The sequence below is a fragment of the Pteronotus mesoamericanus genome, unplaced genomic scaffold (assembly GCF_021234165.1).
Source record: "Pteronotus mesoamericanus isolate MK-2021 breed Mesoamerican mustached bat unplaced genomic scaffold, CSHL_Meso_final contig_164, whole genome shotgun sequence".
NCBI classification, from domain to species: Eukaryota; Metazoa; Chordata; class Mammalia; order Chiroptera; family Mormoopidae; genus Pteronotus; species Pteronotus mesoamericanus.
Window position 1 is genome coordinate 29,705,086 of NW_026555065.1, and position 1,153,433 is coordinate 30,858,518.

The 1,153,433-nt window shown below is 40.0% G+C and overlaps 14 protein-coding genes, 1 non-coding gene and 8 pseudogenes across 19 annotated transcripts; 15 read left to right on the forward strand and 8 right to left on the reverse strand.

Annotated features, from left to right (window-relative positions):
- Window positions 1-51,241: 51,241 nt before the first annotated feature.
- Window positions 51,242-560,559, forward strand: RYR3 (ryanodine receptor 3). Its single transcript, XM_054565625.1, is given in 106 exon segments — window positions 51,242-51,579; window positions 209,145-209,264; window positions 239,666-239,773; window positions 271,877-271,951; window positions 274,172-274,250; window positions 279,964-280,076; window positions 280,999-281,098; window positions 283,985-284,078; window positions 289,660-289,734; window positions 291,943-292,099; window positions 303,778-303,951; window positions 307,663-307,784; window positions 327,393-327,561; window positions 328,825-328,960; window positions 331,048-331,143; window positions 332,601-332,719; window positions 338,143-338,276; window positions 340,063-340,304; window positions 353,287-353,343; window positions 353,346-353,366; window positions 353,369-353,416; window positions 353,419-353,479; window positions 363,244-363,460; window positions 367,108-367,212; window positions 368,815-368,918; window positions 370,098-370,181; window positions 371,762-371,921; window positions 373,316-373,463; window positions 374,307-374,512; window positions 375,111-375,285; window positions 383,045-383,253; window positions 384,838-385,013; window positions 385,881-385,917; window positions 387,435-387,598; window positions 390,138-390,303; window positions 396,595-396,681; window positions 396,995-397,221; window positions 398,711-399,506; window positions 401,531-401,731; window positions 404,775-404,877; window positions 405,592-405,729; window positions 421,036-421,309; window positions 422,879-422,993; window positions 424,496-424,625; window positions 425,789-425,892; window positions 427,578-427,713; window positions 437,843-438,023; window positions 439,214-439,325; window positions 442,392-442,512; window positions 449,141-449,310; window positions 451,868-452,088; window positions 456,299-456,389; window positions 458,046-458,186; window positions 459,401-459,564; window positions 461,659-461,737; window positions 465,579-465,668; window positions 466,633-466,779; window positions 466,969-467,031; window positions 468,182-468,257; window positions 468,373-468,492; window positions 471,316-471,435; window positions 472,046-472,113; window positions 473,038-473,159; window positions 476,613-476,662; window positions 477,075-477,135; window positions 478,988-479,226; window positions 480,648-480,729; window positions 486,642-486,772; window positions 492,851-493,171; window positions 495,400-495,640; window positions 503,972-504,059; window positions 504,163-504,255; window positions 513,326-513,496; window positions 513,808-513,867; window positions 515,388-515,519; window positions 515,977-516,089; window positions 518,918-519,014; window positions 520,655-520,761; window positions 521,178-521,229; window positions 522,189-522,248; window positions 523,173-523,272; window positions 523,423-523,502; window positions 525,009-525,085; window positions 527,566-527,639; window positions 527,915-527,932; window positions 528,361-528,441; window positions 528,898-528,986; window positions 530,116-530,244; window positions 532,245-532,349; window positions 534,120-534,201; window positions 534,862-536,189; window positions 538,086-538,144; window positions 538,925-539,093; window positions 540,199-540,285; window positions 541,365-541,565; window positions 544,631-544,761; window positions 548,005-548,047; window positions 548,482-548,609; window positions 549,030-549,090; window positions 549,422-549,568; window positions 553,167-553,301; window positions 554,663-554,819; window positions 556,288-556,352; window positions 556,791-556,891; window positions 559,373-559,424; window positions 560,284-560,559. Coding segments are annotated over 106 exon segments (14,592 nt in total). The 5' UTR covers window positions 51,242-51,528; the 3' UTR covers window positions 560,380-560,559.
- Window positions 560,560-561,407: 848 nt separating this feature from the next.
- On the reverse strand, window positions 561,408-744,180 carry AVEN (apoptosis and caspase activation inhibitor). Its single transcript, XM_054565624.1, has 6 exons — window positions 743,841-744,180; window positions 704,527-704,704; window positions 571,718-571,788; window positions 566,097-566,192; window positions 562,704-563,067; window positions 561,408-561,910 (listed from the first exon to the last, which is right to left on the reverse strand). Exons 1-6 carry the CDS (start codon window positions 744,084-744,086, stop codon window positions 561,792-561,794), a joined length of 1,074 nt encoding a protein of 357 aa, XP_054421599.1. The 5' UTR covers window positions 744,087-744,180; the 3' UTR covers window positions 561,408-561,791.
- Window positions 572,067-695,856, forward strand: LOC129064432 (lupus La protein-like; annotated as a pseudogene).
- On the reverse strand, window positions 702,784-702,890 carry LOC129064496 (U6 spliceosomal RNA). Its single transcript, XR_008528475.1, has one exon. It is a non-coding gene; the product is annotated as a U6 spliceosomal RNA (small nuclear RNA).
- Window positions 744,181-755,124: 10,944 nt separating the features above from the next.
- On the forward strand, window positions 755,125-756,291 carry LOC129063091 (actin-related protein 2/3 complex subunit 3-like; annotated as a pseudogene).
- Window positions 756,292-760,367: 4,076 nt separating this feature from the next.
- CHRM5 (cholinergic receptor muscarinic 5) lies at window positions 760,368-761,966 on the forward strand. Its single transcript, XM_054565157.1, has one exon. It carries the CDS (start codon window positions 760,368-760,370, stop codon window positions 761,964-761,966), a length of 1,599 nt encoding a protein of 532 aa, XP_054421132.1.
- A 13,106-nt stretch (window positions 761,967-775,072) lies between these two features.
- EMC7 (ER membrane protein complex subunit 7) lies at window positions 775,073-788,207 on the reverse strand. Its single transcript, XM_054565158.1, has 5 exons — window positions 787,892-788,207; window positions 784,290-784,409; window positions 781,417-781,555; window positions 780,021-780,101; window positions 775,073-775,541 (listed from the first exon to the last, which is right to left on the reverse strand). The coding sequence occupies exons 1-5, from the start codon at window positions 788,122-788,124 to the stop codon at window positions 775,389-775,391; spliced, it is 726 nt and encodes a 241-aa protein (XP_054421133.1). The 5' UTR covers window positions 788,125-788,207; the 3' UTR covers window positions 775,073-775,388.
- Window positions 788,208-823,857: 35,650 nt separating this feature from the next.
- Window positions 823,858-859,914, reverse strand: KATNBL1 (katanin regulatory subunit B1 like 1). The gene is made up of 10 exons (XM_054565626.1): window positions 859,792-859,914; window positions 837,291-837,421; window positions 835,999-836,039; window positions 833,717-833,996; window positions 828,414-828,532; window positions 827,724-827,774; window positions 827,541-827,630; window positions 827,136-827,225; window positions 826,238-826,331; window positions 823,858-824,783 (listed from the first exon to the last, which is right to left on the reverse strand). The coding sequence occupies exons 2-10, from the start codon at window positions 837,405-837,407 to the stop codon at window positions 824,751-824,753; spliced, it is 915 nt and encodes a 304-aa protein (XP_054421601.1). The 5' UTR covers window positions 837,408-837,421; window positions 859,792-859,914; the 3' UTR covers window positions 823,858-824,750.
- Window positions 842,663-843,100, forward strand: LOC129064386 (60S ribosomal protein L32-like; annotated as a pseudogene).
- A 12,350-nt stretch (window positions 859,915-872,264) lies between the features above and the next one.
- Window positions 872,265-878,628, forward strand: EMC4 (ER membrane protein complex subunit 4). 2 transcript variants are annotated; one of them, XM_054565631.1, is made up of 5 exons: window positions 872,265-872,454; window positions 872,735-872,849; window positions 876,916-877,069; window positions 877,374-877,534; window positions 878,208-878,628. In XM_054565631.1, exons 1-5 carry the CDS (start codon window positions 872,369-872,371, stop codon window positions 878,241-878,243), a joined length of 552 nt encoding a protein of 183 aa, XP_054421606.1. In that variant the 5' UTR covers window positions 872,265-872,368; the 3' UTR covers window positions 878,244-878,628. The 2 variants fall into 2 exon arrangements, with proteins under 2 accessions (XP_054421606.1, XP_054421607.1); XM_054565632.1 differs by lacking the exon at window positions 877,374-877,534.
- A 139-nt stretch (window positions 878,629-878,767) lies between these two features.
- SLC12A6 (solute carrier family 12 member 6) lies at window positions 878,768-967,435 on the reverse strand. 4 transcript variants are annotated; one of them, XM_054565627.1, is made up of 26 exons: window positions 966,218-967,435; window positions 965,833-966,113; window positions 925,174-925,218; window positions 907,946-908,040; window positions 906,784-906,915; window positions 905,418-905,564; window positions 904,033-904,087; window positions 903,399-903,529; window positions 899,902-900,143; window positions 897,713-897,927; window positions 896,745-896,903; window positions 896,475-896,573; window positions 896,139-896,196; window positions 892,217-892,391; window positions 891,817-891,935; window positions 890,559-890,657; window positions 889,432-889,551; window positions 888,587-888,691; window positions 887,795-887,963; window positions 886,182-886,377; window positions 885,409-885,578; window positions 884,381-884,512; window positions 883,693-883,800; window positions 883,298-883,482; window positions 882,800-882,933; window positions 878,768-881,519 (listed from the first exon to the last, which is right to left on the reverse strand). In XM_054565627.1, the coding sequence occupies exons 2-26, from the start codon at window positions 966,101-966,103 to the stop codon at window positions 881,428-881,430; spliced, it is 3,453 nt and encodes a 1,150-aa protein (XP_054421602.1). In that variant the 5' UTR covers window positions 966,104-966,113; window positions 966,218-967,435; the 3' UTR covers window positions 878,768-881,427. The 4 variants fall into 4 exon arrangements, with proteins under 4 accessions (XP_054421602.1, XP_054421604.1, XP_054421605.1 ...); XM_054565629.1 differs by having other exon boundaries at window positions 892,361-892,391; window positions 965,833-967,435; XM_054565630.1 differs by lacking the exons at window positions 965,833-966,113; window positions 966,218-967,435 and adding an exon at window positions 944,290-945,540.
- LOC129064388 (FK506-binding protein-like) lies at window positions 962,220-963,346 on the forward strand (annotated as a pseudogene).
- Window positions 967,436-970,397: 2,962 nt separating the features above from the next.
- Window positions 970,398-971,533, reverse strand: NOP10 (NOP10 ribonucleoprotein). The gene is made up of 2 exons (XM_054565159.1): window positions 971,407-971,533; window positions 970,398-971,109 (listed from the first exon to the last, which is right to left on the reverse strand). Exons 1-2 carry the CDS (start codon window positions 971,458-971,460, stop codon window positions 970,969-970,971), a joined length of 195 nt encoding a protein of 64 aa, XP_054421134.1. The 5' UTR covers window positions 971,461-971,533; the 3' UTR covers window positions 970,398-970,968.
- A 510-nt stretch (window positions 971,534-972,043) lies between these two features.
- On the forward strand, window positions 972,044-983,088 carry NUTM1 (NUT midline carcinoma family member 1). The gene is given in 8 exon segments (XM_054564139.1): window positions 972,044-972,113; window positions 973,253-973,357; window positions 975,011-975,719; window positions 977,757-977,885; window positions 979,298-979,437; window positions 979,934-980,217; window positions 980,468-980,584; window positions 980,909-983,088. Coding segments are annotated over 8 exon segments (3,492 nt in total). The 3' UTR covers window positions 982,847-983,088.
- On the reverse strand, window positions 983,088-991,412 carry LPCAT4 (lysophosphatidylcholine acyltransferase 4). Its single transcript, XM_054565633.1, has 14 exons — window positions 991,181-991,412; window positions 989,766-989,908; window positions 989,206-989,426; window positions 988,706-988,818; window positions 988,526-988,586; window positions 988,182-988,240; window positions 987,954-987,988; window positions 987,364-987,418; window positions 987,147-987,229; window positions 986,771-986,896; window positions 986,288-986,420; window positions 985,046-985,144; window positions 984,543-984,699; window positions 983,088-984,257 (listed from the first exon to the last, which is right to left on the reverse strand). Exons 1-14 carry the CDS (start codon window positions 991,292-991,294, stop codon window positions 984,103-984,105), a joined length of 1,554 nt encoding a protein of 517 aa, XP_054421608.1. The 5' UTR covers window positions 991,295-991,412; the 3' UTR covers window positions 983,088-984,102.
- A 26,106-nt stretch (window positions 991,413-1,017,518) lies between these two features.
- On the forward strand, window positions 1,017,519-1,018,253 carry LOC129064081 (proteasome subunit alpha type-6-like; annotated as a pseudogene).
- Window positions 1,018,254-1,033,836: 15,583 nt separating this feature from the next.
- LOC129064082 (olfactory receptor 4F3/4F16/4F29-like) lies at window positions 1,033,837-1,034,775 on the forward strand. Its single transcript, XM_054565160.1, has one exon. The coding sequence runs from the start codon at window positions 1,033,837-1,033,839 to the stop codon at window positions 1,034,773-1,034,775; it is 939 nt and encodes a 312-aa protein (XP_054421135.1).
- Window positions 1,034,776-1,051,789: 17,014 nt separating this feature from the next.
- LOC129063107 (olfactory receptor 4F6-like) lies at window positions 1,051,790-1,052,429 on the forward strand (annotated as a pseudogene).
- Window positions 1,052,430-1,067,736: 15,307 nt separating this feature from the next.
- Window positions 1,067,737-1,068,684, forward strand: LOC129064083 (olfactory receptor 4F15-like). The gene has a single exon (XM_054565161.1). The coding sequence runs from the start codon at window positions 1,067,746-1,067,748 to the stop codon at window positions 1,068,682-1,068,684; it is 939 nt and encodes a 312-aa protein (XP_054421136.1). The 5' UTR covers window positions 1,067,737-1,067,745.
- A 12,256-nt stretch (window positions 1,068,685-1,080,940) lies between these two features.
- On the forward strand, window positions 1,080,941-1,082,002 carry LOC129064084 (olfactory receptor 4F3/4F16/4F29-like). The gene has a single exon (XM_054565163.1). The coding sequence runs from the start codon at window positions 1,080,947-1,080,949 to the stop codon at window positions 1,081,883-1,081,885; it is 939 nt and encodes a 312-aa protein (XP_054421138.1). The 5' UTR covers window positions 1,080,941-1,080,946; the 3' UTR covers window positions 1,081,886-1,082,002.
- Window positions 1,082,003-1,110,403: 28,401 nt separating this feature from the next.
- Window positions 1,110,404-1,111,360, forward strand: LOC129064085 (olfactory receptor 4F15-like). The gene has a single exon (XM_054565164.1). The coding sequence runs from the start codon at window positions 1,110,410-1,110,412 to the stop codon at window positions 1,111,358-1,111,360; it is 951 nt and encodes a 316-aa protein (XP_054421139.1). The 5' UTR covers window positions 1,110,404-1,110,409.
- Window positions 1,111,361-1,121,468: 10,108 nt separating this feature from the next.
- On the reverse strand, window positions 1,121,469-1,122,681 carry LOC129063115 (serine/arginine-rich splicing factor 1-like; annotated as a pseudogene).
- Window positions 1,122,682-1,124,074: 1,393 nt separating this feature from the next.
- Window positions 1,124,075-1,129,987, forward strand: LOC129063122 (olfactory receptor 4F3/4F16/4F29-like; annotated as a pseudogene).
- The last annotated feature ends 23,446 nt before the right edge of the window (window positions 1,129,988-1,153,433 follow it).

Here is a 1,153,433-nt window from a genome sequence, read left to right on the forward strand (position 1 = left end):
AGACATTCAGCCCTTTGGACTTCCCATGGCCATCCCTACACCTAGCAGTACACTTGTAATGATGAATCAGGGAGCTCTAAGCTTCAGCAGTTTAGGGAAACAATTGAAAGCTCCTATTTACTCTTTTGAGTTCTGACTCTTTATTCTCAACAGCTTAGTTTTATGGAGAACTATTTCTGTTTTGTTCTAGTACCTGAAGTTATACAGGTCTATGCTAATTTGCATGGCTATAAAATACAGTTTTAACCTCTTTGTGAGAAATTCCACAAGTCAGGAGGGTTTGCGTCATCACACTATGTTAGTTCTCTACAAATATCACAGTGTGGCAAGACAAATTTTTGCTGTATCTGGAATTAACTGTCTTCTGATTAAGAAAAATTTGTTCTCAGCTATCAGGTTTTGTACCAGAAAGAGCAATAATGTATATTGAATATGTTTAAAGACCTTGCATTCCTTGTTTTACATGCAAATATACAAAGAATAAATCTTTTGAGATTTAGAAGAAATCTACTTATTTTGCATTTTGTATAACTTTTCATAACATTAAGACTACATTGTCAATCAAGACTAATAGAATAAAATGAAAGTTTTCTATATTAAGAAAGAGTTGATCACAAGGTAACAATAGCATTGTACAATTTATAATCAAAATTCATAATACCAGGATAAAAAATATAATAAATGGCTTTATCACCAAAAAAGAAAAATATCTCTTCTAACCCTCATGATAAAGCAAATTATCATGATATTCTTAATATCTTGGGAGAGGTCTGTACTCTAAGAATCCCTGGATTACTTTTAGGACATTGGGATCAGTTATGATCAAAATAATGACAACATTGGATTCTTGAAAACTCTAAAATCTGATTTTCCTCTGTGAGGCCACCTATAATAGAGTATGTTGTTGAAAATCTTGCTGATGTCCTGCCACAATTTGTGTTAGATAGATTCAGAAAGAAAGGAGAGAAAGAAAGAAAGGAGAGAAAGAAAGAAAGAAAGAAAGAAAGAAAGAAAGAAAGAAAGAAAGAAAGAAAGAAAGAAAGAAAGAAAGGAGAGGAAGGAAGGAAGGAAGGAAGGAAGGAAGGAAGGAAGGAAGGAAGGAAGGAAGGAAGGAAGGAAGGGAGGGAGGGAGGAAGGGAGGGAGAGAAATTTCACTTAGACCATATTAAGTGTGGCCTAATAATTTATGTGCAGCACCAAGAATCTTATACACTGTCAGTGAGATGTAAATTGGCACAACTATGAAAAACGCTTTGGAGAAAACAACCACTTTGGCAAAACTACTTTTGGAAATCTGTAAATGGCAAAATATGTACTCACCCTACAACCCAATAATCTCACTATCCAACACACCCTAAAAAAACTCTTGCATAGGTACCCTAGGAGAGAATGATAATAATTTTTACAAAACATTGTCAATAATGGAAAAACACTGAAAGCAACACAAATATCCCTTACTTGTAGAATGGAGAAATAAATTGTGATACGCAGCAGAGTAAATAATTTTCAATTATACTCAATAACATGGATGAACATCCTAAAGAAAATATTCACCCGCAAGGCAGATCACAAAAGAATGTATGCATTCTAATGCCGCAACCTGCACAGAGTGGTGGTCCCTGAGTGGGGGCAACAGGAGATTGAGAAAGAGACAACACAACACAAAGACACAACACAAGATAGTTTAAGGAAAAGCAGGGGCAAGGTGGGACATTGTCCTCTGATGGAGAGACAACGACCCTGAGCATGGTCTCTGCATTAATTTATGGGGGTTGGTTAAATGAAGCTCAAGGACGTTTCTGCATCTACAGGTGAAGATTATTCATTTCCCAGGCTACCTACATGATAAAACTTTCTTCTGCTAAGGCTGCAGTAGCATTCAGCTGAAGCTTGCAGTTAACTACTTCCTTCCCAGCCCCCACGGGCTCGGGCTGCCGTCAGCTGCCAGCTTGCTCTGCCTTGCAGATGCAAGCGGTCAACTGTGGCCTTGCCAAGAGCTTAACCTGGCTTTTGACGCCAGCCGTCACCTTCCCCCACATTCTAACTTGAGATATACAAAGTTTAAAGTAGACTAAACTGTAAACAGTGTATTTTAGAGTACATATGTAGATAATAAAATTTATTAAGAGCAGCAAGGGAATAAACATCACAAAATCCATAACAGTGGTTTAATATTTTGAAGGAGAAAGAAGATAAGATCAGTGTAGGGTACAGGAGACTTCTGGATTATATAAGTATTTTGCTTTCTGGAGGTATGTGAGTGTTGACTAATATTATTCCTTAAACACTACTCATGTGTTTTAATAGAACTTTTATTCTATGTTTTACAATCAAACATATAGAGGAAAGGCACCTGGGGTTTGGGTTTTTGATGTCTGAGTTTCCTAGACTCCTGTCACAGGAAGGTGTAGGTGTAGGTGGGTCAAGGAGGAAACCATAGAAAGGTATTCATATTGGGAGGTGTGGGGGATGACGGAGAGGTGTTCACAGTTAAAAGCTGGAAGAAAAAGAAATGGCCTTCCAGAAAAGGCAACCCCCAAACAGACTTTTCTCTTTAGTCTAAGTGTAGTCTAGGATTGTTGAAATCATGACTGTGAATCTGCCACGATGGGAAAGTGATGGCAAGCATGGTTTGAAGCAGAAGTAGGAAGAGGGTCATTTCCAAAAAGCGGCGCTTGGTTCTGGAGCTCAGAGTTTTCAAACTGCCAGTGAAGGGTGGGGCTTATATTGGCCAAGGACATGTTAGACTTGACGCACATATGATTATAATTTTTTAGCTAGCTGGTAGCAATTTTGAAAGGAGATTTCATGTGAAAATCTTGAATTTCAGTTCTTCTTAAACACTCAAATTTATCTCTCTTATTTTTCTTGAATAATGAAAGCTCAGGATCTTGGTACAACACATGGAGGTATAGATGGGTAAGGGAGGAAACCATAGAAATGTATTCATATTAGGGGGTTATTTATTCGGAATATAAATTAGTGCTGATTTTTGTGATTGCTGTATTGTCAGCCATGCTACTCTAAGTATTGAAATTCAACTATATTAAAACTAAACTCACTTAAATTCAATACATATTTGCATAATGCCTGTTATTTATAAAGTATTTGAATTTTGTCAATTGTGCCAATAATGTTCTTTACAGTATTTTTCCTACATGAAGGATCTCATCCAGGATCACATATTGCATTTGGTTGTTATGTCTCTTTAGTCCCCTTTTATATTGAACAGTTCTTTTGCCTTCTTTTGTCTTTCATGACATTAATATTTGAAAAGTATAAGCCAGTTGTTACATAGAATGTTCTTCATGGTACATAATAGATAGTCTACATAATCTTGATATTAAGAAAGATACAGACAAAGAGCTTTCGACTTCCAGCCAAGGCGGAGGCAAGATAGATATACTTTGCCTCCTCGCACAACCAAAAGAAGGACAACAACAACTTTAAAAACAAAAAATAACCAGAACTGCTGGAAAATCTAACTGTATGGAAAGCTGACAACCAAGGAGCTAAAGAAGGAACATCCATCCAGACCAGTAGGAGAGAAAGCCGGGGTGGAGAGGACACATGGCAAGGCAGCAGCTGGAGGACTGGATGGTCCCACATTTTCATGCAAATAAATCCAGGGTTCCAGTGTGGGAAAAGAAAGCCTCAAAACCTCTGGAGGTAAAAATCTGTGGGGGTTGCTGCAGCAGGAGAAACTCCCAGCCTCACAGGAGAGTCCACTGGAGAGACTCACAGTGTCCTAGAACATACATAAACCCACCCACCTGGGGAATCAGCACCAGAAGGGCGCAATTTGCTTATGGGTTGCAGGGGAAGTGACTGAAAGTCAGCCAAGAGCCGAGCAAGCAGCATTGTTCCCTCTCAGACCCCTACCCACAGGCAGCATCACAACTCAGCTACCTGAGTTGCCCTGCCCTGGCAAATCCCTAAGGCTCTGTCGCTTCCATGGTTTCCAAGGCACCCTGAGACAAAAAAAAAAAATATATGGCCCAAATGAAAGAACAGATCAAAGCTCTTAAAATAGAACTAAGCAATGAACAGATAGACAGTCTTTCAGATGCACAGTTCAAAACACTGGTAATCTGGATACTTACTGAATTGGTTGAGTATGGTCACAAAATGGAGGAAAAAGTGAAGGCTATGCAAAGTGAAATGAAGAAAAGTATACAGGGAACCAACAGTAAAGGGAAGGAAACCAGGACTCAAATCAACAATTTGGAGCATAAGGAAGAGATAAACATCCAACCAGAAGAGAATGACAAAACAAGAATTCAGAAAAATGAGCAGAGGCTTAGGAACCTCCAGGACAAGTTTAAACGTTCCAACATCTGAATTACAGGGGTGCCATAAGGAGAACAGGGAGAGCAAGAAACTGAAAACTTATTTGAACAAATAAGGTAGGAGAACTTCCCCAATCTGTCCAAGGAAGTAGACTTCCAGGAGATCCAGGAAGCTCAGAGAGTCCCAAAGAAGTTGGATCCAAGGAAGCACACACAGAGGCACATAATAATTACATTACCCAAGGTTAAAAACAAGGAGAGAATCTTAAAAGCAGCAAAAGAAAAAGAGGCAGTTACTTACAAAGGTGTTCCCATAAGACTATCACCTGATTTCTCAAAAGAAACCTTGCAGGCAAGAAGGGGCTGAAAAGAAGTGTTCAAAGTCATGAAAGACAAGGACTTACATCCAAGAGTACTCTATCCAGCAAAGCTGTCATTTAGAATGGAAGGGAAGATAAAGTGCTTCTCAGATAAGGTCAAGTTAAAGGAGTTCGTCATCACTAAGCCCTTACTATATGAAATGTTAAAGGGACTTATCTAAGAAAAAGAAGATCAGAAACTATGAACAGTATAACAGAGGGAAAGAAAAGAGGGAAGAATGGGGGAATAGGTACAGGGAATAAGCAGCATAGATAGTAGGTACAAAATAAGCAGGGGGAGGTTAAGAATAGTATAGGAAATGGAGAAGCCAAAGAACTTATATGTATGAAACATGGGCATGTGCTAAGGGGAGCAGGGAATGTTTGGGGGTGGGACAGTGTAGGGTGGAGGGGAAAAAAGGGGAGGAAAAAATGAGACAACTGTAATAACATAATCAATAAAATATTTTTAAAAAGAAAAAAATAAAGAGAAATACAAAGAGATAGTTTAGTGTTCAAGGGACCTATGAAATTATTCCACAGTGCTTAAAGATGGGAGAACTAGTCTGCAATCTAATTTAAAATTGAAAAGGGTAATTCAGACACTAAGTTTTCATTACGCAGTGGGCACATAAAGTTTTGGTGAGAGCTGCAGTATATTCAAGAGGTTCATGAAGGAATCAGCAAACTGAAGGCTGGCTGGACTTGGACAGAGAGAACACAGAGCATCCGGTTCCTTATGAACAGGGTCCCTCTCAGTGGCAGAGCACATTTTCCAAAGAGGGCCACAGTAAGAGCTCTTTCTAGGACCTGGCCATGCCCTTATCAAGGCCATGTTCCTCACCCCTTGAATTTGGCTGAACTTCTAACTGTTCCCATAACTGGAAGGCCGTGGAAGTGACACTGAATGTTAGAGAAGGCCACATGGCTTCTGCCTGGTCCCCGTGGAATTCAGTCTCCATGCTTTGAGGAAGCCCAAAATGTCCATGGAAAGCATCCAAACATTGGACCCACAGGCCTGGACAAGCTCCTTGGCAACAGTCAGTGCCAACTTTCCAGCCACATGAGCGAGAATCTTGAAGCTAGGTCCTCCAGCTGCCAGTCGGAGAGTCCCTGATAACATTATAGAGAAGACAATAGCTATTACTGCTGACTTTTGCCCAAGTTATAGATTTTTGAGGAAAAAAGAAAATATCGTAACTGTTTTACCATCTAAGCTTTGGATGTGGTTTGTTGTTACATCATTGTGGATAACAGCTATAGGCACAATGCTGTCTCATCTTCAGCTGTCACATGAGGTAGAGGCAAGAAACTAAGAGTCAGGCATTTAGAGTCCCTTTAGATAAAAAAAATAGTGTCCCAATTCAAGGACACTACAACTGAAGGGAACTGATGAGAAGAAATTAAACAGAGGGCTTTTTACATCTACTGAACCTTATCAGCAAGAAACAGCAGTCACACCTGAAAGACTGCAGCTTAAAAACTCTGTCATCCCAGGCTCATTGCAAAGCTCCAAGGAGCTTTGCTGGTTTAGGCCTTCGGTCTCCTGCACTCTTATCCTGGTCCCTCGCATTGAAGACCACGTTTCATCTTTGTTCTGCTTCTCTGGTGTCTAGTGACTGTCTTCCATACTCCCTGCCTCACCTGAGGGCTTAACTCCAGGTAACTGAAACTGGAAAGCTTGAAAATGTGATCCCTCTATGGTGTAGTCACAAAGTCAATGAAGGCCAACCGTAGTTACCATTCCTAAGACCAACCCAACTCCACAAGGGTCCTTGCATGGAGAATCCAAGTCTGGAGACTGTCTCAGAAAGATAAAGACTTCCAAAATTCCGGTTCACATTTTCTCCCAAAAGTTGATAGCAGCCCATGGACAGCCATAGAAAGAGCTGTCAGTCTTTTCTAAAATTTATTAGCAACTCTTTTTTTTTTCCCTTGGGTACACCTAGGGAATAGTTGGAGTACTTAATTGTAATTGATAAGCTATCATTAGGGACATATGGTTTCCCCAGAGTTTAGGGCCAAAGCTACAGAATCATATTAGAACATTTAATTAATGTATTTCCAGTATATTTCATTTTGGGGGAGTGGGAAGGGGGACCAGAACAACGATGAAAGGCTTTTCACAGAAATTTTTTAAAAGTTAGGTAAATTGCCATTTTAAAAGCATCATTACAAAAGAAAAACATTCTTTTAATACAATCTTGTTCAGCTAAATGAGTAAAAATGCTTCTTGGCACTGTTTTTTAACTGCCATTCCTCTTCCTAGTTTTAAAACAAATTAAGACTAAAAAAGACATGACAGCTTCCCATGAAATCAGTTCATCATATATTGGGAAAGATAGAATCTTAATTATAAAGGGTAAATAGAATAAAGATTACCATGGCTAAGAAACCATATTAACTTCTGATTACTTGAAGAAAGAATCATATTTCACTTAGTCCTCTCCATTACTGTGCTAAACTATTTCCCCACCAATCTACCAAAATTCCCCCACTTCTGCAAATAAAGATTCACTAGTTTTCACTAAACCTTTTTGTATTTAGGATCAAACTGTTAAAATATTACTATTTCCAGAATGGGTACTGTATCAGTTATGATCAATTATTAAAGTTTTATCTTGGACCTTTTGAAATGAAAAATCGTTGCCTCGGAAAGCTAAAGCAAATGTTCTGAATGAAGGAGGATGCAGGACAGATATATTTTGATGTGAAAAGGAGTTGAATAGCTTTTCGGGAGAGCTGGTCTTTGTGAGATGAAATAGATGCATTAAGTTGAAGATCAGTCTCACATCATTTTCCAGGGTTGGTCCTCGTCTTCGTTAGAACCAGAGTAAACTAGATTATGATTTCTTAAAAGGAATTGCTGAGTTAAATGTAATGAAAGTTTACCCCCTCCCTGTCTTTCCTCTTTATCTGAAAGGCCTCTGCACTTCTTTCCCCAGCAAACACCAATGTCTTTTCTCAAGGTTTAGCTTCTCTCTGAAGCCTTCACAAACCCTCAACCCCTAGAGCAATTAACTATCCTATCTTCTTTAGTCTGACAAAATTATGTATATACCTCCATTATAAATGTATAACCCCTGTTAGCACACGAGCACCTAGAATGTTAATGGTGCCTAACCTGAAGGGCGTCTGAAGGTCAAGAGATGAAAAAATGTGGCACCTGCAATGTCTGGGCAACGGGGGATTTCTCTGCCAACTCCAGTGCAACACAGATGTTATTTTTCCTGCAAAGACTTCAGGAACATTCAGAATACAGACAGACAGAAAATAGCAGAAATATGCGAATTGAGAAACTATTCCCTGTTAATGAGTATATATTGGCAAGCATTTTGTCGAGCTTACTTAACAAAGCAAATCTCCTAAGAATAAAACTAATGGGGCCCCTGTTACATAACATCTGAACCTGTACATCTTCAAATAAAAACTGTATTTATTCTCTGAAATTGGCAACAAGTACCTTGATACAAGAAAGCAAGCATTTAAGTCCAGACCAGCATGGAACAAGAATTGCTCTCAGTAGAATCTAAGTAAAGAGAAAAAGAGCCTGCAGTTTACCACTAATTTGTAGTAAGGATGGATTGGAAGTTAATTTGCAAACACCAGGATGTATCATTTTTATTTATTCTATCTTTATCTATCTCTTTATCGATCTGTCATTTAGCTATACTTAGGTTAACTGAATGATAAATTATTGTTCTTGTTCATCAATGTGAGTTCAGGCGTTCTCAATCATTTGATTAACCTTACAATAATTAGAAATAATATATTAAGTATTATCATAAATAGTCATCTGAATCAATTCAACCTACCCCAAAATTGCAGAGGTAATCAATATTCTTATGCTCAGAATGAGTCCAACAGATAAGCATTTTTTCTTCTAGAATTTTCCCTTAACAAATCACATTTCTGTCTAAGTGTGCTATGTACTTTCCAAGTACCCATTGTCCCTAGTTTTATATTCTTAGTTACTCATGCAGTGACTGACATATAGCTGGCATTCAATAAAATACATAGTAAAAAAGCCTTTTTTCACTTTCACTTGCTTCTTTGAGCTAAGTCCCCAAAGCAAATGAGTTGAATGTTTGGATGGTGGGTACACAATTTATCCTGCTACTGATGATAAATGTCATATAATAAAATTATTGGTCCAACAATGACTTCCATTTAAAAAAAGTATATTTTGCTTGTGTCTTCACATCATCACACTAAATAACTGATGTTAAACAATAAATAGGGTTCCTATAATTTTTTAAATGTATTTTTGCAGAGCATAAAATACTTTTCTAAACCTAAATCAGATTGATTTGGATAAAAGTCTCAAAACTAGAATCTGAATGGGAACTGTTAATGTCAGGTTTTAGTTCAGTTGCTTTAAGCCATAAAATATTATCTTTCCTCATGCATTCTTCCAAATACAGAAAAGTAGATATTTTCATTTCTGATAAAGATATGCCAGAGTCATAATTGCCACTTGAAATGGGGAAGACATTAGAAAAATTACTTCAATTAATACTCTGCAGATATGCATGGTTGGACATATTTTTGATTAAAGTATTTGGAACTAGACTGAATGTCAACACAATCAGCTGTCACCAATTGTATTGACACATTACGGTAAAACTGTGGCTCTGGGATCAAGGAAAACAAATGAGTAATGACAGTAAAAGAATACTTTTATTAGTTGTTAAGTTGAGTTATACACAGAAACATTTTCTCAAACAAGAGTCAGAGAGACGATTAATGCAAATATGATCAGCCTGAAGGACTGAAATGCTAAATAGTTAAACTTCCTTAATTAAAAATAGCTTTCTTTGTGCCTTTGGAAGGGTCTGTCTTTGAGAGACCATATTTGTTGATCTCATACAATGCTTTTGTGCAGTGATCCTAAATAAAACAAAAGCTCTCAAGCTAGAAACAGAAGTATGTTAGCTGTGGGAAATCTAACAAAATTCAAACCAAGAGGCACGAGGGCCCAGAAATGACCTGTTAGATGTAAATCAAACTCCTGCCTCCTGCGATACAGTCTGACCTTCAGAGAGAGGTTTTAAATATAGTAACTGTGCCCATTAGACTCTTTATTATATAGGGTAGAGATTCAGTCAATGAGTTAAGAAAAATAAGGTGAGTCATGAAGATAAAGAACCAAACTTTGGGATCTAAGGTAGGTCTACAAACCACATGCTTCTTGTTTTCACTCTTGGCTGGTAAAGCCTATTCTCCTGAGTCTTGCTTTGCTGGGCATCTCTATTTCATTGGCCTATTTTCTTGTTTATAAATGAGACTAGTTCCTACTTTATAGGGCTACTGTAAGGATTAATTGATAAAAAGCACTTAGAGTAAGGGTGCATTCTTTAAACCCATTCATTTTTCCCTTTCCCTTTAGAGCAAAATTTGCAGAAAAGATTCTCTATTCTGCTTTCAATTCATCTTCTCAAATACTATCTTGAAACCCTTTCCACAAAGCTTTCATTCCCTCGTCACTCTACCGAAGCTGCTGCTGTTGAAGCCATTAATAATTTCCACACTGCCAACCCCACTGGTCTCCCTTCGCTATCTGCAGTATATGACATAGTTGACCCTTCCCTTCTCCTTCACTTTGGCTTCCCATTGCAAGTTTCCCTCCCACATCACTGAGTTCTCATGTTCAGTCTCATGTTCTGGTTTTTCTTCATCTCTCTGATCTGTAAGTAGTGGCATGACCCAGGGATAGGCCTTAGACCTTTTTTCTTCTCTGCCTGCATTTTTCCTAGGTGATCACCTTCCACCTTACATGCTGAGTTTCAGGTACATGCTAGGAGGACAGTTACCTCAGCTTTTACGTCTCATAGGCCCCTGAAATTTAACATATCTAAACTGAATGCCCAATTTTCTTCCCATGACCTGCTTCTCCCACAGTTTTCCTTGTCACAAGAAATGGCAAGTTTATCCTCCCGGTGGCCCCGTCATTTCTGAACCCCATTTCCAATCTGTCAGCAAATCCCAACAGTTCTATCTTTAAAACACACACAGACCTTGCCACCCGCTTCTTAACAATCTCCATTGTACATCTTCGGTCCAAGCCACCGTCGCTTTTCCCTGGAGACAGTCCCCGTCTATCCTGGGCCCCAGCAGTCTGCTCTCAACACAGCAGCCAGAGGGGTCTCGTTAAAAGGAAATCAGAGTGTGTCACTGTCTTACTTCCCACACCCAGGGGCTCCCCATTTTACTTTAGAATAAAAGCGAGCGACAGTACAGTGGCCTAAAAACCAGGCCCAACCCAAACTGGCCCTTCCCTACGCCAGTCAGCTCCAGCCTCACCTCCTCCATCCATCTTGTTTCCGAGCTCCAATCCAGCCACTCTGGCTGCTCAAGGCCTTGGCACTTGCTACTCCCTCTGCCAAGAATGGCTTTCCCCACAGATGTCCACATGGCTCACTCCCTGACCTCCTTCCAGTGCTTATTCAAATGTCATCTTCTCCCAAAGACCTTCCTGATCATTGTATTTAAAATCCTACTCTCCACCGGCCTACCCCCCTTCCCTGCCTGTTGTTCTCTACAGCATTTATCACCACTCAACATACATTTGTTTCACTGGTTTAAAAAACTGTTTACCTCTACATGAGAAGGGTAGTTTCATGAGAGCAAGGTTTTATTTTGTTTGGTTTTATTCCTGTTTCCAGTATGTGGGAAAATGATTGGAACAAAGTATTCAAGAAATATTCAAACAGTGATTGGCTTAGAAGAAATGGTCCATAAATATCAGTAGTAATTACCACCTTGTTCTCAGCTGGCCAGCTCTGCTGCGCTGAGCAGGGGCAGTTCATGGGGAAATTTTGGTGACCAGGAACATGGGCTATGCAGACTCCCAGAGGGTCTGCTTCTGTGTTTGTGCACAAGACGCTGCTGCCTGCTCAGGTTACTGCCATCACATTTAGCACATCTCAATTCCCCGCCAGGAGGTGTGCGATTGCGTGCTCCGCTTGCCACCTCTGCCCTGTCCCCCGTTCCTCACCCGGCACTAGGACATACCCCTCCCTGGTAGAGATGGGGGCGGGGGGCTGCTATGCTCCAAAAAGATCAGAACAATTGATGAAAACAAGAGTCTGAAAGAATCACCAGGTTGTTCATAGTAGTCTTCTTTGGTGGGGCAGTGGGGGGTGGGGAATAATATTTTTTATTTTGTGTATTTTGCTTATCTGAGTTTTCGTCAATAAAGAAAGAAAGGAAAAAAGTTTGGAAACTTCGTTTTGTAAAAATGAGAAAGAAAAATTAGGTTTAGAGGTTCTCATGTCTCGGAAATGTCCCGGATAGGAAGTGCCTCACCCGAGGAATGGGACCTACTGACCTCGGGGCAGCTGTGTCCCCAGGGAAGGGGGGAGATGCATTTATCCCGCCATCAGTGGCTGTCAGGCTCGCCTGACCACTTCCGCTTGCTATAGTGCCACGATCACCAGGCAATGTTCTGATAATTTAACATCTCAGGAAAATTACCTGCGGAGAGAGTGTGAACTTCCCAGATATAAGCATCCATCTTCCTGATAGTTACATTTTCTTCATTAAAAATAAACATACTAGCTTTCAGGATTTGGTTTTTAGCATGATGGAATTTTGCAGATCCTAGCTGAGAAAAACCTACCCTCAAAGCTATCTCATTCAAAAATCCTATCTGAGTCTCACATGTTTGCCCTCGTATGTCCTTGTGAGAACTCGGGCCCTGAGTCATTTGGTAGTGAGTAGTGGATCTGAATTTCAGTGAACAACTGTAACCAATTACTGAGGCTCTTGCAGAACAAAGATTTTGTTGAAACTATGGCAGGATGTAGAAGGGAGACACCACTGAAAGCCACAAGCACAGCTTGGATAGCTGCATGTTAAACATTTATTTCGTGCCTGCAGCTGCAAATTTTAATTTTCTTGGAGAGTGAATGTATGATTTATGCCCAGCAATGTCTCTACAACTTTATTTGCATAAAAAAATCTCCTAGGGAGCTGACTTATGTTGAAATCCCAGGCCCCGCTCGCAGACTCTGCCTTTGGCTGGTTCCCCCAGCGAGTGGCCCTAACTGGACCTTGTCTGGCTGCGCTACTCTGCCATGCTCTGCATTGGCTGACCCAGCAAGGCTCAGCCCCTCCCCTGTTCTGCTTTTCCTCTGTTCTTCTCCCTCCCTCACTTCTGGCTCATTTGTCCTGCAGCTTCCCCGTGCCCCTTGGGCTGACGCTTGTTAAGCCTCCTCTGGCACTGAGCTAAGGCGTCTCTCTCTGGTCCATCCCTACTGTTTGGAGCCCATAGTTTGCAGGCATCCCAGACCTGATCCCAGGTCCATGCCAGAATGAGAATAGTGATTGGGAGCCATTGCCATAGGCAAATGTATTCACTTTTGGAGTCCAGGAAAGAAATAAAGACCTCAGAATCTGCATTTTAAAATAAGAACTCCCAGGAGGTTATGATCTAGTGTGCATGCGGGGTTAGGAGGTGTCTTTGGATCACATTCTGCGGAACATCTTTAAAGGGAGTATGCAGTTTCCAAGCTATACATCATAATCTACTAGAGGGCAATGATATCAATTTATTGGGTCATTACTAGCATTAAAAAAAAAAAAACCAAAACCCAGAGTAGAACAGCCCTGGCTGGATGGCTCAGTTGGTTAGAGCATCATCCTGTGCACCCAAAAGATTGTAGGTTTGATCTACAGGCAGGGCACACACCTAGGTTGGAGGTTTGATCTCTAGTCAGGCATGTGCAGGAGGCAACATGGTCAATGTTTTTCTCTCGCATAGATGTTTCTCTCTCTCTGTCTCTTCCCCCTTCTTCTCTCTCTAAAATCAATAAAAATATATCCTCAGGTGAGGGTAAGAAAATAATAGATCAGACTATATCAGAGAAAATAAAATGCATTTCTTACTATGGGTTGCAGTTCAAAAAAGAAGAAGGAAGGGGAGGGAGAATGAGGGGGGAAGAGAGGGGTGAGAAGGGGAGAGGAGGGGGGAGGAGGGACCCTGGGTCAACAGAGAGACTCAAGAATCAGCATAAACCTATATCACTGAACGCTGATTTTGCTTTCCATACTGAAGAAGTAGGTGACTTCCCCCTCGCTTTCCATTCAGTGTGTGGTTTGCTATTACTGTGGTAATTCTGATACTGAATCTACCCAATTGCACTTCCCCAACAAACATGGCCTTTCTTATTTTCATTTGAGATTTAATTAGACAAGTTTACCAGCCCCTCTTCACCTAAACAGTTATTTTTTTCAAAGGTCCTCTTGTAGCATTTTTAGTTCAAGTCCTCGACCTAACAGTAGAAAGAAATAGAAACCTGCAAGACTAATTTTAACTGTTCATCAAATCATTCAGAAAGAATTTATCAGTGATCAGAAAGCTCAGCAAGCCTGCGTTTCTGATTTGACAATGGGGCTGCAGAGGAAGCGAGGAGGTGAGGCGTGCACTCTGGTCTAGTGGGTCACTGCGGAGTGCCACCCCCATGTGTCTCCATTCATTCCCTACCACTGCGTGTGGCTAAATATATGTGTATAATATAAAATAATATAAAATAATATAGTATAATATAATATTTCACTAGATAAATCATTTCATAATTTTTTCTAGACAGACAGATATAATTGATTTATTGTCATTCTTTGAAGTCTAATACTCTGTGGCCTCCTACCTCTAAGCAACCTTGAGGCTCACGGTCCCACACGAGTAATACTGTATAGAATAAAGAAGGTCTTTTTATTTTCAAATCTAAGGGTTTATTCTTTTTTTCTTAAATAATTCCGTAAATTCAAAAATCTTAAAAGCAAAGCATTATGTAGCTAGAAGAGAGGTTTCTATGCATCAAATCTCTCTTCTTTCACAGATGAATGTGTTGATGAGACTGTCAAAGCCTATAGAAAAGTTTTATGAAAGTTTATTTGAGCCAAATTTTGAGGACATTCCAGACACTAGATCTCAACAGACTGAGAAAATTCTCCAGAGAGTGGCAGTTTTGCAGCTTATTTTATACATTTAGAATCAAAGGAGAAAATGTAAGGAGGACATTGATTCTACTGGTGGTCGATAGGGGGGCAGGAGAAAGCAAAGTGGAAAAATGTCTAGAATTGGGTAAAAAGCAAAGAGAAACACTTATCCTTTTATATTGGTGGGTACAGGATAGTTAGCATTTAACATTTATAGTAAATAGAAATGGTATGAAGGTAAGAAGATAATATTGAGGGGTTGTGGTCCAGTGCTCTGGTGGTCTTGCGCTCTGGTGCTAGCAGCTGTACCTTTGAGGGGTCCAAAAAAGCACCCTCACATTTCAAAGGTATGGTTTCCTAGATGGATAGGAATAATGGACATAGCTCACAGACTGACCTTTGCTAAGGAAGCTGTTGGCCTAGGATGTGACTACCTGCTACAACCTGCCCAGCCAGGAAATGGTGCAGATCATCCTCTGTGGTTACTTCAGGTTACAGAGTTTATTAGGCCTGCCATGTGGCTCTCAGAGCTTGTCAGATTTATCCTGTAGCCTCTTTTTTGTTCACAGATGCCTGGTGGTCTTGACTTTAGAGCTCTAAGTAGGAGAAGGCCTGTAAGATAAGATGGAGAAGTGATAAGCCTGAACTTTTGAACACATTCAGGTTTGTGAAGAGAAGAAAGGAATCAAAGGTAAGCAGAGAGGGATTTTTCTCCTCTTCCAGAGCCCAAGCCTTGAGTGAGCGAAAGCGTAGGAACGTGAAGGTAGGTACTGAGGCGCCCACAATGCCAAGGGTCAGGGCTACTTTCCTGGAGGAAGCAGGGAGGAGGCTGCAGGTCTCTTGGGGAGCCATGGTGCACTGCTTGGTTCCATGTCCAACGTGGCATCAGAGAGATAGAGCAGAACCAGCTGACTGGAGTGCTGCTGGCTCCTCACTGGCCTCGTCTTGCTTGGAGAGACACCTGTGTGCCTGCTGAGGAGAGGGAAAGAGCAGGGGGAGCCAGGCCACCAGTAGGTTAAAGGGGCTCCTCTAAGAGGGGTCTTCATGAAGGAGCAGGTGCCTGGGACCACAGAATCCAGGGATAAGTACCAGGGCATGACCTGAGAGGGCCACTTGAAATCAGCCACACAACAGTGGTTAGCACTTAACGGTGCAGATCAGGCAAGCCATACTATCGCAGAGACCAGCAAGCCCCCAGAGGACACTGCAGGACCCAGGGAGGCACCTTGTGCACCTCTTAGGTAAGAGAGAAGGGTTAGAGCAGCACCCCAGAAGGCTGAGCATTTACCCAAGAGACCGAATCATCCAAACTGCACAACTCATACAAGCCCCACCAGGAGAGTGAACTTTGAGTAATCTGATTGCTTAACTAAAAGGAGATCATAAACCCCAAGAGACAGGAACTTTAATTAGCAAGTTAATTAGCAAGTTTCTCTGGTACCAAGTGAGGATGGAGGCTTATAGAAGATTAACTACATCTTCTTTGTGCATATGAGCGTATAGCCTGTGTTATTTGGAACCCGGACGCACTGGCAGAGAAAATGCACATGAAACCCCAAGGAAAGTTCTTCCTTTTAGTTTTGCTTTGCTTACAAACTATGCTTAGTCAGGAAGGCAAAGAGCTGGGTGGTCCCAGGCTACCTACCTGAGTCACCCCATGCCTGGTCAATGAGCTCAGGCATCACTGTCAACCCATTAAGTTTATGCCCTGTGGATACTCCTCTCACCCCACAGCAAACCACTTCCCTGGACTCTGCCTTTTCGCCAACTCCAGGTGACCTAGCGACAAGGACACGTGTAATCTTCCCGAGCCAAAGTCGAGAGGTTTCAGACTTGTTTGATTCAGGGGCTCGGCAAGGCGACTGAGGCTCTGGTTTGTTCCGTTGCTCTGGCCTGTTACCATAGCGTCGCCCCCTCAGACTGGTAGGAGATGGCTGGGGCCAGCCTGTTCCTGAAATGAATCCCAGCCAAATGCTGGGAAGGGTGATGGAATTACAAAGATTAACTTGTCTAGACTTGGGTCCAGGGTTTGGGTCCACATGGAGCAGGCTGAAAGGGCAGCTGTTAGTCAGGGCATGTGGTTCTGGCGGGACAGGAGGAGAAGAGCGGAAGCACAAACAGGTGATGCTTCTGCTCAGCACCTGCACCTGTCGCTTCCCCACAGGGCCCCACCCAGACTCAATGGGTGAACAAGGGCAGGAAGGAAGAATTGTGAGGAAACCATACATGAAATCACAGGAGCTGAGAAGAGAAGAAACTCTTGGGGAAAGCAAAGAGGGTGGAGGCTTAACTCTTCAGGATATGAAAGTGCATTTAAGAGGGTACCAGCAAGCTCTGGTCATCAGGGGCCCCTCTTACTGAGCCTGGTTACATTAGTGATCCGATAAAGTCACAGAGCTGGGCAGGAGGCCAGGCTCCGGGAGAGGGCCGTGGGTCAGAGAGGGGTGGCCAGCCCAGCCCAGCCCAGTGCTCGCCCTGTTCGGAAGCTTATCTTTCAACTGTGGGGCTTGTTTTTCCTTTTTTCTTTTTTTTTTACTTTTTAGCATTCAGTTCTCTTTTCATCTTCACTGGGGATTGATGTAATTTTTTTTCTGGTTGGTTGCAAGAATAAAAATTTATCAGCTGGACCATGATTAAATTTTATTGGATATATTAACAACAACAACAACAACAACAACAACAACAACAAACCCAAAAACAAAAACCATATAACTTGCCTATTAAGTTTTCAGTGATTCTAGTCTCAGTCCATATTATTGCATTCATGCCTCTTTCCTGGAATTATAGTGTGTTTTGTTTTTTTCAACTTCCAGTATCATTTATTTTTCCTAGAATCTAGATACAATTAGCTAGCAAGACAATGCTCAATACTATTTAAGCCTCACTTTAAGTTCTTTAAACTAGATCATCACTTGTAAATGTGATTCACATTTCAGTAAAAATTGAAACTAAAATTTGACATTAACAAATTTACTCAATAGTGATGTTAACTACAAATTTTATATGAAACACATGGACTTTTATATACCAGAATTTGGCCTTTATAAACTAGCTTACATAGTTATTTTGCCTATTTGTCCTAACCTACTTAGTGTTGTACTGGAGTCATGCTGTTTTTGGTCAAAACTGCTGAACACTCAGTGTGGTGTGGACAGGTGTACTCTCAAATCATCCATCATGAAATAGGCCAACGCATTGCATCTTAAAAAAAATTCACTGAAGCAGAATGCTGCCTCCCACAACAATGGCAGCTGCTACACTGATACAGATGGGTTCCTAGAACACTCACCTAGTGAGGGAAGCCTGTACTATAAGAGGCTCACCCTCCAGAAGATAATTCCAGGTTTTTTTGGGTCCTCCTTTGTATTCCTGCCACTACCTTTCACTTATCACCTCTCACCTGGACAATTGCACTAGTTTTTTGGGAGCTGCCTAATTAGTTACTACACTACACTTCATCACTATGTTGTGTTTTATTTTTTATTTTAACTTATTTTGACATAATTTTAAATCTACAGAAAAGTTGTAAGAAAAGTACAAAAAATTTTGGAATACTTTTTACCCAGATTCTTTGAATATAACATTTTATTGCATTTGCCTTTGAATACACACACACTCCATACATGTGTAGTAGGTATATACATTATATACATTTACATATATGTATGAACATATATACACATATATATTTCTGAACCACTTGACAGTTGCACATATATGTCCTTTCACTCCTAAATGCTGCAGTGTACACTTCTGAAAAAGAAGTATATTCTAATATACAACCACAATGTAATTTTCTAAAACCTGGAATTACATTGGCATAACAGTATCTGCTAATCCATGAACCTCATTCAGATTTTGCCAACTAACCCAATAATATCCTTATAGCTAGAATAAAAACAAAACAACAAGTAACATGCTGCATCCAATGGTCATTGTTTATTTAGTTTCCTTTACTTTGAAATTCTTTCTCAGTATTTCTTTATCTTTCGTGGTATTAATACTTTAGAGTACAGGCCAGTAATTTTATAGAGTGCCCTTGACTTGGAGTTGATTTAATGCTTTTTCACTATTCACACCACTCATTTTAAAACACCAATCTGGCCAAAAAAAAAAATTCCCTGTTATTGTCCATTATATCCCCAGCAACATTCACATTCTCTGGCCTCAAGGATCTGACTCTATTCCTCTCTTCAGTCTAACTTTTTATATTCCAGCCAGACTGGCAAAACAGTCAACCATCATTTCTGACTGTTCTTTTTTGAACTTTTATTTTTGAATTACACTTGACATTCAATATTTTATAGTGGTTAGACACTTATATACCTTACAAAGTGATCCCCCACCCTCTGATAACTGACCGTTCTTAAGATGTTCCTTCATACTGGATCATTCTCTGCCATTCCATTCCACCGGTTGATACCAACTCCCCTTCATCTTTTAAGAAAAAATGCAAATGCCACCTGAAACCACCCATATTTTCTCCACAGTCATGGATGGAATCATCTTCACCCTTCATTGCACTTCTCTTGGATTTGTTCAGAATTTTATGTTGATTGCCAGCACAATTAGGACATGAAACACAAATCTACGAACACTTAAAATAAGCAAGCAGCAATGACTAGAAGCCAGCCTCCCACAGTGAAGGCAACTTGCCTCAATAGAATCTCAGTCCTTTCTGTGATAAGGTTTTAAGACTAAAGGCTCCCAGGGATAATATGGACATCTCCAACTGACCAAGGCATGGGGCCAGGTCTTGCAATACATATGAGGAGTAGAAATAAGAGCTACATACTATTATTGACATTGGGAGTCCTGGCCTCTAGATCCCTCCTCTCCCTAAATCTGTGGCCACTTGTCCCCCACATGCATGTTCAGTCTTACTGAGTCTCCAGGCAGGAGGCTATCAAGCGGTCTAGACCAGGTCATTCTTGTCGCCAGTCCAGCTCTGAGTCTATGGTGCAGAGTCCACTCTCTTGTCTCTTCAAGTCCTCTTTCTTGCCTCTGAAACCAAGTCCTCGCTTGGTGTTCAAGTTCTGATAACTACGTCCAGTACTTATTGACTTTCTATGCCCTATTACTAATCTTTGTTACATTCTTGATCTGCTTTTACCTCCAGGACTGTGTTTTGATCTTACTATATCTTCTCCTGGGAATTGGGAGTCCTGTCCATGACCTTGACTAGTAGCTAGGGTTTTTCTAGATTGTAGACTATTTTCCTGATGCTAAATGTCTCCCTGGATTTCCAAATGCCTGCCCTATTTCCATTTTGGAATAAGTCCACTAGGTTATGTAATCCTCAGTTTCTGTCTTCCCCAGTTGACTACTTGCTTGTTGTCTGTTACCATAATTTCCAGATACGGGCTGCTGCTACCTGTTAGACTGGATCCCACCCAGAATTGACATGCCAATCTACCTCCCGATGCCTGGCCTCCCCTTCGGCAGGTGCACTTCTATGCCTGGATCCTTTCCAGGTTATCCTAACCTGCCATTCCTGGCCATGGGTAATCATACTACCTCTCCCTACCGCTAAGTGTTAGCTAATTTAAACCACATGTGTAGGCTGTTGATTGCTGGATCAATGTCCATTTGGCAGGAGATCTCTAGAGAATACTACTGAAGGGCTCTGGACTTGATGCTGCACTGTTCAACTTTTTTTTTTTTTTTAAATCAAGGACTCGAAGGAAGGTAGAGTAAGAACGTTCATTAAATTTTCAGATAATCTGTAGCCCAGGGAAATAGTGACTATCGACCTTTGAATCTCTGAGAATATTCTAAGACTACTGTGAAAGGGCAAAACAAATAATATAAATATTTAAAATAGTAAATGCCAAGACCTTTACTTAGGTTCTAAACGTAATGTCTCAGGTACAGGAAAGGGAAAATCTGACTCGCGGTGGTTTTCACCTGACAATCCAACCATACAGAACTGCAAGCGGCCCCTGCCCACTTCATGCCGTGTCTCATCCTCTGGGCCTCCATTTGACTTTCGCTTCCATCTAGAAAGTCTTTTCCCATTCCCGGCATCTGCCCAACTTCTCTGCTTATAGGATAAGACAGGGACAGCTGCCTCCCTCAGAGGTCTTCTGTAGCCCCTGAGCATTTCTGCATCACTGTCCTGCCCACAGGATGAGGTAGGTGGATGGCCTGTGTCCATCTCCCAAAAGAGGCTCTGAGAACTCTGAGATCTGGGCATAGGTCTTCTCCATCATTTGTAAGTAGTGCTTAGCCCAGGGCTGGTGCATGGTAAATAGTGATTGAGTGAAGGTGCTAGAACAGGCTTGATCCTCTTAAGAGTTTCCTCTTCTCCTCTGGGCTTACCCCTGGAAGACCTACATTTGCTTCACGTTACCTTTCTAGATTTCACCTCTGAAATGTGCCTTTCATCTTTGCTTGTTCCTTATTGAAACTATTTCACTATGTACCTTTATTTTTATCTCAACCTGCACCTTCAGTGTTAAACTGCCAACTTCCCCTGGTTTTCTGGCCTGCCCTCACCCAGGACACCCTTTTTGATTTTCCCCTTAGCCTGGGCCCTCACACCCAGGACAGGGGCCAGCCTTGTTCACGCCTCTGTCCACCTGCCCAGATTCTATTTTTAAGACTTAGCGAGTGAAAGAGTCATTTCCTAAACTAGACTTCCTTGGACCCCACTCCCTCCCACGACACACCCACCTCCTGGCCAGGGTGAGGGCTGCAGCAGCAAGATCTGGGGCTTTAGCCAACTTCAAGTATGATACAAGTCATCAATGTGCCACAGGTGCCACCAAAGCACACGCACAGTTCATTAGCAGGAGTAAAACAAATACCATGAGATGAAGTGGTCCCATTACACTTCAAATAGATCAGATCCATTCTGGGCATCACATTCAGAACAACACAGACTTCGTTCTTCCGGGGAGGCAAACCAGAATGCAGAAGGATTTTCAGGCCCTCTCTTGGAAGCCAGGAAGCCTGGGGGAGGTGAGTTTAATGTTAGAATATCTGTCGTGAAGAAAACTTTTTAGAAATTATTGGTATAGCTTTCTAAGATTAAATGAAGTGAAGATTTTGTTTGCTTAATATAAGGAGAAATTTATTCTCAGTGAAAATTCTTTAAATGCAAAATGGGCAGTTTTTGTGGGATGTGTGTGTGTGTGTGTGTGGTCATTTCTTAACATTCTTAATATATATTATTTAAAATAAAATGTATATATTTTAAGAGTGCTAAGAAGCAAACCTGGGTACCAAATATTCTATAGAGCGTGCACCATGAGAGGAGTCGGACTTCATAATTTGTAAGGTCCCTTTATCTTCTAAAATTTCAGTCCTATAACTTTTAAAGCACCCATTTCAACCTATTTTCTATATTTATACTAGTAGTTGTCTGATTGGCCCCATTATATAGCAAGCTCCTTGAATATAGGAATGTTTCATCTTTTCCACCTTTGCTACCCTTGGAAAAATACATACATAAGATACAAATGTATTCTATAGATGAATCAGTGATGGATGCGTGGACCAAACAAGGACCATGTGTGGACTCTTCCAGAAGTTTTTCTGTTATCTTGAGAAAAAGCTAAATTTTTTTCCCCGAATTAATAAAATTGACATAAACTAACAATTCTCCTCCTTGCAAGGTTAGAGGAGCCAGCTAATGTAAGACACCGGAAACATGAAACTGCGAGGCAAAACATAGTAAAAGAGTACTTCGTAAATAATATTTACTCCTACCTCAAATCCGTCTATTAAAAATTGACTTTTTTCTTTGTTTTAATAGTTTATTTTTATCGTACTTATTTCATTACTATTTATCCCTCATATATGGAGTTTTATAGCAGACATTTCAGGCTCAGAGATACTTTCATCTGAGATTAATTTTTTTACTGTGCCATGTTCCTTCTGCTCAATCTTTACGGAACCATAAAACCTTTTTTGTGGCATGAGTTAGAATACATTAACCAAATAATACAGCTTAAGTTTTACTACTGTATTCGATGAGATAAATTTTTTAAACATCCACTCCCTATTAATTAACAAAAACAGCAGCAGCATAGACACATTCTTATCAAAGGTCAAAGCAGGATATTATTTGCTTTTTTAAAAAAATGGTATGAGTTTGCCCTTGCAGTGCCCCAGCCTCAAATTTAATCCTATTCACCCTGTTCACAGCTACAGCCACACGGACCTGGGTCTCCCATGACCAAAGCCGGAGCCATCACGGTCTCTTCCTCCAAGTCCTGAGCTTGCAATTAAACGTCAGGCTCTCTCCTTGCACCTGTGTCCAGAACCTGTCAAGTTTGAGCTCACTTCTGTCATGTTTGCCAGTGTCTCAAATCACAGGAAACCTTCCTCGCACATGCGTTGTTTTTAATTGTCTTTATAATGTATATACATATACATTATAAGTTAGGTCTATGATGATTGCAGTCTCCTGAAGAGTATTAATATTGAGTTAATATTAATTTGGCTTCTATCTGGGTTGCAAGTAATTTTAGAGGTATTTTAAGAAAAAAAATGGGAAATTTATTTTAAGGCTATTGGAATATCTAATGAACTCCAAAAACAGAGAGGAAATAGGTAGCGCCAGTATCAGGACTAGCACCCTGTGTGTTGGTTAAATGTGTTGCTTGGACAATTACTGAAAGTCAATTATTAGAAGTTTTTCTTATCTTCTGTGTATTTTCAATAATCGGCCTTTTTTTTTTTCTGAATCATTTCAAGTAGGTTTATGGAAGTTGACCCAGCTGAGCACATCTTTTTATAACCAGAGTGTTTTATTTGCCATCAATAATGAACACTTACTTATCAGACATTCTATCAATCTCAGTACCACAGAATCCTTGTTAATGACACCTGTTTTGATACTATATTACAGTGAATACCACTCAGATTCTTCAAGATCCTTCAAGTTGTTTTCTAAATTCTTTTCAAGAAATTAAACAGAAACTATAATTAGGTGCTCATTGGTTCTTCATTCTGTAAAAATGGTGAGGTTTTTATGTGCTACATATGAAAACGCTGTTTACCAGAATATTGAACTCCAATCAGGGAGAGAGCAAAGGATATATTTAAGTTTGATCCCATGCTAGATTAGCTCCATGCCACCAGAGGGCGACCTAACCTAATTATGTGGTTGTGTGACTCAGAGAGGTGACGTGGAATGTGAAGTGAACCCCAAATTGCTGAGGGGGAAATATCACAAACAAGGACATATACTGGAAAAAATAAAATAAGGATACACATGATCACTCTTCCACCCTTTCCACTGTTTCCTATTCATACTTCCTTGTTTCCAAAAAACAGATTAATTCATTAAGGATATATTTACTGCTTGCAACTTGATATTTTTATTTCTTGCCTTGGTTATTTTTAATCCCTGCTATTGCCTCCTTGCTGTCTGAGTTAATTATGGACTTATTTCTTTAGGTCAGAAGATTCTGTAGAAAATAATGCATTACAATATTTGCAACTCACTGCCTAAAATTGAAAGGTGGCCCTGAGGCACTTCTTACACATAGGGTCCCCTCCTGTTTTAAAGATTCATGTAGGCATTTGTTCATTATCTTCTCTGTTTCCCTCCCCACTGTTGCCATGGCAACACAGTGTTCATGGTCTCCCCCAAGTTTCTAACAGTTGAGCAGAAACCCACGTCTACCTCCTTTGTCCAGTAATAATGGAAATAGCTTGTTACAGATACAGAAAGTTTTGTTATAGCCTTTCCTTGTCCTTTTCCTTTTACTTTGAAATAAATATGCATTCTTTTTAACTTCTTTTCAGATGTTACCTGGCATTGCTACTTTCCAACTTTTCTATCATTTTGGTGCCCTCTTCTGAAACAAGGAGATTGGTTGATTTCATTGTCAGTACCCTCTCCTTCCAGCCCCCAGCATTAGTTTGCCTCTTGTGGAGCCAAGGTCATCATTGGTGAAGTGGTGGGTGTCTTCTTGTTTACTTTGGTTTTAATTCAAACACACACTGGAGCCAGCAGGTGGTCTGAATTCAAGCTGCTGTCTGTTCCTTCAGCAGAATGTGAGAGCAGCCCCCATTGCCTGCCTCCAGACAAACAGCCTGTCATTGCCTGAAATCACCCCTTTGATTGTCAAATGCAGCTACCCAGCAAGTAAGTGACAGTCCCCTTGCTGCTGAAAGATCTCCTGGGGGCAGGCTGAGGACACAGCCCCGCTTGCAGGGGCCTGTGAGGGGAGGAGCCTTTGAAGTTAGGTGGCTGCTGTCCTTGGTGCACAGCGCTCAGAGCATTCATCCCTAATAATATCTCATGAAGACAATCTTTCCTGGGAAACAAATCAGGTGGCCATCACAATCTGTGTGACCTGCTTCCAAGCCCTATGTCATACTGCAAATATGTGGGCATTAAGGGGTATGTTTTCCTGGCTCCAGACCTGAAAACCAACTCTGCCCCGAGACTTAACCAGCAGCCCCAGGACCAAACAAACATGCTGCCCTGTCAACTCCGTGTCCTTTCTGCTCCGGCAGAAGCTCCCGTCCCCACACAAACCGAAGCCTGTTGGAATGAAAGGGGTTGCGGCAAACTCCTACACAGCAGAAGATCCGCGTTGGCGCACCCTTGCTTCAGAGAATGAGTGTCTTCCTCCCTCTTTTGCTTCTCTTTTCCTCAGTCTTTGGGCTTTTGATTAGAATGAAAAAAGCAAGCAAGTCAAGATCTGTGTTTTCCTTTTTCATTTTCAGTAAGTACTGTGGGAAACAGTTGGTCTTTCTAGTGCTTAGACTATTAAATATTAACTATCAAATAAGAACAGAAAGTCCATTTTCCAGCCCCTCTTCTCTGCGAACACAAGAAATATTAGATATATAATAATCATAGTAGTTAACATCTTTTTTCAGGTCTTTTACTGTGCCAGGCATGTGTGCTATGCACTTGGTATACATTAGATCATTTAATTTTCATGACAACCTTTTCAGGTAATATTACTATTATTTCTATTTTACAGATAGAGAAACTGAGATTGGTAGAGTGTAAGATGTTTGCTTAAAATCTCACAGCCAGTAAGAGGAGCTTTGACTCAGCCCCTGTAAGCATATTCTAGTCTGGACTTCAACACTGTACTAAAATTGGACGTATATAGAAGCAGAACACCTTGGGTTTTATACTGTCTGGCACGCATTTATGGTTCATCTAAGATCCCATGCTGTAAAAATAAGTGTCATGTCTTTCCAGTTTCTTCAGCCAAAGGAATCCCCTGGATTTAGTGGCTGCATGGACTGAGGAAAGTCTCCAGGTTGGAGAAACCAGTTCTAGCTTCTCATTGGTCATTGGACTTTTCTCCAATCTCTTCCCCCGCCCTCCCCACCCCTCCACTGGACTCACAGAGCAGCTGCAATAAGCTGGGGGTGGGGGTGGGGCGGGGACTCCCAAACTGCTCTTTTATTTAGCCCTTGAGGTTGACATTAAGCTTCTTGAGCTATATGGCAGATACCTTCTTATTCTAAATTAATACAGTTTGCACAATTGAAGATTAACAAAAACTAATCAATACATTGTATAGAGTATATATTGTGTGCTCACAGCCCTGCTGGGCTCTGTCGAAGATAAGGAAAGAATATGAAACATGGCCTCCAATGTGGATTTGAACATCAGCAAAAGGGACAGACTCAAGGCTCCATGTCTCTCTGAGTTGCTCCTAATTCCTGCAGCCAGCCAGTCACCCCTAGGGACACACTGTACTTCCAGCAGAGATATAATTAGTGATTTATAGCAGCAGTTTTTCAAGCTTAAAAATTACTGAGGACACAAAGAGTTTTTGTTTATGTGTGTTACATCTCACAATATTTATAATATTCAAAATTAAAGCAGATAAATTTTAAAAATAGTTACTTGCTAATTTATTTTAAAATAATAAATTCATTGCCTATAACATATTTCATGAAAAATAACTACATTTTCCCAAAATATTAATGAGAAAAATAGCAGTTTTACATTGAAAAGAATATCTTTAAAGAATGACAATAAAAAAGAATATGATTCTCATAACTGCTCCTTCATTCATTATCTACAAGGATATGTTGTTTTGATTGAAGTATATGGAGAAATTATAGCCTCACACAGATATGTAGCTAGAAATGGAGGACATACCACACCCCAAGAAAAGTGTTTTAGAGACCTCTAGGGGTCCTCAAACCACACTTTGAGACCAGTGATCTTTGTGTAGAGTTTGGACACAGGCGCCTTGCATGGCTTAATATAAGCCTACGACCACATAGTGGCACAGATACAGAATTGTCACAGGACTGTGGTGTCCAGTTAGATAGTTATCCAAGTGATAGGATTTGAGAAGCTTAGAAAGGTGCTCCTGCCCGAAAGTATCTCCCTTTCACTGGTTTCGCAGTGCCATGAACCTGATCATTAGTCTTATTTTGGGGTTAAGACATTCAATGCTCTTATTTAAATGTAAATTTATCAATCACTTTTTAAATAACTCTATAGTGAATGACATAAATGTGCAAGACATAGAGCTCTAAGCATACATGTGAATAATACAGAATAATAGAAAAAATTATTAGCAGGTAATTCCCCGAAAGAATGAAAAACATAACAAGTTTTGATGGGAAGGAGAAGGGTGGCTGAACAAGTCTAAAGAGCATATTACTCAAAGTGGAGGTGGCCAGCAGGGCATAATTTGAGGGTCATCCAGAATTCTCATCTGGAAAAATAAATACCTCTGAAAACTCATTTTTTGGAGTTATTCAACTCTTTTTTAAAAAATGAAAGTATGCCTCCCTCTCTCAACTACTGTCAGAACTATTGGACATTCCCATATGTCACTCAGGATTCCACCAGAGAAAGTCAGTAGGTTCTGTATTTATTTCTATATTTAGATCTAGATCTAAATTACAATGTCACCGCCAGGCAATTAAGACTAACTGCTGCCCCTTAGGGAGTTAGACCTAAATTTTCAACATTAACTTCCCCAGCTCCTGCTAAATCTAGATCTAGATACGTATCCGCGTATATGCATTATATACACATTCATTTATTGCAAGAACTTGACTTTCACGATTGCAAGATGAGGCAAGTCCTAAATTCATATGGCAAGCTGTTAGACAAGAAAGCTGAAACTCCAGGGGCAGGAGCTGATGTCATAGTCCACATGCAATATTTTTTTTACCTACAAAGAAATCGTAGTTTCAATTGATTGGATCAGGACCACTCAGATTATCTAGAGTAATCTCCTTTACCTAAAGTCAAGTGACGATAGATCTTTTTTGAAAATTTTATTTATTTGCCTTTAGAGATAGGGGAAAGGAGGGGGAAAGAGAGGGAGAGAAACACCAATGTGCGAAACGTCCATCCATTGCCTTTCAAATACCTCCAAGTGGGGACATGGCCTGCAACGTAGGCATGTGCCCTCACCAGGAATCAAAGCAGCAATCCTTTGGTTTGCGGGACGATCTTCCAGCAACCCACTGAGCTACAGTGGTAAGGGCGACTGTAGATCTTCATCGCACCTATGAAATACTTTCACAACAGCACCTGGATTAGCATTTGATGAAATAACTGGGTATAATTGTCTAGCCAAGTTGACATATAAAACCAACCAGCACACCGCCTTTTCATGAATTTGTTTGATTGACTTCTTCCTAAGTGAAAAATTTTTAGAAATTAAAATCTAAAAACAACCAAGGACAAAGAATAAAGAAAAACCCAGAAGAAGAAGATAAGAAGAGAAAGCTGGTCAGATGGGAGGGGAATGGAGGACACGGAATAAGAGCAGAGAAGTTGCCACAGAGATGTCCATACATGCACATGAAATCATAGAGGGAAAGACAAAGAACTAGAAGGGAGAGGAAGAGGGAAGAGCGACTCTTGCTGAGTTACACTGCTCCCATCACTAACTTTAAAGTAGAAATTAGGGAAATGATCATTATTCAAATTCTTCATTTTATTTACTCTGAACTAAACGGAGTAGGCATCAGAGTTTGCCATTAGGGAGATATAGTTCTGGAGCCTCCAGTGACCTGAAACTTATTAACTTTAGATTCTAGCTGGAGCTGGCCTCTCCATCCTTACACCCTTTGCAGAGGCAGGCTTGGGTCTTCTGAATCTAAACTCTGGGAAATGTGTGACCTCTGTCCTCTCTTGTCAAGGCTTTGGCTCTACAGTTAGGCTGTGTGGGAGACATCCTTTAAGGTGGCCACCAAGGATCCTCTTCTCTGGCACTCATGAATTTTGTATTATCCATTCTCCTTGAGTGTGGGTTGGACCTAGTGAATCATTTTTAATGGATAGAATATGATAGAACACGGCAATGTGACAGGCGGTCACTTCCGAGATTAGGTTTCAAACAACCATGACTTCCATCCACCCCCACCCCCGACCCCCCCCCACCCGCCCCCGCGGCTCAATCTCCTTGCTTACTTATTCTAATGAAACTGACTTCATTATTATGTTGTAAGCTTTCCCAGAGAGAGGCTGGGGAGGCAAGGAACTGATGGCAACCTTTAGCCAATGGTCAGGGAGGAGCTGAGGCTCTTGGTGCAACAATTCACAAAGAACGGAATCCTGCCAATAAACAAGCGAGAGACATTGGAAGTGGGCCTTTCTCCAATCAGGCCTTGATATGAACAGCCATGACTGACACCTTGAGTGCAGCTGGTGAGAAACGCTGAGTCACAAGACTCAGCTAAGCCACATTCAGATTCCTGACCCACAGAAACGGTGAGGCAATCAATATTGTTTTAAGTCATTAAGTTTTGGGGTAATTTGTAATACAGCAATAAATAACTAATACAGACTGCCCAAATTTAAATTCCACCACTGTTTAGTTAAGCAAGTAACCTCGAGCAAGTAACTTGAATTCTTTGCCTCTTCTTGAAATGTAGACAATAATAACACTGCCTGCATAAGGCTACTATATTAAATGATTTAATATACATATAAAAGTGGGTAGTACCTAACACACAGTCAATACACAATAAATGTTAGCCTGCTACTGCTGCTGCTGCTGCTGCTGCTACAGCTACTACTACTATTACATCACCATCATTAAAAGTTTAGGGAAGGATCACTGTGTATATCCTTCTAGAGAAACACAATGTCACCACCAGGCAATTAAGACTAATTGCTGCCCTTTAGGGAGCTAGCTTTAAATTTTCAACATTAACTTTCCAAGCTCCTGCTAGCTACATGCAATTCTAAATCTGAAATGGCATGTCCACACACGCAGGTGGTCTCTGAGAGCCCAGTGCCTTGCTGAGCCTAGAATATCCTAAAATATTTTTGAAATATTTAGGAAATGTCCTCCACTGCTCTTTTTTTCATATCTGATTTCTTGCATTGTGGTGAGATTTTACCCAAGGATTTTCAGTGCTCAGTCATGGAGTTACCTGCTGAAAAAATGGAGACGACCTCTGGCCTCAGGGATTAGCAAGCCATCACTTGAACAAAGCTGAGCAGAGCCTGCATCTGCCCTGCCTGTGCTCCACTCCAGAATCTTGCAGAGCTTTCTCCTCTGGAGATGCTGATGAGGGCAGGGGTAGGGAGATGTCTGCCAAAGAAAAAGGCCAAATAGAGGGTCATAATTGGTCATATCCTTTTCCCTACCTGTAAATGAAGGATGATATTTCATGCTCTCCACTTTTCTTTTTTTTAATTTTGTTGTTCATCTGCAGTTGTCCCCATTTTTCCCTCTGTTGCTCTCCCCTGCCCAGTCCAACCCCCACTCCCAAAGACAATCCCCTCCCCATTATCCTTATCCATGGGTCCTTTGTACACATTCCCCTTCTTTCCCCCATTCTCCCCTCCCCCCTGCCCCACTCTGGTCACTGTCAGTTTGTTCTTTATTTCCATGTCTCTGGTTCTTTTTTGCTCATTCGTTTGTTTTGTTGATTAGGTTCCACTTACAGGTGAGATCATATGGTACTTGCCTTTAACTGCCTGGCTTATTTCACTGAGCATAATATTCTCCAGTTCCATCTATGCTGTTGCGAAGGGTAGGAGTTCCTTCTTTCTTTCTGCTCTGTAATATTCCATTGTGTAAATGTACCAGTTTTTTGATCCACTCATGTACTGCTGGGCACGTAGGCTGTTTCTTGCACTTGGCTATTGTAAATAATCCTGCTATGAACATTGGGGTGCATAGGTTCTTTTGGATTGGTATTTCAGGATTCTTAGGGTATAATCCCAGCGGTGGAATTCCAGGGTTAAAAAGCAGTTCCATTTTTAGCATTTTGAGGAAATTCCATACTGTTTTCCACAGTGGCTGCACTAGTCTGCATTCCCACCAACAGTGTGCTAAGGTCCCCTTTTCTCCACAACCTCACCAGCAGTTGTTGTTTGTTGATTTATTAATGGTAGGCATTCTGACCAGGTATGAAGTGGTATCTCATTGTGGTTTTAATTTGCATCTCTCTGATGGCTAGTGATGCTGAGCATCTTTTCATATGTCTCTGGGCCCTCTGTATGTCCTCCTTGGAGAAGTGTTTGTTCAGGTTCTTTGCCCATTTTTTAATTGGATTGTTTGTCTTCCTAGTGTGGAGCCATGTGGGTTCTATATATATTTTGGAAATCAAACCCTTATCTGAGGTATCATTGACAAATATGCCTTCCCATATAGTTGGTTCTCTCTTTATTTTGCTGATGTTTTCTTTAGCCATGCAGAGGCTTTTACTCTCTACTTTTCTAATCTGCCTTGTTAGGAAAGAATGAATGAATGATGGCATCTTTAACACATCTGTTATAGCAAAATGAAGCTTCAGGTAAGGAGTACCTTTGATTAAAGAAAAAAATACTGCCAAAAGGTAACAGATGGAAGGCTAAGTACTAGGTGAATAAACCTTGCAATTTTTATAGAAACAGAGTTGAACTCAGATCTCAACGAGTTCTTCCTTTCCTAGAGACCCAAGAATGGCCATAAATGTACCATCTGTTGATCAAGACCAGGAAGCTGTCACTTAAATGGATTTAAATCTATTCTCTTTTGTCCCTTCTCAGTTTGTTTTCTATAAGCTTGCAGCAGCTTCTGGGATGGGTGTAGCCTTAGAAGAAATCCCCAGAGCTGTGTTCATACTGAGGGAGACTAAACAATTTATAAATACAAGTGCTTTGGATCAACCCACAAGATCTAACTTGACTATCCCAAATTTAAAGTAACTTAGAATTATTCTTCTCTTTGCTTGAACTAGAAGTATCAAAGCATAGTGCTTTGGTCTGGCTTTGAAATCAGATACACTAGGGTGCAAATCCAAGTTTAGCTGTAAAATTTCAGGGGGGTTTCTTAAACCTTATTCTCAATCTCTTCATCTATGAAATTGTTACCGAACAAATGGACCCGCGGTGGGCGGTGCCCAGATGCTATTACTGAAACAACAACACCCCCTTCCCCGGCGTCCCTCTGTTGTGGGTCCTTTGCCCGCCTCCCTTGGAATTATGGCTCTGAATGGCAGAGTTTGGTGAAAAGGAAAGGAACTATTTATTCAAAAGTTATACAGGTTTGATTAATGGCTAAATGTCACCCATAAACCTCAAAATCCCTTTAAAACAATCACTAGCACACACACCGTCCTGCCTTCCCCTCCTTTGCCCAGTCAGGCCAGTCAGGCCAGTCAGGGGTACCATCCTTCAGAAGAAAGAGAAAAGAAGTCTGGGGCTCGGCTAGGCAGACCTCTCGTGGTTCTCAGCACCATCTGCTGTGTTGCTGTGATCTCCAGCTCTTAATCCATAACCATGTGGCACCTTCTCATGGCCCACTAGCAAGAGTCCTTTCTCCCCTCTTTCTTCCCGCGTGGTCTTCACACCGTTTCCCAGAGACTGTGTCCCTTGTTCTCTCCTTCAGGCCCCGTCTCTCCTCCTTCCCTCTAGTTACATTCTGCATTAAGTCTCTTAAACCTTCCTGATTAGCTTTGGTGATATGCAAAATAACCCATTTTGCACATGAAGAATGAAGCTATCCTATAACTGACATGCAAAATGACTCTCAATGGCCCTGCTGAAGGCTCCCATTCCCCCGTGGTGGCCCGCCGTGGGGTGGGGAGAATGTATTTTTTTCTTGGACACCCCATTTTTTGGACCCTGTTAGAAACACCCTTTGGGGGCGCCCTGGCTGTGCCCCGTTACAAAATGATGATAAAAATGCCTGCATCACAGGGTTGTTGATAGTTATTATTATTATTATTTCTTTTTTTAGAGTGAAGGGAAGGAGCGAGAAAGAAAGGGAAAGAAACATCAGACGGCTCCAACTGGGGACCTGGCCCACAAGCCAGACACGTGCACTGACCAGGAATCAAACTGATGATCTTTCAGTTCTCAAGGAGGTACTCCATCACTGAGCCACAGTAGCCAGAGTGATAGTTCCTATGGTATGAGAGATAATGTTGAAGATGGAAGGTCATCTCCATCAGGGCAATGATGGAGAGAGAGACTGAAAGCTAGATCTCCCTCTAGGAGTGGTGGTTTGGGGAGAATGGCATCACCACCAGCATGAAACACTACATATTCCAGGAGAACTGAGGGGCTGTGTTAAGCAGCAGTCCCAGCTGTTAGGCCTTCAGCATTGACAGCTAGTATCTGGATCAGGGGAACTCTTTTTTTTTGGGGGGGGGCCCTTATTTTAATAAAAATTTATTTATAATTCATTAATTTATTTTTTCAAATACGTTTGTCTCCACCTTCCCCCCACCACTTTCCCCTTCCCCCCCAATCTTTCCCCACTTTGGCTTTGTCCATGAGTCCTTGCTATATGTTCCTTGACTTGCCCCTTCCCTTCCTTTCCCCTCCCCCTCCACCCCTCCGTCCTTCCCTCTTGTCTATGTTGGTTTCTTTGTTTTTTCAGTGTTGCTGGTCTTCTTTTCCTTGCATCTTTGTTTCTTTGGTTAGGTTCTGCTTATAGGTGAGATCATATGGTATTTTTCTTTTGCCCCCTGGCTTATTTCAGTTAGCATAATGCTCTCTAGTTCCATCCATGCTGTCGCAAAAAGTAGTAGTTCTTTTTTTCTTTCTGCTGCGTAGTATTCCATTGTGTAAATGTACCGTAATTGTTTTGTGGCTCAGGGGAACTCTTGAGCCCAATCGGTGTACTTACCTCCTGGAAATTGTATCCTGGCTCTCTTCTTCTAGTCAAACTCTAATCATCCTATAGGGCTGAATTTAATCCTATTAACTCAATGGAGCCTGTTACCAATTGAAAGTTTGTGGGCGCAATATGTCAAAACACCAAAACTCAAAACATCAGAGTTAGGAGTGAGGAAAGATATGTTGATTGCCAACCAAGAAGATGGGAGACATAGGGGTGCCTCAAACACATCTTACTTGCTAGACAAGGTTAAGGTTTTTAAGGGGTTAGTGGGAACAGGAATGTGGGCGTACTGGTGGGGCAAGCTTTAATTGGAAGGCTTTGGAACTTGGCTGTTTATAGTAAAGGGGTGTCAATACCAGATCTTCCCGGACAATAAACCCTTGGCTTCTGAACAGGTTCCAGTGTCCCAGTGCCAGTTATGTCCTGGTCCTTTGGTCCCACAGCAGTTGGGGTGTGGAGACTTTGGTTCCAGGTGCAGCAGGAGGCCAAAGCCCTTTCTTCTGCAACATGATTCCACTGTATGACTTGCGGTGCTGGTCTGTTATTTCTGAAAAACAACTCAGTGTCTCCTTAAACAGGATAGGGCCATTCTGAGCTGGTTCTGTGGTTACAAGCTCCTGCTGATTGTCACAGCCAGCAGCAATCTCACCCCTCCAAACAACTTCTGCTCCGTGTAGCAAGTCCTGACTTCCATTACTGCACACCTTACTGGGTTATGTTTATAGTTTGTCTCTGAAACTATGTTGTAGTTCCTTGGGGATAGGAAGTGGGTTTTTACCTTTTTTGAGTCATTTCCTGTAGTAGGCACCATGAACTATGCTCTACCAACTGTTCTGTGGATCTCCAGTCTATAGAGATGACTCAGGTATGTCACCTGGGATGAGGGAACTGGGCTCTTAGACAAATCTTGGGCTTATCACCACCGCCCTTGCCCACCAGCTTCAGCCAGAAGAACCTGCCCCCATCTGTTTTGCCTTTGCACTTCAGTGGCGATGATAGTAGCCCATTTATTGAGCATGTGGGGAGACAACCTCTTCATGTATTTCCTGGGGCCCTACCATTGTAGGGTATGTGCCAGCTCAGTTTTCAACTGCCTGAGGGCTTTCTCTGGCAACCAGAACAGGTGGTAGTGCCAAAGAATTCACAACCTTGGGAGCAACCTTTAACCACTTACTGACCGTAGATTAGTATGTAAGGACTTTAGCTTTCTTGTCCTTCCAGGGGGTAATTTTGAGGGGGACGTTCTTCGTTAACTCTCAGAGTTCCCCAATGAAATTAGGTTCTTTTCCCCACAGTGGTAACTGGATTGACAACTTACCACTTATGGACTTCCTTCCCTGCACTGTCTCATTTCCTCACTTACAGATATTCCCTGGGATCACCTCCCAGATCCATGCCTCAGAGTCTGCTTCTACAAAATCAGACATTAATTTAGCATCCATTCTAAAAGATTTACAGATATTGACTACTTGTATTCTTCAGCCACTTATTAAAATGTTTTCAGTTGATTTTTTGATTTACACTTTATTGTATTTATTTTCATTACCACTTAGTCCCCTTATGCCCCCCTCTTCCCACAAACACCACACTGTTGACCATGACCATGATTCCTTCTTCCTTTTTGTTCAACCCTTCTACCCCCTAACTTCCCCTTCACCACTAGAACTTAGCATAATGTTCTTCAGGTCCATCCATACTGTCACAAAAGGTAACATTTTCTTCTTTTTAACAACCAAGTAGTATTCCATTGTGTAAATGTCCCTCCGTTGTTTTAACCACTCATCTATTGATGGACACTTGGGCTGCTTCCATATCTTGGTGATTGTAAATAACTCTGCAGTGAACAAAGGGATGCTCATATTCTTTTGAGTTAGGGTTTTGGGTTCCTTCAACTATATTCTCAGAAGTGGGATCACTGGGTCAAATGGTAGGTCCATTTTGAATTTTTTGAGGCATTGCCATACTGCTTTTTACAGTGGCTGCACCAGTCTGCATTCCCACCAACAGGACATAAGAGTTCTCCTTTCTCCACATCCTCCCCAGCACTTGTTTGCTGACAGGTGTGAGGTGGTATCTCATTGTCATTTTAATTTGCATTTCTGTGATGATCAGTGATGTTTAGAATCTTTTCATGTATTTCTTGGCCATCTGTATGTCCTCTTTGGAGAAGTGTCTATTCAGGTAAAAAAAATAACAAAGGGTTGTTTGTTTTTTTGGTGTTGAGTTTTGTAAGGATAAATTTTGGATATTAATTAACCCTTTAACAAATGTATCAGCAAATATGTTCTCCCATTCTGTGGGTTGTCTTTTTATTTTTTGATGATTTCCTTTGCTGTGCAAAAACTTTTTAGTTTGATATAGTCCCATTTGTTTATTATTTCTTTTGTTTCTTTTGCCTAGGGAGATATATCTGACAAAAAATTACTACGAGCAATGTCCGAGACTTTGCTGCCTATGTTTTCTCCTAGGACTTTTATGGTTTTGAGCCAAACATTTAAGTCTTTGATCCATTTTGAATTTATTCTTGTGTGTGGTTTAAGAAGGTGGTCTAGTTTCACTTTTCTGCATGTATCTGTCCAATTTTCCCAACACCATTTATTAAATAAACTATTTTAGCCCATTATATGTACTTGATTCCTCTGTTAAATATTAATTGACTACAAAACTGTGGGTTTATTTCTAGGCTCTCTATTCTCTTCCATTAATCTATTTGTCTCTTTTTATGCCAGTACCATGCTGTTTTGATTATTACAGCCTTGAGGTATAGTTCCATATTAAGTAGCATGAATCCCCCAACTTGTTCTTCTTTCTCATGATTGCTATGGCTATACAGGGCCTTTTGTGGTTCCATATAAATTTTTGAAATATTTGGTGTAGTTCTGTGAAATACATCATTGAAATCTTCTCAGGAATTGTGTTGAATCTATAGATTGCTTTGGATAGTATGGACATTTTAATGATGTTAATTCTTTCTATTCATGAACACAGATTTTGCTTCCACTTTTTTGTATTTTCTTCAATTTCTTTCTTCAGCATCTTATAATTTTCTGTGTACAGGTCTTTCACATCCTTGGTTAGGTTTATTCCTAAGTGTTTTATTCTTCTTGCAGCAACTGTGAATGGGATTGTTTTCTCGATTTCCCTTTCTGTTAGTTTGTAATTGGTTTCTGGATATTAATTCTGTATCCTGCTACTTTGCTGAATTCATTTGTCAATACTACAAGTTTCTTGATGGAATCTTTAGGGTTCTCTATGTACAGTATCATGCCATCTGCAAATAAAGACAGTTTTACTTCTTCCTTTCCAATCTAGATGCCTTTCATTTCTTCTTCTTGTCTGGTTGCTATGGCTAGGACTTCCAGTACAATGCTGAATAAGAGAGGTGAAAGCGGACATCCCTGTCTTGTTCCCAATCTTAAGGAGAATGCTTGTAGTTTTTGCCTGTTGAGTATGATGCTGTTAGTGGGTTTGTCACATATGGCCTTTATTGTATTTAGGTATGTTCCTTCTATTCCCACTTTGCTGAGAGTTTTTATTATAAATGGGTGCTGGATTTTACCAAATGCTTTTTCTGCATCTTTGATGTGATCATGTGGTTTTTATCCTTCATTTTCTTTATGTGGTGAATCACATTTATTGATTTGTGAATGTTGTATCAACCTTGCATCCCTGGAATAAATCCCACTTGAACATGGTGTATGGGATTTTTGATGCATTGATGTATTTGGTTTGATAATATTTTGTTGACGATTTTAGCATCTATGTTCATCAGGGATATTGGTCTATAATTTTCTCTTTTTGTAATGTCTTTATCTGGTTGGAATTAGGATATTGCTGGCTGCATAAAATGAGTTTGGGAGCATTCCCTCCTCTTGAATTTCAAGAAGCAGTTTGAGAAGGAGAGGTGTTAGTTCTTTCCAGAATGTTTCATAAATTTCCCCTGTGAAGCTGTTCTGTCCAGGGTTTTTGTTTGTGGCAGTTTTTTGATTACTGCTTCAATTTCACTAGGTGTAATCTGTCTATTCAGATGCTCTGATTCTTCCTGATTTCGTTTTGGAAGATAGTATGTTTCTAGGAATTTATTCATTTCATCTAGGTTGTCCAGTGTGTTGGCATATAGTTCATAATATTTTTATATTATATTTTAATGTTTATGCTATTAAAGTTGTGCCAGTTTTGCCCCATTTGCCCTCCCTCAGCAACCCTGGTCCATCAGGCAAACCCCACACCTTGTTCATGCCCATGGGTCATGTTATAAATTCTTTGGCTACTCCATTTCCTGTTCTGTATTTTACATCCCTATGGCTATTCTGTAACTACCAGTTTGTACTTCTTAATCCCCTCACCTCTTTACCCATTCCCCCCACACACCCCTCCCACCTGGCAAATATCAATACTCTCTCCATATCCATGATTCTGTCTCTGTTTTTCTCATTTACAGAGTGTGTTTTTTTAGATTCTATTGTTGATAGATGTGTATTTATTGCCATTTTACTGTTCATAGTGTTCATCTTCTTCTTTTTCATAAATAAGTCCCTTTAACATTTCAGATAATAATGATTTGATGGTAATGAACTCCTTTAGTTTTTCCTGTCTGGGAAGCTTTTTATCTGCCCTTTGATTCTAAATGATAGCTTTGCTGCGTAAAGCAATCTTGGCTGTAGATCCCTGCTTTTCATGGTTTTGAATATTCTTGCCAGTCCCTTCTAGTCTGCAAATTTTCTTTTGAGCAATCAGCTACAGTCGCATGGGAACTCCCCTATAAGTAACTAACTGCTCTTCTCTTGCTGCCTTTAAGAGTCTCTCTTTATCTTTAACCTTTGGCATTTTAATTTTGATGTCTTGGAGTGGGCTTCTTTGCATTCATCTTCTTTGGGACTTTCTGTGTTTCCTGGACTTTCATGTCTATTTCCTTTACCAAATTAGAGAAGTTTTCTTTCATTATTTTTTCAAATAGATTTCCAATTTCTTGCTTTTTCTCTTTTCCTTCTGGCACCCCTATGATGCAAATGTTGGAATGCCTGAAGTTGTCCCAGAGGCTGCTTACACTATCCTTGTTTTTTGGGATTCTCTTTTCTTCTTGTTCTGATTGGTTGTTTTTGCTTCCTTATGTTCCAAATCATTGATTTGATTCTCAGCTTCATCAACTCTACTGTTGTTTCCCTGTAAATTGTTCTTTATCTCAATTAATGTATTCTTTGTTTCTAAGTGGATCTTTTTTATGCTGTTGAGGTCCTCAGTAAGTTCCTTGAGCATCATTATAATCAGTTTTTTGAACTCCGTATCTGATAGACTGCTAACCTCCATTTTGTTTAGCTCTTTTTCTGGAGTTTTGATCAGTTCTTTCTTTTGGTCCATGTTTCCTTGTCTCCTCATTTTGGCAGCCTCCCTGTGTTTGTTTCTATGTACTAGGTAGAGCTGCTATGCCTCCCTGTCTTGGTAGCATGGCCCAATGTAGTAGGTGTCCTGTAAGGTCCAGTGGCACAGCTTCCCCTGTCACCCAAGCTGGGTACTAGAGATGTGCCCTTTGTGTGGTCTGAGTTCACCCTTCTCTTGTAGTTGAGCCTTGATTGCTTTTCTCAGGTCAATGGGAGAAATTTACCCAGGCCAGCCAGTTGCAATAACTGGTTGTGACCACTGACCATCAATCTCTGCCTTCAGTGGAAGATCAGCTGTGCAGAATCAGGGTGGGGGTGCTCTAAAGTGGTCTGTAGCTGTCCACCGTGTACACAGGCTATAGGCATTTCCTGGGTGGTGCAGGTCAAGGTCAGCTCCCACCTGTGTTTTTCCTGGGGATATTCTGCCTGAGTTATAAGGTGAGCTGAAATGCCTACTACTTGTGCTGGGCTTGGAGATACCTAGGCAAAGCCAAGTTGTGAACTTAAGCTGGGTACTCCTAGTGCAGACCCTGGGGCCACTTAGCAAAAGGTACCGGGAATGCAGGCTCACTGTGGCCAGCCGTTGCTTGTTTGAGGGAATTTAGGAGGTTGTGAAGCATGAGCCAAGACAAGCACTTCATATGGAAAAGTCTCTGTTAATAGCTTGGGTGGACCTGTAAGTTGGGTGGGAAGGCATCTCAGGGAATCTCCAGGGCAGGGCAAGCAGTGTTAGTCATGTTGATGGAGTCTCAGATATGGCACCCACCTGTCATCTTTGGGGCTTTTGTGGGGGAGGGCTCAGAAAAGGGACAATGGCCTCTGCCAGCTTTTTTGTCTGGAATTAAGCTGTCCCCCAGCTTTTGCCTTGATGCCATACTCTTCAGTTCCTCCCTGTATGCCAGTAGGGCCTTTCAGGCTCCTACCCTGGTGCTAGAGCTCAGAGGGAGTGAGTCTGAGTAACTCTGAGTGTAGGTTCTTTGAGAGGGACTGCTTGAGACTCCAAGAGTTTCTTCACCAATCCAGTCCCTGTTGGCTTTTATATCCAGTAGTTATGGGGACTTACCTTTCTGGCACTGGAACCCTGGCTGGAGGGACCTGGTGTGGAGCTGGGACTCCTTGCTCCCAAGATAGCCCTCCTGAATTTTTATCTACCACATGTAAATGTGGGAGTAGCCCATTTCATGTCTCCACCCCTCCTACAAACCTGGATGAATGTGGTTTCTTTAATTCTGCAATTGTCAGACTTCCATTCAACTCGATTTCTGATGGTTCTGAGTGATGGTTGTTCTATAATTTAGTTGTAATCTTGATGTGGTTGTGCAAGGAGGCAAGCCATGTCTACCTATGCTGCCATCTTGACCAGAAAATCATTTGATTTTTCATTTTGCAAATTAAGAAAATGAGTCAAAGAAATGTTAGGTGTCATACCTGAGTTGACAAAGCTAATATGTGTTGATGCCAGAATTCAAAGCATAGGTTCCAGAATGAATAGATTCTGAAATTTTCTAATCCAAGTAGAGACCCTGCCCATTGCACAACAATCACAGCCTCCTCTGTAAGTCCTTGGCAAAGCTCTTTTCCTCTCATTTACTCCTGAATCTTGTCTTTGCTTTAAACATTTTAAAGTCTATATGATCTTAGTCTATGGTTTGAAGGTAACTCTATTGGGGGCATTACTTTTGTTTGTTATACACCAAACTCTCTTATGGAGGCCAAGGCAGGGGTCGCAAAACAAGGAGAAGCAGTGTATCTATATCTTGATACATTGTTTTGACTGGTTCCTTTGCCATTGTTACTGGAGGACGAAGTCCTTCATTGTAGTGATTGTTCCTCCAAGAATGATGGGACCAATAATGGAAATAGAGGTGTTGGGAGGAAAGAGAAACCAGTTGGTATAGAAGAGGAGAGTTAGTGGAAGGACCCTTACTTATATGATGAATTTTGTTTAGATATGTTGTGTTTGAAGAAATGGTGACACACACAGTTGGAAATATTCATCACACAGTTAGAGAAAGTGAGTTAGAAACTTGGAAGAGATGGTAATAAATATCTGGACACGGAGATGGTTGTGGCTGAAGTCATCGAAGAAGATAACATGAATTTACAGAGAATGAAGAAGGTTCAGGGGTTGAACCCTGGGGAATGCAATTTCTGATGTCAGGATGAAGAGTAAGAGCCATCAAAGGAGACATAGGGGTAGAAGGAGAGCCAGAACGATGCCATAATATGGACTTCAAAGAGAGAGAGTAGTTCTAAAAAATTGTAACTAATCAACAGGGTCCTATACTTGAAGGATCAAGTTGGAGAATTTGGACCAAAATCAAATCATAGTGCTTAAGATGTCTCTCTTACCCTTTGAGCCCAGCAATTAGGATGTTAAGATAGAAACTAAGAAGAGGATGATATGGAAAATGTGAAAAGTGATGTGTAAGTCATGCAATTTAGTACAGCAATCCTTTGCTTTTGCGAAGGGTATTCTAGAACCACTCCAAAGTATGGGCTTTACCAATCCTCAAACCTCCTTAACAGACTGGTTTTTTTTTAAGATGGTATCTATTTTTTAAGGTTTTACTTTTATTTATTTTTTGAGAGGAGAAGGGAGGGAGAAAGAGAGGGAGAGAAACATCAATGTGTGGTTGTCTCTTGCATGCCCCCTACTGGGGACCTGGCCCACAACCCAGGCATGTGCCCTGACTGGGAACTGAATCGGTGACCTTTTGGTTCACAGGCCAGTGCTCAATCCACTGCGCCACACCAGCCAGGGCTTCAACACACTGTTTTAATGTATAAGTGTTGAAGTGAAAAGTGTTTAAGATTAACCTCAATTTTAACTTTATGGATTTGTTTTGTTTGTTTTTACTGGTTTTAACAACTACTAAATAATCCCATAGGGAACCAGTACTCTAGCTAGCTACTAGAGAATTCCCACAAACGTATTGCTTGTTTTTAAAGAATTAGACCATAGCAATTCATTTAACATTATGACTTTATAGAAGACAAAAGGCAAAAATAATTGTATTTGATGATTAAAAAGACATTCCAGGATCTTTCTGTACCTCTGGGCCATTACTCTGAATTCCATTACAAAGAAAGCAAAAAAAAAAAAAAAATACTACACAAGGAGCCAGGAGATCTGGGCTCTAGTCCCAGCTTTCATCAATTCAGTTCATCTCAGAGAGCCTCAAGTTCCTCATCTTAGAACAGGGAGGTTCTATTTATTGATGATTCCCAAACCAGCACTGATGATATTTTCTGATGATATTTTCATTTTCTTAACAGCAAAAGAAGGAAAAAGGGAGAGAGAAAAATAAATTAGTGAGTTGTTCATAAAGTCAGACTTATTTATTTTTAATTCTAAGGTTTGTTCTTTTTACTGTTACACTAAAATGTTCTTTCTTTTATAAAACAATTATCATAATTATTAGCAGTTAGATTTTTTCATGTGCTTAAATAGCAACATAAATAGCTGAAGACATAATAGGACTACAGAAAATTTACTCTAGATTTACTGGTCTCTGGACCCACACGACTAAAATAATTTTCTCCTCAATTCTAGATTGAATGTGGTGAGTAGAGTTTAAAATCTCTGACTTTTATTTGTATCCTGGTTAAGAGCAACAAGAGTTTTTCAGCAGCACTGCCTGTCTCCCAAAGTCTTATTAGAGCCTGGAAGTGTCTTGTCATACTTGTCAGCAACAGTGACATATTGGGAAGGAATTTGAAAAGCAAAGCTTGAATTCCAGGCACCAGAGGGCTGAATGCTAGCAGAAAAATATATGTCCTTGTAGAAACAAACAAACAAACAAACAAACAAAAAGGTTCACTTTGTTAAATTCTTTGAGTGATTTTATTTTACTTTTTAAAACTTTTAATTGAATTTATTGAAGTGACATTGGTTAATAAAATTACATACGTTTCAGGTGTGTAATTCTATCATAAATTATCTGTATATTGTATTGTGGGTTCACAACTCCAAGTAAAGTCTCCTTCTGTTACCTTTTATCTCCCCTTAACCCTCTTCTACCCACCCCATCCCTCTGATAATCACCATACTATTGTCTGTGTCTATGGTTATTTTTTTTCTTTGCTTAATCCCTTCTCTTTTTTCATTCACCCAACTCTTTTCCCCTCTGACATCTGTCATCCTGTTCTCTATGTATCTCTGAGTCTGTTTCTGCTTTGTCGATTAGTTTATTTTGCTATTCGATTCCACATATAAGGGAAATCATAGGTACTTGACTTTCTCTGACTGGCTTTTTTCACTTAGCATACTAATCTCTAGGCCCATCCTGCTGTCACAAAGAGTCAGATTTCCTTCTTTTTTTTACAGCCAAGTAGTATTCCATAGTGTAAATGTACTACAGCTGTTTTTATCCACTCATCTCCTGATGGACACTTGGGCTGCTTCCAAATCTTGGCTACTGTAAATAATGCTGCAATGAACATAGGGGTGCATATATTCTTTTGAATTGGTATTTCGGGTTTCTTTGGATATATGTATTCTCATAATTGAAATCACTGGGTCATAAGGAGGGTTTATTTTTAATTTTTTGAGGAAACTTCATACTGCTTTCCATAGCAGCTGCGCTAATCTGTATTTCCACCAACAGTGCACTAGGGTTCTCTTTTCTGCACAACTTCACCAACACTTGTTTATTGTTGATTTATTGGTGATAGTCATTCTGACAGGTGTGAGGTAATATCTCACTGTGGTTTTTATTTGCATTTCTCTGATGATTAGTGATGTTGAGCATCTTTTTTTATGTCTAATGGACATCTGTATGTCCTCCTTGGAGAAGTTTCTATTCAGATCCTTTGAGGATTTTTCATTTGGATTATTTGTTTTTTTTTTAATGTTGAGTTGATTAAGTTCTATATAAATTTTGGATATTAATCCCTTATCAGATGTATCATTGGCAAATATGTTCTTTTCCAGTGGCTGGTCTTTTCATCTTGTTGATGGTTTCCTTTGCTGTGCAAAAGCTTTTTAATTTGATGTAGTCCTGTTTATTTAGTTTTTCTTTTGTTCCCCTTGTGCAGAGAAATATATCAGAAAGAAATACTGCAGTGAGAAATGCCTGAGATTTTAGTGCATATGTTTCTTCTGGGATTATGGTTTTGAGCTTAACTTTTAAGTCTTTAATCTATTTTGAGTTTATTTGTATGTATAGTATAATAAGGTAGCCTAGCTTCATTTTTTTTCTTGCATGCATCTGTTCAATTTCCCCAAGCCATTTATTGAACAAACTATATCCCATTTTATGTTCTTTCTTTCTTTGTCAAATATTAATTGACCATAAAATGTGGGTTTATTTCTGGGCTCTCTAGTCTGTTCCATTGATCTACATGTCTGTTTTTATGCCAGTACCATGCTATTTTGGTCACTATTGCCTCATAATATAGTTTGATATCAGGTAGCATGATTCCTCCAACTTTGTTCTTCTTTTTCAAGATTTCTGAGGCTATTTGAGGTCCTTTGTGGTTCCATATACATTTTTGAAACATTTGTTCTAGTTCTATGAAATATGCCATTGGTATCTTGACAGGAATTGTATTGAATCTACAGATTGCTTTGGGTACTATGGACATTTTAATGATATTACTTCTTCCTGTCCATTAACATGGTATATGCTTCTACCTATTTGTATCTTCTTCAGTTTCTTTCCTTGGTGCCTTATAATTTTTCAAGTACAGGTCTTTTATATCTTTGGTTAAATTTATTCCTAGGTGTTTTATTTTTCTTTGATGCAATTGTAAGTGATATTGTACCAACTGACACCAAAAAAATTCAAAGGATTGTAAGAAAAAATTGTCAACAAATTGGACTATCCAGAAAAAATGGATAAATAAAATCATCCAAAGTTGAATTAGGAAGAACCAGAGAATCTGAATGGACAGATTACAACTAGTGAAATTGAAGCAGTAATCAAAGAACTCCCAGCAAACAAAAGTCCTGGAACCAGTGGCCTCACAGTTAAATTTTATCAAACATTTAAAGAAGAACTAATGCCTCTCCTTCTCAAAGTATTCCAAAAAAATCCAAGAAAGGGAAGACTCCTAAGCTTATTTTACAAGGTCAGCATTATCCTAATTCAAAAACCAGATGAAGACACTACAAAGAAAGAAAATTACAGAACAATATCCCTAATTAACATGAATGCTAAACCTTCAACAAAATATTAGTGAACTGGATCTAGCAATACATTGAGAAGACCATATACCATGATCAAGTGGGATTTATTCTGGGAATGAAAGTCTAGTATTATATCTGCAAATCAATAAATGTGATATACCACACAAGCAAAATGAAGGATAAAAACCACATAATCATATCAATAGGTGCAGAAAAAGCATTAGATAAGATCCAGCACCCATTTATGATAAATATTCTCAGCAAAGTGGGAATAGAGGAAACATACCCCAATGTAATAAAGGCCATATATCAGAAACCCATAGCCAACATCTTACTCAATGTGCAAAAACTAAAAGCATTTCTCTTAAGATGGAACACAAGACAGGGATGTCCACTTTCATCACTTTTATTTAACATAGTACTGGAAGTCCTAACTACAGCATCAGACAAGAAGAAACAAAAGGTATCTAAATTGGAGAGGAAGAAATAAAACTGTCATTATGTGCAGGTGACATGATATTGTATAGAGAGAACCCTAAAGATTACACACACACACACACAAATACAAAAAACTGCCAGAACTGATAAGTGAATTCAGTGAAGTAGCAGGATACAAAATAAATATCCCAAAATCGGTTGCATTTTTATACACCAATTATGATTCAATCTTTTAAGCATTTTAAAGGAAGTGTTGCTAGCTTGAAGTATACTGGACATAGGATCTGAGCAGAACAGACTATAGAAACAAATTTAACCCGTTACCTGTATTAAACAGTTGCAATATCTGTGGCTTTTATGGAAGAAATGAAACAAATAAATCAGAAAAAAATATGTTTTTCTGCAGCTATCCCCTCCCTAATGAAGAAAGGAATTAGAGCCAAGGCTCTTCGGTATGGCTTTCAATTCTTTGGAACAAAGGAATACATCAACATAGTAGGTTTACCCTAGAGCCTGAATAAATTTATTTACCTATATTTTTACTTACTGAAATGTAGGTCTTACCCTGGCACCTGAAAGAAATTACACAAAACCACATTTGTCTCCTCTCTGCTGTGTACCCCGCTTATTTCAGCAGGAGCTATTAGAACTGTAGCAGGTCAGAGCCAATTGTTGCTGGCAGCAGCTTTAATAAATCTGTGCCACTGAAGTGCAGGAAGAATTAAAATGCAGACATTAGAAATCAAAAGCATTGAGTTTAGTGTGAGACTTATCTGATTAAGTGTATTTTCATAAAGAGATCTCAATTTCGTACAACCTTAGGGAAAACCTGAAGGGGTCAGTCAGGACTGTCCCACCTCCCAGAAGAAGCCACGCATTTCAAAAAGCCATAGCAACAGAATACATTTCTCATTGAAAATGTGGACACAATACAGCTCAGACAAAAACTCCCAGGAAACAAGCACCGAAAGTAGCACTGGTGTTCACCGATCATTTACAACACACGAGATGTGTTGAGAATATTTTGCTTATTGGGGCAGTAAATTGTTTCCTGAAATCAAAGACACTGTATCTTTGTGTGTGTGAGAGTAAAGGTCTCATGAAAAGTCAAATGAAAATGGAACTTTAAGAGAGGCAGGAACAAACAGACCTGAAGGGCAGGCATTGGAAACCAACACAAAGGAGGAGGAAGGGCTGCAGATCTGCAAGAGAAATCTTGGAATCTTATGCTGAGCATTTTCACAAGACACTCAGCTAAGCATTTTTCAACTACTAAGTGATTTATCATTTCCTTGAGAAGTAGGTATTTTCACCCCCTATTTTCCAGAAGATGACATGGACTCTGTGAGTTTAAATCACTTGCTTAGGGTGGTATCATCTTTGAATTGTAGTCTTACCCAGGACTCAAACCCTCATTTGCCTCAAAGCGAAGTTTGTGCTACACAGTAGCCACAGTACAAGTTTGAGGTTAAACAGAGATTGACTGGAGGCAAATACAAATGAGCTTAATCTGTTGCTTTAACAAACTGTTCCAGCTGCAGATGTCCCGAAGCTACATCAGTTCAAAGGGGTGAAACAGGGTGGGAAGTACCACCTCCCAGGCCTCTGCAGGTGAGCCCAGGTTGCCTCCATCTCTGCTAAGACACAGAGTTGAAAACCCTCTGAGACAGAGCCCCCTTTATGAGTGGTTTAGTTTCAGGAGTCTTTCACCTTGTTATGCAATCTTCTAATTTTAAGGTGTCAGAAAAAAAAAAAAAGACATTTCCATGTGTTCAGCTATAAGATGTATTCTTAACTGTGGATCCTTGCCTGTATTATACAGTTGCAATGTCTGACGCTTTTATGAGAGAAATAAAACAAACACCATCAGAGAACAAACAAACAAAAATATGTTTTTCTGAATCGATCCCCTCCCTAATGAAAAAAGGAATTAAAGCCAAGGCTCTTTGGTATGGCTTTCAATTCTTTGGACTGAAGGTATACATCAACATAGTAGCTTACTGCAAACATTTTGGAAACTAATGCTAAACATTTCTTAACATCAGCAAAAAAAGGACTTTTGTAAGTGTGTATGCCATCCTTCCCATTGGCACCAAATCAAAGTCAAGATGTCCTTTTGGAAGTAATTTCTGTTCATGGGCTTAACAGTGACAACACCTTCTTGCCTTACCACCAGTGAAAGAACTTCACAATTTAAACACTTGAAGAAAAAGCACAGGAAGGTGTTGTTTTCTCATAGCTAATGGAAAAAATAAGTAAATCTTCAGTAAATATACAGAAAGTACTTATTTATATGGTGATGTATCCAAAAAGATGAAAACTCACAGGGTGGGCCCTCTCTCCTGCACCGTTACTCTGTTGCTGCCTTTTGCACGTTCCAGGCAGAACTGACCCCAGGCAGACCAGAGCCAGGAGCACAATTCCCTGGAGAAATCTATTTGCAGCAAATGAATGACTCCTGTAGTTGGGGGATGAGGCTAAAATGGATACTGAAGACAGGCTCCGTGTTGTATGGAGTTTAATATCACTCCAGGAACCTGGTGAAGTCTGTCTGGTGAAGTCTGTCTTCATCAAATGCAGCCTCTTCGCTTCTGTGTAGGTCTTAGTCAGTCACCAGACTTGGGCCTGCCTTCCCTGTGGTTAAACCAACAAAGATGCATGAGGCTCTTGTTCAGAGTGAAGGGGCCAGGGTCTTTGGCCACCCTAGAGAGTAAAGCTAACAGGCCCTCCTGGAATTGAATCCACAGCCTTAGCCCCATTAACAATAAAGTACAGCAAATGAGATTCTGCATTTTAAGACCACGGCCATTTTTCATCTGTATTTAAAAGCTCTATCAGTGTTGCTGGGAAAAAGCATGTAAGAGGCCCTGTTATGTGACAACATCCTCAGGGCCTATATTTCATTTGAGAATCTGTCAGAGGGGGAAATAAATACATACATTTTATTTCAATAATCAGGCTTCAGATTTTGACAGGCCTTTAAAAATATATATATATGTAAAAATTATATATGCAGCAGTGCTGGAAAGATAAAAAAGAAAAACTTCTAATTTGGCCGCACAAGCCTAGAACTGCGGTTATGTGTTTTCCGTGTGCTTTCCTGTTGCCATTGACATCGGCTACACAGTAGGACCCCAAAATTCAAATGCTGCCAATTTTCAGGGCTAGCTTTGAACAACTCAGGAATCCCAAACCTATTTTATGATCCTGTGGGCACCTCACTAAACGGCCAGTTCATGCGCTTCACTAGTAATGGCTGATGGCTTTCTCCAGGAGTTTAAAACCTGGGAGGTTTGTTTTTTCTGATGAGACTATCGTAGCTGTTATGTAGTCTAAGAACTAAGGTCCAAGTCTCTGGCTGTCTACAAAGAGTAATTCGTTCTGGGAGACATTCAGTTTTGAATCTTACATTTTTCACGTTCTGTCCTAGAAACAAATTTGTTTCGTAGTGAAAAAGTGGTGAAAAGTATAAGACTTGAAGTCAGACAATCCAAGTCTGAATGCCAGCTCTGCCACTTACCAGAGGTATAAATTTAGACAAGTAACTTAATCCTAGTTTAATGTCTCCCAGACTTGATGGAGGACTAATAACAAAACATATATCAGAGCCCAATGTCTCAAATAAATCTATCTCTCTACCTATGTACCTACCTATTTACCTGTCTATCTTACCCTAGTTTCCTTTCTTTCTACTGTTTCTTCCAACTATCCCTGAGGACAAGGACTTTGGCCCTCACATACAATGTTATATCTGCAGGCCCAAATAAAGATTTAAGTAAAGTATGTAAAAAAATAAAAGAAAAAAAGAGAAAAAAAGAAAGGTATCTATAGTCTCTTCATGAACAACAAGAAATTTGGACTGCAAAGTGATATATTTAGGTGGGCTATTTACCTATTAAATAATCAAAAACAAAGGTATGAAAGTTAACTTAAGAAGGTATGCCAAAAATGTATCATCTCATAGTTTAGTTATAATTAGCACTTCGGATGGGGTAATCTAGATTTTAAAAAACCTTAAAGGACCATGTATAGACAAAACTAATAAATTTAATAGGAAGAAGTATTTTTAAAAGCTTGTACTTAAAGTACTTAAATATGACCCAAATGAGGAAGACTTGACTTTAGTGCTTCATGCGGGAGAGAAAAAAAACCCGCTCTAGAAATTCTAGTTAAATGTAGACATGTGTTACTGGTGCTGCTCCATAGCCCACCTAGTCTTAGGCTGCATGTACAGACTGTAAGACAAGGAGAGGGCACTACAGTTTAGGGAAAGACGACAAACTGAAATGCTTATAAGGCCATCGCAGAGGATGTAGATGCTGAAACCCGGGCTGCAGGGGGGTGGTGTGAGGGGAGGAGGCATCTTCAGCCAAGAGAAGAGAAGACTACTAAGGTGCCTCACAGAGGTGAGCAGGACAGGCGCCCTCTAACATATGCAGGGCCACAATGTGCAGAGAGAGGGTTTGACTTACTCTCCGCGGGCTTCAGAAGAGAAACAAGAGCCGAAGTGCAGACTCTAGAAGGAAGCCGTTGGGAACAATATCAAAAAACATTTTTTTCTTCGCATTTCTGATGTCCAGTTGAAAACGGGGGACTGCAGCTCAGGAAAGAGGTCTCAAGGCAGAACGGAGGGGGGAGGGGAGGGGGAGAGAGGGTGGGGGGGGGTGATAGAGAGAGAGAGAGATCTTCCACAAGGAAACTGTGAAATTGGTTGGGGTTTCCAGTGTCCTTTGCTACCATCAGCCTAGACTTGTCACCCATACATCTGGATTTCTCTTTATCCAAGGTCTCCATCTCTTCCTACTGCCCCTTCTCTTTAATGCCTCTCTTGCCCTGGAGCTTCCTGGCCAGCAGACAGAAGGGGGCACCCTGTACCCTCAGCTTTAGCAAGGACCTATCTGACAGCCTTCAAACCCGTGGAAACAGCCTAAGACTGGCCAGGATATGTCAGCAGCCCAAGGGCCGGAAGGGGCCCCACTGTATATATTCCCCTTCATCCCTTTTAGTGTCCACAGAGGTGGCACGCTAATATGCAGAATATGTTTAGGTGAGGGATACGCAGAGAGAAGAGATTTTGATGCCACCTGACCTCCGAAATGCAGATGGAATGGGGAGCCCTGGAAGCCTCATAAGGCACGGAAAAAAGTTACTCTGTCCAGCAACGATGGACAATCAAGGGGTTTGGTGAAATGTACCGATTGGCTGTTGAAGGGGAAGGGGCTCTCTTAAAGTGCGGAAAGGGCTCTCTAGGGGCATTCAAACTTTGTTACGAATGGATGGACGTCCTCACTGCACCCTTTTCTCCTCGCCTCTCAGCAAACCACAGGCACACCCCTCTCCGCTTTCCAAGGCACTCAGGTTGGCACAAGGCATTCGAGTTCAACACAGACACACGCGCGCGCGCGCGAGCGAGGGCAAAGTGGGCAAAGCGAAAGGGTTGGTGCCTAGTCTTGGAGCGCTGGAGCTAAGTATCTAGCCTTTGTTTGTGGATAGGAGCAGGGTAGGGGGCACCCTCTCGTCGCCGCGGGCTGCGCGCCTCCGCTGAGTGCGCGGCGCGGTGAGGTGCGGTGCGGTGCGGTGCGGTGCTGTGCTGTGCTGTGAGGGGAGGTCCATCCGCCCGGGTCCGGGTTCCCCGTGCCGCCCCGCCCGCAGCGCGCGCTTGGCGCTGCGCTCTCCGCCGGGCCCGCGACCGCCGCGCTCTTGGCTGGGGCGAGAGGTGAGAAGGGTAGGCGGGCTGCTTGGTTGGCGTTGGCGCTCTGCAGTGCAGTGGAGTGTAAGCCCAGCTCCCTATATGGTCGGGGATTAGCTCGGCGCTGCTGAGCTGAGCCAGGAGCCCGAGGAGGAGGAAAAGAAGGAGGAGGAGGAGAGAAGAGCGCAGCAGCAGCCAGCGCACGCCGTGCGGCTGCCGGGGAAAGCAGAGGCGCCGGAGGCTGGGGCAGCGCCGACGCCTCGGGAGCCATGGCCGAAGGGGGAGAAGGCGGCGAGGACGAGATCCAGTTCCTGCGGACTGTGAGTTTCCGCGGCGGGGCCAGGCAGCGGGCAGGTGGGGAGGAGCGCGGAGCCGGGTGAGGAGAGGCTGCGCTGCGCCGCGGTGCCCGATGCCCTGCGAGTTCTCCGAACCGGTGGGCTGAAGGGGTGGATCAGCCACCCACCCACCGGGTCGCGAGGGGCTGTGTGGGTAGGGGCACCACCTGCCTGTTCCTTTTCTCCCTGTCGCCACCCCCATCGCAGACCTCCACCTCCACCTCTACCTCTCTCCTGGCAACTTGCTACTTGATCTGAAACCTTTGATGCCCAAACTTCCAGTCAGGGCTTTCTCGTGGTTGCCCTGACCCGGAGGATCAGAAGTGGAAGATCTCGCCCCAGAGTGGGCCTGCTTTGTCACCCCCAACACGACACCCCAACTCCCTGCCTCGGAGGCGCCCCCGCGCACTGGGGAACCGCCAGAGGAACCTGCGGGGCAGGGGCGAACCTGGGAAGCCGAGCTGGAGAAGCGGGCGCAGGCGCTCGGTCCCGGTAGCGCGGAAGGAAATTCACCCAGCGCTGCCCCTCGAACGTTGAACCCTAAGTCCGCAACTGCTGCTGGAACGTTACTTGACTGCCTGAGTTCAAGAGCCGCGGCTTCTGCTGCTGGCTCCTTCAAGCCCTGCAGGACAGGGAAACCCCACTCTGTGGCTCCGCGTCACTTAGGTCCCCTCCCTGGCACCCGAGGGCGCTGCTTTGCCCCCGGTTTGGGGGGAAGTAGCGGGGTGGGGGGAGGGTGGCTTCTGTTGTAGGCACATCAACCTTGCCCTTTAGGAGTTAATGAAAAGCCTTTGGAGGTGGAAGACAAGCAGGATGAGTGGGGGGCGTTGGTGTGCACCCCATCTCTGATTTCAGCCAGGTGACCTTGAGCAAATCGCATAATCCGCCCTTCTTAGTCTCAATTTCCTCATGTGTAAAATAGAGAAAATATAACCGCGTTTCAGGATGATAAGGATTAAATGAGATAGTGAATGTCATAATGTTTTGTAAACTGTAAATTGCTCTATAAGTGTGAGATCCTTTTATATGCGCTGTCTAGCTCTCAGAAATTAGAATGAAGTTCCGTCTCTCTCGCCCTCTCCTCCTTTTATGTACCCTTCTGAACTGGTTTCTGAAGATAACACCTTAGCTCTTGTCTATCTTTTGGACCATTCCTTCTTTTTCTTGAAGTGTTTCTGTACAGTTCCATTTAGTTTCTCTTCCAAACATGACTCCTCTGTCAGGGCTGGGACTTGGGTCGCATTTGGGAGATGTAGGTGGACCCACCACCCTTTCGATACTATAGAATTAGCCGTCTGATCTGCAGACCCAGACCCCATCCTCGCTCGCAGTCCACGCAAGGCCCCAGCTGCCGCTGGTTACAGCCCTTGTAAAGCTGTCTGCTCCCGGCCTCCCCACCCGAGCCCTGTGGAATTCCTAGGCTTTCCTTCTGACAGGTGTATTGGATGAGTGGCAGCTCAGGTACTCCATGCCTTGTACCCTCTTCCATCATTCGTTTCTTCTGCTTATTGTGAGTGATCTTCTAGGCATTATTGGTTGAAAAAAAAGTCCCTTCTGATGGATAGGGTCAGTGTTGACTAGATGACCCAGAGGGTCAAGGCAAAATCCCGGTTTTCTTGAGATCCCAATCCTACCTGTTTCTCTTGGTTTCTGTGGCCACCCCCCTGACTTGTCTTTTCCGTGGAGTTGTGTAACTGGTTTTAAGCATACCTATAACCAGGGCTTCCTGTAGAGCAGTGGTTCTTAAACTTTTTGTGTCTTGGGCATCCTGCTCCAGAGATCAGAGTGGGTAGGCCCCTTTTAAAGCCCACCTTTAGCCCCCTGTGGGGTTCAAAGACCAGAACCCCTGTTACAGATGTACAGCGTATCAGTTATGGCTTCCAGGGAAAGCTGGAACTAACTATGGGTGAGTGACTCCAAATGTGACATTTCTGATTTTTTTTCTTCTAGTAATCACCTTAAGTGTTTTTTAGGTGTGTTCCTCGGTAACCCTGGAAAGCAGCTTAATTTCTTCATCTTTGACTTCTTGGAGAGAAATAGGCTTATTGGGAGAAAATAGGTGATGAAACTGAGGCACAGGAAATCAAGTGACTTCGCCATGGTTGCCCAGCAGGTTACTGACAATCGTCATTAACTACACAGCGTTAAATCAAATTCCCACTAGAACCTGTCATTGAGCATTATTCCAGGGGGTATAGTCATAAAAATTCCTGAAACGGAAACTGCGGGTTTCTGAATTCTGACACTCTCTTTGGTCTCCATGAACGAAACCAAATTATTTCCTTGAACCCAATCACCATAAGTTTTGGTCTGCACAAAATGTTGTCTTTACCTTGCTGCTTTTAGGGGATTCGGAAATGGCAGCGCTGTGCCCGCAGAGGAATTTTCTCACCTTTGAATATGCCTGGGTTCAAGAAGATATTTCACTTTGAACTCCCCCACTTTCCTTTACCTTGGGGTTTCTTCCTTTCCCAGGACAATATCTTCTAAAGCATTTTGGTCATTATGTTAGTCACATAATGCCTCCTCACCTGGACCAGAAGGAGGTTGATATGACGGTGGAATGGAATCCTATCTTTGCAAACATGAACTTTACAGGATTGCCCTCCCAGAGAGCCCAGGCTTTTAAACCTATTTTTTAAAAAATACCATAGAATAGCACTCCTGTCAAGGGTCCTCATCAAATTAGTGGTTATGGTGTTCTGTTTATTATGAGAGTGAGAAAATTATGAAAAGAAATATTATGAAAGCAGCTAGAACTTACCGATGTCATGAAGTGGGCCAGAATTGCTGCAGGAATAACTATAAAGTGCCTGTAGTGAGGCTTTAAACACCTGCTAGGTGGTGGTGCTCATTTTGATTGCATCTTTTGATACATTTGAAGCCCACCTGCTCCTAGGGGGCCGGTCCTGCGTAGGGGGTTTGGAAGTGGAAGCAGATCATCATCTTAGCTAAATGCTTCTGTACCCCAAGCCTTTCATGGATTCCACCCTACAAGGTAAAACTACACATCCTTTTCTGGTCTTTTGAAATCAATGGCAGTCGTTTAAGTCAATGACAGAGAGTCAGCCAGACAGATGGACCTCAGAATTTTCTTTCAGGCTAAAATTTTCCCTCCCACTGCTGCTGGCAGGGGCATCAACCTCCCTTCCAATTGCTCTTGCTGACGTAGCCAGTGTCACTGACGTGGCTCTGAATCTGCTCAGAAGCAGATAAACCTGCCAGCCACTGATCTGAAAGCAAGAAGTTACAGTGAGAAGAGTGACAATTACTCTATCTCCAGACAGTTGGTGGAGCTGGCGCCGCATCAGGCTTTGAGAGTGCCAGGCAGAAGATGATTTCTCCCCCTGCTTTTCCCCTCAGACTATAGTATCCATTTACTAAGAAAGAAAGAAAAGCCTCCAAGCCTCAGCTTATTGTTTTTAACATACCATGCCTTCTCCTTGCAAACCTCTCTCCACCACAAAGTTAATTGAAACAGAACTCAAAGTGAGGTAGATGTTCATTTCTTTTAATTTCCTGTTAAAGATTGATCGTAGATGCCTAATTTAGCCTTCCTTGTAGAAGTTGTCCTCCTTCACCTAAATTTGCAGCTCTCAAGGGACAAGTGAAGGCCCTTGGGCTGATAAACAAGACCACTCCCATTGTCTTGGGTTCCTCCCTGCAGCCTGACCAGGACAAATCCCTGGATTTGAACTGTGGCACTAATGTGAGCTCATGTCCTTCCAGAGCACGTTGTCCCAGGTTGGGGTGACAGTGAACTTTCACTTGGTGGTTTACAGATTACTGCTCGCGTCTTCACTCAGCAGAGTCCGTTTACATAACAGCTGCCTGATGACAGTGTCATGTTTTCGGTGGCTGCTCCTCAAGGAGGCGGGGGTTGGGGGTGGAGGAGGTGGACACGAGTGACTTCTTCCTTCAGGCACAGAGGCTCAGGGTGACACTGAGCAGTAAGGGAGGGAGCGCTGGAAGGCAGGCCCCGTAGACCCAGGGGTATGGTTTTGGCGAGCTGTCCTGATGAATTAGTTTTGGTGGTTAAAATGAGAACACACCCATTTCCACACTCTGAGCCTCCCAACATCACCCTTCCCACCCTTCTCCGACTCCTCTCCGGTGCCTTCAGAGAGCTCATCTGATGAAAGAGCTGTAGCTGGGCACCCGCTATCCCCTCCTTCCTAGGGACGGTCTCGGTAGATGAGAGAAGGAAGCTAGATCCTCACTAACAAATTAACTAACTTGTGTCAGAAAGGCCGCATCAGCACTGGCTGGGGGGAGGGGGAGGGGCTCCCACCTCTAAGGCACTGACTCCCCGCAGCCGTTGGTTGTCCTAGGGCATTTTAAGCTGCTGAGCTGCCTGGGAAGGCAAAGGCGGTGATGGTAACTGTGAACTTGGAAATATTTGGAATGTGTTGTAGCCCAGGGTGAGAGGAGTGAGACCGTGCACAAGTCTGCAGCTGAAGTCGGGATGTCTGATGTCTGTGGACCTTTTTTTTTAAATGCTAATATGATAGTGAAGCAGAACGAGGACACTTCAAGGAAATACATTTTTAAAAAACAATTCTTTACTCATTTTTCAATATTGATTTAGAGGGGAAAATATTTCTCGGGTTTCTTAGGGTTGATCTGAAGATTAAAAATATTGAAGACGAATGGGCGAGAGGATTTTACCTGGAAAGCAAAATACTCTGAAGATTATTTCTGAAGGACTTGTACTTAAATGGGTCTTATTACATCTGTGTTCATTTGCATCTTTTGCTTGTTTTGTGGTCACTTGTTTTTACTTGTACCTGGGAAGGACATTTTATTTCATAATTTAATATTTCCTTTACCATACTACTTAAAGAGATTTTGGTTTAGAAGCTACTGGTTTCCCCACTTCTAATTGACTTGGCATTCTCCGGAGTGATTTGTACCTATCTCTTGTATAGGCCTCAGAGGTCTCAGGTCCCCAGAAACTAATACTTTTTAGCTCATTTCCCATAATTCCACATCCATACAAGTCCTCCTAAATTAGTTCTGTCTTTGAGGTACCCATAATACAAGATTTATCTAGTAGGAGTGGAATGATGTAATTAAAAATTGAACTTAGAGGCAGGAATTCTTATTTCTAGCCTTAGTCCACTGTGACCTTGAACAAATCACTTAAAAAAAAAATGAGGTTTCACTTTGCCCCACTGTGTGGAGATAGAACCTGCTTTAACAGCTTCACCAAAGTATGATGAGAGGCATTGGTAATTTCAGTAATACCTCAAATGAGAGAAGAGGGTGGGATTTTATCTTTGTGTTTCTGCTGACCTAGGAAACAACCATACATGTGACTGGATCTCGATGAAAAACTATGGTCTCTGCTACAGGTCCTCGCCTTCATCTCAGAGTTGTTAGGTCGTCTCCAATGTTAGTCCAGCCCCAGCATATTTATCTGGGAAATTACTTGACTGAAGCAATTGCCGACTTTTCTCCAGCGATTTGACTAAAAGGCTTGATTGAGAGGCGAATCAGTTGGTGCAGTAACCTTCAAGAGGCCAGCTCAGCCCCCAGGATTCCATGCACCAAACAAAGCAGTCTGTTGTTGTTGTTGTTGTTTTGTCTTCTTAGAAAATAACTGAAGCAGATATTTCCCACGACCATCTTTTCTTTTTAAATCCCATATCTCTTTCTTTCAAAGCCATCCCTCCCAAAGACTCCCTCCCATTTCTTTTATGAGCCCATTCTTCCTTTCCCCTAGAGAATTGGGATCAGCTTCCCTATAAACCAACACAGCTTTTCTTCCCAGGGATTTTGCGGCTTCGGTCACGTCTGCTTAGGGAGTCAGGGCCTTTGAAAAGTTCCTGTTGGCCGCAGCTGGATGGAGCAGATGCTTTGGTGGTGGGAGCCCCGCCAATGTGAAGCTGCAGGGCACCACTTCTCCCCAGGGAGCCACGTCCTGTTTTCAGGGCTTCGAACTGGCATCCTCTCAGCCATCCTCTTGTTTGTAAGTCAGTGGGGTATTTTAGGGACAAAGACACTTCCAGCCACTGCAGTTTCCCCTGCTCCAGTGAGCTTTGCCATCCTAGCACCTCTTCGATTCAGAGCAAGGGAAGAAAAAGTGCTGGCACCTTAGCCCTGATCCTGCTACAGGGATGGGCGCCGTGAGGTGCCAACGTTATTATTTTTTTCCTCCATCTGTCATTTCTGATTCTTGATTGTTAGAAAACAAAGTTCAGATCGGCTCCGAGACTGATGATGCAGTATTCAAAAATAAAAGAGCTGTGCCTCCTCTCCTCACATGCTCTTCCTCCCTCTCTAGCTCTGAGCACATTGCTGACTCTGCAGGACTACATTGGGCTCTTGTCCTCTTAGGTGAGGAGCAGCCTTACAGGTAGGAGACACTGAGGCACCAGACCCCTATTTGTTTGTTTTTATTTTCGTTTCCATTCACCTTCCACCTCCTTAGACAGTGAACTCCTCATTGATTTCAGGTCTTGTCTGCTTTGAGGAGGTCTTATTTTTATTGGAGCCAGTGACTGAAAAGAGGCCATCCCGTGGGCCATCCTTTTGGGGTGACTGCAGCTTGCTACTGCTTTAAGAGTGTAAAGGAGACAGGAGGGAGCTCTGGAGAGAGAGTTCCTGCTGCCTGTGCAGAATCTTCCCGGCCACCAACAGTTTCTCTACCAAATTCAGTTTATTATTTAATGCTTTGCAACCAACCAGGGGATTAGCAAGGCAGCACAGGGGACCAATTGAAAAAGGTGAAAGGATTAGTTAAAGAACATATAAGAAGGACCCATGGACAAGGAATAGTGTGGGGGTTGACTATGGAAGTGGGGGGTGGGCTGGAGGGCAAAGCGGGGAAAATTGAGACAGCTGTAATAGCAGAAACAGAAAAAAAAATCTGGGTTGGTATCGATGTCAATGTGACCCATGTACAGAGGTTGTCTTTCTTGTTGGTCTTCCTTTGGGGTAAGGCACTGACACAAGAAATTTCTTCTATCAAAACACTGTAATGCAAAATTGTTAGCTCAGTGGGTACCATCAGCGATCACCATTATTAACAACTAAGCAGAACCCGTTCCTGAGGGAATAGGAATTGAATTGGTGAAAGATAAGAGCACTTGGGAGTCCTACTGAGAGGGGCAAACCTAAGTGAGCTCGGCATTGGTTCTTGGATCAGGGCAGATGAAGCATCAGGGCAGAGAGGCTTGGGTTCTCGGGGTAGAGCCACAGAGAGTCCATCTTTATTTATAACCTTTGATTAGAGAAGCAGAATCCTCGAGCTACATATGAGAAAGTGGCCAACCTCATTACAGGCACTGGGAAGTGCACTATTTGCAACCAGGACCAGTGCCCATTAATGCTTTTAGATAATTCAGTATCCAAGACAACAATTACAAAAAGAAATTCTCCAGTTTTTATAAGATGAGGTGACTCTAAATCAACATGAGAACTAAGGTGCAGCCTTCCTGAAGTAGAGAACTATTTGAGCAACAAGACTTCACTGACAGTTATCATGTCTGTTGATATGTTACTCCTCATATCCCAAGCAAATGATCCAGAGGACCTGACACCAATGTAGTGCAGTTCATAAAGAAAAAGAGAGAGAGGGAGAGAGACAGAGAATGCCAAGAAGATCTGCGTATCCCCCAACACAGCAAGTAGGAAGGGATCTTACTGAAAGGTACAGGCTTCTCAGCAGACCAGTGACAGGGCCTGACATTTACTCTCCGATAATCTCACAGTTGAGTTCTCTAATGGGCCTGAACAGGAGAGCTAGTCAGTGGGAGACCACAGGAAGAAATGGAAAGTTCTACGTCAATGCTACATAAATGTCCACAATGTACGAAGTATCGATTAGAACTGCTGCACTCTAAGCCATGGACAGATCCACACTGTAAGTAATAGTGGGGCAATAAGAGAGATCCCACTGACTACCACTCCACATTGAACCAAAAGCTGAATCCAAGAGGTTGAGTCGAAATAGGGCAGCTGTTCTTGGAAGAGCGTGAGCCCCACATAAACCCTTCATTTCTGTCATTCAGGACACATGGCTGTTCTTAACTTTAGCAGAGGTTCATCTCCACGTCATCTTCTCTTCTGTCCAGGCTGGTTAGGAAAGAGGGGACCAAGAGTAAGTCCTAGTGATGTATTGAACAAATCTCATTCCTTTGCAAGTGGCATTTTAGGAAGAAAAACATAATAGAGAACATACCACTCAAGTGGGTAAAACTCAGCGCTAAAGCTGAGTTTTTTATTCTATTTGATGGCATTTCTATTGCCAGATGCATGTAGGATTGTCTGTTCATCCTTGGGTTTCGGTTCATCTACTTATAAATCATCTAATGATGATTATATCTCAGAGATGCCTCAAAAACAGGAGTGAGGGTCTCTGAGTCTTTTCCAGGAGAACCAAGTGTGTATTTATGGAGGGAGAAGTTTGGAATAAAAGTTATTTTTCCAATTGCCTGAAAAGTTTCCTGTCAATCTGAATGGACTCCAAATTCCTAGGTATCTGTAGATCAGAGAGCTCACAAACTTAAACACTTTGGGGCCAGACAGGTAACTAAATGTGTGAATAGGCCTCCCCGCCCCCGCAGAGAGAAGTGGGCCTGGTCTACACATTCAAATAAAATTCTTAAGCACTGCCAGCCAAGCAAGACGCATCTGCAGCAGAATTCCGAGCTGCCTGCCAGTTTGCAGCCTTGGATGGAGCCTCAGATTCTGTGTGAGTGAATGCGCTCCCTAAAATGCATGAATGTTTTTATGAGTAGGATCAGGCTCACAATACACACCACGGTCCTTGGATGAAAATGTCAACCTAACTGACAGTGAGTCATTAATCACAGTGTATAAGAGATAGGCAAGCAGACAGATGACTAGGCTTAAAAATGATAGACTTGATCACCAAAATGAATTCCAATTGTGCTCGTTTTTAAACACCCTTTAAAATTATCATAACAGATATAGATATTATGAAATTTAAAGTAAACAGAGTATCTATTCAACATTTATTGACCAAATTCTCTATGCCTGGGCCTGACCAAGTTATTGAGGGCATTGTATGGGTGAATAAGATGTCTTAACATTCAAATCTTCCACTGGGTGAGGGTCAAAAGGGACCTCAGTCTTGTTTTGAGGTAGCCAGGACATCAGTCACTTCAGATGAATTTATAACAATTAATTTAAATTTTTCATACTCCTATGGCACAAAAATTGTCTTATTAAAATGTGTGACCTTGGGGACATTTCTTCACTCTTCTGCCTGTTTCCTCATGTGTTAAATGAGAGTAGTAACATTGCCTGTCTCAAAGGGTTGTTGTGAGGATTAAATGAGTAAATCCACATAAAAGTGCTTGGAAGAGTGCCCAGCATATAGCAAGTCCTCAATAAATATGTATTAGCTATTAATAGTCTCTCAACAAACAGTGTAAACATTGACATTAGTCACACTAGCTATTCCAAATGTCATTGCACGTTCATTTTATAGTTGAAAAGTACAAAGGGACAATATCCTGTGATTATCCCATGGTCTTGATTCCTGACATTCTGCTTAATTGTAATGACACCAGGCTCATCAATGGCAACGAGTCTGGAATGGACATGGCCTCAGATTGATAGGTCGGTTCTCAGAGGGCCTCCTTTGCAAAGCCTCTTGATGCAAATGCCAATTGACTGTTCCTCCCGCAATTTTTGATTACCCACATCAATGGAAGGGCAACGTGATTCAGAGAATCCTATACGCAAGCAACTCATTGTCCTTGGTTTGGAAGAGGTTTTTTTTTTTTACCTCTTTTAAATACAGAAATTTGCCTTACCGGGAATTCGCTGTATTTTCAGCAGCACAAAGTTGTCCCATTATAGAGATCTGGCTATGCACCTTCTCTGATCTGTTCTTGTGTCTGTGGATTTGAAACATGAACCTAAAGTAAAGCTTGATCCTTTGGTGCCCTGTCCTCTGAGGGCGGCCCAAGCCTCGTTCTTTCCCCTTCTCTATCAAACATTATTCTCATTTTTTTCCTCTTTGATGTCCATGGAATTAGTCTGGATACTTGGTTATTTATTCACTATTAAGAATTTTCCCTTTCCTAAATGAGAGTGAATGTTTACCTAGTTAAATACTCTGCTCCTTGAAGAGTGGCAGGTATATAGGGTGTCTAGGCACATGGGCAGGCTAGTGGTGCCTTGTTTTTTATTAAGTCACTTCACTCTAATTAGCTCTTCACTTTTCCTCATAAAGCTGGTATCAATCACTGAAACCTTAATTGGACTAAGTAGATGGGAAATTTCATTAAAAAAATTAAAATGGAATTTCCCTAAATGATAAATGGGTGGGCTTTTGATTTCTTAAAAAAAAAAAAAAAGAGAGAGAGAGAGAGAGAGATTTCTTTTGGTGCTAAATCTGTGTGTTTCATTAGTTAGCAATAAATTTCACCATTTTAGTTGTGGAAAGAGAACTAAACTATATGGTTGAGCTATTTCATCTATTTCAGCCTCAGTTACCTAATCTATACAATAGTGAAAATCATAACTAATTCACAGGGAGGGGTCAGGATGAAATGATCAGACCCCAAGATTCTCCAGAGCAAGGCCCTATTTATTACTATTAACCGCCTCCTTCCCCTCGACATCTGATAATGTCTGGCACTAAGGGTCCTCCGAAAGCATGAGCTATAAAGAATGAAATGCTCTAGAGATGTCACACGTGCACATCAGAACCCGGGCAACAGTGCAGTCTGATTACATACGTATACAGCTCACTATTCGAATCAAATAAAATTCAGATCAAAGTTATTCTGATATATTTTTGTACATAAATATTATTTTATCGGCTCATAATCAGGCATAATTATATACAATTCACATATATGACTATAATTAATATAAATTTTGCTTAGCCAACCAATGTTTCTATTGAGTGTCCTAGTTCTTTCCTATTGTCAACCTTGAAATTGATGATTTCTCTGGTACCACACATTATTTTCAGATCACCATTATTATTGCTATCAGTGTCAATACCGTTATAATACCCTGTTAAGAGAGTAGTTAAGAACTTCAGGTAGAACAGACTTGCGTGCAAATTCTGTTTCATCATTTGCAAGCTGTTTACGAGCTCTAAGACCCTGACAGTTTCCTCATCTCTAAAACAGGGGTATTAATAACTTTTCATGTTGCTATTGAGATAAATGTGGTCATGTTTGTAGAGCTGTAAAGAACACAGTACCAGACTCATACCAATGCATTTTTTCTCTTCCGTGCTACAATATATGATGTGATATAATACACATTTTGATGATAGAACTTACTCCCCAGTAGCTGGGGATTCCCTTTGCCAGGGCCTCAGAACCTGTGCTCAGCCCAGGCTTCTACGAGCCACCTCAGATCCTGAAGGAGCTGCTGCTCTTCAGTGACACAGGAACTGTCTTGTGGGGAGGAGAGTAGAAGATGTACTTGAAGTGTTTATTTACTATAATTTCTAACTCAACTAATTGGAAAAAATCTAAATAGCTCTCCCACCTGCTCCCCAGAAGCCTTCGCCAAATAGAAACTTGCGGGTGTGCATGCGTTCGTGCTTGATTTTTTGAACCCGTGAAAGTTTCAATCCCAAATCATGCTTTTAATGAAAACAGGAACCTGTGCCTGACTCCCAGCTGTTTGCTAGGAGATGACAAGTATGCTGACTGATCCTGGGGCTTTGCTCTGGTCTCTGGCTGTGCTAAGTGCATGTCGCTCATGTTCTTGTCCTGGTGAGGCTTCTTAGCACACAATAGAAGGCAAATATCTCATTAAGCTACAGGAGGCTCCCAGAACTAGTTTAAATTCCCAAAATCAAATAAAAATTAAAAAGTAGGTTTATTGGGGTTTTAGGGTAAGAGATTTAGGGTTAACCTATCTCTGGCCCTGTGTTAGGTATAATATGTCCTTGAGGAGGATGTGATCCCTTTGCCCAGACTTTTATTGTCTGACAAGGTGCATGGAATTCCTGACATTCAAGGTACCCCTTTGGATTATGGCATTGTCTCCAAGACAAGTGTATTGCCTGGGGGCAAGGGAGTAGACTTCGCTGTTGCTCTACCTCCTCTTAGATTGTTAGATTATCTAGGAATAAGACCTTGATCTGGTAATGTGGCATTTGGGGTTGAAAGATGAGGAGTGGCCCCTGGGGCACTGGCAGGTTCAGTTCTGCAGTAGTTTACCGTGGATCTCCTAGAGGAATAGGAGTAAGAGAGGCTACCTTAAAAAAAAAAAGCCCACCTAAAGGATAAGGAGCAGAAAGGCCAAGCATCACTGATTTCATAATTTTTACCTTAGTCTTATTTTGTAGATGCCAGTATCTTAGATGAAACTCAAGTAATAGAATTTTCTATTAATAGAAGAGTGATTAGAATATTAAATGTCTTTTTCTGCACTGCCTACCTTCCTTCACCTTTGTCACTTATCAACATGTAACATACTATATATTTTATCTACTTATTCTGTTTGTATGTCTTCTACCACTCAAGGGGCAGAATTTTGTCCTTTTTTTCCTTGCTGCATTCTCAGTACTAAGGATGGTGCTTAGCACATAATATAGGTCTCTATAAATACTTGAATGAATGAATAAATCCTCACGTGTTGGCCTTCCAGCCCACATCCCTCCCTCACTGAGTTTCCTCTGGCCCAAGTTTCCCTCTCTGAGCTCTTATGGTTGGTGAGACTGATGTAAGTGAAATATGTGTTACCATGAAGATAAAAACCAGCCTATTCTGGTATCATTCAGACTTGGGTTATGGGGACTAATGTCTCAGTCTCTTACCTCAATGACTTATATGATGTTAGCCTGTGAAACTTGTAATAGGGATAGCTCTACTATCACATATGTGTGTGCCTGCCTGTTAGGACTAACCACAGTTATGGGACATTTTAGGTCCCTATGGAAATACAAAATGGATATGGGACAATTCTCTAGATATAAAGCACACGAGTGTGTCTGCTGTATACATCAATAGCAGTTGGATGACTATATTTTTGTAGTTTTTGTGTTTCTAAGTGTTTGCAAACTGATGCTTATTTGAGAAATGGTTATTTTGATGTCAGGTTACTTTGGAAAAGATTTCTGTGTGCTTTTCAAATCTGTAATCTGTACCATACACAAACCAGAAACTGCTCTATATGGCCCCTTTATTTCCATGGGATTTTTGAGTGCCAGAAACAGCAGACACCAGCATCAGCCACTGGCACATGAATGCAGGTTTCGAGGAAAACTTAGCCATCATTCATAGCTACAGAAGGAGGGAAGCCATTTTATTAATAGTTTGTTATTGAATAATTCAGGATTGATTTTTGTTTGGCTTTGAAAGGTACTTTACTACCTTCATGTTGCTTAGCTTGTTTCTACTTTTATATTATCCCTACTTTTTAGGGGGTACATGGGAAACTTTTCTTCCTAATCCTAGTCCTTCTTTAGGCCCTACAGGTTCTTCTGAAACTTCTTCTGGGATTTCCTCCTGTAGCAACCTGAATAGGACTATAATGAGATCGCTCTCTCTTTTCTAATATGAATCAATTGAGGTGTTTTTTTTTTCAATGCCTACTGACCTGAATAAGAATTAATACCTTTATAAAGGATCATAAGACATTTGTGATTTTTACATTTCTGATTTATTATTACATTATGGCACTAGGTAAAGACCTTAGCAATCCTCTGTTGATTTTTGTGTAGGGAAGCTGAGATGCTATGTGCTATTTATCCATCCATCATCCATCTACCCATCCATCCATCTAGCAAGCATTTGTTGAATATTTACTATGTGGAAGGCATGTACTAGGGACTGGAAATTTAAAGATGAGCAAAATACATAATCTTATTTTCATGGATTTTAAACTATAGTAGGAGATTTAGACATCTAAAGAACTAACAATAAAGTAGGACAAAGAATGTGATAAATAAAAGTAAAATAATATACTCTAAAAGGAATAGTTAATTTTAACTAGAGAGTCAGAGAAAATTTGAAGAGAGGGAATATTTGAACTGGGTGAATTCTGTAAGGTGCTGATCAATGGAACATGGGCTAAAAAGTATATTTCAGGCAGAAGGATCATTATAAAGTAAAACCTAGAGGTGTGAAAGTATATGGCATGTTCAAGGAACTATAAAGACTAGAGTATAGGGGGTATGTGGGAAATTTTGAGGGGATGAGATTGGAAAAGTATTTGGGGAGCAAATTAAGATGATTCTTTAGGTAACTCAGTAACATACAATTAATTCTAAAGATTTCAAAAAGATATGCTTATGTTACTTCAGTATGCGTGATTTTGGTAAAATAGAATATATAGTTCATATAAGGCTGATTAAAAAAAATGGTTTCTTCAACTCACAGTTGGATACCTGATGTTTTTAGAATCTAGTTGGCCCTTTAAGGACAAATACAGATCACTTGAGCAACTGTGTCTGTAAAGACTGGACTTGAGAGGTCTGAGGCTATTGGCAAGAGAAAACCTCCACTGTTAGGGAACTGGCTTTGCCCTGGAATGGAAATGGAAGAAGAGTCTCACGTTGCACCTAAACTACTTCTTCATGGAGTGAGAACTACTCTATAGCTCCAGAAGATGATTCCCCTTGGCTCAGGCCATGGGATTTAAGATGACAGAAAAAGAAGTCAGTACTTCAAGTATAACGAGAAAATAGAAACTGATTAGTACTGAAGGGCTACAGCCCCATTAGAGGCCTTGTTGAGGACTCTGGCTGTTAAAAGTTAAGTACCAGCAGCATTTCTCATACCTCAGCCTATTACACTTTGGCTCTCACACTCCTGCCAGAGGCCAACCCTAGTCCATGGAGCACACAAGCCCTCTATGCCACTAGGAGTGGTAGTCGGCCACCCTTTCTTGAATAGACTTTATATACTTTGGCTTTTGCCCTTTAGTGACCTATGATTTGGTCACATCTAATAATGAGGAAAAACAGGAGATCAGCATTCAAAATGCATTCAGATTGTTTGCTTAAAATTTTCCTAAGAGTTTAGTGAGAAATATGACTGGAAAATAATTGTTAATTATTGTTGTTTGGACTAAATAATCTGGTGCTTGATTATATTGTGCAAACTTTGTTTCATGGTAGATAAATCTTTTCTCCACAAGACTGAATCGCCTTCTGGGTGCAAGGTTTTCTTTGTTTAGTCAGTTTGATTTCTTACAGTTCCTATCAGTGCATATATAGTGGCTCAGTGATTTTCTCAAATGATTATTTTTTAATTATATTTTATTGTTTAGACTGTTATAGTTGTCCCAATTTTTCCCCCTTTGCCCACCTCCACCCAGTCCCCCACTCCCTCATGCAATCCCCACACCATTGTCCATGTCCACGGGCCATGCATATATATGTTCTTTGGCTACTCCATTCCCTATACTGTACTTTACATCCCCCATGACTACTGTGTACTTACAAATTGGTACTTCTTAATCCCTTCACCTTTTTTACCAACCCCCCTCTCCCCCTCCCATCTGGCAACCATCAAAATGTTCTCTGTATCTATGATTTTGTTTCTATTCTACTTGTTTATTTTGTTTTAGATTCAACTGTTGATAGATATGTATTGACTTTTTTTTTGTTCACACTTTTGATTTTCTTCTTCTTAAAGAAGACCCTTTAACATTTATTATAATACTGGTTTCGTTGATGTTGAACTCCTTTCGTTTTTTTTTTTCTTGTCTGGGCAACTCTTTATCTGCCCTTCCATTCTAAATGATAGCTTTGCTATGTTGAGTAATCTTGGTCTGTAGGTCCTTGCTTTTCATGACTTTGAATATTTTTTGCCAATCACTTTTAGCCTGCAAAGTTTCTTTTGAGAGAGCGGCTGACAGTTGGTTATTTTTATTCAATGTTTCTGCCATATCTCATTGCTTAGACTAGGTATTTAGCAAGTATTACTTTGGAACACCCAAATGTGGGTTTTTTCGTAGTTGCTTATAAAAAGGGACTCCGTATGCAGAAATTGCAAGTTCCATTCGGAATTAGACAATGTGAACTTCTAGTGAAAATGACTCTTCTCCCATGAAGTTTAAAAGGGGTGTGTATGTGCTTATCTGAGATTAAGTCAGGGACTTTGACTTTTTGTAGTTGTTGTGGTTTCTTCTGTACACCCAGTGGCCAACACAACACAGTCTGGCATGTGCTGAATAGGCATGGACAGAACAACCTAATTAAACAAAATGGAGAAAACGCAATTTTATTTGAAATCTGATACCCCATGTTCCAACTAACCTCTACCTCTAGGTCCACCTGCGAGGAATCATTGATCCCCTTGTGTGGGCCGTTGTATCACAGCACTGCCCACAGACATCCTTATCTTGCTGGAATGCTTTTCAAGCTTGCCATTGTTCCCTTGTAGAAGTGCTTCGGTGAGAGGGCCATTCATCACAGTTTCTTTCTTTCACCTAACTTTTAGTTGTCCCTTCTCAGATCCCTTTCTTTAGGTCTAAGGTCCTGTAACATCTTCAAATAAGCCCCTTTTCTCTTACTAGCCTACATGGGATCATTAAGATGAGTGCCTCAGATACTACTCTTTGCTTTCTTGAAGAGCTTCACTATAGTTTTAGGTGCATTACCTCTGTTGCAGTGGTGAATGCATGTATCTCCCATGTTTTAGTTAAGATTGGTCTGTAGCCTTCCTTTCCAGAAATTACAATTGGTGCAATTTTTGTCTGAGTTAGACTTCGGGTCGTAGATCTAATATTGCCACTCAAATGCCTGAATCATTTTGCAGCATTTTAATAAGCCCAGATACATATTCATTCATATGGGTCTAACCCTCTAAGACTGCTTTCTTTTTCCTCCTCTTTCTTATATGTGTGTATTCTCCCTTTATTTTTTGCTCATTTGTTGTTACATTGTGTTATTTTCTCTCTTTTTCCCTTTGTTATCAGCTGCTTCTCTCCTCATTTCTAGCTCTTTTTCCTCCAGTCTTTCTCTGAAAAAAAAAAACAGAAGTACAAGTAAAGTTTAGTCCTGGAATAATATGTAGGCCATCGAGACTTCAATGAAAGGAGATGTAAGGTCAGAGCAACAGCAGCTCTTTCTTCCTTATTGACCTTCCGTTGTCGTCCACCAAGTCTGGTCTGCAAGCCTGGGCATTGTCTACCTCCTCCCCCTCTTTCCCAAGCCCATTTCCTCCCCTTTGATTTAAAGAACACTTTTGGACAATATAGCAAGCACATGGGCTGGTGAATTTTTGTCTCTACTTTATATATAGGTATGTAGTTCTAAGGTGGGTTTCCATAGTGGGCCAGCATCAAATAACTAACCCTGTCTCCTGAGAAACTAAAAATTTTATGTCCCCAGGAAGTTGCTTCCTGAAGGCCTTGAGTGATACTAATAAAAACTCCAAAAGATTTACATAAAAACTTAAAAGCCAGGCTTCAGGTTTACTAGGAGAAATTACTTGTAGGGTTTTAAAGTTCATTAAATTCTTTGATGAGTGGAGAATTGATGGTGACAAAAGGAAACCAGTGTTTCTGAAAGGATATTTGTGTCATGCTCGCTCATTTCAGTGTGTGAGAGGTATTCTACTGTGACGCATTTTGGTCATAAGAAGTGGAGTACGTGTTATATACTAGAAGCTAGAGCCACACTACTAAGTGCTTACTCTCCCGTTCCCAAAATTCTCAATTTTTTTTAAAGCATCAGAACATTTTGCTATTACATTATATGTTTCTTGCAATTTGACAAACGGTAGTCAATTTTTTATTGAGTGCCTGACCACAGGACTGGTCTCTTCCCAGTATAAGCAGCCCACGAGATGGTACCCAATTGCAGGAAACTCCAGAGTTTGTTGCACAGAGAGATGTTTGAGGTTATGTAATGCCAAGAAGGAAGCTATGTAGCAGAATCTAGGAAATGGAGCCAACAATTGGGAGTTAGGAAAGCAAGTTACTAAATCAAGATGGCAGTGCAAATGGTCAAAAGGCAGAGACCCTGGGCCTGGATAAAAGACCCTGAGGGTCCTTCAGGGCCATCTTACATGAGCTTGAGGCATTCTAGGCCTAAGTCAAGGTGGTCAGTTTTTATTGGTGTTACATTCTATGGAAGCACCATCCTTACCAGTTAATCTCATGAGTAACATCTCAAGGTTATTCTTGTTGGTTTCATTTCAGGATAATCTTTCTTTGTCCCAAAATTATTGGGGTACTACCCTTTACGGGCTGTTGTCTCCCATTCACCAACCAGACCTGCCTGTACTCTTTCCTCCTGCCTTCTATTCATTCCCATAAATAAGCTGGTACTAAGTGAAGTGAAAAGAGGAGTTTCTTTGTTTTTGTTTCCTCTGTCCTTGCATCTCCCTTTATGAAACAGTCTCAGAGGGACAGAGATGCCATTTTTTGCTATCCAGCCTGACTCCCACTGACTGACTGTACCCTCCTACACATGCACTGGAGGGTGCTGCTCATCGTCTGGCTCCTCTGTGCTCTGACTCCTCCAGCTCTTCCTTCCACAGTCTCCCTGTCCAACAGTCCTGCACATCGTGGCTCTGTTTGCTGTCTTGTTACTATTTCTGGGACCTAATTTGAGGTAGGGTATTAAAAATTGACAAATACTGTACCTAGATAATTTTATTTTAAAATCACTCTTCACCGCTTTGATTCCTAGAAATGGATTACTGACTGGAATTCTAGGCACGCTAGCAGCAGGAGAACATAGCTTGAAGCTGCAGTGAGAATAGCTACTCACAGCCACCTTAGTCCCAGGGTACTGATTCCCGTCATCAGTCTTATGGATGTAGTTGCACAGAACTAAACTTTGAATAAAAACCAGTGAAATACTAGTTTTCACAGGATTTTCTCTTAAAAAATAGATCCACCTATTTAGCATTTGGGTGCTGGTCTTAGCTCTGCCGCTAGTTTGGCAAACTTGGGCTATTGCTTATTTATCTCTAAAATGAATGGAGCTAAAGAGTTTTTAAGTTCAGTTCCAGATCTCATAGCATCTCGAAATAATAGTAACTGACAATTTATTTATGAGGAAGTATTATGCTCATGTAAGCATTTTATTTTTTCTGGTATTTAACAAATATTTTTTAAGTTCCTGCTCTGTATCGGGCATCGGAGTGGACACTGGGGATGTGATAGTGACCATCATATGGCGAGTCCCTGCCCGCGTGAGGCTTGCGTTACAGGCAGGGAGACAGACAATGAGCACATACATAACGAGGAAATGTAATTTCATATACTGCTAAAGGCTAAGAAGAAAAGTCCACAGAATTAAGGGATAAGGAGTGACAGTTTGCAGAGGTCTGGTGGTTATTTAAAGCAAAATGGTAAGATTACATTTTAGTCAGGTTCTGAATGGTACAAAATAGACGTCACAGAGTCCGTAAGAGAAAAAAGAGAGAGAGAGAGCAGGTCAGAGCCCTTGAGGCTGGAGAGGCTGGTGTGGAGGGACCAAGGGGAAGACGAAGCTGGAGGTAAATAGGGGTCAGATCTAACAGGGTCTTGTAAGCCAAGTTAATGTATCCGGTGAGGGTACTGTGCTAAATGCTTTATGTATTAACTCACTTAATTCTCATATCAACCTTATAATGTAGGTAAGCATTGTTATTATCCCCATTTTACTCATAAGAAAACTAAGGCTCAAAGAGGTTAAGCAGCTTGTCCAAGTTCACAGTCTGAATGTGCCAGAGCCAAGTGGTGTGGCTCCAGGGACTCGACTATTGACCACTGTGTTCCACTCTCTTTAACTAGTAGGGAGATGGAGTGTTGTTCTGATGAGACGCCGTCAGGAGGTTTTAAGAAGGGTGTGGCGTGGTTAAGAACTCTGGCTTCTATATAGTAGGAAAGGAGTGGAAGCCGAGAGACCCGTTGGAAATTGACTACAGTGGTCCAGGTGAGGTGGCGGTGGCTTAGGCCAAGGTTTGCTGGGACACTGTGCCATGTCAAAGGCTGGCCCATGTGATTATGTGTGTGTGCACCTTTGTGTTTAATATGTCTTTTGGTTTTGTCGTTATTTGGGGTGGAGGAGCATGCATTTGATGGATTTAATGCATGCAGAGTCTTTAGTGCTCTATAAATGAAGAGGACCTTACCTCTGCTCTTTCAAGAGCTGAGCTCACAAGTGACAGAGGCCTTTCTGCAGTTTTATGAGCAAAGTTGAAAGAACCTATTTTAAAGGCTGAAGGTCACAGTTTTCAGCCTCTTCATCCTATTGTATATTGTTTAATACATTAGAGTTAACAAGATTTTTTTTCAAGACAAATATGTTTTGGGACTTTTGGAAGAATAATCTTTTAAAAATTGATCCATTCTCTTTAAAATATTAACATAAAGATGTTTTTGATGCCTAGCACTTTAGCACACACACACATAGTTAAGGCAAAATAACCTGTCCTTAAATTTATTCCACCTCTTCTCTTACAGCTGTTTAATTTGCTGATGTTCTTATGAAGTAGATCACTAGATAATTCCACATTTTAGGAAGATGTACTGAAGCATAGTCCAGTTTAATTAAGTAATTTTTGTTATCAAATTAGAAATAGACTGTTAGCTAGAAAATAAAATAGCGTTTTAATGGTTTAACTAAAAATAGACTCTTAGTTTCCTTGATTCACTTAATGACAATGCTTCTAGTTATTCTGCTGTGACAATAATAATACTCATGTACCGTGTTTTGCTGTGTATAATGCACTCCCATGTATACTGCACACCCACGTTTTTGGCCCAAACTTTCAGGGAAAAAAACCTTTCATTTTAATTTTTAAAATCAATTTTTTATTTATTTATATTTAGATACTTTTTTTTATTATAAAGGAACTTTAGCATTTATTTTTGAACACATTATGGTACCAGAAATTTTAGGTAACAAATAATTGTAAAACACAAGAACAGATACAAGATATTTCAGGTACTGCCCATGTATAATGCACATCCTTATTTTCCCCTCAAAAATTTGGGCAAAAAAGTGTGCAGTATACTTTGCAAAATATGGTAATATATATTCAATATGATAATTATTTTAATAAATATATAATTAAATAATTCTGTGACAAAAACATTTACATATGATATATATTTGTACATTAAGTACTCAAAATAAGATATGCAGTGAAATGACTTTTGAGAATAAAATGAAAAAAAAAAACATGTAACTACAGAACAAATCTAGGAAAGTTTGCTGTCAACAGTGCTTCACTAAAGGATATATTTTGTGAGTAATAAAAACGATCCCAGAAAGAGGATCTGAGAAGAAATAGAAAATGGTAAGGAAAACAAAACTAAAACAAGTAAAAATGGTAAACAACTTTATATTAAATAGTAACAATAAGTAAGCTTGGGGGTTAAAAAAACTACTTGTTATAAATTCTGGACAATAAGAGCGTAAATGAGGAAGGAAGTAATTGATGAAAAAGAATTCTTAGGTCCTTTTATTGTCGTATGAAGGTGAAGATAACAATTTTAGACTTTTAAGTTAAATATATAAGTTACAATTCCTAAATTAGCTTGTAAAAAACCAGAGGTTGGCAAACTTTTTCTGTAATGGAATACATAATAAATATCACTACTTGCCCTTACAATTCTCTCACAGCTCTCAGCTGTGCCACGGTAGCATAAAGGCAGCCATGGACAAGAAGAAAATGAACAGATGTGGTTGTTTTTCAATAAAACTTTATAAAAACAGTCACGGGACAGTTTTGGCCATAGCTTTTGGTTGCAGACCTCTGCCTTAAAGGCTGCTATTAAAAAAAGAGAATTGTTGTAATAAATGAAATAATCATTGAAATTAAAAATTTAGGGGGGAAAAACAAAAACAGAATAAACCCAGAGAAAGGAAGAGGAAGAAAATGATAAAGACAAGAGCAGAAATAAATAAGAATAAATATGCATGAGACAAAACCAAAATCTGCTTATTGTAAAAGACTGCTTTAGCCCAGGTGCTCCGGGAGGCAGAGGCTTAGGTAAACACGAAGCTTTCTAATATAGCGGTCCCCCCTTAATTTGAGGTTTCACTTTCTTTGGTTTTATGTACTCGCAGCCAGTCACAGTCTGAATATATTAAATGGAAAATTCCAGGAATAAACAATTCATAAGTTTTAAATTGCATGCCACTCCAAGCAGCACGATGAAATCTCTTGCTATGCCGGTCCTTCCCTCCCGGGACGTGCTGTGAATCATCCCCTTGTCCAACATATCTGTGCTGTATCTGCTACCCATCTGGTAGTCACTAAGTAGCCATCTCAGGTGTCAGTTCGGTTATCAGAGAGAGAGAGAGAGAGAGAGAGAGAGACCGCACTCATGTAACTTTCTTTACAGTATATTGTTATAATTAACCCATTTTATTATTGGGTATTGTTAATCTCTTACTCTGCCTAATTTATAAATTAACTTTTATCATAGCTATGTATGTATAGAAAAAAACATAGTATGTGCAGGGTTCAGCACATTACGTTGTTTCAGGCATCCACTGGGGTCTTGGAGCGTATCCCCTGTGGATAAGTGGGGACTACTGTCCTTGCATTTGGGAGGTACAAGCCCAGGGCTGTGGGAATTGGTACGAAGGGTAGCAAAAAGCACAGTGAACTCCCAAAGGAACAGCATGTTGTTTGTCAGCACGTTCACTCGGCAGCGTGATCCTTCGTGCGGGTTTGAGAGTGGAGGGGTGATCCAGAATAGGTGGGCTCTGTGCAAGAGAGAAAAAGAAGAATGTGATCCATTAGGCTTGTGTTCCAGTGCAAAGACTAATAATCCTCCTTAAAGTCTGAAAAGACTGCTATAAATAAGAAAAGGCACGAAGACACAATATTAAAAATAATATTGTTCAATCTCTAGTGCAGCAGAGATTTAAAAGATAGGGGAATATTATGAGCCACTTTATGCCAAACAATTGTGAAAACTTAGGTGTTAGAGCAAATTCCTAAAAAGTGTATAAATTATCAAAACTGATTTAAGAAGAAACAAAAACGTGGAATGCTCCTATAAACTATTAAACAGAACGAATCAACACATTTTAAAATTTTCCTCTGAAAACAAAAAATTTAGGTAATTCTACAACAGCAAAAGGTCAAGCAAATGATATCTTACAAAATCCTTTAAAAGACTGTAAGGAGAAGAAACACTCCTAAATTAATGTAAGAAACCAGTCCATCCTTTTGCCAGTACAATCTTTAGACCAAAATCAGTCAATGATTATTTAAGAAAGGAAAATTACCAAGTTAACTTTTGAACATAGATACAAAATACTAAACAAAATATCAGACTGCATTTATCAAGAGGTGAAAAAATTAATACATCATGACTCAATTGGCTCAGCCACTTTGGAAAACAACGTGGGGTTACCTGACAATATGGGAAAGTTGAACGTACACATTCCCTTTGGCCCCACAGTTTTCTTAGATACATCCTCAAAACTCATGCACATGTACACTTTCATGTGTTCAAGCATTATAATAGTGTTTAACACCTAGAGATCATCCACATACCCATGAACAATAAAATGGAAAAAAAGTGTTCATTAATTATCTACAATGACCTGCAACAATATGGGTAAATCTTATGAATGTAATAGTGAAAAAGGCAAGTTCTTAAAAACTACACACATTTGGTTTTTCTTATAAACAAGCAAAACTAAACAAAATATTATTTATAGGTACCTACATGAGTAGTAAAACTATAAAAAGTAAGAGACTAAAATACCTGCAAATTAAGGGGATCTGCTACCTCTGGCAGATGGCGTAGAAGGCTTCCTAAGATTGATAATATTCTGTTTCTTATTCTTATATTGGCAGTAAGAGTACAAGGGTCGTTGTTATATATAACATTTCTCACACACAGAGAGAGAGAGAGAGAGAGAGAGAGAGAGGCATTTTCCGGAAGGAGTTGGGATTACCACACGTAGACCCAGAGGGGTGAAGGGGCGTGCTGGTCCAGGACTGGGGACATGAGCTGGTGCTCAGCTCCTGGAGGTGATGGGGGTGTGGCTGGAGGGCAGGCTGTGGGCAGATGGGGTTCTGAAGAGCCTTGTTTCATATTTGTGTTTTGGAGGGAAGACCCCTGACCATATTTTGGAGAGGATATGAAACAGTAATAACAGTTACAATCCTTCAGATTTAGTTCAGGCAAAGGATGACGAAAGTGTCACCCAGAGTAGTGGCAGCCAGGACAGAGGAAAGACGAAGGGTTTGAAGGGTATCTCAGAGGCAGCATGAACAGGATTGGCGCTGCCTGGTGGTTATGGGATATGAGGAAATCAAAAGAGGCAAAGGTCACCTCAGATGTTCCAGCAGCATAGTCCGAGAAGTAAAAATGCCACTACTTGAGTGGTGGAACTCCAGAGGAGGGATGTTTTGTGCCCCCAAAGAGAAGAGGAAAGAAAGACGACAGATTGAGTGTGCAGTGTATACAAGACACTTTTCTCCAGGGGTAGCCTATCAAAGGGCATTTGGTCACTGCCCTTCCTGGAGACCTGTTCCATTACTACTGTGTGCTTCTCCTGGAAAGGCAAACAGTGCTTACCCTTCCTTAGCTTCTCCTGACTTAGTGTCCTCTTTGAACCCTTGTATGAAGGACCGCAGCTCTCACATTTCTGTGGCTAAACTGTTATACACGTTGCAGGTTCGGAGGACTTACCTTCCAAACAGTGTTGAGCTGCGTCTCTTCTCTGGACGCTTGTGGTCGGAGGCTCCCAAAAGCCCTCTCGTTACTGCCTGCCATGCCGGCAGAATGGCTCTCCTACAGATTCCTTTGTTTCTTCAGGCTTTGGAGGCTTGTTTCGGAATTCTAAAATCACTTAATTAAAATAAAATACTCTTGTCCAGAGAATCAGAAGGCCTGGTATGTTCGTTTGCTCGGGCTGCCATAATAAAATTCTACAGCTTGGGTGGCTTAAACAACAGAAATTTACTTCTCACAGTTCTGGAGGCTGTGTCTGAGACCAAGGAGTCAGTTGGGTTGGTTCTTCCTGAGGCCTCTCTCCTTGGCTTACAGATAGTCGCCTTCTCTCTGTGTCCTCACATGGCTTTTACTTTATGTGCCCACATGCTTGGAGTCTCTTCCTCTTTTTTTAAGGATGCTAGTCCCATTGGATGAGGCCCCACCTTTATGACCTCATTTAACCTTAACTACATCTTGAAGGCCTGCCTTATCTTCAAATACAGTCATATTGGGAGTTAGGGCTTCGACATATACATTTGGAGAGAGGACAGCAGTTCAGTTTGTAATACCTGAGTTCTAGTCAAGGCGCTACAGGTACGATCTTAGGCAAGTGACTTTTCCTGCACTCCTGTTCCACTCATCTGAAAATAAGGTGTCAGGATGAGAGCAATGATTCTGAAACATGAGCATGTATCTGAATGGCTTGTTGAACCAGATTGTTGAGCCCCATTCTCGGAGTTTCTGATTTGGTGGACTGGCGTGAGTGAGAATTTACATTTGCGCAAGTTTCCAGGCACTACTGCTGCTGCTGGTCTAGGGACCACACTTTGAGAATGATGGGAACAGAATGATCTATACGAGCCTTTTTATTTTACTATTCTGTAATGATTCCGTGGGAAGGTAATATCTAGCAGCCTTTCTCAACTGGGGTTCCTCGTCTGAATCACACAACTTGTAAATTAGTCTGTGTCGCTGTTCGCTCAGTTCTCCTAAGGATGGTATATTACTAGTTTGTACCAACCTAGATGCATAGGAGGGAACTCATCACAAAGAGGGGATGACTGAGGACATTGAAGTTGAATTCTCTCGTGGGACCCCAGGTGAAAAGGCTGATATGAGAGGCCAAGAATGCAGACAGGACTCCAGTGATGAACATTATTTCTTTCAAGGTAGTGTCCACAGCCTGTAGGAAAGCAGAAAAGCTATCATACCAGGTACCTGTCACTACCTTTTGTCCAAAATAATTTTTAAAAAATCAGAATATATTAGAGCTCAAAGAGATTGTAAGTCATTTCTAAAGCAGAGTTATAGTTTTTCAGAGGAGGTAACTGAGGTTCAAGGATGATCTACCCAAAGCCACATAGCAAATTAGTGGCAGCGTTGGAACCAGAATTCATGTCTAATGACTCACCTGGCCAATCTCGGTGCTCTATACTTGCTTAGCATGCGAAGCAAGTGATCCGGAGGGGAAGGAGGAGGATCAACATGGGAGTGGACGGGCAGGATTTCCGTTCTCCAGGGAGTAGCAGGCCCGGCGCCTGCAACTGTGGTGGGGTGGGTTACTTTAGCATGTAGGAAGGCGGCATATGCTACATCCGGGCTCCTACTGGGAGTTTTCTCTGACTTTTGGCCCCTGCCATCTGCAAATTTCCAAAGTGTGAAGTTTAGAAAGCTGACAATTTGTTGCATGGCCTCAAAACTCACCTTTTACAAATTAGGAATAAAATACAAGATGATGAAAGTTAAACTCATAAAAGAAATTTTTGCCCATTGGAATTTGAGACACGTTCATTCATCTCTGCTGACTTGGGTTTCGGCATTTATTTCTCATACTAAGACCAGCCCTTGATGCCAGTTTTCCTTTACACATCTGCTTGATGAGTTGATGTTCACTGATTAAGGATTTAAAATATATTAATAGGTAGAATTCTCATAACCTGCAATAGTTTAAAAAATCATTTTCAAGGAAAGCTGGTCTCTAGTTTCAAGTACACAATATCACCAATAATCTTGTTTACCATATTTAGAGTCAATTTGTACCAGTCAGTGCCCTCTTTCAGAACCGTTCTTCCTTCCCCAAAATTCAAAGTCAGAAACAAGATGCCATTGTTCAAAATTGCATGAGTTTTTATTTTATTTCTAAATATGCTCCAGCTACCTGAATCTATGCCTCAGATTTCCGGTTCACATTGTTAATGTAATCAAACTATAAATTTCCCAGCTATACTCCGAGACTTAATTTCACGACCATTTCCAAAGGAAAAAGATGTTTCTTCTTGATATTAAATCACGGCTCAGAAGTGCTGTTCAAAGTCTGTCCCCCAGGTCCCTCCTCATAGGTAATGTTGGAGGACAAATTGCAATCTGTGATGAGGTATCTTGATACCATCCCTCATCTTATAGCCAGAAGTAGACAGAAGGCTTTGCCAGAGTTCACTGTTTTTAATGTTCTATGTTGCTCCAATGAATTAAAACAGAAAGAAACATCCACAGCAAAGCTCTTTTTGATAATGCAAATGACAAATTGAGAAATTGGAATCAAGGAGCATGATTTTATTACCTTCCTACCTCCTAACCATAAAAAAAAAAAAAAGAAGCAGCAGCCCATGAGATGATGTGTGGGGCTGCCTTTTGGAGGATATGTGACGCTATTGCCATGGTATAAATAAAGAGAATGTTTCCACAGGCCCTCTGAAAATTCTGAATGCTTTAAAAACATGGGGTGACCCTGGCCAGTGCAGTTCAGTTGCTTGGAGCGTCATCCTATAAACTGAAAGGTTATGGTTCGATTCCCTGTCAGGGCACATGCCTGGGCGGCATGGGTTTATCCCTGGACAGGGCATGTATGGAAGCAACCAATTGATACTTCTTTCTCTCTCATTCTCTCTCTCTCTCCCACAAACAGTAAATATATCTTTGGCTGAGGATGGATAGATAAATAAATAAACAAACAAATAAATAAAAAAGCATGGAGTGGCTTTTTGCTGCTCCCTTTCCTTGTCAAGCTCCCAGTTTCCCTAACCTGCCCTTCTGTATCAAATGCAGTTTTAAAAAAAAAAATACAAAAAACCTCTTCATCTTTTATTCACTTCCTCTTTTGCAGTCTAACAAACACCTCCCATTGTGCTTTGCTTTGTACCATCTTCTGTGTAGTACTTCCTGCTGAATCACACAAGAGAATTTATTTTGGGTTATTTTGTCACAATTTCAATTTCTTGCTCCTCCCTCCCACCATTTGACTTCTCAGATGCTCTCACCTTACTGTCTTTTGAACGCTCCAGCCTTTTCTATCTTGAGTGATTTCTGATCATCCTTGCCTATTTTTCACTGTCTCAGGAAAAGAGAGTGTTCCTATCAGTGGAAAAACACGTTGTTTCCTTTAGATTATTTCCTGTCTACACATCTTGATATTTTCAGAATACTTTGCCATTTATTATTCTCAGTCCCCCTTGTTTTTTGATTCCATTCTCCAGGAGAAGGAAGGTAACGGCTGAGTGGGAAGTGTCCCATCGCAGGCATGGAAGCAGGCTTTCTCTTTCGTCTGTTTACCTGGCCCAGTTGCACATAGCTTGGCTACTTGGTGATTCAGAAAGATGTCTGGGTTATTTGCACTTTTCCTATACAGTAGTAATTCTTGATATGTTCTGGCTGTGGAACAACGAGTAGTGTCATGGAGAAAGGTTAAGAAGGTTTCCAAAGATGGCAGCTTCTAGCAAGTTTATTTTAAGATTCAGACATTTCTCTGCCGGAGGAAGAGAACTGAAATGCTGTCACAAGTGGAAGTTCAAAAACGTACATTCACTTGCTGGGATTTTTGTTGTTGCTTTTTACAAAGCAGCTTTACTGCAGAGTAATGAGAGGCTACCTATCTGCATCAGCCAAAGAATGAAAACTCTTTTCCCTCGTTGAAGGTGAGCTTTCAACCCAGCCTTGGAAACCTGCACTTGAAAAGCAAGTGCCCCTGTTGACTTCATTAACCAGCGTGTTCCTTATACCTGAATCTGCTGAACAGTTGAACAAGTGTGTTTTGGTAACTTTGAGTTGAGCAATGAAAAGTCATTTATTTCTAGAAAATATTTCCCAGGACTGATCACTTGACAATTTAAGGTTAAACTTAGGAAAATTAGATCCCACCATGGCTGTCTCCATGCTGGCAAGTGTTTCCTAATGAAGTTTTCAGTTCTCTATTTGATTGTTTTATATATTAATTCTTAGAAGATGAATACTTTTATTTCCCCAAAACAAGTTTTGGAATTAGCCAGTTCATATAGAAAAAAATGTGTTTATTTTCCCAGGCAGGGTTTTTTGGGTTTTTTTTTCTGGGTGGCTCTTAAGACCACTGACTTGAAGATGTTTCTCAAATGTTTCCACTCAACTCTAACTTCAAAGACTGGTTCTGGGTGACAGATTCTTTTTTTCCCTCAATTACAAATTGATCTTTTTTTTTCTTTAATTATTGACACTATTAAAGATGTTCTCTTTTGATGAGTATAATAATGTAAACATTTTGAAGGTGGTTTTGTTAGGCAACAAAATCTACATTCAATTCATTCTACCTTCAATCAGGTTATTGACTCTCCAGGTATTAGAAAGCTGAGGTGGTGGAGATAGGAGATGTGACTCAATGCACAAAATAAGAGACCAAAACATAAAGGTCATATTTAATGAGTATAATTGAAAGGTCCTGAGCTTAGGCCTGATTATGCATATTGGATGGCAGAAATCCTGATGCTTTAGCTTATTTTCAGAATTTTATTACTAAAATTCACCTTCCCAGTCCTTCCCACATTTTGCTGATAGAAAAGAGGAGTCAAAAGATGTGAAAATAACTTCCTTACATCTACATAGCCAATAAATAGCACAACCAGAAACAGAACTCTGGTTTCTTGGTTTCTAACTCATTGCTGTTTCGCAAGTTCAGTATGAAGTAACTGTGTGATGTAGTGGCCAAAGTATATGATGTAAACTCAGGTGAAAGAACAGAGCAGAGTGTAAGTCTGCCTATTCTGAACAATAAACTTACACTTTCAATAAATAGCTACTATATACCATGCATTGCAATGGTTATCTAGGATGTCATTGAACAGCTATAATTTTAAGCAGCATTTAGAAATTTGGGGGTAGGAGGAATATCATAAAACTCTTACCAATATAAAGGCTGTTGAGGTGTACAATCTCTGTGTCCAGCCAGCCTCTGGATAACTATCAGGCAGGGATTCAACAGAGCATTTCTGCAATGAGTAAATGTTGAGTGAGATGGCCTCTAACGTTTTCTTTACAGCTCAAAAGTCTTAGGTTTCCTTGAAAAGCTTCTATACATGCTTTTATAACAGAGTGTCAGATAAGCATTGAGCACAGGAGAAGGCAGTGTGTAACCTAGGGCTAAGGAGAAGGTCTCAGGCTTCATTTTCTGTCATTAGGGACCCGATCAGGGCCTGGCAGAACTTGGAAGGGAAGGGTGCATTACCGGCACCTCACTGCATCAGACCACATGATATTCAAGAAGAAAAACACAGCTATTTTTTAATATTGAAAAAATTTCAAATTATAAAATTAATATGCTTTGTTTATGAAAGTTTCAACATTATAGAGATCCATACATGAAAGTGAAAATTCTTTATTATACCACCCATCCCTCTATAAAGCAGTTTAGAGTACTCTCGATCTGTTAACATGTCATTTCTGTAAAAATAAAACTATGTTTATTAAGTTTACAATTTTTTAACTTAATTATCTTAGCCATTTTTCATGTTAGTATATTTATTTTTAAAAGGCTATGTAGGATTCCATTGAATGGGTGTATCATCATTTTAAGCTATCATTTACATTTTTTTCTATTTCTAAAACAATACCACACCAACTTCTAAAGGATACTGACCTTTCTGTTTTTAAGATAAAGGTGACAGGTGATTCCTAGAATATTAGAGATATACAAAATGTGTGTGTGGGGGGGGGGGCGGTGAAAGAGACATACCTGATGGGGAATTGGTCATAAAAATTTACTGAAAAAAAGGGGAATTGTACTTTCTTTACACACAGCACTATGACATCCTATTGTTCATACATATTGACTGCAGTGGTTTCAAAGCAGTGCTACTGAATGAATGGGGGAAATCTACTTCTTTTAATTATGTACCTGAATCCTCAAATAAAACGTGCATCAAACTGTGACAGTAGCCCATGGAGCTACAGGACCAGGAACCCCAGAACCCTGTGAGAGGCAGTACACTGGGTCGTTTATATATGGCTTCACCTCCTACCTTGAACAGCTGTATCTAGGGAAACATTTCTAATATTGCCATCCAGATGTAAGAATTGGCATGAGTTTAATTGCTCTAGAAGTTCAAACTACTTGAAAGTGCCCTATTTTGGGGGTATCTTGTCATAATTAGAAATCCTGTTGACCTCAAAATCACTGGCAGGCAAGGCTCTCCTGTGACCCTCTCTTTGTGAGACACTAGAAGGAACAACCATCCACCAGCACGATTGTGTTGCTTTATTAGTACAGGTCCTAAAAAGCAGCACATTAGAACACAAATTGGTGGTGTTGATTTTGTTAATGAATAGACTTTATTTTTAGAATAATTTTCCATTTATTAAAAAAATGAGCAGATAGTACAGAGTCTCCATACTACTCCCGCTTCTTGTCCCAATTCCCTTGTTATTAATACCTTACATTAGCATTGCCCATTTTTATAATTAATAAACTCATCTTGATATACTATTATTAACTAATATCCATAGTTTATTTAAATTTCCTCAGTTTTTAACTTTTGTCCTTTTTCTGTTCCAGTCTCCCATCAAGGTCACCACATTATATTTCGTTGTCGTGGCCTCTTAAGCTCCTCTGGGCTGTGACGGTTTTTCAGACTTCTCTTGTTTTTGATGACCTTGACTGTTTTGAGGCATACTCATCACTTACACTCTAGAATGTCCCTCTATTGGAATTTGTCTGATATTTTTCTTATGATTAGCCTGGGGTTCTGAGGCTTGGGGAGGAAAATCACAGAGATAAAATGCCGTTTTCATCACATTATACCAAATGTACCTACTGTTAACATGATTTATGACTATTCGTGCTGACCTTGATCACCTGGCGGATGCAGCGTTTGCCAAGGTTTCTCCACAGTAAGGTTGCTTTTTACCCCTCCTTTCTCGCTCTCCTCTTTGGAGGAAAGCCACTGTGCCTAGGAGTGGGGAGTTATTCTTCATTTCCTTGAGAGTGAGACATCTACATAAATTATTTGGAAACCTTCTGCACAGGAGACTTGTCTCCTCTCCCCCTTCATTAATTTAATCAATCACTTATTTATATCAGTATGGAATCGTGGATATTTGCTTTATACTTTGAGTTATAATCCACTGTCACTTTATTTTGTTGCTCAGGTTGTCCTGTTTTTGGCCATTGGGAGCCATTTCAGATGGCTCCTGTATCACTTTGATACACTCTATCTTTTTCAGTGTTTTAGTACTTCCCTAATTTCTAGCACTTGAACATACTCTGGGCTCATCTTTCATATTCCCTGCTCCAGTCCTAGAATCAATCATTTCTCTTTTTATTGAAGAATGGTTTTAGAAACCAAGGTCCAGGTACTAAGTGTATTTGCTGCTTTTGTTTTTTGCTTATTTTAGGTTCTTTCAACTAACAAAGAAATATGTGTGTATACTAACCTTTATATGCACACATGTTTATAAATATTCTGTGTGTGATAATCTCTTTCTCCATTAAGTTAACCATGAGTGCTTACTGATGTCTCCCAATCTAATTCCTTACTTACCACATGGATCATACTAGTTTTTTCCCTTGCTTCTCTGTAATTTCCACTCCCATAGTGAGAAACTTTCTCACCATCTGCCACGCATTAACTTAATTGTTCAGTTCCAGTCTACAAATATAGCAGTATCAGAATTGTTAACCCACACCTCTGTGGGAAACAACCAAGTCCACTGGAGTGCAGTGCTATGTGCAGTTCATTCTGCCTTTAGTCGTATAGACTGCATTTATTTCCAGTTACTTAGGTTAGTGTCTTTTCTGCCTGCCTTCAGTGAAGTTCTTTCATGTATTTGTAATACAATTAGATTCTCGTGTCATTATCTTCATTCTTTTCTGAGTTTTTCTGATCTCTTAAATGATTTTTTAAGATTTGCCTGAACTAAGGTTTTTGTGCTGTGAAGTTCAATGAGTACAGAGACCCATGCACAAGCATTATAGCATCAGACAGAATAGTTTCGTCACCCTACAAGTCCCCTGTGCTTCATCCCTTTCCTCCTTCCCCTGAGACATTAGCAATCACTGATCTTTTCTCTTTCTAGTTTTGCCTTTTCCAGAAGGTCATATGGTTAGAATCATACAGAAGGAAGCCTTTCCACACTGGCTTCTCTTGCTTAGTGGTATGCACTTAAGATTCTTCCATGTCTTTTTTGTGGCTTGATTGCTCATTTCCTTTTTACTAATATTTCATTGGGTGAGTGTATCACAGTTTCTTTTTCCATTCATTTACTGAAGGGCACCTTGGTTATTTCAAATTTTGGCAATTCTGACGAAAGCTGCTACAAGTAATGTTCAGGGCCTGGCAGAACTTGGAAGGGAAGGGTGCATTACCGGCACCTCACTGCATCAGACCACATGATATTCAAGAAGAAATACACAGATATTTTTTAATATTGAAAAAATTTTAAATTATAAAATTAATATGCTTTCCCTTCCCTTCATGGGGTTCATGGGTAGATTTTTATGTAGACATGAGGTTTCAGCTCATTTGGGTAAATACCGAAGAACATGAATGCTAGATTGTATGATAAAACTATGTTTACTTTGTGAAAGTGACCAAACTGTCTTCCAAATTTTGCATTTCTGGCAGCAGTGAATGAGACTTCATATTGCTCATCATCCTTGCTAGCATTTGATATGTCAGTTTTCTGGATTTAGCCATTCTAATGACAGATGATATTGAGCATCCTTTCACATGCCTTTTGCCATCTGGATATCTTCCTTAGGTGACTATTTAGATCCTTTATCCATTTTAAATTGTTTGTTAATTGTTAGTTGCTTGTTAAAGTTGTTTGTTTTCTTATTATTGAATTTTAAGTTGTTTAATATTTTAGATATAGGTCCTTTACCAGATTTTTTGTTTGTAAATATTTTCTCCTATTCTATGGCTTGCCATTTCATCCTCTTAATAGTGCCTTTCATATGTTGTTAATGATACTACCATTTTCTTTCCTCTCAAAGAGTAGCTTTAGCAATCTATAGATTCAGCACAATTCCTATCAAAATAACAATGGTGTATTTCACAGAATTAGAACAAATACTCCACAGATTTATATGGAACCACAAGAGACCCTGAAGAGCCACATGAATCTTGAGGAAGAAGAGCAAAGTTGGAGAAATCATGTTACCTGATATCAAACTATACTACAAGGCCATAGTAATCAAAACAACATGGTACTGGCATAAAAACAGACATGTTTAGATCAATGGAACAGAATAGAGAGCCCAGAAATAAAACCATGCCTATATGGCCAATTAATATTTGACAAAGGAGGCAAGAACAATGGGGTAAAGACAGTCTATTGAATAAGTGGTGTTGGGAAAATTAGACAGATATGTGCAAAAAATGAAATTAGACCACCTTCTTTCACCAATATACAAGAATAAATTCAAAGTGAATTAAAGATTTAAATATAAGACTTAAAACCATAAAAACCCTAAAAGAAAACAGGCAGTAAAATCATTTCTCTTAGTAATATTTTTTCTGATGGATCTCCCCAAGCAACGGAAACAAAAGAAAAAATAAACAAATGGGACTACAGCAAACTAAAAAGTTTCTGCACAGTAAAGGAAACCATCAACAGAATGAAAAGATGACCCACTGAATGAGAGAATGTATTCGCCAATGATACATCTGATAAGGTGTTAATATCCAAACTTTATAAGAATGTATATAGATCAACAGCAAAAAAGAAAAATACCCCCAAACAATCCAATTAAAAAATGAGTAAATCATCTGAATAGACACTTCTCTAAAGAGGACATACAGATGGCCAATAGTCATATGAAAAGATGCTCAACATCACCATTCATCAGAGAAATGCAAATTAAAACCACAATGAAATATCACCTCACACCTGTCAGAATGGTTATCATTAATAAATCAATAAACAACAAGTGCCAGCGATGATGTGGAGAAAAGGGAACCCTAGTACACTGCTGGTGGGAATGCAGACTGGTGCAGCCCCTGTGGAAAACAGTATGGAGGTTCCTCAAAAACTTAAAAATGCAACTGCCTTTTGACCCAGCCATTCCACTTCTGAGTATATATCTGAAGAAACCCAAAACACTAACTTGAAAGAATATATGTACCCCTATGTTCATTGCAGCATTATTTTCAATAGCCAAGCTATGGAAGAAACTCAAGTGCAAGTGTCCATCAATAACCAAATGGGTAAAAAAGCTGTGGTACATATATACAATATAATATTATTCAGCTCTAAAAAAGAATGAAATCTTACCATTTATGACAGCATGGATGAACCTAGAGGGTAATTATTCTAAGTAAAGTAAACCAATCAGAGAAAGACAAATACCATATGATTTCACTTATATGTGGAATCTAAAGAACAATGTAAACAAACAAAACAGAAACAGACTCATAGATACAGAGAACAGACTGGTGGTTGCCAGAGGGAAGGGACTTCAGGGGACTTGGTGAGAAACGTGAAGGGATCCAGAAGTACAGATTGGTAGTTTCAAAATAGTCAGGGGGGTGTAAAGGACAGCATAGGGAATATGGTCAATAACATTGTGATACTTATGGTGACAGTTGGATACTGGAAATATCAGGGGGAACACTTTATAAAGTATATGATTGTCTAACCACTATGCTGTACACCTGAAACTAATACAAAATAATATTGAATGTAAACTATAATAGAAAAAGTACAAAGAAGAGTAGCTTTAAGATTGAAGCCTTTCCGTGTTAGATAAGATCAGTTGTTCTGATACAGCCGGTGCTTTCTTCCTCCCCTACCTATCTTGATAACCACTTGTTTAGATTCTCACTGCTGTGCCAAGCCCACCATACTTTGGAGCCTCCCCTTGTTGACTTAACTAGATTGAAACAATGGGGAGGTAGGTGAATAGAAACCTGTGAGATTCGGTGCTTAGTTCTGGCTCTGCTCATCATTAGCTGTATGGCTTTAAGAAGACAGTGGTATTTCTCTGTGCCTCAGTTACTGACACTCTTTAAGCTAACAGTTTATGAGATGTTATTCACAAACAAAAGCTTTAGTGTCAAAGTACTTGATTACTTTCACTGAGGTTCAAATTGCCTAGTACAATTAGCTGTTAAAACAGAAGCCGATCCCCACTTCTGTTCACTAATGGTAGTCATGTAGAGAGTCAGTGTTAAAGCTGTAGCTGGACCATTTCTAGAAATATGTATAGGCAATTCCAAATGCCTCATTTATATTAGGACTATGAGGACCTATTTGCTCTTCTCTTGCTATATTGTATTTATATAGCCTTTGGAATTTTTTCTAGACCTAACATGGGGTCTCCTTTGGAAATGCTTCCCAAGACAGAGAACCTACTCCCTGAGTTCTTCTTCTGACATTTGTGATGTCAAGTAGAAAGGTTTAGAGCAGAAAAAGGGGTATCCAACCTTTTCGTGTCTCTGGGCCACACTAGAAGAAGAGGAGTTGTCTTGGGCCACATACTAATTACATTGTGACATGTAATCACAAAAAAAATCTCATAATGTTTTAAGTAAATCTATGATTTTGTGTTGGGTCTCATTCATGGCCATCCTGGGCTGCATGAGGCCCACAAGTTGCAGCTTAGACACCCCTTAGTAAGATATACAAGTGTATTCTTTTGTTTAGTGTGAATTTCAATGAGAACAACCTAAAATGGCTGTGAAGAAAATAGTAGTATATAGCCAACTCTGATTTTTGCTTTGATACAGTATTTCTAAATTACTCTATTTGCCAAGAAAAGCAAGTGAAGGATTTTAAGGAGGATATTGACATGATTTGATCTCTTTTTTGAAGAGATTACCCTTGATGGTATGTACAGAAGGGACTTTAGAGGGAAAAGAGCAGAAACAGGAAAACACCTGAGGGAATCATTGCGATTGGCAAAGGCAGAAAATAGTTTGGACAGGGTGACAGCAGTGGAGTTGGAGAGAAGGCATCAGAATTGAAGTGTATTTGGGAGGTAGAGCTAAGTAGGCTTGCTGATAGATTGAACTTGACTGGGAAATAAGACAACTACTGTACTGGTTTGCTCAACGCTGGTCCCAGTTTTAGTACAGGTTATGCTGTTGGGCATTACCCACTTTTTAATACCAGGGATTAGATTCACAAATCATGACAGTTCTTCTTAGCTCTAAAATTCTAGATTTCTGTGATTCAATGAACTCCTCCTGCAGAGCAACTTTTCCCCATAGAAGGGCTAATGGTGATCCTAGTATTTTTTCCTGCCAGGCCGAGGACAGAAGCTTCCAAAGAAGGCATCCTCTGTAAGATAACACATCCCATCCTTAGAGCACCTATGTAAAGAGAGTTCTTTCCTGGTAGGGGTGATTTAGTTTCTAGAAAATGAAGAATTTTCTAACTGTATAGCTCTGGGAAATGGAAACCTGTGAGTCCTCCCTTTTGAAAGGTCTTTGAAGAGCAGATTGGACATCCATTCATCTGAAGCCTGCCCTGAATCAAAGGAAAGGTTGACATGATCTCCTGAGGCCACTTCGTGACTCTGGAAAATGGTTTGAGTTCTATAGCAAAAGAAGTTGGTGAACACAAAATGTAATAAGTCTTTATTGTCATGACCCAAGATAAATGTTTAACCTCCCTGATAAACACCTGATAAATATTTTCTCAGATACAGGTGGCCTTGATGAGAATCCCCTAGAGATGCGTTCAGTCTTGCAGCTGTTAAATTTAGCTGCTCAGAAGCACCTGCTAAGAAACCGCTTGTACAGAAACCATGTGGTAAGATGTGCATTTGTTAGTGCTTCCATCCACACAGTTCTCTTTCTATTTAGAATCTGGTATGCCCCTCCCCTCACTTCTAAAATAGTTTTGTCTCCTATTTGCTTTTCTTTTTGCAAACTGCACACCACATATGAAGCCTTGACCCCACCCATGGGGAATTATCAAGTCTTTTCAAATCTTGTAAATGAGATCATCTTTACAAAAAAGAAAAACTGTTAAGTGTCAAGTATCACTTCATAAGGCAGCTCTTGACTTTTTATTATTCAAGAATGCTAGGCCTTTCATCTGCTTTGCAAACCTGCTCAAGACTTGATTTAATCAGCTTTCTGAGCATGCAGGGAAGCTATGGTATAGGAGTGGGGGGCAGGGAGTAGTTTTTCACTCTTACATTTAGTCTTTATAAAATAAGTAGATCTTTCTTTCAGGGAATAAATTATATCAAGGCTGATCTGGGAGCATACATACCCTTTTCTGTGATCCTCAATTTCCTTAGCAATTCACAAGTTAAGTTGTCAGATTTCATTGTCCAGTCTATGACAGAACCACCTATCAGCAGCATTCTCCATGTACCCTGACAGCCAAGATCAGGTCATTAATTGCTTTGGATAGGCTTGTCATCCTTCTCTCTTTCAAATGAAGCACGAGGGTTAGGAAAGATAGTGCTTTCAATATTTAATTGTGAAGCTTTCTTACTTGCAATCATTTAATGGCAGAGAAAATAAAACTTGTGCTTCCAATAATACCTAATATTTATTTAGCAACATACAATACCTCATTTAACAGACTACTACCACCCCCATGAGGTATATGTTATTATTATTTTTTTTATTCTCACCCCAGGATATGTCTATTGACTTTAGAGAGAGAGAGAGGGAGAGAGAGAAACATCAATGTGGGAGAAACATTGACTGGTTGCTTTGGTTGCCTCCCGTATGCATCCTGACAGGGGATCATATCTGCAACCTTTGGTGTATGGGACAACACCCAACCAACTGAGCTATCTAGCCAGGGCAGAGGTGTATATTATTATCCCTATTGAATGGACGAGGAAACTGAGGTTTGGTCAATAGCTCATTTCTACCTCTTACTAGATACCTTTGGCAAGCTATATAATATCAACTAAACCCAAATCCTTTATTTCAAAAGCAGAATAATGACCATTTCTACTTGACAGCATTGTCATAAAGGTAGAAATAAAGTGTTTTGACATGCCCTGCCATTTGTTATCAACATTTCAGTTTTTATTTTTATCTGTTACAAACAAGTGAGAAAAACAAAGGAGGCGTGACAGGATACACAGGGAAACGACCCCCTGGACTGGCTGCCCCTTTGGAGGTAGGCTTGGAAGTTCTATTTGAATTTGTGGACCTTTCTCTTTGGACAGATGCAATGGCACAAATGGAAGAAACAGTGATAGCTAAGAACATGTCAACAAAACAAAATTATGTATGGGAAAAGGGTAAGCTGCTTAATCTGTCTGAATCTTGGTTTCTTCCTCAATAAAATAAAATGAGGATATACATATCATATGTTCATTTTGTGGATTAAGTAAGACTAAAATATACGTACAGAACTCCTTAGCATAACCGCGAACACAGCATAATCAAGCAAGAAGTTGGCTCAGTGGCTACTGAGAAGCAGCCTAGTGTTGTGGTTGGGAAGCCCTGGCACTTGCTGTGACCAGTTACTCAAGTTTTCTTCCTTCTGTTCCCTCATCTGTATGTAGATGGTTTATTGTGACAGTGACTGACACATAGTAAGTATTCAATAAATGGTGTGTATTATTAAAAGTAATTTTATATAACGAGTTAGTAGTGGAGTGGAAACCTATGGAAGCTAAATAATTAGACAGATAGGACCAAATGGGAATTTCCCATGAGTTTTTTCCATTAGTCAGGACCAGTTGTCAAGACTGGCAGGATGTTAGGGCCTGTTCTCACCATTCTGATAGTCAAGAGAGCTGGGAACAAAGGCCCTAGAAAAGACAGGTGGACATGGAATTGCCACAGGTGAAATATTAATAGGAAAAGGCGAGAAGCACAAACAGAGGCAAAAGTCAGCTGGATTTATTGCCCAAAATTAAATATGGAGAAGCAGAGATCAGCTCATTTTACTCGCTGGAAAGAATATGCCCAATATTAGCTTTATGGGCTTATGGATTCATTCACTTCAGTAAGCATCATAAGCATCATGGGCTGTCAAACAACAAAGGCTCTTGACTCCAAAACAATAATTAGAATAATGGATTGTTATGGTAAGTCACAGTTCATCAAAAATAATTGACAAAAGCTATTATTATAAGTTTATGTAAGGAGACCTTAGTTGTATTTATTATATAAGAAACACTAGGATCTTTCTACAGGCTTACTATTAGCAAAGTAAATAGGCCCTTCTTTGAGAATGTTTTGTTAAAATCTGGGGATTTAGTGATGTCTAAAATTTAATTCTATGCAGCAGGCCACTTGAATCAACTGAATAAAGAATAAAAATATTAACACTCTTTAAACCCCATCTGTGTTTAAGAGATGTCATCTTACATTAGACTATCAGCTCTAGCTCAGCCTTGACTGAAGGGAGATTCACTTTGGAAGTGAATTTAATAATAACAAATGCTTCCTTTGCAATACCATATGTTGCTATCTGTGACCTGTCCCACTACACTAGCAGAGCTGCCCTTCTACACAAACAGGATCAGGGGTTCTAGGTCTAGACTAAGCTTCTGGGGTTCTGGGCTGAGGGCAGTACTGATCACAATACATGCATCAAAGTGATCTCGGAGAATCCTGGGAGTGAGGCAGAAATCAGGAACCAGACGGCCCTTCTGAAGAGGCTCCCAGAAGACCGAGAGACAGAATGGAGGCTGGGGTCAGAGGCTCAGATCAAGAGAATATATAAACCTGGATAGGGAGCAAAGGGGGAAGAGGTTCCTGGAGTTGCTGGGGTGAAGTATCAGATACACCTTAGATAATGCAAGCCCCCACTCAGGCTCTAATATCTGGAAAGCAAAACTTTCTTCCAAGTCTTAAAAAAGTTGTTCAGTAGGACACAACTGAGGTTTGCTCTGCAGGGACCAATGCAGCATTTCACTGCCCTCTGACTTGTCTTATAGTAAGTGTCTTATAAATGGTAGATAGTAATCATTTGTAATATGGAAAAACAGGACTTTTGGGACCATAGTTCAGAAAGTCATTGATGATTAGATCATCCAACTTGGGTGCTTCCTTGGAAGCAAATGATTCCTCGTGACTCATGACCCATTCTCTGACTCTACTGCAAGTGTCTTTCGTAAGTGAGAAGGTGGTCTGCCATCCTTCCCTGCTGCATTCTGCCTGTTTCTGTCTGTCTGCTGCCTCTGTCTCTGCTTTCCCACCGTGCGTCCTGGTACTGGACACCGGTGCTGCTGGCAACAAACAGAAGTCTAAGCATTTGAAAGAGGGCCTAGTCCTACTTTTCTGCCACTTATCAGACCTAGATTGTTTAGGTTCACTGGACTTCTCTCAAATGACTTCAGCTCTGTCTTTGTATGCTCTGAGAAAGAGCTCCTAAAAACAAACAAACACGTGAAGAAAAATCCTGCCCCTTTAGGGACTTACTTGTTTTGGAAAATTTAATGCCGCATTGGACCAGAAAAAAGGTTCGGCTGTGTAGATGAGAACATGACCTTTGTATCACTCTCATCCCCTAATGACACACAGGCCAGTTCCCTGCACATCACCCTCACCTACAGGCCCCCAAGACCCTGCTCTATTTCAGCACTTTTCTGATGTTCATAAACCTTCTTGTTTTAAAATCAGAATCTAGTTCTCCAGGCCAACCCATCTAAATTCCCCAACTTGCGGCATTTTTGTCTTTTATGTTATTTTAGAATGCCTATTTAAAAATGAGCAATAATTCTTTATAAGTAAGCTGGGTGTTGTAGAATTCATTTATGAATATTTTAGTAAATAATCTCTCTTCACTAATTTTGAAAAATAAACATACAGTATATCTTCCATCTCCTGTCTCACCGTTGAACCTGATCATGTTTTGGGTCTCTTAGACGAGAAGTATTTTACATGGATGGCAAGATTGTATTGGATCAGATGGGAAAACTTCACTAGAAGGAGGACTATGTTCAAGCTCTTTTTACAACAATATAGTCACTAAGTGATGTTTGAAATTGCCAGAGGCAAAAGACTACATTACTGCTGCTTACCTTAGCACCAGCAACAGCGGGGCTATCTTTCCCTCTGATTATTTCCTGCTGTGCTGGCAGATTCAAGTGATAGAAAGTATGGAGTCAGGTCAGGTCCAAGTCTTGGCTGAGTGACCATAGCCAACTTGCAGATTTTCTCTGAGCCTCACTTTCCTCCTTGATAAAGGAGGATAATAACGCTGACTGGATGGAAGGGTCCAGATTAACCACAGTGGATCAAGCTACTAGGCCCCCAGAAAATGCTAGCGTGGCCCTTGTGCTGGACACCTACTGGCTGGGGCACTACTGCCCACTTGTGATCTTAGTCTCTAGCAGTAATAAGGGCAGCATGTCCAGGGTTTGTTCTGTGGCAAAGTCTCTTGACCTCTATTTGGCTTACTTGACATTTGTTTGACAGTATGTCTAGCTGACCCATAAAGAGAAGGATTTAGACAAGGCTGAAATGCATCAAACTCAGTCCTGCCTCCACAAATCAAGGTCTTTGTTGTGCTAATGTGAAAAAGGTCTGCAGAAACATAATAGCTTGACATGATTCAGCCCAGAACCAAGAAGGAGCTGAGTCCCTTAATTCCTGCCCAAGTCTAATATTCACCAGAGTTTTAACTTAATCTCCTTGTAATGACTATTGAAACAAGGGTAAAAGTAACAAAAAAATAAGTGAATCTGGCCAAACAGGAATTGTTTTAACTAAATTTTAACGCTTTGTTAAGTTTTGCTTCTCTCACAGTCTGTAGCTCCTTCGTAATAATTGAACCTGTGTGGATGAAGCTCACTCACAACCCTTTAGCCAAAAAATGAAGCAGTGACTTCTCCCGCGGGATGATGACTGTTCTTTGACCAAAGAGGAGTGCTAATCCTAGCTCACATGGCTTAGTACCGAACTACATGCCAGCTGCTATTCTAAGCACTTTTCAGGGCCTTAGAATATTCTAAGTACTATTCTAAGCACTATTTCAGGTGCTTAGAGTATATGAAGTACTTTTCAGTTTTTCCTCAGAACCACTCTACAAGGTAGGTACTCTTTACTTCCCAAATTTACCCTGTGACTGTTTTTGCCACTTCCACGGTTACGCCCTAGTCCTGGTCACCGTCTCCTCTGGCTTGGGGACTACAGCAGACATAACTCTTGCTTCCATCTTTACCAACTTCATCTCTTCTACTCATAGCAACCAGCATGATGCTTTTGAAAAATACATCATATCAAATAATTTTTCTTCTCTTTAAAAAAAGGTGCAACAAACAAACAAAAGCCTCCACTCATTTTCCAACATACTTCCCTTCAAATTCCTTGAACAGTCTTCCAAGTCTCTTCAGGATCAGATTATTACTGTCCCACTCACAACTTTGCTAACTTGGCTTCAGCCGTAGCAGTTTCTCAGCCACCCAGACACAGTTGTGCCTTGGAGCCTTTGTACTTCCTGTCCCTGGCGCTTGGGATGTCATGCTCTTCTCTGATGTCTTCCTTTTCTTTTTCCTTCCTTTTCTCCTTCTCCTTCTCTTTCTCTTTCTCCTCCTCCTTCTCTCCCTCCTTCTTCTCTCCCTCCTTCTTCTCTCTCTTTCTTTCACTTTTCATTGAACTCGTTACTTAAATATAGTCTCTTCAGAGAGGTCTTCTCTGAGCTTCTATCGAAAACTGTATCTCTGTCCCTCTCTATCCCCTCACCCTGCTTTATTTTATTTATGGCATTTATCACTATGAATTGAAGCTATTTCCATGCATTTATTATCTGTCTTTTGTCTTTAGAAAGTAAGCTTCATGAGAGCAGGGACTTCGTTTTGTCCATTTTTGTATCACAACACCTAAAACAGTACCTGGCACACGCTAATATTTTGTATAAGTTAATTTTGAGATGTTATTTAAATATAATAAAATACACCCATTTAAATGAACAGTTTCATAAGCTTTGACAAATGTATAAACCCATATAACCACTACTGCAATCATGAAATAGAACAGTTCCCCAAAAGTTTTCTTCCTGTTCCTTTACAGTAAGTCCCTGTTCACTGTCCACTCCTTTAGCCCCAGTTACTGATCTGCATTCTGTCATTATAGATTAGGTTTGCCTTTTCTAGAATTTAATAGCAATAGAATCTTACAGTATTTACTCCTTTATGGCTGGTGTTTCTAAGTGTGTGTGTATATATATATTATATATATATATATAATATATATAATACATACGCTCACCTATTTTATTGCCGTAGTTTGCTCTTGAGTAGTATTGCATTATATGGATGCACCACAGTTTAGCACTTAACCAGCTGATAGATATCTGGGTTGTTTATGGTCTTTGGCTGTGGTAAGTAAAGCTGTTATGAACATTTAAATACAAGTCTTCTTTGATGATAAAGACCTAAGCATGGCTTAACATATATTTGAATTAATTTTACAAATGGGGAATTGGAGCCCTTAGAAAAGATGAATGATCTTTGATCTTCCCAAGTACACACAGCCAGTAAGAGGTGGATCTGGGGCTTGCACGTGGCTGGTTTGACTCCAAAGTGCGTGAGATTTGAATCTTTTCTTGAAGGTTTCTATATGCAAGGTAGCTAAGGAGTCTCACATGTGCCTCAGAGTGGCTTTCTGCACTTGGACAGAGCAGTAGACTGGGGATGAGCAGAGGCTGTTTACTTACTTTCCTCCTTGATATCCTTCCTTCTGTCTTCCCTTTATTGTTCCTGTTCTTTAGAGTTATCCTCTGAGCAGAGAGCATTTGTACTGCAGAAAAAGCAGCAGAAGTAACTCTTATTCTAACTGAAGCACATGGTGTGTGTCCTGCAAGCTGGAGGCTTCTCAGCTGCACACAGGGGGCCCACATTGCTTGCAGGCCTGTATGCAAGTCATCAGTTGGGCTGGGGTAGCTTTACTACTAGTATCTAGAGATAGACACTAGATCTGAGTTCTCCTCTTCAGTAAAGATGCCTTCATCTTTCTCACCCAAGAATCTCCACTGGCTGTTTGCTGGCCATGTGACACAGAATGAGTACAAAGGATAGACTCCCTCTACCATCTATAGCCAAGCCGGAAGAATGGTGAGCAAATATACACCGGTACAGTTTTTACAGAAACATTATAGGAATAAAACTACCTGTCCTTGCATGGTTTTCTCCAGTCTGGCAGTATGGGAATTACACAATGGTATCAATAGATGTGACTTTACAGAAGAGGATGAGGAAGAATGGATTTTAAGGATGTTCCCTACCACAGATGAGCCTCATCTGTGAGGCTCAGAGAAAATCTGCAAGTTGGCTATGGTCACTCAGCCAAGACTTGGACCCAATCTGACTCCATACTTTCTATCACTTGAATCTGCCAGCACAGCAGGAAATAATCAGAGGGAAAGATAGCCCCGCTGTTGCTGGTGCTAAGGTAAGCAGCAGTAATGTAGTCTTTTGCCTCTGGCAATTTCAAACATCACTTAGTGACTATATTGTTGTAAAAAGAGCTTGAACATAGTCCTCCTTCTAGTGAAGTTTTCCCATCTGATCCAATACAATCTTGCCATCCATGTGGTAGTAGTCACATGGATGTAGTCAGGGCAGAGAAAAGTAAACTGCCAGGTTTGCCCAGATCTCAGACAGCATTATAATGATAAAATATTAGCTAAATAAGCAGCAGAAGACTGGCTTCACTGTGACGTTCACAGCCCTCCAGCCTTGAGGAGCTCCTTTGTTTTGTGGTTTTTTCCCTCTGGAGATGGAGGGGCTTGGCCAGTGTGCCAATGGTACCCAGTTCTTAATGTGTAAGGAATAACCTAGTGGCGTGTTAAAAACACAGATTTCCAGAACCTACTCCCAGTGATTTGGAGCTAATCAGGTTGGAATGGAGCCCAGGAATCTGCATTTCAGAAAATCCCAGATGACTTGGATGCTTGTGGTGAGGGAACCATACTTAGAAATACAATGACTTAAGCCTGGCACTTTCTTGGTGAGCAGGGTTCAGTAGGAACCCCTTGCAAGTAACTGACCGGAGGTCAGTTCTCCTCTTGGAGAGAGAACAGCGACCAGACTGAGCCCCTGGTCACTGGCCATGTATCCATAGGCAGGCTGACCCTCTTCGGAATGTCTCGATGGTATCCCATGGAAGGTGGACCTGACAGGCTAATGCTGTGTTATTTATAACACATCACGCCTGCCTCCTGCACTGTGTCACCTCTTATTTTTTTGTACCAAATGCTCTGCAGCTCTTGTAAATAAGAGCTCCCTGTTGGCTTGTGTTATTGCAGTTATTGCTTGGTATTTTTGTCTTCTGTTCTTTTTTTCCTTACTGTGTTCCAAAATGAACAGCCTGATGTTTCTCCCTCTCCTTTATGGCATAGAGTTGTTGGGAGAATTAAATTAGATAATTCATGTAAGCCATTGAGAACAGGGCCTGGCACACGTAATCACTCAATAAATATTAGTTGTCATCATCATCATCATCATCATCATCATTTCATAAATATAAGCTTGCACATTTGTATAAATACATACATATGTTTCAACCTTCTGTTCAAAGACCTTTATGGATCCCAGGGTTCTACTTAATAGGGCCCAACTCCTAGCCTGGCAGCCAGGGCCACCCTGTTTTCCTCATCAGTCTTAGCTTTCTCTTTTACCCAGTTTTAAGTGAGCTGAATTGCTCAGTGTTCCTTCCTGTGCTTTCCCATGTGTCTTCTTACACTAGACTTCATGCTTAGAAAGCCCTTCCCTGAAACATCATACACCATGACCATCCTCAGTGCCCAAGAGAAAGCACTAAACTCATCTCTCCCCGAAAGGTCCCTCAGCCTTCCTGGACAGTGTTACTAGTTCCCCTCTGTAGACTCTCAGGGGTGTTACCTGTATAATTTATCTGACTTCTCTTATGCCACCCACACTTTCCACTTTGTGATGGAATCAGTTGAGCTTGCGGTTTTCACCTCTACTAGATAATAAGGGTAGTGGGTTTAAGATACAGTTAGTGAATTATATACTTCTCTATATCCTTACTCTGTCCTAACTGCCCCTCCTCCCACACAGTGACCCACATATGGTGCCATCTCCATGCCCATGGGTTGAATATATAAATGAAAACATAATGAACATCTCAAGGTGTGCCAGGTGTGTCAGCCAGCCTTACGCAGTGAGGGAAAACGAGAGCTCATGTGGCTCCTGCCTCCTGTCCCCCTCTCTTCCTCTTTTGTGAGAGACTTCCTCAGTCATTGGGCCTTGGCTCCAAGTTCTTGGTTATCCTCCCTCCCTCAGTCCATTGAAATTTCTTAGTTCTGCATTATTGTTGGCTTTCTTACATTTGATAACTGATTTTTGTGAGTGTGCTAAAGGCTGATAACAGCTCAAGAGCTTTCTCTTGCATTTCAACTGGTACAGATTCCTAATGCTCAGCTTTGCTGTGCAGGGGATCCTTCGGCCAATGGATCTAGCTTGTGGCACGAGGCCTCCTGGGGTATGGCAGGAGTTACTCTAGTGGGTTTTCAGATTCATCTGTGTATTAAGAAGTGTGTGCTGGCTAAAAAAGTACAATCTCTTGCGATATTTGAATTGGAATTTTTTTCAAATATACAGCGTCTGCCCAGAAAAGCCCAGCCATTGTTAATATAATGAGAATGGTTTGTCCAACATTGATGTAACCAGGCAGCCAGGGAGAGTGGACTGGAATGTGCATGCATAAACAATGATGGCTTCACTGCACTAGTCAGTGGGGGTGGTAGATGACGCCGAGTGAGCATGTGTGCTGTGTGGCCATCGCATTCAAAATGACTGAGCGAGTAAAGCAATGAATCTGCACCAGATTTTGTGTTAAGCTTGAACATTCCCCCATGCAGAAACTATTCAGATGATTCAGAAGGTCGCAGCTATTGGGCAACTGGTGATTGGCAGCTTCAGCATGACAGCACGCCTGTTCATGCATCACACCTTGTACGGACTTTTTTGGCAAACCTCAAATCACCCAGGTGACGCAGCCCCCTTACAGCCCAGATTTGGCGCCCTACAACTTCTGGCTTTTCCCAAAACTAAAATCATCTTTTAAAGAAAAGAGGTTTCAGATGAGATTCAGGGAAATACGACGGGGCAGCCGATGGCAACTGGGATAACTGTGTGATGTCCCAAGGTGCCTACTTTGAAGGGGACTGAGGCGTCATTTTTCTATATATAATGTTTCTTGTACCTTCTTCAGCAAGTGCCTCTATTTTTCATATTACATGGCTGGATACCTTCTGGACAGACCTCACATGTTGGTATTACTGTAATGAGTAAAATGAAATTTCTTAAAGGAATTACCAAATGCAATATGTCCTTTTTGGCAATTTGCATTTTCCCATTCATGGGATGTTAACTTAAAAATGCCTCCAATGTGTTGAGCCCAAGAAATTTTTGTTAAGTGTGGTTATCACACTTAAAACTTGCTGTGTGTCTGGACCATGCAGTTCATTGTACTAAGCTCCCCGCCACATGCGGCTATTGAGCTCTTGAAAATGTGGCTGGTGCAACTGAGGAATGGAATTTTAAATTTCATTTAATTTTAATTAATTTAAATTTAGTAACTGATACTGGATCCAGCTACTGGAAAACTTTTAAAGTGTGTTTGGAACAACTTGGATATAAGAATCTACTTTTTGAAATGTAAATTTTATAAAATCAATATACACATTAAGTACTTCTGATGAAAATTCAGCATCTGAATCAAGGTGTTTGGTTAAGTGGGAACAATACAACAGATTTCAAGATTTAGTATAAAAGTATATAACATCTGTAGTAACTTTTTATATTGATTACATGCTAAAATGACCCTGTTTTTGATATATTGTGTTAAATCAAATGTTGCTAAAATCAATTTCACCTCTCTCTCTACTTTTTAAAATATGTGGCTACTAGCAAGTTTATATTTCATGTGCAGCTCCCATTATATTTCTTTTGGACAGTGCAGCACTAAATTATGTCTCTCAGTGGTTAACTGATCTTTTCCAGCACAAATCTGTTCCCTTTCCTTATTCTCTGTTTCAAATGGGAGCAAAGAGGGGCTACAATTAAGGTGTAACAGTGTACACCTTAAAACAAGTGATTAAGCAAAATTGCTGCCTTCAGTGCATACCTCCTGAACACTCTTTGGCAGGACCTCCCTGTTTCCCATCTGTACCTTTTCTCTAAATTCTCATTTTTTGCCAGATCACGATTTCTGTTAGCAGCTTGTAAAACCATGGGCACAAGAATGGGAGAAAAGGAAGATGGAGTAACAATGGGAGACTTTAAATATTTGGACCTGTATTGGGAGACTCATTCAGCTGAAAAGCAGAGTATCCGATAATGCATGGATATGCTTTGCTGTAAAAGCCATCTCCTAGGATATAGAAGAAGTGACAAGATGAACAGAATTCCATCCAACAAGGAAGACCCAGAATGATGAGCTGGAGAAGAAAGGGGTTCTAGTTCTAGAAGAAAGTGATTCCATCCTTGGAGTTTATCAGAATAAAATTAAGGAAGACTAGGCAGAGAACCCCAGGCTTGAGCAAGGCAGGTTTCACAAATGTCAGAAAAAAGCAGTAGATGTGATTCCACAGCATCCAATTCAAACAGAGAAGAGGGCTCAATAATGTTTGGGAGGTCTCAGAGAGTAACTCAGTCACTTGCAAATGGTTTAGCAAGGGAAAAAAAAAAGAAGAGATATATGAAGGTGTTTTCTTTCTTTCATTGCTGGGAGCATTTGCAATTGCATTATGAATGCTCAGGGAGTTGCCTCAAGCGCTCAGAGGCAAAGAGGACATGTACCAAAGATGGACAGAAGGACATGTAAACAATAGGAGGGTGGCAAAGCAGCAGCAATGTGTGAGGGTGAGGGTTCAGGCTGGCCAATGCTCATAAGAGACGATGGCAACACTGAGAGCCATTTTTAGTTAGGTAGTCGCAGAAAGGGGAATGAGAAGGGCCAGTCTGCGTAGACCTTGACCTTGGGGTCACAGTTATTCTTATCTTAGATCGGAAGAATGAAATTAATTCATAACAGGTAATAAATTAATAACAGGAAAATGGCTTCTGGCCTGGGAGAGTTATACCCCATGGGACCAAGAAGCAGTCAGTAATGTGACTGAATTTCTGACAGAAACTTTAGAGACTAAAAGTAAAGTTCTCTGGACTGGGGGAAAATATGTGAGTTTCCAGACTTAGAAAGGAAGGAAATAAAAACTCTAGTACAATGAGTTTTGTCAATTCCAGGCAATATTCTAGTATCTATTATGAAGAAGGTAGTTTGTGAAAATTAGAAAAGCTATAAGTGGTCACTAGGAGCCAACTTAGGTTGCCCACAAAAAAGTCATTTCAGAGTAGTTGATCTTAATTTGTTAAGATTTGGGTAGTGTTTTAAATATGTATCTGCAGTTCCTAAGATACTTAATTGCATCTCCCGTGAAAATGTTGGAAACCAAACTTGAGAAACGTAAACCAAATGATGCCAGCATTGTGCTTGGTAACTAATTCCCATAATTAAAGGAGACCAATCACTTATTACTTACTAAAATGCAAATAGTTTTACCAATGAATTAGGTAAAGTTAAAAAAAGATGTGCTTTTCAATTTGCAGATGTGATGAAGCTTTCAGGGATAGATAATATATTGGATGGCAGAATGAAATGAAGGTCTTGACAGTTAGGAATGATGGGCCTCATCAAAGAGGATGGATTTTATTTTAATAGGAAGGAATTAATGAGGAGCCTTGCTCTTAGTTTCAAAAAAAATTAAGAGAACCAGTAGCCGTGGTACATGTGAACAGGACACAGGGGTTTTAAATTGACAGTAAACACACCCTGAGTGAGCCGTGTGGTGTGCCTGATGACAAACTAATGTGAACCTGGGCTACGTTGAGACAGACAAAGATAAACTGGAGAGGGGAGTTCCTAGGAAAATCAGTGGGATGTTGAGGTGCTTGAGCACTAAGAGCTAGAAGGAAGCACTGGGGCCATGGCAGAATGGAGACTGGAAACCCAGTAAGTGGCTGTAACTGCTCAAAATATAAGAAAATTTTGCTACCTGTGCTAGATTTGGCCAATGGGGAATAATTAGACCAATCTGTAGAAGATAAGGGAGGTGAATTTTAGCCCATCAGAAAGAAGTATTTTCTAACAGCTCAGATGAGTGTCACAGAGGAAAACAAGTCACCCCATCTCGAAAGGAAAGCAAGGATATCTGGATGACCTTGGGTGTACCTGATATCAAGCAGGTCATTCTAGCACTTGGAGGATAACAGTGTACTCATTCATTCATTTAAATGCTACCAAAGACATTGCAGTTAACTTAAGAGCTGTGAGAAATAAATAAGAAAACATTACTTTCATCTTTGTAAGTATATTATTTTCAATAGCCAGGGGCTATGATACCTCCTAGTGGCTATGTCATCAAATTAGAATATATGCAGTTTATTACCAGATGTTAAATTCTGTCACACTGCATTTCTGAAAAATATTCAGAAAGCATAAAGAAAATAAATAACCAAGAAATAGCTATAGAGACCTCGTCATTTTCTCTGCTGAATCCTCCTTTTTCTCACTCTCTTCCTTGTTTTCCTCTCTACCTCCCCGTTCCTGCCCTTTTCCCACTGGATTGCCTTTTTCCTGACTGTTGTCGTCTTTAGAGATTTTAGATACAATTCACTAAATTATTTTTATTTGTTAATTAATTAACTAATTAGGCCTCAAAGATTAAAATAATTTTCTAAGTTTTATGTGTACCACAGGATGATTTAATACATGTATATATTGTGAAATGATTACCATAATATGGTTAGTTAACTCCTCCAGTCCCTTACATAATTACCATTCTGTGAGTTTGTGCGTATGTGGTGATAACATTTAAGATCTACCCTCTTAACAACTATCAAGTATAAAATACAGTATTATTAACTATAGTCACCATGCCATGTGTTAGAATCCCAGAACTTAATCATGTTAGAGCCAGAAAGTTGTATCCTTTGACCCACATCTTCCCATTAGCTCCTGGGGACCACCATTCTACTCTTTGTTTCTATGAGTTTGGATTTTTAGATTCCACAGATAAAAAAGAAAATACTGTATTTGCTTTCCTTGTCTGACTTACTTCATTTAGCATAATATTCTCAAGGTCAATACTGTTTTCACAAAAAGCAGATTGTCTTCTTTTTTATGGCTAAATAATATTGCATTATATGTATATTTTATATATTTATATCGCACATTTTTTATCCATTGATCCACCAGTGGACACTTAGGTTGTTTCTATGTTTTAGTTATTGTAAATAATGCTGAAGTGGACATGAAGATATCTCTTTAAGATAGTGATTTCATTTCCTTCAGTTACATACACAGAGGTGGGATTTCTGGATCACATGGTAGTTCTATTTTTAATTTCGTGAGGAACCTCCATACTGTCTTCTATAGTGGTTGTACCAGTTTACATTCCTCCCAACAGTGCACAAGGGTTTTCTTTTCTCTACAACCTCACAAGCATTTGTTATTCCTTGCCTTTTTTATAATAGCCATTCTAGTAAGTGTGATATCTCATTATGGTTTTGATGTGCATTTCCCTCATAATTAGTGATGTTGCTCTTTTCACATACTTATTGGCAATTTGCATGTCTTCTTAGAAAAAAGGTCTATTCAAATCATCTGCCCATATTTTAATTGCATTTCTTTGCTATTGAGTTGTATATGTACCTTTCATATTTTAAATATTAACCCTCTATCAGATAGATGGCTTAAAATATTTCCTCCCATTCCACAGTCTGCCTTTTTATCTTGCTGATTGTTTTTTTTGCTGTGCAGAAGCTTTTTAGCTCGATGTAATCCCACTTACTGATTTTTGCTTTGGTTGATTGTGCTTTAATGTTATATCCAAAAAATCATTGCCAAGACTCATCAAGGAGCTTTTTCCCTATGTCTTCTATGAGTTTTACAGTTTCAGAACTAGCAACCAAGTCTTTAATGCATTGCTAGTGAATTCTTGCACTGGTGTAAGATAGGGACCTAATTTTACTCTTTTGCGTGTGAATATCCAGTTTTCCTCACGCCATTTATTGACAAGGCCACCTTTCCCCCATTGAATGTTCTTGGCTCACTTGTCACATACTAGTTGATCTCACAATGTATGGTTCTTTTTGGTGAGTTCTGTATTCTGTTCCATTGATTTTTGTGTCTGTTTTTATGCCGGACCCCACTGTGTAGATGTCTATAGCTTTGTAGTATAGTTTGAAATCAGGAATGGTGATGCTTAGAGCTCTGTTCTTCTTTTTCAGGATTGCTTTGGCTATTTGGGTGTCTTTTGTTTTTCCATACAAATTTTAAGATTGTTTTTACTATTTCTGTGAAATTGTTTACCATTTCATTGTAATTTGATAGGAATTGCATTGAATCTATAGATGGCTTAGATTTTGTATTCTGTAACTTTACTGAATTTATTTATTAGTTTTAAGAGTTTGTTGATAGTCTTCAGAATTTTCTATATGTAAGATCATATCATCTGTAAACAAAGACAATTTTACTCCTTCCTTTCTGGTTTGGATACCTTATGTATGCTTTTCTTGCCTAATTTCTCTGGTTAGGGCTTCCAATACTATGTTGAATAGGAGCTATGAGAGTTGGCAGACTTGCCTTGTTCTTGACCTTAGCAGGAAAGCTTTCAAACTTTCACCATTGAACATGATGTTTAGCTGTAGGTTTGCTGTATATACTACATGCCTTCTTTATCCAATTTGTTGAAAGTGTTTATCAAGAAAGGACACTGAATTTTGTCAAATGCTTGTTTTGCATCTATTGAGATCATATGATTGTTATCTTTTATGCTACTAAAATGCTATAGATCACAGTTATCGATTCTTGTATGTTGAGCCATCCTTGCATCCAAAGGGTAAATCCCACTTGGATATGGTGTGTAAACCTTTTAATGGCTATTGAATTTGGTTTGATAGTATTTTGTTGAGAATTTTTGCATCTTATTCATCAGGGATACTGACCTATGGTTTTCTTATAGTGTCCTTATTTGACTTTGGTATCAAGGTAATGTTAGGCTCAAAAAATGAATTTGGGAGCCTTCATTTTCTTGTCTTTTTTTTTTTTTAAAAAAAGCTTGCTGAAATCCTTGGGTGGGCAGGATTTGTGCCTGAGGCCAGCAGGTGGACAGGCCTGATGCCTGGGTCCATGGGGGCTGGCCTGGGGCCTGGGGTCAGGGGTCATTGGGGCAGGCCTGGCATTATAGTCATCAGTGACAGACCTGGGGCCTGGGGCCTCATGGGTAGGTCTGGATCAGGGGCCTAACAGGCGCTGGGAACCACTAGAGTGGCCTGGCATTTAAGTCTTTGGGGGCTGGCCTGGTACCAGGACAGGCTGAGAGCTTGGGTTCATGGGAGCTTAGGTTTGAGGGTAGCCAGGCTGGCAGGGTCTTGGAGCCTGAGGGGGTGAGTTGGCACTGGGCCCAGCTGGAGCCTGGGTTCTTGGGTACTCACCTGGAGCCTAGGTTCCTAGGAGCTGATTGGGAGCCTGGGACCATAGGAGCCACCAGGACTGTGGGACCTGGACAGTGGGGATGTGCTGGGGGCCTAGGTTAGAAAGAAAATGCTGCAAGCCCAGTTGTCTACTTCTGGGGAAGACTAGTGTTGGCTCAGCAGGAAAGTTGGGAGCTCACTTCACTCTCCTCCTACAAGGAAGTTGTCTCTGTCCACACTGCCTGGGCTCGGGGCTGTGGTGATGGGGGGGATGGGAACACTTCTTTCCTCCCCTCCTCAGTGTGTTTTTTCCTCACTCAGAATTCTTTATCTTGTGAAGGTGTTTTTACACATGGATAGTTGTTCAAATTAATGTTTCTGGGAGGGGAGACATGCTAGAAATTTCTGTACTGCCATTTTTCTGACATTATCTCTGTGGATTTAACTTAAATGGTGGGGGAGTCGGACTGCAATAATGAAAAAAATGTGAACGATAGGACATTCAATCCTAAACAGAGCTTTTCCAGTCACAAGAACATGTACACAGAGTTACCGTGTGGTGAGAAGGGAGAGAAATGAGGCCCTTGAATTCCACCCCGGTCTTGGCCTGATGAGGATCATTTCTGATGAACACAGCTGTTGGTTGGGTAGTAAGGTTGCCAGGAAACAGGTTTGTTCTTAAGTTAGAAAGTGGGACAACTGTAATAGCTTAAAAAAAATGTTTTTTAAAAAGTTAAACACTGCTTATGTACACTACGATTTCGAAACAAAGCAACCAAGCTCTTTCTTCATACATAAATACAGTATTCTAAATTTCTGAACTGCCTGCTGTATTCCTAAAACTACTCCCAGAAGCAGAGTCAGTTGTTTGGTGGTGACACATTTCCCTCAATTCCCAGACACTGTGTGTTGCAAGGAGCCCAGGAGACCTCCCAGTTCAGCCTCACCATTTTGCTGATATGGAAACTGAGGCCCACTGAGAAAACTGACTTATTTAAAGATGTATGGCTTCTCTGCTGAAAAAGTTCTTTTACATCAAAAGCTGTCCTTCACCTCACCTATGCGACACATATTTTCCATAAAGTAAGAAGGCAAGTATTACTAGCAGTGTAGGTAAGAAGGGGCAGTAGAGGTTTAAACTGAACTCTAGTTTTATTTATATCTCACTATGCTGCCAATAAATTACAAAAACCCTTTAAACTTTCCCTCAGTCTGCCTAATCATCCCCTTTGGAAAACCCAGCCCAGCTACCAGTTCACAAAAGTAAATTACAAAAAGATGTAAGGGTCTGGTGTCAGGAACAAACAAACCCCTGCCAAGTTTGAATTACTTCAGCTTATTCAAATATGTAAGTTGGGCCAGATTCTGGGTCATAGCCTGGTTTTGCAGCTTGAGAACAAGAGTCTTGTCTCATTCCTGTAGTCGTTCTTCCCTTCTCTCTTTTTCCCAAGCTGGTTCCCTCTCCTGAGGCCCGACTCTCCTTTTAGAGGGGCAGCAAGGTTCAGCTCTCAGCAGCCCCATGCTGGTCTGGGTGGTACACCTGCTCCTGGCTTTGCCTTAGGGCCCTTGCAGAAGCTGCAGAAGCTGCAACTGCAGGGAGTGGTGAGGTGGATACGTGTGCCTCCCGATCCATATTAGCAGCGCTCAATGAGGTAATCATGTTCAGTATAAAGTGGTTGAACCATCCCAACAAGCCACGTTGCTTCCAAGAGAAATGCAGTGGGTAGTCTCCCGCTCCACCTCACTGGAATGCCGTCTCGTCACCTGCAGTCTCCACAGTAGCTCACCCTCAGCAAGGGCCAGCCCCTTCTGCAGGGAGAGCGGTGGGAGAAAGCCTCTGCGTGGGGTGGGGTCAACTGCCGTGCGATCTGAGACACAAGCCTTAAAGTCCAAACTTACAGCGAAGTCTAGAAGAGAAGATTAAAATCTAAAAGAAAACAGTATCCTGAAAGCTTTGCCTTCTCAATCCACCTCAAAATAGTGGCTTTTCAGTCATCATCAGGGACATTTCCCAAGGCTTGAGTGAGCTCTTGCTTTGCAGCAGCACTATCAGAAAATTGGGTACAGAATCCCAATTTCCAGGTACAGAATCTTGGCTGTCCCTGGGGCCAAGATTCTCTCTCAGTCAGAGAGAGAGAACATGCATTGCTAGGAGCCAGATACTACTTGACATATTTGAATTGTTTAAAATCACTTAATCCTTAAAACAGCTCTATATCCTCCAGTTTGCAGAGAAGGAAATGGAATCATTAAAAAGTTCAATCATTTGCTGGAGGTCACACACACAGAAAGTGGCCTAACCAGGCAGACTGGTCCAGAATCAAGTCATAATCACTGTGCTCTGCTGCCCCAGCCTGGACCTTATTACCTCCCTCCTTCCTTCATCAAGCACTCTCCTTACTTTCTAGCCAAACCCAACTTTCTATTGTCTGCAAGTACCATTGACATCCTTCCACCTTTGTCCTTTGTCTAGGTTCCTTGTCTTTGGATGTCCTTGGTTTCCTTCCTGTTTGTTAAAACCTCATCATCATCCACAGCCGAGCTCACCTACTGACTGCTATAATAATTTCCTCATTTCTGTGCTCAAGGAACACATTTATCATAAAATCCTGTCCCTTTACCTCCATGGCAAGTACCAATTTATCTGTCTATCTATCTATCTATCTATCTATCTATCTATCTATCTATCTATCTATCATCTATCATCTATCTACCTAATCTATCCTTCCATATATCCATGTATCTATCAATCAACCGTCTATCGTCTTCATCATCATTTATCTGTCTACTCTGTCACCTGCTGCTCAGGTCTCCCCCTGTCCTAGAGTGTAAAGAAAAAAATCTGTTTGTTTTTCTTATCACTGGATACCCAGTGCCTATAAGAAAGCTTAGATGCAAATATTCTTTGATTGAATAAGTAAACAAATGAATAGATTTTGTACTTTTCCTTTAGTAACTATCACATTCAGCCTTATGTTTTAGTTCTCTTTGTGAAATGTTTCTCTGCCAAACTTAATTATAAACCCCTTGGGCTCTAAGGCTTAAAGCATGAACAGTGTCTTCTTCAACTCAAAGTCCTTCCCACACCTAATATAATGTGCCTTGGACATAGGAAGTGCTCATCAATGTATGTTTGTTCGCTTGAATGGAAAGAACCTCATGACACTATCAGCAATCATACTGCCACTTATTAGAATATTTTAAACAAGTGTTTGAAAATGCATCTTTTTTCCCCTGTAGGATTCTTGGTACCATGGCAACCAAATTGGTTTGACTTGTAAGTATGTCTTAGTTGCTGCAGGTTTTTCCTTCTACCTGCTGCTATAAAAACCATACAGTGAGACACTCTTTAAAGATTGTTTCCATCTGAGCAGATTTGTGTGGGCAGAGCCCGTCTTCACTCTGCACCCTGTGACACAGTTTCTACCTGTTCTGCACCACCTCCACCTCTCACCCGGTATTGATGAGGTATTTGGAGGCCCATAAGTATGATGTCAGAAAATCAGCAGTGGTCATTCCCTATATGTTCTCACTGGCTCAGAACTCCAAAGTCTGGAACTCTAATGCCAGATGTGCTGGAAAATCAACTGGCAAGCTGCGCTGCTTGCAGACTGGACACAGCTGACCATCGGAAGTGCTAACTCTCACTTCTTGGCTATGGTTCTCATCTTTTATGTAGGAAATTACTGTTGTGGCACAGATGCAAAGTAAACTTACTGGTGTTGTGATATGTACCCATTTTTCCATTTTCCAGCTGGGCATCTTATGGGAGTTATGGTGCCAGGGAATTGGCAGCTTTGGTGCAAGACAAGCAAGGCTGTGAGCCAGGAGGGAGAATGTCAAGTACAGCATCCAGAGACACTGCAGGGAAGACTGTGACCAAGGCAAAGTAAGGTTTAAGGCAACTTAAGACAGGCAGGGGAGACAGACCTAAGACACTGGAAATGAAGATAACTCACAATCAGAGCAATAGCTGTTAGAGATGGCTGTACCCAACTGCCCACCATCTCCATTCTAGGGAGATTAAGCCCTAGACCACAAGCACCATGAGGCAGGGATTCGGGTCTGTTTTGTCTCCTACCTGACCCCTAACTCCAAGAACAGTTCCTGGCACATAGAGGGTGCTCAGAAAGTATTTGACCAATGAATAAGCAAGCCCAGGACCACTATATTTTAATTAATATTTACTTTGTAACTTATATTTAGCAAAAGCAGCCACCCAATTATTTTGTGTGATCCTACAGCAGCTCTTTGAGGGGGCATCTTATCCTATCTTATGAATGAGGGAACAGGCAGGGGCTTAAAGGGGCAGAGGGGTGGAGGGTAGCTCAGCTGGAAAACGGCACTGCGGCTCCTTCCGCCACTTAGAGTTAGTTGTTTCTCAGCAGACAAGACATCGGGGACGAGCAGAGCTGGGAGCTAGGGACAGGCTGACATGTAGCAGGAGGACTCTTTTTCTGGGAACCACTGTCTCTTCCAGGTGGGATGGGACAAGGGTTGGAAGTGCAGTACCTCCTGACACCTTGCAAGCTTTGACTAGCACAGCCTGGATTCTAGACTGCTGCCCACGAGTCCAGGGCTGGCTGGGACGTAGGAGTTTGCAAAGGGCCGAGGAGCTGAGCCAGCAATGATGGTTGGCTCTGCTGGAGCCCTCCTGAGCATCAGCCAGTTTATTGGGCATTTCTGCCAAGAAGCTAAGGCCTGGAGGGCTTCAAGTGAAGCTTACTCACCCTAGCCAATGAGGCATTTGTTTCCTGAAACTGCTCTGCAGATGAGAGCTGACACTCACTGATGCTCACCGGGTTCCAGGCACTGTGCTAACTGCTGCACATGGGTGACGCCAGTCAGTGCTCACAGCAGTGCAGGGAAGGAGGCACCAAGGCTTGCGCCCGTAAAGGAGGAGACAGGCTTTGACACTGCCTGAGTCACTGCCCAGCTCACAAAGCTTTGTCAGCTCTTCCCTGAACACAAAGTTTAAAGAGCTCACAAGAGCCTGGCCTTGCACTGTGTGTTTGCTCCTCCCCACCCTCTGGTGACTCGGGCGATACCTTGAGGGTGCCCTTCCCTTCTCTCCTGCTCCGCTCACTGTGCCTTTGCTGGCCTCTCACCTGCGAGGCCCTCTTCTCCCACGATTTAAAGTTCTGCTCAAGTGTCAACTCCTTAGCAGGCTTCTTGAGTACTGTGTTAGTTTGCTGTCTCTAAAATTATAAGACTTTTAACTTAGCGCCTAACAGTAGACGCCCTTGCTTCACTCATTGTCTCCACTGTTTACTTTGGTACCCAGTCTGGATTATTCATCCTTGGCAGGCAGGGACACTGTCTCAGTCTGTTCGGGCTGCCATGATGAAGTACCAGAAATGGGGTGGCTTAAAAAAGACATTTTCCCTTGTAGTTCTGGAGGCTGGAATTTCAAGATCAGGGTGTCAGCATGGTTAGTGTCTGGTGAGAGCTCTCTTCTTGACTGGCAGAAAGCCATCCTCTCAGTGTGTCCTCAAGTGACGGGGAGGAGGAAGGGGAGAGAGAGAGCGAGAGAGAGAATTTGAGGACAGAGGAGCTCTCTGATACTTCTCCCTATGAGGACACTAATCTCATCATGATAGCTCTACCCTCATGAACTCCTCTAAACCTACTTTTCTCCTAAAAGTCCCGCCTTCTAGTACTAATACCATCACATTGGAAGTAAGGGCTTCAACATAATTTCTGGGGAGACACCCTTGTGAATAGCAGACAACATCTCACACTTCCCATATGTCTCTCCGCCATTGCTCCTTCCTTTCAGTGAATTCACTGAGTGCCCCACTCATGTTAGTTAGTTTTCCAGGAATTGTAGGTCTATGCTGATGAAGTCTTCTCCTTCCTGGTCTCTCTTAAATTCACCAATAAGCATCTGCAAGTAGCTGACCTTGGGTGTCCTTGTTCATCAACTTGTCTTAGGAATATATCTCCATATGGTATTCTTAGAGCCCTTACTTGTTTTTGCCTGCCTTCTTTTTCTACCATCTGTATAAAAATGCCAGAAAGAATCCAGACCATGTGATGCATTTACTCCTAGTTCACCAACAAGTTATTTAAGTTATTAGGTCATTATTTCTATGTCTGTAATTGTACTGAATAACACCGAATTCATTAGGTTACTGCAAGGTCTAAGTGAAATAACTCATGCAAAGGGTCTGCTATAGAAGATGACCTACCTGTTTTTATAAAGTAAAACAGTGTTGGTGGTATACCGCTGAGTAGAATTTTAATAAGTATATTTCTAGGCATTTATCAGATATTGATGCAACAGTTGCTTGCTGTTTGGTTCAGTTTTGCTTTTTGTCCAGGATAAGTTTTCAGGAGGTGACTGGCTTTTTATATTGTGATGTGTTTTAAATTGCATACATCTTAGAAAAAGGCACCGTCACTCAGTTCTGCTGCAGACCCACAACAATTAAATTGGATGCCCTTGAATAGCTCGAAAATGATTAAACTGAGGGCTGTCGGAAGTAGCAAACACAGATGAGAAAAAGGCAGTACGCTGCCTAATTTGTCTCACAGTTACCGTGGTTACATGAAGATGCAGTTGGTCTCCAGGGTTGGCACAGAGTGAAACAGGGAACTGTGTTGTTCAGTACAGTGCAGCCAGCCCTGTGAGCTATGGGGGGCGCTACAACAGCAATGGGCTGTCACTTGGAGCAGAGCACGCCCTAAGTACCCTAATGGTTTAATTTTTAAGCAGCTAACATGGTATGTGGGGCTGAAAGCATAACGTTTCTTTTAAAAATAGCTAAGAGTTCTAACACTGCAACCTTTAAAATGCAACATACATCTCAGGGGGATTAAGCAAACAGCTATTTAAACCCTAGCAAGGGATTTGGTCCTACACCGTATCTGTTCTAACTCCAAATACAAAGTGTTTAAGATGTGACTCATGCCTTGCCTGCAATAGCTGCCAGTATTTATAATATTTTGTAACAGCACAAGACACAAAAAGGAAGTTAAAACCAGTTTTTAATATGTTGCAATAGGAATAGAGAATAAGAAACTGGAAACTATAAAGAGTAATTGAAATTTACACATAATTAAAGAAAAGAAATCGTATTTTGCCCAGTGATTTAAACCACATCGCCTTGAATCAGGGCTTCTGTCAGAAAACAAACTTGACTGGTTTAATTTATCTTTATTTACTCTGTCAAATCTCCAGCAGAGCAGCTAATCGGTAGTGAAATGTCGATAAGATAGGTACCTAGAGAGAGGAAGATGAGTAGCACAGAAAAAGAAATTTAAAATGGGGGGGCGGGGGGAGTTCATTTCAGATGCTAGGAAGGGTCCCCAGCATCTGAATAACCTTTAGTATTAACTGTGGCTGCCTCCCCAGCTGACTGATGCATAACTAGTTCTAAACTCATCTCTTATTACCTAGTGGCCCAACAAAGAGAAGTGGAAAATATCCACACTTAGTGGCATCAAGAAAGATTTCTCTACAGATCAAACATGCTCCTTTGGGAGAGTTTAAGGTTGTGCCTGGTGGTCTGCATTGAATTCATTGTGTTTTTTTTTAAACCGTAGAAAATTTGTGCTCAGAAAAGTAATAAAAAGGTAATGTTATAATTGAGAACAGGTGAAGTATATTGCACTGAACACACAATGCATAGTCATGTAATTGTGACAGCACATGCCGGCACATTTTGAAAGCCTCCCAGAACCCACCAGGACCGCTAGCGGCGGCATCCAGCGGCTCTGTGGCCCCAGATGAGCTTTACCCAGCTGAAATCAGAGCTGCAACTTGAATTCCTATTATTTATTTTTTAAAACTATTTTGGATATTTATTATAATCGTTATATTATTCTTTTTTTACTCGGGCAAGAGATATTTTATTCAATTTATGTTGAAAGCAAATAATATCTAGTAGAGAAGATCCAGCCTTTGAAGTCGGAGCTGGGGGTTGAGTCCTGGGGTTTTTACTTATTGGCTCAATAAATATGGATAAGTTGCAGAATTTTTTAAATCTCAGTTTTTGCATCTGTGAAACAGAATGATAACACCTCTTGTTTTTAAGAGAAATAATGTATATACTCTCAACTGAATTTTTGAGTTTCCCCCAAATTCGCATGTTGAAACCTAACCCCCAACGTGACGGTACCAGGAGGTGGGGCCTTTGAGAGGTGATTAGTTCACAAGGATGGAGCCGCCGGAAATGGGACTGGCGCTCTGACAAGGGAGATCACAGAGCACTCCCATGCCGCTTCTGCCCTGTGAGGTTGCGGCGGGAACACCGTCTATGAACCAGGCTCTCATTAGAAGCTACATCTGCCAGCACCTTGATTTTAGACATTCTAGCCTCCAGAAGCGTGAAAAATAAATTTCTGTTGTTTATAAGCCACCCGATCCATTATATTATGTTACAATAGTTCAAAGGGACAAAGGTAACAAAAGCATTTAGAACACTGCTTGGCCCATAGTAAGCACTCGAGAAATGGCAGTTATTGTTATGGCTGCTGTTATTGTTATTAAGTCCTCAGTGGTCTGGGGATGGAGTAAAGGTTTATTCTTTAGCTGGCAAAGCCATGAGTCTCGCCATCAGAACTCAGAGACGGAGGGAATATGGGAAAGGAAGTTGTCACAGTCCTCAAAGGAACCTTAAAACTTCTTGCGAAAGGGAACTCCAGCCAGAAAAAAAAAATGCAAGAGAGGAGAGAGGCAGAGTCCTGGGGGAAGCCGCATAGGGACGTTTCAAGGCTTTGGACTTTCGGACTCCAACATGGGAGTTTCTCAGGAACCACTTTTTCAACCCACTGCAGTGGGATCCACAATGATAGAGACCTCTGCCGCCGTGGGGGTGGGAGTAGGGGTTGGAGAGCAAGCCCAGATGCAAGGCCGACATTTTTTTATTGGGATTTAACCTTCATACAGGAAAAGATCTGGTGTTTCATAGGTATGCAATCATACCATGTGTACTTTCTTGTGTCTGACTCCCTTAGTACAACCTAAAGATTTTAAGATCACCCATAACTTGGGTGTATTAGATCACCCATGACATTGGGTGTATCAGCAATTCCTTTTTATTGCTGAGTAGTAGTGCCTTGTGTGACTATCCCACAATATGTTCATTCTCTGATGGACACTTGGATTTCCAGTTTGGGGCTGTTGTGGATAAGGCTGATTCAGGGGTAAGTCTTTCTGTGTGCATATGTTTTATTTCTCATGGGATAACCCTTCAAAGTTGTCGCAAATTGAGGCAAGAGGGCATACCTTTGTATCCCCTTTGACCAGTCATTGGATGAGAGCTACTCCCGGGGACAGAATGTAACTCTGGCTGAGGCAGCTCCCTTTTGCTGGGGGAAATGTCTAGAGAGAGACTCAGCGATGAGTCCCAACAGCCGACACCTGCAGCTGGGGAATGCGGGCCTCAGTCAGAGTGGCGGAGCTGGGTGGTGCATTACAGCCTCTACTGCACCTATCTAAGAAACGTCCTTTGGCTCCAACATCTTTTCCTCCTGTTTTCTTCATGAAATTTTATGCTTCTTTTACATTTATGTCTACAATCCATCTAAAAATTATTTCTGTACATGGAGTGAGTTAGGGGTTGAGGTTTGTTTTTTACATACAGACACCCAGTTGTTCTGGCACCATTTGTTGAAAAGACTTCCCCTATTGAATTTCTTGGTGCCTTTGTTTAAAATCAATTGAATATATATATATGTGTGGGTCTATTTTTGGATTCTCCATTCTGTTTCATTGGCTTATTTATCCTTACAGGAGACAGTGCTTTGAAAGAAATGTAGCAAAAACTGTAACCTTTTTTTTTTTTTTTAATCAGGAAGGTAATTTGGCAGCTTAGGGAAGCAAGGAAAGCCGCAAGGATCATGTGGGTTCATTTAGGCAGCTGTAGACAGTAATGGGCCCCAATAATTAAGACCTGGAGCAGATTGCATGGCATGTTCTCAGAAATGGCTAGGCTATGCGTAGTTACAAACTAATTTTGAAATCTTAGTGGCTTAACTCCATAGAAGTTTCTCTTCCTCAGAGCACCACCTGGTGTGGATTGAGTGGCTCTCCTGGACAGCTGTTCTCCAAACAATGACAGGGGCTCCCCAGCTGCTTCCTTCTTGTAACTATGCCATCTGGGACTTTGCCTGCCAAGGCACTGTGGATAGGGTAGAGGGAGCTGAGAGACTGCACAGGACATGTTTAAGTGTCCGGCATAGATATGTTCACATCATGTCCACTCACACCCAGCTGTCTGAAACCCAGTCAGTTGACCAACCTTAAGGGCAAGGGAGACTGGGAAATGCAGTCTTTGTTAAACATGAGCATTGTCTCTGCCGCAGGGGAGCCTGGGGAGAGGTGAGGGCAAGGTAGAGTCTGACAGCTTTCATTGTGGGAGGTTTTATAGCAGAGCCAGTAAATGCATGAGCTCTAGAGCTAGAGTCCTCTGGGTTCAAACTTCTCTCTGCCCCTTACTGCATGGGTGACCTAGAGCATGTCGCATATATTTCCTAATATCTCTGAATCTTTATCGATAAAATACAATGTATAAAAACACTCATCTTAAGATCTTAAGGAGCTGCAGTGAGAACTTCAGGAGTTAGTATACATAGAGCCCGTAGCATAGCGCTTGGCATAGAATAAGCGTTTAGTGAATAGTATCGATAGTTATTACTGCATACATCCACAGGGGCCTGTAGGCGTTGCTTGAAAGAGTTGAGATCCAGGGGAAGCCAGCCTGGTCCAGCCCAGCTTCTCCCCCTCTATTCAGTGCTTTCTCCCACAAATCCTGGGGACTCTTGGAGGGGCCACAGCATCAGAACTGAAACAGCTCTGTGCCTCACACCACTTTACATTTGTAAGAGTTGTTCTCTGGGAGAAATATTGTTAAGCGGTCAGAGGCCATACACAGCGGAATTTTTAAAGGATTTCTTGTCCCAGGCACCTTGGATTGTAGGAATTTTGAGGCTCTCTCTCCATCTTTGGCAGAGGCTAATGAGGTCGGTACTAAGCTGGCAGTGACAGCTGAGGAAACCCAAGTTGTTTGAAGGAGAAGCAACTGAGGAGATAGACCCTAGTGTTTCTTTATGGGATGAACTAGACAGATGTTTGCACTCTGAATATTTGTTTGGCTTTTCCGAAGTTAATAGTAGGACAGAAAATAGATTGAAAATAAGTTTTAATATTACATTTAGTCCAATTGAAAGCCTTGCCTGGGTTACTAGAAATGTTCTCTTTTCTTCCCTCTGAGTGACTATGAATAAATTACCCTTCCGGGTGCTGATCTTTATACCCATATAAAACGGAGACGGTAAAATACAGCAAATTCTGATAGTCTTCTGGTCAGCAAAAAATGAGTACAAGCAGTTCTGGCTACTGCTTGGTAATCACGTGAAGGTGAAGAAATGCTTGCCTGCGACATTGAGCAACACTGGTTTTCAAGGTTTTAAATGGTTGCCGGTGTAACATTCTGAAGTAAGGATGAAAGGGACACTTGGTTGATGACTAGCCATGTAGCTGTTGCTTACCACAGTTTAGAAGGAGTGACATTGAAGGTCCCTTTTGGGGGGATTGGGACGGGATAGACACTGAAAGAGGGAGCTTGGCCTGGTTTGGTGTCTGGGGGAAACATGCATTTTGTTAGGAAAGTGCATTTGATTTTGGCTTCAATTGTTCTGCCACCCTAGATTAATCACTCTTCAGTTTGTTGGTTTGTTTTTTACCCAACTGGGAGTGTACAATGGAATTTTTAAGTCAGGGAGAGTGGAACTGAGATTGTCAGTGAATTCTGCTCTGATTTCTATATTGGTGACTTCTCTCCCCAACGACCTTCTCTAAGGAGCTCCCAGCACCCCTGTCTTAGCAAAGGGACTGACCAGAGAGCCTGATCTGGGAGGCAGGATGTAGAACTCAGGATGGGGGTCCTTAAGTGAGTGCCTATTACTCACACCAAAGATATACTTACAAACATTCTATTTTAAGACATTTCCTGGCAGGGAACATTTATCTTTGAGTGACTTCTAAAGTTCTTTTAGCCATGGGGAAGGCTGAACTAGAGATGGCTTAGCCATTAACTACTAGGGTGATAAGCACTCTACAATTTTCTAGGGAGAGGGCTAAAGATAGCAAATTTCACATGCTACACTTATCGGAATACCAGGAGAGACAGGCCACTTTACTTGGGCTTCAATCATAGTGCACAGTACAGTTAGTCAAAGTTACATGTGATGTCAAGCCATCCTCTGCGTAGCGGCGCATAGCTGGTAGAGGCTGCATGGTGCTCCTCTGGCAGGCGGGGCGGCCCTGCAGCACTCGCAAAGCCACACGTGTGCTCTGAAGCCCACTGTGCACTTTGGTTAGTATCATGACTATGAAGCCTTTATAGCTCACTATTTATTAGAGCCAGTATTGTTACAAAGAAGTGGCTTATTCATGGTTTATCAAATCTGTTCTGTGTACTCATGATTTTGAATCTTAGGATGTACATCTGAGGCTTCATCACCTTGTTAGGATCAATTATCTTCTAAATTGTTTGCAACCTCCAGTTTTCTCTCTCCTGCCTTCAGTTTTTCAGAGCAGCCTTCATACACCCCCTGAACCATGGAAGCGTTCTCCATACCCAAAGCAACAGAGGCTCCCTTCTGCCCAGCAAAGGAGTACAGCTCCCTCAGCTCACCATCCTGTGGTTCCACAAACATTTCCAACCTCTTCTTATTAATCTTCGACTATGGGAGAGAAAAGTGGTCTCAGAAATGCCCGAGGCTCAGGTGTAATAGATCAGGAGGCGGATACACAGTAGTGAAGTGATTTGCTCAAGGTTACGCTGGCAATTAACAACAGAACTCTTAGAATATTGAAAGCTCCATGAGCTCAGTGACTTTGATTTTTTTTCCTGTTGTGTCGCCTGTGTCCAGAACATTTGGCAATTCAATAAATATGTATTGAATTAATCTATGAAGGAACTGGACCTGCATCACCAGCCATCACAATCTCAGTTTAGCCCCCTGTCCACCTCCCTGCTGCCTGTCCCCCCGCCGCCCAAACCTCAGCAGCCCAGCCTAATTGTCCTCCAGGTGTTTGCCTTCAGCATTCTTCCTACCCTGAGGCTTGCTCTCAGCCGAGTTCTTCCTTCGAGGCTCCATTCAATTCTACCACTCCTTGAAATCATTCCTGACAGCCCTAGATTTCGGGTGTCTCGCTCAGTTGGCCTCCTGTGGCATCTGCAGTAGTCACGGCTCACTTACCCAGGCTGCTGTGTGACGCTTGCCTCCATGAGTGCGGTCTGCTGCTGGCCCTGGCGCACTCTCTGTCCTGCAGGAGCTCTGTGTGGTGTGGCGGCCGTGGCAATGTCACAGACTGATGTCGGCTTGCATTCAGGCTCCTCTCAGCCTCATCTAATCCTCTGTTCAATCCTGTAAATCTCTGTTATTTAATTCACTTAGTTATATGCCTGCCTTCATTTATCTTGTGCTTTCTTTGAGTGCTGGGCAGTGGTGAGTATGACGACGCTTTCCCGAACTCATGAAATATACCACAGCACAGAAATAAAGGGAGTCAAAAAGGGGCAGAGGGGCATCAAAATTAGAATAAAATTTGAATACTTTTAAAAAACAATTGAAAGTTGACCAAAGAACAGCAGAGAACATTACAGGCAGATGTATCCTTGCAGGACAGTTTTGTAGGGAATTGCAGGTAGCTTGGTGTGACCAGAAGAAGAAGACTGCATATGGGAAAGAGGAGGAGATGAAGCAAATGTGTAGGCAGCAGCCAGATCCTAAAGGGTTGTCTGCTGGAGTATTTGAACTTGATTGTACATTCCTTGCAATTTAGTCCTTTACTCTCAAAAATAATAATGAAAAAATATCCACAGAGAGGTGATAATTACATATGGTTTATACTTCAATTGAATACTATTCAAGACAATGAAGTAGGTCTATATATATTTAAGTAATATAATCATCAACACAAATTAGGTAAAATATTTATACATGTGTATATACAATATATACACTACCCAGAAAAATTTTGTGATACATAAGAAGCTTAATAGAACTCTTATGGTCTGGAATGAATGAAAATTTGACATGTCGTTGGATATCATTTGGTAATTGAAAATTTAAACTTGACTAAAAAAATCCTAAAACATGAGCATATATTTACACCTAGAATCATGTGGCACTGAAGTTTTTAAATAAGATTTTAAATTAGGAAGTGATGTGTTCACAATTTCAGAAAGATCATGGGACAAATACCATATGATCTCACTTACATGTGGAATCTAAAGAACAAAATCAATGGACAAAACAAAATGGAAACAGACTCATAGATACAGGGAACAGACTGATGGTTGCCAGAGGAGAGGGATTTGGGGGACTGGGTGGAAAAGGTGAAGAGATTAAGAAGTTCAGATTGGTATTTACGAAAGTCCTGGGGATATAAAGTACAGCACAGGGAATATAGTCAATCATACTGCAATAAGTATGTATGGCCAGGCAGGGACTGGAAATATCGGAAGGAACACTTTATAAAGTGTATGATTATTTAACCACTATGCTGTATACCTGAAATTAATACAAAATAATATTGAATATAAACTATAATTGAAGAAAATTTTTGAAAGATCATAGGACAGTAGTGAGGGAAGCAGATGGAAGAAGTGCCTGGTGGAGGCAGGAGGACCAGGTGGTTTTGGAGACCATTGCAGGGATCTCAGAGAGAAGTGATAGGGGTGCAGGAGTTGGGGTCAAGGTCAAGAGGGATGGAAATCTGAAATAGGAATATGCCAGAGCTCCAGGACATGCATGGGAGGAGCAGAGAAGAGTGCAACATGACTGCCCGGTTTGTATTGTAGCAGCTGGCTATCTGGTGGTGGTGTCACTAGACAGGACACATAGGAAACAGACACCCCTCCCCCGCAACAATGGCTGCAGTTGTGAGATGTGTCATAGTGAGGTGCCTCTGTTAGGACTTAAGAGGACTGTTGGTCCTTGTTGGTGTTTTCCAAAAATTTCTTTCTGGGTTTCATACTCAATAACATGGGTTAACATCCAGCATTTTCATGGAGTTCGTAGCACCTAAGCCTTACCTTTCCAACTATAAGAGTCCAGTTTGTCTTTAGTCAGTAGGACCATGGAGGCAGAAAAACTAAAGCAACATCAGCCCTGTGCACTCTGCCCCTGTTTGATACTTAGTTCTGTCTCCGAGGTCCTAACTCTAGGTCTCCCTTTGGGAATCTTGCCACTGTGGCATTTAAAGGTGAAGAGTAATTGTGGAAGAAATAATAAAATATGACTGTAATACATTAGCCTTGGGGTTTTTTGTTTGGTTGTTTTCCGCACACACTTAGATGGTCCAGGCAGATATAGAAGGAAAAAGGTGAAACTGTTTTCTAGGAAATTTGATGTAAGACCAGTTGCTCTACTGATTTCTTATTCCCCAACTTTTTCATCTATGTTAAGGGCTGTTTATTTTCTGGATTTATACAACATTTGCCATTTCACTTAGAGAAGTGAGATGCTGCATGATTAGTTAGTAAGTGTTTATTGATTACTTCTGGGCCTCTTGGCAGAATTGAATTAGAGCCAGGTGCTATCCATTTGTGTTCAATGGTAATTTTTGTTTTGTTTTGTTTTCTTGTAGAAGGTAGAGAAATATGTTTCTTTGGCTAACAACAGAGACAGTGAAAATTTTCTTTTTTATCCCAGTAAATGGCAGGATACTTAAGCTCAACTGATTATTTCTAGCTGAATGATAAGTGGTATGATTGAAGTCATTTTGTTCTGTAGCTGCCTTCACTATGAGAAGACCCTGAAATTAATTAACAAGTGCCTAGTTATCTCCCTACATTAAAACAAAAACAAACAAACAACAACAGCAAAAAACCCTCAGAGTGTATTTAAAATCTGAATGGCAAAGCCAAATACTCATCTTCTAGGTTATTACTGAATTGGGGCAGCAATGACTTGCTTCTACATCAAGAATTTTCAAGAAACATGCTGACACCAGTGCCCTCTTTTCTCTAAAAATGTCTACTTTTATAAAACAGAAACAATATTTCTTCTTTTTAAATTTTTATTGAATTTATTGGGGTGACATTGGTTAATATACTTACATAGGTTTCCGGTGTTCAGTTCTATACTACATCATCTGCATATTGTACTGTGTGTTCCACACCCCCAGTCAAGTCTTCAACCACCATTTATCCCCCATTTACCCTCCTCTACCTTTCCCCACCCCCTTTCCCTCTGGTAATCACCATACTCTTGTCTGTGTCTATGAGGCTTTTCTTTCTTTGCTTAGTCCCCTCACCTTTTTCACCCAGCACCCCAAATTTCCTCCATTCTGACAGCTGTCAGTTTGTTCTCTGTATCTATGAGTCTGTTTCTATTTTATTTGTTAGTTTATTTTGTTCATTAGATTCCACATGTGAGTGAAACCATATGGTATTAGCTTTCTCTGACTCGCTTATTTCGCTTAGCATACTAATCTCCAGGCCCATCCATGCTGTCACAAAGGGTGAAATTTTGTTCTTTTTTATGGCCAAGTAGTATTTCATTGTGTAAATATACCACAGCTTTTTTTATCCATTCATCTACTGATGGACACTTCTTGGGCTGCTTCCAAATCTTGGCTATCATAAATAATGCTGAAATGACTATAGGGGTACATATAGTTTTTTAAATTAGTGTTTTGGGTTTCTCCAGATATATTTCCAGAATTGAGATCTCTGGGTCATAAGGCAGTTCCATTTTTAATTTTTGGACCAAACTCCATACTGTTTTCCACAATGGCTGCACCAATACATTCCCACTAACAGTACACGAGGATTCCCTTCTCTGCATTCTAGCCAGCACTTGTTGTTTGTTGATTTATTGATGGCAGCCATTCTGACAGGTATCAGGTGATATCTCATTGTGGTTTTAATTTGCATTTCTCTGATGATTAGTGATGTTGAGCATCTTTTCATATATTTGTTGGCCATCTGTATGTCCTCTATAGGGAAGTGTCTATCTAGGTCCTCTTGCCCATTTTAATTGGATTAGGTTTTATTGTGTGTGTGTGCATGTGCATGCGCACGCGCGCGCACGTGTGTGTTTTGGTGTTGAGTTGTTTAAGTTCTTTATAAATTTTGGATATTAACCCCTTATCAGATGTATGATTGGCAAATATGTTCTCCCATTCAGTGAGTTTACTTTTCATTTTGTTGATTGTTTCCTTTGCTGTGCAAATCCTTTATAGTTTGATGTAATCCCGTTAATTTTTTTTCTTTTGTGGATATTGTCAGGCAAGGAAAACAAAAGAAAAAATATACATACATATATAAATATGAATTTTATATATATGTATATATATAAATATTGCTACAAGAAATATCTGAGATTTTACTGCCTATGTTTTCTCCTAGGATTTTTATGGTTTAAAGTCTTTAATCCATTTTGAATTTAGTCTTGTGTGTGGTGTAAGAAGGTGGTCTAGTTTCATGTTTTTGCACACATCTTCCAATTTTCCCAGTACCATTTATTGAGGATACTGTCTTTACTCCACTGTATGTTCTTGCCTTTTTTGTCAAATATTAATTGACTGTAAAGGTGTAGGTTTATTTCTGGGCTCCCTGTTCTGTTCCATTATGTCTGTGTTTATGCCAATAACATGCTGTTTTGATTACTATGGCCTTGTAGTATAGTTTGATATGAGGTAGCATGATTCTTCCAACTTTTTCTTTTCAAGATTGCTGTTGCTGTTTGGGGTTCTTCAGGAACAGAAAATTTATGGATTTAAAACGTTGAATCTTTAGAAAAATCTTTTTACCTTCTATGTCAGTTTTTCTGAAGCTGGTAGCATTTAATTTTATTCATACTGCCTGAAATTCTTTCCTTTCCAACATCACCCCCTTGCTTGCTTTATATCTTCTAGAAGATGTGAATTAAGAATTAGAACTCCTGAGCTGTAAGCAGTTTCTTTAACTAACTGGCCTTTCATTTCTTGATACCTTAATTTTATCAAAATTATGACCATTTCTAGGACAACTTTCGTGTCAGATCATTCTCTTGGAGAATAATATTTATATGAATGTACAATATTAATATTGAGCATAATCACATCCCAAATTGATAAAATTGCCACAAACTGGTATATTCAAATCTAATATAAATCATGACAGCATGGGCTAACATGGTAATTCCTGAGAAATAATGGGCAGGATTCCAATGCTTCTGCTACAGTTTTCTGTCAGTTTTTTAAAACGATGTTAACTATTTTTAGATGTACAGTCAGTATTATTAAATACATTCAGTATTATTATATACACTGTTGTGCAACTATCTTCAGAACTTTTTCATCTTGCAAAACTGAAACCCTAGGCCCAATAAAAAACAATCTTCATATCCTCCTTCCCTCAGCCTCTGGCAACCACTACTCTATTTTCTGTTTCTATGAATTTGATTACTCTATATACCTTGTATCAGTGGAATCATCCAGTATTGTCTTTGTTACTGGTTTATTTTGCTTATTATAATGCCTCAGTATTTATTCATGTTGTAGCATGTATCAGAATATTTTCCCTTTTTTTAAGGTTGAATATTTCATTCCATGTATATACCATATTTTGTCCATATTTCCATCCATTAATGGACACTTGGGTTGCTTCCACCTTTTGGCTATTGTGAATAATGCTGCTATGAACATTAATGTACAGATAACTCTTTGAGACCCTGCTTTCAATTCTTTTGGGTATATATCCAGAAGTGGTATGGTTGTTGGATCATATGATAATTCTGTTTTTAATTTTTTGGGGGAACCATGTATTTTCCCATGGTGACTCCACCATTTTACCTTCCCACCCAGAGTGCACAAGGGTTCTAATTCCCCCACATCTTTGCCAACACTTATTTTCTGTTTCTTTTTTATATAATAGCCACCCTGATGGGATGAAGTGCCTGTGAGCTTTTTATTGATTGATTCTTAAATAGGAGGAACTAAGGATCACCTGATAGTTGAAGATAGCCTAAAAAGCGAGAAAAGAGAAAAAAGATGACAAGAAAGGAAAAATGGCCTCATAGAAAACAGAAATAAGTCAGATAAAAGTGTGATTAAATACTGCATCCATAAAACAAGATGCTCAAAAAAAGGAGAGAACAACTGTACATTTAAACTATGATTGTTGATATTTAAAAAATATTGGAAGTGTGGAAGATAAGACTGAAACAATTTTTTTCCCCAAACAGTATAGAGATGCAGTGATGGAAAATATGAGAGAAAGATAATGAGAGAGAATAAATTCAGGGAGGGCAGAAAGAGAGAACAAAGAAAAGAGACAAAAGAAAAACTATCAAAGAAATATGTAAGGTAATTTCCTAAAATTGAAGGACCAACCAGAGTGAAAGGATTCACTGAATGTGCAGCACAAATGAATAAAACATTACCTATGGAAAAAAACGCTTTCTGAAAGTTCCAAATACCTGGGAGAGAGGGAAGGTTTTATGAGCTTCTGAAGGAAGAAAACATACATAAAAGCAGCCAACCCACAAAAGAACAAGAATCATAGCAACAAAGGATGCAATATTTTAATAGTGTTAAAACTTCAAATTTTTGAGTGAAAATATTTCTCTGTCCAGAAGAACTATTAGGCAAGTGTAAGAGTAGAATACAGATATTTTCGGTGCATTCTAAGCGGGGAGGATCAAGGAAAAAGAAGATGGAATTCTGGAAATAATAACTTCCACCCAGGAATGTAATGAAGGAGAATTCTAGGATAACTGGGTTGTACTGACTGATGGGTAGCAATTAGTCATGACTGGAGCAGGAGAAAAGATTGCTTTATTAGGGAGATAATCAGAGAATAGGGATAGTAGGGGAAAGATTCTACAGATACATCACTACCTTTGATTCTTTAGATAATATAAGTATGTGATACAGAAAAACATTGCAACAGGGAAAACAAAGGCAACAGGAAACTCCAGGAAAAATAAAAGATGCCCAGAAAGGAGGTATGATCACACTGTACAATTTAGCTCTAAGGTGAACAATATTTATGGAGTCAGAATTATTGATTTCAACTTTTAGAATTAAATTATAGACAAAGCATAGAAGACAGTCATGGCCACCCATGTAAAAGATATCTGTCTTACATATAAAAGCGTAAATATGAACAACAGAAGTTCAAAATTAGATGTTGGGAAGGAGAAATGAAGGAGAGGCTAAGGGCACTCAAAGTCTTCATTTATTCACAGAGTGGGAAATTAACAAAGTATTACCTGTAGTAGATAGAAGAAGAAATAAAGATAAGTATGATATGTATTACAAAGAAAAAGAGTAAAGAAATTAAAAGTAACAATAGATAACATCTGAAGTCAATAAATTTAAAAATGATCATGTAAGTGTGATCATAGAGTGAAATGGAGATAATCAGTAGAAAAATTTACAGCAAAAACACTTAAAAGTGGTTGCTTTTGTGGAATGACAGCAGCTATGATGTAGTAAGAGGACTGTAACATTTCATTTTAACTTATTTTTTGAATGTTTGTTTTTAAGCAATGTGTACAGATGAAGAATATTTCATAGACATATATTAAAAGTAAAAATATTCCAGGATAGCAAATAATGGAATGGAATAATAAATTATGACATCTATAGAGAAACTTGGAAAATATTTTTCCAATGTTGAAAAATCTGTGAAAATAGATGTGCAATATAACTTCATGAAGCATATGTGCGTATGGACAGAGATCAAAAGTAAAATGCAGATGAAATAGGTATTTTGTGTGACATTTTGAATGATTCTCTGTAAAATGTTATTTAATATTTTTACATTACTTTTTCAAGGATACAGTTTAGTATTTATGGGTTATTGTTTTATGCAGCTGTTTTACCTTTCAGAACTATTTATGAAAATATAATGCGACAGTGAATTACCTGAGGAATATAGCATTCTATAAATGTTTTGTCCTAGCACCAGGAAAGGTCACTTTGGCTATAAAAGAGTTACAATGAAGGGGGCCTTTTAGTTAGAGTATGCTGATCAGTTTCCAATTTCTCTCATTTCAGATATGTAAATTACTGCTGAAAATGTTGTTTATGTTTGTGGTAAATGGATTTTATGTCACCAGATAACTTGGCTTCATTACTGGAAATCTGCACTTTTATTTCAAGCAGAGTCTTGCTGTTGGGAGTCAGGAGAAGAGATGGTCTCAGTTTTCACTGTGTTTTTTCAAATCGAAGCAGTCATTAAGTACAGCTTATTTGTGTTGTCTGAGAGTTACAAAAGAGTTTTTTGGTTGGTCTGTTATTCTGTATCTGGGGGTTTCTAAATTTCACCTGAGCTGCTTCACGCTGACTTTTATAAACCATTCAGGACCAAGCTGCTACAGAAGAGAATTCCTATAAAATGTTCTACTAGGTCATTTTTCTTTGTTGATCATATGATACTGAAAATGGAGGAAAATTAGGCCCGTTTGTTTCATAATTTCTCATTCACAGGGGTGGTAGCTGTGCAGGAAAGAGTTAACATAGCGGGCCCAAGGCCTTCTTTAGGAGGGTCTGCTTGTAAAGCCAGCCCTTGGCTGGCATTTCGGAATTTGGTACCTCACTTGTTCTCTGAGACAAAAGGGTGGTCCACTCTGCCTGGAATGCACAATGTGATATGCTGAACACTGGCTTACTCTGGGAACCTCTAGCGCTGGTATGTGCTAGGTATGTGACCATGCCCTAGTAACAAACTTGGGTGCTGAATCTCTAATGGGCTCCCTGGGCAGACACATTACACATGTTATTGCACTTTTAATTTCTAGATAAAGAAGCATGCTCACCCTCAGAGGAGGGAGAGGGCATAAGGAAGTCTGATGTGGATTGCTCGGCCTGCATCTTTTTCTGTTATGGCCCAGCTGTGTATCCTTACAATGTGGCTATAATAAATCATGTCCAAGAATTCTATTCAATAAGCTGAGTTCCATGACTCTTTCCACTGACTCTCCAAATATTGGGGAGGGGGTGATCTTCGGAATGCATGGAACAGTAGATATTAGATTAATCATGCGCCTTTTTCCTCATCCCTCAAAACCACCCAGCCCTCTTGCCCCCCCCCCACCAAAACACATACCAGATCAAGGATTAGGTTTTCAAACACAGACATCATTTTCTAAGAAAGTACCAGAAGTCCAACCATTCTGAACTGATGTGCCTCCACTGAAATTTCAGTTTCCATGAAGCCAACTAATTTTACTTTTGAATAATTTTAAGATTTCATGTTTTTAGGTACACTTTAAAAGCAATCAAAGTTTTGAGGGCTGGACCAAACAGAATTGACATATCATTAGATGAGTAAAATAATAGTGTGTTGAGTTTTTATTTTAACTCCCAAGTGAAATTAAACAGTCCTTTCAGTTTTGTAGGGTGTTTTGCCCAATTTGATAATTCACAAGGATTTGAAGAGTATGTCAGCCCTTCCCCAGGGCTCCAGCCCCATTTGTCTTCTCTCTGCAAGCTGTCTCTTAAGCCTCTGGGCTCTTACACATGCTGTTTCCTCTGTGTGGGACTCTCTTCCACCCACTCCCTACCTTGCTCACTTACCCATCCTTTAGCCTTTGGCTAAAAGCTGCTTCCTAAGATAACTCTTCTCCCAGATATAGATAGGTCTCATTATACACTCTGGTTGCGTTCTACACTTTGTTTTCATAGCACCTATCAATTAAATCCTTACTTGTTTGATGTCTGTATCTCTGATTAGAGTATAAATTTAATGAGAAAAAAGATGTCGTCTTGTTAACTCTTATACTCCTAGAAACTAGCACAGTGTTAGGCAAATGGTGAACTCTCAAAAACAAGATCTGTGTTGAATAAAGGAATGAAGAGACTGTCTTGTCACAGTGGTAAACCTTTTTGGTCTCATTGCATGAGTCAGTGTCTTGGGTTGGACTTACAACACCTTGAGATAAGGTTGGAGGACAGGTAGTTTCTTTGGAAGGTGATTCCAGGGAAGGTTGGTGGGGAGGGGGAAAGCGAGGCAGGGAAGGAAAGGAAGCCAACCCAGGGTAAGTAGCAGGTCACCCTGTGGAACTGGGACTTCATCCTGCTGGGGGCCTTGGAGACTATGTAGAACATGTCTCAGAGTTGTTTTAACTGAGGGGTATGGAATTCGGTATTTTTGCACTAGTTCCCTTCTATCTTGTTTGAAGGCATTCCCTGGATCATTAACTCCCTGATACTTCCTGCCTGTTCCACTTGAGGGCTGGTGGGCTCCTGTGGCTAGTGAAACCCTGTAGGTAAAGAGTAGAAAATGTTTGTAGTGGCAAGACTTCAGCCTCTGCTGGGAGGTGTTGAGGGGGAAATCAGTGTGTCACCATCAGCATCTGCTATAGTCTAGAAACCCAACTGGATGAAATTGAAGCAAGGATAATTTATAATTGTGTCATATGTTGAAAGTAAAAGGGTTTACATGTATAAATGCAGTTATGATTGCTCGAGCACACGTTAGGAATGTGCAGGGGCAGTGAGTTGCAGGAGCAGCTGGCACACTACAGATAAAGAGGGTCACGACAGCAAAGCCCATGTTGGGTAGAGTTGGAAACTGTAAACAGATTCTTCTCAGGGCCCTGAATGAGTGGCTGGTACCACCTTACCTCTGTCACATGGGGCCATCGCTATCAAGAGGGATGTAGTGACAGCATTTGTCTTCGTGTGTGTGTGTGTGTGTGTGTGTGTGTGTGTGTGTGTGTGTTTTGTAATTGCCCAAACATTTTTAGGAAACAGTTCTGCTGAGTAGGTGTTAACAGGTGGAATCTAGGAGCTGACCTGACTTAAACAAGAAACTGAAACATCCCAGGACTGAAAGAAAATTGTAGAGTGTTGTCCCATAGTAATTACTTGTTTTCAGAACCCTAGCATAAATATCAAGTGAACTTTCACCTTACCTCCGGAACTTCCCCTCAGTGGGCGGTTTTATTTCTACAGCAAAGCTGTTGTAAAGACAACAGGAGCCTACATAACACTTGTGGAAATGTAACATTCATTCTCTAAGCTATTTCTGCGAAAAGGGGGGAGAAGGAACCACATAAAACAATTGCGGGGGGGTTATAAAATTATTTATAGTGAGGAAAGCCGTTATGTATTCTGTGAACTTTAATAATGAGCCCACTTGAACCCATTATGGTTCAGGAGCAAGATGAACAAAATTCAAAACATAGGGTGATTGATAGAACTCAGGATTAAGAACCCTCCATTATTGACTTTAGGCTTAGCACATTGCCAGCTTGGGAAGTTCTCAGAGCCCCTGTTCGACACTAGAGTTGGACGGTAAGCTTGAATTCCAAACCAGGCAAACTCCCCATCTTGGATCTTTGGGCCACAGCATGGCTCTTCCTGTTGGCTTTCCCGATCTACGCCAAGGAAAGAAAATACGCAACTTCTGAGCAAGGATCATGTGCCAGATACAGTGTTAGGTGTTCTACACTGCGGCATCTCATAATGCATCTTGCAGCCCCATGGGATAGATGCTACAGTCCCCTTTACAGATGAGGAATCTGAGACACAAAGAAATTCAGCCATAGTCCCAAGGACAGCCAGCGTGTTAGTGGCAGGTTTCCAAAGTTTGTGCCTTTGCTGAATCCATGTGATACAGGTTACCTCTCCATTCTCCATGACCTTAGGAAATTAGTTGAAGTGTTATTATCCTGATTTTCCACACTGGGGAATATGGAAGGCCACACATTTAACACTATGTGGCAGTGTCTCCTTCCAGAGCAGAATAGCTCTTAGTGTGTTAGCATGGAGACAACTCTACGATGGGCTGAGACAGTGGGCAAGGAAGGCATTACAGGATACACAAGCTTTTCACCTGAATTTAACGTTGTGTAAAATATTTTCTGCAGAGCCCGAAAGAGAGATGGGGAGTCAGAATATCAGAGCATGTAGTAATCTGGGGCCGGCGGTCAAAAAGAGAGAGGAAAAACGATTCACATTTTACCTTCCAACCTTTCTGTAGTTTAGGTTGGCCCAGATTATAGATCTTCTGTTTCTAGGCCTGAGGGCAGGGAGCAGGATGTGAGACACTCATTTTTTAAAACATCTTGTTGAGCTTTTTTCTATCTTGTTGAGTCACAAGTTGTCACTTTGGCTGCTGAGTTGACTTTCTCATCAGTATCTCTTTGGGGTGTTATTCTGTGAAGAGAACTGTAATTTCAGTGAAAGAATCCTTTCCTTCCTTGCATGAGGTTCCTGGCTGAAGCCACAAACTAATTTGATTCTGAAATGATGCCATATAGAAAAGCTCATCTTTGAATCTCTGGGGCTTCTACCAACCAAAGATGTGCTGATTCTGGTTTTTACAAGTCAAGCTAATTTCCAAATAATGTAGCAACCAGTTAGGGTAATAACAAGAGGGAGAAAAATTGAATTTGAAAGCCAATTCTGAGAGATACATAGAAATAAATTTGAAATTTGAAAGGGAGGGAGAGCCAGGCTAGTCTAGAGTCCACTAGTCATGAGGAATTTTTAAAAACACTGATGCTTGGGTCTTGGAGGTTCTAGTTTAACTGGTACAATATGGGGTACAGCTTTGGCATTGAGATTTTACAGGCTCCCCAGAGTTTGAGAAACGCTGGACTAGAAAATAACATGTTCTCCAAGGACTGTGATATCAAGGTAATTTTTAGAGGAAAAACAATAAATTTTGCTCAAACACATGAAGGTGCCTTTAAGGTCCTATTGTGAAAAACCAGTGTCCACTATCAGAGCTGTGCACATAACGCAGTGAGACTTTTCATGTTAATCACAAATGTGGGGCTCTAGCCAGAGCTGGTTCTTCTAGCAGGGGACTGATTAGGAAAGACTGATTTTTTAAACTTTATTTTTATTGTTGACACTATTACAGATGTCCCCATTTTCCCCTCATTTGCCCACCTCCACCCAGCCCCTGGCCCCCCTTCCCTCTGGCTATCACCACACTGTTGTCTGTGTCTATGGGTTAAGCCTGTATGTTCTTTGGTTAATCCCTTCACCTTCTTTCATCTAGTCCCTCCTACACCCTCCCCTTCTGACAAGCTGTCAGCCTGTTTCATGCATCTATCCATGCCTCTGTTTATATTTGTTCATCAGTTTATTTTGTTCATTGGATTCCACATATTAATGAGATCATATGGTATTTGTCTTTTCTCTGACTGGCTTATTTCACCTAGCATAATAATCTCCAGGTCCATCCATGCTTGCAAAAGGTAAGAGTTCCTTCTTTTTTATGGCTGTGTAGTATTCCATTGTGTAAATGCACCACATCTTTTTAAACCACTCATGTCCTGATGGGCACATGGGCTGTTTCTAGATCTTGGTTATTATAAATAACACTGCTGTGAATGTAGGGGTGCATATATTCTTTCAAATTGGTGTTTGGGGATTCTTAGGATATATTCCCAGAAGTGGGATCTCAAAAGGCAGATCCGTTTTTAATTTTTTGAGGAAATTCTATACTGTTTTCCACAGCAGCTGCACCGGTCTGCACTACCACCCACAGTGCACTAGAATTCCCTTGTCACCGCATCCCCGCCAGCACTTGTTGTTTGTTGATTTATGGATGATAGCCATTCTGACAGGTGTGAGGTGATATCTCATTGTGATTTTAATTTGCATTATTCTGATTAGTGATGTTGAGCATTTTTTCATATGTCTATTGGCCATTAGTATGTACACTCTGGAGAAGGGTCTGTTCAGGTCCTTGGCCCATTTTTTAATTGGATTGTTCGTCTTCCTGGTGTCGAGTCATATGATGTTTTTATGCTTTATCCTTTCTCACTGGTAGTTCCTGGAGCACTGCTGTGCTTGCGATAGTGTCTTTAAAAATTGAAACTTAAATATGGAATCCATCCAGACCCCTTTTATCTTAAGGACTGCTGTATAATGCAATGCACAGAAGGGGTCCAATGCTGGGCATTTCTGTATGTCGGGCTATGCTCTGAGATGACTGACAGGCAAACCAGAGAGACAGGCTGAGCATAAAATTTGAGCTGGTGATGGAATCCGGGCCAGACCCATGACTGACAGGCTGCTGGTGGCATGGGCAGAAGCTCTGCTAAGTCCTTCCTCTGGAGCCGGAGCCCCATGTTTTCAGACATCCTAGAAAACATATCTGGCTGCTTCGTGCGCTGATGAACATGGACATGGTTCACTTGGAGGATCCTGCTCATGAAATCTTGCCTGGTTATCTAGGTGATTTATCTTGAAAATTGCTTGCCACGAAATTGAGTTCTTATGTGTCCTGCCGTGCCTGTCCCCTGTGGATGTCTGGTCTCAGTGAGTAGGTGAGGGACTCCATCCACCTACATTATCATTTGGAGTGGATGAATTTTCTCCAGTGCTTGAAGGGGTGTAGTTGTTGCCCAAAGTGATCTCATATTCAGTTGTTGGCCCACTTGGATAATTCTGAAAGCTGGACTTATTTTGGCTCAGAAAGGCACGCCTCACCGCGGGAGTCCTGCCCAGGCCTTTTTGGGACTGCATTCATTTAAATTAAAAATTGGAAAATATATCCAGTCTGCATAGGTGGGGAGGGGAGCACCTTGTAACTCCTTCCATATTCTGTGGCTGACTGACACCTTGAATGGTGTGTTTGACCCATGTCCAATGGGGACACTCATGGTTTTCACCTCAAGGGTCTTCTGTCCTTCGCCCACCTGAAAACCACTCTACCTGCCCTTTGGTAAAGTAGTGGGCCTTTACGACAAGCTCTCCAACTTCTCATCTTCTCCTCAACTCCTCTCCCTAGGACAGAGATCTCAAGCCTGCATTATGTGACCAGATGACACAGCAGTGACACAGGCCAGTGGGAGACACACTAGGAGCGCTGGGGTCTGTGGCAAACTGTCTCATCTACAGGGAATACCGGCTACTTCACTCTAGCCAGTTGTTACCGAAAAGGAACTCATGACTAAAGAGTTCCAAGAGCCCTCGCCACTGTGGCTCAGTTGGTTGGAGCATCGTCCCATAACCAACAGATTGCGGGTTTGATTCCTGGTCAGGGTACATACCTAGGTTACAGGTTTAGTCCCCAGTCCAGGCATACATGATCCCCAGTTTGGACCTGTATGAGAAGTAACCAATTGATGCTTCTCTCTCACATCAATGTTTTTCTCTCTTTCCCTTCCTCTCTCTCTAAAAAGCAATGAAAAAATGTCCATGGGTGAAGATTTAAAAAAAAAAAAAGAGTGTCAAGAGAAACTGTAAATATAAAATATTATATAAAAATCTCCTAATTTGGTAGCTTGACAACAAATTCGTATTTTTAAAACTCTGAGACGATGAAAACTTCTGTGGGCCAGATAGAGTCCAGACTGCCATTTCTGATCTCTCTCAGAAGCAACCTTTTTCTAGGCCTTTGGGTCTTTGTAGCCCCCGCCCCACCCCCACTCTTCCTTCTCCCTGCCCCTCAGTACTGTGCGTTAGCATGTATGAGGGGCCTGGTCCTGACATCAGGGCTCACTGGTATCAGTGAGATAACAGATGACCTGGGTCTAGAGTCCCAGGGAGACTTTGCCCTTCATCCATAGATCTCTCATTTCATAGGCGAGAACAGTCAGAGTCACCTTTCTCTTTCAATGCCTTTCATAGACTTTGAAACCCAGAAGGGGAATTTAAGACATGGCCAAATAAGAGAAACCACCCTTTCATTTCCTTGGTTAAGAAACTAAGCCAGATTTTTTTTTATTAATCCTGTTATAGTGAGGTAAGGAATAATATCTGCAGCAAAATTGAAGCTTATATATACCCTAGAGAAGGGCATATGATACAGGGTCCGACAGAAGTAATGCCCGCTTGAGTGTGGTTGGTAGGGTAATAATATGGGTGTAATAATTGATAGTTTTAACTTGCAAATTTCACCTAAAATGCCACGCGGTGTGCTTAAGTGTGATATTGTTATGCTACAGAATTACATGCTTATGATTTTGTAATTAAAAAGAGGGCAGGATTTGTGCTGGACCCTGTACGTGTGGTATTTATGATATATCAAAATCCTGGTATATCAAATGTAATATCTATGTAATAGTATAATCTATTTAAACTCTTTCTCTAGTATTCCATCAAGATAAATATTCAATTCAGGGCTCCTTAAATAATGATCCTTTACAAATTTAAAGTAGCTTCTATAAAGTGTATGCCAAACACAATGTTTACAAACACTATTGAGGGAGCTACCCTTTGTTGAAAAGATTTTTTTCAGAGTTGTAGAGGTCATGTCACGTCTGTGGTCAAAGCCCAGTTGATAGGTTTTGTTATTAGAAACTGTCAAGGTGGCCATTCAGCCACAGCGTCTGTACCTCAGTGTAGCAGCAGTGGGAGGAATTGGTGACTTTCTTAAATCTTCATTCTGGAGAAAATAAGTCCTAAACCCTGTGACTGGTACTTGGCAGCCTCACAATCAGAAAAACGGGGATCCGAGTCAAAGGGATTAACAATAATTAGGTCACTGAAAATTCGGGTAGTACTAAAATGTGCCATCCTGATAGGTCTTCGAATGGTAAATATGTCCATGATATTTTCACTGTGTGTAAAACAAGAGATGTCTCTGTGTGTGCGATTTTGTGGGGAGGGATTTGTCCCATGCCATTCTCTCAGGCAGCAGGCGGGGCATCGGTCGCCTCCTGGGAGAGTGAGGTGGCGGCCAGAGGAGCTCTGTGAAGCTGCAGGAGCACAGAGCACGGGGGCAGGGGCTGTGAACTGAGGGGGTGATGAGTGGTGTGGACCCACAGGCGCAGACTTGACCTGGTCACCTGGCTCCGAGGAGAGTGAGGCCCAAACGGAAGGGGCTCACTTACCTGGGCGGGTGTTGGGTTTCTGTGGCCGGGGTACCTGGGTGCTGATGAGGACTGTCCCCTGCTCATAGCATGCTAAGAATGGACCCTCCAGATGGTGCTGACGTTTCTTGGTTCTTTAGGCTGAAGGGCGAGGCTCCCCAAACTGTGGCACCAGGTGTAAATCCAAAATCATGAGACATCATGGGAGAGAACAGAGACTTTAGAACCCATCATACCCAAGGCCAAATCATGGTGTCACTTTTGACAACTGACTTCCCTGTCCTAAGTCTTTATTTCCTCTCTTGAGACCTAGAGCTACATTGTGGTGAGACTTTATGACATAATTTGTATTTGCTTCTTAGTCAATTTAAGGGTAACACTTATAGTACTACTAAGGACTGCATTGTTACAGTTTAATAAATTAATGGACCTAGAACCAGGTCTTCTTTCCATATATTCAAAAAGATACCCTGAATTGTTATTGAGCCACAGCTACTTTGTCCCTTCCCAACCCCACAGGCAGGGAGGAAAGTGACATAGCAGCTGATAGCAAAGTAAACCCAACAGATATATCTAAATTATTACAGTTATAGCTGTAATTATAGAGATAGATATGCATACCTATGTGCAATCAAATCCTAACTCTTCCTTTTTAAAAAACTTTTAAAATTAAAAGACAAACAGAAGTGCACATAACAGCACAGCGAGTTCCCACAAAGTCCATACACTAGTCATGGGAATAAATGGAATGTTATGAAGAATCACCAAGGCACCTCCCATGCTCCCCTTCTCCCTCCTCCCCTCTGCCATCCATGGAAAACTCTTACCTGATTTAGAACCCCATGGGGAAGTTTTCGATGTTTTGAACTTTAACCGGAATTGTGTTTGTATTCTTTTGTGCCTGAATTCTTCCACTCAAGAGTTATTATTTGTGAGACCCAAATGCATGTCCTGACATCCTGACACTAAGGTAACCAGACGTAAACTGGGACTGTCCTTGTTTATGTTATTGTCTTGTAATTACTGGCAGCACACCTTTTCTCTCTTGAGAGTGTCCTCATTTGGATGATAAATTGAATGACCAATGCTACCTACCTACCACCCTCTTCCCGCTCACCCTATAGGATGCCCTTTGTACTTCTTTCCCTTTAAAGCCCACCTGCAGTGGTGAAGACAGTTGATGGACCTGCTGCTCTTTGCATTCACTGGCATGGGCCAGGGGAGAGCAGGCGAAGCCCCGGGTGATTTCCTGCTCAGAGGTCTGGGAAAGCTGCGAAGGGCTGAGTTCTAGCACTAATTTGAACTTCCTTCATAGAGACCGCCTTCCTTCGTGGGGAGCTCTGCAGAACCAGGTGAGGGAACGGGGTGGTTTTGTTAGGCAGTGGAGTAAGGGGGCTTGAATTGTTAGTCTTAAAGCTTTGGCTCCCATTGGGAAGTAGGGTTGCTGCAGTTCACCATCATTCTTTCCCTTTCTTCCCCTCAGCTCATAATTCAGCACATTCAAGTTATGACTTGAATGGGAGCAATACTCTGTGAACCTTCTTTTGTAAATTTTTAGGTCCTTTAAAAAAATTTTTTTTAACATCTGCTCTCTGAACTACAAAGGCAAGGCACCCTGGGCAGGGACATCTTTAAATAAACAGTTTGCAAGGCCAGCTGCGTGCCTTCACCACCGCTGCGACCTGGGCACCCTGAAGCCACTGTTGGCTCTGTCAGAGAGGTGTTCTGTTTACCAGGACATAAAGGCCATAAAGGCATTAGCGCCCCTGGGCTGAGTGTGACCCAGGGCTCGTCCCTGTGCCGTGGGGGAGGTATGTCCCCGGAGAACCTTTCTCAGCAATGTCTTCTGCTCAGTTATCACAGGGTCTTAAAAACAGCTCTGCTTTGTTCAGGTGGCCATGCTGCGGGGTCATAGAGCTGAGAAACCACAGGATGCCTCCCTCAGGTGGTGGCAGCGTGGACTTACATGTACAGAGCACTTTTTTAAAAATTATTAATTTAAACTAAAAAGCAAACACACACACACAAAAACCAGTTCACACATTTCTTCCACCCTGCACCTCTGGCAACCACCAATTTGTCCTCCGTTTTTTTCTTTTGGTTTTTTTTTTTTTAGATACTGCCTATAAGAGAGATCATATGGTATTTGTCTTTCTCAGTCTGACTTATTTCACTTAGCATAATGCCCTTGAGGTTCACCCATGTTGTAACAAATGGCAAAATTTCTTTCTTTTATGGTTGAATTATATTCCAGTGTGTGTGTACATATAGGTGTGTGTGTATATATGATGTGTACATGATGCCAAGTGGGTACTTCAATTATTGGGGGGATCACTATGTAAATTATATAGTTATCTAACCACTATGCTATATACCTGAAACAAATATAAAATAATAGTAATCATCAACTGTAATAAAAAATAAAAATAAAATATATCATAATTCCTTTATTCATTTATCCATCAGTGGAGCACTTTTAACTTCTCAGACCTCATTTAAAAAATTACTACTTTTGTCCTTGCAGTAATAGCCTTGGTTAGGATGGGTGTCACTTTCTTGTCTCAGGTATCTGATTTCACAAGTGAGAAATCAGATACCTGAGAGACTCCTGCAACAAGTTTTCTAAAATTGCATTCAGCTCTGCCCCTCTCCCCAGCTGAAAACTATGTAGTCATTAAAATGATCAGGTGGAAATTCCAGAATTTCTGACCTGCAGAATAATTTTTTACATGGTAATATGTTCACAATATTTTGCTTGAGGGAATGAGTTACAAAATAGCATGTTGAGTGTGGTGCCATGGGGAAAAAAGATTGTCATACTTAAGACTAAGAAATGTTTTTCCTTAAGATTAAGATAAAATTTTTCCATAGTTTAACATTTTTTAAATAAGGATACATCTTACAATGCGTGCCCTGCCTGACAACGTTCTTACATGGATGATACATCTTATATTTCATCAGCATCTTGAAATGAATTATTATGATCTCTCTCTCTCTCTCTTTCTCAAATCTGTATCTAAGAAATTTGAATGATATCATGAAAATGTTAAGTGATTTTCTTTGGGTGGGAGACTGTGGGGACTTAATCTTTTTTTTATTTGTATCCTTTATGTTTTTTAAATTTTCTAAGTGAATGCATATTAATTTCAAAAATGACTATTTAAAAAGATAATGCATAAGGCCCAAGGCCCCCTTCCACAGGGCAGTGTACTCTACCAGAGAAGGAAAGGTGAGGTTCTTTCTCATGACCATTATAAAGTTGTGGATGGAGAAGAGAAGGATCTATGCGTATCTTCTGTAGAAATGGATAAAGGTATTTAGGGAGAGGTTTGTTTCAGGGAACAGAAATGAAAATCGATTTAATGTTGCATTTCAAGAACATTTTCTTGGTCATAGATATTTCTGTACAATGTAAGGATATCAGACAGGAAGAAATATTAAGACACTAATAAATTTATACTTGGTCTGCAGTTGATTTGTTCACAAGTGCCTTCTTAATAGAACAGGGAGACTGTAACAGTTTCCATTTTATAGACCACTGAAGTGGTCTGATTAGGAAATGACAATGGAATTTAGATTTCCTAGTTTTATTTTTCGCTCCCCAAATGTTGAAGGTACAAAGAAGGCTTTTGCAAACCAATTACATGCGAAAAGCATGAACAAGGTGACTGGTGATTCTGCCATCATTGTTTGGATAAACATCCTTTATTTATCAGCCTAACCCAGACTTCTACTTGAGAGCCTTGTTGACAGTGGAAATCCAGATGGGCTGTTTTGGGTTTTGTTACTACTAAGCTGGATATTAAACAGCTCTGCTAGTCCAAGGTCCCCCGCTTCGCCGATGACCCATCCAGTGTGAATCCTGCAGGGACTGAGAGGATGTCAGCCAGAACTGCCCTTAGGTAGGGGCTCCAAGGACTGCTTCTCAAGGACTCAGAAGATTCACTGCTGGATATCAAGTTTGTGTTTCGTCAGCTCTCAGCAGGACTTGGTGCTATTTGTTGTTATGAAATCATGTGTCCAATAGGGTCGACACTAAATTAGGTTGACCATGGCGCCCGCTGCAGAGATGTGGGCAGTTGCGAGCTTACCGCCGATGGGTGTGGGTGGGGAGTGCCCTCTTTGGTCACGGCCCTGCCATGTGTGGCCACGTCCACCATCAAATGACTAGAGACAAAATTAGTTAATGACATCTTGCTTTGGTATTTATTTTAGTTTGTGTCTTTATTATAAAGCAGTGTCGAAAGGAAGGAGTGGCTGGCATAGCTGATTTGAACATGAGAAATCTTGAAGACTTTGTTTCTGAACCAGGACTCTCTAAGGAGGCTTGAAACCCACTAACCAAAGAGAGATCTGTTTAGCACATCCTTAACTGTTTATATTGGTATTTATTTTCTAACCATGCATAAGTAGCAGATTAAATCAGTTATGTGATAATGCCTTTTTTTTTAACCCTTTGAGCCAGTATCTATAGTTAAGTTGATAAAATACTTGGGTTTGTGAAGATAAGAAAATCTAAACTCTAAATAAGATATATTCTTAAAACCATGAAGCTAACTCTGAAAACTGTACTGAGAAATGCTGAGATTTGATTTTTTTTCCTATTAGTGGACATCAGGTGTTTTTAGTAATCAAACAGATCAATTGAAATACTTTAAAACTATCAATAATAATTTGCCCAGTGATGTATGTGCCTGGTACATATTAAATATATACATCCTTAGTATATAAATATATATACTCATATATAAAAAATGAAGATGTGAGTCTTTCAATATCAATAGGTTCTATGAAGTCTCTGAAGATTCTTCTAGGTCAAATTTTAAATTTCATTATAGGATAATAATTCTGAAACAAAACTCTCAGTAAATATGCATGATGCATTGACCTAAATAAATATAATTTTAGAAAACATAAAATGAATCATTTTTCTTTTTACAGTGAAGTTAATTGTAATTTTATCTCCCATAAGTTTCATAGCTAATAATGATATTCAGGTATTTCTGTGTCCGTGACACACACTGACCTTAAATGGTTAATAAATGTAATTTATCTGTACATAATCTAGTCCATTGTTTTCTTCAATTTCTTCAAAAGATTTTTACTCTTAGCTGGATTTGGCTGAGTTTGTCCTTAAAGTGAATCTTGGGTGGTTTCCAAATTACAGGCAGAAGAGAGACTCTTAGCCAGCCATAGTTTTAGAGAAGTTGTAAAAAAATAAATGCAATTGCCAAAAAAACATGTGGAATATCTTGTCAACTCTGAGATAAGCAGTTGTTTTGTATGGATATGTCTCATGCATAATAGCAGACCACATGTTTCCAACCTTTCAGAAGTGTTACGTTCTCCCGCTTAGGGGTGATGGGGAGGTAAAAGGATGGTTTGCTTGCATCTGGAGTGGTGCCTTTCATTAGGAAAAATGAGGACAGGACATAAAATCAAAGTATTGCTTGCACTGTTGTTTTTCGGCTTATGCTGTTGGCTATAAATGATGAAACATATTGATGGTCTTAAGAGAAAGGACTCACTTTCATTGAACACTTCTGTGTTCATGTGCTCATTTAATCTTCACAATAGTTCTACGTGGTAAATAGTCATCTTGTCTTAGCCAATGAAAACAATGGGCTCCAAACCTGCCAGGTTACTTGGCCAAGGTCACGCAGATGGGGGTGGGGCTATGATCTGAAACTAAGTTTCTCCGATTTCAAAACTCAGGTTGGTTGGACTAGACCATTCTCCTTAGCCAGCTGGTTGTTCATGGCACAACTATCATTAAAATAGCTAATTCATTTAGCACAATTAACATATCAACAAAATAGGTATGATTTTTAAGTGGAAAATGACTATTTACTTTCAACTGTCAAAATCGGAAAACACTAGGCTTGAGTCACTGTTAAAAGTGTACAAAGTAAGCAAATTATCAAAAAATAAAACTGAACAACATTAATCACTAATATATGTCTTAAGGCAAATGAAAAATAGATAAAAGTTCATAATGAGTAATAAACAAGACTAACACTAATTAAACTGATTTTTGAAAGCTGTAGACTACTTTTTGTTCTTTCAGATAAAATGTATGCCCTTAATCATACACATAATCCTTATGTTTAAAAATCAAGCATTGTTTGTTTTTTATTTTCCTCAGTATCAGACATCAAGTATCAAGTGTCCTGGGGAAAATTGGAAGGAGAATGAAAAGAGCATGAATCCCTAAATCGGGCGACCCAAGTTTAAGTCCTGGTTCTGTAACTAACTAGCTGTGTGGCCTTGGGCAAATGGCAACCTTGGGGAACCTTGGTTGTCTCATTTGGGATATAGGAATGACAACCTCTCTAGGTTACCCCAGTGAGATAATGTTTATGGAAATACTGTACATATATAATGCATTTTGTGAATCAAAGGTGATAATTTTGTGGGAGTCAAACACGAAAAAGAAAACTTGGGTCTTCTTGGGTATTTTTAGTGTAGGAGGTGCCTTAGTGATCTGAGCAAGCAGCAGTCGCTGGTTTTCATTGTTAAGGCTACATTCCTGGCATCAGGGATAGGCTCTAAACCACTGTCCTGAAACACCACATTAAGTGTGTGGCTTGGAGCTTACCTAGGTAAGATGTGACCTTAGAAACTGTTTTGTGTTCACTCTCTAGGGGTGGTCCCTAGGCCTTTCCACTGAGTTATCTGACTAACATGCTAGACCAAAAGTAAGATTCTGAGACCATGGGTGGTTTATCTTGGCTTTCATAGTAGAAAGAAATAGGGTTGAGCAAATCTGAAGAATCATGAAATCTCTTTGGTGTGGTTATGTATTCTTTTAGCCTGTATATATTATGTGTGCAATAAATAGATTCCCCAGTAGAAAGCATGGGGTTCAGCTCATTTGATAGACATACCTCTCTGATACAAGCAGGTGAGGCCTGTAGCTAGTAATGATGTATATTAATGATGCTCATTCAGCTACTTGTCAGAAACCCAACTCAAAGGAGCTCACAAAAAGGGAAACTTATGTACTAATGTATTGTAACCTGATGGTCACAGCAGTGGTGTTGGCTTCACACCCAGTTGAAATGAAGATTAGGTGACATCACCAGGACTCTGCTCTGCTTCCCTTGATTGGCTCTGCTGTTCTCTGCTCCATTTTCAGGCAGGTTTTCTCTATGGGAGCAAGGAGACCCACAGCGGCTCCAGGCCCAGAGCATCCTCACCACTCTATAGAATATCTCCTGGGTCTATAACTAACTAGCCTAGTAATATTGGGCAAATGGCAACCTTAGGAAGCTTTGGTTGTCTCACTGAGAAGATGGGAATGATAAGTTACCTGGAGAAAAGAATGTGTTCCTCTCTTTTCCATCACCCATATTAATCCTGAAAAGGACTCATAATGACTTTGTTTAGGTCATATGCCTATCCTTGAACTAGGCAGTGGACCTCGAAGGATATGTTATTCTGGCAGTGCAGCCTGAGTTACTAGCTTACCCCTGTATCTGGGAAGAGGGTGGGGTGGAAATAATATCAAATTGGCTCATTAGAGCACTCTCTGTACTTTGGCATGGATACGTGGAAATAAGAGCCCTATGGATGCCAAAGAAATACTTTCTTCTCATTACCACTTTCTCTGATTAGACAGGTGATTAGGGAGGAAGGCATCTCGAGGATTGCATCAACTGATAACGGATAGGCAAGCTCCCTTTGGCCAGACAGCTGGGCCTCTGGGTGTTTCAGGTCTGATCTCAGAAATCTTCCAAATGTTTTTCCTCCCCCGCTAACCCTACCCCACGTCCCATAAAACTTCTGTGTGTAATCTGTTCACATTAGCCTGACAGTGAAAGTGTTGACCCAATGAGATTTACTTGCCTCCCAAGAACATTTACATTAGAGATTTTTTTCAAAGATGAAATTTTAAGAGCTAAGAAATAAAGAATTACTATGAAAAAGTGGACCGAAGCTCTCTATTTGGGGGTCAGGCAGCCCTGCCCTGAAAATCCTCAAATAATACAGTGTAGGCAGCCACGTAGTCTGCTTCAGGCTACAGTCTCAAGCCCTGTGTTGTGAAGAATCAGTCTGGACATAGCTGAAAGCTGAGAGTGGAGAATCGCCTCAAGTCTGCCCATTGATCCCTTCAACAAATGTTTCTTGAATTCCAAACATGTGCCAGGTTTGAGTCTAGGTTCCGAGGATACAGCAATGAGTGAAGCAAAGTTCCTGCCCTGAGAGACTATTTATTTTAGGACAGGGGAAAGAATGACAGTAAATAAGCAAGTAAATGTATATATCACGGGAGAAATAAAACAGAGTAAAAGCAGTAGGCTGTGTATGGGGGGAAGGGAAGAGCCTCCCTGGACAAAGGCCTGATGAGAGAGAGAGAGTGAGCCATAGAGATATCCGCAGAGAGAATTTCAGGTAGAATAAACAAGAAGCGCATGGTCTGGAGCGGGCCTGTGCTTGGCGTGACAGAGAAACAGCAGGCGGGGTAGTGGGAGCCAGACCGGAGGCCACCGTGAGGATGCTGGCTCGTACTCCAAGGGAGACAGTAAAGCACTGCAGGGGTGACATGCCATTTCACCCTGATACCAAGAACTGAGTTGGGTAACTTTGATTTTGTGTCATTAGATGGAGCTTCATACCAGCTAAGTAGAAACCTTGATCCATGGTAGTGGAAGAGATGAACGAAGAGAAAATGGTGTGGTCTATGGAAAACAGGAGGGTAACATCTGGACAAAGACATTACCTCCCAGTGTGGCCACTGGGCTCCAGGTTAACCATGTGTTGTGTGTCCAGTTACCGTCTTGTTACCGGCTGAGCGATTCCTGCAGCATGTGCAGCCTCTCCTTCCCCCTCTCCCTCAGAGGAGTCAAATCTAGTAGCATTGCATTGGAGTAGGGTTTACAGATTTAGGGGGGGAAAAAGGACACCCAGTTAAACTGGAATTTTAGATAAATAATCACCTTTAAGTATAAGTATATCCCAAGTGCAGTGTACCATTTTATAGTCTATCTGGTCACCCTGCTGGGCAGAACAGAAAGTTGTAACATTTCTGGTCTGAACCTCAGTTGCTGCTCCTGTAGAATAGAAAAATGGACTTTTAAGATTTATAGTCATCTACTTACTCAGAGTTATCTATGCCAGAAATGTGCTCCTCACAAATTTGACAGAAATCCACCCTCTGTGCCTGTGTCCCCCAATGGGGGTAACAAAACCACCTGAGCATTGCTTTTTCATAATGCAGCAGCGGTTTAATTTTTGATTTCTAACCAGTGGCCTTTCTCTCTGTGAGCACTGAGAGGCAGAGAATTCCCAGTTCTCCAGGTTGCTTGCTCAACGGCCTAGGTGACTGCATTCTGCTTGGAATATAGGACAGGCTTCCTTGTGCCACGGCACTGTCCAGAGTCCCCTCCCTGTGCAGCTCTCGCCTCTCTGGCACTCTGTCCCATGAACACAGCCGCCTTGGTCTCTCCAGATTCCTAATTCCATGTCCTTCACTCAGGCTCTTCTTGGGCATCCCCTGCCCACATCCCAGCCTGGAACCCCCACAGGCAGAAAGTGAGAGCAGTTGCAGGGCTCACTGGCCTTCAATGCTAATATACAGTACCGTCTTCATTTTGGCTGTTTTTTCAGGTTGCATAAATCTAGTCCTTTTATTCCATGGTGGCCAGTGGTGTACAAGAGACTGTGTCTTAGGAATTTCTCACTCCTGGGCTTCTAGCTGTGCCTTAAAAAAAAGAAAAAATAATTGATTCCCTCCAAGAGGTGGGTCTTAATTTAGCTTTATTTTGTAGACTAAAAAGGCCTGGGTTGGAGGAGGAGGTTGCCCGAGAGACTCCTGAAAGAACCAGGGTCCAGTGATCCTGGGATTCAAGTCATGTTCCTAGCTTAGAACCGTCTGAAGCAGATATCAACCCCCAAAATGTAGAGGTCAAGTTAAAAAAGGCTGTTACTGCTCCTTTATTGTTTGGTTTTGAACATGGAAAAATTGTACATCCCCCTGCATAAACTCAATCTCCGGGGTTTTGTGTACAGTGATAAATGATAGTCAAAGGAACTGTTTGCAGCAAGAGGCTCACACAATGCAGCCGCCTGGGAAATACACGTCACAGCACTGATTAAGCAGATATTTGGCCTGATCTGCTAGCTCATCAGACTTGGTGGCATTATTGCTCCTCATGTATTTTTAAATAACTGAGCACAATGCTTTGCTTCTTCAGAACACTTGACTTGTCAGGGCCCAGGCTCCCTAACTTGCAATCATCTAAGATGAATTGAAATGAACAGGCAGGTAGCCTCCATGTGGAAATTAATTATTCACTACATGTCAAGATGTTGAAAATGATTTGTTACAAGTTTAGACAAACTTTTTATCACTAAAGTTCATCCTCATTATTCAAAAACAGGACCAGCCATCCGTAATGGATTCAAGAAGAAAAGCTTGTCAGGTGAAGAAAGCCAACTACTCAGAAAGCAGTGAGCAGCCTGTGTGTTCCTGATTGCCTTATGTTCATCTAATTGTCGGAGGGAGTTGGAATTGAGATGTAAAGGTCTCTCAGAGAAGTTTCTTCTCTGCTGTAAGTTATTTCAGCTTCTGAGTGATGGGAGGGTGTCCCCTGCCCCATACACAGCACAGCAGTGGGGGCGGCCCGCCTGGACACCGTTGCCGCCGTCCAGCCCTGGCTCAGAAGCTGACCTCCTGCTGGCAGCCCCGTTTCAGATCTCTGTGCCTGGGTTTTTCTAGTTCCAGCTGTTTGAGAGTCTGCTTCCCTGGTGCTGAAGTTGTCTTCCTGAGCCCCTGAGAAAAGTTATGAGATGTCCCAATTAAATTTAAGTAATACATTGTTCTTGTCTCTGCACAACATGCAGCCATCACCTTGACAGCTTTGGGTATTAAGTGACACAGACAAATGTACTTCCTACAAGGATTGAAGCAAATGAATCCATACATTCTATTCAAATGTACACAGTGAGAGGGGTTCATGTGGCCACATATGGACATGAGAAGGAATAAGATACAATCTGGGTTAGAAGGGGTACATGCAGGGTGATTAAGCAGCATCGCCTGTTCCTTGGGCATGCTTGGCCTCCAAAATTATTATTTTTTAGTTATTTACTAATTTGGCATAGATGCCAAAATCTGAATCATAAAACTTACCACAACATCAGCTTTACCTTAGGAGTTAATTTTCCTTACTGCCTACATATAAAAGACCATGCTTTCGGAGAGGCCCTGTCTTTGTGAGGAGACTGTGTTTCTGAGCAGGTCTTTTCCTTTTGGTCGCACAGTGGTGGCTTCGCCTGCCTGTACTGTGTGGGTGGCATCACCTCGGCAATAAACACAGAGAAACGGGAAATCCTGTGAGACACTTGGCAAATGCCTGGTCTGTCTTTCCTGTATTTCGCATGTTTTCTGTAGTAATTAGCTCCATGAAGACATTTTAGGGCCAAGTTAACCCCCAAGAAAGAATTTGTCGCAGTTGTCTGTCAAGAAATCTCATATCACTGCGAATGTAATATCAAATTTATGTTTCTAGTGTGTCAGTTGCACCTGTTGTTGCCATTCTCAAAACTCCTTAGTAAATAGTCTCTAAATTACTGAGAATAATTACTTAGGCATATAGATTATAAAATGACTACTGAAATGAAGTAGACCAATTTTCCTTTTAGACGTAGTTATGGGCTCAGAGAGTCAGTAGCTTCTGGTGGAAAAAAAAAAAAAATGCCGCTTTTCCATTCGATAACCCCTTTGGCCTGAGACCCGGAAGGCCACGGGTTGTTCTGGGCACTGACTTGCTGGTGACCTCTTCTGAGTGCCAGAGGTATGTTCCCAAGCTGGATCTGGGCTTTGATGCCACCCCTCCCAGGGGAGCAAGCTGACAGCGGAAACCCCGGCTCTCTTTAAAGCCTTGGGAGAGGCAGCAGGTGGTGGTGTGTGAGTTTCCATTAAATAACTTGGTTGTCACCAGGAGGATCACATTGCAGCCACCCTAACGAGCCATCTATGCTTGTTGGCAGAGGTCTCCCTGATGTCTGGGGAAAGGAGAGGAAAGCCCCATGGTTTCCTTTCAGGGCCTCAAGTTTGTCACCAGGGCTCAGGAGGATGGGACCAGGGCCCCTTCCTGCACTGCCAGGGATGCACAGGTTCGGTCAGAACTCTGAGGCTGAGCAAGCATGTGGCTAAATTAAGCTCCCACTCCACAGTTGCATTTTCAGAGCCGTCCTCCGGTCTGCATGTTTCACACCCTCCCACTTTGGCAGCTTCCTGTTTGCAAACAGATTTGCTTGTTAAGTGGAGAAAACCAAGTTTGCAGGCATTTGTGTCAGGGAAAGCCAGTCTTCCTGGAGGACGGCAGCGGGGGTTGAGTCTCAGTCAAGACAATAAGATTCTGTTCAAGAAAAGAAGTTTCCCTAGGCCAGTTTGTCCATCTTTTTATTGTGCGCTTTTTGAGGATAGGAACTCGGTCTGCCCATCTCTGGGCCTGAAGGACAAGTGTACCAGCTTGATAATTATCATTTTTAAATACAGAGAATGTTTTTCATAGATGAAATGACTCTTATTCTGAAGAAAAAAAATGAGGTGTTTGTACAACCATTTGGTGGTGGCGGTGGTGGTGTTGGGTGTTAGATACTATAAGAAAAGGAAGGTAGCACATTTCCCAGGAAACTTGGTAAAGACACATTTATATTCTCCCCGAACTCTTCTCACTAACTTAGATGACTCAAAAGATTTACATCCCAGGCAAGAGTTCATAGTATTTTAGCAACCTTCTCAAAGGGTGAACATTAGAAAGAGATGCTATCTACGGCAAGTGTGGTTTCCAAACACATGAAAGAACTTTGAAACCGAAGTAGAGAACTATTAATTCCTTGGGGAAGAGCCATGCTGTTTGATAGACGGGATGGTCTTCTCTTAAAAATAATAATTACAGTGCAGTATGTTAAGTGCTGTAATAGAGAGGAGTTCTGGTGCTTCGGGGCAGAGAGGATAGTGGGACAGGGAATGGGCACTGCCAGCCAGGGAGTGGGGAAGGCTTCAGGGAGGAATTGACACCTGACCTTTAAAGGACAAGTGGAAATAGAACAGGTGGAGAATGGGAAGAACATATTTCAGGTAGTGAGAAAAGCATAAAGGAAGAGGGTAAGACCGCAGAGATCTGGACAAAATGGATTCTAGCAAGAATTCATTGTGGCCAGAGGTGGGAGCAACCGGAAGAATGTGATCCTGGAAAGACTGGGGAAACTGGACTCTGTCCTGTACAACATATTCTATAGAATAAGCTAGGCTACAATGGTATGGTGTTGAAAGTTTCAGAGAAGGAGGCGGCATCAGATTTGTATTTTAAGACAACTAGCTCTGGAAGCAGTATAATTGTATCATGGGGAAAGGCAAAGACAGAAGCCCTGGGTCATAAGGCCATTGTCAAGAGACATGAGAGCCTTAACTTCAGACACTGGGAAGAGGCATGAAAATGAAGTGATACATTCGCAAAATAGTTAGATGATGTAGAAAACAGGGTTTGGACATTGAGGTCCTTTGAGGAATCAGGGCCATCTGTTAGCATGGTGAGGGCAGAAGCCAGGATGCAGCGAGTTGGGAAATGAATGGAGGTGAGGAAGAGGCAGCCATGAGGATAGGTGAGTCTTTATTACCGAAAGTTTGAAGGCACAGGAAGAGGCAGAAACGTGAGTAGCTGTTGGTGGGAGGACATGGGGGTGGTACTCAGCCATCCTGCTGTGTGTGCTTCCTCCTGAGGGAAGCTTAAGCTTTTGGTGGGCAGGGGAGGAGGATCCTAGGGAGAAAGTGGGAGAAGTAGGTAAAGGAGAGAAGTCAAATTTGAAAAAGCCACTGTGACAAACTGAGCCTCCAGAAACCCTCAGTTTTATCTCTGTTGGTTACAGGGCACAACAAACTTCATAAACTCTTCAACTTGCAACACGCATCCTGGAGGTGTCAGCAACGGCTTCTGCTTGCTGTGGGTTTTCCTGGAAGGGGCTGGACATCCAGGTCAAGGAGGAAAGTTAGTGTTGGCTTTAGGACATAGGTTTGGCACCGCAGAGCAATCAGCCGGAAACTGGACTCTGCTGTGTCTAATTGGAAATGCTGAGCTCCTGCCCTCCCTCCTCCGCCCCCTCTTTTCTTTTCTTTTTTTTTTTTTTTTTAATCGATGTGCTTTTCCTTTGGACTTTAGTTTGAAAAGAATTAGGAAAATGGGATATCTTTCTGGTGAAGGGCTCTGTCAAACTCGATGGAAATAGTACCTTTACCTGACAGTAATGACCACATTTTCTGGGCTTCATTTTTTTTTAATCTACAAAACTTAGGCATTAGATCTGCTTGTCGCTAAGAATTTTAATTCCAAAATTCCAAAACTCAACTGCTTCTCAGTTGAGTTGGTGCCTATGTGCAGGATGTGAGGCTGAAGGAAAGACCAACAGGGTGTGTGCTTACCAGTGAGGGAGCTGGTGTCCCCAGGCTTCACGGGCTTGCAGTCCCCCGTCGCTTCCCCAGGCGGCCGCAGTGCAGGGATGTTTTGCCTGCTTAAGCAGCATGCGCTTCAGCTCGGAATATATGCCAAGCACACTTGAGAACTTTCACATTTTTGCAGCTGAAGTACAACACAGCTGGCCTCCTAAGTGATTTAAAGCCTTCCTCTCCACCAGCAGAATTAAGAATGAAGAGACTGTAATGGTGCCTCCAAGGGAACGGAGATGCAACCTGTAATTATGAATTTATCAGACAATAGGTGAGTTTCCACAGCAATACTTAACGTGGTACCCTAATCACACTTTGTCCTTTGGAGAATCCAGCCTTGTTCTCAGGAATCTGAGTTGCACAGAGGGTGGAATAGGGGAAATGGGCGTGTCACTCACCCAATATGACTGAAAAAGAAAGTGTGATGCGTTTCCTCTCTGCCTGCAGCGGAGAAACCCGGAGGTAGAAGAGTCAGAGTGTCAGGGGCGTGGGTGTTCAGGTGACCTGGGGAGTCTCAACCCCAGGGTCCTGTGTATATGCTCCCACAGAGCTTAACACATTCTTGTGTGTGTTGTTACTTGTATGGGTATTTAAGTTGGCCTGATATTTTTATAATGGCATATAAGAGCGAGGCACATCTGTTGTATTTCTTGCAGGCCATTTTGTTAAAGAGTTGAGGTACCTTCATATCTCTTCTTATTTGTTCTTATAACATCCTGATAAGGTAGAGTTTATTGTTCTCATTTTGCACAAGAGGATGTTAAAGCACAAAACAGTTCATTTCAGCAAAGCAGGCCAGGGACAGATGGAGCACAAGAATCAGGTCTCTAAATATGCAGCATTTTCTTATCCATTCCTTTAGAAAGAAAAAAAAATTAAATTTTAAAACTTGAAGCAATGTTTGAGTTGTTCGCCCACTTCTTTGTTTACCTTATGAGAAAGGAATCTGTTTGCTTCTGATGAAATATGCCCAGATAGAAAAGATAAAAAAGCAAAAATATTCTGGATCAGCGCCCACCATTGGTAAAGTGGAGTTCCCCCAGGCCCATTGCCTGAGTTGCAAACGGACAGCTGCCATCCTAGGGGCATTTGTAAGCGCCTGCGTGCTCCCGGGCGGTGTGCCAGGGACTGAGGATGCACGAGGAACGACAGATACCACCACTGCCCGCACAGAACTCACAGTCTGGTGGGAGACAGGAGCAAGTGAGCAGATGATTCAAATTATGGCAGCAGTACAAGGTGTTGTGGGAACAAAAAGGTGGAGTCTCTCACCTTTTCTTGGGAGTGGCGGTTTGTTACTGTTCCAAGGCCATTCCCTCTGACCTGAATAGGTTAGCTAGGTCAGAAAGGGGAAGGCCTCTGGGGAGATTGAGAGGAGGGATTTCTTGTTATGCATTCTCTCCAGGACACAGGTTTGGAGGCAAAAAAGAAAAAAAAAATCCTTGTGGGTTGGAGCAGAAACTTGAACCTAAATTTTAGAGTTGAGAGTGCTTTCAGTGAGACTGGACAAAGAGGCAGAGAACAGATATTATAAGGCTTTTGTAGGCTGTGTCAAGTACGTGGAAGGGCCTTGGGCATGGGAATTTATCCAATGAGGGCTGTTTTTAACTAGTTGCTGTGGAGCTAATGATAGGTGGGAAGGAGACTAAAGCAGAGCACAGTTTGGAGCCTGTTCACACTCCAGATTAAAAATCCGGGCCTGGCCTAGGAAAATGACATTGAGAATGCAAGTAGCCTGGAGGATTTGGGAAAGGCTTAATGGGGCCTGCTGATAACTGCATGTGGAGGAAAAGGCACAGGAGGGAGGCTTCAGGGATGACACCCGGTTTCTGATTCCAAAACCCAGGTAAATGGTGAAGTAAAGAACCCTGGAGGAGGAGGTGCGGCCGGCTTTGAGGGAGGAGACTATGGGCTCACTGTCAGACACCTTTAACTTTAAGTTATCTGTGAGAAATTCAAGATGCCCAGCAGGCGGTGGATATATGGACCAGAAGTGTGTTTGAAAGACCTGCGCTGGAGATAAGGATCTGAGTGTTTGCGCAGGAATGAAAGCCTTTGGAGGGGGTGGGGTTGCCCAGACAGCAGTGGAGAGTAGAATGATCCACATGCCCGAGAAGGGACGGGAGAGGGAGAGGGCATGCAGTGGAGATGGGAAAGGTGCCTCAGAGACAGTCACAAAAGACAAATATCATATGGTTTCACTTATAGGAAATGGCTGGACTAGGCAAATCCACGGAGACAGAAAGTAGATTAGTGGTTGCCAGGGGCTGGGGAGAGGGTGGAATGGGGACTGACTGACCGCTAATGGGTCTAACATATCTTTTTGAGCCAACAAAAATGTCTTAAGACTAGATAGTAGTAAAAAGTGCACACTTTCTGTGAACTTACTAAAAGCACTGAACTGTACACTTCAAAAGGGTGACTTTATGGTATGTGACCTGCATGTTAGTAAAGTTGCCTTTTAAAAACGGAGTTTCAGTAAATGAAGCACTTTAATTATGGGAGGCGAAGGGCTAACCTGGGGTGGGGTGCACAGGGATCCTGTCAATTGGTGTCAATTTTCACCTGCTTTTCTAAGTCCTTCAGTCATCTGGCTGAGCCCTTTACATCTTGCAGAATTGCCAGCATCTAGGAGTTTATGCTTACAATTCAATAAATTAAATTAAAACAATGGACCAACATGAGAAGGGCTTCTCATTTCAAAACCACAAGACTGTGAAGAGCGTTTTCCTTGGTACAATACGCACAAAACAGTCACAGTATAAAAGGACTCAGAGGCATCCAGGGCTTGAAATTACTCTCATTTTTCACATCACTCCTGGCTGAACAGCGTTATCTTTTTTATTTTTCCTTAACCACAGAATAAACAGAACCTATTCTTGCAAAAATGGCAATTGAAAGTCTTCTGACTTAAGTCAGGAGTGTTTTCTTTGATATTGCTCTTGTGGGCTTGGCCTCAGCCCTCATGCTGCTGGGACCCCAGCCGAGCTGTTGTCTCCTTGTTGCTTCCGTTCTCCAGAGCTTTCCAAGGAGTGAAAATGGATTAATTAAAATGGAAGCCACACAAGGAGAATCCAGCCCAGCCCAGAGTGAGAGGAGGCACAGGGGCAGCCAATTTGGGAGAGGCAGCCTCATGAATCCATCTTCATAATTAGTCAAGTTCAAGTTTCTGGCCCTTATAATAATCAATTCTTAGCAGCGCTATTTTTAGGGCAACTTTTCAAATATCTATATGCATGTATTAAAACCGGGGATACAGAGGCTTAGAGGGGTGAATAACAGTCCCAGGTTTGCACAGGGGATTAAGTCAGGGAGCCAGAGTGGAAAGCTAGGGCTTCAGCCCTCCTTGCGACAACGTCGCCATCTTCTCTTGCTGTGGCATCGGCTGCAACACGGGTCCAGCCCTCTAGTGTGAGAAATGAGCAACATTTGAGTGAGGACTTTCAAAATGGACTCACTGAAGGACACACGTGAGCATTCTCTTTCTCTGGACACGTGAGCCTAAGATCTGGGCCAAGTCACGTCCTTCTGAAATGAGCATTTTAAGAAGCCTCTGTGAGGTTCTGATGAAATGTGGCATAACCTTCAGATAAACTTCTCAGACAGGCCGCGGGGGACTCGGTCATGACAGAGTCCAGCTTGTTTCTTTTGGGGACGCCTCTGAAGACCAGCAAAGCACCTGCAGCGGTGTCAGGTGGCGCCTCCATGAGGCAAGACCCAGGACACCAATCATTCCGAGCGCTGGGTCGGGGCTCAGGCGACCACGCTGGAGCAATGGCTCAGGCTTCCCCTTGGCTTATGGAAAACCGGGAGCTCCCAAGAAACACAAGAATGAGATTTTTATAGGCATGTGTAATTCTCCGTTTAAATGTTCACTTTAAAACTGGCTATTAGGGATGTGAAATGAGTTTCCCAAATGAAATAGTGGTATCTCAATGGGAGTTGCAGATAAGTGATGAAAAGGGGGAAATCTAGGGAACGTGAGGATCAGGCAGTCTCTAGAAGGGGAGCAGGAAAGGTGACTGGGAAGAGGTCTTGCTCATCCTAACCCTCTTTCCAGCCCTACAGAATGTTGTAAACCTCTGACCATGTCATTCCTGGTGTTGGAATTCTCAAACCTAAAGAACCGAATGCTCACTTTTAATTATGTTCATGGCGGGCTAATTAGGCTCTAACCATGCTGACCAAAATACATGGGCGTTTATCAGAGTATGAGTTTGTTCATTTGTTACTTAGAAACAGGCCTTTCTGGTGACTGGAAAACCTCTTGTTTGTATTGGTTCCATCCATTAGGTAGAATTTCAGAGTAACCCAATTATCAGATGTATTTAAAAGAGGGACAAGGAATATGGGTAGATTTTAAAGGTTTAATTTAGTCACATACCATGCGGAAGCTCTTCTGTTTGGAAATGGACATATTTAGTGACAAGTAATCACATTACCTATTTGAAGTGGGCAGTAGTGGATGATTCCTAACATTTTTGTTCTTCACGTTCAGATTTTGTTTCCCTTTATTGTGTGCAATTTGAGAGCACCTTTATAATTGAACAATTCTATTTCATGTGGGGCACATTTTCTATAAACTGCTTCTTATTTGCCTTTTCAGAAAACTTCCTCAGGTTCCAAACTGGGTGGAGTGCGTATAGCCCCACAGGCGTGGGTGATTCTTTACAGCTTTTCTGACTTGGCTTTTTTTTTTTAAATGGCAAACATAATGCTCCTTATTTTTCTGTGGATCTGGATCAGGCCTCAGCCCACGGGTGCAGCTCGGCTGCCCCTGGGTCAGCGGTGCCCTGACCTTCTTATATTCTCCCAAGTCTCAGCACTTAGCTTATCTGCCCATACATTCTTCTTAATTTATTTTTCAATTACAGTTTACATTTCACTATTATTCTGTATTAGTTTCAGATGTGCAGCATAGTAATTAGATAATCATATACCTTACAGAGTGGCCCCCCTGATAATCAAGAACCCACCTGGCCCCGTACTTAGTTATTATGATATTATTGACACTCTATGCTGTAGTTTATATCCCTTTGACTCTTCTGTAACTACCAATCTGTGCTTCTTAATCCCCTACCTTTTTCACAAAGCCACCTCCCCTCTGATTTTAACTGTTTGACGTTTTACTTAATACCTGGTATTCATACTGAAATTTGGTGTCTGTTGAAGAACATTGAGGAGGCACCAAGAAGTGACTGTTCCTTTAGAATTTGGGGGAGCAGAGTCTTCACTCGCCACCTGAGTGCTGGACTTACTGTCTTGCCTACTTATTCAAGAACCTCTTATGTAATACTAGTCCCTGCAGAAAGAAGGGAAGTAACATATTACTGTTTTCAACAAAATTACAGTCTAGTACAGTGGCCTCAACCTTTTTGTTACCAGGGACCAGTTTCATGGAAGACAGTTTTTCCACGGACCTTTTGGGGGGCGGGATGGCTTTATAGCCTGCCACCAGATGCAACTTACTGATAGGGCTTTGATATGAGTCTGCAAGCAATTGATTTATTATGGTCTCTGTGCAGTAAACCTCTCTGCGAGTGATGACCTGTATTTGCAGCCGCTCCCCAGCACCAGCATCACCACCTCAGCTCCACCTCAGATCTTCAGGCATTAGATTCCTGTAAGGAGCGCACAACCTAGATCCCTCGCATGCGCAGTTCACAGTAGGGTTTGCGCTCCTATGAGAATCTAGTGTCTCCACTGATCTGACAGGAGGCAGAGCTCGGTTGGTAATGACAGTGATGGGAGCGGCTGTAAGTACAGACGAGGCTTCGCTTGCCTGCCCACCCATTGCTCACCTCTTGCTCTGTGGCCTGGTACCGGTCCGTGGCCCAGGGGTTGGGGACTCCTCATCTAGTAGAATATAGGCATGCAAATAAGCATTTGGAATATTAAAATTGCTGTTAAAAAGGTATCCATAAATAGAGGCAATGGTCCATGGGTATGGAGCCTCAGAAATCTGGGAAAGTCTTCATGGAAGTGAAACATGATGCTAGATCAATTAGGCATTTACTAGGTGATAAAAGTTGGGGGTGGGGTGAGGACAGGAGCGAGCCCTTTACAAGCACATAGCAGACCGTGGGCAAAGAGAGAGATGTACGGAAGCCTGGCGTGTCCTGGTGCTCTTCACACTCCCTGAAGCATAAAGGTATAGGCAGCCGGCTTGGACGGGTAAGTAAAAACCAGACCAGGAAAGGCTTGCATCCTCTCTAAGATAGTTTAAATATTAGCTTGTAGGTTGTAAGAAGTCACTGAAGTATTTTAAATGGCATAATTTGAAGGCATCTAGTTCTAGGTTCATTTGTATACATTGTCCTTCTTACCTAGCACAAGGCCAAGTTTGACACAGGTCAGGAGACAAGCAAGGTTTGTATTTATCCACTCTGGCAGTGGTTGAGGCAACTCTGCACATTAATGGTTTTTTTGTTTCTTTTGTTTTCCTTTCTCCTTGGGGTGGGGGGATTTTTATCATGGTAACATAGGTATAACAGAATTTGCCATTTTAACTATTTTTAAGTGTACAAGTCAGTGGCAGAAGTACTTTCATCATTGTCACTATCAATTTCCAAAACAAACTTTCCATTCCCCCCAGTAGAGAGTCTAATTGTTAAGAAGTAAGTCCCCATTTACATCTCCCCCGCCCCGCCATGTCCTGGTAACCTCTAATCTACTTCCTGTGTCTATGAATTTGCCTACTCTAGAAAGCTCATATAAGTATCATATAATCATTCTTTTATGTCTGGATTGTTTCACTTAGCAGAATTTTTCCAAGGTTCATCATGTATCAGAATGTCATTTATTTTTATAACTGAACAATATCCCATTGTATGTATAAAACACATTCTATGCTTATGCAGTCATCTGTTAAGAGAGGCTTGGGTTGTTTCTACCTTTGGCTATTGTGAATAATGCTGCAATGAATATTAGCCTACATATATCCGTTTGAATCTTTGCTTTCAGTTCTTTTGCATATGTAACTTGAAGCAGAATTTCTGGGTCATATGATAACCCTATGTTTAACTTTTCAAGTAACCACCAAAATGTTTTCCACAGTGGCTGTGCCATTTTACATTCCTACTGGCAATGTATGAGAGTTCTAATTTCTTCACATCTTTGCCAACACTTATTTTCCTTTTCTGTTATAGTTTTGTTTTACTGTTATAGTCACCCTAAGTGGGTGTGAAGTACAGTCTCATTGTGGTTGTGTGCCCACTAGTGGGATATGCAACGATGTGTTCTAGTGAGTAATACTGAGCTTTGAAGACATTTTTGCTCATGAGACTTCTTATGTGTTCCTGTTTTTGCCATAGAAGATGGTGTTTGAATATAGATTTGTGTTTCTAAGTTAAGGCATGTAGCTGGAGTATTCTTTCAAGGTTTTAGAGAATCCTTTGCCCTGAAATACCCTCTAATGCACTGAGGATCGATGTGCTGAAACTGAAGCTCCTGGCTGCTGCCGTGCGCCCAGCTATGCAAGTGCCACTTTCCTCGCCCGGGTTCAGACCCTCCTTGTCTCTGGGCCAGACTACGGCAGTGGCGTGCCTGCTGCTCTTCCTGTCTGTGATCTCCTTTCCTTCTTCTGTAAGCACAAGCATCAGAATCAAACCATAATCTGAATCCTAGCCCTGTCACTGCTAGCTATGACACCTTCGACAAGTCACTTAATCTCACTAAACGCTGTGTCCTTGTCTATAGAATGGAAAACCATGGCATCTACTTGATCGGCCTGTTGTGAGGACAATGTATGATGAGTTCTTGGTACTTTGCTTAGCACATAGAACATATCAGTAATTGTTAATTTGGGGGCTGTTATGTGGCCTACACTCACCTTTCTAAAAATCTGACTATAGAACTCCTCAGCTCAAACTACTTTGGATTTCTATGTTCTCCGAACAAAGTTCAAATTGTTTGGCAGTCCATAAGAGGCCCCTCACAGCCTAGGATGCTGGCCTGGTTTGCTGCCTCACTCCTCCACCCCAGCCCTCTGAGCCACTTGCCAATATAGACTAGCACATTCATGTGACCAGAGCTTAGTGCATGCTCTTTGCCTGATTGAACCTCATATGAATAATGTGTCCTTGACTTGCAAGCCTATAGAAAGACCTCTTCTCTGGGAGGCCCTGCCTGGCAGGCTGGCTGGGTCATGGCTCACTTATCTCTGTTACAGTGATTATCCATGGGTGCTTTTGCATTGCGCTCCTCCCTCTGATTTATCTCACTTATCATGTCCCATTTATATCACACACACTGCAGGGGTTTGGTCAAGATGATCAAGATGTGAATGTAGAAATTACTTTACCAAGTCATTTACAGAAACGAGCCCTACTCCCTTCCCGTGTTCTCTAGCTTGACGTGGTTTGTCAGACTTGTAGGTAGGGTTTCTGTGTCTTTAAACTTCCCCGCCTTTTCATGTTCTCCTATAGTCATCAGGACAGACTCCTTAAAGGTGAACCATGGCTAGATCCTCTCTGCTGCTGTTGCTCTTGGCTGCGTTTTATTTATTCAACAACTTTAGCAAAGACCCAGTTTGTGTAAGTCACTTAATAGTCCCCCTAAGGGGGACATAGAATTGCATAAGATGTTTCTGTTAATGAGCCTTTTCAGGATAAATCTTCTTGCTCACCCTGTGACTTTGAGGAATGTAAAATCCAGGAGAAATTGTAGTTTCTACCATTTTCTTGAGAGAGCTTGTGAAATCCTGACTCCTCATGGCATCATTGTATTTCCAAAATAGTGCATCTTTCTTGGTGGGTAGACGAGGCCACTTGTAATCCTGCCTTAGCTCTTCAATTTCTGGTGAAATCAGAAACTAGAGAGACAAGAAAAATCCTGCTATTTGTAAGTCAAGAGGGAGATCACAGCAGGTAGCAATTCAGAAATAAACACTCAACAAAATAATCCTGTGTTGTCTACAGTTTCCAATGAGTTCTCCAGTGCCGACTTCTATCTGAAGTTTTATTAGGTTGAGACTCATGATGTTGTCACCTTTTATATGTAAAGAAAATGTGTGGATATGTTAATTTATTCTTTATAACCTCCCTTTCTGACTTTCTGGTCTCATAAGAAAAGCTACAAATCCAGTAGCATTCTTTTGACAAGATAGTAATAAAAGCAGGGAGGAAGTGTGAGTTAGGAGAGGAGTTCTAGCAGAAAGCAGAGGCTAAGCATTCTTTTCAAAACAAGGCATAGAACTTAGTTCTGTACGTCTTGATAGTTAAGGCAAAAGAGAATAATAAAGCAAACATCGAGAACTGAATTAACACTTTGAAATGCCATGATTTCAAAACCTTGGAAATGCTTGGTTGAAAGTTTTCTTGTTTTTAAGAAAATTGGTGATTGTAGGCATCCAGTGTGGTCCTTCATGAGCTTAGCCTTGCTTCCAGGTTTAAGGTTGAGTCCAGCCTTAGAAATGAAGATGGGCTTTTGTTTCTAAGTTATAAAGATAGCAGTCTACAGGCATTCACTATTCCATGTTTTTATCTAGTCATTAAAAAAAAATGGTGTCCCTGAAAGTGGCACCTTGCCATTTGTTTAGTGGTAAGAGTGTAATATATTTGCACTACAGACCGTTAAGTAGGTATAAAAACTATACAAGAGTTACATAGTTTATTAAATGCTTTTACATACGTCTAATTGTAGTCAACCCTCTAATGTTTGCCCATATTTAACAAGGATAAAACTGAGACCCATAGGGGTTAAGTAAATCAGCAGCTCATTGGGAGCAGAGCCAGGGTTGAAAACCAGGTCCTGGAATCCTCAGGCCCCATTTTTTCCATTCCACCATCCCCCGCAATTATTTACTGGGTTCCATAGTTACTGGCTAGAGAGTGCCTCTGATGCATGGGTGCAAGGGGCTGAAGGAGAATATGCAGCAAAGCACTGAAGTGAGTGTGTAAGTGCATTACATGGGTATGTGAGTGGCTATTCATTATAAAAGTACAATAATGTCAAAATTTAATGTTCCATTCTTTCTTGAATTTATCCCCTGTCTCATTTTACAGAGCAGGTGCCATAAGATATTTTTGATTAAGGATCAAAAAAGAGTCAAACTGTGATGATTGATAATTAGTAATAGAGAACTTTACTCATAGCTAAATTTTGTATTTGAGTGTTCCCTTCAGTTCATATTTATGACTGGTTAGAAAATATTAGTCATAAGAAATATATATTTTGAAATATATATTTTGAGATGATGACCACAAAACCCTTAGATTTTATTTTCTGAAGTTGGATATTGTAGGACAGTGCATTGCTAAAAGTTTAGTCGTGAACGTCTCTAACATGAATATTTGTCCTCTGGGCAAAGCCCCCCTCACTTCTCTAAGCAAGACGAGTCACAGAGGCATCACAGTGAAAGCCAGGGGTAGAAAGGGAGTAGGTCCAGATTCACTAATATAAAGATGAAACTGGAGCCTGACATTAAAGTGTCAGGCTGTGTAGCCCTTCCCTATTCCTGTTAGGAAGACTTGTACTGGATAGGAACTCTGATTCAAAGAAAATAGCAAAGGACAGGTCTCAAGTAGGCTGGACATGCTGTCTTGATGAAACCTTCTGAAATCCACTCTCCTTCCAGCCAAAGAGATCTCTCTGACCTCGGCTTCTCCCCCTTGTCTATCTCATTCATCAGGTATAAGAAGCTGCCATGTAGTTTCCATTGTCTTTGTTGAGTAGACTCCTTCAGGAAAAGGTTTAGGTCTTTGTCCTTGGCTTATAGTAGTAGAAGACAACCCCGATACTCCTGAACAATCCAGAATTTTTAGTAAAACCTATTATTTGCCATACAGGTAGAACTGTGGTACATTTCCTTCTTTCTCTACATTCTGTCTCCATCTTTTATGTGGCATTAGAATGAATAAGCTTATCACATATCAAATAACACAGCAACAGTTAACATGCAAGCAAGCAATTGGTAATTAATAAGGAGAGACACTATCTCATGTTTAACAAGCTTGACTCCAAGTAGGGTTTCACTTTCTCTCAATTTCCTTTATGAAATTTGTCTTTGTGTGTGCAGATATTAAGATATGTACTTTAAAGATTCTAATAATCCTTGCTCAAATTATTTCAGGTGAACAAAATCCTCTATGTTGTTGAACAAACAACAAAAACAAAATACTTTAGACCCATGGTTCTTGGTGTTCCCTGATCCATATAAGGCAAAATAAAATGCACATGTAGAAGCAAAACCTTAAGTTCTTCAGGGTTTTTTTTTCTCCTCTCTTTGAAGGCAAAGATGAGTGGGAAAACTTCTTAGGTCCATTTCAATTCTAAGATAATTCAATTCCTTATTCCTTTTTTTTTTTTTTTGGCAATTACATAGTCAGACTCAGTTAATTAGGACAATTTTTTCTCTCACTTGATTTTTAAAGTGAATAATAAATAATGAATTGTAGTTTAGAGGAAACATTTTAATGAAAAAATGTCAACATGACAGTATGAGGTGCTATGTTAAGATTTTCACTAAAATATTTCTGAGATATAATTTACTTGTATAATATTATATTAATTTCATGTCTACAGCATAATGGTTTGATATATGTATATATTACAAAATGATCACCACAATAAGTCTAAATAACATCTATTACCATGTATAATTAAAATTTTTTCATCTCTTGTGATCAGAACTTTTAAGATCTACTTTCTTAGCAACTTTCAAATATCCAATACAGTGTTATTAACTGTAGTCACCATGCTGCCATTACATCCCCATGACAATTATTTATAACTAGAGGTTTATATCCTTCGACCAGCTTCTCCTGTTTTGCCCACCACCCCCACCCCCAACTCTGGAGACCACCAATATATTCTCTATATCTGAGTTTGTATTTTTGGTGTTTGTCTTTGTGTTTCTGATTTATTTCACTTAGCGTAATGCCTTCATATTGTTGCAAATGGCCAAATTTCATTCTTTTTTATGGCTGAGTATTCCACTGTGTATGTATCACATTTTTTTCCCATTCATTTATTGAAAGCTACTTAGATTGTTTCCACATTTTGGATATTGTAAAGATTGCAACAATGAATATGAGATGTGGATATCTTTTTGAGTTAGTGTTTTCATTTTCTTTGGATAAATCTCCAGTGAATTGTTGGATTATGTGGTAGTTCTATTTTTAGTTTTTTGAGGAAACTCCATATTGCTTACCATAGTCACTGTATCGGTTTACATTCCCACCAACAGTACATAAGGATTCTCTTTTCTCCCCATCCTTGCCAACACTTACTTCTTTTTGATAATGGCCATTTTAACAGGATGAGGTGGTATCTCATTTGCATATGAGTTCTGTACATATTTTGGATATTAACCCCTTGTAAGATATATGACTTGCAAATATTTTCTCTCATTGAGTAGATTGCCATTTTATTCTGTTGAATGTTAGCTTTGCTGTGCAGAAGCTTTTTAGCATGGTGTAGCTTCACTTGTTTATTTTTCTTGTTTGTTGCCTTTGCTCTTGATCTCAAATCCAAAAAATTATTGCCAAGACCATGTCAAGGAGTTAATTGCCTAAGTTTTCTTCCAGGAGTTTTATGTTTTCAAGTCTCACGTTCAAGTCTTTAATCCATTTTGAGTTGATTTTTGTGTAATGTGTAAGATAGTGATCCAGTTTCATTCTTCTGTATGTGGCTATCCAATTTTTTCAACAACATTTATTAAAGAGGTTGTCCTTTCTCCATTGTATATTCTTGGCATCTTTGTCATAAATTAATTGACCATGTATGTGTAGGTTTATTTCTGGGCTCTCTATTCTGTTCCATTGATCTTTGTGGGGCAGGGGGGGTTTAATGACTATACTATACTGTTTTGATTCCTATAGCCTTGCAGTATAGTTTGAAATCAGTGAGCAGGATCTCTTCAGCTTTATTCTTTTTTCTCAAAATTGCTTAGGCTAGTTGAGGTCTTTTGTGGTTCCATACAAGTTTTAGGACTGTTTTTTCTAGTTCTGTAAAAACTGGTTTTGGTATTTTGATAAGGATTCGGTATATTGCTTTGGGTAATATGGACATTTTAACAAAATTAATTTTTTCAATCTGTGAACATGAATTATCTTTCTACTTACCTACGTTGTTTTCAATTTCTTCAATCAATATCTTACGGTTTTTCATCCTTGTCAACACATTTCTTTTTGATAATGGCCATTTTAACATGATGAAGTGGTATCTCATTTGCATATGAGTTCTTACATACTTTGGATATTAGCCCCTTGTAAGATATATGACTTGCAAATATTTTCTCTCATTGAGTAGATTGCCTTTTTATTTTGTTGAATGTTAGCTTTGCTGTGCAGAAGCTTTTTAGCAGGATGTGGTTTCACCTCCATGGTTAAAGTTATTCCTAGATAAAAAAGAATTAATCCTCTGGCAGGGACCCCGCTATCCCCTGGGGTGCCTGAAGCTGTAACTTCCAGACTCAGGCCCGTCCAGTCTAGCTTCCTACTCTTTTGTTAACTCCCAGCTGCCTATGCTAACAGAGTGAGTATCCTGTATCGGTAAAGTGTAGGAGTCACTAAGGATTATTGTGTAGTTCAAAAGAGACTTAATTTTTTCTCCTAAAGTACCTTCCTTTCAACAATAAAGTTATCCTCTTCTGAGAGAGGTTTTAAAAAATCAGACGTTAAGTTTCAAGTATGGTATGTAGTGCTGCAGGGTACCTCTCTTTCTTCCTCTTGGCTTCTAGGAGGCTAGCCCTGATGGCCAGATCTGAGCTTGTAATGCTGCTCTAATTTACCAGTTAAAATGCGCCATTGTTGTTGCCAGTGTTTATGTGGTGCCCTTCATGAAGCAATTTGAACAAAAACTCCTCAGAACTCTGAATGCTTCCCCAACACTCCTCTGCATCCCCTCTCAAAACACCATTTTAAGGGACTTCTTTGTACATTTTGCCTAAGTAGTCTCATTGAGAACCTCTTGAACGTGTGTAGGAAAATCATGAAAATCCAATTAATAATTTAGAAAGCTACTTAAAGACACAGTGTAGCTCTGACTGTAGGCATTTACAAAGGCAGAGCTCTGTTAAATATTGTATGACATAAACAAGATTTCTTTTCAAAAGATGGGTCATTATTGATGTTTCTCCAGGAGAGAGAAATAGTAACAATGGGATAAAGGTGTTTCTTTGATTTTCTACAGTATCTTTGTTGCCAGTGGAAGTAGGGTTCTTGCGGTGTCGCAAGGAAAGCACTCTGAGACACCCACCCACATATGGGAGATTGTGACATGGTTAAGATTTATTTGGGTGAAAATAGAAGGCTGCCCTCATTTCCAATGTCTCACCTCTGTCCATCCCCCCATGGAAAAAGTCCAAACTTGCCTTCATCAGGCCCAGAAATAGGGCTAGTGTCCAGACATTTTGCACCATTGATTTCAATCCATGCCTCTGTGCCATTCCGCTCGCTTAGTCTGTTCCCAGCTGGTGTGGTGGTCAGGCCCACAGGGTCGGCCAATGGCCCCAAGCAGCTGCTAGAGTCACATGGCTACTATGTAGAGATCACACGAACGAAGGGGTCAAGCGCATGTGACCAGGCAAGGAAGACGGGGCCTTTGCCTTTGTTAGGCTCCGGTTATATTATCTCAGACTTGGGATGGACCAAGCAGTTTTCCAAAATAACCAATTAACTCCCCAAGCTTTCCTGGGCTTCTGATGGTTAACTCCCTAACCAATCCATTCCCTAGATCCCCACGAGGGTATCCAACCTTTTGGTGTCTCTGGGCCACACTGGAAGAAGAAGAAGGGTTGTCTTGGGCCACGCATTAAATACACAAACACTCATGAAAACTGATGAGCAAAAAAAAGGTTTTAAGTACATTTACGATTTTGTGTTGGGCCACATTCATAGTCATCCTTGGCCACATGCGCCTGCCGGCTGCGAGTTGGACACCCTTGCTAGGCTAGGGCTTCATGTCCCCTACCCAATCCGATCTTTTTCCCAGGATGGACTGGCATGCCTCTGTGGTCCCCACTTTGGCCCCTATTGTGCGTGTGCTTACCTCCCCTGTATTGTTCTATCCCTTCCCCCAGTGATCTGTGGGGAAAGGACAGGTGGTTCCCCGGGGAGTGTGTGAAGCTATAACTTCCTAGGGAAGCAGACTCATGCTCCCTAGAGGACTATGCTTAATAATGTCCGATTTCCTTTGCCCCCTCGTTTATTAATATCTAGCTACCTACATTGACCCCTCCAGCTAAAGATTCTCCAAAGCACACAGGACCTTCTGGCTGGGTATTCCTGGAGTTGGTCTAACATGAGGGGGCATGTGTGCAAGTGAATGAGTGAGGTTTCCAGCTAACATAAGGAAAAACGAGGGAAGAGGAGTGTATATTGTTTGTTTTGTAAGATATGAGTGCTAGTAAACTCATCAACTGCTGGCAACCTTGGAAGAGAGTCTGAATTGCTTTCTTACCTCTCAGTTTTATTAGAGCCAAGTTCTCTAACTCTGCCCTGAAAAATACCTAAACTCAGGGGACCAAAAAGTGTGGGTCAAAGTGCAGTGCCCTAAATAAAAAATGTTAACAATATCATGAATAAGTGAGAATGTGAGGTAACTGGTGCTCTCACAGATTGCTAGTGGGCCTACAAATTGGCAGCACCATGTTAGAAGGTGAGTTGTAAGTTTCTATTCAACCGAGCATTTCCACTTCAGTGTATCTAGCAGAGAATAAGTATAAGAGTGTCCACTGAGAAATAACAGATGTAGTTCCATACCATGGGAAACCACGAAGCAGTTAAAGGAAATGAGCTAGATTTGTCCCAGCTCAACACAGAAGATCATTGAGTGGGCAGGGGCAGTGAGCTGATATACATATGTATTTTATGAGATACCATATAGTTTCCATGTCTGCATTTATGTAAAATCACACAGTTATGAGTGTGTGTGTATGTGTACGCAGGTATGTCTGGAAGGAGACAAACCTGGTATTCACCTCTGGAAAGAGAGGAGATAGGGATAGAGGATGATCATAGAAGGTTTAGCTTTTTCTGAAATGCTGAGAAGACTTAAGTGTGTGTTCATGATTACTGATTTAATTTAAGTTTAAAACAAGAAGAAGAGCACAGCCTGTTTTGTGATGGGAATGGGTAGTTTCTGGGGCTCAGGGAGATTTTGCATCATCACATGATCTGTATTTCAGGTAACAAGCAACTAGATTTTTTGGAGATGGGGATTATTCCTACTGCTATGTCATTGGGTTACCCTCACTCATGCTGCTTTTACTGCCCTTCCGTCGGATTTGGCTGCTTGTAAAATGCTAATCTACAACAGATGGCTCTTGTGTAACTTACAACTGCCTCGCAAATATTAATTATGCACTTCCAGATTGAGAATAAGTTCACGTTCTCTCATGGCTGAATGAGCTTTTTAGAGAAAGCCAAGATGAGCATCATGAGTAGGAACTTGTGAGGGTCACAAAAATCATGGGTGCCCATGTAAAAAGATGACTAGGTACAACAGGAAAAAAGCCAAGTGTCTGCTTTAAGTCGAAAGGAGAACAAGATATCTAGGGGGCATAAAGGATATTATTGAATTACGTAAATGTAGTTTTGAAAACAGTGCATTGACATTTAACCAGCCAGCCTGAATTCTGTAGCTGGATCATCTGTTTGAGAAAAACTGGTGTTTTAACACTTTCCTTCCCTCCAGGCTGTGTAGTTCTTGGGACGTCAGATTCCCAGTCCTGAGCTTTGCAACAATGCTGCACTTACGTGGGATTTTCAGGTGACTCTGGAGCTAGTCTCGAGGTAGAGTCAACCATCTTATCCATCAGTTTTTGACTGTGTGAACCACTTGTATTCCACTAGATGTGAAGCTGTTCTCAGTCCCATTAATTCTGCATTAATTAATGGGTCTTTCAATGTCTGGCTTATATGAAGTGAGGACAGAAATATCAATTGACTCCAACTCTTTGGCTTAAATTAATCTAGTCTTGCAACCTGGAAATAATGCCCATTGTGATTGCTACATCAAATTAGTTTATTGATCAACACTTTAACTTGGTTTATCCATTGCCTGAAGCGTATATTGACCTTTTCCTTCATTAGCCTTTGACTCATGTAAACATTCTGAAGGACGATGACATAGGGTCTCCTAAATTATTGCTATCTCAGTATAGAGATGTATTTTATGTTGTATATAATCAGGCATGTGCTTTCTGTTAGTGTGTGCAAGCCTAAAGCTGCTACCTGGGTTGAATCTGGGGACCCCACACTGCTTAGCTTGCTATCTATCTCTTCGTCGTTACAGAAGAGCATCCATGTATGATTTTTTTTTACATTAGTAACAGAGGTTAGGCATGTTCCCCCCCAAACACTTTTCCATTATTAGACCATTTGTACACCTTTTGGATTTCTCTATAACCATTTGGTCATTCATTATTTCATTGAATAAGTACATACTAAGTGCTCAAAACTTGTTTGGTACTATGTGCTGAAAAACATAAAAGATGAAAAAGAAGCAATGACGCTCTCAAAGAGTTTAAAGGACACCACAGAAGATTAATGTGTAAAAAATGAATGCAGTGGAAGAGGTAAGCAAATGTATAAATAAGAAGTAACCCATTTAAGCATTGTTTCTGTTGCACCTTTCAGAGTAATGAGTTTTACATGATTACTCTATAAAAATTACTTAGTATTTTAAAAATAAAATGAGAAAGCACCTAACTTAATAGCTAGTACATTTTAGGCTTTCAGTTATAGTGGTTTCCTCTTCCTTCTCACAAACTTGTAATCCCTTGTCCATACCTTTCTATAAATTGATACATTTCAGTTACATTTCTTTTCAATTCTCATCTTACAGATTGGCGAATTTTAGTGTGACCTCTTGGATACGACCTTGGCCCCTTCATCCCTGTACTTAATCTTTCTGAATCTTTACCAGATCTGTTACATTTTCTTCAAGTACAACAACTTGAACTGCACACAAGGTACCAAAGTGCGAAGGACCCTTGTGCTCCAGAATCACAGGATAATATTTGTGTCTTTTTTCATGGTAGTTGACATTTTGCTGGCCACTTTTTTTTTAGGCAGTAGCACAAGTCACTGTCTTTAAAAATAGTTTTTTAGGTCATCAAGTCATCTTTTCCAGTCTGTGCCAAAGATTTTCAGTAAAACATTTTATTCTGCATGCTTGCCCACAGTGAAATACAGCAGTTGTTTGTTTGCTGATTGTTTGCCAGTCACAGCTCTAGATGTTTGCTTTGCAGATCACAGCCCATGTCTTGGTGGTTGTGGTGCTTCTAGTTCTCATTAGCAAGAGTTGTGTGCCATCTGCATTTAAAGATTTCAAAGTATACTTCCTCCCTCCAGAAGATTTTAGAACTCATTTGAATCCATTGAGTCCTCCCCATATATGTGTTTCTAAATCTATCTCTTCTCTATAATACAAAAAAAACAATGACCAATTTTGTGCCAGTGTTTTTGAAAATAGAGTTTTGTGTGGAATCTTGACAATTTTGTGAACTATTTCATGCATATAAAAATGTATTGTAGCTATATGTAAGGTACAAAGAATAAAGATAAAATGAACATTCGTGTACTTACTATTCACCTAATGCAACGGGACACTATCAATAACTGTATGTGTCTTCCTAATTGCATCTCTCCTTCCTCAGAGGTAACCTCTGACCAAAACTTTATATTTGTTATTCTCTTGCATCTGTTTAGGGTTTGCTACATGTAGATATTTCTCTAAGTGCTAATAAACAATATCAAACAGTGAGTGAGCCAACTTAAAGTATCAGCCACAGTGGAACAGTGGACTGTTTCTGAGCTATACCTTTTCACTGGTCTATGTACTTAGGTTGGCCCCAACACCACCTCCTCTTACTATAACTTTAAAAGTGTGTCGTTGTGTAGCAGGGCAAGTCTCCCTTACTTATTCCCTATTCTTCTTCTTTCAACTGCCTTTGCTATTCTTTCTCCTTTTATCTTCCATGTAATTTTTAGCATTAACTTGTCAACTTAAACATACACGCTGGGCAGTTTTGCTGTATTGTACTGAATTTTTAGATTAGTTTCAGGATAATTGACATCTAAAATATCTTTATTATCTTTGATCATGGTCTATTTATTCGAGTCTCCTTTAATTCCAATGAAGGTTATGACTTTCTCCTGGAATTGATAGATTTTAAAACATAACTAAAAGAAAGAATGAAATCAATAGCACATTACCATTTTTTGTCAGGTAAATATACTTGCACATAAAACTGTAATCTTCCCCTTACGAGAACTCATGCAAACAAAAGGATACACATCAAACATTAGAATGTTCTATGGGTTTTGTGGATTTGAAGTAAAAGGGAAAGGGGATGGATCAATATTGATTGTGGGGCAAAAGGTGAAGAGTATGATCATCTTGAAGTTCAAAATGTTAAAAAATTAAGTAAGTCCTATAATCTTTTGTTAATATATTTTCATGGTTTATTTAATGCTGCTGTTCTTGTTATATAAATCTGGTCATACTTTAAACTTTGGTTTGTATTCCTTTATTGCTAGGATATAAAAATGCTTTTGCTTTTTTGGATATTGATCTTAGAACTAGCCAACTTATAAAATTCTTAATATTTCTTTTTGTCTTTGGATTCATTTGGGATTTCCATGCAAGCAATTATGTTGACTGCAAATAATGACAGGTTTTTTTCCTTTTATCAAATTGAACAGTACAATTTTGAATAGTACTAATAATAGTGGATATACTTTACCTTTTTAATCTTTAAAAAGATTTTTTTCTTCCAGTGTTTTATTGTTGACTATGACTTAAGCAAGTTCCCTTTACTTCCTACTTTTTCTTATTGTTGGTTGTGCATGTATGTGTGCGAGTAAATGGATATTCCAGTGCTTTTTTTGCATCTACAAAGATCGTCATATGTTTTTTCTAGTTTATTCCATTACTGTGATTGGTACAACATCAGAAAGTATATTTACGTACTCAATCTTAATATCCCTGGAATATGCTCAATTAGATCATGATTTAGTATCTTTTCCTTTATTAAATTCAGTTTGCCATTATTTTGTTGTTTTTTAAATTTATACTCATAAATGAGAGTAGTCTTCGATTTCCCCTATTCTCCTTAAGTGCTCTTAATCTAATAAAATGAGTTAGGGAATATTCCCTATTTATAATCTTTATTCAAAATGTTTTAACACTTTATCGACTACAACCATAAAATGGTCGTGTGCTCATGGACAAGTTACTTAATCTCATTAAGCTTTTACTTTCCATATAAATAAAGTGGGGGTGATATAGTACCAGTGCCATGGGATTATTGGGAGCATTAATTGAAATAATTCCTATGAAGCATTTAGCTCATTGGCTGCCATGCAGCAAGCCAGCACACAAAAATGATACATATGGCTGTATTATCATTCATTAGTCTCTTCTCATCCATAAACATATGTGCTTGCTCTTTCCTTATTGTAAACAGGTTGCCTTCTGTGTGTTGTAATTACACAAGTAATCTTAATTAAACTAAACTCCCGCCACCCCCGCCCCTGGGGGTCTTGTTACTCTACGGTTCTTTTTGCCCACCACCAATACAAACTGTGGCTCTCAATGCCAAAGTTTGGTAAAAAAGGAAAGGAACTATTTATTCAAAAGTTTTACAGGTTTAGAGTAATGGTGGAATGTTGCCGTTAAATCCCACAGTCTCTTTAAAACACCTATACACACACACAGTCCTCCCCTTGCCAGGCCAGTCAGAGGTACCGTTTCTCAGGAGAAGAAATAGAAGTCTGTAGCTCGGCTAGACTCCCGTTCTTAATCCAAAACCTCATGCTTAGTGTGGGCAAGTGGGAATCCTGCATTCTTTCAAACTGCTAAGAGAGAGCCCTGGGGCTGCTGCATCTTGCTTTCCAGCTTTCTAAGCCGCATGGAGGAGAGAGCCCTCTCTGCTCCCAAAACCTCATGGCTAAGCCCCAGCATGGCTGCCGCACCTGGGTTTTAATCCTGGCGCAGACCTTCCTCTGTAACCCCATTTCCGACTCCTCCCACACTGGGTTATACCCGCCAGTAGTCAGGTTCCTTCTGCCCTTCTCGGCTGCCATAGTTCGTACAGGCAAGTGTGGCCACGCGGTGCAGAAGCTGCTTCCCAGCTCTCGCACAGGTGCTGTAACAGGAAGGGCGGGGGGCCTGACTCCCAGCTACATCACGGGTCAAAGTCATGCCCATCTCCCTGGCTCCACACAGGCACAGGTTTTAATGTTATTAAAACACTCGCCAAGTTACCCTGTTACAGTGAGGTTATTTGAGAGTACTAAATGTGCTGGGATTAGTTCCCTTACACTGCAGTTAGAATGACCAAGCCTAAGAGGGCAGGTCGAGGGGAACTTGCTCCTCGGCTTAAAATTCTCTCCGTCTGGTTTGATGTCAGAGCACCAAACAACAGGTAACTCAAAACAAAGTCCCTTTAAAGTCTCAAATTATAGCTTCTTGTTAACCAAATGAGTCCAACCTCCTGAAAGGCATTATGGGAATACAAATAAGTATGAGACTCAGTGTGTGGAGTGTTGCCTTGAACAAAGAAGCACATAGGGGACCATGAGGCTCAGAGCTTCATCTGAGCCGTGGCCCATGGCTCAGATGTTTAAGGATAGACTAAGCTCAGTGGTGTTTAAGGATATACTGCTCAATGGTTTTAATCCAGTGGCAGTTTTGCCCCTGAGGGGGCATTTGGCAATGTCTAGGGATGTTTTGGTTGTTACAATGGGGGTATTAGTGGTGCTACTGGTCTCTGGTGGGTAAGAAGCAAGGGATACTGCTGAACATCATACAATGCACAGCGTAGCCCTGATAACAGAGTCGCCTGATCCAAAATGTCAGTAGTGCTACCTTTAGAACCTGTATGTATCAACGTGACTCTCCCACAAGTATCTCTCTATATCTTTTGGGTTTCTTCTTTAAAATTCTAAAATTCCAGGCCCCATCCCTAGATAATCTTTCAGTGTGGTAGAGTCCTATATCCTAGATTTTTAAACATGCAGATGAGTCTGGTGTAGGTGGTCTTGGAAGTTCACCTTAAGAAATACTGAAATAGACACAGTGAGAGCATTTTAATAAATGCATTTACCGAGTACTTAGAGGGCAAAAGAGAAGGAATGATAGGTCAGCCACGAGAGGGCTTAGAGCTTTGCATTGAGGAGCAGCCAGACTTGCTGGCTTGTTCTTGTCATATAGAATCAATGGTTTCTCAAGTCGCTTGGCCTTGTGTAGCAGTGGTTTCTTACCCCGGTTCCATCCACAGCACAGCTGGATGGTTTCTGTCATTATCAAGCACTTTGTGCTCAGCCAGCCACATCTTCAGGGTCACTTCAGTGGTGAGGATCAGTCACCGTTCTAGGTGGGCTGAAACAGGGCTGAGTGCTAGGGATGAAGTTGATGGTACTGGTTGCAGAAATTCATTTATTGCCATCGTGGTTGCAGTTAGGTCTAAGAATACTTAGAGGAAATTTTGTATCGTTTTATTCTCTATTTGCCAAATTGTTCTGGTTTTCTTGCCACCATTGCAGCAACAACTGACCAAAAACCCACTTTGCATAAAAGGCAAAGTGATACATACGTAGCCCTTACAATTTTCCAGGAATTGTTCCAAGTACTTTCAATATATGAGATTATTTAAATGTCACTTGATCTGATGACTAGGTGCTGTACTGTTAGGCTGGCCAGTGACACAGGCTGTGAAAAAATTCACAAAGAGAAGAAAAGGCAGAGAGCAAAGTTTTATTTTTATTTTCCCAAGAGATGGAGAGGGCCAGGTGCGGAGAAAGGCTGTGAGTTTTCTTGGGTGATAAAGGAGGGGGATGCAGCCAGGTAGTCATGGCAATCAGGATGTTTCGGGCTAACAGAGCAGGCTTCTGTTTGTTCTGCTCTTATCTTTGGGTTCAGGGTCCGGGCACTCTCTGGCATGTCCTGTTTGTAAAAGTTTTAAAACACCTGTGCAGGGGATGCATCTAGTAATCTCTGCAGTCCTGAGAATAGAGGCTCAGAGAGACAATTAGGCCTGACAGACTTAAGGAAAGAGAGAGCTAGCACTGATTAAGAGGGCCTGAAAGGGGCTTTTTTGTCCTTTTAATTACTATCTACATTTTTAAGTGAGGAAACTGAGGCAGGGAAGATAAATAATATTCCCCTTGTCACACAGCTAGTACAAGTAGGGATTCAAAACCGGACACTCTCATTCCTAGGCTTGAACTCTCAGCCACTTGACCATACTTGGTCCCCCCAATACAGGGTCCGGCACAAATGATACCCTATTTTTTATTACAAACTCTTTCATTACACAGTCATAAGCATGTAATTTTGTAACATAACACTATCACACTCAAACATACCATATGACATTTTAGGTGAAATGTTCAAATTAAAATTATACATTTTTACACCTATATTATTACTCTACTAACCACAGTCAAGCAGGCCTTACTTCTGCTGGACCTTGTATTTTCTGTGATCATAGAATTAAGTTTACAAAATGCTCATACCCTAGAAGTTCGTTGTTTAAAGGATCTCTGCTCTTAAGTGAATGCTCTGCTTTATACACTGGGATTTTTAATTCTACTTTAATTTACTTCTGCAAATGTCCTAAGGACCTTAATGCTATTAAACATGAAATACCTGCCCTAGATCCTTATACAGTCGCCACATTGGATTCCACAGGGAGCCTCTTGGTGGAGACTGAATTTTACTTCCTTGAGGGTAGGAGAGAAAAGAGAAATTAATCATCCAGAAAAACGTAGTTTTCAGATGTATCATTGGAATATCGTTCAGCAAATTATTGCCTTTTGGACGGCCATCAGCAACTGCCAAGTTTCCTTTTCTCTGCCACTCAGCTGGGTCATCGGCTATTGCCTGTAGGAAAAAACCAGAGAGGGGTCAAAGCCAGCGGCTGGGGTAGGTGCCAGCGAGTGACTCCGAGTGTGCCCCTACCAAATGCTAAGTTGGGAAATCAAAACTTTTTATCATCTGTCACTTACACATTTGTATTTGAAAGTTGGTTGTAAGGATACGATATCAATATAATAAATCACCTTTATTTTTTCCATCTAAGAATGGAAACATAGCTAAAAGATGGTTGTGAAAACAATATTCAACTAAGCAGTTGGCATTTCCCCTGGAATTAGTTACATTGTTTTATGCCATTTCCTATTTATATTCTCTGGGAACCAAGCTAGCAGTTTTCATACAACTTACCTTTGAGAATTTGTGTTCATTTTTTGTTGATCATTTTGCTTAATATTAGGCAGTTTAAATTTTTAATGTATTTAATGTGTTCTTTGCTTATAAATTTTTTAAAAAGTTTTAAACAAGGATTACATTTGAGGATTTCAATGTGAAATGGTTTTCTGCAATGCTTCTGGCAGAACTAAATAGGAGAGTGAGTTTGCAAAGAAGTGATGTTCAATAATGGTAACAAAGACAATTAGCTGATTAAAAAAACAATTAGAACCACCAGTTATAACTACATGACTGTGTCAGAAATTTGAACATGGCTTGGAAAGGTCACATTTTGTCATTTCCTTTCCTTAAGCCAAATTGTGTTCAGACGGAAATTTCAAACATAGCAGTATTTCCTTTATCTGGAGGTCACTTATTCAGTATCTGTGAACATTAAAAATGTAAGTGGTAATCTAATAATAAGCAAAGATCTCTGAACAAACAAAATATATACCACAAAGCCAAAACACAAAGTACATGTTTTTATTCATCAAAAAGGGCTATAATTAAAGTGTAGTTGTTCATAAGTTAGAATACTTGTTTTAGTAATTAGGATCTCCAGACCACAGCATATTAGAAGGTGGGAAAAAGGAGGAAATGACAAACTGCATAAACAAAAGCAAACTATTTCTAGTTGACACCTAGAAAATGAACCAAACCCTGGAAGTCAGGAAAATTCACGGGGCAGCGCTCTGGGGTATTCAGATAGGCTACCAGACACATTAAAGACTCAACATAATTAATTAACTTGACTGCAGTGGGCCTAAATTATTAACAGTGGGGTGAGTTCACTCAATATAGGCTATTTAATAAAGCAAAAGTTTATAATCCACTTAAAAAGAGATTAACCCACATTTTTCTGAGAAATTAGCAAATAGCCCCTAATAATGTGACAATATCATATCAAAAGTGTTGCTTACTTAAGAGGGTAAAGAAGGTTTCGATGTTGTGCAGAGTAGTAATTGTCAGGTTGTCAAGTTCTTTCTTGTTTTATAAGACACACGGACCCTGGAGTCTCGAAATGATGGCACAGATACAAAATCAACATGCCCACCTTGCCTGTCCATTCAGGAATTCCCTGGATACACTGCAGCCACATGCACAGCCAGGGGATGCGCTTTGTTGCATTTGCTTTCTAATTCCCTCTTGTTTTCTGCCTTCACCGTGCCCCTGCTCGCGTGGGTGATTTCAGCCTATGAGCTGAGGGCTCTTCTGGGGTTCCATGGAAGACAGCCTGAACCACTGCTCCGTTCCAACACAGCACAGCTCCTGGCGGAGGCAGCCGGCGCGTGAGACCGTGCCCTCACAGCCTGTACGTTAGATGGAGTGGTAATTGCAAGGTGCCCCATGTGCCTGAAATGAATTTGAGGGCTTTGTGGTTAGCATTTTTTTAAAAATAAAATTTTAGTCAAGAACACCAGATGAATTCCACACTAATAACATTTTGGTGGGATTTTGTTCTACATCATGGGTTGCTAATGGCTCTGTGCTCCAGGCTGGGACCAGGAATCTATCACAGACCAGTACTGACAGGCAAGTGACATAATTATTTGGCTCCATGAGAGGGAAACTTGTTAGAACATGAAGTTTTCTTAGCAGCAGATCCTCAGTTTAAGCTGATTTGCATTTTAATTTGCTTTGTGAAAAATAGGTTTAAAAGTATTTATTTTGCTAACTTCAATTTTAGAGCAATAGGCAAAAATTGCCTCATTATGTTGGATTCAATGTGAAATAGCCAGGGCCCCTACTCCAAGGTCAAGTTTATTTCGTGGTTTGTTTTTTTTAAAATAGATTTTAGAGAGAGGAAGAGGGAGGGAGTGAGGGGGGTTCAGGGAGAGAAACATTGATTTGTTGTTCAGCTTATCTATGCATTCACTGGTTGCTTCTTGACTGAAGATTGAACCCGCAACCTTGGCATATCATGACAATGCTCTAACCAACTGTGCTACCCGGCCAGGGCTGCTCAGTGTCTGTTCGCCAAGCACTGGCCACATACATAGCACAGTGGCAGAGGCAGAGGGAAAAAGAAGACAGAACATTCTCTTCCTGCTCTTGTGGAGCTAACATTCTAGAGCAGAAGGGACAACTGAGAAAGCACGTGAATAAGTACAGACTGGGATTTGTGTCAGGTGCCCTGATAGATATATATATATATATATATAAACAGTAGTGTGAGAGACGGTTAGGGTGAAGAACTGTCTCAGAAATTAGATTTGAGGCATAGACCTGAGCAGCGAGTGAGCCAGCCACATGCAGAAACTAGCAGAAGAGCATTGCGGGCAGAGAGAACAGTAAGTTCAGAAGCCCTGAGAGGTAAAGGGCTTGTCACAGTCAAGAGACTGTGGTTGGACGGGAGGGAGCATGATGGCAGTTGAGGTAGAGATGAAAGACCTTGATGGGCCTTGTAGGACACACTTAGGTGTTTGGATTTGATGTAATTTTTTGCACTGTCATAAATAACAGTAGAAAGTGTTTGGATTTACCCAAAGAAAAACTGGCCTCTGTTGAAGGATTTTTAGCAGAGGAGCGGGAAGTTGTGAAAAGAGTTCATGTGACAACCAGGCTGGGGAGAAGACTGAAGCAGCAGGGTGAGTTCAGAAGCTGTCTCCGTGGTCAGAGCCCAGGCGGTGGCAGCTTGGGCTCGAGAGTCAGCAATGAGGGTGCCAGGAGACGAGAGGTGGGGTATGTTTTAAAGCTGGTGGTGACAGGAGCAGTTGAGGGATTGGTTATTGCCGGGGGACAGGGGAGAGGGTGGAATCAAGAATAAATCTTAGGTGTGAACAACTGGGTGAATGGTGGTATTTACAGTATTGAGGAAGACAGGACAGGAAATTAAAAGATCTGTTTTGGGCATATTCAACATTGAAATGCCTGTTAGCCATCTAAGCAAAGAAATACATCTTATCTTTCCTGAAGGAGGCCCCCTCTAGGGAATATGGCAGAAAAATGGTAGGCCTTAGGTTTAGTAACATCATCACATTGTGGAGAACCTGCCTCTCAGTTTTTCAGTGTCAAATAGTGAATGTCGATTCCTGTCTCTCCTTATCTCATTTTGCCACAAAAATAAACACCCCTCCCCCACCACACACATGCATATATGTGAAAGCCCTTTCGAGACTCAAAGAAAAAATTCAAGGGATGAATGCAAAGAGTATTGTTTTGACAAAAGTTAAAAGTCAACTTAATTGGTCCTTATTTTGTATTGCGATGCTTCATCCATCTTATAAAGGAAAATTGATGTAGTTTTTTGTACTGTCATAAATAAGAGTAGAAAGTGTTTCAAGCTAGATTAAGAAGGTACGTCTTAAGACTCCGAAGGTTCTAGGCCACTGAAGTTCCTTAGGGGATGTTACAGACTTGCTTCCCTTAAGCCTTTGCATGAACTCTCAGCACTAGCTTCGGTGCCATTGTCCAGAGTAGAGTCCTGGGGACAGTGGAGACAATTTCTTAAAGATATTCCCCCCTTTAATATGTATGTTCTGCATGAGAGAGTTTTAGGATGGAAACGAAGGACCTGTACAAAATGCCCTTAATTACGATTGGCCTCTGTAACTTCTGTTTTCCTGATTCCCTTGCTCAAATTAGTGTTTCCATGAAGACCAGGCAAAAGAGATTGGGGTAAAAGATTTTCTTTTAAAATCAAGGACATCAGAAAGCTGAGCTTTTCCCTCGCAGATATGGAAGCTTTAGAATAAATACCAACATCTCTTTATATGGGTGAAAATTGCTATGAAAAGAGGATTAATATATAAAGAACCACAGACCGAGTGGCTTTTAAAAAAAAAAAAGGAAATGTATTTTCTCACAGTTTGGAGGCTAGAAGTCTGAGATCAAGGTGTCGGCAGGGTGGGTTTTTTCTGAGGCCTCGCTCCTTGTCGTATAGATGACTGTCCTCAGCCAGCGCCTTCACATGGCCTTCCCCTCTGTGATGATCTGTGTCCTAATCTCTTCTCATAGAGAGAGAGTCATAGTGGATTGGGGGCCAGCCTAATGATCACACTTAACTCTAATCACCTCTTTAAAAAGCTTTGTCTCCAAATGTGGTCACATCTGCAAGTACAGGGGGTTAGGACATCAATGTGTGAGTTTGAAGAACACAATTAAGCCCGTAACAGTATTTCAATGTTATTTAAACTCCTCCTCTCATAAAACTCATTGTAGTGTAGAAACTTTGAGCTTTTCTTTTAGTGCCTCTGTATTGTCAACCATTGCTGATTCCCCATATCTGTCCTTCCCATCCTGTGCTAGTGAAGGTGTCTTCTAACTGATCCACACATCTCTCTTGCCCTCCCTCTTACCCATCTCCCACACAACATCCAGTGAGATCTAAAACATAAATCTCAATGTGACTGACCAATTTGACATCCTTCGGTGGTCTTTCATTTTCTGAGATAAAATCTAAACTCCGACAGACTTTTATATTTTAGCCACCCCCCACCCCCAATTACTTTCCTTATTCTGCCTAGATTTGCTCCCTCGATGGCACTCATGAACTGTGATGCTGCTCAGAGGTGTCGGGCTCTGCATATGCCTCTTCTCTGCCAGGAGCACGCTCCCCATTCTCACACACTCTGGAGAAGGCAGGCTCTGCAATGCCTTCACAACTCTACTCGCTGCTCCTGCCCTGACTTCAAGAAACACAACTGATGACGGGCTCTGTTATGCAACCATATTGTACTTCTCACCCTGTACCACAATTCTGAACTTGTATTTCTAACTTTGAATAGAATGAGAGAAATGAGGTCAATAACTGTCTTTAACTATGTATTCTAGGGTTTAGCCTGACATAATAAATACTTAATAAATAAGGATAAATAAGATGTTAATATTAGAGAATTGGAGACAGCTTACATTTCACTTAGTATCAAAATAGGTAATCTATTGTTCATTGCTTAGAACTTGGTTTTCATTACTTTAAATTTCCATACTCTCCTCAGCTTCGCACAGAGACTCCCCTGACTTCATCCAGCCAGTGTCCATTAGAGCGACAAGATGATAATGATGATAACTGGGTACAAAATGACCTGTGTGCTTCAGAACAACTGGAACTGAATATCCTGTTAATAGTAGGTCAGATGCACAGTCTTTGCCTGAAAGAACTTCCCTCTCGCTCCCATGCCTATTTACAAACTGCTTCTCTGAGGATTTTCAGGCTCTTAAACTCCCTAAGAGGTCAAGGTTATATTTTGCTCTGTTTTCCGGTCAGTGCAGGCAATCTACTTTTGTTTCCTCTTTGTTGGATATGAGAATGCTAGACTTATTCATGGAAAAGATATTCTACTAACGCTTCATTGTCCAATGTTCACTGGCCATATGTAGCTATATTAATTTAAATTAATTAAAATTAAAAATTTTGTTCCTCATTTATGCTAATCACATTTTAAATATTCAGTAGCCACATTAAACCATGTTAAATAGCACAGAGTATAGAACATTTTAATCATCACAGAAAGTTCTATTATTTCACATGGCTCTAAAGTTTAGGTCATAGATTTTAGTTGTAATAAGTGCCATTTAGAACGCACTCACCATGTGTTAAAATCTTTTAAACCTCAGTTTGAGCATGTAGAAATGGAGGCTCAGTGAATTAAGTAATTTGCCCTAAATCTCCAAATTAGAAAGTAGCAGAGAATAAAAATGTATTAATTTTTAAAATTACTAATTTAATACATATAAAATGAGCCCACACAATAGTTTCAGCTTACATGTCTTTGATAGTGAAGTTAACTAGTGCAAAGCTAGACCTGGGGACAGGTTGCGTGTCCTGCTCATCTGGTTTCATGCTTCTGCTGCCCATCTTGCCTTGGTTCCATTGTGGAGGCCGAGTCTTTCATCGAAGGGCCCCCAAGGCTGTGGGCGGCTCCTCTCTGGAAGGCAGGAGTGTGCTTAGCTGCTAACCACAAGAGAGTTTGGAGGCATTTTCCCATCCTGACATCTCATGTAGGTCCAAATCATGTTTAATTGGGACTAAGAGTATGATAAGACTAAACAGAGGACCCTTTATTCTGAAGCAATCCAATCTACCATTGAAAAGATGCACTGGTTGAATAAGGAAGGACAGACTTAAGGAAGCCGATCTTTTATTCATGTTTTTATATGAGTTATAAAACACCAGAGGAGACTGTTAGACTAGAAAATTGAATAAATGTTTCTAAAGAAGGGAACAAAGAAAAAAGCTTTGAAAGTGAAACTTGAAAGTGGCTGAACACTAATGAAATAAGAAAATGCACATAAAATATCAACCATGGGCAGGAGTTTCTACAGATTGTGACAAAATAATGAGGAACCTTATGCTGATGGAGGAAAGGTGAGATTTATGCCGAAACCAGTTCTTTCTGTAGTCTTATTCTTTCAGTAGTACCTTTGGGCTCCTGAAGAAAATCAGAGAATAAGGGAACTGAGGCCACAGGAATCTGATTGTGGCTTCATTAGGTGACAGATAATGACAGGTGATAATACCTCTTTTCATGTAGTCAGCTCCTGAGGACAAATGACTTTGTCTTGGTGGCCCATTCTGATTGATTGGAAGTGGCTGTCTGGAGTGTGAAGAGAAAATGTGGTAATGGATTATCCACACCTTTCAGAGGCTCAGAAAAGGAGGTGCTGGTATAGTATCAGATATTTATGACTCAAGGGTCTCAGAAGCATGTCCTGGGGAGACTTTCAGTGCTCTGAATATTTGATATTCAGGGTAATTTGTTACCTATCACTGCACAACAAATTACCCCCAAACACAGGGGCATAAACAACAAGCATTTGTGATCTCTCAGTTTCTGTGGGTCAGAAAGCTGAATGTGGCTTTGCTGGGTCCTCTGATCAAAGGTCTCCCACAGGCTGAATCAAGATGTTACCAGGGGCCATAGTCATCTTAGGGTTCATCTCAATTTGACTGGGGCTCCGCTTCTAAGCACATTCACCTGGCTCTTAGCAGCCTCTGACTCGTGCTGGCTGTTGGTCAGAGTTACAGTTTCTGACCACATGGACCTCTCCATGGGGCAGCTGTCATCCACTGGAGACAGCAAGAGAAGGCATGCAACACGGAAGCCATAGTCTCTTTGGAACCTAATTTTGGGAGTGACATCACACCATTTTTTCTGTATTCTTTTCATCCAGAGGATATCACTAGGTCTAGCCAAACTCAAGGGTCAGGGATTACATGAGGGTGTGAACCCCAGGAGGCGGGAATCACTGGAGGTCATCTGAGAGGCTGTTTATGAGGCAGGATATATATATATATATATATATATATATATATATATATATATATATATATATACACATACGTACATACATATATATATTTTTCATGAAAGGATCTTTTTTATCTTAGATTTTATTTATTTATTTATTTTTAGGTAGAGGGGAAGGGAGGGAGAAAGAGAGGGAGAGAAACATCAATGTGCATTGCTTCTCATGCGCCTGCTACTGGGGACATGGCCCACAACTCAGCCATGTGTCTTGACTGGGAATCGAACCAGTGATCCTTTGGTTCACAGGCTAGCACTCAATCCACTGAGCCCCACCCGCCAGGGCTGAGGCAGGATATTGAATACGTTAAAGAAATACATTTGTTTTCTTGGCAATATATTTTAAAATGTAACAGGGTTATGTATAGTCCCATCCTGAATATAAAAATTACACAAATGTCATAATAAATGGGAAGAATTCAGATAGCTCCCTAAAGTTTAATCAGATTGCTTTTTTCAATAATATTAAGAGCATGGATTTTTTAAAATTTATTTTCTTTTTTGCTTTTCAATTACAGTTTATACTCCACACTATTCTATGTTAGTTTCAGATGTATAACAAAGCAGCCAGAAAGTCATGTACTTTACAGAGCGGTGCCACCAATGCTTCAAGTACCCACCAAGCCCCATACATAGTGATCATGATATTATTAACTGTATTTCCTATACTGTAATCTACATCTCTGTGACTGTTCGGTAACTACTAATTTGTACTGCTTAATCCCATCACCTTTTTCACCCAGCTCCCTAACCCCTGCCTCCTGGACAACTGTCAGTCTGTTCTCTGTATCTATGAGTCTGTTTCTATTTTGTTTATTTTATTCTTTAGATTCCACATATTAGTAAAATCATATGGTATTGTCTTTCTCTGTCTCACTTAGCATAATACCTTCTAGAGCCATCCACATTGTCACAAAAGATAATACTTCATTCTTCTTTATGGCAGAGTAGCATTCTATTGTGTAAATGTACCACAGTTTTTTTTATCTACCAATCTGTTGATGGGCACTTGGGTTGCTTCCATATCATGACCATTGTATATAATGCTACAGTGAACATGGGGATGCATATATTCTTTCAGATTAGTGTTTTGAGTTTCTTTGGATATATCCCTTGAAGTGGAATTGCTGGGTCATAACATAACTTAATATTTAATTTTTTGAGAAATCTCCACATTGTTTTCCATACCAGTTGTACCAATTTGCATTCCCACCAATGGCAGTACACTAGGGTTTCCTTTGCATTTGTGCAAAAAAAAATGAAATTAGGCCACCTTCTAACACCATATATAAGAATAAACTCAAAATGGATTAAAAACTTAAATATAAGACTAAAAACTATAAAAATCCTAGAAGAAAACATAGGGAAAACATAGTAAAATCTTGGACATTTCTCGTAACAATATTTTTTTTCTGATATATCCTTGTGCAAGGGAAACAAATGAAAAAATAAACACATTGGAATACATCAAAGAAAAAAGTTTTTGCACAGCAAAAGAAAGCATCAACAAAATGAAAAGACAGCCTACTGAATGGGAGAAGATATTTGCCAAAATTATAAAAGAACTTTTATAAGAAAGAACTTATAAAACTCAACACCAAAAAAACAAACAATCCAATTAAAAAATGGACAAAGGACCTGAATAGACACTTTTCCAAAGAGAATGTACAGATGGCCAATAGACATATGCAAAAATGCTCAACATCACTAATCATCAGAGAAATGCAAATTAAAACCTCAATGAGATACCACCTCACACCTGTCAGAATGGCCATCATGAAGAGCATGGACATTTGGCGAGGTATGTGGGAGTAGGCCAGCAACTTTGGAACATGGACATCTTTGCTCCAAAGACTAGATGCCCATGCTGGCATAAAAAAAAAGGCGTTGAGCCAGAGGGAAACATATAAATACTGAAATTTTTGGAGGAGGGGGACAAAGGGCAATCATGGAAGTGGAATAGTTCTGGATTAGGTGGGGAAATAGCCAAAAGAAAATTCAAACATGTTTTGAATGTGTCCTTAGGGGCAGTCCTACCCTTCCCTACTAGGGAGGAAAGAATCCACAAGTTCTCTCTCTCACCTCAATCCACTCATCCCAAGCCTTACTGAGACTGAAGCATTGAGACCTAGAAAGAACATGAGGCAGCCTGGAGCTAGTTCTGTGGACACCTCAGCAGGAACACTTTAAACGGCCAGGGCATCCCTCACCCTACATGGCCGCCCCCAAGCAGGGGTTATGGGCTCAAGTTGACCAAGAACCTGAAATTCTGCAATGCTCTTCTGCACAATGAAAACATCCACCTAAATAATTAAATCTTGAGTCTATTGGCTAAGAGTGTGATGGTGAGTTTATAACACATAATTGATTCCTGAGGCTAGGAGGCCAAAAGGAGAGGGACTGGATGCCACCAAGCTCCGAGCCATGCATGCATGACGCAAAGGCCATCCATCTCTGTCCTCATCTAAGTCAGGTGGTTCCCTAGAGCAGTTTACAGATCCCAGAGCAATAAGGGGAAACTATCTGGAGCAGTGGCATTGTGTATTACTGGACAGAGCTTTCGCAATGCTTGGTCTTTTAGTTCATTTGTTTGAATACAGTGTCATTTTATGGACTAATATGTAGCCTTTATTCAGGCAGCAGAGCCTACAGGATCCTTATCGTTGCAGAGGCACTCAGTCCTGGGCAGGCGCAGTTCATATGCACATGTAGATTCCAGAAATAAAAAGTCTTCCAGAATACATGCTCTGAACCACAGGAAACAGATTGGTATGGTGTATCTCCTTGTCTGGTAGCTTCTCACTGCTCCGAGGTAGGAGGCATATAGAGTGACTCTCCAGTTCACAAATTAAAGTGCCTATTCCCGTCCCCTTCTGAGGTTTGCAATGATCTCTGCAAGAAGCAGCAAAAAGATGCCCTGTGGCCCTTACCAGAGACTTGCTGAGGTGGCTGAAGTAACCTGAAGTTGGAAAAGGAAAAATGAAGATAAGTTTTTTTTTCTCTTGTCCATTCCAGCAGACCTAGGTCCTTATTTCAGCTCTCCCACTGTGTGGATTGGAGTAGGTGGCTTATACTTTGAGCATTATTAGTTTTCTCACCTGTCAAGTGCATGTGAGGTTAGTGTTCGTATTTCATCAAGTTCTGTTTATATAGTGCCTCACACAGAACTGGCGTGTAGCAGGCATTCAGTAAATTGTGGCCTCCTTCATCTCTTCCCCAGCACTCTGGTGCTCACTACCTCCATTCAAACCTGCTCTCTCTTCTGCTCCTCCTTGTTCCTTCCTACTTCCCTAAACTTTCAGGAGAGTAACAGTTCCCATTTGTCTAGTAGAGGCTCAAATATGGAAACTGAATGGAAGAGAGTGCCCAGTGGCAGCATGGCTCTGTTAGAAGTTGTCAGGATTGTCCGGAAAGAGGACCCCAAATTAGAAAACAAAACAAAACAAGAAAGAGGAAAATGTACTGCACATCAGATTATGAGGCAGAGAAGCAAGTTACATCAACTCAAGGGTTTTAATGCCATGCATCTATGGCATCTCCGTGACTTGCCAGGATTTGGCTGGGTGGATAGAGTCCAGAAGATTTAGAGGTCAAAGTTCAAGTCCAGACAGGAGCTAGAGGTTACAGAGCAAGGACAATAGGGCCCCAGGAAAATCGAGAGACTAAAAAATAAAGTTAAAGGTTAAGAACTTGGCTTATTACTATTTATTATGCTAGTGCTGTTTCACAGTTTATAGACTGCATCTCCATGCACGATTATATACCTCTCACAGTATCTTTGGCTTAGGCATTATTAATTTCACCTTGTAAGTAAGCCTCATGGCAGTAAGGACTTACCCAGAGCCGTGCAGCCAGTGAATAATCCAATCAGCACTCAAACCAGGGACTTTGGGATTTCATTTTGGTTCTTTTTCTATTAAATCATGATCACAGACTTAATAAAACCATCTAGGGCAATGCAAGTCTGGTTGAAGGACAGGAAAGGGCCTTTGTATTCCAGCAACCAGCTAGAACTTGGAAGTGGCCAGGGCATATTTATTTGCCTCTCTATCAAAATGCAAAAGATCCAGCCTTTGTGTGGAGTAAATGGCAAGCTTGGTTATGGGGTACAGTGGGGCTGAAAGGAAGTGAAACTGTTGTGTCTGGTTGTTTGAGTCAGTCTTGGCGGATGTCAACACCCAGGGTGTTGACAGTTCATTGCAGGACAGAGACAAGACTTTTTTCCTTTAACTTCCGACTTCCCAAAGCAGAACTGATATGGTGGGTTTAGATTAGTAATCTATGGGGGAATTATATATTTTTTAGGTTTCAAGTAGCATCTCAGTTTTGAGAAAAGCAACTGAAAACCAGAAAGTACTAGTTCAATTTCTTCTTCTAAATCATGATCGTAACTTTGGAGACATCAGCGATCTGTCTGTAAATAATCAGAGTATTCTCTTGTTATAAGGAGACATAGAATATTGAATGTTGTATATTCATAAAGGGCTTCTTCAATAAAATAATAGTAGATGAAAAAAATACCATTTAAACTGAGTTCTTGTTATATGCAAGTACTCTTTTAGGGGTTTTATATTTACCAACTCATTTAATCTCAAATATTGCACAAAGAAATTATTTCCATTTCTCAACTGAAAAAAAAATGAGGCAAGAAGTTAATAACATTTGCCAAAGACCACATGTCTAGATCAGAGATAAGATTCCAGCCTAGCTGGTCTGATTTCAGAGCCTGGTCCTCTTTACTACTTGGCAGTAATGGATTTCATATGAAAACCAAAGTAGCAAAATCAATCAATGCACAAGACAGACCTTTAAAACATCTTAATGCTTTCATCATGATTACATAAAAACCTACAGCAATACATTAGTGCCAAGGGAGGTTTTGTCTCTCTAAATTGTAACTTGTCAGATAAGCTCTCCGGAGCCACAGAGCCAACAGCACTTGGGCCCTGTCTTCTTGCCTCTCTTCAAAGACTCCAGTGAGGTTTGCTGCTCTTGAAACTAGAATTTTTCTTCTTAGGGTCAGCAACTTGAATGGTAGATTTTAGCTTCAAAGGTAAATAGAGTGAAGCAACAAGTTCTACCACTAAGTTCTAAATATATGAAGACCTTTATTAAAACATCCATTTACCCACTTAAACTGAAGAAAGTTGAGAAGGTTAAGTGCATCTTAAAGCCAGATTTGGCAAGATTTTTAGGGGGGAAACCCCTTCATTACTTTTTAGATGGCTTTTAGACATTCTGTATCCATTTATTTGTGATCCTGGCTCAGATGTGGCTGATTACACAAGCTTTTTCCCCCCGCTTTGCTAGTAGTTACTGTTAGCTGTTTGGGGGCCTTTTATATGTTCCTTCTCTAGAGCAATCTCCATAAAGTGTCTGACATTGCGCATGGTAGAAACAGACAGCATCTGCTTCCATGACTGTCGGGGTGAAGAGTCCTGCATGTTAACTGCTTGACCATAAAAAAAGCTGAATCTAAAGTAGGACATATGGCAATTCTGTAGGTTTAATGCAAAAAAAGACCAACTGGTATAGTGTAGAGTAACAATTTAGCCTCCCTAAAAATGTGCATCTGTATGCAAATGTTGACTGCCTTTATATCACAGACCCTGTTATCTTTGGAAAATGAGCAGGTGGTGTTGCATTGTCCTTGTGTATCTGCAATAATTGACACGGGTTTTAGTTCATGACTTTTTATCTGAAGAGAAAGAAATGAGGGTGTTGTTGCTAAAGAAAGTATTAGCTTCAGAGGGGCAAAGACATGGTTAACTTAAACACAAAGGAGCACAGCAAATGATTAACCCTTTGACTCAGTTGGAGAGAAACAGTGGGTCAGATATAACCTCTCCTTTACGTTGTATCTTTTCCAAGGGTCCATAGGTAAATGAGTGACTTATTTGGAATTAGTCATTATTGGGTTCTTGCCAGGTGGAGGCTTGGAGGATGGAATTGCCCCTGAAAATTGGCAGTAAGTCCAAGTCTGAGCAGACATAGTGGGAATTTAACCTCAGGCTGGAGGACCTCTGGGGGACCTCCCTGGCCTGTTCCTTCAGTTCTTTCCGGGTCTGGGGTTCAGTGGACAAAGTGAAGATACTGGAGCACTGAAAACATGGCTCCTGACATCAAGAAGTTCCCAGCAAGGAGAAAACTGAAGGCTAAGAAACAAGGAGCTATGCTGCTGCAGAGCATTTGCAAATCAAAGCACAGGCTCACACTGGAGATGTTACAGGTTCAGTTCCAGACCACCACAATAAAGAGAGTATTGCAATGAAGCAAGTTGTAATCTTTTTGCTGTTGGAGGATTTTGCCTTAAGCTTGTGAAAAAAACCACAGCATTGATGAAGCACAATAAAGCATGGAGCAATCTAATGAGATGTACCTGTAATTGTCCAGAGAAGGCAGCTGAGACACTCATTTATAAGACTTTGTTTAAACCAGCCTGTTACTTCATTGCATGTCATATTGGCCTGTTTTTTTCACCTACTTTGCCAGCCAGTGGCTTGGCCTAAAAACTAAAACCCAGAAACTAAACTTGACTATATTGGTGTAAAATAACAAATTTAAACTTAAGACCCTGGGCCAACTGAGCTCAATCATCCATTCATTTAGCATTCACTGGATATCTCCTGTGTGCAAGGCCTTGTCCTAGGCACCCAGATGAGTCAGATGTAGTCCCCATGTTCAGTGATCTTACAGCCAGCAGAAGAAGGCAGACAGATGATACTGCAGGAAGTACTATGGAAGAACATCATGGGCCTTTCCAGATTAGGTGAAGTGTATGATGTCTAAGAAAATGAGGAGTGTGATAGAGATAGGCAGTCAAGGCTGGAACAGCATGTGCAAATACTCAGGGGTGAGAGAAAAGCATGACCCTCCACGTAGTAGCTCTAGAGAGCTGAAGGGTGGTGTTGCGGTGAGGGCTAGTAGGGGAGGGATAGAAACTGAGGCTGTGGAGGTGAGGGCAGGAGCCAGATGAGGAGGAAGAACTTGAACTCTTTCCACAAAATCTGAGTTATGGGCAAACCACTGGAAAATTTTAAGCACTGGCGTGAGATGCAGAAATTTGTCTTCCGGGAATATCACTCTCAGGAGCATGGAGGGTTGATGGACAGGAGTGAAACAGAAGGTCAAGCTCAGTAAGGAAGCTATTGCAGTAACTCTAGGGGGCTAGACTAAGGTAATGGTAGCAGGGAGGAGGGGGAAAGTGAAGGGAATTGCGACTGCATATATGAGAGAGAGGAGCTGCGGATGACTTCCAGCTTCTGCCATGGGTACGTGGGTGGGTGATGATACCTGTCACCCATACGGGGAGTGGGGGAGGAACAAGCCTGGGAAAGGGAAGCTAACGAGATCAGTTTTAGATGAATTGGCTCACAGTATGCCATGGACATCCTAATGGAGAAGACCAAGCAGCCTTCATTCTAACATAAGGATCTGGTGCTCAGATCAGAGAGACTGAGGAGTCATCAGGGAAGGAGGTGTGAGTTGAAACTAGTCATTTGGATGGAGTTACTAGGTAAATAGTCTGAACAGAGCAGGCGCCTGAGGACAGGGCCTGAAGAACTCCCAACTCTCAAGGCTGAGAGAGGTTGAAAGAGAGGGGAAAAGATGAGAAGACAAAGGGGAGATCAGCACATTGCCTTAAAGACAGAAGGGACAACCGTTTTCATAAAAATGAAGGGATCTGCAGTGGCCATTGCCATATACAGAAGTCAAGAAAGAGGAGGTTGCTGGTGACCTAAAGTGAAAGCAGTTGACTGCAAGAGCAGAGGTAATATTGAACAAATGGAAGGCTTTGTCACATTGTCACAAGGACAGACCCCAGGATCCTGGTCTTTGGATATTGGTCCTACAAAAAAGTATTAGGAAAAATGGTCTACCTTGTTACAACAAAGAACAGCAAGAATACTTTATTACCTATTTATTTGCACATAATGCAATGTTAAACAGAATAGAGGGAGAATTAAACAGTTTATGCATTCATGGAACATGAGTCTCAAGACTCAAAGTTGGGTAAATTAACCAAAAATAATCTTTTTTAATGGCTCTTTTAATAGAATGCACTCTCACAGAATTCCAATCACAAGATACTTTAAAAATCCCAGAGAAGATAGTTTGTATTCTGTTTGTAAATAACTGTAATCCAATCTTGATAATTTATGGCAGTGTTTAGTCCTCACTTTCAGTGAGTCCTTTCTCCTATCTCATTTCAGTCTTTCAGGTAGATTTTTAGGACTATCCTGTCTTGTTCTGACCTCAGTGGATAACAGATGGTTATCGTCTTCCATATATCAATCCTTCCCATACTTGCAGGTGTATAATAAATTTTTCATTCTGCTTGGAATTCCCCAGGTGAAATAACTAATGAAGCCTAAAGAATTGATCTTGCAGAATGCCAAGAGGATTAACTAGTTAATGGGCACTGACTGTACACAGAGCTGGCAAGCACATGACAGAGGAAGTTTTTAATCATAAAGAGAAATATGCAAGACAGTATTACATCTCTCCATTGGTTTTATGTTTTCAGTTGGTGTTTATATATTTTTTGGTGCTTTGCATGTGAATTCCTTGACGTTTGTATGGACAAATCACAAAGAACTTGGATTCAATGACTCTGGAGATACTCCTTTCCTAAACATTCTGCGATTCTATATGGACCATTTTCCCTTCCCTTATCTTGGTTGGGAGGATTATTTGCCCAGGAAACCCTAATAATGGCAATGCAAGGGGAGATAGGTCATGAGCACTTAACATTTTGCTGGTAGAGATGGGTACTGTTTTTAGCTGTTGCTGGTATTGGTCTGCTCTGTACTGTTTTAGTGGGTCAAGGCTGAACCAGAAATCATCAGAGCAACTACAATCAGTGTCCTCCCGGATAAAACAGGGACCTTTCTGTATCATTTCCCTGCTTTATAGAAAAGGAACAAATATTGATGCTTAATTCTAAATTGAGTTAGGGATTTACAACCTAAAATTATTAAAGGAAAGACTCTCAATCCTTGGGACCATAAATATTTCACAATGGCCAGAGTTTTGCTTGTGTTCAACACATGGATAGCTACCTGTAGATGAGCTCTGACTTCAGAAGTTTGAAGTATATTCTTAGTCACACAAATTACTTAACATGTGTGATACCAAGAGTATACAATCCCCACATTTTTGAAAGAAGACTAAAGTTGTTCTTTCTCTATTTCCAGGTAGAAAATATGTGTCTAAGGAAAAGTAAAATGGATTAGCTTTGGAACCTTGTTTAGATATTCTGACATCTGCCACTGAGAAGGCAATATGTTACGGAAGACAGATCTAGAAACCGTGATTATCTTCCAAACTCTACCACTATAAACAGTTCCCTTAGGCATTAGAAGGCTCAATTAACCCCAGGAATAAAGCACTTCAGGTTTTTTGGGGAATATAAAGAGTGTTATTCATTCAAAATAGTTTTACTTGCCCTCTTTTGAAGTTACCAGAAAGTCATTCACACTTGTCAGGGAAGGGGTTTGGATCAGGTCAGGGAAGGGAGAGGGAGGATCCTCCAGTATCATGGTACAGACAGTGTTGGGTACATTTAGAACATTCTGCAAGCACTTGCTGGTTGGTTGGCTAATTTTCTCTTTTAAAATTCTTAGCTCCCTGTCTATTTATGATTCCCTAGGTTTGGAGACACCTTTGCGATATTAGTTTATCTTGCCTATTCATGTATAACTGACAGATCATCTTTCCTAATCCCTGTACTCAGGGAAAGAAGTCCTATGAGGCAATATTATAAAGGCCTAGAGAGAAAGAGGAAAAAGGAGTCAAGCTATGTTCTAGAGCAGCAATTTTCAACCAGTGTGCCACAGAATTTTAATAATTAATTCATATGTGCTATAACTTGAAAATTGCTGTTCTAGAGAAATATACCTAATAAGGGGCCTGCACAAGGTATAGCCTTTGGTGATTAGAAGATCCTGGGTCAACAGCAATCTAGCTTTCGGATCCATTATTAAAAGGAAATGGGGACCATACCTGATGTTTTCCCCACTGTGTTGCTTTTATCACATCTAAAACATTTATTTATTTACTTACTTACTTACTTACTTACTTACTTACTTACTTATTTTTCTGATTCCATACCTGTATCAGAGTGTCTGCCAGCCTCCTCTGATTCCCCCAGCTTTCATCTCTGCCCTGAGGCTGCCAAGGAGTCCTCCATCGGCACTGTGCACCAGTCACCTGGGGGGGATCTGAACTCTCTGCACCCAGAGCCCCTCCCAGAGATTCCTGTTCCCGTGGACTGCTGGAGGGCCCAGGCATTGGTGTGTTTTAAAGTGCTCCAGAGGATTCTCCTGTTCACATGGGGCTGAGCCCCATGGCTTTACAGCACAGCCAGGTTTATATATTTTTTTTCTCTAAACTCATCAGAGTGAGAGAATTTCAGGGAAAAAATATAGAATAAAAATTAATTAGTTCTTCCCTTGCTTTCTCACCAAGTCAAGTGGGGCTTTGTGTCCTAGAGATCTGGGGCTTCTTTTTATTCTAGGGTGGAACTGAGACATGTATTCCCTAAAGTCTCTTGGAGGTGAAAATTTGGGTGGGCCTAGTGGGGAATGGGCCATGAGGCTTGGGCAAGATGAGGCTAAGTGGCCAAACCTGGGAGAGACTTGCTTCAGAGGATGGAGGGAAAGGAGGGGCTTCATAGGTCTCCGAGACCTACAACCCTGCCCATATACTCTACCTGGGTGATTGTAGGCCTATGAGGGCCTAAATGCTGGAGATCTGGGTTCTGGGCCTAAAGCATGAAGACCTTGTAGCAAAGAACAGTAAAGAAGTAGTGGATATTTGCTATCAGATGGACCACACAGACCTGGACAATGGGCATGTTGGCAGCAATCTTGATGGACTGTAGATCTGCTGCTTTGCTGAAAATTTCATGGAATACATAAATCTCCTGGAATTATTGTGTAGTCATAGTGAGGGTATAGCTTCCCAAACATGACTGAGAGTGAAATTATTGCAAGTAAGGATTCATAGCCAGACATTACTATATGAAAGATTTTGGGGTTTTTTTTCTCCTCCATCTCAAGGATATGGAGTACATTCTAGTGTCTATAACAAAAGAAATCAAGCAATCAGCCTTAAATGAATTGAATAACTCCATCTCATATGCTTTTAATTTTATTGGGTTTTTATTAGCTTTTGGTTTTGCCGAGAGCTCTGAGGACCTTTGTTGCAGGAGGACACTTGCATTTTCTTAGTCTGTTCATAGGATGTAGTGGTTGCTCAGGAATTGTTTATGGCAGGACTCAGGGGTAGGGGTGTCCTTGTGATTGGGGAGGGGAGCAGGGAGAATGGTCCAGGGGCTTGAAGTTGTATTCTCACTTGATACAACATTGAGAAACAATTGGATGTTTATCTTTTATTTAAGAAAGAGGAAGCTGCCCCTTCAATTAAAGCCTTCCAGATGGAGCACCCCTACCCCCAACCCCACCAATAAGGTGAGAAATTGAAAAGCAGCTTCACTAAGTGGTAGTGGTGACTGTCAATTACACAAGCTACTGAAACACTTTCTTCACAAAAGGAGCTTTAGTATATTGGGAAGAATTTAGGTTTTGGAGTCACACGGAACTGGATTTAAATTGCCACTTGCTAGCTTTGATGTATTCTTGTATTCTCAGGATCTAGTGGTGCATGGTGTATAATAGGCACTTAATGAATACTTAATAAATTAATGAATAATGGATGAACTGAAAAAATAACCATTTGACTCCTTGCAGTTAGTTAACATATCTGAGCCTAGCCTGAGTGTCTTTACTTGTAGAATGGTATTTGGGCAGGTTTTTTAAATTTTGGGGTGTGTGTGTGTGTGTGTGTGTTTTAAGGATTTATGCTGGATTTTTGTTTTAAGTTCTCATTTCTGTTCTTTTATTTTGTTAGGGAGTCTGTAAGCCAAGCTGTTATTTTTTTTCTCCCTAAGTCCTGGACAATTGTACTTCCAATGTCTTAATTTTTTACAATACCTACAAATGTCATAAGGCAAATAGGAAGGGAGTTGAGTGGACTTTGATTTTTGTTTTAATTTATGTCCTTCATTTTATTAAGGGAGTCTTAATGGCTAGCCATGACATCAATATAAGATCTCTGTAAAAAAAATTTTCTTTTCAATTTAGAAGTTTTTCCAATTCAAAGTATCCATCTTCTGGCCATGGAGGAGTATAATCTATTAATCTTTCTTTTTAAATTTAATTTTAATTTATTTTATCAAATACATTTGTCTCTGCCTCCCCACCACCAATTTCCCTTGCCTCCTCCCTCCTTTCCTCCCTCAGCTCTTCCCTTTTGGTTTTATCCATGAGTCCTTGCTATATGTTCCTTGACTTTCCCCTTCCCTTCCTTGTCCCCGCCCCCCCCTCTTGTCTCTGTTGATTTCTTTTCCTTTCAGTGTTGCTGGTCTTATTTTCCTTGCATCTTTGCATTGTTGGTTAGGTTCCGCTTATAGGTGAGATCATATGGTATTTGTCTTTCGCTCCCTGGCTTATTTCGCTTAGCATAATGCTCTCGAGTTCCATCCATGCTGTCACGAAGTTCAGTAGTTCTTTTTTTCTTTCTGTTGCGTAGTATTCCATTGTGTATATGTACCATAACTTTTTGGGCATTTAGGTTGCTTCCAACACTTGGCTATTGTAAATTGTTCTGCTATGAACATTGAGGTGCATAGGTTCTTTTGAATTGGCGTTTTGGGATTCTTAGAGTACAGTCCCAGCAGGGGAATCACTGGATCAAAAGGCAGTTCCATTTTCAGCTTTTTGAGGAAATTCCACACTGCTTTCCACAGTGGCTGCACCAGTCTGCATTCCCACCAATCATAATCTATTAATCTTAATAGTGACTCAAACCATTTAACCTTGTATGGCCTAACCAAAGACACAAGAGCCATCCCATAAGAATGCAAAGAATGCAGCCCTTATAAGATCCAAAAAGTTCATGCAGAGTTAGTGTAAGAAAGATGAGGAGGCTGTTTTTTAAACAGCTGTTTCAAAACATGGGGAACCAAAGATGAATTATTGTCATTTTCAACAACGTGGATGGATCCTGAGAATATCAAACCAAATCTTTACTGGAGTTGCATTTACCCAAGAAACTAGTTTCACCAGTATCTTCTCCTGCTAATTGAAATTTAGAAAGAGACAAAAATTACCTTTTTTTTTTTTTTTTTTTTTTTTTTACCAGACCCACAGATAGAAATAAAAGGAGGCTGAAGAGGATAAGAAAAACTAATCTGTCTGCTTGATTGTCAGACACCCAGGATCACTTAGCTGCAGTTATGTTAGGAAGAACAGTTTTCCAGCTGGGAAGTTCTCCTGGCTGGCTTACCAAAACTGTCAGGGAGGAGGGGAATTAATTTTATTATTAATCTTACAGGTGGACTAACAATAAAATGATAAAATTGACACAAGACTAGATTAACAGCAGAGAAACCAATGAAATATGTGCACATGGGAGAATCATAAGATGCCGACATTATAAAATGAGGCTCAAATAAATGATTGCACCAGACAGCCTTTAATACTTTCTAGACAAAAAAAAGAAAACAATAACTTTGTAAGAAATTGACAGGACAAAAAATGGTGGTGCTGATTAGAAAAGAATCTAAGCAAAGTTTGGGCTTGGGAAGTAAATTAGTAAAGGCATTACAAGGTTTGTTTTTACAGGTTTTTTGACTCTGAATTTTTTAACTCTTGTGATAAGTTTGTCTCTTAGCCCTGAGGAATGGGGAGGACACCTATCATGGAGATTTATTTCCTGCTTTTATGAGGACAGAGAAGAGTAAGAGAGCTCCTCCAGTTCCTGCTGCTTCTTGAGTGATTTTAATTCCAAATAATCATGATGCCCTTGTGGGATATCTTGGGGAAGCCTGCCTGGACACCAATAGTGAGCATACTTATAATTAATTTGGTGAGATTTTCGAGGATTTTATAAAATATAAAGTGCCTAAATCAGTGCCTGGTGCAACCTCCTTTTATTTGAGCTGGCTGCTGGTAGCCAACTTCCCTTGTTCTGTTTACTCATTGTGATCTGATGGGAACAGCCTTGCTGAATTGGAGTCCTCAAGTGCAGAAAGTTGCTGCATACAATAACTGACTTGTAACCCCACATGAGACTCTGAGAACTAACCCTGAGTCCTACCATAGAAGGATGTGTTGAGGAGTATTCCTGTCAGTAGAAGCAGGCCTGGCTTGGCTTTCAAGGGTCCTCTGTCTCTTCATGAGGCATGTCTTAGGATACCTGGTAGTGTCTAGTTTGGATTCCTGACTTTTGGGTACTCTTGTCTACAGCTCTTCATTTAGATTTGACCCACCATTCTTATCTACTATTTCCCCTAACCTTCATTCTTTTAATTTGACTAGCATTTGTTACATGTTTGACATATGCCTTTAGGGATACAAGACAAACAAATCTTTGCCTTCTAAACAGAAAAATTCTGATAAAAGGGACTTAGTTAAGAAATCTAAGAATTACAACACAGAGAGGGAAGTTCTCTAATAGAAATATATGCACAGGAGGCCTTCCTGGCACAGAAAAAGCGTCAGGGAGGAAAGAGACGTAGCTCAAACATCCCTCTCTACATTTTTGTCTCTGTCTTAGATTCTCCTAGTTCTCAATTATGTCATTATCTCTGAAAACCACAGGTCAGTTTGAGTCCATGTATCCATTAAGATAGCCATCCACTTGGAATGGGAGCTCCAGGAGGGGTGATCCCGAGCCTGTCTTGTCCACCATCGTACTTCAGGCCATGGGACAGAATCTGGTGCATCAGTATGCATGCAAATATTTCTTAAATAAATGTGTGACGTAATTCTGAATGAAGCTGGAAGAAAAGGATGATTTTTTAAAAGAAACTAGTCCTGGATAGTTCATAAGTCTTTATGTACCATTACATTATAAAAACACTTCTTTTGCCTTTACATGACTTGTTTTTAAAGACTTATCCATCTAAATGTCAGCCCATACAGTTCATTATGATCTACTAACTCCATGAAGCATACTTATTGAAAAAGGCACAGTGTTCTGTAGCTGTTAGATTTTGTGTGGAAATTGCTGGATGCTTTGTTCTTGCTTTCATTTCAAATTTTACATCCATCAGTAAACTGGAATGATTGTACACATACACAGAGTATTTGAGTGTGTCCTATATGTTAGGTATTTCAATTTTTTTATTACTTTTTTCTACAAATCTTAAAAGAGAAAATTGCAGAAAGTTCCCTGTCCATGTCTCCCTCCCCTGAACATAGGTATGGTTAGAAAATCAGGCTTAGAGTGGGTGGGCTGTCACGGGCAAACTGCGCGGCCCAGGGAATGAGTGATGCCTCAACTTAGAAGCCGAAGGTCCCAGAACCACTGATAAAAGTAAGGAAATTGATTTAAAAATGAAGAGTAGATCTAATAACATACAAATAAAGGTATCCTTGCTCAATATGTCGAGGTGTCTCAGTGGTGCCACAGTAGAATCAGAATTGGATGCTCTTTGTGTCTTTCTGGGGTCACAGTGCTTAGATTGCATCAAGATGGAGACACAGTGCAAACTCATCAGCATTTATGATATGAAACTGGGAAATTGAAGTGTCCTGGTCAAATCTCCTTTACAAAGTTAGGTTCAGAGCAATGTTAGATCCAGAGCCCTAAATTTTCATGCCATGTTTTCTATCAATCCTTGTTGCTTCTGAAGTTAGACATGGTACACTGTGATTTCTTTTAGTATTCTGGGTTTTTTCCCATTTATTCCTCACCCTGGCTGGTATGTCTAAAGGAGAAAGAGATCAAAGGGGTATGCACATGCACCTATATGTGGTCTCTCACCTGATGTGTTCTCATTGGGTTGGAGACAAGTATTCAAAATACGAGTGTTACAATTTTGTAGAAAACCTTTGTGTAGGAGCTAGAAGAAATGGATTATTTGTTAAAGAAAAAACAAACTTATGGTACCTGAAATCCCTTAGTAACAACCAAATCACTCTTTTCCCATCCTATGAGAATACAAAATTCTAACAATCATTACTTCTAGGAGGACATGTTGTAGGCCACTGCATTGTTCCACATCAGGAAGCAGCATGTTCTGTGTGACAGGGAATTAATTGCCTATGTAAACCCTAGTGACTGCTTGCCTCTCTAATCAATGTAAAGAAAGTCTCTTCCCTGTAAGTTCCAAAGGGAACCAGACGTGGGAAAGGCGGAGTAGATTTTATAATGAAGCCCCAAACTCTGCAGTCTTGGCAGTGGGAAAAGTAATAAAGAGGGAACAGAACACTGTTTCTAGTTGCTGGAGCAGAAAGGGTCCTGTAGGCTATAAATACCTTTTTTTTTCTGTCTGTCCCCAACATAGCAAACAGTTCCAGCTGAGGCTGAGGACTGTTTGGTCACTTCCCATAAAGGAGTACAAGAGTATAATGAATTCATAAGTTTTTGTCGTCATTGTATTTAATAAGAAACAAAATGGCTAGTCTGTTATTCTATGACTATTTGAGTGCCTACTGTGTACAAGGCATTGTTTTAGGCATTGGGATACAATGGTGAGCAAAACAGTCCCTGTGAGGGTTACATTTTAATGGAAGAGAGAGATTAAAAAAATAAATATATATTCTTAGGTGGCAAATGTTAGTTGGGGGAAAAAAGGCAAGAGAGGAAGTGCAGAGTGAGAGGGGGGTTGTAACTTTATATGGGTAATCAAGGAAGCCCTCTTTGTTTAGGTGACATTGAGCAAACCGCTAAAGGGAGTGAAGGAGCGAGCCCTGCAGGTATCTGGCAGAAGAGCATTCTGGGCAGAGGGTTTGAGGAAGGGTCCTGCTTCAAAGATTTGAGCTTCTAGAAGAAGGCCAGTGCAGCTGAAACTAAGCAAGCAAAAGAATGATAGAAAAGAGACTGTACAAAGGTGGGCATATTTTTGGGACCCCATAGACCAGAGTAAGAATTCTGCCTTTTTCCTGAGTAAGACAGAAAAAACCATTGGAGAATTTTGAGTAGCAGAGAGATGTGATTTCAGTTAGATTTTAAAAGCCCTCTCTGGGCATGGTATAGGTAAGACACATGAGTGGGGAACAAGTTCAGAGGTGATTCCAACAATAATGACAAGAAATGATGGCAAGAGGTGGTGAAGAGGATGCAAGGTGACCCATTTGGATGCATTTTGAATGTAGAATATGTAGGATTTATTGTGGATGTGAGGTGAGAAAAAAAGGATCAGTATGACTCTAAGATGTTTTAAATTAAAAAAAAAATTCATGAGCAACCTGAAGAATGTAGTTACCATTTGTTAAGATAGAGAAGACCACATGAGGACTATACTTGGGAGAGATGATCAAGACTCAGATGTTGGACATATTAAACTTAAAATGTCGATTAGACCTCTACCTGGAGTTTTTATATAAGCCATTGGAGATAGTGAGTCTGGAGTTCAGAGAAGTTGGTACAAATTTTAAAATTATGAAAAAGATACAAATTTGGGACTCATCAGTATACACATGGTTTTCAAAGCCATGAAATGAAATGAGATCACTGGGAGGGCAGGGCAGGGAATGAAAAGAACCCTGAGGCATAGTCCTGGAGCACTGTTACGGCTTTAGAGATGGGGAGGTGAGGATGCGCCCGCCAAGGACACTGGGAAGGAGCTGCAACTACATAGAAGGAAAAAGCAAGTAAGAGAAAATGTTCCTACAAGACAAATAAGTCAAGTATTTAAAGAAAGGAATGATAAACTATATGAACTTTGTCTCTTGACATTCTGAAATTTCTGTTTTACTGAATTGTACAACAATCAATGAATAGTAAAGAACCAGAAATGGGAGCCATCCCCAATTTTTGACAGATTCAGAAACAATAAGGATTTCCAAAGGTTTCATCATCCTAACACCAAAACAGACAACCACAATAGCAAAACCCTAGTGATGTCCCGGGGACACAACATAATGCCAGTCTCTGAGAACTGGACATTGGACTAGTTAACCTCTCCCCTCAGTCTATAACCTTTGGCTTTATCATTTTTAAAATTATGTGAAGAATATTTGTATGTCTCATGGAAAGCAAACAGGGTATCATAGATCCCTTTATATAACCCTATTTCCAGGTTGGCATCCAGACACTATGAGTAAGAAAATGTAAAAGGGGATTTTAACATGCAATTTGATTCATAAGGGTTTTATTAATTTTATTAGTTGTTTTTAAAATACACAGTTATTATATCATTAAATTTACAAATATTTTGGCTTTGCTACTCAATACCAGGCGCTCTGCTGGACACTGAAGGTTCACAGAGAAATGAGAGTCTCCTGCCCCCGAGCAGTTCAGAATCTAAGGAAACAAATAGTCAAAATGATTGATATTTCGAACATACAACTAGACCATCAGTGTGATTAATCCTTGTAAACAATTGTGGATAATCTCATCATCCCAAAAGCCCACTTAGTTTTTTAAGAGATGCTTTTTGGAAGAAGTCTTAGAATGAGCTCTCACCCATGTCTTTGCTATATGCTAACTATAAATTAGTATCAGTTCCCTAAAATCATGCCTGATGTTCCAGATGAGTGGCTCAGACATATCTTCCTTTCTAAAGCAATAAATGGTTATGGATTTTCCTCTGCAGCAGTATCTGTACTTAAATGTGGACCATGAAATCTGCTGGCCTGTACTCTGTTCCACGTGCTCCCTGCTCACGAGCTTCTTGGTACCAGTGATGTGCAGATCTAACTATAGGGCTGTCATCAGCGGCCTAATGTTCTACCTTAAATAGGACTGTCAGCCATTTTGTTTTGTTCCAAAGAGCTCTTTGCAAATGACCCAGAGAGAAGAGGGAGAATCAAGGTGCCCCTAGCCACCAACCCAGAGATGGCAAACATGGTTGTTCTGGACCCTGGGCTGCAAGCCAGCATGTAAGAAAGTAGCAACAGAGATAAAACAGGCAAGCTCCATTCATTTTCAAGTTAAAAGTTCTATAACTAGAAGAGGACTATAGAAAAAACTTCACTTTGTCAGAGATGGCCTGTGATAATAATATGAAATCTAAGCAAAGAGAGCCAAGGGCTATATATTCTTGTTCAGGGACAATCACTCAACACCATCACAAGCGGAGTCTATGACAAGAATAGCTGGTGCTTGTGTACTGAATAGCTTGGAGGGATGCTGACATATGATATACCTTGGATTTTAATCATTTTCCCCCACTGCTACAAGTTTGGGATGATGTTTACTCCTTCAAGTGCTATAGTCATTGGGCACAGAAAAATGTTGTTTTATGGGATTTTTAGCTCCCTGGCTATTCTCTCTGGCATTGTGCTCTGTGATTTGGTTGCTTTTCAGTGTTGTATGGCCATGTGAGAGGGCTGGCAGCTATCTATTTTTATCGACACCCTCACCATGTCTTAAAGTCAGGAAGACGTGAATTCAGACTTATTGAGAAGGTCAGTCTCATGGTAAGAGAGCCAGTTTGGCACCATAGTAAAGAGGACAGGCTTCTGACTGAGATAGTCCTAGGTTCAAGGTCAGCATCTATTGCTTACATGCAGTGTGGTACTAGGCAAACTAATTAACCCCTCTGTGCCTCAATCTCTTTGTTTCCATGTATTAGTACTTACCTTATAAGGCAATTGTACATTGAAATGCTGTAATATGGTGGTACATAATGACTTCATTAAGTATTCATTCATTAAAATGGCCTAATTCCTCATTCTTAAAATGGTTGTGTCATTTTCAATATTAAATTTAATTAAAGTAAATTGGGGGAAACCTCAACAGAGTGTCCAGTGTAGAATGAATAATTGATATGATTATCCATAATAGACCCTAAAGTCTCATTATTGCTTATTCCACATTACTTTTGTAAAATTTTATTTATTCATTTATTTATTTATTTAAATCATGTTTATTCTATTACAGTTGTCTCAGTTTCCCCCCCTTTGCCCTCCTCCACCCATCCCACCTCACCCCCCACTCCCACAGTCAATTCCCACCCTGTTGTCCATGTCCATGGGTCATTCATATATGTTCTTGGTCTAGACCCTTCCCCTTCTTTCCACCATTGTCCTCCGTCCCAATCCCCTCTGGCCACTTTCAGTCTGCTCCATGTTTCCATGCCTGTGGTTTATTTTGTTCATTAGTTTATTTTGTTGAATAGATTCCACTTACAGTTGAGATCATGTGGTATTCATCTTTCACCAGCTGGCTTATGTCACTTAACATAATATTCTCCAGTTCCATCCATACTGTTGCCAAAGGGAGGAGTCCCTTCTTTCTTTTTTTTTTTAAATGCAGATTGATTTTATTTTTTTAAATGTCAAAATCCATTATAAAATATTAAAAAATTTAAATCCATTATAATGTCTCAGCAATTAAAATAACATGACACCAGCTCAGAAGTAATCAAGTAAATCAATGAAATAAAATGAGCATTCTAGAAACAAAGGTATATCTGTCTAACAATGTAATATATGATTAAACTGATATTTCAAATCAATGAGGAAAATAAGGCTTATTCAACAAATAAAATGCATGGACCGCTATTACTTGAAATAAAACAAATATAGAGCCCTATTTTACACATCATACAAAAAAATATTCAGGTGAGTTAAAAATCAATATGTAAAATCTAAGGAGTTTTATGAGAAAATACAAACTAATATTTTTCTTACTCTGAAGTAAAATATTCAAACCCAGAAACTATAAAGTAAAATATTGACAATATAACTATATTAAACATTTAAGACTATATGGTAATATACATATAAAAAAGTCAAAGGACAAGTAATAGAATAGGAAAGTATTTGCAACACATCTAAAAATGAGTTAACTTTTTTGTTTTTTTGTTTTTAAGGAAAAAATTCAACAAGCATTTAATCAAAAAATGGATAAAGAATATCATGAAGTCATTTAAAGCTTTTTAAAAATAATAGAAATAAGCAAGGAATATACAAAAACAGATTTAGTTTCAACAAATAATAAAGTAACAATTAAAATAACACATCAATGTCACATTCAGATTAATAAATATTAAAAATATTGGTAATATCAAGTATTGGTGACTATGAAAGGAACTGGGTATTCACAGACTCTTTTTCTTCATCTTCTTAAAGCAGTCCTTTTAGCATATTTTGCAATATTGGTTTGATGGAGGTATATTCTTTTAGCTTTCTTTTGTCTGGGAAACTCCTTATTTCGCCTTCCATTTTAATTGAGACCCTTGCTGGGTAGAGCAGTCTTGGTTGCAGGCCTTTGCTTTTCATGACTTGGAATATTTCTTGCCATTCCCTTCTGGCTTGTAATGTTTCTGTTGAGAAGTCAGCTGCTAGCCTTATTCGGGACTCCCTTGTATGTTACTACCTCTTTCTCCCTTGCTGCCTTTAAGATTCTCTGTTTGTCTTTGATATTTGCCACTTTAATGATGATGTGTCTTGGAGTGGGCCTCATTGGGTTACTCTTGAATGGGACCCTCTGTGCTTCCTGGTCTTGTGTGACTTTCTCTCTCCTCCAATGAGGGAAGTTTTCCATCATTACTCTTTCAAATAGGTTCTCTATTCCTTGCTCCTCTTCTTTTCCTTCTGGTATCCCTATTATACGGATATTATTGTGTGTCAGGTTGTCCTGCATTTCCCTCAATGCCTCTTCATTCTTTTTGAATCTTTTTTTCATTTTCTTGTTCTTTCTGGGAGCTTTTTTCTACCTTGCCCTCCAGCTCGCTGATTCGATCCTCAGCTTCATCTAGCCCACTTTTGATTCCTTCTACTGTGTTCTTCAGTTCAGAAATTATATTTTCCCTTTCCTCTTGTCTCTTATTGGTAGTTTCTGTATCTTTTTTCATGCTGATATAGTTTGCAGTAAGTTCCTTGTAGTTTCCCTGTGGTTTTTTGTAATTCTCTCTGAGCTGACTGAGCTCATTGAGCTTCCTTAGAACCGTTGTTTGGAACTCAATATCTGATAGTATACTTGCCTCTATTTCATTTAGTTCTCTTTGTGGGGATTCTTCCTTCTCTTCGATTGGCTGGTGTTTCTTTGTCTTCCCATTATTTGTGAGACTCTTCTTTTTTGCTTCTACTTCTTAAAATGATCTGTCTTGATTTCCTGACTTCATGGTGTGAACTTCTATGGTAGGAGACCACTGTTTTTTCTTTCTAGATCTGCCTCTGATGATGTCAGATGTTGACCCTGTCTGACCTTAGGCAGTCCATTCAAGACTTCCAGGAATCTACTGTTTGTAGCTGTCTCCTTCAGCTGTTAATCTAGTCACTCTGCACTCAGCAGTCAGGCTTAAACGCCACAGGGTGGAACAGAGTTCCTCCTGGGGGCGGAGTTATTGTGTCCTCTCATGCTGCTCAGGGGGGTGGTCTGCATGAGCCAGATGGCTGCTGCCAAAGGGGCATGAGTCAGCACTGAGATCTCGCCAGCTACTCTCTCCATTCTCTCCCCAAAGCCTCTGTCTCCAGTCTCTCAGGTGTCTCTAGACCACTCTGTGCCCCCTTTATCCAGGGATCTACTTTCTGTGGCTGCCACTCAGTACTCAGCAGTTAGGATTTAGCACCACCTGGCCAGGGCAGAGTCCCTCCTGGGGCGGGGCTATTGTGTCCTCTCACACTGTTGCCACTCAGGGAAGTGGTCTGCCTGAGCCAGATGGCTGCTGCTGTATGGGGGGCTGAGTCAGCGCTGGGATCCTGCCAGCTACTGTCTCAGTTCTCTCCCCAAAGCTTCCTTCCCTAGTCTCTCCTCAGGCATCTCTAGCCCATCTGCTCCCACCTTTTCAGAGACATGGGTAAGTGGCTGCAATTGAAAATGTATACATTAGTTCTTTAAAAGTCTCTTTGCACCTTCAGCTTCCCGTCTCATGCAGAGAACAACCCTGCTGCTCTTCGCAGCTGGTTGTTATTTGTGTGCTTTTTGGGCTCTGGTGGTGTAGGCTGGAGATCCCTGCTTTTGGATTAGACCCTGCTTTTCTTAGGGGGATCCAATTGGCTGTTTCAATATCTTTCTGGTCTGCCACTGGTGGGCACCCCACCCACCTTCTTGAGTCTCTTCCGCCCTCCTTACCAGTTAGGTTGTGCTAAAGCTGATTCTTCTGTCTGTCCGAGGTTATAAGGCCCCTCTCTCACTATTGTTCAGTTGTTTGTTCCAAGTGATATCTCCACAATTTAGTTGTAATTCCAGATTGGCCCTGGGAGGAGGTCAGTATGACTTTTACTCACTCTTCTGCCATCTTGATTGTTTTTTCTCATTACTTTTTAAATGTCAATATTTGTTCTCTTTTTTTTAAATTCAGTTTTCACTCATCAATGAAACAGTGACCTTTTCTATAATAACTATTGTTATATGGCTGAGAGCAAAGAAATCTCTTCTTTTAATCTGATTCCATGTCCCAATCAGTCAACATTTGTTCACCAGACACATTATGTTCCCAGCTTGGAATGGGAAGCAGTTTTCTGCTCTAACAGAGTTTGTAGTTAACTGGGGTTACCAGATAAAAAGACACCCATTCAATAAATTGCAAGTGGGTACGTAAGGCACCATGCTAGTGAGTATCGTGATGGGTGTAAATATGAAGCAGATGTGAGCCCTGCCTTCAAGAGTTGCAAGGGCAGCTGAGAGGAGTAGAAGGGAGAGTGTGGATACAGATGGCCTGGACAGGATACCAGGCTCTACCCCTTGCCACTATGAGATCTTAGACAAGTTATTTAACTGCTGTGTACAAGGGCTCCTCATTTGTCAAGTGGAGATAACAGTAGTACCTACATAATAGTGTTAATTTGAAGCTTAAATGGGTTATTGTGCATAAAGTATGATGCCTGTCAGATAGTCAGAGATCGGTAAATGTTAGCCCTTTCAAATTATGTAATATAGTGGAGATAAGGCATGCAAGTAAATAACCATAATGCAAGAGTCCAGTGATATTACTATAAAAGTTCAAAGAGAAGAGAGATTACTTGGGCTTCATGAAAGAATGTGGGATTTAAGCTAAGCTTGGGAGGATAGGTAATGTATGAACATGGAAAAATAGAACAAATCAGGGCAGCTTTAGAATTAGAGCCAGCATGAATAAGGGTATGGAGGTAGAAAAGACCAAGGACTTCTATAGGGAAGACGTTAGGAAAATGTTTGGAAAGCAAAGGTCCTCAGATGTTAGTTTAACATAAATTTTTAGGGGAACAAAACCCAAGAGTTGTGTTATTTTCTCTAAAAATTTTATCATTTTTCAGAAAAAGTCAAGAACCATATGATCTCCTTTCTATGTGGGATATAAAACAGAAAGCAACAAATGAACAAGGCAAACAAACAAACAAAAACTTATGGACACAGACAATAGATTGATGGTTACCAGAGGGAAAAGGGGGATGGGAGGAGGTAGATGAGGGTAAAGGGGGTGAAGTATATAATGATGGAAGGAGACTTGACTTTGGGCAGGGAACACAATGCTATATGTATAAAATATATTATATTCTTATACACTTCAAACCTATATAATATTATTAACAAATGTCACCTCAATAAGTTTAATGAAAAAATTTTTAAAAGATCTATCATTCCCCTTCCTGGGGTAGAAGAAATAATGGAGATAGCAGTGCCGTTTAGGAACTGGTAGTCTTGATGGAGGAGAGCAAGACTAGCAACAGTAAGAGAACAAGAAAGCAAGAAAGAGAAGAGTGGGCTCATAGAGTAAAATAATCTAGTTTGGATTTTAGAATTATAATTGTTCTAGATAATGACGAGGAATGTTCACAATAGTGTGTTACTAAAACAGAATAGAAGTAATTAAGTCAAGGTGTTTGTTTTGAATAGATTGTTCACATAAACCTTGAAGTTACTTGACATGATGACTAGAGTGGAGGGGAGAAAGGCTGTCTGCCAGCCATTTAGCCTTTGGCTCCATTATTATAGTACTTACAGATCTTGTCATATAAAACCTGGTGTGCTCTGCAGTATCCTGGCAGAATGCTTCACCATTGGAAGGTGGTCAATAAATGTGTGTTGAATACACACCAAAATTTTTATCAGATTTTCTGATTGTCATTAAATGTCAGATAAGTGGTAACTGGGCTGTCGATAAATTGCCAAAGAAGATGTGGAGATTGGCTATCACCTACTTCAAAATGTAAGTTTTTTTTACTTGAGTAAAAGAGTAATGGTCTGAATTTGGCACTGGGGGGAATGCAAGGAGAACACAAGCCCCTGAGGTGATACCAAATATGGAAGAACTTGCAACCTCCATCTAAAGGGGTTTCCTTGGAAATGGTATGCTCTGAAATTCCTAGGCTTGATTTAAAGCAAAGGCAAAAAGGAAGGTAGATAACAAGAGAAGAGGAAGTCTACTTTGGTACAAAGGTGAGTAAACTAGGCAGGGAAGGTAACTGGAGAAACTTATGTCCTGTGCTTTTCTAGGGAGAGAGAAATAATGAGATGGGTTGAATTGACTCATCTCATGATTCCAAGTGGGACCTGGGTACAAAGATTTCAGTGTTATGCACCCAGAAGCTCCAGATGTCTGTCTATTGAAGGTTTGTGGAGCTAATAGCTGCTGTCTGGAACAAAGGCAGGTACAAGCTGCCACTCCAGGTGGTGTCTGTAGCCAGGTCAGCACTGAGCATACAGCTCCAGACAGCAGGTGGAAAACAGTGGAAGTGTATGGAGATGGTAAATCTGTCTTCGAGTCCCACACCTGTCTCTGTGTCACCCTGAGTAATGACCTAGGAAGTCACTTACGCTGGACTGCTCTTCAGCAAATGGTTATTGAGCCAGGGCAGGTTTGTTTATTGCACTATTAGCTGATTGGCAGCCTAGGTTATGAGGATGTGAATTATAGGACAGATAAATTTCAGAAGACAAATAGAGACTTGAGGCACCTAGTGCAAGGTCAGGCCAAAGTATTTTTATGCTCCTTTGGGTGGAAAGAACATGGGAAATGAGATAATGAAAAGAGATTATCTAAGACATATACTAAAGAGAAAACTTCTCAGCTTTCACCAGGTCATGAAAAGTCTAGTCCATAATCACACTCCTATGGTTTCCAAATGCCTTTTTTTTTTTTTAACTTGTGAATTGTGTGTAGGTGGTAGATATTTAATATTTCTCAATAGTGGGTCCTCTTGACATTTTGGACAGAAAAATTATAAGTTTCAAAGGCTGCCTCTTGCAATACAGACCATTTATCTCACACAGCCTCTGCATCACAATGCACATAGCACCCCTCGATCATTTTGACAGCTGAGAGTCCTGCCCATTGCCCATGCCCTTAAGGAGAATGGTATGGCCTCTGGTTGCCCAGGATCTGGGGGAGAGTCCGCCTGGGGAAAACTTCCTTGTCCGCACAGATTCCACGGAGCCCACGTTTTGAAAGAAGTGATGTTCTGGAGTTTTCTTCAGTCTCAATTCAAATGAAGACCATGAATTCTGATTTCACTAGAATCAGAGGCTCTTGAATTTATTATTGACTCAATGTAATAATGGACAGTGACATTTCAGTACTAGTGTAAGTATAGAACTTTTTCTTCCTCTCAATCTTCTTTTCATATGTTTGTGATTTGTGGCTTCTTTCGTATCCCTGTAGCCCCTGACCAATGTCTGGGCAACAGCAGACACCTTTGTTGGAGTCTGGTGCTACTGAATCTCTTCATCTTCCCACCAAGTGGGAGGATTTTATTTTTCCATATGACACCATTAAGAAAACCGTGTTTCTATTTGATCTGCCTGGACAAACATTAACACCATCGGACATGGTGGAGAGTCAGGAAAACAGAAGAGTTATAGTTAAGGAGGAAGCTTCAACTGGTTCTTCTCTGATTATTCCTTTAACTTAACCACACCTGAAATCTTTCTGAGGATTGAAGCCTAAAGTCAAGTGGTGGAGGGTAAAGGGGTTGGACTAATAGATTGGAGGAGCAAGAAAGAAGGAATTGGTAAGGGAAGTGTGTTCCTCCCAGCCTCAGGCAGGGTTGTGCAAGAGGAAAGCACATTAGTGTACATGGAGATTGGCCTTGTTTCTGACCATCAACAAGAGAAATACCATTCAGACAAGGTCCCTGAAATTTTAAGAGGCTGCTTTTGAGCGTGATGCATAGAAAGGAGGTTCCTTCCTTGGGAATTCAGAATGACTTCTCTACTTGACCTTCAGTTCCTTCTTTGAATCTGAATCCTCAAGGAGTCTTTCAGTCTTCCTTGCCAATATGTCTAAAATATCTTCTGTTACCCTCCAGGTTCCGTCTGTCAGACCTGGCAAATGTGTCACCCACTACATATACCCCCTCCTTCGACAAAACATGACTCTTTCTTCCTCCACAGCCCCTGACACAAAACAGACATTCCCTCCCTGAATCCCACTTCCCTCTGATCTCTGCTGTAGTCTCTGTTTCCTCAATCACATCTTGTTTTATCTTGTGTAAGGAGAAATTTCTTAGATTTGCTTTCATGGTTGCTTAAGTGTTCAAATTTATCTGCGCACCTGGGGATGCACTGTAGACATCGCAGAAGAGAGGCCCATGCTGTGTATATGTATGTAGTATGTCCACTCTGTATACTTCACACCAGAACATGCATCAGGGGAGGTACTCAGTCATGCCATGTGGGTATAGGCATGTGAATAAATGTATCCTTTATTTAATATTCAAAAGCACGTGCCTCACAACATACCTGAGAAAGATACAGCAAGGTGACGTGGGGGCCTGGTTCCGCGTGGAGAGGCAATCCCGGGCCACTCTCATTTGTGTGTCTGTTCTTATGGCAGGAAGATGAAGTGGTTCTCCAGTGCATCGCGAACATTCACAAGGAGCAAAGGAAGTTCTGCCTGGCAGCTGAGGGACTTGGCAATCGCCTGTGCTTCTTGGAACCCACTTCAGAAGCCAAGGTGAGATTGATTACCTGCTGGGCACCTTCCCCCGGGGCCCCCCAAGCAGTCATTTAGGGGTTGGGGCTGCCGGGAGATGGTGACAAGGATGGTGGAGATATTGAAAAGGACACTTTTACTTATATTTTTAAAGTTTCAGGTGTATGACATTATAATTCAACATCCGTATATACCACAAAGGGGTCATTCCCAAAAGTAGTCTAGTTACTATCCGTCACCATGCAGTTGACCCCCTTCACCTCTTTCACCCACCCTCGGCCCCCTTCCCCTCTGGTAACCGCCAGTCTGTTCCCTGTATCTCTGAGTTTGTTTTTGTTTTGTTCATTAAAAAAAAAAAGACACACTTAGTTTTTAAATGGGAGGTAGATCAGATTTAAAACATACCGTATTTGCCATGTATAATGCTCACTTTTTTGCCCAAAGCTTTGAGGGAAAATAAGGATGCTCATTATACATGGTTATAATGATTATATGCCATGGGTATATAATAATCCCATGTATAGTATGCACAAAAACCATGGGTGTACATTATACCTGGCAAAATACGGTAACTCTCCCCAGCCCAAGAAAGGTTTTAGTAGGAACTGAGAGCATGGTGAAGAATTAGACGTGCTTTGTTTGTCAGTGTTCACCAGGAGACAGGGAAGGCCTTGAGGTCACTGTCCACATGACAGTGAAGGAGGTTCTTTTAATATTCCCACAACGCCTTTTCTTGATGTTAATTCCTAGAAATCTGAGTATGTGTTCCTAACTGCCAGCTGTCATTTATTGCTGTGGGGACTCATGGGTCCTTGGGCCCGTGTTTCGCAGCAAACACGCTGTTTTGAGTTTTGACTGTGCTGAGATTGTTGTAACTTTCTGCCTGTTGTGATCTGGGGAGAGAGAGGAAATTTTGCTCTGGTCCCTGCCTGCACAATGGTGTATAATGTCATGTCTCTTCAGCCAAACTTTTCTTCCTTCATTATTGGACTCTTTCTACTTTTTATAATCTGTATGTCAACTGGATCTGTGTTTTCAGCATTCTCAAAGTACTTTGCAGGCCTCCCAAAATGTTCTTATCAGTTGGGGTTCTCCAGAGAAACAGAAGCAATAGAATCTCTCCCTCTCAAGATAGGTGGGTAAGTGAGTGAGTGAGTAGGTGGGTGAGTGGATGGATAGATTAGGTAGGTAGGTAGGTAGGTAGGTAGGTAGGAAAGTAGGTACATAGGGAGGGAGGGAGGGACGGAGGGAGGGAGGGAGGGAGATAGATAGATAGATAGATAGATAGATAGATAGATAGATAGATAGATAGATAGATAGATAAAGTAGGTACATAGGGAGGGAGGGAGGGAGGGAGGTGGATAGATAGATTGATAGATAGATAGACAGACAGACAGACAGACATAGATTTATTTTAAGGAACTGGTTCATGCCATTTTGGGGCTCGCAAGTCTGAAGTCTGTTAGGACAGATCGGCAGGAAGCGCAGGCAGGAGCTAATGCCATCTTGAGGCAGAGTTTTCTTCCCTTAGTTTTTATTATTAAGGCCTTCTGATTGGGTGAGGCCCACCCATGTTTTCAAGGGTAATCACCTTTAAAATCAACTTATTATAGGTGTTAATCACATCTACAAAATATCTTCACATCAAAACGTAGATTATTGTTTGATTAAATAACTGAATATCGTAACCTAGTCAAGTTGACACGTAGCTTACTACCCTCCAAGCTGTTCTCTCACAGCCCCTTTTAAAAAAAAAAATAAGATTACATTTTCCAGTAGGACCAGCTGATTGGCATGTCATTTCTCCACATGAACATACACAACAGAAACACACATGCAGAGTCTGACCCAACCCTAGCATACCCAATGTGCACTGTGATGGCCACATCTCCCAGAAAGCCCTCTCCTCTCCATTCCTCTCTCTCTCGTGTAGGTCCCTGATCCACAAATACAGTCATCTGTCAAGAGGCACATAAGGCCAGTATAGGCAGGACAGGGTCACATTAAAATTAATGGCAGAGAAAAGAGACAAGGAAGATTTTGATCTTTTTAAAGGTCTTAGACTCGATTTCCCTGAGGCCTTTTCTCATTTGCTTTTCTTCTTAGCTAGATATTTTTCTTTTCATTCCCAGCAGTCTGGAATAATAGGAAGATCATTAGATTGGAAGTCAAGAAGTTAATTCTCAACCATTACCTAGTCATGTGACCATAGACAAGTCACTCGGCCTTGTTTTCAGTTTTCTCATCTGCTAGAATGAGGTACAGTCTGTACAGTGGAAAGAGCATTGGCCTGAACTAGACACCAGTGCTACCATTTGCTAGTCATTCACTGAGTGGGGCACAGGACAGAGGTTTAGGACACGGACTCTGGGGCCAGACTGTCAGTTTGAATCCTGTCTCCACCTCTCAGCAGTTCAGCCAGGAGTCTGAGCAAGGTACCTCATCTTTCTGAGTTTAGTTTCCTCATCTGCTTAATGGGAATTTAATAATCACTACCTAATAAGGTTATTATTAGGGTTAAATGAGTTAATACATGTGAAATACATAGCACATACAAGTTGTCTAGTACACTGTAAACTCTATATAACCATCGGATATTATGATTTAATCTTACCTAAACCAGATAACCTAAAAACAGATTTGAAACAACTGTATACCATAACCTAAAAATACTTTGTATTCCCCAAGTATAAAAATAATGATTCATGGTTATTAAAAAATTTCCTGTATGTGGTTTTGTTGATTTACTTTTGCTTTTTGGAGTAAATGTCCAGGTTAGAAGTAATAGTATCAGGAGTATGAACAGTAGTAAACTGCTTTCCTAAAAGGACATACCAGTTGTTACATTTGGCATGCCCAATATCATTTCATGAGTATATGCCTCTTCTACACATGGTTAATGAGGAAAGTACACCAAGGGAGCTTCTCACAGAGAATCAGGGTCAAGTTCATAGAAAAGCTGGAGTAGATATTCAGAAATTCCTGTCACCATTCCTGGGAACAACCTGCTCCATGAGCCCATTTTTCTGTGGCTTCAGTCTTTCCTACAGTTAGTGACAGCTATGCTTACATTCCTTCTGGCAGGTCTCCTCCCTTTTTAATAAATATTTCACCTATTTCTCTACCATCCAATTTCACAGCTAGCTGGACCATTGTTAGGTTCTTGGAAGCTATTGTAAGCTCACCTTATGTAATGAACTGAGAATGTGTATTCCCAAGCCTGGCACTGGGCATGAGGCACAGACATTAAACACCATTCTTATCAGAGCCAACCAGTGACCTTGGGCTTTCCTAGTCAAGGGTATTTAAAGCTAAATGAAACTCAGAGGAAACTGAGATGCACTCAAAGGAGAAGACAGACCACAAAGAAAGAAGAGATGAGGTAAGTTTCTCAAAGTATTTTTTTAGTGTACAATCCCTGAGAAAAGAAGGTGCTATTGAAGCAAGGAGTGACAGAGTAGAAGAATAAAAAGCAAAAGTGTAAGAATATCAATACTTGCTACAGACATGGAGGCTATTTAGCACACTGGAGAGCTCTTGTGACTTTGATTCCTGTATGATATTCCACCCTTCTTTGAAGGTCTCCTGAAACTGCAGATGTTAATTGATGGGAGCACCACATTCATCATCCCTTTCAATTAAGCACAGCTCCAGGAATTAAAAGTCATCTTGTTTTATAGAAAAGACTCAAATTATAACCATAAAACATGGAGAAGAAATATTACTTGTTTATTTTATATATAATAGCAAATTTTGTTTTGAATTCTCACCGAAGGACATTTTTTCATTGCTTTTAGAGATTGAGGAAAGGAGGAAGTTAGGGAGAAAGAGAAACATCGATGCAAGAGAGAAGCATTGATTGGTTGCCTCTCATATGTGCCCCAGCCAGGGATTGAACCCACAACCTAGGTATGTGCCCTCACCAGTAATCGAACCTGCATCCTTTCAGCAATGGGATGATGCTCCAACCAACTGAGCCATAGCAGCCAGGACATAACAGCAGCAGATGTTTATTTACTGTCATTTTAAAGTAGAGCATTTGTTCCCAGAAACCAGAATTTACTATTATTCCTCTGTGTGTGTGTGTGTGTGTGTGTGTGTGTGTGGTGTGTGTCCTGTTTCATATCTGCAGTGTTCAGTGTTCACCATGGGGTCTTGTTTGGTTAAACTTGACATTCATACTCAAAAGACTTTCATAGATCACTTGGCACCAGTCTACTCAGTAAGACAAGAGCCACAGCTTGCCTGCTGGGAAGTGTCAGACACTCCTGTAAAAATCCTTGCAGTGGTACAGGGCTTGGCTTCTGAATCCCCTAGTCCAGATGACAGCTCAGGTGCAAAGAGCCGAGGTCTACATCAGGCAGGTATAATAGCCCTCATGGCTTAAAAGCACTCATGTACCATAGGAGGCGATATATATTGTAACAACTCTACAGTCATAGCCTTGGAGCTCCCCACAAAGGATCACACCTGCTACAAGAGTCTTTACACTTAGGGAATCACAAAGGCATGGCTTCCTATAAGGTGGTGGTAGTTGTCCCAGTCCCGATGTAGGATACCAGTTAGGGATCATTTTCACCATAAACACTGTTTCCTAGTAACTTAATTCATATATCGATTTTATCAGGTTGTCCCAGGAACAAAACAGAATAGCTAACTGAAGATCAAATTCTCATGCAGAAGGAGAAAAGAATTTCATAAACCATATCCCTCAGTAATCTTCATTGATGACAATTATTTAACTACTGTGGCCTTGTCAGATTTGGGGGGAACACCAACACCTTTCCAAATCCTTATTTCTACCGTCTTTAATTATAGATCATCATGAAAACGTAGGAAGACTATGGGAACTTTTTATTTAAAATCAGTTTTAAAAAACCCAAGATTTATTTGTTTCATGGATTTTAATGATGATGACACTGAAATTGATGAAGTGAAACAGCCTACCTTGTGTCCCTGAAAAGCCAGAGGCACCTTAAAGTCTATGGGCTCCAGGCGTCTCAGAATGAAATTCCACCTCTCTGCTGGGGAACACTTTGTCTGTCTTTCTGACTGTGGTTTATTCAAAATAAAATTTCAGTTTCAAATCCAATTTCCAAACTGAAAATTTTCAGGAAAAAACTTTACTCCTCTCGTTTTCACTTCCTCTATTGAAAATGAAGAACAGTCTGCTATCGTTACCATAAAGTTGTATAGGTTCTCAAGACCTGCGATTCAACATCTGTGATTGTGCAAACATCATTATGTAGATGCCATCAATTAAGATAGAATTCTAGGCTAAGAATAACTTATTTTCTATTATCTTTCCCTTTCTCTCCGAGATGGATTTACTGTTTACTCCTAAAAAACTAAGCCTGTGCAAATTTGCAGTGACAGAGAGTCGACCTGAGGTTGCACACTCTTTGGACTTCTAATTGATATTTTTGTGTATATTTTCTATGAACTGCAGATCTTATGAAAGGTCAAACTATAAAGCTATTTTCAAAAATCTCCCTTGCTGTGTAATATAAATACACTTACAAGTTGAAATTTTGATCTGTTTTTTTTTACATATATCTGCACCCTGTGCTCTATGCCATGCTCTCATGTAATCTTTACAATCCCACAGAACAAACACCATTTTTCATTTACAGAGAAGAAAGGTACAAGAATTTAGATGGCTAGGTAACTTTCTGAAGATTATTCATTCCAAATTCAAATCTCTATCTAATTTCTTTAATACTCAGCAATAAAAGTATCATGAATCCAACTTTAGGATAAAGAAGACATTTTTCCATGTGGCTGGATTTTAAAATACCTGACTAGGTCTTCATAGCCTCTCCCATAACCTTCCTGCATCTATATTCTGAGTGCCTGACATTCCAAAGCTAGAAATATGTATTTTGCTTAATTCAAACAAACCTCTAAAATGCAAATGTTCTGAGAGAGTACATGAAGCAGTATTAAAATTTTCTAGCTATTTTTTTCCTGTATAAATGAAATCGCATGGTATATTTTTCTAGAAAGTAAGTCTGTAAAAGGGGAGCAGATTAAGAAAAGCCTCTGTATTGGAATATAAGGCACAGAAATACTGTAAGAGGAGAAGTCAGAGCATCTGCTGCATTGAATTGTGACAGATTCCCTGTCTTTTCACCTGCCCCCGAGCATTCTGGGAACACTGAAGTCAAAGGCTGCAGTACAGCAGTGAAGAACCATGGTCAGGGAGCTAGGCTGCTTGGGCTGGTCATTCTAACTCCGCTGTTTAATAGCATTTTGAGGGTGGGAAATGGCTTCCCTTCCTTTGCCTTACTTTCCTCATCTTTAAAACTGTTCCCATCTCATAGGATCATTACAAAGATTCATTTATGAGGGTTCCTAAATTGTACAGTTGACCCTTAAGGATGCTGACACCCCCCCAATTCTGTGCAGTTGAAAATCCACATACAGCCTTCTGATAATGTAAATAGTCAATTAACACATGTTTTGTGTATTATATATTATATTCTTACAATAAAGTAAGCTTGAGAAAATAAAACGTTAAGAAAATCATGAAATTCATCTATGAATTTTTTCAAATTGCTGCAAATCTCCAAAAAAGCTTCCAATATATTTATTGAGAAAAATACGCATGTAGGTGGACCCATTTCAAACCTGTGTTATTCAAACGTCAATTGTAAAGTGCTTACTTAATACAGTGTCTGACACAATCAAAGTACTACTTAAGCAATAACTTTATTATCCCCAGCAGACGGCCAGACATGCATTAGGTCCTCAGGAACTGTTGCTTAACTCAGTTAAGTTTTCCATGTATTGAATCAGTTAATTAAATAGATTAAAGGCCTGGATTCGAGGATCAGGAGGACATTTGTGACCTTTAAAAGTGAAATCTAAAGGAGAATTAGAGAGACTAAGTTAGATGAAAAGGGTAAAGCAATGAGTGAGTGGTTTTAAAAAATAAAACACTGGGATATAGATTTTTGTTACTGATTTATAATTTAATTTTAATATTGTCAGAAAACATACTCTGATTTAAATCCTTTGCAATTTATTGGGCTTATTTTATGGTCTAGCATGATGAATGTTTAATGTGTTCTTTAAAAAACCCTTTGTATTCTCTAGTTGTTGAATGTACTATTTTATGAATATCAAGATGGTTGATGGTGGTGGTCAAATCTTACACATCCTTACTGAATTATATTGTACCTCCTTGTTCTATCAATTACTGAAAGACAGGTGTTCAACTCTTACTGTCTCCCATTAGCTCTGTCTGTTTTGTCTAATGCATTTTAAAGCTCTGTATTAAGTTCATGTATATTTAGGCTCTTTTTTTGTTGTTTCCTTAATGAATTGATCCTTTTTGTCATCATCAAATGTCCCTATTTATCCTTGGTCATATAATAAGCATTAACTGATATTAATATAGCTACAAGCTTTCTTACACTTACTGTTTGTGGGGCATATCTTTTTCCATATGTTTGTTTTCTACTTGTTTATGTCTTTTTATCTTTATATTTAAAGTATATCCCTCACAAATAGCATATAGTTAGGTGTTGTTTCCTCCTCATTTTATAAACTCTGCTATTTTATTAGAGTATTCAGTTCATTTACATTTATTGTAATATCTCATACTGTTGGGTTTTGGTCCATATCTTTCCTATTTGTTTTCTTTTTGCCCTCTGGTTTTTGTTCCTCTGTTTCTCTGCTTCTGTCTGTTTAAGATAAATCAAGAACTTTTAAGCATCCCATTTTATCTCCTTTATTGGCTTTTTAGTTCTACCTTTTTGTATTATATTACTTTTAGTAATTTCTTTAGGGATTCTAATATGAATTTTTAACTCATCACAATCTCCTTTGAATTAATATTATACCATATTCCTTATATTCTTTGTGCTATTATTGTCATGTATGTTATATAATGTGTAGTACTTTCTTATTATTTTTGTTTCAAAGACTTACTTGTCTTTAAAAAATTAAGAAAAAGTAGTGTTTTATAATATCCACATAGCTACCATTTTCAGTGTTCTTCATTCTTTCCTCTAGATCCAGATTTCCATCTGACAGCATGATTCTTTGGTCTGAAGAATATCCTTTAATATTTCTTGTAGGCAGGTGTGCTGGAGACAAACTAACCCAGCTTTTGTTTTACTAAGGATGTCTTTATTTTGTGCCTATTCTTGAAGAATTTTTTCTTTTTTTTAATCCTAGTTCTTTTTTTAAGTATATTCTATTGATTATGCTATTACAGTTGTCCTATTTTTTTTTCTCCCCTATCTCCCCCTCCTCCCTGCACCCCGCCTCCTTCCGGCATCCCCGCCCCGTTAGTATATGTCCGTGGGTCGTACCTGTAAGTCCTTTGGCTTTTCCATTTCCTATATTATTCTTAACCTCCCACTGTCTATTTCGTACCTACTAATTATGCTTCTTATTCCCTGTATCTTTTCCTCCCTTTCTCTCCATTCCCCACATGATCTCCATTTCTGTTCCTGTGATTCTGTTCCTGTTCTAGTTGTTTGCTTAGTTCGTTTCTGTTTTTGTTTTAGGTTCAGTTGTTGATAATTGTAAGTTTGTTGTCATTTTACTGTTCATAGCTTTAATCTTCTTTTTCTTAAGTCCCTTTAATATTTCATATAATAAGGGCTTCGTGATGATGAACTCCTTTAACTTTACCTTTTCCAGGAAGCACTTTACCTGCCCTTCCATTCTAAATGACAGCTTGGCCGGATAGAGTAATCTTGGATGGAGGTCCTTGCCTTTCTTGACTTTGAATACTTCTTTCCAGCCCCCTCCTTGCCTGCAAGGTTTCTTTTGAGGAATCAGCTGATAGTTTTATGGTAACCCCTTTGTAGGTAACTGTCTCCTTTTCTCTTGCTGCTTTTAAGATTCTCTCCTTATCTTTAACCTTGGGGAATGTGATTGTGATGTACCTTGGTGTGTGCTTCCTTGGCCCCAACTTCTTTGGGACTCTCTGAGCTTCCTAGACTTCCTGGAGGTCTATTTCCTTTGCCAGATTGGGCAAGTTCTCCTTCATTATTGTTTCAAACAAGTTTTCCATTTCTTGCTCTTCTTCTCCTTCTGGCATTCCTATGATTCGGATGTTGGAATGTTTAAAGTTGTCCCAGAGGTCCTTACACCTCTCATTTTTTTGCCTTCTTGTTTCTTCATTCTGTTCTGGTTGAATGTTTCTTCCTTTTGTTCCAAATCTTTGATTTGAGCGCCAGTTTCCTTCCCTTAATTGTTGGTTCCCTGTATATTTTTCTTTATTTCACTTTGTATAGCTTTCACTTCTTCCTTTATTTTGTGACCGTACTCAATAATTTCTGTGAGCACCCTGATGACCAGTGTTTTGAACTTTGTAGCTGATAGGTTGGCTATCTCCTCATTGCTTAGCTCTTTTCCTGGAGTTTTGATATATTCTTACATTTGAGCCATATTTTTTTTGTCTTGGTTTACCTGTTACAAGGGGCGGAGCCTTAGGTATTAGCCAGGGTGGGGCAACTCACGTGGCTGTGTTGTGGTGCTGTATGTGGGGGAGGGGTCTGAGAGGTAACAATGCCGCTTGCTTAGCTTTTGCCCCGGAACTGAAAAGTCAGTTCCGTTACTACCTACAAGTAAATTGTGCCCTTTCAGCTGCTGATTCCAGGTGAGCGAGCTTGTATACATTCTAGGATCCCATTGCCCCCTCCAATGGACTCTAGTATGAGATGGAGTTTCTCCCACTGCCACAACCCCCACAGTGTTTTATAGCCAGAGGTTTTGAGGCTTTAGTTTCCCACACTGGAACCCTGGGTTGTGCGGTCTGTCTTACTCCCTAGTTGTTTCTCCTGGCTTATCCCCACACGAATGTAGGATTGCCTGGTCCACCAGCTCCACCTTACCTGCCCAGCTGCATTGTTTCAGGCCCTTGCCCTGGCTTGCCATCTCCGCCTCTCCCACTGGTCTGGATGAATGTTTCTTCTTTAACTCCTTGGTTGTTGGACTTCCATACAGTTCGATTTTTTGTTTTTAAATCGGTTGTTGTCCTTTCGGTTGTGTGAGGTGGCAAAGTGTATCTACTTATGCCTCCATCTTGGTAGGAGAAAATTTAATTAAATGTGGACATCACCTAGTTAGCATCCCGTCTTGCAAGAGGCATATTCCCTCAAGCCTTAGATTGCTCTCCAGTGCCATCAAGCATTCATTTTTAAAATTTTGTCTGGAGTTGATAATTGTTATTGTCAGGAGAGTTTTTCTATTGTGAGTTTCTCCATCATTACTTGAACCAGAACCTCATCCATGAGCATTTGCCACTCTTAAAAGAGTTGAACATTAAGAAGAAGAGAAAGTGGTATTGAAGCAGAATCTAGGTTACAAAGAAGGAGTCTCCATGATGAGAGACACAAACATGTTTCTAGGCAGAGAGGAAGGAGGGTGTAGAAGAGATGTTGAGGTTGTAAGAGATACCGTTAGTTAGGGATTAAATTGAGTACAGCTGTGGCTTATGCAAAAGAAAAAAGGATGTAAAGGCACAGATTTTGAAGTAGCAAGAATGGGAGCTGAAAAAGAATGGGGGTTTATTGTCTGAGGAAAACATGAACTTTTGGAAGCTGTATAGGTTCTACATATGCAAATAGATGATGACTGGGATTAAATTTAATTTAGGTATGGTTAACGGAATGCATAGGATGGCGAAGGGATTAAGGTAGGAGGAGTCAAGTGTGACTCTAGAGCTATGGGCTTTAGCTGACAATAGGTGGTATATCATTTAGTAAAATAGGGTATATTAAAGAAGACAATGCTTATAAACTAACTTTTGTGCATACTAAATTCAAAACTCCTGGAAAACATCCACGAGGAAATTTGGATGGGCATTTGGATGTACAAATCAGTTTAGAAGAGAGGTTGATATGAATGAGTTGTTGGCTTAAAGGTAGTAAATCAAACTATGAGAGTGAGTAGGAAAAAAATGTGAATTATGTAGAGAGGATAGAAGACAATCCCAAGAGATAAAAGGGGAAAATAGACATGTGTAATATCATAGAAGCTACAGAAACCAAGGGAAGTGTGTCAAGAAGGAGCATAGTCAACAGGGTAGAATGCCACTGGAGGTCAAGTAGTAGGATGGAGTGTATCTATTAGATGTAGTGACATGGAGGCCAATGGCAGCCTTGGTGGGAGCCTTTCAGTGGGGTGGTGGGGGCAGAAGCCAGTTTAGTAGAGGTGAGGAGTAAGAGGAAAATAGCAATAAAGACAATCATTTCAGATATCTCATAAAGAAAGAGAGGGGAGCTGGAGAGGGTCCAAGGATGGAAGGATTTTTGTAATAGGAAAACCTAAGCATGTTTAAATGCTGATGAGAAGGTACAAGTGGAGAAGGAGAAGAAGTAGATGCAGGTGAGGTAAGGGATGGTTTAGTGTGAAAATTGCTGACATAGTGGAAAAGATAGGTATCAAGAACATAGATAAGGAATTGACCTTAAGTAAAAGGAAGAACTCATATTCTGTTTAATAGGAAAGAAGAAGGCAAGGATGGGGGTAGATCTGCAGGTTTTGTGCAGAAAATTTGAGAGAGAGAGCTGTCCAGAGAAGGGTACTGGGATAGTTGATTATGTGGGGGCCCAGCTTTGAGGGCCAGCTGAGGTTGATAACCATGAATTTTTAGTGCTGCCAATTTTCTGCGGCACCCCTCAGCAGTCCCAGCATAGTTATTAATAAAGTGGATAATTAAATTCAGCCTGGGTCAACATGTTTCCAGGTGAGTGTAATGAAGACAAAAGGGGCAGGAGAGTTCAGCAGATTGGAACATGAAATCTTAGAATTTAAACTGAATGAAAAGAGAACTAAAGATAGGAGGGGAGCCCTGGCCTGGTGGCTCAGCTGGTTGGAGTGCCATCCCATACACCAAAAGTTGCAGGTTCAATCCCTGGTTGGGGCACACACCGGAGGTAACCAATTAATGTTTCTTTCTCACATTGATCTCTCTCTCTCTCTCTCTCTCCCCCCCTCCCTCTCTTGCACCCCCTCCCGCACCCCCTCCCTCTCTTCCTCTCTCTGAAGTCAATTAAAGAAAACATCCTCAGGTGAGGATTAAAAAAAATTAGGAGTCTGGTAGTACAAAGGTGTAGGCATATAAATAGCGATAAGAGTAATTGAGTGAGTGAACAAGCAAGATGGAAGGTGAGTGAATGGGTAGACAGTGGATTGTGTCAGTCAGAGGTGTCAGAGTAGAGCATTCTGCCTGAAAACAGGCCCCAGGTTTATGATCATGATAGAGGGTGGCTGAACTGGAGTGTCGAATATCATCGATCAAGAGAGAAGCAAAAGAACTGAGAGACCATGATATGTGATAGATTTTTCATATAGCACATTACTTTCCTACAGCTCCTGTAACAAATTCCCACAAACTGCATGGCTTAAAACAATATAAATTTATTCTCTCACAGTCCTGCAGAGTAGAATCTGAAGTAAAGGTTCTGGCAGAGCCATGTTCCTTCTAAAGCCTCTACGGGAGGATCTCTCTCTGTCCATTCATTCCAGTTGCTGGGTGCTTCAGGTGTTCTGTGTTTGTGGCAGCATAGCCCCCATCACGCCTCCGTCTTCGCATGGCCCTTTCCTGTGTGTCTGTCTTCACATGGCAGTTTGCTAAGGACATCAGTCATATTAGGTTAGGCTCCACCCTAATGACCTCATCTTAACATGATTAAATCTGTAAAAACCCTATTTCCAAATAACATTGTAGTTCAGAGTTACTAGGGTTAGGATTTCAACATATATTTGGGGGGACACAATTCATCAAGTAGCAGTGTGAATGTTCAGTCGCCAAGAGCAGGAAGGAAAAGGTGACAGAGGTTTCAGTGAAGAAGGAAAAGTCATAGAAATAAACAGTAAAAGCAGAGGGGGTGAAGGGTGATGTTGCCAAGTGTAGGACACTTAAAGAAAAAGGAGTTAATTTATGGAAGAGTAATAATCTAGAAATAGTCCTGCCCTAACTGGTGTGGCTCAGTGGGTTGGGTGTTGTCCTGCAAAGTGAAAGGTTCGATTCCTGGTCAGGGCTCTTGCCTGGGTTGCACAGGGCATATGTGAGAGGCAACTGATCAATGTTTCTCTCTCCCATTGATGTTTTTCTCTCTCTCTTTCTCCCTCCCTACCCCTTTCTCTAAAACCAGATAAATAAAATCTTTAAAAAAGATAAAAAGAAATAGTCCTGGGAGGGAGAGGGACACACACCCCATCTGGTAACCCCAAGTTACCTGAGGTATGAGAGAATGAGCATCTGTAATTGGGAGATTCCCCAAGGGAAGTGGAGTCCTTTTGAGATGAGTGAGATTTTGTCTGTTCAGGCAATTTGCAGGGAGACGGCAGGGGGTGGATGATGGAGTGCATTGATCATGAAGTAGCTATTCCAGCAGATTTGAAAGGGTGGGGGGATGGGTCAGGAGATTGGAGGGTGAAAGCATTAGGAAATGAGAGTACAAAAAAGGAAAACTAATACAGCAGAGAATTTACACAGTCATTTGTCTAAAGAAAACAAAGCGACCAGACTTGTCAGTTTAGCCCTGCAGTCTTCCAGAGGATGGGGACCATGCAGAGACACACAGGAGTGGAGGCTGGGCAGTCATTCTGTTAGACCAGGCAGTTTTTTTCTCTTAGCTGCCAGAGTACCTGTTTACAAGTTCAAGCCTTGTTGTCCAACATGTGGGGGGTAAACAGAGGTGGCTGGGAGGTTTCTGTACAGTCCTGCACGCACGGTGGCTTGGCCTTCTGGTGCTCTCTGGGACCAGGGTAGGCTCTCTACAGTGAGCAGCTATTCTACATTGAGTTACTGTTCAACCTGGGCCAGCGATTATTTATTGTTTTGTGTAAAGAGAACAAAAAAACTGATTTTACATTAGTCTATATAAGAATTCATCAAGCTGAAGGGTTGGAATGCAATCCTAATTAGGCTTAGATTCTGAAAAACATGGTTTCATCTTTCAATTCTTCCCAAATAGCAGCTGAACTGTCTTCTTTTTTCCCCCAGAAGTTTTATTCCTATTTCTACATCCACATGGAGTCCCATGCTCTGTTTTTTCTTACAGTCCAGAGATGAGATATTCAAAGAAATAGCATAGAAGTCAAGTGCAACACATGTCAAGTTTATTAACGCATTTGTCATTTTCTGGATCCCAGGACCTAGTTAAAAAGAAAAAATAAAGTTCAACCTTTTAATCCTGAGATCTTTCCTCATCTATATTGAGTTATAACTACTTGAGTTATTAAAGCTGTCTTGGTAACTTATCTGCTTGAGGCAGTACCAGTCCCCTCTTTTTATTTAAAGGCAGTCTATACATTAGCAGTGGGAAATTTCACAAAGAATTTATTCAGTGTGTAAAGTGGCACCATCACTTGCTGTCCATTTGTCATTTACTTTTTCACAGCAGGCAAATGGCCCCAGGTGAATTATGGGCAGGTATTACTCATACCCGCGCTCCCTTGCCACATTTAGTACTTTGCACTTCAGACCTGAGAGCTGCTATTTTGGTCTCGATTAGCAGTGCTTTTTCTTCCTCCTCCTACTCCTGAACTTACTAATTAGATCATAAACTTGCCCTTTTTTTCCCTGTGATTAGAAGAATGTCTCTTTTCCAGTTGTTGCTTTTTCCATGGGGAAAAAACAAACAAACAAACAAACGTTGCATTGTCTTTGTGTTAGAACTGGAGCCTTGAGAACCCAAGCCATGTGACATGTATTATTTTTTTCCTGCATGGGTTTAAAATCTGGGAATGAATCTTAAGTCATAGTTACAATTTTATGTGGTCTTTTGAAGTTATATAATTAGTCATAATTTGCAGATCAAACTATTATTTATAAAAAACACTGGGTAGTGATAAGGAAGATCTGGTTTTGCTCTCGCTCCAACTTGCTATAAAATGTTGTGCCAAATAATGTCTCAGGTCTGATTGCCTGCCAGCCACCTAAGAGTTTTATAAAGAAAATGTTTAGTTGTTTTAAAAATTAAAAATTTCAGACACTTAAGTTGACAACTTTATTTTTTTCCTTCTCACCAGTTTATTCAGTCATTTTATTCTTTTTAAATAGAGATGTTAACAAAGTATATGAACTGAAACATTTCATGAATCTTATATAAGAACAATCTTATTTGTTCTTAATTTCCTGACATGCAGCAAGTAGGTGATTTTAAATAATTCAAAACATTTTGGAGAGTTAATTTGTTTTTCTTTGTCCAAATTATTTCAGAGAATAATTACAAAGTATTCCTAATGCAGTCATTCCAGAATTTAGCTGCTTTCTCTGTTAGGATGTTTTCAAATCATTTTTCTTTTATTCCACTTAAACTCAAATCAGTTTATCTAAAGCCTTTAGAAAATGAGGACAACTGGTACAAGAAAGTTGTTTGTAAGCCTCCCTGAAACAGCTATTCTTCAGCTATGGAGTGGTTGACAAAATTTTTAAAAACTTGACCTAATGATCCATTTCTTATTGAAGCTCTTTCATCAAGGATTTTTGCCTCAAGACCTGCTTTAGCACCTCCCTGCATATATCCCAAGATATTTCTACTTCAAAATAGAACAGATTAGCATGTGTTTGGAGTGGTTCAGGTGCTCTACCGCCTCCGAGCACAGAATAATTGATCTCTACCTCACCTTTTCCAGCCCAAGAGCAGTCACTTGAGATTTGAAATGTGAATTTTTACCCTGATTAGCTGTGGAATCTAGGTTCAAACAATTTCACTTCTTTTGCTTAAAGATGAAGAGCTTTTAGAATTTAATGCAAGCTCTGAGCCTGAGTGAATGCAGAAGGTCTAATGTTATCATTCAGCAAAACCTCTAGTAAACCGCTAAAGGATATTACTTTTTTGGTTAAAAATTAGCTAACAAAGATGTGAACTTTTTGATGTTCATGAGAAGGTGTCCACAATGTCCACTGATCGCCTTTCAAGTTGAAAACTTAGTGCTGTGGTTTTGATCACGATCCAGTTTCCCACATAAATTGTGTCAAGAATGCCATATCCTTAAAGATCATAAGCCTGGCCAGGATTGGAGTATTTGGTCCAGAATTCACCCAGAAGGGCAAAGATTTTCAAACTTGAGTGAGCGTATCTTTCAATCTCCATCTTTGTCTTGGGTAGTGTCAAAAATCAGCTTTTATTTTTTTGAAACAAACTCCTACATGATGCTTATATAGATGGTCCTCAGGCCACTCTTTCAGAAATTGTTGCAGGGCTGAATTTGTAGTTGTTGGAGTTATGCACCTGTTTTCTTATCTCTGTCTTATTGACAAAATAGGTAGCCAACTCAGGTGGGCAGAACTCATCACAAAATGAAACAAAACTATGGCCTTGAATTCATCAGCATCATGTTCACTTACCTACAATCTACTATGGAAAGTTTTCAATTGCTGTAGTAATGAATGAACTTGCATCTTTCCTAAAATATGGGAGTTTAAGAGGAAGCCAAACAAGCTTTCATCTTTATCTTGTTCACTGAGAACATAAGGGCAGATGCCACTGGAGAGCAACTGGCTAATTTGAAGCATTAATCTTCATAGGGTCTAACAGACTTTGCTAAGGTCACCATGAGCAAGGACTTACCTTTTTGAGATGTGACATTGCTCCTTCCATTTCTATCGATATGTTATTGTCTTTCATGGTACCAAGTTAACCGTTATGTACTGGAGGTAACTTCTTGTTATCAAGGATGAGAAGAGAAAGAAAAGGTCATAATCTTTCCTCATTGCAGATGGAGACCCTTAGTAACCTGGGTTCTTTAGCAGAGCTGAGGAAAGGAACTCAAGTGAAGGCTGAGTCATGTGAACTGGGATGGTTGGGCAGGAGCAGTATTTGACATGATATTTCCTTGCCAGCTTCACCAGATACTGAGTGATGGGTTGGGTTCAAATAGGAAGAGACTGAGTCTCCTAGTGCTTTTCTTGTGTTGATGAGAGCTGGCTCATGCCCTGAGTGAAAGGTATCAGTGACTTCAAAGCCGGAGGAAGGTTTAAAGAGAATGAGATCCAACAGATCTCCACAGGTCAGTGAGCATTTTGATGATTGTCCATCCTTCATACCTAGAACACTTCCTGGTAAGGGTGATGCTATTGAAGAAGATATAGGCAAATGAGGTGCTAGGTCTCTCTATTATCACTCCATTGAAACAGTGCTTATTATTAAGTGAACACTTTTAACTTGTGCAGCTACTGACCGGCAGTGCTAAATCCCTGCTTTGTGGCATGCTTTAAAATATCTGTGATGAGAACCACATGCCCCCTTGCAAATGGAGGCACATAATATAATCCTTGCATGTAGCACTCATTCTTGTAAATGTAAACATCTAGTGGTAGGAGTTTAGCTCAGGTACTATGAGAAAGTTGGAGGAGTTGGGGTCTAGTTTTTCATGAGGGTACAGAATGCCTTTTTTTCATACTGGAGAGAAATATTTATAATTGTTATTTATTTCACCAAGGTCTTTTAAAACTGCAGATTTAGTGGACATCTATTCATATATTCCTGCCAGACATTTTTCAATCCAGAACTTAGTTTTTAGCAATATGCTTTTTTCTATTGAAGCAAATTCCATGTAGGGGGGCAAAAAATAAACCTGCATTTCCACAATAGAATTTGGATTCAGTCTGAGAGTGGGAAGGAAGCACTGGGAACAAAATTCAAACCATTTGGGAGCCAAGCTGCTGTCCTTGCCCTTTGTTGTTCTGAGCTCTGCATCTGCTTCCGATCCTGAGAGCTTGAGCGTTGTAGAGCTGGTGCTTATGTCAAAGATGACCCAATCCACCGGAGGCTCTTCTAATAAGTGATACTGATGACAGTTGCACCTCAGGGACAGCACTGCTGTTGGGTGCTCCATGTCTCTGTTCTATCAGCCTTCAGTTCCAGCCTGGCATTTTCTCAGCTCTCGTGGGTGCCTCCTCATGCTTTCCTCAATCTTCCCCTTCCTGTTTTGCAATGAAAAGGCCACAAGCAAACACTCTCCCATCCCACAGCTGCTGGATACTACTGCCTGGTGATAGAGACAGGCCTCACCGTGGTTTCCAGATTCTTTAGCAACTACATCATCAGTCCCAAGGGAGAGAAGAGTGTAAGAAAAATAGAAAGCAGTATGTGGGAGGTGGATGCTGGTCAAGGTTCTCTCCTCCAAAACTAAAGTAAACCAAGTTGTAGACTAACACATAACCAATTTGTTGAGATGATACTCAGTTTTCACTTCATCTCTTCATACTTCTGCCCCTCACACCTCTTCTGACTGCACCATCCTGGACCATGTGCTCTTCCTCTGGATGATGCTGTACTTCCTTATTGATGGAACATTGAAAATGCGTGCTGGCTTCATCTCCTTTCTGACCTGCTGCCTTTATTCTTTCCTGTTCTTGGCTGTTTTTCCGATAAACAAAATTCTTCAGAATAACAGGCTCACAGTTTTGCAGGGCAGTTCCCATTGGCAATGGGGGGAGGAGGGTCTTAGGGTACCATTAGCAATCCCAAGTTTGTTGCATTACCTGTGCTGCTTATTAAGCTCGAGTTTTTTTTATGGCCATATTTTTAGGATCATGTGAAGGGTCGTTGTTTCCATTTTCTCTGCCCATAAGCAGTAGACATTATTTGCTGCCCTTCTGTACAGCTTGTTTCTCCAGGTGCAAGTGTTTCAAGTTTCCACCTTTTAGCACCTTTGTTATCAACCAAGCTGATCACTCCACACAGGGAGAGACCCTTGGCTCAGTCAAGAACCAAATCAACCATCCAGCCTGTTGGTTACGCTTTTCTCCAGCAGGCAGTTTGACAAGCCAGCTGCCCAGTGTTTGTCTGGGATATTTAGGCTATCCCTTCTTCCTTAAAGAACACGAGCTTCATGGCATTAATTTTTGCCAGGCTCTTGGTAACATTTTTCTTAACTTGCCAGAAATAACTGATGTGTGGCAGAATATAGGTGTCCGGGGCACTTTGGTGTTATTTTTGGTTTCGGACCACATGAGGCAAGATCATAAAAAACAACAACCACATGCATTTTAAATGACTGAGTTATTCATCTGAAAGAAATTCTTATATTTTAATGAACTCTTTAACGAATGACCTAGAATAAGAATCGGTTACTCTCCAGGAACTTGGTTTTTCTTGTTGGGTCCAGTTGCAGTGTCTTTCAAAATGGGGTCAGAGACCTCCTGGAGAATACCTGAACTAATCATTTAAAGCACCCCCCTGGAGAAGGGTCCCAGAAATCTGAAATGTTAGCAGTCTTGCCCAGGAGGGTCTTGGGCCCACCATGTTTCTGCATCAGTGCTTCCAGGACAAAATCTTAGGAGAAATCTCTGAGGATCATTAAAAGGACAATTGATGTTGCAAACATTGCTTTTCCTTGAATTAATAAGCATTCTCCCTAAAAGAGGCTAGATGTAATGGTTCTGTCTATCACTGTCAGTTGAACAGCCGCTATCTGGGCATTTGAGGGAGCGGGTAAAGAAGCAGTGACCATGGGTATTTCTAGTTCTTTATCACTTTGGGTTGGCTTTTCTTGGCAAGACTTTTGTCAAGGGACATGTAGCCTGTACTTTGGGTTTCCTCCTTGTAAGTGGCAGTGGTACCTCCCTTACATAGAACATGTTTCAGCAAATGTTCTTAAGTAAATATTTAATTTCCTAGTACAAACCTTTTATTTTTAAAAATATCAACACCTTTCTATAACTTAATAACCTTCTTCCTTTTCCTTGCATATAATCAACTTCTTTCATCCCTTTCCTTCTGAATACTGGTCTTATCTTGAAGTGAACCTCAGGCCAGCAAGGCATAAGATGCTAACATCGCTGTTTGCAGGTGTGAATGTTTCTGCTTAGCAAGTCTTCTTGCACTGCTGGAGCGATTTTCTACAGCTGTAGGTTCTCCCAGGGCAGCTCACTGATCCCGAAAATGAACAATCACCTAGAAGCTTCTTGATGTTGAGAGCATCGCGTTCCTCGGGCACCAGGAGGAACCTTTTTTACTTGATTTTTAAAAAAGATACTGACATCTTCCTCCTCTCCTCCCAAAAAAGAATGTTTTCCAACTATAAGTTTCAAATCTGTGCACCTTACTGCTTATATCTAATGGTTTCTGTTAGCAAAGTCCAAGCAGAAATTGGAACTCAGCTGTTTTGAATAGTTTCTGCATGTAGTTTCAGAATGAGCCTCCATTGTTTACCATAGCAAAATAGTTAAAAATAGAAAACTTGGGTAAACTTTTACATAGTAACCTTGTTCCATGATAACAGCTCTTAACACAGATAGGCAAAATCTCTTCTCAAAAATGTTTAAAATCTGGATACACACATTTAAAATTTACACATGTATGCCCTTGGAGGAAATTCGCCCCATCATGCCAAGAGTTGAGTTGCCTTTTGAAAGAGAAAGCTTACATGGTAAGTCAGCCTCAGATTTTAGATGTGCATAAAAAGATGGAAATGACCTCACCTGCTAGAAATCTCCATTTTTATAAAGCTCTGGAACCCTGATAGTCGCACTGACTTAGTCTGTAGTCTCTGCATTCCCAGTGGTCATTCCAAAATAGACAACTCTTTTGAAATAGTCAGGAACCTAATATAAGTTCTTTAAGTTTTTATTAAAATACAAGAGTTGGGAGAGGGTAGCCTGGCCATATTAGAATTTTATAGTCTTCATTTAGGGATGGGAACTTTCTTTCAGAATGTTGACACAGCATGAATCAGAAAGAATTGTGTTTGAAATTCAGGATTTAAATGTTGTTCACAGCAAATGATTGTGGAGAAGTGTTTTAACCTTTCTGAGTCCCAGTTTTCTCATCTGTAAAATGGCTATAATCTCTCCCCTGCAAGGGGTAAGGGTTAAATATTTATAAAGCCTTTAGCATAATAACCTGGTACAGTTATATAAAGAGGTAAATAGAGACATTTAAAATGTGTATGTGGATTGTATTCTTGTTTCTGTGCTTACCCATAGAAGTTTTACCTAATTCCTTTGTGTCTCAGTTGACCCACCTCTAAAATGGTTGTTAAACTGTCATTTTTGTAGAAATCCAGACACTTGGTAACAGTTTAAGGTTTAAACATTCACTATGTAACTTTATTATAATCTGTCAACAATTTAGCAGAGGTGGCAAAGGTTGGCAAACCACTTAACTGCATAAATGCTTAAATAAGACCTGGTTGGGATGGGATTTGGGTACTAGTTTGGTTAATGACTTGCTCTAGCTCTGAAGTTTAAACACAATACAAATAATTATGTATTATCAATAATAGATGGAAGTCCGTAAATGAGCTCATGTCTGCTGGGGATGGATGAGATAATGTCTATAAAAGGCTTCAAGCTTCTGAAATCCAAATTACACATGCCCTCTCGGCTATCCTGAGGCTATCCCATGGAAAGTGGGTCTTAGCCAACGCCACACTGTACCCAAGGGGTGCTGGTTGACCTGGAACATTTTCTGGGGGAGAGAATAATGTTCTGCCTCGAGGGCTGGGAAGCCTTCTCATCCGTGGTGTCTGAGTGGGACTACATTGAGAGCCATTATAGGGAGATAATGATCAGTCCTGTCTGAGGCAGTGTAGTGAAATGGAACAAACACAAAGCATGTGGAAGCCAGGCCACTGGAGACTGAGTCCAGCTCTGCCTGTTACCAGCAGGCATCGTGCCCTTGGAGAAACAGGACCTCTTTATACACCCAACCTGAGATCTAAGCCATGAGAATGAACGCCAGCCATGTTTATTCCCAGACTAGGCAGACTTACGCAGCATGAACAGAGCATGGAGGGGGGACAGTGGAGGGAGCCTTCCTTAATGAAATTCCGATGTTTCAAGGCATATTCCTGAATAGGGGTGTCCTGTCGGTGAGGGCTGGCTGGTCGAGGCCCCCCGACTTTGCCCCCTGAGGTACACTGTTGTCCTCCTGTTTGATCATCCCTACTACCTTTGTGTTGGCCACAGGGGAGCACTTTGCTCTCTTTAATGTTCTGACTCACTTGTAGACCAAAATTTTTTTTCCACTTTACATAATCCAACCAAAACAGGCTAGAACTTCCAAAAACTTTTTTTGTTGTTGTTAAACATGATGGAAGAACACATGAAAAGTAAAGATGGAAGGGCCAATGTATTTGTACGTTCTGGCTCAAATTTTCTGATTCTTAAACAATCAACATACCCACTGCTCCTCTCCCTGTTTATGTCGATACCCAGAGGAAAGAATGATCAGCCCAAGTCCCTTACTTTCTACCCTCACACATGGCACTAGTTGGATGCTTCTGTAGCATCTGCCCAAGAACACCCCATGGGCTATGTTGACTCTCCGTAATGTAGGTCCAAGATGAGATGAACTTCTCCCAGCTACCTCAGCTCTGCTTCCTTAATTCTGGCTTCTGTTCTCACAGTCATTCTTGCTCCCTGTGTGATTAACATTAGAAGTTACATCACTTTGCAGGTAAGACTCTGCAGCCTACCATGGCAGTGGGGCAGAGTCCATGTAAACCCACCAGCCCATAGGTATGATACAGTATCAATGGCATGCATCTGCCTGCTCAGTCCTGGGACTGCAGTGGGATGTATAGGTAGAAAAGTCAGTAAGCAGCAGTTATCCACTACTTTCTCCTTCCTTTATTCACTCCCTCTACTGACTCATAATACTTTTAGTACTTGATCTTTTTCTTTGAGAAGTTGGGTAAGAAAGCAAAGGAAAGTAAGAACAGAGGTTCTATAAAACCCATAACTTAATAATGTTGCTTCAACTAATGGAATTTTTTTATTTTTTTAATTATTTTTAATAGTTCATTTATTACTGTATTTTTTCCATTACCATTTATCCCCCCGTACCCTCTTCCACCTTCATGGACCCCCTCCCCACCTCACAATCACCCGCTGTTGTCTATGTCCATGAGTCCATTTTCTTTTTTGCTCAGTCAGATCCCTCCACCCTCAAACACCCCACCCCAAGCTGTCAGCCTGCTCTCTAGCTAAACAAAAGGGAAGAAGACACACAAAAAATGAAAAGAATAATTCTTCCACTGTGTTCATTGATTAAACAAAAATCCTAGTTCTTACTGTGTGCCAGGAACTTCTTGCCTACATAAACCCTCTTCAGGTCAAGCTCCAGCCTGGGCCAGCCTTTTCTAGTCACAATATTGTCAAGAAGGCCCTGGGTCCTATAGGATGTGTAATTCATACCCCTAAGATTAGCACTGCATATACTCCTTTGCATTGTTTCATAAAGTCTCATGTACAGTAGGTCTGTCTCTTCAAGGTTAAAAATTCCTTAAAAAGATAGAGTATATGTCTTTGTTTTCTCTTTTGTTTCCTACAGCAGCTAGTACATTACTGAATGCACATAGTTATGTTCTCTAAATATGGGCTGAATGCTTGATGGACAATGAGAAAGAGCTGACTCTCGTCGCTAGGTCTCTAGGAATTCTCCTTTTGTGGAGAATATGTGTCATTTTCTCAAATTCCCCCTCTTCTAGATGAGCCTACCTCACTGACATCTGCAGGGATATCCATACATAGTCACAGCGACTTCTCCGCCTTCCCATCATCATTCACTGTACCAATGGGAGAGCCAGTGGACCATTGCCAAGAGTAATTACTATCTCTGTACTCTTTTGGATGCTTGGCGTGGCTCATTCTTTCTGAATTCTATCTTTTTGTACTCTGTACCATTCAATAGAAGCACTTTCTTCTTCTCTCTCATCATCTTCCACACCCAATTAATCACCAGCTCTTATCTTGCCTAACTTCTCGAGATAATTTGGAATCATTCTCTTATCTTCATCTCCACTGCCATTACTTTAATCCACGTTATTGTCACCTCATAACAAGTTTATTGCAACAACCTCCTAATTTGTTTCTCTGCCTTGGTCTAGCCTCCTTCACACTGGACCTGCAATGATCTTTCAAAGGTGCAAATTTGGTTACATCACTTCCTTCATAACTTCATTTAATGGTGCTTCATTGCTCTGAAGATAAAGTCTAAAGCTCTCGACAAGGGACTCAGACCCTTCTCAGACTTTTTCCTACTTTTTCCTCAGCCTCACATCTCACCTTCCTTTGCTTGCTTCCCCCATCCTCCTCCTCCTCCTCCTCCTCCCACTCCCCCTTTCTCTATCCCACCATATTCAACTTGTGAGCTTCTTTACCTGCATTCTTACTCACCTCTGGACATTTTGAATCATACTTTGGAAATTGTCCTTTTCCTTCCCCAATACTCCACTAGCTTTGAAGGGCAGAGGTTTGCCTTACACAAAATAAGAACTTATATAGATGAGCATTTGAGTTGTTGATGTTTTGATTTTACCGCTCTGTGTAGGATAAAATCTGACCTTTAAGAGTACTTATTATGCACCAGACTGTTTTAAGCTCTTTAACCATAAAAACATAGTTCATTCTGAAAAGTGGGTACCATTACATCTTTTTTCCACATAAGTAAACTAAGGTACAGAGACACTAAGTTACCTGCCTAATATCATTCAGCTAATAAATGATCAGAAAGAGGACCTCAGGTAGTACGACACTAGAGTGTTTACTCTTAACCAATATGCCCTATATTGCTTCAAAGCCATTGATGCACTTATGTGGTGTATTATTGAGGCATGTTTGGGTGAGAGCTAGATTGATTAGTAGAGAAGTGGTAGGAGACCTATCATAATGAAAGAAGAAGGGCCTCTTGAACAGTAAGCAGGAGAGTTAGGGAAGATACTCAGCTAGGCAAGTGAGTGGTCAGTGCAGTTTTTCTGCAACCACAGCCGCTATCAGCCATGTATTCTTGGATACTTATCTGGGACACAGAGAGTCTGTTCAAGAAGATTCAAGTTGAGCACTCACTGTTCTATATATTGGGGTACCAAAAATAGAATAAGGCAAAACATTTTTCAAGAGATCTACAATCTAGTGAAACAGACTGTACCACTATAAATAACTATATAAGCCAAAACAGACCGTGGTCAACAGTGTAGTAGAGGACTGTCAATCTACTTTCTTGTAATTACCTCACCTCTTCATTTCTCCAAAGACTTGACTAGTACAGCACCTAGTGCTTATTGTGGGGTGCTAGGCAGAAAAATGCTAAATGAATCTGCTAATAGGAGTAGCAGATTCCCAGCATCTTAGATCTATTAAGTCCAAGAAAAAATACTTTTATTATGATAAGGAAGATGTTACATAGATATATGGAACATGAAGCATCCATAGGCCTTTTTTCCCCCACTATTTTCTACATGGTGGGGCTAAATGAATACCTAGTTCCTGGCTTACCCAGGGCCCTGGTTTTCAAGGTTCTCTGTAGGACATTTGGAAACATAGTGCTCCTCTAGGCTAAGGACAGGGCTGGGAAGAGCAATGAGCTATTTCAGAACAGATGTCAGCAGAGCCCTTCTCTTCGTGCTAAGAATCATCAAGCACATGCCTCATGCCTCCCAGGAAGAGTGACTGAGGCTCCAGAGCACACAGGCAATGAGCTGGTCTCCTGGGGGACTATCCCACTGCAAACAAATTAGTTTTGTTGGACCGGGGGACTTTACTCATTCTTAGGGAATGTGGAGAGGGGAGCTCAGGCTGGTATGGAGTTTAATTAAGGATGGCAGCTGGACTAGCAGGTCAGATGGCTCTGTGCTTTGCACCCTGTTCATGTCACAAGTTGCTCGTTGCACTTCATTATTCTGCCTTATTCCTTCTCTTGTCACTGCCCATGTGTTGTTTTGCATGCCATTGGAGTGATGTGACCTTATCCCTGAGCATAGAGAGTCCAGGCAGAGAGCACACACTAGAGGTAGAAAAACTGCCCTGACCTGGCGGCTCAATTCATTGGAGCATCATTCAATACACCAAAAGGGTGCAGGTTCAATTCCCACTCAGGGGACCTGCCTAGGTTGAGTGTTTGTTTCCCAATTATGGCACATATGAAAGGCAACTAACTGATCAATGTTTTTCTCTCACATCAGTGTCTCGCTCTCTCTCTGAATCAAACATATCCTCAAGTGAAGATTGAAGAAAAACTAACCTGTAGGAAACTATGTAAATCAGTGGCAGATACATGCTCCCTTATAAGATGTTTCTTCCCCATGCTCACTAGCTCCTGTTTAAATGTACGTTTCATGCCAGTAATGAAATCATGAGCACCTTGAGACTTTGTATACCAGGAAGGAAAAGAAACATATCATTGGAGCATGCCTAGTATCCCTGTTGTCAGCGGTCCTCCATCAGGAGAGATGAGGGCATTGCCAGGGGAGAGCTCCTGTCTCCTGTCCAACCAGACACAGGGAAGGAAGAAAGCTGACTTAGAATCACACAGTCTCATTTAAAGGCAGAATCATGAGCTCTCAGAACTGTGAAAGTTTATGTCTTAAAGGAAATGGGCTAAACAGGGGGACTTCTGGCCAAGATGGAGGCATAGGTAGATATGCTTTGCTTCCTCGCACAGCCAAAAGAAGGACAACAACAAATTTAAAAACAAAAAATAACCAGAACTGCCAGAAAATTGAACTGAATGGAAGTCTGACAACCAAGGAGTTAAAGAAGAAACATTCATCCAGACCAGTAGGAGTGGGCGGAGACGGACAGCAGGGGCAGAGAGGATGCGTGGCAAGGTGGCGGCTGGGAGACTGGGTGGGCAAGACGACAGCTGGCAGTCCCACATTTGCATGCGGATAAACTGGGAGGAACAGCTGGGGAGTGAGACAGACCGAGCAACCCAGGGTTGCAGTTCAGGAAAAGAAAGCCTCAAAACCTCTGACTGTAAAAACTTGTGGGAAGCAGCAACAGGAGAAACTCCGAGTATCACAGGAGAGTTCACTGGAGAGTCCTACAGGGTCCTACAATGTAAACAAACCCACCCACCCAGGAATCAGCACCAGGGGGCCCAATTTGCTTGTAGGTAGCAAGGGAAGTGACTGAAAGCTGGCTGAGATCAGAGCAAGCAGCAATGTTTCCTCTCAGACCCCTCCCCCACACACTGCACCACAACGCAGTGACCTGGGTTTCCTTGCCCTGGTGAATACCTAAGTCTCCAACCCTTACAATGTAACAGGCATCCTGAGACAAAGAAATATGGCCTAAATGAAAAAAGAGATCAAAGCTCAAAAAAAATAGAACTAAACAATGAAGAGACAGCTAACCTATCAGATGCACAGTTCAAAACACTGGTAATCAGGATGTTCACAGAAATGGTTGTGTATGGTCACAAAATTGAGGGAAAAAAATGAAGACAATGCAAAGTGAAATAAAGAAAAATATACAGGGAACAAACAGTGAAGGGAAAGAAACTGGGACTCAAATCAACGATTGGGAGCAGAAGGAAGAAATAAATATTCAACCAGAACAGAATGAAGAAGCAAGAAGGCAAAAAAATGAGGAGAGGCTTAGGAAGCTCTGGGACAACTTTAAACATTCCAACATCCGAATCATAGAGGTGCCAGAAGGAGAACAGGGAGAGCAAGAAATTGAAGACTTATTGAACAAATGATGTAGGAGAACTTCCTCAATCTGGCCAAGGAAATAGACTTCCAGGATATCCAGGAAGCTCAGAGAGTCCAAAAGACGTTGGACCCAAGGAAGCACACACCAAGACACATCATAATTACATTTCCCAAGATTAAAGTTAAGGAGAGAATCTTAAAAGCAGCAAGAGAAAAGGAGAGAGTTACCTACAAAGGAGTTACCATAAAACTATCAGCTGATTCCTCAGAAGAAACCTTGCAGGCAAGGAGGGGGCTGGAAAGAAGTATTCAAAGTTAAGAAAGGCAAGGACCTCCACCCAAGATTACTCAATCCAGCCAAGCTGTCATTTAGAATGGAAGGGCAGATAAAGAGCTTCCCAGATAAGGTCAAGTTAAAGGAGTTCATCATCACAAATTCCTTATATGAAATGTTAAAGGGACTTATCTAAGAAAAAGAAGATCAAAGCTATGAACAGTGAAATGACAACAAACTCACAGCTGTCAACAACTGAACCTAAAAACAGAAACAAAAACAAGCTAAGCAAACAACTAGAACAGGAACAGAATCATAGAAATGGAGATCAGAAGGGGGTGAATGGGAGAAAAGCTACAGGGAATAAGAAACATAAATAGTAGGGACAAAATAGATGGGGAGGTTAAGGATAGTATAGGAAATAGAGAAGCCAAAGAATTTATATGTACACGACCCACAGACATGAACCAATGGTAGTAAGGGGAGGGGGTGGGCAGGAATGCTGGTGGGAGAGGGAGTGCCTGGTGGAGGGGGGAAAAAGGGGAGAAAAAAATGGGACAACTGTAATAGAGAATGGGCTAAACAGCCCATTGTAAAAGTGAGCATGAACATTGAGAATATTCAATTAACCAAAAAACACCCTGTAAAGTATCAACCATAACTGAAGACACTCATGAATAGGAAATCTCCTAATCACATGCTCTAGTGAAATGGAAGAGGAAGAGGAAACACTCAAACGAGACTTCTTTGGCTTCCTATTCTGGTGACATAAGATCCAGGAAGACTAGGAAGTGGTAGCAAAACACCTCTATAAAATCTGAGATGGAATCCTATTTTGGGAAACTGAGTTGGATGATAAATGTTTATGGCATAAGGTCTTTAGAGAAATGCTTTATCATATTATTGCCTGCTACTTGGAATGATGGTATATGCATTCTAACAAAACACTTCCCTCTGGGAAGTGAAGCTCCACCCCGCATCACCAGCTGTCTGCTCCCTCAAGTCCCATACAAATGAGTTAATTACCTGTAGCGAGAACAGACTTTGAAAACAAAGCAAGAAGTATGGAAAATAAAAGCTGTTGTCTGCTTGTGTTACAGTTTCTCCTTGGTTATGTCACTTTCATGAAAGAAACTGGGCAGTTTCCTGTAATTCCAAAATTCTACAAGGACTAGGTTTTTAGAATTTCTTACTTTCGAGACTCTGAGTAGGAAAGTTATTTAAGTAGGAAAGTACTTAAAATGTATGTTGCCCTTAGGCCAGTAGCCTTTGGGATAGGATTACCTATTCTTGGCTTGGGGGCAGGTCTTAAAACTTTAATAAAGAGAAATAGTAGGCAGGTCCAGCAAGTGGGACATAATTTTATTTTTGATGGCATTGAAGTTGGGGAGGAGGGGGTGAAGAATGTACAAACACTTGGAAATCAAAGAGAACTTAAGGATTACCAATTCCATGATCTGTATTTTAAAAATGAAAATGTTGGCATCAGAGAGGTTACCTGTGCCTTAGCAGCAGGCTTGCTTTAACTTTTAAATTGGAGCTCCCTATTAACATCTTTACCTCTCAGAATGTCAGACACAGCTATGGGTGACTTCTGGTCCTCAGTCCTTACTCCTGTTATTCTCATGTTGTCAGTGTTCTGCCGCTGTCACGTAGGAAACAAGGACTTGGGATGCAAGATCATTATAAACTGTACTCCCAAAGAAAATGCACAAAACTGGATTGTAAACTCCTTAAGAGCAATGATTTTGTTTCCTGTGCCTTTTTATCTTTCTCAATACCAACTACTGTATTTTACATAAATGTAATACTTGAAGATTTGCTGATTGAAAATACTCTAGTTGTGAAAAATATCTTTAGTGTTTTCATCAGTGGCAGGAAGCATAGAGTTAAGTGTAGGGACTTGGGAGGCGGACTGTCTGTATTTGAATCCAGCTCAGCCAAGTGTAAGCCATTACCTTGGGCAGATGAACTAACTTCTCTGTGCCTTAGTTTCCTTGGCTGAAAACTGGAATATCAGTCTTCCCTACCCCATGGGGAGGTTGTGAGGGTTAAGTGAAGAAATATATGCAAAGCTCTTAGTGCCTGCCCCAGAAAGTACTCAATGAGCATTAGCTACTACTAGTCAGTATGCAAAGAAGGCTCTCTTTAATTGTTGTTGATAAATGTCCCAGAACAGATAAGAATACCATGACATTATCTGAGCACATAATAAATTAGAATGATTGTTTAAGGGGTCATCAGTTCTTATAATTCTGGACATTTCTTTGCCCAGAAATATATTTATATATCTGCTAATCTCCTCTATTGCTGCTCTTTATACTGTGGTATCAAGGTTTATATAACAAATAGATGAATTTCCTAATTTGCTCACCATTGTCTAGAGCCACATTCTAGTCTGTTCATTGACCTCGTACCAATTACTGGTGATGAGTTCCTTTGGTCGCCCCCAGCCATCAGTATAGATCTGCTTATCCTGCCTGCCCCCTCTGCAGTAAGGCTATATGTGTGTTCTTCTCCCATGTGTGCCACCAGTCCTCAGTCCAATTGATCCTGACATCTTGGTCACTGTTCCCTTGGAACTGGGGATTTCCTTTTCCTCATCCTTTAGAATCTAGTGTGAAACCCATTTTAACTTGAATAAGAGAAATCCACCTTTTGAATTTCTATTCATCCATTCATCCAACTGTCACTCTGATTTGTAGACTCTTTGTCCTTGAGATGTTATTGCATGACTGATGCCTAACTGACACGAGTAGATATCCTTATTCTGGCTTTATTTCCACAGTTTGTTCCTCCAGATCTCTGTGTCTGCAATTTTGTACTGGAGCAGTCCCTCTCAGTCAGAGCCCTGCAGGAAATGCTTGCCAGCACAGGGGAAAATGGTGGCGAAGGGGTGAGTACCTGAATTATGTCCTAGGTGGGGACTGGGACACACCATAGCCCAAAAGTACAGACTTCATTTTGTCCCTTGAGCTTTGACCTGGGAAGCCTTAGGGTCCTTAAGATGATCTATAAAGATAATAAATCCTTCTCTGTGAGTTTAATTCCTATTATTTAGCAACTCTAATTCTCCTTCCTTTGGATTAACCACCTTCCACCAGAAAATAGAAGGGACCACCATTAATGCTACCTGAGCATTGAACCCACTCCCTTCCCTGTTCCATTACCCACCAGGAGACGTAGAGAGACTAAGAGGGCCTTGAGATGGATGGTGCCTATTAAGCAGAGTTTTTTTCTTGGGAAAGTCTTCTCAGAGGTTTATGACTGCCCCAGTGGAGCACAACCAAGTTACAGCAGTTTGGAAAAGATTTCCTATAAAATTCAGAGTCTTTGACATGTGCCCAGAACTCCACAGTTTCATTCATGATGAGCAAATACAGAGCTGTCTTGAGTGTCTCTTATTTAAGTCTGTAAAATGGTCCCTGAGTATTAAACTGAGGGACGATGTGCCATATCTCTTGTGTAAGAAGGTCTTTGACCGAGAGACCTCAGAATAATTTTTTACCCTTTCTTTCCTTAATGACCCATATCTATTTATATCCATTTATCATCAAGTATTTTAATTCAATGGCCTGAATATTTCAAATACAAACACTTCTTCCCATCCCCTTTAAATACTGCATCCAATGACTGCCCTTGGTCTTCTGGGTTTCCTTCAATAGCCTACTAAGTGCTTTAGTTCTTCCCATACTTACCCCTCACCACCACCACCAACTCTTTTTTTCACTCAGCTGTTCATAGTGTTCTTTCAAAATGCAGATTTAATCATTATATTTCCCTGTTTTAAAATCATTCGTCATTCATTAACTTGAGAAAAAGTCCAAATTCCTTTACTAGACATAAAGCCCTTCAGGATTTGGTGAGCTCTGCTCACCCGCCCCATCTCTCACTGCATCCCCCCAGGCACTCAGGGTTCCAACTACATGGAATTGCTTTCACTTCTGCTAGCATATCAGTTCTGTTTTGCCTGTGATTATTATAACACTATCAAGTCCTCCATTTAGAACAGCTTTTTACTCCTCCCTTCCCATAGGTAATCTCTACTTCTCCTTCAAGGAGCCAGTTTATATATTAGATCTACTGAGAAGTCTTTGCTGACCCTGCAAGTCTAGCCTGGGTGCCCTTGCTTGAGTAAAAGTCAGTAAATAGTTTGTATCATTCTATATTATAATTGCAAGTCTAATTTTCTGCAAGTAGATAATTTTCTGCAAGTAGATAAAAAACTACTTGCTGTACCTGGCACGGATTATTCTGACTTGCCTCTAATGAGCTCCTACATAATAAAGAAGTATTGCATTTATGATAGAAGAGACAATGACTTGGAGGCTCAAGAGAACCAATATTTAAACTTCCATCCAAGATGGAGGCATAGGTAGACACACTTTGCCTCCTCACACAACCAAAAGAACAACAACAAATTTAAAAACAAAAAAAAATGAGAACTGCCAGAAAATATAACTGTAAGAAAGCCCATAAACCAAGGAGTTAAAGAAGAAACATTCATCCAGATTGGTATAAGGGACGGAGACAGGAAATCGGAGTGGAGAGGGCAGGAAGGGGCAGTGACAGGCAACGGGGGGTGGAGAGGACACACAGCAAGGCCATGCCTGGCGTACTGGATGGGGGAGGCAGTGGCTGGCAGACCAGGTGTTTTCACATTTGCGTGTGGACAAACTGGGCAGAACAACAGAGGACTGAGACAGACCATGCAACTGAGGGTTCCAGCACAGTTAAAGAAAGCCTCAAAACCTCTGGCTGTTAAAATCTGTGGGGGTTGCGGTGGTGGGAGAAACTCCGAGCCTCATGGGAGTGTTCGTTGAGAGACCCACAGGGTCCTACAATGTATACAAAGCCACCCACCCAGGAATCAGCCCCAGAAGGGCCCGATTTGCTTGTAGGTAGCAAGGGAAGTGACTAAAAGCTGGCCCGGAGCAAAGCAAGCAGCAGTGTTCCCTCTCAGACCCCTCCCCCCAACACAGCACCACAATGCAGTGACCTGGGTTGCCCTATCCTGGTGAATACCTAATGTTCTACCCCTTAAAATGTAACAGGTGCGCTGAGACAAAAAAAAGTATGACCCAGCTGAAAGAATAGATCAAAACTCCAAGAAAAGAACTAAGCAATGAAAAGATAGTCAACTTATCAGATGCACAGTTCAAAACACTGGCAATCAGGATGCTCACAGAAATGGTTGTGTATGATCCCAAAATAGAAGAAGAAGTGAAAGCTATACAAAGTGAGATAAAGAAAAATATACAGGGAACAAACAGTGAAGGGAAGGAAACCGGGACTCATATCAATGATTGAGAGCAGAAGAAAGAAAGAAACATTCAACCAGAACAGAATGAAGAAACAAGAAGGCAAAAAAATGAGGAGAGGCTTAGGAACCTCTGGGACAACTTTAAACATTCCAACATCTGAATCATAGGGGTGCCAAAAGGAGAACAGGGAGAGCAAGAAATGGAAAACTTATTTGAAAAAATAATGGAGAACTTCCCCAATCTGGTAAAGGAAATAGACTTCCAGGAAGTCTAGGAAACTCAGAGAGCCCCAAAGAAGTTCTGACCCACAGAAGCACACACCAAGGCACATCATAATTACATTTACCAAGATTAAAGTTAATGAAAGAATCTTAAAAGCAGCAAGAGAAAAGGAGAGAGTTACCTACAAAGGACTTCCTATAAGTCTATCAGCTGATTTCTCCAAAGAAACCTTGCAGGCAGGAAGGGACTGGAAAGAAGTATTCAAAGTCAAGAAAGGCAAGGACCTCCATCCAAGAGTACTCTATCCAGCCAAGCTATCATTTAGAATGGAAGGACAGGTAAAGTGCTTCCTGGACAAGGTAAAGTTAAAGGAATTCATCATCACCAATTCCTTATTATACGAAATATTAAAGGGACTTACCTAAGAAAAAGAAGATCAAAACTATGAACAGTAAAATGACAACAAACTCACAGCTATCAACAACTGAACCTAAAAACAAAAACAAAAACAAACTAAGCAAACAACTAGAACAGGAACAGGATCACAGAAGTGTAGATTACTTGGAGGGTCATCAACTGGGAGGGGGATGGGGGAGAATGGAGGAAAAGGTACAGGGAATGAGAAGCATAATTGGTAGACAGTGGGAGGTTAAGAATAGTATAGGAAATGGAGAAGCCAAAGAACTTATACGTACTACCCATGGACATGAACTAATGGGGGTAGGAGGGAATAATAGTGGAAGGGGGTGCTGCTGGGTGGAGGGGAATAAAGGGGAGAAAAACAATGGGACAACTGTAATAACGATCAATAAAATATACTTTTAAAAAAGAGAGAAGAGAATCAGTATTTACATTTAGGTCATCTTCTGGCTCTTAACATGACCATACATGAGTCTTCTAATCTCTTGAGGCCAGTGTGCTCTCATCTACAAAATTAAAATATTTAATTAGTTTTCTAGGGTCTTTAACACTGTGATTCTTCACTGTTTCGATTTAAAATGAAATGCTTTCATCAGTCAACTGAAAATAGCTTTAATTGCTTCCTTAGAGCATTAACACAGGTGATTTTTGTTCCTTTGATGTTCACTGAAGTCTGTGTTCCCCCTTGTGTTGGCCTCAGTACCAGTGCTTTCATCCATAGGCACACACCATCAAGCATTTCCAATTTAGTGGAACAATTTTATTTTTAATTGCTCACTCTTTTTCAAGACTAATAAGTCACCATTTACAGATGTGTTTTATAAGGGAGACCTGGTTGATTTGGAACATCACCACTTTCACTATCAACCAAGATCAGCTAGACTCTGCCTACTTATGGCCCTAGAATAGAAAGTGGGAGGATATAAGCTATATTAACTGGAGAATTGTCTCTTGGGCATTCTGTTTTTCTCAAAAACTGCATTTCAAAGACTTCTTTTTCTGTATCATTTAGCTTGAGTGGTTCAGGGAGTCCTGTAGATGACAAAGTAAATTCAAAAGTTCTGGCTATAATCCTTGCTCTTCTTTATTGCCAAGAACTTAAATAATAGCCTTAACTTGGTTTGTCTTAAAGAATAAATAATTTATTTTCTAAATAGAAGTTGAAGACCATCTTTATACGATTGAATACTTAGTTTTGGAACATATGAATAAGACCTCCCTTAATTACCAGCCATGTTATAGCAGAAGTTCACACACTATAGCTATAGAAGGATATTTCAAGGGTTATCTTTAATATATAATATGTAAAAACTAAGACATTAAATCTTATTGACGGTTAATTCTCTTTGGAGACTCAAGTCCAAAATAAATGATACATGACACTTTTATTATTAAATATTTATTAGATAACAACAATAATCACCATGTTGGGTCTGACTGAAATTTATCATGTGTCTTGTTGCCTTTTTGTGCTGTTTTACCAAGAAAACAAGAAAGAGAGATCCAATAATTATTTTTAAACTTGATATTACTATTAGTAGTGGTAGTAGCAGTAGCAGTAGTATTTACTCGATATCTTAGAACTAGAAGGAAGAGACTTGAAAATAGAGCTAGAATAAGATGGAACAGGGTACTCTTTTAAAATTGTTGGGATTTGGAGAAAGCTAAGATGGCAGCCTAGGTAAACACAGCTTACCTCCTCACATAACTACATCAAAATTACAACTCAGCTGCAGAAAACTCATTATTCAGAATCGCCAGTAATTGAGCTGAATGGAGGTCCTAGAACTATGGAATTAAAGAAGAAACCACATTGAGACTGGTAGGAGAGGCAGAGATGCAGAATGGGCTGGTCCCACACCCACATGTGACAGGTAAAAATTGGGAGGAATACCTCAGGAGCAAGGGGGTCCCAGCCCCACAAAAAACACCCTTAGCCCAGGGTTCCAGTGCCAGGAAGATAAGTTCTCCTAACTTCCGGCTATAAAAACCAGTGGGGATTGAAGATGCAGAGGGCAGAAACTGCTGGATTTCCAGGCAGTTCCTTTCAAAGGGCCCATGCATGGACTCAGTCATACTCACTCCCTCTGAGCTCCAGCACCAGGGCCACAGCTTGAAAGGCCCCAAAAGCATACAGAAAGGAACCGAAATGTCTAGCATGAGGGTAAGAGCTGGGGCACAGCTTTTTCCCAGACAGAACTGCTGGCAGAGGTCATTGTTCTTTTTCTTAGTCCTTCCCCCACAGATCCACAGAGATGGCAGGCAGATGCCATATATGTGACTACACCAGCCTGGCTCATACTGTTTGCCATACCCCAGTGATTCCCTGAGGCTACACTCCACCCAATGTTCGGGTCCATTCAACCTGTTTCCAGTGGCTTTTCCACAGGAATGGCTTGAGTTGGGTCATGCTTCAGATATTTCTAAATCCTCTCAAGCAAGCAGCATCTGGCCTCAGCAAGCCCTGTATCTCTTACTAAGTGGCCCCTGGCCTGGCACTAGCAGCAGCTGGCCTTGATTCACAGGTTGGCCTCGCTAGGGCACCTCCAAGCTCATAAAAGTAACAGGTAACAGCCATCTGCAGATTTCTTTGTAGCTTGTGCCAGGTGGCCTTGGACAGAACACAGGCAGTGGTGACCTTGACCTGCATCTCCCAGAAAGCCCCAGAGCCTATGCATCTAGTGGACAGCTACAGACCACAATCGGAGCACTACAACAAAACCACCTCCACAAGTGACACAGTCAAGGGGTGAACTCAGTGGGCACCAGAGCCCTGATGAAGTTCAGTCCTGTTCTATGGAATGGGCCCCTGCACAGCTGAGTCTCCAAGTGATTGGAGATTGGTGGTGGGAGGTCACACCCAATCCTTGCAGCTGACTGGCCTGGGTAATCCCTCCCATTGACCTATCAACAGCAATCAAAACTAAACTACAACAGGAGGGTATACACAGCCAACACAGTGTTTGCACCTCAAGTATCCAGTTTGGGTGAGAGGGGTGGCTGTGCCACTGGACCCTACAGGTCACCTACTACATTAAGCCACTGTACAAGCCAGGGAGTCGTAGCAGTTCTATCTAATACATAGAAACAGACATAGGCAGGCTGCCAAAATGAGGAGACAAAGAAACATGGCCCAAATTTTAAAAACATAACAAAACTCCAGAAAAAGAAGTACAATGGAGACAACCTATGTACTAGATGCAGAGTTCAAAAAACTGTTATAAGGATGTTCGTTGAGCTTAGGGGAAAAGCCTATGAATTCAGCATAAAAAAGGATATGGAAACCATCAAAAAGAACCATTGAGAAATGAAGGATACACTAACTGAAATGAAGAACAATTACAGGGAATCAACAGAAGAGTGTATGAAGCCTAGAATCAAATCAGCTATTTGGAATGTAAGAAAGCAAAAAAAAAAAAAAAAAATCCAAAAAATTAGGATAGTGTAAGGAGCCTCTGGGACAACTATAATCATACCAATATTCACATGATGGGGTACTGGAGGGAGAAGAGAGAGAGCAAGAAATGGGAAGCCTATTTGAAAAAATGACAGAAAACTTCCCTGACTTGGTGAAGGAAATAGACATGCAAGTCTAGGAAGCACAGAGAGTTAGAGACAAGATGAACCCAAAGAGGCCTACTCCAAGACACATCATAATTAAAATGCCAAAAGTAAAAGACAGAGAATATTAAAAGAGCAAGAGAAAAGCAGTTATTTACCTTCAGGGGAATTCCCATAAGACTGTCAGCTGATTTCGCAAAAGAAACTTTTCAAGCTAGAAAGGATTGGCAAGAAATATTCAAAGTAGTGAAAAGCAAAGACCTACGACCAAGACTACTCTACCCAGCAAAGCTATCATTTGGAATTGAAGGGCAGATAAAGGGTTTCCCATACAAAAGAGAGCTAAAGGCGTCCATCATTACCAAGCCATTATTATATGAAACGTTAAAGCGACTTACTTATGAAAAAGAAGCTCAAAACTATGAACAATAAAATGGCAAGAAATACATGTCTATCCACAGTTGAATGTAAAAAACAATAAACAAACCAGCAGAACAGAAACAGAATAATAGATACAGAGAACGTTTCAATGGTTGCCAGATGGCAGGGGTGTGGGAGGGATGGGCAGGAAAGGTGAACGGATTAAGAAATACAAACTGGTAGTTACAAAATAGCCATGGGGATGTAAAGTACAGCATAGCAAATAGAGTAGCCAAAGAACATATATGCATGACCCATGGATATGGATAATTGTGTGGGGATTGCCTGTGGGAGTGGGGGACAGGCAGGATGGGAGGGGGCAAAAGAGGAAAATTGGGACAACTGTAATAGCATAATCAGGACAATATAATTTAAAAAATAAAATTATTAAGATTTTATTATTCATTGGAAACTGAACTAATTAGTTACCTAAACAGCAGCTTCAGTAACTCTAAGCCTCTTGGAACTCTCTCACAATCTATCCAAGCTCTCTGTCTTTATTATGGGAAATAATATTTTTGTAACCTCTTGCATCTGATTGTTTTGCTTTTCTGAAGTGATTGCTGTGTATATTTTCTAATAGAGATTAATTTGATTTTAGGTGGTAATAGGTGATAATATTCAGCAGGGAAGAAAAAAGAGGGAAAATATAGAATAAAATGAGTTAACATGACAGACCATAATGGTTCTCTGAGGAGCCTGGGGATGTTTGAATGGAATGACACCTCCTTTGTGTGCCAGTCCATTCTGTTAGGAAATAGGTATAAATACATTTAAATAGACATTATGTTCACTAATGTCATGACTGCCACCATCAATTGGTCCTTGTGTGATGTGTCTGTTCACTGCTGTGCAGCAACTGAACCTTTTAAAAAATGATTTCAGTTTTTTTAGTCACATGATGAGTGTACAGAAGTACTTTGGCAAGCATTTACAATTCAGCAGGAATTCCTTTTGCTAACAAAGAAAACAAAGATGTCTAGCTCCATTTAACAACAAGAGTTTATTATTGAAATGTCCTTAGCTACACCCAATAGCATGGAGACCCTACTTTATGTTGAAAAGGAAAATAAATGATGAGGAGGATCTGGGGACAGAGAACATTTGGTGCCCCTTGGGGTGCACCGTAGTTAAACTTATCCTTGGGTCACTGTCCCTTGATTAAATGTTATCTGATTTATTCTGGGGAAAATTGCCAACAGATAGGTACTTGGCACTGTGGCCAATTAAATGTCTGGAGCTTGCAGAACAATCCCTGCTTGCAAATACTAAATTCTTTTCACATTTTGGTTGATTGGCTTTATAGTATATGATATTCCCTAACCGTCTTCATCAGGACATGGGGCTAAAGGAGACGCTACCATCTCCATCTGAGTCATCAGTCCCCATCATCCTATAGAAATGACTTTGAACACAGAGCAAGCAGCATTTGTAGCAAGAAAAGGTCATTCTTTGGAGTCAGGGAAATGTGTTTTCAGTCCAGCCTATACTTGACCAGGTGACCTCTGGGGCAAATTATTTCTCCTTTCTGTGTACCTTACTGTCCACATCTTTCAAATGCCACCTACTCATAGGATTGAGTGAGAATTAAATAAGTTCCTACAAATGCCTTGGGACATGTAGAAATGAATATTGGTTCCTCTTTTTTTCTCTGGTCCACTTCAACCTGTCACAGATCCTTCAAAAATATTTGTATCAAAGGAAGGAGACTTCATTGCTATGTGACCAAGTATATGTTGCATCTTGGGCTATATAATACAAATGGGTTTTGACATAAATGGGCATAATGCTTCTTTAAAAAGGGCCTTGATTTACAAAATTACCAGCCATACTCCTTCTGATGAGGGCTCTGGTTTTCTCTAAAAGTTAACTTAATTATTGGCAGACTTTTACCACTTAGAAAAGGCATGAAATATACCTATAAAAATAATAATTAATGTTGTGGCTGCCACATTTATGTTACACTTTATATAACACAAAAGAGCACATAACATCATGAACACATAAGATCATGCTTGACTTTAGATGCTAAACTATCTAGAATTTAATACACCTTGATTGGAGAATGTGACTTGGGAAGATACTATTTCTACAAGTATCTTTCTCACAGACATACTCACTGAGAGGTGGTTCCTTCATTCTTGTATTATTTATGTGAAAGTCCCATTAGCCCTAAAAAGGAGCTTTAGGCTCTTTTCATTTGCCCCTGTCTTTAGAGTGGCAATACTATACACAGAGCAGTTGTTAGAGAAATGTACACATATGGTATGGCACATTTGTCATGCCCAGTGACCATGTGCCCGTGCCTTCTGAGAAGCTAGGAGGTTGTCTCCTAGCACCATGAGACCTTGTAAATACCCCATGTGGCATAACCTCACATTATGCTGTATTAATGTAAAGGTCCTTAAAGGACATGTCATGAGATACTTTGCAACCAAGTTCAAGACATTCACCCATCAAGTCACAGATAATTAAGCCATAAAAGTGTGACATCATTAAAAAAAGAATGTGCTAAAGATGCGTTTACCCTAACATTTTTTTAAATGTAATGAACAAATCAAAATAGATGCTGATGAGGGGGATTTGAAGCCTTGACTAAAGTTTGAACTCCAGCTGTGCCCACATTTAAAGATCTTGCAGTAAACTCACCCAGAATGAAGAAGGCTAATAGGATCCTCACCTCTTTGTGCTGGGGCCCTGAGCTCCCACCATCATTTCCATATTACAGAAGAGAAGAGATACCCCATCATCCAGATTTAACCTTTTAATCTGAGGTTTTCACCTTCCTGCCATAATTGTCAGAAAAGAGCCAGACTGAGAATTTATTTCAGTATGTGTGGGGAGGGTACAAGACTGATGGAGGAACTGTGTACATAATTCTAAGTAAACCTCATCCCCATTGACATTTTTTAAAGGCGAGGAATCATTGAATGAGTAAAATATAACAGTAGGCATCAATTACACCTTTAGAATAGGACACAGAATTTCATGTGAAGAAAAACTACAGTCACTTCGGCATGCACCATGATGCAAATCCCAGGGCGCACCTATACGTGCCCTAACACCAGGGTAACCAGGATGCACCAACATGACCCCATTAGGTGTTCAAGCCTGAACTTCTTTTGCACTAGTTGGTAAGAAGCCAGGCTCTCCAAGTATCTCCTCAGTGACCCCATCAGGACTTCCCACCCCAGTGCCAGCACCCAGCAGGCTGTTTGTTTAACCTGGGGCTTTTAACGCTGCCTACTGCCTAGTCTGAGAGAGCTGGATGCCATGGTATTAAATTCTCAACTTGCTTGACTTGACCCTGTTTTTCTTTTGAAGGGGAGAAAAATAGCATTCTGATTTTGAATGCTTCCATTTCTTTTTTTTAATCTGTGGCTGGTCATCCAGACGTGCTACAAAAATAATACATTGTAGTTTTATATAAGAACCAAATCTACCTGGTGAAAATGGTCTTACATGTAAAAGCGCAGGGGGGTTATATATTGAAACCTATTCTTTAAAATCTGCCGTGTTTGAATTCACCTTACAGATTTGCTCATGGGAGGCAGCCTGTCTGGTGACAAAGTTTGGGGTCAGGTGGTTTAGGACTAGTCCTCAGACTGCCACCAACTGGAAGTTTGACTGCGGACAGAGGTCTTCCCTCCACTGGGCTCTGGGTTCACCATCTCTAAAAGACCACGCACATCGCTGTGATTCCGGAGTACTTTCTCTGTCAGTGAAGGTTGCAACGCACCAAGTTAAAATGGAAAAGTGTCACCACCTCACTTCCCCTGGAGTGTCCCACTGATTAGCCGTGGGAGTGTTAGCCTGTTTGTATTAGCTGTTATTCTTGAGACCCTGACTCTCATATTGTCAGGTAGAATGAATCAATGTGTTTATTTTCTTTCTGCTTTGGCGTTGACAAAGAGAACATTCCAAATTCCATCTAGGACAGCAACCCTAAAGAACTAAATGAGGACTATGTAACTGAAAAATTTGTGAAACAGTGAATCCCTTGTAAATTTTCTTGTGGAAAAATATGGGATGCATTCTGTAGTGGTGACAGAGTTTCTTTCTTCAAAGAGCCAGACGTTATTTTCAGAAATTAAATAATAATAAGGGGCCTCCAGACTAAGATTTTTAATGTGTTTTTTCATAAACGAAAATTGTCATTAAATGTGTCCCTTCTCTTCGCCCCCTTCCCCTCTTTACAGTTCTTTCTCATGTTACACTATAATTTTAGGCTTTTATGCTGAGATAGTGGATTTTAATGTTTCTCTGATAAGTTGATGCTTATGAAAATGTATGCAAATAACTCATCGTTGAACTGGCTTTTTGATAACATGATATCTAATCAATATCTAATACGCCATCTAAAAGACCTTACTTTGTGTAAGAAAGCCCCTGTTTGGTATAAGAAAAATCCAATTGATTATTCACTGTATCTCTAAGAAAAAGAAACCCCAAATTACCTGATGTAGGTACTGACCATTTCCTTTGGGTGGATTTTCCTCCATAAATATAATTATGAAAAAGTGCTACAGACAAATTTAGACTACAGCATATTGCTTGCTTGCTAGTTTCTTGATGACACCAGCACTGTGCTGGGGCGGGAGGGGCAGAGGGAGAGTAAAAACCAACTTTTGCACCTAATGCTACTGCTAGTTTCTAGTTAAAATAAAATAATCACCAGGCTGGAAATCCACTCCCTTTATTCTCATTGGGTATTTTCTCTGTAGTAATAAGTATCACTAGGCTCCTCATGTTCTATAAAAGCTTTCAGCAAGACCTGCACCCACTAAAATATCCAATTACTGTTTTGCTTTTGATTTTGCTAGATCAGTGACCTCTCGGAATGGGTATGTTATTCACTCCTTTAATATACATGTACTTTGCATGGACAACTGGCTTCAGCTGTTTTTGTAATGACCTGGGCCTTTCATTTGTGAGTGTTCAGGGCAATTTCCATTCTTTGTGCCTCTGCAATTTAACAAAACACCACACACTTCAGCCTTGTGGAATTAGAGGTGGCTGCATACTTAGAAATGTGTTGCCAAGAAGTTTATGTTGAGCCACTACTCTGCAATTAGGAGAATGGCTTGCCAGTGGATTCTTTTTTATTTTTCCTTCAAGACATTGAAAATTGTTTTTAAAAGTCTCTCTTTTTCCCCCCAAATATGGTCTAGATCGCCCATGGCCATAGGTTTCAACTTGGAACAATGACAAGTGTGCAGCCTTGCCTTAATCCAAGCTCCTTGGTGCCTCAGACCTTTCCCAGGGCTATTATGCAACTCCAGCTCTGCACTTCCCAAGGCTGGAATTCATAATAAAAATGGAAAAAGCTAGTTCACTATGTTCCCTTTCTCACGCGACATCCCCAAAGTGAGCCAGCAAAAAAATTAAATGTTAATTTCAACAGTTAAGAATAATCATTAAGTTTAACTAGCTTTTTACATTTCTTCATATCTCGAGTAGAAGCATTTTCAAGTGAAAGAACCCACAGAATTAATTTTTAAAGCTCCAGACTCTATCAAATATACCCTCCCCCTTTCTGAATATAGTGCTTCAGCTTTAATGGAATTGCCTTTGCATTGGTGAAATTCTTTTCACTCTGAAGTCAGTGCCTCATATTCAAAATCAATATGCCTGTGTGATCCTGGTGGTGTTTGGCAAATGTGATAACATAGAGCTTTGCTAATGTTACCCAAGCCCTGGAGTGCTTTTCATTCTTGCTGTGGACATTCAAATGCTCTCTTAGTAGTAGAGTCATGTCAGTCAACTTAGAAAGCTTGAGCTTCTTCCCTGTGGCTGAGCTAACGGTGGTTTCCTGGGCTTTTTTGTTTGTTTGTTGGTTGGTTGGTTGGTTTTTTACATTTTAATTGCAAAAAAAGTAAACATTTTATTAAAGTTTCTAGAGTAGTGAGAAGGGATCGGGGTGTCTAAGCTTCCTCCAGTATCTACTAAGTAGGTAAATAGTTCTCTCCTTGAGGAAGGGATGTAAAAATGGATCTTAGCTGCATTTTTAGGAATATGCTTTAATCCTAAATTGTAAGATGTTTGAATTTGGGGTAGGTCTTTTGTTTTAAGAGACCTACTTACCTCTTACAAATGAAGGCCATTTAGAATTCAAGAAATTCTGTGTATTTATTAGACTTTTCCTTTGTGTCATTTATTCTTAATAGCTACCAGAGTTTGAATGACATATTTGTAAGGAATATTGAATGAACTAGAAAAAACTCCAGCTTATTTCCATCTCGTGAAAGTTTAATGAAAGCACCTATTTGGATTCTGCTAAAGAAAAAAAGAAGTTGGCGCCAAAGAAACCCATGATCTCACCTGGCATTTCCACACCCCCTGGAGTAAAATGCCTGTGGCCAGCACTGCAGCCCTATAGTAACTACTGTCTGGTTTCAGAATGGAAGCACCTAAATGACCAAGTGGCATCAGCGGGCAGAGAGCAAGAATAAGATCGAGTATTAGGGGGCTGTCGGGTTAAAAGGTCCGCTGCTCAGCAGAGGGCTCAGCCAGCTGCCTGCAGGGGCGGAGGAGGAAGCTGAGGGGCAGAACGCTTCTGTTTTTACCTGGCATCTCCTGTGTCTGATTGTTTTTTCCAGTTACAGTTGACATTCCATATAATAGCGATTTCAACCTTTTTCATTTCATGGCCACATAAACTAATTGCTACAATTCTACGGCACACCAAAAATACATTTTTTGCCCATCTGACAAAAAAATAGATATAATTTTGATTCATTCACACTGGATGGCTCTTGTGTTGGCTGTTATCATTTTTTTTTTTTATTTGACAGTCTAAGGGGAAAGAGGTCAGCGCTCCTGACTAAATAGTCAGGTTTTGCATGTTTTTAAAATTCTTGCAGCAGACCAGTTGAAAATTGCTGCCATGTAATATTAGTTTCAAGTGTACGGCATAGTGGTTGGTTAGACATTTATGTAATTTACGAGATGATGCCCCTCCCCACCTGGTCTGGCACCCACCTGATTCTTCGGCTGGTGCTGAGGTGGGAGCAGGGGAGGTGCTGAGCCCCGGCCCCCAGTGCTGAGATGCTGTTCTGACGGGAGGGAAGAAAGTGCTAGACTAGTGGGAGCTGGGCGTTCAGGCCTGGGCACCGCCACTCTCTGGGCCTTGTTCCGCCCATCTGCAAAATGTGGGTCCGTGGCTACATTAGATGCTCCTAAACATCTCTGGACACTGTCGCAGGACCAGTGTCTGTCCTTGAGGAAAGGCTCAAAAGTCATCAGGGAAATGAGGACAATAAGACAATGTAGGACTTGTTTTGTTAAGCTAACTTTATAAATGGGAAAGTCTGATTTTTTTTTTATTTTCTGTGATTAAGTCTTTTTTAGTGTAGTGTAATGGGTATAAATTTGAGAGTTCTTTTTTTTTTTTTCCAATTATAGTGATAATGTAGGTGACGGCTTCCTGCCTGCCTGCCTGCCTTTCTTTTTTCCTTTCTTCCTTTCTTTCTTCCTTCTTTTCTTTAATGGCCTTTTTGGGAAAAATGTAAAATTGGTAACTATGTTGATGATTACTTGTGCTTCTGTTGTTGAAATTGCACCAGTTTTTGAACTTGTTACAGTGAAACTTATTCTTGTGTTCAGCTTGTGGACTCCATGTTCTAAGGAGCTTACCCAAACACTAGACACATGGTGTGGCTTAAAAGCTGTTGCTTTACCGAAAAAAAAAAAAGTAATGAAACTCAGATACTAGTTGGTGCCCTAGTTGGTTGTAATTATTCACATCTTTCTTGGTGATAGAAGGGAGAGGCACTCTGAGATTATAGGCGCCAGGTGTGCTCTGCTTTTGTTATGGAGAAGAAAGTGGAATAAGCACATTAATAAGAATCACCTGCTGCCCTCTCATAACTGATGTGACGCTGAGCTTGCCGCCCCCATTTTCCTGCTGCTCAGTGGTGTTTATGGTCGAGGGCGGTGGGCCGGAGGGCCGGGATGGTGTTCTAAACGATTTAAGAGGTGTTCCAATGTCAGTGCCGCCGACACGACGCAGGTTTCTGCTGAAGAACATTCTTTAGGAGTTTGCTTGAGAAGGTCTTTCTCTCCTGATACCCCTGAGCCCCAATCTCGGGGTGGGGGTGGGGCTAGTGATGGAGACCCATGGCAGAGCCACTCCTGAAAATACCTGTTTTCATGGCTTTGATGAGATAGTAGAAGGTAAGTTGAATGCATTACTTTTTTTTTTAACTATGTGTATGTTTTTTGAATGGTTGTTTATTTTCTAAAGTTTATGACTTGGTATTAGAAATTTTCAGAATTGCTGCCAGGGTACAGAAATCTCCAGATTTTATCTTATCAGTGCATACAGGCCCTGAATTGTAATTACTGAGGCACCTTCAGTCCGTCAAGCAGAGAGAGTTATGACGCCGATTCTCTAAAACTTAAGGCAGCACATTGCACTTGTAGTTTGGGACAGCGGCAGAGGGGAGGGAAGCAGCTACTTTGTCCCAGAGTCTCTAGAACTGTCTCCCCGGATACAACCCTGGCAGCCTTACCTTCTACGTCCTGCCCTCATGGGGATTTTCTCATGCCCTCTTGGTAAAGAACTGTTTGCAAGCCCTGATCCAACTTCAGGATCTACACAAGTTTTAGGAATAATGACCTATTTTAATATCTCAAATTCTTATTATTTCTCTCCACCTTTAAATAGGTCCAATAACATGTTTCTACACCTGTTTAAGCTAGAGATCCCAAGTAGGGGAAATGGAGGGTGAATATTTAACAACATGCTAGCATTTCAGCATTTCTGCTCTGCTCAGGGTTAGAAATTTTGTGGTGACATTGACTGCCTGTTCTATTCCTGCAGCCCACTCAGGTGGGCCTCACTTGGGGAACAGTCTGCACAGTGGGAGCCACAGTTCTCGGACTGCAGACGATTAACCCTGGTCACTAGGAGAATAAGAAACTGCTCTTTCCCAGTTCATTGTTCCTTCTAGGCAGCTACTTAGATGTGCAGGGCAACGGGCATATATACACATTCGTGAATCATTAGCTGCACTGATTTCAGTCTAAGTCAGCGGTCGAAACAATAGGACTGCAGTATTTCCGGGCTCTCTCAAGAATGCAATCTCAAGTTAACCTGTGTATATAGAATTCCAAGTCCTTGTCTCATAACCTGCCTTTTATTATGGCACAAATGCCTTTTAAACTCTTCACTGTGTCTCTCCCCCAGGCAGAGTTACCTAGGTCACGAATGCTTCACCTCTAACACCGTTTACTTCATTTGCAATCTTTTATTAGATTGAGCTGTTCCCAAGGCAACCAGGAGTGATAAGTTAATGTGCTGATTCCTGCTAATAGGTCCAATTCCACCTGATTTCTTGTTTCACATGACTTTTCTGTGCTGGCAGGAATGCAGAATGCTCCCCGGCTCTGCCATCCCTTCCCCCATCTGATTGTCCATAAGGGCTCATTGTGCACTTTAAAAAAAAAAGTACATTGAATTCATTTTAATCTTATTAATAAACCTCGGCATTTTCCTTTCTTGTGAATAACAAATCTCACTCAACGTTTCCTCACATTTACATGTATCTTTCCACATGCATCTCTCTGTATAAAGGGAATCTGTGTCCATATAAGGTAACAGATTTCCCTTGGTCATCAGCTATATTGTACTGCACTGTCCTCTATTTATGGAGTGCCTACTGCATGTGATTTCCATCCCCTGGTTTTTATGGCAGTTTCTTAGTGTGTTAAGGGAGATCTTCCTTGATTCTTCAAGCTTGCATAGCAGCTATAGATGCATGTGGATTACTTACCATGATAAACTACCAGGAATTTTTATAGCTTCCCTGGCCCGAGTCAATCTTTGTCCCTCTGGCTCTCGTAGATAACATATTTGTTCTTCAAGTTTTTGAGAATCATTGACAGTCAGCAGCAATATCTCCCAGTGTAAGGAGCAGAGAACAGGTACAATGTATTGTTTTGTTTTTCAGTTTTATTGAGATAAAATTGACATGCAACACTATATAAATTTAAGGTGTACAGCAAAATGACTTGACATACATATATTGTGAAATGATTCCTGCAATAAATTTAGTTAAACTTAGTTAACTAAACCAACGCATATAGTTGCAAAACATTTTTTTCCTTGTGATGAGAATTTTTAGGATTTATTCTCTTAGCAACTTTCTAATATTCCATGCAGCAGGGTTACCTATAGTCATCGTGTTGTACATTACATCCCCATACTTACTTATCTTATAACTGGAAGTGTGTACCTTTTAACTGCCTTCACCCAATTCCCCCACTCCCCATCTCTCTCTTGGTAACCACAAATATGATCTCTTTTTCTATGAGTTTGCGTTTTATTTAGATTCCGCATGTAAGTGATACCATACAGTATTTGTCTTTGTCTGACTTATTTCTCTTAGCATAGTGACCTCAAGGCATATTCGTCTTGTTGCAAATGGCAGGCTGTCCTCTTTTTTTGTGGCTGAAGAGTATTCCATTGTATAGCTAAACCACATTTTGTTTATCTGTTCATCTGTTGACAGATTGTTTCCATGTCTTGGCTATTATAAATGATCCCGCAGTAAACATGGGGATGCAGATATCTTGTTGACACAGTATTTTCATTTCCTTTGGATGAATACCCAGAAGTAGAATTGTTGACTCATATGCTCGTTCTATTTTTAATTTTTCCAGCAACCTCCATATCATTTTCCATGGTGTCTCTACCAATTTACATTCCCATCAACAATCAACAACACAGAGTTCCCTTTTCTCCACATGTTCTCCAGCATTTGTTATCTTTTATTTTTTTGATAGTAGCCATTCTAACAGGCCTGAGGTGATATCCCATTGTGGTTTGGATCTGCATTTCCCTGATGATTACTGATGTTGTGTATTTTTCATGTACTTCTTGGTCTTTTTTTTTTTTTTTTTTGTCTTCTTTGGAAAAAGGATTCTCCAAAATCCTTTTTTGAAAAGGATTCAGGTCCTTTGGCCATTTTGTTTTTTATTACTTGGGACTCTTTTGTTTTGAGTTATCTGAGTTCTTTATATATTTTATATATTTAATCTCTTATTATATATGTGATTTCCAAGTATTTTCTCCCATTCTGTAGGTTGCCTTTTCATTTATTGATGGTTTCTTTTGCTGTGCTGAGCTTTTATGTGTGATGTAGTCCCACATGTTTGTTTTTGATTTGGTTGCTTTTGTTTCAGGTGTCACATCCAAAAAATCATTGCCAAGATCCATGTCTAAGAGCTTTTCCCTATGTTTCCTTCTAAAATTTTTATGACTTCAGGTCTGTGTTCAAGTCTTTAATTCATTTGGAGTTAATTTTTGTGAGTGGTATAAGATAGGAGTCTAGTTTCATTCTTTCATATGTAAATATTCCATTTTCCCAGCACAATTCATTGAAGAAACTGCCTTTTCCCCATTAGGTATTTTATTCTTGGCGCTCTCATCAAATATTAGTTGACTGTATATGTGTGAGTTTACTTCTGGTCTCTCAATTCCTTCCATTGATCTACATGTCTATTTTCATGCCAACACCATACTGTTTTGATGACTATAGCTATGTGATATAGTTTGAAATCAGGAAGTGTAATGCCTCCAGCTTTGTTCTTTTTTTTCCCCTCAGGATTGCTTAGGCTATCTGGGGTCTTTTGTAGTTCAATTCAAATTTTAGGAATGGTTCTTCTACTTCTGTTAAAAAAAAAAATGCCTTTGTAATCTTAAAAAGGGTTGCATGGACTCTCTGAATCTCTTTGTGTAGTATAGAGATTTTAACAATATTAATTCTTCCAATCTATTAACACGGGATATCTATCCATTTATTTGTGTCTTGTTCAATTCCTTTTATCAATGTCTTGTATTTCTCAGTATAAAGATCTTTTACCTACTTGGATAAATTTATTCCTAAGTACTTTATTTTTTTATGCTATTGTAAACAGGATTGTTTTCTTTATTTCTTTTTCAGATAGTTCATTATTTGCAATGTTCTTTTCTGTACGAAGTTGTCACATTATATTCATGGTAACTACCAACCCCACTGGAAAATAATTTATTTTTTCAACCATTGAAGGAAGCAAGGATCATCACAACTGAGACTTAGCTTTGTTTACTTTTTGATTATTTTTTTTTCAAATTGTGGACCATACTTAGTATTTCTGATCCTCTCTCGTCCTCCTCACACAGATAGCAGGTGCTAATTTTAATGTGCCTTCTGCTCTTTATCTATAAAGCTTGCTCTGATTTCCTGCAGCTCAAGAGAAGTTGGGTTTTACTGTCGGTCCCAGGAGATTATCCTCCCAATGACAGTGTGAAGAGTTTACTTCCTGCACGACAGGGAGAAAATAGATTGGATGGTGCTTGTTCTGTGCAGGACCAGCTTTCCATTCACAGATCTGCAGAGGAGACATTAAAAAAAACACAAAAAAAAACTTTTATTTTTGTCTTTGACAGAAGAACTAGTTGGTTGCAGGAGCTCTTAGACCTAAGTGGGGCCCCTGAAGCGTAGGCTTTTTAAATCAGCTATGTGAATAGCACTGCCCAAGTGTTATGTGATCCAAACAACTCTGAAAGACACCTTGCACACAGAGAGAAAAGTAGACTATTGTAAGAAAGAATGCAGAATGCAGAAGTGTACCATTAAGAGCAAGGGACACAGAAACCAGAGTGAGAACAGATTAGAAGTGATTGATGGGAGAGGGGTGACCGAGGAGTAAGAGAAGAAAAGTCAAAGTCCCTTCCCTGTAATCTGCTCTGTTTTGTTTTGTTTTGCCTCCACTTCATCTCTTTCTAGCCCTGTAGAGTCCAGACTGATGGAACAGAAAGTCCAGACAGTGGCTGAGGCAGCTGACCTCAGATGCCATAAAGATGGGTCGGTCTAGGGGTGATTGTGGTGGGCCTGGAACTCCTCCTCTGTCAAGTTGGAATTGTCTAGAGCCCTTACCACTGAGATTTTGCAGAAGAAAGTTGTGTCTTTCCACCTGTCACATCTGTGGCAGCAGGGCTAAAAGAGAAACAGGGTCCAACATTAGTCCTAGAGCTTCCAAGGACAAGGAGAAGCAACCATATTTGTTCTTTGCTTCAGTGGGATTCCAGAGAAATATTTAAAGGAAAAATCAGTCTCTGGCCCAGAACAGATGTGGTTCTGAGAAAAGAGAAGTACTTTCTGACCATGAGCGTCAAACCAATTACCTGGATGAAGGGTCCACCATGGCTGGGGAAGTCCTAGAAGGGGTGGCTGTCAAGCCTGACCATGCATGTAAACTACCTGGGAGCCCGAGCTCCATCACAGACGAACTAAATGAGGATCTTAGTGAAATGGCCCAGGCTTTGGGCTACAGTTTGTTTGTTTTTTCTTGCTTTGTTTTCATTTTTAAAGCTGCACCAGTGGTCGTGATGATGGCTAGCTGGGCTTGAGAACAGCTTCCCTAGAATCAGTCCATGAGAGGTTCAGAAGAATCATGTCATTGCTCTCTGACCAGCATAGGTCCCATGGACAGGTACAAAGTATTAGGAGTAAAGTATTAGGAGTAACTGTTCTCCTATCCATCCACAGGCCCACACATACACAGAGCTCTGAGAGTCAGCCTCCCCACCCAAGGCCACTTCATATACTTCAAGGAAATATCAGGCATTCATTTATTTGTTCGTTTTTCTTCGAAATACAAACTTGGCCCTGAGCTGCTTATGTGGATGTAGAGAGAACAGGATGAATTGATCACTATTCAACAAGATCATGACTGGGAGCAGTATAAACGGGGTTAGAGAACTGAAAGAAAGAAAAGTTGTGTTGAGAAAGGATATCCAGGAAAGAAAAAAAATAGGCAGAGGAGTGCAGGAGAGAGGAAGGAGGGGCAAACAAAACAATAAAATCAAGTTCATTTTTTTTCCTTATAGCCCACATGGGTAGACTTGTTTGCACACAGTAGAACTCAAGAACAATTTTATGATAAAAATAAAAATTGTGCTCCTATTTTATTATCCCCAGAACAAACAGTGAATATTTTTAGTCCTCATCAAATGCTATGTTTATTGATTTGAGAGAGAGCGAGAGAGAGAGAGAGAAAGAGAAATATTGATCAGTTGCATACCACATGCTCCCCGACCAGAGACCAAACCTGCAACCTAGGTATGTGCCTCAAATGGGAATTGAATCCACAGCCTTTTGGTGTATGGGACAATGCTTCAACCAATTCAACCACCTGGCCAGAGGAATAGTAAATGCTTTTCCTAGAAAGATAACTGATTAGAGACAGTGTCTGATTTTTCAGGTCAAGGAATTCTGAACTTTCAGGTGTTAAACTCTTTGTAGAAAATACTTTTTTTTTCTTTCTTTTTTTTTTTTACCTTGAGTGAAAGGAAATGATTGGGCAGAGTTCTAAGTCTTGACTCTATGTGGCCGCTGGTCCACCACGCCATCAGAAACCTGATGAATATGGGTGGTTCTAATAAAAACTAGAGCAGTGACTAGAAAACAAATCTGGCTGACAGTTTCTTCAAAATCTGGAAGAAAGGGGGGAAATTAATTCAGAGAAGAAAATAATTGCTCTACCTCTTCCCAAAGTATACTTGTCATCAAGCTGAATGTCATTCATACCCTGACAAGTACCTCCTGCCAATTTGCTCTTTTCAAAGAGACCATAATAAACACATGGTAGAGCTGCCATTCTGGCTGTGTGGTTTTCCTGTGGCAGCTACATCCAAAGAAAAGCACAGATGCACCTAGAATAGCCCCATGTTCAGTTCGGAGGCACCCCAATAGCCACCTTTGTTCCCTCGGTGGAGAATGTTTATTCTCCTGTTTGAGAATCAGTGTTTGAAAAAATCCCAGGCCTAAGGGGAACCTCCAAAAGTCGTTTAACTCATTCCCTAAACACCACGGATTGGGAAAGAAGGAAGGAGAATGATTGTACATATCTACCATTTTCATAGATCAGCAACTCTTATTTTTAAAGAATTGACAGGAGAGTCCTCAGTTGTCTTCAGCTATGCATTCTGGGTAAGTCTGGTCTGCACCATCCAGGGACTCTTCCTTCTCATGGCTTCCAGGGCTCACAGGAAACACTGAACTTGGGGTCGCCTCTGCCATCCCTGGTTCATCTGAACCGTCTCCAGATTCTACTTACCCCATGGGCCAAACAGGTGCAAAAGAGAAGCCATCTCTTTTGGGCCTGGAACTCTTCCTCTGTCGAGTGTGAATTGTCTAGAGCCCAAAATAAAAGCGGACATCTTCCTGGGAGGGAATTCTTTCTTGTTGTGCAGGTTCTTGCTAAAGATCATGCTCATAACCCGGAACTTCCAGTTTCTTAAATCAGTTTCTGGCCTTTTATTCCTTGTCCTGAAATACTTCCACATGGCTGTGAAATTAATGACATGAACGAAAATAAGATTTCCAGAATCTTCTCACTGGGATAAAATAATTCTGAGTGCTTCCAAGAAAGTGAATTGGCGGAATTCAATGAATTATAAATCCTAGGAATGGTAAATTTGACCTTCAGTGGTGGGTGGTTGGATTATTTGAGTTTGCTTTATTTCCCCTTGTTAAAAATAAAGAGGGGAGAAGAGCCTGTTTCTGGGTGCAGCTTTTGGAGCATTTCATGCTCTGGTCCTGTGATCAGCAGGGATGGGGCGTGGGAGGTGGGGCTCCTGGAGCCAAGGTCACCCTGCTGACCTTGCAGCAAGAACACAGCAGCAGAGGGAGCATTGGCTGCCACAGGCCCTGTGCCAGCCAGACTTAGCCTGTTCTCTTTGGGATCCTGTAGTGCCTCGCAGCGTCTGACATGGGGGCCCTTCCAGGACTGCTGAAATTGGGGAAGTGGGCTGTCTGTTGCCACACCTTCCTCCTCTTTTTCTGAACTTCATTAAGATTCTATTTCATAATTTTAGTTTTAACAATACCCAAGAGGCCCATGAAAGATGCCAAGAACACGGCCCCCTTTCAAGTGCATTTATCTTAAGGGCCTGCACTTGCTAGAAGGGTTTTTTAAAGAGCAGCAACTCCTTCAGGGCATTCCATCCTGATGATATGGCTTTCTGTAGCCAATGGCCCAGGAACCTCTGAATAAGGGTTTTAGATCTGTATTAACCACCCCATTGCATGTAGAAAATCACGGTGTCAAACTGAAAAAGATACTTCATATTCGTATAGTGTTTCTATATGCCAGGGGAGGAAGCCCAGGAGAAGTTGGACTTGGCAATTAGCACCTGAAGAGCTGAGTATTTGATCCAAAAAAGGTGGCGAAGACAAGGGCTTAGTGTGCTGCACTGGGTGTTTCAGGATTCCAAACATAGTAAGGGAATTAGGATGGCTAGAAGATGCTATTGAATTTCTTTTGTCATAGTCCCGGGTCCTGACTCCAAATCACAAGTCAAGCTAACCTGTGCATGTGTTTTCCCACCCCTGCACTACATTTTCTAAATTCCAGTGTGCTACTTTAACAATTATTAAAGAGGCAACATTGTCTGTTACCATGAGTTACCAATCCAAGGCCTGTTTGGAAAATGCCCCGTCAGTTCCTTCAGTGTCATTTGAGCTGGAGAGTCCCATCTGTTTACCCCTCCGAGAACAGTAGGGCGACTGAATGCGAGGTCTTGGGAGTTTGGCCAGAGTGGGTGATGGCCTGTAGTAGCAGGAAAAGGAGGACCTGCAATCTGATGGCTGGGGAGGCAGCCTTGGGAAACATGGAATAGCCTAGAAACCAAGTCTCCACAAACAAGGATGGGATCCCAGGTGAAGGGTCCCCAAAGGGCGGCCAGAACAGCCAGGGCATTTAGGATTCAAGCAGGAGTAACTCCCTACGGTAAGTGATTTTCCCCTACAGAGTCTGGAGCTGGGCCTGAGGGAGCTAGAGAGGCATCAGAGGTATCTTGGCCTTTGTGGGGTTTCCATTCAACACCAGGGTAGGGCTAGACTCGACTAGGGAATCGGTGCCTGAAAGCAGGCATGCTCCATACGTATCGTCAGCCATCTTTCAAGCAGGTAAAGTCATTTACTGAGGATCCTAGCATATTAATCACACCTTGAGCAACCAAAGTTATTTTTTTTAATTGTTCAAATACAGCTGTCTCCATTTTCCCTCCGCCCCTTTCCCCTGCTCCACCTACCCCCACCTCCTACCCTCAACGCTTCGCCACTTTGGCTTTGTTGAGCAACTGGAGTTTTAACCAAGAGACAAAACTCTTTTGTGGCACTCCATTTCCTTAAATACATGCAGCATGTCGATGCCCTCTGCACACACATATTTTTGGTTAAAACGATCTTGTGGCAAATAGTGTTAAAGAAAAAAATCAGAAAAGGAAAAATCTAATGGTTCTGCAACCAACTAAGTGGCTATATTCATTTTTATAGGCTTCCTTATCACTCTTGCATAAATAAAATTGTGAAAGGCATTTTGGGTTCTGTATTTATCACAGTGGTGTATCATAAACACTTTGTGTTTCCATTAGCCCCTGTAATTGTTGTCTTTAATGGTTGCAGGATAGAACATCCTGAAGAGAAGCCCATGATTCATTAGATAATATTTTTCTTTTGGATATTTAGGTTCTTTCCAGGTTTCTTTAATGCTCTTATCACAACAGTGTGCACAATTTTTTTTATTTTTTTGCTACTTTTGAGTTATTCCCGTAAGTAGAATTACTACAGCAGAGATTATGAACTTCTTATGGCTCTTTTATGTATTCTGATATTGCTTTGCAAAAGAGTTTTACTCAGTGTCACCTTATATTGGAACACACTGGCTAAATTGCAATTCTGACAGCATTAGGGTATTTCCCGCCCCCCCCCCCATTTTTGCAAATTTATTTGATGTAAAATGATATATCAAAATTGCTTTAATTGTCATTCCTTTCATAACTAGAAGAAATAAAATCTCTTCCAAATGTTTTCATTTTATTCCTGATATGAATCACTCATATTCTTTGCCTATTTCTTTATTTGATGCTTCCTCCCCCTACATTTCAATATTACCCCTTTTGTTAAAGTGATGCAAAGAATTTCTGTAGTCTATAAATGTTGATGCTTCCATTGTTCTGAAGTTTCATAATCTTGGTACAATCTGCCTTTTGTTTCCTTCCACTTCATCTGTACTTCAAAGCATGGATAAGTATTAGGTCTGTAAAAGAATGTGGACTATTTATTACATGCTACTTGTTTTAGAGTTTAATTTTAAAATGAAATATTTAACTCTATTATCCATACAGAATCTTTTATATTTCCTATGGATCTTACTGAATGCTTTTCTGATTTGCTATCTACATATCATAGAGAGGTTTGTTTAATAATCTTGCCCCCCACCATTGTATTAAAAATCTGCTTTATTGTTTGCTACATTTTAGATTTGGTTAGGGGCTGCCTATATTGTGCTACAGTCCTCTTTTTGAACCATTACCAGAGTGAATTTTGCTTCTTACTGTTTATTTGCAGATTAATTTTATAGAAATTTTGTTCAATTCCAAAATATCCTATTGGAATTTTTATTAAAACTACATTAAATCTGTAAGTTAAATTTAGGAGAACTAGCATTTATAAATATTACTAGTATTCTCATTATATAACAATGAGAATGACACTAAATTATATTTCATTTTATAGAATTAAGGTTTACAGTGTCATTGTAAAGGTTTAGCTCATCATCTAAATAAGTTCCTAAAATATGATATCTTGTAGCAATCATGAAGAAAATCTTCCATTATGTTTGCTAACTGAAAACACTCAGTTGTTTGCTTCTGTTTGTACTATCGGTACTATTGGGGTGTTTTCCTTTTCTTTTGGTTTTGGTTCTTTTTTTCTTACATGGCGTCATTGTTATTTAGTTGTCACTTGTGTCAAAGTAAACCTCCTGGGCAACAGAAAGGGCCTCCAGCATGTTCAGGAAATGTCATCCTGTGACTTTCTGGAAAGCCTCCTGTATTTCTTTGATAACCTCAAAGACTGGACCAGAAGTGGGGTCTGGAGGGAAAGCACAGACACACATCCAGGAAGTGATGTGATGCTGCATAAGCCCCCCCCGCCCCGCCCCCAACGAGGCGGCACTGCCGCTTTCGTGGGTTCCGATAGATTCCCATGAAATTCTAGCAAGGAGCCTTCCCAGAGCCTGGGACCCCCAAGGTGGCATTTGGGGCTTCAGATTATAAAAGAACGCAGTTGAGAGATCGAACAGCCTTGAAACATTTGTGTGTGCCTGGGGAGAAGCAGAGTTCTCCCTCCTCTTTGTTGCTGTATCAGGTTTATCGTTCTAGGAGGCAGTGTCCTCCGGGAACCACCAAAGGAAATGTCAGTGATAGAATTAATTTTGAAATCACTGGCAAGATGACTGAAATAATGATCTAGTGGAACGTTTTTCCTCTGGACCTGGCATCAGGGCACTTCACCAGCTTTGCCCTGCCCCACCCCCACCCGCGAGGCCGTAGGAAATGTACTCCTCCCGCCAGTGGCTGCAGCCTAGGTCGCTCGTGGCGAGGCAGGCCTGCCCTCCCAGGGAAGCCTCGTGGTCTGGACGTCGGCATCCTCCCTGTGAACAGACCCATGCCATCTCCCTTCTGGGACGTAATTCCAGAATTAGCATCAACTAACGGGAAGAGTAGAATTTGTAGTTAGACCCAAATTCTAATCCATGCTCACAAGAGGACCATGGGAAAGTTTTCTCTTTTCCCGTTTGCAAAAGGGAGACAAGAGGACCACGTCCTCCCGTTCTTATTTATTCATTCAGGAAAAATGAACATGAAATATGAAAGTGAGTGCCTCCTAGTTGCCAGGCACTGATAAAAGTGCTGCTGATGTGCCAGAGAACACATCAAAGATTCATGCCACTTGTGTCCATGGTTAGGGAGGGTAGATGCACATCAAAAATAACATGAATTCATATCAGCTAATAAAAAATGCTGTGAGGAAAAAATAAAGCAGAAAAATGTGATAGAGTAAAGGTGATTGTTCTTTTAGAAGGAGCAAGGAGAGAAGACTTCTCTAATAAGATGTCTGAGCACAGAACTAAAAATTGGGTGGGAATGAGCCATGGGAATATTGGAAGACAAGCACTCCAGGCCATGGGAAACGCACGTGCAAAGGCCCTGCAGTGGAGCACGTGCGTGTCGAACACAGGAAGGCCCATGTGGCAGGAGCAGAGGAGCGACAGGGAGCACTCTGGCCGGCGGTGAAGTCACCGGGGTGGAGCGGACCAGATCAAGGAGGGCTGCGAGGACGGCCAGGGAGCCAGATCCAGCCTACGGCCTGTTTATGTATGGAATCTGTAAATAAAAAATGGTTTATATTTAGAAAAAGTTGTTTAAAATAAAGAAGACTATAAGAAAGACCATATCCTGCCAAACCTAAAATATTTGCAATCTGTTCTCTTTTTTTAAACAGTTTTTATGTTCATCTTTCCCATTTTATTTTTTAATTAAGTTTATTGGGATGACATTGTTTAATAAGATTATATAGGTTCCAAGTGTACAATTTATGATATGTTATCTGTATATTGCATTGTGTGCTCATACCCAAAGTTAAATCATCTTCTGTCAGCATATAGTTGACCCCTTTTACCCTTTACTACCCTCACTCCCCTTCCCTCTGGTAACCACCATACTGTTGTCTGGGTTTGTGAGGTTTTGTTTTGTTTTTTTAGTAATTTGTTGCTTTCAGTTTTATATCCCATATATGAGTGAATTCATATGGTTCTTGACTTTTTCTGCCTGACCTTGAATGATATTCTCAGGGTCCACCCATGTTGTCACAAATGGCAGTATTTCATCCTTGCTCATGGCTGAGTAGTATTCCATTGTGTGTATGTACCACATCTTCTTTATTCAGTCATCTTTCAAAGGTCACTGGTTGTTTGCCTGTCTTGGCCACCAGGAATAATGCTGCAGTGGACATAGGCGCACATATATCCCTGCAAATAAATGTTTTCAAATTCTTAGGTAGATACCCAGAATAGTGGTTGCTGGGTCATGTGCTAACTCTGTTCTTAATTTTTTGAGAAACCTCCATACTGTTTCCATACTGGCTGTACCAGTTTACAATGCAACCAGCAGTGAGTAGACGTGCCTTTTTCTCCACAACCTCTCCAACACTTGTGATTACGTGTCTTGTTGATAATAGCTATTATCACAGGTTAGAATAGCTATTATTCTAACAGGGTAAGGTTGTATCTCATTGTAGTTTTGATCCGCATTTTCCTAATAGCTAGGGGGATTGCGATTCTTTTCATACTTCTTTGGGCCATTTCTATATCTTCTTGGGAGCCAAAAAACATACAGTGGAGAAAAGAAAACCTCTTCAATAAATGGTGTGGGATAACTGGAAGGCCATATACCAAAGAATGAAACTAGACTACTGTTTGTCCCCATGTGCAAAAATTAACCCAAAATAGATCGTAGACCTAAATATAAGACCTGATACTATCTGGTCTTTTACAGAGAAAATTTGCCAACTCCTGATGCGGGGCCTTAGAGGCCATGGTGAGGATGTTATACTTCCAAATGTGAGGGAAGCCAGGGCGGGGGGGTTGGGGGTTGAGCAAGAAAGTAATGTGATGTGATTGATGGCCTTAAAAGGATGCCTTGGCTACCATATTAGCTCAGAATATAAAAGGGGGAGGGCACAGCCGGAAGCAGAGTCAGGAGCCATTACTGGAGACCAGGTGAGACAGGGCAGCAGGTTGTTCTAGACTGGTAGCAGTGGCGTGCTGAGTACTTGGCATATATTTGAAGGTGGCACCAAAGGGGCTTTGGGTTGACTGTGGAGTATGATGAGAGGGAGAAGGGAGTAAGGGGGACTCCAAGGTTTTTGGTCTCCACACTCTCCTTATGTTGTCGTGGAACTTGAGTGAGAGAATGATCTTTTCTGCCCTTAGGTTTAACACCTCCAGTTTTCCCCCCATTCTGCAGTCAGGGTTATCTCCCTAAGGTACAGTTTTGATTGCAACACTCTCAAAAACTTACACGAGCATCCCCTTGGCTCTCGAGCAGTCAGTCATAGCACTCCTTAACCTAACCTCCCTGCTTCTGTGTCCTGACTTGTTTCCAGCTGTTTTTGTTCCATTGACCCCAACACTGATCAGTGAACTAAATGTCTTCCAGTCCCCACGTATACCTCATACTTTCCACCTCGAGGCCTTTGCCCATGTGAGTTCCTCTTTCTTGCTATTGTTACCCATCAACAGTCCCAGAAGAATGTTACGGGACTTTTATAAGTAGACTATGTTATAGTCTACTTTTTCAATAAAGCTCTTCTTTAACATCCTATTTACCCTCCTGGTGTATTCCAATGCTCTTCAATTCTTTTACCAGGCATGTTGTTTCTATTTGTAACATGATTTTTTTTAACACACAAGTCTTATCTCCCCTACCAGACTATACAGAAGGACACAATATAACATATGGTTAAGTACCTTGTCTTTGTTAAATCCCAACCCTGTACTTCGAAACTGTACAACTTTAAGTAAATTACTTCATGTCTTTAAGCCTCAGTTTGTGTTGCTGTTAAATGGAGATAATTACCATAGTTACTTCCCAGCACTAATTAAGAAGATAAAATGAGTTGATTCATGTACAACACTTAGTGTAATTCTGTGCCTGCCATATAATTAGAGCTCATTTAATTCCAGCTATATGAATTCACCTTCACTGAGGAGCTGAGGAAATATCTTTGTATACTATTTTCCTGGTGCTTTGTACACTGGTTTTGCACACAGTAGGTTAATGAATATATTATGAAAAGTGGAGCGAAATGAGCTCAAGTTCTGGAGTCAACTCCGAGTTCAGTTCCCTCTGCCACCACATCCAGCTGTGTGACATATGGAAAGACACCTTCCAAGAGCTTCAGATTCCTCACATTTGAAATGGCAAAACCATTTCTCACTTGAAGGGTTATGAGAATGAGCTATGATGGTCCATAAAGTACCTGATGCACAGGTGTGCCCCACGGTAGCTGTCACGAGGATGATGATGATCAATACTTCTGTAGAGAAGACTCCTCTACACTGATCACCCTTCTAGCGCTGAAGCCTGATCATTCCTGAAAGCAATGTTTCTCAAACTGTGATCTCTGGGCCAGTAGCATCAGTGTCATGGCCCCGGAACTTGTTAGAAATGCAAGCTCTCAGGCCCCACCCCAGGCCTGGTGAAACAGACACTTTGAAACGGAGTCAGCTGCCTGTGTACATCAGCTTCTCAGAAGCACTGCCTTAACAGGAGGAGGAGCCGGGAGGTGAGGAAACCTCCAGGGCTACGATGTCTCATTCAGTCCCAGTTGTCATCATAAGAAAGGACACAAGGGCCAGATGTTTCCAGCAGTGCCAGAGAAGGGGAGGTGCACAAGCTCTGAATTGCCACCTTTTGGGGTCAGCGACTCTTGACTCTGTACTTAGGATTGCTCACCAAGTTGACAGAAATGAAGATGGAGTGGAGAAAGATGTGACCCATGGTCACACTAGGAAATATCACTTAGTCTTTGGTTCAGTTGGAGACGTGGGACTGGTGTGGAGAGCAGACACCCACAACATAAGCCGTTATGAGCTATCAGTTAACTTGTGATAATACGAATGTACAGTGAAAATATCAGTTGGACTGACAAGATGTGAAAATTATTTAGTATGACTAATTTTAACATAAGCTGTTAACACATTTGTATTGTAAATACAGGACCTAAAGTTAGATCGAATGATTTCAAGCGATTTGGAAATATTGTGAAGAACATTGAATTCCTCCATAATATTAAAATCTGGAGAGCACTTAAATATCTCCATAGCCACAGTTATATATAGTTATATACACACAGAGAGAGCTATATATAGTTACCAGCTTTTTTCAAACATGATACCGCGTTTATCTTTTTTCTTTTCTTAGGTTCATTGTATGACATGAAAAATCATCTCTTTGAAAGAGTGATTCTGTTAATCCAAATGGAGTGGAAATAAAATTACTCCAGGCTTTATTATCCAAACCTCTGCCTTCCCCCCCGCCCCCACCAGCAGCTCTCCGTCTGTTGCTCAAGCTCCGGTGGAGGGTGAGCTCAGGAGAGGAGCAGAACCTCAGACCAGCCCCTTTGGCCGTGGGTCTGCAACTCTGAATAAAATGTGCTGCATAAAAGGTGCCCTTGGCATTTAGAAGGAAAAAGGAAAATGTTATGATTTCTCTTTATGGTTAATTTTAATCAGAGGCTTTGAATTCTCTTTTGGAGTGTATTTGGGACAGGGGTTTACATGCAAATATCTTTCCCTCCCAGGGATGTGTGATCAAAATCATTTGACTGTCTCTGGGGAGTGGTTAATATGACAGGGAGAGATTTAGGTAAAACGTTGAAAATATTGATGCCAAGGAATTCTAGAATTTTCTGTAGATTCAGTTTTCCATGTTAACTACTCACCTATAACTTGAGTAAATAATTGTTTTTGTCTCATTGAGATATTTTTATGAGAATCAGGCTACGGGAAAAGGAGAAAGCAGACACCGGTGGCTTTTTTGTAGGCTGCCTCTCCCCTTGTGCCTCCCTCTCCTCTGGTTGGGCTGCCACTGAGTGAACAGCCACAGTGGAGCTGCCTGGTGAGGCAGCAAAGGTGCCTAGAGGTCTCTCCACTGAAGGATATATTTCTGCATAACTTGCCTTTCAAAGCCTCAATGTCCACTGTCTCTCACTGGTGAGATTTGGGTTAACAGGACCCATTTAAGTGAGTGGGCAGAAGGCACAAGAGCCTTGAAGGGAAACGACCACAAGTCACAGAATGTGACCCTACACCTGCCCCCAAGCCGCCTTTCTCTCGCTAGGCTGTAGTTGCATCACATTTGTTTCTCTCTCTCTCATTCTGAATGCTTCTGAGAAGTTTCAAAGGAAGGTAAGCAGTACCTATCTCGTCTCCATGCTGCTCTGGTAGAACAGCTCTGGGTTTCTGCTGACCCCAGGCAGGGGCCGTTTTGCAGAAGAAGTCTGGCCCCACACCCCCTCTCCCAAGGATGTTGCATGACTGTGGTCGCAAGTCTTCCCCCGCCTGTGGGCTGGCCACTCTTCTAGAATGAGTTCTTTGGGAGCTTTGCAGTGTGTCTTTTCTTCGTAGTTTGTCTTGTAGAGTTCTCACGCTGCTTTGCCTTGAGAGAGGCCATAGCCTGGCCTGCACTGACATTTTCCCCTCCTTCCCCACAGGCAGCACAAGGAGGGGGGCACAGGACTCTGCTCTATGGCCACGCGATTCTCCTGCGGCACTCCTTCAGTGGAATGGTAAGTGCGTCTGGGTGTCTGCTTTTACCATTCAGGGAGGATGGGAAAGATAAACAGGGGAAAAGTACAGGTAACCGGCAAGTGTCTAGGTCAAGTTAGTACTGGGAGGCATGGAATGTAGATAATTGTAGCACATTATTGTCTTGGCCTTTCCTTACAACTTACCTCAACTTGGAATGATATATTTGCATTTGCATAACGTCCAACCACCCTCTTCCCCACTCCATGAGGAAAAAGGACTGTGTCTTTTTTATCTAAATCCCACCACGTACAGTACCTTGACACACTAGATGCTCAATAAAGATTTGTTGAATTGATCAAATAAACTATGGGATTACTGACTGCTTGAGTACACAAGGGTAACTAGCATAGAAAAAAAATCAATCAAATAAGATTTTTGTGAAATTTACTAGCTGAAGGAAATGGGTTGGTCCCCCTTGCCTTCTGTCCTGGAAGAATTTGAAGATATTATGTTAATCAAGATGCATGAGAAAGCTGATCAAGGTACAACAAATTAGGGATCAAGAACCAGAATTTACCCAAATGGTGATAACTTATGTTATCTTGAAATTTTTTTAACTTGAAATTTATGTAACTTGAAATTTTTTTCAAATTTTAAATAAATTTGTAAAATACATATATTGCATATCTTTGGCAGGAAGCATTAAGAAGAATCGTTATGATCTCAATCAACTATAATATGTGCCGATTCTCATACATTGACTCCTAGTCCCTACATGTATCATTTTCACTTACTATCAGTGTAAGGAACATTTGTATTCTTTCTCTGGCTCTAATGGAAAGCTGTTACATTCATTCAAGACTTCACTTTTACATATTTACACCTGCAGCACACTGCAAAGTTCATCCCAGAGCTTAAACTATCAAATTGGCAGCAGGAACAGCAGCTGCCTCTTAAATAATTTATTTATTGCAGCATTTCTTTGCCTGAGCACTGGTAAGAAGTTGACCTTTTCAGCTTTAACATTCTCCTGTTGTAGTCCTTCATGGCAAAGGACAGAGAACAAAAATGACCAAACAGAAGGTTACCGAAGCAGGAGATGGAGACATTTAGAAAGTGGGGAAACATTGTACCCAGACAATCTCTAGAACTGAAAGATGATCATTGATCTTTAAGAATCTGGTGCTTATCCATAAGGGTTAATAAAACCTTAATGCCTTTCTTTTTCTACCTATATACAATAAAAAAAACCCTCAAACAGTATATTCTCCTGGCCTTGAAAACTCAGGCTAATGTCATGGTAGAGATAGGAAAGCTTATATTATCTGTCATTAGGCTTACTGCCTTTCTCAAAAATCCCACTCACAGTTAACATAAACCCTATACTGCTCATTTTAGGAGCATCTCTGAGAATAAAGGCTATGAGATATGACTGTGTGCAATGCAATGATTCTTCATTTTCCTGCTGCAGAGAACTAGGAGTATAACCCAGAAAGCACGTTCCAAGTGCATGTCTGCCTCCCAGGCTAATTCTAAGGTCAGACACTGTGCCTTTCAATGGAGGAGACAGGGAGCAGCCGGGGGCTTTTTTTCCTTTATTGATTTTAAAAGTCATTGTTAAGTTTAACATTCACATGTATTTTTGTAATTGAAAAAAATATCTAGACATTATCTGAGAAGTTTTAAAGCTCACAGACCATTTGAAAAACAAAAAATAAATAGAAGTAGGGGAGTCATCATGGTCTCTGCCATGGTCCAAAACTTACTTCTCTTATCATTTGGTATAATTTGCTTTAGCCTGGTTGCTAGGCATTTAAATTTTGCATACATGCTAACTATGCAAATATACTGTTTTATATTAATTCCATGCTGCAATTAATGGTAGCATTCCATAAAACGAAGTACCAAAGTTTATCAGTCCTTCTATTATTGTTGAGCATTTATGTTCCATTTATATTGTTTCCAATTTAAAAGTTTCTCAGAATATCTTTGAACTAAAGCATATTTAATATTTCAAACCTATTTCTGTAACAAATAGTCCCATAAGTTAAGTCATTGGGTCATCAGGTAAGAACACCTTTGAGGTTTAAATATACTATAAAACTATATTTCAAAAGCATTATAATTATGAACAAGATAAGCCCTTGTCATAGTAGCTCAATGTTGACATTGACAACTGGGAGCCAAATGGCAGTGAGATGCCAAGATCTGATGGAGAGTATGACTTCACTAGCATGTTTCTGTTTCACGTTTCACAGTACCTAACATGTTTGACCACATCAAGATCCCAGACAGATAAACTTGCCTTTGATGTAGGTCTACAAGAACACGCCACAGGTAAGTCCACATTCCCAGATCTCCTGCTCAGTGGGATCTTGGGCTAAGGACTCTTGAGAAGGATAATGAATACGTTGTTCATTTGGGAGTCCAAACCAACTAACCAGTGGGGTCAAGAAAAAGATCTGATAGAATTTTGGAGAACGTGTGATGGAAAACATAGGAACCAAGAACAGGAGAGTATAGTGCTGTAAGCATAGTCTGCCATCCTGAAGGAAAAATACATTTTTTATGGTGAAGTACTGAAAATGAGTAGTGAAGTTATCCTGGATAAGAACCAACAGTAATGAATAACTGCTAAAAAACACAGAACAATAGGGCTTCAACGGTGAAGTGTAGTGTCTAGATCACAGGAGTTGTCCCATTCTATTCTGCTGTGAAGCAGAATATTTCTAAAACAACATATTTTCAAATGTTAGTCAATGACATCCACCCTCATGATTTTTACCATTCCAGTGCATCACCTTTCTTATCATTTACTTTGTTTTTCTTTAAATTTACTTACTTTTATATTTAAAATTTTAGAGACAAAGGTTATATCATTGCTATAAGTAGAAGATTGGTATTGCTTGCCATAGAAGAAAATATAATGAAAAGGTCATTAAATAATTATAGTGATGTTGTCAAATATTAGAAAGGTATTAATGAGATAGAAGCTCCAAATGTAAAACTTTTTCTGATTGAATTAGAAGATTTAAAGGAGTAATAAATAAAAAGTTCTCACTATATGATTTAATGTTTAATTGTTCTTTACCACCATTGCTATACATCATATTTTTTTTAGTTTAGTCAAAAATATTGACAGTCAAGATAATTATGGTTATTTATTTATATTATTTTTATAGTATCAAAGAAGGGTCTGAATTTGCTGTGGGTTATTCCAAAGATCAGTGGAGCAGTGGATCGAAACTGAAAGGCGGTGTATTTCATCTCAGTGAAGGAAGTCGCTTTGTAATATCTGCAATCATCCAGCAGAGCAACAGCTGGCCTTAGGGTGTAGGGAGCTCCCTGTGGCTGGAAATATTCTTGGGCAATCTGATCATCTGTCAAGGGCATTACATATGGAATTTCTGTTCAGTTTAGAGGTTGGGCTATGTACCAGTTAGGATTCTTAGTTGAAGACAGCAGAAACCGATTCAGGTTAATTCAAGTAGAATGAGGATTTACTGGAAGAATGTTGGGTAGAACCTGCTTTAAAGCTGAAGCCCCAGACTTGGAACAGGGGCAGGAACAAAGACCAGGGAAGAGAAAACAACCTCGGTCACACCGTAGGAAGTCTTCTTGGATGCAGTCCTGAACATCATAACATTTTCCCCAAAATAGGAAGAGATTTCATTGTTGGGTAGCCAAAGAACAAAAGTCCATGTGGGTATTCTAAAACTGTCAGTAGTGTGATTTTACAGTTCATGTAGAAAAAAAGCTGGAGTTGAAACCATGTGCACCCGCTGTTTCTGCATTATAAACAGTGGTGTCTAGGAGCGCCTGAGGAGAAACTCTTTCTCTCCGCCTCTTCTTTTTGTACAAAGTGAAAAAGTGGGCCTGTCTCAGCTCATTATGTTTTTATTCCCTAAGATAAGATTATATTTGAATTTGACTTGAGGTTGCTTTGTTTTCAGTTGAAGTGTTATTCTTAAAATATACTTTGCTCTAAGGTGTGTCAACATCATCTGAAAATTACCAAATGAGTGAAGTATCACACTTTCTGAATGTAAATTGGCCTCTAATATAAACCAGCTGTCAGTCTTGGAGCATGTAATCAGAAAAGTTATATGTCATTCTATCTACATCAGTAAAATGACTTTAGACTTTTTGAGAGTTGGGAAGAAATTGACCCCTTTCTAGTCATGTGTTCAGGAAATCTACTTTATTTAAATATTACAGACTCCAATAAAAATAGAGGGAAATTGCATCAGATATTACTCTATCCAGCACTCTTTTCTAAATTCCTAAAATCAGGCACGGTATAAATTCCGTTGACAGATGAACACATGAGTCAAACCAAGTTCAAATTGGCTGATCAGAAGCAGCCAATTTGGCAGAAGACAGGTGGGAGGGGGTTGACCTGGTGTTCATGAAAACCAAGAGCCTTTTAACATAATTTATTTTACCTCTCTCACTCGAATCCATTTCATATTCTCCTTGAAGAAGCCCAGCTTGGTATTTGTGAGGGAGAAGGAGAATGCATGTATAACTCAGATAAGTTTCAGTATTGCCTGGGGGAGTATTCTCACTTCTGGAAGAGATGCACTCAGAATTCAACAGTACCATTCTGTTTCTTACTGGGCCATTCTGTGGATATGCCTTTGGCTCAGAAACCTCTTCTGAGTTGAAAACAAATCAATGCTCAATACTTGAGTTGATCTCGGGGAAAACGTGAGAAGTTTGAAGACAATTTCTTGAACAATTCTGGAATCCCCCCTACACAGAGGATATTAAAAAGTTTGACTGACTGACTTAAAAGAACTGGTGATCGCCCTGGCCAGGTGGCTCAGTTGGTTGGAGCATCATCCTGTGCACCAAAGGTTTACAGGTTCGATACCCAAACAGAGCCCATACCTAGGCTGTTGGGTCACATATGGGAGGCAACCGATAGATGTTTCTTTCTCTCTCCCTCTGATCTCTCTCTCCCTCTCCCTTTCTCTCTAAAGTCAGTGAACATGTCCTCGGTCAAGGATTAAAAAAAAAAAACAACAACAACTGCTGATCATTTTTCCCTTGGATTTAGTTAGAATTCTTTCTTTTCTCCTTTTAAGGGTTTCTGCTGTTTTGTTTTTAGCATTTAGACACAACTTTAAAATGAGACTTAGCAGGAAATAAATATGAAAACATGGTGCTTTTAGTGTTTTTCTTTTATGTATTTTAGGGTCATCAACTGGCCCATATCCTGTTGATTCTGGGAATGGCCCTCACCACTGCACTCTTCCCAGGAGAGGGCAGAACAAGTAGACTCCTCCTCCATGTGCCTGTTTAAGATCCACTCTATCCCAAGCACCCTTGGTGGGCCAGAGCCCACGATGGGTATAAATATCGTTTTTCCCTGAAAATGTAGAGGTTAACCTACCTATTGTCATGAAATTTTAAATCTAATCAAAATAAATATAATTACTTAATCAAAGTCATACCTATACATAGTTTAAAGAAGAATCCTTTTTCGCTTATTGAAAACATCAGCCTCCTGCCTCTCTCTGGAGCATCTACTTTCAGTTCCTATACTATTGTTTACCACTTGTTTATGAATAGTATAGTATACTGTTTAGTTATTCTTTCCAGATTAGGTGTTACCTACTGATGTTTCCAAATGAATAATAAAAAATAACTCGATGTTCCACTCTTCCTTCTTTCTACCCTCCCAATGTATTTACATGTAACTACCAAATCATTATTAACTGTTTCTAGTTATGTAACTGAAACTTTTATTTGCTAAATGAGACTCATCCTATACTATGCTCAGTTCACTTTATTGTATTATTTTGGAATTTTCCAGTAGTTAGTAATTGCTTTATTTGTTTGTTTTATTTTCTGTGACCCAGTCATTCATTCATTTCTGAACTATTCCATAGAACTGAAACTCTCCCCTGATTAGATTCAATCATAGGAGCTGTTCTTTCAGTTTTATCTTAGAAATACCCACCATCATCCAGGAAATTCGCTTTGCCTCTCCCCTAGATTCTGTGTTTCCCGGATTCCTATTTTTCTCCCTTTTTGGTTTACTGCCTCACTTTGGTGGAGCCCATTATCCAATAGCTTTTATAGAAAAGATTCAGGGGAGGTAAATTGTCATCTGGAAGTTTCTTAATTGCAGCTTTACAAGTGATTCACAGTATTCTACATTGGAAATTTTCTTTGTCTCAGCATCCCAAAAGTTTTTATCTATTTTCTTCCAGTTTATGGTCTGGCTGTTGTCTGATTTCTGGTCCTTTGTATATGACCTGTTTACATTTTCTGAGCGCTCTTTAGATCTTCTCTTTTGCCCTAATGTCTGAAATTCCACAGTGATATGTTTGGACCTGGATCCTTTCTGTCGTAAGTCCCACAGAAATGAATCCTGTTGTAGGTCTCTCTTCTCCACTGTGCTAGGCACTTTGTAGACCTTTTCAATTTGCAAGTGCTTGTCTTTCAGCTTTGGAAGCATTTTTATAACATTTCTTTGTTATATTCTTCCCTTTTCTATGTTCTTCTCCCTGGAAATTCTCTAGATTGGTTTTCGAATTGTCTTTTCACTCCTATCTCTGTTTTTCTTTGTTGTTCTTTTTGGGAGAAATTTTCAACCTAATCCTATAACCCTTTCTTTCTCTTTCAGAACGAGAGAGTTTTTCTTTTTCTCTGAAGGGATCCTTCATGGATACATTCATTCCTGCTTCATTAATGTACTTTTTCTTATCCCTCTGAGATTATTAATTATAAAATTTTTTAAAAATTTTCCTTGGCTCTCTGTAATCTTTGTTTTCTCCGAATCCCTTCCCCCCAACCCACTTTTGTTTTATTCCTGTCATTCATGTTAGACTTTCCTCAGATGCCCGGTGATCCTTTGTCTCCATTCAGGTTTAGACCAGGTTGGTAAGAGCTGACTGGAAGCTCTGAGTGTGACCTGCCATCTCTTAGATCTCACTTTTAGGTGATACAGAGGGGACCTGGACATTTCACTGGAGGCACCCAAACAGCCACATCTTTTATCGTGGGTATTTGGCTTCCCTGAAGAGTAATCCTCAAATTTGAGGTGGGATTGGCGGGGAGTTCAGCATTGCAGCTGACATTCTGGAAGCTGAGGGATGGAGACAAAAAGAAGGAAGCTGGGGTTACTAATCAGGACATAGAATTTTAATTATCTGTCTTCAGTATTCTTCACTGCCTTGTTTGACAGTGCCTGGTATTTCTAAAACCAGACCTCTGATGGTTTGTCATTCCATGGGTTTAACTTCTTCTGCAAGGTGGGGGAGGAAGTCTTCCCTGTCTGTCTGTGCAGCACTGAATACAGGATGCAGAAGTTAAATGTTCCTTTAAAACTTTCAGCCAGCCCCCCTGTTTTCAACCCGATCTTCTACTGTTCCCTTCACAAGTAACTGTTTCCTCCAGCTCCAGAGACTCTCTGGGTAATATGCAACAGGCATCGCTTTATTCCTTAAGACTGGCTTCTCATACATATTCTTACCCAGAGACTTGAGCTTTCTCTGAGCTGAAACCATCTATCTTCTTTCCTTTTTTTAGAAAATGTCAGTTTCTCTTTATTGCTGTCAACCTCACACCTGCTATCTTAGTTCTTGTAGGTTTGGGCCTTTTAAAAATCTCTCATCATTTTCAGTAGCAATACTGATGTTTTAGTAGAGTTCATGGAGGGGTGGGCACAAAGATAAAAGTCTGTTAGTGGTCAGTAGTCCAATGAAGTCAATTCTTTATAAAGCTTTATAAGTGCTTACGAAGAGGGCATTTTTCTATATGTATTAAAAATACTCAGGCTTCTCTAGCTGCTGGCCTCCAATACTCTTTCCAACACTGTCTTTCTGTCTGTAGAGAAAATGAAACGATAGACACAGACAAAAGCAGACGTGGGGCTAACTGAAATGCTTATAAATAAATAGAAATTGAGGTCTGGAGTGCGCACACGTGTGTGTGTTTGAGGGATTATTATTATTATCAGGAGCAAACAGAATGAGGGACACAATTAGAGACACAGGCATCTATGAAGCAAAGACTAACTCAAGGAATCTTTACATAGGAGAAGCCTGTTGGTGGACCATACATCCCGCTTCCAAACAGAGGTCCGAGGGAGAAAAAGTTCGAATTGGAGATGACCTCATCCTCGTCAGTGTGTCCTCTGAAAGATACCTCGTAAGTACCTCCTACCACGGGCATCTTTCACTTTCAGAACACTTCCTTTAGGAAACGGTTGGTCGAGGAGAACAGAGTCACAACAGGTTGCGTAGGACAAGGTAGATGCCTTTACACAGTGTACTTAGGAGGTGATTAAATCCTCTCCCCTGCCAGGTTGTCATGGGGCCCGGAATTTAACTGTGAATTACCCTTTCAGAATAAGGTACTGTGCCCAGCAACCTCTGTTAAACTGCCCTAGGCACTTCCAGAGAAAGCCAACTATGTACACATTAGCTGGAATTACTGGGAATGTATCACATTGTTTAGCTCTTGTCCAGTGAAGAACAAGCCTGAAAGAATGGGATAGAGGCGAATAAGCCTCTGTTGGAGAAAGAAAGAGAATTTAAAATGTTTCAGCATGTGATACATCATAGTGCTTGGAAGACTCAGGTGAAATTTTGCACCTGGGGATAGATACTAGGCTAACATCACTGACATCAAGGCCTTGGCTGGTAGGGGAGTGTGGAATACCTGGAGATCAGAGAAATGTCAGGGATAAGTTTTTAAGCTTCTTATTGCCGACCCTGTTGGCAGATTTTACATTGCCTAGACCAAAGACTGGAGTAATTTTTCCCGTTTTGAGTTCTGCGTCCTACCAAGAATAAACATTTTATAAATTCCTGTGGAATCAAGGAGCCCGCTGAAGGGATGAAGTCAACACTTGTCTGCCACCTCTGTAGCTAAAACTTCCTCTTCCTTGAATCATGTGTCCCGCTTTGAGGCTGCTTCTAGATTGAGTGAAGAAATCTTTCACAGCTCCGTAGAAAGAGCCAGATGATGCTAAGGCTCTTTAATTCAATCCTTAAAATTCTAGGGGAGCTGCTTCTGTCAGCCCTGGTCAGGTGATTTAAAATATGTTGCATGTTTGTTTCTACCACAGCATCTCTCAATATCCAATGCTAACATACAAGTGGATGCCTCCTTTATGCAGACACTCTGGAATGTACATCCTACGTGCTCAGGAAGTAGCATCGAAGAAGGTATGCTTTTTATATGCATGCAGCCCTCAGTCTGCCAGTCTGTCTTGTGCTGTATATATTGACATTTTCTGCTGCTTCCCAGCTCCCACAGGAATGTCTCGATACGCAGCATGATTTTAGTTCACCTGACTTCCTTTCTCTGATGTTGGTATGGGTTATTTTCTATCCTAATTTCTGATCACATGAGCATTCCTGGAATTATTTTTAATCCTTTGGAGTCCACTGTTATTTTAGCACTATGTGCATTTAGGACTTGGACGTGCACCTTTCCTCACCACTGACTCTTCATTTTTATTTATGGTCATAGTTATCAGTGTACAGACCTCAGCAACTTCAATTTTAGAGGAGATTATTTGCCAGGAATGTGAGGTTGTTAATATTTCTTCCCAAGGCATCTCTCCATACAGGTGGGAGGATTTTCTTTACAATAAGAGTACGTTTGGCCTTGTGTCTTGACTTCTATTTATGGAAGCCCATTTTAAAATAATAAATAAAATATTCTCAGTATTTTATTTTTCCCTTGGAAGTAAGATCATCAAAGTTTGTTCAACATATCATATTTCCTGGAGTCAGGCAAAGTCAATGCACCTTTCACGTTATGTAGTAAATATACTGGCCTTATCTCACTCATGGGTAATACCACAGCTGAGCAGAATAATCAAATGTCAGTGGCCTGTAGGTCATCACATCATATCCTAGCACTTACAGCAAGATCAAAATTTTTTTAAATATTCATATCATAGACTTCAACACTATTTTTAATCCTAAACCTAGTAATTTGAAATTAGGAATACCCTCCTATGATAAAATGTTTGAGAGTGTCAAGGTAATACCCTAGTTTCAGGAGGCATCATAACTCAACTGAGTAATCAGGAAACAACAGACTTTTAACCCTTTCAGCGACTTGTGGAATGTTTAGCCCTCTTGTTTTATACCAAAATTAACCCACCACCCTATGTCGATTGTCAATCATTCCCTTTCTGTGAGGAATCGAGAAACTATGGCTTTTAAATCTTGCCCAGGAAAGTTTTGACTGACTCCTCCCCATGTTAAATTTTTCATTGTCACTGTAGGAATAAAACTATTGCTCAGTCCCAACAGGGGGCTTGTGGAGACTAATTAGGAGGTGTTTGCAAATCACGTCAGAAAGGTCCTTCCAGAAGTGTTGAGTGCCCTCGTAATAGAATCTGGGCAGCTCATCTGGCCCTGTAGACAATGGCCTTTCAGCATCCACTGGCAAGAGACCTACTGCAGCCCTTGAGAGTGTAAGTGACCCCATCATGGCCCTTCTTTCCTGACTGTTGCCCTGCACACTTCGATTAGGAAACGCTGTGATGTGCTGGCACTTGGCAGTTCTCTCCATGTGGATAGAATATTGATTGGAGAAGCTCGAGGACTATAAGCGATGAGCTCCGAATGGGGCATGGCCTCACCATCAGGAGACTGTGGAGAGTTTACGCAAGAGCATGATCGTAGATGATTTTCATTTTCTAAGTAAATTGGCTATTAAGAATTCCCCTACAGTATGTCATAAATTATCTTAATGCAAAAAAAAAAAGATATAACTGAAAAGATTAGTACAATAACATAGAGGAAAATTGGAAAAAGCCTTCTGAATGTTTGGGGGAAGTTCGAGAAAAACTTGCCTTGCCTGGATGAAAAAAAAAATGGAAGGGGACATCAGACTGCCCCTGCACAAGATACACTGGCATGATTTCTCATTCCTACTGATTCCATCCAACACCCAAAATAGTTGGGCATCCCCTAAAGTGATCTAATTATGTGATTAAAAAATAATCCTAATGCAGATATTGAGCATATTAAGTCCACTATGTCTCCTGAGAACAGGCTAGCCTGGCGTATTTTTTAATTCCGTTGGATAAAAAATGTTCCCTTCCTTGTGCAAAATAAAGCTCAGACTGGGGCCGCTCTGCTGCTGCTACATGCTTAGAATTAAGGCTGAGAATTTATTTGAAGACAAACTGGGCATCATGTGCCTGAATCTTATTGTTTCCTATCCATTTCTGAACTCCATGGCTATTCAAATTCCTTTCCTTACTCTAAAAGCTAAGAGCTTATTGATAGTGGCATCTATACTTGTCAACTCAGGAATTCTGGAATGGCATTCTGCCTTCCCCTCGAAGTGGTAGGATCAGTGCCCAAGTTTGATCTGCATTTGCTAAACGCATTCAAAAGCTAGCTTCTTCTAAGACAACGATTAATAACAGTTCGCTAACCCCCTTACCAGCACTTCCCATGGCTTTCTTTCCCATGGCTGCAGTCTGATTTGGATTTTGCCACAAAGCGTATACTGTGAGATCTAAGAGCTCATTCAGGAATTTGATGTTGAATGTATTTACATCACAATCAGTTGGAAAATCCTTATGTCTTTAAGAGTAGTAACATTTTCCTATTGGGGTTTTTTTATGGCAGTAAATACATATCTATCAACAATTACTTATTTTTTCTTTTTTATTTTTTTTACTGTTGTTCAGTTACAGTGGTCCCGCCTTTCCCCCACTGCGCGCCCCTGCCCCGTTACCCCCACTCCCACGGTCAGTCTCCCTCCCATTGTCCATGCCAATGAGTCCTCTATTTTTCCTTTTGGTTTTTAATGATATGAATTGACACTATTTTCACCTTACTTTTTGATGTTGGATTTGCTCATCCCTGAAACCTATTTAACTTTCAATGTTGGAATTGTTTTGACATTCTTGTCTTTTCTGCCTGAGGCCCGAATTCATGGAATCTGTAATTTCCCAAATGCTTCTCTCTTCGTGTTTTTCATAACTGACTCAGACCTGCACAAATTTACCCTTTTCAACATGATATTCTCTCTGTATTAAACTTGTCATCAGTTCATGTTAGAATATAATTCTCTTATAGGATACCTACTTGGTGGGCATGTAGTACGTCTTTTCCATGGTCATGATGAGTGTTTGACGATACCATCTACAGACCAGAATGATTCCCAGCACAGGTAAGCCAAGAGCTTCCTCCTTCTTGTACCTGTCTCTAGTCTCAGATGAGTCACACTGAGGAGCTTGCATTTGGGTGTGGCTGCAGATGAATTCTGTAACTGGTAGTCAGTAGAATACCCCCACCTCAGCCATGGGTTTCTGTGTGTAAACAGGAATGGCAAGACACTAGATTTGACTCACAGGTATATACAAGGTCTATCCAGAAGGTATCCAGCCATGTAATATGAAAAATAGAGACATTTATTGAGGAGGACACAAGATACAAGAAACATTGTACCTAGGACAATGACACCTCAGTCCCCCTTCAAGTAGGTACCTCGGGACCTCACACATCCTCCCAATCATCATCAGCTGCCCTGTCATATTTTCCTGAATCTCATCAATGGTCTGAAATCTCTTCCCTTTCAAAGGTAATTTTAATTTGGGGAAAAGCCAGAAGTCGCAGGGCACCAAATCTGGGCTATAGGGGGGCTGAGTAACCTGGGTGATTTGATGTTTCACCAAAAAACTCTGCACTGAGACATGATGCATGAGCGGGTACATTGTCATGATGAAGCTGCCAATCAGCAGTTGCCCATAGTTGGGCCTTCTGAATCATCTGAATAGTTTCTGCAGAGAAATGTTCAAGCTCAAGACAAAATTTGATGCAGATTTGTTGCTCTACTCATTCAGTCATTTTGAATGCAATAGTCACACAGTACACATGCTCATTCACCACTAATCTACCGCCCTCACTGATTAGTACAGGGAAGTTATCATTGTTCATTCATGGGCATTCCACTCCACTCTCCTTGGCTGCCAGGTTACATCAATGTTGCAAAAACCATTTTTGTTATATTAACAATGCCTGGACTTTTTCCAGACAGACCTTGTATATACATGTACTGCTTCTTTGGCAAGCAGTCCATGATGCTTCCCAACCTCTTTATTGTCTTTGGTTGCTCCTATCTCTAAGGAGTTTCTGGTCGCATTCATTGAAGCCTGAATCACTCATTTTGGTAATAGAAATCAAGCTAATGTCTCTAATGGGTCTGTGCACTTACATAGATTATCTACCAGGCTCTTCACAAGCAGATCATCACTGTTCTTCCCCTTTCATGTGCTAAGTAATTAAGGCAAAGTTTGGTGATTTCTCTTTGCTAATTACCAAACAGGATTGGAGGAACTGAGTGTCAGTATCCAGCAGGAACTGGATTTAGCAGGGGATGGTGCCAAGGGCAACATTTAGAGGGTGCTGTTGAGGGTGAGGCTTTTTCTGCTCCTCTAGTTGACCCATAGTGAATGTTTTTCAAAAATTCAAAACCCAAAGAGGGAAAATGTTAATACAGGTCTTAAATTCATACTGAAGGGTACTTTAGGCTGAATTTGGGACAGCATTGAGTATGATATCCTGGCAGTAAAACATTCTTTGTTTTTGCATCATGCCTAAGGGAACCTTGTTAGCTGCCTCTTTTACTTTATCAGAAAATGGAGACAACTGCACTTGAACAACAATAAAAAAAAAAGAAAGAAAAGAAACATGGGACCACATCCACACAACTTAGACATCATGTAGGTCAGGTTCCTACACAAAAGCCACACACTGACTGATCTCAGATGGGAGCCTAGAAGCCAGCACTGCAGACTGTCCCTTCAGGGCTCGTTCCTTATTTGATGTGCAAAAGGACCCCCAGGAGCAATGAACTGGAACATGTTATTGTACATCTTAGAAACCAGCCGCTGGCAATATGTATTCCTTCCTGTTCTGAGCCTCTTCCTACTTCTTCTGTCCCCTGAATGCCCCTTCATGGAGACCAGATGTGCCATGGGAACCAGAACAGTGTCTAGGCCACACAAAGCACAGACCTTTGGCAAATGCCTGATCAATTCACTCACCACCTCCCTGGCACTGGTCCAATGGTGAGGCAAACTTGACTTCCCTTCAAATTGAGGCTTCCATGCTCTAAATGATGTCATGTGATCCTATTCACTTGCAATCTTCTTTCCTTTTTCTTTAAAGAGTGAATTATGCAATAGCCCATATACTGTGTCACAGGGGTGTCCAACCTTTTGGCGACTCTGGGCCACACTAGAAGAGTAAGAGTCATCTTGGGCCACATATTAAATACATTGAGACACATAGTTACAAAAAAAAAAAAAAACCCTCAATGTTTTAAGTAAATTTATGATTTTGTGTTGGGCCGCATTCATGGCCATCCTGATCCTCATGTGGCCCATGGGCTGCAGGTTGGACACCATTGCTAATATTTTATTCTGCTGCATCAGAGGAAAGTTTGCAGGTGGATAAAGAACTGAAAGTTTTGTGGGTGAGTTTTCCAGAGTTACACCTAAAATGGAATACATCAGAACTCACTAGTTTTTTCTTTTCAATCGTGTTCTTCTTTTAAGGATAGGAATTTAGGAAAAATGAAATGCTAACTTTGTACGTGGTCTTCTCACCCCCCCCCCCCTCCACACACACACCTGTCATTAAATCTAGAGCCATATTAGAAACAGCCTGAGCAGAAATCATAGTGCTTGGAGAGCTGTGTCATTTCACTTCAGTCTGGTGGTTCAAGAAGCTCCTGACTCAAATAAAAGGCTGAACAGGTATTTGAAAGGAGGTGCTGGGGAGATTGAGACAGATGGAAAAGGATCCCCAAATGGGCACCAGAAGCAGGTGTGCATGCCGTCGTTGAGATGAGCATGAAGGTGGCCTTCCCTGGATTGAGGATTCTGCAGGATCTAATTTTACTTTGAAAAAAAGAAATTTACAGGTAAAAATGAGAATGCTTAATACATTCCTCAGTAAGGAGGTATGAGGGGTTGAGACTGGAGTAAGTAAGTAGCTCTTCATTATACTGGAACCTGAATTTTTGTGTCAGCTGGATCAAAGCAGGCTGCCTTGGCATTGTTTGATGTCTAGGTAAGGTGAGTGGTAAGCCTCATGGCTGTCGTATGTCATTAGGTAAGTTCTCAGAACTGACCAGAATGGCCAGAAGTACTGAAATCTGAGAGAGCACAAAGGAATAGAGAATAAAGAACTTACTAAAGGAAACAAAAAAACAAAACAAAAAAAACCCATGCAAGTTATTCCACTTAATAAGGCTGACATTTAGGTGGAAATAATTTCTATTCCCTCTAAAGCCCTAGAGCAGTAAGGCTGGATAGAGAGGCTGACTGTCCCAGGGTACAAACCCAAAATCAATCTAGCTTTCTGAGCTCTGATCCTTGGCTCTGCCTCTGGCTTGTCAAGCACCCTGGAGTAAGTCACTTAAGCTGTTGAAGTGGAGGCTAAACTGTCAGCCAAGCTTTCAAAAGCACCTCAGCTCACCACCCACTCTTCTCCTCTCCTTGGGTAATTGTTTTAGAGAACAGGAACCGGTTGTTTCAACCTCTGTAACCTTGAGAGAATAAATGGAACAAGCTACCTGCATTGCCTCGGTGGGAAGGACTAACCTTCCAGAATTCTTTAGATGTCAGAGGGAGAGAGGGATTCTCTAATCGTGCAGCCTAGGATGAGCCGCCCCACCCTCTCCTCCTCAGAGATCCCTCCAGCTCTCAGTGAGGAGAGAGAAGCATTAGTGACAATCTCAGCACATTTTCTTGTGTGCCTAGGAGGCTAGTGAAGTATTATTACTATTCTAGGCCTGGTACAGAGATACCTGGGGTGTCGGAGCAATGGGGTAATGTAAGATTTCTTTCCTAATATTTATTACATGTTTCCTGATAATGTGTACATTTGCAAAAGATTTAGAATGTCTTCAGTCATCTCACCACCTAGAAGTAACCACTGTTAATATGACTTTTCATTGTATTTCTGTACCATTAACTGTGTTTTTCTTTGCATGTTTATAAACATCTGTATTTTTTTAAAAAAAATTGAATTAATCCACAATACATAATATTTTGTATATCTGGGAGCATCTTTGGGCTCATAGATTACAAAAAAAAAACAACCACATTAAATTCTCACTACCATTCTGTGATTTAAGTACCCTCATTAGACTTTACAGATGAGAAAACTGATGTACAGAGTTGAAAGGACTTAGTTAAGGTCACACAGCTAACAGATGCAAACTTAGATCTGCCTGACTCGTAGACCCCATATTTTTACTATCTCATAATGATACAACTGTTTTAGGGGAAAAATAATTAGACATTTCCTCTTCACCTCTATTGATTATCTATTGTCTCAAAACCCTAAATCAAGTTATTCATGGCCTTGAGTGATTCAATTATGATGTATATACAAATCCTCAATGGTAGAGAAAGGATTTAACTTAGTGAATTTAAATGCAGTTAAATGATCAGTCTTAACTTAAGGTCATGAGATTCTCACAAAGTGTCTGGGTTTAGTGTACCCGGTAAACCAGGGACAACTAGAATAGTTCATTTAGTTTCTCATAATTGGTGGTTTAGGTAGGTCTGTCCCTATTATACAGACCAAAAAGCAGCCTTTGCCAATCATCAAAAAGACATCAGGCAAACCCAAACCAAGGGAAATTTTACAGAATACCTGAGCAGTACTCCTCAAAACTGTCAAAGTCATGGAAAACAAGGAAAGACTAAGAAGTTGTAACACACCAGAGGAAACAGGGAAAACATGGCAGCTAAGTGCATTGTGGAGCCTTGGATTGCATCCTGGAACAGGAAAAAATGTAATGGAGAAACTGGTAAAATCCCAGTGAAGTCTTGGGTTTAGCTAGTAATGATGTACCAATGGTGGTTTCTTTGTTTTGACATGGTACCATTGTAATATCAGATGATACCATTAGGGGAAAGCGAGTGAGACTATTCATAAACTCTACTATTTTTGCGACTTTTTTGTAAATCTAAAATTACTCCAAAACAAACATTTTATTAAACACATTAAAAGCTTATCTTATTTCAGGAAAGGAGACAAGAGTAAAGTAATAAAATCATGAGCACTATAGCCACTGAACATAAAGTTTTGTTCTGAGCTTCCTAGAACAGTAGAAATGAATTTCACACTGTACTGTGTATATGTTTTTTAAGTGCAAATACATTTTCAAAGATGTAAAACATCAAGGCACTTAGCCTGAAAGAACTGGAGCATCCAGTATGTAGTCTGATCATGTGACTGGGCTGTTTTAACTCCTGATGTGGAAATGAAGAAGATCCTTTTCATGGTACACCTAATGGTTTGTGAGTGTCCATGATATACATATAGATATGGCAAGCAATTTTCTCACTGTTAGCACTTTTTCTCCTCATAAGAGAGACTGGCAAAGTGTGCCTCTCTGACTCTTTTTTTTCAAGTTACTTTATTTTTTTAATTTAATTTATTGAGGGGACCCATGCGCACTTTTGGTGGGAATGCAGATGGGTGCAGCCACTGTGAAAACAATATGGAATTTTCTCAGAAAATTAAACATGGAACTGCCTTTTGGCCCAATGATCCCACTTCTGGGACTATATCCTAAGAGTCCTAAAACACTAAATGAGAAAAAAAATGTATGCACTGCCCTTGACTATTGTTTTGGTGCCTTAAAAAAACAATGTCTGAGTCTCCTCTGGGAGCTGTCCCCTGTCTGGTGCTGATCCGTGTCAGGAACTAATCTCCAACTTTGCTCACAGGAGGATATTCTACGAAGCTGGGGGAGCTGGGACACGAGCCAGATCTCTGTGGAGAGTGGAACCCCTTCGGATTAGGTAATGGGGCCTCAGGGTGGTGCTCTTTTCAGGATTGCTTCCTTTTCTGGAACAGTCCTTTCCTTAAATACTATCTCATTTGTTCCATATCAACTGGCAAACTCTCAAAAGTTCTTGGCCCACAGCTAAATCTGAAATTTCTGTGACTTTGTTTTTAAAGAACAACAACAATGACAATCTCTCTCTCTCTCTCTCTCTCTCTCTCTCACACACACACACACACACACACACACGCACGCACGCACGCACACAATTTCCAAGACCTCTGTTTTGATTATAAATCCAGGCAGCTCCCACTGCCGTTGCAGTGTCTGCAATACAAAAGGCAAGCTCAGATGTGACCACTGGAAGCCATCGGTGCTCTTCTCCCATTTGTTTTCTTAAATAGATTCTGTAGAATCCACATTAAATCTCCTTCGCAGTAGCTCTGTTTGCTCCAGCGGAAAGTTATCTTTATGTGACAGAGTGGTGGCCATGATGGCATGAGGCAGGGAGGACTCAAACATCACTGAAAACATAGCTGTGAAGAAACAGTATTTACCAAAACTTGTCAGAAACAGTGCTGCATCTGGATAGAAGGAACAGGAGACTGAGACTTTGGAGCTATATGCTTGAGCAAAAACATACAGTCTCTAAACATCAGACTACTAAAGGGGGTCCAGTTAAGCTCTGGACCTTTATTTTGCTGAGAAGGACTGCAAGTTAGGCTAGAGCTAAACCACTTGGGATAGAAGAGGAGGGTCAAGTGTGGCCATCTTGATTTTCCTTCTCTGACTTTCTCCCCAGCTCTCTGCTCATTCTCCCCCTGAACACATGTTCAAAGTAACAGTCTTTCTCATTAAGGATTTTCAAAATAACCCATTAGCAATTAGGAGAAAATATTACAACTTCTCTTATACATATCTTCAAATTTTTCCTGAGAGCTCTGGAGACTGCTGGTTTAAGGAAAACTAGTTTTAAGGAGCACCTGTTTGTTATCTGGCTTGGGACACTTACGTTCTTTTTCCAGCCCTGTCAGAAGTTATACTTTTATTCTCAGGATATCAGCCCATGATTCTTACTTACTGGAATTTTATAAAAAGTCAAAATAAGTATGTATATAGAGTTCTAGTAATGGTTGTTTGATTATTTCCCTAGAATTTTAAATGTGAAGAAATTAAGCCTTTTAACAATGTACTTTGGATTAGCTAGTGCTCCAAAGAGTTGGATAAAGAGAAGAGTTACTTGAAAACTTGGCACATGTATCTCTTAAACGTTTTATTCTGGCTTAAAAGATAAATGTATTACAGATTATTCAGTGGATAATTTCTCCCTGACACTTTCGTTCAATGCCAAACTTTTGATGCAGGACCATAAAAAGGCTAGCATTCAACATGGGATCTTTCTTATCAACCATCTCATCCTGTTTTACCTTTCTCCCATAGAATCTATTTCCTTCTAATATATCACAATTTTAATTTATTTGTTAGGCTTATTTATTATCTCCCTCTCTCTCTGGCAAGTGTAAGCTGCACAAATATTTTCCCTATTTCTTTTTTTTAAAGATTTTATTTCTTTTTAGAGAGAGGGGAAGGAAGGGAGAAAGGGAGAGAAACATCACTGTGTGGTTGCCTCTCACACATCCCCCACTGGGAACCTGGCTCACAACACAGGCATGTGCTGTAACTGGGAATCGAACTGGTGACCCTTTGGTTCACAGTCCTGTGCTCAATCCATAGAGCCACACCACCCAGGGCTCACTATTTCTCTTGAAGATTAGATTTTTGTGATAGAAAGGTGTTTGAGTGCAGATTGCGCATGTTTGGAAAGGCTTTGCTTTCCCAGAAACAAGTTTCCCTTGAAAAGGCAACCTTCCCACTCTTTTGTGTGTTTTTGTTTTTGCATTAAGATACTTCAGTAAAGTGAAGGAAAAATTGGAAGCTTGGACCTTCCAGTTAATGTACACTATTGCCCCACCCCCAGGATGTTTCTTTCACCAAAAGATGTTTCTTTTTGGTGTTCTTAAGGGAGATCACAAGAGAGCGCCATGCTTAGTTTTAGGCAGACAGAAAGTCTGAGAGCAAATCAGAAGACTAGTGCTTTGTCCTTTAGGGGATGAACCGTGGAAGGGTTATAAGTCTGCCAGCATGTGTATCAAAGCACAGGATAAATATTGAAAAGGACTTATTTTTGTGTAAGTGCAATTTCTCATCTGTTTCATCTGCTCAGCTGGAGTGGCAGTAACATCAGATGGGGCCAGGCTTTCCGACTGCGGCATCTCACCACAGGCCACTACCTGGCCTTGACAGAGGACCAAGGCCTAATACTACAAGACCGAGGAAAGTCAGACACAAAATCCACAGCCTTCTCCTTCAGGGTATCAAAGGTAAGGTCTGATGAAGTGGACTTTGACCTTGTTCTAGAAGCAAAAGCTCTGAAACCTATGACTGAAAAGAAAGTAGGCTGGAACAAGATGCAATTGGAAATTAAACCTATGATAATCACTTCCTTCTTATGTCTTTTTTTCTAAATGAATTTGATTTTATTTATTTTTTTAATTTTTAAATCATGTTTATTCTATTACAATTGTCTCAATTTTTCCCCCTTTACCACCTTCCACCCATCCCACCCCCATCCCCCGCTCCCACAGTCAATTCCCACTCTGTTGTCCATGTCCATGGGTCATTCATACATGTTCTTTGTCTAGTCCCTTCCCCTTCTTTCCACCATTGTCCTCTTTCCCCATCCCCTCTGGTCACTTTCAGTCTGCCCCATGTTTCCTTGCCTGTGGTGTATTTTGCTCATTAGTTTATTTTGTTGAATAGATTCTACTTATAGGTGAGATCATATGGTATTTGTCTTTCATCAACTGGCTTATTTCACTTAGCATAATGTTCTCCAGTTCAATTCATGTTGTCGCAAAAGGTAGGAGAGCCATCTCTCTCTCTCTCTTTCTTTCTTAAATGCAGATTGATTTTATTTATTTTTTTAAATGTCAAAGTTAATTATAAAATATTAAAAAATTTAAAACCATTATAAAGTCTCAGCAATTAATTGGGTTCATAGAGGAATGTGTACCTTAGATGAAAGTTGACATCTTAAGAGAGAGAGTCTTTAAAGGAAAATGAAAAACCTGCGAAAATGAAAGTATCACAGGAGTGGACCTTGTTGCTCAGAGGCTAATTGAAATTATTGATGTTAAATACTTAATTCTAAGTATTTTTTACTACTTTTAAGTTGTATGCTTCATTCCTACAATGCAATGGTAACATGCAGCTATGGTTTCATTGGTGCATTTGTTTAAATCAACAAAATGGTTTCTTTCAGAAAGATTCAGAGAAGGCATTTTTCTGGACATGACATCTTCTCAGCATTTTTTCTATTATACAGACCTACTCGTACCTTCCTCATCCTTTTCCCAGGTCATCTCTTCTCTCTAAACCTCTTAGTTCTTGCCTATTCATCCCCAACCTCATAAAGAGTGAATCTTGTGTTTGATAGGTTGACCCCAAATGTGCAGCTTTGTCATTTGACATGTATTTAGACAGCTATTTTTTTTAACCTCCATCCTGAATGTTCATCCAGGTTTTGACTCCTCATAACTCAGAGCTGCATCTCGTTGGGTGGTCAGATTGCAGGATGAGCTAACTCTTTTACTGTTTATGCTCTTGCAGTTGTCCTAATTTCCCCCTCTTCATTCCCCTCTACCCAGCCCTCCTCTGGCTTCCATAGTAATTCTGCACACCATTGTCTACATCCATGGGTCCTTCTATATTTTGTTTGACTAATACCTTCACATTCTTCCAGACAGTCCCCATCTTCCTCCTCCCCTCTTATAGTTATCAATTTATTTCATGATTCCATGCTTCTGGTTCTATTTTGCTCATTATGTTATTATGTTCATTAGATTCCTCTTGTAAGTGAGATCGTGGGGTATTTGTCTTTCACTGCCTGGCTTATTTCACTTAGCATAATAGTCTCCAGTTCCCTCCATGCTGTCGTGAAAGATAGGAGTCCCTTCTTTTTTTCTGCTGTGTAGTATTTCACAAATGTGTAGTATATTTATACAGTGAGTTTTTTAATCCACTCATCTACTGATGGTCACTTAGACTGTTTTCAAATCTTGGCTATTGTAGATAGCGCTGCTATGAACATAGAGGTACATAAGTTCTTTTGAATTGGCATTTCAGGATTCTTTATATTCCCAGTGGTGGATTTCTGAGTCAAAAGACAGTTTTGTTTTTAATTTTTTGAGGAAATTGCATACGGTTTTCCACTGTGGCTGCACCAGTCTGCATTCCCACCAAGTGTACTAGGGTTACCTTTTCTCCACATCCTCACCAGCACTTGTTTGTTGATTTATTAATGATCATCATTCTGACAGGTGTGAGGTGGTATCTAATCGTGGTTTTAATTTGCATCTCTCTGATGCCTAGTGATGTTGAGCATCCTTTCATATGTCTATGGGCCATCTGTATGTCCTTCTTGGAGAAGTGTTTATTCAGGTACTTTGTCCATTTTTAATTGGATTGTCTTCCTGGTGTTGAGTCATATGAGTTCTTTATAAATTTTGGAGATTAGATCCTTGTCCAATATATCATTGGCAAATATGTTCTCCCGTACAGTCGGTTCTCTTCATTTTTTTGATGGTCTCTTTAGTTGTGCAAAAGCTTTCTTAATTTGATGTAATCCCATTTGTTTATTTGTTCCTTTATATCCCTTGCCCTAGAGAGATATATCAGCAAAAATACTGCTACAAGGGATATCTGAAATTTTACTGCCTGTGTTTTCTACTAGGATTTTCATGGTATCACAACTTACACCATGCTTAAACTGCCCAATCTCATCCGAGCTTGCGTCTGATGGACAGTTGGATACCCCCTTGCTTTATGATTGCTCTGGAGAGATCATCCAAGCATGAGAAAGGTTCTGCACAGGTGTTTGCAGGGTTATCAGGGAGTCTGCTCCTCATGAGAGGACAGCTCAACATCTCCTTGGGGAGCTTCATCTCTGGATTCATTCTTCATTGCTCATTTCCCAAAATAGATTCTGATTTATGTTCTCTACACAATTTCAGTAAACGCTTGTTGATGATTCTCTTTGTGTAGGACTCAGCGTGAAGCTGACAGCCCAGTTTTCTATGGGGCAGCTCAGCTTCTTAATGAATCAGACAGCGGTCTTTGAGCACCACCCTTTTGTGAGGAGGGGGCTCAGACTCCTTTCCCACCCCCTCCCTTTCTATGGTACTATAGTCTTTTTAGGCAGCAAGTCTCTTTGGCATATAGGTTTTCTCCCCAAAGGTGCCCTGAATCAAAAGTAGGCTTTTTCCTTATCATATTTCAGACATTAAAAAATGTGAGCTTCTTGCCCTAAATTCCCCTCAGAAATTATTTTCTGCTTCTCTTTCTGTGGCTTTTTGGTCCCTGGACTTCATTCTGGTTTTCCAAGCACATCCCTTTCATGCTACTCTCACTTTTTGTTTTGTTTTGTTTTTTAAGATTCCCAGCACAAGAAGGATTTTAAAGTCAAATTTATATCTGTGCAGTAAAACATTTTGGCCTCCAGGAAGTGGTTTTAGGGCAGTACAAATTGCTACAAGAATCAGTGAAACAAAGCACTGGAAGAATCCTAAGAACAGAGACAAACAAGGTCACATTATTCCCTGAGAGACAATTTGGACATGGGGTGTCAGAGGTGAGAGCAGGTAAAGGGAGGTGGGGGGGATGGATAAGAAGAAATGACTCATCATGGCTGGTGACCAGGTAAATACCTTTCTAAGAATGGCAGTTTGGCTTTTTCCTTATTTGGATGCTCTACCCCAGTCTCCTCAGCCCGCTCTAGAAATGCTGACACTGAGGTCTTTACCATTTCAGAAAGGGGCTCCCTTTATGATAGCAGATGAATCAGGTGGCCTTCCAGAAAGCTGACAAAGCCTGCTCCAAGGGGACTCTCCCATCCCTTTCCTTTCTTGCCTCAGCCTGTGGAGCATGGCTCAGTGCTATACCCTGGTCTCCGGGGAAAACCAGAAAAGATCAGAGAACCGTAGACAGTCCTCATAACACTTCTTCCTTTTGGCACCATTTCTGGCCTGTGAGCACATTTTACCCTCAAAAGGCTCATTGCCTGCTGTCCCCAGTCCCTCTGTTTCCATGCTCATGGAGATGAGCAGCTGATGGCTGAATGTCATCGAGGTACCATGGGGCTGCCAGCATAGCAGAGCTGGGTGTAAAAGTCACCCTGGAGTCACATCACCCTGTGCACTTGGCAGTGTGGTTGCGTTTTATTGAAGTTACTATGCTAGAGGTTTTAAATAACTCTCGGGGCAGCAGTATTCATCCCAGCCACCTTCATTCCAGTTTCAAAGGAGCGGAAATTAAAATGGCCTAGGCTCTGTCGCAGGTCAAGAAAGGGCTGAATTCCCACAGAAGGCCGGGCCTTCCTTGGGACTTGTGTGAGCAGGGCAGTTGGCATCTGAGCTGTGAAGCCGCACAAAAAGAGAACGTGTGGGGAGCGCACAGTTCTTCCATGCACAATCCAAAGAGCTCTTGGGGAAGAACAAGAAAGATGCCTTGATTTCTCTGGGACTCCAGCTTCCTCCTAAGTAAATGTGTTCTTACATCATGTGGTAGGGGCTCTCCTCCGAAAGCGGGCTCTCCAGAGTGCCTCTGCCCACTGGGGAACAGTGGTGTTCCCCATCAGAAAGAGATTGTGGCTGTATTTTTCAATGGTGTGAGGGCATTGAGCCACCTTGCACGTTCTTGCCTTTCCAGGTGTTACATGATGGAGCAGATGGCAGACAATGGGATAGCACTTCAGGTTCTGAGTGGCGGCGCAGGGGTGGGAGCACTCAGTGGGCAGACAGAGGGGAAGAGAGAGCGTGCATTTTTGCCTTTGTTAATGGAGTTGGGTGGGGTATCCTTCTGATCCTCTTTGCATGCTGGAGAAGCTATAAGGCAGAAAAGAGACTGCTGGAGAGCACTGTCTGGGCTCATGTGTTCAGGGAGGACACTAGGTGAGCTGGGCTGTGAGTCATTTGGCAACAATGGGCTTCCCACTCCGTGTTTCCTGTCAGGTTGCATTAGCCTGTGACAACCATGACTACTAAATCGGGGGCCTTGGAACGGCTGCAAGAGTGTGTTAACATCCTTAGCAAGCTGCCCGTAAGAGGAAGATGGCAGGTGCCCCTGTGAATCTTGAACAAGGGTGTGAATGAGCCATAATGGAAAGTGTTCAAGGCCAAGCAGCTGCTACAGTCATTGGCGTGGCCTGGCTCAGACGGAATGAAACTGAGGTCTTTGAGTGAGCTGTGTGAAACAGTGTAGAATAATGAGCAGCATGTGATTCTGGTCAAAGTTTTTTCCCCTGTCCGTCAGCAGGATGATCCACATCAGACCAGAGATCTGGGTTATAGCGGTGCCTCCAAACTGTAGCTTCACACATTACTCCTGTAACCTGGAAGGGGAGTGATGGAAGCTAGAGAGTGGTCTCTGGGTGCCCTAGATCTGGCCTGGACCCTGATCTGCTGTGTGAGACCTTGATCTTTTTCAAGTTGCACCTCATTAATAGCCTGTCATGAAGATTAAGGTCTGACCCCTGCCTGCCCTTTCATCATATCTATTGCCACTCTCATGCTGCCTTGAGTTCTAGCATATTCTAAATATCGGCAGTCTTCAAACATACTGTTTTTTCCTCACCACTCCAACCTATACCTAAAACGCCTTTTACCCGTCCACTCACCTTTATTAGTGAACTCATCCTTCCACGTGAGTGGCAAGTGCCCTTTACAAGGGGAAAGCTCTTCCACTGTCCTTCAGGAGGCCCTGTTCATGATTCCGTTCCAGGCATCACTAGCCTGGCCTGGAGCCCTGGATGACAAGGACCACGCATGTCTTTCCCTTAGTGCGAACCTCAGCACCCCCTGCACAGAGTGTAGCATGTACTACATTTGAAAATTGCTTGCTGAGGGGATACATACATGTGATTATACACTAAAAAAAAACAGAATGAAATCCATTTTGTTTTAATCCCTGTCATCTTTATTAAAGTATTCTGTCATCATGGTGTAATCATTTGTGGGCCATAACACTCTTCCTATAAACATCCAAGAAGAGAGAGTTATTATTTTGAATATCTAAGTCACATATCTTTGAATTTGATTTCACATCATCTTCACGGTTTTGACATTGCAAGGCCATTCCCCAAGGATTGTCAGATAATGTGATTTAATACTTACCCTGGCACTGCTGCCTATTAGATGTCATGTCTCAACATCAGTTTACAACACTGAATTCACTTTAGAGAAGGAAAAATTAATAGTCCAGCAAGTCTTATATCACATAACCATTTATTGTATAGCTATATTTAAGACTATTTCCTAAGTCTTGAATAAATGATTGAGATAGAATCTCAGATTTTGCCTGTTTCATTGCATAAGGGCATAGAGCTAAAAATTCCCCTTTAAAGGAAATGTTTCCTCGGTGTATGAAAACATGAAATTCTATTTAGTCAACATTTATCAAATATCGACCATGTACTAAGCACTGTGTTCTGCGCCACATGTGACTCCCCTACCTGCGTTTTGAAAACTGCCCACTGGTCTCGACAGGGCCTGCAGAGCATCCCCTCAGCCTGGATCCACATGAGTCCTTTACCTCAGTGGCCCAAAACAAGATGGCAGCCGGGCTACAGGTGCATCTCTCTCTCACAAGATTGTGCTAAAGTAGTGCCTTTTGTGCCAGGCTCCTGGCATGTTCTATTTCCTCATCAGGTTATCAGTTGGGGAAAGAGAGGGTATGGAACAAAGGAGGGGGGAGAGGAAAAAAATTACCTTAAGAATCAAACATCTATAGACCACACCACTTCCTGAAGTTTTATTTTAAGTAAGCCTACAAAGAATTTTTAAAATTTGAACTGATGGCTTTCCCAAGTGTTTATTGTTTAAAGTGGACCAAATAAGCAGTCAAGGAAACCATGGGCTTTGAAGTAGGAGAAACCTGGTTTTGAATTTTGGCTCTGCCATTTGCTGTTCAGTATTGATATCCTTTCTCATTTAAAAAAAAGGGAGGAGGGGCGGTGAAGAACTGTGTTTGGAAGGATTGTTGCAAGGATTTGATGAGACCAGGAAGATGACCTGGGAGTCTGTCTCCTTGTGCATGGAATGTCAGCAGTGCTGCCTGCCTGAGGATGACAGTAGGGATTGAAGGACAAAGATGGAGGAAAGAGCCCAGCACAGCGCCCTCCGCTCAGGCGGTGCACCCTCCCTAGCGAGGCAGACGAATCCACCCCTCTGCATGCTGTGAATGATGGAGGCCCTTCCTTGTCAGCCACCCAGCAGAGGCTTTGCGGCCAGCCAGGCTCCAGCAATGTTCTTGCAAGGCCATTCTGAGACCTCCTATTCGGGGTCAGAAATTCAGAAGGGCACCCTCCTATTGGTGGCCAGAAATGAACCCAAAAGTGATTTCTCAAGTTTCTCCAGAGACACCTAGGAAGGAGTGGGCTAGCCAGGGCTTTCTTGATGGCTTATTCCAGCATCCACCAATGGGACCCATCGTCCCGTATCTACTTTTCTTCTGAAACATGTTTACAGTCTGTTACAAGAGAACTTTGTTGCTCTCTGTGGGCACAGATGGTTTAATTGTGTCAAACTACAACAAAACAGTAAACATGAATCAGGACTTTCTCTGTTCAAAATATACTATATACTAATGCCATTGCCGACAGCTCATGTGTCTGTAGCCGTCTTTCATTTCAATCCATCTTTCACGTTGCTGCTGGAATGATTATTCTAAGGTGCAACCCTTGTGTTATCTCCCTACTTAAAACTCTCAGCAGATTTTATTACTTATACCAGTTTTTCCATAGAGGTGTTCCAAACAATAATTCTATGAAAAGAAAATTTAATGCTGTGTTAAACAGCTTAACAGGTTATTTTTCTTTCTGTTGTTAGCTTTTTACTGTAGGACTCATAGACTCCATATTACACAATCCTGATGTTCCCTTTGACTCATAAAAGATGTCTTACTTGTCCAAAGTCCTCTTTTCCTACAGAACGTTTGCTAACATTGAGAAACATGAACCTATAGGATAAAGTTGAGTCCTGTTCAGGTCCCTTTCAGGGCTTCCACCACTCTCCTTCCCTCACTGTGTGACTCTGTCTCGTAGAATGCTGTCCCCTTCCATAGCCCCCTCCTCTCCTCTCCTCCTAGCTGAGCTCTCACCAAGTGTCAGTCTTGAATACAGTCATCCCTAATTGCCCAGGCAGTGCAAGTTATTCTCTCTTCCAAACTCCTATTTTGCCTTGAATATAAACCCCAGCACCTCATTGTCATTAGGACTTATGTCTGAAAGTTTATACAAACCCAGGACCACCTGGGCCAGGTGGTTTGATTGGTTGGAGCACTGGCCTGTAAACCAAAAGATCGTGGGTTCAATCCCTGGTCAGGGCACAATCCTAGGTTGCAGGCTTGATCTGGTCGGGGCATGTATGGGAGGCAACCAATCAATGTTTCTCTCTTTCTCTCCCCTTCCCACTCACCTGTCTCTAAAATCAATAAACATATCCTTGGGTAAGGATTTTTTTAAAAGCAGAGCCATTTTCCATAAAATAATAGCATATATTTTCAACTTCTTTATCATAGCCTTCGAACAACTAAAACATGAACACAATTGATATGTAACTATGATAATGGTAACCATTCAAAAAATTATGTTCAACTGACAAATGAGTTTTAGATTTGTACTTAATTTAGGATTCTATTTCATTACTTACTAGAAAATTGCTCAAACTCTGCAATTCTCAGTTTTATCACTGATAGAGTAGGAGAAATAAAAACAATAGGGCCATTGAAAGGTTTAGAAAAAGTGTTCTTAAAGTGTTATGTATAATGCATATATCATTTTGTGAGTCCTTAGCAAATTCATATGATGAGGTTGTCATTGTGAAGGGCTTAGCAAAATACGTCACTCAAAGTAGGCACTAGACACTCATTCCTGTTCCCTTTCTTGTCTTAAAAAGCTTAAATCAATCTGGAGAGCAGCAACTTAATCACCTTAAACCAAGTACTTATGTGGTAACCATGATGTGGTCATGAGCATTTCCTTAGTAAGCTCTCAGTGAAGACGGGGACAATGGTTACTATTACCTTTCAAAACATATTAGAACTCGTAACCTGTTCCTTCTTGGAATCAGCTCATTATCTAACACAGAGGAGGTTGTGCAGATAAACAGAAAAATTGATGCCCACAGACTAAGAAAACAAAAACAAATTATTTGCAACTTATTTTAAGCAGAGCATTGTGTGGAATACAAAGACATGCAAATCCCAGTCTTGCCCTTGGAGAATTTTTAGCCTAGCAGGAGACAAGAAATGGACCAGCAAAGGGCTCATATTCCAGAAGATGGTAAAGCCTTCAGGGAGGTGGAGCAAAGTTCCATAAGGCCAGAGAAAATCCAAAGGTGATCTGGGAAAGGCTTGATGGATAAGATGCACATATGCAAAGGTGAGGCAGGGGAGTCCCCAGAAGAAAGTGTCATGTCCGTAAAGACCCAGAGGAAGGGAACACTTGACATATCAAAGCAATATAGTCCCATTTGATTAAAGCGTATAGCATATACGATGTTAGAAATGAGAACTGTACTCTGTAGGAACTGGGGAGTCATTGAAAGGGAGTGATTGGATTAGCCCTGTCCTTTGGAAAGGCTCCATTTCCAGGAGTAGAGGGGGTATATCTGGGGCCATATTTAAGTGAAAACAGAGGGGAGCATTAGTTCATGCTCAGGTCCGAAGGAGGTCACCAACGTGCTGTCAGCCAGGCCAGGCTTGTCTCCATCATGGACCACTCGCACTTCTTAATGATGTATTGCCGCTGTTTAGGTTTGGGTTGAACTGGCTTTAGTGTTGGTCTGTCTCTGTGTTTTAGATTTTGTTGTTGTTGTTCATACTTTAAATTAGAAGAAGCCACTGCAGTGACTGTCAGAATTTTGAGAGTTGATGCTGCTTTATAAAAAACAGAGAGACATTCCATTCTATAAAAAAAAATGACCCATTTATTTCAGAGACACCAGAAAAATAAATCCTAGAATTTTTTTCTTGGCAAAGTTATATTTATATAAGTGAAAAGTGAAAAAAAAATTAAACAACCGTGATTATTGATAGTTTGGGAGCATACACTATTTTAACTGTGAGCTCTTGCGATCAGTGTAATTATTTACATTTATCTATTGTGTTGTTTTTATTTTGCTGCACTCCCTGTGGTTACAGAACAGGCTAGAGATGAAGACTTTGACATATTTAAGTCTGTTACTGGCCTGAGTGCCTACAGAAATATGGGTATTTCTGAAGTGAAAAATCAAGTATTCATTGTTTTTTTTTTAAATAAATGCACTCTTAACCAGTGGCCTACAAAGAAATCCTAGTATGTCAAATTTTATTTTCCCATTGGCTTCTTAAAATCAGAAATAAGTTCCTTTGGAAATGTTCATTTTCTGAAAGAAATCATATTTAACAATCCAGCATATGTCTCAACATACTCTTAAAATAAGAATTTATTGTGAAGTGTTAGCATTGTTCAAAATGATCCTATAAATATGTGCAAAATAACTCATTTTACTTCCATGAAGGTTTGAAGGGAAAAAAATAAGAGCTGAAGTGAAATATATATTTCAAAGAAAAAATACTCGTATATATACATATATTTATTCCTTTAATATGTTTATTAAGTAATTGATAGGAGCTGTATTCTCTGAACTAGGAATGCAAAATTAATTTAAATCTGGCCCATTCCTTTGATTCTTTTATAGCCTGGCAAATGGAAAGTGTCATGTAAATAAGCACATTCACAATTAGAGTTGCTAACTGCTCAACAGAGGAATGAGGCTGTGTTGGGGAAATTCAGGTAGAGAGACTCACTCTGAAGGTGCATCTGAGCAGGTGACGGGAGGGTCAGTGGGAGTTTAGGGCAGTGGGAAAGAGCAGTCTCTGGAGCTGGACTTCCTGGTTTAAACCTTGGCTCTTTCACTCCCTATTGAGTGACCTTGGACAAATCAGGTACCTTTATTTTCTCCTCTGTAAACAATGAGATAATATTTGTAGCTACACCAGAGGCTGCTATGAAGACTTAATGTGTGTAAACAAGTTAGAGCACTGCCTTGCCCATGGTAGAGCTCCGTACACATGCTGCTCTTGCTCTGTCATTAAGAGGGGGATAGAGTTGCCACAAGCAGAGGGAACAGCACACAACATTTTTTTATTCTGAAAAAAAAAATGCTACCTAGCTCGTGACTTTTACAAATGAGCAGTTTAACACAGAAGCAGAGAAGAAATGGAAATAGAGTAGAACCATGCAGCCCCTGATGGAAGGAAGGGTCAGAGGTACCACGCACAGGTCTACTTCCAGCTCATTCTGTGACAGGCACCTCAGGTTGTCACCAAGGGTAACCTAGTTCGCAGTAACCCCTTTCTTTCTGGCTGGATAATAAGTTTAGTGAAACAATGTCAATGGAAGAATGAAATCCATGACTACAACACACAGCTGAGGAGGCCATGAGAGAGGAACATGGCACCTGTGCATTAGCCTTAAGGCACCGTGGCCCCCGACCTGCTCGATGAGCCTGCTTTCTCAGCTGACTTCTGTAAGAGATATTTTTGAAGATATATTTAAAGTCCCTAAAGCATTTATATAAGATAGCCATTAAAATTATGGAAGATACAAACTTACTTAAAATAAGTTAATTGACCAATGATGAGTTAATTATTAAGGAAAGTTAGGACAAGAAAATTTAGAAAATACAATGGAGAATTATGTAAAATCAGAACTTAAGAGAGGTACCAGCTGTCTCCTTTCCCATGGACTTAAAAAAATCACTAAAGTAGCCAGAATTTGAAATCCATTGACTTTCACAATTAACAGCCTTTCTAAAATCCTGGCTTGGACAGACACATCATGGTTATTTTGGTAATCAGCTCCCTGGCTTACAAATTCAGCATGAGTGATTTGTTTTATATATTACATTTCAATTTAATCAGACATGCCTACGTTTGTTTCTTTTCATTTTCTGTGAAATAGGAAATCAAGGAGAAATTGGATTCCAGTCACAAAAGAGATATAGAAGGCATGGGAGTTCCAGAAATCAAGTACGGAGATTCTGTCTGCTTTGTCCAGCATGTAGCCAGTGGTCTGTGGGTGACCTACAAAGCACAAGATGCCAAGACATCCCGCCTTGGACCTCTGAAAAGGAAGGTGAGTGGTCAGAAATCTGTCCAGAATCACTTACACTGATACAGAAGTAACTGGGCAAGAAAAGTGATTGTGAGAATTAGGTGGGTGCGATGTATGTTTAGTTACTTCTGCAACAGATCGTACAGACTAATTTCATTACCTTGACCTCATATTCAGGGAAAAAAAGTTAAATAGATGGCAAATATGGGGGGGGCAGGGGGTAGAATTTGTTCAATGAACTCTAAAGCCTGCACAAAATGACTTTCGGTAGTATCCTGTTTGGGGATTAACCACATCATTGCTCCCTCCATTTAAGTGGATAATTGAGTTACTGTGCAGTTTTCATAATACAGAGACTAGATAGAATCCCTACAGAGAAAAAGCAGAATGTATGATAAAAAAACCCACAGGAACCAACATGCACAAAGATGAGATATTGTAGAATGATGCTTTTTCCACAGAGGATGTCTCCAGAGTTGAGTGGTCTGTCACAGCATGTTATAATGGAAAACTGACTTGGATACACACAGCATCTTTTTATCAGAAAGTCAATTGTCACAAGAGTGTTTCTTTTGATGGGAACCAGAAAGCAGATGCCAAGGGCATGATGCTTCTTTTTTTCGTGGAAAACTCTCACAAAACACAGGTTGGCACGTCGAGGAGTCCCAGATAAAGTTCTAGGAGGCGTCGCACAGTGTAGCTCAGGTATACCAGCCTAATGTGGGAGTGATGAAAAGCTTCCCAGGATGACAGTGCTTGTAAGAAAGGAGGTTGGGAGCCGATCATAAGGTAATAGGCTACTTTTGTGTAAAGCAAAACATACCAGGAAAATATCCTGAAAAGGAAAAATAAAGTTATGAAGTGGAAATAGAAAATAGAATAAACAAGGGGCCACACCAACTAGCTTATATGAGCTCAACCCTTCCTCTGCAGTTATAAAGGCTGGATAAAACACAAGAAAATCAAATGAACCATTTGAAGGTTTCAACTGCCAGAGCACCTAAAACGTGAACCCTAAAGCTCCCCGATAGAATGTAAGTGCACGAACGTGAGCGCCACCTCTGTTACCACTTTTCCCTTGGTGTAGTTGCTCCGTTGCAGCACCGAACAGTAGCATCATGTGCTAGCGTTACCAAGCTGGAGAGACAGTAGTGATCAGGTCAGCCAAGACTTCTGTGACTTGAGGGGCCAACATTCCAGAACGGAGGTTCTGCAGAAATGTGAACCTGAAATTCTATCTGCGATTTCCTCTAGGATCTTAAGCTGATTGTGGATGGGGTATGAAGCTAAGAAGGCAAACAAAGTGGCAGCCATGAGGGAGAAGAGGAAAGCAGAGATGTGGACAGTAAGGCAGTAATAGGGAGACAGAGCCTGGGGTTCAGGGTCCCTCAAGTTGGAATGATCCTTGAAAATACAGCACTTTTAATTAAATCCCAAAAGGGCTCTTGCCTGGGAACAAGCACTCTACCCTAGATATAATGGCAGATTGAAAATAGATGCCAGAAATGCATCATCTACCCTACCAACCTAACGAAAGAAAATTAAATCCTGTCTAGAGAGTATTATGATATCATCTAGAGCCTCCACAATTTTTCATACCTACTAAGGTAATAATGACATTTAAGGAGAGTGGAATTTGTGGATCTTGGCTGTAACTCCGGCTGGGAGGGGCCACATTCAAAGCACCTTGTCAACTAGGAGAGATCCCAGTCTGCAGTGTTGAATTATTGTGCTTGTCCCTGTCTTTCTCTTCCAGAACCGCATTCCCTAGGTCCATGTACCTGCTGAAATGTGCGTGTGAATGTGGGAGGTGGTTTCTGAAACTATTTTTAAGTGGGGTTGTAATACGCAGCCCTTGACAGGGTTGCCCTGCTCCATTTCATGAAAAGCAGGTTAAGTTCCCCTCATATAATACAAAGGATGTCCAAATCAGTGTTAAGCATTTTATGAAACAAACAAAACAGGAACCTAGGAAAACCAATGGAGAACAGGCACAGTGAAAAATCTAATGAATGGTAACCCGCCTTAAAGGAAATAGCCTCTTTCGCATTCGTATCTCAGACTTGTGCTCTCTGACAGGGGGCTATGGGATTCCTCCAAGATAAAAAAGGACCTTAGGAACTGGGCTTCAGAGATCAGTGGGACACATACAATCAATATTCTAACAGCTGTGTTTTCCCGTTTCTCCCTTCCTTGTTTGGCTGGTCAGTTTGAATATGTTAATGTGAATAATCAAAACCTAAGGATTTGGGTCTTTAGGGACCAGAAAGCTGGAAACAGGGCCAAGGTGAACCTATTGTCAAAAGGTTTGGTCAGATCTACATGCAACATTGTTAACCAGTTGCTGAGAAGTTCTGACAAAGTCATGTTTTGAAACGGTGACTCCAATGGTAAGGGCATCCTCTGCTGGCACTTAAACTATAATATGTAGATGGGATGCGAAATCTTTTTTCAAAATGAACATGAACTTTTGCATACCAGTATTCAACTTCCTGTGTATATTCAGTATATCAGGACATACCGTCAGAAGAAAACTATTATGGAAGAGATTTTAACATGGAAAGGAAAATAAATTGTTTCTTTGTGCTAAGAATGAGAAAGTCCAAGAATCTTTATTCTAAAGATATTTTTCTAAAGCCATATGTTTTACTTGACATATAGTCTGACAGACCACCACTACCTCCAATCACCCAGGACCTACAAATGATCTCCCATCACTTACTTGTATCCAGACGAGACCATGCCAGAAATTTGAATCAAGATTTTACCCTGATTCAAGACTTGAACTAGAGTCAAACCATCCCAGTGAATATCTGCACATACTTAGCTCTTTTAAGGGGAAAACTACTGATCTCCATACCAAAAGCTTCTAGCCCCACCAAAAAGTGTGTCAGGGTGATCAATTAAGTATGCTTAGCTTCTAGATCTGAGATCAGTAATATACTGCCCCTTATAACAAACATTCATTGAATACCTCATATTCTAGGAAACATGCTAAACGATTTACAAGTAAATCATTTAATCTTCCAAACAACCCTTTAAGATAAGTCTATTGCAGACGGTGAAGCACAGAGAGGTAAAGTAACTTGCCTAAGGTCACACAGCTCAGAGGTGCACAGCCGGGTTAGAACTCAGGTTGCTGACACTAGCCTATGCTTTCAAGCCGCCTTTCTAGCCTCCCTGGGAAGCAAACTACCATCTTGCACTGCTTCCTCATTTCAACAGTGAGCTAACCCAGTGTAGCTATCCTTAGAAGAGAAACCCAAGCCTGATCCCAGCAGAGTGTTTTGCTTTAATGTGTCTTTCTTTTTCCTCAATTTACCTCTGAAGAAAAAGTATCTAACAAAAGGACTTTTTCCATGGCCAAGAGTGAGATTTTGTGCTCAAAACACAATGAACACAAAATCTCACTTTAAGAGGGAAATCTATTATAAAGTATGTTTTCACCCTTTCAAATTGACCATCTGTACCCAAGGAATTTATTGTAATTCACACCCCGGTGGCACATAAAATTTTATTTTCATCAAAGCATCGTGTCTGAAGAATGATTCATATGTTAGTACTAAGGTGTGTGGGCAACATAACTTTGTTAATGTCCCATTTTCAAAATGGACCCAAGGGAACTTGGTTGGGGAGAAAGAGTACAAGGGTGGAGGGAAACCCCCCAAGAAACCCTGAGTGCCCAGCTGTGGAGTCATGTGCAACCTGGTCCCGGTGGGCTTTGCTCTGTAGGTCATACTCCATCAGGAAGGCCACATGGATGACGGATTAACACTGCAGAGATGCCAGCGTGAGGAGTCCCAGGCAGCTCGCATCATCCGAAACACAACAGCCTTATTCAGCCAGTTTGTAAGGTGAGTTGAGTGCCTCCCCTTTTTCCCTCTTTTTCTACTCTATGGCCCTCCAATCTCACTTGCCTACCTTCTTTTAATAGGTGTTTTCAGGAAGTAATTAAACACTAGCAAAAAGTTTTACCAAAGAGAGCTTGAGACTGAAATATATCTCCCACGTAGGTAACCTCCAACAAGCCTCTCTCTCTCTGCCCACAGATGTCCAAGTCTCACTGGTTATTCATGTTGGTTCATGAATATCCAAGGTGGTCTTACGAAAATTAAGTGAAAGAGCGGCAGTGCTCTGAGTCTCCTTTGTATTAGTGTGTGAAGAGGGGAGGAGAGAAGAGACACAGATCCACTCCCCCTCTTCTATTTAGAAAGGCTTTCTACAGCATTCAGAATCATTGTTATGGTCTGCATCCAAATAAATTTGCATTGGAAGCCTTGAGTTACCCAACTATGACTGGGACTTAGATGGGTAAAGTAAATGAACTGCCTGCTTGGATCATAATCCCCCAGGCCTGACAATGCTGCCAAAACAGAACTCTGTGGACTGTGTTCACCAGTCCCCATGAGGCACGGATTCTGTTGGAAACAGTGCAGTGTTCCAGGTCGTCCTTTGCTTGCAGGAAAACATCTCTAAAGCCAAGAGGGTTTAGATTTTGTGTGTGAATTTCCATAAAATGAGAAAAAAATTAGACCTTTACTTTTCTTCCATTTGAAACAATGTAATCCAAGGAATGTGCGTGAAGAGGATATAAACTAAGCTCCTGTTACAGTTCAGGATAAATTTTTATTTCACTTTAAGGTAATATTATAGGGCAGGCGAGTGTTTTAAGGAAAACAGTCCAGCTACTGGGGTTCCGATTCTTTCTGACTTGCTGCTTTGAGATCTCCTGCAGGTTTTTAAAGGGTTCCCATGGGCCCCCACAACAGTATCGCCTGGGAATGTGTTAAAAATACAAATTTTCAAGTTTTACATCCGACATACTAAATGAAACACCTGGGAGAGGTACCCCCAGAAAACCGTGTTCTAATGGGTCTTGCGGTGGACACCGATGCGTGCTCAAGTTTACAAACCAGTGCCCTGGAGTAGAGGTCTTCCCTAGGGTAGATCCATCTGGGGAGTTTTTAACACCCTGATCTCAGGTGGCTCTTCAAACCAATTGTACCAGAATCTCTGAGGTGAGATCCAAACACCAGGGTATTTCCTTTTTAGATTTTTTACATATATTTTTTAGTTATAGTTGACATACAATGTTATATTAGTTTTAGGTGTATAACATAGCAATTAGAAACGTATATACTTTACCAAGTGATCACCCCAATAAGCCTAGTAACCATCTGACATAGTTATTATAATATTAGGACTATATTCCTTGTGCTGTACTTGACATCCCTGTAAATTTTTTATAACTGGCATTTTGTACTTTTTAATCCCTTAGACGTCTTTCACCCACCTCTCCCCCACCTCTTCCTATCTGGTGACCATCAGTTTTTTCTCCTCTGTATTTATGAGTTTGTTTCTATTTTGTTTATTCATCTTTTTTAGGTTTCACATGTAAGTGAAATCATACAATATTTGTCTTTCTCTAACTGGCTTATTTCACCGAGCCTAATACCCCCTAGGTCCTTCCATGTTGGTGCAAATGGCAAAATTTCATTTTCTTATGACTGAGTAATATTTCATTGTATATATGTACCACTTCTTTATCCATTCATCTATTGATAGACACTTATGTTGTTCCCATCTCTTGGCTATTGTTAATAATACTGCAGTGAACAAAGGAGTGTCTATATCTTTTTGGATTAACAAACACTAGGCTTTATTTAAACCCCCCCAGGTGATTCTAATATTCAGCCCCATTCGACAACCACTGTCCTGGTATGTTTTCTTCCTCTACATGATCAAAAGTCGCTTACTAACACCATGTCTAAGGTCTGTCCTGCAAAAGAGGGAAGAATGTGAAAATGGAGGGCGAATGATTTCTTTTTTTAAAAGATGTGACCCAAAAGTAGATTATTTTGAAGTCTGTTAGCCACTACCTAGTCACATGGCCACACTGAGCTGCAGGAAGGCTGAGAAATATAATCCCTGGTTGCTTGGCTGTGTACCCAGAAAAATTCAGGAGTCCTGTTACTGAATTGGAAAAAGGAAAGTAGACAATAGAGGTATTCCTGCCACAGGATAGAACTGAGGCCTGCAAGTTAACCAGGCTTTGTCTGTTCTTGGCTTTGCCACTGTTTTCCTGTGATCATTGAGCAAAATATAGTATTTCCTTCTTTCTATGCCAAATTTAGACATGCACCACTTCTTCAAAGAAGAGGTATAAGAATTTATAGCTTTGTATAGGAAAAAAAAAACATAGCTACACAGAAACATGTGTTCTTCATGTAGCCTGGACAATTACCAGAACCATCACATTAGAGGTAGTTTTATTTATCTGGCCCCCAATTCTCTCAACCTATCCCCTGTATCTTTCTTAAAAGTTAGTGGCTTCTACCTCACACATGTACACAAAAATAATAATTCAAAATGGATCAAAGACCTAATTCTAAGACTTAAAACTCTAAAACCTGGAAAATTAAACATAGGCTTAAGTTTTCATAACCTTCAACTGGGGAGTGTTTTCTTCAACAAAATAAAAAATAAATAAATTGGAATTTATCAAAATTAAAAACATTTTACCTTGGCCAGGTGGCTCAGTTGGTTAGAGCATTGTCCGGTACACCAAAAGGTTGTGGGTTCAATCCCCAGTCAGGGCACATACCTAGGTTGCAGTTTTGATCCCATGGTCAGGAGGCCTATGGGAGGCAACAGACTGATGTCTCTCTCTCTCTCTCTCTCTCTCTCTCTCTCTCTCCCCCTCTCCCCCTCTCTCTCTCTCTCTCTTTCTCTCCCTCTCCTTCCCTCTCCCTCCTTCCTGCCCCCTCTTTTCTCTCTCCATCTCCCTCTCCTACCCTTTTTGTCCCTCCCTCTCCTTCCCTCCCCTTCTCTTCTCCCTCCCTTTTTCTCCCTCTCTCTCCCTCATCTCTCCTCTCTCTCTAAAATCAATATTAATAATTAAAAATCCTTGGGTGAAGATTTAAAAAAATATTAAAAACTTTTTTACTAGGAAGTATACCATCAAGAAAGTGAAAAAAAACACATAATGATACAGAATATTTGCAAATAATATATGTGATAAGGGACTTGTATATAGAATAAAGAACTCTCACAACATTAAGAAGACAAATGAACCAATTTAAAAATGAGCAAAGAATCTGAATAGCCATTCTCCAAAGAAGACATACAAATGGCCAATAAGCATATGAAAAGATGTTCTACATCATTAGCCATCAAGAAAATGCAAATCAAAACTACAGAAAGATAACAGCACTTTATTCCCAGTAGAATGGCTATAATCAAAAAGACTGTTAATAAGAAGTGTGGGACAGGATGTGGAGATAACAAAACGTTCATACATGCTGATGGGAATGTAAAATGTCACAGCCACTTTGAAATATAGCCTGGAAATTCCTGAAAAGATTAAACATAGATTTATCATATGACCCAGCAATTTCACTCCTAGGTGTATGTCCAATATGCATGAAATGTATGTCCATGCAAAAACTTGTACACAAATGTCCAAAGCAGCATTATTCATAATATCCAAAAAGTAGAAACAACGTGAACATTCAGCTGATGAATGGATAAATAAAATGCCCTATATTCTTACAATGGAATGTGATTTGTCTATAAAAAGGGGACACACTGGAACAGGGATGAACCTTGAAAACATGCTAAGTACAAGAAGCCAGTCACAAACGACCACATATTATATGATTCCATTGACATGAAATGTCTAGAATAAACAAGTCTGTAGAGGTAGCAAGTAGATTTGTGATTGTGTAGGGGTAGTCATCGGGGATGAGGGGAGTAACTCCTAGTGAGTGTGGGATTTGGGGTATAATTGATGGAAATGTTCTAAAATTGATTGAGGTGATGACTGCACAACTCTGTAAATATACTAAAGACCATTAAACTATTAAATTGCACCCTTTAAATAGATGATGGTATGATACGTGAATTATATTCCAATGAAAGTTATCTTTAAAAAAACTAAGTGGGAGTTAAATTCCTGACAATGAAAAAATTATTTTTAAACAGCTTTATTGGGTTATAATTTACAGATCATAAAATTCATCCTTTTAAGCATACAAAACATTGCATTTTAATAAATTTACAGAACTGTACAACCATCACCACAGAGCAGTTTTGAACATTTCCATCACCCCAAAATGAATACTTATATTTATTGAAGTTTATACCAGTTGCCACCCTCAGTCTCAGACAACCAGTGGTCTACTTTCTGTCTCAACTTAATGCATTAAATTGATAAATTAAATCATACAATATATGGTATTTTGAATTGGGCCTTTTTACTCAGCATTACATTTTTTAGGATTCATTCCTGTTTTGTTATAGCTCATGTTAGTGTTCTGTTTCTTTGCACCGCTGAAGAGTATTCTTGTATGTGTGCCTGATACAGCTACAAATATAGGTACATATATACACACATAAAATGTATATATGTTTGTATATGTATGATTGTATGTATATATACAGAAGATAAATTTTTTTTCTCTCTAGAGAAGAGACAGACACACATCATATTCTATTTTATTCATCAATTGAGGAACAGTTGGATGGTTTATATTTTTGGTTATTATTAGTAATGCTTCAATGGATATTAGTGTAAGCATTTTAGGGCATATGTTTCATTTCTCTTGGGTAAATCCCTAGGAGTAGAATTGCTGAGTCATATATAAATTATGTTTAACTTTTTAATATTTTTGTGGTAAAACATACATAACAAAATTTATCATTTTAATCACTTTTAAGTATGCAGTTTAGTGACACTAAGTGCATTCAAATTATTGTGCAACCATCATTATTATCCATATCCAGAACTTTTATATCATCTCAAATCAAAATTCTATATCAATTAAACAATAACTTCCCATTCTCCCCTCCCTCCAGCCCCTGGTGGCCACCATTCTGCTTTGTCTATCTATGGACTTAACTATTCTAAGAACCCCATTTAAGTGGAATCGTACAAGATTTGTCTGGCTTATTTACTTAATAAAAATGTCTTTAAGGTTCATATTGTAGTGTGTGTCAGAATTTCATTCTTTTTTAAGGTTGAATATTATTATATTGCATATCAACACAGCATTTTGTTTATCCATTCATCCTTCAGTGGGCATTTGGGGATGTTTAGCTTTAAGAGACTGAAAGCTTGTTTTCCAAAATGGGTACACTATTTTATTTTCCATTCAGAAATGTATGGAGTTCCATTGTCTCTGCATCCTTGCCTGCAGTTGTTATTGTCTGACTTATTGATAGTAGTCATTTGAGTGGATATGAAGTGGTATGTCATTGTGGTTTTAATTTGCATTTCGAAAATGAGTAATGATTTTGAACATCTTTTTATGTGCTTATCAGTCATTCATACATCTTTTCTAATAAAATGCAGTCAAGTCTTTTGCCTATATTTTAGTTGGCTTCTTTGTCTTCACATTGAGGTTTGAGAGTTCTTTGTATCTTCTGGTTGTTTTTTATAGATTCATGATTTGCAAATATTTTTACCTAGTTTGTGGCTTTTTTTCTCATTTTCTTAATAGTGTTCTTATTCAGCATAAAAGTTTTAATTTTGATGAAGTCTAATTTAACTTTATTTTTGTTTATGGATCATGCTTTCAGTGTTATATTTAAAAATTATTTGCCTAACCCAAAGTCACCAGATTTTCTCCTATGTTTTTTCCTCAAAGTTTTATAATGTTAGCCCTTATATTTATGTCTATGATCCATTTTGAATCAATTTTTGTGTATGATGTGAGGTAAGGATTTAAATTCATCTTCTGAATGTGAATCATGTGGCTATCTGACTGTCCCTGCATAGTTCGCTGACAGTTTGTCCTTTCCACTTCAAGTTGCGTAAGCACCTTTGTCAAAAGTCAAATGATCATAAATGTAAGCATTTATTTCTGGACCCTTGTTCTTTTCCATCTAGGTACCTGTTATTGTGCCAAATCAGCACTGTCTTGACTAATTTAGCTTTATTGTAGTAAACATTAAAATCAGGTAGATGAGTCCTCCAATTTTGTACTTTTCAAAATTATTTTGGCTCTTCTTGGCCTTGTGCATTCCATATTAATTTTAGGGTAAATTTGTCAATTTCTGAAGAAAAAGCCTGCTAGGGTTTTGATAGATATTGCATTTAAATCTAAAGATAAGTTTTGGGAGAATTTTTATCTTAATAATAATGAATCTTCCAATCCATAAACATAGAATGTCTCTCCATTAATTTATTCTTCTTGAATTCCCTTCAGAAAGATATTATAGTTTTCAGTATATAAGTCTTATACTTCTTTTGAAAACATTATTCCTAAGTATTTTTGATGTCAGTATTAATGGAATTGTTTTTTAAACTTCATTTCAAGCAATTTACTGCTGGAATATAAATACTACTATATAAAAATTGAGACTTTTAAATGCCAATCATGTATCCTGTGACTTAAAGACATTTATTGGTTCTAATACAAGGTGTTTTTGTTGTTGTTGTTCTTGTTGTTTTTCACATGGATGCTTTAGAGTTTTCTACATATAGGATAATGTTATAGGTCAATAGATTTTATTTTTTCCTTTCCAATATGAATATTCTTTCCTCCTTCCTCCCTCCCTCCCTTTCTTCCATCCTTCCTACCTTCTTTCTTTTTTACTTTCTTTTTTTTAATTTATTTTTTTCTTGTTCAAATACACTTGTCTCCATTTTCCCACCACCACTTCCCCTTGCCCCACCCACCCCCACCTCCCACCCTCAGTCCTTCCCCACTTTGGCTTTGTCCATGGGTCCTTTATACATGTTCCTTGACTTGACCCCTCCCCTTCTTTTCCCCATTATCCTCCTCCCTCCTCCCCTCTGGTTACTGTTGGTTTGATTTTTCTTTCACTATTGCGGGTTATATTTTTCTTGCTTGCTTGTTTTGGTGATTGTTTTGATGATTAGGTTTCGCTTAAAGGTGAGGTCATATGGTATTTGTCTTTCTCCCCCGGTCTTATTTCACTGAGCATAATGCTCTCCAGTTCCATTCATGCAGTTGCAAAGGGTAGCAGTTCCTTCTTTCTTTCTGCTGTGTAGTATTCTGTTATGTAAATGTACCGTAGTTTTTTGATCCACTCTTTTACTGATGAGTACCCAGACTGCAGTGTAAATTGCGCTGCAAACAACACTGGGGTCTATAGGTTCTTTTGAATTGGTGTTTCGGGATTCTTAGAGTATAATCCCAGCAGTAGCATTGCAGGGTCAAAAGGCAGTTCCATTTTTAGCTTATTGAGGAAATTCCAAACTGTTTTCCACAGTGGCTGCACCAGTCTGCATCCCCAATCAACAGTGTACTAGGGTTCCCTTTTCTTGACAACCTCACCAGCACTCGTTTGTCAATTTGTTTATTATGGCCATTCTGACTGATGTGAAGTGGTATCTCATTGTGATTTTAATTTGAATCCCTCTGATAGCTAGTGATGCTGAGCATTCTTTCATATGTCTCTGGGCCTTTGGTATGTCCTCCTTGGAGAAATATCTGTTAGGGTCTTTTGCCCATTTATTTATTTCTTTATTATTTTTAAATAATGTTTATTCTGTTACAGTTGTCTCAATTTTTCCCCTCTTGCCCTCCTCCACCCATCCCACCCCGCCCCTTCACCCACAGTAAGTTCCCACTCTGTTGTCCATGTCCATGGGTCATTCATACATGTTCTTTGTTTAGTCCCTTCTCCTTCTTTCCACCCTTGTCTTCCTTCCCCATCCCCTCTGGTCACTTTCAGTCTACTCCATGTTTCCATGTTGTGGTTTATTTTGTTTGTTTGTTTATTTTGTTGAATAGATTCCACTTACAGTTGAGATCATATGATATTTGTCTTTCACCAACTGGATTATTTCACTTAGCATAATGCTCACCAGTTCCATACATGTTGTTGCAAGAGGTAGGAGTTCCTTCTTTCTTTTTCTTTTTAAATGCATATTGATTTTATTTATTTTTAAATGTCTGAATCCATTATAAAATATTTAAAAAATTAACCATTATAAAGTCTCGGCAATTAAAACAGCATGGCACCAGCACAGAATAATCAAGAAGATCAATGAAATAAAATGAGCATTCTAGGAACAAATGTATATATCTGTCTAACAATGTAATATATGATTAACTTGATATTTCAAATAAATGAGGAAAATAAGGATTATTCAACAAATAAGGTGCATGGACCAATATTACTTGAAATAAAACAAATACACAGCCCTATTTCACACATTAAACAAAAAATATTCAGGTGAGTTAAAAATTAGTATATAAAATCTAAGGAGTTTTAGGAGAAAATACAAAATAATATTTTCTTTTACCCTGAAGTAAAATATTCAAACCCAGAAGCTATAAAGTATTGACAATATGTCTATATTAAACAATTAAGACTGTATGGTAATATACATATAAAAAAGTCAAAGGACAAGTAATAGAATAGGAAAGTATGTGCAACACATCTAAAAAAAGGGTTGGTTTTGTTTTTAAGGAAAAATTCGACAAACATTTAATCAAAAAATGGATAAAGAACACCAAAGAGTCATTTAAGGCTCTTTAAAAATAAGAAAAAAAAGGCAAGGAATATACAAAAGCAGGTTTAGTTTCAACAAATAATAAAGTAACAATTAAAATAACACATTATTGTCACATTCAGATTAATAAATATTAAAAATATTGCTAATATCAAGTATTGGTGATTGTGAAAGGAACTGGGTATTAATAAACTCTTTTTCTTCATCTTCTAAAGCAGTCCCTTTAGCATGTCTTGCAATGCTTGTTTGGTGGAGTTGTATTCTTTTAGCTTTCTTTTGTCGGGGAAACTCCTTATTTCACCTTCCATTTTAATTGAGAGCCTTGCTGGGTAGAGCAGTCTTGGTTGCAGGCTTTTGCTTTTCATGACTTGGAATATTTCTTGCCATTCCCTTCTAGCTTGTAGTATTTCTGTTGAGAAGTTAGCTGCTAGCCGTATCGGGATTCCCTTATATGTTACTACCTCTTTCTCCCTTGCTGCCTTTAGGATTCTCTGTTTGTCTTTAATATTTTCTATTTTAAAGATGATGTGTCTTGGAGTGGGCCTCATTGAGTTCCTCTTGAATGGGACCCTCTGTGCTTCCTGGACTTGTGTTTCTCTCCTCCAATGAGGGAAGTTTTCCATCATTACTTTATCAAACAGCTTCTCTGTGCCTACCTCATCCTCTTCTCCTTCTAGTATCCCTATTATATGGATATTATTACATTTCTGGTTGTCCTGCATTTCCCTAAATGCCTCTTCATTCCTTTTGAGTCTTTTCATTTTCTTGCTCTTTCTGAGAGCTTTTTTCTACCTTGTTCTCCTCGTCGCTGATTCGATCCTCGGCTTCATTAAGACTGTTTTTGATTCCTTCTACTGTGTTCTTCAGTTCAGAAATTGTATTTTTCATTTCCTCTTGTCTCTTATTGGTAGTTTCTATGCCTTTTTTCATGCTGATGTAGTTTGCAGTGAGTTCCTTATAGTTTCTCTGTAGTTTTTTGTAATTCTCTCTGAGATCATTGAGCTCATTGAGCTTCCTTAGAACCGTTTTTTGGACTCAATATATGATAGTTTATTTGCCTCTATTTCATTTATGTCTCCTTCTGGGGATTTTTCCTTTTCCTTCAAATGGGGAGTATTTCTTTGTCTTCCCGTTATTTGTAAGACTCTTCCTTTTTGCTTCTGCTTCTTAAATTGATCTGTTGATTTCCTGACTTCATGGTGTGAACTTCTATGGTAGGAGACCGCTGTTTTTACTTTCTGGATCTGCCTCTGCTGATGTCAGATGTTGTCCCTGTGTGACCTTAGGCAGTCTATTTGAGACTTCCAGGAATCTACTGTCTGTGTCTGTGTCCTTCAGTTGTTAACCTAGTCACCCTGCCCTCAGCAGGCCACCTTAGACAGCTCAGGGCAGGGCAGAGTCCCTCCTGGGGGTGGGGTTATTGGGTCCTCTCACGCTGCTGCCACTCAGGGGAGTAATCTCTGCCTAAGCAAGATGGCTGCTGCCTTATGGGAGAAGAGTCAGCACTGAGATCCCACTGGATACTCTCTCAGTTCTCTCCACAAAGCCTCCTTCCTGAGTCTCTCCTCAGGCATCTCTAGCCCACTCTGCCCCTACCTTTGCTGAAGACTATGGTAAGTGGTTGCAAATAAAAGTTTATGCATTGGCCCTTTAAACAGCTCTTTGCTTCTCCTGCCACCTGTCTCTGGCAGAGACCAACTCTGAAGCTTTTCGCAGCTGGCTGTTTTCTGTGTACTTTTTGGGCTCTGATGCTCTGGGATGGAGATCCCCACTTTTGGTTTAGACCCCACTCTTCTCAGGGAGATCCAACTGAAGGATCCTTTCAGTATCCTTCTGGTTCTGCCACCGTGGGTGCCCCACCCACCTTCTCGAGTCTGTACCACACTCCTTACCAGTTAGATTGCAGTAAAGCTGATTATTCTGTCTCCAAGGTTATTAGGCTCCTCTCTCACTATTGTTCAGTTGTTTGTTCCAGGTGATTTCTCCACAATTTAGTTGTAATTCCAGGTTGGTCCTAGGAGGAGGTCAGTGTGACTTCCACTCACTCCTCCGCCATCTTGATTCTCCCTTTGCCCATTTTTTAATTGGATTGTTTGTCTTCCTGGAGTGTAGTTGTATGAGTTTTTTATATATTTTGGAGATCAAACCCTTGTCCAAGGTGTCATTTCCAAATACTGTTTCCCATACAGTTCATTCCCTTTAGCCGTGTCAGTTGTAATCTCCCCTCTTTCATTTCTGATTTTATTTATTTGGGTCCTTTCCATTTTTTACTTGATGAGTCTGCTTAAAGTTTTGTTGATTTTGTTTATCTTTCAAAGAACCAGCTCCTGAATTTATTGATCCTTTGACTTGTTCTCTTAGTATCTGTGTCTGTTAATTCTGCTCTCACATTGGTTATTTCCTTCCTTCTACTCAGTGGGCTTTGTTTGGTTTTTTTTTCTCTCGTTCTTGAAAATGTAGGGTTGGATTGTCTTTTTTTGCTTTTTTTCTATGTTTGTGCTGCCTAGAATATCCATTACAATGTGAAATTAAAGTGGAAAGAACAAACATCCTTGTCTTGTTTCTAATATTAGCGGGAAACATTCAGTCTTTGACCATTAAGTATGGTTAGTTGCAGGGGCTGTGGAGATGCCCTTTAACATGCTGATGAAGTTTCCTTCTATCCCTGGTTTGTTGAGAGGTTTTTTTTGTTGCTTTTTTAAAAATCTTGATTGAGTGTTAGATTATATAAATTATTTTTGTCTATTGAGACGTTCATGGGGTTTTGTCCTTTATTAATATAGTTTGTTACATTATCCAATTGAAAATGGGGTATTGTATTGAAATATCTGCTATTACTGAATTGTCTTTCTCTTCCTTCATCCTGTCCATTTTTGCTTCACATATTTTGAGTTCTGTTGTTGGGTGCTTATGTTTATAATAGGTATTTTTTCCTGATAAATTGACTCTTATAATTATAAAATGCCTCTCTTTTTCATCTATGAACATTTTTTGTCTGGAAGTATGACTTTTAGAGCTGCACCAAATATTCTATATGCAGTTATGATTACTGTTTGGGTGGTGTATCTTCTCCAATCCTTTTTACTTTTAGCCTCTTTGTGTCTTTGAATCTACAAAGTATGCCTTGCAGATAGCGTATGTTGGATTTTTTTCCACCACCATTTATGCCCCCATACCCTCTTCCATCTCCACCCCTACAGTCACCACCCAGTTGTCTCTGTCCATGAGTTCATTCTCTCTCTTTTTTTTTCTTTTTCGCTGAATGCAAAGTAGAGACAGACTCATAGATAGGAAGCAGGCTAACAGCTCTGGGATAGGATTGAGTACATTGGATTTTCAATGTAGTTTGACAATCTTTTCCTTTTATTGGTGTGTGTAATCTATTTATAGATAATGCAGTTATTCAGTTGGTTGCATTTATATCTGCCATTTGTTATGTTATGTGATCTTTGTATCATGTCCTTTTGGTTCCTCTGTTCCTTCTTTACTGCTTTCTTTTGTTTTAAATATTTTCTAGTATAGCATTTTAATTCCTTTGTTGAGTTTTTAACTACTTTTTAAAGTTATATTCTTAGTGGTTACTCTAGGGAATAAGTATGTATTTAACTTGAAACAAGTTAATATAAACTTGACAAGTAAAACAAAGCAACTTGGCTCCAATATTGTTCTAGTCATTCCCTGCTCCTTTGTGATGATATTGTCTTGTATGTCACAACTTCATATGGAGTAAGCTGAGCAATAGAGTTTTATAATTATTGTTGTATGCATACACACATACGCACACACGCATATAGTCTTTTATATTTAGCTACATAACTACTTTTACCAATGCTCTTTGTGTCTTCATGTGATTTTAGTCCCTGTCTGGTGTCATTTTCTCTCAGCCCGAAAGACTTCCCATAGTATTTCATCTAAGGCAAGCCTGCTACCCATGTAGGTTGGATAACATGTTACAGTTCAGGCAGTTTTAAGTCTGTCCAAGATTTTACTTTCAGCTTGCACAAAGAAGGCTGATGTTCATCCCGAAGACGATAGATAGCTAGAACCCTCCCTGGTCCTTCCTGTGCATGCAGGTGGCTTTGCACAGGGCCTGCCCTGGCCTCTTAGAATTTCTTTTTTATAAAGCTGGGGTAAGGCAAGTGAACAGCCTCAGGCTGAAACACCACAGACTCCCCCTGTTCTTACCAAGGTTCTTTTTAAAAATACATGGTCCTGTTTGTTTTATGTCTTTCACCAATTTCCAGGGATTTACAAGGTTATTTTGGATGATTTTGTCCAATTTTATCATTATTTTATAGGAGTTCCCCCTCAATGGGGGGAATTCCTTTTTTAAATTTATTTTTATTTATTTTTATTGTTTTAATTGTTCTTCAAATACGGTTGTCTCCATTTTCCCACCATGACTCCCCATCCCACCCCACCCACCCCCACCTGCCACTCTCAGTCCTTCCCCACTTTGGCTTTGTCCACGTGTCCTTTATACACATTCCTTGATGACCCTTCCTCTTTTTCTCCTATTATCCCCTCCCCAATCTCCTCTGATTACTGTCAGTTTGTTCTTTATTTCAATGTCCCTGGTTATATTTTGCTTGCTTGTTCTGTTAATTAGGTTCCACTTATTGGTGAGATCATATGGTATTTGTCTTTTTCTGCCTGGCTTATTTCACTCAACATAATGCTCTCCAGATCCATCCATGATGTCACAAGGGTAGTAGCTCCTTCTTTCTTTCTGCTGCATAGTATTCCACTGTGTAAATGTACCATAGTTTTTTGATCCACTCATTTACTGATGTGCACTTCAGTTGCTACCAGTACTTAGGTATTGTGAATTGTGCTGCAAGAAACACTGGGGTCCATAGATTCTTTGAATTGGTGTTTCAGGGTTCTTAGGGTATAATCCTATCAGTGGAATTTCCACGTCAAAAGACAGTTCCATTTTTAGTTTTTTGAGTAAATTCCATACTCTTTTCCACAACGGCTGTACCAGTCTGCATTCCCACCAACAGTGTATTAGGGTTCCCTTTTCTCCACAACCTCACCAGCACTTGTTGTTTGTTGATTTGTTTTTGATGGTCATTCTGACCAATGTGAAGTGATATTTCATTGTGGTTTTAATTTGCATTTCTGTGATGGCCAGTGATGCTGAGCATCCTCTCATATATCTCTCTGGGCCCTCAGTATGTCCTCCTTGGAGAAATGTCTGTTCAGCTCCTTTGCCCATTTTCTAATTGGGTTCTTTGTCTTCCTGGAGTGGAGTCATGTGAGTTTTTAAAATATTTTGAAGATCAAACCCTTGTCCAAGTTGTCATTTCCAAATATATTTTCCCATACAGTTCGTTCCCTTTTCATTTTACTGATGTTTTCTTTAGCTGTGCAGAAGATTTTTATTTTGATGAAGTTCCATTTGTTTATTCTTTCCTTTATTGTTCCTTGCTCTAGGGGACATATCAGTAAAAGTATTATTGCATGGACTATCTGAGAGTTTCCTGCCTGTGTTTTCCTCTAGGACTTTTATGGTGTTGTGACTTGTCTTTAAGTCTTTTATCCATCCTGCGTTTCTTTTTCTGTATGATGTAAGTTGGTGGTTGGTAATTTGGTTTTGTTTGGTTGGTTGGTTGTTTTTTTTGCCTGCAGCTGTCCAGCTCTCCCAACACCATTTATTGAAAAGGCTATTTTTATTCTTATGCTTCTGCCCCCTTTGTCTAATATTAATTGACCATAGAGACATGGGTTTATTTCTGGGTTCTCTGTTCCATTGGTCTATGTGTCTGTTCTTATGCCAGGACCAGACTGTTTTTATTATAGTAGCCTTGTGATATAGTTCGATGTCAGGTATTGTGATCCTCCTGCTTTGTTCTTCTTTCTCAAAATTGCTGTGGTGATTCGGGGTTGTTTATTGTTCCATACATAGTTTTGAAATGTTTGTTCTATATCTGTTAAATATGTCATTGGTATTGTAATAGGGATTGCATTGAATCTATAAATTGCTTTGGGTAGTATGGACATTTTGATGATGATAACTCCTCCAATCCATGAGCATGCCATATTCTTCCATTTGTTTGTGTCTTCCTTAATTTCTTCAGTGATGTGTAGAGTTCTGAATGCAGGTGTTTTACCTCCTTGGTTAAGTTCATTCCTAGGTACTTTAGTTTTCTTGTTGTTATATCAAATGGAATTTTTTCCTGATTTCTGATTCTGATATTTCATTATTGGTGTGCAAAAATGCCTTCAATTTCTGAATATTGACTTTGTATCCCGCTGTTTTGCCAAATTCACCTATTAGGTCAAGTAGATTTTTGGTGGAGTCCATAGGATTTTCTATGTACACTATCATGTCATCTGCAAACAATGACAGTTTTACTTCATCCTTTCCAATTTGGATGCCTTTTATTTCTTTTTCTTGCCTGATCACTGTGGCTAGGACTTCCAATATTATGTTGAATGGAAGTGGTCAAAACGGATATCCTCGTCTTGTTCCTGTTCTTAGTGGGAAAGCTTTTAGTTTTTGCCTGTTGAGGACGATGTTGGCTGTAGGTTTCTCATATATGGCATTTATTATGTTGAGGTATGTTTCCTCTGCTCCCAGTTTGCTGAGTGTTTTTCTCATAAATGGTTGTTGTACCTTATCAAATGCTTTTTTCACCTCTATTGATATGATCAAGTGATTTTTGTCTTCTCTTTTGTTTACATGATGTATCCCATTTATTGATTTGTGAATATTTACCATCCTTAGATCCCTGGGATGAATCCCACTTGACTGTGGTAGATGACCTTTTTAGTGTATTGATGGATGTGGTTTGCCAATATTTTGTTGAGGATTTTAGCATTTATGTTCATCTGTAATAGTAACCTATAGTTTTCTTTCTTTGTTGGGTCTTTATCTGGTTTTGGTATTAGGATTATGCTGCCATCATAAGAAGAGTTTGGGAGTCTTCCCTCTTCTTATATTTTTTGAAATAGTCTGAGAAGGACAGGGGTTATCGCTTCCATAAATGTTTCATAAAATTCTGTGAAACTGTCCCGTCCAGACCTTTTGTGTGCCAGGAGTTTTTTGATTACTGCTTCTATTTCACCAGCTGTTATTGGTCTATTCAGGCTTTCTGCTTCTTCTTGATTCAGTTTTGAAAGATTATGTTTTTCTAGAAATTTGTCCATTTCATCCAAGTTTTTAAATTTCTTGGTATGTAGTTATTTGTAGTAATTTCTTACAATCCTTTGTATTTCTGTGGTATCAGTTGTAATCTCTCCTCTTTCATTTCTGATCTTGTTTATTTGGGTCCTCTCTCTTTTTTTTCCTTTATGAGTTTGCTTAAGGACTTGTCGATTTTGTTTATCTTTCAAATAACCAGCTCCTGAATTTATTGATCCTTTGAATTGTTCTTTTAGTCTCTACGTTGTTTAATTCTGCTTTCACATTGGTTATTTCCTTCCTTCTAAGTGCTCTAGGCTTTGTTTTTGTTCCGCCAGTTCTTGTAGCTATAGGGGTAGGTTGTTTGTTTGAAATGTTTCTATCTTTTTTAGGGCAGCCTGTATTGCTATGAACTTCCCTCTCAGGACTGCTTTCCCTGTGTCCCATCAGTTTTGGACTTCTGTGTGTTCATTTTCATTTGTTTACAGAACCTTTTTTATTTCTTCCTTGATCTCATTATTAACCCATTCACTGTTTAATAGCATGCTGTTCAATCTCCATGAATTTGAATGTTTTGGGTTTTTTTCCCTTGAGGTTAGTTTCTAGTTTCAGGCCCTAGTTGTCCAAGAAAATGCTTGATATGATTTCAGTTTTCTTGAATTTGCTGAAGCTTGTTTTGTGTCTTATCATGTGGTCTATCTTTGAAAATGTTCCATGTGCATTTGAAAAGAATGTGTATTTTGCTTCTTTGGGATGGAAGTTTCTATGTATATACGTTAAGTCCATTTGATCTAGGATATTGTTCAATGCCTCAATATCCTTGTTGATATTTTGTTTGGAAGATCTATCCATTTTGACAGTGGGGTGTTAAAATCCTCTAGTATAAGTGTATTGCTGTCTATATCTTTCTTGAAGTCCTCCAAGCTTTTTCTTACATATTTGGGTGCCTCTGTGTTGGGTACATATATGTTTACAATGTTTATGTCTTGATGGATTCTTCCCTTGAATACTATGAAGTGTGCTTCTGTGTCTCTTTTTATGGCCTTTGTTTTGAAGTCTATTTTGTCTTATATAAGTATTGTTAACCAGGCTTTTTTTTCCCCCTGTCCATTTGCTTGGAATACTTTTTTCCAACCCTTCACTTTCAGTCTGTGTAGGTCTTTTGTTCTGAAGTGGGTCTCTTGTAGGCAGCATATGTGTGGTTCATGTCTTCTTATCGATTCAGCTACCCTGTGTCTTTTGATTGGAGCATTTACTCCATTTACATTTAAGGTTATTTTTGATAGGTACTTATTCATTGCCATTTTACCTCAATGGCAGAAATTCTTGATTCTCCAGCCACAGACTGTTTTAGAAGGAAGGACGAGTAATGAAAAAGAAACCAATATGGCAGGGTGGGGGCTACAAAAGCCATAGTACTTGAATTTTCAAGAGCTGACAGGTGAAGGATAAAAACATAATTCAGAAATAACATTCTGTCCCTTCCCTTCTCTTTTGAGAAACCAACAGTATGTGCTATGTACAAATGGAAACCAGAGGGAAGGGTGGCCACCTGGTAGAGCAAATTACAGTTAAATGAATAGCGAAGGAACAAAAAGGAATAATGATGAAGAAAAGGCTCGTTTGCTTGTGCTGTGTCATCATCCTCTATACAGTCACTAGGAGCTGTCCAACAGGACAGATGAGCAGTGCGAGAGATGGGGGCATCTTGGGAATCCTGTTGAAGAGGTGATAGCTGTCCAGCTGACCTCCGAGTTTACACTGAGGAGGGAAACAGTATATAAATGTGTGATAGTAATGATGTGATAGATGTTCAGAATCACCTGAGATCTTACTTAAATTTTACAAAAGAAATCCTTGGCAAAGAGTAAGGATGTAGTGAAGCAGTGACAATAGAATCAAAAAAGTTGGGATAAGATAGATGCCCACATAGTGAGTTCTGCATTGAAATGTCATCTTGTCCCTATCACTCCGGGTCACCTCCCCAGGGTTCTAGAGTATAAGGTGAGCACTATTAGGCCAATGAGATGTCATGTCTATTCTCACCACTGTCCCTAGTGCCAGACATGTGGTATGTGTTTTAATTTGAAGCAATTGAGAGATCTCCCTTGGTCCAGTGGAGGACTGTTGTACTGATGTTTTGTCAAGGAGCAAGATGAAGTGATCAGCAGTGAAAACCACAGAACAAAAATTAGCCCCAGAACGACTTGGCTCTCAGAGTGTGCCTGCCTATTTTCCAGACTTAAAATTGAAGGACAAGAGGCTAGGAGGCACTCAAGCCTGATTGGTTAATGGCAGTGACTGCGACCTGGGTTTTCCAGTCCCCTGTGTAGTTGCCCTTTAATTCTACAAAAAAATGCCAAAAAAATCTCCTTTTCATCTTTTGTTATCAGTTGAAGAAACACTGCTTACTTAACTGGCATCAGTGTCTCTAGTAAACTGAAAATGTTAGAGAAAGATAGAGAGAGAGAGAAACTCTTTAAGTGGATCAAAAATGGTCAGAGAAATGTATCCCTCCCTTCACTGAATCTAGAATTGGGAAGTCATTTCTGATTGGGTTTTGTAATTCCTAACCTTCACCTCATGTCCTCATGACATTCTTCTCTGCTGTCTTTGTACTATAATATCCCAGACAGTCATCAATGAACACTTCCTAAGCACCTACCATGGGCTAGACTACATACAGGTGAGGAGTATCTCTAGTGTTCTACCTTCATTATATGCACTTGGCATTTTTTACATAAATTAATGTTATTTTCACCTTATAACCTGAGTATTTTCAAGGCTTGTTCAGCCTTTGCTTTAGGCCTAGAGAACGATCTTTTCTTCTTATGTGTTCATACTAATAAATAACCAGATACACTGTAAACATAAAGGGAACTCATGAGTAATTGACTCAAGGTAAAAACTTGACATTATTTATGCATTCAATCAATTCTCAGTCTCTTGGGGCCAGTGATGCAGTTCCCTAGGGGCTGGGTCCATTTCCGTCTGCCTCCTCTTACCCTTTATTCTCAAAATGACCCACCAGTGTAACCCTCAAGGGGATGAGAGGGCTCATTTCACCATTTCTGGAGGTTTGTGGTCTCTCAGTGTTGACAAGATTAATGGCTGGACTTTTTGAAAATTATGACAGAGTCAGGGAGACAGACACATTCAGGATAAGTAGGAACACAACCGAGAATGAGGGAAGTGGTAGGGAGCACCAAAGAGGGAGGCTTTGGGGCAGAGAGGAAGGATGTGGAGAGATGGGGGGGATGCTGAGAAAGAGATGAGCGTGGAGATGGAGATGGGGGCCCACAGAGGAAGTAGGAGGAGAAAGACAGACACAGAGATCAGAGACATCAATAAATGGGGGGAGCAGGTATGTGCGTACACACCCATAGAAACCTTAAGAGAAAAACATATGCAGAGATATTAAAAAGACACATGGAGAGAGACAGAGGGAAGACAAAGATATATAGATGGAGCAGGAGACGAGTAATGGAAACCGCCCCCCCCCCATCCTTATGTTTAACCTATTCCAAAAAGAACATGTAATAGTGTAAGAGAATTATGGGTTAATAAGTTTATTAATTTAGAAGATATTTTTGTTCAAAAATGAAAAAGTGTGGCAGACAGCCAAGGGCCATTTCACTGTATTTATGAAGTGGCTTTAAAATTGAATCAGAACATTCCCTTCTTTTGCTCTGTTAGTTGGCAAGTGTCAATTCACGCAGCAACTACCTTGGGAGGCAGTGCATTTTGCCCAGTAGGGGGCAGGTGGGAACCAGGACCTGGTGGTTGCTTGTCAGGGTCCCTACTGGAGGCCCAGTGCCTGAGCCATGTCCATCTCGTGTTTTTTAGTGGAAACAATCGCACAGCTGCCCCCATCACCCTGCCAATAGAAGAGGTCCTGCAGACCTTACAGGACTTGATCTCCTACTTCCAGCCCCCGGAGGAGGAGATGCAGCATGAAGACAAGCAGAACAAGCTCCGCTCGCTCAAAAACAGACAGAATCTTTTCAAGGAAGAGGTAAGTCCAAAAAATTAAAAATTGAGATTCTCCTTGTGTCCACAGCTAAAATAATCCTATGATTACAATTAGCTTTGTCTCCATGCCTGCACATGTTTATGAAAGAGACGTATTGCACATGAAAGAGAGGAAGCTGGGAAGAAAAAGATGCATTGGAAGCTGACCTTCCCTGTCAGCCACCCCTGGCTTACACAACAGTGTACAAGATAGCAATGTACATGGGCACATTCAAACCAGATTATATTTTGAAGTGTCAATGCCACATGTACATCCAAAATCCATTTTGAAAATCTCAGCCATTAGACCATGGCATTGGCAGTGATTCCTAAATTTTGGAAGATGTCAGAATTACCTAGGAAACTTATTTGAAAAATACAAATGCCCAGCTTCCACATCAGAAATGGCTGAGGAGCTGGTCTGAGACATACATGATGTTAGATCTTAGATAGAACTTGAGTATCTGAGTCACTAGGAATGGGGCCTGAATATGAGAGAACACTAACTTGGAACTCATGGGGCCCTAATTTGTCTCCATCCCTGGCAATGTATGACCGAGACAAGTCACATGCCTTTTCTGAAACTGGTCATGGTGATTTGGCACTAACAGGCCATGTTCATACTCTTGTGGCGTCCTGCAGTCCCTTGTTCCTGGGGACAGAGCCTCTTCTTTGGGCATTTCCAAAGTTAGTGGCATGGAATATAGACCCATCCCTGCTCAGTCAGTTCAGTGATCTAAGCAGGCTGGCTCTGGGGACATTGTACATTTTGGGAGCTTTGGAACTACATCTCCTTAAGGACAGCTACGTGCAGATGTTTTAACCAGGTAGCATAGTATTGTGATTTAGATGTAATAGTAGTTAAAAATACTCTTTCAGTGTTGCTGTCTTTAGATTCCACTTTGTGTATCTGAGTGGAATTTCTTGAACTCATTTGAGATTTAAGGGAAAAATAGGCAGCATATCCTGGGCTATTTCTGGGTGAGTCACACTCGTTTTACACTGGGTTCCAAGCAGGCATTTGTGAGACTCATTCACCCTCCTTCTTCCTCAATGTGCCCTTGGTCTGGGCTAAACATGTGGGGCACACCTCCCAGAATGGAGGCTCTTTAGGTCTCCGAGGCATCAAAAAGCTGGCACCATGAAGATCTATTTGCATATTAGCATTATTAGCCTTAAAAGTTGCTTGGTACGGGAGGGGATAGAACAAAAGGTGTTTGTTTTCTTAATCAGGAATTTTTACTTTTTTACCCACTTGCCTTCACAGGGAATGTTGGCCCTAGTGTTAAACTGCATCGATCGCTTAAACATCTACAACAGTGTTGCACACTTTGCAGGGATCGCAAGGGAAGAGAGTGGCATGGCCTGGAAGGAAATTCTGAACCTCCTGTACAAATTGCTAGGTAAGCACGCTCGCAGCCCTCTCCCTGGGATGATTCCCCAGGGTGGTCTCTCTGGGATTTCCACACAACAAACCAAGGTGGTTATCTAGTTTCATTTCTCAGAAGCCTTTTGTTAACCATTTGATTCTAACCCAGACAATCATTCTGATAACTAGTAGCTTATTGTATTTTCCAAACTTAGAGCAAGAAGTCAGCAGCCAGTGGAAGCAGATAGTGACCATTTGGCCAAAACTACCTGTGAAAGCCTTGGCAGTCACTTAATGCTCCCTGAACCTCAATTCCTCATCTTTAGAATGAGATACAAGACTAGGATATATCCACAGTGCCTCCAGTTCTAAATTTCTGACACCTGCACTTTATGGACAGTTTCTCTCTTAAACTCTATATCCTTTCACTGTTGACTTATTGGTCGGTCATAATTCCTACTTCTTTGGCCTGTTCCTTATTTCATTTTGGTGGGAAAAATAAAGGTGGTGAGTAAGGATGGTTGAGCACCCAGCCTTTCTTCTTACAACACTGAATGTGTGGTCATGTCCTGGTGCCTGCTGTACCCAGTACCCCCACGTGGGCCCAGACTGCCAGGCTGTAGGAGAAAGACAGCGGAAAACATATTGGCCCCTGCATGGAGGTGGCCACCAGTAGTTGCTCAGACATGGTGACAAGGCAGCACTTTAAGGCTTTGCTCTGAAGCATATGACCCATTAGAGGAAGTCCATAGGAAGCTGAGGGCGAGCCAGAGGGGAGCCCAGAGGAGTCAGGTTAGACCCATTCTCAGTGTCAAAGATCAGGCACCGTGTGGCCTTATAAAGTAACTTCCAACTCTAATACTCTGCAGTGACACAGCTTAATCTCAGCAATAATTATTACAACACGAGTAGCTGACATTTATTGAGCTCTGTGAGCCAAGCAGTGGAGTATCTCTTTTTGATCCTCAGAACAACACTTTGAGGTGTAGGTACTACAGCTATCCCCATTTTATTGATAAAGAAACTGATGCTGTGAGGCCAGGCAGACTGACTCCCTGGGTTTCAGCTGACCTGAAAAGCAGGTTAAGAACTCACAACAAATTCTGCTCTCCACTAACTGCAGAGGTACAAGAGCAGAGGTGCTGAGGCAGACCTTTCCATATCCAAACACCTTAACAGCATCTGTAAAACCCTAATCTTTGAAAATTAACAATATCAAAAGCAAGCTACTTGGGTCCCATCCATGTATAGGCACTTGTTCCAGAGTTACATCTGCAGTTGGCTTAGGGAGAGAAGGTTGCTTCCGATCTAGATTTGGTGAAAATCTAATGACAGCATATTCCCTCCCTCTCTTAGCAATACTACCTACCATTGCTTCTCAAATGTGAGCAGACAGCAAAGTCAGGTGGAGGGCTGATTAAAACGCAGATGCTAGGCCCCATCCCCAGAGCTTCTGATTCAGTAGCTCTGGGATAAAGCCAGAGAATTTGCATTTCTAACAAGTTCTCAGGTGGCCCTGACATTCTGGTCCAAGAGACCACACTTTGGGGACCACTGTCTTACATTGATGTGTTCTCGATATTTTAGAGTTTCATTTTTAATCGTTACCTACCTAATAGCTTTACCAGCTTATCCAGCTGTGTTCATTTGGGTGTCTTCTTTTAGCATTGAAAAACAGCAAATCTCTAGCTAGGTTTAAGAAAACACTGTGAGGAATTGAGTTTTTTAGCCAATAACCTAGCAGATACTTTTTATTTATTTACTTATTTATTTATTTTGCTTAGCACCATCTGAAGTAATTTTATTAGTTTGTGTGTTGATGGTCTCATCCTCCTGCTTCCTGAATGAAGGGACTCTGCTGTCAGGTGCCCATGGCTTTATTCCCAGCAACTAGACAGGTGCCCAGTTCATAGCAGAGTCTTTGGAAGTACTTGAGTGAATACTGGATTTATACTCTTTTAGATACAGAAACAGGATTGAATCAGAGGGCTAGGGAGGGGAAGATTGTCATTCATTCCTTTAGTTGCTAAGTAGCTGAAGTATATTTAAAAGCTTCCCAAGTCCTCATGTCTCCATTGCGTCCTTTAACTCGTATGTGATTAAATACTTCCTTGTTCACAGCTGCCCTCATCCGTGGAAACAGAAACAATTGTGCTCAATTCTCCAATAACCTTGATTGGCTAATCAGCAAATTGGACAGACTAGAATCTTCCTCAGGTAAGAATTGACATGAAACCAATGGAAAATGTGGCCTTTTTTTTTTTTCCCTTCTGTAAAAAGGCAAACAATGTTGAATCTTTGAACAATTCTTTGTTCCACTAGATTGCAAACAAACAATTATTTCAACAACAACAAAAAGCTAAATCTCCTTCACACCCTTATAACTTTATTTAACAATGCCAACCCGATTTGAACAGTCTCCACCTGTGTTTCACTTTTCATTCTGGGCCTTCATCTTCGTCCCCTGGATCCTTTAATCGCCCTCGCCCAGAGTCCCAGCCTCCTTCTAACTGCTACTGGGGCGCGCGCTCTGCTTTTCTAAATTCTTTCTGGACATGATCCTCCTAACAATTTGGTTTAGAAGCAGGACTGAAAAATGACTGTGGAATAAGAGGAAATGATGATTCCTCCCACCCCCTGAGTCACCCTTGACATCATGTCCGGAGCCCTTCATGACTCACAGAGAATTTGAGCCAAGAGAATAGTCATTGTTGGTAAGTGACCAAGTGACTATGCCATGAAGCTCAGCAGTTGGCTTCCTCGGAGATGAGTGAACATGACAGGCGTGGGCCCTCTCTGGGAAGCTGACAGGCTTTGATGCTTCTTTCATTGTCTAGAGGTGGCAGGAGCTTGGGCAAGACAGGTCGAGGGAAGGCTTCCGCAGGACCAGCACCTACGCGTGTCTTCCTAAGCCTCTCTTTCCTTCAGTATCTCCTCCCATAGGCCAGACTGCATTTCAGGATGATTTATGAAAACCTTGGGGGGAAAACAGAATTAAGAGGAATTTTCTTAATGAAACCAGTGAAGATTCTGGCTAACTTCTTCTCTTGCATTTTTGTCACAGTGTTGCCAAGCTGTTGGGGCACCAGGTAGTTTTTCTTAAGCCTTCACTTAATACAGAAAACCATCCAGTGTGCCAAGAAAAGGAGGCAAAGCCAAACAGTATTTTTTAGTGAGCTTACAATTTGTTTGATACTCCAGGACATCAAACATTAAAATAATTTCTGGGGTGATTCCTAGATAAACTCTTGTTTGAGGAACACTTCAAATATTGTCTCAATTACCTGAATGACCTTTGGAATTTAAATTAACCTGGGCATCTGCTTTTCTGTTTTTAAATTAAGTATTGCTTGGTTTGATCAAGTTAATAATTCCATTTTTCAGCCGCTTTTCTATATTTTGACACAGAAGCATTGTGCCTTTGCCCAGGAAAAGGGAAATATAGTTAGTGCTGAATAAAACTCACCTCTAATTACAGACTAGTTGGCCTGCAGAGGTTCCTGAAGTCTACAAGAGATGACTGCATCTTTCTTCTGGCTGGAAATATTTAATAGGTTTAGAGACCTGATGATATTCTGTCCCCTCAGGATGGTCTTTTCATTGTCAGGTTTGAAAATTATGGCCAGTTCAGCAGGTTAATAAATGTCCAAATGACTTTCATGACATTCCCGTAGGTATCTTGGAAGTTTTGCACTGCATCCTGACTGAAAGCCCAGAAGCCTTAAATCTGATAGCAGAGGGACACATCAAGTCCATCATCTCCCTGTTGGATAAGCACGGGCGGAACCACAAGGTGTGTTGGTGATTGAGCTTTGCCTGGCTTTTCCTCCTGGCCACTTAATAACTATTGTGTGTTACTGAGAGTGTGTTGTTGCCTGCTTTCCTTCTTGGCTTTGATTTTAAAAAATCAAAAACAAAAAAAGCACCTTAGGAAACAGGTTCTGAAAGACCCTTCCTTGCCTGGGAGGTACTAACAAGCCAGATGGTCACACTGGGCTTTGGATGGTCTCCCTTCCTGTCTGCCAGCTTCCCAAGTCCTGCTCGCCATCATTAGCCCTTAAAACACAGGGGACTGTGGGAGGCATTGGGCTGAAGTCTCTGCATGGCCAGCTGCAGGCCTTGCTCCCACCCCTGGGGGCTGGGAGCTCAGCAGTGTAACAGCTGATGCCAGCTGTGTATAGAAGATTTTCCAAAATCAGATAAAAACAACATAGAGTCGTGTTATTAAAAGCTAGCTTTACCATGAGTCACAGTGAATCTGCAGGAGCCAGCAAGAGGACTGAAGCTGTGGGTCTCTCCCCTTAATACAAAATAGCTGTGTGACTTTGGGCCTCAGTTATTTCATCTGTAAAATGGAGACATTTCACTTTCTGAGGCGGATGCTGTATCCATTTTTTTTTTTTTTTTTGAGATCTCTTTAATTTCTAACATCTGTTTTTATGGAATTATATTTCTAAAGACACAATGACCTTTGGAAAAAGTCTATTAAAATATACTTAACCTGACCCTTCAACATCCACCCCTCATACATGAAGGCTGCTGCACTGACTGATTAGACAGGTACTCCAAGGCTGAGGGAGTGTGTTTCAAGAGCAGATCGCATGACTGGACATGAGGGACAGCAGCCGGGGTCCTGAGGAGCGAGAGAACTCAGCTTGATCACTGGCCTCTTTTGCTTGTCATCATTTGGGGGTACTGCGCATTTGAAATACATCTTAGGGGGTCCAGGAGAATGAGGCTATGAAGCATTGCTTAGATGGTATGTATCACCCTCAGGAAACAAACAAAAAAGCCATGGTCCTTAGCATCTGTGAAATTGCTTGGCAAAGAATAGAAAGAAATATGTGGGATCTGTAATTGCTTTTCCAAATATGGTAAATCAAAAGTAGGCATGAGGCTCCAACTTCAGTCCAGCTTCTCAATGTTCCAACATGTTTCTCCTGTCTGCGGGGTGTAATTAGAATAATTGATAAGTACCCAAGTAACACGTGGTCTGAGCCACAAGCTGCATGTAAGTGTCAAGAGGAGCTCTTTAAAAGGAAAGCTGCTGTACATCATTGTCCTGGGGGTTTCTTTATGATAGCACCACATAGTGCACTTGGTAAAAACCAGTTTGTTAGGACATCATTTAGCAAAAATCTACACGGCATTCAATGGATGTTCCTTGGCAGCAAGTTGGTGACTATTCAGCCCATTCTACAGTTGAAAAAACTGAGGCCTAATAAGCTGAAGTACTTTGCTAGAAATCAAGACCCCATCTTACATGTTGCCCAAGTACACTAGTAGAGTAGCCTTTAATCTTCTAGAGCCAAGGCCTCTTTGAGAAATTCTGGCCAATGTTGTCAGAGTTCTGGCAATGTGGTCTTGGTACTTGGAGAGTCTCCTCGAGATGTCCCTTTTTTGTCTTTGGGAAGATTGTGGGATGAAGGCTGTCTTGCCATGAATTTAGTTCTACTCTTAGAGATTGTTCAGTTGGATAACTTATATTTTCAAAGAGAAGCCTGGCCTCAAATCATCAGGAGGGGTATCTGTGGTAGCTTTGCAAGGAATGTGCAGAGTACAAACCAGACTACCGTTGCAACACTTTATCTCTGCTTGGAAAGTGCCCAAGGAATGTTTTCCTATCCAGGCAGCTCTGTTTTCTCCAGTCCCAAGTGTCAGCCCCTTCACTTAATTTTCCATGAAGACAGTGACAGAATATATACTGAAATTTAGAGCCACAACGCACCTCCCCACTCTTCCAACAACAGCGACAGTAATAATGAGGATGGTGATAGCTAACATTTATTTTGCCTTTGATAAATGCCAGGTACTGTTCTCAGTGTTCACATGCATTTTCGTTAGTCCTCATTGTGAAGCCATGAGGTAGCATTATTAATATTTTCACTTGACAGAGGCAGTAACAAGGCTGGGACATGGGCTTTGAGATGTTCAGCAACTTGCCAGAGGCCACAGGTATAGTTAACACCAGACCTAAGACCAGAATTTAGGTCTCCCAACTCCAAGTTTAATATTCCTTGCAGGTTTCTCAAGCGGAAGTCTATGAGCATGTTCTTCATGGCTCACATGTTCTACGAGACTGTTTCATTTTGTGTTATTATTTTTATAGTTATATAAATACAAAATTCTTTGTAGTGAAGAATTGACAATTAGAAGACATTTCATATGATGAGTTCGTGTTTCTCAGACTCATGTTTGAGGGTCCATGAAGATGGTCTTCAGAGTCATGACACTGTTCCTTTAAAAATGGTTTGTTTGTCTCATGGGTTTTGAGACACGCTTTTCTCCCATCCAAGTACTAACCGGGCCCGACCCTGCTTAGCTTCCGAGATCAGACGAGATCGGGCGTGTTCAGGGTGGTATGGCTGTAGACAGAGACACCCTTTTCTGTACCACACCCCCTGCAATCACATGCTTAGAATCGAGAGTATCTACACAGGCAATAGGTAGACCTCCCCTTTCTCTCTAAGAGTTTTCAGTTGCCACCTCTATCCCTCCCATGGAAAGCATTGCCACTCATCTAAAGCATGATCGATTTTGAGATAAACAAGTTAGAAGGAAAGAACACACTCTTTGGAGTAAAAGAGACAGGAGTGGGGTACACTGCCCCCTCCCCATTTTCTGAATGCACTCTGCCCCTTGATCCTTTCTGCTTTTCCAGGACCCATCAAAATGCTAACTACCCTTCAAAACTTAGTTCAAATCCTCTATGAAGCTTTTTCTTTTTCTAGTTGGACACGGTCTCCTTGATCCTTAGACAACTTGCACTCTGTTCCCCGGTGGTTCCATTCTGCCTTTTATTGTAGTTTTGTTTACACACACGTTTCTCTCACAGATACTAAGTTCCTTCACAGCAGGGATCATCTTTGTAATCTCCACAGTGCCAAGCTCATATGTTATACATGGCCGGCATTTCATACACATTTATGACAGGTGTAAGAAATGAGTAAAAGGAATGACTGAGTGGAGCCTGAATCCACTCTCATCTCACCTTGAGTGATGGAAGCGCACATATGTGTTCAGGCCTTGTCTCAGTCCTAGGCCAGTCCATGGGAGGGCTCCAGTCTGTGTGGTCATTCAGAGACACAGGTTCCTTCCATCTAGCAGCTCCCCATCCCCTAGGACAGGGCTTCACAAACTGTGATGTGCTTACAAATCTCCTAGCAAAGGTATTAAAATGAATGCTCAGATCTAGTAAGTCTAGGGGCATCTGTATTTCTGGCAAGCACCTAGCTGGGTTACACTTGGAATAAGGAGGCCTCGACTTTTATGATCCTTCCTTGGATTTACAGAACCAGCTAGATAGGCAGTACACAGAGGACTGGGGGGGGAGGGGTTTAGGGGCTAGGCCATCACTGTAAGTGAGGTATCCACTTTTCATTGGTCAGAACTCAGTCACATGACCTCATATAACTGCAAGAAAGGCTGGGAAATGTAGTGTCTTGTGTGCCCAGGATGAGAGGGAAAACGGGCTGTGGTGAGTCACTCAGCAGTGACTGCCACAACAAACCGCACATCCCAGAGGTCACTGAGATGTTATTTCTCCTTTGGAAAGTACAGATGGCCTATAGGCACTGTGCCTGTGTGTCCCCCACTGTAGACTGGCCCTCTCTACACTCCTTTCACTTTCAAGAGAACCCATTTAAACTTTTCTTGGAAAGGAAGTGTTTCCCCACTCCCCATTGTATCCAAAGATACGCCTTCTGAAGCACAGCTTAAATAATGTCACAATTCTTTATGGCACTGCTTATTTGTAGATGGAATGCTGTTAGGCTGTGTACTTTTCACAGAGGCTTTTTTTCTCTTTTCTGTTCTGTTGTACACAGATTAAGCTTGCTTTTCCCTCAGGCTGTGAGAGGCGAAGCAAATGAAAATGTGTGTTAGGCCAGATGATAAGTATTTAATTTGCTGGCCACCTATGGCTCTTAGAATGAGAAATTATCCTCTGGATTTCCAGTTCCGTAGCCCATATGTTTCATGGAGTGGTGATTGTAAAAGTCCACAAAACCACCTTTGGGATCCTTTCTGCTTGTCCCATAAATGTGCTTTGTATTTATCTGGAACAAAGTTGACATTTGAGGAATCAGGTAGAAAATTGGTTCGTGAGAACTATGGATACAAATGCCACCAGCAACCTGAAGCCATCAAAACCCCATGAAGCATTGAGTCTTCGGAGGCCACTTTGAAAGACTGAAATGCTGCTACCCCGCCCTCTCCCCATTGGTACAGCTGCCACACTCCTGGCTGTTACTTATCACTGCTGTTTGCATGTTCCTCCCTGTAGGGGAGAGGAAGGAGCAGTGCCTCGCCCAGCACGGTTTGCTCTGCCAGGGCAGGAACACAGTTTAGAATGAAAGAGGATGATGCACAAGGAGTCAGGATGGGCGAGAGCAGCACGTGGTGGAGGAGGCTGGGGGCTGTGTTCACGTCCAGGGCAGCCAGCAAACAAAAGGAACAGAAGCTGGTGGCTAGTCTCGTAGATTCAGGGACCGCCTGTGCTCTTGCAAGTTCAGCATCACTCTCTAGGGGAGAAAGGGGAACAGGTGAAATGCTTTTGAATATGGGTTTCTAGGAATGTAAGGATATCTTAATGAGACTCGATAATATCACAGTGAGAGACCCCCAAACCAGAACCTGCCCTATTATCAGCTCTACCAGACCCACATGAGGGTCCCAAGCCTGCTTCATGTGAGGGACCTTAGCCAAATGGGAATCTGAGTGCCCCTTGTGAAGAGCTGAATGAGCGCCTGCTGACCATGTGCAGAGGGGAACATGGGCTTCAGTCTGTGGCCAGTGAAGGGCTTTCCAGCCCGTGCCCCTACTCATACCCAACAACAAGAGATGCCTGGATTTTGTTCCCTGGATGTGTCACCTCACCCTAGTCCTGGCCCCGGATGGGATATAACCTAGGCAGTCTGTCTTCAGGGCCTAGACTCCTACCCACTACTCTTACAGAATAGTAATCACAAATGTGCACCTTGGAGGTAAGTGCACACAAGACCAGGGCCGAGGGGCAGAAGGAAGCCTGGTCTCATTTCTCAAGAGGCAGAAGGCTCTGGGGCATCATTCATTTATGCTTGGTGGTAGAGGGGAGGCTTCCTTGACCCTCAACAGGCCATCGTCCCACCTGCCACCTGGCCCCCATTGCAGCAAGCCTGCCTCTTCCCTGTGTCCCAGCTGTCAGGCCTAAGGCATGGCGGGTGTGTCTGGCTGCAGGTTCTGGATGTGCTGTGCTCCCTCTGTCTCTGCAATGGGGTCGCAGTGAGAACCAACCAGAACCTGATCTGTGACAACTTGCTGCCCCGGAGAAACCTGCTCCTGCAGACACGGCTGATTAATGACGTGACAAGGTAAGGCCACGATCGTTACTCCAAAATGGGCATCTTGTCTCCAGACAGGGAAGGAAGAGGGCTGATCTAAACTCCAAAGCCACGCACCCATCATTTCCATGATGACTGCGGCACATAAGATGAGAGCAGACAAATGAGTGCTTTTTCAGGGCCTTGCACTACAACCCCTGTAGCAGAGTCTCTCAGCCCTCTCTCCTGGGAAGCCCAAGGGCGGTGTATGTGTACCACCCAAGGTCTGAAGAACTTGGCCAGAGGTGGTTGATCATGTTTTACTTTAAACATCAGTGCAGATCTATCTTGTATGTTCTTCATACCACTTATTTTTATTTTGATAAACCAATTTTTTTCTAAAAACATCTTATAGATTCGATGTCCCATGTTGATACTGTGATTTATCTTATCCTCTGGCACATGGTCACTTCCCTAGAACTATCTGCGAAGGTCAGGATGGAAAGCACAGGCCCAGGCACAATCCTAGGCAGCCAGTCCCTACGAGCAGCTGCATGAGAGCCATGTGCACTCACTGGGCCTGGACTAAGCAGGCCTAAGGCCCTTCAGTAACTTTCCATGAATGCCCCCTTCCAAGTCTATGTACAATGGCGAGAGGAGAGCCTCCCCTTTGAAGTATAGAGCAGCCAACAGACCCGAGCCATCCATGCAAACTTTTTTTCCCCTTGGTACCAGGCTGGTTTTTCCCTACCCACACAAAATGGAACATTGCCCCAGCCCAGATCAGTGGACATCTCAGAAAAGCTCTTGAGTGTCTTGTCCCAAGTTCTTAGCCATTTTGCTGGATACATTAAAATTTCTAGCCCTTAATAACATTGTCTGAGAGTTACTTCTTCCTCTGTCCCTTTCCTGTCATCTAGGCTGCATTTTTTTTTCAGCTTCATTGGAGTATAATATGGTAAGACCAACAATATGGTGAGATGTTTAAAGTGTACAAAGTGGTGATTTAATATACATATACATTGTGAAAGGACTGTCCCCCAAGTGTTAACACATCTGTCACTTTTTCGTGTGTGTGAGAACATTTAAGCTCTACTCTCTTAGCAAATCTCAATTATGCAATACAATGTCATCAACTATAGCCACCATGTTATACATTAGATTCTCAGACATTAATTCATCTTATAAATAAAAGTTTGTACCCTTTTACTGCCCCTTCCTATTCCTCCTTCTCCCTGTCTCCCACAGCCCAGCCCCTGGCAACCACTTTCCTATTCTCTGTCTCTATGAGTTCAACATTTTTTTTTTATTCCTCATATAAGCAATACTATGCAGCATTTGTCTCCTCTCTCTGACTCTTTTTCAATGTGACTTCTTAATGCTTTCAAAAGGTCATTGTTATTAATAATGCTTGGTTGACAAAAAATGCTATTAAGAAAATAGGGGTGGTTGACCCAGTTTACCGGAAGATGGAACAAGTCATATCTTTCACTTACAATAGGAAATGAGGGTTTGTAATCATGCAGCTCTACATGACGTCGTCAACATCTTTACCCATGGCTGACACTCAGTAAATGTTGGGCCATCTTGAATGGAACATTTAAAGAGAGCGAGGTCCTCTGTATTTTGTAATAGAATTAATGTTGTCCTGACACCTTCCTAAGAACTTGATCAAGTGCTGGAGGCCAAAGCTTTTTCTACTTTAGAACAATATGAAAACCACAGGATTGCTCTTGCCCTTGGTTTACTTGGGCCAGTGCCTCCTCAGGTCTGGTTTGGTTTGCTTTCTCAGTTTCTAAGTGTCAGTAAACGCCACCTGTCCTGTATTTAATTTCAGTATTCGACCAAACATCTTCCTGGGAGTCGCTGAGGGCTCTGCACAGTACAAAAAGTGGTACTTCGAGCTCATTATCGACCAGGTGGACCCCTTCCTAACAGCAGAGCCCACACACCTGCGGGTGGGCTGGGCCTCTTCCTCAGGCTATGCTCCATACCCCGGAGGCGGAGAAGGATGGGGAGGCAACGGTGTTGGTGACGACCTGTATTCCTATGGTTTTGATGGACTTCACCTTTGGTCAGGTGAGTACTTTGCCAAAACTTTGGCCCCTTATCTTGTACTGGGGATGATTCAGACTTGAATTTTTTGAGCTGAAACAGTCACTTTTTGTATAAATGATATAGACTTGAATGTAAACTAATTAGGTGGTTAGGTGGGAAGAGATCTGAAATGAGACTATCCTGCTTTTAAACTATGACTGGCACTTCCAGCTGCGTGATCTAGTACAGATCACCTCATTTTTCCTCAAGCTCAGCGTCTGTATCTGTACAGTACTACTCGCAGAGGGTTTCAGGATGATGTGGGCAAACAGGGAAGGAGAAAGAGACTCGGTGAGCTACATACCTTGTGTACATTTTTTCTCTCATTTTATCCTTACAATGACCCCTTAAGGAAGATAATATTGACCCCATGTTACAGATGTGGAAACTGAAGCGCAAAAATATTTTAGTAACTTATTCACAGTCACTCTGGGAAGAATTCAGATCTGACTGCAAGCCCGTCATCTTGTCAGTGCAGCGTGTTGCTTCATGGTGCACTTTAGAAAATACATGGCCCTGTACCTGACACATAATGCTGACCTGTTAAAAAGAATCCAAAGCTTCCTTTTTTTATTTACTGATTTTTTTTTTTTTTAGAGAGAGAAAGGGAGGGAGGGAGTGGGGAGGAGGAGAGACATCGATTTGTTGTTCCACATAGTTATGCATTCATTGGTTGAATCCTGTATATGCCCTAGCCAGAGCTCGAACCCACAACTGTAGCAGATCAGGACAACACTCCAGCCAACTGAGCTACCCAGCCAGGGCCAAAGCTTTCTTTTTTAAAGAGGAACTCTGTTTTCCCCAAGCATGTCCAAAACCTGTGTCTGTGCAGGAATGGGTCAGCTTCTGCTGGGGTGAAAATGCAAGAACGCTCACACCTCAGTCCCAGAACAGGAGCTCTACCTCTGCTGTCTATTGTCCACCGTGTGTCTTATCTGTATCTTCTGCAAAACTGCAATTGTGTCCCTCATACAAATCCCTTACATAAGCATTGTGCTGTGTGCCTCTTATATAAGGAATCATGACACACATTCTACCTTAAATCCAGTAGGAGGGAAAAGTTTGTCTCCAAACACAAACCTGCCCACTTTCTTTCATGCCTGAGAACCCATCATGCTTCCTTCTTCCCTTGATGTTCAGGCTGGAACCATTCGCTCAGGTCCTGATGAAATGCTCCTTGACATTGGTCTTCATTTTCAATTAGCCATTGTGGTTTGTGCCTGTGCGTGCTGTTTTAAATTCATTTTAAGCATTTTTAAACTTTTAGGAACAGTGTAAACTTATTTGTGTGCTTATTTGTCCTAGGTTATTTGTGGAAAGAAAGAGGAAGCCTTTTCTCTGTCCATGTTTTGTGTGTCTGAGGCACAGCATGGTACAGACAAAAGTAGATGCAAAATAGCAGGATGGTGAGTTAGAGTGAGTGAAAGTCTTGTCTTGTTTGCTTATCCTCCCAATTTAACCTTCCGTAGTTCTGTCTTCATGGCGGGGGGGGGGGGGGGGGGTCTTCCCTTCATGGTTCTCAGAGCCCAGCATGGAGCCAGCAAATGTGTGACTGTATAGTAGTAGAATTTAGCTTAGGTTATCATCAGCTGTCACAAGGTTCTCAGAAAATTGTCTCTGGAGAGACAATTTGAGAAGAAAGTCCTCGTGACCGTGCTCATCTACAGCTCCTGAGTTTGGTAGAACTGAATCTGTAAGGGAATGAAGAGGATGGAATTGAGAAGATAATTATCCCACTGCTTGCTGATGGCTGCTCATCTGTCACCATCTCATGACCACAGTTCAACAGTATTTCCTGGATCCCAGTCTACACCTGAAGAGAACTCTGCATGAGGATAGGTTAAGGAAATACGAAAACACACCTATGCCCTTGGATGAAGAAAATTGGACCCATATTTCAAAGGGAAAATAACCATTCTCTAAGGAAAAAATTGTTCAGTCTTTTTCAGACTTTGCAGCACTGCATGGGACACTAGTATATCCTTTCGTTTGCAGAATGAATACATCAGTCAGTCAGGAGGCAGAGAACTCACTCACTGCATGTCCAGAGAGGGCTGCTGTCTGTGCCCCGAGGACCGGAACATCCACCTAAGTGTGTGTCACTCCAGGAGTGGACAGTGCTCCCCTCATGCCTCTTGTCCTGCTTCCTCTGAAGACCAGGAAGGTGCATGTGCCCACGCCGGTTATCACTAGTGGTGCCTCTTACCACTAGAGATGGGGGAGGAGGCTTGGGACTCCACTTTTCAGAAGCTGATTATGGCTCTCTGAGCATTTCCCACACTTAATAATAGAGGTACATTTAGGAGACTTCGCCCCTCCACCTCCAGTGCCTGAGGAGATATAGGGAAACCAGGGGCCATAAGATTTATAATTTTCATGCTCACTGAAATACAAAGTTTCCTTGGGTCTGGGCATTATTCTGCGTTCTCCAACCAGCACAGGGCACATGTATCTCATAGAAGGCACTGCAGGTAAATATGTCAGCATGTGCTCCAGCTGATGAAGTAAGGTTTCTGTTCATGACTCCCACCAGGACAGCAGTGAATTTCAGACTATCTGATGAAAGGGTAATTAATTGTCTGATGAAGAAATAAAATGGAAATGACACTCCAACTTATAGGAAGGAACGGAGGGTGGCTAGGGAGAGATATTGGAAACTGGTTGTGACCATTTTTCTCCTTTTCCTTGAGATACAGATGCCCAGGTTCATTAACTTTAAACTTGCATGTGCACATAAGTTAAGCCACTGCCTTGGACTGGTCTTACATGTGCTTATTAAAGCACAGCCAAGATGTTGCAGTCATTGAAGTGAAGTGCAATGCCGCCAATGCTTTGTCATTGTGAAGAGTCAAGAAGGAACAGCGTGGCTTTGGACTTATGCCTGGTTTAAATCCCAGCACCTCCACTGACTGGGTTATTTTGTTGTTGTTTGACATTGGGCAAATTACTTAACCTCTCAGAGACTTGACTTCCTCAGATAAAATGAAGATGTGCTGTATGGCTCTTACAGAATTTAAATGTGACAAGACACATGAAGTTTTTGATACATACTAGATACCCAGTAAATATGATGTTTCTTTCCCACATTGTCTGTGAAGTCCACTGTACTCATAAAGACCAAGTCCAGGGTTCTGGGAACCTTGCTCAAGACCATAAGAGTAGCCCCTTCCTAAGGGGATAAAGAACCCACGTCTCATGCTGAATGGGACAGGAAGTTTCAAAGTGACATCCTGGGAGTATCGGTGAGCTTTTTCCCTCTGTAGCAGGAGGGCAGCCTTAATAGGTCTATTTCACCACAGAAGCCTGTGGATTCACTTTCAAGCATGGGCTGTACAAACTATCTCCCTTCTCAACCCTGCCCAACCCTCTCTAGGGTGTCCTGAGTCAGCCACTGTGGTTTTCCTTTGGGAGGAATGGCTCTTCCGTGGTCATGGCATCACTTTCCCTCTCCTGGTATGGCCTTCACATAGCCTTTCCGATCTGCATTTGGAGGTAAATTGGGCTCAGAGCAGCCTAGAGTATGTTACTGGCTAGAGAGCAGTTTCACAGGGAGAAATGATACCCGCTCTTCCCTTTTAACAACTTTTTCCTGGCAAAATTGGAAGGTGCAGAGGAATTTACCTTCCCAAGAGATAAGTGGTAACAGCAAATGAATGAATGGAATAAAATTGTGCCTCCTGATTTAGTATGATTTCTGACTCATCAAGATAATTTGTCTCGACCGTCAAATTTATATAAGAGGGTCTTGCCCTGTCTCCCTACAGAGATGAATCCCAGGGTTCTTGTTTGTGTGTCAAAACACATCCCACTGTGGCTCAGACCTTTCCGGCCCCAGTGCTCTGTGGAGAGGACCCAAGGTCCATAGAACACCAGCACTTTTACATATTTGGATCTTCTCTCTTTCCAAATGCACAAGTATTCGTGTTTATGTCATAATGCCAAGCTCTGTGGTGCCTGGGGCGATAGAAATGCTGAGCATCAGTGTTTCCAGTTGACTACATTTCTCATCAGAATAGACTAAATCCCACAATAATATATCCTTGGGTTAATTTGAAGATATGCAGCTGATGATAAAGTGGCTTTCTCTCTTTTCTTAAAATGCTAGTTTAGGAATGGCCTTTCTGACACTCTGGGGACTTTTAGATGGGCCTGAGCCAATCGGTCAGTGGTTCCTTCAGACCAGCAGAGGCCTGGGGACCTCCGGACCTGTCTCAGTGGGTGGTCTCTAGAGTTACTCAGAGTTCCTAATATCTGGGAAACCAGTTGAGGCAACTTAGAAACACTCTCTGCAAAAACTTAGTTTTTTTCTTGCTGCAGCATTTTCTGTCCATTCTGTAAGGGGTTAAGTACATTAAACATATTTGAAAGTGACTATTTTTGAACACTGTTATTCTATAAAGAGACTTAATGATTTCAGTAACTCAGTACAGTGATTTTTCAAATCACTTTCTGCACTAATCCCTCAGTGCTACTATTCTCCATATTGTTATTTCTTCTTGATGTTACAACAGACATAATATTCCTACAATTTCTGTCAAGCTCATCCACTGTTAGCCTAGTAATTAAAGTTTTGGGAACAATAACAACAATAATAATAGCATTGGTTGTGGGTTACCATACATCAGGCACTCTTCTAATCACTCTACATGGAATAATTTATTCAGAACTCACAAGAACCTCATGATATTATTATTTTCATCTGACAGATGAGGAAAATTGAGTCCACAAAGAAAAGTGACTTGCCCAGGGGCACACAGTTAATAAGTAGCAGAACGAAGACTCCAGCCCAGGGGAGTCTAGTCCTAGACGCACCCCTGGCCTGCTGCACGCGACTGCCTCTTGAGTGGCATAGCGCTCATCGGTCATTCATTTCATCAAAAGCAGAGGAATAATAATAGTACCTTATAAACAGTTCTTGACAGCATCATGTGGGCATCACTGTACCCATTTTACAGATATAGAAGCTCTTTTGGGGGGGCGGGGGGAGTAAAATCACAGGTCCAAGTTCATGTAGCAGGTAAAGACTGGAAATTTAAATTCAGACTCAGCCCTCTGTGCCTCCAAGACCACGCCCCTCCCCCACCCCATGCCACCCCATCACAGAGCGGGCGGAAGTATACATGCTTTGTTTAAATGTAGGGTGCAGGACCCTTCCAAATCATCTGGAGCCCTGAAAGCCCTCACAGGGGTAGCAGTTGCTGCCTCTAGATGAGAACAGATTTATGAAACAGTGTATAGAAACAGTCTCACAATTCCATCGTTTTCTAGTTTCAAAATCTTCATGCTACTCACATTTTAAAACTAGGTATACTTTATCAGATGACCTTTTATAACATGAATATTATATTAAATCAACATTTTATTCAAATAGACGTCCCATTACATTACTCTAGGTACTTATCAAGTGTATGCTTTCAGTCCAGTGATCAGCAAGAGTCTCCCTTTAGTTTCTAGATAACATTGGTTCCAACTCTGTATTCTCTATTGTATATGTTTTATAAATAGGCTCAGACAATGATTTCAGTTTGCCTATAGGTGATCTTAGCACATGTTCCAACGGCAACTCCTCCTTGGCACCCAGTCTCTTAGAATAAAGGAGGTGAAAGGCAATGTCATTTTCACAAGGACGTGGTCGCTCATCTGGTTGGTGGTTTTAGACCGAGAAAGTAAGCCAGGCAGGGGAGATGCTCCCAGCCATTGCTCCTCAGAAAGGCACCAGCAACTGTGGTGTACTGAAAGCTAAATAAAGCTCGGAGCTTGGCCTCGGGTGGCATCAAAGCACGGCTTAGATGAAGAGCATCCCCCATGAAAGCTACTCTTGATCTTCACTGGCCACAGCTCAGAGGGGCATAGAAAACAACGGTGGATTTTGAGAGTGTGGGAGGAGGGGACCCTGGAGTCACAATTCAACAAGTTTGTCCTAGTTGATATGATCTCAGAAAGGTAAACGTCCTTCTAATTTGTATTTTTATCCTGTAAGGACCTGCATACTTTTAAAGATAGTTGTCCAGCCTTGTGTTTCTATTAGTTTTTGCTTTTCCCAAATTCACAGAAATCTCTTGGACTTTGTTCACATGACTGCAGTAATATTTCCCAGAAGCTAAACTGATTGAAAAAGAAACAATTGAAGCAGAAACATTAGTTTTTAATGAGAAAATAAGGAATCTTAAGAATGAGATAATATAGCAAGGTTTGCTGAGTTTTAATATCACAGATTCCCTTCATGGCAGGCTTGAATATGATAGGGAAGAAAAGATTCTGGGACCTGGGAGATCCAACTTCCATAAAAAACACTAGGAGTACTCATTCTTCTCAAACAGAGATGTAGGAAAGTGGTCAAACCTACACACTCTTCCAGTTTGGCTTAGATTTGTTCTGGTTTAAATAATGTTGACCCTAGGGCCCACACTGAGGGACTTGCTCCTTATTCTTAGTGAAGAAATGAGTTATAAAGTTACAGAAACAGAGTCTGAGGCCATCCAGGCTCATTGACCAACATGCACTGAATTTGTTATGAGCTGGTGTGGGGCAGGGAGTCCACGTTCTAGGTTCCAGTCCACCTTTATCCCTACCACATACCCTCATCAGGCCCCCAGTATTGCCCAGATCCCAGCCTCCCCAAACTTGAGCCACTCTGCACACACAGCCAATCCTCCAGTATTTTTATAATGTTAATGAAGAAGAAAATCACTCTCGGCTGGGGTCACTGTCTATGTGGAGTTTGCATGTTCTCCCCATCTCTGTGTGGGTTTTCTCCATGTATTCCAGTTTCCTTCCAAATCCCAAAGACTGGGATAAAGATGACTTCTAGAGGTAGAGGATATCAACTTGGCTTGGAGCAGCAGACAAGCTGACTTGAAGAATGAAAGGTTCGCTAGACAAATTAGATCAATTTTCACCATAGGCTGGTTGATAGAAACAAGAGTTGTATCCATAGCATATTTCTGGTCACAAAAACATTACCAAACTTCTAAATAAACACTTCTAAAATAACAAACATTGAGATAAATGTGAGCCATTGACACACATAAGAAAGATTAATAAATGCAAGATCATGATTTTCCAATGCATCCATTCCAGTTCAGGGTTACAGGTGGCCTGGCAGCGCAGGACACAGGTGGTGCCCACCCTGGACAGAACACCTTTCCATCTGAGGCCACTCACACACTCGATCAGACTGGGACAGTGTAGACATGCCTGTTAGGTAAAATTGTTTTCTTTATTTGTGATTTCACTTAAAGTCTCAGTTTCCAAGAACCTGTCAACCATGTTAAGTGAGAACTGACTACATGCCATGCACTCCATTTACACAAGCCATTCATTCTGCCTGGAATAATCTCTTCTTTCTCATTTATCTATTGAACCTTTCATTCTTTGGATCAATTTCATATCCTCTACCTCTAGAAGTCACCTTCTTTATTCCAGTACTGACAATGAATTGTAATTCTTTATTTTTTTAATTAATAGTACTTTATTATATTTGTACCTGCTATAGTATTTTCTCTTTTTTACATTTTTTATTCAATTACAGTTGTCCCCATTTTTCCCCTATTACTCTTCCCTGCCCAACCCACCCCCCACCTCCCACATTCAATCCTTCCTCCTGTTGTTTTTGTCCGTGGGTCCTTTATACATGTTCCTTGATTTGACCCTTCTCCTTCTTTCCCCTGTTACCTCCTCCCCCCTCCCATCTGATCACTGTCAGCTTGTTCTTTATTTCCATGTATTTGGTTCTGTTTCATTCATTCATTTGTTTTGTTGGTTAGATTCTACTTATAGGTGAGATTATGTGGTATTTGTCTTTCCCTGCCTGGCTTATTTCACTTAGCATAATACTCTCCAGTTCCATCCATGCTGTCATGAAGGGTAGGACTTCCTTCTTTATTTCTGCTAAGTAATATTCCATTGTATAAATGTACCATGGTTTTTTGATCCACTCATTTACTGATGGGCACTTAGTCTGTTCCCAGCACTTGGCTATTGTAAATAACACTGCTTTGAACATTGGGGTGCATAGGTTCTCTTGAATTGGTGTTTCAGGATTTTTAGGTTATAATCCCAGCAGTGAAATTTCCAGGTCCATTTTTAGTGTTTCGAGGAAATTCCATACTGTTTTCCACAGTGGCTGTACCAGTCTGCATTCCCACCAACAGTGTACTAGGGTTCCCTTTTCTCCACAACCTCACCATCATTTGTTGTTTGTCAATTTGTTTATGATGGCCATTCTGACCAGTGCGAAGTGGTATCTCACTGTGGTTTTAATTTGCATGTCTCTGATGGCTACTGATACTGAGCATCCTTTCATATGCCTATGGGCCATCTGTATGTCCTTCTTGGAGAAGTGTCTGTTCAGCTACTTTGCCCATTTTTTAATTGGATTGTTTATCCTCTGGAGTGGAGTCATGTGAGTTCTTAATATATTTTGGAGATCAAACCCCTGTCCGAGGTATCATTGGCAAATATATTTTCCCATATGGTTGGTTCCCTTTTCATTTTGCTAATGTTTTCTTTAGCTGTGCAGAAGCTTCTTATTTTGATGAAGTCTCTTTTGTTTGTTCTTTCCTTTATATCCCTTGCTCTAAGAGACATATCAGTGAAAATATTGCTGCTTGGAATATCTGAAATTTTCCTACCTATGTTCTCCTCTTGTACTTTTACGGTGTCACAACTTATATTTAAGTCTTTTATCAATCTTGAGTTTATTTTGGTATATGGTGTAAGTTGGTGGTCTAGTTTCATTTTTTTTGCATATAACTTTCCAGATCCCCCCACAGCATTTGTTGAAGAGGCTATTTTTACTCCATTTTATGCTTCTGCCCTCTTTGTTGAATATTAATTGACCATAGGACATGGATTTATTTCTAGGCTTTCTATTCTGGTCCATTGACCTGTGTGTCTGTTCTTATACCACTACCAGACTGTTTTGATTACAGTGGCCTTGTAATATAGTTTGATATCAGGTGTTAGTATTTTGAATTTGTTTTAATCTCAAAATTGCTGAGGCCATTCGAGGTCATTTATGTTTCCATATATAGTTTTGAAATATTTGTTCTATATCTGTGAAATATGTCACTGGTATTTTAATAGAGATTGTGTGAATCTATAAATTGCTTTGAGTAGTATGGACATTTCGATGATGTTAATTCTTCCAATCCATGAACATAGTATATGCTTCTATTTATTTGTGCCTTCCTTAGCTTCTTTCTTCAGTGTTCTGTAGTGTTCTGAGTACAGGTCTTTTACCTCTGTGGTTAAGTTTATTCCTAGCTACTTTAGTTTTCTTGTTGCTATAACAAATGGGATTTTTTTTTTACTAATTTCTGTTTCTGATATTTCATTGTTGGTGTACACAAATGCCTTCAATTTCTGAATATTGACTTTGTATCCTGCTGTTTTGCCGAATTTACCTATTAGGTTGAGCAGTTTTTTGGTGGAGTCTATAGCATTTTCCCTGTATACTATCATGCCATCTGCAAACAATGACAGTTTTGCTTCCTTTTTTCCAATTTGGATAACTTTTAATTTTTTCTTGTCTGATTGCAGTGGCTAGAACATCCAATACTCTGTTGAATAGAAGTGGTGAAAGGGAATACCCTTGTTTTATATCTGACCTTAGGGGGAAAGCTTTTAGTTTTTCCGTATTGAGTATGAGGTTGGCTGTAGGTTTTTCATATACGGCCTTTATTATGTTGAGGTATGCACCCTCTATTCCCACTTTGCTGAGTGTCTTTATCATAAATGGGTACTGTACCTTATCAAATGCTTTTTCTGCATCTGTTGATATGATCATGTGGCTTTTGTCTTTCCTTTTGCTTATGTGATGTATTACGTTTATTGATTTCAAATATTATACCATCCTTGCATCCCTGAGATGAATCCCACTTGATCATGGTGGATGATCTTCTTAATGTATTGCTGGATATAGTTTGCCAATTTTTTTTGAGGATTTTAGCATCTGTGTTCATCAACGATATTGGCCTGTAGTTTTATTTCTTTATTATGTCTTTATCTGGTATTGGTATTAGGATGATGCTGTCCTTATAAGAAGATCTTGCGAGTCTTCCCTCTTCTTGTGTTTTTTTGGACTTGTCTGAGAAGGACAAGGGTTAGCTCTTCCTGAAATGTTTTGTAAAATTCTCCTGTGAAACTACCCGGTCCAGGGTATTTGCGAGCCAGGAGTTTTCTTATTAGTACTTCAATTTCACTGTTATCGGTCTCTTCAGGTTTTCTACTTCTTCTTGATTCAGTTTTGGAGCATCATATGTTTCTAGAAATTTGTCTATTTCACCCAAGTTTTCAAATTTCTTGGCATATAGTTGTTCATAGTAATTTCTTACAATCCTTTTTATTTCTGGGGTATCAGTTGTAATCTCTTTTTCATTTCTGATTTTAGTTATTTGGGTCCGCTCTCCTCCTAGACTGTGGGCTTCCTAAGGGCAGGAACTGGGTCTTCTGTCTATGATCCTCAGTCCCAGGCACAGTATCTGGCCAGATTCCGGTTTGTGGAAGGTTGGAGCATATACAACATGGTTTTGCCAGTCATCTAAAATAACCAGAAGGGGGCACCTAATTTTTTTTTTATTAATGAGGATATAGTAGTTTTACTATTTTAAAATCCACCATTTAGTTTAGACTAGAATAGCAGTAACCACTAATAAACAGTAATCATAATAAAACATTAAATAATCAAAAGTTTAAATAGTTCTAAGCTGAGAATAGAAATATTACATAGCGTAGATACATGTATAAAATTTATAAACAACTTACATACACATCATAAGGGGATTTTTTAAATGTGCCTTTTCATGGCATAGTATAAAATCATTAAAACTCAGTTTCTAATAAGTGTTTTATTATAAATAAAATGTTCGTAACCTCATAAGTGGTATAAACAAATTGTCAAACCTACAATATTTCAGTTTGGATGAAAGTATGTATTTGAAAGAATAGAAGCATTTTTTATTGTTACATTTTTTCTTTTTTATACTTTTCTATATATATAAAGAACATTTATAGTGAACATGTATTACTGCTGTAATAAAAAATAACATACATTTCATAAACTTTTCTTCCTGAAACCTCATTTTAATAAGTAATTTCTGCCCCTTCATTGCAATCTTCCCAATAGAACCGTAAACCTATTGGGGGATGGAGGAGTGGCTATGATCATTTACTTTTAGAACTTCAGGATAGGGTGGTGTGGCAGAGAAGTGAGAGGTGACAACAACAAACGAAGTCACCAATACAGAGTAGAAGCGACAATGTTCCTCTGCCTATCTGAGGTAGAAAAATTCTTTAAAACAAAAAAGCAAATTCTGATGCACAGTGTGATAGCTAGATGACCTTGCTGTTACTGACTTTGACAACTCCTACATCCAGTGCTAAAGTGGCCATATCTACCTCTGTGAAGGCTTTCAAGGCTCCTAACAATTTGGAAGAGTCCTACACCCACACTTAAGGTGTTTATCCTTCCAATTACTCTGTAATAAGGTAACACGGGGCCGAGGGTGGGGAGAGGTCTTGAAGTTACAGAGAAATGACTTCAAATCCCAGTTCTTCATCTGTTACATGGATCTGGACCAGTGATTTTCCTTCAGGCTCAGCTTTGACATCTGTAAAATGGGTACAGTGATGCCCACATGATGCTGTACTACTATTATTTCTCTGCTTTTGATTAAATGAATGACCGATGTGCTCTATACCACTCGAGGCAGTGGTGTGTAGCAGGCAAGGGGCACATCTAGAATAAGACTCCCCCAGGCTTGAGTCTTCCTTCTGCCCCTTACTAACTCTGTGACCTTGGGCAAGTCACTTTTCTTTGTGGACTCAATTTTCCTCATCTGTCAAATGAAAATAATAACGTCATGAGGTTGCTGTGAGTTTTGAATAAATTATTTTATGTAGAGTGATTAGAAGAGTGCCTGACATATTGCAACCCACAACAAAATTATTTTTGTTTTTGTTACTTCAGGAAATTTAGTGACTAGGCTTACAGTGGATATGCTTGCCAGAACATTGTTTAGAAAATATTGGGTTGGCCAAAAAGTTCATTTATTTTTTTTCCATAAAATAGGACATATTTTTCATTTTCACCAATAACTTTATTGATTTAGATATTGAATATGTTGACTATCTCCCACGTGTGTAACGTTGATTGTTCTCAATTAATGTCTTGATTTGATTGCTATCAACTTCAACTGGTCTACCCCCAACTATGGAGCATTGTCCAGAGAGAAATCTCCAGCATGGAACCGCAAACCACTTTTAACATATTCAATCAGTCACAGCACCTCCTCCATTCACTACACAAATCTTTGCATTTCAGTTGTATTTTTATCTTTATTGACATAATAAAGCATAATATGCCAAAAATGTTGCCTATTTTCTTCCATCATCAATATTAAATTGGCTACACAAAAATTCACCAATTTTGATTTTTTTTTTAATGCATACTGATATGACAGCTGTCACAATACAATCTAACCAAATGGTTTCAAGTGAAGTTAAAGACAACTAAGCAGTACTGGAGCCATCTTAAGGAAAAAACAAATGAATTTTGGCCAACCCATAAGAAGAGAGCAAGGGCACTTATGAACACATACACACACACGTACAACTCACACAAAGACCCAAAGACCCTCATCCAGCAGAGGTAGTTTGTCCATTATTTAGACATCAGGCCAAAATCTGAGCACACATTGAGCAGGTTGAATTTGTGTTTGTTCTCATCCCTGGAAGCTTGAGAGTATCCTCTGAGGCTCATGCCATTGCACGCCGCCCACTCACCAGCTTAGGAGATCATTTCTCATTGCTCACCTCACACTGTTTCGGAAAGCAAGGTTGCATTTCAAATGTAATAGCATGCCCAGGCCTCTGTGCCCTCATACGTCTCACTTCCCACTGGTGGCGTGTGGGCTTCTCTTCTGGAGTCCCACATGCCTTTTTCCTGTTCTTCGCTCACCAGGCCGCATCCCCAGAGCCGTGGCCTCCATCAACCAGCACCTCCTGAAATCGGATGACGTTGTGAGCTGTTGCCTGGACCTCGGAGTGCCCAGCATCTCTTTCCGCATCAATGGGCAGCCTGTGCAGGGGATGTTTGAGAATTTCAACGCAGATGGGCTCTTCTTCCCTGTGGTGAGCTTTTCAGCAGGTGTCAAGTAAGTTATGGCCATGATCTCATGAAGAGTAGCTGTTACCCCACCTCCCACCACTCCTGTGAGCTGGGGAGCATGGTAATCTTCAGCGTTTTGGCCCAAAAGCCAAACCCCCCCACCAAGAGGGGAAGGGCAATGCAAAGCCATTCATGCCATACATACTCATTGAACACATGCTTCCTGTCAGGGGTTATATAAGGTCCTCAAATAAATAGTAAGATGAATAAGATAAATTCTGTGTAAAAAATTACTTTAGTAATTATAAAAACTATCACCTGCTCATTATAAAAAATGGAAAGATACCATTATAAATAAGACAATAAATACACCCATGACCCCATCATTTACTATAATCTGTATTAATATTTTGGTATATTTTCTTCACATCTTTTATTCTACAAACATAAGTATATATTTTTAATTGACATCCCATTAAGTGTGAAGTTTTATGTCTTGATTATTTTTCACTCAGGAATAAGCAATGAGCCTTCTCCTGAGTCATCAGGTGTCCACCTCCAAGCGATTTATAGGGCCATATAATATCCTTTTATTTGGCTCTCCCATAATATAGCCATTACTTTGTTGTTAGACTCATGCTGATCCCATTTCGCTATAAATTATTATGAACATCCTTGAGCATAACTTTGTCTGCATTTCTATTTAAGTTCCTCATAGAAGTTGGTCAAAAGGTATAAACTTTTTGAAGTTCAAATGTATAAATTACATGACCAAATAGATTGTTTAAAAGATTGTTTGAATAGTTCAGAATTCATTATCAATAATTTTAAAATCTAAAAGGCTCTGAGAAATAAATTTTTTTGTGATTAATTTCACCACAAAATCTGACCTGAACTTATTTTGTGGCAAAACTGTCATCAGCAGCAATGTGGCTGTTTTTAGTTTTCATTTATTCCATGTATTATGAATATTTACATGTTTAACTGTAGAAATATTAATGTTTGATTACCTTCCATATGGCTGGAGAGTTTTTTAAAAATATATATTACATGTACCTTCTTTCTTTTATAAACCTAAAGAATTCCAAACTCTGAAGCACAACTCCAAAAACTTCAGATGAAGGGTTTGGGTCTGTGGTATCATTTTTAGCAACGTACAAGCAGACCTAGCTGATTGGCTCCTCATGAACTTTTCCTGCTATTGGTTATTTTCATCTTTGCTAATTTAAGAAAATTGTATCTTGAAGTCTTAATTTTCTATTTGATTACCAATGTGGCTGGGCTTTTTTTATGCTTACTGCTTTTGTGTATTATTTTAACCCAATGTCTTCGTTAATTTTGTGTTCTCTACCTTTATGGAATTAATTTTTTGGCAATTTTTTCCTCTATTTAGGATGTTAAACTATTGTAGTTTTCAAATATTTTTCCCAGTTTGTAATTTACTTTTGGAAATATAATTTTTTCGATTGTTTTTTGGTTTTTCCCCTTTACAAAAATAATCTTAGTCAAAGAAAATAGCAAGAACCTATCATTGCACCACTTAGAAATAATCATATTACCTTTTAATTTATCCATATCAATATTTTTACATTAAATTGGACTTGTGCTATGCATGCTGATTTTCTACATACTATCGCTAATTATTGTGTTCATTGCTCTGCCCCTTTCCTTGTTCCATTTGGATGCTGTATTAATTACCTTAGTATGACAATATATTTTAACATCTGTGAGGCAAGATCCCGTTATCCTATTCTTCTTCCCCCAAATTCTCTTAGCCGTCCCTGTTCCCTGCCTGTTAAGGAGATCACAGTGGAATCAGTGGGAACTAGAGTCAGTGGAGTTAGGATCACTGTGATTTTCAGGGAAACTATTGTAAAGGGCCATGAGAGGAGGAGAGCAGAGCTTGGAGCTGGGACCACAAAAAAGTGTTCCAGGGCTCCACGCACCCAAGTGATGGGATTTCCACAGCGATACCACTGTGACAGGCCTCAGCACCTCACATAGACCGATGAACCAAGGCATGTCCACGTAGTTTCTACACAGGGATGTCCAACCTACGGCCCGTGGGCTACATGCAGCCCAGGATGGCTCTGAATGCAGCCCAACACAAAATCATACATTTACTGAAAACATTATGAGATTTGTGTGTGTGCGATTACGTGTAACAATGTATGTAATGTGTGGCCCAGGACAATTCTTCTTCTTCCAGAGTGGCCGGGAGATACCAAAATGTTGGACACCTTCATATAGGATAAGCATTCTGTTCTGTTTCAATTAAATAAACTATTTAGGAATAAAGAATTATTTTTTGGAAATGACATTCAAGTAGAATTTGACACAGGTACACAAACATGCACAGTATGCAGTAATGTACGTTTGCAAACATACTTAGTGACACAGATACAAATAAGTACCCACAAACCCACATGTGCATATTTATAAGCATATTCATATAGATGGATATAATATATTGAAATTAAACATTGCCATTACTGGTGATTCTTGTAAAAAATGAAGAACCACTATAGTAAAACTTTACTAGGTTTGTAAATCTAGTCATCACAGATTCTAGCCAGAGAATTAACTGTACATTAGCCCCAGGGGCTATATTCTGAAAACCTGCGTTTTGCTGTGCAGATGACACTTCCATGAGAACTTCATCCCGATTCTCCTTTATCAGTGTGGTGTAACATATCATTCCTGACTGGTATCCATTAGGAGCATGCAGAAAACAGGAGCACTTTAGCAGACACAGGCACTCTAAGCACAGAGACAGCTGACTGGACAAAGACCCTTTGGCAGTCGGGGGGCAACCAGTGTAAGCCCCACTGTATGTCTTCACCACTCCATTCCCCAAGAATAAAGGGAATGAATAGAAATCTTAAAAAACATAACAGCTTTTGGGCCATCTACCTATTGACTCTGTGCCTTCTTCTGGAGAAACTGCTCACTGAGAGCAGTCCATTCCCAGGACCGCATTTGCCTGGGTAATTAATGGCCTTGGTCCCCCAGCATCAGTGCCCTTCCTTTCTTTGTTCTCACTGTATTCCACACTCGCTGGGTTTTACTTCTCATCTGAGCGACGTCAGACCTCTCCTGAGAGGTCTTTTCCCGTTTGCTGGCTGATGGACTTTCCCAAGTATTCTGTGTTTGGAGAATAATAGTACATCCAATCTTGCATGTTGGATAATGATTTTTAATCATTAACTCATCCATCTAATCTCCTCAGAGCTATGAGATAGGACTTTTAAGTGTGTGATATTTTGGGGGAGGGGGGATTTTTTAAAAAAATCTTCTCCTGGCAAAGAACTATATCTAACAGATGAGGAAATAGGTGACTGATAGGTATCCACATGTAGAAGACCTTTCTAGCATCTTGTTTCTCAGTCAGCAGATCATATGGCCTTCTCAGTGCATGGGAGAAAGAGAAGCCAAGTTCCAAGATGAGAAAAATAAAATGTCTCACCCATTTATAAGGCACAACTGCTGGGAGAACTTAAGAAACTGAACTGTCTGAATGTGTTGACTTGAAAAGTTCACACCTTAGATATGAGAGCTTCTTGCTTATTGCAGCTGAACAAGTTCAAGAGTAACACCAGGGACTTGATGTCTCTTGAGCCTCCCTTCTGTGAGGAAAACATCCCCTCTGAGATATTCCTGTCTTTGGTTCTCAGAACGTGATATGATCTGAGGTGAGACGGAATCGCAGTTGGCCTGCATACTTGGGAAATACATTTTACTGAAGTACGTCCAGTCCATCACATGGTGTCATTGGTCACAGTCAGTGCTGGTCCTGTGTCAGTTTATTTTCACTTACGAGCAAATGGGATCAACTGGTCAATTATGGTTTGGTGCTGAAACCTGGCAGTTCCCCTCTCTACTGCTTTAGCTCAGTTGTGCAAAGGAGCTAGAAAGAGAAACCAGGATCTTAATTCTAAGTTAAAGTATCTTATTGAAAATAAGTGTTTCATAATAAAATTGGAAATAAATTATTGTTTTTACCCAATATAGTAGAATATTTGCCTGGTATATAGTGTCTTTTCCAGCAAGGTGCAAAGTTATGTCCATTGAGAAAGATTCTTCTCCCATCATAGACGTATTTAGAAATTTCCTCACTTTTCACTGCTGTGTGGCTTCTAAATTAGATTTCTCTTTTACAGCCCCATTTCCACCTATTTAATGGTCTTTACTGAGGTTGTAGCCTTGGCTTGGTGACCCCAAATTATTTTATAATTACGAATTAGGTTATTAGTAACACCTGATTAGTATGTCCCTGCCAGCGGTCATTGAAGAGCAAAAATCTTTTCAAATTAGATTTACCCACAGTGAAGTCAAAGGCAGCATGAGTAATTACTAACAAAATCCACAAATCAATATGTACTCTCTCCTAACTATTATGAATATGCCTTCTTACTTTTCTCCTCAGGGTGATTTATGGCCAATATGATTAGTGCAGCAGGGCTTCATTGTAACAGCACTATTCATTAGAGGACAGAATTTGGGATGAGGCATATGCACCTTGGAGCCCACCCAAATGGTTGAGTTTCTTAGATGCCAGGAAGCTCTTATTAAAAGGTGATCTCACCCTGCAAAATGGCATCATAGCATGAACCACCTGGAGAGCATTACACAGAAGCTGGGTATACAGTGAAATTCATGTGCTATGTTTTGTTTTGCAGAAAATTGATGCATTAGTTACTGTGGCAGAATGTATGTTATACCCATAGTTAAACTCCCCAAAGATTATTTTATCATCTTACATAACTGTTGCCAGTCCTTGCTAATTTATAAAAACAACAATATCCAAAGAAGGTTGGTGTTTGCCATTGTTTTTTGTTGGTATCCACCAGACTTGGCTAAAATTCAGGTAACCAGCAGCTTAGCTATTTCCAGCTTGCTGTGGTCAATGCTGTGGAAATTATTGCTGAGATAAATATATTTCTGTGAAGAACATGATGAGCACTGGCTGGCTTGCCCTGGGCTTTCATCAAATACTGGCCAGAAAGAAATATGAATGTGGTAACGTACATAACTCAGATTGTTCTCCCGTCTTAGTGATATGGACTAAAGACGCAATTTTGAATCATGATTTATGAGTTGAATTCACGTCAGCAAAAGCTTGCTGTTTCTTTCTCTACTTAACCACAGGCTACATCCTTTTGTGTTTTTTGAGACAGCATAGTCCATAATAGTAATGAAACATTTAGTAACTAAGACTGAAGTGACTTCACATGTGTGGTAGTAAGCTGTGAATAAGGAAACCGAGTCCCTTCTGAGCATGGTAAAGCTTTGATTTTTACTGTACATATTTTATATTCACGGGTCAGTCTTTCAAATCTGGAAAATTGCCGGAGGTATTCTCATCTCTTCTGCAAACCAACAAGCAAACATGCACAGATCTCAAAAGATGAAAATGCTAGTGAGGATTTTTTTCAATACAATTTGCTCTGTTTTCAAAATGAGTCAAGTAAATAGAAAACTCCTCTGCACATCCCGAAACTTCAGAACTCCCAGGTGGCTATTACTGAAGCCATTGCTCATTCTGAGGTGAAGGAATCTAAGGACACAATTGCTTACTGTAATCACTTTAGGAAGGAAAAAAACCTTCGAGAGCTGATGGAATGTATGAGTTATGGGAAGGACCCCAGAAGATACAAGTGCTCTAGTGGAAGAGATTAAATTGATTAATGAAATTGATTTTTAAAATCCATTAATGTAGAGAAAAATCTGAAGATTAAAAACAGAACTAATTTTAATTGAGATCTCTCTTTTTAAATTATCTTTTCTAAAAACTTTGACCTTTTTTGTGATTCTGGGCAAATCCGTGGAACCCAAAGAGCAGGGAAGAGTACACCTAGAGAAGGGAGACTAACATTCTATTTGGAAATTTCTCATTTATGAGTGAGGAAAAGGATTTCAAAGATAAATATTAAATGCCAGATAACAGATTTATTGGGAGGAGTAGACTAGGAATGTGCAACTGTCATTTCTCCTTCGACCCCTTCAAATCCGTGCTCTGGACTTCTGGTGGTCTGTAGCCATATTACTCTTTTAAGAACAAAAACAATCTTGTCAGTAATTTAAAAGTTTCATATACTTGAACATAAAAACTCCAGATTTGTACCCAGTTGATGTTCGAGCCCTCCCCCACTTGGCCTGGAGTTTGAGGTCTGGCTCCTCCCCTGTTAGACAGCCCCTGTCTCAGACCCTCCAGTGTTTGAGCCCAGGGACCAGGTGACTGGGAAAAGGGCATGTCCTATGGAATTGACGCAGCTGTCCTGTGGCATCAGACCTTTGTGTGTCAGCTGTACAATGGTTGCCTCTGTCTCTTCTGGGGTCCTTTTGTAGTTAAAGAGCCACAGGCTGGTAGCCTCTGACAGCAGCTCCTTTAACACAAGCTTTGCCCCTCCTGCTGGCTGCTCCCTCTGGCGGACCCCAAACCTCACTCTGCATTTTCCCAGGCCTTCCCCCTCCCCCAGCCCCTGGGTTTCTGATCTCCACTCAGTCATTTGCCTTTCCAGAGATGGCTGACAGCGGACTCATTGGTGGATTCTGTATCTGGCCTTCCAGAAGCATAGTCCTTGGCCCCAACTCTCTCCCTCTTTCCCATAAGGATCTCTCTCTCCCCCTCTTTCTCTCTTTCTCTCTCTCTCCCCCTCTCCTCCTCCACCCCCTCCTCCTCCACCCCCCCCGCCCCCTTCTCTTTTCCCTCCCTGTCACCAGATGAATGTGTCTGTCCCTCACTAAACCAGGGGTAGGGGGTGAATCATGAAGCTTCTGAAGGGTCCTTGAAGCCCTCATCCTGCCACTTCAGACTGTAGAGAACCACCCCGCTTTCTCCCTGACAGTTCTCTCCTCATGAGTTCTTTACCTTTCTCATCCCTGAGGAGGTTCACAGTGGGCTAAAGCTATTGGAACTGGTTTCACAATACTTTGGGAGTTCCTCCATAGCTGATGCAGCCCCTCACTTCAGGATATGAAAAAAATTGGCATTCACTGAATTATCTGCCTTTAGGACCTTTGCTAAAACTCTGAGACAGAGGGGAGCCCATTTTAATACCCTCAAATAAAGTGGATTTCAGATATTTCTTTCCTTTGATTGTTCCCTTCACGCTTATATGTTATCCCTAGTTCTTCCCTTTGACCTGGTGGGTCTGGATCTCCCTGAGAGAGGGAGGAGGGGGCCGTGGAGAGTGGTGTCAGTTTGCCAGAGCCCGTCCCACAGTCCCTGGGCCACGACAGAAGGAGCCACAGACGGCAGGCACGCCTGGCACCTGCTCCTGTCCGGTCTCACGTGCTGGAACGCAGGGCTCCTGTCTGACAGGTCTTTGAAAGCAACCCAGGACTGTTCCTTCTGCCCGCTGAAGCACAGTGTCATGGCCGTTTCAAGACAACGCTTCAGCAAACAGTAAACGCTGATTACTGGCTATGTTACCTTTTCATTTTACAGTTGGCACGGCCATTGGAGGAGATAAGATTTATCTTATGATTCTCCTTTTAATAACCAAATATACGAACAGAAAGTGTTGTGCTCTTTAAGTGCTGCATGGAACTCCACCTTTCTTGATTTGTCATCTGTCCAGAAGAGAATAGCAGATGTTAAAATGTAAGAGAAATTTTAAAACTAAACAGAACTGGCAAGAGAGCTCATGAATAATTAAGTCCATCTAGAAGTCCTCGTAAGAGGTCATTACTTGTTCTTGGAATCCATACATGAGTGAGGAACAAAGAATACACCTGCTGTATAAGCTCCCACTTCAGCTTCTCGAAAGAGAGAAACACAAGAAAGTCCCACACTCATTTGTTGCTCACAAAGATCCAATTTTAACCCATAGTTTCAACATGTCAGTAACACAATCTGTTTGGCTGCATTTGAATTGGGAACTTCTCAACAAATGGTTTCAAGGCTTAGTCATTATTTCCTGAAGGTTCACTAAATTAGTAGCATTGCAGGCTAATGACTCAATTTTGTTTAATGTCATTGTTCATATTCTTAGTATACGTAGACCATGCCCTATTGCATAACATTTAATGTAGGAACATTGGCAAGGGATAATTGTGGTTCTAGTTCTATATCATTGTTGTTTAGTACTTTAAAATGGGAAAGTAGGAGGCTTCATATTTCTATAATTAATTTTAAAGCAGCATTTTATAAAATGCTGTTTGGACAAAAGAATTTATTCGTATTGGAAAAGGAAAAACCCTTAATGCTTCTCACTTGGGGAGATTTTTATTTTCCATTTTCATAATTAGGCTACTTCCACTGTGACAATTACTCCACCAACACGGACACTCCTCTTGCAAGGCCGTCCTGCCAGAGTATTTCAGTTAAAGGAAGTGTGGTCTAGTGGAAGAGAGTGTCGCTGTGAGAGCATTGCTAGATGCTGTTTCCCTGCCTGGAATACTCTTCCTTCAGATTTTAAACTCATTGGCTTCTCCTTATCCCTTGCAGTTAACTCACATGGCTCCTCCTCAGAGAGGCTTTCCTTGACTCCAATCTAGGAATGATTTTGCGTCTCCCTCATTATTCCCTCATCGGATGTCTTTCAATCAGAAGTTAGGCCTATTTGTCTAGTGGGATGCCTACTATATGCTTCGTTCAGTGCTGAATCCTTAGTGCAGAGAACACTGCAAGTCATATGGGGCTTAGTACAGAGTTGTTAAATGAGGGAGTGAATGTTGTGCGCCAATGCTATGTGTATGTATTGGTTTTTCCTGTGTGAAATTATTGTTGACCCTGCAGGGCTACATACTTGCTCTGTTTTAATTACTTAAAACTTCGGCCATATTTCCTTGTCAATTTAATGCAGTTGCAGTTGGTTTGGAAAAGCTTTATTTCTAGTTACTAACCTGAGAACATGTGAGTATCATTTGACATCGTTCACTTTCACTCCCTCCTTGCAGCGGGAGCTTCGGGGTCCAACCCTAACTCTAACCTAACCTATAGATCTAGGGCTGAAATTCAGCCAGAGTGCTGAATTAAAATATTGAAAGACTTCAGTGCACTGTAATTAGTGTCTGCCATTTCTGTGAGCCCCTAAGTGTCCCTGTCTGCTTCCTTGGGAGGTTATTCCAGGCACTGGTGAAGTGGGCCAGGGTATGAGGCTTGGAGGCCAGCAGGGCGCCGATGCCCCCAAGAAAAGCACTGGGACCCAAATAAGCAAACACCTTGTTCCTGGCTGGCCCCCTGTGGCAGTGGCCACCTGCTGATGCTTCCTCAGAGTCGCCCTCATATGGCTGCTTTGGAGAACTGCAGCCTCTGCAGTGTATCATTTCTATTAATGTTGCCAGACATATATAGCATTTGTGTCTACTACTCTGGTGTTACTAAATTTTTTGCCTGCATATTAAAATAAGAATTTCCTATTTTCCTCTAATAGTTATTTTGTGCTTCCTTTAATTGACGTGTGGCTAATCTCCCTTGGATTGAAAGACTTCAAGTTCTCATGTTCTAATGCCAATGATATTTTTAGAGGAATGATATCATCATCACTGTTCTTCTTTTTAGTACTCTAGTAATAGCATATAGTACTGATTCACCTACTAGAGTAAGGATAGTTTTTTAAATCTAGTGATATTAACATTCATATGAAGCTTTAAGACCTTAGCTGACATGGTCCACTGAGATCACACTCGGTTCTCCCTCCGCTGCTTTGTTTCATTCGCTAGAATGTCTGCTGAGCTGAATCTGAATTCACACACTTGCCAATAAAATAATTTGGGGATGGGAAAACTTATCTTGAATTTGTATCTGTTTGGGCTGGGATATTTTTTCAACCTCTCTCTTCCTGGTCTCTCCAAATGACACAGAGTGCGTTTCCTGATGGGTGGACGTCATGGAGAATTTAAGTTTCTGCCTCCCTCCGGTTATGCCCCTTGCTATGAAGCCCTACTTCCAAAGGAAAAGATGCGATTGGAGCCTGTCAAAGAATATAAACGTGATACCGAAGGCATTAGAGATCTGTTGGGAACCACCCAGTTCCTCTCCCAAGCCTCCTTCATCCCGTGCCCCATAGACACCAGTCAGGTAGGTTCAGGCCGCCAACAGGAGGCAACCCACACGAATGAAGTAATGGGACTACATCCTTCTTTCTCTGTTGTCTTTGAACTATCATACTTTCTGTAGAATTGTCATGTAATGTGAACAACTGTTATTCTTTATGTTTTCCGCCATATGCGTAGATTGAACTCTGTAAGGGTTTCTCCACCAGTGATAGAGTTCAACACTAGCTACCTACCAGGCACTGTAGTAGGTTCTGCGAAAGCATAGGCAGAAATATTTCAGTATTCTCTGGGAATTCACAACCAAGTTGAAGGGGTAAAAAAACTAGTGGATAAAGTTATAATAAATGCAAAATGAAAAGTGTGCACCAGTAACACTCTTTTAGCTGAATGGGCCTAGAAGTTTGTGTAAAGAGGATAGAATTTAATCAGGGCCTTCGATAAGCTTAAATGGGGAGGGGGATCCAGGGGTGAAGTAACAGGGCTGGGATAAATAAGGACCTAGAAGTAAAAATACAAAGCAGGAGCAGGTGGTAATGAACATTCTCATGTGCCTGGAGGCTTGGAGAGAGAGGAACGTGTAGGAGGATAGTTGGAAATAAAACTGAGAATAATGAGACAGGAGCATTTTGAAAGGGATAAATGGGCATTTCCCCCTTCTATGGTCTGTATTTTGAGAGAGACATATGCACATGGTTATGATGAGGGGCACAAATAGTTTTCAGTATTTTGTACATACCAGCCCTACTCAAATTGTTATTCTAGATGTTAAAGTAAATGAGAAGGGACCTTGTCTGCGAGGTGCTTGGGTTAATAGCTTGTAGGCATATAGCTCTCTTGGAGTGTAGAAGGTCTTAAGCATGTGTTTTCCCACAATATTCATATGGCCTTGTTACCTTCAGTCATGAGTGCATGTTCCAGAGCTTTCTTCTTATGTCCTATAGCTGATGATCGTTAAGTCCCATAGAAGAGAAACTGCAGCAGTTCTCTGCCTGCTCACAGAGCCTAGTACAGCGCCTGGAGAGCAGCTGGAGTTGAGAATGTTGATGGTAAACTGGGGAGGAGTCTGTGAGCCAGGGTCACCCAAGGACTCCACCCCCTGGGTCCTGTGTATTCTAGGCAGGAGGCTTTTCCGTGGGCACAAGGCTGCTGGTGCCCAGACAGGCAGAGAACGGGAGCAGGAGCCCAAGTCCTGCTTCCCTGTGCTGCCCTTCCCACTAAGTTATCAGGAAAGGATGTGCTACTCTGAAGAGGCTTTTGGAAGAAATGGGGCATCGAAAAGGGTTCAGAAGAACAAGGGGAAGTCTTGATGAGGGAGGAAAAGGGGGCTTGACCAAAGAGGCAGAGGAGTTTGTCAACATGCAGAATTGAGCATTTGGGAATCGAAGAGCAGAGATCATCCACAAGCCAGAAGAATGGGTGCTGTGAGGACCCAAAGCTCAAAGTGTATGGATCCAGATCTAGGGAAATGTTGCTGGAAAGTAAAACAATAGCAGAGTTTTCCTTGGAAAGGCACAGTTTATTATCTTGGCTGAGACCTTGTAATTTTTTAGAATCTACCATTCTGTGAAATTATTGCCAAAGGAGAACTTAAATACCAGATATTCACACAGAGTCAACGCCACTCTCCCTGGGGCGCATTAACCAATTTGCAGGTTAAGTATCGCTAAGTGGAGGCCTGTGGTTACACGCACACAGTGCCCAGTGCTTGAACCACCTCAGCCCTTGGCGGAGTGCAGGGAGAAAGGAGCCCCGCCCCGCGCGGCCCCGCCCCGCGCGGCCCCGCCCCAGGTTCCCTGGAAGCCGTTATCAAGCCATTGTTATTCCGCCCAGGTGGTCACCAACTGAGGCCACTGAAACTGCAATTTGGTTTATCGGTGGAGGCCTCTTTCTACGTTTTCCCCTTTCACCGAACCATGTGGTTCCTCCGAATGTGATCAACTAAGGAGCACTTAGTTCAAACAGATAATTATACAGTAAAAGCCAAATACAATTGCAATTTGTTCTATTATTATAGTAGTATACTATATAAAATTAGGGGAAAAAGGGAAGGCTACTTGGGTCCCCAGTTTGTGACTGTAGTGGACAGATATGAGCCAAGTTTCAGGAAAACACAGAGAAACTGGCCCTGAAGCTAACTGGGAAAGACTTCCCAAAAATGCTGACACTTGAGCTAAGTTGGGAAGGATAAATACTGAGGATATTTGTATTAAAACTAGGGCTGGACAGCAGTTAAAGCCGTAAAAACAGGTTTTATTTAGGATGTATTACAATAGGGGGAAAGGAACTCCTTCCAGTTCAGAGCTGGGCTCAATTTTGAGTACAACAGGAGCAAAGGGATTTATAGCCAAGGAGCAGGTTGAGGGGTGGGATCGGGGGGTGGTGGTCAGTGATGGACAATTACTAAGAAGAAGTATCAGGGATTGTGGTGAATTCTTGCTAAATTGACCTAACAGGATTCTAGCTGAAGCAGGCCAGAGTGGCCTGCTGTCACCTGGGAGATGGTGGGGGATGAGGAAATTTGATCACATAAGGAAGATGATCAAATATCAAAGGTAGGATTCTTGCTAACTGATTTAGCATCGTTGTTGCTGAAATTGGGGTCTGGAGAGCAAGGCCAAGGATGGAGCCCAGTCAAAAAAGGGCTCAGAAGCAACCTGTCTAGAGTTTGGTCAAGGAGAGAGTCTCTATTTGTCCTGTGATGTGGAGGGGTGTGTATTTGTGTGTGTGTATGCACATATTATGTGTATCGTGGGGCATATTAAAAAGGTAAAGGCTGCATATTCAAGGGCACAGAACTGTGGAACTTGTAACCTTTTGGAAGAATTTTAGGACGTTTGGAAAGGATATTCTTGGAGGACTATGGTGAGAGGACTGAAGAAAGACACTGTATGCTTGATTAAGACATCTAGTCTGTGTCTCAGAAATGCTAAGGAACACTTGGAGACACTCAGGAGGAGTGTGTTTTAATGTGGTTTAAATTTGCAGACTCATTACTCTGGCACAGTGTAGAATATAGATTAGTAGGGGATTGGAAAGACCAATTGTGAGGCTCTTACCATGGTCCATGGAGAAAATAATGAGATTGAGTGATGTAGAGGAGGGGACCCTTCAGAAAGATGTTTAGTAAATAAACATATTTCATGACTGATTATGTAGGGCCGTATGGGGCAGGGGTAATGCCAAGAGGGAAGACAGTAGGAAGACTTCCAGGCTTAAAGAAATGGTAGGGCCATGTAACAAAGAGAGAAAATAAAAACAGGAAGAGAAAAACGGTTTAAAGAGAAGATAATGAATTCATCTTTCAGTAACACATTGGGTTCACTTTTCCTGGTGGGAAAATCCAGGAAACATTTGGAACACTGTGTCTGAACTTCAATGGAGATCATGGCTAGAGATGCACTTACTTGGCAGTGCCCATCTGTGGGTAGGTGAGATCTTCCAAAAAGAGAGCATGGAGAGAGGGGAGATAAGGCCCAGGGAAGCATCCACAGGTGACACCAGTATCAGCAAAGAATACTGAGAGGAGATGGTCTGAGAGGAAGCCAAAAGAATAAGGAATCTTTGGGACCCGACCCTCCTGGGGCATCTGATCCATGTAGATTTTATGATAGATTTTAGTCCAGTTGGCTCTTGTAGTTCTGACTTCACATTTGTTTCTCTCCCTTTTAGGTGGTTTTGCCACCTCACCTAGAGAAGATCCGAGACAGACTGGCTGAAAATATCCACGAGCTTTGGGGAATGAACAAAATAGAGCTTGGCTGGACTTTTGGCAAGGTACAGGTTCCAGCGGCCAGCCAGGGTGGAGGGTTGGATTGCCTTGTTACCACCTGGGAGGGTCCTTCAAAGACTTAAATGAGGAAGGGAACCTTATGAGCCAAAACTCGCTCCTTAACTGCCACCTGTCTAGCTTCCACTGTGTCCAGCAGCAGGCTTGTTCAGTCATTTGTTTAGTGTGGTCAGAAGTTTGAGGAGACCAGTTCTGCACAGACAGCCTGGAACCTGCTTCCCGTTACTCCCAAATGCTGCTTTCTTTTATTCAGGGAATATTGAGTATGGTTGGTCCTCAGCATCCCTTAGTGAACCCTCTCATCTCCCTTTCCTTTCAGGAAAGCTGTCCTTTCTGCATGGGTGGTAAAAAGAGGCTGATTCATTGTCTTGAGTCAGAATTTGTTTAATATGGTTTTCAGATGTATCACTAAGATTAATGGACACTCAGAGGAGGTTAAGGAATCTCTTTCACTAGGAAACATTTTTCAAAGAGGCTGCAAATTGACTTTGTTCTGTGATTTGTATAAGGTCATGTTTGAAGGCAGAAGGCTGGGTGAGTTCTGAATCTTCCTATAACCCTGATACTCTCAAATTATGCGCGCCCCAGCTTAATTACTGATAGGGTTCCTGCACTCTAGCACGTATGTATTGATACAACTACCATGAAATACTTCTTAAATCTGACCGCCTCTCTGCTATATGCTCTTATAACACCACAAACCTCTCCTTTAGAGACTAAGCACAATTGCAATTTTCCCTTTATTTCTATTATTATTTTATTATTGCTCCCTGACCCATTAGACTGTATCTGGGCCTGGGGCTACCCAAGCTTACTATTGAACTCATAGTGACTAGCTCAGTGCCTGCCATAGGGTAGACACTCAGCAAATATTTGTCGAATGAGTGAGTTAGTTCATGTCTGTCCAGTACAGTAGCCATGAGCCATATGTGGCTACTGAGCACTTGAAATGTGACTAGCCTGAATTGAGATGTGCTGTAACTGTAAAATACACACCAGATTTTGAAGACTTACTAGAAAACTAATATAAAATATCTAATTATTTCTTATGTTAGTTACTTATTAAAATGGTAATATGTTGGATATATTGGATTAAATAAAGTACATTATTTAAATTAATTTTACTTGTCCTTTTTGCTTTTTGAATATGGCTACTAGAAAATCTGAAGTTACAAGTGTGGTGCACATTTGTGGCTGACTTTATATTGCTCCTGGACAGCACTAGTCCGATTCTGTATGTTCTGCAGTCCCTCTGTTCTGAAGAATGCTACCATTCAGTAGCATTAGAGTTCCATGAATTTGGCCAGGCAGGAACATGGCTACCATGTGTCAAATTGCTTCTCTGGAAAAGTATGTTCTGAATGCCGACACCTGACTAGAAACAAATCCACAGAGCAAAAGCTGCTGGCAGTGTGGGGACTGTGTGTATCATTTACTAGAGAGATCATCTATTTGTCTATCAACAAATAGCTGTCTTTGTCTTGCCCGATATAGATTGCCTGGGCCATGTTTCACAGCGCGTCCTTTTCTGTTTTCCAAGGCAGTGCCAGCTGTCAGACTTAAATTATATTCTTTATGTTGTCACCTAGATACGGGATGACAATAAAAGACAACACCCCTGCCTGGTGGAGTTTTCAAAGCTGCCCGAAACCGAGAAGAATTATAACCTACAAATGTCAACTGAAACCTTAAAGTGAGTGTTTAATTGAATTGAATTTGGACTAAACAGTGAGTGGATGATTTAATGCCTTATAACTAAACTTCAAAGATATGTCTCTTGCCTGGAAAACAATGCATTTTGATAAGTTAGAGGGTGATTATTCATGCCACAAAAGGATTTAGCATAGTGAATAACACCTCTACCATTGTTATTTAGCATATATATTTCTTTAGAGGCCATTTGCTATTCACCAGGGAGAGGGAAAATGTAGGCAGAAAAAAAAAAGAGAAACAGAATCAAAGGACCAACTGCTTCTTGTAGTTCAGGTTACATCAAGAAAAAAGATAAGGTATTTCTAAAAACCAATGAGAAAACACAGTTTAATTCACTAAAATTCAATTTAAAAACTACTTTCAGTTTCTCTGTGATCCCACCCATGATCAAAAGCCTGATCAGACTTTAAATTTTGTAGCCCAAGTTGGTATCTCCCATTTGAGTTTCTTTTGTGCTTGTTGGCTATTCTCTGTGTTGTGATTCTGTTCTCGAGTTGTCAGGGCAGAGCACTTTAACCCTGTGGTGTTGTTGGCATGCCAGCGCTCGGACGGGGTGCCTTGTCTCAAGGCTCACATATGTGATGCCTTCAATCACCCTGACAATTCTTGAGTGTGCAACTCTTGTACCTCCCAGTGTCTAGCACATTCCAGGCACTGTACAAGGTGCACACACAAAACACTCACTGATCTGTGGAGTTGCTATTAAGATCCTATCTGTTCCCTGGAGTTAGAGAAGCAGTGTTTAATCCTAATGCAAGTATGTAAACTCAAATATGTCTCAAAGTGGGGCTATAAACCAACTTTTTTATATTTTTATGCTTGCTGTCATCTAAATCTGGAGTTGGCAAACTATGGTCCATGGGCCAATCTGACCAGCCACCTATTTTTATAAATAAAGTTTTATTGTAATAAAGCCAACTGATTTGCATATTGTCTGTAGCTGCTTTCACTCTTTATAATGGCAGAGTTGAGTCTTTGTAACAGATACAGGACCCACAAAGCTTAAACATTTACTCTCCATCCCTTTAAGGAAAAACTTTGGTAACACCCTGATCTAAACAAAAGATGATTGTCTACTTTTATCAGCTTAGCTGCATAGGGTTCTTGCTGTCCTTTATCTTGCAAATGACCCTAGTCTCTGCTCTCGGTTGTGTCTCAGAACCCTCCTGGCCTTGGGATGCCACATTGCTCACGTTAATCCAACTGCTGAAGAGAATCTCAAGAAGGTCAAGCTGTCTAAAAAGTAGGTGATATTTTTTAACTGTTCAAGACTTAATGCTTTAGTCTGAATTTAGTCTGAAACTGGGAAGATGGGAGGCCCGTGCAGGAAGGCAGTTGACAGCCCCAGGCTCCTTCAGTTACTTAGGCTGCACTGAAACCCCCAAACAGAAGCCTGCCCAAGTACAAGTGTTTCCAGCCTTTCCCTCTTTTTGCTCCTCCTGCCCAGATCTACACTACTATTAGCTTCGAGCCAGGCAATACAACACTCTGTGCCGTCTTTGGTCTATAAAAACAGTAGTCGGCACAGAAGGATTCACTCCTCTGGCATTGAGCCAGCCTTATAAATCCTTTGTGGAAATGGATGTCTCTGCCAAGATTTAATTTGGGCCCCTAAGTCTGCATGTGAGCTACTCTTCCTCTCACCCGCACATTCGGGGCCACATGTGCTCACACATTCAGATACGTGTTCACTGGAGCATCCCCTGGCTCTTGTCCATCCTCCTCACATGCCAGACTTGGATGCTCACACAGGCACACAGGTGTCATAATTAGTTATGAGCCAAGGCAGTGCCAGTGTGAATCAAATGCTTCTCTTCCCCTTCCTCCCCGTTAAACTCTCAAGCTCCACTTTCAGAAGCTGAGAGCGGCACATCTGAGAGGCAGACACTGGAGGGGCAGCCTGCTGGCCAAGGCTGCTGGGGTCGATGCTCAACAGTCAGGGCGTGTTGGCTCTACCCAAGATCAGGTATCCTGAGGTGGACAAGGGGCAGTACGTTATGTCCGCCATAGACTCTGAATCTTCCACTGCTTAGAGGTTCCTTGGTAGTGTAAGCCTTGACCTACAGGTCATCATATTTAGGCTCTGGCCCTGGTCTGTGCATTCAGTGACTCTGAAACCATAAGCGCCTCTGGACTCACACTCCCACCTGGCCATGATCATCTGCTCTTCTGAAAGTCACTCCACAGTGTGCCCTTGTCCTCCACATTCATACGTGCATCTACCTGGACTTGTACTGAGCTTTCTCCCATCTTCATGTCATCTTCATGTGAAAGACATTAGAAGCTGTGACTCCTGGACTGGACACCTGACCATTAAGATCACCTCAAGCTCACAAATTCTCTAGTGCCAATTTTTTTAATTCCTCAAGTAAAGGTTTAACTTTCTAAGATGGGGCGATCATTCTCTGCTGATCTATAAGGAACCATCTGGCTCAAGGTCCTGCCCTTGCCAGTGCAGTTGGAACTTTTCGTGTTTTAAGGCAGGATGAAGCAGCTTCTGGTAATGTGACAGCCTGCTAAATGTGCCCATTATTTGTAAGGCACTTAAGCCTTCTTAGGACTAAGGATGGATTTGCACTGATCATCTACTTTCTCTGACAGTCTCCTTTGAATTTGTGACACATATTGGCAGAAAGATGGTAGATGAGAGATTCTGTCTTCTGACGTGAAATAGACCCAAGCTATCCATTCTGTCACAGGGTAGAGCCTGTGACTGTAGCCTTATTTTCATAGTTTTTTCACCATGTGCTATTGATCTAAAATCTGGAATGGGGGATTGATACAGATCTGTTCAAAATATATTTTTTTCCCATTTACTTGTAGCTACATGATGTCCAATGGCTATAAGCCAGCCCCTTTGGATTTGTCTGATGTGAAGCTGTTACCTCCTCAGGAAGTTTTAGTGGATAAACTTGCAGAAAATGCACATAATGTCTGGGCAAAAGACAGAATAAAACAAGGATGGACCTATGGCATTCAACAGGTAAGAAGTGCTGGTTTAGGCCAGCTCAACAGATGGCAGGTGCTGGGTCAGGCCTGCTGCAGAAGTTAGGAGATGTGATCATCCATCAACATGCCATTTTTATTTGGTGGGTGTTGGACTGGAAGATGGGGGTTGTCCTTGTACTCTGTCCCTCCTGCCTCAGCTCATTCATTATTTATAGAATCTCGGGACTGGATAGCATGCATAATGGTCACATTGACATTAAATCCAGGCACAATTTCAATTTTGTAGAAGTGGGCAGGCTTACTTTTCCTTTGTTCATCTGGCTCACTTGTGATCGTGTTGCCCTGTGTATGTGCCCACTGGCTGCACCTGCTCTCATTCCCTCCCCATCTGGCTGCATGTCTTATGCAGAGTTGAGCTTTCATGCCACTGTCTAAGGTCAGGGTAAGGCTCTTACAAATCAACATCACAGGTCAGCAGTATTTCTGGAATGGTCTCAGGTATCCGCCACTGAGAGCCGAAAGGAGGGGCAGTAGCCCAGGAGAGGGACAAACTAGCCTTCCAAGAAGGCTGTGCCCCTTTACTTTCTTCAGTTCATCAGGCCAAGATTCCTGGGCAGCCAAGATTCTTAGCTTGAGCAGGAGTCAGCCTAAGAGCCAGGGCACAGCAAGGAATTGGGAAGAGTTTAGAGCCAGAGTTCAGCCCCACACCTCTCTTCTTGAAAAGCTTCACTCATCTCAGTAAATACCAGGGTTAACGTCAGGGAAGTTTAGGAGCAGCTATGTGCACACGTTTTCATTCATATCCGAGCCTCTGAACCTATAAATGTGTAGGAGCCAAGAAGACCACAACTAAGGAAACCATGGTAGGGAGGGGATTAGGGGGTTCAAACAGCATGTCGGGCATGTTTATTCATAATGACTTATCACTGTAATTGGCATTGTCCTCTTAGTTCTCCCTAAGGAACTGAGGACTCGTAATACAAATGTGTGTCTACTGCAATAAAACGGACCACTATGGTTCTGCCACCTTTTCTAATATTCCTCTATGCACATATATGTTTCTTCGTTAAGAGGCTGTTGGGAAGAGGCTCTAATAGTGGAATTCATGGCTTGATAACTCCACAGATCACATAAGTCCCCACCTGCCTTGCCTTGAGAATAGAGATTTTTAACCCTTTCATGGCACACCATTTTAGTCATAGCCTGGCATTATTAAAATGTGTTTCTTGCATGCCAACTTTGAACATTAGTAAAATTTTTCTGTTTATACTCATTTAATCTTAAAGAGAAATAGTAAAGATGTACATTGCTAAACATCACGGCGCTCGGGGAAGAGCTAGTAGACTCATGTGAGGAAGCCAGTGGGACAAGCTATTTGTAAAGACAGAATGTCTTTATTCCAAACCTCTTTTCTCTGGCTTTGCATAGGATTTGAAGAACAAAAGAAATCCCCGTCTGGTGCCATATGCATTACTGGATGAGCGTACCAAGAAGTCAAACAGGGACAGCCTTCGTGAAGCTGTTCGGACATTTATCGGTTATGGCTATAACATCGAGCCATCAGACCAAGAACTAGGTAAAGAGCTGGAGATTGCTTGTTCTGGCCCGCTTACTAAACTTATCCTCTTCTGGGGAAATGCTAACTTGCTAACTTAGAGTAGGTCTACCTTATGCTAAACTAAATGGTGTACTTTAAGAAGCGGGGGATGAGTGGGAAGAACCATGTTTGAAAATACAACATTGTCCCATTGACAGATGTGTCTGTGATGAGCATGTCTGACCCAGTCCCACAGGGGATACATTATCCTCCAGGGTAGCTGGGCTTTTCAGGTTATTCGGTCACAAAACCTTTCTTTCTTTTATTTTCCAAACGTGTGAATATCAGCTTACTTTTGGACCAGGTAATCTCATCTCTAAAAGAAATCCTAACACTGAATAAAATCACCAGCTTATAATTTATGACCCTGTTATTGTCATCCCCCGCCCCAGAATGTGCCGGGCCACTGGGGCAGCATCACAAGTGGTTGAGGGGGTAGATTTGAGGTAAGACAGACCTGGGTTCAGATCCTTGCTCTCCTTGATTTATTGGCTCTGTGACCTGGAACAAGTGATTCCTTAACTTCTCTGAGCCTCAGTTCCTCCTCTGTAAAATGACCTCATAGGCTTACTGCTAGGAAACACTGAGATACTGTCTCTAAAGGATCTGCTACAAAGTAATTGCTCAGTGAACAGTGGCTTGTATTGTTATTATGAAATGATGCAGATGATTATTATATTATGAACAGAATCTTATATTACATAGGGGAGATGTATTGTCAGCCTTTGTTGTTTTCAAATTCTTTTAGGGAATGCTACTTAATGAAGTTCTATGTTCTGTCTTTCCTTCTGCACCCTCAACTCCCTTTTCTTCTCACGGTAGCTGACTCAGCTGTGGAGAAAGTCAGCATAGATAAGATCCGGTTTTTCCGAGTAGAGCGGTCTTATGCAGTGAGATCTGGAAAGTGGTATTTTGAGTTTGAAGTGGTCACCGGAGGAGACATGCGTGTTGGCTGGGCCAGACCAGGCTGTCGGCCTGACGTTGAGCTGGGGGCTGATGACCAGGCCTTTGTGTTTGAAGGCAGCAAGGTGAGTCTGGACAGTGTCCATACATCCTCCCTCGAAGGTTTTTATTGCTCCAAACACTTCCCCAAAAGTTGGAAGTAGTGGGTATTTGGGTCTCTGGCTTCAAAATGAGTGTCCACCACCACTGGCTAATTTAAACCATTGAATGTTTATGACCTAGTAAATATCACTTTGCTCTTTGCTCTGGTGAAGGGGAGGAATGTACATCCAAGCCCCTTTTGTAATCACCTGCATATCTTCCCTTGTCCCTAAGTTTATTGCCTCTACTCCAGAGGAGGTTCACAGAACACTGTGCAGCCAGTATCTAGGAAGGTCTTACCACTTTGTCCTAAAGAGAGTCCTGCTAATTGTCATAGCTGCCTAGGTACTCGAAGACTTGAACCACCTTTTTTGATGAGCTTTATGTATCTCAGTTTCATTTATCTGTAAGATGGGTCACTCCTCCCTGTGACTTGTCCTTGGTAAAGAGGTGAGTGCCATATAAAAATCAGGCACTACTGTCAGTGGAGAGAAGTTGCTCCTTTGTTCATTTCTCTAGCAGCCTGGGTGGGGGCTACTTCTAGTACTTCATTTCTCTAAGCTCTGGGATCTTATTTCCTAGGGCCAGCGTTGGCATCAAGGGAGTGGGTATTTTGGACGTACCTGGCAGCCAGGAGATGTGGTTGGATGTATGATTAACCTGGATGATGCTTCCATGATCTTCACACTGAATGGGGAGCTGCTGATCACCAACAAAGGCTCAGAACTTGCCTTCGCGGATTACGAGATTGAGAATGGTAAATCGACCACCTTTCCCTTCATGCCAACTCCATGAGTTGTAAGAAAATCCAGGGAGAGCTGGGTGAGCTTGCCTACCTCCATATAAATAATATACTGTCCTCTGAATATTTGAAATCCTGGTGGTGAAAACTCCAGTGGTAAAATCCCTTATACTATCATTATTGAAGAAATCAAGATAAATAATAAGGATAGTGGTTACATACAGCATAAATATAAGTTCTGAATTTCCAGATAGACTGATGAAGAAGCTTTCCTCCAAATCTCAGGTCTGCACCTTGGCAGTTCACATTTCCCCAGGTTTCCTGGTATTACAAAGGAGATGCTAATCTCACGTAGACTTGATGTCCCTGGCAGAATAGAAGAGTCAGTAAATTACAGAATTATCTTTTTATTCTGATTTAAATTGTCAGTCTGCATGTGTGTGTAATTGAACTTAATGCTTTGATGAAAACCACTGAAACACAAAAGTTCAACTTAGCTATTCCCTTGAATGAAATATGATTTATTTCAATTCAACCATGCTGTGAGACCCAAGCCCAGTGGCATTTATTAATGGCCATGAATAGACCGCAATCAGGGCAGTGCTTTAGATATACAAAGGAGCAATTGGTGCTTCTTATTTCCTGTTCACAAAACTACATTATGTACAAAGGTTGTTGGCATATAGGAGAAGGAGCACTGGACTGCGAAGTAACTGCCTTGCTCCTGACAAGCTCTGTGGCTCCCAGAGAGTCTTGGCATCACTTCTTTGGGCTTCACTTGCTTCATCTACAATAGACTGGAGAGTAAGAGGATAGACTAAAATGTTCCAACCTCCTTGCCAGATATAAAATTCTACAGCAATGACTTACTGCACGCTGTGTGCACATCACTGTGGTTGGAGCTTGCCACTCTGCTGCTTCACTACAGACGAGGAGGAGGAAGAGTTGTTGAGAAAGAAAGAGGCTGCTCTTGGCCAGGTGTTCTTGGTCAGGAGACCTGGGCTCTCCTCCTGCCTCTGCCCTGCCCCCACCTATGACCTCTTGGGTCCCCTTGATTTAACATCTGTGTATCTCATTTCCCCCCCTAAAATGATGATGGCTACTTGATAGCTCTAAATCTCTGAGACTTTACAAAAAAACACAACAAAAAATGGTGCCAACCAAGAAAGCTAAAAAAAGATAAAACTGCATAGGCAAGAGCAGTGGAAATACATGAAACTATATATAATAATATAGATATTTCTTACTTATGGAGTGTCTTTAGCTTTATAAGTCACTTTCATACTTTTTACAGAGACCTGTTATCTGCAACATTCATATCCAACTGTACCATAAAAGATCTTTAAAGATTTTTCTGAGAGCCACCTATTTGGGGAAATAGGAAGACAGCAAGTCAAGGTATTTTCCTAGAAAGATAGGATGGTTAAAGCAAGATAGGGTCATATTTTAATGCCTTCTGAGAAGTTTAAAAATTAGAGTTGTAAAGAAAGAATCCTATTTTTGGAGACAGGTGAGGAAGACATTGCCAGCAGAAAGAAAGGCTTGTACACTTGTTCAGAAACAGGAGAGGAAAAGTGTCAGAGGACATGAGGGCAGTGCAGATGAGGCCTCTTCCGACACTGCTCTTAGGAAACCGGTATTTACCCAGCCCCCTCCACAGGCAGCACTCCCTTCTTCCAGCCAGGAAGAGAATGAAACACTAAGAGATTCAGGCTCTTCCCGGAGGAAGGGTGCTCCCAGGGTTAGAAGGGTGCTCCACAGACGGGAGAGTTCTTCCTGGGTCTCCTGTGTGTTCACTGGGTGGGGAGGGATACTGATCTGTGAGGCTTTAACCCAACATAAGGAAGAAATAAAAATCTTGTCTTTTGTGCAGAATTAGGAGAACTTTGTAAAGCCCAAAGCTTTGCTGCTCAAAGTGGGGTCCACTTGTTCAAAATGCAGACCCTCACACCCCACCTGACCTACTAAATCAGAAACTGCATTCAGATAAGAGACTGGTTTGTATGCATATTAAAGGATGAGAAGCAGTGGTCTACAATGCACAGACCTGCAAGTAGTACCTACATTAAAGAGTTCATTTTCTAGCTGCAAAAATAAGATGAGCTCTTTCGGGGATGGTGTCCACAGACACTCACAGTGGTCCAGCATTTGACATACCATCCATCAGAGACTGTATGCAATACAGCCTTCTAACTAAACTTGGCTGTCCCGATCTCCTGGTAATAGAATTGTTTACCTTTATACCAAGAAGGCTGGGAAAACACCAAAGCCTGCATGTGGCGTGTGCCAGGGCTGACTTTGCAGAGTTCATGCCATGAAACCTAAAGTTCTAATGAGGGTGTCTAAAATGAAAAAACATGTCAGCAGGGTCTATGGTAAACCCATGCGTGCTAAATGTGTCCGTGACAGGATCAAGTGTGCTTTCCTCACTCAGGAGCAGAAAATTGTAGTCAAAGTGTTGAAGGCACAAGCCCAGAGTCAGAAAGCTAAATTAAAAAAAAAAAAAGAAGAAGAAGCTTTTTAGCTTTTTTGAGTAATAAAAATAAGATTAAAATGTGAAAAAATAATAATGCAAAGCCACTCCCCTCAGCGGATACAACTAAAGGATTTCTGTGGAATCGGAAAGGCTCAGGCAGGTTGGAAGATTTGCATGTGGCATTTGTGGAAGATGAAGCTGGAAAAATAAGACAAGGTGCAGATTACAGCCTCAAATACCAAGACTCAGACTTTCCATCCAAGATCCTTTCATTGTCTAATCTGAGGAAAGCACGCGTGGACTTCCTGCTCTAAGACATGGAGGGCTGTTGTAGGGTTTGAGCAGGGGAATACTGTAAAATAGAGGGGTATTTTAGAACAGCTCTGCTTTTAGAGATCATCTGTTAATAATGAAAGAGATACCTCAGAGGCTTTTTTTGTATATAGGGATGTGATTTGACCTTCAGAATAACAAAGTCTAATACGAGGAAGCTGTTTTGTAAGAGAATTGCACTGCATTATGTTAACACATTATACTGTAGTATCATATCGCAATTTAATAACACGGAGACAAGGTAATTGGAAGGCTCTTTCAGTCTGTGATGGCTCAGAAAGAGTAGTTAAAAGGGAGTCTGCACGCCATTCTTTGATAACAATAGCCCAGAGGCCTGGAATAACCGTATAGCGTCTCTCTATTTGCTGTATAAAGTGGGAAGAGGCAGCAGTTCTTGCTTTGAGCTGTGAGGAAAAGCATCTGTTGAAAACAAAACACTTTGTGCATTGTCGCCCCCATAAAGCAAAATCCCCTGTGCATCTGTGTTCTGGTCGCCAGCCTCCCAGCCTTGGTTCAGGCCATTATCCCAGTGGGAGTTGTGCTTTGGGAAGCTGTTAGTCCTTTGAGAGAAGGAATGGGAGCAGACATTAAAATTCATTCTTCCTCTGGGTTATTTATAAGTTGTTACCTCCATCCTCTTCTGCATCGTAGATAATATGCTGTTAGCTGCCTCATTCGAATTGTTCTAATTATTGTTCCTGACCCTGATCCTTGGCCTGGACCATTATAACTCTTGATGTTGTCCCCTCAAAGCATCTGGAAGCTCAGAAGCTTCCATGGTGAAATCTTCGCTATTAGTCTTCTCTTTTATTCCATTTAAAGGGAAAGAAGATAAAATCCTGAACATCCTGCCAGACATCAGAGTGTGACGTCTGGAACCGGCGTGAGTGCCTGTCTCCTGTTCCGCCTCTGTGCCAGGCACTCCCCTGGGGGACATCCTGCTCCTACGACAGCGCTGGTGTCTGCAGGGGCAGCCCCTCAGCTGTTCCTGCCACTAGCCTGTCGGAGTTCAGCAGCTCCCCCAGCTCTGAGGGCAGCACTTCCATAGGCAGCAGATGAAACTTAACTTGCCAGAAGTGTCACTGCCATCTGCATGCAAACACGTTGGTACCAAGGGTTGCCCTAACAGTCTTTCTGCTAATGGGTGCTAGGCTTCAAAAAGTGGCTATGGCAGGGGAAACGTGCTTTTTTGTTTCCTGTGTTTTCTGCAAGGCTTGTGACAAACTCAGCGCTGGCCCTGAACTCCGCCTCCATGAGGCTTTCGTGGGAAATGAAAATTATCAGATAAAACACATGCTGTTGGATTGAGATGCAGAGAAATACCCCAGGAATGGCCTGGGCAGTCATCTGACCACTTCTCTCCTAGATCTGTTTTACCATTGCTGGTCATGATTTGCTCTCTTGTCTTTCTTCAGTTTGAAATGGATTAAAAATGGATCCACGGTTTGGATTTTCCAGAGAACTGGTTTCTTTCCAAGCTCCTGAATCATAAAAAGATGACCACCTGGCCATTCCCCTTCCTAATCACAAAATCAGTATGAAGCCTTGTGATTCAAAGTTTATCAGAACCTGGGGTCGTCTACAGGATTTGAGTGCATGTGTTCTTACTGTTCCCTTCCTGGAACAAGAGACTTGATGCACATCTTGGCTCAAGGAAATGCCATTTGCACATTTTCTTCTCAGACCTCTTCAAAGAGGAAGAGGGTATTTCTGTCCTCTTTTACTCTTCTGTCTTCTTATTTATCCAGTCTCATTTGCAGCAGTGGGTTAATTGGGTTGTGTGCAAAGTGTTTACGAGGGTCAGAGCTCATAGTACTGCCCTGAGGCCTTACCAAATGGAGCTTGTTTATCCAGGTCAGTTCCGGTGAGCCATGTGTCCAGTTGTGACAGGCAGCCCTATTCCTGTAAGCAACCTGGAGTCTTCGGTCCTAGGTCTTATGGTCATGGATCTCAGGCTTCCTGAGCTAGAAGCGGAATGGTCAACTGCATGATACTTAGGAAAATCACTAGGAAAGTGAAGGAAGAGTTAGTCACAAATCAAATCATGGTGCTTCAGAATTCAAAAGCAGACACCCTAGCCTCACTCCCCATTGCTTGCTCTGGATGGCTCCTCAGTCCGCCTTGTTCAGGTGCTGGCTCTGCAGCTTACTAGGTGACAGACCTTGAGCAAGTCATTCAGCCTGCTAAGTCTCAATTTCCTCATCTGTAAAACGGGAATAATAATGAGCTAAATCTATAGAGTCCTAAACCCAGTGCTTAGGAACTGCTTGATAAATATTAGCTTTTGGGCTTTATCGTCATTGTTCCCCCCTTATCTGTCATGCAGAGTTACAAAGGTACATGAAGTGTTAGTTTCTCAAGTACAGAAATTTTACATTTGGAGAGATAATTAGCCAGAGCCTGTTAGCCAAGTGGAGGGAGCTGATCGAATGAATCTAGTTATCAAGCATTTTGCCCCAGGAGAAAATGCTGGTGCCTTATAAGGACTTATCTTTGCTCTAGGTCCTTTTTAGGTTTTCTCTTTTCTGACTTAAAGTTTGGTTTTTGCTTCTTTGCTGCTGCTTTACAGAGCTGTCCCAGCTGTGCCCCCTTCGCCCCCAGGAGGTCCCCACTCTCTGTCCCTCCTGTTGCTTTCACCTCCGTGACTCTGTCGCCATGCCTTCTCTCGTGCAATGTCGCGCTCCCCCCATAAAGAGGGTGTCTGCCCTCCTGTAGCGACCACACTCGGCTCCGTCATGAGTGCAGCCCCCTACCCTGGAACATAACTGCTGGTTAAATCTGGGGCATCATCCCCTGTAACGTTCACCGCCTCTTTTGCGCACTGACCAGCAGCTGCGCTATGAGTCGGAGGGTGTGGGATCTTGTCCTGTTTCCTCACTTGCCCTTCTCATGACCGTGGGCAAGTCTGTTAGTTCCTCAAGTCTTCAGGTTCCACCCCAGTAGAGGGCTGTTCCTTCCGCTGAGGAATGATGCGCTCCTTAGAAAAAAGGCTCCATGCTAATATTACCTTTTTTCCTTTCTGCATGTATCTTACATTGTTAGTGTGACTGTTACTCATAGACAATTATGCATATGACCTGAATTATTCAGAAGTCCTCATCCATGCGTCTTCCCACTTAGGCTTTTACACCTGTTGCTTAGTCCATTATTCAAGTTAATAGACAAGAAAGGAGAATAGATTTTCTTAAGATATCCTGTCTCTTCTCACATCAGGCTAAAACACTGTATGATCATGGCTCCAATAAAAATTATCGGGGTGGTAGTTTCTGGTTGGGTCATTACCACCACCACCCCCCCCCCAATCAAAGACCAAATACTATCTTGTGAATGGGGACGTTTATATAATAACATTGACTCTTACGTATTTTATTTGTCATTTCTTTATAAGCTCCGTGGGCTGTTCCCTTTCCTTCCTTCACATCTTATAGCACATAGCAGCCCTTTTGTCCCAATGGGGACTCAAGAAACTTGCCGACAAGCAATCCTTATTTCACACTGGAGTCAGAATTCCAAAGGTCCCTTATTCATAAAAACCTCTGTCCATAGGAAGGAGACAGTTTCATCTCTCAGATTCCCTCGTGTAAAAATGCCAGCAGCCCAGCAGTGCTCAGGCAGTTGCATGAATGGGTACCTGTCAGAGTGGCCTGTCCGTCCACCTTTCTGAGGACCACAGCAACGGCCACCGTCTACTCCCAGTCCTTGGTGGCCCCGAGAGGAGAATCTCAGTGTAGACATCACCCTCATTCTACTAGGATTGCATTAAAACGCTACTTAGAAATTACGTTAAACAGTATTACTGTAAATAGTGCCCTAAATGACTTCATCATTTCTGAAAGCAACCAATTTAGCTTGTGAGGGATTTACTTTGCATTGACTCCACTTATGTACATGCAGCCTTTGTGGCTTAGTAACAGTACATAAGCACTCAAGCCAGGAGGAGCGCATTTTGGCCCTGGTTTCTATGATTGAAGTCCTGCTTTTACTGTGGAATGTAAGTTCTACCAAAATTGGCTTTGAAATGTCCCCTTAAAAAAACATCCCTGTCCTAGAAGTGACACCAGTTTTCTTTCCTGGGGCTCCAAGCCCTGGTTTAGCCACCAGCTGCAGAGCCTTCCTCCCGCTCTGAGCTCTTCCAGTTGCCTGCCTCCCACATCCTCCCCAGTCCAGGATAATTAGTGCTTTCCCAGCTCTGCTGATTTGTTGGTCCACAATTATGATGTATAAATAGCCCACAGAGAAGAATACCAAACAATTAGAACTTCTTCCTTGGTCTGTTCTGCAGGCAGTTTTTTTGTAACATGATGCGAGCTTGGAGAGACGAGAACTGTTGGAGGGAAGAGTTTTCTACAGCTGGTGTTCACATCTCTTGCCTCCCTGCTTAGGTGGGGACCCTAACAGCAGGCTAGGAGGATGGGGGTTTGTAAGCCATATTTCACAAACAAGCGGAGTCATAGTGTTAGCATTTACAACTTCTCCGAATCAAGCTATCGAAATGGGAAGAACCCTTAGAGGTCTTCCCTGGGAAGAGGCTAAGACCTAGAAAAGTCGGGCATTTACGCCAAGTCATTTTTAGTTTTCTTGTGCTGTTCTGTTTGGAACAGTTAAAAACCCAGGGCCTAATGGCAGTTTTAGCTAAAGCTTAAACAAAGAATTCTGCTTTTTCTCTTATTGGTTTTACTTTTACAGCTTATGTTTATTTACAGTTTGAGAATAATCTTGGCTGGATGACTGATTTTTTTCCCCAAAAATTATGTCAGACCAAACTACTTTCCCATACTCCAAGGGCAGCCATAATCTCCACATGCCTCCTGTGGTTGAGTTTACGTGCCAGGAAGAAACAAAGAATGGTGTCCCATCTTTGTGACTGGAACTCAGAGCCATTAAGGAAGCAAATGTTTGGCCTCCTGGCGGCTTCCTGGGATGGTGCTGCAGGCTCAGGCAGGGCTCCCTTTCCCCATTCTCCAGGCTTTGTGCCCATCTGCTCCCTGGGACTGTCTCAGATCGGCCGTATGAACCTCGGGATGGACGCCAGTACCTTCAAGTTTTATACCATGTGCGGCCTCCAAGAGGGCTTTGAGCCTTTTGCTGTCAACATGAACCGAGATGTTGCAATGTGGTTCAGCAAGCGTCTCCCAACGTTTGTCAATGTGCCAAAGGATCATCCACATATAGAGGTAATGTTACACATCGTGGGGGGCCCTGGCAGGGCAGGTGGGCCAAGGCACTAAGCTCCTGCTAATACTCCTGTCACAGGGCAGCTGCTTGCCTAAGTCCGTGCCCTGGCTGCCTACCAGCCATCTCCTTGCTGGCCCTCGGAGCAGATGCCTTAATTGGGGCAGCTCAGTGGCATCTTACAAAACGGCAGCCACCTTGCAGATCAGTCTCCCAGCTTTTGGGCCCCTGTGTTTTCTCCAGACATTCCTATACTTCTGTTGTCATAGCAATACAGTGTTCAGAGACCTTAAATGCCATTTTCCTAAAAATGTTCAATACCTATATTTAAGATGTCCTGGACATGACTTTTCTATGCTCATAAACTGATGTCTTGTAGGCCTTATTTATTTCTATAGAACCGTTTCCAACATCTTAAGCTGAGGGGTAGTAGTTGATTATGATGCTTCCATCTGATAGTGGGAGCTGAGTGGAGCCAAAGATTGTAAGGAGCCTGGTTTGGATCTTGATTCCACATCTACTTGCCTACCACAGTGTTTTCAGGAGATGGGGAGTTGGGGATGGGACGCTGATGGGTAGTCAGACAGATCAGCTCCACTGAAGCATTAGACCCAGTGGTTTGCTTCTACCTGACTATAATTTCCCTTAATTTCCCTTCTAATCTAAATTCAACAAACACCAACTCTTAACTGCCCCACTTTTCCCCACAGTCTTACACAGTGGAGAATTTTATTTCTCAGATTCCTACATGACCATCGCTTTAGAAAGCTGACTCACAAACTGATGGAGTCTAGAGACCCTCCACTGAGAAAAAATCTACAAACAGCATGAAAATATTTAAGCACACCCATAGACCCTACGATAAAAACTAGCCTCTAGAACGCAGAGAGAAATGCTTGGATCATGAGATTATTATTAGAAGTCCCATTTTACTTTCTCTTCCCTCCAACTCCCTCCCCACTCCTATATACATTTTTAAAAATCCAATTTTGATCTTTCTTCCTCCAACCCCTTTCCTTGCGATGCTTGTGCCCTGGTGCTGGGAATTCCCCCTATTTAGAGGGGCCCTGGGGAGCCTCGGTGCTTGGGCTGTGACTATGGCAGTGATGGGAAATGCCCCGATGGGAGACAGGACCCTCTGAGGGAGCTGTGATTTTCCTTCTCGAGATTTTGGCTTTGCAGCACCCTCTCCCTCAGATATCCTCATGCCTGCTGACAATGGAAATCTGTGGGAAGATTTTCTTTAGCCATTTGCCCCCTGACCTGAATGGTCAGCCTTGGTAGACTCCATGCTACATTATCCAGATACTGCGCCCCTGTCTTGCACCTCTTCTCCACGCTTGACCTTGCAGAAAACCCACTGGGAGTGTTTTTGAGTCTCTAATTTCTCCAGCTAGAGGAAGTTCCATTATTTTCTATAGGGCAGGGCCCAAGTAATGTTGAGAGTAATAGTTTGGTCATCACTGGTGACAACTTCTCATAGTTCACAGAAAGCCTACACATATGTAATATCAATGAGGAAAGGAGGGACAGGGTCAAGGTTGCACTCTTGGGTGTGTCAGGAAAGGGACCCGTGGTGTTTCTAGGTTGTGAGGATTGACAGCACCATGGACAGCCCCCCATGCCTCAAGGTGACCCACAAGACCTTTGGCACCCAGAATAGCAACGCCAGCATGATCTACTGCCGCCTGAGCATGCCCGTGGAGTGCTACTCCTCCTTCAGCCACAGCCCCTGTCTGGACAGTGACGCTTTCCAGAAAAGGTGAGTGCGAGACCTCCAGTTCTCAGAGGTGCTCGTTGTGGCTGTTGTAAAGTTGGCTTTCCATCTATCTGTTTCTCACTCTACCTCAGCACAGCTAGACCTCTGTGGATAGGGGTCTCTCTGCTTTTAGTCAGGTAAAGAAAAGAGGATTTGTGTTTGTACCCACGTGTGCAATCAAGCGCATGTGTGTGCGTGTGCATGCAATGCCTAATTACGGGACCGATCAAGCTACACAGGGTTACATAATAGTGGAAAAGTTTCTGTTCTTCTTGAGCCCTCTGAGTCCCTGGCCTCCTTGTAACCTAAAGGACTACGTTTTCAGAGTAAAAGGAGAAGGTGCAGTTATTGCCTTTGTGTGAAATTAGAGTCTTCTGGAGCAAAATACAGCCAATGTCCAACCCAGAAGCTGGGTGACTCATGAGTAAGGTGACTTCTGCCTTCCTGATAAGGAAGCTATTCCTTGCTGCATTTCTTTCGTTTAATGTCTATTTTTAATCATGGATGTGTCTGCCCATTTGGAGCTGTCTCATCTGGGTTTTCCTCTAGAATTTCACTGTATACCAAGCTTTAAACAAGCACAGCTACTTGAGAGAACAGGAGAATGTATTCAGATATATCCCTAATAATATATTAAAATCTTTTCAGCACCCCCACCCCCTGGGCAGAGGGATAGGAATTGGAAGCCACAGCCCTGGCTTGTGGTAGCAGGTTACAGATGAACAAGCCCCAAGACCAGTTGGGAATCACTCATGTATAGAAAAGTTTCCTAAACTAGCCTGCATCATTAAAGGTAGATCAATTGCCTGTCAGCATCGTGGAATTCTCTCTACAGCTGAATAACTAAAACGTGGATTATCTTCCCTCCAGGAAACAGATGCAAGAAATACTCTCTCAAACAACAACAGTAAGTAAATGTGCTCAATTATGGTTTTAATTATTTGAGCCTTCGCTGTGCCTGGTAATATGCCCCTTACAGCAAAGATCCGTCTAGAGATGATCTGTAATTGCCAATTACTCTGTCTTTTAATATTCATCTTGATGTTTCCAAAACACGTCTACGGCATTGTTCAGATGGGGCGGGGGGTGGGGGGAAGACAGTTACTCGGTGCACAGAGGAAGCTCTACCTGCAGCATCTAATTGGGCATCATTGTGTACTTGTTGCCCATTTGCCACCAGGGACTCAGCACTGCCTGTCTAATCGAAATGAATATCAGTTGTGGGGGCGGTCTTAATTTAATCCTTTTGTTTGCTCTTTTATGTAAACTTCTATGAATCAACTCTCCCATCTCTCAGAGCAGGGCCAGGAATGTTAAAAGCAATAAAATGAGAAGGAGCCAGGCCAGGCTGGAAAATGGAGGCTGCTTTCGGTCCCTTTTCTATAGCTAGACCATAGTCAGAAAGCAGCCCTTCCTAATTTCTTCCTTTCTCGCACTCTAATTTTCTTTTAGCACCTGAGCAAAAAAAAAAAAAAAAAAAATTGGAAGAAATGCATGTCACCCCTTCTGTTACGTTACCCTACCATCCCGAGCTCACAGGGTAACTGCCATCAGGAATAGGACTCTTGTTGCTGTGGTCACAGATGTAGGATGTGCAGGAAACTGTGCCAAGCACATTGCACCACCCTCCCACTTAATTCCCACAGCAGCCCCATGAGATGGACACTATTAGGTACCCTGAAACACAGAGTACACCAATGACTTGTCCAAGGTCACGTGACTAACAGCTGTCACGCCAAGATTCAAGCCTAGGTTTGACTGAGTGACCCTTTTATCTTCCAGTTAAACAATGCGACGGATAACAAATGGAAGTAACTTCATTAAGAATAAATGTGCTCTGTGTCATAAAGGACACAGTGAAGCAATCACCTTAAAGCTTTCGCGATTACTGTAACATAGGGATACACTTCACAAATTGTCACAGCATCCGCCAAGAACTGCTGTGATTCTCCACACTGTCCATGAGTCTGATGACAACAATAGAAGCTTTCTTTCACAGAATCTTTTTCAAGACTTAAAAAAAAAAAAAAATCCCAGACTTCCTGTAGAAGCAGAACATGTAGCAGGAGTTCCCTAAGCCTCAGCTGTTCCCTGCCTCAGGGCAAACGCTGTCCAGGAGAGGGTTAGGGTTCTGTGCTGGCCGATGGAGTGGTTGCCACCTATTTCCTCAACAGCGTCTCCTGAGCAGAGCAGGGTAGATGAAGTGCTTGATTCTCTAGTTGCTAACGCACAACAGAAAGGAGAAAAATTAGGAAGCCAAACTCTCCAGTCAGCCCTTCCTCCAAGTCTGGAGTGCAGTACACCTCTCGATCTATGTGTGCTTTTTAGGAAAAAAGGGGCCAAGGGGGCAACAGCTTTATTTCTGCCTCTGGAGCACAGTCCCTCTAACTGGGGGCCACTCACTCCTCTGTGGTCTCTCTCCAGCAGTGTTACTACGCAATCCGCATCTTTGCTGGACAGGACCCCTCCTGCGTCTGGGTTGGATGGGTGACTCCGGACTATCACTTTTACAGTGAAAAGTTTGACCTGAATAAAAACTGCACGGTGACTGTTACTCTGGGGGATGAAAGAGGCCGGGTCCATGAAAGGTAAGGGGGCTCCTTACTCCCTTCCCCCAGCAGCCTTTCTCCCTCTAACCCCCACACCCCAAGAGAAGGAAACATCCAGAATCTATTGATATTAAAAAGGGGAAATGAAGCACAGGCTTAAAATCTTTAAACAGGTGAGTGTGGGTACTATGGTGGAAGATACGTTATTAGCGAATATAGTGGGTAGTTCGATCATGTATACAAAACATGACCCAGGGATGGGAGATACAAACAGACAATTGGAAGGTCTGGGCTCCATTTCAGACTCTTCTCCATGACTGCTGGGCAAGCTCCAATTTTTACAACATGAGAGCAACAAGAGAAAAATCCCTGGGTGCTTGAGAGAACTCACTTCAGAAGAAATAAAATGATGCACCACATCACACCGCAACTGACCAAGTCAGAACTCCTCATCCTAAGAGTTTGTCATGGGTGAAAGCACCAATGATGCAAAAGAGATACTGCAAATTCATCCTTAATAACCACTGAATAGAAATTAGGGATCTTCAGGGAAAACACATTTTAGGCACACCCAGTCCACTGGCAGTGCTGCCAGAGAAAAGAAGTCCTTGGCCAGCTTTGGCCCAAAGGTGACGGGGTAGACCGTGTCTTATTTCCACCTAAGATCGAATAGCTTTCCCTCATGCAGACATGCATAGAGATATAATCTGTTCATTTTCAAGCTGACTTTAACCCTACAAAATTAGGAATGTTTTGGCAGTCAGTGCTCTCTAAGATGCTACTGGCTCATCAAAGACTAGTGGCCAGGGGTCAGGTACAATTGCTATGGCAGAAGTACCACTGTGGGCAGGTGGTTAAGGTCACAGACTCTGAAAGCAAACTGCCTGTATTTTAAACTGGGTTCCTGTACTTACTAGAGATGTGACTTTGCACCAGTCACTAACCACCCTGTGACTACCTCTAGGATAGTGCCAATCCTAGAGTATTGTGAAGGTTGAATGAGATAATACATAGAAAAATGCCTAGAACAGTGCCACAGCCCATGCACTCAGTAAACTGTAAGTGCCATTACTACTGTTGCCGAATGTCTGTCGTGTTATGAGACCCAGAGTAAATGCTCTAAGCAACATCTGGTTCCGGTTAGAAAGAAAATACACCAAAGTAGTTGGCAATCCAGACTTTCCTCTTCGGCCAAACAATCAAAAGGCACACGTGCTCATCCCAGTGGTTTATGGCTCCAGTTCACTGGCTGTGTCTTGCCAGGCATGATTTACCTGAGCCTCAGTGATAGCATTTATTGTGAAAATTAACACATTAGCACCTAGAATAAGACCCAGTCTATAGTAGGTGCTCAGTAATTCTTCTTTGTCTCGCATAACAAGAAATAAATACAAGATTGATTTTCAGATGTTTTTAGGTGTTTCAAATTTGGACCCTTTAAAATATGACCAAAGCAGGGCCCTCCCCTCTCTCACTGCTTTAATACATTATTAATTTAATTCTGTAATAGTCACCTATGTACTTAGTACTCTAAACACCAAAAAGCAGTAGATTTTAGAAGTCTAAAATCTAAACCTCTAGAGCTGGAAAGAATCTTGGGGAGTTCTAATCAAACCCTTGGCTTTTCAAGGTCAAATCAGATTGATCTTAGGCTGTTTAAAAGGGCTTCCTTATCATAAGGTATAGATTCAGTCTCTCACTTAACCTAAGAAAAATCACTTTGTGTTACTTCAAGTGCCCGGATTCCTCCAATGATGTACCCCTGGACCAGGCTTAGGGGGAGAACCAATTGGCTGCCCCTGCCCTCAGCCATCGTGAGGGCTCAGGAGTCACCTTTAACACCGCGCCACTTCTCTAAGACCCACTCAGGATTTGAAATCTTAAAATTAAGGAACCAAGCTTTGGAGCCTTAATGGCTTTTTGGTCATTATAGCTGGCCTCTAAATCTAAATAATGGTGCCTACAAAAGAGATTACATTCTGTGAGTTGGTAGACAAGCTGGCTGAGAAAACGACCCAAGCTGGTTGTGAATGAAGAATGCAGGGGCAGAACTCCAGGGAGCTGGGAAGAGCAGGGTACTGTGGGTCAGGGAGGTGGGAGGGCATCAGAGACCAGCTTGACCTATGTTACAAGTCTTCCCAGGCCCAGGCCTGCCATCCTAAGGAATGTGACCCTGAGTCTCCAAGTGTCTTAAAGGTTTTTTTGCCCTGACACTGGGGCTAGGACCCCTTGTACCAAATGGCTATATAAGTCTGCCTGTGGAAGTCACCCAACTTGTCCCTCCGTCTCCATGTCTGGACCACTGTCCCCATTCTCTAGTTCAGAGTGGTGGACTGACATTGAGCCAGGGAACAGTTCCCCGTATGTTAGGCTCTGTGGACCGCAGTAGCCTGGTTGATTACCACATCCCTAAATTGAGTGGCTTGTGCCTGAGGAGACTAGGTTGAAGCTGAATGAATTCATTTAAGAAAAAGAGTTATTAGGGGCGGACTGGAATGCCTGAGGCAGTTCATCCCTGCGTCCTGATTGCAAACTGCCCCCGTCCCAACTCTGTGCCTTTTGTCTTTTTGGCTCCTAGTGTGAAGCGCAGCAACTGCTACATGGTCTGGGGTGGGGACATCGTGGCCACTTCCCAACGATCAAGTCGCAGCAACGTGGACCTGGAGATTGGCTGCCTTGTGGATCTGGCAATGGGCATGTTGTCCTTCTCGGCCAACGGGAGAGAACTGGGCACCTGTTACCAGGTATGGATGGCTTCTGGGGCTGAGGCAGCTATGTCCCCATCTTAGGTCTCTCCATTCTCAGAGTCCCCATTGTGGAGTGTGCAGGTGATGAGCCCACACGGCCCATGAGTCATCTGGGAGGGGAGAAAGAGAAAAGTGGCTTTATTTTGTCCCAAGAGGGGAAAAAAATGGGGTAGGAGGTAGATATCATATGTATTGGTTGATCAGATATGCTGGTCATCTTTCTAGAAGATAAGAAGGTTTTTCTTTGGTGATGGGCTCTAAGAGGTTATTTGTTTATCCCATAAAAAGTTCTTGTACAACTTTTATGTTACCTGTATCATGCAAGATGCAAAGTTTAAAAGTTAATAGAGGTAATCCTTGCTTTGAGAACTTCTATGGTCAAATATAGACCCATACAAACTGATTAATATGCCAGGAAGTATTCCCTTTGAAAATAAGTCTCATTCCCTATGGATTCCTTACAGGATCCTTTTTAAATGCATGTTTATAAGTAATGTTTTCCTATTACATTGACTGTGAACTCTGATGAAACTACTCAGGAAAACCATCAGCTGTATACATGCAAGTTTACGTGTCATTAAGCACGAGAAGCCTATAGACAATAATATTGCAATAACTATGTATGGTGCAGGTGGATACTGGAGATATCAGGGGAACACCTTGTAAAGGATATGATTGTCTAACCTCTATGCTGTGCACCTGAAACTAATACAAAATCATATTGAATGTAAACCAGGATTGAAAAATAAAATTTTTTAAAAATGGGCAAAAAATAAAGATATGGACAAAAATAAAATTGCAAGATAATGAAAAAAAAGCATAAGAAGCCCGATTTCCTTTAAGAAAAGTTTTCATCCCTAATGGCCCTGTGAGCTTGGAAATGACACATATTATTATATCCTCCTTTTGAAGTTTCATGATGAACATTTACTTTGAGAAATGCTTTTGAAAGAAACCTGTCTAACCAAGCATTTCTCATGGTATTTAACCAAGAAGAGCTCTTCTTTTCTTTCTCTAACACTTAGTAGTATTACAAGCCTGATGTTCTACAGAGCACATCTGGGAAAGGCTAAGCTAAAGAGTCAAATCTCTATGTTAAACGTTCTTGACATTCCAAGGGTAGAATGGAGAATTCCATGTGTGTGTGGATAGAGAGTGATATTCGACTTCAGAGAAGGAAGAGCTCACCTCCCTCCAGTGTGGTCAGGAAAGGGTTTATAATGGAGAAACCTTGATTTTGAAGCAAAAAAATAATCATAATTCTTCCTTGTGGTAAAAAGGCAATGTACTAGGTTGAAAGAATGGCACAAGAAGCATTATGGAGAGAGGAAAGCCTAAGGTATTCCTGAAGAACAACGGACAGACTAGTATGGGGCCTTATGGTTAGTGATTGAGAAATTCATTTAGAAAAGAGGAAGGTATTGATCAGAAATGAGGGCCTCCTGAAGGTGGCTGAGCTAAGACAATGACATGCCCTGTTTAAGAAAGCTTAGCTAAACTAACTACAGCTGAGAAAAAGCATCTTGCTGCTATGTAAATGGATAAAACCCTAGATTCTATAATCAGCCCAGGTTACAGCTTCCAGGCTGAAAGCCTCTTGGCAGCCATTTTTCTGGCTTGTGATTGAAGAGATGTCATCTGGAGGGGAGAGAGAGAGTAGCTTCCTCACATCTGAAGCTATTGGTGACTAAGAACAGATGGACCCATCCCTTTTGGGGGTGCAGGGACAGCCTGCTGGCATGGAGGCAGCTGCTTCCTCTCTAGTACCTCCCACAGTGTGTGAGACTGTATCCCCCCGTCTGTTCCTGGAAGAAAGTGGAATCATCAACCCACGCAGCAGGCTGGGTCCAGCATCTGGGGCCCAACCAGGCTTTATTCTTCTAGTACTGTCTTATGATTCCACCCTCCTCCACCCCCCGCCCAGTCCCTCGAAAAAAATGCGTATATACATTACGTACTCTGTCCTTCAGAATCCATTAGCTTTTTCCCATTAACTTTTGAAATGATTTCGACTATAGGGTCCTCCCTGAGCTGCAGAGAGCTCTAAAGCATCTAACAGTACTTAAGGCTAGTTGGGCTTTCGAGGTCCCTAAATAAATAAATAGCCCACCGGCATTCAAAGCAGCAGTTACTAGCCTTCCTCAAGGAAAAGCCCATGACGTTGAGATGTTATAACAAAGAGTGAGATACTGGCCATTTTTAATCCCGTCTTTTACAGCAGTTTCTGGGTGACATTGTGGTGGGCACTTGTCTTTTCTGAGCTGGGTGTTGACTCTTGCTGCCCCACCCCACTGCGACTCCTGCCTCTACTTGATGCGTGTCAATCCTGATTTCTCATTCAGGGTCCCAGCCCTGCCTCCCACCCTAAGGAGTGTTGCTGTGAGTGGGGAGGGAGCCCAGGCTCTGCGCGGGGCCCTGGTGAGGCAAACACCCAGCCAGCCCCCTCCTCATTGCAGGCAAGATGCTAGCATGTCTGGCCGTGCATCTGGTGCCCCTGGCAGTGGGATCATTGTTATTCTGAAGCTGTAACCATTTTCATTTTTCAATTACCTTGAAAGGAGCAGGGCAGCAGTATTTATACACTGGCTTTCTATTTAGAAAGGACCGGTAACCAAAATAATGAGAAAAGGATTCTTTCAAACAATATTTTTAGAGCTCCCTGGTAGGCAATTTGAAAATCTTTTTCTGTCCCACTTAATGTAATCATGGGAGAGATGAGAAATAAAATTTGCGTTCCAGAGATGCTCTTCCTCGGTTATTGACGCCCCAGCCACACTGCTTTGAGAACTGAGCCAGACTGACAACAGGAGTTAGCTTTCAGTTCAGGCGGGTTCCTATGCCCTGATCTTCACACATGGTTTGAAATAGAATGCCTATATCATTGCAAGGACAAAATGGATCAGCCAGTGATAAAAGGCCCCTTAAACACAAAGGGAAAAATGCCAGTGGTACTCCGTGGCAGACCCAAATCTGGGCTCACTGTCTATTCCGTTCAAATGTGAGTTCCCCATTCAAAGCGTATACCCTTGAAGGCAGAGGCCATGCCTCATGTTCATTGCCACATCCCCTGTACATAAAACAGCACCTGATACCTACTGAGTGCTTGCTAAATATTTGTTGTCAAACTGCCCAACTCAGCTGGAAAGCCACTGTTATTAGTTGTTTAATTGCTGCATAACAAGTTACAACAAAATTAGCTTTAACAGCATGCATTTATTATTTCACCATTCTGTAGGTCTGACTGGGTGTTCTGCTTGGGTTCTCACAAAGCCAAAGTCAAGGTGTCCACAGGGCTGAGCTGGCTCTCTCTGGAAGTTCTGGGAGGAATCCACTCCAAGCTTATTCGTGTTGTTGGCAGGGTCCAGTCGTGGCTGTAGGCTGGGGTTCTGAGGTCCCTGTGTCCTTGCTGCCTGTTAGTCAGAACCACTTTCTTCTCCCAGAGGCGCCCACATCCCTTCTCATGTGGCTCCTTCCATCTTCAAAGCCCCAAGGACATGCCAGGTTCTTGTCAAGGTTCCAGTCCCTCTGACTTTGCCTTCTGTCCTCAGCAGGTGAAAATACCTGGTATTGAAGGGCTCGTGTGCCTAGATTAGACCCAGAAGGATAATCTCTCTATCTCTAGGTTAACTGGTTAGTAGCCTTACTTGTCTCTGCAGACTCTCTCCTGCCATGTGACATGCCCCAGGTCATGAGAGTCAGCTAGGATTCTGCTTGCCACACCCCCAGTTGCCACTTTTATCCTTCTATACATCCATCATGAGCCCACACTTTGTTATAGTCTTATTTCAATAATTGAAGAAAGATTTCCATTCTTTGGCTAGCAGTGTACTCTGCGGAGCAAAAATCAACTATTCCAGGGTGCCCTGACGGTTTTCAGAGAACCTCCTTTCTGCAAGGTGGTTGTGAGGAAGGCCCTGGCATTTGGCTGGCTGATCTGTGAATTTTGCAAGGATCAGTTTGCAAGGTGGCATGTTTTTAGGACCAGGGACCTAAAAACATGCCACCTTCTTTGGCCCGTAGCTCTCTGTACTGTGTGATAGTGTATGATAGTGCTCAGCATGGGGAACCTTCAGCTGAATACATTTCTGTCTCCCAAGGAGCACAGACTCATGAGCTTATTGCTGGTCCTGGTGAACGTTTTCTCAGTCGCTAGAGCTCTGCTTGCTTCAGGTTGCAACGGCTTGAGGGTCGTGCATTATTCTCAATGTCACATAATGGGTATTTGAGAAACCTGGGGCCAGCCCAGGGATGAGTCTTGCCTTATGGTCAAGGTCACACCAGCACCAGATCAGAATTTCCTATTCATGTCTCTCACCGCTGAGTCTGGTACAAAGCAGGTATATATATAGGATAAGCACTGACTAATTATTTGCTGAACGTCCTTAATAAAGCTCCTTTCAGACATAGCAAGGTAGTTCTAGTAGTCCTATCCCTACATTTTGGTTTTACAGACATTTATCTCTTCATGTTTCCTAGGGGTACCTGAAGCATTGAGTGTAAAGCAGATATCTATACCTGAGCTAGGAGCCCAGTGCAGCCTACTGGAATGACCATGTGCTGGGCACAACGCGGAGATGTAATCTGTCTGGCCTGTTTCTTCAGAAGCAAAAATAGCACTGACCATGAATCTTTTAAGTCACAGCCATAAAAAAAATGTGTTTTTGTAAATCTTATGCCTAAATGTATTAAGGACGTTCATTATGTAAAGGAAGCCTGTAACAAATATCCTGACCAAAAAAAAAAAAAAAATCACTGTATCCATTGTCTATTACCATATAACAGATGATCCTAAAATTAATGACTTAGAGCAGCATACATCAGTGGTGTCACAGGTTCCATGGGTAAGGGGTCAGAGCACACCTCAGCTGGACCCTCTCCTCAAGAACTCACAAGGCTGCAATCAAGGAGAAGGCAGGCTGCCTTCCTGTCTGGACCTCAGTTCTTTCCCAGGGTCACGTGGTGGTTGACAAAACTCAGTTTCTTGCATTTGTAGAACTGAGGCTCCATTTCTTGCTGCCTGCAGCCAGGGGCCAGCCCCTGGCAGTGCCATGAGACCCTCCCCCTGGAATTACTTGCCAGGTGGCCCTCCGCCCAACACGGCAGTTTACATCTTTCTCTCCAGTCTTCTGAGATGGACCCTGATAAAAGGTGACACAGTCCTTTCACTTTTGCCAGAAACAACACACAGGTTCTAGCTGAGGAGATTAGACAAGGGGTGACTAACTGGGTGTGTCCACAATACCTACCGTCCCTTAACTGGGTCTGTTGGGAGAGCTACAAGAATTTCCTAGTGTTCAAATTTTCTTAAAGGCAAAAGATTTCAGCTGGTGGCATTAAGATTCCCATTTCTTCCTCTAAGATCTGATCAAAGTGAGCAAATGCTAAGTGGAGCCCCAACATCATAAATGAATCCACAGGCCTCATCTAAGTGGCAGCTAAAGGACAGTCAGTGAATCCATGTCATTAATGAAAGAACTGCAGTCATAGAGAGAAGCCCAGAAGGACCAAGTGAAAAGAGAGGTTTCGAGATAGGGCGCAGGCTCTGGAGGCAGCGCCTTCCTCTCATTCCAGGGAAGCGCCTCACAGCCCTCCCTGCAAAGCAGCAGTTCTTAACTGAGGGTGCTTTTCTCATCAAGGGACATTTGGCAATCTTGGAAGACATTCTTGGTTATCATGATTGCAGTGGAGCAGGGAGCACTACTGACATCGAGTAAGTAGAGGCCAGGGATGCCAGAAGTATCCTACAATGTGCAAAACACCCCCGACGACACAGGCCTTCCTAGCCCAACACATCAGTAGTCCCAAGGCTGAGAAACCTGCTGTAAGAGCCTCCCTGGAGGACTGATGTCCATTTGCCTTCAGAAATTACTATAGCACCCCCTACTATCACCCTCTCTGGGCAGGCCACCTCTGTGCTCTATGAAGAGCCACATCTCATTGTTCAGTGACCAAGAGCAGGCATCGCCTTTGGTGGCAAATTAGTAGCTCCCACCTGTGACCATCCTCCTGCGCACTGGAGAAAGCTGTTGGAGAGAGAAAATGAAAGGACGAGAGATTGTTCAGCCTGAGTAGAGAGAGTAAGAGAGTGTTTAAGGTAGTAAGCAGAGATGGTAATTACCAATAGGCACCAGGTCTCTGAGAATTTCTGAGCAGGACTGACTGACCCATCAGTGAGCTCTCTTCTTCCAGGTAAAGTTAGAATGTGGGCAGTGATCAAAACACCCAGTGACTTAGACCTCCGTGATTTGATAATTCTGCACAAACCGCTCAATTTGTTTTGGTTTCCAGGTGGAGCCTAATACCAAAGTGTTTCCAGCAGTCTTCCTGCAGCCTACAAGCACTTCCCTGTTTCAGTTTGAACTTGGAAAGCTGAAGGTAATTGTCTGTCCCCTCATAGAATACCTATGACAAGAGAAGGCACATTGACCATTAGGCCTCTGTCACTTCTTGCTTCTCATCCTCCTTTCTCATTCTCTCCTTCTTCCACTTCCGTTGGGTGCTGAAAGAATTAAAGCCCATGCAACCCACTTTGCAAGGTCTTAATTAATGCTGCTAAAGCCCTTGAAGGTCCCTGGATATGTTTGTTTCTCTTTAATTTATACGCACCCTGTTGGTTATTGTGGGCCAGCAACTGAGAATCTCTGTTGCGCATGTGTTCTCCTGCGCGATGCCTCTCTGTCTTGCCCAGAATGCGATGCCCCTGTCGGCAGCCATATTTAAGAGTGAAGAGAAGAACCCAGTCCCTCAGTGTCCGCCTCGGCTAGATGTACAAACCATCCAGCCCGTGCTCTGGAGCCGCATGCCCAGCAGCTTCCTGAAGGTGGAGACCGAGCGGGTGAGCGAGCGCCATGGCTGGGTGGTGCAGTGCCTGGAGCCCCTGCAGATGATGGCGCTTTACATCCCGGAAGAGAACAGGTAGCGGAGGGTCCCGCAGAGGACGAAAGGCCTGGGAGGTGGTGAGGCAGGGCCCAGCGAGCCCAGAAAGGAAGGAGGAGCACCCTCATTGGCCAAGGGCCCTGCTCCGTCCCAAGATGACTGTTGATTTCCCTAAAGCCTCAGTTTCTCTTCTTTCCCTTCTCAGTTTTTGTGATTCACTGAGAAATGGCAGGCTATTCACTATGCTGTGCCTGGCAAAGGGCCTTCACTGTAGCTCGTAGCGCCTGCATTCAGGGACCTTTCCACGCACGTAATTAAAAATGTTAGTGTGACCCTGAAATATATATTGATTGATGGCAAGGAGGAGGAGAATTAGGTATGCCTAGCTTGCTTAGAGAATGAAAAATCAGGCTCCTGGCCTCTTCTCTTTAAGAGGCACTCTTGGATGATGGCCTGGGTTCAATCCCAACACTGTCACTTCCTGGCTGTGTGGCCTCGATTAAGTTACTCATGCACTCCAGGCCTCAGTCTCCTCGTGGATACAGTGAGATAAATGTCCACCCAAAGAATGGCTGGGAGGTACAAAATATAGTACAGTTTCTGTGCATAGTAGGAATTAAATAAGTTATATTTTATGGATATTATTAGCCCTTGATCTCTTGGGCTGAAAAATAAATTAATTAATCGAGAGGGTATAGGTATTTGACACCCACCTACCTAGCTGCCAGTTGGGTGCTCCATCGGGTCACGGGCAGCAGCAGGACAGGCTAGTGTAAGGAAGGAGCAGAAAAGACCAGCAGCCCATCCATGTGTGCCTATTGCAAAGGGTCCTCAGATCCATGGTGAGGAGCAAAACAAAGTGGAAAATCTAAGCAGAGATCAGAGCCCGTGCCCTGGACTCCCACAAACAAGGGAACAACACACAGGCAAGCCCACCTCTAAAGTCAGGAAGGAGAAAGTGGACTGATTATGGCAGCTCATCTCAAGGTGGAAAGCGTCTCCCCGCTGGACAGGAGTGCAATAGGTTTGTTTTCAGGGGAGGGAAGGCCCCATGTTTGAAGTCAGATTGGAGGTTATGCAGATGATGTAGATGGTAGATTGATCGAGACTTCGGCTGCATTTTCTGAGAGGCCTCTTCAGGGAACAGGGGATCCCCTTGAACCTACAAGTAAGAGGACAAAGTCACCTCTGTCTCTTATACCTGAATGTTTTTCAGTGTTGACAGTTTGGGTTTTTCCCTAATAAAGAAGACTTTAATATTTAGTAAGCAAGTGTCCTTTTTAAGTCTTAGAGACTTAGGAGACCCCTGTAGTTAGAAATGGTGCATTTTGAGGAATGGGATGGATCAGAACTGGGAGACGAATGATAACCTGTAAGAGAAAGTGTGGCAGAGATGCCTTCATCCTCCCACCTGCTCTGCCTTCATCAGGTTGGGTGAAATCCCTGGGGATTCAGAGAGCAAGAACTCTGCTGTGTGCTGGCACACTTTCCTCCCTGTGGAGTGGCTGACTGCTTATCTCATTCTCAGGTGTGTGGACATCCTGGAGCTCTGTGAGCAGGAGGACCTGCTGCAGTTCCACTACCACACACTGAGACTCTACAGCGCCGTGTGTGCCCTGGGAAACAGCCGGGTAGCCTATGCCCTGTGCAGCCATGTGGACCTGTCCCAGCTCTTCTACGCCATTGATAACAAGTACCTCCCTGGCCTCCTTCGGTCTGGTTTCTATGACCTGCTCATCAGCATCCACCTGGCCAATGCTAAGGAGAGAAAGCTGATGATGAAACATGAGTACATCATCCCCATTACCAGCACCACCAGGAGAATCCGCCTGTACCCAGACAAGTGGAAGAGGCATGGGCTGCCTGGGGTGGGCCTCAGAACATGCCTCAAGCCAGGCTTCCAGTTCTCCACCCCTTGCTTTGTCATGATCAGTGAAGAGCACCAGAAGCAGAGCCCTGAGATTCCCTTGGAGATTCTCAAGATGAAAGCACTGAGCATGCTGAGAGAGGCCGTACAGTGCAGCGGGGCTCACATTCGAGACCCCGTCGGGGGGTCTGTGGAGTTCCAGTTTGTGCCTGTGCTGAAGCTCATTGGAACCCTGCTAGTCATGGGGGTGTTCGACGATGATGACATTCGGCAGATTCTCCTCCTGATCGATCCATTTGTGTTTGGGGAGCACGGTGGGGAGAGAGAAGAGGGAGCAGAGAAGGAGGAAGTGAGTCAGGTGGAGGAGAAGGCAGTGGAGGCTGGGGAAAAGGCCAGCAAGGAGGCTCCCATCAAAGGCTTGTTACAGACCCGATTACCAGAGTCCGTCAAGCTGCAGGTAACTCGGGGCATTGAAGATCCTGCCGTTGGAAAGAGCTGGGGAGGGAGACAGTGCAGGTTGGTGGCTGGATACTGGCCTAAACCTGGAGGGTAACAGAGGTGCTCAGAGTGCCCACCAGTCCTGCTAATTCTGACACGAATATACTCCCTCAGTCTCCCCAAGCCAAAATGAAAATACCAGCCCTCCTCAATAAGGCTCATGCTTTAGAATAGAATTGTTCTTCTGGTACTAGGGATGGATTTACCCTGATCTTATCTCTTATCCTTTGGGGCTAAAGGGTGCATTTGTGAGGTCCTGTCCAGAGAGGGAGAGGAGTCTTCTGTTGTGGACAATACCATAGGAATTGACGCATAGGGTGACCACACTCATCACCAGCTCTCATTTGTATCCAGGCTCTGACCGGTCACCAAGCTACTGTGGACCTGTTACACTAGCAAATAGTAGAACCTGCCGTATGAACTAAGAAAAAAAGGTGACTTAGAGCAGCGTCCTTAGCATCACCTGGTAAACCTGAACATCTCCTAAAACTAGTCTCACCAGGTGTAAGCTAGTGTCAGCAATGAACTGATGGCCATAACTTCAGTCTTCTGGGGACAAGGGAGGAAAGATAAATGGAGATGAGAGGAGAAGGACAGTCTGCCCCACCGAGCGCGCCCGGCTCAGGCACCGCTGGACTTCACTCCCTCTCCTCCCGAGTCTTAGCTTTACAATTTATACAATGTGGATGATAATATAGTAAAACCTAGGATTAAAATGTATTTTTATAAGATGCCATATGAAATATGTTTTATCATAAAATGTATTACAATCAACTAATCTGTACATGAAGCTCTCGTATCCAGTGTGATGGGATTGGTAGGCAGTCAGTCAAAATGTTGAAAATAAAGGAGAAGCATAACAAGTTTTCTATATATTCCTTAAATTTTTCATTAAAATATATAAATGTGCTATTCTGACATAGGGCCAAGACCTTTCCCTTCATGTGTGTGAGTCTCTGATGGCACATAGAGTCCTTCCTTGTGCACAGATGACACTTGTCCCACACCATCTACAGCTGCCAGTTGGGTAGGCTGCATGTGGATTTAGAGATAATTGGAGAGCTGACTGTAGAATGCTTCTAGGTTTTTATGATTTCCCTTAATTTTTTGTAGTAACGCACACCCAATTTTCAGCATTTTTGTAAAAACAAGAAAAGCTTTTACAGATATCCCTCAGTCGTTCCACTTAGTTTTCCTATTTCATTGGCGCACGTGACGTTTAATTAAATGTTGTAGTTACGGCACAGGGGTGACTGGCATAAGCTTTGGATCCTCCTTCACCGGGAAGGAGCGCAAGTGCGCAGACATGCCAGAGACTGTGCAGCCAGGCAAGAGCCCCCACCACCCAGACAAACTAAAGGGGGTCTGTGAGTCCCAGGAGGGGTTATGGGGCGTGGGCTGATAGAACTCCTGCTTCAATAAGAGTGTCAGGAACAGTGGGGATCAAAGGAGTTAAAGTACAGCAAGCGCCTGGCACAGTGTCCAGCAAAGTTAGTGCTCAGTAAGTTAGGGTTATTGCTTCTCTTATTAGTATAAGTTCGTGATATATTCGTGATAAGAATAGTAACACTAACAATCCCAAAGAACTAATCACAATAAAACAGAACTTATAAACAAAAACAACGAGAGAGCCAGCAGATGCCAGGAAGGAGCCAGGGTTCACAGTGCATGCAGTTCACTGGTGGTTTTTATACTAAGCCTAGAGCCTGCGGAAAAGACTCCTTTATAAATGTTTTCTCTCATGCTCCACAGACAGATGTACTCTGTCTTTCGTGAGCTTATTTCCATCGGTCTCCTGGCCCAGATGGTGGAGAGCGGGCCTCTGGATTCAGGCCGACTTGGACCCACTAGCTCTGTGCTTACTGGAGAGGTTACTCAAATCACCTGTCTCGGTGGTACCATGTATAAAATAGGGATGCCAGGTACTCCCTCAGTTTTCATAAAGCATTATTATATTAGCGTATATATACATTTGTATTGCAGATGTGTGAGCTCCTCAGCTATTTCTGTGACTGTGAGCTGCAGCACCGAGTGGAAGCCATTGTGGCCTTTGGTGACATTTATGTCTCCAAGCTCCAGGCGAATCAGAAGTTCCGCTACAATGAGCTTATGCAGGCCCTGAACATGTCTGCAGCCCTGACAGCTCGGAAGACCAAGGAGTTCCGCTCACCTCCACAGGAGCAGGTGGAAACCCCTTTCTGAGCCTCCATCCCATTTTTATAACCCTCCCAAACCTGCACATAGGGCAGGGCTTCCTCCCTCCCTTCGCCCCCATGTCCCTGTCACTAAGGCAAAGACCAGATCACTGCCAGTATCAGCTTGCACCCCAGCAAGGATCCACCACTTAAAAAATTTCTGTTCAGTCATGCCAGGAGTCACTGCTCTCTGTCAGAGATCACAAGAACACGGTCAACATTGCCCAATTTATAAGAGCAGGTGCCCCATCCTCGTGGGCATAGTTTACAAACCCACCCTTTCCTTCCCCATTCTGCCTTCTTTCTTCCTCTTCCGCCTTCCCAGGGCCGGCTGTCACTCCCTCCTTTAGCCTTCTAAACGACCCCCTGACCTATCATGTCAGAAAGCTGTAACTCAAAGTCTTCCCCAATGTGTTAGAACAGCGATTCTTGAGCAGACATCAGAACCCCAGGACTTAATAAAGCCCAGATGGCTAGTCCACCTCTAGGGTTTCTAGTTCAGTAGGTCTAGCATGAGGCCCAAGCATTCGCATTTTTAGCAAGTTTGCAGGTAATGTTGATGCTGTGAGTCTAGACTTGAAAAGAAAAAAGGGACACTAACTGCTGTCAAACTCTGCTGTCCCATCTGCCACACCTCCCTGCGTCGTCATTTGTAGGAGGAATCTACCCGTAACACTCTCTAAATAAGAATTTAATATCAGCAAAGGATATGGGAGATTTAGGTCAATTTTGGGGGAGAGCAATGCAAAATCACTTGGAAAATAGAATGTATAAGAATTAAACTTTTAAAACAGTGATATGCTTGATCACTTCATCCTTCTGTAACCTTTGAGGAGAAAATAAGGTTTTCAGCCCTATATCCATACGGAATTCAGAGAGATGAAAAAAGCCACACTGGGGATGTAACTGAATACAAAAGTAGGTAAAACTAAGATTAGCCCAGTGATTGTTGGCAAATTAGCCAAACATAGTCAGCAAGCCTTTCGCTTTCCAAAGAGCTTCATTAAAGAGTATGACCACCAATGGAATATCCGGCTTGCCGCCCTGTTGGGTTTATGCCCTGCAGGCTGGTAGGCTGCTGCTTACGTGTCCCACTGAGGGAAAAGCTATCAAGGAAGAAGTTAACTTTCTAATTCTGAAACCAGATCTTCAGATGTTATTTTTATTTAATAAGCAGCCTGTTGATAAATGTTGATATACTTATCATAATTTAACATTATGGAACAACCACAAAAATTACTTCTCTAACCTGTTTTGTAAATATTACTTGATTACAAACTACACTTCTCCCTACTACCTCCAAAAAAATGTTTGCAGTGGAAGCTTTGATTAAGGATCTAACAATACTAAATAAGGGTTGTGGTTTAAAAAAAGAGTCTGTAAATTCTCTTCACCTACAAGCCTAAACAGAAGGAAAAGAAAAGCTTTTTTGAGTTACTCAGCCTGAGGCGGGAGAATGGACAAGATTACCTCTAGGTTCCGCTCCAGTCCCTGCAGATGTTAACCAGCCAGGAGTCCCGGCCTGGGGGAAGAGTTCAGACGCCTAGGAATCTGAGTGGGAAATGAATGACAGTTTTATTTCTACCAACTTTCCGTTAATCTCTGATAGTATTCTTTAAATTATTAAGGTAGGCCGCAAAGCAAGGACCTGACTTTGTTACCAACATAAATTGAATATTTTTTGTGGTTTTAGTACCTTGAAATACCACTTACATTCATTACATACTTCGAGGTCACAGTGACTAGAAGACTTTCCACCAGCTGCTTTTGTCTAATGAGTTAATAGAATAAGTAGACGTGTTACTCTGTTACAGATTTGATTTTTATGATCTTAATAACTAGATTTCAGTATAATTATTGCCCTTCATAATCCTATACATTTTATTCCATGTACTTAAAATATTAATCTGAGAAGAAATCCGTGGGTTTCACTAGACTGTCAGAGTGGCCCGTGACACAGACGAGGGTAACAATCCCTGAGACAAACCTATAATGAAAAAGATGATAGATTGACTGCAAGGCATAAAAACCTGCATGTCAAAAAAAGCACATAAACAAAAGCTCACTAGAAACTAGAAAAATATATTTGGAATATATATTACGAGAGTTAATAGTCTGGAGTTGTGCAAAGTACTTGTCAATTTTTTAAATTATTTTTTCAATTTTTAAAATAATAACCAACAGAAAAATGAATGGGTATTTATAAAATATGAAATACAAGTGGTCCTTACATGTGGAGAAACAAAGTTCAGCCTCACCAATTAAATGCAAATTAAAGCAACAGGGATAGGACATTTTCACCGGTTAAATTGTAAAATATTTGAAAATATGTTAGCTCTCATTTCTGTGATGAAGATGGCAAAGCAATACACACTCTTGCATAAATTCAATAATAATACAAATTGTTGTGAGCCTCCCGGAGGGCAATATGGCAATTCATATCAAAAGCCGTTAAAATGTACAAACTTTGATCTCATCATTTTGCTTTTAGAAGCTTATCCTAAGAAAGTGGTCAGAGATGTGAACAAAAATTATGTAAAAGGAAATTAAAATTTATTTATAAGGATAATAAAAATAACAAGTATATCATAACAGGTCATTAATTTTACATAAATTGCTGCTTTTCCATAGGATGAAAATGCAATGCACCTATTAAAAATCAGGTTAAGGAAATAAGAAAATGCTCAAGATAAACTGTTAAGAGAAAACTATGAGTTTCAAAGGGTTTATCTAGAGTGTAATCTCCATCTGCATCCGTAAAGACTGGAAGATATTAACTGTAATATTAACATATCTTTGGGTGGTGAGATCTCAGTCAATTTTCTTCTTTAGGTATTATCCACATTTTGCACAATTAATAGACTACTTTTATAATCAGAAAAATATAAGCTACTTTAAAATGTTGACCTTTTTCACCAAAAAAAAAAAAAATTAAATAAAATTTGTGGACAACGTTAGGTGTCTAAAGCAGGATCTGAGTTCTTCGGACCGACATTGATAACCAACTAGCCATTCTTCTTTGTCCCTCAAAGATCAACATGCTCCTTAACTTTCACCTGGGAGAGAACTGCCCCTGCCCAGACGAGATCCGGGAGGAGCTCTATGACTTCCATGAGGACCTTCTCTCCCACTGTGGTGAGTTTCCCGGATGCAGCTTCCTCAGGCACAAGTCTGTTCCTGAGTCCTTCATTAGAAGCTAGTGGGGGAAGGAAAGTGGGAAGTTATTTTCCTATTTAAAATTGCAACACTAATTGTTCAAGAAATAGTTCTATCCAAACTACTTAGGTCAGAGAAGATAAAGGAAATAATCCTGGCATAATTCATGACTGAAATCCCTTCCACCCAGAAGAGACTTGGCTGACATATGAGAAGGGACTGTGTCTCTGAAGAAGAAGAAAAAATAATTGATCCTAACATAAACCTCACCCAGCTCACTTCAAGTTAGATAGTTGGCACTGGGACTGTGCTTCCAGTTAAGTCAAAATTCTGATCCCCTTTGCTTTGTAGCTTTTGCAGTGATACACTTCTGTAGCTTCTGCCCTTAAGGATTCTTAACTTAAAATATTAAATATTTTTATCTAATAGATGGTCTTTTCATTTGAAATAACTCTATGTTAATGCCTTTCTCAAGACTCTACAGTGCTCTGGGGATATAGGTTAGAAGAGTTAAGTCTTGGGCTTGAAATTACTTGATGTCCTTGTACACAAGAAATCACCTTTTTTAAAAGCTTGAGAAAAGATATTACGTAGATATAAGCATTTAAAGTTTCAGAAGTTCTCATTTTCTCGCTATCTTGCGGTGGTTTCATAGAATGTTCAAAATTTCCACTCTGTTCTGTCACCTGCTAGGGGTCCCCCTGGAGGAAGAGGAGGAGGAGGAGGAGGTCACCTCCTGGGCTGGCAAACTCCGAGCCTTGGTGCAGAAAATCAAAGGCCCTCCCAAGCCAGAAAAGGAGCATCCGGCAGTGGAGGAGCAGAAGTGCCCTAGTAAGTGCCAGTGCTTTCCATTACAGCGCTGCCAATGCAGGGCCCCTCTAAGACTTAATTAAGGGAACAGCTTTCTAACAAATACATAAGACAGAGCTGGGCTGCGTAGCTTCAAAGACAGCATCTGGATATCTGTTGTAACTGGTGGTAGTTATCGTTGTAGACTTTGGGCTATGCTTTTCTTCTGATTTAATTTACTTTCAGTGTTTTGAAACCTGAGAGGTCTATTGCTTGATGGGCCTGCTATTGTTATATCTCTAGTTAAAAATGCCTAGGAATGCATTTCTGTTCTTTGTTTTATGTTTCTGCAGTCTTCCTCTTCTAACCATTGTTTCTGTCACTTCTTCTTGCGATTCCTTAGCATCGAAAATTGCCTAAGTGAGGAAACAAAACAATAATGAAAGGGTATACGGATGTGGAGTTTTAGGGAGGCTCTATTTGCTTTTTGGCTATGATTTCCATAATGTAACATCCTAGAGGACTTTGACCTTCTATTCTTGCAAAAAATGTCAAACCTCGTCCAAATTCACTTCTTTAATCCTCGTAGTATAGGTGACTCGTACCATGTGACCGATGTTGAAACAAGATCATAATTTGTTCTGCAAGGCAGTTTACTGCCCATAAACCATTAACATTTCAAAAGGAACATTGTCTGCATATTATATATACTCAGTCTGCTATTTAGTATCAGATTCTGCAAATATTACACTTGTCTAAAGAAGAAGGAATTTCTCAGGTTTAATATAGTTGCCTTTTATCTTGTTCTCTGCCCTTATCCATATTAGAATATGCCTTCACATCATGGACTAGAGCAATAGCCTGTCAAGATATGATTGGTTTGTCTGAAAACACTACTCTGGAGTTCATACATCTTATTGCCCTTTAGAGTGACCTTCCATCTTTGTCAGAATCTCTCTGAAAGGAAGAACCTTCACCATTTATCAGCAAAAGTGTTGAAGCCTCTGGAAAGGGGTATGGGGTACTTGGCAGCAGTTGCCCTGGCAACCCTTGATCAGTCCCATCTGTCACCACAGAAAGAGTAGGGTGGGTATGTGCTGAGGATGTGCCAGCAGGATTCTAAAGGCACAGAAAAGTGAGTTTAGACTCCATTTATGGTTCCTGCCAAAGCAGAACTAAAAATAGACTGAGCTGACCCGTATTACCTGCTGAGAGTCTATTTTGAAAGTGGATGTTTCTTGCCAATAGAATGTCACGACTAGGTATCCTCCAAGGTGACCATTTCATGTCAGGGAAATGGAGTCCATCAGATGAAATCACCTGGCTCTGTGAAGTCTTTCTAACTCTACGAATAGTGACCAGGCTCCAAGGGTTGTAATCTTGAGATCCGCTACCTCAGACCTCAGGCGGAAAGACTGCATTCCATCTGTTCTGGGAGAACATGCAAACCAGAGAGGACACCCGAGATGCCACTCCTCCATGTCTTCACCCCATACTTCCTCCCCCGCAGGTTTCAGAATTATGAAAGGTCCAAGCTTTGTGTCAGGAGTCTTCCATCCTGGAGCCCCCGAGATAGAAATAGAAGGTGGTCAATCGTGTCTGGTTGTCAGCATATGGGTTCCCTGCCAAAGGTTCCAGATACATAAAGCCCCTCACTCAGGGCTGACATTTTAAGAGAAAATATTAGGAATGGTTTAACTACCACACTCCCAAAATTGCTTTTTAACTTGATCAAATGGAGACAGTGTTTCTGAATATGTAGCCAGTTGCAATAAAGGAGTCAAAATCCTTTCAAATGTTGGTAACTTTGTCCTCATCATTGCTTATCTGATTTCTCTTGGCCTTACATTTCCTAAAACATGGAAAGTATAGCTAATGAGAATAACACGCTAGTGTGAATTGACAACTTACCAAATACTCCCCTTAGGCAGCTCTCCACGGCTTTGGGTTATGCGTAGTCACGTTGTTGTCCACGCGCCCTTATGTAGTTTGGCCTAAGATGGTTGTGTCTGTACTGAACTCTTCCCTAAATAATGCAGTTTAACAACTATTTCTATGATGTAAACATTGTATTAAGTACTATAAATAATCTAGAAGTTATTTAAAGTATATGGGAGGATGTTCACTGGTTATATGCAAATACTGCACCATGTTAGGTAAGGGACTTGAGCATCCAAGGAGTTCGGTATGGGCAGCGGTGGCCCTGGAACCCATCCCTTGCAGACACCGAGGGATGGCTGACTATTAGGTTACTGCTCTCAGCTGTTCTTTTTTTCCAACTCTTACATTGTGTGGTTGATGAAAATAGGACTCAGAAGAATTAAGGGATACTTTCATTTATTTTTTTTCCACCTTTACCTTGTTCCAGAAAAATTTCCGGGTAACTAAATATCACCAGCTCCAGGTAACCAAGATGAGTAAAGCTGTGGCTTGATTCAGGTCTTCTGCCTCTGATGCCACCCTCTTTTCCATTGCCTCATGAAACTTGCCAAAGAATTTACAGTATCCCTAACAGGAAGGCCCGACATAAATATTACATACAGGATGGCTTTTTAAAGCAATCATCTGTTTACCTTGCCTACTACATCTGTGAGGTAACTCATTACTTGCTTCATTGTTATATGTAGGGAATATGAACCCAATAGAGGCCAAAACTTTAACACCAAAAAGTCAGCCAAGCCAAAAAGATCAGACTTGGAGTTTTGTTCAGGGTAGGTAGTACAATTTCTCCTTTATGAGAAGTTGACGTTGGCCATGACCTGCTGGAAACCTCAGCATTTCTAGGAACAGGAAGCAGCAATGTCCTGAAGCCCAGAGAATCCTGCTAGCTGGCTCAGTGTTACTGCATTCGCCTAAGCTAACTGCAAGTCATTTTGAAGATGAAAGCTGTTACAATCTTATCAAAAGAGCATATGATAATAAAGAGGAAATCTAATAGTAGCAGCCTGCTATACTGGGTTACCCTTTGTTTTCATATCCCAAACCAGCAAATTCCCTAAAAAATCTTTTGCCTGTTAGTTCCAGGCCTGTGTTTGTCATGCACTGGAGTGTAAGCAGTTTCCCTGAATATAAACATGTAGTCACTGAGTTATTCCTCCAGAAGCATCATCTATCACAAGATCTGGCACAAAGTAGGTCCTCGATAAATGTTAGGTTTTTCTCTCCCCTGACAGTCAGTCTGGGTCAGCCCAGATCTGGATCAGAGTTCTAGTCAACAGAACTGAAAGAAAGTAAGTTTGTGCTATTTTGTCACTAAGTGTGTGGTGGTTTGTCAGAGCACCAATAAAAAACTGATGCAGGGGGTAACAGCAAGAAGTGAACTCCAGGCATCAGACACCTTACAAAGGGAGGGCTGGCATATCTTGGCAGCCAATCAGAGGAGGAAGAGGAGGGTGTTACACATGGTCTTTATGGATCCCTGTGAGATGGGCAATTGAGTTAATAGATATGGGAGGAGGGTTTACTTTTATTTAGCTCCTTAAAATTTGCAAGAAGATTTTTCACACCTCTCTCACTTTGCCTGGAGAGCCCTGCATGGCAGACCACACAGACATCATCGGTCCTAGTGTGGAGACGAGGAAATAGAGAATCCAAGGCATTAAGCAAAAGAAACTTGCCCTCACGGATGGCAGAGCAGGGATCCGGGCTCTTTCTGATGATACACGGGCTCCTGGTCCTGTGCTTCTCAGCAGTAGACGTGTAACAGGTATTCCGCATCTGGTGAGTCGGTCCGCATCAGGCCTGCCCTTTGGTAACCTGTGTTTCAGTGATGGAGAAGGGAGCTTGGCTGTCAGGGGAAAGAAAACCTAACATTTACTGAGCACCTGCCTTGTGTCGAGTGCTGTGCTAGACACTTCACATCCCCGCATCTGATTTTATCCTCCAGCAAACAGCCAGATACAGTGACAGCCAGGTTCCTGTTTTGTACACCAGGCAGCTAAGCCTGAGAGAAGCAAAATTATCTGGATACAGTTCTTGCAATAGGTAAGAAAGAGGCCAAGACTGAAATCCTGCTCCGTGTCTGGGGCCCCTGCTCTTCCGGAACACTCTGCAGGGGCAGGGAGGGGCAGGGAAGCGTAGATTATGAGGATGCATGGCCCCCGGCTTGCCCTCTAATCAGTTTATTCTCCAAACTGAATGGACATAGAAACTAAAATGAAAGCAGTTCAATTATTTCCCCCACAGAGTAAAGACAAAGACCTCGGTCCCCTGAGTCTTTTGCTGTCCCGTCTCTGCTGCATCTTCGTTGCAGGGACATCCCTCCCTAGCACATCGGGGACATTGTCTTTTCTCCCTCCACTCTCTTCCCTATTATCTCCCTCGGTCACTTAATTGCCTGAACATTTTTGAGAAAGTAATTATGGGGCTGGTTGACTGATTTCAGAAACAACAGGCTAATTATCTCTGTTTGATGGATGAGAGCCCAGGGGCCACGGAGGTGGACTGGCGGAATCGGCCGTTCCCCTGGCGGTCTGCAGGGCCGCTCCTGACAGGGAGCGGTGTCCAGCGGCAGGAGAAACAGTCCTTTTGCTTCTACGCACGTCATCATCATCCCAGGTGGGGAGATGCGGGCTAAGGTAGAAACCCAGTCAAAGAAATTTAGAAACAGGGCTAGCAGGAGTATCCAAGTGCCACGCACTGTCCACACACAGCCGGCCCTGAGAGCCAGGGGCAGGGGCAGCCAGGCCGGGCAGGCGGGGCGACGTGTGGGGCTCCTGCCAGCTGTGGATGGAGGCAGGAGGCTCTGTCTCGGGTGCTCCTTCTCCGGCCTCCACCCCCGCGCTGCCTCAGCAGACACCCAGCTACAGGAGCCTCGGTTTGTTGGTTTATTAAGTTCAAGTGTTTCTTTGTCTAATTAAAAAATAAAGTGAGGATTAGTGTAATAATGACCATCATCATTGAGGAGACTCTGTCCTTGCTGCATCTTTTTCTATTCTTTCACGGTGGTTGTGAGGGTTAAATGGTGATTCAGGCGCAGTGTTTAGCACAGGGTCTGGAGCATAGGAAAGCTCTCAGTAAACATTGGCTACTATAATTGTAATGAGAAAAAGAATCTTCTAGACAGCAGCTTGAACTTTTACCCTTATTCCCCAGCTGGTGAAGCCAATAGAGAAGAAACACGCCTACAGGTCCGTCAATTAAATGTCAAGTTGGGGTGAGGGCTGCCTGGTTTCTCAGATGTTCGGCAGTTTGCTGCAGAGCCTGAGGCAGGCCGTGAACCCTCACATGCCTCTGGGGCCTGACAGCCACTGCCTGGTCACTGGGCCCTGGGGACATGTGGTAAATGGAGCAGTTCTTTCTTGTCATCCAGGAGCAGGGCTCCTTGTGGTCTTCGGCTTCTTTCAGGTTGTCAGAGACTTGTAACCTTGTTCTCAATGTTTCCAACAACATCTGTATTCAAGGGATTGAGGCAAAAAGTGGTACCTGCAGCACAGCCTGGGCTGGGAAAGCACAGAGAAATTAACATGATGAATTTTCCAAGTCCCCTTGGTGTCGTGGGACCGAACTTCCTACCCCGACCTGCTATGCTAGTAAGTAATAAGGATTTGGCCACTTGGTAATGCAGGGCAGACTGTGAGACCAGAGGAAGCTCCGGGGCGCAGAGCGCAGAGGGCATGAGACCTTCTCCGGGAAATCTTCCCGACGGAGTCAGCAGGCTGTTGTGCATTCTGACCCCTGACATAGGAAGGGTTCTTCCTCAACCGCAGGTCAGCACAGTCATAGGAAAGGCCATCCGTGGCCACAGCTTGTCTCCTCGACGTAAATGCTTAGTGGTGTACACTGATGCTTTGATGAGAGCAAGTTACCCACCGAAGTCAGTCACCGTTGTAATTTGAAGATTTTTCTCAGTCTCAGGTTTTACTGTTCATAAAAGCAATCTGGGTAATGGCAAGATAGGCCCAGCTGGCCTTAAAGTGTGGTGGAAAATTCTTGGTGCTCATCAGTTTAACTCAATGAAGGGTTAGGCATCCCATTTGCTATTTTAATAAATTAGTACAACCTTTCAGGAGCTCGGTGGGTCAGAGAGACATAGAATTCTAGAATATTAAGCCACAAGTGACTTGACTTCATAGAGGTGCATAGACACAGAGAAGTAAAACAACTTTACTAAGGTTACACAGCCAGACCTGGAGCAAAGTACCCAATACTTTTGTCACTGTGCCATCCTCGCATTCATTTTCTTCAACATTTTTATATTATTCACTTCATTTTATTGGTGAAGAAATTAAGGTGCTGGGAAAGTGATAATCTGCCCAGTTCAGAGTCAGTTAGAAAAATGGGCCAGAGCTTTATAATTATAAGGATTTATTTCTGAATTCATTTCGTAGTTGATTATAAGAGAACATCTAGACAGTATAATATAAATTTAAAGCATTACTATTTTTTTTTAATTTTATGAAGCTGTTGAAATTAGGCAGCTCAGAGGTGGTTTAGATTCCAGCAGCCAAGGTTGGAGTGCTAGCTCCATGATTCACTAATTGTGATTTTAGGCAAGGATTCTATCGAATAATGCTCAGTTTAATGTCCTTGTACTTAGAAGTTTGTGTATCTCTCAACTTCTGAAGTGAATATACAAAGTATAGGTCATAAACACTTCATCCCCACATATATCATAGCAGATGCTTTCAGCAAAGAACAAACTCCAACTCAGGTAGAATGGCTGAGAAGATTAGGGCGTGCCCAGAAATTTAGAGATGGAGCCAGCCACCGGGCTGCGTTCATCCCACAGCTCTCCTCACTCTCTCCACATATGTTCCAGCTTTGCCTTCAGGCTGGGGGCCAAATGGTAGCTGCACTCCTGGACCTCATGCCCAGTCACAGTAGTGTCCACAGGAAAAACAAGAAAGTTTTTCCTGCCCTGGCAGGGTAGCTCAGTTGATTGGAGCATTGTCCTGATACCCCAAGGTTTCAGGTTCTATCCCCGGTCAGGGCACATACAAGATGCAACCAATGAATGAATAAATAAGTGGAAAAACAAACTGATCTCTCTCTCAAACACACACACACACACACACACACACACAATATTAAAAAAGAGAAAGAAAAAGTTTCTCCTACCCTGGTATTTGTGAAACAAAGATCCTGAGATCACTACTGTTTGGGGAATCTGGTCACAGGCTCATTCATCAACCAATGAGCATGACTTGAAAATAAAAAGCTGACTTAAATCAATCAACAGAGCCCACCTTTGAAGTGGGGCTGCATGTCTTTCACTGAGGATCATGGGCCCTAAGGCAGATCTCCACAAAATCTGGGTCCTATTAAGAAGGAAAAAGGGACAAGTGAGAGCTGGCTGTGAGGTCAGGAATACTCATTGTGCCATGATGGCTATCATCATTAGTATTTTCATGTACTCAGTGGATAGTGTTGAAATGCTGGCAATTCTAGCCTTCGATGTTCAAAGGAAGAGAAGAGGCAAAAATGTATCTGGGAAACTAAAGACTATGCTGTCTGTGCCCTGTGCACACGATCTATTTGGCTGCAGCAGTTCTGCAGTAGGTGCTTTCTTTGTTCAGCATTGTTCTGGCTTGACAGATGCTGTTGCCAGATCCAGGCAGACTTCCGTTGCCTCTGCACTCTGCCACTCATTCCAGTTGCCTCAGCAAAAACAGACCTGGATCTCTCAGGTCTCGGTTTCTGTGGGTACTTTCATAGCTGCTTGCTCATTGAGACCCTCCAGTCTGATATGTAGCTTTGGGAAAAGAGTCAAATAGCATCAGTCCAGAACTTTCTAGCAGTAGAAGTGTATTAGTTTCCTACTGCTGCTGTAACAAATTATCACAAACTTAGTGGCTTTAAAACAATACAAATTTATTATCACCTAGTTATGGAGATCACAAGTCTAAAATGGATTAGCAGCGCTATATTCCTTCTGGAAGCTCTAGGAGAGAATCCATTTCCTCCTTTTCCCAGCTTCTAAAGGCCTCCTGAATTCTTTGACTATCAGCTCCTTCCCACAATGGTATCAGTCTAACCCCTGCTTCTGTCATTGTATGTTGTCTGACCTTGACCTGCCTGCCTCCCTCTTATAAGGTCCCTTGTGATTATATTTAGCCCACTCCGCTAATCCAGGACAATCTCTCCAACTAATGGAGGGCAACTTTTGTTACATATGGTTTCCTGGTATTCACAAGTTCCAAGAATTAAGACATGAATGTCTTTGGGGGGCCATTATTCAGCCTACCACAGGGAGGAAGAAAGCAGAGGTCAAAATACATTTGTTTTTTCACCTGAAAATGATCTACCACCTGTTAATGTCTCCAGAGTATTTACAGCATAGCACAAGCTGAATTTCTGATCACCTAGAATTTAAAAATCAGTGTACATAATTTAGAGGCACATAGTTCTCTTTTTTTCCCAGATGTTAGTATATGCTGAACTCCCTCTCCTCAATGTCATCAGAAGACATTTTATTCCAAACTGACCTAGGTTTAAGAACATACTCATAGAAATGCAACACCAGCATAGCTTTAGCTCTGTAAACTACAGGAATTTGCTTTGCCAGAGGCCAAGATCTGTTCTTTGATAACAAGCATGCATTTCATTGCATGATGGCGACTTGGACTCTGAACTAAATATAGAGCTGGAAAAAAAAAAGATTTTTTTCCAGACCCCTGCAGCCAAAAATTTAAACCTACACTGTTATAATAAATGACCTTTCTCTTATTGTAGTTGGCATTGCAACGCTGGTAGCTTGACTGTTGAAAAAAAGAGTTTATGAAGTATTGTGGGTGACACTAGAGAATTTTCTTACAAGGTTCACAGAATGGAGAGCTTGGGGTTCTGAGGTCCAGCAGCAGGTTACAAAATGGCAGGTAGAAGAAAGTAAATAGCAATAATACCTGGGCTCCCAAACTGATATACTAAAACTAGATCTAATGTAAAGACACTCTGATCCTTTCTTCTTATGTGGAATATCTGACTAATCCAGAAATCACGTAGTAAAATAGCTATTTTTCTTTTAAAGTATCTTTCCGGCATCAAGTCTTCCTAAACAATACAATGCATTAGAAGCATTTCCATTCTGAGTTAGCCTGAACAGTCATTTTAAGTGTAGTTTCTAGATCATATATTTGATATAATTGCTTAAATGTGACTCTCCCTAATTACACTAATTGCAAAAGTGGAGTGAGCTAGAATGTTAATAATAATTTCATAAATGAAGCCATTTATAATTGTCAAGCAAACCACACGCACATGAGTAGGTTCCCTAAAGCATTCTGCTTCATAGGATTTATTTTATATCTCAGCAAAAGACAAGCATTTTGTTACATGTATTTCTTTCTTTCTTTGTCCTTTCTGAAAAGACCACTATAGCTCTTTAAAAATCTCATTAGCTGAACCATTCGGTGCACTTGACAAGCACTTCTTTAAACAGGTATGTCAGTGGGTAAAAATCCTAGAGTTACAGCAAAGGCTGGAAGCAACCTCATTAGATGCAGCGGAGGTTCTGAGTGGAGTATTTAGGTGCATGTGTGCTTGTTCATCAGAGGGAGAGAAATATGGGGCCATACATTGTGGCAAACAGTAGATTTAAGCTCTCCGCCTTACCCTTCCCTTTCTCCTGGAGTCTGTCCCCTTGCAGGAGTTGTGTTTCCTATGGCTTCTGAAGTGTTTTTTAAATCATTGAAGGGCAGCATTTCCGAGAGGAACTGAAGAAAGCAACAGAAATGAAATCATGCAGTTGTAACTGCTCTTTACATATCTGTCTCTCTTCAGTTAAGAAAGAGGTTCAAATTTATCTCAAGAATTGAGTCCCTTTGCTGTTGAAATTCCTGCCAAAATTGTCAGCATTCCCCCATTAATACGGGGGAAAAAATACTCACTTCAGGGACTACTTGTATGAGCCGCCTCTTGAAGGAAAAGGACATTCCACGCTCATCATAGCAAAGAGTAGTCTTTTCCATTAGCTCCTTTCACCCGTCCCTTGGAAGGCCCCTCTTAACTTCATGGCAGAGCTTTTTCTTCCCTGCTTCTTCAGTCTCCATGTGATGTGGGCCTAGTCTAGAAATATAAAGAACTTTAGATAAAGGACCCATTAACGGGAAAAAAAAAAAATAAGAGATCAAAATCTTACTGTTTCTCTAATTTCTTTTGAATGTAAGTATTTACTATAGATGTTTTACTTTCTAGTGAATTATCTTATTTCCTAAGAAAACAGTTTTACCCATAATTTTTTTATACTTTATTTCTCATTAAATGCCCCACATGTATGTATTTAGTTTCCCAAACTAGGCTGCTGTGGGCAATAATTGTGTCCTGAAATAGTTTCCTGTGGGGTACTAACTCAGTACTTAACAGAAAACGCCCTTTGATTCATAAGCTAATTTAGAAGTGATATAACTGGAGGTGACTCAGCTTCTAAGGTGAGGGCAGCAAGAAACCTATGAATAAGATCTGTCCTGAGGCCTGGACTGCTGACTTCAGAGCAGAGCCTTCCGCAGTTGACAGTACTGGTTTCCCAAATGAATGAGAGTTAAGTGTTGCTAAAGGGTCAGCTAATGCCAGAAGCAAAGCGTTAAGTCTCCCCTGCAGCCCGCAGCGTGCCTCTCTCCCTGTGCCCCATTGCACTGGCTGTGGACCAGGCTAAAGGCGGCTGCGCGGCCTCTGGGTACAAGATACCACACTTCCCCCTTGCTCTGAAGATGACTGATCTTAAACCCAGATTGAAGACAGAAGCATTTAGGGCCCTGAAGGCTGATGGGAAAGCCCGTTAGTGATGAATGAATAATGACCGGGGCCCTTGCTGACTGCCAGGATTCAGTTCTCCAAATTACGATTCTTTAGCCCTCTCTTTATTACTCCCTGGGAGTGCCGTGCTTGTCTTATACTCACATCTAGTCCGCCTCCCATCCGGAAACAAAGGCAGAAAGCTTCCTAAGCTTCTCTTTTCAAGGCTCAGGCCTCCACTACTTGATCAGAACCACACTGTCTAATGGAACAGGGTTTTGTCCTAACTGGAGGGAAAGCTTTGCCTCTGAGTCCTGGCCGTCACCTCAGCAGGACCCCTCTCCATAGATGGGTGGTTCCCAGACCTTTTGGTCTCAAGACCCCTTTACACTCTTCAGAATTTTCAAAGACCTCAGAAAGCTTTAGTTTATGCGGATTATGCCCATCAACGTTACTGAATTTGATTTTAAAACTGAGAAATGTTTCAACAATTACTACTTTATTTATAAATAATAAAAACCCATTACATTTTACATAAATAACATTTATAAAAAAACAACTAAATTTTTAATGCAAAGAAAGGATAAGAGGAGTGGCTTTGTTTTGCATTTTTACAAATCTCTTATGTCTGACTTAATAGGAGAGATCTGAATTCTTATACTTGGTTTAAACAATAGGAAGATAAATTGGTCTCAAACATATACAGAGTTAGAAAGAGGAATACTTTAATAGCTTTTTCAGATAATTGCGGAATTCTTTAATACTGCATAAAAACTCAACAAGTACATTCTTCCCCTTTCTCCTTTGTCCAAAAATGTCCTATATACCTCGCGTTGCCTCAGTGTCTTTGGAAGTTTTATGGAATTATCATGCCTGTGTGAATTCTCCATGCATATGTATTAAACTTTTGTTTTTCTCCTGTTTAAAAAAAATCAACAAGTAGTAGTTTCTCAAAAGTTAATTGCCATGTAGAATCTAAAACCATATTAAAGAAACTTTTGTACTTGTTTACACAAAAGTGCATTGATCTATCTTGTATGTTGAATGGATGTTTTACCCACGAATGTTTTGTAACAGCATACACTTGTCATGGGGGAACTATTGGCTCACCAAGTTGTGCAGGGCTTCCAAATGTTAACATACATAATTATAAATATTTTAAAATCACATTTTCTAGGTTATAAATATTGATTTGGATTTTTAAGTCATTGTGAGGCTGAGAGCTTGCCCAAATCCTGCATTCATCTGAAAGCCAGGGGCAGGAAAAGCTAATATTTGTTTGGTTTCATTGTAACTCTGTAAAATGACGTGCTGAAAGGAGGATGGACCTTGAGCTGATTCACAATCCTGATTGTTGCTTTTCCAGTGTGGCAGGGACTGTGACGACGTGTATTACCTCTGCAGAGAATTTGCAGTTAGTGGTGAGAACTGTAATTCTTTAATCCCAAACTGCAGGCTAAAAGAGGGGATTGTACTTAGAGGACTAGAGAAACGTATGTTGGGTGCAAGGGCATTTATGTTTTTGTCTTTTATTCCTTACGGTGAATAGTATCAGGAGAAAGAAACTTCTACATTGTCTCTTGAGGAAACAAGTTCCTGAGAAGAGCCCAGTCTAGCCCATAAATCAGTTTTCCCCCAGAGTGTTCAGATATTATCTAACCTAACAGCTATTAGTCAGCGATCCCAGCCTAGTAAGATCTCTTAGGAACATCTTTTAACTGTGCTTCTCTCTGCGTTCAGCATCCTTTTTTAAGATTTTCAACTCCTGTCTCCTGTCAGAGCCTAAAACACCCACGGGGTGGATAGACAAGGCATTAAGTTAAATTAATCCTTTAGATCTAGATCTCTTCTGGAACTCTATTTTTATATCCTTATGATGAGCCAAGACTGGGAGCAGAGCAGACATCTGCCATATATAGTGTTTGGAGGTAGAAAACTAGACTATGGGAGATGGCACAGGCTACTGAAGCACCCATGAGTCTATTCCCAGTCCTTTGATGGATGGACTGCGTGACCTTTGTCGGCCCCTGAGCTCTGCCTTGAGCGCCAGGCCTGCATTCGGGATCTTGGTGCCCTCCTGTGCTAGGCAGAGCCAGCCTTGGATGCAACAATGATGTAAATGCAGCATTTCTCACCTCTGTCATGGCACCTTCTGGAAGCGTGTATGGCATGGGGAGGGGTAGGCAATGCCTTCCCAGCCATTCTGCTCTGTCCTCCTGCTCAGACCTCTCTCGTTTTTCTGATCCTCCTCCCACACCACTGCCAATCAGCACTTTTCAGGGCCATTTAGTCCAACTTCTGAATGTTGCCCAGCTGGTTTGGGTCCCACTTCAGCAACCTTTCCTTTACTTACATAACCAGTCATGTTTCTGTATACCAGTATGAGCCCTGAGAAATTCCAGATCCTAAGTCATACCTGTCTTGGTGCCTGTGAAAGTAGCTCATGATGCAGCGTCAGCTGACTCCCGCGGAGACCCAGGCAGCACCATTCAGGAGGTGCCGGCCAGATGGCCAACGGCAAAGCCTTTAGACCTCATGGGGTGTTGTTCCTAATCCACGTCACTCCACCCCCTAATGTATTTGTATGTTTACATCATCTTTTACAATGTAAAAATAATTTTCACAATTCTCAAATCAATGGTATGACCTAATCAGTTCATGGTATGTGGTATCTTTTAAATATTCAGAGATAGCTAAGTATTGCTTTACTCTAAAGAGGCAGCAACAGTGTCTTCTTCTAATGCCTTAGCCCACCCAGAACTGATTGCTCCCCACTCTATCCCAGGCGCTGCACATACCCCCATTTTAGTATTTATTGCACGGTGTTATAAAATACAGAGAAAATTTGGTTTTTATAAAATGAAAATGTAAATTTCTGGCTTCTGAGCACCCTGAAGGCAAGAAGAACACCTTATTTAGTCTTCTGTTTCCAACATCTATTCAAACATCATTTAATCAAAATAGAATATTTAACACCCTCAATTCAAAATTGAGATACTCTTTTCTTGTAGTATGGCTCACATATGTGTCTTTTGAAAACACATTCTACTTCTCTGCATCCCATACCCCATTCTTAAAATTTTTTTTAATTAAATTTGTTGGGGTGACATTGGTTAATAAAATTATATAGGCTTTACATGTACAATTTTATGATATATCATCTGTATAATGCATGGTGTGTCCACCACACAAAGTCAAATCTCCCATCACCATACATTTGACCCCCCTTTATCCTTTACTACCTTCCCAACCCCCCGCCGTAGTAACCACCATACTGTTGTCTGTGTCTATGAGTTTTTGTTTGTTTGTCTTCTTTGTTCATTTCTTGCTTTCAGTTTTATATCCCACGTATAAGTGATCATATAGTTCTTGACTTTTTCTGTCTGGCTTAGCTTGATATTCTCAAGATTCATCCATGTTGTCACAAATTGCAGTATTTCATCTTTTTATGATGGAGTAGTGTTCCATTGTATACATGTACCAAATCTCTTTATTCAATCTTCTATCGAAGGACACTTCAGTTGTTTCCATGTCTTGGCGACCATGAATAATGCTGCAGTGAATATAAGGATGCATATATATCTTTGTAAATACTGTTTTCAGCTTTGGGGGTAGATATCCAGAAGAAAGTTTGCTGAGTCATCTGGTAACTCTGTTCTTAATTTTTCGAGGAACATTTATACTGTTTTTTTCATAGTGGCTGTACCAGTTTACATTCCATCAGCAGGGGATGAGGATTACTTTTTCTCCACAACCTCTCTAACACTTGTTATTACTTATTTTGTGGATAAAAGCCATTCTAAGAGGTATGAGGTAGTATCTTATTCTGGTTTTGATTTGCATTTCCCTATTAGCTGGTGAGGTTGAGCATCTTTTCATATACCTGTTGGCCATTTGCATGTCTTCTTGGGAGGCGTGTCTATTTGGGTCCTCTGCCCATTTTTTAACTGAATTGTTTGTTTTATGAATCTTTATATATCGTGGATATTAAAACCCTTGTCGGAGCTCTTGTTTACAAAACTCTTCTCCAATCGGGTCGGTTGCCTTTTTGTTTTGTTGGTGGTTTCTTTTGCTGTGCAGAAGCTTTTTAGTTTCATAAAGTCCCATTCATTTATTGTTGCCTTTACTTCCCTTGTCTTTGGGGTCAAATTAATAAAATCTTCTTTAAGACCAAGGGCTGTAAGTTTAGTACCTATGTTTTCTTCTCTGTAACGTATTGTTCCAGATCTTATTTAGGTCTTTGATCCATTTTGAGTTAATTTTTGTACATGGGGACAAACAATAGTCTAGTTTCATTCTTTTGCATGTAACTTTCCAATTTTCCCACACCATTTATTGAAGAGGTTTTTTTTACCTCCATTGTAACTCTTTGGTTCCTTTGTTGAAAATTATTTGACCATATACATATGGGTTTATTCCTGGGCTCTCAGTTCTGTTTCATTGGTCCGTGTGTCTGTTTTACCACTAATACCATGCTGTTTTGATTATTGTCACTTTGTAGTATAATTTGAAGTCAGGGAGTGTGATACCTCTGACATTGTTCTAAAAAAACAGGACTTCTTTAACCTTGACCAGCTGATGATATATCTTATAATTGAATGAAGTAGCTGAAGTACACAGCTCTCCCGGAGCCAGGCTGGCCACAGTACCAGTCCTTCCTTCCTATTGTCCTTCTAGCGACACTGAAGGAACTCATCTCACAGACAATGATCCGCTGGGCCCAGGAGGACCATATTCAGGACGCGGACCTAGTCCGGATGATGTTCAACCTCCTCCGGAGGCAGTACGACAGCATCGGGGAGCTGTTGCAAGCCCTGCGGAAGACCTACACCATCAGCCAGGCCTCCGTGAGCGACACCATCAACCTGCTGGCTGCCCTGGGCCAGATTCGCTGCCTCCTCAGCGTCAGGATGGGCAAGGAAGAGGAGCTGCTCATGATCAACGGGCTGGGGTAGGTCATTCACAGTGAAGAGCAAATCTGTCAGAAGAGTGTCATGTGTGAAAACTGGTTTACCTCGCTCTGTCGATGTCCCAGAATCGAATCATGTACAATCTCTGGGTACTGCTCCTGCAGGCAGTCCTCGTAGGATTACATCCTTGTCCCATCAGTCACCTTTGCTAACCCGAGAGACCAGGCTACCTGCTAATCAGAATAAAGGGACATTGACAGAAGAAGGGGAGAGAAGTCTTGGAGGAAGAAAATTATTTAGCTTGAATCTGATGAAAATAGCCTCAGGGAAGCAAGGAAAAAATTTAGAGGAAGAGACAGTGTGTCCAACCCAGCAAGAGAGACACGTTTTGAGCACTTCTGCTTTTGGCTGGAAAACTTATAAGACTTCCCTCTGAAAAATTGCTACCGGCACCTTCCTTTTCTCAGGACTATGCTAGTATCATTTTTGTCAGTTCTAGGACACCTTTTCCCATAATGATAGTTTGTATCTCTTCCTTACAAGCCATGGTATCAAAAAGATAGCATTTTAAACATCAAAAATATTTTCTTTGATTGGTTAGCATAACACTTCCATTTGGCCAATGAGAAAACCAAGGCACAAAAAGGTTCACTGTTCAGCCCACAGTTTCACTTGGTTAAAATCAAGAACTAGACCTGCAGCCTTCCTGCAGCTGAATGTTCCATCCCACCGTCCCTGAGCTGGCAAATCAAAGGAGCATCTATCAGCAGGGCCAAAAACAGGGGCTTCGAAGATACCGGGGGGTGGGGGGTAGGGAATGCATGCATTCCTCAAATTCATTTCAAAAGGAGAATCTTACAGTAAAAATTAAAAGACTTTTATGGGGAGAGAAAAAAAGCTACCAAATGAGCCCCTCCCACAGCCCTCGCCATAGAAGGAGCCCCTACAAAGCCTGGTGGTGTCTGCTCTTAGCAGCTGCAACACTGCGGGGTGGGGAGAGGGACCGCCATGCCAGGCGTCACAAGCCAAGTCCGGCTGCCCTTGTCCTCACTTTTGCCTGCAGCTTTATTTTGTGAATTTGTATTGAATGACTGGAAAACATAATCCCTTTTACATTTTGTTGTTTATAATTTTGTTGGGTTTTTGAGGACCACTGTCGTCATTGTTGCCTAATATATACTTGCCTTAAGAAAAGGGTACAGCCCTATCATTAAGAAAACTAAAATACATAGGGATAAAGTACAAGAGTAGGAAAAAAAAATGAAAGGCCCTAAGTATGTGGCGGAAGAGAAGTTCAGTGATTGGTGCTGCATTAAAACTTTTAAGTACAAAGACCAAGGGGCAACTGTTTAATATATCATTAGACAGGAATGTTTCAAAGAGAGAAAGCAAGTGCTTAGCAGAAATAAAAAGAGCATAGAATATTCCTATCAGCTAAAAAAGCACTCCACGTCTGTTCCAACTGACCTAGGGCCTTCTTATTATCTTCTCAGCCTGTTTTTATACTATCTCACCCTAGTTGTGTGTGTGCATGTATGTGTTCTCATCCCTGAATTTCTATAGCATTGAAGTAAGCCCAAGCTGACGTCTCTCTCCGATCCTTACCATAGAGACATAATGAACAACAAGGTGTTTTACCAGCACCCCAACCTCATGCGAGTCCTCGGCATGCACGAGACAGTGATGGAGGTGATGGTGAATGTGCTGGGTGCAGAGAAATCTCAGGTAATGCTACAGGGCCAACGTAGCCAGAACTCGACACCTGGACAGGAACACAGGAGGTGATTGTTTGTAGCCTCGTGGCTGGTGTGCATTGCCTCAGTTGCTCTTCCCAGAGAGAGGGAGGGACGTACACAATGCCAGGAAGAAGCCAGCAGGTGGGACGATGCCCCTGAATGGCACCCAGCCAGTGTAAGAGCTTCAGCACTGGGAGCTCGGAGGCCTTTCTCACCCGTCCCACTGGGTGGTTCAGCTGTTACGTTCACCACACTTGGCAGCCCTGCATCCTCCCGGATGGGATTCCTCCAGCGTGTTTTGTGCTGTGTCAGGAGGAGGCTGTTTTAAAGGAGAACGCAATCTCATAATGATCCCGGCAGCGTCCCTTCAGCGACACACGGGTTTCCTCTGGGAACCAGGCTCCCGATGGTGCCCTGGGCAGCCACCCATGAGGTGCCTGCCATCAGGAGGGCCCCTACTGGCAAGGGGAAGGAAGAAGTTAGGGCCCACCTTGCCGGGGGTCCTCCTCAGAGTCAGCTTCTGAAGGCAGTAGATGGGGCATGTTTCCATGTGTTGGAAATTCCAGAGTGCTGGGGTCCTAGGAAAGCAGTTCCACCAGTATTGAGAGGTGGGGGTGAGAAGGGAAAGCAGACGCCAGGGTCACCTTCCTCCTTACTTGCTTCCTTCTGATGTCAGGAGAGTGGACTGTCTCCAGAAGATCCCCAGGTAAATGTCCGGGCGCCTCAGCAAGCAGGGAGACTGCAGGTTTCAGAACCTGACTTCTCGAGCATCCTCCATGAGTCTCTGCAGGAGAGATCAGGGGCTTCCTAGGGTCCTGAGCATTTGGGGGTCAAAAGTAAGACATGGCCAGGCCCTGCAGATGCTAGTTACTTTGATAAGCAGAGAAGTCACAGTCAACAGTAATATCAGATGGCAACTGATTGCTAAATTGTGTGACCCAGATGACAAGTTCTGTAGGAGCCCATAGGAGAGGAGAACAGAAGTCACCAGGGGAGGCTCGCAGCCTGAGGGAGCGATGCTTCTGAGCCTTCCACAACCGGAGCGGCCAGTTTACACCCAGAGGACTCAGGTCTAGTCTAGTGCGGGGCCTCATTTGTCTCCTATCACCCATCTCCCTTCTGCAGTTTCCCATCAACATTCGGCCCACCCCCTCCCTAGTTAGAAACCATACTCTGGTACAGGATTGTGCAGTCTCACCTGACATCTGAGGATGACTGGGATCCTTGTTTGATGTGTTTCCTCCAAAGGAAAGATATTTCAGGAACTATACCTAGTTGCCAGTATTTTTGGAAGCCTCTCCTTAGCTGTGTATGTACGCTCCATCTCTCCTATGAATAAGCCTTGGAACAAACTGGAAGTAAGGAGAAAATTTGTTTTTCCAAACTGTTCACAGTTTGCCAGACTTCAACCTAAGACTCTCTGAATCCAGACTATCCAGAAAGACCTCATGATAGATTCTCTTCCTTGACACTTCCTACTTCTCCCTGCAGATTGCCTTTCCAAAGATGGTTGCTAGCTGTTGCCGCTTCCTTTGCTATTTCTGTCGAATTAGCCGGCAGAATCAGAAGGCCATGTTTGAGCATCTAAGTTACCTGCTGGAGAATAGCAGTGTTGGCCTAGGTATGTCCTGTTATGATTTCCACATTTGGGCTCTGAGGTGACACGCTCCCTGCTGACCACTTAATTAGGAGGTAAAAGGAAAGAAGCCACACGCATTCTGTGGGATTTTTTTTTTTTAATATAAAAGGCCCCTGCCTGGTCTAAAAACAGGTGAAATAATGACTCCATGTCTCTGCTGTCCAACCTAAGTAGAGATGTTGCTCCCAGCCAGCACTGGTGACAGATTTGTGCTGGCCTAGTCACACAGCTTTACCTCATTCATCCCTCTTGGGACCAGGGTTATAAAATGCTGCCTGAAATCGCCGATATAGCCTGGGGTCCACTCAGTTGACCATGGGGCCATGCTAATGAGACCAAGGTCATGGATCCAGTCCCTTCTTGGCAGGCTGGCTGCAGACTGCACGCCTGTCCCATCGGCCAGCCAGCCAGTGCTTTCGGTGGCTGCAGGGTGGACTAGCAAGACCAGTGTGGATAAACAGTGTAAATCTATCACCATCACAAGAAAAGCAACACAACACACATGCCTTATTAACTGTTCTGAATGGAAACCGAATGAATTTGTGGCAGATGCAGGTACACACGTCCATGCTCATGAACTCTGAAGGCTCAGGTTTCCTATTTATCAAATGCAACCTCGGGCTACCAACCTTATTTGTAAAATGCCCCCTGAAGTTTTTCTTAATTCTAGCCTAAGGACCAGACAAAGGGAAACCATGGTGACCTGATAACTATCTGAGCGAATGCTGTTCAAGGCTATTTTTAAATTCTAGGTGGTGGCCCCGGAAGCGGCCAAGTACTTTGAGTTTAGTCGTTCAAGTGACATCAGAGCCTTTACAGTGATCATCAAAAGGGGGCCCCAGGAAGTTTCATGGTAGAAAAGCACTTGAAAATATGCGGTCCCAGCTGGTCCTGTGAACTGATACTCTAACTTAATGCATATTCACAATTAGTAATGAGTGTGTATGGTGGGCTGTGGGAGGAGAGAGGACAGCAAATAGAGCTGTTCTTAAATTAGATGGGCAGTCCCCTCAGAGAACAGCAGCGTGAACCAGGTTTAGTGTGTTTGCTGCCCTCACCTGGCCAGCTGTGTGCACTACAAGTCTCAGCTGTGGGAGGGGTGGTCTGTTGGTCCCTTTCTCGCTCCTTCTTTCCTCCTTCCTCAGCTTCCCCATCGATGAGGGGATCCACTCCGCTAGATGTGGCAGCTTCCTCTGTGATGGACAACAATGAGTTAGCACTGGGATTAGAGGAACCAGACCTCGAAAAGGTAATGGGCTCTGGGGAGGCAACGTGCCTGCTCTTTTCTGCCTGTGATGCAGCCAAACCAAGCAAGTGCAGACCAGAGAATCTGTGGCCTGAAGCAAGAATTTAGGAAAATCTGTAGAGGGGATGATGAGGTTTGCTGCCCTCTTGCAAATGGTTCCAGCAGCTTAGCACAATGCGCAGACTTTGTTTAGACCACTGTTATGAAATTTCCCAAGTTTGGTTCATGAGAGAGAAGAATGAACTATAAATGCTACAGCTTCGTCCTTCTATTGATCACAACAGAAATTAAGTCCCTTAAGATTAAACAACAACAGCACACACATGCACAAACATAGGCACTTATTTTAGTGGCCAGTGACATGCCTCTTACCTGCAATCCTGAAAACTCTGCCTAAGTCCTGCCTTTATTGATGTCTTTCCTGACATTTTAAAGACCTAATCAAATCTAAGCTCCAAGCATAATAGTATCCGTACTAGTTTAAGAAAGAAAAGTGTGATGATAGTTTTTTAGTGAGTTTTGACTTAGATTCATTATTCCCACAAAAGGACTTCAAGTATTTGACATCAGCGAATACATGATTCATTTGACAAATGTTTACTGAGCACCTACTATTTGCCAGACCCTGGGGTTTTTTTTTCCTTTTTTATTAAATGTATTAAGGTGACATTGGTTAAAGACCCTAGGGATTAAGAAATGACAAGGACACCATTCCTGACCGTGTGGATTTCACAGCACAGTGGATTCTCCTCCTCTCCCTGCATGCATAAAATATCAAAATCTAAATTAGAACAACTGCATTTCAAGAAAATGGATATCTGCCAGGTTTTTGCCTGACACCTTCTAGAAGTAGGCAGATTCTAATATTCTACTTGATCACAGAGCTGAGATCTTATGGTAAATCTCTGGTAGCTGGAAGGAAAGAGTGCAATACCAATCCTAGCCTGTAAATCGCTGTGGCCTCTTCACTGGGCACCCCAACCTTGACATTGTGACTTTTCAACTGTTGTTGACGCAGAACTTGAGTCGGGACCCCTGATTAGTCAAGAACCCACTGAGAGTCAGCCAATGACTGCATTTTTGGTCCTGAAATACCATGGCCAAATGCACACGGCCAGCCTAGACCCACAGCTATCTCCCTAGATGCACCCTACATGGGCTTATTTTTTATTTATTTTATTTTATTTTTTATTCAATCCTCACCCAAGGATTTGTTTACTGATTTTAGAGAGAAAGAAAGAGATGGAGAGAGAGAGAGAAACATTGTTGTGACAAACATCGATTAGTTGCCTCCCATATGCTCCCCAACCGGGGATCGAACCTATGACCATTTGGTATACAGGACAATACTCCAACCAACTGAGCCACCTGGCCAGGGCATTAGGCCTATTTTTAAATGGCAGCTTCCTCTTGCCAGAACTTGGAAAACCAGGGAATTGACAGCACATGATGTATTTGTACATAACAGTGATCAACAGTCTTATTGATTGCTTGGGGGGGAAAAATGAAATGACGGTTCTGCTTCAAATCTACTAAATTACTTGCTTTGAAAGTTTCAGAGTCTCTGTACCTCTTCTCCTATCACTAGCTTTTAGGGAAATGAAGGCCCTTCAGGACCCAGAATTTTGCTGTCCTTACAGGTATCTTGTAAAAACCTTGGGCACTTACTTCTGTACTGTTAATGGCAGGTGGTGACTTACTTGGCAGGCTGTGGCCTACAGAGCTGCCCCATGCTTCTGGCCAAAGGATACCCTGACGTTGGCTGGAACCCCATTGAGGGGGAGCGCTACTTGTCCTTTCTGAGGTTTGCCGTCTTCGTGAACGGTGAGTCCCAAGTGTTCTGTGCCTTTCAGACCTAGGATGGCACAGTCATGGGTACATACAAGTAAAAGAATATCCTTTGCATTGTTTTCTATTTATAAAAGTGATAGGTTCTACAGGTATGTGGCAGCTGGTAGAAAAACCTCAGAGAATCAGACTAGGCGAGCGTGAAGAGAATCTCCAGTGGACAGAAATACTAAGTTCTAGTGCCAGGTGCAGCAAGAAGCTCATGGTGTGGGTTTATCAACTCTCTGCACCTGTTGTCCTATCGCTAAAAGAGGGGGCTTATTAACATCTCCTTACCTATTTCACAGAGTTAAATGCAGAGATGCCACCAGATTCTTAGACTATTGGATGGGTGGGTGACGAATGAATGAATGAATTAATGAAAATGAAGAATAACTGAAGAGCTATATAAGATAGCTACACTCCCTGGAGAAACAAATGCTATAGCAACCATAAATATTATTCTTAATGCAAGTCACCTCCCATTTACAGTGAATTCCTAGTCCATAAAAATTCTGTAGTTGCAACTAGTATAATACACTGAATATTGCATAAAATAACTGAACTGCTTGCTTTCTCGAAAATGCACCTTGTCTCCCAACATTCTGTTATAATACCAATTTACTTGTATTTACATTATCGTTAAGATTGCTCTTCCTCCTCCCAGTTTAGTTTTCCAGGCTAACAAATCCAGCTGGGCTAGTTAAGTGATTACAAAAAGGAACTGCAGCTAATAAGCAATCATGACAGTTATTCTAAGTATGATAATTTACCTCAAAGTATATTAACACGATATGATCATTATATTCCTATGTGCTTTTCTTGCTGTCTCTCTTTACCCCCATCCTACATACTTACCTTCCTACACTGTAATATACTCTATTCTTAATATTTGAATGATTTTTTTCCTGGTTTTTCCCTTTTCCTGCCTGGATCACAGACTTTGAGATGTCCGTGTTTTGTTCCCCTGCATCTCATCCCGCCAGGTTCTTAATCACCTGTCTTTTGTTTCTCTCTTTGTATTCTTCACTGTTCCTACCTGTTCATCACCAGCACTGCTACACTCCATTTTCTTTGAGACCAGTTTCAGTGTAGCCTCTGATAGTCTGTTCCACTTCCTATCCAAGTGATCACATGCCCAGAATTAATGCAGAGTTACTCTGATAATAAAGAGAATTTCTTAAAAGCAGATTTTTGAGGATTCATAAAGCTCACCAAATTGTGTAAATAGACAGGATGAATTTATTCATCTTGGCCACCTTTGCAGTCAAAATCAAGAGCTTTATTGAGTCATTTAGCAGGACTGTCTGCATTGGTTAAGAAAGTAAAGGAATCCACTGGTCATGCTTCTATCTAGATGGCTTCTACTGGTTACACATGGCCACATTGAACTAAAATCTAGACCACAATGTTAATCTGTCCTCTTTGCTATTAGGCTGTTGTATGCCCTTTTAACATAGTCTCTGCCATGCCATTTCATAATGCAACTAGTTTTAGAAAGTTAGCCAATCAGTAGGAAGACACATGCATGTTTGATTTCATGTTTATCATGTCTCTGTAATATGAAGTCTACATTTGGTTTAGGCAAAAGATATTAGTTTCTGCTTTCAAAGAATTTACAGTCTAGTAAGGGGGGTACACATGGACAGAGGTCATTCTAATAAAGTGGATAAGGCAGAGACAGAGGGCTGGAGGGCTTCATGAGGAGTAACTCACATCCTGTTGAGAAGACCAGAAAAGGCCTCATGGAATGAGGTGATGTTAGAGACGAGCTTTAAAGGATCAAATTTCCAGACACAAAGATGTAGAAGAGGTGATCCAGTTGGGGAACAGCACGAACAGTGTTTGGAAGGCTAAAGTATGTTGCACTCAGGAAACATGGTGATCTGTTGGTCTAGAGGATAGATGGACACATAGGTGACTATTGTAAAAGATAAGGTTTAAAGGGTTAGGTAGGCAGCTATAGTGGGGAAAACCAAAATGCCAACCTGGAAAGTTTAGTATTGATTCATTGTGCAGAGAAACTGGCAGATCTTTTTGACAAAAGAGGGACTGATGGGGACCACTGGGAATTTCTATGCCCAGGTTAAGATAACAAGTTTCTGCATTATATTGGTGGTGGCAGGAATGGAGTGAAGAAGGTACATTTGAAAGAAGGTACAGAGATATAATGTACAGAACTAGATGGTAGTGATGATTATGGTGGCTGGCTCTGGGTGTATTGAGAGAAAGAAACTGAAGTCACGTTAAAGCTTAGCAATGTAAGGGTAGGGAGAAAGATATGAGAAGAGAAAATGATTTGAGGTGGACAATAATGAGCTCAGTTTGGTTCATGACATGTTGATTTTTCAGTGTGTAACCCCCAAATGGAGATGCCCCTAATTGGGATTGAAGGATAAAGATCAATCGGCTAACAGTTTGGGACTGGGTAGACATGCAGATCATCTGTAGGTGAAGTAGTGGGAGTAGACTGTCACAGGGAAGAGAATGAAAAAGGGAGAGATGGAGAGTATGAGAAAGAAAGTTAGACTCATGTTGAACACCTAAAGAATGAGAGCAAGTGCCTGCAGCACAGCAGAATGATTAGGAAGAGTTTGAGCAGGAGAATGGAGTATCTTGCATTCAGATATAGCTCTGTTGCTTACAAGCTTTGTGAGTGTAGGCAAGTTATTAAAACTTTCCTAGCCCCAGTTTTTTTATACACTATGTAAAATAGAGATAATAATAGTATATAGCTCACACAGTTGTTGTGAGGCTTAAATGAAATAATCACAGCTGAAATAATCATGGTAAACTTTGATTAGCACAGTGCCAGAAGCACAGCCTGCAGTCTTGTTAGTCATCATTGTTGTTCATAAGTCTTACAAGAGTATTAGGGCATTAGAAATGGGAAGACTCTAATAAAGAGATCCCTCAAGATCTCAAAGTCTTTTATAGTAAGTCTCTGTGTGTAAGAGGTGATTGAAAAGAATTTCCTGGCCACATTTGTCGCCCCCGCTAGTGGTGAAAGATAAAAGTGTGATGGGGGATTATGGTAGACGATGGGGATGGTCATGGTGGTTGATGATGGTGGGCGTAGGCGCAGGGGTAGCGGATGGCGATGGTGGGTGGTGGGAGGTGGGGGTGGTGGGCAATGGTGAGGGATTGTGGGGCTGGTGGTAGTGGGCGGTGGTTAGCGATGATATCGATGGTGGGATATGATGTTTGAGTCATGGTCATAGGTGGTGGGATGTAACAGTTGGGTGGTAGATGGTCATAGTGGGTTGTTGAGGTGACTGTGGTAGGCGATACTGAATGATGGTGGAGTTGGTGATAGCAGGTCATGAGGATGGTGGTAGTGATGATAACAGGTTAAACTTACTGAGCACTAACCACTTGCCAGGCACTGTTCAGAGTACTTCTAAGTGTATTAACTTACGTAATACAAAAATCCAATGAAATAGGAACACTTATTCTCATTTTATCAAGTACATTGCCCAGAATCACACAGCTTGTAGGATGTAAAGCTAGGATTTGAACTGGAGAAGTTTGGCTCCAGGGACCAAACATTAGTCAGATCATTACGCAACATTGCCTTGGTAGTGCTGCCTCTCTAGTGAACAAGGAGAAAGAACATTTTTTTTCCTTTGAGTTAGTCAAAAACTGCAGCGTTATTAAATTACTTCGTGGTGCTAATGCTTTTTTAAATATGTTTTTAAAAGCCAAATCAAAAACTCTTGCTCTATCAAAATAACAGAATTGGAAATTTATTTCTAACATTATTTTACTAATCTTTCTTAATGTTTGCATTAAATCTCCTTAAACAAGATTTGTCTTTAAAAGAACTTCTTAAAGTATATAATTTTCTCCACTTTATTTTTATTAGCTTGCTAGAAGCCTTGGGGTATGTTTAACTCTGAGAGAAATGAAGCTCAGAAACTTCTACTTACTCTGCTGTTACAAATTCTGTAATCAGTTTGGGGGTCTGATTAATCCCTTCCTAATGTACATTCCAAGGAGTAAAATATTACATGCCAGTCCACAAGAAGAACGGAAAACTTCTTCTGTGCTTCCTTTGAGTACTTGGAGTGTTTCAATGATATCTTCCCCAGGCTACAAACTTGGTTGTCAAAAACACAGTATCTCCTAGATTTGCTGAATTTCTCTGGGCAGCTTTGTCCTCAGTGGCCATAAGGTGGGCATCCATCATTTAACATGTGAAGGTTATATGAGAATCTATGAGCGTGACAAGAGACATACTCTAGAAGTTCTACTCTGATGTCAGTTACAAGTTAAAGCAGGAAACAGAACAAACCTAAGTTGAATTATCAAAAATATGTATGGAATAATTACTAAAAATTGTCAGCAACACCTGCCTATATAGTGACACCCATGTGTCTGTTGGCATGACAAAAATGATGGTTCTTAGTGCAATCTGGTAAAATGGATCCAGGAATGCCTGGGTGAAAAGGCAAGTGCTGAATAACATCTTGAAGAAAAAAATGGACATAATTTAACAGAGTAGTATGGAATGAGCCTACTGAAGACTTTTTGAGCTGGGAGATATAAATCATTTAGGATATGTCAATTATATCTCAATAAAGCTGGGAAAATTCTTTTAGGGTCAAGAGAACAAAGTAGCACATTACCTTGAAGGGCATAGTCCATATAGATGAGTAAAAGAATCAGCTCATTCATTTCTGTTCATGTATTCATGTTTTTAGAGTCAGAAAGGATATAATAACCATTTTTCAGTAAGATTGATACTGAAGACTGGGGATAGTTAGGATTGAAATACAAGATGTTGTTCTTATTCTCAAATTTACAATACAATTGGAAAGATAGGCAAACTTTCAAAAAAATGACCAATGCTAAAAGATTTAAATAGCAGTTGGAGACAATTATGAGAAACAGTGTTACTCTCAGGAGACACTTCAGGCCAGGGTGGCAAGAGGAGAAGGCGGAATGGGAGGTACATTTGAGATATGGCCACTGGGGGTTGAGTGCTTAACATCTGTGTTATACCTTCTCACCGATCCAAAAGTATGTGCAGTCTCCTCTTCCCCACCTTCTTCACTCTGCCCCTGGACCTCTTGAATCTCTATCCATGAAAAGATGATGGAAATCACTCAGCAGGGGCAGGTAAAGGCTTACAGAGACAAAGGCAAGGAAATGGGACTCCATCTAAAATCTTAAAGTGAAACAGCACCAAAGCCCAGAAATAAGTAGTCAAAACAACACAAGTAACAAAAAATAAATTACTCAAAGAACCCATGGCAAACCAATGCCCAGGGCACCAAAAGCAGGAAATCTGTGCCTGGGGGAAGGGACATTTGAACCTGTTCTTTTCACGCTCAGTGAACTGTTCAGCAGTTCCTGCCCACAGCTCCCTGTCAGGCCCATCAGCAGCGCTGGCCGAGCAGCTTGGCAGTGAGCTCGAACGTCCAAAACCCATACGTACAGGAATTCTTTGTCAGTTATTTCATTGATAAGAATGGTAAATGAAGTCTGACACCTAAGTAAAAAGGTGGATTTTAGCTGAAATAGTAAAGCAGGGCAAAAACTGCATCATCAACACTGTTCACACACACAAAAAACCCAAAGGGACCCAAAATTCTAGACACATGGGCAAAATTGTAGCATGATTCTGGGATTAAACACTCGTCTCCAGAATTCTTAGGTTACTGTGCCAGTCCACCCTGCCAGGCTTTCATTTAGTCCTTTGAATCATCCTGCAAGTGTACGTTTCCATCCTTTACCTCTTTCCTGACCCCCAGACTTGTCTATCCAGTAGCCTACTTAATAGTTCCACTTGGCAGTTGAACAAACATCTCAAATTGTTTACATCTTATGGCTGAATTTATAATTATCTACCCCAAATCTGTTCTTCTCATAGATCCCCCATCTCTCTTAACTAGCACAACTTTGCAGATTCTCAAATCAAATCTTAGGTGGCACCCTTGATTCAGCCTTTTCCATTTTCCCCAAATTCAATCCATCAAAAGTTCTGTTGATTTGATGTCTAAAAGATATCTGAAATTCACCAGCTTCTCTCCATCTCCGCTGGCCACTTCCGACTCTGAGCTGGCATTATTTTCCACCTGGACCACTACAGTAGCATAGGAACTGGTTTCTCCGCTTCTGCTTGCACCCCTACATCAGTCAGCCTCTGTTGCATAACAAGTAACTTCATAATCTCACCGGTGTGTATTATACTATCACTAAGCATGGATTTTCTGCTCACATATCTGCAGGTTGGCTGGGAAGCTCTGCAGCAGGTCTGTGCACCTGCTGGGTTGACCCTGTTCCACTCGTCTCATTCTACTGTCCAGGCCCAACTCTGTTCTTCACTACTTGCCCACTGTTCCCTGCTGAGTGACTGGCATGTAATACAGGCTCAATGAATGGCTGGATTAATAACCAAATGTGCAAATAACCCCTGGTTTTCTCTGTTCTGTCACAGTATTTTATTGACACATCTTCAACTCCCTTTCCAGGCACTAAGGAGGTGATTTTATGTCTCAACTACTTCCACTAACTTGATTGTACAGGTTCTCTACCACCATATTTAAGTTGGCACTTACCAAAAAAGGTATTGAGTCCTAGCCATCACCTCTGCCTTGTGATTCTCTAAATTAACTAAATGAGAGTATCTCTGGACTCATTCATGCTGGGCCCCCAGTGCTCTCCCATATTGCACCGGGACTTAATTGAGTATATGTTCATTTTCTTAGGACTAATTGAAATCTGAGAAATCAGGCTCTTGTAAACAGAGGCTGATAATTGTTTGGGTAATACAGTGATGCACAGTCACCCTTGGCTTTCCCTCCAGTCATTTCAATCCTCCATCTTGAGTTGCAATAGAATCCATTCATTTATTCAAAAAATATTTTTTGAATACCTGTTATATGCCAGATATTAACAAGATGCTTGAACATGAGGAGTTAGATAGTTAGGATATAATTTCCTGCTCTTATTAAGTATTCAGTCTTATGAGAAAAACTGACACAAACAGATACAAACAATTAATTAATCATACTTGTGTTCCATGCTTCAGGCAAGGGGACAGGGTGTTTGAGAGGACCAGGTCCTCTGGGTCTTCCAAGTTCCAGCTTGTTCTGAAGGACGAAATGGAGTTAGCCAGGTCAAGATTTGATGTCAAGGGAATGAGAAGGAAAAAGACATTTTAGGTAAAGAACCTTAAAACAACAATGGCAGTGAGAATATAGAGAGTAAGGGAAGCGATGGACTGATGGTAATATCATCACGTCCCTACTCATCATCCTTGTGGTGAGAGTGATTTCTTCAGGGCAAAATGGGCAATCAGTTAATTTCCGTCCAACTTCTCAGGAATGTGGAAAGAAGATAGTAATGTGAAGACAGTAGTGAGAGCCTCTGAAGCAAGTCACTGTGAACCGTCACACTGTTGTGAAGCTCTGTTCATTTTGGAGCTCAAGCAGAAATGTTGTTGTAAGCCCTTGGGCAAAACTAATCTACCTCAGATCTCTCTCTCCCTTGTAAAATGCCCCTCAGGGTCAATATTCAGCTTCCCTGCAGTGGATTTGGTTGGCATTCCCGCCTGCTGAGCTATAGGTAATTAAGAAGAGAATGTCTCTCTCTCTTCTAATCATACCATTCTCTGCACCTTTGAAGCCTTTGGAAGTTCTTTCCCAGGGTCCCTTCTCTAATTAGCAGCAGTGCTTGCACTTTAGTTCCCCCTCTTGCAGGGTGCCCTTTGTATCCCCCACAATCCAGTAATCAGGGAACAGCTTCCTGAGTCAGCTGGTAGAGCCAACCTAATTAGCTTAGATCTGGACCTGAGATTCAGATAAAATAAGGCTAATGTGGCAAATGAATTTCAACAGCAAACCTAGTGTAGAGCTCACAGTCTGGTTTTTCAAATTCTGTTGCACATTATGGTCAATGTCCCATCAAGTTCCATGATGCTGATGACTGGGAAGAGCTCAGCTGGTTTCAGCCTGCTGGTAATGACTGGCTGGCTGACCCACACGGGTTTCCATCCTGACAACTGAAAGACTCAGAGTACAAGATTTAAATAAGCTGATTAACAGGGGAACGTTCCCTCTAGTTTTAACACAGAAAATTTCAGTTTTAGCTTCATTATTTTTAAATTGAAAAACGACAGCTGGGGGAGGGGGTGAATATATGTGTTCCTCAATAATTTTGAGGACCAAAGACAATTGAACAAGTGAGCGATGAGTTTATCTATGACTAAGAATATTTGCTTTCAAGTATGTTGAGTCTCCTGGTGATTTTCTCTAAGTATCCCTGCTGTGATTAAACTCTATCAAATATAGATGTTAGTTTCAACTAATAGGAAAGCTTGACCTTAGGGCTTCGCATCATCACTTTATCTGAGCTTTTCTACAAACCGCACAGTGTCACTCACTCTCTCCTTGGTTTCTGTTTTCATCGGTTCTTTCCACGGTACCGTTATTGTGATTCTTTTACCCTCCTAGCATCTCCTGAGAACTTTCCTCACATGGATTCCAATTTAATAAAAACAAATTCCTTTCTTGATGTCATACATTAAATCAAACTTGAAGAAAAACTTCTTTACAAAAATTTTAGCCTTCGAAAGGATTGAACTATGAAGCAGTGATTGCACACTGATGGGCTGTGTAAATGTAGTTTAGTAAAACTTTTTCTGAATCAAGTCACACAATTCTAAAACTTAAAGAGGTATATATCTACAACCTTGAAGTTCACTTGAAATGCAGAAGGTTGAATGATTTTAAGGAAAAAAAAAAAAAAAAGATGTCAGCAAGCCAACCTCTGGACCAGGAAGGATTGCAGCAGGGACATAGGGCAGGCTTTCCAGGGCTGTGAGACCCTCCAAATGTATACAAATGTGGAGATAGGCACATGATGAGGAACTGAGGCCTCCTGCCAACATCCACCTGAGTGAGCTTGGAAGCCAATACTCCATGGACAGTCAAGGCCTCAGAAGACTGCAGCCCTGGCCTACATCTTGGATGGTATCTCACAGAATTTCTCCAGCCAGGACCACCCTGCTTAGTCACTCTAATATTCCTGACCTACAGAAACTATAAGATAACCAATACTGTTCTTTTAGCCTGCTAAGGTTTGAGGTAATTTTTATGCAAGAGTAAATAATTAATACAACAGCACATCAGGGTACAACCTCTATTACAGAGCTCCATTCTCTGAGAAATATCTAATGATTTTGTAGAAGAGTTTTTCTTCAGGCTTCATCCAATGCACAACATCAGAAAGTCTTATCTTTCAGTATAGGCCAAGAGAGAAATTCTCAGACACAAATTCATATTTTATCAGAGACAGAAGGTGTGTGTTGTGAAGTTGTTTGAACAGCTGTCAAACTGCTTTTGACTCTTAAGTATTGGCCCTGAGAGGCATTGGCTGTCCCTTTCCACGTGTGATAGTTCCACTGCTTAATCACATCTTTGGGAAATGAGAGCCTGTTTAGTCATCTGTAGCTCTTCCAAAGAAAAATACCAGCAGAAAATAATTCTCCAACCTTTAGCCTCTTATAAAGCTATTTTAAATATCAACATATCCAAGGCATCTTGACCAAGTGGGTTTTTACCATGGAAAGCTGGTTTCAGTAATGCTTGGAGGCCTATCCACACAAACTTGGTTGTCCTGGGACAGGTGTTAGACTGTGAGACCAGCTCAGGAGCTAACATGTCACCTCTACAGGTCAACTGAGGCACGTCAGCTGCACTTACTATTTTACCTCCTCCCAAAGAAGGAAGAGAATACCTTTTACATGCCCCTCACAGGGTTAACAAATATATAAAGTTCTTTTATCCTCTGAGTCACCAGTGAATTAATCAGTAATTAGTGACAGACTGGGTACTGTATTTCTTGGCCTCCAAGGACCGAAAGATAGTGAAATAGTCTGAACAGCACAAAATCCTGAACTTAAAAGTAGAATTCTGTTCTATACTGGTTAATTGGAATACTTCAAAAAAACAGCTTCTGACTTAATCTTTCAAAGCTCACCTTTCTTTCCATATTACCACCTAACCTTAAGAATGAGTGGCAAGCTCAGTCAGTTACTGTTCTCCCAGCCTCATCAATTAGAAGTAGATTCTGGGGCTGTCCTTTCCAATGAGAAGGAAATAATGCCTCTCTTCCTCAGGCGAAAGTGTGGAAGAAAATGCTAGTGTCGTGGTCAAGCTGCTCATCAGACGCCCAGAATGCTTCGGCCCAGCCCTGCGGGGTGAAGGAGGGAACGGCCTGTTGGCCGCCATGCAGGGCGCCATCAGGATCTCGGAGAACCCAGCCCTCGACCTCCCCTCACAGGGATACAAGAGAGAAGTGTAAGTGAATGGAATCGTGTTTGGTATGGATATAGTTGGTGAGCTCCCAAATATTGTCAAGGCATGAATGATTAAAGGCATGTCAATAATATCCCCATGGTAGAGAAAGCATAGGTTCTTTACAGTGACAACATTTTAAAACACTTTGTCAACCATATGGTTGTCCTCACTCTCTGTCGCCTTCACCCACTTCCATTTTTCTTACTCCACTCAGACCAACAGGAAAATCAAGAAGCCTGGCAAGCTCTTTTAGCCAACACTGTCCTTCCCGCCCCCACACAGCCTCACCACGGGAGGAAGCTGAAGAGAGGCTGAAAGGCCTGAGCCACCAAAGTTACTGTCATTGTCTAACTCCGGACTGTTCCCTCCAGTATTTTCAACCTTGGTGTCTCATCTCATACCTCACTTCTAATACTTCCTCTTCTGAAAGTATTTTGATTTGATTCTTTAGGCAAAGAAGAGAACTGCAGAGTGAGAAATATGACAGCATCACTAATCTTGATATTTAGAGGTTAAGGAGATGGTGCATTGGCAGACTGCCTTGTGACTTTCCTTTCATTATATCTTATGACTGTTTCCCTTTCTTTAATCATAGTCTCTAGATTAGACCCCAGAATCTAGAGAATGGCTATAACTCAGCGGAGATAACTCTCCAGCTAGTTGGCTTTCTTTTTTTTTTTTTTTTTTTTTTTTTTGGTCATTTATTCTGGCAGGTGATTTAGTAGAGCTAGGAAAAACATAAGCTGTCCCAACTTCCTCATGCTACATAAGAAAAAACTGAGGCCCAGAGTTATGTAGCTTGTTAGCAACAGAAAGAGAATGTGGATGTAGCCCTCCTGACTCCTTGTCCCATGTGCTTTCCATGTACGTTCAGGGAGGAAAGGGGAATGAATGATTGGTAGGAACTATGGGGACTGTGGTTCCTCTCCATGAGTGTGTATGGTCTGAACAATCAGCTAATGTCAGTACACGTGCTGTAAAGGTCATGGGACTCTAGGAATGTCATGGACAAGTATTTAGGTCCTTTGAATATGGTAACTAAAACCACCTGGTTGACTTCTGGAGGGAAGAAAGCTGTCCAAGGGAAAGGGTACATGAAGCCCAGGAAGAGTAGAGTATTTCCATGTCAAGCAGCTTGTGGCCATACCTGCCAGACTCCCTAACACCTCCTTGTGTTGGTTCTTTCTCAGCAGCACAGAGGACGGTGAAGATGAAGAAGAGATCGTGCACATGGGCAATGCAATTATGTCCTTTTATTCAGCCCTTATAGATCTGCTGGGCCGCTGTGCTCCGGAAATGCACGTAAGTACTCAAGTTCTCAGAGAGCAATTTGAGGGGCTTGATCCAAGAGAACTATAGATTTCCTGAGTGTAATTTCTTCTGTCTCTGACATTTGCTAATGTGCCTTTCTCTCAGTTCCTTTTAGCTCATGTGAAAAGTAGTTCCCATCGCTGGTACCTGATTCTGCAGCTTCCTAAGGAATGTGCACATATTCCTTACATGTTGTTGAGTCAGCTCTGACTCTTGGTGACCCATCTATGGCTGAGTGATGTCCACAATGCCCTGTCCCCAGCAGCCCTGCTCAGCTCCTGTAGACTCAGGCCTACAGCTTCTTTTATGGAGTCAATCCATCTCATATCTGGTCTTCCTCTTTTCCTCTGTTTTCCCCCACACTGTTGTCTTTTTCAAAGAGCCCTGCCTTCTCATGATGTGCTCAAAGTGGGACTAAAGAAAGGCTCCTGGGCAAATCCCTGTGTGGTGTGGTCCCTCTGTGACACTAGTTGGGCATATCCTCCTCATATCCTGTTTCAAAAGCCCCCCAAAATTATGGGACATATGCCTCAATTTGGTCAAAATGTGACCAACTTTATCCTTATTTCTATGGTTTTCTTTTTTTCTTTTTTATTTTTCAGTTACAGTTTACGTTCAATATTATTTTGTATTAGTTTCAGGTGTATGGCCTAGTGGTTAGACAATCATATACTTTACAAAGTATTCCCATTGATATTTCAAGTACCCACGTGGCACTATACATCATTATTATGATTCTATTAAATATGCTCTCTGTGCTATACTTTATATCCCCATGGCTATCCTGACCCATCTGTACTTCTCAATCCCTTCACCTTTATCACCCAGCCCTTCAACCCCACTCCCCTCTGGCAACCATCATACTGTTCTCTGTATCTATGAGTCTGTTCTATTTCCAACTTGATTCTTGATTGTGGACATCAGGCCCCTCATATAGAAAATCCCTTTTTCTTGATGACCATGGTTTCAGGCACCAGAAAAGTGGTCTCTTTCCATGGTTCGTGTTTATTTCCCAGAGATAAGCTTTCCAGACATGCCAAAAAGGATGGTTCTATTTTTATGGGATATCTTCTCAGAATTCCAGTTTGACCTTAAAAGTTGTGTTTATCCTCTTCCCTTTTTTACCTCTTCTATGGCCTGAGAGAAAGTGACCTTATTTCATACAATGTCTTACATCATGAGAGAGGAAATAACTGCTTTTTACATGATAACAGGAAAGATAGCCCTTTACATTTTTTTAAACTTGGTAATTCTTTCAAAGAACTGCTTGATTCGCTCATTCAAGACTCAGGCACCCTCCTGCCTCTCCCTGCAGGGCTCACTGTACTGGGATTGTTACACAGCATCTCCCAAAAGCCCTTGCAAAACACATCAGGGTGACATAAACAGTTGTATCTGGTATTGATGAGATTGTGTATTTGGTCACTCCCAAGTTAACCTTGGATGTGTGATATTTTTTAATGCCAATGAAAAACAGCACCCATTAAAGCAGTGGTTTTCAAACTTTTTGATAGAAACAATTTGTTTTGACCATAGTAAGAAATATAATTTACATTGCCACCTAGCATGCATATATTCCAGAAACAAAATTTATTCTTACTACAGATATTGCACTATATTTTTTTCTATTCTCCAGTAATCTATTTCATGCTCTTTACAGCTGGCCAGACCCACTAACTTGATTTCACAGCCTGCTATTTGGTCATGACATGTAGTCTAGGACACTGCATTAAAGCATCTGCTCTTACCTTTCTTTGTATGTCATGGGTCTTGCCTAACACACAGTCTAGCCTATTTGCAAATCTATCAACAGGTGTTTAGGAAAACTATTCCAATATGGAAGAATCTAGATAAAAAATATGTGGTTACTAGAAAGTCTAAATCTTGATAAGGAAGGCTGATCAGAATCCTTAGAATTCTGTTTTCTACTGTAACAAACCAGCCTTTCCCACATGGGCTCATCGTTCTATTTCTGTGTCTTAAACAAATAAAGGAAACTTGAAAGGGAGCCAGGGAAATAGTAGCGTGTTCTACAGTCTTCAGGGTGGGGATGTCAGTTCCCCTGCTCACCTGTCATCACTTCAGAAAGCAAGTTACGGTTTGCTTATTCTCAGTAAGACAGCAGCGTGGGATGGCTAAGCTGTCCCCATCTGGGAAGGAGTTTCTTCTTCCTTACTGCTCCTCTGGCCTGACACTCTACACACATGCACACACGCACACCTGCTCAGATCCCCTCCCCTAGGCCTTGGCTCTGTCAGTGGTAGTAGGAGGGGAGATGCCATCATCCCTGACAGCTGGCCCTCTACCCACAGGAATGAGAGGTGGCAGCTGGGTGAGTGCACAGCGTTCTTTCCCTGGGGCCTCTGAGCGTCATATCCCAGTATGCCCTGCAGTTAACCTGGGGTCAGTTCGCTCCTGAGCTCCTGGAGCTTCAGTTCTCTGCTGAGTCCTGTGCCCAGAAGCCTGCTTGTTGCCTCCATATGCAGGAGGCTGTGCACAGGTACACACTGATTGGCCTATTCATTGGCTGCATGGATCATGTCATCCACCCCAGAATAACTCCACTGAGATTCTCAATTTCTCTAGGACATTCTCTACAACCCTCTTACCTACCTCCAGTCCCAGCACTAATCACTGTTTTAGGAAACTACACATAGTGGCATTCTAGATTCTGGAATTGTAGCCACATTGTCAACACTCCTGTCTTGGCCACTGAGAGCTCCCTGTACTGCAGTCGCACCAAGAATTACCAGCAGGCTCCACATTTGCTGCTGAGGCTTGATACCATAACTGTGTGACCATTGTAATTACAGCAAAGGAATCAAGTGACCTCCTTGGACAGTTATTCCCTCAGTAGCACCTCTTCTAGGGAATCAAGAGAAAGCTCCTCCCTTTCCCCTGTGGTCTGAAGTATCTAACACCATTAGAGACATTTGGAAGTGTCCCCAGCCCTTAAAGAGAATGATTTCACTGCGAGGGATTTGGAGAGGGGACAGGGGAGTGGGAACAGAGGTTTGAGAACTTCCCTTTATCTTTTTCTCCAATCCTGCATTGCAGCTTATCCAGACAGGAAAAGGGGAAGCCATCCGGATCAGATCAATCCTACGCTCCCTTGTCCCCACCGAAGACTTGGTTGGGATCATCAGCATCCCCTTGAAACTGCCCTCCCTGAACAAAGGTAAGAGAAGCACCTAAGGGCTGAGTGCTGCCAGTTCCCGCTGGGGTCCAGTCTCTCAGGCTGGACTCTGCCCACCAGCGCCGGCGCAGTCCTCCTTCCAAGCTCCTACTTGCAGGGCAGGGAAGGTCTTGCTCTTTTTCTGGTGATAGTTCTCTCCTCCTGGCTCCAGCTGGCTGCTCTCTCCTCTGCTCCCCAGTGTCAGAGACTCCTCTACCCCACGCCCCATGTAGATACGGACAGTCTGGCCCTCCCAATCCTCCAACACTCTCACCCTCTGGAAGGAAGCTGACGAATGGGACCAATGAAAGCTCTCAGCATGGCCTTCCTTCTTTGCCTCTGTGTCCCCCAGATTGTGCAACCACCTGGGGCAATAGTAGAGCCTGACATGGGTTCCCTTCAGCCACAGTCCTATGTACCTCATGGCCGTGGATCATATAGATTTTCCTCAAGGCTACTTGTGACATTTGGTAATAATCAATGTTTACTGCACCACTTACACCCTGCCAGGAGCATTCGGTTTCTCTGCCTCACTCCACCTGCTGTCCAGACAGTTTCTTCCAGGCAGGTGGGGGAATTGAAAAGCTAGCATGACTCTGGCTGTTAGAGTGTTTCCCAAACTGGTGTTCTGTGGGACATTTTTATAGAAGATACTAATTGGCGTACAGGCATTTGGAATCAAGTAAGTTTGGAAAATACTATGGAATGTATCGCATTTTTTCTAGCCGTATTGAGGTATAACTGAAATATAACATTATGTTTGTTTAAAGTGTACAAAGTGATGATTTAATGCACTTATATATTGCACAACATTTAACACAATAAGGTTAGTTAACATATCCTTCACCTCATGTAATTTCCATTTTTCTGTTGTTCTTGCGGTGAGAAGTTAAATTCTACTCTCTTAGCTACTTCAAGTATACAGTACAGAATTAACCGTAGTCACCATCATATACATTAGAACCCCAGAACTTGAATTCATCTTATAACTGGAAGTTTTTAACTCTTTGACCAACATGTCCCCACTTCCCCGGCCCTCCTCAATCCCTGGTAACTATCAGTCTACTCTGCTTCTGTAAGTTCAGTGTTTTTAGAGTCCACATATAAGTGACATCATATTTGTCTGCTCTGTCTGACTTACGTCATTTAGCATAATGCCCTCAAAATCCATCCATACTGTTGCAAATGACAGGATTTCCTTCATTTTATGGCTTAGTGTTCTATTGTGTGTGTATCACATTTTCTTTATTCATCCATCAACAAATACTTGGATTGTTTCCATGTCTTAGCTATTATAAATAATACCACAGTGGACATAGGGGTGCAGATATCACTTCAAGATAATTTTATTTCCTTTAATATACATCCAAAAGTGAGATCATGTAATAGTTCTATTTAAAAAAAAATTTTTAGCAACCTCCATACTGTTTTCCATACTGGCTATGCCAGTTTACATTCCCAACAGTGTACAAGGTTTCTCTTTTCTCCACATCCTCACAAGCATTTCTTATCCCTTGTCTTTTTGGTAATAGCCATTTATAATAAGTATGAGATGATAACTCATGGTTTTGACTTGCATCTCCCTGTTGGTTAGTGATGTTGAGTACCTTTTCATGCACCTGTGGGTCATTTTTGTGTCTTCTTTGGAAAAATGTCTATTCAAGGCTTTTGCCCCTTTTTAATTGAATTACTTATTGCATTGTATGAGTTTCTTTTTTTTTTTTTTGGATATTAACATGTTGTCAGATACGTGGCCTGCAAATATTTTCTCCTATTATATATTACATAGGTTGCCTTTTTTTCATTTTGTTGATTATTCCTATACAGAAGTGTTTTTAAAATTATTTTGATGGAGTCCCAACTATTGATTTCTGCTTTTATTACTTGTACTTTGATGTCAAAGAGAAAAAATCATCACTGAGGTCAACATTGGGGTACACTGGTTCTTTTGAATTATTGAAATTTTGCATGTACAGTTGACCCTTGAACAAGACAGGGTTAAAATACCTGGATCTACTTATACATGGATTTTTGCAATAAATATATAGTTGGCCCTCTGTTCCCATGGGCTTCACATCCACAGATTCAACCTACCATGGACTAAAGACATTTTCTGATCCACAGTTGGAAATCTGTTGATGGCGAAAGCTGACTACATGCATTGTTATACACCGTTTTATATAAGGAACATCAGTACATGCAGATTTTGGTATAATCAAGTACCTTATATGCATGGGGGGTCCTGGAGCCAATTCCCTACAGATACCAAGGGACCATTTTAGTTGAGGTTTAAGGGAGTCAGAAGTTACATGTGGATTTTCAACTGCATGGGTGTATCAGAGCCCCTACTCCCTGCATTACTCAAGGGTCAACTGTATATTTATCAGAGATATTGCCTATAATTTTCTTTTCATATAGTGCCCTTATCTGGCTTTGGTATGAGGGTAATTCTGGCCTCATAAAATGAGATTGGTAGTGTTACCTCCTCTTCAGTTTTTTGGAAGAGTTTGTGAAAGATTGGTATGAATTTTTTAAATATCTGTTGGAATTTACCCATGAAGTTGTCTGGTTCTAGTCTTTATATATCAGGAGGTTTTTGGTTACTGATTTCATTTTCTTACTCAATATTGGTCTATTCAGATTTTCTGTTTATTCATGATTCATCTTCAGTGGGTTGTGTGTTTCTAGGAATTTATCAATTTCTTCTAGGTTGTCCAATTTGTCAGACACAATAGTCTCTTATGATCCTTTGTGTTTGTGTGATATCAGTTTAATGTCTCTTCTTTCACCTATAATTTCAGTTATTGAGTGATCTCCCTTTTTTGCTTGGTAAGCTACAGGGGTTTTTTTTTTATTACTTTTGTTTATCTTTTCAAAAAAAATCAGCTATTAGTTTTGTTGATCATTTTTATTGTTTTTATATTCTGTATTTCATTTGTTTGTGCTCTGGTCTCGGTTATTTTCCTTCTTTACAATATTCTTGTCCTGACTATACACTTAAGTTTACCAGTGTGTTGTATATTTTCTTAGGTTTTTATGTGTTTAATTAGCATCCTTTGATTTCAGCCTGAAGAACTTCTTTCAGCATTTCTTATAAGGAAGGCCTAGTGGTGATGACTTTCCTCAGGTTTTGTTTGTTTGGCAAAGTGTTTTCTTGCCTTTATTCCTGAATGAAAACTTTGTTGGTTCACACATTCTTGGTTGGCAGTTTTTCTCTTTCATCACTTTGAATGCATATCCCACTGTCTCCTGGCCTGCAGGCTTCTGCTGAGAAACATGCTGATAGTCTTATGAGGGTGGGGGTTCTCTTGTATGAGAATTTTTTTTTCTTGCCGCTTTTAAAATTCTTTCTTTGTCTTTGATTTTCAACAGTTTTATTCTAATGTATCTCAGAGAAGATCATTTAGGATTGAAATTTTGGGGTGACCTCTATGACCTTCCTGAACTTGGATGTCCATATCTCTCCCCAGGTTTGAGAAGTTCTCAGTGATTATTTCTTTAGATTTCTATCTCTTCCCCACCTTCCTCTCTGGAACTCCAACAGTATGTAGATTGTTTCTCTTAATGGTGTCCCATTAGTCCCATAGTCTTTTTTCATTCCTTTTCATTCTTTTTTCTTTTTGTTCTTCTTACTGGATAATTTCAAATTATCTTCTTTGAGTTTACTGATTTTTCTGCTTGTTCCAGCGTGCTGTTGAAGTGTTCTATTGAATTCTCCCATTCCATCATTATATTCTTCAGTTTCAAAATTTCTATTTGTTTTTACACTTTCATATTTTCTCTTTGTCAAACTTCTCATTTTGCTCTCATATTGTTTTCCTGATTTCATTAAATTGTCCTTCAGTGTTCTCTTGCAGCTCTCCAAGAATCTTTAAAAATATTACTTGGAACTGTCAGGCAATTCATGTATCTTCATTTTTTTTAGAGCCATTACTAGAAATTTACTATGTCCCTATTGTGATGTCACATTTACTTGGTTTTCATCATACCTGTAGACTCGCATAGGTATATGCACATTTGAAGAAGCTGTCATCTTGTCCACACTTTATGAACTGTCTTTGGCAAAGGAAGACCTTCGCCGGTGGGTGGGGCATGTTGGAGTGTGCTATGACCCCAGGTCTAGTGAAACAAGGTGCCAGGTACAGGGGTGTGTAGCAGCTTTGGGCTTGTGGGTAGGGGTGAGGTCATCTCAGTGCCACTGGGGTCCACAACATTGACAACTGTGTGGTCCTTGGCAAGAGCTGCCAGGAATCCACAGTAACGGCAAGAGCTGTTCAGGTCCTTAGTGGGCTTCCAGGTCTAACGACTAGGAACCAGGGCAGGCAGTGAGGGTGGTCAGAGCCAGTGCAGGCTCAGACTCAGCTGCAGGGACCAGCTACAGGTGCCGTGTGACGACACACAGGCCAGTTGCATACACACATAGTGGCAATAGCCAGGGCCAGCGGCAAAGACAAGGGCCACCTATAGGTGCAGTAGCAGCTGCGGGAACCCTGGCTGCCAGCGTGCATGCCTGTGGCTTCAGGGTCTTGCCGCAGGTGCACAGCAGCAGAGGCCAGTGACAAGACTCCGGCCATCGGTGTACAAGTTCACCACTAAAGGTGCTACTAGCTCCAGGCAAGCCCAGCAGTGCAGGCCATTCATAGGAGACAGCGCTGGAGCTGGCCACACAGGCAGCTATGGGGTCCCGGGCTGTTGGTATGCACTCCCGTGGCTGCTGGGCCTCACCACACATGCGTGGCAACAAGGGCCTGCGATGGGAGTCTGTTCCTGACTGCACGAATGGTGATGGGTATCCGCCGCAGGGATCTAAGCCGGCACCTTGAACTTAAAACAGCTGCGGGGCTGCCAGTGTAGATCCGGGGTCCCAGCAGTGAGGGGAATGGGAGTGGAGAGAGACTCAGGCAACTAGGCACCTGCAAACATGAAAAACCTGTGAAATCTGCCAGGGTTTTTTGGTGGCTGTGCTGGCTGTTCGTTTCTTCCATGGCAAAGCTGCTGAGGTTCTCTGCAGAGCAGGTCACTGGGAACCACGTTGGCTCCTGCTGCGTGGCTGATACAGGTAGCCCCTGCCCTTCCTTCTTTTTCTTAGTCATCTCCAGGCGTCTCAGCTTTGCCGGTCTCTGGCGGGATGAAGGCAAAGCGGGTCCTTCTTGTGGTGCCACGAAGGCCCGAGGAGCTGACCGCTCACCCCTTTCCGGCAGAGGGCGCTCCCTCGTTCCTTCCCGACGCAGAGCAGTGCCATTGCGGGGCACAGGAGGATGCAGGCAAAATAAAGCTGTTCTTCCTTTCCTTTTTGGCTGGTTATTCTCGGGTGTTTTGTCCCACTGAGTTGCTAAAGTTTCGTAAGTGGACTCCAGAGCTCTCCCAGTACTGTTTTTGTTCATGGGTAGCTGTCTAATTGTTCATCGTGGTTGGGTACAGAGACTGGGATCCCCTATTCCTCAATCGTGGTGACATCACTCTCGAAAATAACACATTTTTATAAAATGTCATCAAGCACATTGGATTATAGAGCCTCTGAGAAAACGTATGATAAAGAAAATAAATGTTGAACTCAGTGCTTCTCAAACTTTTTGAGCACAAAATACTTACTGATACACCGTAAAAATAATGTTCCTCTGCACACCAGGTGTGCCCAAGGGGTTAATTGAGCCTTGGCTCTTTAGATCCAGCTCCCCCTAGTGCTCAAGAGAGGAGTAGCAGGCAGCTTCCGTCCGGGCTCTCCCAGAACCCTACGATGATCCCTGGATAGCACTAAATCTTTGCGACTCTTGGGGTGCTTATGAAATACAGCATTTAAATATGCTCTGACAATAGATTGATCAATTAGGGACTGACTTTCCTAGTATTTTTTACGTTAATAAAATAGCAGGAGTAAGACTTTTTCTTTTTTATCCTATTTGAAAATGCTGTCTTTATTCTCCAAGTAAAGCAACTTTTATTTTCTTCATGGTATTCTCCACTTCATCTTTGAGCGTCTTCATTCAGATAAGGTTAGAATTATTGGGTGATCTGATATAAATTTCACCTAAATCAGATAATAGTTTTAAAATACTGAAAGATTTCCTTAATTTTGTGCTATTTATGATGTAATAGCTACAGACATGGCACACTTTTAAACTTATTCTGCCTTGTATTTTCTCCCTCCTTTTCTTATGTCTTCTGTCAACAAAGCAGTAGATCAAGCCCTGATTCCTGGCATTTGCCCATTTCTGTGGTATAAATACTCTCACCATGTCAATTTCAAGCTACCAGCATAACATCACTGAACACGGAGTTGGGACATGGGACACCATTGTATTGCATTTCCAACACACAAATACAATAGGTGTAAACAACCTCAAGATAATAATTAGGAAGTAATGAACTTGGAGTATGTGTTACATTTTTAAATATATTTTACTTCATTACAAATTTTATTTTTTAATAATGAGCATGTCTAACAACTGACACACAAATCTAAAATTTTAACAATCGGCTCTTCTAAGCCAGTCTAAGGTGAATTCAGCACAATATTATACTTTTTCCAAAATTATAATATTGGAGAACAAGCCATAGGCAGACAAACTCTGTGTTGCCTTTAAGACTGTGGAGACAGAAAAGGGGAAGTGACAGTCTCTGTGTCTTTCAGATGGGTCTGTCAGTGAGCCAGACATGGCAGCCAACTTCTGCCCTGACCACAAGGCGCCCATGGTGTTGTTCTTGGACCGTGTTTATGGTATTAAGGATCAAACTTTTCTGCTCCACTTGCTGGAGGTTGGATTTTTACCTGACTTAAGAACCTCAGCCTCCCTAGATACAGTAAGTAACTAAAATAAGAAAAAATATTTTTCCCATCGCTATAAATGAGTAACTTTGGATTTAGAAGTGACTGTTTTTTAATCTACTCACTGATTATATACTAGTAGTTTGCTTTAAAGGGTCAGAGAACAGAGACATCAAGAAATGGGAAATCTTAACTTATCCGGTCAGAGACTTAGATGTATGTAAACTTGACCTCAAATGTTCAACCAGTTCTCTCTATTCCAAAGTTTCTCAACATCTATACTATTTGTTGTGGGGGCGGGGGGACGACAGTATCCTATGAATTGTAGGCTGTTTAACGGCATCCTGGCCTCTACCCACTACCCTCCAAACTAATTCTAGATTTCACCGAATGTTCCCTGTGGGACAAAAATTACCCTCACTTGAGAAGTATGGCTCTATCGCTTATGAAAAAGGCTGGCTGGCAGCATTAAGAGGCTGGTAAAACTCTTCCCACTCTCACTCCTTAAGTTTAATACACTGACTCTCAGGCAGGATAGTCTGAAGTTCATGGCATAATAAGGTCAGGACAAGAGGCCAAAGGCAAATCCAAGTTTGGAAGTCAAGTGTGAAGTACAATAATCCAATATCAATGGACTTCAAGGCAGGAGGCCCCAGAGTTAAAGAGCATAGATGCCCGATGCCCTGAGTCAGGACTAAGCAGAGACATGATGCACCAGAAGTACTGGGTCCAAGGGGGAAAAGCTAATTAAATCAACTTAAGTCTAAGAACATTTTGCCAGTTTAGGGCTGGTTTGTTTAAGAGCCAGAAGCATGTCTTCTTGATCAGTCATAAAGTTGCTCGAAGGCTCCCCCTGGTGTCCAGCCAAGATTGCAGTCTAAGTTGTGGGATGGGTGTCAGATAGCCAATTCCTGAACTGGGACGGATTTCAATTGAATGAGTTACCTGGAAATGGAAAGCAGTATGACCACTCCCCCACCCCTCACCCCCACCCCCATCTGAATGAGAGCTCCATCCCTGTCTCTGGCTTGGGACTAAGAGACAGTATATCTGTGAAGGTGTTAGGGTGATCCTTTTGGATAATTAAAACAATGGTCCCACAGCTGCTTTTGTTTTCAGCTTTTCAATAAATTCCTTGGTTTAAAATATAATAATTTTTTAACTTGAGGGATATTCCTAAGTTTCCTGATAAAAACATTCAATTTGTTATAGGTAAAATAAATAGTAAATGCTATTCTAGCATTCGATGTCCGAATCACATGCTTGTCTTAGCACCATCTGCAAAAGAAGTTTTAAATTCACTTCCTCAGCACACACATTTTCTGGCATTCTCTTCTGAAAATTTTTAAGCCACTGTAATAAAAGCTCGGTCCTTCCTCATTTTAATAACTCTGTGAACATGATAAATGTGAAGGATTCAGTATAATTACTCAGGCTTCTAGAAAACAAGGTTTTGATAATTAAGAAAAACACCCAGGAATAAGTACAGTTCAAAGAAAACAGTTTATCAGATCATACATTACAGATATAAATATTGCGATGATCACAGAAAATAATGATAATATTTCATCTGTGCATCTCAAGGTTTCTTTTAAAGTTTTGCAGTTTTCAGAGATGATAATTAAATATGCTTTGGCTTCCCTGGCGAGGTGGCTAAGTTGGTTGGAACATCATCCCATACACCAAAAGTTTGCAGGTTCAAGCCCCAGTCAGGGCACGTACCTAGGTTGCATGTTTGGTCCCTGGTTGAGGTGCATACAGGAGGCAGCTGATCGATGTTTCTTACATCAATATCTCTCTCCCTCCTCCCCTCCATTCCTCTCTCTCTGAAAAAAATCAATAAATATATCCTCAGGTAAAGATTAAATAAAATTATTTGTCTAAATCTAGTGTCACTAAGTGGGCCTTCCTTGAATCAGGCCTGTCTAAATGAACAAGAGAGACTATTGTGAGTGAGAATTACAGCAGGTTTAGAAAAGGTCCTACATTTCTATTTCTTGGACACTTGTTCCCATGTAAAATGAGATCTGCCCTCCTGTCATTTGTTAGATTGTGAATTGTTCACGTTGCTCATAAATTAAGTGATGGAGGTCAGAGCTCCTCCACTTTCTGCAAAACCAGCGAGCTTGAGAGCTGGCTTGGCCTTTACCCATTCAGTAATTTCAGAATCACAAGAGGACAACTTGTGAGTCTCCCTAAGATGACCAAAAAAAGAGCTAAAATTGGAATACTAATACAGTTGAACTTTGTAAGCATCAAGGATGTTGGGTTAGACTGGCCATCACGTGATTTTAATAGTTTAGAAATCTTTGAGGGGAATGGATATTTGTGGATCATGTAGAATGAGTTAGGACCAGCCAGTTTTTGCTTTTTATTTCTGTTTATTTTTTTTTTAACAGGCTTCTTTTTCATTTAAAATGCAAAAGAGCAAGCAGTCTGCTGAGAAGGTACAAAGTAGTTCCCTTGGTTCCTGTGAAACCCGGATATGTGTGAGCCAGCTCCCCTGCCCCACTGGATGGGCGCTCAGTGCACGGGGTGAGCTTTGCTCTCTTTCCCTGGGAGAATAACCAGTGCCCCGTTGCCCTTTCCTAGGTTTCCCTGAGTACCACAGAGGCTGCGCTGGCACTAAATCGGTATATATGTTCTGCTGTGCTCCCGCTCCTCACAAGATGCGCCCCTCTCTTTGCCGGAACAGAACACTACACTTCTTTGATTGATTCTACACTCCAGACAATATACAGGCTTTCCAAGGGACGCTCCCTCACCAAAGCTCAGAGGGACACCATAGAAGAATGTTTGCTTGCCATTTGCAAGTAAGTACCTCGCCCCCATTTCTCACCTGTGTGTATGCAGCCACATCAGCTGCATTTAATTGTGGAATCAATCTAAAAACTGGTGAATCCCATCGGAGGAAGCTTCCAGGCCTGTGCATTACACCAGCCCTCCCCCAAAACCTCTCCTCTGAGGAGGTGCTGGGACCCCTCTTTGCCACAGGCTCTTTCTGATCCCTGTGGGGAGCTGGGGGTGCAGGTCAGCCCTTAGCCCTCAGAGTGGGTGGACCAGGAGATGGCACTGTCTTTCCGGCCTGAAGCATTCCGATCAAGAACTAACATTTCAGTCCCTAAGAGCCAAAAGCAGGATTTTCCCCTTTAAATAAGTGGACCTTTTGCACAGAGGCCAGACCCAAAGAGTGTGAATCAAAGAGCAACCCTCCTCTGGACCTCAGAGACTGGGAGCAAAGAGAAGGCACCTCCAGTCCCAGTGGGGAAGGAAGAGCAATAGTTTTCACCACTGCAAATAGGCATTAGAGCCTCCAAGGACAGAGGGTAAAGTCACCCCAAGAGCCTGGCTCCTCAGGGAACTACATCGGGTCAGGTAGGGTCAAGAAAGAAGAGCCCTTCCTCCAGCAGGTGGCAGCAACTGGTCCAGAACCAAGGGCTACTGTTTAAGCTGGTTTTCCACCTCAGCTGCATGTGCGAGTCACCTAAGGAAATACCAGGTTCACACCCCAGTGCCCAGCTCGTACCTCTGCCCCCAGATCCAGCCCCTATGGATGGGTCCGAAACCTCAAGCCTTTGAAGCTGCCAGGTGATTCCACAGTGCAGCCAAGGTTGAAAAGCTCTGCTTGAGGTTGTCCTGGAGAACGGACCAACAGACCAGTTGGTATGGTCATGACTCTTATTGAAGGAGCTGTTTCCTAATCACACAAGATGCCTGGCTATGTAGTGAGGGGGTAGGGCTACCAAGGGGAAAAATAAACAGTTGCTTGGTGCTTTTAGGACATCAAACTAAAAGACAATCTCACACTTACATTTCAAATATAATAATGATCCTTACATTTAAAGTGTTTTATTAAAAAAATTACGCTATAGCTGATGTCTTTTTATCTTCTAGTGCCTACAGCCTTCAACTAATTGGGCTGGCCAAAAAGTTCGTTCAGTTTTTCTGTAAAGTAAGAGATACATTTTTCATTTTTACCAATAACTTTATTGACTTGGATATTTTGAGTGTGTTGGCTACCTCCCACATGATATAATGTTGATCTCAATTAATGTCTCAAATTGATTATTATCATCTTCAAGTGGTCTACCTGACCATGAAGCATCATCCAGTGAGGAATCTCCAGCACAAAACTTTGCAAAACACTTTTGACACATTCAGTCAGTCACAGCATCTTCTCCATACTCTGCACAAATCATTTTTTTGTGTGTTTCAGTTGCACTTTATCTTTCTTGAAACAATAAAGCATAATATGTCAAAAATATTATGTATTTTCTTCCATCTTCAATATTTAAATGGCTACACAAAAATTCACCAATTTTGGTATATTTTTTTAATGCCTGCTGATACGGCAGTTGTCACAATGCAATCTAACAAAATTGTTTTAAGTGAAGTGAAAGAAAAATAAGCACTACTAGAGCCAACATATGGAAAAAAACCAAATGAACTCGTTGGCCAGCTCAGCCCTTCAGGGGACAAGCTGTGTCTTGGTACAAGTGCTGTTTGCTCGGGATGTGGAGAAGAGGATGGGGGATGGAGGGTGGGAGAGGGCCTCTGCCAGGGCCCCGTAAAAGGGGTTTCTCTCTCAGCTTCTCCACCAAAATCAGGGCCTGTCCTCTGACACTTTCATTCATTCCAAGATTATCATAACTGCAGAGAGTTAAGTTCATTAGGATGTTTTGGTCTTGAAAGAGAGACGAAGCAGGGTGGAAGCACTTAGAGGCAACTAGGAGTCAATCGGGTACCAGGGTTCCCCCTCTGCCACTTCAAAAGGAAGAGTAATGGCCCCATTACTTGTGTAGATAGGCCTTTGCTTTTCTTCTCAACGGTGGCAAGGGAATAAAGAATGAGTTTACACAGAAAGAAATCCTCTCTCTATCGATTCTGTAATTGGCTGCTGACTGCTTCCGTAACAGCTACAGATCTTGTTCTGCCGTTTGCTAGATTTGAGCTCAGACCAATCGAGGAGCCTTGTCTACCAGCATAAGCTATTTCCCAGCATGAAAGTCATGTTGGTGGGACCGACATTAGCTGCGAACACTGGTGAAGAATCAGACCTTGGGGAAATGAGAATTTTACATCAAACTAAAAATTTAGCTGACAGCCCTATTAGTATAGTAGGAGGAGCTTTCACACATCCCTCCTCTTGGTCCATACGAGCTCCAGATATAACGGACGACCTAGTATTTAACTAGCTATACCATTATTTATTTTTAACAAGTGAAGAATTAAAAGAGTTAGAGATCTATTTTGTGCCTTGATTTTATTCAAGCTAGTTCATCTTAGATGATATTACCAATAAGCTAAACAACAATGTGAAAAGTTGAGGAATTTTACATTATAATTACTGGAATCAGTTACAAGGCCATTTACTTACAGTATATTTTGACTGACCCTTTTCACTTCAGAGATTTTTATCACAAAAGAAGCTCTAGGGAAAGTAGTGAAACAGTTGAGTTACATTGTCCGATCTGTTTGCCTCCATCCTCCTTGTCATGGACACGTCCAAGGCTTTCCTTCCTGGCGTTCAATACTTGACCACAAAGTTATTAACGTTGCCTCCATGGTTCCTTGGGCATCTGAGGAAGGAACCCAGGGTTCATGAACTGAACTTGCATGCCAGATTGTGTGTACTGTGCACACGTACTTTTCTCTGGAGAGAATCCAGAGGTTCTTCTAGGCTTTTAAAAAGTGTGGCCATCTAATTTGCAACAAGATGGATGGACCTACAGGGTACTACGCTAGGTGAAATAAGCCAAACAGAGAAAGACAAATACCATATGATTTCTCTTATATGTGGAATATAAAAAACAAAATAAAATAACAGACAAAACAGAAACAAACTCATAGATACAGAGAACGAACTGATGGTTGCCAGATGGGAGGGAGGGTTGGGGGGACTGGGTGAAAAAGGTGAAAGGATTAAGAAGTACAAATCAGCAGTTACAAAAGAGGCTTGGGGACATAAAGTACAGCAAAGGGAATGTGGTCAGTAATATTATGGTGCCAGGTTACGACTAGACTTAGGGTGATCATTTTATAAGTTATGTAAATGTCCAATCACTATGTTATACACCTGAAACTACTATAATATTGTATGTCAACTATAACTGAAAAATAATTTTTTCAATCTAAGATAAAGATTTAAAAGGTTGGCAATCTAAACATAAAGCCTAAATCAGTGTTGCTTATCTCTCCTTTGTCTGTCTCAGAATTTGCTGCCCTCAATACCAAGGCCATGAACCCTTTTTTGATATTTGGATAAATCATCCTCTAATTAGTTAGTGCATTTTCCCTTTAAAGGAGTGTGTTTGAGGATGGAGACTTAACCCAAAAAATTATTCCAATAATGAGAATGTAAAGGATCATATAATAATAACTCAGAAGCCCTTAAAATTCCCTTCAGATATAACAGTAGGTGGCCTCCAACAGCTTCTGCCTTTGCAGAATTCAAAGCGACTTGCAGGCCTTAGAAGCTGCCGGAGGACAGGAAGTGGGTGGGGAATGATGGAAAGAAGGGGAAGGGATTCGCCAAAGAACATGTATGAATAACCCATGGACAACTGTGTGGGAATTGACTGTGGGAGTGGGGGGTGGGCTGGGCGGAAGAGGGCGAAGGGGGAAAAATTGGAACAACTGGAATAGAATAAACAAGAATAAAAAATAAAATAACTTTTATTTCTTTTTAAAAAAAGAATAAAAGCCCCTTCTTTATGTTACATTCTTCGCACTTAATCAGTGGCTATACTTTGTGCATAGAACATCTTGTCAAATGGTGATTGGAATTTAACCTTAGGCACCTCAATTTATTAGCCACATGTCCCTCTTTCTGTATTTTAACTATACTCAGTTTTTACAGTGTTTCATCGTCAACTGTGCTTTACCCAAGATCTTGTGTTTTAAGAGCTGTTTTGAGGCTTAGCTCTAATTGACAGCTATTGCCAAATATTTCTTTTATTCTTTCCTTATTGTTTTCTTATTTTTTTCATTCCGTCCTTTTGTTTTTCTGATTGCACACTGCAGCCACCTGAGGCCTTCCATGTTGCAGCAGCTCCTGCGACGTCTTGTTTTTGATGTGCCCCAGCTCAACGAGTACTGCAAAATGCCGCTGAAGGTAAATCTCTCTCGTTACTGAAATGCAGTCCATGGTTCAGGACACTTGCCTCACAACACATGATGTCTTCGCAAATTGGGGAGCAAAATGCATGCTAAATGGGCTCTACTCCTTTAAGTTGAGAGCTAACAAAATGCAACCCACAAAATCAACCCCTTCTTGAGTGTGTCTAGGTGAAAGAGAGTAGGTCTTCTGGATTCATTACCTGCCCCAGCGTTCTCTGATGGCATTCTAGCAACTACTCGTTATTTAGCAGAGGTCAGTTAGGGGACCTGGATTTGGGCTTTTCAGAATGTATTCCATCTCAAAAAGCCTTTGAAGGTCTGTGATTATTCATTTAAGTACAAAAGCTAAAATGTCCCTTCTCTCTTCCAACTCTTTTGTGATTTTACTTTTCTTTTATAACAGATCCTCTTTTTTTTACTTTTTTTTCTTTACTGATGAGAAGGAAGACCACAGAGATCTCTCTCTCTCTCTCTCTCTCTCTCCACCCCCCTTCCCTCTCTTTCTCTCTCTTATTCCTGATTTCTGATTTTCTCATAAACTGCAAACATTTTTATCACTAGCACTGTGAGCATCTCAGCCTGGGGTGGGGCACCGAATCAGCCCCACACACCCACACAAGAGTGTAGTTTTTTTTATCTTTTTACCTTTGCAGCACCTGCAATATTAGCATATTCAAAAGCATCAGCCACAGCCAAAAATTCTGCCTAGTGATTTTTAACAGAACTTTTTCTTCTTTTCAGAAATAGTCCAAGCAAGGATTTCAAGAAACATTTTACTGGGATAAACAGAATTTCCAGGAGCCTTTAGTTCAGTCCTCTTTCTCCATGCCATGCAGAGAACAGCTTGTGTGTTTCAGATTCTACTGCCCACCAAGGGCTCATTCAGTTCTTTAACCCTAACCGCTCCAGTTCTAATCTCAAAAAGTACCAAAGCTGTGAACCATGGTTCTCACAGTTCAATTTGACATTACTTCCTCGGCAGGCCTGTGCTCTCAGCTGGAATCTGGCGCTCAAAGAGGCATCACGAATAGTTCTCGGTGCGCTTGCTCCTACCTCTTAGTTCAGGGATTTTTCTTGGAGGATGGGGAACATTGGCAGTGTATTTCTGCCCTCTGCTGGCCATATGTGGAACTACTGTAACACAGCTGGGCCATCAGAAGGCTGGACAGAAAAGGAAGCAAACCATGGGCACTAATCCACCTAGAGAAAATCTTCAAACCCATAATGTGCTGCTCCCCTCTACCACCTCCCCATATCAGCATCACCCAGCATCTTCCAGATTTATAAGCAAAGGTCTCAGAAGAAATTCTTCCTGCCCCTGACTGGCTGGAACAACACACAGAGACTACTTTAAGAGAGTAGAATTTTCTCATTTAGAGTAGAAATAGTCATCCATTTTTTAGTAAGTGCTAGGGGCGCATTGGGAGGCACAAGAATTAATTAGACAGAGTCAGCTCAGCAGGAGCTCACCAGACAGGGAGCAGACCATTTCCCGTGGTGGTGGAGGGCCTCTCTAGATCACTGTTGCAAATGTTGGTCTCACTCCCCTGATGGCTGCTCTTTTATTCTCCCCTACGTGTGGCTGATGCCTGAGGACCTCCTCTACCCCGACCCCTCACCTCACCATGTGATCCTGTTCTGCACCTTCCAGCTTCTGACGAATCACTACGAACAGTGCTGGAAGTACTACTGCCTGCCTTCGGGGTGGGGGAGCTACGGTCTCGCTGTGGAAGAAGAGCTGCACCTGACAGAGAAGCTCTTCTGGGGGATTTTTGACTCCCTCTCCCATAAGGTAAGGGCAATGCTTCTCGAACAGAAAGGGAGCCCCCCGCGGCCCCGTGACCCAGGCTGCTGCAGACCACAACGGCTAGTCTCTCTTCAGCCTTGACTGTGTGCCGGGGGCTGCACTTCACAAGCATGTTGCACACATCCATCCTTACCACGGCTCCCTGACATAGGAACTACTCTAATCCTCGTTTCGCAGGGGAGGAAAGTCTCAGAGCAATTGAATAACTTGTCAGACACACAAAGCCAATACAGAGGAGAGAGACCTCCCGAGTAAATTACAAAAATATTTCCCGGTTTTGGTCTCGAGGACTGACCCCACCACCGTTCCTTACCCCGAACGTTGTGTGACCCCTGGTAGCTAGTCTTTACCAGGTTCTAGCCTAGAGGAGGTCGTGAACTCTGAGGTTAGGGTGTGGGATTCCCAGGAGACTCTAAGCCACAGCAGGAGAGGTTCTTCATGGCCCCTTGTCTGAGGAGGCAGAGGGGGAACTGAGGGCCTTGGGACCCAGAGCCTTCCTGCACCGTCTGGTTGAAGTATAGCCCCAACACTCAGACTTGCCTCCATTTCCCCAAACTCAGTGTGTTTATAGTCTTGAGGTCATCATCTTTAAAGGCAGAGCATGAGTAGGTCTGGTTTTCTTACAGAAGCCTGGAACATGTATTTAGCTTGTTCACCTGCACTTAAATTGTCTTTACTCAAGCAGATCAAAAGCTGTCCCTAACCCCACACTTTTGACTGAAACTCCTCCCTGGCTGGGTTCAAGAAAGAATGGACATGCTATTGAGCAGTCTGCTGGTGACGTCAGCATATGACCATAACAGCTACGGAGGAGCCTGGCACAGTGTCTTACGCCCTGTCCGGCTACAGGCTAGGTCAGCTTCTACAAGCCTCTACGGCAAGCAAGTCATAGACATGCCTGGCCTAGTGAGAACCATTTTAACCCTTAGATAATCTTAAAATTTACTTTGTAGGAGATACTGATGTAAACCTTGATTTAACATTTTTCAACTTAAAGCAAATGATGAACCAAGGGCTTTACAGACTGTCACGTCGTCCTCCGAGGATCCCTCGGTTTCCACCAGAACGTGGTAGAGGACTTACATGCTGCCATGTTGGTTAAGCTGGACAAATGAACGCATTGCTCACTGGGGGATGCTGCTGCCTGGCAGCCATGGTTCTGGTTTCTGTGCTAACACGGTGTTTGGTTTTCCTTACAGAAGTATGATCCAGATCTTTTCCGAATGGCCCTGCCTTGTCTCAGTGCTATAGCCGGGGCCTTGCCACCAGATTACTTAGATACCAGAATCTCAGCCACGCTGGAGAAACAGATCTCAGTGGATGCAGATGGCAACTTTGACCCCAAGCCTATCAACACGATGAAGTGAGTCCAGACTCATCTCTAAGCCGGTTCTATATTTGGCCCAGTGGCTAGTGTTTCTCTCTCAGAAGGTAGCAAGGAATTTAAGAGTCTCTTCCTTCCCTCCTGCCAACACTGTTTGTCATTTCTCTTGACGGGTCACATCAGAGACTGGATTTTGTCCTCAATTCTTAAAGGATTAATCCATCCATACCTGGTTATACACTGTATTATAATATTCTGGGCTTTTGTTTGAGAGTGTGGGTTTAGCTTATTTATGATAAGAGATGGGTGCCCTCCACAAATAAATGTCAACGGAGGCATTGCAAGAACCACCCTGACAAATGAGGCAATTAATTTATTAATGAGTTTTTTGACAAAATCTTCACTCTTTGGGAATTAGGCCTGTACAGTTCCAGTAGCATCGTACATCAAAACGACTCCATAAATAACACTCAGCGGAGCCCCAACAAGGCCTCAGGCATGTGCAATGGCAGAACAGCATGGGGTCCTTACCTGAGAGACTGGCCCCTCTCTCTGCCATGCCAAGTGGTTCGGAAACTTTGGAATAACCCTGCAACAGCACCTTTAATTTCTCCCTCTGATTCTCCAGTACCTCTCACTGGAGATGGTTAGGCCATGGACAAGACATAGACTCGATTTTAGCTGGTGGCAGTTCTGCCCAAGCTATGATTATGTGTCGTGGGGTGTATGGTCCTCATCTCCAGGTGCATGTTAAAAGAAGAGCTCCAAGACTTCTTTAACGCGAGGAGGGAAAGTAAGAAATCCTCTACGAGCCCCTTGGACTTGTGTTTTGTGGCAATAGTTCTCAAATGAGAGCCATGGCCTGAGCCCTTTCCTGTGGCTCTCAGCTTTGATGACATAAAATTCATCTTTGGGGAAGTTAAATACACAGTCCGTCAGACAGAGCCTTGAGCTGAGTGGGTGGGGGTAAACAGAATTGTACCTGCTATAAGAAAGAGGTAAGGGGCCAAAGGAAGGCAGGTGTTTACTTCAGACACCTTCACTCTATGAAAGTATAAGTGCACTGAAGGATGACAAATGGCAGCATAATGCGTATGCTTTTACAAACATTATGAGACAACATTGTACTCTAGTAATTGTGTGCTAATGAGCAGTTCCATGTTAATTTGAGAGTTCTCATTTCTTTACATCTACCTTGACATCATTATGGCTCTTCAAGTAATGTGGGTAATAGAGGCTAACTCCGGCTAACTTGAGCAGAAAAGGACCATATTGCAAGGATAAGGGGTCATTACCAAAACCTAGTGGAAGGCTGACTAACCCGGCCTCAGCACAGAAGCCAAGACAAAGTAGCCAAATGGACAATCTTCAGGTGTCCCCATTGGATGAATCCCCTTGAAGAGTTTGCTGCCCTGTTCTCGCCTCACTCAAGATTCAAATTCCCCAGACAGTGAGCCCGAGTGGCCCAGACAGATGCCCATTCTCAGACACTTCACCTACGACTGTGTGAACTGCAAGATTTGTTCCTTTAAGGAAGAGGGAGGTACTATAACCAACAGGAGGGACAAAAGCTGTTAGACTACTATATTTCCAAAATTCTAGTATTTAAGTGTGAGTCACTGAACCCAAAAAGAGTAGACAACCACTATTTTTGTAACATTTGGCCCTCTAGCTTCCCATTCCTGCCATTCCCAGGGTGCAGGCACGAGATAACAGGCCAGTGTCTTTGAATGAAGGGATTCCCACTGTGTAACCTAAACAGGTTTGATTCAGGGGCCAAAGTGGTTCTTCAGGGGCCAAGAGAGCCCAGAACAGCTGGAGGGAGGCCACCTGTACAGCAGAGCCTCCTGTGGAGAGGTCCTCTGATTAGACCGGGGTGGGTCTGTGACAAAGTGGATATGCCACACCTTATACTCAGGAGGTTCCCTGTGTCTGGTGTCCAGCTTCAGCTTCAGGTTAGCCGATTGATCACATCTAACTTCTCAAGTTTGGCTAGCGGTGGATCTGCCCCAGCTGTGAGTATTTCCACCGCCAGCCAAAACGATGGCAGATTGTTGGCTCTGGACATCTTTTCAGCATATCTGGCAGAGCTGCTTGGAGGTGTTGTAATTTGTTTTTTCCTTCTCGTTTCAGTTTCTCCTTGCCTGAAAAATTAGAATACATCGTCACCAAGTATGCTGAGCACTCACATGATAAATGGGCCTGTGAAAAGGTAGGGTTTATCCTCTAACCGACGATTGTCAGGGGGAAAAACTAACCCAAGAACATTAAAGGGCCCAATCCTGGAAATCTTCTTGATTTGTCTAAGTGACAGACTCCCCATCCAAGAGCATTCATTATTTCTGAGCCGGGTCAGTGGAGGTTGGAGAAATAATCGGCAGCAGTTGGAGGTGCTGCTTGTTGTATTTCTCCAGAAAATGATCGATTCTGTTAGTGTTCACTTCTTTCTCAATGTTGCATTTCCTGGAGTTTGTACCCAAGCATGTGTTTGCGTGTGTCTGATGTGAATGCTTAATGTAGGGTGGGAGGCTTTTATAACATTTTCCCTTTAAAATTTTTTTCTTTCTGGAGAAGGAAAAATGAAATTTAAAGCCTTAACCTTGCTTTTTGCCAGGAAACTAGATTTTATTCTAGGGAAGGAGGGCATGCGCCGTCCTATGGCAGGCAGCAGTAGGAGTCCCAGACACTCCCTATTAATAAGCCTGTCCATCTGGTGTTGAGAATTCCTCAGCACATGAGGTCAGGCTGCTTAATAAGTTTAACTGCTCTGTCAGCCCTTTAATGCTGGCATGCAGAGTGGAAGGAATGTGCCAAAGACGTCTGGGATTCCTGGGGGCAGCCAGTTAAAGGGTGGGGCCAGAGCCCAGCTGTAGCTTCAGCATGGACCCGTGGACCAAGTCCCCCGCAAGGCCACAGGGACCACCTGTGCGCAGTGCTTCCCGGAGAGGGGACCCCATATGCCACTGGCTGAGCATCCACATTGGTCTGGGCTCGGCTCTTCTTCCACAGTCACTGTTGGGAGCCGACGATCACAACAGTCATTCTAACTGTCGAGTGAACTAATACCTCACAATTCAAGAGCAGGACTTGGTGAAACTCTCTGGTAAAGGACCAGAGAGTGGACATCTTAGGCTTTGTGGCCAGACATTCCCCATCGCAGCTACTCCTCTCTGCCATTATAGCACAAAAGCAGCCACAGACAATGCAGAAAGAAGGGTGCACGCCTGCGTTCCTGTAAAACTGTGTATAAAACAGACGGCCGGCCAGATTTGGCCCAGGGACTGCAGTCGGCTGAACCTTGCTCAAGAGCGTCTGTGTTTTCTCAACACTCTTTACATATGCTATGTGGCCAGCCTGTGAAACAGGGAAAAACAGCACCCCGTCCTGTTTTAGCTGGTGGCGGTTCTCCTAGCAATGGCCAGTCCATCACTGAGCTATGTGGATTTACCTCCCTTCGTCTCTCTTGAATCGAATAGCTCCCTCTATCCCCACCCCATGGTTTAGCTCAGGCTACCAGCCTCTTTGGCCCGGAGGATCGTGTAATCTCCTAAGCAGTCTGCCCAGGAACATTTTCTCCAGTCTGTTCTTCACACTGCAAGCAAGGGATAGTTCCGGCATTCAGACTCGGTCCCATAGCCTGCCACTGTTCTCCATTACAGCCTCTTCTCCTCATTAAAATTCCTTAACAGCTTTGTAATACAAAGGTCGAAATCTTTAGTATGGTTTGGTAGTCTCTGCTCCCATCTTTGGCCTCATCTCTCCCTGCACCCTCTGGCCTCCAGCCGCATCCCCTTCTTCCCCCCACCCACCCCCCACACACACTATATGTACCTGAGACCCTCCTCTGTCTGAGCCAGGTGCCCATCTGCACTCAGACACGTCACACACCATTCATCAACTCATCCTTCAAATATCCATCCACACGTGATTTCCTCGGATGCCTCTTTTCCAGACCTCTCAGCTATAGGCCCTCTTAACACCTTGCTCTTTTCCATCATAATATTTTTATAGCAGCCTACATAGTAATATTTACAACAGTTACACATTTGTACGAATTATCAAGCGCACACTTACTGGCGTGGTATTTGACTACTCTCCCTCGTTCACTGAACTGTGCACTTCATGTTGTCAAGGAAACATGTTTGCTCACCATTGCCAGGTGGGCATCAATTATCTAACAAGAAAAAGGCTATTTTCCGTGTCTTCAAGAGCCCTGCAACCTTACCGAGACCAGACTGGCGGTTGCCAGAGGGGAGCAAGAGTGGGGGACTGGGTGAAAGGGATGAAGGGATTGAGAAGCACAGGTTGATAGTTACCGAATAGTCATAGGGATGTAAAGTACAGCATAGGAATAGAGTCAGTAATACTGTAATACTATGTATGGTGCCAGGTGAGTACTGGAAATATCCGAGGAAACACTGAAGTCTTTGATTGTCTAATCACTGTATTGTACACCTGAAACCAATATGCAGTAACGCTGAAAGTAAACTGTAATTGAAAAATTTTTTAATAAATCAATTAAAAATAGAAGAACCCCACAGTCCTGCGGGAGAAACAGAGGAAGCCACTGCGGCGGCACAGGCCGCTCATTGCTGCGATGGGCATGAGCATGGGGTTAGAGTGCCTAGGAGCAGTCCCTAGTCCAACAGTGGGGTCCAGGGCCGCTCCCTCGAGCTGGCGACATCTGCCGTTCATGATCAGGGCTGGGGCCGGCAGGTGCAGATCCAGGGACGCAAGGGAGCGTGTGGTGGCTCGGGAGAGCTCAGAGCACTACGGCAGCCACGGAGGGAGGGGCGCAGCCAGGGAGCACGGTGAGATGCGTGCAGACAGAGCAGCAAGGCCTTCACTGTAGCTCTAGAGTCCAGGGAGAGTTTGCATCTTACCATGATGGCAACTGGGAATCAGACACTTTTAAAGCAGTAGAGTGCCCTAATCGGGGTGGTTTTTCTAAATATCATCTGGCAGTGGCGGAGAGAGTGGAGTCAGAGAGAGGTGTCGAGGACTGGAGGCAAGGAGACTGAGTAGGAAGTTCCTGTAGTATCCAGGTGAGAGCCGGTGTGGCTGAACTAAAACACTGGCAGGGAAATGGGGAGTTGAACCCATGTGAGAAGGTGTAGAGAAGGGTTATCAAGGGAGAGTCCCACATTTCTGGCTCAGAAAGTGAGTGTGAGCTGGTACCATTCACTAAAGTACAGGGAACCCAATAGGGAGGCCACTTAGAGAAGTAAAATGCACATTCTGGGTCAGACATGCCACAGGTACCTGTGGAAAAAATCCAAGCAGAGCTTAAAGAGGTTTGGAAATTAGGAGGGAGGTCTGGGCTGGCCATACTGACTTGAGATTAGTCCTCTTACGGACTGTGGGCTTCAATTAGATACCCCAGGGAGAGTGTGCCCCGTAAGAAGGGACAGAAATTTAAGAAAGAAACACGTTAACAAATGGGCAGAGGCAGAGACTGAGCAAAAGCAGCCAGGAGTCTTTAAGTTCTGAAGCTATGTATGGAAATCAGGGACTCTTTATTTATCTCTGTATCCAAAATGTGGAAAGAGGCGGGCACCTACACTAGTAGACATTCAGTGTTTGGTGAATGACTCTTGAAATTCTTAAACTGCTGTGGCTCCGGGGAACACGCATTGCCACAGTTCTGCTGTGGGGCAGGCAGGCAAGGAGAGCAGTGGCCAGTGGGTCCTGTCCTCGCGTGCCTTCAGCCTTGACTTCTGTCTTTGCCTGTGAACGTGACACACTGACCTGAAAAGCATTGTTCTCGGTATTTTGAAACATCCTTCTGTCTGTAGTGAGCCTGAAACACAAGCGAGTAAGTGGAAGGGGCAGCAACTAAAACAAGGAGAAAGAAAGGAGCAGAGTTCAAAATCCAGGGGCAGGAAGCCTGACAGCCTTAATGGATCAGTTAGACATTGCGGGGGATGGGTCATTTCCAAGCTCTGTCACATTCCATTATCCCACTTGTTCAGTGAAAATAGAAGCTGGGATTTGGGTCACATAACGGGGCCCTTTGGGTGCCAAGGATATTTGAACAGAGAACATTTCTACAGAGTCAGAATGGATGGAAATATGGAATTTCCCTGGATGAAAATGTGAAGACCCATCCATTGATAAGGCCTTTCAAGACATTAACAGAGAAGGTAAGGAATGGGCCTCCGGTAACACTGAGTGGCCGTGCTGGTTGTCCTGCTTTGGGAACTGTATCAGATTGTCAGAGTCCAGGGCACAGGCATCCTCCAGTTCCTTAGAGACTTTCAAGGACTCCATAAACTCCTCGGGAGCGCAGCAGCGGCACCAGCCCCCGGAGGCTTCCAAGAGCCCCGCCTCACGGTCTCTTCCGAGACTGGGAGCCCTTTGAAGAAAGGCGCACAGGTCAGCCCTTAGAGGCTGGGCCAAAATGCATGTGTACTCCACTTGCAACTGAAATAAGAAGGGCTTTTGTTAGCTTGTTGAGGTGGGGAGAAAGGCAAATTGCTGGAGAAAATCCAAAGAGAAATAAGTGCTGATCATGGAAGATAAAGGAAGTAGAGAGGAGAGTCCCCAAGGAATTATGGGCAGGTCCCTTGGGTTTTTTTCAGTTAAGAAATACAGTTCAACCCTACTCTGAATTGCTATCTTGCAATTATTTGTAAGCTTCAGGTTTAGTGCTACACATACAAGGGGGCACGTGTGTTTTTGTGTGCATGTTGACCATCGATAAAATTGTGGCTGGCTCTAAAGAGAATTCTAAATCTAAGAAATTCTGTTTCCTCAGCTCAGAGGAGGGTTTTTTGTGGAAGCCTTTTGGCGAATCCCCTCTTGAACAGCTACTAGGACAAGAGAAGTCACTCTCTATTCTCACTCCTCTTTATCCACAAACTGTGGGTAATGTCTGGCTCATTCCCTCTGGAGCCAGGAGACTGTGGGGTCTTACCCTTAAAAACATCAGAAAGTCTGACTGCATGCTTCGGGCGGGGTGCTGCAGAGGACATTCGGACATAGTGAGAGGAATCCGGAACCAATTAGCACCCGATCCAGCGTGGGATCCAACTTCCACAGGGAGACAGGCCAGTCAGAGTGCTGAGGCATGCTCCGCCAAGCTCTTCTGCTTGACTTTTCTTCCAGGAGAAGGAAATTTATCGCTGGCCAGCCAGAGAGTCCCTGAAAACCATGCTGGCTGTGGGCTGGACTGTGGAGAGGGCCAAAGAAGGAGAAGCCCTCGTTCAACAGCGGGAAAATGAGAAGCTTCGAAGCATGTCCCAGGCCAGCCAGGTATGACAGAGGCCAACCCTGGGTCAGTCTAAGCCATGGAGAGTCCGGGAAAGCTCTCCCCGAGGTTTCAGAGGCCGGGACCACCAACCGCGAACCCGGGGACTTCTTGGGATACATCTTTGGCAGCTGATGTCGGGGTGCTGGTGAGAGTAAGGAAAGTAACAGAAGATTCTGCCTTTGCTTTCCTAGGGCAACAGCTACAGCCCCGCTCCTCTGGACCTCTCCAACGTGGTGCTCTCCAGAGAGCTCCAGGTCAGTGCGGGCCGCGCCGGGGCAGGGCAGCTTGCTCTCTCAGCCCCCTCGAGTGTGGAATATATTGCCCTCCAAAGAGGTTTTTTGAAAAAAGAAAAAAAGAGAGATCACGGAGAAGAGAAAGAATGCCTAGAATATCACCACTAAAATATAAAAATTGAAAAGGGCCCCAGTGGGCAGAGGCCACAGGAAGGGTCTCAGCAGAATTAACCAGTCATCTGAGAAAGTGAGGTTTTGTACTTCTACCTGGGGCACCGTAACAGGTAATCACTCAATAACAGGAAGAACAAGCAAATTACGGTGTCAAAACCCGAAACAGAACTAATAACAGCTAGGAGAAAATCTGTGAAAATGTGTCTGGGTCAGGGGTGCTTTGCTGCTCCCGCAGGTTCCCCCAGACGTAAGGACACTTGCATATCCTGCAGTGGATTCACTCAAGTTCCCTGATGGTGCAAACAAGCAGTCGTTGTAGGATTTAGCGACATACAACCAAGAAGATGAAATTAAGAGCCTTCAGCTGCCTCCCCTTTCTCTGCTCTGGCCTGCGCTGGTGGTCATGGGAGGCCCCAGCCAGGGCCCGTCACTTCTTGCAGAGTCATTCAGACCAGCCCTTTTGACTTTAGAAAAAGTTTCCTTCCAAAGTACACCATTCCAGGTCACTGTTCTATGAATCTTACAAAGATAAATTCTACCTGGGATATCTTATTTGCAGTCATTTTCCCCAAGACATGACTATTTTTAGCTTGCTAAGCTAAAGGCTTTCAGGGATTCTAGACTTTTCCTTCACCCCCACTTCCAGCTCCCCAATCTCAGGTCAGGAGTAAGATACTGAGCTCCCGTGATAAATGGAGAGCTGCCAGAATGCACTTCCACATGGAAATGTGTGCTTCTCATAAATGCATCAAACTACCAGGCTCATAAATTACGAGGGAAGGGCAGAATCCAAACTTGTTTTCTGTGTGTACAGGAAGATATAAAACTAATGAGGTGTATAAGCACAGACTCATTCATAACGATGGGAGACACTCAGCCACATGCCTTGCGGTTAACATTTGGTGGAGCTTTGTCCCCCAGGCTGCCTGAAATGGCCTGGTAGACACGAGCCCCTTGTTCTTGCTTTCTCTGACGGTCCTCTCCCTGGGGGCCGCAGGGAATGGTGGAGGTCATAGCTGAGAACTATCACAACATCTGGGCCAAGAAGAAGAAGCTCGAGCTGGAGAGCAAAGGTAAGCCTGGTTCACAACATTCCCCTGGAAGCCGAGCTGGGGAGCAGGTGCGTGTTCCCCAGAACTGCCAAGGAAGAGCCAAATATCTTGTCAATTCTCACTTTACTGACTCCAGGTGGTGGCAGTCACCCTCTTTTGGTACCTTATGACACCTTGACCGCCAAGGAAAAGTTTAGGGACCGAGAGAAGGCACAGGACCTATTTAAATTCCTCCAAGTGAATGGCATCGTGGTTTCTAGGTAAGCCTTCTTCCCTGCGACGTGTGCCTGGGCGGGCTTATAGGTGCGATCTCTCCCCCTCCAGGGGCTTAATCACCTGCTTACAAAATGGATCAGAACAAGAATAGCAGGTGAGTCTTTGAAAATAAGATAAGCTTTATTTTGCAGGATGAAGTTCTCTTTTCTGACAATATCAATTTTTAAAATCATTTAAAGCACAATATAAATCAACAAACAAAACAGACAACAGGCTCACACCTACAGAGAACAGATAAAGGGGTCAGAAGGGAGGAAGGTTGGGGGACTGGGAGAAAAAGGTGAAGGGATTGAGAAGTACAGATTGGCAGTTACAAAACAGTCAGGGGGGTGTAAAGTGCAGCGTAGGGAATCCAGTCAATAACATTGCAATAACTCCGCTTGGTGCCGGGTGGGTACTGGGAATATCAGGGGAGCACTTTGTAGAGGATGTGATTGTCTAACCACTATGCTGTGCGCCTGGAACCAATACAAAATAAAACTGAATGTAAACTATTATTGAAAAAAATTAATAAAGAAAAATCCATAACAGCAAAGAGTTATGAGAAATTATACACACATACCTTAAACATTGAACTTTAACTTAAAACGTAAACCTGCGTTTATTCACAAATCTTGCGCTGTGGGCCAAGGCCTTGCTTTGTATGGTGTCCTGTCTATTGGAGTTACAAACCACATCCATAATACATCCTCAGAGCTTTGTAACCGTGGCTTTATAAAGAGCAGTGAGAACTGAGGCGCGTACAAAACCATCTAAGTGCAGAATTTTTCTAGTTGGTTTTTTTTCAATTTCCTTCCTTATCTTTTACAGTTTTCTCACCTATACCTACTTCAAAAACTATGTGTGTGGAAATTTGCTATTGCAGGTCTTTGCAAAATACACAACCCAGTTCTCATGAACTTAACAATTCTCTTGATACCTTAATTTTGTTGTTTTAGACGATATCTCATTTAGTTGCGCGATCACAGTAGTAAGCCTGCCTGACATAAACAGTCTCTGAACAAAGAAACTGATTCTTATGGAGGTGCAGTTGCACTGGGGACTGAATGAATCATGATTTCCTAAGACATTTTATCTCAAACGTATGTGTGTCAGGATTATCTAGGTGAATGTGTTACATGAGAGTGGTCTTGTCTGCTTGAGTCTTAAAAGCAGAACCTGTCTTCTCGCTGGTCAAATGCCGGGGGTGGGCTGTGCTGTGTAGGGCCCTGCGTGCTGAGTCCTTTGTGGAAAGAAAAACAAGCTAGCGTTTTTATTCTGATAGAGCCGTTCCTCCTAAAAGAAATGTTGGCTGAGCCAGCTGCTATTTCTTTCAGTTTCCTATAGAATTTTTGCCACTGAAGAGCAGAAACCCAAATAAAAATTTACACAGATATTTCTATTGTATATCATACGAAAAAATAACAACTTATTTGCCATATTGTCGAGTCAGAAAGGTCAGACAGTGGGAGACTGCCTCCGGGGAAGCATTTGAGAAGGACTCCCATCATCATTTAAACCCTGTTCTTAGCACCACAATGAATGCATGCTGTGATTTGCTGATAAATAACTAGTTCACGGAAATGAAAAGCTCCTCCTTACTATAACTAAAAAGGAAAAAGGAGAAAGATAACTGGATTTAGCAATCGTGTCCAAGAGGCCATTTACCACCTGCCAGAGCCTGAGCTGGCACTCAGATGTGCAGAGGAGGAAGCGAGATCCCTGTCGCCAAAGAGAACTCCCAGTTCCTCCCCCCACACCTGTGACCTGCTCCATCCGCAGCTTCCCCACTGCTCAGTGGCAGCCCATTCTTCCTGGTGCTCAAGCCAAAACCGCGGCTCTTCTTTTTCTCTCAACCCACATGTAGTCCTTCAGGAAATTCTCATGGTTCTACTGTTAAGATATGTAGAATCTGACCACTTCTCACCACCTCCATGCTGTCACCGAGAGTGCTGACAGAGCCTCCTACCTGGGCCCCGGTTTCAACCCTTGTCCCCACAGTCAACTCCAAACCTAATAACTAGAGTAATTCTGTTACAGTGGAAGTCATATCATGCCATTCCTCTATGCAGAACTTTCAGTAGCTTCCCATCTCAAAACAAAAGCAAAATTTGAAGGATATCGCCCAGGGCCTTCATGATTTACTCCGCCACCCTCCCCGCTACCCTCCCGGCTGCCTGCTCACTTCCATGCTGTCAGCGCTGGCCTCTGCCGTGGTCCTTCAGCTCAGCATGCACACTCCCACCTCAGGACCCTTGTGTCTCCACTCCCTGTGCCTGGAAAGCCTTTTCCCCAGGTGTCCGTAGCTCATTCTCTCCCCTCCCTCCAGCCTTTACTGCAATATCTTCCAATGAGAGCGGCACTGACTATCCTGTTTAACTACAGTCTACTCTCCCCGCCCTCAGACACACTTGGGTCCCCTCATCCTGCTTTAGTTTTCCTTTTTTCCACAAAACTTATTAATGGTTTTCATTGCATATCATTTATATCTTGTTTTAAATGTTGTTTGTGTCTATCTATAGCTAGCATGTAAGTTCCATGAGGGCAGGGATTCTTGCTGACTTCTCTGATTTATCCCTAGCTCAATATTCGCTAAATAAATGATGAAGATCTTTCTGAAAAATCTTTCCAGAATTATTGTAGTATAGGTGCATGCTCAGTGAGGTGGGTTCCATGAGCAAAGGGAAATCAGTCAAAGGAGCTAGGTCACTGAGCCAGAATGATGATTCACATTTGGAAAATGAAGTCATTGCAGATAGGACTGTTGACACACCAAAGTCACACAGTCATCTCTGTTGCTTCCTGGGGTTTACCCGTTTCCAACCTAGAGGTGTGACGGATATGGAGCTGGATGCCTCCTCCATGGAAAAGAGGTTTGCCTATAAATTTTTGAAGAAGATCCTGAAATATGTTGATTCTGCTCAAGAGTTTATTGCCCACTTGGGTAAGTATCATTGCACAATGTCACAAGTGCATATTGTTCTCATAATACCTCATAATATCAAAGAATTTTATATTTCTTTATCAAGGAATGAGGCCTTCATACTGTAGCTGTTCATGATTCATTTATGCACATGGTTCTGGGGAGGAAACCCCCCGGGGATTCCACCCCCACCCCCACCCCCACTCCCACACACACAATAAAAAAATCAGTTTCATTGTTGGCTTCCCTACTGGGTTTGATTGAACCATTTGTCACTTTTCATATAACTCATCCTATTTTAACTTTCCCTTTGTTTTCCTTGGAGACCAAGGGCATATGATTTACCTTCTCTGAAGCTGCTTTCCTATCCATTAGGTAGAGGAAAGAAATCAGTTTTTTAAATTAAAAAATGGAGAAAAGTATAGTGAAACAGCTTAGAGAATTAACACAAAAATAAGTAACCAGCACAATTGTAAAGCACTGCATAAAGTACAAGATACTTTATAAAATCAAATAGCCTTTTCCTGGCCTTTAGAAGAGCTGCTCTGTTTCTAAAAATGCTGTGACTGTTTGGTGTTTGTTGTTTAACTCTGACCAGCTGGCCAACTGTGTGTTGCTTGTGTCCTTGTAGAAGCCCTCGTCAGCAGTGGGAAAACAGAAAGGTCTCCTCATGACCAGGAGATCAAATTCTTTGCCAAAGTAAGTGACTTTCTGTCCTCCACCAAATTACTTTCTTCTTGGAATCTGTACAGTTTAGGGTACAAGTTAAGCTGACCCAACAAAGATATGCAAAACTCCAGTGGCTTCAGTGAGACAGACACATATTTCCCCTCTGTGGAACATTCGCAGGGCAGGGGGCCGGTCCGAGGAGGCAGGCAGCCTGCTCTGCTCCACACCATCACCCAGGGTTCCAGGTTCTTCTCTGAGGCTCCACCATCTCCTAAGGTGTGGCCTGTGTCCGTCCATGTGGTCCAGATAGGCTCACCTGTACCGCATCTGTGGGAAAGGGGGGGAGGAGAGGGGAGGGCAAGCTGCTACTTCTTTAAAGTTCTATCCCAGTGGCTAGAACATAGTCATATTAGCTACAAGGGAGAATGGTTATTGTGTTCTCCAGTTTGTGCCCAGCTAAAACACAGGGGTTCCTATTGCTAAGAGAAAGAAGAGGAGAATGAATCTGGGTGCCAGTGAGCAGTGTCTGCCATACAGCTCCACTCAAAGGACTGGTGGCACGGGTGGCCCTGGGGTAGCCATGCTCTGAGACGCAGTGACAGGACGTGCCCAGGCTCGGCTGTGCCTGTGTGATGTCCTGCCCGACAAGCCGTGTTGCAGTGCAGGGGTCTGTCCCGCAGGGCCCCCGCCAAGAGTGATGACACAGATCTGTACTTCTATTTCTTTGGGCCCCTGGTTGGTGGCCCTATCCTTTCCCACATCCCCATGACTTCTGGTTTCAGGCATAAAAGAGGAAAGTGTGTTTGGAACCTAGAGTCACTGGGTAGGGTCTCCTGGACACGTCAGGACCAGTGTTCAGGGGCATTTTGCTCACTGAGAATGTACTTTTTCAAAGGAATCACAGGAAGGGCTTTGGCTGCCTCCCTGAAAGTTAGTTTCTGGTGAATTTTCCAGGTTCTCCTCCCACTGGTCGACCAGTACTTCACCAACCATTGCCTCTACTTCCTGTCGTCCCCTCTGAAGCCCCTCAGCAGTGGCGGGTATGCTTCCCATAAGGAGAAGGAGATGGTGGCCAGGTGAGTCTGCGAAGGAAAGAGGAGGTCACGGTGCTGATGTGAATTATATAAAACTCTAGATTCCTGGGGACTAAGTGAGTCCTTTGGAGAAACGAGCTGTGTCCTCATGATCAGTAGCTTAGAGGTTTTGGTTATCACCTTGGTTTTGAAAGTAAATTTATTCATACTTATCTGTGTGTTATCATCCTGGCAACCAAGAAGAGTGCACTGCTCGGGGTTTCAGTAGGGCTGGGGGGAAGTTTATGTATCAGGTCAACTTCTGTGCTGAAATAACATTTAGAAAAAAGCAAAGGTAATTCTGAAGCTTTGGAAAAGCAAACACACAACACTGAAAAGAAACAGATGAACAGTATTTTCAATCTCATTCTTCTCAGGCTTTCTAAGGTTAAAATTTAAAAATGGACTCAGATCTTACAAGTTCTGGTGTGGATAATCTGAGATTTGAAATCTAGAGCAGCATAATTCAAGTTAAATTCTTAATAGGAAAAGATTTTTCATCAAAAGCACCAACCCCCTTTACATTTCACTGGGCAGAACAGGTGGATTCTTCAGCAGAGATAAGAAGAAAAGGGATGCTTCATGAGCAGGCTGAGATGGATTCCACCACGCCTCAGGGTTTCTCTGTATTTGATTTATGAATGACAAGGAAGGGGTTCAACTTCTAAAGGGCAAAGAGTTCAGGACTGTAATGAAAGCAGGTTATCAAATTGTTCCCTAGCACCCACTGATGGTGAACAGTGTACATAATACTTAATAAGGGCCCAGTTATAAGGTGTCACTTTCTTTGGAAAGATACTGTATTTTGCTGTGTATACTGTGCACTTTTTGCCCAAATTTTTGAGGGAAAAATAAGGGTGCGCATTATACATGGCTATAATAATCCCATCTACAATGTGGACATTATACATGGCAAAATACGATATTTGGTATTAGGACTTAGCCAGCAGTTATAAATCACAACATGGCTCCACAGTGAGCTTAACTTTTCATTTGTAAGAGTTGTGGCCCACTTGTGCAGCATCACCACGATGCCCTAAATTCTAAGACAACTGTGTGATGATCTCCACTTCGCAGACAAGGAAACTGGGGTTTGGTCAGGGGAACAGCAGAGCCTAAGCACCCCAGGGAGTAAATTAGGGCAAAAGTGAAAGCCCAGTCCTGTCTCTCCAGGCCGAGTGCCATTTTCCCTGCACAGTCATTATTTAACCTCATTTGTTAAGAAAGGAGAAGCCCATGCTGTCAAAATGAGATTCACATGGAATCAGTTATTAGCTAACAATTTTCTAAATATTTTCAGGATGCACCAGTGTGTTTTATAAAAAGGGAATTGAGGGACAACGTGAGATATTCAGATAATCCAACAGAGGGCAGGTGTGTCTGTTTTCTTCATCTATTTTTTTTTTTTAGATTATTAATTCATGGAAATGTAACATTTGTTCAGCCAGGCGCCATTTGTCACGGCTGAAATACAACCTGCAGCTGACCAGCCTTGCAAATAGCTCTCAGATCCAGCAGTGGCTGGCTGCCCTCCACGGAGGCTGTGGTGTCTGCACTGAACGTGTTCACATTTCCAGACCCCGCTGGTGTGCAGCCTTTGCCCTCGCCCCACCTCTTCCACATAAGATGCTACTCACCAGTGCTTTCCCGACTTCCTCTCCTGGGATCCCTTTAATTTATCACCTTTGAAATCTGAGGGGACTCTAAGGACAATGCTTCTACTTATGTCGTGAGCACCCTAGGGGACAAGAAGGAGCCTGTGGAAATTTCCCTGGCCTTGGCATGCCTGATAAAGCACATCTGACAGCAGGGGGAACCGTGTTAGCATGAGGATCAAACAACTAAACCATCTGCTTTAGCTAGGAAAGTGTTCTTTTGTATTTATACAGAGCATATGTTTATTTCACCAGAAATGAGTGAGTTTATCAGCCCCAATTCTAAAAACTAAGGGTAGTGTGCATACTCTCTACTTACAGATGAGAAAACTAACGAACTCACTGAGCCATAAGTGGCTTCACAGACAGACAGCTCAGGTAGTCAGGACAGAGGCACAGAATTCACATTCCTCCAGGCTGTCCCCTCCCCCAACTCCATGAGTTATCAGATACGTAACTCGGAAAAAACCAACCACCATGGGAAGAGGAAAAAAGAAGCAATCCATATTTAATTTCACACTAGTTGGCTGCCAAATTTCTATTACTCTGAGTTCTCTTAAGCTCCAAGCCAGGGGTTCCAACTTATTTCCACTGCAAAAAAAACAAATGACTAACCGGGAGGGACTTCGGTCATGACTTCTAGGAGAGAGCCCAGAATGGCCCACGGTATTCACTGAAAACCCTTGAAAGGTGAGCAAGTCCTCATCCCTGCCAATACTCGGGTTGTATTTCTCCTCCATTCGAGCTGTCCTCTGAAAGACTTCTGCCCTGGGTGGGGCGTGAAGCCCATGACAAGCTATGAAGGAGGGATTGGGAGGGAAGTCAGCTCAGCCTGACGTTGGAGTCCGACGACCTGTAACACGTGTCTTTAGTCAACCTGCCCTCTTTCTGTTCCACCAGGAAGGTGCTTTCTGAAAGGGTTGCCAGGTTCTTGTGTAGCTGTGCTAGTGTCGAGTAATGTCAGAGTTCTGGGGAGCCTCCTCCCAAGAATGTGGGCAACACAGGGGAAATGACGGCCAGGTACCCCTGGACAGGGTCCCTCAGTAACATGTTCAGACACATTTGTGGGCTCTCTTCTAACTACACAAGGCCGTCTGTTAGGCACTGTGGAAAGTGAAACAGTACGACACAGCTGGACCTCCAAGGGATTCCAGGGCAGAAAGGATAGTGTAGGGGCAGAAAGCACAGAAGCATAGCATATGGGCTTCCCTCACCGCCAAGGGCACAGCTAGACAGCAAGCGGGTCAGGGCCATCGATGAATGGGAAATGACAATGCAAAGCAATTTCTTACATTTTTGGCTCAACACGGTATTGCCCATACCTGAACCATTAAACTTCTCCCAGCTTCACCTTCTTGCCCATCTCCCACCAAAGCCCTCACACCCTATCGAAGGCTGCAAAACAGTTTGCCATCCACTGCAACAATGGGAAAGTTAGGCTTCCTCCGAGAATCCTCGTTTACTCCTGAATGCCGTATGAATGAACATTTCAGTACATGGTACTCACTAGTTAGAGATGGTTTACAACAACCGGCTCCCTGCAAAATACTGTCACTGTTCCAGAAGGATTGTTTTCTGTAAGGTTGGAGCGGCCTGTGTGGCACTTTTCCTCATTCTCCTGCAAGACTACGAGAGCCATATGTTTTCCTGATGTAGCCCAGAGGCTTGTTTGAGAAGAACACAGTGCATCTTCCCAGAGTGCCATTTAGTGCTCTCTGTTTTACAGCGTGGGGGCTGGGGGAGGTACAAATCAATCCTTGAATCTGTGCGCCCCTCCGACTCACGCTCTTTCTTGCTTCAGCCTGTTCTGCAAACTTGCTGCTCTTGTTCGACACAGGATTTCCCTCTTCGGTGAGTGAAAAGAGGTATTTCTAATGGCTGCCCTTCTTCCTGTAATTATCCTGAACTCGCATTTTGCCTTTTTCTGTGTGTGTCTCCCACAGAACACCTGAGCCTGAGGACTAAGGTGTCACCTAAATTTGCCATAGAAAATTGGTCTGAAGTATGATAAATGACCTCTCTATCCATTTAACAGCTCTGATTTTCCACACCAGTGAATGTGTTAAGCTCTGCCTCCAGCATCCATCATAAAGCGGATGTGTCAGGCCAGAGATAAACGCATTGTCCCTGAACACAGACCTGGCATGCTGTGTATCTGTGTATCGGTGGTTAATTATGCTGGGCTGTGTTCATGAGTATTGATAAGATTGTGTTTGAATGGCTGAATGGTTCGGGGAGTCACGGGTGATACTTTTGATTCTAGGGAGCGATTCTACTACAATGGTGAGCTGTCTTCACATCTTAGCTCAGACACTTGATACGAGGTAAGTCTGCCCGATTTTTTCCCATAGTTCCTCAAGACTCGCTTTCCCACTTGTGATTGTACTGAAGAGAAAGAGAGATGGGGAAAAGATGAATCTTACCCTGACGTTAGCACTTCTCTGCTTCCCAGTTTACGTGACAGAGGGCCACTGCTAGGACATAGGATGAATACTAAAAACTGAGCATTTGATCATTCTTATTGTCTCTGACTGAGAAGTTTACCTTCAGAAGATAAAATATATAATATGGCAAAGCGCCACTTTGTGCCTCATTCTCGACGAATAAAGCAAGAGCTGCCTGATGGGTGACGAGGTCTAAGCCTCCTGGGAGAGGGGAACCATAGCCCTCTGAAGTGACTCAGGAAGGACCTGCAGGGAGATGCGGTTACCAAAGGGTCAGAGACAGAGTGTGAGCCCACGACCCAAGGGTCTGGTAGGAAAGATGGCTGAATAGGAAGGAAGTCTGTGTGTGTGTGTGTGTGTGTGTGTACATATACACACACATAGATACACTGATAATATAAATATTTTATATGTAATGAGACAAAAAAGAGACAAGCAGTGAAAACAGTTGACTGACAGGGAGCTTTCTTTAGCACACTCAGGTCAAAGTTGAGAGGGCGATACCTATCCCAAATGCAGAAGAAATGCAGCAACCTGAAAGAGCAACCAGAAGATGAAAATCTACTACAAACAAAGAATGGTCTCTCTCTCTCTCTCACACACACACACACACACACACACACACACACACAGAGTTAGGGTAGTTGGGATTTTTAGGTTTTCCACGGAAGAAAACCTTGTGGAGATACTAGGACAGCACAAAGTTTGCAGGTCACACCAAAGCCTCCCAGGCACTGAAATCCCTTGCACCTGGGGCAAGGGAACTTTTCCCCTAGAAACATGTGGAACACCTTGAGAGAAAGTCTACTTATTTAAAAAATGTAGGGCAGTGTAAGCATCAAACCTGAGAAAACCTGCAAAAAGAAAGGAAGGTGGTAAGTAGCTCATGAATACTTGCAAGATAAGAACAAACCTCACTGACTTTATTTCCTTGTTTTTATTTTTCTGGTTGGTTGAATGATCGTGAAAATGCTGTAGATGCAAAGCAACTGTCCTTGGCAAGCCTTTCATAATCTTATGAATAAGATGTAGAAATACAGAAAATAATAGACAACTTATAGGCTTTGTTCCAGTTCTAAGTTTTATAAAATTATTTTTGTGGGAAAACCTCAGATACCCATAGCTAATCTTCATGCCTGTATGGTTTTGTCAGTGAACTGACTAAGTTGTCTGTTTTACAAGGGGCTGGCCGTCCCCCTCGCTTCCCTTTCTCCAAGCGAGGACAGCGCAGCAAGCTGATAGAAATCTAAGCTCCAGTTGACTTACTCCTTTGTTCTCTCTCTCTCTAAAGTGGTGCTGCATCATTGGAGAGCTAATATTTCTCACTAAGCCTTATAAAAGTTGCTTATCTCATGGTGAGCTGCAAGAAAAATTCCCCTCACCCTCCTTTTAATTAGGTGTTTGAGGATGTAGCCAGCTGTGACATGATATGTACAGCAGGTGACCAATATCATTTTCATTCTAATCTAAACCATCTTCTGTGTTTCCTGAAGAGTTGAACACAAATTCCCACAAACTGAGCACACCGCCCTGTTGCTAACCCCCTTTGGGAATGTGTGGTCCAGGTTTCTCCTGGACGCCAACTACCCGCTCCATTTCTCCTGACCCATGTCGTCGGGAGACTGGAGCGTCAAATGTGTGCCCAGCTCACGCTGCGAGTCACCAGTTTCAGGAAGGGAGCTGGCCAAATGCTCAGACTATGCTTCTGGTTTTGAACCCTGTTTGCTTACAGGACCGTCATGAAGTCAGGCTCGGAGCTGGTGAAGGCCGGCTTACGAGCCTTCTTTGAAAATGCTGCGGAAGACTTGGAGAAGACTTCAGAAAACCTGAAGCTCGGGAAGTTTACCCATTCCAGAACGCAGATTAAAGGCGTCTCTCAGAATATTAACTATACCACAGTGGCACTGCTCCCCATCCTGACGTCCATCTTTGAGCACGTCGCTCAGCATCAGTTTGGGGTGGATTTACTCTGTGAGTCAGGCTGCTGTGTGGCATGGATTCATATGCATGTGGCCACAGACAGGAAGTGTGCGGCTCAGTCGCTGAGGCTGACCTTGAGGGACGAGTAAAGAGAGACTCATTCCACGCCTTTTTTCTTCTTAGGTTTAAAAATCAAGTAGTAGACTCTTTCATGGGAAGAAATCCCTAAATTTGAGTATATACTATTCATCTTTTCCCACTATTATTCAGAACTAGAATTTTTCACTCACTGATTTAGCTCCCAGCCTTTGTGTTGCTACTTAATTTGAACAAGTTATGTGAGTAACCCAGCAGGAGATACAGGTTTGCTCCCAGGGTTTTTCAGACACCAGTTTTCCTGTTAAGAAGCCCTAATTTATTCACTAACTATGAGGAGCAAAGGAAAGCTGCTAGGAGTCCCTTCTCCGAGCCTTTGGAAGAGCACAGCCAGTTGGTTTTATTTTAGTCCCCACATAGTACCATTTACAGACCCCTCGTGCAAATATTCTGCTACCAGGCTTCAGTTTCACACTTTAAATGTTGGCACATGATATAATTTAATTTAACCAGTTGTCAGTAGCTAAGGCTGTGTCTTCCATATCCCTCAACAACTAAAAATCAGTTATTTCCCTGGGGTTTGGGGGAGTGGTAGGGGAACATCTAAACTCATTATTTTGTGTCATGGAAATAACACACATGAAAATTTTAACACCTCTTTGTTAAAAAATAAAAAAATTAAATTAGTTCTCATTGTGGTAAATTAGTCCAAGCCTTGTAATGAGTTCCAGACATTAACAAGGGCGTGTAGCCTGCATATAAACTTCGTGAGTTCCTAAGTGGAACATGCCCTTTTTTTTTTTTTTTTTTTTTTTTTTTTTTAAGGACATGTGGCAAAATCATGATCTGACTTGAAAAAGTTCCCTCAGAGAACTTGGGGAAGGGGGACATGAGGAATTTTGCTCTATTTGCTCTATCTCTGAAGAGGCAGGGACATTGTACATATCTTCCTAGGAAATGAACAAAAGGCTCATTCAAACTTCAGATTTCTCGCATTCTTTTTGAAGCAAGCAGATGTTTCTCTGGATAATATTTGACTAAAATGCCTCCTTCTTACGGGGAAAAAAAAAGTCTCATCTGGAAGAACCCATTGGTCAAATGATTCCTGTGATCCCCATCATAAACCCCACAGAGTAACTGGGGAGGCTCAGTGGAGGGTGGTTTCCTATCAGAGTTTTTTCCCCCAGTTCAGTAACTACCATCCAAGTAGAAAGGGGGCAGCTACTTTGCAGGGGGAAGGGAGGAGAAGGAGCGAAAGCTCTCTGGCTCTCGGTGGTGTCAACACCTTTTTTCTGTGGGCAGACCCCTTCCATGTGCAGGAGGTGGCGAGCTGTGATTGATGCACAGTAATGACCGTTCTCGTTTGTTCTTTTCAGTGGGTGACGTGCAGATTTCATGCTACCACATACTGTGCAGCCTCTATTCCCTTGGGACGGGAAGGAACATCTATGTTGAAAGGTAATTAGTGAACAGAAGAGGCTAACACATTCAGGCTTAAGGAAATGTTAGCGTCTTTTCAGTCCAGCAAACTCAAAATGCTCACTGAGATGAGATGGTGATATTGAGCCTAGGTTATGAAATGTTTGTGGCAATATAAGAAGTATAATGATACCATTAAGATTTATGACTTTTGTAGAGATTGCTGGTGAATGTATGTGGCTGGAGGAGCAGTGTAGCCAAGCTAAGAAATCTTGTGCTAGTGACCAAAAAATGTCACAGAAATGCCCATTTCTTCATAATCACAGCTTCCCAACAACTTCCAGAGTTCCTGGGGTTAAAAGCTTGCTGAGAAGCTCAAAGAATATGAAGCAGTTGCTTTAGTGTTTAATGAATTTCCATGTGACCATGTGATGCAGTCCTGGACCTTGACCATTCCCAGCTGTCAGATTAGCTATAGTTTTAACAAGGCCACACTTGGGTAGCAGAAATGCTATTCAATAATCCTGAATCTGAACAAGTTGTTTTTCAGAGATGCTGGTTTTCAGCTTTGCTCTCTAATCTGCCTGGAGCCACGGAGGCCTTTTGTGACCCCTCGCTTTTCACCATCAGATGCCAGTGTTGTATTGTTCTGTTTAAATACAGGGGGACGATCAGCAGGATAAACAGTGTTAGCCAAACTCGAGACTTAGTCTTATCCTTGGAGACTTTTTTTCTCTCCCCCCTCCCTCCGCCCCGACCTTTCAAATGAGGAAATGGGAAGGAATTCTATCTGTGCTTAAAATTACTTAATCTAAACATTTCTTGGGAGCTGTGCCCCGTGCTTCTCTTCAGTTTACAATGCCTTTATCAAACAGACCAATTATAAATCCTGGCTTCACCTCAAAACTTAGATAAATTCTAATTGCAATTTCTCGAAAAAGAAAAAAAAAAGGCTGTGGTTCCTTGAAGAACTAAAGAACTAATGACTTGAAATCATGTACTAGCAAAAAAATACTGAAGAAATGTCTGTATCTTCATCATCACAGCATCCAAATAGCTTCTAGAGTTTAAGAAACTAATGACTCTTTTGACTATGACTTTCATTTCTTATAGTTACACAGCTTTCCTTATTTTTTTGCTTAAAATATGGATACTTTTGTCATTTAGGATTAGGAACTGGGCAAATAAAAGTTTTAACCATATTTTATACCAAATCAACAAAAGAATTAATTTAACATTTTTTGGTTTTTGGAAGTTGGTCAAGAATTTCACTTAGGGAAGGTGTCTTTAATTTATTTTTTCCATTAAACATTTGTGACTATCTTCTCATTTTCTTATTTTCTCATTTACTACATGTATATATACATGCATCAGTATGTGTATGTGTTTCTTTGTACAGTTTTTTGAAAAGCTTATGCATTATTCTCTTGGGGAAAAAAAAGGTCAAAGAAAGGTCAACTCTGAAATGTCAAACCAGAAAAAGATTGCTCTTCACATGGCTTTTTATACTTTATTCATATATTCATTTCAGTTTTGTTACGTATTGTGAATATTGGTGCTTGTGTTTTATACTCTGTGTGGGTAGAAGTCAAGTTGGTAGAAGCACCTAGATCGAGGCTGCTCCTATTGTCTGCCAGTTAATAATTTAAAATTCTAGGGTTGCCATGCTGGCACTGTTAATGACTTTTGTTTGCTTTCTTTTGTGTTGTGAAAGTAAGACATATTTTAGAGATTTATTTCTCCCTTGTTTCCCTGCCCCTCTTTGACCCAGTGTTTCTGAGCAAACGTCGCACACTCTCCCTAACCCTCTGAGGTTACTTTTTAGCGCCGTGCCCTGCCCCTGCTTCCTGCCCCTCTGCTACGCGTTGTTTTCTCTCCCCAGCATCCTCTGGAATATACATGAAGGAACTTTCAAAATTGCAAAGCCCCAGATATGTGCAAGGCAAAAGTATTATTGCTGTAATGAGTTTGTCCCCCTGTGTCCCTGGCCATAGACATTTGAGAAACAAGGTCCCTAATCCATGGGAATCAAACTGAGAGAACAAATTAAGAAGAAACAAAAGCTGAAATACGAATTGAACCTTCTTCGGTCTGTCACCATTGACCAAGTACTACATATGAAAATTACTGTACTAGACCAGTGGTAACTAAGGGGGGAAGAAAAAAGAGTTTCCACATCCAGGGATAAAGTCTTCAAGTAGATCCTTTGGTTGCTATGGAGCTATTCCTGTAGCCGTTGCTCCAACTGGTCCACACCCATACTGCCCCCTGGGGGGCGCTAATGACCAGAGGACCATTATAACAGCAGGCCTTTGCCCAGCTCAGTCTCTCTGGGGCATAGAGGCCAAGGTCAGTCACTCTGGTATTTCACATCCAAGAGCATTAATTGGCAGACTTCTGAGCCTTACTTTTATAGAACTTTTAACAGAGAGGCTGGGAGAACTGTTGTTTATATCCATCTTGGCCAGTGGCTAATTAGCATCCTTGTGTGCTCCAGACTAGAAAATGCCCTGTGGCGCAAGTGTAGAGGCTTGGGTTTCTCAGTAATTAATATCAGGACAGGGACATGTGCGTCCCTCGAGTCAGTGCAGCACTGGAAAACTCCCTTTTGTCCCAAGGATTGCCTTCGTATGAGACTAACTTTTCTAGAAATCCATGAGATTTCATGAGATCATGACTTTAATTTTAGTAAGAGAAAGAGAAGAAGAATGGGTTAGTTTAACACCAACACAACACAGGCCCAGCTGCCTCCTGGGTTCACCTCCCTGGGCCAACTAACATTTGCTCTCAGATTTGAAATTCCTTGGCATTCCTGAGTTTAGCCCAGGATTTTTTTTTGCTTCCATGGTCTCTCCCTGTGGCATGTCTTTCCTCGTCACAATTTGGTGCTAGACTACCTCCTCATCCTCAGAAGGCAAGACTGAGAAGAAATACCATATTTCTCCTCATTGGCCACTGTGGTTGGTAAAAACAATGAGACTATAGACTGAAAAAAAAAACAAAAAAACCTGTTGTAGATACTATTCAATGTCGACAGGCCCTCACCTTACTGAGGGTGTTGGTCATTCAGGTCTGAAGTTAAAATGATGGCTCTCTTCGTATGCTTTTCCACTGCCTTGAGCTTAGCAAGGGGGGGAAGTAATTGGGAAGGAAAGGTGGTGAGAAGGAATGAGCAGCGGGGAAACAGGATGGGCCTGCCCTGCCGCCTGCTCAGACATGAAGCAGCCTTTGCCAAGCTTCCTAGAGAGTAAGCCCGGTCTCTCTAGCCCCCACGTCCTGCTCTGTCCCCTTCCACCACTGATGTGGCCTCCACGTGGGGCTTATAGCGTTAATACATGGGGCCCAGAGGACTTGCTCGGCCCAAGGGCTGCCTCTCTGTCCCCAGAGCAGAGCTGGATTGGGATGGGGGAGTGAAGGGGCAAGCAGCCAGGCCTTCTGCAGGAGGACAGGGCTGCAGCATTAGAAGTTGCTCGCCTAACTGAGGACATTCTTGCTTTCTGGAGGCGGATTTTAAAGTTACCTGGTCAAATACTTCATGGCCAAATGAGCTCTCAGCTGGTCCCCTAACAGCCAAGCCTAAGAACATAGAAGATAAGGAATAAATCCACATTTATTAATTGTCCTTTAAAGTAACTAAAAGGTCACTTCTTAATAAGCTTAGTAACTTGACTAAAAATCGTGTGGGGGTTCCAAGGAATACACAGCTTTCTACCAACTCGCTCCCGCGCCCCTCCCTCCTGCCTCCCTCTAGCCCTGCAGATTCGTCCAGCCTCTCAAGCAGAACAGTTCTGCATACCGAAGTCCCCCCTTCGTATGTATTCCTGCAGGTGATATGTTCCCAGACCCCTAGTGGATGCCTAAACCACAGATAGCACCAAACCCTGTATATACCATGTGTTTTCCTAAATGTACGTACCCCAGATAAATTTTAATTTGTAGCTTAGGCACAGTAAGAGATGAAGAACAATAACTAATAATAAAATAGGACAATTATAACAATATGTTGTAATGAAAGTTATGTGAATGTGGCATTACTAAGAAAAGTAAGGGTTACTTGAACACAAGCAGTGCAACTCTGACAGCCCGTCTGATAACCAGGGGGGCTACTCAGTGACTAACAGGCAGGGCGCGTCTACGGCGCGGAGATGCGGGACAGAGGCTTGATTCACAACCCAGGAGGGATGGCGCGAAATGGTGCGAGTTTCCGAGCAGCATGCAATATAAAATCTGTGAATTTTTATTTCTGGAATTTTTCATTTAATAACTTCAGACTGTAGGCAACCGAAACCGCAGAGATATGTTGTTTTATCACGTTGCTTCAGGGTTCTATCCTTCCTCTGCAGTCAGTGAGAAAGGACTTTGACCACCTGGAGAGAAAGGCTAAAACTGTCTGGCTTACTCCTCGGGAAGCTTTGGCTCCCCTAGTCACCCCCCACTATATAGTAAGTGCTTGTTCGCCACGTCCAGAGACCCTACAGTTTGGACATTCTGGTATTTTCTTGGGGCTACCGGATGTGTTGGCCGTTGTCATAGTGAAGGGCAGGTCACACAGCCTTGGGTTCAGGTTTTGGTGGGAGCGGAAGGGAGCCTGAGGGCTGAATGCCTCTCCGTTTCCACACCAGTGTGGTAAGTGTTTGCTCTTGGCTGCAAGCGTGCCCTCTCTTGCTGGCAGTTTTCTCCATGGTGGTTCTGTTACGTCCCCCAGAAAGGCAGCCTTCAACCCCCAGCATCCAGGGATATTGCCTGTGGGCTTCACATACAGTTTCCATGCTCAGTTTGAGGTGATCAGTCATAAGCAAGATGGGCTTTGCACCCTGTATGCCCTTCCAGTTCTTAATTATAGAACTGCTGCCTACATTTCCCACTAATAATCTTGGTATCATGGTCTAACAAAGGACTCAGAGTATTGGTTATTTTGAAGAAATCTTTCTCCTTACCTCTCTCCTGTGAAACTCATGGGACAGGTGTGTAGTCTTTCTATGATTGAATGCCAATGAGTGGCGAAGAAAAGATATTTATGGGTGAAGAAAAGATGGCTCTGGTCTCTCGTTCATCAGAAAGCAGCAGATAACAGCCCCCATACAGGGCTCTCAAGCCAGCCCTATCACTGCATTGTCTCACTAGCAGAAGGACCCGCTGGGTTAGACAGTACAGCTCCAAGGCTAAGCCCAGGTCTACAGGGGGAAGCACTGTTTCGGTACCAGCTCCACGTTGACCAGCCAGTGGCGTGTTCCTGTCTCTTACACTTGGAGACTTGGTCATTTAACAAGCAAGCACAAGCCCTCTCAGCTGGAGAACTAGAAATCTGAACTAGGAATCCCAAGCACTTTCTTTTTGTTTGGTTGCTTTTTTCAGAGAAAGACTTAAAAACCCAGAGCGTAATACATGGTGGACGCTCTAACATTTGTGAAAGGAGAGATAGCAGTAATAGGTGTCTGAGGTATTGCCTCAAATCAAGCAATATGTTTTAGGATCTCTTATATCTATTACAAGGCAGGTATTTTATTTTGTGTCTAATTAGTTAATTTGGCCCCTTGTCTGTTTTTCCCAATGGTGAACACAGGCTCCATCCATAGTTGGGAACAGACAGAGAAATTACACAGAAGATTTCAAAGCATTTTGAGAACAAGGATCAGATTCAATGGAGATATCAGCAAAACTTGCTCTCAGATATGCTGGGAGAGAAGAACAAAGCTACACAGTGTATCACCTTAGCCAGTTAATAACTAAGTTCCAAGTAGTGAGACCATTGCAAACTATTGGTTAATGTCCAGCAAAAAATGTGGGAAAAAGAAGTGCCTGCAGCCTTGCTAAGCCCAGGGCCCAGGGATGCCCCATAGAGTAACCTATGGGGAAGCAGCCTGAAACATCATGGGGAAGGGGCCTGGCCTGCCAATGCATGGAACCCGCATGTGAGCTACAGCACTTCTAAATGGATTTCTTGTTTTTAGACAACGTCCCGCCCTTGGAGAATGTCTGGCTTCACTGGCAGCTGCCATCCCAGTGGCGTTCCTGGAGCCCACCCTTAACCGCTACAATCCACTCTCAGTCTTCAACACCAAAACCCCCAGGGAGAGATCTAGTAAGTATCTTCCCACAGTATCAAGCCCTGTGCTGAGAAGAGAGCCGCTGGTGGGGAAGGAAGGCCACGCAGGCAGGGAGCAGCAGCCCTTCAGCACTGCTAGTTCGCGTGCTCCCCCGGGGGCCGGGGGTTTGGGGAGGCAGGAGTTCAAAGCCTGTCTCCATGGCACTGGAAAAACGGGCACGGGCATAGTCAGGTCCTTTGTGATCATTCGACTTCGGTTTCTTCCACTATAAAATGAGGAGACAGCATAATTGATTTCTGAGTCTCTTCCATCCTAAAACCCCAGGTTCTCTCATCGACCCTGGGTCTTAACTTCTCCTCCTGCACCTGGAGACGTGACAACTGGTTCACAGTTTCTCTCTAGAGCATCAGCAGAAGGGGCACATCTGCACTAATAACCTAATTATGCTCTTCGAGTCCCAGGGAAGACTGCTTCCAAGGATGATGACCACATGTTCTCCATCTGCATGGAAAATAAAGCATAGGAAAACACCGGAGGGAATTGGAATTATACAAGAAACAAAATTGAACCAGAGCATTGATGCACTAAGTTCCAGGACAGCAGTCCTAGGATTTAGGAAGTACCGTTTTATGGGAATGTAGTCACACCCACTCGTTTACATGTTGCCTGCAGCTGCACTAGCACTGTGTTGGGGAGGAAAAATAATCTTCACTCTACTCTGCGATATTCTTGGCTAAAACTCCCCTGTGGAAAAGACAGATTAAAGGAGAAAAATGAAACTATTTTAATCACATACATGCATGTGCATACAGGAACCCCACAAAGACGTGAGACTGGAAAGGTAGCCAGAGGACTGAGCCTTAAACACCAGCCTGAGCTAAGGGAAGGGGTAAAGGTATGGGACTTCAGAGAGAAGAAGGTAATTCACAGGAAGGTGAGAAGTCGAAATGTGTGTGAACCAAGTCGCCCTGCCATTCGGATGTGTCTCAGATGAAAAAGTTGTTTGGTGATAGGTCTCTTCCTTGGTAGGCTGCCTTTCTGATGTAAATTCCCTTTATAAATGCAGAGTTCTTTGACAAAAGGGTAACTGCTAGTCGTTTTTCAAAGCGTCTTTGTGCAGTTTCTTAAAAATAATAAACCCAAAATAATCCCTAAGCCAAAGAGTCAAGTTTGCAGGGGCACGGTCTGCCCGCTTCCACTCTGGCCGCAGAGCTGAGTCATGGCTGCGAAGACCTTCTGGCCTGCAGTGCCTAAAATATTTACTCTCTGGCCCTTTACAGAAAGATTTTCCACCCCCTCTTCTAGGAGAGCTTAGAACTCGAATGCAAGGCAGGCTGTAAACCCGCTCCTGGAGTGGGGAAGGGAGAGTCCTCACATGTGGATCGACCGTCATCCTACTGAAGGGCCATGGGATAGAGGAGCTTCAAGCAGGAACCTTGAACCCACTAAAAAGAACTACCATGATTTGATGGAGCAAAAATTACCATACCGTGGGCCTAATCAATATTCACAAGAAGAAAAAACCACAGTAAACCATTTCAAGCCAGAACCATCCTATTCAGAACCATTGATACACCGGCAGCGACTGGGCAGCGTAGTGATTCCACTTAGTTTCAGCCCCCTTTGCAAGCTGCCGTGAGATCCTAGGGGAGAGAGCTCTGAGAGGTGGGGTTCATGCTCCACGCTTCTTCCTCACCAGTCTTTCCATTTAAGAATGCAGAGTGCTGAGCCATGGTGGATTTATTCCCATTTGCTTTTGCTACTTCAGAAAAAAGAAATATCTTGACCCCAGAAATGATCACCAGGATAATGTAGACAAGTCCACTCTATGAAATTGTTTGCCTGAGCTAGAATGCAATGGAGACTAGTGTTCTCAGGGCTAGTTAAGGGAGACGCATTGCTGAGATGCCTCCACTTTCCAAAGCTGCTTATGAAACCTCTAAGTCCCCAACACCCTCAGCTTCATCTTACCCTTTCTCTCCTTTCTCAGACTAGGAAAAGTATATTTCCAACCTTGCTTTTTCCCCCCCCCCACACCCTCTCATGATTCTAAATGAGTCCCGTCTTGTAGCCAAGTGGGAGCTGAGTGACTGAGCAGGCTTTGGTAACACTGAGAAAGTCCTGAGACATCTGTAGGCAAATGCCAGCCCAAGTTTTGCTCCCCAACTACAAAGGGACAGTGCCCAGCCATGAGTGCTGGATATTTATACATTCATTCTGCGCCACCTGTGATTCAAGAACTAGTGTATCTTTGTCTATGTATCTCCAATGGGTAGAGTTGAACCTTGGAAAAAGAGACCTACTCTGCTCTTGGGCTCATAGAGGTGCAGCAGCAGACAAATGGAGAATTTGACGATGACAGACACAGGAAACCCTCCATTGGCTTTCAGAGGGAGGGGAATGGCTCTCTCCCATTGTTCTCCTTCTCAAGGGCTATTTCAAAAGTGTTTTTTTTTATTTTACATATTTTTACATTGATTTAATAAGACATGTTCATAAATAAAAATTACCCATCATTGTATACTGCATATGGAAGTAAAGAGACAAGGTTGTGATTAGAGATCCTTCATCCATCAGTGACATGCTGTGGGACTCAGTACCCCGGTCCCCTGAGCCCATGTTTTTCATTATTTAGTTAATGAAAGAGTGAATGCTTATCATGTGTACGGCTCTTGAAAACTAAAGTGCACATGAATATGTATTGTAGGGTGTCCAGGTTTGCCTGGAGCTAGAGAATGACTGATGGCTTAAGAGACTCTAAGGAGGTAGACTTCATTCATTATATAAAGTGGACTGCCTAAGGGATTAAGAAAGAGCAGGAACATATAGGGAGACAAACGGCATGAGTCTTTGATTTAGAAATACAATGTGAACTGATTTATCAAGACTTCAGTCAACTGGATATCTCTATTAATTTCCACTTAGTGTTTTTGACAGCAGTTACTCATACTAGTAACTCTTCTATAAGGTCCTGGCACATGTTCTGACTCATCCAGAAATTATTAAGATGTGCCTAGAAAAGGTTTAATACTGTTATGTGCCAGTTATTCAAAACTAGATAAAATTCTTGGTTATGTGTGGCAGTGGTCTATTAATCAGAATATTAGGTTGGCCAAGCATCCTAGTTACCAGCCAGTTTACTCTGCACACCCGAATTGGGATAATCAACCAGAGAGGAAGGGGGTCCAGCTCCCATGTAAGCTCTGCCTCTGCTGCACAGGAACGATGCTCTCAGATGCTGTCTTCCTGGGGGAGGGGCTGCTCAGGGAAGAAGACACAACTTCAGAATCTAACTCAGAGGTTCTCAAGCCCTAGCATCCATCAGACTCACTCGGAAGGCTCCTTAGAATAAAGACTGCTGAGTCCTACCCCTCAAGTTTCCCACTCATTGGGTCCAGAGGCAGAGGGTCCTGTCACTTGCTCTGCTGCTGCTGCTGGTGGGAGGACTTCGCTTTGGGAACCATTGATCTAGAACAGTGATTTCCAACCCGTGTGCCGCCAGAGGCTCACTGGGGTGCCGCAAGAAGTTTTAAAACATGCCATGCCTGACTATTTAGTCAGGGGCACTGACTTCTTTTCCCCTAGGTTGTCAAATTATTTTTTAAAAATGCAAACAGCCAACACAACAATAGCCATCCAGTGTGAATAAATCAAAATTTTACCTATTTTTTTTATTGGACCAACAAAAACTATATTTTTTGGTGTGCTGCAGAATTTTGGTAATTAGTGTGTATGCGCCACAAGATGAAAAAAGTTGGAAATTGCTGATCTAGAAGATGAAAAGGCAGTGTGTTCTAATGACCCCCCTGCCCAACAGTCTTGGGTCTGATTCTGATAAGACCCAACTGAGACTGTTTTTCAGGTAGATAACTCAGCAGCATTCAGTCTGAGGTTTTATTATGTGGCATTTGAAGTATAAAACTCCATCTGAATGGCAAATGTTTTCTCAACTCAAGGACCAATTACATATAAATAACTTTTAAAGGTCATTATAACAACCCCAGTGCAGAAACCTCAAGTCACTCTTTTTCTTAGGTAGGAAGAAAAAGTATTCGTGTTGGTGTATTGTCTATGTGCCATTTAAACACCGCCCCCCCCCCACGCCTTCTCATTTATAATTTTACAGCCAACAGTTGTAAACTTCAATTGCACCTGCGGTGGCTGGCACTGTTCTGTGTGCAGAAGGTAGAAAGTTTGACCTCTCTGTCTTTACCTATTTATTCTGACGCTATTTGGGTAACGTTACTTTGTTTGTGAGAGTCTCCCCAGGCCCCCATGTTGATGTCACCCCTGGTTGCCATAGCTCTGCTAACAGGTACAGGCTAGGCTTGTTCTCTGCGAATGACCTGCACTGGCAGAGGACCGTGTCTGCCCGTGTCACCCCCTCCCACTGTGACTCACAGGAGTTCAGTGTTCTTTGGCTTTCATGCTGTGAATCCTTTTGAATGGTCTGGATTTTAAATGACTTTGGTCCACTCTGACATCCAAGGAAGAGCGATCTTGAGCCTTCTACTCACCCAAAGGCCACAGTGATAATGGAGTCATCACTAAGGAAGGCTGGTTAAGACTCATGGGCCTGCTCCATAGCAGGGAGCTCCTCCGCGTCTATCACTTTGCCACATGCCATCCAATAGAACCACTTGTCTCAGTGACAGATTCATGATCTCCAGGAGAGCCAGGATTTTCCTGTAACTCTGATCTGGGCAGCACAATCATGAGAGAAATCAAAACAGTCCCTTTCAGTTGGTCAGTATTTCTAAAGGCCAGAGAATTTGCTGTGGCCTCTTATTCATTAGTTCTTCAATTCCTATGGACCTAAAATCTAGAGCAGATTTCTAGCCAGTGTTAGCACCAATGGCAAAGGGCCTACAGGCATAACCCACATCACTAAACATAAACTTTTATTTGAAGTTTTCTGCTTTGTCTTCCGAAATTCATGAGAATGTTGTATTTTCCTTCTAGTATCAAAAATAATTTCCTCAAATCTTCTAGTGGAGTCGATGGTCTGGGAAAAGGCTCCACATTTTTCTGTGGCATCTCAGGCTCCTAGTCCCTGTGGTGCCTGATGCTTCGGCCCCAGTGTAAGAAGACTGGCCTCTCGGTGGCGTCCCACGCGCCAGCCCCTCACCTCACTCCCCCGCCACAAACCCAGGCCTAGGCGGACTCTGTGGGGAGCAGGGAGATAAATAGATGCACCCACAGGGCTTTGGGCTTGTGCTTCTTTCTCAACCAACCCACATGACCCAGCTCAGAGGCCTTCAATCGTCTCACCATCAGGAACCCCAGGATGCTCTGGTCTCTCCTTCCAGCTTGGGAGGAAAAGTGTCCTTTTCCTTAAGGAGAACAGGTCACCTAGCTCCTGGCTGCTTCTGTCTGCTATTCTTATATCTGACAGCCTTTAATGTTGAACTCTGTTGCCACTCCATCCTGTCCATCTTTGTTCAGTAAAGTGACCTCATTCAGTGTGACAAAAAGACAGCTAACTCACTGTTCCTTGCGCATAAGCCTGAAGAAACAAGAAGGCTTAGGCGATTGACAGGAAGTCAGTAACTTTTGTTGTAAATGCAGAAATCAACATACGTGCAATGGTTCTTCCCCAGAAATTCCAACTGGATGGAATATATTGTTGTCTCTGTCCAGCTGAGAGAACATGAGATGAGAAGTTTCCCTTTCCCTTTACTAAACAGTACAGATGTGATCCAGGTGACTGAACCATGAGTTGGCAACTGAACACCCGTTAGTTGCTTTTCTCTATCTAATACCACGCCTCCTGCAGTGCACATCCTCGAGGCAAGAGGGAGAAGCCCAGAGACTGGCTTTGTCACGGAGAGGTCTTATGAAATGCCACTCAGCCGGGTCCCTGCTCTGCTCCTTTAACCTTACATCTAAGTGTTTTAGTTGGAGTATGAGATGTGGGTGGATAACCTGGCCTCCAGGGGCTGCAGTCTTTACGCAGACAGTGGGGGGCAGAAGCTCCCCCACATCACTGTTCACTCATGAGGCTCTAGGGGGGATACTCATGTGAAAAGAAGGGTGGGACAGAGGGATAGACGGTTGCACCATTGTGTTTTTGAATTGCTGTCCCTTTGTTCTTCCTGTACCTTCCCGGGCAGTTCTGGGGATGCCAGACACGGTGGAAGAGATGTGTCCTGACATCCCCCCGCTGGAAGGCCTCATGAAAGAAATCAATGACCTGGCTGAGTCGGGGGCCCGGTACACAGAGATGCCCCACGTCATCGAGGTGATCTTGCCCATGCTCTGCAACTACTTGTCCTACTGGTGGGAGCAGGGGCCCGAGCACCTGCCCCCTGGCACAGGGCCCTGGTGCACCAAAGTCACCTCGGAACACCTCAGTGTCATCCTGGGCAACATTCTGAAGATCATCAACAACAACCTGGGCATCGATGAGGCCTCCTGGATGAAGCGCATTGCAGGTACCACAAATGCCGTTTCTCCGCAGCCCCCAGCTCAGGGACCAAGGTGCCTAGATTCTCTGTCTGTTAGTTCTCTAACTACCCCCCTTAGTTACTTAAGAGTAAAAAGAATCGACTTATTTCCCTGTAGTGCTTCTTGGAGCAAATGCTTCTGCCCCACTCTGCAAATAACCCAAGCAGCTCAAACCTTCAGGAAGCCCTTCTTGAGAAACTCTACCTGACTCAGATCGTCATTCCTCTATTTGCTTTTGGTACTTAAGAATCCCATTTGCTCTTACAGTAATAATTGTCCATATTTTCTTGGTAAGTGATCCTCGTTGTTCTCCACATGTATGAAACTCACTTTCATCTGGGCTGTACTGTAAGTTCCTAGCATTTGTATTTCACTCAATGCTTTCTTAGACACTCTTTAATTTAGGTTCACAATAGTATCAGTCTGTCTTGGAGTGGATTTTGGGGATGTGTTTTGTGCTCCTCTGGAAATCCTTGCATGCAGTAGGCTCTCGATAAATGTTGTGAGCTGATTTTCTCTTTCTGAAGCTACCTCAAAAAAGGAAAAGACTTAGAAAATGGATAACCATACCATCCACAGTCAAGAAGCCTGTCCTCTTCTGTCCTCTCTGTTTAGTGTCCTCTCTGTCCAAGTAGAGCCTGAGGAAGTAGAACCTAAGGCAAAGTCACTTGATGGACCTACAGTTCAGATAGAAGACTCCACCATAACAGCCTCACCCATATAACCTCCTGGACTGTGGCTGAGTCACAGGGAGTATCAGCCCAACTCTAGGTGTTTTCCTTCCTGGACAAATTAGTAGACATTCCTCTGCAAGACCAAGGAAAAAAAGTTCCTACCTCCTTTTTTCAGAAATGAACTGAGATCAAAATTATAAATATTTGGGTACTCTGGGATGCTAGATGGTAGAGATAGGCTTCTAACAACATGAATAAATAAGTTGGTGTTCTTTTGTTACCCATTAGCCCAAGAATATTGTTAACCCTAAGGCAATTTGTTGAGGAGCTCTAGTTCATAAATCTGGATTAAGGGAGGGAAGGAAGGAGGTAAATGATCAGCTGTCTTAGTTCCCTAGAGGTGCTGGGAGGAAAGATGTCACAGCAAAAGAGGCACTGATGGGAACTGAATGTAGCCTTTTATTCCACAGATGAATTAATTCTACAGTCAGGCCATTTAATTCCTGGTACCTAAACAAAATCAATTGTAATAGTAACCCTAAATCACCCACATCTGGAATAGCCATTCTGATTATAGGGCTGTGAAATTGAAGCCATTGTGGCACTAAGTTTTGACTTCTTGGTTAATGCATCTCAGCAGAGAGCTTCTGTCACCTCACTTTCTAAGAGAGCCTTCTTAGACAAAATAAGATTTTTTTAAAAGTGCTGGAAAGTAGGCTGTTTTCAGTTAAAATCTAAGCTAAAGAAATTTTGAAATATACCATGACCATTATTTTAATTTCATTTCACTTTTCTTATAATTACTCTGATTCTCATCTTGATTATGGATTGAACAAGTAAGGCATTCTATTTAAGAAATAGAGTGAGATATAATGGTTTTATCCTTCTCTCTGCGAGGGTCAGAATTGTAGTCCCACTGATTGCATGTTTCTTCTCTTTGATGCCTGATGACCACCCCATGTTCTCTCTCAGTTTGTCACAGCTGATGACAGTTTGTCTCCCTTCCTCAGGGCCCAGATAGTCCTCAAGTGTTGGGGGCTAAGCACTGTTCATGGGCTAATGTATTTTTAACAATAGGTTTTTCTATAAAATAATCAGAAAGCAGAGTATTCAAGGCCTACTCTTGGCTTGGCACAATGCTGGTTATTATGAACAGAAGCCTTCCTTCAAGGAGCTTATATTCTAGCTGGTGAGCCAAAACCAACATGAACACACTGTGAAATGACACAAGGTAGTCGTTACAAAGAGCTAGGGGTGGTAGCGAACTCCACGCATGCCCAAGGAGCTCAGGGGTGGCTGGGGCTCTGCATTGCCTGCAGGAGCAGTACAGCTACAGGACCTTCTCCTTAGTTCCACCTGCTCCCCCAATAGCATATTCATGAGAGGGAAGTACCAAGTGAGAGATTAAGGAAGGGATCAAGGGTCAGGTGCCATCCTGAGTGGATGGATTTTCACGGCCTCACCCTCAGCATCACTTCTTTCCTTTTATCAACTGTTATAATATGGGCAATGAGGGGGAGGTCCTTTGTTTGCAAACGCAGTGTACGCCCAGCCAATCATCAGCAAAGCCAGGCCTGACCTGCTAAGAAGCCACTTCATCCCAACTCTGGAGAAGCTGAAGAAAAAGGCTGTCAAGACTGTGCAGGAGGAGGAGCAGCTGAAGGCTGACAGCAAAGGGGACACCCAGGAGGCAGAGCTCCTCATCCTGGATGAGTTTGCAGTCCTCTGCAGAGACCTCTACGCCTTCTACCCCATGCTGATCCGCTACGTGGACAACAACAGGTATGGAGGGGGCCTGGGGAAGCATGTCCACAGGACAGAAGGATAGGATTGGGTTGGGTTACAAGTGAGAGGGGGAGGTCATACCTGCCACCATCAGCACCCTCCCCCAATAAGCCCTAGTGTGGGACCTCCGGGCAGTGCTTTTCTTGACCAGTACTTCTATGTGGCCAGTGGCATGGCCACCCCCTCCATCCTCAAATACCATAGGGGAGAGGCAGCTGGCCAGATGAGGGCAGCAGCCACCCACTCCTTCCCTTCTGCTGCTCCATCCCACATTCATTCCTCAGATAATGCTGACTGTTCCAGGCACAGGGAACAGGATGAACAAAATGAACAAAGATGTCTGGCAAAGGGGCTTTCCGATTCTGTCATGGGAATGGGGCATGCAGACAATAAACAAAATAAATATTTAGCCCTGACTGGTGTGGCTCAATAGATTGAGTGCCAGCCTGCCAGCCTAAAGGTCACTGGTTAGATTCACATCAGGACACATGCCTGGGCTGTGGGCTAGGTCCCCATTTGACAACCAATTGACGTTTCTCCTGGACATTGATGTTTCTCTCCCTCTCTTTCTCCTTCCCTGCATCTCTCTCTGAAAATAAATAAAATCTTTTTTTAAAACATATTTATATACTTGATGTACGTACTTATATATTTAATTATACACTTTACTTATAAAAGTAAACTGTACAAAGAAGGGTAAGGGGAAGTAGGAGTGTTGGGCTAGGGTGGGGTTGCAGTTGTAAATAGAATGTTACTGAGAAAGCAGCATTTGAACGAAGACCTAAGGAGATGAAGTCAGGGACCCTGCAGGTCTGGGGAAGAGTGTTCAGGAAGAGGGAACATCTGGTGCAAGCCCTGAGGAAGGAGTGGGTTTGGGGTGTTCAAGAGATCACAGGAGGTGGTTGTAGCTGGGGAAGAGTGTGGGATGTGGAGAACACAGATGTCCGAGAAGCAACATGAGTCAGGGCCTTGGAGACTTTTACTCTGAGTGAGATGAGTATTTGGTGGAGGTTTTGAGCTAATTTGTGAAGTCATCTGATTCACTCTTTGAACGCTGTGGCAAGGGATAAAGGCAAAAAACAAAGTGAGGAGACCAGTTGGGAGGGTCACAGTGACCCAGGCAAGAGCTGATGATTGAAAGTTGGGGGGAGAGGGTTGGGGAGGGCAGTGGAATGGGGAGCAACTGCTTAATGGAATTCGAGTTTCCTTTTAGAGTCTTGAAAATGTTTTAGAAGTAGCTGGCCAACATTGTGAATGTACTAAATGTCAGTGATGACCAATTTTCTGTTATATGTATTTTACCACAATTAAAAAGAAAAAAGAAAAGCAGTTGATGTTGGCTGGGGTCAGCATGGTAATAATGAAGGTTGACAGAGGATGATAGATTCTGGGTCTATTTTGAAGGTAGAGCCCTTGGGACTTTCAGATTGGAAATGAAAGAAGAGGAGATTCAAGTCAAACATGATTCTGGCAAATGGAAAGATGGGGTTTTCGTCAACTGAATTGGGGAAGATTGTGGGTACAGAAGATTTTTAGGGGAAAGTTAGGAAATTGCTTTTAAGCATGTTAAATTTAAAGTTGCTGCCCTGGCCAGTGTGGTTCAACTGGTTGGAGCATCATACCATAATCCAGGAGTGTCCAACCTGTGGCCTGTGGGCCACATGCAGCCCAGGATGGGCCCAACACAAAATTGTAAATTTATTGAAAACATTATGAGATTTTTTGTGTGTGATTACATGTGACAGTGTATTTAATGTATGGCCCAAGGCAACTCTTCTTCTTCCTGTGTGGGGCAGAGACACCAAAAGGTTGGACACCCCTGCTGGTGTAAACCAAAAGTCACAGGTTTGATTCCCAGTCAGGGTCCGTGCCTGGGTTGTGGTTAGGTCCTTGGCTGGGGCACATGCGAGGGGCAATCAATTGATGTTTCTCTCCCTTTTTCCCTGCCTCCCTTCCCCTCTCTCTAAAATCAATAAGCATTTCTCATGTGAGAATTAAAAGTTTCAGTTGCCTAATCAATATCAAAATGAAAATGTTAAATGGGCAATTGAATATGAGTGCAGAGTTCAGGAGAGAGGTTTGGTGTAGATATAGAAATTTGGGAATCATCAACATGTTGGCATGGAGTTTTTAAGACCCATGAGACTGGATGAGATAAAGGACTGAGGGGGAAAGAGAACAGTTCCAGGCACTTAGCCCTCATCCTCTCCAACATTAAGAGGTCAGGCAGAAAAAGAGAAATCGGTGACTAAGCAGGAGCAACTAATGAGACAGGAGGAACCCACAGAATGTTGTGTTCTGGGTGCCAACTTCATAAAGCTTTTCTAGTAGGAAAGAATGCTAAATGAAGTTTATTGGTGACCCTGGCCAGAGCAGTTTCAGTGGACCAATGGAGACGAAAGCCTCCTTGGAGTGGGGTAGAAGAGAATGGAAGAAAAGGACTTGGAGGCAGCAATGCAGACAGCTTGTTCAAGGAGTTTTAATGTAAAGCGGAACAGAGAAATGGGATGGTAGTTGAAAATAGAAGAAGGGTCAAGAGAAGCCTTTTTGAGATGGGAGACTTGTCAGCTTGTTTCTTGGTTAATGGGAATATTCAATAGAGAAGAGGAAATTAATCAGAGAGAGAGGATTTCTGAAGCAATGTGCTTGAACAGACAAAGAATCAGCCTCAGATAGTTCATTCGCAACAGCAGGGAGGAGAGCAGAGTGGGTGCTAACACTGGTTCACGCACACACACACATGCATACACACACACACACACATACATACATACATACCATACACAACATACATACCATACACCTGTGTTCACATACGGACGGAGTCTGTGGCAGTGCTTTTCCGATTGCTTCCATTCTCAGTGAGGTAGGAGGCAAGATCATCAGCTAAGCATAAGGATGGGGGGAAGGTGCTTGGAGATGTAAGGAGTAAGGAGGTGAGTTGAGTATTTGGTGGAGGTTTTGAGCTAATTTGTGAAGTCATCTGATTCACTCTTTGAACGCTGTGGCAAGGGATAAAGGCAAAAAACGAAGTGAGGAGACCAGTTGGGAGGGTCACAGTGACCCAGGCAAGAGCTGATGATCGAAAGTTGGGGGTAAAGGGTTGGGGAGGGCAGTGGCCGGGGAGTGGGAGAGTAGATGGATCAGGGAAGTGCAGTGGGATTGCCAGGCAGCATTAAGGGGCCCACTGGAGACCTATGATCATAAATTTAAAGTGAGATTCATCAGCAGGTTGTCCATTTTCTCCAGCCAGTTCAGCTGCCAGGCTTAGGCCCAGAGTAGGAAGAGAGATGGATTTAACTGGGGTTGGGGTTTTGCAAAGTGAGTATGACAAAGAAAAAATTGGTTAGGGAGTTGAGGGTGTATGTAAGTGAGTAATTGTGAAGACTTACTATGGAATTTAAGCTGAATGATGAGGGAAATGAGGGCACAGGAGCGTAATGACCACGAATAGGAAGGGGAACAAAGGATTTTTGGTCCCAGTGGAAGGCAAAGACCAAATAGATTTTTTTTTATTATACCACACCCTCTTAAAGCTTACAGGCCTAAAATATAAACTTGGGAAAGCTTGATTTTAAAATACCTCATAGATATTAAAAGGACCCAGGAATATTAGTATTTGAGGGAACATTGCTAACATTTTGAGTGGTATGCCATTCTGTCATGGGCAGGAAGTAGGTCTGAATATGCCCATTTATTTTATAAGGCAAATTGTACTTACTATTTCAAATAATTTAAGATTACTTATATATAGCATTTCAAAATAAACACCTTACCCACTCTGTGTGTGTGTGTGTGTGTGTGTGTGTGTGTGTGTGTGTGTGTGTGTGTGTCCATCTAATCCCTAACCTGTCTTTGGGAAATTTGACTCACTTTCTCAAATGAAATTCTGTGCTGACAGTCATCATTTTAGTCATTTCCAATTAATAGAATTATGTTAACAGTTTAGAGAAGGAATTTGTCAGAGTTTGAGGTGAAAACAAAAATGAAAGTAGAGTAAGCTTACTCCAATAATAGCTCTTTGATGTCATTTGTCACTGTTGACGACCAAGACTCAAGATAGAGTGTGTCCCACCTCCAGTGTTTGACAGTGCTAAAAATGGCAAAGTCAGAGAGTCTTTGAGATCATCATTAATTCATTCACCCCCACTTTTCAGCCCGTTTTGCTCTGAACACCAGGGAGCATTATGGCCACCTGAGCCTTGCTTAGAAATGCTTCCTTCCTGTGTGTGTGCCATGACCTTCTTCAAGTCCTTTCTTCACCCAAAAGAATTAGCTGGCTTGCAATTATGGGATTGTGGAGTTGGCAGGAATATTTGAGGTCATTTCATCTTTCTTCTAACTGGAAGAATAAATACCCCTTCCCTTTTTCCTAGCAGTACATGTCCTGTCTCTGATTATTTATCCACCATGGTTATAGACAACAGGTATAGCCTTCCCATGAGTGCAACTCCCATTCCACCGTCAGACACTCCCAACTATTTTGAGCTCAGAGGTAACTGCTACCATTGGCTCTTATTTTGCTCTTCAGAGCCACCCAAAACTATATCAATGTCTCTTGTGGCAGCTCTTTAAATATTGAAGAGTGCTGTCTTCTGTCATCCTCTGTGTTTCTCCTCATTATATTAATCTTCAGCCTTGCCATAGCAGTGTTTAAGCTTCTGCTGGTCAGTGTGCAGCCTGAAGCTGACCCACAATGAGCAGGAATTCCTGGTGTGGTGTGGTGTGTGTGTAGTGTGGTGTGTGGTGTGGTGTGGGGTGTGGTATGTGTGTGGTGTGGTCAGAGAAAAGCAAATCATCTCTCTGTCTTATCCAGGAGATACTAAGTCACCATAGGTTGAAGAAAATCTCTCTCCAAGAGGCATTGGCTTCTTACCCTACTATCTGGAAATCAGAAACAATCAGCACATGGAAACAAACGACTTTAAATAGTGTGACTTTGGAGAAAACCCATCTCTCAACCTGTTAAAGGGAGCGCTGTGCAGCAATGGCCTAAGCAGACACATCTGCTACTGGAAGTTCAGGAACAGGGCTGAGAGACGCTCTTACCTCCAAGTCAGACAACTTGACCATGAACTTTCAAAATCTGATAACTTATCTTTTTGACAATGCAAGTCAAACTCTCTTTCCTCTTGCCATCATCCAAGATTTTATTATTGTGCTTATTTTCTCCATTAATACAGTCAGTAATTTCATCCACTTGGGTTGCTTCACCATCACCCCCACTGATCACTACCACTGAACCCAATCTTCTCCCCACCTACAGCCTTGTGTTTTCCAGCTGTTCTTTAGCAGCATGCAGTGCAGATGATAAGAGACTCAGGCATCAGTTATGTGCCTCCGAAAGGATCAAGTGTCTGAATATTAAGAGAGATCATGAATTCTGTGGACGACTGAGAGCTGGGGAAGATGAGCAGATACATCACATAAGGGTAGAAAGGCTATGAGCAAATAGATGTGAGGTCAGGATCTTCTATTCTCTGGCAAATACCATCTTAATCTGGCTTGAGAAAGGTGCAGAGGGTTTGTGTACCTGGGGGAAGACATTTAATGAGATATTCTTCATGCACACCCACCACTCTGAACCTGACAAAAGGACTTCACTAGAAATAAAGAGTAAAGATTTTCCTCTTAGAAGAAGAGCAATGGTCCAGGCCAGGTAGCTCAGTTGGTTGGAGTATCATCCTGATGTGCCAAGGTTGCTGGTGCAATCCCTAATCAGGGCACATGCAAGAGTCAGCCAGTGAATGCATGGACAGGTGAATGGCAAATCGATGTTTCTCTCTCTCCCAAATCAATAAATTAAAAAAAAAACCTTAAGTATTTAAAAAGAAGAGTAACGAAAACGAAATTCATTCAGCTAAAACTGCTTTCCCATATGAAGGCAAAGGGATCAAAATCCTCTTCATTCTCCTGGGAGGAACAGTTTACCTAAGGTTGTTTTCAGTGTTCCTGCTAGTGTCCCTGTGGCCGTATTTTTCCTCGGTAGGATAGGATTTGACCCCTCGTCTCTTCCCACCCTGGGCATAGTGCCAGCCTATTGGGTTGTCCAAAATGTTCATTTGGTTTTTTCTGTACGATGACTCTAATAGTGCTTAGTTGTCTTTAACTTCATTCAAAACAGTTTTGTTACATTGTACTGTGACAGCTGTCATATCAGCATGCATTTTTTAAAAAACTTATCAAAACTAGTAAATTTTTATGTAGCCATTTTAATATTGGAGATAAGAGAAAATATGCACCATTTTTGGCATATTATGCTTTATTATTTCAAGAAGGGTCAAAAATGCAACTGAAATGCAAAGAAAAAGATTTGTGCAGTTTATGGAGAAGGTGCTGTGTCTGATCCAATGTGCCAAAGTGGTCTGTGAAGTTTTGTGCTGGAGATTTCTCCGACAATGCTCCATGGTTGGGCAGACCAGTTGAAGTTGATAGTGATCAAACTGAGACATAAGTTGAGAACAATCAACATTATATCATGCAGAGATAGCCAACATACTCAAAATATCCAAATCAATGAAAATTATTGGTGAAAATGAAAAATGTGTCTCTTATTTTACAGAAGAAACTAAACAGACTTTTTGGCCAACCCAATATATAGTTCGTTTCAACCAAAATACTAAAGAATGAACAGCAGCCAGTTCTACTAAAACTTAACATTTGACCCTGAAAAAGCCCTCCCAAAAAATCAATATAAAAAAAAATCAAAAAGCATTACCAATGTCAAACCTCAAGTTTGGATTGCATTTGGCTTCCAGTAATGGATACCTGATTACAATTGCTTAAACAAACTAGAAGCTAACTCTCACACATGAAAGAAGTCCAACGATATCCAGTCCAGGACTAGATTTGTCATTCCTCTCACTCCTTTGTCTTTCCATCCCTAACATTGGCTTCTATCATCAAAGTTACTTTGATAGCACAATCTACCAATTAGAAACATCCTAATATCATTGCATACAGGAAGCAGGAAGGCAAAAAGGCACCTTCAGCCATCTGATCTCTTGGCAGAAAGCTTTTCCAAAGGGCCCATGCAACAACATCAACTGCCGTTTTATTGATCAGAACTCAGTTACGTGATGATCCCCACAGCCTCAATGCCACTCAGAATACAATGGGGTTTTGTTCTGAGAAGAGAAGAGAATGAGCAAACCACCTGTAGCGTCTGCCACATTCCGGAGAAACTAGTTGAAAAAAAAGCAAGAAAGATTAGACAAGAACCTCCGTGAAACCAGAACTCAGAGCAGTAAGGAATTCAGGAGATGAGAGAGGGATCCAAGAGTGGCCTTGGCCTCCTTGTCTTCAGTTTTCTTCCGTAGCCTGGTTCATGCTATCTACGGGTGGGCAGCAGGTCAGCCAGCTAGGGGCAGTTCAGTCTGATGTGCCAAGGTATAGGAAACTGGCTTTGGAGAGCTACTGCCCCTGCACGCACCAAGGGACATGGGGGTTTTCAGGCCATCCGTGAAAGCCCACGTTTTCTTTAAGTTAAGAAAGACAATAGACAACTGAATTCCTATGTCACTATACAAGTATTTGAAAATGCCACCTCACCCAGCCCTTTCAAAATATAATTTAACTCAAATGTGTAAGATGCTTAGGGGCAAGAGAACTTTTAGAAATTGACTGACTTCTACTGTAATTTAGCCTTCTGGCTGCCACTGTGAAGTTTCTTAACCAAGTCTGTTTTGTTTTGTTTTTTTAAGACATGAATAATGACCATTTGTAGGCAATTTCCAAAGCCTTTCAGAGGGCATAGGAGAGGTTTGGTCACTGCCCACACACTTCAGTCAACAGTGTGAAACATGATGTCTTACTTTTTTTTCCCCTTGAAATTGGCTTTGACAGGAAAAGGGATGAGGCCTGTTTGTATAGTGCTCAGCATTTCAGAGGCTTGACAATTACAAGTGTCAAAGACAAGATTAGATGTCATAGTAACCAAGACTTTCCTAGTTTTGCGTGATTATGTATTAAAGGATGTTTGTCCCAAAACTTAAAGTGTAACCTTAATCACTTCATCTGTTTAAAGAAAAAAAACAACTATCCTTGACAATTTTGAAATGTTGACTTCTAACATCTGTTTTCCAAGATAATCCTTGAGTCCTTTGGTAAAATGGAAATGATTATTGCAGGCCCTTCAAAAATATCTACAACAATTACGTGCCTGTATCTAAGCACGGAAAGTGTGTATCGGTCTTTGTCTCTCTGATGATCGCTTTCTCATGGGGATACAGTTTTATCTGCTAAATGTGTGCATCCAATGTCCAATGAGTGTGACTGTTTGAATCAGAATTGAATTTCATATGCATATTCATTTGCTTTTCAATTCAGATCTAACTGGCTCAAAAGCCCTGATACTGATTCGGACCAGCTCTTCCGCATGGTGGCAGAGGTCTTCATCCTGTGGTGCAAATCTAACGTAAGGACACATGTGGGCCCTGGACTTAGAGATGGCTGTGAAAGGTACAGACCTCGGAGAACTGTCTTGTAATGTTTGCTTTTCTATCCTCCCCACCACTTAGAACTTCAAGAGGGAAGAGCAAAATTTTGTGATTCAGAATGAAATTAATAATTTGGCATTTTTAACTGGAGACAGCAAAAGCAAGATGTCAAAAGTAAGTCCTTAGTAATCGATTCCAAAGACTCTTCAACCTTGACCTAAGTTATGTGTCTTTGATATGTGAAGGGATTAGCTCTGTACTGCATTTAGGTCAAACCAACAGCCTCTACTGTTGTTTCTTTGAGAACGAACCAGAAAAAACTGCTCTCAAATAAGCATGGTCATTGCATTTTATTAATAAATACCTGCTTGTATGTCAAAAGGTTTGTTTCAAGACTTGCCAAAGGTATTTGAGAGGTCTCTAAAACAAGCCTGCTGTCAGTATTTAAATAGAGCTACCTGTGTAGTGAAGCTGCAGAAATACAGGTGCCTAGAGTCACCTTCTGATTAGGAAATTACCTTGCTTTGAAGAGTTCATTAGCACATATTCTATGGTAAACTTCTTGTCCTCCTGCCTGAAGCATCCAATAGCGGCTTTATTTCAGCTGTGCTGATCTCTTAATGCCTTCTGTTTATTTTCCATGTGAGTTGCATTCATAAACCCAAACATTTATCCATCTCCCTGCTGGAAATATGTGAAAGAGGGCATACTGGACATCTGTCTGGAAAAAAATAGTAACCTATAGAGAGGACTGTAGCAAGGATACAGGAGAGGGAACTGGCCTCCCAGCTCCTTCTAGGTCAGCTCTGCACAGTGAGGCTTTGCTGATTTGATGGGAGAGAATTCTGAGACACATTCCTTCAGATGTACATACAAAAGCAAGGCTTATTTAACTGTGATACTTTGTTACCAGCTGTTATGGCTTACCCTTGACCCTCTTCCCCTAAGAAGTATGCCTCAATGAGGGCTGACTGTATATGACAAGTATAAGTGACATGCCATACCTGAGATGTACATCTCTCTCATTGCTGGTACAGTGCTGCCTTTGAGGAACACAAAGGTGGATGCATGGGGACCCCTCAAAAGTGAAAATCAGTTCTGGAAAGATGACAATCATGGGTTTGTAGTGAAGTTCTTGGGGCATCTTCCCAAATAACCATTTGAGGCAGAAGACCTATCATGTGGAGCTGCAGACAAGGGCCTGGTATGACACCAAAAATCAACACTCAGATCTTCACCATGTGTGGCTAGCTCTGGTCAGCCCAATCACTCTGAACTTCCCAGCCCTTCCATCCTTAAGCTGTGTTGACACCAAGACTTCTTCCAGCACCCAAAAATTGACTTTTGAAGTTTAGAATCTGATATACACTGCTATGTAAAGTTTGATCAACAAAAGTATGCATAGAAAATGGAGGCATAGGTAGACACGCTTCACCTCCTCGCACAACCACAGAGAGAATTACAGATATTTCTCAAAACAAATAACAACCAGAACCGTCAGAAAATTGAGCTGCATGGAAGTCCAACAACCAGGGATTTAAAGAAGCCACATTTATCCAGATGGGTAGAAGGGATGGAGTCACTGAGACAGGTGGAGAGGCACAGAGACACAGTGTCATGCAGAGATGGGGTGGTGGTGGCACATTGACGTGTGGTGGGGAAAAATTGGGATGGATACCTTGGGAGTGAGCAATCTCAGCCCTAGGCCAGACCACACAGCCCAGAGTTCCAGTACCAGGAAGGTAAATCCCCAAAACTTATGGCAATAAAAACCAGTGAGGGGTGGGGGGACATAAGAAACTGTTGGATTTTCAAGAGAGTTCACTTAAAGGGCCTGCACAAACTTAGAATGTACACGAACCCACCCACTGTGGGGCTCACCACCAGGGCAACAGTGGGAAGGGTGCCAGTGGCCTGTGGGAAATGGGTCAAGTGACTGGAAAGAGGGAGATGCCAGGCAAACCTCCAGAAGCCAGGCAGTGGCATTGTCCCTTCTCTGAGCCCTCTGCCCACACAGAGCCACAAAGTGGTGAAACGGGTTACCCTGCCCTGGTGATCACCTAAGGCTTTGCCCCACACAGTTTATAGGTGCCTTTTACAGGGAGTCAAAGCAGCTCTACCTAATATACAGAAACAAACACAGGGAGGCTGCCAAATTGAGGAGACAAAAAAATATGGCCCCAATGAAAGAACAGAAAACCCCAGGAAAAGAACTAAACAAAATGGAAATAACCAACCTACCTGAACCAGAGTTCAAAACACTGGTGGTTGGGATGCTCAAAGAACTCACTGAGTACAGCAAAAACATAAGGGAAGAAATGAAGGTTGCACATAGTGAAATAAAGAAAAATCTACAGGGAACCAACAATGGAGAGGATGAGGTCATGAATCAAACCAACAGTTTGGAACACAAGGAAGGAAAAAACATTCAACCAGAACTGCAGGAAGAAAACATAATTTTAAAAAAATGATAGGCTTAGGAATCTATGGGACATCTTTAAATGTGCCAACATCCAAATCATAGGGGTGCCAGAAGGAGAAGAGAAAGAGCAAGAAACTGAAAACTTATCTGAAGAAATAATGAAAGAAAACTACCCTAATTTGGCAAAGTAAATAGACATACAGGTCCAGGAAGCACAGAGAGTCCCAAACAACTTGGACCCAAAGAAGATCACAGCAAGGCATATCATGATTAAAATGCCAAAGGTTAAAGAAAAGAGAGAATCTTAGAAGCAGCAAGAGAAAAGCAAAGTTACCTACAAAGGAGTTCCCATAAGACTATCAGCTGATTTCTCAAAAAAAACTTTTCAAGCAAGAAAGCACTGGCAAGAAGCATTCAAAGTGATAAAAAGCAAGGCTCTACAATCTAGATTACTCTACCCAGCAAAGCTAGCATTTGGAATGGAAGGGCAGAAAAAGTGCTTCCCAGACAAGCTAAAGCTAAGGGAGTTCATCAACACCAAGCCATTATTACATTAAATGTTAAAGGGACTTCTATAAGAAAGAGAAGATCAAAACTATGAACATTAAAAGAGCAACAAATTCACAATTATCAACAACTGAATCTAAAAAAACTAACTAAGCAAACAACCAGAACAGGAACAGAATCATAGATATGGAGATCATTTGGAGAGTTAACAGCTGGGAGGGGGAAGGGGGAAAATGGAAGAAAAGGTGCAGAAATTAAGAAGCACAAATTGTAGATACAAAGTAGATATAGGAAATGGAGAAGCCAAAGAACATATGCATGACCCATGGACATGAACTAAGGAGGGGGACTGCTGAAGGAAAGGGGGGTACCAGGTGGAGGGGGCAAAGGAGAAAAAAGTGGGACAACTGTAATGACATAATAAAATATATTTTAAAAGGAAAAAAATAAAATCATGCACATACAAAATGGAGTGATCAGGATTATATATTCACATTGAAGAGAAATCTTAGTTGCAAAGGAACCTTACTTGTGTTGGATCCTTTTGAACTTTATATAACTTTTGATTTTCCAAATTTATTTCACATGCAACTTTTAGCAAGCACATCTGCTCAGGTCAGGTATATGAAGTAGAATAGTTCAGACTCCAGATCCCTGGACCTTTATCTTAAGTTCCCTCTAAAGGGTTTTCTTACAGCCATTACAAGCTCTCCTTTGACCCCACCCACCTAAAAAAGTTTCAGGCAGACATCTCAACCCTCTGGTGATGAGTGGATACTCGGGTTCCTTGGGTTTACACTGGGAAGGAGATGAGGTGATGAAGAATGACATTTCAAAACTAACCTACTAACAAACTAACCTGAAATTGTGTCCATTCACATCACTGAATGAGGAAAGGTATATGTTTGTTTTGTCAAAAGATGGTCATATTCAGAATCTTTGCATCTCCCCCATTGATAAGATTAGTCTATACTAGCAAACCCTTTTATTTTATTTCCATTGACATTGTTTCCCAGTTTTTTCTGAGCCACATGGGATAAGGGCAGTTATAGTGTAATGGATGTTAGGACACTCCCGAGGTATTAAATAATATTTGCCATGCTCTTTGGGGTAACAAATATTCATATTGTTCTGGTTGCATCAGTTGAGACAAAAAATATAATAGTAAATAAGATATACTTATTAAAAAATATAGAAAAATATAATAGTAAATAAGTAAATAAGTCCTCCTCTTGGCCCAACTGTTGACTAGAGGTATGGCCTTGCATCATTCACTTACCTCCTCTGGGCCCTGATTTACCAATCTGTAGGTGTTGAGCTTACTAGCTGACCCCTCCCAACTCTACAAAGATGTTCCGTTCAAAAGTCAGTTTCAGGCCTTGGCAGGTGGCTTGGTTAGTAAGAGTATCGTCCCAACGCACCAAGGTTGAGATTTGATTTCTGGTCTATGCACATACAAGAATCAACCAGTGAATGCATAAGTAAGCAGAACAACAGATTGATATTTCTCTCTTTCTTTCTCTCAAATCAATAAAAAATAAAATTCAGTTTCGAGTTGCATCTTTAGCAAAAAAACATTACGTAAATGCAGTGCATTATTTCAGACAGAGAGATGCCATGCCTCCAAAACTGCAACTCATAGCCTTTTCTGCTCTTTTCTGGATGCACAATTATATATTGAGGAGCCACAGAAGGGATAGTCTTTCTTATTATCAATTGAAATCTCATTGTCGTTGCCTCCCTGAAATTAGAAATTCTTCCCACTACCTGATCTGAATGGCCACTAGTCACCTGTGCTTGCTTTTTTATCTCCGCTCTTAATTGAATTCTGGCGTTGTATAAACGGTATTGGCCACAGTGCACACAGCAGCCGGTGCAGAGATGTATGTGGAATGCTGCATGTCCACACACACACTGCACCTGCCATTGCGAATGGAAAGGAAGCAGAGGAAAATAAACAGTGGGCCACACTGCTCGTACTTGGTTAACTGAGGTCAGTTCAAAGATGTGTGATTTTTCTGGAGGCTAAAGCAGATTTTTTTTTGAAAGCTCATTGTACATTTTGTTTATATAACACTGGTTCACAAATATATGTTAAGTTAAGCATAAGTAAGCTGGGCAAGTGATTTTTGTTTTAAAACTCATTTTGTTTTCTGAAAAAATGGCAGCAGCTTCATCGGAGGGCCGTGGTAAGTTGGAACACATTTAGCCCAAGAAATGCCAGTTCCTTGACCAAGATTATAAACAATGAAAGAGACATGATGCAGGAAATATTGGAGTGCCTTGTTGTTTAAAGCCACTCCACTCCATGAGTGATTTCCACATACTGAAAAAGGATAGGGAGGCGTTTAGAAGATGTCTTTGAGTTTTCTAAGGGCATTCAGAATTATGTGTGTGAGTTCATTCTTACTCCAGCATCCCCTACTGTCCTCTCTCTCCCTGTCTCTCTCTCTCTCCCCCCACTCCCCTCTTCCCCCCTCCCTCACACACAAGCTCTCTCTCTCTCTCTCTCATTCCATACAGCCCCCCAGCCCAAAGTTTTTCATTTTTATTTTTATTCCTTTTGCTCTTATACTCCTGCAGCTTGAGTGCTGTCTCACAATCTCCCTCTCCCTCTCCCCCTCTGCTTTCTCCCTCTCTCTGCCCCCTCTCCCTCTTCACCTCCTTCATCCATTAAAAGTCTATGTTTTTTCCTGTAGTTCACATAAAAAGTCATCTGCTTAATCTTAAACTACTGGGGGAAATTAAACAATTATGAAGGCATAGGAATTCATACATTTTTGTTTAGGAAATAAAAAACTTTTAGGCACCTCTTTCAAAAAGTTTTTCCAGTATTAGTGAAACAGATCGAATCAACTAATCTTAGCAATATGTGAAGGAAAGAATAAAATTGAAGTCTCTGGGGTGTAGGAGCCTTTGACCTCAGGTATAATCAAAGGCCACAGCCCAGGAGGGGAGGTACTCCACCCTTCAGGCTCTGCGATGATCCTGAACTCCCTGAAAAATTCCTGGAGTCCTTTTGGTTTAGCAAACTTTTTAGCATAAGCACACCCATCCCCCCTTAGCTCAGATCTGCCCTCTCTTCTTCTTTTTTTTTTTTAAATGTATTTTTCAATTATAGATGACATAAAATATATTAGTTTCAGGCATACAGCATAGCAATTAGACATTTCCATATTTTTATAACCACAGATCTCCTAGAGGTGATGATGCAGTGGGTAGAAGGAAGAAAGAAAATTGGGGTCTTTGGTTAAATGACAGATTGTCTACAGCCCACCCAGGTGAAAGGAGGGAGGCGGGAGGGGAAAGACTTTAGATTCAAGGAGTTCATCTGAAGACCCCCTGGGTCTGAGTGTTACACAACCTGGAAGTGATCTCTGAGACCACTTTGGCGCCAGGGTGCTATGCTTAGTCTGGGTATAAGTGACCAAATTAACCTCCGTGCTTATCTCCCCCTCACTCTATGTGCCATGTTCAACTGGCTTCCATAATGGTTACGTTTCTGTTGTGTTGGCTGAGGAACTGGGACTAAGAAGCTATGACTAACATGTGGTACCTTATGCCTTGGACCCCTGCTTTTACTGACTGACTCTTCTCCTTGTTTTTTTTTTTTTTTCTTTTGTCTTTCCACACAGGCCATGCAAGTAAAGGTACAGGTCAAATGCATGACGTGTCTTTTCTGTTCTAGTATTAGAGGTGCCAGGCTCTGGCCACCCTCTGCACTGTGATCACCATGGGGGTGGTACAGGATGGATTTTCTCACCTGGAGGTCCCCCAGGCCTGCTCCAGGGAAGACAACTGCCTGTCAAAGAGTGAATGTAGGCCTACCCACCTTTGGAATGGGGAAGCCGGGGAAGCCAGCCAAGCCTCGCCCTATCCGAGGTCTCCTTGCTATCTCTGCTCCCTTCCCCAGCTGCCCACTCTGCAGCCAGCACACTAACAGAGACAGGGACACTGACGGGGCTTGAGAACCTGGGGGACACTCCTCTGCTGTGCTGTGCAGGGTCAGACTCCCGTTTGCCCTTCACACTGTACATTTCTGCCTCTTGTACAAGGTTCCCATGATTCAAAGAGAGTTTTCCAAGGACTAAGCTCCAGGATTTGAAAACAGCAGATAACCAACCATGAGTTTTTGCACAAAATGTACATATGGTGAAATGAACCTTGAGACAGTTTTCCCAGAATCCATACAGGTTATTCCTTGGAAATATTTCTCTCTCTTCATTGATGTGCGTCTGCTGCCATTGTCCCAAGCACTCTGTGCCGACGTTCGGGGCAGAGAAAAGGGTTGTGCAGGAAGCAGGTCACATGTAGTCCTCAGGTAGAAAAGGAAAATGGAGCCATGGACAGATAGCCTTGGGTCTAGATGTCGACTCAGATGTTCATCTGTGCCTTGGAAAAATCACTTAATTTTTCAGAGCATCGTGTTCTCATTTATAAAATGGACTCGTTTCTATCTCAGAATTTTTGAGAGGATTAGAAATGTTTTATTTCAGTAGCAGGCACATTGGAGTCACATCATATATGCAGCACTGGATCATAAACTACTGGGATTGGCAAGATAAAATAGAGAGTGAGCAAGAAATTATTTAAATTGTGTATCAAATCCACATAGTTACATCTTGCATATTTCCTGGATTGTAAAAAGCATGTTACTAGTTGCCTTTTACAACTCTATAAGGAAGGGGTATCTCTTAGTTTATATACATAAAACTGGGTTGTATCCTGTATGAATGGTTCAAAGCATTTTCAGGGGTAATTTGGACTATGAACGAGTCTTGCCTTAGCCACAACCTTTAGAATTCTACAGCTGAGATGGAACAGGGACGGAGCCTTGCAAGCACTCAGGAAGCGAGCTGGCACTCTTGTGGTCTTTGCGTGAACCAGCTTTCGGCTGTGTTCTGGAACCCAAGAAGCCGCTGCCTCTTAGCTTTATTCCCCCCACTCAGGTCTCTGTCTGCCCCCTCCCGCTGCTGTTCTGGGTCTGACCTGCTGTTTTGGAGCACCAGGCACAAGGTGGCCCTCAGCCAGTAGAGTTTTCTGTCAGCATTCGGCCAGACTGGGTTTTGCTGGTCAGGGGCTTTGCTATGACATTTGTGATATAACCACCTGGGTAAAAGAAACCATATCCATTTTTAAAGTACCTCTTAATAATTATGAACCTCTTTCACACTTCAGAAAGTAATTTAAAGAGATCATCCCAAGGCAGTGTTAATTCTGACCCTCCTCTTCTCCCAGAAAGAATCCTTTATAAAATGAGCTCGGCTCTAGCCCAGGGTCCCAGGTCTTAGACACCAGTTCCAGGGGCAGCATCTGGCCCCCGCCCTCTGGAGCTCATTGTAAATTGCAGAGCTGCCACTTGTAAATTGCTGCAGATGCTCCATGGGCAACCTCATGTAATAGAGCTTTGGTGAGCACCAGCTCTCTCCCTCATGGTCCCTGACTTCAATTTCTGCTTCTGGCTGCCCATCCCTCCCTCAGTTCCAGCAGGTACCCAGTTAGCCGAGACAAAGGCCTGCAAGTGAAGTACCACATGGGAAGCTTTGTTCTTTCTGAGTCTGACATCATGAAAAATCCGGTCACCTCAGTCAGTGCCTTGTCTCCTTGAACATTCACCACCACCACCACCACCACCACCACCACCACCACCATGTGTTGTAGATGCTGAGGGTTCTTCACTGGTTGCCTCAGCCCAGTGCATTGGCCTCTTCTCCAAAACTGTCTGCTTCTGTAGGTGAACTGTCCCTCTAAGGGATGAGAAAGTGTGAGCCAAAGGGGCGCACTCGGGGAGTTCCGGTCTCTCCTAACTTTCCCCCACCCAGATCCCAAAGCAGCGCTTCTCGGGGACTTGCCTCTTGCTGAGGGAATTTGCACTGCCTCGAAGGAAAGGCTGAGAGGCCATGCCGAGCTCCAAAACACCAGCTTCACCCTGGAAACAGAGAACCGTTCTGTGGTCACCCCAGCATCAGCATTGGCACCTCTTTTCTGGAGTCATTTTGCCAGTTTGCAAATCATTTTTGAAAAACGCCAGTTTATTTGTTCATTCAGTCCAGGAGTGAGGGAGCAAAGACTGGAGGTGTCCGTGGTGTGTGTCTGGTCACATGGTTCTGTGAGCATGCGCACAAGGAGAGGGCTCAGGGGCTTTTATGGCCACATGGTTGTCTTTGTTTAACACACTCCTTTTACTGTCCTTTGAAATGTACTGCTAGGCCCGACCTGTACTGATAGGGCCCCAAGGAGGCAGGCTGCCTCCAAGGTGAGGCAGTCCTTTCGGAGTCACTGAGCCCCTCTGTTTCTGTCAACCTCGTCTCCTAGTCTGGAGGACAAGACCAGGAACGGAAGAAGACCAAGCGGAGGGGAGATTTGTATTCCATCCAGACCTCTCTCATCGTGGCTGCGCTCAAGAAAATGCTGCCTATTGGTCTGAACATGTGCACCCCAGGCGATCAGGAGCTGATCTCCCTCGCAAAATCACGATACAGCTTTGTAAGTTGTTGCTGTGCCGATTCGGCTGAGCGGGTATGACAGGCGGGCATGCTAGGTGCCCATCCTCCCTGGGGTGGAGAGTTGGAGCAGATGAACAGACACCAAGGCGCACAGAGGCAACACACCCTCCTCTTGAGGCTGGTTTGGGAGTTAGCATGTTTTCCTTGGAACAAGCCTCCATAATTTCTCTTCTTTTGTTCATGTAACAAAGATCCCAGCAAAGTCTCCCTTGGCTGCCCGCACGTCCCTGCACACAACTTTACATTTCTGTAGTGACCTCTAGGAATAAAATGTAATTTTTCCTTCCACAGAGGGACACCGACGAAGAGGTGAAGGAACATCTGCGAAATAACTTGCACTTGCAGGAAAAGGTGATGCCACAGGGAGACAACGAGAACTCACACAGGCTTCCTTCTGGCCTCAGGGTGCCACCCTCCCACTTAATTTACTCATGATTTTCTAAAGCACGGGCTCAGAATACTTGTGTTAAACTGGTAGGAGTAGTTCTCTGTCCTTAATCTTTGTTTTTTTAGCTCTTAATTTTTGTTCTTTGCTGTTGCAAAGAGGCATCCAGTGAAGCCTGTCTTCCCACTTCCTCACCATGGGAACTAACATCCAGCTCCAGCAGGGGGTGAGATCAGGCCTCAGAATTTACTGACGGTGATGCTGTTAAGCAGTGAAACAGGACGCCTGGGGAAAGCCTTGGCACCTCCTGCTCCAGAGATTTGAAACCAAAACCGCATTGTATCTGAGTTGGTATAATCAAAAAATAAGACAAACTTTGATTTTAAAGGCTATTTGATACGTTTCCAGGCCCGCATTTCTGAACAGCTCTTTCCTCGGATGCATTATTCCCTAAGATTCCCTAAGAACTAGGCTGATGCAAATATATGTTTAGGATGAAAAAAAAAACACTCTTCTTTTCATCCCAAACATATAGGAATGAGAGAAAAAAACATACTACCAAAAAAGGCAGCAAAAAAGAAATCCCAAGTGCAAGAGAAAAAGAAGACACACTAAATCATAGTACTGAGGAGAAGTTTATGCAGTTGGGAAAATCTGTAGAGTTCTTTGTACCAGATATGTATTTTAGGGGCTGGAGTGTTTAAGAACCTTAAAGGAAGACAGCTGTGGGGCCTAATTACTCATGTTGTGCATAAATCCAGAGCAAGACATTTACATAAAATTAGCCTTGAACCAGGGAAACATGTGAATCTCCTGAATCACTTGGAAAGTCTCCACCCCCTAGAATACGGGCGGAGATTGCCAATGAATAGAACTCCTCCCAAAGACAAACTCATTTAAAAAGAACAAGGTGTGAAAGGAAATCCACCACTATTAGAGAGCCAGAAAACACAACAAGGAGAATAATGCAAGCCTAAGGAACTGCAGAAAGGAATTTAAAATAAGTATGGTTAAAATATTTAAAGAGACACGGGTAGTAATGGAATCCATAAATCAAGACTTGGACATTATATTTTGTTAAAGAGGGAAGAAGATGTTATTGAAAAAGACCTCACAGTGATTACAAAAATTAAAAGATAGTCATTGACATTAAAAATCCAATTTATGCATTAAAAAAAACAGGCTAGACATAGCTGGAAAGAGAATTTATGAATCGGAAGATTGCTTTAAGGAATTAGAATGCAGCACAGAGGAAAAAAAATGGGTAGACAATATGACAGAAGAGTTAAGGGACATATGAACTAGAATGAGAAATTCCTTCATAGCATCTACATTATTCCAGAAGAGGAAAGTAGAGAAAATAAGAGAGAGGCAATAATAGAAAGCATAATCTTGATTACTATGGACCCACGCTAGGAGTGAAAGGCTGTTTCAGTACAGGAGGTTTTGGAGTTTGCTCATCTCCTGTGTGTGCTTCAATTATCAGTCTGATGACCCAGCTGTAAAGTGGCAACTGAACCTCTACAAGGATGTTTTGAAGAGTGAAGAACCTTCCAATCCAGAAAAGACAGTGGAACGTGTGCAGAGAATCTCAGCAGCTGTCTTCCACCTGGAGCAGGTAAGGAGTGTCTGCCCTGAGTATTGAGGAAGCAAGACTATGTTGGAGAACACAAAGCTCCTGTCTCCACTCAGCTCTTAGTTCAGAGTGCCCTTGTAAGACAGAAAACCAGAAGCAAGGATCATCCCAGCTCACACCCTTGTGTCATCTTGGTGCTTCACAGCAGCAAACCTCTCAATTCTTTCCCGTCCCAGTGTTTTACAAATTTTTGTCATTAGCTCAAATGACCTGTTGACCCATTTGTAAAGTTTCTGTTAAGCAATAAACAGCTAAACACAATTGGGAGGGGAAAAAACAAACCTAAAACTTCCACAAACTGAATCATCTATTAATGGGAACATTTTGCTGACTACAGATGAGAGATCAAAATTCTTGCAGGGTTGAGAAGTCTGGGCTGCAGGCGGCCACCTTCTGCCACCCTCTCAGCCTATACTCACCTACCCATGTAATTTTTCAGGTGGAGCAGCCTTTGAGGTCCAAGAAGGCAGTCTGGCACAAGCTGTTGTCCAAGCAGCGGAAACGGGCAGTGGTGGCCTGTTTCAGGATGGCCCCTCTCTACAACCTGCCCAGGCAAGTATCCTGTCATTTTCCTCTTGATCGTGAGCCAGTGATGGGAATTAAGGTATCCTCCCACAGCTGTGCTCTCTTCTGGCCCCAACACTCATGATCCAAGAGGTAGAAATTGGAGTCCTTCGCCCATGAGTCATTACAGGCTGTACATAGTGTAATGGCCTGCTAAGGCAGTCCAGGTAAGCATAAAAACTGAACCCAGGTGAGATTCCCTCGTACCCCATGTCTGCCTCAGCTCACTGTTTTGCACCAGGAAGTCAGCCACATAAGCACATGGAAGCTCTCTAGTTTTACCTGTGTGGGGTTCTTTGTGAGGATGTAAAGGCACCCTGAAAAAGGAATAGTTTCCTCAACTACTTTAAATTCCATCAACAGATCAAATGTTTCTCTGTCAGGCACTTGGATGACATCAAAACAACTATGCTTCCTCAGCAGGTACAAAATGTAACTTGAGAATCCTTTGCACAGTGTATTTGCCTTCAAGATGAAGAAAGGGCACTGTCCCAAGAGGCCAGTCATGGACATGATGCCTTTATCTAGGTGTTTAGTCTGTACTCTGAAGTCCAAAATGCATGAAGCCTTTTCTGGAATGTGTGTGAACACATGTGCTGAGCATCAGTATAGACTTGGCCAGCACTGAGCACCGATAGTCACTGTCATTGGCGATATGACAACAGTCCATCCTCAGAGTTATTTCAGAATCGGTGAGGTCAGGTCTATGATCAATAAACAAAGCTGGTAATTGAGTATCAGCCTCTGATTCATCAACTTTCAAGTCAATAGAAACATAGTCACTTGGCCAGGAAAAATAAACTCACTTGGACAGGTACATTCTGAATCACATGAAAATAAATGTAGGTTTTATGCTTTTTGGGATATCAGTGAAAGGACTATTCCTATGCTCGACATTGTGCTTTTATCAGATTGTGCATCTAGGCCATCATTTGTCCAAAGTGTCCTGTAACCCTATCCTGAGCCAACTGGCCAACTGACCTTCCCTAGTTAGGATCTTTGAAGATGACGGAGAATCATGTCCTCTGAGACACACACATGCTTCTCTGGAGAAAATAGACTCGGGTCTTTGAAAGGGGATCAGGTACCACAGAATCAGGTAGAATTCATTAATAAAAAAAACTGAAAAATTAAGTCAAGCTGTTATGAGCATAAAGTCCTGGCCAAAAAAAAAAAAATGAAACTCATAGCCCAGTAGAAAAAGCAAACGTGCATATGGTTTCTTTCTGTTCTTCAGAAGTGGTGAAACACCAGAAGGCATTCACATTCCCCTCTGGTAGAGATTCATGCCTCATGTTGTGCTGATTTGGCCTCCAGAAGTGCTCATCTCTAATAAGTACATGTCTCCAGGACCAACTAGGCAGAAATTTCATCTCTAAAAAACAAGGCTTTTTTTCTTGTTTCCCTAAATCCACTGAAAATGTTAGTACCGCTTTTTCATATTTTGATTAATCCTCCAGCAACCCTACCCTTGTGTCAATAATAGTAAGTTCAGGAATTCACTATATCCTTGATGAAACTTGGTCATCCCTACCCGTAACCCAGTTGTTTTGGGGGTTCCCCTGTATTTCCTCCCAGCATGGAGGACAGTAAGGAGATTTCATAATAGCAACAACAAAAACTATCTAAGGAGCTGATGGTGAGAACCACGGCTCTTCTCCATGTTGTGATCATGTAAACTGTATGGAATCTTCCAAACTAAAGGGCTAAAGGGATTGAGTTTATTATGTGGAAACTGTTTCTCTGATGTTAGTTTTTAAAAGAAAACCTGTATGCTTTTCCCCAGACACAAAATTAGCAATTTCTTCCTGAGCACGTTTCAACGGGTTTGGCTGGAAAAGGTTAATGAAAAAACTCAATGTGACAGGCTTTTACCCATTTTAATGGTAATGTAACCTGTGGAGGGACCTGCTCATTCTCTGCACACTCCTCCTTTCTTGACCATGATTTAACATTACCATAAAGACACAAATTTGTACAATTTTTTAAAAAATAACTCTGATTGGTCAGATTTTAAAGAAAGATAACAAGGGCTGTGTTCTGCCAGAAACCATGACCAGGCCTTGATGACTCTGGTCTTGACCTTCTTCTTTTCTCTCTTCCCTCCTCACTACTTTCCTCACATCTGGTAACCAATTAACTGCTACCCACTGGCAAGGATCCCCAAAAGTCAACCCTGGCTTCTAGGGAGCCAATGGCTGTGCCAGTGAGTCAGTGTTTTCAGACCCCAGGGCCACTGCTAGAATCCGTGAGGCACACAGGAGTTACGCTGATGAGTGCAGCTCGCCCAGGCCTTGACTTCCTGGGTACAAGCTGGGGCACCTTGCAGGTGTGATTCCTTGGAGGCCCTGTAAAGGAGCCAAGCTGTGCTGTTTTCAGTGTATCTGAGACTAACCCACTCACCATCAGCATGATTTGGACTGGATTACCTGGAGAGGTGATTGGCCAAAAGGAATAATCAAATTGCCGTATTAAACAAATACCTCTGGACTAATGAATTATTTCTCATTAGAGGGAAATGTGATAAGGACCTTGTGAGACCAGAGTAGGATTGTGGTTACCTCCAGGTCTTCTTCTAACCATTGTTCTTTCAAAAGGTGATCCAGACATTCACAAATTACTATGTTAGAGGTTTCCGTTTTTGTTTTGTTTTGTTTTTTGAAATAAATGCTTATGGTGTGCTACAGGCTACCCTGACCAATCAGAAGATAAGAATTGTACAAAAGTCTGTTCTGCTTACTAACTGTTAACCGCCCAAACTAAAATAAGGTGTCCCATGGATCCCTCTTGACCTCACTCTCACCCCTTCCGCTCAGGCACCGCTCTATTAACCTCTTCCTCCATGGCTATCAGAGATTTTGGATAGAAACAGAGGAATGTTCCTTTGAAGAGAGACTAGTACAGGATTTGGCTGTAAGTATAGACTCAACTGGGAGCAGATATGAGTGTGAATGAATTTGATTTGTGTATTCATGTGTGTGCATTATAACAGCTAAAGATTCACAAAAATTGAGTGTGTAAATTTGAAAGAAACTAACAGTATAAATGACCAGAGGAAGCCCTGCTAATAGTTGTTAAGAGCCAGAGGATGAATTTCACTTGGAGGTGCTAGTAACTGTTATCCTCATCCTCATCGCTAACAGCTAATATTTCTTGGGATGCTCCGCCACGCCATGGAAAGCTGACGCTAAGTTTTGAGCACCAATGGTTGCAGGAGGCTACCCCGCCCTAGTCTAGGCCCCGCATTTGTGGTCAGTAGCTCGGCTTTAGGAAAAGCACATCTAAATTCCCTTCCCTGTCTAAATCCCCTCCCCGTACCTGACATTTCTGTATTTGGCCCTCAGAAAATTTGTCATGTCCCATCTCTTTCCAATGGACTTCATGCTGTAAAACTTTTTACAATTACATGCAAGGGAAGAAAGTTGATTGTAGCAGACCACAGAGCTTCATCCTGGTCCAGGAAAAAAAAAAAACAAAAAACCCCTATGCTCTGGCCAACCCATGGTCATTATTTGTTTGTTTGTTTGTTTGTTTTTCCTTATGTCTTTCTCTGTTTTCTTTTTCTGTTGCCCTTTAGTCTTGCCCTGTGTTTCCCGTATTCACCGTTTCTCACAATTCTTTCTCTTTTTGTCCTTCCTTACCTCCCTCTGATTCTCTTCCTCTGCCCATTTTTTCCCGCCACTTGAATCCTTTCTCTCCTACGTTTCTTCTATTTGTCTCTATGGCCCTAATTGTTTTAATAGGTGCCTGTCAGTGAAAAAGACAGTTCCTTGGTTTTGCCAGTCTCTTGATTAGTGAAGTTGACAATGAGCATCATTTTGGGCGTCCATTTCCTCCGAACCATTTACACAACCTATGCACTTCTCACCAATTTACTGGATATGATCCACCCTGCTGGCTGTGCTAAAAAAACTCACTTTTTCCTCTGGCACCAGCTGCTATCTCCCTTTCTGTAAAAGGAGATCCAGAAAAGACTCGATAAAAGGAGAAACAGTAAGGCTTGCAACTCCAGGATGTCATCTCTCAGGAACAAGATTTTTAGAATCAGGAGTGAGGTCAGAAAAGAGAAATGTTTATCTGGGTCTAGTCTAGAATAGAATTAGCCCCCAAAGTAGCCTCAGTGCTCTGTAACCCTTGCCCCGTCCCTGTCTCCAGCCTAGCTCTCCAAGAGAAGGCCACATGTGGGCCAGGACACCCAGCCTTTTGGACGACTCTCCAGGCCTTCCCTCCTGAACGCGGGTGCCCAGAGCTTGCATGAGAGTTCTGCTGACTGGGGTCTGGAGCTCCTCCCCTGTGGGCAGGCTTTGGCTTTTCCTTTTGTTGTACCCCCCAAATTGGAATGTTTCTTTGATTGGCTGACAAAAAATGTATACATTTATATGCCAAATCTTGCATCCTTTGGGCTTCCATCCTGAAATACCGATATGACCTAGTGATTATGTGCTTTTAGTCTGATGCACTCTGTGCCTTGCGCTTTACCTTCTCTGTTCGCATGCAGTTGTGTGGCATGTCTGAAATCCATGCCTAAAACCTGTCTGCATTGGTTTGTGTAGAAATCTCCCAAGGTGGAGGAGCAGGAGGAGGAGGAGACAGAAAGGCAACCAGACCCTCTTCATCAGATCATCCTGCATTTTAGCCGCAACGCTCTCACCGAGAGGAGGTCAGCGTCGTCAGCATCCTGCTTCTCCCAGGCCCCGGGCGCGGTTGAGTCACCGATGGCAGAGCCTCAGTGCCTGCAGGGGGCGGGGGGCGGATTGGAGCATCCCTCCTTGCTGCCCTAATATTGGCCATCAGGAAACATCTAGGGAAACTCCATAAGCCACAGCCCTCTCATCATGACGCCAGATGCCGGGTCTGTAGATTAAGCAACCAGAAACTGTAACCTTCATCACTGAGTTCCATGTCAAGGCAGTGGTGATTCATATTTTCAGGGTGGTTTCTAAGAATTGGGGTGGGAGGGGGAGGAGGTTTTCTAATTAATTCACTGCTACATGTCATTGAAGGTTGATGTGGCTCTCGGTCATTTCTGCTGGGCCTTGAAGGCAACCTGCTAAATAATTCCTTTATTCTTTCCAGCAAACTGGAAGACGACCCTTTGTACACCTCCTACTCTAGCATGATGGCCAAGGTACGCCTGGGTTTTCTGCCTGTTGTCTCAGTTGCCTGTCCTCCTCTGGACCTCCTCAGGCCCCAGAAACTGGCAGGTTGAGCAGCAGGCCCGGGACTCGGTCATGGTGTGAGTTCCAGGCATTGCACAATTCATGTGCCATACGAGGACATTAGTAAGCCACTCTACCCTCCTCCTAAGAAAAACTTGAATCTTTGCAGAAATAGTGGGCAACATTGTCAGGATTCACAGGCAATTCCTAAGCCAGCTCAACAGGGCTTAGACGTACAGACTGCCCTTGTATGTTCCCCCAATGTTCAGAACACATCCAACTGTTCAAACACACCCATAGGTGAAGGAATTCAGTGCGTTTGGAAACAGGCTCAGAAACTAGAGGGAGATCCTAGTGTTCAAAAAGAGGCCACATGACCAGAGATGTTTCTATGTCACATAGAAGGGTGGTGGCCTCCAGAGTGCTGACTGGTTAAGGAAACTGCTCCTTTTCAAATGAGAAACCCTCATGTCCGTCAGGAAGGGGGAGATGCTGGGGTACAGAGCACCTGTCCCTTTACCAGCTACACCACAGGGTCATGGTGGGAAGGGGCGCATTGGGATTTATATCCTAGGTGTTTCTTCTTGCCAAGCCCCAGAAAGGGACAGCTCCCTGCACTCCTATCTCTCTGTTTACCCTAGAACTTTCCAGGCAGAAGAGTTCAAGTTTAAACCAAATAGGTCCTCATTGACTGTGATCTCGGTGTTCCCATTTCTCATTTCTGAACCTCTTGATAACTGCAAAGATGGCATTTAGAGTAGACTATTGCCCTGCAGTGGTCAGAATGTTCCTGGTTTTACAAAGTGCTAAGGTCCTGAGGTTCCTGTGAATTACACTTGTCCCCTGCTGCACAGTGGAACAGAGTCTTGTTTATTAGTTTCACCTATAATGTGATTGTCTCCTCCTTTCCCTGTTCCATGGAATTCAGAGTTGTCAGAATGGGGAGGATGAAGAAGAAGAAGAGGAAGACAAGGAAAAAACATTTGAAGTAAGTCTTCCCTAAGACTGAAGACAGGGCCACCCTCCAGAGCCAATCGGTGGGGACCTCAGAGGCAGGTGCTGGCATTAGCCTTATGGCTCACCCACCATGGACATCTAATAGTCATCACACAAGTCTGCCTGGATAAAGCACACACATTAGCTGTGTTTCTGTTGTCTGTCTCTCTGTCTGCCTGCCTGCCTGATGAAAGGTAGCAGGCAGCCAGCCAGTCAGCAGAACACCCAACAAGGTTTGTTCTTCTGGGAAACTTTATACTTGTGCCAAGTATGGTAGTAACAGGGTAGTAAGAAGGACAAGTTCACAGATCCAAAAATGGAAATTCAAAGCAATGGAGACAATGGGATGGGTTTTGCCATACTAAGCTGTGAATGTAATAATAGCAATTTTTAGTTTGAGGCAGTGCAAGCCCCTAAATCTCCCAAGATAAAACTGTATTAGTTGACTTGTACTCTTTTACAGACAAAGTATACAACAGTACAAATAAATGAATATAATTACAGTTCTGGAAAACCTGGACAATCTCGTATCCCGTATCCGGCAGAGTCTCTGTTAACCGTGGCCTGTACATCCAGATAAGAGGGTGTTTTACAGTCACACAGGCACATTCCAGCAGACCGTTCAGCAGGCCTCCTTCTATGACAGAGCATTGAAAACAAATGCATTTTAATCTGGGGTCACCTCCTATAATTCTAGTATGAAAAAGGAATGGACTATGTGACCTCTGATACAAAAAAGTGGAAAATTAATCATGAAAATATGAGTGAATCATGGGTGGACACAGTCTTGGAGAGCTGAGTAACATCTAAAACTAAACTTCTGAAATCTGCCCTGTGGATTGCCTTCCTTAGGCAAGTAAAGATTATTACTCTCAACTTACCTCACCACAGTGAATTTCCTGTGTACTTTTTCCAGGAAAAAGAGATGGAAAAGCAGAAGACCCTGTACCAACAAGCTCGGCTGCACGAGCGTGGAGCCGCAGAGATGGTCCTTCAGATGATCAGCGCCAGCAAAGGTGGTTTCCGTGGTTTCTGGATGGGCCCCTGTAACCCCCACAGAGGACTCACACTGTGCGATGAAGCCATGATCAAAGAGCCCTGGTAAAGCCCAGCAGGTGTGATTTTCCCTCTTTCCTTGGTGATTCAATTGAATTTCACCGTGACAGGTGAGATGAGCCCCATGGTGGTTGAGACTCTGAAGCTGGGGATCGCCATTCTGAATGGAGGCAACGCAGGTGTGCAACAGGTAATGGGGACTCTCCGGAGGCAGTGCAGACTTCCTGGGGTCTTCCCATTTGACTACTGTCACACATCGGGGGAGAGGTATTGACTCTACTGCAGAGGGGACCACCCAGAACCATCTTTGCTGGGGTTCTTCCTTAGGGACCAATTATATCAGAGTAGCTGGGAACAGAAATAAAACCCAGCTGGGGGTTGACAGGTGAATGTGTACCTAATCAAGAGGATTTACGCAGGGTTAAAAGAGAAAAACATTTTGTTTTTTCATCATTAGGTGATTTTTTTTTGGCACAGTTATGCTCTAGAAGAAGTTTTCTAAGCCTTAAATTGTTTACTTCAGCCTTTTCATTTTAATTAGCTGCCTTATTGTGAGCAAGGAGCCTGATCAGCTAAGTGGAGTTCATAATCCCACAAACCTGTTGTTCATTCATTTGTTCGTTCATTCATTCAACAACTGGTTAGTGATTGCTGGCAAAGCCCTGAAGCCAGGTTCTAGGGGTGGAAGACATAGCAGGGTATAATACAGACAAAAATAAAAAAACAAAAAGATACCAAAAAAAAAAAAAAACCCTGCCACCACACTGTAACTGAGAACACAAAAGCATAGAACAGAGTGCCTGGCACGTGGACTTCATTCCACAATTCCGCAACCTGGACTGGAAGTAGCTGCAGAAGACAGGGCTGCCCCGCTGTCTCCTGGGCACTCAGGCTCTGCCTAAAAGTCTCTGTGTGCAGAGGAAAGTGACATTTCAAATACTCTTGGCATTTGTGAGGCTTATATCCCAGGGCTTTTGAGACTCTCCAAACTCATAACTACCATTATTGAATATACTTTTCCCGGGCCTTTATTTATCCCAAACAAATTTCTCCTGAAGAACTACCGTTGTCTAAAGCCCCTCACTGCCTCTTCTCTTCCATCACCAACCCCCATCTGTTGATTTTTCTTGAAGGGCCTTTTTTAAAAACAAAGAAACAAAATTTTTACCAGGCCAGACAAAGTTCCTGCCTTCCCAGTAGCTGAGAACAGGAGGAGCAAAGTCTGATTGTGAAAGAGATACTGAGCTCTCAGTGAGGCTTGTAACTGGCTAAGCTCCTTGCTTCAGTGCATCAAACTCATGGCATGAGCTGTTCAGGTTACACCTCAGCCACCATGAACATTACTAAATAGTGCTCTTGCAGCTTGCTCCCAATGAGGGAGAGTTCAAACAATAAATCTATGAATGTGAAAGGTCTCCTATGCTGCCTTAGTGGAAACACCAGTGGACCTTTATAAAATAAAATGTGTCTCTCTTAAATGGTTCAGGTTCTGTAAGTAGAGGGCAGGGCTCAGACATGTGGCAGGTTTCAGTCCACGGTGGTTCTGATGCAGACGCAGGGCTCCAACCCCGACCCTGGATCTGACTTGGTGTGCCTGCTTGGCTAGGACTGTGCCATTCTCCACTACGGTTAGGTGGGTCAAAACTTATAGCATAGCTTCCGTTGTTTTTCCTTTTAAACTGTGTCTCCTTTGCAGAAAATGTTAGATTACCTAAAAGAGAAAAAGGACGCTGGATTCTTTCAAAGCCTTTCTGGTCTTATGCAGTCTTGCAGGTAAATATGGGAAAACCACCCACAGCATTTTATAAACTCATCAGTATTCAAAGAAAGGGAGAACGGGATGGGGAGGGCCGCCAAATACACTGGCTTATCATGGAATTATTGAGAGAGGTGTCACCTACTTTAGAAAGGGAAAAGAATGGATGGGCATTGTTCCTCCAGCTTGTATCACCAGAGGGTGATACTCAAATGATATTCAGGGAGGAAATGTCATCGCCATTAGACATGCACACTTGTTTGTTTGGCTTTTTAATCACCCTCACCTCCTTTTTTGTTATGTTGTTATCCTCAGAACTGAGTGTGAGTTTCTCCTAAACATACGTGCTCATAAAAGTCAAACCAGAAAAGAATGGACAGAAGAGGATTCCTTCACTATGACTCAAGGATATGTTTTCATTAGGCATTTTGTTAATCTTTAGCCTTAATTGGTCTTTGAGCCTGAATAGATATTTGGTAGGTACATATTTTGACAGAGGAACATGCTAACATGGGAACATTTTGACATAGCCTAAAAAATAAAACATTAAACTTTTTTGTTTTTATTACCAAGTTGTATATGCCTCGCCTCATTTCTGAACCCTCCGACAAATGAACAATTTATAACCAAAATCAGATTACCATACTTGCTCATTGTAGAGATGAGCCAGAAATCTAAGAAAAATGCATCAGCCTATTCTCTAATATTCACATATATTTTGAACAGTCTGCAACTCATTTTAAAAGGATTCAAAGTTATTATCTAGCTCATTTGCCTCCAATTAATATTCTTTAAAATGGAACATTAGGTTTTCCATTTCGAAATGTGGGGGACGAACAGTCTTTCTTTTGATGGACTTAATGTTACTAACTTTATTTGATTGGGTAAGTATTGTACCCTGGGGCTGGAGGGAGCATATCTGAGCTGCAATACAATCCCTTGTTCTTACCTCCTCTCCTCCTCCCCAGTGACAGCCAATTTGTTTATTATCTCTCTTAGAAAGAAAATGCAATATTGCCAGACCTGACTCACTGAGGGTAAAGTCGTACATGTGGACTCAAGATGGCAAAAATCAAGGCAGCTCAGTTCCATATTGTTCATAAAATGCTCAGTTAAATTCCTAAGAGTTCTCTTGGTAGACAGCAACACTTACTATTGCCCACCTCATTTATAACGATGGCTTGGAAGGACAGGTGACATACCCTGATAGGCTGACTACATTGTAAGGTTGTAAGGTATTTTAGTAGTCTTATGCTGATTATAAAAATAATACATACCTGTAAAACATTTAAGCATTAGAGAAATTAAAGCCTTGCAAATGGGTGTTTTGCAACGGAGTAAGGACCAGAAATGTCTGTTGCGTAGATTGTCTCCTGAATCAGAACTGCTGCTTCAGAGCAGCTACGTCCAAACATGTCCTGTTCCATATTATCCTCCCTTGACAGCAAAACCCAAGTAAAAGGATAGTTTTGTGTTATTGAACAGACCCGTTTTACAGCAGAACCAACAAGACGTCAGTAGGAATTTTCACTGTTTTCTTTTTTAAATTCATCTAAATTGCAGAATGTCTGTGACCATCTAAAAGGGGAAAAAAAGGTCCTGGGTTTTTCCCTAATGTCTTTCCAATATGATGGTCATTTCCTTTGCCCAGTGGTAAAAGGAAGGCAAGGTTTTGCAGAATCTTCACAAATTTAGCCATAAGCTTCCCTAAGAGCAATATTCTTGTGAGACTTGTGTTCTTTGAAACCTCTCAGGCTGGGAGCTAGAGTTCATTAGAGAAATAGAATGAGCTCCAGTTGGAAATGATGCGATCACACAGTGTCCTCACTGTTAAGCTTTGAGGGTCATACAAGGGTTCCTGACTAAGGAGAATTTGATGATGGCTGTGACTGGGAAGGTTGGGGAAAGTGGGGACAAAAATGAAGGCCAACTTCTCAAAGGTTCAGGAACATCAGTGCCCCTGGAAAGCTTAATCTCACCTACTGTTTGGCTCCTGAATGACTCGAGAACCCTCAAAGGGCATGGCCCTTTGAAATCTGGGAATTTGTAGCCCTCCCTGTCAGTATTCATCCTGAGCACCACCATTCCTTGTGATCCTCAGAGAAAGGGGGCAAACATGGGAGAGTAATATTAATTAGTGCAGTTTCAAGTAAACGTTCCCTCGAAAAATTTAGAAACAAGTTGTTCCTTGTTTATTTGGAAAGCCTCTCTACATCGTCATCCATAAGAAGGGGCTCGACACTAGACAAACAATGACAGCCGCCATAATAAGTGTTTGTGCCCCGCTCCACAGACGTGGCAAGGTCTGTGAGCTCTAGACGTCTTTGGGCAGCACTGCCTGACGCAAAGCGTGTTAGACTCAAACATGCTGTGATGTGTTAGAGCGTTTATGATGGTACAAGGACAAGATATTCCTAGTCAATAGGTACATTGACATTAGAAATCTATTTTCCCAGTGTGCACAGCCCTGAACCTTGTTTTCTTTTGTCTATTAAAGCGTCCTTGATTTGAATGCATTTGAGAGGCAGAATAAAGCTGAAGGCCTGGGGATGGTTACCGAGGAAGGAACACGTAAGTAACTAATGACTGTGAAGGCCACTCTCTTCCTGACAAAAAAAACAAAAAACAAAAAACAAAAAATCTTAACTATATCTGGTTAGAACCCCCTGCTCATTGCTTCTTAATCCTCAAGGACTTGCTCCATGTCAGCAAAACATTTCCATCAGCAACTTTGATAAAGCTATCATCCAGGCTGGATGTGTTCAAAGAGACAGTCTTAGCTAAAGATAGTTTAGCATGGTGTTTATGGTTTTCTTACTTGTATTCTGTTTTTCTCTTATCACCAGTCATTGTTCGTGAGCGTGGTAAGTCTGAGTTGCTGGCCTGAGTTCCTACCATGTGTGAGTCCTAAGGGATCTGATGTCATTTTCTCAGCTCAGATACCTTTTAGGCTTGGTGGTTGCATGTCGAGTTTAACTCAGCAGTTTGATGTTTAAATAAAGAAGAGTCTTCCATCTGAAAAGCATGGGTTATGGTCTGTGAACCTTTACTGCCACTAGCCTGGTTGTTTTCCTTACAAATGCACCCTGCGGCTAAATATTTTAGCTTTGTTGGTCATTGTGTTGTGCAGCCTCAGTTCCGGGTTAATCGGGTCGTCGATCAGCATACATTCAAAGTTTCCCTTCCAAACCATTCTGGCACAGCTTCTTTAGCATTTTTGCAGTCATTTGCATTGGAAGGTGTCCTATGTTTAAAAGCAAATAGATGCTCACCAGTGTGCTCTGTTTTCAAGGTGAAAAAGTACTCCAGAACGATGAGTTCACACGAGATCTCTTTAGATTCCTACAGTTACTTTGTGAAGGACACAACAGTGGTAAGTGGAACAGATTAATTTGTCAAGGGAAAGCAGCATTCAGGTGCAAGATTATGATTCATTTCAGGAAGCCACATTAAATGCAACCAGTTGCTAACTTAAGGACAGCAGTTAATTCATTCCTAAATAAGAAACCCTATGCAAAGTGACCTTTAATTCATGGCTAAAGTAATTTAGTGCCACCCAGGCTAAGCTGGTTCCCGAATCTTCAGGTGGCCAAACTAAACACCAAGCCCTTTCTGTCAAGGTCTCAAGGCTCATTAGGTCCAGTTTCTGGTATCACCAGGGTGGGAGAGATCAGGTCAGAACTCTGTCCTGCAGGGTCCACCAAGACCCAAACAGGGGGCCCTTGTAAGGCTTTTCACATAGCGTGCCTCTCTGAATTTACCTAAGAGAGCACGACTGGATCCCTAGGTGAGACAGGGACAGGCTCTGACCCAGCCCTGGTGTTGTCAGATTTTCAGAACTACCTGCGAACCCAGATGGGTAACACCACCACCGTGAACATCATCATCAGCACCGTGGACTACCTTCTGCGTCTTCAGGTGAGTGGGCCTTGGATGGTTGCAGGTCTCAGATATACTTCCAACAGCTAAAAGCATTTAGTTACACAGAGTCAGGGAGGCCCGGGAGATAGTCAAGCCCCAGTAAGGAAGGTATTATAATCTATGTCTGCACAATTATAGGAAGTCAAATGCAGTAAGTCCCCAACATCATCAATAAGTTCTACAACTTTAAGAGTGAAATGACATATAATGAAACCGGTATTGCCAGAGGCTGACATAAATAAGTGTTAAGTTCCTACAGCATCTCATCAATATTATAACCAAGTGACACTGAACAAAACAATGTTATTCAAGGATCTGCTGTGCCTAAAATGTGTATTTGAATGTTTGGAGACTGACCCAGGGAAGAGGGTTTAAAACGATATCATTTATTATGAAATGCTGATGTATTTTAGTTTTGCCAGTGAAAGCCTAGCCACAGTGCCCCAAAGCAATAAAACAACCTGTGAAAGAGAAAAGATTCTTCACTAGGAAAAAATTACAGAAACTGGTTGGAATAGGTGTTGAGAAGTCACTTGGTTTAATTCTTTGAAGAAAAATCCAAATAATGTAAAAAAGAAAAAAGCCATAAACATAAAAAAGGATTCTCTTCTCTCTTTGTTGATTCTTTATCCACTTCTGCCCCTGAACCGTTTGTGACCTGAAGTCATCTAGTTAACTTCCTGTGTTCCAGGTTTCTCATCTATTAAATGGGTAGGACACTTTCCATAGGATGATAGTAAAGTCTGAGAGGTTTAATGTATGCAATAAGCTCAGAAAAATGTTTGGCACTTATAGTGTTAGCTATTATGTTTGTTGCATTATGATTATTTGGATGATAATCATTACTATCTTTAGTTTACATCTTTCCTTGTGAATAAATTGTCTTATATCATAGCCACCCAGGCCCAGCTGTCCTCTCTCCTATCTGTTCTTTCCTGAGGAGGGCCGTTGGTCCTTCAAAGATGCTAGAGATCACCTATCTCGTGCTCCTTCACAGAGTCCCAGGTTCCTGTCATAGCGAAGAGGTTGCAGAGATGTAGGATTCTCTTGTATTCTTCATGAACATTGACTTTAGCTACACTGACGGATGCCTGAGAAATACTAAACTCCACTTGTTTGTTCTTAGGAATCAATCAGTGATTTCTACTGGTATTATTCAGGGAAGGACATAATTGATGAATCCGGACAGCACAATTTTTCCAAAGCCCTGGCAGTCACAAAGCAGATTTTCAATTCTCTCACAGAATACATCCAGGTATGTGCTACGGGATGCATGCTCAAAGACAAAGAGAACACTTTTCACATTCCCAAATTCTGTATTCCCTGGAGAATATTGGGGTGCACATAGGATTGTGCATCTAGCCCTGTGCTGACAATGCTTCTTATCTGTAAATAGGAAGCAAGGGTGCTACACTCTGTGAGACTGTGGCTTATGGCCCTCACTGTGACCTGTTCATAGTGTTGCCACACTTGTATTTATCTAATTACATTTTGCTTTCCCTCCTAGACTGAAAACTTTTTGCAGACAAAAAAACACTTCTTATTTAATTTAAAATTCTTCATTCCTAGCACAATATCTAGCACATCGTAGGTGTTGAGTAAATGTGGACAGTGGAGTAGAGAAATGATTACTGGAATGAAGGAATAAATGTGCAAATGATGTTACACTGAGTCTTGAGATTAAACATGGAATTCACAAGATCCTACGAATTTGTCAGAAATGGACTCTATGGAAAGGATAACTTCAGGAGTACCTGAGCTTTATGCATTAGCACATAAGCTGGCAGTGCAATCTGCAAGTGAAGTTCAGGTTGAATGTCTAGATCTTGCTGCATTCCTGTTCTGTTCACAGGCTTCTCTGCTGGTTGTCTACAGCAGTCTAGCCACTGTGAAAAAGAATAGAGGATGTACTCAGGCGTAATTTGCTATAAAATCAATAGCCATACCACAGTCCTCAGTGATGTTACATAAATGTTTTAAAGAACCATAGGATGAGCCCACTGGCTCAGTAAGATCATATTTGCTTACTAAGATAAACACAAAACTAAGACTATCAACCTGAAAAGGAGAATTTTAAGGGAGAGATTGAGCCTTGTCACCCCAGGATTGTAAAAACATGAGGAGGTAAACCCAGGAACAGGTGGCTCATCTGAAGTGTCACAGAATGTGAAATACCCATGAGGATGATTTGAACATATTTGACAAGCATCTGATTTGCTCCCTGCAGAACACATCCTAATCTTCAGAATTTCCCATGTAGCACTTAACCCAAAAGTAAAGGAGGGGCCTTATGAGTCTTTTTCTACAATGGGTTTTGTTGCAAAAATCATCTAGAGGTTTCCAGGGATCAGGCACCAAATGTACACAAATGGTGATTTTTGAACGAGCTTATGTGATTTACGGAAGCAGGCAGTATTTCTCATGCTCACCTCCTCCCTGAGAATTCTACCTAGACTTTTCCAGAACATGAAATAGTATTAATGTTTTCTTTGGAAATTCCTTACTGAAGAGTGATTTGAGAATGATTAAAGGGTGGAGAAAAGTAAACTATAAGAAAGGTTAGGATAGGAAATGTTGCTTCAGTAATGATCTGCAAAAAACAGGAAAGGTTATATTAACATGGAAAATGAAAACTGGTCATTGTCATCCCTCTGTGTTCGGCTTTCAGAAAAGATAGTTAGAGATGGTATTATACCTGAAGTCCAGGTTAATGGTAAGAAAACCCTAAAAGCATTTGAACACCAGGAGTATTATTCAGTGTGCGTTTGTTTGTTCACCTGAGTAGACAGCCGTGTGGTCATAGTGTTCTCCACGCAGCTTTGCCAGAGAACAGTGGGGGCGCGAGGGCCTGACCGCCCCCTGGGCCCCATGGCTCTCCTGAGTTCCTCGGAACCCGCGTAAGCCGAGGCGTAGATGAAAGTGGGCAGGAGTGCCCTTCCGTCCTGTTTCAACAAGAGCTTTTAACTCTTTTAAGTAATGTTCCTGAGTGTCAGGTTTTATTTGAAGAACATAATCTAAGGCTAAAAAAAAAAAAAATGTGGAAATCACTGGACTGTGAAATTCCTAGTAGCTTTTGCTAGACAAAGGATCCTATGATGGGGGGTGTTACTATCTTGGGGAAATATTGGGCACAAAATATGTGACTTCTGGGAGGAGCTATCTTTTCACATAAGCTGGTGTCACATGCCCTTTCTAGGGCACGTTTCAGAGCAGCTCGTGATGTTTAAGTGAAACAGGATGTCCTCCTCTCCATAGGGCCCTTGCATTGGGAACCAACAGAGCCTGGCTCACAGCAGGCTGTGGGACGCAGTGGTCGGCTTCCTCCATGTATTTGCTAACATGCAGATGAAACTCTCTCAGGTACTGTGGCCTGTCCCCAGTGAGCTGTTGGTGTGAAATGCTAAGTCAGTCCCTGCCCTGTGGTATTCCCCTTGTGGATGTGGCTGCTTGATAAATGGATGAAAACGCCATGCATATTAGGTCTCAGTTTTAAAACCATGGGTCTAAATGGGAGACAGGCATGAATGCCCCCAGACAGGCTTTTGCATGGATGCAGCTTCCTTCCTGGTCCCCCCCTCAACCTACCCTTTTCATAGCTGCCTCCACATTTGCCTCTTATGGTGCTAATCCCTTTTGCTTCTTTGTCACTGCTTTGTCAGTTTATATCAATCTACCAGCCCTGTCTGATCAGTCAGATGTCTGCATGTCTCTCTAATTCACATGTCCCTTCTCTCTCATCTTTGCTTCCCCCTTTCATCCCATCTCTGCCATTCCTTCTCACTCCCCATCTCTCTGGCAAGATGAACCGGACTCGCTCAGAGCATTTGTTATGAACAAATAAATGTAGTGTCATGTAGTAATTGATCATCTCTCTCCATGACAACACGTGAGGGAGAACTTCAGGATGTTTCAGGCTGATTAGAATAACATTTGCAGCACTGATTTAAATAATGTGTACCTAAAATGTTCAAGGCTGTCACATCTGCCTCCTCTCTTCTGGAATGTGCTATTTAACCCTTTCATTTTTCCCCTTTTGACTCTGGCCTTATGGGAGGAGAGAGTTCTTGGGAGGGCTGCTAATTTGGCAGTGATACGTCAGCCAACTGAGTCCTGTGTCAACCCAGCTGAGGCAGCACGGTGGAGAGGCTCCGGAGACAGGAGCCTGGGCCTGCCGCCTCCTCGCTGGTGACTTTCAAAAGTCACTTCCCTTTTCTGGTTCTTTTGTTTCGTCATGTGTAAAATATTGAGAGTTAAAATAGATCTCTTCCAGCTCTAATATTCTACACGTCTGTTTTGATTAGAGCTATGACACACATCAAAGGTGGGGGAAATCCCTCTGAAATGTAAAGAGCCAGACATAAAAAAACCACAACAAAACCTGTCTTTACAGAGAGAGTCTATAAAAGAAGTGTGGCCCAGATGCATTATTAGTCTCACCCTTGAATTGCCCACCTCAGATATTCCAAAGATTGTCTTCCTTTAGTGACGTAGGATATAAAGCACAGTGCCAACTTGACAGTGCACTGTCCGCAATGCTGAAATTAAAACCAAACAGACTAGTATCAAAACCATCCAGAGGTAGAGCCTCAATTACATAACATTTTAAGGGACCAGTGGCACCCAGATCACCACCAACTAGAATCAGGAGAACCTACATTAATCCAGAACCTAAACTAATCCATTAGAAAAAGTAGAGCCCATGTAGCAATATAATCTCGATACCTTAATTGGATTGCAATAATATGCCCAAAAACGTCATTTGTAGTTCTCCAGTATTTAAAAACAAAACAAAACAAAACAAAAAAACCCATAAACTACTAGATATACCTAACAGCTCTTCGGCAGATTGAGTTGTTCAGTAGTTTTGGACAACACGTGGTATACCTGCCACGCTGTGCTAATAAAGGAACACCGTAAAAGAATGCTATTGGCCGAGCCCTGCTACAGCAAGCTTCCTGATGCCACAAACAGTGGATGGTAGGGCGTCCGCATTCACAATAAGAAGGGAGCTTATTCCCGAGATTGACGCAGCCCTCGCCTAACATTTCCAGAGCAGGCTCTTCTTGCTCACTGCCCCGCACTTTGCTGAGGGATCAGATAGCTCAGGGGTATCTCCTGTTTCTGTTCTAGGATTCCAGTCAGATCGAGCTGCTGAAGGAACTCTTGGATCTCCTTCAGGACATGGTGGTGATGCTTCTGTCCCTCCTGGAAGGTTGGGCTGTTTGGTATAACTAGGCATTCACACAACTGTAATTGGTCTGAGTGCTAACCATACTAATCACGCAGGTTATCCTTCTGGCAGGTCATTCATGCCATATGACAGTGGTTAGAAAGACAAATTTTCAGCAACAACAACAACAAAAAATGAGTGAGGGGCACATGGTCTGAAGGACAAAGCCTGAAACCAACTCATTTTATGTCAATAGGAAAGCCAGAATGAACTGGGGAAAACCTCTAAGCTTTGCTCTTCCCTATCCTCTCCCTCTCCCCATTGCTTTTCAGTACATCTGGCTGCCAGTGTGTATGCCAGCCATCTAGTTGGTCACCCTCCTAGGTCTAAGGGGATAAGGGGCACCACTTATTCCTATGTGTCCCCAATAATCTGATAACAAAACCGATTCCCAGGCCCCAGGCCAGATAAAAAGGCACTGGTATAGCCATCTCCTCCTTCCCTCTATTTCCATCCCCCCTTGGCTCCTAGTGGTGTAGTCTTTATGGCTTGCTGCTCCCTCCTGCCCATTTCCAAATCATCACAGTCAGAAAAGAGCTGACTGATTTGGCACATAAGTCTTCTAAAAATAGCTACCTGACCATTACACAATGACCTGGATTTATTGATATATGTGTATGTCTTTTTGAACCTGCCTCACAGGGAATGTGGTAAATGGAACTATTGGCAAGCAGATGGTTGACACACTGGTAGAGTCATCTACCAATGTAGAAATGATCTTGAAATTCTTTGACATGTTCTTGAAACTTAAAGACTTAACCAGCTCAGACACCTTCAAAGAATATGACCCAGATGGTAAAGGGATTATCTCCAAAAAAGAATTCCAGAAGACCATGGAAGGGCAAAAACAGTACACGCAGTCAGAGATTGACTTTCTCCTTTCATGTGCAGAAGCTGATGAGAATGACATGTTTAATTACCTTGATTTCGTAGACCGGTTCCACGAGCCGGCCAAGGACATAGGGTTTAACGTGGCAGTGTTATTGACAAATCTGTCAGAGCACATGCCAAATGACTCTCGCCTGAAGTGTCTGTTGGACCCAGCAGAAAGTGTGCTGACTTACTTTGAACCATACCTAGGACGCATTGAGATTATGGGTGGGGCCAAGAAAATCGAGCGTGTTTATTTTGAGATCAGTGAATCTAGTCGAACTCAATGGGAAAAGCCCCAAGTGAAAGAATCTAAGCGACAGTTCATCTTTGACGTTGTCAATGAAGGTGGAGAACAGGAAAAGATGGAACTGTTTGTGAACTTCTGTGAGGATACCATCTTTGAAATGCAGTTAGCATCTCAGATCTCTGAATCTGACTCAGCTGACAGGCCAGAAGAGGAGGAAGAAGATGAAGACTCTTCTTACACGTTAGAAATCGAGGGTGAAGAGGAGGATGACAAGCTTTCTGAGCCTGCCTCTGCATTTGCCATGGCCTGTGCCTCGGTGAAGAGAAATGTTGCCAACTTCCTAAGGAAGGCAACCCTGAAGAACCTCAGGAAGCAATACAGGAAGGTGAAAAAGATGGCTGTGAAGGAGCTGGTAAAGGTGTTCTTCTCTTTCTTCTGGATGCTGTTCGTGGGGCTGTTCCGGTTGTTCTTCACCATATTTGGAGGAATCGTTCAGTTCCTCTGGAACACAGTGTTTGGAGGGGGCCTGGTAGAAGGGGCAAAGAACATCAGGGTGACCAAGATCCTGGGGGACATGCCTGACCCAACCCAATTTGGTATCCATGATGATGCCATGGAGGCCGAGAGGACAGAAGTGATGGAGCCAGGTGTCACCCCTGAACTAGTACACTTCATAAAGGGGGAGAAGGGAGACATGGATATTATGTCAGATCTTTTTGGATTCCACTCAAAGAAAGAAGGTGGCTTAAAGCATGGGCCCGAAGTGGGTTTGGGTGACCTGTCTGAGATTGTTGGCAAAGATGAACCCCCTACGCTAGAGAGTACTGTACGGAAGAAAAGGAAAGCACAGGTAAGCATAATTTGTTTCCGTCATCTTTCTTTACGCCCAGAAAAAGACTTGCCACTATATTTTGCAATCAGTACTGATACCAATTCCCTAAGGGCCAATGCTGTATTAGAGACCAGCTCTCCTAAAATTCCCCTGATCTCATAATTCCAGCTCTGTCATGTCTGGGGAGAGCAAGACTTAAATGGTTGTGTCAGCGTTTAATTGGTGAGTGGCCTTCAATTTACATCGTAGAGTTCAAACATGATGATCTGCGACGCTCACCTCATTTCCACATTTTTCTTAGAAGGTTAGTTCTCAAGGTAGACAGGTTCATTCCATGAACTAAAAGCATAGAAAACCATGTGTAGCATAACAGGAGACTTTCCTTGTGACACAATAAGTCTGCAGTGTCTCAAAAGGTCCAGATGATACCATATAATTTAGCACAGTGTCCCAGTGAGTTTTGTGACAATTGGGACACTTTTATTCTTGTGAAATTTGGACTTTGACTTAATTTACTAGATTAAGAGAATGAGCTAACAGTAATTCAAAGCCACTTGGTCATGGATGTGGGCCCTTGGCCTACCCTTGGTCATGGGTGTTGCCCCCTGTTGTAGCATGTAACTCACAGCATCATTCTAGCACTAAAGAGAGTAAGGAGACAAGTGTGAAGAGATCAGAACCCAAAGACAACTTTTATCCATTCATGACATTAATATTTATTAACTAGTTAATATGTGGTTTTCACTGCTTTTGGTTCTGAGAATAGAGTGGTGAATGAAAAATGCATTGCCCCTATAATTTAGTGAAAAAGAAAGATATTGGACAAGTCAGTTTAAGTGTGAAGAATGTTAGGAAGGAAAAATGCCAGCTACTAAGGAAATGCCTAGGAGAGAACGTTCACCTGGCTTGGAGGGGCAGGGGAGAAGGCATCAGAATCATAGGCATTCTTACTGTATTAATTTACTTACTTCGTTTTGCTACCTGATGTAGCCCCAGGACATAAACAGGGCATACATAATAGGGACTCATTCAAGGCCTGCGACATGCCAGGCTGTGCTCCAAGGATAGGAGAACTCAGTTAACAGGAAGGATGGCAGAGATAAAGCTTGACTTCTAATGGAAGAAGACGACAAATAATTACCTTTTGTGACACATGCTAAAATAAATGAGCAAGGACATGTGTTACAGAGTGAACGTGGGCCCTACTGCAAATGGGATGGTCAAGGAGGCTTCTTAAAAGGTGTCCCCTGAGCCAAGTCCTGAAGGCTATCAGACACACATAAAGCAGTCGTACTCCACACAGAGGATGTGGCTGATGTGAAGGTCACAATGCCGGGGAGGGTTTGGAATATCCCAGGAAAGGAAATGAGGCCTGGGTGGGTGTAGGAAGTACAAATCAAGTGGCGCTAGATGAGGATGGAGCAAAAGGCTACGATTATGTTGGCCTTGTAGACCTGGGTAAGGAGCTTGAATTTTCTTCTCAGTGCATTGGTCGTCAGTCCGAGGGATTGGGGTGGTGGTAAGAAGACTGGAGAAAAGGCAGGTATCCTGTCTGATGGAAGTCGGTTCTCAGTTGGACCTGGCATTATCCACGCCCCACCTCTCCCGGACACAAGGGGCGGTAGGACCACTGCCAATGGGCTCTGACAATGTCCTAGTACACGTTTCTCTGAGGGGAATAATAACAGGGCAATGGAGTTTTGGAGTTTGAAATCTTTGTCTTGACACCTCTCCAGAATACCTTGTTATACAGCAGGACACTGACATTCCATGATCCAGAAAAAAAGCAGAGGTATGAAAAAAGAAAGCCTTTGGGACTTCTAACCAAGGAGACAAAAATGGCCAGCAATGTAGTTCATCACCATGAACTTATTGATTTGGGGGAAATCTTGACTGATTGGTGTTTTTGTCTAGGCGGCAGAGATGAAAGCAGCCCATGAATCAGAAGGAAAAGTAGAACCTGAGAAAGCAGAGTAAGTTCTTGGTAACTTCAAGTACTCAGAACCCTGTAGTAGATCATTTTTGATGGCATCTACTATTCTATTCTATTGCCATGGTAAATAGAAAACTTGATTTTTAGTAATACAAGAAATAGATATTTTGCAAACTCTGGGCACATTTCCTTTAACCCCAGATATACAATAAACACATTTTACTAATCTTGGTAACTTTATAATTTCACTAGTAGATCAGAATTTCTCTTGATGGGAATTCCTCTTAATAGCTGGTCCTACAGGTGTGTTATGTGGGGACTTCTTAACTGCTCCTAGTCCACCTAGCCAAACAAATCATCACACACCCACATCCCGTAACTTTATACAATGTTGCTGATGATGACATCTCCTATAGTCAATACCTATTACATGCCAGGCCCTTTGCTAAGGCCTTTTACACAATATTTTATTTAATGCCTACCTCAGGTTTGGAGAATAGGTACTATTGCTAATTCAAATGAAGTCTTAAAAAATGGAAAAAAAATATAAAGGAATTTTCTGAAGGGAAAAAGTTGTTAGGCCAAATTTCAGAAGAAGATTAAAACCATATTTACAACTATTGTACACCTATGACCACGGCTCATGAAAGGGGCCACCGCTCATTAAGGGCAAAGTTGACATCCAGACACTGTGGAGTGACAAAGACCTGAGGTTCCTGCCCACGAGGCATAATTACAAGAGTTCTCTTTAATTCAGTCTCCCTGTCTGGGCCAGGCCTCCTTCTGTCCTCCGTACTGAGTGGGTTTCTTGTTCCTGCAGCATGGAAGATGGGGAGAAGGAGGATCCAGCCAGAGAAGAGCAAGCCAAGGCCCTATGGGCAGAAGCGACAAAAAAGAAGAAGCGACGGCGTGGCCAGAAAGTGGAGAAGCCTGAAGCCTTCATGGCTCATTTCTTTAAAGGGCTGGAAATCTATCAGACCAAGCTCCTGGTAAGCGCTCCTGCCCTGGCCTCACTTCCGGTGTGGGAGTTGCCCAAGCACCTCGGAGAAATGGCCATGGATTTTGTTTCACCATTTGGTCAGCCATGCTTCCTCGCTTCCTCATTCCTCTTCTTTTCCTCTTCTCATTTATCCACCTGTTCCTTTTGTGTTGGAGGAAAAGAAAGAGGATGACCTGGAAAAGCCAACTGCTCCAGCTGCCCTGCCCAGCAGTGGGGACCCTCTCTGACCTGTGCTCTCTTGGAGAAAGAGGGAATTCCTCTTTCTAGCCGGTCCTGTGTGTGTGTTATGTGGGAACTTAGCGACTCCTGTCCAAAGTTCAGAGGTAGTTGGATGCTTTAGGATGCAGAAAGAATATTCCTCTGGTAGGTGAGGTTCTCACACTAGTCCTCAAAAGCTGTTATTTCCCATGCAGTCAGCCCTCAGCCCAGCTTGTGATACTCTTTCTCGGACAAATTGCCCACTGAGGTATAGTTGCTGATGGCCAGGACAACACCTTCCCCAGCACCGTTGGTGAGAGCCCCTCCGCAGGGAGACTGAGGGGTTTCCCCACGCAGCTACCAATCTAGTCCTCCAGTGCTGATTTCTCCAGGACGGTGGCAGCGAGAATGGGAATAGCGCCCTCTGAAGGGCCCCTCTGGGGACTTACAAAGGAACAAAGGCCCAAGGCCAGAGGCTGGCTGCATGCAGGGTAGGAGCTGCAGAGAGAGGCTTTTTGAGAGCTTAGGTCTCTCATAATGTCCGAATAGACTACTTTCTCCATGAAGTGCTCAACACGCGCACACATGCACACACGCACACCTCCATAGCACCATTTGAGTCTGCAGGCGGCATGTTTGGCATTTGGTTCCCTGAGGGATAAGCTGGAGCAGGGTTCCTTTGACCATCGTTCAAAGAAATTTTTTTTACATCACCATTTCTGGTTTCTCCCCCAAATATGTCCTGAGAAGGCCAGAATTGTTCTAGAAGACTGGTTACCACAGAGTAGGACTAGCCCTGCATAAACTTCTAACCAGAAGATACCTTCTGTGCAAGAGAAGGGAGTTCTCTTTCCCTTGCTGAGCTCTTCGACTTCTGCCTGTCCTTTTCTTTTCAGCATTACCTGGCCAGGAATTTCTACAACCTGAGGTTCCTTGCTCTGTTTGTAGCCTTCGCTATCAACTTCATCCTGCTCTTTTACAAGGTGATACTTTATTCAAAGGTTATTTGCTAACTATACTTTGCTTTTTAAAAAACAATAGAAATTAGAGCTAATATTCTAATATCTAGAAATTTCTAAGACATTGGCTTCTAAAAAGAATACTATTTTTAGCAATGGGAAGAATGGAGGACTGCCTTGCAAGGGAAGCCAATTAGGGCACTATGTCAGTAGTATAGGATTGTTCTATTCATTACTTGATAAGTTCTTTAAATATTTGTTGGGCATCTACTGTGTCCTTGACCCTATGTTAGGAACTATGAGACATTTCAAAATGAGTAACACAGTTCTTCTCTTGAGGAATAAGGTAGCAGAGAGCCATTAAAATTGGCCCATATGTTAGTACCATTATGCAAGAAGAATTAACAGGAGTTGGTTTCTGGCTATGGGAAAAGGGAAATGAAGACTTGGAACATTGGTAAGTGGTCTTGTACTATGTAGGTACATAATAAATGTTTATGGAGTGAATTAATGAATAATAGGTCCTGGATGTTCGACATAGTCTTCAACGGGCTCTTTCATCTTGCCTATCTCCCTTCCTGTTTGAAACCACCTGTCTGATTTTTGCAAAACATGCTTTATTCACATCCACCTTCCACTCCATGAACTAATGGCTCTCTACTACCTGTAGAAGAAAAATGGAAGTTTACAGAGGGGTGTGGCAAAACTTGGTTTTAAACATATTGAGGTGGAAGTGACTGCAGACAGCATCCAGGCGGAGGTAGCCACAGGCAGCTGGAGCTGCAGGAGGCGGCCTGAAGGTGTAGATTTGGGAGTCATCCGTGTAAGAATGGCAGTTGAAGCGATGAATGTCAATGGCATCTAAGAAAGAATGGAAAATGCTGTGTGTGCTCCTGTTTGTGTCTTAACCTCCTCCCAGGCCACACAGCACATCAGAGACCACTTCCCGAGACACAGAAATTATAGCATACATAGTAAAACGTCCCTAAATGTTTTAATGGTTTTGCTTTATTTCAAAAGATACATTTTGTCTCTTTAAAGTGCTGTTCGCCTGGTGGCGGAGGCTCTTTCCGATGTTTATGAGTGTGCGTGTCATGGACCAGGTCACAGAAGAGCCCTTAGAAGAGGAGACAGAGGACGTGGCGAACCTGTGGCATTCCTTTAATGATGAGGAAGAGGAGGAAGCGATGGTGTTCTTTGTCCTGCAGGAGAGCACTGGGTATATGGCGCCGACGTTGCGGGCCCTGGCCATTATCCACACCATCATCTCTTTAGTCTGCGTGGTGGGCTACTACTGCCTGAAGGTGAGCTGCTGTCCGCTCCCAATCTAACGTGTCTCCGCAGGGAGGAAGCACCGTTTTTGAACCTACCCAGCCCTTTGTTCTCTCAGACTTTGCTAATGGGCTAAAGTTGGTGGAGCAGCAGCCTGGGCATCACCTAGGAGCTGGTTAGACCCATGCAATCTTGAGCCCTGCCCCAGGCCTTTTAAATCAGAATCTGTGACTTAACATGATCCCCAGGGGATCAGTAACCACACTGCATTTCAGGCTTGAAATGCATTGCATTTTTTGAAATTTGTTAAATTTCATAAAATTAGAATTATCAGGCTAAGTCACACATGGAGCTGGTAATGAAAGTTTCTTCTGCTCTCTGAATTCACATTGGAGTTTTTATAAAAACGCTTTTGACCTTTCCAAAATTACTCAGTTTTAACTATTCGCAAAATCAGAAGAAAACTTCATGATGAGTAACTTTCGGTTACTGTTTATGGCTGTGTAACAAATCACCCCAAAACTCAGCAATTAAAGGGAGAACATTGTGTCTCTCTGATCCTGCGGACCGGTGGGCACGCGAGCAGTCCCCTGGCTCCATGTGAGAGGTGGCTGCAGCGGCAGTCATCTGGGGGCTTGGCTGGCCCAGACCCTCCGTGACGGCACGCGCTCATGCCAGGCGCAGTGCCGGGGAAACAGCTGGCAGGCTGGGCTCGGCCCGGGTAGCTGGGCGTCTCCGTGGAGACTCAGCACATCGCCCTTTCCACATGGCCTTTCCACATTCTCTCTGTAGCCAAGGAGCTGGGCTTCTTGCACATGGTGCCTTGGGGTTTCCAAAAAAAAAAGCAACAAAGTGAAAGCTGCTAGCTCTCCCTAAGGCCCAGGACCAGAACTGCCACGGTGTCATTCTTATTGCCTCCTGTTGGTTAAAGCAAGGCCCAGGGCTGGCCCAGATGCATTGTTGATAGGGGTGAGGAAGGCTACACAAAAGCCTGGTACTAGGAGGCTTGGTTCGCTGGGGCTGTCTTCAGACACTACTACACTTGGGTCAGTCTTCAGTCATGCTGTTTTTTTGGTGTTCGAAGTCCAGTTCTTTTCTACTGTACCACCTTTTTTACTCATTACATTTTTTTCTTCTCTTTAGTAGGAAGTCTCCTTGGCTCTCTACCAAGCCATCTCCTCCCAGGGAAGAATCCAGGGCCTTCACTTTCCCAGTGAACTGTGGTCCCATGTAGAAAGTTCAGTTACCCTGATGGCGAGAGCCCACGTACCCTAAAAACACGGATTCTGGATCCGGGCTGCCCAGCTTGGACTCACAGCTCTGCCACTTAACTTTGCCATTCCTGTTTCCTCATCTATAAAAATGAGTATAATAATAGTACCACCAACCCCTAAAAGTTTCTGGGAGGATTAAATGAATTAAAATGTATAAAAGTACTCAGAATATTAGACATAGGAACACTGCAGTGGTAGCTGCTGCTCTGTAGGTCCCCATCCTAGAGCTCCTCTTGTCTGGGGGGATGCAGATACACCACTGACCTGGAATAAACAAAAGAGAAGCACTGCCTAGGGACCAAAAATGTGCAGGTCCTACCTACAAAGTTGTGCAAACACCTAGAAGATTGAAGGGGAATGCTTTGAATCCCAGAGATCAGTGTGGCTTTAAAACTTGATATTATTTGTCTTATTCAGAGTCATTTCAAAATACAGCAGAAATTAGTCAGCGTAGCTTTATCTTTGTTTCCCCTCCCACATCATCCATTAACTGACAGCAATCATTGATTCCTCACAATGCCTATTATTAGCCTTTGCCATCTTCCTATCATTAGTCTTTGATTTTTCTCAGTGTCATTTTATTGTTTTAAGGAGAAAAAGAGCAAGAGGTAACTCTTTATAAATCATGGTCTAAATTTTGTCTTCTTGTCTTGGAAATAACGGGGCAGTGTGAGGCATATGGATATCATTAGCTTTGAGAAAGAGTTATTGGAAGAAACTGTTTGGAGACCGAGGTCTTAAGGATGTTGCTAAGAAACCAGTGGCTTCCCAGCTGAATGGGAAACCCTGGCTGTGTCTGAATTACACGTTTCTGGGTATGCTGACTTCCTCTGGAATTTCATTCGTATCCTCTGACCTCACCGACTCTGTCTCGTGCTTGAAGTGCATGTGTGTCTGGTGATGGTTGGAGTGAGTGGATTATTTCCCCATCCTCCTGTGTGTACATCTTTGGTGGTAGGTCTTTTTTTTTTTTTTTAATTGATTTTTAGAGAGAGAGAGGCAGGGAGAGAAAGGGGGGCAGGGAGAGAGGGAGAGAAATATCAATTTTGTTGTTCCACTTATTGATGCATTTGTTGGTTGATCCTTGTGTGTGCCCTGACCAGGGATCAAACCTGCAACCTTGGCATATTGGGATGGTGCTCTAACCAAATAAGCAAACTAGTCAGAGCTGGTGGTAGGTCTTTGTAGCCATGCCACCCTATCTAGTCTAAAATCAGGCTTAGAACTGTAAGAGAACGGGGATGATCATTGAGAACAAATAAGCGTGCTCCTACCTGGCAGGAACTCTTCAGGGAAGGAATCTCAGGAAGAAAACCTCAATACAGAAAGACTATGTACAATGCCCAATGAGTCCTCTCATTCTATCTGTCAAACCATGTTTCATTAACCAAAGCCATGAGATGCCTATGGCCCTAGCCACTGAAGTGGGTTGGAACATTTCATGGTATTCCTGTGGCTGACCAGTCAATTCTAGAATAGTTTATCACCTTTTCTTAGTTCTTAGGAGTCTTAGGAGACCTAATTCATTCAGCCCAGGGACTCATCTATATATAGGATGGGTCAAGGAGTCCAGTTTGCATTAATATCAGCTGTTTAACCTCAACCTTAAAGTGTGGCCTAAGTCAGATCAGCTTTTGGAAAGGAAGGCATATTAGCCAAAGGAGTGATGAGTGATTTGACTCTGGATGCACAACTAAGCCCCCTAAGAATTCCACTAAACGATTGCTGCCCTGAAGTGGAAGGCCAATGAATGAGAAATGCTTGGGAGAGAGTGTTTGAATTAGAAAGGCTTCTCTGAGGAACCAGTGTCTTCCCACTCCTAGGTCCCCTTGGTGGTATTCAAAAGAGAAAAAGAAATTGCCAGGAAGCTGGAGTTTGATGGCCTGTATATCACAGAACAGCCATCTGAAGATGACATCAAGGGGCAATGGGACCGCTTGGTAATCAACACACCGTAAGTATCCCCCATCCCAATGAAGGCAATCAAGCCCTCTCAGCCTTAGTTTCCTTGTCAGTAACAGAGGGATGAGAATACCACCTCCTACAGTCTGGGAATATTAATGCTCATAGCCCAGTGCCTGGTGCATGGTAAGCATCAAGCTGTTAGTCAACCCCTTTCCTTAACTGTTCAGAAAACGGCCATCATCATTAGTGAAGGTAATGCTCTGGTGCCAACGCATTCACAACTGCTACAGTGAGAGTTGTAAGATAAATGAATGTTCTGAAAGAAAAGTAAAGAAACAGGGCCAGATAGGTAAACAAAGGTGACAGTGCTGAAACACTTAGTTGTGACAGTTAAAATATGCACCTCTGGAAGCAACAACCCTGACCCCTAGAAGAAGGAAGTTGCTCCTTACCCACAGATGGCCAGGCAAGCTGAGAGAGGCAGCTCCACAAAGGGGCAACTGAGCTTTTTAAATAGTCTCTAGAAAGGGAACTCTTCGCCTGGGAGGGGCGGGGGGGCAGGGAGCATGCAAATCCAAAGCCCGTCTCTCCGGCTCTCTTCTAAGGAGGCAGAGGGATCAAGCTTTGTTTCTGACCCTTTGTCATGACGGAACGGAAATTTTGGGTGCTATTAAGTAATTTAGTTCTTTCTGAGCTTTCTGCAATTATCAGTAATGTTTATGTCTGTGGCACAAGGTGATATGGCCTAAAAGTACCAGTAAAAAGGCAGTTCAGGTTCAAGAAATTTATCCTAAGGAGATAATGAGAGAACACTAAAATGTCCCAACAAGGTATCTGCTAAAACTTTTTATTTGAAGTGGCTAACATGTCTTTCAGTAGGACATGCACAAATAAGTAGATGTTTAAGACATTTCTAATAAATGGACCTCTAATTTTTTCACAATAATGGCACCATAGTGCATGTAGTACTTTGCAACCTGTTTTTTCAGTTAACTGTATATCATGAAGAGCTTTCTTTCTTAATATTATTTTTATCTTGTTAAATATACATATAGAAGATAGAAAATGTGTATGTGTATGTTAAAGTATAAGAATAAGTTGAACTACAAAGGTTAAAAGATGGAGCATTGCAGAGGGCCTCCAAGTCCCAGGTGTCGCGATTCTCCTCGATCCTGTCTCCCCAAACCCCTGCTAACGACTCTCCTGACTTTAGTGACGCTCATTTTTTACTTTACGGTTTTATCACTTAGATGTATGTCCCTAGGTATTGTTTCATTTGACTACTGTTGGACTATGTATGAAGGAAAGTATGCTGTCTGTGTTGTACTGTCATTTGAATCGTTTGTTCCATGCCGTGTTTGAGAATTGACTGTGTCAAAGTGTGTAGCCCATAGTTTTGTCATTTTCAAAACTGAACTGTTGCAAAACATTTTAAAAACACACATATGAGTATATTATCACATATGTACCTATTTTCCTGACAGTGGGTATTTCCAGTGTTTGCAGTTTCTGGCTCTTCCAAACAGTGCCACAATGAACGTTTCTACAACTCAGGCACAAGGATAAGAGTTTCTCTAGAGTAGGGGGACCCGGGAGGAAAATGTGCTGAATAGTAGGATGTGCAAATGTCTGTCCCAACTTGCCTCCCAGCCAGCACCGTACTAGAGTTCCTGCTCCTCTGCCTTCTTGCGAGCACTTGTCAGGTAGTTTTGCTAATCTGGTAGGTAGCAATGGCATCTCATTGTGAATTTCTCTGATTTGTAAAGAGGTTGAGAATCATATATTATTTTTCTTGATGATTCATGTATAGGTGTTATTTATTTATGCACTTTTCTTCTGAAGTTTCTTTTTTCTATCCCACACTTTAAAGGATATTACCACGTAAATATATGTTTTCTACCTTCAAGGAGATTACATACCTGGTCAGGGGGCAAAAGATAGTCAGACCAAAGTAAGGTCACCTGTGAACAGGCCTTGTCCAGAGCCTTCGGTCAGTGCCCCTTCACCATTTGTGGCATTTCCCACTTAACAACAAAATGTGACCAATGCTGGGTTGTATGTTACGGACTGTTTTTATAAAGGATTCAAGAGAAAGAAGGTATCAGTGTGGACAGATACCTTTTGTCAATTTTCCTTTGTTTTGTTTATTTTAGACTCTAAATGCAATACATTAAAAAAAATCAAGTAGCAGAAAAATGTGCAAAGAAGAAAGTCAACATAATTATTTCCATCCCCATTAGCCATTTACTCTATAAACCCAGCATTTGTTCTTGTTTTTAAGTGGCATTTGGATATTTAAGACAAAGAAATTGCTTTAACTACTTATAAAAAAGTATTTTTAAAGATGGCCACCCAGTTGGGGAGAGGTGGTGTTTGCTCAGGTTACTTTTCTGAGTGGTCCATGCACAGAGGGAAGCCCCCACTCCTCTCCGCCAGCTTGGGTGATTTCTGGAAGAGGAGACTGTGTGTTCCTGATCCAACAAGAACAACTCAAATAAAGGAAAACAGAAGTATAAAAAGCACGTGCCAAGGGCCAACAGTTTCTCGGCTGTAATTCTAGAAGAACAAAATATTTTAAATGGTTTTTGCCAGCATCCCTGACAGTGACAGCTCTCTCTTGACTTTAACAATAGAACACTCTTTGTGGCAGAGCTAGTGGAAGCCACGGCAGAAGAACAAGTTCCCTCTGCGGGGTTAGAGATAGGATGTTTTAGGAAACCACCCCCACAGGAGAAAGAAACCAATTCCCTGAAGAAAGCAGACCCCACAGGAGTTACAGGGAATGGAGGAGAGAATGGAAGAGCACTCTGGCTAAGCAAAAACCCTGTAGAAATGAACTAAAGGTGGTTCCCAGACTGGAAACTTTATGTAGTTAGGGACTTTGTCTACATATTGCCCCACGGAATCCCCAGCACCTACCCCAGTTACTGACATAAACCAGCACTCAATGAGTGAAGGTTAAATGCATTAGTTTCCGAGGGGGCTCTGTTTCTACTTAATACTGAGATCATTAAACATTTATCTACTTCCGTCTAATCCTGTCATCACACTTCCTGCCTCTTAACCATAATTTTAAATAGAAAATGCAAAGTGGCTTTCCAAGTGTTTCAGAAGTCAGTGCAAAGTGGTGAAACCGTAAACCAGTCCTGTGGTGACTGTGAACTTCAATCACGTCTTGAATTCTTCAGTGAGCAAGACAAGACCCACAGGGATCACAGATTCAAACTGCAAAGTTTCTTGATGTGCTTTGCCTTGATGTTAAGAACCTGCCTTTTTTGTTTTCTTTCTTCAGATCTTTTCCTAATAACTACTGGGACAAGTTTGTAAAGAGAAAGGTAAGCCTTGTCAGTGGGGGCAGGTTCCGTGACCACCGAAGAAATGTCACAGATTTTGAGCTCTCCATATACAAACATGAATAAATTCGATGTTACTTTTTATGACAGTTTCTCAAGAAGAGTAAGTCATAGACAGAGTTTAAATGAACAGATGTAGGTTTTTGGCTTCAATCCGATACTCATCTACCTTAGACAGCTCAACACAGTCATTGTTTTCTGCATACTAGGTTCTTTCTCCTCTCCAAGAAGATAGCAGCTTGAAAAGCAGTTTTCATTTAACCTCCTTTATTGTTTATTTCCTTTGAGGGCTATTTTTCTTATTTTCCTGTTGCATTTCAAATCATGTCTTTATCAACCCATTGGAGAGTTGAGCTAAAGAAAATGTTGACGGTAACATGTGGCCCGGCCCTCACCCTGTCATCCTTCTGCTTTAGGTGATAAACAAGTATGGCGATCTCTACGGAGCAGAACGCATTGCTGAACTCCTGGGTTTGGACCAAAATGCCCTTGACTTTAGCCCAGTAGAAAAGACCAAAGTGGAGGCGGCCTCTCTGGTGTCATGGTACAGAGCTTAGGAGTTAAAATCCAAAGTCTGGCTAAAGTAGATCCTTTGATTTCTCCAGCCCTTTTCAAGGTGCTAAAGGGAAAAATCTCAATCAGATCTTTGTTCTCTCAGGCTCTGGTCTGGCTTAGGTGTTTCCTCTAGATTCTAACATACTGGGAGAGCAGTACTTTAAACAATTTAAGGACCTATCAGGCTTTCATGCCTGGTGGAGCTGAAAGAGAAAGACCAATTAAAATTTCAGGTTGGGTGATCTCACCCTTCTCAGTCTCACAGGGAACACGTACGGCTTGAGAAAGTTCAGAGCCGTATGTAGATTATTAAACCTGAGAGAGAGAGAAATAGCACACCTTAATTTTCCCCTTATTAAACACTTAAGCCTGACATTTACATGTTTTTAAATCGTTTGTTTCCCTTTAGGCTAAGTTCCATTGACATGAAGTACCATATCTGGAAGCTGGGAGTTGTTTTTACTGACAACGTAAGTTTGGCATCTGGAAAAACAGGATTTTGTACCCCAGGTTCAGGGATGTCATTAGATGCCACAAGGAGAATAGCGAGGGAGCTTGCCCAGAAGGATTGTGGGATTGCTTCAAAGACAGAGAGCCTCAGAGGTGCTGGGGACACGCCTGTCTTCTGCAAGAGTGTAAGAAGAGGTTTCACTTGGCAATTCTTAGGCCAGTTCACAGCACCTCAGCATTTAGAAACCCTCTATCCTCACTCTGTCCCCAAAGATGAGAAAGATTAATTCCATCAGCACATCAGGAAGCAGGAATGCCTGAGAAGCTACCAAATTTCTTCCATTTCCACAGTCCTTTCTCTACCTTGCCTGGTACACAACCATGTCAGTCCTGGGCCACTACAACAACTTCTTCTTCGCTGCTCATCTGCTGGATATCGCCATGGGCTTCAAGACCCTGAGGACTATTCTCTCATCCGTGACTCATAACGGCAAGCAGGTAGTGGGTTTATACTAATACACAACTGAATGGACCTAGGTGTGGAAAATAAAATAACCAAAACAGGTAGTACAATTGGTGTATGGCAGGAAGGTACGTCATAGTATATAATTCAACTTTCTTGGCAAAACTCTTTAACTTATGGTGATTGTTTTCATTTAAAAATAAAATTGTAGTTGCTCTGGCTGGTGTGGCTCAATGGATTGAATGCCAGCCTGCAAACCAAAGGGTCACCAGTTCGATTCCCAGTCAGAGCACATGCCTGGGTTGCAGGCCAGATCCCTGGTGGAGGGCGTGCAAGAGGCAACCACACATTGCTGTTTCTCTCCCTCTTTTTCCCTCCCTTCCCTTCTCTCTAAAAATAATAAATTAATAAAAACTTACAAAAACATTTCTTAAAAATTGTAGCCATCATTTAAGAGGCATAAGACCTTGATTCAGAGACCCCTAACATTTAGATCCAGTGGGGATGGGGGGAGGGAAGGAGGTGATTGACACTTCACTTTGGAAACCTTTTGTGGACCTTCCCCTCCCTCTGTGGATCTGATATACTCACTGGGGGTTAGCAAGGGATCATATGTAATTAGAAAACTCCCCAGGTACTTCCGATATAAGCTTCCAACTAAGAACCAATGGTTTAGATGTGGATATACACACACACATAAAAACAGCTACACATATATGTGTATATATCCATGTAGATGTATATGTGTTTATATATAGAAAGCTGAAAGTTGATACAGTATGGTAAAAGGTAAAAGACGTAGTTATATAGCTATATGGCCATTGCCATATCCAGTCTGTCTCCTATAGTGTTGTCAGGGTGAATCTTTTAATTAAAACCCTCTAACAGCTCCTTCTGTCAACGAATTCAAATCCTTTAGCATCTCATTCTGCATTAAGTGCAATTCCATGAATGAGACATGTCCCCTCACATCTCTAAACCTTTGTATGAAGAGAAAAGAAGGAAGTTAAAATATGCCCAGCTCGGAACAGCCAGTATAGAAAACAGTATGGAGGTTCCTCACAAAATTAACTATAGAGCTGCCACATGACCCAGCAATCCCGCCTCTGGGTACATATCCAAAGGGAATGGAATCAGTGTCTTAGGAGAAAGCTACGCTTCCATATTCACTGCTGCATTGTCCACAATGGCCAAGACACGGAAACAACCTGAGTGTCCATCAATGGAAGAACATATAAAGAAAATACGGTGTATACATATATACAACGTAATATTATTCAGCCATAAAAAAAGGAAATGCTGCCATTTATAACAACATGGATGGACCTTGAAGGCATTATGCTAAATGAAATAAGCCAGACACAGAAAGACAAATACTGTATGATCTCATGTATATGCAGAATCTAAAAAAGGTGAGCTCATAGAACCAAAGAGTAGAATAGTGGTTCCCAGAGGCTAGGAGTCTGGGAAATGGGGGGATGCTGGCCAAAGGGTATGAACTCCCAGTTATAAGAGGAATAAGCTCCAGGGATCCACTATAAAGAGCATGGTGATTATAGTTAAAATTTCTGTATCAGAGACTTGAAATTTTCTGAGGGTAGATCTTCAGTGTTCTCACCACACTCTCCCACACACAGAAACGATAACCGTATGAGGTGATGGATATGTTAACTTGATTTTGGCCATCATTTTACAATGTATACGTATATTAAATCATCAAGTTGTACCCCTTAAAAAGATTCCAACCTGGAAAAAAGTCAAGTTCATCTTTGTTCTAAAATGAAAGGTGCTAAATCATCAGGTATTATTAGGGTATATTAGATCATTAGGTATCTCTTCTAGGCTTCCGGTAGTAGCCACAGTCCATTTCTTGTTTGGGTTGGTGGTAAAAAGAAGAGGAAGGCTAGAGATAGAAATTTGCTGCCTCGTACAAGTAGCTGCAGTTTGGGGAGGTAGTAGCAGAACCCGTGGTATAGATGTTGGCTTAGAGAGCGTTAAATGCTTCCTTTTCCTGGGAGGGAGATTGTTAGGTATTTTTACATGCGTACCTTGGGAAGTTTTAACGCATAAAGATGATGTTTCCCAATGTGATTGTGAAATGCCAGTTCTGTATGTTCTTTTAGAATTATTTTCTTCCCCTTTACTCAGATATTGAAACTTCAGTATTTACTGATTTGGATTGATGATATTAAGATTGTAACATAAATGGAAAGTTCCAACGATGAATTTTTTATATGGCCTTGCTGAATAAACTCTGGCAAGATTATTTAAAGATAACAAATGTGCCCAGCTTGTGCCACATGCCAGGTACTGTGCCAGGCTCACAATTCCTTTGTTAAGGCCGATGCTATGCGCACTTGACAGGTAAGAGATTTGAAGCTCAGAGAGGCTAAGTGGCCTGCCCAGGACCACACGGCTGCTAAGAGGCAAAACTAGCTGCCTTCTTCCTTGGTGCGAAGCCCAGGTTCTTACATTTTTTCCAAAACCAGCTGGTTCTATGCGGTCAGCTGTCTGAGGTTGGTTAAGTTACTATTCATTGTCTAAGAAGTTACTGAATATCTCTCTTCTGCTACTTAGCTTAGCACTCATACCCACCCCCTTATGTGTAGCTCCTTGAGGGTAGAAGTTTTGTTATTGATCGTCATAGTTTCTGCTCAGCACCTAGTCCCTTCAAAAGGCCTGATGGGCAGGTCCTGTGTGTTCCTTGTTTATAGGAGCCCCTAACACAAGGAAATGAACGTGCCCTAAGACCCCTGCAAAGGTCCCAGGCAGGTATCTTGGTTATGAAAGATGTCACTTTACTCAACCATCATCAGTAATTTTTGTAGTAACTTCAAGGCTGTCACAATTATCCAGTTCATGGTTATTTATAAAACAGTATCACGTAGGGACACCTACCAGTCCAAAGAGACTTTTGTTCCTTTAGAAGCAGCATTAGAGTAGAAGCCGCATGGCGACACTTCAGGTCACGGCTCTCTCTGTGTGAAAATAAGGCAGCCCTCCTCATGGCACCTTCAGCATCAAATCTGAAATCCCTTTGCGGTTTCCACGGGCCCAACTCCATACGCCAGGTACCAGCCTTTTCCGGCTGCCGTAATGGAATGCAGACCAGGTGGCTTACACAACAGACATTTCCTCTCAGCTCTGGAGGCTGGAAGTCCAAGATCAAGGTGTGGGAAGGCGCGGCTTCCTCTGAGGCCTCCGTCTGTGACTCCCATCTGGCTGCCCTCTCGGTCCTTTTCCATTTGGTCACCCCTCTGGGCAGCTATCCATTTATTCTCTCACTGTATGTCCTAACCTCCTCCTCTTACACGAACCCCAGTTAGACTGCAGCAGGGCCCACTCCAACAGCCTCACTGTAATGGAATTACCTCTTTAAAGGCCTTATCTCCAAAGTCACATCCTGAGGTACTGGAGGTAAAGGCTTTCACATATGAAGGAGGGGGACACAACTTAGTCCGTAGCACCCCATCATTACTCTTATTGCCCAATAGCCTGTCTCTACCTACTATCTCCTTTCCCCTTTCTCCCCGACTCAGCCTCCCCTCTCCTCTCTGTGTCCTTGGAGTCGCCCATGAACACAGTCGCCAAGGTGGAGAAGACCCACCTCCTTTTCTTTCCCTCCCCTCCCAGCTGGTTTTGACTGTGGGTCTCCTGGCCGTGGTGGTTTACCTCTATACTGTGGTGGCCTTCAACTTCTTCCGCAAGTTCTACAACAAGAGTGAGGATGATGATGAGCCCGACATGAAGTGTGATGACATGATGACGGTGAGAGCCCCCGCGGCCACCTGGTCACCCGTCCTCACTGCGAAAGAAGGGCTGTGGGTGGTCTGGGGAACTAAAAGCTGTGGAGTCCAGAGCAGAACCGAGGGGAACATAGATGCCTTACCGGAAGGGGAAAGCGTCCCAGAGGGGCAGCACTGATGGAAATGGGCTCCCTGAGTGCTTACTCGGGTAAGGTGGAAATATAGGCACACCGCAGAGCGTGTCATTGCTCATTGCTCATCTGTATTTGTTTGTGGCAAAGCTGCGACTACTTATATCTAAGTGTGAATGGACCTGTATCTAAATGCATGCAAGACAAGCCTTTGATTCTTTGTCTCTGAGAACTGGAGCAAAGTCCCGTGGATCTGGTGCTCAGTTTATTTCAGCAAGCCGGCAGGGCCTCTTGCAGCCACCACAGCTGAGAAACGTGGCAGCGGTAGGATCAGGCCAGGGGCCTTCGCAGCAGGAGAGCCCCGGTGGGAAAGACCGGCACAGCTCAGGGGAGCGAGCACACAGGAGTAGCGTCTCTACAAGTTTATGGTGACCGGCTGCCAGGAAAAGAACACGAGTCAAGGGTGGGTGACAGGGAATGGCCCCAGCCTGTGATCATTCCTCTAGAAAATAGGTAAGACTCCTTGACTAAAAACTCTCCTATGCTTCCTTGGGACGGCACTCTCACGTGACAGCAACACTACAGTCGCCAGAGCACCGGAGTGGCCAGCACCCATCACCACACTGCCCTGGCTTTTGACTTACCAAGTGTGAGACTTCCTTTTCCTCTGGTCCTAACCTCTCCAGGCAGGAGGAGAGACCAGGGCGCCCTGCCCAGTGAGCTGGTGCCCAGATCCATGCTCTCCCACATGTGTAGCACAGAAGAAGAGCAAGTCTCTTCTTTAAGATGCTACAGGAATCCCTGCCCCACCAGGTATAAGGCGGATGCCGGAGAACTAGAGGGGGCCTTTTCCCGGAGGCTGGAGCCTGGCCCAGACCCTTAAAATTACATGAGGGAAAACTAATACCTGGCCTATGCCATAGTCATCAGGGCTAAAAGGTCTTTTAACTTATGCACACCTTCAATGAATTCTCTTGTATGTATCAAAAAGTTCAAAACTTTTTAAAAAATATGAGCAAAAAATATTGTTAAAGGCTAAATGTAACAACAGTTTTCCCCTCTTGGTAGACAGCACACTGACCAGAGAACAGAGTGAGGGGCGGGCGGCAGGACAGCTGAGGTCGCCGGGGAGCGCCCGCCCCGTCGCAGGCCTGTCACACTTCTGTCCAATCGAACAGGTGTTCCGACAACCATCTTGCTAAAAACCAACAAAACTGCAACTTGTACCTGAATTGACATTCTTCTTGTCTAGTGTTACCTATTCCACATGTACGTGGGAGTGAGAGCTGGAGGCGGCATCGGCGATGAAATTGAAGACCCTGCTGGCGATCCGTATGAAATGTACCGCATTGTCTTTGACATTACCTTTTTCTTCTTTGTCATCGTCATCTTGCTGGCCATCATTCAAGGTATGGTTGCTAGTTAAGTACAAACAGGGTCTAACCTAGTTCCCTGTACCTTCCTACATCAACAGCCTAATTGCTTCATATAAGGAGATTTGTGCATGCATTTATTTGTTAATTCCACACTTATTGTGCATCTACTATATATGAGGCCTTGGCTATACATAAAGCCAAAGATCCCCAGGCGCTGATGATACAGGCTTAACTCATTTTTATTGCACTTCACAAATGCTGCGTTGTTTTTTTTTTTTTCAAACTGAAGTCAAGTCCTTCCACTGGAAAAAAAGATTACAACATGCTTTATTGAGTCTTCCTCTACTGCGGTGGTCTGGGACCAAACCCACAATATCCCCGAGGTTTGCCTGTACAAGAAACAGAGCACCCCCTTCCTGCCATTCCCACTTGGAACGGACCATTATCTGTTCCCTCGGCTTCCCAGAGATCCCCTGCGTCTAGTCCTGCCCCCCAGCCTCCTGATTGCTGCCCACCTCGTTTTCCTCCCAGGGGATGGGGTGGGGCAGGGCCACAGAAAGGAGCTAAGAGAGAGTGACAGGTTTTCCCTTTTCAGGGAAGGAGTAGTGTGATATCTAGTCAATAGCTTGTCAGGGATTAGAGGAATGTGAGGAATTCGATTTGAGCCATTATGGGCTATGGCGCCTGTAAGACGTGCAGGTGTTGAGGGCTAATAAGCAATTAACTGTAATAGGTCTTTCAAGGAACAAGTCAGAAATGAAAAAATATAATAAATATGTGTAAAATCGATAGAAACAAATACAAAAATAAAAAAATAGAAATGAGAGCCATTGTGATGGTGGGGGTGGTCAGAGATGTGGGCATAGAGATTTCCCAGAAAGAGAATCAAAGAGACTGAGGAAGAACCTGAGACACATCAATGCTTACAGGCCAGAAGAAGAGGGAGAGCTCAACAGGAGGACAGAAGAGGAATGGCCAAGCAAAACAGAAGGGGGAGGGGCGAGGGAAAAGGAAAATGTTTCCAGGAGGAGTGAGCTGTTAGCAGCGCATATTGCAGAAAGGTTGAGTCAGAGGAACAATGAGAAATGGTTAGCCAGGATGCAGCACTGGAAAACAAAGTACTTTTTTCAGACTTTGTTTTTACTGAATAATTCAGCTTGATGATTTACTTTTTTTTTTTTTTAAGGTTTTATGTATGTATTTTTAGACATAGGGGAAGGGAGGGAGAAAGAGAAGGAGAGAAACATCAATGTGTGGTTGCCTCTCGCACGCCCCCTACTGGGGACCTGGCCCACAACCCAAGCATGTGCCCTGACTGGGAATTGAACCAGTGAGCCTTTGGTTCACAGGCCAGCACTCAATCCACTGAACCACACCAGCCAGCGCTGGTGATTTACTTTTTTACCAAAGTGGCCTCCGCCATCCCCTCTGTCATTCCTCTACCCTGAGCCACTGAACAGATTATTTAAAACACTTTCTCTGTTTTTATATATAATTCCAGGTCTTATTATTGATGCTTTCGGAGAGCTAAGAGACCAGCAGGAACAAGTACGAGAAGATATGGAGGTAATGTTCCCCTAACTACTCATTCCAATGCTATATTTGTATCTCACAACAAATGAAATTTATAAACAATAGATTCCGTTATTACTTGGGGCAAGCCCTAGGTGAAACTTGGAGTAAAAGTTGTTTTCCGTTCCTGTCCCCTTCCCGGTGCCTGTCTAACAGCTCTGGGCATTGCGTGCTCCCCGTGTTCCGCACTATTCCATGCCCCTCCCGGGCTGCTGCCCACACCGTGTCCCATGCTTGGGCAGGAGCGAGTATCCTCAGCTAGCGAGGAGCCAGGTCCTACGTGGCGCTATGGAGTAGGTGACTCAGAGCCTGAAGCATTTGAGAGAGAAATATTTTTCAGTGTCTCTCAATTCAACCAGAAATCATCACCTCTTTTCCACCTGCCTGTAACATCACGCTTACTAATGCCTTCGCTTCCTGTTATTTTTCCAGACTAAATGTTTCATCTGTGGGATCGGCAATGACTACTTTGACACAACCCCTCATGGTTTTGAAACACATACTTTACAAGAGCACAACTTAGCCAACTACTTGTGAGTACTCTTGGTCGATAGAGGTGACGGGGCGGGGGAAGGAGCAGAAAAGGCAACAGCTATGTCATTTAGTTTAGTCTCTGCCGATGATGCCATTTCCTCCTATTTCAATGAAAAATAGAGGTGATTGGGAAAGAATTTTCCAGAAGTCCCCATGAGTCTTTATCTTTGTCCATACACTGTTCCCCTCCCGTGTGTTCAGACGGGCTGTGGACAGACAGTTCCTCCTCGGAGCAAAGGTCAGTCGCTCAACCTGGAATTAGAAGCCATCCCCTCTGAAGGTCACATAACCCTCGCGATTTTTCTTTCTTTCTTGGAATTTCCCTATCGTGATACAATGTTTTTAAATCCTAAACAAAGACAAAAGTCTGTGGCCCCACTTTAACTTACAGCTACTGCCCTGCTTCTTTCTCTCCTTCCAGCAACACTTAGAAGTCTCCGTGCTCACTGTCTTCAGTTTCTCTGTTCCAGTCGCCCTGGCGCGCCCACCCCAGTCAGGGCTCCCTCCCCACCACTGCGCCTTTGCCCTTGTCACGGTGGCCAGTGACTGCCTGTTGCTGGATTCCATGACATTCAGCCCTCACCATGTCCGTCCTCTCCTAGAATCCACAGGCTCCGCGAGGGCGGGGGACTTGGGGGGATGTGTTCCCACTGCTCTATCCCAGCACCTAAGGCCTGGCACCCAGCAGGCAAATAATAAATTTTTCACTTTTTCTAAGGGAAAACATTCACTCAAGAGCAAGTTATTCAGAGCCTATTATGTGTCATGGAAGGCCTGTGAAACTTATAACTTACAGAATGTATAGAGAATATAGATTACCTGAAATTCAGATTGTATCCAGGGGTGTCCAACCCGCAGCCCTCATGTGGCCCAGGATGGCTATGAATGTGGCCCGAAATTTACAAAATCGTAAATTTACTGAAAACATTGAGATTTTTTGGTTTGTTTTCATTAGTGTTTGTGTATTCAATGTGCGGCCCAAGACAACTCTTCTTCTCATTGTGGCCCAGAGACACCAAAAGGTTGGACAGCCCTGCAAGTGATCATTTGCAAGAAAAAAAGAACTGCTCAGCTCTGCTCCCTGGACTAGCCCTTCCCCTCTGAGTCTACATTGTATTTAGAAAAGCCTGATCTTTATTTACGATGGAACAGGTGTAATGTCTGGGGTAGGTGGTGGTGTCAAAAAGAAGTAGCAGAAATGTAGTGCCTAAAGACAAAAACGCAAGTTTTTAATAAATAACTTCAGCATGCCCTCCCGCCAGTTTGAGCAGTCAACACTGTGCGTGCTCGTGAAGAGGGTGTGCCTCTTAACGGAGGTGCTGGGGTGGGCGTCCTTCGGTAGCAGGTGAGCACACCGCCGCGTTTTATGTCAGGGCCAGTGACTAGAGAGGAGCGAAAGGGTATTATGTTGCCGGGGTGTGGGTCCCATTCTATGTCTTCCCCTAGCCCTCTGTGTTGTAATAGTCTATTTGCTATATCTGGGCCCTTCTACAACAAGCTTGGGGGAAAGAACCCATCTTATTCAGGTTTGGAACCTGCCCCCCCTGCCCTGCAATGGTGCTTTCTTAAATAAATGCACTAGGAAAGGAATAATGTCCTACATGCCTGATTCTCAAACAAGGTAAGATATTGGCAATGCCTTGTTTCTTAGTCCGATAAAAGAAAAGGGACGAAAGAAACTAATGTATAGCCTGTAATGTGGGCCACAATCTGAAGCTATAAACCGAAGGAAGGATACCCCTCTTGAGAGAACTCAAATTTGGGGGCTCAGGCTCTCTCGACCCTAAGGAGAGTATTATTTCTACTTTTTCTTACCAACAGCCTCACAGTCTTTTTCCTAAAGGGCACGAGATTGGTTCCTTTAGCAGCTGCCGCTGAGGTCCTGTAATGTGAGCTGAGAGCTCAGCCTCCCGGGACACTTGTGCATTCCAGACAGACTCAAACCTTAGACACATCACAGAGCACATAAACCACACTGGCCTTTCTCAATTGTCTATAATAAAAACAAAACTGTGTTTCTGGGAGAATCAGAGCAACTTCAATACTTTCCAAAAATTCCGTATCCTCTAGACAAACATATAATTTCAATTCTACATTCTTATAAGGTGATAAATTGGCCTCCTAAAATTTACAGCGTGTGGGTTGCTATTTATTGTTTAGATTAGGATATATTTTAACAAAATGGTAGCCAAAATGCTTCCTCACAAGCAATCTTAGCTCAAGGTTTGGCGACAGTAAAAAGGGATCTCTCTTCATGAAAGGCTAATTTTGAGATTAACCTTATATTATTATTAGAAAACAATGGTTTATGTCATTTTGCCACAGTTCTCCAATTCGGAAAGGCCTAATAGACAGCATGATTCTAAAAACGTATTTGAGCCCCCTCTCTGGTTCATTTGAGCAAATGAAAGGAGGTTTCCTAACTAAAGTACCTAATATTGTCTTTTTCTCATTTATTTTGCCTTTTCCCCGCTCGCCAGGTTCTTCCTGATGTATCTGATTAACAAAGATGAAACAGAGCACACGGGTCAGGTGAGGAAAACCACCGTTTCTAATTAAGATTCATCCCTCCATCTTAGAGGCTCCTTTTCCGAAGTCTGGTTGAGACTCAGTTGAGCACAGGCTGCAGGAAAGAGGCGGATGGTCCCAGCAGCCTGTTCCGCGCTTTCCCCACTGCTCTCTGCCCTATTCCACCGTCCCTCTGTGATGTAAGAAGCCAAAATTCTAAGGCCACTCCAGTCAATTCCAAAAGACCTCCTGGTTATTTTATTCCCAACAAACACTGACATTTTCCAAACCGTTGAGGTTACTGCTGCAGAGTAGCTGGAGGTTGGGGGAGCATTAGAAAGAAGAAAGACAATGAGAAGCTGAGCGGGTAGCAATACAAAGAGCAGGAGAATCAGAGTAAAATGCTGCGAGAGAAAACATAAGATAACCTAATGCGTGGGTGACGAGAGGGAGGGGGAGAGGGTGTGAGAGTATGAATGAAGGCATGTGTCAAAGGGATTCTGTGACTAAGGATGAAAAAGAAATGTAAAGACAGAGAACACAGGAGGAGGAGGCAGGTTATCAAATATTCAAACATTGGCTTTGCAGGAATTCTTCACAGCTCACACTTTTAAGAGAGGGACGTAATTGGTTTCCAGATCTGGGTGTAGCTGTCGAGGCACCGAAGCCAATCCTCAATGTTCCCTCACCTTGTATTATTTTTCTACCAATTACAAATGACATGGAATCAGCCTATTGCTCCCCAGGTGGGCTGGGTATAGAACAAGAAAGAGTATGCCAGTTGAGACTCTTATAAATTCCCATCAGTATTCCTAAAGGGAGACACGCAGAGCAAAACCAGAGTTTGAGCTTATTGTGGTTTATTTTCCCCCCATTATTTCAGGAATCTTATGTCTGGAAGATGTACCAAGAAAGGTGTTGGGATTTCTTCCCAGCTGGTGACTGCTTTCGGAAACAATATGAAGATCAACTTGGATAAATTTGAACGAAAGAAACTCCACGTTCTAGACTGTCAAGTTAAAGTGAAATTAAAATCCTTCTTTTACACTTCTGCAACATTTTTGAAAGGTGACATTTTCCAAATGCCTCCCTTACAACAAGAAAGTGTTTGTTAAAAATCTGTGTAAAAACAAACCCAGAAAGAAGCCACAAAAAAAAAAAAAAATCTGTGTGATCTTTGGAATTGATTTGGCTCTCTGTGCCAAATGGACATGCTCTGTGGGAGAGAACCTGTCAAAATGTCAAATCAAGGACTCTCTAGTTGATTGCCCTCAAGTTTTTCAAGTCTAATGTAACGTGTTTGTCGGGATGGCATCATCAAGAAAAGGACTAGAAGTATGAGGTCTTCAATGCATAATACATGAAATTTAAAACACTTGAATGTCACGTGACAGGACCCACTAGTGACTCATGATCTGAACTACAAAAAATCATCTTAACTGCAGTCTAATTTTTCCCATGGTACTTGCTAGTGAATGTACCCAGAATCAGCTTGAAAAGCTTTAAGCAGTTAAAGAACTAGGAAAAACAACCACAACACTTTGTCGACACTGAAATATCGATTAAGTGCCTTAAAATCTCTTTAGATATATAGCTATGCAAGTTTTTTATGTTTATGTTCCAGATGGACAGTTCCATTAGTTGTGTTGATCTTCGGTCTTACTTTAAGAAACTGCACTTGAAGGTTATTCATATATTTTTCAGTAACAGCTTGTCAAATGCTGTTATTAGAAGAAAAGTACTGTACTGAAAACTCAGAAAAAAGAAATCTCAATCTTACGCCAAATCGCGTAATGCTTTATGGTCCCTTGTAAAGTAGTGGAGCTGCTATGTTTAGGTGAATCTCTTTAAACAAAATGAAGTGCCCACTGCAATAAAGTAATACATGCCAATCTGTGGTTTGGCCTCTTCTAATGCACCACTTCTGGATGATTCTACAACCACACCATGACTGCTAGAGGAAGGGACATGAGACAGAGAGGCTAAAACCCCATACAAAAAAAGAAGAAAACTCCAGAGACCAGCATTTGTTTATTTTGGCCAAATGCATGCCTTGTTGCTTGCTCTATTCCCTTCAGCAGCAGATCTTGCTATGTTATTATACAAATATTGAGCAGAAGAAGGCTGTAAACAAGCGCTATAACATCTCCTGCCCTTAATGAGTATCTTACACTACTAAGCCAGAGAAAAATGCAATGAGCCTCTTAAATGTATTATTTGGATGTTGTCAAACACAGAGGTAGGTGTTTAGTGCGGTGAGCCTGACGAAGTGCGCCGGCGTGGGCATGCGTGTAAACCCGCTGCTCAAGGGCAGCCTGGGCCCGTCCTGACAAGGCAACCAAAGTTGGCTTCAGGCACTTTTTTCATTTGCTTTCTCTTTTTTTCCTTTTGTTAGGAAATCATGCTGTCCAACCAGTCTTCAAGCTCTTCCTCAGTAACATTTTTTGATGTGCTTGGTTGTACAGATTCCACATTCTTTTCTTCCGTCACAGATGATGGTCTTGCAAGAACTGGGGAAATAAGAGCAGTATGAACTACTTCACATTAGTCCTAAGATTGAGGGTTAAGGCTCCCCTGGGGATTGTTCTGTGACATAACTCAGCCATAATTATTGCTTTACTTACAGCAAGGGGAAACATGCTATTATTATTCCTGTTCCCTAAGAAGATACAATAATAGCTAAATGAATAAATAAGGTAGAAATAGGCTCCTTTATTTATTCTTAAGTTGAATTTCACAGCTCACTAGCTTTTTAAAAAGACCAACAGCGCGGTTTTCTTTTTACTATCGTAGCAATCCTGAAAGGTCATTAAAGGCTCTCAGAGGCAGCACACGGCTGGGGCAGTTGCCCTCATCCTCTCCACATCAGACGGGCCACCGTCTCACAGAACGTGCACAAATGAGGGAGCGTTCTTTTTTGTAAAAAAATAAGATTGAAATAGCAAGCAAGATGTAGGAAATGTTGGTTGACTGGCCAGGTCAGACAGTCAATTAAAAGGTCTGCCGCTGCACAGATGAGGGCTGTGAGTACCCTAATGTCTTTTTCTAGCCCACGTTCAGTTCACAGCCCAGGTTTAATATTGCAGTCAGGCAGGGAGCAGCTCTTGGAAGTTGGTATATCAAGTGTGAGGAAGGTCAGCGCAGGGGAAACGGAGATGTGAGCACAGAAATAAATGTCAGGAGACAATGCCAGATCGATGTCAGACACCAACCAAGATGTATAGGGATATGACTCAGGTGAGGCTGTCCTCACAAAAACACCAAAATCAAGACGATGGATAGGGGATAAAATGAAAACCATACCTTTTTCTTCCTGGGCCACCACCTCCCCATCTTTCTCAGATTCCAGGTCCTGGGGCATGTGGTCTGGTAAGATGTTATCTTCTGCTTTTACAGGCGCATCTAAGTTAAGCAGCAGATCTAACTCTTCTTCCAAATGGTCTGCTGCAGGCGGCAGTGGGGAGGCGGGTTTCTGGGAACCCTCTGAAGGGCCTGGCCTTGGGCTGTCTTTACCCCAGGGCGTGGGGCAGCCAGCAGCCGCTGATTTCAGCTCGGGCACAGACCCCTTTCCTCCAGGTCCCAGCGGCCCTTTCAGCTGCACGCCTAGCCTCTTGCCTTCATCCTTTCTCTTTGGTTTCACCTGAGGAAGCTCTAAAGGAAGGGCAGTCTGAAAGAGAAGTTGAAAACGTGAATCCTGCCACATCTGCTTACACAGGAACAAACGCTAAAGAAGACATCAAACTCTGTGCAGTAGGGAATAATTCAGACAGGAGGTTTACCAAGGGTCCCCGGCGGGCCTGCGGCAGCAGCCTTCCTGACTGACTTGGGGTAAATATGGGTACGACGCCTCACTGAAACATAATAGGGCTGCCCTTCCTGCTCTACCCACCTCAGCTCCGTGCTGAGAGTTGCAATCAAAAGGGCCATATCGTCTATCAAGCCTGAGAAATGACAGTACCATAGGTCTACTTGAATGTATACTTCAGTCTGTGATGAGTTTAAACCTCTGTAACAGGCACTGAGAAGCAACTAGCAAATCAGATATGTTAACTGTACAAAAGACCTAATTAAAGGTAAAGGGACAAATTCACAAAGAAGACTGATTCTCAGTATTGAGTCAAAAATGCCAGACATGAAAGAAAATATACTATTTGATTGCATTTGTAAAAAGCCAAAAACTGGCAAAACCGATCTTTAGTATTAATAGTCAGGATAATGGTTTTAGGGAAATAGTGAGTCGTCATGGTGGGGGAGGGAGAGCTTCTGGAGCCCATGGTTATAAATACTGCCTATGCGTGCCCTTCTCTGTACCCATGTTGTAATTTAGTGAAAGGTAAAGACTCCCCAAGTGACAGTCATGCAGAGCTCAGACTCTGGAAGGAGCCGCTGCTCGGGAGGGAGGGAGGCCTGGGTGAGCTCGGCGTCAGAGCGGAGAGGTTCACAAGGAAGTTCAGCTACCATGGGTTGCATTGGCCCCTGTTTGTACAGTTAAGCATCTGAGCAGATCCAATTTGCTACTAGCTCTTTAGGGCTTTTAAGACCGTATGAACATACACGCAAACTGAAATGTTCATCCGTCGGTGTCAGTGTGCGGGCGACGCTGGGATGTGGTCCTCTGCTCTAATCCTAGAATCATTTAGTCTCCAGGTGTCTGGCATTGGTTTGGTTTGTTTCCCTAACCCCGGCATGGCAGGGGTCCTAATGTGCAAACACAGTTGAGATTAACTGCCATGCATCGTGGCACAGAGGGCAGGAGAAGGACTTTAAAACAATTTAGCCAGGTTTTCAAAGTTACTGCAGTTGCTGTATACTTCTACTGTAAGGCCTGCTGCCAACGTGCCCTTCACTTCCAAGTTCTTACAACACTTCCTGTTTCTCTCCTGAGTCCTGGGCCCCCCCTCACCTTCATCTCAGTGGTTTCTTGATGCGTTCTGTTCACCATTCCTCACTGTGTGGGACCAAACTGAACAGGTGAGAATCTTGAACGCCTGGACACCCAGCAGGAAAAGAAGCACTCTCCCGGTCACTGGGACAACCCGAGGCCCCCCAACATTCCTAAAGAAGCCTCGGGGTGATTCCTCGTCAGAGCCAAATGCCATCCTCTGTACTTTCCTGCCATGCCCCTAACTGTCCTCTGCCCTGAATTCTACTTGCTGCCCTGAATTAGAGACTAGTAAGTGCAACAGAAACAGCATCACATTCAATTGCAGAACAAAGCTGATCACTTACGCTGCTGGGATTCTATTGAAAATTAGTACTGCCCAGGGTTTCACTTAAAAACACTTAATCAAGCCACAATTCAATTTTGAAATTCCTTATAGTACAGTCCTTGGGCCTTTTCCTCCCAATTGCCATCTTATGTGGATATCTCCCAAATTTCTATTTCTGGCCCTTAATTCTGAACTATAAATTTCTACATCTATTTGACTAATATTTTCACTTTGATATCTCAGAGGCACAGACCCGTAATATCCAACCTCTCACCCTTCCCAGTACCACCGACCACTGAGTTGCACAGCTGGGAAACCTAGAAAAATTCTTTGCCTGCTCTCTCTCCACTTAGTCGTTCACCAAATTGTCTTAATTCATCTTTTGAAGTACCTCTTAGAAAAGTCCAGTTCTGTACCATCTCTACCATCAGCACCCCTGTCCTAGCTGCAGTATTACGCACGTGGACCCAGGCGCTAGCCTCCTAATTTGCTTCCCCTCGTCTCCTCTCCTCTTGTGAGTGCAGTTTCACCAATAAACACACACCCACACGCACCCCACAGCCCACCCCTCATCTAGGGCCAGCATGTTCTTGTTATTGGTAGTGTTAGCAGTGCTGTTAATGCCAATCTATTGGGTCACTCTTCTCTAAATTCCAAGTCAACTGTTCTTCCACTTTGGATCTCAGCTTGTCTGTCACCTGTTCCAAAAATCCATCCCTAATCACACCAGAGTAGATCAGGTTCACTATTATGTAATCTCATGGGACCATGTGCTTCTCCCTCAAAGCAGTTATCACATTTTGTACATTTATGTGATAATTTATTAATACCCATCTTTCCCAATAGATTAAGCTCCACAAGGGCAGGAACCACATCTGTCTATTCAAACACTGTATTCTTAGTACCCAGCATAAATATTTTGAGAAAAATACCAACCAGACTTTATACCTTTACATTTCATTCAACTCCATTACATTCGATTCTTTAAAATGTTCCAGTTATTTTTTTAATTACATTTTACTGATTATGCTATTTTAGTTGTCCCAATATTTCCCCCTTCGCCCCCCTCCACCCAGCACCCCCTACTCCTTCAAGCAATTCCCCCGCCATTGTTCATGTCCATGGGTCATGCATGTAAGTTCTTCGGCTACTCTGTTTCCTATACTGTACTGTACATGCCCATGGCTATTCTGTTACTACCTATTTGCATTTTTTTTTTATTGTTCAACTACATTTGTCTTCATTTTCCCGCCACCACTTTCCTCTACCACACCCACCCACCTCCCACTCTCAATCCTTCCCCTCTTTGTTATATATTTTAAAAAACTTTTAAAAAATTAATTCATTCTAGCTTAAAACTTTACAAAATGCTACACGATACAAAACCCTTAGCTTTATGAAAGGAAAAACTGAGTCTGAGCCATCTCGCTCTTTTTCTTCTCCTGCCCCATCCACACTAACTTGAAGACGCCCTCAGGGTTTTTACCTGGACCAGTTCAGCAGCGACGTTGAGTCGGAGTGAGAGAGGCAGTTCTTGAAGGGCTTGAACCAATGACTCACAGTCCACGTAAAATGCTGAATTCTATAAATAAATAAGATTGATATATCACACATAGACACATGATATATATTTCTGGTCGTGGTTACATGTGCCCTTTTCAAAATAAAAGAGCAGAAGATGAAAGTAACTATAAATAAATCTTCCCTGGATTTAGATTCAGCTGGGACTAAGATCGTAAATCACACTTGATATGCTTAAGTCTATCACCTCCACATTGAGATGGGCAAAAAAACCAACCACAACCTTCTTGAGCCGCAGCTCATACTGTCAGAGCAGCAGGGCGGTGATCGCCCCGCCGTGCAGAATGAATGGTAACCTGGACACTGGACACTGGCAAAGTGAAGGGGAAAAAAAGCTTCAATGAAATCCAAGTAGACACCTCCCTGAAATATGATGGCTCACGTCTAGGATGGGAGGAGAGAGCCGTCCGGGCGGTGAGAGGGGCCGGAGAGGCACAGCCCCAGGAGCCCGCGAGGCACCTGCTAACAAGAAAGCAGAGGGTGGAAACCTACCTCTAGCAGGCAGCCCGCTGCATAAGGCCAACACTAAAATCCCCCTTTGACTCCCTTCCCACTCATAGATGTAAAGTCATCTCCGTAGAATGACCTCCCAAACTGACAGCATTTGAAAAAGTATTCCGGATTATCACATGGCTTAATAATAGTTTAACAGCTACTTCTCGGTACCTTGGCCACCCAAGAGAAGGAAAAAACTAAAAGGTGGTTACAATGACCTCACGTTAGGGGCAAACATCACTGACCACCTCACCTACCAAGGACAGTCACAGGCCCAGCTGGAACCATGTCTTAATCTATCATCACTGACTGACTTCAAGGTAGAAGAAAATCCAGGGCTCATTTAGTCTAATCGCGAGTCCACTGCAGGAACGCCTCGGGGAGGTGCGTTTATGACGGGAGACGGAGGGTCAGTCATTCCCGGTGCGCTCAACGAGAGCCCGCAACCGAACCCAGACCCATGCTCACCCAACCCCCAGCAGCCGCAACACGGGGAGCGAAAGAAACACTGTGGCTTTGCTGCTGCCCTTCTAAAATTTTTCAGAGATGGCTACCTCTCAGGTAAGGAACATTGGCAGTACCAATTGTGGCCCCTTGTCCTGGAAAGAAGGAACTTACATTTACATCTTTAAAAAAAGAAAAAGAAAAAAAAGAAGTATTTAGGGAACAGATGGAAAGTAACAACGCCCTGATAAGAAAGTGAGAAATTCAGTCGGTGGGCAGGCCCTTCCTCAGGCCTGCACGCAGCACCTTAAGTGCTGTGATCAAGACCAGCCCGGCAAAGTCTTTGTTTCCAAGTTCAGAGAAACCCTCTCAACCTGCTAGCAGGTGTCATCTTGAGTGCTTAACACATGGGTAAGTCACCAAATTACCAACTGGAAAGCTCACCCCTCCCACAGCCAAGCTGTCTGCAAAGCCACACATATACACTCCTTTCATTCAGCCTCTAAAAGAGCTAGAACTTTCACCCTACGACCTGTTGCTCTTTTAGATCTCCAGAGAACTGCTGAGACATGCTGGGGTATGGCTAAAAGTATCCAAACTTCCTCTGTCCTCTTTTACATCCTGTGCAAGATGACTACAAGGTACATCATAAACAATGAAAAGTACATGAGACTGACCACACAGAGATATGGGGACAGACAAGGCTGTGCTTGTGAGCCACGTTCTGAATGACGGACATTTGGCTGTGTTTGCTACTAGAATGTCTCTCCCCGTACGTTTCTAATTCCCACCATCATCCAAGGCCAGGCTGACATTGCACCTTCTCCATGCTGCTGTCAAAACACTTGCAGCCACCACAGTGATTGCTCCTTGTCTCCTTGCAAGAGTCCCAGAGCCCAGAGCCTGCCATCAAGTGCCACTTTGTTTTTGTTTTTGTTTTTTTTTAAGTGTATTTTATTGATTATGCTATTATGGTTATCCGATTTTTTTTTCTCTCCTTTACTCTTCTCCGCCCTGCCCCTCCCCGCTAGCATTCCCCCCACCTTAGTTCATGTCCATGGGTCATACATAAAAGTTCTTTGGCTTCTCCATTTCCTATACTATTCTTAACCTTTCCCTGTCTATTTTGTACCTACTATTTATGCTGCTTATTCCCTGTACCTTTACCGTGTTCTCCCCCCTCCCTTCCTTGCTGATAACCCTCCATGTGATCTTCATTTCTGTGATTCTGTTCCTGTTCTAGTTGTTTGTTTAGCTTGTTTTTGTTTTTATGTTCAGTTGTTGATAGTTGTTTGTTGTCATTTTACTGTTCATAGTTTTGATCTTCCTCTTTTTCTTAGCCAAGTCCCTTTGACATTTCATATAATAAGGGCTTGGTGATGATGAACTCCTTTAACTTGACCTTTTCTGGGAAGCACTTTATCTGCCCTTCCATTCTCAATGATAGCTTTGCTGGATAGAGTCATCTTGGATGTGGGTCCTTGCCTTTCACAACTTTGAATACTTCTTTCCAGCTGCTTCTTGCCTGCAAGGTTTCTTTTGAGAAATCAGCTGATAGTCTGATGGGAACGCCTTTGTAGGTAACTGTCTTCTTTTCTCTTGCTGCTTGTAAGATTGTCCCCTTATCTTTAATCTTGGGTAGTGTAATTATGATGTGCTTTGGTGTGTGTTTCCTTTGCTACAACTTCTTTGGGACTCTCTGTGCTTCCTGGACTGCCTGGAAGTCTATTTCCTTGGCCAGATTGGGGAAGTTCTCCTTTATTATTTTTTTCAAATAGCTTTTCTATTTCTTGTTATTCTCCTTCTGGCACCCCTACAATTCAGATATTGGATCATTTAAAGTTGTCCTAGAGGTTCCTAGGCAGAACAGATGCTCAAGGAACTCTGCTGAATAAATAAGTCACTATGTCAACAAAATTTTTTTTTAAGGTGGTTTTTTAAAAAATATCTATTTTTTCACCTAATGACGTTCTCCTGCCATCTTTTCCCTCCACACATGTCCCTATACTGTCCAAAGGAAAGATGTGAAAGTCCCACTCATGGACCTAAGGGACAACTCCCCTATAGTAACGTGTGCCAACCGCCAGGCTACATCTCCGTCACCCTGCATGTGAACCACAAAGAAATGAAGGCAAGTCACCGTGAGGGCGCTGCATCCCTCTCCTATAAGGATGTCCTTTGAGGACCTAACACGTCCCACTATCAAATTCCTACTTTTTCTCCTTTGTCTTTAATGTCTTGTGCCACTGGTTGGCACTGGGGGCAGAGGGGGTATGAGGGGAAATATATACATGTGTTTGTGTGTGTGTGTTACACATATACATAAAGTCCATCTTTTTCTCTCTCAAGTATACAAGAAAAAAGAGTGTTTAAGTTGGAGAGAAAACAGTTTTGATGCACAAATGAAAAATTCAGTTTTTACTATGCCCCACCAATACCTCAACTCAAAATGTTCAAAATCAAACTTGTCTTCTTTCTACTCTCCTTTGGCTTGTAATGGCATCACCACTCACCTAGTCTGGGTGTACAACTACAAATCTTTCTTGTCCCCGTGTCTCATATTTGGTCAGTGACACACGCCACCTCGTCCTCTGCTGAAGACCCATCTATCTGTAACCCTTCGCCACCCTCACTGGCTCACGCTGCCGGGCCCCTGTCCCTTCCCATTCACCCAACATAACATCTTCCCTAAAGGCTTCCCCTGCCTCCAGACTCTGAGCTCTTCAGTTCCTCCTTCCCAACTGCTATGGTCAAATCCAGCCATTTCTATTTCTTTGCTAAACTAAACTTCTGCTAACAAATAACTGTAGTCAAATGAGCTAGTTTTGAGTGTTTCCTACATGTCAGGAACTATGCTAATAGGCTTTTATTTATTATTGAATTTAATCCCCATTAAAGCTCCAAGTTATATTTTATTATTAGCTCCATTTTACAGATGAGAAAACAAGAGAAGGAAAGGGAGTTTGTCTAAGTGGTAGAACAAGGATTCACATGCAGGTTTGTCTCTCACATGCTAAACTGCCCCTGGGAGAAAACGAGGACCAGACTGCTGCTACCGATTAGCCCAGACCTTGAAGACTCCTCCTTCAGGAAAACTGCACTCCAGCCACACTCCCCAGCCGAGCGCAGCCTGGTCTTCCAGATCGCCTCTTCCTTCTCCTGTTGTCCCCCTGGGCAGGACCTACCAGAATCATACTCGTCCACAAAGGCCCATTCAAATGATCTCTTTCCCATGGTCCTGCTCTCAATCACTTCCAGGCCACAACAGTTGTCTTTCACAGAATTATGTTAATTTATTTATTACACCACTTATTTTATGTTGCATTCTTTTTCATTTATTACATAATTATTTACTGATCATCGAATATATGTCAGCCACTAAGGTAAGGCACTTAGGGCAATGAACAAACATGGTCTCTGTCTCCTTCACCTTTAAATAAGCTGTGTCTAATAAAACATCTAGTAATGGGTGCTCAGTGTTTTGATGCCAACATGGTTCAAAAGGAGTTCAAATGTGAGTTGTTTGGTTTTCTCCATATTTGTCAATGATTTCGGTCTGTCTGTTTTCAACTTGTCCTAGAATTCTAAACTGTATCTTAGGTATTATGTCCAAAGAAACTCAAGCAAAGATGAATATTTTTAATTCCCAACTTCATGTATATTATAATACATACTCTTTGAAAAGTGACAGGCAGTCCTTTTACAAGTAACTTCCATCTCCTCAGTTTGTATAAGACAGTGTCCATCCCAAACAACTAACCACCACCAGCCCAGATGTAAAGAGAGCCACCTACAGTGTGTGTACTGAGCTAGTACCGGAATGGGGTGGAGGGTGCCGTACCTTTGGGCTTTGGGGTCTGCTGCTCAGCCACCTGTGTGAGGCTGTGGGCAGCCGGTCTAATCACTGTACCAGAGAGTACGCCCTAGCCCTGGAATCAGGGAGCGTCTAACAATCTACCAGTAATTCTCTGTGCATTTTAAAGGGATAAAAAATACCTGTCAGCTCTCATATGGAAAGAATCAGTGAAATCGTGCTTGAAAAAATAATCAACACTCCTTGGGAAGAATATATGGCATGAACACAAAGTAAATAAAATAACTGGGCTTTATAGATCCACTGAAAGAAATATATGATATTTGCTCTTATTTGATAGCTTTATTCTCCTAACTCTGGAAGAAGAGTTATTTATATAAAGTAAGTGATTTTCTCAACACCAAAAACAAGGTAGAGGAAAAAATTAATTTTCAATCCTAAGGGGAATTTTCACAGAAATGGAAAAGAAGGAAGCCCAAATGGCAAAGTAATCAACTCAAAATCATGACTATAAATTTTCTACCTTGCAACCTAGTCTGTATAAGCAATTCACACCGGTGGGCAAGTATAAAGGTGAACTCTAGCTTCAAGGACTTATAAAATTTAAGTACCCTGAAAATTATATGAGCAGTTCAGGTAACAGAGACTAAACCGTTCATGAATTACTAAACTCTTTTCTATGTAAAGACTCTATCTCAACAATACTATTAGAGGTGTTAGTCTTCAGCCTTGAGAAGAGCCAATCCACTCACATTCAAGACAAATCATCTTACCTGCTTTGAACACGAAGCTTCACCATACCACTCTTTCTCCTCAGCAAACCGGAACTGTGAGAAGGAGTCCCCTAGAAACAGAAAAAACATACAACTTTATGCAAAAGCCAAAGGAAAACACTGAGTTCTCTAAACTCCCCTTTTGGGATACAAGTGCCATTTCTGAAGACCTGGCCATCCTGAACTCAGTGATATCCTCCAATGGAAGGACCTGGCTTCCGCATCATTACACAGCAATCTGTGCATGGTGGACACTGGAAAATATTGTCGACAACACGTTTATTGTCCCATTTAGTTCTCAGTAAGTCACTATCATACGCGCGGGCCTGAGCTATACAGGCCAGCAGACATGGCCACCTACCCGTATTTCGCAGATTGTCATCTCATCTGCTTAAGGTATGCAAGGAAACTTACAGTTATGATTCTGGGGTGGGCATTGCAGAAAAGGATAGGGAAGAACAGAACTGAAGGAAAGTAGTTCAAGACTGATCCACAATATGACAGACTTAAAATATCTCCTTGAGGTGAGGTTATGAACCTCAAACATCACTCCAAAATAACTGCTTAGAATATCAAATGCAAAATAAAACTCAAAGAATGTGTATTAGATTAGTTAAAGTGAATCATAACACTGCTCTGAACTCCTAGAATAAAGGAAAATGAACCTGTAAGATTAACATAAGCAAACATGAAAGACAATCCTGTACAGCAAGCTTTGACACAGGCTTATTTTGTAAATGTATACTTATCTGATTATTTGCATGAAAAACAGCTAATTTATAAACAAAGGGTTATTTCTCTGCCTAGCTTTCAGGATCCTCCAAAATTAACCCTCATTAACCCACATTTATTTCCTATTTATTCAGACTTTCTCTCCAGAGTCAGCCTTCTTTCTTATTCTAAACATACTTCAAATTCCACACTATCTTCATTTCTTTTTTAATCCTTCACTCTTGTCTAGAAGATCCACACACTTCTACCCATTTATATTCTATTTATACTTCAAAAGCTTAGGTACAGCCCACTTCCTCCTCCTGTGATACCTCTGCGGTAATTTAACCATATATTCATTCTTTACTTCTACATTAAAAGGAGGGGAAAGTGAAGAACTCAAAATTAAAGAGACAAAGATAAATTTAAAGATGAAACCTACACCAATCCAACCAATTCCAAAACACGTGGATCACAACGTTAACATTTAACAAGATCAAATTCAAGGCAAAAAGGACCAAGACCAACACTCTTTATCATGACAAAGGGTATAATCACTACTCTTAGTCATTGGTAAATCAATCTGATCCCTCAAGTATTATGATACAAAGAAGCTGAATAATATAATTAATAAGGTCTTGTACATGGACGTGGATGTATGTGTATGTGAGCATATATGTACGAGGTCAGTCCAGAAAAAGTCCAGCCATTATTAATATAATGAGAACAGTTCGCACAACATCAATATAACCTGGCAGCCAAGGAGAGTGGACTAGAATGCCTATGCATGAACAATGATGACTTCATTGTACTAGTTAGTGGGGGCAGTAGATTCCATTGAGTGAGCATGTGTACTGACTGTGTGGCCATCGCATTCAAAATGACTGAGCAAGTAGAGCAATGCATCTGCATCGAATTCTGCCTTAGGCTTGAACATTCCTCCACGGAAACTATTTGGATAATCCAGGCTTTGGGGAATGATGTAATGAGTGCAGCGCAAATAAAAGTGTGGCACAAACGCTTTAAAGATGCTCAAGAACCTGTTGAAAGTGATCCATGTTATGGAAGGCCTACAACAAGCAGAACACCTGAGAATGTTGAACGTGCCCAGGCTCCATTCAACAAAGATCTGCAACTGACAGTGCGAGAACTAGAATCTGATCTGGGGATTCAAAAAACGACCGTGTCTGAGATTCTGACACAGGATATTGGCATGAAATATGTCATGGCAAAATTCGTTCCCCAGCTTTTGCTGCCAGAGTAGAGGGAACATCGTGCTGCAGTTGCTAATGACTTGATTCAATCCACTACCAAGGAACCAGATTTCCTCAAGAAGGTCATAACTTTGATGGGGACTGAGGTGTCATTGTCCTATGTACAATGTTTCTTGTATCTTGTATTTTCTTCAATAAATATCTTTTTCATAGTATACAGCTGGATACTTTCAGGACAGACCTCATATGTGTATACTTTCTTTATAACTATCTGTGCAACATTAATTTTTAAACAGTACCATAAAAAGGCCACAAACACCTCAATAAATTCTAAAATGTAACAGTCATATAAATATTCACTGTTGATAAACATTTGTAGCACATACTGGCAAATAGCATCTCTTACATACAAAGAACTTTGGCAGGTCAATCAGAATAAAACCACCAAATAGAAAAAGAAGAAAAGGAGTGCAAATAAGAAATATGAGTGGTTAATATATATACATGAAATAATACATTAATAAATTAAAAATCAATCTGGCTACTTGATATCAAACAATATAACAAGGCTGTAATAATAAAAACAGCATGGTACTGCCATAAAAACAGACACATAGATCAATGAAACCGAATAGAGAGCCCCAAAATAAATTAATTAGTATATGACAAAGCAGGCAAGAACATACAAAAGGTAAAGACAGTCAATTCAATAAGTGGTGCATTAAAACAAAATCATACCACCTTTTTTTGTTTTGTCCTCACCAGAGGATATATTCCTTGATTTTAGAGAGGAAGGGAGACAGAAAGAAACACTGATGTGAAAGAGAAACATCGATTTGTTGCCTCCTGTATGAACCTCATTTTGGGTATCGAACCAAGAACCTAGGTATGTGCCCTGACTGGGGAGCAAATCCGCAACCTTTTGGGGTATGGGACAATGCCTCAACCTGCTGAGCCACCCAGCCAGGGCTAGACCATCTTCTTTTACTATATAGAAGAATAAACTCAAAATTAATTAAAGACTTAAATGTAAGATTTGAAACTATAAAACTCCTAGAAGAAAATACAGGCAGTAAAATCTCTGACATTCTTTTTCTTAGCAGTATCTCTTAGCAGTATTTTTTCTGATATATCTCCTTAGGAAAGGGAAACAAATGAAAAATAAATAAACAGAACTGCATCAAACTAAAAATGTTTTGCACAGCAAAAGAAACCAACAAAATGAAAAGACAAACCTACTACTGAATGAGAGAAGATATTCACCAATGATACATCCAATAAGGGGTTAATATCCAAAACTTACAAAGAACTCAAACTACTCAACACCAAAAACACAAACCAGTTAAAAAATGGGCACACAGGTGGACAACAGACATGTCAAAAGATGGTCAATGTCACTAGTCATCAGAGAGATGCAAATTAAAATCACAATGAGATAACACTTCAGACCTGTCAGAATGGCTACCATCAATAAATCAACAAGCAAGTGCTGGCGAGGATGTGGAGAAAAGAACCTTCATGCACCGTTGGTGGGAAAGCAGACTGGTGCAGCCACTATGGAAAATAGTGTGGAGCTTCCTCAAAAAATTAAAAATGGTACTTCCTTATGACCCAGCAATTCCACTTCTGGGTGTATGTCCAAAGAAACTCAAAACACTGACTTGAAAGAATATGTATACCTCTGTGTTCATTGCAGTGTTATTTACAAGAGTCAAGCTGTAGAAGTAACCCATGTGCCCATCAATAGATGAATGGATAAAAAAAGCTGTGGTACATAGATACAATGGAATATTATGTAGCCATAAAAAAGGAAATCTTACCATTTGTGTAAACATGGATGGATCTAGAGGGTCTTATGCTAAATAAAATAAGTCACACAGAGAAAAACAATTATCATATGATTTCACCAATATGTAGAATCTAGAGAACAAAACAAACAAACAGGAAACAGACCCATAGACACAGAGAACAGACTTACATTTGCCAGAAGGAAGGAGCATTAAGGGACTGGGTGAAAAAAATAAACAGATTAAGAACAAACTGGTAATTACAAAATAGTCACAGAGCTGTAAAGTATGTCATACAGAATATAGTCAGTAATATTGTAATAACTATATATGGTGTCAGGTGGGTACTTGAAATATCAAGGGGGGATCATTTTGTAAATTTAGGGTTCTCCAACAACTATACTGTACACCTGAAGCTAATACAAAATAATATTGAATATAAACTGTAATTGAAAAATAAAAGTTTTTTAAAGAAATAAATTTTAAATGGCAATAAAATCAGAGGTGTTTTTAAAAAGAAAAAAAATCAATCTGGTGGATTTTTAAATAGCTGAATACTTTATTCAGTGTTATTTTTGGCATCCCTGAACCTCTGTATTATGAATGATCTTATGATTGCACAAATCTATAATATATAATCAGTATAAGGTAATAGTAATGCAAATAAGGCATGCTATATGTAGTTAATATCGGAATATTTACTTTCAAAACCAGGTAAGATTCCAACAATGGCTAAATAGCTTGTTACAAACTAATCCTCTTGCTGAGAACTAGGAACAGCAGGCTAAACTTAAAAAAAAGAAAAAAAAATGTACTGGAAGACATTACATAACAGAACCCTGTCCACATCCTGTGTGGGTTCTGCTCACTCTGCCCACCACGGGTAAGAACTGTGGCTCTCAGTGCCAGGGTTTGGTAAAAAGGAAAGGAACTATTTATTCAAAAGTTATACAGGTTCAGAATAATGACAGATCCCAAAATCCCTTTAAAACACCTGCGCACGCACACATACACACATAGGCCTGCCTCCCCTTGCCAAACCAGGCCAGTCAGTGGTACCATATCTCAGGATAAGAAAATAGAAGTCCGAAGCTCGGCTAGTCTCCCGTTCTTAATCCAAAACTGAGTGGCACTTCCTCCTGGCAGGCCAGTGAGAGTCCTTCTGCATTCTTTCACACCAAGTGTCCAAGACCCCGCCCTGCCACTACAGGGTCAAGAGGCTTCTCCTTCCCAAGCCACATGGCCAAGAGCCCCATGACTGCTCCATCCTGATTTTCCGCTTCTTTCTAAGCTGCATGGTCAAGGGGGCCGTCCTCTCTGCTACCAAACCACATGGTTAAGTTCCAGCATGGCTGCCACGCCTGGGTTTAAATCCCAGCCTGGATCTTCCTCCTTAACCCCATTGCCAACTCCTCCCACAACTGGCTGCACCTGCTGGCACTACTGTATTTTTCTTCCTTTCTTGGCTGCCATTGTTAGTCCAGGCAAACGTGGCTCTGTGACACATAAGCCACCTCCAAGCAGCTCTCACAGGTACAAGAAGCCCCTCCAGCTACATTGCCTCACTGGCTAGAGTCATGCCCATCTCCCCGGCTCTGAGCACAGGCACAGCTTTTAACATTATTAAATCACTGGCCGAGTTCTTCAGCTATGCTAAGTAGCCCTCAATGACCCTGCTCCACTTCCCTCATCCCCCAAGCAATAGCTGTGGGCGCTTTAGGATTCTGGTGGGGGAGTGGGGTATGGGGGTCCTCCAGCTCAGCACCCTGTTTCAATTAGAACAGGGGTCTCCAACCTCCGGGCTGTGGACAGTTAGTGGTAAGGCCCAGGCCTGTTAGGAACTGGGCTGCAGAGGTGAGCTTGAATGTAATGCGCTTGATTCATCCCTAAACCATCCCCACACCCCATCCCAGTCGGTGGAAAAATTGTCTTCCACGAGACCGGTTCCTGGTGCCAAAAATGTTGGGGACCACTGAATTAGAGTCCTAGGACACCAGTGAGAACATGAAGGACAAAGATCCAGAAAGAGAAGAGCAGAGCAAGGTAAGTCTAACATTTAGAACTGCTTTTCCCTCTGAAGCATTTGTTAATTTCCCAAGGCGGGCAGGGAAGGGCCTAGAGACTGGAAAACTGAGCATTAAATAACCACCAGGGAGGCTGTGAAGCGGCAGAGGCCTTTTGCTAATCTAACAGCACTGGGCTAGCAAAAACTGGAGTCCAGGGCTATGGGTGAGAAAGAACCTTAGAAAAGCACCCGGGGCTTTCACGCAGGACCCCTGATAACTACCTCTTAAAAAAGGGACGAAGTAGAAATAGGCCAGCCCTCACAACGTCTGAGGCAAAGCTGTGAATCAGCTCAATCTCTGACTCTGCCTATAAGAAAAAAGTCCTTTTTGGAGGAAAATGACATTATTAACAGCCTAAAATTATCTCCACAATTTTTTTATACAGTGTCCAAAATTCATGAAAAACCAGCAGGCATATTAGGAGACAAGACCAAGACAACAACAAACTAAGAGAAAAAATAAATTAAAAAAAAAACAATATCCACAGAAATTAAGATATTGAAGTTATCAATCAGACTTGGATTTTGCAATGTAAAAATTTCAAGACCAGGGAAAACTATAAAATCATACAATGACAGCCATGAAATCATTTTTGATTTATATCAAATAAAGTTTACACATAAAAACACAAAGAAAACAATCTATGAGGAAAATGAGTCACCTAAAACATAGTTTGTATAGTTATCAAATTGCAGAACAATGCAACTTAAAAATCCTACTAAATAAAGCATAAAGTGGCTAATTTTGAAAAATAAGCTTATTAAAATGACTGCTGAGGAACATCAACCCCTCTAATCCTCTCACTAAACATGAAAGAGTGTTCAGACTTGGGAAATGATGAATCCTAGAATCAAGGGTGCTTCTGGAAAACATGCTAACAAAATTCTTCTTCCTGAATTACATCATGACATGCACAAAAGTGATGGCAGTATTACCAGATGTGCTACTCCCACATCTTGTTCATCAGATATGCGGACGTGCGGCAAGGATTGGAGACATCCTGTAAGACAGCCCACTACAGTAACAAGGCATTCCATTCTGCTCCGGCTTCATTCCCCTGCGGAGCATTCCTGATCTCTCACACTAACGGTGAATTTGACTGAAGTAAGGAATGGAAACCAGTGGAGAACAATGAAATGACAGCCAGCTGTTGCTGACAATGAAACAAATGGTGAAGAGTGTCTTAGGAGCCATAAGCATTCATAGTTTCAGGCACATTCACCATATGTTCAGAAAATAATTATAGCACAGTGGATTGAACAGAACTACGAATCATAAAAGGAGTAACAGTACTTTCTTTCTTCTTCTTTGGCCAAAGACTAATACCATGACATAAGAGGTCACGGACTGCCTCGTTCTGTACTTACACAACACCCTCAAACAAGTCGGAGGAGCAGCAAGTGCCTGTTAGATAGACTGCCTGAACAACAGCAACAAAAATCCCATCACATTCTGCTTCGCAGATAAGAATACCAAAGTAGCAGGTCTACTAAATTCAATGATTGCTTATTAAGAACATAATTTATTCATGAGACTATGCTATTAAAAAAAGGAAACTGATGTACCTTGGGAGTTCACATTTTTCTTACAGAATAAAAACTCTCATATAATGCTATTCCAGCCACAATGCTATGGCTGACGTGCGTGCAATGAAATCTGAGATACGCATTGAAACAATTTTGTTATATCTTGAAAGTCAATTACATTGCTCTAATGCCACCTTTCTAGAGCCAAAATTAATGACATTTTTTTTCAATCAACTAATTGTGTAAAGCAGCAAAATGTTAGAAACTTAAATACGTGAGATAGCAGCAATCTTAAGAATGTCTCAAGCAATGCTTCAGTTTCTGGGATTACTCATGCTCAGCAAACAAATCCCCAAGTCTAAGGTTTAATAAAAAGGTAACACTTTATCTGGTGACCATGAGGAAAGGCAAGTTAACTGGTACGTATCACCAGCAGTACGCTCTTCTGGCAAAGCCAGCCAAACATCTTGTTCCTCCACCCACCTCAGCTGAAAGCCGTCACTTATTTAGTACCTCAAATATACAGTAGTGTATAGTGACTGTGGGAACACTCTAACAGGAGACAGTGGTGAGAAATGAGAATGCCTGTACAGAACCAAAATTAAATCTGGTGACTAAAACATTTTATAATAAAAATTTTGTTTAATAAATTTATTAACTATTAAATTTAATAACTATTAAATTTTACTTGTAATAAAGCTATTAAATGTTACTTGTATTTTGGACATCAAATCTATAACAGTGATATTTCACTTCAGCTAAATATGATTTAACACTTGACCATTTGGCCAGTGTGTTATTTGGTGCACCTCAAATTTTCAGCTATTGACATTCTAGAAGCCATTTTAAAAAATAAGGTAACTTTTGCCCTGGCTGGGTGGCTCTGTTGGCTGGAGGGTCGTCCGGTACACTGAAAGGTTGCGGGTTAGGTTCTGGGCCAGGGCACATGGGGAAGGCAACCGATCTATGTTTCCTTCCCACATCGATGTTTCTCTGTTTCTCTCTCTCTGTTTCTTTCTTTCTTTCTCTCTCTCTCTCTCTCTCCCCCCCCCCACCTAAAATCTACAGAAACATATCCTTGGGTGAGGATTAAAAAAATAATAATAAAAAAATAAGAATAATGTAGCTTTATATGTACTGATATTAATAGATACCCATCACGCAACTGTTACATGAAAAAAAATCACGTTTTAGTACAGTGTGAATAAGATATATATAGATATATACACAAAATATAAGTCACAAAAATACATGCATAGAAATAAGTCAAGATAATATGCCTGCTTTAAGAATGATTATCTCTCAATGGGTGGTATTAAGAGAGACTTTCCATTCTGCACAATACCTGTTCCAGTTGTATTGTCCTTTGTTAACAATGGGCACCTGTTCCTTTTGGAACTGAACCAAACCTAGAGGAAAGGAAATCTAGAAAAAGGCTGTTTCCTGAGGGCATGGACCTTCTGAGAATGCATTTACGGCAAAACATCCATAGATCTCAAGGCTGGAACCACAGATGCCATCCATGCAACTCTCTGCAGAGAACAATGAAGAACTTCCGGTCTGGAGAGGCTCCACGGCCTGACGGGGCCAGGCAGCCACTCAGTCCAGTCACAGGGACCTCTCGGCTCCTGGCGTTTCTTATCATACTGAAAATCACCAAAGCTCCCTCTACCACTGCCACGAGGCTTTAAAGCTATCTGAGTTCCCCAGAAAAAAACAGATATGCAATAAATATTTTATGACATTTGGTATACTAATATTTTATACACTGGCAATGTGTGAAGGTATGAAAATCCAAATTCAAAAACAGAGAATTCTTCCTTTTAGGAAAAGAATCTCTTGGGGTTCTTTTAAACAACTACTGTAGTACTTTTAAAAATCAATGTTTTTATAGAATTCTAGGTATTTTAATAATGATAGCCTCAGAAAAAGAAATTATATACCAACACTAACACTGTATTTATAATAGCCACGATTCTTACTCTACCTAACTTCTTAAACTGGCCTAACACGTCTTATGATCAATGGCAAAGTGGACACTAAACTTGTTAGAATTCTGCAATATTACGCTTTGTAAAAGCTTAGTCATAGATGACACATCTTTGCATTTTAAGTTTATCCTTTCAGCCCCATCAGCAAAAAAGGGCTTCCTGCCAAGCAAAAGTACTTAGCATGACAAAAGCTCTCAGTGAAAGTTCAGGTGGGGTTACAAGGAATTAGCAAGGGCCAAGAAAAAAAAAAAAAAAAAAAAAAAACGAGCAAAGACTTTCTTTCCGTTTCAACAATTCAGATTTTAGGTATACATGAAGAGTGAGTGTGAAAAGATGAAAAATTGTCCAAACCTAACAAGACCTAGTTCCAATAATTTGGTAGTAGCAATTCCCATAACTGACATCTGTCCTAAGCATTTGGATCTTTTTCTCGTAAAACTGGCCCAGACCTTTGTGGTATGTTCTTTTGGAAACCAACTCTAGAAAGCAAGAGGAATGTATCACTAGTTCAGGATGAGTACTTCACTTTAAGCTCTATTTTCCTGGCTTTCCTTTGTCATGGTCACCTTCCTTTATTTCCCCCACAGCCCTTAGCATATGCCCTCAACCAAGACACCATGTCTCTGGGAAACCACAAACTTTGTAGATTGACAAGTTCACAATTTTCATTAAAAAAGAATATGCCCCAACGGTCACAATGGCTGCTATAGAAAATGAAACGTACCCTTTCTTCACTCCAAATTTCTCTACTCTCATCTATGAGAGATGGCAGAGTTGGAAGGTCCAGGTGGATCCTAAATCCACAGGCTGACACAGATCAGTTCAGAGGTGATCACAGTTCAGCCTCTAGGACATAAAAAATTCTTGCCACCCCCAACTTCTAGCTTCTGTGGATGAGTCTTTCTGCATGATGTCAAGCACTCCGACATTTATCCTAAAACAAAACAACAGCTAACATTTTGCCTTTGTGACGAAGACTATACAAGCTACTACAGTATTAATTAAAAAAAAAAAAAAAGTCAGGTTGAGCCAAAGAACAAGAGAGATAAGAAAAATCTCTCTCTCTGCTCAACAGTGACTTATAATTAGCTTTCTCACCATGTGTGGGGTCCCCAAAGCCACTGAGCATCAAATATCCACATTGAATACTACATAATAGATGTGCCTATCTTCCCCAATGTCCCTAAAAAGTTGCCTCCCTATCTGTAGAAGGGATACCATGAAATACACTCAGGTACCACGAAAGAGTTCTAGGCTTTATGATAGAAGGATGATGCTGACATTCTAGAATTTAGAATCTAGCTCTTTTCCTCAAAATAGTTGAATATTCTATGTTAACCCTGTACCACTGTAGGCAATCTAGTATAATTCCTCAGATCAATTATTTCCAGAAATATCAAACCCTGGCACAGAAAGAACTCCAAGATGAGAATAAATGATTAGAAAAGGATGACTAAATAAGAGAATATAAAGATCAATCCTCACACGAACAGTGACCTGACAGACCTGGTCTGAAGTAAAACAGCATGTCAGTTAGGATTAGGTCTGGCTGCACGGAACAAAAGAGCTGAGAAATTATGACTCAAACAAGATAAAAGGTCATATCTCCATCAACAAAAACGCCAAGGCTTAGGAGGTCAAAGGCTGGGATAGTGGTGCTGGTCTGCCATTCATATGGAGTCATGATCCAAGATGATGACCAGAGCTCCTGCTACCCCACCCAAACTCCAGACAGCAAGGAGGAAAAAAGAACCGGAGAAAAAGGGACAAAGGCATGCACCATCTATCTGCTAAGTTTTCCCAGAAACTACCACAAAACATTAGTTCTACTCAGTTCTCTTTTGGCCACAGCTATATCATATCATTTTATCAAGTCACAAGGAATGCAAGATAATTAATTTCTTCCCAGGTGGCCATGTGCCCAGACAAGAATCAGGAGCCTGAGGAGAAAAAGGAGAATAAATATGGGCTGGGGAAGCAACTACTCTATGACAAATTATCAGAATGTCCTACTCAAGACGCAGGGAGTTAATAAGAGTCAGCTTGGAGTGTAGTGACTGTGCTCACCAAAGTTATGAGTTGTCTCCAATTATTTTAAACTTTTCAAATTATAACTAAAACTAATTTTAGGGAATATATGCCTTTCAACTTTTTTCGCCACTTCTGCTAAGAGGTGAGTGTGGAATAAAATTCTAGTTTCCAGCATAAAGAAGGACCTTTTTACCAAAATAAATACTGTTGACTACTTTTCCCAGGGAAAATAGGCATAATGTGAAGTAAAACAATAATGACTGCAGAAGTAACAATTCATTTACTTAATAATTTTTATTCTTTCATACATTTTTCAGCACAATTATGTGCCAAACACTATTGAGTGCTAATAACATAGAGAAGAAACACTCCCTGTTCTCCTTGCTTTTAGGTCTTGAGTTGAACAAGACAAGAGAAGACTGTAAGAAACAGAAAACTAAGGGATTTTTTAAAGCATTTAAATGCCTTCCCCAAAGCTTTCAAAGAGTTTGTACTCTCTCCCTTTCTTGTTTTACATGTAACTGCACACATAGTAGGACACTCATGGTGTTGATTTTAAAAATATTTAGTCCACCTAAAACTTCATTTGTATTTCATTTTGTAACCTATTTGACATCCAAAATGTTGACTTTGTCTGTTATATCAGTTAGTGAAAACCCTCACACAGATAATCAAAAGTCCTGAGTCTACTACCTGAAGCAGACTGTACTCTAAACCATGGCAACTTGCAGTGATTTACAATTCACTTTCCAGAGGGAGATAAGAAAGAAGAGCTAGATCAATGCCAAGCCACCACCACCTGGAAAATAGCCTAGTACGTGTAGAGTGATGCTCAGACACACTCCTTTTCTCTCCCCACCCCCATCTCTCACACACACACACACACACACACACACGCACGCACACACGCACGCACGCACGCGCGCGCCCACACAGTCGTACAGAAAGCACAGTCCCGCAAGTACACTGCCACTGTCTTTTCCTAAGATCACTGTGAAATTCTGTGCCTTGGTCCAGCAGCCGAGTCCCACCTTGCCTGAATTTTCTGGCCTGTCATCCATTCCTCCTCATTATTTCATTCTCTTTGCTACACTGAATATGTTTTTGAAAGTCAGTCTATTCCTATTACTATTTATGTCTTTCAAACATGGTATTTTCTAGCTTAGCCTGTCGAATTTTTCTTCTCACAATTAAAAGTTCTACATAAAGGTTAGTGTTAAATAATTAAAGTCCCCAAATGCTGTAATCCCATGATGAAAAAAATGGCTTGAAGCAGGCCCTCCAATTTAGAGAATACTGTGGGGTTTCCTAGAGAAAATGTCTGAACCCCTTTCTAAAATGAATGTGAGAATGCTTTCGATTTGTCGACTGGCTAAATGTATGCCAGATTCTCATAAATTAAAGAGTTAAAAAGTCTTATCCATTGTTTCATCTTTGATTTGTCTGATTATTTTCTTACTACATCTTAGCTCAGTTCACTGAAATCACCTCTCTGATACGAATTCACATCGTCTCAGCATAAAATGCAAACTCATATCCACACCTTTTGCTGCTGACAGTACTTCTTTCAGCTTCTACTCTCATTCTCAAGATCCTATAAAGCCTCCTTTTCAAAACCACACAAATATTTTCCTAATATTCTTCATAAAATCTCCAACTGAGGAGCACCAGCAAGCACTAGTAATACCCAAGCTAAAGAGAGGAAATCATTAGTCTAGAATTTTATTGAGGCCAACTCATACAGGCAACACAGAACATGTGGAAGTGCATTTTGATTATCTTCCCATATCCCAGAGCCTATTTCTCCTTTGTAAGACTCTCTTAATTCTAGCTTTTGAGTTTGCCTGGAATAAGTCTGGTAGGGCAGCCTGTCCCCACAGAAACCACATGAGCAGAGGCCTCAGACTGAAGGGAGTTTGGCCATTCGCAGAGCAGAAAGGCCGGAGTGGCTCAAGCACCATGAGGGGTAAAGAGGCGAGATGTGGCTGGTGGGAAGGCTGGGTCTTATTTTTATGTGACTCAGCATTCTTCACCCAGTTATCAGGCCTCACTGCTAAACACCATACTCCACAGAAACAACCAGGCTTAGTGAAACTCAGTTACGGCTGGCTCTTATCTGTTAAACGCATTTCGCATGACTACCCAAACACACTCCAAATACAGTTATCCTTAAGCTGTTTACAGATTAAACAAAACAACACAAAACAGTAAAAAATAAAAAATGAACTGTGGGGAGGGAGCTGTCTAATTTTCACCTTCAAAAACAAAGATGACGTAAGATTCGAAAGTTCTCTGCATACGGCAATGGACGGTTCTAAAAGCATGACTGTATCTATATGCTATCTCCCAAGCCATTCTTGAGAACCTGGAATCCAGATATGAAGCTAAGGAATTGCAAAGCTATCCTGACAGGTAACTTGCTCAGAGAAAGATCTCGCGGGACCTCTACGGAAAGTTTGGGCACAGAAAATTCTTTGTGTCTACAAACATGCCACTTCCCTAATTGATATCCAGAATCACTAATGTAGAAAGCAATATAACGTCAAATAGCTGGTGGTAAAAGGGAGAGGAAATATGATGAAAGGCAGAATGAAATTGGGGAGAGGAATACACCTTACCTAATAACATAACCAATCCCTGCTGCCTAGCTCAAAATTAGCAGAGGTCACGTTCAGCCCCCTGGTGCTCTGCTCCTACTCAGAGTTGCCCACAGATTCAAGCCTCAGTGTCTGGAGTTGGCTACTGAACCCCATCTCATAGACTATTGCTATTTAAGACTATTTTGAACTGCACCTTTGCTAATCCAATCACTAAATATGAACTTTGGCCTATGTTTTGACCACATTTAACTTCCAGCCTTTCCAAGTCTGCCATTTTATTTTGCATCCATTTCATAGCTATTTCCTTCTTCACATAGGTGAGCTAATATATGTTTGATGATAGTTTATGTGGGTTCAATGCTTTAATGCAGCACAGTGAAGCAGAAATGCAGACAACACATTCAGAAGCCCTAGTATTTGTTATTACTCAACACATTTGGATGGGCACTTTTGGGTCCTGTCATTACTCATGTGAATGATACCTTCTGCTTTCATTGGAAAGTCACAAGTTGCCTTATATTTGGTAATTCTGCTTAAGAATGTCAGTTGCAAGAATGTTGATTTTCATTATTTACAGCTACCTTAGAGTATAACTGGTTTTCTTTTATCTAAAATTTCCACTCCATACTAAAATAAAGTGAGTGGTGAGTTTTAAGAAAACCTAATATACAAAAACACAATAATTTGTCACTTTTACCAAAGAATTCATGAGCAGATTCATTTAGATATCGAAATTCCATGACATATTTAAAATTTCATTGAGTTTCCAAAAGTTTTACTTGTTTTCAGAATATGTTTATTGTTAGATGGTAGGAATATCAGTGGATTATCTAAACAGAAACATCTGTTGTTTGGATGCTCATCTCACGTATTTCTGGTTTGATGAGCATGTTTGTGTTTTATTATATTCTCAAAAGAAATATGTTGCTTATCATGGGTATTGTCAAATGTAGCAACATTTTTTCAAGATATCAAAGCTCCAAGTAGAATTTGTGCAAGTGAATCATCATAGTAGTATCTCTAAGTCATTGGTGTATCTCATGTTTTAAGAGTAGGAGGAGGGTAATAAATGTTGGGTTTGCTTTTGTTATTTAAAAGGAAGATTCTAAATCTTTTGCCAATGTATGAAAAACTTTGGCTAGGCAAGGTACCAGTGGAATCTGTTTACCAAATTTCATTTGGCAAGTTTAAGCAATCATTTTTGATACTTAACCAGCTTGGTTCAATTTCATGTTTACTGTGTTTCCAGAAGATGCTAGTGGGTAGAATCAGAAAGTTAAGTGCTTTAAAAAAAAAAAATTCACTCACTTCTGCAAATTTAGCCCTCAGCTGAGGTTTTCTGGGTATTAACCAAATAATATGCTTTCTTTTTTTTTTTTTTTAACTCTGGTTCATACTTCTAAAATATAAGGCCTCTTTTTAATACTATAACAATATTATATGTAAAAATGGTAGTAATTAAAAGTAATAAGTTAGTATTATCAAATATGCAGATAATATTTAAATATCTCCATAAAATGTCTTGGGTTTCTCTTGGGGGAGAGGAGGATTGTTTTTTATAGTTGCTATATCCAAATAGTGACCCAAATAAATCCCCTACAATGCATGTGGTTGATGTGTCCCATAAATCTCTTTAGTATTCATAGTTTATTTGTTGAGAAAATCAGATCACTTAACCTACCAGTTTTTTCACTTTCTGGATTTTGTTGACTTTTTTTTTTCTGTATAAATCGGTAGTTAGAACTAGAGGTTTAACTGGATTAACATTCAAATTTTTTGGATGAATGCTTTTTAAATCAGAGAAAATTAATGAAAAACTTTAAGGACAGAATCCAATTTTAGATAAGATGCAATGTTGGCTTTCAGAGGTATCTGGACAGGAGGAAAGTATCCCAGGCCCGCTGTCTACCTGCAATTTTTAGGAAATGAGTAGATCCCAAAGGTGCTCATCAGTAATATCATTTACAAGTAAAATTAATATAAGCTTAAATTATAATAGAGAAAAGTTTTTTAAAAGGTGAAGTGATTGATAATAATGCACAGCCTGTACTATGGTCATCAATAATGACATCATATAAAATCCAGGATGGCAACCGACAAGCTTTTTCAGATGAGAACAGGTTAGATCATGCTCACCCAGGGAAATGGTTGTATACTCACATCCAGTTTTGAACCCATTTTGTTTTCCAAGGAAAAAGGGTAGCAAGCGGAAGAGGTGAGAGTCACTTTCCAAACCTTTTCCCATCTTGGTAATTTAGAAATGTATACAAAGGGAAGCAGATTCATGTTCATGGTAAATCCAGAAGAACTGTGTTTCAGGAAATGTCAAAAACTGGTACACAATTAAATGGAAATTTCTAAAAGACGAATTATAAGACACCTGAGGTTCTCCAGGTGGAGAACCTCTGGGCTGGTTGCTTTGTGGGGCATATGGAACAGCACGATTCTTGCCCCTGCAGAGTTCATATGCTGAAGGAAAAGAGAGGGAGCTCGCGCCCAGTGCACACAGGTCCCCCATCCCAATACACATCCAATGTCTACGAGTTTGGTCCATTCGATTCCTCTGCTGATTATGGCATATGGACAGCTGCCTTTTCTCTAATCCAGGGCTTCCAGCATTAAAGGGCGGGGGCAGTGGGTGGTTGGTTCTTAAACTCCTGTTACTCCACATTCCTATTTCCAATGAACGGTACAAATCATTCTTTTGTGTTCACAAGTTACATTTTTGTGCATGATACATATTAAGCTTATTTATTTATAGCTGTCATTGTGAAGATGTAATAGTGCTAAAATTGCCTCTAGGTCAGAATCATAATTGAATTATAAAGTGGTATTTTGTTACAAAATAAGATGTCAATTTTAATCACCCCTTTTCAGGATAGGATGCTAAGGTTTTCTCTTTTCTGGTTGCGAATGAGGAAAAAATAGCTATTTGAAATGTCAATGTTTCTGAACCCAATATATATTTAAAACTGTTTAAATATAATAACTTCTGGCATTGCTTTCCTTTGGTTTCTTTTCTGGAGAGGTCCATCCTCCTGCCAAATGGGACGCACATGCTTTTTTAACAGTTGTGACATTCAAAAGCTGATAATTCTATTTATGGATGTGAAGTGTTTTAAGGTAACTCACTGTCTGTAGAGAAAGAATGGATTATGTAATTTACATATATTTTATTATTTCTAACTTTAATTTTTTTTATTATTTGTACAATTAACATGGTAACTCCTCCCTTTAGTTGGAGTGGTTGCTGGGCCTGTGATCAGCCACTAGCATGAAGACCAAAGGAGGTTGGTTTCACAGGGCTGAACTTAAGCAATGAATACTCATAAACTACAGCAAAATGTATACAAGCCATCTATGTGAAGGAAAAAAGCCACAAAATGGATACCAAAATAAATGGCAGAATCGGCACTACTCAGGGACCATCGATGTAAAGGGACAGAGCTCATATTTAGACTTTCTAAAGTTCTCAAAGCAGCTCAACTCATCAAAGTCTATCAACTGCGTGTGTCACAAAAGGCCACATGATCTTACACAATGACCTGTTTGCTCCGACTCAAGACTATGAACCAAAGCACAGAGCTTACTCTCAGCTGCTCCTGCAACCCAGTCCTGGACAAGAATCCACAGGGTTCAGAGAAAACCCTCAGCCTTGGAGAGCTCTTTCCCGGATACTGTCATCAGCACCAGATAACTGGTTACATGTAAAAGGCTTCTCTGAATCAAGAGCATCAGATCCAATGATAACATAAAGTTAACACTGCTGATACGGGATAAAGTGGATATAAAGGAAATTCACAAAGTATATATACATTTAAGACTTTATGATCCACTTATTTATAATGTTTTAAAAAAAAGGTTTATCTGACAGACTCAAAGACACAATGCTATATCACTAAATAGTCAATGTCACTTTGAAAGGTGAAGAGATGGGTTTTTTCAAATATAATCAGAAGTGCCAAGTGGAAAAATTAGATCAGCCCGAAAAATACCAAATCAGAGTCTCAGACCTAATTCTCAAAGAAAGAGGGGAAAGAGAAGAAAGGAGTTAAGCGAGCCACTGGAGCAAAGTTGGGGATTTTAATTTAGGGATCTTTATTTCAATAAATATAAGTAACATCTGCACTTTTCTGGTGGTTAAAGGATCTGTCTCTAAGTCAGACTACATCTGAGTTTGAATCCCAGCCCCACTATTTAGTAACTGTGTGTCTTAATGAAAATTGCTTGAAGTCTCTGCACATAGGGATAATAATAGTTCCTAGCTTTGCAGGATTATGAGGATTAAGTGAGCTATGCACACAAATTGCTTTAACAGTCACTGGAAGGTAGCAAATGCTTAATAATACTTAGTTGTTGTTAACATAATCACCAAACAGTAAGTAGAAATTATGATGCTGCTCCATCCTGAGATGTTTTATGTCCCCAAAACCACATCATACCAAGGCTCTCCGCCAAAATGTCACTTAATTCATCTAAGACTCAGGCTGAGCTCCCTGTCCAATTTTGGAAAGAAATTGTAGCAAAGGAAAAAATCTTTTGCCCTGGGACCACAGAAATAAATGAAATGGAAAGAGTGATAGCGCCATACTGTGAATGATTGAAAACTCACATGTGCTTTTACTGAAGTAAATTTCTACTGTCATCTTGAATGAGAATGAATAAAAAGAGTACGGTTAGAAATTCTACCTGACTAATTAATTGCCTTCTAAGACCAATAATCTATTGCCAAACATCAAGTGGTAGCCTAAATTTTGAGAACCACACAAAGAAACGCCATTGTTGTAAGGCATTCATAATACCTTTCAGAGTTTGATGTTTTTTAAAAATCCCACTATTAATTGCTCCTTTATCATAATAAAAAGAAAAACATATAAATACTAAATATTAAATTTCTTTTAGAAATAATTTTATACCGAACAGCAATATATAATTTATCATCACAAAAAACTATTCTGGAGTAAGAGGAAGAAGACAATTTCAAAATTCACATCCATCAATGTATCAGATGTTCCAATGACCAAATCAACTTCATGTTCACCTTATTCATCTGTATAACTCATTAATATTAATAAAATCAAATCTGTCTCATAAGCATGTATTTTTTTAAACAGTACTTAATTATTTGGCTCAGATTTTCTGGGGGTTGGGGAAACCTTACATAATATAAAGTAACTAAATCTGAATTCAGTTTACCTCTTGTTTAGAAAATATTTAATTGATTTAATATATAGGAAAACTAAAATATCTTCTGAAATAACATATCTACTCTTCCTTTAATAGGAAAGCCTTCTTTTAAGTAGAGAATAATTTTTTAAAACTTATCTCAGTCACTTCCAGGTACCTCTTCTCAAGATACAACATCAAGAAGTTGACGTCAGCTGAAATGCAGTAGAAGTCTAATTGCAGATAAATAAAGTTTAAAAATGAATAACTTTTCCACATACTATCAATAAACAAGTAGACAATGGTTGGGGTGGCAGGAAAAACCCCTTTATGGCAACGACAAAAACTTAAGAACTGTTGAGACCTATATGAAGAAAACTGTAACACTATCAGAAATACTATTTATTTATTTTTTAAAATTTACTAAGAATAAGACTGTATTAAGTGTTGAAAGTATGATATGATACAGGCCACTGCTGACCTTGATGAGTTGGCAGTTACATAAACGCACAATTACAGAACATACAGCGATAGACAAAATGTCTGAGGGGGCATTGTGGGGGGGGGCGCGCTAGGGGATAATTAATTCAAGTTGGGGCCATGTCAGGCCAAGCTTCCCATAAAAGGTGATACCTGACTCAAAGGGTGACAGGGAACTGGCCAGGCAAAGAGCTAGGAGATTGAAATTACAGGCAGAGCCAAAATCAGAAAGTGAGAAAGTGCAGGTATGGTGTGTATCTACCTGCATGCAGTTTGGTGTTACTAGAGCATTAAATTTGAGAAAGGAGTAATGAAAGATAAGGAAAAAATATAACTGGAAAAATATAAAATTCCTGGATGAAATCTCACAACTGTAACAATGTCAATTCTCCCCAAATACATTCAATGCAGTTCCAACCACAATCTCAATTTTGGGTGGGGGGCATTTTACCAACTATTCAGTGTTTCACTTGCAGGAGCAAATGCATAAGAACAAACAAGACTTTTCTGAAATATATTAAACAACAAGGAAGAAAAAGTCTTACCTACCAAATCAAAATGCCAGAGTATAAAGCCAGAATCATTAAACAGTATAGTCCTGGCAGAGGAATAGGAAAATAGAGTACACACTTCAGAAAGAAACCCAGGCATACAAACAGCTTTGTATGTGATGAAGATGACATTTCAAATCAGTGGGGAAAGAACATCATAGCCAATGGGTGGGACTATTTGCTCTCGATATGGAAGAAAACTGACAAGTTTTCACATATTTTGCTACAGACATACATACACAATTTCAGATAAATTTAAAATATAAATGTACAAACTGAAACTACAAAAATACTAACACAAACCAGAAGGGAATAGTTTTATTTTATAATGGGGTAAGACTTTCCAAAGCAAGACTTAAAAAAGATTAACAGATTCTACTATCTAAAATTGAAAACACTTGTTAATCAAAAGACACTACAAAAGTTAGAAAAAGCTGACTTGACTTCTTAAAAAGCAACATAAAATACAAAAGACTATTATCCTGAATATACCAAAAGTCCCTGTAAAGACACCCAGGGAAGACACTACATAGAACAGAATCAAGGACGAAAGATAAGAAGAAAAAACATAGGAAAGTATGCTCAAACTTGCCAGGGGTCAGAAAACTCAAATTTAAACAATCATAAGAGACCACTCCTTTTTTTGACCATGAAACACAAAAGCTTTAAAGAATGACGAATTCAGGGTTAGTAAAAATGTAGAAAGATGGAGCATTAATAATTGTACCAAGTGGAAACATACATTTAAACAATCTTTTAAAAATTTTTCAATTACAGTTTACATTCAGTATTATTTTGTACTAGTTTCAGGTGTACAACATAGTGGCACAGTCTTTCCTCAAAGATAGTTGGGCAGTTTGATCCAAGAAAATCTTTTAGAACTCATGCAAGCACTGATTATAAAAATGAAAAACGGGAAACATTCTAAATATTCATTAATAGGAGAATAGTTAAATAACTCACAGTACAATACTGCACAGCTATTAAAAAGAATGAGATACATCTGTGCAACTAATGCAGAGGATGTTTAAGATGCAGCGAAAACGCAGAGAGCACACTCAGGAACACCTAAGAGTGGGGTTCCCAGGACCTTCCCCACATTCAGAGATTTGCCAGGAGGGCTTATCAGACTCAATATTTGGTTATATTTGTGGCTGTGATTTATTACAGCAAAAGAATACAAAACAAAATCAGGCAAGGGGAAAAGGTACATGGGGCAACGTCCGAGGCACAACTGCCAAGAGTCTTCTCCAGTGAAGTCACACCAGATGAGCTTCATTCCTCCAGCGACGACGATATGACGACACATATAAAACGCTGTCTACCAGGAAGACGCATTAGAGACTTGGTACCCAAAGTTCTTACTAGAGGCTAATCACACAGGTACTCCTGGTCCAACCTGTCCCAAAAATCCAGATATGCAGAAGGAAAGCAGGTGTTCAGCATAAACTCTATTGTTTGCACAGGCAATTTGGGCACAGTGAGCCACACTTAACAGTTTCAGGAATAGTGAGAATTCTCCCAACCGCCAAGTTCCCAGACTCCAGCCGAGGGCCAACCTTGCACGCAGGGCTTTCTGTGGACAAGCAGGCTCAGGGCTGCTATGTTAACCCTTTTCTGTACAACCATGAAGACTAAAATCAAAGCATATAATGGAAAGAAGATGTTTTTAGAGTTGGGAGAACTAGGTTCTAGTTCCATCTTAGGTAACTTCACTTTTTCACCTGTAAAATTCGTTCATCCTTTCATACATTGGTTCAACACTTACTGAGTACCTATTACACGCTGTCACCGGTGCAGGAGATACAGTGGTGAGTAAAATACAATCCCTGCTCTCTTGGAGCTGACATTCTATCTACACAAGGTTAAGTATATAATGTGCCAAGTGGTGGGAAGGGCTGTGCAGAAAAACAAAGCAGGGTAAGAAAGACGGGGCCAGGGAGGCGAGGTGGGAGGACTGCACTACGGTGTGGTCAGGGGTCCCCTCTGATGGGGAACAGCCTGCAGGGACCTGAAGGAGCAGGGAAGGAAGGGATCGTGCAGATTTGTGAGCCTCAAGATGGATGACACTTAGCATATTTGAGGAAAAGCAGAGTCCAGAGTAGCTAAAGCTATGGGTCATTACCCTTCTTCACAGGATTGCGAGGACCTAAAAAAATGTGTAAATGAACTTTAGAAACCAAGTTGGAATTTTATTAGGTAGCTTTAATCTTGGGGAGTTTAAGATATTATCTATAGAAAATGCTTTTGAATTTCTACTTTTTTTCCCTATGTCAGTAACACAAGATGTATTCTTACAGATTCAAAAAGATTATCCTTCAATTTATATATACTTGAAAATATACCTTCCAGAACATACTTAATTACCATATTTTACATCAAAATGTAAAATGTAATTTGGTGAAGGAAATAGACATACAAGCACAGAGAGTCCCAAACAAGATGGATGCAAAGAGGCCCACACCAAGACACATCATAACTGAAACACCAAAGTTACAAGATAGAGAATCTTAAAAGCAGCAACAGAAAAGCAGTTAGTTACCTTCAGGGGAGTTCACATAAGAATGTCAGCTAATTTCTCAAAAGAAACTTTCCAGGCTAGAAGGGACTGGCAAGAAATATTCAAAGTCATGAAAAGCAGGGACCTAAAGCCAAGAAAGCTCTACCCCAGCAAAAATATCACTTAGAATAGAAGTGCAAATAAAAGGCTCCCCAGACAAGAAAAAACTGAAGGAGTTCATCATCACCAAACCATTATTATATGGAATGTTAAAGGGATTTATTTAAGAAAAAGAAGAAGATCAAAACTATGAACAATAAAATGGCAATAAATGCATACCTCCCAACAGCTCAATCTACAAAACAAACTATGCAAACAAAAACAGAGACAGAATGATAGGGAGAGCATTTTGATGGTTGCCAGGTGGGAGGGGTGTGTGGGGGATGGGTGAAGAAGTGAGGGGCTTAAGAAGTACAAGTAGGTAGTTATATAACAGCCAAGGGGATGTAAAGTACAGTATAGGAAATGGAGTAGCCAAAGAACTTATACACATGACCCATGGGCATGAACAACGGTGTGGGGATGGCCTGACAAGTGGGGGGTGCTGGCTGGAGGGGGGCAAAGGGGTAAAAATTGGGACAACTGTAACAGCATAATCAATAAAATACAACTTAAAAAAAGAAATGGAAAAAATTGCAAAAAAAAATCTTAAAAAATAGCTATGCTTCCTTTTCCCCACATGGCGCGTCGAAAACCAGGCATACTATTTGACTGGGAAGGGCAGGAGGGGTGTCACAAAGTCTGCCTATGAAAACGTTGTTTTCACAGAGCAAACAAATATGCTCTCCATCAGTAGGGTCGGGCACAGCAGGATGGTTACAAACCCAGTGTTCCTTTTCTTTTTTTATTGTTGACATTATTACAGATGTCCCCATTTCCCTCCCACTTTGCCCACCTCTACCCAGCTCCTGCCCCCCTTCTCTCTGGTGTTCATCACACTGTTGTGTGTGACACCAAACTTCACAAAACCAACATACCACAAGGTATGAGCCCATGTCCCCTTCACCGTGTGCCACACTGATCTTACTACAATGGCGCTGATGGATCACTGATACAGTGCCTAGGCTTTGTTCCTTAATACTGTGAGCTTTTTTCTACATTCTTGACAGGAAAGGGGTAATGCAAATTATTTGTCTGTGGTTTGGCTGAGGTCCACAGTAATCTGACCTTTGTGGGGGACCCACACCACCTTGCTCCACACATAGCCATGATCGCTTCTGCATTTTACATGCACCTTCACTAAAACAATCATCTCAAGCTTTTTTAAACTGTAGAGCCCATTGGCTTCCCTGGCACTATTGCAGATCCTGGCACACAGTAGGCAGTTAGTAAATGTATGTTTACTGTATGAATAATGCATAAATCTATGCATGCAAGAATGAATATGCAACTGAGTGATGTACAAATCAAAGAATAAGTCTGCAAATGAATATAAGTGGTCTATGTAACATAAAAGGGGTACAGAATAAAAAATAAAATATTAAACATCTTCTTTTCATGAATCTTGTCAAAGCATATAGCAGAAATATAAAATACAGAATTATAGTTGCGATCAGAACTTTCTGGTAAATCAAGTACCTCAATTAAGAATATGTGGGAAGGAGAAGACACAAAGATCTTCCATTGCTCTCAAAACTGAAGATTAAAAAAAAAAAACCCAAGGATGGATCTCAAAATTAAAATATTCTAACAACTACCTCTATCTAATGACACAAATGTATGAGCCAATGAGCTATGAACATGATCACTAAAAAAGGAAAAAGTCCTACAGTCAACCAATTTTTGACAAAGGCACCAAGAACACACAATGGGGAGAGTCTTTTCAATTAATGATGTTGGTAAAACCGGATGTCCACGTGCAAAAGAATGAAACTGCATCCCTATCTTACACCACTCACAAAAGTTAACTTGACATGGATTAAAGGTTTTAAATATAACACCAGAAACCATAAAACTCATAGGAGAAAATATAGGAAAGAAGCTTGTTGACGTTGGTCTTGGCAATAATTTCTTGTATAAAATACCAAAAGCACAGGCAATAAAAGCTAAAATAAACAAATGGGACTACATTAAACTAAAGAGCTTCTACAGATCAAAGGAAACCATCAATAAGTTGAAAAGGCAACCTACAAAATGGAAGAAAATTTTTGTAAACCATATCTGATAAAGGGGTTAATATTCAAATTTACGAGGTCTGTCCAGAAGGAATCCAGCCATTTAATATGAAAAATAGAGACATTTATTGAAGAATATACAACATACAATGTACACAGGACAATGATGCCTCAGTCCTCTTCAAAGCAGGCACCTTGGGACCTCACACAGTTCTCCCAGTCGCCATCAACTGCTGCATCGTATTTTCCTGAATCTCATCAAAGGTCCAAAATCTCTTCCCTTTCAAAGGTGATTTTAGCTTTGAGAAAAGCCAGAAGTCGCAGGGCACCAAAACTAGGCTATAGGGGGGCTGAGTCACCTGGGTGATTTGATGTTTCACTAAACAACCCCGCATAAGACGTGATGCACAGGTGGGCACATTGTCATGATGAAGCTGCCAATCACCAGTTACCCACAGTTACAACCTTCTGAATCATCCGGATAGTTTCTGCATGGAGGAATGTTCAAGCTTAATGCAACATTTGATGCAGATTCATCACTCAACTTGCTCAGTCATTTTGAATGTGACATGCTCACTCAACCTCATCTACTAACCCCACTGACTAGTACAGTAAAGTTGTAATTGTTCATGTATGTGCATTCCAGTCCACTCTCCTTGGCTGCCAGGTTACATTGATGTCATGCGAACAATTCTCATTATATTAACAATGTCTGGACTTCTTCCAGACACACCTAGTATAGTGAACACATACCACTCAATAGCAAAAGAGCAAATAATTCAACTGAAAAGGGCAAAGGACCTGAATAGACACTTTTCCAAAGAAGGCATACAAATTGCTAATAGGTACATGAAGAAGCGCTCAACATCACCTATCATCAGGGAAATGGAAAATCAAAACCACAACAAAATCACTTCACACCTGTTAGGATGGCTATTATCAAAAAGTCAAGATACGACAAGTGTCGGTGAGGATGAGAAAAAAAGGCAACCCTTACACACTGTTGGTGGGAACGTGAACTGGTGCAGCCATTACAGAAAAACAGTATGGCAGTTCCTCAAAAATTAAAAAGAACAACCACATGACCCAAGGATTCCACTTCTCTGTACATACGCTAAGGCAGTGAAAACAGGCGTCTGGAAGAGGTGTCTGCCCTCCTATGCTCACTGCAGCTTTATGCACAATAGCCAAGGTATGGAAACAACCTAAGTGTCCTTAAGTGGAAAAGAAAATGTGATATATATGTATTATCTATATGAACAAGGGAGGACCCAAAAAAACTTGGAACTTATTTATTAAAAACTGTGTATTTATGCTTACATGTTTAAACTTCAGTCAACCTTCAAAGTTCTCTCCATTTGATGTAATATACCTATCGAGACTTTTTCCACTGCTGAAGTTGTTGAACTCCTCAATTTTGATGCCTTTAGTGCTTCTGCCATTTTTTGTTTCACTTCTTCTACATGGGCAAAATATTTCCCTTTGAGGACTTTTTTTCATCAGGGGAAGCCACAAAAAAGTCGTTCAGTATGAGATCAGATGAATGGAGAGGGTGGGGCACTGGAGTCAGGCATTTTTAGTCAAAAACTGCTGACCACTCAGCGCAGTGTGGGTAGGTGGGTTCATAAGTCACCCATCGTGAACTGGCCAAACGCACTGAAAGAGCCTCCAAAAGGAAAAATTCACTGTAGCAGAACACCGCCTCTCACAACACCACCAGCTGGTACACTGATACAGATGGGTTCCTAGGACATTCACGTAGCAGAGGAAACCTGTACTACAAGAAGCCTGTCCTCCAAAAGATAATTCCGGGGCGGGAGCGGGGGTTGGTTCCCCCTTTGTATATAGTATACATATATAGAGGTGGGCAAAAGTATATTTATAGTTGTAATACAAATAAATAAGTGATTATTAACAAATAATGAAAGAATGAACTGTTTTACATGCAACTGTAAACCTACTTTTGCCTACTCCCTGTATGTAGGTATCTCTCTCTCTCTCTCTCTCTCTCTCACACACACACACATATACACACGGGAATATAAAAAAGAAGGAAATTCTGTCATTTGAAACTGGAGGGCATTATGCCATGTGAAACAAGTCAGACAGAAATACAAATGCTGCATGATCTCATTTATATGTGGAATCTAAAATAAGAAACTCATAAAGCAGAGAGTAGGATGGCGGTTGCCAGGGGCTGGGAAAATTAGGAGAGTAGGTCAAAGGATACAAACTTTCAGTTATAAGAATAGTAAGTTCTGAGGGTCTAAGGCACAGCATGGTAACTACAGTTAATAATATTGTGTTGTACTGTATGCTCGAAAGTTGCTGAGAGTAGATCTTAAGCATTCTTACCACCAAAAAAATAAAAACAGTTAACTATGTGAGGTGATAGATGAGTTAATTATCTTGATCTTGGTGATCATTCCACAATGCATGTGTATATCAATCATTACTTTGTGTACCTTAAATATATACAATTGTATTTGTCAATTATTTCTTAATAAAGTTTAAATAATAATGAGAGAAAATGCCCTAAAATTTTTACTAGAAAACATGATTTTAAAATACTGCCCTTGCTCTCAATAAGCAAGTTTTAGAAATTCATCTCCAGGAAAGCTTCAATATATAGGAAGACATTCATATAAAACCAGCCTTGTTTGTATTAGAAAGCATTATTTTCCTGAAGGTTCTATGCTTGTAAATAACTTTTTTGCAACAATAATGCCTCAATATAAGTTCTTTAGAAACAAGTTTTTGTTCTTTTGGCACCTCATCTTTCCCGAATAAAAACTGTGGTTGTTACTACAAGGCCAATGAAACTGCCAGGAGGTGTCTCGGGGCTGAAGACAGAAGCAGCGGGAAGGGGCACACACTCCGAGGGGCCCTCGCTCCTTTGCTTATGCAGCACCTCTAATCAGCGACCTGTGGCTCACACCAAATGTGCAATAAATTAAAGAAGCTAGCAGAGAGTATGATCACAGAGTTCCATCAATAATACCAAGTTCCTTTTCAAGGTTTCTCAAACACCGAAGAGTAGAAAGAAAAATCACCCCTGAAGCCGAGAATTTTAAATAGTTCTTCACCAGAATTGCTGGGAAGAAGCTGCTGAATTGCGCCCACTCTGGATAGAGCGGCTACAGAGCTTCAGGCCCTGACACATCTTCCTCAGGATCTCACCATTCTTTGCTGGTCAGAGCTTCCCCTCAAGAAAGACTGCAGGCAAACAACTGACACGCCTTTCTTCCACAGGCGCGAATACCAAATAGCTAACTCAAAGTGCATCGACACACATAGTTGAATGATGGTTCCCCCCTTAGAAAAAAAATTTTTTAAAACAACAAATGGAGGAGGGAGGTTATAAAGGGACTAAAAGGTAAGGTAAAAAATAAATAAAATAAAGGTTAAATTTAAAAAAATATGTCAAATGCATGTTCTTTCTCTATAGCTGATTCTTTAAGGTTCACACTTCAACACAACACTAAGGTTTTTGCCACTTGTATATCTTGACTAGTATTTTGGAAACTGAAATTACTGGCCCAAGGATAAAATATGTGTTGATACTTTTTGTAGATGCTCTATTCATCTACTGAATCCTATTTGCAAGTTCACTTGCAATGGGTTCATTCACTTTTACACAAATATCTTAAGTGCCTGCTATGTGCCAGACTAGCAGCTGGAGATACAGAAAATTAAATAATGTTTCTGATCTCTTGGAATATATTCATATATTCTACCACTTATATGTCTACTAAGTGGAAAAAGACATTTAAATTAATTCACCTATTTCCCAAAAGCCCTCTCAATAATTTTTGTATTTATATTCACAATTTAATAAGAAATATAAGGCTTCTTATTATTTATTAAGTATATTTAGTAAATATTTATTAAGCATATTTAAGTACAAGATTTCTTGCTTATTAAAACAGTATAACAATATTTTAATTTATATTTAATGGCTTATAATTCTCTCCATTTTCCACATAATTTTTTTCCTGATATTTCCTTAGAGGTTAATCTTTATGTCCAATCTGTGTGATTAGAAGGTGATATGTGGGAACAAACTTCAGGCCTCGTTTTGGTTGCCCCAATTCCATAACATAGCAAGAACAAAAAACGTGTTTTCTTTGTTAAAAGACTGTTTTTTCCTTCTTTAACATTTCCGAGGGTTTAGTGTCACAGCTCCTTCACACCTGTATTTGAGTGTCCCACCTCTGGTGGCCAGTCTCTCTGAATTCATAATATTTTTTTTCTCCAATCAGACCTGAGTTGTAACAGATTTGTTGTCCTTGAAGCTTAACCTATTGATTTTCCATCGTTGTTCTTCTTTCATTCCTATTTTCTACCTTACAGATATTTCTTACATGGATACACTATTGTCAAACCATATTAACGATTCCCTGGTACTGGACAGCACTATCTCTCCACAGAATTATTGAAGTAGTGTCCCAACTGGTTTACCTGCTTCCCATGTCGCTGTCGCAGGTCCCCAGCAAGTCCACCAGGAAGCGGAATAATCCATTCTCTATACTGCATTCAGAGTGATCCTTTAAAAATGCAAATCTGACCCTGGCCCCTGTCATTTGAACCTTTCTTCAACTGCCCTCCACTGATTTTGGATAAAGTTTAACATCTATTTCCAGCGAAGACGGAGTGCCAGGAGCACAACCTACCCTCCACATGAAACAACAGAAAAATCTGGGGAAACTAGACGTAGCCCAATAGACTTCCCACATGAGAAAATGGAACTAAGAATCCAGGGAAACCAAGGAAAACCGAGTTTCAAAGAGAGAATTCCAGAAAGGAGGGAGCTTCAGAGAGAGAACTTTGGGGATCTAAAGGGGGTCCCCCTCAAGTATTCAGCAGACTCCAATCACTGCATAAGTGTGAGGAACTGCCTTAGGCCAAGATACCGGATTATAGAAACCAGTATCAGGTACACAAAACAAGGTCAGTAGTAGTGTTTATTCCCACCAGTCAGACAGAAAACCTCATAATTCATGGGACATTGGGCAGACTACTTAAGTGGGTCTTGTGGCAGTAGTAAGAATAATTAACTCAATGCTAAGCATTGTTCTGGTCCCATACAAGGAACCTTAAAAGCAAGACCCAAAAGGATCAAACTGTTTCCAAGTAAAACTTAACTGCATCCCAGGATAAAACTAAGATTTATAGGAATACAAGATTATGAATACCCAAGAAAGTAAAACTCGCAATCTCTAACATGCAATCAACAATACCCAGCATGCAAAGAAACAGAAGAATGATTCTCCCTGGTGAGGAGAATAATCAATCGTGGGATCAAACCAGAACTGACAGAGATATTAAAACTAGCAGAAAAGGACATTTTGGCTTCTCAACATGGCTTGCTTGCACCCCCCGCCCCATACAATCTGGTCCCCAGCTGACTCTCTGGCCCTCAATTCTCCCCTCAACACTCCTTCAACTCCACTGAGTTTGTTTTAGTTCTTCCAAAACACCAGGCTCGCTCTTGCTTTCATTGTTAATGATCTCCGCGGCCTGCCTGCCAGTGTGGTGCACAGGGAAACCATCTGCGGTCGGGGGTGGGGGTCCTGATCTGACCTGTTTAACAATACCCCTGATGTAAAGACTCCCGCCATGGCCAACTTCAAATTAGCAATGGTTTAACAATCAGTTTGCAAAGTTCTCAAATCTTTAACAATCAATTCGTATGAGCTGCTACAAGCCAGCATTCATGCCTCCCATCACCTGCTTGGAGTCTAATCGCTCATCCTCAGGCCTCAAGTTCACTATCTGTTTCTCTGGGAAGCCTTCCATGATCCTTCAAATCTAAGTTAAATGTTGCTCCTCTGTGCTCCCATAATACCCAGCACTTTCGCCCCAAGAGTACGTATGGCATTCTTTATTCTTTGGTTTTGTACCTGTCTGACCCATAAACCCAAAGACAGCAGGTATGGCATTCACCTATTTAGTACTATATCTGCAGAGCAGAGCACAATAGATAGGGCATAACAACGCTCAATAAAAATTAGCTGAATGAACAATAAAAAGGCACATGCTGACACATACAACAACAGAGGTGCATTATGCAACGTCAAAGAAGCAAACACAAAAGGTTACAGGCTATGGAAATGACAAAACCTGTAAATCAGCGGTTGCCAGAGGCTGTATACGTTTACATCCACGGTGGTGGCCAGAGGCTGTATACATTTATAAAAACTGTATCCCTAAAAAGGGTAAATTTTACCGTACATAAATTATACTTCAAAAACATGACCTTATTTTAAAAACTAGCTGAATGAATCTGTCAGTGCTGAGGGGATAATGAGGAGTAAATTACAGCCCAAACTCAATCAACTTACAGAATATTGGGGGCAGGGCAGCAGTAAAGATCAGAGAAACACACTATATTGGTTGCCTGGAGCTGCCTTAATTACGTACCACAAACTGGGGGGAGCTTACAAGAACAGAAACGTATCCTCTCACAGTTCTGGAGGCTCCTTACAGTACAGGCAGGGCCACGCTCTCTCTAGAGGACCTAGGAGAGGATCCCTCCTCATCTCTTCCTAGGTTCTGGAGTTGCCGGCAGTCCTCGGCGCTCCTCAGCGTGTGGCTGCACCCTCCGATCTCTGCCTCCGTGATCACATGGCCTTCCTCCCCCATGTCTCTCTCCTCTGTGTCTCTGTGTCCAAATTTCCCTCTTCTTTTAAGGATACCAGTCATTGGATTAGGGCCCACCCTAATCTAACATGACCTCATATTAATTGTATTATGTGGGCAAAGACCTTATTTCCAAAAAAGGCCATATTCACAAGTACTGGAAGTTAAGGCTTACGCATACAATTTGAAGGGACATAATTCAGTCCACAACATACACAAATAACTATGAAACAAGGCAAAAATATGACAACACAAAAAGAAGTAGAAGGTACTATGGGTCAGAAGTTCTAGGGACTGAAGAGAAGCCTTCATGGTATTTAAAAAGTAGTATTTGAGGTAATTCTCCAATATGGCAGCCTAGGTAAACACAGCTTGCCTCCTCACACAACCACATCAAAATTACTACTACACTATAGAAAAACCATCACTCAGAAGCATCAACTGAGCTGAATGGAAGTTCTATAACTACAGAATTAAAGAAGAAACCACATCCATCCAGACTGGTAGGAGGGGCAGAGATGTGGAAACACAGAATAGGCTGGTCACACAACCCACATGTGGTGGGTAAAGATTGGGAGGGATATCTCATGAGTGAGTGGTCCAAGCCCGACACCAGGCCCCCAGCCCAAAGTTCCAATGCCAGGAAGATGAGTCTCTACAACTTCTGGCTGCAAAAACCAGTGAGGATTGAGTTGGTGGAAGAAACTGGATTTCCAAGCAGTTCCTCCTAAAGGGCCCACACATGGACTTACTCAAACTCACTTTCTCTGAGCTCCAGTACCAAGGCAGCAGCTTGAAAGGCACCAGTGACATACGGGAAGGAGCTCAAGGGTCCAGAAGCTCAGGGCAAGAGCTGGAGGACAACTTTCTTCCAGACAGAACTGCCGGTAGAGGCCACAGTTCCTTTTCTGAGCCCTCCCCTCACAGAGTGATGACGCAGCAGGCATCAAATCTGAGACTCCAACAACCTGGCTCACAACCTGGTGACTCCCTGAGGCTCTGCCCCACCCAATTTACAGACCCACCCACTGTTAACAGTGGTTTTCCCATATCAATGGCTTGTCTTAGCTAATGCTTCAGATCTTCCTAAATCCTCTCAAACAAGCCCCAGGCCCAGCACTAACAGCAGCCAGCCGTGGTTCACAACCTGGCCACACAAGAGCGCCTCCAAGCCCAGCACAAGTACCAGCCGTCAGAAGATCACTTTATAGCCTATCCCAGGTGGCCCCAGATAGAACACAGACAGTGGCTGGCCTTGGCCTGCACCTCCTGGGAAATCCTAGAACCTATGTACCCAAGGGACAGCTACAGACCATGTCTCAGCACCACCTCCACAATTGACAAACTCAAGGAGTGGAATTAGTGGGCACCAGAGCCTGCTGAATTAAGCCCTGCTCTGTGTAGGTGGGTCTGAACATAGCTTATTCTACACAGAGGGCGGAGATTGGTGGTCAGTGGCCACAGCCAGTCCTTGCAGCTGACTGGCCCTTCCACTGACCTGCCGACAGCAATCAAGGCTCAACTACATGAGGAGGGTGTATTCATCCCACATGAAGCGCACACCTCGAGAACCCAGCATGGGTGATAGGGGAGGCTGTGCCACTGGACCCTACAGGACACCTACTACATTAGGCCACTCTACCAAGGCAAAGAGTCATAGCAGCTCTTCCCAATACATAGAAACAAACACAGGGAGGCTGTGAAAACAAAGAGACAAAGAAACATGTTCCAACTGAAAGAACAGATCCAAACTCCAGAAAAAGAACTAAACAAAATGGAGATAAGCAATCTGTCAGATGCAGAGTTCAAAACACTGGTTATAAGGATGCTCAAAGAACTTAGTGAGGACCTCAGCAGCATAAAAAAGACCCAGTCAGAAATGAAGGATACACTAATTGAAATGAAAAACAATTTACAGGGAATTATCAACAGTAGAGTAGACAAAGCCAAGAATCAAATCAATGATTCGGAACATAAAGAAGCAACAAACAACCAATCAGAACAGCAAGAGAAAAGAATCCAAAAAAAAGAAAAAAAGAATAGCATTAAGGAGCTTGGGGACAGCTTCAAGCATACCAATATCATAGGGGTGCCAGAAGGAGAAGAGAAAGAGCAAGAAATTGGAAACCTACTTGAAAAAAAAAGGAAAGAAAACTTCCCTAGTTTGGTGAAGGAATAGACATGCAAGTCCAGGAAGCACAGAGTCCCAAACAAGATAGATGCAAAGAGACCCACTCCAAGACACATCATAATTAAAATACCAAAAGTTAAAGATAAAGAGAGAATCTTAAATACAGTAAGAAAAAAGCGGTTAGTTACCTACAGGGGAGTTCCCTTAAAACCTTCAGCTGATTTCTCAACAGAAACTTTGCAGGCCAGGAGGGACTGATAAGAAATATTTAAGGTCATAAAAAGTGAGGGCCTACAGTCAAGGCTGCTCTCCCCAACAAAGCTATCATTTAGAATCAAAGGACAGATAAAGAACTTACCAAACTAGAAAAAACTAAAGGAGTTCATTCTCACCAAACCATTATTATATGGAATGTTAAAGGGACTTATTTAAGAAAAAGAAGATTAAAACTATAAACAATAAAATGGCAATAAATACAACTATCAACAACTGAATCTAAAAAACAAACTAAGCAAACAAGCAGAACAGGCGCAGAAGCATAGATATGGAGAGCATTTTGATGGTTGCCAGATGGGAGTGGGGTAGAGGGGAATGGGTGGAAGGGTGAGGGGCTTAAGAAGTACAAATAGGTAGTTACAGAATAGCCATGGGGATGTAAATTAAAGTACAGTATAGGAAAGGGAGTAGCCGAAGAACTTACATATATGACCCATGGACATGAACAATGGTGTGGGAATGGCCTAAGAAAGTGGGGTTCAGGGGGTGGGAGGCAAAGGGGGAAGAATTGGGGCAATTGTAATAGCATAATCAATAAAATATATATATTTTTTAAAAGTAGTATTTGAATGGTCCTGGACAGATGAGAATGCTTTGGACCAGGCGACATGGAGAAGAATAGGCAATTCGAAGTCAAGGGAAGAAATGCTATATTGTCAGAATACAGAGGCAGGCAAAACCAGTAAGAGGAAGGAGACCAATGTGATGAAAGCACTAGCGCTAAGTACGATATATGTGAAAGGTAGGCAGGAACCAGGTCCAGGTAGCAGGTGGAAAAATGCCTAAACAAAGAGCATGCACTTCACTCAGTAGATGTTCTGGGGCCGCTGAGGTGGGTAACAGTGGTAAAAAGTAATCCTTTCTCACCCCTGTCCCACAAACACAATGAAGAGGTTCACATAATACAACGGGGGACTTTTCAAATGTTGTTCTTTGGACTATTCACATCACCCAGGTTGCGTCTTCCCTACTGATCCAGCTAACATCTAATATCAGAACTAGAAACAGCTGGAGGGCCCCAAGCACTTTGCTGCTATGTGGAATCTATGTTACAGATCTGCAGAAATGGTTCCCTCTTGAAATGCAACACTAATTCAAGTGTTTATATTTACTTGCTTCAGTAAAAGACTTTTCTATTGTTAAACTGCAAGCTAGATTACAAAGTTTGGTAAAGTTTCTAACTTATAGAGAAACTATTTTCTTAGTTAATGCCTCTTTCCAAAAGAGTATTCCCAGAGTACAGACCAAGTCATCCTTCTAGGTGATAAAGCTGAGAATCCTCAAACTTTATATATATTTAAATTTTACAAGTGCACAGAGTAGAGAATCTAATTGCCAGAAATTCTGCTAAAATTCACAGTGAGAATGCCAAGGTCACAATTATTGCATGTATTATTTTCCTAACATCTACACCTGTATTTAAGAACCTTCTTCTCCCATTCCACGCCCCCCCCCCTACTTTTTCTTCTCTCTAAGCCCTCTTTGCAATTGTAATTGCTCTGTCAAAAGAGTCCTTGAAAGCCTTTGGGAGCTAGAAGGTCACCTCTCCCTCAAAGCTACATTGTGTTTAAATGTCCTCAAATGTTTGAGATTAAAATTCTAGCATGGAAAAGTGGATACAGAGTCTCAGAAAAACAATTTTTTAAAAAAATTTAAACACAAAAAATCAGATTGCATAGCCAGGTTAGTCGATTAAAAAAATATATCATTTTGGTATTGTATTTCTCTTCTTCCACAATATAATTTCCTTAAGGTCTAAATCTTGACATTCAGCTATCGGTTACAAGTTAAAGTCAGATTCTCTAATTCCTAATTTTCCAATTTCATAAACGGCAATGCCAGTCAATCAATAATTACCAGAGACTACCTCATGATTACTCCCTCAGCAGTAATGAGATGTCTCTCCCCCTTTCCCACACAGATCCGCCGGGTTGGGGCTAGAAAGAAGGGGAAAGTGGTGAGATGAAGGAGTCTGAGTGCGGCCCTTCTAACTATATTGCAAAAGCAAATTCAGGCCAGGTAAGGGTACGCCACCAGTTTCTATTTTGGGTGCCTTTCCTGCCCTCTATTAAAAACCTTGCTTCCTAAATTTTTACACTCCACTTTTTTCCTTTAATAACAGACTTTACTGAGCTGTATATAATTCATATACTGTACAATTCACCCACTTAAACTGTACATTTCAATGGTTTTTAGTACAGATGCTCTTCAGCTTAGGATGGGGTTGCTTCTGGGTAACACCCATCATAATTGAAAATATTGTAGAACAAAAATGCATGGACTATACCCAGCTTAGCCTACCCCACCTTAAATGAGCTCAGAACACCTACGGTAGCCTACGGTTGGGCAAAATCATCTAATGCAAAGTCTATTTTATAATAAATAATTTATCATGAATATCACTTTCACACCAGTTAGGCAACCATCGCCACAGCCAATTTCGGAACATCTCATCATCCCAGAAGGAAACCCGGGCCCTGGGCAGTCACTGCCCATTTCCTCCCCACCCTCTAAGGCCTTGGAAACCGCTAATCTACTTTTTGTCTCTATGCATTTGCCTAGCCTGGAGATTTCTTATAAATGAAATAAAACAACATGTGGTCTTTTGGGGCTGGCTTCTTTCATTTAGTATGTTTTCAAGGTTCATCCAAGTTATAACATGTGTCAGTACTTCACATATTTATTGCTGAATATTCCATTGTATAAATATAACATTTTATCTATTCATCAGTTAATATCACTTTACATTCTTTGAACCTAGATTGTGCTTGCTTTTATACTTTAGGAAAAATAATAAATTTATGCCTTAATCTTACGTGTTTATCTTTAGCAGTCTCTCCTGTAGTTTGATGATCAATTTGCCCCCTGACAACCTCCCAGAATTGCTAAAGCAACTGTCCCCTATTGGAGTCATTTATCATGCTTTTGGCCACCAGATCTGAATCCCCTTTGTTATGAAACAGTCCTTATCCTACTACCAAAGCAGAAAATGCCAGAGACTCCCTTTTCACTTCTCTTGCTCTAGGTCACAAGCACATAAACAAGGCCACATTGATCATAAATATTCATCTGTAGTATTTGAGTCAAAAATTAATGGCGAAAGTAAGGATCATAGCAAAGGAAGAAAAGTAGACTCTGGCCGGTGAGCACACAACTGAGTATTCAGCTGCCATGGTAGAATTTTGGGCACATGAAATTTATATGATGTTAATAACCAGTGTTACCACAACACATTTAATAAAACTAATTTTAAAAAACTTTTCCTATACAAAGAAAAAGTAGGGTACCATGCAGAATCCATTATCAGTGTTGGCCGGTGGCAGCTATAACCAGTATCTGAAAGGATGGGGCAGTGACCGGTGCTGGCAACATCGGTGTGGATGTACAAGCTGCAGTGCCCCTGGGCATAGCAGCAGCAGCAGCAGCCGCAAGCCCTCTCTTGATCAGCTCTGCAGTGTAATTTGAGGCCCTGGCCCTGGCCCTCTAGCCTCTGAGCCTGGTTCTCAGGTCCGTCCAGAGAGGCTGCAAGCCACACAATAAATTCCTTTTCTCAAATTAGTTTAAGTCAGTTTCTGTTGCTTACAATTAAGACCCTGACTGATACAAAATTGTGATTTACTTAATTTTACTTTTTTTTTGTATTATATAATCTCATTAATCATGTTCTCTGAAAGCAAAGATGGGATCCTATGTAAGGTGATATAGTCAGAAAAAAATACATGTAATATTAACACTTTGCATTGTACATATCTTCATTAACTCTAAAAGAATGAAAAACAGCCAGCATGATTTATATAGAATAACATGCGCTTTAAGGTACAAAAAAAAAATAAACTACTTTTCATTGCTTACTTGCTGTGAAAACTTGAAAAACTTACTTAAGCTCTCTGGGCCTCCATTTCCTCATTGGAAAAAAAAATGAGGATAATAACACTCATTCCCTAGGGCTATTTCCAGGATGAGAGAATATATACATCACATCTAGCCCAGTATCTGATATTTATTAGATGTTAAATAAACTTTTCTAATCCTACACTCAAAATCTTCCCATCCCTTCAATGTCAGGTCCAAACTAATCTCTTCCAAAAATTATTTTTTCCAAACTAGGGAAAAGGAAAGTAAAATTCATTCCTGGACCCAATCCAACCAAATGCACTGACTACAGAGGAACAACCACCTCCTTTATGTTTAGTATGCTAGTTAGTGTACTTTTTCCCCTATTTTTTCTGGTACACTGTCTTTCTTACACTTCTAGATTTTCTAAGTATCTGTTATACATGAATTACTATCCATATGTCCATGAAGGCATATGTTTATATTAAGTTGTTAAATCTGATATTATTAATGCAACCCCCTAACAAAAAAAATAAATAAATGAATAAGGTCAAGCTTACAGCCACTTAGCTACCTAAGGACAGGTCCATGACCCTTTGCCTCCTTGACCAGGGCTGGTCAAGTGCACATGTGCGTCTGTTCTCCCACGCGTGTGAGATGCGCAGGGTCACCGAGGGGCAGGGAAGGGAAGGCTGCAAAGGATGTGTAACATGCACCAAAGCAAGCAGAAGCCCTCTGTGCTGACAGAGCACAAAGAATATTAGGGATATCTGAGGGGCGTTAGAGATTATTGGAATCAACTGCTTCATTTTACAAACTTAAAAAAATGAAGCCCAAATTGCATAACTGACTTTCCAATGTCAAACAACTATTTAATGGTAGAGCAAGAATAAGGATCAAGTTCTTCTAGTTGATGGCCAATGGTTCCACCAAACCATGAATGAAAGGAAATGACTGTGGATTTGGAATGTGTCCCCAACTTGGCCTCTGGACCACCACTGGTCTCATGTTGCAATATCCCAGGTATCACCGGAACACGGCCCTGCTCGCCCAGCTCCGGTTCTCCGCTGACACCCACTAGGCACTAAGTTAACTCTCCTTGCAAGCTGAGACTTCACATGGTGGACCGGAGGCTGCCGCTTCCTCCACACTCAGGCTACTTTGTCTCATGGGCAGCCACCTGAGGCCAGCTGTCACGCCATGTTCCGGGAATTTTAAGGTGTATCGCAGAGGAAAGCCTGGGGTACCAAGGATTATGCTTTTTAAATGAGATGTTGTTTTTTAAGGGACATTGCTAATGTTTTTCACACATTAAAAAGAATTTTGCTAGGTCAGCTCATCAAGAACGAAGGAAATGTCATAAACGTCCTCACGACTGACCTGGTAGCGGCCGTGGAGGCACAGACTTCACATGGCGGTGGCTCTCATCCCCCTCCCCTCACCATCCCAACAACTGCACACAAGTGAAGATTCAGCCGTTCATAAGACTCAAACTGAGATCCAAGGCTGTGTCCCTGAAGTCCTAATAACCCTGAAAAGAACAAAGCTCCAGAAACATCCCTGCTGCACGGTCCTAACCATAAAACTGCCAATGCCAAAAAACACTACAGATGGAGCAAAAACAAAAATGTTTTTCAAAAAAAGGGTGAAAGTGCTAGACAAAAACATGAGTAAATCTTTTTTTTAAGATTTTATTTATTTATTTTCAGAGAGAGGGGAAGGGAGTGAGAAAGAGGGAGAGAAACATCAATCAGCTGCCTCTCATACGCCCCCAACAAGGGACCTGGCCCACCGCCTTGACTGGGATTTGAACAAGCCATCTTTTCGTTCTTAGGCCGCACTCAATGCACTGACTTCACACCAGCCAGGGCAACATGGATAAATCTTGTATTTTAAAATCTTGGAGGTGAGGAAGATCTTTATAAAAACAACACAAAATTCATAAAATTCCATAAAATATGAAGTGTCTATATAGTCAAAAACTAAAACATCAAAAGACAGATGACATGTAGGAGAAATATTTGCAACCATCAGATAAAAGACTATTCTTCATCTACTACAATGCATACTTTACAAACCAATTTTTAAAAAATATTTCTGAAAAATAAAATATGCATAACAAAATTTATCATTTTAATCATTTTTAAGTGCACAGTTCAATAGTATTAAGTACATTCACATTGTTATACAACCACCACGACCATCCATCTCCAGAACTTTCTCATTTTCCCACAGTGAAACTCTGTAGCCATTAAACCAAACCTCCATCCACTTCTACCCCCAAGACCCTGGTAATCGCTCTTCTAGTTTCTGCCTCCCTGCATTTGACTACTCAAGGAACTGCACCTACATGGAATCATGCGGTACATGTGCTTTTTTGTGACTGGCTTATTTCACTTAGTATAGTGTCCTTAAGGTTCATGCATGCTGTAGTATGTGTCAGAATTTTCTTCCTTTTTAAAGCTGAATAATATACCATTGCATGTATATGCCACATTGTTTATCCACTCATCCATCAATGAGAGCTGCCATTTTCACCTTCTGGCTACTCTATACAAATCAATGTTTTAAAAAGACATATAATCCAATTAATGAACAAAACTATAGAAGGTCTGGGTCTTGGTTCATGCAGGGGACTGCTGCTGGGGAAGGGAGAAACCACCAAAGACTACAGCGGTCACGTGGGTCTGCCGTGACCAGACAGAGATTTGAAGCATGATCAGCTTCCCTCACATCATTCTTGCTGAGTTCTAAAGCTGCTTCAGAAAGTAAAGTGGTTTTATGCATTTTTCGTACCCCCTGCAGCAGCCTTCCACTGCTCTGAGCGTCCTGCCTGGGCTCTCCCTCAAGTTATCTCCCTAAGTACTAGTTATTGTTTTCGTGCTTGTGTTTGTTAGTGATCCATTTACAACCTGACATAGGTTCTGAGTGGCCGGCCCGGCCTCTACATTTCTCCTTAGCCCTGTTATTTTCATGTGCCAATTTTGCAGAAACCCAGATCCCTCAGGAAGGCTTATAGCAGAAACAGCTTTCCTTCCATTCCCAGGAACAAAGATGACATGTTGTGCCTACTACTTGGAGAGAGGCAGAAAACCAGGTAAAAGGCCAGCAATGTGCAGGGAACAAAGTAAAATGTGCAAGGAACAAAGATTTTTAAAAAAACAAACAAACATAAGAGTTCTCATGTGAATAAACTACTTGCCCAGTTGTGATTATAAAGTGATTTATATTATGCTGATGTACTAACAGTAATCAGGATAAATGCTGATATGTTACTAGTTCAAGGTTAGTACAAGAAAGCAGGCCTCTCTTCCTCCTTTGTACAATAATGCTTGCTCTAAGACACAAAACTGTCACATACAAAGACGAGACCTTCTTAATTGCAGGCACTGTCAGCACACTGTTCTTTGGAATCAGCAATTTAGTTTTGGAAGCAAAAGAATTTTGATTAGGTGCTAAAAGTGTCAGCTACACTTCTACCCTCCGTCAAGCCGCCAGTTAAAAATCATCTATGTGTTTCATTTTTCAAATGTTTAAAATCAAAACAATTTTAGAATGACTAAAATTACTAAATCCACCAAGTATATAAACTTATAAACACCACAACTTTGCATTTATCTAGGACTTTTTTGTTAATCATTAAAAACATTCACTTCGTAAGCAAAGTACTGCCTGTCCCAATGAGTCTGCCTCAGGGCTCACTTGGCACCTGTGGAAGGCACACATTCCTCTCCTTTCTCTGAGGTCTGTCAACAGGGAGCTGGAGGCAGTGACCGAAACAGACAGCTGTGAGGTGGCTGTGAACTTTGCCAGACAATTATTAAGGTATCTACTTAGAAACCACCAGCAGGGAAGAAAAAGAGAAATGAAAATAATACAAAGCCAACACATTTACTGCAGACCCAACAACAGCTGTGAGGCGCTGTCCCTGGTGCTGAAAGAACGCTGGCCACAGAGGCGAATGGTGGGCAGCAGTCACTGGGACCTGATGCTACAGCGGTCGCGTCCAGGCAGTTAGCCCAGGGCTAAAGGGAGGCTGGGCACAGGCTTCCTCCCTCACAGAGCACTACTGCGATGTCTGCTCTAGGACCTGAGAAACGACAGGGAGAGGGAGCTCATAAAATGCCCAACTCACCCAAGGGAGCCTTGCTGATTATGCCAGGAGATCTGTCCAATGGGACACGCTGGTGAGGCTGGAATAACAGGAACATTCAGAAAACCAGCCGACAAAAAAGGCAGCTCTAGCCAAGAGGCAGGCAACACACGAGGTCCACCACCACTGCTGACTAGCTGTCACTTCAACTCTCCATCTGCCTACTTCTGGGCAGATATCAAGATCATAAACATTCCCTATTAAAATGCTTTGAGCTCTTTGAAAGCAAAACCTTAAACCAATAAATCGTTGTGACTCAACATTGAATTAGAAGAGAGAAGCTAAAAGAGTGAGAACAGTTCCAAAACCTAAACTGCACTGAATTTAATTTATTAAAATCTTCTCTCAAAAACATTTATAGATATTACACAAATGTTACTTATTCTTCTCAAGACAAACTCCAGCACCTCCACTTTTTCTCATCATACCCAGTACTGAAACTACCTCGGTGCCAATGCCACATTGGTCAAGCAAACTACATGATTAAAGCTCGTTCCACCGATGAGCTAACACCACGAAGGCCACAGACAAAGGCCAGGGCGGGATGTCTCTTGAGGAACAAAGGAAGAGAATATCCACAAGCACAACAACATCAACAGCATCCCTAGCTATTCCATCTGTGCTTTCATGTATTTCCTTTTCTTTTTGATGAGATGCATTTAAATGATACCATATTTTACATGGCACTATACACCTTTCATTCAAAGTGACTTTTAGAAAATATGCAATGCCTGGAAAAAGAAGTAAACGTTTTATTCAGTAAGTAAGGTGAAATGGGAGAATAACACTGTTAAAAGCATAAATTACATCTGAAATCTAAGGTACTCTCAGGGCAAAGGTTTTAAAATAATTTCTGAGCCATAAACTAAGACACGTAAGGAGCTAAAAACAATAATTAATAATATAGAGCCCTGAAAATAAAAGCATATATTATGTAAACATTGACAGCTCACTGTGTAATCATCTAATTGGCAATATGAAAAGATGGAAATCTAATTTGTTATAAATTACACACACCATTGCAATAACAATTAAGAATCATCTTAGCAAACTTCCCATTACTTACAGGCTGACAAGTAGCTAGTGCCTTATGTGGTTCCTTTGTTTTTTCTCAATTATACATCTAGAGAAAGATGTTAGCTGCATATACACAAGAACTTTCAGAGAGAGAGAGAGAGAGAGAGAGAGAGAGGAGATGAAATGCAAGTAGGTTTATTATTTGTATGTTGGACCTTCCAATAACTGAATTTGATGAAGGGAAAGGATGAAACTCTAGCCTTCAGGAAAGATCTGTGTCACCTATGGACTATAATTATCGTAAATTATCTGTGGATCTTTGGAACAGGCATGAGGTAACAGAAATCAAAGAGATGTGTGCTTTAAGCTCAACTCCACAGCTCATTAGCTCTGGGACCTTAATAAAGTTATTTAATCTCTCCTAACTTTCTCATATGTAAATAACATTGAATACTATCTACTGCATAGACCTATGGTTAAGTTTAAGTGAAAGATCACCCATGTGCCTTTTAGAAGAGGAAGAATGAACACAGTGCTCCCTCCACACTCTCCCTGGCTCTCTGTTCACCATTTATCTTTACAAAGATAACACATCAGAGTCAGAACGTATCCTACATCCCATGGTGGTTTTTGCTTAATATTAAAAAGTATCACTTATGGAACAGTAGTCATTAAAATTAGGTTTATGAAAAGTTTATTTTAAAAAAGCATGAATAAATGTAAAATATTCAAAGAAAGAGTTATTTAAATATGGGGATCCAAATGAGATTCCTCATAAAATCATTATCTGTTAAAGACAATTCTTGGTGTAAGGGTAAAAGTACAATACAAAGTATCACCAACTACAGATTTCCATCAATACGAAATCTAATCCCTCTTCAAAGAGGGCACCTTAGTTAAAGCTCTGCGCATTTGGAATGCTTAGCTGTTCTAAACTTAGTTCTCTCTCAGGTTCTGTTAAGGGATAAGCTTTTCTTTCACTGCTAATTGAACAAATCAACCATCACAACTAGACTGGTGACAAATGACACTCATGTGCACACCCTGCCACTGGTGGCAAAAGGGGAAAACTGAGTCTCTCTAAACCAATGACTAAAATCCGTATTTGGTGAGAACTTATTAAAGCTCACTAGTGAAAATGAATCAAACATTTATAGGCTAGGATATATGGTTTAAAGGTTATCAAGTAAAAGACATAATCGAGAAAGGATTTTTAAAAAGTCTAACAAATGCAGTAGCTATGGCTACTTTTAAACAAAGGCTGAAGACAAATGTTAAACTTCTAAACTGATCTGGTTTTTAAGAGAGTAGAAACATACAAACAGGTTCCAAATAACACTAATTCTCAAACAGTCAACACTACAATTATTCTGTTAATAAAGAAAATAATAGACACAACCAAAATATCATTAATTTTGGACTGTACAACACATTATGGAACATCCAGGGATTTAAGCAGATTTACATTCCTAATTATGTTTTGCTTCACCTAATATTGAAATTACTTTGCAGTAAAAAATTTTTTTTTAAAATTACCTTGCAGTATTTCCTAAGCCTCGTGGTAGGGTAACTAGCAATATGCTGAGAGGTAAAGGCAACAAACCTGGAATAGGATCTAACGTGATGGTAACTTTCTCATATACAATTACTCAAGCCATTAAAGTTTATACTTTTCTTGTAAAATTGAAAATCAGCCTACTAAGTCATGATAAAATGATCAAGAATATAATTAGTCATAGTATTTTGAGTGCTTTTTCCCATAAAATCAGAACAAGGCAGGAGTGTCTCTCCCAGCCCTTTTAGAACACCAGCGTAGACCCGAACACCTGAAAAGGCATCCCTTGCTCCTGGCAAAGACACCTCGATATCCAAGGGCACCAGGCAGACACTCAGATCTACAGGCATCATGAGGAGTGCCAGAAATGATAAATATGGAAGCAGATATAAAAGACCAATTTTCTTCTTCTCTGTCAATTCCCAGAAAAGACAACTCTACCTACCTACCTACGTACCTACCTACCTACCTACGCCATCTTCAAAAGTTAAAACTATACAAGACACCCCCAGGGCAGGTCACACTCCCTCCTCTATTCCTCCCGCCCTTCTCCCCCCAACCCCTGGAGACAGCTTCCATCACTGTTTTCTAGTTTATCCTTCTTATGCTTCATTTTGTATATGCTCTTATTTTCCCCTTCTCACAAACTGTGTCCAGAATAGGCAAATCTATAGAGACTGAACGTAGATACACGGTTGCCTAGGGCTAGGAAGGGCCGGTGGAGTTTTGTTTAAAACAAAAACAGTAACATCTCAAGGTACGGTCTATAATATATGTGGAAGCAAACAATTGCACAAAGAGTGGAGAGGAGGTGAATAAAATTATACTTGATTAGTGGGAAGGAAATGACAGTTTTCCCTAAGTTAATGTAAAATTTCATGAAATCCCCCAAGATAGCAATGAGCTTTTAGAGTTGTTTTACAGTCATTCTTTACAAAATTCAAATGTAAAAATAAACACACAAGAACAGCTAGGAAAATACTGAAAAGGAAGAACCATCAGAAATATTAAAACACATTAAAAAGCCTCTTTGATTCAAAGAGTGGGTAGCACATGCATACAGAGATAATAATGGACTAAAAAGTCCAGAAATAGACCCGTATCTAGCATATGCTAGAGATGTATCTCAAGTTACTGAGAAAAGACAGCCGTTTTAATAAATAGGATTGGTACAACTGGATAGCTATTTGGAAAAAGATAAAATTAGATCCACACCTCTATACAGAAGAATAAACTCCAAATGCATCACAGAGCTAAATGTAAAATATGAAGCTCAACAGGTACTAGAGGAAAATATAAGTGGATTCCTCTTTAACATGAGTATAAAAAAAAGCTTTCTAGCTTTGATTTAAAATCTAGATGTGAAAAAAATTGAAAAGTTGGCTAAAAATTAAAACTTTTGCATAAGCAAAATCAAAAGACAAACTGTAAGAAAATATTTGCAACATACGACAAAGGGGCAAATACCTCTAATATGTAAAGAGCTTTTTAAATGGCAAAACAAGAACAAAACTCCTACAGAAAAATAGGCAAAAGAAAAAAGGGAAAAGACAACGCACAGAAAGATAAAAAATGGCCCTTAAAATATTAAGATATTCAAATTGACACACAATAAGAGAAATACAAATTTGAACCATAATGAAATTATTTTTCAGCCATCATTGGCAAACATTGAAAAGCTTGATAACATACTCTGCTGGCAATGTTATGGGGAGACAGACATTCACTGCTGGGAATGCAAAATAAGACTAGCTCTATGGAGAAAAACTCACGTTATCTAATAACTAATTATGGATGCACTTGCCCTGTGACCCAGCAATCCCACTTTCAGGGCTGTACCCTGAAGATGACGCTCCAACAGTGGGACAGTACAGGTGCACCCAGTTATTCACTGCAGTGCCATTTATAAACCCAAAGACACCGAAATGTCTAAGAACAGGAGACCAGCAAAATAAACTATTTTATAGCCACATAAAGTACTAAGTTAAAAAGAATAAAGGTCTCTATGAAATGATGGCAAGTGACTGCCATGAGATAGTTAGTTCAATGTAAAATAAGCAAAGTACAAAAAAAAAAAGTACATATAACATGCTACCTTTAAAAAAATAACATGTTTATTGAAAATTCACATACCATACAACACTCCATTTAAAGTGTAGGATTCAATGGCTTTTAGTACCTTTAGAGTTGTGCAACCATTACTATAATTTTAGAACATTTTCATCATCCCAGGAAGAAACCCTGTCTCCATTAGCTCCTCAATGGTCCCCAACCTCCTTAGCCCTAGGCAATCATGTATCTACGTTCAGTCTCTATAGATTTGCCTATTCTGGACACAGTTTGTGAGAAGGGGAAAATAAGAAAGCATATACATGCCTGTTCTTACAAAATGAAGCATAAGAAGGATAAACTAGAAAACAGTGATGGAAGCTGTCTCCAGGGGTTGGGGGGAGAAGGGCGGGAGGAATAGAGGAGGGAGTGTGACCTGCCCTGGGGGTGTCTTGTATAGTTTTAACTTTTGAAGATGGCGTAGGTAGGTAGGTAGGGAGGGAGGTAGGTGATAGATAGATGACAGATCATAGATAGATGACAGATGATAGATAGATAGATAGATAGATAGATAGATAGATAGATAGAAGAGAATTGATGATAGATAGGAAGGGAAGGAGAGAGGGAGGGAGGGAAGAAGTCAGTAAGAGTGGGTAGAGGAAGAAACACCTGAAACCAAAAACAAACATACTCCTTTGTATTTCAAGCAAATACCATAACCACACTGAAAGAGAGTGGGAGGGAGAAAGAATTAATTCAAGAAATTTATAAACACCACTCTTGACTGTATACTCTGAATTGTGGGGACAAAAAAGCCAATAAATCCTGAACTCTTCCTCGTAGGTTTGTTTTGTGTAGTGGTAACTATGAGAAGCAGTTTGGAAACTATATTAGATGAATTACAGGACTGTGAATGGGCTGAGACCACTGAGTGTCAGGGTTCTCATTCCGAAAGAAGATACAAATATGGAAGAAAGGACAGAAGAAAGGACCCATGGGGATAGACTGCAATTGGAAGTACTGGTGTGAACTTGTGATTACAAAAAAAAACCCAAAAACCTATATGTAGAGATACATACATGTGTGTGTTCATATGTATGTACGTATGAGTTTATGCATGCACACGCATGTGCGTGCGCGTGCACACAGACATCCATATTCCCTAGCTCTGACCACTTAGCAAACACACCCCAGGAACAATGCATGCACCTAGTGCCCATATGTTGAACTTGAAAACTATTAGAACTGAAAAGAACCAGGGCTCCCAAGAGAAATGGCCAATTCCAAGGCTCGAACAGAGCAGGTACAAGATGAGTTTGGGATATCTTGAATGCCAGAAAGTAAGGAGATATCCCAAAAATAGTGAGGTAAGTCACAAGTATAGAACAGCTGCTAAAGGGGCTTCCAATAGACCAAATCTGGGATAATTTACGATGTGCTCTAAGTATAAAATACACATCAGAGTTTGAATGTTTAGTACCTTCCCCCAAAAAAGAATGTAAAATATCTCAGTAATTTTATACTGATTACACAGTGAAAGGATAATGTTTTTGATATATTTAGTTAGAAAAAATATATTAATTGCACTTGTTTCTTTCTACTTTTTTATAATATGGCTACTAGAAAATTAAAAATTACATGTGTGGCTCCCACTATTAAACAGTGCTATCAATTAAAAGAGATTTTAAAAACAGATCAACTTTTTTTAATGAGCTAAACTTTAGTGTCTACAGCTACATTTAGGTGATAAAATTATTTTTTAAAACACAGGAAGTAATTACTACAAACTCAGGTCAGTGGTCACTAATGGTGGCGGGGAGAGGGCCTGGCTCTGAATGGGCTGGAACGTCAGAAACCCCTGTGGTTTTATTTCTTGACTCAGGTGGTGACTGGAAATGTATTTGGCTTTATTAGGCTGTAAATTTGTCTTAGTTTTCTGTACCTGTTTTATTTTACAATAAAATCATGCAACAAAAACAGAAATAAGATATTTCATTTTAAGCTTTCCGATGTAAAGGCAGATTCTGAAATGTACCTAAGAAAAGCAAAGCAGATACTATTAGCAGGCTTGGGAAAGATTAATTAACTTTTAAAAACTTCTTCAAAGTTCTTTTAAATGACCAACCATATCATTTACATTCTACTTCTAATATCAAACTGATGATATAAAATCCAGAAAACTTTCTTTCTAAATTTTGTTTATTAAACCATTTAGACAATACAAGCTGAAGACTGCTATAATTTGTGTCAAAGAAGAACACAGCATTTTATAAAATTTAATGAAGCATGTTCTACCTTCTCAGTCTTTTAAATTACAGCATCTTTGTTATAATTAAACTTTTTCTTATAAATTACATGGTTTTTGAATGACTAAGAATTTCCTCAGTGTGGAGAAAATTACCTTTCTAATGGAGGTCAGTGCTGTTGGCTTCTCATCATCGAACACATAAAATAACTCAGGCTTTTGGTTGTATTTTTAAGAAAAAAGATCCATATTAGTATCCTGCTGACAGCAAGTTTCTTAGGAAAATAAATTCCAGACTCTACTGCAAATTTCAAAAATGTCTAAAAAGATTAGGTAATGATGATGTTATACAGCACAAAGAAATACTAAGGTAATTCTAAACTTAGAAAGACAAAGTTAGTATTTCTCAAGCAGTGGCTGCCCAACTTTGGTGTGTCTAAGGCCATCCAAGAAGCTTGTTTAAGTTAGAAAAGCCCAGGCCTACCCAAAAGCAGTTAAATCACTCTCTTTAGGGTGGAATCAACATTTACAATATTTTCGCCAAATCTCAGTGGAACATCAATTCCACTTAGAGAACAAGAGGAGGATGGGAATGGACCATAGGGATGCTGAGGCCTAGTGGCGGCACCTTACAATCTGTGGCTCCGAGTAAGATCAGAGAAGAAAAGGACAGGCAAGCAAAAGGCATTTTCCACCTGTGGGATGTGAGGCTCCACATGCACACTTTCTTCAACTGATAAAAAATTTTATTGAGCATATTCAGGTATTTAGTCTCATTCCTTCAACTATTAAAAAGTACAAGTAAGAATAATTCCAGGCAGCCTCTAAGGAGCTTCCCATCTAACAGGATGTAGATTTACGATGAATTTAGGTCAGTCACACTACTACAGAATATATTTAAACTTCCATTTCCTAGGCTCTGATTACAATCTCTGGGCTCTTTGGCATCTTCCCAATTTGCCTGCCCTTTAAGAGCACTTCCTGACCTCTTATTCCTTCGCTAGGCCTCCCTGCCCCAGAACTAAGTGACCAGTGAGTTTGCTCTCACTAATTAGCACCCCTCGTTACCTCGCACACTGGCCCAGCAAAACCCTAACCCTGGATTCACGGTAGGTCTGCTTGTATATGCAGCAGGGTACTTACAGACAATCATGACATGTGCATTTGCCCTACCTTTTTTAAACTGTAAAATACACATAACATAAAATTTACCATCTTAAATATAGTTAGTTCAGTAGTGTTAGGCATATTCACATTGTTATGCAACCAATCTCCGGAACATTTTATCTTGCAAAACTGAAACTGTGTAGCCATTAAACAATTCCCCGTCTCCCCCACAATCCACCCTACCCTCACATCCGGTCCCTGGCAACTGCCGCTCTACTTTGTGTTCCTCTGATTGGGGTTACTCTAGGACCTTCCTTCACATAATTGGGATCATACAGTGTTTGTCTCTTTGTGCCTGACTTCCTTCTCTTGGTCCCATTATTTTTTTGTCAACACCTTATGGTATTCCTTCTTATAGCAGTAATTTATATCTCAACCGCCGTCCTCTCTTTTATCTTTCTCCCACTATTTTTAAAAGGCCACACTTCTGATGATAAAAGTAATCCATGTTCAAAGCAAAATACTTGAAAAACACAAAGAAAAAAGGTACTCATTCCTGAATTCCTACTACCCAAAGATAATTAACATTAGTGATGCTATGGTCTTAATAAGTTTCTCACAGTTCGTATTTTCTATGTGTTTGTGTATATACAGATGCAAAAAAAAATTTTAACTGGTATGACAACGTACGCACTTGATTTTTCTTTCCTAGTTTTATCAGTCCTGCTATGATCGTTGTCCTCCCTGTCTTGTTTCCTTCATATGTGACGTCCACGCCTGCAATGGCCATTCACTGCTTGCTCTTCCTGCCTTTAGACTTGTATCTCTAAGCCACCTGTCATATATTCCACCAGGGAGTCTTCCTAATTTGCAGATCTCATTGTTACTCTTTGTTTAAAACCCCTGAAAGGCCACCACATAGAAATTAAAGTCTAAGACCTGGAGGGCACTGCAGCGGGCACTGCTGCCTGCTCCCTCCCTGCACCTGCATCAACCAGACCCCGCACGACCTACCGCCTACCCACCACTTGACACTCTAGAAACAGACTCGCCCCCCTCCCCCTTCCCATTCACTGGGATGTGTCACTCCTCCACGCCCTGGCTCTTGCTGTTCCTGGTCTCTAGAATAACTGTCCCCTATTCTTCATCTATCTCAATCCTTTACATTTTAAAATTAACCATCATCACCCCATCATTCCCTTCCAGAAAAAGGTCCTTTTGCCCACTGCAGCCTGAGTTAGAGGCCCCCTCGGAGACCACACAGCTTGGTCACTGCCCTGCTGCTGCACTCACCCGGCTTCCTGAGGACTCTCTTGTGTGAGCCTCCGTCTGACTCACTAGGCTGTGAGCCTAAGGACAAGGCCCACATCTGAGTTATCTCTGGACATCTAGCGCAGTGGCAAGTACAAAAAAGATACTAAACGCCTGATGATTAAAATATCCTAAATATACCTCCTCATTTCTCAATTTTCAATAGCTAAATTAAGGTTTGCCCTTGATATTCTTTTTAATCCGCACCCATGGATATGGTTTTCTTGATCGAGAGAGAGATACTGACTGGCTGCCTTCCATACACACCCTGACCAGAGACTGAACGTGCAACCCAGGTATGTGCCCTGACCCGAAAGTGAACCTGCGGCCTTCTGGTGTATGGCGCAATGTTCCAACCAACTGAGCCATCTGGCCAGGGCTACCCTTGATGAGTTTTGAATGCTTTTCTATGAAGTCTACCTACAACCGCTTATTAGCACCATAATTCTTCCCACTGATTTTTAGTTTTAAGGAAAGTGACACCCTACATTAAGGTTCTTACTGTCTTTAGGCTACTGACAGAAAGAGGCAAAATAATTAGGTCTAACCTCCCTAGAGATTAATTCCAAGTCAAGGAACATGTACAGAACACCTATTTCGTGCCAGGCTGGACTCAATGTGGGCAAACTATCTATCATCTTTGTTAGTGTCTGCTGACGTCGGGCTATCAGAGGGCTCCATGATGGATACACAGGTTACAGAGGAGAACAGCTATTCATTTTCTAATAACATTTAGTCTAATTATAAAAGTAAAAACAAGAACTTTTCTTTAAAAATTTCCATAAAATATTTACCAAAACCTAAAAATACCTGTTATTTAAGCATACTGAGCTCACCCCTCATTTCATTTTCACCCAGCCATAGCTTATGTTTACAATTTATCCAAATTGTATACATTTTAAGTATAACATTAAAAATCAATTTTGAGTCACAATTGGGTCCACAGTTACCATATAGTCTTCTACAACCGAAACTTAATGGCTGTATAATATTCCTTCTTAGGATTACCACACAACTTAATTATTCCAACATTGGTTGAAATTTAGATGGTTTCCCATTTTTCATTATAAATGACAACTGAATTAACTTCCTTATACAAAAATCTTTATCTGATCCTCTACTTCTTCATGAGAGATTTAGAAGAGTAAAGTTACTAGAAGGAAAAAAAACTTTTTTATATAGCTGGAAAAATATTGCTATCATGTTTTCCCTAAATGTTCCATCAATTTTACATTGCTATCAACTATGTAATCACAGTGCCTCTCCCACTATACCTTTATCAATACTGAAATTATCTTCTAGTTTACATTTATCAAATTGATAGAAAAAGGATAACTTACTTTTAAACATTGTAATCTGTACTCTTTCGATAATTACATGGAAAAAATTTAACCCTGCTAGTTAACATCTCTATTCCTAACAGGCATAGTTTTAAAATTTGACTCTAAAAGCCTAATTAGAGGAATCTCGCTGAGTTAACTGTTCTAATAGCATCTATCCCCTTCTCTCACACTCCTTATCATGTTCTGCATTTGTAATTATTATTGAATGTTTAAATACCTACAAAGTACAACTGCATCAAAAAAATAAAATAAGTATGAATAATTTTAATGAGTTAAAAGATCTGTACTCAGAAAATTATAAGACACTAAAGAAACAAATTGAACAAGATACAAATAAATGAAAAAGGAAACATACAGTGCTCATGGATTGGAAGAATTAACATCATTAAAATGTCCAAACTACCCAAAGCAATCTATAGATTCAACACAATTCCTATCAAAATAAGAATGGGGCATTTCTCAGAACTAGAACAAACAATCCAAAAATTTATGTGGAACCACAAAAGATTCCAAATAGCCATAGCAATGTTGAGAAAGAAAAACAAAGTTGGAGGAATCATGCTACCTGATATCAACCTATATTACAAGGATATAGTAATCAGCACAGCTTGGTACCAGCATAAAAACAAATATATAGATCAATGGAACAGAATAGAGAGCCCAGAAATAAACCCATGCTTCTATGGCCAATTAACATTTGAAAAAAGGAGGCAAAAATGTACAACAGTATAAACCCAATCTATTCAGTAAATGGTGTTAGGAAAATGGAACAGATACATGAGAAAAATGAAACTTGACCACCTTCTTATACCATACACAAAAAAATAAACTCAAATGTATTAAAGACTTAAATGTAAGACTTGAAACCATAAAACTAGAAGAAAACATAAGCAGTAAAATCTCAAATATTTCTCTTCCCAATATTTTTTCTGATATATCTCCTCAGGCAAGGAAAACAAAAATAAATAAACAAATGGGACTACATCAAAATAAAAAGGTTTTGCACAGCAAAGGAAACTGTCAACAAAACAAAAAGACAACCTACTGAATGCAGGAAGATATTCACCAATGATACATCTGATAAGGGGTTAATATCCAAAATTTATAAAGAACTGAAACTACTCAACACCAAAAAAAACCCAACAACAAACAATCCAATTAAAAAATTGGCATAGGACCATAATAGACACTTCTCCAAAAATGACATATATATGGCCAATAAACATATGAAAAGATACTCAACATCACTAAGCATCTGAGAAATACAAATTGAAACCATAGTGAGATATCACCTCATGCCCGTCAGGATGGCCATCATCAATAAATGAACAAACAACAAGTGCTGGTGAGGATGTGGAGAAAGGGGAACCCTCGTGCACTGTAGGTGAGAATGCAGACTGGTGCAGCCACCGTGGACAACAGTATGAAGGGTCCTCAAAAAATTGTAAACGGAACTGCCTTATGACCCAGTGATTCCACTTCTAAGTATATGTCCAAAGAAACCCAAAACATTAATTTGAAAGAATATATGTACTCGTATATGTTCATTGCAGTGCTATTTACAACAGCTAAGCTATGGAAGAAACCCAAGTGCCTATCAATAGATAAGTGGATAAAAATGTTGTGGTACATAAATACAATGGAATAATACTCCACCATAAAAAAAGAAGGAACACTCACTATTTGCAACAGCATGGATGGACCTAGCAGGTATTATGCTTTCTCAGTCAGTGAAAGACAAATACCATATGATTTCACTTATATGTGGAATCTAAAGAACAAAATAAATGAGCAAACAAAATAGAAACAGACTCATAGATGCAGAAAACAGACCTATGTTGCCAGAAGGGAGGAGGGTTGGAGGGATTGGTGAAAAAAATAAAGGGATTAAGAAGTACAAATTGGTAGTTACAGAATAGTCACAGGGATGTAAAGTACATCATAGGGAATATAGTCAATAATATGGTCATGACTACTATGGTACCACGTTGGTACTACAAATATTGGGGAGAACACTTTGTAAAGTATATGACTCTCTAACCACTATGTTGTACACCTGAAACTCATATAAAATAATATTGAATGCAAACTGTAATTGAGAAATACAATTTTAAAAAACTTTACAAAGTGGTAAGTAACTACAAGCTCTGAGATGGTCTCCATTCTTCACTAATTCTCCTTATCTAAGTGAAGATGGATTCCATTATCCCCATGTCTATATCCTTCCACTAGTTATCACTCTCTCCATTAGGTCTTTTAAAAAAAATAACCAGAGCAACTTACTTTGTATTTATACTGCTTTTGAAGTTGCTAGTTATTATTTTAAGAACTATGCTAGGATCAGAACTTTCCCTTGTTGCCACCTTGTTAAGCCCCCTGGGCTCAGACAGCTTGCTTAATGAAGGGAAAATTGGTCCTAACTAGACAGGATCTCCATTATAGAAAATTTGGCTTTGGAATGGACTTCCAGCCAAGACGGAGGTGCAGGTAGATACACTTTGCCTCCTCACACAACTGAAAGAAGGACAACAACAAATTTTGAAACAAAAAAACAACCAGAACTGCCAGCAAATTAAACTGTATGGATGTCCGGCAACCACGGAGTTAAAGAAGAAACACCCAGACTGGTAGGAGGGGCAGAGATGGCAGCTGGGGCAGAGAGGATGTGCAGCAAGATGGCTGGAGGATGGATGGGCAAGGCGGCAGCTGGCAGTCCCACACTTGTGTGCAGATAAACAGGGAAAACAGGGGGGAAGCAAGAGAGACCATGCAACCCAGGGTTCCAGCATGGGAAAAAGAAAGCTTCAAAACCTCTGGCTGTAAAAACCTGTGGGGGTTGCACTGGCAGGAGAAACTCCCAGCCTCACAAGAGAATTTGTTAGAGAGAACCACAGGGTCCTAAAGCATACACAAACCCACCTGCCCGGGAATCAGCACCAGAAGGGCCCAATTTGCTTGTGGGTAGCAGGGGAAGTGACTGAAAGCCAGCTGAGACCCAAGTAAGCAGCACTGTTTCCTCTCTGACCACTCACCCACATATAGTACCACAATTCAGTGAAGCGGGTTGCTCCACCCTAGTTAATACCTAAAGCTTGACCCCTTACAATGTAACTGGTGCATCAAGAAAAAGAAATATCGTCCAAATGAAAGAAGAGATAAAAACTCCAGAAAAAATACAATTAAACGATGACAAGATAGCCAACCTATCAGATGCACAGTTCAAAAAACTGACAAGCAGGATGCTCACAGAAATGGCTGAGTACAGACACAAAGTAGAGGAAATAAAGTGAAATATTATGTAAAGTGAAATAAAGACAAATATACAGGGAACCAACAGTGAAGGGAAGGAAACCAGGACTCAAATCAACAACTTGGAGCAGAAGGAAAAGATAAACATTCAACCAGAACAGAGTGAAGAAACAAGAATTCAAACAAATGAAGAGAGGCTTAGGAAGCTCTGGGACAACTTTAAATGTTCCAACATCTGAATCATAGAGGTTCCAGAAGAAGAGAAAAGCAAGAAATTGAAACCTTATTTGAAAAAATAATGGAGAACTTCCCCAATCTGGCAAAGGAAATAGACTTCCAGGAGATCCAGGAAGCTCAGAGACTCCCAAACAAGTTGGACCCAAGGAAGCACACACCAAGGCACATCATAATGACATTACCCAAGATTCAAGACAAGGAGAGACTCTTACAAGTAGCAAGAGAAAAGGAGATCGTTACCTACAAGGGACTTCCCATAAGACTATCAGCTGATTTCCCAAAAGAAACCTTGCAGGCAAGAAGGGGCTGAAAAGAAGTATTCAAAGTCATGAAAGGCAAGGACCTACATCCAAGATTACTCTATCCAGCAAAGCTATCACTTAGAATGATAAGGCAGAGAAAGTGCTTCCCAGATAAGGTCAAGTTGAAGGAGTTCATTATCACCAAGCCCTTGTTATATGACATGTTAAAGGGACTTATCTAAGAAAAAGATCAAAACTATGAACAGTAAAGTTACAACAACTCACAACTATCAACAACTGAACCTAAAAAAATTCAGTAAACAACTAAAACAGGAAGAGAATCACAGAAATGGAGATCACATGGAGGGTTATCAGCAGGGAGGGGGAGAGGGGAGAATGGGAGCAAAGGTACAGGGAATAAGAAGCAAAATGGTAGGCACAAAATAGACAGTGGGTGGTTAAGAATAGTAGAGGAAAGGGAGAAGCCAAAGAACTTATATGTACGACCCATGGACATAAACTAAGGGGGTGGGGAGGGGAATGGTGGTGGGCGGTGGGGTGCAGGGCAGAGGGAAATAAAGGGGAGAAAAAAATGAGACAACTGTAATAGTATAATCAATAAAATATACTTTAAAAAAAAGAAAAGAATATTTGGCTTTGGAAATCAGTTTGCCCTGACTGTGTCTTATATTTAGGAAGCATGAATTTCTCTGGCATCAGAACTCATCTTCAAATATAGTCAACACCTCTTAAAGGCATAGCTAGCCTCAGGAAGTAACTCAATCTCCTTCAGATGGATCTTTATTTTAGGAAGTTTTAAGGAAAATGCTGCCTTTTACTTTTCATATCTCAACAACAATGACAAACAAGTTCTTACCTGTGAAATTATTTTATCAGGATGTACCTAATCTGCCTAGGATTACTTATGGTTAACAAACCTAGAATCTTTAAATTTATGGAATACAGCCCCTTGAAACATGTTATATAAATTGTGTAACCAATTATAGTAAATTATTATTTATCAGTAAATTACTAATAAAGCCTGATGTGGGGTAAGATCTGATCCTTATGGATATGATTAACAACCTAACCTTCTGTGTTATCTGAAAGACCTCTTCTAAACAGCTTATTTCATGAAATGCATTTTTTGCTTTACTTCTAATACTTTAATACTTCTTTCTTTTTGTCTTTTTTTTCGTCCTGCAAACAAAGCTCAGTTTTGTTAGAAATGAATAAGTAAATTAATGTTGACTTTATATCTGTTTTACAGATATTCTAATCAGCATCATATATTTGTTTAATAAATATTAATTTAAAATAAGTCTTATGCTTTCTCAGTTAACCCAAGAGCACATATTTTAAGAATGTAAATTGTATTTTAAATTTAGAAAGTTTTTACAAGATTAAGGCAAACTACATTTGAAAGGGATAAGGTAAAAAGAATGATAATGAACTTGGTAATTACCATTCTTTGTTCCATTTCAATGAAACAATCTTATTAGGCAGAAGAAAAGAATTAGTAAGGTAAGATTTAGTCAAACATTGTTTTAACAATTGAAGGGGTACTTGGCAATTTATTCTACCCTGAAACATGTGTTTAACTTCCATAATGTTAATGATAATTATAGTCAATCTTACAATATAATAGTTAAGCAAATGCAGTAATGAAGAATAATCACAGTCACTTCATCCAGGCATATTAATTGATTTATTCTGTGACTTCCAAATTCTAAGACGTGCAATTATGAGAGCCTTCAATGTAAAAATGTAGAGCAGATTGGGAGGGTTATTTGGTAAAAGACCAAATAGTAAATATATTTGGTTTTATGGGTCACATAGTCTCTGCTACAACTACTCGATACAAAAGTACTCATAGGCAATAAGTAAATAAATGGATGGGTCAGTGTTCCCCCAAAAGACTTTACTTACAAAAGCAGGCACTGCCCAGAAGTGGCCCTTGGGTGGTAATCTGTAGCCAGTAATGGGAAGAAACTCCACCCCCACTGACCACTCACTGAATGCCTAAAGCATACAGGGCGTTCAGAGGGCAGGGGTGCAGGCCGGCCTGTCCTCCAAAAAGTAACAAAAACCTGCTCAACACCTGAAACTAATACAAAGTAATATTGAACATAGACTTGAAAAATAAAAATAAAAACATGCTCAGTATAATAAAGCACATAGTGAGCATAAATAAATTGAAGTAACGTAGGACTTAGACAAGTGGAAAGAAGGGTGAAGCGGGGGTACTTTCAGGTACGGGAAAACAGCCAAGTGAAAATGCAGATAAGTTTTAAAGTGACCAGGAAAGTACGTCACAAATTTTGAGAGAATTGTGGGGCAAGTGTGAGAGTCTGGGGGAGAAGGCCAACTCTATCTAGGCTACTAGGTAAGGTTCCAGGCCACTAGATCTAACACAACTCAAGAGCAGTGCTGCCCAGTAGAACTTTCCACAATGATGGAAATGTTTCACCTCTGATGCCAGGGATCCAGTCGGTAGACTCAGTTCTCTTTAATGCTTAGTCAAAAATGCCAGTTCTGTCCATTCAATAGTGCAGGAGTACCCCTATTAAAGAATGTTCCGTAAATATCACAGTAAGCCACTACAACAAAGTCAAGAACAACCTGGTTACTGAGAGTTCTCAATTCAAAGATTAGTCTCTACACAAGAAAACTTGGAGGCGCTGATGTCTTACAGCTTTTATTGTAAAGGAAACTTAGGAGAGATGTTTCTAAATTTGACAACAGAAACAAGGCCAGCAAGACAGGGCTGTCGCGTTGGCAGGGAATGTGGCCCTGAAAAAATGTGACCTAGGGAGTACTGTGGCCAGCAAATCCAGGCTAAAAAATGAATTTTGAGGACTAATAAACAGTACAGGAGTTTGAAGCTGAAATGGGGTAAAATAAAACAGGCAGAGCACTCACCAAAGCAGCAACAGACTGGGGAAGAGAAAACGTGCTCTTGGGGGGCTTTAGAACCAGTGAGGTGGAGAATGGGAAGCCTGCACAGAATACTCAATTATGGTCAGCCTATGAAGTGTGCATGTTTCATTGTCTTAGCACCCGAGTCTTAGTTTTATTTCCACCCAGGTTTTTATGTAGACTGCTAGTCACAGAGGCACAGAAATATTAACCGCAGTAGCCCAGGAAGTCTTGTTGTCATACTGCCAATGTTCTGACTCCATAATCTGAGTGATTTCAAGTGAGCGGACCACACCTCATAGCTTTAGACTACCTTTCAACAGACAGGACTGGGCCAAACCCCCGGTCAAAGGAGAAAATGAAAAACACTGTGTAGGACTGGTGCTGGCATCAGCCTTGTGAGCTACCAGAGGAAAGAAGGCTAGTTCTCAAGGCTGCTACATTTACAAATGCTTCAAGGATATATCAGATTTTTAATTATTTAAACAAGCCATTAACTAAAGCAAGAGTTCTCTACCACCATTACAAAATTAGAATCTGTTTCAGCAAGCAACCTAAATTTGCACACAAAATTTTTTAAAAAAAAAGGCATTACTGTGACAAATTAGTCTTTACCAACCTTCTCAGATCAAAATACCCTCTAACAAATGTCATTTAATCTCGCTGCTAAAGATTAGCAGGTGATAAACAGGAAACACAGTGTCCCTAAATACACAGGGAAGACACGTAAAGTTTAATCCTCACATGTCTAAGAAGGGAAATTTATTCAGAACAAATAGGAACATATGGCATTAAACTACTAGGGAACTGAATTAAAAGTATATGATTAGAGACTGATTAAAATTAGTACACTCAGTTATAACTGGCATAACTGCTGCTAAAGAAAAAAAAGAAAAGAAAAAACATCCAGTCCTTTTTTTCCTAAGTGCTACAAATCAACTGTCTGTTTGAGACCTACCAAAGGAATCCTATAAATGCACCATCACCTTGAGGAACAGACTAGGAAATTGTCCTGATATGACACAGTAAGTACCCAAGACAATAGAAAAAAATAACAAATATCTTCCATCACATTACAAATAATCTTCTGCTATCTTTCTCTGTTCCTCGGCCTGTGGTTTCCTAATCTTTTAGTAGTGAACAGAAGTATGTACTTGAGTTGAGAATATCTTCTTAGGGAATACTGGCCTGATTCAGTATAGCATCTTGACACCCAGCCACTCGAGACAAGAAAGTAAAGCACAACACTAGTACTATTTCGGATCCATCTGCAAAAAAGAGCCACTTTCGTAACCCCTAAAGACAAATTATTAACTAAATACTAATTTCAAGTTCACTTTAAGCCAAGTAAAAGTCAGGTCATAGACATGAGACTTTCTAGAAAAGAATGTTAGCATGGATAAAATATGCATAAATTATATTCCATAACTCTTTTCTCAGAGACTCTGAGCAAAATACTCCCTCTTCCTTTCATGTGAAACAGCCTATAAATACTTTCTTGTTCAATGTAAAATGCTACGGGAGTAGTCACTGTGAATTCAAAATTAAGATGATCATATTAAATATGAAATTCTGAATGAAAAGTAATGTTATAATTTAAGAAATACTAAAAGCTGATAGCATGATAATCAAGATCACCATGATTTCATGATTTTTAAACAGCCCCTTTTCTTCTCTGGGCAGACCCTTTTACTTGCATATGCCACCTACTCCTTAGGAAAAAAACAGAAGGTACAATTTTCTGAAGGTACCTTTCTTTCAGAATGACTACCAATGACAAGTATGGTATAAACAATGAGTATATTATCTGTAGTCTGAATCATAAACCATTATCCCCTTTCACTTAAAAAAGGCAGCTTTCAAAAACTGAAATTCCATTTATAGACTCTTTTGTATAGGTTTAGTTTTAAGTTATTTCAGACAGCGTATAACCATCAAGTTAAGGGACCTTTTAAAACCTTTTTAAAAATGTATTTATTTGCAAAAAAGAAACTACACTGGATGTTTTCACTAAATTCATTAAAATAAACCTGTTACAACAAAATCAAGTATTTAATCTGAAATATTTTATTCCATCTTTTTTTTTTTTTTAATGAAGAGCTTGGTCATTAGAATGCAGGTAGTAGGCAGTATTACAAGAGCCAAGTAGTTAAAAGATCTCTTTCTCATAGCCAGAAATATAGCTAATTTGCAGCAGATAAAATAGCTCATCACAGTCCAAATAATCCCCCTGAGAAAAGAAAGAGACGGAGATCACAGAAAGAATAAAATATCAAGAGTCTTCACATTTGAAAAAGATAGGACTGATTCTGAGATGTTATGGCATTAATCTCCAGAGAAATAAATCACTGTAAGAAGTACTATTCAGCATCTTGTACAGTTAGTTTGAACAGACTCCCAGCATGTAAAAGTTAGAATATCATCAGGTTGGTTAGTAAGTACACCTTACCAGGTCAAGATGCAGATCACTAAGAGTAGCATCAGACGTTGCGAACAAGCTACATCTATTGATGCAAATGAACAGAAATCTGAAGAATAAAAACAAGAACCTTTAGGCCTTTCTTTAATATGCATTATTTAATAACATATACCCAACTTGGCAAATTTGCAACTACTATTTCAAAAATCAACAAAATAGTCAGAAGCCTCCATTTCCACCAGTGGATACTCATGTTGAAAGTAATACAGTAATTGTAACCACACAGAAACTTCATTTTTTAATAGGACCTTTTCTCCTTTCTTTCCTTTTGATTCAAACTAGCCTTGTCCAGCACCATGGCTCACTTGCTTCCCTCCTTCCTTGCACCTCCACTTCCTTACTCATTAAGCCCTCAAGAAAATTAGGTTCTGGTTAGCATTAAACAGTCCTAGGAACAAAGACTCATGTCTGTTGACCACAGAAACAGAGTTTCAGTCAAACTAAAGATGACATCTAGGCCCAGAAAAACAGAATGACCCCTCTGACCCACACCATTGCAAAACCAAACAGAGCAACGCTATGGCTGACAGCCACATGCAATGATCAACTATCCCCTACCCTGGCTCCAACCAATCAGTAGAGACCACAACCCTAACTTCCTCAGTCACCATGATTAATGATAATTTGCCCTGTATAACTCATCCCCTAGAAAACATTAGGGAGCCTGACTCCAGATCTTCTTAGAGCACTACATCACATGTGACTCCAGGCTGGTGCCATTTCCTTAAACAAAACTTTGCTTTCTTTGATGCAAACTCCTGTTGGCATTTGATTGGGCTTTGATGTATGCAGGCAGACAAACCCCTTTTGTTCAGTAACATAATCTTGTCAGTTACATGTGTGTACAGACAAGACAAACGTAGTTCTCAAGACAACTGTATATACACTGATATTACCATGTACACACTTTTGAAGCATTGCTTTCTAAGAGGAAGTTAAACTATATCAGGAATACATGCAATTATGAAGGAAAATGGGAAATGATGTCTCCTTAAGCCAGAATTATTTTTTAACTGCAGATATTAACACATCAGTGGTTTGTAAAATCAATTTAATCAGTATCAGCATTTTCAAAATGAAATAAACAACAGAATATATAGAAGACATTGTATATAGTAAATATGAGATTTATTTCATGAATCTCTTATATCTGGTATGTGTGGGGAAGGGATAGCAATATAAACTGTATTTCTTTCTTCGATCCTGTTCACAAATTTGTAAACCACTGCCTCACACATTCCCTTTACAGGACACAACCTGAGTGATCAGTGCTTGAGATGAAGGGAAACCTGGAAGAATCATGTTCCTTCTCATAACCTGGCAGCTCCAGAACCACAAAGGTCACACCAATTCCAAAGTGTGGGGTTTCTTCCATGCCACCAAGCAATTCTCAGACACCAGCTGGTGTTGTATAGTCCAGCTCGCCTCCGACACTATCAGAGACAGCATCAAGTTCCACAGGTTAAGGGCTCAGCCCCACGAGCCTGCCCTCCACTGCAGACGCCATTGCAAGTCCAGGTGCTTCTGGCCAACTGACCATAAATCAGAGGTTCCCACAACCCCCTCCTTGAGTTTGATTAATTTGCTAGAGTAGCTCCCTGAGCTCAGGAAATCAATTTACTCACTAGGTTACCAGTTTATTATGAAGGATATAACTCAGGAACAACCACATGAGAGATACACAGAATATGGCATGGGAAAGGGCTCGGAGCCTTTATGTCCTCAGAGCCTGCCTCTCTCTCTGAATCTCCACATGTTCATGAACCCAGCCTTTTGAACCCCATCCTTTTAGGGTCTTACTTAGGCTTATTGTATAGGTATAGTTGATTAAATCACTAGCAATTGACAATTGATTCAACTTCTACCTCTCTCCCCAACCCAGAAATCCAGGGGGTGAGACTGAAAGTTCCAACCCCCTAACCACATGGCTCATTCTCCCAGCAACCAGAACCCATTCTTAGGTACCATCAAAAAGCCGCTTCATTAACTTAAGAAAAGACATCTTTATTACTCTTATCACTTAAGAAATTCCTAGAGCATTGTGCCAGAAATGGGGACAAAGACCAAATACATATTTCTTATTGTCAATCACAATACCACACAACCACTCTGTCTTTGGAGAGGAGAGGAGCATATTCCAAAAAGAGGCCTTATCTTTCTCTGTTCTACACACTGCTGGAGCATAATGGTTTCTCAGAAGCAGGAACAACAAGGTTGTGAAGTACTGAGGAAAACAGTTAGACAAGAGTGATCTGTCCAGCTTCATATGAAGATGGAGAGAAACCCAGGCCAGAACACAAGACAAACATACAAGTATAGTGGCCAATAGCAAAAGCCTTCACTCTTTCAATAATCAATATAAGATGAAGAGCTACAACAGAAGCCAATCATCACTTTAATGCATAAGGACATTCTGTCCATATCTTTATCAAATGGCTGTAAACCTGGAAAGTCCAAAATATAGGGTGGACAGGAAACTTTTTTCAACTGTAAGGTTCAATCTGTTAAAATGACAAATCTTCCCCACAGCTTCACCCTGTTCCCCAGCTATCTTTACAATATGGTACTAGTGAGATGTTGCCTATGATTCAGTCACTTTCTAACATGACTACATCTCACATCAGCACTGACTGCAATGAAGGACTCAGTGAGGCACTTCAGAAAGCTAAAAGTAAGGAATCAAGTTCACTACAAGAAAATGTGTAAATCAAAATACTACGTCTCTTAGGGTTAAGGCATCTAAGGGAAAATCTTTATTCTGGAAGAATCTAATGGCTCTGCCTCCAAAATAACCTCAAAGATCCAAACTTGCTAAGATACTTATGAGAGATGATTTCTCTTTTCTAAAGAAAATTAATCATAAAACTAACCAAATACAATAATAATAAATGTGTAATGCTGTTAATTGTGTATCGCCAACATACTTTTTATGACCACATATAACTCTAAACATAACTTTTAACTTTACACTCCCTCAGGGAAGGTTCTAAAAGTATTTTAAAAAGGAAGTAGTGAACCTCATTCAAAATGTGACTTGACTTTTTTAAAAAATCACCAAGTCGGTTAGGAAGCCATTTCCATTTGCAGAAAAAGATTTGGGCCACAAGTTATTAAGACAGATCAACCAGCTCAGATTCCACTTATCAAATATGTTTAAAATTTAAAATTGGCATCAACGAAAGAGAGAACAAACCCATAATGGTAAAAGACTGATTTGAAAAAAACTTACATTGCTAAAGAAGTCCCTCTTTTCTCATTGTTGAGGCTCAATCTATCACTTAGAAAAAATACCTAATGAAAGTAGAATAACATAATTTAAAAAGATCTTTAGGAGCTAGATTTCAAGCAATTCTTTCACAAACCCAAAGAATAGTAAATAATGTGCGGGGGTAGGTGAGGAGAATCACACAATGTGTTATGTATCCTCAGATGGTGGGGAGAGGAAGTGTTTCATTTGTTTAATTTTTTTGTACTGATCTCAGAATAACTTTGGATAACCATGAGGAGCAACTGGTGCCCTTCACTATAACCCCTTTGTTCAGCAGCATATTAATGTCCATACTAAAGAAGGTGACTAACTGGCAAATGATGGAGATATTTAGCTCATTGCATTGTAAAATCAATACACTTCAGAAACAATCTGAATATAAGATATTCACTGATAAAAGAAAAATTCTGAGATGTCCTAAATTAAATTACAGTTGGCCAGAGAGTGGGAGAGACAATTGAAGTTATTAACAGCTGTGAGCGGAAACTGACCAAAGACTATTCACATTCCTGAATGTATGTTGAAACTCTGCATCAAGTTCCAGTCTGCCACCTAAAATGAAACAGCCCAGCACCAGATGCCACTGAGCCTCCTTATGCATGACTTGTCTGGACTGTTGCCCATAACCAATCAAGAAGCAGTAAATATCCCTTCCTTAAAGCCTATGAACCTATCCTATAACTGTGCCCAATTCACCTTTTCCTGCTCCTCGTATCTATAGCATATACAAATTCTTTCAAAACAACTTTCCTCTTTATTCCCCAAACTCATTGTATAAAATTCAAGTCACATTTTGAATGAGGTTCACTACTTCCTTTTTAAAATACTTTTAGAACCTTCCCTGAGGGAGTGTAAAGTTAAAAGTTATGTTTAGAGTTATATGTGGTCATAAAAAGTATGTGGTCAGCTCCAGGACCACAGACATGTTCTTCTCCATCTAATCCAACTGCTGGTAGTTTTCAACTGTATGTCCCAAGACCTGGTCCTTTTTCTGGCTAACAAATGTCTCAATAAATCCTTTCTTTTAGGACAACTTTCTGCTTTGAAGGTTTTCTTGTTCAACATTACACAGTACCCCGTTACACAGTCTTTCAGAAAGGAAGTAATTCAAAAGAACATGAGCTCTAGTATTCCCTTTCCATCCCATCAGGATACAATGAGAAGTCAGTGGCCTGCAACCTGCAAGAGGATTCTCCCCAGGAACAACCATGTAAGCACCTTTAGCTTAGACTTCCCAGCCTCTAGAACTATGGGAAGCAAATTTCTGAAGATCCAAGATGGCAGTGGAGTAGGTGGAAGCTGGAATTACAACTGAAGTATAGATCAACCTGAGTAGCCAACCAAAGACTGGCTAAACAGAAGTCTTATAACGAAGGATTTACTGAAGAAACCACACTGAGACTGCTAGGATGGATGGAGATGGGTAAAGGGCTGGCCTCGTCCCCACAGACAACAGCTGAGATCGGAGAGGGATATCTCAGCTGCAATGGTTCCCCTTGAAGAACATGGGCTCCTCAGCCCAGAGCACCGGACCTGGAAAGAGGCATCCATATAACATCAGGCTGTGAAAATCAGTGGTGATTCTGTCTACCAGGGAGAGACAGGGGTCAGCTAGAGACACAGGTGCCAATGCCCAAGATCTCATTCACAGCCACTCACCCTGGGCTCTGGCAGAGGGAGGGCAGAGTAGTTGTGTGCAGAGAACGGGGTTTGTGCCTCTGGGGAGAAAGTTGAATGGACAACCACCAGGACCCCTGTGCTGAGTCATTCTCCTGCACTGCAGACGCCATCTTTCTGGAGCGGCATGAGAATGCCGCCCTCTGGACTCCTTGTCTCCCCACCTTGCACAGCTCACACCCTGCTGAGGAGGCAGATGCCTGGGCAGCAGTGTAGAGATCTGGATGGATTCTTTTTTTTTTTATTTACTCATCATATTTATTTTTTTATTATAATCAGAGAAAAGTTGTCAGAACAGTACAAAGAACTCCTGTATCCCCTTTACACAAGTTTCTAATCCTTAATATGTTACTTCATTTGTGCTCCCCTCCCATTATCATTAGTCTTTCCTGAACTCTTCACTGATACAATGACCTCACATAAAAACACTCCAACGTATATTTCCATGAAACAATGACATTCTCTTACATAACCATTATAAATCTCTCAAAATCAAGAAATCAGCATTGATACAACATTAATATCTAATCAACAAACTCTAATTCAGATCAAAGGGTTGGAGCAAATCTCTATCGACTTGATTTCCTGCCCATCCCACCGCTCCTTGCCCCACATTCCCTAAGGCTATGGTGAACCACTGCAGGCTGACCCTCCTCCCGAGAGAAGGACCACGCCCATGCAGAAACGGACAGATGATGAACATTCTGAATACAGTAACTAGAGACCTTTCCTTGAGTGCAGCCTTCGGCCCAGTTCTATTTAAAATTCTTACATTTGTAACCAAGTCCTGCCATGTCCCCCCGACTTTCAGGACCCAAAGCTTTACCTTATTTTCCTAAGTTTAGCTCTGTCCCTAGGACTGCTGTAAAAGAGAGTTTTCAATAAACTCGTTTAGTAGTAAAACTGTTCAAATGAAATTAAATTGAACCACCATGTATACGAGGGATACCTGAGCCGAAAATCTGTTTCTTCCTTTTCCTAGCCTTCTGGAATCATTTAACATAGTTGGGCCTCAATTTCTTTTCTTTTTCCTTTTCCTTTTTTTTCTTTCTTTCTTTCTTTCTTTTTTTTTTTTTTTTTTTTTTTTGCCATACAGTGCAAGCTATTCCATATCTTTTTTTGTACATGCACCAGCTTTTTTACTGTTCAAATACACTGGTATCCATTTTCCCACCACCACTTTCCCCTGCCCCCTCAACCCCACCTCCCACCCTCAACCCTTCCCCATTTTTGTTGTGCGCATGGCTCCTTTACACATGCTCCTTGACTTGGTCCTTCCCCTTCTTTTGGTCATTACACCTCTCCATCCTCCCCTCTCATTACTGTTGGTTTGTTTTTTCTTTCAGTGTTGCTGGTTATATTTTTCTTGCTTGTTTTTTGATTAGGTTCCACTTATAGGTGAGATCATATGGTATTTTTCTTTCACCACCTGGCTTATTTCACTTAACATAATGCTCTCCAGTTCCATCCATGCTGTCACGAAGGATAGTAGATCTTCCTTTCTCTCTGCTGTGTAGTATTCCATTGTGTAAATGTACCCTAGTTTTTTGATCTACTCATTTATTGACGGGCATTTAGGTTGTGTACAGCACTTGGCTATAGTAAATGGTGCTGCTATGAACATTGGGGTGCATAGGTTCTTGAGAATTGGTGTTTTGGGATTCTTAGCATATAATCCCAGCGGTGGAACTGCTGGGTCAAAAGGCTGTTCCATTTTTTAGCTTTTTAAGGAAATTCCAAACTGTTTTCCACAGTGTCTGCACCAGTCTGCATTCCCACCAACAGTGTACTAGAGTTTCCTTTTCTCCACAACGTCGCCAGCACTTCGTGTTTGTTGATTTCTTTATAATGGCCATTCTGACAGGTGTGAAGTGGTATCTCATTGTGGTTTTAATTTGCATTTCTCTGATGGCTAATGATGCTGAGCATCCTTTCATATGCCTCTGGGCCCTCTGTATGTCCTCCTTGGAGAAATGTCTGTTCAGGTCCTTTGCCCATTTTTTAATAGGGCTGTTTGTTTTCCTGGAGTGCAGCTGTGTGAGTTCTTTATATATTTTGCAGATCAAACCCTTGTCTGAGGTATCATTGGCAAATATATTTTCCCATATGGTCAGTTCCCTTTTCATTTTGCTGATGTTTTCTTTAGTTGTACAGAAGCTTCTTATTTTGATGAAGTCCCTCTTGTTTATTCCCTCCTTTATCTGCCTTGTTCTAAGGGACATATCAGTGAAAATATTGCTTCGTGGAATATCTGCGGGTTTCCTGTCTATGTTCTCCGCTAGGACTTTCATGGTGTTGTGACTTATATGTAAGTCTTTTATCCATCCCCAATTTATTTTTGTGTATGGTGTCAGTTGGGGATAGAATTTCAGTTTTTTGCATGGAGCTGTCCAGATCTCTGAACACCAACTTTTGAAGAGGCAATTTTTATTCCATTGTATGCTTCTGCCCCTTTTGTTGAATATTAATTGACCACAGAAACATGGGTTTATTTCTGGGCTCTCTAGTCTGTTCCATTGATCTCTGTGTCTGTTCTTATGCCAGTACCAAACTGTTTTCATTAGAGTGGCCTTGTAATATAGTTTGATATCAGGTATTGTGATCCCTCCTACTTTGTTCTTCTCTCTCAAAATTGCTGCTGCTATTCAGGGTTGTTTATGGTTCCACATAAGTTTTTGAAATGTTTGTTCTATATCTGTGAAATATGCCATTGGTATTTTAACAAGGATTACATTGAATCTATACATTGTTTTTGGTAGTATGGACATCTTGATGATGTTAATTCTTCCAATCCATGCATTCAGTATATGCTTCCATTTATTTGCGTTTTCCTTAATTTCTTTCTTCAGTGTTGTGTAGTTTTCTGAGTACAGGTCTTTTACTTCCTTGGTTAAGTTTATTCCTAGGTACTTTATTTTTCTTGTTGCTATAGCAAATAGGATTTTTTTTCCTGATTTCTGAGTCTGATATTTCATTACTGGTGTACAAAAATGCCTTCAATTTCTGAATATTGACTTTGTATCCCACTGTTATGCCAAATTCACTTATTAGGTCGAGTAGTTTTTTGGTGAAGTCTATAGGGTTTTCTATGTACACTATCATGTCATCTGCAGGGAATGACAGTTTTTTACTTCCTCCTTTCCAATTTGGATGCCTTTTATTTCTTTTTCTTGACTGATCCCTGTGGCTAGGACTTCCAATATTATGTTGAATAGAAGTGAAAATGGACAACCTTGTCTTTTTCCTGATCTTAGTGGGAAAGCTTTTAATTTTTGCCCGTTGAGTATGATGTTGGCTGTAGGTTTTCATATATAGCCTTTATTACATTGGGGTATGCCCCCCTTACTCCCACTTTGCTGAGTGTTTTTATCATAAATGGATGCTGTAACTTATCAAATGCTTTTTCTGCATCTATTGATATGATCATGTGATTTTTGTCTTTCCTTTTGTTTATGTGATGTATTACATTTACTGATTTGCGAATATTGAACCACTCTTGCGTCCCTGGGATGAATCTCACTTGATTATGGTGGATGATCCTTTTAATGTCTTGCTGGATGTGGTTTGCCAATATTTTGTTGTGGATTTCAGCATCTATGTTCATCAGTTATATTGGCCTGTAGTTTTCTTTCTTTGTTGTGCCTTTATCTGGTTTTGGGATTAGGATGATCCTGGCCTCATAAAAACAATTTAGGAGTCTTCTCTCTTCTTGGATTTTTTGGAATGGTCTGAGAAGGACAGGGGTTAGCTCTTCCTGAAATGTTTTGTAAAATTTTCCTGTGAAACCATCCAGTCCAGGGCTTTGGTGTACCAGGAGTTTTTTGATTACTGCTTCAATTTCACCATTTGTTATCAGTCCATTCAGGCTTTCTGCCTCTTCTTCATTCAGAGTTGGAAGGTTATATTTTTTTAGAAATTTGTCCATTTCGCCTACGTTTTCAAATTTCTTGGCATATAATTGTTCATAATTTCTTACAATACTTTGTATTTCTGTGGTATCAATTGTAATATCTCCTCTTTCATTTCTGATATTATTTATTTGGGTCCTCTCCCTTTTTATCTTGATGAGTCTGCTTAAAGGTTTGTTGACTTTGTAGATCTTTTCAAAGAAGAAGCTCCTGGATTTGTTGATCCTTTGAATTGCTCTTTTAGTCTCTATATCGTTCAATTCTGCTCTAATCTTGATTATTTACTTCCTTCTACTTGCTCTGGGCTTTGTTTATTGTTGTTCCTCCAGTTCTTGAAGATGTAGGGTTAGGTCGTTTATTTTGAAATGTTTCTATTTTTTTTTAGGTAGGCCTGTATTGCTATGAACTTCCTTCTCAGGACTGCCTTTGTTGTGTCCCATAGATTTTGGACTGTTGTATGCTCATTTTCATTTGTTTCTAGAAACTTTTTGATTTCTTCATTGCTCTCATTATTGACCCATTCATTGTTTAATAACATGCTATTCGGTCTCCATGAGTTTGAATGTTTTTGAGTATTTTCCCTGAGGTTGGTTTCTAGTTTCAAGCCCTTGTGGTCCGAGAAAATGCTTGCTATGATTTCAATTTTCTTGACTTTATTGAGGCTTGTTTTGTGTCCAATCATGTGGTCTCTCTTTGAAAATATTCCACGTGCACTTGAAAAGAATGCGCATTTTGCTTCTTTGGGATGAAAGGTTCTATATATATCAGTTGAGTCCATTTGATCTAATACGTGTTCAGTTCCACAACATCCTTGTTGATACTTTGTTTGGAAGCTCTATCCATTGTTAACAGTGGGGTGTTAAAATCTCCTACTATCAGAGTGTTGCTGCCTATATATTTCTTGAAGTCCTCCAAGATTTTCCTTACATATTTGGGTACTCCTATGTTCAGTGCATATAGCTTTACAATGTTTATGTTTTCTTAATGGATGCTTCCTTTGAGTATTATGAAGTGTCCTTCTGGGTCTCTTTTTATGGCCTTTGTTTTGAAATCTATTTTGTCTGATATAAGTATTGCTACCGATGCTTTTTTTCCTGTCCATTTGCTTGGAATACTTTTTTCCATCTCTTTACTTTCAGTCTGTGTAGGTCCTTTGTTCTGAGGTGGTTCTCTTACAGGCAGCATATGTGAGAGTCATGTTTTCTAACCCGTTCAGCCACCCTATGTGTCTTGATTGGGACATTTAATCCATTTAATTTAAAGTTATTATTTATAGGTACTTATTCATTTTTTCACTTTGTACCTGTGTTCCTTTCTTTTTCACTCTTTTTCTTCATCTTCTTAAAGCAGTCCCTTTAGCATATCTTGCAGTGCTAGTTTGGTGGAGGTGTATTCTTTTAGCCTTCTATTGTCTGGGAAACTCCTTATTTCACCTTCCATTTTAACTGAGAGCCTTGCTGGGTAGAGCAGTCTTGGTTGCAGGCCTTCGCTTTTCATTTCTTGGAATATTTCTTGCCATTCCCTTCTTGCTTGTAGTGTTTCTGTTGAGAAGTCAGCTGCTAGCCATATTGGGGCTCCCTTGTATGTCACTACCTGTTTCCCCCTTGCTCCCTTTAGGATTCTGTTTGTCTTTGATACTTGCCATTTTAAAGGTGATGTGTCTTGGAGTGGGCCTATTTGGGTTGCTCTTTAATAGGATCCTCTGTGCTTCCTCAGCTTGTGTGACTTTTTTCTCTCCTCCAACTAGGGAAGTTTTCCATCATTACTTTTTTAAACAGGTTTTCTATCCCTTGCTCCTCTTCTTCTCCGGGTATCCCTATTATACGGGTATTATTATGTTTCAGGTTGTCCTGCATTTCCCTAAACACCTCTTCATTCTCTTTGAGTCTTTTTTCATTTTCTTGTTCTTTCCAGGAGCTTTTTTCTATCTTGTTCTCCAGCTCGCTGATTCAATCCTCTGCTTCATCTAACCTGCTTTTGATTCCTTCTACTGTGTTCTTCAGTTCAGAAATTGTCTTTTTTTCCTCTTGTCTCTTATTGACAGTTTCTATGCCCTTTTTCATGCTGATAGAGTTTTCAGTAAGTTCCTCGTAGTTTCCCTGTAGTTTTTGGTAATTCTCTCTGAACTCACTGAGCTCATTGAGTTTCCTTATAATCATTGTTTTGAACTCAATATCTGATAGCTTACTTGCCTCTATTTCATTTAGCTCTTTTTCAGGGGATTCCTCCTTTCCCTTCAATTGAGGGGTGTTTCTTTGTCTTCCTACTATTTATGAGACTCTTCTTTTTTTTGCTTCTGTTTCTTAAATTGATCTGACTTGACTTCCTGACTTTGTGGTGTGAACTTTTATGGTAGGAGACCTGTGAGATTCAGTGGTGCAGTCTCCTTGATCTCCTGAACTTGCTGGTCTTTGGATGCCTTTTATGCCATTCATGATGGCTCTCTGGAGGTAATTGGGTTTTGATTGTTGTTTGGCTGTTCTTTGATGGGTCCTACCCTCCAGCTGGTTGACTGAGGTTCACTCTGCCCACCACATCTTGTGTGTTTTTGTGCTGGTGCTGCCAGAACAAAACCACAAAGCCCAGGAAACAGGCCTACATCTGCAAAAATAACTCTCCTCTGTAATCCCACTATCAACAGCAAATGAATGAGTATTAATTAATAAGGCTGTAAAGAGAATAAGGCTATTATAAGAAAGGAGCAAAATAAACTATCAGTATAAAATCTAATGATTTAATACGCACAAGCTTGATGGACCCAAAATGAATGTTAAAAAGCTTTGTAGTAAAGAAAATATTACAAATCATGGAGAAGACCACAGTGGATTTCATCTCGGTAGCCTCTAGTATTTACCAGTTTTTTCTTTCTGGATCTCCCCCTGATGTTGTGAGATGTTGACCTCATCTGACCTTAGGCAGTCTGTTCAAGACTTCCAGGAATCTACTGGCTGTGGCTGTCTCCTTCAGTTATTAATCTAGTCACTCTGCACTCAGCAGTCAAGCTTAAGCAACACAGGGCAGGGCAGTGTCCCTCCTTGGGGCAGGGTTATTGTTTCTTTTCACAATGTTGCAGCTCAGGAGAGTGGTCTTCCTGAGCAAGATGGCTGCTGCTGTAAGGGGTAAGAGTCAGCACTGGGACCCCACCAGCTAGTCCCTCAGTTCTCTCCCCAAAGCCTACTTCCCCATCTCTCCTCAGGCATCTCTAGCTCACTCTGCCCCACCTTTGTTGGAGCCCAGGGTGAGTGGGTACAAACAAAAATCTATATGTTGGCCCTTTAAACAGCTCTTCACTTCTCCAGCTGCCCATCTCTGTCAGAGAGCAACCCTGCCACTTTTCGCAGCTGGCTGTTATATACTTTTTGGATTCTGGTGCTATAGGCTGGGGATCCCCACCTACGGTTTAGATCCCACTGTTCTCAGGGCGATCCAGCTGGCCATTTGAATATCTCTCTGGTGCTGCCAATTGTGGGTGCCCAGCCAGCCTTCTCAAGTCTCCCTCACACTCCTTACCAGTTAGGTTGTGCTAAAGCTTATTCTTCTGTCCATCTGAGGTTATAAGGCTTCTCACTCACTATTGTTCAGTTGTTTGTTCAGGGTGATTTCTCCACAATTTAGTTGTAAATCCATATTGGCCTGGGAGGAGATCAGTGTGACCTCCATTTACTCCTTCACCATCTTAAAACTGAGATCTGGACAGATTCAATGGATGTCAGTGACTGAGTTTTGTGGCTCTAGGATGGGGGCCACGCCTCTCTCCTTCTACCAAGCCTGACTTGCACTTCCCCTCATGGGATACCCACCAAACAGCCCCACCCTCCCGACTCCCGTTGGTGCCACCCTGCTGAGCTCAAGCTCCCAAAAGAATCTGAAACAGACTGAGTTGTATGGGTCCAGGACAAGGGCCATTTTTCCCTCACATGCCCAACCACTGCAGAGCCCTCCCTTCACGTGGCCAAATCTTGGTCCACGTGGGCTTGATAAACTGCTCGCCTCACCCTGACAACTTTTTTAGACCTCCATCTCAACACAAAGGTCTAAAGGCACCCAGCAGGTGGCAGCTAGACTGGTATACCCTGGAATTTTGGTGCATTACCTCAGACCAGGTACTGGCACAGATACTTAACCTGTATCAATCTGGTGAACACCACTCACCTCAGCCTGGTGACTCATTGAGAACCTTCCTCATGCAACTCAAGTACTGCGAGGGGCTCTTTTAGTGACTGAACCTAACACACAGCTGGAGGAGGATCTCACTGTGTCTTGGGCTAAATAACATGTTACTGAACAATGACTGGGTTAACAATGTAAGGAAGAAATCAAAAGTTATTTTGACACAACTGAAAATGAGAACACAACAACCCAAAATGTATGGGACAAAGCAAAAATAGTCCTAAGAGGGAAATTCATAACATTACAGGCCTACCTCAAGAAACAGGAGAAATTTCAAATAAACAATCTAACTTTATGCTTAAGGTAACTAGAAAAAGAACAACAAACAAAGCCCAAAGTAGAAGAAACTAAAAAATAAAAATCAGAGCAAGAGTAAATGAAATAGTCTTAAAAAAATAATAAATAAAATGAAGAGTTGGTTCTTTGAAAAGATAAACCAGACTGACAAACCTTTAACCAGACTCATCAAGAAAAAATCAAGAGAACCCAAATAAATAAAATCAGAAATGAAAGAGGAGCAGGAACAACTGACACCACAGAACTCCAAAGGATTGTAAGAAAATAGTACAAACAACTATATGCTAACAAATTGGATAATATGGACAAAATGTTAAAATTGCTGTAAACATACAGTTTTCCAAAACTAAATCAGGAAGTATCAGACTATTACAACTAATGAATTAAAGCAGTAATCAAAAAACTCCCAACAAACCAAAGTCCTGGACTGGATGGTTTCACAGATGAATTTTTTACCACACATTCAAAGAACTAACACCTCTCCTCAAACTATTCCAAAAAATTCAAGAGAAAGGGAGACTCCCAAATTTATCAGGCCAATGTTATCCTAACTCCAAAACCAGATAAAAACATTGTAAAGAAGGAAAATTATAAGCCAATATCTCTGATGAACATAGATGTTCAACAAAAAATTAGCAGACTTGACCCAGAAATACATAAAAATGTTTATACACCATAATCAAGTAGGATTTATTCTGGAGATGCAAGATTGGTATAATATCTGCAAGTCAATAAATGTGATATATACCACATAAACAAAAGATAAAAATCACATGGTCATATCAATAGATGTAGAAATATCATTTGACTAAATCCAGCACCCATTTTTGATAAAAACTCTCAGCAAATTGGGAATACAGGGAACATAACTCAATATAATAAAGCCCATATATTACAAAACCACAGCCAATATCATACTTAATGAGCAAAAACTACAAGCATTTCTCTTAAGATCAGGGACAAGACAGGGAAGTCCACTTTCATCACTCTTCTTCACCATAGTACTGGAAATCCTAGCCACAGCAATCAGACAAGAAGAAGAAATAAAAAGGTATCCAAATTGGAAAAGAGTCACTATTTGCAGATTACATGGTACTGTACGTAGAAAACCCTAAAGATAAAAAAAAAAAAAAAAACCCTATAAATGAATTCAGTAAAGTTGCAGGATACAAAATAAATATCTCCAAAACTGGTTACATTTTTATACACTAATAATGAACTTTCATAAAGGGAAACTAAGAAAAAAAAACATTTACAATTGCATCAGAAATAACAATAATAAAATACCTAGGAATAAATTTAACCTAGGGTGTAAAAGACATGTACTAGGAAAGTTTTAAGGCACTAAATAAAGAAACTGAAAAAGGGAAAATTAGTGGAAGCATATACCATGTTCATGTGTAGGAAGAATTAATATCATTAAAATGTCCATACTATCCTAAGCAATCTATAGAGTCAACGAAATTCCTATCAAGATACCAATGGTGTATTTCACAGAACTATATCAAATATTCCAAAAATTTATAAGGGACCAAAAAGACCTTGCATAGACACAGAAATCTTCAGAAAAAAGAACAACGTGGGAAGAATCATGCTGCCTGCTATCAAACTATACTATGAGGTCATAGTAATGAAAACAGCATGGCATTGGCATAAAAACAGACATATAGATCAACTGAACAGAACAGAGAGCCCAGAAATAAACCATGCCTTTATACTCAATTAACATTTGACAAAGGAGGCAAGATCATATAATAGGGTAAAGACAGTCTATTAAATAATTGGTGTTGGAAAAATTGGACAGGCAATGCAAAAACATGAAATTAGAACACCTGCTTAACCATGCACAAGAATACGCTCAAAATGAATTAAAGATTTAAATGTCAGACTCAAAACCATAAAAATCCTCAAAGAAAACGTAGTAAAATCTCAGGCATTTCTCATAGCAATATTTTTTTCTAATATACCTCCTTAGGCAAGGGAAACAACAACAAAAACACAAATTGAACTAAATGAAACTAAAAATTTTTGCATAGCAAAGGAAGCCATCAACACAATAAAAACAGAACCCACTTAATGAAAGAACATATTTGCCAATGATACATATATTAAGGAATTAATATCCAAAATTTATGGAGAACTCATAGACACAGACAACAGTGTGATGATTACAGGAGGGAAAGAGGGGCTGGAGTACACAAAAGAGGGTAAAGGGTAGATAAGTGGTGATGGAAAGGTCTTGACTTTGGATGGTGAACACACAATACAATATACAGATGATGTATTACAGTATGTACACTTGAAACCTATGTAATTTTATTAACCAATGCCACCCCGTTAAATTCAATAAAAATTTTAAAAACAGAAAGCAACATCCGAAATTAATTAATTAATTAATTAATTAATGACTTTCTGTTGATATAAGTCACCCAGTTTATGGTGCTTTGTTATAGCAGCCCAACGAGACTAAAACAGATGAAGACCAATTCACTGATTTTTTCTTTTATACTTTGTTCATTTTGAGTCCTATCTAAAAAATACTTGCGCAATGCTGTATCTCAAAGATTTTCTCCTGTTTCTATTTACAAGTGTCAATTCAACACCAATGGGAATCCCCAGTTTGGGGTGCAGTTAACAAGGAAATTTCATTCGGTACAAACAGCTCAGTTGTGATATAGTATGGCTGTGAAAACAGCACAGCTATGGAACACGTCAATCCTGACACAGCAGGGCTGTGAGGTGGCCCTGGGCCAGACCCCCTTCCGGCTAGGCAGCTCTGCGCCTCCATGGTCTGGTCTGGTCTCCTCTGCTTTGCCCTTGCACTGCTCTGCAGAAACACCCTTGGTGTTTCAGCTTAAGCGAGGGAGACACAGGCTTCAGTCTTTGGTGGAATGGGAAAGTGCACCCCCAGAGCTAAAGGGGAGCTGGCTTATATGAACAGGAGTCCTTGTCCCTGGTCCCTGATTGGTCTGTCCTCATGCAAGTGAGGACTCTAAATCCTCACAGTTGGGTCCTGAAGGCACTGTTCTGATTGGTCAGAATAGAGCCACTCTGGTTGGTTGTACCTCACAGCTCTGATTGGATATAGAGTATCTCAGTCCTATTGGCTGAAATAGGATTCCAGGAACTCCTTTATAAGGGCGGGCTCGGCTGGCAGAAACCCAGTGCAGGCAGGCAGTTCAGTGCAGGCTTCTCCCTGAAGTGCGGTTTGTATGAGTGTCCCCTGTGTAGCAATGGCTGAGCAATTTTGGGACGAAAAAAAAATTGAGCCCAGTTAGCCACCAGGAGCCCTTCTTAGTAGGTATCTTCTTTCTTAAGGTGAACACAAGTTTTGTAGTAGCTCTTACTTTCAGGTCTACAACCCATTGCTTTAATTTATCAAATTGTGCAAGGTAATGAAAACATTTCTTTAAACAGGTTATTTCCTGGATGAAAATATTTTTTCACACATGTAAGAAAAATTAACAGCTATCTCTAGAATATATAAAGAACCCCTACAAAGCTGAACTACTTGCCACACATTTATACAGAAACTCTTGATAGTAATTGATTAATCAACATGCCATACTGTTCAGTTTTTTAAATTGAGAATGTACAAATTATATGTGCCCAGTAAATGATAAGGTAGCTCTAGATGTCTAACCACAAACTGCATTTCCTGCCAAACCCACACCATCGGTTATGCCAATTTCTTTCAATGGCCATGTCACTCTCCCATCAGTCTGTCACTTCTCCCTCGTCTTTACTAAAGTTTCACTGAATTTACAATGTGGTCAACAGAATTTGATCAAATTTTATAATCAGTTATGACTCATGAACTGCCAATGTAAAATGGCACCATTTTAGGAAATAGGATCAGAGGCTAGAAATCAGTAACACTGTTATTTATGGAGTAGCATGTACAACTGAATAAAATATGCTAAAAACTAAGTTTCCTACAGAGGTAAACTCTAAAGGAACAATATAGAGAGAAAGAGCGTAGTTCACTGTCACACTAGGAAGGTGCAAAATGCACTAGAAAGAATTTTAAACTAGGAAACAGGAGACCTGAATTCTAGTCTAAACCATTCCATAAACTAGCTGTGAATTGAATTATGTAATATCCCTAGTCTTCAGCTATCTCATCCTTAAAAGTACAATGAAACTATTGTTAAAAGTTCTGAAACCTCTAAAATTCTACGATTCTATATATCCTTTCCACAGATGGGGAAAATGTGCTGCAATGAGATGAAAACAATAATTTGGACTTAAATGTAATGTAAATCACCATTTCAGTTTCCTTTAAACAACCTTGAAAAACCATTAAGGCACTTATTACCTCTTTTCAAAATCAAGTAACATCCAATATTTCAACAAAATAACTCCCTGTTTGCCCTGACTGGTGTGGCTCTGTGGATTGGTCATCATTCTGCAAACTGAAAGCTCCGGTTTAATTCCCGGTGAAGGCACATGCCTGAGTTGCAGGACAGGACCCCGGTTGCGGACAGGAGAGGCAATCAATCAATGTTTCTCTTACACATCAACGTTTCTCTCCCTTTCTCCCTCTCTTCCTTTCTCTTTAAAAATAAATAAATAAAACCTTTTAAAAAATAACTTCCTCTTATCAGTTTTTCCCCTTCTTATCAATCAACCAAACTTCTGGTTACTCCCTACATTCTGAAAGTGTAAATAACGATGTTAGGAGTTACGGATTGACAGAACAGCGCATCCCCAGTGCTGTGTCCCCAAAGTAGACTTCAGTCATACCTGTGAAACTGGGGAGCAGGATGCACACATATCATCTAGCTCAAATGTCTATGCGATCTGTGGGATGTGTATCTCTTCGGCAGATGATAGGGATTCAACCTCATTTGGACCATACATCCTTCCTCTGGTCTACAATAAAACTCTGGCTCTTGCAATTCCTAGTCTGTCTTTCTCCTGTTTGTTCTACAGAATATCAGTCCTGCAAAATGCTCTAAGAGAAAAGAATGTCACAAATATTTCAGAAACGCTGCATGCTACCTCATTCTTGAGCAATTCACAATAAACATGAAAACATTAAAGGCTCTGAGAAGCCCTAGAGAGTATAGACATCTGATTTATATTGTTTCTTGACATAACGACAAAATCCTTTCTTCACAGGATATCTGTTAACACCCTACAATGTTAGTGCTCCATGGAAGCTATTTTGGAAAGTGCTTGCTTAAATTAAACATAATGTGATGATATTTAATTCACACATTGCTAAACTGAAACTGATTTTTTTGTTTGTTTTTTGCTCCAGACATTCTATATGACTCAAAAGTCATTTACGGAAACTGATTTGTTTTCTGTTGTTTTTTTGCTTCTGACACTCTATATGACTCAAAAATCATTTACTAATTTCTAAATGTTAAATTAATTTTCCAACATCCAATTGTTCAAGATTAAACAAACAGACAAACAATATAGCTTTCTCCTTGACACAGGCATCTGAAAAATACCAACCAAAGAATATGGTCAAGTGTGACAAAAAACCATCACCAGGTTTCCGGTCTGAGTACGTAAATCACTGTTACTCTGTCAGAGCATAACTGATACCCATTCTTGCCTGGTTGTCTAATTTAATTTTGGTAACTACACAGTTTACATTAAAAAAAACAAAACAGAACTTTCAAGCAAAAGGTAATTAAAATACAGCCAAAGTGAGAATAATTTAAATCACCAGCAAGGGAAATTTAAAAACTGAAAATGGGTAAGTCTTAAGATACACCCTATAAAAGAAGGAAACATATTTTTTTTTTTTAAAAAAACAGACTTATGGGACAAGAGGCTTATATATATATACAGCATTCATGTCGAAAATATAAACACTTGAATTAAGACTGACTTAGAGTCACACATAATAGGGCAATAATTGCAAAAAGTAGAACACTTTGTTAGGTATCTAAATACTTCAGTTTTTCAGCATTTGCTCTCTTGATAGCAAATGTTCTTTCTTCCTTCTAATTATGTCAAAGAAAAAGAAAATAAAGGAACAACTTACCCTAAATCACCACCATCAAAAACACTTGGTCCTAATAGATTAGCTAACAAAATGGTGTTTGTCAAGTCTTTTAAACCCACTCTAGGGATTGTGTGACACAAATCATTATGGTACTTGAAGACTCACTGTCAGATCTTGATAAAAATCACAATAAAAAACACTGAACTTGTTCTCATTAAATGAGCTCAAAGTTACAATATCCAGTTACAGTTATTACTAAATACAGAGAAGAAAAAGCACTGAATGTTAGCTTTCAAGGTCAAATCCTATGATTGTAAAATTGTGAGATCACATTTTTCTTTACATTAATGCCTCTTCTTACTGCTCTCAATTCCCTTTACCATCATCCTTTAAGCTCCTATTCAAAATGTGTCACCTTCAGGGAGTATTCACTTCCCCACTAAATGCTTATGGTACTAAGTGCTTAAAGATGAAGTTGTACTTTGTGACATGCTGCTTTCGGAAGATGTTCTTTACTCATATATGTGTATGAATTCTCGACTAGACTGTGCTGAGGATTCTTTTATAATTCAAGGCTGCTCAAATGTTTCCACCAAAGCACTTCTTTTGTTAGAGGATCTATCATAAAAATCAAAATTTATTTGAAGTCTTCTATTTAACCTTTAAAATTCATTTGAAATGTAAGATTCAATACCATAGTCTACATTTGTTTTAACACAAAAATAGGAATGTTTTTGTGTGAGGAAGGATGTGGAAAAATTGGAACCCTGTGTACTGTTGGTAGAATTGTAAGATGCTGTGATCACTACAGAAAACAGCATAGAGGTCCCTCAAATAATTAAAAATGGAAATACGATAGAATCTAGGAATCTCACCTCTGGGTATATATCCAAAAGGATTGAAATCAAGAGCTCCAAAAAATATTAGGAATAACACCACCATTCACAATAGCCAAGAGGTGGAAGCAACCCAAATGTCTATTGACAGATGAATGGATAAATAAAATGCGACATATACATACAATGAAATAGTATTCAGTCTTAAGAAGGGGGGAAATCTTATCACGTGCTACAAATGGATGAACCTTATACGGACATTATGCCAATTGAAATAAGCCAGTTGCAAAAAAAAAAAACAACAAAAACCAGATACTGCATAATTTGAATTATATGAAGTATCTAAAGTAGTACCATTCATAGAAACGGAAAGTAAAATGGTGGTTTTCAGGGGCTGGAGGAAGGCAAAAAGGGGAGTTGTTGTTTAATGAGTATAAAGTTTCAGACCTGCAAGATGAAAAAGTTCTAGAGATCTGTTTCACGACAATGTGACTATCCTTAACACTACTCAACTATACACTAAAATATCATTAAGATGATAAATTTATGTGCTGTGTTTTTACCACAATTTTAAAAATATTTTCAATCACTTTATTTGCCCTGAATCATCAAGTAAAATTGATGTCACCGTATCTACGCAATACATACAGACACCTACTGAATGAAGTTGCCTGAAAACCCCAGGCAGCCCTGCACGTGCCTCACGGGACACAACCTTCTACCGCTCTCACATCCTCTGCTCAGGTCAATCGTTATCAAGCAACTACACTGTGGTAACGGCAAAGGAATATAAAGATTAATTAGGCCATGAACCCTGCCCCTGAGAAGATCAGAGAAACCCTCTGCACCTTAGTGCTAGGGACCTATTACCTGTGCAGTGAACTGACCCAATCTGCAGCCCTTCTCAATTACTTGTTGCAACACTGAGTGGGAAAAGTGGGGTTTCTGTGAACTGTAGACAAAGTTCTCGTAACAGTAAGCACAACGAACAATACCCACATTTGGGATGGAAGTCAATATAAATTTTAAAACATTCAATTAACCAAAACATTCTTTTGTTAAAAGAGAAACATTTGAAGTAAAAATGACAGAAAGGCTCTTCCACTAAAGCTGATATATAGAGAATCCTCAAGGCACTTACCAGCCTAGCAAAGCAGGGACAGACTCTCCATAGCAACAAGAGCGAGCAAACGCTGTCCAATAATGTAGAAATATGCAACCCAATATAAGAAGAAATACTTGCCAGAGATAACTTTAAACAGTTGTATTAGTGCAAATTCCAATGTTTTATCTATCAGACCAACTGAATTCGGTTCTGGGCAATGTCTCATAACGACAGCACACAGCGCTATCCCCTGAACGGTCATCATCCGTGTTACTTTCTGAAAGGTCTTCTTGTGTCCTGCAGTGTCCATTTTGTCATAAATCCTAGTACACTGTCTCAAAGACACTTAGCCTATAAGAACAAGCTCACTCTCCTTAATAATGGGATATAGGTGGGTTATGTTACCACAGAAACAGCTCTGCCTTCAAGGGAATCTGATAAAACAGGTATTATGGGAAAAGCTGCTTTTGTCCATCCTCGGCGTCTCCTGTTAGGCCCTCATCATTTCTGGATCTCTGGGAAAGCCTCCTACCTGCTCTCCCTGCCTCTCGTCACGTATGCCTCAACCCATCCTAGTTTACGCGTGGAGTCATTAATCTTTCTAAATTTCAAAACCTATCACGGCACTCCCCTGCTTAATACCTCTGTGGTTCGCAAAGCCCTCGGGATGTCCGACAGGCCATAGAGGCTTTTTACCATTTAGTCCCTGCAAGACACCGTTTTTGAAAACGTTTGTTTTTCAGTCATTTCCAACTTACAGAAATGTTGCAAGACCAGTAAAAAAAAAAAAAAACTCCTCCTGATCCTTTTCATCCAGATTCACCACTTACTAACCCTAGAACACAACCTCAGTGAGAGCAGGAAGTTATATTTTAGTCATAGTGTCTGGCACAGAGTGGATAATCAACAGGTTCATGGAGGAAATTAATCTATAAGTGAATGAAGTGGAAATTAATAAAGGCCACAACCAGGCTCAGACAGAGTGGACTGAATACAAATGTCACCTCCACTCCCTCCTGAACTCTCACTTAAGTAACTGCTAAAGACTTTTTTTTTTATCTTCGCCCAAGGATGTTTATTGATTTGCAAGAGAGAGAAACACTGATCAGTGACCTCCTGGATGCACCCCAAGAGGGAACTGAACCTGCAACCTTTTGGTGTATGGGACGATGCTCCCACCAACTGAGCCACCCAGCCAAGGATAAACACATTTTTTAAGCCTTAATCCAGAGGAACAAAGAGAAAAGACAACAGCAGCCAAAAATGGGAGGTAATAGACCTGACGCCTGGTCATGTGAACCTTAGAAGGGAAGCCACAAAAGACACCTCTCAGTGTGTAGATGCAGGGATGGCCTCAAAGTAAAAGGACGGCTGAAAAAAACCTTAGAGTAGTTAGACTCTCCAGAGCTCCTGCCCACACGACACAATCACATAACCAACTCTCCCTGCAATGCCAGCTGAAAAACTTCTCCAGAGAAATTCAATCAAATGATAGTGAGCAACTACTCTGTGCCAGGCTCAGTCTACATGCCCCCAAATCTCTGAGGAAACAACACTAAGGCCTTGCCCCTGACCCTGGAGCTTCCACTCTAGTGGGAGAAATAAGCAAGCAAACCTGTGACAGATCTGATGTGACTCATGGAGCAAGGGGCAAAGTGTGTGATGTGCTACAGACCAGAAACCTGAAAGAAAGAAAGAAAGAAGTGAGCCACGCAGGTATTCAGAGAAAGGACATTCCACACAGGCAGGGGTGGGTGCAAGGCCTTGAGGTGGAAGCACACTCCGCGGGCAAACAGCACAGCAGCTGACGTGGTAAAGGTACAGGAGCAGACGGGTCTGAGACAGAGCGAGGGGCCAGATGACGGAAAAATCCCCTGGAAGCAATGATTCCACCCCCGACCCCAGCTGCACACTGGAGGCACCTGAAGAGCTTTCCAAAACTTACATGAGTCCCATCCCAGAGTTTCTGGTCTGAATTTTGACGGTATGGTGGGCAGCTGGTTATAGTTTCAAAATCTCCACAGGTTGGTCATATGCAGATGAGATCAGAACCACAGGACTCAAACAGCTCTGTACTCTGGGACTCGGGGCAGAGCTCGGGGAGCAGGTGGAGGGGCTCCACGGAAAGCGGGAAGATTGAGGTACAGGTGACACACTCAAGATCCCCCCTGCCAGCCTCTTTTCCCATCTAACTCCAAGAAACCACTACAGAAAACACTGGTGGCCAGACACCTATGTGTCAGTTGGAGACTGATATGGGCAAAAAACGCATAATGATGGCGCCCACTGTGAGGAGGGGACAAGCCAAACAGCCGGGGTGCTCCAAATTTTTGGAAACTGAGCATTGTAACCCAACTAATGGAATGAGAAGTGGGGAAAAACATCATGAGAGGGTGAGAGAAAAAGATACAAAAAACAGAAATATCTATGATATGTAGATGCACATGGGAACTACTAAATTAAATAAGTAATTTAACCACGAAGTATAATCTCTTTGACTCCCTTGGAAACAATCATCTGGAACAAAAATGATAGCTATGCTATGTCTGTGTGGATGGAAAATGTTGCAATAATGAGTTTCTACTAAGGTAGAAAATACATCAACAATTCCAACCATTTTAAAGATTCTTCACTTTTGAGAACGACAAAAAAAATCTTTTGAAACTATATGTGCAAACATACTCAAGTATATATACAATCAGATATTAACAAGAGTTCACATGTTATTTCTAAAAATAGCCAATATACTTATAAGAATATCAAATACTGTCTCTTAGGTGTCTATATCAGCTGTCTTAGTTGCTGTACAAACTGATATAAAGAATCAGGCATCACTAAACTAATCATTTATTTTGTATATTTAAAAAGTAAATTTTAAATTTCTAAAGAACATCAATATTTTAAAGATGTAGGAGGCCTAACAATAAAGAGAGTAACAATACTTTTAAGTAACCTTTTAGTATCTTTCAATAAATAGCTAGAAATACTAAAATCATAAGGGGGAAAAAAAGCCATCACTGTACTCACAGATACTGTCGCAGTAGCTAGAGACCCCAAGAATGCCATCTGTAACAAAGTATGATTTCTGAAGGTTGTTTGACTATAACAATTCAACTCATTTTGGTAAGCATTTTTTTTTAAAGATGTTATCTATTTATTTTTACAGAGGGGAAGGGAGGAAGAGAGGGAGAGAAATACCAATGTGTGGTTGCCTCTCCTATGCCCCCCACTTCCCAGTGGGCCCACAACCCAGGCGTGTGCCCTGACTAGGAATCAAACCAGCAACCCTTTGCTTCACAGGCCTGCACTCAACCCACTGAGCCACAGCAGGCAGGGCTCAGTAAGCATTTATTGACGTCCTACTATATACCAAGTATCATGCTAGGTCCTGAATGAAAGGCCCCTGCCTTCGAGGAGCTCAAAAACTGTAAGGAAGACGGACACCCAAGAAAGTCATTCCGGCCATTGTGAGATCCCAGGTCCCAGGCAGAGAGAGGACACAGCACAGAAGGACTGAGGAGCTACCCTGGGGCATCAGGGGAGGTTTCAAGACTGAAGTGAGAATCTGGGACAGTTTTTAAAGAAAAGGGAAAAGTGGATTAGGGAGAGAAAAATCAGGTAAAACAACAGTAAAAAGTAAAGAGCATGGTATGTTCAGGAAATCATCAACAAAAGAAGGGTGAACTTGTGAGGGAGGAGGCAGGAGATGCTAGAGAAGCGGTGTGGCGTTCCTGTCTCCAGCACCAAAGCTTTAGGAAGCCTCCATGCGGAAAGGACGCAAATACGGTTTGGTCTCCTGGGTTCCATGTGCATCAAAGTGTTCCTAAAACAGTTTCTTAACAATTATTACTTTGCCTTCGTCAATTTAACATTCATTGTCATTATTCCCTGAGCCAAAAATCAAATAAAGACTAAACAAGTTTTCAAACCCCTGCATCGATTCCCCTTTTCCGCCAAGTGGGTCTCTCTTCTCATTATTCTTGAGCCCACACCCTTCCTGTCTCCTTGAAGACAGGAGACATTTTGCCCAAATGGCTCCCGATATATAAGAAACAAATGTCCTTCCCAATCTTTGTGAGACACAGATTCTCAAATAGAAGCTCTGCATCCATCTCCATTAGCACATTTTCTCAACCTAATCTCAGTCATTCTATAACCACTATGCGCGTTTCCTAATTCCCTCTCTACATTCATCGAGTTTGTACTGAGTGGAACAGGGAACTCTTGTCAAGAAGGATGCTACTGATTTTCCGCCTACCATTGCTCCATTTTGGGTGAGCGTGGCATTGGTCTTTAGGGTTCCAAGAGCATAAAGAGTTGAAATACAAACAAACCAAAAATGACCTATGGCTTTATTTATATTATGTATCTTCTCCTACTTCCTTTCTGACTTTGATCTACAGCTTATTACCCCTTTTCCTTTCATTTCAATCTCATCCTTGATGGTTAAGAGGAAACTGTTTAGGAAAAACCATGATAGCACAGGAGGAAAATTTTATAGGCAGACTTCAAAGCAAAAATTATCTTAACTGAGAAGGATGCTTCTATTCTTCAGAAAAATCCCTCTCAACTCCATCTATAAAGCTGGGTAAGACCAACACCAAACATTAATTTATTAAATATCTACCACATACAATTCACCATCTCCATCCGAGTAAGCACAGCTCTAGAGGGCAAAAATCCATTGAATTTCAATAGCAAGATTGCTAGATAACCCGGGGTTTATGTGGTCGCAATAACAAAAGATGGATTTTAGAACCAAATTCTGTCTGGCCTAGTTTTGGAAATGAGAGTCTATACCAAGGTGGCTATACAGATAACAGCAGCTCACAAACAAGAGGATGAGGGGGATGAATTAGAAAAATAAGGGAGTTCTGTTTTCCACATCAAAAGAGAAAAATATTCACCCTAGGTTTCAGGGGAACAGATTGCGGGGGTGGGGGGGGGCGGGGCTGGGGTGCGGGCAGGGGGCGCGGGGCTGGGGTGCGGTGCTGGAAGATGCAAAGCACTGAGAAGACAGCAGCACACCTTGCAACCTATTCCCTGAGCTATTAGGAGACAACTCCTAAATGTATCCTGCTTTGCCTGTCCGCACAGATTCCTGTCATATTTGTTGGTTAGAGGGAAATGAGAAATTAAGTCCTTTACCGCAAGTTCAGTATTTCTTCTCTTTCTGCATCAGGCATCAATACACTCAATGGCAAAACATTACAATAAATCTTTGAAAAGATATGAAATTGCTTTAATGATGAAACAGTATTAACTTTTTAAAAATTGGCTCCCCAAGCAGCCTACATGGAAAAATAGAAATTAAACATGCATTCAGTTTTTGTATGCTAACTCAATTTGACATAATTTTCTGAGATGGTTGAACTCAATGTGAAAATGAAACTGTCCAACTGAGGAAAACAATATAGACAAAAATCTGTCAATCAGCCATGCAGGTGCCAAACGTGGCACTATAAGAAGACAGCAACAGCCCTAGCCAGGTGGCCCAGTTGGTTGGAGCACCAACCCATACATCGCCTCCCCCTCCCCCCAAAAAAGTTGCAGATTCAATTCCTGGTCAGGGCAAATACCTGGGATGCAGGTTGGATCCCTGGTCAGTGTGTATATGGGAAGCGACCAATCAATATTTCTCTCTCACACTGATACTCTCTCTACCCTACCTGCCCACCTCAAATCAACAAACATATCCTTGGATAATAATTTTAAAAAACAAAGAAGACAGCTACATACACACAGGACACCAAATTTGGCATAACCCTTATCCACAAAGAGCTAAAGAGGAAAACAAAACAAATCACTTCAAGGATACACATGGATTCCTAAGTATCCCAATGTTACTAAACAAGATTCTTCAATCTACTTGTAGTCTCACAAACTCAACTCTTAAGATGAATAACACCTGAGTTATCAGTGTCAGCCTTTCCCCATCATTAGATTTTCTATGTAGACAAGCCCCTGAAAGCACCATTAAAAATTCAGATAGTTATCTGATCTGATATCTGATAGTTATCTTTCCTACAGCACTGGAAAGAGTACAAGACATTTTGAACAGTGACTTCCAAGAGTCCAATACAAAAGTAATATCCTTGCTGCCCTGACCAGTGTGGCTCAGTGGATTGGGCATCATTACACAAAGCAAAAGGTTACTGGTTCAATTCCTGGTCGGGAGCACATGTCTGGGTTACGGGTTTGGCTCCCTCTCTTTCTCCCTCCCTTCCCCTCTCTCTCTAAAAACAATTCTTTTTAGAAATAAAATCTTTTTAAAAAGTAATAATACCTTTATTTTTCCAATGCTAGACAAGATACTGATTATTTAGCATTGCAGTATTGCCTTTTTTTTTAAACAGCACCTACAGCCTTGCCTATCAGAAAATCCTATAAGGATCTATGCTGATCAGCATTCTAAGTACTCTATTAGGTTTATCTTTTTGCTTAAGCTTTTGGCTTAGTAACTCAAAGGAATGACTGAATATACTTGGGCATAGGATTTAAAAATGTTTTAAGTCCAGAGAGCAACCAAATTGTGACTGAGAAGGCAAATGTAAGTTAACTTTTTGGTTTAAGCATATACTTACATTCTTTGTTAGAAACAAAGCTCTAAGATGGCAAGAATCTCATTAAATATTTGGTGCCCTCTTTTCTCCTAATACTTATTAAATCTGAAGGTGTAATCCACAATGTACAAAGCTTAAAACCACAGAGTCCTGCAGAGAATCATAATATCCTAGGCCAAAAGGCATCTGATCTAACCTTTTTCCTCTAATTCTAAACTAGTCATGAAGAGTGATAGTAACCTCATTTAAAAGAGCATCATACATTTTAGAATTCTAAGACAAAAAGGAGCAATGAAGCAGAGGTAATAAAAGGAGAATAAGAAATATGGAGGAGAGGGGAGAATGGAAATTAAAAATAAAACCACCGTTCTGCTAAATTATATATATTACCTGCTTTTTCAAAACCAAGCATTGTAATGTATCTCCCTCCCAATCTGTACATTACATCTCCTATTTTTGACAACCAAAGAGAGACAGAGGGGTGGCCACTATTGTCCTAAACATTCAGTGATGTAATTTAAGTCACTGTAAGAGAAGCTAAGAATAGCAATAAGTAACTATAAAACAGTTATGTTCCACTTATTCATCATCTTCCAATACAAAATTTCCTCTAAAAATTAAATTTGAGATAACTGAAAAAAATCTATCTTTAAATTACCATTTATTAAGTGTGCTTAATACAATTTTAAAAATTCTACTTCAATGCTTTCTTAAATGGAAAATGCTGGGCATAATATAACCTTTTGCGGTGACCCCGATCAATCACCATAAAGTGACACTCAGGCTACTGATACCTGTAGGGCTGCTGGTCTCCACAGAAATGAACATTTTCAGGTACTGCTTTTGATGTGTCTAGTTTCCCTGTCTGCTCCCCTGACACTAGTTTGCTGCTGTCGCTCTGTGCTAGTGTCAGCATGCGTGCCCCGCCTTCCCGGGCCCTGCTCCAGGTTGCAGACCGAGGGACCGACTTCCAGCCTCCGTCTCCCTCCGCTCCTGCTGCTCCCTCAACCCAAACACGCTTCCCCGGCACTGCCCAGCCTCACCTGCAACCAACAGCATCTTGTCAAACTTTCTGCTCTCTGGCAGTCTGATTGCTGAAAATATGTATTTCAGTTTAATTTTAATTTGCATTTCTCTTACCATGAGTGGGTTGTGAATCTTTTCGCATGTTTAAGAGCTATTTGCATTTCATTTTATGTGAACAGTCTGCTCATAGCCTTTGCCCATTTTTAATAAGATCATTAAAACTCATTATATACATTAGAAATCAGGTCTCTATGACATAAATTAGGATCCTCCCCACCAACCCCCGCCTCCATGCACATAACCATTTATCCGAACGGCTTGGCTTTTGTTACGGTTGTTGTCATGCAGGCATTCTTAATTTTTATGTAATGAAATTTTTTTCTTTTATAGTTTCTGGACTTTGTGTGATATTTAGAATGACCTTCCCCATTCCAATATCAGAAAAGAATCTGTCAGTGATTTGTTCTAATACTTTTATGAGTGTTTAAATTTATATTAAGATCTTTGACCCACATAGACTTTATCCTGTTATACGGAAGGAGGTTTGAATCCCACTTTTTTCCCCGACAGTGACTGTACTTGAACCAACATCGCTGATTTACAAATCCATCTTTTTCCCAATGATTTGAAATGCTTTGGAGTTTTTTGGTTTGGGGTTTTTTGCTTATGTCATGATCTCCTGGTGCTTAGGATTTCTGAGATAAAGACATTAAGATAAACTACAATTAAAAGCAGTTTAGACTTAAGGCATTGTCTTACACCGTCTTAAAATACAAGAACTTACTCTATTAGGGTAGGTATCAGGACCCATGTACTCTTATTTGACCAGCACAGAGTAACTGCTTAATAAATGTTTGAATAAATAGTGATTTACATTTTTTAAGACCAAGTATAGATTTAAATTCTCTTAGGTTCTGGAGAAGAGTTGCATCACTCTTGATTAATTATGTGTGTGTCCCAAAGGGTAATTTGCCAACCCTCTCTGTCCACCCAGCCCTTTCTTCTTTGATAAAAGTCTTTAAGTCTAGTCAATATCTGCCAACCTCACTATGTTCAATGAACATTTAATCACAATTCAACTAATTGTATTCACAAGCACTATGGAAAATGATTTTTCAATTTCTTAGAAATTGGAACATAAATCAACCCTATGACCTAATATTTGTATTCCTAGACATTCACCCAAGAGAAACAAAAACATATGGCCACAAAAAAAGATGTACATAAATGTTCATAGTTTTATTCATAAATAAAAGCCCAAAATTGTAACTAAAACAAATGTCTATGAATTGATAAACAAATGGTGCTATAATCATATGATAGAATACTCTTCAGCAATAAAAAGGAAAAAACTACATGCAATAACCTGGGTGAATCTCAAAATCATTATATCATGTGAAAAAAGCCAGACATAGAAGAATACATACTGTATAATTTCATTTGTATGCCACCCAAGAATGTTAATCATGATGACAGAAATCAATGCCCTGGCTGGTGTGGCTCAGTGGATTGAGTGCTGGCCTGCAAACCAAAGGGTTGTCGGTTCTACTCCCAGTCAGGGCACATGCCTGGGTTGCAGGCCAGGTCCCCAGTAGGGGGCGCACGAGAGGCAACTACACATTAATGTTTCTCTCCCTCTCTTTCTTCCTCCTTTCCCCTCTCTGTAAAAGAATAAATAAATAAAACCTTTTAAAAAATAAATAAATCGAACCACGGTTCCCTGGAGAGTGGGGAAGAGAGGAAGAAAGCCTTTCTTAAGTGATGGTAACATTCAGCAATTTTCAAAGTGCTTGCCCTGAACCAGTCACACCTGGGAATTGTTAGAAATGTAAATTCTCGTGTCCCAACCCCAGACACACTGAATTCAAAAATCTAGGGGTGGATGCAGCAGTCTGTGTGCTTTCAAAAGCCACCAGGTGTCTCTTCAGCGTTAAAGGTTGAGAACCCCTATTCTATAGCACATCTTGTTTTAGAGATGAATAAACAGGTGTATACAATTGTCTGAGCTCATCAAAATGTTTGTTTAGGATCTGAGCATTTTGTAAGTAAATTACACCTGAATTTTTAAAATTTGGATATAATTCTTTAAATATTATCTTTAACCCAAATCTATCTCCTCCTCCTGTTTTCCTTACCTTGATAAATGGCAAAATAATCCACCTAGATGCTTGAATGAAAAAACTCCCTTTTCCAATCCATTCCCTCCTTTGCACTCTGTAGTCAATCACCACACTGGTAAATTTACCTCTGAAATGGCTCTGCTCTTCCGTTCTTACCCTCCATTTCTAATCCTTCTAATCCCAGCACCCTGCTTCAACAGATACCTTCTCTTTTGCCCTGGTCTTGTAGAACATCATGCCTCTGCCTCTCTCCTTGTCCGATGCAGTCTCTAAATTGCCAGAGCTATTTCTCTATGTCCGCTCAACACATTCTCACTTTTTAAAGACCATGGCTCCCTTCCGTCTATCTAGAACATAAAGTCTCTTTGGTGAGGCACCAAAAGCCTTTAGCCAGCTGATCACAATGCAACATATCCAGTCTTGCCTCAGGCCATTGGCCCCCACAGACCTTACACTGCACCAGCACTACTGCCGTCAGGATTTTGTCCTACTCTGCCAACACTCAGTCCGTCATTCAGCTGCTTCTCATCTCTCAAATGCCATCTCTCCCACTTCCCTGCCTAGTGTAATCCCAGCTACCCATTAAAATGCAGCTGAAACATGACCTCTTTTGTAAATGTTCTCCATCACCATATCCCAGGCAGCATTAATTGTTCTTTCTGTGTGTTTACATTTCTCTACTTCAAGGGATGTATATCTATCTATGCCTTACTTTTTACTACTTCAGTCTTCAACTCTAGTAGTTTTAGGTACTCTCATATCACTCCCCTGCTTATGACCTTTCGACTGATCCCTATTACCTACTGAAGTTCAAATTCCTTATCAGAAAGTTCAGTACGAGTCTATCTTCAGGCCCTTTAATGTCTGTGACCTGTCTCACAACCCCCTATACTTTAGTCTAAGCAACAGCCCTCAAAGCACCAAGTCCTCGAGTTCCCAGCCTCCATGTGCTTCTCCCTAGGCCTGGAACACCCTCCTTCCTGCATACTTGCTCTTTCCCATCTCCTCCTCTCCAGGAAAAGTCAAACTACAACAAACCAGTCAGAGGTCATTAGGTCTAAGAACTATCAGGTTGGCCAAAAAGTCCGTGTCGTTTTTCCGTAAAATAAAAGACATGTTTTTCATTTTCACCAATAACTTCATTGATTTGGACACTTTGAGTATGTGGGCTATCTCTCCCATGGTATAACACTGACTGTTCTCAATGTCTCAATCTGGTCACTATCAACTGCAACTGGTCTACCTCAACCACGGAGCACCATCCACGGAGAAATGTCCACCACAAAACTTCACAAACCACTTTTGACACATTTGATCAGTCACAGCACCTTCGCCATACACTGCACAAATCTTTTTTTGTGTTTCAGTTGCATTTTTACGTTTCTTGAAATAATAAAACATAACATGCTGAAAATGTCGCTTATTTTCTTCCATCTTCACTATTGAAATGGCTACACAAAAATTCACTGATTTTGATAATTTTTTTAATGCACACTGATATGACAGCTGTCACAATACAATCTAACAGAATTGTTTTGAATGAGATTAAAGATAACTAAGCGCTACTAGAGCTATCATATGGAAAAAAAGAAATGAACTTTTTGGCCAACCCAATACAAATAGGCAACTAAGAGGATCAGAGTCAGGTAAAGTGGAGTCACAGCAAAAAGAAAAAAGGGGCTGAGCTGTTCTCTTCCCTGGCAAATGCTGGAGGAATAGGTAAAGCATGGGGTCTGAGTCTGAGAAGCTCAATTGTGGAAACTGGACAGACATACAAACAAATTTCCACAATCCAGACTGTGTGTGACAAAAGAATACTATTAGACAAGAAAAGACACACATCAAATATACAAAGAGACATATACTTAAATTACAGACATGTCATCGTGAGATTTAATCAAAGGTCAAAGGGCTCACTATGTACAAGATGCTATTGAACACCCCCGGTGTGGGAGTGTATGAACTACTAAATTCCATTGAATTATTCACCCTCAGGCAGGTCATTTAACCCTTTGGCACCTCAATTTCCTTATTATAAAAGAAGAGAACTTGCCCTGGCTGGCCCTGCTCAGCTGTTTGGGCATCATCCTGCAAGGCCAGAGGTCACAGGTCAATCCCCAGTCAGGGCACATGCCTGTGTTGTGGGTTCAGTCCCCGGTTGGGACACCTGCCAGAGGCAACCAATGGATGTTTCTCTCACACATCAGTGTATCTCTCCCTCTCTTTCTCCCTGCCTTTCCCTCTCTCTAAAAATAAATAAATAAAATCTTTAAAAAAGAAGAGGAGAACTTGATCAGATATGCAGGGTTTTTTTCAGCAATAAATATTTAAAAACAAAAGCAGAATTCTGGACTCTGAATATATGGACTTTTTCAGCAGTAGAGAAAAGAGAATGACTTTTGTGTTTTCAACTATACTGGAAAATGAAATCAATAAATGGATAGAACTTTGATATGTCACATCAGTAAATACAACACTGAATTTAAAATCCTGAAAATTGTAGCTTATAATGGAACTGCTGACACAACCTCAACCATAGTTGAAAATGCACTACCACGATCAGGTTGTTATGGCAACTAGAACACATGGGTTAAAGGGAGGAAGAGAGTCTGTGTGTGCATAGCAGGTTTGGTTGCCACTCCCATTAGAAATATTTAAAATGTTATCTATGTAATCTCAAACCACATTCTTCACTTAGACAAGCCTCTTATTAGTGTCTTAGGATTAAACAAGAAAAATAAAATGGGATTCTTAAAATTAAGTCCACTGAAGGATTCAAAAAGCACCTAGCCAACTCAGTTTAACATACATCCTCTAGAAAACCTCCCTTGTCTCTCCAGGCAAAACAATCTATTTCCTCCTGTTCACAAGCCCCATTTTACCTCCTATCGTATGGCTGCTTCAGTAACTGTCACACTGAGGACAACACTGTTCATTCATGTACTTGTCTCCCTCTCTCCATGTCAGCTGCTCGGGAATAGAGTTTCTCATTAGTCACCTTTATACATTCAGTACCTAGAACAATGCGGGTATTTTAGGTGCTAAATTGTTCAACTGAGAACTAACATATCAATCCTATCAACTTATAAATATGAACTGTCTAAAGAACAATATGACAAGTTTTTAACTTATCAAATTTCTTGTAAAACATTTATTTGTTTTATTCACAAGAATTTCTCTTATGAGACAAATTAAGAAGTAAATAGTATGTCTCATGGAAAGAACTACAAGTTGGGATTCCAATTCTTGGGATTCTACTGTTCTAACATATATAAGTTGCTACCCCATTGCAAGATCTGTATCCTTGGGGGATGCAAATTTGGCAGATGCTCAGCATTCTCATCTAGGAAAAGGAGGTGTCTGGACTGTCTGAGATGGAAAAGCCCTTTCTGCCTGTAGGCCAAGAAATTAAAAAACATTAAAGATTTTGGACATGTCAAAAAGTATTCATAAAAGATTTTAAAGAGGTACTCGCTCTCGATCTCTCCCTCCCTGGTTCTGCTCTTCACCCAGCTTCTCCAATTCCAGCAAATGGCATCCCGTCCACGGTTGCCTCAGACACGTCTGAGTCACTCTAACACTTCACTCTCCGTCACCCCCAGACACCCAACTCAGCAGCAAGCTCTTTCTTTTATACCTCCAAAATACTCCTTTAATCTGTTTCTTTCTTTCCTTTTCTGTACTTATCTTAGTCTAAGGAGCTGTTACAGACTAAATGTGGGCCCCTAAAATTCACATGGGGAGGACACCCCCCAAAAAAGGAATTTATAAAAAACTGTGTATGTATTCTTACATATTTAAACTTCAGTCACCTTCAAAGTACTCTTCATTTGATGCAATACACCTATCAAGATGTATTTTTTCCACTGCTCAAATCAGCTCTTTAATTCCTCGATTTTGACACCTTTTATTGCTTCTACAGTTTTTTGGGTTTTTTTGTTTTTGATTTTTTGCTTCACCTCTTCCACATTGGCAAAACGTTTTTCAGCTGGGGAAACAAAAAAATGTCGCTCAAGGCAAGACTGGATGAATAGAGAGGGTGGGGAACAGGGGTCATGCCATTTTTGTCAAAAACTTCTGAACACTCAGCACAGTGTTAGCAGGTGCACTTGTAAATCACCCATCACAAAACAGGCAAACGTGTTGAAAAGAGTCCTCAAAAAAATTTTTTTTCCTGAAGGCAAACACAGCCTCTCACAACAACGCCAGCTGGTATACTGATATAGATGTGTTCCTGGAACACTCACCTAGCGGGGGAAGCCTGCGCTACAAGAGGCCTGCCCTCTAGAAGATAATTATGGGGTTTTTGGGGTCCCCCCACCTATGCTGAATACCAGTGGGGTGGTGTTAGGAGATGGGGCCTTTGGGAGGTAGGTAACTATGAGTGGAGCCTCCATGACGGGATTAATTAGCACCCTTTTAAGAAGAGGAGACGACACCAGAGCTTCCTCTCTCTGCTGAGTGAGGATAAAGCAAGGAGTCATCTGCAAACCTGCAAGGCAGGAAGGGGGCCGTCATCAGAACCCAGCCATGCTGGCATGCCGGACTCAGACTTCCCAGGCTCCAGGGCTGTGAAAAACAAGCCCCTGTTGATTAAGCACTCCAGTATGTGGACTAAGATAGGAACCATCATATTTTACTTAATCACAATAATCTTACTTGTCTAACAATTTCTTAATTTCTTACCATGCTGCACAGGACTCAGATCTTTTAAAAACAGAAAATCATGTTTAAGGCATGCCCCTGCTTAAAACCTTCCTATAACTTCCCCCTGATTTTACTGCTTATCATCACATAGTTATTATCAAGAGTATTTTCACTTACTCATGCCCACACTAAATGCATCTACCATTTCTCATTCACAGAGCTCTACCTTAGGATGCATCCCTAACAGCTTCATATAGTACCACTTAATCTTAGGGCTTTCTTCTTACCTCTGCCTTTCAAACAATTTATAAAAATGTTAAATAAAACATTTAACTCTCTCATAATAAAAGATCCCCAAAACTCCTCCATTTCCAAGAGCTGGCGTCTATTCAAAAAGCTCTCTTCTGTCTCAGATAATTGCCTATTCACTTAAAGGTCCCCAACATTATTTATATATTTAGATATTTGTTAAGGTTTTTTTAAAAAATAGACTTTGCTTACCTAAATATTAAAAGGCCTTTCAAAGTAGGCAGTAAAAAAATGTTTATTTGAGATCAATAAGAATAGCTACTCAGGATGCACTGATTCAGGCAAAAGCCTGAACAGTGTTTGGATTAGGAGACAAAGAAAATGAGTATTTATGAGAAAGGGAAGGGGACAATTACATCAATGGAAGGAAGGCATTTCTATTGGTGCAAATATATAACACAGTGATGTTAATTCTAAACATGTTTTTAATTTTCAGTCCAGTAGTAGTCAGTCCAGTAGTAGTCAGTCCAGTCCATAAAATCTGCTTTCTTGTTATCTTTGCAAATAGCTCTTTGGGGCACAATGTCACTTTAGCACCAATACCAAGGTAATTTTGCCCTGTTTTAACAGTTCAAAGATTTGAGGCATAAGATGTGCAATTTTAAGGCTCCATTTTAAAGTGGCTCTGTTAATTATTTTTTGACAACTTTAAGGTATAATTTTGGCTAAATGTTTTTTAAATCTAAAATATAACCCAATAATGTCTATTCACCCATATAGTTAGTTATTTCTGAAACCGAGCTACCTTTTCTTCAATAATTGTTTGCCTAAGTACTGAAGAATTATGCACTTTTAAAAATAGATCTACTATCCAGAAGGTCACTAACCTGTTATTTTCAGAATTCCCACTGGAACTTTTGTAACAGATAAAAGACTAACAAACTGCCTGGCTTTCTATATCGTCACTGTTTATGTGGAAATATTTTGTTTGATGCTTTCCGAATATCACCCTTAACTTCTTCTTTTTTTTTCTTTTTATCCTCACCCAAAGACATTTCTTTTCATTGCTTTGGGACAGAGGGGAAGGGACAGGGTGGGGGACGGGTGCGGGGAGAGAGAGAGAAACATTGATCACAGTGCCTTCTCCCACGCATCCCAACTGGGGATCAAACCCACAACCCAGGCATGTACCCTGACCAGAATTGAACCAATGACGCTTTGGTCCATGGGACAACACTCCAACCAACCAAGCCACACCGGCCAGGGCACACTTAACTTCTTTTAAAATTCAAAATTGCAATTTAGTTCAAAACATTTACCTACATAAAAATTCTTATGAAATCATGTAATCATTACGTTGACAATGACTGAGTCCAAATTTTGGCCTTCCTATTACGGAAAAGCACTAGAGATAACAGCTACAGTTACATGGCCTGCATGAAGGAAGAACAGAACACTAAAACCAACTGTGTAAAATAGACTAAATTACCTCTGAAGTCCTTTCCAGCACTAAAATTAAATTTTAGTCCCATAATAATAATGACAACTGCTGACACTGAGCATTTGCCCACTATGTGCGAGGCACTGTGCTAGGTGCTTCTCATGGATCACTCAGAGTAAGTCCACAAGCATGTTACTCTGAGACATTTCTCCATTTAAACACCCTAATAGACAAGAAATGAAAATTGGGTGCAGACCCTTTCTGAAAAAGAAATCTCTGATATAAAGCAAAATGGAAATAAAAGGTCCCAAAATGTGGGGCTTGCCTTGCTCCCCGGGATTGGGAGAGGCTGGCTCCTGCGTGACCCGCTCCCCTAAAGCTCACCCGCCTGGAGCTGCTGAGAAGGGCACTGGGAAGCACAAACCAGGGCCCGGCCAAACCACCCCATCTGCCCCCGAGAACGGCTCCTTGCGAGGCTGATGAAGACACAGTATCAGGCTCACCAAGGAAGCCGGGGGGCCCTCACTATCGATGAAGAGCTAAAGAAAAGATCAAGAGTATGAGTGAAGCTGTGATAACCCTGGAGTGTCAAGGGCCTGGGTAATTGGGATCTAAAAGCCTGTGAGGTGGCCATGCCTAACAAGCAGCTCTGCGACTATGTGCTCACACTTCAGTGTCCTCACTAGGCTGCAGGGTTCTTAGAAACAAAGACATTACCTTTTTTTTTTTTTTTTCATTTACCCCCAGGACAGAACATAGTCTAGGACCTGGAACATAAGAAGCACTTAATAAATATTTAATGAGAAATATTAGTAACCAGTCTCACAAGGAGCATATCTGTTCCACCCAGTAGGGTGTGCCTGTAAAATCAGAGCTTTCTAACATGTTGGCTGGAGACCTCTAGCGGTGTCGGCACCTCACTGAGAGGAGTCAACTCTGAAGGGGGACAGGTTGGAAAGGGTCAAACGCCAGGACACAGGTTAAGGCCTGAGATGAATGAACAAGTGAGAGCCGTGCTAGAGTAATGATGAACAAAGGAAGTTTAAAAATAAAACATAAAACAAGTCCAAAGAAGGATATAAAAGCACAACTGGTTTATCTGAATGTGATACATAGAAAGAAGGCAATTGTTTCTTAATAATAAGTTTTATTAAAAAAGTATAACAAACCTAGTTCATAATCCCCTCATAGCACCACACTTAGTGTAAATGTTTTTAAACATAAATGACTATTATTCTAAAATACATTGCACTGACTTCCAGTCAAGATGTGGCATAAGTAAACATGGTGCTATTTGAGAGACTATAAAAAAAATAAACAATTTTTGGGGGGGGGAAGGAAATCACCCCTTTATAAACTCTAAGCAAGAAAACCAGAAAGGAAATAGTCCTTCTATATTAAATTCACTGTCTTTTTCTCAAGGAGAGCCAACCATTAGGGTCATCTGCCCGTCATCTGCGATCTCCGAGGAACTGCAGGTCTCCTTGCAGTAGTGCACTGGGGACGCTGGAGAGGCGCCGCTCTCAAAACCATATTCTGAGTCTCACACTTAAAGGGCCTGTCTGCATGGTCTTTTTCTCTGTCGGGAATCTTACTGGATTCATACCACAATTCAAGGTCTAACTAGCTGGGTCACCTGGAACAAGTCTCTCCATCTCTCTCTATCTCAGCTTCCTCCTTTATAAAATATGGATTGGCCTAAAAGTTCATTTGGTTTTTTCCATACAGTGGCTCTAGGAGCACTTGTTTGTCTTTAACTTTATTCAAAATAATGTCACAGTTGTGCATTTAAAAAACATCAAAAGTGGTGAATTTTTGTGTAGCCATTTTAGTATTTAAGATGTAAGAAAATATGCAACATTTTCAGTACTGCTTTATTATGATTTATTATTTCAAGAAAGGTAAAAATGCAACTGAAACACAAAAAAAAGATTTCTGCAGTGTATGGAGAAGGTGCTATGACTGATTAAATGTGTCAAGAGTGGTTTACAAAGTTTTGGGCTGGAGGTTTCTCACTAGACAATGCTACACGGTCAGGTACACCAGCTGAAATTGATAGTGATCAAATCGAGACCTTAATTGAGAACAATCAATGTTATACCATGCAGGAGATAGCCAACATAGTCAAAAAATCCAAATCAATAGTTATTGGTGAAAATGAAAAACGTCTTTTATTTTAGAGGAAAAAAAACCATATGGATTTTTTGGCCAACCCAATAAAATGACTATATATGGTGACAGATGGGTAATGGAAATATCAGGGAGAACACTTAGTAAAGTATATGGTTGTCTAACCACTATGCTGTACACCTAACACAAAATAATGTTGAATGTAAACTGTAATTGAAAAATAAAATTTTAAGAAATAAAATAGAAATAATAGTCTCTGCCTCAAAGCTATGAAAAGTAGATGCATTACATATTCAAAGAATCTAGAGTAATAGCACATACCTAGTAAGGAATCAAATATTAGTCAATTATTACAATTAATGAGCTCAAATGATCTAGAATGACCCCAGTAAGCCAACAAAAATGTGACATTTTTAACAAAGCAACAAACCAGCTTTTTTTCATGCAATTTATTTATTATAAAACTTAACACCAAAGGCTTAACTTGTTGGTATAACAACTTTATTAGTTCAAATCATGACATCACATGTTCTAGCCCATCAAGTATATTTATTTTAGACAGAGCATTTGTGATTCTACAATACTGTCTTAAAATATTTTCTGGTATAGTAACTGAAAAATAATCATACTTAATTGAGATTATGAATATTTAAAATACCCTAAAAAAGTAGTTGCGACAGAAGAAATCTTTAACCACATATTCATTTAAGAACTGAAAAGCATAAAGAGGAGACAGGCTATTTTTTATTTTTTTTCTTTATAAAAGCAGTTATTTTTGTGAAGTCTCAAAAACAGCTATGAGCATACTTCTAGGTAAGACCAAATATTCTTGCAAAAAAGAACTTTGTAGGGGAAAAAAACACTTATCATATATACAGCTCTTTAAAAATCTATGAGACCTCTCTGGCCAGTGTGGCTCAGTGAATTGAGCGCTGAAAGGCTGCTGATTCAATTCCCGATCAGAACACATGCCTGGGTTGGAGGCCAGGTGTCCAGTTGGGGACGTTCAAGAGGCAGCTGAACCATGTTTCTTTCTCCTTCCTTTCTCCTCTCTCTAAAAATAAATTAATTAATTAAATAAAATAAAAATCTATGAGACTTACGAACCTTCTGAAGTCATTTGATCAACTTTATAGTGGAAATGGGAAAGTTCATGAGAATAATGGCAGTTGAAACATCTGAACAAAAGAAAACTGTGCTTTACTATATGCATCAAAGAGAACATAAAATCCATTTCCCTGAGATTTTCCTCCTCCTCATATGGGATTTGGGAGTGGAGAGAATAAGCCAGCCACCCTACCAGCTACTAGATCTTCTGGATTGCTGAATAGTATTACTCACAGAAACAACTCCCTACTTCAAAGCATAAAGTCCATCCTATAGAAAATAAAAATACAATAAATGTAGCTTTCTAAAAACAAAATCAAAATCAGGAATACCAAGAACAATGTCCTGGAAAAAAGTAATTCTCACAATGGCAGAGATCAGCTATTTTTGGTTTGGAATTCTACAGGTTACTGCTTTGGTCAATGTTTTTCCATTAATTCAGTTTATAGCTAGTGCACTGGGAGATGGTGACTGAAATTGAGTAGGGACTTGCACCCAAAATACACTGACAATCTATTATTTCAGTTCCCTCTATAACCACTCTGTCACCAACCATACAATGGTCTCTAGTAGAACCTGCGCATTTGCAAACTACCCACCTCATGTTGAGAAGAAAAATTACAAAGAAAACTTTGAAAAAAAAAGCATGTCAGCTCACCTTTTTTATTCAGCTTATCTGTATATAATGGTCATAGCCACTATTTACTGAGCGCTCAATAAAGCACATATGTAGGTAATAAACACATACCAATACTCCTGGTTCAGCAAAATTTAAGGGACAGAGCATAATGTGAGAACAAAGCTACCAAACAATCATGCCATAACACGACATAAGACAGGAAACACAATGTGAACACATGCGGAGAGCAGTATTCTATACCCCTCTACAGAAATGGGACACAGGCCTCAGCAGTGGCTTTGAGCCTAGGTGTAATCTCCGCCTGTGCCCCTTTAATGGCTCTCCATATTTCACCTTCGCATTCTCATTCATCTAACCAACTTGGGGGATGGAGGGGGCAGGGAAGATAAACAGAGAGAATATGCATGAGAATGAATTTCAACAGGGGAGGGAAGCAGCACAGAAGGTACTTCAAGACCTCATGTTGACACATTCCTGGAAAAGTTAAGTAGACAGTAGGTCCAATGCTTTGCTTTTTCAGAAAGGAGCTGGGAGTTCAAATCTTAGAAGAAAACAGAAATTTATAGGGAAAAACAAACATTGATATTATTGGAAAAATATATAATAACTTATAATAGTATATAGATATTATATAATCACATATAATTATATTACAGTCACTGGTCCTCATGAATACAATAGCCCCATTTGATTTTTACTTCTCTTTTTAGATCTTCACAGAACTCTAAGTCACACTCAAATGTTGGAAATAGCGTCATAGTCATTGGCTTAAAACTTGGAGCATTTATTATAGCAATGTTCTATTGTTTTTGATGAGGTAAACAAGCAAGACGGTCTTTTCAAGCGATAAAGCAGAACTGGCCGTGGATGTATTTGACTGCATTTGCCCAGCCCAAAAGGGAGCCTCAATAGCTATGGGTAGAGTCCTGACCCACGTATTCCAGGACAAGTCAAGAAACAGAGAAAGCAGTGAACCTAACCACTGACCAATCATTACCACATAAAAGTGATATTCCTTTTCGGTATCGTGAATAATGTTAAGTGGAAAAAAGTTCAGAAAATATTCTTCTAGAGCTATGTTCTCATATGTAGATATTTGTATTATAAGTATGTGTAGAAGACCACTATAAAACTTAAATTTACTTCTCTCTCATATGTGATCATCTAAGTCAATGTTTATAATTGTAAGGCCTAATAACTAATTATAATTATGTGGACTGTGTCTAGATTCTAATTTTTTTTTTTAAAAAAACACCATGTAAAGAGAGTTTCTGAGTCATGAGATATATAACCCCAAAGAATTATTAACAATTAACGCCATTGTTAATTAGCATTGATTTTAGCCCAACAAAGAGAACTGTTTTTCAGGTTGTGCCCTCAACCTTCACAGCAAACAATCTCAGTGGAGGATGCCAAAGTATTTTCCTCTGGACTTTCTTTTTTTCTTTAAAGATTTTTTTTAGTTTTAGCAAGAGAGGAAGGAAGAGAAAAAGGGGGAGAAACATCAGTGTGTGGTTGCCTCTCACGCACCCCTAACTGGAGACGTGGCCTGCAACCCAGGAATGTGCCCTGACTAGGAATCGAACCAGCGACCCTTTGGTTAGCAGGCCAGTGCTCAATCCACTGAGCCACGCCAGCCAGGGCTAATTATTGTTAATTTTAATTATTGTTATAGTTAGATGCAATAATGGCACAGTGGTCATGTGGCAAAGTGTCCATGCTTTAAAAATATACATACTAAAGTATGCGGGGGTAAAATGAGATTTGCTTTAAAATATTTCAGCTAAAAAAATGAAAAACACTAAATGAAGCTAAACATGGCAAAATCTTGGTAATTACAGAATCTGGGTAATGGGTTTATAGAAGTTCATATATTCTATTTCCATAGTTATGAAGTTGACATTTTTAGATCTAGTCTTTTATACAGTTACTCAGAATACCAACTAATTTAAGAAAATTTTAATATGAAGACCCTACTAAAATTTTATACCAAGTGATGACTCTAACATTTTATTGCAAAGCAACAAAGTGCATGTGCCCAAAACATATGTAAAAACAGGTGTGTCTTTCACAAAAAGCAGCCTTTTCCCTGCTACAAATCTTTCAAACTCACAATCTGCTTTCCTATCTCAAAGACTTTTTAAAAAATATTTTCCTTCTTTAGGGAAAACTATATCATGAGGAAAGAGCTCAGCAAAATTTCTGCAAATAACGCATAGGCTTAATACAGACTCCTTTCTTTCAGCCAAAAGGACTAAAGGGAAAAACGAACATTTTTAAAAGCATTTTGGAACCTTATTCCAGCCAACTCTGTGCTCAGCTCTCCTCTTCCTCCCAAGACACGTCACTTAACTGTCTGCCAAAACAACTCTAGCCCATTCCACCTGATCACATTCCAAAGCTGCAGCTTTTCCTGGATTCACTTCTCGATAACAAGCTCTGCTCAGACAGCACCTATCAAACCAAATGTGATCATCTGCTCCTTCCCTGTTTCCTTTCAGGGCATTCTGCTGTCCGTCAGAAGTAATTAATGGGTTTATTATGTATGAAAGCGTCATTCCATCAGTGTGCTGTCTGGTTTGAATAGCTCGTATCAGCTCTTCATTCATGCCGAGTATACTCCTGTCCGGAGATATAAGACTGTACTTCCTTTTGGATTTTACCCTCTCTGTGCAAAAACAGTATACCAGAACTACGTGTTGCAGAAGCATGAGAAGGACAGAAGAAACCCCTTCATCCTCTACAGAAAGGGAGCTAATGGATTGAAAAGTTGGTAAAGGAAAAAATAAGAGAGGTGAGAGAGAACATCCATGCTTGCAGTCCAGATAAGTTCTTAAGCAACTTGATTTGAGTGTGTGTGTGTAATTCTGAAATATGGACAGAACTTTTCCAGAAGGCAAAAGCGTCTGTAGAAAGAACCAGGATTTATCATTGCTGAAACACTCAATGAATTTTCAGGAAGTTCTGAATACTCAAGTTGTCCGTGGTCAGACCAACTGCTGTTATCAGACAAAGGCAAAATCATCCTCTATTCTATAATCCTATCCAAATGGAATCTTCACCTGCTGCGTGCCGTCCTAACTAAGGCTACAGGATTACCAGGAATACCGATATAGACACTGCAAGAAATCAAACACAGGGGCAGAGAACACACAAAAGGAAAGTAGAGAAGGCGTTTCAGGTATCGAAGCTTACTATTTCCAGCCAGAGTTGAAATTACTGAGCTTCGGATGAACCGCTGCTACCAGGTAAGATTTGATTTTATAACACTAATTTATATCTTGACTAGGAAACTAACCCTGCTGATGCTGTGAACAAGCTGGGAGATTTCAATTTCCTGCAATCCTCCCTTATGCTTCATGCAGATTTAAGCCTTCTGAGATAAAGTCTTGTCTTTGCTTATCCCACATAACAAGCAATAAAACACTGGAATAATCCCACTCAGTTTTCACTGGATTTGTCCCATCTTTGCCTTCATTTTTTAAATCCCAATTTGTGTCATTGAAATAGCTTGAAAAAATGCATGAAGAGAGCCCTGAATGGCGCACAAGAGCCATTCACAGATGCTATTAACAGAACATGCTCAAATGAAATTTCTTTCCCAGGGCACTTGGTAAAACAAGAAAAAAATTAATGCATTTTTATATGACTTCTATTAATGCAAAAGAACAAAGCTCAATGACTGATTTTTATCATGACAAAAAATAAGCAGGCTGTGATGTTACTCTCATTTCCACTCAAGAAAAACAATCTCTAGTAACCTAGGAATAGCCCTTCAGTAAAATGGGGTTAATTGACCCTGAAGGTACTGGACATATTTTTATGAAACTAAATAAGGACATTTTTCTGATTTAACAATAGAACAAAAAGTTGTCTGGTATTTTAACGACTTTAACTCAGATTAATGGTCCAAACTGTAAAATGCAAAGAACCACTGAAGCCATCAAAGAATTTGAAAGGGTACAGTGCCTTTTAAAAATTCCCTAGAAATCAGCCCTTAAACGTAGACTTCTAGACACACACACACAGAGGATTGTCAGAATTTTAACTCTCTACATAGATTTTAGCCAAAATTCAACCATATTAGTTTTCATGTAACTTCAACAGGAAAAGTTCAAAGCCTAATCTTTTCATAAATAAGTCCTTAAGTCCTACAACAAATATTATATTTCTATTATCTTAGAAGGCAGGAGATAAGGGAAACAAGCAAATCACACCTACCTATAGAGATCTGACAATACAAGGAAATTCATCAGAAGTAATTATTCAGTATTTATCTAAAACACAGTAAAATGTGAAATTATTCTCTTCCATTTCACTGAATTCTTTCCTTTTTCAAATTTTCATAGAGTGAATTACATGATCCCGTCACTCTTTTCAAGGCAATCTATAAATAACCTTCAATATCGTCTTTTGCATTTGAATTCATTACAGAAATGCACCCACCATTTTCCAGTACCAAAGGAAAGCAGCAATTTAAATACAAGCAGTGACAGTGGAATATACCGATCTGTTGCAGAGAAAAGTGTTTATTTATTAAGAAATTTCAAAATAGTTACCTTGTACTGCCAGTGGTAACTAAAAGTGAAGTATTGCTTTTTACCTACATTGAAATTTACCTGAACCCTTAAGGATTCCTTTCATCTTTTCCTCCTTATTTTGTAAACAACATGCTTTGTAAGTGAAAAATGTTAATCAATACTTCGACTCATAATTGAAGAGTTTAATTAACTTTGGCAAAAATAAGAAGTTAATATTATGCTCAAACAATTTGTTTCCAATGAAAAGAACTGATGGGGGTATAAAATTTATTTCCAAAGTCTTCTAGATTTTATTTATTCATTCAAATGTACACAGAGACTCATGTCCCACCAGTTTGGGGACTTTTCTTCTACAACTTACTTCCTAATGACACTGGGTGGGCAAACCCGTATGACTCTCCTCCCCTTCAGTTGTGGTCAGCATCAGTCCCAAAGAGTCTTCATTTTCTTTCCTATCTAAATCAAGGTTTTTCTCTATAGTAATCCATTCTGAATAATGATGATTGAGGTTTAAAAACAGCTTTAAAAACACTATAGTTATGTGGAATATCTACACTTTCCTCTTTATTTTGGTGAAAAAGTGAAAAATGAAAAAGTATTAGCTAATTTTATCTATTAGCTCACTTTATCAATGATGTGTTAAAAAGATGAAAATTGCTTAGCATCTCATGGGTACAAAAGGATAAGGAACTTTATGCTGGTACCTGAAGATATGATTGATTTATGGGAGTTTTCCCCTGTGCTGATGGATTTAGCAGTTTAAAAAATTTTGAATGTTCTTGGGAAATAGTCAATGACTGCCTAATTGTTTCTATAATTTAAAATGTATTTTATGCATATGTTATATAAATTACATTATAAAAGAGATAGGATTGTGTATCATTGGGTTCTTCATAGGAATGGAGCAAATATTTTGGCTACCCTAATCTTTCAATGATATTTATTACTATATCCTTAGATTCGGCACATTTTAAACCACCCAAAAGCTACAAACTTTATTTGAACCATGAGAAAATAAAAGTAGGTGTTCAGGTCAGAATAAAATACTTCCATTCAGTGTCTCTGTTGACTTCTCTTAGATTCATGTGCTATCTTTGTCTGAACATATTTTTATATATAAAATTAGAAATATAGCTAGAGTTCATTTTTAAGTGTTACTATTTCATTTAAATGGGCTGGCACTAAACAATATTTTTAAATTCAATAAAGAAATATTTACTGATATCTTCATTACTGTAATTTTCAAATTTTCCTTAAAATATTTGAAAGACTTTCTTTCATTCCAGTATAATGAAAAAGTTTTCCAAGCCTAATTCAACAGGATATGTCAACCAGCTGGTATATTTGTTCCTTATGATGGTTACTTTTCTTCATGAATCAACCAGATTTGAATTAGGATGATGGTTTTTCATGGAGATTCATCTGCTCTCCAGTTTCTTCCCACTGAGAGAGAATAGTCTTTGGTTTGTGACATCACAATGCATAGCTGGGGAAGTAGCTGTGATATCAAACAGATGATTATATCCTTTCAGTGTGAACTGGCTGCAAAAGAGATGTGAGCACTATCATTTCAAGTCATATCACAGGGACACTAAAGAGATGCGTGACAGGCACTGAATTAAAGAAAGATGCTTTCATTGCAGTTGACACTTTTACAGAGTCTGCTATTAAAGATAAAAGTACCACTTCACAGTTTTCTTCATTAATAATTTAAAAGACGCAGTAAATATCATGCTAATAAAATTCACAGATGACGGTAAAATGGGAGTAAGGAAAATACCAAAAAGCAAGCAGACAATAACAGAAGGGAAACCTACAGTACTAAGGAATAGGTGCAAAATCTCCCCTTGTTCAAACAGTAACACTGATGCTACTCAGGAAATTGAGAAAATCATCCACACACTCAAAATGGGGAAGAATCTCTCTGAATGAAAAAGAGACTCCTCAATATTGAGAATGAAGTGATCCCATTACATAGATCAATTAGCATGTGGCACAGACTAGTATTATAAAATGGGCGCGAGGAGGAAGCTGGTGAACATCCTTTAAGGAAATATGAATTCATAAAAGAGGAGGGATTTCTTTAAAAAGCAAAACTACCATGTTCTACAAAAATCTTCAACAAAAATTTGCAAAAAATAATAGAAATACTTTGGGAGTGAAAGCTCAACAAAGGAGACAAAATGAGAGCTCCTCCTTCTTACAAACATACACACATACACCATCTCTCCTCTTTTTATCATCTTTATGTAGCTATGGCTGCAAAGGACAAAGCAGAATAACCAATCCTTCCACACAGAGCACAGGTGCAGTTTATCCTTTGATTAGTTGCAAGAACCTTGACTCACAACATCAGTCATTTGTGTTTTAGCCTCTGAGACTCACAGTCTACACAGATGATGTGTAAAAAAAGAATAACTCCATGAATAACTACAAGCTGAGCTGAAGTCTTGTTATCTACAGTTACACAATTTGTTTGACACAATGGTATGGGAGAGAATTCTTAAAGGATTTTTTCAGTTCTATGTAGTGGTTAAATACTACCACTGTATTTTTCAACGGTTGTTTAAAGATCCTGCCGGACTCCATTTTTCACATGATATTAGAGGTATCAGTGAAATAACTCAAGAATGCAGGTGAATCAGAAAATATTACCACTTTTATAGACCCATAGTTTGAGGTCACACTTTGCCATCAGTATACGTGAGCTTCCTGTATACTGATTATCATTATATGAATGTATAATGTGCTCTTTGGGTAGTGAAGGTCAAAGACAGTTTCCACTTCAGTTATCCCAGTATCTCCAGCTGTTTACAGAATTTTCTTGGTGCAATAATCTAAATATGCTGGAGGGTGCATAATTTAAATCTACAGCCTTAGTACAAAGCATGGTGCTACTCCAGCATTTTATCCTTCATCAGCAGTGTGTCTTCCTTCGTGTGTTTGCAAGGACACAGTCCTCTGAATGCAGTAATTTCTGGGTAACCTGTAGTAGGACCTACAGGGGAGTGTTTCATGCCTAGGAACTTCCAAAGCACTTTGATCATACCTCCTTTATGAAACCTTGTTAGACTGCACTGGAAACCTGCATTTATACACTTATCTTGCCTACCAAATTCCGCATCCTCATGGGTGAGGGCCTCAAGAATGAGGACCACATCTCATTAATTTGTCTATTCCCAAGATAAGCACGGGACTAGTTAATCAATAGGTGTATTATATGAATGTGAAAACGTACCCTATGACATTCATAAGTGCAATCTCATCAACAAGCAGGACAATAGTGCTGCTAAAATAAACCTCAGCGTCAATTCACTAGTAATGTGCAAATAGAACAAGTACAGAAAAGTTCCAACGTGGGGAACTTCCTGGGGCAGTCATACTGGAAATATGGCTACATGGATATCAAATCTGTTAAGTATGTTATATGATACTATGAAGTGTACAACTACAGATAGCAAATGTATACCATATCTGCTGTATGTGACATATGGAAATCACATACGCCATAACATTATGATCTAGAACTTCATCAATAGTCCAAAAGGATCTTGATTGGCCCTGCTATTAAAAAGTGATTACAGGAGAATTTGGATAAGCATTTTGCAAAAGAAACTGAAGTGTTACTACAGTCAGCTTCTATTCAAAGATGAGAGAGAGTGTGGAAGTGACAGGCATAAGAATCTTCCAGTTACTCTATGCTCTCTCCCTCTCTGTGTAAGGAATTAATCTATGCAGGTATCTAAGTCAAATCTCCTTTCTGAGTTTCAGAGCCACGATATCAGATTTATCTGTTAAATCTATGCCAACAGTGGTGATCTCTCTCAAAGTAAGGACAAAGACTAGAGCTTATGCTATAACTCATCCTCACTGATAGAAATTAAGGTAAGAAGAGAGTTGAAGTAGGCCAGCCTTCACTCTAGAATTCATCAGCACGTGTGTTGGGATGGAGTCCACTACACTCTCTAGAGATGCTCGGGGCATGTGCATGAATGCATATATTGAGTCCCGATAGAAATGTAGGGTTTAATGTTGGTGTGGAGAACTCAAGGTTTTTTGAAAACCCAACATTTTTTAGCAGTATTGCATCCTTTCAAATAAGATCTTAGATAAAACATCAAGGTATAGAGAGCATATAAAAGCCTATCTACCCTGGTTGGGTTGAAATGGAAAGCCTAGAGCCCTGCTACCTACAAGGTCCCCTACTCACCAATCTCTCCTTGCTCTCTCCTCCCCACACTTCCTGGACTGTCTCCTAAGGTATATGTGTTGTAACTGTTCTGCCATCTAGAGGCCCCACAAAGGTGGTATTCTTCATTTTAACACATATATTTGATTCCATATAAACACCAACAAATACTCTAAAATTCCTGGAGTGAGATGAAGCAATAGTTTTTGCTGGTCCTAGTAGGCACAGGTTGCAAAACAATGTGGTGTAGACATGCAGCGTACTATTCAGTTATTCTGTTGTCTTAACAATGATCAAGCAGCCAAGACCTAGGATTCAAATAAGTTAAAAGTTGGTAAACAAGGACTAAACATCTATAATTGGCATTAGAATATCCCAGCATTAACTAAAATTAACAAAATCTCAAAAAATTACATCATTTGCAATCAAGAAGAAAGGCATGGAAATGAAAGAGTGAAAATTTTTCATAATAGGAGTAAGAATTCAGTGTAAGAAATCAACTGGAAATACCATGAAGCTGACTTTTTTATATTTTTTCACCTATAACATTATGCCAATTATTTTAGTTGCCTTTAGTTAAATCCAGGTTTGTGGACTCTGTAATTTACTTGACTTTGAGAGTGAGACAGAGCTTAAGTATCTAAACTACAAACCATATAGAACTAAATTTTACATCTAGCAGAATATACTGAAGAAAAGCAACCTTGTTTTTCCAGAGGAAATATCATTTCTGCCCCCCAAAAAACATGTTTCCAATATGATGACATAATTATGTCATAATTCATTAGGTCATAATTTATTATGTAATATTTTATTATGATTATGTAATAAATTATTCACTTTCATTCACTGATCATCTCCAGAACTATTTCCTGTATACTAAGAAAGTCTCATAATTATTATTCCAAAATCTCAAATGATTCCTCTTTTGAACCCAATCACCCAAATGAGCAGTATCTTTTCCCCCTAAAATGCTTTAAAATCTTTTGAAATATATTCTTGAGAGTCTATTTATATTTTTTATGATTTTATTTATTTATTTTTAGAGGGGAATGGGGGAGAGAGGGAGAGAAACATCCACGTGTGGTTGCCTCTCACATGACCCCTACTGGGGACCTGGCCGACAACCCAGGCATGTGCCCCAACTGGGAATCAAACCAGTGACTCCTTGCTTCGCAGGCTGGCAATCAATCCACTGAGCCACAACAGCCAGGGCGGATTCTATTTATTTTTAAATATTTTATTATGAATTATTTCAAACATTATAAACACCCATGGACAATACTTACCACCTAGCTTTAATAAATAACCAATCTTTGCTATTTTTGCATCAGATATTTTTCATTGTCTCTCCATTAATAGGTCTGGGAAGAAAAACTCCAGGAGGCAATACTTAAGATAAGCATGTTAGAAGACAGTTATAATTTATTCATCTTAATCAAGAGAAGGGGCTTTTCTAACTGTAATATACAATTATCTTCATTACAAATACTTTAAATAAATGTAAATACCATGACAAAAGCCAAAGATTTTTTTTAAAAACATCTATTGTACATTTCCTATCTCAGACTCCCAGCTGAACTTTTGAAAGAAGTGCCCCAGACACAGAATCACACAGGCTAGTTTCCTTTATCTTCCCCCCTGCGTCAGCTTCCTGTGGTGTAGCGACATCCTAGATAGAAGGAAAATAATCAATATTACAGGGTCCCTTGGGTAGGAAACCAACTCTCAACAGTAACTTCTTATGTAGAAAAGAGATACCTAAACTTGTGGTCACAAGGACACAAAGGAGTTGAAGCAAGGTTAATATCTTGTTTGTTTTTTAAATGCGTCCTTGGCTCAAGTTAATACCAAAGAAGTTGAAATATGCATCCCCTTATTCTAATGGCAGTCAGAAAATCCACTCATTCCCCTTTTAAATACAAAATAAGCAAAAACCACAGCAATAAACACAGGTTGGACTTCTCACAGTGAGACAAAGAAGCTTGCCTTCAGGATAACAATTGAGAGTGCGCTCCAATACTCTCACCTTGAAACGTGTTGTGTCTCATACTCTGCTACCATAGAAAGATCACCTGATCAATGCTTCAACAAATGCTGAAGATGGAACAGAGTCAAACAAATCCTCCTCCTACTCTACCCATGCCTTTATTCACAAGCACATAAAAGACTGCATGTCATAATAAATTCCAATCTCACACATTCACTTTCTCTCCCATTAGGAGGCTAGGATGACATACTTAGAGTCAGGCTGTTGTATGCCGACCCAGTGGCTTCACTACACACAATTCATATGTTCTCTCTCCTTCAAGTACACTCTGAAAGAAAGGATGACCCGTGACTATTTTCCTTTTCATTATATCCTTATATCTGTGTCTGCAAAATTTTGAACCTTGAAACTCTATGTCTACAAAGGAAGAATCACAGGTTCTCTATTATACTGTAAAATATGATCTTCCAAAAATATGATCTTCTGGTAAGTTGACTCCCCCTGTTAAAGCAGCCAGGCTTACAACAGAAAGACTATTTCAAAATTCATGGCCCCTGTATAAAAACTGCCAATAAACCGGTCCAGAAAAATGTGGGGATCAGAGTAGACAATGAGAGAAGCACAGCAGTCTCTAGGCAGAGAACCACTGCGGAGCGGCCATTGGGAACAAAGTGGTACTCTGGTATTGTTCGTATTTCCTGAGCACCCTCTGGACCTGTTTGCTACTAGACTATAATGTGGTACTAGACTATGGTAAATCTGTGTGGACAGAGGAGGTCTCAGGAGATTAAGAAAAAAAAGGGAGAAGAGGCACATTTAAAAATTGGAAACAAAATACCAAATGAAAAGTAAATTGGTCCCTGAAGGGTCTGATAAAAATGGAAATCAGGGCAGGGGAAAGTGCTGGCAGGAAAATGGAGACAAATGCATTTGAACAATTTAAAAAAAAAAAAAGGAAATCAGCCTCAGTTTTTACCCTTTCCAGGGTTCCCACACCCCAAAAACATTGGAAGGATATAAATTACAAACATGGAAACCAGTAAGTAATAACCTGAATCCCAAGTCTAACAAAAACAAATGTGGAAAATGGACAGAAGAATGAGATACATGTCCATGTCAGGCATGAATAGAGGTATTAGAACAAGATCAATCAAAAACAGACAACAGATAGGACCTCTTGGCTTATGTGGTATTCCAGGTTTCTTTCTCATCCTATATGAATCTGTTTAAGAAAGAATATTCCAATTTTTAACTCTGAAATGATCTCTACTTCCTTTCTATTACCAGTCTGATAATAGTTTACCCCAAAGGAATCAATTCAAATTCCTCTCTAAAATAAAAACTGGAATTCAGTGGGATATCTACTGGTATAATCTAGAGACCAGGCTGTCTATGAACCTACAGAAAAGATACTTATCTGAGCAAGTCATCTCCCAGGAATACCTATATGGCATTAGGTTAAACCCCAACTTTATGAGTCTCAGTTACTCCATCTGAAAAGTGAAAGATATGGACAAAATGATATCTGAGATTTTTGTGTTCCAGAATGTACATTCTAGGATGCTCCTTGAAGAATGAGGGGAAAGACACCAAAACTTCAAAATAAACCAACTTCACCTAACTCAGACTAGTCTGACACCCTTGGGAATCTTAAAGGGCACTTGCAGAAAAACAATAAGGACCTTATGCGGTCAAGAAAAAAGCAGATATTATGTGGCTGTATATTTTTAAGTCAACTGCTAGTTATTGGAATAGCCGGAGCAATGCAAGTGACTGAAGACGCTGTTTGAAGAAACCATTCAGGTGAACACTAACTTGTTCTAGCTATGAATTCATTATGCAATGATAGTTCTTAATCCTCCATTTTCTGGGTTTCAAGACAAGAAACAACTCACTTTTTTCATTATGTTTTAAGTTTTAAAGAAAAAAGACATAAGAATAACAAGGAAGAATACTTAAGATAATCTGCTTGAATTAGTGCTACTTTATTAAACCATCCCATTGTAAATTAGTATGGCTCACAGCAACCAGGCACAATGGTGGTTAGGTACAAGAAAATCAAACACGCAGGGCAGAAGACACATTAAAGTTACATCAGGAGCAGCAAATTTCTGTTTAGAAATTACACTGTATAGCTGACAGACATGCACGCTCCTGCACAGACCAGATTTAATCATACCTTTGTTAGCAGCACACCTTTCAAATACTCAAACATCAGTGTATTGGGAATGTCTTAACTTGACAGGACCTCATCGAGCAGCCTGCTCTGAAATGACTTCACTTTACCTGTTGCTTTCCTACTATACTTTCATTCCTATAAGGTTGTCCTAGTAGAGTCCTACTCATGAGCACTCCCAGTGGACTGCTTCTTGAGCAACACTCACTCCAATTTCTCCAGTTGTGACCTGCTGGCCATATACAGTATGAGCATAAAGTATAAATACTAACTATACATGTATGGGTGTCCTGGGAGAGATAGCCTGAGAGCAATCAAAGCATAAATGAGTGCATAAAAGCCCTGGGCATGAAAATAGGTATTCAAGAACCTAAATGGGAAAGAAAAGGAAGTGCCACAGAGGAAAAAAGAGGCGGAGACCTAAAGATAAAGCTTTCCGCAAACCTGGTCCATTTGTCATTATTGGTGATACACAGAGAGAGCCCCCATTACTTCCTGCTCTAAGGATAGGTATAGACAAGTACCTTAGCTGATCCCAAGTCCCATTTACTCCATATGCAAATTAAAGCATTACTAATGTGCAACACCATTATGGCTTCAAAATATAAGGAAAAATATATAGCTCTTATATATAGTTAAAACTATCCTACACTAAAAATGACATCACTCGAGCCTCAAATCAAAACTAAAAAATATTAACCTGGGATTCAGAAACATTTTGTAAATAAGTACTCTCTCACTTTATTTTTTAAGTGTATTTTATTGATTATGTTATTACAGTTGTCCCATTATATTTCTCCCCTTTATCTCCCTCCTCGGCCCTGCACACCCCCTCCCACCAGCATTCCCCCACTTAGTACATGTCCATGGGTGGTTCATATAAGTTTTCTGGTTTCTCCACTTCCTATACTATTATTAACCTCTCCATCTATTTTGTATCAAACAATAAGACTTCTTATTCCCTGTATCTTTTTCTCCCTTCTCCCCCATCACCCTCCCCGCTGATAACCCTCCATGTGATCTCCATTTCTGTGATTTTGTTCCTGTTCTTGTTGTTTGCTTAGCTTGTTTTTGTTTTTAGGTTCGGTTGTTGATACTTATGAGTTTGTTGTCATTTTACTGTTCCTAGTTTTTTTTTCAATTGTTCAAATACATTTGTCTCCATTTTCCCCCGCCACCACTTTCCCCTGCCCCACCCCCTGCCACCTCCCACCCACGATCCTTCCTCACTTCGGCTTTGTCCATGGGTCCTTTATACATGCTCCTTGATTTGACCCTTCCCCTTCTTTTCCCTGTTACCCCCCTCCCTCCTTCCCTCTCATTACTGTCAGTTTGTTTTTCCTTTCAATGTTGCTGGTTATATTTTTCTTGCTTCTTTGTTTTGTTGATTAGGTTCCTCTTATAGGTGAGATCATGTGATATTTGTCTTTCACCGCCTGGCTTATTTCACTTAGCATAATGCTCTCCAGTTCCATCCACGCTGTCACGAAGGGTACTAGTTCTTTTTTTCTTTTGGCTGCATAGTATTCCATTGTGTAAATGTACCATAGTTTTTTGATCCACTCATTTATTGATGGGCATTTAGGTTGCTTCCAGCACTTGGCTATTGTAAATTGTGCTGCTATGAACATTGGGGTGCATAGGTTCTTGAGAACTGGTATTTCAGGATTCTTAGGGTATAATCCCAGCAGTAGAATTGCTGGGTCAAAAGGCAGTTCCATTTTTAGCTTTTTGAGGAAATTCCAAACTGTTTTCCACAGTGGCTGCACCAGTCTGCATTCCCACCAACAGTGTCCTAGGGTTCCCTTTTCTCCACAACCTCACCAGGACTTGTTTGTTGATTTGTTTATGATGGCCACTCTGACCAGTGTGAAGTGATATCTCATTGTGGTTTTAATTTGCATTTCTCTGATGGCTAGTGATGCTGAGCATCTTTTCATATGTCTCTGGGCCCTGTGTATGTTCTCCTTGGAGAAGTGTCTGTTCAGGTCCTTTGCCCATTTTTTAATTGGGTTGTTTGTCTTCCTGGAAGGGAGTCATGTGAGTTCTTTATATATTTTGGAGATCGAAGCCTTGTCCAAGGTATCATTGCCAAATATATTTTCCCATACAGTTGGTTCCCTTTTCATTTTGCAGATGTTTTCTTTAGCCTCGCAGAAGCTGCTTCTTTTGATGAAGTATCATTTGTTTATTCTTTCCTTTATGTCCCTTGTTCTAGGGGACATATCAGTGAAAATATTGCTGTGTGGGATACCTGAGAGTTTCCTGCCTATGTTCTCCTCTAGGACTTTTATGGTATCACAACTTATATTTTAGCCTTTTATCCATCTTGAGTTTATTTTTGTGTGTGATGTAAGTTGGGAGTTGAATTTCAGTTTTTTGCATGGAGCTGTCCAGCTCTCCCAACACCATTTGTTGAAGAGGCTATCTTTACTCCATTTTATGCTTCTGCCCCCTTTGTCGAACATTAATTGACCACAGAGACTTGGGTTTATTTCTGGGCTCTCTATTCTGCTCCATTGATCTCTGTGTCTGTTCTTATGCCAGTACCAGACTGTTTTCATTAGGGTGGCCTTGTAATATAGTTTGATATCAGGTACTGTGATCCTTCCTACTTTGTTCTTCTTTCTCAAAATTGCCGCAGCTATTCGGGGTTGTTAATGGTTCCATATAAATTTTTGAAATGTTTGTTCTTTATCTGTGAAATACGTCAGTGGTATTTTAATAGGGATTGAGTTGAATCTATAAATTGCTTTGGGTGGTATGGACATCTTAATGATGTATGTTAATTCTTCCAATCCATGAACACAGAATATGCTTCTATTTATTTGCATTTTCCTTAATTTCTTTCTTCAGTGCTGTATAGTTTCCTGAGTACAGGTCTTTTACCTCCTTGATTAAGTTTATTCCTAGGTACTTTATTTTTCTCATTGCTGTAAATCCCATTCATAACAAAAAATGGGATCTCTTTCCTGATTTCTGACTCTGCTATTTCATTGTCAGTGTACAAAAATGCCTTCAATTTCTGAATATTGACTTTGTATCCTGCTGTTTTGCCGAACTCACTTATTAGGTTGAGTAGTTTTTTGGTGGAGTCTATGGGGTTTTCCATGGACACTCTCATGTCATCTGCAGGCAATGACAGTTTTACTTCCTCCTTTCCAATCTGGATGCCTTTTATTTCTTTTCCTTGTCTGGTCACTGTGGCTAGGACTTCCAATATTACATTGAATAGAAGTGGTGAAAGTGGACAACCTGTCTTCTTCCTAGTTTTGATCTTCTTTTTCTTAGATAAGTCCCTTTAACATTTCATATAATAAGGGCTTGGTGATGGTGAACTCCTTTAACTTAACCTTATCTGGGGAGCACTTTATCTACTCTCTCGCTTTTAAATAGGGATCACTGGCCCTGGCAGTGTAGCTCTCCGTTGGAGCAACGTCCCATACACCAAAAGGCTGCAGATTCAATTCCCAGTCAGGGCACATATCTCAGTTGTGGGTTCAATCCCCAGTCAGGACACAAACAGGAGGCAGCCAATCAATGTTTCTCACATCAATGTTTCTCTCCCTCCCTCTCTCTCTCTATCTATGCCCCCCCACCCTCCCACCCTTCCTCTCTCTCCAAAATCAATAAACATATCCTCAGGTGAGAATTAAAATTCTAAAAAATAGGGATCATCCAGTTGTAAAAATGCTCAATGGTCTACTGAGGTTAAATTAATTTGTGTATGAATATTACAATCACAACTTTTTCCAAGACTCCTCCAAGCCCTGGCAGCAATCTTCTTTGATTTTCTCTCAAAATTATGGGAAGAGAATATCTAAATAAGAAATCTTAGAGGTAATATGGAAAATATTAACAGTAGTGATACCTTGTCAATTTTCCTAATATGAAGCTGATGAATTTCATTTGCACATACAGCATAGTTTAACACATAATTAACTTTTTTTGCTTGAGTTACTAATTATCAGCAGTGAAGAAAAACTTATTTCCATAGTAGAGTTCCTGAGTAACTGTCATAATAATACAAGTCAGAGAGTTGAAATAAAACCATATTTTGTTTTTCATATTTTTCAATGTAAGTGAAACAAGTAACAGGTATAAAATGTTTTTATTGTCATGGCCAAATCAAAAGGCACCAGACTATCCAACAGATAACTTTTTCAAAGTAGACAAATTGTTTTGTTTTGTTTCTCCTACAGGAGGTGAGGGCAGGGGTGGCGGGGGGGGGACAAAACTATTCCAAACCATTTAATGATTCGTTTTCTATACAATATACCCAAAGAGCCTATCACTGCACAACCAACTGTAAGCATTTTGCAGAAGGCAACAGTTCACTCTAAACAACGGGAGCAGGTTTTGGAATCAGACACATAATAAATCATACTACAGTTCTATCACATACTAGTTATGAGACATTAGGCAAGTCATCTCACTTCCTTGAGCTTAATTTGCCTCATCTATAAAATGGTCCAATACTGACCATGCAAGGTTATCCTGATTAAATAAAATACTGTACATAATGTACCAAATATCCAGCGAGGTGCTCTATAACAAAGAACTATTTTAACACATTTATTTATGCATACACCTCAACTAGCCCCTCTACCCCAAATTAAGATAGGTATTGCTATTAAACATACTACGGAAGATGGCTCCAATACATACCACAACAATGGTGCCTTCTCCATTGCAAATTCCTGTAAAACCACTCCCTCTCCCAGCCTCTGTCTCTCCCCACTCAGCCCGACTCTAATGACCCCAAGAATTAGAAATGCTGCCTTCTGCAGGAAGGAAAGAAGGAAGAAGGGCGGAAGAGAGGGAGGGAGTGAGGGGAAAAGAAAAAAAAAGGAAAAGAAAAGACGTGAAAATATTTCTGGCAATAGCACATTACTAAAAATCTGTTTTGGAGCAAAGCAATAATATATGGTTAAGAGGCCACATCTCAGTACAGCAGTCAAATTCAATGTGACTGCCATTAGACCACCACTGCCAAATCTTGATCGTGTATTTTTTAAGACTTTACAATTTTTTTAAGTGCTAGAAATCCTTCCCTATATCCTGCACTGTACCAAATACGAGTACTCCAGAGGTCCTCTTACTAAACTGAAGTATCTCAACAAAATACATTTAGATTATGGAGCTGCTGAGAATAGCAGTAAGGAATAAAGAGTTATGTCATACATCAAAATGTCATGATGTTTTTCCCCTTGGGAATCTAAAAATACATTAACCACATTCTCTCTCTGGACCAGCCCCCATTTGGACAGCACCCCTGGGACAGTAATGGCTACACTAGAATTATCCCAACTTCAGCCAAATAGTTGTTGTGCGCTGCGATGACTGCTGGCTCGCTGAAACGTGCCCCCTCACCTATCAGCTCCTGTTGGGGTAACTTTTAGAAGACTGCACCTCACCTCCTGATCCCATAGGACACCATAACTGTCTCTTGCATAAAGAAGCACAACCTTAAAGATTTTCTAATCACTGGACGACTACTACAAGTCATTTGGAATGTAGCGAATAATATCAATACATGTATATATGTAATCATATATATGTGTATGCACACACATATATACATATATACATACTTGTGCACATTTATATACAGGGATGGGCAGAAGTACATTTACAGTTGCTTCTTGTATTATTATTTATTAATTTGTATTATTATTTGTTTTTTTCGTACAAACAAACAAAAGTAAACCTGCTTTTGCCGGCCAAGCTTCTATCTGGTAGCCATAAAAGCTAAGAGATAAAATAAGCATTTTGTAACTGATTAATGAGGAAGAAATTAAAATCAATTACTGATGTTTTATCTTGTTTCTCAAATGTACCCTCATTAACCCCATTCAGTTAATGTAAATGATTCCACTCTTCAAAAAAATTGACAGAAGAATCAATAACACAAGAACAGCACCATTAACATCATTTATAATACACATAGCTCTGCAGTAAAGCTTAAACAAAAAGGTCAAGTATTTAGTCAACACAATTTGACCTTTTTTCTTTTTAAATAATTTATTTTTCAATTACAGTTGACATATAACATCATATTAGTTTCAGGTGTACAACCCCATGACTAGACATTTATATATATTATGAAGTGATCACCTAATAAATTTGGTACCCATATGACACCATACACCATTATTACAATATTATTGACTATATTCCCTATACTGTACTTTACAACCCCATGACTATTCTGTAACTACCAGTTTGTACTTCTTATTCCCCTCACCTCTTTACCCTTCCCCCAAATCCCCTACTCTCTGGCAACCACCAGTCTATGGGTCTGTTTCTGTTGTGCATGTTCATTTATTTTGTTTTTTAGACTCCATATATAAGTGAAATCATATGACATTTGTCTTTCTCTGACTGACTTATTTCACTCAGCACCATACCCTCTAGATCCACCTATACTGTTGCAGATGACAAGATTTCATTCTTTTTAATGGTTGAGTCATATTCCATTGTATACTCCTAATATGCACCACTTCTTTATCCATTCATCCACAATTTGACCTTTTATCTGATGCAATTCTCTGCCTCATCCTGAGAGAACTGGTTTCCCTGAGCCTTTAAGAAGAATCAGAGAATTTGCATAGCCTCAAAATACTTCCACCAAGGTACTTATTATTCACTGTCATTATTTTAACATATGCCCACAAATTCCTCAATACCCTTCCCTCCAGTATGTAAAGTTTAATTCCCATCCCTATTAGTGTGAGCAGGAATTAGTCACTCATCTAGTGAACAGATAACTGGAAGTAACTTTACAATGGAGAAACCTAACAGATACCATCTTAACCAAGTGATCAAAGTTAACATTATCATTAATATGTTGGCATCATGTGTCCACTGATAAGATCCAACAAGAAAGGTATCTCTGTGGTATTCTCCCCAAAAACCCATAGCCTCAGTCCAATCATGTGAAAATAGCAGAAAAACCCCAACTGAAGAACATCCTACAAAATACCTAATCACTATTCTCCAACAGTGCCAAGACCAGCAAAGACAGGGAAACTGTCACAAATTAAAGGAGACTAGGAGAGTATCCTAATTTGAAACAGAAAAAGAACATTACCCTAGGTGAAGAGTAAATGGGACTTCTCTGTATCTTGGCAACTCTTCAGAAAAATCTAAAAAGTATTAGAAAATAAAAAGTTTAAAAAAATAAATAATGGGCCATACTGTCATTCAGTATTAAATGGATCCACATACAAGATATTCTGCATCTCAACAGCTTTTCTCACTTTTTTAAAATGAAAATGGTGATAGTGAAAAAAATGGCTACTCAAGGACCAAAACCTGTCATCAAATCAAGTGTTATTTTGGTAACTAATGTGCCATGAGACAAATTTTAAAGGAACAGATCAAACTGGACAATAGCTGGATACCTCTGGAGATAATAATATTCAACATGTTAAACCGCCTAAGAGAATTTAATAGAAGCATTAAAAAATCAAAGACAAAAATCATGGAAATAAATGAAGATAAAGCTAAAAATCAGAAGCTCTCCATGCAGACCTCTCTCTCATGAATATAAAAGGTCTTTGTAATGACTAATAAATATTTTAAAATTATGTAAAAACAGACTCATTTATATGAAAGGCTTCCCAATTGGTACAATCCTTGGTGAAATAAAAGAAAGATGAAAAGATAAAGGTCAGGTTCAAAATATTCTAATGAGAAAAAACATTACACAAAGCATTTAAGGGCTCAACATTTACAGTATCTGATAGTACTGAATTTGCTAAAAAGTTTTCAAAAACACCTGCCCGAAAGCATAAACACACATGCCTTCTAATACTTTTCAAAGATTACTTTGCAAAAAAAAAAAAAAAAAATGAAGAAAGCAAAATAAAGTGTAAGCTAAATTAAGAGCTACTGAAGAAGAAAAACAGAATTACTATAGATGTTGAGATGAAAACTCTAGAAGAGAAGCTCGGATGTTTACTGAAATTTGGGGATGACTTAGATGATCAGACCTATAGAGAAGATCCACACTTCCTTTTCTCAAATCATGGGGAAATAAAATGGATAGACTTTATCAGAGAAACAAAAGAGGGACTGATCCTATTCTATGTAAAGAAAAAGCTAAAGAAGCACTAGAGAAAGACAAGGAAGTCAAAACGGTAACCTACAATCAAGGAACAAAGAAGAGAAGTGGGAAGGCCCAGGAGAGGTAGAAAGAGCAGCACTGAGAAAATCCCCGAGGATCTACAAGAATCCCTATACAAATGGAAATCAAAAGGTCACAGACAAACAGGAAAAGGAATTAAAGCTGCCAAGGCTGGGTCTGTTAAAGGAAAAGTACAGCTTCTGGGCAAGAGAATGAAAGATAATACTGACGGTGCTCATGATGAAAATGGTGCAGCTGGACCAGTACCAACAGACAAAGAAGAAACTGCCTCAAAACAACAGAAAACACAAATGGCGCAGGACACCCATAGTTTAGCAAACATATGTCTATGTATTTTATCTCTGGAAATTTGAAAAAAAGAAAAGTAAATTAGACCCCTTCAATGTCCACCTGCAAGATAGGAAAGACTTTTGTGTGGTTTAACCTGCCTTTTGTGGCTGTTACCCAAATAAAGACTTTTTTAATGAATAGTTCTGTTTGTGTTATTTTAAATGCTTCAAACATCAAAGGAAGGTTCTTCTCTTAAATTGCCTTTACAATAGAAGGTACTAGCAAAATTAATATAATATATACCATTTAAAAAGAGAAAAAAATGAACTGATTCAATGAGGGCAATACAACTATCCTGCTGCTTCATGGGAAAAAAGTCCAGAGTTTAATTTAAAGGAAGAAGCTGCTAGCCTGATATGCTTTCTTTTCCCTTTCAGTCTAATTTCTGGCAAATGGACACAGAACCTGCCCCCCCCCAAAAAGTCATTATATTAAAATCTCCCTCCCAAAATTAACTTTTCATAAAATTATAGATGAAGATAAATAAAAATATTCACAGACAACTCTGCTGACCAAACTGTCGTCTAATTATTTCATTTTTACTTGTTCCTCTTAAACAGGGCTTATGGATTTTTTAAACATCATCATCTTTAATATTGCTCCAGTGCATTCTGCTCCCACTGTAAAGAATTTTCTAATTCTAGTTATCCATGACATCTTGAAAGAAATAGATAAAGCATATGGCATTAATTCAATGACTCATCATTTGAGAAAAAAAGTAGGGGGTGGGAAACTTGCTTAAAGATCTAATATTTTATGCCTGAATGTTAAGTGAGAGTATGATACCATTCTCAAAGCTTGTGAAATGTAACTCAGAACTGCAAGAATACTGTTTAAAAAGAAAAGCTGAAGGCATGACTATGTGTCAGAGGCTTATAGAAAGAGTCTTAAAAAAACTTCTGAAGACTCCCAGTCCTACCAGGAAAAGTATGATTTCAAAATACCTAGCCCCCTTCCCATATCCCCCACTTAGAAGCATGGGCTGCCACATCCACGGCCAGAAACTCACAGAGAGCCGTCAGCGACTGCATGTTGAAGGCACAGGCTGGAGGGTGCTGTGAGAACTCCCTCTCCGAAAATGTTGCCCATGGTCTGCGCTGGTAACTGAAGTTCTACCATTTTTAGATTTTTTTTTCCTTGTACAAAGAGATATGTAAATAAAATAAGTAATATATTGCATATACTTATACACAATTTAAAGAATTATTAAACAAACATAAGTAACTATTATCTAGGTCAAGAAATAGAATACTGCCAACATCACAGAAGTCTCCCCACCCCCTCGACACCTGCAATATGCTGCTCCCCAATCACTGCCCCTTATCTCTCCGCTACGTGACCACAATCCTGATTTTTATAATAATCACTTCCTTGATTTTCATCTTACCATTTAAACAGGAATCTCTAAATAGCATAGTTTACTTTTTTCTCAAGTTTGGACTTTATAAGAAATAGAATCCCACTGAGGAATTGTGTGCGTATGCAGTTGTTTTGTTTTGCTTTGCTTTGTTTTGTTCTGTTTTATTTCACATTATGTTTGAGAGGTTCATCCACTTATCTATGTATTTAGTCCACCATTAATGGACATTTGAGTTGCTTCCATCTGTGGCTCTTCTGAAGCCCTGCTAGGAACGTTTGTGCACATGTCTCCTGGTATACATGTGCTGGAGTTTCCTAGAGTACCTTCCAAGGGTGGAAGTGCTGGATCTTCAACTTTATTAGAAAATGACAAACTATTTTCCAAAGCAAACATACCAATATACATATACACCAACCATGTGTGCAGTAGAAATTTACTTTTTAAATTTATTACTGGTCTGCAAAAAGTCACTATTACAGTGGAAATCCTATTAGGGTAAAAACAACGCATTAAGCCGGATGTACTCTCAGCAAAAGGTCTGCCTTCAAAACGGCATTTAAGAATTGGATCAGATGTATGTGCATAGCACAGCGAATTCTGGAATAAAAAATAATGTATAAAGAAGAGTTCAAGGTACAGAGCCTTGTCTAGAAACCAAGTCTGAATTACACATTCCAGTGACAACAGCCATTCTTCATGGCACGTGGCAGACATGAAGAATGAGGAGAAAAACGATGAACAACTACAGGTAGCAAAGTGGGAAAAAGAGGAAGGTGCTTTATTTTATGGCTTAACCTAAAACTGCCAACTTTTACATGCTCAGAGACTCAGACCACCACCACTGGTTATTCAATACAGAGACTCAATAATCAGTTATATTACACCCAAGAAGAACTTTTAATTTCTCAGAAAAATGAGGATATATAAATTCCATTGGCAGTCATTGCTAAATTCTGTTGCCAACCTTTGTTAAATGTCTAACACTCGCGGGGAAAAAATAGACTTTATCTGACTTTACTAAATACAGTTAATTAAGCTATCAATGAAAAAATTCAGATAAATTCTAAATCTAGGCACCATGATTATATTTAAAGCAGAGCTAAAATCAATGGTAAATTTCAGATAAGATGCCAACATCATCAAAGCAAATACTTCTTTCTATTCTTGCATTTCCTACAGAGAGAAATAGTATTGCCTAAGGTTAAACAGACACGAGAGAATAGCATTCAAATCCAGATCTGTTCAATGTAGAGGCCTGCACTCCTTGTATTAACCCACACTGACAAAGGCAGACTGTAACCTCACAGATGAACTTAAATGTCCAATATTAAAAATCAAAATGTTTAATACTGATAAGTTTCTTCTAACTTTGGTTACTTTTGTACTCAGTAAAGAAATTATATATTAATAAAGAAAAATAGAAAATTGAATCCAAATATTATATACTCTTTAAAAGTCTGAAATGCAAAGTACAGTGATTATACCACCTTACTTCACTAATATTTGTAAAATAGGTATAAAAGTTTCAGTTATACAAGGTAAATAAATTCTAGAGATCTACGGTACTGCATTGTGCCTATAGTTAACCATACCATACTGTATACTTAAAATTTGCTACCAGGATAGATTTTATGCTATCTGGTCTTACCGCATGTGCGCACACGCACACAGTAGTGATAATAAAGGTGGCAGGAGGGAACTCTGGGAGGTAATGGGCATGTCTGTGGCCTCAACGGCGGTGCTGACTTCACAGGGCATGTGCACTTACCCCGAAACTCATCAAAATGTATAAACTTTCACGTTTTACATGTCAATCAGACCTCAATGAAGTGTTTTTTTAAAAATAAAATTATTGTGAAAAAATGTAGCAATGAATGAAATTTAACACACTTCAGAAAATAAACAAAATTTGAACTTTAGTAAAACATCTGCATGATCTTGAGGAAAAAAACGTATCTCAAACACGGCATAAAACGGCATAAAATAACACACAAAGACAAAGCCAGTTACATTAAAATGTAAATCTATGCACTGAAAGTCACCATCACAAAAGTAAAAGTAGATCTCACATTAGAAGAAATTTGTAATTATAAACATCAAAGGATAAGTATCAAGAATCTATTAAGAATATCTGTAAGTCTATAAGAAACAAGCCAAATGGTCAGAGAACGTGTGCAGACAGTTCAGGGAAGAAACCAAGAACAGCAAAGAAAAACGCTCAACCAACCTCCACAGACCGAGTTCTCCACACCACTTAGGGCCAGTCACTCTCATGTGAATACTAAAATATACCATTACTAACATCTACAACCCGGCCCTCACCAAACTTCAACATCAAGCATTCGATTTTACAGCCACCGCCACTTCCTACCTTTGTAACTCACCCCCCTGCAAGAAAGTGGACAGCCCTTGTGCACAGGAATCCACAGTTCCTGACGCCACCGCCCCACCACTGCCCACCACCGCCCCCAATGCCTGCACACCCCTCCTACCAGCTACCAGCTTAAATTCAGTGTCAGTCTTTCAACTCACCCCCGTTTCTCTCACCTCGTTGCATTTGCTTGGCTGAACTGTAATCATGATTAAACCCCACTGCCCACCCCTCTATGTGCACCCATACAGCAGGAAGTGCACGAGGGAAAAAACACCTCTTCCCACCCTAAATTCTGAACACTAACCTCCGTGGCCCTCTTTCACCACCCAGCAGCCATGCCACGCTCTCCCACTTCACTCCCTCTTCCACTCCCTGGACAACTTTTTCTTATCTTCTATCTCTCCTCCTCCCTGGCCCTCACACACAACTTTCTTTTTTCATTAAGAAAATAGAAGCAATTAGAAGAGATCTTCCTCAAGCCCCTGCCACATCTACCCTCCTACCTATATCTATGCCCACACAGTCTGCCTTTTCTCCGACTACAGGTGAAAATCCGTCCAGACACCCAGCAATGGGTAATCCCTCCACCTGTGCAATAAATTCTAACACTTCATGTGTACCTCAGAGCATAAAACCAGCAATTCTCACTTTACCTCCAATTATAGTCCCTACAAGTAAACATGCAGCTACTTCTCCCATCTTTAAAAAATGTCTTAACCCACTTTCCCCACCAGTCCATTATGACTCTCCTTCCCTTTACAGTAACACTCCTTAAAATGAAGTTATTTGTGCATACTATCTCAAATGTCTCTCCTCCCATATTCCTTTTAAATCCAAGAAAGAATTTATCCCACCACTCCAACAGAACTCCTCTAGTCAAGATCACTGTAACCTCATGTTGTTAAATTCAACTGTCAATTCTTGGTTGTCACCAGCTGCATTTGACACAGGCCCCTCTATCTTCCTGGAAACACTGGAAGATGCCACAGTCTCCTGGTTTTCCCTTCTGCCCTTAACGCTCAAGTTCCTCCCCTGGTTCTCCTCATCTCCTAACCTCCGGACACTGTGGTGCCCAGGGCCCGGCGCTTTTCTGGCTAATAACTGCCTTGGTCATCTCATGCATTCTTATGACTTCAAATATCACCTCTAGGCTGGCATCGCTCGAATGTGTATCTTCACTCCAGACCTGGACCCGGAACCCTGGATGCCTTTATCCAAGCATCCACTTGATACTTCAGGGTGGCTATTGAGCTGGGTCTCTTCCATTTTCTATTCTAGAGTCACCCTGCAACCTTTGCCTCCTTGTCCTGCCCTGGGAGTCTATCTACACGGATGACAGTAACAGGCTTCTCTTGCCTTCTGGCCTCCAGTAAGCTATGCTTGCAGGAAGCCCCAGCAGGAGAATGGAGGAGAAAGAGAGTTAAAGACCAGAGTATTTACTCCCATCTCTCTCTGTGGAGTCACTGTCACTGGCTAGATCTCCTGACCAAAGGTGATGATGCCTCCTCTCAAGGTAGACTGCTCTCCGTGAATCTCTCCTTCCGAGTTCCGATAACTAGGTGTTACCCTGCTCTACATCTGCACTGCTGCCTGCCCTCCCACACTGCACTATCCCTGTGCTTTCCCCAAATCCTACCCTCACCTCTGTAACTGATTCCTCTGTTAAAACTTTCCTTCTGAGTATATGGAGCGTGCCATCTACTTCGTAACTCTGACGAATACACCTTGAGATGCAAGGTGTCTCACTCACACCTCAATTTTAACACATTCAAAACCGAGCACCTCCTATAGTTTTATCCACCTCAGATCATGGCAATCCCCTTCTTCTAGCTGTTTAGGCCAAAAACCTGGTGTCACACCTGTACGTAGTTTTATTTTATTCCTCACATTCGCAAGACCTACATGCAATTCCCTCAGAATAGATCCAGAACCCAGCCACGTTTCACCACCTCTACTGCTACCACCCTGGCCACAGCCACCAGCAACGCTCGCCTGGATCGCTGCAATAGCGCAACTGGTCTACCTGCCCGCCCCCCCCCGCCCCCCCCCGCCCCCTCGCCTGCCTTCCTGTTATTCCAACACGGCAGCCAGAGTGATCCTGTTGCACTATGAATTAGCTACATTACTCTTCTCTTCAAAACCCTCCAGGGGCTGCTCATCTCAGAGATGCAAAGCCTTTGAACTTGCTATTTTCTTTGCCTGCAGCACTCTTACCACAGATCCTCAATGCCTGCTCCCTCGCCTTCCTCAAGTCTTTATTAAAATGTCATCTTCTCAGTAAGACCTTCTCTGTCCACCCTTTCTAAAATTGTAAAAGCCCCTCCCCCACTTTAATTGTATCCTGAGCAATTATCACCATTTAACATCTTACGTACTTTTCTTTATTGTGTCCTCCAACCTCTAGAACGTTGACCCCATGTCACAGGTGTTTTTTGGTTTTGTCCATTCTGTGCACCGCCATATAGTCAGCTTCTAAAACAGTATCTGGAAATAGTGGGCACTCAAATAATTGTTAAACCTCAGCTAGATACCACTCAATCAACTGGCTGCAATGAAAAAGACTGAGTGTTACATATTGGCAGACAGTGAACAACCAGGAATATAGCTCATCTCAACTTTGGAGAGCAATCTGGAACTATCTAGAAAGTCTGTGATGTGCATATCTAACAAATTGGCAATATTTTTTCCTGTTTTGGTTTGTTTATACAAACAAGGGCAGCATACTAAAAATGAGACTTATTCCAAGAAGTATGGTGAGCCTATCTGGAGCATATTTTTAATATTTTATGACCACAGAATGAAATTCCACTTCTCAAAAGTAAACCAATATAGCTCCACTCCAACACATATGAAGAAAGCATGGCAGCTCTTTCTCAGGCTTATGCTATGTGAAAGGAAAATAATAAACCAGTAGCAGAGTGGGGAAGAAATGTAAGCACACGTCAAAAGATGGCATAGTTGTGATCTACCAAGAAGCCAACCACAGATAAACAAGCCACTTAAGAAATCAGTAAGCAAAGAGACTACCAAAACAAAAAACAAAAAAAAAAACAACCTATGAGACCAAAACCATGCTGGGTTTTAAGTTATAAATAAATGCTAAAATAAATAACCAAAATCATAAGCCAATGCACATAACTGCTGGGTTAGACTAGAATTCCGAAGCGCCTTCAAATATCTATGCGTTATCTTTTTTTTCAATTATAGCTGACATTCAGAAATATGGAACGCTTCACGAATTTGTGTGCCATCCTTGTGCAGGGGCCATGCTTATCTTCTCTGGATCATTCCAGTTTTAGTATATGTGCTGCCGAAGTGAGCACTGTGCAGTATCTTTTATTGCCAGATACTGGCATAGAAGCTGACTACACAATTGATTCAGTCAAGTCCACGTGATAATTTTATTGCACTACTTCAATTTTCCCCGTAAATCTTTTAGCAGAACAACTGATAAAAACTGAAGTAAACCAGCACACATTTTATATTTCTCCAACCTTGATCGAATAAAAGTGCTTTTAAACCCAAAATGGCGAAAATGCAGGTAACAAGAGAAAAATACTCTTCTGACTGGCAAAAAGTTGAATCACCGATGCCATCAGCAAACCTCTACCTAAGGTGGTTATACTGTATGTCCCATAAAAATGACGACACCAGACTGAACCTGCTCTTCCGACTCACACCCTAATACCCACTCCACTTCCCTCTTTCTTTCCAACTATTAAACAGGGAAAGAACTCCTCACGTTATGAGTCTTAGTCTGGTATAGGCACTCAAAAATATAGGCAGATAGGAAAAAAGGCAGGATTCAAAAGCAACTTAAAAGGCGGGGGAAAAGAGAATTTGAAACTGAAAATATTTTCATTTTATTTCACTGCTCCTCACACTTTAATCCTTTTTTTAACCTGGGCATTTTTTTTATTGAGGTTACTGTAGATCCACATGCAGTTGTAAGAAATAATACAGAGAAATCTCATATGCTTGGCCCTGTATCCCCCAATGAAAACATTCTGTAAAACTAGAGTATACTGTCACAACCAGGGTATGGACATATTGACACCGGCAGAGTCCACCAACCTCATTCAGGCTTTCCCAGGTTTATTTGCGTTCACTTTTGTTTGTGTGTGTTTAAGTTCCACATAATTTTATCACTCGCCTGGGTGTTGTATCCCCCCAGCACAATCAACATAATGATCGGTACCAGCACCACGTTCTGTCGCCCTTTCACAACCACATTCACTTCCCCCCTCCCATCCCTAATCCTTGAAAACCACTAATCTGTATTCCATTCATCCTTCAAATTCTTATGTTTCACCCAATAGGAAGTAGCCATCTATACAACCAGTCCTGCCCCATTATTTCCTGTAATTAACTACTCTCCAATTTCACACTGCTACACATCACTCAAGGTGAGGTCAACCTTAAAAACACAGCTTGTTAAGGAAGGAATGAGTTCTTCATCCTATTGAAAGAGAAGGCCTGTCCAGGGCAAAAGTGAAAAGGTTCGGTATTCAGGTGCATGTGTGTCTAATATGTGCATATCCACTAATATGCACATTCCTGACTATAAAATAAGGGAAAAAAGAACATATATTCTAGAAACTCTATAAAGCCTTTTATAAACCTAAGTACCGATTCCTCTGAAATCAAAGAAAACAGTGCTGTTTCTCAGACTGCCCACTTGAGAGGGGCATAGTTCAGCATTTTTCATTTCTATAAAGACTTTTATCCATTTCAACCACAACTTAAGACTTTTACATCAGTACATGGAAACCCTGACTTCCACTTAAAGAAACGCCATTTTTCCTTGCAATGTGTTAGACACACTGTCCTTTACTTGCATTTAAAATCCAAAGGGCAAACGATGAATTGCTAGTTACTAAGATACAATAGAAAAAGGGACATAAATGTCTATGCAACTTTCATAGCACTAACCAGTATGCAAGCAACTGGAATTCATACCTGCAGAGCTGAGAAGAACACTGAAATCTGTCCCCCTCTGGGATTCTCCACTTTCATTATTGCCCTCTTTTTCAGTATCTTGATATCGATCCCAGTTAGAGACTATCTTTCTTTTAGAATAATTTCCCTGTTCATCATTCTCTTCTCCATAGGTCTCTGCATCGCTGTCATCTTCAACCTGCAATCATTAGAGACAAATCAATAGTCAGTGTACATCTTGACCTAAGTAGTCTTAGCAGTAAAATAAAAAAAAAAAAAAATAGTACATAGGTATCACATTAGAAAGCATGTTTACAGACCAAGCTCTTAAGGATATTAAATAAAATTTCAAGATAACCCCATTACACCAGACTGTACTTTCAGGGTAAATTTTCATTTAGCTTTGAAATGACATTCTGGGGAGTTCCTACCTAAAAAAATGTGTGTAACTGATCTCACTAAAGTCTGCCCCAGTGCATCCTATTTCAATAGTTGTTTCCTCCTACTGAAATAATCAGAGCTGTAACAGTCTTAAACTCGAAGGACTTTAGGATGGAAATCAACCCTTTCAATTTACAGATTTTACAAATACTCCATAAATATGTTATATTGTGAGCTTTAAATGGGAACCCCACTCAGATGCATCCCAGAAGAAGTTTCCTGTCTTAGGCATTATAAAAGGCTGAGAGCGCATGCAGGACAATGCAGAATGTGAGAAATTACAAAAACTAAAGGGCCTAGTTTCATCAACAAATAAACTGCAAGGGAAAAAATGGCGGAGGAAGAGTAAAAAACCCGGAGATTAAAAGGGCTCAATGAAGATGACCAGCTGTGATGTCGGAAACTTACTTGCACTCTGGTTCAAACAACACAATTGGAGAAAATCAGTTATGAGGCAATTGGAGGAAGGTGAGCAATGAATACATATTTGATTATATTAAAGATACGATTTTATTTTTTTATTGTTTGGTATGATATCAGTATTGTGCTATTTTTATGTTTTTATCTTGTGGAAATAAATAGTGAACTATTCATGAATGAAAAGATATGATGTAGGATTTGCTTCAAAATAATGGGTGGAGAGGAATGGTGGGTAGAAATGAAATAAACTAGGCATAATTGACATTGCTGAGGCTGGATGATGGGCACACGAAAATTCATATTATTCAATCTACTTTTGTATATGTTTAATACTTTCCATAATAAAAAAATTAAATTTTAAGAAAAGAGATGCATGCAGAACCTAAAGACACAGTTCAAAAAGTATGCTAAAAACTATAAAATCTTTATCAAGAAAAAAACTTGTGAAATATACTAAAACAACCCAACTTTGCAGGATAAGTTAGTATATACTTTTTTAAAAATAAGTTTGTATTAACACAGAAACAGGACATGTGACATGTGCATTGCAAAAATTAGGAGGGAGAGATGAGCGAAAAAATAATACATGAAAATCCCATCTTCCCAACATCACCTAAAAGTATCACTTCTACTCCTTATTGCATACACTTCCATTTTTTCTATCTATATATTTATATATAATTTTTTTTAGTAACCAGATTTTTCTCATCAACATTCTCCACCTCTCCATTTCAGTAAATTTTATGTCATATGACATCCAGACTATTTCCAAGTTTTCCCTGGCCCCCAAAATTTCTTTTACAGTTGGTTTGTCCAAGCCAGTATCCCATTCAAGACCATGAATTGTATCAAATTTTTTGTCCCTTAAATCTCTTTGAATACAGCACAATCCCTAATTTTATGACATTGATTTATTGAAGAGCCTAGTACAGATAGAGCGCAGAAGGACTTACCTGTCTGCCTGCTTGCTTGTAGTGCTTATTTACACCTCAGTTTATTGGAAATATTCAGATTTTAAAAATCTAAAACATCTAAATGCTCAATGGAGTCAAGTTAAATATTTTTTAGCTAAAATGTATTGTAGATGGTGCTCTGAACTTTATGTTGTGTCACATCAAATGACATGATAAAGGGTTGAGCCAACATAGGTGATGCTAAGATTAACCTATGAGTTTGGGTAGTGAAGACTGATCCACCCACTCCTAGCATCTAGGAATTTCTCTGGGTGGCCTTACTTTGGTCCACTACAAATTTCTAGTTCCCCATCAACCATTCGCCTAACAGATTTAACACTAGTCAGTAATCCTCACCGAATCAAATTTCATAAGTTTTCTTAAAATGCCAGAGTAATTGACCTTTCAAGATCAGTCTCAGCCCTCAAATACCATCATAAACCTCCTTGGCAGCGCAAAAACAAAAACGGCAATCTACAATATAATCTAGGCATTGCAAAGATTGCCTGAACCCTGGAAGTTTCCTGCCATTACCAAAAGTTTCTCAGAAAGAAAAGATGCTAGCAGATGAAAGGCATGTAACTGAATGAGATCTGTTATATAAATAACAAATACCAGGAACATTCTAAAGAAAATAGCTTTGCAACTAATGAGATATGGGGATTAGAACTAGAGCTGAAAGTACTAGAAAAGCTTAATCTGGGAAAATCCAATATTCTTTTGTTGGCCCCCTGAGTAATCAGTGTTTAGAGAGGCTTCCCCAGTCAGTCAGTACAAACTTCTGAACATAGCTGTAACACATAGCAAAAAATGTAAACCTGGCAAAGTAATTAGCCTGACATGAAAGAGGGCTATGATCTGAAACACCTGAGGAACTATTAACTCGAAACAAGCACTGACATGGGAGACAGGAGATCTAGACAGAATTAATGGCCCTGCCGTCATCATTTAACATTTATAGTGTTTATAATAGGCTTGGCTTCACATAGTGAATGACTCACTAATCCCCAACTTAGAAATATCACTGAACAAGGATCTCATTATCCCCACCAATTGCAGAAACAAGGACAGTTGTCATTAGCATCCATCACAAGAGGATAGTAAGAAGTAATGAAGTTTAGAAGACACTTGCTATAATTTACAGAAAGGTGTATCATAAAACTCCTAAACATTTTATGTTTGGTTCATTTTGCAAAGACCTGAGACAAAATAATACATGCAAAGTCTCAAGATGAAGAGAAAGAACAGAACAAATAAAAAGTACTGATGAAAGCAATGTGAAAACTATGAATCCAGGGATGGGCAAAAGTAGGTTTACAGTTGTTTGTACAGAAAATATATAATACAATAAAAAAATTCTGTTTTGTGTACTCACAACTGTAAACGTACTTTTGCCCACCCCTGTATACAGACAGCATTATTATACTAACATCATCATTCCAAAATTTGTCTGGTGTATAATAAAAACTATAAGACACTGATGAAAGAACGAAGACACAAATGGAAAGATATTGTGTGCTCATGTACTGGAAGAGTTAATATTGTTTAAATGTCCACATTTGGGTAATTCGTAGATTACCCAAAGCAATCTACAGATTCAATGCAATCCCTATCAAAATTCCAAAGGCATTGTTCACAGAAATAGAGCAAACCATCTACAAATAGAACAAATTTGTATGGAACCACAAAAGAACCCAAATAGCCAAGGCAAGCTTAAGAAAAACATCAAACTATATTACAAAGCTCTAGTAATCAAAACAGTAATGATACTGGCAAAAAGGAGCCACATAAATCAATGGCACAGAATAAAGAGCCCAGAAATAAACACAAACATACATGGTCAACTAATTTATGACAAAGGACCCAAGAACAGCCTTTTGATAATGCTGCTAAGAAAACTGACAGCACACTATACACAAGAATCAACTCAAAATGAATTGAAGACTTGAAAGTAAGACCTGAAACCACAAAATTCCTGGGGGAAAAAACATATCTTGTTAGGTCCCTGACATCATTTTTGGCAATGATGTTTTGGACTTGACACAAAAAGCAAAGGCAATAAAAGCAAAAATCAACAAACGGGACAACAGCAAACTATTCAATAAAAAGCTGCTACACAGCAAAGGAAACCAACAAAATGGAAAACCTACTGAATGGGAGAAAATATTTGCAAGTCATATATCTCATATGGCCTATCCTCCCACAGCTGATTTTAAAAGCAATTTTATAAAACAAAGTGTACATAATCATATTCTACATGTTATAGGCCTAATAATATACTTGCCAATACCAGCTCAGAGGAGGTGAGTGGGAGCAAAACTGTACTGGACTAAGGAAATGACTTCACAGGGGGAACTCAAATACACAGAAACAAATGAACAAAACTAGAAATAGTAAATGAGAAGGCTACTGTAACAAGAGCTTTAAGTGTGTGCTTGCTCTTCTGTCTTCTCTAATAGTCTTTAAAAGACATAAAATTACATAAGGTAGGTATTTTAACAATGTATTGTTGGTTTTATAACATATAGGTATGTAGAACAGTAACACAGAAGGGAGGAAAGGGAATAGTCTATATAGGAGTATTATTTCTTTTATCTCACTGGGTTAGTATAAATCCAAAGCAGATTCTGAGAAGTTAAAATGTATACAGTATTTCATTCATTTATATAGGCAACCTCTAAGAGAGGACTAAAAAGTGAAAAAATAATTAAAAAATTAAAGTGTTACATTAAAAAATTCATTTCATGCAAAAGGAAGCAGCAAAGGTAAAATAGAGGAACAAAACATACATGAGACATATAGAAAACAAACAGTAGACTTCTGGCCAAGATGGAGGCATAAGTAGATACACTTTGCCTCTTTGCACAACCAAAAGAAGGACAATGACAAATCTAAAAACAAAATATAACCAGAACTGCCAGAAAATCGAACTTTATGGAAGTTTGACAACCAAGAAGTTAAAGAGGAAACATTCAACCAGACTGGTAGGAGGTGTGGAGACAGGCAGCCTAGGTGGAGAGGACCTGCATCAGGGCAGCAGCTGGAGGACTGGGCAGGCGAGGCTGCGGCTGGAAGACCAGGCAGAGGAGGAGGTAACTGGGGCACAGGGCGGGTAAGGCGGCAGCTGGAGGACCAGGTGGGAAAGGCCACAGCTGGTGGTCCATGCAGTTCCACATTCACATACGAATAAACCAGGAGGAACATTTGGGGAGCAAGACAGATCGCGCAATCCAGTGTTCCGGTGCAGGAAAAGAAAGCCTCAAAACCTCTGGCTGTAAAAACCTTTGGGGGTTGCAGTGGTAGGAGAAACTCCCAGCCTCACAGGACATTTGGAGAGTTCGTTGAAGAGACCCACAGGGCCCTAGAATGTACACAAAACCACTCACCCAGGAATCAGCACTAGAGGGGCCCAATTTGCTTATGGACATTGGGGGAAGTGACTGAAAGCTGGGGAGAGCCCAGCAAGTGCCACTGTTTCCTCTCTGACCCCTCCCTCACACACAACGCAGCGACATGAGTTGGCCCACCCTGGCGAATACGTAAGGCTCCAGCCCTTACAATGCAACAGGTGCTTGAAGACAAAGAAATATGGCCCAACTGAAAGAACAGATCAAAGCTCCAAAAATAGAACTAAGTGATAAACAGATAGTCAACCTATTAGATGCACACTTCAAAACACTGGTGATCGGGATGCTCACAGAAATGGCTGAATATGGTCACAAAATGGAGGAAAAAGTGAAGGCTATGCAAAGTGAAATACACAAAAATATACAGGAAACCAACAGTGAAGGGAAAGAAACCAGGACTCAAATCAACAATTTGGAGCAGAAAAAAGAAATAAACATGCAACAAGAACAGAATAAAGAAACAAGAATTCAAACAAATGAGGAGAGGCTTGGGAACTGCTGGGACAAAGTTAAACATTCTAACATCTGAATCACAGGGGTGCGAGAAGGAGAAGAGGAAGAGCAAGAAATTGAAAACTTATTTGAAAAAATAATGAAGGAGAACTTCCCCAATCTGGCAAAGGAAATAGACTTCCAGGAGATCCAGGAAGCTCAGAGAGTCCCAAACAAGTTGAACCCAAGGATGCACACACCAAAGCACAGCATAATCACATTACCCAGGATTAAAGATAAGGAGAGAATCTTTAAAGCAGCAAGAAAAAAGGACAGTTACCTACAAGGGACTTCCCATAAGACTATCAGCTAATTTCTCAAAATAAACCTTGCAGGAAAGAAGCAGCTGGAAAGAAGTATTCAAAGTCATGAAAGGCAAGGACCTACATCCAAGATGGACAGATAAAGTGCGTCCCAGATGAGGTCAAGTTAAAGGAGTTCATCATCACCAAGCCTTTATTATATGAAATGTTAAAGGGACTTATCTAAGAAAACAAAGATAATCAAAAATTAGAGTAAAGTTACAACAAACTCACAACTATCTACAACTGAACCTAAGAAAAACAAAAACAAACTAAGCAAACGACCAGAACAGGAACAGAATCACAGAAATGGAGATCAGAGGGGAGGGGGAAAATGGGGGGAAAATGTACAGGGAATTAGAAGCATAAATGGTAGGTAGATGCAAAATAGACAGGGGGAGGTTAAAAACAGTATAGGAAATGGAGAAGCCAAAGAACTTATATGTACGACCCATGGATATGAACTAAGCGGGGGCGGTCAAGGGAAGAGGTAATGCTGGTGGGAGGGGGGGTGCAGGGTGAAGGGGAATAAAGGGAAGAAAAAAATGGGTCAACTGTAATAGCATAATCAATAAAATATATAAAAATAAAACAAAACAAAAGGTAAAAGGGCAAATATTCAATTATATAAATAACAATAAATGTGAATAGATTAAACAATTCAATAAAAAGGCAAGTACTAACAGAATGAACATTTTAAAATCCAACTTATGCTGCCTATAGGAGACACTTTAAACTCAAAGATAAAAATATCATTATAATAGAGTATAGATGTTAAAAATTTCATGCCAGTAGTATGTAAAAGAGAGCTGTACTGACTATACAACTACCAGAAATAATAGACTTTATGGCAAAACTGTTATAAGAGATAAAGAAGGACATTCTACAAGGATAAAAAGGATCTATGTATCATAAAGATATAAATACAGCCCTGGCTGGTGTAGCTCAGTGGACTGAGTGCCAGCCTGCAAACCAAATGGTCACCGGTTTAATTCCCAGTCGGGGCACATGCCTGGGTTGCAGGCCAGGTCCCCAGTAGGGGGTACACACGAGGCAACCACACATTGATGTTTCTCTCCCTTTCTCCTTCCCTTCCCCTCCCTCTAAAAATAATAAATAAATTTTTTTAAAAAAAGATATAACTATAAACATATAAACAGATGCTAACAATAAAGCCCCACAATATATGAAGAACTGACAGAACTGAAGGGAGAAACAGTATAACCATAACAGTTGGAGACTTCAACACCCCACTTTCAATAATGGATGGGACAACTAGACAAAAGGCACCATTTGCATGACAGAACCAATAAAAAGATTTATTCCTTGAGGCTGTGGTCCTATTTAACATACAACTATAATTCATATTAACTTACAACTTGCTTAATTTAACTGACTGGCCTATGAAAAGTGTGTTTGGGCAATATTCTCTTTAACATATTCTCTACTGTGTGTGTGGTGGGGTCGGGGGAGGGAAGGGGACAATGAGGGGACTGAAAGGTAATGTAAAAAAAAAAAACAATAAAAATTAAATTAAATAAGTAAACAAAATATCCTCTATCATTTCTTTCAAAAAAAAAGCAGTAGTCTGCCAAGAGAATATTTAAAAGATGATCTTTATCATGAAGAGCCCTCAGATAAGCCCGTAAAATGTCAGAAGTTACTAATAATATCACACATCGAGACAACAAATCCTATTTAAAGTCTTTTATACTCAGGAACCTAGTTTTTGAAGGTTCTACTTTTCTCTGGAGTAAAGGAGTGTAGAAAAGGCTTTCCTGCTTTAAAACTAATAAAGGAGGCTGAAAACAATCACCCATTTTTTAACAACTTCCTATGTTCCTTACAAAATGTAATTATGCCACAGAAGGAAACAAGTAGGATAGAAAGAAATGGGAGAGAATACATCTCAGGAAACCCAGGAACAGAAAGTCATTGGAAACTAACTTCAGTTAATGTCAAATATATCCAACCAAAAATGTTACAATGTTTATAATTGGAAAATTATATTAATTTGCCCTACTTTAAAATTTTAAAATGTTATCAGGCTTTAAAATATATTATTGTCTAATTACTTTTACATTTTTAAACCATTTTTAATTTTACATATTTAGGCTATAAACAGCAACTGCTGTTTCTCTATTAAAAAGTTCTTTTTAACAGAAAAATTCATAAACCATTATAATTAAAGAGTTAAATGACAGCTTTTGTTATCAGAAAAATATTCTAGCAAAAATAGCTCTACATATTATTTCAAGAAGCTAAATTTCAATTAAAAATTAATAAAAAATATATTATTACATAGTATACATATATAGTAGAAAGGATGTTTCCATTTGTCATTGCATATTAAATACACATTAGAGCATGGTCATATTTGAAAAAATATTAAATGCAATATGTGGCCTATATCTAAATTACCTATTGAAACTTGAACAATGTACATTGAGCTCCAAAGTACTGTGACCACTAAGAATGGGGAAAAAAGTGATGTAGACTCAATTCAAATTTGACTGATAACAGCTTCTTTTCTGTCCCTTCTTGTGATCAGTATGAGAGAGAAGAGGGTGTAGAGGGATCTGAGAACAGAGAAAATGGGGTCCCAATCCTCCGAGCAGCTGTTCAGTGACACTTCTCACAGGCCTCTTCACTCATTCTGAATCCTTATACTCTATCATCTTTCTCCAATTGTTTATATCTTTCTCAGGTGGGTAATCTTGTTTCAGAGAGTTGGCTAAAAATAGGTGGCAGAGAAAGGTAATTACCATTTGCTGGCAGCCCACGCAAGAGCTAGACTTACTGTAATGACCTTCAGAGTTCTTTGCTTCCATGATTTAAGGGTAGTTTGGGAAATTAAACTGCAATAATTGGACTAATTGGGATTTAAACTATACTTCGGGGAAGTCCTTTTATATGGAGTCCTCGTGGGAAGGAGAGGGAGAGTGGCAATAGAATCAGGTTCATTTTATCTACTTTACAACTTGAGCTTCATGCAAGAATTCAGGCTAAAACAGGTTTAAAACTACCATATTAATCAACATTGCGAGTAAAATTCTAATATAATATAGATTAATGTCAACAGTTTTGGGGGTAAAGAAGGAACCATAATTAAGACAAGTTGATTCTTGGTGTGGTTACCATCTAAAAGTTTGTATTTTGCTTTGTTGATCTTTTGACTATACACAATAACTAGAGATTCAAAACGGAGGCTTCCGAGGAAAAATTTCCCTTTGTTAAATAATTTAACTGAAGGGTTTTATTTTTTTTTTAGTTTTTTTATTGATTATGCTATTACAGTTGTCCCAATTTTTCCCCCTTTGCCCCCCTCCAGCCAGCACCCCCCATTCCCTCAGGTCATCCCCACACCGTTGTTCATGTCCATGGGTCATGCATATAAGTTCTTTGGCTACTCCATTTCCTACACTGTACTTTACATCCTCATAGCTATATTGTAACTATCGATTTGTACTTTTTAATCCCCTCACCTCTTCACCCATTTCCCCAAATCACCATCCCATCTGGTAGCCATCAAAATGCTCTCCATAGCCACGATTCTGTCTCTGTTCTTCTTTTTGCTTAGTTTGTTTTTTAAATTCAATTGTTGATAGATATGCATTTATTTCCATTTTGTTGTTCATAGATTTGATCTTTCTCTTAAATAAGTCCCTTTAACATTTCATATAATAATGGTTTGGTAATGATGAACTTCTTTAGTTTTTTCTTGTTTGGGAAGCTCTTTATCTGCCCTTCAATTCTAAATCATATCTTTGCTAGATAGAGCAATCTTGGCTGTAGGTCCCTACTTTTCATGACTTTGAATATTTCTTGCCAATCCCTCCTAGCCTGCAATGTTTCTTTTGAGAAAACAGCTGACAGTCTTATGGGGACGCCCCAGTAGGTAACTTCTTTTCTCTTCCTGCATTTAAGATTCTCTCTTTATCTTTGACCTTTGGCACTTTAATTATGATGTGCCTTGGAGTGGGCCTCTTTGCATCCATCTTGTTTGGGACTCGGTGCTTCCTGGACTTACATGTCTATTTTCTTCATCAAATTAGGGAAGTTGTCTTTCATGATTTTTTCAAATAGACTTCCAATTTCGTGCTCCTTCTTTTCTCCTCCTGGCACCCCTATGATGTGAATGTTGGGATGCTTGAAGCTGTCCCACAGGCTGCTTATTCTATCCTCGTTTTGGGGTTTTGGGTTTGGTTTGTTTTTTTCTTTTTTTGGATTCTTTTTTCTTACTGTTTTGCATGATTGTTTTAGCTTCCTTATGTTCCAAATCATTGATTTGATTCTCAGCTTCATCCACTCTACTGTTGTTTCCCTCTTTTTTTCAATTAGTGTAATCTTTCATTTCTGACTTGATATTTTATATACTGCTGAAGTCCTCGCTAAGTTTCATGATCATCCTTATAACCAGTGTTTTGAACTCTGCATCTGAAAGACCGCTTACCTCCGTTTTTTAGTTCTTTTTCTGAAGTTTTGATCTATTCTTTCATTTGGACCATGTTTGTCTCCTCATTTTGGCAGCCTCCCTATGTTTCTTTCTATGTATTAGGTAGAGCTGCTATGACTCCCTGTCATAAGTGTGGCCTAACTTATGAGGTATGTCCTGTAGGGTTCAGTGGCACAGCCTCCCCTATCACCCAAGCTGGGTACTCAAGCTGCGTCCTTCGTGTGGGATGAGTACACCCTCCTCTTGTAGTTGAGCCTTGATTGCAGTTGGCAGGTCAATGGGAGGGATTTAACCAGGGCAGTCAGATGCAAGGATTGGCTATGACCACTGGCCACCAACCTCTGCCCTCCATGGAAGATCAGCTGTGCAGAGGCAGGGTGGTGGTGCTCTGACGTGGTCTGTAGCTGTCCACTGGGTGTGCAGGCTCTGGGGTTTCCCAGATGGTGCAGGCCAATGTCAGCCCCCACCTGTGTTCTGCCCAGAGCCACCCTGCATGAGCTGGAAAGCAGTCTGAGCTGGCTGCTACTTGTGCTGTGCTTGGAGATTCCCAGGTAAAGCCAAACTGTAAGTGTAGGCTGGCTGCTGCTATTGCTGGGCCTAGGGCCACTTAGCAAGAAGTTCAGGGCTGGGGGCTCACTGAAGCTGCCTGTAGCTTGTTCGATAGGATTTAGGAAGCTGTGAAGCCAGAGCCAAGATCAACCATTCAGATGGAAAAGTCATATGGTTAAGTTTTGGTGGGCCCATAAGTTGGGTGGGATCAAGTCTCAGGGGATCTCCAGGGTGGGGCAAACAGTGTTAGCCAGGCTGATGGAGTCTAAGATGTGGCACCAGCCTGCCAGCTCTATCACTCTGTGAGTTGAGCACTCAGAAAGAGACAATGGCCTCCACCTGCCTGTCTGTCCCCAGCTCTTGCCTTGATGCCAGACACTTCAGTTCCTCCCTGATGCCACTGGTGCCTTTCAAGCTGCTACCCCAGTGCTGAAGCTCAGAGGGAGTGAATCTGAATAAGTCCGTGTGTGGGTTCTTTAAGGAGAACTGCTTGGGACTCCAGGAGTTTCTCCCACTGACTCAAACCTCACTGGTTTTTGCAGCCAGAAGTTATGGGGACTTATCTTCCTGGCACTGGATCCCTGGGCATGGGGGCCTGGTGTGGGGCCTGGACTCCTCACTCCCGAGATATCCCTCCCACATTTTTATCCACAACACATGTTCTACGCCTGTTCCACATCTTCATCCCTGTGAGTCTGGATGTATATGGTTTCCTTAATTCTGTAGTTGTCAGACTTCCATTCAACTTGATTTCTGATGGTTCTGAGTGGTTGTTCTACATTATTTGTTGTAATTTTTATGTGGTTGTGCAAGAAGGCAAGCCATGTTTACATATACTGCCATCTTGACCTGGAGTTTGGATTTTACATACATAAAAATATTCAGCCTTCATAGGAAGGCTGCACATATGACTCAGAGCATTCCTGAGTACTCTCCCCGGCCAGAGTCAAAATAGTTACACTTTTTCTTAGGGGCACGTGATAGTTCCAGTGCATCTCCCTCTGTTCCAGTTTCCCTGGGATTGCACTGCATGGGCTAAATCTGGCCACTTTCAGCATTTCTTTTGACTCTGTCTCAGCTAAATGTTCACCTCTCTTAGCTTCCAGCAGAGAGCTGGCTTACTTGGTTACTGAGGTTTTAATGTCATCACCCTCCATTTTCCAGAAAAATCACAGACTACTAAATAGCAATTTACCTGGCCAACTTTAAGGCTCACCCCAAACCTTCAAGTCACCTGAGAAAGAACTTAATTAACAGGTAAAGAATTATGAAACTAGAGCCCTGGCTGGCTGGCTGGCTGGCTCAGTCGGCTGGAGCATCATCCCATGCGTCAAAAGGTTTCAGGTTTGATCCCTGATCAGCGCAAACACCTAGGCTGTGGGTTCAATCCTTGGTCAGGGTGTGTAAGGGAGGCAACCAATCGATGTTTCCCTCTCATATCAACATGTGTCTCTCCTTCTCTCTCTCCCTCCCTCTCCCTACCTTCCTCTCTCTCTAAAAGCAATAAAAACATATCCTTGGATGAGGATTAAAAAAGAATTATGGAACTAAAAGGAACTAGAAGGAACTAGATTTTCTTGAGTAGTTACTGAGTGCCAGGCACCAGGTCACAGAGTGGGGATACAAAAACAAATAGGACATGGTCCATGGCCTTCAGAGCCCACAGTCCTGTAAGGAAATCCGAAAAGTGAACATATACTTAAAGCAGTGTGGTATGTGCTATGATAAAGCATTCATGAGATATTATGGGAGCACAGAAAAAGCACCAGCGATGGGGAGTCCCCAGGACCAGGCTGTGAGCCAGGGAGGTGGAGGAGGAAGGCCTTCAGGTTGAGGGAAGAGTATAATTCAGCTCCAGCCATAGACACATGACCTGAGATTAGTCTAGTGAACGAAACTGCCACTATCTCCTGCCAGAAGGTGGTCCCCAAGGTCAGAGAGATTTAGCAAAGAACATGCTTCTAACCAAGGGATAAAGCTATTCAAAACCAAACCCAGGGATGTCAATAATGGGAAAGTACGAAAAAAGAAAAACACGTACAAGGATTCTGGGAAGGTGGTGGCAGTAGCGGCAGGGTATTTTAGTTTCCGCCCCTCCCTGAATAAACATTACATAGAGCAAGTAAGACAACAAAATCAAAACTCTATGGAAAGCATCCACAAAACCTAGGTGGCAAGGTATCTCCACCAAGCCCCAAATATGAGCAAGCAGGAACAAATTACCAACAGTCACAAGATCTGCTTGGCACCAGCACCATGAGAGGAGGCAGTGGGGAGCATCAGGGCCTCTGAGAGACCTGAGCATCCCAAAATAAACAACAGGTACTGATTGAAAGCTTTCTAGTTTGTAAGGCCTATTGAGAACTGCTGCTAAAAACGTTGGGCCTCAGGCTCTCCGATAGCTGGTGAGTCCAAGTTCACAGAAAAGACTGAAGGGGCTAAGTGAGTGGGCCCTATGACGTGCCAGAAGAAACGGGGCAGAGCTGCTTTGCAGGACAAAACTCCACTCCAAGAGAAACTGCTGGGGGTAGAATCCAAATTGAGCAGAACAGGGACAAGAAAAGGGAAAGGGCAAACGAGGGCCAGGTGCCATGAGGGGCATGGGGGAAGGCAGGGACATCCAGATACGAGAAGGTCCACATTTTGTACTTCAGAATAACAGCAGAGGGTGCTCCAGAGCCATGGAATCTGAAAAGCTATCCATAAGTGTCCCTGTTAAAAGTTTGGGAAAACTGATTTTACATGAAAATAAGGAACAATGAAGGATCAAGGTCAAATCCCATACTGGGTTGTTATAAGGACAAAGATAAGGATAGAAACAATTTTATAATAAATTTCATAAAGCATCCAAAAATGTTTATTAAAATACAATTTCACTGTTCTAAGTATATAACTAGAAATTTCACCCTCAGTCTTTAGGAGGAAATGATTTAAAAACAAAAACAAAAAAACAGCTGTCCAGTCTCCATCTTGTTCAGAGACATCAGCCCATAGCGGGTAGCGGGAGGGGGCAGGGTGAGAGAAAGATGGAAAGAATCTGAGAACAGGAAAGAAAAAAAAGGGTAAACCAATCCACAAAACAACTGTTCAATGACTCAGCTCGGGGGCTACTCACTCCATCCCTTTCTTCCTCCAAGTTCTTAACTCTTTCTCATACGTGTTACTTTGCATCAGAGTGTCATAAAAAACGAGAGGAAGGGTAAGGTGATTACCAGTTGCTGGCAGAATCAGGAATGCAGGACCGCACGGCTCCCCTCGCCATCCCCAGCTCCTCAGACGCTCTTTACCTTTCCTTCGGACAGTACACCCAGATCTGACAGCCACCACCAGGTGGGCACAGAACTGGAGGCAATTTTCTATTTCCTAGGTTCTTTATCAGGAAAGTCCACAGTACTATCAGATCAGCACAACAGATTTTTTTTTTTAACTTATGTAAAACACTCATTATAATACAGATAGCCACCGAGACAGACTCTGATGGGTATTTTTTTTAATCTCACATGCTCAGTTCTCCCCTTCCTGTTAATTCAGTCTTTGCATGTGGCGGTCTCTTTGCTCTCACAAGTGCCCCCCTTTTCATTCATGCTACACTTTGATGAAAAGTATCTTAGCAATAATTATCCCCTGAACTGCAAAATGTAATCTGAATTTTTCACAAAATCTTTCTAACAGCATTCAATCCAGCCAAGAAACTTTTCTCCAAACCTTTGAGCTCGCTCTTAGCTCAACCCAAGTGTCTCTCCATGTGCTTGTATGCTCCAGAGTACATAAGGAAGAAACCACTGAAATACTGGGTTGGCCAAAAAGCCTGTATGGTTTTTTCCATAAAATAAGAGACACATTTTTCATTTTCACCAATAACTTTATTGGATTTTTTTAGTATGTTGGCCATCTCCTGAAATTGGCTTCTAGTGGGTAGCCAAGGTGCTGCTAAACGTCTTCCAATGCATAATGCAGCTCCACAGCAAAGAATCATTGGGCCAAAATGTCAATAGTACCAAGAAACTTTGCAAATCACTTTTGACACATTCGAACAGTCACAGCACCTTCTCCATATAATGCACAATTTTTGTGTGTGTGTTTCTGTTGCATTTTTACCTTTCTTGAAGTAATAAAGCATAATATGCCAAAAATGTTGCACATTTTCTTCCATCTTCAATATTAAAATGGCTGCACAAAATTTACCAAATTTGATAAGTTTTTTTAATGAATGCTGATATGACAGCAGCTGTCACAATACAACCTAACAAAATTATTTTGAATGAACTGAAAGACAACTAAGCATTACCAGAGCCATCATACAGAAAAAACTAGATGAACTTTTTGGCCAACCCAATACATAGAGAATCCCCCACTCTGGTGAGCTGCTCCATTTTACAATAGCATAGGTATTTTGACAAAGACAAAAGGTTTGTTTCTGCTTTACATCCAAGTTCTAAATCACTGCCTTCTAAACCATTGCTTGGACTTATAAAAATAATATGATTTTCCAAGTGTCTTTTTACCTGCCATGAACCTACCCAGCCCAGATTCACCCACTCAGTCCATGTGTTCACAATTCATCAGAAAGCCTAGAACAGAGTACTCAACTCTCCCTACGAAATAAAACAGCAAAATAACCACCAGCCTGTGCCATTTGAAATAGCATGGAAAGGTCCTCCTTGTTCAAATAAAGTTAAACTGTTTCTTCAAAGATGTCCTTTACCGTCAGCTATTCTTAAACGTTTATCACTTAAGATTTTTCATGCAATGTTCCTTTTCCCATGTAGCTAACAATTCTAGTAAGATGCCAATGACAAGGTGATTTCAGTAAGACTCATTCAGAGATTCCAAAAGGACTGAAAACTCTGCTGCCCAGCAACTATTTATTCTAGGAACACTTGGAAGAAATGCAATGTCATATGCAGTCCTTTTGTAGGCTACTGTGCTTTATCCAATGCACCCAACAGGTTCAATAAACTTTTTTTTTTAAGTAATCTACTCTTTTCCATGCCTTTAAATAAAGATTTTACTGCTAGAGAACATCCTTTTCTACCTTTGGAAGGGCCTTCTTACCAATACCTTTACAAAATTGCTCCATAATATTAATCTAAGGAGACAAATTGGAAATTTGTTTGAAACAATACTCCCTCTCTTAAAGCATCCTGTAGATATCTGGCTTAAGCCACAAGGCTTTAGAGATGAAAAGAAGTTCAGAAAAGAACTTGGCCAAGGTCTTTACAACAGAGGAAGAGCGAAAATCTGCCTGAAGTGCAATCCAGTGTTTTTGCAAATAAGTCTCTTCACTGAGCAAAATCTTAGTAAATAAATTATTTTCTCTAACGTTTTAAGTCTCTTAGTTTCTAAAGCCTTTGTGAAGGTTCTACTCAACACTTCTGGCGACCGATCCAGGGCTGATGATTCAAGACTCATCTTCTGAGCTGCAAAGCTGCCCTTCTCCAGAGCATTTTCTCAGTCCAATGAGATTTTGCTTCCTGGCAATTGTAATCATTTTTAGTCAAACTCTTAAAAGACTTAAAAAAAAAATTCATCTTCTGATGTGTGCAATGGCCTTCCCTAGATCAATGACACTATCTTGCATTCTCTCAAAACTCATTCTCATTCAATTATCTTATTTAAACTACGAGGAAGCCCTGAAAGACAGGCATATCTTCCTTACACATAATCAATTATATATATGCACACAGGTGAAATGCAGTTGAAATAGTCCATATACCCACTCCAAAATCTTACCAACCACACAAGGAAACAAATCTGACCAAAAAACTTATTCACTGCAACCCAAATCATTGAAAATAGCAAGGTTCACTGTATGGGGGAATGGCTTGATAGTAAAAAGTCACCAACAGAAGAAAAAAATGTGAACAGAAACTGGGGGGAGAGGGACACACATAATCAATGACAATAAGGAAAAATATGCAGTTAAATAAGGGAGTTAATGAGCACTTCTGCAAAACCTGTCAAAAGTAATTCAGAGCAAACAAAAACAGAAGATATCATCCCATGACAAACTGGTAAAATGTGAAAAAAAAGGAAACTATACTAAACAGGTGTAAGTATTCATCTATCCTTGTTAAGTACAGGATTAAGGCCACCATCTGGCAGAATACTCTTCTCACCCCACCTCACGGCTCATTCGGGCGGACTGCAGGCCTCACTGTACTCGTATTACTGACTGGCAGGAGTTGCGCCTGTGCAGCTAGAAACTCATGTGCGGTCATAAGATTTCCGCCTATGACATCATTAAGGTCCCTTGACTACATTCTAGCTCTCTTAATGGCAAAAAGCAGTAAATTTAACAAGGTCAAACTTCAAATGCTACAAGATATTACATCAACATCACTCTTTAGTTGTTCTGTCTTATAGGACAAGGGTCACACTCAAGCCCTGGCAGGTAAAAGCTGCTTAACTAGCAATTTCACAATACAGAACAAATGGGCCAGCATTCCCTTCCTTTTAGGCACATGCCTCAGATGGGACACACTGACCAAGTGATGAGGAATGACTCACTGGGCCAATCATCTCAAAAGTCTCTTTGTCCACTCATTTTACCAATACTTGTGAAAAATGTGATGCACCGTCCCACCTTCTCTAGCTTTCTGCCATTTGAAGCTCCTCTTTGATTTTGTCCTTCTTCAGTCCTTCCCCGATGAACAGAATTGTGTAAAGTGCATCATATTTCTTCTGTGGGCTGACTGAATGTTTTGTATGTTAAAATTGTTTCTCTTCGAGAGCACCTACCCAGACAACGTAAACATGAAGAGAAAGGGACGTGAGCGCTGACAGCTTGTCTGTTCCTGAAAGTCCTTAGAAATCAAATAACTACTGCAACAATCAAATGCGGAGACTTAAACTGCAAATATTTTGTAACAGGTGGAATAAGACGGCCTTGTTTGCAACAAGATCAAGTGCAGGCGTTAAACCTGAAACCTACTTTTGCCACAAAACATGTGACATTTCAAAGAGGCTTGGCTGGCACGCTCTTCTTTTCTGGCTGAACTGTGTTCTCTTCCTCCTCAGCCATCAGCTGAAGGACAGCACGGCTACATATTAGCAAAAACACCGCCTTTCTTTCAAGCCACACTGTTTCAACCAAAATTGAGAAATAACAAAAAAAAAAAAATGCACTTTTCAGAGGCAGAGTGATTAGAGAATTTCCCCATGAAATGACAGAATAGTATAATCTGCATTTCTCTGCAGCAGCCTTTTTCAAGCGTGACCTTTAGGAAGCTCTTCCAACACTGGGGAGGAAAGAAACTTTAATTAAAAGAAAGGGCAGCAGAGATGCCTAAGGAAGGGAGAACGCTTTTTCCCTTGCAGCAGTAGAGAAAGGCGGATTTTCTCAAAGCCCCCAACTCACAAGGGCAAAACGCAAATCCCAGGATCAGGGTTACACAGAGCACACAAGCTGAGGGCCCTGAGGCTGGGCCACGGCACAGCTCGCCTAAATAATTGCACGTTGGTAAAATTCCCTCAGAGTTGGCAATACCAACATTACATGTGCCCTATCTTTTCTAGAAGTGTGAGGCTCTCTCAGCTTCAGAGAGATTTAAACCAACAGTTTATTCCACATTCTCTAGTTCCCACCAACGGTGTCCAAAAACTCTTTTCTGGAAGAAACACAAATTAAACTCTAATATTGCTTTCCTCAAATAAGCATGCATGTGATTTTATTGGGTTGGCCAAAAAATTCGTATAATTTTTCCCATATAATGGCTCTAATAGTACCTGTCTTTAACTTCATTTGAAACAATTTAGCTAGACTGTATTGTGACAGCTATCATATCAGCATGCATTTTAAAAAAAAACTTATCAAAATTGGTGAATTTTTGTGCAGCCATTTTAACACTGAAGATGGAAGATACACAATATTTTTGGTATATTATGCTTTATCATTTGAAGAAAGGTAAAAATGCAACTGAAACACAAAAAAAAGATTTGTGCATTGTATGGAGAAGGTGCTGTGACTGATCGAATGTGTCAAAAGTGATTTGCAAAATTTCTTGGTACTACTGTCATTGTGGCCAAATAATCCTTTGCTGCAGGGCTGTCTTATGCATTGGAGGATGTTTAGCAGCACCCCTGGCCTCTGCCCACTAGAAGCCAATAGCGGGAGTAAACCAACATACTCAAAATATCCAATCAATAAAGTTAATGGTGAAAATGAAAAATGTGTCTCTTATTTCATGGAAAAAAAACATACAAACTTTTTGGCCAACCCTATAAATAACAGTGGTTCATTCCTGTTCATTGCCAAGTTGCAGTCCATGGTATAGAGCACCAATTTTCAATGTTTTCATTTCATGGCACACATAAACTAATTATTAAAACTCTGCAGCACACCAAATTAAATATTTTTGCTCGTCTGACAAAAAAAATAGGTATAATTTTGATTCACTCACACTGAACAGCTAGGATGTTGACTGTTGTCATTTTTTTGACAATCAAGAAAAAGAGGTCAGTGCCCTTGACCAGTCAGGTATTGCATGGTTTAAAAATTCTTGCAGCGCATCAGCTGAAAAACTCTGATACAGATATACCTAAATTTGTGTATCCATTCATCAGTTAAAGGATCTTTGGTTTTCAGCAATTTTGAAAAGAAGCCACTATAAACATTCACATGCATAAGTTTTCATTTCTTTTGGGTAAATACCTACCTAAGAGTGGAACTCCTGAGACATAAGATAAGTTTATATTTAACTTGATAAGAAAGTGCCGAGATTTGATATTGTCAGGTTTTCTAAACCATTCTAACATACATACAGTGGTTTTTCATTGTGGTTTTAATTTGCATTTTCTTAATTGCAAATGATGTGCAGCATCTTAGACTATTTGCCATCGATATATCTTCTTGAGTGAATTGTCTGCTTAAATCTTTACTCCATTTTTTAAAAGACTGTTTACTTTTTTATTGAGTTCTGAGCGTTCTAAATATTCTCTGGATACAAATCCTTTTTGGATATGTGATTTGAAAATATATCCTCCCAGCCTATGGCTTGTCTTTTTTTTAATAGATTTATTCTTCAGAGCAGTTTCATGTTCACAGCAAAATTGAGTGGAAGGTCTAGAAATCTTCCATATACCCTCAGTATGGCCTATTTTCTTATTTTCTCAAGTGTCTTTCCAAGAGCAGCAGTTTATTGTTTTCATGAAGTCCTATTCATTTATCTATTTATTTACATATTTATTTATTGCAGATCATGCTTTTGGTACTCTAAGAAATTTTTGCCTAACCCGAGTCACAAACATTTTCCCCTATGTTTTTATCCAAAAGAAGAGCCATTAAACTTCCACTCCTTTCAAGACAGTTTTACTCATGGGCACAGTTATTTATACAATAACTGCTTTAATGTCTGTCTAGGGTTGGCACTTATTGATTGCCTTTTGCCTCAATAATTACTCACATTCTGATATATAGTGAAATTTAGGCATAGAATAAAATTCTGAATATAAAGTCGCTTAGACTGTTAAAAACAAAGTTATTTTAACTCTGTTAAAAATCCTCTGGGGGACATTATGATTTCACATATTTGTTCCACTTTATCAGGCAATCAATCCGGTTAGGTTCAGACAATAAACTCTGTTTCATCTTCTCTGGGCAATGGCCCCAATGTCGTCTCAGCTCTCAAGGCTTTGGCTGCCTCAGGTCCATATCTGCCATGCTCAGCTCAGGACAAGGCCCGGCCTCAGGCCCATTCACACACAACGAGGGAGTCCCCTCTCTAGGACTGCCCCAATCCCCATCCCAAAGAGGGGTGAGGTGTTTCTCTTGGCGTTCCAGCTGCCCACATTGCCCTTCAAGGGCAAAGCAGAGAAAAGAAGAGAATAAAAAGGCGCACTTTCCCACAACTCTTTGGACTGCAAGGGCCTCTTTGACCCAGTGTGCCTGGCCAGAAAGACAAGATTTCTAAAGGCAGTTCAGCTGCTACCACCACCAACTACCCTAGCTCTCCAAGGAGGTTCCCCCTCGCCCTGCCCACTGTGATTCAAAAAAGAGGGACACCCCCATGCTTTCCAGCTTGCATTTTCCTGGATTTCTGGCCAGAAAGATGGGGTTACTCCAGATGTTTATCTGCCTCTGGACCACAGCGGCAGATCTGAAAGCCTGCCTTGGGCTCTGGGCCAATGAGAAAAGAAAAACAAAGGGAAACTCGCCCCACTGGTCCCCCATAGAGGTAGGTCACCTCTCTGGGTTTTCTCTGCCGTCTCAACTTGTCATTTTTTCTTGACTTCTCTGAGTCCTCAAGTAATCAATGCGTCCCCAGTTTACCGCTGCAATCAGCAGGAGAACAGGCCATCGGGGGCTGCCTTCGTCTTGGTCGTGTCCTCCCGGTAATTTCACTGTTACTTGCTGAGGCAGCATCCCACTTGACCACTTCACATCAGGAGAGCTCCTGCACACCTGAGCCCATCTCGCCTTCCACCTGATGATACTGCTGGGCAGAGAAAACCCTGCCACTGATTCTTATAAAACCGTGACATTCAGCGCACACTTTTATCCTCCTCTTGGGTGTCACTATTTATTTCATACCCTTAAAAAGGAGAAGGGGAAGAACAACAAAGCTCCCTTCACCTCTGTAAGCCTCCGTCTTTTGCCTTCCCTCCCAATCACACCAGTCTTGGGGGCGGGGCGGGGCGGGGCGGGGCGGGGCGGGGCGGGGGGTGGGCGTGCCGCGGTTAACGATTCACTGCAATCAGCTGCTCACCAGGTTTGGCGATAGAGTCTAAGAAACAGAAACCAATCTACATGTGTTCAGGCTGTTAAAGGGCATCAAAGAAAGAAAATGTGTTAGAAATTCTGAAAGATGCTTCTTTTTTTGGCAGAGGCACTTAAACATACTCTGGCTTTTTCTGTTGATGGCAAAATCAAGGACTGTATCCAGGGAGGAGCCTTTAGAGTGGGTTTGTTTCAGAAGTACAGCTAAACCTATCCTCCCTTTCCCTCTTGCAGTTGTTAGAGCAAAAGCATAAACATGCTAACAGAAAATGAATGTGGATCTTTCCAGGAAATAACACGACTTAAATACAGAATCCATTATCCAGTCACACAAATAGCTACTGAGAGCCTGTACCCCAGTAGCCACCGTTTGATGTGGGTGGGACACATCAGGGAACAAGGCAAACCCCCTGCCCCGATGGAGCTTCCGTTCTACTGGCGGCATCAAACAACAAACAAATGAGTAAATAAATATGTAATGTCTGTATAAACACATAAAACAGTGATTTCACATAGTGACAAATACTACAAAAATAAAGAAGGGTAAGGGGTTGGAAAATACTGAGGGTACTGTTTCATACAGAACAGAGGATCCTCTTCAAAGATCACACTTAAGCAGAGAACCAGACAGGACAAGGGAGCAAGCCTTGCCAGGTTCTGGGGGTAGGAAGCAGAATGTTCCAGGCAGCACGTGCACAGGCCCTTGGGAGAGAACAATCCTGCCTCAGGCAAGAATCAGAAATAAAGCGAGTGTTACAGCTACATTGGATTGAACTTGAAGGAAAGACCAAAGTAATGAAGCCTAAAAGACAAGCAGCCATCAGAGCCGGAAGGGCCTTGCAGAGCCTGGTAAGGATCTGGAATGTATCCTAAATGATGGGAAGGCAGACTTATACAGACATCAAAATGAAAGGTTTAATCTCACGATCTTTCTCACTCTCCATCCCAACCAAAAAAATTACTTTCAAATTCAGAGGTAAACTTAATGTACAAATCCACTTCAAACTCAGTCTTAAGAGATCAAGAAGTCAAAACAAAGTCGAATCACAAATTTAAAGATGAATGAAGCATAATCCATCCCAAAAATAACGTTATGTATTTCATAAATAATAATCTAAAATACCCAATTATTCCTTTTCTACTAGAAAATTATAGGACTACATTTAGCTTTTTAACTTGCATTTTTATTATAAAAATCTTTAAAAACAGTACGCCAAATCCCCAGGCACCCATAATCCAGCTTCGACAGTTATGAATAATTTTCCAGTCATGTTTTTAATTTATCACTCCCTACCTTCCTCAAACACACTCACACATATCTATCATTTCACCCATGGTAATTCATTATGTACTTCTTATATTAAAAATGTCTTTAAATATAAACACAATGCCTTTTTCATATCTAACAAAAGAAACAATTCCTTAATATTATCTAATACCTGGTCTATGTTCAAATTTCCTCCAAATGTCTCAAATCTTTCCTTTTACATTTGGTTTATAAGAACCAGGATCCGAACAAGGCCAACGTGCTGCACATGGTTAGTACATCTCTCTAAGTTTCCCTTAACCTATGTTTGTCCTATAAAATTTTCCCACTCTCTGGATTTGACCTATTGCTTCTTTGTAGTGTCCTTTAACTTGTTCTTCTACCCCACTGTTTCCTCAAACTAGTAATTGGATTGAGTGGCTTGATTACAGACCAGTTTAGCTTCCCTTGGTGATTATTGTTTAGATCTATTAGTTCTTTAGGAGCTGAAAATGGAAGTTTTCTATCATTTTTTTCTGCATGTACTAGGCCCAACTTGTCTATTTTTTTAAAAACTTTCATCATCAACTATTTGATTATCCTGAAGTACAATTCATTCAGGAAAGGATAATTGCTAAATTCTTTCCCTTAATTTATCATTGTTCAGAATTGTGCATTGTTACCTAAGAAGCTTCCAAAGGTAACCAATGGGGTGGAAGGGGGGGTGGTTCTATCAATAAAAATTCATATTTAGCGTATCTCAATTCATTGCATTTATTAATCTCATTGATGCTCAAACAGTCCCAATTAGCAGGAGCTCCAGTAGCCTTTAACAGTTTCTGCCCCATGGCTGGAAAGAGCCTTTTCTCCAATATGCCTGGTTCCTTTAAGTGGGAAATAGGATTTGGAAACTATTCAGAGTGCTAAGAGTGTTCACTGCAACTGGGTTGTCTTTGCTTCTGGCCTTCTCAGTGGAAAATACATACCTAAAAAGACAAAAGTAAATCTAAATTTATATAGATATTTCCATTCCGATATAAGATTTACAGAGGTTTTAACTGCTTCAATTTTTATAGTAGTATCTCTTTACTCTGAAAAATCTCAGCTGCTAACATTAACATAACTATTTATTTCCTTTAACCTGCAATATGTACATATAAATGTCAACATAATGATATCACTAACAATACTAACAATAAGGATATTATGTACAATTTAAAATTTCTGTTAAGTACTTATCTTCTTAGGATTTACCCAACGAGACATACAGAGTCAAAATATCATTTTAGATTCACTCAAAATAATTCTTCTCTGACTAAGCTACACTTGATAGATTCATTTGGGGGTTTTTGTTGCTGTTATTTGTTTTGTTTTTAATTACCAGTATTTACCATTCAGCTTTAAAATGAGGATTTGCCCCTCACCCCTTGCCATATGTTACTACATATAAGGAGCAGATCAGTGATATTTTCAATGTTTGCAATGGCAGAAACAATGAACCTGTCACACTATTTGGTGTTGATCCTCAAAACACAGGATCCAGCAAAAAATGTAGGCCTGTATTGTTAGAAAAATGGCTGATTCTAGGACTAGAGCAAAAAGAACACAAGATGAGCCTGGAGCATCTAATACGTAGTAGTAAGTTGAAAGTAGAAAGTTTTCTTGCATACACACACACACACACACACACACACACACACACACACACTGATGAGGATATGTCAAAGGAGCACAGGTGCACAGGAGACAAGTGAAAGAGATCCCAATGGCCAAAGCTGGAACAATTTGAAGGACAAAGTTAGTAAATTAGTATTGGGTTATAGCCCACAGTATAAAATAATTATCCATGAGTCCATACTAGCATGGATGATTAGGTAAATAAGTAAATGGGGTAGACAAATCTCCCATGCAAAAAGAATTCCAAATATATTACATAGATACTCCGCCCTCAAGGAGACAGTTGTGCAGAGTACAGTATGGAAGGGAGATGGGAGTAACTTTCCAGTGAAGAAACCTGACAAATAGTACCTCAGCCAGGTGAGCGAGGTCAGCATCAACAGTAACAAGTCACACTGACAGTATGTACTCTTGATATGATGTAATGACGGTATTTTACCTCCTACCCCAAAACCTCAGTCTAATCATGAAAGAAACATCAGGCAAAGATAAGGGTGTATCAATATTGGTTCATTAATTTTAACACATGTACCATACTAATGTGAGATATTAATAATAGGAGGAACTGGGTACAGGATATATGGGAACGCTCTATATTATTCTCTCCATTTCACTGTAAGTCTAAAACTGTTCTTAAAAATTATAAAACATATTTTTAAAACTATATATGCAGCATACTTGTTCTGAGACCATGTACCAAAAAAGCAATCACCTTAACCTATGAGTTGTTTCAGTTGACACAACAAGACTGATAATCAGATTCTAGTCAGCTAAGCAATTGAGATTGCACTGAATGTCTTTGACGTTTTCTGAGCAAGCTCTATCCACAACTCGCTCTAACTCTTAAGTGTGTGGACAAGTTTATAAAATACTTGTTAGGATGTTTACCTCTTTAAATAAGTTCACAATAGCAATATCAAAAACAGTGGTACCTCGGTACTTGTCAGCTTCAGAACTTGTCAAACCTGGTACTCCTCTCATTTTGTCATGAAAAAGTGTTTCAGCACTCAGCACTTGCTTGCCACTTGTCGCACTTGGGAGAACGTGTATGAGTCACAACACCTCCCCGTGAGAGAAAATGCTTCATCACTCATTGCTCGCTTGCCACTTGTTGGAACGAATTAATGATGAGTACTCGTGAGGTACCACTGTAATTACTATTATGCGTGAACTGGAGCTGGTGATAAGAAAAAAGCAAATACTACACAGATTTTAAGTTTGAACTGAACAAGAGTATGAATGTTGTATCCCAGAGCCTAAAATAATCCAGAAGTCTGAAATGATGGCCCAGATGTAGGCTAAGTATAGGCATGACACACCATATGTAGCTCAATCATTGGGGGGGCAGGGGGGTCATATTTTAGAAGGGAAAATTATGTTTATTATTGACCATAGAATAGGCGAGATTTTCGTTTTTTAACAGAGGGGTTGGGTTTAAACAGCTGAGAAACACAGAGCACAATTCCACCAGGAAAAAAAAAAAGGCTGAAAAACAAGAACTCCAGTATTTTTTCAAAACAAAAAGTTTTTTTTATACCCTACCAAATATATCACTTTCTGCCTGTGATGGGCAAAATGACAGACCCCCAAAGATGTCCATGTCCTAACCCCTGAACCTGGTATATGTTAGGTTACACAGCAAAGGGGAATTAAGGTTGCTAATCAGCTGACCTTAAAATAGGGAGAGTCCCATGGATTATCCAGGTGGGACCAATTTAATTACAAGAATCCTTGCAAGAGGAAGAGGGAGGAGGGAAAGAGGCTGCCATGGGAGCAAAGTCAGAGAGATGTTATGCAGCTGGCTTTGAAGACAAAGGAGGCAAGGGCCAGAGACAGAACGGGGCAGCCTCTGGAAGCCAGGAAGTCAAGGACACAAATTCTCCCTGGAGCCTCTCTGGAGCCAAGCCCTGCCAACACCTCGATTTTAGCCCAGTGAATCCCACCGTAAGACTCCAAAACCATAACAGATAAATTTGTATTGCTTTAAGCCATTAAATTTGTGTTGATTTGTTACAGCAACAAAACACGAATACACTGCTGATAGAACTCTCCTACTTTGAGCAGAAGAGCCCCTTTAACCCAGTACCAGGTGGCATTTTTACCACATGCCTTTTAAAGAGAAAGAAAAAAGGGCTATTCCTATGTGTGAAGTAAATAATCACAAATAGAGAATTTAAAAATCAGGAACTAAAACGACTGCTATATGTAAGCTACAGCAAGGAGCGGGCTGAGCTGTTCACTTCAGTGGCTTAACAGTCAGATGTCTTTAGCATTAAACTCCCCTTCGGTTTCTTAGTCTACTTCATCTGAAGTCTTCACATTAACCACTGTTTAAAAAATACCTATTTATTTGTGGTTAGATAGTGAACCATCTCTGTTAGTCACCATGAAATGCCACAACAAAATGCCATAGACTGAGTGGCGGAAACAACATAAACTTACATCTCACAGTTCTGAAGTCTGGAAAGCCCAAGATCAAGGTGCCAGCATATACAGTGTCTAGAGATGGCCCCTTCCTGGCTTGCTGCTTTCTGTAACCTCACCATGTCGAGAAGATAGAGTGCTCTGGTCTCTCCTTCTCTTCACGTAAGGGCACCAGCTTATGGAGAGGCCCCACTCTTATGACCTCATTTAACCTTAATTCCTTCTTTAAGGCCCTGTCTCCAAATATAGTCACCTAGGGGTTAGGACTTCGACACATGAATTTGGGGGACACAAATAATCAGTCTGTAACATCATTAGTAATCATTAATTACGTAAGAAAGCAAAAAGGAAAAGCTGAGAATATAAAAAACTTCCAAACAGCATATTAATATGCAACTTACATATTCATTAATGTATTTATATATATGAAGTTACAGAGAATCGGACATGGGCGAATTGTACGTGTTTATACAGTCAGCTTCTGCACTAAAAATGAAAGATGCCTCTTTAAATTGTTCTTTTACAATAAATGTGTATTCAAAGATACACCAGCTTTGGAAGTGGAGAGGTACAGATGGCTTTGGCACCAAAATCTCACTATTTACACAAACTGCAGCTCTAAACACAGTGTCTACAACCCAGAAAAGAAAGTAGTGGACAGAAAAGTCGATATATCAGAAGAAGCTAATAATCCAAATGAAAAGAACAATTCCCAAATTTGCAATTTATTCCACAAAATTTATTGTTAGATGTAATTTCTACCTTGACTATAAGCTATTAATGCTCAGTAACAAATGAAACTATAATGAAACTTCACAAATATGATAATACCTACCAGATGTGGAGCTTATACTACACTTTCAATCTCTAAATTTGAAACAGCTATAGCAAACAGGTGTTAATTCATTCTCATTCTCTATTTCTCACATATATGACATTTAAATGTAGAAAGCCTTTAAGAGACTATTCGATACTAGAATGCCATTGTTATAGTGTATAACCAATTAAATTGACCTTATAGATGAAAAAAATGTTAGATTCATATGTGCTCTGAGCCAACATTTTCATCTAAAAAATACCCATGTTAAGGATAAAATATTAAATGGCATATTAAACTCACAGATTCACTAATTATCCTTGCCTGAATTACCCTCAGCCGTGACATACACACTGATAATGAGTCAGAGATAATGCCCACACACCCAAAAAAACAAGAAACCCAATCAACCAACAATGGTTTTCTTATGTAACTTGTTTCTTTGATTCCTACTCTTTTCTTCCCGATAAGTAAGTATAAGTAAGTAAGGCTGTACTAGTCTAACAAAATAAGGGAAGGAGAATTTTCCAGGCTGATTTGAAATTTTATCAACAACCTAGAAAGCAGTCAAAATTGAGGAGTAAGAAATTACAATCACTATCAAGATATTGTTGCTGTTGCTTTAACCTACTCAAGTAAGGTTTGAACATATTCAGCTTTGCGTGCACTCCATGGTTGTTCCCTCGATGACTCAAGTACAAAATGACTGTTACTTGTCATTTGGAAAAATGTTGGACTGCTTACCCCACCTGCTGTTCACTGCTGAAACTGTGCTTTGATGGCTCGTTTCAACTCAGCTGTGAGCAGACACACCTTTTGTGCAACAAATGGTGCCTCCCAGTGGCCTGTAATGTTCTTTTCATTGTTGTTTTGGAGCTGGACAAGGGCCTTGTAGTTAATATACCTAGTTCAACCTTCATCTGATAGATGGCTTGATGGTCCTTCATCTGAATAGACCAAAAAGCAGTTACACATTTGTTTTAACTCTGATATTCACTTTTTTATTTATTTTATTTTATTGATTATACTATTACACTTGTCCCGATTTCCACCTTTGCCCCTCTCCGCCAGCACCACCCACTCTCACAGGCAACCCACCCAACACTGTTCATGTCCCTGGGCTGTGCGTATAATTCCTTTGGCTACTCCCTTTCCTATACTGTACTTTATATCCCCATGGCTACTCTGTAACTATCTATTTGTACTTTTTAATCTCCTCACCTCTACTCCCATTCCACCACACCCCCCTTCCATCTGGCAACCAAAAAATGCTCTCTGTATCCATAATTCTGTCTCTGTTCTTCTAGTCTGTTTAGTTTGCTTTTTGGATTCAACTGTTGATCGATATATATTTATTGCCATTTTATTTTTCATAGTTTCATCTTTTTTTTTTCTTAAAAAAAATCCCTTTAACATTTCATATAATAATGGTTTGGTGGTGACGAACTCCTTTAGTTTTGTTTTGTTTTGTTTTTTGTTTTTTTTTTTTGGTCTGGGAACTTCTTTATCTGCCTTTCAATTCTAAATCATATCTTTGCTAGCTAGAGCAATCTTGGCTGTAGGTCCCTGCTTTTCATGACTTTCAGTATTTCTTGCCAATTCCTCCTAGACTACAAAGTTTCTTTTGAGAAATCAGCCGACAGTGTTATGGGGATGCCCCTATAGGTAACTGTTTTTCTCTTGCTGCCTTTAAGATTCTCTCTTTAGCTTTAATCTTTGGCATTTTAATTATGATGTATCGTGGTGGGGCCTCTTTGATTCCATCTTGTTTGAGACTCTGTGCTTCTTGGACTTGCATGTCTATTTCCATCACCAAATAAGGAAAGTTTTCTTTCATTACCTTTTCCAAATAGATTTCTGATTTCTTGCTCTTTCTCTTCTCCCTCTGGCACCCCCGTGATGCAAATGTTAGAGTGCTTGATGTTGTCCCAGAGTCTGCTTATACTATGTAGTTTTTTTTTGTTTCTTTCTTCTTATTATTGTTCTGCATGGTTGTTTCTTGCTTCCTTTTGTTCCAAATCATTGATTTGCTTCTCAGCTTCATCCACCCTACTGTTGTATCCCTATAAACTGTTTTTTTATTTCAGTTAGTGTATCCTTCATTTCTGATTTGATCTTTTTTTTATGCTACTGAGGTCCTCACTCAGTTCCATAAGCATCCTTATAACCAGTGTTTTGAACTCTGCATCTGGTAGATTGCTTATCTCTATTTTGTTCAGTTCTTTTTCTGAAGTTTTGATCTGTTCTTTTATTTGGGCCATGTTTTGTTTGTTGTTTTTGTTTTGTTTTGTTTTGTTGTTTTGGTCTCGTCATTCTGGCAGCCTCCCTGTGTTGATTTCTATGTATTAAGTATAGCTGCTTTGATTCTGTGTCTTGATAGCATGGTCTAATATAGTAAGTATCCTGTAGGGTCCAGTGGCACAGCGCCCCCTATTACCCAAGCTGGGTACTCAAGGTGTGTCCTTTGTGTGGGCTGAGTACACTCTCCTCTTGTAGTTGAGCCATGACTGCAGTTGGCGGGTCAGTGGGAGGAATTTACCCAGGTCCATCAGCTGCAAGGGCTATCTGTGACAATCATTGACCACCAACCTCTACTCTCTGTAGAGGATCAGCTGTGCAGGGACAGGGTATTGGTGCTCTGACGTGGTCTTTGCTGTCCACTGGGGGCACTGGCCCTGGGGTTTTCCAGGTGGTACAGGCCAAGGTCCACCCCGACCTGTGTTCTGTCCAGGGCCACCCTGCATGAGCTATAAAGCAGTCTGACATGGGTGTCATTTGTGCTAGGCTTGGACATTCCCAGGCAAAGCCAAACTGTGATTCTAGGCTGGCTGCTGCTAGTGTCAGACCTGGGAACACTTGGTAAGAGGTTCAGTGGCTGAGGGTTCACTGAAGCCAGCAACATGTTGCTTGTTTGATAGGATTTATAAAATTGTGAAACAGGAGCCAAGACCAGCCATTCATATGGAAAAATCACAGTTAACAGTTTTGGTGGGCCCATAAGTTGGGTGGGACAGAGTCTCGGGGGATCTTCAGGTACAGGTCAAACAGTGCCAGCCAGGTTGATGGAGTTTAGATATGGCACTGGCCTGCCAGCTCTATGGCTCTGTGTGGGGAGGGCTCAGAAGAGGGACAATGGCCTCTGCCTGCTTTTTGTAGGGGAGAACACTGAGAAAACACTCCTCTAGCTCCTGTCTTGATGCCAGACACTTTAGTTCCTCCCTGTATGTCACTGGTGCCTATCAAGCTCTATCCTAGTGCTAGGGCTCAGAGGGAGTGAGTGTGAGTAGGTGAGTCCACGTGTGGGTTCTTTAAGGGGAACAGCTTGGGGGTCCAGAAGTTCCTCCACTGACTCAATCCCTGCTGATTTTTGCAGCCAGAAGTTATGGGGACTTATCTTCCTGGCACTGGAACCCTGGACTGGGGTCCTGGTATGGGGGTAGGATTCCTCCCTCCCGAGATATCCCTCCTGATTTTTTATCTACCATGTGTGGATGTGGGACCAGTCCATTCCACATCTCCGCCCCTCCTTCCAATCTGGATGGATGTGGTTTCTTTAATTCCATAGTTAATTCCATAGTCAGACTTTCATTCAGTTGATTTCTGATGGTTCTGAGTGATGGTTACTCTTATATTTTAGCTGTAATTTTGATGTGTTCATGCAAGGAGGTGAGCCATGTTTACCTACACCGTCATCTTGACCAGAAGTCTCCACTTCTTGTTTTAAAAAAAAAAAAAATCCTTTAAGCAGAATCTTAGTAAAGGGAAATGACAACATGGATGGATCTTGAGAGTATCACGCTAAGTGAACTAAGTCAGACAGAAAAGGTCAAGAACCATATGATTTCACTCATGTGTGAGCTATGAAGCTGAATGCAACAAATGAACAAACAGGAAAAACAAACAAAAACTCCTAAACACAAAGAACAGTCTGGTGGTTACCTGAAGGAGTGGTTACCTGGGGGTAGTAAAGAATAAATGGGGTCAAATATATGGTGACAGAAGGAGACTTGACTTTGGGTGGTAGGTACACAATGCAATATACAGATCATGTATCAGAACTGCACACTTGAAACTTGTATAATTTGATTAACCAATGTCACCCCAATAAATTAATTTTTTAAAAAGGGAGGAGTGCATCTCCATCACAGTCACTTTTAATAAATGTGTGCTTCCAGAGTCTATACTTACAGAGCACATTTCAATCTAACACTTAATTTCTTTATGAGAATAATTTAATTGATTATAAACTATAATGGTGGCATGCTAAAACTGGGTAATATCTTAAAGGCTTTTCACATATAAATGTTATATAAGAGATAGAATGAGAATGAATTCATAGTTGTTTGTTACAAATGCCCCAAATACAGAAAGAAAAAAGAAATTGAGAAGGGAAGGAAAATGGAATGCCAAAGTTTTCCAGTCTTTTTCATGTCGCATATCACAGCATCCCACTTAAAACTTATGTTTAAGAAATGAGAATTTGGGGACTACAGTGTGGTGAAGCCACACACCTAGACTTTCAGATACCAAGCAGAAACCTCAATTCCTAAGTCATGTGGTGGAAACCGTAAATTCCCATCTCTGTATTTTACTACTACACTGTTGCTATCTCAAAGCATAGTAAGATACGTATTAAATAAACTACAAAAGCTGAAGTCACCAGATTGAAAGGATGGCCTACAATTCAATATACCCTTACCATTTTCTATATTAGAAAGAAAGAGAGATACGCTTGATAGCATGAAAAGTACACAATTGTTCTAGGAGGGGAAAAAAAAGTTCCCAATCAGTTGTTTTGCTCTTTCATAAACAAATAATTAAATCTCATCCTAGAAGTCAGAAACCACAAGTTTAAGTATCAATCCCACCACCAACTACTTGGCTGTACCCTTAAAAAGGCCTAAATCCACCCAATTACTATTTCTTCATCTGTGAAACCACATGTAATACTGTCTGCCTGTTTTACAGGGCACAATCATTTAAATGTGAAGATTTCTTTCAGATCCTACCCTAAAGAAGTGAGTGTAGTTACGTTTTATTCTTTAATTGATTTCCTCAACATATGAGTAATGCACTCTCATGGTAACAAAATAAAAATTGAAACAGTACAGAATACATAAGAAGTTTCCGCATCCTCATCTCCAAAGGTAACCTCTGCATGTTTTCTACACATCCTTCCAGAAATATTCTATGCATACAGATGAATATCTTCTTTTCACACAAATGGAGTGACACTATACTAACTTTTCTGAAGTGTTTCCATCAGTATTGGATGTTTTCCCTATCGATCCCATTCTTTAACAGCTGCATCATATTCCTCTGCATAGACCTACCATCATTTATTTAACCAGTCTTCTTAATAGAAATTTAGGAAGTTGTTTTCAGCTTAAACAACTGAACAATGGCAATGAACAATCATCTATGACCAATCATCTACTTATACTTGCTAACTTGTTCAGTAAGATAAATTGCTAAATATAGAATTGCTGGCCACAGGCTAAATTTTGATGTCAAATTGTCTCATTTATTGGTTGTATCAACCCCCACCAAGAGAAGAGTATACAAGTTCAGCCAATACTGAATATGATCAACATGTTTAAAAAAAAAAAAAAACAGCTTTAAAGGTTTTTTTCTGTATATAGTTTCATTAGGAAATTTATCACCAAGAAAATTAACATGGATATTTAAATATTTTTAAGCAACCTAACTTATACTTTCACCATCTGTCTGAAGCAATAAAGAACCAGAACTTTCATTTCTCGAAACAAAATAATAATAATTTTTAAATGAAGGTGCAAGACACCCCAGGAAGGAGAATACTGGTTGCCACAAACTGAACATTAGCCATCATGAAAAAGGACCTTGATATCATTACTGATATTACTCTATAATTTATTATTATGCTAAAAATGTAAATGTCTCTAACTACTAGATACTTGTCTATGTTCTCCATAGTTTTAAAGGTGTTTCTATGATGATATCTTTTACTAGAATGCATGTAACAATAAAAAAGTTATATGTAAGAAAAAAGAACTGAGGCACAAGAAATGCTTTGTCCTGAGTTATTGCTGACTTAATTTTACAGCATAAAGGAGTACTACTGGGTTGGCCAAAAAGTCCATTTGTTTCCTTTTTTTTTTTTTTTTTTGTAAAATAAGAAACATTTTTCATTTTTACCAGTAACTTTATTAATTTGGATATTTTGAGCATGTTGGCTACCTCCCGCTATTGGCTTCTAGTGGATAGAGGCCAGGGGTGCTGCCAAACATTTTCCAATGCATAAGGCAGCCCCACAGCAAAGAATTATGGCCAAAATGTCAATAGTACCAAGAAACTTTGCAAACCACTTCTGACACATTCGGATCAGTCACAGCACCTTCTCCATACACTGAACAAATCTTCTTTTCATTTCAGTTGCATTTTTACCTTTCTTGAAATAATAAAGCATAACATGCTGAAAACGTCACTTATTTTCTTCCAACTTCAATATTAAAATGGCTGCACAAAAATTCACCAATTTTGGTAGGTTATTTTTAAATGCATGCTGACATGGCAGCTGTCTCAATATAATCTGATAAAATTGTTTTGAATGACGTTAAAGACAACTAAGCACTACTACAGCCATTGTGTGGGAGAAAACATACAGACTTCTTGGCCAACCTAATACTATAAAGCTGGTGTACTTTAATTTTTCCCTGCTAAATTTAAAAAATATATATCCAATTCCATTATTCAATACATAGAATAAACACATCACATTTTTAATAAATTCTAGTTTACATTTAACAAAAATCTACTCTTATCAATTCATCACTAATAGTTTAAGAAATAATTAAGAAAAAAACTAAAATAAACACTAAATTACTTACGGAATCTAACATCTCAAATATCAAAATAAAAAGCACAGAATTAGCCCTGGTTGGTGTGGCTCAGTGGATTAAGTGCTGGCCTGCAAAATAAAAGGTTGCCGGTTTGATTCCCAGTCAGGGCACATGCCTGGGGTGCAGGCCAGGTCCCCAGCTGGGAGCATGTGAGAAGCCAACTGATGTCTCTCTAACACATTGATGTTTCTCTCCCTCTTTCTCTCTCCCTTCCCCTCTCTCTAAAAATAAATAAATAAAAACTTCAAAATGCTTTACTAGGTAGCATCTTTTAAAAAATAATTTAAAAATTAAAAAATACATAATTATATAAACAGCTTTTTAAAAAATTCTATTTAATAATTGACAAAGGTAAAAAGTCAAAGGTAAAAAGTGGCAAAGGATCTAAAGTATAGACAAAATAATCGAGCTTAAAGAATATATAAAACAAATGAGTTTAAAACAGATATAGAGAATAAAATAGTGAAAAGGGATTCTATAGATATAAGACCTCTGGATACTATAATTCCTGTTTCAATCTCACAGTTTAAAAAATCTTTTGTTTGTATCTGGCTGGTGTGACTCAGTGGATTGAGTGCCAGCCTGTGAACCAGAGTGTCACTGGTTCAATTCCCAGGCGGGGCACAGGCCTGGGTCGCGGGCCAGGGCCCCAGTAGGGGACATGCTAGAGGCAACCACACATTGATGTTTCTCTCCCTCTCTTTCTCCTTCCCTCTCCTTGCTCTAAAAATCAATAAAAATCTTTAAAAAATAAAAAAATCTGTTGTTTGCATCAAATCATAAAGTTTAATAGAACTAGGAGATATAAAATACAATGTGAATTAAAGCTGTTGTATAAATCTGGCCCTTAGGAGAGCAAAAACTTTTTAGTTACTGAGCTTTCATGCATTTTGAAAAACTAATCTTAAAGCAATTTTCTTTTGGGGCATTTAAGCATGTTCAGTTTCTAACCAAAAATGCTTCAGTCTTTCTTAACAAAAGAAAGGTGGGGGGAATATCTCAAGGCTATCATTTAGTTTTAGCTTTAATTGGCTCTTAATCTCTATCAGTCTGACATGATAGGGTGACTATTTTCAGCAACAATGAAGGGGTAAGTGCCTTAGAAACCTACCAGCAACTTTGATTTGATATCTCTCTTCTTGCAGGTTCATAGTAAACTTGAAATCAAGGTCAGAAATGTCCCTTTTACTGAGTCAAGTAGTAGCAATGAAAATATCGAATGTCAAATCCTCAGGCAAAAAATTTATATTGTTGTTTGCAAAGCAAAACTTTGGTCAGGAAAAAATGCATCCAAGTTCTACTCTCATTAATGCAGCTACTAAACAGCTACCTTATCTTTTATTAAACATTAATTATTAAAACATGATTAAAAGCAGCTGCCATGTGAACATAGAGCAAGAAAGCAAAGATCTGCTGACCCTATCCAGCAAAATTTAGCTTGTGGCCCTATCCACAATAACTGAATATGGTATCAGTATTACCTTAAAGCCATACAACCATATTGAAACATCAGGAAAAAACAGGTATGTAAAAAACATCACTCAACAATCCTCCACACATGCCCTTTTCAAATCTCAAAGTCTCCAGAGGCGGTGTAGGGTAGTAGTTGGAAGAAAAGGTTCTGGAGCCAAAATGCCTGGGTCCAATCCAGGCTTTGCAATTTTCTGGCTGAGTGATAAAAGATACATTATTTAAACTCTCCTGTGAGTTGCTTAACAGTGCCTCAGTTTCCTCATCTCATACCAAGGCTCAATAAAAGTGAGTTACTGTCATTACTACAAAAAGGAAAAAAGGGGGGGAAAATTCCAAGGAAAGCCAACAGGCCTTGAATTTCTCTTTGCTAATAGCTCATCAAAAGGATAAATATAATACTAACATAGCATAGTACATGGGATTTTTTTTTTAAAGCTACTGATTGCATCAAGCACATCATGCTTCTAGTGGGAATTCAGTGAAGATAATCAGCCTTATGACATGCTTATTCACACTCTGTAGACTCAGGGTTCATACCATCTACAGAAGGACTGATTTAAGAGCAAGAGACTCACAGGTGCTATGTACTCAATTAGGTTACCTGAGAGTGTTATGTACCTAGAAGTTGTTTCATCCAGTTTTATTTTGTCTTGTTTTCCATTTATAAGTCACATATGTGTCCTCATGTAAAGTAGAAAGGAAAAGCTGTAAACAGTATTAAATTCCAGAGTTAGGCAACTGGTCCTTACACAGCTAAAACTCTATCATGAATTTTCTTCTTTCTGAGCATTTCAATTAATCTCAATTTGGGGCATGAATGTGCCTTGGGATGTGAGAACAAAGAGGCCTCAGGCAGGGTAATCAATCTTGTCCCATTTAATCTTTAGGCACCAATAACGTTATTCTTAGCAAGCCTAAATAGGAACAGTACTTCAGAATCTAAAAGGGGAAGGGACCTTAGAGGTCACCTACCTAAAGTGAAATGAAGGAGTAATCTTTCCTACATCTCTTCCTCCATCTTTGCCTGAAAATCTGCTGGTGGCGGTAATGGAGGGAGAAGTGATGGCTGCTGCTGCTGGTATTTATGCCCCAGGCACTGGTCTATACATTCACATGCACTGACACATTGAAGCAAACTGTGAAATGAGAAAAACCCTAAAAGAAAACATAAGATGGACTTTTAAAGACCATTCCAAAAAAGACAAAAGCCTAAAATTTTAATAGAATGGATTGCAATATTATCATAAATCAAAAAAAAATATTATTCATCCTCTAAATGACACCATCATTGAACTCAATTTAGTTTAACAGAGATGAATAAAACAGAAGCACCTTCATTCACTCCCTTTAACAAGCTAAAGACACTTGTTATTAAAGGTCTGTGTGCCAGACACTTAAGTAAGTACCAAAAGTACCACTGCTACAATTACTATTAAGACATGATCCCTGTCTCCAAGGAGTGTCTACTTTGTTCTCAGTACAGCAGTAAGTGGTTCACAAAAATGTAAGAGAGAAAATATAGTGGAGTCAAGGGCAGCATAGAGTAAATCCCAGCTCTGCCATTAGCTGTTGACAGTTTAGACAAGTCTGTTAACCTTTCAAAGGCAAGATGTTACATATATTCGTCTATGTATAAAATAAAGTTGTGATAAAGTTGCTTAAACAACTTTAAATTGCTTTAAAAGTTTTTATAGTTAAATATATAAAGTTATATATATGTAAATAATGCTGTTACAAAGGTAAAATGTGATATATAGTGCACACTTGGCTGGCCTGAGTTTCCTTCATTTCCTAACAAGCTGACCCTGAGGTTTTCTTCATACCTGACTCAAATTTTACTTCTTACCTATCTTGATCCTCACAAGATTAAGTAAGTTACACTTAAAATCTTAAGTTTTAAAATTTTTGTCCAACTCTGTATTTCTGCATATAAACTACTATCTTCAGGGACATTTTACCTATAGTACCCTTAAGATACTGTAAATATTTCAGTTATAGGAAATTTTGCCTCAATTAAAAAAAATGTTTTTAACCTATGCACATGAGAATTCAAAGCATAAAGACAGTTTGTACTATAAATGTTAAAATAACAGAAGAACAGCTCATAAAATGACAGTAATCTGAAGGATTGAGGGAGGGAGTGGGGGTGGGTGAGGCAGGGGAAAGTGGTGGCAAAGCAAAACACATTTATAAGCTTCAAAAATTTTTAAAATAAATAAATAAATAAATATAGAAATAAAAAATAAAAAGGCAGTAATCTAACTACTTCAGCTGGAATATCAGCGGAGTAAGAGTTTGCCCATATTATTTCCTGCTGCGATCGCTAAGGAATTTCCTTATGAATGTGTGACAAAGACTGATCAACCATATTGCTATTAAAATTCGGACCTGATTACTGAAATATTTACTGATTGAAAATTCAAAAAGACGATGGCCAGTGACGCGATTCCTACATATATACAATAACAGAGAAATATACTATTAAAGAGAGAGAACTGTGCCTCGGATCCCACCCCCAAGTACTATAAGTTCAGTCCATCGGAGGCATTCTTTCATTCAATGAACATTTATTATGCACGTACTGTGTGCCAGGTATTGCAAAGTGAATACAACAGAGAAAAAAAAAAATTCCCCCCTCTCCAAATAACAGGAATGCCTCCCCAAAATCTAAAGGCTGCCCAAGTCTTAACTCCTAGAGACCAAGTCTTCGCCTCACTCCCACCCCTCAAGGGTCAATCGCACTGACAACGACCCAAACCCAACAAGCCCCTTAGGCTAGCAGCTCTCAGCCCCTGAGTTCTTAAGCGCTGAGATCCGGGATCCCTCGGTCAATCCAGGGTACGCCTCAGACCTTCACAGCCGGACTCCACCCTGCGAGGAGGAAGCGAGGGGCGCAAACTCAGACGCTCCACGTGCACGCCCGGCGCGTGCCCGCCATCCTCTGCCTGTCCCGCGCAGGCGCCACCGCTGCCCGGCTCATGTGCGCGCGCCCTGTACGCCACTCTGGGCTCCCGACTCGTGCCCTGGACCACCAGCCCCAGTTTCGCGCGGTGCCGACCATACCAACCACCGCCTCTTACCGGTCCTCTGGCCCCGGCGCCCCGGCCTCCCGGTTCCCGGCGGCTGCCCCGGTGGGCGCCGCCTCCTCGGCCTCCGCGGCCCCCCCGGAAGCCCCGACCGCGGCCCCGGCGGCCGCCTCCGTCCCCGCCGCCTCCTCTCTCCACCACCGCTATGGCTCCTGTCCGCTCGCGGTCTCGGTCCCCGCCGGGCCGGTCGTGTCCGCCGCGGCGACCGTGGCCGCCTCGGACTCGTCGGTCTGCCTGCATCTGGCAGTGCCTGCAGTGCTGAGCGAGCAAGGGGCCGGCTGTCGTGGAGACGCCCTTGCCCCACCGGAAGCGGGTCGCAGGACTGGCCCTAGGAGCTGCGAGCTGCGAGCGGAGCGCCGCGCCGGTGCGGAGCCGGGGATGGAAACCTGCGGTGGGGGCGGGGCGGCCCAGGGTACTGGCAGATTGGGGCCGGAACCCGGCTGGGGAAGGCTGAGCATTCAGATGAAGGCCCGACTAGTGGGGGCCAGCAGTGAGGGACAGGGGTGGGTCTGAAGGGTGGGGCCGTGGTAGGTAAAAGGGCTGATTATAAAAGTTTGTATAATATAAACTCGTTTTTGTTTTAAAGAAAGAAAACAAAATACAAGTATGGGTGTATTTGCATAAAATGTCTAAAAAAGTGTATGCCAAAATGTGTGGTGAGACAGCGAGTTAATTTTTCTGTTTAATCTCCGAGTTATCCAGAATGAATATAGTTTTTAAAAGTTTTACGGAACTCGAGATTCCAAGAGGAGGTGTGGAGGAAAAGGCAGGGGGGCTATCAGGTGAGAGAGGTGAGTGTGGACTGCAGCAAGCAACCGGGAGTAGAGAGAAACTTGTAGATGGGTAGAACGGGCTGTGAGGTCCCCAAGAGAATTTTTGTGGAAGTGACTACTTTAGCTCACTCTTACTGAGCCCGTGAGCCTTACATTCTCCAAAAGGCCCTGTTATCCTTATTTTGCAGAGGAGGAAACAACCCTAGAGAAGTTAACTCGCCTTAGGTAACACACCAAAGCAGTAGTGAACTAGCATTCTAACTCACTGCAGTCTATTCATGTGTTTCACTTATTCAGTACAAAGTTTTTTGAGACTCACGCATGTCTTATGATTTAATATTTTGTTTCTTGTTATGCCTAAGTAGTAATCTGTTGTATGAGTCAGTCTATATTTTTAACCATGGGAAAGAAGGGCAATTGGTTATGCAGGTACATGGGAACCATTTTTAACTTTGTATTACAGAAACTATAAAACAATAATAAAAGCAAGGGCTTAAATGTCCATCATCCAGTCAGCACTGCAAAATAAGTGTTTTCTTCCTTCCCAGTCTTTTCTTGCCCTTAACCTGTGTGTGTGTGTGTGTGTGTGTGTGTGTGTGTGTGCGCGTGCGCGCGCGCGCGCGCTCTGTCAGGCACAGTGCTAGGTCCTGAAGGCTTTTTTTTAAAAAGCCAGTGTCTCTACCCTGCAGTAGCTCACTTCCCACAAGAAAGATCCTCCCGTAAGCAGATTACTGCAGTACTATGCTGAGTATGGTGAGAGGTTCAAGGGAAGAAGATTTAAACTATTCCCAAGTGAGTCTGTTGCCCAAGGTTTGATGAAAAATAGACCCTTAAGGTAGGGGTGAGGGTTGAGCAGGAGTTTGATAACTGGAAGTAGGGGAGCTTTCCAGGCAGTGGGAACCACTGAGAAAGGTGTGTACACGGGAGAGAAACTCAGCCTTAAACATAGTAATCCAGCAATTACTATGCACCAAAGGCCATTCTAGTCCCTTCCCATATAGCACTTCGTTTGAATCTCACAGCAGCCCTATATAAGGCCTCACTTGTGTCCCCATTTTACAGGTGAAGGATCTAAGCGATATTAACTAACTTAGAAAATTGCACAGCTAGTAATGGAAAGATTGGAACCCAGGGCAGTCTGGCTTCAGAGTCTTGCCATCACTATACTCAAAAAATTATTCTGTGGACGAGAATTAGAATTCTATCTAAAAAAAAAAAAAAGAAAAAAGGAATTCTATCTAGAGAGAGCCATTTGGAAACTACTAGAATAATCTAGGCCACAAATAGAGCCTGAATTAAGTTGAGAGCCAAGGAGGTAGATATTAGGATAGAGAGGAGATGGAAGAATTAATAGCACTTCATGTCCAATTGTAAGTGGGAAGGTCAGGGAGATGAGAAATTAGGGGAGATGCCCAGATTTCTTGGTTGAGTGACCAGGTAGTTGATGCCATTAGTCAAGACAGGGAATACAGAGTGAGGGGAGAGGATGTTGTCAGGATAATGGGATTTTTTTAACATTGTATTCTGCAGTTTTCTGTGTTGCTTTTGTCTTCACACCTTGGTTAGTAGACGCTTCTCACACTTATTCTTCAATTTTTCTTACTATTTTGCCTCTACTGTTCTTCAACCTTTACCTTTTTATCTATTCCTCCAGGCCCTATAGGCCCTATTCTGCACACACCCCCTTTTTTCCCCTTGTCTCTTTACAAAATTAAGGTTCACTGTAGCATTCAGGATTAAGTTATTCATCCCCATGCTAACCTCAAATTCAATAATTCCACCTCTGGAGAAACACTGAACAACAGGAAGATGGGAAGAGTGGAAAGAATTGTATCCTTTTCTCTGAGTACCAGAGGAACTAACAGGAGATACACACATATGAATGATATTTTTAAGAACCCAGTAGAGTCCTGGTTGATGTGGCTTACTGGATTGAGCACCAGCCTGCAAACCAAAGGGTCACAGGTTTGATTCCCAGACAGAACACATGCCTGGGTTGTGGGCTAGGTCCCCAGTAGGAGGTGTGTGAGAGGTAACCACACAGTGATGTTTCTCTCCCTCTCTCCCTTCCCTTCTAACTTCTTTTTAAAGGTACTGGTTTGTTTGGGGTTTTTTTTCTTTCTTTTTTAAGATTTTATTTCTAGAGAGAGGGGAAGCGGGGAGAAAGAGAGGGAGAGAAACATCACTGTGTGGTTGCCTCTTTCGCACCCCCCACTGGGGACCTGGCCTACAACCCATGCAGGTGCCCTGACTGGGAATGGAACCAACGACCCTTTGGTTCACAGACTGGCACTTGACACCCTGAGCCACACCAGCCAGGGCCCCCTCTGCCTATTTTTTTAAAAAAAAGTGAACACCTTGGCCCCCCAACCATTGTGTGACCAAGAATGATAATGGTTTGGTATTCAATACATTGATTGTCTCTTCCTAATTCTACAGTCAGTGACATCAAGCTGGTAACCTGAAATGGGCCACGATTTTGGGAACTCTTACACCACAGAAATTGGCAAGTTTCTGCAGATCAGGGCTTTGTGGGCCATGGGGCAGAAACAGGTTGTTAAACTTCCCAGCACACCACTGATGGGCTCTCACCAAGGTGAACATCTATATATTTATCTAATACCAGACATTAGCACAAATCAAGAGTTTCTCAACTTTGGCACATTTAGGGCTAGATGATTTTTGTGGTGGTAGTTTGTCCTGTGCATTAATGTTCAAGAGAATCCCAGCCTCTACCATTCAGTAGTCTCCCCTTATCCACAGGGGATAGATTCCAGACCCCCAGTGAATGCCTGAAACTGCTGATATCTGTATGTACATATCTATGATAAAGTTTAATTTGTAAATTAGACAACAATAATAATAAAACAACTGACAATATGCTGTAATAAAAGTTATGTGAATGTGTCTCAAAATACCTTACTGTACTGTATTCATCTTTTCACATAAAGGAAGCACTTTACAACTTCTTTGGCATATCCAAATTGCCAGCATCACTATTGTGGTTTGGGGGCATTATTAAGTAAAAAAGGGGTTACTTGAGCCCTGGCTGGTGTGGCTCAGTGGACTGGGTGCCAGCCTGTGAACCAAAGAGTCGCCAGTTGGATTCCCAGTCAGGGCACATGCCTGGGTAGCAGGCCAGGTCCCCAGTTGGGGGCGCACGAGAAGCAACCACACATTGCTGTTTCTCCCTCTCTTCCCCTCTCTAGAAATAAATAAAATCTTTAAAAAGGGAGGGGAGGGGTTGAACACAAGCACTGTGATACCGTGACAGTCAATTTGATAACTCAGCTACTAAGAGGCTACGGGCCTAGTAGCATTTGCAGGGAAGACACCTGACCAAGGATAATTTATTTGTGTCCTGGGTGGGAAGGACCAGGATGATGAGTGATTTAATCACCCTACTTAGAATGACATGAACATTAAAACTTCTGAACTGTTTATTCCTGGAATTTTCCTTTTAGTATTTTCAGACTGAAGTTGACAGTGGTTAACTAAAACCATGAAAAGCAGAACCGCAGAGGACTACTATAGCTGCTACCCACTAGGACCCTCCCTCTTAGTTGTGACAAAATGTCTTCAGACATTGCCAAATGTTCCCAGAGCAACAAAATCACCCTGGATGAGAACCACTAGCACAGATGGATTTAACTATACAACTGTCCCTCAAGAAGCCTCTAAAATTATGAGGTTAAAAAGATGAGTGGAGTAGCAGTGAGGTTAAATGTATTTAAAAAGAAAGAAAGAAAGAAAAAAAAAAAAAGATGAGTGGGTTTCGAATTAAGCCAACTTCCTTAGGGCACATTCACTCGGCTTGACACTTAGCAGTCAATTTAAGACTCAGTAACACCATTGAGAGGTGGTATTATGCTTGTGGTACAGATAGCCTTGTCTGTGGATAGAGCTAACATTTAACATTTCCTTTGTGTCTAGCACTATTTTAAGCATTTCATTCATACTAACTCATTTAATCTTCATAATATTCCTATGAGGTAAATACTATTATTATTTTACAGAAAAAACTGAGTCACAATGGAGCTAAATAATTAGCTCAAGCTAATAAGTGACAGATCTGGGATTCATACCCACACACTCTGGTCTCAGAATCTGTGTCTTTAAATCTATGCTGCAGATGCCAACAAAAGTCCAGAGACTATGTTATTCCCTCCTCCCTCACCGAATACCTGTAAGTCAAGGCTTTTTTTCAATTCAACCAGTCATGTTCCAGATATGGAGGAATCTGTGGTCCCCTGCTAACACCGCCTAATTGGAGAACACCAGTAGCAGAAGCTCTTTTAACCAGGATGTTGAGTATGCTTTCCTCATTCGATTCTGATCAACATGGAAAAGATGTCTGTCATCAGGATGAAAATGCCGTACAAGTCCCTCCTGTGTTACAAGAAGCCAGAGACCTTTTGATATGGTAAATAACAAAGGAAATAAGGGTTTTCTGGTATTGCTTTTACTTGATAGCCCTGGCTTTAAACATATGCCATTGCATGAATGAAAAATTCAGTTTTCCCTTAGGTACTATTCACGAGATAGCGAAACAAAGTGCTGAATGATATCGGTAGCTCCTTAAGAAAATAAACTATACTTTCTGCATTTAAAAATATGTATAACCTAATTTATTTTTTTAAAGGAAGCCAATTCTTTAAGGCAATAGTTCTCAAAATGTGGACCAGCAACATAGCAGCACCTGGAAACTTGTAGAAATAAATGCAAACTCTCAGGCCTCACCCTGGGCTCAGAAACTCGGGGTGAAGCCCGGCAGTCAGTGGTTGAACAAACCTCCCAGGCAATTCTGATGTTTGAGAACCACTGTCGCAAGGTAGATTTTGAGCCTTCAAACATCACAAGAAAACTTCATAAACTAAGCTAAGGACATGGATCCTATAAGCTCTCACTGTTTGATGAAAGCAGATGTTAAGACAGGTCTTAAAAACAAGGCATGTTGCCTTGCAAATATAATTTTCATGTAACAAATGCATCTTCCTGATTCTTCTCTTTGCAGGCAGGCAGATTTAGTCAATTTTTCTGATAATTAGACTATGAACAAGGCAAACTGGAAAATCCTGATTTCTCAAAAAGATGTCTTTTTATTCACGTGTTTCTGAGCGGCTGTGCCCACTGTGGAAGGGTGCTCACAGGGTTCCGGGGAGGGACTTCGGCTCTTTGACAGGCCAGAATCCCAGCCTAGAAACCTGGTAAAGATGATGGCAAGTGAACCGCCTTAGAGGTCACAAAGGTGCTTTGGCCTCCGTATCTGGGGTCAGAGGCAGGGAACTCCTGAAAATGACAGAGCAAGCTCCTGAGGTACTGAATTCACACCTTGATCCCTTCTGCCTCCATTCTCACTCTCAACCGCTGACCTTGCTTTCAATTTCACAGAGATTGGAAACAATCAGAAAAGAATTTCCACCATTGCCATTACCACCACCCACAGCCTACCTGTATCTGTACCCACACATGCTGCGTCCTCTCCTGCTACTGCAGAGGGCTCTCTGCTCTGGTGTGAGGCCAGTGCCGCTCTTGTCTCCCCAGGTCCTACCCCTGCTCCCCTCCTTGAGGACATCTCTGCAGCAACATGTCAGTTTGTACCTTCTAATGGATCATTCACATTAGCATGCAACCGTGCTATATTTCCACCTTTCTTTCTTTTTTTAATTTTTTACACCACATCTCAATCCAGTTTCTGCCCCATTTCTCTACACCCTTTTATAACAGAGTTCCTCAGAAGAGTCAACCAGCACTGTCTCCAACTCTCCCATTCACTCGTTAATCCAGGCCCCAAGGCCTTCATGCCTGCCCCTGCACCAAAATGACAATATAGTCAAGAGGGTCTGGACTTCCAGACTGTCACATAAATCCATTTGTGGCAGTGCTTTCCAGAGTATTCCATGTCATGGTGCATGTAGAAAATGGTAATATTTCCCCAGTACTCAGGGAAAACAAGACAATACTGACCCCAATAGGAGGCTCCAGGCCTGAGGGGGCACAAGGCAAGCACTGAGTGCCTCCAGCGTATACCCTCCTATAAAGGAACCCCACCTCTGTTTTCCTGTCCTACAATAAAAATAAAATTATTAGATGTCAGTAACAAACTTCTCTGTCACATAAATGCAGTGTAAAGGTTCAACTTAATTCTTATATCCTCTTTTTCTTAGAACTGTAAAAGACTAACACCTTCAGATCAAGAACTGTATATCTCTTTTATACACCCCCATAGCATATAGCATAAAACACATGACATGTTTTAAAAACACGTCACATTGGCCCTGGCCGGTAACTCAGTTGGTTAGAGTCATCCTGATATTTGAAGGTTTTGGGTTTGATCCCTGGTCAGGGCACATACAAGAATCGACCAATGAATGCCTAAGTGGGTTGAACAACAAAAAGATCAATGTTTCTCCCTCTCTCCAAAATCAATTTAAATTTTTTAATTTAATAAAAATGTCACATTAAGATTCTCCAGATATTATTGCTTCAGCAACATTGAGAACTCATTTCTTATTCACAACTTATCTGTGGACAACATTTCTACTCTATCAATCAAAAAATGTTAGAGAGACCCTACCTTTTTCTTTTTTCCAGAAGGAATCTTTATTTGAAACTCTAACACAGGAGACCTTAAAAGAGTAGTAACCCTGTTGTATTTGATTCTAATACAAATAACATATGAGTTTTATTGTATATATTTCATCTACAGAAGGAAGGAGAGAGTTCATATGTCTTAGTTATTTATTCAATTATTGGCTCATTCATTCACTTTCACCGAATGCCCACAATGAGCCAGACCAACATACTTCCAGGCATTGGAGCTGGTGTGATAAATGAGGGTCTGTCCATGGGGAACTTACAGCCCACAGGAAAGAGAATCGATTACACAAGTGATTTACAAAAGAGTGAAGCGGGTGCTGTCACAGGTCTGGGTTCATTCAGAGCACATAGGGTAACAGAACCTTGTGAGGGTTGGGGGAAGAAACACCATACCAGTCACAGGAGGCTGGAGGCCTTGGTCCTTGGAGGCCTATTCAAAACAAGGCTGACAAAGACCATCTCAAGCCACGCTCAGGACAGGACCAGGTGTCAGGAGAGGAGGAGTTTCTTTGGTCTGGCTGATGTCGGCAGGTGGGTCACTGCCTCAGCTTTTTGGAAAGGATGTAGATGATGGTGAAGGTCAAAGATAGACCTTACTTTAAAACAGAAACCAAAAAGGCAAGTCGAGAAACTCCCTTATTCATACATTCCTTCACTGGAATCTCTTTCTGATATCCAATCCAATGTTACCATGTAAGTTTGAACCACTTTCTCATTTTTTGTCTTTTTTTAAATTGAGATATAACATTGTATATGTTTAAGATGTACAATAAGCCTAATTTCTCTTGATTTGTCCCTGAAAAAAAGGATAGGAAAGAGTAGCAAAAAGACATTTGGACATAAAGCTTCTCAAAGAAAAAGTATTTCATGACAACAAACTCACAACTATCAACAACTGAACGTAAAACAAAAACAAAAACAAACTAAGCAAACAACTAGAACAGGAACAGAATCATAGAAATGGAGATCATAGGGAGAGGGAGAAGGGAGAGTGAGGGAAAAGGTATAGGGAATGAAAAGCATAAATAGTAGGTACCAAATAGACAGGGGGAGGTTAAGAACAGTATAGGAAATGGAGAAGCCAAAGAGCTTATATGTATGACTCATGGACATGAACTAAGGGGGAAAATGCCAGGGGCGGGGGGCGGGGGGAGTGGTGTGTAGGGTGGAAGGGAATAAAGGGGAGGAAAACAATGGGTCAACAATAATAGCATAATTAATAAAATATTATATATAAAAAATAAATAAAATCGGAGGGGTATTTGAGAAAAGTAAAGTCTAAACTCATGCAAAGCCTCAGAAGTCATGGAGGCCACTCCACAAGGAAGGGGATTCATTTGGTACTATGTTACCCTTTTTTGGTTAATAGGTTGTTTTGCATCATTCGCCATGTACTGACAACAAAGAAGCAAGAGCAATCTGCCAAGGTTGGGAACAGAGAGACTTTTATTATTCTGGGATTCTTTGTCTTATGTTCAATGGTAGAAAATAAACCTAGGGTGATTATTTGCTCTCTGCTCATGCTGACACCCTATAAGTAAACACACTCTCAACAATGGGAACTTTTAAAGTATCAGTAACCAAATAAGAACTCAGAAGGATTCTCACCCCCTAGATAACTACTTATATTGGTTAGGCCAAAATAAAAGACACACTTTTCATTTTCACCAGTAACTTTATTGTTTTGGATATTTTGAGTATGTTCGCTATCTCCCACTAGAAGCCACTAGAAGTCAATAGTAGAGGCCAGGGATGCTGCTAAACATATTCCAACTAATAGCACAGCCCCACAGCAAAAGAATTAATTGGCCAAAATGTCAATAGTACCAAAAAACTTCACAAACCACTTCTGACACATTCGATCAGTCACAGCACCTTCCTCATACAACGCACAAATCTTTTTTTTGCATTTCAGTTGTGTTTTTACCTTTCTTGAAAGCATAATGCACCAAAATTGTTCTGTTTCTTCTTCCATCTTCAATATTAAAATGGCTACACAAAAATTCACCAATTTTGATGTTTTTTATGCATGCTGATGTGACAGCTGTCACAATACAATCTAACAAAGTTGTTTTGAATGAAGTTAAAGACAACTAAGTACTACTAGAGCCATCATATGAAAAAACTAATTGAACTTTTTGGCCAATCCAGTACTCCATTTGCCTTTGCAAAACTTCCCCCCACCCCCACCCCACAAAAAGCGAAAAACATAATTATCCTCCATAAACACAATATTTTTTCTCAAAAACCTTTTAATGATTCAAAAAGTTTATTGTGGAGAACTTTTACACTTGAAATTCAGTTTTCACACTCAACTATGACTCACAGAAAGAGATGAAATCAATCCTTCAGCCAAGGAACCTACCTCACGTCCCAAATATCTTTGTGGAACGATCTGTTCATTTCCAGCAGCTGAGGAATCAGAAAAAAATATGCTCTCAGAAGCAAGGCAGGAAAAATATGCACAGAATAGAGGGAAGCAAAGCTGGAAAGCAAAATGTATGTTAATTTAGGGAGGAGAAATGAAATGTACTCAAATGCCCTTGGATGACAGAGGGATCCAAATGTTACTGCACGTTTTAGCTGGAACGTTCTAGTTTCAGCAGCAACTTGTATAAGCTTTAGTTCATCTTGTCTAGGAAGTTCAGAAATTATCCTCCGCCATGTTACTTAAAGCATAGCTCATGGTTCCACAGCACAGAGCATACGGGGGAGGTATTGAGAAATGTGGAATTGCAAACCCCACCTTTCTGCAATTTCACAAGATCCTCCACATAATTCATTACCATGTTACATTTTGTGATGCACGGATTCTTCGGTTGAAAGGTGCTTCCAGATGATGCCAATACTGCCCATCTATCAACTGCAGCTTGACTAGCCTGGCTGCATGTGAGAATCACCTGAGGAATTTCAAAATGATGTGATGAGCGTGTCTCTCCCACATTGCTTCTCAGTTAACAGGTCTGGCTGGGGTGGGGCCCAGACATCAGCGCTTTTCTAAAGCTCCTGATGATTCTAATGAGCCACCTGTGATATGATGCACTTGCCTACACTAACCCTTCATTTTATAATAATTAAAACCCCAAATTGGCATTGGAATAGGACTTGCTGGTTTCCCTACACTGTTTCATTTGGGGATTCTCAAAACAACTCTGTAAGGTAGATAGAGCAGATATTGTTATACCACTTAACAAATGAGAACACTGGGAACTCAAAATTGGCTGACGGCTGCTTTCACTATGCTAACTTTCAGAGCAGCTAAATAAATGCTATTTCCCTAGATGAGAATAGAGGAAAGTTGAGACCTAAAATGAACGCGGTGGCTGATGTTTTCCATTGTGAGTCTATAGGAAAAGACTGAAAACATCTTAACGATAAACCACCAATTCCAACCTCTTAATTTTATATGAGAACACTCAGGCCCAGAGATTTATCTCAAATCACAAGATTTTAGCCAAAATGAGAACTCAGATCCCCATACCCCCGGTTCATATGTTTCCTACTAGAACATTTCCCAAGTGTGACCCATGGTTCCACAGGATACTAAAAGATGTTCTTCTGGAAAGAGTTAGACATGCTAAGCCACCTCTGGGTTAAACCAAAGTAAATAGTGCCCTTGACTTCAGAACCTCTCAGCCCTCATTGGGCTAAGGTGCCCTCTGTATCTCTGAGAGCTTTATATCTATCTAATATACTGCATTTTCTCAACTTATTTGACCATGGAACCATTTTTTTCAATCAAACATCTTGAAGTAGTCCTATTCTAGTGATCAGACTTTGAGGAAGACTGCGTTAACTTTGGCGCTTATCAAGGTTATTCTACTTTACTGGTTGGGAACAGTTTGCTCTGCCCTAGAGGCAGAACACCAGCTACACAAACTAAAGGGGAAAATATCATTGGCACCATGAAGTTTCTCAAACACCCAGCTGAAGGTAGCAAAAGTATTGCCTCATTGTTTTATCCCACTTTGTCCCATTCCCATGACAGGAAGTCATTTTGATGTCCTTCTTGCCAGATTGCTTGCTGCTTTGTAATGAATAGTCCCCTGTGTCAGGCATTTAGAGAAACACTTAATGTGGATTACCTCACTGAATCCTTAAAACATGCCTATGAGGTAAGGACTCTTACAATCTCCACTTAAGTTTAAACGTCTGAAATTTAGAGAGGTTAAATAATATGCCTAGAGTCATATTTCAAAACTATGTTTTGAACCTGAAGCTGCCTAATGCCAGAGTCACTTGTATAATTTTGAGATGATGTTGCCACTATAAATGAGCTGCTTTTCAATTTATCAAAGTGTTTATTCTGTTTATCAGCAAGAGACAGAAAGAGGAAGACATTTTTAAAGAATCAGTTCATGCAATTGCTGGGGCTAGCAAGTCTGAAACGTGCAGAGCAGGCCAGGGGGCTAGCAGTTCAGACAGGAGACAGTGTCCCAATCCTGAGTCTGGAGGCAGAATTCGCCTTCCTCCTGCCCTGCCCGAGCCAGCAGACGAGAGGCGCTGCGCTCTACCCCACATCCTCCTCATCTGGGCTGGGTGCCCGCTTACCACGCTTCTCTCATGGGCCCCGGCACCAGATTCATTGGAAACATGGCACAGTGGCCTATCAGAAGTCAGTTCAAAGGACCCACCCCTGGAGGGACAAGAAAATACAGGTATCGCGGATGAAGCCATCTATTACTTCAAAGCCAATGTCTTCTCCAAAAACTACGAAATAAAGAATAAAGCTGATAGCACCTTGATACACATTACTCTCCACATTTTTGAGTGTGTAAAGAAACTCCAAAAGTACGATTCCAAAAGCCAAGATGAGAAAAATATATATACGCCGGAAATCATTAATTTTCCCATTCCTGGAGAGCCTAGTTTTCCACTTAATGCAATTTATGCCAAACCTGCAAACAGGAAGATATGTGATAACAGCCTATTTATAGCAGCTAAAGCAAGAGACTGGACTCAGACTTTGTGAGAAAGTTTTTGACCCTCAGAATGATAAACTTAGTAAGCGGTGGACTTGCTTTGACAAGAAACAATTCATGAACAAGAGTCTTTCAGGACCCCAGCAGTAAAGGGAGCCAGGGAAGGCATTTTCTGCAGCCGCGGACAGCCTTTTTACCACAAGATGCACAGTTCCTTACCTTTATTTCATAAAGTTTTGTACAGAAGGGGAAAGAGAACATATCTTTACTGGAAAAGCTGATTATCAAGAATTTGGCCCTGGCCGGTTAGCCTTGTTGGTTAGAGCATTGTCCTGAAGTGCCAGGGCTGTGGGTTTGAACCCCAGTCAGGACACATACAAGAATCAACCAATGAATGCATCAATAGGGGAACAATAAACTGATGTTGCTCTCTGTCTCTCTAAAATGAAAGAAGGAAGGAAGGAAGGAGGGAAGGAAGGAAGAAATTGGTGGGGTGGTAAGAATGAGTTGCGAAAGGGTGATTTGAGATTTTCCGCAGTATTAAGCTAGTGCTTAGTAACTAATAATAAAAACTTCTAATATTAAAAAAAGAAAAAGAATTTTTTCCTCTTTGGAGGACCTCAGTATTTTTTCCTTATGGCCTTGAACAGATTGGATGAGGCTCACCTAAGATATAAAGGCTAATCTGCTTTACTTAAGGTCTATTGATTTAAATGTTATTCACATCTAAAAAATACCTTCACAGCAACATCTAGGTTGTTGTTTGATCAAGCAAGTGAGTACTATAGCTTAATCAAGTTGACACATAAAATTAACCACCACATTATGTAAAATACAAAATCAGAGAAATGTAGATACCACAGTCAAATTTCCTTGTTTTTGCAAATAAAGAATTGGATCATAGAGGATAAGCACCAGTTCATACACATGCATTCACAGGAAGATGTGTGCATCTGAATTCCTGAATCTTTCATAAATTGCTTCCTAAAATTAAATTAAATCCTTTCAAAACACTAATTATTTCTATTTTGAAGACTTTGCTAGAAAAATTCAACAAGCAGTTGGTTCATTTTATTATGTCTCCCCAGACCACTGCTCCTAACGCCCTCGATGTTGGGACAACCTTCATAGCAGATGGAGAGTCTGGAGATAGCGACATGGTTCTCCCAGAAAGGAGAATTTTCTCTCATGTCCACTCTTGTCTCTCCTGCATCCTTCTAGTCTTAGCTCTCACTTCTCAGGCTTCCTGGTGCTTGAGGCCTCCTTTTGCCTCTGAGCTTACAGGCAAGCTCTTCCCTTCTGGGGCTGGAACTCCACCCTACCTCTTTTGCCTAGCTAAAGCCCATTCACGTTTCAAGTCTTGGCTTAGACATTTTTATCTTGATGTGCTTCCCCCACCCACCCCCAACTGGGTTAGATGCCCTTCAGATGTGCCCCTATGGCTTGCAGTACCAACCCCCAGATATTTACCTATATACCTGCTAGGGCCTTGGTCCACAGTATCCTCAGCATGAGTCTATTAAGTAATAGACAGTCAATAAATATAAATGGAAGCAAGGAAGGAAGGAAGGAAGGGAGGGAGGGAGGGAGGGAGGGGAAAAGAAGAAACTTCTGTAGGCCCTTTCTTGCACTGTACAGCTTAGATCTGACAAGTCAAAGACAGTTTGTGCTGACATTTGCCCAGATAATTGGAGGGTATAAAGTAGCTTTGGTCTTTTCAGGTTCTGGTGAGTCTGTGTCTAGGGACCTGGCATTCTTGGGATTCGCTTTGCCAGCTTTTGGACATTGACAATACCAAGGAGTTACTGCTATAAGGTAATGGGAGACTGGACCAGTGTGGTAGCAGCAGGACTAGAAGGGGACCAGTGAAAGTAGTATTTCATAGGTAAATTGGACTGCACAGGATTGCACTAGTTGGGATGTGAAAGAGAAGGTTACAAGATGAGGAAAGTGGGAGAGAATCTGGTTTCTGTTACAAGACAGTATCTTCAATTCCATATTGAATTTGAGATTTTAAAAAAACTAAAAATACAGTTTAAAATATTGCAATATAAAACAAAGAAAATCTATAGCCCTTCACAAATTTGTCATCTTTGTGTCAATACTGTTATCAAAGAAGTGTCAAAACCGACCAGCAGGCAGAGCAGGTATTGCCACATGGCATGCTTTAAGGGTCAGCAAAGAGTCTTCTCTCTTCGCTACCATCATGTCATGGTGCCTGGAATTTTGTAATGGTATTTTCATATATCATCACATTACATGAAGATATTATCTATCTGAAAGGAAAGATAAGAAATGATAACTGGTTACCTCTGGAAAAAGGGGAGTAGGGGCTTGGAGGTCAGAGGGAGGAGGGAGACCTATCTTTTATCATTTTCCATTTTGTACTCATCAAAGCTTTTATCATGTACATAAATTTTTAAACTAGAAAAGAAAATTTTCTTTTTATTTTTAAAAGTTAGAATTTGTCAATGGATAATTGAATAAATTATTGTATAACCTTTAAGTGAAATAATGAGCAATCATTAAAATGCAAAAAAAGTTTTGATCCAAAAGATGTACTGATACAAAAGAAGTCCATGATGATTTGTTAAGTAAAAAACAAAAAATCGGAGTGTAAACAATAAAGATTCACCCATTTAAAAATAAGTGTATTTAAATGTTGGTTAGATATCCATAGGGAAAAGCTGTCAAAATACACGCTAAACTCTTAGTATTGATTACCTCTGCAAGACCACACTAGAAGAGACTTCTTTTTTTTTCAAAGATTTTATTTATTTACTTTTTAGGGAGGGGGGAAGGAGAAAGAGAGGGAGAAAAACATCAATGTGTGAGAGATACATGGATCTGCTCCCTCTTGCACACCCCCAACTGGGGACCTGGCTTGCAACCCAGCCATGTGTCCTGACTGGGAATTGATCCAAAAACCTTTCAATTTACAGGCCAGCACTCAATCTACTGAGCCACACCAGCCAGGGCTAGAGGAGACTTTTGTTTTCTGTTATGCATTTTGACAGTGCTTCAATTTTTACAAGACGTATATTGTTTTATAGTCAGATTTTTTTAAAAAGATATTTGGGTGGTGAACACATAATATAATATGCAGATGATGTATTATGGAATTGTATACTTGGAACCTAAATAACTTTATTAACCACTGTCACTCCAATAAATTCAATAAAAATTTTTTAAAATTATGTGAATATAAAAAATAAAGTATAGCATAAGGAATATAGTCAATAATATTGTCATAACTATCTATGGTGTTAAATGGGCACTAGATTTATCAGGGTGATCTTTTTGTAAGTTATAGAAACGTCTAATCACTATGTTGTACACCTGAAACTAATATAATATTGTGTGTCAACTATAATTGAAAATTTTAAATTATTTTTAAAAGAAAAAATAAAAATAAATTAAAAACCAAAAAGGAAAGATAGTTTTAAAAATTTCTATAACATTGTAAATAGCCAAAGGCAGGGTCAATTTCAGCAATTGAGGCAAATTTCAAAACCCTCTAAATGAAAACCAGGTACCCACTGCAAGTTTGTGCATTAAGTCAGGATGACATTTTGTAATATACTGTGTTGGCTCACAACAGTACCTCAATAATATTTAATAATTAAATTTGTAATTAAACTCAATAATGTCAATAATGGACTATGCAGTTAACATAACTTGTCTTTTTCTCCAGTGCATGACAAAGTACTTATCACTGGGAGTTTTAAAAATGTCTTCCCTAAACCATCGTAGTATAAAGTAACAAAGTCACTTGCAGTCCCCTCCCAACAATCCAAGTCTTCTCCTGTCTTTTCCTTTGCTCATCTTCCCAGACCTTTTTAAAGTTGCCTTTGGGAACCACAAGAGGGCACCAGCCTCACGTACAAGAAAGGTGCTCAGGCATTATTAATCATAAAAAGCAAAAGGATGATGCCCTTATAAAAATATTATCTAATGGCAGTGGGGGGAAAAACACAATAAAAATAAAATATTTTTAAAAATATAATAAACACTTTTGACATTCCAGCATCTTGCCCCAAATGTGTGTGGGACCACATTTAATATTTTGTTTGAAATTATAAACAATGAGAGGAAAAAGAAATTCATGCTGGTATGTGAAGATAATGTATTTCCTCTCTTCCAGATGCTGTCCCAGAAGAGGTGTTAGATAAAAAAGAGAACAGTATCGAACCTGACTTACTCCTAATGCAAATTCTTGCACCAGAATGGAAGGAGAATCTTACCACAATGCAACTACTGTCAATGGCACCCCAGTAAATCACCAGGCTTTGGAACACCATGGGTTGTGGGAAGTCGTCACCATTGCAGCTGTGACTGCGGTGGTAAGCCTGATCACCATTGTGGGCAATGTCTTAGTCATGATCTCCTTCAAAGTCAATAGTCAGCTGAAGACAGTTAACAACTACTACCTGCTCAGCTTAGCCTGTGCAGATCTCATCATTGGGATCTTCTCCATGAACCTCTACACCACCTACATCCTCATGGGCCGCTGGGCTCTCGGGAGTCTGGCTTGTGACCTTTGGCTTGCACTGGACTATGTGGCCAGCAACGCTTCCGTCATGAACCTTCTGGTGATCAGTTTTGACCGTTATTTTTCTATCACAAGACCCCTGACATATCGGGCCAAGCGTACCCCAAAGAGGGCTGGCATCATGATTGGCTTGGCCTGGCTGATCTCTTTCATCCTCTGGGCCCCAGCGATCCTCTGCTGGCAGTACTTGGTTGGGGAGAGAACGGTACCTCCAGACGCATGCCAGATCCAGTTCCTGTCTGAGCCCACCATCACTTTTGGCACTGCCATTGCTGCCTTCTACATTCCTGTTTCTGTCATGACAATTCTCTACTGTCGGATCTACCGGGAAACAGAGAAGCGGACCAAGGACCTTGCTGACCTGCAGGGCTCTGACTCTATAGCTGAAACTGAGAAGAGAAAGCCAGCTCACAAGGCTCTGCTCAGGTCCTGCTTCAGCTGCCCTCAGCCCACACTGGCCCAGAGGGAAAGGAACCAAGCCTCCTGGTCATCCTCCCGCAGAAGCACCTCAACCACTGGGAAGCCATCTGAAGCCACTGGCCCAAGCACTGAGTGGGACAAAGCTGAGCAGCTCACTACGTGTAGCAGCTGCCCCTCCTCAGAGGATGAGGACAAGCCCACCACTGACCCTGTCTTCCAGGTCGTCTACAAGAGTCAGGCCAAGGAATGCGCAAGAGAAGAATTCAGTCCTGAAGAGACCGAGGAAACTTTTGGAAAAAGTCAAACTGAAAAAAATGACTATGACACCCCAAAATATCTCCTGTCTCCAGCAGCTGCTCATAGACCCAAGAGCCAGAAATGTGTAGCCTATAAGTTCCGACTGGTGGTCAAAGCTGATGGGACCCAGGAGACCAACAATGGCTGTCGCAAGGTGAAAATCATGGCCTGCTCCTCCCCAGGGTCCAAAGACCCTTCAACGAAAGGCCTAGATCCCAGCCTCAGCCATCAAATGACCAAACGGAAGAGAATGGTCCTTGTCAAAGAGAGGAAAGCAGCCCAGACCTTGAGTGCGATTCTCCTGGCCTTTATCATCACATGGACCCCTTATAACATCATGGTCCTGGTGTCCACCTTCTGTGACAAGTGTGTCCCAGTCGCCCTATGGCACTTGGGTTACTGGTTGTGCTATGTCAATAGCACTGTCAACCCCATTTGCTATGCCCTCTGCAATAGAACCTTCAGGAAGACCTTTAAGATGCTGCTTCTCTGCCAATGGAAAAAGAAAAATGTGGAAGAGAAGTTGTACTGGCAGGGGAACAGTAAGCTCCCCTGAAAAGTTAACTCCCTTCATAGAATGACCATCACCCACTTCCTCTGAGGATGGCCAGCTGATTCTGGTTTATTTTCAAAAAAGACATGTCACTTTTAAAAAGGTTTTATTTATTTACTTTTAAAGAGGGGAAAGGGGGCTGAAAGAGAGGACAGAAACTTCAGTTGGTTGCCTTTCGCACTCCCCCAACTGGGGACCTGGCCCACAACCCAGGCATGTGCCCCGACAGGAAATCGAAGAAGTGACCTTTCGGTTCATAGCCCAGAGCTCAATCCATTGATCCACACCAGCCAGGGTGATATCTGTCATTTTGAGTCCTTGAGGACTCTGTAAAGGCTTGAGGTCTGTCACCAAAAGAAAGGAGTCACATCTGCCACAATTGCTGCCATATGGAATTATTCTTGTCTGTGGCTAAGGTCACCTGATGCTGCTATAGTCTGCCATTGAACTAAATAGACAGACTTGTGGCCCTTCACAGGAGGAGAGGCATGCTGGAGCACAATGAATAATGACTGAGGGAACTTTCATCTGACCTTCTGTGGGAACAGCAGGAAGCAGTTGGAAACCTCTCCCTTGTGGAAACCTGTCATAGACTTTTGTGCAATATATATGTGTCCTATGAAATTGTCTTGGGCCAGTGAGAACCAGGAGAATGTAAGTCAGTGTTGCCCAGTAACAAGAGTGTCTTCAACTGGCTTCTAAGGCTTTCTTTATAAAGGGATCAGTATTTATTTACAAAGTATTTATTACACAGCTATTATGTGTTCTGTGCTATGGTATGTTTTTCTGTCCCTACACCTGAGTGAACCTCTTGCTCTTCCCTTACATAACCAATGGCACTTCCTGGTCCCCACTGAAATCATGTTGGTCCCCATGCTTCCTTTCAGAGTTCTGGGTCTGATCACACCCAGTCCTAGAGAGAGCCCCCTATTCTGTTAATAAGATGATCAAGTCTCCACCGTCGGTGGTTTTAGGTTTTACCAGTGGGTATTTTTCCCTTTTTTTCTAAACAAAAATTGCGCATTCTATTTTGTGTCCTTTTAAACCCATCTATTCATGCACTGTCCATAGGAAAACTAGTTGTAACACCGCCCTTCACTGAGTAAAGATCTTCTCCAGGTTATCTCATCAGGGTTCTCTTAAATTGTTTTCAGAGGTCTTCCTTTCTAATGCCTTTGCAAGGCAAACTTGAGGCAAAATGTGGAAAACATTTGATTTCACACTCAGGCACAAGCAGGCCACTGTGGAGCCTCCAGCCAAAATTGGAAGGGCAGCAGGGGAAAGGTTTTATTATTTATTAAATAGGTCCTTCAGTCATGGTTCAGAAATGACTTACTTATTCATTCCTCTCCAAATTCATTGTCAAAAATGAGAGTCTCGAAAACTACATTTGAGGTCCGGTGAAGCTGGCTATGGTTTTAAGAATGAAAGCCTCATCTTTAAAATGCTGTAGGTCACAATAACGTATGAAAATAAAGCAGTTATATCAACATATACATTAAAGTATCAGGATCAATATAAACCAAATTACCAATTTGATTGAAATCTCTGTGTACATACAGTCTAAGATGTTTCTCTGATAATTCTGAAAATAAACCTGTGTGCAAGAAATTGAAACTATAAAATAGTGCATACGATTAATGAAAGATCCACAAGGAAAGCAACAGCATAGTACTCAAGGAGGAATTCAAAGATGTTGTAGTTCTGCCAGATAGAAACTCCTTATTTAACCTGTTGATTATATCTGCATTGTTTTTAAAAGTTTCGACTTCATTTTACTTACATAGTCCAGCTCTTTCTCAGCCTCATTTGCTAAGGAGATGTAAAAATAGCTGCTTTAGTTATCCTGGGAATTTTCATGTTCTTGAGGATAGGAGAGTTTTACCCTAGCACTGAAGAGCAACTCAGCTGCTTACACAAAGTCCCAAGACTCCTTCAGGGCAGTAGAAACCCGGGCCACTCCTCTGGCCCTATAGTGAGTCAATGTTGAGATGTAACATCTTGGGAGCAATGCAGCTGCTGAGCCTTTGTGAAGAACAGGTTGACACCTGCCAAGAATTTGGTAGAGAACATTAGTTAATTGGCTCAGTCCTTCAGGACAGAGGCTCCCAGGCCTTTGTGATGCCAACAGGGTGTGACTTCATAAGCAAACCTACTCCACCAGCTTTAGATAAATAGTTGGGTTTTTTAGTTTAAGGGTTTGGTTCCTGAGAAAAACAAAAATCCCTCCAAGAGAATAATAGCACTTTAGGCCCACATTGGACATTCACTGTTCACATAAAGCAGAGAAATAAGCTAACTCAAACAAAAGAACTCAGAACTTGAGGTGGGGTTGGGGGATGCGGGGCGGGGGGGGGGGACAAGGGCGCGCGTGCGCACACACCTGTGGTGTTTGAAGTACAGTTTTCACACTTTCACACTCTACAGTTGCCTGTGGACTTAGCTTTTTTGTTCATCATATGTGAAATTAACTGAGATCTATGCTTCCCTATCAGCTTTTGGAGATGGCCAGTTTTGCTGATTCCTATGCCCTTTGACATAGACCAAAAAAAAAAAAAAAGGCCCAACTATTAGGGGAGACTAACCAGCATAGGGCCTCTGGTGGGGCCCTCAGAATGGAGACCCAAATGTAAACTTCAGGGACCTGGCTGGTAGGTCGGGCATGGACTAACTGCAGATCTTAGACCTATGTCCCCAGTTTCCCAAGCTCTGTCTATGGTAAACTATGTACAGCTTTGTTTGACTAGTTACCTACTGAATGCTGTTACATTGCTAATATTGTGTTTCTCCTTATCTGTGAATCTGGTGGCTTGTTGAGGAATCTCTTTTCAGTACAATTTTTGGTTAAAGCATTTTGTCAGTATTCCTGGCTTCAGCTTTGCTCCTTTGGTGAATGTCCCTTGAGGGAGATGCTGATGTTCGGCTCTTTGTAATTGTGAAATCTGTACCTAATGTCTGGATTGGAATATCCAGTTGTCTACTATAAACACTGGAATTAAAGCAAAGGATGTGAGGACTGGACTGCTTTTCTGTATCGTATGAGCATCATGCTGGAAATTAAAGGCATTTAACCACACAGTAAGTAGTCCAGTTCAAAGCATTTCAATGAGAAAATGGTTTCAGGTTAGCTTGATAGACCCATTTATATTAGAGATCCCACAGACACTTATTTGCATTGGCCTGGCCTTTTAAGAAGGGAGGGATTGATACACAATATATATACACATCCTTCTTGCTACCTTAGTGATTTTCTCCCTTTCCTCGCAGTTACCAATGACCAAATTAAGACGAAATAATGATGGCAAGATGCCTGTGACTAAAACGGTCCCCTTTTTCCTCCAGGCCAAGGGAGATGGGGCAGACCTCACACCACAGCCCTTTAGCTGGTACAGACCCCGCAACAAAACAGCAGCAGCATTTCCTCCTCAACTGTTCAAAAGGCTAGTGCCCTAATCATTTCATTGTAAGTGATACAAATTTCCATCTCCCCCATGCCATTTCAAGCAGTACAGTCTGAAATTACACAAACTCTTACCCATTAAGAACCCCAGACTGTGAATGGTGGAGAAAAGGAAATAAAATTTTTTTTAAATACTTTATTTATTTCTTTTTAAAGGGGAAGGGAGGAAGAGAGGGAGAGGAACATCAATGTGTGGTTGCCTCTCACACCTCCTCTACAGGGCACCTGGCCTGTGACCCAGGCATGTGCCTTGACTGGGAACTGAACTAGTAACACTTTAGTTTGCAGGCTGGCACTCAATCCACTGAGCCACACCAACCAGGGTGGGAAATAAATATTTTAAGTATCAAGGAAGGAATCAGAAGGAAATTTAAAAACAATTTTTTTTCAAAATAGTTTTAAATTTAAGAGAAATGTTGCAATATTAGTACAAAACGACTCCTATATCCTTCACCCACATTTCCCCATTGTTAACATTTTGCCACATTTCAATGCTGTCTGTTTTTGTGTGCATCCACACATATTTTTCTGCAACCATTTGTAGTTAAGTTGCAGGCATTGTGTCCACTGACCTCTAAATGCTTCAGTGGATATTTCTTAAGGAAAAAAAAGAGTGCTCTGGCTGGCATGGCTCAGTTTTGGGGGCATTAAACCTCAAATCAAAAGGCCATGGGTTCAATTTCCAGTCAGGGCACATGCAGGTTCAGTCCCAGTGGGGGCACATACGGAAGGCAGCTAATCAATGTTTCTCACATCAGTTTTCTCTCCCTCTCTTCCACCCTTACCCTCCCTCTAAAATAAAAATTTAAAAAATTTTTTTAAAAGAACAAGGAGATTATCTTACATAACCACAGTACAAATATAAAAATCGGAAATTTAACACTGCTACAATATTATGTAATACATAATTACATAATACAATCCATACTCAAATTTTACCTGTTGTCCACGTGATGTGTAAGAATTTCTTTTCCAGTCCAGGATCTAATTCAGAATCACACATGTAGTTGTAATGTCTCTTTAGACAACTTTAATCTGGAAGAGGTCTTCAGCTTTCCTTTGTTTTTCATGATATGGTAATTTTTTAAGAGTATATTCAATCCAATTTTTAAAAATAATATCCATCATTCATGGGCTTGTCTGATTTCTTTCTCATTAAAGTCAATTTCATTTGTTTTGATTTTGGGCAGCAGTATCACACATGTGATACTGTGTCCTCAATGCATCACATCAGGAGGATGTGATGTTTATCCCATTTTTTGGTGATGTTATCACTGATCACTTGGTTTAAGTGTACCCCCCACTCACACCCAGCTTTCTCCACTATAAATTTACTATTTTCTCTCTGTAATTAGTAAGTTGGAGAAAGAGACTTTGAGCCTATATAAGTATCCTGTGGGTCATCAAAGTTTTCACCCAATGATTACAGCATCTATTTATTATTCTTACCCAAGTAAGTTATTACTATGCTGATTGCCAAATAGTTGGCGTTCTTCTGTGGGAATGCTTTTTCTTTCTTTCTGATTTATTTAATTATGTACTTATCATTATGGACTCATCAACTCTTATTTTAGTAATTGGTTAAAATCCATTACTGTCATTATTTCAATGCTCAAATTGTTACAAATTTAAGCAGTGAGAGCTTCAAAATGCCTCCTGTGACCCTTTGACATATCCTAACCATTTTTTGAGCACTCCCTTACTTTCTGGTACCACAAAAAGTTCCAGGCTTATCTTTATTCTCCCTACCCCAGGCAAGGAATCAGTCATTTCTTCAGGGAGTCCTGGTTTCATTAAGTAGAGAGAGTGGTACCTGACTCAGATCTGGACTCAGGATATATTCACCGCTATTAGGCCCTTTTAGTGGATGAAACTAAGAAATATGTACATACAGATACTTATTAAAAACAATGAATTCATATTAACATCTGCAATTCCAATCCTATACCACAAGGTTCTGCTTTTTCCATATTTGTATCTCATTTCTCCAACAGTGAGAATCATCATTTGCTCATTTGCTCAATCCTGTAAGAGCTTCATAATTTTAACATCCCTATCACTCTAAAAAAACCAAGCTTTTAGTAAAGTTCCAATATTTGCAGTTCTTTTTGTTTTAAGATTAAAGGGATATAGTCAAACTGCTATGTTCAAGAATTGCTTCTGTTAATGAGGACACAAGTAGAACAAGTTGAACAACTCTGGAGACATTAAATAATAATAAGCAAAAGACTGACACACAAATATTCCTATTAAAATCAAAGAGGGCACATCCAGCTGGAAAAATTATCCTCCCAATGAACTGCACCGTCCCCCATCTCCCTGGATGAATTAATGTATGGGGGGAGGGAGGGGGCGACCACCTTCAATTTATCTGCAATAATGCAAAAAAAAAGCCGAGACTCAGTCTTGTTCACTGGCCTTGGCTATCATCCAGACTTACGCACATTAGCGTGCCTTATGGCAATCTATTTGTCCAAAGAGTCTTAATCTTCTTACTTTATATAGCCCTCAAATAAGCTTTATACCACCAGATGTCCCCATGAATGCCCTTATGCTCCTACTAAGAGCAGTTCTCCAAAGAGTTTTATTTTCCAGGCCTTGGCAATAATCAATGATCTAGAGAGAGTTATCCTGCATAGATGCATCCTCAGTGGTGTCCTAGTAAAAAAAATGGGCACTCTTATCTTCAACAAACAGTGGCTCATGCTCCGCCCACTTATCCCCAATATCACTGGTGGGGAACTGGTGCTTGTTTTTAGTAGTTCTGTCTATATCCAAAAATAAGTTTATGGACCAGCCACTTTCAGTCAAAATCCATGAAGCTTTACCATGATGTTCTAACTATAGCTCAGTTTCCTATTGACCAATACAGTGAACTGCAGTGGGAAACACCTCAGGCTGGATGACAGCAAAGAGAAAAAGGTAACAACAGATTTAAACTGGGATTTGGAGGACCACTCTTCTCCCTGAAAAACTAGACTGCCATGGAAAATCTTTTGACGGGTCCTTTGTACCCAGAAGTAGGGCCTTTCCAGGAGAGTCAGAAACAAAAAACTATACTAGGTTTTGTTTTATAGTAACTGCATTTCACAATACAGTGATTAATAATACATATTTGCTTGGAAAACTTGGGAAATAAAAATTACAGTAATTCTACCACACAGCGATAACCTCTGTTAAATATCTCAGGGTCTATCCTTGTACTCTTTTTTTTCCTCTAAGTTCAAACATACACTTTTTAAAACACACAGAACTGGTAAATACTGTTCAGCAATCCTCATGTTCACATGTTGCAGACTGGTCACTCAAGTTCTTCAAAAACAGAAAACAATAAGGCTTCAAAGGGGAGCTCCTATCCATAACTAAATAGAGTTTAGAGAGAGGTTACTTCTGTCCTTTTACATCTCTGTTACACACCCAATACAGTTTAGTTGACAGGGATTACTGCCCTCTTCAATTCTGAACTAGAGAAGAACCAATCATTACCTGGAGGGATTTTTTTTAAAAGACTTATAAAGCCTAATTTTTTAAATAACTGTATTTGTTTCCTAGGTCTGTCATAACACAGCACCACAAACTGGATGGTTTAAAAAACAGCAATTTATTATCTCACTGTTCATGAGGCCAGAAGTCCAATATCCAATTGTCAGCAGGGCCATGCTTCCTCTGAAGGCACCAGGGAAGGATCTGTTCCAGGCCTCTCTCCTAACTCCTGGTAGCCTTGGGCATTCCTTGCTTTGCAGATAGTCATCTTCTCCCTGTGTCTCTTCATGTTATTTCCCCCACCCCAAACCCTTTGCTTGTCTGTCTCTAAGTCCAAATTTCCCCCTTTTATAATACCAGTCACATTGGATTAGGTTACCCTAATGACCGCATTTTTAGCTTGATTACCTCTATAAACACCCCTTTCCTTTTCCAAATAAGGGCACTTTCTGAGGTACTGGGGATTAGGACTCTAATATGTTTTCGGGGACACAATTCAACCCATAACAATAACCAAGGAAGGAAAACACTTTCTATTTTTTAGGTGAACAAACTATAGACCAATGCTGGGCAGTATCAAATGGGAAGGATTTCATAGCCACTACCAAGGAGATATGCAGCATTGGCTCCATCACAGAGACCTGGCTGGACAAGGCAGTTAGTTACCTTGTATTTTTCAAGTACATGTTTGCCTCTAAACATACAGGAAACTAAAGGAATGAAACCAGATTTTTAAAAGCTCCTTCTATATTTACGAGGAGCACCTCTGGTCCCCACCTCTGGAGCCTAGCTTGAGCTAAACTCTCTGAGAGCGCAACTCAGAAATTGTTCTAGGGAAAGTTTCCTTCCTAAATTCCCAGCATCACTTCTCAGGGGTTCTAAGGTTTAAATCTGTTATTGTCAGAGTTCAGATTTTCCACTCCCCTACCCCACAGTCCAATTTTGTTGCTATATCTCATTTCCTCTTCCACTGATATTTTATCCATCCTATCACTCTTCACATTCTGGAAATAAAATAATTTACTTTTCTGGATAGGACGAAATTTCAAAGACCAGGTAGTTGCATATATAAACCATCCAAAGAGGTGACTTTTTGTCCAATTTTTTAAGAACTCCAAAAAAAATAAATAAATCTTATAGTGGCATTTCCCAGTTTTATTTAACATGCCAGGAACTTCTTCACAACAAACTACAGTTGACCCTTGAACAACCTGGGGGCTAGGGTTGCTGACTTCCCCTGCAAAAATCCATATAACTACAGTTAGCCTTCTGCATACACAGATTCCCAACCGTGGAGTTGACCCTTGAACAACACAGATTTGAACTGTGTGAGTCAACTGAAAACACCACGCACAGTGTACCTGCCCAGCTCAAATGCATGTTGTTCAAAGGTCAACTGCAATTCCTTCTGCTGCAATTTAAGTGCATTTCCTTTCTCAGACTTCTTGGAGTGATACCAAGCTTATCAGAATTTGCTTTAAAGGGATTATCAAGTATTTTAAAAATCCCCTCAGCATTCTACCAAATTACAAAAATCAGACCCTTTAATCCTTCCTAAATTTTATCTTATTAATATAGTCATAAAGTCAATAGAATTATTCATATAGAAAAATATGGCTCTGGCTGGTGTGGCTCAGTGTATTGCATTCTGACTGGCAAACCAAAGGGTGGTTGGTTCAATTCCCAGTCACGGTACATGCCTGGGTTGCAGGCCAGGTCCCCAGTAGGAGGTGTGTGAGGCAACCACACATTGATGTCCCTCTTTTTGTCCCCCTTCCCCTATCTCTAAAAATAAATAAATAAATCTTAAAAAAAAAATAAAAACATGACTATTAATCACTGGCAGCCTTTCTCTAAACCTCTATGTATCCTCTAAGGCTGACACTGGACACAGTACTGCTCACCTAGTCACGATAAATAATAAGAAAGGTTAGGGTAGAAATGGTGGGGGAAGGGATTCAAGAGGCTTTCAAAGAACCCCTGTAAGAGCAGCTGAAACTCCATGGAACTGGATTGTTATCTGGTAGCTACTCTCTCCATCCCTCTTTGGTGTCATCATGGTCTCCCACCTGAATATTTGCATAATCTCTTTGCTGAGCAGATTGTTGACTTGCAACTTCACTGTTGATTCTGCTTACCTGGGGGCTCAGCATCAACATACTGCCCTCCCTGATCCAGCACCACCCAACTGACTGGCTCAATTCCCACCCTCGGTCCAACCAGCTGTGGGTAGAAAGGCAGGTCCATCCAGTTCTGTGGAGAGACAAGTGCAAAATGGTGTTTTTCTTTCTTTTGTGTAATGGACAAGATTCCATGATAGAGTGGGGTAGATAAACCAAATTCCATGATAGCAGTTATTGCAAGGAAGTTTTCCTTACACATCTTCTCATGGTCCCTTATGAATCATCTTATCATACTTCTAGAATGACTCCATTTCTTTTTTAATCCTCACCCAAAGATATGCTTTTAATGGAGGGGGTGGGGGGAGACACACACACACGTATGAGAGAAAAACATTAATTTGTTGCCTCCTGTACACGCTCCTTCTGGGGATTGAATTCACAACCTAATACCATGACCAGGATGAAACCTGCAACCATTTGGTGTATGGAATGATGGTCCAACCAACTGAGCTAACTAGCCAGGGCTAGAATGATTCCATCTCTTAATCTTCGTGCTATTTTTCATGATCATTTATTTTTAAATATTTTCTAATTTTTTACTATTTAGTAATGTTTTAAAATATCCAAATATGTGTCACAGGAGCGCATCAAAAATGACAACAAATGACTTATATTCGCCATATAGAAAACTGACTTCAGCCCTGGCTGGCGTGGCTCAGTGGCTTGAGTGCCAATCTGAAAACCAAAAGGTTGCTGGTTCAATTCCCAGTCGGGGCACATGCCTGTGTTGCAGGCCTCATCCCCAGTAGGGCTTGCATGAGAGGTAACTACACATTGATGTTTCTCTCCCTCTCTCTTCCCCTCTCTCTAAATAAAATCTTTTTTAAAAATTCTCTAAAAAAAAATTTATTTCAAAATTACCTAAGGAGATACAATATTTTTTAAGTATTAGTTTATTGAACTTTAGTGAAATTAAATGCCTTATCAAAAGTTTTCTGTTGGAAATGCTCTGCACAGCTAATTTTTATAGCTCTACCCATTCCTCTTATTTACTACTTGATCTTCTTATGTACTCCTCCCTCTTCTCAGGTCTGCCTGCATGGCTGGCTCAGTCCTACCAGGCTGCAGGCATCATTAAAGGCTTCAGTTCCCCTATGCTCCCAGAATAGCTGTGTTATTGCAAGGACAAGATACACTAATACTTGGTGGTATTTTGGGGGGGACTGTTTTCTAATAAGGCTTTTTTAATATTTCACCATCTTTCTTTCAAGAATATTAAAACGATCTTTATAGTTTATAGGCAACATCTAAATTTTGCAAAGTCTATCAAAGACTTTTACCAATTGGACATTCTCATATACCTTACAAATTTAAAAATGACAATAATCACACTGAAAGTGCTAAAAGAACATAATACAACTAGGTCCTGTGCCAACATACTCCTTGAACTAAAGGACTCAGCCACTAGCTTTTACTGTGTTTTCTAAGATTAGTGCTTAGCAGAATTTTTGCTGGGCTTAAATACAAAATGGTTCACACATGATTGTAAACATGCAAAAATATATCTATATGTGACCAAGAAAGCAATAAACAAAAATGAAAATACTTGACCTTATTTTTAAAAGATATTTAATAATAGGGACAGAAGAATCAGCGTTAGCATAACCTAACTGGAAGATTATCTTTGGGTAATGATTTTCTTTAAAAAAAAAAAAGTTACAATGGTAAATTTTATGTCTTCTATCACAATTTAAAAAGTAAAAAAATCTTCCAAATTCAGCTAAAAAATATTTAATAACAATATTTTAAATAATTTTTTACTTGGTTGAGCACTTTAAAAACCACAAACTTCCTGAAAGTTTGAGTGACTACTTAAATGAAAAGGCTTTATCATTATTTACATTCCTCATTGGGATCTTGAAACCTTTCCACTACTGAAAAGTGGCTGAATAGTTGATTCTTCCCTCCTGTCAAAGGAAACATAAGGGGAAAAGTAACATACTTTATTGCTCTGGGAAGGTTAGGTAAAATCCTGAGTCTTCAAAATGTTAGAAAGACTTCAGGTGAATACAAGGTTTTGACTCATAAAAAACCTTCTTAAAAAAGTTGGGTGCTATGAATGTATCCTGGGTACTCAGGACTTCCTGGCAAGGAGGGGCAACAAAGATTTGTTCAGCACAAAGTCACTACTCAGGTTTAATTTAGTGAGTGTAAAGCATTTTAAAACATGGAGCTTGTATTTCAGAGGAGATACTACATGTAAACTGAATCTAAGGTGACAAGAAAAATAATATTGTCTCCCAATGGGGAATAGCAGAAAGAACCCAAGGAAGTAAAAGAAAGTTGGCACTGATCGCTGATCATATAACCTTAAGGGTAGGTTAAAAGTATAGTAGAATTTTATATCTGAAAAGGAATTTACAGGTCTAATCCACATCCTCAATTTACAGATGAGGAAACTTGAAGCCAATTTATTTATTCATTGAACAAACATTTAACGAGTGTCTATATGTTCAATGCTGGAAATACAATGAACAAGACATGATGCAAAGAGGGAAAGTGACTTGCCCAAAGTCACAAAACAAGTTAGCAGGTAATGGGCTCTTTGCACTAAATCCCTGTTTTCTAATAACACAATCATTTCCATACCTGTAAGCACATTAAGCATTTAAGGAAGGTTCTATGCAAAGATAGTAAGATTTTCATATTCAGTTGATGTAACAACACTCTACAATATAATATATATATTTCAGATGGTGTTAGAATCTATATAAATTAACCACAAAGAGTTTCTTAATTAACACTTGAAATGGTAATTTCCTTGGAAGCACTAATTCCTTATCATTAGGTATTTCATATACAAATTTTGACAATCCAGACTTTGAAAATTTTCAAGGTAACTTCTAGTCATACAACCATGACTTTCTACTATATTCTGTCCTCTTTTAAACTCTTTCACTTACCTAGTGTTCTAATATTTTATTTTCAATAAATGATTGTTTTAAAAGGCCTACATTTCATATTAACCAGGTTAGCCACCTTAATCATTCATAATGTAACCAATTGGTAACTTCAGTGTTATGATACAGAGATATAGTTCCTCCTTTATATAATTAATACAAATGTCCTGCATTGGAATTTATTTCTTCAAAAGAAAACTTACCTCATTTCAAAATGAACAATGGCACCTATTACAAAAAGGAAAATAAGACTTTGGAACCAAACTTTTTTGTTGTTGTTTTTTGCTGATTTAGTAACCTGAAGAAAAAGCAATAGGGGAGTTCTTTACCATAGGAAAGGACTGGAGCCTGCTACCAGAAGCAATACTATATAGCCTCAGAGTTCCTATTTAATTAAAACCCATAAAAAAAGGTGTGAAATTTTTGTAACTTATTTAAATAAAGTTTTTGAGACCCTCCTGACTAGAAAGTAGTAATTTATATTCCAGCAATTCTGAGAATCTATGATGGGAGAGATGAGGGAATCAAAAAGCTACCTGAGCTACCTGTGTTATACCACCAATATTACATGAAGCTCAATCCTCAGACTCTACAAGGTTCTCCTACTGCTCCACTTCCTTCCCCCAACCATTCACTCCCTATTATTATCTGTGCTCCCTCTCTTCATGGTAAGCTCTGAAAAGAACAGGCACTGTAAATTATTCACCTCCATATCCTACCTTGAATCACAGCATACAGCCAATATTCATACTGAATACCAGAGATGGCTACCAGAATTTAAAAATTGATAACATCTATTCTAATTCATATATCCATACTCTGAAACTAATTGTAATAATAAAAATTCAAAGTACATCAGGAACATATGGTTCTACATCCATCATCAGGGTATGTTAAATGACAAGGCAGGGCTGAGCATTTTGAATGATCTAGCTATATAAAAAACCATGGCTCATGTTGCTATAAAAACATCACACACTTCTTTTTAGACAGAAAAGATCAATTTCAAGCCTCTGATAATAAAAGACAGAAGAAAACTTTCAGGATTAAAGTAAACAGTAAGTGGAAAAAATGACAAGATAATTTTTTCTCTGGGTTAAAACATTTTAATATACATAATGTATAGTACTTCATATAATTTATTAATGTCATTTACTATAGGACACTGTCATTAATTCAGTGACATCAATATTGACCTCACACAAAGGATGAAAGCTGGGTTTTCTTGTGTACCAAGTTCAAAACATGTACTGAAGAGTTACCACACACAACAGTTATAAGAGATCAACTTTAAGGATGACTTAAGTTTACAGTAGTTGCTTCACACGGTTTTCCCTCCAGACGTGAATGCCACCTGGTGTTGCCGTGTTTGTGCAAATGCCAGCTCTGGGCCGCCCAACTACCTCCTTTTACCAGCCCCACTTTTGCCTGTTTTACTGCTACCGCTGCTAGACTTGCCAGATGATTTTGAAGAGAAGAGTCTTGTCATGAACTCAGAAACATCAGGCAATTCATGGTTGGAATTCAGCATATTCATTGACTGCTCCATCTCCTGCAGGAAGACAAAGCATAATGACATGAAATGCACATGGACCCTATGGGTCACTAAACAACGAATACTTCCATTATGGAAGAAGGAGAGGAGTAAAACAAGTAAAAGGCACTGATTCTAAGCAATGATGCAATGTCATACTCAACAGCATTTAAGAAACCATGTTTCATACCTCCTTTATACCACTAAGCATTTTGATCCTTAGTAAATGTCCAATAAACACTTGCCTAGGGTATGATTCAGCTTACGTTTTTATAAAAGGCATTTCCTCTGAAAAAGGACATATATGATCATATTCCTGCCATCTTATTTTATGTTTTCTGGTTAAAATGCTTTCTTATTGTTTTAATGAGTGTTTTTTTAAAAAAGACTTTATTTATTTAGAGAAGGGAAAGGATGGAGAAAGAGAGGGAGAGAAACATCAATGTGTGGTTGCCTCTCACACTCCTCTTACTTGGGACTGGGCCAGCAACCCTGGCATATGCCCTGACTGGGAATAGAACCAGCAACCATTTTGTTTCCAGTCCAGCACTCAATCCACTGAGCCATACCAGCCAGGGCTGATGAGTGTTTTTTTTTTAAACTCATGCTTTCTTTAGATATATAGAACCAGAATATCAATGTTTATCTATCAAGACATCAGAGTAATTTGGAAGATAAGAGCAGTTTTCCCAAGACTTGATTCCTAAGGCTCTTAGTAATAAATCTATGCTGTATGACTTGCACAACCTCAATTACAGCATCTAAAGCAAGCAACACAAATGTTACAAACAATATACTGGCAGGACAGGATAAGGATCTGGTGCTTTTATTTTGAGGTTTTGTTTTCCCCTTTATTGAGCCAACAATCTATAAAGTACTGTTCCACCTTCAACAATATTAATGTAATATCTGCTTCATTTGAATTTTATGTGACGTTCCAAAAATGAACTTAAAACTGTATTAGTTCAGACCTAAAAAAATAGCAAATACTATATTATCTATCACTTAAAATTGAACGCCATTTGGGTATCAGTTTGGGCTTTCTCCCCAAAGGCTGAATTTATACCTGGGTTTTCAAGGAGAAAGTAAATAAGGCTAGAAAAGAAACATTATAAATACAAATCAGGATGTTAATATGCCTAATAATCAAGAATTAAATGTATATGGCAATAGGTGTTATGTTCTTGCAAAAATATATCAACTCTATTTTTTAAAAAGATTTATTTTTAGAGAGGGAGGAAGTGAGAGAGATAGAAGGAGAAACACATTAGTGTGCCAAAGAAACATTCACTGATTGTCTCTCATATACCCTCAATCGGGGACCTGGCCTGCAACTCAAGCATGTGCCCTGACTGGGAATAGAACTGGTGACCTTTCAGTTTGCAGTATGACACTCATCCCACTGAGCCAAACCAGTCAGGCCTCAACTCTATTTTTTAATCTGTTCAATGCTGAAGCTCTTGAATGAACAACTTTTTATACTGCTTACCATGTACAAAGCAAGTAATGAACTTTTAATTTCATGTGACTTCTGATGTGGCCTTCTGTTTGTGCCACAGAGAGTTAACTGGCTTCAAAGATAAAAGGATTGTATAGGATATATATTTTCTGGCCAACACTGAAGTAGAGATGCCAGAATTTAGTAATAAAATATTATGAAACATCACAAAGCTTTCTTTTTTTAAGTATATTTTATTGATCATGCTATTACAGTTGTCTCATTTTTTTCCTCCCCTTTATTCCCCTCTGCCCTGCACTACCCCTCCCCCTTAGATGATGTCCAATGGGTCATACATGTAAGTTCTTTGGCTTCTCCATTCCCAATACTATTCATAACCTCCCCCTGTCTATTTTGAACATATTAATTATACTTTTTATTCCCTGTATCTTTCCCCCCATTCTCCCCAGTCCCCCTCCCCAGTGATAACCCTCCATGTGGTCTCCATTTCTGTGATTCTGTTCCTGTTCTAGTTGTTTGCTTAGTTTGTTTTCGTTTTTGCCTTTTTAGGTTCAGCTGTTTATAGTTGTGAGTTTGTTATTTTACTATTCATAGTTTTTGATCTTCTTTTTCTTAGAAAAATCCCTCTAATATTTCATATAAAAAGGGCTTGGTGATGATGAACTCCTTTAACTTGACCTTACCTGGGAAGCATTTTATCTGACCTTCCATTCTAAATGATAGCTTTGCTGGATAGAGTCATCTTGGATGTAGGTCCTTGCCTTTCACGACTTTCAGTATTTCTTTCCAGCCTTTTCTTGCCTGCAAGGTTTCTTTTGAGAAATCAGCTGATAGTCTGATGGGAACTCCTTTGTAGGTAACTGTCTCCTTTTCTCTTGCTGCTTTTAAGATTCTCTCCTTATCTTTAATCTTCGGTAGTGTAATTATCATGTGTCTTGGTGTGTGCTTCCTTGGGTCCAACTTGTTTGGACTCTCTGAGCTTCCTGGATCTCCTGGAAGTCTATTTCCTTGGCCAGATTGAGGAAGTTCTCCATTATTTTTTCAAATAAGTCTTCAATTTCTTGCTCTTCCTCTTCTCCTTCTGGCACCCCTATGATCCAGATATTGGAACACTTAAAGTTATCCCTGAGGCTCCTAAGCTCTCCTCAGTTTTTTTGAATTCTTGTATCTTCATTCTGTTCAGGCTGAATGTTAACTCTTCCTTCTGTTCCAAATTGTTGATCTGAGTCCTGGTTTCCTTCCCTTCACTGTTGGTTCCCTGTATACATATATTTTTTAATTTCACTTTGCATAGTCTTCACTTTTTCCTCTATTTTGTGACCATTCTCAACCATTTCTGTGATCACCCTAATTACCAGTGTTTTGAACTCTTCATCTGAAGTGTTAACTGTCTCATCACTTAGTTCTTTTTCTGGAACTTTGATCTGTTCTTTGATTTGGGCCTTATTTGTCTCAGAGCTCCTTTTACGTTGCAAGGAGTGGAACTTAGGTATTCACCAAGGCTGGAAAACTCACATGGCTGCACTGTGGCACTATATGTGGGGGAGGGATCAGAAAGGGAACAATGCCACCTGCTCGGCCTTCCTCAGCTTTCAGTCACTTCCCCCACAAAGATAAAAACTGGGCCCTTCTGGTGCTGATTTCCAGGTGGGTGGGTTTGTGTACATTCTAGGACCCTGTGGGTCTCCCCAGTGGACTCTCCTGTGAGGCTAGGAGTTTCTCCTACTGCCACAACCCCCTCAAGTGTTTACAGCCAGTGGTTTAGAGGCTTTCTTTTCCCGCACCAGAACCCTAGATTGCAAGGTCTGTCTTGCTCCCCTGTTGTTCCTCCCAGTGTATCCGCTCGCAAATGTGGAACTGCCAGCAGCCATCTTGCCCACCCAGTCCTCCAGCAGCCTCCTTGCTGCTCATCCTCTCCTCTCCAGCTGCCTGTCTGCGCCCCTCCTACTGGTCTGGATGAATGTTTCTTCTTTAACTCCTTGGTTGTTGGACCTCCATACAGTTTGATATTCTGGCAGTTCTGGTTGTTTGTTTTTAAATTTGTTGTTGTCCTTCTTCTGGTTGTGCAGGGAGGCAAAGTGTATCTACCTATGCCTCCATCTTATAAAGCTTTCTTTCTCCATGAAGCTTTTTCTGCCCTTCCCACTTGGAATAAATGCCTCACCTTCCACAGAACTTTATCACCTATTATCTCAGCAAACATTTTTATTTATTTTACGTTCACCTTACTTTCCTATTAAAAACACATCCCTCCACACACACATACACATACACATACTCCTCTGATGGCAAGAAGAATTTTTGATAAATCCATTCTATTACCTACATTTAACTGGATTATGAGCTTGATGATACAAGGGTGATATAATAATTCATTTGCATATTCCCCAGTACCCAGACCTAGACATTTATTAGTAAACGTTTGGAACTAAGATATTTGTTGATGTGTTAGAATGGACGATGGTTTTTTAAAAACTGAGGATCTTATATAGAAGCCAACATTTAAAAGAGACAAAGCAGTGGCACTAAATTTGAAGCATCCTACTTGGCAACTCCTCTCCCCCTTGCCACCAGGAGTTTTGTGGGACAAAGTCTGAAAGCTACTATTCTATTTTTCTCCCTTGGTCTATTCAAATTTTTTTCATTTATCTGAACACATAACTAAGTGTGTACTCTGAAGAGTTTTGTAAAGTGAAAATAGATTATAGGAAACTATCATTTTGCAAAATATTTGGGTTAAGTGTACCCAGATTATTATGCATTTCAACTATCAAGTAAGGCCCAAAGAGTCTAGTACTGCATAGAATGTTTTAGCTATGTGAAGAGCCCCAGTCCTTTATCAAGCAGAACCAAATGAATTTATCTGGTCCAATGGAAATGATTAAGTGCCAGGAACAGAAAACTGTATTAACACAATCTCCAGATGAATTTGGCTTGGCAACGAGGATAAAGTTGAAAGACTGAAGCCACCCAGCCACAATATATGGACAAGGCATCAGAATATGGTTCAAAAATCCAGTGCTGGGCAATCATCTTACCCGTCTCATTTCAGGATCACTTGTGTTGACCACTTTGGGCAGAAGTACAAATATCAACAATGGAAGAACCATCATCATAACCTGTGGGGGAAAACATTCAGAAAATGTTTCTTTCCACTTAATAGCTGGACAAAATCTGCACCTAACACTCAATGACTAAATTAAAGATTTAAATGTTGTATATACAATAAAATTAGAAGGAACTACTCAATTCTACCGAATCAGCAGGGCTGACAGCAAGGTGCTCCTCAATGTCTAATTGTCGCAAAATATAAAAGCCTTATCTATATGTGTTTGGAACTTACAGAAACCTCACTTTGTATTTGTGCTTCCTACCATTTTGCAGTTTACAGTTTTATTTAGCATGAATAACTTGCAAACAGAACTATCTGTTTACACTCTTTGGTCTGCAGTCTGGCATTGGGATTGGTGATCCTAACAGCCAGCTGGGCTGCTGTTTCCAGATGACTTTGTGGTTCTTGGAGAAAACAGTAAATTGCACCTCTCATTAATGTACATCCTCCACAGCCTCCAATATAATACAGGCAACTACTCTAGCAGATAAGTTCAAAAGATGACCTAGAAGTTTATAGCACTGGATATGCTTCCATGGAATTTCAAAAATGAGAAGATGGAATATGTTTCTCACTAAGTTTTGAAGTCTCATTGCTGACTCTTCCTGTCCACTCTACCCTTCTGCTTCTTTATCCCTGATAGGAGATTTTAGATACTGATTCATTGCTCTCTAAAGGATATATAGCCCCAAACATTCTTATTTGTAATCTAAATAGCTATCAGCAAGAAATATGAACAAAACTTGAGACAATTCTAACATAATTATTCAACTTTCAAAACTAGCAAAAAAAGTCAATTTGTGTCTAAAGAATGTATTCTACTAGTATTTTTTTAAAATAGTAGAAAGCATTCCATCAGTTTCATGATAATAACCAAACATTTAAATTACCAAGAATAACTTCTCTGCTCACTATGCATGCTAAAAAGGAGAAAAAAAAAACCCTTACTTATGACATCAGTAAAGGGTTGGTTAATAAATGATGGCACATTCATCAATGGACTAAAATGCAGGTAGCATGAAAGAGGACAGCTACTGCAGACTTATAATTATTCTATTTTGAGTTTTAAAGCATTTCATCATAAATATTTATCCAATTTCTGTCACACATTTCGACATCAAATCTACCATGCAATTCTCACTGTATTCTTTTCATTATATATTCCCAAGACACTATTTTCCTGAAACCCACAAATTATTCACAATTATTCTTTCATCCAACAATCTGACTTCAGCTATCTCACTGAAGAGGTTAAAAGTTTTCAACGGCCTAGAAGCAAATTAGAGATTAGTAAAGATACTTTCTTATAGCCTGATACATACCATTGGATTCATGAGAAAGTCTGTCCAGCCCCATGATTCCCTTTTAATAAAGTAAGAAGGTGGGCCTGAAGATTTCATTTGGAGAGGATAGGGCAGTCTAACCACTTCTGATGTTTTGATGTAATTCACGTATCTTGCTCTGATAAAGCAACATGAAAAAAAGCATCAGTAATTCTACTAAAAACATTACTAGTTAAAAGAACTACCTATAATGTATTAGCAATGCCTTATAATAACCTTTAGTTTCCCAAATACTTAGGTATCTAAACTTTTGATCTTGAAAATCTGATCAAAGTAGCTTTATCTGTATATCTAAAATACATAGCAAAATGTAGAGAAAGAACACAAGACTGGAATCAAGCTACATATTTAAAAGAAACAGCTATACATATTTTACCCAGCATTTCCGAGGTTTTACATTCTACCAGAATGTCAGAAACTGAAGTCTCACATATATTTGAAACTAATTTACGAAGTATGTTTATAAAACATTGGTCAAGAAAATTAGGATCTTATATGAATCCCACTTTGTTCTCTACTCTGTCCCACCCCCAATTATTAATTATTGTTTTTTTTTACCTATGCTTCAGGCATCCAATCATCAGGAATGGATCTGAGAATATGAATCCCACTGCTGCAACCAGTCCTTAAATGCTAAAGCAGGAAGTACTCTTTACCCAAGGTGAAAAAGCAAATAAAACTTTATATTTAGAAAAATATTTCTATTTGCTTAGACTACAAATTCAAAATTCAAACAGTAAAAAGATTAAAAATAAATTAGTTTTTAATAGATAAGTATCCCCCTTTAACAACTCATTCCCTCCAGTATTCAGTGTTTGCAATTTAAAAATATTTTTAACCTGTCTATAATGTATACTGTAATCTACATATCCCCCCATCTCCAACCCTGCAATCAGAATGTATAAAAAGTCATTGTAAGTCCTTTAAGTTTTAGATTTCCATACTAGAATTTTACCTGTACATTTTTTTAAAAAATCTTTATATCTCTAAAGGCATGAGTAAGTCGATACCAAGTGAAGTTCATGTACTTTGAAGCAATCCATTTATTCCATCAAAGATTATTTATAAACATATTTGTAAGGTATTAGCTTCAATTCAAGCTTCGCCCTTGCTCTAAAGAGCCAACAGCAAGAAATATGATTAGAATTTGGACAAAGCTGAAAAATCTAAGAACGAAACTTCAAAAAGAGGAGAAAGTAATTTGTTTCCAAAGAATTTACATTTAGTGACTTCATGGTATTGGTCTCATGACAACATTAAGAACTTAAATGACTACAGAATCACTGTCTCTGTTTGCTACACATGCTAAAGGATAAAGAAAATTCTACATGTCTATCAGTAGGAGCTGGTTATAAAAATGGACTAATATGCAGGTGATATAAAGGATAAGACAGCTGTATGTGTTACTCTATTTGAATTACAGCATAGTTACATATTATACTTTACAAACTTCTAATAATAAAAGACAGCAAAGACAGAAGGAAAACTTTTTAAGTGTAACACTAACTCAACTGTAAACATATTACTAAGTGAACATATCTCCTATGATATCAGCTCAATTTGGGTTATCTGCAAATCAACCTAAATAGGCTTGGCACATACTGGAAATGTCAGTAAAACACAGCTCCTCCAACCCCAAAATTATTTTTGCCACTGCATGACTTGTGCTTTATTACAGTAACATGGGGTAATTTTGTGGTAGCTCAAACAAACCAGAGATATTACCATTTAAAACTGTTTCATATTTATTAATTATACATCAATAAATCTAGAACATATAAATATATAAAGTTGCTTCATATACTTGTGAGATTAGAACAAAAAGAATACTATTGGCAGCAGACAACAACAAAATAAACAAATAAATAAATTGGGGGTTATAACGGAAGGCCGCATCTGAACACTGTGGATATCTAGATAACTAATTTCAACTGCAAATATGTTTGTAGTACTCTATACTCAGAGCCCGAATTAGTCCAAAATTCTTTCACTTCAAATTCAAATCACAAGTTCATCTACTCAGAAATTTTTAAATTTTTTCGTAGTCTGCCAGGCTCTAATGCTGTATTTTCCTTTTTCTTATCATGATCCTTACTTACTTCAACATAAACTCTACAACGTAAGCTATTATTTTCCCAAGAAATATTAAATTTCCATTGCATATTAAATATTCCACAAAGGAAGAACTATAGAAGTTTCTAGATCAACATATTATCAAACAGAGAGTACTAAGGGGTATTATCAAACTATTCCAATGAAAAACAGGTAACAAACATTTCCAATTGAGAAAGTTGAATTATTTTCAACTTCAATCACATTTCCATTATAACTTTCACAGTGCTTTTTTTTTTAAATCCTCACCTGAGAAAATGTTTATTAATTTTAGAAAGAGAGGGTTGTCGGGGAGAAAGAGAAACAGCGATGTAAGAAATAAACACTGATAGGCTGTCTCCCATACACATCCTAACTGGGGAACGAACCCACAACCCAGGTATGTGCCCTGACTGGGGATGAAACCTGCAGCCTTTTGGTGACCAGGGCAGTGCTCCAACCAACTGAGCCACCCAGCCAGGGCCAGTGTTTTTGCTTGTATAGCAAGTAATCTTACCTCTTCTCTATATAATCAGATTAGGAACTTTAAAATGAATTTTAAGCGGGAGCAGAAGGAAGTTCAACTTTACAGTATTATCAATCCTCAAAATAAAACAATATAAGGACATTTTAAATGTTTTATGGAATACCTATAGTTTAAATAAGAACATTTTTAACCTTAACTGTAAATTCTAAAAGTAACAGGTAATGAGGTATTCAGTAGCCCAGACTATATTAAAAATTAAATCAGTGGCTCTCACCTCATTTTTCCTTTTGAAGTAATGTCCACTCGGATGGGATCAAACCTGTAAGCAGGAGATATAACTTCCACTACATAAGATCCAGAGGGGATGTCATGAACCACAAAACTCCCATCTGTCCTGGAAAAATGAAAATCACATTTAGTCACTACTGATCAATAGTGTATCCTTTTCTTATGTTTTGGATCACCTGTTAACCCCCACATCAATTCCCCAAAGAATGACATTCAAAGCAATTAGAAAGAAAGAACCCAAAAACTAGCAAGAGTTGTCTCATGCTTCGGCTTCCGTAATTACACTGAATGGGTTCTGAAAATACCTAGACAGTTCACAGTAGCAGAGAGCCCTGACATAGTTCCCTCTGTGGAACAGAGATAACAGGTGTCAGGAGCACAGTTCCTATTCAGAAGCCATGTCTTTATTCAAGGAAAACTATCAATATACATTATTACTATAATATTAGTGGTTTCAATTTTGCCAATCCCCTCCAACAATTTCTAAATTAAAATGGCTTTTTAAAATAGTTTTAATTTGCATTTTGTGGCTCTTTCTTTCTGTTTTTGTAGTTAAAACCATTCACCTTTTCCTACCTGATTTGTTCTAAACTTTCTGGGCTTAGAAAACCATCTCATTAACAGCTGATAATTTCATGTTCACAGATGAAAATTAAAGTTTTGATAATGAGAAACTGCCATTCTGAGGAAAAAGAAGTTTCTGTTTCAGAAAAACAAATGATTGACTCTAAAAAGACCAGCTCTATCAGAGAATCCTGGTCTCATAACAACATTTGTAAATAATGCTTCTTATTATTGGCCTCTTTCACTGTTAAAGGAATAACTGGTTCCTGCCACATCCACAATATTTACTCTAAGAGTAAGGGGAGAAGGTACTCCTTGTTGCTTCAACACACACACACTAAACAGAACTGAAATGTAAACAGTGAGTTGATTTTGTTCCTGAACTAGGTGTCTTCCATCTGCCCTTCACATCCACTCTCCCCCATTCTTCTCTCTATACATTGGAGGAAAGGAAGAAAACACCCCGTATATTTTTCCTTGTGTTCTCGCCTTCAGAGGCCACCTCTCACTGGTTGTGTCAAAGGACGTAGTTCCTCTTAAGGCCGTCCTTTCTTCCCTTCTAGCTTCCAGTAACCTTTACTTTCCTTCCTCCCCTCAGGCGCAGGCTTAGAGTTGATAATAGCCTTGAGGTTGTATACTTTAGGGTGTAGTATAATCTGATTGTTCCCCAGTATCCTGACTACACTTTTTAATCCTTTCATTAAACTTTCCCTGAATTATCTAATTTGAGTGTATCTTCTGTTTCTTGATGGGGCCCTAAATGAATGAATTTCAAAATATTTTTCTAGGTCTACAACAAATACAGAATTAAACTAATGACTGTATAACACAAGTAATAGCAGAACTGCCTACAGAAAATGCAAATAGCTTTTTCATCCTAAGGTAAATATTTTACTTTAGAAAGATGACATATAAACTTCATAATGAAATTTTAAAAGTTGGCTTTAAAACTGTACTCAACAATACAAGGCCTTGCAGGATCATAATTTGAAAGAACAATTACATAAAAGCATTTTTAAGATAACTGGGGAAAAAATGGACTGCATATATTAGATGAAATTACAGCATATTAATTTTGTTGAATCAATAATGGTATTGTATTATTTTTTAAGACTTCATTTTCTAGAGATACATAATATTTTTACAAGTGAAATAATATTTTTAGGATAATATTTAAATAGTCTAGAAAAAATAAATGAGGTATAGAAGAGACATAAAACAAAACAGTAGACTCTGCTTAGTATCTAAGGATTCACTAATTGTTTTAGTTTGTAACTCTCCGTAATAAAAAGTTCATAAAGGTACAGTACATATATAATCTTCCTATGTCAAAAATTGAAAACTACCTAAGTGCCCCAAAACAGAGGACTGGTTAAATAAATTATGCTTTATATACATAGTGATAAAAATGAGAAATGGCATGAGGAGTCCCTGAGACCAAACTCCCTTCATCTCTGTTAACCAAATCCCAAGCGACTTCCAATAAGCATAAACAGAAATCAGAACTGCATGCTAGTTATCCATAACAGGTACAAGACAAATGATCTATCCCTCTTCCAACAAGTGTGCCAGGATAAACTCCACATATTAATTCTTAACCTTTCTACATGCAAATGGAAAAACAGGAAATGGTATCAGGAACTGCTTGCAAAATATTAAGCAAAAAAAGCAAGTTAGAAAGGGTATATCTTGTATTTTACTATTAAAAATATAGGTCATATGATTCCAAAAATGCTAGAAAAAGATACAATAAAGTGCTGACAATACAGTGCTGAGTTGCTATCTCTATTATATTTTCAATACACATATTACTTAGACATTATTTTAAAATAAAAATAATGAATGCCTTTTAACAGCATTTATACTGAAGTACAAAATAGGGCAAACGGTCAAGTAAGGCTAATTTTCCAAAGCTTAATGAAAGCTTTATCATTAAAACGTCATTAATTAAGTTAAACCTAAAGGATGCCCTAACTAATGCCAGATCTTTAATGACAGATATCATCAAAATCATGGTTGTAAGCTTCTTGTCATTGTTCATAAATCTGAAGTTGAAATCCTCATTCAAAGACATCTGGGTGACCTGAATATCTGCAAATCAAATTCAGAACTAAATGTCCACATTTAAGTGCTCTGGTTTTCAGACACTGCTTGCTGGTGCACAAACCCACCAGAGACACTCATTTCCTAAATATTTTTTCAGTTCGTAGTTTCAATTTCCAAGCAGCGATTGAAAGATTTAAAACATCACACTTACCCAGACATCTGAAAAGGAGGCTGCCACAAAATGCGAGTGCTAATAAATTCAACACATCTTTTAATATAGCTTGCAATCCCATTTCTACTAACAGCTAGAAGACAGAAGCGCGTAAGCAACGCAGTGAAGCCCTAGTCCCACACAAATGCCAACTGTAACGTTGCAAATCCCTCGATGAAGTCATGTGTAAAAAAGAACAACAACCCCAGCCTCCAGGCGAAAAGGGTGCTTTGATTAGGGACTTCAGGGCCTATTAATTTTAGAAGCAGCATTAGCCTCCCAGTCTATGTCATCACCAGAGGCCCTCTGGGCTTTCAGAATTCCCCATTTGCTTAGCATCTTTCTACACAACATCAAGCTACAAAAAGATTAAAATGAATGCAACAAAGCAAAAACGGCCAGATTCCAAGGAAACCAGATGAGATGCCAAGGAAAGAATTCAGCAAGAGACAAATAAGGTGTCCATCTTTCCCCGGGCCCAGGAGTGGTCATCCCCATACAGAACTAAAATGCAGTTGAAGGTATCCGACCCCACTCTTCCGGCCCTCGGGCAAGCACCTGCCATCCCCATTTCTCAAGTACCGGACTGGAAAGGGGAAAGCTTCCGCCTGCCTGCCTCCCAAGGTCTCACGGCCCAGGCGGCCAGCTGCGCCCGCCCCTTAACCCTCCGACAGGACGTCGGCAGGTCCGGACACTTCGCTCTCCTGGGGGGACTTCCCTTCCGGCTTCCATCCCAACCGCTCTCCCGCGGCCCTCAGGATGCTCACTTAAGGAAGCCGACATGCTCTTCTCCGTCTACCAGCACTCGGGCCGCCGAGATCCAGTCCTGAGGCTTCACTCCCGGAACAACCGCACGCCCCTCAATCTTGAAGCGATCTCCTAGGCCGGCCCCAGTCCCCCCCGACCCGTCCGCAGAAGCCCCGGGGACTTCCGAGCTCTGAGTTTTCCCGGCTAGCAGCAGCAGAAGAACGGAGAAGACACCCCACCGAGCGACGGCCATGACAGCAGCTCTCAGCGGTCGGGCCGGCAACCCCAGAAGCCCTCCCAGTCTCCCAGGCGCCGCCGCCGCCGCCGCCGGCCGACGTCATCACTGCGCGTCCGGTTCTGGCGCGAGCTGCGGGCTCAAAACGGGGGATACGAAAGTTTGGCGCGTTGACTTGCGAGGCGGAAATGAAGCGAAGGTTCCTGGCGCTCGGGGTTGGAAGGCGGTCGGAGGGGCGCGTCAACTGAAGGGGACCGCCCACAAAAAAACCAAACTGTGTGTTGCTATGGCAACCACCGAGGTCAACGATCTCAAGGGAGTAAAAGACTAGACTCAGAGGAACAGGCATCTGCAGTAGCATCTGCAAGTGATAGTAAGGCTCCGGTAGACACAGGTCCCGAGGAAAAGGTTTAAAAGAACTTGTAGAGGTTCCCCAAGACGGATGAGATGAAAAGGCTCCTGTCTATTCAAAGGACATAATGTCTCTACAGAGGAAAAATAGCTGGAAAAATGCGCACACTATTTACAAGGGTTGCCTCTGGTGAAAAGGGGAAGAGTTGGAGGACATTCATCTGATACTACACCGTTCCTCCTATTTTGAATGCTTTATGGTGAGCGTAGCAACAACGTTGTTGATCATGGGGCTAAGCCGAGATTTCAGAGATATCCAGTCCTTTCAGTTTCTTGATAATAAAAAGGAAAATGATTTGCCCAACGTTTCTGTTGACCTGAAACATTGTCCTCTCTACTACAAATCCCTAACGAAGATTATCAAGGGAAATGCATGTTTTGCCCTGTGTAGCCTTAGAGTTGGTCTCTTATGGGAGAATAACAAAAATTGAGAAAAAGAGATACAAGAGCCAAATATTCTGAACCCCTGGCTGGAGTTGTGGGGAAGGGGTAGGCACTTTATTCTCCTGAGCATCAGCAAATGCGTCTTAGGAGTACATTACCTAAGTCTTTTGAAGATAGCCATTTCTTCACATTTGATCTTTGGAAGGAACAGGTCTGCTTTAAAAAGATCATCATGTCTGTACCCCCCACCACTACCACCAATCGTCATATCTATGCTAAAGTATGAAATAAAATTTCACTTTTCTAAAATGGTACAAAACTTACAAATATACTGAAATAAAAATAGCTTCAACCCAAAATTTTCTGATTTTCTTTAACATGTTTTTGGCGATGCTGTTTTGCTGGTGTCTTAGACACATGCTTAGCCTAATAATCAGTGTAGGTCTCAATACCACAAGCAGAAGCTGAGAAGTTTACTTTTTATATGGGGCAGAGGGTGGAAGAGAACCAGCAGCAAACAGCAGCTGAGCTGTCTTTATCCCTATATCTGCTTCCCTCTTTTTTCCCCTACTTTATTGTCAGTGTAATACCAAAGTATCTAATGTTTTGAACCCTTCAAATGCCTGACTTATACCTCCACAGCCATTAGATGGAGGAGAGAAGCCTAGGCAATGTTTTCGGGTAGTGTGAAGTTTTATCGTATCTGTTTTGTTTCCAGGTAGATCACAGGAATTGCATAGATATTCAATGCCAAATTATACAGGAGTTACTCCAGAATGTAGCCCCTGGACTTGTGCCTTATAAAAGAAGCTGTAATTGTAATGAAATATATTAGAAAGATTTTGTACAGGACTTGCTCTGTTTGCTCAGCCAATTCTGCTTTCTACTCTTCACTGCTTTGTGCCCTGGAAGGCTGGACCTTGAACAATTGCAAAAACTTGGTTCCTTTGTCCTCTGGGTGCTTCCAGTTGGATTCAGCCAATAGGAGGTATAAATAAGACATCCCTTTCTATTTTCCTTATCCTTCCCATACTTCTAAAAAGTTTTCATGAAGGGCTAATTTACAGTCCCCCCCTCAAGTCTCTCATCTATTTCCTGTCAAGACCCTGACCCACATAAATTTCAAGTAGATCTATTTATCTCAATTATGGAAAATACCATTAAAGCAAGAGGTGACCAGTTCATTACCCAGGCCTTTTACTTCTCTCTCTCTCTCTCTCTCTCTCTCTCTCTTTTTTTTTTTTTTTTTGCTGCCCAGCTCTTAGCTTCTTCATTTCATGGCCACAAGGGGGTGAACCAGGATAGGAACAGAGATGACACTCAAAACACAACATGGAATTTTTATAAATGTTGGAGTATACTCACTCTGGGTTTTATAGATAATATTTTTTTCAATGACTTTTTTTATTTTTGCAAGGTTTTTATAAATATAAATTATTAAAAAATATAAAGCTATTCTTAAAAATAAAGAGAGGGCCTTGGGCAGGTAGCTCAGTTGGTTAAGAGTGTCATCCCAATACGCCAACGCTGAGGGTTCAGTTTCTGGTCAGGACACATACAAGAAGCAACCAATGAATGCGTGGATAAATGAAACAACAAATCTCTCTCTCTCTCTCTCTCTGTCAAATCAATAAGTAAAAAATAAAGGGAGAAGTTGAAATTGACTTAAAAAATATATAATAGAATTTACTGTGAATTCCTAAAATTTGAATCAGTCTAAAAACAACTGTAGCATTTTCATGATCACTTAAAGTGGCATCTTTGATTATGACTTTGGTCTTCTTCACCATCTCAGTATTCTACTTTTCAGCATATCTCTTGGTCATGGTGCTTTTCAAGCTATTCTTCATATATTGGCTGTCATAGAAGAGATAGTTGGTTAAAAGGTACAAAGGAATGAGGATCATATCCTTAGCTACTTCTCTTATATTAAGTCAATGGGTTTGGTTTTTTAAAAAATAAAGTACATGCATACCTTGGAGATACAACAGGTTTAGTTTCGTATCACTAAAATAAAGCTATTATCACAACAAAGTGAATCATAACCTTTATTAAAAATGCAACATCTATGACACACAATAAAGTGAGGTATGCCTACATTACTAGCACAGTGCTTGGGAAACCTAGCTGTGCTAATCCCAATACCCTACTTTTTACCTGTGATTTTTGCCCTTTGAGTTTTTGAGCCCCATCTACTTCAAGTAGATAAGCTAACCTTTTCCACTTAAGTACACTGGAGACAATTCCCTTAGTATCTAAAAATGCTTTTCATCCACTAGGATCCCTGGTTTGGCTTGTGAAGTTCTCTGTGGAGGTCTTCTGAAATGGGATGTGTCATCCACACTTCTCAAAGGGAGTACAAGAGGCATCTAATTTGTCTTAATGTCTTACAAAAATAAATTGCAATGGAAAGATTTCACTTTCTTCAATTTACTCTAAATTCTAATCCACCAAATTCTAAGTAAAATAAATTTGGGAAGTGTGAAGATACGCTAAACAACTTATAAATATGAGGAGAAAACAATCATCTTTGATAAGAGGCAAAATTCTAAACATCCCAGGACATTATAGCAAAAGTACTTTGTAAACAGTAAAATATAAGTATTGTTAATTACTGTTCTTGAACAATAGTGAATAAGAAGCCAAAGTGTTAGAATGAAGGAGTTATGTTAACACTAACTACCCTCTGTGCTTTTAGGCTCTTCTGACCTGGTGAACCCAGCTTCTCCCTGGCCTCTGATGACAATATAGGAATGTTCAATGCACCACAGGGACTGAGGCTAAAGTACTGGCTCTAAGACCAGTTACAGAACCTGAGAAGCACGATGGTAGTTGAACTCTAACTCCACACAAGGCATCCCTAAGTCCTCCTTGAACCACCCCTGTGTGGACTGCCTCACATGCCAGCCTTTATAAAGCATTAGCTCTCTTTACATCTGTGCATAATAAGTCTAAAAGCAGCATCTTCTTCATGGATTGATTTGAGTTCTATTGTCTTTTTATAAAAATTGTGGTAAAATACACATAACATTAAATTTGCCCTCTTAACTATTTTTAGGTGTACAGTTAAGTAGCACTAAGTATATTCTCATTGTTGTGCAACCAATCCCCAGAACTTTTTCATCCTGCATAACTGAAATTCTATACTCATTAAACGATTCCCCATGTTTCCCTGCCCCCAGCTCCTGGGAACCCATTCCTACCTTCAGTTTCTATGAATTTGACAACTGTAGATAGCCCATAAACATGAAATCATACAGTAAGTGTTTTTTAACTGATTTATCTCACTTAGTAAAATGTCCTCAAAGTTCATCCTTGTTGAATTAGCACGTGTCAGAATTTTCTTCCTGGAAATTCTGGCCAAGATGGAGGCGTAGGTAGATACACTTTGCCTCCTTGCACAACCAAAAGAAGGACAACAACAAATTTAAAAACAAAAAGCAACCGGAACTGCCAGAAAATCAAACTGTATGGAAGTTCTACAAGCAAGGAGTTAAAGAAGAAACATTCATCCAGACCAGTAGGAAGGGCGGAGATGGGCAGCTGGGGAGGAGAGGACACGAGGCAAAGCAGTGTCTGGAGGACCAGGTAGGCGAGGTGGTGGCTGGTGGACTGGGCAGTCCCACATTTGCGTGTGGATAAACTGGAAGGAACAACTGGGGAGTGAGACAGACCATGGAATCCAGGGTACCAGTGCAGGAAAAGAAAGCCTCAACACCTCTGGCTGTAAAAACTGTGGGGGATGCGGCAGCACAAGAAACTCCCAGCCTCACAGGGGAGTTCGTTGGAGAGACCCACAAGGGTCCTAGAACGTACACAAACTCACTCACTTGAAAATCAGCACTAGGGGGGCCCAGTTTGCTTGTGGGTAGCGGGGGAAGTGACTGAAAGCTGGGGAGAGCTGGGCAAGCCACATTGTTCCCTCTTGGACCCCTCCCCCACATACAGTGTCACAACATAGCAACCTGGGTTACTGTGCTCCTTTACATAACAGCTGTGCCAAGACAAAGAAATGTGGCCCAAATGAAACAACAGGTCAAAGCTCCAAAAATAGAACTAAGTGATGACCAGATAGCCTACCTATCAGATGCACAGTTCAAAACACCGGTCATCAGGATGCTTACAGAATTGGCTGAGTATGGTTGTAAAATAGAGGAAGAAGTGAAGGCTATGCAAAGTGAAATAAAGAAAAATTTACAGGGAACCAACAGTAAAAAGAAGGAAACTGGGATTCAAATCAACGATTTGAAGCAGAAGGAAGGGATAACCATTCAACCAGAACAGAATGAAGATACAAGAATTCCTAAAAATGAAGAGAGGCTTAGTAACCTCCTGAGCAACTTTAAATGTTCCAACATCCGAATCATAGGGGTGTGAAAAGGAGAAGAGGAAGAGCAAGAAATTGGAAACATTTGGAAAAAATAATGAAGGAGAAGTTCCTCAATCTGGTGAAGGAAATTGACTTCCAGGAGATCCAGGAAGCTTAGAGAGTCCCAAACAAGTTGGACCCAAGGAAGCACACACCAAGACACATGATAATTACACTACCGAAGATTAAAGTTAAGGAGAGAATCTTAAAAGCAGCAAGAGGAAAGGAGACAGTTACCTACAAAGAAGTTCCCATCAGGCTATAAGCTGATTTCTCAAAAGAAACCTTGCAGGCAAGAAAGGGCTGGAAAGAAGTATTCAAAGTCATGAAAGGCAAGGACCTACATCCAAGATGACTCTATCCAGCAGAGCTATCATTTAGAATGGAAGGTCAGATAAAGTGCTTCCCAGATAAGGTCAAGTTAAAGGAGTTCATCGTCACCAAGTCCTTATTCTACGAAATATTAAAGGGACTTATCTAAGAAAAAGAAGAAGATCAGAAACTATGAAGAGTAAAATGACAAAAAATTCACAACTATAAACAACTGAATCTTTAAAAAAAAGCAAAAGCAAAAACAAACTAAGCAAACAACTAGAACAGGAACAGAATCACAGAAATGGAGATCAGAGGCAGTGGAGAGGGGGGAGAACAGGGGAAAAGCTACTGGGAATAAGAAGCATAAATAGTAGGTACCAAATAGACAGGGGGAGGTTAAGAATAGTATAGGAAATGGAGAAGCCAAAGAACTTATATGTATGACCCATGGATATGAACTAAGGGGGTGGGGAATGCTGGTGGGAGGCAGGGTGCAGTGTGGAAGGAAATAAAGGGGAGAAAAAAATGGGATAACTGTAATGTAATCAATAAAATATATTTTTAAAAAAGAATTTTCTTCCTTTTTAAGACTGAATAATATTCCACTGTACAAATATACCACATTTTTTTTTAACCCATTCATCAGTTTGTGAACACTTGGGTTGTTTCCATCTTTTGGTTATTGTGAATAGCACTGCTATGAACATGGGCATACAAATATCTGTTTGAATCTCTGCTTTCACTTCTTTTGAGTATATATCCAGAAGTGGAATAGCTGGATCATATGGTAATTCTATGTTTAATTCTATGAGCAATCAACTTCTGTTTTCCACAGAAGCAGCACCATTTTACATTCCCACTAGCAATACACAAGGGTTTTAGTGTCTCTACATCCTCGTCAACACTTGTTATTTTATGTTTGTTTTTTTGTTTGTTTTTATAATAGTCATCATAAGGGCTGAGAAGCAGTATCTCACTGTGGTTTTGATTTGTAGTTCCCTATTGACTAGTGCTATGGTCTGAACATTTGTGTCCCTCAAAATTCATATGTTGAAACCCTGACTCCCAAAGGTGATGGTATTATGAGATAGGCATTTGGGGGGTAATTAGTTAATGAGGGTGGAGCCATCATGAATGGGGTTAGTCATCTTACAAAAGAGACCCCACAGAGATCTCTAGCCCTTTCCACCATATGAGGATGCAGGGAGGATGGCTATCTGTGAACCAGGGAGTGGGCTGCATCAGAACAAAACCACTGGGGTGCCTTGGTCTTGGACTTACCAGTCTCCAAAACTGTGAGATAAAAGTTTCTCATAGTTTATAAGCTACCCATTCTGTATTATTTTGTTATGACAGTCCAAAGGGACTAAGACAACTAGTGATGTTCAGTATTTTTTCATGTGCTTATTAGCCATTTGCATATTTTCTTTGGAGCAAAGTCTATTCAAGCCCTTTGCTCATTTTTTAAGAGTTGCTTTGAGGCTGTTGCTGTTTCGTTATAGGAGTTTTTTATATATTCTAAATATTAACTCCTTGTCACATATATGACTTGCAAATAGTTTCTCCCATTGCATGGGTTGCCTTCTCACTCTCTTGATAGCGTCCTTTGATGATAAAACTTCTGACATTTTGATGTGATCCAATATATCTATTTTTACTTTTGTTGCCCGTACTTTCGGTGTCATATCCAAGAAATCATTACCAATCTAATGTCATGAAGCTTTTCCCTGTATTTTCTTCTAAGAGATTGATAGTTTTCTTACTTTTTATGAGCACCCTTTCCGCATTTGTAGGATGATTCCTCTGCTTTTTGTAGGATCTGAACCATTTTTTATGGTTAGAGTTGTTCATCAAGGATATTTTTTCTCAATTATATCACTTATGGAGATGTCCTCTCTATTAGAATGTGGAGTTCTTCTTAGATAGATTCTTCTAAAACTGACGGTGCTTCTCAATTTTCCCATGCATACATATCATTTGAGGATTTTGTAAAAATGTCCATTGTGATTGGGAAGTTCAATATGGAGCCTAAGGTTCTGCATTTCTAACAAATTCATTTATGCTGCTAGCCCATGGACTATATTTGAGTAGGGATGAGTAGGGGAGAGCTGCGATCATCACACTACGGCCGTCTGTTGAAGGAGGAACTACGAGGACGCTCCAGTCCAGATACTAAAATACAAGAAATTCTTTCTTTAGTTCTTATGATCACAGTCAAGCAGTTCCACAGTTTCATATAACACTAAATGCTATATTTTATGAATTATTGTACTAAGAACTATTAAAATTTGGTATTCATGAGCTATATTAGTAGAGTATTAGAGTTTACCACAGGGCCTTCCATGATTTGAGGAGGCCCTAGGCACTCCTGCCTTTGTACACCCCTTCCTACACACACACACACACACACACACACACACACACACTCTCTCTCTCTCTCTCTCTCTCTCTCTCTCTCTCTCTCTCCCTCTCTCTCCCTCTCTCTCACACACACACACACACACACACACTCTCTCTCTCTCTCTCTCTCTCTCTCTCTCCCTCTCTCTCCCTCTCTCTCTCACACACACACACACACACACACACACACACACACATACACTCTCTCTCTCTCTCTCTCTCTACCCCTCTCTCTCCCTCTCTCTCACACACACACACACACACACACACACTCTCTCTCTCTCTCTCTCTCTCTCTCTCTCTCTCTCTCTCTCTCTCTCTCTCTCTCTCTCTCTCACACACACACACACACACACACACACACACACACTCAATTCTATTTTATGACTGCATTGGTATAAAGACAAATATAACCCAGGCAGATTCATTATTGTATACTCATTATTGTATTATTTATTTTCTTTTTATTTTAAAAGAAATTAAGACATATTTGTGGGCTCCTAAGAGTATCTTGGGCCCTAGGCACTGTGCCTACTGTGCCTAATACATAAGTTGGCCTGGGTTTACTGAAGACTCTAAAAGAGAATTTCGCAAGGAGTGCTGGCAGTCATACAGTACTTGGCAGTTTGCTGGGCTCCCACAATTAATGAGCAGAGGCAGATAGTTAGAATTCCTACAATTTCAGCATCCTGTCTGAAACACTGAATCAGCAGTGTTGTGAGTTGGTCATAATTTTCAGTTGCTGTTCTTCCTACTCTTAATTATGAGTCACTGTTAGGGTATTTTATCTGTTAATTTATGTGGGAATTAACCCTATAAAATTTAGTGATACAAATCAATATATTTTTGCCTATAATTTCCCAAAAACCAAACTTTAAGACATACATTGTAGTTCAAATGTCATTCAGTCTCTTAATACTAAAAGCAGAGTTATGACTTCCCACAGTGTTTTTAGTTGTCAGAATATGTCTGTTTGTTCATATTCTTCTCTTATAAAATAAATAAAAGTGATTCATAGATGGGTTTTTTTTTGGCACTTTGTTTTACATCTGAAGAATCAACTTGAATGTTAAAGATGTCATCATTGAGCGTAGGTAAAACCTGATACTAACAAGGTGGTGGCAAAATATCTCAGGTAGGCTAAAAGCGACAAAAAGATATCACAATAATTTCAGGGAAGATGATCTATGATAGAAGAGCGAAGTCTGAAAGCATCAGGGAGGATAGAGGAGAATGCTCGTCCTTCATTCTGGCCCCAGAAAATTATATTGGAGAAGAGACTGTCTCTTGGATGCATAGCTGACTTTTGTCGTTAATAGTAATTGAAATGCAAATTTTCTTTAATGCTAGTAGAAAGTGTCATTTCCATCTGAAACAAGTGTCTTAAACTTTCTTTCACCCTGGCCAGGCTACCTGAATGGTCATAGTAGTAACTAACATTAGTCTGGCTTATCCTCTAAAATTTGGACCTTATATTAACCCAAGGCAGACACAGCCAGGAAATACCTCTTTCCAACAATAACCTGACTTGTTATCTTAGCTACGGCCTGCATTTGACTCTCATTGTATCCAGAGCGCTGAAAGTTAACATTGGTGGCAACTGAACCACTGGTTAGTGAGGCCTTTGCTGTTTTTCTCTTGGGATCCAGATCAAATTCTGGTCTGTGAGAAAGGATGGGGAGAAGGAAATGTATACCTCAAAAAAAAGAGTATTAGAACCAAAAGTTCTTTGGCAGTGAGGACACAAATGTTCTTTCTCTTTTGAGCTTCAAAAAAGCAAATGAATCACAGGAAGCTGAGGTACATTATATTTCTCATTTAGAAAAGACCTATTGGCAATCACTGGGTTTTTAGGAGATTCTGAACAACTCACAGAGAAAGTAGACAATGTTTAAAACTCTTAATCTGGTTGTTATATCTAACATCTTGCTACTGAAATGAATGTAAAATGGAACACTTAAAGTGCTTTGACAAAATGTAAGATCACATTCTTTTCTTTTCTTTTTTTTTTGTTCTTTGGCCTCTGTATTTAAACAAATATATCTCTCTGTACGGAATTACTAAAATTTATTTTAAAAAATGAAGTGTGGCCCTGGCTGGTGTGGCTCAGTAGATTGAGCACTGGACTGCAAACCAAAGGGTCGCTGGTTCAATTCCCAGTCAGAGCACATGCCTGGGTTGCAGGCCAGGTCCCCAGTAGGGGGCGCATGAGAGGCAACCACATATTGATGTTTCTCTCCCTCCTTTCCCCTCTGTCTAAAAATAAATAAATAACATCTTTTTTAAAAAATGAATTGTGAACATAATCTTGTCGTATAATTCTATGTTCATCTATACAGAAAATAGCCTGACAGATCACCTGCCAGGGAGCACACACAGCTTCCATCAAACAGTGAGGCATCCTGTGAACTTACAGAAAACAGCAATCAGGGGCTCATTTCTTGAGCAAAAGTTTTGGCTGAGTCGAGTAAGAACTGTTAAAGGGTTAGAACTAGAACCAACATGTGGACACTCTAGAGAAATAGATTTCAGCTTATTATAGGGAGGAAGTTTTTAAGTCAGACAGAATAGAGTATTGCCAGAAAGTGCCAGCTCTCTAGAGAAACAGGCCACTTAGCCACTTGGTGGAGATACCATAAAGGAGAATTCACGTAACATATGGCTATACATGATAACTTTAATCTTGGGATTTTGTGATTCTTTATTTGGAGTCTGAACAGTTGTTGTTTTAAACTCCTTGAGATCTTATTAATAATGGTTACAAGAGATGAAACCAACATTTCTCACATGCCAAGTGAAAAAGACTCAATATATACAAAACAGAGTGCTATTATCATTAATAAACCATCTTTCAAGAGGAAAAACATGAGATAATCAGTTCTAGTACATTAGGTCATACCACAGATGTTGCCAATTGGTCATTATTCTATAAATTTAAACAGGATTATTGGTATGGAATGTATGCATTGTAATTTAGTTACTCCCAATTTCCTGTGAGGTCCTAAGAAAATCTACAAACATGAGAATTAACATTCCTAAAAAGCCCTCCTACCATTCACAGACCTCAGTGACTCTTAAAACTCCTGTGTGTGTCAGAATCACCTGGGAAGCTTATTAAACATCAGATGCTGGGTCCCCACCCACAGGGATTCTGACTCAGTGGGTCTGAGATGGGGCCTTGGGTAGTCCCATGTTTACAAGCTCCCAGGTGTTCTGATGTACCAAATTTAAGAGCTACTGACCTATCACAAGAGAAAGCATTTTTACATAAGTAGCCTAATAAAGTTCTTTGAAAACAAAGTATAACATAAATGCTGAGCTTTATTTTTAAGCAGAATGCTTCCTGCGTGGCTATTATTAGCAGGTTTCCAGAAACAGAAATTGTTATGTTCATATATCAGGATACTAACAAATTTCTCTCCAGCTCCAATTCAACATTTAAAACAGTGTAGGGGTTAAGAATATACACATAGGCTTTGGAGTCAAATCAGAGTTTGAATCTTGGCTGTGTCAATTACTAACAGTGAGAGGTTGGCCCCAGTTGCTTCACTTTGCTGAGCCTCAATTTCCTTCTATGGAAAAGCAGGAATTAGAGTATTTACCTCACAGCATTGTTATGAAGATTAAGTGAGACAACGTAATGGGGCATGCATCGCAGCTACAGGCATGTGAAAAGCACTCAGTAAATAGAAGTATTATTATGGTGACTAATCACTAGATCAGTTCAGTGTGACCTTGTTATGATTAAGACAGAGTTAGAAATGGGATCAATTTAATGAGCTTTATGTGATCATATATTTATTCCAGGAGAGGGTGAAATATATATGTTTCTATGATATACACTACAATAAAATGTTTTATCTATTTTAAAGTAATTTTATCTAGTCCCTTCCGTTCTTCATTTGTTTACATCACTTAGAAATAAACTCCCCTATAATTACATAGGGAGTTCATTATACAGAAAGAAATTAATGGCCAGAAATGGGCATACGAAATATTTGAGGCCACACAAAACAACTGTGGAAATCCAAGATTTGGGGGACTTGTTTTATATCTTTAACCAAACTTCTCCCTCAAAACCAGCATGCTTTTCTAAGACAAAAATAAATTAGCCTTACAGTGGCAAGAGGCATATGGCCTGATACCAGACCAAAAAGTAGTAACAGAAATTGGCAAACAGCATCAATCATGGTTCTTTTAGCCAGTTGCTCTGACCCATTAAATGAGTATGAACAATTTTCAGATAAAGAATCTTCAGCAACTCTCTTTCCAATACAGCAATTCAATTCCCTTATCCTAGGCTTACCCAATTCTAATTGAGTAATTAGAAAAAAGGCCCCTAATTTTTTTTCTATGAGAACAAATTTTCATTTCCCAAACATTTTATGACTTTGCATTGGTAGGTGGTCGAGGGTGAGGTGAGGCAGAAAAAGGCCCCGAGGCTGACAGTGAAATCCCTGAACAGAGCCGGACAGTGCTGACGGAGGAGTTCCTGCGCCAGCCCCCTGTGCACATTCAGCTCCGAGAACAGGGCAGAGAGAAACCAGTACGGTGGGGGCATCGACCTTCATGGCAGATTTACCAGTAGAGATCCTGATGAGCTGCTGGAGGTCCCCTGGGTTTTATCATAATTATCAGCACACATCTATCAAACAATGAAACTGTGAAGAGTACTGTGCTGGGTGTCTTATTCTAACAATTATTGTCTATTTGTTACATTCATTCTGCAACAAAATATGCAGTCTTACAATTAATGATCCATGTGTGAGGCAGCGAATCCCAGTGGCCGTAACAGAGGGTTTGCAGATGTGCTCATTGACAGCATGGCAGGGTCCTGTTACAGGAGCTCCATTACTGAATGAGTCTGTTACCTTCATATAAAAACAGGTGCCAGTTGGTGGCTACAGTCAAGAAGAATGGGAGGCTGATAAGTATGGGTATCTGGGTCTTATCTGAATATTGTGATTGAGTAAAAGCACTCAGTAGTCCTTTGTTCCTTCGTTCACTCATTTATTCCACAAATTTGTATTTAACATTTCTTTTTTAGGATTCACAGTGCTGGGAGCTGGGGAGACAATGGTGAGTTAAACAGACTGATCCTACCTGACAAATAGGCAAAATGCAGAATAGCCCATTATACTTATGTACTATGATGAGGAAGTGCAGAGCACCCTCCGAGCATAAAGGGGACACGCCTGACAAACAAGAATTAGAAGTGAAGAATAAGCTACGACTCAAAGATTCAAGAAAGAGTTATTTTAGTACAAGGTGGGGAGGGTTGTTGGAGGGAAAAGGAAGAGAGGGAGGGAGGGGTGTTCTTGGCAGAAGGAACAGCAAGTCTGAAAGCTTGGAATGGAAATTGCAGGGTGTGTCAGACAACGTGGCTGAAGAGTACACTGGCAACCGTGTGTGTGTGTGTGTGTGTGTGTGTGTGTGTGTGTGTGTGTGTGTGTGTGTGTGGTGTCAAGATGAGATGAGGCTAAAGAGGAAAGCAAAGCCAAGAACATGAAAGGCCCAGTAAGCTCAGGTACTTTATCCTGAGGTAATACACCACTACTGAAGTATTTTATGTCAGGAAATGACCCGATTTTCTTGTAAATTAGAAAGATCCCTCTAGCTATTCATTACAAAAGATAGGGGAGAAAACAATATTTTTGTTAACTCCTGTCTCATACAACCTGCCAAATAGGTTCATGAAATTTTGCCATCCAAAATAGAAGCCTATAGTATTTTATAGATTTATTAAAACCTCATTAAGGTGCAAGGAAGGTCCAATTAGGTCACTAGCAGCAGCGAGTTGATGTGATTAAATCTCACAAATTCTGATCCAAACTGAAGAGGGTTGGTTGGGCTTTTATGTTTCTATCATTGGTGTGAGTACTTTCACCCCTTATCTTTCTAAAGCCTATTTCTAATCCCAACCAACTGTAAAATAGGAAGAACACAGCTGTTTGATCTACATCAATAAAACTATTCCAATTAGAAGACAAAGATAAAGACATTCTACCCAGAATAAACTTATAAATTATTTGAACAAATTTGGTATTTGATCTGTACCAGCAATTTTCAACTGGTGTGCTGTGAGAATTTTTAAAACATGCAATACCTGACTATTTAGTCAGGGGCACTGACCTTTTTTACCTTAGACTGTCAAATTAAAAAAATGACAACAACCAACACAACAATAGCCATCTAATGTGAATGAATCAAAATTATACCTACTTTTTTTGGCAGTGACCGATTGGCTCAGTTGGCTGGAGTGTTATTCCATACACCAAAACATTGCGGGTTTGATCCTGGTCGGGGCGCATGCAGGAGCCAACCAATCAATGTTTCTCTCTCTCTCCCTGCCTTCCTCCCTCTATAAAAATCAATAAACAAATTTTTTTAATTAAAAAATATTCCTATTTTCTTGTTAGAGTGCCAAAAATATATATATTTGGGTGTGCCACAGAATTTTAGTAATTAGTTTATGTGTGCCATGAAATGAGAAACATTGAAAATTGCTGATCTGTATTTTCTGAAGTTGCTAATTGAGTGCAGGGAACTTCTTTCCCAGATTCCTTCAGACTAAAATAAGCAACCTGTATCCAACTACACCAACCAAAAAAGAAAAACATAAACAAAAACAATACACATACACAACCACACTCCTCCTTCCACATGCTTTATGCCACTTATTGCCCTTTTTTTTTTCATGTGCATACCTCCTTACAAATCCCATAAAAACTTGCACACAGCAGGTACTTATTATAGAATCTTTTAGATAGAGATATAGTTTTAAATCTCAGTGTTTAAATGCATAGCAATCTGTTGGCCAAAACACACTTGAAAATTTAACTCAGAGCTCTGGCTGGTGTGGCACAGTGGACTGAGCAGTGGCCTGCAAATCCAAGGATCACTGGTTCAGTTCCCAGTGAGGGCACACGCCTGGGTTGCAGGCCAGGTCCCCAGCAGAGGGTGTGTGAGAGGCAACCATACATTGATGTTTCCCTCTCTGTCTTTCTCACTTCTCCCTCTCTAAAAATAAATAAATAAATCTTTAAAAATAAAAAAGAAAATTTAACTCATAATTTCTATTTCCTCAGACTTTTGTGTTGAAACAGAGGGGGGAAGGGAAGTAGGAGGAACTTCTGAAAAGATCAACCCAAAAGACTTCATCCTCAACAGGGACCAAAGGGTTGTCAAAGGGACCCTAAATATGCTGATTTCATGTGCCCCTCTTATTGTAAAAACTTGATATTTAAAATATTTGAAATTATCATTGCTAACCTTGAAGGGTGAATGACAGGCTCCTGGTCTTTCACCATGGCCTATGGTATGCCCAGCCTGTGCAGCCACCCTTTAATTTTCTGAAAGGGCAGAGTCACATGCTGAGAGTCAAATGGAAAACCTAAGACACAGGCTGGGAGAGGGCAGCCTGACTTTAGCATGAGAGTGTTCTAGTCTTAATTTTCAGACTGCCGTATCATCTCGTTCATGTTAACAACTTCTTCCTTCTGTTAAAATCTGTTGAAAACAAAAACAAGAAAGCAGAAAACAACTACAGGCTTCCCTCAGAGAGGCTTCTGAAATCATGTTTCATTTTTTTCTTTGTGCCTTGCTCTAACACTCAAATGAGGAAATTTTGATTTGTAGCTTTTTCCAATTTACATGGTGTAAATATATCCACCGTGACCAATTACAGCGATCAGGTTGTGCCATGGAAGGCGGAGTTGGGATGTGCACAGGTGGTTTTCCCAGAAGTGGGTACAAGTTGGTTCTAGCATACCAATGCCTACGACCAGGGTTGAGCCATACCAGACAACTCTAGCCAGTCAAGTCACTCCAGCTTAGGATCCAGTCGCTGTGGAGTAGATATGAACTGTCCTTGCGGCGCCCTGCCCAAATTCTTGACTCCCACAGTTTGTGAGCATAATAAAATAGTTTTGTTTTTACTTCGCTAATTTTTTTTTTGAACAACTTCATTGAGATATAATTCATCCACTTAAAGTGTAAATTTCAATGGCTTTTACTATATTTATAGAGTTGTGTGCTCATCACCATAATCAAATTGAGGTCATCTCTCTTATTCCTCTAAACTGCCTCTTCCCAATCTTCCCACACACCCCCACTCCCATGGACCAATAATGTATTTTCTGTCTCTACTGATTTTCCTGTTTTGGACATTTCATATAAATGGGATCATACAACGTGGTCATTTGTGATTACCTTCATTCACTTAGCACGTTTTCAAGGTTCATCCATGTTGTAGCATGTATCAACACTTCATTTCCTTTTATTACCAAATAATGTTCCATTGTATGGATACACTGCATTGATGATACCATTATTTTTCTATTTATCAGTTAGTTGATGGGCATTTGAGTTGTTTACCTTTTACTAGGCCATGCAGGCTGCTAAATAACAAAAATACCATAGAAAGGGTGGTTTAAACAACAAATATTTGTATCTCAGTTTCGGAGCCTGGAATTCCAAAATGAAGACCTTGGCAGATTCAATGTCTGGAGAGAGCCTGCTTCCTCGGCCATAGGTGGCTTTCTTCTTCCTGTGTCCTCCTCGCATAGCAGAAGGGGCAAGAGGGCTGTCTAGGGTCTCTTTTACAAGGCCACTCATCCCACTTATGACGGCTCTACCCTTACAATCTGTTTACTCAAATTTAAGGACTTGGAATATTATTCTCAAAGCTTACAGAATCTTTTATTATTTGGCCCCTCATATATAAATCTGTCACCTTCCACAGAGTACCTTTTGCTATCCACAACGCCTTCAGACACACTGGTGACTTTGCCTGGACTGCCATTCCTCGATTAGCTAACTCCTACTCACCTGCCTTCAACTCGGGATACTGCAGTGAATCTTTTCTTCATGGCCTCCTTTCCCACTTTAACTGTTCTTCCTCTATGAGCCCATCAAGTCCTGCCTTACCCTCCAGTTCTTAGCCTAACGTGCTGTGCAGAAGCTGGGAACTGCTTGAGGGCAGAGCCAAGTCTGACCGATCTTTGTGTTCTTAACACCTACCGCAGCAGTAAACAGTGTCCAGAGGAAAGGGGAGAGGGCAAGAAACTGAAGCTTGAAAAAGTTTAACTTTAGAATTTAGTCTCCAAACTCACTTTTGGGGAAAGTCGCAGAAAATGTAACCATTTATTCCTCATCCTTAAGCTTCCCATGATCTAAGGAGGCAGGCTTTTGTGAAACTAACTGTCACTCATGAAACCTGTACCCTTGGCAATAAATTTCCCAGTGAAATTAACCTCTCATTCATTTTAAGGGAACTACGGGAGGTGGGGTGTATAGGCAGAATGTGAGCCTCCTTATTTAAGGAATTAAGATTAGAAAGGAAGCCTGTGTCATTCTTTAACTTTACCTTCAGATCAGAAGTTTTATTTTCATTTTGTGACTCTTACTATACAGATATAATGAACAAGGAAAGGGCTTTCCATATCATTCTTCTCACAGGGTTTCTGTCCTATGGTTATATTTAAATAATAAATACCTTTCACATAAACAAAGAATGTACAACGAAACAGATTAAACTGTAGTAAAAAAACTACTTTAGCTATAATGGCAGCTTAATTGTTTCCTTGTTTTAACTTAATACAGGCTTATTAGAGTTACTATAGCATCAATTTTCTTAGTTTATCTTATCTTCATTAGGGTATTGGTAGATTATAATTTAGCTGCAGATTAGACCTGATCTTGCCAATTTTAATGCAAAACTGATTTTGATATCTACTAAAACCTCCATAGTTATGGAAAAATATAAGCAGAAACAACTTTGATTTCTTGCTAGATTTAGCAAAATTAATTTTATTTTATTTTTTATCTTCACCTGAGGACATTTTTTTTTCATTGCTTTTAGAGAGAAAGGAAGGAGGGTTGCGAGTGGGAAGAGACATCGATAGGTTGCCTCTTGTACACACCCCGACCAGGGATCAAATCTGCAACCTGGATATGTGCCCGAATGGGGAATTGAACCCATGACCCTTTGATCTAAGGGACAACACTCCTACCAACCTAGCCACACCAGCCAGGCAAGCAAAATTAATTTTAAATGGAACTATTCATTTTCTTGCTCCACCTATAACTGGGAAGGCACAGCACTAGGGGAATAATTTTGTATCATGCTATAGTAGCAAAGACACATTGTTAAAAGCATATATATATATATATACACACACACACACACACACACACACATATATATAAAATGGGTATAATCATGTAAGAAATATTTTAGGTCTTACAGAGAAATGATTGAAATTTCATAGAAATGAATCAAAACATCTACATAAGATTAAAAATGTATAATACAAAAGAAAAATATTAGACATATTTTAAAAGACAAACAGATTCTTTGGAGAATTACAAAATTCATATAACTGTCAAAAATGGTAGTAATACCTATTTAATTAAATGCCGTTTTCAAAGGTCAAATTCTGCTTAGATTGCCCCATCTCCATCCCTTCCCCACCTCCTTTCTCTTACTATTCTGGGAGAGGAAAGCAGCTTAATGGTTAAGAGCCCAGACTTTAGAGTCAGGTTGCCTCCTTTGCCACTTATGAGCTGAGTGGTCTTGGGCAAGTCAGTTAAATTCTCTGTACTCCCATTTCCTCATAAGGACAACTACAGTACCACATGGTTTTTGTGAGGACAAACTGAGTGAATACACGCGCAGTGTTCAGAACACTGCATGGCCCCTGGCAGTTACTGTTAGCTATTATTATTTCCAGAGATTTTTTCTTCTGAGGGCCTTCAGTTACAGCAAGGGCTTCTAGGCTTTTAAAAAATGTGAAATTAAAAAAATACAATTAAAAAATTGTTGCCTTAAAAATATATAGTAGCCATTAAAAATAAATAAAAAGGGTGAAATATTTGTGTTCTTTAGCATAATCTTTGATCTACAATAATATATGTACAATATCAACAAGAAGTCCAATGATTAACAGTTATTAATGTAAAACTGCAATCAGATACTAACAACTCTGGGGAGAAAAAAAAGGTGGGGGTGGGGAGTGGCAGCCAATCCTGGTAAATCTGACTCGGGCACGTCGTCGTGGGTAAATTGGTATAAAATGTTAGAAGAGTTCATGAGTGGGAATCAAGATTTGAATGTAGGAGTCAAAAACGTGCTGCGGGACACAGTTACAGCGTTGTGGTGCTTCACTGAAATAATGTTTAAGTTTCATGCTGAAGGGATCACAAACACAATCAAGTGAGTCAGCAAATTCTGTCAAAGGTAATGAATGTTTTTACTGAGCGCTCTTCCAAATAGTGTTGTAATGTTTCTATAAATACAGATATTCAAAGCTTATAATCACCTAGCTATTGTATTAATATATTCATTGAGATCTTTGAAATCTTAAGTATATAAAAAAATGAAAGAGCTAAGCTTATGAAGCATTACAGATTTAGCTCAACTGCTGGCCCAAGTTTCAGAAATATAAAAAAGGCTTCAGCTGATATAAAATATTGTCTAACTCTGTCTTTCCAAGCCAAAGTTGGCATAGCTTTATCAAGATACTCTTCCTCTGTGGTGTCAAAGCAGAAGTTGTACAGCATGCAGAGGACTTATCCCAAACCAGAGTTCATCATTATTTGGGGGTACTGAGCTGAGCTCAGACACATTTCTCCTAATCTATGTAAATTAAACCCACATCAACTGATAATCTCTTTGAGCCTCAGTTTTCTGAAGTATTTAAAGCTTAAGTTCTTCTGATCCTAGCCCAGTGCTCTTTCCCCTCTGTCACAGACCTTGTGGCTCTGCATATTCTAAGGAACAGCTTCCTTCTGAATCCTTACAAGGGAAAACTCAAATTCCCCAGAATTTAAGCAACTTTGGAATGAAAAATTCAGCAATTTCATTTGAGATAATCCACAAAATGTATTTAGTCTAGGCTAACCACACCCCTACAAAGGGAGTACTTTTGGCACACGGCTTTATCTTGTGTGTTAGGAATGCAGTCTGCTGTCATTGCATAACCACCGTACGATGCCCATTTCCCCCGGCAATGATACTTCAGCTAAAGTGGTATTCAGGGAGGTGAGGGGTAAGCATATTTAAAGTTTATGGTTTCACATAATATACGTTTTTTTTTCTATAAAAGATGATGGCATCACACATCCAAAGGATATCTATAGCTTTACCTTTGCATATCCTTTATAATTAAAATGTGACCTTTTTGGAAGAGCCAAAAGTAGCAATTTAGAAAGAATGTTGCTGTAACAACTCATGAAAGAAAAAGTGGCCCCTCTGGGGTGACTCAGTTGGTTGGAGCGTCCTTCCAAGAGGCTGTGGGTTCAATTCCATTCAGGGTACCTACCTAGCTTTTGGGATCGATCCCCAGTCAGGGTGCATATGGGAGGCAACCGAATCATGTTTCCCCCTTTCTCTCTAAAAATTAATAAACATAACCTTGGGTGAGAATTATTATTTTTTTAAATGAAAAGCGGATACTTAGAATTTACCAAGCAGCCATCCCTCAGTATGATGCAGGATGTAAGTGAGGGAGGAAAGTTAGAATAAGGAACAATGGCCTCACGCTCTACCTCTGTCTTCTTCTGTCCTGGATGGAACACTGTGGATGTGACTCTTACTGACCACTTGTTCCCCGAGCCTTCCCGCTTCTGCCTCCCTAATTTTCTGTAGTTGAGACAAACAAAACCCTGGTCTCAGCTGGATTTGACAGCCGTATGGACCTGAATTGATCGATAGGGCCATTATTATGTCTTTATAATAACTTTGTATTGCAGTTTCAGGACCACTCCACTCCCTGAGTAGCCATGACAGTTCGGGGAAGATCAAAAAGAAATCGCTCTCTGGAGAGAAGGGAGGACAGGCCTTGTGGGCAGTCACTCAACCAGCGTTAGAAGTCAAGGACCACCGTATCTTTCCTCCTTGCTTACGTTTGACAGAAAAAATTCCACCCAGACCCAGCTGGGGGCCTCTCATTCTCTGAGGTTGCCCTCTCTCACTTCTTAAGTGCGTACTTTTGCTTTAAATCTCCTGTGCTTTGCTAAATCTTTCCGTCTCATTCTCCAATCCTTTTTTAAGTGGTGACTTCTTGTGCAGTGACAAGAACATGGGCCATAGTATGGGGGGGGGGGTGGAGGCCTCCCCCGGCCTCCCCGGTGCCACTCGACATCACAAGCACTGAGGGCATGCGCATCTAGCAGATTTATAATCGAAATAAAATACAAACAAGGGTGGACATGGCATTTAGGGGAAAATTTTATAAAACAAAGTAGCATAAAGGTGAAAAAAGTCAACTTTATTTTTAGCAAAAATCTGAATTATATGAGTTTCTTTGATGGAGCATTCACCTCAGCTTCCAAAGGTATTAACGGCTAAATAGTCATTATTGTTAACTATAGGTCTTCTGTTATACAGCAGATCTCTAGATTATGTTCATTTTGTGTACCTGTAACTTTATACTCATTGAGCAACTCTTAATTTCCCCCTGCCCCCATGCCTTGGCGACCAACATTCTATTTTCTGCTCTGTAAGTTTATTTTAGATACTTCACATAAGTGGACTCCTGGAGTATTTGTCCTTCAGTGATTGACTTACTTCACTTGGAATAATGTCTTCGAGGTCTATCCATGTCACAAATGGGGGGATTTCCTTCTTTTTTAGAGCTGAATAACGTTCCCTTATATGTACATATATAACACATAGAACACATTTTCTTTATCCATTTGTTAATGAACATGTGGATTGTTTCTTTTTCCTGGCTATTGCAGATAATGCCGTATTGTGCACCTAAAATTTTCATAAGAGGGTAGATCTCAGGTAGCTGTTCTTACCACAAACAAATACATAAGTAACAAGGAAACTTTGGAAGTGAGGGATATATTTACAGTATTACTTTGACTATGATGGCATCACAGGTATACACCTGGAGATATGTATGTTCAAATCCATCAAACCGTATGTATTAGGTGCTCTCTCTCGGACACATGCCTGTGCCTTTCCTTTCCTACCCCTCGCCCTCGACTCTCTGCCCCCCGCATTACCTTTGCTTTTCTCTCTCCTAAGCTCCAAGGTCTCTTCTTTTGCTTCTGCAACTTGTTCCCTGAGCCTATGCAGCCCAGATGGCTCACTTCCACTGCCTTTGTAACTTTATAAATAATCTTTCTCTTATTATTTGAAAAAAAAATGCATTCAATAGGTGCAGTTTTTACATATCAATTATACCTCAATAAAAGTGTAAAAAATTGAGGTACACCTAAGAGGATCTGGAAATAGTGTAATCAGAATTCTCTTGGGTCAAGTTCTTATAAGGATAACTTCCAAGCAGTTACCCATTAAATAAGTCACAACATGGACAGAAGGATGGAAAACACTTGAGGACAAAATGTTCTTGAAAGTTGTACCTTAATTCATTTGATGCCACCATTGTCAAAAGGCTTAAGTGTGAATAAACAACTAATATGTAAATATGAATATCACACACTATAAGTTAAAAATAAACAGAGATGGCCACGGTATACAAAACTCCCCATTAAAATTAATTATTACTTGAGTTTTGATTATAAAAGGTCTGAGGGATTTATATTACACCAGGGTAAATAAATAGCATTACTCTTTTGCAGCCAATCATATAGTAAAAAGTAATACGCACTATATAAAGAAAAAGCTTCAAAATGTTCAATATACTACCTTATGCATTTGAATGTAAAATTGCTAAAATCTTCCTAAGTATACATAAGAACTAAAGATTTCAAAGTCTTTCCCATAGTATGGTTTTAGGATCACAGTCTATTTTGTATTTTATTAATATTTTACTTATTTTTAGAGAGAGGGGAGGGTTGGGGGAGAGAAACATCAGTTGTCTCTCTGTAACCCAGCCATGTGCCCTGACCAGGAATCGAACCAGCGACTTTTCGCTTTGCAGGACGCCGCCCAACCAACGGAACTACCCCAGTCAGGGAGTACATTTAGTATTTTAGAACAACTCTCTGAGTAAATTGTTGTAGCCACTATGGAAAACAGAATTGAGATTCCTCAAAAAATTAAAAATAGATCATATAAGCCAGGAATTCCACTTCTGGATATTTATAAGAAGAAATCCAAAACACTAATTCAAAAAGGTATATGCGCTGACTGGTAAGGCTCAGTGGATTGAGCTCTGGCTTGTAAACCAAAGGGTCGCTAGTTCAATTCCCAGTCAGAGCACATCTCTGGGTTGTGGGACAGGCCCCCAGTTGGGGGCGTGCAAAAGGCACCCACACATTGATGTATCTCTCCCTCTCTTTTTCTCTCCCTTCCCCCCTCTAAAAAATAAAATCTTTTAAAAAGAGATATATACATCCCTATATTTACTGAAGTATTATTTACAATAGATATCAACCTATGTGTTCATGATAGACAAATGGATACAGAAAAAGTGGTACATATAGCCTTGGCTTGGTGGCTCAGTTGGTTGGAGCGTCGTCTGGTACACCAAGGGGTTGCGGGTTGGACTCTGAGTCAGAGCACATACCTAGGTTGCAGGTTTGAACCCCAGTCACAGCACATATCGGAGGATTGATGTTTCTCTCACATGAATGTTTCCCTCTCTTTCCCTTCTCTCTGTAAAGGTCAATGAACATATCTTTGGGTGAGGATTAAAAAAAAAAGTGGTTAATACTCCATATACAATGGAGTGTTAATCAGCCATAGAAAGAAAGAATGAAATCTTGCTGTTGTGACAATGTAGACAGACTTAGAGAATATTATGCTAAGTGAAATAAATCAGACAAAGACAAATGCCACAGGATTTTACTTACATGTGGAATCTAAAAAACAAAATATAAAGTCACAGATACAGAGAACAAATTGGTGGTTGCCAGATGGGAGGGGAGTTGGGGGTGGGTGATAAAGGTGAAAGGGATTAAGAAGTACAAATTGCTTGTTATTAAAATAGTCAGGGAGGTAAAGTGCAGCACAGGAAATATAGTCAATAACATTGCAGTATCTATGTATGGTGTCAGATTGGTATTTGACTCACAGGGTAATCACTTTATAAGGTATTTAAATGTCTAGTCACTATTTTGTACACCTTAAACTAATATAATATTGTATGTCAATTGTAATGATAAAATAAAAACAATAAAGGAACATCTGAATTAAAAAAAAAACAAAACAACTCTTTGAGGACAGGGACTCTACATAACCTATGCGCCTAACATCAACCAGCATAGAGCAGGCAACCTTGATTATGTAGTGTCTCACTGCCTCAACCAGCTTATCACCCAGAAATAATGGCATGCAGTAACTTTAGAAAGCCTCAGTCATACCTGTTAGCAGGCATTGGGATGGTAAACCATATTCTTAATTTTCCAGTAAATGTTTGGGAAACATTCCAGAAAATGTTGGGGGTATATGGTTTCTAGAGAGCTATACAATCAGAATGACTAACAGGAGAAAAGAAATTTCTGTTAGTCTAATATGAAGAAGAAAAAAAGTCCCATAGACTCGATTTTAAGTTTGAAGCTCTTTCTTTATAAAAATTTAAACACTTGTTAACAACTTAATTGTTGAATGTTGAACCAAATAGGTTTCTTGGATAACACTAAACATTTGGCTTATAGTGGTTGCATATGTGTATTTCTAAACTATGTGTTATAATTCACTGAGATCACTGCTAACAAATAATACTAGAATGTACTTTGGGAAGCTTTTTCTTCTATATAGTCAGCTGTTGCTTTTTTTTGGAAAGAAAAGATGGATCAAGAGATAAAAGTAGCAGACATGAAACTCACACCACATGTGATATGACAAATGGGGGTGTGCCAGCTGTTACGAGCAGCTCATGGGAGCTTTGTACTTTTATAAATATCTTTTAATTAAAGTATTTGATTTCAAAGATATAATGCAGTTCCTCAAATATCACACTGGTCAACAGCTGAATAAATATTTAAAAGAAAAGCCCTAAGTTTTATGTCATTTAGACACAAAATTTATACTGGATCCCCTCATATCAGCTCATATCTTCAAATAATTATTAGATTCCACTTACCTAATAAAGATAACAACCACAACAAAAGCCAGGTGATATTCTTTTAGTTCTAATTACAAAATCATATCATTTGTCCAAGAAAAGCTTAAGAAGATGTATAATATTAATCTAAAACATTAGCTACTCTCTTGAAGATTACATCAAGCACATTGTCAATTATTATAATCACTTTAGTTATTACTACTTAATTACAAATTTATGTCACTATTTAATTAATGAAATTTATAGAAAACAAGTACTTTAGATAATATACCACAGTATAATATATGGTTATCACCAGAAACTTTGAAGCAACTTTAGCTATTTTATATTTTGAAGATTTATAGGATGACATCATTATACATATTAATCCAACCATAAGGATTCTGATAAAGCAAGAATTATTTTTTTGAAGTTTTCAACTGTTCATTGCTGTAGCATTTACATAGCATAAAATTTATTCTATGAATTTTTACATATAATTCAGTGCCTTTTAGTATAAAACTGCACAACTATTGCCACTAAAAATTCCAAAATATTATCTTCACCCCAAAAAGAAACCCCATATCCATGCATAGTCACACCCCATTCACTGTCAGCACCATCTTCCCGGTGGTAGAAGCCCAAGTCAGAAATGATTGATTAATTAGACTAGTGCAACAATAAATGGCCCTGAATCAATACCATCAGACATTCTTAAAAACGTAACAGATTTATTGTTTCAATTGCTATATACTCATCTTTCAAAAAATATTTGAATATTTAAAATCATTAATTAGAAGGGTACTAACAATTTTCTATTGATGGATTTTGCTGTTAATTGGTTCTATATGTGTGAGTCAAAGAAAACAAAACTACACCAGATTAAATCACCAATAACTTATGTGAAAAGTAAAGTTTAATTGCTGTTCTTTAAAATAGACATTTAAATAGTGCTTTGCAAAAGCAGCCAACAAAAAGTGTGACCTTAGAGTTGATGAAGACTAAGGAATTTTGCCTACTTAGTGCTATAAACATATTAATACCCTACAGGAGACTGATTACTCGATAATAGGCAGTGGGTCCATTTGTAAGAAAATCACCATCCCCTTACTCCACATAAAAACTTAATAACCTTTATGGTTGATTACAGTATAGGATAATAGGTTGATTCAAGGCACATATATTTTTACATATGTGAATATGTATATACATATAATTATTAGCTTTACCTACATCTGTTGCTATTATTTACCATTAATTAATTTTTCTCCATTTCTAGCATTAAATTTCCTCCAGGACAGAATGCAGACTATTTTTAAATTAAGAATATAGAAACGAGCCCTGGCTGGTATGGCTCAGTGGAATGAGCACAGGCCTGTGAACCATAAGGTTGCTGGTTCAATTCCAGGTCAGGGCACACGCCTGGGTGCACAGGCCAGGTGCACAGTTGGGAGAGAGGCAACCAATGGATGTTTCTTTCACACACTGATGTTTCTCTCCCTCTCTTCCTCCTTTCCCCTCTCCCTAAACATAAATAAATAAATCTTTAAAAAAAGAATATAGAAATTCAAAAGCAATTATTTAGGCAGGAGAGAAAATTACAGTTAAAATTTAGTTAGAAGCATCTCAGTAGATTCTTTGTAGGAAATATTTTAAGGAAGAGTCAGGTTATTAGAAATTGACTTATTTTGATAGGATTGAATCTCAAAAATCATATCAGTTCTATACTGACTCAATATTCATGTATTGCTTAATGTTGTATCAGTTTCATACATAAGAACTAATATTTAGAAAAGTATGTTTGATGGCTAGAGGAAATACACATTATAAAAGGTGAAATTTTGTTCCCAAATACAAAGGATCATTTAAATAAAACTATATGCTTCTTTTAAAAATACAGAAATTATATTGTTTTTCCTTATAAGCCCTCCTTTTAACATTACAAAAAGTAATGATTAGCAATGGACTTCTGGGCAAGCTGGAGGCAGAGGTAGATAAACTTTGCCTCCCCACACAACCAAAACAAGGACAACAGTAAATTTAAAAACAAAAAACAAACAGAACTGCCAGAAAATAGAACTGTATGGAAGTCCAGCAACCAAGGAGTTCAAGAAGAAACATTTAGATTGGTAAAAGGGGCGGAGACAGGTAGCTGGAGAGGAGAGAATGCACAGCAAGGTGGCGGCTGGCCAACCAGGTGGTCCCACAATTGCGGAGGATAAACTGGGAAGAGTAACAGGGGAGTGAGACAGACCACACAATCCAGGGTTCCAGGCCTGGAAAAGAAAGCCTCAGACTTCCCACCAAGATGCGGGCATAGGTAGATACACTTTGCCTCCTCACACAACCGAAAGGACAACAACCAATTTAAAAACAAAAAATCGAACTGTATGGAAGTCCCACAACCAAGGAGTTAAGAAGAAATATTCATTCAGACCAGTGGGAGGGGCAGAGACAGGCAGCCGGGATGGAGAGGAAGTGCTGCAAGGCAGTGGCTGGAGGACCAGGTGGGTAATGCTGCAGCTGGCCGTCCAGGCAGTCCCCACATTTGCATGCGGATAAACCAGGAGGAACAGCTAGGGAGTGAGACAGACCATGGAATCCAGGTTTCCAGTGCGGGCAAAGAAAGCCTCAAAACCTCTGGCTATAAAAATCTGTGGGGGATGAGGTGGTAGGAGAAACTCCCAGTCTCACAGGAGACTTTGTTGGAGAGACCCACAGGGTCCCAGAATGTACACAAACCCACCCATCTGAGAATCAGCAGCAGAAGGGCCCAATTTGCTTGTGGGTAGCAGGAGAAGTGACTGAAAGCTGACCAGGAGCCAAGGAAGCAGCATTGTTCCCTCTCTGACTCCTCCCTTCCAAATAGCATCATAAGGCGGTGACCTGGGTTGCCCCTCTCTGGTGAACACCTAAGGTTTTGACCCTTCCAATATAACAGGCATGCTGAGACGAAGAAATATGGCCCAAATGAAAGAACAGATCACAGCTCCAAAAATAGAACTAAGTGATGATCAGATAACCAACCTATCAGATGCACAATTCAAAACACTGGTCATCAGGATGCTCACAAGATTGGTTGAGTATGGTTGCAAAATGGAAGAAACAGTGAAGGCTATGCAAAGTGAAATAAAGAAAAATATATAGGGAAACAACACTGAAGGGAAGGAAACCGGGACTCAAATCAACGATTTGGAGCAGAAGGAAGAGATAAACATTCAACCGGAACAGAATGCAGACACAAGAATTCAAAAAAATGAGGAGGGGCTTATGAACCTCTGGGACTTTAAATGTTCCAACATCCGAATCATAGGGGTGTGAAAAGGAGAAGAGGAAGAGCAAAAAATTGGAAACTTAATTTGGAAAAATAATGAAGGAAAACTTCCCCAATCTGGTGAAGGTGATAGACTTCCAGGAGATCCAGGAAGCTCAGAGAGTCCCAAACAAGTTGGACCCAAGGAAGCACACACCAAGGAACATCATAATGACATTCCCCCAGATTAAAGATAAGGAAAGAATCTTAAAAGCAGCAAGAGCAAAGGAGACAGTTTCCTACAAAGGAGTTCCCATCAGACTATGAGCTGATTTCTCAAAAGAAACCTTGCAGGCAAGAAGGTGCTGGAAAGAAATATTCAAAGTTGTGAAAGGCAAGGACATACCTCCAAGATGACTCTATCCAGCAAAGCTATCATTTAGAATGGAAGGGCAGATAAAGTGCTTCCCAGAAAAGGTCAAGTTAAAGGAGTTCATCATCACCAAGCCCTTATTCTATGAAACATTAAAGGGACTTATCTAAGAAGAAGATCAGAAACTATGAAGAGTAAAATGACAACAAACTGAAAACTATCAATCAACTCAACCTAAAAACAACAAACAAAGCAAACAACTAGAACAGGAACAGAATCATAGAAATGGAGATCACATGGAGGGTTACCAATGGGGAGTGGGGGTGGGGAGAATGAGAGAAAAGGTACAGGGAATGGGAAGCATAATTGGTAGATACAAAATATACAGGGGGAGGTTAAAAATGTAGGAAAGTATAGGAACTAGAGAAACCAAAGAACTTATATATAGGACCCATGGACATGAACTAAGGGTGGGGAGAATGCTGGTGGGAGGAATGCTGGTGGGGGCGGGGTATAGGGCAGAGGGGAATAAAGGGGAGAAAAATATGGGACAAGTGTAATAATCAATAAAATATACTTTAAAAAGTAATGATTAGCAATGGTCAAAGAAAACAGAATCATGTACTAGGAATGCTTCAAAAGTAATTCACAAATTTTTTTGGCCTCTTCCAATATCTCCAAAGAAATCAGCAGTAACTGCTCAGAAAAGATAGGTTTAATAGACAAAAAACTGTTCAGTTACCTTTAAGCTTTTCCAGTTATGGAAAGAAACAGTATACTAAATATCAGTATACGGAGTATGAATCCATTTGTATTAAAAAAGGATTATACATGAGAGAAAATCTAGGAGAGATGCAATTATTCCTCTAGGCAGATGAGATTATGGGTAATTAATTTTTTTCATTATTCTACTTTCCTAAGTAGGTATGAACTATTTTGTAATTTAAAAAAGGAACTTACACTATTTCATATAATTCTCAAAAGATAAAGGCAGCAGAGAAACATAAACACCAAAGGATACCCTCAATTCCAAGAAAAAAAACATGTATTTTACATATTACATGAAAATGTTAATTTTTCACCGTATAGATGGTCCTCACTTGCATAAATTTTGTGTGGAATGTAGAAACCATACAACTGAAAAACATGTAACAAACTTTAAGAATCATACACTTTAGCTAAGATTTTTTTGTTATAGCACGAACATTTACAAACTATTTTGCTAATACAAAAAAAGTGAGAACTGGATGTATTTATTCTAAAATCACCCATGTTATACTGCTATGCTATCACAAATAGCTTTGAATTACTAAATTACTTCCTCATACAAAGTATGCCTAAAGATACCACACCCTTGCATTTATTCATAAGAATTAAATGCCTATTAATTGCCAGGGTTTGTGCTAAGTACTGGGGATGTGACAGGAACACTATCCCCAAGAAACTATCAATCTAGCTGGGAAGATAGATAATAAACATTGCAGAATACTTATAGCTAATGTTGAGAGAGTTAAGGTTGAGACAAGAGCTGTGACCAGAGACCTCTCACAGCTGAAGAGGCTTCAAAGAGTGCTTCCCGGAGGAATGTATTTAGGCTGAGACCTGGAGGCTAAGAAGGTGGTAACACTGAATTTTGGGGGCCAAGAGTATTCAGGTGAAGGAAGTATTTGTAGAGAAAGTGTCATGCTTTCTTGAAACTAAAACAAGTTCATTCTAGCTGGAGCATTGGGAGGGGAGGAGGTGTTGTCAAAAGATTGTAATTCACACCGTTCAGATTCTCTCTTAAAAGGCCTTAACAAGTGACACAGTAAAATATGTGCTTTACATACTGTTCTGGGGCAGCATGTATGGGGAATAGGTTGTAGGAATGAAGGACCAATGCCATAGTCAGGAGGCTGCTGTGGTAATGTAGACTAAGATAATGGGAGGAAAGGTGGAGATGTAGGAAGATAAAATTTATGGGGGTGCACCAACAGGAATTAAGTGATTTAGAGATGATTCAAAGATGATTCACATGTTTGTGGCTTGATGATTGCTGATGTTAGGGCTAGTCAATGAGAAAGGAAAATCAGGTTCCAGCGACAGCAGCCTTCCTGTCCGTGTGTGTGGGGGTGGGGAGGGGCAGGGGTGGTGGAGGAAAGTGGAGGTGGAGAATGAGATCAATTCTGGATATATGGAATTTAGAATGTCTCCAGTGGATTCAATGGATGTTTCTAGTAGGCAATTTAATATACAACTTATGAGCTAAGAGTTAGGTTTAGGGCAAGGTATAGTATCTATGTATCTATACTTGAGAACTGATAAACATACAGTTCAGTGTTTCCTCAACCTTTAAAATAAATCTATGTCCACTCAATGAACCCCCGAATGGCCTCCCTTCCTCTCCCAAAATAAGAACAATTACTATACATGGTAAAGGAAGCCATGGGAATAAACAAAAGGATTTTTCAGGGAAATGGTAGAGTGAAAAAGACCATAAGAAACTTGAACACCAATGTCTAAGGGACACGCAGAGGAGCCTTCAAAATAGATTACGAAGTGAGTTGGTTCCTCCCCTTTAATGATTTCTTATCTATTTTTAAAGGAGCAGAAAAGGAAATCTGGATGACTAAAGGGATAAGATAAGCCTCTCCTAAACCTTTTGTAAGCTTTAGAACCTGCCTAAAAGAAAGGTACCTTTCAACCTCCATTTCTCCTGCGGTTGAAGCTAAGCTGCAGTTGTAGACAGGAGCTGGTGAGTGTATTGCAGGGCAAGTCCAGAGGTGAGGCAGGTCCTCATTCACCTACTCAACTAACTTTATACAGAGGGCTAATTAAGTCTTTTTTTCTTTTTAAAATGAAAGTAGAAAAGTAAATAGATACTACCTCAGCTCCTGACTCCTGGAAGGTGAGGTCTAATTCTAGTCCAGGTGCCATGTTAAAGGTTTGGTTGATAAATGAAATATAAAATTCTAGAACCAAGTAATTCTGGCAATTGTCTTCCAGGTCACCCATGACAACTCTTTTTTATCCTAGAAAATACTTTGGATCAACTCTTCTTAGTCTTGGTGCAAATCCAGAGTAACAACAGACTTGCCTGGGTCCAGGACGTTAAAAAAAACCGTGGTATAAATCTGAATGAAAATACAGAATACTGTAAAGCATAGAATCAACATTAGTTCAAGTGTACTTAGGGGCTGGACCATTATTCAGACTCCTGGCATCTCCCATCTGGAAACTTCATAGTTTGGAAAATAATTTGTATGTCAAAGCAATACTATTGGCTTGGCCATAAAGTCCATATGTCTTTTTCTGTAAAATAAAAGACATTATCTTTTTCATTTTCACCAATAGCTTTATTGATTTAGGTGTTTTGAGTATGTCGGCTATCTCCCACATGGTATAACATTGATTGTTCTCAATTAATATCACAATTTAAATGCTATCAACTTCAACCAGTCTACCTATGGGAGCATTGTTCAGCAAGAAATCTCCAGCACGAAACTTCACAAACCCGTCTTGACACATTTGATCAGTCACAGCATCTTCTCCAGACACCGCACAAAATTTTTGCATTTCTGTTGCATTTTTACTTTTCTTGAAATAATAAACATGCCTAAAATGTTGCATATTTTCTTCCATCTTCAATATTAAAATGGCTACATAAAAATTCATCAATTTTGGTGTTTTTTAGTGAATGCTGATATGACGGCTGTCACAATTCAACCTAACCAAATTGTTTCAAATGAAGTTAAAGACAACTAAGCCCTACAAGAACAATTTTACGGAACCTTGGCTGGTGTGGCTCAGTAGATTGTGCACTGGCCTGATGCCTGGGTTGCGGGCTGGGTCCCCAGGAGGGCTTGCATGGGAGGCAACCACACATTGGTATTTCTCTCCCTCCCTTCCCTGCTTTAAAAAATAAATAAAATTTTAAACATCCCCCCCCTCACCTTATGGAAATAACCAAATGAACCTTTTGGCCAACCCAATATATAACAAGCTTTGCTGTGAATAATACTGGCAGCTGTGGGGCTGTCCTTTCATAAAACTACTGGTACACAGTGACTGTCATTTTGTGTTTTATGATTAATTAGTCTACAAAGGAAAGTACTGTGATATCTATGGTTGACCCTTGAAAAACATGGGTTGGAACTGTACAGGCCCACTTATGTGCAGATTTTTTTCAATAAAAGCTGTAAATGTATTTTTCTTCCTTTTGGTTTTATTAGTAAGGTTTGGTCTAGAAAATCTTTTGGTTTTCTTTCCTCTAGTTTATTGTAAGAATACAGTATATAATACATACAACATACAAAATGTGTTAATTGACTTCTTGTTATTGGTAAGGCATTTGGTCAACAGTAGGCTGTTAGTAGTTACAGTTTGGGGCTGTCAAAAATTGTATGTGAATTTTTGACTGCAGAGGTGAGGGAGCCAGCGTCCCCAACCCCTGAATTGTTCAATGGTCAAATGTACTGTTTTGTACTTAATTTTTAATGAAGTTTGATTTTAGCTGATACTATTAAATCAATAATCTGATCCAGAGAAAATTATAGTGATTACAGTATTTGAAATATTAAGTACAGCACTGGAAAATGTACTCAGTATACTGGGTATACGATATGCAGCATTTCTTTCTATTGTTATAGTTGGTGCTGTTATTGAATCAATCAAGCTATACTACAAATTAGATGCATACAGTGTTTAGGCAGGAATTTTTATTCTATATTCCTGTTACAGAATAAAAAAGGAGCACAAATAGTGTGTCACAAAGCTTTATGACAATTCTCACAGCTAGAAGAACTGAAGAGTAAGGAACAAAGAATAACATAGGAATAAATACCTACCGACAAATGTCCAGCAGTACTTTTTCCATCTGAAGTAATCCAGAAAATAAGTCTGTATTGAAAGATACGTAGTACATCCAGATGGATCACTCTCATGAGCTAGCTGCTTGTGATTCTATTTTTTTTCCTTTAAATCAATAAAGGCAGCTGACATACCATCCTGTTCTTATATAGGAAGAGCAGTAATTGGGAATGACGAACAAAGTATTAACTTAAATTTTGTTTTTTCATATTGACTCATTTAAGTAATTAAACATTTAAATATGATTTCTATTATCACTATTTAATAGCTAATCATTATTACTCAAATTAGTTACCCAGTAATGTTAGTTATATCAGTAACTTGCCAAATGCAGAACTGCTCTGAGTTTAAGAAAATTCCAATTTCAAAGGCGAGAAATACAGCTTTGAACCCACATGATTTTTAAGATTAGAATATGACATGTGTCAAGTATGTTTAGGGGATGGATAAGGATTTAATTCCTCAGTAGCCCTTAGACTTCAGTGCTAACATTAATGATTCCCCCAAGTGGATATATTTATATCCAAATTCTCCCATCTCAGGACTCATGTAAATAATGTGTCAATTAACTTTGTTACTGCCAAAAGATTAATTTAAAAAACTATCTGATAATGCTTGCTTCCTAACTTTTAACCCTTATTCTGATCATGATCATTTATGGCAAATCCACTCACTTTATTCCTAGTAGAAACAAATTACTTGATTATAAGTCTCTATCACATTAATAAGCTACCTGTCCTTAGACTTGCAAAGTTAGCAAAGTTTAGTACAGAAAACCTACGAAGGTAGAAGAGGTAGTAAGACATAGAGACACCGGGTAGCCCCCAGTTCTGTGTACTACTTAGCAGCACAGCTACTAATGAGCAATGACAGATAGCAATTGTCCTAATCTAGGCCAATGCAACAGCCAAAATACTTTGTAAACACTTTCTTTGACTCTTTTTGGAGATCAACCTGTTCTGATTAAATAGCATGCTAAGAGCTTAATAGCAACGAAAGTGTTCAACAGTATTTACTTATCTAACATTTCCCCCCCCAAAATCTTAAAATCACCTAATATAATTCAGTCACTGAGAGAGATAGGTACTAAGGCAAACTGCAAAGGCCAAGAACAGAAATTAGGTGTGCTACTGAATGATGAGGTAAAAACTGGCTGGTTTATATAGCTCCAGGTAAATAAAATGGAGTACCTATTCTCCTTCAACAAACCCAAAGTTAGGCACAAGAATTCAGTGTTAACAGGATAGTACGTTTTCTTACTGTGTTTCATTATTTGTACTTAATTTTTACTTGTTTATTGAGTTTAATTTTTAGAAGATACAGTTTAGTCAATGATCTTTCCCAGAGAAAACTGTAGTGACACTGTATTTTAGATATTATATTATTTTTTAATATTATTATTTCAAATATTAGATTCAAAGTATATAGTATTACATTTATCAATCATTTGAGTAATCTATTTGAGGTGAAGGGTTTATGCTACATTATACACACCATCTTCCTTGTGACCAAAAGCTGAATTAGTGAGATGAATACCTAAGGTGCAATCTTTTAGCAATGAATAGTTCTGTGTATGTGTGTAAAGTTAATGAATCTATAAAAGGATTGAGATCCTGTCCTTAGCCTCACTAGCACCATGCTCTGAGTTAACTGGTTCAAACTGTTAGATAAAAGTGATAACTAAAGGAATAGGAACAAAGAAAGGTTATATTTCATCATCTTAAGGTTTCAGAGATGACGCAGGCTTCCGATTCAAATTCCCACCTCCTGAAAAACAACTTCTTAAATAACTCACCTCGCAAATCACAGAAGTGCAGTAATCTGAAATTACCCTAATCTACAGATTTAAGAAAATAGCCAATTACTACAATTGTTGTTCACTGTGAGGAATACATAGCTGTATGAAACATAGCTACACAAAAGGAGAACTCAGTAAAAGATAACATTTTTAATATTTTTTAAAGCAAGGAAGGTATTTAGGATTCACATCAGTAGTCGCTAATTGGGTAAATGCTAAAGTTTTACATTCAAGTGCTTGAAGGATTGCTGCATAAAAATCTTTGCTCAGATGACTCTCGAGTTCAGTAAAGATGAGACAATGTACGAACAAATAGTGGTATTTAAATCCCAACCATTTTAAGACAGGCTACAATCTACAGCTGTGAAGACATTCCACAAGTGGATTCATTGACACAAAAAAATGGTATTAAAAAAAAAAGACCTCATATAGTCTGCTGGCATTTCATACCGACTACTGGAGGAGGTAGTAATATAAAGTGTTGGAATTTAAAATATAAGGTCAGCACTAACTGTAAACATTTCTAAAGCACTGTAATTCTTTAAATCATAATGTAGTGAAAAAGAATTAGAATTCATACAAAACCAAATTTTAAAAAAGCAAAAAATAGGAATATTTAGTAAATTTACTCAAATAAAGAAAGCTTAAATGATACAGAACAGAGAATATTAGAAATCTATATACAACAGAAGTAAATATAAATTAGCCAACTCTATGAACATTTCCAGCTAAAGCACTCATACAATAATGTATTTACCTTTTTATTTTATATAGGAATAACACACACATACATGACATGACGATTCTGGCAGAAATATCAGAGAAATTAAAAGTATTCTCAAGTCTTGCAGATGGTGTGGAGTAAGTTTGAAGAACAACATTCTCCATCAGTGGAAACCCCTGATTTAACGCCATAATTTTCATGCCAGAAGTATGGTTGGTTTTAATTTTTTTAAAACAGACATTGGTATCATACACATTGGCTTATTAATAATTAAGGCATTTTGTATACACAGTATCTCAGTGTGGACAAAAAACTTTTAGTATTCATTATTTGCTATGATGTTTTAAACTTCCAAAGTCTTTTCAACATAAGAAAATAGCTGCACACTTTTGAGTGTTTTCTTATAAAACACAATCTTAAAAAAAGTAATAATGATTGGTCTTTGTGGTTCCTAGTAATAAGTTCTGTCTTATTTTTTCACATAGTATAAAGTATATTCTTATGCAGGATTGCATTAAGATCCAGTAGCTCTTATACAATGTTATCAAATAACCATATAAATTCCTAATGCAGCAAAGGTGAACAATCTTCATAGTGCACTTTCACCTTATTGAAGTTGAAGCTGCTCCTTTCCACTTCAATGTGAAGTAGATCATTAGCTTTTTGTTAGTGGTTTCATTATGTGACTTTAAAAAAAAGTTTTAATATCTTCCACAGTTCACAGTTCTCTGATGAGACTTTTTTGGAAATCAGATAGTCCAGGGGTGTTCTGAATAACCAAATGCTCTTTAGTAGATGAAGTCTTTCAATGCAACTGTAATAAATAAGCATCTACATCCTTAGAGAATAAAACAAAAACATTTAATTAGCTAGTACAGTAAATACACATACACAAAACCTGTTTTCTAATCCCTTTTGTCACTTGATTTGCCTTAGTTTCCCTTTGTAACCTTTTGAGGGTAAAAGATGTACCTTTTTAATCTGCCTTTATTTAGCACAGGGCCTGGCACACAGCACATGCTCAATAAATGTTTGCTAAATGCTGAGTAAATGGTTTGGTTCCTATGATCAAGCAACTCTGCCTTTATAGCTAGGCAAGAATATTAAATCATTTACAGCAATTCCTTCAGTTTGATGATAGCCTATCTTTCTGATTTCTATCCTTAAGAAAATTACAATTAAGGATTTAATACTGTAAAAGAGGTTTTATCATAGCTAAAGGAACTTCACAGAACTTTTAATCACTTAATATTGTCTTTATCTTAATTTCACATTCACAATAAAGCTTCTCTCTTTATAAAAAATTACAACTGAAAGCAAATTTCTAAGGAAACAATAATTTTTCAGTTTTGTTACCAAGAATATAAGACCCCTTCAGAACAATGTCATATATCATGTATGCTTTAGAAGTATTCATTTTCACCTCCATTATCAAAAGAAAAACAAGAGAAATAAAACTTCTGGGAAACTGATTTTTGTCTATAAGATTTTCATCAAGAATTCTATAAAATTATACACAGTGGTAACACACATGCTTGATATATCATTTTGCTTCTTTTCTTGAAAAGTATCCAATAAAATTTTTACAAATAAATCTATAGCATAAATCCTCTTATTCAATTATATTTTTTAAAATTAAAGATCACTTGTATATTTCTGGCTAATGCCCATTTATGATAGCAATATGCTCAATAAAAGGGTGGAAACATTTAACAATTATTTTTTTCCCCTGCAATTATATGTATTTTTATATACTAATGTTTTCTGGAGTTTAAATATTAAAATCCAATGTACCTTTTCCTTTAAGAGACAAGCAAACAAATAAAAGACCAGTATCAAATCCATACTGTGATTTGAACAGTTTACTTTCCTAAAGAGCATATTAGCAAAAGTCAAGTAAAACATCAATACCCCAAAACCGTTTAATTGTATTCCTTCTTATCTTCGGATACCTTCCTAACCTGGATTTTTAACTTTTTCAAATATCTTTCTTTGACTGGAACTAGGTGATAAAACAGTCTCTAGTGCATTATTTCTGTGGCTGCATCTGAAACACATTTAAAGGCTAATTCCTGTGTTTCCTGTCAAAGTCACATTCATTTCCAACAAAAGACCATAAGCATTTGCAAATATGATATTAACTTTAGACCTTATGAATAGTACTGAATTAGACTGCCTAAAGATTTGAAAGGGTTCATTTATAAATGCATAATACTAATATTATTTCTCAATTTTAATTAAGCTTAAATATTGATTTTTAACCTTACATTTTTAGGTATAATTATAGATTACCTTAGCTATATTACCAGTATATCCTGGAACCAAAGTAAGATGGTTTTCTTGTTCCCACAATCCACTTAATTGTTGTTTTAAAATCTGAATATTTCTAGGAGGAAAAAAGTAAAATGAGAATGCAAATATAACAGTGTATGAACTTTAGTTGTAAATACATTTAATGAAAACAGTTTAAAATTTTTCAAGTATTTATCAGAGAAAATTATACTATTTGAAGTCATGCAACTCTAAATTGTATGTGCCAATCATAGAAATTATTTACTTAGTTGTTAATGCAGGTAAGAAAGCTAGGCATTTGAAGCATGGAAACAACTTGTTCTTGGGTATGTAGTAGGAAATTCTGAGTGTCTAAAAAGAAAACCATAAACTTTAAGGAGACTACTGGGAGATATTTTTTGTAGCTTCATGATAATCTGGCTCATTTGGTAAATACCTACATATTTTCACATCAAGGCAATACTCAAATTATGATGATTATAATATAGTTTTTAGAATTGTAATCATCCACATTGGATTCTGAGGTTAATGTCTAGGTAGACAAAGGATGCCTTGATTCCTGTGCCTCATTGCTTAGTCCACTAAAGGCCATCTTGTTTTCTTTCCCTTACTCAATATAGAGAAGTTTAAACCAATGCTGTGCTTGTTCCTTCTAAAATGAAGAGTAGAGTTCTGCTAGAAGAAGAGTTATGGGGGATACTGGGCTCTGGAAATCAACTTCTATTGTGTAATTTCCACATATGAACAGTATCCTGATTTAATATTTCTCTGAAAATGAAGAGAATAAATATTATAAAGTGACGATCATGAAATAAAATTATCACCTAGTTTAATACAGCTACTTCTCTGAAAAAAAAAAAATGTAGAAGCATGAGGTTATCTTTAAAAGTATACTCACCCATCATTCATAATTTCTGTTTTGGATGATAGTTCTGACCACCACCTTTTTATGACTGCTTGAAGCCAGTTTAAACCAACTATTATATATCTGAAATGACATTTTATTACAAAATTCAAGTGTCTTCATCCAAGAAGCCTTTACAAAAAAAATGATACCCCGCTACTCAAAACAAACACACATACATACAATGACCTTCCCCCTTTTAAAAATTTATTTCATTACTTACACAAAACTGTATTATATATAATGTGTTTATTGACACTTTTATAATTATTCTTTAGTCACTTTACATTCTTTTCCTAATTGGATTCTAAGCAACTTGAAAGGAGAAACCATGTACATCTCATGGAGCTCAAGGATGTTGAAAAAGAAAAATGAGTTGAGATTCAGATTAGCACTTACTCTTCAAATTTGCTTTTAAGTAGTGACTTTACTAGAGGCAACAAGTCTACACAGCAGCCAAGTGAGATATACTGTTTTTCTTCCTGTAAACTAAACAAAGAAATAGTAAGTTATAAAAATGTGAACAGGTCATAATTTGTCCTTTTTTAAACTAATTTATTTTCTGAAAAGTACTCTTTTTACCTATTGGTAAGCACAGGAAGGCAATCTACCACCACACCGAGGTCTTCTATCCTGTGGGTACACAAAGAATAGCATTGCTTAAAGAGCTGACTTCCTCAATTATTTTAATATCATGACCTTCACATTGCGTCTGAGAAATTCATTCATTGAACAAGAAGCCCAAGTGTCTACGACTAGCCAGATGCTGAGGGGACAGCAGTAAACAAAGAGATGGGGTCTGCATTATAGTATGAGTGTGAGTGTAGGTTGGGTGGGAGGAGAAGGCAGAGACAGACAATAAACATATAAACAAGTAAACTGTATAGAACATGTAGATGGTGGTTAAGTGCTATGGGAAAAAAATAAAACAGAAGATAGGGAGTAAAGAAATGTGTATTTTAAAATTAAGTAGTCAAGGAAGTCCTCACTAAGGTAACATTTGAAAGAGTAATGTTTAAAGTTCTCCCACAGTGGTGTCTCTTAGTTTTATGGATAAGAATCTTAGAGAAGGTAACAGCTTTGTTCAGTCTGATAAAACAGAAGGTTTTCTGTATTTTGGTTACTCTTAGACTGGTGATGAAAGTCTGTCCCTACTGAAGCTAAACATAGAAGTTTAAAATAACAACAACAACAACAAAAAGAACAGGTACTTCTAGATAGAACATTGGAAATTACTTCTATTGAACAGAAAGCATAAATAGTCACACTTACCTCACCAAATAAGCTACAAGTTCACTTATACTTCTCTTTTTCCAGAAAGTTAAAGCCACATTCAATCTCAAATTCCTGCTGAACAAAACTTGTGCCATTGTTTCATGGTCCTGAGAAACCTGAAAGGCAACAGTCTAACTTCTTAAAAAGCACATGAGAATATGATATGAAATCATTTTTCCATTAAATTATTCTTACAGGCATTTAAAAATTATACAATGGTGATTACCAGAAGGAAAGGGGGTGGAGAGAGGTAGAAGGGAGTAAAGGGGAAATAAACAGTGATGGAAGGACACTTGAATTTGGATGGTGAACACACAATACAATATACAGATGATGTATTATAGAACTGTATACGTGAAACCTATATAATTTTATTAACCACTGACACCCCAATAAATTCACTAAAAATTAAAAAGAAAGAAGAAAAATATTATACAAAGTGACTCCTTTTAATCACACACACACACACACACACACACACACACACAAAATATTGCAGTTAAGCATAGTAAACAAATGATTTAAATAAATTTAGGACATAGGACTTCCTGCCAAGATGGAGGCATAGGCAGATAAGCTTCAATTCCTCACACAACCAAAAGGAGGATAACAACCAATTTAAATACAAAAGCAACCCAAACTGCCAGAAAACAGAACTGTATGGAAGTCTGACAACCAAGGAGTTAAAGAGGAAACATTCATCCAGACCAAGAGGAGGGGCAGAGTTGGGCAGACGGGGCAGAGAGGATGCGCAAGCAAGGCAGCAGCTGGAGGACTGGGCAGGCAAGGAGGGGACTGGTGAACCATGCAATCCCATATTTGCATGCGGATAAATGAGGAGGAAAAACTGGGGAGCAAGACACACCTTGCAATCCAGGGTTCAGTGTGGGAAGCTAAAACGTCAAAACCTCTGGCTGCAAAAACTTGCCGGGGTTGCCATGGTGGGAGAAACTGCCAGTCCACTGGAGGGGCCCACAGGGTCCTAGAATGGACACAAGCCCACCCACCTGGTAATGAGAACCAGGGTGCATCTGGAAGGGGAAATTTGCTTGTGGGAAGTTGGGAAGTCACTGCAAGCGAGGCAAGGGCCGAGTAAGCAGCATTGCTCTCTCTCTGACCCCTCCCCAACATACAGTGCCACAATCCAGGGATGTGGGTTGCCCCACCCTGGCGAACACCTATGGCTCTGGCCCCTTACAATGTAACAGGTGCACCAAGACAAAGAAATATGGCCCAAATGAAAGACCAGATCAAAACTCCAGAAAAAGAACTAAGCAACAAAGAGATAGGCAACCTATCAGATGAAGAGTTCAAAACACTGGTCATCAGGATGCTCAGAGAAATGGTTGAGTGTGGCCACAAAATAAAGGAAGACATGAAGGCTACACAAAGTGAAATTAAGAAAAATATACAGGGAAACAACACTGAAGGGAAGGAAACCGGGAGACAAATCAACAATTTGGAACAAAAGAAATAAACGTTCAACTGGAACAGAATGAAGAAACAAGAATTTAAAAAAATAAGAAGAGGCTTACGAACCTCTGGGACAACTTTAAATGTTCCAACATCTGAATCATAGGGGTGCGAAAAGGAGAAGAGGAAGAGCAAGAAATTGAAAACTTATTTGAAAAAATAATGAAGGAAAACTTCCCCAATCTGGTGAAGGTGATAGACTTCCAGGAGATCCAGGAAGCTCAGAGAGTCCCAAACAAGTTGGACCCAAGGAAGCACACACCAAGGCACATCATAATGACATTCCCCCAGATTAAAGATAAGGAAAGAATCTTAAAAGCAGCAAGAGCAAAGGAGACAGTTACCTACAAAGGAGTTCCCATCAGACTATGAGCTGATTTCTCAAAAGAAACCTTGCAGGCAAGAAGGTGCTGGAAAGAAATATTCAAAGTTGTGAAAGTCAAGGACGTACATCCAAGATTATTCTATCCAGCAAAGCTATCATTTAGAATGGAAGGGCAGATAAAGTGCTTCTCAGATAAGGTTAAGCTAAAGGAGTTCATCATCACCAAGCCCTTATTATATGACACATTAAAGAGACTTTTTTAAGAAAAAGACAAAAAATATGAACAGTAAAATGACAACAAACACAACTATCAACCAACTGAACCTTAAAAAAATAAAAAAGAAACTAGGCAAACGACTGGAACCAGAATAGAATCACAGAAATGAAGATCACTTAGAGGGTTATTGGCGGGGAGGGGAAAGGGAAAGAAAGGGGGGAAAGATACAGGGAATAAGAAGCGTAATTGGTAGGTACAAAATAGACAGGGGGAGGTTAAGAATAGTATATGAAATGGAGAAACCAAAGAACTTATATGTACAACCAATGGACATGAACTAAGTTGGTGGGGAGATAGGCTGGAGTGAATGGGGGTACCTGATAGAGGGAGATAAAGGGGGGAAAAATGGGACAACTGTAACAGCATAATCAGTAAAATATACTTAAAAAAATTTAGGATCTATTTATTTTTTTACCAGTACTTTCTCTTATTTGCTACCATTTTTCTTTTAAATATCAATTATTTGTAAAAATAAATTATTTTTAGCTCATCTATAAACCTAGGATTCAATTTAAAATATGGATTCAGGGGAAAGGTAAACTTGTAGGCCAATCTTTATCTACTGAACAGTGCATAGAAGAAAACCATAAGAATTCAGTTCTGTGACAAGTATTTAAATTAATTCATTTATTCATGTTTTTCTATATAATAAAGTGATATATTCCTATTGCAACAAGTTTACAATGAACAGTATTCACACCTTGGATAAACCTCATTGGCATCATATTGCCATCGTGCAAAACTAAAAAAAAAAATTTAAATAACGCAGAACTGCATAAAATTAAAAGTTAACTACTCTACCTACCCACAGAAACATCTAATATCACTGCCCAGAAGTAATCAGCAGTTAACAGACTGGTATGTATCTTTCCAAACCATTTTCTAGACAAAGAGACAAATTAGGTACTTATAAGATTAAAATGTTATAGCATATATTCAATATATTTTTGAAAATCTTGCTTTTTCACGTATGTATTATGAAGGTTTTCCAATGTCAAGACACAGATCAACCTTCTTTTTAGAAAACAACTACATATTCTCTAGTCTTTATTTAGACTGATTCTGATTTTCCCTATTACAACTATGCATCAATGAACATTATATATGTAAATATGTGCACTTGTACAGATACTCCTGTAGGATTAATTTTAGAACTAGAACAGCTAGATTAAAGGTTACATGTATTTGAAGTTCGACAAAATAATACGATATCACTTTTAGATTTAGGTTTCTAGAGCAGGCAGTCATCAATCAGGAAAAAGGGTTTGAAACAACAAAAGAACAATCAACACATCTATTAAGTGTAAGACTAAGGAAGGTTTCTGAAAAGCAATCAAAATCAGAGAACAAAGTAAAAAGAGGGCTTGAAAAAATGTGGCATTAATTCAAATGCAAAACTGAAACTTTTCTTAAAGACACTGGCATTCAGTTCAGCTGAAGAACCAACCTACGTGCCAATTGAGGCCAGATTTCTGGGTTATAATAGTTACATATGTTCCTTTTCTTCAAGGTATGTAGTTTGTTTGTTTCTTTTTTAAAGATTTTGTTTATTTTTAGAGAGAGGGGAAGGGCAGGAGAAGTATCAGTGGGCAGGAGAAATATCAGTGTACAAGAGAAACATCAATTTGGTTGCCTTTCATATTATGCCCCCTACTGTGGACATGTCCTTCAACCTAGGCATTTGCCCTGACTGGGACTGAACCAGAGACCTTTAGGTTCACAGGCTGGGCTCAACCCGCTGAGCCACATCAGCCAGGGCAAGGCATGTAGTTTCTATGATTATCTGATTAGAGTTGGCCTCATCACTTTTATGACTACTTGAAAGTAGGAACAGTGTCTGTTTTTTACCCACCAATCTATCTCCTCAGAGCCTGCAGAATGCATTGCACAGTAGGGAACCCTCAATAAATATTTGTGAATGAATTCAGTATAACAATGATTCTCTTTAACACTGTTTTAGTTGCCATGCTATTCTCCAGGGCCCATAATAATTCAATATTAAATCAAATTCTCCTTCCTTCCTCCTTTCTCACAGATACTATACATACTTCCTTCACTTCTCATAGCATTGCTAATTTTCTATTACTTCACTTTTTGTAAGAACATTTTCACTAGCAAAAAGAATCTTTATTTTTGCATCACTTAGTTATGGTTTTAGTTAGTAACACTGTATTTTCTACCTTTCTTTCATCTTATTTTTTTGTAATTATCCTAAATATGATGCTTATATTCATTCACCTATATACACTTATGACCATTTTAATTTCTAAAAACTTTTTCGGCTTGTATGATACCGAAAATACTTTTTAAGCTGTCATGCCATAAAAAAACAATACTAAGTTTACCAAATCATAGTTAAAGAAATTAAGGTACTTTTAATGTTATGTATGTATTTAAAAAATTGCAGAAGCATCATTTAATCACATAGAAAAATACCTAAGTTTATTAAGCATCAAGGTATCAAATTATATGTACAGTATGAAGAGAAAAGATACATGAAAAACTTAATGCTGTTATTTCCAAATGTTGAGATTATGGATCATTTTTTCCTTTGGGTTTATTTTCTACAACATATACAATAAACATGCAATAATTATTATAAATTCATGTGTGTTTACAAATTTTATCAAACCATTCTTTCAAATGATTTTTTATAAAATGACATTTTTCAGGTTTAAACACACCACGAAACTCACTCATTAAAAGTATGTAATTCAATTTTTTTAACCAACTTACAGAATTGTGCAACCATCATAACCCAGTTTTAGAATGTTTTTATCATCCCCTCAAAATTCCCTTGAGCCTATTCAAATAACTAATTTTGCGTGAACAAGAAGAGAAGCACATCTTAGTAGGTTTGCCAAAATAAAGCTTTCCTACTACATGATTTTGAGAGCCTAGCAAAATGTGCTTGGATAACTGGCTTTGGTGGTTCATTTTTTGAGCAAGATTTCTTCTCCCTTCCTTTAAACCTCTGCTGGCCAAACTGTCGTTCTGGATATTTATAGAAGATTGTCAATCATTTCAAGCCATCACATATCACTAACTCAGAGAAATGGAATAAACTACTGATTCAAACTTGGTTAATTAGGAAAACTGTGTCAGGGAATTATAATAATTCAAATAAATCTGAATTCAATGGATGGCAAATTATTCTGCTAGCTGAATATGGCAAAGAAAAAACCCAACAGTATAACAAGAATAAAGTTAAGTTTATAAACTTACCTCAGAAAAAAAACTACTGTATTTTGACGATGGGCTTTCTGTCTGTGAAGAACCAGAATCACTGGAGTTAAGCAAATATGTTCGACTATCATGATGTAATTTTTCAGGCAGGAGGCCTGCACAAGCCAGTTCATTTTCTTTATTTGCCATGTCACAGCCCCCACTTCTAGGGGACTGTTTCTTTTTATAACAAGGATTTGGAAAAGGATGATGAACTTTCTTTCTGTGGCAGATCACCTTACGTAGTTTATCTGTGCTTTTCACAGCCTGTCCAACTGTTCTGTAAAAATGAAAAAAGAACCACATGAAAACCTTTAGGTTTTTAAACAGAAAGATTTAATAGGCCACATTTCGTGATCACAATCCAGTAAAATGAAAATTAAAAATGTTAAATTTTAGATCAAAGAGGGAAATTACAAATCATCTGAAAAGGATGATACTTTAAATCAAATGAAAATGAAAAGAAGCATAATAACTAGATGTCTTTAAAATGAAATATTACAGGCCATTCTGGGAGTAAGAAAATTGTAACAATTTCTAGTTATTAAACTTTTTCTAATGATTATACATGTTTGACTATATTAAAGTTTATTTTGATTAAATTGAATATATTTAATTTTACTTGCATAAGAAACCATAATAGAGTACATCTCAGGGTTTAGCATAGTGGTTCTCAAATGTTTTGGCCTCAGGATGCTTTGTACTTTTAAACATTCTTGAGGTCTCTTGAACTTACACTTCTCTGGCTAATAGATATATAAAAAGATGCTCAATTTCATTAACAATTAGGAAAATGCAAATCAAAATTAAAATGAGATACCACGTCATACCTGTTAGAATGGCTATTAATAAGCGAGTAATAACAAGTGTTAATGAGGTTGTAGAGAAAAAGGAACCCTCATTCACTGCTGGTGGAAATGTAAACTAACATAGCCACTATGAAAAACAGCACGTTCCCCAAAAAATTAAGAATGGAGTTACCATATGATCCGGCAACACCTCTTTTGGGTATCTTCCTGAAAAATCTAATCTATTCATAAAAATATATGTACTTCCATGTTCATTGCAGCATTATTTGTGGTGGCCGAGAAATGGAAATAACCAAAATGTCCTTTGATAGATGACTGGATAAAGATGATGATGTATGTATATATAATAGAATACTACTCAACCATAAGAAAAGATGAAATACTGCCATTTGTGACAACATGGATGGATCCTGAGAATCTCATGCTATGCAAAATAAGTCAGATGGAAAAAGTCAAGAATCATATAAATTCACTAATGTGGAATACAAAACTGAAAGCAACAAATGAACCACTCAGACAGACAAACAAACAAAACCTCGCAGACATAGATAACAGTATGGTGGTTACCAGAGGAAAAAGAGATGGGAGTAAAGGGTAAATGGAGTCAGTTACATGGTGATGAAAGACAACTAGACTTTGGGTGATAAGCACATACTGCAATACAGAGATGATGCATTATAGAACTGCACACTTGAAACCTATATAATTTTTTTAACCAATGTCATGCCAATAAACTTAATTTAAAAATTTAAAAAAATTCTTGAGGTTTCAAAAGAATTTTTTAAGGTGGGCAATATTTATTGATATTTACTATATTAGGAACTAAAACTGAGAAAATCTGTTAATTCATTCAACACAGAATATTACCAAAAAAATCCTATATATACATATATATACTGAGAAGAATGGTATTGTTTTACATCTTTGTAAATTTCTAGTATCTGCTTTAGCAGAAGATAGCTGGATTCTCTTTATCTGCTTCTCCATTCCATTTATTGTGATATCAAATGTAGCCCCTGGAAAATTCTACTATAACCTTGTAAGAGGATAAAAATGAAAAAGGTGAATGTCTTAGTATTGATATGAATATAGTGAGCTCAAAAACTCCCTGAAAGGGCTTCAGGGACCCTCAGGGTCCTCAGAACACCAATGGTTTAGGAGAAAGTTCAGCATATCTGAGAATGAATGCCATTTTTACCACTTTCTGGGTGTACAACTTTGAACAAATCACTTAAATTCTCTAATCTTTAGTTTTCCTTATCAATTGTTAGTGGGTAATAATACCTACCCAGTAGGACTGTTGTAAGGATTAGAGATAATACTGATGTGTTTAGCACAGTGGCTACCACAAAGGAACTGTTTGACAATCAGTTTATTATTACTATAATAAAAGAATATTTAATTTTTCCTATTTTTACTCTTACCCAGCTTTCAGTATTTGCTGTTTCCCATAAACTTTAAAGATGCTCTTACCTATTTATGTAAGCAGCCAACTGTTTTGGAGATTTCTTAACCTGAAAAATTAAAATAGATAGTCGCAGTATATTTAAATTTTTAAATAAAGCTATGTAGACTTTGTGATTGATATTAACAAATCTGAAATTCAACAGTTACATTTTCCTGTTCTAATGCTTTATCTCAATAATTAGTTACAACATTTTATATAGATGTTTTTGCTATATCCATCTCCCTATTTTACATGCCACTAGTCACATATTATACTGACAGCATGCTTAGTAAGTTGAATTTTAATATGGTTTAAAAGAAATTATATCAGTGCTGATGTGCCTTTCAATGGTGAACAAAAAGCACTCCTACAATTCCTCTTTACTATTAAACTAAAATATTAAATTTATATCCTATCAAAATAGTATACTGCCCAAAACCTTTTTAGAGCTCTCAGAATATAAAGATTTCAGAATATAAACATATTTCATTAATTCTACTTAATTCTGGCAACTTAAGCAGAATTACTACCTCCCATTGTTCAAAATAATTTAACCAGAACTATCCATAACCCTAACCATTTAAATTGTCTGTGATGGAATGAAAGACTGTGTCTCCCCAAAATTCATACATTGAGATTCATGCCCTGGCTGGTGTGGCTCAGTGGACTGAGTGCCAGCCTGTGAACCGAAAATGCATTCCTGTTCAGAGCACATGCCTGGGTTGCGGGCCAGGTCCTCACTGTTGGGGGTGTGCGAGAGACAACGGAGTGATTGATGTTTCTCTAGTATGCTAATGTTTCTCTCCCTTTCTTTTTCCCTCCCTTCCCCTCTCCCTAAAAATGAATAAATGAAATCTTCAAAAAAGGAAGGAAGGAAGGAAGGGAGGGAGGGAGGGAGGGAGGGAGGAAGTGAGGGAAGGAAAGAAAGGAAAGAAAAAAAGAAAAGAAATCCTAACTCTCAAAGTGATGATATTAGGAGATAGGGCTTTTGGGAGGTGACTGGGTCATGAGGGTAGATAGACCTTCATGAATGAGATTAGTGGTCTTATAAAAGAGACCCCAGAGAGCTCTCTCATCTCATCTCATTTACCACGTGAAGACAAAGCGAGAAGACAGCCATCTATGAAACCAGCAAGTGGGCCCTCACCAGATACCAAATCTGCCTAAGCCTTGATCTTGAACTTTCCAGACTCTAGAATTGTGAGAAATAAATTTCTGTTATTTGAAGCCACCTAGTCTTTGGAACTCGGTTATGGTATTCTTAGCCTGACTAGACTAAGATACTGTCTTACCTGTTGCCTAGAAATCATGGACTTACCTCCTTCATGTTCTTATTAGTGAAATTAGAGATCCTTTTTCTAGGAAGATCAGTGGAATGATCCTCGATATTATTACAAAAGTTCCGTTTTTTAACATTGTGGGTTTCAGATGCCATAATCTCTTAAATACCTAGACAACAAAATAAAAATAATAAATGGAAAATACAAAAAACAAAAGAACCTGATTATTTCCTTAATACATGTTTAAAAAGATAACAGCTCCATACCATGTAAAAGAGGCTTACAAGTAAAGCAGAAAACATAGTTCTTATTATACATTTTTTAAAAACCTTAAGCACAGAGGAAGCACAGACAGGGCATTTTAGGAAATTAAGGCTCTTTCTGTTCTCATTCTTTTTGTTCTCATTCTCATATTATTGTTACTGGAACCTGTAACAATAATATGGCATGTATTTTGGGCCAATGCAAAATGTCTATCTTCCCATTTTCCGTATCACTAGCCATGTATTAAATTTAAATATATAGGTCATAAAATCAGGTCTATATGAACAGTAGTGATATTTATGGCATCCAAATGTACAGAGATCTAAAATTTCAGAACAAAATCACATTTACCACCGCAAGCAGCCAGAGGAACCAAAACCAAACTAGATATATCTGACTTGTTTCATGCCTAACCCTTACATTTCTCTTTCATTCTTGTAACTAGCTCTCCAAAGCTTTTCTCTACCTTTGAAAAAAACCAATCCACTCTCCTGTTCCTCCAATTATATCTGATCCATGAACAGCCAGCCTTCTACCCGTATGCCTAAGTTAAGAAACTTTTCGGATGAGACTTTTAAAAAAGTAAATAAATAATTGCAGTAATACAATAAGCACTGACAGAGGGGTGCCCATGTGAGTGAGCAAAGCTTCATCAAGAAGAGGTAAAGGACAAGCAGCATGTACAGAACTGAAAGGCATGATGAAACATGGTTTGTCTGGCATTATCTTAAGCAGATGCATGTGACTGGAGCTTAGACTGGGGGTGGATTTGCAGCTAAGTAAGAAATGAGGTTGGAGAGAATGAGGCAGAAGCTAGATCACAAAGGGTCTTATCCACCAGGACTTTTTTTTTTTTTTTTAAAGAAAGGGAGACATTTAAAGATAACAGACTAAACATACAATTTCTTCTACCGTTCTCTGAGACTCCATTACAATGACAGTAAAAAGATTTTAAAGACATAAAACCCGTAAGGACAAAGAAGAGGAGGTGATGGCAACAACATTTTGGAAACAGCAAAGCAGAAGTGATAAAGGACTTGGCAGATCTGAAAAGCCAAATCCTAAATTAGCAGTGAGGACAGGTAAAAAGCAAAATCCCCAAAAGGTTCAGGAATTGGCAATACTGAGGACCTCAAGAAGTGAGGATAAAGATGGGCTTAAGAATAAGCAGAATGACTGAATATCCATTCAAGACACAGGTTATATCTCTATATCCCCTGCTCCATATTCCAGTAAAAGACTAGTATTGTATGGAAAATTTAAAACAAAGTCCTTGGGGTAAAAAACACCAGTCACAAATGGGGCATCAAGTGGTAATTTACAGACTAATGTTGAGACCTCTAACTTTTTTTCTACCATTTGCCTCACAGAGGCTTGCAGCCAGACTTACACACTTCAGAAAGAGTGCAGAAGATCAGTCCCAGAGGGAAACAAACATGCATACATATCTAAAAATATCAACATTAGTGATGGTCAAAGTCCACAAAGAACTGTTTTATATCTTGACTATGGTGCTAGTTACCTAACTGTTGAAACTATGAAATATAAGGGTGAATTCTTATTAGATGTACATTTTATCTCGATAAACCTGACTTTCAAAAAATCCTTAAGAGATAAGAACTGCATCCATCAAACACAAATGAGACAAGAAACAAACCAACTAAGATTCATGGAAGTTAATTATTATTAGAGTAAACTCTTGTTTCTGTCAAAACATGTAATCTGATTATTAAACAATCTATAAAAAAATCAACTTTTTAGAATCCAACTCAGTGATAAATATGAAGCTGCCTATCACAAAAATACCTTCAGAAATAAAAGTAATTGGAGAAAGAGGTCTCTAATGTCATCCATATTTTAAAAATAAATATAGTAGAATGATAATCAAAAGCATATAGTCTGAAGTTGAGGTAATGGTCTCATTTCATTAAGATTATGACATTCCTAAAGCACTAGAATCTGATTTAAGATTTTACAAATTTTAATATATAGAAAACAAAGATTACTAAAGAATACTAGTTAGAAAACTAATTTGAAAGCTTAAAACAGGTGGTGTGACAATAACATTAGTAATTACTAATAAAGTAACAGCAACCACCATTTTGTCATTTAAAATGGAACCAGATGCTTTATATTCAAAATCACACTTACTATAATTTCTGATGCTGAAATTATAACCTCCATTTTTAAAATACATAGGTTTAAAAAAGTAACCTGTTCTAATGTACCAAAGGTGTTTTAAGTTTATTTAGGACAAAATTTGCCTGATCAGTGGAGGATAGATGATAACATTGCTCATCTCAAGGTTCTGTGTATTTCCTGTTCTATCTGAGGAATGCCTTCCCCTCATATGTTCTTATAGTTTGCTTCCTTATAACATTTTTAAGTTCTTGCTCAAATATCCCCTCTTCATAGTGGCTTTTCCCTGACCCAGTCTAAAATAGCACCTACTGTCCTGGCTGGTGTGGCTCAGTCGACTGAGTGCCAGACGGAGAACCAAAGGTCGCCATTTAGATTCCCAGTCAGGGCATGTGCCTGGGTTGCAGGCCAGGTCCCCAGTTGGGGGCACATGAGAGGCAACCAATCAATGTATCTCTCGCACATTGATACTTCTCTCCCTCTCTTTCTCTCTCCCTCCTTTCCTCCCTCTCTAAAAATAACAATCTTTAAAAAAAAAATAGCAGCTACCTTCTCTTTCCTATCTCCTTATCCTACCCTACTCTGTTTTTCTTGATCATATTTGCCACTACTCAAAAATAATTTGTCTCTTGATCATGTCTTCTCTATAAAAATATAAGCTCCATGATGGGTGGGACCTTGATTGACTGTTCACTCTTATATTCCCTGGGCCTATAACATTGTCTGACACTTACAAAGTGCTCTATATGTACATGTTGAATGAATTAGTAAAAATCTTATTCTATACTATGTATAAATGATAATTAGTTGAAACAGCTTTCACCTTCCATCTTTTTTCCAGCCATTTCTAGTATAGACTACCAGTCTTTTATCCATAGATTAACCCTACTTATTACACACACACACACACACACACACACACATATTTTAAAAGTCTACAAAATTCAGACTGGGGCAGCCACTGTGGAAAACAATACAGAATTTCCTCAAAAAACTAAAGGTGGAACTGCCTTTAACCCAGCAATTCCGCTGCTGGGATTCTACTCTAAGAATCCTGAAACAGCAGTTCAAAAGAACCTATGCACTGCAATGTTCATATCAGTGTTATTTACAATAGCCAAGTGCTGGAAACAACCTAAGTGCCCATCAGTAAATGAATGGATCAAAAAACTGTGGTACATTTACCCAATGGAATACTACACAGCAGCAAGAAAGAAGGAACTCCTATCCTTCACGAAGGCATGGATGGAACTGGAGAGTATTATCCTAAGTGAAATAAGCCAGGGGTTATGGACAAATACAATATGATCTCACCTATAAGTGGAACCTAATCAACATAACAAACAAGCAAGCAAAACAGAACCAGGGGCATGGAAATAAAGAACAAACTGACAGTGACTGGAGGGAAGGAGAGAGGGGAGTTAACGGGCAAGTAAGGGAAGCGGTAAGTAAAGAACATGTATTGAGGAGTCAGGCGCATGGACAATGGGGTGGGGACTGACTGTGGTCAGGGGCAGGGCAGGGGAGAACAACAAGGGGAAAAATGTGGGACAACTGCAATCCAACAGTAATTAAAAAGAAGAAAGTAAAAAACAGTCTATTGAATTTGAATGTTTTCCTTTAGAAGATAGCACTTATTTACTGACAGTCTGTCTCCCTTTTATACGGAAAAAATATTCATTTCTTCTTTTTTTTAAAGAACATAGTGTTACACTTTTTTAAAAACTGAAAAACTTTACATCATTAGAAAAATGCAAGTCAAAACCACAATAAGACACTACTTCACAACCATCAGAATAGCTATAATAAGAAAAGAAGGAAGGAAGGAAGGAAGGAAGGAAGGAAGGAAGGAAGGAAGGAAGGAAGGAAGGAAGGAAAGGAAGGGAGAAAGAAAGAGAGAGAGAGAGAGAGAGAGGTTATGGTGAAGATATTGAGAAACTAAAACCCTCACACATTACTGTGTGAATATAAATGGTACAGTGGCTCTGGAAAACAGTTGGCCAGCTCTTTAAAATGTTAAATACAAAGTTACCATAGCATCCAGCAATTCCACTTTTACATATTTATTCATGTGAAATGGAAGTTTATATTCACAAAATACTTGTATGCAATTGTTGATAACATTATTCAAAATAGCCAAAAATGTGATAGATCCAAATATCTATCGACTGGTAAATGGATAAACAATAGGAGGAATATCCATCTGGAATACTACTCAGCAACAAAAAGGAATGAAGTACTGATACATGCTATGATATTTATGAACATCATGCTAAGTGAAAAGAGCCAAATACAAAAGACCACATATTGTACAATTCCATTTATATAAAATGTCCATAAAAATAAAATCTATTGAGATGGAAAGTAGATTAATGGTTGCCTAGGGCTGGGGTGGCAGTGGGAATAACTGCAAATGAGCACAAGATATCTTGGCGGGGAGGTAATGATAATGTTCTAAAATTTGATTGGGTTGATGATTGCACAATTCTATATACAATTATAATCAGTAAACTGTACATTTAAGTCAGGTGAATTTTATGGTAAGTTATATTTCAATAAAGCTTAAAAAGGTGAAGGTAATTATCAAAATTGTAATGGTAAAGTCTCTTCACAAATACATTACAAATTCCGTTTTATGCCTTATACATTTGGTATACCTTTCTTGGGCAATAATATAGGATTGTCCTTTTTCCCCCAAGAGCATCTGACAGTCTAAAGCAATTGTTGAGGCTCCTAGGTATTTGCGAAGTGTCATTTGATAATATATAAAAAGAGAATGATCAGAAATGGGATCATGTGTGGTTGAATACAGTGATTATAGAAAATAGAAAGAATAATCTTCTCATGAAAAAAAGAATAAAAGGAAAAAAGGCCTTGAGAGATAAAGCAAGAGCTAAGGCATACTGAGAAGAGAACAAAATACTAACTTTACTTATAACTATTCTGAACACTGGATAGAGTATCTGTTTTCTTACATAAAGACAATAGCATCCTTGACACTGCCTATGGAGGTGGCAGCCATCTCCTACTTGGCACCATGGCTGCCCTCAGACTCCTCATGAAACCCAAGATTCTCAAAAAGAGGACCAAGAAGTTCATCTGGTACCAGTCTGACCGATATGTCAAAATTAAGCAGAACTGGCAGGAACCCAGAGTTACTGACAATAGGGTACGCAGAAGATTCAAGGGCCGTATCTTGAGTCCCAACATTGGTTAGCAGATCAACAAGAAAACAAAGCAAATGCTGCCCAGTGGCTTTCGAAAGTTCCTGGTCCACAATGTCTAGGAGCTTGAAGTACTGCTGATGTGCAACCAATCTTACTGTGCTGAGACTGCTCACTACATCTCCTTAAAGAAGAGCAAAGCCACTGTAGAAAGAGCAGCCGAGTGGGCCATCAGAGTCACGAATCCCAATGCCAGGCTGCACAGCGAAGAAAATGAATAGACAGATGTGTACACATTGTATTTGTGTTAATTAAGCCATGAAATTTTGCCAAACAAAAAAAGTCAATAAAGTAATTGCTACAGCTATTTTCTTGACAAGAGAGAAAAACAGTGACATGTAGAGGGAGCTGGAGGGATGAATTTCCTTTAGGTGGTAGTCATCTACCAGAAAAATGAAAAGGGATCTATTCATATAATTTACTACAATGGCCTCCCAGTAAAGAGATTAAATAGCTCCAGGTGTTTAGATACTCCCTACATACTCCCAATGAGAAAGCTCATCATTCAGGAATGAAACATGTCTGGACTTTTGTCTCCAATAACTTAAGCTACAGCTCAAGATCAAATTAACTTAGCTTTCTTTTTACATTAATATATTATAGTGTATCTATTATTTATATTGTATTTAACTCTGCAATTTCATTCCTCTTCTTGAAAAACAAAGCATGGATATGTACAAAGAATTATAATATTTCTAGTATCAGTGATTTTCTTCCAATCACCAACATCAGAGTAACTCTCACTATTAAAAAGGGTGTGTATGGTAGTCTTGTCAAGAGTCTTGAGGTTGAAAATTTATAACACTAACTTATAATAATAAAAGGTTTTAGAATTTAAAGCTTCAGCCTAATTTTTTTTTTTAACCCAGAGAGATCAAGTAACTTGCCCAAAGACAGTTAGCTAGTTAATGGTATAGCATAGAGCAGAGAAAAAATCCACTTCATTCTACAACATCTTTGTTTTTATTAGTTGAATCCAATTCATTCCCAACTAGAGTAGAGTTAACATTTCCATGCTGAATAGCCAAATAAGATGAGAGTACTATTTTTCTGAGGAGATGACAAAGGAGGGACAGGTGTGCATAAACAATATGGGAACCCTACCTTCCATCCTTCCCTCACCCTGTAAGGGTGAACCTTTTCTTCTCTCTTCTAAGCCCCTACAGGAAATTTAGAGTGCTTAAAAGGCAAATCATTGGTTTCTCTATGAGGCAGCTGCCACACAAAAAATAAAAAGGAAGGATGAATATGGACTTTTTTCAAGAATGTCAGTGAAGGGGAGAGAAACAAAAGGTACAGATAGGATTTTCTGGGACAATCCTTAGAGCCTGGGGATACTGATTCCTTCCTCCTAAATTCAGCTACCAGATTCTCAATAGCTGCTTTGGTATTTGTAGCACTTACGTTTAATAATGGAATTTGGATCAGGTTAAAACAATACGGAGATAAAAAAGGGAATTGAGAATGCCTAGATCCAAATGAGATTAGTGCTTAAAATGGAATATCAAAAACACTATTTACAAAGAATATTTTGTGAAGTGGAAGAAGCTTCAAAAATAACAGTATTTTAAAAAGTAGGACAGAAAACAGAATATATAGTATAATACTGTTTTTTCAAAATATATACATATAAAGTTAATCCATTCAAAGGCTTCAACAAAACATTAACAGAAATTATTTATTATTGCCAGTGGAATTACAGGTGATATTTTCTTCACTTACATGTTTCCCCATTTTCTACAATGAACATGAATTATTTTTATAATCTGAATAAATATTTTAACATAATGAGTCACTATAAAAAGCAGATTATATAATTCCCTTATAGTAAAAATGCCAACATACAGGTAATATTTCATAGGAAGAATCTATTTTAACTTTTCCAAAATGAGGGCAACTCCATCTAATTTTCTCAATTCTTGCCTTCTCACTTCATCTGGGACTTAGCTTCTACATACACTTTTGTATCTTCAATTTCTCCCTTTGAACTGACTCCTCCCCTCCAGCTTTCAAACATGATCAGGTTTCCCCTATCAACTCCTATACTCTTTCTCTACTTTTCTTTCCTGCCAAATTTCTACAATGAGTGCTTTTTAGTTTCCATTTTCTCTTTAACCCTTTACAATCTTGCTTTTATTTTTGCCCTCTTGTTTGAAAAAATTGCATCTTCAAGGTCGCTCGAAGCTATAGGGGAGCTTTTATAGCACTGATAATGCTCATCAAGGTCAGCCAATCCAAGTCTAAAGACTGCTGACTCTTCATTGCTTTTTTATCGCTTCAATGTCCCTCTCCCCTCAATCGTTCTGTTCACATGACACAGCGCTATCTTGGCTCTCTTTGTTCCTTTACCTTCAATGACTCATTTCTCATTAAAATAAAATTGGAAAAATATTCTTTCACGGCTTCAGCTATTTCCCTAGATCTAGTCTCTCTTCTGACATCTATGTTTTTAGCTTCCTGATCTGCCATTGTTGGTCCAAGTCAACACATCTAAAACAAACCTACCTCTTCAAGCTCTTCCAATGTCAAAACAACTAGCTGCCCTTCCTATCTACCACATTTTAAATTATTGGCATCAAATTTCTCTCAGACTAGAAACCTGGGAGTTAATTTGACTCCTTTCTTCTTCCTTCCAACAAATCACTAAGTCTTCTTGAATCTTCCTTCAGATTATTTCATGGATCCATTCTGACCTTCCCTTTTCCACTGTCAGATCTCTAGTCCCATCACTTCAAGCCTAAATTACTGTAAGAATTATTTGATTTTCCTGTCACCATTCTTCTTCTGGTCCCTATAACTCATCCTTTACAACCATTGCCTATAGTGTTCATTGCAAGATCCTGAAATTTCCAATAGTTTCCTACTGAATTTCTGAGGCTCCAAGAAGGCTGCATAATTTTATTTAACTGGGTCCCAAACTTAGCTACCATCCTACTTTTTTTTATTCTGCCTAAAGATATGCATAAAGTTTGAAAAATTCAGATATTCCAAGAAACATAGTTTGTGGAACTGATTTACTACACCAAGACTAAACTATCTATCTAAATATAGAAAAACTTCATAAGCAGGTACCTTACTATGAGAAATTAATCATTTTTTCAATTAGAAAGGAAGGAGAAAAAATTCCTATTTTTTTTTTTTTTAAATACGGGGAGGATGGAAAGTTTTTTGTTGAGGGAGGGAGATTCCATTGTATTGGTGTCGATCAAGTAGCAATATTATTAAAAATAATAGCTAGCCACCCAGGTTGGTGTGGCTGAGTGGGCTGAGTGCCAACATGTGAACCAAAAGGTTGCTGGTTCAATTCCCAGTCAGGGCACATGCCTCAGTTGTGGGCCAGGACTCTCATAGGCACCCGATTGATGTTTCTTTCACACATCAGTGTATCTCTTCCTCTCTTTCTCCCTCCCTTCCTTTCTCTCTAGAAATGAATAAAATCTTCAAAAAATATTAGTAACACCACCTGAGCCTCACCAGAGAGGGTGACAGTAAAGGTTTTATCTTTTTCTAGTTCATGATTTTTGGCAGGACATTTATTCATTCTGAATCTGTTATCTCTAATGCAAAATGGAGATATGGTTGTAAAGATCAAAATGAGATTACATATAAGTTATTACAGCCTGTATTACTCATAATAGTTATATAAAATATAAATATATACAATTCTGGTATTTTGGAAGTCAAATCTGACAACATTGTAGAGCAAGTAAATTATATCTTGTCACTCAGTTTACAGCATCCATATAATTTATCATCCAAATCAAGATGAGTGAGACATTTGAGAGTGAGAGGAGATATTAAAAATTATGAGTTAATAGGCATAAACCAGTTTTGCCCCAAGCAAATTGAGAAGTCTGGTGACCCCAACTCATTTAAAATGTTTCCTTTCCTAGGTTGATTTTAAAATATTTTTTCTATAAAAATTATCAACTACTCAGCAGTAAAAAGAAATGAATTACTGATATACACAGATCATATGAGAATGCCTCAAATGCATCATGCCAAGTGAGAGAAGTCAGGATTAAAAGGCTAAATACTACATAACTTCATTTCTATGACACTCTAGAAAAGGCAATATTATAGGGAAAGAAAAATATCAATTTTTGCCAGAGTCTAAGCGAAAGTAGATGTTAGCTACAAAGGGAAGAGACAACTTATCCCTTATTGTGGTGAGAAACATGTTCTGTATCTTTACTGTGGTAGTAACCATACTGTATATATGTGTATGTCAAAACTCATGTAAATATACATCAATAACCGTACTTGAAAAAATTAGAGTGCAGAGCACATCTCATTTATGGCTTTTCACTAGACTCTTTGGACACTCAGTACTCGGCAGATGTAATATGGCTACATTGGGGCCATATTCATTCTTTTTTTTGCTTGACGAAATTGTTCCACCCTTTAGTCTGGAAAGTTCCTTTAGTCCAGAAAGTTCCAGAAACATTTCTCAAAGCACCTGGAATTTTTATCTGTTTTGACTGCTGATTATTAAGGCCAGCCCTTCTGGCTTCATTTTTGTTCTACCCAACCTTGTGGGCTGAGTCTGGCCCTGAGGATGGTAGATGCACTCAATGCCCTTGGTGAGTGAGTACTATCACTTGGAGACCAGTGGGAGTTAAAAACAATCTTCAAAGGCATTTAGACTTCCCACTCCTCTCCCAGTTCTCTGGAAAGCTTTCAGCTCACTATCCAGTAGGTATCACAACTCACTACCTGGGTGAAAAATTAAAGGCTTATCCAACCCTAAAAACTGGTATAGCTAAAAGTTTAGGTCAAACAGACCCATGTTCATATTTCCACCTTTCCCATTTAATTAGCTATGTGACCATGGTAACAGCTGAGCCTCATTTTCCTCATCTATAAAAGTAAAGATGTTTGTGTTTACTCTGCCTCACTCCAAAATAAGAAAATCTGCAGACAAATTTGGTTTTTTTCTTATTTTTATTGAATTTATTGGGGTGACATTGGTTCATAAATTATATAGGCTTCAGGTGTACAATTCTATAGTACATCATCTGTATGTTGTATTGTATGTTCACCACCACAAGTCAAGTCTCCTTTCATCAAAATTTATTATTCCCTCTTTACCCTCTCTTACCTCCCCCCAGCCTTTTTTCCCTCTGGTAATCACCATACTGCTGTGTTGTTGTTTTTTTCTTAATCCCTTCACCTTTTTACTCAGCTCCCCCAAATTACCTATCCTCTGACAGCTGTCCATCTGTTCTCTGTATCTATGAGTCTGTTTCTATTTTGTTGGTTTATTCATTAGATTTCACATATAAGCAAGATCATATGGTGTTTGTCTTTCTCTGATCGGCATATTTCACTTAGCATACTACTCTCCAGGTCTACTCATGCTGTTGCAAAAGGTACAGTGAGTTTAGGAGTCCCCTACCTTTTTACCTGTTTGTTTTTGTGAAAGCTTTAACGTGGTTAGTTTAAGTTTTTGCCATCTTCTCATAAACTGACTCTCTTGATCTCTGTGACATTCCAATGTTAGTGCTCTCTCTCCTCAGAATGACTACTACTTTGAAATCACTTTGATCACTAAAAATATTCTCTTGTTATAATAATTTGTTTGTTATGTTATTCACAATTCCCCCTACCCCCATCCCAGTCTGTTTATCCAAATAAAGAGATCAAGGGAGTTGGCTTATGAGAAGACAGAAAAACTTTAACCATATTAAAGCCTCACAAAAAGGAATGGAAAAGGGTAGGAGCTCCTAAACTCACTGTCAGCATCTTTAAACACAGAAAGCACATTTTATAACATTAGGTCTTATTTTCTAAGTTTTTGCTATTAAAACTTCCTGCCTCTCCTGATACTGGAGTTCTATGGTAACAAAATGTTTCTTCACCCTGAAAAGTCCCTTTCTCTCCTTTCCATTATATCACAGCCGCCGACTACAATGATGGAGTTCAAATCTTCCTGTGAAGCATTTTTAAAAAAATCATCACCTAGGGATGTTTACTGATTTTAGAGAGAAAGGAAGGGGGAGGGGTGGGGAGAAGGAAAAGAAACATTGAAGTAAGAGAGAAACATAGACCAGATGCTTCCCATATGCACCCTGACCTGAGATGGAAGGTACAACTTAAGTTGTCCCCTGACTGGGGACTGAACTCAGCGGACCTTCTGTGCACAGAACAATGATCCAACCAATGGAGCAACCCAGCCAGGTCACTCTCTGAAGCCATTTCTTGATTCCTTCCTATCTTCACTGATCCTTTATCATATTTTTATGGCACTTAGTTAATATCACATAGCTTACAACTTCAACAATTAACAAATAATTGGCACTAACTGATCCAGGTATGCTTCCTCTTGCCAGCTAAACACAAAACTTCTCATGGGCAGTAATTAATTTCATACTTCTACATACACAGCCTAAAAAGCAACCCAACCATTTAATTTAAATATGTACAAAACCTCTCTCTCTCTCTCTCTCTCTCTCTCTCTCTCTCTCACACACACACACACACACACACACACACACACACACACACACAGTATATCCTCCAGTGAACCAATGAATATAATCACAATCAAAGTCCTAGTAATTTAAGATTCATTCTTAAAAAATGATTAAAGGAAAGAAAGCATATGTATTCAATTCAACATACATTTACTAAGCACCTACTGTTTGTCAAGAAATGAGTAAGAGGTACATGTCTTAAACAAAAAACAAAACAAAAAACCCCTCATAGATACAGACAACAGATTGGTGATTACTGGAGGAGAAAGGGGGTGGGGAAAAAAATGAAGAAGGTAAAGGGGATCAAATATTTGGTGACAGAAGGAGATTAGGCTTTAGGTAGGGAGCACACAATAGAGTAAACAGATGACATATTATAAAGCTGTACACCTGAAATTTATATAATGTTATTAACCAATGTTAAGCCAATAAGTTTAATAAAAAGTAAATAAATGAAAAAAAAGTACATGTCCTATTTCTCAAGAAGCTCATGGCCTAGTGGGGAAGAGTGACAAGAAAGCCAATAAATATAAAATAATTAAGTGCTATAAAAGAGGGATAGATAGTATAGGTTGCAAAAAAAAGCAGCAACAATGCATCTAATCTGAGAGGCACCAAAGCATCCAGGATTGTATCTCAGGTCACAGTTACCTGAAATCCTATTTCAGGTATTCCCCTGAATTTCAGAGGGGAAAATCAATGAAACAAGAAATGTTGGTAACTACTGAGTAAGCTGGGTAATTGGGATGTTCATTATGCCATCCTCTCTGCTTTTCTATATGATTGAAAGTTAAAATAAATAAGATATTAGACAACTTTAATGAGCAAAGCTTATTTGTGGGTCATATATGTGTGTACACACACACACACGTGTTCTGCAATGATATAGTTAAAATGGCATGTCCTCATTCTTCGGGCAAGAGATAGTGTTCCCTTTAATGACTATTAAGGCAGTCAACTTTGTCTTAGCAAGAGTAATGTGAAAGTCAGGGGTGGGGACAGAGACAGAGAGGAAAAACAGATGTTCACAGGAAGACTATGTCCTGTCCCTTCCTCTCTTACTCCTTACCCCTGGATTTGATAGCAGAAAGAAGTGTGTTGCATAAAAGAAAAAAAATCAGAAATAAATATGGATATAAATTATCTCTCCACTTTAGAATATTCCAGCAAACACTGAATGCTTCCAGAGGTGAACTGCAAAGCTAGGAAACAGCAAAGAAATCTTTTGCTTTATGTTTCCAGTTTACGCCAAATTTTTCATTCCTAACAAATATTACTTTAAAAATAAATTACAGTTAGCTGTGGCTGGTGTGGCTCAGTAGACTTAGGGCTGCTCACTGAAAAGTTGCTGGTTCAATTCCCAATCAGGGCACAGGCCTGGGTTTCAGGTCAGGTTCCCAGTTGGGCACATGCAAGAGGCAACCAATCAATGTTTCTCTTGCACATCGATGTTTCTCTCCCCTTCTTTCTCCCTCCCTTCCCCTCTAAAAATAATACATAAAAAATAAAACAAAAAATCACCAGTAATTCAACTACCAATAATACTCAAGCTTTTCTTCTAATGCAGTTTACTTTTATATCCTGTATTTTGTCATTAATATTATATTTTCCGACACATTAAAAGTCTCTCTGAAAGCGATTTGAATAAATGTGTTTTAACATATGGATGCACTTTTTTAATATAAAAAATACTCTGATGGACATCCATATATTTGTAATATCTGATTATTCCCTGTGGGTAAACATATTACTAAGTCAAAAATATGATTATAGAGCTCTTGAAATATATGGTAGAAGCCTTTTCATATACTAGAAGTGGCTAGAAGTGGTAGTTGGTCAAAAAATCATTTAAAATGAGGATCCATTCTTAAAAAAAGAGGTATACAAATGTACCTTAAACATTTTCGTTTAAAATCTACAGAAGTGGTAGTTGGTCAAAAAATCATTTAAAATGAGGTGGTAATTGGTCAAAAAATCATTTAAAATGAGGATCCATTCTTAAAAAAAGAGGTATACAAATGTACCTTAAACATTTTCATTTAAAATCTACAAATCATGCATATGCAATCATCTATGATTTCTATTTTGAGTTCCTTTTTTAAACTGACTCAAGAACAATACTACAAAGCATTATCTGTGCAAAATCCTAAAGCTAAACTTCATTTATTTTTAGATTTCTAACCTATACCAAATGATATAAAGTTTTTGAGTCACTTGCTTTCATCGAGTCTATCCAAAGCATTCCAATTAGTTTTTATAAAGACAGTATTTTTAAACTCCTATTTAAAATTGTTATATTTACTAAATTGGTAACAATGTAAGCTTGGCAAATATGGCAGAACTGGCAGCTGCCCTCCACATCCAGATTCCTGCCACTAGAAATAGAGAATGACCACTATTAATGCACTTGATAACAGAAGATTCTGCATTACCAACTTTATACCTTTGAAAATATGACAGACAATAAACATATCACGTTTTAGTTTGCTGATGAAAGATTTAACATGATGTTGTACTTTTCTTATATGATTAAACTGAAATGACTAGGCACATAGGCATTAACATTATGTGATCTTAGGCAAGTTATTTAATTTCCTATTTTCAGAGTAGTGTTGCGATGAATAAGTAAAATAATCTACCTACCATGATGTCTGAGTTAATCACTCTGTAAATGTTAGGTATTACTAAGTTACACATAAACATCACTAATGAAGCAAGCTGCCTTTGATGTAAAAACATGATTTGTACTGTCAGCAAATTTTACTACCAGTTCCTAAATTTGCTGATTCTTCTGTACACAGGATACAAGTTCTTTCTAAAAAGTGATATTACAGTTGGACTTTTTTTTCCTTTTTATGTTTTTACAGTATTAGGTTGAATCACTTTGTTTTTCTGTATCAACTTTCTACAGTAAAATAACTACATTTTAAATAAAAGGATAAAGTTTTTGAACATAGAATATGCTAATAGGAAATAGTTTTGTAAGCCTCAGAACACAAAAATTCTTAAGTTATGTAAAGAAACAGAAAACAATTGTAAAATTATAAAATTCAGTTACCTGAATCACTTTAAGGTATAAGAACTCTTGGTATTATATAGCTGCATCATATAATACCAAGAGTGCCTCACTTCTGCTGGTACCCTTAAACTTTCCTTTTTTGTAAAATTCTCACCATCGCAAGGTTTAAATGGGAGAAACAAAAACCAACAATTATAATACAATATGTTAAGCATGGTGTTATCTTTGTGACTTATCTAAAGAGCTGAGGAAGAAAATTGCTCTTTGAGTTGATATCAGGTAGAAGAGAGTGGTTCAATGCAAAGATATTTATACAGAGTCATTTTACAAACCGTCAACAGCTTCTAGTACAGCAGGACTTGCCCAATGATTCTGTTTTTTGCCTCATTTTAATCAATGTGTAAAATTAATTTTCATAATGATTACAAGAACATTCAAAACAAATGTTGGGCCCTGGCCGGGGTAGGTCATTTGGTTAGAACATCGGCCCCATACACCAAGGTTGTGAGTTCAATCCCAGGTCAGAGCACATACAAAAAACAACCAATGACTGCCTAAGTAAGTGAAACAACAAATCAATGTTTCTCTCTCTTTCCCTTCCTCTTTCTCTCTAAAATCAATTTTAAAAAAATCAACCAATGAATGCCTAACTATGTGGAACAAGAAATCAATGTGTGTCCCCCCCCCCCCCACTTACTCTTTCTGTAAAATTCAAGATATAATTTTTTTTTTAAATGTTAGGCTGAACAATCACGTAACCTAGTGTAGAGCAGGTATAATTTATTACAAGAACTCAAAAACAAACACCCGCCCTCCCCACAAAAGAACCTTTAATGTGAAGCCAGATTTAAAAGATTACATTATTCCCTAAGTATGACATTTCTTTCTTAGGTATATTTAGGCAAGGGGTGGAGAGAGGAGTTACAAAGGCAGCAAACACTGGTACTCTAAAAGTGACAGAGTGAATGGCATGTTAACTGTGCTTTTTATAAACTATATGAGACACTATTATACCCAAAGAGTAATGATACTTTCTGTTGACTAGTTTTGCTTGGAGCCTTTTAATCCCTTTTAGATTCTAATCTAACTGAAAGTTAACATTTTGAAAGAATGTGTCAGATAGGGCATGGACTGGGAGAAGGAGTCAAACCACTGGGGGAAAAAAGAGAAGCACAAAAACAAATACAGGCAGTGCTTTTTTTTTTTTTTTTTAAGATTTTGTTTATTTATTTTTAAAAAGAGGGAAAGGGAGGGAGAAAGAGATGAAGAGAAACAACTGGGTATCTGGCCCACAACCCAGGCCTGTTCCCTGACTGGGAATCTAAATGGTGACCTTTCAGTTCACAGGCCCTAAATCGACTGAGCCACACCAGCCAGGGCCAGGCAGGCCTATTCATGCACTGTTTGGAGTAAAGGGTGCCCCAACAAGTTACCTGGAATGTCTCGTAGACTTGCTGGGTTTATTCCTATTGAGGAAATGAATTTACCAAGTTATCAGAGCCTAATAATCATTATAAATTATAAAATTAAGTCATCCTGATTCCATGTTCAGAACAACACAAAATCCCTACTACCTGAAATAAACCCAAACAGCTTTTCTTTTTATTGGCTGAATGATGACTCATCATACCACCTACCAACCCCTCCCCTCAAATCCTCACCAGAGGATATGTTTATTGATTTTAGAGAAAGAGAAAGGGAGATAGATAGAGAAACATCCACTGGTTACCTCCCATCCGGTTGCCTCCCATCTATGCCCCAAGCCCGACAGGAGATCAAACCTGCAACCTAGGTACGTGCCCTGATGGGGAACTGAACCAGCAACATTCCCCCCCCCCCCTTTTTTTTTTGGTGCACAGGGCAATGCTCCAACCAACTGAACCAACCATGCAGGGTTTATCACACCACCTTCTCTTAAGTCAGTTTCCCATGAAAGGCTGGTCAAGCATGAAAATACAGATTTCTGAAGACTCAATGGGTACAATATGATTACATGTCATTATAATCAATTAGACCAAACTGAATTCCAACTTTCTTATGACCAAGTCACCCTGAAAGAAAAATTACAAAATTGATGCTAAAGGGGAATTACTATTCCGACCACCTCTTCCTCAGTTTTAATAACTAGGTCCATTGAGCCTAGTACATTAGGGAATTGGGATTAATAGTAGAAAAATGAAGTTAACTAAATTCTGAGAGCTAGGTGGTTGTTTATCATCATCTTTATCAGTGGTTTTGGGACCAAGAGACAATTTTTTCAATGACTTTACAACTTACACTGGAAAGGGGAGGGACTGGTACAGAAGAGCATGCTAGCACTTAGGTAAAAACAAAATGTGGCCCTGGCCGAGTGGCTCAGTTGGTTGCAGCACCATCCTAATGCACCAAGGTTACAGGTTCAGTCCCAGGTCAGGGCACATACAAGAATCAACCAGTGAGCAGAGACATAGAACAAATCGATGCCTCTGCCTCCTTCTCTCTCCGCGCCCCACAACCCTCCCTCAAATCAATTAAAAAAAACAACAAACAAATCTAAAAACATACTGTGTATATGAGTTATTGCTTGTATATTCACTAAATATCTTTGGAAAGGGACTGGGAACAAATGTTACTTCTAGAGATAGGCTGTGTGTGGCTGGGGGATGAGGTGAAAGAGAGATGTTTCCCTTTCAGACTTTTAAAATTTCTACTTAAATGCAAGTGTTATATTTTAACAAAATTTAAATGTATTAATAGTATACTATTCATCTTAAATGGCTATATATACATCTGAACTTTTGGAAAGACATCGGAAGCCAAATAGATGATTATCTTATTAGCCTGTTTTGGTGAATATCCCTTACTCTCCCTGTTAGAACATTCCAGTATTTTTCTGGAAATATTCACAGGGAGGAAAAATACTCTAATCCTTTCTAATTATCTTCTTGAACTCATAAATGGAAATATATACACATACATATACAAAACGAATCACCTTAAGGATCCTGTTGACCTATTGTTTAGCTACTAAAGGTATTTCTGAGGCTTTCGAGATAAACTCTCTATATGTGGAAGGATATACCAGTAAGGTATATGACCCTCAAAAAGACAAATTAATATAAACTAATTTTAATACTTTATCTTCATGATTTGGGATATTACAAATGTAGTAACACTTGTACCTAATTTTTGTAGCACCTGGTCTGTTTAAGTATACCCTAAGACCTTGAAATAATGGTATACTGGCCTTGCAGAATTAAAGAAATCAACAAAAGATGATGCTCGAGTCCATTTACAACAATAGCTCTTAATCTTTCTTATACTCCAATGCTTAAATTGAGAATTACTGCATATCCCTATCAGTTACAGTGGTTTATTACCACTGTATCTCCTGGGCTGAAATCAGAATATACATTGAAGTTTGAAAATGCCCCGTTTTCTTAGGGAATACTTTCTTCTCCAGCAGAGGAGTCAAACACTGCCTTGAGGAGGTATGACTCCTAGGTCCAAGACTCCACTGTAATCAAATTTAACATATTCATTTTTTTTTTTTAAAGAAGAAAAAGAAGAAGAAAGAACAGCTTGTTTCAATGTTTCCTCTAAACTGGACTCATTTCTTCAAATGCCCACAAGTCAGCTCCACGTGAGTGTCTAACAGTCACCTATTTTTGAAATTAATATACTGAAAAAACTCTTAATACTCACCCCCTCCCATTTCTACAGTCATTGTGTACCAAGAACAAAGGAAAAATACAACACCTACCCAAAGCTAATGGATATTAGATAATAGAAGACACTTGGAGAGGAGCACAAAGTAGAAAACACAGCATTTTAATCCAACAATGTAAAGTTATATTCTATCCAATCTGAAAAACGTATGCTTCCAGTAAAAGTACCGCTTGCATTAGGTTTAAGGTTTGTTTTTGTAAAAATTTACTTTCCTAAATACATTTTCCAGAAAGCACCAAATTAACTGCTACAGGTTAAGAAGCACAAGCATTGATGAAATAGTGAGGTAAGACGGACTGGTGTGACGGTATGTGGCATCCCCTCACTGGCCCAAGGGGTTTAAAGATAATTCCTCCTCTCCACAAAGTTATACTCACCTCTTGCTCATAAACTGTGGCAATCTATACATTTAACAATCCCAAACTAGTCCTTAACTGTTTAAAGTAAAATTCAACACCAACAACCTTGAGCCTTATTTAGGATTCTAAGAAAAAATACATTTATAAAAATCTTTCCAAGAGGAAAGGGGAAGACTTGCTAAGAAAAGAACTGAAATATAAGCTTAATACAAAACACGAAAAGGAAAAACATAAGAGAAAATCAAAGGAAAATTATAGGAGTTTTCGGAAAATGTGAGATGATGGGCATCAAGGGTCCTCATTAAGACCTCATTATGTGTCTCTGTGAATAGCAATTTACATACCTAAAATAAAAAGTATTATGAGATTGCCAATGTATTTCAGTAGCTCTACCATTCTTTTAGCTTCTCAGATTTAAAACCTTGGAGATACTGCAGACTTTCACCCTCAATTGTTTTCTATAGTTAATCAGTCATCATATTCTAATATTTCTTCCTTCAAAATGTCTCCTGTGAATACAAAGCAAAATTCCCAATTTCAAAAGAATACATACAAAAAACAAAGACTGACCATTAAAAAGAACATTTTTCAAAGAATGAAAAATGAGAAATACTCATGATATGCTGAGTCAAAAACAAAACAGAAAACGCCCAACTGCCATAAGAAGAAAAATGTATGCTCCTAATTTTATAAAAGAGAAAACAGTTATGAGCATAAAAATAGATTTGAAATGAACCACTTTACATGAAAATGTTAACAGTTGTTCTTCATGTTTGGGGGGAGGGGGGTGTCCAGGAGATGGAGCAGTGAAAACTGCTGAATTTCCTACAATGAACATGCATTATTTTCAAACTTATAAAAAAAAGTTACTTAAATAATTGTCTCATTTTACCACTCTTTGCACATTCTCATTGCTCTCATCCTATTTCCTCCAGGCTCTCCCTTCCCCAGGACTCTCACTACAGCTTTCTCTCTTCTGGAGGTCTCTGAGCCAGCTTCTCCCCAACTTGAATATTGCTTGTACACATGCTCCTAAAATTCATCATGCATACTTATCTACAGTACATGGAGGCAGAGCTGGGCATGCAAACAGTCAACTTAAAACAGTGTTTCTCAATCTCAGGACCACTGACGTTTGGGGTAATTACTTCTTATGGAGGGGCTTATCCTATCTTAGGGTATTAAGTAGCATTTCTGGCCTCTATCCACCGATTGCCAATAGCATCTCCCCACCCTGCCTTTTGTCACATTGCCAAATGCCCCCTGGGGTGGGGGGCAAAACTGCCCCCATCAAGAACCATCCATTTAAAAGCCTTAAAACTTCCAAAATCATGCCTCTCTCTATATACGTATAAAGTATAAATTTCTTTGACATATGTCGTATACAAATCTCCTCATAGTCTTGCCCACATCTTATTTTTCTCAGTAGGAACTTTCCAAACAGACCTGACTCATTTACTGTTCCGTAGAAAAAGCATTTTCATTCTCAATTCCAAGTCTTTGCAGTTTCCTCACTAAAATTCCCCATTCATACTTTTCTATTCAATGGAGTATATCCATCCTTCAGTTGTCAGTTCTTTGCAGCTTTACTGAGTTGCTCAGTTCAGTCCAGCATATACCAACAATACTAACATAACATCTCTCTCTCTCTCTCTCTCTCTCTCTGTCCCTATCTATCATCTATGCAGCTATATTTGTTTATTAATCTCACACCCCAAACAATACTGACCTTCAGGTCTGTTGCTCAGGCACATTTCTGCTGTGTAGCCTCTGGGCTAACACTGTGATGGGCAGAGAGGCAATCAAAATCTTGATAACTGATGAATGAATTTAAATGCTCTGCTGTTAATAGTGTAAACTGCTGTTTTCTTATTAAATGATTTTGCTTTTGAACCATGTTTCTTGTCATGGATTAAGTATAATCATTCCAAGTACAGAGTGACCAAGTACAGAATAAAAACATGAACATACAATGGCATATTTTCAGGAAAACATAGGTTTTCAATTGCTCTACACTTTCAGGAAATGATACGAAGGAACTAAAACTATGAACGAAAACACAAACATGAACTTCATGAACTCCATTTATCTTAAAATACCCAATGGATTTTTTTGCTCAGTGCACAAAACTTAAGTCCGGGGAACAAGAGCAGACCACTCAAGTTCAGTGTGAATAGACGTGTACACAAGCACACCTTACACGTATGTATATTATATCCCATGTCGAAAGAAGTAAATGAAATGAAAGTGCTTTATGGACTGAAAGGAGCCACACACAGAAGGAGGCAACCAGAGGAGCATTCATAGTCACAAGCCTGAGGCCAGCCGGCTTGGGTCCCAGCTACGATTTAGCTGCGAAAACGTACACACGCGACTTAACTTCCCGGTGCCTCAGCTTCCTCCTTGCCAAACGGGGAAGATCGGATCTGTCCCAAAGCAAAACAGTGTTTGCAGGGAGAAAGCACAAAATAAATAGTAACCACTGTTATTACTGCAATGTTAGTTATTAGCCAAGTAAAAGCCTCGATGTATAAAGTTCTGATTCAAGTCTGGAGCTGGTTTTACAGAAAGCAGGATAAGCTACTGACGAATTTAATCTATTATGTGGACCAGTTCCTCAGAATTTTTGCTGGTGCTAAACTGGTGATTATTACAGAATTTTTGTTAGTTTTTTTAATTTGCAAAAAATTGACACAGACAACTCTGTTTTCAAGGAACTTTACAAGCCACGAGAAAACAAATCAACTCTTTGTTATCTCCACAATTTAAGCCAAATTTAAGAGGGCAGTAAAGGCCTAGGTAGTTACTGAACAACTTTTCAGAAAATACAATGAGGTTTTTAAAGTTGTAATCAGCAATTTTTATGCAGTTATGTCAAGTTTTTGTCCTACTAAACAAAAGCTTATCTGTCAGGGAGCCAAGAAGCCGTCAGAAAATAAGGAAATTCCAAGGCCGGGCCTAGGCGGCTATCGGGAAAACCTGTCCTCAAACAGGTCGCCTCACGCGTTCCGTCCTTCCCCCTCCCCGGGGTGCAGATGTCGGCTCCACCCGAAGATAAGTATGTGACAGCAGGTTCTGTCCACGCCTCTCCCGGCCCGGACCCCTCGCGCCCTCCCACGCCTCCAGCCCCGCGCACCGGACCTCCCTCGCCGTGGCCCGGCACCGGGTTTCACCCCGCACACCGCGGGCTCGTCACTCCGTCCCCCGACCCGACAGCCCCGCCGCGGGTCGAGGCCAGGCCCCCGCGGGGCCTGCAGGTGGGCCCAAGGCGCTGCCAGGTCCGAGGAGAGCTCCTGCGCCAGCAGGACGGGTGCGGGCGCGGGGCTCGCACAGGCCCGGCCGTCACTTACCGGCGCCTCATGGTACTCTGGCACCTCAGCCCAGCTCCGGCGCAGACGAACTGCGCCCGGAAGCCTAGAGAGTCCCTCGGCTCCCGGGCCGAGCCCCACTCAGAGCCATTCAAACGCGGCCGCGCGCGCGGCCCGCCGGGATTGCTCCCCCTAGGGCGTCTCGCAGGCTCCGCCCAACGCTGGCCCCGCCCTTCCCGAGTCTCGCTGGAGGGGAAAGAGGACGTGTGGCCACAGTGCCCTCTGGTGGCCGCAGGTATGCACGCTAATCTTGCTACTACTGATTTAGGGTGATAAAAGTCAAAGAATGACCCTGCGCTAATGACAATCTAGTAGGGGATACCATACCTTAAGTGTTGCGCCAGGAGGTTGAAACATCTGCTATAAAAAGACGTTGCAGGGAGAGTGTTATTCACTCCCATTTAAATGCACTAAGGCAAAGTATTTGAAAGCATGGACTCTGGAGCTGTGACATTGGATCATATAAATTCCTGTATCAAGCTTTGGTTTCCCCATCTGTAAAATGGGGATAATAGTAGTAACTGCCACATTATTGTGAGGATTAAATGAGTTAAAACATATAAAATGCTCAGAGGGACTTCTCTGGCACATGGTAAACACTATACAATTGTTAGCTATTATTTTTTTTTAGTTCCTAATGTGCCAGACTGTCAGACTCATAAGAACACAAGAAATATGTATGATGCATACCCTGTCCCCAGGAAGCAGGCTCAGCCTCCTTGGAATGGGGTATACTCAAGTACGAGGTTAAATTTGGTCTGTCCCTGACATACTTTTAATTACTGATGGTAATTCTCTTTATCTCAGTGGAGGCAGAGTCTACCCATCTTCAAAGTCTAACCACTGGTCAAGATTAACCAAGTTGTGACAGGAGTCAAGTTTGTCTTTGGTGGGCTTTTCACCCCTTGCAGAAGCCAATCAAGTAGTGCATTTGATGGAAATTTTCCTTACTGCAAGACTCTACATCCTTTGATTCACCTTATTAGGCACTTCTTACGGAACTCTCCAGAGCTTGCCTAAGAAACAAGTTGGTTAAGTTTGATACAACAATATTTTTGAGGGTCTACTTTATACCATGCTGACACTTTACTAGGTACTTGAGATAGCCTGCAGGAACTCACACTGGCTTGGGCAAACAGGGAAAGGGATCATTCTAATACACTGTGGTGAGTGTAATGATAAAAGTGTATATTCTAAATGCTGTGGAAATTCAAAGCAATGGGTGACCTGGCAGATAAACAAATTAGACTTAAGATGTTATTAGGTAAAAATAAGTGTATTTTTCCTCCCTAGTAACAGGGTTCATTCTTACTGCAAAAAAAATTAAGTAATGGTGAAAATTTCAGGCACTACTTTAAATTTGTGGGAGAAATATTTTTAGGATATGTTTTGCATAAGCAATGTCTATGAAAGACTCTCATATATACCCAAGCGCAAGAAGGCACATGTCTATGTGTGGGGCCACACCTATTAACAGGTGGTAATGTTGAAAGAGTTCAGAAGGGTGAGTGAAGGAAGCAGGAGCACTGGGTTCTAGGTGTGTGCAACTTAGAACATTTCTTGAGTATGACTTCCACTAAGTAGGTGTGCTGTTTTAAAGAAAATAAAATTCAATATACATGGGTGAAGTAACTTTCTCTCAAGCTATTTCTTCATCACCATCATCATAAACAGGAATTTCTTGATGACCCACTATGCAAAAGACACTGTACTGGGCCCAGAAGAAGGTAAAAAAAAGTGTAAGACTACTTACCCTTAAGTGATGCTGGAGGATGAGGTAAGACAAAGAAATAATGGAGTCCTGAGGCTCAGGAAATCTGCTATGTTAATATAGAAGTATCTCTGCTAAAATAAGACCCGAGGTGGTCGGAAGGCCAGAGGAGAATCTTGATGTTCTCATTTCTAGAGCTTCTGAAGACACAGTGTCTGTATCAGGCAGATTCATCTGCAGCCTAAGGCTTTGAGGTTTACCCCAGTGGATGAGCTGCCCTGGCCCTTAGGGCTCAGGAGATTGCCAAGTGTTGACATAATTTAAGGTGGAAAATTTTTAAATGACTATTTTATATTGCTACTTTTGAAATATATACCATTTTAGTGATGACAATGCAGGTCAACTTTCTTGCTTTTTTTTCAATATTTTTTTCTTAAAAAAGATTTTATTTTTAGAAAGAAAGGGACGGAGGGAGGGAGGGAGGGAGAAAAACATCGATGTGCAGGAGACACATTGATCAGTTACATCTTGCACGCCCCCAATGATCCTGGCCCCCAATCCAGGCGTGTGCCCTGACCAGGAATCAAACTCATGACCTTTCTGTTTGCAGGCTGGCACTCAATTCACTGAGCCCTACCAGCCATGGCTCAATTTTCTTCATTGACACTTTTCAGTCAATAAAGTTGATTTTTTCCCCTTGCAGTTCAGTCAAGCTTTTTTTTTTTTTTTTTTTTTTAAATCCTCATCTGAGGATGTTAATTGATGAGGGAGGAAGGGCGGAAGGGAGGGATGGAGGGAGGGGGAAGGGAGAGAGAGAAACATCAATGTAAGAGAAATATCAATTTGTTGCCTCCTGTCTGTGCCCTGACCAGGGATCAAACCCACAACCTCGGTATGTGCACTGATGGGGAATTGAACCCACGACCTTTTTGTGTGTGTGGGACGATGCTCCAAACAACTGAACCCAGCCAGGGGAAGGTTTTAAATATTTTTTGATGGATAAAAAAGTGCAGCCCAAACATATTTTTATTATCCCTGTACCAGTCCTTGTACATAGAAAGGTGGTTCATGGCTAGACCTTACAGCAGACAGTCTGTGAGGGAGCTTAGCCCTGGGGCCATTCCCTCATTCCTTCATTCTCACTACCTGAAACATTCCTTCCATCTGTCTGAAAGGCAACTGAGTCAGCCTTTCTGCTCCATGCCCCATCTCTTTAGGGGTATGGGCATCATTCAGGATGGTGTATAGAATAACCCTATACCATAAACACCAGCATGAAAAAAGAACTCTCATGCAAAGTCACACATACATTTCTTCGAGAGTAAGCGGAGGGATCTTGGAAGAAGGTTTGAGCTAGGCCTGACAAGCTAGACAGGATTTTTGTCAGGCTGGGTGTTCTAAACAGTGGGGAAAAGTGCAGTTAAGCTCCAGGACCACTGTCTCTCCTGATTTGATGGAATGGAACAAGCTCTGGAGAGTAGCAGGAGTGAAGACTGGAAGGGTATGTAGCTATCTGACAGGTTGTAAAGATCTGAAATGATCAAGTAAAGGTGTTTGGGAAGAAAAAAAAAATCATTAAGAGCCCTTGAAAATCTATTACTCATGGACAGGCACTGTTTCCATTTGAAAATATATTTTCTCAGATATTTTACTATGCAAATGGCTATATTTAAGAACAGAAATGAGACAGTGAGTCAATACCCTACTTATAACTTTGTAAGCTCCTATATAATAAGTATCATATTATGTAGGTCAATCCATGTCAGCCAGTATAAGTGCACATAATAAAAATGGCAGTTGAAACTTAAAAAACAAATGGCATAGGCATTGAACAGGGAAGTGACAGAGTTAAATCAGAAATTTAGAAGGATTAATTTCTCACTAGGATGCAAGATGGCCAGTAGGAGGGAGGGAGGATTGATATCAAGGGTCTTAGGGATGAAACTGTTACAGTTCAGGTGAAGGTGCAGGGAGCCACAGCATTTGCTGCAGTGTATGGCATTCTCATCTGCTCAGAATGAGGCCACGCTGAGGAAGGACAATGCTTCAGGAGACCTAAAGACTGCAAGAGCTCATCCATTCCATAAGTAACTAAATTCACTGCTCAGCTTCAGAGCCTTTGGAAAGTTCCAGGCAGTTGATTTTGGCAGTGAAGGTGAGAAGTTGATCCCTCTTTTTCTGCTCTTCCCTTCCCCAGCTTCCTGTGCTCATTATGGAAGGAAGTAATTAATGGCAGTAGGGAACATTTCAGATAAGGCAATAGCAATGGAAATGAGCAAATCTCACTGCTAGTTTACAAGATTCATGATTTTTTAAACCACCACCACAGTACTGATGCCCTCCTTGGTGTCAGAAGCAGTTTGCTTTTTTTCCCTAATATGTAAATGTTTTTTTTTTTTAATTATAAAAAATAATACAAGCTGGTTGTAAAAAATAAATACAGAAACAAATATACATAAAAAGACCCCTTGTAATTAATGTCTTCCCAACCATCACCCGCATTGTACCAAAAATAACTCTTAACGAGTGGATGAATCTTTCCATACATTTGTAAATACACACACACACACACACACACACAAATGGGATCACAGTGTACACATTGTCGTGTAACTCAGTTTTATTCTCATTCCACAAATGCTGTACCAGGGACAGATTTCCATGGCAATATGTATATTCTGTATGATTTTCAACAGAAGCAGTAGTTTGCTTGGGGTTTTTTGGGGGGTGGAAGGTAGGAGTTAGTGGGGAGTATTGGGTGGTAGGGGATCCTCCTGTTAAAACATTTTGTTCCTGATGCAGCTCTGTTACATCTTAACAGCTGAGAAGCAGGTGGCAGTATTTGCTATTTGTAGATCTTCTATTCTGAATCCCCAGAGAACATTCCCCCTCCCCCAAGTAGATGACCTGCAATTAGGGTACACTCACTAAGTGGACGAAGGTACAGGGCAGCATGTTAGAGTGGAAAGAACACTAGCTTTGGAGCACGGCTCACTTCTGTCAAAAGCCTAGATAAATGCCTTTGTGCTCTTCTCTCAGGGGATGTTGGAAAATAAGGTAACTTATGTAAAACACTACACTAGTACCTAGCACAGCAATTTTGTCTCTCTCTGCAAAACATCCCCAATCCCTAACTATATCTATTCAATACTCCCCCCTTCCCTCCGCGCCCCTCCAACCCCCAGAGAGAGAGAACACAATATTGTGGGCTGCTGCTTTGGAAAAAATTATCCTAAACTGAAAAATTCAGGACAAGCTCCCAAAGGTGGGGACAATGCTGGGAAGACAGACTCACTGTGATGGCCTGCTAATCAGTACAGGGTATTTGAAAGGTTCCACCATACCCAAAATAAGTCTAATCATGCAGTTGCTTAGGGTGTTCAGTACTACTGGGGCCTCTTAACAAACAGGGTTAGTAAAGAGGAGTTCAAGGGCAGTGGGAAAACAGGAAGGAAATGAAATAGGGAGGTCAATAATTATTAAAAGCAGGATAATGTCCCTGGGAAGGGGACTTAAAGGTAGACAGCCTCAGGAGATGGGAGCACTAGGAACATTATCAACTACGTCCACTTCAAGGCAAAACCACTCTTGCAGTAACAAAATTGAGTCTGAACCTAAGTTAGCTTGAGTTCTTAACCAAAATTAGCTGTGTTCTTCAGAACACTAGTTATACAAGATGTTGATAGTTAAAAAAAAAAGAAAAGAGAAAAAGGGAAAAAGAAAAAGGCATCCTTGGCCACAGAAGTTTGGTAACTGCTGCATTAACAAATTATCTCTTTATTATAGCACTTCCGGAGCCTTTAAAATACTAACATTAATTGTATCTAAAAGCAAGATTTATCTAGTGCATACATATTCTAAACAATTACTCTAATCTAAAAAGAGTAGCAGGACTAGTCTGGGTCTTGAAGAAAGGGATGTGGTCCAGCTGCAGGCTGGGTGGGGAGGAGGGTGGATGTTGGGTAGGAGTGGAGACTCACGGTCACAGCCAGAGCTGTATAAAAGCAACAGAACCTAAACATCTGGCAGAGCTGTAAGAGACAAACAACAACAAAAAAACCTGAAATAAAAATTTAGTCATATTTTTTTTAAGAAAAACCCTTTTTTAAAAAATAAAAATATGGATCTTCATGAAATACTGTGTTGTAAAATACTAAATAAGTCTATGCTAGAGTCTATACTAATACTACATTAGTATGCTAACTAAGTCTAAATATAAATCAAAACCACCTGTAAGAATTGAAATCAAAATGCCTGAAAAAGTTTTATGGGGGGCATGACAGGATTTTTCTTTACTTGATTTTATTGTATTTTCCATTTTATACAATAAATGCCCTTCTTTTGTAATTAACCCAATTAAAAAAAATAACTTTATTAAAGGAATCAATCATAGCAATTAGGAAATTAAACTTTTCATACAAATATTTGGAAGTTTAGGATTTGAGTTTGGCAGCTTTTATTACTTGTTATTCCCCACTTAAGCTAACCCTAGTATGTTTCCATTTACAAAATAAGCACCTATAAATTAAACAACCCTACATTTATGTATAGGTTTTAAGGTCATCTTATCTTTCAAGTACCAAAAGGTACTTAATATTCTTCTTCAGTTCTTCTGAATCCAACTTCATCCTTGCATTAGTCTGCTCAGGCTGCCATAACAAAATACCATAGACTCAATGGCTTAAAAACAGAAATTTATTTTCTTATAGTTCTGGAGGCTGAGAAGTCCAAGATGAAGGTTCTGGCTGATTTGGCCCCTGGTGACAGTTGTCTTCCTGGCTTGGGGACAGCCACTTCCTTGTGTGTCCTAACAGGGTTAGTGAGAGAGCAAGCTCTTGTGTCTCTTCTTTTCTAGTGACCTTTAAATTTCATTTTTCAATTACAGTTTATATTCAATATTATGTATCAGTTACAGGTGTACAGAATAGTGGTTAGATAATAATATACTTTTTTTGTGTCTCTTCATATTAAGAATACAAATCCTATTGTAAGAGCCCCATCTTCATGACCTCATGGAACTCTAAGCACCTCCCAAAGGTCCCAAATACTAATACACTGGGGGTTAGGGCTTCAACATAAAAATTTTGGGAGGACAAAACATTAAGTCCATAAAAATTCTCCTCCCAAACAAGTAAATAAGCACAAAACCCAGGCTATAAAGCAATGCTTTACCCCTGAACCAATTGAGGCTTTAAAAAATTAGCACATAGGAAAGAATGCCACAAAGGACCTGTACTGGTCATTCAGATACTTGATGCAGAGACAGCCTGGAACTCTTACAAGACAGCTGAAATTAATTACCAGAATGAATCCAAAGTAACCAAGCTTGAAGAAACATGTTGGGCCATCAGTAATATATTACTGTGACTCATGCTATGGTTCATCCTTATTCTTTAATGGGACCTGTGGGAATGGCAATGCTCCCAGCTTCCTAAGCAAGTGCTGGAGGGAAGTGCTCTAATGGGAACTTGTTAAAATGTGAATTGCACAACAGTTCTCCTGAAATGAAAAAAAGTTAATTGCTAAGGAAGAATGGTATTATTACTAACCGACATCTTCTCCCAGCACCTTAATGGTTCAGTGTGCAGAGCCAAGAACCAGAAATCGAAAAGAAAAAAATTGTAATCCACATCAAAATGATTCAGAAACCCAACAGTAACTAGCAAGGTATGATCTTACAAAAATTTTTTTTCACCAAAGAAGTTTGAAAATACAAACAGACAAAATGAATGAAAATTTTCCCCTTAAGATCCCATTACTGCCATGGAATAAACTGCATCATGAATAAAATAGTTTAAGATGGTCCTTTTCTAGAAGGCAATAATGATAGTGTAGTTAAATAACACAAATAAATGGGATTTTCAATGGCGGCCTAATTTACTGAAGCTGTCTGTCAAAAGGTTTAGAAGCTTTTAGAGCACACTAACCAGTGAGGATAGCTGAATGGGATTATTACAGACTTTTAAATGGCATAGACTTAAAACTTAAAACATATGTATAAAAGCTCTCTCTCTTTTTCCTTTAGAGGAATCTAGTCTTGCAAATCTGGTTGCTTGAAAAGAAAATTTCCTTGTTCAAGTTTCAATCCAACTGCAACTATTCTGAAGAGAACGGCATGAAGTATTAGAACTTGTCTGCTTCTTAGACTCCTAAAAAGAGGTGTGTGTATTTGGGGGAGGGGTGAGATACAAAAACAATTACAAAAACTCTGTAGGTGGCACAAATTATAAAAGTCAAACAAGACAACTGTTATGACCTACGGAATCACGATGTGTCTTCTCACAATTTAATTAAAATATTTGCTCAAAGGCACAAAGTAAGCCAAGTTTAACATTTATTTTTACAATTTCAGTATTTGCATTATTTTCTAATTCAAATTTAATACAGTGGGAGGCATATAGGAGGCTCTCAAAACTGATTGCTTACTTTGTGTAAATTCAAACCTTGTTATTTTAAAGCAACAAAATGCTCTAGTTGGTAGTTCTCAGTTCTTGCTGCACAGCAGCATCACCTGGAGAGCTATAAAAAAAATCCTGTTGCCCATGTTCCACCTTAAGCAATTAATTAGAATCATTGGAAGGTGTGGCCCAGGCATCAGTATTTTTTAAGAGCTCCCAAGGTGAAATCTCATGTGAATTCAGGACAAAGAACCATTAAGCTTCTAGGTTTAGAATCATGTCATGTTATAACTGGGGTGAAGAGGGTGAAATGGGTAAAGGAGGCCACTGTATGGTGACAAATGGAAACTAGATGTTGGGTGGTGAGCATGCTATATTGTATATAGGTACTGAATTATGTTGTACACCTGAAACTTAGGTTATTAACCAATGCTACCTCATTAAAAAATTATATTTTTCTTTTTAAATTTTAATCAAGATATAATTGGCATATAACATTGAATTAGTTTTAGGTGTACCACTTAATGATTTGATATGTAACTGGTATATACAGTGTGGGGCAAAAGTAGATTTACAGTTGTTCATATGAAAAAATACACTAAATAGTAAAACAAGAATAAACTGTGTTTTGCATACTCAATTGTAGACCTACATTTGCCTGACGCTGTATATATATTTACCACAATAAATTTAGTTAACATCCATCACCACACATGGTTACATTTAAAAAAACATTTAGCCCTTGCCAGGTAGCTTAGTTGGTTAGAGCATCATCCCCATACGCCAAGTTGCAGGTTCAATCCTCAGGGCACATACAAGATCAACAAATGAATGCCCAAATAAGTGGAACAGCAAATCAATGTTTCTCTCTCTCTCAATAAGTAACAAATAAAAAATTTATGTTTTTCTAAATCTAAAATTGGTACTTGCCCTGGCCGGTGTGGCTCAGTTGGTTGGAATGTGGTCCCATGGACCAAAGGGTACGGGTTTGGTTCCAAGTTGGGGTGCATGCCTGTATTGTGAGCACAATCCCTGATCGGGGTGTGTACAGGAGGCAACTGATGAATGTTTCTCCCTCTCCTTCCCCTCTCTCTAAAAATAAACACAATTTTTAAAAAACAAAAAAAGTAATCTGAAATCTCCTTTCTCCTTTATGTGTTTATTGAGTCTTTTTTTCTATGAATACATATGAATATGCAAAATGTGTAAAGAAATACATTTTCGAAGTAAGCCTAGAAGTCATCTAGCATAAATCCCTCATTTTATAGATGAAGAAATTAAGAGATTTCCAAACCTAAAGTGACTCAGTTCATTTGGAGTCAGGATTAGAATCTGTTTCCCTTAATTTTATTGGGAAAACAAAATTTGTACAAAAACTGGAATCCTCAAAAGTTTAATTCCAAGTTAAGACTCCATTTCCATAAAGGATTATTTCTAATGACATTCTTATAATTTTTTTTAAAAAGTGGAATTTTGTAGAGTTCCTTCATCTTTCTCCTGAATTGTAGCATACAGCAAGTGTTCTATGGAACCTTGATTCCATTGGACATTAACAGATGTGATAAGAGATGATGGTTCTTATTTAGATAATTGGGAAGCAAAATTAAAGGAGATTCTATTGAATCATTTCTTGTAATTTTAATATCATGCTAATAGTACGGAGAATCTGGAGTGTATGTGCAGAATATAATATGCGGTACTTGACCTTGAAACCCTTTTTCAGCTCTGTCACAGTATCTTCATGTTCCCTGGAATATGGTTTAGGAAATAACACCATAAGAACTCGTAGGATAAAGGAATAAAAGACCTGGAATACTCTACCAAGGCCAAAGAAATTTTGACTCAGGTATGGTTTTTTTTTAAAAAAAGAAGTAGAGAAGTACTTTAAAACGGAAGGAATATAACCCTGGCCACGTGCTCAAGTTGGTTAGAGTGTCATCCTGATACACTAAGGTTGTGGGTTCGACCCCCTGTCAGGATACATATAAGAATCAACCAATGAATGCATAAAGTGGAATAACAAATTGGTGTTTCTCTCTTGCTCCTTTCCCCTGTCTCTAAAAATTAATTTAAAAAAAGGAATGTATGATTCAAGTAACTAACAATGTTTTAAAGTGTTCGAATAGCTTGAAAATCAAGACAAAACTGCATTACAATCATTACCAGAATATGTAACTTTATGTATTCCCTCCCTTCTAATTTTTGTTTACATAATGTACTTACAGTACACTCACTTTTAATTTACTCACATTCACTAAACATTCATTACTCAGTACTTTACATGTGCAAGGCAAGATCCTGTGGAATCAAAGATAATGAACATATAGTTTCTACCCTTAAGGAATTTAGTGTAGGGTGTGGGGGGTTGTAGAGATAAGTGCTCAGAGGATGTCAACAAATAATGCAATGCCGTAGGTGCTATTGTGCAGAAAATAGTGGGACAGAAGCATGCCTAATAGGGCAAGGGCCTATGTGAGACTTTGATGAATCTCAAAGGTTCACTAGAGACTATGCAATCAAGGCAGGAAGGTAAAAAGAAGAAAAGTAGTTGATAAGCTGGGTCTTCCTATGATCAGATAGGCAGGCATACATTAAAGGACTGATGGGAAGAAAAGCCTTCTTCATCCTAGCCTTGTTGATGCAGTCCTCTATGAACATCTAACATTAGGTTGGCCAAAAAATTTGTTTAGTTTTTTCCATATAATGGTTCTAGTTGTGCTTAGTTGTCTTTAACTTCATTCAAAACAATTTTGTTAGACTGTATTGTGACAGCTGTCATTATTAGCGTGCATTTAAAAAAAATCAAAATTAGTGAATTTTTGTGCAGCCATTTTAATATTGAACATGGAAGATGTGCAACATTTTTAGCATATTATGCTTTATTACTTCAAGAAAGGTAAAAAACACAACTGAAACACAAAAAAAAGACTTGTGCAATATATGGAGAAAGTGCTGTGATTGATCAAACATATCAAAAGTGGTTTGTGAAGTTTCTTGGTACTACTGACATTTTGGCCGAATAATTCTTTGCTGTGGGGCTGTGTTATGCATTGGAAGATGTTTAGCAGAGGCTTACCCATGAGAAACCAATAGCAGGAGGTAGCTGACATATTCAAAATATCCAAATATATAAAGTTATTGGTGAAAATGAAAAATGTGCTTTATACTTTATGGAGAAAACTAAATGGACTTTTTGGTCAACCCAGTATTTCTAAAATCAGACAGAATGGGGGTGGTAATCTTCAGTGTCTCCATATCACCATCACTGTTAAGAGTCCAAACTCTTTAGTTGGCCAAAGAGGCTCTTTCCAACATTTACCTCCCAATCGCTGTCATAGCACTCCTTCCCCTTGCCCTCCACCTCAGCTGTATTAAACAATGTGGAGTCAAAGTTACACAAATTAAAAAATAATATGGTACCATTTTCAGATTGGCAATCAAATTGTTTCTATAATTTTACACCTGGTGAAATGTAAATTGATGCAATTTTCCTAGCAGGCATTTTAAATGAAAATTCCTTTAAAAGTGTGCATACTCTGATCTAGCAATGGCAGTTCTAGTACTGTAACTTAAGAAAAAATAAAACAGAAAAACAACTTAAATATCCAATAGGTTAAATTATGACACAGGCGTACAACTGAACACAAAACCCAATCAACACGAATAATGTTGTAGATTATTTAATGACATTAAAAAACACATCATGCGTATGTGGCCAGCACACCACGTAACATAACAACAAACCTTTAAAGTAGGTAGATTATCCACATTTTAGATATGAAGAGGTTTGAAACAATTTAACTTGCCCAAGGTAAAACAATTAAGTAATGAAGCCAGGATTCAAAAGGAGGCCACCTGGATCTCGAGCCCTCGAGCCTTTCCCTGTCCACACCGCCTCCCAGCTTCCGTGCAGATATAGGAAACAACTATCTACCTCGCAGCGTTGCTGTGAGAAATAATAAACCCAAAGCTCCTGGAACACAGTGGACATTCAATATTCGGAAGCTACTAAATAACTCAAGGTCACACAATCCGTGATGAAACCAGTATTTAAAGCGAGATTTGAATCTCGTAATTCTCGGGACAGCGTAGAAGTCCAGAATCTTTTCTGGGCTTCAATTCCTAAAGCAAAATCAGCACGGACCGCCCCTCTGCCCCGTGGAGTGCACCTCAGAGGTGAGGGGACACAAAACAGCCCTCTTCAGAAAGGACGGTATGCGCCTCAGTCCCTTTAGGGAGACAAGTTCTGCCAGCTTTTCTCACCGGTTACCTGCGGTACCTCCACGCCCTCTCCGCTCAGCCGCCGCCAATTTCCGGAAGTGGCGTAACACTCACGCGCCGGAAGTGAATTTGTGGACTGTGATCTAGTTGTAGCGGACGCCGATGGGCCTGAGGCTCTGCTACGTGTTAGACTAAGGATCTTAGCTGTTTCTTGTAGGCATCTTTTGCCATGACGGCTCAGGGGAGCCTGGTGGCCAACCGAGGCCGACGCTTCAAGTGGGCCATTGAGCTGAGCGCGCCTGGAGGAGGCAGCAGGTGAGATGCCTTTCCCCCAGAGACATGGAACCTGGTAGGATGGGTGGCAGAAAGACTACCCCCGGGGACCTAGCGGCTTCTCTGCCATGGAGGTTTTTGTGCCCAAAGGATGCTTATTGCAGTCTTCCCAATAGGCAGGGGCCTGACCAACCCACAGGAGGGCTTGCTTTCATCAGGGTAGAGGTGCCGTTGAAGGTCTTTACTCCTGTGAGTGGAAGAGGGAATGTGGGATGTAAAGTGTGGGAGTCTGCAGCCTTAGTTTTTTGGTTTGGTTCTTTAGGGGCCGAAGTGACCGGGGCGGTGGCCAGGGGGACTCGCTGTATCCAGTCGGTTACTTGGATAAGCAAGTGCCTGATACCAGCGTGCAAGAGACAGACCGGATCCTGGTGGAGAAGGTACAGAGGTATAGGTGTCGCCGTAGTTTCTAGTCTGGTCCTGACCTACACACCCACTCTTCTGTCCCAGACAGCATATGACTGTCTTACTGTAAATACCCCTTATCCTGAGTATTTGGTAGCTCAACTGCTTGAGATTGTTACAGTAATTTACATATCAGCTCCACAACTGCGTAGTAATTGGAAAAACAAAAGACATTTGGAACATAAGGCTTAAGAAAGTAGGTTGAAAATTTTCTATTGATGGCAGTGCCTTCCAGTTGAAGTCATCCTTTTCTACTCTAATTTCCTTACAGGAAACAACCAATGTGTCAGGATATTCTGTTGGCTTTCCCTTCAAAAAGATTCAAAATCTTAATACTTATTACTTTCACCTATCATCCTGGTCTGAGCCAGTAGCATCCTTTACCCAAATGTATACAGTAGACTAAAAACAACAACAACAAAACAATTCTTTTGAGTTACAGTTTATGTACAGTAAATTGCATTCATTTGAATTACGATTTCTCATTCTCATCAGTATTGACATTTTGGGCTGAATAATTAATTCTTCATTGCGGGGGGCTGTACTGTATATTGTAGGATGTTTAGCAGCATCCCTGACTTCCTATCTGTTTGATGCCAGTAGTGCCTTTCTCCCGTTGAAGTAAAGATGTCTCCAACATTACCAAAGGTGTTTAGGGAGGAAAATTGCCCTCTGCTGATATTTAAACAGTACAATCTGATGAGTGTTAGGAGTAGTATACTACCATGAAACCACCACCATCTTGAAAAGAGAACATTTTCTTTATCTCCAAATGATTCCTTATGTCCCTCTCTGCAGTAGACTTCTAAGTTGTCTCAAAATACTTCCACCTTGCCCCCTGCAGTCTGTTCCCAGCACAGCAGCCAGTATGGTCCTTTTTTTTTTTTTTAAATTCTCACCAGAGGACATACTTATGATTTTAGAGAGGGGAAGGGAGAGAGAGCAAACGGGAGACACACATTCATGTGAAAGAAAAACACCAACTGGTTGCCTCTTGTACGCACCCTTACCAGGGACCGAACCTGCTACCTAGGCATGTTCCCCGACTGGGAATTGAACTTTTGACCCCTTGGTTTACGGGATGATGCTCCATCCAACTGAGCCACGCTGGACAGGGCACCAGTGTGACCCTTTTAAAACATGAGATCATTCCTACTCAAAACCCTTCTGTAGCTCATTTCACTTAGTGTGAAAACCAAAGTCTTTATAATGTTCTGTGTAATTCTACATTGATCAAGCCCTTTGTGACATCTTTAATTTCATGTCCTACCACTTTCCCCTTTGTTCAATGCAGTCTAGTCAGATTGGTCTGCTTGCTAGTCCTTAAATATGCCAGGCAAACTCCCATCTCAGGCTTTTTATATTTGTTCTTTCCTCTTCCTTGCATACTGTTCTCCCAGCTACCTTTATGATTTGCTCTCTCATTTCAATGTTACCTTCTTAATGAAGACTATTCTAATGGCACTCCCTATCCTGTTTTCCCACTTTATATTTCCCTGTGTCATTCATATATATGATATAGTTTACTTATTTTACTGCCTATTTTTTCATCTTGTAAGCTCCACGAGAGCATGATTTTGTCTCCCAAGTGCCTCGAACAGCGTCTGCACTTTCTTTCCGTTCAGCCTTATTACTATTATTGTTCAATACTAAATGATATTTGCTTCATGAAATTCAAGGATTTTCACATGAAAATGACAGAGCTGTTATCATTTTTTGATAATTTTCATCTTAGTATCAAATTGTAACATAATTCATGATAGTAAAAGTGTTATTAAAATGGCCTAATTTTAAAGGTAGATTATCATAAAATAGTTCCTTTACAACAGTTCTGGATGGACGATGTGATATTTAAACTTCCAGACAAATGATCTTTTATTTAAATAACACATTAGAAAACTATTTACAAGTATAGCCTTTTATTCTTTTAATGTAAGTAAATCTGAGTGGATAGTGGTGTAATATTATTTTTATATAGCTAGATTTGCTTTGCTAATATTTTGTTTAGGATTTTTGCTTTTAGGTTCATGTCTGACAGTGGTCTATAAACTTTTCTTAAAATGCCCTTGTCAGCTTTTGGTATTTATGAGGCCCCATATAATGAGTTGTTGAGTTGTAAGGCGTTCATTTTTATTCTCTAGGTTTGCATAAGATTGGCATTTTTTTTTTCCTCAAATGTTTAGAATTTGCCAAGGAAAACTACCTGGGCTTAATTACAGATTCAGTTTTTTTAAACAGTTGGAGGACTATTTATATTTCCAATTTCTTATGCCATTTAGGTAAATTGTATTTTTTCTAGTAATTGAACCATTTCCTAAAATTCATAATATCATCACTTTCACACTTACAAAACTTATAGAGCTGTCCCTTTTTTCATTCCTGCTATTGAATATTTATCTTCCATTCATTTTTCTTTACCAGGCTCACCAGTATTGATGTTTTTAATCTTAAAAAAAAAAACAAAAACCAACAACAAAAAAAACCCCTTCAGCTTTTTTGATTTAAAGACAATTTTACTAATTACTACTCTCATTTTTATTTCCTTTTCATTTCCTTGGGTTTAATTTGTTCTTTTTCTAACTTATTGAAATAGATGCTTAATTTATTTTTAGTCTCCTAATATGTATTTAAGGTTATAAATTTCTCAGAGTTCTAGATATGTCCCAGAAGTGTTAATATGTATTTTGATCAGTTAAAAATACTTATATTTTCCATTATAATTTGTTTGATTCATGAATTATTTAGAGTACATTCTTTAATTCCAACTCATAAGGGATTTTCTGGTTTTCTTTTTGTTACTGATTTCTAGCTTAATTGAATGGTAATCAGAGAACATGCTTTATATAATCTGAGTTCTTTGAGAGTTGTTGACACTTCTTTCATGGCTCAGCTTTCCATGGTCAGACATGGTCAGTTTTCCCAAGTGTGTTTGAGAAGAATGTGAATTCTGCAGCTGTTGGGTGCAATGTTCTATATATGTCAGTTGGGTTAAGTTTATTAATAACGTTTTTCAAACCTTCTGTTTCTTATTTGTCTGTACTATTAGTTATTGATTGAGGAATGCTAATCTCTCGCTGTGTAGATTTATCTGTTTAGTCAGTTGTACATAGGACAATGATAGAATGAGCAGGGAAAGCCTTTCTTTAGCTAGAATTGTGGGGGAAAATACCATGTGAAGAACCTATAGGGAAAAATATAACACATAGTGAGGATGCCTTATCTTTATTTCTTATTGTATTTTTTCCATTACCATTTATCCCTCTTATACCCTCTTCCATCTCTACCCATCCCTGTCCCCTGACAATCACCACTGTTGTGTCCATGAGTCCTTTTTCTTTTTCATTCAATCCCATCCCCCAACCTTTTGCCCCTGTCAGTCTGCTCTCTATCTGAGTCTGTCCCTATTTTGCTTATTAGTCTAGTTTGTTGATTAGATTGCACATATGAGTGAGATCATATGGTATTTGTCTTTCTCTGACTGGCTTATTTCACTTAGCACAGTGTTCTCCAGGTCCATCCATACTGTTGCAAAGGGTAAAATTTTCTTTTTTATGGCCGAGTAGTATTCCATTGTATAAATGTCCCATAATTGTTTTATCCATTCGACCGATGGACACTTGGGCTGCTTCCAAATCTTGGCTATTGTAAATAATGCTGCAGTGAACATAGGGGTGTTTATATTCTTTCAAATTAGTGTTTCGGGGTTTCTTCGGATAAATTCCCATATGTGGAATTGCTGGGTCATTACGCAGTTCAATTTTTAATTTTCTGAGGTATCTCCATACTGCTTTCCATAATGGCTGCACCAATCTGCATTCCTACCAACAGTGCAAAAAGGTTTCCCCTTTGTCCACAAGGATGTCTTATTGTTAGTAGATCAGACTTCCTGTGGTCACATTGAGGCCAGAGGTGGTAGAACTGAGGTGTCCGTTCAGTCAGAAGCACAAATTGAGAATTTTGTTCATTTGACTATAACATCAGTGGTACAATAAATGTGAGACTGAAGATAGTGATCAGAGGTTAAAATTGTCTTTGTTTTAGCGCTGCTGGGACATTGCCTTGGGTCCCCTCAAACAGATTCCCATGAACCTCTTCATCATGTACATGGCAGGCAATACTATCTCCATCTTTCCTACTATGATGGTGTGTATGATGGCTTGGCGACCCATCCAGGCACTTATGGCCATTTCAGCCAGTAAGTATTTTTGAAATAATAACCCTCCCCAAAGTTTGAAGAACTAGAAGCAAATTCTTAGCAAAACTGGTATTAGAAATCCTTGGCATGGCCCTTGGCTAGGAGCAGGGGGAGGGTGTGCAGGGTGGTGACATGGAGGGGAAAACAGTGCTTATCATGTTTTTTTTTGTTGTTGTTCTTTTAATTGTCCTATTTACTATTTAACTATGTGCCTGTGCATATTATTTATATTATTTTAATATGTGGCTTGCCTCATAATTTTTTTAAAAGTTATTTTGTTTTTGACACTTTGTTACCCCAACAGCTTTCAAGATGCTAGAAAGTTCAAGCCAGAAGTTCCTTCAGGGTTTGGTGTATCTCATTGGGAACCTCATGGGTTTGGCATTGGCTGTTTATAAGTGCCAGTCTATGGGACTGTTGCCTACACATGCATCAGACTGGTTAGCCTTCATTGAACCCCCTGAGGTAAGGCAAAAGAAAAGTTAACTTTGGGGCCTGCTGTAATAGACAGTAAATAAATGATCCATTTGATGGTGGATTAAAGTTCATTTTTTTTTTTTTTTTTTTAAAGATTTTATTTATTTTTAGAGAAAGGGAAAGGGAGGGAGAGAGAGAAACATCGATTGGTTGCCTCTCATGTGTGCTGCAACTGGGGACCAGCCTGCAAGCCCAGGCATGTGCCCTGACTGGGAATTGAACTGGTGGCCTTTCAACTTTGCGGAATGACGCCCAACCAAGAGTCACACCGACCAGGGCAGGGCTCATTTCTTAAGAAATAAGATCCATTAGGAGTGTGGAAGTTACTTTTTTAAAAGATTTTATTTTAGAGAGAAGGGAAGGAAGGGAGAGGGGAAACATCGATGTGGGAAACATCGATGTGAGAAACATCGATTGGTTGCCTTTCTCACACCTCCAGTGGGGAACCTGGGCAACCCAGGCATGTGTTGCCCAGGGAATCAAATTGGTGTCCCAATCAAGTTCGCAGGATGACGCCCAACCCACTGAGCCACACCAGTCGGGACTGGAAGTTATTTTTTAAGGATCAAATAACTTGTGATTAAAGTATGTATTAAGTACTTGATTCAAGAAGTTATTTCATTGCTCATTCCCACTCACCTATTTTACTTTCTTGTTTTAGAGGATGGAGTTCAGTGGTGGAGGATTGCTTTTGTGAGCCTGAGAACGAAGCAGCTGTTACCTATGTATTTGGATCTCATATACAACCCTCTTTATACCCAGTGGCTACACGGAGTGGCTCCTCCTCACTATATCAAAACCTAACGTTATCATTCATGCTGAAAAGAACCAAAAGTACTCTTTTCTCCATGGTGAGGAGACACCTTAGAAAGAATGTACTATCATTACAAACACAAAGAAACTACCACAACCCTTGACTGAAAATAATGTAGAAAACTTTATTTATGTTTCCAGTATAGAGCAAAACAACAAATAAAACCATAACTCTATGTAAACAAAAGAATGGTTGCTGCTAAATCAAAAACCACCGCAGCATCTCCTTTCAATAAATTAAATGGTCAAGAACAGTGCTTTAAAAAAAATTGTACATGTTTCCCTTAAATATATTTTCCTTAATATTTTACTTCTATTCAACACAAGCTGGGACATAAAAATTCTGTTGGAGATGCTTGTAGATGATGTGAGAACTAATGCTGGATTCTGATTATACATGATGAAAAGAAAAATCAGACAAAAAGAGCAGATAAATAGACTTACAGTGTAATTGCTACTTTAATATCCACAATAATGGATTTTTAACACGTTTAGGGGGAATGAGGATTGGAGGAATCGGAGCCACAGGAATCTGAGGCAATGGAAGATACAAAGTGGTCTTCTTTCCCCTGCCAAGAGGAAACTGGTACCCAACAAGCAGATGCTACATTTCAAACTTCAGCTTTTAAGATAGCTATAGAAGGCAGAGGGCCAGCAATTGGAAAATGTATGTTATCATATAACCTGCCCTGGTAAAGTCATAGCTAAGACTTAAAAGCTGGATCTTATTCAAAAGGCAGGAGGAAGTCTTTTCTTTCTCTTCCTTCTTGAAACACAAAACCCCTTCCCCTAAGGTGCATCTTTTCAGTATTGCTTTATTTGCAGTGATTAAAAGAGACAAGACACTTTGCAGACAAACAACATAAGCAACAGAAAGACATGAAATGCTCTAGAGAGAGAAGAGTTTAAATCTGGCCTAATAACCATTTTCACATGTAACAGTGATTTTGTTTTAGGGGCTGAAGTAGGGACTATTATTAGTAGCCACTAATTCCCTTATCCCTTTAAAAGATCTTACAGAGCTTCAACTACAAAAAACTTAAAACTAACCAACTTCTGCCCATACTTTTTATATATGAAAAAATATATATATAAATATACTGCTTAGGCCAGAGGGTCTGTGTAAATGTAGAGGAATTCCAGGCAGGCTGACCTTTAGAGCATGGATCTTCAATATTTTGGGTCCTGGGGAACCTGTCCTCAACTAAGCAATGGAGTGTTGCAATGGAAGTTGTGAACAATGCTTTTACCCTCTGCAGGAAGGAGCAGAATAAAAGACGCAAGGTTCTGTCTGCTTTGTTATCCTGACTGGGCCTGGAGATTGAAAAAAAAAAGCAAAAGGAACAAACAAATTTCTTAAGCCATATTGAAGGGTTTTCTCCTCTAAGGGTCAAATGAACAGTCTGCTGGCACCTAGGTCAGCTTGTTCCATATCCTATTGGGTAATCAAAAGCTTCATATCCTATTCTGTAATCAAAAAATGGCACTACTGGTCTATAAAGTGAAATTCAAAAGCAGCCATAAATACAGGCAATAGTTTATCTAAATAACCTACCCCATAAAAGAAATGACCTCATATATTCGAAATTACCACTTAGACACAGGGTAATTTCCCTATGCTCGAAAGTCAGGTGTATTGTGCTCAGTAAATTAGCAAATAAAAAGCTAAGCTTGCGTATGTATTTCTGTAACACTCTATAAGCATCTGAAACAAAACTGGAATAGCAGACTATTTATTGGCTTGGACAATCTCTTGGTTTAGAGCCAAGTTTCTGCGTTCAGAATAAAGAATAAAATTGAATATGTGCATCTCTGGGCATTTAGGTGAGTGCCTCAAGTCTTCACTATGGCTTTAGAAATGATTCCACAGGATTCGTAGTGAAAGAAGTTTGAGCTAGGCCAATGCCAACTGTATGCCACTTCAGTGAAGCAGGTAAGCAGAGTAGCAGCATCTCAGTAACTTTGGCACTATGGAAGGAATATGGCTCAGGAATTTCTAGTTCCATTGCTGGATTTCCCCTTTGAAACAAACATTTTGGAGAAGAATTTTAGCCAGTCTTCTTAGGGTTTGTTCCTATGATTTTTGACCTGTGCCTATTAACCCAGAGAGTGTAAAAAGGGAGAAGCAAAGGTGAACCTATTGGTCAGTGTGCATCACCATCTATATTTCTTAGATAACAGCTTGTATGTTTTACCCTTGTCACATAGCAACCTGATTATATTTCAGTAAATCTTAATAGCTATCTTTAGAATTTCCTTAGTTTGGCCATTTGAAAAGAACCTGAAATAATTTTTACTCCACTGTTTAAAAACAATTTCCATGGTAACACTGCCTGTATTACAATCAATCACAGAGAGAGGGCTTTGAGAAACAAACATTTGAAATACACAACAACCCAATATGTGTACTTAAACCTGGCATTTGGGAGAAAAACTTGTTTTGGAGACGTAGTAGAAGCTGCAGCCATGTTTCAGTTTTTGTACATTAGTACCCTAATATAAAATTAGAATCCTGGGGAACAGTGGATACACTCAAGACAATTAGCACAAAAAAGTTTTCATCTCGGTTTGCTATCGGTTATCCTGGCCAGGATGTTAGGTCTCCATATACTTGACCATGAATTCCTTAGTATTTCTCTGTTACCTTCATGGTGTTATCAAGGAACCATGACTTAATGAGACTCATCTTTGATACTGGCTTACTGCTTTTTGTCTTTAGTTGAATTTCTAGTATCCTTTCTGCCAATTCATTTTACTGGTTTAACTTGTTAATTCTAACTTGCCTTCAACTGGTATAAACATGGCTTTAGGACTTGACCAGTTTTCTAATGTTGAGGGAATATTTGATTCGTCTGTAAGGACAGCAGATCAAATGGGAGCAAAGAGCAGAACTATTTTTACTTTGTTGCACAAGTTCTTGAGGTTCAGCTCATCAAGAGTTCATTTAGGTGACGTGTGGAGAACACAGGCCTCTAGTTGGTTGGTATGATAGTAAAGAGCTGGCACTTCCATGGAGGATGGAAGCCCCTTAGGAGAGATGAAGCCAAGCAGAGTCATTCAGGAGTAGATTATGAATAAATGGTAATCACTTCACTGCCACCACCTCGGACAAGAAGGACTCGCTCTAGTCCCTCAGTGAGCACCTCCAGGAACTCCATGTCTTCAGAATTAGTTAAGGAGACAAATAGGCGAAAGAGCACACTTTACACTCTGGTATCATAATCAGAGTTTATCTGATTACAAAGCTATAAAATCAACATGCTTGTTTTAATTATTGTATACTCAGAATTAGAAGACTACTTTGTAATTCAGTTTCACCCTACGAATTAACTCAGGGATCTAGTCCCTTTGCATATATAAGACTGTTCCAGTGGTTCTATGAGACCCTAGTTCCCTAATTAGGTTTTATGGGCGCTTAATCCCTTCTAGAGTAGTTTCTGTTTTTCTTACTCAGCCCTGACAAAGAATTTTGTACCAGAAGCAGTTCTGGGAAACAAACTCTCAAAGATGGGAATCTGGCCTAATTATACTTACAGGGATTGATAACTGATAGTGGTAGTTCATGACATACAGTGGGCAAGATATGTATTTATCTATTTTCATTGTTTTTTGCTGAGCATGGAATATTCATTGAGGGGAAGTCTTTGGGAAACTAAGTGGCTGCTACAATTGATTGTTCAGTAGGAATAATAATAAAAAGACTATGGCAAATTCTAACTGAATTTAAAAAAAGGACTTCCCCATTTGGAGGATTTTTTTCTAAATGTTTTTTTTAATGGGGAAAACCCACAAATAATGTTACAATGTAGCAAAATAAGGCAAACCCCCCCCCCCCCCCCCCCCCCCAAAAAGGTCACAACAGGGCAGTTTAGGATTCCTAGAGAGAACCCAAGTAATTTCTAAGTGAAGCTGCTCAAGTCGAATTTTTCTGCCAGCTCTTTTTTTCCCTTTTTATAAATCTCTTTTCCTTAATAGTACTGATAGGAATGGGCCAGTCAACACCACTGCAAGCTGAAGTGGCCCCATAAAAAATTCTGGGATCTGAGTATGAGAAAGAGCCTTTCTCCCTTTTTTTTCCTTCAAAGGAGGGTCCACTTCAATTGCCTCTCCCCCAACAACATCCAAAAGAAAGAGGCTTTGCAAGTGCAGAGAGCCTGAAAAAAAAAAGATTTGGGTATTCCATCTCCAGGAATGTCAGGGTTCTGTACACAATACTAGAAGTAATGTTGAAAATATAACACCTAAAAAGTCTTCTAGAGTTCAGAGAGAACTTACTACATTAATCCAGTAAGAAGAATCTCACTGCTTTGTAAGAATCCTTGCCTAAGGCTTAGTCTTCCCTCCTCAAGAAGGAAATTTTCGAAGTGACAATGACTTTTACAGTTACCTAGTCTCATCTGAAAAAACAAGCTAGTATTTTCTTTACTGGTAAAAGGATACAGTTTTCATCACCCTCAGGGTTTCGGGGTGGCCCTGGCATATTCAACAAAACCAGCTTTGCTTCATGAGACTTATTAACTATTACTTCATTGAGCTTCACTGCTGTATGCATCCGCCTCACATTGGACTGGTCCCTGGGAGAAAAGAGGGAAGGGGAAGAAAGACAAGGCAAACAGAAAAATAGGCATATAGTCAACAACCTTAAAAAATTTGAGATACAGAGGTTTTTTGCTTTGAGTATGAATAATGAACGAAATGATTTCCTTACTAGTATCTTGGGTTTTCTCATTCTATGTTTGCTTGTTTTATAGAAGGAACACAGTATAGAGAAAAGCAATGGTTAGCTTGTGTACAATGTTAATTGGTAGCTGATGTCCACAGGCAAACCACAGAAAGATGGCTGGATTTGGGGTGAAATGAATATCCTGGTAAAGTCATAACTGTTGCACTGACTGGGCTATTATGGTATGTGATAAGTTGGTGAGTTGAAAAACTTACGGACGCATGTTAAGCAGGTCCTGGAATCCTTCCATTGACTTGGCCTTTTGCCCCCGGGATGCCATGTACTTGTCTTTTGTCCAGGTCATGTGTACCTTCTCCTGATAGGTTTCTGTCTCTTCATCCTCATCAGAGCCAATGCTGGTCAATCGTAGCATTGAATTCCGGTCTTTTACCAACTGTGCCTGAGGAAGGTCCAACACAGCTCTGACTGTATACTCAAATTTTTGTCATGCTTCATCTTTCAATTATTTTGAAACAATAATGTGATTATAGTGGGATAACTAATACAATGAGAAGGAAAGAATCTCTCATCTTATAAAACAACACAGTATCATACCTTTCAGTGACACACTTCGTAGGGCCAGGATTAGATTAATGCAGCAAGGTCTTACCTCTCTGTCCCGCTCTGTCTTGGACAGTCGCATGTGCCGGAGCATCTGGGACCTTTGCTCCATCATCAGAGTGCGTTCATAAGTATAAGCTGATATGTCACTGTCATGCTGCCACGGATAGCAGAGTGAGCAATAAGCAAAAATGAGAAAGAAGGATGAACCACACATTTTCATTTCCACTCACTAAATTAAATCAGAGAAAGTATCACAATATTGACCTAAGATTCATCCCATTGTTTAGTCATTGAACTACATAAACACAGTATTGTGGATTGTAGATGAAATCCAGAAGCCCTGAGAATCATTTCCATAGTATAACCATTACATATGTGTTTCCTTAAAATATAAAACACAAACTTTAGCCTTTAAAAAAAATAATCCTAGGTTATTAAAAAGTCTCTGTCATTTTAGCATGAATATATTAATGAAAACAATGAAATTAAGTGGACAAGAACCTTACAGAAACTTAAGGTCTATGTAACAAAGAAGAAGTCAAAAATTAAAAAACCATCAAACATATCACATACACAGTCTACTTATCTAGATAGATATATTAGGGTTGTATTGGAACTAAGGGATTAATACACATTTGCAGCTCAAGAATTTCTGAAACCAGAAAAGGTACTAGGGAGACAGGATGGGGAGCGGGGAGGGAGGGTTTCTTTGATCTCAGACTCAGCTTTCTTACCATCTCTACCACTTCCACCTCTGCCTCAATGCGCAGGTGATACAGGAAGGTGGCCAGGTCCTTCTTCATCTGAATACTATTGTCCTCTAGTTGGGCTACTGTGAAGATACGTATGCTGCATTTTCGCCACACCTGAGAAAGTACCATACATACATGGAAAATCTGATGTAAGAAGGCAAAAGTGAGCTATTTCTTAAAACATAAGGCATTTACCTAGAATATCTTGCTAGTATCAGGGTGTTGGTTCCTAGCTTCCTACTTGCAACATTATTGTACTAGGTCAAGAGCTGACTAAGGAACACATTAAATAATGTTTTAAGAAGTTCTTAATTTCATAACAAGAAAACCCCTGGCAAAAAGGAAAAGATGGTATGTGCTACATTAAGGCAGTGCTTTATTCAGATAGCATATTGATGACACCATGCATACAGACTATATTATTTAAAATTTCATTTTGTTACACATACACATGCACACACTCCCTTGGGTTTCCAAAATTTGAGACCTTGGTCTTTTTTTTTAAAAAAAATCATTTTATATTTTTATTGATTTTGAGAGAGAGAGAGAGAGACAAAGGGACAGAAAGAAGGAAAAACACTGATTTGTTATTCCACTTATCTATGAGTTCATTGGTTGATTACTATATGTGTCCTTCCTGGTTGGTGATTGAACCCACAACCTTGGTATATCAGGATGATGTTCTAACCAACTGAACTATCTGGCCAGGGGTGGCCTTTTTTTTTTTTTTTTTTTTTTTTTAAAGAATGTGTTTACTTGTTAATATTTTTTCCAAGGGTTCATGTAAAACTTAATTAATTTACGTAAGTTCACTTGGAGATAGGTAAATATCAACCACGAAGAAAATGTTTCTCATAAGGTTGAAACTAGACATCACAGGAGAACCAAGAATAATCCCCAACTCTTCTCATTCTATACCCCAGCACTATATAATCAAAGAGGAATAATTTATCTAATGAACAGGACAGAAGTTAAGGGAGAGAGACTTTTTAAAAAGATGTCTGAAATACCTTGTGCTGCTTCAGCAGGAACGGTAAGAGCATCAGCATGCCCCCGTCGTGCACAATCCACCACACATCGATGTTGCCCTCAGAAAACTGCTCCGCGTTGCTGGGAAAGAATGAGATATTTTTAGCCACTAGCAGGGCCAAATGGGCAGCGGTTGTCACTCGAACTGTGCCTAGAGAGAAAAAAAAGAGAGAATCAGGATTAGCAGAGAAGCCACCTTAGGACTGCCCTGCTTCCTACCATGACAAGAAGGCAAGAATAATGTTCCTTTACATTTCTTTGAGCAAGTGTCCTATTTACATAATAGGTTATATATCTCATCAAGCGACAAAATCAATGAGGAAAAAAAAGCTAACAGAATTAGATTGAATGCCACAATGTATATTACTAGATATATTCTGTTAACCACATTTCTAAGGCAAGGGTGTATGTGAATTTGGGAGATTTTTAAGATGAAGGAAAATCCTAATTCCTGAGAGAATTCAATGTGAGAGCTCACAAACTGAAAATGTCAAATTTTCACAAATGAAAATTTTAGAGGTAATTCCTAATATAAGACTTGACCGAGGTAAAAATTTATGAACATAATGTAAAGCTAGAGGGGGTGAGTAGAATAAGGTTATTAGTACTAGTAGTTATTTAGGTTTCCTTCCAAGGCCATGCTTCAGCAAGGGCATAGTCTCTACTTAGGAGGCTAGGGGATGGGGTTAGGGTAACAGGATTTAACTACATCCTCTATTTGGGCCTGTGGAATAGTATGAAAAGTGTTTTATACCAATAAAAGTCTTCCAAGCTCGAGCATCTTCACTTTGGCGCCAGCCATTAGGCCACCCCATCACCACCGTGTTGTGCTTCATGCCACCAAGGCCACATGACTGGATGAGGTGGGAAATGCCCTCTTTCAGCTTGGCGGCCACCACTAGCTGGCAGAATCCTTTCACTTTTTCTACCTCCATTAGGTTCTTTATGGTCTGAAAGAGAGACATAACTTTAACACTGACTTGCTTCATCCTAGACCTTATTTATTACTCCTTCTCTAGTCCCCTTCTTCTTTCCAGACTCTGCCCAAGACCATATCACCCTATAGAAAAGTCCAAAAGTTAAAAGTTATCCCAATAAAATTTCATGATCCTTTGTCTTCTTCACTTTCTAAGTGCTTATTATATATACAGGTGGTTGTCTACATGCAGTTCCTCTTTTTCTCTATTCTGCCATTTTTCCCCTTTAACACACCCAAAAAATTGACAATAGGGATCTTCACAAAATGAATCATCGATATTCTTTCTTAATTGGCCAGGTTGGGTGTGACCATGATCTTCCTTCCTCAGTCAGGCATGCCCTGACTCATATTACTAGAAATTTAATCTGATAATCATTTCACTTCAGAATTTTTTCAGGCATGTTTTCTTTTTTGTCTCTCCTATCTCCATATTCTTTTTGATATTTTAATGGTGATTATTGATGACATTTGTAATTGCTGCACTATTCTTTTATTTATTCAAGCCAATTTGGAGATGATATTTTTTTGATATAATCTTTATTATATTTCTTTTTCATTACCATTTTTAGTCCCCTTGAGATAATATTTCATTTAGTCTTTCTCTACCCTGTTGGTGGAAGAGTGAAGGGAATGATGATGTGGAAAATGTATATGACTTTCCCAAAGGAACATATAGGTTAGTACTGGAGCTAGGATATTATACAGGGTCTCTTGATTTCCAATCCTATGCTTTTTATTTGTTTTACCATCATTCTGGACTAATATATATATTTTTTCCCCAGCATTTCCAGTGTTTAGGGTTTCAAAGCATTCCAAAATGAAATCCAGTAAAAATTTTGAAATGTAATTGAAATTTTCCCTAAACACAGGGTAAATTCTATCATTTATAAGGAGAATTAGAGTGAAAACTACTTTCTTCTTCGGGGAGAACTTTAATATTAAGTTAGCTAATCAGAAGTAGCAAAGAAACTTGCTCATGATACCATGCAGGTTAGTAAAGAGGGAGAAAAGCTGCTCATTGCTCCTTGTTGACACAGGATTGAGAAAAATCATCTCCGTATTCCAAAGAATAGATTTATTTACATGACTTCTCTCAGGGCTCAGTTAATGTCTGGAGTCTTCTGGAAATTGTGCTTAGCCTTGATAATCTTATAGTTTAGTAATGCTTTAAATAATAAGAAAGAATACATTATTATTTTCTGGCTCATCTCATTATTTGGGAGAATATGACTGTTCAAAAGACAGCATTCAAAGGGAAATATCCTAGTAAGACCTCAGATATCCTTTCATGAGTGATGAAAGGGATTAATTTGGATATCTGGGGTCTTACTATTCAATCAGAAAACCTGAAGCTAAATTCCACCGAGTTGATAAGCCTTGACTCTTACCTGTTCAGCAGCTAAAGCTTCACCATAGTTTTCCAGGAAGTTCCCCACAATTACAGACCCCACGATAGTGAGACCCTTTCCTGCTTTAAGCTGTGAAGCAAAGGTGAGGAGGCGAGGATGCTTGACATGTAAGTCTTCATCTAGTTTCAGCAATACGAGCAACTGAGGCCTGTAAAGAAATTGGTGGGGGGTGGGATGGGAGTGAGGGGTAGGGTTGTGGGTGAGAAAACACTGGATTAGGGGAACAGAATGGCAATTCTATCCCTTAATTCAGGAGATCTGTGTAAAACATGTAATTTGACAGAAGGGAGAGATTAGAAGAAATCACAAAAGTACAGAATTACTTGAGTCCTTCCAGTATTATCTGAAATTGATCGATCTTCATGGAAGAATAAAAACGGTAGAAATCAAGATCATAAATCACATGAAGAAAAATGAATAAAGAAATCAAGGATATGGGACAGTTCAAAACAGGTTCATTACACCAATTCCTTGAGCCACATGATTTCCTTACCCTGTAATCAACGACACACACATTTCTGAGTGTAGCTATATGCCAAACACCATTAAAGTTCTGGTCAATTCTTTTTTTAAAAGTCTCTTATTTACATTAAATTTTTTTTTTAACTGAGGTACACTGATTAATAACATCATGTAAATTTCAGGGGTACTACATTCTAATTCAATGTCTGTATATGCTATTGCATGCTCACCACCAAAAGTCTAGTTTCTATCCATTACCATATATTTGACCCTTTTTACCCATTTTGCCCTCCCCTATCCCTTCTTTACCTCCAGTTTTTAGTGTGTGGAGGTCCTTCCTCCAGGCGAAGCAAAGCAAACCGAGCTGCGCTGAGGGACAGCCCACGGATACCATCGCCCCACTCCTTCTCAGCTCTGGGAGGAAAAGGGAAAAGAGCAGGAACAGATTTAAACTACAGCAAGTACAATTTCAAAAAAATAAAGTTTGTTTTTTCTGAATATAAAAGTAACATATTCATAAGGTAGAAGATTAAAACTCATATTAATCAATTACACAATACTCTTTACTAACAAAATAAACTCCCTGTAAGCAGATCACCACTAATGTTCATCAACAGACTATACTGCGCCCCAGCTGGAACGGTCACTCACTCATCCTTCTGTGTAACTATTTAAAAGCAGTAATGTAAAATAGCAATTTGAATTGGGAAATTAATACAGACCCAAATTTATTTTGAAAATAATGGGAGAAAGATTACTCAATGTAATCTTCTGAATCAGTGTTATTTATTGCTGATTTTTGGGAATTGCTTGTCAAGTCTTGGTTGTTACAAAGTTATTCAGGACTGACTTCTTTTTAATTTTAGAGAGATCTCTTGACTAAAGAGGTATTTATATGTTATAATTTAATACTCATTATTTGAATATGTTCTTTTAGTTACTTTTTTTTGTCAATCCATTCATACTTTCTCAACAGGTTCCTCTTGTAATTAAAAGCTGTGTCTATAGGATGGTTTAGAGAATCATCAGGGGTACAAAATTTAGTTATGAATAAAGTAATCCGGACACTAATACAATTTTCTTTGGGTTGGCTCTAAGCAACGTGCCAGTTTTGATACTTTTTGCAGTGATCAAGGTCAAATCCACAGACTCACCCTTGGTATTCAATGTACTTGTAGATCATACCAGCTATTACCATAGCTACGATGGCATAATACCAGGAAGAAATGAACATCAAAGCCAGACAGATACTCATTCCCATGAAAGAAAGGGCCCTAGAAAATTAAAAACAAAAACACAAACAGAAAATTGTTCTTCTAAGTAGCTGGGAAAAAAGCCTTTATTACATGTGCTTTTCAAATGATGGTGAGACCATTGCAGACAGTGCTTGAGTAAAATGCAATTAGAATGAGTTAGACAACCACATTTAAAATTTTTCTGTGCAATGAACTTCTTTGTTCTGTAATTCATTTCAAAGAATAAATAAGAGAGCTATTAATCTGGAGAGTAGAATCTAATGAAAATACAGGATTGTTAGAGAACAAGTACATATAGGATATACTATAGAACTTTTAGCTATGAGAGAAAAGAAATGAGAAAGAGGTGGCATGGTAGTTAAAAACATGATGGCTCTTTTAGGATTGAGGAGATGAATATGATAGCAACATTTCACTGAGCGCTTTACCACGTGCTATGCACTGTGCTAAGCACTTTAGAGTATCTCAAAGCAATCCTATGAGATAAGAAATACTATTAGTCCCATTTTACAAATAATAAAAAGAAATTTTTTGGTTATGTGCTTTGCTTAAGGTTACAAAGCTAGGAAATAGTAGAACTGACATTTCAACTTAGTTCATCAGACTCCACAGCTCATACTTCTAACTACTAAATGAAATTTTCATAAGCAAGAGAGTTTGACAATGAAACTGGTAAGAATAGAAGAGCACGGATAGAAAGCAATGAAGTCCAATGCTTACGTAAGAGGGAAGTGGAAGGAGCTATGCAAAGGGAAAAGTTGTTTTAATCTGAAGAATGCAGCAGGATGAAAATATTTATTTCATAGTTTTGATCTTTATTTCCAAGTGAATGTTATCAATTATTATTAAACATTATATGAAAAACATGGTAGTAAGTTGGGAATTCAGGTGAGCACTGAAAGTTAAAATAGCTGGCCGAGAAAAAAATCCTATCAAGATCCCAGAACCTCCTAGTTTTCCAAGTTCAGTGATGGGCTCTCTCTGAATTTGGGGAGAAGAAAGAAGAAGAAGAAAAGCAGACTTACCAGTGATAGTAGCGGAACCGGGGTCTCCAGTTGGGTGTTCTAAGTAATGTTTGCAAGGCACATGCCAAATTCACAAAGAGGTAACACATGAGAAAAAACCTGGCAGAATAAAAAAGTAAGACGAATAATTGTTACTGTAAAATGATTCTTCAAGGGCTATTTTAAATAACTTTGCTGTATTGAAGCCTTTGTTCTAACCCACTAGCCTTTGATTAAGATGAGTAAGTAGAGAAGTGTAAATAATTCCCACAAACCTGCTGACTCTCCTGTGTTCTCTCAGCAGTGATATTACCACTCCTTACCCAGGGGTTCTTTGTTACTCATCCTTGTTCCAAATTCACTTCTCAAGTCCTATGGGTAATGCATATTTAAAAATCTCTACCACTGTCACCTTAGTTCATGCTGTCACTGCTTCTCCGCTAGGTAAATAAGCTTCCAATTAGCATTCCAAGCTCAACTTTAGCTTCTTTCTAATCTACCTTTTATACCAAATTGATCATTCTGAAACATTAATATTATCATTTTGTTTTTAAAGTGCTACTACCCCCTTCTTCCAGGTGACAGTTCCAGGTCCTTTGTGATCTGCCTCTACCTGCTTCTTTGGTCTGTTGCTTCCCAACATGCACCCCCGACTCCATCAATGCCTAGTTGCTTTCAGCTCTCTGGATGTGCTGCATTATTTCATTTCTCAATTCCTTCACACAAATCCTCTGCCTGGAATATCTTTCACCCCTTTGGTACTTAGTAAGTAACCAGTCCTCCTTTAAGATACAAGTGTCATTTCCTTCAGAACACCTTTCTTGAGTCTCAGTCCATTTAGATGTCTCATTTAAGAGCCCTTTTATAGCACTCAGTGTACACTTCTACCACAGTATTCATCATGCTATGCAGGGATCATTGCTTCCTTCATCTTTGTATTCCCAGTATAATGCCCAGTGCCATGTAGGTAGTAAGTCATCAGTACGTCACTGATGAATGGAAAAAGGCTCACAGTAGTAGTAAATGCTACCACCAATTGTTAATGATCAGAAATGAAGGCAAAGAACATTTGAAGTTATACAGGTAGGAAGAAATTATGGCAATTAGCCATACATGAAACTTCTCGGGAATATTTATTTAGGTGAAGTTATACCTGTAGTTGGCTCACTCTGTTGTTATCACTACTGTTTTATGCCTGATGGAAATCAACATGTATTATACATCACACAAGCAAGAATAAGTAAAGGCTCTTTACATGGAAAGAATAACTGGCTCTTACATGGAAAGAATTGGGGCTACAAGATCCAGAGAGGCGATAAGGATTCCCAGCTCTGCAATGGCAGCAGTCAGAAGTAAAGCCCAGGTAGGTTCCCCATTGGCTTTGCTGTGACCAAAAACCTGTATAGAGAAGGGAAACATCAGACATAGGAGCGTGGGGAGTGTCTGAATCAGTGGTACAGTTTTAGATATCTGAAAGATAATACTGTTACAACAGTACTGTCTTTTACATGCCTTTATTCAACTCACATATAAACTTATACTACAAATTTAGTGAGCCTTATGGTAAAAACCCACATCTTCATATTATATGATCTACTAATTTCCAAGCCTATAAAGACCACAGTGTTTCTCAAAAGACCTGAGAAAAAAGGAGGAGGGCACCAAAAAGGGTCACTCACCCTCAGAAAGGGTATGATGTTATCCTTTGCTATAGCCTGTAGCAGCCGCGGTGCACCTGTGAGACTCTGAAGTCCAGCCCCACATGTTGAGAAGAAGGAGCCAATAACGATCACCCATGGGGATGGCCAAGATAAGGTACCTACCACCAGATTACCTTTCACAGCATCCCCAAACCTGAGAGAGAAATAAGAATGGGGAAATTTAACCTGGAGATAACTAAACCATTTGGTGCAAGAGACCCAGCTTTCAGCTTATCTCAGCTTCTGACATGCCTTTCCCGCTAAGCTTAATCATTTCTAGCTTTTGATTTAAAGTGAGAGACATGTGACTCTTCCTTTCACTTGAAAACTTGGAGGCCATTGCAGAGGTACTGTGTGGCCTAATACCAATATTGTTTTGTCTCAGGGAATTGGGAGGCCTGAGGAGAGGGGGACAGATGGGGGAACTGCCAGTCAATGGAGCAGTCAGAACACATAGTAACATTTATCAATTAAGTTTGTAGTCTTATCTGCACATGGTTTGTGGTGGCCCAAAACAATTACAATAGTACCATCAAAGATCACTCATCACAGATCATTATAACAAATATACTAATGAAGAAGTTTGAAATACTGTGAGAACTATCAAAATGTGACAAAGTGAGCAAATGCTACTGGAAAAATGGCACTGATAGACTTGCTCGATACAGGGTTGCCATAAACCTTCAATTTGTAAAAAACTCAGTATCTGCCAAGTACAATAAAATTAGGTATGTCTGTGTTAGGGTTCCTGTCCTCAAGGAACTCAATCTAGTAGCTGCAATATGGTATGGTAAGTGTGATAATACAGCATGTTCAATATAGTGGTTGAAGAAAGAGAGGAGTGGTTATCTCTGTTTGGGAAAGATATATGTAAGTTTGGGAAAGCCTCATAGGATAGGAGACAGTCTACTCTTAGAGGATGAATATGAGTCTGGCAGGTGGGAATAACTCATTCTAAGCAAAGGAAATCACATAAATGTGTGGATGGGTGGAGATCTGAAACAAGGTACATTTAAGTTATGGAGCACAGGAAGCTCATGACGGAATGGCAGGAGATGAGACTGGAAAAAGGTAGACAGGACCAGATCAAAATAATGGGTTTCAGAAGGCTGTGATGCATTCTGAAGCAGGAAGGTTTGTATAATCAAATTTTGTGTTTTAGATAAATCATTCTGGAGGCAGCATGGAAGAAGGATTATTAGAAGGTGGTAAAACTGAAAGGGTGACTATTACAAAAGATCCTGAAGCCCTATATAAAATGATGGGAAAAAAGAATAGTGGAAAGAATAAGATCTATTAAGATGAAAGACAGAATTTACAGGGGTTAGAAAATACAATAATTAGATAAGGGAATTGATGAAAAAAGTGTAAGATGACAATTAGGTTTCTGGGAAAGGGGTGAATGGTAAGGTTATTAACTTGACAAGATGAGGAAAATGGGAAGAGAGAGAGCAGGTTTCAGGGAAAGGTTTTTCTAGGAATTTCCTGCAAAAACACATTTTATACACCTAAGTGAGAGGAAAGGAAAAAGATTCAGCAGCCTTCATGAAGGAAATGAAGAAAGTTTCAAGCTTTTATTTAGAATGCCAAACAGATACATGCTTATGTCTCATCGAGGAGATGCTAGAAACACCTGACAGTTTTTTTGTACTTGCCTTCCTTTACTTTTGGTCTTGGTTTTCCAGAAGCTCTTAATGTACAGGAAAGTCCTTATTGTTCAGACACATTCACTATTTCATTGAAGAGCTATATTCATTGCATTTCACATATTTTTAACAACATACTGGCCCTTATTATTCACTAACCTTTTTTGAATTATAGATTGTACATATATTTCCTGATTGTTAGTCATGATATTACACACTTCAGATTAGGTTTTGAGTTTTGAATCTTGGGGTTATGTGGGATGATCAGACATAATAGAAGACAGACATGATTATCACTGAGACTTCCAACCAAGATGGAGGCGTAGGTAGATATACTTTGCCTCCTTGCACAACCAAAAGAAGGACAACAACAAATTTAAAAACAAAAAATAACCAGAACTTCCAGAAAAGTGAACTGTATGGAACTGCAACAACCAATGAGTTAAAAGAACATTCATCCAGACTGGTAGGAGGGGCAGAAACAGGCAGCCGGGGTGGAGAGGACCTGCAGCAAGGCAGCTGGGTGAAGAACCAGGTGAGTGAGTGAGACCCCGGCTGGCAGACCAGACAGTCCCACATTTGCCTGTGGATAAGCCAGGAGGAACAGCTGGGCAGCGAGACAGACCGCACAATGCAGGGTTCCAGAGTGGGAAAAGAAAAGCCCCAAAGCCTCTGGCTGTAAAAATCTGTGAGGGATGCAGTAGCGGGAGAAACTCCCAGCCTCACAGGAGAGTTCGTTGGGAGAGACCCACAGGGCCCTGGAACCTACACAAACCCACCAACCTGGGAATCAGCACCAGAAGGGCCCATTTGCTTGTGTGTAGTGGGGGAAGTGATTAAAGCCCGCCTAGAGCAAGCAAGTGGCATTTTTCCCTCTCGGACCCCTCCCCCACGTACAGCGTCAAATTGTAGTGACCTCGGTTGCCCCACTCTGGCGAATACCTAAGGCTCTGCCCCTTCCAACATAACAGGCACGCAGACACAAAGAAATATGGCCCAAATGAAAGAACAGATCAAAGCTCCAAAAATAGAACTAAGTGATAAACAGATAGTCAACCTATCAGATGCACAGTTCGAAACACTGGTCATCAGGTTGCTCACAGAAATGGTTGAGTATGGTCGCAAAATGGAGGAAAAAGTGAAGGCTATGCAAAGTGAAATAAAGAAAAATTTATATGGAACCAACAGTTAAGGGAAGGAAACTGGAACTCAGATCAACGATTTGGAGCAGAAGGAAGACATAAACATTCAACCAGAACAGAATGAAGAAACAAGAATTCAAAGAAGGAGAGGCTTAGGAACCTCTGTGAGAACTTTAAACATTCCAACATTCAAATCATAGGGGTGCCAAAAAGAGAAGGGGGAGAGCAAGAAATTGAAAACTTTTTTGAAGAAATAATGGAGAGCTTCCCCAATCTGGCCAAGGAAATAGACTTCCAGGAGATTCAGGAAGCTCAGAGAGTCCCAGACAAGTTGGACCCACTGAAGCACACACCAAGGCACATGATAATTACATTACCCAAGATTAAAGATAAGGAGAGAATCTTACAAGCAGCAAGAGAAAAGAAGACAGTTACCTAAAAAGGAGTTCCCATAAGCCTGTCAGCTGATTTCTCAAAAGAAACTTTGCAGACAAGAAGGGGTGGAAAGAAGTGTTCAAAGTCATGGAAGACAAGGACTTACACCCAAGATTACTCTATCCAGCAAAGCTCTCATTTAGAATGGAAGGGCAGATAAAGTGCTTCCCAGATAAGGTCAAGTTAAAGGAGTTCATCATCACCAAGCCCTTATTATATAAAATGTTAAAGGAACTTATCTAAGAAAAAGAAGATAAAAAATTATGAACAGTAAAAGGACAACAAACTCACAACTACTAACAACTGAACCTAAAAATCAAAAACAAACTAAGCAAACAACTAGAAGAGGAACAGAATCACAGAAATGGAGATCAGAGGGGAGGCAGCGGGGAGAGAATGGGGGAAAAGGTATAGGGAATAAGAAACATAAATGGTAGGTACAAAATAGGGGGAGGATAAAAATAGTATATGAAATGAAGAAGCCAGAGAACTTATATGTACGACCCATGGACATGCACTAAGTGGAGGGAATCCTGGTGAGGGAAGTGGTGCAGGGAAGAGGGGAATAAAGGAGAGAAAAAAAAAAATGGGACAACTGTAATAGCATAATCAATAATATATATAAAAGAAATATCAAATGTGATTAAAAAAATTATTACAAAAAAATCAACTACTCACTTGTCTCTGAGAACAACGCCTTCAATACATGCACCAAAAAGGACAACATTGCTTAAATCTATCATGCTGAGAGTCAAGGAAACTGATGTTCATCGTCTAAAATGAGATTGAAACTAGACACTCAGAACATTTCTTCTATCAGTAAAATTAGTTGCTATATTTACTAATCCTATGAATCCTTTCTTAAATTTTAAAGATGAACTAGGTAGATTATCTGGTGAGAAGTGAAGAGGCAGAGAAAAGAAATCGTTATTACCAGGATAAAAACACTAGTCACACTACTTCCTCCAGATGTTCTTAAGAGTAAAACTCAGGCTGGATCCATGAAAAGGATACAGACAAAGGAGGTGGTCAGGATGGCGAGGATAGTGCCAATGGGAATAGACTTTTGAGCATCTTTCAGATCTCCAGACCTGTTTGATCCAGCCATGATGCCTTTAGGGAAGGAAAAAAATAACGTGTTAACTTCTTGAATTCCTGGGCACTTTGATATTCATATTGATGCTAAACAAACTGAGGAACCCTGTGAATATAATATTGTCTCCTGAGAAAAATCACTCCTTGTGTCTGATAGCTTCTAAAATAGACAACGGCCCAAACGCTTACCTGTGACAGAGGGAAAGAAGATCCCCACCAGAAGAGTAAAGGAGGTGGTAATGTCAACAAGGACATACTCGTGGTTTAAGCTGCCTAAGACATCAGAAGATTTGGCTGAGGGCTTTTCAATGATCTCTCCCTTCGGTAGATAATTACTCCAAAGATTCTCTGTAGTGGGAAAAAAAGGGGGATATAAGCAGCAGCACTACAGAAAGAAGATAATTAGATAATTTTCTACCCAAATGATCTTCTAAATCAGACTCCTCATTTACACAGTTTTTAAAGGTATATTTGCTTGTAATGAGCACATATAGATGCACATGCATATTATACAAAGCACACATAAATAAAAAACGAATGTTCTTTCTCATCTGGTTCAAATATAATTTGACAAAAATGCTTTTGAACATACAAGTCAACTTTACTAATGTAAATTAGTAAAACTTAAGCAGGCTAAAGCTAAATGCCCTGAAAAGCCTGTTTTTTAAAATTAGTTATCAATGCTGTTTCTTAGTGTAAACTTGCTTATTATGCAAAGAATCTGTGGACCAAACATTTAAGATAGAAGTCACTTAAGGAAAGAGTTTCAGAAATTTAGCAGAGTTAGGAAAACACACATGTGGATGTGGTGACACTAAAATAGTTCTATTCTAGCTGTCACTGCAGGAAGAGCATTAGCAATTTCACAATAACACAAAGAATATTTTATTATCTTATTCTAGGTTAAAAAGTGATATACTCAGCTCTGTTCTCAAAAGGAGGTAATTTTTAGCAGACAACACTGTAAGGGAGTCCTGAAAAAGGATAAATTCACTAATAGAAAAACGAAAAGATGTTGGATTAAGAATTGAATGCTGAGTTAAGGGGGGAAGTGACAGCTGGCAGTGAGTCTTCACGGACTATAGAAGAGTCTAAAATGGCAAAGCCCATTTTTTTAGAGAAAAAGGAAAAACTTGTCCAGAAACCTCCCAAATTACCTGTGATGACACCACTAGCCAATCCAGGAATGCCCTGGATTGATGTGACATTATTGTGAACAAAGTATTCGTCACAGGTGGCATTGAAAAATTGACTTGAGTTACAGAAGAAGCCCCATAACTTTGACGGTACTGTCACGTTGTTCATTTCCTTGGTCTTTGAGCAAATGTCAATGTGTCTTGATGAAAGGGTGCGGTTACCCAGCATGCAGACCCTAAGTAAAAACAAACAGGGAGAAAAATGAAGCAAAGAAAAAAAGGTTTAAAAAATAGGTTAGAAATGAGTTAGCAAGTAATAAATAGTGAAACTCGAAGAGTTTCACTGTCAGAGATAGGACAAAAACTATTGACTAGCTCTGTAAACGGTGACTTACATTTTCTGCCAATTTAATCCTTATAGAAATCTCACAAAATATGTATTACTTCAACTTAGTGGATGGAGGAAATGAAGTTTAAGGAAATAAAATAGTCTGCATGAGGTCACACAGACGGTAGGTGGTAGTGACAAAATTCAAAGAGAACTGTCTGAATACACTGTGCTGACTCATCCAAAATTTCTAGGTTATTAACCAATTGTTAGGTCTAAAAGAATCCTACGGTCCTTTTTTTTGTTATAAAAAAAAAATTCTCCTAATGTTATTTTTGGCCTAGAAAAGACTTATGTTTATAACAAACCCTTTGAAAATGTTTTGCTAAAGGTCAAACCTCTGGCTGCTGTTTGGAGGAAGACAGCTTGGCTAGAATTAAAAAGCACATACCTCAGTGGCCTATGAGAAAACTGTTTTTGAATTTAAGCCCCAGTGGGAGTGAGGGTATTTAAGGATAATACAAATAATCATTGCTGATTTTATTTTTTTCTTTAACCCAGAGATATAAATACGAACAAAGGAATAATACACCCACAGTGAAAATACCTTTCAAAAGGAACAAAGCAACTTTTAAAATCTGCAAAATGATAGCATGCATACACAATGAACCATGTACCCATTACTCAGCTTCAATAACTTTCAATATTTCCCAGTCTTGTTTCATGCATTCCTCTAGGGTTTTTGTCTTGTTTTACTGGAATATTTTAAAGAAAATATTATACATTGTGACTTTTTCTCCACCAAAAAAGAGGAGAAGCATCAAAGGAGAATCAGAGGCAAATAGAATTTCACCAGGTATGATATAGCCAGAGGTATCTATTTTTATGACTCTAAACAGACCTTTAGCTGCTCTGTAGTCCACAGATGAGCAGACTGGAAAAATATTATGAAACTTACTGCTGACATCATTCAGCATAATAGAAGAGATACTGGACGAGTCAGAAAAAGAGTTCATGTTATTGCTCTGCTATTAACTAACTTTGTTTGGGGCAAGTAATTTTATATGTATGAAACCAATTTTTCATCTTAAAAAAATCTACTTTTCTGTAATCAGATTAAATCAACATAGGATTGATGAATTTAATCCCTAGATGATCCAGATATCTTTTCAAAGACAATTTCTGTAACAAGATTACAAATAACACTTAGTGCTGCTTAGTCCCTATGTCACTAGTTAAATGGAAAACATGTGAGCCTGTGAGTCACATGTCTATACACATCCATTACTGCTTCAAAAAATATACTTTAAGGTACCTGAACTACTTAAATATATATAGTGTATATATAAGGGGTATATATATATATATATTTAATACTGAGAGATAAAAATGAAATAATGACATTTATTTTCCTTTATTTTATGATGGAGTAAGTCCATTGCGATACTAACAGAATTAAAAATTTAATGAATTACAAATATTTAGCTAGGAATTTAGATTTCCTTTGATGTTTGATTTTCATTAATGAAAGGAATCCAACATTTAAATAGTTTATAAAGGTTTCTGGCAATAACTATACTGTTTGAAAAGCCTACATGAATAGTTCAAATATGTACAATCATTATCAGAGGGTTTTGGAAAAAACCTACTATCTACAGCCAAATGACGATTACAGCTGCCAGTTTTATGCTTGGGACATAAGGAAGAGGATCAACATGAACAAACTAAGCAGTTTGCTGGGAGGCTTCCTGCCTAGATGCCAACATAGCTTATCCAAAAGAGAAATTTCAGAGATACTGTAAAATTCTGACTTAAAATGATCAGCTCATCAGTTATTGGCAATAACTACCCAACAATAATGGTTAGAGAGACAGACACGTACGGGAAGTGAGGAGGGGCAAAAGATGACTTGATGGCTCCAGCATAGATGGCCAAGATGGACACAATGACACAGGCCAGAAAAAGTGAGGCAAACTTGTTCACGTAGCGTACGCCAATGAATACCACCAATACCAGGAGGACCAAGAAAGCTGTGCCGTAGACACGCATGTTATTTAGCATGGCTGCTGATTCCTTGAGTGCATCATCACTACGAAAGATGGCAGCCCGTGGGACAATATATACCTATTAAGCAAAAAAAAAAAAAAAAAAAAAAAAAAAAAAAAAGGTAGAAAATTAGGTAATTTCAGAGTAATCAAGTAACAGGATGTTGTAGTTTGGTTTGTTTTCACAAAGGAGTAAAGCTGAGACAGAAAATGGCTGGAGATTTAGCCTAATTCTTATTTGGATCTAGAATGCCTATAGAAATAGGATATTACTGATTTTAAGTCTAGATGCTGTCTGAATACCTATATGTCCAAATGGAAAAATTAAGGAATGCCTTAATAACTTATATTCAGAGGGCTATATAAAATAATTATAATGATTATCTTAAGTCCTACTTCTTCTATCATTAGTTTAAATAGTAAAAAAATATATCCCAGTGAATAAATAAAGAAATAAAAACGATTCTATTTAATTGGGATAAAGAGACCTGGCTGGTGTGGCTCAATGGATTGAGTGCTGGCCTGCAAACTGAGAGGTTTGCCGGTTTGATTTCTAGACAGGGCACATGCCTGAGTTGTGGGCAAGGACACTAGTTGGGGCCATACAACCAAATCTCTAGCACATTGATGTTTCTTTCCCTCTCTTTCTCCCTCCCTTTCCCTCTCTCTAAAAGTAAATAAGTGAAATAAAAAAATCTTTAATTGGGATAAAGATATTTTACAAATAAACTTTATTTTATTTTTTCCCCATTAGCACAAGTCTTCCTTGAAGACTAACTTCTTGGTTGAGGTGGCAGGGTGGTGGCGATTGGGCGAAGGGGAAGGAGTAGGCAGGCAAAGGAGACCCTTAACGGTTCTGCTGCATACGCACACTAGGAGGCCAATGTGTGTGTCTGCAAAGTGCAATAAAGCAAGGCACAATAAAGCAAAATGCAATAAAATGAGGTATGCCCATAACAATCACTTATATGACTTCCAGTCAAGATGGGAGCAGAGTAAACAGGCTTCGCTTCCTTGTATAACTACAGAAAAAATTACAACTAGACTACAAATCAAATATCAACCAGAACTATATCAGAACATCAAGCTGTATGGAAGTCCAACCACCATGGATTTAAAGAAGCCACATTCATCCAGATCAGTAGGAGGAACAAAGATATGAGGAGAGGCAGAAAGGTGTGGAGCCTCAGGAGTGACGTGCAAAGGTGGCAGAAGAGGTGGTACCATATTCACGTGTGGTGGTTAAAAATTGGGAGGGATACTTCAGGAGCGAGGAATCCCAGCTGCAAATCAGACCACCCAGCTGCCCAGGGTTCCAGCACCAGGAAGATAAATCCCTGTAACTTCTGCCTATACAAACCAGTGGGGTTGGAGCAGCAGAAGAAACTGCTGAATTTTCAGGAGACTCCTTTTAAAGGGCCCACAAGGACTTAAGACTTACGCAGACCCAACCGTCTGGGATTCAGCACTGGAGCAACAGCTGGGAGGACAAAAGTGGCATATGTGGAGAGTGTGAAGAGCCCGGCATCAGGGCGAGTGCTGGGAGACAGCTTCCTCCTAGGAAAAACTCCAGGCAGCAGCACTGTCCCTGCTCCAGACGCTCCCCACATATAGAGCCATAAAACAGTGAAAAGGGTTGCCCTGCCCGGGCCAATACCTAAAGCTCTGCCCTACACAATATACAGGCTACTCTTCTACAATAGGCCACACTACTAAGACAGGGAGTCAAAGCAGCTCTACCTAATATATAGAAACAAACACAGAAAGGCTGCCAAATTGAGAACACAAAGAAATATGGCCCACATGAAAGAACAGAACAAAACTCCAGAAAAAGAATTAAATGAAACAGAGATAACCAACCTATCAGATGCACAGTTCAAAACATTGGTTATCAGTATGCTCGAAGGACTTATTTAGTATGACAACAGCATAAAAAACACCCCGGCAGAAATGAAGGTTACATTAAACAAAATAAAGAAAAATCTTCAGGGAACCAACAGTGGAGGGGATGAAACGGAGAATCAAATCAATGATTTAGAACTTAAGGAAGAAAAAAAGCATTCAGTCAGAACAGCAGGAAGAAAAGAGAATTCAAAAAGATGAGGACAAAATGAGAAACCGCTGGGACATCTCCAAACATACCAACATCTGAACCATGGGGATGTCGGAAGGAGAAGAGCAGGAAATTGAAAACTCATTTGAAAAAATAATGAAAGAAAACTTCCCTAATTTGGTGAAGGAAATAGACATACAAGTCCAGGAAGCATAGAGAATCCCAAACAAGTTTGACCCAAAGAAGCCCACAGCAAGACACATCATAATTAAAATGCCAAAAGTTAAAGATGAAGAGAGAATCTCAAAAGCAGCAAGAGAAAAGCAGAGAGTTTTGTACAAAGGAGTTCCCATAGGGCCGTGAGCCAATTTCTCAAAAGAAACTTTGTAGGCTACAAGGGACTGGCAAGAAGTACTCAAAGTGATGAAAAGCAAGGGCCTATAACCTAGATTACTCTATCCAGCAAAGCTATCATTTGGAATTGAAGGGCAAATAAAGGGCTTCTCAGACAAGGTAAAGCTAAAGGAGTTTAACATTACCAACCCATTATTATATGAAATGTTAAAGGGACTTATTTAAGAAAAAGAAGATCAAAACTATGAACATTAAAATGACAACAAATTCACAACTATCAACAACTGAATCTAAAAAGACAAATCAAGCAAACAACCTTCTGTTCAGAACAGGAACAGAATCATAGATATGGAGATCATTTGGAGGGTAATCAGTGGGGCAGGGGAAGAGGGAAAATGGGAGAAAAGGTGCAGGGATTAAGAAGCATAATTGGTAGGTAGAAAATAGACAGGAGGAGGTTAAGAACAGTATAGCAAATGGAGAAGCCAAAGGACTTACCTCACAACTCATGGACATGAACTAAGGGTGGGGGGCGGAAATGCTGGAGGGAAGGGGAGTAATGGGCGGAGGGGTGCAAAGGAAAAAAAAATTGGGACAACTCTAACAGTATAATCAATAAAATACACTTAAGTAAATAGTATAGGAAATGTGAAGCCAAAGAACTTATATGCATGGCTCATGAATGGGACTGCTGGAGGGAATGGGGGTACTAGGTAGAGGGGGATGAATGGGGAAAAACTGGAGCAACTATAATAGCAGAGTCAATGAAATATATTTAAACACATAAATAAAAACTTAAGGTTCCTATTGCAAAAAAAAAAAAAATCACTTATAGCTGATGTTTAAGAAGCTTTGACATCAAAGAACAAAATATGTCCAAATCTATATTATTATTACTCTGTAGAACACAAATAAGTCATTACTCACCAGGAAAATTTCAATGGCACCAAGGATATACATGGCTGCTGCAAATGTGGTACCAAGGTAAAAGCAGAGGCCAACCGCTCCACCAAACTCTGGGCCCAGTGCCCGGGAAATCATAAAATATGAGCCCCCAGCTAAAACACAATGTGGAAGGCGATCAGGATAAAGAAAGTACATTAGTCAGATGTATGTAAGTAAACAAGTCAACAGTAAGAAGATAAAAATATGCATGAAGGATAAATATTTGAGGCTTTTGAAAATGCTGAATATGATAAAAAGTAGATTGCTAGTGGAAAGTAAAAGATAGCTGCATGGTAGGACAGACTGCACATCTAATGCTCCACAAAAAGTATCACAATTTGTCAGTATACAAAAATATCAAAGAATATTTACTACAGGCATGTGATAGTCCAGTACAATACACTAACTAACAGAAGCCAAGAATGCAATAAAAATGCAAGATTCTAGCTTAGAACATAATTTTTTAAAGAAGATATCCCAAAGTCAAATAGTATTAGTGTCTATGGCCAACAGATTAAAATAGTGTTCTAATCCTCAAAAGCTTACGCTTCTGGCCTTTATATCATCAACACAGTAATCACTGACAATCCCTGAAGCCCACACTTCACCTACTGACCTGGCACCACTCCGTTGGTTGCAATGGCACTCATGGAGATAGCAGTCAACATTGTCTGTAAAGAAAAAGAAGGGGTGAGGTTGTTAGTGCATAAAGAGGACCTTTCTGTACTATTTCCCACATGTGGACCTCAGAGAACTTATAAGAAAATCACCTCTACCTACTTTTAAGGAGGGAGTTACCTGCCGTACCTAATGGCATGGAAATGAGATGATGTGGTTCAATTCATTATACAAGTCACACTAATATTACCTGTAGTATTCTGTTAAATGCCCCCTACATCATAGTCTGTACGTTAGGTGCTATTAAGAGCCACTGATCTCTGCCTGGATCTCCGAAACAACTTGAAAAACAGCTTAGAAACTGACTAAAGGCTGGCTACAATAACAAGAGCAGTATTCAGTAAAAAAGTGAACTACTGAAGACTTCTGAGACCATAAGAACTGTATTTTAAAAACATCACCTGAGAGCAGATAGGGAGTAGATGGAGGCAGAGTGACCTGTTAGTAGGCTATTCTAGTAGTGCAGTGAGAGGTAAGACTGCAGTGGTAGTAGTGGAAATATAAAGGAAGGGTAGAATGTAAGAGATTTCAGAGGGAGACATGATTGGCCTCGGTAACGGATGGGTATAAGAGGCTATCAGGGAGTCAAACATGGCACTGAAGTTTCAAGACTAAGAAAATGGAAAACAAAAAACAAAAAAAAAACAAAAGAAAACCCCCATTAATTTTCGCTTGTTAATGACATGGACTGTAACTGCTGACCCTGCTCTCTGCTGAGCATAATACACATGGAGGGTATAATGGTGATAGTGATAACAGAGGTCTGTCACTAGTTACATGAAATAATAATTTTTATAAAATAACCTATTAACTTATAATAAAACTGATAGATGTGGTTGGGAAACATAGGTAAAAGGAGTTTGAGTTAAAGAAGGTTAAAATGTTCTCAGTATAGTGGATAGAAGACCTGGAAAAAAGTCTCAACTTCTGAGGAAGAGAAAATTAATGAGACTTCAAAACAAAACAAGTAATCCTCCCCCACAAACGACCACAGTATGTTTCTCAACACTAGTGGAGTAGTACATTTCATTTTCTAACACATGTCCTGTCATAACTTTGGTGCTATCAAGCTCAAATTGTTTGCATTCTGAATCCATTGTAGTCTATATCTTCTACTTCCTGTAGAAGTCTTGCATTATAATTTCTAGCACATCTATTATAGCTATATCAGTGAATAACTGACACTAAATAACTGAAAATCTCTTCTGTTGAAAGGAGTCTTTCCCTAGTATTCCTTGTTTTAGTTCCAAAGAGGTCAAGTGCATACACTCTTGAGCACTGGAAAGGTTCCAGGTGATCTCCAGGAGCCACCTCTGGACTTACGCAGCAGCAGCAGATAAGGACAATTGCAAAGGCCTGAAGAACTCCAGCTGTGCCCACTACCCACGTAAGTCGTAGAAACAGGATCACTCCAAAAATATTTTGTAGACATGGGAGGTAGACACCCATGAAGGTACCCATTTGGGGGGTCTGGAAAGAGAAATAGTGACAAAAGAAAAAATTATTATAGCCATCTAGAAAAGATTATCTCTTTACTTTCATATAAAAACTTGCTTTCAACTACCACGTTAATCTCTAAGCAGAGGTCATAAGTTTAATAAATACCTTAAAAGGGGCACACATAAAATCTCCATTTTACAAATGTCCATCACCATAACTTTTATTATTCCTCGAGCTATACATTTTTACCTTTCATAGGTCTCCACATGTATTTACATAGGCATTTGACCACAAATAAACTTTTAAGTGCACCCCAACAGAAATAAAAGTTTCTGTTGTTCAAAGCTGTTAGCTTTCTCTTTTCATTTAAAAATGGACTAATGGCCTTGGCCCAGTGGCTCAGTTGGTTGGAGTGTTGTCTCATACACCAAAATGTTGTGTGTTCAATCCTGGATTGGGGCATGTATGAGAGGCAACCAATAGATGTTTTTCTATTTCTCTCGGTTTCTTTCTCTACCTCTCCTCTCTCCCCTTCTTCTCTCTTTAAAATCAATTAAAAAAATAAAAAGCATGTCCTCAGGTGAGGATTAAAAAAATAATAAATAAATAAATGGACTAATGGCTTATCTTCAAAATTTGGTATTAATCCTTCATAGTAGCTGGTAAATGTAGTTGCTAATAACATAAAGATCTGAGGGTTGTTTTTACCCCTAAACAACCAAAAAACTAACTTGTAATATTGTTCCATATTTTCATTTTGATAAAAGAGACTGATATTTGGTTTTTGAAAAATCACAACAGAGGGGTGTGAACACTCTTCTTTTAAAGTGTTGTTCCCTCTGGCTGGAATGCTCTTCTCCCAGCTATCACCTGGCTCACTCTCTTATATTAGTTAGGGCCCTGCTCAACCATCATCCTATCAGAAAGGCTTCCCCTGACCAACCTCTCTAAAAATAGCAATTCGTTTTGCCTTGGTTCCCTTGCTGGCCAGCAGTCTCAGTCTCTTTACCATGTTTGTATTTTTCTTAGTGCATTAAGGACTGTTTCCCCACACTAAAATTTAGACTGCACGACAATGAGATGTTGTGAGTTCTTTTTGTGCTACAAACCCAATAGCCGCCAGGACAGTGTTGGCATATATCAAGCATTTAATGAATAGCTATCACAGAGCAGAGAGTGATACCATGGATATTCTTCCTTTCTGATATATGGGGCTCTTTTTATTTATCCTAGTTTTCTAAGGCCTAACCTTGGTGGGCTTCTTTTTCCCTTCAGTGATGTTCTCTGCCTCTTCATGTTCCTTTGCTCCTTGAGTCAGGTTAGTGTAATTAGCCATGCGGTTGAGGAGAGAAGACACCTTTGGTCTGGTGTCCATTTCCTCCTATAAAACCAGAAGTATGAAAGAAATGAGAGATGAAGAACACACTGGAAATAAACATCAAAATGAATGGACTACCAGAAAATGGCAAAGTATGGCAAAGTATTTCACAGGTAAACATATTAAGACAATTTATCAATGAAACTTTATCCCCCCCTCCACTAAAATAAGACACTTAATCAGGCCTACATGAATAATCATAGAATTCTTAAATGAAAAGTTTTATGTTTCTTTCAAACAGCTTAATTTTACAGTAAAAACAAAATCATACTGGCCCCCTATGGACAGGTGTAACCTTATAAAAACACTGAAATATGATCTTTAACCACAGTACCCTCTTTAGGCTACTAACATCCTACTAACATTTATGGCTATTATTTATAACACAAGGAATGGATAGGTCAATGAAAAACTTTTGTGACTGAACTAAATGCTCAACTCAGACATTTTCTTGAAGGAATCTGAGAGAAAATATCACTTAAAAAACAGGCACATTTAGAGAAGTGTCATTCATATCATTGCCCAAAGCCAAAGTCAGTGGACATAAATGCTAGAATAAAACAGTTCCTTTAACAACCGGACTGCAGAGTCCATGTGGTCTAAGAGAAGACTTACAGATCCTCTGACTCAAGCAGCCTGCTTCCTACACTGACTTTTGGTTAATAGTTACAAAGTAAATGATAGTCTTCCCAAACACAGAGCTGAAAAATACACTCTTTCATGCCTAGAAGATAATTGCAACAGACACATTTAAATTCCTGCTGAATTTGAAAGTAAGGTTCTCCATATGCCTGTGATGTCAACATTCCTCTTCCTATTTCATAGAAATTTGGCTTAATGGCTACTCATTAATTAGTAATAATTAGGTTATACAGATTAAGTCAACTACAGTGATAAGTTGTAAGTATTGTATTTTAATAATTAGTTATTAAATTACCCACTCTCTATGGTATTAAAACTAAATACGGTAGAAAACAGCTATCTTGAAATCTCTCTTCCTGAAATCTGTCATAGTTTTTCTTCCAAACATTACCTCAAAGAGTGCCAAGTTTTTATCGAAATACTCGTCTCCTTCTTCATAATTGGAATTACTGAGATAAGCATTTCGAGCTTTCTTATGGCCATCATCTGGGGGAAAAAAAGTAAACCAAGTTAGTTTCTCATTGGTATTGGAGAACACCAGCACCAAATCACTGTATGTTGTCTCTGTATTCATGTGGAACCCATTTTCATATTCAAATTTTAATCTGAGAGTGGCAGAACTCAATTAGCATTGCTTGGAGAATGTGGCTCACTCTCCAACAAGAACAAAAACAAATCTCTAAGCAAACATGGGTCATTTCTTTTCTTAACAATATGGAGACCTCTGGAAATACTATTCTTTTAGGATTTTAGACTGGCAGGATCTCTTAAAGTCACCCAAATCTATAATGAAAAAAGAAATTGAATACTTATTGAATACCTGCTCAGTACTGTGCTAGACATGGTGGACTACTTTCCACGCTGTTGCTGTTAATAATGGCAATTAAAGCTCTCTGCCTCCAGCACTGTCCTATCTTTCATAAATGACCTTAGGTCATTTAACCAAGAATTATTTTAGTTCAAACATTTGCCACATACAGTATCTTATATTCAAAGAGGCACCCCGCAAGAATTTGGTAAACCAGCTATGAAGAAAAAGGAGAAGGGGACTGGGCTCCCTGATACACGGTGTTTGTGTTGTCTGAGCACTTCCTTAACTTGGATTTTTTATTGTGTAAGTTATATAATTTACATTGTCTGGGTAGAAGAGAAAAAAAGACAAATTTAAAAACATGTAAATGTCACTAAGAACTCAGATTTTAAATACTGAGGAAATAGATACCAATATAAGAATTAAAGAAATAAATGTAAAGTTTTATAACATTAAATACACATTAGATGAGCTTAGGAAATAGGCAACAAGCTATCAAAATAACTGGGTCACGAAAAGGACAGAAGAGCCAACCTGAAGGGCTCCCCACTGGCTAAAATGGAATAATATGCCTACTAAAAATAAATATGGACTTTAATCACAATGGATTGAAATGCAAATCTGGGCCCTTGCCAGATAACTCAGTCGGTTAGAAGGTTGTCCTGATATGCCAAGGTTGTGAGTTCCATCCCTGGTTAGGGCACATACAAGAAACAGTCAGTGAAAGGGGAAAAAAAAAAAAGCAAAAGAACAACCAGTGAACGTATAAATTAAGTAGAAAAACAAATCACTGCTTCTCTCTCTACATTCCTCTTTCTCTAAACCCAATAAACAAACAAAAAAATGCAAATATGTGAAATTCCCAACATACATTAAAAATATAATCACTTTTACAAGTACCATATGATTTTACTTATGAGGAATCTAAAGAACAAAATAAACAACCTTGAAACAGACGCAAAGACACGGAGAACAAACTGATGGTGCCCGGGGGGAGGGGGACTGCAAGACTGGATGAAAAAGCAAAAGGAATATAGTAAATAATGTTGTAATAACTGTGTATGGTACCAGGTGGTATTAAATTTATTGAGGGATCACTTCATGTATTATATAAATGTCTAACTAATATGCTGTACACCCAAAACTAATACAAAATAATACTGAATGTAAACTGTAATTGAAAAATAAAGTTAAAAAATCTAATCTCTTTTACAGAGTTGCTAAAAAAACATGTAATTTTAAAAAATAATAAAGGAAAAAAAATCAAGCAATTATCCTGCCTTTCCTATACCAACTATATTTCAGGGTAATCGAATAAATAAAATGTCTTCATTATTGAAATATTCTAGCCCTGGCCTGTGTGGTTCAATTGACTGTGTGGTTCAATTGACTGTCAAAGGAACTCACAACCTTTGGCCTGTGAACCAAAGGGTCACTGATTTGATTCCCAGTCAGGGCACATGCCTGGGTTGTGGGCTAGGTCCCCAGTGGGAGGTGCCTGAGAGGCAACCCCACATTGATGTATCTCTCCCTCTTTTTCCCTCCCTTCCCCTCTCTCTAAAACTAAATAAATAAAAATCTTTAAAAAATACTCTAGCTAATAAATGCAGATAGAATATAATTAGAAAATAAAATAACCAGTTTTGAACCCCTAGTGAAATAATGGATCTAAGCATTGACCATCAATGGTTGCAAAAATCAATGGTTGCTAAAACCAATTAGGTCAAAGGCTGAGGCAGAACTTTATAATGGATCAAGGGTGTCCTGGAACCCACTGCTCAGTCTTAACATCATCAATAGTGGGACAACACAATCTCCTAAAGTAATAAAATGAAAAGTGCAACCTATGATGTATCCTCACTAAAAGAATGGAAGTTTAGTCAGGCCTTTAAAACTAACTGCCATTTCACAGAAAACAGAGGAGGAACACAATAAATACAGCCCAAAGATGCAAACATCAAATTCTGAATGTGGCAAATTCTACATGACAAATAATCTGACTTCTTAACAAATAAAAGGCATAAACTAAAAAAAAGTGGACTCTTACAAATTAAAAGTAATTTAAGAGATATACTAACCAATTGCAGGATGTGAAACTTGTTGGAATCTTGACTCAAATCAAATGTAAAAAGACATTTTGAGACAATCAGAGAAATCTGAATATGACTGGTTATTATTTCTTTTAAGTGTAACTAAAATCATATGATGTCTGGAATTTTCTTTAAATTATTCCAGGAAAAAAGGTGGGGGCTTAAAAACATTACTGAAGCTAGGAAATGGGTTCATAAAGGTTCATCATAACACTTTATCTACTGTTTTGAATGTTTGGAAATTTCCATAATAAAACACATATAAAAAGAAATGAAAATGTAATTCTATTCCTCTAATGGTTCCAGAAAATTTGGAAGAGAATGACAAAGCTTAAAATTATCACCACTCCAAGTTATTCATTTATCCAATTAATTTAACAAGTATTTATTAAATTCTTACAATATACTGGACATTATTCTAGGCCCTCAGGATATAGAAAAGAACAGGTAGTTAAAGACGCTGCTTTCTTTTCAGTATACTGAAGTAACAAGACAAAATAAATAAAAAACAAAACAAAAACCAAAAAAGGCATTTTAAGAAGCACTAAGTTCAATGATATAGGTACTGAGAGAGATTAAGGTAAGATCAACTTCAGGTAAGATCATTGGTGCGCTGGTAAGCAGGCTCTCTAGCATTTAAAAACAAAAATTACTGATTCTAATACTTGCCAATTTCTGTGGTATAAATATTCACATGCCAATTTTCAATTACTAATGTGAAGTCATTGAACATTTTATGGGAGAAGATGCATACAATTAGCTCCCATGAGCTGACATAAGCTGGTTGCAACATACCCTTGGCATAAAATGATCAGAAAAATCCTGCTTTTTAGGCACTGGGAATGCCAATTTTAAAATACCCTAAAACAGAAAACTCCAGTTAAGATGGAGGTGTGGGTAGGCACGTCCCGCCTCCATGCACAACTATAGCAAAAAAATACAACTGGACTCAAAACAAGTATCACCCAGAATTGTCAGAAAATTGAGCTGTGTGGACAACCAAGAATTTAAAGAAGTCACATACATCAAGATGGATAGGAGGGATGAAAATGCAGAGATGTTTGGAGAGGCACGGAGAAGGGAGCAGGCGGTCCCACACCCAAGTGTGGTGGATAGAAATTCCAGGAAACACAGAGAGTCCCAGACAAGATGGACCCAAACAGGACCACAAGACACATCATAATTAAAATGCCAAAGGTTAAAGATAAAGAGAGAATTTTAAAAGCAGCAAGAGAAAAACAGAGTTACCTACACAGGAGTTCCCATAAGACTGTCAAATGTTTTCTCAAAAGAAACTTTGTAGGCTAGAGGGGGCTGGCAAGAAGTATTCAATATGATGAAAAACAAGGACCTACAACCTAGACTAATTACTCTATCCAGCAAAACTATCATTTAGAGTTCACGGGCAGATAAACTGCTTCCCAGATAAAGTAAAACTAAAGGAATTCATCATCATCAAGCCATTATTACATGTAGTGCTAAAGGGAATTATATAAGAAAAAGATCAAAATGGTGAACATTAAAATAGTGATAAATTCACAACTATCAATAATTGAATCCAAATAAACTAAATGAATAAGCAGAATAGGAATTGAATTATAGATATGGAGACAATTTGAAAGGTTATCATTTGGGAAGGAGGAGGAGGAGAATGGGGAGAAAGGTGCAGGGATTAAGAAGCACAAATAGGAAGGTAAAAAACATACAGGGGGATATTAAGAACAGTTTACGTAATGGAGTAGCCAAAAAACTTACATTTCTGACCGACAGACATGAACTAAAGGGGGGAATTACTGGAGGAAATGGGGGCACTGGGTGGAGGGAATCAAAGGGGGAAAATAGCATAATCAATAAAATATATTTTAAAAAATCCTTAAGCAGAAACAATCTTAATGGATTCATAAAACAGAATAGGTAACATGGCTGAAACAGACTGAGGAAAACAGAGAATAGTTAGAAAGACAGGAAAAAGCCAGATTATGTCATAAGCAAAAGGACAGTTCTCCCAAATCTATTTATTAAACAGTCCCTCCTTTTCCCATTGACCTCCTATTCTAGGAAGGAAGCTATCTCACCACTATACCACCACCGTTACACTAACCTCCTATTCTAGATATTGACAACACATGTATAGGGGTTAGGGCTGGGGAGAGAGAATGATGAGTGTCCTAATGTTAGTTCCTTTATCTGTGGGAAATACATAATATAGGTAGCTTCTACTTCTTTTTCTTCTTTTTTTTTGTCAGTAAGAAGAGATTTAAAAAGAAGCAGAAAAAATGGGGAAAGCTGAAATAATTTAGGATGACAGAATGGTTCAAATATATCAATAGTATCAATAATTTTAATAATGTAAATGGACCAAATTCACTAGTTAAAACAAAGATCCACAGATTGGACAAAACAAAATCCAGGCATACACTGTTTACAAGAGACATAATACAAAGACACACAGGGGCTGAAAGTAAAGAGATATATCAAGTGAAATACTAATCAAAAGAAACCTGATACAGTGTTATTATTATCAGATAATTATCTCTTCCTGTTCAACAAATTATCCCCAAATTTAGTGGCTTAAACCACACAGGCTTATTATTTCATTTGGGTGAGCTAGGAATATGGGCATGGGCTTAGCTGGGCTCTCTGCTTCAGTCTCCCACGAGGCACCACTCAAGGGTTTGCCACGGCTGTGGTCTTGTTTGAAGGCCTTGGGAAAATTCACTTCCAACCTCACTCAGGTCGTTGTGCAGGATTCAGTCTGTTCCTGAAATAACTACCTATTTCAGGAAGCTAGAAAGACAGTAGAATAAACCCTAAGACAATAGAAGGAAAAAGAGAATAATTATACTAGCTGTCTTTTGGTTAAATGTCCTTTTCTGCTTTAGATAGTATTTGTATTTTTAAAAATCTCACAATCTTTTTAATTGTCAAACTTAGTCCAATAACCTTAGAGACTGATATATTTGGACTGGATTCTACCACCTTTTTATTTCGATTTGCCCTTCTTTCTCTATGACTCATTCTCATTTTCTCTCTCTGGATTATTTTGGGTATGTTTTCTGTTATTCCATTTTTTTCCTCCATCCTTTCTTGAAATTTCCACACTCTATTTCTATTCTTTTAACAATTACTCTTGAAATATTACCAAATATTTTAGTTTAAAAAACTGTTAAGTAAAAAAATATTTTTAAAACAACTGTTAAGTTAAACAATAGCTGTCATTCTCTGAAACAACCATTAGAATTTTCAAACACTAGTGCCAACTCTGTCCTCTGGACTTACATAATATTATTGTCCAGTATTTCCAGTAGCCTATTTTTTTACTCCACAAATAAGACAATAAAATTATTTCATACAGAAAATATCAACTTGGGTCAAGGGCCACATTTACCATTTCATTGTTCAATATTGTTTGTTGCATTTCTGAGTACTAGTCTTCTGGGGTCATTTTCCTTTAAAATATCTTTAGAGGAGGGCTTCTCAAATTCAGCAACGTGAAATTTTGAACCAAACAATTATTTATTGTGGGGGAACTGTCCAGTGCAATGTAGAATGTTAGAATGTTTAAGGGTATCCTTGGTCTCTCCTCACTAGATGTTGGTAGCATGTGCAGTAGCAACGATAAAATGTGTCTCTAAATATTCTCAAATATCCCTTAGGGGACAAACTTTTCCCTAGTTGAAAACCACTAGTTTAGAGCAAGTCTTGTGGTGAAAAATGTCCTCAGCTTTTATGCCTCTATTCTGCCTTTTTTTCTTGAGTGTCTTCCTAAGTCTAATTCTAAGATAATATTGCCAACACTTTAAAAAGTTACTTACTATCTGTTGAGAATACTTCTGTCATTCTGTTCTTTGATAATATCTTCTCTGTGGCTGCTTTCAAGATCTTAGGTGCTGCATACCTTTCCTTAAGATAAGTCTAGATGTATTTTTTGTTTACAAACTCTCTTTACCTCTTTTTAATCTACTGTTTACCTCATTTGTAGTATCAATAACTATATATTTTTTCTTTTTAGACGTTCCATCTGTTTTCCTTTTCTCTAAAGTCTTTCATTCTTGAGTATACCAATTTTCCTAATTCCATCCTTTATTGATTTGCCATTTAATAATTCTGTATCCCAAACTCAAAACCACTTCATCCCTCTTGACGTTTTACAAGAGCAGGAGTTCCAGCTTCAGCACCCTATTTTCCTGTCATTCAACAGCCTTACAATATTGCTCTATAAAAATCTGGCCTCAGAACTTCCTGCTCCATCCTGCTGTTTGCTGGTCTAAGCCACATCCTAGTAGCTCTTGCTCCCCTGGCTGCAGTCCTGACACATCTACATTAGGGGCCATTCTAGTCTCAAGTTTCGAGTGCAACCATCTTAACTTTCAGACATTTTGGTTTTAGCTGATTCTGGCTTAACTCCTGTTTGCTTGCTTGCTTAATTTTTTAGGGGTAGCAGAATGTCTCTGGACACTTTGTTTATATCTATGAGACCAATGATGCCTCTGAGATTGTCCAAAGGTCTACTTGTAGTGGTGTTATTAAATGGGAGGGTCCCATAGAGCTCCTGGTCAATCAGGCAAGGAACAGAGCTCTCATTAGAAGTGGTTCAGCCCTGGCTGATGTTGCTCAGTGGATTGAGTGCTTGCCTGCGAACTGAAAGGTCACAGGTTTGATTCCCTGTCAGGGTACATGCCTGACTTGTGGGCTAGGTTCCCAGTTGGGGCGAGCAAGAGGCAACTGATCAACATTTCTCTCCCTCTCTTTCTACCTCCCTTTTCCTCTCTCTGAAAATAAATAAATAAAACCTTAAAAAAAAAAAAAAGTAGTGGTTCATTGAAAGGCATGGGCCAGCCCTGGCTCAGCTGGTTGGAGCATCATCCTGTATACCAAAAGGCTGCCGGTTCAATCTCTGGTCAAGGCACATACACCTAGGTTGTGGGTTTGATCCCTAGTTGGGTGCATGTGAGAGGCAACGAATCGGTGTTTTCTCTCTCACATCGATGGTTCTCCCTCTGTCTCAAATCAATAAAAACATATCCTTGGGTGAATATTAAAAAGAAAAAAAAGGAAGGCATTGATCAATCAGGCATAAAATCAGTAGTGATTATACTGAAAGGTACTGATCAATGGCATTGATCAATTCTTGGTAGGAAATCATGCTGTTTCAGATAGATTGTACAACTTTCAGAAGTCTGAGTCATTACTGTGACCCAGGAAATCCCAAATGGAATGGGAGTTCTGGAGTTTGAGTAACTAATAACCTTACTCTACAAAAACTAAGAACGAAATCCATATGCTGGGGTTGTTTTAGGATTGTCCAGAATTCTAAGAAGATTCCTTTGGAGAATACCTACTGAGACTGGTCTCAGTAATGCTTTGAATGAAATGGCCCATAGTACCACTACTATGTTTCCTTATTCTCATTTTACTATCCAAATAATGCTGATATTACTCTGAAATGCACTGCTGTTTCAATGTACAGTTCAAATGATAGGAGTACCATTGGTTCTACTGAAGGTTTCAGATTTCCATTTTTTGTGGCATAATATTTTTTTTTTTTTTGCAAACAGAATGTCTTGCTCTCTATAAAAAACTTCACTTTTCTGGTGCTATTCTATGATGTTGCTTTTGTCAAATACCATTTACACAACAGTTTGGGCCTACAATAAGTTTCAGATTCTTCTCTTATCCTCCTGATCTTGTTAAATAGCCTTTTGCTGGCTTGAGATAAGCAGAGAGCAGTAAATGTACTTAATTTCCCTTGGCACAGGTTTGGGTTTGAATTATGTGACTATGTGAACATGAAAGGTTGTCTCAAATGTTATAAATTATGTTTTTTATTTTTTTAAATTTATTTTTCAATTACAGTTTACATTCAACATTATTTTGTATTAGTTTCAGGTGTACAGCATAGTGGTTAGACAGTCATATACTTTACAAAGTGTTCCCCCAGCATTTGCAATACCCACATGGCACCATTCATAGTTATTACCGTATTATTGACTATCTCCCCTATGCTGACTTTATATCCCCATGACTCTTTTGTAACTACCAATTTGTACTTCTTAATCTCTTTACCTTTTTCATATAACCCCCTTAAGCATCCTTCCATCTGGCAACGCTCAGTGTGCTCTCTGTATCTATGAATCTGTTTGTTATGTTTGTTTGTCTATTTTGTTCTTCAGATTTCACATATAAGTGAAATCATACAGTACCCTCAAACCTCTGTTCTTGAACATCTCAGCTCTAGAACAATTCAATTCTTGACCAAGCTGTTCACAGAAAAAATGGCTCAGGTGTCCAACAAAACTTTGGTCTCAATTCTCCACCTGACAATGCTTTCATGCCGATACCTGTATGATCAATCACTAGTTTGTTAGTTTTTGAACAAACTGCTTCACAAACAGTTTTCCTGAATGAATTAAGCTCAAGAATCAAGGTTCCACTGTATTTGTCTTTTTCTGACTTATTTCACTCAGCATAATACCCATTAGGTCCATCCATGTTGTTGCAAATGGTTAGGTTTCATTCTTTTTTTATGGCCAAGTAACATTCCATTGTACGTATGTACCACATATCTTTTATCCACTCAACTACTGATGGACACTTGGGTTGCTTCCCTATCTTGGCCATTGTAAATAATGCTGCAATAAACATAGGGGTGCATATATCCTTTTGAATTAATGTTTTGGATTTCTTCGAATATATACCCAGGAGTAGAATTTTTGGGTCACATGGTAGTTCTATTTTTCATTTTTTGAAAACCTCCATACTGTTTTTCATAGTGGTTGCAGCAATTTGCAATCTCACCAACAGTGCACAAGGGTTCCCTTCTTTCCACATCCTCGTCAACATTTGTTGTGTACACTTCACTTATTGATGACAGCCATTTTGACAGGTTTTGAGGTGGTATCTCCTTGTGGTCTAATTTGCATTTCTTTGATGATTCAGTGACATCGGGCATCTTTTCATATGTCTACTGGCCATCAGTATATCCTCTTTGGAGAAGTGTCTATTCAGGTCCTCTGCCCATTTTCAAATTGGACTCTTTGTTTGGTGTTGAGTTGTATATGAGTTCTTTATGCATTTTGGATATTAATCCCTTATCATGTTTCTGATTTTAGAGTTTGTTTCAATCAGTAGCCAATTAAGAGGGATACAGTGTGATTGGTTTCTGTATCTCTTCAGTCTTTAACTTTCTCTTTCTTTGCAATTTATTTGTTGAAGAAACTATGTCATTTCTTTAGTAGTTTCTGTTCTGAATTTTGATAATGGTATCCAAGTGATGTTGTTTTAATTTTTTTTTTTTGGTACTTCCTATAAATTGATAGTTGGGTCACAGGGTTTAACCACATTTAGTATTTTTAGGTGGGGGAGGGAGAAAAACCCTTCATAATGGTATTTTGGTCCTCTATCAGGAAGTACATGTCATCGTGTTGTCTTTCTTTTGAGATACTAGCAATTATTGATGATTAATGCCTAGGCCCATTACTTCATGAGGGGTTGAAAAATGGTGGTATTCTGAATATATTATTCTTTCCTTTATTAGCTAAAATACTTTAAAAAAGCCATTCCTTCTAATATCCTATTTGGTTATCCATTGGAATAAAGGAAGAGAAATACTTCATTTTTACCCTTTATTGACAAATTCTCAGGTTAATAAATTGGTTCACTAAAATACTCTGCTGGTGATCAGCAAGTTCTTTTAAGCACCATTATAAACACATGAATTTAAATATTGGATATGTTTAAAATCAAATGCTTTTTCTACATCTATTAAGATGATTATATGATAGTTTTCCTCTAATCTGTTAATATATTGAGTTATATAAATTGATTTTTAATGATGAACCAACCATGTCCTTCTCCCAGAAACCCAATCTGGTCACAGGGACAATTTTTAAAATATATTGCTTGATTGTAAATATTTTGTTTTGTATATTTAGGTCTGTGTTTGAAAGTAAAACTGGCCTATGCTTTTCCCATATTGTCACTGTTAAGTTTTGGTATCAAGGTTATGCAAACTGAGTTGGAAGGGTTTACTTGTTTTTCTATTCCTTGAGAAAAACTGTAGAGGGGTAGAATTATTTTTCCTTGAATGTTTGGTAAAACTTGTAAAAATGCCAAGGCTACTGCTTGCTTGCTTTGTAAACTGAAAATTACAGAGAGAGAGAGAGAGAGAGAGAGAGAGAGAGAGAGAGAGAGAGATCGATAGATGATTAATCGTAAGTGTACAGCTTGATTCTTTATTGCAATAGTGGTTTCACCCCTTCATACATTTCCTCAGCCTGACCCTGAGTTTTGCAAGAGATCTCATGAGTCAGTGGGAACAGTAGGCACATTAAAAGAGCTGTACTCTGTTGATAGGAAAAACATTTAGAAGACCAGGAAAATGCTATTATAAATTCCATTCAGTTGGGAGGCAAGGCAAATGAACCAGTTCTTCACTCACTAGGCCAAATTATCCTAAAGGAGGTTTTTATAGAGAGCTGGCAAGATTTCAACTCAAGCTACCAAAGCCTTTTCTGAGAACTATAAAATAATTAGAAAATACAACAAAATATCTTTCCCTTTTTTGTAAACAAAAATTTTTAAAAAAATAAACCAGTCTTTTTAAGGATTTTGAGGCTGTAGTTAAAACAAAGATATTTAAGATGGGAGACAGAAGATAGTACTTAGTAAGAGGATGAGTAAAACAAGGAAATATAATCTGACCTAATGAACCTAGGATAGAGAGCCCAGGATAACAAGCAGGATGAACTTATTTAAGAATCTAGCCTGAAGACTCTCTGGATAAATTCCCAGGTTTGTGTAAAGTCGAATGCAGTTGTAGGCTGCCAAATGTCTGGAGAAATCTCTCTGCAAATACTATTAGGCTAATAGTATTGGCTAGTACATGGCTAATACTAAGAAATCCTTTCCTTCATAATCATGTACTTTTTCTTTTTCCCTATAATTAATCTGCTACCTTTTACTGCAAGTGCTTTATTGGAAATAAAATCCCCCTTAGTAACACTGAAACAGTGCCAACTCCCCCAACTATACATTTGATTAGCGAAATTCTTCTCTGCCTTCATTATGTACCTGTTCCTGGTCAGATGATGAAATACTTTCAAAATTCTCTATCTCTTAGCCATGTATCAGAGGGACAGGAATGATTTAATAGTTTAGGGGGAAAATATACTTTTCATGGTATAAAAAAATCTTTCAGTGAAATCTTAACCATTCCTGATACAAATATGAAAATTGTATATAAAGACTAATTTTGAACAGTTTACATAAACTATCTAACATAAGGGTACAAAAAAAATAAAATGGTGACAGCCCAGATACCATGAAGCTAGAACCCTGGTGATCAGATTTCTAGCAATATGTTTATGTCAAATCATTTACTTAACAAATATCTATTTAGTGCCTAGGGTATCAGGTACCATTCCAGCACATAAACTCACTCAAAGGAATGATAATACCAGAAGCTAATGTCCTTAACCTTGAAAGAGAGGAAGTATCTCAATGCCTTTTTTGGTTTTTATCCTCATCTGAGGACATTTTTTTTCATTGCCTTCAGAGAGAGAGGAAGGAGGAAAGAGGGAGAGGAAGGGACTGGGGTAGAGAGAGAGAAAGAGAGAGAAAGAGAGGGGAAAAACATCAACGTAAGAGAGAAACATCAACTTGGTTGCCTTCTCTTAAGTGTCCTAACCAGGGATTGAACCTTCAGGATCGAACCCGGAACCTGGGTATGCACTCTGACAGAGAATCAAATCAGTGACCTTACAGTCTACGGCTCATGGTCCAACCAACTAAGCCACACCTTCTCCATGGCCCAGTTTCTTTAGCTAATACTTTGAATCTTTAATAAGCAAACAAGTCAAGTACTTTCCCTACTTCAAATATTTTGATAGCTTATATTTTTCATAGCTTCTTTGCACAAATTCAAACAGCTCACAGTTCAGCAACATATATGTCAAAATAAGCCCCAAACCAGAAGATACACACACACAAACAGAAAAAAAAGGCTGTTCAGAGTAAAGAAGAGGAACTGAAGGGAATCAAGATGGCGGAGGAGTGAGTGGAAGTCACACTGACCTTCTCCCAGAACCAATCTGGAATTACAACAAAATTGTGGAGAAATCACCTGCAACAAACAACTGAACAATAGTGAGAGAGGAGCCTTATAACCTCAGACAGACAGAAGAATCAGCTTTAGCACAACCTAACTGGTAAGAGTGTGGTAGAGACTCAAAAGGCGAACGGGGCACCCACGGGCCAAAAGGATATTGAAATGGCCAGTTGGATCCCCCTGAGAGGAATGGGGAATAAACCATATGTGGGGATCTCCAGCCTACAGCACCAGAGCCCCAAAAGTACACAGATAACCACCAGCTGGGAAAAGTGGTAGGGTTGCTCTCTGCCAGAGACGGGCGAAAAAAGCAGTTTAAAGGGCCAATGCATACATTTTTACTTGCAGCCACTTACCCTGGTCTCCAGCAAAGACAGGGGCTAGAGATGCCTGAGGAAAGACTGGGGAAGGAGACTTTGGGGACAGAACTGACAGAGTGGCCAGCAGGATCCCAGTGCTGACTCATTCCCCATATGGCAGCAGCCATATTGCTCAGGCACACCACTCCCCTGATTGGCAACAGCGTGAGAGGACCCAACAGCCCCACCCCCAGGAGGGATTCAGCCCTGGCCCAGTAATGCTAAAGCCTGACTGCTGAGGAAAGAGTGGCCACCACAGAGAGTAGATCCCTAGCTAATGGGGGTGCAGACTGGTCTAGAGACACTTGAGGAAAGAATGGAGACAGAGGCTTTGAGGAGAGAATGGCGAGAGTAGCTGGGGGTATCCCAGTGCTGACTCCTCCCTCATATGGCAGCAGCCATCTGGCTCAGGCAGACCACTCCCCTGAGCAGCAGCAGCATGAGAGGACCCAATAACCCTGCCCCCAGGAGGGACTCTGCCCCACCCAGTGGTGTCTAAGCTGGGCTGCTAAGTGCAGAGTGACTAGATTAACAGCTGAAGAAGACAGCTATGGGCAGTAGATTCCTGGAAGTCTGAAACAGGAATCTACTGTTTCAGTCTTAGGAAGACTGCCTCAGGTCAGACAAGGTCAACATCTGACATCATCAGAGGCAGATCCAGAAAGAAAAAACAGCGGTCTCCTACCATAGAAGTTCATACCACAAAGTCAGGAAATCAAGACAAATCAATTTAAGAAGCAGAAGCAAAAGAGAAGAATCTCACAAATAATGGGAAGACAAACACCCTCAATTGAAGGGAAAGGAGGAATCCCCAGAAAGAGAACTAAATGAAAAAGAGGCAGGTAACTATCAGATGTTGAGTTCAAAACAACAGTTCTAAGGAAGCTCAATGAGCTCAGTGAGCTCAGACAGAATTACCAAAAACTACAGGGAAACTACAAGGAACTCACTGCAAACTATATCCACATGAAAAAGGACATAGAAACTATCAATAAGAGACAAGAGGAAATGAAGAATACAGTTACTGAACTGAAGAACACAGCAGAAGGAATCAAAATCAGGCTAGATGAAGCAGAGGATTGAATCAGCAAGCTGGAGAATAAAGTAGGAAAAAAGCTCCCAGAAAGAGCAAAACAATGAAAAAAGACTCAAAAAGAAAGAAGAGGCATTGAGGAAAATGAAGGACAACCTGAAACGTAATAATATCCATATAATAGGGATACCAGAAGCATAAGAGGAGGAGGAAGGAATAGAGAACCTGCTTGAAAAAGTAATGATGGAAAACTTCCCTAATTTGAGGAGAGAAAAAGTCACACAAGTCCAGGAAGCACAGAGGGCCCCATTCAAGAGGAATCCAGAGAGGCCCACTCCAAGACACATCATCTTTAAAATGGCAAATATCAAAGACAAAAAGAGAATCCTAAAGGAAGCAAGGGAGAAAGAGGTAGTAATACATTCAGGGAGCCCCGGTACACCTAGGAGCTGACTTCTCAACAGAAACACTACAAACCAGAAGGGAATGGCAAGAAATATTCCAAGTCATGAAAAGCAAAGGCCTACAACCAAGACTGCTCTACCCAGCAAGGGTCTCAATTAAAATGGAAGGCGAAATAAGGAGACTGCTTTAAGAAGATGAAGAAAAAGAGTCTATGAATACCCAGTTCCTTTCATAGTCACCAATACTTGATATTACCAATTATTTTAAAATTTTTTAGTCGGAGTGTGACAATGATGTGTTATTTTAATTGTTACTTTATTACTTGTTGAAACTAAACCTGTTTTTGTATATTCCTTGCATATTTCTATTATTTTTAAAATGCTTTAAATGACTTTTTGGTATTCTTTATCCATTTTTTGATTAAATGTTTGTAGAATTTTTTCCCTTAAAAAAATAACAAACTCTTAACCTTTTTTTTTAGATACATTGCAAATACTTTCCTATGCTATTACTTGTCCTTTATCTTTTATATATACATATATTACTATATAGTCTTAAATGTTTAATATAGACATATTGTCAATATTTTACTTTATAGGTTCTGGGTTTGAATATATTACTTCAGGGTAAGAAAAATATTATTTTGTATTTTCTCATAAAACTCCTTAGATTTTACATATTGATATTTAACTCACCTGAATATTTTTTTGTATAATGTGTGAAATAGGGCTCTATATTTGTTTTATTTCAAGTAATAGTGGTCCATACACCTTATTTGTTGAATAAACCTTATTTTCCCCATTGATTTGAAATAACAATTTAATCATGTATTACATTGTTAGATATATACATTTGTTTCTAGAATGCTCATTTTATTTCACTGATCTACTTGATTATTTCTGTGCTGGTGTCATGCTGTTTTAATTGCTGAGACTTGATAGTGGATGTAAATTTTTTAATATTTTATAATGCATTTTTTTACATTAAAAAAAAATTAAATAAAATCAATCTCCATTTAGAAGAAGGAACTCCTACCTTTTGCGACAAGATGGATGGAACTGGAGAATATTATGCTAAGTGAAATAAGCCAGTCGGTAAAAGATAAATTCCATATGATCTCACCTATAAGTGGAATCTATTCACCAAAATAAACTAACAAACTAAATAAACCACAGGCATTGAAACATGTAGCAGACTGAAAGTGACCAGAAGGGATGGGAAAGGAGGACAATGGTGGAAAGAAAGAAAAGGGACTAGACAAAGAACATGTATGAATGACCCATGAACATGGACAACAGAGTGGGAATCGTCTGTGGGAGTGGGGGGCAGGGCTGGATGGGTGGAGGGGGAAAATTGAGACAACTTCTCAATTTTTATATGATTCTCAATGGAATAAACATGATTAAAAATTTTTTAAAAAATGGCTGTTCATATATTTAAAGGTACTTACTTATAATTAAAGTACTAGTACAAACTAGAGATGCTATTTTCACTGATTAGATAAATAAAAATTTTACAACTGATAATACCTACTTTTGATGACAGAGAGCCGAGTATGCTTCTATACTCCTTATTGGTAGGAGTTTAAATTGATGTATTTTTCTTGAAAATGTACATACCTTTGAGCAAGGTATTTGTTAGGAATTTATTCTACATACCAGCAAGGGAAATGCAAGGATATATGTACAAGATATGCACGATAACATAACAGTAAAACAGCTGGAAATAACTCAAGTGTTCATGAAGAGAGAATTGGCTGAGTAAAATTAGAGCATAGGAATACAATGGAAGCAATTACACCACAAAGATATACGGCAGATCTTTATGCACTGATATGAGATGTCCAAGATAAAGTGTTAAGTGAACGAAAGGAAGTTATAGAACAATCTGTACAATATAATTCCATTGACAGAAAAAGTAAAAAAAGATAGTCATATATACTATGAGTATCAAAAATTTCTAGAAGAAACTGAGACAACTGTAACTAAACAACAATGAAAAAAATTTCTAGAAGAAATTTCCAAGAGAGTCAACTGCAAGTACCTCAGTGTGAAGTAGAGGTGAGGTGGTGGGGAAAAGGAACTCTGGAGGACTTTTACTTTCTTCAGAGTATATACATTTTGTATGAATTCCTCACGTAAGTGTTTTATTTTTATATTTTAAAAATTGATCAGTTCTGAGATGGTGTGAAATTCTTGTCAAATTACAAGCTTACTAAAGTGTAAATAAGCAATACCCAAAGCAAATCAACTCATTTCTATAACATATTTCACAAATGAGGAACTGGGACATCAATTACTATAGCTTGCTTAAGGCTATGCTGTTTGTGAAGTACTTGCAGTAATTAAAATGAAGATGATCAGGAGACTGTGAAAAATAATAGAAAGGGCAAAGTAGCTGCAAAGCTCAAGATATTGCAGAGTATTATAATATCTTCTTCTCAAAATTTTGGAAAAAGAAGTTCCAATTCCTTCAGATTTTTTAACACCACAGACCACGTTAAAATTGCCTTTTTCACTGAGGTATGATTGACATAAAATATTACATTAGTTTCTGATGTACAACATAACTTGATATTTCTATTAAAATTATTTTTAGTATAGCTGAATTGAATTTTAGCAATCAATTACAAAAGTAGTTACCTAAAACTTACCAAGTTGGGACTAGAAACAGCAGGAAAAAAAGTTGAGAGAAAAATAGAAAAGGAGGAGATAGAAAATAGAATTAGAGAAAGGAGTAATGTCTGTTAGTATAAACAGGGAAAGGGTTGTACATTATAAAGAGTCAATTCCCACAGTAATATAATACTATACCTAACAGCTGGCTGTGTTCCCCTGTGATGGAGTTCTGACTCGGGTCTGAAAAACAAACAATTGAAAAGAAAAGAAAAAAAAAAATGAATGACCAAAACAAATAGTTTCTTAAAAATCAGCAACAAAAGTTAACCAAGGAAATAAGCAAAAAAAATTTTTTAAGTGCTTAAGAAACATTAATGGAAGAATAATAAAAATATAATGAACTATTATAAAAAATAATTGCATTGTTTCCTTGAATAGTTGAGCAACAAATTACCACATGACCAGCAATTCCACTCCTAGGTACATATCCAAAAGAAATAAAAACAGGGACTCAAACAGATACTTGTATGACAATGTTTATAGCAGCATTATTCACAATAGCCAAAGGTGGAAACAATCCAAGTGTCCTTCAAAAGATGAATAGATGAAACAAACTGTGGTATACACTTACAATGGAATATTTTCAGCCATAAAAAATAAAGTTCTGATATACCCTACAACACACTGAAAATACTATGCTAAGGGAAATAAGCTGGTTGCAAATAATTGTATTATTCTAGTTATATGAAATATTTGGAAAAGGCAAATTTATATATAGAGAAAGTAGATTAATAGTAAATTGTGATTAGTAGTAAAAGTAGTAAATTTTGGAAATAGTGGTAGCAGTTGCACAACATTGTGAATTGCAATTAATGCCAATAAATTGTGCACTTAAAAAATGGTAGATTTTGTTTTATATATATTTACTAAAAAAAAAGTAAATTAAAAAAAAATAATAACACAGATATGATGTAGCAAGACTAGTTCCATAAAGAAGAAGGATCATTCAGGGCCTACAACGTAAGTTACATTTTCTCTTTAATGACAACAGAACATATGACATACAACCATAGCAACTCAAAGTCAAGACATAAGTAAAGCACTCATAACTATTAGCAGATATGGTCTGATTTGACTTTAAGATAAAAATGACAAAACTGGATGTTATAAATATCCATTTTTCCAGTAATCTATCATAGAATTAGTGGCTATAAGCCAAGTTCCTAATGCAAAGAGATATTGACTATCGCCATTTACCAACCAACCACTTGCTTATTTTAAAGGCTTGAAAAGCATTAAGGCCTAAATATAGAAAACAGCTTCACTCTCCTCAAAGATTAAGTCTCTTGTGACACAGAGGATTACATCTAGCTTTCTCTAATGTGTCTGGGGAATAAAAATTTTAGACAGGGCTTGGAGGGCTGAGGGGTAGGAGGGTGGTTTGTGAGCAACAAAGGTAAGAAAAGTTACACCATTATTTTCACTAACCTCTAACTGAAGTTTAATGTTGGCAACAAATTACACTAAAGTCAACAATAAACATGAGCTATTTTCATGTCACATTTATAGTTGCTGCATATATTGCAATATCTTTTAGGTTCAATATTACTTTAAAATTATGGTAATTATTAGAATGAATGCTAGGTCTTATTCAATGCATTGATGAAAAGCACTTATAAGATCACGAGTTTAATATTTTGATTACTATACTTTAATATAGGGTTCTTTTTAATCCTATGTATATGTACTTATGTGTGCGTATTATATTATGCATTTAAAAATGTTATTCTGAAAAGGAATTTGTAGGCTTCAGGCTAGCAATGAGGTCCAAGATACAAAAAAGATGAACAATTTTTGTTTTAAACAAAATTCAAATAACATTTTCCATGGTATTTATAAATATAAATATTTTATATACAATTTTAATTAAATCTAACACTTAAAGCATCTCAGAATCAATCAGAATACTTAATAAATTCCAGTTTCTGATATGTACTCTAGGAACTGTACTCAAAGAAGAAATAAAGCAGAAACCACATTCAGAAAACTAAAGTTTCATATGCTATGAAACTTTATAAGATGTTTTTTCATTTTCCCATTTTATTTATGCATTGATTGGTTGATTCTCGTATGTGCCCTGCCCGGGGATCGAACCTACAGCCAAGACACATCAAAATGATGCTCTAACCAACTGAGCTACCAGGCCAGGGCCTAAGATATATTTTTGGAGATTTTCATTCTTAATTTAATTTTGAAAAATAGAAATTCCAAAATTTTCTACTCTAACATTTTCTGCAACATATTAGCAGGTGAATTCCCAGTTTTAATTTAAACTTGTCTTCCTATTTAAGTAAATAATGTGGTTCATTAGTGAATTCTACTAAACATTCAAATAATTAATACCAGTCTTTGTCAAAGTCTTCCAAAGCCCTGGCTGGTGTGGCTCAGTGGGTTGAGCACCAGCCTGTAAGCCAATAGGTTGCCAGTTCGATTGCTTATCAGGGCACATGCCTGGGTTGGGGGCCAGGTCCCCTGTTGGGGTGTGCGAGAGGCAACCAACTGATGTTTCTGCTGCACATCAGTGTTTCTGTCCCTCTTTCTCTCACCCTTCCTCTCTCTTTAAAAATAAATAAATAAATAAATATAATCTTTAAAAAAAAAACAAAACAAACTGGAAACAAAACCCTCTTCCAAAGAAAGGAAGTGGAGGGACTACTTCCAAACTTATTTTACAAGGTTAACATTACCCTGATATCAAAACCAGTCAAGGACACAAGAAAAGAAAATTACAGGCTAGTATCCCCAGTGAACATAGATGTAATAATCCTAAACAAAATATTATCAAAATGAATTCAACAATACATTTAAAGGACCATACACCATGATAAAATAGAATTTATCTTATCACAAGAAAAAAAAATCTTCAACTACATATGGTGACAGATGTTAAATAGATTTATGTGGTGATCATTTTGCAGTATATGCAAATGTCAAATAGTTACGTTATGCTCCTGAAACTAATATAATGTTGTATATCTATGAGATCTCAAAAAAATAAAGATAAAAAAAGAATATGAGTTGTTTTTACTCATAAGAGACAGCAGGAATAACAGCTGCATAGCAAGTTAATATATTAGATCTTTACTCTCTTCCTCTTCCCTTCTCTCTTTCATATAGGGGAATATTTGAGCCCTATCATTATAGAGAAGCAGGTGTATAAATAGTATGCAATGGGTAGTGAAAGAAAAATAGAAGTTTAGAACCAGAAGAACTTGGGTCACCATCTACATCTACTTTAGTGATTCTAAGGATAAGTTGGAGAGGGGTTACTAGCATCTTCTATTTTTCTCCCTAACACCATACCAAGATCTCTTCTCAAGATACTGATTTCCATCTACTGCAATTAATGAGAATGCCTTTCTCAGGTATGCTAGGACAGAACAAATTGAGAATCTTGGATTTTAATATTTATAGTGGAGAAGACAAATGACTGGATTAGTAAATGGCCAAACACACATCACACTACTGCCAAAAAAGCAAGGTTAAAGGTATAGTCTTGATGTCTTGAGAACCTATGTCCATGATTCTTAATACTCTGTAATTCTTTCTTATTCTAAAATAAAGAACAATAGCCTAAAACAAGTTATCTGGAATTGCCAGGGAATGTATCTATAAATAAAAATGAAAAAACATCTCAGAACACTCAGGTAGAGTAGGTATGATTTTAGAGGTGGGACTATAAGTGATTTTTCTTAAAAAGAATTCTGTCCTTCTGTACTATATAATATATTCCTTGCCTCCTGGGCTGCACATATGTAATGTATGTGTGTTCTCTAGTCAAGCCAATACTCTTCCTTTGAACATCCTCATGTAGATCCCTACAAGTACAATATAGAGATTTGTCTTTCAAATACAATTAAAGGAATGAGGGGCAGTCTTTACTAATGTGGTAAGTTGAACATTAACCCTTCAGAACCTGGGAAGGCTTCATGAATATACCTAAAAGCTGAAACAAGGACAAATCTAGAGTAAACAGGCTCATGGAGTCACTAGAACGAAACTAAACATGCCTGTAAAAATCACAATTGGTAAATAGTTTATGCCGAAAGGCGTTTCTGAGTATGCAATCCAAATTGTAAAGTGCAGTCAATATAACATTGTTCTGGGCATCTAAGATATGTCTGGGCATCTTTCTATTGTCTTATATCTGGACTCTTCCATTTAACATTTTTCCTGCCTATGTCATTAGTGAGGGCACACCCAAGTTTGCCTAAGACTGGCAGTTGTCCCTTACATTACTCAAAATGAGTAATTTTAACCAAATTACTTCCTGTAATAAGAACAATCTGCCGATAATGCAACTGTTTTTACTCTTTCATGGTTTTAATAAACTAAGCTACTTCTAGGTCAAAATATAACCAGTTAATACATAAAAGCCTGTGATACTCTACCAGTCAAATGGTAGTTCAAACAAAAAATAGAAACATAAACCTTCTCAGAAATACCATCATAAAAATAAACTGAAAATACTGGGTTAGCCAAAAAGTTTTTGGTTTTTTGCATACAATAGCTCTATTAGTGCTTAGCTGTCTTTAACTTCATTCAAAACAATTTTGTTAGATTGTATTATTACAGCTGTCATACCAGCTTGCATTTTAAAAAAACTTTTCAAAACTGGTGAATTTTTGTGTATCCATTTTAATGTTGAAGATAGAAGAAAATATGCAACATTTTTGGCATATAATGTTTTATTATTTCAAGAATGGTAGAAATGCAACTGAAACTCAAAAAATATTTAAACAGAGAATGGAGAAGGTGGTGTGATGGATTGAATGTGTCAAAAGTGAAGTTTCATGCTGGTGATTTCTTGCTGGATGTTGCTCCATGGTCAGGTAGACCAGTTGAAGTTGATAGCGATCAAATCGAAATGTTAACTGAGAACAATCAACATTATACCACATGAGAGATTGCTGACATACTCAAAATATTCAAATCAATAAAGTTATTGGTGAAAGTGAAAAATGTGTCTTTTATTTTATGGGAAAAAAACATATGGACTTTCTGGCCAACCCAATACTTCCTTATAACAGTAATGGTATAATCATTTTACAAGTAGGCAATTGCTCAGTGTATTTCATTTATCTTGGGTTAATGGTGAAGAATGAAGATTTTATTCAGTGCCTTGCCATGTGCCTTGGCAAGTGGAGAGAGAAAAATGATTGTGGGTAGTACTCACTTGCAAAACTGCGTCTGTAAATAGTTGTGCTGAAAAACTTTACTATTTTCTCTAGTTTGCGCACAGCAATAGTCTTTTTCTGAATTTCCTTTGATAATCACTTCATCTGCTATTGTTAGAGAATTTGAAGCAAATAAAGGCTATTTGTATTTTTCATCTAAAACTCACTGTGTAAGGTTTGTCTTTATTAAAGATAGAGTAAGTAATTTCATTAAATAACACAACCAGTAATGAAGACTGTTGCTTAATTGTTTAGAAAAAGTAGACATGACCACATGCATATATATTAGGAGAATTAGCTTATCATCCTACTGTTGAATTAGCTAGATTTACTATAAAAACTATTTCAGAATGTTAAATACATTTTTTATTAAATATTTTATTTATTTTTAGAGAGAAGGGGAAGGGAGGGAGAGAGGGAGATAAATATTGATGTGCAAAAAAAAACCTCATTCAGTTGCCTCTCGCATGAGCCTGGACCCAGATGGAAACTGCAACCCAGGCATGTGCTCTGATCGGAGTTGAACCTGAGACCTTTTGCTTTGCAGGACAAAGCCCAACCACCTGAGCCACACTGGTCAGGGCAGAAGACCAAATATCTGAAATTACCAGTCTTAATTCATTTCTAATTTTCTGGATTCTGACTTTTAAAAGACCAAAGAAGCATCAACATCATAAGAAATCACCTGACTAAAATTAGGCAAAGATGATTAAAGACGGAATCAAAGACAATTACTCTAACATTCACATTTATTAGAGTCCTCCTCTTTGTATGGGTAGGGAAACCTACAGGTTGAAATAAGGTTAAATCTAAAAGCCTATACTCTTCATATCGATTTTGAACTTACTGCAGTTTAACTAGATAGGCCTGGAAATTTTACATGAGATTAATTGTGTTTAAATTTAAATAAATAGATGGGTGAAAAACAGCAGGCAATTTTAGGCAAAGTAAAATTAAATGAGATGGAAATATAAAACAATATATACAAAAAGTTAATAAATCATTATTTCTAGTCTTATGCCATAAAGGAGAGTTGAAAGATACTTCTTTGAATTTTTAATATATTAAGAATATAATTTTAAGAAGATATGAAGTCAATATTCAGAAATAAATGGCATTTTTGTACACCAACAATGACTATCAGAAAAGGAAACTAAGAAAAAAAAAATCCCACTTACTATAGCAACAACAACAAAAAATAAAGTACCCAGGGAGAAATTTAACCAAGGAGGTAAAATATCTGTACTTGGAAAACCATGGAACACTTAAGAAAGAAATTTAGGAAGATATAAATAAATGGAAGCATATACCATGTTCATGGATTGGAAGGATTAACATCATTAAAATGTCCATACTAACTAAAGCAATCTACAGATTCAACCCAATTTCTATCAAAATACCAAGGGCATGTATCACAGATCTAGAAGAAATATTCCAAAAATTTATATGGAACCAAAAAAAGACTTCAAATAGCCTCAGCAATCTTGAGAACGAACAAAGTTGGAGGGATCACAATACCTGATATTGAACTATACTACAAGGTCACTGTAATCAAAAAGTATAATGCCATCTGCTACGGGCATTAAAACAGACACAAAGATCAATAGAAGAGAATAGAGAGCCCAGAAATAAACCTATGTCTCTATGGTCAATTAATATTTGACAAAGGGGGCACGAGTATACAATGGATTAAAGATAGTCTCTTCAATAAATATTGTTGAGAGAACTGGACTGGTACATGCAAAAAATGAAACTAGATTACCAACTTACATCATGCACCAGAATAAACTAAAAATGGATAAAATTTCATAATTTTATCCATTTTATCAAATGGACCAAATTTCATAGCTGTGACATATACCCTCCTCCCCACCACCAGCAACACAACTGCTAAGATTAAGAATGAAAGGAGGAAAATCAATCAATAATTTTTTTTTTAAAGTAAAGAAAATGAGAGAAGGCCCAGTGAGTCAATCTGGGATTGAGGGTTGGCAGGGGGTAGAGAAGGAGGCTACCTGCTCATTTTAAGTGCTTTGTTTAATGTTGCTGTGACAATAACAATTTTTTGTGACATAGAGCTTGGTGCATGCCATAAAACATTCAATACATTGTTTGTTAAATGACTGACTGATGCACAGTGATTTAAAAAAAAAAGACTGAGAAAATAGGACTAATTTCAATAAAAGGTTAATGATGAAAATGATTTTAAAGTCATCATCAAAACAGAAGAGTTGAAGATAAAAGGATAAACTTTCCTAAAAGTCAATGTACAAAAAGAGGAGCTGAAATCAAGCCCTTGAAATACTGTTGAACAGAAGAAAGTGCAACCATAGAAGGAAACAAACAAACAAAAATCACTGAAAGAACTATAGCTGCAATGCTGTCAGGCTAGTTTTCCCCCAAACAAACCTAGACACTAAAAGGATGGGAAAGTTCATTAAGGTAGGAAGTAGCAAAAATGCAGAGCCAAACATGTCTATGGGAGCAGGGAACACTATACACAAGTCCTGAAGAAACTTAAGAAAATTCATTTAACAATCTTTGCTCTGATCCATCTGACTTGTAAAGAAAAGGTGGTGAGGCAACAGCAGTCAGCAGGTACATAGCTGAAGCTTGAGTAAACTAAACCAGGACCAGTTACTTGAGTCTTACACAGGCCACTCAAGCACATCTCTTGCAGCAGGCGACCACTAGTGCAGGGATGGAGGCAGTCCAATGTTGGAGGAGGTAGAACTAATGGCACTGGGGGGTGACACTGGCCTCCAGGCAGAAAGGAGGAGGAAGCACTAGGAGGTACAGGCAGATCTGCCACCAGTACTGGATAATGATCAACAATATTCTTCAACTTCTGGTGCATAAGCTAAGTATAAGCATTAGATTAATAGAGGCCTTTGAGAAAACCAGTGCTGTTTAGTAGGGTGTCCCAAGCATGAGAAATGTCCTTAGAAGGCCACTATTGTTTATGCTTCAGATTTGCATAAAGAATATGTAAATCATGTTCTGAACGCATATGAGTAATTAAGTTTTGCTAAAACTCTTCCTAGATATACGGGAGTATCCACTAGAAGCTGAAGAACTCATCTGTGATGAAGACAGTTCTCATTTTAATGCCCAGTCTATGTAACACTTGGAAGAGAGCAAGCATAATATAAGAAGGCAGATTTAACAAAGCCTGCAGTGTAATACAAAGATAAAGACAGTTTCGTTTCTTGGGCCAAATCCACAAACTGATCAGCCAAGAGAAGTATAAATGCTTGGAGAGGGCACTACTTATACAGTTAAGTAAAAAATAGAAAAATCTCACCAAGAAGTGACAGAAGGATTTCGGAATTGTTGCAAATATTCAAGAATATTGTTGATACCTTATGTGCTCCTTTGGCTTTGCGGATGATTGAAATTATTCTTCATGTATTGTAGTAAAACATAGTTCATGCTTCCTTCATTTTAAGATGGTTTTGAAAGAATAAGGCCTGACCATACAGATTATCTCCTTACAAGGGAGGGAGGGAATTGAGCCAAACACCCAAATTCAATGAAGCTAAAGAGCTAAGGAACTAGGAGCTAAAGCTTTGCAATATGGGGACTAAGAGGAAATGATAAACATTTCTGATAAGGTTAATTGCTTAAGAAAAGCTGAATTTAACATTTCCTATAAATTTTTGAACATACAAAGAAAAAGTAAAAACTATTGTACATGTATATTGAAATTTTTTAAAACACTTGTCAGGTGTATGTATGCACACACATACAATGTTTTGATTATTAGTAAATATGTCATAACCTACCATGATTAAAAAAATAAACTGAGTCTTACAGTATGTAACCTTTGAGACTGGCTTCTTTCCATTCAGTAAAAAGCCTTAAAGATCCCTGCAAGTTGTTGCCTGTTAATTTAAAAAGTTTTACTGAAATAATTTACATATTATATAATTCACTTAGTGTTCAATTCAATATTTAATATATTCATATTGTGCAAATACCACCACAATTTAATTTTAGAATCTGGTCTGCCTTTATAAGTATCCCTGTATCCATTAGTAGTCAATTTCCATCTCACTCAGCCTCCTTGCCCAATCCAAGGCAACCACTGATCTACTTTCTGTAGATTATATTTTCAAGGTGCATCCTATTTTAATGTATAACAGTATTTCATTTATTTCATTGTCAGTAATGTCACATTTTAACAAATATACCACATTTTATTAATTGATTCATCACTGGACATTTGGGTTGTTCCTTTTCTGGCTATTATGAATAATGTTGCTATGAACATAGCTGTGCAAGTTTTTGCATGGACATTTATTCTCATTTCATTTGGGTATATACCTAGAATTGCTCAGTCATATGACAGCTCTCTCTGTTACTTTTTGAGGAACTGACAAACTACAGGGTCCAGCAGAAGTAACTCCTGCTTGAGTGTGGCTCGTAGGGTAATAATATGGGTGTGATGATTTAGTTTTAATTTGAACATTTCACCTAAAATGTCATATGGTGTGCTTCAGTGTGACAGTTTTGTTACAGAATTACATGTTTATGATTTTGTAATTAAAAAAAGGGCATTATTTGTGCTGGACCCTGTATATTCCAAAGTGGTTGTACCATTTTGTTCCTATAAGAAGTGCGTGAGGGATTCAGTTTTCCCACATCCTTGTCAGCACTTGTTATTGTCCATCTTTTTAATTAAAGCCTTCCTAATGGATGTGAAGTGATATCTCATCGTAGTTTTGATGTGCATTTCCCTGATCACTAATGATCTTTGAGCAGCTTTACATGTGCTTATTGGTACTTTTTCCTCTCCTCATCTCCATTTGAAAAGCTTTTATCTACCTCTTTTTTCTCCCACAATTTTGAGGTTTTCCATTGACTTATTTAGTACTTTTACATCGTAAATATTATTGAATTGTTCCCTGAACATGTCCCTTTTGGTTAGAGTCCTTACTTAGCATTTATATAACACAAGCTCAGAGAGTCTGTCATTTTCTTCTATTTCTTTCCCTTTCATCTTGTGATCTGTGTTATGGCTCACTTACTTGATTAAAAACCTTAAATATTCTCAGAGGGGTTAGGTGGTAATACACTCTCTAAATTTTTGTATGCTTTGTAAAATATTTCCCTTTTGTAGGGGGGATGGTATCTTCACTGGGAATAAGGATTTGGGATTATTTTTTCTCTTGGTAATGTGTGGATACTTTTCCACTATCTCCTAATTTCCAGTGTCATGGATTAGCATTCTGATGGCAGCCTGATACTTTATAGGTATAATAAATTCTGTCTGGAAGGCCTCCAAGGTGAATCCCAGAAGTTCAAAAATTTTACCAGGATAACGCTAAGTGTATGTTATCAATGATCTTCCCTGAAACTTCATTTGGTAATGAAGTGTTTAACTTAGGAAATTTATTTATATTTAATTATTGCTTCTCCTCCATTTTTCCCTTTTTCTTGAACTTACATTAGCCACGTTAGGTGTCCTGAATCTACCCTCCAAGTCTCTATTTGTTTTTAAAATCTCTTTGTATTTTTGGCTCTGAGCTTTGAAATATTTCTTCCACTTGATCTACCAGGGCAATACCTTATCTTAGGCATTTATTTCTTATTCAACAATTATGTTCTGGGAGCTTACTACGTGCAAGACAGTGCTGTATGTATTGGGTGGTGACAACAGATCAGCAGTTTTATGAGAGAAAATAAATACTCCTATTATTATTTTCATATTCAAGCTGTTGTCTTCTCCAGCATTTCTATTTGGCTAGTCTACTGCATTGTTTATCCTGTTATTTTTCTCTTTCTGGCTGTCTGGCTTCCCCAGATGGGTTGTTCCCTTTGTTACCTCACAGGGGCTTAGGTTTCGGTGTCGAAAGACCAGAAGTAGCAGTAGTCTCAAGTGAACAGAAAGGCACAGCAGTCTTTACCCCAGCAGGCAGGCAGTGCAGCAGGCATGCTGCCAGCCCTGCAGAGACCCAGAAGGAAGCCTCCCAGCCCTCGGGTCTCCTTATATCTCTTAGCCTCAAGGACAGGGAAACATGAGTCCACTTGCACTTTCCCTCTCTCCTTCCCCCCAGGAGTCCATGGATCTCAACCAAGGCAAACTCTTTCCTAAATCTGGCTTTCTTATCCTCACCCCCAAGCTCTTCTCCAGCCCCTGAGGAACAAGACCTGGGCCAGCTTTTCCTGGCAGAGCTCCCACATGCCCAGTCTTCACTGCACCTAACTGTTCATTGGTCATTTGGCTGAAGAGAGGCAGACAGAGGCTAGAATGAGGAACATAAAAATAGTGAGACTGCACCTCCCTAGGACCCTCTCTGAAAAGTAAGTCATGTTTACATACTAATCCTAAAAATATTCAAATCTTGGCAAATATGACAAAATTCTAAAAAGCCTCTGTGAGGTACAAATATCTGTGGTTTGTACCATTATCAGCTACTGACCTAAATATGAAGCTCTGAGAAATAATGAGTATCTTAATATAAGTCAAATTTAAAGGATATTGACTAGATGGATAAATCTCAAAATAATTATGTTGCATAAAAGCAGACAAAAGAGAGTATGATTCTACTCACATAAAATTCTAGGGAATGCAAACTAATGTATAGTGACAAAAAGCAGATCAGCCTGGGAACCAGAGAACCAGAGAATTAGATGGATGACTTATAAAAGGTATCTTCTGGAGGTGATGGAAATGTTTATTATCTTGTTATCTATAATTGTTTCAGGGGTGTATACATATTTCAAAACTTCTCAAACTGTACATATTAAATATGTGGTTTATTTTATGTAAACTATACCTCAGTAAAATGTTAAAAGAAATACTGACTGGGAAAAATATTTGCAACTTATATCACAAAAGGCTAATATCCCTAAATACAGAGATCATCTAAAAAATAAAAACATTAACAGATAAGAAAAATGAACAGAAAGTCACTGAACTTTTATAAGTTTGACATTTTCCATAATAAAATATATAATTACATATTTATATATAACAATATATAAATAAGTATATACAAAATTTTCAAAAAACGAACGCTATGCCTCACCTTCAGATACAAATATTATTACAAAGTCACTGCAAGTTCAGGGCATACTGCAAAGTATATGTTTGAGTACTTATGGACACTTACTGACTGATGGAATAATCAAATGTGGGATAGAGAACTAGGCAAGTCATCCTGGAGGAAAGGAGAATGATTTTGGTCTTCAGGCGATGTGAGTTTGTGTAACTTTTTATGGCAGAGAGGGAGCAGACAGCGAGCAGACAGCAAAAGAGAGTTTGAAGAAAAATAAATGATCAAAGGCAATATGGTGGGAGAAAGATGGTAACAACTTTTGAAAAGTACTCTTACTATAGGTTCACTATTTCTAATACAATTATTGACAGCGAGCAGACAGCAAAAGAGAGTTTGAAGAAAAATAAATGATCAAAGGCAATATGGTGGGAGAAAGATAACAACTTTTGAAAAGTACTCTTACTATAGGTTCAGTATTTCTAATACAAATATTGAAATCTTGTGTTACAAAAATATTGTTACGTTATAGTGAAAAGACCACACAGGAAAGGAAATGAAGTTTAATTCACTATATAAGGGTTTGGAATTGATCAAAATCATCTATGTTATTTATGCACCATATTCAATCTTTACCAAGTCTATGGTCTACCTATATTAGTATTTTTCTCTAAACAGACTTGTGTATTGCCTAGCTTCATTCTAAGTATAATGAGATCTCTGAAATATTACAATTTTTTTCTAGTGCCCTAAAATGAACATATCTTTCACACCTTCAGATGTATATTTATTCTTGTTATATTACATTTGGAAATATTCTACACCAAATAAAAAAGCAATCCAACAAATAAAAAGGGAGAAACAGCAAGTAACTTTCAATTAATTTTGAGAAATCCACAAAGACAAGAGAATTAGAACCTAAAAAGAATTAGTAACTACTGAGAAAACTGAGCAGCCTAGTTCAGAAAACAAAACTAATTATGTGTGTGTGTTTAAAGTACAGGGACAGTGTAGCATAGTGAAGAAAGTCATAGAGGCCTTAGTTTGAATTCCGTACCTTCCACTTAAATAACTACCTAATTTCTTGGCACCTCACTTTCTTCATCTCTTAAATGGTGATGATGGTTAATTGTCCTGATTGTTGTGAGGATTAAATAAGCCAATATTGGTAAAATGCTTGGCATATAGTAGGTGCTCAACAATTATTACTATAATGTTGATGGTATTTTTAGTAAAATTCTTTCCACTTTCAACTTGGCAAAACCAAGAAATGCTAGATTCTTTAATGTTCACCAGCTTATAATCAATTCTGTAATTTAGGTCATATGTCTAAATTCAGTCTAAAATTTAAAAACTTTTCGAACATTTCACAATATGCTAAAATTACACTTAATATGTTTCTATAATCCTAAACTAAATGTTGCTTTGAGTGTAGAATAAGACACATTAAGCAGTGTGTGTGTATGTTTGTGTGTGTGTATATTTTGGAGAAATTTTATCTTTACAGAAAAAAATCATTTCCAATCTGGTGTATCTCCTGTGCGGCACAAGTAGCAGACAGTACACAGATGGTTGCTACACTAAGCAAGAAAACGTGAGGAATACCCTAGCTGGCGTGGCTCAGTGGACTGAGTGCCAGCCTGCAAACTGAAAGGTCACTGGTTTGATTCCCAGTCAGACTACATGCCTGGGTTGTGGGCCAGCTCCCTAGCTGGGTGCACGTGAGAGGCAACCAGTTGATGTATCCCTTGCACACCGATGTCTCTCTCCTCCTTCTCCCTCCCCTCCCCCTAAAAATAAAATCTTTTAAAAAATAAATAAATTTAAAAAAAAAGAAAATGTGAGGAGCAAGTGATTCTAAAACCTGTTAATAACAGTATTGAAATAAGGAATGAAAGTGTTCAAGATCATCAGAGCATAATATGACAAAGAAGAGTTAACAAACTAAACAAAGTTTTAAGATGTAAAGAACTGAAAGGACCCAGGCTCAAATATGTATTCTTGTATTAAAGTTTTTGATACATGGAAAAAAGAATTGGAAAGTTATTTCCAGGCGCTGTTAGGCTTTCTGACAATGATAGAATATTGAGGGTGGGGAGGGAGGCGGAAAAACATTCCTCATGAGACAAAAAATAAACTCTGACCCTGAGATGTTAAAAAATGCAGATCCAAATTTCTTAAGTTGGGTTGGTGAAAACCCCATGTGAACAGTTAAAATAACGCCGCCCTGCAAAAAAAAAACTGTAAAATCTTCATTACAGAAAAGATTTTTTATCAATATAAAGATGCTCTATAGCTGTTTATTTCAATCTATTTTGATGTTAGTCAATGAAAGACAGGAGTCATATTGCCTTCTTTAGAACATAAGCTTCTGTGGGTAACAAGCTGAACTAATGTTTAGTTAACAGTCTAGCATCCTGTGTGTTCCTAATAAAATTTAAACTCCATTTAACACAAACTCTAATATAATTTAGATTATGTTAGTTAATGTTTGGAAATGGTGTTCAATACCAATATAGATTACTTTTTTTCTATTATAGATCTGTTTCTGAAAATTTCCTAAAAACCCTATTTCGAAGGAAGAGGAAGTATTCCAGTTTGCAATCTATATCAAGTGAAAGCAAGTCCAGCAGTCACAACCTGCCTAAATCATACTGTAAGAAGATCTGAGGAGCGAGGGTGATTTAGAACAATTATTTCCGAGAAATACTTAAACTCAGTAAATATTTAAGTGAATGAACATAGTACTTATAACTGATTAAGTAAATGCAATAAACAGTAAAATTCTGTGTATTGTTCCTATTCTAAAAAATCACAGATTTGATAATGCTCACATCAAAGTCCTGTGGCCCGTGCACATTAAGATACTAAATAACTTTGTTATTCTTAAAAAGCTAGGACTTGGCATCATAGTGTAATGGGAAGCACATTGAAGTGATAAGTTTGAGTGAAATAAGCTAGTCAGAGAAAGAAAAGTACCATATGATTTCACTTATATGTGGAATCTAATGAACAAAATAAATACAAGAAAATAGAAATAGACTCAGATACAGAGAATAGATTAAAGAAAATAGAAATAGACTCAGATACAGAGAACAGATTAACAACTTCAGAGGGAATGGGGTTGGGTGAAAAAGGTGAAAAGATTAAGCAAAAAGAACAAATTCATAGACACAGACAACAGTATGGTGATTACCAGAATGGAAGGGGGATGAGGGAGATAGCGGAGGGTAAAGGAGGGATAAATGATGGTAGGAGACTTGACTTGGGGTGGTGAACACACAATACAATATAAAGATGATATATTATAGAATTGTATACTTGAAACATATATAATTTTGTTAACCAATGTCACTCCAATAAATTCAATGTTTTTTAAAAATTAAAAAAAAATTCAGTATGACCAAGTAAGTTCAATTTTAGGGATGTAAAAGTAGTTCAACATCAGGACCTTTATTAATATTATTCAATATGTTAATAGATTAAAGGAAGAAACCTGTGAGAATCTCAGTAGATGTTGACAACTTTTGATTAAATTTCATGTCCATTGCTATTAAAACTTCTAGTAGATGCGATAGACAAAAACCTAGCTATTGGAACACACAGGAGACATGATACTTAGGGTGTAAAAAGAAAACAACCGAGAAGTTTGAACACTGCCTCTACCACTACTCACCATGTAGTCTGAGACAAGTCACTGTCAACAGCGTCATTTTATCTCTAAAAAGGCAATAATACCGGGTATTCCCACAGAGTAGGGAGAGGGTGAAGTTGGTAACATTTCATTAAGTAGTCTCATCTTTTAATTCTCTTCACCACATGCCCAATGTGCTAACTACTTTAAACTTTTGTTTCCCACATGCTCTACACCTTCCTCAGATACTTTAAGTGCTCCTATATCTTATAATCTTCTCTGGACCTCTGTTCGAGAATCAGCTGTGTCCTATCCCCTGAGATACCTGTCCAGGGTCCTCTCCAAGCAACATTATTACTCTTTGCATTGTCTGTTATCTAAAACACTTTCTTTTTGTTCTTATTAAACCACTAACCACAATGTAATAAGAGGTTGCTCTTATTACTGAGTGCTGTGTCTCACCTGTGTTAAGTGTTTTATTTTTTTTTTTAAAGATTTTTTTCCTGGTATTTATTTCTTCATTCATTCATTCATTCATTCACTCATTTATCTTTAGAGAGAAGGGAAGGGAGGGAGAAAAACAGGGAGAGAAACATCAACGTGGGACAGATACATCGATTGGTTGCCTCTCGCACATCCCCAGCTGGGGACTTGGCCCACAACCCAGACCTGTGCCCTGACCAGGAACTGAACCAGTGACCTTTCAGTTCACAGGCCAGCACTCAATTCACAGAGCAACACCAGCTAGGGTGTGCTAAGTGCTTTATATTCATTTTCATATGTAATAGTTAACCACTGTGAAGTAGGTACTATTATTCCCTTTGTTTTATCATGAAGTAAAGTAAGGTCGAGAGAAGTTAAATAACTTGCTCAAAGTCATACAGATAATAATAATCACTACTCCTAATTAGCAATAATTAGTAGGACTGGGATTCAAAGTCAGGACTCTGGCTTTAGAGCCACACTGCTGCCCTTGGTGCAGAGTTTGTATTTCCTATGTCTTCATAGCCTTAGAAAAAAGTACACCACCTAGTATGATATTTGCACTAAACATGTGTTTGGTGAATTAAAAAGGCAGAAAACAAATCCATCCACTGAATTGCCTATTATGTCCAATTCACCTGAATCTGGAGATATGAGACTATAGTCAGTCTATTGTAGGAGAGAGAATAGTTGATTGACATACAGTGTGATACATGCTATTTCTGTAAATACGTCGCTGAGAAAACAAAGGATGGGGCACAGAAACAGGTCTGAGGAGAAGGAAAACAGTCAAGAAAGTCTGCGTTTCTGCTTTTCCTTTCAAAACCAAAATTAAGCAGGGATCTAACAGAATAGCATTCTGGCAACTAGCATGGCAAGGATTAATATAGGTCTTTTTAAAATTATTTTATATTATATCTATATTCATATTTCTCTTTTATCTCAAATTACCTTCTACTTCAAATAAATCTCACCTTTTAAAAACACATTTTAGCCCTGGCTGGTATGGCCCAGTGGACTGAGTGCCGGCCTGAGAACCAAAGGATCACTGGTTCGATTCTGGTCAGGACACATGCCAGTGTTGCAGGCCAGGTCCCCAGCTAGAGGTGTGCGTGAGGCAATCAATTGATGTTATTTCTCATACATTGATGTTTCTCTCCCTCCTTCTTTCTCTTTTCCCCTTCCTGTATCTCTCTAAAATAAATAAACATTATCTGCGAGTGAGGATTTTAAAAAACAGTAACAACAGAACTTTTAGGTTTTTCTCATGTACATTTCCCTCCTTCTTCACCTCTAATTTAATCCTACAATAAAAATAAATACAATTTAGGTAATATATTCCCATCAGTTGTTCACTTACCAAACAACAGCACATTCAAGTGGACACTTTCTGGGCTGTCATGGAAAATGCCAATAAAAAGCCTATTAAATTCAAGTTAGATTACACCTGTCACTTCTTCCTTGTCCAAAACAATTACTATGGAAGAAAATAAACTAAGCCTAGCAAAGTCACTTACTGCAATGTTGGTTGCTAAAAAAAGAATTTATGGCTTTTCTGGGTGACTGCTAATAGATTAAACAATTATAACACTGTTCTAATTTGAATACAGCAAATTTCCTCAAACATTATAGAATCAGTAAAGGTAGAATAATAATATAGAGGTGATGAAGAAAGGAAATAAAAAACAATGAAAAGTGAAATGAGGTAGAGATAGACTTCACTTGTTTGCATTTTGTGAAATTAATGAAGACAACAGCAAAGACAAAAGCCTAAAAAGATTAAAATCTAAAGGCAGCAAACATAAGCAACTAAGAAACTAGGTTCAAATGCACACAATCCCCCCAAAAAACCTAACTTTGCACTAAAGTTGTGGAAAATTAGGTTTAAGTTCCAAGTAGGTTAAACTTAACTTTCAACTTCTTAGCACCAGGACTATTCAGCAAAATGAAAATAACCTGGGAGGCAGTTTCCATAAAACTTTATCTTCCCTAGTCAATTCTCACTAGAAGAAAGAAATAAACAAAAGGAAATTTGTTTTAGATAGCCCTTATCTTTTGTTAAAGATTCTTAAAAATTCATGAAGGCTTGATAAGATAGGAGAGAATAAACAGCTGCTTATAGCAAGGAATTGTGATATGTTACCTGCTAGGGAAAAATGTTAAAATCAAAAGAAATTTTGAGAGATTATTCATTCCCTTGGCTTTTATCAACACACTAGTTTTTCACAATTTATGAAATTTATAGCCTTAAAAAATAGGGCTCCAAACTATGACTATATTTAATACCATAATATTAACCAAGCTTTTAATTGCACGTTTAAAATTTCAAAACCACAACTGCCCCAGGAAGTGTCACTCTTACTATAAAAGAAAATTATAAGGATAATTACATTCATCAAATTTATTAAATCCACTGCTATGCTAGTCACCATAATGATCTACTGTACTTTCGTTCTTTCATTAAAGAATTGTTAGGCCATTCACTCTTTAAGTTACTGTTTAACTGGTAAACTGAGGCAAAATACTAAATAACTTGAGAAGTCACAAGTGCAAAGTCCATTGTACAAAACTACTGAACCATGCTCCTTCTTTATATACTTTTCCAGATATAATTTAAACTGCCTGAGCAAAAGGTGAATTCTAAATTCCACATAAAATGACTTCTACTGTGCCTTTCTTTTTGCTTGAAAACCCCTTTCATACATTGCTGCCGATTCAATTTCACCTGTAAGTACCGAACACAGAACTCATTGTGGGAATAAACAAACCAGAATGTGAAAAAAGAGAAGTTATCAGATATACTAGGGAGTGAAACAGTTGATTGACGAACACTTTAACCACAATACTTTTTCTCCATCCTGAAGAAGGTATTTTGAACATGTTACCATTTCTTCCCCTCCCCCTCCCCCCACAAGAAACCCTGTTAAGTCCCAAAGCTCCCAAGTTGAGTACTTACCTGGTTCATCTGAATGCTGAATCCGGGCTTTTATTTCTGGTAAGCTGGTCTCCCCTTCTTGGGAGACCGAAGCTGCTGCCCCCTCCTCAGCGTCCTCTACCTTAGTCACGGTAAAGTGTGGCATTGTTATAGAAATCCTGTGCTTTTTTCTGTATTTAAACTTCCTTCTAGTTTACTTTTGCCTTACCCCTTCCTTGCTGTGTCCCTTTCAAACTCTGATCACTGCCTAGGGGAGACCGACGCTGGGAATAGGGAAGTACTTTCAGCTCACGTGATCACAACCCTAGGGAGTGGAACACTGGAAGACACACCTTCCACAGCGTGTATCTTTCACTTAAAAGAATTAGAACTCCACCCTCTGCTTATATTATTAAGTTCAAGAATCCCAAGAACTGTTCAGGCTGTTTTGCAAGAGCTGCCAAACACTGGAGAGTGGCAGAATTCATTAACTTCAGCCCCACTGTGTGCTCATCCACTAGTTTCTTTAAATTATTTCCATCCCTAAGAGGAGTTATAATCTAAACCTCTGCTCTCATATTTCACACCAGAAAGATTAAGGACCAGTTTATTTCCAAAAATTCCCTCTTTAAAGACTGACACTGTATCAACTTAGAAAATGAAGCAAATATTTGTAAGCTTCTGTTGTTGATTTCAAAGCATATGGATAACAGTCATAAATGAACAGAAGTGTTTTCTTATCTTTCAGATGAGAACATTCATTTATCAAGTATTTAATGAACACCTACATATTTTATACAAGGCATAATTCTAGACCTTGTAGTGTATACAAGGACATCTAAGAAGAGACATTAACTTTCCCCAAGGTGCAAAAAAGCAAAGTATTCTTAAAAGAAAGAGTTTAAAATTTTTTTTATTTGACACAGTTTAAATATGTTTTCCAGAAATAGCCAAGAAAATCCCTCTGATTAAGACATGCATAGTTCCTTCAGCACACACTGAACATAACATACTTAACTCTTGGTACATTCTATCTGTTAGTATCAAGTTCTCAGTTGCTGACTTTAACTACAGAGTATGAGGCCCTATCTAATCTCTGCACTGAGAGAAGTGAGTTTAGTAACTGAACCCTGTGTTATTTTCTGTGTTGATAATATAAGAGCTTTGTTGTTAGTCACACCTGATAAGACTGCCCTAAATCTAACAGAGGAGGAATGCTGGATTATAGTCCTCATTTATTCAAATGTGTACCACTTCCAAAAGTGAAGGGAATCATAGTTGTTAAAGACCTACTTTGTGCTCATCTTTGCACTTGACACTTTTCATTATGACCTCATTTAATCATCAGCCTAAAGAGCTTGCCCAAAGTTAGAACGTGTAAATGGTGAAGTCCAACTTTAAAACTTCTAATACCTTTGTTGATAGCCAGCACAGAACTTTCAAGGGGCAAACAAAAGTCATGTGCTTACCTAAATTTTATTTTATGAGTTCCTGTATAGCACTGTTTTGTAATCTTGGCTGCACAATGGAATCACCTGGGGAGATTTTAAAATTACTGATGCCTGTGTCTCATCCTAGATATTCTGATTTAATTACTCTGGAGTAAAGCCTGGGCAACAAACTTTTAAAGGCACCCTCCTCCCCATGGTTCTAAGGGGTAGCCAAGGTTGAGAATTACTACTGTATGGGAAAGAGAAATGTTAAGCCTGTTAAGTCTTTGTAACTATTTTCATTGCCTTTTTTTTTTTTTTTTTTTTTTTTTTTTTGGAGACGGATGGAGGGAGAGAGGAAAGGAGAGACAGGAACATCAATGCAACAAAGAATCATTGATTGGTTACCTCCCTTCATGCCTGGACTGGGGACTGAACCTACAACCTAGGTATATGCCCTGACCGGGAATCCAACCCATACCTCATCGGTTGCCGGAAGACATTCCAACCAAGTGAGCTATACTGGCCAGGGACGTAACTACTTTAATCATTGAAAGGAACTAACAGGTGTGGTGGTACCCTGGGTGATTCTTCCATACTTACAACTCAGATAGCCAGATAGCTATTCTACTAATTTATTCAAAGGAACTTAAAACACTACCAAATTGTCAAAGATTTCAAGAATTTGGGTTTCAAATTTTTGAACACTTTAGAGCCACTGAGTATTTCCAATAGGATCTTGCCTTTCATATTTATCTTATAAAGAGGTAAATTGTGGATAATCTGTAGTTGATGGACAGAAACACTGACTTGCGTTTATGATTCTGTGTACAGCTTGAGCATATAAGCATATGTACAATTATATACTGTCATCTCTCCCCTCTAAAAGGTTCCCCAAAGTAAACAAGTAGGAAGGTAACAAATTCCTGTTAATCTACAATAATTTTTTTTAATCAACTTGATGCTTTGGTACCATAGTGGTTAGCAATTTTAAAATAGTTTTCTCCTAGAGTGTACTACAGGTAAAAGGTGCAGGGGCATTTAAAAAAAATTGAAGTAGTACAGAAAAACTTGGGGGTAAAGTGGTAAAAGCTGAGGTAAGTGAGTGCTGTATGTATATAGGGAGTGATTATATAGAGTGAGTGGGATGTAAGAAATAATTATTTTAAACCCTGGCTGGTGTGGCTCAGGGGACTGAGCCCTGGCCTGCAAACTGCAATGTTGCAGGCCAGGTCCCAGTTGAGGGTGTGTGATAAGCAACGGATCAATGTTTCTCTTACACCTGCCTCTCCTCCCACCCCCACCCTTCCCTTCTCTCTAAAAATAATATTTTTTTTTTTAAAGAAATAGGCCCTGCCTGGTGTGGCTCAGTGGACTGAGTGCCAGCCTGCAAACCAAAGGGTCTGTGGTTCGATTCCCAGTCAGGGCACATGCCTGGGTTGCAGGCCAGGTCCCCAGTGGGAGACGCGGGAGAGGCAACCAATAGATGCACCTCCCACACATTGATGTTTCACTCCCTCTCTTTCTTCCTCCCTTCCCCTCTCTCTAAAAATAAATAAAATCTTTTTAAAAAGTTATTTTGAGTACAATTAACTACCACAATGAGGTACCACTACACATCTACCATGATGGCTAAAATTGGTAAGATTGACAACACCAAATCTGGCGAGAATGTGGAACAAAAGGAACTTACTATACACTGTTACTGGGGTATAAATTGGTTCATCCACTTTGAAAAAGGGTCTGATACTTTTCCCTATAACCCTAGGTATTCACCCCCAAAATAAAAACATATTCCCACAAAAGGACTTGTACAAAAATGTTCATAGCAGTTTATTACTAACAGCCAACAGCTGGAAACAACCCAGGTGTACATCCACAGGAGAATGGATAAACTATGATATATGCATACAAAGAATTACTATTCAGCTCTAAAAAAGGAATGACTAATGATACATGCAACAGTATGAATCAAACTGAAAAACATTATATGCTGTGAAAGAAGCCTTAAACAAAAGAGTACACAATATTAGAGTCCACTGATATGACAAAACTAATCTATGTACAAAAAACCCAGGATAATGGCTGCCTACGGGGAGACAAAGGTAATTAAATGAGGGCATGAGAGAACTTCCCGAGTGATGGTACTATTCTACATATTGACAGAGTTTAGAGTTCCACACATGTATGAATTTGTCAAAACTTAGCCAATGTTCACTTAAAACATGTGTATTTCAATGTATAAAAAGTTTCCCTTAAAAGAAAAAAATCTGCAAATACTGAATTCTAATTAATAATGCGCATTTTGAAGGACTTGGGAGAAGTGAACTGATGCCTGCAATTTACCTTGAAATGCACAAAAAAGGTGACAGATAGATATGTGATAGGACAAGTAGAATAAACTGTTAATCAGACGCTGGGTGGCAGATACATAGGTATTTACTATAAAAGTCTTTAAACTTTCTATATATTTGAAAATTTTCCTAATAAAACATTGAAAAAATACAATGAACTGATACCATTATGAAAATGAATAGGCAAGTCACAGACTGGGAGAAAATATCCAAAGGACTTGTATCTAGAACATATAGAAAATTGACTTACAACTCAATAATAAAAAGACAACTCAATACAAAATGGGCAACAGATTTAAACAGACAATTCACAAAGGAAGTTTCACAAATGGCTGGTAAACACTTGAGAAAGTGCCCAGCATTGCCCTGACTGGCATGGCTCAGTTGGCTGGGCATCATCCTGCAAACCAGAAGGTCACCTGTTTGATTCTTCGTTGGGGCACATGCCTAAGTTGCAGGCCAGGCACCCGTTTGGGGTAAACACTTGAGAAAGGGCCCAGCATCGCCCTGACTGGCATGGCTCAGTTGGCTGGGCATCATCCTGCAAACCGGAAGGTCACCTGTTTGATTCTTAGTTGGGGCACATGCCTAAGTTGCAGGCCAGGCCCCCGTTTGGGGGCCTGTGTGGGGTAGCTGATTGATCTTTCTCTTTCTCCCTCCCTTCCCCTCTCTCTAAAAAATAAATAAATAAAACCTTAAATAAAAACACGAAAAAGTGCCCAACATTATTGGCCGTTAAGGAAATACCCATTAAAATCACAATTAAAACTCCTGGCAAGGATGTAGAGCAATGTTGATGGCAATGTAAAACAGTACAATCACTTTGGAAAAAGTTCTAGCAGTTTTTAATAAATTTAAATATACATCTACCCTATGACCCACCAATTCCTCTTCTAGGTATTTACCCAAGAGAAATAAAAGCATATGTTCATAAAGAAATTTGAACAAGAATGTTTATAGCAGCTTTACTCGTAATAGACCAATAGGAAACAGCCCAGGTCTCTGTCAACAGGATAAAGAATCTGTAGTATGTTCAGATTGAGTCTATTGAGTAATACACTATTACTCAATAATAAACAGAAACAAACTACTGATAACATTCAACAACATGGATGAATCTAAAAAACAATATGTTACATATTATTACATACATATTGAAGTGTTTGGGGGTGAAACACAATGAAGTCTGTAACTTTGAAATGCTTCAAAAATAGATGAATCAATGTAAGGGATAAAATATGTACTAAATCAAATGTAGTAAAATGTTAATTGTAGCATCTGGAGGACAAGAATATGGGTGTTCACTATACAATTCTTACACTTTTCTGTGTTTGAAAATTTTCATAATAAAATGTTGGAAAAAAAGTGAACTGAAATCTACAGATATTAGGATCTAAGTATAAAGCACATCACTTACGGGTCAAATTCTGTTTAACATAAAATTAGGCAGTTGCATAAATGCTTTTCCAGTATTTTGATTTTAAAGTGTTGAATGTTATTTGAAAATAGAGTCATGAAATAGGTTTGAAATGTTCACATTTTTAAAAAATTTATAATTTTCTCTTTTAGAGAGAGGAAGGTAGAGAGTGAAACATCAATTTGTTGTTCACTGGTTTTTCTTTTTTTATTGATTTTTAAAGAGAAGGGAAGGAAGCGGGGTTGGGGGGAGAGAAAGAGAGAGAAAGAAACATCAATCAGTTCTTCCTCATATGCATCCAACTGGGGACTGAACCTGTCATCTAGAATCTAGGCATATGCTCTAAATGGGAATAGAACCAGCAACCTTTCAGTCGACAAGACAATGCTCCAACCAACTGAGCCACACAAGCCAGGGCCATTGATTACTTCTTGGACATACCCTCACTGGGGATCAAACCTGCACACCTTGGCGTATTGGGATGATGCTCTAACCAACTGAGCTATCTGGCCAGGGCCTGGTATTTTTAAGTAGTAAGATATAGGCCAGGCTAGAATAAAAGGACTTTTATAATGACATTATAATGACATTAATGACATTAAGTTATTTTAATAACATATTAAATATATAAGTATATTAATATATAATATATAAAATACATTAAACTTATTTTAAATTACTTTTAGTAAACACTTTTTTTGTGACTATGTCTTTTTTTTAAAAAAGATTGTATTTACTTATTTTTAGAGAGATGGGAAGGGACAGAGAAAGAGAGGGTGACAAACGGTGATGTGCAAGAGATATATCAACGCCAACTAGGGACCTGGCCTGCAGCCCAGGAATGTGCTCTGACTGGGAATCGAACCAGCAACTTTTTGGTTCACAGGCCAGCGCTCAATTCACTGAACCACACCAGCCAGGCCTGTTTTGTTTTCTTTTTTCAAGGCCATCCTTGAGCAGAATGGGTCTACTTTGGGTAACATTTTCGAAGTACAATTTATTATACTACATTACCCAATTATGTATTTTTAATCACAGCTAACAACTCATAATAACCAGCGTTTTGTTTTATTTAACCCATCTATTAAATAAACAAAGACCAGTTAAGTTTAGTGAAAAGACTGAAATGAGGGAAAGTCAATGGAAAATTATTTTCAACACAAGGATTTTCGATCAGGTTATAATACACTGTTACACCGTAATATGAAAAATCAATTAACTTTAGAGCAAATCATGTACTTACTCTGGAGAACTATATTATACAAAAACTATATAAATAATCTAGAACCACACAATCTCATTGCTGAAATGATTCTGAAAAAGAATCTAGTAATTCCATGCTAAAACATATCTGTGATGCAAGAAGTGTGCAGTAAGCAAAATCCCTGAAATTCAAAAGCCACATACATTTTGAATACATGAATTTTATCAAATGTCATTCTGTTCATTTTTGAGAGCATCTTGTAGATATGATGTTGGTTTTAGAGACATGTTATATAACTTTTTTTAAATAAAAAATGCAATACTTGCATGCTATTAAAAAGCTGGAAACGTAAAATAGAACAGACTACATTTCATGAGCACACACAATGTAGACTTAATTCATCTCAACTGTCTACATCCTTTCACAGAATTCTCTCAAGCTCTCTCTCACACACATATCGTAAGACAAAGTTTTATGCAAGTACCATAAGTGTTCTTGTGGACAGGCACACACGTACACACAAGTTTAGTGGGAGTGCTGAGCAAAGAACAATGCATTTGATTTGGAAACAGATTCAAATCTTATGACCCTCTCCTAAACTCCTATAGTTTGAAGATACCATTCAGAGAGCTTTATTCACTTTTGAGATCTAGCCACCCTTAATTTTTAAAATTATAACCAGTAATATTAAGTTTGTGCTTGTAGTATTTGCTTTATTAGAAATAGTAAAGAAAGTGAAATCTACTTCCAACCAGTTGCTTCTAATGTAGTAAGTTATTATTTCAAAATATTTAGGGTGGATATTCTTACTGAATTGTTGCAACCACTAGCCAGCAACTAAATACAAGTAGAAACTAACTACATTATAATTTATTTTTTTAATCAAGATAAATTTATAAATAACTTTTAGCTACAAAGGTTAATCATGTTTTATCCTCATTGCAAAATATTCATATTCTTTATTCTACATATCTTTATAACAATCAATCTGTAATACTTCACCCTATCCAGAGAGATGTGTTTGAGAGGTAAAAGGTCTGAATTTCTTTAAAATATTAACTTCAGATATGGAGTTGTATGAAGAGAAGAAAGAGATCATACGCACTAGAACAAAGATTCTTAAGAAAATTATCAGACTTGCATGAAAGACTAACACAGTCCCCCACTCCCATCAAGATACTCATGCTTCAAAGGGCCACTGGTAGGGAAACACTACCTCACACCCCTTTGAATGTGGTATCATTCAGGTGAAGCAAACATGAAAGGCTGCGAACCATTACTTTAGAACAGTGCTTTGCAAATTATTTCTGGTAAAGGAGTACTTTTCTTTAAGTTTCTAACTCAGTGTGGGCTAAAAATTTTGTAAAAAATAAAAGTTAATTACTAGAAAATGAAATAAAATATACAAAACCTAAGTTTCAATTTTTATTATTAGGTTCAACTGACATAAAACTGCTCTATCCAACTGTTGTACAAGTTCCTTAAAAATGCTTAGTTTCTGAGCTTATCACCTTACAGACAGCTACATAAACAGCTCATGGACCAGCATCGTCTCTATAGTATACTCTGAATAGCTCTGTGTTAGAAAATGTTGTAAACATTTTACTGAAAGAGAATGGGCAGTTCACTATTTGAATTTAGAACCACAAGTGAATCCTGAGATATAAACTGATTTTCATTCTTAAGTAAAAGATGTAAATACATTTTCCTTATTTACCATATTCAGCAATCCCTTCTCCCTCAAATACTACAATAGTAAATATTAGTTTAAAATATGAAAATGTTCACAAATTCTAAATTTCACCTTAATATGTAGACAATTATAGACAGAATTAAATGAATGAATCATTTGGGTGAGGACCAGCTACCATGGATAACTTAAAAAAATGTTTTTTAATTTTATTTATTTATTTTTAGAGAGAGGGGAAGAGAAGGAGAGAGGGAGAGAAACATCATGTGTGGTTGCCTCTCATGCACCCCTTACTGAGGATCTGGCCTACAACCTAGGCATTTGCCTTGACAAGGAATTGAACCAGCGATCCTTTGGTTCATAGGCTGGTACTCAATCCACTGAGGTACACCAAGTGAGGAAACAGTACCTCACACTCCCTTGAATCATTCAGGTGAAGCTTAAAACTTTTAAATGCAAAATTATATAAGACTGCCTATGAAAATGGATTTTTATAAAATGCCATCAGTGATGAAAATAGTAGAATGTATTTGGGGGTTAACAACCGAAAAATACTGTTGATAAAAATTTAAAAAATACACATTACTTTCTGATGGATTCATAATATTGTAAAGAAGACAAAAAGTTCTCCAAACCAAACATCAGGAAAATCTCACACTTTACTGAGGCTGAAGAAATTATACATTTATTCAATATATATTTGAGTGCCCACTGTATGCCCTGAAAGAGGAATGGAAAGCAGAATAAGACACTGTTCCTACTCACAAGGAACTTGTGGTCTTCTTATCCAATTAAGGATATAATAAAAGGCAACATGAAACTAGGACTATACCTACAGTACGGTATAAGTATAGAAGAACCTTGAGAGCACAGCATACTATCACCTTGACCTAAAGTTGTGAGTCTTCACCAGAGGAAAGCATGTAGGATGGCTGATGTATAGCCACCTCAATTTGATAGCTAGGTCAGCCATGTTGGCTGCTGACCCAAATACAAAGAAGGCATTACCCAAAGCGGCTGAGTACTCAGAGCCCTCAGTTTCCACTGTTACCTGTTTTTCACTATATTGTTACTCCCTACATAAGGCTGCCCATCTCTTTCATTAGTCTAATGTCATGATAGTCCAGGTATGATAGAACCCAAGAATCACCAACCAAAAAGGTAGCACTGACAGCTATTTCATTTCTGATGTGTGCATTTCATTCTTTTATTATGAAATACTTGCAAGATGGGCTTCTAGTCACCCCTATAAACAGTGTATAGAAAATAAAACTGATATTAAGCAACATTGTCAAAACTTAGGACATAATTCTAAAAAAGAGAACTAAAAACACAATTCAAGACAAAATGTCCTGGTTAATTTTTACCTCATAGAAAATGTGTCTTTATAAGGTATTACTTCCTCCCTCCCTTATAACAAAACTCCATCTTAAAATAGATCTATTGAGCCCCGACTGGTGTGGCTTAGTGGGTTGGGTGTCTGTCCTCCTGCAAACCAAAAGGTCACCAGTTCGATTCTTTGTGAGGGCACACGCCTGGGTTGAGGGCCATGTCCCTGGCTGGGGACGTGCAGCAGTTAACAGATCAATGTTCCTCTGGCACATGGATGTTTTTCTCCCTCTCCTCCTCCCTCCTTTCCCCTCTCTCTAAAAATAAATAAAATTTTTTTGGGGGAAAAAAAGATCTATCGAGACTTGGGTCCTAAAAAGAACATTCATTAACTTTAGCCCTGGCTGGTGTGGCTCAGTGGATTGAGTAATGGCCTGAGAACTGAAAGGTTGCTGGTTCGATTCCCAGTTAGGGCACATGCCTGGGTTGCAGGCCAGGCCCCCAGCTGGGGGTATGCAAGAGGCAACCACACATCAATGTTTCTCTCCCTCTCTTTCTCCCTCCCCTTTCTCTAAAAATAAATAAAATAAATAAATAAAGGGAACTGAGGCTTCAAAAAGTGAACTGAAAAAAATATTCATAGCTTTAGATCAGATGGACTACTGTAACTAACTAAATCAATAACTGTTTAGATAATTCAGCACTACTACACTGCCCTAGGTATTCACACACTACCTGTGTTAAAACCAGCAAAATTTGCACTGTTAGGACAGATTTCCTTTCAGGAACATAGAAAAGTTATTTAGAAAACATGTCATATTATTAACTTCCCCCTGCCACTATTTTTTTATGCCCCCAATGCCAGACAAAATGATTACAAAAATGTATACAGAACATAGAAAATACTTTTCTTTTATGCTTCCTCTACTGTACTGTATAACTGAAGCCTAATTAATATTTCAACAGAGCCAACAACTGTTAGTATAGTAGAGAAAGTGTAATGACAAGAACAATTGTATTAGAATCACTCACACTTGGGTTCAAATCACTGTTTTTCAATGTATTACTCATATGATCTTGGACTACTTAACCATATTAGCTTCAGTTTTCTTATGGATAAGAAATCCCATATTAGTTCAAAAGAAAATAACTTTTTTAGAATGAATAACTATCAAAACTGATTATTTTTCAGGAAAGAATGAACTTCATCTAATAATCAGTTTAATCAAAGAATGGTTTGTATTTCCCATTACTTAAAATTTTATCTGTAAATTTTAATAATTAGCTGGAAAAATTTTTAATAATAAACTGAAAAAATAAATAAAAAAACATAATTTTACATGCATTTTATGATGTAAATTACCCAGCTGTAAAAATATTACTTCTAGGATTTTCTTAAACAGATTTTTTAAAAGATTTTATTTATTTATTTTTAGAGAGAGGGGAAAGGAGGGAGAAAGGGAGAAAACCATCAATGTACGAGAGATACACCAGCCAGGGCTTTTTTTTGTTTGTTTGTTTTTTGAAGCTAGATGCTAATACTCTCGAAATAGAATAAAGATGAATTTCAGTTGGATTTCATTTCTCATAGCTCCACAAATTGAAAAGGTACACGTGTATACAAGGATTTTTAACTATTATCACGTTTCCTTTTTAAAAATAGCAATATGAAATATGAATAGCCTTACCCTAAAGTAAAACCAGACTCAGCTGTTAAAAAATGGAGAAAATTCATGTTCCACTTTGCAGAAAATTAAAGCTATCTACCAAATGGTTTCAACTGTAAACAGATGAATGCTATCAAGTGAGTATTTTGCATGAATTTCTCAATGCAATAATAAAAATGCAAAGCAGAAGTTGCCATTGATTAATTTAGTAAGGAAACCGAAGACTGAAACCCAGCTCTGTGCTAAAATAAGAGAAATTTTAAAAAGAAAAATAAACAAAACCAAAGTTAGGATTAAGACCTAAGCATATCTGTCATTTCCTTATAACTTAATACTGCTTTTCTTTTCTACTTCTGTTGTACTTTTCAACTACAAAAAAACTCAACTTTAGAAGGAAAAAAAAAAGCTTTAGCCCTTAAATTTTTTTCAGTTAATACACCCAAAGTTAACTTCAAAATTTCAGGTTTTGCACAGCATCTCAGATTGATTTATACACAATATTAACTTGATTCTGAAATTTTGTTAACTCTAAATTCCACCAATGACTTAACAGTTTAAAATTCTTCAAAAGTAAAATGCACCTGAATATCAGAAATGTTTAAAATATGACAAATGAACACCTTAGAACTGAGCAAATATGGTAATATTTCCTATTAATCAACTATTGAGCTCCTGCAGTTAAGGTGTTGTGGGTGTGTATGTATTGTATTGGGTTGGGTTGGCCAAAAAGTTTGTTTTGTGCTCACATCTTCATATTTAATTGCTGGGATTCTACAAAATACAACAAAGTACTAATCACAAGGTTTTAATGGGAATATCTTGTTTTCCCATTTACTTATAACACTTCATTAAAATAACACATTGTTTTACACATTCAGAAAATATAGTTTCATAATTCCTATAATATAGCTTTTCAAACTTTCATACTTAAACATATCAGCAAGAACTTAAAACACATACAATTTGAGTTATTCTTTTTTTTTTGGCAAGGTTTCCCCTTTTATTTTTAAATTTTTTATTTATTGATTTTAGAGAGGGAAAGGGGAAAGGGGAGAGAAAGAAAGAGAATAATTTGTTGTTCCACTTATTTATGCATTCATTGGTTACTTCTTGTATGTGCTCAGACTGGAGATAGAACCCGCAACCTTGACATATTGGGATGACACTAACCAAGGGACCTACCTGGCCAGGGCTAGACAATTTGCATTATTCTGAATCAACAAGCCCACCAGGTACAGCTGTGCAGACAGAGTTAGGCCAAACAGGCAGGGGGCTGCAGGCTGTGGACTGAGATGCAGTTTGCCTTCTCCAGTGAAGCTTGGAAGGGGTGCCGTTTTAGAATTTGCACAAAGGTCTTGTTAGTCCACAAGTATTTATTAGGCAGAGGGGCTAAAAAGAGAGTCCGCTATCCAAAAGTTTACAGCATAATATGATTCTCATAGGCCATTACAAATTGCCTTAAAAGTCAGCATTAGAAACATTTCCCCTTATTCTAACAGCTTTAAAATGGGAAATCATGACTTTTATGAGGTTCACAGGTCCCCAAGGATGTCTCCTTCTTCTTTTCTATTCCAGTACAGGTAATATCAAAACAAAGCTTATGAGAATCTGGAATTAAGATACATGCCACTGCAAGGAAAAAAAATGAAGCGCCTAGTAGGAAAAATTAGTTAGGACATACAAGAAACCACTAAGGATAAAAGACAAGTAGTTGAAGCAATCACTGATATTTAATTGAATTATCTAGAGCATTTTATGACAGACTTCTATAAAATGAGCCCTTTCTATTAAAGCACCTTAATGCAGTTCAACCTTTTAAAAGTTTTTTATTACAGATATTTTCAAATATACATTAAAGCATAGAGAACAGTCAAAGGCATCTTCACGTACCTCTGACTCCAATTCAACAAATTATAAATGTTTGTCAATCCTGTTTTGTCTATCTCTCCTCAACTTTTTTGGGGGGAGACGGGGAGTACATTTCATTTCATCTATAAATACTTCTCTGGTAAGCAATTAAACAGACATGATGAAGATAATGGGCCAGATATAGAAGGTCTCCAGGACAGAACGCCTCAGGTGCCTAGCAACCCGACAAACTGAGGAAACAAGGACCTCGGCCCCCTAGGTAACCTTTCCTCCCCTAACACTTTGCTGGTTATATGGTTTAGAACCCCTCACTTTTCATATCACTGGTTATGCAGTTGGGACCCTCCCCTGACCTTTCCCTTTCTGACACGTGGCTAGTCATGTGATGGACACCCCCTCCCTTAGAGAAGGAAGAAGCAGCTAAAGAGTGGCCTCACTTAACTCCCTTAGGAGTCCTTACATGCACAACCACTCTTAAGCATAAAGCCCCCAGGATAGTAAGGTTCTGGCCCACATCACATACATCTAGGCCTCAGTTGTGTTTCAGCCCCAGGCCCAGAAAAACAGCAAAACCAGACAAGCCACACAACAGCTAACCTCAGGAACAGCTGCACTGACCAACGACCCCCTGCCCTGGCGCCGACCAATCAGTGGAGACCACAACCCTGAAAGGATACGCCCAGAAAGCCGGTGAATACTCTATTGAGATCCTCCGCCTGGGAACTCCCCTAAGATCCTGGCCCTTAAAAGCGCCTTAGGATGCAGGAGCCCGCACTGGAGTACACCGCCCCCCTCTGCCACCCCACCCTTACCTTTCTTTCCCCCCTCTTCTTCCCCTCACCCAAGTGCCTTACCATTACCTTCCCCTCTCCTAAGCTCCTTCTTTTGCCTCTGTAACTTGTTTCCTGGCCAATTTCTTCTACAGCTCACTTCTTCTATCTCTTTGACTTTCCTTTTCCCCCCTAAAGATTATTTATTTATTTTTAGAGAGGAAAAGGGAGGGAGAAAGAGAGGGTGAGAAACATCAATGTATGGCTACCTCTCACGTACCCTCTACCGGGTACCTGGCCCCAAACCAGGCATGTGCCCTAGATCTGGAATTGAACTGGCGACCCCTTGGTTCGCAGGCCGGCACTCAATCCACTGAGCAACACCAGGCAGGGCTCTGTGACTTTTTAAAAAAACATTCTCTTACAGTTTGACTCTTTCCTCTGAAGTCTTTCTCAGCCAGAACTAAAGTATGGAAGTTGCTGAACCAAGGTCTGGTCTGATTCCACCCACTGGTCTAGCACCTGGTGCGATTTTCACCACAGCCAACATTTCAATATGAAACTCCATAGATAAAGGATTTACATTACCACAAAGTCATAAATATATGTAAGAAAATTCACAATAATTGCTTAATATCATTTAATACCAAATACAGGGTCACATTTCCCTGATTATCTCGAAGTGTCTTTTTACAGTTGTTTTGTTCACATGAGGATCCAAAGTTCACACATTGCATTTGATTGATAGTCTTTATCTGTAATAGTTTTCCTCCCTTGTCATAACTCTTCCTCTAGTCCATGACTTTTATTTGTTGAAGGATCTAGTTATTTAATAAAATTTCCCATATTCTGGGTCTGGCCAATTGTTTCTTAGGATAGAAAATAGCATATTTATAAAGTTTAACCATTAGCTATGGAATATGAAGACAAGGGGAAAAAGCTCTGGTTTATAACCAAAATATTTCAGACAAGCGATACTGAAAACCTTTAAAATAGATCTATCAGAGAATGCTATTAGGTGAGCTAGGAAGGTACCAAATCCATGTATTTTTATAAAACTATCCATCTTACTACATTATATAATTTTCTGCCTCACTATTAGAGTGCCAATGTGAAAAGGATAGTATTCAATAACCACGATATTAAAAGTATATTTAAAAGAAGGGTAATGATTACCTGCGATTGGCAATACAATGTTATTCCCTTATTTTGGTTTGAGGCAAAAACTGTAAGGTTTTTGAAAAGTATAAAAAAAGTGTTTTGGTACTTTGAAACATGTTCTTATGGAAAAAAATAGCTTTGAAGTTTCTTAATCAAACATTCTTCTTATTAAACCCTAACATGAGAAACTGATGAGACCTATTGATAATACAGAATTGGTGGATCAGCCAAGTAGGCCAAATGTCCATGCATAATGTAATGATTCCAAGCACAGATTAACATTTTGTAAGATACACTGACATTTAAGGAAAATCCTGCTGTGCTTTATCAACTTGGTGAAATTCTGTTCACCCTTCAAAGCCCAGCTCAGGAGATAAAGTTTTCAGCATGCATGTAGCATTAATCACTTTTTCCTTTTGAGCTGTGGTCTTCAACCACCGCTTTGAGAAGAAGCTGAAGAGCTTTTAAACACTACTGATGCAATTAAATCAGAATCCCTGGCAATGGGGCAGAGGTAATTTTTTTTTTTTAAAGATCACCAGATCATTTCAATATATAGCCAGATGAAGTATCACTGCTTTAGTAGCTACATATCATTTGCCTTTCTCACAGTATATTTTTAATTTTTTGTTTATATGTATTTTTTTTTAATTATAGATCTTCAACTCAACGTGTATTTATTGAGTACAAGTTATGTGACATGACCATTATTCCAGGTGCTGAAAATACAGAAACAGTGTTGTGTCCCTGTTCTCAAGAGAACTTTACAGCCTAATTGAAAAAGATAATATGTAAACAAAACAAAAATTAAGTGAAATAGGTGCTGCTACAGTAATAGTCTATATAAGAGATGCAGGGAAATAAAGAACTAATCTATTCTATCCGGTATGGGGATGAATCAGAAAAGGTGACTCCTTGAAGGAGGGACATACCTTAATTGTTTTTGCATTTCTACCACCTAACATTCACCGCTCCCTAAAGTCTTGGTAACAGTGAGTCTCAAAGTTGGTATACATAGAGTTCCTTGATTCAACTGTCTTTTACTTTTTCTCCATTTCCGAAATCCACTCTCCAGCCTGCACAGCATTATCATGTTAACACTGGAACTGCCCCTCCTCTGAAGCCACTAACTTCAATATCAAACTGACTTCAGTCTTTAATGCTTCTACAGCTTTCAAAACTTAACCTCACCAATTCCTCCAGTCTGTTAGCGTCTCCATTTTATCTCAGTTCATCATTCTCATTTGCTACATCTTTCTATTGTATTATTCTAAAATGTGCCGTTTTCCTCTATTTTTTGTATTTTATTATATACTTCTATTGTTGCCTTTATCATAGAGCATTATAATATATATGAAAATGTGTTTCCTTTCTCTATTAGATCAAAACTTTCCTGAGAACAGGTAATGGATTCTTTTTATCATTACTGCATCCTTAACACTCAGAACGGGGCCAGACCCATAAGTGCTCAGTAGATGTTTGGTGAAGGAATGAATGCTGTTCTGTCATTTTTACCCCAATGGATGAGCTCTCTAAAGGCTGAAGATATCTCTTACCTGCATATTTACTATAATTCCTACCATAGTAGATTGAAATGTATAAGGCATATAAAAATATGTTCCCTGCTCTTTTTTTGTATTATTTTAACAATCATTTAAGACAATCAAATGGTTATGAGGCGAATATAATCAATGTTCATCCTACTAGAGGCAAAATGATGTAAACAGAAAACACTGGATAGAAGTCAGGAGGCCTGCACTTCAGCCTTGGCTTTGTCACTCTGTGATCTACAAAATAGCCATCTCTCTACGCCTTGGTTTCCTCATTCATTAAAATAAGGTATAATTACAATTTGATTCTTGATTATCTGAGGTTCCCTAACATGCTATGTTTCTTTAAATTTTTTTACTATAAAAATTATACACTCAATATAAAAAAGTTGTACATGTCCTTCTGAATTGTTTAAAGGAAAATTCCTACTCTCCATTCTATTTTCAGAACTCTCCAGAGATCCATTCTCAACAGTTCCTTCTGTGTCTTTAAGATATTCTTCATGCATAAGCAAATACAGTGCTAAGAGTCTTGATTTTATTTACAAACTGGACAGTCCCATAAATTCTAACGGAACCCTGACATAATGAAAGGAGAACAAGTACTGGCTGGGCCAAAAAGTCCATTATGTTTTTCCGTATGATGGCTCTAGTATTGCTTAGTTATCTTTAACTTCATTTGATACAATTTTGTTAGATTGTATTGTCACGGCTGTCATATCAGTGTGCATGAAAAAAAAAACTTATCAAAATTGGTGAATTTTTGTGCAGCCATTTTAATATTGAAGATAGAAAATATGCAGCATTTTTAGCATATTATGCTTTATTATTTCAAGAAAGGTAAAAGTGCAGAAAATGATTTGTACAGTGTAAGAAGAAGGTGCTGTGACTGACAGAATATGTCAAAAGTGGTTTGCAAAGTTTCTTGGTACTACTGACATTTTTGCTAAATAATTCTTTGCTGTGAGGTTGTCTTATGCATTGGAAGATGTTTAGCAGCACTCCTGGCCTCTACCCACTAGAGGCCAATAGTGGGAAATAGCCAACATATTCAACATATCCAAAATCAATAAAGTTATTGGTGAAAAAGAAAAACATGTATTTTATTTTACAGAAAAAAATGTAATGGACTTTTTGGCCAACCCAATAGTTAGACTTTGGTAGCAGAAAGATAATTACTGACTTCCCAAAGACCAACAGTAGAAAAAAATTAAAAAACAGAAATAAGTATTTAGAACTTCCTGTGTGCCTGGGCTGGCTCAATGGATTGAGCAATGGCCTGTGGACTGAAAGGCTGCTGGTTCAATTCCCAGTCAGGACACATACCTGGGTTGAGGGCCAGGTCCCACTTGGGGGTGTGCAAGAGGCAACTTATTGACGTTTCTCTCCCACTCTTTCTCCCTCCTTTCCCCTCTCTCTAAAAATAAAAAACAAACAAAAAAACCACTTCCTTTATTACCCCCACCTTGTGCAATGTACTGTGAGTAAAAGGTATATAAGAAACTTAAGGGGGAAGGGACCAGGCAGCAAAATGGAGACACTACCAATCAATCCAGTTGGAGAGAGAGAGACATCTCTCAACTGCAACAACAATGGGGAATCTCACGAAGAACCTTGATTCAACTATTCAAATTTGGCAGCAGCCCCAAGAGCTTCCTACTGAAGTTCTTGAGCTGAGAATGAGCCCAGGTCCAGCCAGCCAAATTCTAGAGAATGCTCAAGGAACTGAAAAACTGGCTGCTGGACTTGAAGAAAACTCTATTAAATCTCAGTATCAACTAGTGAGATGCCAGAGCCCCTCCAAGCTTCTGATCTCTAGTACTCTCTGGATGGGAGCTTTGTGAAGAAGATCATAATCCGTGGCCATGGCTTGGACAAACCCAATCTGGGCTCCCGCTGCTGGGTACTGGCTTTTGGGTTTCCTTTTGGGTCAGAGTTGTCAGAGGGCTGGACAGAGCTAACTATGGGGTTAGGCCCATGGAGGAAGGAAACCTGGGGGGACTTCATAGAGAAATGTTTGGAGTCCATGTGTCAAGGTGAAGAGGCAGAACTTTAGCTCCCCGGGCACTCTGGACCTCCTGTCTGGCTCACACTCGCTTCCTTCACTCAGGGCCAGGACTCCTGGGAGCTGGAGGTCAGCGAGGAGGAGGCCCTGGCCATGCAAGAACATGCAAGGGGCACAGAATTATTTCGAGCTGGGAACCCTGACGGGGCTGCCCGATGCTATGGAGGGTCTCTTCAGCTGCTGCTGATTTCACCCCGACCTGGCTCTCCGGAACGAACTGTCCTTCATGCCAATCAGGCTGCCTGTCAGTTGCTGCTAGGGCAGCCCCATTTGGCAGCAGAGAGCTGTAACTGGGTGCTTGAGCGAGAACCTGAGCATTTAAAGGCCTTGTACCGAGGGGGCATTGCCCAGGCTGCCCTTGGGAACATGGAAAAAGCAACTCCTGACTTCTAGAAGGTTCTGGCAGTAGACCCAAAAAACCAGGCAGCCCGAGAGGAGCGGGGAAAGGTGATCTTTCAGGGGAAGAAAGAGGATGCAGGGCTGGCTCAGGGTCTCCGCAAGATGTTTGGCTGATTAAAAGTTAAATCTTGCCCTGACTGGCGGGGTCAATTTATTGGAGCGTCATCCTGAATGCCAAAAGTCTGCGGTTGAATCCTGGGTCCAGGTGCACATGGGAAGCAACTATTGATGTTTCTCTCTCACATCAATGCCCTCTCTTTCTCCCCCTTCTTCTTTCTCTAAAATTAATAAACATATTCTCAGGTGAGGATTTAACAAAAAAAAAAGAAAAAAAGAAACTTAGGCTGGTAAGCTTCTCCACATGGAAGGCATGGGGATTGTAGGAAAAGGATCGAGAATCATACCAATATCATAACCACAGAAGGATGCGTAGAGACGGCCAAAAAAAAAAAAAAAAATCACAGAATTCTAAATGTTAAAATAGCCAACACAATTCTGAAACATACTACGAACCTAAAGATAGTCAACTGCAGAAAAGGAAGTAGTTGCTTTTCTATACTAACTCCAGCCCAGAGATAAATGTAGATCGCATGTCCTCAATTTTCTTGACAACAGCCTCCTGTGAAGATCTGCATCTAACAAGGGCACTACAAAGCCAAAGGTGAAATAATTATATTTCTAACCAGTTCCCTTTAATGGTGCGGAAAATATATGACAAGATGATAGTCATTAAGAATTAAGAAAGAAAGGAAAGAAAGGAAAGAAAGAAAGAAAGAAAGAAAGGAAGGAAGGAAGGAAGGAAGGAAGGAAGGAAGGAAGGAAGGAAGGAAGGAAGGAAAGAAAGATAGATCATTACTAAAGTAGAACATTAGTTTCCTGAGAATATGGGGGAAAGTGTGATCCAATGGCTGGACAGTTAAATTCTCTTTCATCTGGTACTAGAGAGTATTTAAATATTAAGGACTGTGTTAGATACAGAGTCAAGTTTTAACTTGTGTACCCACCTAAACAACATAGATTTCACCTAGACATGTCCCCAGTTTTACCCTTATAGTATAAATCAATGCCATTCTGGACTATAAAGAATGCCCACTGGTGAGATAGCAGCCCGGACCAAGGATACTGTTCTGGAAAGCTACCACATTACAGAAACAAGCCCACTTTTTAAAACAAAATACAAATACAATTCCATAACATGTAAGCCAGAAATTTAACAACACTTAACTATAAATTATCTAGTGACAATTACAGCAATAAAAAAAAATTAACACTCTTATAGTCTTTACCTGGTATTTTTTAAAACCTAAATACAGTACAATAAATAACTAAACCTATAATTTAGTGTTAATTTTTGGGAAAAGGCATTACTTTTTATTTCATAATGTAATTTTAACACTGTGGTACACAGTGTAAAGTTAGTCAATTTGAAAATAGTTAAGTCCAGGAACCAACCTACAATATTTTCAATAAATAAATGATTCGTTGAGAATAAGTGAATTCTAGGAGTATAAACTTTACCAAATCTACCTTGTCTCCAGACATTTAAAAATACAAACAGAAATAAGGAACTAAGATCATTCTGGTTTCCTGCACCCTGTAGGTTAGGAGGAACAATATTTCCTGACACTAGAAAATGGCAAGTCAGCCTCGCTTTCACAAGTCAGTGGTTGAAGCTAAGGTTTTCAAATTTGGGTAGAATGTCATTTTCAGAGTCTAAGATTCTTAGAAGAAATTTTCATTACCAGACATACCTATGTTAGTTAGAATACAGAAATAAATATATAAAGAATATAAAACAATATATAAAGCAGTATAGCAGTTCTCAAACTTTAGTCCTAAAAATGTTATGATCCCTACATTCATCTTTCTCTTCCCACTAAATCCAATGAAAACTTCCAAGCTAGCCAACACAAATTGGTTCATGAAGCTAAAAGTCTACAGTAGTCAATCCAAGTCAGAAGTGTATTGTGTGCTGCTTCCTGACTAGAAAGGCTCAATACTCAATACATTCCACTTCAAAGTTCAAAGTGAAAAAATGATGCAGGAATCAAGCCCTAAAAGCCTCTTTAGAATTTCTCTTTTAGACAGAATAGCACACTTGATGTAATCTACCCAGCCTCACCTGGAGTGAGCTTAGCTACCTGAACCACTGTCTCTGTAAAATATAAATTTTTTAAGGCCCTGGCCAGGTAGCTCAGTCAGTTAGAGTGTCATTCCCAAGTCAGTGTACAAGGTTGTGGGTTTGATCCCCAGTCAGGGTACAAGAAGCAACCAATGAATACATAAGTGGAACAATAAATCAGGATTCTCTTTCTAAAATCAATAAATAAAAAAGAATTTTGTGATACAATATTTGAAGTCTTTGTAGGAAAGCCAATAACTAATACATGATCAATAGCTACTCCTTTTAAGTGGCCTTAAAAGCAGACTGTAAAAGTTAAAGCTCCAAAATCTAGCTTAAGTCAAAATATCATCTTTCCTTCTTGCCATATACCTTCCCACATGCCAAATTACTACTGCAGGGAGCCACTATGCTCACCATTATTTCAAATAATCTCAAAAAGAGGTACCTTGGTTCCTGATTTCTGTATAAGAGAAAAAAATCGATTTCCCATTAGACAGCCATCCTTGGTAAATAAACCAGTACTGAAATAGTCCTGACATCTGTGTTTCTACTTACCCTCAGTAACATCCGGGGGGTTAGAAGTCCGGTCACTGGCCGGATCCAATGCCACAGTTGCCAGTGAAGTGGTGGCTCCAGACATCTCACTCATAGGCTCACTACGGCTCGTTTCAGGCACACTCTCCCGGGAGCTAAATCTTACTCGGGAACTGGATCGAGAGCTGAGGTCTGGGCTGGTGTCTGACAAACCTGGAATATCATCTATCTTTGTTGGTGTTACCATGAATCGAACCGAAGCCATCTTGGTGGTGGTTTCTGGAGGATGCATTTTTCTTTTCCTTTATAAGGGCAAAGAAAAAAAGGAAAAACCAGCAAAATCCTTCCTCCTACGCCAGCTGCTTTTGATCGCAAAAATAGAAAACTTAAAAAAAAAATCAATTACCTTGATTTATACCACACAAAGAGCCCCAAATAAGAATCTTTATACTCAGAATTCAAGCAGACTGTCCTAGAAAGTGCACTACCAGTAGCTGAAAAATATTTTTTTAAAAAAGACAAAACGATGCCAATCTCATGTAACTTTGTTCCTTCAGAATGAATAGCTATCTAGCTATGTCTCCTGGTCCAGAGCTGCGGGCTCAGTGCCATGATCTTAGAGAAGGTGAAGCCTTTCTCCCCTTTGCCCCCAGGTTTCGGCAGAGGTAGTTAGTCCTTTATTTGGTAAATGTCCCACGGTTTTTTAGTTGAGCAAAGTGCGCACTGGCCCACCCTTATTATGCAAATAGAGCAGAGATTGCAAAAACGGTGTACACCGGCCACCTGTTGTATATCAGGTGAATACCCCACAGGTCTCGCTGGGAGGAGGTGTGTGTAGAGCCACCCGAGGTTTTTGAGGCCGATAATCCACTTGGGTCTGGTGGGAGAGGTGCGCATGCATAACGGGAAAAATATCCCACACTAGGGCAGAGGAGAATGAGGAGAGAAGGGTAAGCAGAGGAGGATGATGGGGCAGAGCAGATTTATGCCTCCCAGAGGTCTGCGGGGTGGGGGGTGGCCCGCCCGCTCTTTTCGCAGAAAGGTCCCTGGGATCTGAGAAGAGCGGCGAGCAGATCAAGACACCGCTGACTGCAGCTAAGGGTCGTGGCAGGTCGTTGCTAGTCCATCGAGCTCACGGTCCGGGGTTTCTCCTGCGTGTGACAGGACGGATTACCCCTTCGCCGAGAGACGCCTTCTCCCCTACCAGGTCCCTGGCGCAGGTCAGCCCCTCGCCGTTTTCCCAGAAGAGGAGACGGCCTCACAAGCTGAACCTGGCTACGCAGGAGGGGGCGGCAATGAGGGGAGGAGGAGGTCGCCGGCGCGGGATCCCGACGCCAGCTGATGTGGGGTGCGCGCGCAGCTGTTGTTTACAAGCCGGTAACTGTTTCGGAGCCGCAGGGCGTCCAGGAGGGCTTAGGCTGCGAGAGTGCGCCCCCTCCCTGACGAGACACCGGAGTAGCAGTTACGTGACCTCGCCGCTCCCGGACCCCGGTCCTGCGGGCTGTGCCGGAGCCGCTGCAGCCCCTTCCTTCCCTCCTGGCTTATTCCTCATTCGAGGGTAACGGTCCCAAAGAAGCCGGGGAGCGGAGGGCGGAACTGTCCCGCCGGTGCCCGCAGCCCCGCCCAGCCTGTGCCGGGCCGACCGGACGGAGATGCTGGAGCGCATGCGCGAGATAGCTGAAGTCGCAGCAGGGATGCCGGGTGCGGGGCGGAATGTGGGCGCACGACGGGAATTGTAGTTCGGTGTTTGCACATGCGTTTCCAGAGTGCCAGACAAAACAAATCCTTTTCTTTCTTGATACTGTTTTGCGCCTTTCTCACTTTGGAAGCATCTCCGGTACCAGCACTGCCCCTTGCCCTCAAAATTTCAAAACTCTAATAAAGAGGACCTCTGAAAATTCACGATTTTTTTTTTTTAAAAAGCACAACCCTCCCACTACCACACGTCTAGCTTTGACCCTCCATGAATATTTATATAGAGATCTAAAGCATTTTATCAGCGATTTTCAACTGGTGTGCAGCAAACATGCAGTACTTAGTCAGGCGCCCTGACCTTTTTCCCCTTAGATTGTCAAATAAATGACAAAAGCCACCACAATAGCCATCTGGTGTAAATGAATCACAATTATATATATTTTTTGTCAGATTGGCGAAATACGTATTTTTTCATGTGACACAGAATTTTAGTAATTAGTTTACATATACCATGACATGAGAAGGGTGGAAAATCACTGCATGGTATCCTTGAAGTTATGCAGTTACATTTCCCCGCTTCTTCTGTACTTTAAACAAAATGCTGTCTTTCAGAGTATCTACAGCTCTTAAATCATGTGTACATCTATTAAATATGTAGTTTGTCAACTATACTTAATAAAGCTGGAAAAGAATCGCTATCTTCACTTTCAAGTCAGACTGAACTTTCCATTAACAAAAACGTGTTAGACCTGAAGATACTTTCTCTTGACTCCATTCCCAGTATTTTCCCTACTATTGCCACCAGAATATTTTTCTTAGCGTGCTTATTTAATGTACCAATAGAGGTGTTCAATATATTTTGGCTCATCGGTGATTTTTTTTGAGAGTTATTTCCTGTAACTTTGATCAAGACATTTAAATATAACAATATGGACCTTGGCTTGCTGGTGTTCTTGCTGTCTACCCAGGAGGAAATGTTTAAGCATCACCGTTAGCAACAATCAACTGTATTTAAAAACTGAGCCAGGAAATTCTTTATCAAATGACAACCAACTAAAAAGATCCAGGTAACAAAATAAGAAACATCCACTAACAATATAAACCTCAAAGCTAGATGCTTTATAAAACTTGTGCCTATTTATTCTAACTCGAAGAAACAAGAAATATATCTCCCTGAGGGATCAGTGTTTTCTTAGGTAGGCCTGCTGATCATTGAAATCTCAGAGACTTTCCCTTTATAAATTAATACTGGCATTCCTCCTGGCTGGCATGGCTCAGTGGCTTGAGCACTAGCCTGTAAACCAAAAGGTCGCTGGTTCAATTCCCTGCCAGGATACATGCCTGGGTTGTGGTCCCAGTAGGGCAGGGTGTGAGAGGCAACCACACATTGATGGTTCCCTCTCCCTCCCTTCCCCTCTCTAAAAATAAAGTTTTTTTTAAAAAAAAAATACTGGAATTCTACATCCAATTTTGTTTTATACTGCACAGTATTTTCGTTCACGTATGCATACAGGCTACCTAATACCAACATACTAAACCTCCTAAGACGTTTCTGTTTCTGAGCATACCTTGGATGTTAATAGCTAGGGGCTGTCTTAAGAAAAAAAATCCTTGGTATGTTCAGACCAATTTGCCTTTCTCCTCTACTTCAATTCAGAATATTTCCAGGTGAAATTCTTTTCAATTCAGTCTACACAGAACACAGAATGGACTAAAGTTAACCCTGTTTTGGGGGGCGGGGGGTGGATGGGAGAGGGGCAGTAAACTATATAAAGATAGGATTACAGTCAACATTTTTTTAAAAATTGGAAGACTTAATTAACTGACTGGTGCTTAAGAAACTTCTACAGCAGATCTTTTTTCTGGCCACCTGAAGAATTTTTAACATCATTATCTCCTTAATAGAACAGGATAACTCTTTAAAAAAATCTGTCAGATCCATTACTAAGAACCCTGTAAGTGAATGGGTAAGAAATAAAAAATTGCTCAAAAGAAAACAAGTATTTCATTTCTCTATTTCCGTATGTTAAAGTAATTGATCTAAAAATCACACCTTCCATCAACTATGACCCAAGTTTAGAATTTTTTTTCTTCAGCAGTCAACAAATATGCTTAACTTTTCTGCTGGGATGGTCAGACATCAGATTCCAAGAGAAACATATCTACCCCTTTTAAGGCCAGTCTAAATAAATCAAATTTGCTCTGATTTAGGTTACATCTGCTTCTGGAGTCTAGAATTTTGATGTAATAGAAAAATATTGTATAATTAGAACACAATCTCCACAAAACAATTTTTAAATCTGTGGCATTAAGCAAACATTCAAATGCAATGTTAAAAGCCACAAATGAAAAGATTGGGAAATGAGTCAATTAACCTGACAAGGAGAGGTACTGTAGAAAGAAAAGCAAGCTAGCATTTTCTGAATGCCCATATTCAGTACTTTGCCTCATCTTCCCACTAATGCAATTGAATGAAAAATTTATGGTTGCCCCCATGACAGCCACTCAAGTCCTCTGAAATCTCCATTTTTTTGTTGTTGTTAACCCTCAACAGTAGCTTGAAAAATAACAGAATCCCTTCTTGAATCTCTCGTTATGTTATCTTTTAAATTAAGATGCACCTCGTGTTCCACATAGCAGCTGGCTGCCAGCGAGAATACAGTTAGACTGGGACTATTACCAGAGGAGCAGGATATATGCACAGGGGCATTCCTATTCACAACAGTTGGACAACACTGTAGATATATTAAGGTCCACCACTGAACCCAATCAGTTTTAGAATTGAAAGAGAACTTGGAAATAATGAAAGTGGGACTAAATAGGTTAAGTGACTTTCTTAAAAGTTATACAAAGAGGGGAGAATCCTGGTCTCCCAACTCCTAAATCACTGCCTTCGCTTCACAATAGTTATTATTTGTCAAAAAACTCTTCCATTTTGAGTCAAAATGTCATTTCAAGGGTCAAGAAATTACTTATATTATCACAGGAATACTTTTCAGTGAATGCTGACAATTACGTAAAAGTCTTTCTCAACCTTTCCTTTCCTTTCCTTCCCCAACACCCTGTTATCACTGACGGTACAGCACGACTGCTACAACAGCTACTTAATAATTTCTTCTAAGCGTACCCCTTGTTTCTTATCCGTGGGTTATTCTTCCCTTTCATCTCCCTCTTTTTTAAAACCACTCTTTTCTCCCCACAACATGTAAAATGAATGCTTTTTCAAATCATTTTAATAACCTGACAGTGAGTCAAATATGAAAAACAGATTCAAACTTGTTCCCTTTAAAGTGGTGCTAACCATGATCGCCTCGCACGCGCATGATCAAAGATAATGATGACACCGGATTCCAAGAAGCAAGTTTGGGAAGACGGCTTCAAGGCTCACAAATTGAAGAGCTTGGTTTCGGAAAGTCTCAGAGGGTAGCAGGCGGCAGGAAAGACATGAAAGTTAAGGGACCCTCAGAGTACAGGGCGCGGTTGCTGGGTCATCAGCACCTTGAAACGTTTCTTGATGGTGATTCGGTGTCTAGAGTATTTGTCGTCTGGGGAGAACCGAGCAGGATGGGCCGAGCAGGTCTGTTGTCCCATAGGGTCAAACTTCTGTTCGAAAGAGAGAGAGAGGACATAATCTCAGTACAGAAGTGGTGAGAAAACTCAATCACTGGCGTCATAAGGGAGATGGAGGTTGGGACAGGGAGGGGAACGCACGACAAAGGGTAAACAGGGAGGCGGCAGGCGCGAAGGTCAGAATAATCCCACACTCCAGCTTCTGCCGCGCCTGGCCGCTGGGCTGCCTAGTTTCCCCCACCCAGCTAGGCAACTCGGTGGCCGGTCTCAGCCTCTTCTCCCACCGATGTTTCTCGCCATGCCCACTTACAACCTGTTCCCTCTTCTCACCTTCAGGGTATAGACCCGGTCTCCCTGTTCATTGAGGTAATACTGGAGAAACATGATCACGCCCAAACTGGAGGTTCCAACTCCGACTGCCGGTCAGACTTAACGGACCTCACGTGTTTGTCAACTTCCTTCCCGTGTAGCCGGAAGTCCCTCTCAAGGCATGCTGGGAAAAGTAGTCCATTGTAGAGCCTTCTGCAGCTAAGCAGAAGGCGGCGCACTGGTGCAAGGACTTGGCTCAGTTGCAACCAAGTTGCAACCTTGCAGGCCTTGGAGCCAGCTGCAGCCTTGCAGGCGTTTTAAGCCATTTGGAATGTGTCCATTGTGTGCCAGACATTGCTAGACTTTACAGGGGGATAGGGATGGATATGGGTTGAACATTAGTGAATAGAATGGGTCTTTATCGCAAGATGCACATCCATTACCAGGCCGGTGGGTTTCTAGTGCTTGGAAAAACAAAGGGCTCCAGGATTCAGAGCCCCTTTACCTTAGGGAAGAAAGAAAGTTTTTTTTCCTCCCCTCTTTTACATCCGGTTCCCTCGCCCTATTTCAAAGTATTGGCGGTAAAGAGTGCATGACGGGTATCCAATATTCTGTACACCAAAGACAGCGTGCAGTTATGTTAGGAAACCGGTGAAGTATGTTTTAGTGGTCGAACCAAGATTCAAACTCAGGTCTCTACCACAAATTCAGCGCTCTTTCTTGTAGTGGTGAGTAACTAATAATAGCATACTAAGATCTATCTCCTAGGGGTATTTCGAATATTTTAAAGGACGGAGAGATTCTTCTTGTAAGACTCTAGTTTAAAGAAATGAAAATTGGAACTCAGGTAACATTACAAAGATGATTGTTGCAGTATTATTTATAATCGCAAAAACATTGCAACATATATTAGTTTTATAACCAGAAAAACCTGAAAGCTCTTTTAAAAAAAAAGAAAAATATAAATGTAAAGATACAGACATATTTACTTGTAGTGCCTGAAATAGCTCTGCAAGGATTCACAAGAAACAATATTGGTTCCCTTGGGACAAAAAACTCGGGTTCCAGAAGAAAGTGGTGGGAGGGAGACTGTGGTGTACTATTTTGCATACTTTTACTTTGAAACAACACTATTGTAGTAACTCATTAAAAAATTAAAATTTTCGAACAAACCTTTTCAACAACAAAAATAATTTAACAGATAAAAAGGACTTTTTGGTCTTGATATTGTAGGCTAAATGCCAGTTTTTGGTAGTGTGGGGCTTTTCAGTCAAGGTTTAAGGCTGAGCCTTCTGTGGACTGCAGAGCTGATGGTAGTGGACTGTTTGGGAACTACATACCGATCAGCTTTCCAAGGAAATGATATGCATACAGCAACCAAATGTTCTGGATCTTTCGAGACAATCCTAATTTCAGATATTCCATTCCCTGGATAGTTAAGTACACATACTATGTGTTCTGAGTTTGGTTCAGAAAACATAGTCAACATTGACTTAAATCTAGGGTCTACCACAACCTGCTGTTAATAGGAAGTCATTTACAGAACTGGGTGGGATTGAATGGCACAAAATTAAATATATTGAGGAAGAATTGTATAGGGAATGGAGATGTAAAACTATAATGTTGGGAATCTAAGAAAGAATTTACAAATTGCCCTAAAGAGGTACACAGCAATTGTGTTGCCATGCTCTGGTTTGTTGGGAATGCCTGGTTAGTGACAATTTACCAGCCCCTTGTGGAATATCTTCCTACCCCCACCTCACATTCCCCTCTCCCCTCCCCCACTGCAGAATGCCTTGAGTCCTAGATTCTAGTTCTGTTTTGATCTGATCTTTACCCTGCCCTCCTTGGATCCCTGTGTATCTAGTGGAGCCAGGTTTCTTTCTGGGTCCTGGACCTGACTTTCTCATTCTGGAGGCTTCCAAACAGCCACGGTTGGTGCCCAACCCTGAGAGGATGACTTCAGATGGAGGTAAGTCTACAGGTGGCAGGGAGGGTCCTTGGAAATTCAAATTTGACACTACCTGGGAATGAGCACTTTGCTCTAACCTAGAGGAATGTGAGAGTACTAGACACCACCAAAAGCATCACACTTGGGGCGGCAGGGAAAGGAAATTGTACCATTAAGACTGGGGTTTGGGGAAGGAAGAGAGCCTCCTGGGAGGTGGATCAAAGCACCTTAGAAGAGAGTACTGAGGCATAGATAGAGAAGGGATGGCAATTAGCCTCTAGAAGAGGGACCCCTTCAACATGTTTTTGTGTGGCGGAGACAGGAGCGTGTGTGGTATATGTGGCACAGAGTTGGTTCAAGGGGAAGGCCCAAGTTCCTGTATCTTCTTTAGGTAATTGGAGCTTGATTCAGAATTTTGTGGTGAGAGAACTGAGCTGGGGCCACTCTCAATGTATGGGGGTGTGTGGAGTTGGGTGAGGTGGAGGCCTTTGCTGGAAAAGCTGTTCAGTGGGGTTATCTGCTGCCTAATCTATGGAGAAATGTCCTCCTGAAAGCTAGCTTGGAAGGTGCTCTAAGTGCCTCTGCCCAGAGTCTCACGGCTCCTTCCAGCCCCACAGATGGTTTCTCAGTCCAGGGAGTAGTTTTTGTTGATTCCCCCAGGGCCAAGGGAGGTCGGTCCTTGCTGTCAGGATGAGAGCCAGGGCTTCCCTGAGAAGCTCTCAATTTTTCTACCTTTTGTGGAACTTGGCCCTTCAGACCCATTTCACTCTGTCTGAACTCCTGACCCACCCTATGGTTGAGATGATGAGTTTACTCATATTCCCTGTCTTCTTCAAGGTCAGGGAGCAGAAGCTGAGTGTCGTTAGTATGTAAGGAGGATTCTTTATAAGGAGGATGAGAGTAGCATGAAATTAGGCAGATGATCTATTATTATTATTATAAAAAGTCCTAGGAGACACATGTCCTGATTCAGTAATTAAGTAATGTTTTATGTATTTGTCTTTGGTCTTTTTGAGCTCACACAGCTCTTCCTTAGCAGGTACTGTGTTTTTGACTTCATTGTCAGTGCCTTGTTCTCGGTGGATCCTACATTTTTGATAGCAACTCTAAGCAGAAAGACCATAGATAGTCTGCATCGCTAAATTTTGACATGTACAGCAGCTATGTAAGGCTCTGGACAACTCCCATCCCACACTGCCCCACCCTCACCCGTTTCCTGGCCCTTATCTCTAGTCATTCCAAGCTATTATATAACAAGATTTCTGAGAACCAAACATTTAATCCACATCCCCCTCCTGGGAACAGTGCTTCTGTGAGTGGTGGCTGGGACCACAGAGCAGCTGAAAGCAGCATTCAGGTGGTTTAAATGTGTTTGGAATGTGCTGGAATAAGAGACATACCTATATTCTGAATGGGCTGTGTTATGGAGTATGAGCTCTTGAGGCCAAGGGTCATTGCAACTTCTCTAGCGCAATAATTTTCAACTGGGAGTAAGGGACATCAGAATCACTTGAGGGACATTTGCAAACTACGCAAGGTCCCCCTCCGTGTGCCATTCCTCACCTGTTGAGAATCAGAGCTCTGATTCTTCAAGGACTAAGGTGGAACTCTGATAACCTAGTTTCTGGTCTGCTTTTCTCCTACTGCATTCCCTCTTTTTCTTTGTCTCAACAGCATCTCCATTGCCTGTACCAGATACAACCTTGAAACCTGGCACTGCGCTGTCTCCTTTCACTACACTTCCCATTCCCCCATGCGCTCCTGGCCCACCAGACCAGCCACCCTGGGAGCTGCCTCCACAGCCCCCCTTGCCTTCAGTTTTACCCCCAGGCAACCCTCTGATGCTCTCTGCTTTCCCTAATCCATTGTTGGTGACAGGAGATGGGGGCCCTGGCCACAGCGGAGCTGAAGCCAGCAAGGTCATTGTCAAAGTCAAGAAAGAAGGAGGGGCAGCTGAGTCCTCTCAAATTCATAACTTTATCCTTACTCAGACTGCCCACAATTGGATTGCCTCAGGTGCACCCTGTGGGGGCCCTGAAGGTCCATCCCCTCAATTTGTGACAGCCTCTAACATGAAGACCCTTCTGCCCACTGAGGCTGTTGGGGTGAGCCAGGAGGGCCCCCCAAGCCTTCCTGCTCAGGCTCCACCACCAGCTGCCCACCTGGTCCCCATTGTGTCTCCGGAAAAGGCTTGGCCAGGGCCACATGGAGCAACCGGAGAAGGAGGCCTGGCAGCAGCCCAGTCCAAGCCGGCACTGGGTGACCTCTCCTATACCTCCAAGGGTGTTTATGAGAACTTCCGTCGCTGGCAGCGCTACAAAGCCTTGGCTCGGAGGCACTTATCCCAAAGTCCTGATGCAGAAGCTCTTTCCTGCTTTCTTATGTAAGTGGCGAGACCCGAGATTAATTATCCTAGGGCGTTTAATTAAGGAAGGCTTTGGGATGGCCAAACGAGGTTAAGCTAGGTAGGAATACTTGAGGGCAAGTCATGAGGATGGAGAGGCTAAGAGTACATAAAGCATGATGATAGTGGTGATGATGATGATGATGATGATAAGATTCTTTACCCACTTCCCAGTTTGTAACAAGCCTTCACGTGTCTTTACTCAAGTGATGCTCATCATCCTTGAGTCCAGGCCAGCGTTTTTATGGTAATCTTCATTTATAGATAACAAGGCTGAAGCTCAGAGAGGTTTCCTGTCACAGAGTGGAGAAATTATCGCAACGGAGGTCTCTAACACCAAGTTCCAGGGTCCTCTGGTTCTATTTTAACACCTTCAGACATTGAGTTGAGCTGTCCAAACCTGCCAGGATTAGGAGTTCTGGGCCCTGTCCCATTCCAATGTGTGTGTGGGAAGGGGGAGAGTGTGGGGCCAGGCAAAGGGCCTTCTGAGTGTCCTCTCCAACCACCCCTTATTTTATTCAGTGGAATTCAAGTTGAAATGGGGAGGTGGTAGAGCTTGCTTAGTGGTGAGAGTCTAGGCTCCACAGCTTCCTGGATTTGTGATCCTGAGCTTGACACTTCATATCTTTGCCCTCATTTTTCTCATCTAGAAAGGAGATAATTATGCCTACGACCTCAGAGAGTTGCTGAGAAGATGAAATGGGTTAATATATGTGAAGTGCTTAGCAGAGCATCAGGCACAGAGTGCTTCACTAAGTGGTAGCTCTTGTTGTTGTTATTATTATTATAAAAAGGCAATCTAGAAGAGAAAAAGAACTCACAAAAGGCCAAATCTTTTGCTTAAGAGTATGAGTGGCTGCTTAACCAAGAAGCCAGGGTCATGGGCTGTCTCTTGTGTTTATGAAACAGAATCATTGGCCATCTGGGCAATTTTCTCTTTTTTCCAGTCAGACCTGTTGCCTCTCTCCACCACACTGTACCCTCAACATTTTGTGTAAACCACTACATAACACACACCATATTTTACTGGATTAAAAAAGAAAAGACATACATTTTGTTCCTCCAGGGACTGACTCTTAAAGGAATCTTCCTTTCCAGTCTGGCCCTGGAGTGAATAAATCAAGACCTTCCCCACATAATTAAGTACGTATAGATCATCTTGCCTATTCCCTGCTTTTTTTCAGAAAGTTCTGTGTTTTCTTTTGGCTACTGGTGGGCTGAATTTCTAACTCTTGAGCCAGTGCTGCTTTTGGTCCTGACCTATTCCTGCTGGCCACACTCAGGGCCCCTAGACAGGGTCTCCCCAAAAGTGCAGTCCAGACCCTCTGCAAGAGTTACCTGGGAAGTTGGTAAAATGCTCTCAGGTCTGGACTCCTGGGGCTCTGCCACCCCTGTTTATAACAAGCTTCTCCAGGTACTCCTAGGTACAATAATGCTTGGGGACTCATTTGAAGCAGGCAAAAATGAATCACAAATAACTTAGAGTATTAACATTTGACTGTCTGAGAGGGGTATCCTGGAGGCAAAACAAACAAACAAACAAAAAACCCCAAACCCACTTAAAAACCCACAAATAAAAACACCACACAGCCTTTGGCTAGAGACTCATTTGGGTCAGTGAGTGTGCCTTTTTCAAAACGCAAGAGGCTTTCGGGCAGGGTTAGGCCTACTTTACAGTGAAACCCATTAATTTAATAACATGAGTGCTTTCTTCTGAATGTTTGGTTAAGGAAAACATTGTGAGAATTAAGGTGGTTGATTTAAAAAGATTAGGAGAATCATGTTTGATTTTGTGTGAGATTTGTAAATTTCAGCGGGAAGAAAGGCTAGGATGGCCAATGCATGGATGGGAGACTGGGGGGGTCTGGAAGCCCAATCAGAAGTGGGACATGTTGGAGAGTGAGCGGCACGTTAGATTTGATGAGGGGCTTGGGTGTGTGTCTTAGGATGGTGTTGGGACAGGTGGATGGTGGGGGCCCCACTTGTAGACTGCGACTGACCCAGTGGGGCTTTCAGCCCAGTGCTTCGTTCCCTGGCCCGGCTGAAGCCCAATATGACCCTGGAAGAGGGACTGCCAAGGGCCGTGCAGGAGTGGGATCGCACCAGCAACTTCGACCGCATGATCTTTTATGAGATGGCAGAAAAGTGAGTCTGGGAAACCCTCATTCTCCTGCTGGGGGGCTGTGTGGCTGGGAGGGTGGGGGGCAGGTAAGAGAGGCTCAAGTCTGGGTGTATGGGTGATTATTAAAAGGGATGCTAGGAGGCAGGGCGTGGACTGGGATTGGGTCTCCTGGATCCTCGTTGCTCCTTCTACCACTTTGACTCTTGTGAGTTTTTGTGTCCTGTCTTCTCTTGGAAGCTCTTCCTTTTCCAGATTTTGAATTTTATATATAAGGGCCTTGATATTAAAACTCTTAGGTTGGGCCCTGGCTTGTGTGGCTCAGTGCATTGAATGCCAGCCTGTGAACCAAAAGATTGCCGGTTCGATTTCTGGTCAGGGCACATTGCCTGGGTTGTGGGCCAAGTTGTCAGCTGGGGGCATGTGAGAGACAACCGATGCATGTTTCTCTGGCACATCAATGTGTCTCTCCCTCTTTTTCTCCCTCCCTTCCCTCCTCTCTAAAAATAAATACATAAGACCTAAAACAAAACAAAACAAAACAAAAACCCCAAAAAGTCTTAGGTTGGGACTGAGGATCAATCAGTGTAAAAGTTCCATGCTAAAAGGATCTAGCAATGAGCAGGTAAGCCCTGGTGGACAGGCGCTTCACTATCTCATTGGCCAGGTAGCCAAGTGTCTATTGATGTAGACCTTGGGACCACCCTTCCTCTGGCAATAGTGGCACAGGAATTGGCTACTCCTGTTATCCCAGGAACGGGCTGGTTCTTGAAGGTGTTGGTCAGGGGAAGCCAGGGTCCTGAATGCCCACAGTGGTCTCTTGGCTTATACCTGCTGTTTCTCCTTGATAATCTTCTTGATTAAAATAACTCAAAGGAAAATGATGACCCCTTTCCTCCACACTTAGCTTCCACTTTCTCCCAACAAATCTGGACCCGAACCCCCTATATTTAGCCTTCCGAAGCCCAGTCACAGCCTCAGACTCCTGGATCTCAGCACTGCCTCCTGGTGGGAACTGCCTTGAATTGCAACCCCAGGCCCTGCTTCAGGATTTCAGCCATGTTATGGTTGTAGGTAGAGACATCAGGCCATGAGGAGGGGCCTGCTTGTGAGATCCCACCAGGCTGTGGTGTAGGCCTGACTGAATTCAACAAGTCTGTATTCATTGCCACTCTCTACTCTTGGTGATGCTGCATGAGACAAGGCATAAAAAGAACGTGAGAGTCATGGCTCTGTCCTGGAAAAGCATATAAGCTCTACGTTGTTCATTTTCTTAACAACCTTCCTAAGTGACAACTGCAGGTAAGGGACTCCGGGGTGACCTTGTGAGGTTCCTTCAGAACTGGCACTCAGTTATCTGTGAGCAGCTCCCCCCTGGCGTCCGGATTCCTGATGGGCCAGGCCTCAGCACGGCCTGGGCCTTCTCCCCCCTCTGCAGGTTCATGGAGTTTGAGGCTGAGGAGGAAATGCAGAACCAGAGTACACAACTGATGAATGGCTCCCAGGGTCTGCCTCCTGCAGCCCCTCTGAAACCTGATCCTCCAGGGCCCCAGGCCCCTGAGGTTCGCCAGCAGCCAGGTAAGGCTCCCCAGCTCTATCAGAAGCCATACAGGAAAGGCCAAAAGGGAGGCATACAGAAACCAGTCATGGGTTGGGGAAGGCATTGCCTCTGCCACTTTCCATCTAGACAGTGACATTTGATGTTCCAAACAGGGGAAATGTAGGAGGCTGGATTCTCAGGTTCCCTTTGTCCCAAACAAGGTGTTGATCTTTGCCAAAGTAAACCAACAACTGATACTTTCTCACTGAGGCTGCAAGTGCAGCCCGTAATTCCTTATCTGCTTAAGAAATGGAGGCTGGATCAGGGGACTTCTCAGATTTCAGGGGTTCCAAGATTCCTTATACAGTGATTCTCTCTCGGACCCTCCAGCTCCTCAGTCTTTTCCCATGGCTGGTACTTTTCCGGGTGGCCTGATCCAGCCTGGAACCATTTCAGTGTTCTCCCATGGAGTTGGGAGGCAGAAGCTGTAGTCTCTGTGCCACCTCCCATTTCCCCTTTTCATCTCTTCCCTAGCGTACATTCCCAAGAAGGCGACCTCCAAGGCACGGACTCCCCGCCAGCGGCAGCGCAAAGCCCAGAGGCCTCCAGTTCCTCAGGCACCCAAGGAGATCCCACCAGAAGCTGTGAAAGAGTATGCTGACATCATGGAAGGGCTGGTGGGGAGTCACCTGGCCACTGCGGAGTCAGATGGAAGACAGGAAGAGGAAGAGCAGCCGCAGGAGGAAGGGATGTATCCAGATCCTGATCTTCTGAGCTACATCGAAGAGCTGTGTTCTCAGGAGGTCTTTGTCTCCAAGGTAGGATGGGCCTGGATGTCTGGTTTCTAGTAGATCCTGGGGTGAGAACTCCAGGGAACCACTAGAAACTAGGCTCTGTTCTGAACTGAGAAATGTGTGTGCATGTTATGTATGTACATGTGTGAATGTGTGTAGCTGGTGGTGGTCGTAGTTTATAACAACTTGGGGGAGGGCCTTATGGCTTCTCTAGAACCTCTTGGCTCACAAGTTACCTCCTGTCAGACTCATCACTTTTCCTTCTCTTGACTAGGTGGAGGCCGTCATTCACCCTCAATTTCTGGCAGATCTTTTGTCCCCAGAACAGCAGAGGGACCCCTTGGCCTTAATGGAGGAACTAGAGCAAGAAGAAGAACTTAGTCTTGCCCAGGTAATCCTGAGGAGTAGGGAATATCAGAACAAGAAGCTTGCATAATTTTAGCTAATCCTACACTGTCTTGGATGGTATGACTCCTGGAGATGAACAGCTTCAGGATTGGGCTTCAAGTACTGAACAGCAGGGAAGGGACTATGGACATGCAGGAAAAGGGAAGTGTAAGAGCTCAGAGTGTGGCAATAAGGCCCAAAATGCGGTTAAGAGCTATGGTATGTCTTTAATACTGTCACTTAAGCCACTGCTTGCATTTTCTTCCCTGACTCAGCCACCCCTCCCCACAACCATGTATAGCATGCTATTTGTCCATTCTCTTTCCAGCTGGTCCAGAAGCGACTCCTGGCCTTGGAGGAGGAAGAGGGTGCAGAGGGTCCGCCGAGTTGCAGCGGAGCTCATCTGGACTCAAGTCCTTCTGTTTCTGATGAGGATGAAGATGGGGGTGGGCGGCGTCGGCCCTCACCTGGGCTTCAGGTGGTTGGGGGCACTGTTTGCCTTGGGAAGGCTGCTTCTCCAGGAAGGCAGGCAAGAACAGTGCATGGTGGGCAGGAACAGGCCCTAGATGTACCGAGGAGGATGTGCAGGGATGGGAACAACCTGCCATCCCCCAGCAGCTGGGACTTCCACATAGAACTTGCAGCTCCACAGGGAATTAGAGGGCCCTTAGATACAGAGAGAAGAGGGCCTGGGAAGGTTACGAACCAGATATCCCCACATCAGGATGACTACCTAGGAGGGGCTGGGTCCTCTGGGCACTCCCTGGTGGCTGATGGGACTTGTGAGGCTCTGTCCCTTTGCTGGCAGGAAGGCTCCCAGCTCGAGATAGTTCCCAGTTTGGATGTTGCACTTGTGGAGCTGGCTCCTCTGCAAGGACAGGGGTTAGAAAAGCAGGTCCTGGCGTTGCAGACAGAACAGGCAGGGGGTCTTGGAGTGCTGGCTCAAGGCAAGGAGCTGTTAGCAGTGCCCCAGGAAGGCTCTTCAGGAGTCATGTGGGGAGATGACAGAGGTCCTCCTATGGTTCAGAGTTATGAGCAGAGCTTTTCCCCTAGAACAGCTGAGGGCAAGGATGAGGATGGGGCCTCTTTTAGTCCAGGACTTTGGCTCAGCGGTGAGATGGATGCCATAGGCTTAGAGTTGCCCTTACAAATTGAGGAGGTGATGGAGAACTTCCATGATGGGGAATGTGTCCCTGAGGACCAGGGAGGCTGCTTGGCACTGGGTTCCAGAAGCAACATTTCTCTGGGTCCTGGAGAAACCACAGCAGCTGGGGATGTGGGGAGCAGTGCAATTCCCTGTGGAGGCACAGATGCTACAGCTGCCTTAGAAAGGAGAAATTATAGCCTGGCCTCGAGGCTTAAAGAACAGAGTCCTGAGACTATACAGGATCCCAGTGATCTGTGGGCTGAAGGTTGTCCCCCGTTGCTGGAAAGCAGCATTGATGCCTCCACACTGGTTTCCAAAGAAACCCTCCTGCCTGCTTGTCAAGGCAGTATCTTTATCTTGGGGACCCAGGATGCCTCCCCTTTCCCTGAAGCCAGTCAGGAGGCAGGGAACAGAGGCAGTTCCATTCCTCTGTTGGAAACCACAGGTCACAGCAACATACTAGATGTTAGTGATGGCTGTGGCCTGCAGTTAGCGGCCAGGGAAGACACCTGCCCACTAAATTTTAATTCCTATGACCCCCAACGAGAGGGCAAGGAGGACATTGATTTGTTGAATCCTAAAAACGTTGCTTCCTTACCAGGGACTCGAGAGTCTTATGCATACAGGGCCCCCAAATCAACATCTCCCAGGAGCCTTGGGAGAACTTCCCGTCGATGGAGAACCAGGGATGCCTTAGTTCCAAAAGCCTCTCCAGTTAGTGAAACGTGTGGTTCAACAGGTAGGGCCAAAAAAAAGGAGGATGAGGAACTCTCTAGTGTTGCATACCTCTTGGCCTCTAAACTGAGCCTGTCACCAAAGCAGACTTCTCTCAGTCCTCACCCTGCCTCAGGCTTGTCCCCCACAGGAGGTCAGGGGGTCCAGAGAGCATCCCGCTCCCTCTCTCCTGAGGCAAGAGGCCCCGGCCCATCTCCATATCCTGTTGCCAAGTCTAGGAAGCGAGCTCTAGTTGCAGGTCCAGTCCCTGCTGAACAGGGGCCCCAACTGGGAGCTGAACTTTCAGTCTCTGGGGAGAAACCCCCGGCTCGACCCTCACAGCCTCGAAAAAGGCGGCGTGATAGTTTGGGCACAGGCAGAAGGAAGAAACGCCGTCGTAACTAGTAGGGAGCAGGACCTTCCTATCCCTCCTGCCAGTTACTGCAGCCCAGGCCCCTTGAATAGATTTCACTCTGGCTGCACACAAACCAAACACTTGTGCTCTGTTCTATGTTTTGCAGTTCTGCTGAAGTGCTTAGTGTGGGGAGGGAGGTCACACCAGCTAGGTTGGACGTGGTGTCCTGGTGGGAGGTGAGGATGAAGTGCCTTTGGAAGGAGTTGTATGGGGAAAAAATGAATAAAAGACTTTTTTGTTGTTGGAAAATACTCTCAATGTGCTAATTTTTATTCACTTCTTGGCTCCTAGTGGGGTAAGATGCTGTAAAGAAAGGAGGTGGGTGGCCTTGGATTCTATAGATTGACACTTTTCCGGCCTTTAGCCTTATTTAGGTTCCCTGATAAGCCCCAGCGAGACTTCATCCCTCCTCTCATCAAGGGCCAGGACTTGGTTTTGGGAGGGCTTCTCTGGACACCCTGTCATTCTGTCTCCCTTTAAAAGTCTATATGGAAAGAGGCTCCCCTCCCTTTAAAAAAAAAGAAACAAACAAACCACCTGGAACAGGTATCTAATTTTCTAAATCTAATTTTCCATAATTATGCCTAGACACAGCACCTTTCTTTAGGAGGGACCTTGTTTTCTTCTTTGAAGAGAGACTGAAGGGACTTCAAATGTCCCCAATTCATCCCATGGCAGAAGAACCCTCCTGTGTGGTTGGTCTGAGCTGCCGAGAGGAGACATCACTCTCAGTAGGATTAAAAAATATGGAATGGTAGTTTAGCTATTTTTTAATCGCTAATGAGGACAGAACAAGAGGGAATAGGTTGAAAAGAGGTTCATGAGTAAGCCTGTTAAAATGTGCATAACTAGGGCATAACAACAGGAGGAACAGGCCCCGAAGACTGCCGGACCTCCGTGCAGAAAAGCACCCTGTCCAGCCAGAGGTGAGGAGGATCCTCCGGCCGAGGGGACTGGCCTTGGGAACCTTCAGGACTGTTCCACGGGCAGCTGACAACCACTAATCCCTTTCCTTCCCAGCTAATGATACCATCAATGTGACTGAGCTTCATATTTTTTAAATAGATATAGATATATATTTATATATAAAATAGTTTCTTACAAAAAACCCCAAACAAACGAAAATGGAAATCAACTTGAAAACAGTAACAGAAAAGCAGGAGCAGAGAGGGCTTGAGGCCCAGGGCCGGCCCCTGGTGCTGCCCTGAGTCTGCGGGCTGGATGCTAGCGGGGGATGTCGAGGCGCTCAGTCGCCCTTATGCTTGGGCGTGTGCACAGTCCCATTGGCCAGGGCAGTGGGGCTGCCTGGGGATGAGGCATTTGGTGTCTGGGAGGGGCGCAGGTAGGTGCTGAAGAGCTTCCTGTGGATCGGGTCACAGAGGGAGAAGTCCTGGAACTGACCTGGACAGATGAGAGTGAGACGGGGAAAGGTAAAACAATGTAAGGAGGGAAAGTGGGCGCCCAGCAGTTTTCTCAGAAACGGTATGTCTTGTCCACCTCATCTCTGCTTCACTTCTCAAATCCAAGTTTATGTCCTTTCTGCCTTCCTACGCAGTTCCTCCCATTCTCCCCTCTCAGAGGTTCTGGTCCCTGGCACTGAGGACCGGCCGCCAGCCCTCGTTCCCTCCCAGTCCAGTGCTGAAGGTGCCCTGACTGCCCACGTGGGCTGAGAAGGCAGTGACTCACAGAGGGAGAGGCCTTGGTGGGGTCCTGCCTGGCACAGGTCGGCATGCAGGGTCTCGGCAGCAGGGCGGGGCGACCCCAGCAGCAGGTGCAGGATGGTGCTGAAGCCGTCTTTGTACAGTAAGCGGCTGGGCCCCTCTGCTTGCTCCTCGGCAAACAGCTGGGAGAGAAGGAGACATAATCAAGCCCTCTCCTCAAGCTATCGGCCCACACTCTCCTGGAAGGCCTGCCCAACTGGCTCTTCCTCTTCCAACAATGCAAAGCACAGGCCCTCCCTGCCCCTCTGGGTCCTTTCTGCAGGAGAATTCTAACTTCAGAGTTGCTGCCCTCTTTCTGCCCCCTGCATGTCTCAAAATAGACACTGGGGCTCTGCAGCTCACAGTGTGGCACTGGGGTGGAGAGCAAGCACCTACTATTTAGAAACTATTGGTAACAGTACACCACACGGGCTTCTGGGTGGGGTGCACAGAGCCACCATGCTGCCTCTCTCCCCAACCCCCTGCTACCTCAAAGGCCAGGCGTGTCAGCTCCTCTAGGCCTGTGTCCCCATCCAGAGCTGCCAATGCAAGGGCCACATCTCGGGAGTCCACCAAACCGTTGGCATCCTGGAGTGTGAAAGAGAAACCAGGGCGATGTGGGGACCAACCCGGCATCCTCCATCTTGCTCTGGACTTTGGCTCCTCCCTCTTCTGAGCAGGCTCGGGGGTGACTCCTATGTCCACTTCTCTCTGAACCCGGAGTCCTAAACTCTCCAGGATCCCTGATAGTTCTCTCAGATCATGGAGCTATCCCCCTAAGTCACCTGGTGACAAAGCTCTCCTATAAAGGGATCTCATAGCAATGTTAGGGAATCCCTCAGAAATGCTGAAGTTACCAGTTAAGTGCCTGACCTATCATGCAGGGCATTCCTGGCGTCCAGGCTGGAAAAACTGGTTCTCTCCTGACTCATCCTATGTGGAAGAACTTGTCTTACAGACTAAAAGGGGGCCACTGGCATAATTTCTTAGAAAAAGTCCAAGAAGTCTGCCTGTCACCTCTATGGAGGAACCATGGCATTTGGGCTTGGGTTCTGTTTTGCTTCAGGATTAAGTGGGGAAGTTTCTTGCAGGGACACCTGGTCACTCTCTGTCCCTTCAGAGGATGGTGAGAGCCACAATCTGCATCTTAGATCGAAAAAACTGCTCCCTGGGACCACTGGTGGTTGTTCATAAACATTAAGAATCTTCTGGGACAATCTTATTATAATTTGACAGGAAATTAGGTTGGCCAAGGTTTTTGAGAAAGTTCAGGAACTCCCCAGAGAAGTTACAGGGTATTTTAAAAATCTGCAAATACCTCTGTGTCTCAGACTCTTAACCTTCTAACCTGTCCAGCGTTGTTTCCTCCATGTCGCCTTCCCGTCTAACCTCCATGACTCTTTTCTGAAACCCTCGCACTGTGCCCCCACAAGGTCACGTGATCCCTCATCTCTGCCAATCTCTAAAGTGGCTTAGGAAATTTATGGACCTCACCGACCGATTATTTCTCCATTGTTCCACCCGCAATGATTAAAACATTGCTCTGTGATGTACTGGATACTCTATAAAAAAAAATGCACTCCCCAGGAGACCTCAGAAGTTGGCCATCTGACAACAGCCGTTGGAATATCCAGCCCAGACTCCAAACTGGCCATCTAATGCTACTGACACGGCCACTCAGATACCATCCTTAAATGCTGAGCTCTGCATTCTTCATCCCAGGTCCTTTACCTTCTGGAAGTAGCTAAAGGCACTAGCCACGGACGGAGGGTCAGAGAGCTGTAGCTGCCTGGCAAACTCTTCCTGGTTGATCATTCGACTCCGGCCTGGCTCTGACCCAGCGTCCACATAGCCAAGGGACAGCCTACAATGGAATTGTTGAAGACAGAGAGCTGACTCAGTTTCTTTCTGGGCACATCACCCAGCATGACCTTGGCTCCAGCCCCAAGGGTTTTCCAGTGTAGGTACATCTGGTGTTTTTCTAAGATATATTCTGACTCAGTCCCTTGAGAGCCATTCTTACTTTATTCATTAGAGTAATTCCATATCTTTCCCCTTCCCCCCCCTCCTTCCTTTTCCTCTATTATCTCTTAAAAAATTCTACTTTTCCACTTTTTTTAAAGACTTTCCTTCCTCCTTCCCACTCTCCGTTTTCTTCTTTTTTTTCTGTCTATACATGACACGGACCATTCGCTTCCCTTCAAGGTCACTTACCCAGCCTTGCGAAGAATCTTTCCCAGTTCCCAGAGTTGCGGTTCCAATGCTACCTTCAGCCGGCCCACCACGATCACGGGCAAGCTTCCTACAAACTCACACTCTGTCGCTGGAATGCCCAGGGCCCTACAGGATGAAGGAGGGATGGAATGGAGGGGGAATGAGGCAGAAGAATCTTCTGAGGGTCCATTATTGACAGACTTGCTGACTAGGGAGAGGACCTTAGGCCGCTTTAACTCCCCTCCACCGCAGTGTCAGCTGTCCGACAGCCCTTCCCACTGCCCCATCTTTCCCCCCAAACCTCAGCCCTCCACCTGTTCCTGTGGTCCCTTTGCCCTGTATATCTGCCCCAGGAAATACTTCGTGGAACACTCACTGTGCCATAACCCTCTGGACATTGTTGGCATAGAGGGTGGGGTCCCTGCTCTCCTCTGGGCTGGGGTGGTACACAGGAAGGAACTGAAACACACACACACACACACACTTCTCACCACGACTTCAAAGCCAGGGTGACCACTCCCACCCTCTTCTCCCAAAGAAAGCTTCAGGGGTCAGCAGATGTCCACTCTCCCACCCCACCATGGGGGTCATACCTCCACATCCACGATGCTACAGGGCTGAGAGGCTGTGAGCCAGAGGACTTTGAGTCTAAAAGAAGAGAGACTTCAGGTGCTCACTAATCTCTCACTTTGAGCTCCTCCCACCCGGAAAACTGATATAAAAATGAACTCTCAGTCATAAAGTCAGCTGGGTAAATATGCAATTGGGAGAGAGAGAAGGGCCAGAAAGATGGGAGGAAAAGTGAGAAGCTTTGCGAGGATGTGTCAGAGGAAGAACGGCATGTGAGAAGAGGTCTGGGTAACTGGGAAAAGGGCAAGAGGCAAGCCTGATGGTGGTGGTTCTCAGTAAGAGACGACTAAGTGAGGAAAACCACTTAGGAACAGGGAAGAACTGTAAAAGGAGCTATAATCACAACAGGAATGATTAGGTGGGACAGGTTGGAGCACTTTCAGATCACACTGGGAGATCAGAACGAAACAGTAGGAAATAGACATCTCCTCCTCTAGAGTTCTCTTGTTCAAAAATGAAGGGCTGTTGGTCTTGTTTAGAGATTGGAAGATGGGTCGGGAATTCTCTGATGAACCCTGCTCTCCACCCTCGACCCAGGACCACCAGAACTCACACTCCAGGGCCCCTCCAAGCCCAGCTGGTGGTGTCCTATGGGAGAAAAACAGGTGAAGGGGGAAATGCATTACTTTTCTTCCATGGAACCGGCCAATCCTCTTTGAGCAGAGGTCCTAATCTGCCCTGGCCCCACCCCCACATGCATGTCCCATCATGGCACTAACAGTTTTCACCCATTAGGATGAATTCATGCTCCCTTTCCCCCTTCTCTTGGACTAAGACTCACCAGACTGTTGGGGTAGCGGATGAGGACGGGCTGCACAGGAACCCCTGCGATGAAGGCTCCTAAATCCCATTTCCACCCCCACCCCCCCGGCAGAGGTTAGTACATGGAGGTAGCTAAAGGGCATGAAGTGTAGGAGTCTAGGACAGCTCTCAAATGAGGTCTAGCCTTGCTCTGTCTCATGTATAATTTTCTCTTTGACTTCTCGAGACTTTTCAGTGTCAGCTAGGCGGTTTCTTATCTTCCATTCCCCCCGCCCCCACACTTCTTGGGTTATTCCAGAGTCCCCCTTGAAATCTGAGGTTCCTTTTTCCTACAGCTCTACCACCCACTATTGTTTCATTCACCTGGTTTGAATTTAAGCAAAGCCTTCTTATTGGAACAGGTGCCCTCAGGAAAGAAGAGTACCTGGGGAAAAAAACCCAAGGGAGCAGGATGAGGTAGGGTATAAGAGGAGGAGAGAGGAAAGAGAAGCCTCTTTAGGAGCACATCAAAGGCGAGGAGAGAGTCTTAATGCCCTTACCCACCTGGGGCCACTTGCCTCCTGAGGTAGCCCGCCTTCGGACTTCCTCCACCACTCTGCGCCGTGAGGCCGGGTCATGCCGGGATACGAGGATGGCTTGGTTGAAGCGAAGAAGGGCTGGGGTCCAGGAAGGATACAAGGAGTCACTTGGTTCCTACCAGGGGGGCATTAACACCCGCAGCCGCCCCTCCTTCAACAGTAGGAGATGCTTCTCAGTTATTATCTCCTTGCCCGGGGATCCTCCTTCTATTGTATGTTGTCCTCTTATGAAACTGATGAGAGCTCCCTCCAATACCCTCTCTAAGCCCCAGCCCTCAGAGTCTCAGAGGTGGGTTCACAAATGGTGTTAATTTGCATTTCACTGGCCCATATCAGTCAATCTCTTTTAACATCTACCCCCAACCTTGAGCTCAGTTCTTCTCTCCGGAGAATGCCCATCTGATTCCTGTCTTTTTTGTCCATAGTTTTCCATTTCTCCCCTTCACCTCTTTTAAACTCTCTCACCTCCAATGACAGGCACGGAAAGGTTCTCAGCTCGGGACACAACCTTGGGCAGGTCACAGGGCAGAAGAACAATGGGGTCAAAGAAGGTAGAGTGGGGGGCGGCAACAAGGACAGGGGCTTGGAGGCGAGAGGCCCGCTGGCCCCGAACACGAATCCGGAGGAAGCCCAGGAGGAAAAAGAGCAGGCGGCTGAGGCCCAGCACCCCGTTGTGGCACACAGTCCTGCAGGGCAAGGGGAGGCGTCAGTGCAGGTGGAGAGCCAGGGAGTCTGATTCTCACTCATGCCCCCAGGCTTAGGCACCTGGAGAACAAGTGCCCTTTTGTCCTCTATTACTCTGGCTAAGGGGATGGAAGTCTGTGGCTGCTTTGGGACATAGCAGGGCACATCACTTAATGCTGAGGTCCTGGCTATCAGGTCTGAGCCTGGCTGACTCATCTCACCTTGCCAGGTTGGGTACCATAGCTTCAGAACCCTCCCTCCTTTTCTCAAAGAGGGAGCAGAATAAACAGCAACAGACAGAAGTGAGAAGTAGGGGGTCTGGGGGCTGATTCCTCACTTACTTCCTCCATCCAGTAAGTGGCTCCTGAAGCTGCTCCTCAGAAAGACCAGCTACTTGCAGCCAGGCAAAGGGCCAGAGGAGAAAGAGGACGATAAAGGCCAGAAGCACTCGGATGGGGGCCAGTAGTGCCCCTAGCAGGCAGAACTGCAGAGGGTGGAAGAGAATGCCACTTTAGGGCTGCGAGATGCTCCCTGCTCCCTCCATGTCTTTCCCTTTCCCACAGGATGGACCCAGGAGCAGAGAGCCCCCACCCACTGTAGATAGGGAGACAGGTGGTATGGGAACAGGAGACTGAGCTGGCATCCAAGGTGGAAGATATCGAGAACAAGTAGACTAAAGATTAATAGGATCAGGGGCCTCATTTTCTTATCTTTCAGTTGGTTCCTATCCCACCTATAAAATCGAGTGTCCTAAAATGCATCTAAAACTTGGAGAGGCTGTTAAGCGTATTTAATGATAACCCATGCGAACCGCTCAGCAGTGTTTTCTGCGCAGTAGGCTAGAGATAGTTCCTTCTCACCCACGTTCCATTCCATAAATAGCTCCCAGGTCCAACAGAAACCAGAATGGTTCTTTCCACTTTGGGCCTGGGAGGCAGAGGCTTGGAACACACAGAAATCCACTTTTCAGGCCGCAGGCTTTCCTCTAGGTCTGCCCAACAGCACTCACCTAGTACCGTGGCGGTGGGGGAAGAGAAGAGTTTAGCCCTACTCCGAAGCATAGGGGTTGCCTGGAGCCAGGGTGACTCCAAAGGCTGCTCAGGGGAGAGTGCAAGTAAACAAACCGAGCCCCAGTAGCTCGCCTCAGGAGAGGTAATGGCAGCAGAAACCTAGGACACTCACCACACCACTCATCAGTTTCTCTAGGCTGGTGCGACCCTGCACTTCCTGTGGCCAACCCCCTTCCAACCTCCCCCCTCACCAGGAGGTGCTGCAGTGCAGGGCTGGCGGGGAAGAGGGGAGTGGAAAGAGGGGGCGTTGGAAGGGCACAGGGGCGCAGACTCCGGGCCCAGAAACCCACTTCCTTTCATTCAGAGCCTCGGAGAAACATTCAGTACGCCCCTGCCCCCACCCCCGGCTTTCCGTAGCCTTCAGCTCCATCCTAGCCCAAGGGCCTCCGCAAGATGTAATTCGCCTTATCCAGTTCCTCCATCTCTGCCACCCTTCACTCCACGGCAGTCCTCCATCCTCACCTAGCCAATTCTTCCACACCTTGGAGCTTGCCTATCGCCCAAGCCTGCGTCCTCTCCAGGAACTCCCAGATCATTCCTCCCACTCGTCCCCCACGTGCGCACCCCCGGACTCCCATCCCGCAAGCCTCCTTTCTGGACCCCCACCCTTATTTTTGCCAGGGCTCTAAAGGGCCTCCTTTTCCTATCCTCAGGGGTCATTCCGACGTCACTCGTCCACACCTTACCTTAATCCTCTGGAGGCGGGAGAGGTGTAGCTCATGCACGAACGGGTTGGGGGGCGCTGAGGATGCGGAGGTGGGTTCCAGGGGGACCCAGTCCCCCGGACTTCCCTGGCTCATAGCGGCGGGAGAAGATGGGAGGGAGGGCGCCCCGGCCGCTGCTCCCGGCCCTGCTCTGCAGAGCAGCAGCTGCGGCAGCAGCGGCGCGGCGGCCTCGCTCCGGCCCCAGCCCCGCCTGATGCCGGGCGCCGAGGGGCGGGGAGCAGGCGACGCGACCCGGCCTGCGTTGTCAGGGAGCCGGCCGAGGGGCGGGGCTTCCAACGCCCCGGCGCCCAGGGTCCGTGGTGCCTGCCGCTGCGCCCGCAGCCCCTCCGGCCATTGTTAACAGGCGGCCGGATGCTGGGGCGCGGCGCCCGCCTGGGGAATGTCCTGGAGCCTGGCCCTCCGGGCGTTTCTTTCCGACGATCCGGCCGTTGCCTCCCTGCGGGATTCCGGCTGGGAGCGGGTTTGGGGCTTCGAGGTGGCGCAGAGCCAAGATAGCCCTCCCACCGGGCTCGCGCGTCGAGGTCACCCTGCGGGCACAGACTAGGGTGGGGTCCTATGGCTGATGGGAATGGAAGGGCGGGTGCTCTGTGCGCGGAGGCCGGCAGCTGCGGGGCGAGGCGGGTTCCAGCTCTCGCTCCCGGGTGCTGCTACCCCTCGGAGGCCGACCACCTTGCCTTCCTGTTAGAGGCGTTGTCATCGCTCGTGCACTTGAGGAGCTCGCGCCCCCTGGCGGTCGCGGTGTGCCTCACATCTCTGCCTTCGATCCCTGGCAGCACTAGGCAGGGTTGATTGCTCCGGTGTAAGAGGACTCCTTGAATCCACCAGTCGCCTGCCACTCTCAAGACGCTGGGCCACATGCTTCCCACTAGCCGACAAGCCAGGGTTGGGGGTGGCAGTGGGAACCAGGAAAGCTGGGATGACTCCAGAGACAAACCTAGGTTTTCCTTTAGTGTCTCTTGTATTCCTGTCTGTCTCCTTTGTATGAATGAGGACAAATACCCTTCACCCCGAAACTACAAACTATACTAGAAAAGTCATAAACTAGACAGCCACTGGTTGTCAGGTGACGGTGAGAGGGAATTGGGTGGCCTTTGAGACCCACAGCCAGTGGAAAGAAGCTGTCTTCGGTTCACCTTGTTTTATTTCTGTCTTCTGCAACCGTTAATCAACACTTCATGAGCGTAGTGAGGACAATAGCAGATCAGTGGGCAGCTGCACCGAGTACCATTAATCTTTTGTTGGAAGGAGAATTAGGCAAAACCCAGAAGTCATTCTGCTTCCCTCCAGACCTCCTTAACCGCCCCATAATTGACCCACTTACACTCCTGTGTATGTCCTTAGGAAGAAAGCAGTCAACATTCTTGGAGAAATAAAAGGATATCCTACTCAGTATTTATTTCTTCAAGATTTTTAGAGAAAATTCCATAGTTCTCTCTTTCCTGTTTTTAAATTATTAGTAATTTCCAGCTTTGATATATTGACATATAACAAATAAGTTTAAGGGGTACAAATGATGATTAGATATAAGATATATCTTTTACCTACAATTTATGGGAAGGCAGGTTACTGTATTCTTGGGTTTTCCAAGGTAGTTTCAATAGTTTAATAATTTTTAAAAATTAAGGCAATTCATTAAATGCATAATGACACATAATTTGCTTTTTATGTCTTGAATATTTTACATAAATTATCTAAAACCATACCAAGGGGAGATATTAAACTTAGGACTCAAACCCATATAGTAATAATAATTATATGCAAATTACTATGTTATTAAATTATGGATAACCACATACTATGAATATATAGAGAAAGTTTTTCTTTTTTTTATCCTCACCTGAGGATATGCCCATTGATTCTAAAGAGAGAGGAGGAGGGAGGGAGGAAGAGAGAGGGAGAGAGAAACATCAGTGGGAGAGAGGAACATCAATCAATCAATGTTCCGGTTGATGGAACAAAGTCCCAGTGGAGATGGAACCTGCAGCCTAGGAGTGTGCCCTGACCAGGGATCAAACTCACAACCTTTTGGTGTACGGGACGATGCTCCAACTAACTGAGCCATCTGGCCAGGGCTAGAGAATGTTTTGATACTAACTTCTAATTCTTTCTCTCTCTCGTCCTGATAAAAATCAAGAGTATGTCTTGTGTGGGTTTCTATTCCATCATTTTTTTGGTTCATCTTTCATGTCTCTTGCAATGTTCTTGCTTCTTGCTACCCTCTACCAGGTTGTAACTTCATTCTCAGATTTCTTATTGATTGCAGAGCAATCTAAGTCTTTGTGGCACATTCTTAATATTTTAAATGTCTTCATTAACTTTTGCTAAAATGTGCTATTAGCTGTTTATTACCATGGACCAGTTTCTTTGTTTTTGCCTCCCTACTTGCCTTTTTCTAATTTAGAGGCTCTAGTATAATTCATTCTGCCAGTGCTGATGGGCCAGAGGTTTCATACGTTTTGTCTCCTTTGTAGAGTAACTTCGGATTTGTAGTGGACTTGTTGGTTTTTTTCTCCCCTTTCCTCCTTAACAGAATTTTGATTTAGTTCTGGTATGTAGCTGCTCCCACACCCATTTGCCTCAGGGACATCCAGGTTGGATGGAACCCATCTGAGGTAACCCTTTTCTCCTGCTCAGAGACTGATTTGGAATGGATGTGTGACTCTGGACAGTGAGACACGAAGGAAAATCTGCCAAGGAGCTTCTGGAAAATTCCCTTACTTTTCATGAGGATGCCTTACAAATTAACACTTTCTTTTTATCCTCTGGATGTTTCTGAATGTAACACCTATGGCTGCTGGAGCCATTTTGCAACTACCCTGAGGATCAGCTATCACTAGGATAGCAGAGTGGTGAGATGCGAAGAGTCTGGATCTTTAATGACAGAATTGAGCCTCTGAACAGACGAATTTGAAGTCTGAAGTCCTTCCGGACTTCTTGTTATATGAGAAAAATAAATTTTCTTGCCCATTAAACCAGTTTGAGTCAGAGATTTCCTTATGTGCAAAAACCCACTGTGTAAGATTTCTATTGCCATGTAACAAATTGCCATACAATTAGCAGTTCAAAACAGCCTACATTTATGATCACAGTTTCTCTAGGTCAGAAGTCTAGGCAGAGCTTAGTTAGGTCCTCTGCTCAGGGTCTCACAAGACTAAAATCAAAGTGTTGCCAGGGCCATGTTCTTTTCTGGTGGTTTGAGTAGGGAAGGATCTGCTTCCGAGTCTTCTTAGTTGTTGGCAGAATTCATGGCAGCTTGATTCTTAGCCAGCGCCAGGGAGTGTGGCTGCTTTGAGTCTTTGACATCAACGTTCTCTTTTAAAGGCCTCACCTGATTAGGTCAGGCCCACCAGGGTAATAATGCTTTTGATGAACTCAAAGTCAACTAATTAGGGACTAAGGATCTTAACTGTATCTGAAAATACTGGTCACCTTTGCCATGTGATTATGTAGGTGATATCACCTTTGCCACATTCTGTTGTTAGAAGCAAGTCAAGGGGAGAAAATTACACATAGGCATGCGCACTAAGGAGGCAGGAGGCACAAGGCCGCCCTAGAGTGTGTCCACTATAGACACTCACTGATTCAGGGTTCAGGATGAAGATTGTTTCCCCACTGTGGAGATTTATACTTATTTTTCATGGGTAAAATTAAATTCTCTTGTTCAGAGTTTATTGTTTAACCATTTTCACACTCACAATGACATGAGCAATACTGAAATGCAGATAGAAACAAGTGGTCCTAGAGTATAACAAAGGGAACAACTAAGTAGATCATGATATCTCTAGAGAGACTTCCTAAAGAGGGTCATTTGAATTAGATCTTGATGAAAAAGGAGTTCTAAAGAAGTCACAGAGGAACAAGTTCGACAGAAATAGGAGCACTTAGTCACAGATAAGAGAAAGTTAATGAGGGTAGGAATACACCCATGTGGTCAGGCTGCTGGAAGGATTATGATAGGAAATTAGGCTGAGGGAGAGATTGAGAGGTATTGTGCAAAACCTTTAAAGTATTCTATATAAGTTGTACTTCTTCCTACCTCTAGAAAAGAGTCTGTCAATCAAAAAGTCAATAAAAAATATGGCAGTGTTCTGTGGTAGTTTCATATACATCTGTATACTAATATGTATAGTCATACATATTGTGCTTATACAGGTAAGGTGAGTTCTAGTCTTTATTCAGCTTGCAGATAATGTTTCGTGTTTCTATGGATTTTCCAGACTCATTGGAATTACTCCATTCAGTAGTATACCTAGCATATTTGACCCCTGGGCGGGGCCCTTATGGTGGAATTGTGCTACTGTAAGAGAAGCCAAAGGGCTTGTTGTCTCTGGGACATGTGGACACACAGTGAGCGGCTACCATCTGCAAGCCAGGAAGAAAGCCCTCACTATAAATGGACCATGAGCTCACACTTTCAGCCTTCAGAATTGTGAGAAAATAAATTTTGATCTCTGGGGTCACCCATGGTATTTTGTTGTGGCAGCCTGAGCTAAGACACTGTCGCTATATTATCATTGTTTATCTCAAACGTACTGTTTAAACATAGGCATAGGGAGTACCCGAGGGGCTGGAGACAGGAAGGATGCAAGTTATCTGAAATGATTCCAGATGTTTGCAAAATTACGCTCTAAATGAGTGGGAATAGCTACTGAGTCTGTTTGTGTCTGGGGGCAACTGTATAACGGAGAATTCTTCAGTTAAATCCCATGCAAAATATGATGTTTACTAAAAGGCATGTACTAAAAATGTCCAATTTGAAGCTTAAATAAATGTTATTCAAAATCAAAAGTAACTAGAGCAATTGTTTGAAACTTGGACTCAGGTTTTTTTCTGAGAAGTGTTTTATCACCGACATTGTTTAGAATTGTTGGCACATAGTGATAATTAAATGCTGACTGATTTTTAGACAGTTTTATTATTGTTTTTATATTCTCTACAGACAATGCACACTCTTATTGTCTGCACCTGGGGCTCACCCCCTCCATCACCCTGCCTTTGGTATCCTGCTGACTCCATGATCTTTTAGGCGCATGGAAGCTACTGGTCTAGATTGGGAGACTAGGAAGATTTGGGGTTGACTTAATTTAAACATATTCACCCAGAGGCACCAGCCAGATCCAGGTGGCATTGTCTACTAGGACCTTAAAAATGAGGATCCGGGGCTTGGGATGGACATCAATGTTTTGGAGGGATCTGTGCATATGGTAGAGAAATCAAAATCAAGAGTGCGTTTTTCACATACTTTTGGGATCAGGTGTATTTTTATTTGTTTCAGAGATGCCTTAAGTCAGAAGGGAATTCTTCTGATAAACCATCATGTCTGTTTTTGATTTGACTAATAAATATTTACTGAGCAACATATATGTACCAGACACCATGCTAAGTGCTGGGAGTATACATATGTGGGTGACTTGGACATAATTTATTGTGGTTGTGAAACTTGAATTTCAGCTTCTTCATGCCATCTTATTCTTGAGTCAGGATTTATAGTGGACCATTTTTTAAAATCTCAGTAAGCAAGAAGATCATTTAATACCAAGCTAGGTTCTTTCTTGGGAGCCAATGGGTTGGACTGCTCTTCAGTAGGAATAGCATACCCTTGATGCCTTCATTCTAGGTTCACCAACAATGTCTTTGGAGAGATACAAGACTGGGGAAATAAAAATCACAAAATTTAACATATTCAAAAATATTCAAGATAGGATTGAAATGAGATAAAATGTTTTAAAAAGGGAGGTTATTGCATAAAGGCACATGTGAACAAGGGAGAAGGGGAGATTCCATCTCTGTGGTTCTGATGTACCACAGTGCTGAATGTACTATGCTTAATAAATGTTTTCTGGTGTTTGAGAGTCTTAGATTTTTTTTTTATCCTCACCTAAGGGCATTTTTTTTACTGCTCACTTGGGGATATTTTCTCACTGCTTTTAGAGAGAGAGGAAGGGAGAAAAAGAAACATCATGCAAGAGAAAAGCGTCGATTGGTTGCCTTCTTCATGTGCCCAGACTGGTGATTGAGCCCACAACCTGGGTATGTGCCCTGACCAGGAATGAAACTGTAACCTTTCGCTTATGGGACCATGCTCCAACCAACTGAGCCACACTGGACAGGGTGAGAGTCTTAATTTTTTTTAAAAAAGCAATTAACTGATGTAGATTCTTGGACATCCCCTGTTCCTTTGAGAGTCACCCAAGTCCCAAGTCCAGGGGCCTAGAATAGTGATCATATATCACTCTGTCTTAGTGACTGCTCTGAGATCTGCATTCACACTGAATTTGATGGAATACAGTGCCATTAACTAAAAGAATATCTTTCATATTTACAAAGATACCACTCCTGTCTGAGTGATTTCTTTTCCAACCTTGGTGTTAGATTTGCATTAATCCTTCCTGGGAATAATGGTATGAATCTGAGTTGCCAGAGTGAGAATAAAATAAACAGCCCTTATGTGGGAGCAAAAAAAAAAAACCAACCAACCAACCAACCAACAAACAAAACCAACCCCCCCCCCCCCAAAAAAAAACCCCACAACAACAACAAAAAACAAAAAACCAAAAACCAAAAAAAATTAAATGGCCTTGAATCTGGCACTACAGAATACTTCATGGGACTTCTTCGCTTGGGGCCCCCACCCACCCACCCTTCCCCTACACCCCCTGTCTCATGTTAGCTGCCTCTGCAGCCACTCCTTGCTACCACCTCTTTGTCCGGAGCCTCAGTGTTTCCTAGTAGCAACCAAAGAGTTCTGTTTCCTGCCTTCTTTTTCTTGAAGGAATACTATTTAAGTTTTGATAAAAGATCTAAGGACAAGTAATGAAGTATGGGAGAGAGCTAAGTTAGGAACTGTGAGTGGGATGGGGGAGGAGTGGTTTGGATGTGGCAGGATGTGCCCAGGGGCAAAGCAGAGCATGAGTTCAGGTATTAGTCATATGGCAGGGCCTACACAGTACCTGGGGGACAGTAAGTGCTTCATAATTGTTGGTTAAATGCAAAGTAATATTTATTGTTTTTTATACCATATTTCACAAAGTACTTTTGTTGGCTCACAATCAGAACACGTAAAATAGAACGTAAACAAGATCAAAGACTTAGAACCAGGGAAAATACAAGTAAAAATAAATAAGATATTATATTCAATAATCGATTAATTTATTTGACTTCCTTTTGTTAGTTATATTTTATTTTTTAGATATTTATTTATTTATTTATTTTTAGATCAAGGGGCAGGTAGAGAGAAACAGAGGGAGAGAAACATCGATGTATGAGACAAACATCAGTCAGTTGGCTCCTGACATGGGACCTGGCCCACAACCCAGGCCTGTGCCCTATCAAACCAGCAAACTTTAGGTTTGCAGGCCAGAGCTTAATCCTCTGAGCCATGCCAGTCAGGGCATCCTTTTGTTAGTTTTAAAGTTGACTTCATTGAGGTATATTTTACCCTGTAATTTTTTTTTTTACCTTTTTATTTTGAAACAATTATCAATTCACAGAAAGCTTCAACAACAGTACACAGAGGTCCATGTATCCTTCTCCCAGTTTCCCCCAGTGGTTACATCTCTTATGATTATAGTGTAATTATCAAAACTATTTAGAAATTGATATTGATAGAATGTGTGTGTATAGTTTTGTGCCATTTTATTTCATTTGTAGATTTGGGTAGCTACTACCACAATCAAGATGCAGAACCATTCCATTGTCACAAAGATCTTTTTGTTACCTCTTTACATTCAGACCTGCCACTTTCCTCCCCACTGTCTCTCATTTCTGGCAACACCACTAACTAACCTGTTTTCCGTCACTGCAATTTTGTCACATCAAGAATGTTATATAAGTAAAATCATACAGCATGTGACTATTCTTTAATCTTTACATATTGGTATTTTTTTTTTTTACTTAGCATAAGGCTCTTGAGATCCATCCAAGATGCTGTGTGTTTTAATATTTCAGTCCCATTTATTGCTGATTAGTATTCCACACAATGACCATACCACAGTTTATTGAACCATTTGCTCTTTGAACGACATTCTTGTTGTTTCCAGATTTTGGCTATTACAAATAAAGCTGCTGTGAACACTCACATGCAGATTTTGCTGTACACATACATTTTCACTTTTCTGGGATAAATGCCTTGGAGTGTGATTGCTGGGTTCTAAGAGAGTTGCATGTTTAACTATAAGAAACTGTCAAGCTAAAACTGTCTTCTACATTTGTGCAAGCAATGTATGAGAGATCCAGTGGCATTGGGCATTGTCACTATTTTTAATTTTAGCTGTTTTAATAGGTATGTGATTATACCTCATATTTTAATCTTAATTTGCATTTCTCTAATGACTAGTGATGTTGCACATCTTTTCCGTCATAGATTTTTAATCTTTCTTTGAAGACTTCTTTCTCCTGAACCATGATAACAAGCTGAGTCCACATGCTAACGTTCATGCTTGATCCTAATTAATATCTTGCCTCCCTTTGTTCTCTGTGGGAGGATGGTTATTTTTTGTAGAAGTCTGTGTTCCCTCGTGCTCTAGCATTGCCTGGGATGAACCCTAAGAGGCGGTTAATGACTGTATTACACTGAATAAAAAGAAGCCCTGTGTTAGGAGATTCTGCCTCCAGGTGACAGAAAGGTTATAGTGAAGGTGTTTGTTCCTTCATGTTCTGAACACATTATATCTAGATCTTCTTGACTATAACCTTGATATTATACTTTTATCTTTGGGCAGAGATTAACCTTGGTCAGAAGCACTGAAATGTAATACTTAGGAGTTAGGCTTTCGTATCAGACCAATATAGATTTTTATTCTGGTTTTACCACTTCTGAATTCTGTGACCTTGGACAAGTTATTTAAACTCTCTAAGTATTAGTTTTCTCATATACCGGGTGAGGATAATAATGGGAATTACCTTATAGGGGTTTTGTGAAAATTTTCTGTGTTTCAGTTATCTATTGCTGTGTTATATGTTATTCTAAAGCTTAATGGCTTCAAGCAAGAATTATTTCTCATGATTCTGTGGGTTGACTGGGGCTACAGACTGAATATGTTTTTCCAAAAACTCATTGGTTGAAACTCTGGTTTCTCTTCAGATTGTATAAATCTTTTGCCTTTTACCAAAAACTCATTGGTGGAAACCTAACCCACAATATGATGGTAGTAGGAGGTAGGCCTTTTGGGAGGTGATTATGCCATGATGGTTGAGGCCTCAGAGTGGGATAAGTGCTTTTATAAAAAAGACCCTGGAGAGCTCCCCTGTCCCTCCCACGATGTGGGGACACAAGGAGAAGGTATCCATGTAGGATCCAGGAAACAGGCTCTCACCAGATGCCGAATATACCAGTGATTTGATCTTGGACATCCCAGCCTCCAGAACTACAATGTCTCTTTTGCCTTTGCTTTTTAAAATTATATTTTATTGATTATGCTATTACAGTTGTCCTGATTTACTGCCTTTTCCCACTTCCATTCAGCATCGCCCCTCTCTCAGGCAATCTCCTCACCATTGTTCATGGCCATGGATCATGTGCGTAAGTTCTGCAGCTACTCCATTTCCTATACTGTACTTTATATCCCCATGGCTATTCTGTAACTATCTATTTGTATTTCTTAAGCCTCTCACCCCTTTAACCATTCCCCCACAACCCCCTCCCATCTGGCAACCATCAAAATGCTCTTTGTATCCATAAGTCTATCTCTGTTCTGCTTGTTTGCTTAGTGTGTTTTTTCAGATTCAATTGTTGATAGATATATATTTTTTGTTATTTTATTGTTCATAGTTTTGATCTTCTTTTTCTTAAATAAGTCCCTTTAACATTTCCTATAATAATGGTTTGATGGTGATGAACTCCTTTAGTTTTTTTCTTGTCTGGGATGCTCTTTATCCATGCTTCCATTCTAAATGATGTCTTTCCTGGGTAAAGCAATCTTGGGCTATAGGTCCCTGTTTTTCATGACTTTTGAGTATTTCTTGCCAATCCTTTCTAGCCTGCAAAGCTTCTTTAGAGAAATCAGCTGACAGTCTTATGGGAACTCCCTTCTAGGTAACTAACTGCTTTTCTCTTGCCGCTTTTAAGATTCTCTCTTTATCTTTAACTTTTGACATTGTAATTATGATGTGTCTTGAAATGGGTGTCTTTGCATCCATCTTGTTTGGGACTCTGTGGTTCCTGGACTTACATGTCTATTTCCTTCACCAAATTAGGGAAGTTTTCTTTCATTATTTTTTCAAATATATTTCCAATTTCTTGCTCTTTCTCTTCTCCTTCTGGCATATCTATGATGCAAATGTTGGACCTTGTGAAATTGTCCCAGAGTCTACTTAAACTATTCTCATTTTTTTGGATTCTTTTTTCTTCTTCTTGTTCTGATTGCTTGTTTTTGCTTCCTTACATTCCAAATCATTGATTTGATTTTCAGCTTTATCCATTTTACTGTTGATTACCTGTAAATTGTCCATTATTTCAATCAGTGAATTCTTAATTTCTGACTGGATCTTTTTTATGCTGCTGAAGTCCTCACTAAGTTCCTTGAACATTCTTATAACCAGTGTTTTGAACTCTATATCTGATAGATTGCTTATCTCCATTTTGTTTAGTTCTTTTTCTGGAATTTTGTTTTCTTCATCATATGGGCCATGTTCCTTTGTCTCCTCATTTTGGCAGCCTCCCTGTGTTTGTTTCTATGTATTAGGTAGAGCTGCTTTGGCTCTGTCTCTTGGTAATGTGGACTAATGTAGTAGGTGAGTACTGCAGGGTCCAGTGGCACAGCCTCCCCTATCACCCAAGCTGGATACTTGAGGTGTGTGCTTTGTGTGGGCTGAGTACACTCTCCTTTTGTAGTTGATCCTTGGTTGTTGTTGGCAAATCAATGGGAGGGATTTACCCAGGCCAGTCAGCTGCAAGGATTGGCTATGACAGCTGACCAACCTCTGCCCCCTGTGAAGAATCAGCTGTGCAGGGGCAGGGTGGTGGTGCTCCAAAATGGTCTGTAGCTGTCCACTGGGTACACTGGCTCTGGGGTTTTCCAGGTGGTGCAGGTCAAGGTCAGCCCCAACCTTGTTTTGCCTGGGGCCACCCAGCCTGAGGTATGAAGCAGTCTGAGATGGCTGCTACTTGTGCTGTGCTTGAAGATTACCAGGTGAAGTGAAACTGTGAATCTAGGCTGGCTGCTGCTAGTGCTGGGCCTGGGACTCGCTGAGGCCAGATGTTGCTTGATTGGATTTAGAAAGTTGTAAACCATGAGCCAAGACCAGCCACTCATGTAGAAAAGCAGGTTGGGTGGACCCGTAAGTAGGGTGGGGCAGGGTCTCTGGTGATCTCCAAGGCGGGTCAAACAGTGTTAACTGGACTGATGGAGTCTCAGATATAGCACCAGCTTGCCAGCTCTGTGAGAGGAGGGTTTAGAAAAGGGACAATGGCCTCTGCTTGCCTTGATGCCTGATGCTTCAGTTTCTCCCTGTGTGCCACTGGTGCATTTCAAACTGCTACCCTAGTGCTAGAGCTCAGAGGGAGTGTGTCTGAGTAGGTGAGTCCATGTTTGGGTTCTTTAAGAGGAACCATTTGGGGTTCCAGTAGTTTCTTCCATCGACTCAATCTGCACTGATCACTGCAGCCAGAAGTTGTGGGGACTTATTTTCCTGGCACTGGAGCTCCGGGCTGGGGGGGCCTGGTGTGGGTCTGGGACTCCTCACTCCTGAGATATCCATCCTAGTTTTTATCCACCGCATGAGGGTGAAGGAGCACCTCTTTCCATGTCTGGGCCCCTCCTACCAGTCTGGATGGATGTGGTTTCTTTAATTCTGTAGTTGTCAGACTTCCATTCAACTTGATTTCTGATGGTTCTGAGTGATGGTTGTTTGATATTTTAGTTGTAATTTTGATGTGGTTGTGTGAAGAGGTGAGCCATGTCGGCCTATGCTGCCATCTTGACTAGAAGTCTCTTGCCTTAATTTTTTATGATATATTTTGCTTTTCTAAAAGGCCCCAGCCAAGCATCTTGTAAAATTCCCAGGTTTGTGATTGGTTAATTTCTTCATGCTGCCATATTACCTGTTTTATTCCTCTCCTGTATTTTTTGTATACATGATTGGAGGTTTAGATTCTTCATTATCTTAAAGAATTTTGGCTACACACAGACACACACACACACACACACACACACACACACACACACACACTAGCATTCAGGTTGTGTATTTGATGTTGTATTACGGAAGGAAACAATATCAGGTTGTCCCACTATTAGGGTTAAGGTGGTGAATACTTGGTCACTCCACTGAAGTGACACAGGTGGCACATATTTTTTTACTTCTGCAATTAGCAATTAATCTGCTTGGTTTTAGATTAGTTAGCTATTGCTGCATGACAAACCATCTCAAATCTGAATAGCTTAAAACAATGATAAATTTAGCTCATGATTCTGAGAGTTGGCAATTTCGGTTGGGTTCATAGGGCAGTTATCCTGGCTTCAGCGGGATTTCTTCATGCATCTATGTATGGCCAGCTATCAATTGGTTAGGTAGCTCTGCTCTTGGGCATTGACTCATTATTGCCTGTGGCACCTTGAATCTCCTTGGCAGGCTAGGCTGTGCTTATTCTCATGACAATGGTAGGGTTTCAAGACAGGAATGGAAAGTCAGCGAGGCCTACCCTAGAACTGACACACTGTTGGTTCTTCCACATTCCATAGGTCAAAACAAACCACAAGGCCAATTAAGATTCATGGAAAATACATTTCATTTCTTGATGAACAAGCTACAGAATCATATTGCAAGAAGCATGGCTACAGGAGGAGAAGAATGGGGACTATTTATTATAATCAATCTACCATAGGCATCATGTTTTCTACCAATCTCCGCTAATGATTTTGGCATTCATTGATGATTCCCATTTGAATCAGTGATCACATTGTGGTGACAAAAAGGTGATTTCTTAATTCAATCATTTCTTCTATATTTTCTAGCTAGCATTCATCTCTAAAGACAGCCTTCCTTTATTTTCATTTTCTCTCTTTTTTTTAGTATTATGATAGGCAACATTTTAATAATTATATAGAAATTATATGCTCATAAAAATTCAAACAATACAGATATATGCAAATTGGGAAGTAAAAACCTTTGGCAATCCAACTTTCTAGAGGGACTCATTGTTACAATTTTGTACATATATAAAAATTCATGTTTTTTATATATATGAAGCAGAAATGGTGTCTTTACATAATACTCAGATTTCAGGGGTTTTAAAATATCAAAATAGCATCTTACACTAATAAAAATACTAATTTTTCAAAACAGAACAAAGTGGCAAAATGCCTTCCCTAAAACGTGTTTTTACATTCTTAATTTTTCTTAGAAATATATATTGTAAATCCATGTACCATGTTCACATCTAATTAGCCACCAAGTTCTATTCAAATCTTGTCATTGTCTTTGGATTGCAATACAATATGTCATTTTTAACCTGGCCTGATAGCTGATCCACTCACTCCCTGCATGCCCAGCTTCACTTCTTGCCACTCACTCTCTCTGCCTCAGCCATGCCAGATTTCCTTCAGTTCTGTGAACTCACCGCACTCCACGATGATTAACTTTTGAACACAAGGTTCCATCTCCTGAAACACTCCCTCCTTACCTTTCCCCTAATCCAGCCTATGCCTGACTACACCCTATTCTTCCTTTAGCCTTGGCTTAGATACCACTTCTGCAGGGAGGCCTTTTCTGACTCCCGAACTTGTAATTGTTCCCTTGTTTTGTGTCTTCTTGTGCTTAAAATTAACTTCATATTTCTATTCATGGTCAGACTATAGGTGCCAAGAAGACACAGTAAGGGTGTTTCTTTGTCCATCACTGTATCCTCAGGGCTGGCATAATATTTCACACATCGTAGGTGTTCAATAAATGTTTATTAAATGAAAAAAAAAAAACCAGTCGTATTCTGGAATACTGGAAACCAGTACCACAATGCTATTTTCAACTATTTCCCTCCTTCCTAGACTTTTAGTTCCTGCAATACTGTAGTGAAGTTTGTCAATGTTTTGCCTAGATCCTCTTGGACTCCTAAGTAAAACGTTTCTGGGTGCTTTTTAATGGCCAGCACCTGCAGCTCTCTTGGGAGGCTTGTCCTTGGGCTGTTAGAACCTCCCCCTCCAACCTATATACCTAGGGTGTACAATGTAATAATTTGACATATGTATACATTTTTAAAAAAATTTATTGATTTTAGAGAGAGAGAGGAAAGGAGAGATGGAGGGGAGAGAGACAGAGAGAGAGAAAATGAACCATTGATTTGTTGTTCCACTTATGCATTTTTTGGTTGTTTTCTTGTTATATGCCCTGACTAGAAATCTAACCCACAAACTTGGCATAGCAATATGATGCTCTAACCAAATGAATACATTGGGAAATGATTACCACAATCAAGTTAATTAACCCATCCATTAACTTACAAAGTTAACTTTTCTTTCTTTTTTTCCCTGTGGTGAGAACACTTAAGATTTACTTTCTTAGCAAATTTCAAGTATATAACATAGTATTGTTAACTGTAGTCACCAAGCTGTGCCTTATATTCCCAGAACTTACTCGTCTTATAAGTGAGTTTGTACCCTTTTACCAAGATCTCCCCATCTCTAGCCCCCAACCCCTGGCAACTACTGTTCTATTCTCTGGTTTGGAGTTCAACTTTTTTTAGATTCCACATATAAGTGAGATCACACAGTATTTGCCTTTCTGTGTCTGGTTTATTTCACTTAGTGTAACTTCTGGGTTTATAGCCAAAGGAAATGAAATCAGTATTGGAACTGCTTTGCTCAAGCAAAGACAAAAGGAAATGACCCAGAGTTTACATTCCTCCTGCATCAGTCCTCCCAGGCATTGGCCTCTGCAGAAGTACAAAAGCCCCACTCCTTTGACTCCAGTTGAGATAAACTCTAAACTCTGAGCAGTAACCTACATTCCAGAGGTCCCCTGCAGGGTACAGCTGAGGCCTGGATTTTGTACAAGGTTGCACCCTTTCTTGGCTTCTCCCTTCCCGGTCCTGCTTCCCCAACTCCCCTATGAGTTCCTTTTGGGGTCATTTTCTTTCCTTCTTTTTAAAATATTGTTCCCATGAACTATTTAAAAAAAATTTAATGCTTTAATGGAGATATAATTGATACATACTATTGTATTAGTTTTAGGTGTACAACTTAATGATTTTTTTAAATTTAATTTTTTATTGACATATAACATTATATAGGTTTCAGGTGTATAATATAATGATATTTGTATACATTGCAGAATGATCACCATAATAAGTATAGTTAACATTTACAATATAATAATTAAATACTTGTATACATTGCAAAATGATCACCAAATTTAGTTTAGTTTAGATCTTTCACCACAGTTACAACTTTTTTTCTTGTGATGAGAACTTTTAATATCTATTCTCTTGCAACTTTTGAATATACAGTTTGGTATTACTAACTATAGTCTACTATGCTATACCTAACATCCTCATGACTTACAGTAACATTTTTTTTTTTTTAATTCTCACCCAAGGACATTTTTCATTGCTTTAAGAGAAAGAGGAAGGCAGAGATGAATGAGGAGAGAGAGCATCAATGTGAGAGAGAAGCATTGATTGGTTGTCTCCTTTACATCCCTGGACTGGGGATTGTATGCACCTGGACCTAGGATCAAACGCTCAACCTAGGTATGTGCCCTGACCAGGAATCAAACCTGCAACCTTTCAGTTACAAGACAATGCTCCAACCAACTGAGCCACATGGTACAGGTCTCCTCTAGACTTATTTATTTCATAACTGGAAGTTTGTACCTTTTGACTACCCTTACACATTTTTCCACTCCCACCCAACAGACCGGCAACCATCAATCTGTTTTCTGTATCTTCATATTCAATTTTTTTTTAGATTTCATTTATAAGTGAGATCATATACTATTTGTCTTTCTCTGACTTATTTCACTTAGCATAATGTCCTCAAGGTCCATCCATGTAGTGCAAATGGCAAGATTTCTTTTTTTTATGGTTGCATAATATTCCATTGTATACATACTTACTGCACTTTTTTTATCCATTCATCTGTTGATCGGCACATAGGCTGTTTCCATGTCTTGGGTATTGTAAATAATGCTGCTATGAATATGGGGTGCAGATATCTTTTTGAAATAGTGATTTTATTACTTCAGATAAATACGCAGAGGCGGAATTGTTGAATCCTAGATAGTTCTATTTTTAATTTTCTGTGGAACCTCTATACTCTTTTCCATAGTAGTTACACAAATTTACACTCCCACCAACAGTTCTCATTGTTTGCTTTTCTTCACATCCTCGCCAACACTTGGGGAGAATTTTCTTAGTAAATCAGGCACAACCTTTGTCTCAGTGTGCTGCTTGAGTACCTTACCTAAGACACACTACAAGCTTACTTCTGAATCAGGAACACTTGATCTTGCTTTGGCTTTTTTCCTTCCTCCATTTGAGTCTCTGTTTAAATGCCTTAAGGAGCCCTTCTTGAATCCTCTAGGTAAAATAGTAGCCTTCTCCCTATACATACAGCTGCCATTGCCTACCATCTCAGTAACTTGTTTTATCTTTCTTTCATAGCACTAATGACTCTCTGAATTATATACTCATCTTTTTGTTTGCTTACTATTTCCCTGGTGTCTGCTCCATGAGGGCAGGGACTTGGTCTTTTGTTACTGCTGTGCTAGCGCAGAGAACCTAGAAGCATTTAGTTAAAATCACTTACATGAATGATTACACTATAGTACAGGAAGGAAATGTAATAGTGGGAAGTTTGGGTCAAAAGAGTAAAATAAAATTCCACTGTTAAACTTATATTTTCCTGGACATTGTATATAATCTTTAGAATTACATATATATATATATTTATGGTTACTTTTTTCATTTTGCAACTGTCTGAAATAGTTTATTTTTAAAAAGATTTTATTTATTTATTTATTTGTTTGTTTATTTATTTGAGAGATTGGGGATGGGAGCAAGAATGAGAGGGAGAGAAACATCGGTATGAGAAAGAAGCATCAGTTGGTTGCCTCTTGCATGGGTCCCAGCTGGATATCAAGCCTGCAACGTAGGCACGTGACCTGACCGGTAATCAAACCAGTGGCCCCTTGCTTTGTGGGGTGATGCTCAACCAGTTGAGACACACAGGTCAGGACTGAAATAAATATTTTACTTAGTGTTGCATTGTGTCTCTGCAGGAACCCCAAAACTAGCTAGTGTCTTTTTTCAAGTTCTTCCAGGGAACTTAACATCATTTTAGCTGATACAAATGAAAATAATTTGCAGTGGAAATAACATGGAATTGTAGTTATAGTATCTGTTTCTGCAAACTAGCTCTGTAGACTTGGCCTTCCTGTAATGACTGGGTTGGGCTGGATGAGTAATTCTCAAACTTTTGTGCACTTCCAGGTAGGTAAACATTTCCTGGCCCAGCCTGACAGATTTTAATTCAGGAGGTCTGGGGTGGGCCTTGGAATCTGCATTTTCCCAAAACACACCAGATGACTTACAAACAGATGGTCTACAGACTTGTAGAACACTGGGGAAGATGTTCATTTATTATGTTAATTAATCCACACACTTTTTAAAAATATATATTTTATTGATCATGCTATTACAAATGTTCCATTTTTTTCTCCACTTTAGTCCCCTCTGCCCTGCACCCCCTAATCCCAGCAGCATTCCCCCAGACCCCCTTATTTCATGTCCATGGGTTGCACATATAAGTTCTTTGGCTTCTCCATTTCCTAAACTATTCTTAACCTCCCCCTGTCTATTTTGTACCTACTATTTATGCTTATCCCTGTACCTTTTCCTCCATTCTACCTCTCCCTTCCCCTCTGATCTCTGTTCCTGTGGTTCTGTTCTTGTTCTAGTTGTTTGCTTAGTTTTCTTTTCTTTTCTTTTTTTAGGTTCAATTGTTGATAGTTGTGAATTTGTTGTCATTTTACTGTTCATAGTTTCTGACCTTCTTCTTTTTCTTAGATAAGTCCCTTTAACATTTCACATAATAAGAGCTTAGTGATGATGAACTCCTTTAACTTGACCTTTATCTGTCCTTCCATTCTAAATGATAGCTTTGCTGGATAGAGTAATCCTGGATGTAGGTCCTTGTCTTTCATGACTTTGAATGCTTCTTGCCAGCCCCTTCTTGCCTGCAAGGTTTCTTTTGAGAAATCAACTGATAGTCTTATGGGAACTCCTTTGTAGGTAACTGTCCCCTTTTCTCTTGCTGCTTGTAAGAGTATCCCTTTATTTTTAATCTTGGGTAATGTAATTATGATGTGCCTTGGTGTGTGCTTCCTTTGCTCCAACTTCTTTGGGACTCCCTGTGCTTCCTGGACTGCCTGGAAGTCTATTTCCTTTGCCAGATTGGGGAAGTTCTCCATTATTTTTTCAAATAACTTTTCAATTTCTTGCTCTTCTTCTCCTCCTGGTACCCCTATGATTTGGATGTTGGATCATTTAAAGTGGTTCCTAAGCTTCTCATTTTTTTGAATTCTTGTTTCTTCATTCTGTTTGGGTAGTATGTTTATCTCTTCCTTCTGCTCCAAATCATTGATCTAAGTCCCAGTTTCCTTCCCTTTACTGTTGGTTCCCTGTAAATTTTTCTTTATTTCACTTTGCATAGTCTTCACTTTTTCCTCTATTTTGCGACCATACTCAACCAATTCTGTGAGCATCCCGATTGCCAGTGTTTTGAACTGTGCATCCGATAGGTTGGCTATCTGTTTATTGCTTTGTTCTGTTTTTGGAGCTTTGATCTGTTCTTTCATTTGGGCCATATTTCTTTGTCTCAGCATGCCTGTTATATTGGAAGGGGCAGAGCCTTAGCCATTTGCCAGGGCAGGGCAACCCGGGTTGCTGCGTTGTGATGCTGTATGTCGGGGCGGGGTCCAAGAGGGAACAGCGCTGCTTGCTTGACTCTCGGCTGGCTTTCAGTCACTTCCCCCAATACCCACAAGCAAATTGGGCCCTTTTGGTGCTGATTCCTGGGTGAGTGGGTTTGTGTACGTTCTAGGACCGTTGGTTTCTCCAGTGAACTCTCCTATAAGGGAGAGAGTTTCTCCCACCACCGCAACCATCACAGTTGTTTACAGACAGAGGTTTTGAGGCTTTCTTTTCCCCCACTGGAAACCTGGATAGGGTGGTCTCTCTTGCTCCCCAGCTGTTCCTCCTGGTTTATTCACATGCAAATGTAGGACCCCCTGGTCCTCCAGCCGCTGCCTTGCTGCAGGTCCTCTCCTCCCTGGCTGCCTGTCTCTGCCCCTCCTACCAGTCTGGATGAATGTTTCTTCTTTAACTCCTTGGTTCTTGGATTTCCATACAGTTTGATTTTCTGGCAGTACTGGTTATTTTTCGCTTTTAAATTTGTTGTTGTCCTTCTTTCGGTTGTGCAAGGAGGCAAAGTGTATCTACCTCCATCCTGGCAGGAAGTCTAATCCACAAATTTTTATTGAGCGTGGGTTCTGCTATGTATTCTAGAGTATGGGGATACAGCCACGAACACAATAAACCAATCTCTGCTCTGCTGGAGCTTCATTCAATAGTTGTGCATGTACAGGTATTTGTTGTGTTGGGAGACTCAGACAAAAAATCCATTACAAATATATCTATAATGTCATATGGTGCTAAGTGCTAAAGGTAAAATTGAAGTGAGGATGGGTATAAAGAATGCTGAGCAGGTTGGGGTAGTGGTAATTGGGGTTGTCATCCGAGCAGGCCCATTGAGATGGTGACAGGTGAGGAGAGAGGGAGTGAGCATTCCAAACCGAGGGAAGAGTAAGTGCAAAGGACTCTGAGGAGGGAGCTGGCCGGGCGTGCTGGAGGATGGGCGAACGTGGAGTGAAGGGGGAAGAATAGCAGGAAGTATGAGGAAGATCCTAAGAAGCCAGATTACACAGGGATTTGTAGGTCATTTTATAGTCTTAGGTTTTACTCTGACCAGAGTCAGAAGCCTATGGAGGATTTTGAGTGGAGAACATACAGTTTGTTCTACTCTTTAAAAGATTCTCTTCACAAAGAGTGGAAACAGGTGTGTGCTAAGTGTTTTCTGTGTGTTAGCTAATTTAATTCTCACAACAAAGAGATTTAACATTTTATTACCTACTGGCTGTCTGAGTAGGTGAAAAATAAAAATAATTTTATTTAGTTCTTTGTCCTTGTTGCTACTACTGTTTGTATGAATTATTTATTCTTAGCAATGTACAATTTCCTGAACTTTTTAAGGAAGGGCTGTGGTAGGATGGGAGGTGGGAGGGTCATTCTTTCTTCCTGACATTTCCTTCCTTGTGGATGGACAGACATTTACTCCACACTGTGGGGTGGGGACTGTTGCACCATACCTGATGGGTGAGTTTGGAGGGAAAAAGTGGCTGTTTTCCTCTGCTTCCTGCTTTCAGGCAGCATCCGTTCTTCCCTGTTCCTCCAGGCACTAAGTTTTATAAGGACAGGCTTCCATGTGGAAAGGCCTGTGGTGACTCAGCACTGCTCGTACATGGGTGGGTCTACTTTGGGGGGGTCAGTATTAAAAGCATAATTTAGCTCTGATACTCTGTACAACAAACTCTAACAACAGCTTTATCAGTAACAAAAGTGAGGTTTGGCCTCCAATCACCTTATGTACTGGTCATAAGGTAGAAAAGGGGTGTAATTTTGGGATCATCTCAAACCATTGCAGTGTTCTTTGCAGCACTTCCCTTAGTTCTTAGAACAGTGTTAGTGTAGTTTTTATTCCACCCTTAGGTAAAAGTTGTTGACTGGTAATTCACAAAAATTACAGTAGGTGGCAGACAAATTCTATCAAAATTAACCCCCATGGCAGTTGTAAGCAAGCCAATTTTTTAGAAACCAGATTGTCTTTGTTCAAACTGTCCGAACAAAGTAGCATAGTCTAGGTGACTTTTAAATAACAGAAATTTACTTCTCATGGTTCTGGGAGCTGAAAGTCCAAGACCAGGGTTGAATTCCTGTGAGTGCTCTTTTCTGGGTTGTAGTCTGCTGACTTCTTATTTTATTCTCATTTGGTGGAAAGAGAGTGAGAGAGCTCTAGGGTCTCTTCTTAGAAAAGGCACTACTAATCTTATTCATGAGGACTCCACCTTCATGGCCTCATTACCTTTTAAAGGGTCCACCACCTCCAAATACCATCACATTGGGATTAGGGTTTCAGTATCTGAGTTTTGGGGGTACACAGTCATTCTGTAAACACAGACCCATTAGGTGAAATATCTAGGTTAGGCTACTTTCTGTGACATTGCATCATGCTGAGGGCAGAAATCATTTGTGTAGGTCATTCTGTACATGTTGGTCTCCCTTTGAGTAGGGAAGAGTTTGCAGCGCTGAACTGGGGTGTTAGGAGTAACAATCATAATCAAAACAAGAAGCACTTAATAATTGCCAGGCAGGTGCTAAGCACTTTATATGTGTTATCTAAATTAATACTCACAACATTCCTATCATGTAGGAATTATTATTATGTTTGCTTTGCAGATGAGGCATCTGAGGCCTAGAGAGTTTAGGAAAGGTGTTCCAATGTGCCAGCTAGTTAGTGGAAGTTTCCCAAACACATGCATGGAACTGTTAGACTCGGTAGCCTCAGTGGGTATGAACTTGGTGAAATAAAAGGAATCAAAAGATGAAAGCAAGACTCAAGGGAGATATGAAAACTGCATTTAGGGCCTTGAGGGGCTGGCATGTGAAAGCAGACTAACTCTGCAGCTCCAGGGAGTAGAATCCAAGCCAGTGGGGAGGCAGTTCACCCACACAGGTAGATTATACCTCATCACAAGGAAGATTTAGAGCAGCCGTGACATGGGAGCAGTTGGTGAAATAGAGAGCATATGTGCTTAGAGAAAGATTCTCTTTTGATTGCTTTGTAAAATTCCCGGTATAAAATATAATTAAAAAAGAAAAAAGGAAAAAGCCATGCTGATTGCCTGGCACTGATGTTCATTTCGGATTTGCACGCTGGCTCTGCCACTTGCCAGGCTGTGACCTGGAGTGACACCACTAGGTGGGGCTGATGGGACAGACTTGGCACCTAGACATTCACCAAACACACACATCTGACAAATTGCCTAGCTTGATTGTGACTAAGCTTCCTCATCAGTAGATAGAGATAGTTATGGGATTTATCTTTTAAAGCTGTGAGAATTTTATAAGTTGATTGAAGTGGCCTCTAGTAAGTATATAGCAACTGAGCTATTATTTTTTCATTTGTGATTATCACTCTTACGGACTATTTGTGTTCCCCCAAATTCATATGTTGATGTGAACACAAATGTCCCATGAAGAGATGGGGCCTTTGGGAGGTGGTTAGGTCATGAAGGTGGAACCCTCATGAATCAGATTAGTGCCCTTGAGCGAGAGACTCCAGGGGGCTCTCTGATTCTTTCTGTCATATGAGTCCACAGTGTGAAGATGGCCAACTATAAATCAGGGACTGGGATCTCACCAGACATATCTGCTGGTGACTTAATCTTGGATTTACAGCCACCAGAATTGTGAGAAATGTTTGTTGTTTAAGCCAACTAGTCTGTGGTAATTTGTTATAGCAGCTGGAACTAAAGCAGTCACTTGTAATATAAAAGTGTGTTTTCATAGTTTAAAGTCAACGTTATTTCTTATAATTAAAAAGTGAATCCTGCTGGTTCCATTTTAGGGTTGGCAGAGTCTTTGAATGTTCTTAAAAGATGTCAAAGGCATTCATTAAGAGTAGATTTTATTTTCTGGGATAGTCAAAAGTTATTCAGAGCCGAGTCTTTCAAATAAGAAAAGCCATTAAATTGGGTTTTTGATGTGTGGCAGGATAATTTTTGGAAGTATATAATACTTTGTATTTTGTCATGTATTTATTTCTACTCCTCCAATTCGAGCGTATAGCCAGGCCCTTTAGAAATACATTGCTTCAGATCTTTTTTTGTAGGATATAAATATAAATTTGATGCCATTAAATCTACTTTGGTTTTAATAAGGTATTATGTATCCTAGTATAATTTATGTCCTAGAGGGGCAAGAAAGAGAAAGAAAGAGACTGGGAAGGGGACAAAAACACTGGGACTTGTGCTGATTAGAAACTTGGGCTCCAGGCTCGGGACTCCCAGACTTGCCTAAGACTCCAGTGCTCCAAGTGTGCCCAGAAAAGGTGACATGCTGGACGGGCAGAGATCACAATCTACTGGGAAGACAGGTTTCTTAGCAGTCTGGATAGATGTCTGAGAAACTGCCTCATGCTTAGGTGCTGAAAGATCCCAGGATCTTGGCACAACTTGGGAATTGGGAACCTATAGAATGGATGGTATAACATTTCTCCAGCAGCCTCGTGACTGGGGCTCAAAGTCAAATTTAAGGTAATTAAAAGAAATTAAGGCAACACACTATTTCATATATCCCTGATTTTTGGACTTAGAGTTATACTTGCTGTATAATCATATTGATTTCTCCAGCTTTAATGTTTTATAAGTCTGTGAGTGACCCCCATTTTCTGAGCAATGCCAGTCCAGCATCCTTGGAATAAGTATAAAATTTTCTAGGTTGCTATTTGAAGGTCAGTGATCTTTTGCCTGTATAGATTATTATTTTAAAAATTGAGATATAATTGATATAATGACTGAATAGGTTATTAATAGATAAAACTGTTTTATTACTTTAATTATTTTGTTTCATTATTTTGAATTCCTTTGTCTATTAGAAGATTCTTGTGAAGAGCCTAAAATTAGGCCTGAGATCTTATAGCATCTTCATGTTTGCTTCTCATAGATATACATCAGATTAATAAATTATGAGTCAATTAGGTTGACCAAGATCATATTGGTATGATAATAATAACAATAATAGTGCAGATGATTTGTATAATGGTAAAATAATTGAAAATGATAGAGACATAAGAAGGCTGCATAAAGTCAATAGTATTTTTGGATTTGTTATTATAATTTAACTTGAAAATAATAACAAATTAAGAAGTTAAGATCACCTACTAAACTGTCAATTACATGAGTACTTTTATGAAACTTAACATATGTGCCAGGTACTTTTCTAAGCACTTTACCGATATTAACTCATTTCAGAATCATAACAATCTTTTTTTAAATAAATAATGTATAGGTTTTGTTAAAAGATTTTTATTTATTTATTTTTAGAGGGGGGGAAGAAAAGAGAAAGAGAGGGAGAGAAGCATCCATTTTTTGTTTTTCTCTTGTGTACCCCCTACTGGGGACCTGGACTGCAACCCAGGCATGTGCCTTAACTAGGAATTGAACCGGGGACCTTTGGTTTGCTGGCCAGCACTCAACTTACTGAGGCACACCAGCCAGGGCCAGACTCATAACAATCTTATTAGGAAGACTCTAGTATGTTCTCTAAGGATGAGGAAATTGAGGAATAGAGAGCTGAAGTAACTTGTTTAATGTTATGTAACTAGTGATAGAGTCAGAATTTAAACCCAGGCAGGTTAACTCTAGAATTTAAGCTTTTAACCAATATGCTTCACTGGCTTTCTCTAGCAGGGGTAAAGAGCAGCTTAGATCCTCTGTTTAGGACAAAAATAGGAAGGTATGGGTGATATGTGGCAGTAGGAAGAAACAACTTGTTCACTTGTTCATTCATTCATTTTTAGAATTTATTTCTTAGACTTAATTTTTTTGGCATTCAGGCTCAATTGCCATGCCAAATAGTTTATGAAATCAACTCAACTTTGTTATTAACTGTCCCCATTTAGTATTTAGGCAGTGAATCTGTCCATCAACTCTGCAACCAGTTCATGGTTTATTGGTATTATTGAAATGATTTTCACTCATCATATAAGAGATAAGGCAATATTTTTGTTTATGAATTTACCATGCAATGAGCAAAGAGAGACCATCTTTACACCTGCCTTCATCTTTATTTACCAGAGAATGTCCTGAAAGATCACTTACTAAACATCTCAATTTTTCTGTTATCTAATCAAGGCTGGGACAAGCATACCAACAAAAAGCTATTTTGCCACAAATTGAAATTGTTCCCATTGATACAAGTATTCAAGTCTACAGACTCTAGAATCTTCTCATTTTTTTCTGGTTTAATGCTTATTTGTGGTTGATTATTTATTTGTAGGTAAATGCAGAGTACAACAGAAGTTCCCAAGGGCATAACATTGTGTGTAAGTCTCAAGTTCCTAATCAAGATACTTATTCTTTCTGAAGCCATCCTGAAATAAAGAGGGGATTTGATCTATCATGGAGACTCATGGTCTCCTGGGACTCTCAAACCAGGAAATGAGGAGAGGACAGCTCTAGACAGGGGACGGAAGAAGGTAAACCAGTAGTTAAGCTTACTGTTGTCCTACAGGGGGTCTCAGGGCTATTCTCTTCTAGACAGTTTATTTTCTGTGAGTGTATATAAGGTTGACATGAACTATTTGTGATTGCAAGGTTAGCCCCTGTCATGCTAAGCAGACATGTCACACATTATACCTTTTCTGGTAGCCAGGGTCCTGTCTCATCTCAGACACAGAAGGAATGTGTACTCCATTACCAAGTAAATAAAATCATAGAGTGATGATATGGTATAATTCCCTGGGCACAACAATTGTCTACTTTGTGATCTCAGTAGACTGTAGTTACTTATATCCAGAACTGATAATTAACAACTTCACCTACCAGAATAGAAACTGATGTAGTAATTAGTGTTCAAGATAATTTTGAAATTTGGCTAAGTTCTGAAATTTGTAACCCTGAAGTAGATATTATGCAAACTTTGGCCACCCCTCATATAATTATCATTTTTTCTCTCCTTTTCAACTTTCTTTGGGTTCTTTTCATTCCTCTCTTTCTCTTCCTCTTTTCTCTATTTTTCTTACTTGAAACATGCATTCTCAGCAGCCCTCTCTATGGAGCATGCCCCCACCTTCCCTCTCTCTTTTGTCTCTCAAGGGGCGCACCCCCCCCCGTGCCCAGAGCATGCCTGCACCTCTCCCCCCTCTTTCATACTTAAGGTGCTTATCTCTTTCCCTCTTTCTCAGAAGTTCCAAGGGCCCTTTTACTACCTCTGTAACTTTCTAAATAAACTTTCCCATATAATAATAAAAAAAAATGCTTCCTCATGTTCTGAGATTCTCCTTGAGTCAGGTCTCAGTTTATATGAGTTTCCCATGGAACCCTTTTCTAATGCCTGTATTAGATTAGGTAATCTATTAAAAAAACAATAAATCGGGAAGCAGTTGCTGCAACTTCCGGAGGGACTTGTACGCCTGGTATGGGAGCTACAGGGTTCAGATGCTGTTGTTGAAGTCGTGGATGCACCAACATGTTCCATGGTTCCAGCACTGGTTTTGACCGCCACATTACCATTTTTTCACTGAAAAGCCAGCTCTACCAAAATACGCTTTTAAGGTTATTAACCAGAGTGGCCTTATATCAGTCAGTAGCTGTGAGAGGGAAAGACTCTGCAGCAGTTGTCACACAGAAAAAAGTACCTGACAAATTATTGGATTCCAGCACAGTGACTCACTTATTCGTGATAACTGAAAAGATTGACTATGTGGTGATAGGAGTGACAGCTGACAGCACATCCCAGGTGCAGGGGGCGTGCTATGAGGCAGCTAATGGGAAATACAGGTATGGCTAGGAGATTCCTGCGGACATGCTGTGTGAGAGAATTGTTGGTATTTCTCAGGTCTACACACAGAATGCTGAAATGAGCCCACTTGGTTGTTGTATGATTTTAATTGTTTTAGGTGAAGAACAAAGCCCTCAGGTATACAAGTGTGATTCTGCAGGTTGCTACTTTGGGTTTAAAGTAGCAGGAGTTAACCAAACAGTCAACCAGGTTTCTTGAAAAAAAAAAGTGAGGAAGAAATTTGCTTGGACATTTGAACAGACTATGGAAACTGCAATTACATGCCTGTTTACCGTTCTATCAATTGATTTCGAATCTTCAGAAATAGAAGTTGGAGCAGTTACAATTGAAAATCCTACATTCAGGATTCTTACAGAAGCAGAGACTGACGCTCACTTTGTTGCTGTAGCAGAGAGGGACTAAACATTGTATGTTTACCGAATCCGTGACGCCACTTGCCTGTGTGTTTGGTAACAACATTGTGGAGGCCCCCAGATTGAAAAAGGAGCCTCTTCTGCTCCTCCTGCCACTAAAGTGGTTAGGATTCTATATAAATGAAAACAGCACTTTTGGAAAGAAAAGTATAATAAGTCAATTCACTCTAGTTGATGGTGTGACTGTAATCTTGTTTATGTTTTTAATGTTTGCCCTCCTCTCTGCTATTAGACTTGATGAGGGCAGGGACAGATCTGCTTCTTTCATTGCTAAATCCCCAGGCTGGCACATGGGGGTAGGTATCACTAACTGCCACCTTTCTGAAGGTGGTTTTTTTTTTTGTAATTTTCTGTTTTTTAATATTTTATCACATACCTCAAATATATATATGTGTAATATAGGATATTAAACCTGGAAGAGACGGTCAATGGTTATCTAGTCCAATCCTCTGCTCTTTCCTTTTAATTTAAATATTGGGGAGCTAAAGTCCAGAGAGATTAAGTGACTTACACAGGGTTACATAGAATACAGGTGACAGAGCTAGGACCCTCAGTCTAATCCTCCTTACCCTCTGTTACATTGGTCTTTCGTCCTTCCTTCTCTTTTTGTCAATTCAAGTATCTAATAAGAAAGAAATCTGTCCAAGATAAAGGGACAGATATATTTCTCTTCTGCTTAGTCCAGCCCAAATTATCTTAAGTTTACACAGCCTTGCTTAGGGATAATTTAAAAATATTTTTGAAGTGTAGGAAATGGGTAAGGGAAAAAATTTGCATTACTCAACATTAGTGGGCCAGGTATATATAAAAGCATCAGCCTTGAAGTTGCAGCTTCCCTTAGAGTCACACTGTTATGATGAAACGGAGGGGAAGAGAGAGCAAGGACAGTGCCTTGGGTATTAGAATAATCTGATGTGGAATTCATCATTCCACAGGTCTCTGAGGTTGATCTGGCCAGCAGAAAAGAAGTCTTCTCTTCCCTTAACAATACAGGAGACTTCCTAATGTAATACAGCTTTCTCAGAGAAAAGTGCTTCACCCAGAGGAAGAACTAGGGATTTGAAAAAACCATCCAGGGCAGGAAAATTGAGAGGGAGCAGGATCATGGGTTTCCCAGAGAGGCTAGTGGCCTAGTAGCCAAGCGTGCAGGTATTAAAATGGTTCTCTTTATTCTTTTTTTAAAAAGATTTTATTTATTTATAGAGAGGGGAAGGGAGGGAGAAAGGGAGAGAAACATCAATGTGTGGTTGCCTCTCACGCGCCCCCTGTTAGGGACCTGGCCCACAACCCAGGCATGTGCCCTGACTGGGAATCAAACCGGTGACCCTTTGGTTCACAGGCCGGCATTCAATCCACTGAGCCATACCACCCAGGGCTGGTTCTCCTTATGTGGAAATCAAAAGTTAGCATAATTGTGCTAGTATGAAATTTTGATGTGTTAATAGTACATTACTTGCAAGAGCCAGGGGGAACCACTATATTCAGCCCTGGTTTTTGCTTTAATAGACTGCTGCATTATAGTTTTTTAAAAAAGTGGTTTAGAAGTGATACACAGAGTAAGTAGAGAAGGACAATGATGTAATGGAAGAGATAAAAACAGGTTTAAAATACGCTGACTACTCAAGATGAAAGAATTCAAAGCTAAAGAGTGAATCAAGAAACATTTAAATAGAAATTTGATCAGTTGTTACATAAATGGAGAGGTAATTATGTGGTATATAAAGATATTTCTTTATGTAATTTAAAAAATATTTTATGATTATTATATTATAGCCATCCTGATTTTTCTCCCTTTGCCCCCCTCTACCCACATCCCCCACTCCCTCAGGGAGTCCCCACGGCCTTTGTTCATGTCCATGGGTCATGCATATAAGTTCTTTGGCAATTCCATTTCCTATACTATACTTTATATCTCCATGGCTATTCTGTAACTGTCTATTTGTATGTCTTAATCCCCTCACCCCTTCAGCCTTTCCCCCACACTCTCCTCCCATCTGGCAACCATCAAAACGCTCTCTGTATCCATGATTTTATCTCTGTTCTGCTTCTTTGCTTAGTTTGATTTTTTAGATTAAATTGTTGATAGATTTATATTTTTTGTCATTTTATTGTTCATAGTTTTGATCTTCTTTTTCTTAAATAAGTCCCTCTAACATTTTATATAATAATGGTTTGGTGATGATGAACTCCTTTAGTTTTTTTCTTGCCTGGGAAGTTCTTTATCTGCCCTTCAATTCTAAATGATATCTTTGCTGGGTAGAGCAATCTTGGCTGTAGGTCCCTACTTTTCATGACTTTGGATATTTCTTGCCAATCCCTTCTAGCTTGTAAAGTTTCTTTAGAGAAATCAACTGATAGTCTTATGGGAACGCCTGTGTAGGTAACTAATTTCTTTTTTCTTGCTGCTTTTAAGAGTCTCTCTTTATCTTTAACCTTTAGCGTTGTAATTATGATGTGTCTTGGAGTGGGCCCCTTTGCATCCACCTTGTTTGGGACTCTCTGTGCTTCCTGGATTTGCATGTCTATTTCCTTCACCAAATTAGGGGAGTGTTCTGTCATTAGTTTTTCAAATATATTTCCAATATCTTCCTCTTTTTCTTCTCCTTCTGGCATTGCTATGATGTGAATGTTGTACATTTTGAAGTTATCCCAGTGGCTGCTTATACTATCCTTGTTTTTTTGGATTCTTTTTTCTTCTTCTTGTTCTGATTTTTTGTTTTTGCTTCCTTACATTCCAAATCATTGATTTGATTTTCAGCTTTATCCATTTTACTGTTGATTACTTGTAAATTGTCCATTATTTCAATTAGTGAATTCTTCATTTCTGACTGGATCTTTTTTATGCTGCTGAGGTCCTCACTAAGTTCCTTGAACATCCTTATGACTAGTGTTTTGAACTCTGCATCTGATAGATATCACCATTTTGTTTACCTCTTCTTTTGGAGTTTTTATCTCTTCTTTCATTGGGCCATGTTTCTTTGTCTTCTAGTTTTGACAGACTCCCTGTGTTTGTTTCCATGTATCAGGTAGAGCTGCTTTGGCTCCATGTCTTGGTAGTATGGCCTAATTAAGTAGGTGTCCTGTAAGGGTCCAGTGGCATAGCCTCCCCTATCACCCAAGCTAGGCACTCAAGGTGTACCCTTTGTGTGGGCTGAGTACACCCTCCTCTTGTAGTTGAGCCTTGGTTGTTGTTGGCAGGTCAATGGGAGGGATTTACCCAGGCCAGTCAGCTGTAAGGATTGGTTGTGACCACCTACTACCCACCTCTGCCCTCTGTGGAGGATCAATTGTGCAGAGGCAGGGTGGTGAGGCTTCTACGTGGTCTGTAGCTATACACTGGGTGTGCTGGCTCTGGGGTTTCAAGGTGGTGGAGGACAAGGTCAGACCCTGCCTATGGTATGCCTGGGGATGGCTGCTACATGTGCTGGGCTTGGAGATTCCCAAGTGAAGCAAAACTGTGAATCTAGGCTGGCTGCTGCTAGTGTCGGGCCTGAGACTCACTGAGGCCAGGTGTTGGTTGTTTGATAGGATTTAGAAAGTTGTAAAGCATGAGCCCAGACCAGCCATTCATATGGAGAAACAGCTTGGGGGGCCCCTTGTGTTGGGTGGGGTGGATTCTCCGGTGACCTCCAAGGTGGGTCAAACAGTGTTAGTCAGATATGGCCCCAGCTTTCCAGCTCTGTGGGGAGTTGGTTCAGAAAAGGGACAATGGCCTCTGCTTGCCATGATGTCAGACACTTCAGTTTCTCCCTGTATACCACTCTTGTGCTTCAAGCTGCTACCCTGGTGCTGGAACTCAGAAGGAGTGTGTCTGAGTAGATGAGTCCTTGTGTGGGTTTTTTAAGGGGAACTTCTTGGGGATCCAGAAGACTCTACCCCCACTGGTTTTTATATCCAGAAGTTGTGGGGACTTACCTTCCTGACACTGGAACCCTCGGCTTTGGGGCCTGATGTGGGTCTGGGACTCCTTGCTCTCAAGATATCCCTCCCCAATTTTATCTACCACATGTGAGTGAGAGACCAGCCCATTCCATATCTGGGCTCCCCCTACCAGTCTGGACAGATGTGGTCTCTTTAATCTGCAGTTGTCAAACTTTCATTCAACTCAGTTTCTGTTGGTTCTGGGTGATGGTTTTTCTATGTTTTAGTTGTAATTTTGATGTGGCTGTGCAAAGATGTGAGCCATGTCTGCCTACGCCACCATACTGACCAGAAGTTGATATGATTTTAAATACACTATGGATAGCTACCTGAAATTAATGTTTTAAGGTCTGATATTTTTTGGAATGGAAATGCTGGTTATGCTACCAACAGACAAGCCTTGAAGCTTGGGGGATTTTAATCTTTTTTTTGTTAATAATCACAGATGAAATAAATATATATAAATAAATATAAATATATTTATGAAGGGGGACTATGTAGAACACAATTCTAAAACAAGAAAAAGTATCTGTTTATTATTTTAGCTCATAGAGAGCCTCCTCAGTGTTTCAGGAAACAGAATCAATCACTTATTTAAAGAAAGTATTGAACAAAAAAGGTTTTCTACTCCCAGTAATGTAAGAACACCCCAGGAGTCATTTCAGTTTCCTATATTTCTTGCAAAATAATAGGGCTGGGTTGGACTGAATCAGCCAAAGAATATTTGATTTATTTTCATTCTTTCTTGGTCATGCTTTGCAGCCATTCTTTATTTTTTTATTCTTGTTTAATCTATTACAATTGTTCCAATTATTTTTTCACACTTTTCCTCCTCTGCCCATCCACACCCTGCTCACACAGTCAATCCCCACACCATTGTCCATATCCATGGGTCATTAATACATGTTCTTTAACTAGTCACTTCCCTCTGCCCCTTCTTTCCACCGTTCCCCCTCCCCGCTTTCCTCTGGCAGCTGTCAGTCTGTTCCATGTTTCCATGTCTCTGGTTCTGTTTTGTTTGTTGGTTAATTTTGTACATTACTTCCCTCTTTTAAGAGAGATTGTATGGTATTTATGTTTCACCAAATGGCTGATTTTGCTTAGCATTAAAAACCCCCCCTGTGGTATACTTACACAGTTGAATACTAAGCAGCACAAAGAGAGAAGGAATGCCTACCCTTAGCAATAGCATGGATGGAACTGGAGACTATTATTCAATCATCCTTTAGAGAATATATCATCAAATCTTACAGACATGTTTAGTAAGCATAGTGAAAAATTATACTCACCTATATTTAGGAGAAAATCCAACACTATTTAAAGGAATAACAAAGTGCAATAATTAACAAACTGTAAAAATCACGAGTGGCATCCATGCAAAAATTCTCAGGTATGCAAAGAAGCAGAGAAAATGACCCCCATAAAAAAACACCATATTTTGCTTGTGTATAATGGGTGCCCATGTTTTTGTGTGCATTCTACACAGGATCATTATACCTATGGTATGTAATCATTATACCCATATATAATGTGCATCCTTATTTTTCCCTCAAAAATTTGAGCAAAAAGTGCACATTATATATGTCAAAGTATGATAAATGGAAACAGATTGAGAAATGACAGAAATGATGGAACTATCAGAAAAGAATGCAAAGAGCTCACCAAGGCACATAATTAAATTGCTGATCACCAGGGATGAGGAGAAAAATTTAATGGCAACCCCATAGAAAATATTTATTGCATATAGAATTAAAGCAAATGATTCCTCTTCAGAAACTAGGCGATCTAGAAGACAATGAGAAATATTGTTAAAGTTTCAAGTAGACAAACAAACAAGAAAACAACTCCCCCAACCCATACCCACTGCCATCTGGAATTCTCCTTTCAGTGAAAATATATTTCACAATTGAAAATGAAATACTTTTTTTTTTTTTAGACAAGCATTACTTAGAGATTTCATCTAATGCAGACTTACAATACAAGCAATATTAAAGTACTTCAGGCAAAAGGAAAATAATACAAGATAGAAATTTGGCTGTACATAAAGGAATGAAGAGCCATGGAAATATTAAACGTGTATGTAAATACATAACTTATCCACCTGATTTTTAAATTTCTTTAATAAAAGACTGTTTAAAGAGAAAATAATAGCTGTGTTATGGTGATAATAACAAATGTAGAAATACATTGCATGGCCATGGCAGAAAGGGCCAGGTGGAAGAAATGAAAGTTTCTTACTCTGTATGTGAAATAGTATAAAATTATTTTAAGGTATACTCTAATCAGTAAAAAATGTATATTGCAATACCTTGTGGTAACCACCAAATAACCCCCAAACACTAAGATAAATCCCATAAGCCAATTCCTTATAATAAATCTATCAATCTCTATCATCTATCAATCTGTTATCTATATCTGGTTCTGCTTTCCTATCCAAATCGTGAAAAATATATGAGTACATACCCACCATGCCAAAATAAGAGAAAAGTGGATTTCTAATGTGTTTTTAAGGCATTGTGGAGTGTGCATTGTTTTGCTATCAAACTAGGTAGCCAAGCTTTGTATTTATTAGGCAATGACACCAGCTGTGCTGAGGAGATACGATGTAGTGCATCATTTTACCAGACTAAGCACTCATCAAAAAGCAGTGCTCAGAAAAAGCAGAATATTTAAAATGGAATATCTAACAGTAAAAAATGAAAATGAGGCTACAACTAAAGTAAGTTTTCAGGTGGTTTATTTGTTAACCAAGTAAGGAAATTCACTTACCAATGTTGAATTAAGTTATATTTGATTATAGCAGTGAAAGAAATGTGTCTAGATAAAATAAGCTTGTTTAAGATTATTAGCCTTTCAGTGAGAAAACTTACTTGTGGAGCTGAGAACATTTGAGCAACATCAATAGTCAATTAAAAAACAAGGCAAATCAAGCCCTCACTGGTGTGGCTCAGTGGATTGAGTGCTGGCCTATGAACCAAAAAACAAGGCAAATCATTTCAAGTGGTTTTCTTTGGCTGCTGCTAGCTTGAGAAATGTTACTGATACTTCTCAGTTGTCATTTATTTTAGGAGTCAATACCCAGGTTGAAGTGGCTGAAGAATTAGCCTCTGTGAAAAGTTTGTGTGGAACAAATATGGGTGAGAACGTTTCCAAAGAAATTGAGAAAATACAGATTCAATACAACCTGAAGTGGAATCTGCTAAGACGTGTTACAACTAATGGTGACAAAAATATGTAAATTGTGATAAAAAGAAATAAAGGCTTATATTGGACAAATTTATAAACTTGTGAAAAACATAATGTGTTTAAAATCTATGGTTATTCATTATGTTACTCATCAGTAAGTACTTAAGTACTTTGTAGAAAATATTTGAATCTATCATGTGTGTACTGAACTAGTAGTTAACAAAGCAAACCATTCAATCTTGTAGATTTAACCATTGTTAATTTATAAGTTTTTGTTAAATAAATAGCCTGATTGTCGCCCATCACACAAGCAATTGAATACACTAGCAGTGGTAAAATTTCACTGCTGTTTTTCTAGCTCAGGCCCAAGATTGAAGTTTTTCTGAGCCAATATGAATGAATCAATATCATAGAAAAGAAGGAAGAGAAAGATACAATATATATAGATTTCAGTAGTGTGTCTATTAGGCTATCATAATAAAAAATAAAAACTGAATTTTGTAGGAACGCAATTAGATGAATTTGAAACTTCAGGGGCACGTTATCCATGCAGTACCAATTTAAGGAGTATTGTATGAAGCGAAGAATACATTTATGCTCCTGTTGTTCCTCAGCAGGTTTTCCAATGATTTAGATTTAAATTTAAAAAAGGTAGAAGTAAGAAAAATTTAGGGTTAAATAATGGAAATTAAGGATATTGGCTGCAAACTCATGTTAAGTGAAGGATATTGGCATTTCCTACTCCCAAACTTCAAAGCTAACAAAAATTCAGAATTTTCTAATAAAAACAAGGGTTCAGGATCACAATTCCACTTTACTAACCTCCTTCTGTATCCACCCTCTGTACTCTGATGATAAGTTGGTCTGTGACTTTCATTCATGTTCTCTCTCACGAACCCAAAGTGCCCATACTTATTTCCAAGAATCCTCAGCTCTCTTCACAAACCATGACCTTTCATGCACAAACACCTGACAAGTCTCCGAATGTGTCATGCTGTTTCAGATTTTCATATTTCTACATATGTTGCTCCCTCTGTCACTGCTCTAAGCCAAGATGTCACCTCTTTGGTTTTCCTATTTTCCGGCCATTTTTATTATTTATCATCTGTGTGGATCTTACTCTATTTAAAATATTTATCTTTCTCTTATCTATAGACAGTGAATTATTTGAGGGATAATCTATACTTCCTTTTCCTTCTCCTTCTCCTTTTGTATAATTGTCAGGACTCGGTATCTTAGAATCTCAATTAGTATTATTGTTTTGAACTCCATGATCCTCTCACTGTTTTCTCTACCATCTTGATCAATGGTCTACACATAGTTAAAGAAAAATAGTTTTTCCAGTGCACCAATTATACACTGCAAAGACCAGAATTGAGACATGAAATATATTCCAACTCATAAATATTTGCCCTGACTGGTGTGGCTCAGTGGATTGAGTGCCAGCCTGTAAACCAAAGGGTCACCGGTTCAATTCCCAGTTAGGGCAAATGCTTGGGTTGCGGACATGTTTATAAATTTGTCCAATACAGGTCCCCAGTAGGGGGCGCACAAGAGGCAGCCACACATTGATTCTCCTCTCCCTTCCCTCTCTAAAAATAAATAAATAAATAAAATATTGTAAAAACTTATAACACTTATTTGGCAGAGCAATAGGCACTTAGAGGTAAGAATATTGACAAAAATATTTAGATCTACAAGTGAATTCACAATAGCTTCTAGAACAAGTAGTCTTTATATTTTTGGTAGCTTTACTTCTTACTAAGACCCAGAATATACTTTTTTTCCAACCTGTCCAAATACATGTATCTAGGAAATAAATATCCAGCTTTGTGTGTTTGTATCTGTCTTATATGTGTATATATGGGGCAACAATAAAGACGATTTTCATGAAAAATTAATTAAAAGGTATTTTGTTAATCTCAGGGTTTCATCTTTGCTTCAAGCCCTGAGGCAGAAAATAACCTCATAAAGCTTATTTAGTCATAAGGGATCCCTTCCCCTCAGTGACCCATTAACTATCTCCTCCTATGTTGCTCTGGGAAAGTCAGTCTTATCCTATGAGGCCATTTCCAGTACAGATTGCAGTAATATTGGTGTTCCCTGTTCTATTTGGTACCACTTTTTACCATCCTCTGTATTGCTAATTAGCCATCTCTTTTCTACCCTGGGGGAATTTCAAGTAACTCCATATGCCAATGTGATTTTTCTGAAGATGCTGCTATTTCAGATTTGCTAGAGAACAGGTAGGTGAGAAGAATGGGCAGAAAATATTCAGCCAGGTTGTTGTGTTTTGTTGACTAAGACATTTTCTGGTAACTAAATCACAGTTTGAGATCACTGCTGAGTATAGGAGAAGAAGGCACCCAAAGGAGAAAGAGGTGAGAACAGTGGTTGAGTCAATGGGTAGGGTTTGAAAGATGCTCTGCTGGGAACCTAACTTAATCTTAAAAAAAAATCGTCACCAAGGGTATGTTTATTGCTGGGGAGGTGGGGGCGGGGAGGCAGGGTTGAGAGAGAGAGAGAGAGAGACAGATATTGAAAATTGATGTGAGAGAGAAACATTGATTGGTTACGTTCCTTTTGTGCCCCAACCGGGGATTGAAAATGCAAACTTTTGTTATGTGGGATGATGCTCCAACTAACTGAGCCACCCCATTAGGGTGGCCTTTTTTTTTTTTCAAAAGAGTTTTATTGAGATGTAATTCACATACAATACAATTTACCTTTTTAAAGTATACAATTCAGTGGTTTTCAATATCTTCACCACCTTGTGCAACCATCACCACAGTGAGTTTTGGGCTTTTAACAGGGACAAAAAAGGACTCAAGTATTCAAGGATAAGGACTAGGATATGGGAGAGTCAGGCATGATCCAGGAGGTACATAGGAGTGTAAATAACATTAGGATGCAGATGACGTTTTAGATTTAGCTCCTGATTCAGCTTAATTTCGTTGTAAACACTCCAGAGTTGGTAATAATAGAATGTGGTCTAATAGTGGAAGAAAATTTACATGTGGAGCAAGAAAACAGGTGTGTGTAATTTAAGTGGTGTGTAATTCTTGCTAAAGAAGCAAGAAATGCATGTTTTTCCCTCTTACAGTTATTATAATAAATGGCTGAGAAGAAAAAATCTGAAGTGATTGCTAAGGGCAAAGATTCTCTCTAATTTATTCCAGTGTAACTCATTTTCCTGAAATATTCAGAGAACCTTGATATCTGGTTATTTGTGTATCCATTTCTTTATTCAGCAACAGCAACAACAACCACAACAACAAAACACTTCTTCAGCTTCTGTTATATTTCCAGCATTGCCCAAAGTGCTGGGAATAAAAACAAGCAGTTTCTTCCCTCCATGACCTCATAGCCTGGTGTGGGAGATAGAAGCAGAAAATTACGTTGCATGTGCCTGGAGCAGGAACAGCTGAGAGGTGGAAAGGTGAAGGAAGGAAGGATATCCTTTAGGAATTGTCTCATTAGGAAAGAAGGGGAAAGAATGGGGGGAACTTTATTTTCACATTAAGGATCTTGCCATTCTCTATCTACAAGGCTCTTTGCCAAATATATGCTGATAAGGAAAACTCAGGCCCTCTTGTCTTGAGATTAACTTGCTCTCTGAAAGCCTTTCACTGGGTGAGTGGCTAGGGCTCTGTGGAGCTCTAAAGATGGGAGCTCATTTCTAAATTCCTTTTCTGTATTTTTCCATTTGGGCATGTTTTAGTCTGTAGTCTCAGAACTTGAGCAGAGTTTCTATTATTCTTTTTTCTTTTCTCTTCTACTTGATTCTTTTTTAGAAAATTTAAAAAGTTGTTCAAGTACAGTTGTCTCCATTTCTCCCCACCAATCCCTCCGCCCCACCCACCCCCACCTCCTGCCCTCAATCCTACCCTCTTCGGCTTTGTCTTTGTGTCCTTTATACATGTTCCGTGATGACCCTTCCTCTTCTTTTCCTCATAATCCCTCCTCCCTCCCCTCCGATTACTGTCAGTTTGTTCTTTATTTCAATGTCTCTGGTTATATTTTGCTTGCTTATTTGATTTGTTGATTAGGTTCCCCTTATAGGTGAGATCATGTGGTATTTGTCTTTCACCGTAATCCTGAAACACCAATTCAAAAGAACCTATGCACCCAATGTTGATTCTTTTCATCACTCTTTCTCTATTTCTTATTCTTTTGCCTAATTTTTCTTGTCTTCTTTATTATCTTTCTCTTCGTACCTATAACCATCTTTCACTTCTTTCTCTTTGTATGCTTTTTGTACCTTCTAAATTATCTTATTTTAAACAAGTACATTAAGTTGCAAAGGAATTAATTCAAATTAACTTAGCAAACACTTACTGACTTTCCAGAACTAACAATTCCATCTTCTGAAACTGTCCTAGGAGCTAAGGAGATGACAGAGATGAACAATACAGGATCCCTGCCTTCTAGTGTGTAGAAACAGAGGAAATAAGTCATGCACAGGTAACTATTCTACAGAGCAGAAGGTGCTATGAAAGTATCATGTGCTATGGGAAAGAAGAGGAATAAGATTTTTTTTTCTATCTAGGATAAACTAGGGAGTTTTGATGAAATGAGTTGTGTTTACAGTGAGCTGTGAAAAATAAACAACATTTTAATATAGATGAGGCGCTCTCTCTATGTATATTTATACATATATATACATATGCACACATATATATATTTATGGAGGAGACAATTAAACAAAAGGAGGAAAATAAAGTTTCAGAGATGGTAAAGGGACTGATTTAACTGAAGACAGGGTGAGATAGTGCTGGGGCCAGAACACAGAGACCTTACAATACCATAGTTTAACTTTAGCCAATGGGAGATCACTAATTTTGCGCAGTAGAGAGGCATAGGTAGTGTTTTCAGAATATTAATCTGCTGTAGAATGAACTGGGGTGGGGCACAGACTGAGGACTGGGGGCACTTTGGAATTTGCAGGACACTGTATTTTCTGTCTCTGGCTAGTTAGTCCTTACTACTTATCATCCTGAAGTTCTAATCTACTGGTTCATTCCATATATTTTATTTCAGTGTCTCTTCCCTGACCCTCTGGATCCTACTCCATCACAACCAGATTCTAGATAAATCATAAAAAATTTTGATTTTTTTCTTCTCATACACTCAAACTGCAGGTTACCTTATGATCTTTTCCTTGGTTTGATGGTAATATGTTCAAATGAAAAAAGGCATGGTAATAGAACTAATTTTAAGCATCTGTTTGAAAATATAAAGTTCATGCAATTTGTTGACAGCATGAGCACTAAAAGACAGATCTTCTGATTTCTTGTAAAAATTCACCTGCCACTACTCTACTGTAGTTTTTGCTATAGCAAATAGTCTTATTATATGTAACATTTCTTTGTATCATCACCCATTTTTCCTTCCCCCCTCCTGATTCAGAACAATACATGGCTCTTTAATTTTGCAATGCTAACACTTTTAACTTTATTTTTTAAAACTTTTTATTTTATTTTATTTATTTTTAGAGAGGGGAAGGGAGGGAGAAAGAGAGGGAGAGAATGATCAATGTGTGGTTGCCTTTGGTTCGCTGGCAGGCACTCAATACGCTGATCCACACCAGCCAGAGCATTAACTTTATTTTATTTCATCTATTTCTGCTACTCCAGAATCTTATGCTCAATTAATTCTGACTCTTCTGCACTTTCATATTCTCCTCTATTGGCTCCTATGAAATCCTCATTTCTCCTGTTTACTTAGTTGTGACAAAATCCCTTTATTTCAGACTATCTTTAATTATTCTTTTCCTTTTTATTTTTTGGTCAATTTTGTATCATCATCCATGGATGATATTGGAAGGAAAATTTTTTTCTCATATTGTTCTGGTTAAATTTTAGTATCATATTATATTAGCCTCATAAAATAAGGTAGGGAAGAAAGTTTTCTCTCTTTCTCTGCAATTTATGTAGAATTGTGATTACTGATTCCTTAAATTTTTGGTACATCTTGTCATTAAAACCAGAGTTGTGTTTGTGGGATGATTTTAAAAATTAGATTTAAATTCTTTAATTTCTTTAATGCAGTTAAAGGATTATTTCCATTACCTATTTTATCAATTGTGGTCCCCATAGAAAACAGTACACTCACCTATAGTAATAGAGGGAAGATTACTAATGAAAAGACTTTCTAGAAAGGTGAGGATAAGATTAAGGAAACCAGTAAGAAGAGCTGAAGCCAGAATATGTAAAGAAAGCTATGGGTGTAGGAGAGGGCTAGCTGTTTGTTGGAGAGAAATGCAGCCATGGCTATCCTGAGGCCTTCAGGGAACTAAATCAGGAGATTAATATCCTTATCTTTCATTCTCTCTTTTTGGTCTCCTACTTCATGTCAGTCTCTGCCATTGACCAAAACCAACCACCACGGAGAGCAGGAAGCCCAGCTCATGCAGTCCTTAGAGGTCAGGCCCAGAGCAAGATGGAGAAGGGGGGACAGTGGATCTGGAATGTTCAGTGCAGTGAGGTTTTTTGGTAAGTTATGTTTTTTCTAGATATTTGCTCATTTTATCAGATTTTTGAAATATGTTGGCATAGAGTTGCTCATTATAGTCTCTTATTATGTTCTTAATGTCTGTGACATCTCTACTTACGTTTCTTTTTTACCCAATATTCTGTGTGCCATCTTTCTTTTTTCCTTGATCAGTCTCATCAGAGGCTTATCAATTCTACTTGTAGTTTTGAAAAAGCCTTTGTTTTTGTAGATTCTCTGTAGTTTACTTTTGTTTTCTATTTTATTAATTTATGCTCTTGTTTTATGATACCCTTTCTTATTCTTTGTTTGTTTTGGTGTTCCATTTACTAACTTTTAAAAATGGATACTTAGCTCATTAATTTTAAAATTAATTTCTTCTTTCTCTAATATAAGCTGTTGGGCTATATACTTCCCTCTTAATACTGCTTTAGCTGAATCCCACAAGATTTTGTATAAAATGCTTTTATATCTCAGTTTAAAAATTTTCTAATTTTCATGTGATTGCATCTCTGACACAACAGTTATTTAAAACTGTTACTCGATTTACAAACACATGGAGATTTTCTAGTTATCTTTTAGTTAGTGTTTCTACCTTGGGATTGGAATGTGATTTGTATGCTAATGATCTTGAAATTTATTAACATTGGCTTTATAAAAGAGTTCAGTATATGGCAAATTTTTGTAATGTTGTATGTTTGCTTGAAAAGAATGTGTATTTTGCCTATATTGGGGACAGGTATCTAAATGATTCGATTAGGTTAATTATGTTGTCAGACTTTCTCTATGTTGACTGATATTTTGGTCAGTTTATCTTATTGTTCCCTGAGAGAAGTGTGTTTCACTCTCTCACTCTTTCTGCAAATATACAGAATTTGTCTATTTCTTCTTGTAGTTTTGCTAATTCTTTCTTTATATGGTTTTAGGCTATGCTATTAGGTACATAAAAACTAATACTTATTATGTCTTTTTGTGGAATTGAATTTTTTAGTTTGAAGTGAATCATTATATTTAGTAATGCTTTTTTTACCTTAAAGTTGATTTATATACTTAGTACATGTTAATAGTTAGTACCTGTGTCTTCCTTTTATACCAAAACTCTGTTGAAATTCTTATGTTTCTCATTTGAAGTGGCTCCCTGATGTCAGAGGAGAACACATGATGAATTTTTAAGTAGTGTTAGTAATAAAAGAGAAGTTGATGGGAGATGGAGTGAGATTAAGACCAGTGGCTTTAGAGCCTTTGTTAAATCTAGTTAAGTGCTACTGTGGTCATTTTTGACCAAATAAAAAGAGGTGATAGTGGCTTTGTTTTGTGTCAACTTGACTTCATTCAGCTATATTCCCCAGAATTCCTTTTCTGTAGGTTTTAACTAGAATGAGTTGCAAGAGAGATTCTTTGCAATATTTCAAGGGCAAAGGTGAAGCAGTGGCCATATTTGTAGCTAACACGTTTTACCATTTCTATGCTGGCTTATCTCATTGATGTGAGGCAGTGGCTGGGACTGCAACTGTCATACCTTCTTTGTGATTTTTATTTAGCTTCTCTTAGTTGAGGGTCAGGTGTTTAGCTTCATGGTTGAGGACCCTGGCTTCTGCGGTGTATTGACATCCTCAAGGTCATATGCAATGAGTACTGAAACTGGCATTAGTCTGTTTTTATAGCTTTAGTCTTGCTTGTAGGTTTTTAGTTTATTTTTATTTTCCCCCATTTTATATACATCTTTCCTTCCTGGCTGCCTGTCATGTGGACTTCAAACTACAGCATCTGATGCAGAGTCAACAGACTTACAGAGAATGCTGAATCAGCTTCCATGATTACCTAAGGTCAAGTCACTGTCATAAATCCCTTAGTACATTATCTCCTAGAGGCTCTGTTTCTCTAATGGAACCCTGCCTGATACAGCTAATAATTCCAATTTCTTATTTTTCCTGTTCTTTCAGGCAAATTTGGAGCCCAAAGTGACTGAGACCATGGGGGTAGGAAATTATTCGGTGGTACCTGAGATTGTGTTGGTGGGACTCACCAGTTCTATGGAGATGCAACTAGTCCTCTTTCTAGTTTTCTCTGTGTTCTATGTAGCAGGTGTTTTAGGAAACCTTCTCATTGTGCTTATAGTGATCTCTGACTCCCATTTACACTCTCCTATGTACTTCTTGCTGGCCAACCTCTCCTTTATTGACATGTGGGTTTCCTCCATTGCAGCTCCCAAGATGATTTCTGATCTTTTCAAGGAAAGGAAGGTAATCTCTTTCCAAGGCTGCATTGCTCAGATGTTCTTCATTCATGTTATTGGAGGAACTGAGATGGTTCTGCTCATTGTCATGGCCTTTGATCGTTATATTGCTATATGTAGGCCTCTTCACTACCTTACCATCATGAACTTCAGAACATGTATTTTACTCTTGGTGGCTGCCTGGACCATTGGAATTATCCACTCATGGATCCAGCTTGTATTTGTTGTAAACTTACCATTCTGTGGCCCCAATGAAGTAGATAGCTTTTACTGTGACCTTCCACGATTTATTAGGCTTGCTTGCACAGACACTTACAGATTGGAGCTCATGGTCACTGCCAATAGTGGTTTCATCTCCTTGGGAACATTTTTCATTTTGCTAATCTCTTATATCTTCATTTTGGTCACTGTTCGGCAACGTTCTTCAGGTGGCTTGTCCAAGGCCCTCTCTACACTGTCAGCTCACATCACAGTGGTGGTCTTATTTTTTGGTCCATGTATTTTTGTGTACTCTTGGCCACTTCCCGCAGTGCCAGTGGATAAATTCCTTGCTGTTTTTGATGTATTTATCACCCCATTTCTGAACCCTGCCATCTATACTTTTAGGAACAGAGAGATGAAGGTGGCAATGAAGAGAATATTCAGGCAGGTGTTGAGTTTCAGGAAGCTGTTTTAAGTGATTTTGATATAAAGAAAGAAAAGCATCCCTAATATTTTCTGCCCATACTACAGACATGAACCAATGAGACAGCACATCAAGGATGCTTTAGTTACTAGTTCAATTACTTATGTCCAAGATTTTCTTAATGTGTTTTCTGTCACATTCTGCCATAACCAAGGAGGATATGGTATTCTTCTTTCTTATGCAATGTGCTGGAATAAAAAGTATTAATATAAGTCTGTTTCCACATTTTCTTATCCCTTGTTGATAAAGAGGATTCTGGATTGGTCTTTTATGTCTCTTTTTCTCCTCTGTTCTGAGGTGAATTCTCCTTTGTCAGATTTATTTTTGGGGTTTGTGATGCAGAATTGAAGAAAAGTGCTTTGAAAATGTGACAAAATTTGTGATTATTAGGGACAGTTTTTTTTTGAGGTTTATAGTGAGACGTGTAGAAGTAGTGGCAATGTGTGAAGAAAATAGATTAAGAGATAAAAAGGGGATTTTAAAGAGATGTTTAGCTCTTACCTTTCAATAAATGAAAACAAAGAGCTGAAGTTATTTTTGATTTAAAAAAGATATAACATCAGCCTGAAATTGGATTAATGGGTTATGGCCTCTGAAACATTTCAGCTAGTGGATGTGGTATCTATGAATTAAACCTTATAATTACTCCAGTTATTTCAAAAGTTGTGTTGCCTGTCAGGGGATTTGAACAATGCAGGCCAGGTAATGGACAAAGACAATGACCTATTGAATAATTTTGTCTTAGCTAGTGCTAATCCTTGCCCTAATTATATTGAAACCAGCAATGGTTCCTCAGAGTTAGAGTTCTTTCTAGTCAGAGTTCTTTCCCCCAGTGACACGATTATAAGCACAAACTCTTGAACCAGATAGCCTGACTTCAAATCTTAGCTTTGCTTTTTACTGACACACAAATTGCTTAACCTCTATATGCCTAAATTCCATCATCTGTAAGATGGAGATAAGTTAAATCACCTGAAATGTATGATATTTGAGTGTTTTAACTTACAAAAATGGCAGTTCCTTATGGCTAGAGGTACCTTCCTCATAAGGTGTAAGGAATAACTTAATATTTGTAAAGTGCTTTAAACAATTCCTCCTCTATGGTGTTATATAAGTGCCTGCTCAACAAAATGAAATAAAACATTAAAACCATGTCTCAGTTTTGATGACTTTCTTCTAAGCCATCTACAAATTTCTTTGTAATGCCCTCCTTCCTAACTTCACTCATCAGGTCTTAATCAAGAACTTGCTATTCTCCTAACAGGACTAGAATATTTTCTGACAAAATTCCTTAAATACAGAGACTACAGAATGCCACAGTTCAGTTTACTTTCTACATGTTCTTTCTCTTATATTCAAATTGACTTTTTATATGTTATGCAACAGTTGCATTAAACTTTGCTGTATTAATATAATAGTTATTGATTTCAATAAAGTACTGAAAGAAGTTACTAAGCTGACTAGGTATGAAATAATTTTATAAATAGGAACTCAATCAACCAAAAGGTATTGGATATTCATTATGTTCTCAAGCCTGTGCCAAGAACTATAAAAAATTGTGTTATAACTATACAACTCAATTGTAAGAAGGGACAATGGATCTCTGAGACAAGAAAAAAAATCACTGCAAGTGAGGGTTATGGTAAGGTGGACAGACGCAATGAAAGGGCTTGAGTAGAAGAGATTTGTCAATTTGTAAATGCTATGGAATGGAGCTGAAGCCCATGCTGACCAACCTTCTGAGGTAAGTACATGCCCTGAGAAGCTCATGGGAATCTCTGGAGCTAGGGGCAGGCTGATACCACAACATGACAAGGGATGATACCTCCTCTACCTCATTGTCTAACCAGGGTCTCCAAAAGCTTGATTTGGCCCTGCCAGCTTCATTGACCCCATTTCAGTGTTAGACATTTTTGACTTTCTGTTACTTGAATACACTTGAAGCTCTTGGTCTGAGACCTGTACATTGGCCCTTCTCTCGACCTGCAGAGCCGGTAGAATATGCAAGGCTTGCTGCTTCTTATCATTCAGGTTTTGGCCTCAGGTTTTTCAAATTCAAGATAAGATTTTCTATCTAAAGAAGTTCATTCCTGACTTTCTACTCTAGTTTTTCTCTATCATATATTTTGTTTAATGTCTTCATAACTTTATCTTTCTTTGAAGAATTGTTTTGTTAACTATTTTTTGTTTCTTTCCGCAAGGGGGGAAAAAGAGTCCATAAAGTAGAAAACATGATATTTATTTATTTATTTACCTAGCAGATGAATGGCCTATAGAGGAAAGTCAATAATTATTTGTTTTTGCCCAAAGAGCAATAGTATATAAAAGCCGAGAGGGATAAAGCAACAACTGTTTCATTCCATATGACAAGGAATGGAAAGGAATGGGAAAATATAGTAGACTTTGCAGAAATGTTAAAGTATAAGTATTCAGAATAACAAACTAGGGGGTCTAAAGTATGTTTATAGGTAAACACAATAAAAAGAGAAAAAAGTCACTGAAAATCATTTCACTCAAACTCAAAATATTGTTATATTTGTTTTAGAATTTTCCTTTATTTAAAAAGGATACAAAATAATTTGTATATTATTTTGTAGATCACAGTGTTCTACAGTCCAATTAACAATATCTGTAAATCATTTAAGAATATGATATATATGTTTTTTCTTGAAGGGAAGGGGAAAGTCAAGGAACATATAGCAAGGACTCATGGACAAAACCAAAGGGGAAGAGCTGAGGGAGGGAAGGAGGGTGGGGGCAAGGGAAAGTGGTGGGGGGTAGGCAGAGACAAATGTATTTGACAAAATAAATTTAAAAAAAAGAATATGATATATATGTTTTTTCATGGTGATAAATCTCCTAGAATCTAGTTCTTGGTGGTTATATGGTAATGTCTGGGTATAGCCATATCACTTAGTACTTCATTGCTGACATTCATGTTATTTTCATTTTTTAGTTATTAACAGTTCTGTGAAAGATCTTGACATACCTCTTTATATACACATGGCTTTGGCTACTTCTTCATGACAAGTTAATATAAATAAAATTGCTGTGTATTTGTAAGGCTTGATTACTATTGCAAAAATGACCACTAAAGTGTTTGGGTGTATTTAAAATTCCATCGCTAGCAGCCAGTTGGAGCTGTAGTTGCTCCCACCTTTCCAAACACTGGGAAGATAATTAATGTGTAAAAGGTGAAAGAAAAAAATAAAAAAATAGAAATCTTATCTACTATAAAGTTAACAATTTTCCTACTATTTGTATGAAATGTTATATTTTATGAAATAGTACATAATTATAAAATATGTAACATATATTTGAGTTATAGAGTGTACTAAGATAAACACCTCTGAGCCCATCTATCATTGCATCTACTTTCCTATCTCTTATCTCTTTACCCTGACTTCCACCCACAAATAATCACTATACTGATGCTTCTTTTGCTTTTCAAGGAACATATATAAAGGACCCATGGACAAAGATAATGGGGCAGGGGGAGGATTAAAAGGGGAAGGTGGGGGATTGGTAGGATTGGGGGAGAGCAATGGGGAAAAATGGGGACAACTGTAATTGAACAATAAAAAATGAAAATATTTATTAAAGATGTATTATCCATAAGCAATGCTGTTTAATTTTGCTCATTTGTAAAGTTTATATACATACTTCTTTAAAAATATATATAATTTATCATAACTTATTCAAGAAAAATGTGATTATATATTTTGAAAGAATTTGTCTATTTTTTTCTTTTCTATTTTAAAATTTACTGGCATAAAGTTTTTTATAGTAGTTTTGTTATTTAAAAAATAATTTATCTAGGATCCCAAATAATAGCCCAGCCCTGACCGAAGAGGTCACAGAGCTGCCCCAAGCAGGAGTCAGACACAGACACTAGACTCCTGGAAGGCTCAGAAAAACAACCCAAGGTCCTATAGGGTGAACAACTGACATCATCAGAGGCAGGCCCAGAAAGAAAAGTAAAGGACAAAAATACTTAACAGACTCTCACAAAAATGGGAAGAAAAAGAAGTTCCCCCTAAATGAGTGGAAAAGGGGACTCCCCACAGAGAGAGCTAAATGAAATAGAGGCAAGGGAACTATCAGATACTGAATTCAAAACAGTGGTTCTAAGGAAGCTCAATGAGCTCAGCCAGCTCAAAGAGAACTATGAGAAACTGCAGAGAAACTATCAGGATCTTACAGCAAACTATATCAGCCTGGAAGAGGACATAGAAACTATCAAGAAGACACCAGAGGATATGAAGAATACCATTTCTGAATTGAAGAACACAGTAGAAGGAATCCAAAGCAGGCTGGATGAAGCCGAGGATCGAATCAGTGAGATGGAGGACAAGGTAGAAAGAAGCTCCCAGAAAGAACAAGAAATGGAAAAACAGCTCAAAAAGAATGAAGAGGCATTTAGGGAAATGCAGGACAACCTGAAACGCAATAATATCCGTATAATAAGGATACCAGCAGGAGAAGAAGAGGAGCAAGGGATAGAGAACCTCCTCGAAAAAGTAATGATGGAAAATTTCCCTAATTTGAGGAGAGAAAGGCTCTCATGGATCCAAGAGGCACAGAGGACCCCACTCAAGAGGGACTCAAAGAGTTCCACTCCAAGACACATCATCATTAAAATGGCAAATGTCAAAGACAAAGAGAGAATCCTCAAGGCAGCAAGGGAGAAGGAGAAAGTAACATAGAAGGGGGCCCCGATACGCCCGGGAGCTGACCTCCCAACAGAAACACTGCAAGCCAGAAGGGAATGGCAACAAATAGTCTAAGCCATGAAAAGCAAGGGCCTACAGCCAAGGCTGCTCTACCCAGCTAGGCTCTCTATTAAAATAGAAGGGGAAATACGGAGTTTCCCAGACAAGAGAAGGCTAAAAGAATACATCTCTACCAAACCAGCACTCCAAGATATGCTAAGGGGACTGGTTTAAGCAGATGAAGGAAAAGAATGAGACAGAGAGGAACACAAGTACAAAGAGAAAAGATGAGTAAGTTTCTATCAGTAATATCTCTCAATGTGAATGGACTAAATGCCCCAATCAAAAGACACAGGGTAGCTGAATGGATAAGAAAACATGACCCACACATATGCTGCCTTCAAGAGACCCACCTCAGAGCAAGAGACCTACACAGATTGAAAGTAAAGGGATGGAAAAAAATATTCCAAGCAAATGGGCATGAGAAAAAGGCCGGGGTTGCCATACTTGTATCAGACAAAGTAGGTTTCAAAACAAAGGCCATAAAGAGAGACCCAGAGGGGCACTTTATCATACTTAAAGGAAGAATCTATCAAGAAGACATCAACATTGTAAACTTATATGCTCCCAATATAGGAGCCCCCAAGTTTATAAGGAAATTGTTGGATGACTTCAAAAAAGATATAGACAGCAACACACTGATAGTAGGGGATTTCAACACCCCACTGTCAAAAATGGACAGATCTTCCAAACAAAACATTAGTAAACATATCGTGGCGCTGAATGACACACTGAATCAAAGAGATTAACTGACATATATAGAAACTTACATCCCAAAGAAGAAAAACACACATTCTTTTCAAATGCTCATGGCAGTTTTTCAAAGATAGACCACATGATAGGACACAAAGCAAACCTCAGCAAATTCAGGAAAATTGAAATAATAGCAAACTTTTTCTCGGACAACAAGGGCTTGAAACCGGAAATCAACCTCAAAGAGAAACCTCAAAAACTTGCAAACTCATGGAGGCTGAACAGTACACTATTAAACAATGAATGGGTCAATAATGAGATAAGAGAAGAAATCACAAAATTTCTGGAAACAAATGAAAATGAACAGACAACTGTCCAAAACCTATGGGACACAGCAAAGGCGGTCCTGAGAGGGAAGTTCATAGCACTACAGGTTATGATGGAAACATTTCAAATAAAAGACCTAACACTACAACTTCAAGAACTGGAGAAACAACAACAAATAAATCCCAGAGCAAGTAGAAGGAAGGAAATAGTCAAGATTAGAGCAGAACTGAATGACATAGAGACAAAAAGAACAATTCAGAGGATCAACAAATCCAGAAGCTGGTAGATAAAGACCCTACAAAGAAAGAAAACTACAGGCCAATTTCGCTGATGAACATAGATGCTAAAATCCTCAACAAAATATTGGCAAACCGCATCCAGCAATACATTAAAAAGATTATCCACCACGATCAAGTGGGATTCATCCCAGGCATGCAGGGATGGTTCAATATACGCAAATCAGTAAACGTGATACATCACATAAATAAAAGAAAAGACAAAAACCACATGATCATCTCGATAGATGCAGAAAAAGCATTCGATAAGGTACAGCACCCATTTATGATAAAAACACTCAGCAAAATGGCAATAAATGGGGCATTCCTCAACGTAATAAAGGCCATATATGAAAAACCTACAGCCAATATCATACTCAACGGGCAAAAACTGAAATCTTTCAGTTCCCAGTAAAATCGGGAACACTCCAAGGATGTCTGCTCTCACCACTTCTTTTCAACATCGTATTGGAAGTCCTAGCCACAGCGGTCAGACAAGAGAAAGAGATAAAAGGCATCCAAATAGGAAAGGAGGAAGTAAAGCTATCATTGTTTGCAGTTGACATGATAGTGTACATAGAGAACCCTGTAGACTCTACCAAAAAACTCCTCAACCTAATAAGTGAATTTGGCAAAACAGCAGGATACAAAGTCAACATTCAGAAATCAAAGGCATTTTTGTACACCAAAATGCAATAGAAGAAGAAGAAATCAGAAAAAAAATACCATTCGATATAGCAAGAAGAAAAATAAAGTACCTAGGCATAAATTTAACCAAAGATGTAAATGACCTGTCTGCAGAAAACTATACAACATTGAAAAAAGAAATTAAGGAAGACACAAATCAATGGAAGCATATACCGTGCTCATGGATTGGAAGAATTAATATCATCAAAATGTCCATACTACCCAAAGCAATTTATAGATTCAACACAATCCCTATTAAGATACCAATGACATATTTCACAGAAATAGAACAGACATTTCAAAAATTTATATGGAACCATAAACGACCCCGAATAGCCTCAGCAATTTTGAGAAAGAAAAACAAAGTAGGAGGGATCACAATGCCGGACATCAAACTCTACTACAAAGCCACTATACTCCAAACAATCTGGAACTGGCTCAAGAACAGACCCATAGACCAGTGGAACAGAATAGAAAGCCCAGAAATAAGCCCAGGTCTCTATGGGCATCTAATGTTTGACAAAGGGGGCAGAAGCATAAAATGGAGCAATAACAGCCTCTTCAACAAATGGTGTTGGGAGAGCTGGATGGCTATATGCAAAAAATTGAAATTGGATCATCAGCTGACACCATACACAAAAATAAACTCAAGATGGATAAAAGACTTAAATATAAGTCGCAACACCATCAAAGTCCTCGAGGAGAACATTGGCAGGAAACTCTCAGATATCCCACGCAACAATTTTTTCACTGATATGTCTCCTAAAGCAAGGGACATAAAGGAAAGAATAAACAGGTGGGACCTCATCAAAATAAGAAGCTTCTGCATGGCAAAAGAAAACATCAGCAAAATGAAAAGGGAGTCAACCATATGGGAAAATATATTCGCTAATGATATATCAGATAGAATTTTGATCTCCAAGATATATAAAGAACTCACTCGACTCCACTCCAAGAAGACAAATGATCCAATCAAAAAATGGGCAAAGGACCTGGGCAGACGCTTTTCCAAGGAGGAGATACAGAGGGCCCAGAGGCATCTGAAAGGATGCTCGGCATCACTAGCCATCAGAGAAATGCAGATCAAAATCACCATAAGGTACCACCTCACACCGGTCAGAATGGCCATCATAAACAGATCAACAAACAACAGGTGCTGGCGAGGCTGTGGAGAAAAGGGAACCCTAGTCCACTGTTGGTGGGAATGCAGACTGGTGCAGCCACTATGGAAAGCAGTGTGGAATTTCCTCAAAAAGCTGAAGATGGAACTGCCTTTTGATCCAGTGATTCCCCTGCTGGGACTATACCCTAAGAATCCCGTAACGCCAATAGAAAAGAACCTATGCATCCCAATGTTCATAGCAGCACAATTTACAATAGCCAAGTGTTGGAAGCAACCTCAATGCCCATCAGTAGAGGACTGGATCAAAAAATGATGGTACATATACACAATGGAATACTAGACAGCAGAAAGAAAAAAACTACTAAACTTCGCGACAGCATGGATGGAACTGGAGAGCATTATGCTAAGCGAAATAAGCCAGGGGACGAAAGACAAATACCATATGATCTCACCTATAAGCGGAACCTAACCAACAATACAAAGATGCAAGGAAAATAAGATCAGCAACACTGAAAGGAAAAGAAATCAACAGAGACAAGAGGGAAGGAGGCGGGGTGGGGAAAAGGAAGGGAAGGGGAAAGTCAAGGAACATATAGCAAGGACTCATGGACAAAACCAAAGGGGAAGAGCTGAGGGAGGGAAGGAGGGAGGGGGCAAGGGAAAGTGGTGGGGGGGAGGCAGAGACAAATGTATTTGAAAAAATAAATTAAAATACAATAAAAAAATGATTTATCTATATCATATGGATAGATTCCCTTCTTGGTTCTATCTCTCTGTGTCTGTCTCCTTCTTTTTCTCTCTCCCTCTCCCTGTATTATGTGGCACTCTGTCTATCATCTATCTATCTATCTATCTATCTATCTATCTATCTATCTATCTATCTATCTATCCTATCTATCTGTCGTCTATCTATCATCATCATCTATCTACCTATCATCATCATCATCTACCATCTTTCCATAATCTATCTATATATAAAGTTTTATTGGGGTATGATTGATATACAAAGAACTGCACATATTTAATGTATACAAACACCCATGATACCATCACCATAATTCAAGTAACAGAAATATGTAACACCTTGCAAATTTTCCTTGTCTTTTCATTTTATTTTTCCTCCCTCCCTCCTTCCTTCCTTCTTTCCTTCCTTTTCTTTTCTTTTCTCTTCTCTTCTTTTCCTTCCTTCCTTCGTTCCTTCCTTCCTTCCTTCTTTCTTTTTTTCTTTCTTTTCTTTCTTTCTTACCATGAGATTTCTTTTAACAACATTTCAATGATTATGTTGTACAGCAGATTTCTAGATATTGGTCTTTTAACATAACTGAAATTTTATACCTCTTAGAAAAGAACTCCCTATTTTCCAGCTCTTGGCAACCACTATTGTGTTCTCTGCTTCTACAAGTCTGGCTATTTTAGACACCTCATATAAGTGGAATTATGTAGTATTTGTCATTCTATGAATGGCTATTTCACTTAGCATAATGCCTTCCAGGTTCACTTATATTGTCACAAATGGCAGGATTTCCCTCTATTTTAAGGCTGAATAATATTCCAATGAATGTAACTCATTTTGAAAAATTCATTCTCCTGTCAGTGGACACTTGGGTTGTTTCCTTATCTTGGCTATTATGAATAATGCTGTAATGAACATGAAAATGCAGGTATGTTTTCAAGATACAAATATGGTGGTTCTATCCTTAAATATTTTTTGAGGCATCACCATTATGTTTTTCATAATGGCTATACCAATTTACGTTCCCATCTATAGTGTATAAGGGTTCTGATTTCTCCATATTCTCACCAACACTTGTTATCTTAAAAAAATAATAGCAATCCTGACAGGTGTGAGGTGGTATTTCATTATAGTTTTAATCTTATTTCCTTGATAATTAACAGTGCTGAACATCTTTTTTAAAAGTATATTTTACTATGTTATTACAGTTGTATTTACTTTGTAAGCTTTCAATCTCTATGTCTTTAATAAAGTTGATTGATAAGTTAAAAAAAAATTCATGGTGAAATATTTGGTCCCCGTTTTCATTTGCTCTATGTCAGTATTTTTGTGGAGTCTTTTCTCTGCCATTAGGCTTCATGTTTATTCTTTTTTACTTGTGTAGATCTTGTGATGACTCTTTTTATTTAGTTTTTAAAACTTAAATCTAAAAAGGTTTTCCTTTAAAAATTACCTCACATTTATTTGAATTTTAGTTTTGAAAACACAATTATTTGTCTTTGGTAATCTCATACTCTTTCCTACTACAAAATTTTAATTTGCTCCAATACCTTGTTTTATGTATGTGTATCCTTTTACTTTCGTTCCATCATTTTTTTCCAATCACTATCTTCTATTTTCTATTTCAAATATGCCCACCTTGGTGGCAAGTATTCATTCTGGATCTCTGTCATTGCTTGTATTGAAATGTTCTGTCTCTGAGCCTGGGATGGAAGTGGGTAAGGAGAAGGCAGAATGGTACTCCATACATGGAGGCATATTATATAGCCTAAGTTGCTGCAGACTGACACTCTGTCCATGTTCCTTCCCCCATGTTCCCAGCTTTCTTTTCCTCTTCTATTTTTTTTTAGTATACATGATTATTGTTTTTTATTGTATTTTTTGATTACCATTTATGCCCCCATACCATCTTCTACCTCCAGCCCCCACCCCATCACCCTACTGTTGTTGGTATCCATGAGTTCTTTCTTGCTCTTTTTATTTTTTGCTTGATCCCTCCACTCCCAAAACCTCCACCCTCAGAACTGTCAGCCTGCTGTCTATGAGTCTGTCTCTATTTTGCTTGTTAGCCAAGCTCTCTCTTTTTTATTAAAATTAATTAATTTATTAATTTTTTTATTGCTGTTCAGTTACAGTTGTCACCATTCCCCACCTCCCCCGGCTCCCCCTTGCTCTCCCCTGCTGTTGTCCTTGTCCATGGGCCCTTATACATGTTCCTTGATGACCCTTCCTCTTCTTTTCCCTGTAATCCCCCTTCTCCCTCCCCTCTGGTCTCTGTCAGTTTGTTCTTTATTTCCATGTTTCTGGTTATATTTTGCTTGCTTATTTGTTTTGTTGATTAGGTTCCACTTATAGGTGAAATCATATGGTATTTGTCTTTCACCACCTGCCTTATTTCACTTAACATAATGCTCCCAGTTCCATCCATGCTGTCGCTAAGTGTAGTAGCTCTTTTTTCTTTTTGCTGCAGAGTATTCCACTGTGTAAATGTACCATTTTTTTTAAATTTTATTTTAATTTATTTTTTCAAATACATTTGTCCCTGCCTATCCCCCACCGTACCATTGTTTTTTGATCCACTCATTTGCTGATGGGCACTTAGGGTGTTTCCAACACTTGGCTATTGTAAGTTGTGCTGCTATGAACGTTGGTGTGCACAGGTTCTTTTGAATTGGCATTTCAGGATTCTTAGGGTATAATCCCAACTGTGAAACTGCTGGGTCAAAAGGTAATTCCATTTTTAGTTTTTTGAGGAAATTCCATACTTTTTTCCCACAATGGCTGCACCAGTCTTCATTCCCACCAACAGTTTATTAGGGTTCCGTTTTCTCCACAACCTTGCCAGCACTTGTTGTTTGTTGGCTTGTTTATGATGGTCATTGATTACCTTAAAAAATCTACTTTTTCAGCTGATGGCTCTTTAAAAATGTGATATATATTTTTCCTGCACTAACCCTTTGTAGATGTTTCACATTTGAGTTAATGGAACTGTGTTTTAGATTAGGAAGATTTTTTTTTCTCATCAGCTAATGTTTTCTTTGTATGTGTAAGTTTTTTTCTCCTTTACATCTATGAGCCATTGCAGTTAGACAGTTACAGGAATGTACATCATGCAAACTTTTTTTGTTTTTCCCCTCACATCAAATAGATACATTAATTTTTACAATTTATATTTACTACTTCTATGTTAATTAGTAAAAAATGCCAAGGTTGAATTATATTTATTTTCTGAATTTTCTTATGTGTGCTAAGACATATATGCAAAAATTGACCTTATATCTTTTTCTTTGATGTCTAGTCTATTTTTATTTTATTTTTTTTAGCTTGATACCCACACCAAGGAAATCGTCTTGGGAAAATTAAAAAAAATTATTTTATTTTTTAAAGTATATTTTATTGAGTATACTAATACAGTAGTTCCATTTTTTCTTCCCTTCCTCCATGCACCCACCCAACCACCAGCATTCCTCACCTACCCACGAGACTCCTATCTCCCTCCACTTAGTTCATGTCCATGGGTTGTATGTATAAGTTCTTTGGCTTCTCCATTTCCTATATTATTCTTTTTTTTTTTAAACTCATTCTTAAATCATGTTTATTCTATTACAGTTGTCTCAATTTTTCCCCCTTTTCCCTCCTCCACCCATCCCACCCCTCACCCCTGCTCCCACAGTCAATTCCCACACTGTTGTCCATGTCCATGGGTCATTCATACTTGTTCTTTGTCTAGTCCCTTCCTCTTCTTTCCACCATTGTCCTCCATCCCCATCCCCTCTGGTCTCTTTCACTCTGCTCCATGTTTCCATGCCTGTGGTTTATTTTGTTCATTAGTTAATTTTGGTGAATAGGTTCAACGTATTGGTGAGATCATACAGTATTTGTCTTTCACCGACCGACTTATTTCACTTGGCATAATATTCTCCAGTTTCATCCATGTTGTTGCAAAAGGTAGGAGTTCCTTCTTTCTTTATTTTTTTAAAATGCAGATTGATTTTATTTATTTACTTTTTTAAATATCAAGATCCATTATAAAATAGTAAAATATTTAAATCTATTATAAAGTCTCAGCAATTAAAACAACATAACACCAGCATAGAAATAATCAAGTAGATCAATGAAATAAAAGTAAACTATCAGATGTTGAGTTCAGAACAATGGTTCTAAGGAAGCTCAATGAGCTCAGTGAGCTCAAACAGAATTACCAAACAGTACAGGGAAACTACGAGAAACTTACTGCAAACTATATCAGCATGAAAAAAGTCATAGAAACTATCCACAAGAGACAAGAGGAAATGAAGAATATAATTTCTGAACTGAAGAGCACAGTAGAAGGAATCAAAAGCAGGTTCGATGAGGCAGAGGAAGAATCAGTGAGCTGGAGGATAAGGTAGGAAAAAAAGCTCCCAGAAAGAGCAAGAAAAGGAAAAAAGACTGAAAAAGAATGAAGAGGCATTGAGGGAAATGCAGGACAATCTGAAATGTAATAATATCTGTATAATAGGGATACCAGAATGAGAAGAAGTGGAGGAAGGGATAGGGAACATGTTTGAAAAAGTAATGATGGAAAACTTCCTTAATTTGAGGAGAAAAAAAGTCACACAAGTCCAGGAAGCACAGAGGATCCTGTTCAAGAGGAACCCAATGAGGCCCACTCCAAGACACATCATCATTAAAATGGTAAATATCAAAGACAAACAGAGAATCCAAAAGGCAGCAAGGGAGAAATAGGTATTAACATGCAAAGGGGCCCTGGTAGAGCCCTGGTAGCAGATGACTTCTCAACAGAAACACTAAAAGCCGGAAGGGAATGGCAAGAAATATTCCAAGTCATGAAAAGCAAAGGCCTGCAACCAAGACTGCTCTACCCAGCAAGGCTCTCAATTCAAATGGAAGGCAAAATAAGGAGTTTCCCAGATGAAAGAAGGCTAAGAGAATACACCTCCTCCAAACCAGCATTGCAAAATATGCTAAGGGACTGCTTTAAGAAGATGAAGAAAAAGAGTCTATGAATACCCAGTTCCTTTCACAGTCACCAATACTTGATATTACCAATATTTTTAATATTTATTAATCTGAGTGTGACAGTGATGTATTATTTTAAAGGTTACTTTATTATTTGTTGAAACTAAACCTGTTTTTGTATATGTCTTACCTATTTCTATCATTTAAAAAAAACTTTAAATGACTTTTTGGTATTCTTTATCCATTTTTGGATTAAATGTTTATAGAATATTTTCCCTAAAAAAAAAGAACAACTCTTAACCCTTTTTTAGATCTGTTGAAAATTCTTTTCTATTCTATTACGTGTCCTTTAACTTTTTTATATGTATATTACTGTATAGTTTTAAATGTTTAATATAGTCATTTTTAGCTTCTGGGTTTGAATATGTTACTTCAGGGTGAGAAAAATATTATTTTGTACTTTCTTCTAAAACTCCTTAGATTCTACATATTGATTTTTAATTCACCTGAATATTTTTTGTATAATGTGTGAAACAGGGCTCTATATTTGTTTTATTTCAAGTAATAGTGGTCCATGCACCTTATTTGTTGAATAAACCTTATTTTCCTCAATGATTTGAAATATCAAGTTAATCACATATTACATTGTTAGACAGATATATATGTTTGTTTCTAGAATGCTCATATTATTTCATTGATCTACTTGATTATTTCTGTGCTGGTGTTATGTTGTTTTAATTGCTGAGACTTTATAATAGATTTAAATATTTTACTATTTTATAATGGATCTTGATATTTAAAAAAGTAAATAAATAAAATCAATCTGCATTTTAAAAAAATAAAGAAAGAAGGAACTCCTACCTTTTGCAACAACATGGATGAAACTGGAGAATATTATGCCAAGTGAAATAAGTCAGTCGGTGAAAGACAAATACTGTATGATCTCACCAATAAGTTGAACCTATTCACCAAAATTAACTAATGAACAAAATAAACCACAGGCATGGAAACATGGAGCAGAGTGAAAGAGACCAGAGGGGATGGGGATGGAGGACAATGGTGGAAAGAAGAGGAAGGGACTAGACAAAGAACAAGTATGAATGACCCATGGACATGGACAACAGTGTGGGAATTGACTGTGGGAGCAGGGGTGAGGGGTGGGATGGGTGGAGGAGGGAAAAGGGGGAAAAATTGAGACAACTGTAATAGAATAAACATGGTTTGAAAAAAAAGAAGTGAAGCCTATAGAAAGTGAAATAAAGAAAAAATACAGAGAACCAACAGTGAAGAGAAGGAAACTAGGACTCAGATCAATGATTTGGAATAGAAGGCAGAGCTAAACATCCAACCAGAACAGAATGAAGAAACAAGAATTCAAAAAAAAAAGAAAAGAAAATTGAAGAGAGGCTTAGGAATCTCTGGGACAACTTTAAATGTTCCAACATTTAAATTGTCTGAATCCTAGGGGTGCCAGAAGGAGAAGAGAAAGAGCAAGAAATTGAAAACTTATTTGAAAAAATAATAAAGGAAAACTTCCCCAATCTTGTGAAGGAAATAGACATATAAGTTTATGAAGCTCAGAGAATCCCAAAGAAGTTGGACTCAAAGAGGACTGCACCAAGACATATCATAATTACATTACCCAAACTTAAAGATAAGGAGAGAATCTTAAAAGCAGCAAGATAAAAGAAGGGAGTTGCCTCCAAAGGAGTTCCCATGAGGCTATCATTTGATTTCTCAGAAGAAACCTTTCAGGCAAGAAGGGGCTAGAAAGAAGTATTCAAAGTCGTGAAAAGCAAGGACCTACATCCAAGAGTACTCTATACAGCCAAGCTATCATTTAGAATGGAAGGGCAGACAAAGTGCTTCCCAGATAAGGTCAAGTTAAAGGAGTTCATCATCACCAAGCCCTTATTATATGAAATGTTAAAGGGACTTATCTAAGATAAAGAAGAAGATCAGAAACTATGAACAGTAAAATGACAAAAAGGTCACAACTATCAAGTACTCAACTTAAAAAAAGAAAGACAAAAACAAACTAGGTAAACAACCAGAACAGAATCACTGAAATGGAGATCATATGGAGGGAGATCAGTGGGAAGGGGGAAGAGTAGGAATGAAGGAAAAGGCACAAGGAATAAGAAGCATAATTGGTCTATAAAATAGGCAGGGGGAAGTTAAGAATAGTTTAGGAAATGGAGAAGCCAAAGAACTTGTATGTATGACCCATGGACATGAGCTAAGTGGGGGGGAATGCTGAAGGGAATGGGGGTACTGGGTGAAGAAAAGGGGAGAAAAAAGAATGGAACAACTATAATAGCATAATGAATAAAATATACTTACAAAGTTGTTAACTGTTTTATCAATTTACTTTCCCATAACTGATTATGGAACTACCCGCTTTCCCATTTCCCTTCAAACTCTGAATTTTGTTAAATGTTTAATCTCAACCAAAATGATAAGATAAAACTGGTGTCTTGCTATATTAGTATGCACATCTTTAATTCAGAACGAGGTTGAGTATTTTATATATATGTAAAGAGAGCCATGTGTAAAACCACTGATATTTTCACTCGCTCTTTCTCTTCTACCTGGGATTTATGAATCATCATTGTCCTTCTCATCCTTCCTCTCTCTACCTCTAGTCAGAATCTCCTCCACACAACCCATGATTGTGTCACTTTTTCTAGCACTTATCCTGCCCCTGTGAAATGGTGAGTGCCATGTGTTGGCGTCCTCTATTTCTATCATTCCTTCGTTCCTCTAAATAACACACCTTGTCTTCCTAATTTTCAGATATGAGAAAGTTACATCTCAACTCTTAAAAATCATTTATAAGGATTTTGAAAGAACTTGCCAGTGTGATCTTAGCTACGGTATCAATATACTGAGAGATGTCCACATTATGAAACCAATTGCCACTTAATTATTTTAATTGGTCAAATAATTTATACAAAGCCTTTTAATTTACAGTCATATATGGTATATGACTATGAAATAATGACACTTAGAAGTACAACAGAACTACCCATCCAAATAAGTAAAAGGATTTTTATTCTGTGCAATCTATTTTGGCAATGAAATAGACAACAGAGGAATATGGATTTCTTTGTGAATGAAATGGTCTCCAAGGGCACACAGCAGCCTTTACCTAGTTTTCTGTTAACTACTGAATTCCCCAAGATTAAGATCGGTGCCATGTTCCCTAAATCAGTGTCTCCTTACTCTCTTCTCTCAGGTATCGTGAGTTGTCACTGCTGACAGGTGGAGGCAAGGGACAAAGCCAACCACTCCGTGGTGTCTGAGTGTGTGTTCCTAGGACTCTCCAGTTCATGGGAGATCCAGCTTCTCCTCTTCCTTTTTTCTTCTGTGTTCTGATGGGAAACCTCCTCATTGTGCTAACTGGGACATCTGACCCTCATTTACAGTCCCCATGCACTTCCTGCTGGCCAACCTTTCCACCATGGACTTGGTGTTTTGCTCTTCCATGGCTCCCAAGATGATTTATGATCTTTTAAGGAAATGCAAAACCTTCTCTTTCAGAGGGTTTGTAGTTCAGATCTTTATACATGCAGTTGAAGGCACTGAGGTGGTGCTGCTTAATGCCTTGGCCTTGGATACACATGTTGCCAAATGTAAACCTCTTCAATACCTGACCATCATCAGCCCATGAAGGTGCATTTTACTTCCAGTCACTTCCTGGATTATTGGCTTTATTCATTCAGTGACTTAATTGGCTATTGTTGTAGACTTGCCTTTCTGTGGCCCTAATATATTAGCTTTTTTTTTTTTTTGTCCTTCCTCGAGTTACCAAACTTGCTTGCATAGAGACTTATACATTGGAACTCATGGTTATTGCCAACAGTGGCTTTACTTCTGTGACTTCCTTTTAAATTTAAATCATCTTTTACATCTTTACTTTGGTGACTGTTCAGAAAAAATCTTCAGGTATCAGTATATCCAAGACTATATCTACTCTGTCAGCTCATGTCACTGTGGTTGATTTGTTCTTTGGGTCATTAATTGTCTATATGTGGCTGTTTCCCACATCACATCTGGATAAATTCCTATGATAACTGGTCTTTGATGTAGTTATTATACCTTTTCTACACCCTCATCTACACTTTTAGAAATAAAGAGATGAAGGTGGCAATGAGGAGATAATGCACTCAGTTTGGGAATTACAGTGCAGTTTCTTAAGTATACTGAAGATGCATAAAAAGGGGATGAATGCTAGAATTTCAGATGGATGTGAACTAAGTATGTTAAATTTAAACAGAATGTTGTCGTCTACTAGTATGTGTGTGTCTTGTCTTATTTTCCCTCTCCAAATTGAAGTATGATATTAATTGCTGACCTCTGCTTTTGTAAGAAACCTAAAGACTACAGGTTGTGGTTCTCTTATACATGGTCTGATCTCTATTTAGTGCCAATAGAATAAATATAAATGTTAGTCCCTTTTAAAAGTCAGTATGTAATTTATTGTCCATTTTCTATTTTTCCCATTTTAGGAATTTTTTTTCACAATAAATGTTATTTTTTTACTTCTAAATTTGTCTTACTATCATTTTTTTTTAACTTGTTTTACTATGATTTTTCCCCTAAATTTCTAGCTCATTATCTTTTAGCTTCCCTCATTGTTTTATTGCTAATCTGTTCTTTTTCAGGGTCCAGTGAGGAGACAGAAACCATACTAGTTTTCTAGAACAGAGAAATGTTGGTACAAAAAAATTGTTAACTAAGTGTAAAGTTGTTAACTTTAATGTTATTTGAAAAAGAATGAACTCTAAAACATCTCAGAGAGAGCATTTGTAGGAAGCACCTTTCACCCTAGGGAAGAGTTTAGAATTATTAAAACTTAAAAACAAACAACAACAAAAAAACTACTGAAAACTTGGAGGAAGGACCTGTGGAGTTGAAACTCAAATATCTGAGGAGAGGTTGCTGCTTGGCTGGTGCTAGTGTCTCTGATCTTAAAGGAGGGCCTATGTGGCAGCAGCACGACCCCTGAGGGAGGGCTGCCACGGGCTAACACAGGTGCTCCTGAGGAGGGTGTGATGGGACAAGTTTCTTTAATGTTGGAAAACAGCTACTGCCTTGGAAAGAAACCAAATTTGCTGCGGTGAAGAATGTGGTGGGATGATGCTCACAGGCACAGTGAGCATAGAGGAAGGCCAGAGGCAGCAAACAGGAAGGATCAATTAAGTCCTTCCTCTTTTAACCTTGCAATCTGCCTCTAGTGCCCTCTAATGGCAGAGCTGGCAAAAAAGGGGTTAATTTGCAGAGCCTCAGCTCCTGCATCAGAACGGAAAGAAAATGTCTTACATAAAATGCCTTAAATGTCTTATAAAACAATAGTTTTTCAAGTACACATGCAGTTACTTACAAAACTATAAAATTCTATTAGGATCATATACTTTTTAATTTTAAAGTAAATTATGAATAATATCAGAGCCTCCCTATTTTAGAAAGTCTCAGATGCTAGAAAAATTAACCAATTAGCACAAGGTCATATAAGGAATACGATGAGGTCTCTCCAGAAAGTATCCAGCCATGCACTATGAAAAAGAGACATTTACTGAAGAAGACACAAGAAACATTGTACATAGGGCAATAATGCCTCAGTCCCCTTCAAAATAGGCACTTTCGGACCTTATACAGTCTCCCAGTGTCTCTTCCACTGTTCAAAACACTGCAAAATCCGTTGTTGGAATTGCCATCAGCTGCCCTGTCTTATTTTCCTGAATCTTCTCGATGGTCTGAAATCTCTTTCCTTTCAAAGGCAATTTGAAAGCCAGAAGTTGTGGGGCTCCAAATGGGGCTGTTGGGGGCTGAGTGAGTGTGTTGCTGTGACAAAGGTGCCGATCGCCAGTTGTCCATAGCTGAAGACTTCTGAATCATCTGAATAGTTTCTGCAGAAGAATGTTCAAGCTTAACACAAAATTTGATGTAGATTCATTGCTCTACTCGCTCAGTCATTTTGAATGTGATGGCCACACAGTGCACGTGCTTTTTCAGCGGTGTCTACCACCCCCACTGGCTGGTACAGTGAAATTGTCTTTGTTCACCCATGCACACTCCAGTCTGCTCTCCTTGGCTGCCAGATTACCTTTATGTAGCACAAACCGTTCTCGTTATATTAACAATGGCTGGACTTTTTCTGGACATACCTCATTGTATAGGATCTAGAATCTAGGTTGGCAGACTCCTGGTTCTTCACTCTCTTCTGTCATTTTAGATCTTGTTTCCTCAATATTTAAGTCTCATGTCCCTACTGGACTGTTAATTTTTTACTGACATGCACCATTATATTATTCATTTGTGTCTTGAATATTTGTCAAATAACAGCGTTTCAACAAATGTTCATGAATAATTTTCACTTAATAAATTTATTCAGCCCTATTTTACATTTTTTGCTCATTTTTTTTAAAAATAAAGCTTTAAAAATTATTTTGGAATAATTTTAGATTTACAGAGAAGTTGCAAAGATAGTCCAGGGAGTTCCTATACAGCCCTTACCCAGCTTCAGTTTCCTTTAATGTTACATTACATTTCTATAGTACATTTGTCAAAACAGAAATCAACACTGGTACATTACTATTAACTAAACACTAGACTTACCCAGATTTTACCAGTTTTCCCTTTAATGTCCTTTTAAAAGAAATTCCTGAATACAATCCAGTATACCACATTACATTTAGTTATGTTACTCTTATGGTTGTGAGTCTCAGTCTTACCTTGTTTATCATGATTATGACAGCTTTGAGGAATATTGGTTGGGTTTTTTGTGGAATGTCCCTCAGTTTGGGTTTGTCTGAAGTTTTCCTTATTGTTAGACTGGGGTTCTTCTTTGTGTGTGTGTGTATGTGTGTGTAAAGAATATCACTAAGGTGAAGTGGCTTTCTTATTATATCGCATCTGGGTGTACGTGATATTCACATCATCATTAGTGATGTTAAATATGCTCAGTTGGTTTATTATTTGATCCTAATAAAAGATAAGTGATTTACTAGATATTACTTCTGCTATTTATATTCTTTCTTCCTACTCGAGTAGTTAATCTCTTACCCCAAATTATCTCTGGATTTGAGGATGGTTTATTATAATTTTGCCTATGTAACCTATATAATTCCTGGAGGTATAATCAAGAGTTTGTTTCAACTCTATCCCAGACAGACTATAAAGTCAAGCTCTGTACATGATTGCTCAAGGTCCTCTTCTCTTGCTCCTTTGATTCAGTTACTTTTTACCTCTATCATTGTGGAACTCTTGGCCCCTCTCTTTTCAGTTTCCTAACCTTATGCCTTTAGTACTGATATCTGTATCTGGAACTTCTGTCAACTCTTAGTTTTCCTTAGCAGTTCTCAGTGGAGTGTCCTGGTGGCATAATCACCATAGCCAGCTCCTAGCCTAGGAGAGGTTTTATGCAGGTTCTCTAGTTTCATTCTATTTGAGTAGAAATTTGAGTATAAATGTTATCATAGCAACACAGATGAACTAATGAGGACTCTCTGTGCCCTCAGTCTGGGGTTCAGGACAGTGGAGAGAAAAATTGCCCCACTGCCTGATATTATTCCTAGTGCTGGATTTTACTCAGTAATTTAGATCAGCCATTTGCTTTATTTGTATTATTTCTTATATGTTATAAAAGAGTGATTAATAACGATTACTAGTTCAAATGTCAATGCTTCTTAATGCACAGAGAGTTGTGATCATGGTCATTGCTGATTTCCAGGGAGATGTGTTTTCGGGTGTTCACTGCAATGTTGCTTTTAGTACAGGGAAGGATTCAAAATATGAAATAACTTCATGGTACAGGCACTGACGCTTCAAAACAGATGTTTGCCACAGAGTTGAAGCAGGATCCTGGAGACCCTGGCTTTTCCAGGCATTAACTTTAGTAGCTGATTCATAAGGAATTCTGGGGAAGGAATATGGGAGGCAGGTGGAACCTCAAGAAACTTGTAACAATGCGTATATTTAAACTAATGTGCACATATTTTAGAATTCTAACAACCAGTTTTATCACACAGCTATGTTCTAGCTGAATATTAACAATATGGGATGTGGGGGTTGGAGAAGTTGGAAAAGTTGGAGACAGGGTCATCTAATACTTGTACAATCATATGCAGTGGCCTTGAAAATCTTGGCGATAATGTGTGTATGTCTGTCATTAGGAGATCAGACTGGCAAAAATAGTGCATACCCAGCATGGATTACTGTACAGTATTTGGAAATAATAGACTAGATATAGCAACATGGGCTAAGTGGATAAAAAAAGAATCAGAATACTATATATAACATATAATATTTCATATGTATGTGCATACATAAATAATGTACATGTTTTATGATAAAACATACAACATCAGGATGTATTTTATAAATACTAGAATAGTTGCCTCTAAGGAAAAGTGATTAGAAATAGAGACTGGAGATTAACAGAAATAAACAAGTAAAACAAGAGAGGGGGCCCTTTGTAAACCAATGCTAATAGCCCTGGCTGGCTCAGTGGATTGAGTGCTGGCAACCAAAAGGTTGCTGGTTTGATTCCCAGTCAGGGCACATGTCTGGGTTTCAGGCCAGGTCCCCAGTAGTGGGTGTGTGAGAAGCAACCACACATTGGTGTTTCTCTCCCTCTCTTTCTCCCTCCCTTCCCCTCTCTCTAAAAATAAATAAATAAAATATTTAATAAAATAAAATAATCCAATGTTACTAATGTACTATGGAAGAATATGATTACCTCAATCTTCCATACCTGAGGCTAAAAAAGACAGAAGGAAACTCCTTCTTAATATTTTGAGGTGAACCTCCTTATTCATATTATTACTGCCTCTAAATGACAGGCATAGTAAGGAACAATGGAATTATTTTAGTGACCAAATTCTTTTGTTAAATTCCACAAATGTATATTAGGTCCCTTTAATGCAGGAAAATATACAAATTGCTTTGAAAGAAACAAATATGAATTAGACAAAGCCCTGATCTTCAAAGTGCTTATTTCAATATGGTAATTCATTACTTATAAAAGTCACATTATAAACTATTTTTAATTAAAATTTTTTGGTTTATTTTTTCTCTTGCCTAGTTTATTAATATACGGGGAAAATCAGTATTTATAAGGTTGTTCCATGTAATTTTTTTGTACCTCTTGGAAAATAAATATTATCAAGTCACAGGAATGTTTTCTTTCATCACAATAAGATTTTAAAGTGAAAACAACAAAACCAAACCAGAAATTGAGTATCTTACAGATTCCAGTGTCATTGATTCCTCCTGTGATTCATTATTAGCTTTTTCTCCTTGACTAATTGACTTTAGTTTTGCAAGTACAGGTCACAGTAGCATCATTTGGTCACTGTGTTCCAGTGCAGTTAATTACCTATTTTTTCCATTTATGGAAACATCTTATATACCTTTGTGTGCTTGAGATAATAGTCTGGATAACTATAAGGGAAGAACAGGATGAAGTTGACAAGAAGGAGGTATTTAATTAAACTTCAGCACTGATAAAAACTCAGGTAACAATCTTTTTTTTGTTTGTATCAATTAAGCTTTGTCCTGAAGGCAGGAAGAAACAGTGTTGGCGGTGGTGACAGGAGAGTGTAACAGGAGACTAACTATGAGTAGTTGTGGACACGTGGAACAAGTATTTCCCTTAATTTTGAACTAGGTCTTGGAACTGACCTGGAGATCCAAAGGTGCAAGTGATGATAACATTGCAGAGTCGGGACTCCACCCCATGGCCAGGACTAAGATGCAGGCTGATTTGTTAACTGTACCCAGGAATCTTTAAAGAAGCTTATTAGTACTGAAATTAAAGACACATATGTGTGTTGGCCTCATACCAAGTTGGTTTTCTGCTTCACTTCTATCTTTACAAAGAGGAGAAAGTTCATTAGGTAGTAGTAACTAATACAGCTTAAAAAAAATTAAACCCTACTTTGTAGAATCAGAGTGGAGAAAGAGTGGTTGAAAACTTTCTTAGAAGAGAAATGTCTAGGGATATAACTCACTCTAAAATAATGTGGTGTCAGTTAAAACTAGGTGAAGTAGAAGTTGGAAGAATGGAGGAAAAAATATAGGAAACAATGTACAATGTTTAACAGCCAGCAATCCTTCTGTTTTATTTATATTTTAAAACACTTATAAGAATTTTTTAAAGGTCTACAATGAAATGTTTGGTGGTAAAATGAGGGTGGTGAAACACAGTGACAAAGATAAAGGAATAGAAGGTGGGTTCCCTGAAGAAAGGCTAAAGGAATTGAGGGGATTAAATCCAGAGGGTACAGATGAGTGATCTTTAATTTTATGAAGTTCAAGGATATTAAACATTTATCTGAGAGAGTTGCTGACACCTTCTTTATATTCACAGAGAAAGAATTAAGTGTACATCAGCTTAATTGATAGGAGAAAAAAAATCTTTTTGTAAGGAAGAACGTTTGTACTATTATGTTAATAAAAAGCATGGAGCCAATAAAGAGCATGAATTCTCACACCTTGTGAACTGATAAAGAACTGACATGTCCTGAATGGAGAAACAACAACAAAACAAAACAAAAAAGGAACTGGATCAGAACATATTTTTAGATCTCTTCCAGCCAAATGATTTTTATTATTTGGGGATAATGAGCATCTCTCTCTACTTGTTCCCCATATTTTAAAATGCAAAATTACTATAAATCTATTCTAAGAGGTTGCCCAACTCTAATTCCATATAGATCAAGATATTTAAATAATCATTCCACTAAGTGCTGCAGAATCTGTGTTCGTTGCATTTAATCGTTTAAGTACTCTAAATAAATGATGGCTGTAATTCATGCCATTACAATTCTTGAGAGTAACAGCTAGATGAGAACTATAGAACTCAAAGAGAAAAAATGTGATAATGGCAACGGGCATAGGAGAAGAGTAGTACTCTTTCCATGGAGGGTCTGGGATGCCTCAGAGGGATCAAGCAGCCAGAACCTAACGTCTCCCACTAGAAGCCATTTGGAGACTATTGACTCAGAGCCATTAGATGGATAGCTAAGAAATTGCTATCCATCTTGAAGGCAGGAACTGGCTAAATTTCTAGCTCTGCTGATATTTTCTATTGGTATTATTTTGTGCCCTTTGCTCTTTAAGGGATAGTAAAATAGGTACATTTTGTCTTTGACCCCTTTTCTCAGCTTTAGCTCTCACTCCTGGGGTCTACTGCTCTCCGGATGAGCTCATCTGTTCTTTACCTGTCTTCTGTAGCAACCTATTCAAGCTAATCCTTCTTCATAATGAATCAGGTTTAAAATGGGTCACTAATATCTTTGTCATCAAAACTCTCTCATTTCTTGCCTGCCTAAGAGCTGAGCTAAGGAACACCACCTGGTAACTTGTTTGTCTCTAATAGCTTAATGGAGCACCCTTTCCTTAGCAATGTAAGTAAAACTAGGGAATTCAGTACATTAGCCTAAGTGAAAGCAATTCTAATGCTAGGTGCATTTCGGGTACTGGGACTTAAAAGATTATACATCTGAACAAGCTTCCATTCTCCCATTTCTTTTTTGTCATAATAATTTTCCATCTAATTGACTATGTTGATTTTCTGCTGCATTCTACAATCCAATTTTGCTTTGCTTTCCTTTTTCTCTTCTTTCTATGAATTTTATTTCTGATTTTTAAAATGTACTTAACATGTTTTTTAAAAAGTGTACTTCTTGTCCTCTGACTAGATGCTGGCACACAGCATCTCATATTTTTCTTTCTGAATAACCTCATAAATCCTCTTTTAACTTTGCTAACTCTATTTCTTATAAATTCATTAATAGACAAGTTTACTGCTATTTTCTTTTCTGTTCTTGTTTGTCAGTTTTTGCTATTTGAATTTTAATTTAGAGTAAGCACAATTTATATTTTCACGTTATATTCTCATTGTTACTCCTACTTAATTGGAAGCCTTAAAAACTTGATTAGGAACATTTCTTTCCTTAGTAATATTTTTTTGTTGTATTTTTATGCCTATTTCTAGAGAAATTTTGATTAGTTTGTTTATAGTTCATGACATGGAGATTTGGTTATAAGTCATTAAACAGTTTATACAACTCAGAACAGTTCTGATAAACAGCCTCACTTTACATATGTTCAGTTTCTTCATTCCTTAATTCTGCATTATATATGTATTCTTTTTTCATCTTTTTATTATCTGTAAGGCTAAGCAGAGTACTTGGCACTTTATAAATGCTACATAAATATTTGTTGAATGAATGAGTGAAAAGATAAAACTTTCTCTCACCATCATTTTTGAGTTGCTTTTCATTTAGTTCAAAGGATTATGATAATGAAATAAGTCAAAGACAAATACCATATTGTTTTACTTATATGTGGAACCTAAAGAAACAAAACAAATGAACAAACAATACAAAATAAAAACAGGCTAATAGAAATGGAGGCTGAAGGGATGGTTACCAGAGGAGCAGAGGAAGGGGAGAAGGATGAAAAAGGACTGTAGTCAATAATATTGTGATAAGTTTGCATAGTGGTCATATCATAAGGTATGAAAATGTTGAATCACTGTATTGTGCACCTGAAACTAATATAACTAATATAAAATTGTATACCTACTATACTTAAATAAAAAATCAACCAGTTATAAAGCTGCTAACTAGGTATTTAAAAGCATATAAAGAGAACTATACATTATTATAGGGTTAACAACTGTAGGAAACAGTTACCATCCCCAGGGTTGGGGAAATATGGGTAAGAATTTAGAATTATTAAAATTTAGTGATTTAGAAAAGGGATCCTATGATGCTGGATTTCCTTCTTTGGAGGAAGTGTAACTTGGCTACTGCTTGTTTCTCTGAACTCAGGTACTGAAAAATTAACTAATGAATTACAGCATCTCTTCAAGTGTTATTATCCTTTCTAAAGAGGAAGAACTGCATGTAACAGACTAAAATTGCATTTTCTCTCATGAATATGGATTCCACTTAGGCAAGAATTCTTGTCAATGTTATGTCTCCAATGCCTGAAACAGTGCCTGGCATTCTGGGCACTCAAAAGATTTATTAATTTAATGAACACAAATCATTCAGAGAACCATTCAGGAGGACATCATTACTTGTCCAAGACCATGGTGATTGGCTGATTATCATAGGTTTCTTTCACTGGTGGGCATTAGTTGTTCGGGCTTGGTCCTGGATGGAGTTGAAGTCAGAAGTCATTTAACTGTAGTGTCAGAGAAAAAAAAATCAGGATATTTGTCCTTCCTCCAGTATCTTTTTCATCTTCCTAATGAGCTATATGAAATTTCCTATGACAGAGTCATGGACTTGTTTTAATAATTCCCCTTTTCTCCTAAAATACTGTTCACATGTAAGAAAGTTGTGATATACAGAATAATGGCCTCCAAGATGTCCATGTCTTAATCCCTGGATCAGTGAATATATTTTGAGAAGAGAAAATTATCCTGGATTATCTGGGTTAGCCCAGTATAATCACAAGAGTCCTTGTAAGAGGAGGGCAGGATGGTCAGAGTCAGAGAGAACAATGGAATGACGAATTCCAATGGAAGCAGAAGTTAGAGACATGTACTTTGAAGGGGAAGAAAAGACTCATGAGCCAAAGAATGCAGGCAACCTCGGATAAGGCAAGGAAATGGATTCTCTCTAAGCCCTCCATAAGGAATGCGGCTCTGCCAACACCTTGATTTTAGCTTGGAAAACCTATTCTGGCTTTTTTATCTCCAAAACTGTGCAGTAATACATTTGTGTGTTTTTAAAGCCACTGTTGCTGGTAATTTGTGACAGCAAAAATAGGAAACTAAAACAAAAGCTATTTAATAAAAAGAACTTTCAATGGGAGTCAGGGGTTCTTGATCCTAGTATGAACTCTCCTGTCGCACTGCCCGGCTGGCTATTGGGGACATGCCCAGGCGCTGCGGAGCGCTGCAGAGAGCGCAGCGCTCTCTGAAACCTGAGGGAAACCGGCTGGGGCCAGCTGAGGTGGGAGCAGGGCTCTGAAACCCGCAGAGCAGGTCCTGGGGTCGTCAGGGATGAGGGGGCAAACACAAAACGTCACAAACACTTCTCTGTTTGCCAGGAGAGCAGACAGGGGCACTTCCCTCTTACCAAAGAAGGCTGTGGCAGATCCCTTTAGCGGAGATGGCCCCGTTGCCCCTTATTCCAAGGCTTATATTGAAAATCTTACCAGTGGAGTATAACAGGAAAGCATATATACACCTACACGTACACTCGTTACATTTGCAAGATAAGTTTCACAGAGAATAGATACCTTGAGGAAAACAGGTGACAGGAAATCAGTGATTTACATGGGTCTGAGAGGAGACAAGAATCAGCAATAGAGACAATCGATAAGGGGGAAGTAGACTTAAAGGTGCGTTAAAGATATAGGATAAAAGGCGTAACTAAAGCAAATGTCTTGACAAGGAAAAGGCTGTAAATAATGTGAATATCCTTCGCAGCATGAGCTGACCAGAGATTTAAGGGAGGAACAGAGCACACTCTATAGAATTTATTTTTAGGCCTGATTACCCCAGGACCCCAGATCTGATTTAGCGATGTTTATCCTGCACTGTTTCAAGCCTGAACCAGGCAGGGGAAGGAACCACCAAGAGATAAGGAAACTGCTCGGCTGCAATGAGGATTCTGGCCATGTCCAAGCCAAGCTGAGGGGTGTGGGGGCCTTTTTGCCCCTTCTCTCTGTCCCCCAATTTCTTATTTGCTGACAAAATTGGGCCAACGCCTGTCTTAGGTTGAAAACCTCAGCGGGAGGTCCCTTACCTGTTATTGGCTAATTGACCATCCATGACAAAGCAGAGAGGCAGGGCCTATGCCCCTGCCAGGGAGGGACAGGCCAAGTCTCCTCAGGAGCCTGTTTCTCCAAGGCCTGCTGATTATCTCCAGCTTTGGGGCCCTCCAGCCTGTTGGCAGGGTTACAGCTTCTGAAACCAGGCCTGGCGTTTCCCAACACTCTCCCACCAATTATCTTTGTGATAATGAGCAGATCACTTCCTATATTTCTTTTTATATTAATTAGTTCACTGATAAAACATGTGCATTGTAATCAGTCAGGAACCCCACTGAACAGTGGACCTCTGATAGCTTTTCTCTGGTAGTTCTTTATCCCTAAGAATTGTAATTTTGTCTTTACCTCTCCATACTGGGAACTGTACAATGTCCTTTAGTTCTTTTTTTTAAATAATTGTTGACACTATCACAGATGTCCCCCATTTTCCCCTCACTTTGTCCCTTCCACCCATCACCCCGCACCCCCAGCCTTCACCACATAGTTATATATATGCATATATGTTCTTTGGCTAATCTCTCCCAGTCCCCCTACCCTCCTCTTCTCTGAGATCTGTCAGTCTGTTCCATGTGTCCAGGCCTCTGGTTTTATTTTGCTTGTCAGTTTATTTTGTCCATTAGATTCCACATATGAGTGAGATCATATGGTATTTGTTCTTTAGTTCTTTTTCTAGACTTTATATCTATACCTCAATCATCATCCTTTTATCAATTACAGACACAGACGCTGTCTGGGTCTTTTCACCCAGTTTTTATTTCTGACACTCTTTTATCCATTCCAAATATATTTTGAAAAAGAAAATAGACAACTTTCATGTGGCAGAGTTCTTTGGTGATACAATGTGTGTGTGTGTGTGTGTGTGTGCACACACTAGAGGAGATTGTTTCAGCTCATTGCATATTTTATATGAGAAATTGAGCGTTTTTTGGAAAGTGAGTATCATTTATAAAATAAAATGATTTTTTTCCATTTTGAAACATATCAAAAGCCCCTTTTAAAAATAATAATTAAGGGGGGTAAAAGGGGTAAAAATTGAGACAACTGTAATAGAATAAACATTTATAAATTTTAAAAAATCACTAAGATAAATAAATAAATTAAAAAATAAAATTAATAGTTGACACTTCATATTTCTCTTGATGACAGAATTTTCTTGTGCAAATATTACTTTGCATAGTTAAACAACTGCAAGAATGAGGCTTGGGATACTGTGATAACACAAAACATGTCATTAATATGAACTTTATTGAATTATAATTTACTTTCTTGACTCCATGGTTATTCTTCAGTCCCATTAATTTCTTCATTTGACAAGTGTGAAGCACTCATTAAATGACTTAGTCACTATTGGTGATTGTGATGGAGGTGGGGGTTACTCATATGAGCCAGACATGATTCCTGTACTTAAGAAGCTACATTTTATTATTTTTTTTTATCTAAAGGTATTTTTTATTTTGAAATTATTTCACACATTGCAAATTTACAAGAGTACAACGAACCCCTTTTATTCCCAGAACTATTTGAAGGTATATTGCTAAAATCATTTCCCACCACCCCTAAATACTTTGATGTGTAATTCTTACAAACATTATCAATCTTCTAAATGTTGACCACAATACAACGTAAGAAATTAATGTTGCTATAGCCTACCATCTTATCCTCAGACCCCATTTACATTTTGCTGGCTGTCTCATCAATGTCCTTTGACAGCAAAGTGATCCAGTACAGAATCATGTATCACACTTAGTTGTCATGTCTCTTCAGTCTCCTCCATTCTGGACAAGTTCCTCAGTCTTTTCTTGACTTTCATGACTGATACACTTTTGAATATTGCAGGCCATGTTTTTTGGGGGTGAAAAGTAGAGACATCTCTCTATTTAGGTGTATCTGGTGTTTTCTTGCAGTTAGATTCAGGCTACGCATTCTTGGCAAAACTATTACAAAATTAATGTTAGGATATTCTCGTGGCTATGGTATGTGATTGCAATTTGTCCCATTACAGATGATATTTACTCAATGAATTTCATTTTAACTTATTGGATTTTAAAACAGTTGCTTTATGGACAACAATATTCATTAATTTACACTGTCTACTGGAATATCAGTTCATGTAAAATGTAAACATTATTCTCTCACTGAACAAATGTGGGCCTAATCCATACTGTGCAATGTCCTTGACACTTGGAATGCAGTGTGTGAATAAATCCCCTACACTCAGGGAGTTTATATTCCAGTGTAAAACACCAACAATGAACACACAAATATGTACAATAATCTCAAGTTGTGATAAGGTGCTATGAGAAGAGAATAGGGGAGAAGGCAGGATTTGCTGGTTTGAATATGATAGAGATGACAACTCTGAGGAAGTGACTTGAGTAAAATGAGGGAGTGACATGCAAGGATCCAAGGAAAGGCATTCCAGGTAGAGTAAAGAACAAATGCAATGGTCTTGAGATGGGAAAGGGCTTGGCTCATTTGATGAATGGTAAACTGGAATGCAGTAAGTGAGGGAAACATTATTGGGAAGGAGCCTAAGACAGTGATTTCCAACCAGTGAGCTGCAAGAATTTTTAAAATGTGCAGTACCTGACTGTTTAGTCGGGGGCACTGGCCTTTTTCCCCTTAGATACTCAAATTAAAAAATGACAACAGCCAACACAATAGTTATCCTGTGTGAATTAAAATTATACCTATTTTTAATTGTCAGATTGACAAAATATATTTTTGTGTGCTGCATAATTTTGGTAATTAATTTATGTGTGCCATGAGATGAAAAAGGTTGAAATTCACTGGCTCAGTTGGTTGGAGCATTATCCATACACCAAAAAGTTGTGGGTTTGATTCCTTGTCAGGACACACACCTAGGTTGCAGGTTTGATCCCCAGTCAGAGAGCATACTGAAGGCAACCAATCAACGTTTCTCTCACACATCAACGTTTCTCTCTCTCTCTCAAATCAATTAATATATCCTCAGGTGAAGATTTAGAAAAAGAGAGAGAGAGATGTAGCCAAAGCATGTTAGATAGGGACTAGTGTAGGCCCTGGTCAAATTCTGGACTTCTCCATGTGATAGGAAGCTATTGGGAGATTAAAAACAGGAAAGTTATATGTTTTATTTTTATTTTTAAAAGATTTGATTTATTTACTACTAGAGATCAGGGAAAGAGAGGGAGAGAAACATCAAGAGAGACATTGATTGATTGCCTCTCACATGACCCTACCTGGGGATCTGCTCTGCAACCCAGGCTTGTGCTCTGACTGGGAATCAAGCTGGAGACCCCTCAGTTCACAGGCTGGTGCTCAATCCACTGAGCCACACCAGCCAGGGTATTATATTTAAAATAGGAAAATAAGACTGGTTGCTATATAGAACAACACTGTTGTTGAAGTGGAAGGGAAGGAGGGACTCTTAACTAGGAAGTGAAGTTAGAGGTCTGGAGAAATACTAGTGGAGGGGTGTGAGGTCATAACCATAATTTTTTTGAAGCAGGATTTGCTGATGAATTTAAGGAGGGACATGAGATAAAAAAAAGTCGCATCTTTTCTTCATATTTTAATTGTTATCAATGTCATTACTGATTTTTGGCATAATGGATCATAATTTGCATTGTGTCATTTTCATTATTTTACTTTGTTATCAATGAACACATTTTCATTCACTGATTATCTTTTTTTTTTCAAATTTTTTCTTTCTTTTTTGTTTTGTTTTGTTTTTTTTTAATTTATTTACTTTTTAAATACATTTGTCTCTGCCTCCCCCCCACCTCTTTCCCTTGCCCCCTCCTTCCTTCCCTCCCTCAGCTCTTCCCCTTTGGTTTTGTCCATGAGTCCTTGCTGTATGTTCCTTGACTTTCCCCTTCCCTTCCCTTTCCCTGCCCCCCCTTTCCCTCTTTGTTGATTTAAGAAGCTACATTTTAATTGGAGAGATGAACAAATTTTATAATTATGAGAGGCAGAGTGAAATAAATACTAACAGTGCAGAGGAAGTATAGAAACAGGCAGATATGGAAATTTTCACAAATGAGAAAACATTTCTGCTGGGACATTGAGAATTGGATTTTGTGATTTGGAGACTAGAATGAGAGAAATTTTGAAAGTTCAAAGAAATAAAACTTCTAAAGTCTAATTGAATAATATGAATAACAAATGAGAGACTTTGGGAAGCTATGTGATGTGCATTAAAATTTGTTAGTTGGCCATACAAATGGCTGAACTACTATCAATTCATAAGGAATTATAGTCAAAAGTATTTGATAAGCATATGTTATTGAAGTAGAACACACTGGGTAGGAGAATATAAAAAATACCGATGTAATATTAAAAGAAAGAAGAAGGGGAATAGGTCCAGAGATGGAATTAAGTTAGTAGTTTTGAAAACCATAATGTCTTTCGAGAACCAGCTGACTCTTCTAAGTAGAGGTGCAGTGTGCATGTAATGAAGATTATTTGGCTGTGTGAGATGTTAATGTGAAGATTGTTTTCGTTGACTAAAGGCTTTTTTCCTTGAACACTAATACTTGCCTATGTATTTTGTTTTTCATTTTCTTCCTTCAGGTAACATAAAAACTGATCCTGGTTTCTGAGACAATGGATGGAAGGAATCACTCCACAGTGTCAGAGTTTGTGTTCTTGGGACTCACCAATTCATGGGGGATTCAGGTCCTCCTTTCTGTCTTTTCCTTTTTGTTCTACATGGCAAGCATGATGGGAAACCTTGTCATTGTGGTCATTGTAACCTTGGATGCTCATCTGCACTCCCCCATGTATTTCTTCCTGGCTAACCTCTCGGTCATTGATATGATTTTTTGCTCAATCACAGCCCCTAAAATGATTTTTGACATTTTCAAGAAGCACAAAGCCATCTCCTTTTGTGGATGTATTACTCAGATCTTCTTCAATCATGCTGCTGGGGGCACTGAGATGGTACTGCTCCTAGCCATGGCCTTTGACAGATATGTGGCCATATGTAAGCCTCTCCACTACCTGACTATCATGAGTCCAAGAATGTGCCTATACTTTTTAGTCAGTTCCTGGATTGTTGGTATTATCCATTCATTGTTTCAATTAGTTTTTGTGGTAAATTTGCCTTTTTGTGGCCCTAATGTATTGGACAGTTTTTACTGTGACTTTCCCCAGCTCCTCAGACTTGCCTGCACAAATACACAAGAACTTGAGTTCATGGTTATTGTTAATAGTGGGGTTATTTCTGTGGGGTCTTTTATCTTACTGGTTATTTCCTACATTTTTATTCTGTTCACTGTTTGGAGACACTCTATACATGGTTCATTCAAGGCCCTCTCCACTTTGTCGTCTCATATCACTGTGGTAGTTTTGTTCTTTGGGCCACTGATGTTTTTCTACACACGGCCTTCTCCCACATTACACCTGGATAAATACTTTGCTATTTTTGATGCATTTATCACTCCTTTTCTGAATCCAGTCATTTATACATTCAGGAACAAAGAGATGAAAGTGGCAATGATGAGACTGTGCAGCCATCTTGCTCATTACAGGAAGATTTCATAAATGGATTGGCTTTGATGACATGAAACTATAGATTTCTTTCTCATGCCGGTTGCAGAGATAACATTATGCAATTTCAGAGAAATACTCTAGGCCATGTTGTATGCCTAGATATCTAGTGTCTATTTCATCATTAAATTAGAAATCATGTTATTCTTTGACACTCTGTATATCAAAATGTTAAAGACCAAATCATATGTCTTTTCTAACTTACATGGTCTAATAGAATGCCATGTAATTGAGCAAATAATATTTTATCTTTTCCTGCTTTGGACAGATTATTCCATTGATACATGGAGTATGCATATATATATTATTTTTATCTATTTATTACCTATTTTGATTTAAATTTTTTCCTTATTCGGCTTCTTATTTCTCCAGTATCAACATATTTTGCCTCATCAGACTCCTCTCTCTATTAGTATGGGAAATTGTTAATTCTATGTTAGAATTTTGAATTTAAAGCTAGAGTGGGTAATCCCCTCAGTTGTACATGCTAAAACCCAGGAATTGAAGGGTAGGTGATTGGAATTTTTCTGAAGGCAAACAGCCAGAAATCTCCAGAGATAACCAGGCACCAGAAACTGTCTTTGGTTGTTCTTAGGTCAGTGCCCTTGAGCTTTCAAATCAATTTTGTAGTTTAATTTCTGCTTATATTTCACTCTTTTAACTTTTTCCTATAAGTCCATTTGAGGAGAGATCTTTACACTGCCCATTTGCATTCCTTCTTCCTAGTAAATTTCATTAGTGTTTAGCACTTCTTTATCAATTCTAAATCATTTCTTAGTTTCTACTGCTACCATGCAGTTCCTTGTTCAGGACCTACCAAAGCCAAATTTTAAACCATTGTGTTAATTATGAAGAGGATGTTTAAAATTTGTTATTAATAGTATTTCTTTTGGTTTATGGTGGCATTCATAAAGATCTTTGATTAAATTCAATTTTGTAGGCCTGAAGTTCCTCTCAAATACTTACAATTAATGATGTTCCCTTTTTTTTTTTGGTGGAAAATGATGTGATTGATGAATTGTATATTCTGCTTAAGTAAGTCACACTGAGATCATTGTGCTTGTCCCAGGAAAATAAATGTAAAATATTTCAACAAATATAAATAAATTATTTATAAAATATATATGCAATTTTCCTTTTTCCAGAAATTGTGCAGTCTAAGTCTAGGTATTTTCCTAAGTATTTTACCTTGAATTTTATGAAGCATATTTCCTAATTATTCCTGTTTTACAGAGGGAGGATCTGAGGCACAAAGAGGTTAAATGTCCTTGAGATCACAATTGTCAAAAACTGAATCAAGAAGAATTAGAAAATTTGAATAGACAGGTCACAGCTAATGAAATTGAAACAGTAACCAAAAAACTCCCAACAAAGTCCTGGACTGATGGTAAATTTTACCAAACATTCAAAGAAGAACTAACACCTATTCTTCTCAAATTATTCCAAAAAATTCAAGAGGAGGGAGAACACCCAAGGTCATCTGTACACCTGAAACCTATATAATTGTATTAACCAATGTCATCCCAATAAAGTCGATAAAAAATGCCCTCAAGATCTCTTAAGTAATAATCCTGGGCATAAAGTCTTTTTTAAAAAATATATTTTATTGATTGTGCTATTACAGTTGTTGCTTTTTTCCCCTTCCTTTATTCCCCTCCATCCTGTACTCCCCACCCCCAAACATTCCCCTACCCCCCATCCTTAGTTCATGTCCATGGGTTGTACATATAAGTTCTTTGGCTTCTCCATTTCCTATACTATTCTTAACCTCCCCTTGCCTATTTTGTATCTACTATTTGTGTTGCTTATTCCCTGTACCTTTTCTCTCATTCTTCCCCCTCCTCCTCCCCTCTGTTTTACTGTTCATAGTTTTTGATCTTCTTTTTCTTATGTAAGTCTCTTTAACATTTCATATAATAAGGGCTTGGTGATGATGAACTCATTTACCTTGATCCTATCTGGGAAGCACTTTATCTGCCCTTCGATTCTAAATGATAGCTTTGATGGATAGAGTAATCTTGGATGTAGGTCTTTGCATTTCATGACTTTGAAAACTTCTTGATGGCCCCTTCTTGCCTGCAAGGTTTCTTCTGAGAAATCAAATGATAGCCTCATGGGAACTCCTTTGTAGGTAACTGTCTCATTTTCTCTTGCTGCTCTTAAGATTCTCTCCTTATCTTTAATCTTGAGGAATATAATTATGATGTGCCTTGGTGTGTGCTTCCTTGGGTCCAACTTCTTTAGGACTCTCTGAGCTTCCTGATCTCCTGGAAGTCTATTTCCTTGGCCAGATTGGGGAAGTTCTCCTCCATTATTTTTTCAAATAAGTTTTCAGTTTCTTGCTCTTCCTCTTCACCTTCTAGCCCCCCTATGATTTGGATGTCGGACTATTTAAAGTTGTCCCAGAGGTTCCTAAACCTCTCCTCATTTTTTTGAATTCTTGTTCCTTCATTCTGTTTGGGTTGAATGTTTATCTCTTCCTTCTGATCCAAATTGTTGATCTGAGTCCCAGTTTCCTTCTCTTTACTGTTGGTTCCCTGTATATTTTTCTTTATTTCACTTTGCATAGTCTTTGCTTTTTCCTCCATTTTGCTACCATACTCAACCAATTCAGGAAGCATCCAGATTACCAGTGTTTTGAACTGAGCATCTGATAAGTTGGGTATCTGTTCATTGCTTAGCTCCATTTTTGGAGCTTTGATCTGTTCTTTCATTTGGGCCATAGTTCTTTGTCTCTGCATGCCCGCTACATTGGAAGGGGCAGAGCCTCAGTGTCTGCCAGGGCAGGGCAACCCAGGTCACTGAGTTGTAACGCTGTCTGTGGGAGAAGGGTCCTCGAAGGAACAATTTTGCTTGCTTGGCTCTTGGCCAGCTTTCAGTCACTTCCCCCACTACCCACAAGCAAATTGGGCCCTTCTAGTGCTGATTCTGAGGTAGGTTGGCGTGTGTACATTCTAGGACCATGTGGGCCTGTCCAATGGACTCTCCCGTGAGGCTGGGAGTTTCTCCTGTTGCCACAACCGCCACAGGTTTTTACCTCCAGAGGTTCTGAGGCTTTATTTTCCCTCACTGGAACCCTGAGTTGGGTGGTCTGTTTTGCTCCCCAGCTGTTCCTCTGTTTTATCTGTACACTAATGTGGGACTGCCCGGTCCTCCAGCAGCCACCTTGTTGCACAGTGTCACCACCCCGGCTGGCTGTCTCTGCCCCTCCTACCAGCCTGGATGAATGTTTCTTCTTTAACTCCTTGGTTGTGAGACTTCCATAAAGTTTGATTTTCTGGCAGTCTTATTTTTTGTTTTTAAATTTGTTTTTGTCCTTTCCATTGTGCAAGAAGGCAAAGTGTATTTACCTACACCTCCATCTTGGCCACTCTAAGGTCTGTTTTTTTATTGCTGTGCAATTACAGTTGTCCCCATTTCCCCCCCATTATTCTCCCCTGCCCTTCCCATTCCAACCTCCCACATACAGTCCTCCCCCTCCCCCATTTTTATTGTCCATGGGTCCTTTATACATGTTCCTTGATTTCTTACTGTTTGGATCCAGGGTGTGTTATCTTAACTTCTGCACTATAATGGGTCTCTGGTAATAAATAATGGAATGACTCACTTAATTGAAAACAATTCCTATTTGTGGGTCTTCCTGATAATGGGGAAGCCATTACCCGCAAAGAGAGGAGGAAATATAGCCTGGTTTATGGATAGCTATGACACTCTCAGCCTTAAGTAAATGACCATTGCATTAAACTCTACTCAGATTGCCTTACAGAGTAGTGTTAAAGGAAAATCCTTCGAATGGAAAGAACCTCAGGAAATACCTTTAGTTACACACTTTCTCTGGAAGGAAAGATGGCTTGTGCCATCAATTTTACTAAATTTGTGGACAGGCCTAACTGTTTAGTTGTTCAGAGCCTAAGAAATAATAAGGTCATAAAATATTGGCGTTCAGGGGAGAAGCATGTAGCTGGACTTCTCAGGAGGGCACAGAGAAAGACAGTATTCATGGCCATGCAAAAGCCTATTAGAGGTTATTCACTCACTGTACAGGAACAAAAATATCTGCCCCTGTGGATGTCGGTCAGCACCTTTCTCCAGCTGTTCTAAAGCTGCTGAATTGGCACTAAAAGTGGCCGTAGCAGAATAGTTGACATGTGCATAAAATCAACAACATGTATTTCCCCTCACTGAGGCTGATCTGCCTATCATCACTCCTGAGTGCCCAAGCTTTACAACACCAAAGTAAATGGACAGCACCCTGTGTAGTACCGTACCTCACCCCACTCTGAGAGGACTAGCTGTCCACCTTGTGGCAGGTTAAATAGAATTAGTCCTTCTTTTATGAAATGGGGAGATGCTTATTGTCATAAGGATATTTATCTCTCTGTATCTGTTTATTTCTAACCTCACTCCATAGAGATACATATGATGTATAAACATACCTTATAAATACTTATTTTTATATAAACATATAAAAATGTTTATTGTAAGTATATAATATACAAATTATAGGTAAATATAGAAAATATCTTACTATACATATATTAAAATACTGTGTTTATATGTCATAATATATAATGTTTATATAATATAAATTCTTTATCTATTATTTATTTATTTATTTTTAGGTACTATTTTGTCTTTCCCACCCACAATGCTGTTGCTAGCACTACAATTTATTGATTCATAGAGTACCTCTGTTGCTATGATGTCACATACAATATTGCATCTGGACATATTTTTATAGAAAGTAAGGTGTGACCATGGGCATACACCCATGGCATTCATTGGACTTACTTGTGCTCCAACACCCAGAAACAACTCATATGAGAGAGTAGTGGAATGGCCTAGAGAATGCTAAGATTTGTACCAAGTGGGAGATGAACATCTTGCAAGATTAGGATGCTGATTATTTGATGCTCTACATATATTAAACCAGTGGCCAATATTTATATTGCTATCTGTCTTAAAGCTGAAATAGATGAAGCCAAGGTAGAAAAAGTCACTCTAACAATACAACCAAATAATTTAATGGGAAATTTATGCTTCCTATTATTCTTGTGAACTTTGGTTTAGTAAGTCTGGAGGTCCTAGTACCCCAGGGAAGAATATCTCCAAAGGGTACACAGCTGAGTCCAGACTTCGATCTCTTTGGGCTTCTCACGTCAATGAGCCAGCAGAGAGAAAAGGACCTGACTCTGACGTTTGTGGGACCTGAGGCAAAAAATGGCAATCCAGTAGCTTTGTGTTGAAATATTTGTGCTATAAATCAAGGTAACAAAACTTAAGTACAGTATGTTCTATTCTTTTATGTTGATAAATATATTTCATAAATATATATACATATCTATAAAAAATCCTGGAAAGCCATGTTTGCGTGGCTGTGGAAGTTCTCAAAGAAATTTGAAAAAAATTCCTGGGTTTTGGGGACCAGAATCTGTCTAAAAAAATGGGCATATGCTTCAGGTGGACATGTCTCTTCAGTTTTTTGAAATCTTCATACCATGGTGATAAGCATGACTGGGAAGGAGCCAATTTAGGGACTTCTGTAGGATAAAAACCAGGACAGGGGATTCTTTTATTTGGGTCTAAGAAAAGCATTCATTGTTGAGTTGACAGATCTGAATTACCAGAGGGAAACTGAGTTCCTATTCCATAGAGGGGGCCAGTCAGAACTTGGGCTTTTTTGGATCACTTCTCAGCACTCTGCCCAATAGTTCTTGTCAGTGGAAAATAGTGGCACCCCTTCAAACAAAAGGTCCTCTGAAGACTCATAATCTTTAGAAATGCAGTTTTGTTCATCCTACCAGGTAGAGTACTTTGTCTAGCCTAAAACGTAAAGAAGATAAGATGTAATGTGTGCAATTCTGTTATCAAAACAGGTCTCATGACCAGCTATACAAGAAGGGATTCTTTTCATTTTTTTTATTGTTGTTCAAATGCAATTATCTCCATTTTCCCACCACCATCCTCCTCTGCCCCATCCACTCCCACTTTCCACCCTCACTCCTCCCCTCCTTTGGCTCTGTCCATGGGTCCTTTATACATATTCCTAAAGGGGATTTTGATAGCTATATTTTTAATTAATTATCACTTCTTCCCCCTTTTCCCTTATGCAATTCATATAATGTACACGGGTAGAGGTGAACATTTTGGGTGTAGATCACTCTGCAATAATTAAATAGCTAATTATTTGCTGACGCTCAGTTTCTTCTATCTTGATATTATCTGCTCTTCCCTATTTGTCCCCTGGATAAAAGGCAAGAGTGGATGCAGAGAGAAAAGAATATATTCCTTTTGACCCTTCAGTTCCACTCAACTCCTCTCCAGCTGACTTTGTGCTTTTATTAAGCTCTTTTCCAGTTACTTAATTTAAGTGTGCCATTTTTTTTTGTCCTAGCAGGATCTGGACTGATATAAGTATACACAATTGAAAGTTAAAATCCTAGTTTCCTTACCTAACAACCCCATTGTCTTAAAGTATTTATCAAAAAAAGTTTATTGTCTATTTGTTCAGATATGGATATACATTATTTATATTACAATTTATATAAATTGTAGTGCTAGCAGTAGCACTGTGGGTGAGAAAGACAAAAGAGTACCTAAAAATAAATAAATAAATAGTAGATAAAAAATTTATATTATATGCACAATAACATACTATACATGCTATTCTGTTACCCAGAATTTCACTCAAGAGTGTGTTTTGGACTGTATAGTGTTTAAACTTGATTTTCAGTGGCTTCAGAGAATTTGACTGTATGGATGTATTCTAACTAATTTATCATCAATTGATATATGTTTTAGTTGTTTTATTTAATTTTAAACTCTATTTACTTGAAGAAACTTCTGTATAGTTAAATCCTTGTGCACATCCAGAATTACTCAAAATATGATTGTATAAAAATGAGGTCTTGTGTACATTCTTCTACTATTTAAACTGTACTAAAAAATGATTGTATAAAATCCTTGTATATGATTGTATAAAAACAAAGTCTTGTGTACATTCTTCTACTATTTAAACTGTACTAAAGATATGATTGTATAAAAATGAAGTCTTGTGTACATTCTTCTACTATTTAAACTGTACTAAAAAAATTAAGCACATTGGCTTCTTTGGAGATGATTAAGAAAATTACAGTTAATTTCTTTTAGTTAATATTTACCAATTTTCTGAGATTAATTCTAATGGGCAGCTACCAATATTTATACAATTTCCAACAAAATGGCATAAATCTTTGAAACAAAAATATTCCACTCTTGCCTCCTCTTCTCTGATATGTTATTATTAGTTCTTAGATCCTTTCATTGCTCTGGTCTAACCAAATAGTTCTCTAGAGGCAAAGTCCCTTGTTCCATAAGCTCCTTCTAGACTCTCATGCTTTTGCAGAATCACTTGGTCACTGTCTTCTTGAGCTATAATAGGCTTCATTTGTTCTCATGGCAGGATTTTAGATGGCACTTTGTGTTAAAGAACATAGGAAAATCTCAGACTCCTGGAAGATGCTGTTCTATTCCTACAGGTAAAATGGAAGGATGGAAATGAATTTAACAATGCAAAGAGTGGTTTAATTCAGACGTAATAATTTTGTCTTTGGAATTGCTATGAATATGAGCCGTATACTGAAGTGCTTGAGTGCCAACGCAAAGTAGATAGTGTCCAGGATATGAAACTGAGTAGCATGAAAGAATAATTTTGAAAAGTTATTGACATATTGGAAAAGGTTAACTGATCTTGATATTCAGTTAGAATCACATTGTGTCTTGGGTAATGTGAAAGACATCAGAAGAAGTCAAATGGTTTTGTAATATTTTGGATTCAGGATAGATTGCAATTAATCATTCTGATTTTGATGACGATCGCATGAATGATTCTCACCCTCTGCCACTTCATAAACAGGCAAGAAAAATTGATGACACCTGAAAACATGTTTTAAAGAGTACTTATATTTTCCTCTCCTTTAGCTTTTCAAAAGAATTGGGTATAAACTTAACATCTTCTGTGAAAAGGGAAACACATTTATTAGGAACTTAAGTTTACCAAATGGAAAAGGATTTTATAGACATAATAGAAATAAAAGAAATGGAGACCAAAAAATATAAAGCTGAGTAAATAATTTTCAACATAATGTCATTTTAAAATATGGTGTTGAAAATTAAAAAAAATAAACTATCAGGAGATTGAAGTAGTTTTCCTGGTCTCTAATGTAGTTTAGAATTAGGGTGTTTTATATCAATTTTATTTCTAAGCTGTAAGTAGAATGAAGAAACGTTTGGAGGAAGTTGAGAAATGGACACTTTTTTGGATGGAAGGGAAAAAGTCAGGAAGAGATCCTAATAGGTTATAAAAGAAGAGTTTGTTGAATCTTACGAACAGAAAGCTAAGGAGGTGCATTAATGTACATACAAGGTTGTTTTTTGAAAAGGACACAGAATTATTTATATTTTTCACAGTTATAGAAAGTAAAAGTAGAGAGGGTCTTAACTTAGAGAAGGCAGGATTTTAGTTGGATGTTAGAAAGGTTTTGTGACAATTTCAAAGATAAAAATGTAGCACGTTTGAGCTGAGGGAGATGTTAAACCCACGATGTTTTTAAATTGAATGATATTTTATATTAGTACCTTGTTCAAGCCTTACAGCTGGCTGTGCTCAACTTGATGACTCTATTACAGTATTTAAAACCTCAGTTACCAATATCTTCTTCATCCATAAGGGATTAAATATCTAGAAATCTGGAGAATTAATCAATTCTCTATGGATCAAGAGAAAAGATTAATCCCAACAGAAGGCAAAGAGCTAGACCTTGTCTTTTGCATTATTGATATTAAATTAGTTAAAATTATGACTATAATGCAATGTTTAAGAAAAGTTATTTAAAAGCATAGCAATCTATAAGAGAAGATGATTTCAGAACCCCACTATGCAACAGTTTTCTTTATGGGTATTATATAATTTTTAGGGGAATATATATCATACTCTTGTCTCCATCTGGAAACCTCTCTGACTTTTGCTCTGGACTCAGGTTCGGATTCTGACTCTGTCTCAAGTGACTTAAAATGTGTGATGATCCAAACTTTTCCAGCTTCTATATTTTCTGATATTTGAATGGATATATTCTTATGCTTTTAGTACATCTGGTTCCATATTTATATCTCATTCTGATTTAAGTTCATTTTTTTTCCTAAAATTCCCTGTTCTTATATATTTGATAGGGATTGGAGAGTCAAAAGGCAAATAAATTCACAGCCCCTTATGCATACCTGACAAAAGCTTATGGAGAAACTCGTATAAGAGCCTTGACACATAATAGGCACCCAGAGGTATAGTACTATAACTTGTTTATGATTATAGAATTTTTGAAGAGTTGGCCCAGAAAGTAATGCAAATTGTACCTCATAAACTACCTTTTACTTAAAGTAAGCTTTATTCTTTTTTCTTTGTCATTATACATGTACTTTTCTAATTTCTTCATCCTTTTTATATTTTCCTTTTAATATCATTTATTTCTTTTCCCTTAATTCTTCTTCACTTTTTAAAATTTTACTTTTTAATTACAGTTTACATCCAACATTATTTTGTATTAGTTTCAGGTGTACAGCATGGTGGTGAGACAATCATATACTTTACAAAGTGGTCCGCCTGATATTCCCAGTACGCACCTGGCACCATACGTAGTTGTTACAATATTATTGACTATATTCCCTACGCTGCACTTTACATCCCTGTGAGTGTTTTGTAGCCACCAATCTGTGCTTCTCAAGTCCTTCACCTTTTTCACCCAGTTCTTCACCCCTTCTCCCCTCTGGCAACCCTCAGTCTGTTCTCTGTCTCTATGAGTCTGTTTCAGTTTTGTTTGTTCATTTATATTGTTCTTTAGATTTCACATATAAGTGAAATTGTATGTTATTTGTTTTTCTCTGACTGACATTTCTTTTTAATTTTATAATCCTTTATTTTCTATTTTTCTCTGTTGCTTAGGAACTATGAAGTCTTGTTACCCATGTTCATTAATTATATAATTAGTCATACATCCATGTATTTTTGATCAGTCAAATATACCCTCTTTTATCTTTCAGCAGATATTTATTTCCTAAATACTTATATATCCTTATTATGTATCTGGTGTGATTCTAAGTTTTGGGATGCATTGGATAATAAGACAGATGTATTCATTACCTTTATGGGATCTGCAGTCTCATCAGAAGGGAGAACAACTCACAAATGAGATATAAAATAGAAAGCAACAAATAAACAAGACAAAAAATCCCCTCATAAACACAGACAATAGTGTGGTGGTTATCGGAGGGAAGGGGGTGGGGAGTAAGTAATAAAGGGGATCAATTATATGGTGATGGAAAAAGATTTGACTTTGGTAGTAAACACACAATGCAATATACAGACAATGTATCATTGAATTGTACACTTGAAACCTACGTAAGTTTATTGACCATGTCACTCCAATAGATTTAATAAAAGATGAAAAAAAGGGAGAACAAACAAGAAAAAAACGAATGAGATACACTTGTGGTAAGTACTATAAAGAAATGAGAGAAAATATATTTAATCAATCCAAGATGATTTTTATTTTGATCACTAAAAGCATATGAATATTATAATCTATTATTGTGTACAAGGAGATAATCATAATATATTATTGAAATATCTTTTAGGTAAGGAATTCTGCTGATCACCATGATTTTATTTTTTATTATTTATTTACTTCATGTGTTGAGCACTACAATGGGCAAGTGAAAGAAAGGGAAGTAAAATGAACATTTACTATTTACGTTAATATCTATACATTAAATCCACAATTGTAAAACTTTAATTATTTTATCCCTACAACTTGCTCTGAGAAGTTAATGGTATTAATTGCATTTCATAGATAAACTGAGTTTCAAGAATTCAAGTAACTTTCCCAAAATCATATTGTCAGTGGCTGAATAATAATATAAATCTTGGTTTTCTGAATCCAAAGTCCATATTCTTCCCACTATGCTTTGTTGCTTCTCTAAATAAAACCAAAATTACAAGATAATGTGATAAATTCTTCCACAGAGATTAGAAACAAAATGCTTTTCACTACACCACGCTGTCCTTCATAGTTTTAAGCTTCTCCGATCATATGTTAAGAACTGTAGGGTAGTGCTTCTCAAATTATTTTTAGTGAAAAATGAGTTTTTCCCCCCAATCCTTCAGGGGATGATACTTTAGTAAATACAAAATCATACACCTGGATTTAGCTCTGATGTAAAATGGCACCTAATATGATGCAAACTGGTAATACAATTCATGGACCTGTACCACTGTATGGACTGCTTTTTCATTGCTCTAGGGAATCTAAGTATGAATAAATAATAATCTCTGTCGTCAAGAAGTTGACAGTACAATTAGAACTGTATTCAATTTACTAAAAATACAAGCAATAGTAAAATAAAACTGGTAATATAAAACAAGACCTCACAGATATGATTAAAGTTTAAAGAAGCTTGGAGATAAATATGTTCCAGTGGTAGGGCATCAGGAGGAAGGGTCTGTTTTCCACAATAAGACGGGTGGTCTAGGAAGTGGATGAAATAGTTGAGAAGTGGTGAAGCATTTTGTGTGATTGGAGCCAGGATATATTAGTCCTGAACAAAAAATCAAAACAATTTGAGGTTGAATTCAGTTATTCATGTTAATCTTGTCTCTCTTAAAGAACATCATAGTATCTGCCCTAGGAAAAAGCAAAGCGGTATCAAAAAATGCAGAAAAAACCTGGTGGTTATACTAGTAATAGTAAAGCAAGACTTCATAGGTGTGGTAAACAATCAAGTAATATCTAAGATGAATGAATATGTTCTCAGAGGTGGGGACAGGGAAGGAAGAGAAGGGTCTGTCAGATAAAGGTTTATAGGCTTGGAAGGGATTGCAACAGTAATTAGTTCTATAATTAGTTCAGATAATAAGTTTTGAAGCAAAAATCAAAAGGTTTGAGGTTGAATTCCTGTTACTCATATTGACCATCTTGTATCAGGTGTAATATCACAGCATTAACTCTGGGAAGAAACAGGGTATTAGACGCAGAGAAAAGTTTGTAGTAGAAAACAACTCAACATGAAAACTACCAATTTCTCTGTGATCACATTTCAGAAGCCCTGGGCATATTAGGTCAGTTTTAATGCTAAGGTAGAGAAAGGCTTTCATAACTTAGATCTCTCTCCTAATTTATTACATAATTATCATAATTTATATTTTCAGGTAGCAAGGCTGACAAAGCCAATGGATGGAGCAAATCACTCTGCTGTGTCAGAGTTTGTGTTCCTGGGACTCACCAATTCCTGGGAGATCCAACTTCTCCTTTTTGTGTTCTCCTCCACATTTTATGTGGCAAGCATGATGGGAAACTCCCTCATTATGTTCACTGTGACCTCTGACCCTCACTTACACTCACCCATGTACTTTCTGTTGGCCAATCTCTCCTTTATTGACATGGGAGTTACTTCTGTCACTTCTCCAAAGATGATTTATGATCTTTTCAGAAAGCGTAAAGTCATCTCCTTTAGTGGCTGCATTACTCAAATCTTCTTCATCCATGTTATTGGTGGTGTGGAGATGGTGCTGCTCATTGCCATGGCCTTTGACAGATATGTTGCCATATGTAAGCCTCTTCACTACCTGATCATCATGAGCCCAAGGATGTGCATCTTCTTTTTAATGGCAGCCTGGATGACTGGCCTCTTCCACTCTGTGGTTCAGTTGGCTTTTGTGGTAAAATTACCCTTCTGTGGTCCTAATATTCTGGACAGTTTTTACTGTGACCTTCCTCGGTTTATCAAACTTGCCTGCACAGAAACCTACCAATTAGAGTTCATGGTCACAGCCAACAGTGGATTCATCTCTGTTGGCTCCTTCCTCATACTGATTATTTCCTATATCATCATCATTCTCACCGTTCGGAAACACTCTTCAGCTGGTTTATCTAAGGCTCTGTCCACACTGTCAGCTCACATAACTGTAGTAGTCCTATTCTTTGGTCCTTTGATATTTTTCTATATGTGGCCATCGCCTTCCACACATCTGGATAAGTTTTTGGCCATCTTTGATGCAGTTCTTACTCCTTTCCTGAACCCTGTCATTTATACATTCAGGAATCAAGAAATGAAGGTGGCAATGAGGAGAGTATGCAGACAGCTAGTTAATTACAGGAAGATCTCTTAAGTTATGCCTGTATTGTGAAGAGCCCTCCTTGATCGTTGATGGTCAAACTCAGAGGAAGTTCTTGTTTGTTCTACTTTAATTTGATTATACACACTGATATTGAATCCATTTTATTTCCCACTCAGGAGGGAGGAACATTCGAAACATTCACTTTTGAAAAGAGTTACATATAAAGTATTTGTAAACCAAAGGTTATAATAATCTTGACCCTAAATTTGTAAGCAATAATATTTATATAAAGTAATTTTTGGAAACACACAAGGGTGTAGACTTCTTTAAGATCCTCAGAACATGGAGAAGTATCTTCCAGTCCATCCTAATTCAGTATGACTTTATCTTAAATTGATTACATCTGCAAACACCATAAGACCATATTTCTAAATATGGTCACATTTGCAGGAATTGGGGGTTAGGATTTTAACGCATTTATTTGGTGGACACAAATCAACCCATAACAGTACTGTAGAGAACAAGGATGCTACCTATTAATTAGAGTGAAAATATTTTAAAAATAAACAGTTGAAGAACTTTAGCTCTTTTATAGATAATTATATTTTTAAAATAATGGAGAATATAAAGTCAGCATAAGACACAGAAAGTTATTTTTGTAAACTAAAGAATCTCTGCTAACTCAGATGATTGCACAGAAGGTAAAGAATAACACTTACTGCCTTTAGTCAAGAGCAGAATGAATACGCCAAGATAAATTTGCATGGTCATTCTAGAGCAAAACCCAGTTTTAGTCTTGTTTCAATATAGTATTTTGTGGTAAAGCATTTTTAAATATTTAAAAAGAAACCCATCAAAGCTGAGCTGTGCAAATGTTGCCAAATATTAACATATTTTTATTTGTTTTCAGATACCAAGACAAATAACATTTACTTCCTGAACTCTCTACAGCTTTCTATCTCTACAGAGGATTTTTAAAAAAATTAACTATCCTCTCTTAGCTGCTAAAATAACCAGATATTTTATCTTAGGATGAAGTTATCCTATCTTTCCTCTTGATAAACAAAATCAGATCCTATTACTTTGCATATTCCATCTTAATTTTTGACTATACTTCTAGTTAAGTCTCAATCATCCATTTCATGACTTTAACCAAGGTAACTAACTTTTACCTCACAGACAGTACTCTGACAGTAGTTTAAGTGGTAAAAATAGGTTTTAATCAGGAATCATTGCAAGAGAAGAAAAAAAATACCTCAGGATAGACTGGCCCAATTCCAAGATAATTAGAACAAGTGAGGATTTACAGCCAAAGAGGAGGTCAGAAGAGGGTGTTGGTGGATGGAAAATTACTAAGAGGAGACATTAGGAGTTGGGAAAATGTTTGTTAAACTGGCCTAACAGGATTCTTGCTGAGGGCAGGCCAAGTGATCAGATGTCAAGGTAGAGGTTCAGAAATTTTATTGGATACATAAAAGTGAGATATTTGCTTTAAACGGACTTAACAGCATTCTTGCTAAAAGAGAACTATGCAGCTCAGCAAGGCTGGGACCCAGGTTGAGGCCCAGTAGAGAAGAGGGCACAGAGGAACCCGACTAAAGTTTGGCCAAGGAGAGGGTCTCTGTCAACCTGAAGGTGGGTAATTGAGAATTATCGTCATAATGGTTTTAGTAGGTTAATAAAACTCAGGAACACTCAAAATACATCCTCTGCTGCCACAAATCCTATTTACACATTCTTAAAGGTAGTAAACATTATTGTTAAAGTAGCAAAAATGAGCACATTTACTAACATGATCCAAAAATATAGATGCTCTATAAAGGTATACGTAAAGGCACACACACACAACACACACCATGACCTATGTTTTAATACACAATCTTATTTAAAAACTAATAAATATCCACTGAATACTTTATTTACACTAAACCAAAAATCCTAAAACAATTAAGGACCTCAGCTTATATTTCTGTGGAGTCACTATAAAAGTGTCAGAATTAAAATTCCAAATGATTGTGAACACATAATTTTACATTTTTTTGTATTCTTAAATGCTTGCTTTATACTCCATCTTGATAAGATGAGGGAGAAGACCTATGCCTATTTTATAAAAAAAAGTTATCAAACCAAGCTGTTGTCCAATAATTAATTTTGATTGTTTGAATTTGAATTCTCATATAAAAATGCTGTGAGTCATAATTTATGATTTTTTTTTGAAAAAAGATAGCATATATAACATGGTAGAAATTCAGTTTTGTTTATTTTTTTTGGAATTTGGAGAATATTAAATTCAAGTTGTAACTGGGAATAAAAACTTTATACTACTCTTACTTACCATGAAATGGAATTAGAATAAAATGTACAGACAAACTGATAGCAAGAACTTATATACTGACAGTTTTTTTGTAAGCATATTGCAAGCACTGGCAGTTCTCATTTGTGTTGTGCAAGAAATGGCCATGACCATGACTTCAGGTGATGCGGATTGCCCAACTGCGGAAATTTGGTAGGCACTGACCAGCTACAAGATGCTGACCTTCAGGACCTGCAAGGACACTGCCTGCACATCCACACACCCTCCCCCGGATCTCTTTGTTCTCCTTGTCCCTCTCCTCTTTATAAAACCCCCTGCCTCCACTGAGATGTTGAAATGGGCTTTAAGATGAGAGTCCCTAATATTGCAGGTTGCTGGCACCTGAACAAAACCACTTTCCTTCACATCAGCACCTGCCTCTTGAGTATTGGCTTTTGAAGTGGTGGGTAGCCAGACCTGTATTTGGTTACAGAGTCAGTGCTTATTAATCTCCATAAAACAATACCAACAGAACTCCTTTAAGAGTATTTATATTTAATTTATCAATATGTCTTTGAATTAGGAAAATATTTCACACTCCTACAATGAGAGGAAAGGGCTCCTCAATTACAGACACAGTCATGCATAAAAATACTAGGGTCATTTATATAACTTCAGCTACAGGTCAAGATTCAGATTTACCAAAAATTAAAAGTATAGAAAGATACACAAAATCTCACAATGGATCTCTAATGAGACCTTTACTTTCAATGGAAATAAGACAAACAGATTGAAAAAATCGAAGCAGACAAAAAGATGGGAAAAGACAAGAGCTAACTAACAAGGCAAATTTTCTGTCATCTGCCATCTGCTAGAGAATAGGTCTGCACCAATGAGACATTAACAGTGATGAGGTCATGAAACCAAATTCACAATCTTTGTTGCTACTTATGAAGAATAACCTATCAGTCCTGTGCAAATCAGAAACAAACTTGAACAAGAACCAGAAACAAGCAAATGAACAACAACAGCAAAAAAAACCCACCAAAGCACAAAAACAAGACATAGATCAGGACGTCAATGAAGGTAAAGTTTCAGCGCTGCTTGGGATTCATTATGAAAACTGAGAAGAGTCATGCCTGGGTTTAAACATCCCATGAGTTACATTGCTTGGGAAATAGTTAATTGGCTCCAGAAAGTGAATCTGTGTGTATATCTTGATGGGACCTTCAGAGCAGTTGAAGCATAATTTTCAAAAAACTAAAAACAAAACTAATATAAAATGATCATGTGCCAATTATTTATTTGACTTACTAATGAGGGAACCAACAAGATAGTCCCAATCAAGTGTTGATGGAATCAGTTTCTAAGATGCATGGGATCCTCCTGTAAGTGCTCCTCAAGACCTCTTGATCCCATCAGTTCCGTGATTCTGACTTGTGCCAGTGATTGATAAATGGGCTGAGGCACAGCGACCACTTCAGATCTTAGAAAAGATAAATCTGAGGAAAAAAACAGATTGTCTTCTCTTTACAAAAATGCTTACACCATTGTAAATTAGATTTTCCTCATTCTCTCCATTTCAATGTGGCATTTTCTCCTGGGGGAACCCTGATACAAGTATTTCATATACCAGACATAAAAGCAATCTATATTGTAAGATGTTTAACAAGTATAAAACAAAGAATCAGTCAGTATGAATGATGCTGAACTTCACTATTATTCAGGGAAACTCAAATTAAATAAATCCTCTGGGCTGAAAGCCCACATACTGTGTGGAATATCATACACAGTTTACAAAACCTAAGGCTGGAAATTTCCTTGGCTTTGTGGCATAAAGATTCCAGGTTTGGAATCTGGAGACAAGGTTCAAGTGATATAGCAGTTAGACTATAGTTTTATTGGCTAAGATGTTTATGAGATGTTCCTGGGTTTGTAAGGGTTACAAGCCCTAGAATGATGACACTCAGTGTTCTTCTGACCTGGTAGCTCCACTCCTTAGTGGTCATTAGTAGTCCGCCAACCCAGCAGAAAGGAAGGCATCGATAAACTATGTCCATTTGGATTTTTCCTTTGCCCAAACTTATATGTATATCGTATGCATATAAATGCATTCTTTCTGTTGACAAATTAAACAGTTGCAATCATGGGACTATTTAACCAGAATTATCTTCTGAAGGGAGGGCCCCTTGTAGTACAGGCTTCTGCTAGGTGAGTGTTCTAGGAACCCATCTGTATCAGTGTACCAGCTGGTGGTGGTGTGAGAGGCTGCATTTGGTTTCAGTGAATTTTTTTGAAGACTCTTTTAATGCATTTTCCCATTTCATGATGGGTGATTTATGAGCGTACCTGCCCACACCGCACTGAGTGTTCAGCAGTTTTTGACCAAAATGGCATGACCCAGTGCTCCACCCTCCCTATTTACCCAACCTCACTCAGAGTGACTCTTTTTTTTTCTTTTGTTTCCCTGGATGAAAAAAGTCCTCAAAGGGAAATGTTTTGCTGGTGTGGAAAAGGTGAAGCAAAAAATGGCAGAAGCACTAAAAGGCATCAAAATCAATGGGTTCAAAAACTTGTACAGAAGATAGTACATCTCGATAGGTATATGGCATCAGATGGAGAGTACTTGGAAGGTGACTGAAATTTAAACATGTAAGCATAAATAAACAGTTTTTATAAATAAATTCCATTTTTTAGTTCCCCCTCATATATATTAAAAATGAAATTGTGAATACATTTCCTAGAAATTCCACTTCTCATTACATGTCATTATATCCTTTAGATATAGGGGTGTCCAACCTTTTGGCATGTCTGGGCCACACTGGAAGAAGAGGGTTTGTCTTGGGCCACACATTAAATACATTGTGACACATAGTCACAAAAAAATCTCATAATGTTTTAAGTAAATTTACGATTTTGTGTTGGGCTGCATTCATAGCCACCCTGAGCTGCACGCAGCCCGCGGGCCACAGGTTGGACATCCCTGCAAGAACTTGCACATATGTGTAAGAAGACATGTAAGAATATTTGTTATTTTCTTGTACAAGCACACATTTAGAACGACCCAAATTTCCCCTAATGGGAATTGCCTTTCCATATCTAATTTTCACTGCGTTCACTCTGTTCTATGTCCTGTAAAACTGAACTTACAGACTGAACTAACCAGTGACTCTTGCCCCCTGGCTTCTGCTTGGACATAGCTAATGGGGGCTATCACTGGGATACGAGGACAGTGAAATCAGGGTATTTATTCACTCCATTCTGAACTTTGTGTTGGCCATTGCTGAGTTCCTCTACCACAGTCCCCAGCTCTTGTTGTTGGCCTTCTCTAACTACAGATCCTTCTCTGGTTTTTGGTAGTGTTATCTCCCATTGCCCCTCAGCTGTAGGAATTGTAATGACTCCCTGTTGTTAGTCCTGAGTATTTTACCAATCTTTGTTTGCTTCCTTTAATATTGCCTATACCCTTGTATATTAGATTTACTCATTTACTTAATTTTTTAAAGAATATTTTATTGATTATACTATTATAGTTGTCCCATTCCTTTCTCCCCTTTATTCCTCTCTGCTCCGCACCCCCCTCTCCCACGGGCATCCCCCCTCCCTTAGTTCATGCCTATGGGTTGTACATATAAGGTTTTTGGCTTCTCCATTTGCTATACTATTCTTAACCTCCCCCTGTCTATTATGTACCTACCATTTATGCTTCTTATTCCCTTAACCTTTCCCCCCATTCTTCCCCCTCCCCTTCCCCACTGATAATCCTCTGCGTGATCTTCATTTCTGTGATTCTGTACCTGTACTAGGGTTTGCTTAGTTTGTTTTTGTTTTTACGTTCAGTTATTGATAGTTGTGAGTTTGTTGTCATTTTACTTTTCATAATTTTGATCTTCTTCTTTTTCTTAGATAAGTCCCTTTAACATTTCAAATACTAAGGGCTTGGTGATAATAAACTCCTTGAACTTTAGCTTACCTGGGAAGCACTTTATCTGCCCTTACATTCTAAATGATAGCTTTGCCATATAGAGTAATATTGGATGTAGGTTCCTGCTTTTCATGACTTTGAATACTTCTTTTCGGCACCTTCTTGCCTACAAGGTTTCTTTTGCAGAATCAGCTGATAGTCTTATGGGGACTCCTTTGTAGGTAACTGTCTCCTTTTCTCTTGCAGCTTTTAAGATTCTCTCCTTATTGTTAATCTTGGGGAATGTAATTATGATGTGCCTTGGTGTTTACTTCCTTGGGTCCAACTTCTTTAGGACTCTCTGAGCTTCCCGGACTTCCTGGAAGTCTATTTCCTTTGCCAGATCGAGGAAGTTCTCCACTATTTTTTTCAAATAAGTTTTCAATGTCTTGCTCTTCTTCTTCTCCTTCTGGCACCCCTACGATTCAGATGTTGGATCGTTTAAAGTTGTCCCAGAGGTTCCTAAACCTCTCCTCATTTTTCTGAATTCTTTTTTCTTCACTCTGTTCTGGTTGGATGTTTATTTCTTCCTTCTGTTCCAAATAGTTGATTTGACTCCCAGTTTCCTTCCCTTCACTGTGGGTTCCCTGTATATTTTTCTTTATTTCACTTTGCATAGTCTTCACTTTTTCCTCTATTTTGTGACCATACTCAACCATTTCTATGAGCATCCTGATTACCAGTGTTTTGAACTGTGCATCTGATAGGTTGGCTATCTCTGTATTGCTTAGTTGTATTTTTTTCTGGAGCTTTGATCTATTCTTTCATTTGGACCATATTTCTTTGTCTCAGCATGCCTGTTATATTGGAAGGGGCAAAGCCTTAGGTATTCACCAGGGCGGGGCAACCCACGTGGCTGAGTTGTGGCTCTGTATGTGGGGGAGGGGTCAGAGAGGGAACTATGCTACTCGCTCAGCTTTTGCCCTGCTTTCAGTCACTTCCCCCTCTGCCCACAAGCAAATTGGGCCCTTCTGGTGATGATTTCTGGGTGGGTGGGTTTGTGTGTGTTCTGGGACCTTGTGGGTCTCTCCAGTGAACTCTATTTTGAGGTTGGGAGTTTCTCCTGCTGCTGCGACCCCCACAAGTTTTTACAGCCAGCAGTTCTGAGGCTTTCTTTTCCCTGTGCTGGAACCCTGGGTTGCACAGTCTGTCTTGCTCCTCTGTTGTTCCTCCTGGTTTATCCACAGGAAAGTGTGGGACCACTTCCACAGCCTCCCTCTCTCCCCTGTCCTCCAGCTGCCTTGCTGCACTTCCTCTCTGCTCCTCATACCAGTCTGGATGGATGTTTCTTCTTTAACTCCTTGGTTGTCAGACTTCCTCACAGTTTGAATTTCTGGCAGTTCTGCTTGCTTTATTATTTTTAAATTAATTAATTAATTATTTCAAATACATTTGTCTCTGCCTACCCCCCACCACTTTCCCTCGCCCCCTCCCTCTGTTTTTAAATTTGTTGTTGTCCTTCTTTTGGTTGTGCAAGGATGCAAAATGTATCTACTTATACCTCCCTTTTGCCAGAAGTCCTCCTTTACTCTACTTAAATGTGACTTTTTCCTCCTGGTGGGATCCTAACAAGTATTTATACAAAGAGAATTCCCAGGAAATAGACTCTTAAAATGGGATTTTAGGAAGGGTTAACTTACATATTTGAGTACCTGTATATCTTCCTTACCTGGGGAATATTGGACTCTAATCATATGTAGCACACAGTTACACTGTGATTACTCAAATTATCACTTGTGTTTGTATGGAATGAAGTTCAAGTGAAAGGCAAGGCTCTATAATCCACATAATGGTAAATGTCACAGTCAGTTGATCTTTCTACACCTTACTCATTTTTGCTAGTGGAGCAGCACCTTCATTCAAGGGTGAATGAACTAGCCTTTCCTTGCATAAAACTTTTTTTTTTTTGCTTTATGTGGATCATTTATCTTGAGGATCATAACAGGAGTAGGTTCCAACATAATCTGAACAGAGCAGCACAAGGATTGCTCTAATAATATAGAGTTTTACACTGAAAGAATTGTAGGATCTTGCCAGTATTAGCTAAAGCCAGGGGAAAGTGTATGTGAGTAAATTTTAAGATTATTAGGCTGAGCCCCAGATGGTATGGCTCAGTTGATTGAGTGCCCACCTGTGAACCAAAGACTCACCAGTTTGATTCCCAGTCAGGGCACACGCCTGGGTTGCCAGCCAGGTCCTTAGTAAGGGGTGTGCGAGAGACAACTGCACATTGATGTTTCTCTCCCTCCCTTCCCCTTGCTCTAAAAGTAAATAAATAAAACCTTTAAGATAAGATTATTTGGCTGAAAAAGAAAAAAATGACTAACTCAGGCAGAATTTATAAACATGCATGTAATTACCTGAGATTCAGGTATTAATGTATTGATGTGAGTACCTTATGTGGGGTTAATAACTTGTGATTTTGATTAATTAAATGCTGTATTTACTCAAGATATTTTCATGTAAATGCTTATCAGAGGTTATCCATTTTAGAGAAGGGTTTTAATTATCAGGTGGATTAGATAACCATCCAGTACATTTCAGTCGGCCTCTGCCCCTCACCACTCCATGAGCACATATGCAAAGTGGCCATATAACAGGGATTGAAGCGATGCGTGAATTACGTACTTTGGAGTTCCCCTGAACAAAGCTAATCTGTCTACTGCCATTGCTGAGTCCCAATCTGCCAATAGCTGACACAAATTTGGCATCATTTCTTGGGGGTATTAGCAAGCTATTTAGTGGCAAACTGATTATACTGGACTTCTTTTTACCATATAAGTGGCAGTGAATTATCCTAACATGGATAGATACATATTTCACAATGGATTTGTCTTGCTAGTCTGCTGTCATGGCTTCCTACAATATCAAACTTAGATAAACCAGAACTATGTTTCCAGTATTTCCTTTCATGCATGTCTCCATGTTAGGGTTGACCACAAGTGAAGTGTGAGATTTGGAAGATGGAAGTGAAGCAGTAGTCATTTTGATATAGGGCAAGTATAGGCCAACTACCATTACAGTTCATGCTTGTTGCTGCTCATCTTGCTTGTGTGAGACAACAATTTGGATGTGCAGCTCTTCTAACTCCTACTGAATCTCTACCTGTAGTTCCTTCAAGTCCTGGCCCAGGTGCAAATGCATCTTTATGATACAGAGCATCAGTATATCCAGCAGGTCATCTAAATTGGATCATCATCTAAATTGGAAGCAGTGAGAGACAGACATAGTTCTAGTTTGTTCTTGGTCTCCTATACTTCCTGTCTTTTTTTTCCCTTCCAGACTGCTGGTTCTGCAGGCTTCAGGCCCAGCATGATGTTCAGTGGGAATGGACTTACACAGGCTGCTTAATGGTTTCTACCATTGAACATGACTAATCCTTATAAGAAACCCCTTATTCTAAATCACCCATAGTGGTTCTACTTCTTTGATCAAATTCTGCATAATAAATCCTCAAAATGTTTGCCAGCCCAGTCATCTGTGGATTTATAGAAGGCCTCATAGATTACTATGCTATTTATCTAACACTGCATCTGACCAGGGGACACATTTTACAGCAAATGAAGTATAATGATGAGCTCACACACATATGGAACTCATCAGTCTACTTACATGCTTCATCACTGAGAGGGACTGAGTTAATAGACTGGTAGAATGACCTGCTGAGTTCCAGTTATACTTATAGTTGGGCAGCACACCTTGGGATGCCATGCTATACTGCAAGATGCATTATAATCTTGGTATTATGTACAGAGGCAGGTTGTGTTATTTTCCTTCTCCTGCTGTGTTATCCTATTGGGCATCTATAGCTTTTGCTTTGGTCTGAGAAACCACTCCTTCCCCATCTCCCCATTGCCTCAAGGATAAGAGCTCAGTGCTCTTGCCAGCCCATGATTCTTTTAGTCCTTTTTGGGTTCTTGTAACCCTGCCCGAAATCTTATATATAATTTCTTTAATCAGCTCTTTTCAATCATCCATTTGAATACGACATCACTTCCTATCTAGACTTTGATTAATATCCTGAAAAATTTGCAATACAGTGAAAATAAGTAAACTAAAGCCATGTGCATTTACATGGGTAATTACATATAATGTAGAGTATAAAAAAGGTCTGGAAGAATAAATACCATATGACATTTACCTCTAGAAAAGAGAGCAGTCACCTTGGGTTAAGTGTCACGATCAAAGAGTCTTTGGCTTTATTTATGATGTTCTAATTTTTTATTGTATTTTTTCCATTCCCATTTATCCCCCTAATAATCCTATCCTCTGCAGTCACCACCTGGTTGTCCATGTCTATGAGACTTTTTTCCTTTTTGCTTGATCCCTCCACCCCTAACCCACTGCCCCATAACTATCAGCCTGCTCTCCATCTATGAGTCTGTCTCTATTTTGCTGGTTAATTCAGTTTGTTCATTAGATTCCACATATGAATGAAATCTTATGGTGTTTGTCTTTCTCTGACTGGCTTATTTCACTAAATATAATATTCTCCAGATCCATCCATTGCAAAGGGTAAAATTATTTTCTTATTTTTTTGTGAGTAGTATTCCATTGTGTAAATATCTCAGTTGTTTTATCCACTCATTAACTGATGGACACTTGGGCTGCTTCCATATCTTTGGTATTGTAAACAGCATTGCAATGAATGTAGAGGTGCTTATGTTCTTTTGAATTCATGTTTTGGGTTTCTTTGGAGAAATTCTTAGAAGTGGAATCACTGGGCCTTAAGGCAGATTCATTTTTTATTTTTTGAGGTATCTCCATTCTGCTTTCCACAATGGCTACACCAATCTGCATTCCCACCAACAGTGCAAAAGGGTTCCCATTTCTCCATATCCTTACCAGCACTTGTTTGTTAATTTATTAATAATGGTCATATGTTTGGTGTGAAATGATATCTCACTGTGGTTTTTATTATGATGATTAGTGATGTTGAATATCTTTTCATATGTCTATGGGCCGGCCATTGGTATGTCCTCTTTGATGAAGTGTCTGTTCAGGTCCTTTGCCCATTTTGTAATTGGATTGTTTGTTTTTTTGGTGTTGAGTTATATAAGTTCTTTATAAATTTTGGATATTAACCCCTTATCAGATGTATCAATGAATATGTTCTCTCATTCAGTGGGTTGCCTTTTCATTTTGCTGATGGTTTCCTTTGCTGTGCAAAAACTTTTTAGTTTGGTGTTGTCCCATTTGTTCATTTTTTCTTTTGTTTCCTTTGCCTGGGGATATATATGTGATAAAATATTGCTATAAGCAATGTCTGAGATTTTGCTGCCTATGTTTTATTCTAGGATTTTTATGGTTTTGTGTCTAACATTTAGGTCTTTGATCCATTTTGAATTTATTCTTTGGGTGGTGTAAGAAGGTGGTTTATTTTCATTTTTCTGCACAGCTGTCCAATTTTCCAAAAACCATTTATTGAATATACTATCTTTAGCCCATTGTATGTGTTTGTTTCTTCCATCAGGTATTGACTATTAATGTATGGGTTTATTTCTGAGCTCTCAGTTCTTTTTCATTGATCTATGTGTCAGTTTTTATGCCAATACCATGCTGTTTTGATTACTATGGTTTTATAGTATATTTTGATATTCGGTAGTATGATTCCTCCAACTGTCTTTTTCTTTCTATGGATCACTTATGCAGGGCCTTTTGTGGTTCCATATAAATTTTTGAAATATTTGTTCTACTTCTATGAAATATGTCATTGGAATCTTGTTAGGAATTGCATTGAATGTATAGATTGCTTTGGGTAGTATGGACATTTTAACGGTGTTCTTCCTTTTCAGGAACGTGCTATGTGCTTCTACTTATTTGTATCTTTTATTTCTTTCTTCAGTGTCTTATAATTTTCTGAGTACAGGTCTTTTACATCCTTGGTTACGTTTATTCCTAGGTATTTTATTCTTTTTTGTAGCAATTGTGAGTGGGATTTTCTTGATTTCCCTTTCTGTTAGTTCATTATTGACATAAAAATGCACTTGATTTATGGATATTAATTTTGTATCCTCCTACTTTGCTGAATTAATTTACTAGTTCTGACAGTTTCTGGGTGGAATCTTTGGGGTTTTCTACGTACAGTATCATGTCATCTGCAAATAATGACACTTTTACTTCTTCCTTTCCAATTTGGATGCTTTTTATTTCTTCTTCTTGTCTGATTGCTGTGGCTAGGACTTCCAGTACTATGTTGAATAAGAAAAGTGAAAGTAGACATCCCTGTCTTGTTCCCAATCTTATGCGGAACATTTGTAGTTTTTGTCCACTGAGTATGATGCTGGCAGTGGATTTGTCATATACGGCCTTTATTATGTTTAGGCGTGCTCCCTCTATTTCCACTTTGCTGAGATATTTATCATAAATAATGCTGGGTTTTGTCAAATGCTTTTTCTGCATCAATTGATATAATCATGTGGTTTTTATCCTTCATTTTGTTTATGTGGTGAATCACATTTATTGATTTGTGAATGTTGTGCCAACCTTGCATTCCCAGAATAAATCCTATTTGATCATGATGTATGACCTTTTTGATACATTGCTCTATTTGGTTTGCTAATATTTTGTTGAGGATTTTAGCATCTATGTTCATCAGGGATACTGGCATACAATTTTCTTTTTTTGGTAGTGTCTTTATCTGGTTTTGGAATTAGAATAATGCTGGCTTTGTAAAATGAGTTTGGGAGCCTTTCCTCCTCTTGAATTATATAAAATAGTTTGAGAAGGAGAGGTGTTAGTTCTTGGCACTTTTGGTAAAATTTACCTGTGAAGCCATCTGGTCCAAGGCTTTTTTGGGAGTTAATTTGATTACTGCTTCAATTTCACTAGGTGTATTGTGTCTATTGAGATTCTCTGATTCTTCCTGATTTAGATTTGGAAGATTGTGTGTTTGTAGGAATTTATGCCTTTCGTCCAGGCTGTCCAGTTTGTTGGCATATAGCTGTTCATAATATTTTCTTACAACCCTTTGTATTTTGTTGGTGTCACTTGTTATTTCTCCTCTTTGATTTCTGTCTTTATTTATTTGGGTCCTTTCTCTTTTTTTCTTGATGAGCCTGGTTAAAGGTTTGTCAATCTTGTTTATCTTTTCAAAGAACCAGCTCTTGGATTCATTGATCTTTTGTATCTTTTTTAGGATGCTCTTTCATTTATTTCTGCTCTGATTTTTATTATTTCCTTCCTTCTACTCACTTAGGGGATTTTGTTCTTTTTCAAGTTCCTTTATGTGTGAATTAAATTGTTTTCCTGAGATTTTTTTTTTGTGTGTGTGATAAGTCTGTAATGCTATCAATTTCCCTCTTAGGGTTGCATTTCCAGTGTTCACAGATTTTGGATTGTTGTGTCCTAATTTTCATTTGTTTCAAGGTATATTTTGATTTCTTCCTTGGTCTTGTTTTGTAACATTCATTGTTTAATAACATGTTATTAAACTCCCATATCTTTGTGTATTTTTAAATTTTTTTTGTGGTTGATTTCTAGTTTCATAGCATTGTGATCAGGGGAGATGCTTGATATGTCAATCTTCTTAACTTTATTGAGACTGTTTTTTGTCCTAACATGTGGTCTATACTAAAAATGTTCCATGTACACTTAAAGGTCTCTATATTTTGCTGCCCTGGGGTGAACTGCTCTGAAGATACCAGTTACATTCATTTGACCTAGTGTGTTGTTTAAAGACGCTGTATCTTTTTTGATTTTTCTGCCTGGAAGGTCTATCCATTGAAGTCAAAGTGGTGTTGACTTCAGGTTGGTGTATAATCCCCAACTATGACTGTATTTCTATCTCTCCCTTTATGTTCATCAAGATTTACTTAACATATTTAGGTGCTCCTATGTAGGGTGTGTAAATGTTTACTAGGGTTACATCCTCTTGTTGGATTGTTCCCTTTATCATTATGTAGTGCCCTTCTTTGTCTCTTACTATAGCCTTTGTTTTAAAGTCTATTTTGTTGGATATAAATATTGCTCCCCCAGCTTTTTTTTTCTTTTCCATTTGCATGAAATATCTTTTTTCATCCCTTTACTTTTAGTGTGTGTGTATCTTCCAATCTGAGATGGGAGTCTTGGAAGTAACATATATATGGGTCTTGTTTTCTTATCCACTCAGCTATTCTTTGTCTTTTGGATTGAGCATATAAACCATTTATGTTTAAGGTGGTTATTGATAGATTCGTATTTAGTGCCATTTTACTTTAGACTGTTTTCCTCTCTATTTTTCTTTTTATTCTTTCTTTTTAAATCATGTGTATTTTATTACAGTTGTCTCAATTTTTCCCCCTTTGCTCCTCCACCCATCCTTCCACCCCAATCCCACAGTCAGTTCCTACACCATTCATATATGTTCTTTGTTTAGTCCATTCTCTTTCTTTCTACCCTTGTCCTCCTTCCCCATTCCCTCTGGTCATTTTCAGTCTGCTTCATGTTTCCATGCCTGTGGTTTATTTTGTTCGTTAGTTTATTTTGGTGAATAGATTCCACTTATAGGTGAGATCATATGGTATTTGTCTTTCACCAACTGGCTTATTTCTCTTAGCATAATATTCTCCAGTTCCATCCATGTTGTCGCAAACGGTAGGAGTTCCTTCTTCTTTTTTTAAAAACGCAGATTGATATTATTTATTTATTTTTAAATTCCAAAATCCATGATAAAATATTAAAAAATTTAAATCCATTATAAGGTCTCAGTAATTAAAACACATGACACCAGCACAGAAATAATCAAGTAAATCAATGAAATAAAATGAGCATTCCAGAAACAAATGTATATATCTGTCTAACAATGTGATATATGATTAAATGGATATTTCAAATCAATGGGGAAAATAGGCTTATTCAACAAATAAGGTGAGTGGGCCACTATTACTTGAAATAAAACAAATATAGAGCTCTATTTCACACATTATACAAAAAATGTTCAGGTGAGTTAAAAATCAATATGTAAAATCTAAGGAGTTTTAGAAGAAAAAACAAAATAATTCTTTTTTACCCTGAAGTAAAATATTCAAACCTAGAAGCTATAAAGTAAAATATTGACAATATGACTATATTAAACATTTAAGACTATATGGTAGTATACATATAAAAAGTTAAAGGATGAGTAATAGAATAAGAAAGGATTTCCAATAGATCTAAAAAAGGGTTAAGTTTTTTTCTGGGAGGAGAAATTTTACAAACATTTAATCAAAAAATGGATAAAGAACACCAAAAAGTCATTTAAAGCTTTTTTTAAAAAAATAGAAATAGGCAAGAGATATACAAACAGATTTATTTTCAACAAATAATAAAGTAACACATCATTGTCACAATCAGATTAACAAGTATTAAACATATTGGTAATATCAAGTATTGGTGACTGTGACAAGGAAATGGGTATTCATAGACTCTTTTTCTTAATCTTAAAGCAGTCCCTTAGCATATTTTGCAATGCTGGTTTGGTGGAGGTGTATTCTTTTAGCCTTCTTTTATCTGGGAAACTCCTTATTTCATCTTCCATTTTAACTGAGAGCCTTGCTGGGTAGAGTAGTTTGGTTGCAGGCCTTTGCTTTTCATACTTGGAATATTTCTTGCCATCCCCTTCTGACTTGTAGTGTTTCTGCTGAGAAGTCAGCTGCTACCTGTATCGGGGCTCCCTTATATGTTACTACCTCTTTCTCTCTTGCTTGCTTTAGGATTCTCTGTTTGTCTTTGGTATTTGCCATTTTAATTGTGATGTGTCTTGGAGTGGACCTCATTGGGTTCTCTTGAATGGGACCCTCTGTGCTTCCTGGACTTGTGTGACTTTTTCTGTCTTCCAATTAAGGAAGTTTTTCATCATTACTTTGTTAAACAGATTCTCTATCCCTTGCTCCTCTTCTCCTTCTGGTATCCCTATCATACAGATACTATGATGTTTATACTCAGATTATCCTGTATTTCCCTCAATGCCTCTTCATTCTTTTTTAGTCTTTTTTCATTTTCTTGCTCTTTCTGGGAGCTTTTTTCTACCTTATCCTCCAGCTCACTGATTCATTCCTCTGCTTCATCTAGACTGCATTTGATTCCTTCTACTGTATTCTTCAGTTCAGAAATTGTATCCTTCATTTCCTCTTGTCTCTTGTGGATAGTTTCTATGACCTTTTTCATGCTGGTATAGTTTTTAGTAAGTTCCTTGTAGTTTCCTTGTAGTTTTTGGTAATTCTGTCTGAGCTCACCGAACTCATTGAGCTTTCTTAGAACCATTGTTTGGAACTCAGTATTTGGTAGTTTGATAGTTCTCTTTGTGCAATGCATTGTTTGGTAGTTTGGTAGTTCTCTTTGTGGGGAGTTCTCCTTTCCATTTGATTGGGGGGTGTTTCTTTGTCTTCCCAATGTTAGTGAGAGTCTTCTTTTTTTGCACCTGCTTCTAAAATTGATCTGTCTTGATTTCCTGACTTTATGGTGTGAACTTCTATGGTAGGATACCCCTATTTTTCTTTCTGGATCTGCCTCTGATGACCCTGTCTGATGTTAGGCAGTCTCTTCAAGACTTCCAGTAATCTACTGTTTGTGGCTGTCACCTTCAGTTGTTAATCTAGTCGCTCTGCACTCGGCAGCCCAGCTTAGATACTACAGTGTGCGGCAGAGTCCCTCCTTGGGGTAGGGTTATTGGGTCCTCTCACTCTGCCGCTGCTTGGGGAGTGGTCTGCCTGAGCCAGATGGCTGTTGCCATGTGGGGGAGCAGTCAGCACTGGGATCTGTGGGCTATTCTCTCTGTTCTCTCCCCAAAGTCTCCATCTCCAGTCTCTCTTCAAGTGTGTCTAGATCACTCTGTGCCCCTTTAGCCAGGGATCTACTATCTGTAGCTGCTGTTCTGTATGCAGCAATCAGACTTTAGCACCACCAGACCAGGACAGAGTCCCTCCTGAGGGTGGGGCTATTGTGTCCTCTCTTATGTTGCCACTCAGGGGAGTGGTCTGTCTGAGCAAGATGGCTGCTGATGTATGGGGGTTGAGTAAGCACCAGGATCCCGCCAGCTATTCTCTCAGTTCTCTCCCCAAAGTCTCTCTCCCTAGTTTCTCCTCAGGCGTCTCTAGCCCACTCTGTCCCCACTTTTGCCGGAGACCAGTGTAAGTGGCTGCAAATAAAAATGTATCATTGGCCCTTTAAATGGCTCTTTGCATCTCCAGCCGCCTGTCTCTGGCAGAGAACAGCCCTACTGCTTTTAGCAACTGGTTGTTATCTGTGTACTTTTTGGGCTCTGGTGCTGTAGGCTGGAGATCCCCGCTGATAGTTTATACCCTGTTCTTTTCAGGGGGATCCAACTGGCCATTTCAATATCCTTCTGGTGTTGCTGCCCGTGGGCACCCCACCCGCCTTCTCAAGTCTCTACTGTACTCCTTACCAGTTAGGTTGTGCTAAAGCTGATTCTTTATCAGCTTTCTGTCTGTCCAAGGCTATAAGGTTCCTCTCTTGCTATTGGTCAGTTATTCTTTCCAGATGATTTCTCCAGAATTTGATTTTAATTCCAGATTGGTCTGGGAGGAGGTCAGTGTCATTTCCATTCAGTCCTCTGCCATCTTGCTTTCTGCCCATATTTTTTTGTTCTTATGAGCTTGCTAATACATTTTATTTTTTTACTGTTGTTCAGTTACAGTTGTCCCACCTTTTTCCCCATTGCTCACCCCTGCTCCATACCTCCCTCCCAGAGTAAATCCCCCCACATTGTCCGTGCTCATGAGTCCTCTATTTATGTTCCTTTAAATGTCCCTTCCCTTTCTTCCTGCCGTTATATCCCTCCCTAACCATCTTTTGCACTGTCAGTTTGTTCTTTATTTCCATGTCTTTGGTTCTATTTTGCTCATGTTTGTTTTGTTGATTAGGTTACACCTATAGGTGAGATCATATGGTATTTGTCTTTTACCACCTGGCTTATTTCACTTACCATAATACTCTCCAGTTCCACCCATGTTGTTTTGAAGGGTAGGAGTTCTTTCTTTCTACTCTGTAGTTTCCATTGTGTACATGTACCACAGTTTTTTGATCCATTCATTTACTGATGGGCACTTTGGTTGCTTCTAGCACTTGGCTATTGTATATTGTGCTTCTATGAATGTTGGGGTGCATAGGTTCTTTTGAATTGGTGTTTCAGGATTCTTAAGGTATAATACAACAGTGAAATTGCTGGCTCACAAGGCAGTTCCATCTTAAGTTTTTTGAAGAAATTCCATAGTGTTTTCCATAGTGGCTGCACCAAATCTGCATTCCCACCAACAGTGTACTAGGATTCCTTTTCTCCACAACCTTGCCAGCTCTTGTTGTTTGTTGAATGATGCCCATTCTGCCCAGTGTGAAGTGTATCTCATTGTGGTTTTAATTTGCATCTTTCTGATGGCTAGTGATGTTGAGCATTTTTTTTCCCGTGTCTATGTGCTCTCTGAATGTCCCCCTTGGAGAAGTGTCTGTTCAGGTCCTTTCCCTGTTTTTTAATTGGGTTGTTTGTCTCCCTGTAGTGGAGTCATGTGAGCTCTTTATATATTTTGGATATCAGACCCTTGTTTGAAGTATCTTCAGCAATTATGTTTTCCTGTATGGTTGGTTCCCTTTTAATTTTGTTGGCGCTTTCTTCAGCTGTGTAGAAGCTTTTTAATTTGATGTAGTCCCACTTGTTTATTCTTTCCTTTATATCCCTTGTCCTAGGGGATGTATCAATGAAAATATTTCAGCTTGAGATATATGAAATTTTCCTGCCTATGTTCTTCTCTGGGACTTTTATGCTGTCATGACTTATATTTAAGTCTTTTATCCATCTTGAGTTTATTTTGGTGTATGGTGTAAGTTGGTGGTCTAGTTTCATTTTTTTTTTTTCATGTAGCTGTCCAGGACTCCCAAAACCAGTTATTGAAGAGGCTATTTTTACACCATTTTATGCTCCTGTCCCCCTTGTCAAATATTAATTGACCATATTGACATGGTATTTTCCATAGGTTTATTTCTGGGCTCTCTATTCTGTTCCAGTGGTCTATGTGTCTGTTCTTATGCTAATACCAGACTGTTTTGATTACAGTGGCTTTGTAATATATTTTGATATCAGGTACTGTGATCCCTCCAATTTTGTTTTCCTTCCTCAGAATTGCTGAGGCTATTTGTGGTTGTCTGTGGTTCCATATAAATTTTTGAAATACCTACTTTATCTCTGTGAAATATGTCATTGATATTTTTACAAGGATTGCATTGAATTGTTTTGGGTAGTATGGACATTTTAATGATGTTAATTATTCCAATTCATGAATTCTATTCCAATTCTATTTATTTGTGTCTCCCTTAATTTCTTTCTTCAGTGTTGTATAGTTTTTTGAATATGGGTCTTTTACCTCCTTTGTTAAATTTATTTCTAAGAATTTTATTTTTCTTATTTCTTTAGTAAATGGGATATTTCCCCTGGTTTCTGTTTCTGATATTTCACTGTTGGTGTACAAAATGCCTTCGATTTCTGAATGTCGACTTTGTATCTTACCACTTTGCCAAATGCATTTATTGGGTGGAGTAGTTTTTTGGTGGAGTCTATAGAGTTTTCGATATACCTATCATGTCATCTGCAACAATGACAGTTTTACTTCTTCCTTTCCAATTTGGGTGCCTTTTATTTACTTTTCTTGTCTGATCGCTGTAGCTAGGACTTCCAGTACTATGTTGAATAGAAGCGGTAAAAATGGACACCCCTTTTCTTGTTCTTGATCATATTAGGAAAGCTTTTAGTTTTTGCCTGTTATGATGTTGGCTATAGGTTTCTTGTTATGGCCTTTATTATACTGAGGTGTGTTGTCTTTTTTCCCACTTTGCTGAGTGTTTTTTTTAATCATAAATGGGTGCTGTATTTTATCAAATGCTTTTCCAGCATCTATTGATATGGATATGTGGTTTTTGTCTTTTGTGTTGTTTATGTGATGTATTACATTTGTCGATTTGTGTATATTGTACGATCCTTGCATCGCTGGGATGAATCCCCCTTGATCATGGTGTATGATCTTTTTAATGTATTCCTGGATGCTGCTTGCCAATGTTTTATTGAGGATTTTAGCATCTGTGTTCATCAGTGATATTGACCTGTAGTTTTCTTTCTTTGTTGTGTCTTTATCTGGTTTTGGGAATGGGATGATGCTGGCCTCATAAAAAGAGTTTGGGAGTCTTCTCTCTTCTCAAATTTTTTCGAATAGTCTGAGAAGAATTAGGTTTAGCTCTTTACTAAATACGTGGTAACATTCTCCTGTGAAGCCATCCAGCCCAGCCTCTGTCCATTTTTTAATTGGATTTTTTTTTTTTTGGTGTAGAGTGGTATTGAGTTCTCTATAAATTGTGGATATTAATCCCTTATCAGATGTATCACTGGCAAATGTGCACTCCTCTTTAGTGGTTTATCTTTGTTTTGTTGATGGTTTCCTTTGCTGTGCAAAACCTTTTTAGTTTGATGGAGTCTCTTTTGTTTATTTTAGCTTTTGTTTCCCTTGTCCAAGGAGATATATCAGAAAAAATAATGCTAATAGAAATAGTAAAGATTTTACTGCCTTATGTTTTATTCTAGGATTATAGTTTTGAGTCTTACACTTAAGCCTTTAATTCATTTTGAGGTTATTCTTGTATATAGCATAAGAAGGTGGTCTACAGTCATTTTTTTAAATCTTTCCAATTTAAGAGAATCATTCCTTTATAGAGTAAATTTTTCATTGAATTTATTTTTACACACATGTTTTTGCTGGGTTTGCTTGGCTTGGCCTCCTGAAGGGGCCAAAAATTATGGAGAAATCAATTTGTACCAGACCAGTATTGAGAGGTTTCTGGAAAAGAAGAGCTTTGAGCAGATTTTGCAGGGTAGAAAAGACACAACTCTCTCCTGCCTCTAGGCCTGATCTGCTATTAATTTTCCTAGAAGTAGTCTCAATGCTCATTTGTCTACCATGTTGGCTAATCCTTACCCTTCAGATTTCAGCTACCTTGACCACCCAATATGAACAACAGTTCACCCTGTTATTCTTTTGCTTGCCATTTTGTTTAAGTGTGAAAGATTCCAAGCAATTTCCCTTGCCTCTTCAGGATTATGTGTGTTTAAGGTGATTGAAATTTACAGTAAAATCCACATGATTTTGTTTAAATGTCTTTACACTCCCCAGGAATTCTCCCTCATTATAAACCATCAATGAGTGAGTCAGAATTGACAGGTAAAATCGCCAAAGGTGATGCTCTTAAAGCATCCAGTCTCACTTTTATTTCTTCTCCAGTAACTCAATACAAGATTTTTCTTTCAGTTCTTACCAAACCAATTAGGTTCCAGGGACAATTCCCTTGACCACATGAACTAAGTTAGCAATTCCAACTCTCTGCAGCAGCACCTGGTCATTATTCTCCAGTGCTGTTAGTTAATTGCTTTTTAAAAGTCTTCCAGCTTTTTATATAATAGTATTGGCACAAGCAGAAGCTCGCTTATCAATGTATTTTCGTTCCCTGAAGATGCTGTGGTCTGAGGGCAGGTAGGTGGAAAGATGGAAAGTCAAAATAACAACAGAAAAAAAATTGAGCTTGATATATTCAATTCAGTTTCAGAAAAATAATCTTAGTGGCAGAATCTCTTGTTTGTAGATATCAATTAAATTTGGGTTGTGGTTAGGTAGGTCATAATGTAGGGAAAAAGGAACAGATAACATTAAGGAGTACAAAAGGCTATAGATTGTGAAGAAAGGCAAATAACTGACTGACTTTTACTTGGTGCTAGAAATGTGTCTTAGATTTCTTGGGTAAAACTAAAGAGTCAGGGTCAGCACAATGCAATGCCTTTAGCATAGGCAAGGGATTTGGCAATGCAAATGATGAACTATAAGAGATTTATTTACTTTTTAATCTCTATCATTTTTGACTGCTATGTAGAAAAATAATCTATATTTGTTGGGCATTTCATTGTTTCCATCTCTAATCTTGGCCACCACAATGTCAAATAAATGTAGATAAGGTTCAGAAAAAATAACAAATTTAGGAATCCAGGGATATGGAAATTGATAAGAGGAAAGCTGAAAGGAAGGGATAACTTAATTTGGTTACTTAATTCAATCCAGTATAGTGAGGATTCATTTAAGAGTTCTTTTTTAAATAGTTGGACAATTTTATTTTATTTTAAACAATTTTTTAGAAGGGCAAAGGGGGAATATATCAAGACAACTGTAATAGAATAAACATGATTTAAAAAAATAAAATTATAAAAAAAGAATAAAAAATAAAAAATTGTTATTGCATTTTTCTCCATTACTATTTAACCTTCTTATGACCCCTCCCTGAAAGAGATCTTGATAACATCTTTTTATAAAATAAAATTTTATTTTATTTTTTTGTTGTCTTTTTTATTAATGTATTTTTTCCCTTACCATTTATCTCCTTATACCCCTCTACCTGACAGTCACCACACTGTTGTCCACATCCATGAGTCCTTTTTCCTTTTTGCTGGATCCCTCCACCCCCTAACCCCACCACCCCAGAGCTGTCATCCTGCTCTTTACGAGTCTGTCTCTATTTTGCTTGTTAGTTAAGGTTGTTCATTAGATTCCACATATGAGTGAAATCATATGGTATTTGTCTTTCGCTAATAATGTCTTCATTTTACTTTCACAGAGCAACAAACAAGTGGATATAACAAAGAACTAGAAAGTTCAGTGGAAGAAGGGAAAAAGTTTTGGACTGTCAAATTGCTAAAGCATAGTAATGGCGAAACATAGATACTGAATTTTCAAGTAGTTTGTGTTAGTTATGATTTAGATATGCCACTGATATATTATATGTGCCAGGCCAGAAATTCATTTACATACTTACTGGCTTATTTCTGTGGGTTTATTAGTAGGACAATAATTCTATTTTCTTCAACTATAAACTTTAGAATAGATGAGAATCTCTTTTGGGAGACTGACCAAATCCAGGTAAATCTACAAAAGAAATGATGATGTTTAGAGCAAATGTTAGAGTCACTATATCTTGAATGACCTTTAATTGGGATGAGTATGGTGGTAGATGAAAGTCCTGGGGAACAAAATGTTCAGTGTTCTTTTAGAACATATGCAGTCTACTAGAGCAAAAAATGGCTGGTATCATTCTTTTAGAGGCAATTGGATGCCTTCATATAGTTTGTGTATTCAACCAAGAGCCACTTTTATTTTTGAAACCCTGAGGACACAAACCATATGCATGTTAATGGGTTTTGGTATTCAGTTCTTTGCTTTTCTTTCTTTCTTTGTTTTTCTTTCTTTCTTTGCTTTTCTTTCTTTCTTTCTTTCTTTCTTTCTTTCTTTCTTTCTTTCTTTCTTTCTTTCTTTCTTTCTTTCTTTCTTTCTTTCTTTCTTTCTTTCTTTCTTTCTTTCTTTCTTTCCTTCCTCCCTCCCTCCCTTCTTTCCTTCCTTCCTTCCTTCCTTCCTTCTTTCCTTCCTTCCTTCCTTCCTTCCTTCCTTCCTTCCTTCCTTCCTTCCTTCCTTCCTTTCTTTCTTTCTTTCTTTCTTTCTTTCTTTCTTTCTTTCTTTCTTTCTTTCTTTCTTTCTTTCTTCCTTCCTTCCTTCCTTCCTTCCTTCCTTCCTTCCTTCCTTTCTTTCTTTCTTTCTTTCTTTTTTTCCTCTCTCCCTCCCTCCATCCCTCCCTCCCTTCCTTCCTTCCTTCCTTCCTTCCTTTCTTTCTTTCTTTCTTTCTTTCTTTCTTTCTTTCTTTCTTTCTTTCTTTCTTTCTTTCTTTCTTTCTTTCTTTCTTTCTTTCTTTCTTTCTTTCTTTCTTTCTTTCGATTATTGGACCCATTTTCAGACTCCCTGTTTTTCCTGTTTCTTTAGTCAATATTTTAATGCATCTCATTTAGGCTTATTATACTGTTCCAAATTTATTTGGCTTTTTATACTATCAAAAATGTCAGCAGCTTAAACATCTATATTTGTGTTAGCTGCTGCTGCCAAAAAGTGATCAGGAAAAAAAATTAAATAAGGATGTGAAAGATGTGTCATTTCTTATTGCTTAAACCTTGGGGACATTAGTATATTAGTCCCAAGATATGTCACTTGGGTGCCTCGAAAAAGTCTAATTCTATCTACCAAATTAGGGAATAAATTAGGTATATGGCCATTTTGTGTGTGTGTGTGTGTATTTGTGTGTAGATACCGAATTCTTCTACAAAGTTTACATTTTTAAGGAGTGTGGTTATTATTTTTTCCAAGTGTTTGTAAAAGTGAGTAGTTATCACTTGTTTAGAAATCTTTCTTCCTTTGCTTTTTTTCTCATCCATCTTTTGTCAATCCATTTATTCATCGACATTACTCTCTCATCCTAATTATTCATTCATCTATCCATCCATCCATCCATCCTTCCACCCACTTACTCTTTACTCCTCCAACAAACACTAATTAGAGGCGCACTGTATAATGGTAATGGTGCTGGGGAACCTGGGAGGATAAAATAGTATAAAAGACTTGACTTTACCCCAGAGAAACTTAGAGTTCAATGCAGGGCTTCTCAGCCTAGGCACTATTGACATTTGGAGTTGGGTAATTCTTTGTTCTTGGGGGCTATGCTGTTATCCTGGGTTTGGAGAATGTTTAGTAGCATCCCTGACCTCTACCCATTAGATGCCACTAACAACTCTGCTCCTCTCTTCACCTCAGCTGTGACAACCAAAAATGTTTGCAGACATTGCCAAATGTCCCCTGTAAGGAAGTAAAGCATCCTTGGTAAGAACACTGGTTTAATGAGAGACTGAAAAGGGCATATTTCCCTGCATTTGGTAAGTCCTATAAGAAAAGTGCATATATTAGGGATGTATTTTGGATATATTATGTCTTCGTTTCCACCTCTGATTATTGCAAAAGGAGATCATTAATTTCAGTAAATTATTCATCATAAGTCATGTTTTTCTTCTTTTGCACGGCAGTGACTTTTGGTATTTTATGTGATAGATCCTCATCCAAGTATATTCAGCCAAATAGTTACTTAGATTTTATTGTTGCTTTTTCTACCATGTGATTTCTGTTGAAATAACTTGTAGAGATACTTAACATAAATGCTCTTTTAAAGAAAGTAGTTATTAAATATTAAACTATTAAAATGAGAGAGTGTATAGATCAGGATGTGAAGAACTGGTATTTGTAATCAACTCAACAAAAAAGTTTTTTGGGGTGCCTGTGTGTGTTTTTTTAAATAGAAATTTTGATCACTTAATTGAGGTTTTTATTGCTTTTGTATTAGTAGTTTTTTGAGCACAGACCTTTAGGAGTATATGTCACAAACAAAGGTTGGTAATAGTTAAAATAAACAATATTCTATTAAATCTTACTTGGTATGAGACATTTATACTAATTCGCTCATAGAGCACATAATATATGTTCTCAATGATATTGTCTTTTCTTACATTATTTCATTATTGATGCTCCAGTGCTGTTTTCTCTTAAATTCTAGATTGAAGCATCTTGTTTCAGGTTAGAGGGATTGTTGACAGAACATTATGTGTTTTTGATTCTAGGATTCAAGGAATCATTTGAATATTGTTTCAAATGCTTTCCTGCTCCTCACTTGGTCCTGTAAAACTTTGGTTATAAGAATTCTTTCCCTATTGGCCTTGAATGGAAGTAGGAGGAATTTGCAATTTCCTTTTTGCTGAGGTTCTGATAATTAGTAGATGTCAATTACAGCAGAGTTTTACTATGATATTGACAATTATTAGCTCTCTATTTCCAGAGATGAACTATTTCTCATTTTTAATTTACCCTGGTTACCCATATTTTGCCATGTATAATGCTCACCCATGTTTTTGGCCCAAACTTTCAGAATAAAATCTTTCATTTTAATTTTTAAATTTAATTAATTTATTTATATTTAGAAACAAAACCAATCATTGTATTTCAGAGTATTGTTTTGCATATGGATGTCATTACTTTCTAGAGTTACACTTTTAATGCACAAGCATAAATAAAAGAATTAAAAACATTTATATAGATATGGAATTAGTATTACCCCTGTATTATGTGCATCCTTATTTTTCCCTCAAAAATTTGGGCAAAAAAGTGAACAATATACATGACAAAATACAGTATATATCTATAAAGAAAAGTTAAGGAGGATTAACTTTTCGTCTGCCTAACTTTTTAAATATGAAGAGGAAACTTCTTAAATAGTAGTGAAACTGAAACTTGGCTCTAATATTTCATATTCATTTTTGGTGGTATTCAGTTGAATACACAAAGATTTCTATCACAGTTTTAGATGTCTTGGCAGAATAAATGCACATGACACAGAGAGAGCTGGCCTCCTTGTACTATCTGCCATTCATTGCTGTAGAAGTGGCTAAAATATTCCTTAGGAGCAATATCTGCATCTTTGCTCAAAGGCAATTGGGTCTGCCCTTGCTAAGTAGGCCAGTGTAGCCAATCGTAGCAGAGAGACATTTTGTCTTTTGGTACATGCAGGCCTGACAGTAACTGAGTAGAGATTTTTCTGGATAAATGCAGAAACTAATATTTCTGTAGCTCTAGTAGTTTCCTCTTTATTTGCATTTTTGGATGTGTTTTGGGTTAATAATTTGGTCACATTATTTAGAGAGGTCAATGACTTAGCTTTAAAAAATTAAATAGAGAATATTTTGTTCTTTTCACTCAAAAATTTTTACTGGGTTATAATAACATTTCAGCTTGTACTGCTATTTGTGCTATTGAGTTTCATAGCTATCTACTTGCTGTGTTAGAGATTACTTCTTTTAATTTTCCAGACTGCCTTCTTAGAGCCTCAAGCGACTCCTTATTCTAGAGTCCTTATTAAATTTGGTGACTAAATGTACATTTACTCTGTTAGTACCTTTCATAATTTTTGTTTATTTTTTAATGAAAGCTCCTCAATGACATAAACTGTTTTACAATATCCAAAAGGAGAGTGTTCTTATAGCCCTGGAAATTTCACCATGTATTATCTCAATACATCCAGAATGTAACCACCTTTCTCTACCTCTGCCTTTATCACCCTGCTCCAAGTCACCATTATTTCTTGCTTGGATTATTGCAATAGCGCCTAATAATCTCCCTGGTTCTATCCCTGAGACTCTAAAGTGTATTCACAATACAGCAGTCAGAATAATCCTTTAACAATGAAAGCCAGATTTTGTTGTTCTCCTGTTCAAACTCCAGTTGCTTATCTCATTCAGAATAATAACCAAAGTCCTATGGCTTATAAGGCCCTAATACACACACCATTCCCCTTGCCTTGCCCCCCCCTCAAATTCAGGTTCAGACCAAGTGAACTCATACTTCAGAGCTTTTACTCTTGCTACCTGGAGTATCTCACCTCCAAATTTTCATGGTTTGCTCATTCATCTTCTTTAGTTTTCTGATCAGGCAACGCATCAGCACAGTTTCCTATCAGTTCTATTTTATAAAATCACTCCCAGTACTGTCCTGTTCCCCTTCCTTGCCTAATTTTTCTCCATAGTGAAGCCATTGACTGACACCTATATATATTTTTAATTGCCTTTTTTTCCTGCCAAAATGTAAATCCATGAGGATAAATAATGTTGTCTATTTTGTTCTTGATCGTATTCTTAGTGATTAGACTACTTCCTGGCACATAGTAGGTGCTTGATAAATGTTTGCTGAAGGAAATGAGTTAATAGGTAGGACCTACTTCAGTCCTATCATTCATATGTTTAAAATGTTTTTCATTACCTAATATTTACAAGATACTGTACTGATGATTTATAACCTTGAGCAGTTTATAATCATATGGAGGAAAGAGACATGTGACCAACTCTAAATATAATAAATAAATGTGGATGTATAGGTGGGTCATGAGGAAGGTTAAAAAGTTGAGGTACCATTGGATCTGGATATTAATGAATTAATCATATTTTGAGAAGTATAAAATAAGATAGTTTCTTGCCTGAGGAACAGAATCAGAGTCAGGGGATCTTAAACTCCCTGTCATGGAATAGTCCTCTGTTGTCTATCTAGTATATGAGGTTGGTTATTATTCCTCCACGGAGGGGATTGCTTATGTTGATTACACTGATAAAGTAATTCAATATTGAATACTTTTTGTTTATGGTTTCATCAGGTGCACCCATGGGTACCAGTCCATCAGACCACTCATCATTTTTTGTGCTAGTAAAACCACCTGACAACTCAGTTGCTGCCATATGTAGTGATAGCAGTGGTGGTCAACAGGATGCTGTTTGACTTTTGTGAAATGCTCAGGTAGTATTTGACTTTCAAATTGTATACGCTGTTCCACTGAGGGTATATAATATAATAATATTAATTTTATGTGTCATTTTCTTCCTTTAGGTAACAGGAGAGTGCACCTACCAAACTAATCAATGAATAGAGCCAATCATTCTGTGGTGTCTGAGTTTGTGTTCCTGGGACTCTCCAACTCCTGGGAGATCCAGCTTCTTCTTTTTTGCTTTTCTTGTCTTTTCTATATGTCTAGTGTGATAGGAAACCTCCTCATAGTGGTCACTGTGATTTCTGATCCTTGTTTACACTCTCCCATGTATTTTCTGTTAGCAAACCTCTCCATAATTGACCTGATATTTTGCTCCATTGGAGCACCCAAGATGATTTGTGATCTTTTTAGGAAGCAGAAAGTCATCTCCTTTGGGGGTTGTTTAGCTCAGATCTTCTTTAGCCATGCTGTTGGAGGTGCTGAGATGGTGCTGCTCATTGCCATGGCCTTTGATAGATATGTGGCCATATGTAAGCCTCTCCACTACTTGACTATCATGAGTCCACGAATGTGCATTTTGATTTTAGTGGTTGCCTGGACCATTGGTCTCATTCACTCTTTGGCCCAACTGGCATTTGTGGTAAACTTACCCTTCTGTGGCCCTAATGTCGTAGACAGCTTTTACTGTGACATACCTCGGCTCATCAAACTTGCCTGCACAGACACCTATAAACTGGAGTTTATGGTCACTGCTAATAGTGGATTCATTTCCTTGGGTGCTTTCTTCTTTCTCATTATTTCTTACATCTTCATCCTGGCCACTGTTTGTAAGCACTCAAGTGGTTCATCCAAGGCTCTTTCTACCCTATCAGCTCATATTATTGTGGTGGTTTTATTCTTTGGTCCACTGATTTTTTTCTATATGTGGCCCTCCCCTTCAACACATCTGGATAAATTTCTAGCCATATTTGATGCAGTTTTAACTCCATTTCTAAATCCAGTCATTTACACATTCAGGAACAGAGAGATGAAGATGGCAATGAGGAGAATATTCAGTCAGGTTATGGGTTTTAGAAAAAAATCACTAAATGGTTTTATTTAAACACAAAATTTCCAAGTGACTATTCATAAATTTTCTGTCCCTAGTAGCCAATCTTCATGAAGAATAACAATCTTCCTAAGGTCCTGTTCTTTTGTTTGAAACACATTCTTTTGATTATTTTGCTGACTGCCTGTGGTGGTTTCTATGCATTAACTAAAACAGCCATCTCTCCCAGTCTTGAAGAAGTGGCTTCATATAGGAGATAAACCTTATTGTTCAACACTGTCCTAGCTCATGGTTGTCTCTCACACCTTTGCAATTGTCTGAACAAACAGCTTTATTTTTAATGGCTCCTAGTAGTTGAAGGTGTGCCAAGATCTATCACTGTCCGAAGGGGAGGACCTATCAGCACCTGAATTCAGGCTGATTGAAAGCCAGACCTTCAGGTAGCAGCTTTTAAAATATGCAAATACATATAGTCTTGTGAGACTGCAAGCATAAGCCCTACCAACCATCAGTGCCAGACAATCCCCTGGGCACCAGTTGTAAAAATTGGGGCTTAAGATGAGTACATAAGCTCTTGCCTGGGAGAAAATGATCAGTTGCCTGAAGCAGAGGGATACCACAAAGATGGTGTGCACCCATCTCCATTCCCTGAGAGTAGCTCTGTCCCTGGGCCCCTACATGTGGGCCAACCTGAAGCCTGCCCCTCAGGTTGAAGCTCTAGGGCAGGCAAATAGGCTCTTTTACAGAAAGATGAGTTTGTTTCAATCTGCTGTCTATGCTGTGCCCTAGGGTGGTAGTCTACCAAGAATCGGCTGATTGTTACAGTCTGGTAGGACCCAGGAACCACAGCTGCCTGGCCACTAGCACCAGGTGTTCAAGGGGCATCTCCTGGGTGGCAGATGCAAAGACCAGGGCATCAGACATGCATGTAAAAGCTCTTCTTGGAAAGATACTAATGCACCACAGCAGCGATTTTCAAACTTTTTCATCTTATGGCACACACAAACTAATTACTAAAATTCTATGGCACACCAAAATATATATTTTTTTGCCAGTCTGATAAAAAAATAGGTATAATTTTGATTCATTCACACTGATGTCTATTGTTGTGTTGGCTATTATTTACTTTTTATCCTCACCCAAGGACATGCTTACTGATTTTAGAGAGAATGGAAGGGGGAGAAAGAGAGGAAGAGAACCATTGATGTGAGAGAGAAATGTGAATAGGTTACCTCTCCTACATGCTGCACCTGGATGGAACCCACAACGCAGTCATGTGTCCTGATAAGGAATTGAACATGTAGCCTTTTAGTTTATAAGATGATCTTCCAACCAACTGAGCCACATCAACAAGGTATGCTGTCATTTTTTTCTCTTGATAATCTAAGGGAAAAGAGGTCAATGCCCCTCACTAAATAGTCAGGTGTATGTTTTAAAAATTCTTGTGGTGCCAGCCAGCACCTGCTATAGGCCAAGGTTGCAAGTTTAATTTCCAGGCAGGGCACATACAAGAAACAACCAATAAATGCATAAGTGGAACAACGAACCGACACCTCTGTCTCTATCTCTGTCTCTGTCTCTCTTTCTCTCTCTGTCTCTCCTCCCCTTCTGCCTTCTCTCTAAAATCTATTAAAAAATATTAAAATTCTCATGGCACATCAGTGTGCCCTGTGGGGCTCAGGTTGAAAATTGCTGCTCACAGCATAGGGAGAGCAAGCAGATGGTGTCTGCCAGTCTCTGTCTGGATAGCGCTCCAGCAGGCCCTCAAACGTGTGTCACGTCAGATGCCTGCTCCTCAGGCCAATGCTCCAAGACAAACAAAAATCCAAGGAGCATTTCCTCTGCCAAGTCCAGATAGCCCTTGATTACTGTCTCCACACTGGGCCCTGGAGCAGGTGAGTCTGAGCCCTTGAACCCTTGCAAAGCAGTTTCTCAGATCATTACAGCCTTGATGGTCTTATGGATGAAAGCCTTGTTGGTTTTCAAGCTTCATGTCTTGGGGGCCTGTGTTTCACATACAGGTTTTAAAAGTTGGGGTCCTGGTTGTGGGGTGCAAACCCTTTGCTCCTTGGGGAGGAGCTCCAGGTTTTGAGTTCCCTCCCAACTGTGGGTCACTGTGGCATGTGTGTGGTTAATGGGGAGACTGTGTTCCTGCTTTTCCTACCTGCTTAGCTGTGGGCCTTCTCTCCTTGTCTCAGTGTGTAGGAGTCACTTAGCCAGCTTTTAGTAACTATAAATTTGGTATGTTCATGGGAAAAGTGAATTTAGGGCCCTCCTGGGTTGCCGTCTTGAACAGGACCATCTTTCTGTACATCACTGAGGGTTCAGGGATCTTAACTGAGAATGGGTGACATTCTTTCCTGATAATACTAGGAATCAAAGATTATATTAATCCTATGTTTCAGTTCCCAAATACCTGTTGCTAATAATACCTTCCACATATATTAAATAATGATGTAAATAAGTATTTTTCTGGAGAACCTATAGTCAGTACATTTGTTAAAACCATGCTTCATTATCCTTTTGCATTCCATATCTCCCTTTTTACTTGTTCTTCTTTGTTATATCAGCTTTTGGTTATGGATAAAAAGTAGCAATCATCTTTAGGATCTGTGGTTGCTCACACATTCCAATTCACATATCTTGCTTTCATACTTTGTTCCATATGGTGAAGAATGTTCTTGACTTTATTTTTAGTCAAGTAAGTCAGATGTTTGCAAACCTTTTTTGTAAAGGGCAAGATTGTTTTGGGGTTGTAAACTATATGATCTCTGTGGCAACCACTCAATTCTGCTGCTGTAGTATTGAAATAGCCATAGACAACACATAAATGGACATTGCTGAGTTCCAATAAAACTCTATTTACAAAAACAAGAGGCAGGCCATATTTGGGGTGCCCAACATATAGATTTCCTTATTCCCCCAAATATGGGGAATATTTGTGTTAAAAACAAAAATCTAAAATAAAAGGCAGTAAAGCATTGCACAAAATTTACAGTTAAAATTCAGAGATTCTGGTCCCAACAGCTCCATAACTTGCTATGTTATCTTACCTAAGTTACCTTATCTCTCTGAATTTCAGTTTCTTTAAAGGCTTTACTAAAACTTACAGAATGTGGTTCTATCATACTAATTCATATGATATCTGAAAAGGCTTTATCAATTTAAAAATTAGCCTGGTTTCCTTTCCTGGACTATTACCATTTGCTTGGAGTCTATCAGTTTAAAAATAAAATTTGTTTTTTATTCTAATACATATTAAACTTCTACTTTGTATTCCACCCATCCCACAGATAGATCCATAAGTAAAAGAAGAGGTAACAAAACAAGGTTTAAAATTTGATCTGTTTTTAAAATAATGTATGTATATAAGCCAAGGTGTTAATAATGATATTTCTCCCTGGAGGTTTTTTTTTTTTAAAATTATCTTTTGCACTATTCTGTAATTTTATGCTTTTTATAACAAATGTTATGATCTAACTCTGAAAGAAACTACTAAAATAGTTAAATAAATTAAAAAAAACTTAAATCCTAGTAATTTCCACAGATTTTTTATATTGAATCTTGACAAAGATTTAGGTGGCCTATGTAAACCAGAATCACTTGTGGTAATCTGTAGGGGGCCGCTTTGGGTGGTATCGGGGACTGTAGTCCCGCGCAAGATGGGGCCTGGGAGATGCCCCATAAGACTTGGCCAGAACACTGGTGATGCAGTTGATAGGCAGGACCCAATAGCAACTTCGAGGGCCCCCCGCGGAGATTAGGCCTAGAAGTAAATTACACTCCTTGAAGGATGCTTTGTTTCTCCCTGAAGCTCTGTTAATCTTATACCAGATAATCAGCTCAAGGCTGGGAAAGAAATTTACAAAATTCCAGGACCCTGACCCAAATCTCACCTGGGGCCATAATGCTTGCTCTACTGGGATCCAAGCAGTTTGGTGTGTTCCTGCCATTGTCTTCAAACATCACCTATTCTCTGTAAACTTAAATTAGATGTAATTAGATTACCTATACATTCCTGCTATCTATCTCCTCTTTGTAATCCTCTCAATAAAAGCCATTGAGCACAGGGGCTCGTGGCATTCCCCACTAGAGGGAGTCTCTTTCCCTTTTCCTTGACAGGCAAATGGTGTCTGGAACGACTCTTTCTTCCATCTGTGGTGAATCTGGGGACTTCGTGGGCCAGAGTCCTCCATGGTAATTTATTTGCTTTCATATTGGCCTCTAAATGAATTCTAACAGCCATGATTTTTAGCCTCAAAATTTCATTGCCTTTTTCCTAATATGTCTTTCATGAGCTTATAGATCATTATACATTTTATCATCCTCTTTGATAGGAAAGTATATCTTAGTGATTTGTAGATCCTTTATTCACTGAGTTTGGTACCACCAAGTTTGGCACCACTGGGGATACTAAGATGCTTTTATATGCAATCTCTGTACCCTTTAAAAATGAAGATTTCAGCTTTAACCTGCAGTAGTTTTCGCTGAAAATAAGAGTGAGACCAAGAATGTCATGTAGGCTGATTTAGAGGCAAGCATTGAAAGTCAGTCACAGAACAGAAAGTTAAAATCCTCTTAGCATTTCTACAATAGCTAAATATGACAATATTTACATGATGAAATATGGCAGATTTCTTATATTTGGTCTATGCGCCTGCTAATGATAACTGATTGTCTACTAGATGGACAGTAGTATTTCAGGAGTTATGGATAGGTTGTATATAAGTATAAACTGCCCTTGATTTTGGAAACATGCAGTCCAAGGGAACTGGGTCTTTGGAGAAGAAAGACAGTCTATTTTAATCACAAGTTAGTGGGAGTCAAAAAATAAAATGAGAAAGAGACTTCCTTCATGTGGAGTTAGTAACTGATGGAGTAAAGGGCAAATTGACTTTATGGTCTTTCATCAGTCTATATGGTGCTGATTGATTAGATTGAAATGCTTCCCAAGATAGAGATATAGCCCAGGAAAAGAGTTCATTAATGATTTCAAGTTGAAATGATTTAGAGTAGAACTTTGTTATGATTCTATATGAGCTCATTCACCATAGTAAGAACAAATTGGCTATCACTCTAAGTCAATACTGCCAGGAAAACTTTATTCCATTTTGTTTTATTTCATTTTATTTTATTTATTTATGTTTTAATATAAGAAAAGAGAAATTTATTCATGCAACTAATGGTATACAGGTAAATGGAATTCAGTTAAGTTGAATCCAGATGTTCAAAAAAATAAAAAGGAGTCATTGGGACTTTGCTCCTTTCTATCTCCTTGTTTTCTCTCTTATTTATTTATTTATTTATTTATTTATTTATTTATTTATTTTGTACAAGTACAGTTGTCTCCATTTTCCTGCCACCACTTACCCCTGCCCCACCTTCCACCCTCAATCCTACCCCCATTTGGCTTTGTCCATGGGTCCTTTATATGTGTTCCTTGATGTCCCTTCCCCTTCTTTCCCTCATTATCCCTCTTCCCCTGTCCCTCTGCTTACTGTCAGTTTGTTCTTTATTTCAATGTCTCTGGTTATATTTCACTTGCTTGTTTGTTTTGTTGATAAGTTTCCACTTATAGGTGAGATCATATGGTGTTTGGCTTTCACCACCTGGCTTATTTCATTTGGCATAATAGTCTCCAGTTCCATCCACGCTGTCACGCAGCTAAGAGCTCCTTTCTTTATGCTGTGTAGTGTTCCGTTGTGTAAATGTACCATAGTTTTTTGGTCCACTCATTTACTGATGGGCACTTTGGTTGCTTCCAGCACTTGGCTATTGTAAATTGTGCTGCTATGAACATTGGGGTGCACAGGTTCTTTTGAACTGGTGTTTCAGGATTCTTAGGGTATAATTCCAGCAGTGGAATTACTGGGTTAAAAGGCAGTTCCATTTTTAGTTTTTTGAGGAAATTCCAAACTATTTTCCACAGTGGTTGCACCAGTCTGTATTCCTACCAAGAGTGTACTAGGGTTCCCCTTTCTCCACAACCTGGCCAGCACTTGTTTGTTGATCTGTTTATGATGGCCATTCTGACTGGTGTGAAGTGGTATCTCATTGTGGTTTTAATTTGTATTTCTCTGATGGCTAGTGATGCCGCACATCCTTTCATATGTCTCTGGGCCCTCTGTATGCCCACTTTGGAGAAGTGTCTGTTCAGGTCCTTTGCCCATTTTTTAAAATTGGGGTATTTTCTTTTTGGTATTGAGTTTTATAAGTTCTTCATAAATTTTGGATATTAATCCCTTATCAGATGTATCTCCAAATATATTCTCCCACTCAGTGAGATGTCTTTTCATTTTGTTGATGGCTTTCTTTGCTGTGCAGAGTCATTTAATGTGATTAGTTCCATTGGTTTATCTTTTTGTTTCCCTTGCCTGAGGAGAAATATCAGAAAAAAAATATTGTTATGAGAAATGTCTGAAATTTTACTGCTTATGTTTTCTAGCATTTTATGGTTTTGAGTATAACATTTAAGTCTTTAATTCATTTTGAATTTATTCTTGTGTGTGGTGTAAGAGGTTGGTCTAGTTTCATTTTTTTCCACATATTTGTACAATTTTTCAACACTGCTTATCAAATTGACTATATTTACCTTATCGCATGTTTTTGCCTTCTTTGCCAAATATTAATTTACTATAAAGGCATGGGTTTATTTATGGGTTCTCTGTTCTGTTTCTTTGATCTTTATGTCTGTTTTCATGCCATTACCATGCTGTTTTGATTACCATAACCTTGTAGTATAGTTTGATATTAGGTAGCATGATTCCTCCAAATTTGTTCTTCTTTCTCAAGATCAATCACTGTTGCTGTTCAGGGGTCTTTTGGGTTTCCATATACGTTTTTGGAATATTTTTTCTAATTCTGTGAAATATGCCATTGGTATATTGATAAGAATTGTGTTGAATCTATAGATTGCATTTGGTAATATGGATATTTTAATGATGTTAACTCTTCCTACTCATGAACATGGTATATGCTTCTACTTATTTGTATCTTCTTCAGTTTCTTTTTTTAGTGTCTTATAATCATTCCAGTACAGGCCTTTTAAATCTTTGGTTAAATTCGTTCCTAGGTGTTTTATTTTTTGAAGCAATTGTGCATGGAGTTATTTTCTTTTTTTTGGGTGGTGGTGGTGGTGGGTGGTATTGTTTTCTGTTTCCCTTTCTGATAGTTTATTATTGGTGTATAAAAATGTAATGGATTTCTAGATATTTATTTTGCGTTCTGCTACATTACTGAATTCATTGATCAGTTTCAGTAGTTTTTTGGTGGAATTTTTATGGTTTTCTAAACACAGTATCATATCATCTGCAAATAATATAGTTTTACTTCTTCATTTTCAATTTGGATGCTCTTTATTTCTTCTTCCTGTCTGATTGCTGTGGTTCAGACTTTCAGTACTATGTTGAAAGAGGTTAGTGAAAATGGACATCCCTGTCTCCATCTGTAGGGTAATGCTTGTAGTTTTTGCCTATTGAGTATGATTTTGGCTGTGGGTTTGTCAGGTATGGCCTTTATTACATTGAGTTATGTTCCTTCTATTCCCACTTGGATGAGAGTTTTTATCATAAATGGGGGCTTGATTTTCTCAAATGCCCTTTCTGTATCTATTGATATGATTGTGGTTTTTATCCTTTTTTTTTGTGGTGTGTCATGTTTATTGATTTGTGGGTATTGTATCAGCCTTATATCTCTGGAATCTATCCACTTGATCATGGTGTACAATATTTTTAGTGTATTGTTATATTGTTTGCTGATAGTTTGTTGAAGATTTAAGCATCTATGTTTATCTGAGATATTGGCCTATAATTTTCTTTCTTTGTAGTGTCTTTAACTGGTTTTGGGATTGGGATAATGTTGGCCTTGTAAGATAATTTTGGGAGTCTTCTCTCTTCTTAAATTTTTTTGGAATAGTTTGAGGATAGGTGTTAGTTCTTCTTGGAATTATTGGTAAAATTTACCTGTGAAGTTTCAGGTCTAGGATTTTTGTCTGTTGGGATTTTTTTATTACTACTTTAATTTCACTAGTTGTTACTCTATCTATGCAGAGTCTCTGATTCTTCCAGATTCAGTTTGGAATATTGGAATTTATCCATTTTGTCCATGTCCAATTTGTTGGCACATAGCTGTTCATAGTATTTCCTTACAATCCTTTGTGTTTCTTTAGTGTCAGTTGTTATTTCTCCTCTTTCATTTCTGATTTTATTTATTTGGGTCCTCTCTTTTTTTCTTGGTGAGTCTAGTTAAAGGTTTGTTAATATTGTATAGCTTAAAAAAACACATCTTTGTTTAAGTGATCTTTTGTACTATTTTTTGTGACTCTATTTTTTAAAATTTCTTCTCTGATCTTTATTGTTTCTTTTCTTCTATTAATTTTGGGCTTTCTTTTTTAAAACAAGTTCCATTACATGTAAAGTTAGATTGTTGTTTGAGATTTCTATTGTTTCTTGAGATAGGCCTGTCATACTATGAATTTTCATATTAGGACTGCTTTCTCTGTGTCCCATATATTTTGGATTGTTCTGTTCTTATTTTCATTTATTTCAAAGTATTTTTTGATTTCTTATTTGATTTCATTGTTAACCTGTTCATTGTTTCATAACATGTTGTTTAGTCTCTATGTCTTTGTGTGTTTTTCAATTTTTTTCTTGTGATTCATTTCTAGTTTCATAGTATTATGGTCAGAGAAGATGTTTGATATAATTTCAATTTCTTAAACTTGTTGAGACTTGTTTTGTGTCCTAACATGTGGTCTGTCCAAAAAATATTCCATGTGCACTTGAAAAGAATGTATATTCTGCTGCTCTGGGGCAAATTATCTGAAGATATCAATTAAATCTGTCTGATCTAGTGTATTATTCATTTAAAGCTGCTGTTTTCTTGTTGATTTACTATCTGGAATATCTATCCATTGATGTCAATGGGTGTGTAACATCCCTTGCTATGGCTGTATTACTCTCAATCTTTCCCCTTATGTCCATCAAGATTTGCTTTAGATATTTAAGTTCTTCTATGTTGGGTGCATAAATATTTACCAGGGTTATATCCTCTTGTTGCCTTGCCCCCTTTTTTAGTATGTAGTGTCCTCCTTTGTCTTTTACTATATCCTTTGTTTTAATGTCTGTTTTGTCAGATGTAAGTATCACTACTCCAGCTTTTTTAAAATTTCCATTTGCACAAAATATTTTAAAAATTATTTTTACTTTTTTGTGTGTATCCTCTGTTCTGAGGTGGGTCTCTTTAGACAGCATATACATGGGTCTTGTTTTCTTATTCATTCAGCTACCCTATGTTCTTTTACTGGAATATTTAAGCTGTTTATGTTTAAAGTGATTATTAATAGGTACACATTTATTGCCATTTAATTCTTTTAACTATTTTCTTCTTCTCATTCTTCCTCCCCCTCCCCGTCCTCCTCTTCTTCCCTTTCTCCTTCTTTCTTCTTTCTTCCTCCTCTTCTTTCTTCCCCCTCCCCCTCCCTCTCCTTCTCCTCTTCTTCTTCTTCCTGGCCCATTAACATTTCTTTTAATACTGAGTTGGTGGTCACAAACTCCTTTAGCTTTTTCTTGTACGGGAAGCTCTTTATTTTTCCTTCAATTTTAAATGATAGCCTTGCTGGGTAAAGTAGTCTTGGTTGTGGGTCTGTGCTTTTCATCACTTTGAATATTTCATGCCTATCACTTCAGGCTTGAAATGTTTCTGTTGAGAAATCAATTGACAGTCTTTTGGGAGCTTGTTTGTAGGTAACTTACTTTTGTGGCTTTTAAGATTCTAATTTGTGATTTTATTCTTTTTTTATTTTTTATTTTTAAAAATTAATTTATTTTTTCAACTACATTTGTCTCTGCCTTCCCCCCACCACTTTCCCTTGCCCCCTCCCTCCCTAATGATTTTATTCTTTTTTTTAACTAAAAAAATTTTTTTTTGAAGATCATGGAGTTACCCAAATTTAAACAATCCTGTCTATGACATCACTTAAAATACAACTTACCAGACATGAGGGGATATAGATGTTAGCAGAAAGAGGATATTACACAAGAATGCAATTCAACACTTTAGCCCATTCTGAACAAAAGAGTTTGAATTTAAAAATGAGAAGATTGTACTGAATAAAGGAAAACTGTATACAACATGGGCGCTACAAAAAGTGTCACCAGTTATCTTATGTATGAAAGTGAGATCTGCTAGGACAGGGAGAACAGTATGATGATCCCCTGCTTCTCCTTGGGGAGTAACTGTGACTCCTGCTGTTACTTCTGCTATGGCTGCTGCTATGACTATGGCTTCAATTTGGAGATCTTTCATAACTTGGACTTCTGGGCTCATCAACTTTAACCCAGATGTAGGCAGTTTCTACCTCATGAGATCTAAACGTAGTATCCTCCATTTTTGAACTGCGTAGGTCATATCTTCTTTCCATACAAACTCGATGACACCAGTGTCATCTCAGTAAACATCAGCATAACATACATCACCTGCTTCATGCCTGTGATCCTTCAAATCCTGCCAGCTTCCATGTGGAGCAGTCCAGAGACAACCGCTCTGCTTTCAGATCACCTTAAAGGGGGGCCATAGCGGCTTCTGGGAACCGCAACCTCCACCCGCTGTCCCGGCTTATACCACAGTTGCTTCTAGGAAACTCCACTGGCAGACAGCGTCCACGGTAATCATAGCCATTGCAACTGTACACCGCATCTTCTGCATCTCGTGGGTCCTCGAACTCAGCGAAGGTGAAGAGCAGTCCTCTGCAGGCAATTCTTGAGATTGATGTCACAGACAGCACTGTATTTGTAGAACATGTCCTCAATGTCCTTGGTTCACATGTTGTGACAGATCAGGGCTGGACAGTTTCATGGGATTCGTGCATATGGAAGAATATTCATTGAGTTGTTGGGATATCTGCCATGCCTTTATTCAAGGGTGGACGATCGACACATGCTGCAGGCTGCATGTCACACTGCATGTCACCTGTCCCCTCTGTGTGGCACCCAGCATGGGCCCTTGCATTCCCCCCTGAGTGTCTATGTCTGTGCCCCAGTGAGAAGCCCATACTTTCTCAAGTACCAGAAGGAACAAAGCTGGACAAATTGTTAGGTAACATAGCATGATTCTGCGAATGCAAGCCCACTTCATGTTATGGGAACCGTTTAGCAGACTCAGACTCAAGACTATGAGACCCAACTCAAGGCTATGTGAACACTACTTTATCAGACCCCTTCAAAGTTGTGAGAAACTGCTTCCCTTAATTACCCAGACACCTGGGTGAGGAAGCCAGACTGCCTCCATTTACCCTACAGTTCAGATATCTGGTTACCCACATAGATGTGACAATTGTTGTTCCCTGCCAGGCTGCGAATCACACCACCTCCCAACATGGCAACAAGGAAAAGGGCAGACTCAAGAACAGGCATTCCCACCAAGCCCAGCACCTGGGAGAGCGAACTGGTAGTGATGCCACGTTTTCCTGGGCCTCTCTAAAATTGCCTAACCTTTGTCATTTTAATTATATGTCTTGGTGTGGGCCTCTTTGGGTTCATCTTTTTTGGGACTCTCTGTGCTCCCTGGCCTTGTATGTCTATTTTCTTTACCAAGTTAGGGAATTTTTGTGTCATTACTTTTTCACATAGTTTTCAATTCCTTGCTTTCTTTCTTTGCTGTCTGACACCTCCATCATGCAAATGTTGGTATGCTCAAAGTTGTCAAAGAAGTCCTTTACACTATTATCATTATTTGATTCTTTTTCCCCCTGTTTTTATTGGGTATTTCTGTTACTTTGTCTTCCAAATTGCTGATTTACATCTCTGCTTCAGCAATCTGCTGGTGATTTTCTAGTTTATTCATCATTTCAGTTATTGTGTTCTTTATTTCTAACTTGGTCTTTTTTATGGTTTCTGTGTTCTATTTTATACTTACTATTTGTTTGTTGAAGTTTTCACAAGTTTATTGAGCATCCCTATAACCAGAATTTTGAAGCTTTTATCTGGTGGATTGCCTGCCTACATCTTTTTTCTGAAGATTTCTGTCTTTTTTTTTTTTTTTTGGTTGTTCATTTGGGACATATTTCTTTGCCTCTTAATTTTGACTTCCTCTCTGATTAGATAGACCTGCTACGTCTTTTAGTTTTTCTGGGTAGCCTCATGTAGTAGGTGTCCTGTGAGGCCTAGTGGCACATTCTCCCAGATTACCTGGGCTGGGTGTTCTGGGAGTGTTTCTTTGTATGGGTCTTGTGTGCCTTTCTATTGCAATTGTGCTGTGATTGCTTTTGGTACATCAGTGGGTGGCATTTATTCTCAGAGAAACTGGCTCAAGGAATGGCTATAACCACAGCATACAAGCTGTTGTGCAGGTGCTGATCCCATGAAGTGGGATTCACCCCAGTGGAGTCTGGTGTCTGCTGAGATCACTCTTTGGGTGTACTACCTGTGGAGCTAATCATGTGGTCCTCTGCTGTGGCCTGAAGCCTACCATGAGGTGTGTTTTCTCTGGGGCCTCTTGAGATGGGTTTTGGTGGAGACCAATATCAGATGCTACCTGTGACTGGCCCAGGGCCTGTTAGGAGTTACACAGTGATCTGTGGTTGGTAGCTGCCTGTGGATGACCTGGATTCACATGGTAAAATTCAGAGTGTGAACTGAGGCTGGCTGCTACCCATGCTGGGCCTTAGGCAGGTCAGCAAAAAGCACAAGACACACTAATACCTATCATTGCCTCCTGACTGTCCATAAGGTCAGCTGCCGAAAGAGCCTTGGGCAGTAAGTAAATTGGGTTATGGGTGAGTGGTTTTTACCAGGTTGGGGCAGATTCAGATTTGGTGCCAGTGCTAAGCATGAGGCCTCCTAGAAAAATTCAGAGTGTACACTGAGGCCAGCCACTACTGCTTGGGCCTGCAGATCTTTGAGGTTGGGCTAGGTTTTAGGGAGTACTCACATTGGAGCTAGTTGAGTTCACCAAGCTAATGTATATTTGTGTTTGCTGTGTGGGGGGTAGGGCTCAATTCAAGAAAGATGGTGGTTGTGCCTCCAGCACTTGCTTTGGAGACACACAACTGTTTCTCTATGAATGTCTGTGGTGCCACTGCAAGCTTGACTGGAACTACTTGAGTTTAAGTTAAGACTGCAGTGCAGGCCAAAGCTGGCTGCCTACTGCTGAAAGAGCCTTGGTGGTTGCACCATTTGGATGGGGTAGTGTTTCAGGTAGTTATCAGGGTGAAGCAAATGAAGTTCACCTTGTTAATGCAGATTCAGATTTGACTGTGTGGGGAGAGGGCTGAACACAGGAAGAATGGCACCCACCTGCTGCCTGCATTGAAGTAGGGCTTAACACAGAGACATTGGTGGCTTTCCCTCAGGCCTCCTCTAAACCCACATCACTCTTTGTATGTCTCTGGTGCCTCTCAAGCTACTTTCCCTCTATCAGAGCCCAGGTGAGTGCCTGCAAGTGAGTCTGTGTATGGGCCATTTAACAGTATGCTTTGGTTGCCAGCAGCCTTTTGCCTCATCTTGATGAAGAGAATCCCTGCTGATTTTCACAGCCAGATGTTTTTGTGGGCTCCTCTTACTGGCACTGGAGTTCTAGGCTGGGGAGCCCCAGATATGGCTCAGATGGGATCCTTTGTTCCTTAAGGGGAATCTCTGCAGCTGAGATATCCAATTGCCACACATGGGTGTAAGGCTAGCCCATGTAGCATCTATGCCTCACCTACCGCTCTTGATGAGGCTTCTTATTTAAATCCTTTGTTGTAGGACTTTTGCTCGATTAGTCTTCAAGATGGTTCTTCAGGTTGATTGTTGCATAATTTAGTTATAATTTTGATAGGAAGAGAAGAGCACCTATTGCACCATCTTAACCAGAACTACATTTGCATTTCCATACACTAACAATAAGCTACCTGAAAAAGAAATAAAAAAAACACTCTCATTTACAATAGTAAAAAAAATTAAAATGTCTATGAATAAATTTAAGCATAGAGGTGAAATATCTTAATACTGAAATCTATAGGACAATGATGAAAGAAGTTGAAGAAGGCACACATAAATGGAAAGATATTGTGTTCATGGATGGGAAGAAAATATTATAAAATACCCATGCTATCCAAAGCCATGTACAGATTTAATGCAACCCTTATCAAAATTCTAATGGCATTTGTCACAGAAATAGGAAAATAACCTTAAAATTTTTATGTAACCATAAAAAACCCTCAGATAGCCAAAGCAATCCTCAGAAAGAACAAACACGTTATACTTCCTGGTTTCAAACATTATTATAAAGCTATATAATCAAAATAGTAAAGTACTGGCTTAAAACAGACAGATCAATAGACAGAATCTAGAGCTGAGAAATAATTGCATGCATTTAGAGCCAACTAATATGTGACAAGGGAGCAAGGAATACTTTGTTTTGGACTTTTTCCATTTAAAAATTAGGAAATGCTTTTCTCCCTTTCATTATAGATTCCCCTTGGTCATATCATAAAATAAATAACAAAAGAAACAATAAAAAAAATGAAAAGACAACTTATCAAATGGGAGAAAATATTTTCAAGTTTTCTATCTGATAAAGGGTTAATATACAATTCAATAGTACAATACCCAATATAGCCAAAAAGTAGGCAAAGGACTTGAATAGACATTTGTTCAAAGAAGGCATAAATAGGCATAAAATGGCCAACAGACATGTGAAAAGATTTTCAACATTGCTAATCATCAGGGAAATGCATATCAAAACAACCATCAGATTACAGCTCACATTTGCTAGAATCACTAGCGTGAAAGACAAGAGGTAAGTTTTAGTGAGAGTGTGGAGAAAAGGGAATGTAAACTAGTGCAGCCATTGTGAAAACAGTATAGAGGTTCCTGAAAAAAAAATAGAACTACTGTATGATGCAGCAATCTCATTTCAGGGCATATACCTAAAGTAAATGAAATCAGTATATTGAAGAAGTATCTGCACCCCCATGTTCACTGCAGCATTATTCACAATAGCCAAGACTTAGAAACAAACTTAATTGTCCATCAATGGATGAATGAATAAGAAAATGTGATATATATATAATGGAATATTATTCAGGCATTAAAGAATGGATTCCTGTCTTTTGCAACTCTATGGATGGGTCTCAAGGGTGTTATGCTAAGTGAAATAGGCCAGAAAAAGGCAAATACTGCATGTGCTCCCTTACGTGTGGAATCTAAAAAAACAAAAACAAAACCCAAAACCGAACCAGTCATATTAACAGTAAGTAGAATGGTTGTTGCCAGAAGCTGTGGGTTAGCAAATTCAGTGATGTTGGTCAAAGGGTACAAACTTTCAGCTGTAAGATGAGTAAGTTCTGGGGATCTAATGTACAGCATGGATGCAATGTTAACAATACTGTATTACTTACTTGAAAGTGAAAAGAGATCTTAAATGTTATCACCACACATACAAGTAGTAATTATTCAGGTGATAAAGGTGTTAATAACCTTATTGAGGTAGTCATTTCACAATGTATATGTGTATCAAATCGTCATGTACACTTTGAAGTACTGTATATGAAGAACATCCTCCTTTTAAATTATATTTTGTTTATTATACTATTACAGTTGTCCCAGCTTTTCCCCTTTGCCTCCCTCCACCCAGCAATCCTCATGTCCCTCAGGCAATCCCCACACTTTTGTTCATGTCCATGGGTCATGTGTATGAGTTCTTTGGCTACTCTATTTCCTATACTGTACTTTACATCAGCATGGCTATTTTGCAATTACCTATTTGTACCTTTTAATCCTCTCACCTCTTTGCTCCTACCCCCACACCCCTTCCCATCTGGCAACCATCAAAACACTCTCTGTATCCATGATTCTGTCTCTGTTCTTCTTGTCTGCTTAGTTTGTTTTTTAGATTCAGTTGTTGATAGATATGTATTTATTGCCATTTTATTGTTCATTGTTTTGATTTTCTTTTTCTTAAATAATTCCCCTTAACAATTCATGTAATAGTGGTTTGTTTTGAATGCCTTTAGATTTCTGTTGTTTGGGAAGTTCTTTATTTGCCCTTCAATTCTAAATGATAGACTTGGGCAGAGCAATCTTGACTCTAGGTCTCCACTTTTCATGACTTTGAATCTTTGAATATTTCATGCCAATCCCTTCTGGCCTGCAAAGTTTCTTTTGAGAAATTAGCTGATAGCCTTATGGGACTACCCTGTAGACACCTAACTGCTCTTCTCTTGCTGCTTTTAAGATTCTCTCTTATCTCTTACCTTTGGCATTTTAATAATGACATGTATTGGAGTGGGCCTGTTGACATCCATCTTGTTTGGGACTCCTCTGTGTTTCCTGGACTTGCATGCCTAGTTCCTTCATAAATTAGGGAAGTTTTCTTTCTTTCTTTTTCAAATAAATTTCCAATTTATTGCTCTTTCTCTTCTTCTTCTCTCATCCCTATAATGTGAATGTTGGCATGCTTTAAGTTGTCCCAGATGCTTCTAACACTATCCTCATTTTTTTTTTTATTCTTTTTTCTTCTTGTTGTTCTGATTGGTTGTTTTTGCTTCCTTATGATCCAAATCACTGATTTGCTTCTTGGCTTCACCCACTCTACTGTTGATTCCTTGTAAATTGTTCTTTATTTCATTTAGTGTATCCTTCATTTCTGACTGAATATTTTTTATGCTGTTGAGGTCCTCACTAAGTTCCTTAAGCACTCTTTTTTAAAAGAAATTTTTAAATCATGTTTATTCTATTACAGTTGTCTCAATTTTTCCAATTTTGTCCTCCTCCACCCATCCCACCCTGCCCCCTCTCCCACAGTCAATTTCCACTCTGTTGTCCATGTCCATGGGTCACTCATACATGTTCTTTGTTTAGTTCCTTTTCCTTTTATCCACCATTGTCCTCCTTCCACATGCCCTCTTGTCACTTTCAGTCTGCTCCATGTTTCTTTGTCTGTGGTTTATTTCGTTCATTAGTTTTTGTTGTTGTTGAATAGAGTCCACTTATAGGTGAGATCATATGGTATTTGTCTTTCACCAACTGACTTATTTCTCTTAGCATAATATTCTCCAGTTCCACCCATGTTGTCTCAAAAGGTAGGAGTTCCTTCCTCCTTTCTTTTTTTAAAAATGAAGATTGATTTTATTTATTTTTAAATGTCAACATCCATTATAAAATATTAAAAAATTTAAATCCATTATAAAGTCTCATCTATCATGACACCTGCACAGAAATAATCAAATAGATCAACGAAATAAAATGAGCATTCTAGAAACAAATATATATTTCTAACAATGTAATATATGATTAAATTGATATTTCAAATCAATGGGGAAAATAAGGCTTATTCAACATATAAGGTGTATGGACCACTATTACTTGAAATAAAAAATATAGAGCCCTATTTCACATATTATACAAAAAATATTCAGGGGAGATAAAAATCAATATGTAAAATCTAAGGAGTTTTAGGAGAATATACAAAATAATATTTTTCTTACTCTGAGGTAACATATTCAAACCCAGAAGCTATAAAGTAAAATATTGACAATATGAGTATATTAACATTTAAGACTATACAGTAATATTCATATAAAAAAGTTAAAAGACAATAGAATAGGAAAGTATTTGCAACACATCAAAAAAAGGTTAATAGTTTTGTTTTTTTAGGGAAAAAAATTCTACAAACCTTTAATCAAAAAATGGATAAAGAATACCAAAAAGTCATTGAAAGCTTTTTGAAAAAAATAATAGAAATAGGCAAGAAATATGCAAAACTAGGTTTAGTTTCAATAAATTAACAATCAAAATAACATCATTGTCACAATCAGCTTAATAAGTATTAAAAATATTGGTAATGTCAAGTATTGGTTTCTTCTGTGCTCTATGTGGCAAGCATGTCTGGAAACATCCTCATTGTACTTTCTGTGGCCATTGATCCTCACTTACACTCTCCCATGTACTTTCTACTGGCCAGTCTCTCCTTCATTGACTTGGGAGTCTGCTCCACTGGTTGCCCCAAGATGATTTATGACCTTTTCAGAAAGCGCAAAGTCATCTCTTTCGGAGGCTGCATTGCTCAGATCTTCATCCACGTCCTTGGTGTTGCAGAGATGATACTGCTCATCGCCATGGCCTTTGACAGATATGTGGCCATATGTAAGCCTCTCCACTACCTGATTTTTATGAGCCTGCGAATGTGCATTTTGTTTACGGCTGCTCCCTGGGCCCTTGGCATCAGTCACTCACTGTTCCAACTGGCATTTATTGTTAATTTGCCCTTCTGTGGACCTAATGTATTGGACAACTTTTACTGTGACATTCCTCGGCTTCTCAAGCTAGCCTGTACAGACACATACAGATTGCAGTTCATGGTCACTGTCAACAGTGGATTCCTTTGCGTGGTCTTTCTTTGTACTCCTCATTGGATACATTTTCATCCTGTTTACTGTTTGGAAACACTCCTCTGGTGGTTCATCCAAGGCTGTCTCTACTTTGTCAGCTCACAGCACTGTAGTCTTTTTGTTCTTTGGCCTGACCATGTTTATCTATATGTGGCCGCACCCCGATTCACAGGTGGATAAATTTCTTGCACTCTGATGCTGTGCTCACTCCTTTTTTAAATCCAGTCATCTACACATTTAGGAATAAAGAGATGAAAGCAGCAATAAAGAGATCTTTCAGACCATTTGTGATTTTTAGAAAGATTTCATAAATAATGTTATAAGGTCATTATCATTGTGTAGTCTGCATCTGGGATTTCAGAATTGGCTTTTTCAGCATATCAATAATTGATATTGCATCACCACACTCTAAGAATGCTCTTATTCCATGAGAAGAATGAATATTTAGACAAAAAAACTTTCATTCAAAACTTATGCTGATTTATATGGGGTTGCATATATATGTACTAATTATAGAAATTTCTTCCTGGTTGGTTTCTTTGGCTTTTCTTTCTCCTGAAGATTTTTCAGTTATTATTGTCTTTCAATTTACCAATATATTTTTTTCATAATCTGTCTCTTGAGGCAACCAAGATGCTAATTACTTACTTGCAATTGATAATCTCCACTTTTACCAATAATGACTCTTTTTACTCTTTTGGTGAGTTGGAAAACATTCATATCTCATTCAAGCTATTCAAGCCCATCATAAGTATCAACTTTCTCTTTATGGTTTAGAAGACATGGCCACTTTGTTCAGCAGAAAAATTTTCTTTTCAGAGCCTTCAAATAATTATAAACAATCTGATTTCAGAAGGGTAGTAATCTCCCCTGTTTCATTCTGTTCTGACTTTCTGCTCCCTTTCTTGCTATTCTTTCTCTCTCTCTTTTTGTTCAAGTACAGTTGTCTACATTTTCCCATCACCACTTTCCCCTGCCCCATATTTTTTCTTGTATGTAAGTGACCATGATCACTCAATATGTTTTTTTACCTCTGAGGTAAACCGTTCTGGGAAGAATTTTGAAAAGCCAAAACTAATGATACCTGCTGGTTTCCTTTACATACATATACATATTCATGAACTAGTATTTCATTCTTCCTTTCATCTGTCCCCTAAAATTATTATTTTTCTCTTCTAATATATGGCATTATGCTTACTGTATATCTGAAGTTGTTTTTAGGACTACATGTAAGCATTGCAAAATGTGTGGTCAGGAGGAATTATAATTGGAGAGAGATGTGAATCAAATATTTGCAATACAAACTTACAGAAGTTTTTGCAGTGCTTTGTGAAAAATCAAGTGTGAGATTTCCAGCATTGGCCAAATGTCATAAGCCCAATATAGCCTATATTCACCTTTAGTTACATCTAAACAATCTTGAAAAATATATTTTAATAAAAACTACTTAAGTCAAGAAAAATAAAAGTAACAAAACTGCTGACATTATAGAAGGGAATTAAAACTTGAAGAAACAACCCATAAACAGGTGATTAAAAAAAAAAATCTTTCCTCCTTTTTTCTCTTGTGGCTTTTTACCTGAGAAAAGATCCCAAATGCAAAGCTGTGGTTGCCATGATACAGGCAGAAAAAAATTCTAAAGGACAATCAGGACTTCTGTCCATAGAACTGGGAAAAGCGGTCCCAGCAAGCTGGAGGGTGTGGGATAAATATATATGATTTTTAACCCTTTTTTTCCCCTCTGTCAAATCTATTTGGGTAGCTATTGTGGCCGAGATATGGCAGTGGAACAGGCAGCTAAAAACTTAATGGGGACCCCAATATTTTTGGAGAAAAGAACAGAGAGGGCCCCTGCGGTCTGAAGAGTGTGAAGGAAATTCCCATATATATTTTTCTGCCTCTTTTTTTCTTGCCACATTACCCTACGGACAGAACCTATTTATGGAGCTGCAACTCAGCATAATTCAGGCAGCTAAAACTCCAAGAGAAATTCCATATTTCCAGGCAAATGATGATGAAAAAGGGCCCTGCAAGATGAAGAGAGTGTGAAGATTCTTTGGGATGAGACACTTGGAGAAAAAGATCACCTAATTTGGTGTATGCAGCATCACACATCCAGGTTCCTGAGCTGCGCATGCATGGGACAGACCCAAAGCAACATAACAAGACCTTTGGGAACTTACCAATGATGTAAACTACTACCCAAAACCCCAGGCAGACCAATGAGTGTCATATGTACTGGGCAGACTCAAAGCAACATAGAAAAGGCTGTAAAAACAGTCTGACATTGAAACTCCTTATCAACAGAGGCTGCAACAAAACTTATATGAATGTGATTTATTGCCTGCTAAAAGACAACGCAATTTTCCAGAGAATTTTAACATTACTCAGAGTTTCATGATATTTTTAAAATGTCCAAGGTAAAAATCGAAAATTACTTGACATAAGAGAATCAGGAAAATGTGATCAATTCCCGAGGGAAAAGATAATCAACAGATGCCAACTCCAATTATCAAGATGCTGAAATTTGCAGAAAAATACTTTAATTAATTAATTAATTAAATTGTTCAATTACAGCTGTCCCCATTTTCCCCCATTGCTCTCCTCTGCCCTGCCCACACCCTTCTCTCACATTCAGTCCTCCCCCTCTGTTGTCCTTGTCCATGGGTCCTTTATACATGATCCTTGACAACCCTTCCCCTTCTTTCCCTGTTATCCCCCTCTCCCTTCCCCTTCGGTCACTATTGGTTTGTTCTTTCTTTCCATGTCTCTGGTTCTATTTTGGACCCTTGTTTGTTTTGTTAATAGGGTTCCAATATAGGTGAGATCATATAGTATTAGTCTTTCACCGCCTGGCTTATTTTACTTAGTATAATACTCTCCAGAACCATTCATGTCATTGAGGAGGGTAGGAGTTACTTCTTTCTGGTGCGTAGTATTCCATTGTGGAAGTGTACCACATTTTTTTTCTTTAAAGTATACTTTTAATAAATTGTAGGAGAAAAACATTGGATTGTCTGGTCAGAATTGTCTCAATAGAAAGGTCCTCTTTTTTTTTATTGTTCAAATACATTTGTCTCCATTTACCCGCCACCACTCTCCCTTGCCCCGCCCACCTCCACCTCCCCCCCCAATCCTTCCCCACTTTGGTTTTGTCCATGTGTCCTTCACACCTGTTCCTTGATCTGACCCTTCCTCTTCCCCTCCCCACTACCCCTCTCCCTCCCTCCCTCCTGACCCCGTCATTGTCTTCTTTCTTTCAGTGCAGTAGGTCATATTTTCCTTGCCTGCTTGCTTTGCTGATTAGGTTCCACTTATAGGTGAGATCATATGGTATTTCTCTTTCACTGTCTGGCTTATTTCACTTAGCATAATGCTTTCTAGTTCCATCCATGCTGTCGCGAAGGGCAGTACCTCTTCCTTTCTTTCTGCTGCATAGTATTCCATTGTGTAAATGAACCATAGCTTATTGATCCACTCATTTACTGATGGGCAATTAGGTTGCTTCCAGTACTTGGCTATTGTAAATTGTGCTGCTATGAACATTGGGATGCACAGGTTCTTTAAATGGGTGTTTTGGGATTCTTAGGGTATAACTCCAGCAGTGGAATCACTGGGTCAAAAGGCAGTTCCATTTTTAGCTTTTTGAGGAAATTCCAAACTGTTTTCCACAGCGGCTGCACCAGTCTGCATTCCCACCAGCAGTGTACTAGGGTTCCCTTTTCTCCACAACCTCACCAGCACCCATTGTTTGTTGATTTATTTATGATGGCCATTCTGACTTGTGTGAAGTGGTATCTCATTGCAGTTTTAATCTGCATTTCTCTGATGGCTAGTGATGATGAGCATCCTTTTATATGTCTCTGGTCCCTCTGTATGGCTTCCTTGGAGAAAGGTCTTGTCAGGTCCTTTGCCCATTTTTAAATGGATTGTTTGACTTCCTGGAGTGGAGTCATGTGAGTTCTTTATATATTTTGGAGATCAAACCCCTGTCTGAGCTATCATTGGCAAATATCTTTTCCCATACAGTTGGCTCCCTTCTCATTTTGCTGATGTTTTCTTTAGCCATGCAGAAACTTCTTATTTTGATAAAGTCTCATTTGTTCATTTTTTCCTTTATGTCTCTTGCTCTAGGGGACATATTGGTGAAAATATTGCTGCATGGGATATCTGAGAGTTTCCTGTCTGTGTTCTCCTCTAGGACTTTTATAATGTCATCTTTTATCTATCTTGAGTTTATTTTTATGTATGATGTAAGTTTGTGGTCGAATTTCAATTTTTTGCATGTAGCCGTCCAGCTCTCTCTGCACCATTTGTTGAAGAGACTATTTTTACTCCATTTTATGCTTCTGCCCCTTTTGTCAAATATTAATTGACCATAGAGACTTAGGTTTATTTTGGGGCTCTCTATTCTGTTCCATTGATCTATGTGTCTGTTCTTATGCCAGTACCAGGTTGTTTTTATTGAAGTGGACTTGTAATATAGTTTCTTTTTAAAAAAAATTTTTATTGTTGTTCAAGTACAGTTTTGTCCATTTTCCCCCCACCACTCCTCCTGTCCCTCCCATTTCCACCTTCCACCCTTGATCATACCTACTTTTGGCTTTGTCTATGTGTCCTTTATACATGTTTCTTAGTTATCCTTCCTTTTTTCCCTCCCAATTATCCCCTCTCCTCTCTCCTCTGATGACTGTCTGTTCACTCTTTATTTCAATGTTTCTGGTTATATTTTGCTTGCTTGCTTGTTTGTTTTGTTGATTCGGTTCCATTTATAGGTGAAATCATATGGTCCTTGTCTTTCACTGTCTGGCTTATTTCACTTAGCATAATGCTCTCCAGATCCATCCATGCTGTCGCAAAGAATAGGAGCTCCTCCTTTCTTTCTGCTGTGTAGTATTCCATTGTGTAAGTTGCCCTTGGCCTTTTAGCTAAGATCAAGTGTAATATAGTTTCATATCAAGCATTGTGATCCCTCCTACTTTGTTCTTCTTTCTCAAAATTGCTGAGGCTATTTGGAGTCATTTATGGTTCCATATAAAGTTTTGAAATGTTTGTTCTATATCTCTGAAATATATCACTTGTATTTTAATAGGGATTGTGTTGAATTGATAAATTACTTTGGGCAGTATGGACATATTAATGATGTTAATTCTTCCAATATATGAGCGTGGTATACACTCCTATTTATCTGTGTCTTCCTTAATTTCTTCAGTGTTGTGTAGTTTTCTGAGTACAGGTCTTTTACCTCCTTGGTAAGGTTTATTCCTAGGTATTTTATTTTTCTTGCAGAAAAATACTTTAAAGCAAGTATTATTACTATGATTTATGAGAAAATGTAAATATTCCTTAAATAAATGGAATATTAAAGTTCTCAGCATAGCTATAGAAACTATAAATGAGAAAAATATGGAAAATTTATAACTTCAAACTAAAAATTTAAAATGAAAATTTAGAGGATGGGGTCAATAGGAGATAGTGATGACAAAATAAAGAAATAGTGAAGTTGAAGATAATAGAAATCATACAGCCTGAACAACATAAATTAAACATATCCACTCAGAAGAATAGAAATTAAAAAGATTAAAGGAAATAATACCAAGAGTGACCAGAGGGGACCAGGGAGGGATATAACCTGGGAAAGAAGGGGAAGGGTCAAGTCAAGGAATATGAATAAAGGACCCATGGGCAAAAGCAATGGGGGGGGCAATTGAATGTGGAAGGTGAGGGTGGGTGGGGCAGGGGAGAGTAATGGGGGGAAATGGGGACAACTGTAACTGAACAACAATAAACAAATTTTAAAAACAAAAAAATGATATAGACAGAATTTGAAATACCTGGGACAATATGAAAAATCCTAACATTCCTTTCATGGAGTCCCAGAGGGACAGGAGACAGAAATTAGTATAGAAAAACATGTTTGGCCCTGACTGGTGAGGCTCAGTTGATTGGGCATTCTCCTGCAAAATGAAAGGTCGCTGGTTTGATTCCTGGTCCAGGCACATGCCTGTGTTGCAGGTTCAGTCCCTGGTTCAGGTACACAGATAAGACAACTAATCAATATTTCTCTCACACACTGATGTTTCTCTCCCTCTCTTTCTCCTTCCCTTTTCCTCTCTAAAAATAAATAAATAAAGTCTTAAAAAATGTTTGAAGAAATAATGGTTGAAAACTTTCTAAATATATTGAACAACATAAATGTACAGGCTAAAAATATCAGTAAAACCAAACAGGATATAACAACAACAACAACACCCCAAAACAATAAAAAAATGCACATAAAACAACCATGCACAGATCATTATAATAAAACTTCAAAAACTGCAAACCAAAATAAAATCCTGAAAGCAGTCTGAGTGGGAAAAAAACATTACATAGAAAGGTAAAGATACAAACACTTGCAAATTATTCCAGAAAAAAGAAAACAAAAGAGTTGCCAGAAGAGAGTAGAACTCAGGAACAGGGATGGTAAATCTCTGGGTAAATATAAAGAGATTCTTTTTCTATTTTTAAGTACTCTTAACATTGAAATGTGATTTTCATAAGTGGGATAGTCAGATAATGGAATTTGAAGATGTAATATATATGACAACCATAACATAAAATGGGGAGAGTCTTGAGAACAATTTGATAGGTCTTTTACATTTTGCTTGAACTAGTATAATGTTAAATCTAGGTATACTATGAAATGTTAGGTATGTGTACTATAATCTCTAGAGAACCACAGAACAGCAACAGTGGCAACAACAACAAAGAGATGTAACTGAAATGTCAATATAAAAATTTAAGTCAAATCATAAAAATATTCAGGGGGGAGGGGAAGATGGCAGAGGAGTGAAAGGGAGTCACGCTGACCTCCTCCCAAAACCAAACTGGAATTGCAACTAAATAATGGAGTAATCACCTGGAAAGCAGTGGAGCGATAGTGGGAGAGGAGCCGTGGTGCCGCGGACAGTGGATTCGACTCTCACACATCCCAACGGGTGAGAATTGCGGTGGAGGCTCGAGAGGGTGGGCCGGGTGCGCATGGGCACTGGCACCAGAGAAACATTGAAACGGCCAGTTAGCGTACCCTCGAGAAGAACGTGGTCTGAATCATAAACAGGAACCCCTAAACTACAGCAGCTAAAGCCAAGAAAATACAGACAAAAGGCAACCCCAAAAAGCTTAGGGGTGCTCTCTGCCAGAGACAGGTGGCTGGGGATGCAAAAAGACATTTAAAGGGCAAACGCAAAAGTTGCAGCGGCAGCCACCCTCCTTGATCGCTGGGTAGAGGCGGCAGCAGGGTGGGCTGGTGCCTGGGAAAAGACTGGTGAGGAAAACTTTGTGAAGAGAACTGACACGGAGGCCGGTGGAGCCCCGGTGATAACGCACTTCCCACTCTGCAGCTACCATCTCCCTCAGGCATAAGGGAATCAATTAACCTGCCTTTTGTGCGCTCCGCACACAGCTTGTATGCGTGTGAGCTACGGGGCTGAGTGCAGACTGGCTGGGAGAACCTTGAGGAGAGACTGGAGACGGAGGCGTTGGGGAAAGAACAGGAGGAGGAACCGGGGAGTCCCGACTCCCTCCCCGTTCGGTAGTCTCCATTGTGGGCTGGAAAGGCGTGACCCCAAAGAGGCAGAAGCGGGGTGCGCATGAACCAGACTGCCTGCGATTGAAACGCAGTCCGCACAGGGGTTGGATCCTCGGCCGAAGGGGTCACAGAGCTGCCCAGAGGCCCCTGAGGGGAGACTAGAAACGGAGGCATTGGGGAAAGAACGGGAAGAGGAACCGGGGAGTCCCGAATCCTTCTCCTTGCCATAGTCTCCATTGCACGGGAAGAGGCCACACCCCCAAAGCGCCAAAAGCTGAAAAGCAAACATAGACACCCCCAAAACACCCAGAGCAGGCGCGCACACTTGCGCCCAGTGACCGGCGAGGGTTGGCGAGCGTGTGTGTGACCCACGCAGGCTGGCAAACGCTTGCACCTGCCGGCAAGGCCTCACACAGACTGGCACCCATACGGCCTGCGAGGGAGTGCACAGAGGGGCAAGGGCAGGCATAAATTGACCTACCCGCCGCGATTGCGGAGCGGCCCACAAAATAAGTAGAGCTGCCCAGAGTCCCTGGAGGAGAGACCAGAAACAGGATTAACCGGAGAGTCCTAGAGCTGATTTCCTCCCATTTCCGTAGTCCCCATTTGGCGAGGGCAAGCAACGCACCCAAGGAGCCAAAAGCGGGGAAAACACACAATAGAAGATCCTAAACTGACCAGTGCCGCGAAGCTCGTGTGCCAGGGAGGCCAGATGAGTACGGGATGTCGCGAATAAGCCCCCTGGTCTGGGGCAAGCACATGCGAGCCCAGGCAGGTGGGGGACCCTGCCACGCTGGGAACACGCTCAAGGAGCCCGCGTGAGAGAGCAGAGAGATCCCAAAAAATAGCCCAGCCCTGACCGAAGGGGTCACAGAGCTGCTCCAAGCAGGAGTCAGACACAGGCATTAGACTCCTGAAAGGCTGAAACAAACAACCCAAGGCCCTATAGGGTCAACAACTGACATCATCAGAGGCAAGCCCAGAAAGAAAAGTAAAGGACAAAAATACTTAACAGACTCTCACAAAAATGGGAAGAAAAAGAAGGTCCCCTCAAATGAGTGGAAAAGGGGACTCCCCACAGAGAGAGCTCAATGAAATAGAGGCAAGGGAACTATCAAATACTAAATTCAAAACAATGGTTCTAAGGAAGCTCAATGAGCTCAGCCAGCTCAAAGAGAACTATGAGAAACTGCAGAGAAACTATCAGGATCTTACAGCAAACTATATCAGCCTGGAAAAGGACATAGAAACTATCAAGAAGACACAAGAGGATATGAAGAATACCATTTCTGAATTGAAGAACACAGTAGAAGGAATCCAAAGCAGGCTGGATGAAGCCGAGGATCGAATCAGTGAGATGGAGGACAAGGTAGAAAAAAGCTCCCAGAAAGAACAAGAAATGGAAAAATGGCTCAAAAGAATGAAGAAGCATTTAGGGAAATGCAGGACAACCTGAAACGCAATAATATCCGTATAATAGGGATACCAGAAGGAGAAGAAGAGGAGCAAGGAATAGAGAACCTCCTCGAAAAAGTAATGATGGAAAATTTCCCTAATTTGAGGAGAGAAAGGCTCTTATGGATCCAGGAGGCACAGAGGACCCACTCAAGAGGGACCCAAGGAGGTCCACTCCAAGACACATCATCATTAAAATGGCAAATGTCAAAGACAAAGAGAGAATCCTCAAGGTGGCAAGGGAGAAGGAGAAAGTAACACACAAGGGGGCCCTGATACGCCTAGGAGCTGACTTCTCAACAGAAACACTATAAGCCAGAAGGGAATGGCAACAAATATTCTAAGCCATGAAAAGCAAGGGCCTACAGCCAAGGCTGCTCTACCCAGCTAGGCTCTCCATTAAAATAGAAGGGGAAATACGGAGTTTCCCAGACAAGAGAAAGCTAAAAGAATACATCTCTACCAAACCAGCACTCCAAGATATGCTAAGGGGACTGGTTTAAGCAGATGAAGGAAAAGAAGGAGACAGAGAGGAACACAAGTACAAAGAGAAAAGATGAGTAAGTTTCTATCAGTAATATCTCTCAATGTGAATGGACTCAATGCCCCAATCAAAAGACACAGGGTAGCTGAATGGATAAGAAAACATGACCCACACATATGCTACCTACAAGAGACCCACCTCAGAGCAAAAGACCTGCACAGAATGAGAGTAAAGGGATGGAAAATAATATTCCAAGCAAATGGACATGAGAAAAAGGCTGGCGTTGCCATACTTGTATCAGACAAAGTAGATTTCAAAGCAAAGGCCATAAAGAGAGACCCAGAGGGGCACTTTATCATACTTAAAAGAAGAATCTATCAAGAAGACATCAACATTGTAAACTTATATGCTCCCAATATAGGAGCCCCAAGTTTATAAGGAAATTGTTGGATGACTTCAAAAAAGATATAGACAGCAACGCACTGATAGTAGGGGATTTCAACACCCCACTGTCAAAAATGGACAGATCTTCCAAACAAAACATAAATAAACATATCGTGGCGCTGAATGACACACTGAATAAAAGAGACTTAACTGACATATATAGAACCTTACATCTCAAAGAAGAAAAATACACATTCTTTTCAAATGCTCATGGCAGTTTTTCAAAGATAGACCACATGATAGGACACAAAGCAAACCTCAGCAAATTCAGGAAAATTGAAAAAATACCAAACTTTTTCTCAGACCACAAGGCCTTGAAACTCGAAATCAACCTCAAAGAGAAACCTCAAAAACTTGCAAACTCATGGAGACTGAACAGTACACTATTAAACAATGAATGGGTCAATAATGAGATAAGAGAAGAAATCAAAAAATTTCTGGAAACAAATGAAAATGAACAGACAACTATCCAAAACCTATGGGACACAGCAAAGGCGGTCCTGAGAGGGAAGTTCATAGCAATACAGGCTTACCTTAAAAAGATAGAAACATTTCAAATAAAAGATCTAACACTACAACTTCAAGAACTGGAGAAACAACAACAAATGAATCCCAGAGCAAGTAGAAGGAAGGAAATAGTCAAGATTAGAGCAGAACTGAATGACATAGAGACAAAAAGAACAATTCAGAGGATCAACCAATCCAGAAGCTAGTTCTTTGAAAAGATTAATAAAATTGACAAGCCTTTAAGCAGACTCATGAAGAAAAAAAGGGAGAGGACCCAAATTAATAATATCAGAAATGAAAGAGGGGAAATAACAACTGATACCACAGAAATACAAAGGATCATCAGAAACTATTATGAACAATTATATGCCAAGAAATTTGAAAATCTTGATGAAATGGACAAATGTTTAGAAAAGTATAATCTTCCAACACTGAAGGAGAAAGAAACAGAAAGCTTGAACAGACCGATAACAGCTGGGGAAATTGAAGCAGTCATCAAGAAACTCCCAGCACACAAAAGCCCAGGGCCAGACAGTTTCCCAGGAGAATTTTACAAAACATTTAAGGAAGAGCTAACCCCTGTCCTCAGACTATTCCAAAAAATCCAAGAGGAGGGAAGACTCACAGACTCTTTCTATGAGGCCAGCATCACCCTGATCCCAAAACCAGATAAAGACCCTACAAAGAAAGAAAACTACAGGCCGATTTCGCTGATGAACATAGATGCTAAAATCCTCCACAAAATATTGGCAAACTGCATCCAACAACAGATTCAAAAGATTATCCACCACGATCAAGTGGGATTCATCCCAGGGATGCAGGGATGGTTCAATATACGCAAATCAGTAAACGTGATACATCACATAAATAAAAGACAAGACAAAAACCACATGATCATCTCGATAGATGCAGAAAAAGCATTTGACAAGGTACAGAACCCATTTATGATCAAAACACTCAGCAAAATGGGAATAAAGGGGGCATTCCTCAACGTAATAAAGGCCATATATGAAAAACCTACAGCCAATATCATACTCAACGGGCAAAAACTGAAAGCTTTACCACTAAGATCGGGAACACGACAAGGATGTCCGCTCTCACCGCTTCTTTTCAACATCGTATTGGAAGTCCTAGCCACAGTGCTCAGACAAGAGAAAGAGATAAAAGGCATCCAAATAGGAAAGGACGAAGTAAAGCTATCATTGTTTGCAGATGACATGATAGTGTACATAGAGAACCCTGTAGACTCTACCAAAAAACTCCTCAACCTAATAAGTGAATTTGGCAAAACAGCAGGATACAAAGTCAACATTCAGAAATCAAAGGCGTTTTTGTACACCAGCAATGCAATAGAAGAAGAAGAAATCAGAAAAAATATACCATTCAATATAGCACGAAAAAAGATAAAGTACCTAGGGATAAATTTAACCAAAGACACAAAAGACCTGTATGCAGAAAACTATACAACATTGAAAAAAGAAATTAAGGAAGACAACAATAAATGGAAGCATATACCATGCTCATGGATTGGAAGAATTAATATCCTTAAAATGTCCATACTACCCAAAACAATTTATAGATTCAACGCAATCCCTATCAAGATACCAATGATGTATTTCACAGAAATAGAACAGACATTTCAAAAATTTATATGGGACCATAAATGACCCCGAATAGCCGCAGCAATTTTGAGAAAGAAACACAAAGTAGGAGGGATTACAATACCGGACATCAAACTCTACTACAAAGCCACCATACTCAAAACAATCTGGTACTGGCACAAGAACAGACCCATAGACCAGTGGAACAGAATAGAAAGGCCAGAAATAAGCCCAGGTCTCTATGGACATCTAATATTCGACAAAGGGGGCAGAAGCATAAAATGGGGCAATAACAGCCTCTTCAACAAATGGTGTTGGGAGAGCTGGATGGCTACATGCAAAAAATTGAAATTGGATCATCAGCTGACACCATGCACAAAAATAAACTCAAGATGGATAAAAGACTTAAATATAAGTCGCAACACCATCAAAGTCCTAGAGGAGAACATTGGCAGGAAACTCTCAGATATCCCACGCAGCAATTTTTTCACTGATATGTCTCCTAAAGCAAGGGACATAAAGGAAAGAATAAACAAGTGGGACCTCATCAAAATAAGAAGCTTCTGCATGGCGAAAGAAAACATCAGCAAAATGAAAAGGGAGCCAACCATATGGGAAAATATATTTGCTAATGATACATCAGACAGAGGTTTGATCTTCAAGATATATAAAGAACTCACTCGACTCTACTCCAAGAAGACAAACGATCCAATCAAAAAATGGGCAAAGGACCTGGGCAGATGCTTTTCTAAGGAGGAGATACAGAGGGCCCAGAGGCATTTGAAAGGATGCTCTGCATCACTAGCCATCAGAGAAATGCAGATCAAAACCACCATGAGGTACCACCTCACACCGGTCAGAATGGCCATCATAAACAGATCCACAAACAACAGGTGCTGGCGAGGCTGTGGAGAAAAGGGAACCCTAGTCCACTGTTGGTGGGAATGCAGACTGGTGCAGCCACTATGGAAAGCAGTGTGGAATTTCCTCAGAAAGCTGAAAATGGAACTGCCTTTTGATCCAGTGATTCCCCTGCTGGGACTATACCCTGAGAACACCAAAACGCCAATACAAAAGAACCTATGCACCCCAATGTTCATAGCTGCACAATTTACAATAGCGAAGTGTTGGAAGCAACCTAAATGCCCATTAGTAGATGATTGGATCAAAAAATGATGGTACATATACACAATGGAATACTACACAGCAGAAAGAAAGAAAGAAGTACTAAACTTTGCGACAGCATGGATGGAACTGGAGAGCATCATGATAAGCGAAATAAGCCAGGGGGCGAAAGACAAATACCATATGATCTCACCTATAAGCGGAACCTAACCAACAATGCAAAGATGCAAGAAAACTATGACCAGCAACACTGAAAGGAAACGAAATCAACAGAGACAAAAAGGAAGGGGGGGCAGGGAAAAGGAAGGGAAGGGGAAAGTCAAGGAACATATAGCAAGGACTCATGGACAAAACCAAAGGGGAAGAGCTGAGGGAGGGAAGGTGGGAGGGGGCAAGGGAAAGAGGTGGGGGGGAGGCAGAGACAAATGTATTTAAAAAGTAAATAAATTAAAAAAAATCATAAATATTCAAATAATTAAAAAAGGAGACAGAAGGATGAAGAGAAGAACAAAAACAGAGGGACAAACATAAAATAAATGATAAAATAGTAGATCTAAATGATGATGTTAAATTTCATTATATATAGAGGCTTACATAATAATTAAAGATAACTATTATCAGATTAGAAAAATATACCAAAATAGGTGTTGTCTACAATAAACTCATATCATTTTAAAAAAATTTTGTTAAAAATATTTGGGTAATAGTGGTTAATAAAATTATGTAGGTTTCAAATGTACAATTCTATAATACATCATTTGTATATTGTATTATGTGTTCACCACCCAAAGTCTCCTTCTGTCACCATATATTTGGTGCCCCTCACCCCGTCTTCCTTTTGCCTCCCCCATCCCCTTTTCTCTGTTACCCATGATACTGTTGTGGGTCTATGAGTTTTTGTTTGTCTTGAGAACCCACTTTAAATATAAACACATAAGCATGTTAAAAGTAAAAGGGTGAAAAATATGTAATGCAAATGTTAATCAAAAGAAAATGGGAGTGGTTATATTAATAACAAACAAGTAGACTTCAAAACAAAGACACTTTCTAGGGATAAAGATGGACATTACATAGTTATAACATGGTCAACTCACCAAGAAGACATAAAAATCAGAAATGTGCCATTAATTACAGGGCTGCAAAATACACAAGATAGTAACTGATAAAATGGAAAAGAGAAATAGATAACCCTACACTTATATTTGGAGACTTAGACAACTCTTAATAATTGATAGAAAAGATATACAGAAAAATCAGGATTTCCGTCCAAGATGGAGGCATAGGTGGATACACTCTGCCTCCTTGCACAGCCAAAAGAAGGACAACAAAAATTTAAAAACAAAAAATAACCAGAACTGCCAGGAAATTGAACTGTATGGAAGTCCAACAACCAAGGATTTAAAGAAACATTCATCCAGACCAGTAGGAGGGGCAGAGATGGGCAGCCGTGGTGGAGAGGACATGTGGCAAGGCAGCTGGAGGACTAGGGAGTTGAGGTGGCAGCTAGAAGGCTGGCAGCCTGGGTGATCACACATCCATGTGCAGATAAATGGAAAGGAACAGTTGGGGAGTGATATAGACTTCGCAACCCAGGGTTGCAGTGTGGGAAAAGAAAGTCTCAAAACCTCTGGTATATATAAAACTGGAGGATGCTGCAGTGGGAGAAACTCCCAGCCTCACAGGAGTGTTCATTGGAGAGACCCACAGGGTCCTAGCATGTACACAAACCCACCCATCTAGGAATCAGCACCAGAAGGGCCTTATTTGCTTGTTGATAGCAGGGGAAGTGACTGAAATCTCCCTGAGAGACCTGCAAAGGGCATTGTTCCCTCTCTCACTCCTCCCCCAAATACAGCACCACAACACAGTGACCTGGGTTGCCCCGCCCTGGCAGACACCTAAGGTGTCATCCCTTCCAATGTAACAGGTACACTGAGACAAAGAAATATGGCCCAAATGAAAGGACAGAACAAAGCTCCAAAAATAGAACTAAGTGATGAAGAGACAGCCAACCTATCAGATGTGTAGTTCAGAACATTGGTAATCAGGATGTTCACAGAAATGGTAGAGTATGGTCGCAAAATAGAGGAAAAAGTGAAGGCTAGACAAAGTGAAATAAAGAAAAATATACAGGGAACCAACAATAAAGGGAAAGAAATCAGGGTTCAAATCAATGATTGGGAGCAGAAGAAAGAGATAAACATTCAGCCAGAACAGAACGAAGAAAAAAATTCAAAAAAATGAGGAGAGGCTTAGGAACCCCTGGGACAACTTTAAATGATCCAACATCCAAATCATAGGGGTGCCAGAAGGAGAAGAGGAAGAGCAAGAAATCAAAAACTTATCTGAAAAAATAATGAAGGAGAACTTCCCCAATCTGGCAAAGGAAATAGACTTCCAGGAGATCAAGGAAGCTCAGAAAGTCCCAAACACGTTGGACCCAAGGAAGCACAAAACAAGAAAGCACATCATAATTATATTACTCAAAATTAAAGATAAGGAGAGAATCTTAAAAACAGCAAGAGAGAAGGAGACAGTTACCTACAAAGGAGTTCCCATAAGATTATCAGCTGATTTCTCAAAAGCAAAACAAAACAAAAACAAAAACCAAAACCAAAAAACCAAACCTTACAGGCAAGAAGGGGTTGGAAAGAGGTATTCGAAGTCGTGAAAGGCAAGGAACTACATCCAAGATTACTCTACCCAGCAAAGCTATCATTTAGAATGGAAGGGCAGATAAAGTGCTTCCCAGATAAGGTCAAGTTAAAGGAGTTCATCATCATGAAGCCCTTATATGACATGTTAAAGGGACTTATCTAAGAAAATGAAGATCAAAAACTATGAACAGTAAAATGACAACAAACCCACAACAATCAACAACTGAACCTAAAAAAACAAAAACAAAAACTAAGCAAACAACTAGAACAAGAACAGAATCACAGAAATAGAGATCAGAGGAGATGGGGAGGGGGAAAATGGGAGAAAAGTTACAGGGAATAAGCAGCATGAATAGTAGGTACAAAATAGACAGGGTGGTTTTAAGATAGTATAGGAAATCGAGAAGCCGAAGAACTTACATGTATGACCCATGGATGTGAACTGGGGGGTGGGGATGGAAATGCTGGTGGGAGGGGGTTGCTGGGAGGCAGGGGAGAAAATATGGGACAACTGTCATAGCATAATCAATAAAATATATTAAAATAAAAGAACAAACTAACAGTAACCAGAGGAGAGGGGGAAAGAGATAACAGGGGAAAAAAGGGGAAGGGTCACCAAAGAACATATATAAAGGATACATGGACAAAGCCAAAAAGCGGGTAGGATCGAGGGTGGGATGTAGGGATATGTGGGGCAGGGTGGGTAGTGTGGGGAAAAAGGAGAAAACTGTACTTGAACAACAATAAAAAAATAGTTGTAAAAATGCCTCTCTTTCTCCTCATTAAAAGCTTCTCTGCCTAGCTACACTGGGAAAAACTAAATGACCGTGCAACTTGATTCCCCGGCCAAGTGATTTCACAATCTCAGATCTCAAGAGCATCACTTGGTCATTACCTCTTGGGGCTGTAATTAGCTGCTTCTCTAACTGTTTTATACAGTCATTGTATATGCCTTTAAGGATCCTGACTTGGATCTAGTTAATTTTGGAATAACTGTATCTTTGAATCTTTAATGATGCTGTTCTCTTGCTTCCCTTGGCAAAATAGGTAGGTGGAAGGGACAGACATAAAATCTATAGTGAGTAAATTAGTTAGCTAAGGTTTCTACGTTCCAGTAATGCAAAAATTAAGCTTTCCTTAACTCACTTTGATGTCAGTTTTCTATGTGGCTGGTTGCTGCTGGCAAAAGAGGAGAAGGATGGAGCAGGAGTCAAGCCCATGAATGAGAGTCACTTGTGTGGTCAGTTGAGGGTATGAGGTTATAAGTAATGGAAAGTATGCATCTTTCCCTCATAGAATGAGAATAAAGCCATAGAAGAATATCAGGGAAGACTCAGAGTTTAGTTTATGACTATTCACTTATCTTACCAAGTTTCCCAACTGTTTGACCTCTTTAAAAAAAATTTTTTTTTGGTTTCATGTGCCCTCCTTTCTGGCTGGGGGTTTATGGTCAGCCTTGGCACTTGGTCAGTCTAATCCAATGCCTAGAAACCTTTCATTCTTTTGTAACCTTCTGCCTCACCTTCCATTCCACTTTTTAGCCCTCATTGTCCCAATGATTACAGCGCTTTTTGATTGATTTTAAGCTGTTGAGCATTGTTGGTGTGACAACAGAACGGTATGTAGTGTCTCTGAAAACTGTCATCCACTCTCTAATGGGAACTTTTCATTAATTCATTCTTTGACAGCCCTATCACATTTAATATATTATTTGTTTATTAATTAGCCCATTTGATATTAGTTATAATATGTATCAATGATATACTGGGTCTAAACTTCCCATTTACAAAGTGGCAAATTTATGTAAATTTCTATCTCAACTTCTATTCTCCTTTATCATCCCATTTTCTGCAGTCATGAAATTACTGTTTCTTCCCTTTCTCCTGTTTTCCTCCTTTATTATTTTTGAAAATTTAATTAATGAACTTTATTCTTTAGAGCAGTTTTTAGTTCACAGCAAAATTGAGTAGAAGGTACAGAAAGTTCTCATATACCCTTGTTTTTACACATACACCCTCCCCCTCTATTAACATCCTTCTCCCGAGTAGTATGTTTTTTATAATTGATGAACCTACACTGACACATCATTATCACCAACATTCTAGTTTACATTAGGATTCACTCTTGGTGGTGTACATCTTATAGGTTTTGACAAATGTATAATGACTTATATCCACCATGGTAGTATCACATGGAATAGTTTCATTTCCTTAAAACTCTTTCATGTTCTCTTTGCTCATCCCTCCTTCCCTTCTAACACTCTGGCAACCACTAATCTTTTAACTCTCTCCACAGTTTTGCCTTTTCCTAAATGTCATATAGTTGAAACCATACAGTATATAGTTTTTTAGATTGGCTCCTTTCATTTAGTAATATGCATTTGTTTTCTCCATGTCTTTTCATGGCTTGAAGGCTCATTTCTTTTTAGCACTGAATTATATTCATTGTTTGGATTTGCCAGTTTATTTATCCACTCACCTATTAAAGAACACTTTGTTTGCTTCCAAGTTTTGGCAATTAAGAATAAAGTTGTTATAAATATCCATGTGCAGGTTTTTGTGTGGATATATGCTTTCAACCCATTTGAATAAATACTAAGGACCACGATTGCTGTATCTTATGTTAAGAGTATATGTTTAGTTTTGTAAGAAACTGCCAAACTGTCTTCCAAAGCACCTGCACCATTTTTTCATCTTCACTAGCTTTCTGTTTCTGTAGCTCCACATTCTTGCTAGCATTTGGTGTTGTCAGTATTTTGAATTTTGGCCTCATCATTAATGACTTGTACCCACTTCCCTGTTGACTCCCTATGTTTATTTAATAATTCTTAAATATCTAGATTAGTTCCCAATGTTAGGTACACACTAATTTCTACCATCTTTCTCACCATATTTTCTTCTGTTCTCCAAAACAGTATGTATTCTGCATGCTTTGTTATTAATCCAGTGAACACTAAACTTACCTATTTTTCATCTTTTACCACCAGCTTAAAATGACTTCTTTAGACACTGTATTTGTGTAGTATTATATTTATTATCTCTTAAATCTATACACAACTGCCACATCTCTTATGCTTCCTTTCCTCATCACTATAGTTATTTATTTTCACACTTCTCATATGTTAGAGGGTCTATTCCACTTCTATGACATGCATCACACAATGTCTGGTGTATATTTATATAAATATTAGATACAGATTGACTTTGTACAACATGGCCTATCTTGAATTCTGGCATGTAATAAGTAAATCTATTTTATTTTATTATTTTTACTTAAGTATATAGTTGGTATACAATCTTATATTGGTTATATTAGTTTAAGGTGTACAACATAGTGATTCAACATTTTATACCTTACCATGTGATCACCCCACTAATTCTTATTTGTTGACTTTTTCATAATTGTCATTCTGACTGGTGTGAATTGATATCTTATTGTGGTTTTTATTTGCATTTCCCTGATGATTAGTGATGCTGAACATTTTTTCATGTTTGTTGGGTATCTGTATGTCTTCTTTGGAGAATATCTTTTTATGTCTTCTGCCCATTTTTCAACTGGATTGTTTGTTTTTTATTATTGAGTTGTATGAGTTTCTTATAATTTTGGATATAACCCTGTATCAGATATATTATTTGCAAATATATTTTCCCAGTCTGTAGGTTGCTGTTTTGTTTGTTTGGTTTCCTTCACTGTGAAGAAGCTTTTTAGTTTCATGCTATCCCATTTGCTTATTTTTCCTTTTATATATCTTGCCTAAGAGGATGTGTCCAAAAAGATAATTACTCAGACTGATGTCTAATAGTTTACTTCTTATGTTTTCTTCTAGGACTTTTATGGTTTAAGGCCTTACAAATAAATCCATTTAAAATTAAAAAGTGACTAAGTGAGAAGTTAAGACTGAGAATAGAACATAACTAAAACTTTGGTTTTGACTAACCACCTGGCTTTATAATAAGCCTAAAATACCTCTCCTTTTTCCACTTACATAATTAAAGTGAAGGTAAAAACTAAAAAATTTATACATGTCATGAAAAAGGCAATTTAGTAGAAAAGTCTGTTACCCTGGGCAGCTGGTATTGTATGGTCTGGCTTCCTTGCCTTGGTAGATGAACAAAAATGTGCACCTGGAAGGGCACAGCCTTCAGAAATCTCTTGAAGCACCTGCCTTGGCCCTTTCTTCCTTTTCTCCTCCCATTTATCCTGAATAACAAGGGAAATAGCCAGTGTTAACTGATGTGGTCAGAAAAAATTTAGTGTTTTTAATATGGAGAATTGACATTTATGGCATTAGATTGTTGGGGCTAACAGCAGTGGAGGGACACAGCCCCATTAGAGCATGAAGCTCCTTTCTGCATGCCTCAGGCAGTCTTCGACTGGTATCTCTACTAAGGAGAAAAATTGTTATCTGGGCAATATACTGAAATGCTTGGATGCAAGTGTACACATGAAGCCTTTACCTAAAATAAGGTCTAATTTCAATACTTAAGAATAATGGCAGAATCGGAATTTGAGGGATAATTTTCTATATCTGAAAGTCATATAGTCTTCATTATATAATAAATGCCATTTATTGTGGTATACTATGTCCTAGGTTGGTTAGGTATGTTTACATATATTATGTCATTTATTTTTCACCCTGCAAATGAGGTAGTACTACTTCCATGTTAGTAATGAGAATCTGAAGCTCAGAGAGGTCAAGCAACTTTGTCATACTCACATAGCAAATAGTGGTAGAGTCTGGATTCAAAAAAAAGCCTAGCTGATGTCAAAGTCCATGATTTTAACCATTCTGCTATAATGTATGAAAGGCAATCTGTGATTTTTTTTTTGTATTTTTAGGATTGAAAAGGAGAGAAATGAAAATTGTGAAATGATTTTTGGGCTTTTGAATGTGACCATATAGCAGTGTGATACCACTACCATGTAGAAGAACCACATACTTTTGGAAATAACTGTACTGTGACCCTCAGTAACAGGAGCTGACTGGAAAGAGAATACTTCTGGAATGGTAGAACACGCAGAAAACATGCAACAGGGGGAGTTTCATGTGCTTTTTGTCTGTTTTTCTGTATACCTCCTTCTCCTGCTTGGTGGTATATCTAGACTCCTCAAGTCATATGAACAGTTCAGATCTTTACAGTGAATTATGTGTGTATATCATTGTGCAGCATAAAGGGAAATCTTTCTGTTCATTACCATGTGTGATTTTCACAGAAACTCTGTGAGCCTGAGAGGGCAAGTAATAGAAGCAGCTGCCTTTTCGCTCCTTCCTTAAATGCAACCCAATGTCAAAGATAAAACAGCCCCAAATCAGTGAATTACAGGTGAGAGATTGATGTTCTCTTTAACTTACCTGGGTTCTCAGAAACAGAGGCTACAATAGCTGATCACCTGAAACTTATTCAACTCTTTCTCTTTTCTCCTGAACTCATTTTTTATATTGTTTTTATCTTTCCTAATTTTTCCTTTCCCCATCTTTCCCATATTTTAAATCTTCATTCTTTTTCCTTTTTCTCTGTTTTACTTTTTCTGCATATCAGATTATTCCATAGACTTTAGAAAAATTAATTGAGTGCTGGTTCTAGGTTTGAAGTTGAAATATTATTTAATCCCCAGCAAGAAATCTATTGTGAAGCCTTAGGTGCCTTCTCACTGAGAGACAATTAGTCACGGATTCTAGACATTTTTAAGTGAGGAATTTCCCCTTATGCCTGTTAAAACTATTGGAAAAGGTGACTGAAAGAGAATAGAATCAAGAATAATACAGATCACTCACGTGAAGGCATGGCTGTACTACAGGCTGGGGTTATTAATATAACCTCTCAATCAAGGACTATCTACTGACTTCCTATAGGTATCTTAGTATATAATATGGGCTATATGCATATGACTAATGATAGCTAATATTAATGGGCAACTTCATATTATATAATTCAAGGCATTTCCCTCACATTGTGTATATCTTCCTTCCTTTTTCCTGTTCAGTTCTCTCTAATTCCTAAAGAACTAGGTCAATATCTATGCCCTGGTGTAGCCTTCCCCTCCTGCTCTTGCTGACATGAATTATCTTCTACTCCCGATCCCCAAAAAACCCTCACCAAATATTCATCTTACTATTCACCTTACATGTATACCACATTAGATTGTATTTGTTATGTGTGCCATTCATATATTTTCAACGGTTTTCTTGGTTCTTTGACTTATAGGAATCAGCAAAAGAACAAATCACTATGAAAGAAATCTTTCAGTAAAAGCCACAAGAAGTAATTGGGATTTTAATTGAAGTATGAGGATAATGGAAGTTATAAAGACCAAGAGAATGGGCTTCTTAAGAACATTACCTTAAGTTTTTTAACAGTTGTAGTGACCAGATACAGAACCAACAAAATAAGAATCTTTACACAAATCGTAAGAGCAGGAAAAGTAATCACTTCCCCAAATACAATTAACTATTTATTGTTCTAGTCAAATGACCTTTAATTAAGCAGACTTTTCATATTTGCTTGTCATTAGCCTGTTATATAATTTAGCATTAATAATGGACACTTTGTGTGAATGAATGTCCCTAGTTAGTTTTGGTTTTATCCAGGAAAAAAAAAATCACTGTTTTCAAATTTTTAAAAACTTAATTACTTTCTCCCATATTTGTCTTTTTGGAGTAAAATCAAGAGACCTAACTTTGGTGCCCAATTCTGACAAATGTGTGACTCTGGGAAATTCAGTTTATTTTGCTGAGTCTCCGGTTTTCCATCTGATTGATAACGAAATGGAAAATGGCCTTTAAATAATCCCATGAGAATTTTCTTCTCATCACAATGTAGACATGTGCTTTTTCTCACTAAGGGCTTGGATCTTTTTCAACAGCTACTGAATTTCCTGGGTCCCTCCCCAGTGTCTCCATCCCTCCTCTCCGTGCACATTCATCCTATCAGTCCTCTCCTACCCTGATGAGCAGCATATGTAGTTGTCCCCAGCACCCCCACCCCCGACTTCAGGCTCTAGGTTTCTGATAATAAAAAGTGTGCACCTTGAGAATGTGGACTACTGGCTTAAGAGATGACGGTACAATTACCATGTGTAAGTGAGAATATAGTGAGATTCATGCCAGTGATGTTGACCCCGAATTGGGGTCAAGACACAATGGCAGCCTCGGTGAGTTTTGTGATCTGGAATGAATAAGGGCACCAATCACAGGGCCCTTTGTCTGAGAAGGTCTGGAGTTGTAGCTGCAAAAATGAACGATGTTCTATTGTATTTCATCAACTCCTAAAATGATTAACTTGTATTAAGTGTTTTCAGGAACTACTCTCTACTATTGGGAATGATTGAGGTTGTTACTGGAAATGAAGAAACATAACACTGTTCTCTGTTCACCCTCCACATCCCATACAAATACAATACATATTAAAGGACTTAATCTCCAGTGTTACGTTTTGTATTTTATGGCTTAAGATCAAGAAGAAAGCTTATCTGCCCTCACAAAATATGTCTTATTTATGTTTGATATTCCTCTTATTTTTATAATCATAAATCAAAAGCATACAATACAAATTTCCTTGAACATAAAATATCTGAATGTATCTCAAAGTAAGGGTAATTTAAAATTTTAGAACAGGTTACAATGCAGGAAGTTCTTAGTACTCTAAGGGCCAGTGGATATAAAAGATGTCACCAAAGGTAGGCTGAGACACTGATGAATTAAAATTTAATATCTCAAGTGTTCCAAGTGTTGGTTCTTAATACGTTCATGTATATGGACTGAAAAAACTGTTTGCAGAACTACTTTATATTTTTAGTGGCTATTGTTAGTCATGTACCTTAGCTAAACTCTGTTGAAATCTCCCAAATACATATTTATTAGGCCTGTGGAAAACCTCGCATCACTAGGAGGCACAGGCTCCTTATGAAAGT

Bases quoted from the DNA above. Each gene is read 5' to 3' on its own strand.
- LPCAT4 (XM_054565633.1), bottom strand. From the start codon at position 991,294: ATGAGCCAGGGAAGTCCGGGGGACTGGGTCCCCCTGGAACCCACCTCC. The intron at 986,421-986,770 runs GTAAGTGACCTT...ATTCCATTGTAG, and splicing joins AAGATTCTTCGCAAGGCTGG to GCTGTCCCTTGGCTATGTGG. The intron at 985,145-986,287 runs GTAAAGGACCTG...TTCACACTCCAG, and splicing joins CCTTTAGCTACTTCCAGAAG to GATGCCAACGGTTTGGTGGA.
- LOC129064085 (XM_054565164.1), top strand. From the start codon at position 1,110,410: ATGAATAGAGCCAATCATTCTGTGGTGTCTGAGTTTGTGTTCCTGGGA.
- AVEN (XM_054565624.1), bottom strand. From the start codon at position 744,086: ATGCAGGCAGACCGACGAGTCCGAGGCGGCCACGGTCGCCGCGGCGGA. The intron at 571,789-704,526 runs GTATGAATTCCA...TTCTGTTTCTAG, and splicing joins TGTTCTTCTCAGCTCTGCAG to GGGACTCCTTCTCACAGTTC. The intron at 563,068-566,096 runs GTAAAAACCCTG...CTTCTCTTTCAG, and splicing joins TCGCTGCTGAACTGGTCCAG to ACTGCCCTTCCTTTAGAGCT.
- LOC129064082 (XM_054565160.1), top strand. From the start codon at position 1,033,837: ATGGGGGTAGGAAATTATTCGGTGGTACCTGAGATTGTGTTGGTGGGA.
- CHRM5 (XM_054565157.1), top strand. From the start codon at position 760,368: ATGGAAGGAGAATCTTACCACAATGCAACTACTGTCAATGGCACCCCA.
- EMC7 (XM_054565158.1), bottom strand. From the start codon at position 788,124: ATGGCCGTCGCTCGGTGGGGTGTCTTCTCCGTTCTTCTGCTGCTGCTA. The intron at 784,410-787,891 runs GTGAGCATCCTG...TCATTTTTCCAG, and splicing joins GAGCATGTCGGCTTCCTTAA to GACAGATGGGAGTTTTGTGG. The intron at 780,102-781,416 runs GTATGTATCAGG...TTTCCCCCACAG, and splicing joins ACTTTCTCATGAATCCAATG to GTTATGATGATGGTTCTTCC.
- LOC129064084 (XM_054565163.1), top strand. From the start codon at position 1,080,947: ATGGATGGAGCAAATCACTCTGCTGTGTCAGAGTTTGTGTTCCTGGGA.
- KATNBL1 (XM_054565626.1), bottom strand. From the start codon at position 837,407: ATGGCATCTGAAACCCACAATGTTAAAAAACGGAACTTTTGTAATAAT. The intron at 828,533-833,716 runs GTAAGTTTATAA...GTTGCCTTTCAG, and splicing joins ACAGTAGTTTTTTTTCTGAG to GTTTCTCAGGACCATGAAAC. The intron at 827,226-827,540 runs GTAAGTGCTAAT...ATGTCATTTCAG, and splicing joins CTTAAAAGCAAATTTGAAGA to ATATATAATAGTTGGTTTAA.
- EMC4 (XM_054565631.1), top strand. From the start codon at position 872,369: ATGACGGCTCAGGGGAGCCTGGTGGCCAACCGAGGCCGACGCTTCAAG. The intron at 872,455-872,734 runs GTGAGATGCCTT...TTGGTTCTTTAG, and splicing joins GCGCCTGGAGGAGGCAGCAG to GGGCCGAAGTGACCGGGGCG. The intron at 877,535-878,207 runs GTAAGGCAAAAG...TTCTTGTTTTAG, and splicing joins CCTTCATTGAACCCCCTGAG to AGGATGGAGTTCAGTGGTGG.
- NOP10 (XM_054565159.1), bottom strand. From the start codon at position 971,460: ATGTTTCTCCAGTATTACCTCAATGAACAGGGAGACCGGGTCTATACC. The intron at 971,110-971,406 runs GTGAGAAGAGGG...TCTTTCGAACAG, and splicing joins ACCGGGTCTATACCCTGAAG to AAGTTTGACCCTATGGGACA.
- SLC12A6 (XM_054565627.1), bottom strand. From the start codon at position 966,103: ATGCATCCTCCAGAAACCACCACCAAGATGGCTTCGGTTCGATTCATG. The intron at 883,801-884,380 runs GTAAGAAAGCTG...TATCCGTGGCAG, and splicing joins AGGTGGAAGTGGTAGAGATG to CATGACAGTGACATATCAGC. The intron at 881,520-882,799 runs GTATCCTTTTAC...CTAATTCTGAAG, and splicing joins CCCTGAGGGTGATGAAAACT to ACATGGAGTTCCTGGAGGTG.
- LOC129064083 (XM_054565161.1), top strand. From the start codon at position 1,067,746: ATGGATGGAAGGAATCACTCCACAGTGTCAGAGTTTGTGTTCTTGGGA.